The 970,892-nt window shown below is 45.3% G+C and overlaps 7 protein-coding genes, 1 long non-coding RNA gene and 1 other non-coding gene across 21 annotated transcripts; 3 read left to right on the forward strand and 6 right to left on the reverse strand.

The window, feature by feature from the left end:
- Positions 1 to 184,861: 184,861 nt before the first annotated feature.
- METRNL (meteorin like, glial cell differentiation regulator) lies at positions 184,862 to 222,027 on the reverse strand. Its single transcript, XM_006118705.4, has 4 exons — positions 221,694 to 222,027; positions 213,726 to 214,114; positions 186,671 to 186,730; positions 184,862 to 185,787 (listed from the first exon to the last, which is right to left on the reverse strand). The coding sequence occupies exons 1-4, from the start codon at positions 221,801 to 221,803 to the stop codon at positions 185,471 to 185,473; spliced, it is 876 nt and encodes a 291-aa protein (XP_006118767.2). The 5' UTR covers positions 221,804 to 222,027; the 3' UTR covers positions 184,862 to 185,470.
- Positions 222,028 to 248,778: 26,751 nt separating this feature from the next.
- On the forward strand, positions 248,779 to 252,174 carry LOC142819166 (uncharacterized). Its single transcript, XR_012896961.1, has 3 exons — positions 248,779 to 248,973; positions 249,811 to 249,944; positions 251,041 to 252,174. It is a non-coding gene; the product is annotated as an uncharacterized LOC142819166 (long non-coding RNA).
- A 5,586-nt stretch (positions 252,175 to 257,760) lies between these two features.
- QTGAL (queuosine-tRNA galactosyltransferase) lies at positions 257,761 to 617,865 on the forward strand. 5 transcript variants are annotated; one of them, XM_075903525.1, is made up of 13 exons: positions 257,769 to 258,413; positions 267,764 to 267,880; positions 268,000 to 268,099; positions 278,127 to 278,191; positions 305,570 to 305,635; positions 366,702 to 366,797; positions 529,204 to 529,299; positions 549,492 to 549,616; positions 578,969 to 579,104; positions 592,460 to 592,528; positions 599,543 to 599,617; positions 612,412 to 612,500; positions 617,123 to 617,261. In XM_075903525.1, exons 1-12 carry the CDS (start codon positions 258,234 to 258,236, stop codon positions 612,490 to 612,492), a joined length of 1,206 nt encoding a protein of 401 aa, XP_075759640.1. In that variant the 5' UTR covers positions 257,769 to 258,233; the 3' UTR covers positions 612,493 to 612,500; positions 617,123 to 617,261. The 5 variants fall into 5 exon arrangements, with proteins under 5 accessions (XP_075759639.1, XP_014426824.2, XP_014426825.2 ...); XM_014571338.3 differs by lacking the exon at positions 612,412 to 612,500 and having other exon boundaries at positions 257,764 to 258,413; positions 617,123 to 617,865; XM_075903524.1 differs by lacking the exons at positions 529,204 to 529,299; positions 612,412 to 612,500 and having other exon boundaries at positions 257,761 to 258,413; positions 617,123 to 617,865.
- On the reverse strand, positions 616,197 to 877,892 carry TBCD (tubulin folding cofactor D). Of its 3 annotated transcripts, none has more exons than XM_075903520.1 (40): positions 877,737 to 877,892; positions 876,142 to 876,360; positions 864,041 to 864,091; positions 863,751 to 863,848; positions 860,824 to 860,925; positions 855,876 to 856,019; positions 854,720 to 854,775; positions 852,290 to 852,422; positions 835,712 to 835,757; positions 833,412 to 833,544; positions 828,005 to 828,153; positions 827,130 to 827,190; positions 826,572 to 826,646; positions 816,723 to 816,817; positions 758,209 to 758,365; positions 738,843 to 738,900; positions 725,491 to 725,520; positions 722,645 to 722,730; positions 718,627 to 718,707; positions 716,036 to 716,109; positions 714,739 to 714,856; positions 713,163 to 713,223; positions 710,459 to 710,481; positions 700,471 to 700,502; positions 698,136 to 698,198; positions 696,806 to 696,882; positions 692,919 to 693,000; positions 685,626 to 685,744; positions 683,329 to 683,420; positions 681,177 to 681,317; positions 669,827 to 669,910; positions 663,474 to 663,632; positions 652,576 to 652,714; positions 644,296 to 644,417; positions 643,078 to 643,155; positions 636,837 to 636,926; positions 635,685 to 635,772; positions 626,330 to 626,439; positions 621,510 to 621,594; positions 616,197 to 617,247 (listed from the first exon to the last, which is right to left on the reverse strand). In XM_075903520.1, exons 2-40 carry the CDS (start codon positions 876,332 to 876,334, stop codon positions 617,233 to 617,235), a joined length of 3,600 nt encoding a protein of 1,199 aa, XP_075759635.1. In that variant the 5' UTR covers positions 876,335 to 876,360; positions 877,737 to 877,892; the 3' UTR covers positions 616,197 to 617,232. The 3 variants fall into 3 exon arrangements, with proteins under 3 accessions (XP_075759635.1, XP_075759636.1, XP_075759637.1); XM_075903521.1 differs by having other exon boundaries at positions 877,650 to 877,796; XM_075903522.1 differs by lacking the exons at positions 616,197 to 617,247; positions 621,510 to 621,594; positions 626,330 to 626,439; positions 635,685 to 635,772; positions 636,837 to 636,926 and adding an exon at positions 637,145 to 637,310.
- On the reverse strand, positions 626,456 to 634,195 carry LOC102446985 (uncharacterized). The gene is made up of 2 exons (XM_075903527.1): positions 629,568 to 634,195; positions 626,456 to 629,159 (listed from the first exon to the last, which is right to left on the reverse strand). The coding sequence occupies exon 1, from the start codon at positions 632,500 to 632,502 to the stop codon at positions 631,489 to 631,491; it is 1,014 nt and encodes a 337-aa protein (XP_075759642.1). The 5' UTR covers positions 632,503 to 634,195; the 3' UTR covers positions 626,456 to 629,159; positions 629,568 to 631,488.
- Positions 806,511 to 809,359, forward strand: ZNF750 (zinc finger protein 750). Its single transcript, XM_006118706.2, has 2 exons — positions 806,511 to 807,940; positions 808,642 to 809,359. Exons 1-2 carry the CDS (start codon positions 806,511 to 806,513, stop codon positions 809,357 to 809,359), a joined length of 2,148 nt encoding a protein of 715 aa, XP_006118768.1.
- Positions 877,893 to 884,598: 6,706 nt separating the features above from the next.
- On the reverse strand, positions 884,599 to 912,095 carry FN3K (fructosamine 3 kinase). Of its 3 annotated transcripts, none has more exons than XM_075903528.1 (6): positions 911,632 to 912,094; positions 903,415 to 903,566; positions 899,519 to 899,610; positions 890,844 to 890,926; positions 889,384 to 889,506; positions 884,599 to 886,359 (listed from the first exon to the last, which is right to left on the reverse strand). In XM_075903528.1, the coding sequence occupies exons 1-6, from the start codon at positions 911,770 to 911,772 to the stop codon at positions 886,021 to 886,023; spliced, it is 930 nt and encodes a 309-aa protein (XP_075759643.1). In that variant the 5' UTR covers positions 911,773 to 912,094; the 3' UTR covers positions 884,599 to 886,020. The 3 variants fall into 3 exon arrangements, with proteins under 3 accessions (XP_075759643.1, XP_014426820.2, XP_075759644.1); XM_014571334.3 differs by having other exon boundaries at positions 890,844 to 890,920; positions 911,632 to 912,093; XM_075903529.1 differs by lacking the exon at positions 890,844 to 890,926 and having other exon boundaries at positions 899,523 to 899,610; positions 911,632 to 912,095.
- On the reverse strand, positions 910,491 to 910,600 carry LOC112545080 (U6atac minor spliceosomal RNA). The gene has a single exon (XR_003088491.1). It is a non-coding gene; the product is annotated as a U6atac minor spliceosomal RNA (small nuclear RNA).
- A 28,225-nt stretch (positions 912,096 to 940,320) lies between the features above and the next one.
- On the reverse strand, positions 940,321 to 953,897 carry LOC102458928 (ketosamine-3-kinase). Of its 5 annotated transcripts, none has more exons than XM_075903531.1 (7): positions 953,011 to 953,311; positions 952,176 to 952,249; positions 948,952 to 949,103; positions 945,408 to 945,499; positions 944,835 to 944,917; positions 944,216 to 944,338; positions 940,321 to 942,185 (listed from the first exon to the last, which is right to left on the reverse strand). In XM_075903531.1, exons 1-7 carry the CDS (start codon positions 953,228 to 953,230, stop codon positions 941,847 to 941,849), a joined length of 1,083 nt encoding a protein of 360 aa, XP_075759646.1. In that variant the 5' UTR covers positions 953,231 to 953,311; the 3' UTR covers positions 940,321 to 941,846. The 5 variants fall into 5 exon arrangements, with proteins under 5 accessions (XP_075759646.1, XP_075759649.1, XP_075759648.1 ...); XM_075903532.1 differs by having other exon boundaries at positions 942,047 to 942,185; positions 944,175 to 944,338; positions 953,011 to 953,318; XM_075903534.1 differs by lacking the exons at positions 952,176 to 952,249; positions 953,011 to 953,311 and adding an exon at positions 953,636 to 953,897.
- Between the last annotated feature and the right edge of the window lie 16,995 nt (positions 953,898 to 970,892).

A 970,892-nucleotide genomic window follows, 5' to 3' on the forward strand; every position in this document is an offset into this window, starting at 1 on the left:
GGGATGGTTGTAGGGATGCAAAAAGGGGAAAGTTACTTGTCCACAGCCAGGTGCCCACCTGTAGCTGTCAGGAAAAGAACCCAACTCTGCTGAGTCCCTGTCCCTGCTTTAGCCAGTAGGCCCCGCTGCTTCTCATCAGCCAGCTCCTCAGCTGCTGCACATCAGCAGAGCTCCGCTGACGTCACTGGCACTGTGCCCATCAGCACCAGCTGAGGCTCTGGCCCCGTGCGGGGCGGCGGGGGGGATGTTCTGTAACGTGTGTGTGGAGAAGCGCATGGAGCCAAGACCATGTCCTTTTCTCAGGCCAGCTCCTTCAGAAGGCATTCCTTTGGGCGGCTCAGGTTTCAGCTCCCCCGGGCAGAGTTTGGGGATTGCAGCCAGAGCTGGGCACAGCTTTTGCATCCGATTAAGCCATGGTCTGAGATTTAGTATGTGCCCAGACAGGGTCACACTGCCACGTCTTCAAACACTCCCCCCCCCCCCCCCATCCCCCAGCTGGCCTCTCTCCTATGCATGCCCCAATGTGCTCTCCTACTTACCGCATCCCTTCAGGCAGGGGGCCAGGCCCTGCTAGAGGAGGAGGGGGGGAGATGTGTGTCAAACTGGTTTGCAAATATTAGGTCACTTCTGATCCATGCAAAGCCAACTGCACTGCAAGGTGCAATTAATTCACAGTACCCACAGCGAACCAAGCCCTGCAATGTTCCCACAACCCTGTTATTACCCTCTCGAATTAGGAGCCTGCTGCTCAGACCAGATCTCTCTGTTTTTGTCATGCTCCTAGAACAGGGGTGAGGAACCTAAGGCCCAGGGACCAGATGTGGCCCCCGGCTTCCCTGGTGAGCCTCTGAGGCTCAGGGCCTCCCCCAGCATTGGGGAGCCTACACTGGTGCTTCAGCCCCCCTGCCATCGCACACAAAATCTACTAGCCTGGCCCCCCCAGGCTCTAGTGTGTGAGGAGAGTGTCTTCTCCTCAGTTGGGGGTTACGTGTGTGGCCCCCGACTGATTTTTCTGTGGGTCTGCAGCCTCCAACCCAAAAAAGGTTCCCCACCCCTTCCTCAGAACAAGTTTTGTTTTCAAAGTAGCCCCCGCACCCTCCCCAAAATCACATCCCTCTTGCCTGTCAATATAAACCAGTCAGGTCCCTTCTCAGAGCCGGGGGGCATCTGGGGAGGCTGCTCTGCATTTCAAACAAGGCAATGGGTGGGGCCAGCCTTTAATCTTCCTTTTGAGGCTACTGAGGATGAGCCCTTCCCATTGCAATGCCCTGTACGAGCTATGCTGGTTTCACAGCTAGAAGAGGCATTTCTCCTTGGGCAGGGCTTGGCTTGTCTCCATTGAAGGCCTCGTGTAACCCCAAATCTGGCCACGTTCTCCCACTGTTGTTGCTAAGCCAGAGCCCCGCCCCCAATGTTACAGGTGTCACCGAGATGGAGAGCTAATGACATTGGAGCATCTGCCACGGGCGGTGCCACTGGCAGGGAAAAGCCTGGGAGGCAGCCCACAGAGCGGGGTGATAGCTGCAAAGTTCATAGAATTTCCAGGTTTCCGAACAAATGGCACATTTCCAGAGGGGAAAATATAACCAGCCCTCTGCCTGCGAGCCCTGCTTCCGGGGGCCACGGCGCATTGTCCCTGTTAGTAACGGCAGCACATGAAAGAATTAGAGCGAGCCAGAGTGAATTAGACAAAACCAAATTGAGGCCCCTTTCATTCTGACTGAGAGGGTATGTCTAACTAGCTCGTTAGTTCGAGCTAGGTAGGCAAATGAGGGCATCCGGAGTTGCAAATGAAGCCCGGGATTTAAATATCCTGGGCTTCATTTGCATGTTCCTGGGCGCCGCCATTTTTAAATCCCCCTTTGTTTGAACTATCTGCCCGCAGCTAGATGCGGCAGTTAAACATTAATTCGAACTAACTCCTTAGTTCGAATGAACTGTTACTCCTCATTCCACGAGTAACAGTTAATTCGAACTAAGAAGTTAGTTCGAATTAACGTTTAACTGCCGCGTCTAGCCACGAGCAGTTAGTTCGGACTAAGGGGGATTTAAAAATGGCGGCGCCCAGGAACATGAGCTTTTGGGGGTAAGACCCACTTCCTCAGATGGGTTTCTTACCCACGAAAGCTCATGGTTCTATACATTTGTGTTAGTCTCCAAGGGTATGTTTAGATTACATGCCTCTGCCGACAGAGGCATGTAAACTAGGCTACCCGACAGTCAATGAAGCGGGGATTTAAATATCCCTGTCTTCATTAAAATAAAAATGGCCACCGTGCTGTGCCAGCTCAGCTGATCGTCGGCACAGCGCGCGAGTCAAGACACGGATCAGTCAACAGGGGAAGCCTTTGTCAACCGCTCCCTTATGCCTCATGAAACAAGGTTTACAGGAGCGGTCAACAAAGGCTTCCCCTGTCGACCGATCTGTGTCTTGACTTCCGCGCTGTGCCGACGATCAGCTGAGCCGGCTCAGTGCGGCGGCCATTTTTATTTTAATGACGACGGGGATATTTAAATCCCCGCTTCATTGACTATGTCGGGTAGCCTATTTTACATGCCTCTGTCGGCAGAGGCATGTAGTCTAGACATACCCCGAGGTGCCACAGGACTACTCGTTTTTAATCCATTTCCAGTTGCACCAAGCACATTAGACAGCAGAGGGCAGCAGGAAACCACACAGAGGAAACAAAGCAAAGTCTCTCTAGGCCAGGGGTGGGGAACCTTTTTGGGTCGGGGGCCGCCCACCCACAAAAAAAAATCAGTCTCACATAAGTGAGAAGCAAAAAAACAAAACAAACCCCTCACTGACAGGGCCCCTGACTGGGAAGGAGAAAGATCCTCCCCACATTCCCCTCCCACACCAGAGCCAGGGGGTGGGAGGGCAGCCTAGTAGATTTTGTGTGCTCCAGCCCCGCAGTGGGGTAGTAAGGGGGCTGAAGCACCAGTGTGGGCTCCCCAGTGCTGGCGGGGGGGAGGGCCATGAGCCTCGGGGAACAGAGCTAGGCAAACCGGGGTCCCTGGACCTGAGGTTCCCCACCCCTGCTCTAGGCCTTGGGAACAGCATTGCAGAGGGCTTGTGAGCACACAAACTGTGCTGTTTTAATGCCAATAGAGCTGAAGCAATAAAACCTGCTTTGTGGGGGCACAATAGCCCCCAGATGGTGCTGGCAGCAACGTAGCTTATTCCTGCACAGCAGGAGGCATGATTTCTCAAAGTGCCTTTACACCAGCCTAGCTGTGTCCACCTTAGAGCTGTTCCAGTGCAACGATATATCGGCAACAAAATGTTCACTCCGAACCCACCTAGCTGCAGTGAGTCGGACACTCAGGGCCGTCCCTACCAACGCGCAAAGTACACAGCCACATAGGGCACCGCAAAATTCGGGGCACTACATTGCCCCAAGTTTCATGGTGTCCTAAGTAGCTGAGATGTTGCCTATGGGGCATCCCCGGCCATCCCCCACTGCCAGCAGACTCCTCCCTAGGGGCATACAGCCCTCCCACTCCACCCCTGCTCTGTGCCTGCCCCACGTCTTCCAGCCCCTGATCTGCCCCCTCCCTGCCCTCATTCCACCCGCCCCTCCCCTGAGCCGTGCATCCAGGGGGACAAATGGGGCACTTGGCACTGGCAGGAGGGGTCAGGGCCACCCCAGCCCTCAGTGATGGGGGGAAGCAGAGTGACTTGACCCCAGCCCACTCCACTCTGCCAGCTCCCAGCCACACCGACCCTTTTGCCTCCCTGCCCCGCACCTGCCCCCCGTCACTCTGAGCCTGCCTACCCCCAGCCCCTGCTCCCACAGCCCTTGAGCACTGTTCCCCCCTGCAGGGTGGCGCTGCGGACACTGAGCCCAAAGCCGGCCTGACGTCAAAGGGGGGTGTTACCCCGCCCGCGCCCCCACCTTTCAGGTGTGTAACCACGGCCTCCTGCCCCCAAAAGGTCCCTTTCTACCAGAACAGGAGTGGCATGAGTTCCTGGGAACATTTCAATTCTGCCTCCCTGAATCTTCTCCTCCCCTGCGGTGTCAATCGGATACCTGTGGGGCCAGACCCTCCGCTGACATGACGGACATAGCTCTACTGAAATCACGGCAGTGACAGCGGTTGCCACCAGGGGAGGATCTGGCCCACTGGGTCACTGTTAAGCAGCCACGGTGTTTCCAAACCCAGACATGGCTGCCCTGAGCCCGGTGTGTCAGTCTGGCGAATGTTCTGAGATCTCTGGCTCTGGAGAGTGTCAAGGTCTGTCATCGTGGCAGCTGTTTCTTTCCGTCAGCGGCCTTCCAAACACTTGTGCATAGTAGGAGATACCCACCGCAATTTCAGCGAACGCCTCCTCCAACCCTGCCCCCAGCCTCCCTCCTCAAATCCCCATCAGCCCCACTCTGGGACTAGAGGCCAAAACCTCCTGGCTAATCCTCTTCAGAGTGATGGGTTCTGAAGTGCAGCATAACCGATACTTCTCCCAGGCCAGGGGTTTCTTCTTTCCCAGGCTCTGGGATTTCTGTCCAATCCAAGGTGTCTCCTCCACACGCCGACCCTCCAGGATGCAGTTCAAAGCCTCAAACAAGATAAGCAGGAAAAGCCGCCCCGGCTCTCCCTCCGTTGACATAGTTTCGGTCTAGTTCTTGGTGTCAAAGAAGGTATTCACCTCACCAGCAATTTGCAGGCCCTGTGTGCCGGCTGCTGCAGCTGCTGAGGGGCCCTGGGAGGGGAAGAGAGGAAGGAAAGCTTCTGAGGCGTTCAGGTGTGGCCTCCATGGCAAACAACCCTCTTCTGTTATTCTGGAGACTGAGACCCGCTTGCATCCCAGTGTCCAAAGGGTAACGCACGGCCAGGCGAGGTGAGAGGGCCCCGCAGGAGAAAGGAACTGTCTAATGGCAAGCGCTATGTCGATCCCGCTATTGTCACAGCTGTGCTGGTCCCAAGCGAGGAGAGAGACGAGGGGGGAGATAATATCTTTTACTGGGCCTGCTTCTGCCGGCGAAAGAGGCCCAGGCCTGACAAAGAGCTCTGTGCGGCTCGCAAGCTTGTCTCTCGCACCTCCAGGAGCTGGTCCAGTAAAAGAGATTACCTCCTTCCCCCCATCTCTCTGTATTTGAACTGAGACCGACAGAAGCCAAACCACTTATGTTCCCCTTTAGGCTGTAAGGGAACAACACAGCATGTCATCCCGCAGCTATACACCGGCTGTGAGCCAGGGAGACTGAGGAAATCACAAGCAGCATTGCTGACTGCCAAGGTAACAGCAAGCAAAGACCCAGGGATTCAGCGTGTGAGACAGAAATATCTCCGGGGCTTTCTAGCCAGGCGCGAATGACTTAGACCAGCTGGCACATCAGTGCTTAGGAGCCCTGCCACAGTCAGTTTCATGCGTCCCACTGCTGTTCCCGGCACCAGGCCCTCTCCGTCACGCACTGCCACGCTGCTGGGTGAGCTCTGAGGCCAGGGGCGCATCCCCATTTGTAATGGTCTGCTGGGGGGATCTGACCTGATGGTCTGTGAGTGGGGAGATCTGGGTCCAGCATCCCCAGTTTCTTGTTCCTCCAAGGTGCTGTGGCAGCAGGGGCCTCATCTCATAGAGGACGGGGCCGAGGCCCCCTCCAGCCGCCTTGTGGATGGACCCTCTGCAGCTAGAGCGCTGGAAAGTGCCCCACGGAGCCCACAGGAAGAAAGGATGGGCAACGCGAGAGGCTCTCTGCTCAGCTCTGTGCAGCTGAAACCCGGGGCGGAGGGGTCAATGGACGACTGGGTCTCAGCTAGTACTTAGCTCTGCCCAAGCCCTTCTCCGCATGGCGCCCATTATGTCCCTCCCCCACCGCTAACTCCAGGCCCATTCTATGCCCTCTCCCCAGCTTTTGGCTGCCTTGCCTCAAGGCCTGCCCCGTTCCATTTCCCGCTCCGTCTTTTCCGCCTGGTCCCCCTAGCACCTCACACTTCAGCAGCCGTCTCAGCTTGTCACCCAGCCCATAGCTGTCCCAGGGGACGGGGGCTACTGCATTCAAACAGCCCAGCTGGGAGAGCACCCCTATGGGGCGGGCAGGAAGGGGCAGGCGCTGAGGGCGCCCTGCAGCCAGCCCTCTCCAGGCACGGAGCAGAGCGCTGCTGGCTCAGGCCGGGGACGGGGCGAGCGGTGCTGAAGTGCCAAGACTGGACGCACTGGGTGCCCAACTCCCAGAATGCCGGATGCAAGCACAGGAGCAGTGAGAAAGGGCCTGGAGGCACTGCCAGGCCTGGGCCCGGGAGTCCTGAAGGCCCAGGCTGAGCCCCTGTTCGTTATTAATATCACTGAGGAGAGACACTGCGCTGCGCCCGCCGGTTGCTCCGTGCAACAACGTCACCAGTGGCAAGGGAGCAGGGGAGCTGTATGTCACTCATACAGGGCCTAGAGAGAGCGACTGGAGCAGGAGGGAGAGAGCAGCCCCACATTTCATCTCCCCACAGACTGTGTCTGTGCTTTGATTGGGAAACGTGTTCCTGTCTTTTCCCGGAACCGGCTGTCGCCACCCACAAGACCGGTGACTCCAGCCGTCTCTCACCATCGCTTCATTACTGCCAGCGGTGACATCGATTAACCTCCTGCAGCCCCTCCCCCCGGGAGCGCGTTCCCCCCAGATGAAAGGGGATCGTGTTTCGCATGGAACAGGTTGGGGTGGCTGGTGCATGTCCCGGAGGCAGTAGCCAATTCGCTGGAATGCAGGAGGCAGGGTCCTCCCCAGACACCTGTAGAAGGAAAACCCGGGGGAGGGGAGCTAGTGACAGAATTTGGGATTTGTAAGCACCACGTGACACAGCGGCTGACCTGCTGCCTCTGGGAACGTGGCAGACGCCATGAGGGGAGCGGCACTGGCCATACCGGGCCGTTCCGAGGGACTCAGCGAGGGCGCCCGACAATATCAGCTCCCAGCTTTACTGCTTCATGAACCATGACCAGGCCCAGCCAAAGGGTTTGTGGGGCCCCAGGCCGGCTGGTGGATGGTGAATACTCAGCAGCGCGGGGCCCCAAAAGTGCAGGCCCCAAGGCATTTGCCTTCCTCGCCTTGCCCTAAGGCCGGCTCGAGAAGGGCCTTTGGAAAGCCTCAATCCAAGTGCTAATTTTTGGCTCCCCACAGAATGCTTTTCTCTGACGCCTCGTCTGGCAGGGTTCTAGCTTCCTGGTCCAAGACGGGGAAACTCCCGGAGCACTCGGCTCCTCACTCCTGAGGGCAGCTGATGTGGTGTAGGACAGGGCAGGGTGCACGATGGACTCCTCCCCGCTGAGGCTAGTGCACGTCACTCCCGCCCTGTCCACCAGGTTCCAATTCCACCCTCAGAGCCGTCTCGTTCTGAATCGGATCCTTCCAGGCCTCCCATGACATTAGACCCGGGTTGGGCAAGATACGGCTCGTGGGCTGGACCCGGCCTGCCAAGCCAAATGATCCGGCCCATGGCTGCCCTGCCGCTCCTCCGCCCCCAGGCCAGTAGAGACCCGGGGGCAGGGGAGGGCGCAAAGTCATTTACTGCTCAAAGCAGCTGGTGGCTCCCTCCCCCCACCAGGGGACGTGGCGCCTAGAGGGAGTCGCCAGCCATTTTGAACAGCGGATGGCTTCACACCCTCCCACACCTCCAGGCCAATCAGGGTCTTGGGGCGAGAGAGCATGTGAGGTCTCCTCCCCCCGCCAGGGGTGCGCGGCACCTAGAGGGAACAGCCACTGTTCAAAACAGCTGGCGGTTCCCTCAAGGCGCCATGCACCTATTTCATAGCAGGGTCTGGGGTGAGAGACTTCATGTGCTCCCACCCCCAGCCCCAATTGGCCTGAAGCGGGGGAGCATGCAAAGTCTCCTCCCCTCGCCAGGGGCATGCGCAGCCTAGAGGGAACTGGCCCTTTTTTCTCATGACCACAACCAACAAAATAATTGCCCGCCCCTGCGTTAGCCATAGCAGCTCTTCCCCATGTCTCCTTTCTGTGTCCTCCCCGTGAGGTGGCTCTGCAGGTGCTCTGGGTGAGAGGCCCCTGCCTTGGTGTTGGGGCGCATTTGGTCTTTGGGGCACTGGCATGCCCATGAAGTGTGTAGGGTTGCCAGATACTTTCACAAAAAATCCCGAACATGGAGGGGGGAGACCAAAGTTGTTAAGCAAAAAAAAAAAAAAAATGGAATGTCACTGCGCCTTTAAATCGCCACACTCCCCACTCCCCCCACCCCCGCCAGACACAGCAGAGGAAGAAGAAAGAATGTCCCCACCGGCCTTCCGTCCGAGAAAATTACATGTCCAGTATTTTCGGGGGGTTTTACCAGACAGAGGCCACAAATACCGGACTGTCCAGGCAAAAACAGGACACCTGGCAACCCTAGAAGTGCGCCAAAGCTCAGCCTTGGCACACGGCAACACTAGCCTTCCCCTTCCACTTCGGGCCTTCTCGGTCTCCTCTACTCGAGTCCAGGTTTCTGATCATGCCTGTACTTCAGCATGCCTCCCGCTGGGGAGTGAGCCTCATACACAGAGCTTGTTGACAGCTCTCACCCCAAGTGCTCAAAAAAGTGGGGACCCCCCTCTAGCTCCTCCTGGTGCGCCCCAACACGAGGCCTGCCTCTCAGCAGGGCATGGCAGGACTGCACCTCTTCCACCACACGGCTCCTCCTAGCATTAGGGGGCCAAGAAAGGCTTCACGAGGTGGCTGCACAGCCCTGCCGGTCATAAACTGACATTAGCAATGGCTAGTTTCTGATTCCCATGGGAATGGCTCCTCATTTTGTTTATCTTGAATGCAATAAAATGATATAAATGTAAAAAAGATAGGGCCTGAACAACAAACACATCTATCTCCTGTGTTCCCATTCCTGTCTGCAGTAAAACAGATCAGCTGAGATTGAGCTCAGACTCCCCCAAAACTTCAGCCCAAAGAAGAAACCAAAACACAGTGCTGATGACCTTCCCAAAATCCATTCGCTCGTTTCACAGTGGCTGGGGTGGGCAATACCCAGAGAGCTGGAAAGACCCTGGCTCATTTCCTTGTTCTACACTGACTTGCTGTGTGACCCCAAGCAAGCAGCATGCTCTCCGTGCCTCAATTTCCCATCAGTACAATGGGCATAACGGCACCACCCTACCTCACAAAGGGTGTTGTGAGCACAAAATCATGAACGTGCGAAGGGCACAGCTACTACAGGAAGGGGCCCTATTAGTGCTATGGTAGGTCAAGGTGCCAGAAAGGCTATTTCCTGGTACTAGGCTGCCAAACTAAAACTGTGATTGCACTTTGCACTGGAGGTGTCGGGTCCAGCAGGAGGAAACATTCCCACACTAGCAGGGATCAAATCAGCGCCCTAGAACTAGAGCAGCGTGCAGGAGGAGAGGCTAGCCAGCCCCAGGACAGGAAGGAGATCTTACCAGAGCAATAAGGACTAGCTGGATTCAGAGCCCCAGATGTCAGAGTGGACACCCTGAATCTGGTGTTCTCACGGAGCCATGCCTAATCTGAGCTGCTGGGCTCTTATCTGAACCCAGCTTCCGCTGGTTTACAGGGCAACCTGTCACGCCCAGCAGCTGTATGAGGAAGGCAGCTGGGGATTATTATCACAGAGCCAGAGAAGGGGTTTTAAAGGCAACTTATTTTAAAACCCGAGTAATGGGCCTGACGTTCAGCCGAAGGGCTTTGTCCATGATGTGTTCTCACCCCCCCACCTGTGCCGGGGGTTAAAGATTAACAGAGTCGCGGTATTACAGTCCCCAAGGAGCCAGAACTGCCGTAAACATGCCATGTGCTACATGTGTAACCCACCGTGGGCGCCCAAGGGCTTTGTATCACTAGCCCCACCGCGTCGTTCACCTGCTACAGCAGGGGTGGGGAACATCAGGCCTGGGAGAACCAGCACTGGCTCCTCACTGTGGTCAAAGTCAGGCAAGCCAGGGGCTGCCGCACACTCGCCCCCTCCCCTTTGCTGGGGAAATGGCAGAGCAGCAAAGCACTGTGACTGCGCGTAATCACGGCCAATAGTAGCAGCAGGGGGCGGTGCCTGGCTGCATCCCTGGGAGCTGCGCCAGGTGAGCGCTCTGTTCCTGCACTCTCCCCCCTCCCAGACCCCACACCCAAAGCCCTCTCCCAGTAGCCCCCTCCCACACTCTGAACCACTCATTTTGGGGCCCTATCCTGAAGCCACAAAATCTACTAGTGTGTTTTGTTTGTTTGTTTATGCTTCTCACTGTTGCGCAGCACCCGATGAATTTTTTTGTGGGTCAGCAGCCCCAGATCCAAAAATGTTCCCCACCCCTGTGATACAAGAATAATGAAACAGTGAGAGAGACAGATCTGGGAGATCATTTTATATAGAAGATCCAGAGAAAGGTAGTGGAGCTCGTTTGAAAAACATGGGCCCATATTCTCACATTGCGCACAGTCAACCTGTGGAACTCCTTGCCAGAGGATGTGGTGAAGGCGAGGACTTTAACAGGGTTCAAAAAAGAGCTAGATAGATTCGTGGAGGTTAGGTCCATCCATGGCTATTAGCTAGGATGGGTAGGAATGGTGTCCCTGGCCTCTGTTTCTCTGGAGGTGGGTGACAGGAGAAGGATCATGTGAGGATGCCCTGTTGTGTTCCCTCCCTCTGGGGCATCTGGTATTGGCGACTGTCAGCAGACAGGATACTAGGCTGGATGGACCATTGGTCTGACCCAGTATGGCCGTTTTTATGTTCTTTTGCTTTTTTAGCCACAAAAAATGCCTTGGTTTTAATTAGGATATTTGAGTATGTCTGCTTGGTGAATGTTCTTGTATTTCCATAGCAAGAATAAATGATGGTTTATCTCACGGACATTGGCTCTTGGGTGGCACATTGTAGGTAACTCGCTTGACTGATCTGCAGAAACGGCTGGGCTGTGAGTCTCAATGGGCTGAGTCGAGATGATGAAATGCTTATTCTAGAGGACTGATGTTCGATTGTGGGACGTGTCCCCAGGGAGGCACAATAACATTAACAGAGTGCACAAAGTGGGGTGCAGGGCTGCCGCCAGCCAGGTGTCTGGGCCAGGGCAGAGCAGCAGCTGGGAGTTCTCTTTCTTTTGACCAGAAAAGACCTTTTAACCAAATGGAAAGATACGAGAAAATGTTCCAGTTCTGTTGATTTGTTTCTGCTTTACATTGGGAAGAAAAAATATAAAAAGGGAGGAGGGAGGGCTAATAAGCAAAAGTCAAAACGTTCCGTTGGTTTTTATTAAAATCCAATTTTTTATAAAGTATTACAAATGTTTGGTTTTGTCAAAAACTCTCACAGGGAGAGAAAACCATTTTCCAGCCAATCCTAGGCCCCTTAAACATCCTTCCCAGCAGGTGAAACAAAGGGAAAGAGCAGGCGTGGGATGGCTGGTGCCTCTCTAGAGGGGACAAACAGCATCAAAAGGCAGAATATTGCTGTGCCAGCAGAACCTGAGCTGCCTGTAAACCTTTCGCCAGCCGTGCTTTCAAAGGTCTATTTAAAGCCATGGCAACACAATTACACTGGAACATGCGGGGACCCTTGTAGATCATTGAGTCCTTCTGCAGGATGTCTCCCGACACTCCACAATGCTGAGGACTGAACGAAGAAGCCTGGAAGAGTTATGCTGGAGATTAGCAGTAGTTGCCAAAGCAATACCGTCTCCAAAGAGTCGACTACGTCAGGGCATCTCCTCTTCCCTGGACTGTGCTGATCCTTAGGGTCTGGATTAATTCTGATAAATTCCAAGTTGCTTGGGGTGCATCTACACTGCACCGTTATTTCGTGGTAACTAGCGTTATTTTGAAATAACAATGTGAGCGTCTACACAGCCATTCTGTTATTTCGAAGTAATTTTGAAATACTGGACGGCTTATTCCGGCTTCTGTAAACCTGATTCCACGAGGAATGCCGCCTAGGCCGAAATAGCTATTCGAAATAAGGCGTGTGTAGACGCTCCACTGCTGCTATTTCGAAATAGCCCCTCCCCAGGGCCATTCTAAGTGATTGCTCTGGGGGCTCTAAATCGAGATAGCACGTCTACATTAGGGGAGCCTGCCTCGGGCTAATTTTGAGGCTTCCCTACAGTGCAAACGTGCTTTTGCGAAATAAGCAATTTCGGAATAACTAGCTTATTTTGAAATGAGCATGCAGTGTAGATGTACCCTTGGAGCTTGTCCATCTCTAGGAAGAATAATTGGGGCATAACCTCCACTTGTCCAAGTCTTTGAGGAGCCTCGGTTTATTCTCCGCAAGTTGGGGGGTAGGTGCTGTAGCAATCACAGAACCGTACATATTCACAGGAATTTCCATGCTGGTGTGGACACAGAGGGTACGTCTAGATTACAGGCTTTTGTTGACAGAAGCTTTGGCGACAGACACTGTTGACAAAGCTTCTGTCGACAAAGAGCGTCTAGACGACATCCAGTTCTGTCGACAAAGCAAGCCACTTTGTCGACATGACAGTGTAGACGCAAAGGACAGTGTAGATGCAATAAGAACTCTGTCAACAAAAGGCGTTATTCCTCACAGAATGAGGTTTACAGCTGTCGACAAAACTACTCAGTTCTGTTGACGTTATATCGATAGAACTCAGCAGTAGTGTAGATGCAGGTATTGTTTTTTCGATAAAAGTCCACTTTTGTCGACAAAACCCTGTAGTCTACACACACCCAGAAAGTCTCAGTGTTGCTAGAGAATGAGGGGAGGAATTTGTATCCTTAGAACCATAGACTCATGGGGTTGGAAGAGCATGTTGTTACCTGCCACATTTCATTTGCAGGAGAAGAAAACTGGGAAGCAGCCATCCACATGTGGGATAACCTCCATCGCCACCACCTCCTCTTGGGCTGATTATTTGATTTCCTGTCCCTTGTCTCAGATCCAGAGCTGGGACAAGCCTGAGCAGCAGGGCTAGGTGGGTGCCAAGGAGCAGAGCAGAGCACAGAAAAGCAGGAGATGCTACTTCAGCCCAACAACTGGAATAACCTCCGTGATCTTACACAGCCAGACTCCCTACAGGCTGGAGAGGCACATGGAGCAGCTGATCCTCTGGGCGGTTCCCCATTCTCACCCTGCCCATGCTTCAAACCCGCCCCCCCCCCCCCCCCCCCCCCCCCACACAGCCCATGCCTCTCCCCTCTACACCAGCTGAGATCTGCCTCCAGGAGAGTTTCACGCCACACACACACCCCTTAAACTCCCCAAACAAATGCCCCCTGGTGCGACAGACGCAGGGCAGTGCTGCATCCAGGGACGTTCCCAGTCCCCACCCTTTGGTCAGAAACGCCCTTCCCTTGAGTGTCACCTGCGCCGGGACATCTGCTGCTGGCGTCCTTGCACCTGAAGGACCTGGGCTGGGAAAGCCGCTCGGCCTGTGCGTTGAACAGGGTGGAGTGAAACCCCATCGAAAAGGAGCGAGGCAGGAACGTGTCCGGCTCTGCGGCAGCCCCGCCTTGTCGGTCTGCCGCCAAACAGCACGTTAGCAGGAAACACGAGGTGCCCCCGCTCCCGACACGAGGGGAAGGGGCCACGAAAACCACGGAGGCCTTGATGGAGCGACTTTCGTTCCGTCCCAGGCTGTGCCCCCTGCGGAGGCGTTAACGCCGCAGCGCGGGGCAGTCACAGCGGCGGGAGGGAAATACAAGCGTAGATGCTGCCGTAGTTAGGTCGATGTACGTTGCCTTGCGCCAGCCTCACTCTGCAGCCTCGCCCGGAATGAATTCTGCCCCAGACAGGAAGGAGCCTGGGGCTTAAATGCCAGGCTCAGCCTTGCTGGGATTGCCAAGAACACAGTGGGGGGCTGGGCGTGTCCCCATCGCCCCAGCATCTCGCGGCCTTTAGTGTATTGAGGCTTGCCACATTCCTGCAAGGCAAGGCAGGGCTAATCTTCCCGTTACGCAGCTAGGGACCCGGAGAGACAGACTGGGTAAGTGACGTGGCTCAAGGACACACAGGAGCAAGGAACTGGCCCTACATTTCCTGGGTCTGAGGCTAGCAGCCTGACCTCTGGGTCAATCCTCCTCCCGAGACTTGAGCCCCCTCATGGTTGCACTTAGGGTTACCAGAAGGGTTTTCAAAAAAATACTGAACACACTTGATCTCAGAATGGGAGGGGGGCAGGACTGGCCGGGAGGGGAGCGGGGCTGGCTGGGAGAGGGAAGGAGGGAGCAGGCCTGGCTGGGAGAGGGAAGAGGGGAGCGGGGCTGGCCGGGAGAAGGAAGGGGGGAGCAGGGCTGGCCAACGGAGAGCGGGGAAAGGAACCGGCCGATGGGGAGCAGGGCTGGCCGGGAGGAGAGCGGGGGGAGCAGGGCTGGCCGGGAGTGGGGGAGGGGGAGCGGGGCTGGCCAACGGAGAGCGGGGAAAGGAACCGGCCGATGGGGAGCAGGGCTGGCCGGGAGGAGAGCGGGGGGAGCAGGGCTGGCCGGGAGTGGGGGAGGGGGAGCGGGGCTGGCCAACGGAGAGCGGGGAAAGGAACCGGCCGACAGGGAGCAGGGCTGGCCGGGAGGGGATCGGGGGGAGCAGGGATGGCCGGGAGTGGGGGGGGGGGGAGCAGGGCTGGCCGGGAGGGGGAAGGGGGGAGCAGGGCTGGCTGGGAGGGGAGCGGGGGGAGCAGGGCTGGCCGGAAGCAGGAAGGGGGGAGCGGGGCTGACCTGGGTGCACACAGATCCTGGGGCGCTGCCCGTCCCTCTCTCGGTCCCGGCGGGGCACCCGAGCGAGTCCGGCCCCGGGGATTCCATCCTGCCCGCCCCCCTCCTTTCTACTGCATAGCTGCGTACTGCCTGGCCGGTGGACACGCTCACACAGTGTGCAGCTTCCTACTGGCACTCCTGATAATAACAAAACTTACTTCATTAGAAAATACCAAACATTTCTATGTCCAGTATTTTCTCAATTTGTTTCCCGGACACAAAGCTCAAATACTGGACTGTCCGGTTCAAACCCGGCCCCCTGGCAGCCCTAGTTACACTCCCACCCTGGACGTTCCACTTCTTGCTCCCGGAGGACTGGATGGAAAGGCCGCCCCCCACCTCCCCCACCCACGCACTCGTCCTTCCTTGCCCAGCCGTGGAGCACGGAGCCTGCATGCTCCCATTGCTGCATCACTCCCAGCTCTCCTTTGTCCATGGCCATCACAGAGGGTACATGGGCATTTGAGGCTCAGGAGCCTGCCTGGACCCCAATTCATTCTGGGAAGCAGTGAGTGCAAAGCAGAAGGTTCCACGTTCAGTGGAGCGTTAAGGCAGGGGTGGGGGACCTCAGGCCTGGGGACCAGATGCAGCCCTCGGCTTGCCTGGATTCGGCCCCCAAGGCACAGAGCCGCCCCCCCAGCATTGGGGAGCCTGCACTAGCGCTCCAGCCCCCCTGCTGTCCCCCTGGGGGCTGTAGCGCACACAACTGACGGGGCTGGGGAGGGGAATGTCGAGAGTGTCTTCCTGCTTCTCGTCCAGGGGCCGCAGAAGGGGGCTACACGTCTCACTTGTGTGCGGCCCCCAACTGATTTTTCTGTGGGTCAGTGGCCCCCAACCCAAAAAAGGTCCCCCACCCCCACTTTCAGGAATACATTGATCCCAGCAAGCCTTGCATCACCTTGTGGATTCAACAAACACAGGAGGCAATCACGGGGTGTGCGTTTCCTGATCCCACCGGGCGTGCTAGCAGCGAGGAGTCCCACGGGGCGGAATGCAAGCACTTGGTGAGCAGTGTCCCCCGGAGATTAGCCACACACAGAGCCATGTTAGAGCCGCGTGACCAAGCTGTGGTTATCCATGCAACATTCCTTCGCACAAGCCTGAAAATCCCCGGGCTCCCCGAGTGATGCCACGCCCCTGCGCCACGGGCCATACCCCTCAGCTGCACGCCGCAGTGAAACACAGAGCTATCTTTTCACTCTCCCGTGACGGAAGAACGGCAGAACATACAGCACTGATGATCATTAATGTGACAGGAAGTCAGGAGACACTGATTAAACGTCTTAGATCAGCAGGGATCGTGGCTAAAGGAACAGACCGGCCGTTTTATAAACCTGGCAGACAGTCCCCTGGGTGGGCTAGGGAGAGCTCAGACATGTAGTTATGAACCCCAAACTCCCCGCTGGGCTGCTGACCTCCAGAATTCACCCCAGGGGCGGGCGCCTGGCCACAGTGTAAACAGGGCTTGGCTTACACGTGGCTCTTAGGGGCTGGATGTACCGTCCGCCTCTCAGCCAGGATAAATGGAAATAAGCGACTGAAATTGGAGCCAACTCCACATCCCAAACACAGGGACATGCCCCTGCCCAAAACGTTGGCAAACACAAGGCTGCCCAGAAAGGAGAGCTGCCTGGGGAGTGAATTGCTACAGAACACAGAGGGGTGTTTCCACTGCAAGACAAGGCAGAAGGCATGGCTCTGGCTAGCCAGGGTCAGCTGACTCAGGCTTACCCGGCTCCATAGCTGCAGTGCAGTCAGGCTAAGGGCGGGAGCAGAGAGGATCCCAGAACCCAGCCTCCAGGCCAAGCCCCATCCCTGATATTTTTAGCCCCATGCATGAGCCCAAATCAGGTGGCCCAGGGTCGGAGAGTCCGTGCTGTGGGGTTTGGTTGCCATGTAGACGCACCCTGAGGCAGACACAGCCTGGAGAAGCTGACAGAGACAGAGTTCCTGCATCTGATGCTCGGTCAATAGGGGTGGGACTGTAAACCACAAAGCTTTCTCCTGTTGTTTGATTCCTCTTGTAAGTAGAGAAACAGGACTGCCTGTGCATTCTCTGCAAGCACCCAAGACTGCATTAAAGAACATGTCTAAGAACATAAGAACGGTCAGATCAAAGGTCCATCTAACCCAGTATCCTGTCTGCCGACAGTGGCCAATACCAGATGCCCCAGAGGGAGGGAACACACCAGGGAATCATCACGTGATCCCTCTTCTGTCATCCATTTCCACACAAACAGAGGCCAGGGAAACCATCCCTACCCATCTTAGCTAATAGCCATTGATGGACTTAACCTTCATGAATGTATCTAGCTCTTTTTTGAACCCTGTTAAAGTCCTAGTCTTCACAACATCCTCTGGCAAGGAGTTCCACAGGTTGATTGTGTACTGAGTGAAGAAAAACTTCCTTTTGTTTGTTTTGAACTTGCTGCCTATTAATTGCATTTGGTAACCCCTAGTTCTTATATTGTGGGAATAAGTAAATAAGGGTATGTCTACACTACCCCGCTAGTTCGAACTAGCGGGGTAATGTATGCATACCGCACTTGCTAATGAAGCCCGGGATTTGAATTTCCCGGGCTTCATTAGCATAAGCGGGGAGCCGCCATTTTTAAATCCCCGCTGCTTCGAACCCCGTGTAGCGCGGCTACACGGGGCTCGAACTAGGTAGTTCGGACTAGGGTTCCTATTCCGAACTACCGGTACTCCTCGTGAAACGAGGAGTACCGGTAGTTCGGAATAGGTACCCTAGTCCGAACTACCTAGTTCGAGCCCCGTGTAGCCGCGCTACACGGGGTTCGAAGCAGCGGGGATTTAAAAATGGCGGCTCCCCGCTTATGCTAATGAAGCCCGGGAAATTCAAATCCCGGGCTTCATTAGCAAGTGCGGTATGCATACATTACCCCGCTAGTTCGAACTAGCGGGGTAGTGTAGACATACCCTAACTTTTTCACGCCAGTCATGATTTTATAGACATGTATCAAATCCCCCCTAGTCTCCTTTTTTCTAAGATGAAAAGTCCAAATCTTTCTAAGCGCTCTTCATATGTTCCAAACCCCTGCTCATTTTTGTTGCCCTTTTCTGAACCTTTCCCAATGCCAATATATCTCTTTTGAGATGAGGTGACCACATCTGTACTCAGTATTCAAAATGTGGACATGCCATGGATGTATATAGAGGCAATAAGATATTCTCTGTCTTATTCTCTATCCCCTTTTTAATGATTCCTAACATTCCGTTTGCTTTTTCGACGCCGCTGCCCACGGAGTGGATGTTTTCAGAGAACTAGCCACCATGACTGCAAGTCCAACTATCATCTAGTTCTCTGCCTAATTGGAACAACCTGTAACACCTGGGATTTCACTCCGGGTGATCTCTCGGGTCAGAGGGGCGACACCACCACTGGTCCCATCACTAACAGACACACTTGTCCTGCTATCAGAGCTTTCCTCCTGCAGCTTTCCACCTGACCTGCTCCCTGACAGGGCAAGAAGATGCTGGAACTAATGATCCACAATGATCGTTTGGACCCAGCAGGGTGTCTACTCTTAAAAATATAGAGCGGGGCTTTCAAAAACGCTTAGCATTGGCGTAACTCTTCTCCCAGGGAAGTGAACGGTCATGGCAGAGTGGGACCAAAGCTATACCCATGCTGAGTACTTGTGAAAATCCCTCTGCATGTGCCACAAAAGAATACTGGTAACCCGTTATACGGTTTAGAAGTGATGCAGTTGAATCTACCACGAAACACAAACAGCTGCAAACGTGCATACCATTCCAACACTGTGAATAAGTCATTAAATAAATGATCTGATTTAAAAGAATATAAATGAAGCCTTTAAGTAGCTGTTTTCTACATGCACATTACTCCTGACTAAGAAAAATATGTAAAAAGGCCATTGGTAAATGCTTTGTTAACCTCTGTAGAAAATGCCAATTTTCTGGTCTCAGACTCCACGGCTACGTCTACACTGGCCCCATAAAACGGAATAGTCATGCAAAGCAGGTAAGTCAGAATAGGAAATCCGCGGGGGATTTAAATATCCCCCGCGGATTTAAATAAACATGTCCGCTGCTTTTTTTCCGGCTTGGGGAAAAGCCGGAAAAAAGCGTCTAGACTGGCGCGATCCTCCGGAATAAAGCCCTTTTCCGGAGGATCTCTTATTCCTACTTGAAATTCAGAGTAACCAAGAGATGCCCTCAGAATGCCCGTTGTGATGTGTCTCCTCACTAGAACCATGTACCTCAAATCCACTCCCTTTCCTTTTGCTGGCTGTCTCACAGGTAGGTACCTCAGTGGTATGGAGCAACTGCATTATCATTAGCCCTGTGCACACGGGACCCTGATTCACACACTAAACTGATCCTACCTATGGCAAAAGTTGAGGCACTGATAGGAGGTGCTCAAACCCCCAAGCCTAGGCTGACTCCTTAGCCATTAAAGGACCCAGCCCACCCCCCTACTTTAAGTGGCTGCGTTACCCTCACTAAATGTAGCTGGCAGCAGGTCCCACCATGAGCAACCTGGTAGGGAGGTCCTCAGGGTGCTAACAGGGCTCAACCCCTCAACCTGCAGGCTGATGACTTATCCATTAACATAAGAACATAAGAACGGCCGTACTGGGTCAGACCAAAGGTCCTTCTAGCCCAGTATCCTGACTGCCGACAGTGGCCAGCACCAGGTGCCCCAGAGAGGGTGGACCGAAGACAATGATCAAGCAATTTGTCTCCTGCCATCCCTCTCCAGCCTCTGACGAACAGAGGCCAGGGACACCAATTCTATCCCCTGGCTAATAGCCTTTTATGGACCTAACCTCCAGGAAATTATCTAGCTTCTCTTTAAACTCTATTATAGTCCTAGCCTTCACAGCTTCCTCCGGCAAGGAGTTCCACAGGTTGACTACAGGCTGTGTGAAGAAGAACTTTCTTTTATTAGTTTTAAACCTGCTACCCATTAATTTCATTTGGTGTCCTCTAGTTCTTCTATTATGGGGACTAATAAATAACTTTTCTTTATCCGCCCTCTCCATACCACTCATGATTTTATATACCTCTATCATATCCCCCCTCGGTCTCCTTTCTAAACTGAAAAGTCCCAATCTCTTTAACCTCTCTTCATATGGGACCCGTTCCAAACCCCTAATCATTTTAGTTGCCCTTTTCTGAACCCTTTCCAAGGCCAAAATATCTTGCACCATCATTACACCACCAACAGTCACTTGCGTCTGCTGCACGCGTAATCCCAGCACCGCAGATCTTCACAGATGGCTCCGATTATATTTATTTCTGTTGGCACATGGATGATAGTGAATATCCTTTAAGGCCATATTAAATGACACCTTTTATTAAGCTCTCAGCACCTGCTTGAAATACAGTCTGATGAAGCCCATAAATCTCCACACTCCGTTATTAACGTAGCACGCGCCAAGCTCAGAAGACGTTTCCAAGTGGATGCTAGACAAGGAGGTGCTCGGCCCATGGACGGTGGGAACTCCATGCCAGTGTGGTAGTTTATCACACCCCGCATAATCTTGGAACTCACGGAACTAGCCCCCGGAAGGATACGAGCCCAGAAATGATCCAGCAGCTGAGTAATGGGGAAGATGAGCCGATTGTGCCAAAAATACCACAAGCCATCACTGAAAGCAAGTCACATTTTCAGATACTTGTCAGTAAAAAGCTATTTCAAAGACGAGGGAGGAAGAACCTGCAAGCTGGCATGGTGGTGGGACACGAAGAGTTCAGTCTCGGTGCTCATGCAAGGAGGAGGTCAGCCCCAGCAGGTCAAGCCGGCGCCATGGAGGGCTCTGAGGACGACCTTTCACTATGTTCCACTGGACTGGTCAGCCAGAACAGCTGGACTGGTGCACAGAGGGCAGAATTTTCTCAGCAACTGGCACATGGACAGAGAACTTGCTAGCATAAGAAACCAGAGTCCTCTAAGCCAGTGGTTCCCAATCTTTTCCAGATGGGGCCCCATTTGGACAATTCAGGAAGACTTGGTGACCCAGGGCAATTCAAAAAATGTGTGAATGGCTCCTTAAGAGCCACCTGGGGAGACCCCTGGTGACCCTTTTGAAATGTAATGGCGACCCATGTTCAGGGCCCGACCCATAGGTTGGGAAACCCTGCTGTAAGCAATAGGAGTGGGAAGAAACTTTACTGCAGAATTTCTGTCAAGTTCCTCTGAAGCAGCTGATACTGGACTAGATGGACTCGTCAGATCCAACCTGGCACTGCCCGTGTTCCTACGCTGACCACGCACCTCAGCAAATGGAAGAGCAAAATGATTTGGCCTTTCCACAATAATGCCCCCAAAAAGTCCAGTCATGGATGGCAGAGGGGAGAGGGAGCGAGAGAGGATTCTATCGTATTGTGGACAGAACACTCGTTTTGGGAAGCATTCAGACATGTCAGGTGCTTGATAAGAAGCCAATTGGAGGGGATGAGCAGTCCTGTGGTTCCTTCGAGACTGACACATTTATTCAGCCATGAGCTTTCATGGGTGAAACCTACTTCATGAGATGAGTTGGAGTGGAAATTACAGAATCCAGGGTATATATAACTGCAAAAGCAATTACCTGTCAATTGTAGGACCAGTGTTAATAAAGCTAATTAAGTCAGGCTGGATGTGTTTCATTCAGAGCAATGTGATGTGGAAATGTGAATACCAAAGGTGGGGAAATTGCCTTTGTAGTGCATTAACAAGTTAAGATCTTTATTCAAGCCTAAGTTGATAGTGCTGAACTCCAATTCAGATGTCTCCCTCTGTAATCAGGTGATAAAATTCTTTTGTAGAAGGATGGCTACTTTTAAATCCATTACTGAATGTTCAGGGAAGTTCAAATGTTCCCCTCCAGGTTTATATGTGTTACCATTTCTGATTCTGATTTCTGTCCATTTATCCTTTGGTGCAGAGACTGTCCAGTTTGGCCAATGTACATGGCACAGGGGCATTGCTGGCACTTGGTGGCCTAGATCACATTAGTAGATGTGCAGGTATATGAGTCCCTGATGTTGTGGCTGATGAGGTTAGGTCCTGTGAGATGTGTGAACAGAGTTGGTGCCAAAGAACTACTCCTTTTTAAAGCTACAGACTAAGGCTACGGCTACACGACGAACTTTTTCCAGAAGAGGAAATGCAAATGGAGCGCTCATTTGCATATCTCACACTCTCATTTGCATATTCTCTTCTGCTCCTTTTTGCAGAAGAGGTTTTTGCACAAAAAACATTGTGTAGATGGCGCCTTTTTGCGCAAAAAAACCCATTTGCGCAAGATCCCTTCTTCCTCAAAGAAGAAGGGATCTCGCACAAAAGGGAGGTTTTTTGTGCAAAAACCTCTTTCGCAAAAAAGATTGGAAGAGAATATGCAAATGAGAGTGTTAGATATGCAAATCTCATATGCAAATGAGTGCTCCATTTGCATTTCCTTTTCCGGAAAAAGTTCTTAGTATAGCTGTAGCCTAACAGAGGAGTTTGCCCCTTGTTACAGCTACATATTGAGTTTAGACTGTGTCTTAGAAGGATCCAGTAGAGTAGATTATGGTTGTTTCTGTCTTCATAAGTGCTATTACTTAGTCCAAAAGAGCTAAGATCTGGACTATCCACTAGTTTTGTGCTCAGACACGCATCACAGCAAAGTTCCGCTCTGCACCTTGTTTGCCTTCATTTCCCCTTCTCTCTTTTTGAGACACTGGTGTCAAGGTAGGATCTTCATGCTGAGTTTCTATATCAACTAGAATAGTCCATATATTTTTCTTCATGCTCTCTGCAATGCTCAGTTAAGCTGATCTCAGTGGGGTTTGGTACCATGGTAAACTTCTCATGATAATGCCTTCCAGAAGTTGCCTTGAAAATGAGGAAACTTTGCTTTGAACTTGTTGAAGTTGAAGACTTGTTTCCCTGCACGCAGAACTTCCTCCTATAAAAATAAATGCTGCAGAACTCCATAAAGTTGACCCAAGGGACTCCTGTCTAGAGTTGTGATGCTGTGGTAATAGGGTACAATATTTATTAATCGACATGAGTTTCTAGGATTAAATATCTCATAGGCTATGTCTACACTGTGGAGCTATTTCGGGATACCAGAAGTATCCCGAAATAGCTATTCCGCTTCTATTGAAACAGCCCATTATTTTGAAATAGATTTCAAAATAATGGGCTGCTTATTCCGACATCCCTGTAACCCTCATTCCATGAGGGTTAAAGGACGTTTCGGAATAGCGCTTTATTTCAAAATTAACTTGAAATAAGCTATGCAATTTGCGCTACGCGAATTTGCAAATTGAATAGCTTATTTCGAGGTAAGGGTGCTGTGTAGACATACCCCTAGTGATGCTACAAGAAGGGTCAAGAGACACTTTTGGTTTGTTAGAGTAAAACCATTAGTCCAGAGAAATCAGCAATTTAGTCATGCTTTCCAAGGTATTTCACTTTAGACATGTTCTTCAAATGCACCACTGAATGGAGATAGGCTTAAATATATGATTAAATGTTTTGCTCATTCCGCACCCCGATGCTTGCTGTGTTTCTTCCTGTACATCTGTTTTGCTGGTCAAAAATGGGTTCTGGAATTTGCTCTTTAGAGCAAGGCATTCTTTAGCCATCAATAACAATCTGTTGGAACAAAATCTAAGCTCAGCTGTCCACCTGCGGTTTGAAGAACAGCATATGGCTACCAACATAACCTACGTTTGATTCACTTCCCCTGTAAAAGTAAATATCTGGTCCTGAAGCAGGCAATTAGCAACCCATCTGCAACTGAATGTAATCCTTTCAGGATAACTAGTGAATCTGCAAAGATTTCCTGGTCAAGAATCTTACTGTCAGATGCCCAGGGACTAAATCATCCCTGGTCTGACTTTGGCTTTAAAAGGGGTTTCCTTTTTTTCTTAAAGATCAAAAGCTTACAAACGGAAGCTGGATGGAGGAGAGGTGTTTTAAAGCTGTACTAGGTTTTCAGCAGGCTTGCTGAGGTCATATTTCAGTCTGACTTAATAAATTAACAATAGCATTTGGCAATGTGATGCCATTCACCTCAGTGGATGAGCTCTCCAGATATGAAAATGGGGTGGGGGAGAAGGAATTGAACTTCTAGTTTGGGAAAGTCTGCCAGTGAGGGTATGTCTACGGAGCCATGTAGTCTAGACATACCCTGAGTGACTCTGCTCTCCAAACGCAGTGGTCCAAGCGCTGTTTAATTAAAGTTCATGTCTGTTACTTAAATACCATTTTTGACTGGCATCCTGCTACCCAAGATCCTTCAGGAAAGGATTCCTGAAACAGTAACATGTCACTGGCTGCTTTCACAAAGAAATAAGGAATTATGGAGACGTTTTTCCTCACTAGCTGATGAGGTTCTTATTCCACCTGTCTAAGGCAATATATGGTCTAATCCCTGGGGCATGAGCCTAGAACTGAGACCCAGATTCTGGTCCTATTGCTGACACTGTGTGACCATGACCATATCATTTAAACTCCCCGTGACTCAGTTTCCTCTCTAGGAAGAATGATCGTTCAAGCTCTTTGCGACCCCTGCATGAGAAATGTTATATCAATGTTGAATTTGATTACCTGAACGTCTTGGCGCTGCAAACTTCTGGAAATCTCATGGGTACAGGTTCACTTTCACTGGGGAACAGCCTCTCTCACGTTATCGCCAATTCTGTAGTCCCACCCAAAGTGCACCTGACAGTGGATCTATACCTATAGACGATCTATACCTATAGAAATCAGAGCCCTTCACAATTTATCTCAAATTTGGCTCTAGAAATGAAAGAAGCATCATCCTATGCACCCCAATATGTCATTAGCCTTCTTGGCTACAAGGGTACATTGCTGATTCATATCCAGCTTCTCATCCGCTGTCATCCCCAGGTCCTTTTCTGCCGAACTGCTGCTTAGCCAGTTGGTCCCCAGCCTGTAGCAATGCCTGGGATTCTTCCATCCCAACTGTAAGACTTTGTCTTTGTTGAACCTCATGAGATTTCTTTTGGCCAAATCCTCCAATTTGTCTAGGTCTTTCTGGACCCTATCCCTGCCCTCCAGCCTAAATCCCAGCATGATTAATCTCTCCTCATACAGAAGCCATCCCATACTCCTCAGGGCAGTAACTATGGAGGGAAGAACTATACAAGGTTCCATTCTGTAAACCACAGAGATGATTGCTTGTCCTTTCAAGGCTGTGTCTCTGGGTATGTCTACACTTGCACACTAGTTTGAACTAGGGATGCAAATGCAGGCATTCGAAATAGTCAATGAAGCGGGGATTTAAATATCCTGCACTGCATTAGTATGATCTCGCCGGCATGCTAGTTTGAATCACAGCTGATTCGAACCAGGAAGTGCATGCCGGGACGTGTTAGTTCGAACCAAACCCCTTGGTTCGAACTAATGTTACTCCTCATTTTTTGAGTTTGAACTAGGGTGCAAGTGTAGACATACCCTCTGAGAATGTGAATGCCAGGCTGCTCTAAAGGGAAACGGTAGGATTAAGATTAGATAGTAAGGACCCGAGCGATATCTCTGGCTCCAATCGCTCAGCTATTTGATGCTAATACAACGAGCAAGTGACTAACTCACCAAAGAGTGTCTTAGCCCCCGTTCCAATCAGATTAGCGATTTTCCTCTGCAACAGTCAAGTGCACGCCAAGGACAATATTAGTGTTTGGTCTGAGGAAGAAATGACCGAAGCCACTGGGATTATTTTCAATGCACAGGAGTTCTGAGCCAGAAACAGTAGCATAGTTGGGGGGAGATAAATATACAATTTCTTAGTATGAAAAATCACGATGAAAGTTACCACATAGTTCAGTTGGTGAGAGCCTGGAGTCAGACTCCATGGGACAGACTCTCCTCGCACTGAGCCTGGGGGCATGTCCCTCCGAAGAATCCCATTGAAGTCAGTAAAAGATGTTGGCAGAGGTGAGAGGGGAACCCAAACTCATTCTTCTGGGCTTGTCCATGGGCCAGAGCCTCAGCTGGGGTAAATTGGGTAACTTCCTCTCCTTTAGCCGAGCCACTGCGGTGCATCACAGGAACCCTTGTCCACAGCACACCGTGCGAGATGCAGTCCAGCCAAGGCTGGATTACCCAATAAGCAGACTAATCACGTGCTTAGGGCACCAGCAAAGCAGGGGCACCAAAAAAAAAAGAGATTTTACAGTATAGTATTGTTTTTATTTTGAATTACATATGGGGGAGGCACCATAATCTTTTCAGTGCTTAGGGCCTCTAAAGGTCTTAATCCGGCCCTGAGTCCAGCTGAGGAACCTTGCCCACAGCGGAGAATGAAGGTTTGAGCCATGCAAACTTTGGCTCCCCAAGGGCACAGTTAGGGAATTTCCCAATGGAAAGTTTTCATTTTTCAGATGTTCTACTTGCCATCAAAAGCCCACGCTTGCTCCAGAAAGCAGACGCTTTTCATGAAAAATCTCCTTTCATCAAAACCCAAGTTCTCCTGCCAAAAAAGATTTTTGGTGGAACCCTTTTGACCCCGCCAACTCTGGGCCAGACTTGAGCAGGCACTGAGTTCCCACCGCTTCTGCACAGAAAGCTGCAGATGTTCTGAAAATCAGGCCCACGACGTCTCCAATTGCATGTGCTGAGTCAGTGGAAACTCGCAGATTCAGGCCTAACAGACTCGCCTCATGTCACACAGCTAATCGGTGGCGGGGTTGTGGAAGGAGGCCTCACGTCCTTGATTCTCAATCCCCCATGAGTCTTCCTCTGTTGTTGTTTTCTCCGGTGCTTCCTCTCACAAGGAAGCTAGTCCAGCTGCACAGTGCGTAAGGGTCTCTCCCACTCACTGGGGAAGAGCAGCAAGGCAGCAGGGAACCGATTCTGAGAGCCAGTCCTGCCCCCAGTGACTGCAAAGCTGCTGCCTGGCTGCTCTAAACTGAGCTGCTGATGCAGAGCCCGTGACCCGGAACCAGTGAAGGAAAACGTCAGCCAAGTAGGCACCCGCTGGCACCACATTGCCTCCTCCTGTCTCAACCCGCGCCCCTTGGCCAGGATGTCCCGATAGGGACAGACACGGAGATCCTACCCCGCCAGCCGTGGCGCATGGGAATCGGTTTCTGGGCATTTTCAGCCACATTCAAGCCTCTTTGCATCCACTGAGCAGCGCGATGAGGCCGTAGAGAATCTGGCCAAATGACTAAACCATCCAGGTTTACTGCACCAGGGCAGTGAGGCAACCAGGCTCTAACAGATTAAAGCCTGTTTGGGGTTTGGTTGGTGGGGGGACTTACTTTAATTCCAAAAATTCTCCTCTCTGGCACAGGGCGTTTCAGGCCCGTATGTGGGGGGAGGGGGCGAAGGCGCACCCCCCCTCCCAGTCCTCCAGGTAAGCATGAGGCTGGGGCACAGGAATTGTAAAAGTGGCTCCATAGAAATGGAGACTGGCCAGTGCTCCCAAGCCCCATGTAGCGAGTAGAGACCTCCCGGAGAAGGGCCTGTAGGTTTTTCAGTCAGGTCCCCATGGAGCCTGGAACCTGAATATCTGAAATTTGTGACTCACCTAAACATGCACAAGTCGGTTCCTCAGCAGCCTCCTGTTCACTGAGGCCTGGCATGGCTGGCAGGCCTGCGAGTCCCTTCTCTGGGGTCCAAGCCACGTACGGGAACGGTCAGCCGGTTCAAGGAGCCCGGCAGGAGCAGCCCGTCTCCCACGGGGGCCGGAGAACCTTTAGCTCACGGGGGGGCAATCAGTCACCGGGAGCCACTTCGGAAAGTTTTGCAGCAGGCCTGGGCCACCCCTGAAGGGGCGGGGCCTCAGGGGTAAGGGGGCGGGGCCAGGACACTTCCATGCTTCCCCACCCACAGATCCTGATTGGTCTGGGGGTGGGGGAGTGCGCGAAGTCTTCCTCTCCCCCCAGAGAGAACCACCAGGTGTTCTGAACAGCTGGCAGTTCCCTCTAGGTACCTGTGCCCCTGGCAGGGGGAGGAGACATCGCGCGCTCCCCCTCTTCCCAGGTCAATCAGGAGCGGCAGCCTGTGACGTCTCTCACTCCCTGCCCCCACCCTGCAAGGAAGTGCCACGCTTGAGTCAACTGCCAGCTGAGCTCTGATGGGATTTGGGGCAGGGGAAGCACACGAAGTCTCCTCCCCCCCTGCCCCCGCTCTGCAAGGAGCCTGCGATGCTTAGAAGCGCCGCACCCCTTGCAGGGCAGGAGGAGACTTCCCGAGCTCCCCCGTCCCCCCAGGCCGGTCAGGGGTTGGGGCAGGGGGAACCCGCGAAGTCTCCTCCCGCCCTTTCAGGGGCACACGGCACTTCTAAGCGCACCCCTTGCAGGGCGGGGGCAGGGCGGGAGAAGACTTTGTGCACTTCCCGCACCCCCAAGCCCTGGTTGGCCTAGGGGTGGGGGGAGCGGCAGGGCCTTCGCGGGCCAGATCAACTCACTTGGTGGGCCAGATGCAGCCCGCGGAGGCTCTTTTGCCCAGCCCTGCTTTAGCTCCAGAGCCCCAAGGTCTGGTCTACACGCAGTTTTTGTACCTGTCTCTCTCTTTAGTTCCTGGGCCTGGGGATGAGTTAGAAGCCCCTTTGTGATCCCCATAAGAACGACACTGCATCCACATGGCGGGGGTGTTCTGCTTCAACTCCATCAGCTGCAACTCCAGTTTCACTGCAGGGGCACCCTCCTGTGCCTTAGATCAGCCCACGGTGCTGATTCCCCACGGCCCTGGCAGCACAAAGTTCCGATCGGCCGGCATTTTCCACCCACTCGGAACAGGTGCCAGCGATGACACACGCAGGAGAATCCAGTTCGACCTGCTCTCCCAGCCAGTGAGCCTCACGAGACCTCTGCAGCGGCAGGCCCGGCTCCCCAGCCCCTGTGCGGCACAGGAGCACACAGAGAGCGCAGGTAGATCTGCTCTGCCCCAGCCCCCCTGGAGGAGTAACCAGGAGAGCTGGGAAGAACACCCGGCAATCTGTACCCAGCAGGGTACCTGGCCTCCCTTCTGAGATGCACCAGCAAGCAGCACAGGGCGGGAATCAAGCTGGTAAAGACCTGACATAGTGAGATTGCCTAACTGTCACCCAGGAACACGGCAGCTCATTGAGCACAGAGCATGGTGACCCCCCCGCCCCCCCCCCCCCCCACTGCAGGAACAGGTGTTGGCTTGAAGTGGTTTCCCTCTTTCACAGGTTTCAGTGTTTGGTTCAGTGGCTCTCAGCAGCACCGCTACACAAACTGTTCCAATGCCCCCAGGAAGGCGGCTTTGTAGGAGTCCGGACACACACACACACACACACACACACACACACACACACATTTTCCATCATGGCTGCAATACACTGTTTGGATCCACCTGTGTGGTGCATGCCCAGAAGCCCCCCCCCCCCACACACACACACACCCCGATTGGATCCACCTGTGCAGTGCACGCCCAGATGCCACACACACACACACACACACACACACACACCGATTGGATCCAACTGTGCAGTGCACGCCCAGCTGCCACACACACACACACACACACACACACACACACACCGATTGGATCCACCTGTGCAGTGCACACCCAGATGCCACACACACACACACACACACACACACACACACACACACACACACACCCCGATTGGATCCACCTGTGCAGTGCACGCCCAGATGCCACACACACACACCCCAATTGGATCCACCTGTGCAGTGCATGCCCAGAAGCCACACACACACACACACACACACACACACCCCGATTGGATCCACCTGTGCGGTGCATGCCCAGATGCCACACACACACACACACACACCCCGATTGGATCCACCTGTGCGGTGCATGCCCAGATGCCCCCCACACACACACACACCGATTGGATCCACCTGTGCGGTGCACGCCCAGATGCCACACACACACACCCTGATTGGATCCACCTGTGCAGTGCATGCCCAGATGCCACACACACACACCCTGATTGGATCCACCTGTGCGGTGCATGCCCAGATGCCCCCCACACACACACACACCGATTGGATCCACCTGTGCGGTGCACGCCCAGATGCCACACACACACACACCGATTGGATCCACCTGTGTGGTGCACGCCCAGATGCCACACACACACCCCCTGATTGGATCCACCTGTGCAGTGCATGCCCAGATGCCACACACACACACACACACACCCTGATTGGATCCACCTGTGCAGTGCACGCCCAGATGCCACACACACACACACACACCCCGATTGGATCCACCTGTGCAGTGCACGCCCAGATGCCACAAGGACGGCACCTGCTCTGGGGTTACTGAGCTCTTCCCAGATGCCTGTTTGCAAAGCTTGTGGCAGATTTCCCCGAATGACCTTCCCCCAACCTGCGAGCAGGGGGGATGAAGGAACAGCCCGAGGCCTTGGCCTGCAAGAGCTTGTCTCAGGCAGTCTGGCTCCCTGCTGGGCTCCCAGCCAGGGATGGATCAGACCTTCCAGGCGCACAACCCTATTTCTCTTTGGCTGCTTAGGCATCACCTGACCTTCCCAGAGCCTGGGCAGGGCTTAGGGTCAGGGATTAAAGTACTCTTGGTTTCTGAGGACAGGACAAGGAGTAATGGGCTTAAAGTGCAGCAGGGGAGGTTTAGATTGGACATTAGGAAAAAATTCCTAACTGTCAGGGTGGTCAAATATTGGAATAAATTGCCAAGGGAGGTGGTGGAATCTCCCTCTCTGGAGATATTTAAGAACAGGTTAGATAGACATCTGTCAGGGATGGTGTAGACGGAGCTTGGTCCTGCCTTGAGGGCGGGGGGCTGGACTCGATGACCTCTCGAGGTCCCTTCCAGTCCTATGATTCTATGACTTTTGGTGCTGTCCACACTGCAGGAAGTCGAAGGGAAAACACTCTTCCTGCGACTTCCCTTACTCCTTGTGGAAGCAGGACAACCGGCATCGACCGGAGCACCCCTCTCAGTTTGCATTAGCGTGTCTTCACTAGCCCGGCTCATTCGAACCCTGGAAGATCGACAGTGGCAGCTTCGATCTGCTCTGTAGTGTAGACGCACCCTATAGCTACGTCTAGACTGGTATGATTTTCCGGAAATGCTTTTAACGGAAAAGTTTTGCGTTAAAAGCATTTTCGGAACAGAGCATCTAGATTGGCACAGGCGCTTTTCTGCAAAAGCACTTTTTGCGGAAAAGCGTCCGTGCCAATCTAGACGTGCTTTTCCGCAAAAAAGCCCCAATCGCCATTTTCGTGATCAGGGCTTTTTTGCGGAAAACAAATCTCTGCTGTCTACACTGGCCCTTTTGCCCAAACGGGAGCAGCATAGTATTTCCGCAAAAACACTGACAATCTTACATGAGATCGTCAGTGCTTTAGCGGAAATTCAAGCGGCCAGTGTAGACAGCTGGCAAGTTTTTCCGGAAAAGCTGCTGATTTTCTGGAAAAACTGGCCAGTCAAGACACAGCCTATGAGTTTACACTGGTTCAGCTACACCACTGTATTTACACCAGTGCAGAAAACTCTGAGGTAGACGTGGCCTAGAACTGGAGCAAACACTCATCCAAACAGGAAACAGAAATAACATCATGTGATTCGCAGGGCTGGGTCCATCCAGCTCTGAACGCTTACAAAGCTCCAACCAGGCCTGAACTATGCAGTGCTCTGAAAACGACTGTGGCGCATCACCCTCTCCTGCGCTCGGCTTTGGGATTTAAAATGCAAGATGAAACCACCCTGTCCCTCTGCACAAATGGAACCGTTCAGAGAAGGAATGTTCCCTGCGACTTTCGCTGCTCACCACATTCTCAACATATTTGCAGCTTGAGAGCAACAGCCAAAAGTTTCTAAACTTATAACGCCCTGAGATTCTGGCTGGCTGGGAAGATTGTCAGCAGGCCTGTAGAATCTCTCTCCTCCACCCCATACCTTCATGCCCAGACTAACTCCTCCATTTGCAAAAATGAATATTAATATTTGTATTGCAGCAGTTCCTTATGGCCATGGCCAGGTTCGATTCCATTGTGCCAGGCACTACACAAACATTAACACATCAATCTCTACACCAGTTTCAACCAGGAAAACATTGGCTTGTGTGCTGAAAACCAAAGCATTTGATATTCGATGGGATCCTTTTGTTTGCTTGGGGAAAAAAAACTTTCCAAGGAAAGTGTTCACAAACACAGTTTTAAAAACCAGTCACATTTTTTTCCAGAGGGAAACATTTTCCCATGCAATTCAAGTGGGTGTTTGTGGATGCTGCACTGGGACCCCCAAAGCCGTTTTACTCAGGCCTCTGAAAAGCTGACAACAACTTGTAGATTGTGCGTTCTTTGGGCTGGGGATCAGCATTCTGAGAGGTTTAAGTAATTTGCGCAATGTCACAGGGAATTTGTGGAAGAGCTGGGAATAGACTCCAAGAGCAGAGTTGTACAAACAACAGATGTTCCAGTTCTCTGGCAGTTCCAAATATTAAATTTAAAAAAATGTTTTAGATTGACTCTAACAAAATCTTTCAAAAACGGGGAAGAATTGAAAAGTCTAAAAGAATTCTTTTAGGGTTAAACAAAATGTTTTATTTAGATGTGGAGCATTGTAACTATTATTAATAAACAAACAAACAAATGTGAAGTATTCTTTGAAAGGAAAAGTAATTTTGGACCCCCCAAAAAATCAAAATGTTTCATTTCAAAAACGTCAGAACAAAACATGTGAACGTCTTCAGACACCAGCAATTCAGCCAAACTGGCACAAATTTCGTTAAATATTTTGGTGTTGCTGAATCTGCATTTTTCACCCACAAAAAATTCTGGTTGAAAAACTTGACCCAGCTCTTCCCAAAAGTTCTGACACGCTCCCCAGACTTTGGCTGTGAGCGTTGAGCTTCCACGGACCCTCTGTAGACCAGAACCAGCCCAAATGTGTACCGTGGGGATGCTGAGAGCAACCGAACCAAAGGGAAGGCCTATCTCCAATAGAAACCATGTCAGGCCAGGGGTGTGGTAGCCTCCCTACCCTTTGAGGTCCAGGGCCTGTACTGTAGACTTGGTTTTTGATAGAGAGAGGTGTCCTGAGCTCCAATTTCGGTGATTTTTTGGGTGTGTCACAATAGCTCTGTGGTCTGCAACACTCCTGTGAGTGGACACTGTAACAGGCTGTATTGTAAGTGGGCTTGGCAGAAAACGTTTGCCTGAAGCGGGATGCTGTGTGAAGCGCTTGCTCTCCCCTTTGCTTTCAGAGCACCGGGGGCGGGAGGGGGGAGTGGACAGATATTTTTAATTCTGCTGACGGGCCGGTTGCACAGTGCGGGGGTGCCTGTGGCTCAGCTGCACGAAGCCAAAGTGTGATTCAGAAGCTGACAGCCTCTGACTCGGCGCCACGCCCTAGGAGCTCAGAAGCTACAGCTGGGTCAGAGCCCTGGGACGAAACCACATCTCCCACGTGCCTCTCCAGGGGAGCGGGCCCACAGGCATGGGGCCTGGTGACTCAGCCTGTGCAGAAAGCACTGACCTTTGCACAATGACGCTGCTTGTGCCGCTTGCAGCTAGGAAAGGGCCACACAGGGCTCCCGCCCTTGGTGTCAGAAGCCAGCCTCCCCCATGCACTAATCACACTGGTAGTGAAAGGGGCCCGATCCTGCCAGAGGCTGGGCACTTCCTGGAAGCTCAGGACTGCGAGCAAGGGCAGCAAGAGAAATTGCCTGGCACATGATGTTGCAGCTAAACCAGGGGTGGGGAACCTCAGGGCAGGGGGTGAGATGCGGCCCCCAGCTTGCTGGGACCTGGCCCCCATGGCTCAGGGCTTCCTCCAGCGTTGGGGAGTCCGTGCTGGTGCTCCAATGCCCCCCACCATCCCACTGTGGGGCTGGAGCAGACAAAATCTACCAGCCTGGGCCACCAGTGGGGGGGGAGGTGTTTGATTTTGGTTTTTGTTTCTCTCTTGTGTGTGGCCCCCGACTGATTTTTCTGTGGGTCAGTGTCCCCCGACCTGACAAAGGTTCCCCAGCCCTGAGCTCAACCCTCAGGGAGTGATCTTAAACCTGCACTGCTCCCGTTCCTTTCAGATACTGCTCATCTTTGCAACCTCTGTCCCCCTTTGCTCCCCCTTGGTGCATCCCGGATCTCAGGCTCCCCTCAGGAGAGTGGCGCCTGCTGGGAGTCCCCAGGTCCCGACTTAGCAAAGAGGCAATTCAGGAACGCCAAAGCCCTTCCCCCCTGTGGAAAGTGTCCTCAGGGCTGGCAAGTCAAGAGCGTCCCAGCACTCTTGCCAGTCACGTGGCGGGGCAACCTCGCCCCGGCCCCTGCCCGGGCCCTATGGGGACTGGAGGAGGCAATCTTGTGGGAGTCCTGTGGGGAGCAGCATCCCACAGCTGCTGCTCTCCGTCTGAGCTACTGACCCGCAAGCCCTGCTCTGGGATTGATTCAGTCTAATGAACTTCTCGGTCCCCCTCCTCCATGAGCCAAGACACAAAGGGCTCCTCTGATTTCCTGGGCTTGCCACAGAGGTGTCGGTGTGAGGGGCCATCTTCTCTGGCACAAGAGCTGCGCCGTGCCCCTGGGCAGAAAGAAGTGACGCCCAGCTTTGGGCCAGCTGATCTGCCCAAGCTCCCTACAGGGCAAATGGGCATTAACAACCCAGAGCTCGGCCTTCCTGAGAGTATGTCTACACTACCACCCTAGTTCGAACTAGGGAGGTTAATGTAGTCAATCGAAGTTACAAATGAAGCCTGGGATTTAAATATCCCGGGCTTCATTTGCATCTCGCCGGGCGCCGCCACTTTTAAATCCCTGGTAGTTCGGACTCTGGGCCCGCGGCTACACGCGCACGGAGTAGGTAGTTCGAATTAGGCTTTCTAATGGAACGAGGTGTAACGGTAGTTCGAATTAGAAAGCCTAATTCGAACTACCTACTCCGTGCGCGTGTAGCCGCGGGCCCAGAGTCCGAACTACCGGGGATTTAAAAATGGCGGCGCCCGGCAAAATGCAAATGAAGCCCGGGATAGTTAAATCCCGGGCTTCATTTGCAACTTCGATTGACTACGTTAACCACCCTAGTTCGAACTAGGGTGGTAGTGTAGACATACCCTGAGAGAGCAGGGCTGTGGGAACCCAGCTGGGAGAGCCTCTTGTCCCTGCACAAACTGTGTTGCTGTGTTTTACTTTTTAATAGTAAATGATGAACACGGAACGGGGCTCCCGTCTGGTTTGCATTCCCTCCCCCGCTTAGCGGGTGTGTCTCTTCTGGGCCTCACTCCGTGGGGCTGCTTTCACGCCTGCTGTTGTGCCTCTTCTAGAAGATTTGCAACTCGCCAGTTCTACAGAGGGGGAAACTAAGTCACAAAGAGCATAAAGCACCATGTTCATCACCTTGGGGTGCCCAGGAGGGGACCCCCAGGCCTGGTTCTTCGGCAGCACCAAACCCCCTTCACACCAGCTGTGCACGGTGGGAGGTGCAGGTTCACAGCCACTCCGCAAAGTCAGGCCCAAGTTATCTCCAGGGACACACCCAAATCCAGCAGCCACACTGGGTCTGAGTGGCTTGCTTGGGGGGTATGAAGTTCCTGGCTAGCAGGCAGGACACCAGGATGCCAGAGCTGATTTAAACATCAAGGCCCAGCCCCTCAAACGTCTTCAGGCTCCTAATGTCCATTGATGTTAATGGGAGTTAGGCACCAAAATGCCTTTTGAGGAGCCGGGCCTAACTCACTGTGTAGCCATGGGCAAGTCACTTAACATCCCCCTGCGTCAGTTTTCTCGCCGGTGAAATGGGGATCGTGATACCTGATCGCCTCAAGAGGTCGTAAGAGGCCTAATTCAATACCCCTTCCAGAGTGTGAAGCGCAGAGAAAAAGGAGCCAGCTAATCTCCAGCCCCCCTGGCGTCTAGTACTCATGGCCATAGGCCAGGAGGAGAATAGGAGCAGGAGACATTCTAGTAGAAGCTCCCACCTACTGTATCAGAACCACATGCTCCTTAGGAACCCCCGGCTGTTTCTCCTTCCCAGGCAGTTCTTAAAACACACCCTGTGTGCAGCCATCTTTCAGTCTGCCTGGCAGATGTGTGCATGTGCAGCCTCAGCAGATGCTTCACAAGCCAATCGTGACCCCAGTGAAGCCTCGGAGCATGAGACAAACACTCTCAATAGTGAAATAGCCGTCTCCACGCTAGTGACAAGCACAAGCACTCACCAAATAACCATCTCCAAGCACAAGCACTCACCAGCTCTAACCTATGAAGAGTCTGGAATGGCCAAGCCAAGCGGCTTTGGAGCTAGATTGGCTTTGTTAGAAGGTGAGCAAAGTATCTGAGAACTGAACCCCAGCTCACCGACTGGCCCCACAAGCTTCCACACTGCCCCTTGCAGTTCACACCAAACCTTCCTCTCGTCGCTGAGTTTAGGCATTGTCAGAGGGTATCACAAGCCACGTTAGGAAGGGAAGCAAGCTCCAGAGAGGTGAGCATCCCGCGACATAGGCACTAGTAGAAGCTCCCACCCACTGTATCAGAACCAGGTGCTCCTTAGGAGCCCCCAGTCGTATGTCCGGGGGATCCGAATGGTGTCACAGGATGCTGATGCAGGATGGGAAACATTCCAGGCCCGTTCCTGTCGGCCTTACGGGAAACCCAGCGTTTCAGCCTCACAAACAAACAGAAAGGCACCATTTGACTCCAGCTCTCCGGCCGCTTGGACTCTGCTCTGGTGGCCTGGCTTCCACCATCTACAGGAATAGTCCCAGATGGGCTGGGCCACAGCTCTAGGTGTGGTCCCTGGCGGGTACCAGTCCTGCCGAAAGAAGGTTTCAGGGTTGATGCTCATTAGGTCCAGAATTGCGCCCTTTCCTGTGACATGATCTCGTACCTCTAGGGGCACAGCCAGGTTGTGCTACGTGGACTGTGATGTGCCAGGAGTGTGGCCTAGTGGTTGGGGGGGCACCGAGCATCAGTGGTGACCCACTCGTAGGTCATGAGGAATGCCTCCAGGTCATCCCTGGGACCCATCTTAATCAGGCCTGTTGGGATAGCTGCTGGGCCACCCTCCCACCCTTCCGGGGTAGGGGAAGGGCTTGCAGGGGACCACTGCAGTGTCACCATCTGTTGGACCAGCTGCACCTGTTGCTATGTGGTCAACTCACACATCAGCTGTTGCTGTGGTTCCTGATGCTGTCTCATCTGCAGCTCGCGCTGTGGGGCCAGCAGTGCCTGCTCTTACTGCTGACCATCCAGCAGCCATGTCAGGATCTTCTCAGGCTCCAGGAGTCATGGGTGGGTCCTTCTGGCTGGTCCCAGTCATTGCCCCAATACTCCACCGCTTGTCACAACGTCTGCACATCCTGTTTCATACACCTGGTAGGGGGGTGCGGGACCACAACGGTTAACTCTCTGGGGTAGCCTCCAGGCCTCACAACCCCACAGTCCGACACCTAAGGAGAAGGCACTTGCCCCAGTGCCCCTGGGTAGTGTGGCCTACTAGCCAGAGTCAGCGTAACAGCACTTTGCCAGACCGCTGCTTGTAAGCAAGCACATTTATTTTCCAGATGAAAGCTTTGCAGAGAAAGCCCTTCCACAAGAGTTGGAGCCCTTGGACAGCAGCTCCTGTTCATCTGCTGGATCTGAAACAAGGCCCCGAGTCAGTTTCCATACAGCCAAACGCCCTTTTCTTGATCTCCGTAGTGTCCGGAAATCCAGCATGAACAAAAGTCTGTTAACTTGGCGGTGCCTCTCCGGTGGTGTTGACGATGTGTGTGAGTGACCCAATAGCCCCGTTTTAACTCCTGACAGGGGTGTGCGGACCCTCACAGCAATACGCACAAACCCACTGTGGTACCAAAACTCCTTCCAGTACCTTCCGCCAAAGACACGTTTGAGGGTTACAAAGTTGTGCCTGCTCTGCAACCCGGGGAACTGCCTCGCCCCTCAGCCCTCTTGGTGACAGAGGGGGAAAGGGCTGGAAAACGGGACGCACGAAGTACCCGAAGGGCGCGGTAAGCAGATGGGAATTAAAAAGAACCACATGGAAGCCGAAGGTCAGGGGAACTGACTCATGGGCTTGGCACACTTGGGATTGACAACGCTGCGGCTGGGCTTGAGTCCATGGGAGTGGTTAAAGCCGTGTGAGGCTCAGCAGGGTCCATGCAGAGATGCCTGAGGGAATTTTGTTTAATGCAGGGGTGGGGAACCTCAGGCCTGGGGGCCGGATGTGGCCCCTGGCTTGCCTGGATCTGGCCCTCGAGGCTCAGGGCCCCTCCCCTAAGCATTGGGGAGCCCGTGCTGGCATTCCAGCCCCCCCCCCCGCGCCCCGCCGGGCTGCAGCACACAAAATCTACCAGGCGGGGCCCTCCTAGTGTGGCAGGGGTAGACGGGGAGGGTCTTTCAGCGGCCCCCAACCCAAAAAAGTTTCCCCGCCCTGGTTTAATTGCTGCCTGTGCGGGTTTACACTTTCCCCCGAGTTCGCCGTGTAGGTTTGGTGCCCAGGCAGGAGGATGGGGTCCCCGGGGGCCTACAAAGCGACTGAACATCAAACAGAAACATGAGATGGGCTCTGCTCAGTGGGTCAAATGGGAGGATTTTAAGCAGCTTGCTGTGGATGGAGCCTCTGGCCTCTGAGTTCTCCAGACCGACCTGGCCCCAGTCCCTGGCAATCCAAAGTCACCCAGTAAAAAAGCTTGTGGGCTATAGAACAAACAAATCTCCATGCCACAGAATCCTCCATCCCCGCCGGCAACCTCAGCTTAAATGAGCAGGAAAGTCAAAGCACCCTCCCGCCAGCTAGGGAGCATCCATCCCGAGTAGGGATGTAATAGTGCAGGCGATCAACTGAGAAACTGAGAAGCAAAAGCGTATCACTTAATGCTGTAGCCTACACGCATTTCTCCCCACCCCCCCATTTAGCAGGCTGGCCAGCAGCCCGGCTCAGTCCTGTCTTGCACCATGTCTGGGGCCTGCCCCTACTGCGGCTCTGTATTTACAGTGTATTAGCAAGCAGGCGGGCGGGCAAGCACCCTGGTTCAATTCTAGCTCGTGCCAAGTTCAGGAGCTCAGCCCCTCCCTGGACAGGGGCTGCTGCCACTGTATCAGAGGCAGCATCGGGGGTGACAGGCAGCCAGTCCTCGAGGGGACCTGGTTTTTAAACTGATTCCCAGCTCCCGCCTGGCACCCGCCCTGCTGCCTCTGATACAGCGGCAGCAGCGCGGAGCGGTAGGGGCTCCTCGGGAGTGGGGCTGGATTCACTGGCTGAAGCCCCCCGGGACTATAGACTGGTCGAGTAACTGATGTGTTCATCGACTATTCAATTAACCTATTTGACCTCCCTAATCCAGAGTCGGGATCAAGCACACAAGTGGCTTGGGAGCTGCCACTGCGCTTGGATTCCATGATGCCCTCTTGGCTAACGGGCGGCTGGGAGAGCAGCTCCAGCCTGCGACGGCATCGCAGGGCCCGGGCCAGGACGGGCTGCATCTGAGACCAGCTCCACATGGGCCAGGGTGGGAACGGGGCTGTGTCCCAAGGGGTCGCGCCTCTTCCTATCTGCAAAGTGAGCCAGGGAGATTTGTTTTCATAGCAGAGGTGGGCCCAGAGTGCACACTCCAAACTCCTTCTTGGCTTTGGGGTCGCCCCTTCCAGGGCAGGGTCGTCCTTATGGGGCCCTACCAGGGGGAATGTAGCTTACATTTCCTACAGGGCACTGTCCTGGCATGCCCAGCCCCCCTCATGTCGGGGGCTCACAGCAGGGAGACTGTGATCCAACAGTACCTGTAAGAAACTATGCGTGGGGTGAAGTGTGAGGGACTCAGGGCAGGGGGCTGGGGCGTGGGGTGGGGGGTGCAGGAATCAGGGTTGGGTGTGTGAGGGGCTCAAGGCAGGAGGTTGGGGGTGGGTGGGGGCCATCACAATAGCCCCAGCTCTCCACATGGCCAGGCAGGATTGGGCTGGGGGTGGGTGGGGCTTGGCTCCGGGGCGGGGCCTCAGGCAAAAGGGGCGGGGCTGGGTCTTGCCTTTCACTCAACGCCCATGGTGGCAGGTTCCCATTTGCGGATTACGGAGCAGAGATGGGCACCACTCTGCAGCCTGGACTGAGGTGCCTCTCTCGAAGGGCCAGGGCCAGCACACACGCCGGTCTTAGCTCGTGTGTCTCCCTGCCTAGCACACTGGTTTGTGGATCACATTCTTAACCACCTCTCTCTCCCCCGTCCGTCACACAGGGTGCCTACAGCCTCACGGATCTTTGTGGGTCACGTTGTTGCCTTGTGATTTCTCCAAGTCCTAGGACACTTAGGACTGCAACTGCTAAGTCCCTTTGTGGCTCCCACCCTACGGGTACGTCTACACTACAGCATAATTCGAACTAACTTCATTCGAATTAGTTCATCTAGACCTAAAAGCTAATTCAAATTAGCGTTTTGCTACTTCGAAATAGCATGTCCACACTGAGTGGACCCTGAACCGAAGTTAAGGCTGGCCGGAACCAGTGCTGGCAGGGCATCAGGTTAGGACTGAGAGCGTGGAGCTGCTGCCTCAGGCTAGCCGAGGGCTGTGCTTAGAGGGACCCGACCCCCACCAAGGACAGAGAGTTCTCAGGGTTCCCCACATGCTTGTCTAACTCGATGAGGGACAGCAAAGCAGTCCTGGCTTGGCGTGCCCTGAGTGCCCACACTCGGCACATCACAGCACTCGACCATCAGACTGGCTGCACTTGCCGCAGGCTGCCATCTGGGGGGGTCAATCAGGGGGCTGTCAGGATCCAGGAGGCCCTGCAGGAGAGCTGCCACCCTGAGGAGCCCGCAGAGCCACCCCAGTCCTCCCCATCAGGGGCTTGTGCCCCATTCCTCCCTCACCTCCTTCCACTTACCCCTCCCTAGCCCCCCTTCCTGATGTAAAAAATAAAGGGCATGTGTGTTCAAAAATAGAAATTCTCTTTATTTAACAAAACTGGGCGGGGGGGATTAACCTCTGGGGAGACTGGGAAAAGGAGGTGGGAGAGGGGAAGAGAGAAGGTGGGAGAGGGGAGGGGAAAACCTGGGAGTAGGGAGCTGGAAGGGGGAAGCCAGGGAAGAATGAGGAGGGGAAGTATAAAACTTTGGTACGCCATATCTTCAGTACTGTGTACAGATGTGGTCTCCTCACCTCAAAAAAGATATTTTGGCCTTGGAAAGGGTTCAGAAAAGGGCAACTAAAATGATTAGGGGTTTGGAACAGGTCCCATATGAAGAGAGGCGAAAGAGACTGGGACTTTTAGACAGCTTAGAAAAGAGGAGACTGAGGGGGGATATGATAGAGGTCTATAAAATCATGAGTGGGGTGGAAAGGGTGAATAAAGAAAAGTTCTTCATTAGTTCCCATAATACAAGGACTAGAGGACACCAAATGAAATTAATGAGCAGCAGGTTTAAAACTAATAAGCAAAAGTTCTTCTTCACACAGCACATAGTCAACCTGTGTAACTCCTTGCCACAGGAGGCTGTGAAGGCTAGAACTATAACAGAGTTTAAAGAGAAGTTAGATAAATTCATGGAGGTTGGGTCCATGGAGTGCTATTAGCTAGGGGGTAGGAACGGTGTCCGTGGCCTCTGTTCATAGAAGGCTGGAGATGGATGGCACGAGACAAATTGCTTGGTCATTGTCTTCGGTCCATCCCCTCCGGGGTACCTGGTGCTGGCCGCTGTCGGCAGACAGGCTACGGGGCTAGATGGACCTTTGGTCTGACCCAGTACGGCCGTTCTTATGTTCTTATGTTCTAAGCTCAGGGCTCAGGGTCGGGGGTCTCGCCGGCTCAACTCGATTGTCATGCAAACCTACTCCTGGGTTCACGTGGCCTTTGGTGGCCAGGCAAGCAGCTATCATGGCCTAGATGGTCACATTCCTGTGCCTAATGTGGAGATCGTGGACGTTGGAGTCCTCCCCCCAAACCTGGTTGAGGTCCACGATGTCCGCACTAGACCAGGCGATCGCCCGCCTCTTGCGGCCCCTGGCAGGCTCCTGGGAGCTGCCAGCCTGGTCCTGGGAAGAGGCGGAGGGCTGGGCGGCAGCAGGTGGCTGGCTCATGCTGTGCCAAGTGCAGGGTCTGCTGGCTGGGTGCTGGCAGGCTTGCAACTAGCACAAGCACTGTAGCCTGACCGTGCCCCTTTAAGGGCTCCGGGGCCGGGAGGAGGGCAGAAGAGTTTCCTTGGTTTGACCCAGAGTGGCCACCAGGGCAACCTGGGAAGGGCTAGCCTCCCACTAGTTCGAATTTAGTGGCTACACAGCCCTTAATTCGAACTATTAAAGTCGAACCAGGCATTACTCCTTGTAGAATGAGGTTTACCCAGTTCGAATTAAGCGCTCCGCTAGTTTGATTGGAATTCGAACTAGCAGTTTGTATGTGTAGCCCCTATTAAAGTTAATTCGAACTAACGGCTGTTAGTTTGAATGAACTTTGTAGTGTAGACATACCCTTAGTGACTTGCCCAAGGCCGCATGAGTAGATTGTGTCAGAGGGAGCAAACCCCCGTTTCTTGGGTTCCAGGCTAGCACCTTAACCATCGAACCTTCATTCCTGCATCAAACTTACGGAGAGCTCTTTGGCTATGGAATCCTGTCGGCATGCGGAGAACTACAATGACTCTGCTGGTCCCCGTTGCCACTCTCGGAGGTCAGGGAAACGCTGCAAGAGACATCGGCCTCCCCCTCCTTTCCCATTTCTCCTGGCTGAGCTCAGAGACATGGGCAGGGCTCAGCCCCACCACGCCCTCCGGAACCCCACGCAGTCTGTGAGCTAATCCCGGAGCTTCGGCCCCAGCGCATTACAGGGGGATGAATCACTCCCTGACCTCTGCCTTCTGGAGTGTTCAGTTTCTTCTAATTTTATGGGCTGTATCAACTGGGTTATTGAATCCAGATGTCTGCGAAACGCGCCCGCAAGGCTCCGAAAGCCCGAAGGAGCAGCGCCAGTGGCAGGAATCGGAGCTGGTAATTCATTTTTCATAAACAAGCAATGGCCAAGAGGCGGAGAGCCAGGCGGTCTCCCCACTCGTTATCTGGGAGCCCCAAGGAGTGAGCAGGAGTTTATTATCCCCACAAACAAGTCCCGATATCTCTGTAACTGTCCTGGCCACTCACCCACCCGCTGCACGCAGGGGCTGCCTGGCTCTGCTCAGGCTGAGGCTTTGATGGCTTCCACCTGGGAGCAGCTGACGGTGCTCTAGCAGGCGTAAAAGGCCTGGGGTGGAAAGGCAGCTGGGCAGGAGACAACCAGTGTGCAATGGCTGCAGGGAGCCAAGAATTCATACACTTAAGCCCTGCTGAAACTACAACTAAAAGCATGTCGTTTGACACATCGGCAGCAGTCTGCCCGGAGACGTGGGCCAAATGAGGCATCTTTGTCATATAGGGAGGATCTTGACTACGTCCGGACCCATCTGAAAGCCTTGGAGAATCTCTTGAGGATCGGGGCCATGGCTAAGGGACTGTCTATGTGACATGAGGACGCCACGCTTTGCTTGCATTAGGAGTGACTGTGCATAGCCAAGTCCCCAGCAGAGGGGTACTGACAAGCTGTTCTGGAGCATGTTGCTTGACGGCAGTTTGGATTCCGACCGGTAGTTCTCTGAGACAGCGCGGGTTTTAATGGTGAGACATTACTTCTACAGCTGGCGCCCCTAGAAGCACCAGTCCAAGATGAGGACTCCATTGAGCTAGGTGCTACATCGGGCGGGGAATCTTTGGGGGGTTAGAGGCCACTGGCACCCAGGAAAATCAAAAAATCAGTCGGGGGCCGCACACAAGTGAGAAGCAAAAAAAGCCCCAAACCCTCACCCTCCGACTGACCGACTGAAAGACACGCCCCACATACCCCTCACACCCCAGAGCCAGAGGGACTCAGCCTAGCAGATTTTGTGTGCTCCAGCTCACAAGCGCAAGCTCCCCAATGCTGGGGGGCGGGGGGCAGAGCCTATGGGGCTGCATCTGGCCCCCGGGCCTGCGGTTCCCTCCCCCTGTACTATATGGACAAGTAACAAAGAGGGCCCCTGCCGGTCGCAGTCTGACACAATCCGACAGCAGGAGGCAGATGGACAAGAGGCAAATGGGAGTGTGGTGATATTTACATTTACATTTTGTGTTGTTTTATGCAACACAAAAGAAGAAATCTCAGCTCCTGTCCCGTCCAGCCTAAACAGTGCTATTCACATGGGCTAGGAGCTGGCGTGGGGGAGGTCTGAGCAGGAACGTGTGTACGAGTTGCTCTGTCTGCACCCCTATGAAGGCTCCTTTGGGGGGAGGAGCAGGGAGAGAACGACCTAGGGAGGGAAACGCTTATTTTTAAAATGGCTTTCTGGTCTTTCCCTTATCTGAGGCTCTGGCGTACTGGGCTGCTCTGAGTCGGTCTTAGCTGGAGATTTCAAAGAGCTGTCTACAGATTCCATTTCCCCAGAGGGGATTTTTCATCTCCTACGTCATTGACGGCTTTCTACCGGGATGCCAGAAAGCCAGCACAGGCTGTTTTTATCTTGAAGACAGAGGGAGGAACCCTGCAGGCTGCATGTAGGAAAGGAGTTGTTGTGGTAATTTGGCCTTGAAGTTTACCCTAGTTGCGGACTCAACTGTGAGGAGTAAAGGGAAGTTGGCAGATGTCACAGTCATCTATAACATACATGGATAGGAAAAGAAGCACAAGCGAGGGAGAAGGACTGAATTAGTCCAAACAAAAAGGCGGACGGATGTAACTCAAGGACCAAAGGTGCGACTAGACTACAAGGTTTTTTTAGGAGACACGGCCGTTTTTCCAAAAAAACTTCACCTACGTCCACAGTGTAATCGTGTTCTTTCGAAAGAAAATCGAAAGAACACAGAGGTTTTTATGACATTGGTAAACCTCATCCTACGAGGAAGAACGCCTTTTCCGAAAGAGCTCTTTCAGAAACAAGCGTGTGTGGATGCAGAAGAGGAAGTGTTTTCAAAAGAAGAGGCCTCCTGGAAAAAGCACAGGGTGCCCTGATGGCCATTCTGCCCATAGTAATCACAGCTTACATGCGAGAGAGCATCCAATGAGTGTGGACACTCTCTTTTGAAAAAGCAGATCACTTTTTCAATGTGCTTTTGAAGTGTGGACGCTCTCTTTTGGAAGAAGCTTTTTCAGAAGATATCGTCCGAAAAAACTTCTTATGAAAGAAGCTTGCAGTCTAGATGTACCCTATGTTAGAACCATGCCTGATAAACAAAAGCAATTGAGGACCTGAATCAATGAACCAGCTGGGGTGAAACAGGAGTGGACTGTGTCAATGACAGCGCCAGCCCAATTCGGCTTCCTTTGCTTTTCCCCAGAAAGGATACGTACCTTTGATCCAAATCAAAGACTGTCAAACGCTGGGGGTTTTATTTTAAAAAAGTGATAACTGATGGGTTTGGCCTCTTTTTTTCACACACACATTCCTTTCTAGAGGTAGAATGGAAAAAAGAAAAAATGGAAGAGGGAAGAAAAAAACCATAAAAGCAAAAAATTTAAACCCAAATTTTCTATAAGGCCTGGTCTATACTAGACAAGGCAGGTCAGCTTAAGTTATGTCATCCAGCTAGACAAAATGCATAGCTGGATTCAGCTCAACTTAAGCCGAGCCCCCACGGCATCCACACTGCGGGAGGCCGACAGGAACACATGCTCCCGCCAGCTTCCCTACTCCTCGCAGAACAAGGAGTAGCAGATGCCAGTGGGGGCTGCCCTCAGTGTTCGATTTACAGGTCTATATAAGGCCCGTTAAATCGAATGCTAGAAGATCAAACTCCGGAGAGTCGATCTGCTCTCTAGTGTAGACGTACCCTAAGGAGTTTATGAAAACAGTCAAACAAATGACAACAAAATGTTCCATTTCAAGGTCAGCAGCATGAAAATAACTTCAGAGAGTGCTGACGGTTTCCTCAATTTTCTTTTCCAGTTTCTCAGCCAGCTCTCCTGATGCGTACGGCCCATAGTGGATATTCACCCCAGTGCAGACACAAGGCCCATGAGCCACTGCAGCGCTGGTGGTTTACGTAGGATGAAAGTGAGGCTGGCCATTTGCATAGAGGTGAATTTCCTATGTCAAGCTCTTTTCCATTTGTTTTGCAACCTCTGTGAAATGCTAGAGCACAGTCCATCCAAACCGTACGTCAAGGATGAGTGTCACAGGGTACACGCCAGTTAAATTTCTAGCTGCACATTCCAGTTCATTCAGCCCTTGCTGCTCAGAGCAGATATAATTTGAACGGTGGGAAATAAATTCACAAGATGTTTCCCATTTTCTGTCCTGTCCTCGGAAAGACCAAAACATGCTATAAACAAAAATAGGGACAACGTTACGAGACATGACCTTTGCATTCATGCTGGAGCTCACTTTATTGTACCTGGGTGTCTGAATTGTTACTGTGTTTGGCTTCTCCTTTGGCTGCCTCTGCATTGTAATAATGTCCCATTATCCTGCAAGCTCAATAAAGAACGATTTAAGACGAACTTTGTATCTGAGCCGATAACTCTTGTGCAACAGCAGCATCTGCACCAAGAAGGTTCTGGGAACACTAAAGGGGATGAGTTTCACATATGGATGTCTTCCGGCCAAGTTCCAGCCTGATGTGAATTGAAACAGCTGACTTCTAACACCCCCTCAAAAGTCAGAGTTTATTGGACAGGAATCCCTGCCAAAACAGAAACTATAGCAACTACTGCAATAAAATAACATTTCTGCGTAAAGCTATTGTTACACAGCAGTGCCCCGTTCGTGGCATGGCAGCTTTGAGCACTTTTCTGAGATTTGCTGCCAGGTTTAGATGGTTATCACAGTAGAAGGACGAGGTGGGGAAAAGCAGTCTACTTCACTGGACCAGCTTCTGTTGGTGAGAGAAACAAGAGATTTACACAGAGATTTTCCTCTGCTCTGGGAAATGTATCTAAGTGTGGCTCAAATGCTTGTCTCTCTCATCAACAGAAGTTGGTCCAATAAAAGACAGGGCCTCCCCCAGCTTGTCTCTCTAATATCCTGGGACCAAAATGGCTACAGCAACACTTCATGGAACAATAGATAGCCTCGTCAGCAGAGGTGGAAGGTTCCTGTTAGATTGCCAAGTACATCGCCTGCTGTGACGTACCCGCTCCTGCACCCGTGAAACAGCAAGATGAGACTTCACCAGCCAGTAGAACAGAGAGGGTTTATTGCTTCTCCAGGATACAGCACAGCATAGACGTGGTGTGGACCGAAGGAGTCAGAGGTTGGCCGCCCTAAACCCCTTGGGGCAGGGATGCCCAGGTCCCTCAACTCCCGGATCTCTGCTTCGTCTCTTCTCTTCATGTTTCCCAGCCAAAACCTGCCCAGCTCCCAGGCCCTGGCCCCTAGCCAGGTGGCCGTCTCTGCCTCCTTTCCTTTGTGTCTCCTTCTGGGAAGGGCTTTGTTATCTGCTCCAGGTGGGACTAGGTGTCTGGGCCAATCCACATGCAGGTGAGTCAGTGGGAATCACACATCATGGCGCAGGGGGACCCTGGGTTACAAAGCAGACAGCCCCCCCCCCCACTACGTCACACCCGCCAGGGTAGAAAATGTCACCCAAAGAAAATGATTGCTCAGATTTCAATGAATACTGCACTGAGCCTTGCCCCAAAGATTTCAAATGTGGCAGGGCCATTCTTTGAACCCTCTGAATTGACTTCAGTTGGGCAACCCTAACCAACCTCCCCATTGGACTGGCCCTAAAAGCCTGGAAAGGGTGTTCATGCACGGTGAAAAATAGAGGGTGGGTAATGACCCCTGGTAGAGTTATTACTTTCGGGTCCACCCTGGCTTCCTTGACTGCAAGTGAATGCCAGCTCAATTTCTGGCAAGGCCTGACTCCTCATCCCCTTTCAGCCTCTGGATCACCATTTGGCCTTTTTTTACAGGCAAAAGGTGTCTTTCTTAGACTATTAACCATGGCAAAGAAGACAGATTTCCTGAAAAATGTATTGTTGTTTCCTCTTTCTTACTGGTATTTCTGGTGATGGTTTTCAGGTTACATTGTGACAGCAGTGCAGGAGCGGGGAACCTTTTCTGGGTGGGGGGCCACTGACCCACAGAAAAATCAGTCACGGGCCACACACAAGTGAGAAGCCCCACAAACCCAACCCTCACTGACCTGGCCCCCAAGTGAGGAGAAAAAAACCCTCACAGATGTGGTCCCCAACTGAGAAGCAGGGAAAAAAGACACTCACCTCCTGCCCACCTGGGGGGGGGGAGGGCACCGAGGTGCAGGGCTTCCCCCAGGACTGGATTAACTCTTCGGAGGGTCCAGGGCTAATACATTTTGTGAGTCCCATCTAGGCTCTGAGGGAGGGCCAAAACTGAGAAGTTCAGTGTGTGAGAGGGGACTGCTGGGAGCAGACTAGAGGCAGGGATACAGCGTCTGGGTGGGAAGTAGGGTGCAGGACCATACACCCCACATATACATATGCCCACACACAAACAATATGCTAGGAACTAATTTAACTACAACTACTCAAGAGAGAGATCTTGCAGTCATGGTGGCTAGTTCTCTGAAAACATCCACTCCGTGGGCAGCGGCGTCAAAAAAGCAAACAGAATGTTAGGAATCATTAAAAAAGGGATAGAGAATAAGACAGAGAATATCTTATTGCCTCTATATAAATCCATGATACACCCACATCTTGGATACTGCGTGCAGATGTGGTCACCTCATCTCAAAAAAGATATACTTGGCGTTGGAAAAGGTTTAGAGAAGGGCAAGAAAAATAATGAGGGGTTTGGAACGGGTCCGATATGAAGAGAGATTAAAAAGACTTTTCAGCTTAGAAAAGAGGAGACTAAGGGGGGATATGATAGAGGTCTATAAAATCATGACTGGTGTGGAGAAAGTGAATAAGGAACAGTTATTTACTTGCTCTCGTAATATAAGAACTAGGGGTCACCAAAGGAAATTAATAGGCAGCAGGTTTAAAACAAACAAAAGGAAGTTTTTCTTCACTCAGCGCACAGACAACCCATGGAACTCCTTGCCAGAGGATGTGGTGAAGGCTAGAACTTTAACAGGGTTCAAAAAAGAGCCAGATAGATTCATGGAGGTTAGGTCCATCCATGGCTATTAGCCAGGATAGGTAGGAATGGTGTCCCTAGCCTCTGTTTGTCTGGAGGTGATCACATGACAGGAGAGGGACCACGTGAGGATTCCCTGTTGTGATCCCTCCCTCTGGGGCATCTGGCATTGCCACTGTCGGCAGACAGGACTCTGGGATGGATGGACCTTTGGTCTGGCCCACTCTGGCCGTTCTTATGTTCTTATAACTGGCTGGGGGTGAGAGTACAGGATCTGGGTGGGAGGTAGCAGGAGCGGTCTGGGATGACATTTCAGGGCCTGGGTGGGAGGTAGGGTGCAGGAGCAGGCTGGGAGTGGGAAGTCTGGAAGGGAGGGGGTAGGGCGTTAGCTCCCCGGGGGGGGGGCACAATTGTCTCCTCATGGCTCTGTGCACTGTAGGGAAGCCCCCCTGTAGGCACCACCTGCCCACTGCTCCCATTGGCCACAATTCTCTTAAGTGCGCAGAGTCGTTCCTCTCCCTGCCAGGCAGAGCCCACGAGCTGGATCTGGCTCCAGCTTGCCTTGATCAGGCCCACTAGGCTCAGAGCATCCCCCACCCCTGTAGCTGGAATGCCAGGAACAGCGCACACTGTTGCGGGGGGTGGGGAGGAGCCCTGAGCCTCATAGGCCAAATCAAGGCAAGCCAGGGCTGGATCCAGCTATAGGTTCCCCATCTCTTCTCTAGAGATTGGTCAGGAAGTGCTACAGACAAAAACAACAGGAAGTGAGCGTGATGGCTCTTAGATTTAGGATCTAACCACAGACGCCCTGAAAGAATCTGACACTGCATGTTAGCTGGGGCTTGGTCCGACAGTCCTGTGAGTGAACTTCAGGTGTTCTGAGACAAGCAGTGATGGGCACATAGCATCTAAACTTAGGATTCACCCTTTAATGGACAGCTAAGAGGTGTGTAGGTTGACTCAGAAGGCCCTACAAGCTTGCTACCATAGAGTTCTGAACACCAGCATTATGACCTGACCACACACCTCATCTGCAACTGGAAGTATACAATCAGGCAGCAGCAGAGACAAAAATAAAAAAAAACCCACAGACCAGTGCTGTGCTAACAACAAAGTACTAAAAAGAATTCAGGTAAAGCTGTATTTTTCTTCTGCCTAAGAAAGTTTCAAAGCTGTATTAAGTCAATGTTCCATTGTAAACTTTTGAAAGAACCATAATGCTTTGGTCAGAGTTACGAACATTACAGAGTTACCAACAACTTCCATTCCCGAGGTGCTTGTGACTGAGGCTACATCTAAACGGTTGCATAAAAAAGCCTCCGCCTGAGCTCACTAGATTTATATACATGGATTTTCTAAAGCTACACCAAACTGTAAGGTCTAAGGTTTTAAACTAACTTATTGTGATCCTTGTCAGTCTTTGCAATCTGTGTAACTCTCAAACTTACTGTAAACTGCAACTCTGTAATTTTTGTAACATGCAGCCACCTTGCTTGTAACTTTCCCTAAGCTGCATTCTCCCGAGTGAATGGAGAGAGAGTGTGAGCGTGAGAGTGTGTTTGAAGAAGGCTTGGAACAATGGAGAACATTTCAATGAGTCATCACAGTATGGGCATGCTCTCTGCTGGATAAAGGGAAGTCTGGGCATGCTCCCTGATGACGAGGTGAATGAGTCACAGGAGCCATTCAGACACTATATAAAGAGAAGGAGCATGTGTGAGACTCTCTCTTTTTCCTTCCCCTGCTCCTGAGACGCTCCTCTTCAGTGTCCCTCCTGACCAGCTTCCCTAGCCATGATGAGCAGACAGACCCTCCAGGATCCACATGCCTTGGCTTCTTCTGCAACCCATATGTCTGTGTAAGTGTGTGATTGCCTGAGGGCAGGAATGAATGGGTGTGAATGACTGGAGGGGTGTGTGCTTGCTTGCTTGCTTGTCTGAGAGAGAGACAGAGAGAGAGGGAGAGAGTTCTATCTTCTTTAGCTTAAACCTTTGGTGGCTGCTTTCTCCTCTTTACTTTCACCTAGTGGAAATAAATCCATACTGGTGTAACCCGGGGTGGTCTCCAGAGAGAATATTTTTAAGGTAACATAAACTACAATGGTTTATCGGAAAAAAGTACGCAATTTGTTTGTGACTGAGGCTACATCTAGACTACAATGCTTTATTGGAAAAAGGTACGGAATTTGCATACCTTTTTCTGATAGTTTTGACAGAAGAGGCTTTTCTGAAATTTGTCCCGCCTACATTGGGCCCAATTTTGGAAAAACCTCCTCTTTCGGAAGAGCGCTTCTTCCTCATGGAAAGAGGAAGACAGGGCTTCCGAAAGAGCATGCCTGCTCTTCCGCAAGAAAAAGGTGAAGAGCAGATGCGTTCCCCGGATGTGGTGGAGTTTTTCCAGGGTACCACTTTGTAATCAAGACATAGCCTGAAAGCCTAGCCTCCTGATCTACAGCTTTTCCCATTCACATCCCTTTTCCCCTGTGGTATTTCCTGCGAGTCCCTTCTTGGGCCCAGCAGACCTCTGCCAAGAGGCCTCACTTAATTCACAGTGCCTTCTGCTGAGAGCTGGGTGCTCACTTTGTCAATAAATTCTGCCCTGCCCTGCCCTGCCCTGCCCTGCCTTGTGTTACATGAGCCCCATGCTCCAACACTACTTCTTTGGGGCAGATGCTGTGCTCCCTGCTCTTCCAGTTCTGGATCTCGTGCACAACTCAACGCCCCGGTGGGTAAAACGTATCCCTGCGCTGAAAGCCGCCATAAGCCCTGTGCACCACTTAAGTCTCCAAGGCACAGTGTAAGTGGGACGGAAGTATTGGTTAGACCTCCGGACAGGGTGACTTTCAGCCTTATGGAGGCCGTGAGCCATTGCGAATAACTCTTGTTTTACGATTAGTAAAGCCAAAACAAAATCAGAAGGGAGCCAAACTTTGCTAAGAGATTAGCCCTCCCAAGAAATTCTACAAACGTCTGAGGCTTAAAGGAAGTCAGTGCTCTCCACGGATGGCAGACTGCTCTTCGTGTGAGCTCTGAAACAAATTTACGCCAATAACTTGCTGGCTGTGGAGTCTGTAAATAAGCACACCTTAGGCAGACCGAAGTGAGCTCAACTTGTGGGCTCCGAGCACACTATTTAGAAAAGATGTACACATCCCACCCTGTAAAGCAAATCTGCATTTCATAAGCTTGTAAGGACAGAAAGACAGAGCCTCTCTTTGGCTGAGTATTTACCAGAGTCACTGGCGCATGACTCTATTACACTAGCTGCACAAACAACAAAACTCTCCCGTTTATGCAGGTAAGGAGATGATCTATGGGGGGGTGGTTATCAAAGTATGTGTTGATGATAGCATTGCCAACCCTCCAGGATAGTCCTGGAGTCTGCATGTCATGTGGTGAAGCCACCAGGAATATGTCTAACCCAAACTGGCAACCTTAATTGATGATTTAAGCTATCCAAGAACACAGGATCCTGCAAACGTTCTTGGCCTGATCCTCCATGGTCCTGGACCTTCTGCCAACATTTCTACCGACATGAAGATGGAGTGAGAGGCCTCCTGATCAGAACGGAAGCTTTTTACAGCCGGTTGCATTGGCATAAACGACCAGGCGAGGAGCTCTCTGCCTCGCAGGCTACTTTCAGCATGGCACTATGGCATTGAGGAAAACAACCTGATGGGTGGAATTTGACACTGGGTCCAAAGGAGGCCACTAAAGTTGTCTGTACAATTTTTGGTCAACGTTCCTTGGTAAGTGAACCCTAAAACTGACCTGAGGAGAGTTTGGTATTCCTGAGCATGGGATACTGGCGACCGACGCTAAGCGGGACATGGCTGACTCACCTAACCACTGATCTACCAGCTTGCCCCTCGTTGTGCTGCCAATCCATCTGTCTCCATCCACTCCTAAGTTCTCTCGTTCTTGGCAGTTCTCTCAGCAGTCATGAACAGTCAGGCCAAAATAATTCAACAGTGGCTTGTGACTATAGTGGCCTGTGATTGTGGGTATACGCGAGACGTGTAAGGCCTGATATTCAAAGATGCCAGTCATCTGCTGAGCTTACTGACTTTAACTGGAGTGGTGGGTGGTCAGCCCACTGGAAAAATCAGACTCAGAACCGGAGGCACCTGGAATTAGATCTCTGGTGAGAAGTTTAGTCTTAATGGAAAGTGGTTAAGTAAAAAGTGGATAATCAGACTTGCTTGCTTTTCAGGGAATTTCTTTGAGGATTTATCAGTCATTGTTTACATAGCACTTTGAAGAGGAAAAGTTTTATTGGGTGTTAAAGTGAACCATGATGTTTCGGGTCTATCCAAAAGACTTCTTGGTGAGAAGATGGCGATAGGCTAAAGCTATGTGATCTAACACTATGTGAGCATGCTACATAACCGAGCACGTAAATATCAAACTGCAAAGCAAACACTTTGGGGCCAGGTCTCCAGCTGATGTAAAACAGCATTATCACTCCATGGAGCTCAGCAGATCTGTCCTGGCGGACACAGCAGAAGAGACAAGGGTGTCCAAAAACATGGGCCTGCTACTCTGTCTTGCAAAGGTCCTTGAATGGCTCATGTTACCATTATGTGAGCACACACAGACACAAACACACACACACACACACAGACCCACACACACAGACCCACACACACACACACACACACAGACCAACACACACAAACACACACGCTTTACATGAAGGTAACTTTGCTGACTGATTTTTAGGCAGGGTAGGTGAGAACAGAATGGGGCCTATTGTTTATCCGCAAAATGTAACTCAGCGCCCAGGCCGTTGGAGGTGGAAATACATTAATCAAATTAAAGATTACTAAAGACAGCTTTAATATTGACTTACACATAGTGAAACAGCAAAGGTGCGTCAACCCAGAGCTCTAAAATGTGACTACAATCGCATGGCAGCCCCCCCCCCCACCCCTCCTTTTTCCCCTTTTCTGTGGTTTGCAGTATATGGTTTGACGGGTATTTTTCCTCACCCCATTTGCCTCAGTCTGCAACTTCCTGGTCTTTGTGTGAATTACTCCCTTTTGAGGCCGTCATAGACAAACTATCTGTTTCACCCAAATCTGAGCTATCTCCTCCCACGGGGCAGATGAGAGTTTTGTGGGGCCCGGGGCAGCACAATTTCACGGGGCTCATCTCGCCGGGCGTCTCCTCTCTCACCTGTGTTGTGCAGCGTTTCAGCAGACCGCGCATGCGCCCCTCTACCATGCAGCGCACGGCGCTGGGGAATTTAAAATGCGGTATCTCACTGGGCCAGTCCGCCACTGAGCGTGGGGCCCAGGGCAGCCGCCCCACTCACCCTGCCCTATATCCGCCACTGGTCTCCCACTATAGTCCTGAACACCTGGCAATTTTGATTCCAGAAAAACCCAAGATTACCACCACTAGGAAATGTTTCATTCCAAGACCATGATTTAGACTGTAAACCCTTTGGGGCAAGCCAGAGATCAACGCTGGGTTCTGTGTTTGTACAGCACCTAACACAGTGGGGTCCAATGACTGTGCTCCACGGTGCGATGGTAACACGTTATTATTTGAATAAATTCTAATCAGACAAGAGTGTGCTGACAGAGGAGCTGAGAAGGAAGTGTGCACACCCCCTGCCACGTCATGTCTGGCTCTAGCCAGGGCTATTTGTCCCTCACCTTCTCCTGCGCTAAATTCACTCACTAGTTTAAAGAGGCACAGGAAATACAGGCAGTGGTGGAGTCACTGTATACTCCACCTGGGAGCAGCAAGGGAGAGCTGTCCTGCCAGGAATTATTTTAACCTTTTAAAATTTTTGTCAGCAGAATGTCAAGCGTCTCCTACTGGGTTGTGAGTTATATCGGTGCGATACGCAGGCAGGGCCAAAGAGCATTCTGTTCTGAGAGGGGGGCAGGGTTGTTTTCCATGCTAATCGGCTTCAAATAGCGGAGAGGAGAAGGCGTGCAAAATAATAATGATGCTTGAATGTTGACGTCCCAGAGGGGGAGAATTTGCTGTAGGACTAGCCAGGATAGCCAGAACTAGCTGGCTACCTACCCAGAGATGGGAGAACTTTGGGTATGTCTACACTACAGCGCTAATTCAAACTAAGCTAATTTGAACTAACGCATCCAGACTAAAAACTAGTTCGAATTAGCATTTTGCTAATTCGAACTAGCATGTCCACATTAAGTGGACCCTGAACCGGGGTTAACGATGGCCGGAAGCAGTGCCGGCAGGGCATCAGATGAGGACTTAGAGCGTGGAGCTGCTGCCTCAGGCTAGCTGAGGGCTGTGCTTAAAGGGACCCGACCCCCACCCCGGACAGACAGTTCTCAGGGGTGCCCCGCTTGCAAAGCAGTCCTGGCTTGGAGTGCCCTGAGTGCCCACACTGGGCACATCACAGCACTCGGCCATCAGACCGGCTGCACTTGCCGCAGGCTGCCATCTGGGGAGAGGGGACAATCGGGGGGCTGCAGGAGAGCTTCCACCCGCAGAGCCAGCCCAGTCCTCCCTATCAGGGGCTCGTACCCCATTCCTCCCTCATCTCCTTCCACTTACCCTTCCCTAGCCCCCCTTCCTGATGTACAAAATAAAGAAAACTGGTCAAAAGTAGAATCTCTCTTTATTGAACAAAACTCGGGGAGACTGGGAAAAGGAGGTGGGAGAGGGGAAGAGAGAAGGTGGGAGAGGGGAGGGCAACTACAATGATCAGAGGTTTGGAAGAGGTCCCATATGAAGAAAGGCTAAAGAGACTGGGAGTTTTCAGTTTAGAAAAGAGGAGACTGAGGGGGGATATGATAGAGGTCTATAAAAGCATGAGTGGGGTGGAGAGGGTGCATCAAGAAAAGTTCTTCATTAGTTCCCATAATAGAAGGACTAGAGGACACCAAAGGAAAGGAATGGGTAGCAGGATTCAAACTAGTAACAGAAAGTTGTTCTTCACAAAGCAAAGAGTCAACCTGTGGAACTCCTTGCTGCAGGAGGCTGTAAAGGCTAGAACTAGAACAGAGTTTAAAGAGGAGTGAGATCAAGTCATGGAGGTTGGGTCCATGGAGTGGTATTAGCCAGGGGGTAGGAGTGGTGTCCCTGCCCAAAGTTTGTGGAAGGCTGGAGAGGGATGGCACGAGACAAATGGCTTGGTCACCGTCTTCGGTCCATCCCCTCCAGGGTCCCTAGTATTGGCCACTGTCGGCAGACAGGCTACTGGGCTAGATGGACCTTTGGTCTGACCCAGTACGGCCATTGTAACCTCAGGGCTCAGGGTTGGGGGTCTCAGTGGACCATCTTGATTTTCATGCACACCTGCTCCTGGGTGGCCAGGCTGGCAGCTCTCCTGCCCAAGCCGGCCACTTTCCTGTGCCTAGTGCGGAGGTCGTGGATGAGGTCCACAATGTCCGCACTAGACCAGGCGGGTGTCCGCCTCTTGCGGTCCTGGGCAAGCTCCCGGGAGCCGCCAGCCTGGTCCCTGGTCCCGGGTGGCTGGCTCGATCCGTGCCAGGTGCAGGGTCTGCTGGCTAGGTGCTGGCAGGCTTGCATGTGGCACGGGCATCGTAGCCAGCCTGTGCCCCTTTAAGGGGTCCGGGGCCCGGAGGAGGGCAATAGAGTTTCCCTGGTGTTGGCCAGGGTGGCCACCAGGGAAAGCTGGGGAGGGCTAGCCTCCCACTAGTTCAAATTAAGGGGCTACAGACCCCTTAATTCAAACTAGTAAGTTCGAACTAGGCTTAGTCCTCGTGGAATGAGGTTTACCTAGTTCGAACTAAGCGCTCCGCTAGTTCGAATTAAGTTCTAACTAGCGGAGCGCTAGTGTAGCGCCTATGAAAGTTAGTTCGAACTAACATCCGTTAGTTCGAACTAACTTTGTAGTGTAGACATACCCTTTCTCCCCTCACCGTCCCCAACCCAAGGAATCTCCACACACAGAATGAGGTACCGGCTTGCACTTCTGGGCTGCTCTGAGGTGTCAACATGGCACCGAATGTAAATAAGACCAACTTGATGGCTAAACAGAACAAGCGAGGGTGTCCTCATAGTACCAGCCGGGAGAGGCAGCTCTTCCCCCATCCTGCCTCCTGGCCTCTTCCTTTATCCCTCAGAACAGGCCAGGCTGCTGACCATGTCCCAGAAAAATAGGCCCGGCTCCCTTTCACGCCAGCCCCTCACTCAGCATGTCCTCTCACTAGGTGCACTCCCGGTTGCTGGGAGTAGAGATTAGTGATTAGGTCCATCCCGACTGGAGGCCTGGATCGCACTCTCTGAGGACTCCCAGCCTGTGGCTCATGACATGGGCTTTGTCCAAGGGCTGACGGCTCAGGTGAGTTAAAGCCTCGCACAGGAAGCTGGAAGGGAAGGGAGGGGAATCCGGCCAGGGCGTTACACGTGTAGCTCGACAGGAGGTTTTCATCTGTTGTGGCAATGGCAGGCTAACTGGAGAATGACGCCAGCTCTTCCCGTGCCTGGGTTGACAGGTTCTGGCTGGAATGTGGTTGGAGCGCGGGACAGAGAACAGCCATTTCGATACATTTTTTTTGTAAATCATGTGAAAAATAACAAAAGTGGTTTTTGTTTGGTCAGGGGTTTTCTGGCAGGGCGGGGGAGAGCTGTAATCTCATTATTTGACTCCAGATGCTAACCTTGGCTCTGGGAAACTCATTTGTCTTGACTTCGACGTGGGGAACTTTCGGAGCCAAAGGCAAACGGCTATAGATTTATGCCATTTGAAAAATATCAAACCATCGTAAGCCAAGCCACTTCATGTCGAAATCAAAAAATCAATCCTGTGGGATCATGCAAAGCAGACTCCGGAGCTCTAAAACGCCAACCAGAGACGACAGGAGTTGTAATTTGTACCATCTCCTTCTAGATCACTAACGCCAGAATTGCTGAACGCTCAAATCCGCGTAGACTATGGAACAGGGAGAAGCCAGAGGGAGGCATCTCTACTTTTCTCTGAGCTGAGGTGTTAATGATGGCTCGGGGGTCTGGCAGGGCTGCAAGCTACGTTCTGCACATGGCCAAGAGCAGCGAAGACATCCCTGGGCCATGCTTTTTTCCACTGTGCTCTGCCAAAGGACCCCATCGTATCCTCGAGAGACACGATCCAATCTTCCTGCTGTAGCAGCTCTATTACGGGTCTGGCTTTTCCCCAGGAAAAAGAAAAGGTGACCAGCAATGAATCATTCCAAGGCAATTAGGGCTGATCTGCTGTTGCCCTGTTTAGTCTCTAATCCACAAGGCTCTTACCTCTCAGACCTGCAGGCTAACTCCACTCCGCTTTCCGGAGGTAGCCCGTCCGTACGGCGTTTTTAATTTGCAAGGCTCCCTGTGGTGAGCAGGGATGGCCACTCACTGAGCCTGTGGAGGAAGAACCCCTCTCTGAGCCCTGCCCCTTTAAGTCCACAGAGGCCTGAGGGAGGGGCAAGGAGTATAAAAGCTGAGCCCAGCAGTTCAGTAAGGGCCCAGCCACCGGAGGGAGCAGAGGCCTCCCCTGAAGATGCTGAGGAGCTGGCCGAGGCAGACGACTGGCCCAGGCCCCCAGGAGGTCACTCTTTTCTCCCTACCCCCAAAAGCAGACTACACAGACCCTGTGAACCCGCCGCTGCCGGGGAGCCAGGTACAGACTGAGGGGGAGTCTGGAAGTGGCCCCAGGGAAGCAGAGGAAAGTCAGGTGGACCTGATAGCCCTCTGGAGTGTGTCAGCGTGTTTCGGAGCGGATTCCCTGCCGACCCCAGTGGCCGCCAAGGCTGCCACTGCTAGAGCCCTGGAACAGGATGGGCCCACGTCCCGCCTGCCACCCTCCATACTGGGTGGAGTCTCCCCCTCTCCACTAGTGCTGGGAAAACTGTTTGTTTGCCCGTCTCTCCCTGAACTAGGGCCTGGGCTAAAAACTGACTGTGGGAACTGTCTGCTTGCCCCGCCCTGAGCCATTTAGGCTGGTGTGGGTGTTGCAGCCTGTCCTGCCCTCAGGCCCCACTGTCTTAAAGGGTCTGCTGGCCTAATAAGTATAGTCGGGCCCAGGATTAGGGCGTGTAAGTGGTCTCGCTCAATGTCCAGGGGGCTAAATGCACCATGGCCCGATGCTGGATGAGCTTCTTCCAGCATAACCACCCTGCTGTTGGGTTTCATTCATTAGCTCCGTTATCAGCCCGCCCGGTGCAGGAAAGGAGGCAGAGGATTTTCAAGAGCCGTGCCACGGATGCTGCTGCCGTGTTCCCAGCGCGGCCTCACAGAAGAGCCATGACAATGCAAGCCCCTGGTCGGCTGGATTCCCTGCTCCCTGGCGTTTCTATCCTCGCTCATGTCTGTGCCAAAGACCTCCGTTCCGATTGGCCAGTGCGTTGGACAAGTGCAAATGATGGCACATGGTGCAGGGCTATAAAGATTCAGGGGCTTGATTCCTGCTGGGACAACAAGTCGAGGCAATAGGGGAATTTAGCCTCTAGCGACCATCTTCAGTCATTGGCTTCTTTGCCCAGACTCAGCAATGGGACAAATGAGGGCAGTGTAGAGTCCTGCCAATTATTAAAGCAACGGACTCATTTCACATAGGACATTGATTGTCCATCCAGAGATGATGTGTGGTCAGCTCTGATCTTGGCTTTGCTGGAAACCCTCTGTTTGTCAGAGAGTGGAGATGGCTGGCAGGGGAGAGATCGCTTGATCATTACCTGTTCGATTCACTCCCACTGGGGCACCTGGCATTGGCCACTGTCGGCAGACCAGGTACTGGGCTGACCCAGTCTGGCCGTTCTTATGGGACCAGTGACCTCGCAGGCCAAGACTCCATAGCCCATTAATAAATTCCTGAGCCATTCCAGTCCCTATAGATCACAGCCCTAAGGCCAATCTCTCCTCCAGGTCTTATTGCCCTAAACAATAAATAGACCAAATATGAATGTGATAGAGGAACACAACAGGGGGGAGCAGTTAGGCTGTTTTGGCTGGAGCTGGATCACCACAACACAGGGCTTTGGGGAGTGGTTCTTGCATGGAGCAAAGGGTCACCAGGTACCAAATAGTTGACAAGGCAAAAATGTGACAGGTTCCCACCTTGTTCTTTGCCAACTCTAACCGACTCTCTTACATTATCTCTTAGATTAAGCCCTTCAATGTCAGCAGCCCAGCCTTTGGGTCCAAAATAAAAGGGACTACAGTTTCCTACAGTAATTGACTACATACAGTCAGAATGGCAGCTCCTATACCACCATGTGACCAGGGGGCATGGCCAAAGAAAAGACTGGTTGCATTATTCCTGCATCCAGATAAAGTTTCACACCAATTGGATAGAAAATCAATAGGAACTGGAATAGGCTTTCATTTCAAGTTGCTAATGACCTTCAAAGGATCCAGCTTCCCATCAGCTAACAATCCACAGCTGTAACCACCGAGGAGGATTTTTGATCATCTACATGCATCCCTTGAAATGATGATTGCTGAATTATCATGCACGCTTCATGCAAAGCATGAGCAGCTGAGATCAGCTCTTTGGTAACCCTCCCCTTCTCCTCATATGCCCATTAGCAGAGGGCAAGAGCCTGCCTGGGTTTTGCTGATTGCTAGCGATGAGAAATTCTGAGCGGCTGAGCTTGAGACTGAGCGCTATTGCCAAGTACAATATTGGACTGATGATGTCCTGACAGTACAAATAGTCTGCACCATAAAATAAACACTTGCAGGGAGCAAAGTGAAAGGGAATTTGGAGCAAATGAGGATTCCAGCAGAAGTATTACTGAGCCTGTCTGAAGTTAGTAAAGGCATCCTCTAGGACACAAACAAGTGTAAACTGCCAATCTTTCCCTCACCTCCCCAGCTCCTACCAAGAAAGGGAATGGCTACTTGCAATCCGCCAAGATAGCAGGATTTTTTCCAGGTTTCATAAATTGCTTATCACAGTCAGAAATGATAGAAACAGTGAAAATACGGTAGAGACATTCCAAGTGCCCATAAAAGTACAAATAGAAAATTGCTGTCAAGGGGGAGCTGGCCAACAGGAGAGTTAGCGGCTGCTCACGTGGATATCCCAGCACGGAGCCTTTATTTCCATGACCCCAACATCACCTTTGTCACAGGGTCTGTCAGAAAACCCATGTCCGCCCTCTGCTCAGGGTTCCAGCCCAGGGCCCCTGTAAGCAGCTACGTGCTGCCCCGTTGCTTCCCCCCACAGCCCCTCTCAAGGCCCCTATCAGCCCCTTCCTGGGCACGCTCCTCCGTAGATTGCACAAGGAAAACCCCCATAGTTGGGCTGGAGGCCTGGTTTTGAGACACGAATGGGGTAGGGTCTCACACCCAGGGCTCTAGCCTGAGTCTGCAGCGTAATAGCCCCACACCCCATGTCAGCTGACCCAGGCCATGCTTTTGGGGTTTTATTGCAGGCTAGATATACAGTTAGGAGCCCCACCTCAGGCCTCCCTGGATTCCAGGGTCTGGCCATCTTCCAGCACCAGTGAGTCCTTCCTTCGGGCCACCTTGCTCTCGTCCCCGTCAGCCCCCACTGGATTTTCCCTTTTTATCCCCTCCCTCCAGGCTTGTAATATGGAGCAGGTCAGGGCTAATTGAGCCCCCAGACTCTCAGTGTTCCTGCCCAGTGGAGGGTCAGGCCGGTACGCACGGCGGGTGTGAAGGGCGCAAAAGCACCTCCCATGGTCCGCCAAGTAAACATGCTCCGGCTGGCCGGGGGAAGGCTAGGGCTGATTTTCCTGTGTACTTGGGGAACCACGCGGGGGGGGGGGGGGTGCATTTGTAACCGACACAACTAGTGTGGTTCACTGTCCCATGTGGTGGCACTTAGACCACAGCAACAGCTAAGAGTGTTGGGAGTCATTAAAAAAGGGATAGAGAATAAGACGGAGAATATCTTATTGCCTCTATATCAGTGTCTCCCAAATAGGGTTCCACAGAACCCCGGGGTTCCACGAAGTGAAAATAGGGGTTCCGCAAGAAAATTCCATTATAACCTGAATTATTGTAATGTAATGGAATTTTCATTCATTTATGAGTTTTATTGAAAACAATTTTCATTTGTGTTTGCCACGATACGTGTCCCTGTGTAATGCCATTTTAGCCAGAGAGTGGGGACGCTGATGTTACTACTCAGCGCAGTCAGTCAGGGGTTCCACAACATTCTTTCGAGTTCAAAAGGGTTCCATGGCCAAATAAAATTAGGAAACACTGCTCTATATAAAACCATGGCACGCCCACATCTTGAATACTGCATACACATGTGGTCGCTTCATCTCAAAAAAGATATATTGGTGTTGGAAAAGGTTCAGAAAATGGCAACAAAAATGATTAGGGGTTTGGAACGGGTCCCATATGAAGAGAGATTTAAAAGACTTGGACTTTTCAGCTTAGAAAAGTGGAGACTAAGGGGGGATATGATAGAGGTCTATAAAATCATGACTGGTGTGGAAAAAGTGAATAAGGAAAAGTTATTTATTTATTCCCACAATAAAAGAACTAGGGGTCATCAAATGAAATGAATAGGCAGCAGGTTTAAAACAAACAAAAGGAAGTTTTTCTTCACTCAGCTCATTGTCAACCTGTGGAACTCCTTGCCAGAGGATACGGTGAAGGCTAGAACCTTAACAGGGTTCAAAAAAGAGCTAGATAGATTCATGGAGGTTAGGTCCACCAATGGATATTAGCCAGGATGGGTAGAAATGGTATCTCTAGCTTCTGTTTTTCTGGAGGTGGGTGACAGGGAAGAGATCACATGAGAATTCCCTGTTGTGATCCCTCCCCCTAGGGCATCTGGTGCTGGCCACTGTTGGCAGACAGGACACTGGGCTAGATGGACCTTTGGTCTTACCCAGTATGGCCGTTCTCTTGTTCTTAAGAACATAAGACCTCTACAGCACAGGTTGAGAGCTAGCTGGCTTTTAGCCAAAGAGTAGAGACGCCTATACTAAGCTCCAGAGGTCCCAGGTTCAAATCCACCAGGTGGTTATACAGTCACACTGTTGGATCCACATTTACCAAAAAAAAAGCACCCCCCCTAGAAATGCCTACTTATGGGCCTGAGGGTGCAGACACCCCTTCCCACGGCCTCTTCCATGGAACGTCAGTATCTCTCTGGTGTGCAGGTTTTGTGGAGTAAGCTAATTCCTTGTAGCAGACAGGGGCATGAAGCCCAAGTTAGGCAAACATTTCAAAGATCATGCTCATTTTCAGGCCTTTCAGTTTATTCAGGCTAATCAAAATGTTCAGAACTGTCGCAGTTGGCAATTCCTGGAGTAACAACAACAAAAAAAGCCAAATCATCCTTCAACAGCTACCAAATGAACCACACTGCTGCAGAGCCAAGCATGAAACCTGGAGCCTGGAACTCCATATGCTAGGAGCAGGCGTAGACGACAAGCCCTTTGCCAGTGCTCCATCTATACGAGTTCTCCAGCCACTGCTGGGTAGGTCTGTTGCCAGTGAAACAGTGGGAAATCTCCCCCAGGAGATAAAGACCCTTCCCAACACTTCGGAACAGGTCTGAAGCTTTTGGTGGGGGGTCGAGATGCAGTGTGAGAGGTTTGCCTTGTCACTGCCTTGACTTCACTTCTATAAGGTTTCCATTTCTAGGGCTATCAATTTCTCAGGCACACTCCCATTCATTTCCAAAGTCAGTTTTAAAAGCCAAGGGACACCACGTGAGTGGCAGTGCTGCATTGCTTACGGTCGCTGGATCTGAGATAACTGCTCTTTCTGTGCTTTTCAAGATGTTCCAAGCAAGCAAAAGTGTGGCACATGAATCAGTGTTTAAAAAAAAAGAAGAGTAACCAGAGCTTTAAAAGGCCACAAGGAAAACAATTAAAATCATCCCCTTTCCTGCACTCAGGCAGATGTTTAAAATTATGTCAGTGACCTCCAAGCAATAAACATTTCTCTAGAAAACCTAACTGTGGTTTGCAGAAAAAGAGAGCCGTGTCCAGTGTAAAGTAGAGTTCACTTCTAAGTGAGCACTGGGAATGTCAAACACGCTTGACCTCCAAATCAGCAAATAAGCATCTTATAAACAATGTGATTAATAGATGCTGCTCTCGCTGAGGAGTAGGAGTCTCTGTGTTTGTTTAACATAATGCAAACTGGTTAGACTGCAAATTGGTCCCTGGCCCAACAGTATGAAAGCAGTATGTGGAATTTATTACTATAACTTCCTACTATGCATCCAGGACACACTGCAAGTTCTAGATGGCACCGTTCCCTTCTGGATGCAGGACAAAGTGACGCAAGCCACAGACATCAGTAGCACCATGATTATTATTTTTAACATATAAGACATTTATATTGCACCTTTCATCCCTAAGCGCTTGTCCAACATAAACACTGATGTTGTCGGTCCCATCCAATAGACATAACTGTAAAGGAGAGGAAATTTCCATCCAAGACACTGGGGCAAAAGTGCCTAAAAAGTGCCAGAGTCTTCAATGTCATGAAGAGAAGACACGCCCTCTGTTTCTAAGCGCTCCTCCAAAAGGCCAAGGTAAATCAAAAAGATCAATGCAATTGGTGTGTAAATCTGGGTGACCCCATTGACTCCAATGGAATTAATATGGATTTGCAGCACGATCCTAACTCTCAGTGCTACCCAGGACAAAACTCAGCTTCCGGGGTTCAGGATTACGCCCTTAGGAAGCACCAGTGTCACTCAGAGCAGACTGGTTAAAGACCGAAAGGGATGAGCCAGTTTGCTGTGGTGCTAGTGAGTTTAAATATGTCAAAGCTGATGGTAGAGCCACTCAGACTTCCCATGTGACTATGCTGCAGTGACCAGAGACCCAGGGACATAGAGACTAGATGGAAAATGCATTTGTTCCAGAGCCAACGCAAATGCAGGCGAACACACAGTGGGTGGGACCAAAATGCTAAAGGGCCAACCAGCCCATCTTCCTGAGCAAATGGGTAACTGCTGTTCGCAAACACAGACAGGAGGACAGGAAACAATGAGTGAATCAACAGTGAGTCCACCCAGAGCATCACAAGGATGGCACTATGAAAGAAAGGTTGCCCAGTGGTTAGAGCATTGTCCTCAGACTTCAGCAAACCTGGGTTCAAGTCACTGGCTAAGACAGTGGCCTCCAACCTTTTTAATCACAAGATCACTTTCTCAATTTAAGTGCATTTGCCCGGGGAATGCAGGGTGGTGGGTTAGATTCCCACCCACACTGGGAGCGGCCAGACAGCCAATATCAGCTGCCCCAGGGATGGACCTGACTCCAGCACTAGGAAAACAGGATAAGGAACCCCCTGAAGGGAGGGCAATAGAGTGGATTCTTGAGTGGCTTAGGGGCTAGGGCATTTACCTAGAGAGGACAGGGTGGTGGGTTCAAGTTGCTCCTCCACCCACCCTAGGAGTAGCCAGACAGCTGCCCCATGGATAGAGCAGCAGGCCTACTCCTGCCCTGCCCCTGCCCAACTCCTGAAGGCAGTTAGCATATACAGCAGTGGCTCCATCCACAAGCACCAACCCCACAGCTTCCCCTGGCCACAGTTCTCCACCATTGATCAATGGGAGCTGCAGGAGTGGTGTCCACAGGCAAGAGCAACCTGTGGAGACCCCCTGCTCTGACCCCCCAGGGACATGCCAGTCACCTCCAGCAGCAACAATTCCCACAGGGGTAATTACTCCAGACATGACAGGTTTGGCGTTCTAGAACTCGCTGCTCAAAGAATTAAACTGAAGCAGAAGAGAAATGAAAGTTATGAAATGCACAAACCTAAACTAGCCCACTTTGCGAGCAGTAACAGCCCCCCATGTACGTGTTGGGTCAGGGGATGAGAGGACAGGACAGGGCGTGTTTGTGAGAGTGACCGAGATTTGCTTTGCTTTGCATTGCCAAGCTCCCTCCATCCTTTCTCTCTGTGTGGGGACAGGGAGTGGGGGGAGGAAGGACACCCTGACATCAGCAACCCCCTCTTATCCCTCCCATGCCCTGCAGAGCAAGCAGGAGGCTCCCTAGGGGCAGCTCTAAGGCAGAGGGCAGGAGCAGAATGACAGTGGGTGGAGAGGCAAATGAAGTGCCATCCCTTGATAGCTTCCCTGCCAAACCAGTCAGGCTCACCTGTCAGAGGCTCCAGGATCTACTGGTTGGTGACCGCTGGTCTAGGAACAGAATTGCTTTGTGACCGTAGACAGCTCATTGAAATCAATGAGAATTAGCACCTAGCACCTCAGGAGTTGTGTGAATCTCTCTGTTAGCCTCTCTGTGCCCATATTCCATCTGAAAGGTGGGGGATTTAATAGCATTTCTCTCTGGCTGTCTACACTGCCATTTTTTTTAGAAAAATATATGCAAACTGCGAAGCACAATTTGTGTATCTTTTTTCAGAAGAGTTTTTTCTGACATTTGGCCCATCTACACTGGGCCAAATGTTGAGGGAAAACCCTTTTTTCGGAACATCCCTTCTTCCTCATTAAATGGGGTTTACAGGAATGCTGAAAAAACACGTCTGCTTTTCCGAAATTTTTTTCAGAAAAGCAGATGCGTTCCTTGGACATGGCAGAGTTTTTCTGGGATACCACAGGTATCCCGGAAAAACTCTGCAGTCTAGACATAGCCTCTGTCCCAGGGGCGTTGCGAGGGTAAATATGGCAAAGACTGTGAGCTATTCAGCTTCTACAGTGATGGGGCCCACAGAACTACCGAAGATATGAAAAGGAGGTGAAAGTTCATGGACTCCTTGTGCCTTGCTGTTGATTTAATTACTTTGAAGGATTGCCCCTATCACTTTGAACAGATTTGCTGCATCAGTAAAGTCCCTACAGCCCCATCCCCTCACATTTTATCCTCTTCCTTATCTTATAACCAGAGGGAAAATACCTTCAACAGACTAAACACCACCCTAGTCACAGAGACTGAGTGCAGCAACAGGCTCCCCATTAAAAATAAAAAAAAGAATCTGACGCCGAGAGCATCTGAGGAAATGAAAAGCAGATGAAGTTACAGCCTCTCTGAGCATCAAATACATTCAGAAAGCCAGTGTGCTCTGCAGTCTGTGAGAGGGGACAATTCTCAGCAGGAACCGGGGTTGTAGCCCATAAATATATTGCATGTGTTAAAACTGAGTTCTCCACTCGGTACCTAAACCCTCTCTCTTCCAAAGCACCACTCAGTCACCGAGATGTCCTCCTCTCAGCTCTCCGGGTCTGCCGTCATGTTATCAAGGAAATTACAAGGAGCAACTGGTGTAACGAAAATAAACAGGGGAGTGCAAAACTGCTAAAAATAATCCCAGGAGCGAGGGGATTGTGGGTCACGGAGGAGAACACAGTTACTTGCTCCTCTCCCTCTGTCCACCACAATCAAGGCCTTGTCTGAACAGGTTTTACAGTAAATCCTTTTGTTCCAAAACAGGCATCGGCCTCCTTAGTCACTTCCTTGGCCTGTCTGTCAATTTAGATCCATCTAGGTTCTTGTTCGGAGCAGCTGAAAAATAGAAAGAAAATGTGCAAATGTCTCCTAAATCAGTTTTGTTTCATGTTTCAAGCGCCCATACAAGGCATTTATGATAGTGAAGCGAATCACCCACTCGTGCAACCCTAGGGTGGATCACCAGAGGGATGGTGGGGGTCTCCATGTCCCAGCAGGAGGGGAGACTGGCTGGTGTATGTACCGGTAGAAAGGGCATGCAATGGAGCAGGAAGCTGTTGGGCAGAGTGAAGTCTCCTCTACTGGGAACCCTTTATGGAGAAGGCTGCTCCATCAAGGATCTCCCAAGGATGGGAGGTGGGGTTATGGGCCCACGTGGAGGTCCAGCAGGTCAGGAAATGCACCTATCAGTCCGTTTAAGCAGGGTGGGGGGAGGCCATTCCTGACAGCAAGGCCATCAGAAGTATTGGAAAGAGAGTTAGGACCTCTGTGTGGCTCCCAGGAGCAGTGATTCCAGGCCAGACACACCCCTGAACAGGAAACTTGAGTACTATGCTGGTTTTTCTAACTTTGGACTGAAGGCTCGGCACGGGGCAAATTTCACAGGAAATCTGAGTGATTTGCATGTGTTAGAAAATAGCCCTTCCACTAAAATGTTTCAAAGACATCTTCTTTTGTCTGACTTCTCTTCTAATTCATATTACTCACAGCCAAATAGCGAGTCCTTCACAAATAGAATTTAAGCAGCTATTTCTCTCTCTCTTTTATTTATTTTTTTCCAGTGCACACTTGTCACATTTCTCCATTCAGCCTATTCAAGTTTGAAATTTGCTATAAAATCTTTTAAAGGCTAATTTGGCATTTCTTAGCTTATTCACAAAGTCAACACTTTTGCAGAAAAAACATGACCGGGGATGCATTTGGAACTGACTTCCTAACATGTAAACTTAAGATTAGATCCAAATATGGTGATTTTCAATGGTCTTGCCCTTTGGATCATCATTCATTCCTCTGCCAAGGGAATGCAAGGTCGGTATAAAATGCAGCCATTGCAATGTGATACCTTCTTCACCAATTCTGCACTGGTGTACTTGACTTCACAATGGAGAATCAAGCCTATCGTGTTATCCAAAAGTGTAGGTGCTTAAAATTGGACGACGCTTTTGAAGTCTTGGGTCCAAGTGGACTTGTCCCAGACCTGTGAGTGAGCTTGGGCTCCCAATCTCTCTTAGGCCTGGTCAACACTGGGACCTTAGTCCAAAATTAGCCCCACAGGTCGATTTTCTAAGCGATGCATCCACACTACCAAGCCCATTATTCCAAAATAAGGAGCGGTGGAATTCGAACGCTGTAGTCCTGCTTTTCACGAGGAGTAACGTTATTCCCGAATGTGTACGTCCAAAATAATGTTAGTGCGGATGCTCCTGGGGCTGCTAATTTGAATTAACTGGCCTCTGAGAGGCTCTCCAATGTGCTTCCTGGGGCACGGAGACAAAGGCACGCTCCGTTAACTACGATGCTCTACCTCAGACGACATTCGATTCTTCCACGTAGTGAGGACAAGGAACTTCGAATCTGTAAAATTAGGTGCCCAAAAGTAGAAGTTAATACATTTGAAATAATTGCCTAGTGTAGACATGGCCTTACTGTCCATCCTAAGCTAGTTTGCTCACATTTCCATGTGAAAACCTTCCCTGCGATGGGGGGCAAGGAGTTCGTCCAGCTCTGTACTGTCATCCAGCGAGACCTGGCTATGATCTGCCTCGACAAACACAACGCTGCCTGCTGTTCACATCGCCGTTTTGCAGCACAGGTGGGATCTGACAAGTGACTGAAAATAGACCAGTGCTGCTACACCCATTAACTTAGAATCATAGAATGAGAGAGTCCTAGGGCTGGAAGAGACCTCAGGAGTCATCGAGTCCAGCTCTCTGTTCAAAGCAGGACCAACCCAACTCAATCATCCCAGCCAGGGCTTTGTGAAGCCGGGACTTTAAAACCTCCAGGGATGGAGATTCCAGCCCCTCCCTAGGGACCCCAGCCCAGCGCTTCCCCACTCTCCTAGGGAAATCGTTTTTCCTAATATCCAACCTGGACCTCCCCCACTGCAACTTGAGCCCATTGCTCCTTGTTCTGCCATCTGTCACCACTGAGACCAGCCTCTCTCCACCCTCTTTGGAACCTCCCTTCAGGAACTTGAAGGCTGCTATCAAATCCCCCCTCACTCTTTGCTTCTGCAGACTAAATAAGCCCAAATCCCTCAGCCTCTCCTCGTAGGCCATGTGTTCCAGTTCCCTAATCATTTTTGTTGCCTCTCCAATGCGACCACATCCTTTCTATAGTGGGGGCCCAAAACTAGATGCAGATCTCCAGATGTGGCCTCACCAGTGCCAAATAAAGGGGAATAATCACTTCTCTAGATCCGCTGGCAATGCTCCTCCTAATGCACCCTAATATGCCATTAGCCTTCTTGGCTACAAGGGCGCCTGTTGACTCATATCCAGCTTCTCATCCACTGTAATTCCCAGGTCCTTTTCTGCTGAACTGCTACTTAGCCAGTTGATCCCCAGCCTGTAACAATCCTTGGGATTCTTCTGTCCCAAGTGCAGGACTCTACACTTGTCCTTGTTGAACCTCATCAGATTTCTTTTGACCCAATCCTCCAATTTGTCTAGGTCTCTCTGGATTCTATCCCTGCCCTCCAGTGTATCTACCTCTCCCCCTAGCTTAGTGGTGCAAACATGCTGAGGGTGCAATCCATCCCCTCATCCACGTCATTAATAAAGATGTTGAACAAAACTTCCCATAGGTCTGACTCTCCAAGACTTCCTGGCATAGGGCTTGGGATACAGAGAGCCTTTCCCACCCACATGCCATCTCCTGGGGCAGACCAGGAATTACTGAACCCATTGCACGTGGGAGAAGGTGCGGACGGCTCCTTCCATGGACTGCCAGGATTCGCACCACCTTAAAAGAGGAGGAGGAGAATATAGGGGTCGTGTCTGGACTCTGCTCTCCACTGGCCTGCAGAGAAAGTTGGCTACACTCTCAGGTCCAGTCCATCCCTAACCCAGCCTGTGTCCACCCCCACAACAAGGCGGCAGTCCCACATGGAGGAGGAAAAGAGTACACTACCGGGGCCTGGAGACCCTGGTGGGCCCATCCCTGGGCACAGATTGGTTTGTGTGTGGGAGGGGCCCATGTTGTAAGCTTGTACTGGAGCTGAAAACATTATGTTTGGGCTGTAACTGCCACTAATAAGCACAGAGCAGTCCTGTGTGTTTTCCCGTCCTTGGCAGCTTACGTTTCCTGATAAGACCAAGCCCTGCAGAGTCAACCCAGCTGCACTTTCAGCCGTCTCCCACATTCTCAGCTAAACGGCCGGGTGAAGGAGGCATAGCAAGTTACGAGGCAATTTGCACTCAGCCTGCTCGGGGCCGGTGGGCATGTCATTGATCCAAGGGCCCTGCACTCGTACTACAGATCTGTTAATTTCATTGTTCTTGGGAATGGCAAGGGGCCCGGCCGAAGGAAAACGGTTGGTTAGCTTAGGCCAGGTTGGCTTTGCTGCGATTTTTCTTAAAAAATCCTTTCCACTGCGGATCTGGGAGACAGGCGCTCTTGAAGAGAATAAATAACACAGAGCACAGATTTAGCTACATTTTCGGCTCTATTACCTCATCTATAAACCAAAAAAAAGTCTAGCTCACAGCTGGGCTTCCAGATCCCCATTAAACTTGATTTAAGGACTTGCTTTATTGGGGATGTTGTTGGCAGCTCATTTGCAATTTTACATCAAGAAAGTCAGCCCCTCTTCCACCACATCTCATTTGTCTTTTATAAGACACCTGGCTGTAGCAGCATGATCGAAGAGGGATGGGAGTGGGTCCTTAACATTTAGAATAGAGTCAGAGTCCTATTCTCTTTTCGTGTAGGCCACTTTTACTCCAGTTTAACTCCATTCAGGAATAGTCAGCATGGATTCACAAAGGGCAAGTCATGCCTGACCAATCTGATTAGCTTCTGTGATGAGGTTACTGGCTCTGTGGACATGGGAAAGTCTGTGGATGTGATATACATTGACTTTAGCAAGGCTTTTGATACGGTCTCCCACAATATTCTTGCCAGCAAGTTAAGGGAATGTGGATTGGATAAATGGATGGTAAGATGGATAGAAAGATGGCTAGAAGACTGGGCCCAGCAGGTAGTGATCAATGGCTCAATGTCAGGATGGCGGTCGGTTTTTAGCGGAGTGCCCCAAGTTTCGGTTCTAGGACTGGTTTTGTTCAATATCTTTATTAATGACCTGGATGAGGGGATGGATTGCACCCTCAGCAAGTTTGCAGATGACACTAAGCTGGGGGGAGAGGTAGATCTGCTTGAGGGCAGAGATAGGGTCCAGAGTGACTTAGACAAATTGGAGGATTGGGCCGCAAGAAATCTGACGAGGTTCAACAAGGACAAGTGCAGAGTCCTGCACTTGGGATGGAAGAATCCCAAGCATAGTTACAGGCCAGGGACCAACCAGCTAAGTAGCAGTTCTGCAGAAAAGGTCGTGGGGGTTACAGTGGATGAGAAGCTGGTTATGAGTCAACAGTGTGCCCTTGTAGCCAAGAAGACTAATGGCATATTAGGTTGCATTAAGAGGAGCATTGCCAGCAGATCCAGAGATGTCATTATTCCCCTTTATTCTGCTCTGGTGAGGCCACATCTGGAGTATTGTGTCCAGTTCTGGGCCCCCACTACAAAAAGGATGTGGACGCATTGGAAAGGGTCCAGCGTAGGGCTACCAAAATGATTAGGGGGCTGGAGCATATGACCTACGAGGAGAGGCTGAGGAGGTTAGGTCTGTTTAGTCTGCAGAAGCGAAGAGTGAGGGGGGATTTGATAGCAGCCTTCAATTTCCTGAAGGGAGGTTCCAAAGAGGATGGAGAGAGGCTGTTCTCAGTAGTGACAGATGGCAGAACAAGGAGCAATGGTCTCAAGTTGTGGTGGGAGAGATCCAGGTTGGATATTAGGAATAACGATTTCACTAGGAGGGTGGTGAAGCACTGGAATGGGTTACCTAGGGAAGTAGTGGAGTCTCCAACCCTAGAGGTGTTTAAGTCTCGGCTTGACAAAGCCCTGGCTGGGTTGATTGAGTTGGGATTGGTCCTGCCTAGAGCAGGATGTTGGACTTGGTGACCTTCTGAGGTCTTTTCCAGCTCTATGGTTCTATGATTCTATGATTCATTGACGCAGTGGCCTTACTTCTGATTCACAGTGCTGGCTCTGTAGCATCCTGGTACATCTCAGAATAGAGAAACCAGTCTCCAGCTTGGTATCTGTCCTTGTTTCTTGAAAACAAGGCTGTGAATTGGTTGATCTAGTTCTTTCTCAATTCAGCATCCAAACACCGCTTGGCATTTTGGATCGGTCTCTCCCAGGTGGGCAATACTTTGTCCAAGTGTCTAGGCAGAAACTGTCACTACGTGGCCTTGTTCTGCTGCCCTTAGTCACGCGGAGTAGCATCACGTGCAGCAGTGACTCCTCACTTAACTCTGTAGTTGTGTTCCTGAAAAATGTGACTTTCTGCAAAATGATGTTAAGTGACCCAATCAGAATGGCTGTACATGAGGGCTATATCTAGACTGGCATGATTTTCCGCAAATGCTTTTAACGGAAAAGTTTTTCCGTTAAAAGCATTTGCGGAAAAGAGCATCTAGATTGGCATGGATGCTTTTGCGCAAAAGCACTTTTTGCGGAAAAGCATCCATGCCAATCTAGATGTGGTTTTGCGCAAGGAAGCCCCGATCGCCACTTTCGCCATCAGGGCTTTTTTGCACAAAACAGTTCTTCCCTGTCTACACTGGCCCTCTTGCGCAAATACATTTGCACAAGAGGGCTTTTTCCCGAATGGGAGCAGCATGGTATTTCCGCAAGAACACTGACAATCTTACATGAGATCGTCAGTGTTCTTGCATAAATTCAAGCAGCCAGTGTAGACAGCTGGCAAGTTTTTGCCAGTCTAGACGCAGCCGAGGGGTTTGGTTCCAGGGAAATTTGTTTTGCTGGACAGTCCATGTGGTCTGACTCACAGCTGTAACCAGGTAAGAGCTCTGGGAAAGGGTAGGTCGACAACACCCATCTTAGGCCTGCAGAGTCCTCCCTGAGCCAGCTCTTGGGGTCCAAACATGGGAGCCAGGCAGAGCTAGCGAGGGCAGGGCCACTGGGCTTCATCCTTCCCCAGCACCCACTAGGATGTCTCCACTGGCACATCACACAAATGCCTCCTCCAGTTAGTCACTGAACGCACCCCCCCACACACACCCCATGGGCTGCTGGGGACACCAGTCGTCTCCTCAGGGAACCAGGCTGCCAGATAGCATTGCACACTCGGGTCACACAATGCAGCGGCACTGAAGTGGCCGCAGGTAAAAAATTATTGCCCACCCCTGCTCCAGAAGCTATGGCTTTAAGAAAAACACCAAATATTGCAAAGTGCGTGGTAGAATCTCGAGAGCTGACCACACAACGTCAGCTTTGTGTGTGAGAGCTGCAAGGCTGACAGCGGATCCCAGCACTGCCAAGGAAAAGAACCCAGAAGCAATCCAGCTGTGCTGTGCATGGCTTTCCCCTTACGTTTATAAAGAGCAAAAACAAAAGGAAAAACTATGTCGCACTTTAAAGACTAACAAGATGGTTGAATAGGTGATGAGCTTTCGTGGGCCAGACCAGATCTAGTGAACCAGCTGAAAAACAGGGGTCTTCTAAAATGTCACTTCCTTTGGCACAGGGAAAGAACCCAAGCCCAAAAAAGACACATTTTCTGCTGGTGTAAATTGACGCAGCTTCATTTGACACCCTCAGCTCTGGTGAAATCAATGGAGCTGCACCAGCAAAGGATATGTCCTTTTCGACTTGTGGTGAAAATCAAGGCAATTGGACCTGGGAGTGCCCAGTGGAAGATGAAAGAGTGAAATCTAATGTCAGCCAAACTGTGGGCTGTAGGTGGGAGGGTTGTAATTGCACCTGTGCATTTGATGACTCAGCAATCCCGAAGTGGAGCAAGGTCAGAGCGCTAGGGAGGGGGAATTTTTGTTTGTTTTCTCAAAGGTTTTCTCTGGGAAAACATGACCAGAATAACACTGCTCTTAGCAAGCCGACAAAGTGAAATAATTGGTTGGCATTTCATACTGTCTGCTCCCTGGCTCTGAGTCACGCGCTGTGAATTCTGCAGGGAGAAGGCCGAGCGAGGGAGGTGCGTCTCAGGCCTGGAACACCGCTAATGGGCCCGGCAGCTGTGTCTGCTCTACAGAGAAGGACTTTCTTACCCTCAACAGCAAGCAGAAAGGGACTGACTGGTCTTGGTGCTGTGCTACAGATCGGGTCTTTCTAGCCCTCCAAGGCAGACTGAAAGGGAGCCGACTGGCTGGCCAAGGCTTTGAGTTTCATGCCACTGGAGCAGACTATCCATGTCTAGAAATAAAAAAATAAAGATTCACTAATGCAGTTGGCCTGTGGCCCACCCCACTCAACACAGACCACCACCAACCACCCAGGATGACAAAATGGGTGCAGGAAGGGGTGGCATGCAAAGTCAGAGTGGGAGGGTGGCTGGTGGTCTGTGGAAGGATTTGTGTTGAGTGGGGTGGGCCCCGGGCCAGCTGTCTTACTGAGGCTGAGGGGCCTGGTTGGAAGGGAGGATGCAGGAGCAGGGTGGGGGTACGAGGTCTCGGTGGGAAGGTATGTGTGTGAGGGCAATGGGAATGAGGGGATGGGGGGCACTTACCCTACAGCGGGAATGGCTCTGTGCCCGTACCCACCATTTCCTGCTGCTCCCATTGGTTGGGATTCCAGCCAATGGGAGCAGCAGGGAAAGCCTCCAGGTGAGCAGTTTCATGCAAGGAAGGAGGCGCGGCAGTGCACTGAGTTGCCTCCTCCCCCACAAACCAAATCTGGCCCACAAGGCTCAGGGCTCCTCCCCTGCAGCAGGGAGGCATGCTAACCTGGGGAGGAGGCTGGAGCACCAGCATGGGCTCCCCAGCCCCAAAGCCTGCATCCCACCTGTAAGACAGTTGCAGATCACTAGCGGCCTTGGACCGCGCTTAGGGAACCACTGCATTGGAGCTATGTTTAGTAAAAGGAAATGGAATTAAAGGAATACAGACAGAGGCCTGCTTAGCTCTTCCAGCAAGGTTTGGGTCAGCGGGGACTTCTTTAGGGCATGTTTAAATGCTTATGGTCAAATTTGGACCTGGTACAAGCAGGCAGGACTCCATTGGGCTAAAACCATCTGTCACTGCAGGCACAGGGATGAGTTCTTTGTATCAGATACTTTTGGGGTGCTAGCGCTCAGATCCTACAGGGACAGGTATAATTCAGTAAATCAGTGTTTCCTAAATGGGGGGGAACACGGGGTTGCGCGAAGTGAAAATAAGGGCTCTGCAAGAAAATTCCATTACAATAACATTTTATGATTTAAAATAATATTTTTGTACACATTAAATGTGATTTTTGTTTTTAAATATGTGCAATTAAACTCAATGTTGATCTTGTGACCTTGTTTAGCGTTTGTTTATTATTATCCTTTCTTATTTTGTGGGCTACTTTTTCAGCTCCATCTCTAAGACCGTTATTAGGGGTTCTGCAAAATTCTTTCGAGTTTAAAAGGGTTCCGTGGCCAAATAAAATTGGGAAACACTGCAGTATATAATTGGTCCTGGGGGAATTCTGCACTCGTTGCACTTGGAGCCATGGTACAGTAGCAGAGGAGAGGTAATAGATCTATCTGGTTTCAAGATTAAACTAGATGGGTTTATGAAGGGGATGGTTTGATGAGATAACATGATCTTGGTAACTAATTGACCATTCATTATCAGTGGGAAATAGGTCAATGGAGGGATGATAGGAGTTACTATAGAGAACTTTCTGGGTGTCTGGCTGGTGAGTCTTGCCCAAATGCTCAGGGTTCAGCTGATCGTCATATTTGGGGTCGGGAAAGAATTTTCCTCGAGGGTAGATTGGCAGAGGCCCTGGAGGTTTTTCGCCTTCCTCTGTAGCATGAGGTACAGATCACAGCTGGAGGATTCTCTGCATCTTGGGGGTCTTCAAATTATTTGAAGGCTTCAATATCTGAGATATAAGTGAGAGGATTATTCTAGGAGGGGGTGGGTGAGATTCTGTGGCCTGCACTGTGCAGGGGGTCAGACTAGATGATCATAATGGTCCCTTCTAACCTTAAAGTCTATGAGTCTATGAGTACTACAGCCCCATGTAACACAGGGCGATTTGTCCCAAGAGCAGGACAAGTGGCATTTCCAGCACCACCCTGAAGGAAGGGTTTTAGAAGAAGAAGGAAGCAGGACTCTGGTCACTTGTTATATTTCCTTTCAGCTGCCCCATGAGGCTTCAGTTCCTGCCCCTACCTTCCCCAGCAGATATACCACTTCTGGGGGCCCTGTGCTCCTCAGGAGTGCATGTAGCCATGTGGGGGACATTTAGACCAGATCCACATTGGGCCTGAAGACGGAGAGTGAAGTGTGACTGTCGGCTTTGCAGGATCAGGACCTGTGGGGTTAACTGGCCTTCAGGCGCGTGTCATTAGCACGGACAGGGAGGAGACTATTCCGCAGGGCCTGCGGGCCCTCATCTGAAATACCATGGAAACCAATGGAGATAAAGCCACAATGTGCTGCGGCACTCGGAGAGCTGTTCCGATTGCACAAAGCAGGTACATCTGCGCTGCATGTTATAGAAGGCTGTTAACAAGCTGCGCATGGAACCAGCTGCTTTAAATAAAAAATAATCCTTCCTTCTCCGCCCTGGAGCCACGCTCCTAGCACGACTCTGAGAAAGCTAAGTTCTGTCCGTGGAGTTGCACTGTAACAGGGAGGAGAAATACTTTAAAATACTGCCAAAAATATAACCTGGACACAGTTCCTTGCTTCCCGCATCAGTGATTAGTGTTTGCCCTTCTCTGCGTAGATGTGGGCCCAGTTTTGCTCACAAGAAACCGGGGGTAAGTCCTGTGCTGCTCCATTGCCATCAATGGAGCAATGAGAATTTATCCTAGATGAGGCTCTGTCCTCTAGTGTCTGCGCAAAGCTATCTGTTAGTAGGAAGTTTCAGCCATAAGCTGTACCCCGGCTCCCCAAAAGGGACGGAAAACCCCAGGGATGTTTTCACAGAACCTTGGCTGAGTTTAAAGTTTGTACCAGGAGCTGAAATCAGGCTACGTTATCCAGGTTTTGGATTATGTAAACTAAACTTTTGCATGACCACAATAATAATCTACCCTTTAGATTTCTGGGGGTGGATCCCTCAGCCTCAAGGATGAGGTAATTGGGAACAGGGGGTTGCAAACGCCCATGATAAATCACGCAGAGGAATGAACAGAGCACCCTGAGTATGTCTACCCTGGAATAAAAGACCTGGAACGGGACCATGCCTGGCCCGGGTCGGCTGACTCAGGCTGCAGGACCTGGGCTGTGGTGCTTAAAAACTGCAACGTGGATGTTTGGACCTAGGCCGGAGTCTGAGATCTAGGACCTCCCCACTCCCAGGGCCTGACACAAGCTCTCCCTGGGTATTTAATGGCTGTGCAGACACCCGGCTGGAGACCTGGGTTCAATTCCCTGCCCTATGGGACCTTGGACAAGTCAGAATGAGGAGCAACGGTCTCAAGTTGCTGTGGGAGATATCTAGGTGGGATATTAGGAAAAACTGTTTCCCTAGGAGAGTGGGGGGGGGGGGGGGGCACTGGGCTGGGTTCCCTAGGGAGGGAGTGGCATCTCCATCCCTAGAGGTGTTTAAGTCCCGGCTTGACAAAGCCCTGGCTGGGATGATTGAGTTGGGGTTGGCCCTGCTTTGGGCAGGGGGTGGACTCGACGACCTCCTGAGGTCTCCGTCAGCCCTGGGATCCTGTGTTTCTAAATCCCTTAATCTCGCTAGACCTGCACTTGTAAAATGGGGATAACGCTACGTCCTCGCTCTGTCTTGTGTCTCAAGACTGCGAGCTCTTTGGGATAAGGATGTGAGCCTGTTTACTTAGCTGGGAGCTGGATGCTGCAATCATGAGAATAATAAAAGCTCAACAGTTCTCTGCCTTCTCTTTTTGTCCCTTTATAACAGAGGTAGGGAACCTTTCTTGGGTCAGAGGCCACTGACCCACAGAAAAATCAGTCGGGGGCCGCATACAAGTGAGAAGCAAAAAAACAAAACAAACCCCTCACTGACATGGCCCCTGCCTGAGAAGGAGAGTCCCTCCCCCCCCCCCCCCCGCCACATTCCCTTCCCACAGCAGAGCCAAGGGGGCCCAAGCTACTGGATTTTGTGTGCTGCAGCCCCATGGGGAGGCTGGAGTGCCAGTGTGGGCTCCCCAATGCTGGGGGGAGCCCTGAACCTCGAAGGCCAAATCCAGGCAAGCCAAGGGCCTCATCCAGCCCCCGGGCCTTAGGTTCCCCACCCCCGATTTGCAGTTTGCAGGTGAGTCTGACCATTTTCTCCCTGGGTTTCTGTTACCGCTAAGCCGAACGTTTCTTGTTCCACTAGCTTGTTGCCCTGCTCGGTCTGCATGCTGGCACCAGTGGCCAGGCCACAGCACAAGTAGGCTTGGTCCAGGGGCGGGGTTTGCTGCCTCGATTTCTCCTCTGAGGAGTGGGAGCCACAATGCATACCTGGCTGGGGGGGCTGGGGGAGAATAAAATCTCGGAAGATTTTCGAAGTGGATGAGCCCTGGGCGCCGTTAGTTGGATGTAGCACTCGCAACATGGACACTAGACTTAAGGGACCATGTGCCAGACTCTGAACTGCATCTCCTAAAAGACACAGTGCAGAGAAGACAGAGGGGCTGTTCCAGCTTCCTGATGCCTGTCCCACTAACAACAGAAACAGCCACCCAAGCCCAGCACCCCCACAAGCGTGGCACCTGACTCACCTGCCCCTAAATCCAGCCCTGCTTGAAGCTCATTTACAGCCCACCTGTGTCACTGGATCAGCATTCAGGGACCTATGCAGGGACTGGAATTGGCCCCTTGTTTGTATTGAGCCCTCTGCTTGGCATCATCTCATTGTCAGAGCCTGAAAAGGTTCAGAGAAGGGCAACCAAAATGATGAGGGGTTTGGAACTTGGACTTTTCAGCTTAGAAAAGAGGAGATTAAGGGGGGTATGACAGAGGTCTATAAAATCATGAGTGGTGTGGAGAAAGTAAATAAGGAAAAGTTATTTACTTGTTCCCATAACATAAAAACTAGGGATCACCAAATGAAATTAATAGGTAGCAGGTTCAAAACAAACAAAAGGAAGTTTTTCCTTCATGCAGTGCACAGTCAACCTGTGGAACTCCTCGCCAGAGGATGTTGTGAAGACCAGGGCTTCAACAGGGTTCAAAAAAGAGCCAGATACATTCATGGAGGTTAGGTCCATCAATGGCTATGAGCCAAGCTGGTAGGAATGGTGTCCCTAGCCTCTGTCTAGAAATGGGTGACAGGAGAGGGATCACGTGAGAATTACCTGTTCCCTCCCTCTGGGGCATCTGGTATTGGCAGCAGTCAGCAGACAGGACACTGGCCTAGACGGACGTTTGGTCTGACCCAGTCTGGCCCGTCTTATGTTTTTATGAAAACAAGGCCCAGCCCTGAAGTCTCATCTCGTGGGCACTCTAGGGCTTCATGGGATAGGTGCTGATTTTGGAGTTGAAAAGCAAATGTGGAATCCCAACAGCTGGTTCCTGCTTTGCACTTCCTGCCGTGGTTAGGGATTGTCACGCCGGGGCAACCTCTGGTTTGTTTTGTTCAGTGAGAAGGCACCGGAGCTGCGTCTTTGGCTCCATCACACTCCAGAGGCTCCTCTGTTCAGCGACCCTGGAGTCACCCGGGAGGGCAGGTATCAATGTCTGCCCGTGTAGGAAGTGTCCATTCATCACTCCCACCCCCTTCTGATATTGTGCCTGTCCCACGCTCTCGTGTGTTGCCCTTGTCCTGTAAGCCTCTCGCCACCAGCAACAGCCGCAACACCTTGTGGAGCTGGATGCAGCCAGAGATGGAGCGAAGGATAATCTCTGTGCTTCCCGGTTCCTGTAAGGGTGCAGCTACTCCGCCAAGAAACACCCTCCCACCCAGCTGACCCGGGCTCCTGGGGCTCTGAATGCAGGACTGCAAAGCATTCGGGCCTGGGGGCAGGCTCTAGGGCAGGGGTGGGGAACCGCAGCCTTGCCTGGATCAGGCCCCCGAGCTCAGAGCCCCCTTGCCATTGGGGAACCTGTGCTGGTGCTTCAGGCCCCCTGCTGCCCCACCACAGGGCTGGAGCACACAAAAATCTACTCCGCTGGGCCCCTCTCAGCTCTGGTGTGGGAGGGGAATGTGAGGGGTCTTTCTCCTTCATCGGGGGCCACGACAGTGAGGGGTTTTTTTTGCTTGTCACTTGTGTGTGGCCCCTGCCTGATTTGTGAGTGGGCCAGTGGCCCCTGACCCACGAAATATTCCCCGCCCCTGCTCTAGGGCTTTCTTGCAGGGTCCCACAGCTTGGGCTTCAACCCTGCAGTTTCAGAGGCCCCATCCCACAAGCCCGAGTCCACAGACCCAGGCCCGGCGTGGGTGTTTCACAGCAGTGTGGACACACCCCAAGAGGATCCGTACTCTGCAGGACGAATGAGCCGTTTCACCCTGCTGCTCGGGGAGAGGGTCCAAGGCACCCCCGCCCAGATGCCAGGCACAGTATGGCTTGGGAGAGAAGGCCTGGCTTTAGGCGAACACCTGCCGGGGTGCAAAAGTCTCGAAAGGCAGGCCAGGGCTGCTCCTATCCATGCCAAAAGGGAGGGCAAGGCAGGCTGAGCCTTTTACTGGGGTGCCAGCGCTGACTGTGCAGGCAGGGTGCTCTCCCGGGGAGCCCCAAGGAGGCGTTCCAGCCCAATACCTTCCTATTCCGCCCAACCTCTTCTTCCCTCCTGCAAAGTGGGGCTTTTGGACACACGCTGCCTGCCACTCCCAAGCCCGGCTGAGCAGGGTATGGCTCAGAGTGAGCTGCAGGGGCTGGGGTCTGCGGAAGCCATGCCCTGTGCAGAAGGGGGGACTTGGCTTGCTCTGGGAATGGGGCGCAGATGGAGCAGAGTGCACAGTAATTGCATGTAGGACTTCTCAGGCCTTTCATCTTCAAACGGCTTAGTCACCCGTGAGTCCAGTTTAACCTGTCACTCTGACCTCTGCTCCAGGGCTGTCAACGCTTAACTCATTGCTATTCATTAGTTGTGTTACAGTAAGTCCTAACCGGGGCCAGGCCGCTGCTGTGCTAGGTGCTGTACAAACATATTAAGACAGTCCCTGTCCCAAAGAGCTCACAGGAATAATAATGTTGCAGGATCACTGTCTACCAGCTACGATGGAGGATTGTGACCACAGTTCCCTGTGAGCTGTGCGCTTGAGCGGCCACCCAGGAGAGATTCAGGTGCCTCCCAGCTGATTGGCAGAGCACCCCACAGCTGGCAGCATGTGTTCCTACAGGTGGTGCACATCTGCACATGACTCAGAGCACATAACATTTATTCTGCACATGAATTGAAAAAGTTAGCGGGGACATTGCTGGCCATCCAAGAAGCCTACAAGCCCTTTGTGATGGGGTGAGGTCACAGAAGACCCCTTGGGGCAGCTTCCCAGAGTGCTGACAAGGCCACTACCACTTGCTTCCTTGCTCTCTGGAGTTTCTCAGTACCCTGTTCTGCTGGGCCAGTTCCCTGGTCTCCCCCAGCCAAGGCACAGAGCTGAGATCACTGCCCCCCTGAGGAGCAGAACAGACACTGAAACTCTTCAGGTCCAAGGAAAATGCAGTTTGGGGCCCATCTTCCTGGGATAGCCCTCCCCAAATGGGGTCAGAACCCCAAAGGAATTATTTAGGTGAGCCCTCTTTAACAATGAAAGGAGGATGTTCACAGTGATTGCTCCCCCAGGTAACGATTATTTACACTGGGCTTGATAACAAATAAAAGTGATTTCATTAAGTACAAGCAGTAGGATTTAAGTGGTTATATGTGAGAACAGGCAGAGCAAAGTTGATTACAAATTTAAAATAACAGAAAAGGTTTAACTAATTCTAAAACTAAAACCTCAGTACAAACGTACTACAAAACTCACTTTAAAACTGCTCCTGTTCCAGCTAAGCCTTCAAACCAGGGATGCCTCCTTTTCTCTGGGGTCTCTGGTTCATTCTCCTGGTTGTGCCATGTACATCAAAGACAAAGAAACTCCTAGCTTCCTATTGTTTTATAGATACTGTTTTTTCATGAACAATTCCTTGGGCATGTGACTTCCTAAGACCAACCACTGCTATAACATAAAGGACAAAGGAGACTGCTTACAGTTGGTCATCTAGACATTGAAGGTAACACCCCTGATGGCTTCATTGGCACATTTAAAACCATAAACTATTCCATACGCCATATATCTAACTTTACACACAAGAATGATACATACACCAAAATAAATCATACAGTCCTAGTGGATTAAGACGTTAAGACTGATAGGCTGCATCCAGCTCCACAATTTGTCCCAAGCATCTTTCAGTTATGTATGTTTATGTTCATAAGTCCATTTCATAAAGCATGGGGGGGATGAACCATCACACCCTTCATCTATAAATTCAACCCACCAAACAATGAAGGTGCCAATGATTCTTTGTCTGTATTGTATCTGGTATTAGAACTCTTCGCTATTTTACTAATCTGCCTCTTTTGACTATCCAGTCTTTAGACTATTTTTTTTCCTGTTACATTCCAGTTTGGCTTTCCCCTTGATATTTTTATACCCACTGCCTCTTCTTGTTCCTTCTCCTACCCTCCCCCATTTATTTTAGTTCTGGACATCCACCAAATGTGGTAGGCCGCTTCCTATTATCATAACTTAAAGCAAGATCAGGGTTTGGTTGTGCCAGGATAATGGGAAGTGCCTGGAATTTGATAAAATGGAAAGGGGGGGAGGGTCTGGTAAGAGAGAGCTATATTGCAGAATGGCCATAGGGGGCAGCAAAGAGCCAGCTATGAGGACAGATATAACCTAGGACAGCAGAGGGAAGGGGTGAAGAAAGGAACAGCTATCTGTACATTTCAGAGAGTTTATTTGTCTGTGTGTCTGTCTGTCCCCCAGCTGGGGGACATGCATTGCTCCCCCGGATGTGCCCACTGCAGCTGGAGCAGCTATGGGCAGATGCTTCTCACCTGGCTTCGAGCAGTTGCAGGGAGAGAGGGGTGTGGTTGTCCTCTCTCCCCAAGACAGCCTGCATCCTGAATGCCTCATAGAATCCTAGGGCTGGGCGAGACCTCAGGAGGTCATCGAGTCCAACCCCTGCCCAAAGCAGAACATACCCCAGAACAATTAATTAAATGAAGAAAAACCAAACTTATTTGAGTTAAGGACCCGAGCAACGCCAGGTAAATCTTCTAGTGTTTCTATAAACAATTCCTGTTCTGTCTGCAATTGTAATAGCAGCCCGCCTTGTCATCCTAATCTCTATCACCAAACAAGTTCTAAATGCTAATGAATATCTATGCAGAGTCCTGCTTGCTGAAATACAAGCTCCATTTAATTAGCAGGTGGAGCAGTTTTGCACAATACATAATGAACCTATGGTACTCACTGCTCCATCATTTTAGTGAGACTAATGCTTATCGGGATTCAGAAAGGAATTGATATGACTAGTAAGATCACCTAGTGTAACATTAGATCGCATCCACATTGATGAGGATTGTAAACCCTCCTGGCTTCAAGGTATAAGCCAGCTTCTAAGGGTATATCTAGGCTACATGGCTCCGTCAACAGAGCCATGTAGATTAGTTTACTAGACATAGGAAAATGAAGTGGAGATTTAAATAATCGCCGCTTCATTTACATCAAAATGGCTGCCGTGCTGTGCCGATCGGCTGTTTGGTGCCACAGCATGGAAGTCTGGACATTCCGTGGTTGACAAAGAAAGCCCTTGTCGACTGCCCCGATAAACTTCATTCCACAAGGCATTCCCTTGTCGACCTCATTCCACGAGGCTTCCCTTGTCGACCGCGGAGCATCCAGACTACCGCGCTGTGCCGCCAAACAGCCGATCGGCACAGCGCGGCAGCCATTTTGATGTAAATGAAGTGGCGATTATTTAAATCACCGCTTCATTTTCCTATGTCTAGAAACCTCATCTACATGGCTCCGTTGATGGAGCCATGTAGTCTAGACATACCCTAAGTATCTGGGAGTAGGAAGCACCTTCCCCAAGTGGAAGAATAGGAATGAGACCGTGTATCCACTGCTCTTCCCATGTGCTACTGCCTTGATCCAGCCAGAGTCCTTTTTGGAGTGAGGTTGAACTCCAAATTCCATGGATAATTCAGTTCTTGGGTCTTCTGCATAGCCTGCCAAGAAGGCACTTAATGTTAATTGGGATGCTACGGACACTTCTGTTCTGGCAAGTGCATTGAATCGCACCAGATTTGTTGCATAAAGGCTGTCAAGCAGCTCCCAGTTGCTGATGGGCTTTGGGTCATTACTGATCTGGGGCAAAACCCTGCCAAGAAACATGCCCGTGAGTGATTTTGCTTGTGCGAAGAGTCTTGTGGAACTCACTTGTACGGGCTAGAAAGGAACCCGCCATCTCACAGTCCCAGAAAGTGCTATAACGTAAGTCACATTGCACGGATTGGACCTCCCTTCACTGGGACCCTCTGGTCTGGCAACATCCACGGTCCGGCACGACCATAGATATTCCTGGACCGCAGCACCCAGGAACAGGGAGGTCTGGCGGTGGGGCAGGAGCACGACGGGGGGAACCAGAGACTCAGCCAGAAGTCATGTGTCAGGGGGGCAGTGGTATGGCAGGGAGTTATAGACCATAACTCCAAGGTCATGGCCAAGGAACTAGGTCAGGGAGCTGCAACCCCAGCAGTGGCAACTGTGGAGCTAAGGCCACATCCAGGGCTGGGGCCACAGATCCCAGCCATGAAGCCAAGCGGCTGCAGAGTGCCAGCCCTGGTAGCAGTGGGTCTGGTGGCAGCTAGAAAGCTCCAGGGAGCTGGGGCAGCAGTGGGGACAGGCTGGATCCCTAGACCCATGGCAGCAGGGCAGCATGGGCCAGGGAAGAGAGACATCCCTTTGTTGGGGATCGGTCAGGTCTCGAGGATGCTGGATAAGGGAGGTCCAACCTGTACAAACAGTTACAAAAATACTAAAACCCAAAGCAGCTGAACTCCAAGTAAGTGCACCACCGCCTTCTATGCCATCAAGGAGGCATTTCAGTGGGAAGGAAAAAGAACCCCACGGTCATTAAGAGAGCATGAACAGCACTCAATGGCATCTCGGAGAACGACAGGACTATCCAGCGATTACTGTACATGTGTGCACAAAGGCAGAAGGGGGGAGATTACCCAGCAGCGTAGACTGAATAGCTTCAGAGGGCCGAAGAATTGAGAGTAGCACCATACACCAGAAACTTTACAAGGTTGCAGAAGCTTCGAATTAACAAGGCTGTAGATCAGGAGAACATACATTTGATCTCCCAGAAACAGGGAGGCTTTGGCAAGTTCATGGCAGCCCCCAGGGGACTTGAACGCAGGCCACATAGCTCAGTAATTTAACAAGTTCCAGGGACACTGCAGAACAATTTATAGAAAAGGCACTTTGACACCCGGGGGAGGGGGTGTTGCAGCAATTAGGTAACCCAAGGAGAGAATTTAGCCTTAAGTGAAGGGATTACAGTTTCCAGAGAGTGGTGTTGTGCCAAGGAACTGATTGTATCTAATTGGAATATTTTAGGCAAATGAAAGAAAAATCCTTTGGGGAGTTTCAAAGTGCAAAGTTATCAGACAAAAAATTCCCATATTTTGTCTGAAGAGGTAGCAAATGAAAGGCAGCCAAATGCAGGAGCTTTTCAAACCAAAGGCCAGATGTAATACAAATTAGGCCTGGGTTTTGGGCTATGAAAGCCAATACAGGCCTTGGGAACTAGACTGTTCACAGGCCTGCCCATCAAGCTTCTAGGTCACCTGGTCAAATTCAGGGCCAAGTTAATAGTGACTGAAACTTGGGGATTCCTCCCAGTCCGTAGTGGACTATTGTAAGGGCAGTTTTGTTGACAAGGCCACAGCAGGACAGACACGGCTGGGACTCAAGCCGTTGGGATTAACTTTCTCTTCGGTTCTCGTTTCTTTGGGTTGGAACTCAAACCTCACTGGTAAATTCAGTGACCCACTCAACACTGAACCCAGCTTCTATACAAGAGTGTGTCCCAGGGGTTCACTCCACACTGGGTCCAGATTTCCTCAGGAGATTTACACTCCCAAAGGAAATGTCCATTGAAGCCTGGGAAGAGTTAAAGTTTGTGCCCAAATCTGGTGAACTTATTATAACTTGTGGGTTTGTAACAATTGTGTTTGTTTATTTGTTTGTTTCAATACAGCTGTGAAGGAAGGAATTATCACACACGGTGGATTCTTAAGGGCCCGAATTGGGCATTGCTTCCATCCTATGTCCATTCTGGAACAGAACAGCACATTTATTCAGGTATACCCCTGGCTAAGCCACAGCCCAAGAGCCATTGTGTTATGGGGATCCTTTGTGCTGATTCCCTCTTCGTGTGTCATGCAGGAAAACACGTGGGCAGGTGACTTGGAAACAAAGATGAACGCAGACTCACGAATAGTTTGGTTCTAATAACTTGCTGTATTATCGGTTGAGTTTTTCCAAGGCAAGCAGAACTTCGGGAGCGTTACTTTTGCAAACGCACATGGCCCATGAATGGGAAGCAGAACCCAGGAATGATTAGCGGGCGTTTTTCGAAGGCAGCTTGGTAATGTGGGAAATGAAAAGAAAGCGAACAACATTACACCATTCAACAGTTATGCCGAACTTCTCCAAAGGCCATCTGGGCTCCAGCTCAGTGTTATGGAAGACAGCTTTTTAGGATTCACGATTGCATTCCTGAAACCAGAGATATACAAATACTAAGGCTATTCTAGGATCAAGAGCAGGATATTAATACAAATCAGCAGCCCAAAAGTGAAGGGGCAAAGAGCATCCAACCAAGCAACCACAAATGTTCTATTTTGAGATACAAGTGTGAGAGAGTCAAAGTGACAGCAATGATTCTGATGGCCTTTTGGATGCAACCCAGTGTAAAGTAGGAATTCAGAACAAACATGTCTGATTGTTTTTATATTAGTGGGCTATGTCTATACTGCACTGTTTTGTGCAAGAAATATGCAAATGAGGCAAAGCGTGGAATATTGCTGTGCCTCATTTGCATAATTAATGAGCAGCCGCTTTTTGCGCAAGAGGCTTTTGTGCAAAAAGGAGCCGTCTACGCTGCAAAAAAAGCAGAAGAAATGGCTCTTGCACAAGAGGAGTTTTTTGCACAAAAGCCCTCTGCGAAAAAGCGGCCGCTCATTAATTATGCAAATGAGGCACGGCAATATTCCATGCTTTGCCTCATTTGCATATTTCTTGCACAAAACAGCACAGTATAGACGTAGCCCCAGAGTACAGGGAGCTGCTGCTTCTCCTGTCACCGAGAGTCTTACCAGCGCGATCTGCGGGGGCTCGGTTCAGATCACATGAAACTAAATCTAATTGGCATGCAGCTTTTGACCCACGTGGGGATCTCAACTTACAGACCCCGCATCGGCCCCTCAGCAGTGAGAGCCAGGGCAGCTCCATTGGTTGTGTAGCTCCCAGGGAGGTGCTGGGCTCCCGGTCACTGGAGTTTCTAAAGAGCAGGTTACTCGGACATCTCTAGGGCTTAGGGCGGTGGTTTCCAAAGTGTGGCTCATGACCCAGTCGTGGAATGCAAGGCACTGGGTCACCTTACTCCGCTTCCCAGCATCCCTGGTGGCTCTGGCCAGCACTGCCAAGCGGGCCATTTAAAGTCCCCTCAGTGGTACTGTCTGGCTCAGGCTAGGTCATGACCTGCTCTTCGAAAGCCACTGGGCAAGTCCCAATTTGTTCTCACACCACCCTGCCCCCCGGAAGTGACCAGCAGCAGGTCCAACTCCTAGACTGGGGGGCCACAGGGCTCGGCACGCTGCCCCACCCAAATCACCAGCTCTGCACTTCCATTGGCCAGAAACTGGCCAATGGGAGATGGGGAGGCGGTGCCTGTGGGTGAGAGCTGCATGGAGCTGCTTGCATACCTCCCGCTAGGAGTCAGACCTGCAGCTGGTGCAGCGCAGCCTGCGATGCCAGGAGAGGCAGGAAGCCCAACCCCCTGCCCCAGCCCTGAGCCCTCCTCCTGCACCCAATCCCCTCATCCCGGACCTCACCCCAGAGCCTGAACCCCCAGCCCAGAGCCCTGTCTCCTCCCGCATCTCAATCCCATCCCCCATCCCAAACACCACCCCCTCCACAAGCTGAGCCCCTCATTGCCAGCCCCAAGCTGCAGTCCTCACCCCTGCTGCAACCCGAACCCTCTGCCTCCACCAGCTCCCACACTCCAAGCCCCTCACCCCCAGCTCTGCTGGGTCCAGGCGTCAACAGCTTTCATCAACTGGGACACCAGAAAAAAAGTTTGAAAACGGCTGGTTGCGGGTCCCTTCGCATTGCCTCAGTGCAGGGGGCTGGGCTGGACGTCTGCGAGGTCCTCTCCAGACCAACACTTGTTTGGCTTCTCTTGCCCTTGGAGGCATCTTGGCGAAGGAAGGAGTGTGTGTGTTACTGCTTGTTGCCAAGGGAGCGAAGGGCGTACGGTGGCTGAGAGCCATGTACAGCGGCCACCTTCCACCTTCCCACTTAGGAATTCTCCCTCTGGTCAAGAGGAAGGTGGCGCGGTTAAAGTCAGTGACAATTTCCCCTGAGTGTTAACTCCCGGAGCCAGTCCTCCTTGTGTCATGCTGGGAAGGACTCTCCAGCAGGCCGCCATGTCCGCAGGGATCTCGCAAACTGAATCCACCCCCCCCGTAGGCGGATCCTGCCCTGAGCCCACGCTGAGCTTTGTTCTAGAAGAGGAGACCGGGAGAGGGAACCTGCCACACTGCTTAGTGGCTAGCGCACTGGCTGGAGGACACTGGGTCCTGCTCCCAGCTCTGCCACGGGGAGGCCAGGCAAGTCCTGTCCCCGCTCTGCGCCTTGTGCTCTCCCTCTGAAAGGGGGAACAGGAACAAGAAGGCCAGCTCTCGGGGGCCAGCCTAGAGCAGAGCTGGTCTCCTGGCAACCTAATGAGTGCAGCTGGCCCTGGTGGAAGCCGTCTGATTGACGGCACCACCTGTCTGGCTGTAGGAAACAGCAAGCAGATACTTAAGGAGCAGTTTGGTGACAGCTCAATATACTCCGTGCCTGCAGCTGTACACGGTTGTCTCCTGCTCCTGCCCCAGTCCTGTGCTGGCTTTGACTCCCGGCCCAGAGCCTCAATTACACCTCCTGTCTGTAACTCTGGTTAACCCTTTGGCTCCTGGTTCTGCCTCTGGGCTGTGCCATCGTTTTGGTCCTGCCTTATCTGGATTCAGCTCTAACTAGTAGGCTGGGTTGTTGCTCCCACCGTTAGGCCACACCTGCCACAACTCAGTCTTTGCTACAGCAATTTCAGACCCATCGCTCAGTGATAGGTACGACAGCGAGGATCGTCTGGCCTCCCCTAACGCACACTCTTCATCTGTGTGTGCGAGAACCCTCTGCGGGCAGGCCCGGGCCAATCAGGATATGAGACACAGTTACCCAGCTGGCATGATTGCCTAGGAAGCTGTGGGACTTTAGCAACATTGGATGGATCCGACTGCAAAGCCACCCGTGCAGGCTGGTTTTGAAATGGGGGGGGCATATTTTCAACCAGCAGCAGGAAGCCCCCGCGTCCCGGGTAAGAATTCTAAGAGCTTTGAGAAGAGAACTGCGAGACTTCCTCTAGGATACGATCAGAGCTTTACTAAGAAAAAGGAAAACCTTGAGAGGTCCTGAACAACCCTGCACCCCATTAAAATCAACGAGCGCTGTGGGGGCTCAGCTCTGCACAGGGTTTCCCCCAACTTCTCAAGTTTCCTCAGTGGCAGGCAACCTAATGCCTGAGAGGATGCTCATCTGAAGAAGTGGGCTATTGATACTATATATATATTTGTTAATCTCTATGGTGCCACAGGACCTCTCGTTCTCTTTCCTTGTGGGAAGCAGTGGAGAGATGTGATACTGTAACAGGCTGCTGATGAAACTGTCCTTGTAAGGAGTATGTGATCCGTGCCTGAACAGCAGACCTTCGTGGCCATTTGCTGCTTGCAGGTATATCTGTGTGACCTTACCAGTGATCATCAGAACCCAAATATCATTTAAGGACATACATTCAAGGAGCAGCTCCTGAAGGCACGGTCTGGAGTCTACAGATTTTTGGACTCCAGGTAGGGAAAAGAGGAAAAAAATCCTCGGTCAGAGATGTTAACAACTGTGAGCTGGGCCTCTGCTGGCAGACACTGTTTCTACAACATGTATGTGTATTTGCATGTGCACATGAGCAGGTCAGACTGTTTAAGTGATCAGGTTTCCTCTAGGGGTCAGGTCTAGTTTCTGTACCAGCTGGAAAAAATCTCCTACCTCCTCGCCTGAAGGAGCAAGTTTGCACGTAGGTCTCTATTGCTGACTGAAAGGAAAACATTGCAAATTCTCCTCTCGTTTATTCCTGTATAAATCTGGAGCAATTCCTTTGAGGTCTAGATTTACAGTGATGTAAATGAGAACATAAATCTGACCATTTGCATCATCATCAGGATTAATCTCACCTTATATGAACGTTCCATATTATAAATAGTTTTAAAGGGTTAATAAATTATTAGGAGGTGTTTTTAATCAGGGGTGGGGAACCTCAGACCCCGGGGATGGATGCGGCCCCCGGCTTGCCTGGATCCAGCCCCAGAGGCTCAGGGGTCCCCTCCCAGCATTGGGGAGCCCATGCAGGCACCCCAGCCCCCCACCCTACAAAGGGGCTAGAGCACACAAAATCTACTAGCCTAGGCCCCCCTAGACTCTGGTGTGTGAGGGGAATGTGCTTCTCACTTCTGTGTGGCCCCTGACTAATTTTTCTGTGCGCCAGCAGTCCCCGACCCAATAAAGGTTCCCTACCCCTGTTTTTAATACAGGTTTAATCAACTTACTTATTGTTATGGAGTCTAACAGGTGGCTTATAACCATAACACATCCTACTGAAGTGCTTACAACCAACTAGAACACAATGTCATGTCTATAACGTATATTAGTCATTTACCAACCTTTCAAAAATGGAACTTTAGCATAACACGTAACTCATTTTTCTTGGGGAAACCCAGACTACCAAGTCGAATTTGGATGCAAAGGGCAGGGCAGGGGAGGGGGGGGCATTCATTGGTGCCCAAAGACAGCAAGTCAAATAAATGAATGTATACAAATGTAGGAATTGCCTGTCCAAGAACAGCCCTCCCCTCTCCTCCCCCCCACCCTCTGGTCAATCTGGGCCAGTAACCCTTTCAATCCAGCCCACAGCCCACCCTGCCATGTCCCGCCAGCACAGGACACAGAGAGACACATGGAACAGCCAGCCGCTTTGTGAGGTCCGGGGCTGCAGCAGGCAGGCAGTGAGCCTGCCTGAGGGCCCCACTGGACTGCTGGCCGGGGGCCACCTAGATAAGAGCTTTTCAGCCGGAGCCTGCCTCTGGCACCCCAGTCCCTCCTGCACCCCAACCCCCCGGTCACCCCAGCACCCCAGTCCCTCTGGCACCCCTGTCCCAGCTCGTCACCCAAACCCTCTGCACCACCACCGCCCCGGTCACAACTCCCTCCCATACCCTGCACCCCCTTCTACACTCCTCCCCCAGGCCAAAAACCTCTCCTGCACCCATAGCCCCTCCCAGATCTTGCCCCCCATCCCTTAGCCCACCTTCACCCAAATTCCCCCCACCTTCACCCAAATTCCCTCTCAGACCTCACACCCCCTCCTGCACGTAGACTTTTATCCTGCCCCAAGTGTGGCCAATACCAGCTGCCTCAGGGGATGGGGTATGAAAGCTTTAAAATGTACAATCATGGGGCAACAACCGGCAGCAAAGGAATTTGTCTCGCCTGTACTTTTTATCCCCGCCTGTAGCTTTGTTTTTGTTCTTATCCGTATAAAAGTCCAAATAGTTTTTTAACTCTCATTAACTGTGGCCGCGGTGACACCTTGTCGCGGTGAGTTCCATGAGTTGTGTGAAACCACAGCAGAACGTCACTTTTCAGACAAAGCGTGAGGAGAGGCCAGATTCGGATTCGCCAGGCGCCGCTTTATCTGGCTCCCTGAGCAATGCAGGAGATGTAGTGGGACTAGTCAAGGAAAAGGTGCTTAATAGGCACAAGCATGGCAGAATCGGGCCCCGAATAATGAAGCATCTGTGAGGGAGTGGGGAAAGGAGGGCCCTGCCTCCCTGGGGTTAAAGAAAGCCTTTGGGCCCAGCTAGCCTTTACCAGCAACCAATGCCAGGCCTTGGAGGGGAAGAAAAGGAAGGAGTCTGCCCCAGTTTGGGGCTGAATAATAAGGAGGCAGGAGCTCGGTTCAGTGATATGAAGGCACAAACCAGAGCTGGCCGCACAGGAGCAAGTAAGCCCCCACCCCTCTGGGAAAAAGGAGGGGGGTCTTTTCTGCCCACCTACTCAGTGACCTAGCCACTAGGCTACGCAGCCTTCAGGGACCCAGCCACAGCATCTTCTTAGCAAAACACCATTATTCATGCATGGCTTACACACTGGACATAAAGATGCCAGCTACAGACTCTTAGATCTGACATTCAACATCCTGAAGTCATTTATCACTCAGCGCCCTTATCAGGGTTTTAAATTCCTAAGGCCCAACGCAAACAACGTGTTGGTTCATTTTTCCATGCTTTTGTACACGTCTGACTGCCTTCTCTTTCCAGCTATTCAACGGCCTCAATTAGTTTCTTCATTGATTCCAATCTCAGTTGCTCCTATCAGTGCCACCATTGTTTACCCACAATACATTTGGTGTCTGCCCTATCCAGGCATGTCCATGCTTGGTTCCCATCAATTCCTGTGCAACTTTAGTGGTGCCATCTCATTCACATCTTTTATGTATTCTCCGATGCAGAGGCCCTAGAAACTTTCCCGGGATTCCTTAGCATTTTAAACAGCTCTCCCCAGAGCTGGTCAGCTGAAAAGCTCTTGCTTCTACAAAAGGGGATGACATCACCTAGTGCACAATCACCATGACAACCATCCCGAGATCAGCAGGCCCACAACATGTTGTTTGAATAAGTAGCAAAGTTTAATTCTCAACAAGTTTTGGGCAGGGCCTCAGCTTTTAATTGGCAGCAATGGCTCTGTCTGAGTGGATCTATGTTCCCAGGCATTTTGCCTCTACCTCTGCCACTATTATTAATGAATGAAAAAATGTTGCTTCAGGTGCGGAGATTTCAAAATGGCATTTGGGGTGCTCTGAGGGGTCAGTTCCGGAAGCCCGGACTTCACTTTCCCTCAGGCAGACTCCCAGTGAAATGGTGCAGGGGGTATTTTGCTATTTTGCCTGGGACAAGCATTGTAAGCTTGTCACATAAGGCCTGGCTCACCATTCCATCATGAGGAATCAGACCTATCACTTTTAATTGCCTTGCTGATGAAAATAATGAAATTAAAATAACGAGCATTAAACCCCTCAGATTGTGACAGTATTGTGAATTGATTCTGATCCACAGCAAAACTGTCACCTGAGTGGACTTTATAGGCTAAACATCCCACATGTTAATGTCACACCCACAAAAAGGAGGCCATACTCTGGTAAGGAGAATCAGGAAGGAAGATATTGTGGATGCAGAAGGATAATTCTCCCAGTTCTTCAGTTTAAAAATGTGGTTTGTCTCTGGAAAGTTTCCCTCTGTTGTTTGCATGGTGGTTGCTTTCCAGCATAAAAACTCATTATTAAACTGAGTCATGCAAGAAGATTAGCTTTCTGGATCCAGAATACCATACTTCCTGAGTCGTCATATCGATCAGTTATACAACATAATGATCCCATTTGGTGTGATTTAGAGTTTGCATAATCCTTGAATGCTTCGTTAAAACAGCTGCTCGCAATCTGTGAGTATCGCTATATTCCACCCTTATAATAACCATGCAAAGGGGGCAAGCCAAACTCCCTCCATCTAAACACTCTGCAGTTTTGGGGCATTCACAGTTTGGGCCTGCAGCCAACATTTGGAGCTTAATCTTATTTTTGATGCTAATGTTCCAAGTCTTTGCTTTGCCCACGGAGGAGAAATCCCAGAGAGGTGAACGCAAAAGGGAACCTCACAGAGTTTCCAGCAGGCCATATGGATGTTGGCCCCGCGGGGTTGTTCTCTGGTCAGTGTCAGCTCACTATTGAAGAAGGATGTTCATGCTGGCGAAGGCCCTCAGACACACCCATCTCTTCCTGGAAATAGATCCAATAGCCCTTGCTTATGTTGGTAATAATTCCACTTGAGGTGTGGGATAATTATCTGAGATCTTTGGCATTTTCTCTGCAGTTCCTGCTTCACTGGGTTCTAGACTAGGCTCCAGCCTGGACATCTACAATGCAATTGAACAGCCCCTTAGCCTGAAGTCCTCAAGCCCATGTCAGCTGACACGGGGCAGCCATGGTTTTTTAATTGCAGTGTAGATGTACCCAAAGAGTCAAACCTGAAGCTTTGCAATTCCCTCCTCCTTTCTGCCAACTCCTTCTCTAAGCACTGATCAGAAACTATGTTTGACTTGGAAAGATTCATCACGCCAGGAAGTCAGCATCAGCAGATCTAATTCTGCCTTTAATCCAACTGGTGTTCATCTGGAGTAATCCCATTGGAGTTACAACAGATTTGTCCTGGTGTACTGAGAGCAGAATTTGAACTCTAGGCTGTGTAGCTATATAGCTGGCTTCGTACATCAGTTCAGAGAGTAGGAGGTAGAGATGTTAAATATTGGTTAATCGAATAGTCGAGTAACCTCATGAATTCTTATCGGTTAGTCAACTACGCTATAGTACTCAGGGGTGGGCTCGGCAGCCAGTGCGCTCTGGCCCCACTTCCGAAGAGCCCCCTGCCACTCCTTGCTGCTGCCTCTGTATTAGAGGCAGCAGTGTGGGGTGCCAGGCGGGAGCTGGTCTGGGAAGGGAGCCTCGTGGACCAGCTGCCTGTCACCCTGCACTGCTGCCCCTGATACAGAGACAGCAGCGCAGGATGGCAGCAGCCCCTGTCTGGGGCACAGGAGTCTGTGCTCCCGGACCTGGCATGAGCCAGAACTGAACTGGGCTACCTGCCAGCCTAGCTCCTAACACACTTTAAATGCAGAGCCGCAGCAGGGGTAGGTCCCAGACCCGTCACAAGCCAGGACTGAGCCGGGCTGCTGGCCATCAAGCTAAAAAATGTACTTGATGGGGGGAATGCATGTAGTCTATAGCATTAACCTATAAGCTTTTGCTACTCAGTTAATGGACTACACTATTACATCTGTACTAGGAGGCCTCTTTATCCCAATTCTGTGTCTCATCAGGAAACAATGCAACAGGAAAAATCAATGATTTGGATGCCTCAGTCATGCCACTGTTCTCAAATCAGGAGTTCCTTCCCAGACCTGAGCCACGTTCTACACCATTATCCCAGGTGAATGGTACTTTTGGTGAATCCCAGGTGAATGGCACATTTGCTCATGTCAACTAATCAAATCCTTTGTATAACATCCATCCTTCTTCTTCCAACCCTTCTCTTAACCCTCAGGTCAAAGTTTTATATCATGTTTCCAACATATTCATCTGACCTTTTCAACATGCCCATCCCCGCTAAGCCTGATTTCTGGTCTGCTGTTCTCCAACTGGTGCCACCTTCACACTTGCCCTCAGTCATTTGCCCTCAGCCACATTTGCCCTCAGCCTGAACACAGGCCATGCGAGTAACTCCGAGTCCATTGTACATTTGTCATTTCCTTTGCAGTGAAGCTCTTCTCTCATCTCTTCCTCGGTGCCAAGCATTCAGAGCCAAACAAAAGCGCAGCCCTAATGATCACCTTGCAAATCTTCCTTTTCAGTTTTTAGGCATTTTCCGATTGCAGATCAGTCCACCCACTTATCTCCTTTCCTCTTGTAAGTTATCCTTGAGCTCTGCATTATCCTGTACTATTAAACCTAGATGCTTTAACTTCTGTACTTTGGTAGTGTCCACCCCCCCCCCCACACACACACACACCTCACCCCCCTAACTTACAAATCTCATTGTCTTCTTTCAAGCTTTCTTTGGAGCTACAGAGGATATATTGGTTTATGTTCACTGATTTTCATGCCATTTCTTTCCAGTACATACTGCCAAGGCTCTCAAACATGTTCCACTTCCTCTTTGCTTTCCTCCACAAGCACTACATCATCTGCAGAAAGCCACCCTCTGCATGCTTTCTGTGAGCTCTTCGAGCACCGGTGTGAACAGGAGGTGCCTTAGTGCTGCGTGTGGACGTACTCCAATTCCTGAATAGCGTTCATTTTCCCACTGTGGTAACAGAACCCTTGTACATGTCCTGGTTGAGTCTGATGTCATCTTCAAAGTCGGATCTGTTTTATTCACATCCACCACCAGATGACTTCTCTCTGAACGCGGTCATAAGCTTTCTCCAGATCAATGAATGCTACATGCAAGATTCTCGCCTTCTCTGTATTCTTTCTTAAGCAATCTTAATGCAAATATGACAACAGATGTTAACTTGCCTGGCATGAATCTAAACTGACGGTCACTGCTTACTTCTCTTGGTAGTCTCTTATTTGTAACTTTTCCCCAGATCTTCATCGTGTGGCTCATGAGTTTAATGCCATGGTAGTTACCACAGTGCTGTATGAGTCTACTTTTCTACTAATGCGATCTCTTGATCCTCATAAGGAAATTAAAATAGTTGTGTCGATATGTTCACCTCTCCTTGTCCCAGGTACTTCCGTGCTTCTACTCGTACACCATTAGAGTCGAGAACTTTCTTATTTTTCATGTTGTTCAATGTTTCTTTAACTTGCCACCTGACTCTGGTTTGGTTTTATCATACAGCATGGTTCTTTTGGATTGTCTTCATTCATGCACTTTTCAAAGTGATTTCCCCACAGTTCCTTAATCTGATTCTCATTGATTAACATTTTCCACTTTCATCTTTAATTGCTTTGATCTAACCAACATCTTTAGTGAAGACTCAAGATAAGAGAACTAATCTATCTATTTCTCACCCTTTGTTTCAAAATGAGCGCATGAGCTTTCCAAGGTTTTAGACTAGCAGCTGCCACCCCTTTTTTTTTTTTTTTCTTTTTTTTTAATACTCTTGACAATCCTGCTGTTATTGAAAACCCTTTCTTGTCCTTCACAGCATCTTGAACTCTCTTATTCCACAATCAGAGCTCACAGGACTGCGGGGCAGCAGAATCTCTTCTTTTAGTTCGCCAGACAGACTTTTGCACCCTCTTGAATTTTGCTCGCAGTAAATTCACCATCGATTTATATTTTGTCTTAACCCTTCTAAAGAGATCTTCAGCTCTGTTGTCTTGCGCTCCATCTCTTAGCTACCTTTATTATACTTCCACCAAGTGATTTTCTGTATCCCTTGAGCTGTTTTCTTCTCATGTGCAACCTACCCATAGGCAAGAAGCAGCGCTCTATGTTGAGTTGCAGGGCTTCCCCCTGGATGCTCTTATAATTTTTTGATGTTCTGTATTTTTATACTACGGTTGAACCACTGTTCTCTGGGGCTATGTCTACACTGGCGGGGTCTTGCACAGGAACCCGCAGAGCATCCACACTGCCGGCCCGCTCTTGTGCAAGAAGGTTTACAGTAAAGCATGGGAAGAGAGGGCTTCTTGCTCAAGAGCTACACTCTTTTCTAACAAGTGTAAGCTCTCTTGCACAAGGGCTCTTGCACAAGAGGGCAGTATAGATGTGCAACAGGGGTTTCTTGCACAAGAAAGAAAGCCCTATGGCTAAAATGGCCATCAGAGCTTTCTTGCGCAAGAGAGCATCCACACTGCCATGGATGCTCTTGCGCAGAAGCACATGGCAATGTGGACATGTTCTTATGCAAGAGTTCTTGCACAAGAACCCGCCAGTGTAGACATATCCTGGGAGTCCCAAACCTGGAAACACCCATGGTACAGAGGAGGAAACAACACTAGATCTGGCCAAACTCTCTGCCCCCCCCCCCCAATGGCGGAAAGGACTATGCAGATGGATGGTGCCTGGGAGCCATAGGGAGCACTGATTCACATGTACCTCTGGGAAGCAGGCTGGCAGGTACATGCTTCACCCCCACACGGCCAGACTCTGCAGCGCCCTCCCTGGCCCAGCAAAATCTTTAATCTGACATACCTTGTTTCCCAGCGTTGCCAGATTAAAGAGGCTCAAGGGCAATATTAGGGCCCGATTTTGAAGATCATGTAGGCCCCTAATGTCTACAACGCATCCATTCAAGGATCAGCCCCTACGTGCTAGGCACTATGCACACACATCACCAAAACAGGATGCCAGCCCCAAAGGACTTCCCCATTTTGCACAGCTTATACTTACAGTTTGATTAAGACAAGGAAAGTGTAAGGTAACGATGCAACAATTATGATGGGTGTAATAAGCAACAGTGCCAGCCCTCCTGGTGCCTAATCACTGTCCCTAATCACCACACTGCCCATATCCCTTGGGCTGGGCCCAGTTCATTACAGCATCATTCACTGACTCCACTGATCACACAGGTCCCAACACATCCGCCCTTGATACCGACAGCTAATGAGTTGCTTTAAACTTAGCAGAGAGCATTGGAAGAGGGCGTTTGAGTGAGGAAAGCCACTGACCAAAAAGGATGAGCCAGCTCTTCTACATGCCTGTGTCTCCATCCGAGCGTGTCTGTAGCCAAGGGACATAACACTGAGATATAACTCGTCCTCTCCACCTGCCCATCTTTCAGTCAGCGCAATGAGATCTGTGGCAGAAGAACTTCTGTTTTGAGTCCTCATTGGTTCACACACACGTGCACACATGGAGTTTCAAATTGACAAAAAAACACAAAGCCCACTGTAGCGAAAGCCACCATATTTTCTTTGATTTGAGGTCAAAACTGACAGGTTCTGCCTGTTTTCCTCCTGGCACTAAACATCAGCCTCCATTTCCCTCGGCTAGCACCTCAGTGTTGCTGAAAGGTTCCGACACTTGGCACGAGTTTTGGCTCCGTGATTAAAACTGTCAGATCTCAGGTTTGATTTATGAACGTGATCATACAGCAACATTCGCCCTGGGAGCTGCTTCCTGTAGCGTATGTAGCTGGGGTTCATAGTGACAAATTGTACACAAGGGACCATTATGATCTAGTCTGACGTCCTACATAACACAGGCCAGAGGATTTCACCCCATGATTCCTGCATGCGGCCTGTCACTTGGACTGGAGTTGGATTGTGTCTTTTTGCTATGACTGTTCTGAGTTTGCTCTCTCTGTGTAATGCACCTTTAAATGGATAGATACCTGCTCTCTGGGGAAGCAGAGAGAAGCCAACGGTCATGAGAGGACACCTGCCAGGTTTTCCCTTTCTGCTGCTGGTCACTTACTCCTTCCTGGCATTCATCAGGGGTTCTTGATGCTGCTAAGGAAATGTAAAACCAGGCAGCTGTTTGTATAAGTGGGCTCTGGGGATAGAGACCCAGGGGTCTTGTAACCAGAAAAGGGCAGAGGGCAAGACAAGCTTGTGGCTTTATATCTGCAATCATGACACCGGTTTGTCTTTTAGCTGGAGATGTTAGATTTCTTCTGTATGATCACGTCCCTTATCCACATTAGCAACATGGCTCTCTTTCTACATATTCCCCACCTACCCTCCCTGGTGACACAGAGTACATCATGCATTAGCATCACTCTGTTGGTTTCAGGCACCTCCCTGCTGGGGGTGAGCTCATAAATACTAGTGTGTAATCTGCCTTTGGGCTCGTCTCCAATGCACTGCTAGGGAGGAGCTGCGAGTATGTTGGACTGTCATAGGAGCAGTTGCATTTAAATTCTACCTGCCTGTCTCTTTGCTCTCCGGGTGGCAAGTCAAAAAGCCATAGCACTCACAGTTTGGTTTTAAGAATGGGGCATCCTGGCCAAGATTCCTTCTGTGGCTAAAGCTAGCCTCAGGAGCCAGCGATGGCCGTTCGGTTTGCCCACAGGGCCACTGCGCAGCCAGGACCTAACTCAGCAGTGGAAATTGATGCTTTTCCAAACCCAAACAAAAAAACACATTTAGCCACTTCATGCACTACAATAACTGCATGTGGCTACAGTGATGAGGCTAGTTTAAACATGATGTGGCATAAAATAGATTTGCAGGGCACAATGAGAACACATGAGCATGCAAGTGGGAACCAAATTCTGTGCTAACCGTACTACGGGGAGCACCTGATGGTTGTGGGCTGCAGAACATGCAGGCTGTGTCTAGACTGTATCCCTTTTCCGTAAAAGGGATGCAAATTAGACACATCGCAATTGCAAATGAAGCAGGGATTTAAATCCCCCCCGCTTCATTTGCATAAACATGGCTGCCGCTTTTTCCCGGCTCGGGGCTTTGCCGGAAAAAAGCGCCAGTCTAGACGGGGATCTTTTGGAAAATAAAGCCTTTTCCGAAAGATTCCTTATTCCCTTTTTTAAGGAATAAGGGATCTTTCGGAAAAGGCTTTATTTTCCAAAAGATCCCCGTCTAGACTGGCGCTTTTTTTAAATCCCCACTTCATTTGCAATTGCGATGTATCTAATTTGCATCCCTTTTACGGAAAAGGGATGTAGTCTAGACACAGCTGCACTGTCAGGAAGCTGTGCTAGGACCCCCATCCGTGATCTCAGCCGCTCATACACCTTCACCTGCCAATGACAGTCCACAAACCCCAGCACTCTCTCTCTGCTCCGGGCCAGTTTTTAGATTGGAAACTTTTTGTTTAAAACCTTACCCCACCCCCACTCCTGCCCATCAAAACTGAGAGCTTTTTCCAAGCAACCCAGTTTTCACCATTTTGGAGAATGGGCATAGAGGTTGGACTCACTACCATGGTGCTTCCTTGTGGCAGGTGTGGCCTGGCTGGGCTTTTGTCTGTTCCCTGTGGGGGAACCAGACTGTCCCTCTCCGCTCCTTTCCAGGTCAGGGATTCTCTGAAGAGCAGCCAAGGTCTGCTTCATGAGACCCCTTGCTGCTCCCTCTTTACACTCATGCCCATTAAACAGGCCTTTCTCCCAGTCTTTTCCGGGGCTCTTCATAAGGATCAGCATCTCCTCAGAGTTATCCCCAGAGATCTAGTTCCTCCTTTCATTTCAGGATCAGTCACAAATGCTTGTTCCAAACCAGCATCTTATAGCATCTCTTCCCTCATTGCCCTGCAGGGGCCTTCCTACCCCCATAGGTCTCTCCACTGCTGCCGCATTCCTCTCTCTCCCTCTCTTAGGGTATGTCTACATTACCACCCTAGTTCGAACTAGGCTGGTTAATGTAGTCATTCGAAGTTGCAAATGAAGCCCGGGATTTAAATATCCCGGGCTTCATTTGCATCTTGCAGGGCCCCGCTATTTTTAAATCCCCATTAGTGCGGACTCCGTGCCTGCGGCTACACGCGGCACGGAATAGGTAGTTCGAATTAGGCTTTCTAATTCGAACTACCGTTACTCCTCATGGAACGTGGAACGAGGTGTAACGGTAGTTCGAATTAGAAAGCCTACTCCTACTATTTAAATATCCCGGGCTTCATTTGCAACTTCGAATGACTACATTAACCACCCTAGTTCGAACTAGGGTGGTAATGTAGGCATACCTTTAGGGTTTGTCTTCACTTACCGCAAGATCGATCTCCCAGGGTTTGATTTAGCAAGTCTAGTAAGGACCTACTAAATCAACCTCTGATGGTGCCCCTATCGACCCTGCTATCCTTAGTCATGAGGAGTAAGAGAAGTCTCTTCTATCAATTTCCCGCACCACAGAAATTCTACCAAAGGTACTTCAACTCCAGCACTATTCTCGTAGCTACAGTTGTGCAGGTCAACTTTCTCCTGTAATATATACCTGGCCTCACTGTACCTCACTCCATGTACTATCCTACTTCCTCTCTTTATAATAACACTCTGCTTCTCCCCAGATGGGCTTCATCTTTCATTAAGCCTGGCCTGCCCTCCAAATGCAACCAGGTAGGTTAACTTAGCTCACAGGCCTTCATTAACCCATCACCTAGGTGGGAGAAATGCCTCATCACAGGTGGACACTCAAAATCATATTTTTGTGCAATGTTTTTAAAATGAAAATAAAAGTGTTTCAAAATTTGACTCATTTGTATTACAGTGGCACCTAGAGGTTCCAACCAAGATTTGGACCCTACTGTGCTAGGTACATACCCTAATGTACGTATTGGTGACAGATTATTATCTTCGTCTTATAGATGAGAAACTGAAACACACAGAAATGAACTGAATTGTCTGTGGCAAAGCTGGAAATTAAACCCAGATCTCTTGAATCTTAGTCCAGTTTTTTAACCCCAAAGCTCTCTTACCCCTCAACATGTGGCCAAATTATAGAAACTGAGGTTCATTTTATGGGTTCATGTTAGTTTCTGAGACAGATTAGGGTAAGCGAATACAGGAAATAGGAACTGGAAACTGCTACCTTTTGTCTCTGCAGGGCATGAAACAGTTAATTCTTACTTTATGAAGTGGCTTTTAAAAAAAATTAAACTAATTCAAAAGCAGTCAAAGGTCATCTGTATCGATTGGGGGTGATTTACTGCCTGGGTTTCAGGACCTGTCCCAAAGGCCTAGTAGGCAACTTATATCAACACATTTTATGTCTAATGTGTGGGGACAGGGCATAGTTCAGTGAGAGATGGAAGTAAATGCTCGCAGTGAATCAGGTGTCATATGTGAGGGAGATAATCAGTCGAGATAACATACTTGGCAATTGTTTTGCATTGCAGCTTCAGTTTATAAAACTCCAGTTGTCCTGTCTGCAGTATGGATGTTAAGTATTGTTTAATTCACTAATCGAATAGTCGATGCATTTTTGCATCGACTATTCGATTAGTCAATAAGGCGGCGCTGCCCCTTTGATATGCCGCTGCAGCATTTCAAGGCAGCAGTGCCGCACGGAGCCCAGGACTCCAGGCGCTGCCGCTTTGAAGTACCCTTTTTCCCCCTCTTGCTGCCTCTATCTGATAGAGGCAGAAAGGAGTGGGGAAGCGACTAGTCGACTATCCTGTCAACTATCCAATAAGCATTTGCTTATTAGATAGACAACTAGTTGAGTAATCCTTAACATCCCTAGTTTGGAGTACATGCTTTCCCATGATGCTTTGGGAGTCTTACTGTAACAAGCACAGGATCCATCCCTGCTTGAAAATGTGGTGCAGATTAGCTGAATTTTATTCTTCTACTTATTTTGAATAAGGCTCATGACTCTCTAATGAATCACTACAAGGCCTATGAACCACCTAATTGCCAGCCAAATTCTAATTTGAGGCATTAGAGGATTTAGGTTATACCTATCTGCCTTGCACCAATTCTCTGGAGACTAGCAAATTTCATCCTTCCAACAGGAGGATTCAAAATGTATATATCTTTGCAGGCAGTGATAGGAGAAATTACAGACTGGAAGGGCCACGCAGATGTATTATTTATTAACTTAGATACCAAGTGTCAGCTGTAGGCCTAAAATTGATGACTTGAGAAGATGCAAAGGAACAAAACTTGGCTCTTACGAGTATTTGCCGTATCATCATCAAAGTGAAATCACAGTTTTCATACCGATGAATATCTGATGCAAATCTCTCTTTTTTCTCCCCCCATATTTGGTACATTTCTTCTTTGAGGATAGCTCCTGGTGCTTTCGCTATATAAAGTACCATAATATACTGACTGGTCAATAATGTCTAATTGTGTTGGGTATGGCTACCCTAGCCACCCTAGTTCGAACTAGGGTGGCTAATGTAGTCATTCGAACTTGCAAATGAAGCCTGGGATTTAAATACTCCAGGCTTCATTTGCATGTTCCCGGGCGCCGCCATTTTTAAATGCTCGGTAGCTCAAACTACCTGCCCATAGCTACACGCGGCACAGGCTACGTAGTTCGAATTAATGCTCTTAATTAGAACTACCATTACTCCTCAGTAGTAACGGTAACGGTAGTTCGAATTAAGAGTGTTAGCCGCGTGTAGCCACAGGCAAGTAGTTCAAGCTACCGGGCATTTAAAAATGGCGGCACCCGGGAACATGCAAATGAAGCCCGGGATACTTAAATCCCAGGCTTCATTTGCAAGTTCGAATGACTACTTTAGCCACCCTAGTTCGAACTAAGGTGGTTAGTGTAGCCATACCCTTAGGGAAAAACTAGACTAATACAACACTCAGAGAAATCAAGCGGCGTTCTTCACCTGCACTCCCGAGAGTCTGTTCTCAGCCTGGCACTTCCTAGGACAGAACTGAAGTGAACAGAAATCATTCAAATTATGGACCAAAACCTGGGCAGGCCCCTTTCCCCCCTCTTCGCACAAAAGGGTAATTTTTTTAAGTGGCCCTGATGTGGCAAAGTGCTATGCCTGTCACTAATCCCATCTTTATTCGGCAAAACTGGCTCTCCCTCCACACTGTGTGCTATAACTCAGGCAGAAAATGAGAACTTCTTACGTGAGTTTCTGTGGCCTGTGTTATGCAAGAGGCAGAACTAGTTGATTAAAAATAAGCCTGAAAGTGACCATTATGTATCTATAAAAACATTTGACCATATGCTCACACTAAGCATGTACTGCATGCTTTGCTAAAATGGGACCTTTATGCACAGTTCTAACTTAGCTGTATATTTGTCCAATGTCCATACTTCTCATTCCTTTTGTGGCTTTCTCAATGAGCTTTGAGCCAAACAATTCTCTATATTCCTGTGCATAAATTCTGTGTTGTACAAAAAGCTGAGGTTGATGGATTTCTTCTTCCATAGATCCATAACCTTCAACTGTCCAGCAAAGTCACTTCTGAAGTCTGTGAAAATATAAGCAACATTTGAGGCTTGGGGTCATGTTGTAAATTATATTGCCACAAATCCAAGGGAGGCCCAAAAAAGAACTGAATTGGATTGAATTGCATCTCTGATTCCTTGCCACACTTGTGTATCTTTGGGCTTTTACAAATATACAACCCTGCTGTTATAAATGGAACATTCTTTTCCTAAGCCAAAGTTCTTAAAGTCTAGAAAAACAATTTTGATTTATTTTTGTGATTGTTCGTAAATTTCTTATTCCCACAATTAGGGTGCACTAAGCTGGGAGAAGTGTTACTGACACGGGCAGCATTTCACCAGGGCTATTTTTATATAGTTAGAAGTTAAGAATAACATCAGCGTGACTTCCTTTGCCATCTGCTCCAACTGCACAGCACTGAGAGGCCATTGAGCAGTGTTCATCCAGGGAAGGAATAAGATCAAAGTCAAAACAGGAAAATAAATTGAGGAGATCACATGAAATCATAAAACGGTTTCCACTAGGAGGTTTCAGACTTAAAAGCTGGATTTGGGATAACATTATAACTTTGATTCCCTTACCAGACAGAAGCAGCAACTAGAAAACTGCTCAGAGAGAGAGAGATAAGGGGATCATGGACCCTATATATAGAAAGTTAAAATATTTTCACTTTCTTCTGTGCAATCCCCATTGACAGCTATAGGATTTCACTAGCGTAACAGAGCAACTTAGACCATAGGAAGATGGATATATGTTATTTTTACAAGAGCTGTCATTTGATTTCCTCCCTATTCGGCCGAGCATTTACTTGAAGTTAAACATATTTATAAGTCCCACTTCAATGGGACTTATGAATGCCCATGGTTTATGCCATGCTGAATCAAGACCTTTGGTATTCAGGGCAAGGACTTTATCTTTTTACATGTGTCCAGTGCCTAGACCAGGGATAGGCAAAAGGGCCTCTGTTGATCCAGCCCTCGGAGGCCCTGCCGCTCCCGCACCCCCAGGTTAATTGCGGTCTGGGGCAGAGGAGCGTGTGAAGTTTCCTCTGCACTGCCCCTGCCCTGCAAGGAGCGGTGCTTAGAAGTGCCATGTACTCCTGGCAAGGCGGGAGGAGACTTTGCATGCTCCCCTGCCCCCAAACCCTGATTGGTCTGGGAGCAGAAGGGGGAATGCACCAAGTCTCCTCCCAACGCTAGAGGCATGGGTGCCCTGGGGGAACCTCGGGAGCAGGGGGCAAAGGCGCTCCTCCACCCCAGACCAATCATGGTCTGTGGGTGAGGAAGCAGGGAAGTAGCCTGGCCCCGCCCTTCTGCTTGAGGCCCCGCCTCTTCCAGTGCAGCCTGGGGCCACTTCAAAAATTTCTAAAGTGGCTGTTGGCAAAAAATTATTGCCCGTCCGTGGCCTTTCCACTGGGGCTGCAATCTTCATGCGATTTCAAGTTCAATAAGATAAAAACAGCTTGTGGATTTCTGCCTTCATCAGGACAATGATCCAGGCTCTCAGAGGAAGGAAGAGATTGTCCCTGTGATGGGCTGCCAGCGGCCCACATGGGCGACGGCCCGGACCGCCAGGCGGCAGAGAGCGGAGGCGCGGACCAAACCCCTCCCCCCGGCCACAGCGCAGGCGGAGCAGGTCGGCGGGGCCAGACCCAGCCTCCGCGCCTGCGTCAGCGGGAAACCGCTGGCCCCGGCCCGGGGATGGTGCCGGGCGAGGCCAGGGCGGAGACAGACAGCCGGGCGGCTGCAGGGAATGCCGGCACGCCGCCAGAAGGGGGGGAGCCCCAGGCAGCGTCCAGTGCGGCAAGGCATTTTAAAAAGGCCCGCTGACAGAGAGGAAGGGGGCAGCCTCCTCGCAGAGGGGGAGGAGAGCCCCCAAGCTCAGGACGGACCCAGGGCAGGAGCGAGGCCGGCAGATGGCCCGGCCTCGACCTAAGGGATCCCGAGACAGCCGCCGCAGTTGGCGGTCGGCCAGTCCCGGCTTGGACGGTGACCGGACCCAACCCCGCCGGCCCTGGAAGGAGCGACCCGGTAGGGACCGAGCCCGCCGGAGGGGGCAGACCCGCGGGACATCGCCGGAGCAGCACTGGACCTGGACTCCTGAACCTGGGTAGGCTCCCGGGATCGGTATGGGTGCTCGAAGGCCCCCGGAGAAGGGAGGAAGGAGCCTGGGGAAGGGCCCTTTTGGAACCCCTGGGTAGATGGGTTACGGAGGGAATTACCCCCGTCTACCGCGTTGGGGCATGAGTGAGCGCCTGCTCTTAGGGCCCCGGATTGGGACCCGGAGAGAGGGAGGGACTGGGTCCTTCTTCCCCATTCCCTAGGAGGATTCAATCCCGGTCAGCAGCAGCACTCGCGAGAAGCAGGGAAGGGTGACGGCCAGACAGTAGGGCCAGCCCAGATAGAGGTCCAGGGAAGGACCGGATGGTGGGCGCAGACCCCACCCCGCAGAGACGGGCTACAGTCGCCGGGTCCGCTCAACCCCCCTCCCCGGCCGGCCCGGGAGGAGGTGATCGCACCCAACTGACGGGGCTTGCAACCGGGGACCCAAGGCGGGACCTCGTTAAAAAGGGGCGAAGGGGTTCGCTGAGCCCCCCCTTCCGGGAGGGGGTGATCACGCCCCGAATCGTCCATAGTCCCCCCAATGGGTCAGTTAAGAGAGGCAGAAAGAATGACTTCTACACACACCCCGGTATAACAATGCAAAGTGCCATCAATAGCTGAGGTGCCACAAAGTCATATAAAAAATGGAAACTAGGACAACTAACAAAGGATGAATATAGGCAAGCAACACGGGAATGCAGGGGCAAGATTAGAAAGGCAAAGGCACAAAATGAGATCAAACTAGCTACAGGCATAAAGGGAAACAAGAAGACCTTTTATAAATACATTAAAAGCAAGAGGAAGACCAAGGACAGGGTAGGCCCACTGCTCAGTGAGGAGGGAGAAGCAGTAACAGGGAACTTGGAAATGGCGGAGATGCTCAATGGCTTCTTTGTTTCGGTCTTCACCGAGAAGTCTGGAGGTGTGCCTAACGTAGTGAATACAAGCAGAGAGAGGGTAAGTTTAGAAGATAGGATACACAAAGAACAAGTTAAAAATCACTTAGGAAAGTTAGATGTCAGCAAGTCACCAGGTCCTGATGAAATGCATCCCAGGATACTCAAGGAGCTGATAGAGGAGGTATCTGAGCCTTTAGCTATGATCTTTGAAAAATCATGGCAGACAGGGGAGATTCCAGAAGACTAGAAAAGGGCAAATATTGTGCCCATCTATAAAAAGGGGAATAAGAACAACCCAGGAAACTACAGACCGGTCAGTTTAACGTCTGTCCCAGGGAAGATAATGGAGCAGGTAATTAAGGAAATCATATGCAAACACTTGGAAGGTAATAAAGTGATAGGGAATAGCCAGCATGGGTTTGTGAAGAACAAGTCATGCCAAACTAATCTGATAGCTTTCTTTGATAAGATAACGAGCCTTGTGGATAAGGGAGAAGCGGTGGATGTCATATACCTAGACTTTAGTAAGGCATTTGATACGGTCTCGCATGATATTCTTATTGATAAACTAGGCAAATATAACTTAGATAGGGCCACGATAAGGTGGGTGCATAATTGGCTGGATAACCGTAGTCAGAGAGTTGTTGTTAACGGTTCTAAATCCTGCTGGAAAGGGATAACAAGTGGAGTTCCTCAAGGGTCTGTTTTGGGACCCGTACTGTTCAATATCTTCATCAATGATGTAGATATTGGGATAGAGAGTACGCTTATTAAGTTTGCAGATGATACCAAACTGGGTGGGGTTGCAACTTCTTTGGAGGATAGGGACATAATTCAAAATGACCTTAGCAAGTTAGAGAAATGGTCAGAGGTAAACGGGATGAGGTTTAATAAAGAGAAATGCAAAGTGCTCCACTTAGGAAGGAACAATCAGTTCCATACATACAAGATGGGAAGCGACTGTCTAGGAAGGAGCATGGCGGAAAGGGATCTAGGGGTCATAGTGGACCACAAGTTGAATATGAGTCAACAGTGTGATGCTGTTGCAAAAAAAGCAAATATGATTCTAGGTTGTATCAACAGGTGTGTTGTAAGCAAAACTCGTGAAGTCATTCTGCCGCTCTACTCTGCACTAGTTAGGCCTCAGCTGGAGTACTGTGTCCAGTTCTGGGCGCCACATTTCAAGAAAGATGTGGAGAAATTGGAAAGGGTACAGAGAAGAGCGACAAGAATGATTAAAGGTTTAGAGAACATGACCTATGAAGCCAGGCTTCATGAACTGGGCTTGTTTAGTTTGGAAAAAAGAAGATTAAAGGGGGACATGATAGCGGTTTTCAAATATCTAAAAGGGTGTCACAAGGAGGAAGGCGAAAATTTGTTCCTCTTGGTTTCTGAGGACAGGACAAGGAGTAATGGGCTTAAAGTGCAGCAGGGGAGGTTTAGATTGGACATTAGGAAAAAATTCCTAACTGTCAGGGTGGTCAAATATTGGAATAAATTGTCAAGGGAGGTGGTGGAATCTCCCTCTCTGGAGATATTTAAGAACAGGTTAGATAGACATCTGTCAGGGATGGTGTAGACAGAGCTTGATCCTGCCTTGAGGGTGGGGGGCTGGACTCGATCACCTCTCAAGGTCCCTTCCAGTCCTATTATTCTATGATTCTATGATTCTATGAAAGTTACAAGACAGCAAGGTTAAGCCATAAGGTTAACAGTAAGAGATTTTGCACTCAGGGCACAGGCCCCTGGGCATGACTCATGGCGTTGGTAAGTGTGGAAAATTCCTTTTCCTTCTCCAGCAGTAGAGGGGATATTTCTTTTCCAAGGGACAGGAATGGAGAAAATAGCCTGTTTTTTTTAGCTATGTAATAGAGAGGTGAAGGGGTTAACCAGTTCCCCAGGGAGCAGCCCCCACCCATAGCTTGCCCTGGGAAGAGGGCTGCTCCAGTCCCACATTGGGGGCTGGGAGCCGGGAGCCCCACGGGCTGAGGGGCTGGAGCCATGATACCCTGCTAGTCAGTTAACTGGTTAAATGTAAGTCCTCTCTGTGGTGCAGCGAGGAGCCAGCACCAAGGCGGGTTCCCTACTTACTTTGGCTCCATGTGGCTCCTGGAAGTGGCCTTCAGGTCCGTGCAGCCTCCAGGCACCAGCCCTCCAGGCACCAGGCAGAGCTCCACTCTGCAGTTCCCATTGGCCGGAAACCATGACCAATTGGAGCTGCAGGGGCTGTGCCTATGGGTGTGAGGGCGATGCATGGAGCTGCCCTGGCTGCCCCCAATCCCAGGGGATGCAGAAACCTTGCAAGCACCTCCTGGGAACCACGGTGACTGCTGCCAGGATCCAGCACCTCCTCATGCTGCTAGGAAAGAGACTGAAATCTAGGACCTCTATGGTAGAATTCTCAGAAATGCTGCCAGTTCCACACGCAGGGCCAGGCAGGCAGGCAGAGCTTCAGAGTCTCAATGCGTGGATGAGACGATGGTGTAGGGAGGAGGGATTTAGCTTTATAAGGAACTAGGGAAACTTTTGGGGTACGGGGAGCCTATATAGGAAGGATGGGCTCCACCTAAACCATAGTGGATCCAGACTGCTGGCACTTAGTTTAAAAACTGCTCTGCGACCTTTTTAATGTTAAGAGATGGGGGAAAGCCAATTGGTGCAGAGGAGCAGGTGGATTGGACAGAGACGTCTCTTAGAGGAGAGTCTATTGATAGAGATTCTCTAGGTTTTACTCACGAGGAGAGGATGAAAGAGGATAAAGTAAGGACCAGATCAGATGAAAAATATTCGCATCAAAAAGAATCTGACATATCAGAAAAGGGCAGACAAATAAATAATGACAAGTTTTTAAAGTGCTTGTACACAAATGCTAGAACTCTGAAAAATAAGATGGGTGAACGAGAATGACTCCTGTTAAAGGAGGCAGGGGAGGCCCACGAGCCTAGGGCAAACTAGGCAGTTGCCTAGGGCGCTGCTGGCCCCAGCGCCCTGTGATGACGTCACGGCCATTGACGGCAGTGCATGTGGGGGCACCGATCGTGCCTCTGCCTAGGGCGCCAGCTGCCACAGCCGGCCTTGGGCTGCTCCTGAAAGGAGGATACTGATATAATAGGCATCACTGAAATCTGGTGGAGCGAGGACAATCAATGGGAAACAATCATTCTGGGGTATAAAATATATTGGAAGGACAGAACAGGTCTTGTGGGTGGGGGAGTGGCATTATATGTGAAAGAAAATTTAAAATCAAATGAAGTAAAAATCTTAAATGAATCAACATGTTCCATAGAATCACTATGGATAGTAATTCCCTGCACTAATAAGAATATAACAGTAGGGATCTATTATCAACCACCTGACCAGGACAGTGAGGGTATGTCTAGACTACGGGTTTTTGTTGACAGATACTGTTGACAAAGCTTCTGTCGACAAAGAGCGGCTAGACTACATCCAGTTCTTTTGACAAAGCAAGCCGCTTTGTCGACATGACAGTGTAGACACAGAGGACAGTGTAGATGCAATAATGCCTTCTGTCGACAGAACTCTGTCGACAAAAGGCATTATTCCTCATAGAATGAGGTTCATAACCGTTGACAAAACTGCTGAGTTCTGTCAACGTTATGTCAGTGGCGGTGTAGACGCAGGTATAGTTTTGTCGACAAAAGTCCACCTTTGTCAACAAAACCCTGTAGTCTAGACACACCCTAATAGTGACTATGAAATGCTAAGGGAGATTAGAGAGGCTATCAAAATAAAGAACTCAATAATAATGGAGGATTTCAACTATCCCCATATTGACTGGGTACATGGCACCTCAGGACGAGATGCAAAGACAAAATTTCTTGATACCTTAAATGACTGCTTCTTGGAGCAGCTGGTCCAGGAACCCACAAGGGGAGAGGCAATTCTCGATTTAGTCCTGAGTGGCACGCAGGATCTGGTCCAAAAGGTAACTATAACAGGACCACTTGGAAATAGTGACCATAATATAATAACATTTAACATTCCTGTGGTGGGAAGAAAACCTCAGCAGCCCAACACTGTGACATTTAATTTCAAAAAGGGAAACTATACAAAAATGAGGAGGTTAGTTAAACAGAAATTAAAAGGTACAGTGACTAAAGTAAAATCCCTGCAAGCTGCATGGACACTTTTCAAAGACACCATAATAGAGGCCCAACTTAAATGTATACCCCAAATTAAAAAACATAGCAGAAGAACTAAAAAAGAGCCACCGTGAGTTAACAACAGTATAAAAGAAGCAGTGAGAGATAAAAAGGCATATTTTAAAAGGTGGAAGTCAAATCCTAGGCTGTGTCTAGACTACATGGCTCCGTCAATGGAGCCATGTAGATTAGGATTATAGACAAAGGCAAATGAAGCCGCGATTTAAATGATCGCGGCTTCATTTACATTTACATGGCTGCCGCACTGAGCCGACAAACAGCTGATCAAGTAGGAATAAAAGATCCTCCAGAAAAGGGTTTATTTTCTGGAGAATCACATCTAGACTGGCGCTTTTCTCCGGCTTATCCCCAAGACGGAAAAAAGCAGCAGCCATGTAAATGCAAATGCCGCGGGGGATATTTAAATCCCCCGCGGATTTGCAATTGCGATGTGTCTCATTAGCATCCCTTTTCCGGAAAGGGATGCCAATGTAGACACAGCCTGCCAGATTAAGTGTAAAAATGAGAAAAAGAAAAGCCAAAAAGGAGTTTGAAGAACAGCTAGCCAAAAACTCAAGAGGTAATAAATTTTTTTTAAGTACATCAGAAGCAGGAAGCCGACTAACCAACCAGTGGGGCCTCTGACGATCGAGCTACAAAAGGAGCACTTAAAGATGATAACGTCAGTGTGGAGAAACTAAATGAATTATTTGCATCAGTCTTCATGGCTGAGAATGTTAGGGAGATTCCCAAACCTGACCCATCCTTGGTAGGTGACAAATCTGAGGACTTGTTACAGTAGATATAGTGTACTTAGATTTCCAGAAAGCCTTTGACAAGGTCCCTCACCAAAGGCTCTTCTGTAAATTAAGTTGTCATGGGATAAGAGGGAAGATCCTTTCATGGACTGAGAAGTGGTTAAAAGACAGGAAACAAAGGGTAGGAATAAATGGTAAATTTTCAGAATGGAGAGAGGTAACTAGTGGTGTTCCCTAAGGGTCAGTCCTAGGACCAATCCTATTCAACTTATTCATAAGGGGTAAACAGTGAGGTGGCAAAGTTTGCAGACGATACTAAACTGCTCAAGATAGTTAAGACCGAAGCAGACTGTGAAGAACTTCAAAAAGATCTCACCAAACTAAGTGACTGGGGAACAAAATGGCAAATTAAATTTAATGTGGATAAATGTAAAGTAATTCACATTGGAAATATAACCCCAAGTATACATATAATATGATGGGGGCTAATTTAGCTACAAGTAATCAGGAGAGAGATCTTGGAGTCATCGCGGATAGTTCTCTGAAGATGTCCACACAGTGTGCAGCGGCAGTCAAAAAAACAAACAGCATGTTAGGAATCATTTAAAAAGGGATGGAGAATAAGACGGAGAATATCTTATTGCCCTTATATAAATCCATGATACACCCACATCTAGAATACTGTGTACAGATGTGGTCTCTTTCTCTCAAAAAAGATATGCTGGCATTAGAAAAGTTTCAGAGAAGGGCAACTAAAATGACTAGGGATGAATCACTTGATGATTCCCTGTTCTGTTCATTCCATCTGGGGCACCTGGCATTGGCCACCGTTGGCAGACAGGACGCTGGGCTAGATGGACCTTTGGTCTGACCCGTATGGCCGTTCTTATGTTCTTAATTCATTGAGCTGCAATGACACCAGACCACATACTGCTAGCTTGGTTTGGGAAAGTGTCCTGCCGTGGAGGATGGATTTAGGCAGGCCTCCCCAGAAACCTTGTGAAAAGGATTAAAGGGATGTGAGATGTCAATTAATTGAACAATCATGTACCCACATCAAATTTTAGCAGTTACATCACCAGCTGATAGTCCCCGGGGGTGGTGTTGGCAGCCAGTGTGCTCCCAGCCCTCTGTCACCCTGCACGGCTGCCTCTCGATCAGAGGCAGCAGTGCGTGGCAGGAGGCAGGCGCCAGTCTGTGTGGAGAGCCCACTGATGACTCTGATAGCAAGGCAGCAGCACAGGGTAGCAGCAGCCCCTGTCCGTGGGGAGCCTGAGCTCCCCGTGGACAAAGGCTGTATCAGCATCCCACGGAGCAGCCTTTGTCCGTGGCGAGCCTGGACCCACCAGAGACAGAGGCTGCTGTGTGGCAGTCAACCCTGCCCATTTTTAGGCTTTTAAGCCAGCACTGGTTCCCACTCCACCCTCCCATGGGAGGCAGCCCAAGCTTACCAGTTAATTGTTTAGTCAGCTACACGCTGACATCCCTAATTAACAAGCTGATCCCTAATTAACAAGCTGTTCCGAGGAGCCCCTGCTTTCTAGGCACAGTGGCCACCACGGATCACACCCAAATGCCCTTGTGGAGTGATAAAAAATGAGAATTCACCAGACGTGTCCTCCCCAACAGCAGGACCTGGCTGTGAGACATCCTGGGAGGAGGGGATTGGGTCCTGGCTGTTGGTGAGATCGGTTCCCCGCTCACCTGCTGACCATTTTCCACATCCTCATCCACACTGCCCTCCACACCACTGCCGGAGACTGCCAGAGGAGTGTCTTGGGAGGAATCCACAGACTGGCTAGAAAACTGGTTAGGTCACCCCCCTCACCCCAGGATCACATGCATCTGCTCACAGAAGCAGCACATTTGTGGTGATGATCCAGACCTTCGGTTTGCCTCCTTTGTCTTCTGGTATGACTGCTCCAGCTCCTCGATTGTCACGTGGCACTACAGGGAGTCTCTGGCGTATCCTTTCTCCTCCATGCTCTGAGTGATCTGGGCATGGAGAGCTGTGGGTTTTTTGCTGCTGCGTGGTTCTGCAAGAATTGATTCCTCTCCACACCCAGCAATGGGGTCCAGGATCTCCTACACGCTCCATGCTGGTGCTCGTTTGCGACCCTGGGCATTCGTGTTTGGATGTGCTGCCGAGGTCTGCTGCCTGCTGTCAGGTCTGCTCACCACACCAGCCACACAGGAAATGAAATGCAGCTTTTCCCTGGGCTTTTTCTGTGCACCTGGAGAGCAGTAGAGTTGAAAGTCCTGGCCAGAACAGTCACGATGGGGCACCGTGGGACACATCCCAGCGGTCAAGAACATTGACTTTCACAGCGCTGAGTCTGCTCTACTGTGAAGTCAACCATGCAAGGTCGAATTTATCGTTACTCCTTTTGAAAAGCAGAAGTGCCGAAATGGACTTTAACGGCCCTTCAAATCCATGGAGTGGGCTTGGTGGTATGGATGCATTGTTTAGAAATCAGCCTAATGCTGCTAAGTTCGATCGAAAGTCCTAGTGTAGAGCAGGTCTAGGTCAGAGGGGAATCTTCTTGGGCTTTGTGGAGCTGAAGCAAGCCCTGACTAGAGCTGGCTCAAAAATGGTAGTCCAAAAAAAAGTGTTTAACACACACTGGCCTAATTGCTAAATGGAAAAATTCACCCCAAGCTCTTGAGTTTTGACTGAAAAATCTGGATGATTTTTGAAGCAAGTCTAAATTTATCTTCATTTTTGGCAGGAAAAAAATTCAGTTCCTGAGACTTTGCCATGGTTGGTGTGGGGGAGGGATCCTTCTCACATCCGGGCTGGGCTCCCTCCTCTCAGCCTTTCCCTACCATTTTCACCCCGCTCGTGGGGCAACTTTTCTGCAGAAATGAGGGACCAATGAAAGAAACGGGGTTCTTCCCTTGCTAAGGAAACAATTCAACGTGAGATCCCAATAGATAGTCGTTTAGCCCCCAGAGTCATAATGCTCCATGAGAACAACGTGCGGCTGATCGAGGGTTCCTACTATGTAAGCAGCAGCTCAGAAACAAGGGGAACAGAGCCTGGAAACTATTCACTGAAACTGAAAAGATGAGACAGCAAAAGGGGACTGTGGATTGTGGGTTTGAGTGGCTTTGGTTTGAAGGGGGGGTTGAAGAGAAAGAAAGAGTCAATTTTAAAAAGGGCTCATGGTTAAAAACCACAAAGCCTACAATCTCAGCCTTTGCTGGGCCAGACTTGGTAGTCCTTTACTCAAGCAAAGCTCCCATTGACTTTAATAGGCACTTTGCCTTCCTAAAGAGTGCTCACCCATTATTATGCTGTTAAGCTTTTTAAAATTAGGTCTCCATTTCCTGATGCTTTCTCCCATTTCCTGGTGATTCCTCAACCCTAGTCTTTTGTCCTCCATCTCAGAGGACTCCTAGGTTCTTGTCTCAACCCTGCCACTCATCCATTCTGTAGACTTGTGCAAGTTGCTTTGCCTGTCTTTGCCTCAGTTTCCCCATCCCTGAAACTGACACAACAATATTGACTTGTCTCCAAGGACTGACTAATGGTAGGCAAAATCCTGTGAGAGACTAGGAAGTGAGATGTCCTGTATTAATGGCTACATAGTCTCTGTGTCCCTGACTCCCCATGAATGCCAGCAAATGGTTGGTTCCCTCTGATGCTTCTTTTTCAGGATCACCCAATCCTGCGGTTTTTGTCTTGGGTGGCCAATTTTTCCGGCTGGATGCCATTGCTACAAATGGTGTCTGGCCCATCTGGTTGGGAAAGTCGATAACCCTATGTCTGCTCTGGATCAGAGCCCTGATCATTCCAAACTAGAATCAAATCAATTTACAGCAGCCAGAGAAGAAACTGAAATCAGTCAGTTTTAGTTACATAACCCCCCACCGCGCACGCGCACACACACACACACACACACACACACACACACACACACACACTATCTTCTCATGGGGAAGATAATCAAATTGCAACTACCAAATTAAGTTAAAAAAAAAGACTAACTCTTCATTCCCCATCTCTAGCAAATGGCGTCCTCTCAGCTGTAAGCCATGAACTCCCAATGAATGCATTGTATCTTGGGAAGGAAGGAGGGGTTAGCAATATAAGCTCCGTGCTGGTCGGTTAACAAGTTTCACCTGACATTACTAGCTTGGAGTAAAGAACCATCATAGGCGTCAGCCTGCCATAGGTCCCGGAGTTTAATTGTCCCAAACAAAGCTTTCGTGCATTCACCTTCCCATTACAACTCGTCCTGCTGTCACTCCAAGCATGCGGAGAATGGAGCAAGTAAGCAGAGCTCTTGACATGACCGCCATAGACTAAAGGGTGATAATTAGATCAAATTATCAGCGTGCACATTCCACGCATGGTTGCAGAGACAGCTGAAGTGCTTGGGAAGGAAGAGGGAAGCTCTGTGGTAACACAAATATCCCTCCCTTTTGGGCACAGCGAATGTTGCCTGGTGCACCACTTTCCTGGACGCAAACCAGGGGATTAAAATATATGAAATGGAGAGTGGGGTGCGGGCATGTAGCTCAGAGCAAGAAGCCGATGCAAATACATTTTGTGCGCTGCGAAATAATCCAGGTTACAAACACCATCGTTTTGACAGAAGACTTGAAGCACAAACACCAAGCAAACTCCCATGTGTGGCTTTACTTGAATTCTATCCAACTCATAAAAAACAATCTCCCGTTACACCCATGTGGAGAGGAACAGATGATTCCAGCAGCAGCTCAGTGAGCCAATGCTATTGCTAATGTCACTCACACTCTTCAATCAATGTTTGGTTCCTGGTGTGGCCCAAAGCATCTGGTCCTGGCTAGATCAGATACAATAACCTGTCCAAAGCTGACCCACGCTCAACTCCACCCTTTCTGAGGTCTGAAAATGTCACATGAACATTTCTGGCCTCGTTTTATTTGAATATTTTGCATGTCTCTCCATTTCTTAGGTTTTGGCTGGTACCTGAAGTGGTGAAACCACAAGAGAAGCTGTTCTCAACATATTTCCACCCTGGCCAACCAGAATGAGTAGTGGAAATCTGACACAAGGGGAATCTGATTTTTCCAGATCTCTATTTGCAGTAAGAGCTTCTGACGAGTTTGGATAAACTCTGGATAACCCTTCAAACCTTCAAGTGCCTCAGTAAACTGGAAGCGGAAGATGGAACCTGAGTCTTTCAAAGAAGCATAAAGGTGCTGTGGTGGATAGGAGGAGTGCTGGCCAGCACCCAGGGACAAAGGGGTTAAACTCAAGTAGCTAGCAAGGGTCTTAGCAGGGGGCCAGAAGAACCCTTGGGATACAGCGCTGAAATCTGAATTGGATATAGATCCTTGCCTGCTCTCTCTGTGGGTGAATTCTAAGTGAAGGGCTGGAGGGAGCCGATGCAGTAATCAGAATGACCATGCCTATCCGAAATATTGGACATGGGAGTGAACTGAGCGTTGTAATGCAGATCTGCACAGATCGTGAGTCGAGGGGAAACGTGTATTTAGTCGCGAGCGGGGGGGTTTTTTTCTTTATTTTGGTTGTTTGGTTAAATGTCTCTGTGTGAAACCATGTCTTCCCTCCCCCGCTCACCATTTCAGTTATAGCCCAAAGAACTATGGTTCTCTGTGGTTTTGATCTGTTCTTTTCTTAGTTGCTCTGTAACACCTAACAACCAAGGATGCTTTTTCAAGGGTATCTTTTTGTTTTGTTACTAAAATCGTCTTTTTTAAGGCGACGATTTGATTCTTGTGTCCTGGGAGGTAACAGGAGGTCTGTGTGTGCTTGCCTAGCCTGAGAGGTTAGCTATCAGAGGTACAGTTGCTTTTGATTCTTTTTTCAAGCTCTCTTGTGGCAGAGGCGCTTGGGGTACCCCAGGGAAGCAAGTCCAAGTGCTTTCTTCCTGGGTTCAAGAAGAAAGGGGTTTTCTTTTCTTCCACATGGTGGTGGCAGCTACTCCCCAAATCTGTGACTCTGGGGAGTTTTTGTAAGCAAAATCAATAGAGGCAAGGTATTCAAGGTTTCTTGCAGGCCCCCATGTTCTGCACTCAGAGTGCCAGAGTGGGGAACAGCCCTGACAGGTGCCCACAAAGTTTAGTGAGAGTTAGGGACATCAGACCTTTATAAGCCTTTGAAAATATCAGCCTGAAGCTTTTGAAGCTTTACTCATCACTAGAACAGACAAGGACTGTAAGTATCTGTCCAGAAAGAAGGGACCCAATTTCTCTTACTATATAGCAACATAAACCCTGTAATGAAGTAATGCTGAAAACATAATGGGGCCTAACAGGTTTAAACTAGGTGGAAAGTTGAACGTCAGTTCCCATCTTGAGAGGGAAAGATATTGACACTGCATCGCAAAGACTGTAGAACTGATTTGTGGCTTTTGATTCAGAGCACATAACCCTGCTTAGTAAGCAAGTAGGCTGTGTCTACACTGGCATGAATTTCCGGAACTGCTTAAAATGGAATACTATTCCGTTTTCAGTTTTTCCGGAAAAGGAGCGTCTACATTGGCAGGTTGCTTTTCCAGAAAAGCCCTTTTTCCGGAAAAGCGTCTGTGGCCAATGTAGATGCGCTTTTCTGGAAAAGAGCCCCGATCGCCATTTTCGCGATTGGGGCTTTTTTCCGGAAAAGACTACTGGGCTGTCTACACTGGCCCTTTTCCGGAATAAGGACTTATGCCCGAGCAGGAGCAGAATAGTTTTTCCAGAATAGCGGCTGATTTTGTACAGTAGAGCGTCGTTGCTTTTCTGGAAATTCAAGGGCCAGTGTAGACAGCTCACAGCTTATTCCGGAAAAGCGGCTGATTTTCCAGAATAAGTGGCCCAGTGTAGACACAGCCGTAGTGTCTGATTGCAGTGAGGTCATGAGGCCAAGCACAACTGTTCCTCTTTATTCCCTAAAGGCAAGTTTGCTATAATACTACGTGGTGCTCCAGCCCTCCCACCATCCCTCTGTGGGGCTGGAGCACACAAAATCTGCTAGCCCAGGCCCCTCTAGGTCCTGGTGTGGGAGGGGAATGTGGGGAGTATCTGTCTCCTTCACAGTCGGGGCCACGTCAGAGAGGTTTTTTGTTGGTGTTGGTTTTGGTTTTTTTGCTTCTCCCCAGCCCCAGAAAAGGTTCCCCGCCCCGATGTAGATTAAAGGGAGTCATGGAGCACATCAAGTACGCTGGAAAAAGGGGGAGCTGGCATTCCATTACCTTGGCCGCCACTCCACTAGCATCCTTGCATATTTCATTCTCCCTGCAAAGAAGCTGTGAGTTGATCAGCATCCTTAGTCACACAGCGATGCTTCCCGCCAGATGGCAGGGAGAATATACAGAGCCCTGCACTAAGGCACACCTGTTTATTTTATTTGGTGCGGGAAAAGGTCCCTCAGCAAAGGCTCTTCAGTAAAGCAAGTTGTCATGGGATAAGAGGGAAGGTCCTTTCGTGGACTGATAACTGGTTAAAAGTCAGGAAACAGAGGGTAGGAATAAATGGGAAGTTTTCAGAGTGGAGAGAGGTAACTAGTGGGATCCCCCAAGGATCTGTTTTGGGACCAATCCTATTCAACTTATTTATAAATGATCTAGAGAAAGGGGTAAAGAGTGAGGAGGCAAAATTTGCAGATGATACCAAACTGCTCAAAATAGTTAAGACCAAAGCAGACTGTGAAGAGCTTCAAAAAGATCTCACCAAACAAAGTGATTGGGCAACAAAATGGCAAATGACATTTAATGTTGATAAATGTAAAGTAAGGCACATTGGAAAACATAATCCCAACTATATATACAATATGATGGGGGCTAATTTGGCAACAAGAGAGAGATCTTGGAATCATTGTGGATAGTTCTCTGAATACATTCAAGCAGTGTGCAGCGGCAGTCAAAAAAGCAAATAGAATGTCAGGAGTTATTTAAAAAGGGATAGAGAATAGGACAGAAAATATCTTATTGCCTCTATGTAAAACTATGGTACGCCTACATCTTGAATACTGTGTACAGACGTGGTTGCCTCATATCAAAAAAGATATATTGGCATTGGAAAAGGTTCAGAGAAAGCTAAAAAAATTATTAGGGGTTTGGAACGGGTCCCATATGAAGGGAGATAAAAAAGACTTAGACTTTTCAACTTAGAAAATAGGGGTACCTCTAGACTACAGGCTTTTGTCGACAGAGGCTTTGTCAACAGTATGGGTTCATCTAGACTACATGGCTCCGTCAACAGAGCCATGTAGATTTGTTTGTTCGGCAAAGGGAAATGAAGCCGCGATTTAAATAATCGCGGCTTCATTTAAATTTAAATGGCTGCCCCACTCTGCCGATCGGCTGTTTGTTGGCAGATCAGGGTAGTCTGGACGCTCCCCTGCCGACATGAAAGCTCTTTATCGACCTCCCCGGTAAACCTCATCCTATGAGGCATAACGGGGAGGTCGATAAAGGGCTTTCAGGTCAGCACAGGAGCGTCCAGACTAGCGCGCTGAGCCGACAAACAGCTGATCAGCTGTTTGTCGGCTCAGCGCGGCAGCCGTTTAAATTTAAATGAAGCCGCAATTATTTAAATCGCGGCTTCATTTCCCTTTGCCGATCAGCCTAATCTACATGGCTCCATTGATGGAGCCATGTAGTTTAGACACATCCTATCTAGACTCAGCCAGTTCTGTTGACAAAGCAAGCCGCTTTTTCGACAAAGAGTCTAGACACTCTCTTTTGAAAAAGCACAGTGTGGATGCAATAGCACCTTTTTTTGACATAACTCTGTTGAAAAAAGGCATTATTCCTCGTAGAATGAGGTTTACCACCATCGAGAAAACTGCTGCATTCTGTCAACTTACTGTCGACAGAACTCGGCGGTAGTGTAGACGCAGGTATAGTTTTATTGACAAAAGTCCATTTTTGTCGGCAAAACCCTGTAGTCTAGACACACCCTAGGAAATTAAGGGGGGATATGATAGAGGTCTATAAAATCATGACTGGTATGGAAAAAGTGAACAATGAAAAGTTATTTACTTATTCCCACAATATTAGAACTAGGGGTCACCATAATAGTCAGCAGGTTTAGAACAAACAAAAGGAAGTTTTTCTTCATTCCGCTCATAGTCAACCTGTGGAACTCCTTGCCAGAGGACGCAGTGAAGGCTAGAACTTTAACAGGGTTCAAAAAAGAGCTAGGTAGATTCATGGAGGTTAGGTCCATCATTGGCTATTAGCCAGGATGGGTAGGAATGGTGTCCCTAGCCTCTGTTTCTCTGGAGGTGGGTGACAGGGGAGGGATCACGTAAGGATTACCTGTTGTGATCCCTCCCTCTGGGGCATCTGGTATTGGCCACTGTCGGCAGACAGGATACTGAGCTAGATGGACCTTTAGTCTGACCCAGTACGGCCGTTCTTATGTCTTATCAAGAAGGAAATCAAGTTGTGATTTGCTCACAATGGATAAGTACCTTAAATGGGGAGAAAATACCAGCTAACAGAGAAAGTGAGAATGAGAACCAATGATTGGAAGTTAAACCCAGAAAAATTCACAAAATGTTAACAACAGGGATAATCAAACATTGGAACAAACTCATAAGGAAAGCGGTGGATGCTTTAAATCAAGACGAGATGCCTTTCTGGAAGGGATGTTTTTGTCCGACATGAGCTTGGGGGTTCAATATAGGAGTAACTGGGTGAAATTCTCCAGCTTGTTTTATGCTGGAGATCAGGCTAGATGATTTAATAGTCACTTCTGGCCATTAAAAAAAATCTCTCTGAAACTCCCCATATTAGAAATGAATGAATAATTTGCAGCGAATAGCATACTCAAAGTAGTTCATTTTTTTCTCCCAGAAAGTCCTTAAGCAGATGGAGTAAATCCAACGATTCTGCATTCACAGCGGTTCATCTGATTTTTGAAGGGCTTATTTAGCTGTGGATTTGATCATAAACAACAGGACTGGGTGAACCCCACAAACAATCACATATAGTATAGATCTGAATTAGAAAATGTCTGATTTTAACCACACACTGGTCTTTGGTTAACACAATGTCATTTAAAAAGTACCCTTTTCAAACAATCATCAGTTTCATTTTGCTCCCCTTTTCTTGGGACATGCTCTTAGAAGCTAGAAAGTAAAATAGTTCTGGACTGATTTCATCCAATTCCATTTCCTAAGCATCGGTCTGTTTCTGCTTTGTTAATGGAGTTTGAAATGAACATGGCTTTTTATTTATGTCATTTCATATGTGCTAGCAATGATGACAACTGTTGGGATATGTAAATATTAATAGGGGTCTGGGCTAGTGGTAAAGGGTCAGTCACAGTACGCACTGCCATTTAAACACGTTTTTCCCCTTTGTCCTGGCAGCTTTGAAAGAGGGCTGCACTGAACAGCGTCTTGTTTTGTCTTTGCGCTTGTTCTGTAAAAACACTTTCAGAATCAGAGTTCTTTCCCCCTCCCTAGGATGCTGATTTAACTAAAAACCGGTAAACAACAAACAGGGGCAGGCATAATTGTATTGATCACCTGCTTATTAATATTCATTGCTTGGGAGTTCAGCGGCGGATTTAGGGCAGGAGCGAGCGGGGCAGCTGCCCCGGGCCCCGCGCTTCCCGAGGCCCCGCACATGTGCCATGGCTCCACAGTGCATGCGCTGTGTCAAAGGGGGGGCCCACGAAATTTCGCTGCCCGGGGCCCTGCAGCACTCTCATCCACCCCTGTGGGAGTTAATATTACTAAATAAGGTTTTAGGGAATGTAATGATAGATGTGTGAATGAACAAACTAAAATAGATAAAAGGGTGTAATTGGCACCAAATTGTTGCCACTCAGAACATTGTGCAGGGGGTCCAAGGTTAACAGGCGTGGGCAATAAAGCGGTTCCATTTGCCCCATCCACTCCTGGGTCGCCTGTTTCTTCTCTAACAACAACACAGCTGAGGAAATAGGGTCAGGCAATTAACTGCTCCTGCAGAATCCCAAGAAAGCGAAATCTTGGCTTATGTAGGTTCTACATAAACTTTGTTTTTCAAATTGATTTAGTCTTTTCCCAGCTGGAGAAATGGGCTTTAAGAGCAGCTAATATGGGCAAGATCCCAAGCTAGTGCAAACTGGGATAGCTTCTCTGATGTGGACAGAGCTCTGCTGATTGCAAGCAAGGATCTGGTCCTATCTGCTATTTGCTTTTGATTTACGCCCCAAATGGCATCCAAGGGTCAAATTCATCTTCCAGGTGTAAATCCAGAGATAACGCCTTTGTCACCAAGACAGATTCCCCCCCACAAAGAATTTAGCCCAATAGGGCTACAAAGGCTGTTTGGGCAGAATTTGACCTTACAAATGTAGATACCACTGCCCATCAGATCAATCAAATTTGTATTTGACACTATCGCAGCTTTGCATCGCCTGGATCATTTCTCTTTCATTCTGACAAACTGTGACTCTGGATTGAATTTACACATGAAATCCAACATGTAAACCCACCTTTAAGGAATTTCTGAGAGAGCAGATGCTGTTTGTTTTAGACTTGCAAATGCCATGAGGGAAGTGAGTGTCAGCAACTATTGGTTAAAGACAAAAGCTTCACACACGGCTATAAGAGACAATCAAGTTTCAAAGATAGGACCTGAGCATTCTTTGCAATGAAAAGGTCCAAATTAAATAAACAAAGTCCTGTCCCATTTCTCTGTGGCAGCAAAATACGATTTCCATCCACAAAGTTGCTTAGCCCCCAAAAGTTGAGCTTCTTTGAAAATATTGAGTTTGGGGTCCAAGTAGAGCAAAGTCATTTTGCAAAACTGGCCCTAGTGATTTCTTTGATTTGGGCAAAACTGACGTCACACACCATCACTGGAAGAGCATCTGTGCTGCTGAGAAAGAAAATGTGGGCGTCTCTTTTTTTCCTGTCATACTCAAAATGCTGTCGAATGATTTAAACGAATGAACTGCGCGTGGACCCTCTATAGCAACAGGGTTTCCATGGAAAAGCCACAGTTTTAACAACCAGGCTCCCCCGTCACTCCTTAACAACACCCTGAACTGTCTGTTCCCCTGGGCATAATCACCACTTTCTTGTTCGCCTCCCCTTTCTGATTCTTAGCTGTTTATTTTCCTTGGCCTAGCCCAAGTAGAAATCCGTCACTCCCAAGGTGCTTCGCACTTAGGCCCTCACTCCTGCAGCTGTTAAAGGCCAGTAGGAAAACTGTATCAAGTGCCATTTCAGATGGTGAGTGCAAGAATCAAATAGTTTTCATTGCTTGAGCGTCTCCCTATGCAAAGATTTACTGCTGCCAAATACTGGCGTAAGCAGCCCACAGCCTGGCAGGTGCTTCCTGCTGAGGGCAGCACATTTTTACTATAATCTTGTTCCTTTATTAGGCTTAGAACTATGTTTAAAATCCAGCTGACATGACTCAATTACTGATTCCACGTTGAGGCGTGCATTTATAGCTTATGCTTGGAGAGCTGCAGGAGCCAAGTTTAATGTGCTTTAGAATCCACATAAAAACTTTGAAGATTGTTGTAAAGCCAAAAAGTCACCTTTTTCAACTGCTGAGAAGGCAGGAGAAAGCCCGGTGCCTATTACATGACACCTATGAAAGCATTCACATAAGCTCCCCCCACGACAAACGGTTAGAGCAAAATCCTGAACCACTGCAGCAGGAAGGGTCAATGCTCTGGCTCTCATGCATTCCCAGGACACGGGAGTCCCACGCCTCTGCACAGGATTGGAGCAAAGTGAAGGGAGGAAAGGGGAGAGGCTCCATTTTAGCCATGATTAGTGTAAGGCTCCACTGCGGGGGACTCCTACTCCCCATGTACCATGGATCACGTCCAGTCGCTCAGGCTCTCCCTCATCCCGGGAAAATACAGTATTCGAGCTTTTCTTCTGCCGTTCTATTGGCATGAGCCTGCATCGTTGCTTCCTCCTCCTCCACAAGGGTCTCAGCTCCCTTTGAAATTGGGTGCTCAGGAAATGCAAACTCCAGCACCAAGTCCTCTTAAGCCATGTAGGGCTACTGCTCTGCATCCAAACCCTTCAGTTCAACCATCTGCCAGGGGCAGGGGAGAAGTAACCCAGGCAGACCCCTCCCGCTCACTGCTGGTATCTCTGTGAGACGGGTCAGGGACAAACGGCAGCCCGGGGCCCCATTGCAGCAGGGGTCTCATCCCAGCAATCAGCACGTTGCTCTTACGTAGCAGCCCCGTCAGAGGATCTCAGCCTAGGCCTCGCAGTACCCCAATGCGGCCGGTAAAGGGGATCGTCCCCCCTTTCCAGAGTCAAACATGGAAGTGACTTTCCCAAAGCTGTCAGGTGCAGAGCCAGGAATACGATCCGGGGTCTCTCGACTCAAAATAAAAAAGGAGTCTCATAAAAAATGGAAATTAGGACAAATAACAAAGGATGAATATAGGCAAGCAACACGGGAATGCAGGGGCAAGATTAGAAAGGCAAAGGCACAAAATGAGATCAAATTAGCTACAGGCATAAAGGGAAACAAGAAGACCTTTTATAAATACATTAAAAGCAAGAGGAAGACCAAGGACAGGGTAGGCCCACTGCTTAGTGAGGAGGGAGAAGCAGTAACAGGAAACTTGGAAATGGCGGAGATGCTCAATGACTTCTTTGTTTCGGTCTTCACCGAGAAGTCTGGAGGTGTGCCTAACGTAGTGAATACAAGCAGAGAGAGGGTAAGTTTAGAAGATAGGATACACAAAGAACAAGTTAAAAATCACTTAGGAAAGTTAGATGTCAGCAAGTCACCAGGTCCTGATGAAATGCATCCCAGGATACTCAAGGAGCTGATAGAGGAGGTATCTGAGCCTTTAGCTATGATCTTTGAAAAATCATGGCAGACAGGGGAGATTCCAGAAGACTGGAAAAGGGCAAATATTGTGCCCATCTATAAAAAGGGGAATAAGAACAACCCAGGAAACTATAGACCGGTCAGTTTAACGTCTGTCCCAGGGAAGATAATGGAGCAGGTAATTAAGGAAATCATATGCAAACACTTGGAAAGTAATAAAGTGATAGGGAATAGCCAGCATGGGTTTGTGAAGAACAAGTCATGCCAAACTAATCTGATAGCTTTCTTTGATAAGATAACGAGCCTTGTGGATAAGGGAGAAGCGGTGGATGTCATATACCTAGACTTTAGTAAGGCATTTGATACGGTCTCGCATGATATTCTTATTGATAAACTAGGCAAATATAACTTAGATAGGGCCACGATAAGGTGGGTGCATAATTGGCTGGATAACCGTAGTCAGAGAGTGGTTGTTAACGGTTCTAAATCCTGCTGGAAAGGGATAACAAGTGGAGTTCCTCAAGGGTCTGTTTTGGGACCCATACTGTTCAATATCTTCATCAATGATGTAGATATTGGGATAGAGAGTACGCTTATTAAGTTTGCAGATGATACCAAACTGGGTGGGGTTGCGACTTCTTTGGAGGATAGGGACATAATTCAGAATGACCTTAGCAAGTTAGAGAAATGGTCGGAGGTAAACAGGATGAGGTTTAATAGAGAGAAATGCAAAGTGCTCCACTTAGGAAGGAACAATCAGTTCCATACATACAAGATGGGAAGCGACTGTCTAGGAAGGAGCATGGCAGAAAGGGATCTAGGGGTCATAGTGGACCACAAGTTGAATATGAGTCAACAGTGTGATGCTGTTGCAAAAAAAGCAAATATGATTCTAGGTTGTATTAACAGGTGTGTTGTAAGCAAAACTCGTGAAGTCATTCTGCCGCTCTACTCTGCACTAGTTAGGCCTCAGCTGGAGTACTGTGTCCAGTTCTGGGCGCCACATTTCAAGAAAGATGTGGAGAAATTGGAAAGGGTACAGAGAAGAGCGACAAGAATGATTAAAGGTTTAGAGAACATGACCTATGAAGCCAGGCTTCATGAACTGGGCTTGTTTAGTTTGGAAAAAAGAAGATTAAGGGGGGACATGATAGCGGCTTTCAAATATCTAAAAGGGTGTCACAAGGAGGAAGGAGAAAATTTATTCCTCTTGGTTTCTGAGGACAGGACAAGGAGTAATGGGCTTAAAGTGCAGCAGGGGAGGTTTAGATTGGACATTAGGAAAAAATTCCTAACTGTCAGGGTGGTCAAATATTGGAATAAATTGCCAAGGGAGGTGGTGGAATCTCCCTCTCTGGAGATATTTAAGAACAGGTTAGATAGACATCTGTCAGGGATGGTGTAGACGGAGCTTGATCCTGCCTTGAGGGCAGGGGGCTGGACTCGATGACCTCTCGAGGTCCCTTCCAGTCCTATGATTCTATGATTCTATGACTCCCAGGCTAGGGTTTAACCACAAAGACCTTGTCCAGGAGCACCCGGGTCTTGTCATGCAAATAGTCAGCATCAGGGCAAGGACTTTCTCCGTAAAAGGGCAAAATGGCACTTGCAAAACCAGAGGGGAGCCCAGGCCTGGAACCAGTATTTCTGGCCTGTGTTTGGCATTTTCCACAGAGGCCATTGGATTAGTCCCCTAGCCATGGGGTGGGGTGAGCACTAGAAAGCAGCAAGGAACAGTCAGCCAATAATAATGCTGAGCAATTATATCGTGCTTTGTGCTGAACAAACACAAGCTAATTCATCCCAGCCCTAGACGGGCTACGTCCACCTCTTCTAAAATAGAATATGAGGTGCCTCGGGCAAAGGCTGACAGACTCGACCATCAAAGAAAGGAGAAAAGGCTGAGGCTGAGGAGGGGGGAAATTAATCAAGAAAGCAGGGTTTGAATTTAAAAAGCAGGTCTTAAAAACAAAGGCAACACAGGGCAAATCATTACTCACTCTGAACGGCAATCAGGTGGGCCAAATTCTGCTCAGTCATATTGGTGTCAATCTGAGCAACTTCATTGACTTTACTTTAGCATCACTGGCTGCGTCTAGACTGGCAAGTTTTTCCACAAAAGTGGCTGCTTTTGCGGAAAAACTTTCCAGCTGTCTTTATTGGCTGCTTGATTTTTTGCAAAAGCACTGACGTTCTACTGTCCGAAATCAGTGCTTCTTGCGCAAATGCTTTGACGTTCCCGTTCGGGCAAAAGCCCTTTTCTGGAAATGTTTTTGCGCAAGAGGGCCAGTGTAGACAGCTAAAAACTTTTGCGCAAAAAAGCCCCGATAGCAAAAATGGCGATCGGGGTTTTCTTGCGCAACCCGCGTCTAGATTGGCACAGACGCTTTTCCGCAAAAAGTGCTTTTGCGGAAAAGCGTCCGTGCCAATCTAGAGGCTCTTCTCCGCAAATGCTTTCAACGGAAAAACTTTTCTGTTAAAAGCATTTGCGGAAAATTATGCCAGTCCAGAAGTAGCCACTGCTTATTAAGCTAATGGCAGTTTGCGTAAATATTGACGGAAAGCCAAATTCTGTTCTCACTGACACTGATGCAACCCCATTGGTTTCAATAAGGTTCCACAGGAGTGAGAGGAAAATTTGGCGATGAATAAGAACTTTTATGAATACACACACACACCTTTCACCCCAACCCTTCTGCTGCTCTGTCCGTTTAAATCACACGCTCTTGAGAGCAGAGACTTATTCTCTATTTGTACAGTCCCTAACCCAAGGAAACTCAACCATAAATCAGGGTTCTGCAAGATCAGTGGTAGTGTAGATCATGACAATATACATATATAACCTATATACCAGTGCAGTGATTTATATGGACCAGGACTTGTCCTGGTACCGTTAGAATATATTTTAATTACAGATGGAAAAACTGGTCTGGATACAATAAAAGCCATTTGCCCAAAACTCAACCCAAATTATTTCTGAGATGTGTGGGTCACATTTCCCGTCCCCAGCAGTTTTCATGTTGGTGACCTTTGCACTTTTCTAACTGTGATCTGAGCAGAAGAGGAAGTTCCAGAAATCTCTTGAGGCCCTGTTTCTTGCAAGGCTTCAGGTTTTGCAAACTCTTTTCCCGTAAAGACTAGGGACTCTGGCTACTTATCCAAATTTCACCTCCATATATTTAGGTTCACTCACTGCCGATTTCAGGGGGATTATAAAATTGTCAATTACTAACAACTGAATGATTAGGTGATTCGTTCACCTTCCAGCTACTAAGAGCTAAGGCTTGGCTTCACATTGTGGTTTCATACATGCCAGCCAGAATGTTACGTGGCACCTTATAACTCAGTTATGAGTACCTGCAGGAACCTAGAACCACATATTATATGGCACACAGAGAGTTGTTCTCCTTACCGATTGGTTAACATCTGAGCTACAGCTAAAACAAAATGGAAAAAGAGAGAATCATGGGATTTTTATTTATTGTTCATTTGTTTCTGTGGATTTGACCATACATCTTTAGACGTAAACACACGCAACCTCTTGGATTTCCAGGGGGTGGAGACCCAGGGAAGCAGGGGACTATTTTCTTTCACCATATCTATTTTCAATGTGATATACAGTCTTAGAGGGGGAGCCATGTTAGCCTGTAACCTTAAGAACAACGAATCCTGTGGCTCCTCAGAGACTAACACAAATATTTAGAATCATGAGCTTTCATGGGTAAACCTCACTTCATCAGATGAGTTGGAGTTGAAATAACAGAAACAGAGAGGATAGATTGTAGATATACAGTTAACTGCAAAAACGAACAGCCCTCATCAGAACACTTTCACAGTTGTTGTACCCAGTGTCAGTTACTCATGTCCTTCAAATAATCCAACCCCCTCTCCAGGAGGTCAGTGTTTAAAGGGCAACTTGAATAAGGAGTTCACTCCCTCATCAGTAGCAAATTGTTCTCATTGAGGGTATGTCTATACCTCAGAGTTTTGTTGGAAAAAACGGCCGTTTTTCCGACAAAACCTGCATTATGTCCACACTGCAATCACGTTCTTCGGAAAGAAAATCGAAAGAACAGAGGGGTTTTCTGGTGTTGGTAATCCTTTTTCTACGAGGAAGAAGGGCTACAGATGGGTGTAGCATCTCCGGCGGGCAGGGGTGAGCCAGGCACAGTCCCAAAAAGATGGCCTTCTGCATGTGGAAGTTTTAGAGCCACTGCTGGTCCCACCGCTCCATGACCAGCCAGTCCCACCAGTCCGAACTGGTGTCAAGCCTCCAGAAACGCCTCTCCACTGTGGGTTGCAGTTGCCAGAGTGTAGCTCCTGCACCCAGGGAGAAGGTCCCAGAATGAGCTTGGGGTCGAGCTTGTGCACAACCAGAAAAGCAGCTGGCACGCAACGTGCAGCATGGCCATGTGGGGCCATCGCATGCCCAGGGGCAGCTCTGGCTCCATGGCACAAAGGAAAAAGCTGTGGCATCCACAACAGGCACTGCAAGAGCTTTGCTTTCTCTCGAAGAGGTAGGCAAGCACGCAGCAGAAGCAGAGAAATGGCTGTCCAGGGGGGTCCCTTTAAGCACATGTCTCTGTAAGACTCCGACTCTGGCTGAAGTGGTTCCGGGTGGCCTTTTATGCGAGAGAGCATCCAATCAGTCTGGACACTCTCTTTCGAAAAAGCAGATCGCTTTTTCAATGCGCTTTTGCGTGTGGATGCTCACTTTTGGAAGAAGGTTTTCCGGAAGAGATCTTCCAAAAAAAGCTTCTTCCAAAAGAAGCCTGCAGTCTAAACATAGCCTGAGATACCGAGACCATAATTGCTGCACAAACCCTCCAACTATTTTTACATAGTGAGGGACCCCCCTGATGCCACTTACATCAGTTTCACACTGGCCTAACGCCAATGACTCTGAATTTACACAAGAGCAAATGAGTTCAAAATCAGGCCTGATGACTTTACACCTAAAATAACAGGAAAGAATTGTTCCAAGTAGAGCCAGTTTCCAGACCTGGTTGATGTTTGGAAGTGACTGAAAGCTCAGGAAATAAGAACATAAAGATCTGAGATCAGCACAGAGAGCTCTGCCATGTCTCCATTAGCCCCAGCAGTCCTGATCTTCAGTAAGACACTGGAAAAACTTAAAAAACAACACGACCTCCGCAATAGGCACAGGAAAGTGGCCATCTAGGGCAGGAGAGCTGCCAGCCTGGCCACCCAGGAGCAGGTGTGCATGAAAATCAAGGTGGTCCACTGAGACCCCCGACCCTGAGCCCTGAGCTTACAATGGCCGTACTGGGTCAGACCAAAGGTCCATCTAGCCCAGTAGCCTGTCTGTCGACAGCGGCCAACCCTAGGGACCCTGGAGGGGATGGACCACTCCTACCCCCTGGCTAATAGCACTCCATGGTCCCAACCTCCATGACTTGATCTCACGTCCCTTTAAACTCTGTTCTAATTCTAGCCTTCACAGCCTCCTGCAGCAAGGAGTTCCACAGGTTGACTCTTTGCTTTGTGAAGAACAACTCTCTGTTACTAGTTTGAAGCCTGCTACCCATTCCTTTCCTTTGGTGTCCTCTAGTCCTTCTATTATGGGAACTAATGAAGAACTTTTCTTTATGCACCCTCTCCACCCCACTCATGCTTTTAGAGACCTCTATCCTATCCCCCCTCAGTCTCCTCTTTTCTAAACTGAAAAGTCCCAGTCTCTTTAGCCTCTCTTCATATGGGACCTGTTCCAAACCCCTGATCATTTTAGTTGCCCTCCCCTCTCCCACCCTCTCTCTTCCCCTCTCCCACCTCCTTTTCCCAGTCTCCCCAAGTTTTGTTCAATAAAGAGAGATTCTATTTTTGACCACACGTTTTCTTTATTTTGTACATCAGGAAGGGGGGCTAGGGAAGGGTAAGTGGAAGGAGGTGAGGGAGGAATGGGGTACGAGCCCCCAATGGGGAGGACTGGGCTGGCTCTGTGGGCTTCTGGGGGTGGAAGCTCTCCTGCAGCCCCCCAATTGTCCCCTCTCCCCAGATGGCAGCCTGCGGCAAGTGCAGCCGGGCTGATGGCCGAGTGCTGTGATGTGCCCAGTGTGGGCACTCAGGGCAATCCAAGCCAGGACTGCTTTGCAAGCGGGGCACTCCTGAGAACTGTCTGTCCGGGGTGGGAGTCGGGTCCCGTTAAGCACAGCCCTCGGCTAGCCTGAGGCAGCAGCTCAACGCTCTAAGTCCTCCTCTGATGCCCTGCCGGCACTGCTTCCGGCCAGCCTTAACCCCGGTTCAGGATCCACTCTGTGTGGACATGCTAGTTCGAATTAGCAAAACGCTAATTCGAACTAGTTTTTTAGTCTGGATGCGTTAGTTCGAATTAGCTTAGTTCGAATTAACTTTGTAGTGTAGACGTACCCTAGGAGACTAACAAACATGTAGATGGTTTCATGAGTTTTCAGTCACTTCCAAACATCAAGCAGGTCTGGAAAATGGCTTTATGTGGAACAATGGAACAGCCAGCTGCGGGCTGCTGGCAGGCAAGGAAGCCTTCTTGAAAGTGCTGCAGGCTGGGAGCTGCTTAGGTAAGCACCTCTGGGCCAGAGCCTGCCTCGGGCATCCTATCCCCTCCCGCATCCAGCTCCCTCCCAGACTCTGCACCCTCTCCTATGCCCCTTCCCCAGCCCTGCACCCATGCCCCCTCCCAGACCCTGCATTCCAATCCCCTGCCCCATTCAAACCCTCTGCATCCTCTTCCCCACCAACCAGCCAGATCACAACTCCCTCCCAAACCCCACATCCTCTCCATAGAAAAATGCAGCCCTTGACCATTTACCAAAATCTTGGAGTGCCCCCCCCCCCATCAAAAATAATTGGCCTTAGCTGGACACTCCAAAGGTGCAGAAATGGGCTGGAAATCCCATGGGAAGTCACATGCAGTGTGCCTGCAATCCCCAGTGTCTAGCGATGCCAGAAGCAGCAGGAGAGACGTCCTTCTGGCTGTGTTGTGGCACGTTGGGACCCAAGAGTGAGACAGGTCAACAGCTAAAAGAAAAATGAATGAAAAAAATCGTTAACCACATTTCTCTAACCCCAACACAAGTTCTATTTGGGCTACATTTGAGTTTTGGGTGGGGAAAGCAGAGCGGGATTCTTGTGTCTCTAAGGGTGTGTCTAAACTACATGGCTCCATCGATGGAGCCATATAGATTAGGCTGATTGGCAAAGGGAAATGAAGCCGCGATTATTTAAATCGCGGCTTCATTTACATTTAAATGGCAGCCGCGCTGAGCCAACAAACAGCTGATCAGCTGTTTGTCGGCTCAGTGCGCTAGTCTGGACGCTAGTCTGGACTCCAAGATTTTGCCTCGTAGGATGAGGTTTACCGGGGAGGCCGATAAAGGGCTTTCATGTCGGCAGGGGAGCGTCCAGACTGCCCTGATCTGCCGACAAACAGCTGATCGGCAGTGCGGGGCAGCCATGTAAATTTAAATGAAGCCGCGATTATTTAAATCGCAGTTTCATTTCCCTTTGCCAAACAAACAAAACTACATGGTTCCGTCGACAGAGCCATGTAGTTTAGACGTACCCTAACAGAAATGCCTTCATTGGGCAGACTACTCTAAATAGCTTTGCAACCATCTCACCAGGAAAGAGGAATGCAGCTTCCAAGCCCCATTCATTCCTCGCCCTTGCTGCTGCGTCTGCAGACAAGGACACCCATTCTGATCCTGGCTTCTGGGCTGTGGCGGGAAGGAGTCTGGACGAGGGTATTTATATTTGAGGTCGATCTTGGACTGCACTTAAATTAAAAAGGGATCTCGTGCTTAAAAAGGCTGGAGACCCGGCACAGCCAATTGGCATGCTAAAGTCCCGTTGCTGACTACAGATGGATTTTAGCTGATGCTTTCTTGCTTTGTTGAATCGGGGTCTCAAAGTGGAGCACAGCGCAGAAAAGGCTCGTTGAGGAATTGTTCCGTCTCATCCCTGCAGCATTAACCCAGCTCCTAAGCCCCCCATACGCTTTGGCTTTACCAGCCTAGCAGACCCGAGTAAGAAGCAGAACTAGATCTGTCTCTCACATCAGCTGGCAGCGGGGTCAGAGTTCGTTTGGCAGGCCTCCTCCTCCAAAGGGCCAACAATCTCTTTTTCTAGTCTGGCTGTGGGCTGCTCTGCTATCTCCTTATGCATTCTTGCCTTTGCTTTGCCCATCAGGGAGCTGCCCGTCACATCCCAGATCCCCCTCACACCCGTGCCTGAGACTTTGTGAGTCCCCATTGAGTCAGGGCAAGATTCCAGGTGAGACAACTCCAGTCAGATCCTCATTCTTTCTCCCGTTTAATTTACATCTGACAGCAGGAGTCTTAAGCATCTTGCCCTCACAGTGGACTCTGGCCATTGCAACAGCCCTCCCCGGCTTTGCTTGCACTAACTGGGGACAGTGGAGGCCAAATGACATCATGGGAAGCAGTTGCCACGGAGACAGACAGTGGTCATTACTGGTTCCCATGGCACTGGTTAAGACATGCACTGGTGTGAAGAATACACACCCGCCACGCTATTTGTCGCCCAGCTAATCATCTTAGAAGTTAAACAGTTTGCCTTTATTCCCTGTATTTTCAGAGTCCAACGGACACAGATGAGCTAGCAGACCCAGTGGGACTGAAGGATTCTTTCTTCCCAGGGCTTTGCTGTGCCAGCGCTTGGCTAGGCACAAAGAGCTGAATAATGTGATCCTGACCAGCCAGCCCTGCTGAAAACTTAATGAATTCATGAGAGTTGCTCAGGTGTGGCCAAGGGCAGTATTTGGCCTAAGGGGCGGGGGCGAGGGGCCTCCAACCCTGCTGAGCAGACCATGAATTTAAGTGCCCTGTCTCCAGGAGAGGCCATGCCAGCCCGGCTCCGGTAGTCTGTGAGGTTACAGTGCCTTAGAGTAAGTCATGGCCTGCACCTTGTGACGCACCCGAGGGTCTGTGAGGTGTCAGAGTGGCCTATGGGCGTCTTGTGGAATTCCAGGGGGTGGTTCGGACTTTACGTTTCTGAAGGGTTTGTACCCTCGTCACCTGCACGATGGCCTCTCTTCTCGCTCCGTACGGCGGCGGCGGCAATCGGAGGAATTGTCTCAATACGGAGACGAGGGAGCGGCTGGCAGGGTGTCTGCTGAGGGCCTCTAGTCTCTGGAATGTATTTCCCCTACGGGCGCTCTTGCTCAGATTTGTTCACCTTCCAGCCAGGGTGCGAGGCTTGGTACACAGCAGGAGAGGGAATCCCACACTGATGTGGCCCCTGACCAGGGAGACCGACACTCCCCACGCTCCCCTCACATACCAGAGCCTCGTGGGGCCCAGCCTAGCAGATTTTGTGTGCTCCAGCCCTGCGGTGGGATGGCAGGGGGGCTGGAGCACCAGTGGGGGTCCCTAATGCTGGGGGGAGCCCTGAGCCTCGGGATCTGGATCCAGGCAAGCTGGGGGCCACATCCAGCCCCCAGACTTGAGCTTTCCCACCCCTGGTGTACAGACATTTGAGGTGGGGAGGGATGAGGGATGAGGGCCGGTCAGGATGTGGGACGTATTAGTTAGGGACGTGGGTGGAGGTCCCAGATAACTGCTGATTGTGGGGCTGTTTGGGAAAGCAGAACGGGGTGAGATGGCCATTCCCAGCACAAGATCCTGAAGGGCAAATAGCTAACTATGGATATCTGGCTGACAAAGGAAGCTATATTCATGCCTGCTAAGTCGCTCACCAAAGCCCTGGAGACTTTACTCGCAGAGCAGGACTACTCAACATGCAGCAGGCGGCCCACAGCCCGTTTGTTTGCAGCCCACAGTGCGGTTTGGGTTTACGCAGGGCTCAACACGCGGCCCGCGGATGCAGTTCTTTGAACATGGCCTCTACTGGGAACACACTCCACAACGGCGAGTCAATATCATGGTCCTCTGTTGACATGCGTTTTGTAGTTAAATTCTGGGACTGCCGTTGCTCATTAAAAGTGCTGTCAAATGGGTGGAAATCAGGTCAATATTGCATTGTATTAATATCAGCAGAACTGACTTAAATGGGGCCTGCATGTTTGTAGTCTTGCCTTAATCTTTGTATTCATGCCTGTCAGTGTGAAATAAGCTATTTGCATATATATGCAACCACACAAGTCGCGACCCTCGGCATGTGCTAGCCTGTGAATGTCACTGTGGCCCTCAGAGCTTCCAAAGTTGAGTAGCTCTGCTCTAGTGACCAATCACAGCCTCCGACGAACAGAGATAAGATCCATACTGAGTCTGCAGAGCTCAGAACCAAAGCATTATGATAACAAATAAAAGCTTGTATTTAATTAACATCAGAGGGATATGGTCTCCCATTTGCTCAACAGACCAGGCTGGCAGCAACTGGAAGTCATCACCACCCAATTCCTATTGGTCTGTATGAAATAATTTGTCTATATGAGCTGGTTTGGCTGCTCTTGCTGTGCAGTGAGCACTGTGTCGACAAAGCCAGGGTCTGCAGGTGCTCCACGCTAGCCCTGGCCCCCTGGCTGACAATGAAAGAACTGACCCAGTTGTGTGCGTGGTGGGAAATGTTAGGGGTGGGAGGCCAGTGCAGACCTAGCTTTTAATTGGACCCTGAGCCAGGAATAGGACTTGTTTTTACCTTAAAAAGTTTTCTCCTCTAAACTGATCCCTTCCTTCCTTTCTTGGACTTTCAGCCTCTCATCACCCTACAGTTCTCCCCACAACCTACTATAATTGAGTGATGACTGCAAGAAGATTAAAAGAATTAATCCCCATAATATATGGGAAGGATCAAGAGTGTTTCATCTCCCTTTCCCTTTACAAACAATCTCATATTTCTTTGGGGGAGGAAAGGATCATGGAAAGTCCTGTGGGTCATTCCTAGGACCAAAGGGGGTTGGAGAGATTTTTCGACTTCTGCTCTCCCGGGTTGTAAATTGTAATGCAGAGCATGTAACTCGCAATGGGATGAAACATTATCTCTAAAGCTCTTTACTTGCTTCCTGCTAAAGCGTGTGTGTGTGTGTGTGTGTGTGTGTGTGTGTGTGTGTGTGTGTGTGTGTGTTTCTTAAGCAGCTAAAAATGTAAGAGGAGATAGATGGTCTTTCATGCTTCTTGAGCAGTATATTGTTATAATCATGGGTCATATATTTATTGCTAAACAACACATGAATGTATGTACTGGCTGCTAAAGATTTGGTATTAGGCCTAATAGTCTTTTTTAATTGCAGCAGAAATTAGTCTTCCTTTGCCATTACCACGAGGCACACTGCAGCCTTTCTGGAGAAGAAAGAAGGGGCACGAAGAGTCAGTCTGATATCTCAGCACTTAATCCACTTTCACAGTACACGGATCACAGCATCCAAGGAGTTAAATCCCCACCGTAATGAGCTGTGTGGCATTAAAGTTGAGAAAGCTGAAACCAAAGTTAAGGAATTTATTTGAACCATCACCCCAAAAACCCAAAGCCAGCCTAATTGTAGAACCTAATTTGGAGAGAGATTAAAAAGACTTGGACTTTTCATCTTAGAAAAGAGGAGACTAAGGGGGGATATGATAGAGGTTTATAAAATCATGAGTGGTGTGGAGAAAGTGAAGAAGGAAAGTTATTTACTTGTTCCCATAACATAAGAACTAGGGGCCACCAAATGAAATTAATAGGCAGCAGGTTTAAAACAAACAAAAGGAAGTTCTTCTTCACGTAGCGCACAGTCAACCTGTGGAACTCCTTGGCAGAACTTTAACAGGGTTCAAAAAAGAGCTAGATAAATTCATGGATCATCAATGGCTCTTAGCCAGGATGGGTAGGAATATTGTCCCCAGCCTCTGTTTGTCTAGAAATGGATGACAGGAGAGGGATCACGTGAGACTTCCCTGTTGTGTTCACTCTCTCTGGGGTATCTGGCATTTGCCAATGTCAGCAGACGGGATACTGGGCTAGATGGACCTTTGGTCTGATCCGTTATGGCTGTTCTTATGTATCTGGTCTGGAAGGGTTAGCAACACCAGCCCAATGCAATACTAATCCACACCAGAGTGAGATTAGAATAGTATTCATATGGCACCTTTGAGCCAAAGATCTCAACGTGATTTCACCAACATTAGTGAGTTTTCCGTTTTACTAATAGGGAAAAGTGAGGTCCAAATAAGCTACGAGTCCTGCTCAAGGTCACCTCGCATGTCAGTAACAGGTCTTCTGACTCCCCGTTCCCTGCCAGCCTGAAACAGCTGCCTGGGAGCAGAGGACCAAATGCAGATGTATGCAAGCCGGTAAGCCACTCTTCCTGCAAGCCTTCAAGGAAAGCAGTGAAGGTTCAACACCTCTCGTTGCCTTCCTGAAAATGGCATTAAATCTCTTTGCTCCGTGGCAGCCCTGACTCTCTGCAACATGCTGAATGTGGGTCTCTGGGACTGAACATCAGCACCCAGCTGAGTGGTGGTTTTCTCCGTACCCTACCTTGACCCACAGTAGCTGATCCAAGATCTTTCCCTGCACCACTCAGTGTAGGCCCATTATTCCCAAGGCCGGAAGAGGTTTGATGTGAAGAGCTCAGCCATGCATTTATGGCATCATCTGATATCAGTAGGGGAGCAGCTCCATTTACCGGTGCTATTCTGTGGGGGTACGTCTAGGGAGTTCGAACTAGGGAGGCTAATGAGGGCCACCGAAATTGCAAATGAAGCGAGGGATTTAAATATCCCGCACTTCATTAGCATGTTCCCGGGCGGTCGCCATTTTGGAAACGGACTAGCCCAGAATAACTGCCTGCATCTACACGCGGCAGTGAAATGGGAGTTCAAAGTAAACTCCTAACTCGAATTAGCTGTTACTCCTCGTAATGAAAATAGGTGTGTACAATGTATTGATTTAAGGATATTTGTTCTGGATATTTTGACATGCGATGTTGACCATTTGGTTTTAATGGTTTTAATGGTTTGCAAAGCTCTAACTTTTTGAATCTCATGTCTTCTGTCATTAAGTAATTATCTGATTCCACATCCCATAATTTTCTGCAAGTGTGAGAATTTTAAAAATATATATGCATTGAAAAAACTGCTAAAATAAATCAATTATTATCTGTCAACATTTTTAAAAATTGAACTCTGCTGAGGCTACTTGTATTGCATGCTTCTGAAAAGGAGATGAAAAAGGTCTAAATGCCCTTTATAGATTACTGTAGTCTTAATTGCAACCAGAACTGCTCAAACCACAGAAAGTTAATGAGCTCTTTCTGTAGAATTATACTCTTCCGAATGCTAACTCAAATGTGTGCTTGTGGACTGGGGTGATTGTTATAACCCAAGAGCTTGTTATCCATAATTAGCCTTTCCAAGTCTCTGAAAAACCATGAATGCATTAAAATTTGGGCCAGCAGCCTTGTATAACACCATTATTAACCTTGCACCTAGCAGGGTGAAGAAATGAAATTAAAGCTCTTTTGCATACGAAACAGAAATTTCCCACCGTTCTGTATGTGTAAAATTCATGAGTTTTGGTTGAAAACATTTGTTACATAAACAGGATTTAGTCTATGGCTTCTTCATCAGCTAGGGCATCTCCTAAGGCTATGCCTAGACTGCAGGCTTTTTTCAGAAGAAGCTTTTTTCGGAAGAGAGCTTCCAAAAGAGAGCATCCACACTGCAAAAGCGCATTGAAAAAGCGATCTGCTTTTTCAAAAGAGAGCATCCAGACTGAATGGACACTATCTCGCATGTAAGCTGTGATTGCTATGGATGGAATGACCACCAGGGCACTTGCACTTTTTCCTGTTTCTTCTTCTTCGGAAAGAATTCCCTCTTCCCCGTCCACACATGCCTTTTTGCAGAAGAGCTCCTTTGCGAAAAGGCTTCTTCCTCATAGAATGAGGATTACCAACTCCAGAAAACCCCCTCTGCTCTTTCGATTTTCTTACAGAAGAACGCAATTATAGTCTGGCCGTTCCTCAAGTTTTGTCGGAAAAACGGCTGTTTTTCGAACAAAACTCTATAGTGTAGACATACCCTAAACCCAGCTGCCTGCCTCTTTCTTTCAATAATCCACTGGCACAATGCACAAATACCATCTACCCACAACAATTCTGTTTAGTCTCTAAAAGGAGTCCCATGAAGCCGGATGGAGCTCTACCTTAATCCACGTAAATGTGCTTAGTCTCAAATTTCCTGCTGAGGCCGCAGAATTCCAAGAAAAGCAAAAGCTGTGGTGATAGGCTGGTGACCAACCAATATTAATTCATCATCCTCACATTTGCAGGTCGGTTTGTCTGACACTTGACCTCAGCACCATGACATCTGTGTCACTGAGAGCAGGCCACGCAGCCCAGGCAATGTGGGCCTCTGTTTACCACTCACGATCACACTTACCTGTCTCACAGGAGTGCTCTCCGAGTCAATGCATGTTTGCAAAGTGTTCAGAGAGGTGAAAGCTGTTACAGAAAGGCAAACGAGTCAGTAAAAGGTGCAGAACCGTCTTTCCTACACTTTCGCAGGTTCCCACAAAGAACACACAGTTGCAGCTCTTTCAGTTTCTCTAGTCAGCTCCTCCATCTCCTGAACCGCAAGCTGCTGGCATAATTCAGAAGGAGCACACCTTGGAGAGATGCAGAATGAATGGCATTGTAAGCTTTCAGATGGCTTTGCTGGACCTCATGTCAGCTTGTAATTAACAGCAGAAACCACTTCTGTCACTTGCGATGTTATCATCAATCTTCTTGCCTTTCAAAGTGAGGAGAGGCTTGTCAATCATGGGCAATTAGGTTTCTGAAGTCGGCTTTGGGGGATTAGAAATGTTTGCAGAGCGACTGCATACCTGGAGACTATTACAGAGATACCGTAGAAAAGACCACAAGACAGGCAAGGAGCAGCTCTGAAACTAGGCCCTCATGGAAAGCCAACTGCCTCCTTTTAGGTTTGCAGGCAAGATTTAAGGAATCTTTATATTTTCAGGGAAGGGGCAAATGGGCTGGGAAGTAACCGCGTTCCTGACCCTGACATGAAATGATTTGTTCCGAGTCATTCACAAAGCAGACATCAGGACCAGGGGAATACCAATGACCTCGTACAGTTGGTCCCAGCCAATGCAGAACTGGCTTTTATTCCACATTTTTCTAGTGCCAGGTTAATCTTAAAAATCCTAACTAGGGCCAGGTGGAAATTCTCAGTGAAGTTAACTGGGTTTTCAACCAGATGAACATGTTCGTAACATCTGTTTGCCTCGATTTCCCTTTTTTTTCCTCTCATCAAACAACCAAACATACTTGTTTTCAGTCAAAAATTTCTGATTTTTGGTCAAAAGCGTCCTATTATTTAGCCATATATTTTAGGCTTTCTGCCTCAACACAAGTTAAAATTTCCCACTGAAAATTGCAACAAGAACAAAACATTCATTTTCAGCAACATTTTCAGCTGAAAAAGGAACATTTCTTGACCAATTCTAGACACCTCCTTTGGGGGCCAATCAGATTGCACTGTCAGAGTCAGGTCTGTGTATCTGCCATCACCTCATTACAATATGTTCTGTTCCTTCGTGTTTTTGGCCTACCTCTGTGCCCTTAACACTTCAGTGGCACTCCCCAGGATGCCACCAGCCCGAACAGAATCTGGCCCCGTATTGTCTGTGTGGCGTCAGGTTCTCTCCTTTCACTTGTCGAAAGAATTCAGACATTGCTCCTCAGCTGCAGTAAGTCAATCCACCACTGGTAAAAACACAACCAAACAGATAATCTGCCTTCAAACGAAATGAGTGTATGTTTAGAAAAGAGTTAAATTTTGCTCCCTTTATGGTTGCAACCACATCCTCAGAGCTGTTAACCTGGAGATGAACTTCAGATAATAAAACCCTAACCTTGCTCCTTTATAAGAGCCAGCAGTCAACCGCTACTTTGGGCCCTCCCCAGCTCTAGCATGGCTTGTTTTTCTTTTCAAGGGGAGACAGCTACTAAATCTAAACTCCCTTCCACTCCTTAGCACTCTTGGGCTTCTCCCTAGCTGCAGTGCTTTTCCATGTCCTTGCTCTCGGTTAAACAAACATTATGACACTGACCGATTGCTTTAACAAACTTCACTGTTCCATGTTCTCAAAAAAAGCAGGATTCTCTTGTTACAAGGAACATTCTTTCTCTGTCACTTTGCCTGCTTCAGCATCCTCTAGCACTACCACCAAGATTGGCAGAGGTGACGAGCGATTTTGAGCAACTCCATTCTCGCCCCATCTTGAAGGCAGCTGATGTAAATTGCCAGAACTCCGCTGATTTATGGGGATACAACAGTTTACACAAGTTGGGGATATGGCTGCTGTTTTTCAGAGAGTGAGTGTTCAGCATTTTCTGACAATCTCCCTTTGACATGACTCAAGTTGGGACCCAAAGCACTAGAGACAAAGAGAGAAAGAAAGTCCTATTTTAGTACCAAGAATATCAAAGGAAGTCTAGTTTGTTTTGATCCCAAATCCAGGGTCCAGATTTAGTTTCCTGTAATTTGCAGCTAAATTGCAGAGTCCATAAATATTTCTGGAAAATAAGTTATTATAACAACCATTCCTCTCCTCCATATACTCTTTCCTTAAAATGATAACCTGTGTTTCCAAAATTGCACAGAGAAAGGAAACTGCCGTTTGCTTTAGCCAAACCAAAAGCACATCCAGCCCAGCCTGTGTTGGCTGTTCCCCTGCAGCACAGAGACTTGGTGCTTTAGGGCAAGTTGTTATTATTGCAAGAAACTAGCTTATTTTGATTCCCCACAATCATCCCTGCTTTTCTGTTGGTTCAAACCTGGTGACTTCCTTCATCTTTTCCCTTTTGTGTTCTGCTCGTCACATGGAACAACATGATTTTGTTTAATGACCAAATGCCCAAGAAATGCCAAGTTCTCCCTTTTCTCCTCCTCCAATTGTATTTGTGTTTTTTCCCCTATAAATCAGCAGCACTCAATTGAAGTCAACCCAACTCTGGTGATTCCGACCAGCTGAGAACCTGGTCCCAGGATCTCACTTTGTATGCAGTGTTCAGGACAACACAAGGAAACAGCCATTTTCACCTCCTGTCCTGTAAAAAAAATTCAGAAAATACCGGACACCTAAAATGTCCGGCATTTTCTGATTTTTTTCCCCTGCCAGGAGGCAAAAATACCAGACACCTGGCAATCCTATGACACACTCAGCAACTGGGCCCAGCCCTGGTCCCCCCTTCCCACACTCGTTTCCTGCACAGGGCCTAATTTTCATGCTTGTGCTGCTTAGCACATGACATGAGCAAGAGAGAGCAAGCATCACTCTATGCCAGCTCTGCAGCTCTCCTGTTGTGCCTCATCACAACTTAGGTACTGCTGCCATGGCCCATGGGGACCTTGTGGCAGCTGGGCAGCTCCACATCCCATTTTCTAGGCTACACAGCAATTCAGGGGCCATGTGACAGATGTCACACAAGGTCTGTATCAAGCAGAGGCTCCCACTCCGTCGGGGACATTGTAGCTGGATCCATGGGCTCCAGGGATCCTTTGTGCCAGGGTATTGTATGGCAAGGACCACACCAAGAGCCTGTAAAGCATCCAAGGTTTGGACTTAGAAGCTCTAAATACAGAGGCTTGAGACCTGCATGATTCAGAAAATGGAGGAATTGGAGATCTGGCAGATTCAAAACACTGAGACTTGGTCCACACTACATAGGAAGATCAAAATAAGATATGCAACTCCAGCTATCTATCTTACATGGAGTGCAAATGCTCCCAATAGCTTCCCTTACTCCTCATGAGGAGCAGGAGTACCAGGATTGATGGGGGCACCCTTTGAGTTTGATTTAGCAGGTCTAGCCTACACCCACTAAATCAAATCCCAGAAGATCTACTGCAGTAGCGTTGATCTTCCATGTAGTGTAGACATGCCCAGAGAGAGCAAGACTGTAAAGTGAATTGAGAAAGTTTCTAGGAATGTGGGTATTTGGACAACATGGATTTGCAAGTGTTGTGTCTCTGTGAATTAAAAGTTGATCCCAGGAGCCTTCCAGGGGCCGCAAGAGGCGGGCGCCCGCCTGGTCTAGTGCAGAGATCGTGGCCCTCATCGAGGTTTGGGGGGAGGCCTCCAACATCCACGAGCTCCGCACTACGCACAGGAATGCGGCCGTCTAGGGCAGGATAGCTGCCAGCCTGGCCACCAAAGGCCACATGCGAATCCAGGATCAGGTTTGCATGAAAATCAAGTTGGTCCAGTGAGACCCCTGACCCTGAGCCCTGAGCTTAGAACATAAGAACATAAGAATGGCCGTACTGGGTCAGACCAAAGGTCCATCTAGCCCAGTAGCCTGTCTGCCGACAGCGGCCAACACCAGCTACCCTAGAGGGGATGGACCGAAGACAGTGACCAAGCGATTTGTCTCATGCCATCCATCTCCAGCCAGCCACAAACAGAGGCCAGGGACACCGTTCCTACCCCTTGACTAATAGCACTCCATGAACTCAACCTCCATGAATTTATCTAACTTCTCTTTAAACTCTGTTATAGTTCTAGCCTTCACAGCCTCCTGCGGCAAGGAGTTCCACAGGTTGACTGTGTGCTGTGTGAAGAACTTTTGCTTATTAGTTTTAAACCTGCTGCTCATTAATTTCATTTGGTGTCCTCTAGTCCTTCTGTTATGGGAACTAATGAAGAACTTTTCTTTATTCACCCTCTCCACACCACTCATGATTTTATATACCACTATCATATCCCCCCTCAGTCTCCTCTTTTCTAAGCTGAAAAGTCCCAGTCTCTTTAGCCTCTCTTCATATGGGACCTGTTCCAAACCCCTAATCATTTTAGTTGCCCTTTTCTGAACCCTTTCCAAGGCCAAAATATCTTTACACAGTACTGAAGATATGGCGTACCATAGTTTTATACTTCCCCTCCTCTTTCTTCCCCAGGCTTCCCCGTTCCAGCTCCCTCCTTCCAGGTTTCCCCCTCCCCTCTTTCACCCTCTCTCTTCCCCTCTCCCACATCCTTTTCCCAGTCTCCCCAGAGGTTAATTCCCCCCCCCCCCCCAGTTTTGTTAAATAAAGAGAGTTTCTATTTTTGAACACACGTGTCCTTTATTTTTTACATCAGGAAGGGGGGCTAGGGAGGGGTAAGTGGAAGGAGGTGAGGGAGGACTGGGGCACGAGCCCCCGATGGGGAGGACTGGGGTGGCTCTCCGGGCTCCTCAGGGTGGCAGCTCTCCTGCAGGGCCTCCTGGATCCTGACAGCTCCCCGATTGACGCCCCCCCAGATGGCAGCCTGCGGCAAGTGCAGCCGGGCTGGTGGCTGAGTGCTGTGATGTGCCGAGTGTGGGCACTCAGGGCACTCCAAGCCAGGACTGCTTTGCTGTCCCTCATCGAGTTAGACAAGCAAGCGGGGAACCCTGAGAACTGTCTGTCCAGGATGGGGGTCGGATCCCTTTAAGCACAGCCCTCGGCTAGCCTGAGGCAGCAGCTCCACGCTCTAAGTCCTCATCTGATGCCCTGCCGGCACTGGTTTTGGCCAGCCTTAACTTCGGTTCAGGGTCCACTCAATGTGGACATGCTATTTCGAATTAGCAACACGCTAATTCTAATTAGTTTTTAGGTCTAGATGCACTCATTCAAATTAGCTTATTTCAAATTAACTAATTTGAATTAAGTTAGTTTGAATTAGTGCTGTAGTGTAGACATACCCTTATTTCCGCTCAAAGCTGTTCATCTTAAAAGTAAAAGGAGTATGATTCTAATCTCCTGGCCTGCAAATTCCTCCTGCAATCTGAATACCAAATAGCATTCCTTCAGGCTCACACATTACCAGCAATAAAGATGCCATGAAGCAACTACCACTGGAATAAATTGTAAGGAGACGTTGTGGAATCTTCATCATTGGAGATTTTTGAGAGCAGATTGGACATGCACCTGCTAGGGATGGTCTAGGTCATGGTTTGTCCTGTGTTGAGTGCAGTGGACTGGACTTGGTGACCTCTTGAGGTTCCTTCCAGTTCTATGATTCTATGATGACTTGATGGCCCCTTAGTTAAATTATTCTACTGATGGTTCAAGCTGGAGTGGAATCTATCCCTGTCTCCTAGGGACGTTTTGACTCTGAGCTGCTTATAATACTTATTTTAGCCAGTGAAATCAGCAGAACTGATGCTGAATACTTGCCGGTGTGATTGAGAATATTGATTAAGGCATTTTTGCATAGTGACTCTTCATCGCAACTTTATGTTAAGATCCCATTTATAAATAGCTACAAACTAATAAATGGTTACTATATGTTTAAATAAATGATTAATCAATTGCTGGAGTCCAGCCTGTCGGTGTATTTCTTATAATCAATTATCTATAACCATCAACACCACATACTACTGTTATCAATGGCATGCTTCTCAAATCAGCTGATCATTTATTAGCACTTTGTAAACCATTTATCAATAGAACCTTAAGCAAAGTCCTGTTTTCAAAAGTGAATTAGGCGGCTGGGATGGAATTTTCAAAAGCATGCACTTGACTAAGGTGCCTAGCCCCCATCGGGTGTCAGCAAAATTTGGGTGCCTTTGAAAGCCCACTAAGTGCCTATCAGCATTGTTAGAGACCTTTAAAAATCTGGCCCTTCCCCATTCCACCATCTGATCGTTACATTCTACCCTTTCATCTTTTGCAAATTGCTCACTTTTCTACTGCTAGTTCTACATGTGGGCGTGGAACAACATTTGCCTTTCACTGCTTCGCCCATATCAATTTCGGTCTACACCTGGTATGAGAGATCAAAGAAAGCACGTGGGCCAAGTGTTGCCAAGTAGCTTGAATAACTCTCACTGCCATTGACAAGGCACTCGTGCAGGGCAATAGAGGGCTCCAGAAAGTTTGTTTTCAATTAGTCTCATTTTGAATTTCACTTAGTTAATGAAACCCTTAAATTTTATCCAAAACGCCCTTTGAAGGATGCATTAAAGGAGATTGCAATGCCAAAGACCAAGTGTCCCGATGCGCGTGTGTCCACAATATGAGGTGAACCAGATGTTCATACCAAGCTACACCTGGTTAAGTTTCACAGCTCTGGAAATTCAGCCACTCCGGATTTTAGCATCCCATAAATCAGTCTTCCATCAAATAACCAGCTGAAAGGGCTTTTATCCAAAACTAAAATGTGTGTGGATCAGCGTTCATAAAGGAGCCGGTTACTAGATCCAGACACTGAAATCTTCTATTTATCCCTGGAACAGACACAACATTGGCAGTAGCAAGACAAATACACCCCATATGGCCTCACCACTGAGCCGTGACCATGTCCTGGAGAGACCATGGTTAGGACTGGAAAGGGAGCCTAATCTTTCTGTCCATGTAACCAACCCCTTCTCGGCCAAGAGGGCACAAATGGTGGAGGTGGTGAGGTTCGGGGATGGGGGAAGGTGTAATAAAGGTAGAACATTAAGGCCTTTTGCCAATAGTGTGTCTTGATTATGATTTCTTGGGGTTTGTTTAGTTTAGGTGCTGTTTTGTCTGGGGGAGTCTTAGCACTTCTATTGCACAAAGGGCTCAGTTCACCAGTGGAGTAGCTCTACTTCTCATCTGAGATTTGAATTTTGCCCTCCCCCCATATTTCAGGAATAAAGCTGGCAGAGAAGCCACCAAGCTATTCCAGACAGGAAGGGCCAACGCCTTTATTCTGTTTCTCAAAACAAAACAAAAAAATCAGAACCACATTTCAGAAGGCAAACAACACTAATGATCCCTTTGGGCAAAATGTACAAACAGGTCAGTCTTAACACACATATTAACAATGACAAAGCCATAGGAGAAACTGGGGGGGGGGGGGGAGGAGTTTAACAAATGCATAAGGAGATGGAGCAATAAATGAGGTCACGTCTAAGAAGCAGTGGCAAATCCAGGAGAAGCAGCAGACTGTTTTTTGGCTTGTCTATCTAGCAAGAAGCAGGCTGCTGAAAGAGTCGCTTAAATGAAATCCCTGAATCTCAATAACGTGGTCTACCAAACGAGGGGAGAAAGGAGCAGACGCTTACCAAGAACAACAATCAGTTGCATACCGGTGAACCTGCCCTAGACAATCGGTCCAGGAGCATTTATGTGGAGTGAATAACTCTTCTCTGTTAAAAACGCTCCAGCAGAACTCTCAGATGCCTGAGCTCATGACTGATGTTCCAGAAACAATTAAATCACTTGAAAAGACGGGGGGAAATCCAGGCCCTCACAGCTACACGTTGGATCTTTACAAATCTCTTAATCCTGGGTCAGCAGGCAGCCAGAATGGCTGATGCTGAGAATCCAAAGGCCGATGGATGGAGACAAGGCTACTACAGAACAAGGCCTGGTACTGCTCTAGTCCCAGCAGCTGGTGAACTTCCCTCCATGGGGAGAATGCTTGTTTGACCCACATCTTGCAGCTTCCTTGGCCTTGCCACTCATTACCCCACTCCCACCCTCCCCCTCTGCAATATGGTGGCCATGGGCAGCCCCATTTTACCATTGTGACACGCTACCGGTGAACTCCCCTCTCAGACGGTGTATTAGTGGCTGTCGCCTGTCCATGGCCAGAAAACAAACGATGGTACTTTGGAAGTCTGTGGGATTTTACACTCTCCTCAGGAGCTCCCCCCTTTTAAGTCAACGGATGTTGAAAAGAGACATTAGTGACTTCATAGAAGCGTAGAATCCCAGGGCTGGAAGAGACCTCAGGAGTCATGGAGTCCAGCCCCCTGCCCAAAGCAGGACCAACCCCAGCTCAATCATCCCAGCCAGGACTGTGTCAATCAGGGTTTTGACTTCAAAACCTCTCAGGATGGAGATTCCACCAGCTCCCTAGGGAACCCATTTCAATGCTTCCCCACCCTCCCAGGGAAATAGCTTTTCCTAATATCCGACCTAGACCTCCCCCAATGTGATCTGTAATTTGAGACCATTGCTCCTCCTTCTGCCATCTGCCACCACTGAGAACAGCCTCTCTCCAGCCTCTTTGGAACCTCCCTTCCGGGAGTTGAAGGCTGCTCTCAAATCCCCCCTCACCCTTCTCTTCTGCAGACTTACCTCTTTCTAGTATAAACAATGTGACTGTTTCAAAGTAGCTTCTCAATTACAATGGACATGGGACCAGAGGCCCTGGCTTCCTACCAGCCTCCTGGTTTAAGAGATCTCCCAGAAGTATCTTCAACATATGGATTCCAATTATGTTCCACCTTTACTAGTAGAGCATCTCTGTTCATCCAGCTTGAGTCCATCCATAGAAACACAGTTCTTAGGTCTGATCCAGTCTGCCATTTCCTATCTAGTCCAGTCTCTTGTTTTCCACACTGGCCAGCAGGAGACACTTGAAAGGAAGCCGTAAGAATGCTGCGATACCACGTGATAGAGAATCTGCATTCTACATTGGTTCGCGTCCTGTTTTCTAATAGCTAGAGTCTGGATGAAGCAGGAGATTTTTAAATCCCTTCCCATTTTTTTTCTAGCATTAACTGTCCCCCTTCCCCGATGGTCTTTTTTATCCATACAAGCATCCAACCTCTTTTTGAATCTCGCTAAGAGCAGTCCCTTGAGTACATGCTTGAAATGGTTCTTAGTGTACTTAAAAACCTCCATGTGGGGCCTCAGCCCACATTCCCAGAACTCTAGTTATTTACTCTCTTAGCCCTTGTCCCACAAACAGACCAGTTGAAATCCGTGGGAATCCTCTGATTTCACCGGGAGAATAATTCACTGGGTGGGAGCAAAGACAGCCTGGGTTCCATCCTCAGAGATGCCACGTTTCTGATGCGCTGATCCAAGGCCAGCCAGAGATGAAATGATCATGGGCAGAATGTAGAGCAGCTCCGGGGCTGCTCTAAATTATACCATTTGAAACCAGCGTACTGGAGTGGCTGAATGTCTGCCAGAGTATCATATGTTCTATAATGATCCCTCCTTTTCCTGGCATGCTGCTTGGTGCTGGAAGGGGTGAGCGACATACCAGCTTTGTGCCACCCACCAATTCCCTGGTGGGAGGGAGAATCCTGCCTGACTTTTAAGGAAGTTTTACTGCTACTTTTGACAGCCTCAGAAGTAAAAAGCAGCCAGAGTTGGATCCCACCCTGAGTGTAAAGGGAAGGGCCCAGTGTCTAAATGGTATTTGGGGAATAATACAGATTGTTTTTGTAGGGAATAACTATTTGAGGCATTGGGCCCTGTCCGATTATTTTCTCAAGAGAGACACTCCCCGTTTATGTTTGTTTTTAATTTGATACAGTCCTGTAACCTCCACCGTCCTCCTCAGAGAGAGAGAGCTAGAGCCGATGGATTTATTGCTCTCAGACTATGAATGCCATTGTTGCTACAACCTCTCCTTTGGTCACTCACATTGTTCTGTCGCCTTCCGCCAAGCCAACAAAAATACATGCGGCAAGAATGAAAATCTCTGGATGATCATGGAGCAAATACCACAGGCATCTCAAAGGAAATCACATTTTACATTCTACAATAGCAAGAGGCTCACCTGGTTCTGTTTAGTCCCAGTATGACTATATGCTGTTGGCTTTCCTCCAGTTTATCTCTTAGTTGTTTTACTATGTGTGAGTGGTTCTCCTTACTTATCCAAAGCATTCTGCATGTTTGTTTTTCGTTTAGGAACCCCGTTGGGTTTTTTGCTAAATGTCCGTTGTAAAATCTGTAAGGGAACTCAGCAGTTCATGCATTCCAGTCTCTGTTCCCACAACAAGGTGCCGGAGATAAAGAAATTGGCTTGATGTATGTATTTGATACGGGAATGAAAGATCATATAGGCACTTCACATCTGTATCACAGCTACGGTTGATGGCTCTGCGTGCTGTTTCATGTGCTAGGAATCAGGTGCCAAAGAAAATACATTTTTTTAACATTTACATCCCCAGCATATGCTTATAGAAACTGTACCTAATATGCAAAGAAGATAAAGGAGAAGAAAAAAAAGAGATGAGAGTGGTGGAATAACACAGGAAATTAAGCAACTGATACATGAACCTCAGAGCTGCAGATCCCATCTAGAAACATCTACCTTTTTACAAAGCTTTGGTAAAACAAGACAAATGATCCTCGTTCTCAAATCCAAACTTGTTGCTATAGGTTGAAATGGATTTTGCACAGACACAGCACACCGCCATGTACACGAGCTGCACAAGGGCCAGTAATTCAGCCTCATTCTTATCCATTCACAGGATCTGAAATCCGCCTGTGTACACATGTCTGACTTATGGCCTCTGCACCTCCTAAGACCCACTGAAACCCTGGAGTTAAATCAGTTGTAAGTGGCTCATATACATTGCGCTGTCCTTCTCCAGAAGGGTTAATTTTACCCATTTTGTTTAGCATTCAGTCAGGGTGGATAGGCCAAGTGGGATAAAATCTAAGCTGAACTTTTGCCAAAACCATGAACTGACCCAAAGAAAGATTGCTTGTGAGAAAAGTGCACAGACCATTTTTCCCATGAGGTTTTTCACATTTGCATTTGAGGTATAGGGGGGCTGATCCCTTGCTCTCGTCTCCAAGGAGCAGTGTCCTAGGCTGTGATCTCTGATCCACGTAGTCACAGGTGTCAGAAGACCAGGACATGGATGATCAATGCCTAGTGGTTGGAGCAAGGAATCAGAGTTCAGAGTCAGAGCCAAGACTCAAAGACAGTCAGGAGTGAGAAGCCGGGTTCAGGGTCGAAGCCAGAGCCAGAGGCAAAGTGCCACCACCAGTGGTCACAGCCCGGGTCAAGAGTAAGAGCCCAGGGTCGGAACCAAAGCTCAGAGCTGGGCCCAGAAGCCAGGATGCAAGGCCAGAACTTGAGTCAGACACCAGAGCCACAGCTCAGCTCTGAAGTCACACATCTGGCATCGGAGCCAGGTGACCTGTGAGACAAGGCAGGAGCAGGTCTGAACACGGTGGGCTCAGCAGGGACTGCGCAGGCTGGGGAGCTGTCACCGCTCACGTTAGCGGCTTTGAACCGGTTCCTCAACTGCTCCTGGGTGTAAGAGCTCATCTGCTGATTCTTCCAACCAATCAGAGGTGCAGGCAATCTGGCAGCCTGCCGCAGGCCAGCCACGCTCCTTAAGCTGTCTGGAGACTGGCCCTGCTGCACGCCCTGACGCCCGGCTGCAGGTTCTTTCATGGCTCTGGGCATCCGTTTCTGGGGAGAGCAAAGTGATGCGAGCAGGTAGAACATTAGATTATGTCCTGCAAGGGCAAGGAGGAAGTTGGAGACACAATGGAGAATACAGACCTATGGAGGAGAGTCAGGGACAGCTGCTCCCTTGCCCCATAGCAAACCATCTCTCTGGTGCCCAGACACCAACCTGGGAAAATAAGTGAAATTCACATGACATCCTGACTAGTCACATGATCTGCAATTAGCCTTCTATAGCACAGGTGGGCAAAAGGGCCTCAGCAGGTTGATCCGGCCCGCTGAGACCCTGCCGCTCTCAATTAGGGTCTGGGGGCGGGGGAAGCGCATGAAGTTTCCTCCACCCTGCCCCCACTCTGCGAGGAGTGCGTGGTACTTCATACTCCTAGCAGGGCAGAAGGAGGCTTCGCATGCTCCCCCGCCCCCAGGCCCTGATTGGCCTGGATGTGGGGGAGTACAGGAAGTCCCTTCCCACCACCAAGGGCATGGGTGCTTAGTGGGAAGGGGGGTAAAAGGGGCTCCCCCAGCCCCAGACCAATCATGGGCTGGTGGTGGGGAAGTCTGAAGTATCCTGGCCCCTCCCCTTCCGTTTGAGGCCCCGCCCCTTCCAGTGTGGCCTGGGGCGACTTCAAAAATGTTTGAAGTAACCCCTGGAAAAAAATTATTGCCCACCCCTGCTCTGCAGCATGATGACAGGGGACCGTCTAGTCATGGCTAGCTCAGGCAAAGGCATAGCAATCCCCGGCCTAAAAGCCCAACACCTACAATTCAGAAGACATTCATCATACCAGGGAACACATTTATTGCTCACCAGCTGCAGTCAGACGCCAAGGTAGCCAAATTTAGGGAGCTTTTTTTTTAAAAAAAAGCTTCTTGTTCATTTAATGCTTGCACAATGGACCAGATGGAGAAGTGGAGTCTTTGGGGTTAACACAAAAAAGCACCGTATGGGCAACAGCCGCGCAAACCTCCCCCACCCACCCACATCCTTTCGGCTGGCTCCTGACTTAGAGGGATCAACTGGAGGAGTGAGAAGGGAACGCATTTTCTGCACTGAGCCTGCAGGAAGAGATGCCAGCTGTAACAAGGATATCCGGCTGCTACAAATCATTGCACCCAGGCCACTAAACAGCTGCTCAGAGGGTGATTTCTGGGGGCTACCAGTCTGGGTTGGATTCAAGCCAGGAGTCTAATGGTGAAAGGTGATGTAACCTGTTAGCAAGTCCTGGAGTCATCTAGTCCTCCACGGTAAGGCTACCCTGAGAAAACTGTTTTGTAACGGAAACTCCCCACCCCCCTTCCTGGATGTGGAGGATATGCCGAAAAATGTTCTCAGCTGAGACCAGCGTAACTGCACAGTTCCTATTAGTCGGACAGGCTTGTGAAGTTCACTTGGTAGAGCTCTGACCATGAGAACCGAGTTTCAGCATGAGCCTCATCCGTTCCCTGGCCAGCCAAACGCTGCTAATGGGTTAAGTCTGCTCTAAGCATCTGGTGACCAATTGGCAGCAGTAGCTGGAAGGAGAAAGAAAGAAACAGACACATGAATCTTGGGGCCCACGCACAGATCAATGGAAAGGAATGAGAGAGACAGGAGCAGAGGGGCTGCTTGCCCTAAGCACAGTGTTTCTCGCTGTTTCCTGAAAGAAGACATCTGCCTTCTGAACACCCTGCGCATGAGACTCCATTAATAGCCCTGTGCAACAGCCAGGCAGAGCATGCAGGTTTGCACTACAAGGGCCTGATCCAAGCCTCTTCCACGTCACTGGGAGCTTTCTCAATGGCATCAATGAGCCCGTGTTTTATATTGTTTGCTAAGCATCTGCCAGGTTGTGTATCTTCAAGGTACTTCTATGACTCCTCCCCCCTTACTGAAGCACCTCAGAATCTGTAATGTAGGCATCCCCATGACATCACTGTGAGGTAGGGAAGTGTTTTTAGCCCCATTTAAGGAGGGGAAACTGAGGCACCAAACACACCGGTAACTTCCCTAGAAGATTGCGCAGGGAGCATCTGGTAGAGCTGGGAATCAAATGTAAGTCTCATGTGGAAGGAATCTTCTTCCCGGGCTGCAGAGCTGCTCCATGGCCCTAGGCCTTGACAACTCGTGGGGCGCCTGGCCTGTTCCCTTGTTCTGCAGGGAATAGGACTAAAGGATCTTTGCCCTTGCCCTTATTGCCCCCATCTGTGCAGAGATGGCCTCCAGGAGGCACAAGGGCGGGCATGCAACACTGATCCTGCCCACCTCCCTTCCCCAGAGTGGAGCCACATCAGTTTTGCACTGTCTGGGGTCTCCCCACATGCACTCAGAGGGGGGAGTCTGATGGGACCCCTTGTGCTACTACCTGGACAATAACGAAGGAGTTCTGTGTGCCATCCATTTAGCGCAGTGGTTCCCAAACTTTTTGGCATCAAGGAATTTTTGAGAAACCCTCCTGCCGGAAATAGCAACAAAATTTGTTGAGCACAAACAAAAACAAAAAAAGGAACCGACCAGGGTCGAAAAACAGTCAAGGTCCCTTTAATTTCCAGGACCAGTGTAAAAAAAAGGTGTCAGTACTCCAGGGGAAAAGTTGACCAAAAAAAAAAAAAAAGGTTGCCCTTTTAAAAGTAGAACAGGCATTGCCCTTTTAAGGCAGCCATTTTGAAGTCTGCCCTGGAGGCTCCACCCTCACCCTGCACCTGCCAGCCTGAGCGTCACATGTTCCGGTGGACACCCCAGCCAGGAAAAACAGAAAATTCCAACAATGTCACATGATAGTTTCTGAATTCTTTTACCGGATGGACCAGGCTCTTTCTTGGGGGCATTGACCGGGGGGACGAGGGGGGGGCACCTCGCACCCAGGGGCTCGCCCCCCAATTTGTGACTCTATGGTTTAGTGTGTCTGACGCTAGTGACATCAGCTCATGGGACAAAGCACAGGCAGCCCCTGAGCACCCAAGGAAGAAGGAGAATCTCCAGTCCGATCTCAGAGAGGTGAGACAGGGCTACCTAAGCAGATCGGTCAGCTCATGCAAATGGAGAACAGACGAAAACCATCTGCCTTTCACCAGCTATTCTCCCACTGAAAAATAAAAAAATAAAAACCAACACCCAGGGAAGATTCGCGGAAGAGTTGTTATCAATATTTACTGCCAGATCTGACTCACAGTGAGGTCTTTTTTTCCTCCTGAAATTTATGACTCGGTGTCCCATCTTGCTATGATGTCACCCGGTGCAACTGACTTTATAAAGACACACATGGTCTCTCTTGGAGGACTTGCAGCTCCCCCGCCACCCTCAGCACTGTCCCTGGGCTCCTGCGGTTCTGAGACATGTCCCATCCTCCTCCCACATTTTTACCACATTTAAGGCAGCTCAAGGGGGATTTTTATACACCGCCAATAAAAACCAGCATTCACCCCTTTCATGCCCCACCCTGACTCTGCACTTTTCCTCCCAGGCAGCCAGACAGCTTTGGACTCCGCAGGATGATTTATGTTGTTTTCCTTTGGCAGTGAAATATATGAAACCCTTTGGAGACAGGGCGGGTCTCAGAATCGCCTTCTCCATCACTTGAGCCGAGTGCCAAATCAAAAAGCCAATGGTTGCAGCATGGAGGGACTGAGCCAGCAGGATGAGCCTTACATGAGGCAGGGCACTGAACTGGTCACAAGCTTGACTGCAGCTCAGTAAAGTTTTCTCTGAGTTTCTGAATTTGGTACAGGGACTCTGATCAAAAACCAGTTGGAAGTTTAATGGTTTTAAGGAACTTTCCAGATCATTTGGGGTCTTTTTGGTTTGCCCGGAGGAGGTATTCTGTCTTGGCTTTATTTGGGATGCCCCTAAAACTGTCTTAGGGCCCATCTACACTGCAAGGGAAAAGTCAAATTAAGCTATGCAACCTCAGCTATGTCAGTTGCATTGCTGAAGTCCAAATAGCTTAATTCGGCTTTTGGCCCTGTCTCTACACAGCAGGGAGTTAAAGGAAGAACACTCTTCCTTTGACTCCCCTCACTCCTTGTACAATGAGGGTTACAGGAGTTGGGTTAAAGAAAGCTTCAGTGATTTGGCCAATGTCATACAACCAGTCAGTGATAGAAATGGGATTAAAGCATACATTCCCAGGGTGCCAGTCACGTGCCCTAGCCACTAGGTCACACTGCTCCTCTGCAATCAAATCTAGAGGACTTCAACATGGATTCTACTTCATTGTAAGGAAAAGAAGCTTTTCAAAATACAGGAGAGACAATTTGACAGTAGAGTTAAAACAATCCCTGGAATAATACAATAGAATGTGGGTTTAAATCAAGCTTTCATAAAGTGCATGCAGATGCCCTGAGTATCAAAGTGTCAGGGCAAATGATGCTAAATGTTCTGTAGATACAGAAAAGATTAAATTCTCTAAGACCCTCAGTAGGACTTAGCAGTAATGGTGCATGGCCAACTTTCCATAAAAGCTCTCAATTAAAATAGTTGAAGAAGAAATGTTGACAAGGCCACTGGATTTATTCCCTTATTTTTTTGAAAAGTAACATGTTGGGATTTTTAACTTCTAAATATATATATAAAGTTCTTCAGGATGTAGAGTGTAGGAAAGTTTTCACGGGGAGGTCAATTTCAGAAGATCTGCATGTCAGTTTTAGAACTCCCCACCCAGCTGATGAGATATGAAATGTGGCAAGGCAGAGGGCAGGCAACAGAGAATTCAAGTAGCCAGAGAGTGAAGGTTTTCTATGAGCACGCAGAGCAAGAGCAGGGATTTTAACCATTTCTATACTGTGGCTGCTATACTGTCTGGAGTGGCTCACAACCATGAGTAGAGCTCTGGGCTGATACAAAATTTGTATACACATCCGCATCTGTATCCACAAAAATGAGCCGCAGATACCTGCAGATAAAAAGTGGAGATCTGTGGATTTGCGGGGTTCTAGTTACAAAATTTGTATCCACATCCATATTAGGGATATAAAAAATGAATAAAAATATTAACCATGTAAGTGATAAAAATTCTATAGGTTACGCTGTTAATCTCTCCTAGTGCTGCTGGTGCATGGCCCCATGGGGCTGCTGGCTGCCAGCCCCATCGGGCTATATTGGCTGTTGGCTCATGGACCCACATGGCTGCCAGGGCTCCAGTCCCTGTGGGGCTGCTGGAGCTGACAAGGCTGGTAGACCTCCTGGCTTCTGGACCCATGGAGCTCCCAGCTGCCCCACACAGAGTTTAAGACCATAAGAACGTAAGAACAGCCAGACTGGGTCAGATCAAAGATCCATCCAGCCCAGTATCCTGTTTGCCAACAGTGGCCAATGCCAGGTGTCCCAGAGGGAGGGAACACAACAGGTAATCATCACATGATACCTCCCCCGTCACCTATATCCAGACAAACAGAGGCCAGGGACACCATTCCTACCCATCCCAGCTAATAACCAGTGATGGAACTAACCTCCATGAATCTATCTAGCTCTTTTTTGAACTCTGTTAAAGTCCTAGTCTTCACCACATCTTCTGGCAGGGAGTTCCACAGGTTGACTGTGTGCTGAGTGAAGAAAAACTTCCTTTTGATTGTTTTAAACTGATATGCATCATCTTACCAGTTAACCGGTTAAACTCTTAGATCCCTAATTCATGTCCACAAAAATGAGCCACTGATATCTGTATCCATGTCTGCAGATGGGGATACCCATGGATATAAAGCGGGTAACAGCAGTTTTGCAGGGCTCTAGCCAGGAGTGCCAAGAAGCAGGGCAGAGACCCCAAACTGGTCGCATGCTCTATTTCACTGACCCAGTAACAAAAGTGGACTCCTGAGGCACTACTTTAGTCTTACCACAGAGTCGCAGACAGTCCCCTTGTGGGCAGTCAGGTCTATCTTGCCATCAAAGCAAACTGAATTTAGTGATAGTTGGCAGCTATCCACCAAAGACAACAAAATATTCAGATGGCTTCCAGCACTTTTTGCAAAAAAGAGTCTGTGCCAATCTAGAAGCGCTTTTGTGTGAAAAAGCCCCGATCGCCATTTTCGCGATCGGGGATTTTTTGCGCAAATCTGAGCTGTCTACACTGGCCCTTTTGTGCAAAAGCTTTGCGCAAAAGGGACTTTTGCCCGAACGGGAGCAGCATAGTATTTCCGCAAGAAGCACTGATTTCAGACAGTAGGAAGTCAGTGTTCTTGAGGAAATTCAAGCGGCCAGTGTAGACAGCTGGCAAGTTTTTCCACAAAAGCAGCTGCTTTTGCGGAAAAACTTGCCAGTCTAGACACAGCCTATGGTTTTAAAAGATGGCGGAATTGTAGTCCTCTCTGAGCTCTGAATGTCTTTTAGAGCTAATCCAGGGAGATCTCTAATTCTGTTCTGTTGCTCCAGCTTTGTGACTCCACACAGCAGAAGAGCTGACAAATTTCCTTGTCTGCTATTTTTATTTCCTTCTTCCAGAATTCAGGCTCATGGGATGAGCCCTTTTACACATGGGCCACTTCATGAGTGAGAAAGGGCAATTAGCAAGGTGTTTGCATTGTGATGTCCCACAATGGCACTTGGAATTTCGAAAGGCCTTCTGGATGGGCAGGAGAAGATCCGTCCTTACTGGGGTTACAGTTTCAGAGCAAACATTTTATTGTAACAAATAAAAAATTGTAATATTCCCTGATAACATGTGACAAAGACATGGGGGGGGGGGGGGGCGTTAAGGCATTGACAAGCATTTCATAAAGTCAAGCACATTGTTATAAGATCAATACCCAGCTTAGCCCACCAATGACTTTCCATAAAAGGATCCCCTCGGGACCCCTTCCCTTCGCAACAGGATCTAGTTGGAACACGCCTCCACTTAATAATATGGGGGAACACAATGTGGTCACAACCTTCTGACACCTGTTCATGCCCCCCATGCTCAGAAAACCAGGACTCTCTTATCCTCTGGGGAGCAGATGGACATTGTTAGAAACACATAAACCCTTAGGCTATGTCTATATCACAACACTATTTCGGGATACTGGAGTAACCCAAAATAGCTACACTGCGTCTTCGCAGCAAGCCTCTTATTTCGAAATATAACGGGCTTGCTATTCCGACGTCCCTGTAAACCTCATTCTACAAGGAGTAAGGGACATTTCAGAACAGTGGGTTATTTCAAAATTTGGCGTTGTGTAGACAGCGCCAAAGTACAAAATAAGCTATTTGAAATAACATCAGATTAAGATTCGCAATTTGCGTAGCTCAAATTTTATTCTAATTTTAAATCTTATTTTGAGCTACGGTGCAGGGTAGATGCACCCTTAAAGTTTAAGTTCAATGGCTTAAACTGCACTATAGGAATGCTGCTGAATCCAGAGCTGCGCCCACAGGCAAAAATGGGGTTGGTGCCATCTGCTCCGCTGGCTGGCTGGCTGTCTTGGACAGAGGATCAAGACAGACATGGGCTGGAGTGCTGGTGAGTGTTTCCGTAGGGGATGTGACTTCGCCTCAGTGCAAGGATCTCTCGCTCCTGTCTTACTTTCTGGTGAGTTTTCCACACAACTCCCAGGCCGTCCCAATGGAGCTGTTGCTGTACAGAAAATTCAATTTGCCTTGACATCCTTCCCTTGCGCATTCCTCTCTCCATTGGCTGTTGATAAAGAATGTCCAGGCCTGTGCACCAGTTTGCAACCCCAGGGTTTAATAAACGTCGTTACATTTCAGCAGAAGAGCCCATGATTTGAAGGACTTCTTAACCCGCATTTGGCCAATAGTGTGACCTAATTGCACAAAGACATTCTTTTAGCCTAACGGTTGGTGCCCAGTCAAATGCAATGGCAAGCTTGGGCAGGCACAGCACTCTTCAGCTTGCTCCAGAAAAAGCAAATCTCATCAGTGCAAAGCAATGTCTTTGTGCATTTCTCCACAGTGTCTCCCACTGCCAAGCAGATACCAAGTTTATGTAGGCTCGGGAAAAAATCCCTATTTGAATAATTATTGTTTTCTTATAAATTAGCTCCATAGAGCGATGCGACATGCAGTAAAACAATCTTCCATTACATGGGCTTAAGCAGCAGGATGGGTACAATAAATCTTATGTTGAGTCACCAAATTCCTTGCATTCTTTGATTCCCATTCTGTGCCAAATGTCAGCTTTCTTGTTGGGGTAACACAAGCTACGGCCAGAGTCAGTGGGTTGTGTGGGTTTAATTGTAAAAGCAATGATCTGGCAGAGAATGACAAGTTCATAGCTCTAACCCATGTCTTACTTGTCCTTCTGGATGGATTAAGTCGCAGGAAAGTCTTGCAACCTCTATAAGGTAGGATTTGCTGTTTAAATAGCCAGAAATCTAGCTGGGGGAATCTTAAATATATGCAGCATCCAGGACACTGGGTCCCTGATTCTGGTTGGGCCCTCTGTGTGCTCTGAAATCCAAATAAATATATTAACAATGCTACATCTGAACTTATTGACCAGGTGGAAAAGACTCAAACTTGGGGGCTGATTTCCCCAAAGTGGTAGAATCTTATCACCACTTTGCATTCACTTTGTCCTGGTTTGAATAATGGTGAACTGGGTCTGTTACACTAGGTTAGTGCATGCTGCATTCATTTTATTTACCTTTTGTGACAGTCTGCACCATTACGTTCACCTTTTTTATAAGACTGCGATAAATGTTGTATGCTTTGTGTGGTATCATTTAAAAAGTCATAATCCGCTGAACAGTATTGTCCTGGTAAAATATGTGTGACAACATTGTATGTAAAGTTATACAGCTATACTAGGGATGTTAAAAAGTGAGTAATTAGGTAAACATGTAACCAATGAAAATCTCAGTGGTTACACAATTACTTGTACCCACAGTACAGGGTGACAGCCGGTTTGCATCTGCCTCCCCACTCCTGGTGAGTTGGCTGCCCCCCAGGCATGCTGCTGCCTCTGATATAGAGGTATCAGTTGTTGGGTGGCAGCTGGCTCCCGGCACACACCACTTCCCCCCGCAGCCCTGCTCCCAGGGAGCTGGCTGCCACTCCCATACTGCTGCTTCTGATACAGAGACATCAGTGCAGGATGGTTGCCAGTTCCCCAGGAGTGGGGCAGAGCCTGTGTGTAACAGAGAACATTAACTGATATGCCCAGCCCAGGCTTATCAGTTAACTGTTTACACGTTTACACTTTCCCATCCCTAAGCTATAATTTATCACGCTGTTGTAACATGTTCCAGAATCAGAAAAGCAGGTCCAAACCATTTCTTCAGAGAAACAAGGCACACCCCAGGTACCAGCATAATCAAACGGATTAGCATGGACAATCACCTTATTAAAAACAATGAGGAGTCCTGTGGAACCTTAGAGGCTAACCAAAATCATGAGCTTATATATTTTGGTTAGTCTCTAAGGCGCCCCGGGACTACTTGTCATTTTTAAAGTTACAGACTAACACTGCTCCCCCTCTGAGATTTATCACCTAATTAAGGAGCCATTCTCTGGCTGGAAGGGGTTGGAGAGAGAACTTTACCTATTGACAATTGAACAACTGGGGGTTTCCATATAAATGGGCTGACTGTTATCTGAACTCCAGCTGCAGATAATCCTCAAAGAGGGGAGAAGTTTATAAAAATAAGAAAAAGAGACTCCCAAATCCCCTCTCCCCTCGATCTCTAATCCTGGCAACCACAATGCTTGAAAGAGAAAGGAAGCATCATTGTTTGTGTTGGGGGGCGGGGGGCATTTCCTGGCTAAAGACTGCTTATGGTAAGAACACCATTTTGGCTTTTAAAACCATTTACCATGTTAACTGAGATGTGATCCTATATTTTATCTTTTTATTTTCTTTGTAACCAACTCTGACTGTTATGCCTTATTACTTATCACTTAAAATCTAAATTCCTGTAGTTAATACATGCATTTTTATTAATTTATCTAAACCAAGCACCATCTACATCATCCCTGACAGGTGCCTATCTAACCTGCTCTTAAAGATCTCCAGTGATGGAGATTCTACAACCTCCCTAGGCAACAAAACAAAGCACAGTTTGAGGACACAAGGCAGTTCGTTCTCTCTCTCTCTCTCTCTCTCTCTCTCTCTCTGTGCTGGCCAACATTTGAGTCTACAAACTTTCTGCCTTTCCTGAATCCCTAAAACTTTTGGGTACTGTACTATTAAGTCCCTCCCATCGGCAACAGGACTCAAACCTACAATCACCTGATCCATTAGGCTACACAGCCACCTCTCATGGATGGATTCACTCACATATTTTTACTTAGATTGTAAATTCTTTGGGGGTACAGACTATATTTTTGTTCTGTATTTGCACAGCACCTAGTACAAGGGGGCCCTGGTCCACGAGCTATTGCAGTACAATCATAGAATCATAGAATACTAAGACTGGAAGGGACCTCAAGAGGTCATCAAGTCCAGTCCCCTGCACTCATGGCAGAACCCAGCACTGTCTAGACCATCCCTGATGGTGTTTAACCACCCTGACAGTTAGGAACTTTTTCCTAATGTCCAACCTAAACCTCCCTTGCTGCAGTTCAAGCCCATTGCTTCTTGTCCTACCCTCAGAGGCCAGGAAGAACAAGTTTTCTCAATAAACTTAACTATTTTGTTGCAGTTGCTGTTGTTGTGACCGCACTTTTAAACCCTCTGGCTTCCTCTGTTATCCTCAGCCTGCTTTCTTCTGTTACACTGGTTTGGTACATCGAAGCCATTCCAGTCACGTGGCTCCTGAGCTCTGGCTTTCTTGATACCTTTGCATTCCTCTCCCACATTATAAGGCCCAGAATGGGTGAAATTCACTACGGTGTCGAGAGAGCCAAGGCAGGGCCTAGGACGGCCACAGACTTACTCCCAGAATACTGGCCATTCCGGGCCCTCCCCCGCCAGCACAAACCAGGCATGTATGGGGCATGTGACATCCCACCATACAGGGGACACCATTCTGAAGAACCAACCTAACCCCCTGCCAGCATGACCTTGTACCCCAGTAGGGATGGAGTGGTGCACTCTTCAAAAGGGTATCCCCACCTCTGGGTTTGTCTTGGCGCCAGATGAGGAACAAAACACTCAAGAGGAGGACAGTCTGGTTTAAAACCAGATGAATGGCATGGCCTGTTTCAACCTAAGTTCCACTTACGCCCCATTTCGAGGCGTAAACAGGATGTAAGCGGTGCCTTAGCCTGTGCTGAGCCCGCTGCCTTTGATATTATTGATTGCTCGTTCCTGGGGGCAGTGCCCATGATGCGCTAGGCTCCTCTCCTGTGACCCGAGGATCTCCACGGAGCCGATCTGTATGGAGCATTCCCCAAGCTCAGTCTTGTAAAGATGGAGCACGGCACTTCAAGAACCAGCATGGAAACCTGGAGGCACAAGCTTGAGTCTCTGGAGAGAAGCTTCCACGGTCAGAAATAGAGATGGCACCAGACTGAATTGGGCTCCTAACCCCCCACCCCTTGGAGTTTGCCAACTCACAGACATTTGGAGCCGGTAGGACGCCCCTACGGACTATAACAGTAATGGCTGCCAGAGCCCCTGACACGTCCCACCTTGTTTGGAGTCAGGAGTGGGGACAGAATGGATTAGAAACTCCTGCTGAAGCCAGTAGGGAGGTCTCTGCGTAGTGTGAAGTAGACTAGCAGTTTGCTACGCCAATGATGAGCTGGGGCTGCTAAGACCCTCTCTGGGCCTGTCTACACAGCAGGGCAAAAGTCAAATTAAGATCAACTTCAGCTACGTCAATTGCGTAGCTGAAGTCGGAATAGCTTCCTTCGGCTTTTGGCGCTGTCCACGCAGCAGGACGTGGCAGGAAGAGCACTCTTCCTCCGACTTCCCTTCCTTCTCAGACAATGAGGGTGACAGGAGTTGGAGTAGGACGTCCTCCAGCTCGACAGAATTTCAAAATAACGGCTTGCTGTGTAAACGCGCATTTTGCGATTTCGAAATCACGTCAGTTATTCTGAAATAATGCTGCTGTGCAGACGTGCCCTCTGGGAGGGGACAGCCCAACGCAGAGGCAAACGCGCCGCAGCTTTGAACTTTGAGCTTGGCTTGGGATCAGAGAGAGACGCGGAACAACTCAGGGCACCTCTGATTAACTCCCCTCTCCGCAAAAGGAGTCTTTGCCCTGAGATGGGATCTGATGCATGACTCAAGCAGCTCCAGCCCTGCAGAGACCAGAGATGTGACCCGGCGTTGGCTACGGAGATCCAGCAGAGACCTATGCAAGACTCCCATCCAGGAAGCCAGGAGAGATTCTGCCCCACCAGGGGGGAAAGGGCACTATCCGATGCCCCTGTTTGTTTGTGTAAGGAAGCCAGTGTTCACGGCAATGCACCCCTCATCTCTGGACTTAGCCCCAAGAAACCACCTGCCTGGGAAGGTGCCAGGGAGGGAGCTGGGGGCTGAGGAGAGGAGTGACGTGGGGGACTGGTTTTTCTGTTGCTAGCGCTAGTATTTCGAAATAAGTGCTACTCCTCGTGGTTGTTTTGAAATAACCAGCCCCTTATTTCGCAATAACGGGCTTGGTAGTGTGGACGCTCCGCTTGTTATTTCGAAATAGGAGGCTGGTTATTTAGAAATAACTACCTAGTGTAGCCCAGGGACTAGAGGAATAGTCCAAGGCGATCAGGGACTGTGACCCACCTGTTGTTAACCTGCAAGGCAGACAGGGCTGGCACAGCTGACAGACGGCTGGTGTCTGGGAGTTAACTCCCAGGTACCACAAACAAGACACCCTAGTGACTCACAGGTCTGGGGGCTCAGTAAGGCAGACATGCTTCCCCCGGAAAGAACGCTAATGGGAAAGGAGACGTTAAACAGACGGTCGCTTGCGTGCGCACACATGGTCGCAGGGATCTGCATGCATATGCATGTGTGCATGTGCGCACAGAGGTAAGGCCAGCCTATTCCCATCCAGATTCCCAGCTCCCTCAAGACTTGGGTCAGTCACTAATCTAATATTCCAGCCTAGCTCTGCAGAGAGTAACTAGTGGAAGACACGCAGATCCCACGCTTTCAATGGAAGTAAAAATACCCCCAGTGCTTTGGCAAAACAGCCCGTCCCACTTCAGGTCCAAGTTACTAACGGCAGATAAAGCCTCCGTCTCCTCTGCAGGGCGGAAGGGGGCCATTTGCACCTGGGACCGTTTTCATTTTCATCTGCATCACATGGCTCGGCGCCTGCAATTTTCTGATGCTGACAGAAAGCAGTTTCTGATGAAAGTGACTGGAGCAGTTACAGCGGGATCTGGCTCGTTCCTCCTGTGACCTCGCTGCGGCTTGAACTGCCTGTGCTGTTCCAGCAGTTCTGTATTTTAGTGTGTTTGGCACCGGCTCACGAAGGAAAAAACCTGGTATCTTTCAGGCACGAGACTTGAAAAACTCTGTTGAAATATGGCCATTGTAAGTCTCTTTTTCGCTTGCTTTTCTTTTTAAAGCACGGGGAGATCCTACGAAGACAGTGCACCAGGTACCCTTAGGCCCCAAAGGGTCCTGAGCTGCAGAGGATCTGCTCAGCTCCCTTACTTTCTTTGAGTTCCACTGTTCAACTGCCTAATTTGCAGAAGCAGCCAACACTGAACTGATTGTGCACATCAATCTGATCCTGACAAGCCAAGAAAACCACACAGAGCACGTGGATTTCAGGTCTAGGGACTCTTCCCAACTATGACCAACAGAAAACATCTGTGGAGGGAAGGAACTGTTCATTTACGATCTGAAATGTCAGTGAAGCCCAGGAGGAAAGGAACCGAATACAGCAAATCTGCAGACCTTGCATAGCCCTTGCTGCAGTAATGGAACGTAGCTCATTTGCCTGGATTCACGGCAGCCTTTTCGTGCTAGTGTCATACATGGAATAGAAATTAACTGAAAGCCAGGGGGAAAGAAAATCCTCCCCCCCCCCCCAGCAGGGATTAAAACAGCTCCACTGTTACATGCAAATACAAAACACCCATGTTTCCGCCAGAGAATGAATCATAAAAGATTCCCATAAAGTTCTGACTTAATAACAGCAAAACTGGGTGGCATCCAGAAGGCCTTTTGTCCCTTTACCTTGCAAAGAAACCTCCAGGTGTCATGGAGTGGGTGGAACAGTGTAAAGGTCTTGATAAAAACAGCATTCATCCACTGAAACTTGGCTCCCAAAGTCAGCTGGAAACTGGAGATAGGCTGTTTAACCCTTTAACAAAGAAACACCATGTAGAAATCCATTGCCAAGGTGCACAGACCTGCTGCATCAATAAAACAATCAATGATATCAGCAGAGTGTAATGGAGCAAAAACCCTGATTCCCTTTTAGAGACACCTAGTCAAACAAGGGGTCTTAATAAGCACTTTGCTCTGAAGTGCCTTAAAACTGATGGAACATCAGAGGAGGCATGCCCCAGAGGTGCAACCCCTCTGTTGAATGTATCCTGTTGCCAAGAACGGGAATCCCTAGAAGGTATAGTACAGCCACCTCGCACCTTCCAGACCTGGGTTGTCATGGGCACTTAGAGGGTGCATCTACACTGCACCATAACTTGAGCTATGCATATGACGTTGATGCTATTTTGCAATAGCTTATTTCACCATTTGGCACTGTCTACACTGCGCCAAATTTTGAAATAAAGCACTATTCCGAAACATCCCTTACTCCTCGTAGAGAGGTTTACAGGGATGTCGGAATAGCGAGCCCGAAATAACGGGTTTACTCCAGTATCCTGAAATAGCGTTGCAGTGCAGATGTACCCAAACTGGCCATTTCCAGGAGCTGTACTTGGTGCTTATGGCAGGGGAAATCCCCTTTGCCTCTCTAGCTATGAATGTTGTTAACCAGCCGTTTAGGTAGCCACCTCTCCCCTGCTTCTTCCTGATTCTTTTCTTCCCCCAGCAAAGGATTTTACAAGCAAACAGAAAGCCCAGCTTTGCCTAATACCCTCCCATGATTGGTGGGCTGGGCAAACTTCCTTAGGGACCAAAGGGGACTCTGTTGTTTAGTGCATGTGGGAAGATTGAGGATTTTTAAAACTTTTTAAGAACTGCATCCAAGGCTCATATTTTTCAGTTGTTTCTGATGCTTAATAAATCATATCACCCTGGACCATCAAACTTCATAACACCATTATTGTCTCAATACATTTAGGATGCGTCTACACAGCACCCTTACCTCGAAATAAGCTACACAATTTGCGTTACGTGTAGCTTATTTTGAAATTTAGCACTGTCTACACATCTCCAAATTTTGAAATAAGCCACTCTTGCAAAACGTCCCTTAATGCTCGTGCAATGAGGTTTACAGGGACGTCAGACTAGTGTGCCTATTATATTTTGTCTCAGAATAGCTATTTCAAGATGCCAGTGGTATCCTGAAATAGCTCTGCAGTGCAGACGTAGCCTTGTTGAAAGAAAAATAACACTGTGGCTTTGTGGGAGTGGACAGGATCTGCTCTTCCAACAGGTTGATTGATGTTAGCCCTTAGTCTTGTTAGCTCCCAGGTATATTCTAGACTCGAATAACTTCCTGCATTCCCCTCAGCAACACACTGGAAGTCATCAAATACAAATATGACTCTGTGCAGCTCAGACCTCAAAGGGTCTTTCTTTATTTCCTCCCCACGCTGTTTTCCATCAACTCTTCTGCAGCATTTGTGTACATTGTGTTTCCAGAGCTAAGCAGCTGAACTCACATCCAGGGTGAGCTCTCTCACATCCATCTAAACAACAGCAAGCGTTTGCTGTGTGCATGCACAATGTACTCCAATAGAGACCTTCCACGGGTACAGGGGGGACAGATCTCTTGGGCTCAGAGACCAGGCACGGACCGGACAGAGTCTATGTTGTGAAGAAGCAGATAACTTTATTACAGATTAGCCTGTGAATCTACAGGTGGCAACCTCCTGTGGGACAAGATACGGTGGCCCTGCTTGTACAGACATCTCATTTATTTCTGCAGAAACTGCTGCTCCTTCAGCTCACACCTAGGGGCACCCTGCCACTTTACAGCTGATCAATCAGAGTTGTCCCTGCAGGGATGCAGTGAGCTGAGGCGTATGGTGTCTATTTATTTGCATGCTGAGTTTACATCCTTAGTTACCAGGGGACGAGTCATAGGCGGTTGTTCTTTAATATCCCCTCTAGATGCCAGGAGCTTTCTGTAGTGTTTCCAGGAGGCATGGCTGAGCCCTGATATTTCAAGGGAAATGGTCCCTCATGTAAAGAAAGGCAGTAGGTACAAAGAAGCACCATGCGCAGGGAGTTTGGGTGAGCATCTTTCTGCTGTTCCGTGAGTGTTGCTAGCGGAGGGGGGATTGTTCCTCGGTTGTGTTCAGTTCCTATCTGCACAGCCAGCCATATATATTGCACACTAGCATATATCGACATGGTATGCATGTAGATCAGCCCTGCACAGGTCAGTCTTGAGGCCCATACTGACAGGGCTGCGTCTAGACTGGCATGATTTTCCGCAAATGTTTTTAATGGAAAAGGGTTACGTTAAAAGCATTTGCGGAACAGAGCGTCTAGATTGGCACGGACGCTTTTCCACAAAAGCACTTTTTGCGGAAAAGCGTCCGTGCCAATCTAGACGCGCTTTTCTGCAAAAAAGCCCCGATCGTCATTTTCGCCATCAGGGCTTTTTTGTGGAAAACAAATCTGAGCTGTCTACACTGGCCCTTTTGTGCAAAAGGGGCTTTTGCCTGGACGGGAACAGAATAGTATTTCCACAAGAAGCACTGATTTCTTACAGTAGGAAGTCAGTGCTCTTGCGGAAATTCAAGCGGTCAATGTAGACAGCTGGCAAGTTTTTCCAGAAAAGCGGCTGATTTTCCGGAAAAACTGGCCAGTCTAGACACAGCCACAAGGGTTTTACTCCTCTCCTTCCCAGCCTTCCCTGGCTATGTCTCTCTTGCTCCACTCAGCGGATAATGTTGAGTCCATTTGAATTTTTTGTCACCCCTGCTAGCCTCAGTCACAAATCCTCACACCCATCACATATCCAGCAGATTTTGCAAGATTAGAAGGGGGGGGGGGGGGGGGGACCTCAGCTTGTCCTGCTTTCCCCAGTGCAGCGATCTCACTTCTCAAAAGGCCGGCACGTTGTGGAAAGGTGAGGCAAGGGAGGGCTTCATCTTGAAAATCAGTCTCGTGACCCTTGTGTGCTTTGAAGTGCAATATAAATGGCAGTTTTTCTCCTTAGCTTTACTTCTACTATTCTGCAGTAACTTCCCCAAAAGAGGCGCGTTACACAAGCCTTGCTTAACGTCAGCTTCCCTTCCCTGCTCACTGTACAACTTTATGTCAAAATTCAGTGGCTAGCGCCAACTTCACCCCAAGCTTCTCGGCTAGTTGACACACTAGTTGACTAGTCACTTCCCCCCACTTGCTACCTCTATCAGGAAGAGGCAGCAAGAGGTGGGGGTAAATGGAGGCGATGCTTGGGGGAGCTGTTCCCTCCCAGCTCCAGCTCCATGGGACGAGGCAGGGGCACCGCGGTGGCGTTCCACCTTTGAAATGTAGCAACAGCTGAGCGGGTTCTTGCTGCATTTCAAAGCGGAAGTGCCGAATAATCAAATAGGCAATGGAAATTCCATTGACTATTCAATTAGCTGATTAAGCTAATCTTAACATCCTATTTAACATACAAACCAACCAAATAAATGAAGATCAAGCTTTCTCCAGAAGCTTAGCTGCTCCAAAGGATCCTCTGTCAGGTCCGCTCAGCCCACAACCTAGATCCTCTCTTGGGAGGAACAACTCCCACTTCCTTTTGTAGCCAGGCAGGGTAATGAGACATCTGCCTTGGTGCATCAGCAGAATCCACTTAACTTTTCCCAGTAAGATCAACACCCTCTAACAAAGTACGTGTTTCAGGGCAGGCAAACACAGCAGCCGCACGCACCTCAACTCACACAGCAGCTGAGTTTGGCTCTCTCTGTGTTTGACTAGCTCAATGGTGTCAGATTCCTTCACTGTTCTCCCTATTGTTATTCTTCCCTGCCTGTCCAGCTTTCCCACCCAATATGCCAATATCAGTCATCAATCATCCAGCATGTGCAGGGGAGAAATCTACAAGACACACCTATTTGCAGAGTCAAAACATGGCACAGTGCAAACAATGGCTCAAGGTGCCCTTCCTAGTGACAGAGTCACAGAGGCCTGGTCTACACTAAAGGGGAAAGTCGACTTCAGATACGCAACTCCAGTTACGTTAATTACGTAGCTGGAGTCGAAGTATCTTAAATCATGCTTTGGAACATCCACAGTGGAATAGGACCACTGGCATTGACAGGAGCACCCTCTCCATTCAACTTATTCTCCACTAGACCTGCCAGCTTGAACCCCAAAGATCGACTGCAGCAGCTTTGATCTTCTCTGTAGTGTAGACAAGCCCAGACTCAAGCGTCCACCTGAAAATAACAGTTTGTGGGGGAAAGTGCACCTGAGATGGACAATTTTCATAAGCTAGAATGGCTGGGTTTTGGGCTGGGATTTTTTAATGTAAACTCAACAACATGAGAAAGGCCCATTGAATATCAACAGATTCAGGATGAGTCGCAAGGGAAAAAATAACACAAGGAAAGCCAATAGCACTTCACAGAGCAAAAGAAAACCATTCCCTCAGCTCGGCAGAGTTGCCCCAAACCTTTGCTACCGGGACTGTTGTGCTTTCCGGTGACGTAGGACACCACACCTCTATGCAGCCCTGATTTAGGGCAAGAGCGCGGGTGCTACTGCTGGTACCAGGGATCCTTTGGGCCAGAACGCTGCCACCCTGTGGGGGCTGCAGAACAGACAATGCGCACCCAGAGCCCAGCACTGGCTCCCCAAGAGTTCGCACCTCGTCTGACTCCTCTGTCGTCCTCCGCTCCAAACCACAACATAATTAAGACCTGCTAAACGAGAGGACAGGCCCAGGGAGCGCGGGGCTCAGTGAGGGCTGCCGGAGGGATGCCCGTTCGTGGCAAAGATCCCGGTGACGGGATTGGGCCTCGTGAGGACAGTGAGGGGCTGAGGGGCGCTGGCTGAGGAGAGACTGCACGATGCCCATGTGCAGAGGGCCAGCGCTGCCGCACTCTGACGTGGTGGCGGGTGATGGGCTCTGAATTCATTCGTGAATGGAAAACGCTTCTCAGCCATCACTGCAGGGCCAGGGACTTGAGTTTATTTTTTCTTCTCCTTCCCGTGCAAATAGAACCCGGGTACCAGCTGTTCAGACCTTGAGTGGGTTCAGCGTGTCCCTAATTAACCTGAGGTGGGGACTGGTGAGTCTGCAGCCCTTTGCCGTACCCCTCCCCACAGCACACCCACTGACCAGACAGTCCTCCAGAGACATGGGCACCCAAAGCAGCTGTGGGCACATGGCCAGCCCCACAACACTCCCCTCCCATGCATGAGGCGTGAGGCGTGAGCCCTCCCATGACAGAGAGGGTGGCTCTTGTGCAATGCCCCGTGTCAGCTGCGTTGCGTGCATGAACTCTCGCCACCCTTCCTCTCTGAGCTCATCTCTGCCTCTGCCCCCTCCACAGCCCTCCTGCCCCTCCCGGGGGCGGGGTCGTTGCCACATCTGGCCGGAAAGCTTCCTGCTGCCACTCACTAAGCACAAGAGAAAAGGAAGTTTCCAGTCAGAGACCAAGTGGCAGCCATCACCCCTTTCCTCTGGGCTGCGAGGTCCCGCTCCCTTTGTCAGGCTTCTGCTAAAACCTTCCCCTTCCCCTAACTCGTGATTATGAGTCATAGTGCCCAGGGGCTCTGCCCCAAACAGCTCGCCAGCCACGCAGGGCAAAGGGTGAGAGAAAGCCTCGTCCTGCCTTCCCTGAAGCTCGTGGAAAGGCTGCCATGGCCAACAGAGGGCCCAGGGTGGCAGGAAAGAGTCTGGTTTAGGGATGGTAAGTAGCAGTCAATAAGCTAATCGAGTAGTCGATGGAATTTCCATTGAGTAGTCGATTAGTTGATAAGAGGGTTAGCTACCTGGGGCAGTCTGGGTTCACGCTGGCTCTGGGACCACTGCGGCTCTGCTTTTTAAATGTAGTAAGAGCCACCAGGCTCTTTCTAGCTTTAAAAGGCAGAGCCGCAGCGGGAGACCCAGTGCAAGCGTGGGACCCGGCATGAGCTGGGCCTCAGCAGTCCTGGCTCGTGCCGGGTACCCCGCTGCAGCTCTGCCTATTAAATGTAATAAGACTCCCACTGCACCTCTGCCTCCTCTAACCCCCCACGTCCCCCAAGAGACGGTGACCGGCTTTTGAGCTGGCTCCTCCCAGCACCAGCTCCTGTTCCCCTCTTGCTGCCACTGATACAGGGGGTGGGAAGTGAGTAGTCAAGTAGTGACTCGACAACCCGATAAGCACCGGGAATGGGGCCAGCTAGATTGGACAAGGACTGACAGACTGACCCCGGAGCTAACACCCCCAGACTTCATGCGCAGGGTGCTTCCAAATCCCAACCACTCCCTGATCTCAAATGGCGCCTATTGTTATAACAGGAAGAACCAAAGTCCCAGATCTTTGCACTGGTCAGCAGCCTGGAGCTTTGCAGTGTGGAACCAGACCTGAATGTTGCGGCTTGGGTTCATCGCCAGTAAGAAGCAAGGCCCGGAGTGTATTTGTTCCTGGGCTGGGCGGTGCCACACGACACGCTCAGCAGCTCAGACTCAGGTATTCCTCTGACCCTGTGGTCTGGCTGTAGCTCGGTGCCCGAGGAGCTCCACTGGAAACCCGCTCGCTGGGTCAGAGTTGCATTGTCAATTAGAGGGAGACCCTAACACACTGATTCACCGTTTGGTGGGGGAGGTAACTGCAGAGGCTTTCTTGCTGTAACACCGGGCCTGCCCCTGTAATTACACCCCGATGGATGGCGTGTGTTCTGCAGATGTTACAATGTGGTTGTGGAAGGAAGCAGCCCTAAGACCTTCATTTTATTTCTTGCCCCTCCCTTGAGGCAGGCAGGAGGCAGCCAGCCAGGGAAGGATCTTTGGCTCATCCCCTCCTGCAGCTCCCTGGCCCTTCATGCCGATGGCAGGTTTTTCTTGTTTCTGTAAGAAGAAGCTAGTAACCGGCAGAAGGCCTGAGTCAGCGCTTGGCAACAGCAGGAGAAAACGTTTAGTCAGCTGCCCCGGGAGTGCAGACCACTGCTCCTCTGCCTCGCCTCTCCCCTTCCTCAGAGCCCTTCCAGGCAGCCTGCAGCTTTTATAACACTGCCATTCTGGTCAGCACCCAGCAAGTACCGAGCCCAGTAGGGTGTCTCGGCTCCCTTGGACTCCGGAGGGAGCCCATAGCTGTGAGCCATGATGTGCCAATTGTCATGGGGACACCAGGGCACATGCTGCACAGACAGCTTGGTGGCTCGGGACTCTGCCAAAACCATCACACTTGCTAACACAGCAACAAATCAGGCCTCTGGAAAAATACTTTTCTGCCCTTTGGAATTCAATAGGAAGCAGGCACAAGTTCATATGTCAATACGTGTAACCACTAGCGCGGTACATTATGTTTTGCTGCAGCATCTTCATTGAGAAAGAATCAATAACATTTCACTCTTCATTTTCTCCACATGACTAGTATGGAGAAAGTAAACAGGGAAGTGTTATTTACTCCTTCCCATAACTGAACAACAGGGGTCCCCAAATGAAATTAATAGGCAGCTGGTTTAAAACAAACAGAAGGAAGAACTTTGTCACACAATGCACAGTCAACCTGTGGAACTCCTTGCAAGTGGTTGTTGTGAAGGCCAAGACTACAACAGGGCTCAAAAAGGAACTAGATAAATTCACGGAGGATAGGTCTATCTATGATTATGAGCCAGGATGGGTAGAGATAGAGTCCCTAGCCTCTGTTTGCCAGAAGGTGGGAATGGGCGACAGAGGATGGATCACTTGATGATCCTCTTCATTCTCTCTGGAGCACTTGGCATTGACCACTCTTGAAAGACAGGACACTGGGCTAGATGGACCTTTGGTCTGACTCAGTGTGGCCATTCTGATGTTCTTAGGTAAATGCGACCGTATTTATATATAGCAGATAGTTCCCCTTTAATATCTACCGCAGCACACTGCGATGGGGGAAGGAAGGGAACAGCACCACAAAGAGTATTTTACTGATTCAACACACAGCAACCCCACTGCTTGGTTCGGTTAGTCACAGAGAATACATCACTCCAGTGCTTAGTACGCCACCCTGATTTCCCATACAGTACCTGATGCACAATGAGCGCTTCTCTGATCTTCAAAACATCAGCGGGCAGAGGTCTGTGTGTTATAGGAACTGCCTCTCTGTCTTTTGATGAGTTGTGCTCCTCTAGTCTCTAGGGCTACGTCTAGACTGGCATGATTTTCCACAAATGCTTTTAACTACACTGGCCCTTTTGCGCAAAAGGACTTTTGCCCGAACGGGAGCAGCGTAGTATTTCCGCAAGAAGCACTGATTTCAGACAGTAGGAAGTCAGTGTTCTTGCAGAAATTCAAGCGGCCAGTGTAGACAGCTGGCAAGTTTTGCCTCAAAAGCAGCTGCTTTTGCAGAAAAACTTGCCAGTCTAGACACAGCCTAGAGGTTTACAAATCCCCACATATGCAAAGGCTTTTTGGCAGATTGTTACACAGAGAGAAGCCCTGTTTTTCTCCCACTGATGGAAAGAAAAAAAAGCACAGGAGAGATCTCTTGTAAACAATTGAAAAATAGGTGTGGTTCTTCAAATTACCCCCATGATCAGTATCCCTTGAGCCTGGGTGGAGAGACACGTTCCACACCTGATGTGGTTGAGAAGAAAGTGAATCACTGATTGGTCTCAGCTGAATTACTGAGACATTGTCAGCATTACAAAACATGAAAGCCTGGGGACAAATTCCACAACACTGCCAGTAAAATGCACAACAGGGCTGACTTTGCTCTGTCCAACCGGTACCTCCACATTTTGCTTCCTGATACACAGATCAATTAATCACAGGAGGAGCTGGGCATTTTGGCCTCAGCCCCCACCCCCGTTCCTCCTGACAAACACTTCCCCGTTGGGCAGCACAGGAAACAATGCTACCTATGGGAAGGAGGTGGGCAGCCCTGGGTGGAGAAAGAACAGGTTAAGAACTATTTAGAAAAGCTAGACATGCACAAATCCATGGGTCTGAATTTAATGCATCCGAGGGTGCTCAGGGAGTTGGCAAATGTCATTGCAGAGCCTTTGGCCATTATCTTTGAAAAGTCGTGGAGACTGGGAGAGGAAAAAGGCAAATGCAGTGCCCATCTTTTAAAAAGGGAAGGAGGACAATCCAGGGAACTACAGACCAGTCAGCCTTACCTCAGTCCCTAGGAAAATCATGGAGGGGATCCCCAGGAATCCATTTTGAAGCACTTGGTAGAGGGAAAAGCGATCAGGAATAGTCAACATGGATTCACCAAGGGCAAGTCGTGCCTGACCAACCTGATTAGCTTCTATGATGAGGCAACTGGCTCTGTGGACATGGGAAAGTCAGAGGATGTGATATACCTTGACTTTAGCAAGGCTTTTGATATGGTCTCCCACAATATTCTTGCTAGCAAGTTAAGGAAGTATGGATTGGATAAATGGACAGTAAGGTGGATAGAAAGCTGGCTAGATTGTTGGCTAAATTGCCCAACAGGTAGTGATCAACAGCTCAATGTCAGGCATTAGCGTTCTCTCTCCTTTGCAAATGATATTAAGCTGGGGGGGGGGGGGGTAGATATATTGGAGGGCAGGGATAGGGTCCCGACTGACCTTGACAAATTAGAGGACTGAGCTAAAAGAAATCTGATGAGGTCTAACAAGGACAACTGCAGAGTCCTTTACTTTGGACTGAAGAATCCCAAGCATTGTTACTGGCTGGGGACAGACCAGCTAAGTAGCAGTTCAGCAGAAAAGGACCTGGGGATTACAGTGGATGAGACGCTGGATATGAGTCAACAGTGTTCTCCTGTAGCCAAGAAGGCTAATGGCATAGTAGGAGGAGCATTGCCAGCAGATCTAGAGAAGTGATTATTCCCCTTTATTCTGCTCTGGAGAGGCCACATATGGAATACTGCATCCAATTCTGGGGCCCCCAGTACAGAAAGGATGTGGAAACATTGGAGAGGGTCCAGTGGAGGGCAACCAAAATGATTAGGAGGCTGAAGCACATGACCTACGAGGAGAGGCTGAGGGATTTAATCTGCAGAATGGAAGAGTGAGGGGGGATTTGAGAGCAGCCTTCAACTTCCTGAAGGGAGGTTCCAGAGAGGATGGAGAAAGGCTGTTCTCAGTGGTGACAGATGATGGAACGAGGAGCAATGGTCTCAAATTACAGATCACATTGGGAGAGGTCTAGGTTGGATATTAGGAAAAACTATTTCCCTGGGAGGGTGGGAAGCACTGGGCTGGGTTCCCATGGGAGGGGGTGAAATCTCCATCCCTAGAAGTTTTTAAGTCCCAGCTTGACAAAGCCCTGGCTGGGCTGATTGAGTTGGGTTGGTTCTGCTTTGGGCAGGGGGTGGACTCGATGACTCCTGAGGTCTCTTCCAACCCTGGGCCTCTATGATTCTATGTATGAGCTTGAAGAACTATTTGCGAGCAGCCTGGTTTGGCAAAGGTTCCTGAATGCTGATTGGGGGAACAATCAAGGCTGATGGGTCCCTGGCAGCCAGGTGGATGTGAAAAAGCAAAATGTTTTTCACAAGGCTGATATGTTTTCATCACCGTTCCATGTCCAGCCAGCACAAGGAAGTTGGGCAATAAAGAATCATAGAAACATAGGGCTGGAAGAGACCTCAGGAAAAGACTTTTTCCTTGTAGGATGGGTGAAAGAGGCGGGTTTACAGCTCCAGCATCCAGTCTATCATCATACATGGTATCTGAGAAGACTAGGACTCACTGAAAGAGTCACCTGGAAAAATACAATGGGCCAGATGCTCCTCTGGTGGAGGCAATGGAGATACCTTTCAGTTGCTGCAGTGAGCTAGAGAGGAAAGCTTCCATCGCCTCTTATCCCTCACAGCCCCCTCCCCCCAGCTTGCCAGTCACAACTGTCAGCTTTTTCTACATGTTTATTTTGGCTCCCTGTTGTTTCCATCTCCCCTCTCGAAAGCTCCAAAGGGCCTTTCCTACTGGTTTTGTCTGGCTCGATTTGACCAACATTGGGGCTTTAGTTTGATTTCTACCTTAGCTGCCTTTTATTTACTACTTAGTACAAACTGCATCACTGACAACAGTTCCTGGCTCCAGGAAGAAGTGCGTTCTTGTGAAACACATCGCGGGCCGGGAGAGGAATTAACTCCAACATTTCAGAGGGTGGCACGGTCACGGCAGCACAGTCAGTCACTGGTTTGATTTTTGCAGCAATTCTCAGCAAAGTGAAAGGGCTACTCGCAGCAGAAGGTCTCCCGCTAGAATGCAGCAGTGCCTGGAGGAGCTCTCTCGCCAGTTCTGGTAACTCCCATAAGCATTCACAGGAGCCGCAGGGAAAAAACCAGCTCCTGTTGCCTCTGGGCAATGAGGTTTACTTCTAATACTTTCCCCTCTGCCCGGGAGAGTGGGCTTGAGCAAGTCTGTGCGTCCAGTGAGACGTTGCTGAAAACACCAGTGACCTGCCTACACTGGCACTGCTGCTCTCGCCGCTGCAACTGGACCTGCATGGGAAGTAGCAACAGGGCAAGGCTTTAGGAAACAAAGCCTTGTAGCCACAAAAACATGTGTCACTTTGACTATATTGGCATAGTTATAACAGTACAACCCCTGCAGTGCAGATGCACTTACATTGGCATAAAAATATGGTCATTCCTATAGGCTACGTCTAGACTGGAATGATTTTCCACAAATGCTTTTAAGAGAAAAGTTTTCCATTAAAAGCATTTGCGGAAAAGAGTGTCTAGATTGGCACAGACGCTTTTCCGCAAAAGCACTTTTTGCAGAAAAGCGTCCGTGCCAATCTAGACGCGCTTTGGCGCTAAAAAGCCCCGATTGCCATTTTCACCATCAGGGCTTTTTTGCGCAAAACAAATCTGAGCTGTCTACACTGGCCCTTTTGCCCGAACGGGAGCAGCGTAGTATTTCCGCAGGAAGCACTGATTTCAGACAGTAGGAAGTCAGTGTTCTTGCGGAAATTCAAGCGGCCAGTGTAGACAGCTGGCAAGTTATTCTGCAAAAGGAGCTGCTTTTGCGGAAAAACTTGCCAGTCTAGACACAGCCAGGGAGTAAAAGGAGAATGCATTTACTTCAACCAGGCATGGTTGAAAACTCTGAGGAGTGTTGGGTAAAATAAACCTTTTTTAGACAGAAGATTAGCGTGTTAGTTTAGTCTCTGAGAAGCACGTTATTATTTTGTTTTATATGTAACTATTTGGTTCCATTATTTTCACTCACTATTGCGTGCATCCTGAATCTCTGATCATAAACATATCCATGTTCTCATGAGACATCTGTGGCTGCGGCTTTAAGCAAGGTGCTGGCTCTGAGCTGAATCTTACATGCTGGGGGTGCTGTTCCCTTCGAAACCACAGGCGTGGTAGTTCTGTGTGTGGTCCATGGATAATGGGCTGGAAGGAGTGTGGGCTCTGGAAGTTTGGGTACATGCGGGAGCTCAGGGCTGGGGCAGTGGGTTGGGATGTGGGCTCTGGGAGGGAGATTGAGCAGGATAAGGGGCTCAGGGCCTGGACAGGGGGTTGGGTGGTGGAGGGGATGAGGGGTGAAGGCTCCTGGTGGCACTTACCTCAGGCAGCTCTTGGGAAGCGATGACATGTGTCTCCAACTTCTGGACACAGAGGTGGCCAGGAAGTTCTGAACACTGCTCCTATCCACAGGGGCCAACCCCACAGCTCCCATTGGCTACAGTTCCTGACCAATGGGAACTGTGGAGCCAATGCTTAGGGTGGGGGCAGCATACAGAGCCCCAATGCCCACCCCTCCTCCTAGGAGGCAGATGTGTTGGCCATTTCTGGAAATCGCACCGAGCTGGCAGGGAGCCTTCCTTCGCCCACAGAGCTGCCAACCGGACTTCTACTCTCCCACTCAGCAGTGCTGACTGTTGCCACCGGGGCCGAGCGCCATCAAGCTAGAAGGCCTCAAGCAAAGGAACTCACATTCACCCTTCATGTTTCACTGCAGTGATTCCCAGACCTTTGAGGGTCACAAGCTCCGCCCCCCATCCCATTGCCCCAAGCAGCCAGGGCCAGGAGCGGATGGGGCGAGGGGGCGGAGGCTGGGAATAGGGCAGCAGCTGGGGGTGAGGGACAGGGCTGGGAGCGGAGCCATCCCCAGGCCCCCCGCTGGCTCTGAGCTGGGAGGTGCTCCCCCCTGCCGTGGGGGATGGGCTGGCCTGCCACACCGCTCTGAACATTCCACGTGCCCCCTAGGCAGGCCTGCCCCACTGCATTACGGGGAAAGCAGCCAGGGCTGACCTGTGCCTGTCAGTGTGGGGGGGAGGGGCAGAACGAGGGCGGCACTTCAGCATGGTTACGCTGCACGCTCACTACACATCAAGCAGCGAATGGGGAGGGACACGTGACCCCGCCGGCTCCCTCGCCCAACCCCCTTCCCTTCTGACAGCAGCAATGGACTTTTGTACAGGGCCCGCTCGGTGCCCAGGCCTGAGGCTGGGGAACTTGCTCTGTTCAGCTGCCTCCCGACAACCTGGGCTGGAGGGGAGGGGTGGAGCACGGCTCCATCCCCAAGTACTCTGGGTAGCCCCGTTAACCCTGGTGAGCCCTTTGCTACATCACCAGGCACAATTTGTACTGTGCTAGGTACGGGCAACAAGAGGCTCTGTCTCTCCTCCAGAAAACTGTATTTGTGGCCGGGTCCCCTGGGCAGCAGGGCAGCCTAGCGGTGAGATCCCAGAATTAGCTGGTGGCAAAGGGTGCAGCCCCTAGCACCCCGAGCCTAGGAACTCCAGCCTGCTACCTGAGTATAGTTTGGGGCATGGCCCCAAGAGTCCAGATTTCTCCCTCCTTAGGGAGGGCTCCTCATAGGTTCTCCCCCTTTGAGGGGTTGGCGGCTTATGTGTTCTTATGGCTGGCCAAGTAAACCAGCTCCTGTCTCCTCACGGGTCAGCCCCTAACTGAGCCAGGCTCCTTCTTTTTACACTCCCTCCAGGCCTGTCATTGGATACAGATGAAGTGGGGCACCGCTAGCTGGGCCAAAAAGACTTTGTTTAACTCCTGTACTGACAGGCTCTCCTCTCTTCCCTCCCTCACAGTACTGCTTGGGAAAAGTACTTTGCACCTACCTGATCTGTCCTTGCCGATCTACCAGCGATCATCTTCATCCAAACCATCCCCATTAGGGGGCAACAAATGTACCTCTCAACCTAACCCCAAATAAGCCACATTGGGAACTCACAGCAGAACCTAAATGACAGAATAATAGAATTGGATTTGCAGTTTGTGAATGGATTCCCCTCCCCCCTAATCTGACCTTCATTGAGGAGAGTCTGTGCAAATTGCGCACACCTGCATACGTATGGATGTGGCAGCAGGCCAAGCTGTAGGTGGAGCAAGCTGCAATTACACATGGTGTGCTAGACAGGCTGCGGTCATGGAGCCTGTGCTGAAGACAGAAGCTGCATAGAAAGGTTACTCCCAAGGACCCTGGGCTTTGCATGGAGTTATTGCTCATTCAGCCACTCCCTTCAGTTCCTTGTAATTTTAGTTATGCAACTCCCAGGAGGAGGGTGACAGGCATGTGGCAACTCCAAAGGCTTTTTCTAATGAAGTGAGGATCAGCTGTTAGCAGAGTGGTGAGACACAGAGGAGCAGCAGGGCAGGGCGCATTGCCATCTCCCTTCCACCTCTCTGTAGCAGAAAGTGCAACACAGCAGAGCAGTAAAATTTGCCCCTCGGCACCTGCTGGAGGAGCACAGGGCAAGGGCAGAGAAAGGGTTAAATCCCAAGCACTGATCAGGACCAAGCAGGAGTGGGGGGATTGTGAATTTAATGATTGCAAAATTCCCACCATGGCCAGGCTTTGAATAATCAAGTCTCCTTACCGGGACCTAGTTTGTTTATTGTTGCTGTTATTGCCAACCCTGGCTGAACCTTCCATCCAGCTCCCTCGCTGCCTAACAAGCTACCATAAACAGCAGCCATTTGAGCCACTGACTGTTTGTGACCATTCTGTGGGTTCGATCAGACCTTAGTCAGTCTGTACCGGGAGGGGCTCCGCCCATATGTGGAAAGGGGGCAAGGCTCAGTTGCCCTTTTCAACACCTTCAGGCTCTGCAGAGACTCATCCATGTGGTCCAGCATCTGTACCAGAGGAGGGGGGGAAGAGACTGGCTAGGCTGGAATTGTAACCTGACCCCTTCTCCCCCTCACATACACACAGGCTGTGTCTAGATTGGCAGGATTTTCCGGAAATGCTTTTAACGGAAAAGGTTTACGTTAAAAGCATTTTTGGAACAGAGTGTCTAGATTGGCACGGACGCTTTTCCGCAAAAGCACTTTTTGCGGAAAAGCGTCCATGCCAATTTAGACGCACTTTTCCGCAAAAAAGCCCCAATTGCCATTTTCGCGATCGGGGCTTTTTTGCGGAAAACAAATCTGAGCTGTCTACACTGGCCTTTTTGCACAAAAGCTTTGTGCAAAAGGGACTTTTGCCTGAATGGGAGCAGAATAGTATTTCCACAAGCAGCACTGATTTCTTACAGTAGGAAGTCAGTGCTTTTGTGGAAATTCAAGCGGACAGTGTACACAGCTGGCCAGTTTTTCAGGAAAAGCAGCTGATTTTCCAGAAAAACTGGCCAGTCTAGACACAGCCACAGGCTCATGGATAGTCAGAAATGGTAACAGCACAGAACTGTGTTTCTCTCTCCCTTCACTGATCCCTGCAGGGGCCTAGGCAGTGCAGGTCTCATACAGGCAAGTTTTCAAGAAGCAGGTAAGACTGTCTGGAGCTAGAGCCTGAGCAAAGGTACAGGCTGCAATGCGAGGGAACACAGCCTCCAGAGGCTCTCTCACCAGGGTCTTCCAAGTGTGGGTTGGGGGTGGGCCCCATGACCACAGGTTGAGGGAGACACACCCTGTGACATGGGGAGTTCTCTGCAAGAGGATCCTAGTGGGAATTTCCTTTCCCAGAATCTCCTCTGTACCCTGGTCAATTTCATTAGACTCCCAATGGCCTCATTCCTATTAAGTCTTACAGCACTTTTCCACGAGAAGGGCCCATTTCAGAACCTCAAGGGAGAGGAAGAATAGTCACCGTTGCTCGCCGGGGACTTGTCCAGTCTTGGCAGCTAACCCAGCGTACACGCAAAGGGGCAAAGCTAAACTGTGAGGCTTACAGATGTTCCCCTTGTTAAAACGGAGGCCAGGTTGATTTGCAAGGTTGTGAGAGGAGGGAGTATCCCTCACAGAAAGGTTTTCTCAGGGCAGCATGAGTGGAAGAGAGGTGGCTGTGATGGGAATTACTGGGGCTGGAACACAAACAGCAGCTATGCACCCCAAAAGCGGCAGCCCTAGGACAGAGCTGAAGCAGGTCCATAGTAACGGGTTACGTGGAGCGTCATTGCTTCTCCAGAGAGCTACCGTGTCGCCATTCCGATGTCACCTCACTGCGGACGAACCTACCTACTGGTCAGGCAATGGGCTGAACCTGCCCTGGCAACGCAGCTTCAAGTGGGAGTGCCCGCGACAGAGAAAGCTACAGGGCTGTCCTGAGTGGGGGCTGGGACAAACCCTCCCCCTTGTCCCAAGTACAGGGCCTGGGGCAACCACCCGGCTGCAGGCCCCTCCTCACTCTTCCCCACCCTCGCCCTGCTCCGCCCCCTACCCTGAACAGCACAAGCCAAGGAATTACAGCACCGGTGTAGGGCAGCAGTGAGAACAGGGCTCTCAACCTTTCTTTCTGAGCCCCCCCCCCCCCCCCCCTCATCATGCTATGAACACTCTGTGGCCCACCAGGGCCACACCCACTGTTTTTCTATTCGACTGTTTTTCTGTAGCCTTAGTGGGTAGCGAGCAGGGCAAATGCCCAGAGCCCTAACCCCCCCCCCCCACACAGCTACATTGCACAGGCTTTGGCATCAGCCCACCTGCGCTTCAGCTTTCTGCCCTGGGCCCCAGTGAGTCTCACACTGGCCTTGCTTTCTGGCTGGCTTTGGAGGACTCCCTGAAACGTGCTCCTGGAAGGGAGGCGCTGTGGCTGGAGTGCCAGCTCCTCCCTGAAGGCAGGGGCAGATCCCTGAGCATCCAGGCAAGCTGGAGTGACCCAGAAGGCTCTCTGCTGCTCCCTCTCTGTGGGCTCGGCCTAGAGGGGACAAGAAGCATCTTTGTGCTGCAGGGAAGTGTGCCCTGCAGCACCCACCCCCGTTGCTCCCATTGGCTGAGAAACGCGGCCAATGGGAGCCGCAGCCAATGGGAGTCGTGGCAGGGTGCCTGGGCGCGCAGGGCAGCGGAGCCACATGTACTCCCCCTCAAAGCTGCGCTAGGTAGGCACCCCGAGCCCCTGCTCTCTCCTGCACCCTCCCTCCCAATTCCACACTCCTACCACTGTCTCTACCCAGACCCTGCACCGCCAGCCCGCTCCTGCACCCATCTTCCTGCACCCAACCTCCTGCCCAGATCCTGCACCCAACCTACCACCCAGACCCTGCACCACCATCCCCATCCCACTCCTGTACCCCAACTCCCACCCAGACCCTGCATAGCCACCTCCAGCCTGCTTCTGCACCTTACCTCTTGCCCAGACCCCGCACTCCTACCCCCAGCCTGCTCCCTGGCAGCCCCCTCCCATACACTGAACCCCTCAGTTTTGGTTCCACCCTAAACCCATGGGGGGGAGCCTCACAAAATGTACTAGTCCTAGGCCTCCAGAAAAGTTAATCTGGCTCTGGGAATAAGTCCTGAGCTTCAACCTCTCTTCCCTCATCCTGTGGAGCTGGAGCTTGAGGGGAGTGAAGGGTCCTTTTTTCCCCCCCTCGTCCTCACTTGGGGGCCAGGTCAGTAAGGTTCCCCCCCCTCTTTTCACTTGTGTATGGTCCCGACTGATTTTTCAGTGGGTCAATGGCTCCTGACCCCCAAAAATGTTCCCTACCTCTGATCTAGGCAGAATCCGCTGCCTGGGCAGCTGCCCAGTTTGCCTGTAGCTAAAATGTGCCCCAGTTGGAGGAAATACTTGTTTTGGACTGATTTCCAAAGTGACCAACCAAGGCTGAAAGCGAGAGTTATTCAAAACCTCTTGCCTGGGATGTGTTTCTTTAAGAAGTCTCCAAAAATAGATCCCACTCCCCCTTTGAAAACCACAGCAGTTCCCCACCCCACTTAGGCACTTGGGTTTCAGCAGCCACAAAATACGCAAGCAGTAATCTATAGCATATGGACGCTTGATTCCCAGGCACATCTGGAACTGCAGAAGCTACAATTATAGAGAAGGAGAATAAAAGTCGTACAATGGGGGTCAAATAAAGGGACTTTTATTTCTCTGGAATGGAAACTATTCGCCAGCCTGAACGAACAATTGCAGGCGGTGATTGTACATTCTTTCAAATAAAAAAAAATGATGATGAATTTGGCTCCATAAATTTCTGTCATAAGAAACATCTTCGAATTGTACACCAAGCTTTTTACAAAGCATCAGTTAAGATGATTTTATCGTGCTCTATCACATTCTCAACCATTTATACAGAATACACCATACCAAATGCTACATCAGTTTAAGACATTTTAAAACATTAGTATTAAAAGATATAAAGGCAGGTTGGTTTTCAGTGGGTTTTTTAAGACACTGGAGTGTTCTGTTTGCTTCTTTTCCTAAGGAATTTGCTAAAAAAAATATAATAACTTAGTTCATAGGGACAAGATAGATTAAAAATCCAGCCTCGGTTGCTTGGCAGCCTTCTGAGCTCGTACCTCTGTTGCCTCCATGGACACATTCCGCGTGGCTCTCACTCTGCACACCAGATTTCTCCATGCTTTCTTTAATTACCGTTTTGTTCGGAGCGTTCACCAGGGCCAGGAATTAGTCCTGGCCAAGCGCTAAGAGTAATCTTCAGCCAAATACGAGGAGTCAGTCTGGGCCAATTTCACATGGGTTTAGCCCATTGTCCTTTGCCTCTCGGTAGATCCTTTGGAAGTCTTTAAAACGAGGGGCACAGCCTAATCTGGCTTCCCCAAATTGCATGCGTCCCGTGAAGAGGAAGTCTCCATTTCCTGGTCTCACCCCACATTCCAGCAGGGTCTTTATGTATCCCTGCCAGCTCCCATTTTCCTCTGAGGGCTGAAAGACTTTGCTCTTCTGCCTGTAGAGCTTGCTTGCACTGATGTCTATGATAGATTCTTGCTGCTCTGCCTCATTTCTTACATCTTGGATGGAACCTCTGACAACTAGGACCCAAACAAAAGAAAGGGAGGGTTACATTTATATGAAGATATACCTTTCTCATATTACTAGAACTGGAAGGGGCCTTGAGAGGTCATCAAGTTCAGTCCCTGCCCTCATGGCAGGACCAAGTACCATCCCTGACAATTGCTCTGGGAGGCTTAGATTCAAGTTCAACGTCGATATAAGCAGGAGTGATACATCCTGTTACATCGCCTCTTGAGTGTGAGCCAGTAAGTTCAAGTTACTACGAGAGATATTTATAGTCTATGCAGCCCATCTCCAGGACTATGCAGGCCCAACTGCTGCTTATTACTTTAAATTCAAGCATGAAAAAGGAAACAGTAAAATATTAATGGAATAATCATGAGAAAAGAGAGTTACACCACAGTCCAAAGCATGTGCAGAATATTCATGTTTCTATCAATACATTTTCTTGTTGCTGCAATTACAGCTACTCGCTGAACATTAACTTCCCCCTTCAAAAATCTGACACGAAAACACCTTTGGTCTTTTGTTAGTGGCCCATTTTAGGACATCAAGGGAAAAATCCTATTGCATGCCCCTAAGAAACCTTTGAACTTCTACCTCTATTGTTGTTGCTAGGTCCCTTTTGTCTTTTAGCATAGAAAGAGCTAGCCAAATACAATGGCTTTAATTAAGGCCCTTCATGTCTCCTCCCATAAAAATTTCCTCTCTTGGTTCTTTGTGTGTCCCTCCCTCACAATTTGTTTACAGAAACTGGTGAAAGTTCCCTGTTTATTGCAATTTGGTGTTTAATTTTGATTATTGGTTTGCAGAGGTTTCTGGAGCCAAATCCAGTAGACACTATAGTAAAGGGAGAGGATGGGGGAGCAGCAGAAGAGAAGAACAAACAATAAAACTCACCGAAATCACTAGTGCAGACAGCCAAGAGGACTTCAGTATCGCTGCAGGGACGGCAGGGATCTAGAGAAAGGGGACAGAGATAATGAGAGGGTGGAAGAGAAACTGCGGAATTGTCTACATTTAGTAAACAAGTGGGTCGCATTCAAATGACTAAGCACTCGGGGGCTAGTCACCAAGAGGCTGAAAATGCTCAGCAACCCACTCAAGTCAGTAGGAGTCGTCTGTGTTCACTGCTCAGCACCCTTGCAGGTCACTTTTTAAATTACTGCATAACCCATTTGAAATTTTACGAAGTTCACTATACAGTGATTATACCATATATAGAAATAGCATGCCTACATGCTTAAAGAGGGTTTATTCACTACATATATACGTGCAGCTGCAATTTAAAGCCCCTGTTAATGCTTTGAAGATCACATTGGGCGTAAACCATTAGGGCAGTTTATTTTCTATGATTTATATAAAAGTGTACTCGAACTAATTCTCAAACCATTTTGTCTAACAACAGATCAAAGATTCAGTATGGTGGGGTGGGGTGGAGCAGGAGCATATGTTTGAGTACATCAAGACAGAATGGAAACTCATGCCCATATCTGCTAAAACTCAAGTAGTACAAAGACCATTTCCTGTACTGCTAGAAATATCTCAGTGTCGACACTAATCTAATCAATGCAGGAATGTGGCTCCTCTTTGTACTCAGTCAGCTACTTCTGAAGAGAAGGTATTGTAGTCCCAGTACAGATATTTCTATAATACCCTATTGAGTGAAGGAATTTGCTTACCAGGGTCTACGCTATCTAGCAATGCTAATTAAATCTGTTCCCGGAGTGCTTGGGGGATCAGAGCGTACTCTTGGTGTTTGATGTTATCATCAGGTTGCACTTGAATATCAATAAGAAAACTGAAAAAAATATCAACTGTGTTATTCTCTCTGAATGATTAAAGCTGTTACAATCACACAATGGGGATCAGGCTAAGGGTTAAAGCAAAGTTTAGATGGTCAGACAATCCAAGATAAAGGCAAATGATAGTCACCCAAAAATCATAATCTGAAATACTTAATAATAAGATTTGCCATCTTTCAACCTAATTCATCCCTGGCACGAAGAGGTGCATTTAGACAAAGATCAACAAGGCTCACTGGCTTAGCTAATTCCTCAAATATGTAACTTTTATCCTTTGTATTTCAGAATTAACCATTCTTCAACATAACACATTGCAGATCTGTCTTGTGTTTTCCAAGGTCCCCTCAGAGCAGTGATCCAAAGAGAATAATCACTACTACCAGTCAGATGATTAATACATCATGTAATATACTGCTTAACAGGATTACCTGGAACCCAAAATGCACATTTCTGGGCAGGAGAGATTTGAGAGAATAACTCAAAACAGGCTGCGAAATTCTTGAGAGCTACAGACTAAGAATAGGCAAAATGGTTTTGATAAAATAGCCCTGACCTGAACCTTTACCCAAAGATATGAACCTAACTGAACTTCTGGGGGCTGAAGTGAACAACCCCCACACTTTCCTTTGCCCAGCATTCTTGTGCTAGTTTGTACTATTCCACTTTTAGGTTAAATTTGGAAGCACTGTACCCAATCCCACCAGAATCAAGAGATAGTTCATTATCAGTTGGAAATAGGTCAATGGAGGGATGATAGGAGTTGCTATAGGAAACTTTCTGGGTGTCTGGCTGGTGAGTCTTGCCCACATGCTCAGGGTTTAGCTGATCGCCATATTTGGGGTCGGGAAGGAATTTTCCTCCAGGGTAGATTGGCAGAGGCCCTGGAGGTTTTTTGCCTTCCTCTGTAGCATTGGGCACAGATCACAGCTGGAGGACTCTCTGCATGTTGGGGCCTTCAAAGTATTTGAAGGCTTCAATATCTGAGATATAGGTGAGAGGATTATTCTAAGAGGGGTGGGTTAGATTCTGTGGCCTGCACTGTGCAGGGGGTCAGACTAGATGATCATAATGGTCCCTTCTGACCTTAAAGTCTATGAGTCTATGAGATAGTTGAAGTCTCCCATGGAAGTTTGAATGGGGAGATTTTTAGCCCAATTTCTAGACTAAAGTGACAATGATTGATCTGGATATCAAACTTTCAACCTTCTGATTGTTAGTTGCGCTAGCTTAGGCCAACTCAGCAAAGCACTTACTCAAGTACTTCAATTCCTTTGATTTTAATGGGGCTTAAGCATGTACCTAAGTCCTACACAGAATTGGGGCCATAGTGTACTCTGTTTGTGACAAAGTTATGGAGTCCAGACCAAAAATATTTTATTTTATTAGGTTTTACAAAACTTAATAGTGGAAAAGTTGTGATGGTTTTCTTAAAGTGTCAGTAAAAGCAGCTTTGTGTTTAAATCCATGTATTTGTCCGTAGCTCTTCAAAACCCAAACAAAATATCTTCACAAGGAGTCCATTTTAGTTCTAAAAACAAGTGCAAAAGAGCCAGCAGCATTAAATCTAAAAAGCAAATAATTCTTTAAATAATGACTCTTTTCATTTTGACAGTCTAATGGGAGTAGTACAAATATTGACATATGTGTGTGTATATTTGAAATATGGAACCAGGTCCCTGTGACAGCAGCTGCTCCGGAACATGGTTGCCGAAGAGAGGAGGAGAACACACACCATGTTAATTTTTTTCTTTCAAATTCTAGGCTGTGGCAGGTTAGCCACTGGGCCAACAGAGCCCCTTGAAAAATGGGCAACCCTGGCTCCCTGCACCACCCAGTGCACCTGCCAGGGAGCGGCAAAGGTCTCACGTCCAGCACCATTAGCAGCACAGGGGAAGCTGCAGGCGGAAGGGATGGGGAAGTGGGAGGACTCCTCTCACTTGCTCTGGTCCAGGGGCCCCACAAACCCCTAATCTGCCTCTGATTCATGGTCAACATGGGGTAGTAGGACATCTCGTACTAAGCCAACATTCACAACCGGTACCAGGCTGACTCCTAGCAGTTTGGTGGTGCTGAAGCACGACCCCAGTGGCAACACACAGTGTAGCACAAAGCACTTCCTTTCACAGCAGCCATCCACCCTTCGGCCACGTACGTTCGGACCAAAGACAGTAGGTACACTTGGCAAGGAGCAGGTGTGAGGTGGGCAATAGACAACGAGACTTGCTGAGGCCAAGTGACCATGAAAAGCAGAAGAGAGTCTAAGACATTAAAACGAAAAGCTCAATTTCTCAGTTTCATGAAGGGCAAGAAATCCCAGGGAGGAATCAGTGTCCAAGGATGTTTAAAAAACATGCACGTTACAGCAAATGAAGTAAAAACCTTCAACAGATCAAACTGTTGCATAAAATTGCTATGGACAGTTCTGCCAAGCTCCAATACTGTGAACATAGCAGTAGGGATACATTACCAACCGCCTGACCAGAATGAGGATAGTGACCATGAAATGCTCAGGGAGATTAGAGAGGAGGCAATAAAAGTAAAACACTCAATAATAACGGGGGATTGCAACTATCCTCACACTGACTGGGTACCCGCCACCTCAGGACAGTATGCAAAGATCAAGTTCCTCGACACCTTAACTGACTGCTTCCTGGAGCAGCTGGTGCTGGACCCCACAAATGGAGAGGCTATTCTTGACTTAGTCTTAAGCGGAGAGCATGATCTGGTCCAACAGGTGAATATAACTGGACCGCTTGGAAATAGTGCAGGAAAAACACCACAGCAGTCCAATTAAGGATGTTAAGAAGCAGGTAATTCGCTAATCGTGTAGTCAATAGAATTGTTATCGACGACACAATTAGTTAATAAGGGAAGGCGTTCAGTCCCAGCTTGCGCAAGGTCCAGGAGCTACCTCTGCTGTAGCTCTGCAGTTTAAATGTAGTAGGAGCTGGGCAGGCAGGCAACCTGGCTCTTACTACATTTCGACTGCAAAGCTGCAGTGAGGGTAGGTCCCAGACCTGGCCTGCCTGTCCGGCCAGAGCAGCCTCTACCCATGGAGGGCACAGGCAGAGGCATGAATTGGATAAGTTACATTCAACACCCTAATGACATCAAGAGTTAAGTATCAGGCATTTACAGCCCACTCTATTAGCCTCATTTAGCATGGACACTCTAATTGACAAGATCCCCCCCCCCTTCCCCTCTTTTTCTGCTCTTTATTTGTAACTCTGGACCCCTTGCTCCATTAATCTGCAGAAGTAGGTTGTGCCCACGAAAGCTCATGATACCATCTACATGTTTTGTTAGTCTCTAAGGTGCTACAGGACCATTTGTTGTTTTTTAAGTTTTTTCAGTTACAGACTAATGCGACTCTCCCTCTGAGACTTTTAAAACAGTAATAAGTCATCAGGACCAGATGGTATTCACCCAAGAATTCTGAAAGAACTTAAACTTGAAATTGAGGAACTGCTAACCGTGGTTTGTAATCTATCCTTTAAATCATCTGTTTCACATGGCTGGAGGACAGCTAATGTGACAACATTTTTTTTAAAGTGGCTCTAGAGGTGATCCTGGCAATTACAGTCCAGTAAGTTTAACTTCAGTGCCAGGAAAACTGGTTGGAACTATAACAAAGGACAGAATTGTCAGACATATTGATGAACATAGATAGAGGCAGCAAGGGGGGGCGGGGGAGGTACTTCAAAGGGGCAGCACCGCACAGCTGATCCCGGGTTCAGCTGTGCAGCACTGCCCCTTTGAAATACCACTTCGGCATTTCAAAGCAGTGCTGCAAGGAGCTGACCCTGGGCTCAACTAGTAAATTACTCGATATTTAACATCCTTAATTGGAAAACAATCCTAATTATATGTATAATATGATGGGGACTAATGTAGCTGTTACCACTCAAGAGAGAGATCTCGGATAGGGGCTTTTGGCTAGTTCTCTGAAAACATCCACTCCATGTGGAGCAGCAGCAGCCAAAAAAAGCAAACAAAATGTTAAGAATCTTTAAGAAAGAGATAGAGAATATAATAATTTATCTATATAAATCCATGAATCTTGAATACTGCATGGAGATGTGATCGCCTCATCTCAAAAAAGATATCTTGCCCGTGGAAAAAGTTCAGAAAAGGGAACCAGAAATGATTAGGATTATGGAACAGCTGCCATATAAGGAGCGATTAATAAGACTGAGTCTTTTCAGCTTGGATAAAAGACGATTAAGGAGGGATGTGATAGAGAGCTATAAACTCATGATTGGTGTGGGAACAAGTGAATAAAAAAGAATTATTTACTTCTTTCCATAACAGAAGATCTAGGGGTCCCCAAATGAAATTAATAGGCAGTAGGTTTAAAACGAAGGAAGAACTTCTTCATGCAACAGAGTCAACCTGTGGAACCCCTTGCCAGAGGAAATTGTGAAGGCCAGGACTTTAACAGGGTTCAAAAAAGAGCTAGATAAATTCATGGAGGTTGGTCCATCAATGGCTATTAGCCAGGATGGGTAGGAATGGTGTCCCTAGCCTCTGTTTGTCAGAGGATGGGAATGGGTGACAGGAGGGGGATCACTTGATGATTCTCTGTTCTGTTCACTCCCTCTGGGAGCACCTGGCATTGGCCACTGCTGGCAGACAAGATACTGGGCGAGATGGACCTTTGGTCTGAACCACTGGCCGTTCAAATGTTCTTATTAGGGTATAACACGCACAGTGTGTAAGCTCAGCACTAATTTAACACATATTCCAGTACGTCACATCTGATACAGGCCATGTTTTCTCTATCCGAAGCCAGAATTCCATGCACATCCTGCCCTCGTTGTACAAAGCTGAAAGCATATTTATATTTACACCCAAAAAGTAAAATGTGTATTTTGTCCCAGGAGAATTAGGATCTGACTGAAGTTATTTTATGGAGAAGCCTGAAAGAGCATTGAATTCACAGCAGGGTGCTAGGATGGAGGATAACCACAAAATGCATCCCCTGCCCTGCTTGCTAAGTTCTGTGGCTTGCAGGGTTCACTCTGTTTCAGCACTGAGCGATCGGAACTAGAGACAATGAAACCCCAAACTTTAACTAGTTTGATTTTTTTTAATACTCATTAATTCAACAAACCCTAATTCATGCAGCAGGGGGGGGAAAAGCACATTTTATTAGTTCCCTCCACAGCCCAGATGCCTGTAACTCAACTATAGCACTAGTGGCATAATGCCTGCATTGTGCATGCTGGCTGCCAAATCTACTGGGAATTCCTCTCATGGATTTTGACAGTATCCTGACCTGAAGTAACCTGAGGTAGCGCGTCCCCCCCCCCCCCCACCAGCCAGTGCCACTGAAGGCCTCTCTATTCAATTCACTGCAGAGGGGGATGTAATTACATCATTCCTTTCCTCACAAGCTAGCAGTCATGTCCCAGCTGCTTTGAGTGATTTGCCCTCTGAACCTTATGTTACTGAGGAGGACATGGTGATTCTAACAATAGACTGCACTTGTTGGTCAGCAGACTGGTTGAACCGGTCTCTCTCCGTCCGTCCCTTGGGGGAAGAGGAGGTGGTGGTGCTGGGTAGAGGGAATAGGGGCACATAGTGGCTGCCAACAAACTGCAAGTGCAGGTGATCCCTGCCTGGTGTTGCTAAGTTCAAGGGCTTCCCAATATCCCATGCTGGAAAGGAAGTAAAGATGAATGGGGTTTGGAAAGGGGCTCATTCAGCACAGAGACTAGATTCTAGTGTGGTTTTAATACAGCATCTTGCAATAAAGTCCGGGTGTTCTCACTGTCTAGGGAGCCAAAGAGTCGCGGGCAGGTGCTGGGGGACAATTTAGACGAGTCCCCAGTGTCAGCTCTTTGGGATCTGCCAACTCTCAAGCTGAGGCTCCCTCATTTCCCCTGATGTGCAGCAAGTTCCAAAACACGTATGGCAATATATCGGAGCTGCTGCTGGTACCTAAAACTGAGGGAGGTGGTGGTAGTGTGGGTAAGATAATATTCTGAGTTGAAATCCCTAATAACTGGCTTCCCTCCAGAACCTTCAGCATCAAACTGGCCTGTCAGAACACATACAAGCCATGTTCCCCACAATAACCTACTGTAAGTTTTGCCAGTAGCTATCTTCAGTGATCTCAACTCTCCCATGCCTTCCACCTTAACTCACTGCCTACACCTGGAAAAATAGGTAACAGATGCCACCAGATCAGAATGCATCTTTCACAGCCATTCAACCTAGGTGCAAATAACAGCGCAAGGGGCAAAGCAGACGACGACCAGCCCAGTGTCAGGAATTTCCAAACCACAATGAATAAGCAGAATCCTCATGAGACAAGCCCCAAATGCCTGGTTTACTGAGCCCACCTCATGCAAATCCTCTGCTCTGTTTCAGTCAGCACACTGCTCGCTGACATGTACAGCAACCCTGCTGGCAGAGAGCAGGAAGGCAGAAGGGGAAAGGCTGACTGCAGTGGTCACTGCCCGATAGATCGGGATCTACCAGTAGAACGCAGAGCCTCTGACAGGTGACCCTGACTGGCTGGCTGGGAAGCGATCAAGTGCTGGCACTTCAGCTGCCCTGCCCCACATGATTGTGTTTCTCCTGCCCTTTGCCCTGGAGCTGTCCTCTCAGGAGCCTCCTGCTTGCTGTGCCGGTGAAGGAGAGGAGGGTGCTGATGCCAACGTGCCCCCCTCCCACTTTGTATCCCATCTCCACAGAGCAGAGGGGGCACAACAGGACTTGAGATGGAGTTTGCTAGCTGCTTTTGGGAGTGGTGCAGGGCCAGGGCAGGGGTGAACCCTGAGGTAAGCAGGGCCCAGCTAGAGCCCACATCCTGATACCTTACCCCAGTCATGAACCCCCTCCTATACCCCAAATCCCTGCCCTAGCCCCGAGCACCCCTGCATTCAAACACCCTCCCAGAGCCTGCAACTAGAACCTCTCCTGTACCCCAACTGCCTGCCCCAAGCTCAGCTCAGAGCCCCTCTCGCACTCCACATCCCTTAATCCAAGACCAGAGCCTGCCCCCCAACCCTCTGCCTCTGTCTGGTGAAAGTGAGGGAGCAAGGGGTGTGGCCTGAGAGAAGGGGCACACAGGAGGTGGGGGCAGGGTATTTAGGTGTGAGGTAGATCTTAGATTGCACTTAATTCAAAAAGTGATCTTGTGCTTAAAAAGGCTGGAGACCCCTGGCTTACTTCTAACTGTTTGCAAAAACCACTTTACAACGCCCATCCCTTGGCTTCATCAAGCAGGAGTGCCTGCCTGCGGAGGAGGGGTGGAGCAACGGTGGGTTGTTTCTACTTCCCATGACCCATAGACGATGCCATTCTTTCATATTACTGCCCTTCAAAGGATTATTTATAAATCGGATGAACGCTGGGTTTGACTGTAAAACCCACTGTGGGAATCCAAGCCTGGCTGAAGCACTTATCCCGCCCAACTAAATGTGCATAGACTTTGCCTACAAAGTGTGACCACGGCATGAGCTGCGCTCTGTGTAAACCGCCTCTACAGAGGGAAGCAGCGAACAGCACGGCCCTCAGCACTGTAGCCTGGTCCATACTGGGCTTTACAGAGCTGTAACTTGCTGTGCTGGGGAGGAGGGGAAGAGGGCAGAGGGGTGTCTTTCACACCCCTGAGCCAGAAAGTTAGAGAGCTGCAAAGTGCCAGTGTAGACTTAAGAGCCCCTCCCCTCCCTTACCCCCACACTAATCTGATATTTGCTGCCATCACATTGATCCCTCTGCTTGTGTGTTAATAGCCCATCCTGTGCCTGTCTGGTCAATTTAAATCAAACTTTTCAGGGCAGGGACTGTTGGGTACTCAGTGTTTGTGAAGCAACCATCCTCCTCCCTTCCTTGTTGGTTCTTAGGCGCTACCACAACACGGTTCCTAATGACGACTAGTCTAGCTCAACCCAGGAAAATCACAGTCACACCCGAACCCCTGGTGGGCAGTCTCAGCAGCCAGAGCAAGCCCTGGAGACTGGACTGACCTCATACCCTTCCCTCTGGGAGAAGCACTTCTAGGTGTTTGTCTGTCCTGCACAATCTGCACAGCAGCAATATGGAATGTGTGTACCCTGAGGCCCCACTAGAGGACGTCTGTCTCCGGGGAAAATCAGCCCCAAATTCACAGGGAACAAATGGCTTCAAAATATTAATTGCCAGTAATTCCAGTAATCTACACCTGACGGCAAAAGGCACAGTTCTGCCCTCAATTCGTGTGCTTTTTTTTTACCGAGACATTTGTATTCAAGACTGAGCAAAATGAGAATCAACTGACTTGTGTCCCAACGATTCTGCTGATGGTGGAGTATTTGGAAAACAAAATATTCCTATTCCATGGCCCAATCCTGCTCCTGCTGGCTGGAATCAGAACAGGCCCATTTTCCCAAGGCCTTCCTTTTGGAAGAGTTCAACATCTCTCCGGGAAATGACCATCAGTCCACAAAGTCGCTATTTTGCACAGGTTTCTGGGCAAGCGTTTCATTCACCAGACTATGGCAGTGCCTGGGTCAACCAGTCTGGAAGCCCTAACCTGCCCTGTAGCTTGAGGGTTGATGAAGCAGCAATACACACAGAGGGGGAACCTGCAGGACCTATCACAGGAGTCTAAAAGGCTTCTCTAGTTAAGCTGTCAATTCTCCTCCTCCCATCAGAGCTCTGGATTCTAAGACCCTCCTGACCCCTTTCCAAAACATGGCCTGAAACAGTGTCAATGCACCTCGACCTGAATTGTGACAGGACAGTCACCTTAAATCTGATGTAAACAGGCTAGCTGTGACCTCATGTCCACAGAACTACATCCAAGCCACCTGCACTTTGGACAATACCTCCAGCCACACTAATCACATGGAGAAAACCTGGGTGTCGAATTCAGAGAGCTTCCCCTCAGCTGTGGTAGAAATGAATTACTCCAGACCACGTGATACAAAGGAGTGGAGCCTTCTCCTCGCTCCCTTGCTTGATAGTATTACAAGCCTCTTATCAGTATAGGAAATCTGAAGTATTTGTTGTTCTAGCATGAACATTTCAAGCCGTGTAACGGAGCTGCGGAAGACGTGCTGAGATCAACAACAGCAGAATTCAGGTCTGAGAATGACTTTCCCCCTTCTGCTGGCCAAAGAAGCGAGTCGTGCACTTGACAGACTCCAAGAAACTCCTACATATACAATTGTACTGCCATTGAAAGAATCACATGTGGGATAAATTCAGCTCACAGTCTTTGCTGGGACACTAATTAGTGTCATTAAGCAGAGCAAGGCTGAACAGAGGGAGGTATAAATGGCAGCCCATTACAAAGATCATGAGTGAGGATACTAAACACTAGGCCTCCCTTCGACAGCTGGCCCATGATAATCTAATAGTTGGCATATACAATTGGCCAATGAACCAATGGTTAGGGCCTGAATCTTGCCAAGCATGACACTAAAACATACACAAAGTGTCTACAAATGATCCTTTTGCTGAAGACTGGGTGTTACGGTTCCAGAACTGTGTCTACACAAAGGCAATAGTGTCAAAAAAGCAACGTAAGATCGTATTAAGCCTTGCATTAACAGAATGAAAGCACGTATCTTCTAGAACAATAAAAGTACACCAAAACAAGGTTAAAAACCAATCTGCTCTAGTTCCCTGGCTTAACTCACTTTGAATGTTCAGCTCAACCCACACAAATCTGCAAGCCTTAGGCAGGGACTGGGATCAGGGCATTTAATTTTCCAAGAGTAATTTAACCTGCAAATACATTTAATGAAATTCAGACTTTAACATGCGGAGTCATGGACTGTACCCAGAAGCTGAGTGAATTCCACTTCACTTAGAGAGAAGGAAGAGAGAGGAGGAGGGGAGCACAATCTAAATCTAACCCTAAATCTAGCCCTTACTGTTGGAGTTCAGAGGTCACTATGTCTTCAAGAAACACAAAATCCATGTGAGCTCCTGAATCAGAATTTCACTTTTAACAAGTACTTCTGAGAGAGCATTACCGTTCTAAGTTCTGAAAAAGCAGGTTAACATCAACAAGTCCTGATTAAGGGATTTAGGGCCAGATGAGTCTGTTTTTAAACATCATTTACAAAATTAAACTTCACTTGGCAGACACAAGTACCATTTATTTTTTAAAATTGGCAAGCTAACCTCATTCTGCTGTTCATAGCCACGGTACACACTCCATTAAGGATCCAAGGCCAGCTAGATGCACAAACATCATTTCTTTAGAAAATGCAGAACAGATCTTTTATTCAAGCAATGTCATATAGGGCAAAATTGCACCTTTGGACTCAGCCCTGAGCAAGGGGTTGTGCACGCATGCGCACTCCCCCCTCCAAGGAGGGCAGAGACAAAACTCAACTCATTCCTTGTTCCTCTCTGCCCACCTGGTCCCAGGGAAGCTTTCCTCAGGCCCTAGCAGGCCTGACTCAGCCAAGTGTAATGCCAACAAGTAGAATCAAACCTGGAACCTCTGGAGCTTAGTGCATGAGCCTCTACGGCAGGAGCTAAAAAGCAGCTGGCTCACAGCTACAGCTGAAGCGTAGCCCCATTATTCTCCCTGTAAGTGGTCTCAGTGCCACACCCAGCAGGTGTGTGGGTCACACCTGCACAGTGGGGATTTCCTGCCTCAGCCTGCTGACTGAAACAGGAGCATCCAATGAGGAGTCAATTCTGATTAGCACACTCGAGCCTCCACCATAGCATCACCACCACCATTCCTGCTGCTCCTATTAAATCTGCCTGCCTGCCGTGAGCCCTCTGCAGCAAGCGTTGGCTGCACACAAGGACAATTTCTCTGTGCTTAAAAGTCACTTGAGCAGACAATTTTTAGCTAAATCCCTTGAACTGTTCCTACCCCAGAGGGCAGGACTTTGCAGCAGCTTTATCCATAAAACTGACACTATTTTTGTTTCATTCTGCTGCAGAGGCAAATCTGGAACAGCTATTTCCCTGCTTCTCTTCCCCGCAACTCAATTAAAAAGTGAACTGAAGTGGTGGGAACTGCGGCATCTGTATGTACACAAGACTCTGATATGAAGCCATAAACAACCATGTGTTTGTTTATCCCACAGTTCATGCCTCTCCACTCCCCTGTGCCTAGCAGCTGCTTGCCAAAGCATCTCTGCATAAGTGACCTAGAGCAGCCCAGACCTCTACCAATTAAATGGACAAGGCTTGTAGCTTTAGCTGCTCAAAAGATTTGCCCGGCCGAGGTCTACAACAAAAGAAAGGGGGAGGAGGTGCCCCCCTCCACCTGGAAGATCCACAGGCAGCGTCCTGCTGAGTAGCCCAGCTATCCTTCCAGCCGAAAGATGCTGGCACTTCTACAGTGTTACCCTAGGACTCCAATGAGCAATTCCATCTTTCAGATCAGGCTCTGGCAAGCTAAGCATCGAACAATTTGAAGTTCCCCAATCTTTTAGATGCTGGAAAAGGAATATTCCACTCAGGAAAAACTGGATACTATTCCATTTCTCCTTTCCTATAACAAACTCCACTAAGAGTCCTGCAGCAGCAGAGGTGCTGGAACCATGGGAGCAGGGCCTTCGCTTGAAGTGATGTCTATGACAGGGGTGGGCAACAGACACCTAGTGGGCCGGATCCAGTACCCTTATAGCGGCTGCTAATTATTCAGCACACTGGGGAGAGACGGGGAGGCTTTGCGCAATGTCCCTGCCCCCAGCAATATCCCTCAGCTCCAATGGGCCAGTTTCCAGCCAATAGGCACTGAGAAATTCTCAGAGGCAAAGCTTCCTCCCTCCCTTCCCATGCTGGAGCTAGGGTTGCCAGACAGTTCAAACAAAAATACCAAATACCTCCCCCCCGCCCAAAAAAATCCTGTTTGGCGGGGTGGGGAGGGAGAGAGATCAAAGTTGTTGAGCAAAAAGAAGAAGAAGAAGAAAAAAAAAAGACGACTCCAAGACTTAAGCCAAAAAAAATAAAACAACATGAAAACAGCATGTCCCCTTTAACACCATTGCTTCCCCTGGGTCTTTTGGCTGGCAGCCTTGCAGAACCAGGTAAGCGTGGGGGCTGGGTGTGTTGGGGACCAAGGGGGGTCGGGGAGGAGGGAGGCTGGGTGCTGAGTGTTTGTAGGGTTGCCAGGTGCCCAGCATTTTCACCTCCTGGCCGGGGAAAAATTCAGAAAATACTGAACGTCTCAGCTGTCCGGTATTCTCTGAATTTTTTACCAGACAGGAAGTGAAAATACCGGACTGTCCGGGTGAATAACGGACACCAGGCAACCCTAGCTGGAGCAGAGCCACATGGAGCAGCCAGCCAAGCACACAGGCATGGAGCCTGTCTCAGGTTCCTACAGGGCTGCTGGCTGGGAGCCACCTAGGTAAGTGCCTCCCAGCCAGAGTCTACCTCTGGCACCTCACCCTGTTTCTTTCCCCTCCCCTCCCAACTTCCTGCCACAGGTCACCACCCAAATCCTTGTATCCCCTCTCCCCACCTCCTCCAGGTCACAAGTCTCTCTGGTTATGTCGATGGTAGCCCCCTAGTTCGAACTAGGGAGGCTAATGTAGACATTAGAAGTTGCAAATGAAGCCCGGGATTTAAATATCCCACATTTGATTTGCATCTTCCTGGCTGGTCGCCATTTTTGAAATGTACATGTCCGGACTAACCTAACCAGGGGGAATAACAGGTAGTTCGAACTAGGGCTTTAATTCGAACTACCGGGTCCCTGCCACATGTAGACACGGGCAGTTAGTCCAGACTTGTAAATTTCAAAAAATGGCAACTGGTCAGGAAGATGCAAATCAAGCACAGGATATTTAAATCCCGGGCTTCATTTGCAACTTCAAATGCCTACATTAGCCTCCCTAGTTCAAACTAGGGGGCTAGTGTAGATATACCCTCCTAGTCCCTGCACACCCTCCTACACCCCTCCTCCAGGCCAGAATCCTCTTCTGCACCTATACCCCCTGCTGGACCATGCCCCAGATAATAATCTCCTTCACCCAAATTCGCTCTCAGACCCCATAACCCCTCCTGTACTGCAGTTCTCTGTCCCAAGCACCTTTCTACAACCCATCCACTGTCTCAGACCTTTCCCTCTCTGCATAGAATGTGGCCCTTGACCACTTACCAAAATCTTGGGAGTGCCCACCCTTTAAAAAATTATTGCCCACCCCGGGGCATATACCAAATGTACAGTTTGGTTCCATGGCTCTCAGCACCACTACTACACAAATTGTTCTAGCTGCATGAGCAGCAGTATGCTATGGACATGAATCTTGCCCTGTCTACAGATTTCTGAACAGCAACAGTGAACTTTGCTCTCCCATATTGCGTAAAATAGCCACAGTCAGTATCAGAGGCCTTGGAGGCGTGAGTCTGCAGACCCAGGAAGACAGCTCTGAATAGGTTCACATTCACTGCCATCAGAAGGGCTGGAAAACTTACTTTAAAATAAGATTAAATTCAACAGAAATTGATGACAGTTACTTCCCTCCCAACACCTACTCATCAGGAAGTTGCTTAGTAGTGGCAATGAGTTTCAGTTTCCCTGAGTGATGTGCTAACTACAGGCTGAGGGGAACATACAATGATGTGTAAAATAGTTTTTTGAATGGTTTCGGTTCGAAAGATAAAGGAATCCTCACATAGGGATGTTAATCTGAAGTCGTCAGGGCATGACGAAGAGTCAGGCTGTACTTACAGGCTGTGTCTACACTGGCATCCCTTCCAGAAAAGGGATGCTAATGTAGACTTTGGAATAGGCAAATCCGGGGGGGATTTAAATATCCCCCGCGGTATTTGCATTAACATTGCTGCCGCTTTTTTCCGGCTTGGAGATAAGCCGGAGAAAAGCGCCAGTCTAGACGTGATTCTCCAGAAAATAAAGCCTTTTCCGGAGGATCTCGTATTCCTACTTGAAAGTAGGAATAAGAAATCCTCCGGAAAAGGCTTTATTTTCCGGAGAATCACGTCTAGACTGGCGCTTTTCTCCGGCTTTTCCCCAAGCCGGAAAAAAGCGGCAGCCATGTTAATGCAAATGCCGTGGGGGATATTTAAATCCCCCCCGGATTTGCCTATTCCAAAGTCTACATTAGCATCCCTTTTCCGGAAAGGGGTGCCAATGTAGACACAGCCACAAGGTATATTGGCATAGCTACAGCCGTCAGGAGTGTGAAAAAACACACCCGCTCTGACTACGATAACCGTATCCCCAGCATGCAAGCATGTCAATGGAAAAGGCGTTTGCTAACGCTGTTCGAGGTGGGGGGTGTTCCTACAGCAACAGAAAATCTCCATCTGGCAGCACAGGCTGCATCTACACTAGGGCCTATGCCGTCGGAGCTATGCTTATGCTGGCAGATATAATAGGTCGCTCATTTCTTGTTCCTCCATTACTGGAACTACCCTTGAATCCTGGGAAATTGGGTCCACCAGATTAAAGATTTTGCTGGGCCCGGAAGGGCACTTCAGAGTCTGGGAGAGCAGGGGAGGGGCTGGGGTGGTTTACCTGCCACCCTGCTCTAGGGGCCACATATGGTTCCATGCCCTGCGCTGCTCCCAGGCATTGCCCCCCGGCTGCTATGGGAACAGTGGAGAAAAGCCTCAGGGCAAGCAGCTCTGCGTGCTGCCATCCCCCAGCTGTGGAGGCGCAAGGGAGCGGTAGGGCGCGGGGCCACATCCTCCTCCATCCCACGGATTAGGGATTGCCAGAGTATGGAGGTTCAAGTGTGTACAGTAAATCAGATGCTCTGCTTTAGTTTCAGAATCTTCCCATTGCTCTCTGCTATCAGCATAACAACCTGTTATCGCATTTTGGACCCTCGCCAGAAATTTTTCAACCACCCTCCTGCTTCCCATCCCCCAAGTGGTATGAAATTAAATTGACAAGAAGCTGGTTAAAGTTCAACCTGAAAGTGAGGTCGTGAAAGATCAAAGATTAAGTGAGTCTTTAATAATAATTTTAAAAAAATGGCTTAAGAACCCTTTTAGTCCTGTTTCTAGCAGTGGATTTTGTCTTTTTGGGGGGAGAACTCTAGGGTCTGTGTATGGAATTAAAAAAAAAATCTAACTTTTAAGACATTTTCTGGAAACATGGTTTTAATGGACTTTTTTTTTTTTTAAACACACAGTTACATGCTCATTTTTGTTTGCAAGGCTTGACAGATTTACGTCCTAGAAACAACCACAGAGGATTTTTCTTTGAAGTAAGCCCATGCTTCTGTGCCACATGGACTAGACATTCCACACTATCTTGCACCTATTGTAGGCATTTATACCTGGGCAAAATGACTAAAAACTGTTATCAGTCTGATTTGGATGAGTTTACATTCAGACTGCACAAGGAAGGTTGCAACCCTGGAAGGTTTAAAGCAGTCAAAGTCAGGCTATATATATATATATATATATATATACTCTAATTATTCATGCTATATTACACTGTATATGTGGTGTTTTCTGAAAATAATGTAGCCGATTAAAGCTCAAGAGGTTTTCTATACTGTACTGCAATTTATTAAAATTAGGGCCCCACATATAAAACCTGGCCCTTATTTCAGTAGTAACAGAGTTCCTTCCAGAGAGGGGGGTGCTGTTTCCCTTTTCCCCTCATCACCAGTCCTATTCTTGAGAACAGCCTCAGGAATTAGCAAACTAAGCAGTTTTGCAGAACAAGCAAGGAGCATTATTAAAGACTGCCAAGCAACTCTGCTGGATGGCAAATCTGTTTGTGGGGCTATCTTCTGCTATACATAAGGGTCAGAGTCAACAGAACCCCAGCTGTCAGGATAGTACACCTGATGGCTTATTGGTTTTGACTGCCCACTGAGCTGAGAAATAAGTGCATTCAGATGAGTCTAGCCAAAATAAGCTATTTTCTTTTACCCTCTCCCCTGCAGCTGCGTATTTATCATTACAACTCCACTGCCACCTCCTCCACTCCCTGAAGGAGCAGAATGTATTGTGCTAGCAACATCAAAGGGTAGCCACAGCTGTATACTGCACTTTGAATACATGGTGTAAAGGAGAAAGAGAATTTGGTCTCCTATATTACCTAAGGAAATTGAAGACGGGTAATGTGGTGAAGCATTACACTAGACTTTATTTATAAACAGTGTGACACAAAAGTCCTTTTTGAAACCTGGGGTCTCCCACAGGATTTAAAGGTTTAAGTTTTGGTACAAGCAAAGTTGCATTCTTTACCTTTCACTCAAGCCCTGCAAGGCTTCCTTCTCCCCCTCCAGTGTAAATAATGTAAAACTATATATTACCACACTATGGGAGAGAACAGCTCTTATCAGGGAGTCACTCTCCTCACACTAAGGTTAAGGGAGAAACCCTACAATCTGGGCATTCAACCTTGCCATCTCTGCCAATTACTGCCTATTTGGCTCCAATTTCCAGAGTCACATGAATGATTCACATGAATGATTCAAACAGATTTCTGGCTTCTCAGATCTAATCCTATTGTAGCTTCCCTGCTAGGTAAGCATGTACTTTACAAATAACCAATCAAGCCAACCTAGGTGCTTACCAATAACATCAGCTTCACTGCAGCTCACTAAATCCTCCATCTTTCAATTTTTGATGCCTTAAAGCACATGATATTGGATTTTGCTTTATTCTTTAGCCATTAATTTGCATCAGGCTGGATCTCATCATCTTTTGGGCACAGGTAGCAAAAACAAGCTTTATTTACGAGTATGTCTGTGAAGGGGAGGAGCAAAGAGAAGAAGGCACAATTTTGTTTTCCTAACAACAACCTATTACCTTATCTGAAAATCTGACTCAGAAGCCTCATAGCTGGAGGCAGCTCACTCACAAGCAATTGTTTCTGGGTGTAGCCTTTGTTAGGCTAGAAATGCAGCTTTATTTGTTTGAAACCTATTGTGCAATCAGCAAATTAATACTGACTGGTGACATGCTATAAAACACCTTCCATTGCTCTGTACACAAGCAAATGGACCACATCAAGTGGCTCTTTTTTTCCTGGCAAAACTGAGGCCACCTCTGCATTACTACTTATGACAGCAAAACTTAGGTTGCTCAAGTGTGTGAAAACCACACCCCTCAGCGACATAAAATTCACTGTCACAAGTGGTCATGTGCACAGCACTATTCCAGCAAGAGAATTTCTCCAGCTGACACAATTAGCACCACTCATTGAGGTGGCTTTATTCGGTCGATGAGAGCTCTCTCACCTGCTGGCACAGAATGACTACACGAGTGATCCTACAGCGGCACCGCTGCACCCGTACAGCTGTGCTCCTGGAAGCTCACTAGCCTCGACATGGCCAAAATCCCAAAGAACTGTTTTGAATGCTTCTATTGAGGGTCACTGAGTAAAAGTTAACAGATCTGACAAGCAGATGATTCTAAGAAAGAAGATGTAATACATGGAATTACTGGTTTACAGTAGTGAATGCTTTCACATGTAAATGATTCCTCACTGGAATTAGTCCTGTGAGGAGAGCTGGGAAATAGCACCAAAGGATTTGGTTGCTAACATACTGAATTTCAGAGCATGTTTCTATTGAACCTATTATGGCAGCTTTATAGGTGTCTGACGTTCACTGGGAAATAAAGAGCTTCCTCACTAGTGGTTCTCTGATGACAGTGACTCAGAAGACAGAACCTATAAAATGCACAAATCACTGAGCTTTCAGATAAAAGTTCTCTGAGAGCCCTTCTCTCATTTCCATCTCCTCTTCTGCCAGTACAGTCTGTGAGCACACACATTGTGGATGGGGAAGTAATGCAGCACCAATTCTCTGATCCCACAAACTCCAGTACACATGAGAAATCCCAACCTAACGTTACTTACATCCCTAGGTCTTTGCAGGATTAATGCCCAAAAAAACAATGTTGCTGCACAGCCAACTGCTAAGCACTGAATGATGCATAATGCACTTGCCTTTTTAGAGGATGAGAATCAGCAACACCACAAGCCCAACAGGCAGAAAGCACCGTTGTTCTCAAATGTAGACCAGAGTAGGGTGCTGCATAGGCATTAGGATGACAAGTGAAGGATACTAGCATTTGAATAATGCTGGGATGGACAGCTGACCCACTTCTAGTGGTTGTACCCATTACAGTGTGCTGACTGGGAGTCAGAAAGCTACTAAATATTTGCACCGTACCAACCCTTTCTACCAACTCAAGCCAGTGAATTAACAGCTTACAAGAAGTAGCTGGATATTGTTCTCAACTAGAAAACTGGATTTACCCCATTATTATTACTTTACATTTGAGTGTTGCACCTCATATCCATAAACATTCTCTCCTAACTACTTGGCATTAATAAGGGAAACTCATAAAATGGGCAGCAGAACCTTCAAGGATAGATGTCACCAAGATAAAGGGACATTTCTGTGAAAGTTTGACTTTGCTAGCAACGAGCAATTCACATGAAGTATTTTTAGTGAACTTCAGCAATCAAGTTACAAGACCACCACACACACAGTGATCAGACGGGTTCCAGCCAACTGTCTGTCTAGCCACATCTCCTGTCTTCCAACTATGGCCATTTCCAGATGCTTCAGAAAGAATGAACAGAACACGGCAATTACTGAATCACCCATCCCAAGTTGTCCATCTGGCAGCTAGAGGCTTACGAATCCCAGAGCATGAGATTGTGTCACTGTCTGTTTTGGCTAATGGCCATTGATGGAACCATCCTCCATGAGTTTAACTAGTTCTTTTTTGAACCCAGTTATTCTACTGGCCATCACAACATCTTGTGGCAATGAGTCCTCCAGGTTGAGAATGTGCTTTGTGAAGTACTTCCTTCTGTTTGTTTTAAACCTACTGCCCATTTATTTATTGATTCTTGTGTAATGTGAATTGGTGAGCACTTCCCTTATGCAAATTGGACTATACAACTGACATTGGGCTAGATACCAATAGTTTACATTAGATGCTTCTCAACATAAGTAAGTGAATCTAAACATGGCCCTGACTCAGCAGCAGCAACATTGTTTAAGCTGAAAAACTAATTCTCCCTTCCCCCCCAATCCAAAGTTTTATCACTGTAATTTCTTACTTAGGATTATTTACTAAATCCTGAGAAGTGAAATGAACATACGACCAGCCAAAGGTCCATCTAGCCCAGTGTCCTGTTTGCTAACAGTGGCCAATGCCAGATGCCCCAGAGGAAGCGAACAGAAGAGGAAATCATCACATAATCCCTCCCCTGTCATCCATCTCCAGACAAACAGAGGCCAGGGAAACCATCCCTACCCATCTTGGCCAATCGCCACTGATGGATCTAACCTCCATGAATTATCTAGCTAATTTTTGAGCCCTGTTAAAGTCCTATTAAAATGTCCTAAATAGACCTCCACGCTTTTACCAATAAATGCTGCGTGTTCTTATGGTAGGAAATTTAGTTTTGACCTACACTGAAAAACACTGGCCAGCATAGTTATGTCAGTTGGGAGTGTGGAGGGGGAAAAAACCCTGCCTCGCTGACCCAGCTGTACCAGTGAAAGCCCTAATGTAGAGGTAGTTATAATAGTCACAAAAGTCCTGTGACTGGTGGAAACTGTCTCTCCATTAGAAGCCTCTCTCAGTATAGCTACACTGGAAAATCCTTTCCAATGGAGACAAGGTCTGTGTATTTTATCCTAGCTACACAGGCACCATCTCCATGGATATCTGGGGCTGAAGCACACATGGATTTAAAAAAAAGTAGACACTCAGCACCCAGCGGCCCCCTCTGACCAGCTGTTTGACAGCAGGCAGGAGGCGCTGGAGGGGACAGAGTAGGGGTGAGGCTCCAGAGCAGAGGTGGGCAATAAGATGGTGGCAGTTCACTAGGGTTAGTTCCCAGCAGGCCACCACTGCTGTATTTACCTGCCTCTCCGCCAGTCTGGGAGCTTGCAGCTCCTGTTGCGATCAGTGTTTCCGGCCAATGGGAGCTGCGGGAACCAGTGTCCCAATCGGTGCTGCTCCCCACAATCCCCATTAGCCGGGAACGGCGATCCTCAGGCAATAGGAGCGGCACGTACCAGGACTGAGGCGGTGCAGGTAAGCAGAGAGGCGGTGGCCCACCAGAGGCTAACCCTGGGGAATCAGATCCAGGCCACCTCTGCTCCAGGGAAGTTGAAGAGTGGGGTCAGGGCCTCAAAGCAGAGCGAGGGTGGAGCAGCCGCCCAGAAAAGCCTGTGGCTATTGGTGTAAATGGAAACATTACAAGAATCTCACTTAGCACAAGCAGAGATTACTCTGGCCTCTCAAAGGCCACTGGTCAGAACATCGCAGGACATCAATTCTGAAGTTGAGCAACAAACCTTCTAAGAACATGGGGTCAAAGCCCGCTGAAATTAATGGAGGGACTCCCATTGACTCAACTGAGCTTTGGATCAGTCTAAAATGGATGAAAAGTCAGAGTCCAACCAGTGTATCTAGGGGCTCAAGGTAGCAATGCTGCTTGATGGCCAAAGCAAAATGCAGGACAATGTAGCACTTTAAAGACTAACAAGATGGTTTATTAGATGATGAGCTTTTGTGGGCCAGACCCACTTCCTCAGATCAAATAGTGGAAGAAAATAGTCACAACCATATATACCAAAGGATACAATTAAAAAAAATGAACACATATGAAAAGGACAAATCACATTTCAGAACAGGAGGGGGATACGGGGGGGGGGGGGGAGGAAAGGAAGGAAGGTAAGTGTCTGTGAATTGATGATATTAGAATTGATGATATTAGAGGCCAAGCACTAGTAAGCAAAAATGCACACAACAATACATCTGCCCCTTTTTGACCAGAGAATCAGCAATAAACTCAGCAACTACTTTGTGTATCTGGAGGATAATGCATGAAATTAAGGTTGCCAAACTTTAAACATCACCCAAAGGCCAACATAACCGGTCTTGCAGATTGCTAACTTGCATAAAAACAGCCAATTAGGTACAACCTGAAGAGACACTCCCAGTGGGTAATGATCAAGCCTGATCTAAACTGGCCTCTCAAGATAAACTGGAGCATAGCACTAGTTTCTGTAGATTGCATCCACATATTACAGACAATTGTGGGATGCTCTGTTTAAGAAGACTGACTAAAAGTGCAGTCTATGCTAAATAAGAAACCTGGAGGAGTCAATCTTGGAAAACCTGTTTTCCTCACAAGAAATGTGAGCCCAAATTCATCCTTGGCACAAATGCACTCCAGTCGGGTGGAGTTACACAATGAATGCATTTGCCTTCTTGTGTGTTACCGTAGTTCTTTTAACTAATGGAAAAAAAGTATTTTTGCAAGTGGTCACATGAATAAAAATCACTAAAACAATAAACTCTATGCTATAAATCATCCTGTACTGAATGACTAATCTGGATTACAACTCGGACTCTCTTCAGCAACCTTAGAAAATATGATGAATGAAGCTATGCAGATTTGCAGCCAAGGAAAGGGCTGAACCAAGAGATTTAGGAAATCTTAAAGCACAAAGTTTTTTGACTGCTCTAAGAAGATTAAGAAGCCTGTCCAGAATCTGCGTTTTTCCCTACATTATTTGCTGAATTCCAATTAAATGAGAAAGAATGACTGTAAACTAATAAAACTCTGGATCCTCTAATTAAATCACAGACATCCTGCCAAGAAGTGCTGATTTACTGATGCACCCTGCAATGTCAGAATTCTGGGAGGCACAGTAGGTCACCAGAAGCATTAAACAGATGACTTGTACACTTTCATCAGAGCTCAGATGCCAGATTTTAGACTACCTGATTGCATTAAATATTCTAGTTTGAGGAATGGAAAAGTTCAAGATAACTGTGGTCAAGTATTTGTCATTTAACTCGTTTCATGTTGTTATTTTGTTCTTTGTGTTTTAAAATACACTGCTTAGTTTAGAGCACTGGAAAGTGCAAGATTAGCAGTACTGGCTAGGTCCAGGAAATGGGAAAATATTTCTTTACATTTCTGATAGCGCATCTCAACTTTGATCTGCAGCAGTAACTCTAATCGCAGGCATCTCTTCAAGTAGATGCTTCCACCTGCGTTAAACTCTGCCAGACTGTGACTAGCAGAAGATCAGGTTTACTATTCCATTTGCAAGAATCATAGTCAGAATCCTAGCATATGCTAAAGTAACAAACAGTCCCATTGGCTAGAAACGTGCCCTCAGATCAGGCTTTCAGCGTATGCATGGTAAAGGTTTGCCTTGGTTGGGGCTTTTTTCTCAGTAGAAGAAATAGTAGTTGAGAAAGCAACTGACTGTAAACTTATCTTCCAGACAAGCAGAAACCTAATAGGCAATTGCAAAGGAAGTCATTTGCAATAAAATGAGCAAGACATCTTGACAGATCTATTGTAGGTATATGCAGCTTCTTGTTTTGCAGCTCCCCCCAGACATATACGTATTTACAGAATTTAAATCAGGTTCATTTGACTGTTGGCAGAAATCACATGGTGAAAGCATATGAAGAGAATGCCTTCAGGAACTACGGCTTCCAAAACCAGATAATTTAGAATATAACTTGAAAATCCCTGGAGTTTGATCTGAAGATTTTGTTGCAGGATTAGCACCCACGGAGAAAGTTCTCTCAAAACAGACACTTTATGGCTTGATGCATGCACATACATAGGCTATGTCTACACGAAAACCACCCCCATTGTGTCATTAGTTTGGCCAGGATAAGCATTTGTGTACACAGTGCTATGTCCGCGGGAGATGCTCTCCCACCAACACACCTACCATCACTTCCTGAACTGGTTGAGCTTAAGACATCTACACAAATTATCTTATGATTTGGTACATCTGTGCCACTGTAGGCCTGTAAGTGTAGACATGACCTAAAACACATCTCAGATCATTCTGGAAAACAGCACTGGAATTCCCCCAGTGGTTATAACTATTAGAGATCTAAAAATCTCATTTTATAAGTTAACCGATTAAATATTGTTTAATTGGTTAACTGATTAGAGGGGGCAGGCGTGCTACAGTCTCACTGGGCTGGAGCGTCCCACCAGCCCCTGCCACTGCAAGCCACAGGGCAGAAAGCTGCTCCAGCCCTACTGGTTAGCCAGAACTGGTACGCCTCACCCATAAAGGTGAGGCCTACCTGCTAACTGGTTAACCATTCACATCCTTAACAACAATTAAAGATGCAATAGTCTTAGAAAAAGTGACTTGATATCCTTATCAAAGGAAAGGAATATGATGACATAGAATCAACAGTTTGGCTTTTGGAAAGCTCAAGATGTGATCTACTCCCACTTCCAAAATATCTCCAAGATTTTAAATAAATATATTTTATTAAAAACTAATAGCACTAGCATAGCTAATTTCTCAAAAAAAAAAGTCAGTCTGCTAGTGAATTGTAAATGGCAAGATCAAGGCAATTATTTCTCATGCTCTAATCTTCCTAGAAGAAAAAATTAGCCTTAGAAAGAAAAAGAAAGAAAGAAAGAAAAAGAAAGAAGCAAAATCTCTTAAAAGCATAAAATATATGGAGCAGATTGTTACAACTTTGATAATATTTCCCACACTCCCAATAAAGACTATTTAGAGTTAATATTTTTCACAGGGGAATATTACTATGCAGTTAACATATGCTGTTTTCAGTATATCAGTCTTTGCAGAAGTGATCTTAATGGAAACAGCTCCTCTGTGTATATTTAAGTGACTTCATTTGTATCAGTTTTAGCAAGCAAGACTCAGTAGATAATTCTCTGTAGACACAATGAATCCTAGACATCCAGCTATAACATTGCACAAGTAGGATAATGAAATAACACAATTTTATTAATGATTTTTAACTATTGGTTTTAATGGCAAATGCGCCACCTATCAGTTATTATCGGTGTTGCAAGAGTTACAAACTACTATATCCCTAACCTAAGCTAACAATTCACCACATCATGAATAGTCATAAACTAACAGCTAGTATTTGGAGATATGATATCTGAACTGACAAATACTAGAATTAGCTGGCAGTATATAAACTATTTGCACACAAAAGGAAAGCAGGAGTCTTTCCTCAGAGAGTTTTAAAAAATGTTATTTGTCATAAAATCACTGTGGAAATAAATTATATATGCAATCTAAGAAACATGGAAGGTAATCAGAATGCCACCATTTATTACTTGGTGTCCTTCACTGGGATCATATGATTCCAGTGCCTCACAATCATATGTTCTGGCTGCCGGTTACTCTCAGGAGTGAGTAAGTTTGAGTTTTAACTTGAAAAACCCTAAATGACTTGAGACCTGACAGGTGATGAGACACCATTCTTTTCCTTCACTGCCATAGCTGAAATCACTTTAAAAGAGGAAAGGCTACTGGCAGGGTATTCCCCATGGAGATCTTAATATCGGAATTTACTCCCTCATCATATATATAGTAGCCCAGTGTCTGAGAGTCTGTAATGCCGAAATGCTGGCTGTTCCCTCTGGGCGGCCCGTGCTGCATGGGGAGCGCAGGACCCAAACGGCCACTTGTGCCGCTTGCTCCCCTGCGGCGGCCCCGCTGAGCGGTGCAGAAGTCAGCCAAGTGCCACGGTGGGAGGCAGAGGGGGGCGGGGCGATGACGTGCGGCATGACAGTGGCTCCAGGCCCCGCCCCCTGGCCGTGAACATCATCCCCCGCCCCCTTTCGCCTCCCGCCGTGGCGCTCAGTTGACTTCTGTGCTGCTCGGCCAGGCCACCATGTGGGAGCAAGCGGTGCAAGCAACCGTTTGGGCTCCGCACCCCCCATGCAGCACGGGGAGTGCGGAGTCCAAATGGCCATTTGGGCTCTGCGGTCCCCCGAGTGAGAGAGAGGAGGGGGAGGAGAAGAAAAAGAGAGAAACACAGAGAGAGGCAGGAGGCAGAGGAGAGCTGAGGGAAAGAAAGGGAGAGGCAGTAGGAGGAGGAGGAGGGAGAGAGACGGAACGAGAGACCAGAGGCTCAGGAAAGAAGACCGACGTGGAGGAGAGACCTGAAAATCCCGTCTTATGACGGGCTAATTGGCTAGTTTGGTTCAATAACAACTTACATCTGTTGTCCTCTAGAGTACGGGGCACATCTCAACTCATAGTACGGAGCACATCTCAACTCATAGTACGGAGCACATCTCAACTCATAGGTTTTAGGAGGACAGGGAACTACAATGGGTGCTCTGGGTAGATAAGAAATGCAGGCCTGACTCCTAGGTCCTATGCACACAGCAGTATTATAAAGGTGTTAAAGAACCCCATCATCTCACTGTGATTAAATCCCTGCAAATACAAAGACAACAAGTACAGCTCCAATGGAGGAAGAAGCACCTTTTCCCTTGTTAAAATAAGGTAATTACTTGTTCTTTTCCTCTCCATGCTAGGATAGGAGAGAGACCATGTCAGTGAAGTAGTATCTTTTATTTATTGAACCAACTTCAGTTGGGGAAAGAGACAAGTTTCAAGTGCTCTGTGTAAGCCTGAAAACTTCTCTCTTTCCCCAACAGGAGTTAGTCAATGAAAGATATTACCTCAGCCACTTTGTGTCTCTGTAAAGATTAATTAGGTCAGCAGAGCAGGAGTATCTGTAAATAGAAAAGAAAACAAACAGAGGCAATTCTTTACTATTCCAAACACTCACTGGGCTTTTAAAACAATAAAAGCTGGGAACAGTGTTAAGCAATAAACAGGAGCTTGATTCTTTTCTGACTCACACTGGCTTTAACTAGATGCAACTTCTGTGGCTATTCCAGGCTTAACATTGCAGCTGGCCTGCTTGCATTTAAAAATTAAGATCAACCTCGTTATGTTGCTCAGTGTGTGAAAAATTCACACACACACACCCACACCCACACCCACACCCCTGAGTTAATCTGACTGTACCCCAGAGGTTGAGGCAGCTAGGTTAGAATTCGTCCTGCAACCATTGCCAGTCAGAGAGATGGGTTAACTACAGGGATGGAAAAACCCCTTTCATCACTGTAGAAAGCATCTGCACTACAGCAACAGCAGCAGTCCTATAGCTGTGCCACTGCAGCGCCAGTAGCGCAGACACAGTCTAAGGATGTGAGGGGAAAAACACGTCACTCCGTTATCCTGCGTCAGTTCTTTGGAATTCAATCCACGTGACTAGCTTTCACACCAAACCCTTCACATTAAGGATTGTACATGAGTATGCCCCCAAAGTGGATCAAGTTCAAACCTTGATGTGTTCCCACTTATTAACTTTACTCTTGGTTACATAACCAGTACAGTGTATGAAAATGAAGTCAGCTGCTCAAAACTCACCAGAAACTGTGTGCAAATCAGACGCTGTCCCCTTGTTTATCAATTCATATTGGAATCCTGTAATTTTCCGGCTAATGTCCTGTTGAGGGGTAGCCTCAACAAACAGGCCCCCCTGATCATAGCCAAAGCAATACACTTTATTGGGGCTGCGATCCCCATCTCGGACCAATAGTTTCAGTTCTCCAGTTTTTTCCAAATAAATATTTGCTCCTGTGGAGTCCTTGAGAGGTTTTATGCAAACAGTCAAATGTTTGTACGAGGCAGATAATGTATTGGGTCGCAGATTGACTATGAGCGCTCCCGTGGGATACATCCATTCTATTGATCCTTCAGAACAGCGGAGGTAGACCTGCTCAACATCCTTCTTGTGAGACTCGTGAGTTAAGCCACTAGGGATAGAGAGAAGAGGGAAGTTAGATGAGTAGCAGAACTATTTAAACATTGTTCATAATCCCAATGAAATGGCAAGTCAGCAAAACTCTTAATAGTATGATTGAGCACAAGGGGCTTGACCCATTGTTGTGGCTGATAGAGATCATCTTGCAAGATCAAGACTAGGGATGTAAAATCCCAATCAATCAGTAACTGGTTACATTGGAGTACAGGATCTTTAGAAAAAGGGGCTTTTTTTCTAAAGTACCCCGTCTAGATGGCGGTTTTACTTTAGAAAAGCCCTTTGTCGAAAGACCATGCGGCTGCCATTATGCAAATGAAGTGAGGGAAATTCAAATCCTGGCTTCATTTGCAATTTCGATCTGTCTAGTTTACATCCCTCTTTCGAAAGGGGGTGTAGTTTAGACGTACCCTTAATGTCCAATGAAAAGTAAAGAATGGACTCGTATCTCTCTTCTAATTGGCAAAGCCTAAAATGTGTGATCTGAGGAGCTTCCATTGCCTGAATGAAGCTTAAAACTCAGGACAGCCTAAAAGAGATCTCCCATGTGCTATTGATGTTTAGTCCCTTGGTATTACTGGATATAGTACACAGTCTGGAAAACACATACACACACATACACAAATCTAAAGGATTTGCAAGATACAGCATGCCGTGAAAGAAGTGGGTAAAAAAACTGGACAGGTAGTCAGTTCTAAACTGAGCCCTGACACTAACTTGCCATGTAGATTAGGGGTGTAAAAAATGTATAAAAATATTAACCTTGTAACTGATAAAAAGTCCTATTGGTTACACGGTTAAACAGGTTACCTGGGGATGTAGGAATAGGGAGTGCTAGAGGGCTCACCTGTCCTGTGGGGCTGCTGGCTTCACACTCCCTACCAGAGTTAAACAGTTTACAGGAACCAATAGCCATCAGCTCATTAGTTAGCTGGTTAAACTCTTCGGCCATGTCTAACTAAATTTGAAATAACTCCCTAAATAACAAAATCAAAAGAGCGTGCCCCACTACGGGGGGAGCCCTGAAACTAGTCCGAGGCAGGCTCTGTTATTGCAGACGTGCTACCTCAACTTAGAACCCCTGGAAGCACTGAGGGGTAATTACTTCAAATTAGTCTGGGGAGTAGTTATTTCGAAATAGCAGCAGCAGAGTGTCCACACTACTGCGATTTCAAAATAACTATTTTGAAATAAGCATTATTCCCTGAGGAAAGCAGGAGTACAGACTTCGAACTAACCAGCCCATTATTTCAAAACAACAGGCTTGGTAGTGTGGACACTCCACTAATTAATTCGACCTAAAGGGGAGGAGAATACTTCCAAATAACTCCCTAGTATAGTCCAGGGCTTACATACCTAATGCAGATATGGACAAATCACTTTCTCTCTGTGCCTCCCCCCCCATGCTTGTTTAAGAGTTTCAGCTTCCTTGTAGAGTTTCCTCCTTGGAAACCTTTAAAAAAGTGAATTTCTCTTACGGAGTGTGCTGTAGCATCTCAAGAGTATTTTACAAATACTGTAATAAGTAGTTAAGCCTCACAACATTTCCTTTTTTATAAGTGTGTAAACTGAGGCACAAAGACTTGTCCAGGATCACAAAGGAAGTCTGTGTCAGAGTCAGACAAAGAACCCATTTTAACATGGCATAAATCAGGATCATGAAATTCTGTTCCCAATTTTTCCCAATTCTTTGGTATATTTAAGTACAGAAAAAAATGATGAAGTTAAACTTTGTCAGCATTTAGACAAGTTACGAGAAGCCATGTGTAAAAAAGGAAAAAACAAACCAACATATGGTTTGCATTTACAGTTGATGTGACTCATTATTGTTAATGTCAGTGTAACCCACTTGATAGAGGTTACACAAAGAAGCTCAGAAAAACTCAGTTTTAATAATACTACAGTCTACAAACATGCTTTTGAATAATCTTGAAAGCCACATCAAGAGCACAAAGGATGGAGGAGAGCGACCAGTTCCTGACCTTTATTCTCTTGCCCTCAGACACATGGTAGTACTTGACATACTCAAGAAACAAAAGTTTCAGTGAGATCTCATATTGACTGCCTATTTATATCTTGTCCACAAAAACTGATTTTTCAATACGGTTTGTGTGTGATGACTCTCAGCCAATACCAGAAATGAAGAGGGTAGCTTTTTATTTCTTTGTCGTCAGTGAAATAAAGAGTCCTAAAGTGATGTGGGGGGTAACGGGCGGGGAGTGAAATTCACTTGTAGGCAGAAGATTTATGCATCACGCAGATCCTGCATAAACTCTCAAACTAAGACTTAGGTAACGCATAGGACCTGTTGTGCTGGTCCTCTACACAGGGGTGAATTTTAACTTAGAAGTCTACTGTTAAAACACATGGGGAAAGGTGAGGGGCAAACACTATAAAACTGCAGCTGCGGCAAGTGATCCCAATATTTAGACTGAATTTTTGCATGGCCAAAAATAAGATACATATTTGTGCTGTAGGTCAAAATGAAAGAGACTGTAGTCCAAGATTCTCTCATGATGCCAATTATATCCTATGGGCAACAAACTGATGCTGAGACAGATACAATGAATACAGACAGTGGAACACTTTGTGTTCTACAGCACCTGGAATTGACTACTATTTGAGGACCAGATGCTGTTCTAGATGGACCATTGATCTGACCCAGCATGGATGTTCTTAGTATATAGGAACCTGTAGCATACATCAAGCTCTGTTATAATAGAAGACTCAAACTGAACAAATTTCAAAACTTGAGACAAACCTGAAGAGCTAGTCCAAATGAAATGGAACACAATACTGCCATTTATCACCATATTGGACATTTGTTCAGTTTCATTTTTACTTCTCAGCACCCAGCAATATTCGCCCTACATGCACTTAATGCAGAGGTCTTAAAAGCTATTTTAAGTCAACTTGAGGTTTTTATTTTCTTTTTTAAATATATGACATTGCACAACATCAGTTGTTTTATGGCTATGTTGATGAATGAGGCATTTTTCCTCCCTCCCCACATTGTGCTGTTTGTTCTAGGAGTAGATCTTAATAAACAATAATTCCTCCTACAGATCCCAAGAGACAGAGATTGATCTACTGCACTTCTCTATCTGATGTTCACTCTTCCTGAAGTCTCAAGCCACATGTCTTTGAAGATCCACTATTGCCATTTGTGAAAGGAAGCCTTGCGTATGACAATGCAACAGGCAATGTTTATAAGATGAGAATGCAGTGGGAAAGAAGGCTTGTAGTAGAAGCACTTATCTTTTACACAATGATCTTCATGTGTAGCTCTGAAAGTTCTTTAAAAATGGGAGACAGCAATGTTATCCCCATTTTACAGATCAGTAAGCAGATGTCCTGAGAGGAAACATGACTTATCCAAAAGTAGCAAAACCAATCCATGGAGGAAGTGGGAAGAGGTCGGAGGTGTCTTTACTCCTAGGGCTTGTCTAAACAAATACTTGTTTGGTGGCAAGTCAAGGTGTAAATCGACCTCACACTAGACTGCCGCATGCAGTCTCTGCAAAGCATGCTGCAGCACACTAACAGTTCCCTAGTGCACATTGAAATACAGAGCTTTGAAATGGGAGTAGATCAAAGCAGGCTAGGGAACTGCTAGTGTGTGGCTGCAAGCTTCATCCAGACACTTAAGAACACAGCAGGGGCAGATTTATACCCCAGCTTGTCACAAACTAAGTGTTCTTCTAGACAAGCCCACAGTCTGAGTTAAAGGCTACACTGGTTAGGTTTCAGTGGGGTCAAAGCAGCACTTTCCACTCAAAGAAAATGGGACATCTTTATAACAAACAAAGTAAGTATGAATACTGATTGACCCACACCATGGAGTGGTTTCTAATTTCCTCAGGGGCTCGGGATCCTCCATTAGGACTTTTAAGTCAGTGAAAGATCTTTCTAAAGACTCCTGCAGTGTAAGTAAATCAGATAGCGCATTATGGCAAACTTTCCGTGGCAAATCTGAGAAACTGAAAGAAATCATGGCAAAGTTTTTTAAATCTGCCTAAGTTATACAGACTAGACAATTTTCATTAACCAACTCGCAATACCCCATAACTAGTCTTCAGAGGAAAGCTGAACTCCCAAAGGCACTTAGACACCAAGATGACAGGCACCTTATAAATAGCTAATGTAGACAACGAGCTATGAATACAACTAATTGATTGCAAAATGCTATACTTTGTACAAAGAATTCATTCCTGACCCCAGGGAGCAAACAGCTTGTGCCTTTAAGCATGAGATTTGATTGCCCTGTCAAAAAGAGTTACAGTATCCACTGATTCTTAAGAAGCAAAACACCTTTTATGCCTCCAGTGGATGATGCACAACATACCCGTCAGGTGACAACTGGATTATAATTGACGTGTACCTGCCCTAGAGTCACTACCTCTTTTCAGAATGTCTAAAAGGTTAACTTGAATCTACATGAAACTGCCTTAGTCTCACCCTGAGTTCCAAATTAATCTGCACTCTGGATATAGCAATGGCAAGTACACTGCTCAATATGAGCAGTTCCACCTATTTTTAAGAAGTCAGCCCTTCTTCTCTTGTGCAATTCGAAGGATCAACAAGGATGGTGTCATTTCCTTGCTAAGCAAAAACGGGGCTGACTGGTGACAATGGGAAATTCCAAGCTTGGGTCACCAATTAATTCAGCCCCAAACTCTCAGTAGAAAAGAATGACTAATTTCTCAGAACTACAACCTGTGGCTGGCATTCAAACAACTAAGTGGCTGAGGGCAGAGCCATGTTCAGCTCTGTCTGGTCAGTTGGAGGGTCACCAGCTCAGATGAGAGGAAGGGGGGAGAAAGAGACCTTAAAAAAATCTAGATTTTTCAGTGTGTGTCCATGATGTTGCCATCTATGCTTTAGGCCTTGTTTATGCAAAATTGAAACACCCAGGGTGGTGGAGTAGAGATGATAGGTTCTGCCCCCAAACCATAGAACCAGGGGGCTAAAAGCAAGATTAGGAATTTGTTATTGAAATTGACAAGGAACTGTAGGCTTTGTTCTGAATCAATTGCGTATTGCAAACACACACCCAACTGGATTTATAATTAAACATTTTACCAAATCACCAAGAGTCACCAGAAGTGCATAAATAGTTGCCAATTGTATGCATCTTTCAGATTACTCTGTACAGTCTAGACCAAGAGTATATACATCCACATTTCACTGCTTTGAGCTCTCTCCATTCCAAAATATCCTTCCATTGCAAGTTAAACCAAATTTTGTTTTAATAAATTCAGATTAAACAAGTGTAATACAACTAGTGTAATAAATGCATGCACTAATGCTCCCATTAAAAATGGGCTTAACCAAATGTGTGTTCTTAATTTAGTAACAATTTTGATTATAATCTAAAATATCTTTATTCACAAACAGTAGAAGAGGTTGCAAAACCATAAAGACATATTAAACTTATTACATACACTTTGAGCATTCAAGAGGTTTCACAACTAGGATGATTAGAATAGTTGTGGCAGCCAAAGAACAATGGCCTAGAATCTGCCCAAATGACACTGGTGTAAATCCAGAGCTACTGCATTGCAGTTACTCCAACAACAGTGCAACTAAAATCAAAATCTGATCCAATAGCTTTATATATCAGTGTGGTAAAACAGTGAGTTCTGTAAAAAGGGTGAAATCTGAATGAAGATAGGTCAAACTGTTGATGAGACATGCAAAAAACCGGATTCTAGACTGTAGTAGTTATTCCTGATTTTTCCCACAGTGTAGAATTGGGCCTAAAACTTTTATCCTATTACAAACTACCCATGTGCTTTGAAATAAACATGAAGAATAAAACAAGGTAACCACCAATAATTAAAACAAAATATCTGAGTCAGACAATTCCTTAATTACATTTCTTTCTGTGTATGATATATAGCACAGTCAACTTTCATCATAAAAAGGACTTTCAGGTGTATTGCATTACAACAAAGTTAATGCCAAAGTTAATGTAGGAAGTCAACAGACAGGAGTTACCAAACAAGTTATTTGGGTGTTAGGTTGCACAGATGTGGAAGGAGTCGCGGGCAGTTGAAATACCCTACCTGTGCCTGCTAAGTTACCTCCTCCTCCTGGCACATTTCTTTGGTAATGCCGATAGCATTCCAGGAGTAACTAACCCCTCTCTCTATCCCACCCGCCTGCCTCTTGCAAAACCAGAGACCAAAAGAGGGGGCAGATTTCTGCTGCAGCCAAATCCAAACTCCACGCACACATACATCTGGCACAACTCTTCCTCTTCCCTCTCCCAAGAGCAAACCTTTCCTTGGCGTCCATGGAAGAAGGATGGGGTCCCTAGCTCTATTTCACGCCAGACTAGGGAGGCTCTCCTAGCAACCGAGAAAGGGACTGGGGTCACTTTTGTGGAGCTACTGTATCTGATCAGGACCTTCGTGCCTTTTAGTTTCAGTATTAAACTGTTGATCTTGAATGGCAGAGGGAGGACGGGCGGGGTGGCAGGGTCCGAGAGAATCCCTGAAGACATAAAATAAACCAGGAATCGGGCCACCGAAACCAGAAAGTTACATGGGGGCAAAATGCAGCAAAGAGAGCAAAGCCGAGACCGAAAATCGAGCCCTTGCCTCGTTGCTCTTAAGCAACCGCAGAGGGGCAGGGAGCATTCCGCCGGCGCGCTGGGGGCGAACAATTGCTTGGGAAGGGGAGCCCAGGGGCATGGGCCAAAGGGAAGGCGATGTTCGGGAAACCAACTTGTCCCGTTTCCCTCCTTCAGCCGCGGGCTGCGAGTGTGAGTAAAAGGGTGAAATCCTGCCACAGATGAAACAGACAGCGTGAGAGCAGTGAGTGCATGAGAGCGCGTAGGGGGTATGAGAGTGAATGAGAGAGAGCGTGAGGGGGAGGGTGTGTATGAGGCAGAGCGTGTGGCGGCGTGAGTGTGTGTGTGTGTGAGAGTGGGGGTGGGGGTGCGTGTGTAAGTGTGAGTAAGTGTGAGTGAGGGTGGGTGTGTGAGTATGTGTGAGTGTAAGTGTGAGTGGGGGTGCATGTGTGAGGGTGTGTGTGTGTGAGTAAGTGTGAGTGAGGGTGGGTGTGTGAGTGTAAGTGTGTAAGTGTGGTGTGTGGGTGAGTGTGGGTGGGGGTGCGTGTGAGTGGGGGTGCGTGTGTGAGTGTGAGTAAGTGTGAGTGAGGGTGGGTGTGTGAGTGTAAGTGTGAGTGGGGGTGCGTGTGTGAGGGTGGGTGTGTGAGTGTGAGTGTAAGTGTGAGTGAGGGTGAGAGAGACAGAGCGGGGGAGGGAGGAGAGGTCCGCTACGGTCAGGGAGCTGCCAACTTTGTGCAAGCCCCCGCCCCGCGGAATGTAACAGCAGAGCCGCCCGGCTGCTGGGCTGGTCACTGCGCTGCCCCCGAGCGAACAGGGAACGTAACAAAAGTGCCTCAAGAAATCCATCCAGCGGCGGGAGACGCGGCAGCTCGGGCGGCCTCCTTCCCCTGGGGCTCGGGACATGCCCCGCTGGGGCTCGGGACATGCCCCGCTGGGGCTCGGGACATGCCCGCTGGAGCGCTCCCCCCCCCCCGCGCCGGCGCGGCTCGCTCCTTACCTCCCCTTCCAGTTGCACAGGTCGCTGGAATACTGCGCGGGAGCCCCCCGGCCCCCCAGCAGCAGCCCCAGGAGCAGCGGCAGCAGCCCGGGCGCCGGAGCGCTCAGCATGGTCTCTCGCGGCAGCCCCTCGGCTCCGGGCGAGCCAGGGAGACGCGGTGCAGCAGGAGGGCGGAATGCGCGGGGCTGCCCTACATGGTGGAGCCCGGCCGGGCAGCCTGCCACCGCGGAGCGCAGATGCCGGCAGAGCCGCTACCCGGCGCCCATCCCGGCAGGCGGCTCCTCGCCCAGCTCCGCTCGCTCTGAAGTTTGCTTCCCCCGGCTCGCCAGACTCCCAGCTGAGGGGCGGGCCGCTGCCCTGCCTCCCGGAGCCGCCCACAAAACTCGGCTCCTCCTGGACCGGGGCCTGCCGGCCAGAGCTGGCAAAACCCGGCACCGGATTCCTGCCACTATGCGAGGCCTCGCGGCACAGGAGCTTCTCTTGCTCACTGTGGTGCCTGAAGCACCCTCTCCCCCCAGCGCTACAGTTTGTTCCCTTCCCCTAGCGGGACACATGCCAGGCCAGCCAAGCCTTCTTCAGTGAGCCTGACCTCCCAGCTTGGTGAAAACCCAGAGAACCACAGGCCAAAGAGCAGCCACCTTCAACTGTTCCCAAAAAGTGTGACCTTCAAATCTCCCCCTAATTCTGCCCCTGCTGATCTCTTCTCTCATCTCCACTGGCATCCACTAGCATGAACCTCGTTGCTCCTTTTTCTCTGTTGTCAGTTGTGACCCATTCCTCCGAAGGCAACATCACTGCCACTGTCCCTTCTAATGTTTTCAAACATGTGCAGAATAAATTTTGTTATGTGCATTGAGGCATGTGTGGATGTGTACCACCAACAGAAACGTGCTGCCGCTGTGGGTGCTATGGTAATCAACTGAGTAGCATTTAATATTTTTTGAGTGGCCACCCAAGCGCACAGCTTACAGGGAACACTGATCACTGTCCATTAATAGGAGCCTTCACTCTACTAAAGTCCTTATGCCATCAATGGGTATTCGATGCTTAAAGTGGCCTGAAAAAAAGGGGATTTTTCTTGTAAGCTGGGAGCAGCAGCAATGGTAAAATAGTGCTTAGTATGGACCCCTCACATACCCAGCTCCCTTACTGCTGTCCAGTATCCCCACCCCTCTGAGATGGGGCAGAGAGTGCTGTCTTTAGTAGAGGAGCCTGGATAGAGGTAAGGGGGCTCAGGCTTGAGCCATAGCCAGGACCCTGAATGGCAGCACCCTGCACCTCTAGTTCCTGCAGTTATGCAAAGCATTGCAGGGTCTGCAACCCTTCGCCCTGTCCTTCCCCTCTTTAACAAGTGGTGGTATCAGAACACCTGTCAGAATTAAGTACAGAGACCAGCATCTGTCATCTGAAGTTTTCTGTCTGTTCCTCTCCTAAGAGAAAAGTTATGTGCAAGGGATTTTCTCTCCCTCCATCCTAGTGCCACCCCATTTCAACTGTGGGTGGGTAGGAGGATAATATGTTCCACGTTGCTTAGCAGAAAAGCAAAGTTGAAGCAGCAAGTTTTATATTTCTGTGGGAAGGACAAGATGTTTGTTGTTACTCTAGGGTCTGTCTGCATTGTGGAAGTTGGGTCATGTGGAGTTACACTTGTGCAAGCCCAGTATGGGGGTAAAATGGGGTTTGTCCCAGTGCAACTTACTGTGGTAACGTATAAATTGCATGGTTTACATTACAGATTTATTTGGGCCAGAGCAAGTTTCCTTAATACAGACGGGCCCAATCTTGGAGAGAAACTTGGGTCTAGCAGCTTTGGGGTGCACAGCCACACAAACAATTCTTTGATTCTTGAGGCACTGCATTTCTCTTGAATGAAACAGTAGCAGAGTGGCAGAATTATAAGGTACTTCTATAGACAGGAAAGGGGTTAAAATATTTCCAGATCATTGAGTTCCTTGGTCTATTATGCACTTTAAATTATCAGTCACATAGATCTTGTTAATGGCACTACATCACTTTTTCTAGGCAGATAAGTTCACAGATAAGCATTAAACATTCAAATCTTATTTGCAGTGTGGTATATCATTATTGTTATTGCTTTATAAAGCATCCTTCACAAGTATCAGGATGCGGTGTAAAGGGATATCAAACACAAACATTATATTTTTGAGATGGTGCTTTCATTCTACCTCTGTATGGAAGGCAAAAAATCTTTAAAGTGCCTTCCCTTCCAATTGTGGCTTTGTCTTTTCCACATAGTTTTTGTCTTGTAAATTAGGGATAATTATTGTTGCTTATAAAGTATCAACATAGTTATATAATTATGTCAAATAATGTGATGCATGTAAGCATGTTATTTACACACAGAGACAACTTTGAGTAATGTAATGAAACATGCCATAATGCAAAATTCGTTATTCTACTGAGCATGTGCTGTAGTAGCACAAACTTTAAAGTTCAGAACGTCAATTCTTTCATTATAAGAAATGTTTGTTCAGACATTTTGATTGCTAACAGTACTGAAAAGGAAAACATACAAAACCAGCATTGTATTATTTTAGCCTTAAATTTGTCCATGGCCTGGCATCTACTTTTACCCCTGCCCTCTGTGTATCTCATAGTCCCATCACTACAATGCATGAGTGCCTTTGTAATACATTTATTTCAATCCAGTGAGTCGGGGGAAAAGAAGTAAGATCAGGTTGAAATTCAACAAAAACACTGGACATGCTTGACATTACATCACAATCTACATTACATCTTATTTAGAAAATACCGGACATTTATATTTTCTCATTTATATTTTCTCAATTTGTTTCCCAAACAGAAAGCTCAAATACTGGACTGTCCGGTTCAAAACTGGACACCTGGCAACCCTAAGCACTATTTTGAAATGACCTTTAGCTTTCTGTCTTTGTTTACTTCAAAAATTCCAGTATCAATTAGTTCCACAAACCCAATCACACAACAAAGGCATGGAGGCCCAAAGCCACTTTGAACCCTCCTGTCTCTCTGGTGTTTGGGTTATCCCCTCTAACCGACTTCGTTTCCACCAGACCAAAGCACTGCATCAAAAAATGAACAAAGCAAGAAGGAACCACTATTGACTATTGCAAGCCAGGCCTAGGTTAAGCCTTCCCCAGTTCAAAAGTGGCTGGCAGTACTAGATATAGAAATTCTATAACAAAGTGGGATGCTTGGTGTGCTCATTTGCATATCAATATCCAGAATGCTCTTCCGGCTACTCACAGCTAGTCCATAGTAGTGCTGTTGGCTGAGATCTGGGAATACACTCAAAGGGTGAAGCAGTTTTTGGATTCACTGAGCTTTTTTCTGTTTGTACTGCGAAAAGCAAATATGTCAAGCAAGAACATTCTGAATACTCATTTTTGCACTTATTAAGAAACAGCAAAAACATTTCCCGGGAAAATAATGAGCTATAAATATAAAAAATAATTCCAGTGCACAGCATTCCATATTTTTGACAAATATTCATATACGTTTGCGACTGATTTATAAAACCCCAAAAAATGAAGTTAATATGCAAAAATACTTAGTCTTCAGTGCTACATATTATCCCACTGCCTTCCACTGCTGTGCATGTGTGCAGAGCAAGTAGAAGGACCAAGGTCCTAGTTATTGACTAGATGCTAGTACAGCTCCATTTCGATTACCTTGCTTAAAGGAAACAAGCAATTTGTTTCAATACTCAAAGAAAAATAATGCACTGATTATTGGCAATGGGCTCAAACTCAAATCTTGATTTAAACTTTGTTTGTGCACTAGCAGATAGAACAATACTACGGGCAGGCACTTTTAGATCCAGGATTTTGGTTTAAGTGCATTGCAGATGAACATACAAAGCTAGTGTAAACAGAGTAGCAGAATGAACACATTCAGCCCTGTTATTCTGAAAGAAATACATATGTAGGGAAATCCTTGAGAGCCCTGCTACTGATTACATAACCAATGGCCTGTGACCTTGTGTTTTGCAACCCTCTGACTTTTTTTCATCTCAGACAAAGCATGCTGTTCTCATTGGAGGAGGTAAATCCAGCCTCCCCTTTGAGGAGGACTCTTGTGCTCACTGTCAAGATCCTCTCTAGACACTGGTGGGTAATCTTCAGTCCTAGATTGGGGTGACAGGAGACCACCTAATGGAGCGACACAAAGGGTGGGGCACATTTTTCAAGGAAAAAGGAAAGAACATTGAAACGGTGTGGTTTAAATTTTGAACTGTATTTTTCAGAACCCACAAACTTTCAATCTAATCCTGCTCATTTTGGGAGCAAACTCATGGGGTTTTTTTTTACCTTCAAGAATTCAGCCACACACCCTGCACAGCATCCTCTCTCATGCATACAAAATGAGAGCCCGTCGTCTCCGGGGTTACCACATTACACAAGCTTGGAAAGCAGCTTTCCAAGTTCCGTGCTCCACGTCTGAGGCCTCAGCTGTATTGTCGTCTGTTGCAGTATCCGAGGGAGAATATTTTAGTTTAAATCTTTATATATTTACTCAAATGAATGAGAGAAGCTTAGGAATGTGTGAGAGAGAATGAGATTGCATGGTAATGAGTCTCACACCCAATGAGTGAGACTTGACAAGGCCGGTCCTTAGGATTTATGGGACCCATACAGGGTCATTAAACTAGTGCCCCACTGACCCCAGTGGGTGCAGGAGCAAAGCTCCTGCACAGACTTTCTCAGAGGCAGGTTGCTTCACATCAGCCTGCCCACTCACCTGCCCCACATGAGAAGCCCCTCAGATTCTCAAATTACATTTTTGTATGAAATTGGGGCAAATTTTAAAACGTTTAAAACATTTTTAAAATAAAAACATAGGAAAAATTTTTTATCTCTTTTATTTACAGTGTCATTATTTACCCCTTGAACTGGACCAGGGGTGTTGGAAATGGGGCAGGAAGTGGAACTGGGTTTCTCCCTCAGGGGTTGCTGATGGTGATGGTGAAAACAGAGAGGGGGGATCTGGTTCTCCCCAGAGGTGCTGGGAGGAAAGAACAGGCCAGGGGGAACTGGATCTCTCCCGGGGAGCTGGTGGGTGGGGGGCAGAACAGGGCAGTGGGAATTGGATTTCCCTCACAGGTCCTTGTGGGGGGATGGGGTAGGGGGAACTGGGGATCTCCAGGGAGTGCTGCGGAGGGCATGGGGAAGGGGGACCTGGCTCCGCAGTTGCTCTGTGGGGCTTGGGCTGATAGGGCTTACCTGGAGTAGGAAGCTCCACAGGTCAGGGTCCATCCACAGGGGGTCAGTGCCTCCTCCTGCCCAGCACGGTTGGGATCTCCCACCCACACTCCCTGCCCTCTGCAAATGAATAGTGGTGGGGCTGCAGTGAGCACACGGGGCTGGGAGGAGCTGCACATGCTGCCCTAGCCTGGCAGGGGTCCAAGACTGCAGGGAGGAGGCAGGAACCATGCCACGGGGAGCCCAGCTGTCCACAGCACATAGCAGTCAGAAACCCCCGGGTCGGCCACGGAGCCTTCCTCTCCCCCACTGCCACTCGTACTACCAAGTGGCACATGCCCTCAGGGGGACAGAAGGGACCAGAGAGAACAAATGAGACTGAGGCTGCATGGGCTCCACTCCACCCCATTCCCAGTGAGAGACGCAAGTGGGTGGGCAATGGGGCCGAGAGAAGGCAGCCCTTCTGCCAGCTGAGAGCAGCCCCTTGTGTATCTGAAAATTTGGTGCCTCAAATTTTCTGGTGTCCTACACAGCAGCGTATGTTGCATGTGGCTAGGGATGGCTGTAGACTTGACATGTCAGAAGACGGTCTGAGAATAATGGAATACATAGGAGGTTTGGTGTTTGAACAGAGGGATTTGGGGCAGAGCACGTCCTTGCCTCTGGAAGAGTTAATCTGAGTGGTGGGAATGAGCTTATCAGAATCACATCGCTTGACGTCCATGTCTATTAGAAGAGTCTCATCACCAGGGCGGTGGGTAAGCTAGACGGGGGAAGGCATTGCCTTCCCAAATCGCCAGCCTGGCCCTGCATATACGCTGCCCCCAGAACACCTACTGGGGGTGGAGAGGCTGAGGCTGCATGCCCCCCCACCATCCCTGTGCTCCGAGGCCGGAGTGGCTGCATCGTGCATTGCCCATGCTCTGGGGCTGGAGCGGGAGGAAGGAGGGAATAGGCTGTGCATTGCCCACGCTCCAGGGCTGGGGTGGCTAGTGCCCATGCTCTGGGGCTGGGATGGCTGGGCCGTGCACTGCCCAGGCTCCAGGGCTGGGGTGGCTAGGGCCATGCACTGCCTGCCACCCACCTTCTCCATGCTCCAGGGTTGGGGAAGCTTAAGCTGCATGCTGCCCCATCTCTCCGTGATGCTGGGGGCGGGACCTGTTAAGGAGCAGGGATGGGAGCAGGGTTCGGGGCTTGCCTCCCTCCGCCCCATCTTCACCCACTGCCCATGCCCATCACCATGGATCTGAGTATAGATCTTGTTGCTCCTATGCCATGACTTCTCATGACTGACTTTTACCTTGGCTCTAAGGTCTTTCTAGACTCTAGAGCAACCTTTTTGCCCTTGGGAACGTGCCAGGCTGCAGTGGGTGACAAATTAAAAAAATAAACAAACAAGCTCTCTGCTCCCACCCCTCTCCAACCGCAAAATTTCCTAGGAGTGCCTGAGTTTATACTGAACTCCAGTTATGGGCATCACACTTTTTGGTGCACGGGACTCTGTTTGGGCTCTGCTCTTTAGCAAGAATGTGATGGTATTCACTAAGGGCATGTCTACACTAGAAATTATTGCAAAATAACTTATTTCGAAATAATAACTCCTGAAATAACTATTTCAAAATAAGTGTTATTCCTCGTGGAAAGCAGGAGTTATAATTTCAAAATAACCAACCCCTTATTTCAATGTTCTGCTTGTTTTTTCAAAATAAGGGGAGTTATTTCGAAATAACTCCCTAGTGTAGACACTAAGGGTGTGTCTAGACTACATGCCTCCTTCGACGGAGGCATGTAGATTAGCCAGATCGGAAGAGGGAAATGAAGCCGCGATTAAAATAATCGCGGCTTCATTTAAATTTAAATGGCTGCCCCGATCTGCCGATCAGCTGTTTGTCGGCAGATCGGGGGAGTCTGGACGCGATGCCCCGACAAAGAAGCCTTTCTTCATCGACACAGGTAAGCCTGGTTTCACGAGGCTTACCTGTGTCGATGAAGAAAGGCTTCTTTGTCGGGGCATCGCGTCCAGACTCCCCCGATCTGCCGACAAACAGCTGATCGGCAGATCGGGGCAGCCATTTAAATTTAAATGAAGCCGCGATTATTTTAATCGCGGCTTCATTTCCCTCTTCCGATCTGGCTAATCTACATGCCTCCGTCGAAGGAGGCATGTAGTCTAGACACACCCCAGGGCTCTGTGTTGAGGCCAAGAGAGAAACTCCTTTGAGCTGTGTTGTCCTTGTCCCAGAACACACAGGCAGCATTCTCAGATAAACAAAATTACCCACTGAACTGGCAGCTCATGCTACAAGCACAACTGAACGTCTGTCTCTGGATGTTTGAATTAGGATAGCAATCCACTATCTCTAGAATCATGGATTTTCTTGTGTACATAAGAGTAAGGCTTGATTTTTAAAAGCCAGTTCTCCAATAAAGAGGAACCCCCTGAAATTTCAATGTTTGGGCAAGCAAGTTACTACAGATAACACACCAAAATCAATGGAAACACCCAGATTTGGGATGCAATAAAACCAGATGCATCTTAAAACATATATCAGCCACCAAACGTACAAGCCAAACGTGAAGAGTGGCACTACATCTGAATGAAATAAAATCAGTTTACTCTGAATTCATAAAGGCAGGCAAAAAAAATTCTTATTTATAGAGAAAAATATCCTTTATCATCCATTCCAGTGTCACCAATTTTCATACTATTTGAGCAACTCACAATCATGATTCTCTCATGGATCAGTAACTGATTAAAAGAAAGGTAACTAAAGGTAGGAATAATCAGAAAGTGCCCCAGGATCTCTACTGGCTCCAATGCTGTTTAACATATTCATAAATGATCTGGAAAAGAGGGGTAAATGATGGCAAAGTTTGGAGACAACAGAAAGTAATTCAATATAGTAAAACCAAAGCTAACTGGAAATAGGTCAATGGAGGGATGATAGGAGTTACTATAGAGAACTTTCTGGGTGTCTGGCTGATGAGTCTTGCCCACATGCTCAGGGTTTAGCTGATCGCCATATTTGGGGTCGGGAAGGAATTTTCCTCCAGGGTAGATTGGCAGAGGCCCTGGAAGTTTTTCGCCTTCCTCTGTAGCATGGGGTACAGATCACAGCTGGAGGATTCTCTGCATCTTGGGGTCTTCAAACTATTTGAAGGCTTCAATATCTGAGATATAGGTGAGAGGATAATTCTAGGAGGGGTGGGTGAGATTTTGTGGCCTGCACTGTGCAGGGGGTCAGACTAGATGATCATAATGGTCCCTTCTGACCTTAAAGTCTATGAGTCTATGAGTTATAAAGGGATCTTGCAAAACTAGGTGATTGGACAACAAAATTATAGGCACTGACTCTGTGGGTGGACGTTTTATCTGAAAACATCTCAATATCCAGCAACAGTAAAAAAAGCTAACAATATTATGAATCATTAGGAAACGCATTGAAAATAAAACAGAAAATATCATAATGCCGCTGTATAAATCTATGGTATATCCATACACTGAATGCTGTGCGTAGTTCTAGTCATTCCATTGCACAAAAGTTATACAGTATTAGAATTGGAAAAGATATAAAGAGGAATAAGAAAAATTATTAGAGGTTTGGAACAGCTGCTATATATAGAAGGAGAGATTAAAAAACTGGGACTTTTCATCTTAGAAAAGAGACACAACCTGTAGAATCACTTGTAGTTTGTTGTGATGGCCAAAAGCATAACTGGGTTAAAAAAAGAAATAGCTAAATTCATGGAGAATAGCTCTATCGATGGCTATTAGCCAAGATGGTCAAGGATGCAACTACATACTCTGGTTATTCTTATACCTCTAACTGCCAAAACCTAGGGCTAGGTGGAAGGATGGATCACTCGATAATTGTCCTGTTCGGTTCATTTCCTCTGAAGCATCTGGCTCCAGTCACTGTCAGAAGACAGATACTGGGCTAGATGGACCATTGGCTTGGATGGCCATTTTTATGATATCATGCCCATTTTACCAATGAGGAGCACATAGAGGTTTTGTTATTTGGTGTAGGTGACAGAATTCTGTAGATGAGCAGGGAATTGAAACCGAATCTCTCTAGTCCCAGCTTAGTGCTCTAACCACTGAACCATCCATTCTTCCAAGCCTCAGAGAATGGCCCTCATCACTATGGTATCAGAGTGAAGGGAGAGTGACAGTTAAAAGGTGATTAAAATGGTTACATAAGACAAACTCTATCCCTAGCCATGTCTGAGAAGCCAGGCTTCGGGTCATGAAACTCTCCTGTTCTGCTCCCCTCTTCCTTCACCCCCTTCAGCCCCCCTCCCCCCCCCCCCCCCCACACACACACATTAGGCTGCTGAGCTTCTCTGCAGCATCAGAGATTCCCCAGTCACACACAGTATGGAGGAACAGGAAAGAGTCATGGTTGGACACAGATGATTGAAGCTTCTCCTGAATGGATCAGAAAGATGACAAAAGTCAAAGTATGGATGAAAAACCAGGGCACATCCCCTCCCGCACAATGACGTTGCTATAGGGAACTGGGAACCCAGGCAGAATACTTGGTGCTTAAGCCTTCAAGGGCTGCACAAAAGAAACCAAGCTCAGATATCTGGGACATTGTACTATTAAAGCAGAAAGGGAAATTTTGAGAATAAATCTCAGTATATTGTTATTTGGGAGTAATTCTATGCATTTTGTCAATGACTTTTACTATTTCATTTCACAACTTAGATCTTTAAAACATTTGCTAAAAAGTTCTCAGAAACCAAGCTTTCAGGAAAAATTGTATTTAATCTAGAACTTCTAATGAGGAACAATTGTTTATTCCTAGCATCTAAAAACATTAATTTCCTGTTTTAGAAAACTCAATTTATGCTACCGGTAAAGCTGATATTTATCTGAATGTATATCCTCTTGGCTGGCTTACTTTTTCATTTTCTCCAGTTCCTCCAGCCTGCATGAACATTGCAACCTGTGGACTCAGCATGTAGAAACAGCAGTACTTTAAACATTATTCAAAGGTTTCTAAACACAGCATGAACACATGACAGCAAAAGACAGGTCCAAAGCCATCCACAGTCACTTCACATTAAAACAAAGCTAAACACAATATTTATAGCAGTTCTCTGAAAATAAGAATCTATTTTCTTTTCTGCTTCAATATTTAGACAAAATAAATGCCACGCTATGCCAAACAAATGCAACCCTTGCCAGTATAAACAAACTATTGCACTGTTGTTTGCTGCATGCTTCTCATGGAATTAAGGCCAGGCAATGCATTTTCATGTATCTTTACTATAAATTGTGAAAAATAATCTTGTATTGTGTATTCTTTGCTAGGTTCCCAGGAGAGAAGAGGGTATTTTTGCAGACACGATGAGCTAAGAAGGTAAATAAATCAGTTCAATAGTTTGCAAATTTCATGTGTAATTTTCAACAATATCTCAAGAGCAAAACTGATGCCAGTGGAGAACTTGCAGGGCTGGATTAAGAAAAGGGCTTTAGGACTGCAGCCCATGGCCCCAGGCTAAGGAGGGCCCTGCAGAAAGATCTCTGACCACCAATAGTTCAGATCTTTCCATGGGGCCCCCTTGGCTCAGGGCCCTGGACCGCAGCCTCTAAAGCCCCTGAATTAATCCGGCCCTGTCTGGCTGGGGAGGACGTGGCTTGGGCTGGAGCCATGTTGCCATAAGTGCTGGGAGAAGTTTAGTCCCCACACTACCCTCGTTTGCAGGCTACACCCTCACAGCTCCCATTAGTTGTGAATCCCAGCTCATGGGATTGTGAGGGGTGGTGCCTGCATGTGAGTACAGAGGAATGTGGGCTGCACTGAACCATCTGCTTCCCCCCACTGAAGAGAAGCTGCCTTGGGTAAGTACCCTGCACCCCAAACTCTGTCCCAGCCTTAAGCCCCCTTCCACACACTAACTCCCTCCCAGACCTGGCACCCTAACCCCTACCCCAGCCTTGAGTTCCGTCTTGCACCGTAAGTCTCTAACTCCCTCCTAAACCCCACACGCTTACCCCAACCTCCTCTTCTGAAACTCCACCTATGTCCCAAGCCCCTTGGCCTCAGCCTGGAGTTCCCTCCTGCACCCCAAACACCTCATTCCCAGCCCCACCCCAAACTCTGCACCTCCAGTTGGAGCCCTCAGCTTCCTGCCTCAACCCGTACTACCCACCCTCTCCCTCTGTACTCTGAACTTCTCATTTTGGCCCCATCTCAGAGCCTAAGGGGCGCCAGGCCCCCGGAAAAGTTAATCCATCCCTGAGAACTTAGATGGACAACATTAGTCAGATGAGAATCTCATTCCTTCTAGGCAGCTGGAGAGCTTAGAGATATCTAGCGCTCAGGAAATATCTGTGGTTTTAAGTAATTTTTGTTACCCAGAATTAAGACACTTTAAAATAATGTAGTATGATAATCACCAACATGAGATAAACATGATCTTTATAGTTCAACGGGTACTTGTGTACCAAATGACCAAACTGTTAAAATGTGTGTATAGCAACAGGAAACTGCTTTGATTTCTGCCTTTCAAATATTATCAATTCTTGTTTCTTTTCATTCCACTGAATCCTAGGATAAGGGGAATTCAGTGTTGTCACTTTACTGTGTAACTTGTCACAGAGCTTCTTTATTAGAGCTTGTCTATGCACAATTTATACACTGATTTAATTAAATTGGAGCAATCTTCCTCCCCCAGCACAGACATTCTAACTTAAGAGAATCTAAAAGCTGCATCTGCTTAACTAAACTGGTTTGCAATTATGCCTTAATTAAACTAGCACAACTCTGGGTGCAGATTACAGCTTTATTCACTCACTGGGACTTCAAAACATAAAAGTTCACTCAAACATCCACTTTCTTGAAGGTGCCATTTCACCTGAATGCTTTACTAGAGATTGAGTTTCATCGAGATTTTCTCTTCAGCATCTGAGGAAGTGAGTTGTAGCTCACGAAAGCTTATGCTCTAAAAACCTAATACATGTGTTAGTCTTTAAACTGCCATCTGACTCCTTGTTTTTCCTGAAACAGACTAACATGATTACCTCTCTGAAACCCACCATATATAGTGTCACTATGTATGGAGGATGTACTGGTCATGCAGTACTGATCATCTGAAGAAGTGAGCTGTGCCCACAAAAGCTCATGATGCCATCTACATGTTTTGTTAGTCTATTAAGTGCTACCAGACTGTTGTTTTTTAAGTTTACTTTATACATAAGGGTATGTCTAGACTACTACCTCCTAGACCCCACACCTTTACCCCAACCTTCACGAAGCACACCGGAGTGGTCGACAAAGGCTGCCCTTGTTGACCGCGGTGCATCTAGACTGCCCCGCTGTGCCGATCAGCTGATCGTCAGCACAGTGCGGTGGCCATTTTAATGTACATTTTTACATAGCTTCATTTTACTATGTCTAGGAAACTCATCTACATGGCTCCGTCGATGGAGCCATGTAGTCTAGACATACCCTAACAGTCTTCAGTACAAAATAGATCTTGACCTCAACTCAAGTCAGAACCAGCAACTAATATACAACTAATATACAAATGGCCTCTCCATCCTTCAAAGATTCTACTGCAGTGTGTATCCACAGTTGAACCTGGCCCGGAAGTCTTTTATACAATCTCTGTTTAGTAAAACTTCCATTGAGTTCTATGGAAATTATGCTTGAGTAAGGACAGCAGGGTTTGGCTAGCTCTTTCTAAAATGTTATCAGTTTTACTTTGATTTTCATTTCTTATTAATCTCAGTGACTCATTTAAAATCCATTTACTAGATGTAGGCCTGTGAGTGGTGGGCAGTGGAGCTTTTATTGGTGACCTATTAACAAACAACATACCATTAACAGAGAGTGAGAGATTAAAAGATTCATAATTACATTTTATATCTACAATCCAATCTCTAGGGGATGTGATAACATTCAAAACAAGGGAAGTTTTGGAATGAATGCAATTAATTATGGTTAAAGCAGGTTTACAAACTGGATGACCAGCCAATTCATGTATGGGATTTACTAATGCAGCAGGTTGGATATTTATAGAAAAAAGGAATGGACAAACAATAGTCCAGGTCATGTAATGTGCCTCAGATCTGTGTATAGAGAGGCCCCTCCACACCTGTCCATATAAGAATATGTGGGTTATAGTTGTGGCAATCTATCCCCTTCCCTCAGACTTTGCAGAAGAACTCTGGTCTGGAACCTTGTGTCTGGTGAGGAAGAGTGTGGGGGCCAAAACTAGAGAATGCATATCCTGCCTGACCACCAGCAGGACATCTGTTGGAAAGTGATGCAACTTTCATTCATTATTGTTTGAAACCTTGCCTCATGATATCTTATTAGGTCAAATTAAACTCTTAGGCTACATTTACACTAGGGATGTAGTAGCGTAGTCGATTAACTGATGAGCAAAACCTTATAGGTTAATGCTATAGATCACACACATTCTGCCCTCCTCTCTCCCCCAGCCAGTAAATTTTTTAGCAGGCTGTCCTGCAGCCTGTCTCAGTCCTGGTTCACTCCAGGTCCGGGACCTACCCCCACTGCAGCTGTGCATTTAAAATGTACTAGAAGCCAGGCAGGCAGGCGGCCCAGCTCAGTTCCGGCTCATGCCAGGTCCAGGAGCTCAGACCCTTCTAAACAGGGGCTACTGCAACCCCTTTATCAGAGGCAGCAGCAGAGGGTGACAGGCAGCTGGTATGTGAAGACAGCTGGTTTTTAAGCTGCTGATACAGAGGCAGCAACATGGAGTGGCAGGGGCTCCTTGGGAGTGGGGCCAGAGCGCACTGACTGCCGGCCCACACCCAGGGACTACAGAATAGTCGACTAACCGATAAGAATTCATGAGGTTACTCGATTATTCAATTAACCGATATTTAACATCCCTAATTTACACCACAGCTGGGATTGACACTCTGAGACTAAAGCACCAGCAGTTAAATTAGCAGGTCCAGTGAAGATCCTCCAAATCGACTGCAGATCACTCTCCAGTCAACTCTTGTACTCTATCCCCGAATAGAAGAGTAAGTCGAGGGACAGTTTCTCCTGTTGACCTCCCCAGTGTACACCCTGCAGTAACTCAACTTAAGATATATAGAAAGCCTGCATTTAACACCTATTTTTTTTCATCAAAATCTAAGTATGGGAAACTTCCGGCCCACTTAATTAACTGCATTAGCATCAGTCCTACAATTGACAACTACCTTTTTTTTCTGTTATAAAATACTTGGGTTTCTGTTATTCCTTGCCAATTCATTGTCTGATTAAATGAGTTTTGCCCATGGAAGCTGATATAGATATAGATATAGATATAGATATAGATATAGATAGTCTCTAAGGTGCCTGTGACGGGGCTGGCCTGCCTCACACTGAACAGGGGGCGGAGAGCCCGCCTATTGGGTGGAATATGCCCCTCCCCCACAGCCCTGCTGGGCATGCTCGCAGTGCAGCCCCAGTATAAAAGGCTGCCGGGCTGCTCAGTTGGGGCTGGCCTCCGGGGAGGGAGGAGCTTCTGCCCAACCTCCAGAGCCACAGCCAGACCTGCCGCCGGAGCAAGAGCTGCCGGGACCACCGCCATTGCTGCTACCGTCCCTGGGTCGAGTGTGCCCGCAACACCGACCCCGGGGGGCCACCCGCCCCGCTGCAGTGGACAACCCCTTTGCCGCTGCCCAGACGTTATACCTGTCAACATCACAGCCGCCACCAGCCCAATATCTGCAGGTGGGGTCTCTGTCAGCAATGGGGCTGGAGTAGGAAGCAACCCAGGGCAAGGGGCAGGGAACATCCCGGTGGGCTCGGTGCGTTTCAGGGAGAACTCCCCGCCAAGCCAGTGGTGGGAACCACCCACCACTAATAGGGCCCTGGGTTGGGGTCCAGTGGAGAGGGAGGACCCAGACTCCCCTACCCCATCCACCCAGAGCGTGGACTAGGCCTCAGGGCCCGCCTTTAAAAGACTAGGCTGCAGGGCCTGCATTTAAAAGACTAGGCCTCTGGGCCTGCAATGAAAGGGACCAGACCTTGGGGAGAAGAGGGTGGGGCTGGGGAGCCCACCATAGTGCCACAGGACTACTCATTGTTTTTGAAGTTACAGACTAACACGGCTACCCCCTTGGACTTTCCAGCTATGTTATGTACCTTAGGTCAACTTACTGGTGAGGGAGTTTGGAGCACAGGTGATATTCTCTTCGATCCTTCCTGTCAAAGGTAGGGGCCCAGGCAAAGACAGGTGCATCCTGGAGGTGAATGCCTGGCTGTGAAGATGGTGTCGCCAGGAGGGCTTTGGCTTCCTCGACCACGGGATGCTATTCCAGGAAGGACTGCTAGGTAGAGATGGTGTTCACCTTTCGAGGAGGGGGAAGATCCTATTTGAACACAGACTGGCTAACCTAGTGAGGAGGGCTTTAAACTAGGTTCAATGGGGACAGGTGAGCAAAGCCCACAGGTAAGTGGAGAACATGGAGACCTGGGAGATGGGTCGGAATGAGAGGGAGCAAGGGCTATAATGGCAGAGAGAAAGGAGGGTCAGGGCAAAACTGGGAGGCAAGGTCAAATCAGTATCTTAGATGCCTATATACAAATGCGAGAATTATGGGTAATAAGCAGGAAGAACTGGAAGTGCTAATAAATAAGTACAATTATGACATTGTTGGCATCACAGAAACTTGGTGGGATAATACACGATTGGAATGTTTGTAAAGAAGGGTACAGTTTGCTCAGGAAGGACAGACAGGGAAAAAATGGAGGAGGTGTTGCCTTATATATTAAAAATGAACACACTTGGAGTGAGGTGGAGATGGACATAGGAGATGGAAGTGTTGAGAGTCTCTGGGTTAGGCTAAAAGGGACTAAAAACAAGGGTGATGTCATGCTAGGAGTCTACTACAAGCCACCTACCTAGATGGAAGACGTGGATGAGGCTTTTTTTAAACAACTAACAATATCATCCAAAGCCCAAGATTTGGTGGTGATGGGGGACTTCAACTATCCAGATATATGTTGGGAAAATAACACAGCGGGGCACAGACTATCCAATAAGTTCTTGGACTGCATTGGAGACAACTTTTTATTTCAAAAGGTTGAAAAAGCTACCAGGGGGCAAGTTGTTCTAGATTTGATCCTAACAAATAGGGAGGAACTGGTTGAGAATTTGGAAGTGGAAGGCAGCTTTGGTGAAAGTGATCATGAAATCATAGAGTTCACAATTCTAAGGAAGGATAGGAGGGAAAACAGCAAAATGGAGACAATGGATTTCAGGAAGGCAGATTTTGGTAAGCTCAGAGAGCTGATAGGTAAGGTCCCATGGGAATCAAGACTGAGGGGAAAAACAGCTGAGGAGAGTTGGCAGTTTTTCAAAGGGACATTATTAAGGGCCCAAAAGCAAGCTATTCCGCTGTGTCGGAAAGATAGAAAATATGGCAAAAGAAACTAGCTACGGGAATAAAGGAAAACAAGAAGACTTTTTATAAATACATTAGAAGCAAGAGGAAAACCAAGGAGAGGGTAGGCCCACTGGTCAGTGAGGAGGGAGAAATAGTAACAGGAAACTTGGAAATAGCAGAGATGCTTAATGACGACTTTGTTTCAGTCTTCACCGAGAAGTCTGAAGGAATGCCTAACATAGTGAATGCTAGTGGGAAGGGGGTAGGTTTAGAAGATAAAATAAAAAGAGAACAAGTTAAAAATCACCTAGAAAAGTTAGATGCCTGCAAGTCACCAGGTCCTGATGAAATGCATCCTAGAATACTCAAGGAGCTGATAGAGGAGGTATCTGAGCCTCTAGCTATCATCTTTGGAAAATCATGGGAGACAGGAGAGATTCCAGAAGACTGGAAAAGGGAAAATATAGTGCCCATTTATAAAAAGAGAAATAAGAACAACCCAGGAAACTACAGACCAGTTAGTTTAACTTCTGTGCCAGGGAAGATAATGGAGCAAGTAATTAAGGAAATCATCTGTAAACACTTGTAAGGTGGCAAGGTGATAGGGAGCAGCCAGCGTGGATTTGTAAAGAGCAAATCATGTCAAACCAATCTGATAGCTTTCTTTGAAAGGATAATGAGTCTTGTGGATAAGGGAGAAGTGATGGATGTGGTATACCTAGACTTTAGTAAGGCATTTGATATGGTCTCGCATGATATTCTTATCAATAAACTAGGCAAATACAACTTAGATGGGACTACTATAAGGTGGGTGCATAACTGGCTGGATAACCATACTCAGAGAGTAATTATTAATGGTTCACAATCCTGCTGGAAAGGTATAACAAGTGGGGTTCCGCAGGGGTCTGTTTTGGGACCAGCTCTGTTCAATATCTTCATCAATGATTTAGATATTAGCATAGAAAGTATGCTTATTAAGTTTGCAGATGATACCAAACTGGGAGAGGTTGCAACTAATCTGGAGGATAGGGTCATAATTCAAAATAATCTGGACAAACTGGAGAAATAGTCTGAGGTAAACAGGATGAAGTTTAATAAAGACAAATGCAAAGTGCTCCACTAAGGAAGGAACAATCAGTTTCACACATACAGAATGGGAAGCGACTGTCTAGGAAGGAGTACGGCAGAAAGGGATCTAGGGGTTATAGTGGATCACAAGCTGAATATGAGTCAGCAGTGTGATGCTGTTGCAAAAAAAGCAAACATGATTCTGGGATGCATTAACAGGTGTGTTGTGAGCAAGACACGAGAAGTCATTCTTCCGCTCTACTCTGCGCTGGTTAGGCCTTAGTTGGAGTATTGTGTCCAGTTCTGGGCACCACATTTCAAGACGGATGTGGAGAAACTGGAGAGGGTCCAGAGAAGAGCCACAAGAATGATTAAAGGTCTAGAGAACATGACCTATGAAGGAAGGCTGAAAGAATTGGGTTTGGTTAGGTTAGAAAAGAGAAGATTGAGGGGGGACATGATAGCAGTTTTCAGGTATCTAAAAGGGTGTCATAAGGAGGAGGGAGAAAACTTGTTCATCTTGGCCTCTGAGGATAGAACAAGAAGCAATGGGCTTAAACTTCAGCAAGGGAGGTTTAGGTTGGACATTAGGAAAAAGTTCCTAACTGTCAGGGTAGTCAAACACTGGAGTAAATTGCCTACGGAGGTTGTGAAATCTCCATCTCTGGAGATATTTAAGAGTAGGTTAGATAAATGTTTATCAGGGATGGTCTAGACAGTATTTGGTCCTGCCATGAGGGCAGGGGACTGGACTCTCGAGGTCCCTTCCAGTCCCGGTATTCTATGATTCTATTGTGGTAATGTAAACCTACCCTTTGTTACACAGATGCAATACCCACTGCACACAGTGGTCCAGTAATTAAGTACGGGACTGAGAATCAGCCAACGGGGTGCTGTATTAATTCTTCCATCAACTCATTATGTGACTTTGGGCAAGTAACTTCTCTGCACCCCAGTCACAGTTGCTGCCCTTGGTCAGAGCAGAACAGGCTGCTCATCCACTGTGCTGGCTCTCAGTCACTATCTGCTGCTATCCACTTCTTGGCTGTGACTTCTGCCCATCAGTCGGTCGTAAATGATTTTAGCTTCCAGTGATTTCAATTCTTAGCAAGCAGGATAGAAGAAACACAACTCTAATACACTTAACATAAGAAAGGCTCCTGATGATGATACCTGTTTAGCTCTGTTCTTTGAATAGTGTGTGTGGGTGTGGGGGGGGGGAAGGTTAGGAACAGGTCAAACCAGTCCAGGCAAGGGAGGGTTTGCAGCCTCCTCACCTGAATAATCTTCCCTTACGCACCTCTCATAGAGCTCTGAAAGTCCAGCCCTTAGTCAGCAAGATTCTTTCTACTAACTTAACAGTAACAAGTCACCGGGACCAGATGGCATTCGCCCAAGAGTTCTGAAAGAATTCAAATGTGAAATTGCAGAACTATTAACTGTGGTTTGTAACAGTTGTAAATCAGCTTCCGTACCTAATGACTGGAAGATAGGTAATGTGACGCCAATATATAAAAAGGGCTCTAGAGGTGATCCTGGCAACTACAGACCGGTAAGTCTAACATCAGTACCCGGTAAATTAGTTGAAGCCATAGTAAAGAATAAAATTGTTTGACACATAGGTGAACATAATTTTTTGGGGGAAAGTCAACATGGTTTCTGTAAAGGGAAATCATGCCTTACTAATCTGGTAGAGTTCTTTGAGGGGGTCAACATACCTGTGGACAAGGGGGATCCAGTGGATATAGTATACTTAGATTTCCAGTAAGCCTTTGACAAGGACCCTCACCAAAGGCTCCTAAGTCAAGTAAGTTGTCATGGGATAAGAGGGAAAGTCCTTTTATGGATTGATAACTGGCTAAAAGACAGGAAACAAAGGGTAGGAATAAATGGTAAGTTTTCCACATGGAGAGAGGTAACTACTGGGGTCCCTCAAAGCTCTGTCCTGGGACCAGTCCTATTCAATTTATTTATAAATGATCTAGAGAAAGAGTAAACAGTGAGATGGCAAAATCTGCAGATGATACCAAACTGCTCAAGATAGTTAAGACCAAAGCAGAATGTGAAGACCTTCAAAAAGATCTCACCAAACTAAGCAATTGGGCAATAAAATGGCAAATGAAATTTAATGTTGATAAATGTAAAGTAAGGCACATTGGAAAACATAATCCCAAGTATATATACAATATGATGGGGACTAATGTGGCTACAACTACTCAAGAGAGATCTTGCAGTCATTGTGGATAGTTCTCTGAATACATCCATGCAGTGTGCAGCGGCAGTCAAAAAAGCAAATGGAATGTTAGGAGTTATTTAAAAAGGGATAGAGAGTAGGACAGAAAATATCTTATTGCCTCTGTATAAAACCATGGTACACCCACATCTTGAATACTGCATGCAGATATGGTCGCCTCATCTCAAAAAAGAAATATTGGCATTGGAAAAGGTTCAGAAAAGAAACAAAATGATTAAGGTTTTGGAAGGGGCCCCATATGAAGAGAAATTAAAAAGACAAACTTTTCAGCTTATAAAAGAGAAGAGTAAGGGGGGGGAGGAGGTATGATAGAAATCTATAAAATCATGACTGGTATGGAAAAAGTAAATAAGGAAAAGTTATTTACTTGTTCCCATAATATAAGAACTAGGGGTCACCAAATGAAATTAATAGGCAGCAGGTTTAAAACAAACAAAAGGAAGTTTTTCTTCACTCATCGCACAGTCAATTGTGGAACTCCTTGCCAGAGGATGTGGTAATGGCTTGGACCTTAACAGGGTTCAAAAAAGTGATAGATAGATTGATGGAGGTTAGGAAAATCGATAGCTATTAGCCAGGCTGAGGAGAAATGGTGTCTCTAGCCTCTGTTTGTCTGGAAATGGGTGACAGGGGAGGGATCATGTGAGGACTACCTGTTGTGTTCCCTCCCTCCGCTGGATCTGGTATGGGCCACTGTCGGCAGACAGGATATTGGGCTAGATGGACCATGGGTCTGACCCAGTATGGCCATTCTAATGTTATGTTCTTAACTGTGAGCCCTTTCATTTGAAACAATTTAGCATAGTCCTAATTTTCTGTATTCCCACAAAATGACAAACATTGGAAACTATATTTTAGCCATCCCTGCATTTAATATAAACATAGCAGGTGGGTCTCAAATTAAGTTGATATCAATGAGCAAAATACCACTCCATCTGTTGAATATCTAACAAATCTAACCAAAACAGGAGCAAACTGTATTTACATAGACACACCCAGGCTTCTCCCCACTTCCAGCTAGCTATAAGGAACGCATTCCTTCAGATCCTGCTTACACAAGAAATTTGAAAATTGTAGACTAGTAAAAAGATGGGGTCTTGCCAGTATAGTGTTTTGAGAATAGTGGTAAAGACAAGGCAGCATGGAAACCTGGAAATATTAAATCAGACCTTATTGAAGCTTAAAGAGCATTAGCTGAAATGATAATGAGGTTCTCAAGAACTGTAACTAAGTCATACATTGTGATGGAAATAGACCAGAAAGGTCTGGCAAAATAGGAAGCATTTATATTTGAGTTACCAGGAAGCCTGAAGCCATTTGAAAATCTTCATAGAATGCTGTCATTGATTAAACTTCCTCCTTCTGGAGTCCAACCAGTCTAGATCATGGGGGAAAGGACAAACCATGGCTGTGTCTAGACTACATGGCTCCATCGATGGAGCCATGTAGATTAGGATTGTAGGCAAAGGCAAATGAAGCCGCGATTTAAATGATCGCGGCTTCATTTACATTCACATGGCTGCTGCGCTGAGCCGACAAACAGCTGATCAGCTGTTTGTCCGCTCAGCGCGCTAGTCTGGACGCTCCCGTGCCGATATCAAAGCTCTTTGTCGGCAGCCCCGTTATTCCTCATGGGATGAGGTTTACTGGGGCTGCCGACAAAGGGCTTTGATGTCGGCAGGGGAGAGTCCAGACTAGCGCGCTGAGCGGACAAACAGCTAATCAGCTGTTTGTCGGCTCAGCGCGGCAGCCATGTAAATGTAAATGAAGCCGCGATCATTTAAATTGCGGCTTCATTTGCCTTTCCCAAAAAAACAAATCTACATGGCTCCGTCGACCTAAGTTACTTCATTCCAGTGCAACTTGCTGATGGCAACAGTACATCATGATTTTCTGGCAAAAAAAGGAAAACCTTTCCTGGTGTGCACCATGCACATGATATTTTTTTTTCCAGTGCCGCTCCCACTGGAATCCAAGCTTCACCTTGGGGTGAATGCTCCAAATTACTAAAGATCTGGCAGCCATAATAAATACCCCCATGGAAGCTAGCATGTAAAAAAGAGCAAGAAGAAGGAAAAACAATGCTAGGGTTCCAGTTAGAAACCCAAAGTGCCATGAACAATGGAGATATGCCTGATGCTGACTTGGACAGGAAGAAGCATTGGTGAGCCTCAGAACCCAGTTTTGTTAGCGTTTTGTTTCCACAACCAAGTCGTCATCCCTCCTTTGCAATTTCTCAATGCACCCTTCTGTCTCCGTTCATTTAATACCTTAGTAGAAAATGCCCTCTGATTACAAGTAACTAAGATTTTGATCAAAAAAAGAATTGTTAGTAAAACACATAAACAAAAGATCCATTAAAAAGACACTGAATAAAGAGAAAAGAAAAAGGAATTTAGAAGGTTGATTGCAGGGTTTTTTAAATCAGCTTACTTCAGGTGCTTACAGAGGTGGACTCAAATCCCTTTAGAATACTATGATCCAACAAAAACAAAATTATATATAATTGCTTCTTATTGAGGAATTTAAAAAAAAAGGAAAAATATCTTCAATTTCCATATTTTATACAGAATTACAACAGCATCTCTGCTTCCTCACATTCAAATGAGATGATAGCCATCACCCTAAAGAGTGCTGCTTATGGATGGAGAATTTTATGTTTCCGTAAGGCTTTTGACACTGTTTCCTACGAGCTTGTCATTATCAAACTGTGGAAATATAGTCTATACTAACCTATTATATGGTGAGTATGGTTGAAAAACCATATTCAGAGAGTTATGAGTGGTTCACAGTTAAGCTGGCAGGGCATATCAAGTGGGGTCCCACAGGGATCTCTCCTGGTTTTGAGTCTGTTCAACCCCCTTGTCAATGATTTGGGTAATGGCATAGTTCACTTACAAAGTTTGCAGATGATACAAAGCTAGGAAGGGGTAAAAGTGCTTTAGAGAACAGAATTAGAATTCAAAATGATTGTGACAAACTAGAGAAACAGTCTGAACTAAACAGAATGAAATTCAATAAGGATAAATGCAAAGTGCTACACTTAGGAAGGAATAATCAACTTCACAAATACAAAATGGAAAATGACTGCCCAAGAATGAGTATGCAGAAAAGGATCTGGGGGTAATAGAATCATAGAACCATAGAGCTGGAAGAGACCTCAGAAGGTCATCAAGTCCAGCCCCCTGCTCTAGGCAGGACCAATCCCACTAAATCAACCCAGCCAGGGCTTTGTCAAGCCGAGACTTAAACACCTCTAGGGATGGAGACTCCACTACTTCCCTAGGTAACCCATTCCAGTGCTTCACTACCCTCCTAGTGAAATAGTTTTTCCTAATATCCAACCTGGACCTCTCCCACCACAACTTGAGACCATTGCTCCTTGTTCTGCCATCTGTCACTACTGAGAACAGCCTCTCTCCATCCTCTTTGGAACCTCCCTTCAGGAAGTTGAAGGCTGCTATCAAATCCCCCCGCACTCTTCGCTTCTGCAGACTAAACAGACCCAAGTCCCTCAGCCTCTCCTCATAAGTCACATGCTCCAGCCCCCTAATCATTTTGGTTGCCCTCCGCTGGACCCTCTCCAATGCGTCCACATCCTTTTTGTAGTGGGGGGCCCAGAACTGGACACAATACTCCAGATGTGGCCTCACCAAAGCTGAATAAAGGGGAATAATGACATCTCTGGATCTGCTGGCAACGCTCCTCTTAATGCAACCTAATATTCCATTCGCCTTCTTGGCTACAAGGGCACCCTGTTGACTCATATCCAGCTTCTCATCCACTGTAACCCCCAGGTCCTTTTCTTCAGGAAAATTATATTACTATATAATAAGAGATCACAAACTAAATATGATTCAACAATACTGGTGAAAAAAGTGAACATCATTCTGGAACATATTAGCAGGGGTGTTGTAAGCACAACCACTCTGATCAGGACTGAGAAGGCCTCAGGTGAAGTACTATGTCCAGTTCTGGGTAACATATTTTGGGAAAGATATGCACAAACTGACAAAAGTACAGAGGAGAGCAACAAAAACTATTAAAAGTCTAAAAAAACATGATCTACAAAGGAAGATTAAATATTGGGTTTGTTTGTACTGGAAAAGAGAAAACAAAGGAGGAAAATAATAGTCTTCAAGAACTAAAAAGGAGGGTGATAAATTATTCTCCTCGATCACCTTGGACAGGACAGGAAATGATGGGCTTAGACTGCAACAAAGGAGATTTAGGTAGACATTAGGAAAAACTTCCTAACTCTGAAAGAATATGAGTCTTAGCAGGTTTTATGTCCCCCTGGGGTCTCGTATTTTAATTTTATATATATATTAGTGTTTTAAAAAAAACTGTAAGCTGCCTTGAATATTTTAAATAGAGAGGCGGGGTAAAAATATTTTAAATAAATACATTAAATAAATAAAGTCTGGAACAGATCAACTCAGGAGGTTGTGGAATCTGTCACTGGAAGTTTTTAAGAATGAACACTCATTATGGATGATGTAGATCCGTGGCTCTCCACTTTTCCAGATTATTGTACCCCTTTTAAGAAGTTAATTTGTCTTGAGTATCCCCATTTCACCTTAATTAAAAACGACTTGCTTACAAAATCATATCTCGAAATAAAAGTGGCACAGCCCATTATTACTGAAAAAATCTTGTTCATTTTTACCACCTACTATATATTTTAGAGAATTGGTGTTTCTGTGTGTCCATCCTTCCATTTGTGAGTCCATTTGTTCAAGAACTCCTTCTAAATGGTAAAATCTAGGACTTACCACATTTGGTAGGCAGCTTCCTCTTATCATAACTTAAAGAAAGGCCAGGGTTTGGTTGTGCCAGGACAATGGGATATGCATTGAATATAACTGTTTTGCATCAGACAGAAATGGAGGGATGTGATAGCAGGAACAGTTACACTCACAAATGACCACAAAGGGCAGTACGCATGGTGGTTAGTTATACTCATGAATGACCACAGAAGGGCAGCAAACCCCACAGCCCTGGGAAGCAAATGCTGGCTGGCAGCATGACCCCGCCACTCTGGGCTGCCCCCAAGGAAGAAGCTGCCAATCGGGCACCTTTGCCTGTCCCTGGGGAAAAGTTAGCAGGCAGCCTGCATGGTCCCCAGGCTGGCCCCAGGAGGAAGGTGAGAGTTACTGGATTAGACAGCAAATCCCTTGACTTCAGCTCTTTGGGACAGACTTTTAGCTGGTGGAAGCAGTCTCAACTCCACCAACTTCAGTGGATCCATTCCTTGTTACTGCAGCTGAGGATTTGGCAGATAGGGCTCAAAATAAATCTCTATTAATCATAATTATTAACATTCACTTTGCTGGAAAACAGAAACTCAACTAGAAAAACTTAAAAAACAACAAATTGTTATGCAGCACCTTTGAGACTACCAAAAAAGGTAGAAGGTATGAGCTTTTGTGGGCACAACCCATTTCTTCAGATGAATGGAGGTCAAGGGGTTGGCCCAGTTTTTAAATAAATAGCACAGAAAGGGGATGGGGTAGAAGAGGAGGAAAGAGAAGAAAAAAAGGGGAAAGAAATTGTCAGTTTGAGTGTCCATGCTAACTGAAGCTGATAAGAATATTTAGTGCCCACTTTAAATCCCCTTAGTTTGGTTTTTTATATCATTAGAATGTGGAATGTAGTGGGCCATGCAGCCAGTGTCTTTGTTTAGACTTCAGCTGTAGCAATCAAACTTGTAAATGAAATTAAATTTTGTAGTTTCCTTGTGGAGTTGGCTTTTGAAATTGGTTTGAAATAATACCGTGACTTTGAGATACATTAATGAGCACCCAGGTAAGTTAAAATGTTCCCCAACAGGATTCTGTGTGTTGCCTTTTCGGATATATTGACTTCTGTCCACTAATTCCTTCCTGTAGAGACTGTCCAGTTTGGTCAATATACATGACAGAGGGGCATTGCTGGTTCTTGATGGCATAGATCACATAGTGGATGTGCAGTTGTATGAGCCTCTGATGTGATGGTTTACATGGTTAGGTTCTGTGATGATATCACTTGTATAGATGTGTGAACAGAGTTGACGTCAGGATTGATTGCAGCGATGGGATCCTGGGCGAGTATGATGGAGTTGTGCTGCATGGTTACTGGAAAGAATTTGTTTGAGGTTAGGGATTTGTCGGTAGGTGAGGATTGGCCTTTCTCTCAAGGCTTGTGAGAGTGAGGGGGTCATTTTCCAGGATAGGTTGCAGATTGTGTACAATGCGTTGGAGGGGTTTAAGTTGGGGGCTGTAGGTGATGACAAGTAGTGTCCTGTTGGTTTCTTTGTAGGGCTATGACGGGGTTTATCAACCCTGCACTGGCCTGGAAGGGGTTAACCAGGCCTGCTGGGCTGAGAGAGCCCCTCCCCTCCAACCCTGCTGGGCATGCTCCAACTAGGGATGTTAAGTAATGGTTATTTTACTAGTTGAGTAGTCGATGGAATTTCCATTGACTACTCGACTAGTCAATAGGCACTTCAGCATTCCTCCTTTGAAATGTACAAGAGCCCCTGCTGGGGGAGGAATTTCAAAGGAGGAATGCAGAACTCCGCATGCAGCCTGGAGCCAACGGGAAATCCTGCTGACTCCGGGCTGCACACAACATGCCAGCTTTGAAATGTACAAGAGTCCCCAGCAGGGGACCTGTGCATTTCAAAGCGGCAGCGCAGCATGGAGCCCGGGGTCAGCGGGGGATGCAGAGTCCCCTGCTGGCTCCAAGCTCCATGTTGTGCTGCTGCTTTGAAATGCCACGAGGAGCCAGGGTCAGCTGGGGACTCCCTAGCTGATCCTGGCTCCACGTGGAATTTCAGCAGAACCTGGGATCAGCTGGGGACTCTCCAGCTGACTGCAGGTTCTGTGTGGCATTTCCCCAGCTCACCCTGGGCTCCACACGTGGCAGTGCCACTCAGCTGTGCGGTGCTGTCCTTTTCAAACACCAAGGTGGCACTTCAAAGGCTCACTGCTTCACAGCTGAGCCGGGGATCAGCTGTACAGTGCTGCCTCTTTGAATGCTGCCTCCACATTTCAAAGTGGCAGCACTGCACAGCTGATCCCAGGCTCAGCTGTGTGGCGCTGCCGCTTTGAAGTACCCCCTTATCCCCCCCGCCTCCTTTGCTACCTCTATCTGATAGAGGCAGCAAGTGGGGGGGAATAGACTAGTCAACTGACTATCAGATAAGCATTTGCTTATTGGACAGTCGACTAGTCCTTAATATCCCAGCTCCAACTACAGCCCCAGTATAAAGGCCAGAGAAGCAGCTCAGTGGGGGCTGACCACAGGAAGTGAAGGAGCTCCTGCTGGAACTCAGGAGTAGCTGCCCCCCTGGCCCAGCAGCCACCGCAGTTGCAACAGCCGCAGCAGCAGCAGCAATCGCAGGTGAGGACTACGCCGGCCAGTGGACGAGGGTGGGAAGTTGGGATTTGGGAGTGCGTTTATATAGCTTCAGTCCCTAATTGTAGTAGGAAGTTTCTTGAGGAGTTGATTTCGAGGGTGGGTTTTGTTTTTTTGTATTCTTTAGTGGGATCAGAGGAGAGAAGCCTGTAGAATCTGGTGTTAGTGAGTTGTCTGGCAGACTCTTGTTCATAATTAATCTCTTCTGTTCGTGAAACTCAGCTAGTCTTTGATCCTTCAAACATTGGCTTAAGTATGTTACATTTGTAGGTGTTTCCAGCACTGAGACCTAGCTAAGTTATAGGTATAATCAATCAATAAGCCCCTCATGTCAGTTGTACTTGTTTTGCATGTTAAACTGAACTTTGACAATACAAACTGAAAGCATTGATGTGAGTATTCTTGTATCTTTCCACCTCCTCAGGCCTGATTTGTGTGTTGTTCTTATTGCTTAGTAATTGTGAGATGATTGAATTACATCTGGTTTGGCTAAAGAAAGGACTGGAGTGAGGAATTTAACTGAAACTCCCAACTCACTAAACAGCACCTGCTGCCATCTAAGGCTTTACTTAGGAAACCTGAACTCAGGTGAAATGTTCAAAGTAAACAAACTGTCTTTTCCCAGTTGACCAACTTGAAAAACTAAAAGCAGTAGTGGCCTCTTCAGAGCATTTGTGTTCAGTTAGTGTCTGGCTTGTCCAGATTGGTTTGCTAGAACAAGCATTTCATTGTTCAGCCAGATAAATCAGTGTTGTAATAGGATTATTATTACATTTGGACTTTATGTATATATGCCACTTATTTAGGACTATATCTCTCTAGATATGAGGAAAGAAGAATACCAACAGAGGAAGCAGTTCTTGTGCTGCTTCAGTATTGTGACTTGCAGCCTGTCTGAAAGCAGAACAAAGGCTTAATTGTGTGACTGCCCAGCTGAGCCAACAAGCAATGAATAAGTGAGTGATGGTCAACAGTGCATGTACTGGATATCCCAGAGGGCAATTCAAAGAGTATATAACTGTGAAATGAGTGAGGAAGGTGTAAAGCAAAATAGACCTAGAGAAGCATTTGTAGCCAGATATAATGGTTGTTAACTGTGTTAACTCCATCTCTTGTATTGAAATGACTAGTTTTTCATGGGGAACAGGAAGATATTACAAAGAGGACTGACAACTAAATGGAGAGGCAGGAATAACCCTGACATAGCACTTCTTCAAACACAAGGAGCTACAGGGAAACAGTCCCTTTTCTGCAGTCTGAGAAGAGGGAGCTGTAAAACCAGTGTCTGATCTAAGTGATGAGTGGGAGGTACTCTCTGTGTTGATCAGAAGATTTGTGAGCTGAGATACAAGTAACATGAGATAGAGAGTTGGCTCACAGAGGGAGGAGGAAAATATTAAAACCCATGGGAGATATTATCTAAGATGTTTTGCTAGTGTACAGTAGTAACACATGAGCTAAATTCGCCTTTCTAATAATAATACAAAACACTTAGATAGAAATCATAGAACTATGGAACTGGAAGAGACCTTGATAGGTCATCTAGTCCAGTTCCCTGCACTGAGGCAGGACTCTGTAGTACCTAGACCAGTGGTTCTGAATAAGGGGAACAAGTACTCCTGGGAGTATGCACAGGTCTTCCAGGGGTACATCAACTCATCTGGATATTTGCCTAGTTTTCCAACAGGCAATGTGAAAAGCTCTAGTGAAGTCAGTACAAACTAAAATTTTATACAGACAATGATTTGTGCTTTATATACTATACACTGAAATGTAAGTACAATATACATATTCCAGATTTATTTTATAATTGTACTAAAAGACTTACACGGCTTTGCTGAGATCCAGGGCTGGCCCAGGATAGCAGGGGTCGTGCAGCCTTTAACCTCACATAAAAATTACTTGCTTACAAAACCAGACATAAAAGTATAAAAGTATCACAGCACATTAATACTGAAAAATTGCTGACTTTCTCTTTTTTACCACATAATTCTAAAATCACTCGGCTGACTTCTGCGCCACCCAACTGGGCCACCACGGGGGAGCAAGCAGCACAAGCAGCCATTTGGGCCCCGCACTCCCCATGCAGCACGGGCCGCCCAGAAGGAACAGCCAGCATTTCGGCAAGAGCACCGCCCAGAGGGAACAGCCAGCATTTCGGTGTTACAGACTCAGAGACACTGGGCTACTATATATATGATGGAGCTGAAGGCTCACAGATTAGAAACACACATTACATGGCCAAACATTAGATAACATTGCATTTGTCAGAATATTCAAAGATCTTCTTTAAAATCAATTATGGCTAGCAAGGAAAATATGCAAAAATGGAATAGCATCTTTTTACTGAAACAGAACAGTTCCTTGTCTCTGTTCTGCACATATCTGCTTGCTTTTGTGGCAAAACATAACTTGTTATTACTCTTTAATTTTTTTAACAATATGGGGCTAATACAGATACAAGAGAATGAGCAACATTTTATTTTGGCTCATACATTATCAACAGAATTGTTAACTTAGGTTTAGTTGCAAAATCTTTATTGTTGATGATCCACAAACCTGAAAGAAGGGGAATTGACTTTCAGATCCCAGGATGAGTTAGTTTGAGGACAAGACCTCTTTAAGGCTACAGCTACACTACAGCCAGGATCAACGCTCTGAGATCGATCCACCAGTGGTTGATTTAGCAGATCTAGTGAAGACCTGCCAAATCAACCACAGATCACTCTCCAGATGAGGAGAGTAAAGGAAGTCAACTGGAGAGTTTCTCTTGTCAACACCTGCAGTATAGACCCCACAGTAACTCAACTTAAGGTACATCAAGTCCAGGGATGTTATTCATGTAGCTGGAGTTGGGTAGCATAAGTTGATATTCTACTGTAGTGTAGATGTAGCCTCAGACTATGCAGATCTCATATGGAGTCAGCCACAAGCACAATACTAATTATGCTACTGGGTAGTCACTTTTTAGGGCAGAAACACATTTTAATAAACAATGGAATATATGTAGTGAAGTGGAAAGATTTAAACAACTTACTGTGGTCCCTTTCCAAGGAAGAGAGATAGTGAAGATTGTGTGGGTCAGATAGTTTTTGAACTCTCTTCTTTAGGGGCCTGTGACTAATCTGTAACTCAAAATGTTAATAATTTTCCTTCCTGTTCATGTGTCATAAAAAGATGTGGTATCAAATACATTGTCTTGTGGATCATTGCATATTATAGATGTTCCAGTTCCTGTTACATCTACATTCCTTTGTAAGAGTATGATTTATTTCTTTAAGCACTCTCCCATCTTAAAATGTCAGCTGTTTCCTGCACTTACACACAAAAATGTTTAACTCCCCAAAGACACTGAAGTTCAGCAAAATTCTGACTGTATACACTACACATTTACCAATGACTTTTTGGAAGGTATTTAACTCCACCCACTCTCCTCAGCTCTCTAGCATAACTATTTTATGAGTTCTTTGCACTAAGGTCATTAAGAGGATCAAAAGGATGTATGACTTTGAAAAACAAAGACCGCAAACTAAATTTTCTAAAGATTTGTTCTTACTCAAGGAGCACCTTTGATTTTCAAGGGTTACCACTTGTGGCACAAAGGATACTTATCGAGAGTAGGGAAATTGGACTTAAAGACTAATTTTCAGCTGTCTCCACCAGCTCAATATTGCAGTCTTTTGTAAATAACTTCTTTCCCAATAATTCAACCACCAAAGCATTTGTGTTAAATTGGGGAAGCACCATTTTTACTTTAGTGGATTAAGAACAGAATAAAACTACCCCAGAAGGACAGCCCAAAAAGTGATATCAATAAACTGCATAAAATTCTCCAATAAAAATGCTTCCATAGTCTCACTGTTTTTATTTTAAAAAAGATTTAACTAAATTATTGTGAAGGAATATACCTTCCATCTGGAAGAAATCAACTGAGTACAGTCTGATAATTTGTCTTTGCATAAGACTGCCCCTATTATGAAGGCCCCTCTCCCACAAAGAAATACCTGTGGTACCCCATTATAACTTCCTCAATATATCTAAATAAAACTAAAATCCCAAGTTTTTGTCTGCCTCTGATGCCATGGCCTTGCTGAGGAGGTAACTCCCTTCATTTGCTTATAAGACTCCTATGTGGATGCATCTAAAACATTATAAAGGGAAAAGGCAATTGCAAGGAAATACATTCAACATCTTCAACAACAACCAGCTGTAGTGTGACAAATGAGAACCACCTAAAAGATAGAGGTGCAACTTGCTTTTAGAGAAGGACAACAAGAAATGAAAGAGTACTATTAGTAATATGGGGATTGGTGGGACAAGAAGAGTGTGCATATGGGTACTGGAATGAATGGGGTTTTCTCCACCTACACAGGGGCCTAAGGTCAGCACTGCAGATAGCAGCACATTTATGATATGTATCATCTCACAAAAGCAACTACAATCTTTTCAAGATCGAGCCTTTAAAAAAAAAAAAAAAACGTGTAACTGTGATGCACTTTATTATGATAGTATAACATGAAATCTACTGTATATCTGAGAGAATCTGTCTGTGAGTGAGTGAGTGAGTCTGTCTGTTTGTCCATTTGTTCAAGAATGCCTCCTAAACCGGAAGAGCTAGGATCATCAAATTTGGCATGCAGCCTCCTTTTTTCATAACGTAAAGCTGGGTAAAGGTTTGATTGTGCAGGAGGCGGAGAGGGAAAGCTCCCCAGCCATGTGGGCAGGGATGAATAAAAACCATACAGAAAAGAGACAATCACCAGGCAGGTAAAAGGGACTGGGGATGCATCTCTCCCTTTCCAGGACTGCCCCAGACCCCAAGTCTTTCACATTGAGGTTACAAAAAAATAGTGATATAGAAATGTGGGAATTCAAAGTTAAATAAGCTGTCCAGGAGATTTTTATGCTTATTTATTCTATATCCACACAATATATACAGATAAAACAACACTTGTCTGAAATATTTTAACTCTTTCCAACATATATTGAAACAAACCACCATATTAATATACTGCACGATATAAACAAGTATTTCCATTTGTAGGGAGCAATCTTTTTAGAAGCCTTCATGGCAAGGACTCCATATTATACTCTCATCTAGGGGATAAAACACTACATCTATACAGAACCTGAATGTCATGGGGTGCTTCACAAGGATCTCTGTATGAAGTCAATTGGCTTTCTCCAAACCCCTCCAGATCAGATTACAGATGTAAAGCCTAAAACTGCCCATATGGTAATTGATGTAATTTGTGAACTGTTGGATAGTAGTGTAATCCTACAGCAAAATGTTTTTTTAATAAGAAATGGCATAATCTGCATCTCCTGAATGTTATGATCAAAAGGAAAATGCTGGACAATGTAGCACTTTAAAGACTAACAAGATGGTTTATTAGATGATGAGCTTTTGTATACCAAAGGATACAATTAAAAAAAAAAGTGAACACATATGAAAAGGACAAATCACATTTCAGAACAGGAGGGGGATGCGGGGGGGGGGGAGGAAGGAAGGTAAGTGTCTGTGAATTGATGATATGATATCCCCACTTCTAATATCATCAATTCACAGACACTTACCTTCCTTCCTCCCCCCCCTGCATCCCCCTCCTGTTCTGAAATGTGATTTGTCCTTTTCATATGTGTTCACTTTTTTTTTTAATTGTATCCTTTGGTATATATGGTTGTGACTATTTTCTTCCACTATTTGATCTGAGGAAGTGGGTCTGGCCCACAAAAGCTCATCATCTAATAAACCATCTTGTTAGTCTTTAAAGTGCTACATTGTCCTGCATTTTGCTTCAGCTACCCCAGACTAACACGGCTACATTTCTATCACTAAGATCAAAAGAGTTTGTTTGAAAGCTAAAACATTTAGAAATACCAAAGTACAAAACAAGAATACATGGTACAGATATTCAAAAGATGTAACTATTAATATAATACAAAGTAAGCATTATCCCAAGATGACACACTCCTGTAAGAAATTGTAATTCTTATGTGCAACACTGCTTCAGTACAAAGTTACAGCTCCCATAGTTTTCTGAAACAGTGTTTTAAGTAAAACAGTGCCTTCTCTATCTATGTTAAAGCTGAGGCACACTATGTTCTTGAAAGAAGAATTTGATATAGTTCATTATGATACCTCTCTCCACTGTGATATAGTAAAAAAAAAAAAAAATAATAATCAAGGATAGAGTTTAAAAGTATGTAACAAAGGGCTAGATCTAGAAAGGTACTTAGGTGTTTAAAAATTCAAAGGTATTAAAGCTACTACTTGCATCTTTAGGTACCTAAATACCTTTGCAAACCTGGTCCAACAAAAATAATTTAATAAAATCAAATCTTTTATTATATATTTAGAAAGGAAGTTAGTTTAGCTCCCCTCTCTAGCCACCTGTGGAATGCAACTCCAAATGCATCTCCAGTTGCCTTCTTTCGATCTTCAATTATGTAGGCCTGGTATATACCTAAAACATACATAGACCTAGCTATGTCACTCAGTGGTATGAAAAATTCAGGCATCAGAGGGTACGTCCACACTGCAATCGTGTTCTTTCAAAGGAAAATCAAAGAACAGAGGGGGTTTCCGACACTAGTAAACCTCTTTCTACGAGGAAGAAACCTTTTTGTGAAGGAGCTCTTTCAGAAAAAGACGTGTGTGGACAGGGAAGAGGGAATTCTTTCAAAAGAAGAGGAAAGAGGAAAAAGCACAGGTGCCCTGGACATTATCTTTCAAAAAAGCAGATTGCTTTTTCTATGCGCTTGTGCTGTGCAGATGCTCTTTTGGAAGAATTTTTTTTTGGAAGATCTCTTCCAGAAAAGCTTCTTCTGAAAGAAATGTGCAGTCTAGACTTAGCCAGAGATGGGCAGTGAAACCAAACAAAGCTCCAGAGTAGACCCCATGATGGTGATGGAAGAATTCTTCCACCATCCTACACACTGCTTCTCATATTAACTACAGTAATGGGAAGAACCTCTTCAATAGCTGCAGTAAATGTGTAAATCAGCATGTTACAGTGGCACTGCTGCAGTGCCATAGCTATGCTACCATAGTGTCTGTAGTGCACAATATAAACATGTACAACTGAGGTTGTAAATTCTTTGGGGGAGGAACTGTCTATACAGAACCCAGCTCAACGACATCCTCATAGTTGGGATTGGTCCTGCCTAGGGCAGGGGGCTGGACTTGATGACCATCTGAGGTCTCTTCCAGCTCTATGGTTCTATGATATATGACTGGAACTCTTTGTTATTTATTTATATGTATTACAGTAATACCTAACACCATAAGAACAGCTGTACTGGGCCAAACCAAAGGTCCATCTAGCTCCATATCCTGTCTGCCAACAGTGGCCAATGCCAGATGCCCCATAGGGAGTGAATATAACAGGCAATCATCACGTGTCATCAAGTCATCTATTTCCAGACAGAGAGGCTAAGGACACCATTCCTATCCTTCCTGGCTAATAGCCATTGATGAACATAACCTTCACGAATTTATCTGGCTCTTTTTTGAACCCTGTTGAAGTACTAATCTTCACAACATCCTCTGGCAAGGAGTTCCACAGGTGACTGTGTGCCACATGAAGAAAAACTTCCTTTTGTTTGTTTTAAACCTGCTACCTATTACTTTAAATAGTTGACCCCTAGTTCTTATATTATGGGAACAATAGTCTATATCTATTTTGGATAAAAAAAGTCAAGACAACAGCAAAGAAGTACAAAGTTAGCGTATGTTATCAGAGGAAAAAATATTACATTTCTCAACATTGCTCACAGAATGGGTGGAGAAATTTGAAACATAATTTTTAATGCATTCCAATGATGAATTATTGTTTGGCTGTCTACCTCACATTCTGCCCATATTTGTAGGCCAACAAATATTTTAAGATAACTTTGATCTGTCTGGTTGTTGAATTGATTGTTTAATACAGTCTTTAAATAATCCAGGGACAACTGGAGGACTTAGGTTGCCAAAGATGCCTTTGCATAAATATTTTGCATTCTAAACAGCGTGACACAGAGGTCCCCAACCTTGCAAACACTTATAATTGTGTGCAAGCCTACCGCATAAATATTTGAAAGATCATTGTTTTAATCAATACATTAACTTTAGGGATATCACCATTAAGAAAATACAATTGTTGGGTTATTTTTAAAGCCAGTTTAATCGTTATTTAAAGATTGATTCTAGTTGCAACTGAAATACCAGTCTTCAATGAGATACAATAATAAACTAGACTAAAGAGAGGGACTATTTTAAATTGAAACACAAAACTAACAACACCCCCTCCCCGGAAGTGTCTGAACTAATTAGACTGATTATTAACAACAGGCACCAATGTTACTATTAAAACAAACACCCTTCACCTGCACAGCGCCCAGGCCTGTGCGCATGATGGAAAATGCCAGGCTGTTTAGGTGGAAGGGCGCACTGTTGGGGGAGATACGGTCGCAGATTTAGCTGTTGACGGTGCAGACAGCGCCCGCGCACAAACCAAGCAGCCCCTGCCCGGCCCCAAAGCAACCGGGAACTCAAGCTAGAGCCCATCACGCCTTGCCCCGCCCCCCACCGCCGCCCAGAGCCGAGTCCCACTCCTGCCCCTCCCGCAGGCGGGGGGGGGGGTGAGAGCCGCTGTAACCCAGCAACCGCGTCCAGATCCTGCCCCTTCCACAACCTGGCCTGACCCTCTGCCCCCGAGCCCGCCCTCGAAAAACCGCCTGCTCTATCGCCCGCCCTGCCCCCACTGTCACCTTCCCGCCTGCCCAGCGTCATTTCCGGCCCCGCTAGCCACCGTCTCCACTCCTCTTCCTCCTGCGGGCGGGGCTGGCGAGCTGTGGGTCCCCCCCTCCGCGCGCGGCACGTTCCGGCGCTGCCGCCAACGCCTGAGGGGCAGGGCAGCGGCGCTAGGCGGGAGGGTGTGACTGTGGGCAGGCCGCACACCCCGGGGGAGGGGGGAGCAGAGCCCCGCGCTGAAGCCGATTGGACGGGCTGAGGCGAGGCCGCTGGCCCCTTTAGCAGTGGGCCGCGCGGCTGTCTCCCGCGGGCAGCTTCCTGAGGCGGGGGCGTCTCCCCTCAGGCGCGCCGGCTGACCCGGACTCGTGTCCCCTCTGCGCTCTCGGGGCCACTCCATGGCGCGGGAGTGAAACGGGCTCTCATGCGGCCGCAGGGCCTTTGACAGGGCCCCTGCTCTGCCCCCCGGGCGCGTCCTCCCCGCAGCTGCCCACGGGGGAGGCCGCGAGCAATGTCAGAAGCAGCAGGAGGGCCAGGCCCCTTGGCGCGCGAAGGGCCGCGCGCCTGTGGCTCTGCACGTGCCGAGTGTAACTGCTCCGCGGCTCTGTCACGCCCCGTGTCAGACAATCCCCACCCGCAGGCCCGCGCTCCAGTGCCCTCTGCAATCGGGGAAGGATGTAGAGTCCAAGTGGTATGTTGCTCCTTGTTGCACTTATACTCGAGTCTTCTTTATCAGGTGTCAGCCTAAGAACGTGCAAAGAATGAGTCCCTTTGTGGCCAAATCTTCCTTGCCATACTTACACCAGTAGTCCCTTTGAAGCGGAGTTTCCTCATTTAGGGAAGGCAAGAAGGATTTTTTTTTTGGCCCTTTCTTTTTACTACATTTGGCAGAGGAAAGGAATTGCTCTATGGTCATGGCAGCACATACCCAGGTCTCATCACTGAATATGAAAGGAAATTGCTGGAAGTTAGTCATAGCAGTTGATTATTTTGTATTCTCTGCTCTTTTTATGGTGTTCCTTTTGTTTGTTTTGAAGGGGGGAAAGTATATAGGTGAGATCAAATTTTGGGGCCTAAAAACCTTGCTGACTTAATTTGAAATAAATGGCCACCCCGTGAAAGAAATTTGCCACAACTCATGCATTCCCTTGGAATTGTTTTGAATAAACAATTATATTTTAAAGAAAACCCATGCTTGTTTTTTTAAAATACATTTATTTCTGATGGGTACAATTTTCAAAGGTACCTAAGTGATTTGGATACCTAAGCACCATGTTTAAAAGTGATGAAGTGTCATTGAAAGTCAATAGGACATTGGCTACTGAGTTAGCTAGGCACTTTTAAAATGTTAATCTTTGGTTTTAAATCTAAACTTTTAAAGATTAGGATGGGATAGGTAGGATAGGACTGAGGATAGAAAAAGAATGCTTTTTAAATGCAAAACTAGAGTCACTTGAACAGATTGCCATTTTTTCAATTTCTTCACTTTAGATTTGGAAAGAGTATTATTTTAGTGCTCTAATTCAGGAAAAAATTACTTGTTTGGTTTAGTGACATTTGTATAAGTAGTGGGGACTTACTGTGTAATAATCATTTAGTAGTTCTATAGTGTTTTTCATCCACAGATAAAAATGCATTTTACAAGGAGTTAAATTTGATTATCCTCATTTCAAGGATGGGAAACTGAGATTTAGAGCAGTTAAAACCCAGAACCACACAGGTCCTTTTCCAAAGTTTAAGTCAGTGGAAAAACTGTTGACCTAAAAGGCTTTGGATAAGTCCCACATTGTGTAACTGTCAGAGCTGGGTGTGAAACTCAGGTCTTCTGGACTTTGGTGTGTAGTTTCTGCAAACTTACACGTCCTTATAATACTTGTTTGTTGGATTTTGATACAAATCAATGCCTGCTAATGATGATATGGCTAATTACAACGTAAACACTTGTGAACTGAATTTGTGAGATGATAATGAGGCTACGTCTACACTGGCATGAATTTCCGGAAATGCTTTTAACGGAAAAGTTTTCCGTTGAAAGCATTTTCGGAAAAGCGCATCTAGATTGGCAGGATGCTTTTCTGCAAAAGCACTTTTTGCGGAAAAGCATCTGTGGCCAATCTAGACGCACTTTTCCGCAAAAAAGCCCCGATCGCCATTTTTGCGATTGGGGCTTTTTTGCGGAAAACAAATCTCTGCTGTCTACACTGGCCCTTTTGCGCAAAAGTTTTTCGGAAAAAGGCTTTTGCCTGAACGGGAGCAGCATAGTATTTCCGCAAAAGCACTGACAATCTTACATGAGATCGTAAGTGCTTTTGCGGAAATTCAAGCGGCCAGTGTAGACAGCTGGCAAGTTTTTCCGGAAAAGTGGCTGATTTTCCGGAAAAAGTGGCCAGTCTAGAGACAGCCTGAACATATAAGCTATTTGCAAGATTCCTGTCTGTGCCTCTGAGAGATGTTATCACAGTTATTTTGAAAGTGCATGTGAAGTATTCCTATAGTGAGGCATGTTAGAAGAGCCTCTGAATGAAATTTGGTGCTTTGCATGATTATTTTCTCACTTTAATTAAAGTACTTTAACTGCAGCACCTGCTTTAGCCTATGGGATCACTACCCAGTGCAACTTGTAATTCAAATTAAAAACAGAGAAATGAACTGAGGGAAAAATGAAAGCTTTGAGTTGTGGTATTTGTACCCTCTGTCTCTAGTCTTGATTGGGTCTTGGCAACTACAGAAAAACAGCAAACTGAGTAGGGATGATAGAACTTGATTCTATAACTTGAGCACTGGCTCAAAATCCCAAAGTCATCAGTTACTGTGAACTGGTTCATAAGTACATATGTATACATTTAATACTTTCTTGAACCGTTTGCTCAAAGGTATCCTCATAACTGCTTTTAATGTGCAGGCATCTGTATCTCACTTTTCTTGTGATGGCTCTGAGGAGAGGAAACTTGATAACGTTGATTTTTAAAATACTATTTTAAAAACATTCTTAACTCTTGTGCAGAGCTCCAAACACTTTGGTAGTGCTGATGATCATTTACACAGTGCTGCTTTTCCAATTTTTGCCTGTTTGTATTGAATATAAGAGTGTTTGGGTAATTATCTCTCTACTTTTGTTTAAACTTAAAATCCAAGGAAAAATATAGACAGTCGGTTAATGCATTGTATATGTATTTTTTTTAAATATTCAAATTAGTGGTGATAGCGTAGTCAGCCAAACAAATTTTGTGTTGAGGTTAGTTGATTGGAAAAAGTTTGAGAACCACTGGATTTGCATGCACGTACTGTGGCTAGTTAAGCCTGTCAGAAGACTTGGGGAGAGTACTTTCCTTTTTGATAACAGCAACGATGTTGGGTTAATGTGGTGTCAAAATTGTGATGTTACTCTAAATGCCATTTTGGGATTACAGATTACTAAAATATGTAGTGAATTGAATAATGGTGCTAGATACTGTGTAATTTAATAGTTGTGTAACCACATAACATTTTTAGTGGTTACATGACTATTTGATAGTCCCTGGAGGCAGGCTCGGCCGTTAGTGCGCTTCCAGTCCCACTCCTGGGGAGCCCCCTGCCACCTGTGCTGCTGCCTATCTATCAGACGCAGCAATGTGGGGTGGCAGACAGGAGGTGGTCCGCAAGAGGAGCCTGTTTTAAAAACCAGCTCCCTGCGCAGACTGGCTCCTGCCTGCCATTCTGCGGCTGCTGCCTCTGATACAGAGACAGTAGCAACCCCTGTCCATGGGGGGTCTGAGCTTCCCGTGGGGAGAGGCTTGGACCCTCTTGTGGACAGGGACTACTGCCGAGGAGCAGCCTCTGTTTGTAGTGGGCCCATGCTTGCTGCGGACATAGGCTGCTCTGCAGAGTTGGTGCTGTGGGGAGCTGGCTTTTAAGATGGCCTCCCTCAAGCATTGGCTCCCACCTCCCCTCCTTCCTTGCCACCTCTAATACAGAGGCAGCAAGGGGGGAATGCGTGTAGTTGACAGGGTTAACCAATAAACCTAGGCTTATTGATTGTGTAGTCATCTACATATTGACATCCTTAGAATTGAATGTATTGACTGAATAAGTCTGTGAAATAACTAGTAATTAGTACTAGTTACTTTCAAAACAATCTCAGGTTTCTGCTGATGAGCTTTGCAGTCTCAAAGGCTTTGTCTACACTGGTAAGCTTGTTGCGGAAAAGTGCCTTTTGGCAACAAAACTGCATGAGCGCTCGCACTGGAATGCAACTTTTTTGGGGGAAAATGGCGATTTTTGTCAACAAAAAATGTCCAACTCCACAAAGGACTTTTTTCTTTTTCTTCCCTTTATTGTTGATGAACATGTACTGTGGACACCTTAAGGCATTTTGTCACTTATTCTAGTCTCCAGAATGTGGCCCACAGTTTCAGATCAGCTGCTCAGGTCAGCAGTTTGAATTCTGCTGTCCTGTAGCCTGGTGACCAGCAACCCATCCCTCCCCCTTGCAAGCCCCATTACATTTAAATCCCATTTCCTGCTGCCTGGCTAGTCTGTGTGAGTTTATTGAAGGAGATAGTGATTGTCTGGTTTCATCCACGTGATTGTTGAGGCATTTTTTGCAATGGATGAGGTACACCAAACAGGTGTCCATATGACACACATTACAAGGCTCCTCTGAGTCTTCTTCCTATGTAAGTAATTTCAATATGATCTCCACTGCCATGTACAATGTCTTCACAATAGTTAACAGAGCATGCGAGAGAAGTGCCGAATCCATTCTTTCTTGCTGCAGATGCCAAAATGTCATAGCAAAGAAAGGCAGTTGGAGGGGGGGGGGGAGACCTGTAAGGACACTGGAAGCCCTTGAGCCATACAGTGCATAATGGGGTATTTTGCCTGGCCACAAGATGCCCTGCATTCTCTGGTTTCACAACACCTAGTGACAGATGGTGTCACCAGGCACTGTGGCATACATACCCACTGTGCATTGCTCCTGATGTTGTCCTGGTTGTGAATATGATCTGTTGACGGGGACAAGTGTGAACATGCATTGGCAACTTTGCCATTGTTGATTTTGGCCTGTCTAAATTAGTTTAATCTACAAAACTTACTAGTGTAGACATAACCAAAGAACTAATGCGAATCAAAGCTCTAATCTCAAAACTTTATTTCTTCTTTTGCATGCCATAACATAAGAACGGCCGTACTGGGTCAGACCAAAGGTCCATCCAGCCCAGTATCCCGTCTGCTGACAGCAGCCAGCACCAGGTGCCCCAGAGAGGGTGGACCGAAGACAATGATCAAGCGATTTGTCTCCTGCCATCTCTCTCCAGCCTCTGACAAACAGAGGCCAAGGACACCATTTTATCCCCTGGCTAATAGCCTTTTATGGACCTAACCTCCATGAAATTATCTAGCTTCTCTTTTAACTCTGTTATAGTCCTAGCCTTCACTGCCTCCTCTGGCAAGAAGTTCCACAGGTTGACTACATGCTGTGTGAAGAAGAACTTTCTTTTATTAGTTTTAAACCTGCTACCCATTAATTTCATTTGGTGTCCTCTAGTTCTTCTATTATGGGAACTAATAAATAACTTTTTTTTATCCGCTCTCTCCACGCCACTCATGATTTTATATACCTCTATCATATCCCCCCTCAGTCTCCTCTTTTCTAAATTGAGGAGGCCACATCTAGAGTATTGTGTCCAGTTCTAGGCCCCCGCACTACAAGAAGGATGTGGATGCATTGGAGAGGGTCCAGCGGAGGGCAACCAAAATGATTAGGGGGCTGGAGCATATGACTTATGAGGAGAGGCTGAGGGACTTGGGTCTGTTTAGTCTGCAAAAGCATAGAGTGAGGGGGGATTTGATAGCAGCCTTCAACTTCCTGAAGGGAGGTTCCAAAGAGGATGGAGAGAGGCTGTTCTCAGTAGTGACAGATGGTAGAACAAGGAGCAATGGTCTCAAGTTGTGGTGGGAGAGGTCCAGGTTGGATATTAGGAAAAACTATTTCACTAGGAGGCTAGTGAAGTACTGGAATGGGTTACCTAGGGAAGTAGTGGAGTCTCCATCCCTAGAGGTGTTTAAGTCTCGGCTTGACAAAGCCCTGGCCGGGTTGATTTAGTTGGGATTGGTCCTGCCTAGAGCAGAGGGCTGGACTTGATGACCTTCTGAGGTCTCTTCCAGTTCTATGATTCTATGAAAAGTCCCAGTCGCTTTAACATCTTCTCATATGGGACCCATTCTAAACCCCTAATCATTTTAGTTGCCCTTTTCTGAACCCTTTCCAAGGCCAAAATATCTTTTTTGAGGTGAGGAGACCATATCTGTACACAGTATTCAAGATGTGGGCGTACCATAGTTTTATACAGGGGCAGTAAGATATTCTGTGTCTTATTTTCTATCCCTTTCTTAATAATTCCTAGCATCCTATTTGCCTTTTTGACTGCCGCTGCACACTGTGTGGAAGTTTTCAGAGAACTGTCCACGATAACTCCAAGATCTCTTTCCTGATTTGTCATAGCCAAATTAGCCCCCATCATACTGTACTTATATTTGGGGTTATTTTTCCCGATGTGCATTACTTTACACTTATCCACATTAAATTTCATTTGCCATTTTGTTGCCCAATTACTCAGTTTGGTGTGATATTTTTGGAGTCCCTCACAGTCTGCTTCTGTCTTTTATGTGATATTATTAATAATTTTATCAAAGCAAAGGACCAGACTTATTTTTCTAAAATTTTAAGAAAAGGTATTATTTTGCAAACATAGCCCTCCCACCTATTTGAAATATCACTGTTCATTAGTAGAATACCCTGTTGAAAATTACAAAGGGAGTTCATTGTGTGCTTGAATCTGTGGCCCCTGAGAATTTAAAAGTAGGTTTAGAATGTAAAGTTTGAAATGAATAGCATTTTGTATTTTGCTAAGAAATACTGGATATCTTCATATTTGCCAATCACAATATCATGCAGTACGCTATATTGGCTTAAAGTAGATGCATTTTATGCAGCTGGGGTGTGTGTATAGATAAACGTGTGTGCACGCACACATGTACACATGTGTAACCCAGGCCATTGATAATTCCATTAATATTTTTGCTTTCTTCATTCTAATATAGTGATGACATGAATTAATATTTGGAAGAAACATGATCTTGTATTTAAACCCATAAGAATCTGGAGATTTGGATTCTGTTCTTGTATTCTTCCTCAGACTTCCTGTGAGACCTTGGAAAAGTCATTTATCTATTTGTCTCAGTTTCCCCATCTATAAAATGAAAAAATGGTGAAAATACTTATTTCCCAGGAGTGATGAAAGGATTAGTTCACTTATGTGGTAAAGGATTATTGTATAAACATATATATTGCTTTCACAAAAAAGCTACAAAAAACATGAAATGCAATAATATATTTTGTCCTCTTCTGAGTATTGCATTACAATACAGTTTTTAATTACATAATCACATATCATTTTTACCACAGCATTCCTGTCTCATTGAGTGCCCAGAACGGGTACTACTTAATGAGTAGCTATTCAGTATTTTGTTCCTAGATCTTATTTACTGCACATTATTCAAATTTTGCAGAGTACTTCGCATTTAGCACTTTCTATATTAAAAGCAGAGCTCCTATTGACTTTAGTTCGGTGCTTCTGCTCACCAGATTCCAGGGTCTTTTGTCAGACACCTAGAAAGCGAGGAACACAAAATTAGGGATCACATGTGAAAGGTTTGGTTTAAGTGGCTTGGCTAGAATTATGTAGGAACACTGGTAAAGACAGGAATAGAATCCAGTTCTCCAAGGCAGCAGTCAACTACTTTTATCTCCTTTCTCTTCCTGCAGTCCTCTGCCTCATTATACACCTTCCCACTTCAGCAACAAATGAGGGAGGGATCCCATAAAAAGCAGTTTTTTATGTACAGAAAGCATATAAATTTGACCCCTTCTGTCCTGTCCCCTCCAACTTATTCTTGTCACTCTGCTCCATTAGCTTCCAGCATCAATCTCCTTGCTCAGCTAGTCCCATTCTCTCTCCACTCATGGACTGATTGCCAGTCTCCTATGCTCTTTCTGTTCCTAGCTCCAAATCTTCTTTTAGGCCAGACTAGATAATCTGATGGTCTCTTCTAGCATTAAGATATTTGAATCAGCCACCTCCCCAACTCAGTCTCTTTGCCCCTCTTCCCCTGTCCCATTCTCCCAATCCCAGTTTTCATCCTCCATTTCTCTCTCATCCGCTGCCTGTACCTATTCCCAATTCTGCATTCCTCACTCCAGGGTTTGTCCGAGGTGCCTTTCCTTTCACTCTCATCTAGATCTTAAGCATTTGAATAAAGCACCTTCCCCCTCCACACTGCCTGAGCCCATCCAGGAGAGACAGAGCATTGGCAAGATGGTCCCCCTGTTTCATTTCCAAAGTTTGGCTACAATTAGCAATAGGCAAGAGCTTAAATTGCAGAGAAGTTTTTGCTCAGCCTAGGGTTGAAGCAAACATAATCTCATGGAATTTTTAGTTGGCAAACTCTAGCAAACCTCTGCTGAGCATGTGCAAAATGAGATTTTCAATGGTTTATAACTAAGGCTGTGTTTTAGTCATGGGTATTTTTAGTAAAAGTCATGGACTGGTCACAAGCAGGAAACAAAAATTCATGGTCCATGACTTGTGCATTACTTTTACTATAAACCCTTGTCTAAAACTTGTGAGGGATAGCTGGGGTATGTGTGTGTGGCCCTGAGGACACTGTAGGTGCTGGGAAGTGACAGTCAGGGGGCGTGGCCAGTTGGGGGGCATGGCCTGAGGGGAAGTGCCCAAGCAGCTATGAGCATTGGCTGCTGTAGAAGTCATGGAAAATCATAGAATCTGCGACTTTCATTACATTCTTGACAAACACAGCTTTATTTGTAACTTGTTCAAATTTGGGTAGATTTTTGTGTGGATAGCGAAAAGCACAAAGGCTGACCTGGAAACTGTTAAGGCCTTGCTTCAAAGTGTTGAGGAACTAGAGCTTTCTAGAAACATGGCCTCCATAATTTTTAAACAGAGACAAAAGAACATTGTTTTTCTCTTGACTCTGTTCTCTGATTTGTTTTTTTGGAAACTTTCCAGGAAAAGTCTGCCTGAGACAGATATCTTGTATAGAAAATTTCAGCCCCAAATATTTAAAGTATTGAAAGTTATAAACAACTGTTTTTCATGAGAAGTATTAGGCAACATTGATTATAGGTGGTGCTGTCATGTCATATAATTCCATTCTAAATGTTACCATGATAACAAGTAAGTTGTTTTAATGCTGTCACACTGAGAACTGAATAAATGATCCTTAATTTGAAATACAGATATTTTGTGGGTGAAACATTAATGGGCCTTATTTGTAGTACAAATGTAGACTCAACATTTGTAGTTCACAGTAATTAAAAAATTCAAGTAAGTTCTACATTTTATACGTATATGGCCTGTACATATAATAGCTGGTATGATGAAAGAGGCAATTTTTTAATTGGTGGAGTGAAAAAGTCTGTTTGATATGCCATCTTAATGTATTTGGAAGCAGCGCCTCTCAACAGCATGTTGGCCACATATTATAAAGGGTTTCTGAGGCAGGGCATGCAAGTTGCCTACTTTATAGATAAAAATTCAAATTGGATAGCTGGGATAGAGAAGAAGAGAGGACCCCTCTGAACTGAGAGAAGATGACGGTAAAATGGTGAAGTTGAGAATAACTTAGGGGACTGGAAATAATAATTAGTAGTGCTCTGAGTAAATAATTGGTGGTGTAGACATTTTGTTTGCTTTTTGTTCAAAGAGTTTTCAAGGAAATAAAACCACAGAAACTAACATATAGTGGGTTTTGAGAAATAAAAAAATAAAGCTTGGTGGAAAAGAAATGTTACTTGTCACGGAATAGTACATTTTTCTTTTTTGTGACCCATGTACATATTTGGTGAAAGAGTATAAAAGAATCAGTCCCTTGCCTTTTTAAAATGAGGATTCTTTGGATAAACAGCAGATAAATAAGGAGAATGGATACTTTCATGTTTTATAATGTGTCTGTATGTTCTTTGTTTATTCATTGCAGTCTATTATTCTTCCTGTTCACAATGCTGAATGTTGGTTGGATGAGTGCTTGAAGTCAGTTTTGGAGCAAGATTTTCAAGGTTCCCTGGAGCTGTCTGTGTTTAATGATGCTAGTAAAGTATGTATATTATTTATTTAATTTTAAAATATTATCTAACCTAACTTTTGTAAAAAAAATTCTTTTTATTTTATCTTCTGTAAGTTAAAATTGATATCTCTATATCATCATTTTCTTAGGATAGTTCAATGAGTATAATTGAAAAATGGAAATTCAGGTTAGAAGATGCGGGTATTTGGGTCATCATTGGTGGTCATGATTCGTCTCGACCTCAGGGAGGTATGTTGTTTAATAGTGATTTTAAAGAATAGCTAAATAATTTGGTTTAGCAGTTTAACTGATTGATCTGCCTGTTTATATGTTATCTGTTTGTCAGAGGCTGGGAATGGGTAGCAGGGAGGAATTACCTGCTCAGTTCATTCCCTCTGGGGCACCTGCTTTGGCTATTGTCGGAAGACAGAATATTGGGCTAGAAGATGGACTTTTGGTCTGACTAGTATGGCCTTTCCTATGATTTAAATGTAGACATTGAATTGGGCAGAAAGTTGGGAGAAGTCTCCTAGTAGTTTATTTTTCTTTTATTTATATTGTTTTTTCACAGTTCACATTTTGAAGATAATATTGCTTAAAATGTAAGAATTGATCAAAAAGTATGTTGATGGGCTTTTGGCGTACAGTAGCATCAAAGTTTGCTTATCAAGTAGTTTTTAAAATTTATCACTAATAATTAAAAAGTTAAGAATTAAAGCTTTCACAGGATTCCAGTTCATCTATTATATTTGGAAGAGTTTGTTTGTTTGTGGATTTGTTTGTACAAAATCAAGTCACTTCGGGATTACTTAAAGATACCAAATTTTGTATAAACAATCCTGCCACACAAATTAGCTGAGTGCACTACTTTTTACACCGGAATACACTGGGTGAAAGGTTTAAATAATTTTTTTATGATTAGAGTTCCTAGAAATATTTTCTGACAAAATTAAAATAGTCTTCTATTCAACTGTCATTTTAGTGCAAAGAAAAATTTTACTGTTACAAATCACAAAATAATTCAAATTAGTTACAGAAAGAGTAACAGAAGCTTTATAAGTTTCTGATTCAAATTTACTATGTATAGTAATTATTCAATAAAGTGAATAATGTTTGATGTTGAAATCTTACAAAATTAAAACTGTTATTTTACTTCCCTTTTGCAAGCACATTAATAAAAAAATCTGTTACATATATTTAGTTTCTTGAACTTTCCTATAAATGTAATCTATGCAAAATGACTTTGCCCTGTCAATGATAGGCCTCACCTGCTAGTTGATAATATTTTCAAGATACAACTCTAATTTTGACATTTGGAAAAGAGATTCTGTATTGCTTAGATTGTGGTGTTAAAACCCTACAATCTGTATCCACCAATATGTTACCAATATGCTCCCAGGATGCATCACAGTTGGAAACTAAGACTGTAGCTTTATTGACATGAGATTGATGTGTTACCAGATTTTTTTTTTTTAATAGAGCATTTACCCCAGTAGTAAAGTACTTTGTAGATATGTAATTCATTGCTTTTGCCTGGGGGCAGCCTTCTAGGACTGCAGTCAATAATCAACTATATTGATTTGGTAAATATTGCCATTTGCTACTTGTATAGTAAACAGTAATGTAATAATATTAATATAATGCTTAACTACATTGTATTTGCATTCCGTTCTCAGTTAGCCACATTCCTCTCCATAGAGAGATTGTTGTAGAGTGGAGTTTTAAAAACATTCCTATTTGATTGCCTCTGAATACTCTATTAGCTTTGCAGTTTGTGTGTTCTGTTTGGAAGAGATGCAGACACTGTTTAAGAAAGAACCCAAATAACCTTGTCTATTTATGCTATATTTATTTAATACATATTTATGTATTTAATATTTATATATTTAATTATGCTATATTTAAATGTACACCTTAATCACATCACCTGCAGTTGAAATTCTCAGTCCTCCATCAGTGTAGCATGAGACATTGATTACTGCAGTGCAGTTCATATCATTGTTACTTTTCTTATTTTTCTCTCACCTTTTTCTGCCCCTTCCCTCTTTTGTGTTCTACCCAACTATGTGTAAGTTTGCTCAGGCTGTTCCCACACTGTCAATTCACTTCTCTTTCTGAGGTCTTTTTCAATTTGACTAGCACACGAGCAGAGAACAAAGTGGAAGACTGGTCAGAAGAGCACTTCCACATGGGGAAAAGGGAGAGGTATCTCGTCTTACTTGCAGTATATAAGCAAAGCTAGGAGGAGAATGGTATGCTGTGGGTACTGTATAGGCAGCACCCCAGAAAGGCAGTATTTAGTGATAGGGAGATGAGGATAGAAAACTGACCTTAAACAAATGTCCTGCAACATACTAATAATTTGAGAAGCATAATTTTGGAACATACTGAAACAATACCATGGGTCAGGTTCTACTTTCTTTGATGAAGCAACTTACTTTCAGCCCAAAAGAAATTGTACTCTATCTTGGTGATACAGTCCCATTCAAGAAAGGCCTGCTTCTATTTCAGGTATTGTTTGCTTCCTCTTCATAAACCTTTCCAAATAGTTTTGGTGCCATTATATGGAAATAAATAAAATTTAATTTGTGCAGTGAATTAATCTGTGTGTGCCGTGAATTAATCTGTGTAAGTTCCTCCAGCTTTCACAAACAAAACTTAAGCAAAAAAAAGTTGTTCATGTCATCTTATTAAATAATAAAATAGTTTTAAAAACCAGGTTATTATGTAGAAGTCAGTTTTAGATCATTACTCAAAAAATGATCTCTTGTTTTAGTGGTGGTTACAATTAGAAAGCCGGGGTAGTTTGAAATCTTTATTATTGTTTTGTTTTCAGTGATTTATGTGGTATATTTATGAGTAGTTACAGCGGTAAGGAATATTTCCTATGATAGAAGTCCCAAAACAGAAACAATGTAGCAGTCGGTATTCAAGTCTTGGGCTATTTATATGGGATTAAAATTCATTTCTGATTCTTTTCTGTCATGTAAAAGAAAGAGGGGGAAAAACTAAAAAAGAAAGGGTTGCTGGCTTTAAAAAAATCCTTTTTCTTTCCAAGAGCAAGGAATGTTAATATCTCACTGAGGCTTAAGTTTTTACTGTTGTGACCATAGTAACAGGCTCTTTTCATCAAGTAAGCAGGCCTTACAAAACAGAGTTGCTGGCACAAACATTTGATTTTCTTCAGTACAGTAATATTAAAAAAAAATCTTTGCTTATGCCAAACACCGGATTCATTGTGGGAAACCAATTTTCAATATCTAGTTTCCCTCAGGAGTTAAATCTCTTCTTAAATCTCAAAATTAGCATACCTTTTTTATTTGTAAGACATTGTTATAAATAACCATTTAATAAACGTCCAGACATATTTTAATCTAGAAAAAATATTTTATACTTTTTTTGCAAAACAAACATTTTATACATCAATTTTTTCCTAAAAGATCTGATTTAAAAGCAGAATCTTTTATATTTCAGAAACTTTTAACTGTCACCTTGAAATTGAGCCACTTTGCCTTTTTTTTCTTGATCACTGTTAACATGTACTTCATTCATTTTACAATGATGACTGTTGAAATATCATGAAATATGCATAGAGATGTGATTACAGTTGTTCCTGGTAGAAAAGGTCCAATGCAGGGTCTAGGAGTGCAAGGTCAACTCTAGCCAACTCTTTTTTTCTGTTTCCCTTAGGAGAGAATTGTTCAATACTATGGCTTCTCCTGCTTGGCATGTCCAGACCTGCTGATTTCCTTTAGCTGTTTCTTACTGAAGCTGCAGATGCCAGATATTCAACTCTTGGTCTGTGCGAACTGTTGAATTTACCAACTGGTTTTGTCTTACTAGAGCCCTGCAAATCTGCAGATATCCACTTTATATCCACAGGTATCTGCATCCACGGATATGGATAACTGCAGCTCATTTTTGCAGATATGGATGCAGATACAAATTTTGTATCTAGAACTCTGAAAATTTCTGGATATCTGCTTTATATACGTGTGGATATCAGTGTGGATATTCGTACCTCATTTTTGCAGATACAAATTTTGTATCCATGCAGAACTCTATTACATATATAAGGCGTTAAAAACAACTAATTTTCGTGTAACCTTGAGTGTTACTGCACTGTTGGTGGTTAGGCCAAAGTGCTCCCTGGAGATAATGGAAAATGCAGAGAAGAAATTATCGCTTTGCTTTGAATTCTCAGGGAGAATGGTGAAAGACCTATCTGTACTATAATGGACTCACGGAAGCCTGTGAAAGCACAGGTTTTTTTTGTTTGACTTTTAGTATGAATCTGTCTATATTACAAATTACAGTTCAGAGCTCTGTCTTGGTTAGGGAACATGCCTAAAGTCTCACCAAAATTCTTTTCTGTAAATACTGATCAGGCAACTTTATTAGAATAAGAACTACGAAGTTATGATGTTGAAACTAATGTCAACATGCAGAAGTCACAAAAAAAAGTAGCCAAAGTGTGTTCACACTTGCTCTATCTGTCAACAGAGTGTGTCCATAATTTTTAGCTACTTCATCAACAGTTTCCCATTGTGCCTGGTGAGACTATCTGTCGCTAGGCACTGTGGGAACATAGAAAGGAGAGTGGCACATCTTGGGACTGTGTAAAATGTCTTATCAGGCACTGCTTTGTTTCCCAGCCCTCAAGAGATTTCTGGTTTTCTTTCGTGCCATTTTTCCAACTGCCATTCTTTGCTGTAAAAAAGCTCCAAGGGGTAGCCAAGTTTGTCTGTACAGGATAAACTTAAACAACAACAAATAGTCTGCTAGCACTTAAAAGATTAACAAAACATGTAGATGGTATGAGGTCTCGTGGGCACAGCCCACTTCTTCAGATGACCAGAGTGTTGGATGTCAAGAACTAAAATAAATGGGGGAGGAGGAGGAGAAAAAATGAGGGGAGGAAGAAGAGGTAGTGGGTATAAAAATATCAAAGGGAAAGCCGGAGCTGGAATGTAACAGGAAAAACAAATAGTCCATTAGCATGAGTATCAAACTTGTGAATGAATTGTAGATCCAGTGCTTCCCTGTGTATTTGGCTTGTGGAATTGGTCTGTAACGAAACAGCCACTTGAAGATCTGTTAATGAACACCCTGGTAGGGTGAAGTGTTCCCCAACTGGTTTTTGTATGTTCCCTTTAGGGATATCTGATTTGTGTCCATTAATTCTTTCCCAGAGGGACTGTCCAGTTTGTCCAATATATATTGCAGTGGGGCATTGCTGGCATTTGATGACATAGATTATGTTCCTGCATGTGCAGTTAAATGAACCTCTGATTTGATGGCTTATGTGGTTGGCTCCAGTAATGAATTCGCTTGTATAGATATGTGGGCAGAGTTGGCATCGGGGCTGATTGCAGGGCTGGATTCCTGGATGTTTATGATGTAGCTCTGCTTCTCTATTGCCTACTAATGGTTCTTATCTGCCTCTTTTGACTATCCAGTCTTTAGGTGTTTATAATAGACTATTTGCTTTTCCTGTTACATTCTAAGGGCTTTTCCCTTGGTATTTTTATATCCACTACCTCGTCTCCCCCCTCATTTTTTTTCCTCTTTCCCTTCTGCCGTATTTATTTTAGTTCTGGGCATCCAACACTCTGGTCATCTGAAGAAGAGGGCTGTGCCCACGAAAGCTCATGATACCATCTACATGTTTTGTTAGTCTTTAAAGTGCTACCAGACTATTTGTTGTATTTTAAGTTTATTCTTTATTTTGTATTCCAACATCGGCAGTGAGAAAGCATGGATCCCACATTTCACTCAGTGTCGTGCGGACATCACACATTGCAGCAGAAGTAACGGACAGAGGAAGAAGACTGGGAGGCAAGCTGACATTCTGCGTGAGATGGGCAGCTGCAACCTGTCATTGCATTTAGCATTCACAAAGGAGCTGTAGAGGGTAGACCATTATTCTTGGGCTAGGGAAGACATCACATAGTATTGAGATCACACTGTGATAAAGGTATGGGATCAAGAGCAATGCCTACGAGCAACTTTGGGATACATAAAGTAACCTTCCTGGAACTGTGTGCTGAACTGGCCCCTGAACTGTGGGGCAAAGACACTCGAATGAGAGTTGTTCTCTCGGTAGAGAAGTGTGTGGCTGTCTGGAAGTTGGTTACTCCTGATTGTTACTGATTCATTGCAAATCAGTTTGGAGTGGGGAAGTCTACTGTTGAGGCTGCAACACTGCAAGTGTGCAGGGCAATCAGTCACATTCTGCTATGGAGGAGAAGATCCAGTGCTATTCTTTTGTATTTCGGGACCTACATCCTCCCTCTTCTGCTTAATAGCCAACTCACTGCAAAACCATATTGAAGGATGACTTCACCAGCAGTCCGGTGTGGCTGCTTCTTGGTTTTGCCTCTTTTTAAAAATAATTTTGCTTATTAGTAGATTTGTCTTCATGTACAAGTGACTTTTAAACTGATTTAGTTAAACTGATGCAATGGGCAGTGTGAACACTTTTAATTCTGTTTAAAACAGGCTAATTTTGATTTAATTTCATTCCCTTGGGAACAGATTTAAGCTAAACTGAAATAACACATTCATAAACAGAAATAAGAATATCCACAAAGTGTTTCAGTTGATTAACTAAACCACTGAACGTTTTTGTGTTGACAAGGCATTAGTATGCTTTTAGAAACTGCCTCGGATGCACTGTTAATGTGGGTACATTAGATCCATGATATCAGCATTATAATTTGACTACACTTTTGTGTGTGTCTGGGTCAGTGTTCCCATGTAAGCATGCCATATTTATGCTCATTGTACCTCTGTGTCTTTTGATTTGCTCCCCTCAGTGATTCATGTAGCCCTAGATAAAGAGAATTACCAAATATATTATCTTCTGTTGAGAGGAGCAGTCTGTCTAAAATAATTTTTATAGCACTGGAAATCTTTCTATTGATTACAGAACAGGCAGAGTAGTACTCTGCAGGCTTTCTTGTCCTGTGCCTTGCTAGAGTGCTCTGAAGTGCCTACAACTAAGGCCAAAAAGATTGGCCAGTCTGTAAATCCTTGCCCTTTTGTTGTTGTTGCGCTATAATTTATATTAAAATAGCATCTAGAGGGCCCAGATGAGGATTAAGGCCTTGTTGTGTGTATGTTTATACAAACACGCAGTAAAAATCACAGTCCCTGATCCAGAGAATTTACAGTACAATAGATGGGAATGGGAGAGAAAGGACAATGTAACAATAATACCAGAATGTTTTAGCATAGACTAGATGCTTGATATAGTTCAGCATTTCCCTAGTTGTGATAAACTGGTGAAACTGCTAAATAAGGTTGATGTGTGCATCTGCTCAGTAGGAACTGGTCTGAGCCTTCCAACCTATTTCATAAAATGATGTTTATATTGAGCCATCAAGTGGTGGTTATTTGTACTCATTATTAATCTGCTTTGGGTTTGAGCCAGTATTGTAGATTGGGGTGGGCAATAATTTTTGTGTGGGGAAGCACTTGCTGAGTTTTGGAACATGGTCACGGACCAGCTCCGCACATGGAAGGGATGGGGCATAGGGCTGAAGGGCAGGACTAGGGACTAGCATCTCTCCAGAGTTGGCTGGGGCCACAGGCTTTGAATTAAACACACAGCAAAGGGCTCCTGGCTCCCAGCCCCACTGCTACCCCTGTTGCCTTGCACCCATCTGGGGTTGCAATTATTTAAAGGGAGTGAGGCTCCAGCCCCTGCTGGGTTGCACCGCAACCGGGAGCCATTTAAGTAGGATTGTGCTGCCTGAGCCACCACCTGCAAATTCGGCATGGGCAGCAGGATATAAAAAGAAAGTGGCCAGATTAAAGTGTTAGGTGGGCTGGATGCAGCTTCCAGGCCACATGTTGCCCAGCCCTGTTGTAGATTAACCAGTGTTTTAGTTTAGTTTTGTGAAAGTGCTTTGCAGTCTCCATTTGTAAAGAGCACACTATCCATCCTTAATCCTATTTAAGACAAGGATGATTATGAAATCTCTGTTTCTAATGAATATAACTGAACTTCGTTTAAAAATCACGAAATCCCTGAACATTCTTTTAACCCTTCACTGCAAAAGCTAGAGAGAATAGCACCAACTGTTATATTAATTAGGAAAAAATAAGAGTTATCGTTTTCTGCAGAACATAAGATGATCATCAGTTGAAGTCAATAAGAAATGTTCGTCATGGTGTGCTACTATATATGGCTTCTTTTGGAGGATCTGCCATTGGCTGTTTTTGGAGGCAGATTACTAGAGCTCTACAAATCTGCAGATATCCACTTTATATCCATGGGTATCCACATCCATGGTTCATTTTTGCAGGTACGGCTGAAGATATATATTTTATACCTGCAAATTTGCAGATGGTTGTGTGATATCCACAGCTCACCTTTGGGATATGGACGCAGATATGGATATAGATTTTGTATCCACACAGGGATCTACGGATTACTGGCCTGCATGTGTCAGTTTTTATTGTTTTAGGGTAAATGACCTCTAGAGTAGCAGTTCTCAACCAGGGGTATGGAGGGTTGCGAGCAGGTTTCAAGGAGACTGCCAAAATAGATCAGAGAGCAGATTCAGCATTAGATTCATTGGAGCCCAGGGCAGCAAGCTCCAGGCTGAAACTGAAGCCTGAGCAATTCAACTTTTGAAGGCTCCCTGTGGCATGAGACCCTGGAGATTGCTCTGATTGCTATCCTCTAACACTGGCCCTGGCTATTAATCTACTGAAAACCAGTTGTTGTGGCACAGTTGGGCCATGCAATTTTTTATAGCATGTTGGGGGGGGTCAGAATTAAAAATGCTGAAAATCCCTGATTTAGAGCAGAGTTGTCTATGTTGAACCTCTCTGGTCTGGCCATCTGTGGGCCATAAAGGCAAGGAGTAGAGCATCAAATATTTTTCTTCTTTAGTTGCCTTGTCCTGGAGTAAAATCTTTTTACACATATTTGATGGTGTAGCACAAGTGTGGCCAACCTGAGCCTGAGAAGGAGCCACAGTTTACCAATGCACATGGCCAGAGAGCTACAGTAATTTGTGAGCAGTCTCCCTCAGGTGCCGCATCCTCCGATCTCCAGTATCTTTTGCCCACCAGCAGCCCCACTGAACAGTGCCTCCTTTTTCTTCTCCGTGCCTTCTGCCCACTGCAATCAGCTGTTTCCTGGCACTCAGGAGGCTCTGTGGGGGAGGGAAGGAGCAAGGGCACAATACTCTTGGAGGAGGAGGTGGAGCCAGGAGTTGAGCACTTGAAATTTGGCTCCTGTAGCTGCAGCCCTGGAGTCAGTGCTTGAGCAAGGAGCTGCATATAAACTTCAGAAGAGCCACAGGTGGCTCCAGAATCACAGATTGGCCACCGCTCTAGCATTTGGTCATCTAAGCTCCATAAAATATGTAATTTACAGGAAGGGAAAAATGATTGCCCAGCTGTATTTGGTAATGACTGTTACTACTTGAGTGGCTGTGGCTTGTAATTATGGAACTGTATTGTTTGCACTAGTAGTGCTGCACTTTTCTCCATCAGACTAAAGAGGGGCAAAATCTACTTTAGAAGAGTATTAGTCTCTAAGCTAAGGAAGCCATTCCATTAGCACAAACTGATGGCTCAGAAGGAGGAGTGTAGGTGGAAAGGACTTGGAGCACACAATGGACACATTAAAGGGGGAGACAGAAGAGAATGAAAGGGATTTCATTGAGGAGTTTGTTTTCCATAGATATTTTGTGCTTTTAAAATGTAAAGTGTGTGTGTTTGTGAATTTCCTTTGCTATGCTTTTTTGTTTCCTTGCTTTATGCCATGTGGTCCTTAGAGGGATTAACTAGAAACCCGAGCACTCTCAGCCAGGTGGTCTCAGGGAAATGCATTCGAGCAACTGAAGGCTTAGAAGGGCTGAGAGTTGATCTCAGGCTTCTAGTGTCCAGGTGACCAGACTGCAGGATCCCACTGCTCAAGAAGGAGTCAGACATGGGGAGGGTACCTGAATGACCCAGAGCTAGGAACAGTGATCAACCACTGCCCTGACCCATAGATCTTATCAGCATGTGAGATGCAGTGGATGGAACACATCATGATAGACCTGGTATCTGTTGAGAGATCAAAACTGGACCAGGTAGCTTCAGTACTTCAAAGATTCTTGTTTTAAGCCATGAAAAACAATACATTTTTCATAACATAGATCTCCCCTTTATATGTCTCATTTAATCTTGACTACAGTATAATTTTAAATAGATTGAGATGAAAAATAATTCTAAAGTTATGTATAACATTATCTTTCGACTTTCTCTTCAGTTGGCTTTGCTAAAAACCAAGCAGTAATACAGAGCTCAGGGACCTACCTCTGCTTTCTGGATTCTGTAAGTTAACACTTTACATTTTATTTAGTTTTGTCAATATGGTGGTCGATTTTTCTTAAGGGAAGTTGTTCAAATGTGTTAAGTAGTAATTACAAACTTTGTGTTAATCTTTCAAACTTGTGAAGAGCCTGCAGCTATATTATCTTCTGGTCTGATGCCATCTGATTTTACAAGCTGCTGAAAATAAAGCTGCATCAGGTCAATATTTAGGTGTTTTTAGGAATCCTTCTGTACTGTGTGCTGCAGGGGAGATGGTGTTGATGATTAAATAAGATGGAATTTAAGTTGGAACTGAAGCAGGACCTTGAGTAGTGTTAGGGGCACTATGCTGTTGGCAGTCCAGTTTTTTTTGGGTGCAATATAAAAACAAAGTCCTGAAATCTTTTAAGAATGGAGATGTTAACATTCAAGTCCTGGCTAGATTTTTTTTTTAACTCTGGTAATCATACTCTGATTCTATAAATTCCTATTGCAACGTCCAAAAGTTTTCAGTGGAGTAACAGTGTTAGTCTGTAACTGAAAAAACTTAAAAAGCAGTGAATAGTCCTGTACCGCCTTAGAGACTAACAAAAAATGTAGATGGTATCATGAGTTTTGGTGGGCAGAACCTACTTCTTCTGCCATCTACATGTTTTTGTTATTCTCTAAGGTTCTATAGGACCAGTGTTTTCGCTAAGATTTTCCATCTGTGAGCGGAGTGAGTTTTCTCTTGTGCACCAGCAATGAGGTCACGTGCACTTGTTTGGATGTCTGACACTGTGGCACCCACCCATGGGAGAATTCCCCTGCCAAAGGAGCAGTTCTGTGCTTCCCCTTTCTTGCAGCTCCAGTGAAAGGGGAGGGCATAAAGTTGAGGGCACAGGTGGCGTTGATATATATTTATTTTTTGGTGACATGGAGGAAGCCCATAGCTTGGCCTACTAAGGTGAGATTAGCCACTCAATGTACCAGATAACTGTTTCCCATTTGCACTGGCAGTCTCATGCCACTTTGCCCACATTAAATGAACAAGGCATTCCAAAGCTTCTGTGATGCTTTTGAGGCACAATGTCCCTATATTACGGACAGGTAAAGTGAGGTATGGAGTAGTCAGTAAATTGCCTGAAGTCACACAGGAAGTCATCAGCAGAGCTGGGCACAGATAAAAGCAAACTGCAAGTAGTCCTACCTTCTCTCCTCCAGTTCACCATACGCTTCCATGCTGCTATAAAGGACACAGTATAGCTCTTAGCTCCAGATTTGCTTATGGTGTGGATTCTTGAGCAGTGATCCGTTCATCCAGCATATTCTGCAAGAGAGCTTAACATCCAGGATCTGTTTTCAGCTCTGATCACTTAATTTTTTTTGGTACCTTTCCTTTCTCTGTTTTAATAATAGGAATGAAGAATACTTTCTTTCCTAACCCCCGGTGGTAGCAAATCTCCCGCCTGTGGCCACAACTCCAAGCAGAAGCAACCCTCCCTCCAACAACCCCAAATCCTGGCAGCAGCAACCTGCTCTGCCGCCTGCCCACGGCCCCAAATCCCAGTGGCAGCAACCCGTCCGCCTGCGACACCAAATCCCAGACAGAGCAGCCAGCTGCATGCCACATGGTTATTCTGGCCCTGGTCGGAGCAGCTGCCCACCTGCCATGCGATTCCTCTGGTCGCGTATGGCTGGAGCAGCTGCCTGCCCGCCACCTGGCTCCTCAGGCTGTGGCTAGCTGGTGCAGCTGCCTACCTGCTGTCCAAACAGCCACTTGCCTCCCACCATGCTGTTGTGCAGCTCTGCTTGGGAGGTGGGTAGGGTAGACATTTTTTGTGTGTACACATGCAAGCATGTAGCTTAGAGGGAACTATGTTCAGGACTATTTGCTGTTTTTTAAGTTTTTTCCTCTTGCAATGTTGTTTGGATGCAGTATTTTTTTTAAAAAAAAAAGTCCTATATTGAACTCTTGATACTAAATATTAAGCAGCTGATATGTTTTACATTTTGTTTTTCATCCAAAGAGACTGCTGGTGATTTCATCTCTTTGCCTTCCTATACAAGAATTAAGCCTGGAATAAGTGTTCCTGTCAGTAACCTGTTTGACTAGTTGAAATATTGCTAATACAATTTAGTACTGCATTTAGCAACTGTTACGTGTTGCCTTTTTTATTTAAATTCATTATTATGATTTGTTCTTATTTCCTGCCTAAATAGATTTTTAAAAGGGTGTTTGGCAATATTCCATCTAAGATTTTCTATCCATGAGTGGAGAGAGTTTTGTCTTGTGCACACGCAGAGGCCATGTACGCTTGTTCCGGTGTGTGCCACTGTGACACCCACTAGTGGCTCTGCTCCCTGAGAGACTCCCCCAGCACAGAGACCCCATCCCATCTCGCCCCCCCTTTGCTGAGACCTCAAATCTTGCACACAGGCATTGCCCCCGCACCTCTTAGGGAGAAGGTGAGACCTGTTCCCTCAGAGAACGCTGCTCCTGGGGCAGCCATTGTATAGGGTAGGGGCTGCCTGTCCCCACCTGGGGCAGAGGGAAGCTGTTGCCAAAGCCCAGGGATTTTAGGGAGTGGGGTGCTGGGGATGGGGTAGTAACATGTGGGGAGCCAAAGAGGGGAGCCACAGGGAGCAGAAGGGGCCATGGGGTTCTGAGAGCCAAAGGGCAGTGAGGGGTAAGAGGAGTTTGGGAGAGGGTAACAGGGATGCAGGGGACTCCGGCCCCAGGAGCAGCCACACCGCAGCCTGGCTCCAGCCGTGGCCTCAGGAGCAGCCACACTCTGGGAGCAGCCGAGCAGCCACCACACAGTTCTGTCCACATCTCCAACCCTGGGAAGGGACGGGAGCTGAGACCAAGGTTGTGGGGTCGCTGCCTAGCTGCTCCCAGGGTGAGGCCAAATGGCAGGTGGCTGCCCTGTGTTCTGGGGCTACAATGCAGCTGCTCTTGGAGACAATAAAATGCATTTAGATGGGTAAACGTGTAACCGCTGAAAATTTCAGCGGTTACACATTTACTTGTGGGGGATAGGCAGCATGCCGGGGGGGGGGGGGAGGGACCAGCAGCTGGTGCTCACGGCGGAACTGGCTTTTAAGCTGATAGAGGCAGCAGCACAGGAGGTGGGAGAGCTGTGTGCAACTGTGAACGTCAACTGATGAGCCCAGGCTCATTGGTTAACCGTTTACACATTTACACTGTCACATCCCTACTATTTACTACAATTGAAAAAACAGACTTTGTCAATAAAAGTTCACCTAATCTCTAGCTCAACTTTCCACCCTGGCACCGCAAGCCACTCATTGTTTGCAAATCCCATTGTTCAGTGTTTTTGTAAGGATCTGGACAGGCTGTACCCTCCCTCTCGGATCTGAATTTGGTTCTCTCTAGGTTAATAGCTCCCCCTTTCAAGCAGCTGGCCTGATGCTCTCTTCTCTACCTTTGATAGAAAGAGGCTTTTCTCATGAGTATCGCATCAGCTAGAAGGCTGTCAGAACTTCAGACTTAACATATGAGCCTTGTTATGCCATTATTTATAAGGACAGGGTGCAGCTTGAGATACATCCAGTGTTTCTTCCAAATGTAGATTAATTCATGTGAATCAGGACATCTTTCTACCAGTGTTTTTTCCTAAGCTGCATGCTCCATTCCTGGACATGACCTGTGCACTCACTTTCTACATCAAATGGATGAAGTCTTTTAGGAGGCCAACTCAACGACTCGTTGCTATTGCTGAGAGGATGAAAGATTTTCCTGTCCCATTCCAAAGCATTTCCTCTTGAATTACAGCCTGTATCAGGACTTGTTATGACCTGGCCAAGATCCCCAATCCTTCATTGACTGTGCAGTTCAAATGTTGGGGACCACGGACTTACAGTCTCTCTTCTGTTCAATATAAAATAAAAAATGTGTGTGTGTAAATCTCTTAAATGTTTGAACTTTGTTTATGTAGTTGCATGTCATGTACTTTTTCCGCTTCCTGTACTGGTTAGCTCTGCAGCTGTGGTATCCATCATACTAGCCACTAGCTACATGTGGCTATTTGGCTGGTTGAGTGTGGCTAGTTCGCTACTAGCCACTATAATAGCTCCTGCTTCAGAACTGGTTGGACACCATGGCTCTACAGGGTAAAGTTATCTGTAGCAAACATTCACAAATATTAGGGCTGAATAATATTTTCTCTCCAGATGTTCAAATGGATGGTTCAGATTTGGTGGAAGATTAATTTTGAAATCATTGTGTGCTATATTGAAGTGGTTCCAAACAAAATTTTTATCTTTCAAGGTTGAAAAATAATTGCAGATAGGTGTGAATATTGATTCTCTATTTAATTTCTACATAGTCACACTAACAACTAGATGTTTCAAAGGTGAAATCATTCTGAGCTAGCAAAACTCAAGTCCCTGTATACTAGAAGCTATACATCAAATATGTTAACTGAAGTGTAGGAGCATAAGCTTTCGTGGGCAAAGACCCACTTCGTCAGATGCATCTGACGAAGTGGGTCTTTGCCCACGAAAGCTTATGCTCCTACGCTTCAGTTAGTCTATAAGGTGCCACAGGTCTCCTCGTCGCTTTCGCAGATTCAGACTAACACAGCTACCCCTCTGATACTTGACATCCAATATGTTATTAAAGATAAAGTTCTGCTATTTTTCTTTTGTGGCTTCTATTGTGGATATAAACAATATGGATGTGATTAAAAATCGCAGAAACTGCTACAAAAATAGGAATCAATCAATATTCTGTTCGACAGTGGTTACTTGATGCTATGTAGTAATAATCCAAAGACAGATGTTTCCAGCTGTGTGACTGAGCCACGTTTGCTTCCATATGCCCCCTCGCTTCTTAGATTCAGTTCACCAGTCCAGTATCAAATCACTTAGAAAAGAATGTTGATATCAGGCATGTGGAATGTGCTGCATTAATGCCAAGAAACTGATTTTCAGATTTGCACACACAGTTACAGGTTCTGGGTTACTACAGACCAGGTTAAATACATCATTATGCAGTTGGTGTGCATGGGGAAAGAACGTGTTGCTTTTAGGACTTCTTGTGTATCTGAGAATTATTGGCTCTGGAGCTATTCACTTGCTGTTTCAGATGGAGCAAAACAGCTTGTAGCTCTGAGCACCACTAGCTTTGTGATGACAATGAATTGGTAAGAAACATGACAAAATAGGATACAAGGCTCAACATTTTTTGAATTTGATCTGCCCATTTTTGTGTTTAAGTGCTTGCTGTTTGACTATAAGCTAATATGTTTTTGTGTGGTTACTCTACCGTGTACCGTGTGCAGATTCCAGAAGGTTCTTCTTATAGCCATGTCTGTTGGGTCAGACCAGGTGACCAGGCTCGGCCTGGAGTCTTGCCATCATGGCTCTGCATTCATTGCTCTGCCAAGACATTTCCCAGTTGCACCCCCTTTCCTTGTCCCTTTTCAGGGACTTCTCTCTCAAACAAATCTAATGTTAGATGCTGTTAGCAGATGACCCTAAGAGCGGGAACAATAGAGGAGGTTCCTCAGGAACTAAGGGGAAAAGGATTAGGGTTAGGGTTAGTGGTGGGTTCCCGCGCTTCTGAGGCTTTGCCAGAGCAAAGCCTCAGAAGCGCGGGGACCCCGCCGCGGCTGCGGGTTTGCTCCCGGTGCCCCATGTCTGCTGGGGACCGTCTCCAGCAAACCAGGGGCACCGGGAGCAAAGCGGTTCAGCGCCAGAGCAAAGCCTCAGAGGCGAGGCACCCCCCCGCTGCCGCTTTGCTCCCTGTGTCCCTAGTCTGCTGGGGGGGGCGCAGCTAGTGTGCCCACCCCAGCAGACCAGGCTTTTGTTGTGGACCCTGGGGCAGAGCAGCTGGGGCGCTGCCGGTTGGTCCCGCAGTGCCGCTCTGGGCACTACTGGACCAACCCGGCAGCACCCCAACTGCTCTGCCCCAGGCGTCCTGATTCAGCCGCTGCTGGTCAGTTTCAGCAGTGGCTGAATCAGGACTCCTGGGGCAGAGCAGCTGGGGTGCTGCTGGGTTGGTCCAGTAGCGCCGAGGAGCGGTGCTACTGGAGCAACCCAGCAGCACCCCAGCTGCTCTGCCCAGACGTCCCCAAGTCAGCCGTTGCTGAAACTGACCAGCGCTGACTACAGGAAGCCCGAGGCACAGTTGCTCTGCCCCGGGCTTCCTGGAATCAGCTGCTGATCAGTTTCAGCAGCATCTGACTTGGGGTTCTTAAGTTGAATCTGTATGTAAGTCAGAACTGGCGGTCAGTTTCAGCAGCGGCTGAATCTGGACGCCAGTTCCGACTTACATACAGATTCAACTTAAGAACGAACCTACAGTCCCTATCTTGTACGTAACCCGGGGACTGCCTGTAATGGGGTTGGCACTCAACATCATGTGAGTGCCCTGTTTGGCTGAGTGTGGGTTCCTGCACTGTTAGTCTTAAAAGTCTTGTGGCTCTCCAGCTGAGTTACACTCTTTGTGTGATCACAACCTCCTTCCGGGGTACACCTTTAACAGCGGTCCATCTCGCTGCCTTCTGTAGAGTGTTTCTCAGTTTGATGCCATTCACTCAGTTTGTTATTCACTCTGGATGAGAGTGGTGCCTCCAGGGCTTTCCCTCCTGGAGACAACTCTTTTGTCCTTAGCTCAGGGCTTTACCTTCAAGTTCATCAGTCTCTCAACAGGGCTCCACTGTGAGCTGTCCTTTGTTCTGCCAGCCAGCCTCCCCTGACCTTCTCCCTTCCAGGTCTGGGCAGCAATTAATTTACTGCAACTTCTTATATAATCCCTCCTGGCTCTTGATAGGCTGATTCCTCCACAGTGGTGGAAAAAGTACCCAAAAAAGTTACTTGAGTAAAAATATTGTTAGTTTGAAAAAATGTAATTAAGTTAAAAAGTCAAAGTATCCATCTGGAAAACTACTTGAGTAAAAGTACAAGAGTATCATATCTTAATTGTACTCAAGTATCCAGGAATAAAAAGTAGCCATTCTTTGGAAATCTATGATTAACCACCCAGATTATCATAGGGCACCATTATTTGGGTTGGGGGCCACTGATTTACTGAAAAATCAGTCAGGACCCACACAAGTGAGAGGCAACTGCCCCAACAAAAAACCCCCCACAAGACCCCTCACTGATGTGGTGCCTAACAGATACCTCACTCCCCTGGCACTCCAGCCCCATGGCAGGGGAGGGAGGGTCAAGGAGGCAGGGAGAACCAAGCTTCAGAGCTTCCCACAGGCCAAAGTAACTCTTTCGGGGTCCCAGGGTTAGTAGATTTTGTGAGCTCTGAGTGAGACCAAAATGAAGGGTTCATTGTATAGGAGGGGATTGCTAGGGAGTGGGGTAGGGATGAGGTGAGGTCCTGGGTGGATGATAGGGTGCTAGAGTGGGCTGGGAGTGGAGGTCTGGCCGGGAGGGAGGTGCAGGAGCGGGCTGGGCAGGAATGGGGGGGGGGATGGAGGTGCAGGAGCTGGCGGTGAGGGGAGTAGGGTGGTGCTTACCTAGCTCTACACTCCCTGCCGCTCCCCGCTACTCCCATTGGCCGAAATCTGGCCAACGGGAGCAGCAGGGAAATCCTTCCATGAGCGGTTTCTAGCACCACCTTCCTCCAGCCGGGGCGGAAGGTTAGCAGCAGCATATGATGGCTTGCTTCTTCTCCCCATGCTGGATCTGGCCCACGAGGCTTGGGGCTCCCCACTCCTGCATGAACACTGTTTTTGAATGTAAAACATGTTGATGTGGCTATTTAAAACTTCTTTGTTAGCAGGTCATAGTGCTTGTTGATTGTTTTGTTTGTTTTTTTTAATTGTCACTGCATGTCAATTGGATGCTCATGCAGCTGTGCTTTAGCAAATCAAAATGCTGGCTTGCACAATTGTCAATAGGGTACTGAAAGTAGTGAGTAACCAAGTGCTTCTGGAATGGTAGCGGAGTAAAAAGTACAATATTTTCTTAAAAAAATACTTGAATAAAAGTTGAAGTATCACAAATATAAATTACTTGAGTAATGTGCAAATTCTGGAAAATGTCTGAGAGTAGTGTAATGAAGAATTTCTACTTAGTTACTTTCCACCTCTGTTCCTCCACAGCCACTCTAGCCTGCCTGGAGGACTTCTCTATGGCCTTTTTGGCCTTAGGGCCTAGCCCCGATACATTCAGAGGATAAAATCTGAAGGGCAGTGTTAGATTTGGAGCAATCCAGAGAATTCCTACTGGTATCATGGTTTAAGATGCTTTGTGACGACATAGAGAGTCTGACGTGTGACATCATAGAGAGTCTGACGTACCCCATCGCTACAGCAAGGAATTGTTTCAAGCTTTTTGGACACACAGTGCCCTGTACGTTTTGTGACAAAGCTCCTCCTTAATCTTAGTGGTTCCTGAGCTTTCTGGGGTATTAATTGCATCAGAGACTCACAGCAGCCCTCAATTTAGACACTGGCTTCCTATTTGTTGAGCTACTCTCATCATTGGCTAGCATGGGGAAAAGAGGGGAAACCAAACTTCATAGTCTCTGTGGCCCCTCCAAGTGGTACAGGGTAGGACAAACCTTTGTATCAAAGCTTGTCTCTTCCTAGTCCTGGAATGGGGAGTTGGTGTTGGGGAGAACCCAGACCTGCCCTCTTCTCCGGGTTCCAGCCCAGAGAACCTTTAATAGCAGTGGTCTGTGATGTTTCTGGTAATAGTTGTGTAACAGCTACAAATCCCTGGGCCACTTCCCCACAGCCTTCCCCAGCACCTTCCTTACCAGAGATTCTTTCTCCTGGTATCTTCTTGCTTTTTCTTCTTCTAGACTTTCCACCACTCCTCCTCTCATCAGCTTCTTCCTCACACTAAGGCTGTGTCTACATTGGCAAGATTTTGCGCAAAAGTAGCTGCTTTTGCGCAAAAACTTGCTGCCTGTCTACACTGGCGGGGAGTTCTTGCACAAGAACACTGATGTTCTAATGTGTGAAATCAGGGCTTCTTGCGCAAGAACTATGGTGCTTCCGCTCAGGAATAAGCCCTCTTGCACAGCTGTTCTTGCGCAAGGGGCCAGTGTAGACAGGCAACATGAATTTCTTGCGCAAGAAAGCCTGATGGTTAAAATGGCAGTGGGAACGGGGAGTCCCAGACCACGCCAGCCCCAACCGCTTGGGCAGCGCGCACTGCCCGAGCAGCTGGAGCCGGCATGCTGAGGACTTTATTCCCCTGCTGCCTGCCTCACGATCGACTGGTTGATCGTGATCGACGTGTTGGTGACCACGGCTCTGGGGTGACTACACAGAGGTCTTGGCGTTGCCAAGGTTTTAAGAGATTCACATGGTAAATTTGTCTGGGCTGCGCTTTGTAATTTACTCCCCCCACATATTGAGCCACCTTATAGGGCCCTTGCCATTGGGCCTAGAATTGGCTTTTTGTTGTGGGTATTAACATCATCACCTGAACTCCTGGTGAACTGTCAGACTTTTGCCTGGTGGTTGTAATGAGTTTGCTGGGCCTCCTGTGCTTTTTCCAGAAGTTCCCATACATTTGGGCCGACCAGCGCTATCCGTTCTCACATCTGTAAAACATACTCAATTATGTTTTTCCTTGCGTTGAGTTTCTCCTGCTAGATCTCTCTGGTGATATTCAGGATGCCTCAGGGGTGGTGCCTGTATAATAGTTCAAAAGGAAAAAATCCAGTTGAAGACTGAGGCACCTCCCATGAGGCAAACATAAGGCAAGATAGCAGGGTGTTTGTCCTCCCCATCTCAACTTCCTTTCTTCCTTATCATCACCTTGAGGGTTCGGTTGAATCTTTCAACCAGTCCATTAACTTGGGGATGATAGACCAAGCTTCTCAGGGTATGCGTGTGGAGTAGGGAGCAAAGATCCTTCAAAGATCTGAGGTGAATGGGTTCCTTGGTCTGTCAGTATCTTCATCGGCAGTCCTACCCAGGTAAAGATCTCCAGTAGTGCTTTGACTATCATTTTAGAGGTCATGCTCCACAGGTGAATGGCTTCTAGATACTGGATTGCGTAGTCTAGGAGGACAAATATATATTGGTGGCCCTGGGTCGTCATCTCCAGGGATCGTACTAGGTCCATCACTTTAAGCTCAAACAGGACAGCTGCGTCTAGACTGGCATGATTTTGCGCAAATACTTTTAACGGAAAAGTTTTTCTGTTAAAAGTATTTGTGCAAGAGAGCGTCTACACTGGCACAGATGCTTTTGCGCAAAAGACATCTTTTGCGCAAAAGCATCCGTGCCAGTGTAGACGCTCTCTTGCGCAAGAAAGCTCCGATGGCCATTTTAGCCATTGGGCTTTCTTGCGCAAGAAATTAACTTGCCTGTCTACACTTGCCCTCTTACACAAGAATACTTGCACAAGAGGGCTTATCCCTGAGCGGGAGCGTCAAAGTATTTGCTCAAGAACCTTGGGTTTTCCCTTCTATTGGAATTTGATCTATTTCTGTCTTCTCCTTCCTTCTGTTGTCATACCTGTCATCTTCAGCTTGATCCTGGCTGAGTTCTGGGGGACCAGTCTTCGTTGCCTCTGCCTGTTCGGAGGCGTTAAAGTGGGAATCAGGCTCAGGGTGCCTTCTCCTCCAGGACAACCGCCTTCTTTGCTGCCCATGAGAATAGTCTTCTGGTTTTGGGTCAGAATTTGAGTTCCCAAGGCCGTAGCTGCCTGCCTTTTCCTTTTTGTTTTTTGTGACCTCCTGGGGGTGAGGAACAGCTCTGGGGATATTTCAGAAAAGATCGGGGGTTCATAGTCTATCCTGCACATTTCACTGACTTCAGAATCTCCTCCTTTTCCCAGTTCTGCTGGGTGTAAGATTCCAAATCCTGGGAAGTCCCTTCTTATGAGCACTGTGTACAGAAGTTGAGGAACTACACCTGCCATTATCCCAGTAGTGTTCCCCTGGATTTCAGTCTTTACCACGATGATAGGGTAATAACAAACTGCCCTATGGACCCACATTACTCACATGTATCTACTATACCTAGGAATCTAAATCTCAATTTCAGAAGTGATCTAGGCATTAAAACATAAGAACAGCAAGACTGGGTCAGACCAAAGGTCCATCTAGCACAGTATCCCATCTTCCAGTGCCACATGCCCCAGAGAGAGTGAACACAATAGGTAATCATCCATTTCCAGCCTCCGAGAAGCAGAGGCTATGGACGCCATTCCTACCCATCCTGATTAATAAGTATTGATGGACCTTATCTCCATAAATGTATCTAGCTCTTTTTTTAACCCTGTTAAAGTCCTTGTCTTCACAACGTCCTCTGACAAGGTGTTACACAGGTTGACAGTGCACTGTGTGAAGAAAAACTTCCTTTTGTTTTTTTTTTACCTATTGTTGTTACCTGTTGATTTCATTTGGTGACCCCTGATTTTTTAAGTCCTCTAGTTCATTTATGAGTGAATATACCACCAATTGTCAACATTATACAGATCTGAAAATGAGTCTTTGGAATGAAAATGTGTATAAAGTCAAACATTAACATTGCTGTGCACTCTGCCTATCTTATATTTAATACCGTTAATTTGTATTTACTCTTATTGCTTTACTATGAAAGATTTTGTGGTAAAAAATAGAATTAAAGAACAATGTGATAATCAGTTCCATTAATTATCTATTGTATATTTGAGAGAGCCTATCTGTTCAAAAACTCCTCCTAAACAGTAAGAGCTAGCATCATCAAATTCAGTATACAACTTCCTCTTATCATAACTTAAAGCAAGGTAAGGGTTTGGTTGTGCCAGAAAAATGAATTGTGCCCGGAATGGAATTGCTTCTCAGAAAACCATACAGAAAAGAGACAGGCCTGGCTGAAGCGCCCTCTCACCTTCCACCCCACCACACTTCTGGGACTGTCCGAGCCCCAAGCATCCCATACAGATGCCCCTCAGATGTTTAACCGGTTAATCGATTAAAGGGGATGTATAGCACATCTGCTGCAGCCCCACTGGTTAACCAGTTAAGCTTTCCAATCCATAATTCAAACCTTATTATAAATACTAAAATAAATTGAGAAGGCAAAACATAAAATACATTAATTAAACAAATGAAAATAGTGAAATTTGTAGGTGATTATTTTAACATTAACCTCTGGCTTCATTCTTAATTTAGCACTTAATTAAGTGCTCCTTCATTAAGATTGATCTTGTATTACAAAACAAAGTATTTTACATGTTGAATTGGTGTGTTCAGTCAAAAAAAGGTGAAAAATTAAAATTCAAGAGATTTTTTTTCAGCAGATTAGCAGTCTGTAGTTTAGTGCAGTCCAGATATATCCCATGTATAGATGTGGCAATGCTTGTCATTGTGAATTTGTCGATTTTAAGAAACAAGTACTGAAACAGAAACCACTTTAAATAATGTTTAGATTTTTTCTTCTGAAATTTTATTTTTCCCACTAAACAATGAAACCAAAACAAAAAATTAGCACAGTTAGCAATGTTTATTTTGTGATGTTTTTAAGTACAGGCAGTCCCCGGGTTACGTACAAGATAGGACTGTAGGTTTGTTCTTAAGTTGAATTTGTATGTAAGTCGGAACTGGTACATATTGTAGGGGAAACTCTAGCCAAACATTTCTCCAGAGCTCAGTTTTATTCTCCCACACCTCACTTTCCTCAGTCCTTTATTCTCAAGCTGAAGTGTCTGCTGAGAAAAGCCACTCCGCGTCTCCCTGGTCTGCTGGGGGGTGGGGGGGGCTCTAGCTTTGAGTCTCCCTGGTCTGCTGGGGGGAAGCAGCTAGTGCGGGGTTGCCTCACCCTGTTTGTAAGTAGGGATCCGATGTAAGTCGGATCCATGTAACCCGGGGACTGCCTGTACAGTGTCTGTTTTTGCTGTAAGGAAAATAGTCCAGATGCTACCCAAAACCAGTTATAGCACCCGTAAGTGTTTGAAGTGTAAGAATTTGTGGAACTTGACTGAAACAAGCTAACCTTCTGCATAAGAGACATCTGATATGACCACAAGCAGGCGGGAATGCCTGTCTGTTTGAAAGATGATGGAGATGATGGCCCCCCCCAAAGGCAGAAACACATCTGGGCATGTTTAGAAATCTCTGTTGGCTTTTCATGTGGAATAAAGATCTTTCTTTTTTTCATTCTTCCATCTTTCAGCAAGTTGCTTCCTTGCTTAAAAAGGACTATGGAGAACAGGAAGCAAGTACATTCTGGGTTATTTTGTGCACCTGTTAAAAGGATTCTATTTTTGGTTTGGTGCCTTGCTTATTGCTACTTAAATATTTCTTTGATAGCATTTACATTTTATATACCTATATATTTACAATAGACTACATATTATCGAATTTCTTGTCATTGAATTTGTCAGTTCATTATATGTGATTATTTTTAACATCATTTTAAGATATTTGAGATATTTATTAACTGGTGAATATATGATAAATCAAGGTAACATTCTAGTTGAAAGTGCAATATCTCTTAGGGCAGGAAACTGTCCTTTATATTTCCATTTTATTTGTTAAGAAATAGTGTATAAATGCTTCCTTTTTAGTGGTGAAAATTAATTTGTGAACTTTTTTCAAAGGGTACGAAAAGCACTATTAGAATGTTATGAGCAATGTCTTGCATTAGTAATATACATTTCATCCCAAAAGATTCCATGGTGCATGCAAAGTGGAATCATTTAACTAAAATGCAGTCGCAATCAAGTAAAACAGCACTTTAAAAGTTAACAGCACATAAAAGATTTTAGGACTGGAAGTGAGGAATTTCATATCTGGTTGCAAGTGCAGGGAAAATTGAAATGGTCAGAATCTTAATACCAGCTTTCACTAGGATACTAATTCCGTTTTGGAAACCTCTTTTTTGAGGCTTACAGGATCTTTCGAAAAAGCACCCTGTTTTCGAAAGAACTGCATCTAGACTGAGGTTTCAATTTCGAACGAGCGCTTTTTCAGAAGAGCGCCATTACGTGATTATGCAAATGAAGTGCGGGATATTTAAATCCTGGCTTCATTTGCACTTTCGAAGTGCTTCATTTACATCCCGACAGAGGGATGTAGTCTAGACATAGCCATAAAGCTGGAAGAGACCTCAGGAAGTCATCAAGTCCAGCCCACTGCCCAAGGCAGGACCAATCCCAACTAATCTCTCGGCTGATTTCGTTGTACTTCTGAGAATCGCATAAATATCATAGTCTAACGCAGGGATGGGCAATAAAAAAAATGGCAGCCTATAGGGTTAGTCCTTGGCAGGCTCCCTCCGCTGTGTTTACCTGTGGAGGCACAGGTATCAGAGGATCGCAGCTCTGGTCGGCTGCGAATAATCATTCGCGGCCAATGCGAGCAGTGGGAAGCATCATGAACTGGGATGCTGTTTCCTTCCCGCAAACAGCAATTTGTGGCCAACCAGAGCTGCAATCCTGTGATACCTGCAGAGACGCAGATAAACATGGAGGTGGGAGACCACCAGGGACTAACCCTGCAGACTAGATCCAGCGCATGGGCCAGAATTTGCCCACTCCTTGTCTAAGGGCAATACATGAAACTAAGCCACATTGAAGTTTCAATTTAACTTAGTCTATGGATCAAAGCAGAAAAAACTGGTTTATTTTGTGTGGAAAAGGTAGTCTGGATGCACTTCTTTGTTTTTGTTTTTATTTGAAATTGGTTTAGTAATATGGATTGAGTAATGTGATCTAGTTTTCAAAATAAAATTACATTTAAAGTTATGTTTCTCATGGTTATTTATAAAATGCCCCCTGAAATATGACTTCAGGAAAAAAATGAAGGCATCCCTGTTAGGTACTAGATTTAAATTGATTTTTAAACAAAATGTGTTTAACATAAGTAGAACAAAAATATGTTTTTTAGTCACTGCCTTTTCATTATAAGTTTTAAACAAAAATATCTAGTATCTGCAGTTATAGAAGCCAAACTTACACAGCACATCTATTATATTCATTATCTTACTTACTATATTTGTACTGTATAGGATTGCACCATAACAATTCTGTAAATGTACAATAGCTATTTTTTGCATAAAAGAAGTTATTAGTATTAAGATAACTAGAGTTTCCAAAGTTGCTGAATATCCTCAGAGCCTTAATTTAGTTGTACCATTATAGTGGTACATAATGAATGATTTCTGTTTGTGTGGATAGTGGAGAAATCCTGAATGCATATGAACTGTGGAATAGTAAGATAAATCTTGTACACATAATACTTGGTACTTTAGGTAATATTTGGACAGCAAATAAAAAATATATTTGCACCAATCAAAGCATAAAACTATTAAATGATCCCGGGGCGTCCTTATGCTGTTGTGTTTTGTACTTCTCATTGCATGTTTTATGGTGTCTGATCCTTTCTTTTGAACGGGCAGGATAACAACATAAAAAGCCTCTTGGTCTCATTCTTTTGTGGTGTAAGGCAATATTTCTGTATCTGTTTCCTGGTCACAAGAACAGTGGAGGAGGGGAGAACTGAATTAAAGTGCATCATGCATCATACATCCTCATACCTGTGATAGCAAAACAAAATAAAACAAAAACACCCTCTTCCAGTGTGGAGTAGTTATTGCAAGGGTCACTTAGCAGAAAAGTTTGCATTTTAACCCCCATTTTGGAAGGATTTTTCAGCAGCAGGAGAGAAATTGGAAAAAAAGTGGGAGGTGTATTTTCACATTGGGATTACAGTCTGAACCTGTGTTTCTTGGTGCTATCCCTTTTTCAGCTAGCTAACATAGGCACTTAATTAATGAGTGTTGCTGTGGAGACATAAGAAAAAAATCTGCACTTTTCCCTCTGATAGTAGGAAGAGTGGTACTTGAGCAAGGAACCAGTAATTTCCTGTTCTGCCACTTGTTAAACCTTGCTAATACCATATGTTCCTGTTGTGTATGAAGTAATTAGTTGGGGCAGACCCATTTTTCTTATACAATCCAAGTATTTACAGTAATTCATTTAACATGTGCCCGCTTAACACATTTTCGCGATAGCACGATTGTTTTTTTTTAGAGAACATTTTTTGAATTACATGACCGTCCCCGGAATAACATGATTTCCCCAGCTAGCTCATTGCCGGTGGCTGCGCGGGGCTTCCCCCGCCTCCCTGCAAAGCGGCGGAGGGTTCGCTGCTCACTGCGCCATTCCCCACCGACTCCCCCTCACTGGATGCCTTGCCTCCTCTCTTCCACCCCCGCTTGCAGGCTGCCGTTGCATCTTTGTGCCCCTGATTATGGTGTACCTGAGGCGAGGCCCTGCTTGCCTTGCCCTTGTTACGGCCCTGGGCAAGCTTCATGCTTGCCGATAAGATTACCAATTAACATCACTACTTCAGTCATAGTAGAGAGAGGCATAATTCTGAAAATTCAACTCAGTATCTGTAATGTGCATAGCTGCAATCTTAATGAATAATTATGGCTGCCATAAGAAATAGTGGAGAGTGCATTTAGGATACAGCAGACATGAGGTATGGCCACTTCATACAACTGTTGATTTAGAATTGCCTGCAGGGGAAAGCTATTTGTGGGTTGAGTGGTCCAATTCTACCATGGAAATGGGTATTGTGGGGACATAGTGAGAATATTTTATTGTTGGAATGGCATGTGTGGCTTGAGTGGAGACAGCTTAATAGCGTAATTGATGATTGGTCTTTTAGTGGAAAATAGAGGACATGAAGGAATCAGGTGAAGCATTAGCTCAACAGAACTTTATCTGTTTTTTTTATATAAACCCCTCTGTATACTGTCATGTCAATAGAGCTAATAAAGTTGAAGCTTGTTTATTGTTCCCCTTACTGCACTGTATTTTTTCCTTGTGTCTGTCATGAAATTCACATTAATTCAGTGCAGTTAGCAGTTTAGACCAATGTGCTCTAGCAGTAATAGTATTAGTTTCAAATTAGTAACAAAAGTAATTTCAAATTAGTAACATTAGTAATTTCAAATTAATTTCAAAATAGTATTAGTTTCAAATGTAACAAAAAGTAGCTGAATTATTTGTTGCTTCCTTCCTGCAGAATATAATAAGATTACATGTAAAGGCACTTGAACTAATTTCAGATCCAAATTTAGAATCTAAAATCTCACTATGTCGATGTTAGCTGTCAAGTTATCAGTTTTGTTATAAGAAGTTGATTCTAGTCATGATTCATAATTATGCACAAGGCCATGCAATGAATGGTTTTGTCCTTTTGTTTAATTTTGTTTATTTTATTTAGATTGCTCATTTTTCTTTTTAATTTGAACATATACCAATCAATTTCTGTTAATTATGCTCCCTGAATATTAGTTGTACCAGATCCATAAAGATGGAGTCACAAGCACTGAAATTGTTTAAACAAAGGTATATGTTGAAGGGCTGTGTCAAATAAAGACAGTTCTAAAATCCCTTGCTGTTAGTGTATTTGTCTATTATCACTTGTTTTCTTTTATGTTGAACAAATATTCAGTTAATAATGCCTATGTAATTCCAATAAGCAGTAGATTTAATTTAAATATTAATGTTTTAAAAATATCTTCTGGCGCCTTTATAAAGTAAAATTTTATATTAAGACCTGTCCTTCTTCTTGGCATAAAGATTTAAGGTGATGATTTTTTAGTAGATGAAATGAACAATCTCACTGAAGAGTGGACCTTGTAGTGTCACCCAGATAGTTTACCTCATGATTGACCAAGCTTTGTTTCAGGCTTGAGCCTATATTTGTTAATGTGCCTGTCTCCTCTCCTTACCTTTCCAGTTTTCCTTTCCAGTCAGGACAGTAAAGTGAACTGCCATTCATTGGAACACTTGTCCAATAGTGTACCTGGATTTGTTCAGACCATGGGCTTAAACTGCAGCAAGGGAGGTTTAGGCTGGACATTAGGAAAAACTTCCCAACTGTCAGAGTGGTTAAACACTGCAATAAATTTCCTAGGGAGGTTGTGGAATCTCCATCTCTGGAGATATTTTAAGAGCAGGGTAGATGGACAATGATCAAGGATGGTCTAGACCAGTGTTTCTTAAACTTTTTAAGAATGAGGAACACCAAACAATAATTTTTTTTAATGGGAAACACCAAAGATTTTTTGTGGAAGGGAAAATAAAGACATGGAAAAGTTGTTGAGCAAAACAAACAAACAAAAAAGGACGGGGAAAAGAAGTTAAGCAAAAAAACCCGAACAGTTTGTCCTTTTATCAGGAGAGCAGGCATTGTCCTTTTAAGGGCGGTCATTTTGAACTCTGTTCTCCGTGGCACACCTCCAACTGTCCCGCGGCATACCAATTTGCCGCGGAACACGCTTTAAGAAACGCTGGTGTAGACAGTACTGGGTCCTGCCGTGGGGGCAGAGGACTGGACTCTATGACCCCTTGAGGTCCCTTCCAGTTGTAGTGTTCTATGCTATATTAATTATCATGGACTGGATGCTACACAGAGATTTCATACTTTTGAAGTATTTATGGTCTATAGCAGGTGTGCATTAAGTTAAGAACATAAGAACAGTCATACTGGGTCAGACCAAAGGTCCATCTAATAGTGGCCAATGCCAGATGCCCCAGAGGGAATGAACAGAACAGGTAATCATCACATGATACCTCTCCTGTCATCCATTTCTAGCCTCTGACAAACAGAGGCTAGGGACACCATTCCTACCCATCCTGGCTAGAGATGTAAGCGACTAGTCGACTATCTAATAAGCAAAAGCTTATCGGGTAGTTGATATACTAGTCGGCTAGTTGCTTCTCCCCCACCCCTTGCTGCCTCTATTGCAAAGAGGCAGCAAGGAGTGGGGAAGAGGAAAGGGTTCTGGGGGGAGCCGGCTTAAAAGCCAGTTCCCTCCAGTTCCGTGGGAGGTGGAAGGGATGCAGCGGTGGCGTTCCAACTTTGAAATGTACAGGAGTTCCTCCTGGGGCTCTTGTACATTTCAAAGAGGAAGCACAGCAAGGAGCCTGAGGTGAGTGGGGGACTCTGGAGTTCCACGTGGTGTTTCAATCTTTGAAATGCACAAGAGCCCCTTCTTGAGTTCTTGTACATTTCAATGTGGAAGTGCCTGCTTGGACCCCGGGGTCAGCAGAACTCCCCGCTGACCCTGGGCTCCAAGAGCCCCTGTTCTTGTACATTTCAAAGGTAGAATACCGTGCTAGTCCTTATCGACTAATAGAATAGTTGATGTAAATCCCATCATCTATTTGATTAGTTAATCAAAATGTAACATCCCTAATTCTGACTAGTATCCATTGATGGACCTAACCTTCATGCATTTATCTAGTTCTTTTTTGAACCCTGGTAAAGTCCTGGTCTTCACAACATCCTCTGGCAAGAAGTTCCACAAGTTGACTCTGTGCTGCGTGAAAGAAAACTTCCCTTTTTATTTTAAACATGCTACCTATTAATTTCATTTGGTGACCCCTAGTTCTTATGGGAGCAAGTCAATTTTTCCTTATTCTCTTTTTCCACATCAGTCATGATTTGATAGACCTCTATCATAGCCCCCTTTTAGTCTCCTCTTTTCTAAGCTGCAACATCCCAGTCTTTTTAATCTCTCTTCATATGGGACCCATTCCAAACTGCTAATCATTTTTGGCCTGAGAGTCACGTTGGGGTTCTGAAATTGTATGGAGGGTCAGGTAGGGAAGATTAGGGGAGGCTGTGCTTCCCCAAACTACCAGGAGTGGCCTGACCCCCCGCCCACTTTACTGCTCCTCCTATTCACTCCCACTCTCTATCTCTTGACTGCCTCTGAGATCTCACCCACTATCCAGCCCCCCTTCTGTTCCCTGACTGCTCCCCAGAACCTCTGCACCATCTTCAAACCACTTGCTCCCAACCGCCCACCAAGTACCACTACACCCTCTCCAAGAACCACTGCTCCCCATTCCCTGACTGCCCCTGGGACCTCTGCCCACTCTCTCAATCCCCTGTTTCTCGTTCCTGGGACCCTTCACCCCCATCCAACATCTCCCCTGCCAGTTTCCACCCCCAACCACACTGCTTGGAGCACCATGGCTGGCAGTGCTACAGCCACACTGCCCAAGCCAGAGCTTTCAGCTGCACAACGCAGAGCATTGACACTGTCAGTGTGGCAAACTGAGGCTGCAGGGGCTGGAGGATCAAAAGAGAGAGGCTGGGGCTAACATCCCCATGTATGAGCTCGGTGGCTGGACTGAAGATTCCCACGGGGCCATAGTCGTCCCTCCCCCAACCTCTCATCTATAGAGTTTTTAGTCTTTCCTATTTTGTGTCTCTTGGACTGTATTTAGAAGATGGATGAATAAGATTTTGTCCCCCTGTGTCTTTGCAAATCAGTCATGTTTCCTACATGTTGTTATAAAATATTGCCTAATGACTAAATACAAAGAAATACTTGTGACTATATATATCTTTTTTTTAAACTTGTGTGCATGTGATAAGAAATAGCTTCTGTTATTATTTCATTAGTTTATCTTTAACCTTGAAGTGCATTAATTAGTTGGATCCATTTCCAGGAACTTTTCAATTTTTGTTTTGATTTTTGATAAAGTATGGCGTCACCCTTGTATCAAGGTTATTCAACTTCTTGGCTGTTTCTTTGATCACTCCTACTGGAATTGGTCTGACTTAAACTTTTAATGAGAAGAGAAGAACATTTTTGGTTAAGTATTTATTGTTCTTAGTAGAGGTCTCCAAAAAATGACATTGCTGTATGGAAATGCAACAGGATGGCAATTAGAGCTGGCCAAAACTTGAGATTGCAAAATTATTTTTGCAAGACATTTCAGTTGTGTAGTTCTGAAGCAGATCCAAACCAAACTTCTAAAAATTTCTCACAAACTGGAAACCCCCCACCCAAACTGAACTTAGGAAATACTTACTGACACATGGTGTTTCAGAAACAAAATATGCCACCTGAGACAGGCAGCTTCTGTTTGAAATGGACTGGAACCTGCCTGCAATTTGAGTAAGCTTGCTTTCAGGAGACGCTTCTGATTTGACAAACCAGCATATCTGAAAAATTCAACTTAAACCAAAAATTTCCAACCGGTTCTAATGGCAATTTCTAGAACACAGAATAGGGATTCCAGTTTCCTCTGCTGCTTCAAATGTAGCTCAGTTGATAGAATTTCACACAGAAAAACAAAGTAGATACTGGGTGATAGGTTAGTGATCTTGTAGCTCCAATCAAGATGGGAAGCAAGCTGGAATGTTTCTATGTAGTGAAAGGAAAAGGGGCTGGAACGGAGAAAACCCATGACAGGAAATACCTTGGAGAGAAAGCTTGGACTAAAGTTTGATGTAATTTGTATTTTATGAACGTTAACACCAAAGCCCAGAAAGAGGGTAAGTTTGGACTACAGGGTTACATTCAAGTCTGCCCTCCCCTCCCCCAGAAGGGGTGGGGCCTCGAGCAGAACAGGTAACAGGGGGAAGCTAGACCCCAGCCACCCCTTCAGCACTGCTGGAGCCTCCGGCGGCAATTTAAAGGGCCCAGAGCTTTGGCTGCTGCTGCTGTTGAGGTAGTGGTGACAGGCCCTTTAAATAGCTAGGCTCTGGGGCAGCTGCTCCACCACACCCTGTTGGCAACTCTGTTGGACTATGTAGGAAGGGAATTATTCCCATTTTACAAGACTGCCTATCTTGTTTAAGAAAAAACAGTATCTTTATGCTAGCGTGGAAAGAATGAATTCAAAATCTAAATTTATCAAGTATGTTTTAATTCAGGCTAATTGCTCATGCATTCTGTTTTAAAAGTCTGGCTAGGAGTAATATTTTGGTAAAATCTTAAGAGTACAAGGAATGTTTGATGTTTTACAGACTATGGGGTTCTTAGTTTTCTTCAAACTTTTTACAAATATAAGGTTTTTGAGATCATGAAAAATACTGTATAACAACCCTGAATACGGAAATCTTTTACTTAGCAACAAAACAAGAAAAGACCAAACAGGCACTAAAGAACATTTCCACTTGCTGTCAGTATTTCTCAGTTCTGACTTGGAATAAGAGCCTCTCAAGATAAGAGATTAGCACTTTCACATATTCAGTCCTCTTCTTCTCTGCTGATAGTCTTTATAGTATTTCCAGTTAGAACCATGGGGTTGTAAGAGACCTTGGAAGTCATCGAGTCCAACATCCTGCCAAAAGCAGGACCAATCCCAAGTATGTCATTCCAGCCAGGACTTTGTCAAATTGGGCCTTAAAAACCTCTAGTGATGGAGAGTCATTGCTCCTCGCTCTGTCATCTGTCACCACTGAGAACAGCCTCTCACCATCCTCTTTGGAACCCCTCTTCAGGCAGTTGAAGGCTGCTATCAGATCCCCCCTGACTGTTCTCTTCTGTAGACTAAATAAGACCAAATTCCTCAGCCTCTCCTCATAAGTCATGTGCTGCAGCCCCCTAATAATTTTTGTTGCTCTCTGCTAGACTTTTTCCATGCTTCCACATCCTTTCTGTGTGTGGGGGAGGAGGGGTGCCTGCCCAGAATTGGATGTAGTACTCTGGATGTAGCCTCACCAGTGCCAAATAGAGGGGAATAATCGTTTCCCTAGATCTGCTGGCAGTGCTCCCCCAATGTACCCCAATATACCGTTAGCCTTCTTGGCTACAAGGGCACACTGTTAACTCATATCCAGCTTCTCACATCATTCGTCACTAGGTTTCCTCCCCTGTTCAGTAAGGGTCCCAAATCTTCTCTCATAGCCCTCTTATTGCTGAAATGCCTGTAGAACCCTTTCTTGTTTCCCTTTACATCTCTTGTTAGCTGCAATTCCAGTTGTATTTTTGCCTTTCTGATTACACCCCTGCATGCTCGAGCAATATATTTATACACCTCCCCAGTCATCTGTCCAAGTTTCCACTTCTTGTTAAGCTTCTTTGTATTTAAGCTCACCAAAAATTTCACTGCTATGCCAGGCTGGTCACCTGCCATATTTGCTTTTCTTACTGCATGTTGGGATAGTTTGTTCCTGTACCTTCAATAAGGCTTCTTTAAAATACACCCAGCTCTCCTGGATTCCTTCCCTCCCCTCATGATAGTGTCCCAGAGGATCTTGCCCTTCAGTTCCCTGAGGAAGTCAAAGTCTGCTTTTCTGAAGTCCAGGGTCTGTATTTTACTTCTCTCCTTTCTTGCTTTGGTCAGGATCTTCAACTCAACCATCCCATGTTGAGGTGGTGGTTATTTTTAGGGGGTGTAATGTGTTTATGGTTTTCTCTACATACTTCACACCCCTAAAAATACCCTCTGCTTTCCCTATTTGAGAGAATGATTTTTGGAGTGTGTCTCCACTGCACGGTGGATTGACGCTGCAGCAATTGGACCGTCAGTGGTCAATTTATGGTGTGTGCTTAGACATGATAAGTTGACCTCTGAGAGCTTTCCGGTTGACTCCGGTACTCCATCAGGAGAGTCTACAGGAGAGCCTCAGCTGTTAACGTCACTGCATGGAAGACACTGCGGGAAGTAGATATAAGTACATCGACTTCAGCTATGCTGTTTTTGAAGCTGAAGTTGCGTATCTTATATCAAGGTGATTGGGAGGATGTGTTGTAAACCAGGTCTTAGACTAGACAACTTTTGGTAACTGCCGAGCTACATTGGATTCATATTAATAATCTAGAAGTTAAAAGCTTCACATCACATTATCACATTCTTAAACTTTTGTTTTTTATTGGGTTTTGTGTCTTTGGGAGCTTATAGACTGCATGTAACCTCTCCACAGTTTTTTGATTTTCTCCTTCACAATTGGATTGCTTTAGTGTTCCGGTGGAATAGCCTTTGTTTGATTACACTCTCTGAACACCTTGTATTTCTATCTCTGATGTGTGGGATTCATTGTACTTGTAAGATTGCCTCTGCCATGAAGTGATATGAGGAGCTAGGTCACCTCCCTGGTTGAGAAGGACAAGTATTTTACCTTCATTCATGGATTCTTGTAAACTTTGAAAAAACATCTGAATGCATCTGATGAAGTGGGTCTTTGCCCACGAAAGCTTATGCTACAATAAATCTGTTCGTCTGTAAGGTGCCACAGCACTTCTCGTTGTTTTCGTAGATTCAGACTAACACGGCTACCCTCTGATACTTGTAAACTTTGGAGATTTTCTATTGTTATTTTCTGCATTGGTTGTAGACTGTTTGAAGCTACTCTTCATATTTATGGGTATCTACCGTAACTATTTATTGTACAAATGTTCCTAGTATGTTTGCTTACTAAGCTGATCATGGTAATTGCAAGGGATTTTTTTTCAAAAAGCTTGTTTTAAAAAGAAATCTGAGTTGGGTTTGCTAATAACCTTTATAAAGACTTGAAAAGTTTGATAATATTGATATGAAAATGTTAAACAAAACCACCAATTGCAAAGTATTTGCCAAGGCTAAAGGCATTCACAACATCAAATTCTAGACCTTTTTGCTTTTAAAAATTCAATGATTATTTGCACCTTTGTTTTGGCTGACCAGATAGAATCCACACCATCCTTTCACGTCTGTCTGTGCAGAATCCACACCATCCTTTCACGTCTGTCTGTGCAGATTGCTCCTGCCAGGAGCCTAAATAGTTCAAGAAGCAAAGAATGCATAAGGAGTTGGATCATGACACAGAACACAAATGTAGATCTCTTCACCCTATTCCACATAGCACTCCTGGACAGGCATGTGGAGTGCAGCTCTGTTTGTTTTGTGAGAACCAGGTTGGACACCAGTTCTGCATTCTGGAGTTCCCTCCTGGTCAGAGCTTTAAAGCCAGAACTTGTTCTAGGCATGTATTAACTCTCTTTATACCATACAAAAATCTTCCAGATGAATTTAAAATTAAAAATATTCATCAGTTACTTAAAAGAATCTGATAGTCTGGAATTTCAATTTTAAAAACAAAATGAAATGATACCAGGCAATGCAACATATGCAAATGCTCAGCTGAGGTAACCTGAATAGTCTTAATTCTGTCCTCTTACTCTGGGGCCATCTTGATGAAGGACTCTGAGAGAAGTACGTCATCAGTTTATCTTCAATTTTATCACTTCAGTGAACAGTATCTGCTTTATTTGTAGTTAATCTGTGGAACTGAGGAACTCTATTGTGCGAGGTTTTATTTTACATATATCATTATCCTTGTCCTATTGTGTACCTAGAGTGAAATCCTTAATTACAAGACTTGACACCCTCAAAATCTACTTAAAATAAGAGTAAATGTGCAAATTAATGATCCAGAAATTTTAGACTGGAGATACCATGGACATACAGGCAGTCCCCGGGTTACGTACAAGATAGGGACTGTAGGTTTGTTCTTAAGTTGAATCTGTATGTAAGTCGGAACTGGCATCCAGATTAAGACACTGCTGAAACTGACCGCCAGTTCTGACTTACATACAGAATCAACTTAAGAACCCCAGGTGTCCCCAAGTCAGCTGCTGCTGAAACTGATCAGCAGCTGATTCCAGGAAGCCCGGGGCAGAGCAACTCTGCCTGGGGCTTCCTGTAGTCAGCGCTGGTCAGTTTCAGCAGAAGCTGACTTGGGGACGCCTGGGGCAGAGCAGCTGGGGTGCTGCTGGGTTGCTCCAGTAGCTCCGCTCCTCGGTGCTACTGGACCAACCTAGCAGCACCCCATCTGCTCTGCCCCAGGCGTCCTGATTCAGCCGCTGCTGAAACTGACCAGCAGCGGCTGAATCAGGACCTGGGGCAGAGCAGCTGGGGTGCTGCCGGGTTGGTCCAATAGTGCCCAGAGCGGGCGCTGCAGGACCAATCGGCAGCGCCCCAGCTGCTCTGCCCCAGAGTCCAAAACAAAAGCCTGGTCTGCTGGGGGGGGGGGGGGGGGGGAGCACACTAGCTGCGCCCCCCCCCTCCCCAGCAGACCAGGGACACGGGGAGCAGAGCCGCAGTGGCAGCGGGGTGCCACGCCTCTGAGGCTTTGCTCTGGAAAAGCCTCAGAGGCGAGGGACCCCGCCGCGGCTGCGGCTTCAGTCCGGGAGCCTGTGGTCTGCTGGGGACGGTCCCCAGCAGACCACAGGCTCCCGGACTGAAGCCGCAGCCGCGGGGGGGTCCCGCGCCTCTGAGGCTTTGCTCTGGCAAAGCCTCAGAAGCGCGGGAACCCGCCCGGTGCCCCTGGTCTTCTGGAGACGGTCTCCAGCAGACCAGGGGCACCGGAGCATCTTACGAACGGTGTACATAGCAGACTGCAGGACAATGTAGCACTTTAAAGACTAACAAGATGGTTTATTAGATGATGAGCTTTCGTGGGCCAGACGCTATGTACATTGGACAAACATCTCAGACACTTCGCCAAAGGATTAATGCCCACAAAACAGATATCAGACAAGATCACAAAGAGAAAACAGTTTCTTGCCACTTTAACCAGAAAGGACACTCTCTAAATGACTTAGCCACCTGCATTCTGCTACAAAGACCTTTTACATCTGCACTTGAAAGGGAATCCTCTGAACTGTCATTCATGTTAAAATTCGACACTTACCAACAAGGTCTTAACAAGTCTTTGAACTTTCTCACCCATTATCAAGACAGTTTCCCCAATTATCACCTGTAATACCATTAACTCACAAACATCCCACTCTCCCTACCTTTAATATCAGCAATTCACAGACACTTACCTTCCTTCCTCCCCCTTCCCACCCCCCCGCATCCCCCTTCTGTTCTGCAATGTGATTTGTCCTTTTCATATTTGTTCATTTTTTTTAAATTGTATCCTTTGGTATATATGGTTGTGACTACTTTCTTCCACTATTTGATCTGAGGAAGTGGGTCTGGCCCACGAAAGCTCATCATCTAATAAACCATCTTGTTAGTCTTTAAAGTGCTACATTGTCCTGCATTTTGCTAGATCTTTAGCCACATTCATTGACTGTCTCCTAGGAAAACTGCTGTCTAAGCCTGATGAGGGAACATCTGCCTAACTGAACACAGATGACTCCTCCCAAGGAATCCCAATGGATTGATGGCTAGACTTATTTTTTTCCTATATATTCTGTACTCTTTTTGTATTTTTGTGCTTAAGTACAGAGCAGTAGTGTGCTAGAATCTATGAAAACTGTCTGAGCATTTAATGCATTACACCTACTATGTGCCCCTGGAAGAGGAAACCAGAAGACTCTGACCTGCAGGTGGAGATCTGGGAGAGGGCATTTTTAAGGGATGGCTGGAGTCTGAGGGCTCAGCACTGTTTGGAGGAGCTGGTTAGTGAGCTGAATGCTCAGGAGGATCTGCACTCAAGTGTGTGCTTTGAGCCCCCAAGAGAGGGATAATGCTTAATGTCTAATTTTAGTTCTGCAAGATTTAATGAGGTTCCCTTTTCAAAAGTTGTTTATCTTTATTATGTAGTCCATTTAAAAACAAATCAAACAATGGTCAAAGTGGTTTTAATATTTGCTGCCTTTATATTTTAAAAAATATAAAATTTCTCTTCAGGCCAGAGAAATGCTTGATAACCTAACAACATATTCTCGTCTGTGTTTCAGTACTGTACCCTTTTACTGTTCAGTAACAGTGTGCTATTTATTACAGGATGATGTGATGATGCCACAGAGGGTGAGACTGCAGCTTGAAGCTGCCATTCAATACCCAAGCAGCGTGAGTACTACTTTCATTTTTATTTAAAAACGTGAACTCCAAAACCCATAAAACTGTGGTCAGATGGGAAACATTCACGAGGCTGGTGTTGGCTAAGCATTATCAATCTGCAGTTTTCTTTTAGCTACTGCCAGATATATAATAGTTACTTTGAATTTTTATTTTTTTGTTTTTGCTTGTTTGCTGTTAGATTAAACCAAATTCCCTTTTTTTTACAGTAATATGCTTATTTCAAATAAGCTACAAAGGTTTCTCCAAACCAGTATTAGAAGAGAGTGTCATTTAAACTAGAACACTTTTTAATATAGCACACTATGTAATATGAAAACCTACAAAGGAGCATTTACAACAATTTTTAAACAACTGTGGTTAATGTTTACACTTCCTCAAACAATCAGAATGTATGGTTTATTATATAAATTGTTGCACATGCCTAGGGTGTTATATGACATTTGTTTTTTTCCCTATAGCTGGCTCTAAAATGAAGTAATCTTCAATAGGACAAGTGTTCTCTTCTTGTGACATAAATGTGCCTATTCAGTGAAATTAAGATTTTATGAAGACTGTGGTTGTTAGAAGTGTGTGTTAAGTGTATTTCAATGGTTAGGACCAGTAGTAGAGGACCATTTGCAGTTCTTATATATATTCCACTTATCTTGCTGAAGATCAGGCATGTACAATAATTTTGATGGGGGCCTCTCCAAGATTTTGATAAGTGGTCAAGGGTTGCACTTTACTATGGAGGGCGTCTGGGATGGAGGTTGGGGGGGCAGAAGGAAGCATAGGGGAGGGGACTGAGGTGTAGGAGAGGCTGTGGGGTCTGAGAAGGAGTTTGGTTGAAAGAGAGGATTGTAATCAGGGCAGAGAGTTGGGTTGCAGGGGACTGGACTCAACCTCTCAAGGTGGGGGGAAGGATAGCTCAGTGGTTTGAGCATTGTCCTGCTAAACCCAGGCTTGTGAGTTCAATCCTTGAGGGTGTCATTTAGGAATCTGGGGTAAATCTGTTAGGGATGGTACTTGGTCCTGCTGTGAGGGCAGGGGACTGGACTCAATGACCTCCCAAGGTCCCTTCCAGTTCTATGAGATAGGCAGCTTGGTGGGCCCTGCTGAAGGTGATAAACTTGAACATATTGATGTGTAATATCAATCACATATGGATAAATAAAAATGATATGAAGAACTTTGCCTCAAAAAACAAATTATGTATCTGTCAAAATTATTTGGTAAAAATAGACTTCACAGTGCAATAAATCTTCCAAGGGAAAATGTTAAAGCTCTGAATGGCATATTCAAGGGATTTCTGTAAAGCAACGGTCAATTGACTTTATCTGTCAAAAAGGTATCTATTATAGGAGGTCTGGTTAAAATTACCACTTTGAGTTAAACACCTTTGAACTTTCTCTTCCAAACACCTTGGCTACATCTACACTGGCATGATCTTGTGCAAGAACTCTTTTGCAGAAGAGTTCTTGTGCAAAAACTCTTCTGGAAGAGAGTGTCTACACTGGCATGTGCGCAAGAGATATGTTTTTGCGCAAGAGCATCCATGTTTACACTGGCCTCTTGCGGAAGAACAGTTGCGCAAGAGGGCTTATTCCTGAGCCGGAGCATGAGAGTTCTTGCACAAGAAGCACTGATTTCATACATTAGAACGTCAGTGTACTTGTGCAAGAACTCGTGGCTAATGTAGACAGGCAGCAAGTTTTTGCGCAAAAGCAATTGCTTTTGCGCAAGATCGCACCAATGTAGACACAGCCATTTAGTTCAGGATAGAGAGCACTGTGCTTCTTTCAGTTAAGGAATGTCTGCTAAACAACCTGTTGTTCAATGCCGGGATGTGCACCTGCTCTTCTCTGCACCTGTGTATTCCAAAGCTTCATGTGTTTAGATTTCTTTTGAAAATGTTACTTTATATATAATTTATAGGATTGGTCGGACTGTTATTGAGTAGTAGTTTGTACTGTAAGCATATCGGAACAGAGAAAAGTGGAAGATGGAATGGATACTTCTGTTCTGATCTGTAGAAATCAATATAATTTTTTATTAAGATAACGGGAATTGCAAAGGTAAGTGGCACCTGTAAATTTTTGGGGGGGGCAAACACTTATGGGAGCTGTCTTTCTCACATGCTGATTAGACTTGTGTGTGTTTAGACACTGATCTTTATTAGTGCAATTTCTGTTAAATAGTAGCTCGTAACTTAACTCTTTTTATAATCATAGTACGAATTAGGAAAACACTTCATATTAAGAAAAATCAGTGTCTGAAAGCATCAAAGTCTCTCCAGTGGGGAGGTGCAACTGATCTCAAAAATGAGTTGGGACAGAAGAGACAGGACTTTTACTCATTTCTGGTTCTTTCCACTCCAGAGCCACTTGCTCTCAGGAACTAGTATGTAGCAAGTAAACTCTGCTCTCCATTCCTCAAAGCTTTAGTGTAATTTGGAGAGGGGAGTAATAGGGCTTTGTGACACAGTGTTTCCATGGCTGAGCAAGGGCTGTTAATGTGTGTCAATATCAGTCATATCCTCGGTTCATAGCACAGTTGTTTGACTTCAGATGTGTGTATGCTATACATGACCACATTATTTATCAAGCAGCAAAACTGAATATATAGTTGTCTTTATTTCCTCAGCAAGATTTGCCAAGTACTTTCCAACTCTAAAAGCAAAAATTTGCCTACTGTTGTAGTTTGGATTTAGATCAAAAGTTGAAATGCCTAAAGCCATTCTTACGCAATATTATCTCACTGTCTGAATGTGAGTAAACTCCAGCTTGGTTGGTTTGATGACACATGTAGCTTTCAAGTATCTAGTGGATTGGGTGAATTAGAGTAAAGCTTTAATTCATCATTCTATTAGTTTACCTCTAGGAGAATTGTAAACAAATATTGTTGAAGCATCAAATGAACTGAACAGAGTTTTCTGAGTTTAATTTTTTCACGCATGACTCTATGCTGCTGTATTACCACACACAATTTGGCAAAGCATCTTTGTACTACAAACAACTGAGCTGAAAAGTATATAATATTTTATTCAATATTAGCAAATTTCAATGTATACATTTCCTCTTAATAGAAAATACATTGTGTAGAAGGTACGTGTTTTCACATTTTCCTTGTCTAATTTTTCTCATCTGGACTTGCTGTGTGTGTAATAATGGTACATGTTGGTAAGTATGGGATTGGTACAAGGACTTTTTGTGACCTTGGACATGTCCTCATCTACTCCTTAGTCATCAGTATGCATGTAGTTGGAATAATCCATAGTTGATTTAAAGCTTCACTCTCCTACTGCAGCAAGATTTCCCCTTTTTTATCTGTGGGCAGACTTATTGGATTCTGTCGCTGCTTATGTTAATCATGTTAGCATTTTGAAGGTTGTTCACTCTGCAGAAGCACCTCCCTCTGGCTAGTTGTGGCATAGCAGCTCTGTCTCCAGCATGGCACCACAGTCTGATTTCTTGAGCCTCCCATTTCCAGGTCCCTGGTTCTCACACCCTTGCTGTAGGACTTTACAATGTCCTTGTCCCATTCTCTGGACCCTGTCTACCTTACCAGTGGCTGGTAGAGTAACCTATGCACTACATTAGATTTGAGCCCAGAGAACCTATAACTAGCAGCCGAGGTCTGGACACTCCCTCTCCTTGCTGCTGTTTCCCTGGGCTCCTTCTTACCCAACTTTTCTTAGGCTTGTCCTTTTAAGTTTAAGTTCCCCTTTCTTTCTGGCCTCCATTCACTCATCCTTGGTTCTCACTTGAAATGTCAGGTGTAGGTTCAAACTAATGAGATAGATACTTGTGAAGGGTATGTAACCTAAACAGGCTCTTAATGGGTTAATGTGGGCCTGAGAGACCAATTAGGTTAATTGGCTGAACCTGGAGTCAGAGCCAGCTTAACTGAGAATGAAGCTCAGCTAGGCAGGAACAGGCTGATGAGTATAAAGAGAGGAAGTTTGTAGCAGAGGGGCTGCAGGGAGAGAATCTATTTGCTATCACTTGCTTGGAAAAGAGAGTCAGTGAAGGGGAAACCCAAGGGAGGAATAAGCTCTGGGACCCTACCCTGGCTGGAGAAGCTGGGGAACAACCAAAGAAACAAAGCAGTTATTTGGGGTGCAGTAGGCTTTCTGGTGTTCCCAGAAAGAAGGGAAGGATTTGGACTGCACTTTTGTATAGTTAGACATGAAATAAGTAACTTGATTGTTACATTTGTTGTACTGTTACTTCTATTTAATCTGAGATGGACAAGATTCTATGCATTTAGAAACTGTCACAATATTCTCCTAATGTTTCAATTACACAGTAGAATACTGAGAAGTACAAGAGAAACTTTCTCAGTGCAGCCTTCTGCTCAGCAGCTGTGCCACATCATATCAGATGAATGTGGTATAACCTGCTTCCATTTGCTTCTGTTGTTATTGAAAGTTAATTGGAACAAAGTCAGGAGATTGTTTTATCTGCATTGGGCCAGGCAGAGTCAGGCCATCTGATGTCATGGCAGCAAATAGTAATAATCTTGGGGCATTTGCAGCCCAGAACCTCAGTTTGAAATGATTGAATTACACATGCCAACAGTTTGGTCACCCTGGCATAGTTTTGCAAGGCTTTTGTTTCTGTTTTGTGTTATTACTACTACAATACTAGAGTAGGGCAGTAAATACAGATTGCCATTTCAGACTGTCTTCTGTCTGCCCTTCAAACCACACTACACCTCATCCATATACATGGTCTTGGGCACTGAGTAAAGAGTTTGGGAGCGGGAGGGGGAGCTGTGTATACCCTGATTGGGGTCGGGGGGGGGGGGGGGGGGGAAGATGCAGAATGAGGGCATGGGAGAGACGTGAGGACAGCGGCTTCAGCAGTGTTACTAGAGCAGTGTTTCCCAATTTTATTTGGCCATGGAACCCTTTTGAACTCGAAAGAATTTTGTGGAACCCCTGACTGACTGACTGCTGAGTAGTAACATCATCGTCCCCACTCTCTGGCTAAAATAGCATTACACAGGGACACTTATCATGGCAAACGCAAATGAAAATTATTTTCAATAAAATTCATAAATGAATGAAAATTCCATTCCATTACAGGAATTCAGGTTATAATGGAATTTTCTTGAGGAACCCCTATTTTCACTTCGTGGAACCCTGAGGTTCCGCGGAACACCATTTGGGAAACACTGTACTAGAACATGCTCAGTACAAGCCAAGCAGCAAAAGGGGAGGGGAGAGACCTGAGTCTGTCCATCCCCCCGCCCTCCACACATACGCATCACCTCTTTCTAAAGCACTTGAAAACTCTAGTGTTTTGGTAGGTAACTTAGCAATTAGTACTGTATCTAATTCCTATATAAAAGAAAGAAATGTAATAAATATTAGATCATTTCAGCTCTAATACTAACATCTTCTAATATCTTAAGGCAAGTCACTTAAGGGACACTGGTTAGACTTAAACTTTTAGGCTACGTCTACACTGGCATGATTTTCCAGAAATGCTTTTAACGGAAAAGTTTTCCGTTAAAAGCATTTTCGGAAAAGTGCGTCTAGATTGGCAGGACGCTTTTCCGGAAAAGTACTTTTTCCAGAAAAGCGTCCGTGGCCAATCTAGATGCGCTTTTCCGCAAAAAAGCCCCAATCGTCATTTTCGTGATCGGGGCTTTTTTTGTGGAAAGCACTACTGTGCTGTCTACACGGGCCCTTTTCCAGAACAGTTTTCCGGAAAAAGACTTTTGCCAAACGGGAGCAGCATAGTTTTTCCGGAAAAGCACTGATGATTTTACATTAGATCGTCAGTGCTTTTGCGGAAATTCATGCGGCCAGTGTAGACAGCTGGCAAGTTTTTCCAGAAAAGCGGCTGATTTTCCGGAATAACTTGCCAGTGTAGACACAGCCCATATGTATATTCTTTCTTACTTACTAACTCTGCGGAGAGGGAGAGACTGACATAAACACACACAAACACAGTTCTCCTGGGTGTGCTCTCAGCTCTGGGTGGAAAGTGGGGTCTAGTATGTTACAACAGGGGGCAAATTCATTTGGATTCTATATAAGAACATCAGAACAACCATGCTGGGTTGGACCATTGGTCCATCCAGCCCAGTATCCAGTCTTCCAATAGTGGCCAATACCAGGTGCTTCAGAAGAACAAGTGTTCCATCCCCCGTCACCCATTCCTTGCTTCTAGCAAACAGAGGAGAGAACAAGAGTGGGCAATAAGAGGGAGGCAGTTTGCTGGGTTTAGCCCCTGGCAGGCCATTGCCACTTGATCTACCTTGCGTCTCTGCAGATATTGGCGCTTGCAGTGCCCATTGGCTGCGGATCACCATTCTTGACCAATGGGAGCTGTCGGAAGTGGTGCAGACTGGGATACTGCTTTCCCACAGCTCTCATTGGCCATGGATTGCTGTTCTGGCCTGTGGAGGCTGCAAGCCGTATCCTTGTGAACCATGTCTGGCCTGTGGGCCAGTTATTGCCCGTCAATGGGATAGGAACATCATCCCTATCCATTCTGGCTATTAGCTATTGATGGATCTATCCTTCTTGAACTTATTTTGTTCTTATTGGAACCACGTTATAGTTTGGGCGTTTCCACCATCCATTGGCAAAGAGTTCTACAAGTTGACCATGAAAATATAATTTTGTTTGTTTTGTTTTAAATCTGCTGACTATAAATTTCATTGCGTGGCTTTCTTATGTTATGTTAGTAAAGGAGTAAATAATTTTCCCACACCATTCATGATTTTATAGACCCTTAACATATCCCCTACTCTTTAGTCTTTTCTTTTTCAAGCTGAGAAGTCCCAGTCATTTAAATCTATCCTAACATGGAAGTTGTCCCTTACCCCTCCCAATCATTTCTGTTGCCCTTCTCTGTACTTTTTTCAAATCCAATATATCTTTTTTAGATGGGGTGACCAGATCTGCATATATTATTCAAGATGTAGGCATATCATGTTTTTATATAGAGACAATGTGATATTTTCTGTCATTTTATCTACTTTCCGAATGATTCCAATATTTTGTTAGATTAACTGATCAGTGTTCAGTAGTATTTTCAGGTTTCCACAATTATTTGAAGATCTCTTTCTTTAGTGGTAACAGCTAATTTAGACCTCATCATTTTTCTATGTGTTGTTGGAATTATATTTTCCCATGTGCATTGCCTTGCATTTATCCGCATAGAATTCCATTTGCCATTATGTTGCCCAGTCACCCACTTTTGTGAGATCCCGTTATAACTCTTAGGTGTCGGCTTTGGACTGAGCTATTTTGAGTAATTTTGAATAATCTGCAAAATTGCCAGTTCACTGTTTAACCTCTTTTCTAGATCTATGAATAAGTTGAACAGTACAAGTCTCAATACCTACCCCTGGAGTACATTATTTCTACTCTTTGTTTCCTATGTTTTGTACCTGAAAGTGTTTTCAGGATCATCTAATCATGATCATTTATTACTTGATGGACAAGCCCTTTGTTATCTTAATCACCCTGCCTTCCTCTTGTTTATAACAAACTCCCTGCCCCCAAAGGCAATGAAGGGGCCAGCACAAGCTCTTTTGCAGTTAAAGCGGGTTCCCTAGCCCCAATCACAGCTCTAACACAGACTTCAAGTATGAAATTCAGAAGTAGAAATTTCAGGGGAGCTACAATACCCTCAAGCCCCCAAATCGAACCCCTGAAACTGAGACAGTTATTTCATACTTAGTCTGATAACTACAACAAAATACAGGACTATGTAGCACTTTAAAGACTAACAAGATGGTTTATTAGATGATGAGCTTTCGTGGGCCAGACCCACTTCCTCAGATCAAATAATGGAAGAAAATAGTGACAACCATATATACCAAAGGATACAATTTAAAAAAAATGAAGACACATGAAAAGGACAAATCACATTACAGAACAGAAGGGGGATGTGGGGGAGGGGGGGGATGAAGGAAGGTGAATGCCAGTGAGTTAATGATATTAGAGGTGGGGAAGGGGAAATGTCTGTGAGTTAATAGTATTAGAGGTGATAATTGGGGAAGCTATCTTTGTAATGGGTGAGATAATTGGAGTCTTTGTTAATTCCCCTGCGGAGAGTGTCGAATTTTAGCATGAATGCCAGTTCAGAGGATTCCCTTTCAAGTGCAGATTTGAATGTCTTCTGAAGTAGGATGCAGGTTAGCAGGTCATTCAGACAGTGTCCTTTCTGGTTGAAATGACAAGCAACTGTTTTTTCTTTGTGATCCTGTCTAATGTCTGTTTTGTGGGCATTGATTCTTTGGCGAAGTGTCTGAGACGTTTGTCTAATGTACATAGCAGACGGACACTTTCGGCACATGATAGCATAGATTATATTTCTGGAGGCGCAGGAATATGTGTTCTTGATCTTATAACTCACTTGGTTAGGCCCAATAATGGTGTCAGCAGAGTGAATATGTGGACAAAGCTGGCAGCGGGGTTTGTTGCAAGGGAAAGTACCAGGGTTGGTATTAGTGTGGTATGTCCTGTGGTTGTTGGTAAGAATCATCTTGAGGTTAGGTGGTTGTCTATAGGAGACTATGGGTCTGTCTCCCAGAGCTTCTTGGAGTTTAGTGTCCTGTTCCAGTATAGGCTGTAATCTATTGATAATGTGTTGGACAGGTTTAAGTTGGGAGCTGTAGGTGATGACAAGTGGTGTTCTATTGTTGGTTTTCTTGGGTCTGTCTTGTAGTAGATGGTTTCTAGGTATTCGTTTGGCTCTTTCAATTTGCTTTTTTATTTCTCCAGGTGGGTAGTTGAGGTTTATAAATGCTTGGTAGAGATCCTGAAGTTTCTGGTCTCTGTCTGTGGGATTAGAGTAGATGTGGTTGTATCGAAGGGGTTGGCTATAGATGATGGATCGTATGGTGTGTGCTGGATGGGAGCTGGAAGCATGTAGGTAACTGTATGAGTCAGTGGGGTTTCTGTAGAGGGTGGTGTCTAATTTTCCATTGTTGATTTGTACTGTGGTATCCAGGAAATGGATCTCTTGTGTGGAATGGTCCAGGCTGAGGTTAATGGTGGGGTGTAGGTTGTTGAAATCTCTGTGGAATGTCTTCAGTGTTTCTTGGCCATGCGTCTAGATCATAAAGATGTCATTGATGTAGCGTAAGTAGAGAAGGGGTAAAAGGGGACGGGAGTTGAGGAAACGTTGTTCTAGGTCAGCCATAAAGATATTAGCATACTGTGGGGCCATGCGTGTACCCATGGCTGTGCCGCTGATCTGGAGATATCTGATAACTACATTACTCATGGATTTGCCTAAGAGAATTTGCCTATAATAGCTATGTCCTGTTTTAAAAAAATCCTCCTTCTGTTTGTTCTTAATACTGTGTTGGAAGCAAGAACAACTTTAGAATATGTGACCAGATAAAGTTCCACACAGCTGCGGACTCACTTGAAAACTGAAGTCACATTTCTTTTTACTGGAAAGCATATACAATGGCAGTTTATTAGATGTTTCAGTGTTTTATTGGCGTTCTAAGACTTAAGTAAAACTTACTAAAAACTTGTTTGAAATTTAAATATTTTGATGAACTTCTGTTCAGTATGCCTGGATTACAGGAGTGCCCAAAATACTGTATTGCCTGGCAGCCACCTGGCAGGCCCTGACCTTTAAACAGAAGCAACTGAAAAGAGCTCACATCTCTACCTCACTGGCCCATTGCCTGTGAGCTACCCGGGAGGCGCAAGCCCTTTCAGCTGCTTCCATTCAAAGGGCTTGTGCCTGCTGGGCAGCTGCCAGACAACAGGTTAGCAGTGGGGGCCAGGAGCTGTGGGCCCTGTTGTTTGAAATCCAAGCCTCCACCCCAGACACCACCTCCTCTGGGAGAAGACTGGCCCCCAGCACCCTCCCCTCTACTCGAGGTCCCTTCCATTGTCCAGAAGTCAGGGGGCAGGGACCCAGGCCAAGCAAAGCTCTCTCAATCCCACCCCTTCCGCCAAAGGCCCTGCCCTTTCCAGGTTGGCCCACAGCCACTTCCGAAATTTGTGAAGTGGCCCCCCCTTCAAATATTATTGCCCACCCCTAGACTAACACATTTCTTTTTCCTGGAGAGGTTTTCTAAAGAGCGTGATGATCTGGTATTCATCTATTCAGGAAAAGGAGAAAGAGCCCAGAATCTATTGATATGGCTGTGTGCAGTACTCCCGTTTAATTGATTAGGGGAGGAGAGCACAAAAATACATTATTTTAGTGGGAGAATCCCAGATTTTACTAACTGGGGTGTTGGTAAGTGGATATCAGAATCTCTTTTCTTTTTCCACCAAAGCAGACCAGGTGGAACAGTAAATACTGAGTTGGCCACATGGATGAACATAAGTTCCCAAAATTTGAGAAGGAAAAAAATGTTAGACCTGCTGCAATAGAAATTTGTAGAAGGGGCAGAAAAATATCGAAATGCTGATCGAAAATATGGCTCAGACTAGGGATGTAATAGTGTAGTAGATTATAGGTTAGTGGAGTAGATTATAGGTTAATGCTATGGACTGCATGCATTTCCCTCCCCCCACCCTTGCCAGTAAGTATTTTAGCAGGCTGGCCAGCAGCCTGGCTCAGTTCTGGCTTGTGCCGGATCCCGAATCTACCCTTGCTACAGCTTTGCATTTAAAGTGATTAGGAGCCAGGTGGGCACACAGCCTGGCTCAGTTCCTGCTCGTGCTGGGTCCAGGAACTCAGACCCCCTGCCGGGATAAGGGCTGCTGCCTTCCCACTCTGCTGCCTCTATATCAGAGGCAGCAGCATTGGTCTACAGGCAGCTGGTCCACAAGGGGAGCTGGCTTTTAAACTGGACCAGCTTGTGGAACAGCTCCCACCTGGAACCCTGCACTGCTGCCTCTGATACAGTGGCTGCGAGCCCTGCCCTGCCCCTCGGGACTACAGAATAGTCAACTAATCGATACAGATTCATGAGGTTACTCAACTATTCAAATAACCAATATTTAGCATCCCTAGCTCAGACAGAAAATACACACATTTATCAGCTTGCAGAAAATCCTGTTACTCAAGAATAGCTAATTTGTGTGAAAATGTTGCCCAGTAATGATGCCAAGAACAAATGTATAAATATAGGAATCAGATGAGTAAGTACTGGCTCTCATGATAACTTTAAGTGATGCAACTAATTTTTCCAACACTTCAATTAAAAAAAAATGAAAATGAAACCTTTGTAAGTTGCTTGTTTGAACCAGTACTCTCTCTTCTCTGTCTTAAATAGAGACGCACATTATCCCTTGTGAAGCTGGAAAGTTGCCCAAGTTGTTTATCAGAGCGTAGGGTGAAAGCTGTTTGTAATGAAGACTGACTTTTCAAGCTACCATTAAATCTGAGGTACATGGAGTTTGAGTGCAGTATATATTTAAAAAAAATAGATGGTGTAAATTGTGTGCTTTCTGGCTATTTCAGAAATTATGGTATTGTGTATTCTCTAAAAGTTTTACACTCTGTATAACTATATCAGTTAGAGGTGTGACTTTTTTATCCAGTAATTCTGCCAATGCAAATGCTAGCAGTTACATCAGTATTGCTTATTTCACTTACTGAACAAGAATAAGCTATATTGGTACAAACACTTTTTTCTAAAAATATTAGAACACTTACCTGGCATTGCCTGTGGGTTGGGAGAGGGGCAGGTGGGGGGGGGGGGGGGGAAATGTGTGTGCCCTGCCCACCAGCCTATCCTTGGGGCCAACAAGGGGTGGGAAGCTGTCTACTCCACCCACCATCTTTTTTCAGGACTGGTCCAGAGTGGGGGAGGGTCCACTCAGCCTGATCACTGACTTCTTCCCAGGGCCAGCAAGGGATGGGGCAGAGCCACCCAGGCCACCCACTGGTGCTCTTCAGAGCTGCCCCAGAGTAGCGGAGGCCATGCAGGCCGCCCACTGGTGCTCCTCATGGCTTACACAGAGCGGCTGGAGTCAGGCAGGTCACTCCGCATCTTGAGGATGTACTGGTGCATCTTGAGGCGGGGATCTCATAGGCCGGCCCGGGAGCAGTGGAGGCTTTGTAAGCCACCCGTCAGTGCTTCCTGGGACAGCTGGAGCTGTGCTGCCAGCCAGTGACTACTCAGTGGGGTGCTTGCTGCTCTCCTGTGGTCATTCATGAGTATAACTGCCCTGTGCTTGCTTGCCTCCCGTGGTTGTGTGCGAATATAACTGTTTCGGCTATCATACTCCCCCCTTGCGGTTTGATATGAAACAATTGCATTCCATGCACATCCCATTATTTTGGTAAAACCAAACCCTCGCCTTGCTTTAATTTATGATAAGAGGAAGCTTCAGACTATATTTGGTGGTCCTAGCTCTTGCTGTTTAGTAGGAGTTCTTGAACAAACAGACTCACACGTGGACAGACAGATGCACATTTCTAAAATATCTAGCTCAGGTTCCTAGGGTGCCAGATTGGGGTAGGTCAGTGCTCCCGTGCTGGCTGTCCCACTGCTGGCTCCTCTCCTTTGGGCTCCCTGCCCTGCCACTTCCCCGCTAATGCTGGCCAGCCAGAGTGCCCCCTGCTGCCCGCATGCTGCCACTTGGGGCTCCCTGGGCTTTCCTGCTGGGTTGCTGTGCAGCAGTCACTGGGGGTTTCCCAGGGTTCCCCGGCCAGGGCTGCTAGGCCAACCCCACTGCCGTCAGGGTATTTCCAGAGATCCCCAGCCACTTGGCCTTGCTGCTGCTAGGGATTCCCCTGCCACTGCCTGGCCTCACTGCCTCTGGGGTTGTCAATGGGGGTTTTCTGGCTGGGGCTGCCTAGCCTCTGTTGCTGACCAACGCCATTGCTGCCTGGGCTCCCCTACCTCCTGGCTTTGCTGCCACCGGTCCGGCCACTGCTGGCCCACCTGCCGTGTCTCAGCTCCCACTCCCAGCCTCTGGGGGTCTTTGGTCCTTCTGGATCATGAATGTTGCTGAATCAGAGTGTCCCAGATTTGGGTTGTTCAACCTGTATCCAGATTACTACAGCCTAGTCTATGCTTAAGATTTTCTGGCATAGTATTATGGGTTAGGAGTGTGCAGAAAAATCATACTACTTATCAGGATAGCTATGCCAGCAAAAGCCCAGGTGCAGATATCATGTCAAAAAGTTATTTGTCTGGAGTAGCTTATTTCATTTGGAGAATTGTATAAACTGGCAGAGAAATTCTTTTGCTGGTATTTTTTGGGTCTCCGCTAAAAAGAGTTTCCTGGGTAGCTATACTGGCAAATCCTTTCTAGTGTAGAGAAGGCCAACTTCCCAACTATCGTTTTCCCCTACTTTCACTAGTTAAAAGCTAAGAGACAGAGCTAGCCAATTGGGACTCTAAGCAGGAATATTAGGCAGCTGTTCTTGCCCCAATTCTCCCCCATAAAATACTATTATTTCCAGAAATCAAAGCCAAATCAACACAATACGTACAAACACGCTTGTTTAAAAGTTCATATTAAAATAAGACAAATGGTAGTACTAAATCAGGGTCCCTTGGAGCTCTTTAGGGCTCGAAGCAATTGCTTAATCTGTTATGCCTATCACTATCACTGTTTAAGTGCCAAAACTTTCTAGTGTAAGCAGGTCTTGACATGACTTTTTCAAACCATAAAGCTATTGGTTTTGGGTTTTTAAGACTAAGGATAATCGGCTTCATAAGTGAGTTAATACTGTCAGTTGTCCTGGGTCTATGTTCAGCAAAGCTGGTACATCTGAGGATGCATAAAGAATTTGGGGAAAATGCACGCTATGTCAGTTTGTGATTATCTGAATTAAAACAACTTTGATTTGCATTTCTAAAAAGTTATCTTGGTTAGCATTCTTGCTACTAGAACTTTAATTAAAGGTACTAGATATTCAGTAATCACTTCCACTGTATCTCAGAAACAGACCACTCTTCCTTAACCATTTTCTCTTTATCTAGCCTACAGGAATACTGAAAATGTTTCTTAAATTATGGATATCCAGTTTATAAAACATCATAAAGAACCAGGTCTCGCCAGGCAAATGAATGTTAAAGATTTTAAATAATGTGTGAGGTTTTAGAAATCCTGATGGAGATGATGGTTAGAGACTAAAGCAACAATTATATAAATGTGTTGTTCCAAAGTGATGAGTGTGCAAAAACCAAAAGAAAAAGGCTGTTTCCTTTTTATATTCTGTAGGGCAGAGAAGGAAGTACTCATTGATGATGAAAGTACTGTTCTTATGACAGCATTCATCTATAAGGCATTCATACCTAAATCACTCTGGATATAGTAGAATTCAGCGGTGTCTTTGCTTTCAGTTAAGCAGCTCCCTTATATACTCTTTTCAATTTAGTGTTTTTCAAAAACCACAGTAGATTTTCAAAGCTATGGTGTGAGCTTAAGTCTGTTGTACATTTACTCAAACATCACAAATGAAAAACATCCCTACTTATATGGTTTTGTCATGAAATGTATATATTCAATATGGCTTCCACATGCCAACAAGCACATCTAACAATCGCTGTTTTTGCAGCATGATATTTATGGATCCACAGTATGGTTGTTAGATAGACTTTCATCGTAGATTATGCATGATCACTGCAGTCGCTGGGTTAAATATTTGAAAATCATTTTATCTTTTTTATATGCCAGACAATTGGCCAGGAAGAATGTAGGTAATGTGATATCTTTTGTTGAAACAATGTGTGTGTAGTTTTGGTTACTACACATGAATGAGCAAGAGATGAGAAACGGTAATACATATTTTAAAAATTCTCTCTCCCTTTTGCTCACTTGTGCAACTGAGGGATATTTTGTCAGGAACTCCAAAACCACACATAATTGGTATTACATTGAGATTTCATGTGCCTTTATATTTGTGTTGGTCCCAACACACCACAGTCTGTCTTGTTCTGAGTGAAGGCTTCTCTGGTCAAGTTAGATAATCATATTTTGGGATATAAACTCTTTGTAGCCTTTATCTGTGTGTGAAAGATTCATCCATTTGCTGAAAAGTGTAAAATGTGGTATGTGATGTCAGCTTTTGAGATTTTTACCACAAAATTTTCTATATTAACATTTTGAATGTTATTTTTAAAGTTTCACATGGTCTCATGAATCCTGATTTAATCACAATTTTTCCTTTATGCAGCAATAACCTTTCAGTTGACTTGAAGCAAACCTACCTTCAGTTGAGGTGGCCATGATTTCCATACAGGATTTGAATGCAGCTTGAGGCTACCCTTAATAAAAATGGCTGCTGTCTCCCACCATTTTTTAATTGGACAGAATCCAGGCTGCCCATTCAGAGTTTGGGACTGGATGTAGGGAGTGGCGAAGCTGAGGAGGCGCAGCAGGAGACCGGGAATGCAGTAGAAGGTGCAGGGAAGGAAGGAGTAATAGGAATGCAAGGGGCAGGATGGAGTGTTAGGTGTGCAGGTGAATGTGAAAGTAGAAGACGACAAAAAAAGCCACCGGAGGTTGTTTGGAGAAGGAGGAAGACTGAAGAGGCTTAGGGAAGGTAAACTACCTGTGATGGTGTTGCTGGTGTATATGTCTGCCCACATATATACACCAGCAACACCATCACAGGACCTAACCAGATCAGCCATACTGTCACTGGTTCATTCTCCTGCACATCTACTAACGTAATATATGCCATCATGTGCCAACAATGTCCCACTGCTATATACATCGGCCAAACTGGACAGTCCCTACGTAAAAGAATCAATGTACACAAATCTGATATTAGGAATTGCAACATACAAAAACCTGTAGGGGAACACTTCAGTCTCCCTGGACACACAATTGCAGATCTAAAGGTAGCCATCCTGCAGCAAAAAAACTTCAGGACCAGACTTCAAAGAGAAACAGCTGAGCTACAGTTCATCTTCAAGTTTGACACAATCAACTCAGGATTAAACAAAGACTGTGAATGGCTAGCTAACTACAAAAGCAGTTCTCCTCTCTTGGAATTCACACCTCCCGATCAGCTACTAGAAGTGGGACTCATCCTCCCTGATTGGATCCACCTAGTCATCTCCAGCCTGATTCTGGCCTGCATATTTATACCTGCCTCTGGAAATTTCCACTACATGCATCTGACGAAGTGCTCTGCCCCAGGCTTCCTGGAATCAGCTGCTGATCAGTTTCAACAGGCTGAATCTGGATGCCAGTTCTTACATACAGATTCAACTTAAGAACCCCAGGCGTCCCCAAGTCAGCTGCTGCTGAAACTGATCAGCGGCTGATTTCAGGAAGCCTGGGGCAGAGCAACTCTGCCTCAGGCTTCCTGTAGTCAGCGCTGGTCAGTTTCAGCAGCGGCTGACTTGGGGACGCCTGGGGCAGAGCAGTTTGGGTGCTGCTGGGTTGCTCCAGTAGCGCCGCTCCTCAGTGCTACTGGACCAACCCAGCAGCACCCAAGCTGCTCTGCCCCAGGCGTCCTGATTCAGCCGCTGCTGAAACTGACCAGCAGTGGCTGAATCAGGACGCCTGGGGCAGAGCAGCTGGGGTGCTGCCGGGTTGGTCCAGTAGCGCCCAGAGCGGTGCTATGGGACCAACCGGCAGCGCCCCAGCTGCTGTACCACAGGCGTCCGGAACAAAGCCGCGGAGCACGGGGGCAACGGGACAGTCCAGATGCGCCGCAGCTGTCCTGCTGCCCACGTGCTCCGCAGCTTTGCTCCCCATCTCCCTGGTCTGCTGGTCTCCAGCAGACCAGGGAGACGCGAAGCAAACCCTGTTCGTAACTGCGGATCCGACATAAGTCGGATCCGCGTAACTCGGGGACTGTCTGTACTAAATGAAGAGAAGCGGAGTGTATCTACATTTATTTAAAGCAGTTGTTAGACCAGATTACCAGCTGCAACAAATAGTGAGGCTGAAATAACCATATTCACAAATTGGGATTGAGACATTCTCATTCTAGGATGTATGAAAACAAGTGAGCAGTTGTGTTACCAGCTGCCCTGCAACCTTGGATGCCTCACAAAGTTTTGCTGTTCAGAGTCCCAACTTGCACGCTGTTCATCTGTTTGTGAGCACCACTAGTCCATCCTGAGTGTTGGTGTATATCTGTATCCCTGACCCAGCTTCTCTGACCCCAGTAGTCTTTCAGCAACATTCCAGTCACACTTGGCTTGCAAAACTTTGATTACAATTTGCAGGGTGACCCAAACATACTCCCTGTCCTGAATTTCTCTAAAAATATGTATTCTGCACTGTTCAGACTTTCTTGGACTGTTCCGATATTAGAGAGCTTTTGCCCCTGTAAAGGATCACTATTCAATAGTTTGCTAATTTTGACTGCAGTTACCATATAGTACACATCAAAAGTCCCGGGCCCTGCACTCCGTTCCACACTCCAACCTCTTTCTCCAGCCCTGAGCCATCTCTTCACCAGTGTTCCCACAAACATTTTCTATCTGTGGGCAGGTTGCATTTTCTTTTGGGTGGTTGCGTGGGTTGAAATTTCTTATGTGCAACAGCAATACTGAGGTAGTGTGTGGATGTGCACCCCCACCAACATGCAAGCTCAAAGAGTAGAAGCCCCAGAACAAATTAACACTTGGCTTCAGGGTTTGTAGACAGATGCATATTTGAAAGAACTTGCAAATAAGGTTTCATTCTACAAAACAACTAGCATCACACCTAGTACTTGCTACTTCTGACTCATAAAAGCCAGAACTCTACTACATGACAAAGATCTGGCCTTAATGCAATACAGTTTATCATATATTAATTAGTAACATAAGATTTAAAAAAATCATTAAGATCAGAATTTTACATATCTGCAATACTTCAAAAAATTCTGTTTAAAAAAATATTTTTCTTTTTCTTTAAGCCATTAACACCTATGTAATCTTTGTTTGGAATGTAAACATGCAGATGTTCTCGTGGCACACATGCAACATATGCAGCCTGCTTCTCCTTCCCCTTCAACCTAACCAGAGAGGACTGCAACAAGTGAATTGGACACCCCAAACTGCCTCCACCTCACTGCACAGATGCCAGCACCCACCCACCTCCTCTTTCCCCCACTTACCCCTGTGCAATGTGCTCCCCCCAGCCCAGATGGGGGCTGGGATAAAATCCTGCTTCTCAAACTGTATCCACACGTACCCAACCTGCCCCCTCTTTCCTCAACCTACCCCATGCAGTCAGCCCTTTATCTCCCCCTTCCCAGGAGGCTTGAAAGTGCTGAGTTTCTGCCTTTCTCTTCTCAAGCAGATGGGACTCTCCAAACTCCTTTCCCCTCTAACTACCTCTCAGCCAATTAATTATTTACTCCCTCCCTTTCTCTCCTTCTCCTTCCCCAGACACTTATTCTCTCCTTACAGATGACCCCCGCATTTATGACATAATTGGTTACTGGAGAGCCATTGTAAGTCAAGCCATCGTAAGTCAAACCCTTATTTCCCACAGGCGCAATGTTATAAATGGTGGTTCCATTCCTGGAAACCCATTTCATACCCTAAAAATACCAAAATTGACTACGGAAATGGAGGAAAACTAAACTAAATAGTTCAAATAATGCACAAAAATAACAAAAAAGTGAAGACCGACGTGGCAGAGATGCTCGCAGGTCAAGCAGCAGCCGCAGACTGGTGAGTCTGACTGACCTTGTGCATTTCCTGTTTTGGGATGACGTGGAGTCTGCATTGTACACCGTCATAAATACAAGTGGTGTTGTAAATGCGGTTGTAAATGGCGGGGAGTTGTAAGTCGGGTGGTTGTAAGTCGGGGATCTCCTATATCTCCATTTTACCTGGTCTGGGAGCTGCTCGGTTTCAAGCAGGCAGCTAGCTCTGTTTAGCTGCTTGCTCAGCAAGAGGATGCCCTGCTGGCGGCGGTCAGTTGAGCTTTGAAGTTCTGCCTGCGCAGGGAGCTTTGAACTTCTGAGTGGAGTGCAGAAAACAGCTGCGTGACCATGCAAATGCACTGCTTACAAGGAACCATGTATGCAGGGGACTGGACTAAATGACCTTTTGAGTTCTCTTCCAGTCCTATGATTTTATGAAATTAGATATCATATGTGAAGAAATGTACGACAGATACGATCTGCTAAGTAACACTGGTGTATTCCTCTACATCAGCATTTTTCAAACTTGGGCCACCAGGGTATGCTGCTGGTGGGCCCACGCCTTTTTTTTTTTTTTTTTTTTTTAAACTTAACATGTCGATAGCTATGGAGCCTCACAGTCCCCGTGGGTTATAGGTTGCCCCTTCCAGCCAAGGGGAGCTACGAGGCTGTATGGCAGAGGTCAGCAACCTGTGGCTTGCAAGCCAAATATGGCTCTCTAGGGAGCCTCAACTTGGGCTCCCTTTGGTCCCCCATGCAGCAGGGAGCCAGTGCTTGTGCTACAGCCTTACAGACCCCTGCAAGACTGGAATGCCAGTGGAGGGGAGAAAGCCCCGAGGCTCCCAGCTGGATCCGGCATGCGGGGCACACACACAGTTAACCATGGCTCAGTGCGACAGCATTTTCCTTCCTCTCTCCCTCCGTGTGGAGGAAACCAGGATCCAAAGATGGATCCTTGTTAACTTCTAATTTGTTCCCTTGGGACACACTTCATGCAGGCCTCCCTGCCAACCCTTCCTGGAGGCTTTCTGCTGGCGAATGGGAGCAGCAGGAGGTGTGTTACACGGTGCCTGCCATGTGGCATGAAAACAAGTAAGTGCTCCCACCCCCTCATGCTCAGACTCCCCAATCACCCCCTCCCCAGCCAGACAGCATGTCCCCAGCCCTCTGGCCACCCTCCCCATTCCCTAGCCAAAATCCCCCCTCCTCCTAACCCCCTGGCCAAAATCCCCTCTGCCTCCTGGTCAGACACACCTTGTCCTCTGCCCCCTGGCCAAAATCCCCTCTGCCCCTGGCCAAGCAGCCAGCCCCCAGCCTGCCCCTGCCCTCTTGCCAGGCAGCCTACCCCGGCCAGACTTTGCACCCACACTCCCCCCTACACCCTTCCTCCCGCCCAGATCCTGTACTCCCATTCCTATCCTATTCACTGGCAGCCCTGTCTCGCCTCATTTTTGGCCCCAACCCAAAGCCTAGGGGGGCTCACAAAATCCACTAACCCTGGAACCCCAGAAGAGTAAATATGGCCTGAGGCCTTGAACCTCAGTCTTCCCTGCCCCTTCCCCCACTGTGGGGCTGGAGCACCAGGGGAGTGAGGTGTTTCAGTTGGGGGTCACACCAGTGAGAAGTTGGGGGGTTTTGGAGGGGTTTTTTGCTTCTCACTTGTGTGGTCCCCAACTGATTTTTTTTTCCTGTGGTTCAATGGCCCCCAACCCAAAAAAGGTTCCTCACCCCTGCCATAAATAAAGACAACGTTGAAACCTTTTGTGTTGGACACAATATTTTACTTTATTTAAATATGAAGCCTGGCCAACAGGAGGAATAACTGCTAATTTGAGTTAGGGCTTTACTTCGAACTCCCGTTTCACTTCCATGTGTAGATGCGGGCAGTTATTCCGGGCTAGTCAATTTCCAAAATGGTGACCACCTGGGAACATGCTAATGAAGCGCGGGATATTTAAATCCTGCGCTTCATGTGCAATTTCAGTTGCCCTCATTAGCCTCCCTAGTTCGAACTAGGGGGCTAGCGTAGATATACCTTATGTCAGTTATCAATAATATTAAGTTGTATATTTTCAGTCATGCAAATGGGCATTCTTATATGGCTCTTTGTTGACCGTTTGTTCTGAATTTTGATGTAGTTTGGCTCTTTGGTTTGAAAAGACCACTGCTCTATGGCCATGGACACGTTAAGTAAACAAAGTGGTGTGGGCCTGTCATTGGGTCACCCTGGTGATCCCATGACCTAAGTTTGAAAGACGCTACTCTCCATTACCTAACTTAGAATGTATTTACATTTCCCTCGTCTTACTCTGTATAAAAGTCTCAGAGGGGGAGCCATGTTAGTCTGCAACTGAAAAAACTTGAACAACAAATAATGATCCTGCAGCACCTTAGAGACTAACAAAAATGTAAATGGCAACGTGAGCTTTTGTGGGCACTTTTTTGTTAGACTCTAAGGTGCTGTAGGACCATTTGTTGTTTAAGTTATTCCATATAAGACAATAACCTGGAATCATGATTGTGTTTGTTAAATGCTACAAACACTTATCTGATATGATTGGCAGAATCATATTCCCTTGTCATAAAAGTACACAAATTTCCACTCTTGTGTCTATTTTCAGGCTCAACACACGTGCATGTTTTTCAGTTAATTATACCATAAGCTTGGCGCACAAACTGTGGTAAGCTTTGCACTGATATAAAAACCCTAGTTTCTAATTTTTCAGATCACTTAACTCTGTAGATGAATGTAAGCACTCCATTTTGTACAGAAGTTGTAAGCTTTTTTTTTTTTAAATTAGAAGTAAATTTTCTCCCCCTCCCTGCTGTTAGTATGAATTAAAATACAGAAAAGGGGAACATCAAGAGCCATTTGAGAGAAGAATTAATTTCACTCTGTCTGTCATGATCTGCTTTTAAAAAAAAAATCAAAGTCTGCCAAAAACCACATGTTGCCAGACTGGGGAGATCATTCCAGAAAAACATATTCACTCAGTAGAACACAAGTATTAGGTGTGTGTTTGTGTATGAGCAGTGCAAAAGGCATCTATACGTCTGTGAATCCAGTCCCAATTTCTGTGGACTTTGGCGTGATTAAATAAGTTGCTGTTTTGTGTGACGGGTGTTTTATTTGTTTATTGTTTTGTTTGTTTCTCATTCATAATGAATGGACAATGCCAAATTTAATGAATGGAATAAATAAATCTATTTCCTGAAAGACTCGCAGTGCGGTAGGTTTTCAGTATCCTTAATGTAGCATGCTTTATTATACGTGACAGTAATTTAATCATTTACTTGAAGTAGTCCCTCCCCCTTCCCAGCTCTATTTTAACTCACTGGAACCTTGTGATTTGACAGTTGCTATTCCTACTGATGCTGAATAAGAGTGTATCCAGATGGAAAGAAGTGGGGCGCCAATTGGTAATCTAAAGCTTATTGCAAACAAATTCTTACCCAAAAGGCTATTCTTGTCTAAGCAGTAATCTTCAGAGACTCTTTTTACCCTGACCTGAGTCATAATGCAAGGTGCTATGATCACATGTTTTCTAGGATCAACCACTGCTTAGACTTAAAGGACAAACAAGGCTGTTTACAAGTTGTTCAGTTGATCACCATGTCATTGAGGCTTCCAGAGCACCATTGATAGCTTTCATTAGCACACTTAAAGCCTTTAAACAGTCTCATAATTCATGTTTCTAACTTTTTGTGTACAAGAGTGATGAATGCACTGAAATATGATATACAAGTCCAGCAGATTGTAACATTAACATTGATAGGTAGAATGAGGTATTTTGTTCAAAGCACCGCTGAGTTATGCATATTTATGCTCATAAGCTAATTTCACAAAACATAGGGCCATCACAAGAGTTTTCGCAGTCTGTCTGCATTTTTCATGCTGTTGGACTTCATCTACTCAACACAGATATCAGTGCTTTATGTACAAAGTCATAAAGGCTCCAAATGGAGAGAGACTTCCACTATTAATACTTACAAAGCACACAACCCTGATCTAAAGCTGAACTGTAAAGTGATATGACTTAGTTTTGGTTTGTCCTTTTTGATGCTTACTGTCTTGCTTATTTTTGACTTATTGACAGACCTAAATACTCCGTCACATGAGTGTCTCCTTTTTCCTTCCTGTTTTTTACAGTCCACAAAATGGAATGCCCTCTGCCCTATGCAGGAAGGAGGAAGAACTACAGCTCAGACTATTGCCTCAGGTGACCTCACTATTCAAGGAAACCAAAGGTCTAGTTTTCTGGTTAGGAGAAGGAGGATGTTTTAATTTTTTTTAAATCTTTCATGTTTTTCATAAAGAAATGGTAAAGGATGCAGACTTGAGGTTTTTTTTGGGTGCTTTGCTATTTTAATTTCACCTTTATTTCACTTCACCTCAATGTTGTGGCAATGCTGGATATAGAAATGTTACAAAAATTCCGACTTTGTTTATATGCTACTCTGCATATTACTCAAAATTCTTATCTATTTCTCAAAACGTTTTCAAGCTCTAGGAAGGAATGGGGAGATTCCGTCACAAACAAGAATACTATAGAGCTGCCCTGCTTTCATCTTTGCAGCTTTTTTATAAATGAGTTGGACACTTAGGACCAGATTTTCAGAAGAACTCAGCACCCAAAATCAGGATCAGATTTTTCAAAGGGCTCAGTTTTCATGTAACCACTAAAATAGATGGCCAGACTTAAAAAAAAAAAATGAAGCATGTTGGGAACTGAGCCTTTTTTGAAATCTGGCCCAATAGTGAGTGCTGAACACTTTAAAGTCTGACTGACCGTACCTTGACCATCTGGTCCCAGGAGCAGGAGGCAGCTGCAGTTCCATGCATGGCCACTATAGCCGACAGGTGGGTGCAGAATGCGGTCATGATAGGGCCCCAAGCAGTAAAGTATAAATAGCTTGATAGAGTTAAGGTGTAGTCTGTCTGTCTGTCTATCTCTATAGTATTTATTTAATCCCTATCAGTGTAGTATCTGAGCACCTTACAACATTTAAGCAGTGGTGCATCTATAAACAACAGTTCTTGTCAGTACAGGAGGGGAGAACACACCTGCTAAAGGGGGATACATGATCTCCCCACATGAGCCCCATGTGATACTACCCCACCTCCAGCCTGGGACCCCCATGTTCTTTCCTTCCCTTGTCTCCCCTTCCCATCCCCGTGGGAGCAGGGGTTGCTGGCGACAGGACGGTAGCCATAGGAGCTTCTGGGAGTTCTGCTCCTGTCCTTTTTTCCCTTTGCAGCAGGGAAAGGAACAGACTCTTAGTCTCACCCTCTGCCCCTCCGTGGGGCTGTTACGTGTGTACACAGGACTGGGGGAGTGGGTCTGGGACTTCTGCTCCTTTCCCTTCCCTTCTGCAGAGCTGCTTTGTCTGTGTACAGGGCTGGGGGATGGGGCTTAGGAGTTCTGCTCCTTTTCCCACTGCCCCTCCCAGTGTCATAAACATGGGGCAGCCAGTGAAGAGGCTGGGAATGGCTGGCAGGGAGTCTTTCCAATACACAGTACTGGCTAAAAGTAACTGCCAGTATGGCATACCAGACTGTACTGGCCCACTCATATCACTCCATTTAATGTATTTATTTTCACAACACCCCTGTGAAGTACTGTTATCTTCATTTTACAGATGGATAACTGAGGCCCAGAAATGCTAAGTGACTTGTCAGAGATCACACAGGAAGCCTGTGGCAGAATAGTGTAGATACAGTTATTGCTAAAGGCATGCTGAATTAAAGTCAGGTGATTTCCTCTACTTCAGAACTGGAATACAAGCTCAAAGATCACAGAGCTCATGAAGGAGAAATGGCAGCCAATTAGAACGTTCCTCCTCTTTAATGTGAATCCACAAAAAGCCCCTTCCAATGACCATCATTTATCTGCGTTGGGCTTCACAGGCTTTTGGAGATGAAGTATGACATATGGGGAGAGCCTGATTCATTTAGTTTCTCTGCAATGACCGTATCATCCTTGAGTGTTTTTTCAGCATCTCAACCATCCAGTGGCGCCACTACTTGTTCAGCAGGCTTCCTGCTTTTGATGTACTTAAAAAAACCCAACCCTTTGCTATTACTTTTTGAGTTTTTGGCTAGCTGTTCTTCAAATTCCTTTTTGGCCTTCCTAGTTATATTTTTACATTTCATTTGTCAGAGTTTATTCTCCTTTCTGTTTTTCTCACTAGAACTTAACTTCCACTTTTTAAACAATGCTTGTTTATCTCTCTCTATTTTTGCTTGGTTATTAAGTCATAGAGCAGTGGTCCCCAACTTTTTGGAGCTGCCAGGGGCGGGGCCGCTCACGCACCATGTACCCGGGGGCGGTGCCACTTGCACGCCCTGGGGCGGGGCCGCACATGCGCCGCGTGCCCGGGGGTGGTGACACCATGCTCCGCGCGCCCGGAGCCAGGGCCACCCATGTGCCCAGGACCGGCTCCGCACACCCGGGGTGGGGCTGGGTCCGAGCATTTGGCAGGCGCATGTAAATGCCCCGGCGGGTGCCATGGTGCCCACGGGCGCCACGTTGGGGACCACTGCCATAGAGGCACCTTTTTTGTGCAGGGAGCATTCCCACTCCATCTCCAGACATGTTAACAAACTTTTCAGGGGTACTCCTCTCTCCCCAGTAGGCAGAATGACCACCACTGTACTCTTTAGGGCAGATCAAGCAGACAAAACCCAATTACATTTACCCTTTCTAGCATGATTACAAATGTGAATTAATCAGAAGTGCTCTTCCTGCCATTAGGGCCTGGCAGGAATACACCCTGGGTGGGATTGGCTCCAAATTTTTTTTTTTTTTTTTTTAAAAAGCCCTTGCTGTCGGTGAGGCTGGATCCTCTGCTTGCCTGCTGAGCATTCTTCTTCTCATCATCATCATCTATAATTACCTCCTTGTTGTGCAAGGATGCCCGAAGAGTTGCTTGGGAGGTATCCAGACAGCTTTGGGAGAGTGGTTAGGTTCTCCTCCTCACCAAATACCATGATGCTGTTCATAGCAGGAGCATGTGTGAGGTTCTGATCCTGACTATTTGCCTCCTTTGTCTTTTGGTACAGCTGCCTGAGTTCCTTTATTTTCATTCAGCACTGCTGAGTGTTCCTGCTGTATCCTTTTCCCACCATGCCCTGTGTGATTTTCATATAGACATCAGCATTTCTTCGGCTGCTTCTGAGTTCTGCCTGCACAGATTCCTGTTCCCCACACAGCAATCAGATCAGGATCTCCATCCTGGAGTGCGTTTGCAACCCTGAGTATTCATGTTCAGGTGTGCTGCTGGATTTGCCATTCTGGTCAAGCAGGAAATGATATTCACTATCAACTTAGGCTTGAATAAACAGGGCTTGACAAATGATTCAATCTACTCGCCCATGGCGTGTAGATTTTTAGCTGGTGGGGTCGTGCAGTTCGGTCAGTGCGGGCGCAGCACGGGCAGCGCGTGCACAGCGCGCGCTTCCGCACGGCTGGCGAGCAAGTTCGCCGCCCCTTGGCCAGCCCTTTGAATAAAGATATTAACTGGTTAGCATACAACAAAGGCAATTTCCCTCACCTTTTGATATTCGCATTTCCACATCAAATGCTATTTATGGGATACATCTAGTGTGACTTAATTAGCTTCATTAACATTGATCGTACAATTGAGAACTAATTACTTTTGCTGTTTTATACCCTGGATCCTCTAATTTCTACTCCAACTCATCTGATAAAGTGGCTTTTACTCACAAAAGCTCATGAGCTAATATATTTGTTAGTCTTTAAGGCAGTGTTTCTTAAACTTTTTCAGACCATGGAACACCAAGCAATAATGTATTTTTATGTGGAACACCTATGAAAATTTTCTTCAAAATAAAAATTGTCAGACAAAAAAGACAAAAACAAGGAAGTAACAAAAACAAAGAAGAGGTCACAGCACACCTGCAAGTTGTTTCACGGAACACAGGACTGCTAATTGTTTTTAAAATTTCCTGAGACTTTTCCTATGTACCTAGGAGAGCAACATAATTTAAAGTGTTGGCCAAAATGGTCACATTTGGACACCGTGGGACACCTCCCAGAGTACAAGAATATTGACTTTAACAGTTCTGTGTCTGCACTATTCCAAAGTCGACCATGCAAGATTGAATTTAGCATTCCTCTTATCGAGGAGAATTTAGAAATTGTCTTTAATTGTTCTTAAAGTCAGCTGAAGGGGCTTGGTGGTGTAAATTCATTGTTTATAAAATCGACCTAACATGGCTAACTTCAATCTAACCGTCTAGTGTAGACCAGACCTGAGAGAGACGTGTGTCTAGAGAGAGTGGAGAGGTTTGGGTGCATCACAGAGGGGTGTTGGTAAGTAGGATATAGGAACTGACTTCCTAGGAATCTTGGATTTTGGAGTTTGAAGGACATGCTTCCTGAGTGCATTAGCTGATGACTTAGTAGACCTGAGTTCAAGTCTCTGCTCCACCACAGACTTGCATGTGGCCTTGAGCAAGTCACTTAATGTTTCTGAACTTCAGCTCCCTCTATAAAATGTGGATGAGAGCACTACCCTGCCTCACAGGATAATTTGCAGGGTAAATCCATGAAAGATTATGAGGTACTCAGATGTTACAGTAATGGGAGCCAAAGACAGATATATTGATTTTCCTGTGTGTGTGTGTGGGGGGGGGGAGTTCTATAAAAAGGGAGGATATTGCCCATAAGTTGACTCATGAAAGAGAGCGAGAGAGAAACATGTTTGTACTAAAGAAGTGGAGCAATAAGAAATGTCACATCGGCATAATTTCTGTGTCATTTTTAATTGCTCAAAGTTATCAAATGATTTAATCTTTGGTTCCTCCCACTCTGTTTTCTTTCCACTTAAATGTGCAAGGGAAAATGAAAAGAAATTATGTGTTGAAAATAAGAATTTGCTCCTACTATGTATCATATTTTTAAAAATTTCTTAGTGAACTGTAGAAAACGGTTCTGGTACTTAAAGCTTGAACTGCCACTGCTGAAGTGGCACTTTTACCTTCATGCAAACCAAATATATGAGGAAGTGATATAGATATACCCATGTATTTCTGTAGAATAAATTTCCGGCTTATACTGTGCACTGTGTGTTTTGTTTTTAAGCAATCTTACATAGTTAACAACTCTTCCTTCCCTGTTTTAACCCATTTATATTCAGAGTTGGTGGTGTCTTGAACTGAAGTGTGTTAGCAGGAAGTTAAAAATGTATAATACACGAATTATGTTTACAAGACATAGTTAAATAAATAATTCACTACTCTGTCTTTAAAACAATGTACTGTGACCATTTTAGAATGTCAGTTTCATGAAACACCTAATTTTCTACTCCAGGGATGGGGAACGTAATGCCTGGTGGCTGGATGTAGCCCCTAGCTTGCCTGGATCTAGCCCCCGAGGCTCAGGGCTTTCCCCTCCCGCACTGGGGCAACTGCTCTGGCGCTTCATCCCCATGCCCCCTCTATGGAATCCCCTGCAGCAGGGAACCAGTGCTGGTACTCCAGCCCAGCACTGGGCTCCCTCCCACTGACCCCACACCTCAAGCCTGCTCATTCCCATGCACTGAAACCCTCATTTTTGGTGCCACCCCAGAGCCTGGGGGGCCCACAAAATCTACTAGCCTGGGCCCTTCTAGGCTCTGGTGTTCATGGAGGCCATGTCAGTAAGGGAGGTTGGTTTTTTTTATTTGGTTTGGGTTTTTTTGCTTCTCACTTTTATGTGGCTCCTAACTGATTTTTCTGTGGGTAAGTGGCTCCAATCCAAAAAGGTTCCCCACCCATGCTCTACTCTGTTACATCTCTTTCAACACTGCTGAAGTCGGTGGAGTTGTAGTGCCATAAAACGAGGTATAATGCAATGGAGCATCAGATCTGTGACTTAAAATCTTCTCAATTAAAATACTTGGCCAGAATCTCTTTTATTCTGAGATTCAGGATTATAGCAGAGCATGTAAACAGTATGTCAGGATCTTTTCCACAAAATATTGCTCTTTAGATTTTATAGTATGAATTGAAATTTAATATACTGCTAATTAAATATACAGTATTTAGTATTTAATATTTCTCACCTATTGGTACCTTCTGTTACTCTAAATTATAAATGATCTTTTGTGTCTTTGAGATGGCATCTGCTACTTTGAGGTTTAGGAATTAAAGTACAGTAAGTTGCAATTTTTTTGACATAAAATGAAAGATCTGGATTGTACAACAACAGAAAAGATTCCTGGGTTTTCCTTTCCTGCTGAAAGTATCTTCTCTCTTCAACCCCTTCTCCCCACAAACTTTCATAGCCTTTTAATGTCAGCCAGCCAGATAAATGTTTTGTTCCTTTTGCAGCCAACATTACTACCTCTCTGGAAGTCAAATAATTTGTGTTGTCTAGTAAATTTCCATTCAGGATTTGTAGTACAGGCAGTCCCCGGGTTACATACAAGATAGGGACTGTAGGTTTGTTCTTAAGTTGAATTTGTATGTAAGTCAGAACTGGTACATATTGTAGGGGAAACTCTAGCCAAACATTTCTCCAGAGCTCAGTTTTATTCTCCCACATCTCACTTCCCTCAGTCTTTTATTCTCAAGCTGAGGTGTCTGCTGAGAAAAGCTGCTCGGCGTCTCCCTGGTCTGCTGGGGGAAAGCAGCTAGTGTGGGGTTGCCTCACCCCGTTTGTAAGTAGGGATCCGATGTAAGTTGGATCCATGTAACCCAGTGACTGCCTATACACTGCCTCTATTATGTATAATTCATTCTCCACTTTGCAAGCCAAAGTAACATAAAGTTACCATTGAAATGGTAAGTAACTAAACAGATAAAATGCTTAATCAGCTAGATTAAAACTTGTATTTAAAAGTTTAGGTTGTTGAAACTCTTGTATGAATCAAACCATTTCAGGCAGGAAAGGAATGAAGTACAGTATGTGCTCTGACAATACTTAGTGGAATTAGGGCTTTAAGTACTGAGAGTGTTTGTAACAATGGGTTATTTCTCTTTCTTGCTGGGAGTGTAGTTGGAGGGGAAAGAAGGGGTACAGTAGTAAGATTTTAATGGAAGGTGGTCATTTTAACGCTAATGAAAGAAGCTGTAATGAACCAGCATTTGACTTGAATTTAACATATTATGAGTAAATATGCAGGGAAGTGAAAGTAGAAGAACCCCAGAGAATGCTGGGGGTTGCTGTGTGTGGAGGAATATTAACCACAAAATACTTGTATTTGGTTCTGTGCAACACAATGAGGAAGTAAAAGGAACAACTAGTTTTTTGCTTTAAATTAGCTCATTTTAATTGAATGAAAAAATGATTAAAGGGGCCACACTCTTTAGCAGGCAAGATAGAATGGCGGGGTTAGTTTTTCAGTTTCAGTATTGTTTAACTCCTGGCTTATATTATTATTTTATTTATTATTTGTGTTTGTCATAGCACCTAGAAGCCCCAAATATGGACCCCATTGTGCTAGATGCTGTATAAACATAGAACAAAAAGATAGTCCCTCCACCAAAGAACTTATAGTGTAATTATGAAACAAGAAAGAACAGATGTATTCAGACAAGCGAAGGAGCATAATGACACCGTATTGGTCAGTATGGTAGGCTGTCTCAGCCTGACCATTGGCAGTTTTTTTCTTGGAATGGAAAAGGAGAATTTTAACGAGGGTTTGGAAGGAACCTAATGACATAGCTTTGAAGATGTTTATGGAGTGTTCCACTGAAGCATGAGAGACATCATGGAGAAAAGTACAAGAGTACTTGTTCAAATATTTAACGACTAGAAGATTTACCCGGTGTTGCTCTGGTCTTTAGTGCAATTATTTTTTGTTTTTTGGAAAACTAAATGGAAATGTTCATGCTTCATTTGAATCATTGCTCTGAGGTAGGGCCAGGGATAAGGGGTTCAGTGTGTGGCCAGTCCTGGGGAGAGAAGAATATGCCAACCTTCTGTCACTACAGCATCTTAGGGCCAGGCGAAAAGTGTCTCTCCATGGCTGCTGCAGCTCCAGCTCCAGCAGGCACAGCTGGGGAAGGTCCAGGTTCTCTGCCGCCTGCACTCCCTCCTTTCCCCCCAGCCAGAGTGATCAGTGCAGCAAACTGCACTTTTCCCTGGCTCCCTGATGAAGGGGAACTGCTAGCAACATTTTATACAAAAGAGAAGGAGATCCAAGGGCAGAATTCCACAGAAAGTTGAAGGGCAGTGGAGGAGGATCTTCCAAAATGTACAGCACAGGAGTGACTGGAGAAGTAAGAGGTGAATGAGAATAGGAAAGAGTCATCAAAGCTAAGGGAGGAGAAGATTTCAAGATGAAAGAGCATGGCTGATGGTGCCCGACTGGTTAAGCAACAGTTCTGCAGAAACGGACCTGGAGATTATAGTGGATGAGAAGCTGAATATGAATCAACATTGTGCTCTTGTTGCCAAGAAGGCTAATGACTTACTGAAGCAAAATGCAGGACAATGTAGCACTTTAAAGACTAACAAGATGGTTTATTAGATGATGAGCTTTCGTGGGCCAGACCCACTTCCTCAGATCAAATAGTGGAAGAAAGTAGTCACAACCATATATACCAAAGGATGCAATTAAAAAAATGAACAAATATGAAAAGGACAAATCACATTGCAGAACAGAAGGGGGATGCGGGGGGGGGGGAGGAGGGGGAGGAAGGAAGGTAAGTGTCTGTGAATTGATGATATTAAAGGTAGGGAGAGTGGGATGTTTGTGAGTTAATGGTATTACAGGTGATAATTGGGGAAACTGTCTTGGTAATGGGTGAGATAGTTCAAATCTCACCCATTACCAAGACAGTTTCCCCAATTATCACCTGTAATACCATTAACTCACAAACATCCCACTCTCCCTACCTTTAATATCATCAATTCACAGACACTTACCTTCCTTCCTCCCCCTCCCCCCCCCCCCCCCCCCCGCATCCCCCTTCTGTTCTGCAATGTGATTTGTCCTTTTCATATTTGTTCATTTTTTTAATTGTATCCTTTGGTATATATGGTTGTGACTACTTTCTTCCACTATTTGATCTGAGGAAGTGGGTCTGGCCCACGAAAGCTCATCATCTAATAAACCATCTTGTTAGTCTTTAAAGTGCTACATTGTCCTGCATTTTGCTTCAACTACCCCAGACTAACACGGCTACATTTCTATCACTAATGACTTACTGGATTGCATTAGAAGGAATATTGCCAGCTGATTGAGGGAAGTGATTATTTCCCTCTATTCAGCACTGATGAGGCCACATCTTAATTTTCAAATGGAGGATAGTCTAGGGAATAAGTACCTAGTCTGCCTTGACTAGAATTCTGGTTGTCCCAACTGGTCAGTTAGGATGTTTCCTATCCTGGCTTTTAGTGGTTCACTGGCCATTTCCATCTCCTCCTGAATGAGCAGTATTTCAGTTAATGTTTTCTTGGTGCACCAAGAAAACATAAAGTAGGGAAAAAGCATTCTAATATGAGGGATTAATTTAGGATAGTAACTTCAATTATTGGATTTGCAAATTTTCTGGCAGTGGAAAGGAAAAATATATTGAAATTTGTGTAGGCTTTTGCTGAATTATTTCTGAGGAGGCTACTTTATGTATTTTCTTAAACTCCCTGACAGTGCTTGTTTCATTTTTTAAACAGGAAATCAAATATTGATTTTTGAGGGCTTGCAGAGATTTAATTTAATTTTTTCAGAAGATTTGTCCCGGCAGCAATATTTCATTAAAGGAGAAATTAAGTGACCTAACGTTGTATTTAAAAATACAATTAATATTTTGGATGACTTTAAGTTCACGAGAAAAATAAAATACAGCATGAAAATTCATTGCTACACTGGCAGCATCATTCATCTCCCATAGTAGTTTAATATGTCATATTTTAAATTTTGTTATCATTTCTCTCTTGTAAGATACTGCTAAAGTAAATCTCAAGTGGTGCTGGTTCTGAAAATCAGAAGAAATCAGGAAGTTATGTGTGCAAAGCATTTCTGTCATGCCAGTGCAGAGGGAAGTGTGAAAATTTCACTTCTTCCAAAATATTAACATTGTTATGAATTGGTTGTAATCATAATTCTTCTGAACATTTCCATTTTACTGTGTATGACCGCTATGAACAAAGAGGCCATACTCAACATCATGAGTTTGCATGGTTCCTTCTAGCAGCTGGCTGTGCTCCACTCCTGCTCCCAGCACACCCATTGTTGTGATAGAGAACTATTCCTCTGCCCTGGCAACAAGAGATGAGGAATCACTCCTTAAGGTGACAGAGGAAAAGCTATGTATCCCCACAAGGTCTGCAGCCACCACTCCCAAGAAGAAATGTAGGGTAGTGGTGGTTGGAGACTCTCTTCTGAGTGGAACTGAGGCACCTATCTGATGCCGTGACATGGTATTCTGGGAGAAATGCTGCAAGCGAGGGAAAAGTATCTAAGACATGGAGGGATTATTGAGGATCATCTGGCCTTCTGACTACTACCCCACGCTACTATCAATGAAGGTACTAGTGATATTGCAAGGTATAACACCGAGTGGATGAGAAGTGGCTCTGGTAATATGGTTGAAGAAGTTTGGAGTGCAGGTGATCTCTTTGATCCTTCCCATCAAGGGTAAGGCCCAAGGTAGAGGCAGATGCACCCTGGAGGTGAATGGCTACTTTGAAGAATGGCTGCCCTCAGGAGAGCATGACTGTGGGATGTTGTTTCAGGAAGGACTGCTAAGCAGAGATGGGATCTACCTATTGAGAAGGGGGAAGAGAGTATTTGGATACAGATTGGCTAATGTAGTTGAGGAGGGCTTAAAAATTGGTTTAGTGGGAGCAGGTGACCAAATTCTATATGTAAGACAAAAACATGGAGATCTGGGAAATGGGTCAGAAATTGGGGGGGAAGGGGCGGAAGCACTGGCTGTCATAGTAGGAATGAAGAAGAGACGAGAGAACTGGAGGGCAAAATCAAACCAGAGTCTTAGTTGTCTGTATAATTTGAGGAATAAGCAGAAAACTCAAAATGTTAATAAACAAACACTGTTGGCATCACAGACTGGGTGGGATAATAAGCATGACTGGAATATTGGTATAGAAGGGTACTGCTTGCTCAGGAAGTACATGTAGGGGGGAGAGAGAGGAGGTATTTCCTTACATATTAAAAATGTACACATTTGGACTGATATTAAGATGGAAATAGGAGACAGACTTGTTGAGAGTCTCTGGGTAAAGATAAAAGGGGGAAAAACAAGGATGATGTCATGGTAGGGGGTCTACTACAGATTTTAGAATTGTCTGAGGTAAATAAGATGAATTTCAATAAGGACAAATGCAAAGTACTCTGCATAGGAAGAAACAATCTATTATGTATATGCAAAATGGGAAATGAATGCCTAGGAAGGAATATTGCGGAAAGAGATCTAGGGTCATAGTAGACTACAAGTTAAATAAGAGTCAACAGTGGGACACTGTTGTGCAAAAAGATAAAAAAAAAAAAGAAGCAAACCTCTTTCTGGCATTCATTAGCAGGTGAGTTATGAGTAAGATACGAGAAGTAATTTTTCTGCTCTACTCCACACTGATTAAGCCTCCACTGTATTCAGATGTATCCAATTCTGGAGTGCTACATTTCAGGAAAGATGTGAGTAAATTTGAGAAGGTTCAGAGAATAGCAACAAAAATTATGAATAGTCTAGAAAACATAAACTAATAGGGAAGATTGAAAGAACGTGATTAGTTTGGAAAAGAGAAGACCAAGAGGGGACATAATAGCTTTCAAATGCCTAAAAAGTTGTTACAAGCAGGAGGAAGACAAAATATTCTCCATAATGTCTGAGGGATGGATTTAAATTGCAACAAGGCAGATGTAGGTTGGACATTAGGAAAACTTTTTAACTCTCTGGGTGGTTAAGCACTGGAATAAATTGTCTCCGGAGATTGTGGAATCCCCATCATTGAAGATTTTTAAGAGCTGGTTAGGGATGGTCTGAATGGTGCTTGGCCTTGCCATGAGAGCAGGAGACTGGACTTGATGACCTCTCATGGTTCTTTCCAGTTCTATTATTTTATGATTCTATGATATGTAGATAAATACATAAACTCATCGTGATGATTTCATTTATAATTTGAGGACCATCATTAAACCTTCAACAATTCACATTTAAAACTGTCTTCTGCTGGTCTGTTATGTCATGAAACGAGCTCAGATCTCCCAGAATGTCTAATGCTACGTCTTTCCTGTGGGCTGGGAGACCCATGAAGGACTTACGTCCTTCCTTTGCTCTGTGAAGGAGAGCTACTCATTGCCTTAGGGTACGTTGAACTAGTGTTATTTTGAAATAATTGCTAGCTGTGTAGACGTAGACTAAGTTATTTCGAAAGAATGTCAAAATACTGTCAAGCTGGATGACTTCTTACTCAGACTTCTGTTACCCTCATTGTATGAGGAGTAAGGGAAATAGGAGGAAGAGTGCTCTGTTTTGAAATAAGTGCTGTGTAGATGCCATCATGAATTTGCACCACATTTCAGCCACTAAATTAATATGTGCATGGAATGATTTCCAATTTGTCTTTGACTGTATACATCTATTGGTGTTTTTATGAAATTTGGGAAAAGATACTGAATTTAACTTCGTCTCCATCAATATTTTTATATTCCTACATTCTGGTTTCCAAGGAAACAGTCTGTTATGTCAGCTGGCTTGATGTCTAAACAGTCGGCTCAATGTCTTGTTGGTGATCAGTACCAAGAGGAGTGCCCCAAGGGTTGGTTCTGGAGCTGGTTTTGTTCAGCATCTTCATTATTGACCTCAATGAGGGGATGGATCGAAACCTCAGTAAGATCGCAGATTACACGAAGGTAGGCAGAGAAGTAGATATGCTGGATCATAGGGATAGGATCCAGAGTAACCTAGACATCTTGGAGGATTGGGCCAAAAGAAATCTCGTGAGGTTCAACAAGGACAAGTGCAGAGTTCTGCACTTAGGACAGAAGAATCCCAAGCATTGCTACAGGCTGGTAACCGACTGGCTAAGCAGCAGTTCTGCAGAAAAGGACCTGGGAATTATAGTGGATGAGAAGCTAGATATGCATCAATAGTGTGCCTTTGAAGCCAAGAAGACTAACAGTATATTGGGGTGCATTAGTAGAAGCATTGCTAGCAGATTTAGAGTAGTGATTATTCCCCTTTATTTAGCACTAGTGAGGTCACATCTGGAGTTTTGCATCTAATTCTGGACCCCTATTACAGAAAGGATGTGGACACATTGGAGAAAGTCCAGCGAAGGGCAACAAAAATGATTAGTGGGCTGGAGCACATCATTTATGAGAAGTTGCTGAGGGATTTGGGCTTGTTTAGCCTACAGAAGAGGAGAGTGAGGGAGGGATTTAATAGCAGCCTTCAACTACCTGAAGGAGGCTTCCAAAGAGAATGGGGAGAGGCTCTTTTCAGAGGTGACAGATGACAGAACAAGGAGCAATGGTCTCAAGTTGCAGTAGGGGAGGTTTATGTTGGATATTAGGGAAACTATTTTGGTAGGAGGGAGGTGAAGCACTAGAATGGGTTCCCTAGGGAGGTGATGGAATCTCCATCCCTAGAGGTTTTCAAGTCTCAGCTTGACAAAGCCCTGGCTGGGATGATTTAGGGCAGTGGTCTCCAACCTTTTTACATCCAAGAAAACTTTTTAAATCTTAGAACAGGTGAAGATCTACCGCCCTGCCCCTTCCTTTAAGCCCTGCCCTCTCTATTGTCCTCCTGTCCATCACTTGCTATCCCCAGCCCTTACTTACACACTCTGATAAACAATTTATTTTTAAATTATGCGATATATAAAATTAAAATAACATGTTTATAGTTATGAAATAAATGGTCTTTTTTATTCATGCTATTTAAATCTAAAATGAAGCATTTATAATTATACATTTTGTGGGGACAGAGTTCTACGGCTGGGGGCAGGAGAGTGGGAACAGAGTGCTGGGAGGACAGAGGACAGGGTTCTGTAGCTGTGGACAGAGGAGTGGGGACAGAGTTTGGGGAGTGGGGATGGGAATGGGGACAGAGTTCTGTAGCTGGGGATGGCGGAGTGGGGAGAGAGTTCGGAGAGGGGGGATGGGAATGGAGACAGAGTTCGGGGAATAGGGATGGGAATGGGGGGAGTTCTGTAGCTGGGGATGGGGGAGTGGGGACAGAGTTCAGGGAGTGGGGACGGGAATGGGGACAGAGTTCTGTAGCTGGGGACAGGGGAGTGGGGACGGGAATGGGGACAGAGTTCTGTAGCTGGGGACAGGGGAGTGGGTCTGGGGAGTGGGGAGTGCAGATGGGGGAGGGGTGTCGGTGGCAGCAGAGTCCCCTGCATCTGCCTCGTCCCAGGATTCTCTCCCCCCCCCCCCCCGAGGGAAGCCAGTACGTGCCTCCTCCGGGCCCATTTCCCTCCCCCCCCCGGCGCAGGGAAACCCCGCGAGTGCCTACCCTGGGGCCAAACCCCCCCTCCCACAGCGTAGCGTGGCGCGGCTCGGTCCAGCCAACCCTTGCGGGTGCCTTCCCTGGGCCCAACCCCCCCTCCTGCCATGCGGCCAAACCCCCGCGGGAGCCTCCTGAGGCCAAACCCCAGGGCCGACCCCTGCTCCCGTGGTGCAGGGAAATCCCTGCACTCAACTCACCCCTCCCAGGGAAGCCACAGGACTCCTCTTCTGGAGCCGACACCCTCTCCCTCAGGACGTGACAGAGTTGTGGGAGGGGAGCAGCCTGTGCACTTCCGGAGCCCCTGGAAGTGATGCAGGCTTCACTCAGGACTTGCGTCCACCCCGCGGGAAGCCGGCGCTACACTAGAGGTAGGTAGTGGGGCTTCTCGGGCGTGGGGGGAAAATGGGGGAAGGGGTGCCTGAACGCTTCACGATCAACTGGTCAAGTCATTGCGATCAACCCGTCGATCGCGATCGATGGGTTGGTGAACATGGAGTTAGGGATTGATCCTGCTTTTAGCAGGTAGTTGAACTTGATCACCTCCTGAGGTCTCTTCCAACCCTAGGATTCTATGAACTTCATGATACTTTCTCCATCACCCTCCCCCCCCCCCCCGTAAAGTTTATGAAACTTATTTTATCTGTCTTGGAAGAATAAAGGGCTGACACCCTGCTGAGCGTTGAGACATTAGTTCTGTATAGTTTATCTAAGGGTATGTCTATACAGCAAAGTTAATTCAGAATAACAGCCGTTACTTCGAAATAACTTTACTAGCATCTACACAGCCAAATCTCTATTTCGAAATTAATTCAAAATAGCAGAGTGCTTATTTTGAACTTGGAAAACCTCATTCCATGAGGAATAATGCCCCCAACGTCCATGATCTCCGCACTAGACGGAGGAACGTGGCTGTCTATGGCAGGATAGCTGCCAGCTTGGCTGCCAAAGGCCAAGTGTGAACCCAGGAGCAGGTTTGCATGACAATTAAGTTGGTCTGGCGAGACCCCCAACCCTGAGCTTCCCCTCCCCCTGCTTCCCCCTTCCAGCTCCCTCCTTCCAGGTTTCCCCCTCCTCTCTCTCCTCCCCTCTCCTGCCTCCTTTCCCTAGTCTCACCAGAGTTTCATTCCCCGCCCCCATTTTGTTAAAGAGAGTTTGTGTTCATGAAAATACATGTATTTTATTTGACATCAGGAAGGGGATTAGAGAGGGGTAAGTGGAAGGATGTGAGGGTGGAATGAGGCACAAGCCCCCAGTGGGGCAGACCAGGGAGGCTCTTAGTGCTCCTCAGGGTGGAAGCTCTCTTGCAGGGCCTCCTGGATACTGATAGCTCCCCGATGGACCTCCTGGATGGCAGCCTGCAGAAAGTGCAGCCAGGCTCACAGCCAGGGCTGGCTTTAGGAAGTGCAGGGCCCAATTCAAACAATTTAGATGGGGCCCCACACCAGCACAAAAAACCACCAGCGCACAAAATCCCCTGCCAACACACACACACACACACACACCCTCCTGTGGCACAGGAAAACGTGCGCTAAACTCACACCTCCTGTGGCGCAGGCAGCTGACACACTCCTCCTCCAGGGGCTGGCAGATTTGTATAATTTTTGGTGGTGCCCCATTAGCCACACCCCCTGACCTCCATTAGCCACACCCCCTGACCCGCGTTAACCATGCCTCTGCCCCCACCAAAAACCCTCATGCAACTATCCTGCAATAGCATTAATCCAATGTGTGTGACATTAACTTGGGGGCAGAGAGACTAGGGGAAGTGTTCCCTCTAAGGCTATGTCTACGCTTGCGGTTTCTTACGCAAGTACAGCCGTTTATGTGCAAGAACCCACAGAGCAGCCACACTGCCCACCTGCTTTGCTCAAGGAAATTTACAGTCTGGCATGGTAAGAGAAGGTGTCTTGTGCAAGAGCCATGCTCTTTTCTAACAGGTGTAAGCTCTCTTGCGCAAGAGGGCAGTGTGGATGCTCAGCAGGGATTTCTTGCGCGAGAAACCTCTATGACTAAAATGGCCATTGGAGCTTTCTTTCTCAAGAGAGCATCCACACTGCCATGGATGCACTTGCACAAAAGCATAGCTTGCACGTGGCAGTGTGAACGTGTTCTTGTGCAAGACTTCTTGCACAAGAACCCTTGCGCAAGATGTTCTTGCACAAGAAGCCGCCAGTGTAGACATAGCCTAAGAGTTTCCTCCCATGAGCAGAATGAATTTTGTGTTGTGAACCTGTACTGAGTTCATGTGGCTTCTTTGGATGTGCCACTGTGGCACCCAAGTTATTAATAAATATTTTATAAACCTTTACCGTTTCTCTGTGCTGCCATGTCTTCTCCCCTTGCTCCATCAGCTCCCCTGGTGCCTGCTGCACCCCAACTCCTCACCCTCCTCTGCTGTCCTGACTCCTGCCCTTCTCACTGCCCTCAGCCCTCCTGCAACCTGCCCCCCTCCACCAGCCCTTCTCTCCTCCCTGTGCCCACTCCTCCAGTAGCCCCACCCTGATCATGTGAGCTACCCCTCCTCATCCCCTCCCCTTACACCTCCCTCTACACACCTGTCCTGCCTCTCTCCTCTGGTGCTGGTCCCTCCCCTGCAGGTGTCTGCCCTTTTGCTTTACCGCAGAATCCCCTGGTACCTGCACCTTCCTTTAGCCCTACACCCTCCTGGTGCATCCCCCTTGTCTTACTGCCCCTGCCCCCTTTGCCCTCTTTTTCCCTGATGCCCACTCTCTCACCACTCTATGCCCCGTCCCCCTCCTGCCCCTCTGTGCCCTCACATGACTTGCTCCATTCCCACCTTTCTCATGCCCACCCTTCTTTTAAGCCTTCTCCCAGCACCTCCCTCTCCCCCCTCTAGGCCCCAATGCCCTTCCCCTCTCCTCTCCTCTCCCAGGATCACCCTGTCCCCCTTCCCACTGACACCTCCCCTCTTGCCCTTTTCCTCATTGTCTGCACTTGGCCCCCTGCCATTTGTCTCTCCTTCACCCTGTCTCTTGGTGCCTTCCTCTCCCACCCCTCCCCCTCCCCATAAGCTCCTTCCCGTCCCCCTCTGCACAAGCCTCTTCCTCTCCCCACTTCCCCTCCGCACAAGCTCCTTCCCCCTAGTTTTCCCCTTCCCCCTCCCCTACCTTCTGCCTTCCTCTTTGCGGGGCCAGAGTCTGCGCTAGGGCCCCGGGCTCTGAACTCAGAGCCAGGCCACGCGATGCAATGTCCCTCCAAGGAGTTTTAAAGTCTGGGCCGTGACGTCACATCACGCCTGGGTGTCCTCCCTGCTCACCTGCAAACGCCGTGTATGGCTGCAGCAGCACGTGCCAGCGAGGGGGAACTGCACTGAGAGCCACGCACGGCAGGGATGCTCTGGTGGTGGGGTGGGAGGATGTGCGCTAGGAGGGGGGGACTGGTGGGGGGGGCCAGGGACTGCTCCAGGCAGAGCCGGGGGAGAGACCCAGCTCCACATATTGCTGGAGCAGGGCCCTGGCTCTGAATGTTAACTTGCCACCCATAGTGCCCAGCATACTTCTGGGTTCAGGGTGCGGGGCCCCTTTAGGCCTGGGGCCCCATTCAGGGGAATTGGGCGAATTGGCCTAAGGCCAGCCCTGCTCATAGCAATGCATCCACGAGAAGCACCAGAGTGCCCAAGGATGGCTCCAGCTCCATGTTGCAGAGAGCTGTGGTGTCCCGAGTGAGAGCAACCAGATCATGCAGAGACAAAATGCTTTGCTGTCCCTTATTGAGGTAGGCAAGGAAGCAGGGAAAGCTGAGAACCGTGGGGGTGGGTCCCTTTAAGCACAGGTCTCAGCCTCAGGCAGCAGCCACACAAAGTAATTCCTGACCTGATGCCCTGCTGGACCTGGTTCTGGCTGGCCTTAAATGTGATTCAGTATCCACTCAGTTTGGACGCTGTATTTTGAAATAGCAAAAAGCTATTTTGAAATGCATTTTGTGTGTAGACAAGTTATTTAGAAATAACGCATTTTGAATTAACTATTTTGAAATAACGCTGTAGTGTAGACATACCCTAAGAGCTTGTACTCAACTGTGTTCTCGATTTAAGAAGTAGCCTTAAAACAGAGAGTACATTTGAGTGCTGCTAGTAATGGTCTGGGTGGTCTGGAAGCAGTCCAAAATGGAAATAATAAAAACAAAAAACATGTCCTTCTCCTCTCTGAGGTTTCAGGCTGGTATAGGGGAGGTGGCTAATTTTTCTCTAATTGGAAACCAAGCTTTCAGAAAACAAGTTTGGGCTCCCATACTTATCTCTCACCTCATGACAGCTGTTCTTTAACTTGTTTTTGTAGAGCTTATGGTCAGGGTATTTGTGTACATAAGTTAAGCTTCCTTATCTTTCTGTTATGGAATACCTTTCAGAAAGGCACGATGGAGTTACCAGAATGCTTTGTATTTTGCCAGTTTTCTTCTAAACTTCCATACACAGTTCTTACAATGCACATAGGGTTTAAGCTATACCCCCTCCTTCCCCCAGGAAATGCAAGAAAGATAGTTTATCTTGCCCTAATGAATACTAGTAAAACTTTCTGTAAATCATTACCTGTAAAATAGTTTGCTTAAAAATAATGCCTTTTATAGAAAGGTGGTTTGAAGGTACTTCTAATAAACTTTTGTGAAACACTTAAAATATGGAATGTTACATTTTAACAGAAGTTAGAAAACTTCCATTCAGTATTAATATTAAACAATTGAAATTATCATTATTAAAATATATTGAAACTATAGTTTTGGTCTTAAGGATTCAGTATTTGATATATTGTGCTGAGTTAAAGGTAGAATTGGACAAATAATTCATATTTAGCTGAGCTACTGGCCTCTGTGGGGTACATAAATAATCATAAAAAAATCACATTTTCCTGTGAATTGTATTAATTGCTGGTTGATTGCCAATAGCCTCTGAAAGTTTTCAATGATCAAACAGTGATGATTACTTAAGATTGTTTCTATTCTGGATCCACGCACTTGCATTTGTGAATTTGAAGACATTTATTACATGAATACAGCAGTTCAAAGTATTTAATATGGCAGCAATCCTCAATGTATGCAGTTATATTTCCTTCTGGACATATAAAAAGAGAAGCAGTTAAAAATATTTCCAGACTTAAACAATCAAAATCCTATAATCCCAACTCAGTGCTCAGAATTCTTAATACAGCAGTGTTGGTATTACTTTCTGGGTTAAATAATGATCACATCCACAGTGACAAGTATGTCAAAATCTTGAAAAGGAACGGTGCAGCAGGTGTGGAATGTCAGCAACATTGTCAGATTCATAATTAATCAGTAGGGTAATGAGAATACTTTTGTGGGCCCACTATGCAGATTAATAAACTAAAAGGGCTGCCTGTCTGTTTCTCCAACCTACTTGATTTTGTCAGGTTCTCTCACTGTCTGCTTTATTTGAACAAAGATTTCTGAAGCAAACAGTTGAATGATCACATGAAATTCCATGGGATACACATTAATCCATGTGTAGATAATAAAAACTAAAAAGTGCTGGTAAAATTCTGCCCCTCTACCTGTGAATTTAAAGCAAAATTTTCTTGATATCAAGAGTTCTGTATACTTAAACTCATTGCACGCACACACAAAAAATCCTTAAAAACAAGTAATAGTCTAGTAGCACCTGAAAGTCTAACAAAACATCTGAAGAAGTGGGTTTTGCCCATGAAAGTTCATGATACCATCTACATGTTTTGTTAGTCTTTAAGGTGCTTCTAGACTATTTGTTGTTTTTTATGTTTTTCCTGTTACAGACTAACTTGGCTACCCCTCTGGAGCTTTTCATTGCATACAGTTGAGCTACATACTAGGAATCAGAGAAGATAATGTTCTGATGTTATGGGAATATTACACTTGCTTGAATGAATAATTATTTACTAGAAGACTTACCCAGTGTTGCCTGGGTCCTTCAGGGCAGGGAGCTGGCAGTGTGGGGGGTGCAGGAGTCAGGGCACAGCCTGGGGGACCTGGAGGGATAATGCAGGAAACTGCGGATGGGAGGGCAAGAGTGAGGATTGGGGGGTGAGGAGAGGCTACAGACCAGGGGGTCCCATCCATCATGGGCCTTCTTTGTCCCTCCAGTTTCCCCCTGGCTACCAGAGACCTTTTTTCTACTCCCAGCCCCTTCTCTCCCCCCGGCTGCCAGGAACCTTTTCCCTCCACCCTTTGGTGCTACAACCAAGGGATGGGAGGAGGGGGAAAGGGTTTGAGGCAGGAGGGCTACTTACTAGTATGCTGGCAGGCAGGATGGCAGAGTCCCAGCCTTGCTGGCCACTCCATTGGTGGTACTGCTGCCCCCAGTGGACAGTTTGAAGGATAGCTCTCCCCTGCGGACTCCCTGCCCTCCCATTCCTGGCACTTTTGGTTGTCCTTGCACAATCAAACCCTGACCTTGCTTTAAGTCATGAGAAGAAGAAGCTGCATACCAGGTTTGGTGGGCCTAGTTGTTTCTGTTTAGGAGAAGTTCTTGAACAAATGGGCTCACAGACAGACACACAAATCTCTAGAATCATAGAAAACTAGAATTGGGAGGGACCTTGGAGTCTAGTCCCCTGCCCTCACAGCAGGACCCAGTGCCATCTAGACCAGTGTTTCTGAAAGTGCTTTGCGAAACCACTTTGAGAAACACATTAACTAGCTGCCCTGGTTTGTTTATTTACTTGTGCTATGGCCACAGAGCCTCATGGCTCCTATTGGCTCAGTTTTGTCCTTTGCAGCCAAGGGGAGCTGTGGGAAGCGGCGTGGACCGGACCACCGCTTCCTGCTGCTCCACTTGGATGCAAAGAGCGAAATGAAGCCAATGGGAGCTACAAGGCTCCATGGCCACGGCACAGTAAATAAACAAACTGAAGTGGCCAATTAATGTGTTTCTCAAAGCAGTTTCGCGGAGCACTTTCAGAAACACTGATCTAGACCATCCCTGATAGATGTCTATCTAACCTGCTCTTAAATATCTCCAGAGATTTTTAATTAGTTATTTTTTATTTTATCTTGTAAACCTGTGGTCACCAACCGGTTGATTGCGATCGACTGGTCGATCGTGAGGCCTCGACCAGTTGATCGCGAGGCATTCAGGGCCCCCCATTTTCCCTCCACCCCCAAGAAGCCCCACTACCTACCTCTAGTGACAATCGAGGTAGTGCCAGCTTCCCACGGGGTGGACGGAAGTTCTGCAACGGATTCCAGAAATGCGCTGGCTGCTCCCCTCCCTCAGACCTGTGGCGTGTCGGGCGCGTTGTGGGAGGGGGCATCGGCCCCGGAGGAGGGGCACGGCGGCTTCCCTGTGCTGCAGGAGGAGTGAGTTGGCCCCGGAGGAGGAATGCAGAGGTTTCCCTGTGCTGCTTGAGGGAGGGTCGGCTCCGGGGGAGGCACTCGCGGGGGCTTCCCTGCGCCACAGGAGAGGGGTTCGGCCCTGGGGATGGCGCGCATGAGGGCTTCCCTGCTTCACTGTAGGGATGAGTTGGGCCCGGGGGAGGTGCACAACAGAGGTTCCCTGCTCTGCAGGAGGGGGGAGTCGGGCCCATAGGCACACGCCGGCTTCCCTCGGGGGGGGGGGGGAATCCTGGGAGGAGGTGGGTGCAGGAGACTCTCTGCCCCCCCCAGGCACCTTGTCCCCCTGCCCCTCTGTCCCCTGTTCCCACTCCCCTGCAAAGCCACAGAACTCTGTCCCCACTCCCCTGTCCCCAGCCACAGAACTGTCCCCACTCCCCTGTCCCCAGCCACAGAACTCTGTCCCTATTCCCCTGTCTCCACCCACAGAACTCTGTCCTCACTGGCACCCTGTCCCCTGCCAAAGCACGCACTAGCACACATTAATGTGGGGCCACATTAATGAAGTTGGGGTGGAGGGGTTGGAGGAGGTTTTTTTTGCATCTCACTTGTGTGGCCCCAACTGACTTTTCTGTGAGTCAGTGACCCCTGACTCAAAACAGGTTCCCTGCCCTTCTCAGAAATAAAGACAATGCAGAAAGTTTTTGTGTTTGACATAGTATTTTATTTAAAAATGAAGCCTGGCCAACAGACCCCCAATTGGGGCCAAGCCCCCATCTGGCCACAGCATCATAACATTCCTGCTCTCCCCTTTCCCCCAGACCCTACTTTTGAGCCTATCATACACTGGAACCCCCCTGCCCTGAGCCCCTCACATACCCCAACCCAAATTCCTGAACCCTCTCATCCAGAAGTCTGTGGCTTGCTTAGTACCCTAACCCTACATCTGACCCCAACACTGCCTGGCCTGGAGCCCCCTCCCTGAGCAAGCATCCCCTTATCCATCTCCTTCTGTATCCAGATTTCCTCCCAGAACTTGCACCTCTCACCCCTTCCCACACCAAAATCCCACATTCCCACCCCAGAGACTACACATCCTGTCTCAACCCTGTGAGGGTACGGCTAGACTTCAGGAGTTGTTCAGGATTCTGGAGATATCCCAGAAAAACTCTTCTGCATCCAGGGATGCGTTTGTTCTTCCACTTCTTTTAGTGGAAGAGCAAACATGCTTTTTCAGTCACCCCTATATTCCTCTTTCCACGAGGAATAAGGGGGCTTCCAAAAGAGAGGTTTTTTTCTGACATTTGGTCCAGTCTAGACAGGCCAAATGTTGGAAAAACCTCTTCCTACAGTAGAATTGGGGAAAAAAGCAGCAGTATAAGGGGTGGGGATAGCAAGTGATGTAGAGGAGGAGAATAGAGAGGGTGGGGCTTCGAGGAAGGGGCAGGGTGGTAGATCTTGGCTTGTTCTGTCATTTAAAAAGTGACCTTGGGTGTAAAAAGATTGGATGCTACTGTTCTAAATCTACTCCCTTCCCACTAGCATTCACTGTATTAGGCATTCCTTCATCAGAAAGAAGTCATTAAGCACCTGTGCCATTTCCATATTTCCTTTTATTGTTTCTCCCTCCTCACTGAGCAGTGGGCGTACCCAGTCCTTGGTCTTCCTCTGTTTCTAATATATTTATGGAATGTCTTCTTGTTTCCCTTCATGTCTGTAGCTAATTTGAGCTGTTTTTGTGCCTTTGCCTTTCTAATCTTGGCCCTGCATGCCTGTGTTGTTTGCTTATATTCATCCTTTGTAATTTGTTCTAATTTCCATTTTTTATAAGACTCCTTTTTTATTTTTATATCATGCAAGATCTCCTGGTTAAGCCAAGGCGGTCTTCTGCCATATTTTCTATCTTTCTGACACAGTGGAATAGCTTGCTTTTGGGCCCTTAATAATGTCCCTTTGAAAAACTGCCAACTCTCTTCAGTTGTTTTTTCCCTTAGTCTTGCTTCCCATGGGACCTTACCTGCCAGCTCTCTGAGCTTACCAAAATCTGCCTTCCTGAAATCCATTGTCTCTATTTTGCTGTTCTCCCTTCCACCATTCCTTAGAATCATGAACTCTATGATTTCTTGACCACTTTCAACCAAGCTGTCTTCCACTTTCAAATTCTCATCCAGTTCCTCCCTATTTGTTAAAATCAAACCTAGAACAGCTTCCTCCCCCCAGAAGCTTTTTCAAACTTCTGAAATAAAAAGTTTCTTCAATGCACTTACTGGGTAGTCTGTGCCCTGCTGTGTTAGTTTCCCAACATACGTCCAGATAGTTGAAGTTTCCCATCAACACCAGATCCTGCACTTTGGACGATGTTGTTAGTTGTTTAAAAAAAGCCTAATACACCTCTTTCACCTGGGTAGAGGCCTGTAGTAGACCCGTAGCATGACATCACCCTTAGCCTAAGCCAGCTAAAACACATCTGTCTCCTATGTCCATCTCCACCTCAGTCCAAGTGTATACATTTTTAATATAAAAGGCAACATATCCTCCCTTTCCCCCTCTTCTTTCCTTCCTGAGTAAGCTGTACCCTTCTATACCAATGTTCCAATTGTATGTATTATCCCTCCAAGTCTTGGTGATACCATTGATGTCACAGTTTTGTTTATTTATTAGCACTTCAAGTTCTTCCTGCTTATTACCAATACTTCTTGCATTTGTATATAGGCATCTAAGATACTTATTTGATCTTGCCTCCCAGTTCTGCCTTATTCCTTCTTTTTCTCTGCTATTATAGCCCACGTTCCCTCCCATTTCCAACCCATCTCCCAGGTCTCCATGTTCTTCACTTGCCTGTGGGCTTTGGTCACCTGTCCCTGTAGAACCTAGTTTAAAGCCCTCCTCACTAGATTAGCCAGTCTGCTTCCAAATACGGTCTTCCCCTTCCTCGAAAGGTGAACCCCATCCCTGCTTAGTAATCCTTCTTGGAATAGTATTCCATGGTTGAGGAAGCCAAAGCCCCAAGGTTTGGTTCTAGGACCGGTTTTGTTCAATATCTTTATTAATGACCTGGATGAGGGGATGGATTGCACCCTCAGCAAGTTTGCGGATGACACTAAGTTGGGGGGAGAGGTAGATACGCTTAAGGGCAGAGATAGGGTCCAGAATGACTTAGACAAATTGGAGGATTGGGCCACAAGAAATCTGATGAGGTTCAACAAGGACAAGTGTAGAGTTCTGCGCTTGGGATGGAAGAATCCCAAGCATAGTTACAAGCTGGGGACCAACCAGTTAAGTAGTAGTTCTGCAGAAAAGGTCCTGGGGGTTACAGTGGATGAAAAGCTGGATATGAGTCAACAGTGTGCCCTTGTAGCCAAGAAGGCTAATGGCATATTAGGTTGCATTAAGAGGAGCATTGCCAGCAGATCCAGAGATGTCATTATTCCCCTTTCTTCGGCTTTGGTGAGGCCACATCTGGAGTATTGTGTCTAGTTCTGGGCCCTCCACTACAAAAAGGATGTGGACACATTGGAGAGGGTCCAGCAGAGGGCAACCAAAATGATTAGGGGGCTGGAGCATATGACTTATGAGGAGAGGCTGAGGGACTTGGGTCTGTTTAGTCTGCAGAAGTGAAGAGTGAGGGGGGATTTGATAGCAGCCTTCAACTTCCTGAAGGGAGGTTCCAAAGAGGATGGAGAGAGGCTGTTCTCAGTAGTGACAGATTGCAGAACAAGGAGCAATGGTCTCAAGTTGTGGTGGGAGAGGTCCAGGTTGGATATTAGGAAAAACTATTTCACTAGGAGGGTGGTGAAGCACTGGAATAGGTTACCTAGGGAAGTAGTGGAGTCTCCATCCCTAGAGGTGTTTAAGTCTCGGCTTGACAAAGCCTTGGCTGGGTTGATTTAGTTGGAATTGGTCCTGCCTAGAGCAGGGGGCTGGACTTGATGACCTTCTGAGGTCTCTTCCAGTTCTATGATAGCCCTCCTCGCGACACCATCTTTGCAGCCAGGCATTCTCCTCCAGGATGCTCCTGTCTCTGTCTGGGCCCCAACCTTTAACATCTTGGATACGGGCCCCCAGCAGGCAGCATATCTCGCAAGGTGACATGTCAGGGCGACAAATGGGCACCTCCGTCCCCCTCAGAAGAGAGTCTCTGACCACCACTATCCTACATTTCCTCCTCACAGTGGTAGCAGCAGACCTTTTAGCCTTGAGGGTACGAGGCTTCTCCTCCTCAGCTGTAGGCGGTGATTCCTTATCTCCTGTATCAAGAAGAGCATAATGGTGTTCCAGTCCCACAGTGGGAAGGTTGAGAGCAGGAGTGGAACAATGTCTACTGCCAGAAGTAACCAGCTGCCAGTGTCCTCCCTGAGCCATCTCCTCCTCCACCAGTGGAGTGTTAGCAATCTTGTGTAGTGGGACAGCTACCTCAGATGTCTTGACTTGAAAACTGTCCAGGAATTGCTTGTGGATTCAGATGCTCCTCAGCCTAGCCACTTCTCCTCCTGTAGCTTTCCCACCTGCTTCCTGAGAGATTCCACCAGCAAGCGCCTTTCATATTGGATGGTCCCCCCAGCCTGGATTTTAGTAAGTGGGACTTGCAAGCCACAGTCCCTGCAAAACTACACCAGGATCTGGGTAGAGGCATCCATCGTCAGGTGGTCTGTCTGGGTACAGGTGGAGGAGACAGAAGCAGTGTTGGCACAGGTGTTGTGGGCAGGAGTGGCCCGAGGCAGGCTGTAGCAGCTGATACCCCAGGCGAAACGCACGATCAGCACCCCCACCTGCACGGCCATCAATGGAGTGACATCATCATCGGCCGCCCCAGGATGTCATCATCAGGCGCCCCGGACGCACCATTGAAGGTGGCGCTGTAGATGATGGCCAAGTCCGCCTATAGTCACGGGTCATCCCTGGTTGTGGGACTTCCTGTCCATAGTAGGCCACCCTCTGTCAGACTCCCTCTTAAACTCCCCTTTCTGAAGTCCCCTATCTGCTTTTCTCCCCTGGTCGCTTTGGCTTTTAAAAGCCTGCTCACCTGGGTCAGGCCTACTCCCTGGTTAGTCTCATGGGGATGGCTGATCCTGAGGCTGATCAAAGGCAATCAAGGACACAAAGGACGAAACACTCCCAGACACACAATCCCAACTGCCACAATAACTGAAACTGAAATCACCTGAACTCAGAATCAAAATTCAAGCAGTCGAGCAAACTCACTCACATCAAAAGCTAGTACATTCACCTGGCAGCCTGTTCAGCGGCAGGATCTCTTGCTCTCCCTTTTAAAATCCCATATCTGCAGCCCCCTGGTCGCTCTGCCTCTGGCTTTTAAAGTCTGCTCACCTGGGTCAGGCCTGCTCCTTCGTTAGTCACACAGGGGAAGGCTGATCCTTATTTATTTATTAGCTGAAACTATTTATTTATTTATTTATTTATTTATCTATTTATTTATAATATTTTTACCCTGCCTCTCTCTTTGAAATATTTGAGGCGGCTTACAAAAATTTTTAAAACACAATACAAATATATATAAAATTTAAAATATGAGACCCCAGAAGGACATAAAACCTGCTAAAAGCATCTTGAGAGGAGGAATACACACACAGACTCAAACACCAATAAAAGCACGAGTAAAAAGGGTGGCTTTAGCCTGACACCGAAACAGTGATAACATTGGTGCCATGCGAATATCTTGAGGAAGAGAATTCCACAGCCTGAGCGCGAAAGCTGAAAAGGCCCTGTTCTGCGTAGATGTTAATCTTATATCCATAAATAGGGGAACATGGAGCAGAGCCTCCCCAGCTGACTTCAGTCCCCGGGCAGATTCATATGGGAGAAGACAGTCCTTCAGATATCCCGGTCCCAACCCATTTAGGGCTTTATAGGCCATAACCAAGACCTTAAATTGTGCCCGGAAACTTACCGGAAGCCAGTGCAGCAGCCAGAGCACTGGCATAATGTGCTCCGTATAACGAGTATTAGTTAAAACTCAAGCAGCCGCATTCTGGGCCAGTTGGCTCTTTAGAGGCAGCCCCAGATAGTGCATTACAGTAATCCAGTCAGGATGTAAAAAGAGCATGGATCACTGTGGCCAAGTCATGCTTGCTCAGGAGGGGTCACAACTGGCGGATCGGACGAAGCTGCCCAAAAGCACTCCTGGCCACTGAAGAAATCTGGTTCTCAAATGTTAAAAAAGGGTCCAGGAGGACGCCCAAGCTGCGTACCTGTTCTTTTAGGAGTAGAGTAACCCCGTCTGGAACAGGTACCATGCCACATTCCCGAACAGATGGCCTCTTGATCCACAGGGCCTTAGTCTTATCTGGATTCAACTTCAGCTTGTTTGACTTCTTCCAGACCATCACTGCCTACCGACACTGGTTTAAATCAGTCACTGCCACACCTGGTTCTGATGTCACAGGGAAATAGAGTTGAGTGTTACCTGCATATTGATGGCACTGGCCTCCGAATCTCCTTATGACCTCTCCCAGCAGCCTCATGTAGATGTTAAACAGCGTAGGGGACAAGATGGTACCTTGTGGGATCCCATAGCAAAACTGCCTTGGATCGAATAGCAGCCCCCTTGCTCTACCTTCTGAAAGAGTACACAGGTAAGACCAGAACCACTGCAAAACAGTGCCTCCAGTACCCAACTCTGCAAGTCATTTGTGATGGGTTCCTGGGTGCGATCACCCCCTCTCGGATGAGCAGGGGGGGTTCAGCGGACCCCCCCGTCCGACTTAAGGTATAGCTAGTGGGGCCATAGGCCCCAAGTTCAGCCCCTCCCTGGGGCGGGGTCCGCTGGCCTTGCCCGCCAAGGCTGCCAACTCCGGCATGCACTGGCGTATCTGTGGATGCCGGGTCGTGGGGGAAGGGGGACCCGGGCCCGCCCTCTCCGCCAGGTCCCAGCCCGGGGCCCTGAGGGCAGGGTGCAACACAATCCCCGCACGACAGACGGGGTGCACTCCTGAAACGCGTCTGTCAACGGGCATCACAAGGATCCCACCCCGGGCTGCTTCCTTCCCCCCATGGGCCTCTGGGGGCCAACCTCCAGCTTCCTCGTGCCTACCGTGGTTCCTGTATCCTGCGCCTGGGTTGGCCCTCCGATGCTCCTTCCGGGTACCTGCTCATCCATGCTGTTCCTCTGCCGGACCTCACCTTCCCCTGGCTGCAGATGCTCCCCCGTGCTGCTCCACAGCCAGAGCTTGCTGTCCGCCGGCTGCGGGGATGGTCCCGTGCTGTCCCTCGGCCGGGGCTCGCAGTCCGCAGAGGCAGTCTCGAGCTGTTCTGTGGCCGAGGCTCGCCGTCCGTTGGCTGTGGAGGCTGCCCCATGCTGTCTCGGCTGGGGCTCACCGTCTGCCAGCTGTGGAGGCTGCTCCTTCCCTGATGCCGGCGGGCCCTTTTGAAACAGCCCGCCGGTCGTGATGTGGCCCGGGGGACATGGGAGCTTCGTGACATGGGAGCTTCTCCTGTCACATCCGGGCCATCACTCACCACCCCCGCCCTCCCTGGTTGCATGCCGGGGGCGGGGCCAGTGTTCTTCCTGCCAGTCAGGCGAAGAAGCAGGGAGGTAACCTAGTGACAGATGATGTGGGAAAAGCTGAAGTACTTAATGCTTTCTTTGCCTCTGTCTTCACGGACAAGGTCAGCTCCAAGACAAATGCACTAGGCAATGCAGTGTGGGAAGGCAGTGGACAGCCCTTGGTGGGGAAAGAACAAGTTAGGAACTATTTAGAAAAGCTAAACATACACAGATCCATGGGCCCGGATTTAATGCATCCGAGGGTACTGAGGGAGTTGGCAAATGTCATTGTCCATTATCTTTGAAAACTCGTGGCGATCGAGAGAGATCCCGGATGATTGGAAAAAAGCAAATGTAGTGCCTATCTTTAAAACAGGGAAGAAGGACAATCTAGGGAACTACAGACCGGTCAGCTTTACCTCAGTCCCCGGAAAAATCATGGAGGGGATCCTCAAGGAATCTGTTTTGAAGCATTTGGAAGAGGGGAAGGTGATCAGGAATAGTCAGCATGGATTCATGAAGGGCAAGTCGTGCCTGACCAATCTGATTAGCTTCTATGATGAGGTAACTGGCTCTGTGGATATGGGAAAGTCAGTGGATGTGATATACCTTGACTTTAGCAAGGCTTTTGATATGGTCTCCCACAATATTCTTGCCAGCAAGTTAAGGGAACATGGATTGGATAAATGGATAGTAAGATGGATAGAAAGCTGGCTGGAAGGTTGGGCCCAGCAGGTAGTGATCAATGGCTCGATGTCAGGATGGCGGTCGGTTTCTAGCGGAGTGCCCTAAGGTTTGGTTCTGGGACCGGTTTTGTTCAACATCTTTATTAATGACCTGGATGAGGGGATGGATTGCACCCTCAGAAAGTTTGCGGATGACACTAAGCTAGAGGGAGAGGTAGATACTCTGGAGGGCAGTGATAGAGTCCAGCGTGACTTAAATTGGAGGATTGGGCCACAAGAAATCTGATGAGGTTCAACAAGGACAAGTGTACAGTCCTGCACTTGGGACAGAAGAATCCCAAGCATTTTTACAGGCTGGGGACTGAATGGTTAAATAGCAGTTCTGCAGAAAAGTACCTGGGGATTACAGTGGATGAGAAGCTGGATATGAGTCAACAGGGCGCCCTTGTAGCCAGGAAGACTAATGGCATATTAGGGTGCATTAGGAGGAGCATTACCAGCAGATCCAGAGAAGTGATTATTTCCCTTAATTCATATCTGGTGAGGCCACATCTGGAGTATTGTGCCCAGTTTTGGGCCCCCCATTATAGAAAGGATGTGGATGCATTGGAGAGGGTCCAGCGGAGGGCGACCATAATTATTAGGGGGCTGGGGCGCATGATCTGTGAGGAGAGACTGTGGGATTTGGGTTTGTTTAGTCTGCAGAAGAGAAAAGTGAGGGGAGATTTGATAGCAGCCTTCAACTTCCTGAAGGGAGGTTCCAAAGAGGATGGAGAAAGGCTGTTCACAATAGTGACGGATGGCAGAACAAGGAGCAGTGGTCTCAGGTTTCAGTGGGAGAAGTCTAGGTTGGATGTTAGGAAAAACTACTTTACTAGGAGGTTGGTGAAGCACTGGAATGGGTTACCTAGGAAGGTGGTGGAATCTCCATCCCTAGAGGTTTTTAAGTCTTGGCTTGACAAAGCTTTCGCTGAGGTTGATTTAGTTGTGATTGGTTCTGCTTTGGGAAGGGGGATGGACTTGATGACCTCCTGAGGTCTCTTCCAGCTCTATGATTCTGTGAAATTGTAAAAATGTAATTGTATAGGGGGAGGGATAGCTCAGTGGTTTGAGCATTGGCCTGCTAAACCCTGGGTTGTGAGTTCAATCCTTGTGGAAGCCATTTAGGGATTTGGGGCAAAAAAAGATGTGTCAGGGATGGTACTTGGTCCTGCTGTGAAGGCAGGGGACTGGACTCGATGACCTTGCAAGGTCCCTTCCAGTTCTAGGAGACAGGCAATCTCCATTAATTTAAATAGTCTGTGCATATGGCACTGAACTTTCCATCCAGTTTCTGGGCCATTCTTGGTCTGGGCATCTAGACTGTGAGACAAGAACGTGAGAACATAAGAACAGCCATAGTGGGTCAGACCAATGGTCCATCCAGCCCAGTATCCTGTCTGTCGACAATGGCCAATAGCAGATGCCCCAGAGGGAGGGGACACAATAGGTAATCTTCACATGATCCCTACCCCGTCACTCACCTCCAGAGAAACAGAGATTAGGGACACAATTCTTACCCATCCTGGCTAATAGACATAGATGGATCTAATCTTCATGAATCTATCTAGCTCTTTTTTGAACCCTGTTAAAATCCTAGCCTTCACCACATCTTCTACCAAGGAGTTCCACAGGTTGACTGTGCACTGAGTGAAGAAAAACTTCCTTCTGTTTGTTTTAAACCTGCTGCGTATTAATTTCATTTGGTGACCCCTAGTTCTTATATTGTGGGAATATGTAAATAACTTTACCTTATTCACTTTTTCTACACGAGTCATGATTTTATAGCCCTCTATCATATCCCCCCCTTAGTCTCCTCTTTTCTAAGATGAAAAGTCCAAGTCTTTTTAATCTTTCTTCAAATGGGATCCGTTCCAAACCCCTAATACGTATTTGTTGCCCTTTTCTGAACCTTTTCCAATGTCAATATATCTTTTTTGAGGTGAGACAACTACATCTGCATGCAGTATTCCAGATGTGCGTGTATCATTGTTTTATATAGAGGCAATAAGATATTTTTTGTCTTATTTTCTATCACTTTTGTAATGATTCCTAACATTTTATTTGTTTTTTTGACTGCCATTGCAAACTGAATGGATGTTTTCAGAGAACTACCCACAGCGACTCCAAGATCTCTCTCTTGTAGTTGTAGCTAAATTAGGGTATGTCTACACTACAGCACTAATTGGAACTAAGTTAGGTCGAATTAGTTAATTCGAACTAAGCTGTTCGAATTAGCGCATCTAGACTTAAAAACTAGTTCGAATTAGCATTTTGCTAATTCGAACTAGCATGTCCACACTGAGTGGACCCTGAACTGAGGTTAAGGCTGGCCGGAAGCAGTGCTGACAGGGCATCAGATTAGGACTTAGAATGTGGAGCTGCTGCCTCAGGCTAGCCGAGGGCTGTGCTTAAAGGGACCCGGGACCCAACCCCCACCCCGGACAGACAGTTCTCAGGGGTTCCCCGCTTGCAAATCAGTCCTCGCTTGGAGTGCCCTCACTTGGCACATCACAGCACTCGGCCATCAGCCCGGCTGCACTTGCCGCAGGCTGCCATCCGGAGGGGGGAGTCAATCAAGGGGCTTCAGGAGAGTTTCCAGCCCGAGCAGCCCGCAGAGCCAGCCCAGTCCTCCTCATTGGGGGCTCGTACCCCATTTCTCCCTTACCTCCTTCCACTTACCCCTCCATAGCCCCCCTTCCTGATGTACAAAATAAAGGACACGTGTGTTCAAAAATAGAAACTCTCTTTGTTGAACAAAACTCGGGGAAACTGGGAAAAGAAGGTGGGAGAGGGGAAGAGAGAGGGTGGGAGATGGAAGGGCAACTAAAATGATCAGGTGTTTGGAACAGGTCCCATATGAAGAGAGGCTAAAGAGACTGGGACTTCTCAGCTTAGAAAAGAGGAGACTGAGGGGGGATATGATAGAGGTCTATAAAAGCATGAATGGTGTGGAGAGGGTGCATAAAGAAAAGTTCTTCATTAGTTCCCATAATAGAAGGATTAAAGGACACCAAATGAAATGAATGGGTAGCAGGCTTCAAACTAACAACAGAAAGTTCTTCTTCACAAAGCAAATAGTCAACCTGTGGAACTCCTTGCTGCAGTAGGCTGTAAAGGCTAGAACTAGAACAGAGTTTAAAGAGAAGTTAGATAAAGTCATGGAGGTTGGGTCCATGGAGTGCTATTAGCCAGGGGGTAGGAATAGTGTCCCTGGCCGAAGTTTGTGGAAGGCTGGAGATGGATGGCACAAGACAAATGGCGGTCATTATCTTCAGTCCATCCCCTCCATGGTCCCTAGTGTTGGCCGCTGTCGGCAGGCAGGCTACTGAGCTAGATGGACCTTTGGTCTGACCCAGTACGGCCATTTTAAGCTCACGGCTCACTGTCGGGGGTCTCAGTGGACCACCTTGGTTTTCATGCCAACCTGCTCCTGGGTGGCCAGGCTGGCAGCTATCCTGCCCTACACAGCCACTTTCCTGTGCCTAGTGCGGAGGTCGTGGATGAGGTCCACGATGTCTGCACTAGACCAGGCAGGCGCCCGCCTCTTGCGAACCTGGGCTGGCTCCCGGGAGCCGCCAGCCTGGTCCCGGGAAGAGGCAGAGGGCTGGGTGGCAGCGGGTGGCCGGCTAGAGCCGTGCCAGGTGCAGGGTCTGCTGGCTGGGTGCTGGCAGGCTTGCACCTGGCACGGGCACCGTAGCCAGCCCGTGCCCCTTTTAGGGCTCCGTGGCTGGGAGGGGGGCAGAAGAGTTTCCCTGGTGGTGCCCAGAGTGGCCGCCAGGGAAAGCTGGGGAGGGCTAGCCTCCCACTAGTTCGAATTAAGCGGCTACACAGCCCTTAATTCGAACTACAGGCAGTCCCCGAGTTACGTGGATCCGACTTATGTCGGATCCGCAGATATGAATGGGGATTTTCTCGCCCCAGAGGACTGGAGCGGCCGGACGCCTGGTCCCGCCGCCCGCCTCCTCCGGGGCGAGAAAAGCTGCTCCCCGTCTCCCTGGTCTGCTGCGGGAGACCAGAGAGACGGGGACCAAAGTGGTGCAGGACCCGGGGCCGGACCCGCGACCACTTCCAAATCAGCTGGAAGCGCCGCGGGTCCGGCCCCGAGTCCTGCGCCGCTTTGCTTAGCGTCTTTCTGGTCTGCAGACCAGAGAGACGCTGAGCAAAGCGGCGCAGGACCCGGGCCCGGACCCGCTGCGCTTCCAGCAGATCTGGAAGCGCGGCGGGTCTGGCCAGGGTCCTCCGCCGCTTTGCTCCGCGTCTCTCTGGTCTGCTGGGGGGGACGCAGCTAGTGCCCCCCTCCGCAGACCAGGGAGACGTAGAGCAAAGCCCGGGGCCTATGGTAGAGCAGGTGGGGCACTGCCGGTTTGTCCCACAGCACCGCTTCTTGGCGCTACTGGACCAACCCGGCAGCACCCCAGCTACTCTGCCCCAGGAGTCCTGATTCAGCCGCTGCTGATCAGTTTCAGCAGTGGCTGAATCAGGACGCCTGGGGCAGAGCAGCTGGGGTGCTGCTGGGTTGGTCCAATAGCGCTGAGGAGCGGCCGCGCTACTGGACCAACCCAGCAGCACCCGAGCCGCTCTGCTCCAGGCGTCCCCAAGTTAGCCACTGCTGAAACTGATCAGCGGCTGACTACAGGAAGCCCGAGGCAGAGTTGCTCTGCCCCGGGCTTCCTGGAATCAGCTGCTGATCACTTTCAGCAGCAGCTGACTTGGGGACGCCTGGGGTTCTTAAGTTGAATCTGTATGTAAGTCAGAACTGGTGTCCAGATTCAGCGGCTGAATCTGGATGCCAGTTCTGACTTACATACAGATTCAACTTAAGAACAAACCTACAGTCCCTATCTTGTACGTAACCCGGGGACTGCCTGTACTTAATTCAAACTAGGCATTAGTCCTCGTGGAATGAGGTTTACCTAGTTCGAATTAAGTGCACCGCTAGTTCGAATTAAGTTCTAATGGCTTAACTAATGGCTGTTAGTTCCAATTAACTTTGTAGTGTAGACATACCCTTAGTTCCCATTATATTGAACGTATAGTTGGGATTATTTTTCCCAATGTGCATTACTTTACATTCATCAATATTAAATTTCATTTGCCATTTTGTTGCCCAAGCATTTTGTTTGGTGAGATCTTTTTTAATCTTTTCACAGTCCGCTTTGGTCTTAACCATCTTGAGCAGTTTGGTATCATCTACAAATTTTGCCACCTCATTGTTTACCCCTTTCTCGAGATCATTTATGAATATGTTGAATAGGATTGGTCCCAGGACAGACCCTTGGGGGACCCCAGTAGTTACCTCTTTCCGTGCAGAAAACTTATTATTTATTCCTACCCTTTGTTTCCTGTCTTTTAACCAGTTATCAATCCATGAAAGGACCTTCCTTCTTATCCCATGACAACTTACTTGACTTAAGAACCTTTGGTGAGGGACCTTATCAAAGGCTTTCTAGAAATCTAAGTACACTATATCTACTGGATCCCCCTTGTCTACATGTTTGTTGACCCCCTGAAAGAACTCATGTAGATTAGTAAGGCTTAGACTTACTGGTCTGTAATTGCCAGGATCACCTATAGACCCCCTTTTAAATATTGGTGTCATGTTAGCTATCTCCCAGTCATTAGGTATGGAGGCTGATTTAAAGGCTAGGTTACAAACCACAGTTAATAGTTTAGCAGGTTCCCATTTGAGGTTTCAGAAGTCTTGGGTGAATGCCATCTGGTCCCAGACTTGTTACCATTAAGTTTATCAATTTGTTCTACTCCCTCCTCTAATGACACTTCAATCTGGGACAATTCCTCAGATTTGTCACCTAAATAGAATAGCTCAAGTTTGGGAATCTCTGCAATATCCTCAGCTGTGAAGACAGAAGCAAAGAATTCATTTAGCTTCTTTGGAATGACTTTATAATCTCTGAGTGCTCCTTTAGCATCTCGATCGTCCAAGGGCCCCAGTGGTTGTTTAGCCGGCTTTCTGCTTCTGATGTTCTTAAAAATCTTTTGCTATTACTTTTGAGTTTTTGGCTAGCTGCTCTTCAAACTCCCTTTTGGCTTTTCTTATTATATTTTTACACTTAATTTGACAAAGTTTATGCTCCTTCCTATTTTCTTCACTAGGATTTGACTTCCACTTTTTAAAAGATGTTTTTTTATTGGTTACTGCTCTTTTACTTGGTTGTTAAGCTACGATGGCACTTTTTTTTTGGTTCTTTTACTGTTTTTTTAACTTGGGGTATACATTTAAGTTGGGTCTCTATTATGGTGTCTTTGAAAAGTTTCCATGCAGCTTGCAGAAATTTTACATTTGTCACTGTACCTTTTAATTTATGTTTAATTATCTTCCTCAGTTTTGTGTGGTTCTCCTTTCCGAAATTAAATGCTATAGTGTTGGTCTGCTGAGGTGTTTTTTCCACCTTAGGGATGTTACATTTTATTACATTATGGTCACTATTTCCAAGTGGTCTAGTTAAGTTCACTTCTTGAACCGGATCCTGTGCTTCACGTAGCACTAAATCAAGAATAGCTTCTCCCCTTGTGGGTTCCAGAGCGAGCTTCTCCAAGTAGCAGTCATTGAAGCTATCAAGAAATTTTATCTCTTCATCCCGTCCTGACGTGATGTGTTCCCAGTGAACATGGTGATAGTTGAAATCTCCCACTATTATTAATTTTTTTATTTTGATAGCCTCTCTATTCTCCCTTAGCATTTCATAATCACTATCACTGTCCTGATAAGGTGGATGATAACATATCCATAGTGGTATATTCTTATTATTTGAACATGGAATTAGCCATAGAGATTCTACGGAACATATAAGGTCATTTATTTTTACTTAATTTGATTCTACATTTTCTTTTATGTATAGTGCCACTTCCCCACCGGCATAACCTGTTCTATCCTTACAATATATTTTGTACCTTGATATGACTGTCCCCCATTGATTGTCCTCATTCCACCAAGTTTCCGTGATGCCTGTTATACTGATATCCTCCTTTAAATCTAGGCACACTAGTTCACCCATTTCATTATGTAGACTTCCAGCATTTGTGTATAAGCACTTTAAAATAGTGATTTATCTGTTTGCTTTTTCCTGATATGTTATACACCTTTTCATTTGATTGTGTCTCATCTGATCCGACCCATACTTCCATCCTCTCCTCCTGACTAGAACATAGAGCATCTCTATTAATCTGCTCTAAGAGAGGTCTCTGTCTGATCCATGTGCTCCTGCGTACCCATCAGCTTTCCCCCAGCCCTTAGTTTAAAAACTACGACCTTTTCAATGATAAGTGCCAGCAGTCTGGTTCCATTTTGGTTTAGGTGGAGCCCATCCTTCCTGTATAGATTCCCCCTTTCCCAAAAGTTTCCCCAGTTCCTAATAAATCTAAACCCCTCCTCTCTACACCGTCGTCTCATCTACTCATTGAGACTCTGAAGCTCTGCCTGCCTACCTGGCCCTGTACGTGGAACTGGAAGCATTTCAGAGAAAGCTACCATAGAGGTCCTGGATTTCAATCTCTTTCCTAGCAATTTGGCCTCCAGAACCTCTCTCCTACCCTTCTCTATGTCATTGGTACCTACATGTACCATGACCACCAGCTCCTCCCAAGTACTACACATAAGTCTATCTAGATGTCTTGAGGGGATCTCAACTTTCACACCAGGCAGGCATGTCACCATACGGTTCTCCTAGTCATCACAAACCCAGATATCTATGGTTCTAATGATTTAATCCCCCATTACTAACACCTGCCCTTTCCTAAGGAATGGAGTTCCCTCCCCTGGAGAGGTATCCTTAGTTGAAGAGGATACAATAATATCCTCTGGAAGGAGGGTCCCAACTATGGGAACAAGGAGACTGCCTGCCCTGTGCTCTTTGAATTACTTTGCCAAGGTCAGGTAGCCTGATGTAAGAAGCTGCCTGAATTAAAAGCAGGGGGGAAATGAACGGGTGGGGAACAGACTGGGACAAGGAGCCTGCAAAGGAGGGGAGGGGGGGATTGGTAGAGGGACCTGGAGGTGTGTTTTGAGAAAAACAGTATGTAAGTTAAAAGCTGTATCATAATGCATACACACATGGATGAATTTAGGTTGCAAGGTAACCATAATTTAGGCATTTTCTAACTTTTGAGTGACTGACGTTGCAGCCATAGTAATGTGTAATGGAGGGATTTTTGTGTAATTGTATTCAACTTCGGCTATTTCTATTGATGACTGAGGGTGTGTCTAAACTACATGGCTCCATTTATGGAGTCATGTAGATTAGGCTGATCGGCAAAGGGAAATGAAGCCGCGAAGAAGCTGATCAGCTGTTTGTCAGCTCAGGGCGTTAGTCTGGACGCTCCCGCACCGACCTGAAAGCCCTTTATCGACCTCCCCGTTATGCCTCGTAGGGCTTTCATGTCGGCAGGGGAGCATCCAGACTAGTGCGCTGAGCCAACAAACAGCTGATCAGCTGTTAGTTGGCTCAGCACGGCAGCCATTTAAATTTAAATGAAGCCACGATTATTTAAATTGCGGCTTCATTTCCCTTTGCTGAACAAACAAATCTACATGGCTCTGTCGATGGAGCCATGTAGTTTAGACGTACCCTGAATGTCTAAGGTTTGACAGTTTGTGATTTTTATTTTGCTTTAGATTATAGGTTGCAGAGTCAGGAGAGAGCCACTGGATTCCACCGAACGATATACTCGTTGGATCAATAATCTGACGCATGGACAACTTCTTACACAGGTATTCTTGTTTCATCTGGGATTGAATCTGTGGCACTCAAGCAGAAAACAGAGAGGCTTGTTTAGTTCTGTTTTCCCATTTACCAGTTGTACTTGGTGCTGATCAGAGTTGTCCTTTGAAAAGCTAAAGGCAAAAATTATTTTAAAAAATCTATCAAATATTTGACTGAATGTAAATTATAGAAATATATTGAATAATGCATGTTAATGTGCCCATTAAAATATAATACTGATGCCTATAATTGGAGAAATGCCTTTTGATCACATGGCTACTGCATAGAGATGACCCTTACTTTTGAGGTGGTTAAAACTATTTTATTTCACTTTTCATTTCTAGTATGCTTCATCTTTTTCCTATAGGCATGGTAGTTACACAGTGGTTAACTGCACACCTGCTCCCTTTAACATCCTAGTACTTAAATAACATTTTCTTTTGAGAATACATATTTAAGTAAGATGAAAAAATTCTCTGTCCTGAGATCTTAGTTGTAACATTACACACTGTGTGTGTGCGCACGTGTGCATGCTCATCCTGTGCACTCCCCGAGTTACAAATGACCAATTTACAAACATCTGCGCACACAAACAAAAGTTCACCTGCAGCTTCAAGCAGGGCCATCCTTAGGATTTGTGGGGCCTTACGCAGTGCTATTCAATTGGTGCCCCTATGCCCAAAGGCAGCTCAAGGGGGATGATGATTTTTTTAGAGATGTGATTTTATAATCATCACTAGCAGCACACTAATGAAATAAGTTTAACATTTGTTTTAAAATTAGGTTCTGTAGACTAACAGAGTAAATTCAAAACCAGCAATGGTCCTGTAGAACCTTAGAGACTAATCCAAAGATATATCGATAATATCATGAGGTTTTTTGGGCACAGCCCACTTCTGCTGATGACAAAAAGTAAATTCAGTAACTGACAATATATACCACTTGTGCCTCTTGCCTACTCCCCTGATGAGCCTGGTTGCAGCCTGTGGGAGCTGGGTGGATAGGCTGGGTGCAGTCCATGTGGGGGGATGGGACTGCCTGCAGGAGCCAATGCAGAGCCTGCAAGAGTGGTGGGGTGACAGCAGGGGAATGCCCAAAAGACCCCTTCAGAATCTCCACCTACCTTCTCATCCTCTTCTAACTAAACCTGCCTTTCCTCAAGCACCAGCATTCAGGGATACATTTTAAAAAAACTATTTCTACTATTTTTCATTGCAAATATACAGTATTTCAGCTATGTTGTGGGTTAAATAGTCTTTTGTGGGCTAGCCTGAGAACCTAACCACCATTTATAACATTGTTTCAATGGGAAAACACATTCTGAGTTCCAAACAACCGACTTACAAATGAAATTTTGGAACACAACCAGTTAATAAGTTGAGGACTTCCTGTACATATTTAGTTAACTCTTGCAAGAGAGATTTTTTTTAAATATTATTTTTCAAGGCTTAAACACAGGTTGCATTATCCTTGTTTTTAAGTACAATGTATCTGGTGCAACTCAAGACAACAGATTTGGCTTTAAAAGAGATTGTTTCATTAGGCGTGTGGCCAACACTGATCTAAGAGTCTTTGGCAAAAACAAATTAAACTGTGGAAGAAATCAATCCAGTTCATAGAAGAATGTCTATACTGAGTATTATAAGAAGTCTAATGGGTGGTTAGTGAAAGATTGTCCTACTGTGCATTTTAAAAGTGCATATTTTGGGCTTAGTTCTTGTGGTGGTGTCAGGAAAATATTTATTTTTAATTTTGCTGGGTTTAAATGGCTCAAGAGATGAATACACCCTTGTTTGTTAGACTTCATATTGCAGACTCAGTTGCATTCCTCACTGCCATAACCCTAAAGACATATTTACAGCTTCTGGAATGGTAAACATACCACAGAGAGGAACTCCTAGAGCCGTTGCATTGGAAACAGTTGAAATGCACAATAACAGATCATAGGTTTAAAATATGTAGACTTTTTTTTAAGTTCTTAGAACTAAAGAACAATAATTTTATTATAAAGAACTTACAAAGTAAAGTACCAATGGTATGGTTCATCAGATTGTCTGAAGAAAAATTCATGGGGATTGCTTTACTAAGTTTGGGAAGGGGTGTGATTATAGGATTCATTCATTTATGTTTGGTGATTTTGCCCTGCAATAATAAAATGTTAGTTTTAGATAGTTAATCAAATAAAAATGGTCAAAGAAAAACAGTTACAAGCTGTGTTCCCTCTAAGATGCATAGCAGCACAGCTTCACAGGAGATTAAGCAGCCCTTCCCAGTCAGAGGCTGTATTCATGGAGCTGACTGACTGGGCGGGGCGATTAATCTCCCATGAAGCTGTGCTGCCACACAGCTCATAGGGGACAGTGGTTATCAGTGGACTATTTGGTGGAGTAGTTGGGTATGGGAATAGAAGAGGCTGATGATTTGAGAAATATCGTATGCCTCTGACAGCTCAGCATGCATGATTACAACATATGGCTGGACGTGGTGAGGGAAAAGGCTCATAACTTAAGGACTGACCCCACACCTATTGAAATCTTTCCAGTTACTTCAAGTGAAATTGGATGGAGTCTTTAATGAATTGGTAAAAAAGTTAAGCCTACGAGGTGTATACGGTACCATCTTTTTTTTAAGGTTTAATTGTGCTGATAGATTCCGTAACTAAATGAGAGTTATTGAAAATTGTGTCTAATTAACTTCTACCTCAGGCTTTGTTATCATACCACTGACATCAATGAAATTTTTACCATTGATTTCAACTAGAGTAGAATTAGGGTATCATGTTTTTTCTTTTTTTGTTTTTATTATGAGTTTAAAAGTTGGAACAAGAAATGGGAAAAGCAAGACAGCTCTTTTCTAATATTCATAGGATGATTCTGCTATTATTATAATATTAGAAGATTTATCTTGCATTGCTCAGGTCCTTCAGGGCAGTGGGCTGGGGGGTGGTGAGGTGCCATAGTGAGGGCAGGGGCTTAGGAGTGTGGGGGCTCAGGGCAGGGGGTTGGAGCTGGGGGGATGAAGAGTCAAGAGTTGAGGGGTGAGGAAGGGCTCAGGGCAGGACTGGGGGAGGAGAGGAGTGCAGTAGTCAGGATTGGGAGCTAAGGAGGGGCTCAGGGCAGCAAGAAAGGTGCAGGAATTAGAGCAGGGATGGGAGGCTCAGAACAGGAGGTGGGGATGGCTGTAGACTGCTCCCTGGGGCTGGCCTGGCAGCAGGCGCTGCGCTGCCCAACCACTGTCTGCTCCCTGGGGCCAGCCTGGAGTGGTGTGGGGTCATGCTGTCAGGCCTCTGGTTGCTCCCTTGGGGCTTGCCCAGGCCGATAGGGGCCACAGTGCCTGGTGATCAGCTGTTCTGTGGCTGTCCAAAGCTGTTGAAGTGGCAGGGATTTCTCCTCTGGGCCGGCCAGGATGGTGGGAGCCATGCTGCTTGGCCTTTGGCTGCTCTACAGCTCTGGCGGGAGGGAGGGGGGAGTTTATCTGAGTGGCAAGGGTGTACTTGCTTGCTGAGCCCCTCCCCCATGGTCATTCTAGGATACAACTGTCCCTGTTATCACAGTCCTCTCTTTCAGTTTGATGAGAAACAATCCCATTCCATGCACATCCCATTGGCCTGGCACAATCAAACCTTTACTGTGCGTTAAGTTATTATAAGAGGAAGCTGCATAGCAAATTTGTTGGTCCCATCTCTTACCTTTTTGGAGGAGTTCTTGAAAAAACAGAATCATACACACATTGTTGGGCAGCCATACAGACGCATAAACTCTTTCAAAAATATAGTAGATGGGGTTTACTTTATTATACATGCCTTGTCTGTTTTTAAAAACATTATTTGAAAAAGTAAATAAATTCCAAGAAAATTATAGTTTCAGTTCTGTGCCTTTAGTAAGAAATATGTTGACTCTCTAAAATGAGCAATTCTTTAGAAAATCCAGGAAAACTGACTTTAATTTACAGTACATTGTCTCCAGCAGTTTCCTGTACTGAGGGTCTTTTCAGCTGTGTTTGCTTGCACTCTGTGTTCAGCACTTTTAGCTCTTTCTGCTACACTACTGTATTTTTTAAAATAACTGAGTTTTATATTGTCAAATGAAACCACTGAACTGTAAAGTGGAGGTCCCCTACAATTCTGTCTCTACCATGTAGTTGTCTGTATAGTGTTCATGATTAAAAAAACAAAACCAACCACTTTCAATTTGACAGAAATTGCTTTATCTTCTTGAGTGCTCTACAGTGTTCTGAGTCCAGTTACAAATAGATCGTGGTAGTTGTTTTATTAGGAGAATCTGACTCGGGCAGTTCAGATAAATGTTTTTTCTGTCATGCTTCTAATGAGAAAGTTGTGATTTTAGTACAGGCAGTCCCCGACTTACGCGGATCCGACTTATGTCGGATCCGCACTTACGAACGGAGCTCTCTCACCCCGGAGCTCACAGGCAGCGGTCAGCCACCTCGAGCTCCGGGGCGAGAAAAGCTGCTCCCGGTGCCCCTGGTCTGTTGGTGACCGTCCCCAGCAGACCAGGGGCATCGGGAGCAAACCCGCAGCAGCGGCGGTTCCCGCGCTTCTGAGGCTTTGCCAGCGCAAAGCCTCAGAAGCGGGGGACCCCGCCGCTGCTGCGGGTTTGCTCGCGGTGTACCTGGTCTGCTGGGGACGGTCCCCAGCAGACCAGGGGCAACGCGAGCAAACCCGCAGCCGCGCGGGGGTCCCGCGCTTCTGAGGCTTTGCTCTGGCAAAGCCTCAGAAGCGCAGGGACCCCGCCGCGGCTGCGGGTTTGTTCCCGGTGCCCCTGGTCTGCTGGGTACTATCTCCAGAAAACCAGGGGCACCGGGAGCAAAGCGGTCCGGCCAGAGCAAAGCCTCAGAGGCGAGGCACCCCCCCGCTGCCGCTTTGCTCCCTGTGTCCCTGGTCTGCTGGGGGGGGCGCAGCTAGTGTGCCCCCCCCCCCCCAGCAGACCAGGCTTTTGTTGTGGACCCTGAGGCAGAGCAGCTGGGGCGCTGCCGGTTGGTCCCGCAGTGCCGCTCTGGGCACTACTGGACCAACCCGGCAGCACCCCAAGTGCTCTGCCCCAGGCGTCCTGATTCAGCCGCTGCTGGTCAGTTTCAGCAGTGGCTGAATCAGGACTCCTGGGGCAGAGCAGCTGGGGTGCTGCTGGGTTGGTCCAGTAGCGGCCGAGGAGAGGTGCTACTGGAGCAACCCAGCAGCACCCCAGCTGCTCTGCCCCAGACGTCCCCAAGTCAGCCGTTGCTGAAACTGACCAGCGCTGATTACAGGAAGCCCGAGGCACAGTTGCTCTGCCCCGGGCTTCCTGGAATCAGCTGCTGATCAGTTTCAGCAGCAGCTGACTTGGGGTTCTTAAGTTGAATCTGTATGTAAGTCAGAACTGGCGGTCAGTTTCAGCAGCGGCTGAATCTGGACGCCAGTTCCGACTTACATACAGATTCAACTTAAGAACAAACCTACAGTCCCTATCTTGTACGTAACCTGGGGACTGCCTGTAGATTAATTTGTGATGGGAATTCTGAAATATGTTTCTGAGATTTGTCCATTAAAGAATCAAATAGTCTGCTAAATACATATGTTTATATTAATTCTAATTTTTAAACTGAACAAAGTCAAGGAATTCCAGATGCAAGCTTTTTCATTTTAATTTTTGTTTTCTCCTTTTAATGTACTCTTGGTTCACTAAATGTATCACTCCAGAATGCATTATATAATTGAATCGCAGTATATTTCATGGTATTTATAATGTCACAGAATATGTGCTGTGGGCTACTTTTAGGGAACCAGAGAGCACCAAGAAACAACAACTGATGGTGAAAAAATACCTTTTAAAAGTTCTCTACTGTGAATAACTTTTCTCCAGTCTGCTTGGAACCTCCCTTCAGGAAGTTGAAGGCTGCTATCAAATCCCCCCTCACTCTTCTCTTCTGCAGACTAAATAGACCCAACTCCCTCAGCCTCTCCTCGTTGGTCATAATACTCCAAATGTGGCCTCACCAGAGCTGAATAAAGAAGAATAATCACACCTCTGAATCTACTGGCAATGCTCCTCTTAATGCATGCTAATATGCCATTAGTCTTCCTGGCTACAAGGACACACTGTACTCCAGCTTCTCATCCGCTGTAATCCCCAGGACCTTTTCTGCAGAACTGCTACTTAGCCATTCAGTCCCCAGCCTGTAACAAATGCTTGGGATTTTTCTGTCCCAAGTGCAAGTCTGTACACTTGTCCTTGTTGAACCTCATCAGATTTCTTGTGGCCCAATCCTCCAATTTGTCTAAGTCACTCTGGACTCTATCACTGCCCTCCAGAGTATCTACCTCTCCCTCTAGCTTAGTGTCATCCGCAAACTTTCTGAGGGTGCAATCCATCCCTTCATCCAGGTTATTAATAAAGATGTTGAACAAAACCGGTCCCAGAACTGAACCTTAGGGCACTCCGCTAGAAACCGACCGCCATCCTGACATCGAGCCATTGATCACTACCTGCTGGGCCCGACCTTCCAGCCAGCTTTCTATCCATCTTACCGTCCATTTATCCAATCCACATTCCCTTAACTTGCTGGCAAGAATATTGTGGGAGACCATATCAAAAGCCTTGCTAAAGTCAAGGTATATAACATCCACTGACTTTCCTATGTCCCCCGAGCCATTTACCTCATCATAGAAGCTAATCAGATTGGTCAGACACGACTTGCCCTTTGTGAATCCATGCTGACTATTCCTGATCACCTTCCCCTCTTCCAAGTGCTTCAAAAGAGATTCCTTGAGGATCCCCTCCATGATTTTCCGGGGACTGAGGTAAAGCTGACTGGTCTGTAGTTCCTTGGATTGTCCTTCTTCCCTTTTTTAAAGATGGGCACTACATTTGCCTTTTTCCAATCATCCAGGATCTCTCCCGATCGCCACGAGTTTTCAAAGATGATGGCCAAAGGCTCCTCAATGACATTTGCCAACTCCCTCAATACTCTCGGATGCATTAAGTCCGGACCCATGGATTTGTGTACGTTTAGCTTTTCTAAATAGTTCCTAACCTGTTCTTTACCCACCACGGGCTGTCCATCTTCATCCCATCTTGCGTCACTTAGTGCCGACTTTGTCCATGAATAGAGAGGCAAAGAAAGCATTGAGTACTTCAGCTTTCCCCACATCATCTGTTACTAGGTTACCGCCTTCATCCATTAGGGGCCGCACATCCTCTCTGATCACCTTCTTCTTGTTAACATGCCTGTAGAAACCTTTCTTGTTATCCTTCACATCCTTAGCCAGTTGCAATTCCATTTGCGCTTTCGCCTTCCTGATAACCCCCCGGCATTCTCCACCTATACGTTTAAACCCCTCCCTGGTCATTTGTCCAAGTTTCCACTTTTTGTAAGCTTCCTTTTTGTGCTTAAGTTCACCAAGGATTTCCCCTGTAAGCCAATCCGGTCTCCTATCATGTTTGCCTCTCTTGCTACGCGTCAGGATGGTTTCTTTCTGTGCCTTCAATAAGGCTTCTTTAAAGTACTGCCAGCTGTCCTGGACTCCTTTCCCATTCATGTTGGCATCCCAGGGGATTCTGCCCATCATATCTCTGAGGGAGTCAAAATCTACTTTTTTGAAGTCCAAGGTATGTATTTTACTACTCTCTTTTCTTCCTTTGGTCGGGATCCTGAAATCTACCATCTCATGATCACTGCTTCTCAGGTTGTCACCCACCTCCACTTCCCCTATTAGTTCCTCCCTGTTTGTGAGCAGAAGGTCAAGCTGCGCACGGCCTCTGGTCGGATCCTTCAGCACCTGTGTCAAGAAGTTATCCCCAACATTCTCCAAAAACTTCCTGGATTACCTGTGTATTGCCATATTGGTTTCCCAACAGATGTCAGGGTGATTAAAGTCCCCCACAAGAACCAGGTCCTGCGACCTGGAAGCTTCGCTCAGTTATCCAAAAAAAGCCTCATCTACCTCATCCACCTGATTCGGTGGCCTGTAGCAGACACCAACCACAACATCACTGCTGTTGTTTGCTCCTTTAAACTTAACCCATAGACTCTCAACAGGTTTTTCTCCCTCTTTATACTGGAGTTCAGAGCAATCATAGTGCTCTCTTACATATAGTGCAACTCCTCCTTTTCTCCCCTGCCTGTTCTTCCTGAACAGTCTATACCCTTCCATGACAGCGCTCCAGTCACGCGAGTCATCCCAACAAGTCCCAATTAAATCATATTTCTTAGACTGGGCCAGGGCCTCCAGTTCTTCCTGTTTGTTTCCCAGGCTTCTTGCATTAGTGTACAAACACTTTAGGTAACCAGGTGATTGCCCTATCTTCTCCATTCGAAACAGGGGTCCTCCTTTCTTGCTCCTTCCTCTCTGCATTTCTTCCCAGTATCTGACTTTCCTACTCCCCTCAGGGTTTTGGTCACTGTCCCCTGACGAACCTAGTTTAAAGCCCTCTTCACTAGGTTTGCAAGCCTGCCCGCGAAGATGCTCCTTCCTCTCTTTGTTAGGTGGATCCCATTTCTTCCTAACAATTCTTGTGCCCGGAACAGAGTCCCATGGTCGAGAAAACCAAAGCCCTCTCTGTGACACCACCTGCGCAACCACGCATTTACATCCTCAATTCGGCGATCCCTGCCCAGTCCTTTCCCTTCAAGAGGGAGGATGGACGAGAACACCACTTGTGCTCCGAATTCTTGGATCCTTCTTCCCAACGCTACATAATCTGCAGTAACCCGCTCAAGGTCATTCTTTGCCGTATCATTAGTTCTCACGTGGAGAAGCAGGAAGGGGTAGCGATCTGAAGGTTTGATCAGCTTGGTAAGCCTCTCAGTCACATCCTGAATGTGAGCTCCCGGTAAGCAGCACACCTCTCGAGATTCCAGGTCCGGACGGCAGAGGGATGGCTCAGTCCCTCTTAGTAGGGAGTCCCCGACCACCACCACCCGTCGTTTTCTTTTGGGGGTGGTGGCCATGGAACCCCCATCTCTAGGACTACGCATCCCATGTCTTCCAGTAGATGGTGTTCCCTTCTGGTTTCTTCTTTGTGAGGTCCCTTCCAAAGCTTTCAGCACTGCAGAGCCTGTGGAGAGAGCTTGAAAGCGATTACTTACCTCTATAGCTTTGGGGGATTCCCATGCTGGCCTTTTTCCCCTTCTAGAAGTTACATGCTGCCAGTTCTCTTCTTGGTCATGTACTGCCCTCTCTGGCTCCTCTGCCTGCCGTGCTTGAAGGATTAAACGCTGCCTTCTATCGAGGAAGTCTTCATCCTCTCTGATCGAGCATAGGGCCGACACTTGGGCCTCCAGTCCTCCAATTTTTTCTTCCAAAATGTCGACCGGCTTGCACTTCGTGCAGATGAAATCTGTTCTTTCTTCTGGGAGGAAGACAAACATGGCACATGCTGTGCATGTAAGAGCAGCAGACCCATCACCATCCATTGCTGCTGTCCTGGAGAAGGGATTTAAAAAGAAAGGCAAGAGAACCTCACGCCCTTCCCAACTCCCTCTCTAAACTCCCTGTTAGCACTCACCTGTTTGCAAGCTCCTTGGTCGCTTGCCCACTGCCTTATAAAGCCCTGGAGTGCCTGAAAGTCCCGCCCCCTACCAAGGCTCAGCCAATCAGCAGAGGCTTCTAGAATTCAAACTTTAATTAGAAGTCAACCTGCCAATTACAGCACCTACCAATCATAGCCAATCACAGCACAAACTCCATCAAGGGGAGGGTGAGGGCAAAGGGGAAGTGGGAAAAAAAAGCCTCACTCACAAACACAGGGGAAAAAATAAACAAAAACAAAAAAAAACCACACACCAACCCTTACTCACAAACAAGCTTAGCACACAGCAAGAAAGCCCTAAACACAACACACACTTCCCTCAAGAGTCCTGTATCTGCTTCTCCTCTACCTGGAGAACTCCCTCTCTAAAGCCTCACTCAAAAACAGAGAAGGGGGAAAAAAAACCCACCACCACACACGAACAAACACAAGCTCAGCACACAGTAAGAAAGCCCCAATAACAACACACACTTCCCTCAAGAATCCTGTATCTGCTTCTCCTTTACCTGGAGAACTCCCTCTCTAAACTCCCTGTTAGCACTCACCTGTTAATCTGTAGCAAACAGTATTTTAATTTCATACTTAAATCTTTAAAGTAGCCTCAGTTCTGTATGTTCAATTCCTGTCTTTGTAGTTCTCTGTATTTTGATTGCAGAGCTAGTCCGGGTGCTTTCTTTTCAGGCACAGTTACATCAATCTGTTGCTTTCCTTAGTACTAAGAGTAAATGCACTATTAATGCAGTTATTAAAATTTTTTTTTGCATGTTGTAAAGAAAACAAGCTGAAGACCCAGCCTTTTCATTTTTGGACACGAGAGTCAGTGGATGTGATATACTTTGACTTTAGCAAAGCTTTTGATATGGTCTCCAACAATATTCTTGTCAGCAAGTTATGGAAGTATGGGTTGGGAAAATGGACTGTAAGGTGGATAGAAAGCTGGCTAGATTGTCAGGTCCAACGGGTAGTGATCAACGCCTCGATATCTGGTTAGCGGTTGGTTTCAAGCTGCGTGCCCCAAGGATCGGTTTTAGGGCTGGTTTTGTTCAACATCCTTATTAATGACCTATATGAGGGGATGGATTGCACCCTCAGAAAGTTTGCAGATGACACTGAGCTAGGGGAAGAGGTAGATACGTTGGAAGGTAGGGATAGGGTCCAGAGTGACCTAGACAAATTGGAGGATTGGGCTAAAAGAAATGTGACGAGGTTCAACAAGGACAAGGGCAGAGTCCTGCACTTGGGAGGAAAGAATCCCAAGCATTGCTACAGGCTGGGGACCGACTGGCTAAGGGAGGTTCCAAAGAGGATGGAGAGAGGCTGTTTTCATTAGTGACAGATGGCAGAACAAGGGGCAATGGTCTCAAGTTACAGTGGGGGAACTCTCGGTTGAATATTAGGAAAAACTATTTCCCTAAGAGGGTGGGGAAGCACTGGAATGGGCTCCCTAGGAAGGTGGTGGAATCTCCATCCCTAGAGGATTTTAAGTCCTGGCTTGTCAAAGCCCTGGCTGGGATGATTTTGTTGGAGTTGGTCCTGCTTTAGGCAGGAGGCTGAACTAGATGACCTCCTGAGATCTCTCCAGCCCTAGGATTCTATTATCCTTTGGAGTGTGCAGCAACTCCAGTTTATGCTAGTGTGATTGTGATTAGTACCATGCTGGGTTTGGATCAAGACTAATAGTTGAATTTCCAAGGGACTTTTACTATTTAAATGCAGCTATGAATGCTGTGTCCTTTTTCTGAGGTAGTAGATATTTGTGTCAAAATATGCAAACAGCATGATCCTAAGGATGATTCGCATTTATTTTGTACATTTAAAGTACAGTCTGCATTTGCAGGTCACATTTAAAGAAGTAGGATGTAAAAAGAGGTGGGGCAGACATGTGGTTAGCAGGAAGATAGCCAAGCCCTGGCTCAAACAGAAATCTGAAGCAGTTGCAGTGCATGGGGTGTATAACGGGGAAGGAAATGGTCTTGCATCTGGCTGCTAGTGTAACTTTTGGTCCTTTGCCACCTCGCTGAATGAGCTGGCTTCTCTGATGTGGGTGGATTTAACCTTTACATCACTTTCAATGCTGCCTCCTACAAAGTCAGAAAAGGAAGCAGGGAGAGAAGTGTATAACTGGCATGCTTTGTGCACTTATTAAAATGGTTTTTTTTTTAGCAAAATGGCTAATTTTGACTATGCTATTTGAAGAATCACATGTTAGTCACTGCTGCAAATGCAGTGATATTTTTGTTTTATTAAACACCTAGGCTGTGTCTAGACTGGCAAGTTTTTCCAAAATCAGTGCTTCTTGTGGAAATACTATGCTGCTCCCGTTTGGGCAAAAGTTCTTTTGCGCAAAGGCCAGTGTAGACAGCTGAGATTTGTTTTCTGCAAAAAAGCCCCGATCGCGAAAATGGCGATTGGGGCTTTTTTGCGCAAAAGTGCGTCTAGATTGGCACGGACGCTTTTCCGCAAAAAGTGCTTTTGCAGAAAAGCATCCGTGCCAATCTAGACGCTCTTTTCCGCAAATGCTTTTAACGGAAAACTTTTCCATTAAAAGTATTTGCGGAAAATCGTGCCAGTTTAGACGTAGCCCTAGTGAAATAGTGAAATAGAAACTCTGCAAAATGTTGAGTGTTTGTATTTAAATGGACAGATTTTAAGTAGTTTAAATAATTTCCCATGCCTTATGGCTGTACGATTTGTTGAGCTTAGTGGACTGGCCATAAAGTGCACCTGTTAACATAAAGAATAAATATTTTGTAAGAGTCTATGGAAAGCTTGTACGAGTGCTAAGTATTATTTCTTCTAGTGGTGTATATGCCCCAGATTGCCTAAAGGATTTTCTTTACTCTGCATTATTTGCTAACCACCTGAAGGTCTTAAAATGTAATGAGATTAAAAAGTGATTGTTTTCAAGATGGAACAGTTGTTAGATTTCTCAGGCCAGTGAAACAAAAACAAAGGAGGAATCCCGGTGTTTGAATACTGATTAATATTAATATTTTATTTCAGTTTTTTTCTCTGTCCCTTGGCACTGATCTACTCTGAATAGCTTTCCTACTATAATTATTTCAGATGGGGGTGGGATTTTTTAAAAAATTGTATTAGTATAAAAAGTGTTTTTAGGGAGTGAAATTGAATAGCAAACACAATCAGTGTAGTCTCATTGTGTTATTTATTTTGATATTAAATTCCATTTCTGTTTTATTATTCTTAAAATATGAATTTTCAGTGTCAGAAAGCTCTGCATTGAAAATGCATGAATGCCTTGTAGAAGATGTTTGAGAGATGGGAAGTTGTAGATTATGTCAGCTGGCACTTCTGGGTCCCAAGAAACTATGGAAATGGGTTTCTCATTTAGAACAAGGCTTTACATGACTCAGAGGCTGCGTCTGGACTGGCATGATTTTGCGGAAATACTTTTAACATAAAAGTTTTTCCGTTGAAAGTATTTCTGCAAAAGCGTGTCTAGATTGGCACGGATGCTTTTGCGCAAAAAGAGCTTTTGCGCAAAAGCATCCGTGGGCAGTCTAGATGCGATTTTGCGCAAGAAAGCCCTGATTGCCATTTTAGCCATCGGGGCTTTTTTGCGCAAAACGGTTCTTCCCTGTCTACACTGGCCCTCTTGAGCAAGTATTCTTGCGCAAGAGGGCTTTTTCCCGAGCGGGAGCGGGAAAGTATTTGCGCAAGAAGCAGTGATTTTGTACAAATCTTGCGCAAATTCAAGTGGCCAGTGTAGACAGCTGGCAAGTTTTTGCGCAAAAGCAAGTGCTTTTGCGCAAAATCTTGCCAGTCTAGACACACCCAGACAGTTTTACCCACATTAAGGCCTCTTTACATTACCAGAGTGGTAAAACTGAAACACAGGGTATGGCTGCACTTGGAACTGGGATTGTGATTCACATCTTGATGAGACATACTTGTGCCAGCTGTCATTGCCACTCCCAGTCTTGGACAGGCATGCACTTGAGACACTAGTCCTTCCTTCCACCTTTGCTGCCATAGCTATTTTTAGTGCTGTCTCAATGAGAGCTAATGTTAATATGTCATCTCGAGGCTGGAATTGCATTTCCAGCTCACACTGCCGCTATAGCCAATGACCCATCAATTTAAAGACAATGAGTACTTGTACTGCAGAATACAATTTTTCTGCAACTTTACAAAGAAGGGCTATTATGCTGAGATATGGGCACCACATAATGGTATTCCATATGGAACTTCCACCTCATTCTCTTTTGTCATATTTTGTCTCCATTTTTGAAAGACTGGAGACATTTATTAACTATAGTCTCATTGGGGCGAGTTCTTGTAATGTGTGTGTGTGTGCAACACCTGTGCAACACCAAATACATTGATGACCCTTATAACGAATAATGAGACGAGTCTATTTTGTTTTGTTCCACCTGCTGGCGTTGCTGAGGACCACTATTAATGACCTTTTAACAGTTCAAGGACTGTGGTTTCCATGCAGTGAGGAAATGTGGCATCAATTCTTTTATCCTTTGTAACTTTAGTAATTAACGAAAGGACTGTTTTCATGGGGCATTCTCTCTACAGTTACAGCTATGATATTTGTTCAAAAATGAATGGGAATCAGGAGTGGCCCATGGAAATGGAAAGTCAGTTGTTGGGCACCCAGTACTGTGCGCCACAAATCTAACTCAGGAATCTAGGTACTGCAGTTACTTTTCCATGAAAAAGTTTCTAACACCCTGAATCCCAAAGACTTAGAATCATAGAGCTGGAAGAGACCTCAGAAGGTCATCAAGTCCATCCCTTTGCCCAAGGTAGAACCAATCCCAACTAAATCAACACAGCTAGGGCTTTGTCAAGCCGAGACTTAAAAACCTCTAGGCATGGAGATTCCACCACCTCCTTAGGTAATCCATTCTAGTGCTTCACCAGCCTTCTAGTGAAATAGTTTTTCCTAATATCCAACCTAGACCTCTCCCACCGTAACTTGAGACCATTGCTCCTTGTTCTGCCATCCGTCACTATTGTGAACAGCCTCTCTCCATCCTCTTTGGAACCTCCCTTCAGGAAGTTGAAGGCTGTTATCAAATCCCACCTCACTCTTCTCTTTTGCAGACTAAACAAACCCAAATCCCACAGTCTCTCCTCATAGGTCATGCGCTCCAGCCCCCTTATCATTTTGGTTGCCGTCCGCTGGACCCTCTCCAATGCGTCCACACCCTTTTCTATAGTGGGGGGCCCAGAACTGGACACAATACTCCAGATGTGGCCCCACCAAAGCCGAATAAAGGGGAATAATGACATCTCTGGATCTGCTGGCAGTGCTCCTCCTAATGCACCCAAATATGCCATTAGCCCTCTTGGCTACAAGGGCACACTATTGACTCATATGGATGACAAAATAGAAACCTTTCTGAACCTTCACCTGGATGAAGGCAAAGTGGCTGGAATTTTCAAAAGGATCCAAGGGAATTAGGTGACCAACTCTCATTGAAAGCAAGTGAGAGCTAGGCACTTAATTCCCATGGTTGGTCCTTTTGAAAATTCCAGCCAAGGTTCAGAAGATGTACTTAACTTGTTGTTTCGCAGAACTCAATCTCTGAATCTCTTCAAGCAGGACCTAATTTTGTTTGCAGAAATGTGGCCTGGCTTTGTTAATCAGCTTGGATACTAAGCAACAATAATCCTGTTGCAAGGAGGATTCAGATGGTGTGATGAATATTCACTAACCAGAAGTTTATTGCATCAAAATAGATGCTTGCTGATATGATTAGAGGATTGAACAGCTCAGTTTTATATCAGAATAGGAATATTGCAAGGTGATGCACTGTAAACTAAGTCCAACCTCCCTAGCTCATTTCAACCTGTACTGTGGCTCAAAATAGGATGCTTACGTTACTTCCCAAATGAATTGCTTTGTTTTTTAAAACACCAGTTAAGTGCAACTCTTATGAGCTAATGACTGGAAAATTTGCATAATATACACTGCTACTTTTTCACTCCTGCACTCACTGGATGAATAGTGAGAAGAGTCTCAGTTAATACAAAAACTTACTTGTTCACAGCTTAAGTGAAATTTACCTTTAAAAGTATTACCTGTCACACCCACACAATTGAACTCTCATCTGCAGGAGATGCTACTATCTTATAGTCTGTATGATTATTATGCTTATTTTTAATGTTAGTTATTTATTTTGCATCAGTTTGGCCTCAGATTTTGTACTGTGTGTTCTCCTTTGTGGTGCTGGATCATTGTCCATGTATTCCACAATGATCTTTTATGCCGTTGGTTAGGGTCAGATTTCACTCCCCCTTTCCATTTAGGTTTCACCTATGTTCTCTTACAGTAGTGTGTCTCTATGAGATGTTCCTGACATGCAATTTGGACTGTGGGCCTGCTGAGCCTTCCAAACCCACCAACTTGAGTTGCGTGTCACTCAGTGATGCTAATGTCAAGCTACAAACCTCTGACAGGCACTGTACTCACATGGCCATTTGCACCAGTTATATGGATGATCTCCCAGTCATTCATGGATGATGAAATAGAAAGGCTCTAGTCAGTTCTGTCCAGCTCTACACCCCAGAACTGTACCATCTTAAGCTGCTCAAGTTCATTAATTAGTTCACCACTTAGTGTAGAATGGACACACATTATCCTTTGTAATCTGGGTTGAGATTTCCCAGCTACTTCAACCAAAGCCACGCCGTTTTAGGTAAAATATAAAAGAGATGTATTAACCATAGGAAGAGATTTTAAGTAATTTATAAGTAGCAGGCAGAGAGGCCAAAGTTGGTTACCTACGAAACAAAAATGAATTTGTAGGCAAATTCTATCTTAGACTAAGCAAGATTTGAATCAACAATTTCTCAGGTGGTACAGTCAGTTGTTTACAGTTCCTCATACACGGATTTGGCCCGTTTCCGGTCTCCATCGTGCAAGTCACACCTCAGGACTCCATCAGCTCTGGAGGCTCATTCCAGTCTCCTGCTGTCAGGATCTGTGGCTGCTCTGCCTTTGGAGCTCCTGCTGCAGGTCCTTCCCTCTCTGCATTCTGCCAAAATGGAGGAGATTTGCTCCCTTTTAGACAAGCCCAGCACTTGGAGCATGCCCAATATGGCTGGAGGGATGGGACTTCCTCCACCCACTCCTTATGGCTCAGTGTGAGGTATGCACACCCCCTTACAAACCTATATAGCATTACTTCGTAAGTTCATATACACTGCAACAGGGAATTAAGGTTCAGCTGATCAAGACTTCTTAAATGATACCTTACAAGGCAAAACACATCATAAGCATGTGATAGAACCTAATATGGGGGGTTCTAGTATGCTTCTTTGAGGTACAGAGTGCCTCAGTGTCTTCTACCTATATCACATAAATCAGCCTTGACTCGCTAGTAATGTAACTCACCATTAATTCCTCAAGGATCAAACTGTGTGGCAGCTTCTGTAAATGCTCCCAAGTACAACTTCTGCATATGAGAGAATTTCAGATTTAATTATTTTCTCCTGAATATGTTACATCTATGAAGCTCCCTGTCTCTATATCATAGTTAGGATTTTTGAGGTATACCCTTAATATTTTGAGAGACACAAGAATCACCGGTGATGAATTGGTCATGAGGTAGCAGGAAATCAGTTTGCAGAATGCTTTGTTCCTATTGAGGACAAATGTCTTTCTAAAAAGTGCTAGAAGCAAAAGTCATTCTGGTGCACTAAAAGTGGACGTTGACTCCCTTTACATAGAGTGCCTCTAGGCCAGGCATGTCAAACTCGAAGCCTAGTGAGGGCCGCACAAACGAAAACTGATAGCTTTCAGGGTCAGTTCCGAGATGGTTTGACCAAAAAAAAGAAAAAATTTGTCAAGCAAAACATTTTAGGTGCCGGACAGAAGGCAGCAGTACCAGACACCTGGCAACCCTAGGGCCACCAAAGAAAATGTACTTTGTTGGAAAGTTGTAGTTATTTATTATAGATTACATTTTAGCTATTTTATAATATTGCAGTAATTTGATGTATAAAATTATTTGCTCATATTAAATAATTTTAAAAATATTTTTACATAATTTTTAATTTAAATATAAATTTAAGGTACTTTAAAATGTTGTATATGATACATAACTTGTTTTATTGAAATAAAAAAAAGTGTAGACCATGATTAATCAACTAGAATAGGCTTCTATACAAATTTCAGATACTTTGTAAGTTTGAGATGTTGCATAAACATATTACTCATGCAATTGCAAAAAATTGACATTTATTGATATAAAATTAATATACATTTCATTATTTTATTTGGGAATACATAAATAAAAAACAAAATATTAACAAAATAACTCCTTCCTTTCACCCAGAGCCAGGCAATTCCCATATCCCCATTTTAACCCAGTCCCCCTCCGCTCCCCTAGAACCAGGCCCCCTCAACCTTAATGCCTCCTTCCTCCCCCAGAGCCAACACCCCCCAAACTAATGCCTCTTCCCTGCCCCAAAGCCAGGCACTCTCAGCCCCCCTAACCTAATGCCTCCTCCCTCCCTCATAGCCAGGCACCCCCAACCTAATGCCTCCCCAACCTAATGCCTCCCCCTCCCCCAGAGCCAGCCCTCCCCCCCCAACCTAATGCATCCCCCAGAGCCAGGCACTCTCAGCTCTCCCCCTCCACCACCCAACCTAATACCTGGGTCCCGGAGTTGACGTTGCCGCCTGAGGTGCTGGGGCAGCATGAGCACAGCGGCCAACTCTGAGCACCTGCTGGAGCGCCCAGTGCAGAGCACCCAGCTGGCCGTGAGCGTGTGCACAGAGCGTTGCGGCTGGCTCTGAGCGCCTGCTGGAGAGCCCAGCGCAGAGCACCCAGCTGGCTGTGAGCACATGCGTAGAGCAGCCCGGCCCGCCATGAGCAGTTGCTGCAGCACAGAGTGCTCCGGCCGGCTGTGAGCAGGCACTCGGCCACGTGCTCCGAGCGACCTGTGGGCTGCACTTCATTCTTTTATAAAAATGTTCTGGTGGGCTGCAAAAAATTTCAATCGGGCCACATGCAGGTCCCCAAATAACAGTTTGACATGGCTGCTCTGGGCTAACAGAGTATGCTGAAAAAATGGAGAAGGCTCAGAGAAGAGCTACAAGATGATGAAAGATTGTGAAACAAGCCTGATGGTGAGAAACTCCAGGAACTAAGTCTATTTAGCTTAATAAGGGGTGACTTGATCACACTCTATACTTACTTAAATGAGGAACAGAAATTTGATGGCTCTTCAACCTAGTAGATAAAGGTACAGTGAAAGCTTTGATATCCGGCACTCTGTTAAGCAGATAACTTTGTTAACCAATGTTGCCCCCAGCCTCGGGGCATCTTTAGGGGTGCGTGCCTGACTCCCACCTGTCCAGCCAACTGTTGTGTGGTTTCTGAAAGCCAGCATCTCCAGCTGATGTCATCAGCAGATGCCTCCTCTTCAAGTTGCTGGGAGCCAGATTTGTCAGTAAAGGCTGTGGGCAGAGCATTGAGTTTTGTTACCCAGCACATTCAATTAACTGGCAGCCCCCATTCCTCATGAGTGCTGGGTAACAAAGCTTTCACTGTATAATGATATCCAAAGACTGGAAGCTGAAACTAAACACATTTTATTAGGGAAAATGTTGCAAATATTTTTAAGAGTAAGGGTAATTAGTCCTTGGAACTACTTACCAAGAATCATGGTGGATTCTTCATCACTGGAAATTTTAAAATCAAGTCTGCATTTTTTTCTAAAAATATGCTCTAATTGAAGCAGAAATTAATTCAAAAAAGTCCTGTGGCCTGTGTTATAGAGGAGATCAGTTTAGATTATCATGGGAGTGCCTTCTGGTCTTAAAATGTACGAAACTTTTCTGTGATAGAAGTCTAACCTGAGCTTCTGGAAATGACTATAATAGGAGTAGCTGTAAGTGATCCCACACTCATGGCTGTGTGTTGTATTTTGCATAATTTTTGTGACGCTAAGGGTGGAAGGCTTGCTCAGAGGCAGAGTATTGAGGAAGACTGCTTGCTTGGCTGCTGATTTTGAGCATTCAGATACTGGGACCATCAGAAGGCCCCAAAAGGGGGCAGTTTGAATTAGGAAGGCTTTGTGGCAATACTTTGAACATGAGAACCTGTAACATCTCTCTTACTGGTGCTTCAATGGTACATTACATATAGCCTCCTAGGAAACAATGGTGACATTCGGGGCTTTGCAGTCCAGTAAACAAATTATTGAACTACTTGTCTGTGAATTGGTAATGAATTGGTAGTGCCTGCTATGTCTCCCCCCCCCTCACTTTTTAAAATGGACTTTAAGTTTCTATGCAATTAAGCATGTTTGAAAATTTTACACTTTTGTAATTAATTTTCTTTGACAGTGGCTCCATTCCCTAATTTTTGCTGTTCTGCAATGTTAGCCCTGCACTGATTTCACTTTGCCTTCGGTAAGGGTATGTCTACACTAGCCACCGTAGTCCTAACTAGGGTGGCTAATGTAGTCATTCGAACTTGCAAATGAAGCCCGGGATTAAAATATCCAGGGCTTTATTTGCATGTTCCCGGGCACCACCATTTTTAAATGCCCGGTAGTTCGGACTCCCTGCCCGCGGCTACACGCGGCACGGGCTAGGTAGTTTGAACTAAAGCCCCTATTTCGGACTACCGTTACTCCTCATTGCAATTAGGGGCTTTAGTTCGAACTACCTAGCCCGTGCCGCGTGTAGCCACGGGCAGGGAGTCTGAACTACAGGGCATTTAAAAATGGCGGCGCCCGGGAACATGCAAATAAAGCCCTGGATATTTTAATCCCAGCCTTCATTTGCAGGTTTGAATGACTACATTAGCCACCCTAGTTCAAACTAGGGTGCTAGTGTAGACATACCCTATCACATTTACATTTCTCACCCTTTAGGTCTTGGGTCTAACATAATTCCATCTTGACATTCATCTTGAATCTTGCCTCATGTTTCCCACTCTAGTACCATTTGCTCAGCCCATGATGGCAGTCTCAGGGCTTTCTAGATTATGCCGAAGTTCCGAAAGAGGATATGCAAATTCCTTAGGAATGTGCATATCTTCTTCCGATCTCACTTTCGAAAGTGAAAGTAGTTGGATGCATTTTTTCCCGCAAACTCTCCCCCCCTTTCAAAAAACCTGCTCTTCCTCAAAAAATGAGGTTTACGTAGCTTTTTGAAAAAGGGGGGGTTGCCGAAAAAAACCCACGTCCTGACTACTTTCACTTTTGAAAGCTCCGCTTTTGGAACTTCGGCGTAGTCTAGACGAGCCCTCAGTACCTATTTCATTTCCTCCTTTCATATGCTCTCTTAGCATGGACTTTGTGATGTCAGTGCAACAGGATTGCCACTCTTCCATCCACATCTCAGCTAATGACCCACTTCTCTTCGGAGTGCCACAGATGTAAACAATGAACTTGATTAAATTGAATCATTTACAGTTTGTAGTTTCAGTGTGTCAGTCTGATAGCGCACTTGAAATCAGAGAAACAGCATACCTCCCGGTGATAACTCTGGCAAGTTTTCCAATTCATTATTTCTTGTAGCTTAAAGTAGAGTCACCATCCCCATGTGAGAGGCCTGCCATCCACAGTTCTGCGCACCCTTCAGGAGTAAGATGTTTATTAACTCTGTGTTGTCAGCTCAGCAGGGATCTGTTGCAGTAACCAGCAGAACTGCACCCAGTGGTCTCACCTATGATGGAGCCCCACTGTAAGTGGGCTGCCACCAGAACTTATGGTGTTTGAAAAAGGTGACACATAGTCACTGCCAGCATTTATTGAGCCACCTGATTTTAAATGCAAGCAGCCAACAAAGCAGCTTCTCCCATTGTGAATTCCATTTTTATGGTGTTTTAAAAGAATGTAAATCCTAACCTGTGAACAAAACAGGCTCTCTTTTAAAGTCTGCCTCAGATTACACGCGTGTAAAAAAGCTTTGGAATCAGTAGAAGAGAATTTTTTTGTCATAAAATTATTCATAGATCTGCAGAGCAGATGTTGACAATTGTAAAGGGAACAGAGGCCGGTCTGTGGTCAGCCTACAAGCTCTGTTTCACGTGGGCAGATCAAGGCTGAAGGCAGCAACTATTTCCTGTCAGCATGCTGGGCGACAGCGATAGCAGCTTTTGTAGGCTATACCCCAGTTAACTTATACAAAGTCACTTTTGTGAGGGTCTGGTTCTGTTTCATAGCTGACAGGCTAATGTTGCCTAAAGGTTCAGTATCTCCTTTGAAAAGGTGAATGCCTGCTGGTGCATAAAATATTATTGCTTTTCTCTGACATTTTTGTGTTTCTTTGCAAGATGACTGCAGTATGCCTTCACAAAGAGGGAGAAGTCTGTCCTTTCATTATTAGGCTAACATTTTCAGTGTAAAGGCCCCTGTTAGCACAATCTTGTCACAGCACTCCCTTTTGGTTGGACATGGTACTGCTGGGGAGGCCCACCCTAAGTTCCTGCTACCAGAATATAAACAAGTCTTGAGCAACTTCAGATGATAAAGATCACCCTTCTCAGTCAATCTGCTTAACTGTGTTTTAACATAAAACATCATACAGGCATACAGACCATCTTTCTACCTCAGTATCACAGGGCAGACTCACCAGCATGGCGCCTCTAGCTGGTTGCTTTGGGAATTAGCTTGTTGTTTTTCTGGACGCCTCTCTCTTACTGGTGTCTCCCCATGTTCTTCCTTGACCATGGCGTCTTCTTCCAGACACTGCCCTCTGGCAGTGCCCACTTCAGTCTCTCTGCACCCTCTTCTGGGGGGGAGATGTTGTTTACTCCACTGCACGCTCCTAAGGAGCCCCCAGTTCTTCTCCCAGGGAACACCCAGTTCCCCTGTACCCACCTGGCCTCAGTGGCCCACTGCCAGTCTTCATCTAGCCCCTGCCTCAAGGGCAAACTGCAGTCTGTAATGGCCACTCATCACTGGCAAAGAAGTGTGGACCTGCTGTCCCTGCCTACCATTGCTGCCTCTCTACAGCCCTAGTAGCCCTGGGCCTTGCTTCAGGCTCTGCAGCCTGGGAGGTTGTTTGGTCAGAGCTTCTCCAGCTCTGCCTCCCTTCCCTAGCACTGCTGTGCTTCCCTGGCAGTCAGGTCCTTACTGCTCTCTGTCCAGAGAAGCAGTCAGTTCCCCCCTTCCTCCAGGAGTCCTTTATATAGCCCCCAGATGGGCCCTCATTAGCAGAACTGCCTCAACCAGGGCTTTGCTCTCAGCCCTTGCTCAGGGCTGGGGTTTTTCCCTTAAAGGGCCAGTACAGGGCAAATGCCCTGTCACACTCAGCTTCTTGGCTGAGGGACTTAGTCTAAGTCTGTCAGTCACCTGTGTTGAGTTCAGTGTTTGTCTCCATTGAGGCTTTCTGTCCGGTTGCTCTCACCTTAGATCTCCGGATGGATGTCACCTGGGGGGAAGCTTCCTCTCATGACAAGATCCATGGAGGTCTCTCAAGGGCTTCTCTTTGGTGCTCCAGGGGCCAATAGCAGAGCTGTCATCCAGGTGAACTGGAAGGAGTGGGGCAAGTAGAAGAAGCCTCGTGCAGGCTGTGGAAGTGGAGGGTTTGGCATTTACATCCCTGGTCTGGCAAACTCCCTGGTCCCGTGTCAGGGTGCCAGACTAGGGAGGTTCAACGTTTAATGCAATATGACAAGATTTCTTGTCATTTTAAATAACTGGTAGGATATGCAGAGCCAGTGTATGATGGTATTGCAGTAGGATAGAGAGCAGCCCAGTATTCTGGGTAGCATCCACCAGGTGCTAGATGCATCTTTTAAATTCTATTATGTTTGGGATTTTATGTCTTGGTTAATAAGTAGGAATCATTTTGGGAGCTATGTTATAAAACAACAAAAATATTACATATTGAGTGGCAGGTATAATTGATTTTTCTTCTTTGCGTGATTGCTCATTGCCATTCCATTGGGGGGTGGGGTGTCATGTACATGATTGCCAGAGTTTTCCCTTAGTGGTACCCATCAGGCATGGCACCTTCATGGCACAGTTTATAGGACGCTACCATCTGCCCCCCTCCCCTATCCTCTCAGTTCCTTCTTAACCAGGGTTGGACAAAATATGATCTGCGGGCCGAATCTGGCCTGACAAGTGACTGGATCAAGCCTGCAAGAGCCTCAACTGGCTCTCTGCTTACCCAGCCCCTCTCAGCACTCAGTGATGCCGAGTGAGTGCTTCTGTGCTCAGTATAGACAGTCATGTGCTTCTGTGTATACTACAGCCTGGGATAGGGGGCACGGACTTCTCACACTATTCTTTTGCCCAGTAGCTCCCATTGGCAAGTTTCCAGCCAAGAGCAGCTGCCTGTTTGCAGGACAGGAAGCACGTGAAGTACCCCTCATACTCTCAGCTTACAGAGTTTGCAGCACATGGCCCCTGTAGCTGCTGTGAGCAGTATGGGGGCGTGGAAGGCAGGGCCCCTCAGGATGCGGTGCAGGTCTTCAAATTAGGCGCAAAAGTGGGGTCCTGCCCCGGAGCTCGAGCTGCGCTCCTTTGCCCTGGCATAGGTCTGCCGCAGCTCTTTAACTTCACTGCGGACCTGCTCCAGGGTCCTGGTATGGCCCCTTGTGGCCAGGCTCTCAGCCATCCAGCCATAGATATCGGCATTGCGCCATCTGGCATGAAGATCCTGGAAGTGCTCCTCGTCGCTCCACTCCTCAAGGAGGGTCAGGATCTCCACCCCAGACCTGGATGGCACACACCTTTTCCTGCCCCTACCAGGCTCCTGGGAGCCCTGTGCGTGCTCCCTGGGGTAGGCAGGGAGGTTCTTGGAGGGGTGGGGCTTGTGGCTGGGACATGGTGCCTAAATGTATGGCACTGGCAGCTGCGCTGGCGCTGCAAACTCTGAGGATCTGCTTTCTGCCACAAGCCCTGTCCCCTGTGTCTGCAGCTTTAAGAGCTGCCGGGGAATAGGAACTATAGAGTTGTGATGCGTGTGGACGGAGTGGCCAGCAGGGCACCTCTGGTATTTCCTGGAGGCCTCTTTTTTCAACAAAACTCCCTACTCTGTGTCCCCACACACTCTTTTCTGAAAAAGCTTTTCGTAAAAGGGCTTATTCTGCATGGAATGAAGTTTACTGCCACTGGAAAAAGCCAGCTGTTATTTCGACTTTCTGTCGAAATAAAGCAGTTGTAGTGTGGATACTAGCATTGTTTTTCTGGAATAACAGCCGTTATTCCAGAAAAACGGTGCAGTGAAGACGTGCCTACTGTATTCTCTGCAAGGGACTGATAGCTGTGAAGACTTCAAGAGAGTTTGACTTTATATTCATATTTGCGGATCTTTTAGTGATTGCCTGACATGCCTTTGTTTTGTTCAGCATTTACTCTCCTTAATCCTTTCCCTTGCCAGTACAAAAAGCTCTACTCACACTAATTAATTCTACAAGGAAAGAACATACTGCTTCAGCTTGTTACCCATTCCTGATAGTATTTTAAATTTAAAAATTCTGTTGTAATTTCCAATTTAAATGATGTATGATATTGGGTAGAAATTTAAAAAGGCTTAAGTAAATGAAATCTATGGGACTTGTGCATTTCTGAAAATTTTATGCATCTCCAATAGCCAACCAAACGCCTTTTAGTAAGGTTTTGTCATTCCGTTTACAGTTTTTGAGGAAAGACATGTGGAAATGAAAGAATCTGCCAGTTAGCAGCATCTAAAAACTTCTTCTTGAAGATAAACGTTTTTGTAATAGTTGTTTCCTTAAAACCGTGGCTGTGTCTAGATTGGCAAGTTTTTCCGCAAAATCATCTGCTTTTGAGGAAAAACTTGTCAGCTGTCTACACTGGCCACTTGAATTTCCGCAAAAGCACTGACGATCTCATGTAAGATTGTCAGTGCTTTTGCGGAAATACTGTGCTGCTCCCATTCGGGCAAAAGTCTTTTTCCGAAAAACTTTTGCGCAACAGGGCCAGTGTAAACAGCAGAGATTTGTTTTCTGCAAAAAAGCCCCGATCGCGAAAATGGCGATCAGGGCTTTTTTGCAGAATAGCGCGTCTAGATTGGCCACGGACGCTTTTCCGCAAAAAGTGCTTTTGCGGAAAAGAATCCTGCCAATCTAGACATGCTTTTCTGAAAATGCTTTTAATGGAAAACTTTTCCATTAAAAGCATTCCGGAAAATCATGCCAGTGTAGATGTAGCCCGTATGTAACTTATTAGCTTCTGTACCATCTTCTTAGCATATTTGTAACCTGCTTCAAGTGGCATGTATCGAGGATCATCACTGAATTTGGTCTGCTGGTTCATCATTAGCTTCTCTGATTTGGGCTAGTTACTGATGGGGAGTGCAACATGTACCATGTCAACTTGCTGGGCTGTTTCCCCTTTTAAGAATCACTCACAGAAAGGCCTTCCAGAAGTTTATCTCACATGTTGAGTCACTGTCGATACAACATACTTTTCTGGATTGTCTCTTAAAATGTATTTTCACTGTGCCTGCCTTAACTTGTAAATACTGTGTTATCTGTGAGTTGTACATTGAGTCTGCTAACTGTCAGTGGCTGGAAGAGGTCAGGATATTGATAACAAGGCCAAAAAGGTGTAAGAACTATTGGTGAATGCTTAGGGCTTTCAGCCCTGGAATCATGCAATTCTATCAGAATCTGAGCTTTCATTATAAAAAGTTGTGAAGAAAAACTTTAAAATGTTACCCAAGTGTAATCAATGTTGTGAAGTCTGCCTGGGTATGTCTACACTACCCCGCTAGTTCGAACTAGCGGGGTAATGTATGCATACCGAACGTGCAAATGAAGCCCGGGATTTGAATTTCCCGGGCTTCATTTGCATAAGCCGGCCGGCGCCATTTTTAAATGCCGGCTTGTTCGAACCCCGTGCCGCGTGGCTACACGAGGCACGGGCTAGATAGTTTGAACTAGCAAGCCATTCCGAACAAACGTTCCACGAGGCGTACAGATAGTTCGGAATGGCTTGCTAGTTCGAACTATCTAGCCCGTGCCGCGTGTAGCCGCGCGGCACGGGGTTCGAACAAGCCGGCATTTAAAAATGGCGCCGGCCGGCTTATGCAAATGAAGCCCGGGAAATTCAAATCCCGGGCTTCATTTGCACGTTCGGTATGCATACATTACCCCGCTAGTTCGAACTAGCGGGGTAGTGTAGACATACCCCCTGAGTTTATAGACAGCTTGAAACTATAGCTCTGAAAGATCTGAACTACTGCATTACTTTTAATGGAGAGCTTACTAGCATGGTTTGCCCTGCCAACACCACCCATCCACAATGGAAGGCAAGAACCTCTATTGCTATTTGAGGATGGGATCATATGTGCTCCAGTTGCAGACTAGAGTGAATAGAGCTCAGGATTGCCTTAATCCATATTCATTGGCCAGAGTGCATAGGTTTGCTGAACAAAATTCAGTCTTTGCTATTTCCTGCTTTAGAGATTGTGACGGGCATGGATTTGCAATTGATGAGCGCTCAAAGTTATTTTATTTACAGATGCACACAGTACTGGATCCACCCACACCAGCTTGCATACCATTCTTACAGCTATATTGTCATATCTGATCTATTTTTGTGTTCCTTTTTTGACCGTGGGATGTGTTCATATTGTTTATTTTATGACATCATGGCTAACATAATTAATCTTTATCGTGCTATTAGGCTGCACTACATGAATTGGCATACATTAATTGCATAGATAGCAAAAGAAATGTTGATAGCTATTCTAGCTCAAAAACTTTGTCAGAGCTCCTTTTTCCTCAGTGAGGTCTATGCTAACTGAAATAAGTTCAGCTGTTTTACTATCTTTTTGCAATTTATTTCATAAAGTACAACCTGTATTTCTCCTCCTCCCACTTTCTGTTTTCATGGATTTAAAGTTTTTGAGACCAGTCTTCTAAGTGTATCAGTATGTTGAGATGGCTTATATATCTGTGTGGGTGGAATTTATAGCGAAGTTCACATGTCAGCAGCTGCTTGAAAATGAGAGTTTCTGCCTGTGAAAGGGAGAGGATTGGCAAATAAACTCTACCAGAATGAGATTTGGAATACATCGGAATTCTCAGGCAGGCTAGACACTTACCAAAGAGAGAATGCAAGTTAATTTGAGTAACTTTACACAGCTGTTTCAAATGAGATCTGTTGCCCATGCAGTCCTGTGTAACAAACTGATGCCAGAATTAATCTTTAGCTTTTTTTTATTTCTCTACCCTGTTAAAATTAAATGAGAACATATAATCAGTTTCAGATGTTGAAAGTCCTTTTCATTTAAAAACAAAGCAACCAAATATTTGGCTCATCCTGTGCTTGCAGAATAACCCAGCTGAGTCACAAGTATGTTCTCTGAATCACAGTGTAAACAAGAAGCTTATCTAGTCATAAATTGAAAGCGCTGTTACTGGGCCGCATTTCTAATTGCATGTAAGTTCATTGGTTATTGAAAAAAGGCCATTAGTACAATCATGTGTGGTTTATTTTAAAAGATAATATATTTATATTCTCTCGTGCTAAATATGATACAAGGCTGTTCTAGGGTTCCATTAAGCAGATATTTTGCTCCATAATCCAGCCCACAGTTTTGTTCTAGGAAACAAAGTAGTTCATTTAACACAGCAGTAGGTTTCTGGTTCTGGCTTTCTGCTGTGCTATGCCATACAGAACCATGAGCTGCAATGCTATGGCTATAAAAGGAACACTGGAGAGAACATTGTTGATGATGGAGTATGTTGGAGTAGTTGTATACCAGTAAGAGAATGAATGTACTGGTGAATATTGCAACAGATGCCAAACAGCTGTGAATCATCTGGAATTTGTAGTGGAAGGACTGAGACCCTCTAGGTCTTAAGTGAAGGGAGATGTGTTTTACTTAAAGCGAAATGGATTTCTTAAACAGTCTTTCCCTGCATTTCAAATTACATTTCTTTAGCCAGTGAGAACTATATTAATAACTGCCTGTTTAACTCATAGTGCCTCGGAGAATCCTGTACATAATGCCTTGTTCCAAATTATTGAAAATAAAGTGTAATTTGTGATGTAGGGACAAAATAGAGAAGCTCCTGATGTCACCTGGCACTGATTTCACTCGCACAGCTGACCTTTACATCTACTGGAAAGAGCAGCTTAGGTGACATGCTCCAGTTTTGCATATGTGGTCTCATTGATATTGATAGCTCTTTAACCCCCAAAAGCTGTGCTCTTGCAGTGGTATAGTGCCAAAGGAATGTCTTTGTGCCATCTCTTTCCTTTTCTCGCTTTCCTTTGCTATTTTCTTGAATTACTAGCAGTAGCAGATAGGTTTGTTCTCAATGCCCTGGTGCTTCTTTTTCTTCATGCCTTGTACTTCCCAGTTCTAACACCTACTTTCTTCCAGATGCACAGGCAATTCCTGTTGCTTCTTTTACGTATGATTCACAGTCCTTCCTGTCTGTCACCTTTCCTGTCCTTACTACTGACTTGAGTCTTTCTCTTTCTGGTGCTCCAATTTCCTTCCCTGCTTCTTTTCCTCCCTAAGGGTATGTCTACACTACAGCGTTATTTCAAAATATTTAATTCGAAATAAGTTATTTCGAAATAACGCATCTACACACAAATTGCATTTCAAAATAACATTTTGCTATTTCGAAATACCCCCCCACCCTCCCGGGCAGCTGGTTCTCAGGTGTCCCTGCTTGCTTGCCTGCCTTCCACATACCCCTACCTAACCCCCCTTCCTGCTGTCAAATAAAATACACATATTTTCAAAAATATAAACTTTCTTTGTTTAACAAAACTGCGGGGGAGGGGGATGAAACACTGAGGAGACTGGGGAAAGGAGGCGGGAGAGGGGAGAAGTGAGGATGGGAGAGGGGAGGGGGAAACCTGGGAGGAGGGAGCTGGAAGGGGGAAGCAAGGGGAACAAGGGGGAGGGGAAGTTCAGAGCTCATGGGTGGGGGTCTTGCCGGGCCAACTGTCTCCCAGCACAGTGGGTGTAGGGGCCTCGGCGTCCCCGGGGGGATGGGGAGGAGGGTATGGAGGTTGAAGAGGGAGAGGCGGGAGTGGGAGAAGGAGTGGGAGGAGGAGTGGGAGCTGGGGAGGCAGCAGGTGCTAGAGCGGCATGAGGCAGCACGCTCTGCACCGGAGTCTGCAGATGGGCACAGATGGCATGACCCTGGGCAAGCAAGCTCCTGCCGGAACTCCGGTTTGTCCTGCATAGACTCAGGGCCAGCCTTAGGCCAATTCGGCCAAATCGGGCCCTGCGTCTAAGGAGGCCCCGCGCCCCTGAACCCGGAAGTGTGCTGGCGAGTTACTATTCAGAGCCGGGGGCCCTGCTCCAGCAATATGTGGAGCTGGGTCTCTCCCCCGGCTCTGCCTGGAGCGGGCCCTAGACCCCCCCCTTGCTGGCCCCTCCGCACGTCCTCCCGCCCCTAGAGCGTCCCCCTCAGCCCCGGACTGTCCCTGCTGTGCGCAGCTCTCAGCGTGGCTCCCCCTTGCCAGCTGCTACTGCCATGCGTAGCATTGCAGGTGGGCGGGGAGGACGCCTGAGTGTGGCGTGACGTCACGGCCCGGGATTTTAAAACTCCTCGGAGGCATGTTGTGGGGCGTGGCCTGCCTCCGGGTTTGGACTCCGGGGCCTGAGTGTAGACTCCGGCCCTGCAAAGTGGAAGGCAGAAGGTAGGGAAGGGGCTTGTGTGGAGGAGAAGGGGCTTGTGGGGAGTGGGAGGAGGGAGGGGAAGGGGCTTGGGCGCAGAGGGAGGGGGAAAGGGCTTGTGCAGCGGGGGAGGGGAAGAGGCTTGGGTGGAGGGGGTGGAGGGAGGGGTTTATGTGGAGGGGGAGGAGGAAGAAAGGGGAAGGCACCAAGAGATGGTGGAGAAGAGACAAATGCCAGGGGGCCAAGTGCAGACAATGAGGTAAAGGGCAGGAGGGGAGGTGTCAGTGGGAGGGGGGACAGGGTGATGCTGGGAGAGGAGAGGGGAAAGGTACTAGGGGTCAGAGGGGGAGGGGAAGGTGCGGGGGGAAGGCTTGAAAGAAGGGGTGGGCATGAGAAAGGTGGGAATGGAGCAAGTCATGTGTGAGGGCACAGAAGGGCAGGAGGGGAACGGGGCATAGAGTGGTGAGAGAGTGGGCATCAGGGAAAAAGAGGGCAAAGGGGTCAGGGACAGTAAGGGAAGGGGGAGGTGCCAGGAGGGTGCAGGGCTAAGGGAAGGTGCAGGTGCCAGGGGATTCTGGGGTGAAGCAGAAGGGCAGACACCTGCAGGGGAGGGATCAGCACCAGAGGAGAAAGGCAGGGCAGGTGTGTAGAGGGAGGTTTTAGAATAGGGGTAGCTCACATGATCAGAGTGGGGCTACCGGAGGAGTGGGCACAGGGGGGAGAGAAGAGCTGGTGGAGGGGGAGAGGTCGCAGGAAGGCTGAGGGCAGTGAGAAGGGCAGGAGTTAGGACAGCAGAGGAGGGTGAGGAGTTGGGGGGCAGCAGGCACCAGGGGAGATGATGGAGCAAGGAGAGGAGACGTGACAGCAGAGAGAAAAGGTAAAGGTTTATAAAATATTTATTAATAACTTGGTATGCTGCCCACGGCCAGTTTGTTTGCGCCCCACAGTGCAGTTTGGGTTTACGTGGGGATCAACACGTCGCCAGTGAGTGGGAGCCAAAACAAAAAAGTAGTGTAATGATCTTCTGTTGATATGTGTGTTTTAGTAGTTAAATTCTTGGACTGTCATTGCTCATGAAAAGTGCTGTCACATGGGTAGAAATCAGGTAAATGTTGCATTTTATTAATATCAACAGAACTGACTTAAATGGGGCCTGTGTGTTGTGTAGTCTTGCCTTAATCTTTGTTTTCATGCCTGTCAGTGTGAGAGAAGCTATTTGTATAGATTTGCTTGCATATGCAACCACACTTAAGTTGAGGCCCTCAGCATGTTCTGTAAGTGTCAGTGTGGCCCCTGGGGCTTCCAAAGTTGAGTTGCCCTAGCTCATCCCTGACAGGTGTCTGTCTAACCTGGTCTTAAATATCTCCAGTGATGGAGATTCCGCAATCTCACTAGGCAATTTATTCCAGTGTTTAACCACTCTGAGGGTGTGTCTAGACTACATGCCTCCTTCGACGGAGGCATGTAGATTAGCCAGATCGGAAGAGGGAAATGAAGCCGCGATTAAAATAATCGCGGCTTCATTTAAATTTAAATGGCTGCCCCGATCTGCCGATCAGCTGTTTGTCGGCAGATCGGGGGAGTCTGGACGCGATGCCCCGACAAAGAAGCCTTTCTTCATCGACACAGGTACTCCTCGTGAAACGAGGTGTACCGGTAGTTCGGAATAGGCACCCTAGTCCGAACTACCTAGTTCGAGCCCCGTGTAGCCGCGCTACACGGGGTTCGAAGCAGCGGGGATTTAAAAATGGCGGCTCCCCGCTTATGCTAATGAAGCCCGGGAAATTCAAATCCCGGGCTTCATTAGCAAGTGCGGTATGCATACATTACCCCGCTAGTTCGAACTAGCGGGGTAGTGTAGACATACCCTCTCTCATTGAAGTTTTTAGCTTTGTAGTGAGTCCTTTTACATGGAAACTTTGTATTACGTCTTGGTAGAGTAGTCCCTAGGACAAGAGAGGCAGAGACTGTCCCTGTGGGGTGAATGAGGTGGGAATGGATAAGGCGGAAGGTGAGCACCTTTGGGCAGTTGCAAAGGTTGGAGGGGGGATGGAAGCCAGATCCAAGATCAAGGAGCCCTGGGAAGTGGGCCCATTGAAAGGAGACTGGACCTGTGGATGCTTTGGGGGTCAGCAGCAAGGGCCTGCTTTCGGAAGCCCCCCCTTTGGAGGTGAATGTGGCAGCATTGAGACACCATCCAGAAGCAGACGCTACAGACACTAACTGCAGATTCATGGGACGGCTCTCACAGATCTTGCACATGCATAAGATGATAGATCTGCAGGAGGGGGGCAGTGGTGTAGTGAGGGGGCCGGAGGGGTCAGTTGCCCCTGGGAGAAAAATAATATAAAATTTAGCTAAAAATAGATGTCACACATTTTTAAAAGGAATACCATATCTGCTGCCTTTGGTCTTTTTTTTGTCTCTTTAGGCCCCCAGTTAAAATTTTCAAAAGCACTTGAGTGACTAAAGTAATTTTTGAAAATTGGACTTGGAAATCTAAGCTCAGATTTTCAAAGGTAATTAAGCTCCTAAAGAGACAGTTGCCAACTCGGATCTTCAAAGATATCTATCTGATCTTTACACACCTTTGAAAATCTGGTCATAAGTGTCCTAGTCAGTTCTGAACGTGAGATGTAGGAGCCAAGTCCTAATTCCTTCAGGCTTTTTTTTTTTTTTTTTTTTAAATGTGAACATTTATCTACACTAATTTCCCTCCTTTCTCTTTCGCTATCCAATAAATGCATGGATCAAAATGATAGGTGCTTTGTGAATATCCTGGCTTGAGAGTGGAAAGATTTCATATTGTCATGTATGATTCCTGGTAACACACCTCAAATATGAAAAACTAGGTGGAAACCTGTTCATATCAGGAGCTGTTGAATTCAGTTCACCATTTGCAGTATCTCATTAGGATGTTTAGTGGAAAAGATATTGGGTTTTTTTTATTTATACTATGGGCAAAGCATGGGCTCACAAGAATTCCTCCATTGTTTTACCATGAGTCTCAAAACATTTGGTGTTTTTCTAAAGGCCTGGAGTCAATTGATTATGTAGGAATCTCAGCTTTCATTTTTAAAAAAGTTCTCTATACTTCTGGGCCTTACAGCTAAGGAGGAAAGCTTTAAAACATGAACCCTAAATACTCAAGAAACAAAACGCCAATAAAAATCTAACAGGTTTTATTTTTAAAAAAATCTTATGATTTGTAGACCATTCTCTGTATGCGTTCCTTGTAATATTTGGGTTGGCAATACTGCTCTTTGATAGCTGAATTTAGAGAGGTCTCTCCCTTCAGTTTCACTTTCCACCCTCCTTTTTTTGTCGCAGGTCATCAGAGAATCATAGAGACAATGGAGAGTAGGGTGAGTCCATGACTATGGTTAATGACTGGTCAGGGTGACTAACTATTATCATCCAGTGGTCTGAATGAGCTATATACTGCCATCTGTTAATCAACTGTAGGAAAAGGCTTCACGAGCAAACCTTATTTATATAGACAACCTACTTTGCCACAGAGATCAGTAGCCACACTTGCTGTGTCAAGGTGATCAATTTTGGCTCTTTTGGGTTGAAATTCATTTAAGACTTGGAGCTGGGAGAATGAAATGTTGCTATCCATATTGTATGATTAAAAGGTAAAAGACCTGAACTGGCGCATGCGCAGTGTGGGGCTGGCGAGTAGATTTCACCACGGTTTGTCAATCCCTGGTCATTTTTCTCTGCAAGCATTTTAATAAGTTAACTCCCTAGCTTGGTTGATGCAACTGCATTAGACCTCCAATTAGGTTTGCCAGGTGTCTGTTTTTCTACCTGAATGCCTGGTCGAAAAGAGACCCTGCTGTCTTGGGTCAGATCCACCAACTGTGCTTTTAAAATTCCTGTAGTCATGGGGCTCAGAGGCTCCCTCCCTGGCTCCACGGATCTCCCCACAAGCAGCAACATGTCCTTTGGCTTCTAGACAGAGGGATGGCCACAGGGGCTCCATGTGCTGCCCCTGCTCTACTCTGAGCCACTGGCTCTACAGCTCCCGTTGGCCGGGATCTAGCACCAGTGGTAGCTGTGGGATGGTACCTGCAGGTAGAGACCGTGCAGAGCTGCCTGATCATGCCTCTGCCTAGGAGCCAAGAGACATGTTGCCATATGTGGGGAGCCACCCGAGGTGGGTCCCACCCAGTGCCTTTACCCCACACCTCCTCTCACATGCCAGCCGTGAGTTCTCTCCCAGAGCCCACTCTCTATACCACCTCCTACACCCTAATCCCCAGCCTGGAATCCCCTTCCATACTCTGAACCCCTCATCACTGGCCTCACCCCAGAACTCTCACCCCCCCGCCCCATTTGCTCCCCAACCTCCTGCCCTAAGCCAGATCCTCCTCCCATACCCCGTATCTCATTTCTGGACTCTACCTGGAGCCTGTTCCTCAAGACCAAAGCTCCTGCCTCAGCCTGGAGTCCCCTTCCACACTCCAAACCCCTCAGTCCCAGGGAGGGAATGTTGCGGAGTGGGGAGGAAGGGGAAGCAGGGGTGCGATGAGGTAGGGCTGGGTGGGACCTAGGACGGAGGGGAGTCTGTTGCCAGTTTTATCGACTCCTGATTTTTTTAATCCTATAATTTACAAACTGGTGTCCACTCCTTTGGCAAATCTTCTCTTTATAGACCAGCCTTTATTATTTAGGTAATCAGGGAAAAAACTGAATAGCTAATTTTGAAACATACATTTTTTTATTAGGCACTGTATTTATTTAATTTCTTATCAGGCATTTAAAGACAAATATTAATGTTACGTTGTTTAATATGTTGAACCCAGAAGCCAGTAGTTTTAAATTTGATTTATACTTTATCCTTGTTGTCATGTGAGTACTAAAAATATTATAATATTAGACAATTTTGAATAAACTTGAAAAATTGTCTGCTTATAAAATAACATTTAGAAATAATTATAACTAATCCCAGGAATCTAGCATGGACAAGAAGACTAAAATTTTAAAAAACCCTTAAACCTGGAAAACTCAGAATTATTATTGAACTATGTGTAAAAATACACTTTAAAGCAGCCTCAGTTAAGCTATGCTGCACAAAACAATGTGCTGTAAACTAACCTTAGTATAGGCATAAGGTGATTGGAGAACCATGACAGTTATGTAGATTAGATAATATGAGGATGTTGAACTAGCCATGTGACTCATTAACCACAGAATTATTTCTCCATACCAGTTCCTGGTGGTGGTGAATTATAGGGTCCTGCTACACTCTCTTAGAATCTGTGGTGAATGCTCCACTCTCCTTTCTAATGTCTTTGGAAAGCTTTTCAGAATTCTTTCAAGATTTTTATGAATTTTAAGAATTTTATTGGAGCCAGTCTTTAACAGTTACATGGGTGAAATCCTGTCTCCTATTGACTTCAGTGAGGTCCAGATGCCATACCCATTCTTTTTAATCTTACATTTCATAACCTGCCAGGCGAAGCCATGTTACAGTTGTAAAAAGGATGCTTAGTTATTACGTGGTTAGAACCAAGATATTCCATATATTATTCTGATAAGATGTGGTTTATGGAGAATAATATAAAGCCTAGCTTATTTCAGTTCAGAGACCTTCTGCATGGATTAAAATTTATATTCAAATTAGCTATGATCTAGGTAAATGCACAGTCCCAGGAAGGCTTGGAGCTCACTTTACTACAGGGCTGGGCAAAATATGGCCCTGGAGCCGGCATGCCAAGCCACCAGATATGGCCCCGTGGACCATCTTGCCTTGACCCTCAGGCACACAGCTGCTGCAGTTTAAAACACAGTCCCTGCAGCTCTCTGCTCTGCAGGGAGGGGGAAGCTTCTTGCGATCTCCCCACTTGCAGCCCAATCCTCAGCTCCTATTGGTCAGAAACAGCCAGCCAATAAGAACTAACCTCAGCCAATCTCTCAGCCAAATGGAGCTGAGAGATTAGCCTAAGAGACTGGGGTAGTGCAAGGCTCTTCCCCCACCTGGAGTTGAGAGCCATGTGGAGGCAGCAACCTGTGTTTTCAAGCGGGTTGGGGCTGCAGTAACCTCTGCTGTTTGTCCCCAAAGCATTAGATCTCTGACATTTGTACACTGGGACCATAATTCACACTTTCATTAACCATTACTCTCCGAACTCCAGTGCCAGATTGGATGCTTGATGTAGTACTTCAGTTTCTGTTCAGATGGCTCCAGAACCATTGGCCAGGGATTGCTGCCATTTGCTAATCTCCCACAGTGAGGATGATGAAAAGTAATTTAATGAAGGAGAAAGTGAGATTGTTAATTTTTATCACAATCACGCCTAGACGCCCCAAATAAGATCAGAGCCCCATTATGCTAGCATCATACAAACCCATAATAAGAATTAGAATGTAAGCTCTTTGGGGCAAGAAGTAAATAGTCAAAACAGACAGAAGGGATGGAGAAAGGAAGTAGTATTAACCAGTATGGCAGATGGAATAGATTTAAGTGACTTACCCAATCAATATATAGAAAGAGACAGATGAAGTACCCTTGAAATAGAAGATCTCTTCAGTGGCCTTGTGTGTTCTTTACTTGAATTAACTATTTTAAGGCAAAATGCTCGTGTAGCCAAAAGAGGTTGTAGTTTTCACAAAAGTTAGCTGACAACTTAAGAACACATCTGTTTTCCTAAGAAAGGCACAGCATATGGGGCAACATCATGGGGTAAAACAAAATACAGGACTATGTAGCACTTTAAAGACTAACAAGATGGTTTATTAGATGATGAGCTTTCGTGGGCCAGACCCACGAAAGCTCATCATCTAATAAACCATCTTGTTAGTCTTTAAAGTGCTACATAGTCCTGTATTTTGTTTTAGCTACACCAGACTAACACAGCTACATTTCTATCATCATGGGGTAAAATATTTTTAATAAAATCTTTTCTCTTAGTGGCATAAAATGTTTGCATTTCCAAAAAATCGCTTCTATGTTAACAGTGCAAAGCTTTAACACATTTCTGTGAACTTTTTATGTGGGATAAAATTATCAAAAATGAGAGCCAAAAGTCGTGGTTCTCAAACTTTTGTACTCTTGACCCCTTTCACATAGCAAGCTGTGATGTTTTAGATGCTGCTTGTAATGATTAGAACTGGGAGCACTGGCTGTTGGGAGTCTGGAAGCACAGGAAGGAGGGGGGAGGAGAGGAGCTAAGGCTGAGTGAGAGCTACAGAAGGGGCAGCTTTGTAAAGAGGTTTCACCTTTGGTAAATAAAGGCCTGTTGAAGTTTGTTAGTACCTTGCTTGCATGATACAACACAAGCCTCTAAATGCAACCCTACTTTTTTTATATATATTTACACCTTTATAAATGCTGGAAGCAAAGCAGGATTATTACCGCTTGTGTGTAATAACTTCATGACCCCCGTGAGGGGTCCTGACCCCTAGTTTGAGAAACCCTGGCCTAAACACAGGCTTCCAAACCAATGTTTAGGCACCTAAGAGTGGGATTTTCATAAGCACTTAAAGGACTAAGGAGCACAAGTCCCACTAACTAAACATCTTAATGATGGAATATAGCTTGGCTGAAGCATTTCAGTTGTTTTTTTTGTTTGTTTGTTGATTGAATTATAGTAGTTCTGTATATTGAAAGGAGATGTTGGTTGCAATGATAGTGTGGTCTGTTTTTTGTATGAATTTGTGGTGCTCTCAATCTAACTATGTTAATGGAGCCCTGAATATGTTGTTTTCAGCATAGATTGGAATTTTAAGTATAAAACTTTTTAACTTAAACAATCTCTGGGTAAAATCTGAAATGCTAGTAACAATGAGGAAACTAAAAGAAATTCAGAATATCTTCATCATTAATTTAGGGAAGAAAATAAAGTACTAGCAACAAGTAAATGAGAAAAGATACATTTTAAAACAAATTGATTAAAAATATCATAATTCAAATAAAATCAATGTAAAAGTTGTTATATCATGATTTCTGTCCATCTTGCTGAACTACAGGCCCATACTTCCACTGTCACTAGCTGGATTAGTCACTCTCTCTTGCTCTCTTCTGAGTCTTTAAGCATTGGTTAGGAGGGAATGAGGAACTAACAGTTGGAAGGGAAGCAAGAGCTTTTATGCAGAGGTGATAGAGAATTGTACTATCCCAGGAGACATCTTCTTAAAATGGATGTGAAAGTGATGTTTATAAAAATTAAAAAACCCATGATGTATATTTACAGAAGAATCCAAATGAGGTAAATGGTAATGCCATTCTGGCAGATACTTTGAACTGTGTTTGTTTTATTCTCCCAGAGAAAACGACTGTATTTAAAGGAGCATTATTGAGGCCGGTGGGTCAAATGTGTATAGTGCTTGATCACTGGTTTTCTCTACTGTGCTGCTCTTCCCATTTTCTTATCTGTAAGCTAAGCAGCAAAGAGAAAATTTTAAAATGCTTTTGCTTTCTGAAATGCTGAGAGGTCTTAGATATATTTCATATTACTGCCTGCACAAAAATATGAATTTACTCATGGCAGGATGCAGACATACCCCATTCATGTTGTGTATATAGTTCCTGTCTACATTTATTGTACACTGCATGGTCCAGTTTATAATCTATTTTTACTGTATAGTTGACTTTGAAATTCTCATTCTATCACTGCTGTTTTAATTTTTTTGCCTTTGTATTTAAATAAGAATTTTCAAGTATACGTGTATTGGGGGTGAGGGGAACCTTCAGTTACTTTTGAACGTGCAGTGTGCCAAATGTTGGGCTTATTTTATTTGACACTGTTCTTTTATAAAGGGGAATTAAATATATGCTGATGAAGGATTTGTGGACAGGAAGGAGAAACAACGGAACAGGATAAAAGTCATATTGTTTTTAAATTCATGCTTATCTGTATCTGTCTCATGAAGGGAGAGTATTTGAGTTAACATGCATCAACCTGGTTTGAATAATTTATCTAAAAATGTGTTATTTCCTTTATATAATACATAATAGGTTCTTTCTGTATTCTTGTTTACCTTCATTGATATGTGTGCTCTCTGTCTCTCTGTGTATGTGTATATACACATGGGATTGTTTTGGGGTTTTTTTTTGCTTTGTTATATATCTCTTTGCTAAACAGTCAGTGATATTAGCCAGGGACCATTAAATACGAAAAAGAAGAGAAGCCAAATATTTTGTCTTTTAAACAATCCAACTATATGCGTCTGAACAGAAAACAAGATCTTCACTTACCAGTTTCAGGGTGGTGAGATTGAATTTATGAATACTTTCTACAGTTTAATGAGTTTCTGTATTTATACAAAGATGCTTTTGACATGCTAAAATAACTCATATAGCTGAGTTTCCTAGTAAGAGACTGCTGGTACAATACATTGTATGTAGTCTCTGTATCATCATTTTTTGAGGGCATGTCCTTGCCACAGAATTAATGTGAGTGATTAGAGCCTTCGGTCAGCTAGCTTTGTTGTGAGTAGCCCCACTGCAGAGCCATACTTCAGTGGTCTATACTCTGGTGTCCCTAAACCTCTAACTGCTAGCAGATGGGACTAAATGGCAAAGAATAGATCACTGAATAAACTGCCCTGTTCCGTTCAGTCCCTCAGAACCATCTGGTGCGACCACTGGCAGAAGACAGGATACTGGGTGACATGGGTCATTGGTCTGACCTAATATGGCCATTTTTACATGTTTTGTTCTTAATGGTAACAGTAAAGCAATAGTAAGAATAAGGCAAAAGGAAAAAAAAAGACACAACATTTTATTCTATGTGCTAGAATAGAATAATACAGTAGTATGGTCTAGTTAGAATATAGGATTATCGTATTCAGGACCCCTGGTTCTACTATTGTTGACTGTGTGATCTTGAGCAAGAAAAGCTGTGGCTCTGTTTAGCCATTTCTGAAATGAGTTAATACTCATACAGCTGGTTTTAGTATTCTGCTCTCTCCTCATTATATATTCTCTTTTAAAAAGCCATACCATGGGACACATTTAAAAAAAAAAAAAAAAACCTCTTCTTAGGAGCCATGGCCAGAGCTCCTGCTTCACTAATGCCACTGATTTACTTGTAGTTTGATCTCATAGTAGGAATTTAGGAAAACATGAGTGGTGTGAGATTTCAGTGAACTTCATGGATCAGTTTCATACAGCCTTTCATAAGCTTCCTTTTCACTTTATGGTGTTAGAATGCTTTAGTGTCATTTTGTAGACAAGTTATAGAGTGAAATTTGAAACTACAGAATCCTATGACTAACTTTCTTTTAATTGTCTTGCCACTCCCCCCAAAATGCTTTGTTGGAAATCTCTATAATTGGCAAAGGGCATGTTTTGATCAAGGCCGGATAGAATTATCTTGATGCTTGAACACAAACCGTGTGTTAGAGGCAGTATCAAGTTATTTCCAAAGGAAACATTTTAAATGTTTGTTTAAGAAGAAAACAGTATTTCACCCTCAGAATTCTACACTGTGGTTAACAGCAGGTTGTACGGGTGATCAGAGGAGTTCCGTGCAGGAAATGTATCTGCAAAATGTGTGTGTCCAAGTTAGCAGATCTGAATCTGATAAAAGAAATATCCATCTGGTAGGCCTGAGTAGCTAGTCTCAACAGAGTCTGTCCATAAAAATCTAACAGAACCAGCCTGTTTCTGCCTTCAGTCCTCTAATCTTTTAGGCCCCTCTCCAGGTTTTAAGTGGCACTCTTCCATCCTTTTTCAGATTCCATCACCCTAGTTGCTCTTTCAGGGGTCACTCAGGAACTTTGAGTGACACAGAATGGGGACAGGGAAAGAGGTCCTTTGTCTATTGTAGGTTCCATCCTAAAGACTCTCAATATGGAGTGGTTATATGCTTAGCACTTTTTTTTATTTGAGCCATTTTTGCCCGTTTCTTGGCAATTAAGGGTATGTCTACTGCAATTAAAAACCAGCAGCTGGCCCATGGCAGTGCACTAGGACTTTGGGGCTGTTTAATTGCAATGTAGACATTTAGGCTTGTGATAATATAGGCTCTAGGACTCTGGGAGGTTGGACAGTTCCAGAGTACCATCTGAAGTGTGATCTGAATGTCTACACTGCAGTTATACAGCCCCCTAAATAGTCATCTGCCAGGAGCTAGCCACAGTGTTGACATATGCTAAGGAACATCTATATCTGGTCTTGTCTGGATTTTAGGCTTCTGGAGACTGATCTTAAAACATGCCTTAGTTCATATGCATTCACTGATCTTCTCAGTCAAATGCTCCATCATCCCAGCATTCTTGGTGTCATTTTTGTAAATGGCCTGAACCTGTATACATCAAAGACCAGAAACCCGTTAGTTAACAAAAGACATTAAAAATATCTTAATAGTAAAAATTCTCTCCAAGAGCTAGATTCTTCATTACTTCTTTCCTGCAGGCTAAGATGGCTTTAATCCATCTTTCAACCTTCTTAATTGTGGCCCACGCTAGGCATCTGCCTGGACCCTGCACAACTTGGAGCAGCTCCAAATAGCACCAGTTTATAATGGCTTTCTGTGAGCTTTTGTGGGAAAACCCCACTTCATCAGGAGTCCGTAAGTGGGGTTTACCCATGAAAGCTCATCATCCTATATATTTTTGTTAGTCTGTAAGGGTGCATCTACACTGCACCGTTATTTCAAGATAACTAGCATTATTTCAAAATAACAATGCGAGCATCTACACAGCCATTCTGTTATTTCGAAATAATTTCAAAATAACGGATGGCTTATTCCAAAATCTGTAAACCTCATTCTACGAGGAATAACACCTATTCCAAATTAGCTATTGTGGCAGCCTGAGAGCAGGGGGCTGCAGAAGCCTAGTGGAAGGCAGATACGCTGGGAGCTGGGTATGTGGTTTTATGTTCCCAGTATAGGCTGCCAGAGACTGTGGCCCAGCCAGTTCGACACCTGAAACCCATCTGTCATCAGCCTGAAGGGGAGGCTAATCAGAACATCTGCGGCCAGTTCAGACTGATGGGCGCACCATAAATAACCCTCCCTCAGGTAAGGCAGGGAGAAGGAGTGAAGGGACATACCAGCACAAGAGACTGACTCTAGGCATCGGGAGGAGGTACTCAGGCAGGGTTGGGGAAGTGGCCCAGGGAGGGGCTGCTGTTCAATGGGACTAGGGACAAGCCATGTGACCCACTCAGGTCTACCTCCCCCCCCCCCATAGGGCCCTGAGCTGGAATCTGGAGCAAATGGATGGGACCGGGTTCCCCCAACCCTCCTCCCGGCTGGTAGGCTGCCAGCAAGAAACAGGAGGCCCTGTGAACTAATGAAGGAATTGATCTCCCATACCCTGGACTTGCCTATGATGAAAAGGGCTCTGTTAGGGGGAACCCTTGCCTTTGCGGCAGTGATAGGGACACCACAAGCCTCTGAGGCACACAAAGAAAACCCTGCCAAGAAGCACAGGAACAGGCTGGCGGCTGGAACTGTGCAGCAGGGGAAGGGGCAGGGGAGCGCTCATCGCCAGGTGAGTAAAAAAAAAAATTTATACCCCACACCCGGGTATACCCTGCAGCCGTGGTGCAGGGTTTGTAAAAATGAATATAACCTGCGGGTTATATTTGCTAAATTATGGTACCCTTTTCTAGACATCTCAGCATTCCATAATTAAAGGGTTAAACCCAGAACAGTGGGTATCCAGGAAGTGTTGGGCGGGAGAGACAAAGTGTGAGATTTGAATTGAAATCAGTGATGAGCCTTCTGCAGTTCTTTGGGCGGCGGGGGGGGGGGGACGGGTTGAGAGAAAGAGCTGGACTAAGAAATAAAGTGAACCTTGGGAACCAGGCATAGGATGCAATATTCATGGCTGAAAAGAATAGAACCTTGAAATAAAAATGTGAGTGGACAGGGAATGTGTAGTTAGATGTGAACAGGTTATTAATTATTTTTATTTCTGTTTTGTGAACTCTGTGCTGATCCCATGCGCCCTCCCCCCCATACACTGTAACTGACACTGAATCCCAGGGTGGTAATTCTCTGTGTTTTAATCTCTTCTTTTGTTGCTCTGTAACACCAAGCAACCAAACATGCTTTACCAAATATATCTTCTTTGTTTTGTTAATGAAATCAGCTTTTTAAAGACTATAATCTGATTCCTGTGTTCTACAAGGCAGGTGTGGGCAATAATTTTTGATGGGAGGCCACTCCAAGATTTTGGAAAGCGGTTGAGGGCCGCACTCTTCCATGATATTAATGGAATTACTGGAATGGAGGTTGGGTGCAGAAGGGAACTTGGGGTGAGGGACTGAGGTGCAAGAGGGAGACAGGAGTCTGGGAGGGAGTTGGGATAAAGCAGGCGGTTGTGACTGAGGGCAAGGGACTGGAGCGCAGGGATTTGGGATCTGACCTAGAGTAGGAGGGATAGTGATTTGGGGCAGGCGATTGGAGTGCCAGATCTGGGAAGAGATGTAGGTGTAAAGGGGGGATAGAGGGTTTGGGTATGTTGGGGGGGGATGGCAGAGAGTTGAAGCAGGAAAGGGTTGGGGTGCCAGAAGCAGGCTGTGGCCAAGAGACTTACTTGCCAGCTGCCAAACTAACCTGCCTGCCTGGAGAACTTAAAACGTTTCCTAGCCTGCCTACCTGGCCATGTGCTTCATGAACAACTGAGCCTAAGAGAGGGGGAGTGATTCTTCTTAGCTGCCAGTTATTCTAACAAGCAGCTCCCATTGGCTGGTTTCTGCCAGAAACCAGGTAATGGGAATGTGCTGGGGGTGGGACAGCTCCTAAAACAACCCCCCCCCCCAGTTTCAAAACAGAAATGGAGCTCTGCAGCTGCTTTTCTGCATGGTGCGCGGGGCAAACTGGGGAACCTACCTGGGGCTCCCCACTGCCTGCGCAGGCCAGATCTGGTGGCTTTGTGGGCTGGATCCGGCCGTGAGCCGTATTTTGCCCAGGCCTGGTCTTTGTGCACATGTCTGAGACTGAGAGATCTGCTATTGAAAATTAGTTTGTTTTCAAGCTCTTTTCTGAGGGAGCATAAAAGAGCTTGGGATACCTGGATATTTCTTCCTGTGGGGTAAGTCTTCCTAGGCTCGAAAAAGGGGTTTTGCACTTGTGTGGTTGCAGCATACGCCCAAGGTCAAGAAATCTGTGACTCTGGGGAGTTTTTAAGCAGAAGCCTATAGAGGCAAGGTATTTTTAAAGTCTCTTACAGGCCCTTCTGTGCTCAAACTGCCAGAGTTGGGAACAGCCTTCACAGAACTACCCGTATAGTGAATCAATCTACACCCCTTCTACTCCTGGGGAATTCTGCACCTCTGTGGGGATGCATAATTCATACCTTCTGGATTTCTTGGCTTTACCATAGTGAAATGGGGGAGTAAAGAAATCTCTGGAGAACACATACTTCTTCCCTGACAACCTGAGCACCTCTGCTGAGAGCAGCCAGCAAGAGAGAGCAGTCTGTCGGGGTAGGGTTGGGGGCCAGCTGGGTGTGCATGTTTCCGTGGAGAAACATTAAGGAGGTTGGGCTGCTGGGCATGTGTCTCCATGCAAATGAGTGAAATAAACTCACTCTGTCTCGCTCTTTGTTGCTGTATCATGGGTATGTAGGCATAGGGTATGTGAAGCATGTTCTGGCTCTGAGGCAAAGCAGAAATGTACCAACTAAGCAGGCAGCAATATTCCCTCTAATCTTTTCTGCCTATGTACATATTTTTTAAATCCACGTGTGGAATAACTTTATGTGCACTGAGTTGTATGTGAATGTGCACCACCAATAGAAACAAAATCCTAGCTGTGGGCCCTCTGCTATCATCTGGGCAACATTTGAATCTTTCCATAGCGGCCCCACAAGTGCAAAGCTTCTACAGAACACTGGTAGACTGGCTGCTAATGTTCAGCTATTAATGTTCCTATTGTCAGTTAGTTGTTCCCATTTCTTAGGGTATGTCTACACTACAAAGTTAGTTCGAACTAACGGACGTTAGTTCGAACTAACTTTAATAGGCGCTACACTAGCGCTCCGCTAGTTCGAATTTAATTCGAACTAGCGGAGCGCTTAGTTCGAACTAGGAAAACCTCATTTTACGAGGATTAAGCCTAGTTCAAACTAGCTAGTTCGAATTAAGGGCTGTGTAGACCCTTAATTCGAACTAGTAGGAGGCTAGCCCTCCCCAGGTTTCCCTGGTGGCCACTCTGGCCAACACCAGGGAAACTCTATGCCCCCCTCCCGGTCCCGGACCCCTTAAAGGGGCACGGGCTGGCTACGATGCCCATGCCAGGTGCAAGCCTGCCAGCACCCAGCCAGCAGACCCTGCACCTGGCACGGCTTGAGCCAGCCACCCGATGCCCCCCAGCCCTCCCCCTCTTCCCAGGACCAGGCTGGCGGCTCCCGGGAGCTTGCCCGGGACCGCAAGAGGCGGGCACCCGCCTGGGCTAGTGCGGACATCGTGGACCTTGTCCATGATCTCCGCACTAGGCACAGGAAAGTGGCCGTCTAGGGCAGGAGAGCTGCCAGCCTGGCCATCCAGGAGCAGGTATGCATGAAAATCAAGGGGGTCCACTGAGCCCCCGATCCTGAGCCCTGAGCTTACAATGGCTGTCCTGGGTCAGACCAAAGGTCCATCTAGCCCAGTAGCCTGTCTGCCAACAGCGGCCAACCCTAGGGACCCTGGAGGGGATGGACCGAAGACAGTGACCAAGCCATTTGTCTCGTGCCATCCCTCTCCAGCCTTCCACAAACCTTGGGCAGGGACACCACTCCTCCCCCCTGGCTAATACCACTCCATGGACCCAACCTCCATGACTTGATCTCACTTCCCTTTCAACTCTGTTCTAGTTGTAGCCTTCACAGCGTCCTGCAGCAAGGAGTTCCACCGGTTGACTCTTTGCTTTGTGAAGAACAACTTTCTGTTACTAGTTTGAAGCCTGCTACCCATTCCTTTCCTTTGGTGTCCTCTAGTCCTTCTGTTATGGGAACTAATGAAGAACTTTTCTTTATGCACCCTCTTCACCCCACTCGTGCTTTTATAGACCTCTATCATATCCCCCCTCCATCTCCTCTTTTCTAAGCTGAAAAGTCCCAGTCTCTTTAGCCTCTCTTCATATGGGACCTGTTCCAAACCCCTCATCATTGTAGTCGCCCTCCCCTCTCCCACCCTCTCTCTTTCCCTCTCCCACCTCCTTTTCCCAGTCTCCCCCCGTTTTGTTCAATAAAGAGAGATTCTATTTTTGAACACAATTGTCCTTTATTTTGTACATCAGGAAGAGGGGCTAGGGAGGGTTAAGTGGAAGGAGGTGAGGGAGGAATGGGGTACGAGCCCCCGATGGGGAGGACTGGGCTGGCTCTGCGGGCTTCTGGGGTTGGAACTTCTCCTGCAACCCCCCAATTGCCCTCTCTCCCCAGATGGTAGCCTGCGGCAAGTGCAGCCGGTCTGATGGCCGAGTGGTGTGATGTGCCCAGTGTGGGTACTCTGGGCAATCCAAGCCAGGACCGCTTTGCAAGCGGGGAACCCCTGAGAACTGTCTGTCTGGGGTGGGGGTCAGGTCCCTTTAAGTACAGTCATCGGCTAGCCTGAGACAGCAGCTCCACGCTCTAAGTCCTCATCTGATGCCCTGCCGGCACTGCTTCCAGCCATCCTTAACCCCGGTTCAGGGTCCACTCAGTGTGGACATGCTAGTTCGAATTAGCAAAACGCTAATTCGAACTAGCTTTTTAGTCTGGATGAGTTAGTTCGAATTAACTAATTCGAACTAAGTTAGTTCGAATTAGCGCTGTAGTGTAGACATCCCCTGGGATATTTAAATCTGCTAAAAGTAACTTTGGGTGTGTTTGGCTTTGGAAAGCAGGCATTATTGTAGGACTAAATTAAATGGAAAAGAAACTTCTCAGATCTCTCCAAATACCACAGAACATAGCAGCACAGCGGGTTACATGGTTGATGTGGCATTACCAGAATAGCACAATTCAAGTGGGAGTTGCTGATCTGTGGTGATCTGGGGCGGGGGACTTTTCAGCACTTTAAGAACTGATTGTGTGTAAACGAGGTGTACTGGTAATTCAAATTAGAGAGCCTAATTCGAACTACCTACTCCGTGCCGCGTGTAGCCGCAGACATGGAGTCCGCACTAACGGGGCTTTAAAAATGGTGGCGCCCAGCAAGATGCAAATGAGGCCCGGGATATTTAAATCCCGGGCTTCATTTGCAACTTTGAATGACTACATTAGCCACCCTAGTTTGAACTAGGGTGGTAGTGTAGACATACCCTTAGAGACTAACAAAAATATAGAAATAGTATCATGAGCTTTTGTGGGCACAAGCCATTTCTTCAGATGGCAAATATGGAGCAATTGATCAGGTGATGTGTCCTGGATGAAAGCTAGAGGCATGTAGGTAAGTATAATGGTTGGTAGGTTTCCGATATAAGGTGAAAATGTGGCCACCATTTAATTATACTGTAGTGTCAAGGAAGTGGATCTCTTGTGTGGACTAGTCCAGACTAAGGTTCATGTTTGGGTGGAAGTTTTTGAAATCCCTGTGGAATTCTTCAAGGGTATCCTTTCCATGGGTCCTATGACCACCCATATCAACTGGTACTGTAATTAGCCTCAGTTAGCACAGACACTTTAATTGATGTTTTTTCCCCCTTTCTTTCTCTTCCTTTTACCCCCTGTTTTTCTTCTTTATAATTCAACTTCTGTGCTTCTTGCTCCATATTTGTCATCTGAAGAAATGGGTTGTGCCAATGAAAGCTCGTGATACTATTCTATATTTTTGTTGGTCTCTAACGTGCTTACAGGACTACTCTTATTTCTTTTTCCTGGAAAAAAAAAGTCACAATGTTAAAACAGCTAAACATACACACAAATGAGATACAATCTTAATGTCCAAAGGTAATAAAAGCTTCTATAATAAGCAAGCTTATATATCCTTTATGGCTAACTCAAGCTAAGGTGTACTGGATTCTTTCATTAGGTTTAGAAATCTTTGCCCATTAGAGTCCAAACATCATGAAGATAAAGTTCTTTCTGGTGAGACATTTTTATTCCCTTTCCCCAGAGTACAAACTGATGGGCCCAGGATTTGTGCACACATCTTCTTCGTGGGGAGGAGGGAAGCAATCAGCAATGTATTTTATTCTCTGGTATTAACAATGATGTTTTGTTGGAAGGAAATGACGCCTCTTGTGATAAACTAGTATTTCACACTTAGTAATGTGTCTTTCCTTACAGGTGGTTTCCAGTTTCATAGCAAATACTTTTCTAGTTACAGAGCAACTACTTAACTTTACCTATAACATAGGGCGCAAATATTGTAAAGGATATTCATGTATGTAGTAACTTACAAACATTTAATAAACTCAACACATTCTTATAACTCTAATATGTTTTTAACAAGATATAACAAAATGGCCAGTGTTGGTATGATGGGATCCCATGCTTTTGTTGTCCGGGGCTGGGACATCACCCCTTGGTCTTATTCTTGGGGCACTGAGGGCCATGCTAGTGACTCAGGAAGGTGGTAGAGAAGGGAAGTGGGGAAGGAGTCAGGGTTTGAGCTCTAGCCACTTTCAACCCTGGCAGTTTTCTTACCCTCTTCCCCCATGGATAGGGTTACCCCTCCTCTACCCATGGAGGAGCGAGTCTCCCTTTCTCCAACTCCTTTGGTCTTTCAAATCTTAGCACACCTTCAAAATCTAGTGCTCTCTCTTTCCTCACTGCACCCTATCTGCCGGAAGCAAGGGGGTTTATTAGGTTTGTGTGCTCCAGCCCCGTGGTGGGGCAACGGGGGAGGGGAGACTGAAGAGCCAGCACAGAGCTCCTCAATACTGGGAGAGAAAAATGAGTTTCAGGGGCCAGATCCAGGCAAGCCGAGGACTGCATCCAGCCCCTGAGTCTTAGGTCTTCACCCCCTCCCCCGGAGTATACTAAAGTTGTTTTGTTCACGCTAGACATTAGGAACTGATCATTCCTGGCTATGGATGGTGTTCCTTTGAGGGAGTTCATAATGTAATTAGACGGCTTCAGTATTTTGAACATTAATATTTATTACTAGAATTGGTCTGTTAACTACTGAATTGGGAGTATGCAGTGTGGATTTATTGACATCTGGAGCAGAGAGCTCCCATCATGCAGTACTTCCTCGCTTTCTTGGTCCTAGAGTTCAGTGCAGAATCTCTGTTTTCCATTCTGTATAATGGAGATGCCTTCCTGTCCCATCTTTGATGAAAATGAGGCTAGAGGAATTTCAGTAATCCTGTCACTCTTGTCTGGAGGGTGTCAGGTGTGCATTCCCCTGCCTTTGCATTGCTTTTGGTAAGTCTTCTGATCCACTTTCATTCAAGTTAGTGATGTTAGCAAATGCTTATCGGATAATCAGTCGACTAGTCGATTTTCCCCCTCCCCCTCCCCCTTGCTGCCTCTCTCCAATAGAGGCAGCAAAGTGGTGGTGGGGGGAAGAGACAGTACTTCAAAGGGACAGCACTGCACAGCTGAGCCCAAGATCAGCTGTGCGGTGCTGCCCCAATGGGGCAGTGGGGACTCCACAGCTGATCCCGGGCTCCAGCATGGCAGTTCTGCAGAACCTGGGATCAGCTGTGGACCCCCCAGCTGACCCCAGGTTTGGGAAAATGCCGCGCAAAGCCACGGATCAGCTGCAGAGTCCCCAGTTGACCCTGGCTCTGTGTGGCATTTCAGATCGGCAGCACGACATGGAGCCTGGGGTCAGCAACCCCGGGCTCCATGCTGTGCTGCTGCTTTGAAATGCACAAGAGCCCCTGCTGGGGACTCTTGTACATTTCAAAGCTAGCACGTCCTGTGCAGCCAGGAGTCAGCGGGACTTCCCACTGGCCCCCAGGGCTGCATGTAGAGTTCCGCATTCCTCCTTTGAAATGTACAAGAGCCCTAATGGAAGCTCTTATACATTTCAAAGGAGGAATGCAGAAGTGCCTGTCGACTAGTCGATGGAAATTCCATCGACTACTCAACTAGTAAAATAACTGATAGTTAACATCCCTAGTTCAAGTATGAGTCAGACAACCTGGATACTATGCCCAGGTTCCCCAAGAACTCAGAGCTGATAGGTTAGAGTAGCTTGCCTCCTTACTACTAAAAGCGAAGAATAGCGAATAAAATGTCATGTTACAAATATTCAGTGTGTATCCTTTCTCTTTTCCTGTTTGTCTTTAATCAGTCAGATCCCTGCCTTGTAAATATCAGAGAAATCTTTGTAGACAACAACTATACTCCATTAAATGGTCACTTTTTTCATCTTAGTGAAGCTAAAGAATGAACTTTAAACTAGAATCCAGTGCCATGATTCTCTGAGTAAAGCTTAAGGTTGCCAAGAAAATAAATCTTGTAATAAATAAAAAATGGCCCCCCATAATTCACTAGTCATTGTGAGAGTATGCTGAATTTTGCTGGATACTTTTAGTGTCAAAGCCACCAGGAATTTTGTACTTTATGGGATCTTTCCAAAAGTTTTCACGTCAATCTGCCTAAAATAAAAGGATAGTGGAAAAATAGAGCATTTTGAATTAAAGCAGTGGATAAAATATTATCCCCTTAAATTTTGGAAATAATATTAAATTAGAAAAAATATATTGTTACACTTACTGTCTATTTTGTGTTTTCTTCAGTTTGTGCCCTCCCTTATCTAAGTTTAGTCCCTGTTCAGGAGATAACAATCGTTTATCAATCAAGAGATAATCTGTTTGGGGGAAATGTGTGATAAACCTGCGGAAAATAGTAAACTGTTGTACATAGGAAGAGTACAGTCTGTGCTTTCAGGGCATTTCCCAAGATAAATTTCCCTCATGAATAAGGCCTTCAGTAGTTAACTGTTAAAGGAAATCTAAAATAAAAGACTTTCAGGGTTTTCCAAGTTGCAAACTGCACCCGGGAATGCGCTATTGTGCATGCACATAGATCAGCTGCTCAATGTTTAGTATTTTGGCGTCAATGTTCTACAAGTAGTCATGTTTATTCTTAATTCTGCCAGCTGCATAGAATTCAAAGCTAAATTAAAGATACAATGAATTTTAAGACTACAGAGGGGTTGTTCTATCTTGGGATTAGGTTTGGATGCTGCCTCATTCCTGTTCTACCAGCAGTTCAGAAAAGGGGTAAATTAGGGCAGCTTGTATTTCCATGGAGTTCAATAGTAAGCTTTAGCCACATTCAGACACAATACTAATTATGGAGTAGGTTGTTTAAGATTTTGTTTCTGGCAGTAGCACCAAGCCAGTTATTGAACACTATGTAATGAACACGGAAAAGTATATAAGAATTTCATTTGGAATTCTTGCATCACCTGCGTTATCTGACAGAATGTAAATGTGATTTGTGGTATGTTTCTTTCCAATGGCTATCAGTTGAAAAATTATCGAGATAATGCTTTATTAGCATAGACAATAACCATAAGGAAGTTTCAGGTAATGACAAATGCAATTCACTGATAAATATTTTGGCTTCTCGTGCCTAGGGAGCTGCTGTTACACTTTTGTTGCCTCTAGAGGAAACAGAAATAGTGGCTTTTGGTTTGTGGATAAAATACTTGTATTTATAATTAGGAAGAGAAAAAAGAAGCTTTTATCTCAGCTTTGGGGGCTCTTGTTTGATACATATATTGTTAAAAATATTTTTTAATGTGAACTCTTGGAATGTACTCACTCAGCAGTTATGTACTGATTGATTTTTATAATAAGGTCATTCAGGTGCTACTTGTCAGTACTGCACATTTTACTGGTTAAATGATTTTTGTGGTCAATCAGTGACTAGTGAATCAAGATCAATTTGGTCTGTACCTTTCATGTACAACCAGTGGATAAAATAAAGAAGTGTTTTAGGTGTTTTTTTTAGGAAGAGAAAATATACCAGCCTGATGGAGGAGAGTGCTAGCCTAGGTTCAGTTCCCTTCTCTGCCACAGACTTCCTATGTGACCTTGGAGAAGTCATAAGAACGGCCATACTGGGTCAAACCAAAGGTCCATACAGCCCAGTACCCTGTCTGCCGACAGTGGCCAATGCCAGATGTCCCAGAGGGAGTGAACTGAACAGGTAATGATCAAGCAATCTCTCTCCTGCCATCCATCTCCACCCTCTGACAAACAGAAGCTAGGGACACCATTCCTTACCCATCCTGGCTAATAGCCATTAATGGACCTAACCTCCATGAATTTATCTAGTTCTCTTTTAAACTGTTAGGCTAGTTTGAACTAGGGTGGTTAATGTAGTCATACGAACTTGCAAATGAAGCCCGGGATTTGAATTTCCCGGGCTTCATTTGCATGTTGCCGGGCGCCGCCATTTTTAAATGTCCGCTAGTTCGGACTCCGTGCCCGCGGCTACACGCGGCACGGACTAGGTAGTTCGGACTAGGCTTCCATGAAGAGTACTGGTAGGAGGAGACTTCCACGAGGAGTACCGGTAGTTCGGACTAGGAAGCCTAGTCCGAACTACCTAGTCCGTGCCGCGTGTAGCCGCGGGCACAGAGTCCGAACTAGCGGACATTTAAAAATGGCGGCGCCCGGCAACATGTAAATGAAGCCCGGGAAATTCAAATCCCGGGCTTCATTTGCAAGTTCGTATGACTACATTAACCACCCTAGTTCGAACTAGAGTGGTAGTGTAGACATACCCTTATAGTCCTAGTCTTCACATCCTCCTCAGGAAAGAAGTTCCACAGATTGACTATGTGCTGTGTGTAGAAGAACTTCCTTTTATTTGTTTTAAACCTGCTGCCCATTAGTTTCATTTGGTGGCTCCTAGTTCTGATATTATGGGAACAAGTAAATAACTTTTCCTTATTCACTTTCTCCACACCACTCATGATTTTATAGACCTCTATCATATCCCCCCTTAGTCTCCTCTTTTCCAAGATGAAATGTCCTAGTCTCTTTAATCTCTCCTCAAACCCCTAATCACTTTAGTTGCCCTTCTTTGAACCTTTTCTAATGCCAGTATATCTTTTTTGAGATGAAGAGAGCACATCTGTATGCATTATTCAAGATTGGGCGTATCATGGATTTACATAAAGGCAATAAGATATTCTCCGTCTTATTCTCTATCCCTTTTTTAATGATTCCTAACATCCTGTTTGCTTTTTTGACTGCCGCTGCATACTGCGTAGACTCTTCAGAGAACTATCCATGATGACTCCAAGATCTCTTTCCTGATTAGTTATACCTAAATTAGTCCCCATCATATTGTCTGTATAGTAGGGGTTATTTTTTCCAATGTGCATTACTTTACATTCATCCACATTAAATTTCATTTGCCTTTTTGTTGCCCAATCAGTGAGTTTGGTGACATCTCTTTGAAGTTCTTCACAATCTGCTTTGGTCTTTACCTTGAGCAGTTTAGTATCATCTGCAAACTTTGCCACCTCACTGTTTACCCCTTTCTCCAGATCGTTTACGAACAAGTTGAATAGGACTGGTCCTAGGACAGACCCTTAGGGAACACCACTAATTAACCCTCTCCATTTTGAAAATTTACCATTAATTTTACCCTTTGTTTCCTGTCTTTTAATCAGTTCTCAGTCCATGAAAGGATCTTCCCTCTTATCCCATGACATCTTAATTCGCGTAAGAGCCTTTGGTAAGGGACCTTGTCAAAGGCTTTCTGGAAATCTAAGTACACTATATCTACTTAGTTTCTCTGTGCTGCTGTTCCCTGTCTCTAAAATGGAGATAAAGGTACTTCCCAACTGCATGGCGCGGGTATTGTGATGCTACACACATTAAAGATTTTGAGGTACTTTGATATTATGGGGTTACGTATAGTGTCTTGTGGTGAAGGAGGATTTTTTTTGTAATACAGGCAGTCCCCGGGTTACGTACAACATAGGGACTGTAGGTTTGTTCTTAAGTGGAATTTGTATGTAAGTCGGAACTGGTACATATTGTAAGGGAAACTCTAGCCAAACATTTCTCCAGAGCTCAGTTTTATTCTCCCACACCTCACTTCCCTCAGTCCTTTATTCTCAAGCTGAGGTGTCTGCTGAGAAAAGCCACTCCACGTCTCCCTGGTCTGCTGGGGGGGGAGCGCTAGCTTCGCGTCTCCCTGGTCTGCTGGGGGGAAGCAGCTAGTGCGGGGTTGCCTCACCCCGTTTGTAAGTAGGGATCCAATGTAAGTCGGATCCATGTAACCCGGGGACTGCCTGTACTTTATTAATCCAATATATGCTTCAGTGTCTCTTCTGACTTTGACTTGTACCTTAACAACACAACCATCCCTCTTTTCTTTAAAATAGGAAGGAGGGATTTTCTCTCTTACTAAGGAGGGTACATAGTTCTCTTATTTTACTAAAACCCGCCACATATCCAAGGAGACAGACTTCATTTTGAGTGATGAAGCAAAATCAATGTCTTCTGAATCAAGGTTAATTATACAACTCCACGGGTGCTGACATGAGATCATCATTTTCTTTAATTATCCACTTTCAACACTGTATACAGAACCATTGCATTATTTTGTCCATTTTAACAACTCACAGTCCATATCTTTGGAGGAGATAATGCTCATCTTGTTACTCAAAACTTGAAAAATGCCCAATGCAAGAACTGTAGTTTGTTCGTATAAGGATGGTTCTAGAGGTATTTGTTAAATTTTTACTCCGTTTCGATTAAGAAACTGTCCTTGTCAGCATAGACTTAGTTAGAAATCTTGCTTGAGATAGAACTGAATTTTGTCCATAGAAATATGGAAAATATGCTCAGAGGTTAATTACATAGCTTTAGTTTACATATCCAGATATAGTTATTAATCCCATTGTGTTATACATATGTAATGTTCTCTAAACTGCAGTGAAAAGTTACTTCAGAAGGCATATACATAGTTCCATTCATTTTAACAGGCCACTTAATTTTTATACAAGAAAGACTTTTGACCATCTTTATAGAATAGTATTCTCAACCTTGAAGCAATGATTTTCAAGAACCTAATTAAAGAGAAGAGGTTCTCTTAATCAGAGGCCATAATTCATTGATGTCTAAAGAATGGGGGAAAAAACAAATATCCAGGGATATTGAACTAAATAAAAAAATGTTGTTATATTTTATAATGGAGATTGCCTATCTCCTAGAACTGGAAGGGACCTTGAAAGGTCATCTAGTCCAGTCCCCTGCCCTCACAGCAGGACCAAGTACCATCCCTGACAAATTTTTGCCCCCATCACCTCCACAAGGATTGAACTCTCAGCCCTGGGTTTAGCAGGCCAATGCTCAAACCACTGAGCTATCCCTCCCCCTGAATTCTAGTATATTGAATAGGATATGATATATCCCTTAGGCATTGTGATTCAGTCATGAATACATATCCATTCTCACCTTCACATGAATAAGGCATTTTACTTACTTGTATGAAACTCAGTAATTATAACCCATAGACTCTCCTCTGTTTCTCTCTTGAGGAAAGATTTCACAGTTTAGTTTGGTAATAATCCTGCCCTCTTAAGGTCACTTACTTACCACATACACTGTTTTGACCTCCCAACTTGAAAGAGACTCAGCATCATACAAGTGATTTGTTGAGTCACTTTCTGGAACCTTAAATTATTTTTTCCTCACAAATCTGGCTTTAAGTTGCCAGAAGTAGCTTCTAAGCTTATTTCCCCTTTTGGTTGTTGCAGCTTATTATCAGGTGCCTCACTGCTGAAAGGCGTGCTTATTCAAAAGAGGTGATTTCAAATCTGGAAAACACATTGGTTTTCATTTTTTTTGTTTTATTCCTCTGCTTTCTGATAGCATAGAATTGAAGTCACAGGTAAAACTCACATTGACTTCAGGGAAGTGAGTTTTCATATTAATAGTTAGAGTCAGTAGTAATTTTTTTTTTGGCCCCAATCCTGCAATCCTTACCGAATTTGATAAACTGTTAACATTTTTCTTTTAGCCATTTTGTCCTAAATATTAAAGATGCTTGTACTCTTCAAACTATAGTTTACATTTTCCAAATAAATGAATAAATAAATTAAATTTAATGTATTTTAATAAATAAAAATGTATTAACTTGAAAAGTGGATTAAAGAACTAGAGTAGAATTAATTGTTGACACTTTCTCTGTAATGACATGTCAGCCTGTGACCTGACAAAAAGATGTGTGGCGGCTGTGACTGGAGATGGAAAATTGAAATGGGGAGCAGGAAGACAGGGAGGAATGGGATGGAATGGAGTGGAATGGGTCTGCATGCTCATTTTCAGGAGCAGTGGGGGAGCATTTCTAAGAGTTATAGCAGAGGGAACTATTGGGTAAAGGAAAAGGAAAGAACCCCACACTGTTCAGTTATTGGATTTTATTTGGGAGGGTCAGAAATGATTTTCTGTGTTATCTAGTTGCCAGCCTCACCCTGCCATATAGTTTGAGCACCAGTCATCGCTGTTCTTAGGTAACACCTGTATATTGGAAATTGGAAACTTGTGATCACTGAGTCCTTTGTTCTTTACAAGTTGGCCAAAATACAGTAGTGAAACATGATATGATTGCATATTGTTGGGTAATATCATTGTGGTAGTGTGGACTGTTGGGAACTGTCATTATGAAAACTCTCTAGCTGTTATCAATTGACAAGTCACGATGTACAAAAACTATGACATGTAATGTCTTCAAAAAAGCTAATGGCTGTCACCTGTGCATCTACTACCCAGAAGTTAATTAGCATTATTGCTCCAGTATAACTTGCCTGTGTTTTAGCCTGTAGATGTGTGCTGCTGCTTTACCTATTTTAAAAATAAAGTGAAAGAATGGGGGAGGATACTCAAAAAGATTTCCAGTAAATAGTAATATTGAAACAAACCCAGAATTATTTCCAGCTATTTATGACATGTTAATCTTCACAGTTTAGTGAGTGTGAATATTGTGGGTGTGACTCTTGTCTTTTTGCCTTCTGTTATTCAAACCAGGCAACAACATGTTTTTATTTTTAAGCAGCATCATTCAGCATATTAGAGTCTTGCAGCAAATATGTATTTCCAGCTGACTTCAGTGAAGTCTAGAGTCTGTTGCTTTAAATAGTTACTTTTTGACGCTTTCAGTGAAGACAGATCAGAGGTATCCAATCTGACATGGCCCATTTTAATTATCCAAAGTTTGTGCAAAGCCCTTTTTCCCAGATGACTCATCAAACTGTTAGTGACATTCCAGCTACCTTAATGGTTTCTCCAACTCCTCCACCTTGTCCCACGTTCAGGAAGATTCTGTCTGTCCTGAACAAACATCAAGATAGGCGAGGTAAACTGGAGATGGCCTAATAACTGCATTTTGAATTTCCCATTTTGTATTTGATTTTGTCTATATGGCCCTTATGCAAAAAAAAAAAAAAAATGACTAATACATTTAAAAATAGATTTTTGCCTCGTCTTACAATTGTATGGAAACTTCTGCTTTTCTTCTTGCCTGATCTTGGTATATTGATGTGTGTGGGTGGGTAGTTAGTGAAGAGTAATTTCTGCATATCTGAGGTACTTCCAGTTGCAGAACAAAATGCCACATCCATATCAAGCCAATTTAAAAAATTTAACTTTTAAAATAAAAAAATTAAAGGTAGCAAGTAAAGCATCAACAACAATTATAGGAGACCTTGCCGAGCTCGTTAATACCTGAAAAGACTGACCCACATCCTAACAGTTTATTTTTATTTTCTCCACACTGTCTCCAGATCCTGCTCCTCCACCATCAGTTTCAAAAGAGATAACCTTACCAGGTATTCTTGCCATTCAGCACAGACATGGCTAAGCTACAACATCGAAGGGCTAACTTTGTTCAGAAATAAAATTACATGATTAATTTTGCTAATGTCAACCTAAAAGTATACTTTAAGATTCAACTAAAGAATAATAGCAGTTAGGAAAATCAGATTGTTATAGTTTGTGGGTGTAGTATAAATCATAAATACATAACTGTTCATGTTACACCAGGCTTCTGTTTGTTACTTTCATTCTTGTAAGGTGGCATCACAATAAAGCTGCGAGAATCCTTTGTTCTAGCACAAAATTCCCGAAGTAGGAAAGTGTAGCAGTTCACATGCATGGAGCTAGCAGGGAATGAAGAGCTATCTAATTTTAAGATTGACCGGTATCCTTTTAAAGTGTAGTTTCATTCCAAAGAATTACTTAAAAAAAACACATAGTTGGGCTCCATGTCTGTTATTTCAGAAAGCCCAGATCGACTGTGCCTTGTTTCCTGATGTCTTTTCTAAAACCCTGAGCTATGAACTGTGCCTAAACACTCTAAAGCAGTGTTTCTCAAACTGCTGGGCTGGGGCTCTGCGAGACATCTCCAGGGGTTCCGCGAGGTTGATAAACTGGAAACATCTATAGGTACAACATATAGAATCAGTGGACCGCTGGCGCTCTGCATAAATTTTTACGCATGTAAAGGGCTCCAGAGCCCAAAAAGTTTGAGAACCGCTGCTATAAAGCATCAAATTAGCTTTCCATCTCAGCACCCTAAATAGTAATAAAGATTCTGCAGGACAATTCAGTGATTAGTTACAATTGTGCAATGGCGTTTTCTTCAGATTATTCCTTTAGTGACACCTGTGCAAATCTGTTTGCCTTTAGTAGATTTTCTCAGGAGGTTTTGAATTGGACTTTAGTAAGCAATTAAACAATAAAAGGAGAATAAAGTGATAAAATCACTAGTTTTGTCATACTAGTTGGCAGCTATAAACTCATTGTACACAGAAGTTATGTGTACGAGTTTTTGCAGCAGAGAATATGCTAATGAGTCGTGACATCATTAGCATATTTTCTGCTGTTTTTTGCGCAAGGGGTTTTTGAGCAAAAAGAAACAGCATAGCCACTTCCGTTTTGTGCAAAAAACCCATTTTGTGTGAGATCCTTATGCCTCTGCCGGACACAAAAACTCATAGTATAGATATAACCATAGAGAAGATCTATAGAGCAAGAAGATATTATATTTCTATAATCAATTTTCAGAGCAGCGTATTATTTCAGAGCATTGTTCAGCTGTGTGTGTTGATGGCTGTGCAATAGAATTTCCCTCAATTACGAAAAAAAATCCAAGTCCAGAATGAAGATGAGACTGTGAGAAAAAGGGATGAAAAAACAAAAATACAGGTTATACACATATCTATCCATGTACAAATAAGCCTTTTCACTTCTTTCCTTCACACTTTTGACTCCTGCAAACATTCAGCGTACTTCATAGTTGGGCTTTAGCCTGAAGCACAGTAGAGGGGATGCCCTGGAAGCACTAAAATAATTACACCGTCATGACAGTGGCTATTGGACACATCCAAGGCTGTCCAGAAAAGAACTTTTGTTTTGAGAAATGTTTCAAAGGTTCAGAATATTTTTTATTATGCTTCAAGAGAGAATGCTCTGGACTGGTGTCTGAAGTCCCTGCTCAAAAATCAGATTTGATTCTGCACCTGAGAAACCTTCCCAATAGAATTGTCAGTGAAAATATGTAGATCAGCTCTTGTACATCTCCGTGTACTTACCACTAAGATGTGGCTTTCAAACCAGTCATCCTGACGCATTTAAATGGCATAACATGAATAGATAGGACAGTATTACAATGGCTCCAATCATGCCATTGGGTTCTACTCAATTTTTTCATGAGTCCATTTGGAGCAGTTATGAAACATAACAGGTTCCAGAGCCAATCATAGAGCTGAAAGAGATTTTACGAGGTCATCAAGTCCAGCCCCCCTGCCCAAGGCAGGACCAATCCCAATGATACACTGCATTCATCTGTACCCCTGATTCTTCACAGATACACCAAAGTCATCACAAGCAGTATTCCCTCTAATTTTTTTTATCTCTGAGTAGAATGAATTTTGTTATGTGCACCAATAGAGAGTTGATATGCCACATGTTACCTTCAAAAGAACATAAGAGCAGCCATACTGGGTCAGACCTACGGTCCATCTAGCCCAGTATCCTGTCTGCCGACAGTGGCCTTACCTCCATGAATTGGTTCACATAACAAAATTCATGTATTGGGGGTGGTAGCAAAGGGTTCTGTATGTGGAAGAGGGCTCGGGCTTGGGATAGAGGCTTATAGTACAGGAGTGAGAGGGCTTTTTTGTGGGTGTGGACTCTGAGGTGGGGCTGCAGATGAGACGCTTAAGGCTGAGACAGAAGGTTGGGGCACAAGAGTTCTGGCTGGGAATACGGGCTCTGGGCTGGGGCAGAAGGCGGTGTGCAAGAGTTGGTTGGTAGGGCTTGGGGCCAGGCTGTGGCAGGAAGGCTCCAGGGCTGGGCAGGGAGGGCGCAATCTGGTCCACCTAGCTGTGTGGGGGAAGGTCTGGGCTGCCCAGCCACCACAGATGGGGGTCCGGGCTGTCCTGGCCACCTTGGCCATTCTGACCATGGCATGGGGAGGTCCAGTGCCAGGCTGCAGCAAATGAAAGTCCAGGGCTTGTCTACAGCGAGAGGGGGTCTGGAATCAGGCCGCGATTGCCCCATGGCTGAGGGCAAGGCTCCTGGTTCAAGCTGTCCCTTCCATGGCCACCACGCTGGAGACTAGGTTGGGTGTGGTGTGGTCCTCCTCCCCGCCTTGTGCGATGCCTTGTGCTACAAAGAACTTAGCTCACAAGAATGGTAATTCATCTGTAGGTGGAAAAATTAATAAATGTTTGTTATTAGTGTCTCACTATTTGTAAATATGTGTATATATGATAATGGTTCATTAGGTGTGATTTACATTGTTCTTTAGTAATCTGTTTGTCCTTTCCCCCTTAATTTTTATATTGCTTTCTTTTATCTTGTTGACAGAATTTCCCAGTGATTGTCTTTTTTCTCTGGAAAAGATTAATCCAAAGGATATTTACTCGTATTTCAAAATGAAATACTTGTGTTATTGATTTCATTTGGAAGGAATAGGGAACAAAGCAAAGTGTTGGCAAATGCATCGACCAATTGCACACCAACATTTGGGTGACTGCTTTCTAAAAATAGTTGTATAATTAGATGGTTACTATACTGTCAGGTCTCTTCTGCTGTTTTTTTCTCTTTAGTATGCCCAGTTATTTCTACTAAATGCCATGTGATGAAAATTGTAAGACTTGTACAGTTGAATTCCTATTAAGAGTTGTAATTTTTTTCACATGTGTACAATAGACATATTTTGTTGAAAATATTGTTCTGTATCAGTTGGATTTTATTATACCATATTTCGAGTAGCCCTGTAGCTAGCTAGATAATTTACAATGCCCTTATAACCAAAGTATTTATTTTGTAGAAAATACCTAATTATTATAACAATGAATATTATGATTGCATAATTGGTCCCCTATTGTAGTAAGTGCTTTACAGACACTTCTGCACCAAAGAGTTTATAATTACAAAGAGACAACAAGCTGGTGTAAACAATGAATGGAGGGGTTGAGAAAGGGCAATCATAAAGTTGATTGACATATGGATATGTAGAGTTAAACCAAATATATCAAATGGCTTGCAAAGATATAAATAAGAAATGTATTATATTAAGGCAAGTATACAAGATACTAAGTTATCCTTTTTAAATGCCACGCCTATACTTTTGTCAAGTTGAAAGACTCCACCGAGAGCATTGTTGGCTACATGCCAGTCACCTCCAGATAAAAATCAGTGAGGTCACAGTGATGAAAAGTGAGTTGTGAAAGAGCTTCAGACTGGAATCATGGATCAATGCACATGTAGTCTAATTGCTTTCTAGCAAATACATTTTATAGGTAACAGAGCCCTTCCCCATGAAAGTTCCACGTATTTTTTTAATGTGGGAGAAAATTGTTCAGTGTTGTTTGATAATATAGAAATATAGAACTATTTTTTAACAGAACATTATAGTCCTATACATTTACCCAGTGCTTTACAAAGCTCCATATATTCTCTGCTCTAAAGAGTTTGCAGCCTAAGTAGAACCAAGCACAATGTACTCGTGAGAGGGAGCATGTGAGATTATTTATGAGGACAAAGATGATAGAAGAGATTACTTGAACACTGAGTCACACATTCATATTAGCATGAGAGAAGATGCAAAGAATGTGAGGAAGCTTGGCAAGGGCATAATCTCTAGGAAAACGGGAAAATAAGAGAAGAATGTATAGGTCAAGGCAGGATTTATAGTAGGATTTTGCAAGCAAGGCAGTAGAACAAGGCTACTCAACACACAACGCGCAGGTTGCATGCGGTCCACTGTCCATTTGTTTGTGGCCCATGGGGCGGTTTCGGTTTACACAGGACTTAACACGCGGCCCGTGGGTGGGATCCTTTGAACATGGCCACCACTGGGAACACGTTCCACAATGGCGAATCAATATAATGGTCTTCTGTTGACATGCATTTTAGTACAGGCAGTCCCCGGGTTACGTACAAGATAGGACTGTAGGTTTGTTCTTAAGCTGAATTTGTATGTATGTCGGAACTGGTACATATTGTAGGGGAAACTCTAGCCAAACATTTCTCCAGAGCTCAGTTTTATTCTCCCACACCTCACTTCCCTCAGTTCTTTATTCTCAAGCTGAGGTGTCTGCTGAGAAAAGCCGCTCCGCATCTCCCTGGTCTGCTGGGGGGGGGAGGGTGCTAGCTTCGCGTCTCCCTGGTCTGCTGGGGGGAAGCAGCTAGTGCGGGGTTGCCTCACCCCGTTTGTAAGTAGGGATCCGATGTAAGTCGGATCCATGTAACCCGGGGACTGCCTGTAGTTAAATTCCTGAACTGTCATTGCTCATTAAAAGTGCTGTCATATGGGTGGAAATCGAATCAATATTGCATTGTATTAATATCAGCAGAACTGACTTAAATGGGGCCTGTGTATTGTGTTATCTTGCCTTTACCTTTGTATTCATGCCCGTCAGTGTGAAAGAAGCTATTTGCATATATTTTCATATATATTTGCATGTACATGCAACCACACTTAAGTTGCGGCCCTTGGCATGTGCTGTGAGTATCATTGTGGCCCCCGGGGGCTTCTGAAGTTGAGTAGCCGTGCTATAGCTCTATACAATGGGATGTCAGAGTGAAAGAGCACCCCTGTAGAACATGTTAAAACAATGCAATGCCATTGAAGCTGTGGAAACAGAAATCCAGACTCAACAGGCTATGAGGGGATTGCACTTTTCTCAGTGGAATGGATTTTTACTTTGGTTGCTGTAATTGATAAATAGAAACGTTGAGTGTACAACTTTAATCACGCAAGTCCCTTGTACCAGCTAAATGCCTTAGCTTGTTCTCATCAATATAAGATTTAAAGAACTATTACGTAAAAGTTTGAGGAAGAATTTTGTTTGGGGCGCTCATTACTGATAGAATACATGCCATGAAAGCTAGAACCCTCTTCTAAAGCCAATATGGGAAAATGGAGAGCGCGCCATGTAGCAGATTGTATATACAGCTATGCATGCTACTTTCACATTTTTAACATGATGACTCCGTTATTCTGCCTTTGGTTGCAGACCTAGTTAAAGATTTAGGTCTTTTTCAAAATACTGCAAACCTTTTTGAAAAAATCAATTCTTGGGTTTTGCAATATTAGCTTCTTTAAACCCCAAGAAAGTGTTAAGTAACAACTATTTCAAACCATCTATATGTTTTGTTCGTCTATAAAGTGCTACCAGACTATTTGTTGTTTTTTAAGTTTATCCTGTGCAGACTGACTCTGCTACCCCCTGAAACTATTTTAAAAAATACATCATATTTCAAATTAATATAGTTGCAGCAAACACTAGCTTTTTTGGGAATCCCTGAGTTCGAGTATCACATTTAAAAACTAATTTCAACCAAACATTCACTTTCTATGGCATCTCAGAATTTGGAGAGAGCCTAAAGCATGGGTCTGCTTGTAATACTTATCCTAAATACTAAGGCTACATCTAGACTGCAGGCTTCTTTCAGAAGAAGCTTTTTTCAGAAGAGATCTTCCTAAAAAACTTCTTCCGAAAGAGAGCATCCATACACAAAAGCTCATCGAAAAAGCAACCTGCTGATTGAACGCTCTTTCACATAAAAGGCCACCTGGAATCATTTCAGCCAGGGCTTTAGGTCACCAGGTGCTTCCAAGTGCTGATGCTGGAGCCTTGCAGAGACACATGCTTAAAGCCCCCAAGTCCCCCCCCCCTCCCCGGACAACCGTTTCTCTACTTCTTCTGCGTACTTGCCTACCACTTCAAGAGACAGTAAAGCTCTCGCAGTGCCTGCTGTGGATGCCCTGCTTTTGTGGACACCACAGCTTTTCTCTTGGTGCCATGGAGCTGGAGCTGCTCTTGGGCATGCAATGGCTCCACACAGCCATGCTGCAGTTCTTGCAGCTCTTTGTGCCAGCTGCCTTCCTGGTCCTGACCGAGCTCGACCCCGAGCTCATTCTTGGGACCCTCTTCCTGGCTACGCGAGCTACAGTCTGGCAACCGCACTCTACAGTGGAGAAGCGTTTCTGGAGGCTAATGGGAATACTTACAGTAGTTTATATGATAAATTAAAGGAACTTGAAAGGAGAAAAGTTACTGGGAACTCTCTCTCAATCCCAGGAAAATATGTTGGAATAATAAGTGCATTTATAATTAATATTGCCTAGGTATAAATGTAGCTCTCCTGGTGATAGTTGGGCTTTACTTAAGTGACCCAATCAATGTTGAACTGTTTTTCTCTTGGGAAGTGCTTAAGGCGTTGTTTAAAATGTGATGTTTATCTGCCTGATGCAAGAATTCATGTTAAAAATCCAGTCTAGTCTAAATGGCTTCCTTAAAAAAATTTTTTAGCTCATGTCCTGCATTTAGAAAACTCAGCTTCTTATAGGCTTAATTGCTGATTCTGTTCATCCCTGATTAGGAAACGTAAGGGCGCTTCTCTTTTGTGAAATCAGATATATCCTGCTCCACTGATAGGCAGCAGAGGTTGTTGCTGATATGGAGGAAATGAACACCCCCATAGAACATAAACATATCAACTTCATGTTGCACTGTTATTACCAGTTACTGGGGAGCAAAATAGTAAAATTTGGACAATATAGGAAAATTGCTTTGATATTCTCATGGAAGGGCAATAAATAACAGTGGGCTTTACTGTCTATTCTGGAAAATAGAAAAATATGCATTAGCCTCCACTCATTATGGTATTCCTTGATAATAACAAAGGTCCACTCTTTTAATACATTTATTTTAAGAAACCTGTATAATTTAGTTTGAAATATACATTTGAAAAATTAAGAGGGGGAATTACTTAGCAACTGTGAATCTATCCTTTGTAAAACATATCAGAAACTTATTCCAGATGACTGTGTCAAAAGAGCCATTATTTGTGATGCTGGACAAGGTTTACAGAGGGATCTCACAAGCCTGAACAGAAATCAAAACACTGCTTGCTTTATTTTTATCATTCCCTCCTCCTCTGTCTCCCCTCCCCTCCCCCAAAAAACCCTCAAAGCCTCCTCCAGAATATGGTTTCTTGCATGTTAGAGATTTGTGCTTGGACCAAATAAGAAGAAGCCTAGGGACCCCAGGAATTTTTGAAAATATGTATTGGAATTGAATCATGATTGGAAAATATGAAATGGCAGAAAAGGATAGATCTCTTGGACCATATTTCCAACCAACTGGTGGGCCTTGCAACTCCTAAGGCCTCCCTGCTGTCGAAAAATTAGTTGGGCCCCAATATTTCCGAGCAGTTTGTTAGTTCTGCATCACAGGTCCAGACTGTTGAAAATAATGTTGTCCCTTTAGTTTGAACAGTTAATCTATCTTTGGGTCTTTGCAGGGTTGTTTGTTAGACAAGAAAATTGATAATATGGGTCAGGTATGTTCTCAGTGTAATCACAGAATCATGGAATACTAGAACAGTAAGGTATCTCGCGATATCAGCAAGTCCAGTCCCCTGTCCTCAGAGCAGGACCAAGCATAGTCTAGATCAGTGGTCTCCAACCTCTTTACACCCAAGATCACTTTTTAAATATCAGAGCAAGCCAAGATCTACCCCGTCCTTCCCCCAAGACCCCACCCCTTCCTTGAAGCCCTATCCTCTCTGTTCTCCTCCTCTCCATCACTTGCTATCCCCAGCCCTTAAACACTCTCAGGGTATGGCTACACTGCCACTTTTTTCCGATTCTTCTGTAGGAAGAGGTTTTTTCAACATTTGGCCTGCCTAGACTGGGTCAAATGTAAAAAAAACCCTTCTTTCGGAAGACCCCTTATTTCTTGTGGAACAAGGAATATAGGAGTTGCCAAAAGAGCATGTTTGCTCTTCCTCTTAAAAAAGCGGAAGAACAAACATGTCCCTGGACATGGAAGAGTTTTTCCGAGATACCTCTGGTATCCCGGAAAAACTCTTGTAGTCTAGCCGTACCCTCACTAGGTTGAGACAAGATGTGTGGGCTCTGCAGTGGGAATGTGGGATTTGGTGTGGGAAGGGGTGAGAGGTACAAGCTCTGGGATGGAATTTGGATGCAGGAATATGTGGAGAAGGGGATGCTGACTTGGAGAGGGGGCTCCAGGCTGGGGAGTGTTGGGGTCAGGTGGACGTGCAGGCTTGTGGATGTGAGGGTGCAGGAGTTTGGGTTGGGCTGTGTGAAGGGCTCAGGGAAGTGGGGTTGGGAGTATGATGGGCTCAGGACACAGATTTGTGGTTTGTGGATGGTGCAGAAGTGTTGTGGCAGAAGACTGGGGATGTGGGGGTGCAGAAGTTTGGGGATGTGAGAGGCTCAGGACTGGGGGCTCCAGTGTATGATAGGCTCAGATTTGGGGTGGGTGCAGTACAGGAGTGTTATGATGCTGTGTTATGATGGATGCTTGGCCTCAACTGGGGGTTTGTTGGGCAGGCTTCATTTTTAAATAAAATATTATGTCAAACACAAAAAGTTTCAGCATTGTCTTTTTTTATGAGAGGGGCAGGGAACCTGTTTTGAGTCGGGGTCACTGACCCACAGAAAAGTCAGTTGGGGCCACATGAGTCAGATGCAAAAAAAAAACTCCTCCAAAACCCCCCAAGTCTCACTAATGTGGCCCCAACTGTGCTGGTGGGGGCAGGGGACATGGTGCTCGTGGGTGCTGGGGCAGGTGGCAGTGCGCTGAGGCAGACGACAGGGTGCAAGTGAGTGCTGAAGTGGGGGACAGAGTGCTGGGGCAGGGGACAGGGTGCCAGTGGGTGCTGAAGCAGGGACAGGGTGCCAGGGGGTGTTGAAGCAGGGGACAGGATGCTGGTGGGTTCTGGGGCATGGTACAGGGTGCTGCGGCAGGTGGTAAGCTGCTGGTAGGTGCTGGGGCAGAGAAGAGGTTGCTGCCGCAGGGGACAGGGTGTTGGTGGGGGCGGAGGACAGGGAGTCCCCAGTGTGCTCCTCCTCCCCGGACTCTTATTCTTGCCCTCCCCCCAGTGCAGAGGAAAGAAGCCCCTGGGGTGCGCTTCCTGCCAGGACTCCTACCCCCTTCAGCCCACAAGAGAAGGAAGTCCTGGCGTGTGCCTCCTCGGGGGACTCCTACCCCCCCCCCCCCGCAAGAAATCCCCGGCACACCACAGACCTGGGTTTTGGTACCGCGCTGGCTGTTTGGGAGAGAGGGAGCAGCCAGTGCACTTCCTGAAACCCCAGAAGTATTTATGAACTACATGGGATTTTCAAGGTTCAGATCCTTATTCTTGCTGCACACTGAGTTACTTCAAGAGGCTTCTGACTATCACCAGCCTTTATTAAATATCTGATTATCCTCTTTTAATGCTGACTACTGGTCTGGCTTGCCTACATAAGTGTGTCAATCAGAAATTAAATATTGTTGGTTTTAGCAAGCATTAAGACTTCAATTGGTACAATCATAATTCAATATTTAATGCTAAATGATTGAAACAAAGAGGCTATAGAATTAGCAAGTGTGTTATAGTACTCCTTGATACGTATCTCTGAATAAAATACATTTAGCATTTCTAATAGCCAAAGCATTAGATAAAAAGCAAAAGTTAGTTTAAATAACTTCAAAATTATTGCAGAGGTTTATCTTATTAATGTCCCCATGTGCTTTAAATTATTTTTAGTTAATGTATTTTGTGCAATAGATATCATTACATTCTTTTAAAGCCGTGGTCCCCAACCCGGTGCCCGCGGGTGCTTTGGCGCCCGCCGGGCCCTTTACATGCGCCCGTGGAGCAATCTGGGCTGGCCCCGCCCCCAGGCCTGCGGCAGGTGCCAGCCCCGGGCGCATGGCCGGCCCCGGCCCCGGGTGTGCCGCGTGTGCCCATGCCCACCCTGACCCCTGCCCCCGCGGGCGCCGCGTGTGCCCTTGCCGGCCCTGGCTCCGCCCGCCCTTGCCGGCCCCGGCGCCAGCCCTGGCCCTGCCCCCGGGGGCGCCACGCATGCCCTTGCCAGCCCTGGCCCCGCCCCCGGGGGCGCCGCGCATGCCCGCCCTTGCTGGCCCCGCCCCCACCCCCACCCCCACCCCCAGGGGTGCCGCCCCGGCCCCAGCCGCGCCGCGCGGAACCTGGGCAGCCCCTGCCCGGGATCGCAGCACATGCCGGTGCCGACCTCGGACGTGCGGCGCATGCTTGGCCCCGCCCCCAGTCACGTGGCCTGTGAGTGGCTCCGCCCCCATATGCGCAGCGTGTGAGCGGCCCCGCCCCCAGGCGCCTGGCAGCCCCAAAACGTTGGGGCCCACTGTTTTAAAGTCAAGGGCAGGAAAACAACTTACTGGAGAAAAGGCTGTATTTAGAAAGGAAGAGGGAAAGTTTACACTTTGATAGAGGACAGAAAGTAAAAGAAACACTGTAGCTTTCCTGCATGTGAAGTGTTCATAATTATTTTATTACATATGCTTGTATTATACAGATTTATATAGAGAATATATAAAGATGTAAAGGAAAAAAAATCTTTAAAAAATGTCTTTGGAGCAAGGGGTTTCGTTATTTTCAGTGAGACTTTGGGTCCTAAGATCTTATGGTCTTGTCTATACTTAGGCTATGTCTAGACTACACGCCTCTTTCGAAAAAGAGCGTCTAGATTGCATTATGTGGATTGAAAAAGGCACCCAGAACTGCTGTCAGCCGATGGTCAGGGCAGTGTGTGTGTGTGTGTGTGTGTGTGTGTGTGTGTGTGTGTGTGTGTGTGTGTCACACCCAAGTCTTCAACTGCTGAGATGCAAGGTCTCGTCGCAGCAGGCAGCCTAGGAGGCTGAAGGGCGCCCTGAGAAGTTTAACGTCTGTGTCTTTACTGCTAGGACTGGGGTCCCGTCGCGGAGGGCAGCCAACAGGCTGACAGACGCCCCAGAGTTTATAGGAAGAGCTTATTATATCTCAGATTTCAGCTAGGATACAGGATCCCTTCGCAGTGGGCAGCCAGGGAGGCTGAGAGATACCCCAACGGATCTGTCCTCTGGAAGTGACATGATCCAAAACGCCCAAGCTCTCCTTATACCTGTCCCTTATGACCGGCTAAAGTTCTTTTAAATTGTGCTTGGTTATGTTACAGCAACTGAAGGAGTCAGGTTAAAGCTTAAACAGTTACAGGTTTATTAAAGAGGCTTATAAATCATATGGTTACAGTGGCTATTGCTCTATTTCTTAACTGCTAGCAAGTATAGATCTTAAAAAAATGGTTACAAAGAAAATAAAGATAGAAAATAGAAATAATGGTACCAAGTGACAGCTTAATCTTTAAAGAGCTCTGAGTCTATGTGTACACTTAAGACAAAGGACCACATCCAGGTACAATTTTTACCCTCCTTCTGTGCCTCTCAACTCCAGCGTATTAGGCCAGGGTTGGTCCCTCAATTCCTAGAAAAGACGAATACGAGGTGGGCGTCCCCGTGGAACCTCGGGAGGTCAAACACCTAACCCAACCAGCACATAGATGGTAGATTGACACTCAAAGTAAGTGTGCTGCTGGACCCATCTTTATACCCATAGGGGCCCGTATCCTCTTTCTTATCTAAGATGCCAAATTGTGTTGGTCCGTTTTTGTGGCGCCAGTTCTTACAAGCAAGTTTAAAATTAATTTACACTTGCAAGAAAGATAACTAAATTGTGAGTACTGGACATTTTTTTACTGGGCGAGAGATTCCTCCCCCCACGGATGGCTGTGTGTTCGTATCAATATGGGTTTCAGTCAAGGGCACTCCTCGGCAGCCTCTTGGTCAGCAATTGGCGTATTTCTGTTTACAGCCATTCAGGGTCACAGCAGCCTGCATATCCGGGCCTTCTGTTCAAGGCTTATTGCTCTGTGTGCCCTGTATGCTCCAGGCAAGCAAAAATGGATGTTACGGGGGGGGGGGGGGGGGGTTCCTTTCTGGCTACAACTGCTTCTGGCAGGACACGGGGGCAGCATTTACTTCCTTGTGCTGCCGTATGCCCTTTGCAGAGATGCATGTTTAAAGGGATACCCCTGGACAGCCGTTGCTCTGCTGCTGCTTCTGGCTTGCCTATCTCCTAGACGGACAGCAAAGCTGCTGCAGTGCTTGCTTTGGTTGCCCTGCTTTCTTGGATACCACAGCAGTTTCTTTTCTCGTTGGTTTTCCTTCTTTTCATTGGGTTTTTTTGGCCATGGAGCCTGAGTTGCCCGGGGCAGGCAATGGCCCCACGCTGCCATGCTGCAGCTTCTGCTGCATCTTCATGACTCCGTCATGAACTCATGCCCCATATGGCCCCAGAGCAGAGCCAAGAAACCTTTGTCCAGGATGCAGGAGCTATGCCCTTGCCTCCAAACTTTTTTGGGGACAGGTGGATTTGGAGGCATGAGACAAGTTCGGACTGATGGGAGCTCTGGGACGATGAGCAGTGGCTCCGCAACTTCCGGATGCGGAATGCCACGTTCCAGGAGCTGTGTGCCTAGCTCGTCCCTGCTCTGCAACACCAGGACTCCCACCTGAGGCCTGCCATCCTCCTGCAGAAGCGGGTCGCTGTTGCCCTTTAAAAACTGGCCACCCCCGACAGCTACCACTCCGTGGGACACCAGTATGGCGTGAGGAGATCTACCATCAGGTCTGTTTTGATGGAAGTAAGTCACTTTTGGGGGACAGGCCCTGCTGAGTGGGGGGGGGGGGGCTGAAAAAGGGGGACTGCCAAGCAAGGGCAAGGGGAAGTGGGGGATGGAGTGGCAGTGGGAAGTGGCTCCTCAGCCAACCCTGCACTGATGCAGGGGAAGGGGAGCATCCTGACAAGGGCTGGGGGTGGGAGGGTGGGTTCTCTGTCTAACTCCCTGGTCTCTGTCTGTCTATTTGTCTCTTTCTGCAGGTGGTAAGGGCCATCAGTGCGGAGCTGCTGAAGAGGCTCGTCCGTCTGGGAGACCTGGACACCATCGTTGCCAGCTTTGCTGGGCTTGGCTTCCCGAACTGCGGAGGAGCCCTCGATGGAACACACATCCCAATCCGCGCACTACCTCATCGAGCAGCCCAATTTATTAATCGCAAGGGCTACTTTTCTATGGTGCTGCAGGCCCTGGTCAGCCACCGGGGACAGTTTATGGACATTTCTGTCGGGTGGTTGGAGCAGGCACATGATGCCCGCATCTTCTGCAACTTGTACCTGTACAGAAGGCTGCAGGCAGGAACACAGCGGGACCTCACGCTTGGGGACGTGAAGATGCCGCTGTGCATCATGGCCGATGTGGCCTACCCCCTGATGCCGTGGCTCATGAAGCCCTACACCGGCCACATGGGTGCGAGCAAGGAGTTATTTAACACGCATGCAGGTGGAATGCGCGTTTGGTCATTTGAAAGGGAGGATTCGTTGCCTCCTCACATGGCTGGACATGGGCGAACGCAACATCCCCAAGGTGGTGGCTGCAGATTGCATGCTCCATAACCTTGTGGAGAGGAAAGGGGAGACCTTCCTGCCGGGGTGTGGAACAGGTGCTGATGGCGAGGGGAGGCAATTCGAGCAGCCAGGCTCACCAGTCTGGTGTTCGCATCCAAGAGGCCCTGAGGGAGAGACTCTCTGAAGGAGCCCACTGACTCTCCCCAGGGCCTCCCCCATGGGGGGTTTGGCATGGCCCACCCTACCTGTCCCTCTACAACCCTCACCCCATAAAGAATATATACAAAACCAATGTCTGTTTACAAAGAAAACCGGGTGTTATTAGAAACAATATGAGTAAGGATAATGTGCTAACTGTTTAAAACAAAAATTGCTCTTTTTTTTCTGTTCTGCTGTTTATATACAAGCTACATCTTTCACTCAGAAATAAAGATTTTGTTACATCACTGAAATGTTCTTTCACTGGGATGGTAGGGGGCTGAAAACCTGGAGGGGGGAGGAGAGCTCAAGTAGGCTGCTGCTTCCCTGATCACAGAGTCCTGCCACCTTGTGTCCTGGCACCACCATGGCCTTGGGGTTGGGTGGAGCGAGAGCCAATCCAGGGCTGGGCAGGAGGGGGAGCAGCTGTTGGGTCTGTGAGGGCTCGGGAGCAGGAGAGGCTGGGGAAGAAAGGGGGGTTAGCGGGGCAGGGCCCTGGCATGCAGTGACAGGGGCAGGCAAGACTAGGATATCCCGCATAGTGGCACAGATTGAACTGCGGTGCTGGACCAGCTCCTCCGGCAGCCTGTTGCGCCACTTTTCCTCTGCCTCTGTCCTCTGCTGAAGAGTCCTGTTGAGGTCCTGCAGGGCCACTACTTGTTCTTTCAGCAGGTCTGTGTAGACACGCCAGTGCCTGCGGGTGCCACGTGTCCAGGATGTTGGTGGGGCTGGTGTGATATGACCCTCTTGCATGGGGGTGTCCGGCTGTGGAGGAAAAGAGGAAGAGACAATCATGTATGTGTGCACCCGCTGTCCCCGAGGGCATGCCATCACTGTAAGGGGCTCTCCTTCAGACAGGAGACTCAGAGGTTTTGCACGTGACACTGTGTGTGAGTTGGGCAGCAGCCTGAGCATCAAAGGGGCCCCACAGGGCAATGGGACCAGAGGGCCCCTCCACACTGCCAACCCGCCCATGTGTGGTGACCCCTCAAAGCACTTGCCTGATGTTCCCTCCCCCATGTCCGAGGACACCTGGGAGGCCTCTGGGGTCTGGAGGACCGGCTCCTGAGATAGGGCTGCTTCTGTCTGTTCCTCCTCCTCCTCCTCCTCCTGATGCAGCTCTCCTGTCCCTCCTTCCTGCTTGTCTTCCCTCAGGGGTTTGTCCACAATATGGTGGGATAACCCAGACTCCACAAGAGGCAGCGGAGTCTGGGCTTCCCCACCACCCAGAATCTGCTCCAGATCTGCATAATACGGTAGCTCTGTGGGGCTGCCCCGGAGCGGGAGCTCTGGTCTCGGGCCTTTGCATACCCCTGCCACATTTCTTTTACCTTGGCCCTCACTTGATCCAGGGTGTGGGGGTGATGCCCTTTCTTGGCCGGTCCCTGGGCAATGCACTCATATATGTCTGCGTTCCTGCAGCATGACTGCAGGGCCTGCAGATTCCTTCTGAGACCAGAGCTCCAGGAGGTTTTTTATTTCAGGCCCTGACCAGGCTGGTGTCCACCTTTTGGAGCTCCTGGGTGGATCCTCTTCACTGTCCCAAGAAGGGCCCGGGGGGCCTTGAGGCTGGGACATGGCTAGCATGGCTGGCACAGGTGCTCTGGCTGGCTTCCTGACAGCAATGCCTGTCTGGGTGCCTGTGCCTTTAAGAGACTGCAAACAGGAACAGAAGAGGTGCTCAGCATTAAGGATGGACTGTCCACCAGGGCTTCTTCCTGAAGGCCCCCTTTTTTTTTTTTTTTTTGAAAGAACAGGATCCCCTTCGTCCACACACACCTATTTTTGACAGATCTCTGTCAAAAAAGGTGCTATTCCTCGTAAAATGAGGTTTACAATTGTTGACAAAACTGCCACATTCTTTCGATTTACTGTCAACAGAACATGGCGGCAGTCTAGATACAGGTAAAGTTTTTTCAAAAAAAGGCCACTTTTTTTCTGAATAAAGCCTGCAGTCTAGACACACCCTTAGAGTTTGCCCGTAAATATGTTCTGGTAGAACAATACCACCAAGTTCCACTAGGGAGGCACAGCTTCTACCAGCAAAACAAACATTTTAAAATATGAAAAGTTCAGCCCAAAGAATTACGTGCTGAAAGGACTAAAATTCACAAAGTGTTTGTCAATCCAAATCTGCATTCTAGCTAGCTCTACTTCTCAGTCACTTAGGACGTTAAAAATGTCATCCCTGTTCAATCATGCTCCATTATCCATACTCCACCAGTCACACCAGTGTCAATGCATACTTTTCCTGAAACTTCTCTTCGCTCCAGTCAGAGTTACTTTAAATGCAAGGAGAGTGAAATCAAGAAAATAAAACGAAAATACAAAATACCTCTGTAAACTTGCTGTGCGTTTTATCAATGTCTATCTTTTTTATTAAAGGAGTTAGGCATCCAAATCCCATTGAAATTCTATGGGTCTATGGCTTAACTTTGAAATTACAACCTAAATTCCTGAAGGTATGGATCATCTTGCTGTGTGACAGGCTAGACTGCTGATGTGCTGAAACCACTGCGTATAATGCTGACTGATATTGTCTTATTGTTTTCCTTGTACTCTACCACCTATTTGCACCCCATTCTCTAGTTTTATGGTTAGATTGTATGCTCTTTAGGGCAGGGTCTATCTTTTACTCTGTTTTTGTAAAGTGCCTAACGTAATTGGGTCTTGGTCAATGACTGGGACTCCTTGCCACTAAGGTAATACAAATAATCAATAATCATAATATATCTGATCTATACAGCTTGGTATTGCTGATGTTTAATAATAAAAAATAATCCACAGCAGGTACAATTTTGCACCGACAGACCTGGTTTCTTTTTCAGAATTTGTGTTGTATGACTGAAATCTTGCATGCATGTTCCTGCTCTGGAATCTTCAGATGCATATAATTTTAAAAATATCCCTAGGAAAACTAATAATCATAATATTCTGTTTTGGACAGGACATTGAATAGCTTAGAGAAAAACATAACAAAGTTTGATTAAGCCCTACTTAAACGAGATGTATGTGACCTAATATAAACACAGATGGATCCTGGAGATCTGTGTTTACTAGCTTTCCTATAACTGCCACAACCACACAAAGACAAGTGTAAAGGGTAAACTCTCTGTAAACAGTTTTCTCTGATCCAAGCTGATCTCTGGCTGATAGCCTTTTTTGGCAACAGTCAGCTTTCTGCTATGGAAAGGATTTCAGTGATGCCACAAACAGACAAAACTCAGATTCCTGAATTATATGTTTAGGAGATAAGTGAAGGCAAGATTTCGGCTAAGTTTCTTCTTTTAAATTGTTAAATGCATTTATAATTTTAAATTCTAGTGCATAATCCCATTCATTGGAGATACTGATGTCTTTCAAGTGATGGAATCTATTGTTAGCAATGCCCATTAGAGCCATCATGTGCCTCTCCTGCCCTTCTCGTTGCACTCCTAAACATTTGGAGAACAAAGCTATAAAAGAGTTGTGATGCCCTATGCCTCCTCATTTCCTTCCATCATCAGCTGCAGATACACGTGAATCTCACTGAATCCATTATACCTGAACCCTTATCAGTGGGTGAATTCATTACTTTCATAGAATCATAGGGCTGGAAGAGACCTCAGGAGGTCATCGAGTCCAACCCCCTACTAAAAGCAGGACCAACCCTAACTAAATCGTCCCAGACAGGGCTTTGTCTTTGGCTGAGTCCTTAGCTGAGTTCAGTGTAGTTTTGAGTGTAAAGCTTAGTTAGCTACCCAGTTCCTGGTTGTTTTCCAAGGATTTTATTATAATTATTATTTATTAGCATACATTTAGTTCCAACTTTCAGCTGACTATCAGTTCTGTGGAGGATCCAAATACTAAGAGACCTGGCTTCAAAAGTATGCCTCTTGCCCAGCACTCTTTTGGGTGTTGATCAAACACATGAGATCTTCTGCATGCTTCAGAGAGGGTCACTCTTCTTCTAGGAGTTCTATTGTCAGCGCTTTTATCCTCAGGGCTTGCAAGGAATACCAGAACAGACTACAAGCTTAATTACTTCAAGAAGGCCATGAAACCTCCCGCATCCGATACATCTAAGGTATCTGTAGCTAAAGGAAAGAGGCCAGTGTTGACTCCTGACACCTCAGAAACAAAGAAAATAAAGCTATAGAGAAGGTTCCGATCTCTGCCCCAGGATCAAGATCAAAGGCCTTAGTGCAGTTGGTTCCCAGATAATCCAGTCCAGCTTCTAAGGTTAACAGAACCGAGAGTATTTTAGTAGTCTTCCAGTCTCTTTATTTCATGGGCAGACAACTATAAAGTACTCACTATCTCTTCACAGATATTATCTAGATGTGCTAGGGGATGTATAAAGAAGGGCTGTAGGCTAGCATCCATTCCATCCACGTTGGAGTAAGGTCTCTGCTAGAGTATGCTTTAAATATGTTTCATTTGCAGAGATGATATTTGAAGCTGTCTATGCAGATGCATTTACAAAAAACTACTCCCTAGACCTAGCATTTAGATTGAATTCTCAGTCCAGAGAAGCAGTACTGAGATCACTGCTAAGTTAGGACTCTGCATCCCATCTTTCATTTGTGGGATACTGCTCGCCAAACATCCTATGAGTGGGAAGCAGTCACTCAAAGGAATGATGCTTACTTACCTATAATCAGAGTTCTTTGAGGTGGACTCTGCATGTTCACACTCCCTGCTCGTCACCTCTGTGTCTCAGAGTTTTAAAAGAATCTTGACTCTGAGAAGGTGGCCAACAGAATTGAGCCAGTAGAAAGTGCTGGTCCTGTTTTATTGCCTCGGCCATGGAACATTCAGGAACTCAGGAGTAAGGGCAGGAGAGGAGCATGAGCATAAGTTCTCTAACAGGTACTGTTATGATGAGGTTCCACTCTCTGAACTTCATCCATCACTGTATCCAATGAGTAAAATGACACAGACTATCCAAGAATCCAGGGTCAGAAGGATCTGCCACCAGGAATTGTTGGTGGCAATCATGAAGTCTGGGGAAATTACTTTGAAAAGGTAAGGGTCCAGGAGTACCACGGACACTTTGGTTTGTTTAGAACCCTTTGTTGTATTGGAACTGGAGCCCAGTTAGGCTTAAATCAGTGCTGGCTGTGGCCCCATCCCATTGTGGCTGTTTGTTTCTTTTAGGCTACACTTCTATAGAGTCATGCTACTAGTGTTCCTGTAGCTCTAGTGATGCTGAACTGGATGCCCCTGGGACATCTCAGACTCCTGGATTCATAATTGAGCTATCTGTGAGGAAGAACTCACAGTCAAAATAGCCAAATTGATCCATGCTTTTCACGTCTTTGCAGTGTTGTACTAGTTGAAGACAAAGAGCATACTCATGTGGGCCTCCCTCCTTTTTTCATATAGGGCATCATAATTTCCAGGTGGGTGAAGCAGATTATCTGTTGTTGACAGAAGGGCTGTCCAGAGGACTTGTCCTAACAAGCAGTAATTGTGTAATTAGGGGCTTTTAATCTAATAAAGGAATCCCAATTCATTTTTAGTCTTCAGCTTGTTGACAGTTAATGTCATCCACATTGAATGAAAACTATCAGGAATCCTTTGTTTTTCAAACTATTTGCAAGTTGTGGTGAGGTACTGAAGCTCTATTGTTTGTATCTGTGAAATACAAACTGTAAAGTCTGTAACAGGTCAGAATAATCATTCTAAAGAGAATGGAATGCTCATCTTCTGAATCTTGGTCTCAGCAAATAGCTGCGCTCCATCTTTTATTATCTAAAGTTTAAAGGGAACCAGGCTTTATTGTGTTATGCTTGGGATTGTGTCACATGTGACTCTTGGTCCCTGAGGATGCTGGTGTATGTGATCAAGCCCAGTGTTGTTTTCCTTTCAAATGTTACGTCTAGTATTGCTCACTGACTTGATTCAATGTTAGTGACTTTAGTGTACAGGAGTGATAATTGTTTATGTGAAAATGTTATTTCTCTGAATTGTTCTGCAGCAACCTGTGCGAAAGAATCCTCCTTTTCTTGCAAGCGAGTGATGACTGATTGAATTTAAAGGTTCTTCTTTGAGTGGTTGCTCGTGTCCATTCAACTTGGGTGTGTTTACTCACCACATGCACTGGTGCTGAAATTTTTTTCCCTTTGCAGTATCCATAGGGACCCAGCTCTCTCACCCTCTGGAGTGGTGCACACATGCCACGGTATATAGCGTGCTGCTGGCTCCCCCCACCCTCAATTCATTCTTGACACTGGTGATGGTGCTTGGAACCGTGCTGCTACAGCTAACTCTGTCACTTTTTTTATTATTGTTTCTGTAGTTGTGTTCCTCTCTTATAGTTCACCCATAATACTTAAAGACTTGTTAGGCCTCCCGTTGGGATTTTGCCTTGGGATAGGACATGCTCATACTTTAAGCTGTGTGGACCACAAGCTAAATATGAGTCAATAGTGTGACACTGTTGTAAAAAAAGCAAACATGATTCTAGGATGCGTTAACAGGAGTCTTGTGAGCAAGACACGAGAAGTCATTCTTCCTCTCTACTCTGCGCTGATTAGGCCTCAGTTGGAGTATTGTGTCCAGTTCTGGGCACCACATTTCAAGAAGGATGTGGAGAAATTGGAGGTCCAGAGAAGAACACGGTCTAGAGAACACGAAGCAAGGTCTAGAGAAGCAAGCAAGCAAGCAAGCTTCTAGAGTATCAAGGTCTAGAGAACATGACCTATGAAGGAAGATTGAAAGAAGCTTGTTTAGTTTGGAAAAGAGAAGACTGAGAGGGGACATGATAGTGATTTTCAGGTATCTAAAAGGGTGTCACAAGGAGGAGGGAGAAAACTTGTTCTTCCTGGCCTCTGAAGATAGAACAAGAAGCAATGGGCTTAACCTGCAGCAAGGGAGGTTTAGGTTGGACATTAGGAAAAAGTTCCTAACTGTCAGGGTGGTTAAACATTGGAATAAATTGCCCAGGGAGGTTGTGGAATCCCCCTCTCTGGAGATATTTAAGAGTAGGTTAGATAAATGTCTATCAGGGATGGTGTAGACAGTGCTGGGTCCTGCCATGAGGGCAGGGGACTGGACTCAATGACCTCTCGAGGTCCCTTCCAGTCCTAGTAGTCTATGATTCTATGATTGCTGCAGGAAGCGGGTGTCCAATAACAATCCACACAATAGTTGTTTATGGTGCTTGGGCAAAGGACACATCACTGATAAGTATAGAACTTGCAAGTCCTTCAGGCCCAGGACAAAGAGGAAAGAGGTATTCAATTCAAAGCCCTTCTTAAGGAATCTGCCCTCACCCTCATGCTGGAGCAGCGCTCTGATTCGGCACAGTGCCCCACCAGTGCTGTCTCCCAGTCAGCACCAGTCTCATTCTGTGGCTGTGATGAAGCAGCCTAAGAAGACGGGGAGAACAAGGTCTCTGGTTTCCTGTAAGGGAAAGGCAAAGTCTGGGAGAGATCAAAGCCCAATACTGGGCAGCTCTCCACCTCAGCCAGGCTCGAGGGTCTCAGATCAAGCCAACTGGAGCAGCCCAGCCTGTTCTCCACTGGCCACCCCAGACAGCGGCAGATGTCTTCACCCGCTCTGCATGCCTTCTGTGCTGGAGGCTCTACAAGTGGCGCAGAACATTATGTCCTTATTGGTGCTATCTACACCAGTCTTGAGTAAACATGCCCTTGGAGTAAACCATGGTCCCCTGAGACACCATTCCCCATCATGAGAAACATTGTGACAACAGCTTCAGAGGGGTAGTCTGTAACAGGAAAAATTTAAAAAACAACAAATAGTCCTGCAGCACCTTAAAGACTAACAACACATGTAGATGGTATCATGAGCTTTCATGGGCCCAACCCACTTCTTCAGATGACTGGAGTATTAAAAGTCCAGATCCAAAAATACATAAGGGAAGGTGGATAGTGATAGAGAGGTAGCTGTGTTAGTTTGATCTGTCTAAAACAAAAGGAAAAATTATGTAGCACTTTAAAGACTTAACAAGATGGTTTAATAGGTGATGGTTTAATAGGTGATGAGCTTTTGTGGGCCAGACCCACGAAAGCTCATCACCTATTAAACCATCTTGTTAAGTCTTTAAAGTGCTACATAGTTTTTCCTTTTGTTTTAATAAGGGAAGGTGGGGGAGGGAGGGAGGGTAAACCGGGTGAGGGGGAAGAAAAAAATAGTGAATTCGATTGTTCAAACTATATGAGGCTGATAAGAACAATTTGCACCTCTATAATTACCCGTTGGTTGGCTGGTTAAGTCAGTAGGATGTGGAAGGTAGTGTGTGAGCCAGCCAGTATCTTTATTCATTCCTCTCTGATAGGAATCAAACTTGTAAATGAAATTAAGTTCCAACCCTTCCCTGTGGATTTAGTTTATGGAATTGGCCTGAAACAACCCGGTGATTTTGAAATCTCATTTACCATGTTACTCACTTACTCTCAAAGTCACTGTGTTGTTTCACCGTGTATGGTCATGACCTCCTCTGCCTGGTAAATCCTGGAGCCTCTGCCAGTCGATTGTGATCCTCAGGTAGGCTGTCCCATGCTGCTCCCAGAAGTAGCTGCCTGCCTGAGTGCAGGCAGTCTCTGCTGCCCTTGCTAGGATGTGTGTGTGAGAGGCAACTCTGTGGTGCCTCCGCCTCCAGCGCTGTCCAAGCAGCTTTCATTGGCCAGGAACAGGCCAATGGGGGTGGAAATTGTGGGTGTGGGCTGCAATGCAGCACATGGAGACTCCTTCACCCCCAGGGACCACACAAAGGACGCTTGCACGCAGCCAGCCAGTTACCTCCAGGAGCAGAGACAGCTTGCTTGAGCCCCACTGTGCTGCCAATAGGAGCCACCTATGGTAGGCATCTTTTGGTCACATCCTGCATTCCTGCCCCATGTAGCAGTCCTGAACCTGCACCCAAACTCCCTGCCAGAGTCCACACCCCTCTCTCCCTCCTACACAAGCCTGGAGCCCCCTCCTGCACCCAAAGTGTTGGGGTGCAGGAGTGATGGTTGCAAGTTCTGGGAGGGAGTTTGGGTGCAGAAGGGGCAAACTTCCTCCCAGAGCTTACACTCCTTGTTCCTGTACCCTAAAACTCTCCCCTAGTCTGGAGCCCTCCTCCTATACCCAAACTCCTTCCCAGGGCATTGGGGTGCAGAAGGGAGTGAGGTGTGTGGCCTCTGGAGTAAATTTCTTCTTCACCTGTCAGGCAAAGTGGTCAGAGTTCTGATGAACAACACAGCCTCAGTGGTCTACATCAACAGGCAAGAGCTCCGCAGCGCTTTGCCACAAGGCTCTCTCTCTTTCTGGGGCTTCTGCATCTCACGAGAGGGCACTCTACTCAGAGGCTGTTTTCGCAGTCTTTCAGCGGTGGGGAACTCCCCAAGTGAACCTGTTCACCACCAGGCTGAAAAGAAAGTGTCATAGTTTCTCTTCCAGGGAAAAAGTTCCCTCTCCAATGCCATCCTCCTGTCCTGGACAGACAGCCTGCTGTATGCATTCCCACCAGTCCCCCTTATCAGCAAGGTTCTGTTCAAGGTCAAACAGGACAAAGCTCAGGTCTTTCTGATTGCCCTAGTGTGCCCTGCTCCAACACTGATTTGTCACACTGCTGATCTGGTTAGTGCTCCCCTCCATGGCCATGCCAAATCATCTGGACCTGCTGTCTCAGAATCATGGCTAGCTGTTACATCCCAGCCACATCAGAATGTGGATGCCACATGGGTAAATAGGAGGAGGAGACCTGTTTGGAAAGGGTGCAAGAAATCCTTCCTGGCAGTCAGAAGCCCTAGACCAGATAGTTGTACCTGACAGTGGACCAGATTTTCCCATTGGGAAGCCGAGCAGTAGATTTCCCTCTGGGACTTCCTTAGATTACTTACTTCAGCTGAAAAATCAAAATCACTCTTCTGTCAAGGTGCATTTGGTGTCCATTTTGGCTTTTCATCCACCATATTCTCCCACATCATCACTACTAGGTTACTAAAGGGCCACAGAAGGCTTTTTTCTCAAGTTCAGTGGGTTCCACAGTGAGTCCTCAACCCAGTCTTCTGTAGGCTCACTGGGCCACCATTTGAGCCTTTGGCCTCAAGCCCTTCAGTAAATTCATTGTGGAAAGTAGCTTTTCTGATGGTGGTTACTTCAGTGCAGCGGATTTCCTAGTTGCATGCCTTCATGTTGGAACTGCGTTACATGGTCTTCCATAAAGATAAAGTTCAGCTTCAAGCCCACCCGGCCTTCCTGCCCAAATTGGTCTCAACTTTCCACACGAGCCAGGATACCTTCCTACCCGTCTTCTGCCTTAGGCCTCATAAGACCAACGAAGAAAGACACTTATGTGTCCTTGATCTGAGGAGGGTCCTGGCATTCTATTTGGACCGGACAAAGCCTTTCCACAGATCATCTGAGCTCTTCATCTCGTTGGCTGAGAAGATGAAGGGCCTCCCGGGCCCAAATAAGTAATGCCCAATGAAGGAAGGGTATGGAAGGAATCCAGCACAAGATTGTTTTATTTAATCCTTTCCTACGTTCTATTTGGGGAGAGGGGTTGTTTGTGGTTTTTAGCTTGATTACCCATCTATTTGGCAATTTATTGTGTAACGCTTGCCCAGATGCATATTGTTAAATATGGAGACAGTTAATCTTATTGTGTGTAACACTTTCAATACTCACCAGTTTTCCACTTTTTAAAATCTTTCTCTATTTTTCATGTTCCATCCCTATATTGTTTTTATTTTTGTTTTGAAATACCGGCAGCCTAGCACTTTTAAGTGACTTCACACCAGGGCTGGACTTACCATGAGGCGAACTGAGGTGGCCGCCTCAGGTGCCAGTTTTGGCCCAAGTGAGGAGGCATGGGGGTGTCATTTGAGCTCCCCGCCTCAGGTGCCAAAATGTTGTGGGCCGGCCCTGCCTAACACAAGTTAGCAACTATTCCTGTGTCAAGGAGAAAACAGATTTGTTAATGTAATACACTTGATCTTTAGGCTTCCAAGGTCACATCTTGTGTCAGGGAAACATTTCCTGCATTTGCAGGGGCGGTAGATTTAATGACATAATAGGTCTCTTCTGTTTCTAACTATTATGGCTCTGATCCTGCAACTTGATTTCAGTCTCCCCTGTGGGTGCAGAGGTCTGACTGCGCAGTTGAAGGATTTTAAGAAGATGTTATAAATTGTTGTAGTGAGTAATACTGTAATTTTTTAAACAATGAAAAACAGCTTCATAAATTGAAAATTTAATTATAGTAAGCTGTTACATCCTCCACAGGATCAGAGCTGTCTTGTTTGATTCCTAAAGAGTATATGAAGGATGCATTTCATGTTACTGATTTTTCCTCTGCTGAGAAGTGAATTACAAGATCTTGAATCTCCTTTCTCTGGGGTGTCAAATCAGGACACTGGCGTGAGAAGAAAGAATAAAAATTCTAAATAATATTTCCCCCAAAAAAGAAGATCCCAGACTAATAATTAACTGAAAGTTAGCTGCTACAGTAAATAATCAAACTTATTCAGGGAAAAACAATGTATTACAAATAAGAAAGTGACCAGTCACTGTCATTTACATTAATAGTCTCTTATCCTTACCGTTTACACATTCACAGACATGATATTTTAACTTTTACATTCAAATAATAATCTTAACTCTGGCCCATAAGGCAACATTATGATGCTCTATATCACCTCTTGGGCTTGTGTTCATGTATAATATGTTAGGTTATGTAGCATTTTTGTACAAGTGTTCCCTTACTGTGGCAGTGTTTGCTTTCAGTTAGTTAATTAATCTGGGATCAGTTAATTACACCAAATCTAATAATTTTCATTGTGTAGGGGGTACAGATTGCTGTAGAATGGGAAAATTTACTTCACAAAATGAACACATGAGTATTAAATATTGTATGGCAGGCAACTTAACATCCTTGTAAACTTTCAGTAGTTTGGAAATGGCTTCTGGTTCATAAACATACTCACGGAGTAGGGGAGAGTTCCCGCAATGCAACGAAATATGGCCAAAGTTGAATAACAAAAAGGCTTTAATTCTCTGCATAATGCTTTCTCCAGATAAGTTGGTAGGTCTGGGTCTGGCATAATAACCCTCAACAAGATTTTCATTTCTAATCTCTTTTCCTGTCTCAGTACTGACCTATATGCAAGTCTTTCAAATCATGCTTGCCACAGTGTAGCATAGAGAAGCTGCCAAAATCTACAGCCTGTACTCACAACATTGGATTGGTTACTAAGGGAAGCCATACTTTTGAGTTGACCTGGGCACAGTTATATATGAATTATTTAACTTGTGTGCTTTGTGGTAAATAATAAATCTTGTATCTAATTTGTAAGTGCTTTTCAAGGTAAAGCATGTATTTTGAGCCGAATTTATGCCAAAGAACAATGAGCTGTTTTAAAATGTGCTCCTTTTCATAAAAAAATGATAGTAAGATTCTCTTGCCCTTGTTCTTAAATGATGACTGTTGATTAACAATCCTGGGAAAAGTGTGCATGTATGTATATGCAGACCCCACAGGCATGGAAGAGATATCTATGCAAGTGATACATTTTATCATGAAGATGTGATCATCTGACCTGCTCTCTGCTGCTGATCTATTCCTCTTGCAATTAGTCTGACATGAAAAAGTAACCATCACAGAATCTAACTCAAAATTAGTGCTAATGCTTATAAATGAGGACAGCTAGTTGCCTAGTGTAGCCTCTCCACATTTAAATCCTGTGCAATGGATATCAGCTCATAATTGAATTGTAATAATTTTATGATGTTTTTATGTCCTTTGGGTCCCTCAAGAGCAAACATTCAAAATCACAGTCATCACTTTTTCTTTTTATGTCTATGTGCTGATACTCCTATGCTTGGTTCATTTATTGTAGAATTATTATCTGCAGCATAGAGCTATTAGTCTGTTCACACCTAAGGTTTAATGAGCCACTTTGTTGTCTGTAAATTAAGTTCTCAAGCATGACTATTTGGATTTGTACTGTTCTCAAGGAAAGTGAAGGATGTGTGTCCAGGTCAGGGACGTGAATGGTTACCTTAATGCAGTGGTCCCCAACCATTTAAGGTTGCCGGGCACCAGGGGGCCCAGGGCCGGCGCTCTCCCCATGCGCCGCACGCCCAGAGCATGGGTGGCCAATCTGCAGCGCTCCTGGGGCCGGCGCTCACCGTGCGCCATGTGCCCGGGGCCATGCCAGCCCCGAGCACTTGGCGGGTGCACACAAATGCCCCCGCAGGCGCCATGGGGACCACTGCCTTAATGGATGAGGCTTACCAGTTATGGTTATCTAGTGGGTGCTGGTTAACAAATTAAATGGGATTTTATATCTCAAGTCCAGTTTCTGTAATGCTATCTTACAAGAGGGCTTTATGGTCTAGAAACATCTTAAATAGTGAAGAATAATATGCATTTAAAATGAAAAGTTCATATTATTTCATTGCTCTTAAAACATTAAAAACATTAAGTTTTGAGTAACTTTATCTAGGTCATATCTTCACAGAAAAACTAGAAGTGTAATTGTCCGGGAGATAGAAAGTGGTCAGGAGGAACAGAAGATGGGGACAGATAAAGGGAGAAAGAAGGTCAATGGAAGGCAGATGACACTCTTGTCAAACTTGGGCTGTTGCACTCCCTCAAACCAGCATATTTGATGGCTCCAGCTAGGACCTGAGAAATGTGCATAGCTTCCCATCCCAAGGTGCCACTTAGAGAGGGTGAGAAGCTGAAGCCTCCCCACCCCTGAGATATGTACTGGGACTCTGCTTGCTCTTTCTCTTCCACATCCCCATTAAGGGCCTGCTCTTATTGCTGGTGGAGTCAATGGCAAAGTTCCCAATGACTGTAACAGAAGCTGGAGCTGGCCTCATGCCATGAGCATGAAACAACAAAACAAAACATAGCCCCCAAAATAAACATTTTGTAAGTTGGCTTGTATTGTTTCTGAAAATTAAAAAATGGCACTTTTCAACTAGGTAATTAGCAAATAGGCAAAGGCAGCTAACTATTATGGCCAGAAGAGAGAGTCTGGATGTGATTTCTTTCTAACTTGCACAAAGAATGCCTAGAACAATAGGAACACAGCACTGCTTTTTAAAACACTGTCACTAATGCTAATACAGATTTAAATGACTGAATCATATTTAGGTTTTCAGTAAACACATGGGTAAGTTCAGTTATTTTGACATTAACTCTGCAAAACCAGTAAAATGACAAAAAGATTTTAAAACTGTTTGATCAAATTGTTTTCTCTCTTAGGCAGGAATTTTATGGGATTTCATTCCTTATAATAAAAATGCCTGTTTCCTCTCCATGAAATAAATGAAATGTACACAAAATACAAGTCTTTGTCACAGAGTCTGTATCGTTTATACACTAAGGTGAGAGGTGAAAGTAAGCCAGTGCACCCGGTGCGCCACTCCAGCAAGGAGCCAGCTGGCTGGACCACTGGGCTGCAGGAGGAAGCAGTGCATGCTCCCAGCCGGGCTCTCGCAGCTTTCCTGTAGGCTGGGGGGGTGCATCCCTTCCACTGGTCCAGGACTGCCCCAGTCCCAAGCCTCCCATCCAGGGCAACATTTAGGTAGGATGAGGGGCTAAAGCCTCCGCACTCCTGAGATTTGCACTGGATGCTGCTTGCTCTTCCCCTTGCCAGGAAGGAGGGAGGGAAAAGTGTACAGTTTGTTGTATTCCCCTCTCTCTGACAGGGCAGGGCAGTGGATGGATGAGCTGTGCACTGTCCCCTTGCTCCCTAACAGTGATAAGAAGGGGAACAGCAAGCATCCCTGGTATGAATCTTGGGGGAGGGAGGGCCCCCCACAAGGAGTGGATTGCAATACATTATCTGTAAGAAATTTAGATTTAAATTTCTTTCACCCATGAAAAATACATCTGAAAATTTTCACATACTGTATGTTGCACATCTGAGTATTTTCACATACTGTATGTTGCACATGGTTCCTCCTTCCCAATTACTACTTTTATCTGATATTAAAAAGAAAAATTGTAAAAATAGGTTCAAACAGCTAGTGGGCATGCAATCTCGGACATCAAATTTAGTTTTTGATATTGGGTCTATCTGATACGTATGTGGTGTTTGGTTTTTTTAGGCCTATATTTAATATTTATTAAGGGGATGGATGGATAGATGGACTTTTTTTATTAAACCAAATAAATAAACTGAAAATTTAACTCCCAAAAATATTTTCAGTATGGCTGTGTCCAGACTCAGGGTTTTTTTCGAAAAAAGTAGTCTTTTTTCAAAAAAACATCACCTGCGTCTAGACTGCAGCTGCGTTCTTTCGAAATTAAATCGAAAGAACGCGGCTTTTCTTTCGACGGCGGTAAACCTCATTTCACGAGGAAGAACGCCTTTTTTCGAAAGTGCTCTTTCAAAAAAAGGCGTTCTTGAATGCCAACAGGGCTTTTTAGAAAGAGAGCATCCAGACTCACTCGCTGCTTTCTTTCGAAAAAGCGGCTTGCTTTTTCGAAAGTACTGCTTGCAGTCTAGACGCTCTTTTTCGAAAGAGGCTTTTTCAAAAGATACTTTCGAAAAAGCCTCTTTCGAAAGAGGCTTGCAGTCTAGACATAGCCTATGTTAATTAAAGGAAGCACTGCAACATTGTTAAAATCCCAATTCCTCATTCCCTTGATCTGCTCACAAACAACAGAGGATGTTGTCATGCTGTTTTTTATATTCTTTCACAGTTCTTTTCAGCACATGGGATATTGACACTGACAAGAATCTGTTAAAACTCATTTTTGGGGTTGGTTTTTGATGACTTTCTCAGCTGAGAAATTGGCAAGAATGAAAATGCCCCGCACCTTGTACACCAGCTATGTGTAAAGTCCTCCCAAATCAGAATGATAGTGTTTTACATTCACTCCTGGAAAATGAGACCCTCATCTACTTTAAACAAAAAACAGGACTATGTAGCACTTTAAAGACTAACAAGATGGTTTATTAGGTGATGAGCTTTCGTGGGCCGGACCCACTTCCTCAGATCAAATAGTGGAAGAAAATTGGCATGACCATATATACCAAAGGATACAATCAAAAAAATGAACACATATGAAAAGGACAAATCAAATTGAAAGAGCCAGACGAATACCTAGAAACCATCTACTTCAAGACAGACCCAGGAAAACCAACAATAGAACAACACTTGTCATCACCTACAGCCCCCAACTTAAACCTGTCCAATACATTATCAATAAACTACAACCTATACTGGAACAGGATACTAAACTCCGAGAGGCTCTGGGAGACAGACCCATAGTCTCCTATAGACAACCACCTAACCTCAAGATGATTCTTACCAACAACCACAGGACATACCACACTAATACCAACCATGGAACTTTCCCTTGCAACAAACCCCGTTGCCAGCTTTGTCCACATATTCACTCTGCTGATACCATTATTGGACCTAACCAAGTGAGTTATAAGATCAAGAACACATATTCCTGCTCATCCAGAAATATAATTTATTCTATCATGTGCCGAAAGTGTCCATCTGCTATGTACATTGGACAAACATCTCAGATACTTTGCCAAAGAATCAATGCCCACAAAACAGATATTAGACAGGATCACAAAGAAAAAACAGTTTCTTGCCATTTCAACCAGAAAGGCAACTTGATTACCTGCATCCTGCTTCAAAGACATTTTCACACCAGACTTGAAAGAGAATCCTCTGAACTGTCATTCATGCTTAAATTTGACACTTTACACCTAGGTCTTAACAAAGACACTAGTTACCTTACCCATTACAAAGATAGCTTCCCCAATTATCACCTCTAATATCATTAGTTCACAGACATTTATCTCCCTCCCTCATCCCCCTTCTGTTCTGAAATTTGATTTGTCCTTTTCATATGTGTTCATTTTTTTTATTGTATCCTTTGGTATATATGTCATGCCAATTTTCTTCCACTATTTGATCTGAGGAAGTGGGTCTGGCCCACAAAAGCTCATCACCTAATAAACCATCTTGTTAGTCTTTAAAGTGCTACATAGTCCTGTTTTTTGTTTCAGCTAGACCAGACTGACACAGCTACATTTCTATCACTACTTCAAACAGAATTTCAGTCCAGTCATCTGAAGAAGTGGGTTGTCATCTGAAGAAGTGGGTTGAGCCCACGAAAGCTCATGATACCGTCTACAAGTTTTGTTAGTCTTTAAGGTGCTACTTGATTATTTGTTGTTTTTTAAGTTTTTCCTGTTACAGGCTAACTTGGCTACCCCTCTGAACCTTTTGAACAGAATTTCAGTAATTTACATATAAATGTCACTAATGGTACATATCAGCACTACTGACCCTAATGGTACCTGCCAGTTGTTGATCAAACTGAATAGGTATAATTTGACTAGCTTGCTATCTTAATAGGAATAACCTGTGATGAACTTCCACTGGAATTTAAGGTACATAAGAAATTTATTCAACCATTTCCAAAAACTTTGACCTGAGGGCAAGACTACCAAGCATATAAATGAGTTCCCAGTAGAAATGTAGATATAAAAGTTCTCCTTGACTTATTTTTATAGCTCACTCTACAGCCATTCTTCCTTTTATTATTATTTTATGTATTTAGGTGAAATGGAAACCAGTGTAAATGATTGATGCTATGGTACTTGCTTCAGAGATAAACATCCTGCACAAAGAGTGTTGCCAAAACACTAGGACACAATTGACTTGCTTCTTGCTTTTCATAGGTTAGAAGAGATTAAACATTTCTTAATAAATACAGCTTTTTACTCCCACTATTGTATATCAGTTGTTGCTGCAGGATTAATTTAAGGGCAAAGAGCAGTCAGTTTCTTTGGGGCTCCTGTGAGTTAATTATCCAACTCCTCTAAATACCTCTGCTGTTGCCTCTCAGTATAAATTCTTAGAAAGACTAATAAAGAAGTGTAGGTTTTGGAAATAAATTACAAAAGTGACCACTTTTCTGTATGTCTTCTCTCAATGTGTCAATTACTGATAGCTGGAAAGGTCTGGTTGCTCTGAAGATTGAGATCAAAAGAAATAATGACCCTTATTTAGTCTAATGGTAGCTGAGATTTATGAATCCTGTTCCTTTTGGTGTTGTCTGTTTTTTAAACTGTAAGTCTAGATTTGGCAAGCTGCTTCCTCCCCAGAGATCTGCTGGTGAAGCATAGCTTGGTGGGCAACAGTAAAATCACATATTTGCAGGACAGCATACAAGTGGGATGTTTTTTGCAAGTTCATGTCCATGGTAAAATATGTTGAATGAAAACTTAGTGGCAATTTAGAACAGGGATGCTTAACAGTAAGTAGTAGTCTGTAACTATACATGCAGCACTTTGTCCTGTGGGGTAGAACATCTTAGCACGTCAGCACTTTGTGACTTATTTACAAGTTTAATTCTTATGCAGATGGTATGAACAGGGACATCTGCTGGCTCGCACACTACCTTCCACATCCTAATGACTTAACCAACCAAGCAAGCAATGGAGGTGCTAATTGTTATCAGCCTCTTGTAACTGTTTGAACCATCTACTCACTGTCTCTCTCTTTATTTTTCTTTAGCCCTCCTTTTTTCTCTTTTTTCCTCCTCCCCCCCTTATTTATTCTTGGATCTGGACTTCTAATACTCCAGTCATCTGAAGAAGTGGCTTGCGCCCACGAAAGCTCATGATACCATCTACATGTTTTGTTAGTCTTTAAAATGCTTCTAATCTATTTGTTGTTTTTTAAGTGTTTCCTGTCTTTTTTTTAAGGACAAGGTACAAGTGCTCCATCACCCAGTATTCCTGCTTAAGGTGTTCTCACACTTCCATATAAATCAGAATATCTTTTCACTGTTGTTCTTCCAGAAACCCTATGCTAATGAGTCCTCCATTCCCTGGACATCTGGCATGCCCTGGCATTTTACTTTAACTGCGCAAGACCATTGAAGACCATTCCATGAATTAACACAAGTCTTTCTTGCAATAGCAAAAAGAATGAAGGTCCTCTCCATCTCAGCCCATCACTTTTCATAGTGGCTCATGTCCTGCATCAGGGCCAGTATTCCAGCACCAGCCTTGACAGTCCTCATCACGATGGCACAAGCTGACTTGGCAGCGTTCCTTATGTAGGTCCCTGTCCAGGACATCTGCAGGATAGCCACTTGGTCTTACATTCACACCTTCATGTCGCAGTAGGCCATTACCCAGCAGGCATGAGCTGCTGCGGCATTTCTTTAGGAGTCCTAAAGGCTGAAACCAGGTGATTGCTGAATCCTCCGTTATGGAAACTGCTATTGGAATACACATGAGCAAGGCTCAACAAATAATGCAATCTACTCGCTCATGGCGAGTAGATTGCAACCCGGAAGAGCTGGGTTCAGGCGATCTGTGCATGCGCAGAACAATCTGCGCATGCGCAGATCGCCAGACAGTGTGGCTGGCGAGCGGGGCTCGCCGTGGTTTGGTGAGCCCTGCACATGAGCATTCATTTTAAGATGAAAATATGGTTATCTGCTTTTCATAACTGTTCCTCGAGATGTTTTGCTCATGCCCATTTCCAGAGCTCGCCAGCCGCGCAGTTCTGCACTCTGCTCATGCACAGATTGTTCCGCGCATGCACAGATCGCTCCGCGCCGGCTGTTCTGGGGTGTAATCACTCGCCATGGGCGAGTAGATTACACAGTTTGTTGAGCCCTGCCCATTTCAAATCCCATCCACCTCCTCTCTGTTGGAACGTTTGGGCAAGAAGGAACTGAGAAGGTGGAGGTTGGGCAGTGTCCTATGTACCAGTCACTGAAGGCTCCATGCTCGGGGGCGCTCCACAGCCAAACCCATGGGAAAGATTCTCCGACGATCATGCACATGGCATGCACACATACCTATTAGAATGAGCAGCACATCTCAAAGAACAGCCATTATGAAAGATAATGTAACTGTCATTTTGAAGGGAGTCATGCCTAGCCTTACCTTTCAGGGTTGGTGGTTGGGTGGTATAAAGTTGTAGAAAGGTAGGAGATGCTTAAGGATTTGCTTAAGCAAGGATCTCAAACCCCTGGCCTGCAGGCCATGCTGTCCAGAGCAATTGTGCACTCTGGCCCTGAAGACGTGGGGGCGGGAGGCTATCCATTACCACTTCCCAAGCTCTGCTACTTCCCACAATCACCCCGCTGCAGGGAGTACAGGGAACTTGTCTGCTGCTGCCAGGCCACATTAGCCCCACCCCCTTGTGATCCTTGAAACTGCATCCTTAGAGGATGGGGTGGCATGGAGGGGGAGAGGGCAGGGCAGTTCAGGGAATGGGTGGAGCTTGGGAATGGTAATAGACAGTCCCCAAGCTTGCTGGGATGCCTGGGCTAGATTATGCAATTGCTCCAGCCAGGGATGGCCCGAGGACTGGGAATTTGAGATCCCTGTCCTTAAGAACTGCTGCTATATCAGGATTTCATGCAATGTGTGGCACTATTACTGTGACACACTTGTAGAAAAAACAGTTAATAAAGCAACTTCACTGTTTCTTCCCCTGTTAAGCAAAAGATAGCTTTATTAACCCTTCAAGTAGGACTGGTTCCAGTGCTAATATAATTACTGACATATCTCTTTGGTAATATTTCTTCATTGGGATGTCTCTGTCCTTGCACAATAGTGATCACATACTACCTAGGAAGTGAGCAATAGGGAAGGAATCTGCTAGCATATTAAAGAGGAGATAAGAGTAGTAGAGAATTGACTCAGAGAAAGAACAAATATGGTAAAGTAAAGTTTAAATTTAATTCCTGTTTCTTTGAATGCGTTATTCACTTTGGACATGGTATTGGATTGTATTCCTTTTTTCACGCTGTCGGAAATAGATTAGCTCTGCCATTGTTATTGCAATGTTGTGTTGCTGCCTGTGTATTTTGGCTCGTGTATCACAAGCTGAAATTTCTCCTCTTAGGGAAGGGAAGAAGAAACTTCGAGGGAGTTAAAAAAGGAGGAAAAGGAAGAGGTAGCCTGGAAATAAGGGGAAGGATGAGAGAAATAAGTATATAGAGTGACGGGCACAAAGATAGTGTATGATGATATGAGTATTAGGAGATTAGCAACTGAGAATATGTGGCTCAGGTGGAGGAGTTTAACAGGGGAAAAAGGAATAGAGAACAGTAGCTGAGGAAGGTAATTCAGCCCAGAGAGCAGGAAGAATGACAAAGGGCCGGAATGTGAATTGTTCTTAAAGCACGCCTTTTTGGCGTAACTTACATATTTTCATATATATATGGTCTTCAGTCTGTCAAGGCCCAAATTTATGGGATCAGTGTGTAACAAGGAACTCAATAATAGTGTCAGAAGATGCAAAGACCTGTGCTGGAATATTTTTAAACTTTTTCTGTAATCTTGTTTTAATGATTTAAGTAATTTGAAATAAAAGGGAGATTCAGTGTGCATAGAAAGGGAATAAACTTGAGCCTTTGGTATGTGGACAGTTGAGTGATAGTCTCGTGCCTATGACATTTCCTTCTGAATACTTGCCACAAAATCACTATGCATTGTGCATAGTAAGTATGGCATGACTAAAATACTGCTACCCTTCTTGTGAGGAGGAAAAGTTTTAAATCATCTTGTTTTTCTCACTGGTTTTGTGGTTAGACAACAGGGAAAAGTAACAGTTTGACAGTGGTTTGCTTAGCATTTGTGTTTTTCACAATGCAGGCTTATGGTGTAGGTTTCAAAAAGAATAAGGGGTTATATTTTCAAAAACCTCAAAAGAGTAAATGCTTAATGCAACCCAAATCATAAAGGGCTTTTGAATTGGAAGATACACATTTTGTTTTGCAGGCCAAGCACTGAGTCTTCCTTTTTGAAAAGTTTCTGTCTTGGAGCTTTCACTAATCAGTCCTTGTATTCAGCATGGTTATATGCCTTGCTCGTTAGCTCTTGGAAAAATGTTCAAACTCATAAACTGTTAGGGGAAAAAAAGTGCTTCACTAATGAAAAGGGATTAATTTTTGGAGAAGGATAAGGTTAAAATGATCCAATCCATGCCAAATGTCTAGCACAAAATCTGTAAAAGGTATTTTATTATTATTTTCAATACCAAAGATAAGTAAAAGAGAGAAACTTTAGGAAAATGTGGTTGTTAATCTATGTTATGCAGAGTGATTTTGGGTGGAGAAAGTAAACCCAATAGTAATATTGTGTAGATTGAAATTAAATCCACATGTTTTAGTTGGTAAAAACAGACATTTACAATACATAAGCATATCCTGTTACTTTTGTTGTTCTTTATGATGACTTCATGTGAACTAGACTCTGTGTTGTGTTGGAACATGTTGAGTGATATTAGCTCTACATATGCATAAATATGTGTGTGTGTGTGTGTGTGTGTGTGTGTACTCTATAATGTATAGTGTGAGCGTAGGGGGCTGCCAGAGAGTGTCGATCAGTGTTGTTAATCCTCCTTCATCTGCCATTCTTTTAATTCATAATTCAATCTGATACTTTCAAAATACTTGTTTTACTTATTTTTTCAATAGAAGAGATACAAATTTGTATTGTGTTTGATGATGACTAGGGCCTGGTCTACACCTAAAAGAAGAATTCTTCTGCTAACCTATGTACTCAGGATGATGGATTTACTACTGTGATGTAAAAACTTCTTCGGTGGCTATAATAAATGTCAACAGGATGGTGACACAGTGGTGTAGCTCCCATCCTACAGCTGTGCCACTGTAGAGCTTGTAGCTAGTACTTGTAGTAGTACCTTGCATTAGGTGATTGTGCTAACAGTTTTCTTCTTTCATTAAAAAAATTATTACCTACACAGATGGAGGCAGTCTTTTTCTCCCTGCCTTTCAGTTCATGGACATTAGTAATGTCAGGGTATGTCTACACTACAAAGTTAATTCGAACTAACAGTTAGTTCGAATTAACTTTGATAGGCGCTACACTAGCGCTCCGCTAGTTCGAACTTAATTCGAACTAGCGGAGCACTTAATTTGAACTAGGTAAACCTAATTCTACGAGGACTAATGCCTAGTTCGAATTAAGGGCTGTGTAGCCACTTAATTCAAACTAGTGGGAGGCTAGCCCTTCCCAGGTTCCCCCTGGTGGCCACTCTGGGCACAACCAGGAAAACTCCTCTCCTCTCCCCCAGCCCCGGGCCCTTAAAGGGGTAGACTCTGGCCAGACGGCACTTTCCAGAGACAGCCCTGCCAGCAGTCTCTACCCCGACCGAGTGGCCACACGATGAGCCAGGCAGCCAGTGCCAGTGAGCCATCCCCTGCCCAGTCCCCCAGCACCCAGGAGCAGGTCAGGGGACGTAGACGGCACGCGGCCTCCTGGACTAGTGTGGAGGTCATGGACATCATTGAGGTTTCAAAATAACTTTACCAGTTTTTATACAGCCAAACCACTGTTTCGAAATTAATTCGAAATAGCGAAGCGCTTATTTCGAATTTGGTAAACCTCATTCCATGAGGAATAACGCCAACTTCAAAATAGCCAAATCGAAATAAGCACTGTGTAGATGCTTATTTCAAAATAGGGGGCCTCCAGCCCTTCCCAGGGTGCCCTGGTGGCCTCTCTGAGCCAAACCAGGAAAACTCTTCTGCTACCCCCGCCCCCCCCCCAGCCCCGGAGCCCTTAAAGGGGTAGACTCTGGCCATAGTGCCTGCTCCAGCTGCAAGTCTGCCAGCACAGAGCCAGCAGTCACTGTCCCTGGCCCAGCATGAGCAAGCAACCCACTGGCACCCAGACCTCCACCGCTCCCCAGGAGCAGGTTGGCAGCTCCCAGGAGCCTGCAAAAGGCCCCTGGTCCAGTGTGGAGATCATGGACCTGATTGAGGTTTGGGGGAAGGCCTCCAATGTCCATCATCTCCACACTAGACGCAGGAATGCGGCCATCTACAGGTGGATGGCTGACAGCCTGGCCACCAAAGGCCACATGTGCACCCAGGAGCAGGTGCACATGAAGATAAAGGAGCTGCGACAGACCTATGCCAGGGCCACAGGGGGCAGCTCCCAAACGGGCTGACCCAGACCCCTGTCCCTATTATGATGGCCTGGACCGCATTCTGGGGGGGGGGCAGATGGTCCGTGCCCCCCAGCTGGTCATTGACCCTGGGGCAGAGGGCCCTGACCAGGGCATGGAGAAGAAGGAAAAGAAGGAGGAGGACGATGGCCAGGAGTTGCAGGAGTCTGGAGGGAGCGTGGCACTCACCCAGGACCCCTGAGGCATCACATCAGCCATGTCACCGGAGTTGTCCAAGGCCAGGGAGTCCTTGACATGTGAGTGCCAACACTTTCCCCTTATGCGGGGCGCGGGAGGGAGGAGAGGGAGACCAGGGACCACACATGTGGGCCTTGCTGACCACCGAGCACACAGCAATCTGTGCATGTGCCGTGCCACCCTGGGCAAGTGGCCCCAACTAGCTGCCACACAGGGGCCCTGGCCTGTTACCCACGTGCGTGTATGTATGAAGGCACATGACATGCTCCTGACCCCGGGGAGGGACACTGCACCATGCCCTCCCTCCACAAGCCCCCTCTATGCAGAGGCAGGGCACATCTCCACTCTCCCCCCAATCTCCCTTCCATATACAGCACAGGGGCATAGGCGCAGTCCCAGGCCAGCTCCCACTCCCAGGGATAGCAGGACATGCCAAACATGGCCTGTATGCAAGCATATCAGCTCTGATGGTGCAGAGACCTGCCGTCCTCACCTTGCAGAGTGGGGCTGGGCTTCACCCACTGTGTCCCCAGGGATAACTGACCACTTCTCTTGTTTCTCCACAGCTGCAGCAGCGCACATGACGGACATCCCCTTCCGTACCCCTGAACACCAGGCCTCCCAGTACATCAACCGCAAGGGGTACTCCTCCGTCTTCCTGCAGGCTGTGTGTGACCACCGGGGCAAGTTCACGGACATTAATGTGGGCTGGTCCGGCAAGGCACACGACGCCAGGATGTTCCGTAACTCCTCCGTGTGCCAGAGGCTGCAGGCCAGGACCATCATGGAAGGGATCCTTAAGGAATCCATTTTGAGGCACTTGGAAGAGAGGAAAGTGATTAGGAATAGTCAGCATGGATTCACAAAGGGCAAGTCGTGCCTGACAAATCTGATTAGATTCAATGATGAGGTAACAGGCTCTGTGGATGTGGGAAAGTCAGTGGATGTGAGTGATATACCTTGACTTTAGCAAGGCTTTTGATACAGTCTCCCACAATATTCTTACCAGCAAGTTAAGGGAATGTGGATTGGATAAATAGACAGTAAGATGGATAGAAATCTGGCTAGAAGGCTGGGCCCAATGGGTAGTGATCAACGGCTCGATGTCAGGATGGCGGTCGGTTTCTAGCGGAGTGCCCCAAGGTTCAGTTCTAGGACCGGTTTTGTTCAATATATTTATTAATGACCTGGATGAGGGGATGGATTGCACCCTCAGCAAGTTTGCGGATGACACTAAGCTGGGGGGAGAGGTAGATCCGCTTGAGGGCAGAGATAGGGTCCAGAGTGACTTAGACAAATTGGAGGATTGGGCCACAAGAAATCTGATGAGGTTCAACAAGAACAAGTGCAGAGTCCTGCACTTGGGATGGAAAAATCCCAAGTATTGTTACAGGCTGGGGACCAACCACTTAAGTAGTAGTTCTGCAGAAAAGAACCTGCGGGTTACAGTGGATGAGAAGCTGGATATGAGTCAACAGTGTGCCCTTGTAGCCAAGAAGGCTAATGGCATATTAGGTTGCATTAATAGGAGCATTGTCAGCAGATCCAGAGAAGTGATTATTCCCCTTTATTCAGCTCTGGTGAGGCCACATCTGGAGTATTGTGTCCAGTTCTGGGCCCCTCACTACAAAAAGGATGTGGACGCATTGGAGAGGGTCCAGCGAAGGGCAACCAAAATGATTAGGGGGCTGGAGCATATGACTTATGAGGAGAAGCTGAGGGAGTTGGGCCTGTTTAGTCTGCAGAAGCGAAGAGTGAGGGGGGATTTGAGAGCAGCCTTCAACTTCCTGAAGGGAGGTTCCAAAGAGGATGGAGAGAGGCTGTTCTCAGTGGTGACAGATGGTAGAACAAGGAGCAATGGTCTCAAGTTGTGGTGGGAGAGGTTCAGGTTGGATATTAGGAAAAACTATTTCACTAGGAGGCTGGTGAAGCACTGGAATGGGTTACCTAGGGAAGTAGTGGAGTCTCCATCCCTAGAGGTGTTTAAGTCTCGGCTTGACAAAGCCCTGGCCGGGTTGATTTAGTTGGGATTGGTCCTGCCTACAGCAGAGGGCTGGACTTGATGACCTTCTGAGGTCTCTTCCAGCTCTATGGGTCTATGATTCTATGAGCATGTTGTGTGTTGCACAGTTTATGCGAACGGAAGGGGGAGGCTTTCCTGCCAGCCTGGGTGGCTGAGGCTGAGTGCATGACTGGCCAGTACGCACAGCCCCGCACCGCTGCCGTCCGGGAGGCCCAGCGGGAGGCCATCCAGATCCGGGAAGCCCTGCGGGAGAGCTTCCAGGTGGAGGAGGAGAACTAAACTCTCCCTGCATGCCCCACTGGGGCCTTCTTCCACCCTCCCCTCCTTCCCCTTTCCCCTCCCTAACCCCCCTTCCTAATGTAAAATAAAAACACCTGTTTTGCCAAAAAAACCTCTCTTTATTGTACCTAACTGGGGTGGGGAGAGGGAGGAATGAAGTTGGGAGAGGGGAGGGTGAAACCTGGGAGGAGGGTGCTGGAAGAGGGTGGAAGGGGAGGAAGAGAAGGGAAAGCTCAGGGTTGGGGGTCCTGCTGGCTCTCCCGTCTCTCAGTACTGCAGATGCGGGGGTGTCAGGGAGATGTGGGTGTGGAGGGTGTGGCAGGAGGGATGGGGGGTGTTGAGGAAGGAGGAGGGGGAGCAGGGGTGGGAGGAGGAGCGAGAGCTGGGGCGGCCGCAGGGGCTGGAGCAGGAGGAGGCAGGAACCTGTCCACCAGGGTCTGGAGGTGCCCTCTGAGGGCATGGCTCTGCTTCTCCAGCACCTCCAAGCTCCGCTGCCGCAGCTGCAGGTCCTCGCGGACCCCGTGCTCCTGGATGCGGATCTGGTGCTCCAGTAGCCGCAGGTGCCGCCGGTGGTAATCCTCCAGGTTCCTGGTGTGCCTGCTGGCCCGGGTGCGGGTGGCTGTTGCAGGTGGGGTGGTGCACCCTGCAGTCCCAGGTGCTGTGGCTATGGTGAAACGAGCAGTGGTCAGTTCTCCCTGGGGACATGGTGGGTGAAACCAACCCCCCCTCTGCAAGGCGAGGTCGGCATGTGGGGAACGGTCCAGGGCCCCTGCATGACACCCAGCTGCTGCTCAATGGTGCACAGTCCCTGAGCTCCCTCTCCCCTCACGCCCCCCATACACATAAGGGGAGCATGATGGCACTCACATGTGAAGCCCTCCCCGGCCTTGGATTACACAGGCGATGTGCTCTTTGGGATGCCTCGGAAGTCCTGGGTCCTGTGCAGGCTCCCTGTAGGCTCCTAGCTCTCGGCGTCCTCCTCCTCCGTGTCCAGGACGGGTCCCTCTGCCCCAGGGTCGATCACCACCCAGAGGGCATGCACTGCGTGAGCCCCCAGGATGCAGTCCAGGGCCTCATAACGGGGTCATGCCTCCGGGTCGGCCCCCGGCTGGGAGGCCCTGGAGTAGGCCTGCCACAAGTCCTTAATTTTGCAGCGGACCTGCTCCTGGGTCCGCATGTGGCCTCTGGTGGCCAGGCTGGCAGCCATGCGGCTGTAGACGGCCACGTTCCTGTGCCTAGTGCAGAGATCGTCAATGTTGGAGGTCTCCCCCCAAACCTCAATGAGGTCCACCATCTCCGCACTAGACCAGGCAGGCGCCCACCTCTTGCAGCCCCGGGCAGGCTCCTGGGAGCCGCCAGCCTGGTCCTGGGAAGAGGTGGAGGCGTGGGTGGCACATCCCGTGCCAGGTGCAGGGTCTGCTGGCTGAGTGCTGGCAGGCTTGCAACTGGCACAAGCACCGTAGCCAGACCGTGGCCCTTTAAGGGCTCCGGGGCACGGTTGACCTTTGAAGGGGTCAACAAACATGTGCCCAGAACTGATGTTAGACTTGCTGTTCTGTAATTGCTGGGATCGCCGCTAGAGCCCTTTTAAAATATTGGCATTACATTAGCTATCTTCCAGTCATTGGGTACAGAAGCTGATTTAAAGGATAGCTTACGAACCATAGTTGTTAGTTCCGCAATCTCACATTTGAGTTCTTTCAGAACTCTTGGGTGAATGCCATCCAGTCCCGGTGACTTGTTATGGTTAAGTTTATCAATTAATTCCCAAATCTCCTCTAATGACACTTCAGTCTGTGACAAGTCCTCAGATTTGTCACCTACAAAGGACAGCTTATGTTTGGGAATCTCCCTAACATCCAGTGAAGACTGAAGCAAAGAATTCCTTTAGTTTCTCCGCAATGACTTTATCGTCTCTAAGTGCTTCTTTTGTATCTCGATCGTCCAGGACCCCACTGGCTGTTTAGGAGACTTCCTGGTTCTGATGTATTTAAAAAACATTTTATTACCTTTTGAGTTCTTGACTAGCTGTTATTCAAACTCCTGTTTGGCTTTTCTTATTACATTTTTACACTTAGTTTGGCAGTGTTTATGCATTCCTGAGGATGGCATGGCTCCCTGAAGTAGGGGCAGGTGTGGGGTTCAAGTGCTCGCTGGCACAGACGTACGCCAGCCACAGTTCTTTCACCTTACTCTGAACCTGTTCAAAGATCTGGAGGGGATGTTTGCACTCATCTGAGGCCTGCACCACCTGGCCAAAGATGTCAGCATTTCTCCTCCAGGCCAAGGGATCCTGCAAGGCTTCCTCCTGTCCCCACAGCTCCAGGAGGGCCTGGACCTCCAGACCAGACCAGACCAGACCAGACCAGACCAGGAGGATGCACTCCTCTTGGTGCCTCTGGTTGGGTCCTGTGACCCCGGGGCTGCTCTTGATGAGGGCCAGAGAGGTTGCGGGGAGCCTCAGGGGCAGACATGCCTCGTCCTGGCTGTGGCAGGGAGAGCCGCATGGTGAGGCACTGCTCCCTGGGGTCAGCTTCCTGCCACGAGGCTTGTCCAGGGGGGTCTGCACTTTTAATGAGGGGCCAGCAGACAGGAGCTATAGAGCTGTGATGAGTTGTATGGAGTGTCCACCAGAGCACGTGTGCTTTTTCCTGGAGGCCAGTTCTTATGCAAAAATCCCCTCCTGCCTGTCCACACATGCCTTTTTGCACAAGAGCTCTTGCGGAAAAAGACTTATTCCTTGTAAAAAGCAGAATAGCTCTTGTGCAAAAAGCCCTGTGTTCTGATGATGTACTGTACTTTTTCTTGCACAAAAATGCGCTTGTAATGTGGACGCTTCGCGAGTTTTTGCTCAAAAGCTCTGCAGTGTAGATGTAGCCCTAGTGTGTGTGGTTCACTGTCCCATGTGGTGGCATGTAGACCACTTACAGTGAGAGATAAGAATGAGTGAGCTCTACAGCCTAAGCTATGAGACAGCTGGCTTTATAGCTATAGCGGCTCCTTCACTAAGGTTCCAGGTTTGAATCTACCAGTTGGATTATGTAAGTACTCGAAGAAAAGTCAGTTATCTCTTCTGTAACTGGGGTTTTGCTCATGTCTATTTCATGACCTGCCCTCCTTTCCCCCGTCAGAGTTTCTGGCAAGAAAAAACTGAGGGTGGTGCAGCCAGTGATGCCCCTTATACCAGGGCACTAGAGCTGGGTACTGCTGAGGAAAAAACTTCTGGCACCAGTGCATAGGGTGAGCACCCAGATCTAATGTGTGTTGCATCAGCAACACATCTTGAAGAATACAAGTTACGGACAGCAAATTGTCTTTTTTGTTACAGACAGTTAACTGTCTTTTTTCCACTCCAGCATAACATTGACCAGAGCTAGGTGCACCACTGCACTGAATTTTAATAAATACCACTTTGTCCAAAAGTGATGGATAAGTACATTACGTATAAAATGATCAGCAGTGGAATAGTTGACATTTAAAGAATTTTTATTATAATTAATTATTATAATCACATAGAGAATATGCAAATTCAGTCTTCTCTGAGCCTTTGGCGTACTCAGGTATCATCCCATTGTTTATATGTTGAAGGTTATGTTCACAAACAAAAGCCTACAGGCTTAATTGTTCTAAAATGAAAGCTTGGATTCTGACTTACAATTGTGTCAATTTGAGCAAATGCATCCATTGTACATATGGTACACGGTCCCTAAATGGTAGCAATGCCTAACATTATATAATAAATTCTACTTTCTATGCATGTTTTAAAGGGATACTGTCCATCATCATTAAAATATTTTAAATGTATTTTCTTCTCAAGGAAGTTTGAAAATTAAGGTCCTGATTCTACCTGCCTTGAATATTGCATCTTAATCTACAACTGTGCAGATTTAATGCAAAAGAAATATTAAATGTTACCAAATAATAAATGTCCTTTGTTGCTGGCAGAGCTCTGCACTATCTTTGCAAAGTTATAAATGACAGTAGTCAGGGTAGCAGAGAATCAGGTCCTCTCACTTCTTCCTGATTCTTTCCCCCTTTTCTCATTTTACACACTTATCCCCTATATTTCTGCTGGAACTTGAAATCAACATGGCATTTCTGTTTACTTTCTTGGGTGGGCCTCACAGTAATTTTTTGTTAGCATTTGTTAGTTGATTTATGCTCCCTCTGAGTTTTGCAAATGCAAGACACAAAATTGCATAAGGCTTGCTAAAGCAATGGTTATAGTTTACATTTTTGCTGACATTAGTTTCTTTTAAACAATTATATATATACATACAATGCCCAGAGGTTGTTCATCAGCAGATGATAATTTTAAGGTAGGTCAAATATTGGATGTAAACTTCAATTGTCTCTTTAAATATTTCCAGCTAAAGTCTTCGTTAATTTTGGTAAGCAGCTGCAGCACTGAGGAGGGTGTTTTCTCACTACAGCTGGCAGGAGAGAAATGATGTTTAAGTGCAGGGGCTAACTATTAATCTTAAAACAAATATGGATAATCCATACTGAGTTTAAAAAAGCCCAAACTGTCTCAAGAAACATTTACAAATGTGTCTTATGATAACAGATGATATGCTTAGAAAAGTTAGTTCAACTGTAAGATCCTGGTGGTACTCTGTACAGTTTGATTTAAAAACAAGGAACAGCAATCCATATTCTTAGAAATACAAATAACTTAGTTAAAAAAGGAAACCTTTGTGTGAATTTAATTCACCAGTTAAGTATAACTCAATATTCAGAATTTTAGGACTGTATAAAAGTGTCGGCTGTGGGTGATGCTTTTGATGTTCATTCATGTTTCATAGCTCTTTTGATTTATGATAGGGTTTATTTGTCAGTACATTATGACAAAATGTTGCTTATCTTCTCTTTAATGAACCACTAAGGTGGTGATTCAATGAAAACTTGAATTTAGTTTGTGTTGTTTTTAGTAAATATGAGTGTAGGTTTTGTGGAAAGAGAGCAGGGGATGGTATTTTGACGTTTGTGGTCTTTCATATACATGGACTACAGTCTAAGTCCCTGATAACAATCTACAGAATGTTTCGTTTTTATCTGAATACATATAAAAATACAGATAATCCTCCAATAATAATAGTGTTTTTCATTGAAAACATACACACGTATTGAAATGTGTACTGGCATCATACTGTTGCAATATATACGAGCGTCCTTCTGCTAAAATTGTTAGATCATAAGTACAATATTTTCCTTGAGCTACAACAGACATTTTGCAATCAAAAGAAACAATTAGCTTTGTGAAATTTGGCAAAAAAAAAAAAAAAAAAAAAAAAAAAAAAAAGGGTCTGAATCATGTCAAGGAACTGGTCTGAAAGACCGTTTTCCTCTAACTGTAAATTATTATTTATTATTTAATTAACTTTGTTTAAATGACAGGTTCAGGCAGGTTTAGTTGCTGCAATGGAACTGAAGTGATCTAGGCATTATAGTTGTTTTAGAGCATATACATTGTGTTATTTGGAACTGTTTGAGTGTTATGTAAACAAGTGAATAAAAATATTCAAACAGAATTCAAGCACCAGAACTGAAGCTATGATGACAGCTGGGCAGTTTGAGAAAGAAGTTTCATGTTTTCTTACTTATTCTTTTCTTTTCCTTTACTTGTTTATTTTGTGTCCTCAAAAACAAAGCTGAGCGCCACATTTTTCCTCTATTTAATCTGAGTTGCAGGCATGAAAAGGACATTCTTTCTTTTTCTTTTTTTTCTTTTTTTTTCTTTTTTTGAAAGTGACATGAGTGGCAAAATACCATCTGCTGGCACTGAATCAGGAATCCTGCTGCTGGGTAATTGTAAGAGTAAGTGTGCATGAATGGACCTGCGGGTAGGTGTTGCTCTGGAAAGAGCCAGTGGAAGTACAGGAACTGAGAAGGGTACGTGCACAGAGGTTGTGAGGTTTCATCTTGCTCCTTCAGAATTTTCAGTCGTCAGGGGTCACATGGGAAAAAGAAAGAGGTCAGAGCCAGATTAATATGCACGGACCCTGGGAGCACCCAAACCTGACCATCTTTGCTTTCCACTACAGATAAAGGCTATGATGTGTATTTCTGATGAATATGTGTTTTAAAATTGCTTTACATTAATCTCCCAAACTGATTGAAATGTTAAAGCAAGTCTTTCTGATCTGTAATGTCTAGGGCAAGCATGTCAAACATGTGGCCCGATCAAATTTTTTTGTGGCCCGCGACTACGTTTATAAATTATCTGAGTGTGGCCTGCCTGGTTCTGAGCCAAGTGACTGGACTGCTCATGCCCCAGCGCCTGCTCATGGCTGACCGTTCTGTGCATGTGCCCCAGCGCTTGGAGGGAGAAGTGTGTGGTGGCGGTGGCTCCGGGGCCCAGGCATTGAGTTAGAGCAGAGGGGGGGAAGGGGATGAGGGTGCCTGGGTCTGGGGGAGGGGGATTGGGCAGCTGGGTGTTTCTAGCTCTGCAGGAGGGGAGGGGGATTGGGTTAGAGCAGAGGGGCTGGGGGTGCCTGGCTCTGCAGGAGGGGAGGGGGATTGGGTTAGAGCAGAGGGGCTGGGGGTGCCTGGCTCTGCAGGAGGGGAGGGGGATTGGGTTAGAGCAGAGGGGCTGGGGGGTGCCTGGCTCTGCAGGAGGGGAGGGAGATTGGGTTAGAGCAGAGGGGCTGGGGGTGCCTGGCTCTGCAGGAGGGGAGGGAGATTGGGTCAGAGCAGAGGGGCTGGGGGTGCCTGGCTCTGGGGAAGGGGAGGGGCATTGGGTTAAAAAGTACATTACATTTATATTTAAATTAAAAAATATTATATATGAGCAAATACATATATAATACACATCAAATTATTGTATTATATTCAAACAAGACCTGAAAAAATATGATAAAATATACCTAAAACATAATCTATAATAATAAATAATTATGACTTTCTGATAGAAGTACATTTTCTTTGGTGGCCCTGAAAGCTACCAGTTTTTGTTTGTGCGGCCCTCAGTAGGCTTCGAGTTTGACATGCCTGGTCTAGGGTAACTGCTGGCATATTTTCGGAGGTAGATACAACGTATTCGCCTGTTGTATTTTTGTGATTGTAACTAAACATTTCATCTAGAGGGGTAGACTTTTCAAACTAAGTAATGACTTCCTGTAGGTGAAAGAAGAGGAAAGGCACGCCTTACACAATTTCAATATAAAGTTTAAGGTAGTTAGAAGAAAATCAGTTTTGCTTTCAGCTTAGTCTGGTGTATCTCTGAGATGAGAATGCAAATGTGTAGTGGCATTTCAGATAGAAAAACGTGTAAAAACACTTTCCCAAGGAAATTCAGAAGAGCATGGTATCAGTGCATGTCTGTCTATTGTTTCGAAAGGTAATAGTAATTATGTTGAGACAGGCACTATAGTGGACAAATCTTATGGAATGAAGATAAACTTTATTGAATTAGGTTTAACACCTTTGGGGTCCATTGAATTAAATATGTAAATGTGTATGCATGAGTGTGGAATTTTGTTGTGAGGAGGGTGATGCTAATGTATTTTTCCTTTGAAGATATCCCTTCAAAAGGTTGCATATACTACAGGTTGGACCTCGCTGTCCAACACCCTCGGTACCTGACTGGTCCTGAAGGAGGGGATTTGCCTTGCTGCCACCAGGCTAGGATTCCAGCCTGCCCCCGCTGATGCTTCAGCCCCCCGGGGCTCTTGCTGGCCCTGCTGCAGCTGGGGCTGGAGCACCACAGCTGCCTGGCTCCGCGGCTGGGGCTGGAGCTCTGTGGCTAAGGTGGAGGAGCCAGAACACCATGGTTGCCACTGGGGCTGGAGTTTCCTGTCTGCTGTTTGGGCCAGGAAGTTCTTCTGGGGCCAGAACTCCCTGCCATGCCATCCATCCTTCCCCCTGTGCGCACACCCCCACTTTGGGCTCCTGGCTGAGTCTCTGGTGCCCCTTATGGCACTCTTGCCCTGCCACCAGACCTCCCTCTTCCTGGGCTGTGTGTCCCAGGAGCATCCATGGTCATGCTGGACCACGCATGTTGCCAGACCAGAGAATCTCGATTAAGGGATGTACAACCTGTAGTTTAGACTGTATTCTCCAGAGACCAATGGACAATGAAAGGATTTTTTGATAAATAGCTTGGTTTTAAACAGGATCAGGGCCATCTTCCTGATCCAGCAAACAGACAGGATCCCTGGTCTACAGAGGGCCCCAATCTTAAGGGAATCTTTGGAAAGACTTAGCCCGAGTCTCCTTTAGACTCTGTGCTGGTCCTGAACTGAAGCTGAAATGAACTTTGGAACCACAAGGAGACCCCTTAGGTGGGGTGCTGAAGGACTCCTGCCAGATCCTATGTTAGGGTTGTTTAATAATTTTTTTCTCTTAAGCTTTTACCTTAAGAATAAAACAGGCTTGCATAAAAAGAACTGTGTTGTCTTTGACCACTGCCAATTACACTGTTAACAGCTTCTGAAAAGAAATTAAGCAGGGCTGCCTCTCTCTGTCTCTGTTGGGAATAATATAGTGAAGGCAAGGAGTTGTTCAGTGTGCAGATACCCCGGTCAGAAGGGAGAAATCATGTCTTCACCTGAGAGAGGCGATGGCCCAGGACAGTGTTTCTCAACCTTTTTTTTAATAAAGTTCCCCCTTTTAAAATATATATATGTGTGTGTGTGTGTGTGTACCCCCTTTAAAAATATATAGATAATTACCCTCAATACCTACCGTTTTCAGACACAGCATTTTTTTCTACCATTGCAACACATTTGTTGAAACAACTTAATCGTAGCCCGGTGGGTGATTACATTTTTGGGTGTAAAATGTACAAAAATAATAAAACGCTGTAAAACTTAAAACAAAAATTCAGTTTTTTCCAAATTTCAGTTGTGTTGATGTGCCCCCCAGACTTCTCTCAAGTACCTCTGAGGGAACTCGTACCACTAGTTGAGAAACATTGGCCCAGAGAGCTGGAAGCCTGAGAATGGGTGCCCTTGCTAGCCCACTGAGAGTAAGCACAGGTACAGTTATCCTGGACTGTAACAGTATTTGAGTGGCTTGATGGTGTAATGTTACTATGATTGGGAAATGAGACCAGACCTTCAGTCAGACATACAAAGATCATTGTTTTTAGTGGTGATCAACAGAAATGTGCCCTTTTAACTTTAAAAAGAGAAGGACATCTTGATGGAATTTTTTAACTTACATTTTGTAGATACTGTACATAAACCCAACTTATGTCTCTCTCCAGGGGTAGATGGAATAAACATGGAATAATCACATGGAATGAAATGTGTGAGAAGTTCTCCTTGGAAAGAAAGGGTATTAGAAACAACAAAATTGAAGTTAAAGTGCCTGAAATGCTGCACTTGTTTCAACATTATGAAGCTGGCACACCAGTGGCAGGAAAGAAGCTGGAGCATATATGCGGATTTAAAATAAGTACAGTTCACTTTATGCCTCCAGTACCTACATTAAATGGAGCTTTTTGACTGCCAGTTGGGTGTTTTCTGACTTTGTCTTAAACGGCAAATGTGTAGTGCATATAAAAGCAAGGAGGTACATTAATACATTTGTCACCTCATCTTAATTAAAAAATTCCTTCTAATAATTTTCATTGGCAGACTGGAAAGCTGGGTGAAGTGTGCCACAATATGAAGTCCTAAAGGCATTATACCTCATTAGTTTTAAAGCATTTTTGGCAGTATTTGACATTTTGAAGGGGGAGGAGCATGTTTGCTATCATGGAGTCCTGTGCATGATTAAAATTTTTCAGCTGCTTTTGAACGGTTACAAATTGCAGTTGTTACTCCAAAATCAGACCTCTAGTCAACAGAAAAGACCCAAATAAATATAACACAAATGTTGCTTTTATAGATCAAATGCCATATTTTTTAAAAGTCACTTCTGTTGATCCTGCCTGCACCCTTCCAAACCCTTGAGTGTGAAGTTTTAGGAGAATTTTATTGGTGCAGGACAGGACTTCCTTTCATAGATGTCCCAATTCACCTAAATGATCAACATGGGCTTAAATCTACCTCTATTCAAGTGCTTAAGAGCTCTGCTGTGTAACTAAGGGTATGTCTACACTACCCCACTAGTGCGAACTAGCGGGGTAATGTATGCATACCGAACGTGCAAATGAAGCCCGGGATTTGAATTTCCCGGGCTTTATTTGCATAAGCCGGCCGGTGCCATTTTTAAATGCCGGCTTGTTCGAACCCCGTGCCGCGCGGCTACACGCGGCACGGGCTAGATAGTTCGGACTAGCAAGCCATTCTGAACTATCTGTACGCCTCGTTCCACGAACAAGCTGGCATTTAAAAATGGCGCCGGCCGGCTTATGCAAATAAAGCCCGGGAAATTCAAATCCCGGGCTTCATTTGCACGTTCGGTATGCATACATTACCCCGCTAGTTCGCACTAGTGGGGTAGTGTAGACATACCCTCTGGCCCTAGCAGATTCATGGTCCCTTTTGGTTAATCATGGGAATTTTAAAATCGTCAAATTAATTATTTCAGTTAGTTAAATCTGAAATTTCACAGTTGTAGGGATCTTGATCCAAAACAGAGTTGGGAAGGGTTGCAAGATTATTATAGAGGTTGTTTGTGGTACTGCCGCCCTTACTTGTGCAGTGCTGCTAGCCACAGCACTGCCTTCAGACCTGGGCAGTTGGAGAGCAGTGGCTGCTGGGCAGCATCCCACCAGCAGCAATGCAGAGGTTCAGATGCCATAGCGTGGCCACCCTTCCCTGGCACTGAGCATTGCAAAGGAAGTGTGTACAAGGATATGTAGGTGTAGATTACAGAAAATAAAATATTTCATGGATGCTGTGTTTCTGACAGGGATTGTGTCTCTATACAGATTATACTGGACACAGAACAGCACTGCTTTTTACTTCTGAAAACAGGAAGTTTTAAAGTAGGTATAGAGAAGGATTTTGTATTTGTTGTTGTCAGCCTGACCTTCATTAGGACTGCAATTTATTATTACAGTTGCCCTGAGTCACCGTGAGTATTACTGTTTCCAGGACTTTGCATTTGAGACAATAGTGACAATACCGATGAGGGATGCAAAGGGACACTCTCTTTTGTTTTTATAACTTCATACTAGTGGAAAGATGTCAGGTTAGGATTGTGATCCATAAAACAAGCCTTCTGTTAGCAATGTATGCCTTCACTCATGCCTAGATATATTTTTAATGCATGCTTAATCGTAACTGTTTCAAGGACATACAAATCATCTACCATTTGTTACTTCAGACTCATATTTGTTGTTTGCCTAAGCTCAAGCCAATCACATGTTAACAGAAAAGTAGCATTTATCTGATTCACGGACTTTACTGTGTATTGTTAAATCTAGATTGCTCTTAACTGGATAGTATGTTACAAATATCATGACAGTAACATCTACTAATGTTTTTCCAACACTGGGATTGAGGTGGTTAGAGGAGGGGGTTTGGGTTCACATTGACAAATTAAACAGTATGAAATCACAAAGACAAAATGGCATTCACCCAAGATTTCTGAAGGAACTCAAATATAAAATGGCAAAACTGCTAACTGTGGTATGTAACCTATTGCTTAAATAAGCCTCTGTACCACATGACTAGAGGGTAGCAAATGTAATGCTTATTTTTTAAAAAAGGCTCCAGAGGCAATCCCACCATTACAGGCCAGAAAGCCAAACTTCACTACCAGGCAGAGTGATTGAAACTCTAGTAAAGAACAGAATGTTCTTCTTGGAGCAGTGTCCCGTGGGTGCTCCACTATAGGTGTCGGGCTTGTCCCGGCACCGCAGATCGGAGAATTTTCGCAGCCGTAGTCCGCCAGACCGCGCATGCGCGAAGTGCGGGTCGTGCTCTTTCACGCCGTTTGTGTTCGCGCGGTCCGGCTCCCGCCAGTTCCTCCTGACCGTCCTCGGCCGCGGATGGAATACTGTTTTCTCCTCAGACCCTGTCAGGCTGAGAGAGAAGGAACCTTTAGCATTTACTTAGATAGTTAGTTCTTTCCAGTTTTTAGTCACATTAGTATTAGTCATAGTCGTTAGTTTTACAAAATATATATATATATATATATATATATATATATATATATATTATTCTTCAGAAGTTACCTGTAATAGTTCATACTGTAGATAGTTTCTCTTTACTCCTGTCAGAGGAAGACAGAGGTGACCATGCCGGGATCTCCGGGGTTTAAGAAGTGCGACTCATGCCGCAAGGCAATGCCTGCCTCCGACGGTCACGCTCTCTGCATCCGCTGTTTAGGTGAGGGGCACATACCCCAGAAGTGCCCTCACTGCTCCAAACTTACCGTGAGAGCGAGGAAGGACAGGGACATGAGGCTCAAAATGCTCCTCTTCGATAGGGCATTACAGCCACAAGAGGGAGCGAATCCCGGATCCCTCCCTGCTCCTTCAGTGGAGCCGTCCCCAAAGAAGGCGAAGAAAAGACCATCGCCTTCTCGTTCCCTTCCCCCGACGCGTGTTAGCATGGGGGACAAACCTGGGAATTCGGGCATGCATGGCTCTAAGGCGAAGCCCAGCCGCAGCACCTCGGCGCCGCAGCCCGTGACTATTCAGCCGCCTAAGTCATCGGCGGCACCGAAACCGTTCCTGGCACCGACGGCACATGCGGCACTGAGAGCACCCACCGCAACGCCAACAGCTGCGGCACCGACCCACACCTCGGCACCGAAGGAATCTCCGGCACCGAACGTGTCGCTGGCACCGCGCCGCCCCCCGGCACTGTCAGATGCTCGGGCACTGCGCCATTCGCCAGCACCGAGTAACTATATAACTATATAAACAGGCAGGGCGGGGCCCGATCCCGGTCACTCTGTGCCGAGGCAATTGCCTTATGGAATTGGTGCATCCACCACAAAATCTCCCTGATTGCAGAATACTTACCCGGTCAGCAGAACTCTATAGCCGATGCACTAAGCAGGTATTTTTCCCTGAAGCACGAATGGGAGCTTTCCCCGGAAGTTCTCTCAACCATATTCCATTACTGGGGATTTCCAACAGTGGACCTATTTGCGACCCGCATGAATGCCAAATGCCCCCAATACTGTTCAAGGGCAGGAATAGGTCGGAACTCCAAGGGAGATGCCTTCCTATACAATTGGAGTCATCAACTGCTCTATGCGTTCCCTCCCACACCTCTAATCCCCAGAGTATTAGAAAAGATACTGATGGACAAAGCCACTGTAATCCTGATAGCTCCCTTTTGGCCAAGGCAAACGTGGTTTCCTTACCTCCATCATATGTCAGCGCGTCGTCCATTCCCTCTGCCCAAGAGGCGTGACCTCCTCGTCCAGAACAGGCAGTCCCTGTTCCATCCCCAGATCGATCTTCTGGCACTAACGGCATGGTTCCTAGTTGGTTCCAACAGACAGAAATGATCTGCTCACAAGAGGTCAAGCACATTCTTTTACATAGCAGAAAATTATCCACGAGATCCACCTACCTTCACAAATGGACACGGTTTTCCGCATGGTGTGCATCGGCATCCCTGGATCCCTACTCCGCGCCCATCCACCGAATCCTGGACTACCTCGTGCACCTCAAGAGCTCTTCTCTCAGCTGCGCCTCTATTAGAGTGCACGTCGCCGCAATCACTGCGTTACACGACATGGTGGAGTGTTACTCAGTTTTCTGTCACCCGACGATGCGACGTTTCATGAAAGGCCTAGATAATCTCTTCCCACACCGAACACAACCGGCGCAGCCATGGGACCTAGAGCTCGTTCTTAACACGTTAACTCAAAAACCCTTTGAGCCCTTGGCCACATGTGACTTCCGCACTCTCACAATGAAAGTTATCTTTCTCACAGCTATAACCTCCGCAAGACGGGTGGGTGAGCTGGCTGCCTTATCGGCTTTGCCCCCATATACTCTGTTTACTGATCAAGGAGTCATTTTACATCCCCAACCCACTTTCCTTCCGAAAGTGAATTCGAAATTTCACATCAATGAGCCGATAGTGCTTCCCACTTTCTACCCAAAGCCCCACATCTCGGCAGAACAAGCTCGGCTACACACTTTGGATGCCAGACGTGCCCTGGCTTTCTATATTGATAGAACTAGGTCCATCAGGAAGACAAACAATCTATTTCTGTCTACAGCTGATCGTTCTAAGGGTCAACCGTTGTCAGCACAGCGCATTTCGTCAATCATAGTGAACTGCATAAAGGAATGCTATACCCTACGTAGCAGACCACTGTTACAGAATCCGACAGCGCATTCCACGCGTGCAGTCGCTGCATCAACTGCATTCCTCAAGGGAGTACATCTAAAAGACATTTGTAGGGCTGTTACATGGTCGTCAAACTTCACCTTTGCCAAACACTATGCCATCCCCAACCTTCACCTTCCAGAAGGAGCAGTGGCAAGAGCGGTGCTGTCCACTGCCGCAGCATGATAGCTCCGAACCCCCCTCCTTGTAGGGGCTACTGCTGCACATTCACCTATAGTGGAGCACCCACGGGACACTGCTCGAAGAAGAAAAAGAAGTTACTCACCCTGTGCAGTAACGATGATTCTTCGAGATGCGTGTCCCATGGGTGCTCCACGACCCACCCTCCTCCCCTCTTCGGAATTATGATTTTGTCTTTCAGACCAAGAGGATCAGGAGGAACTGGCGGGAGCCGGACCGCGCGAACACAAACGGCGCGAAAGAGCACGAGCCGCGCTTCGCGCATGCGCGGTCCGGCGGACTATGGCTGCGAAAATTCTCCGATCTGCGGCGCCGGGACAAGCCCGACACCTATAGTGGAGCACCCATGGGACACGCATCTCGAAGAATCATCGTTACTGCACAGGGTGAGTAACTTCTTTTTCTGACACATGGATAAACACAGTGTATGGGATGACTTTTGTAAAGGGAAATCATGTTTCACCAATGTATTAATACTTTTAAGCTGGTCAACAAGCATGTGGACAAGGGTGATTCATTTGATATAGTGTACTTGGAATGTAAGAAAGGCCTTTACAAGGTCCCTCTCCAAAGGCTCTTAAGTAAAATAATCAGTCATGGAGCAGGAGGGAATGACTTCTTATGGATCAGTATCTGGTTGAAAGGCAGAAAACAAAGGTTAGGAATAAATTGTCAGTTTACCTAATGGAGAGAGATACAGTAGAGACCGGATTATCCGACCTTCGCTAATCCAACATTCCGCTTTATCCGACATAGCTGGCTCCTGAAAGCAAAACTAAAACCCCACGCTGCCCCCAGCTGCCTGCCATGTGACCTGGCCCGTTTCTCCTTCCTCAGCTGCTGACATCCCTGCTGCTGCTGCTCCTGCAGGCGCTGCTCAGTCCTCATTCCTGCCTGGCCCCTTCCCTCTCTGCAGCCCCCGGGAGCGGGCCGGAAGAATGGGCCCACTCGCTGCCATGTCGCTCTGGGTATGTCTACACTACAAAGTTAATTCAAACTAACAGACGTTAGTTCGAATTAACATTGATAGGCACTACACAGGCACACCGCTAGTTCGAACTTAATTCGAAGTAACGGAGCGCTTCATTCGAACTAGGTAAACCTCATTCTACGAGGACTAACGCCTAGTTCGAATTAAGGGCTGTGTAGCCACTTAATTTGAACTAGTGGGAAGCTAGCCCTCCCCAGCTTTCCCTGGTGGCCACTCTGGGCACCACCAGGGAAATTCGTCTGCCCCCTCCCGGCCCCGGAGCCCTTAAAGGGGCATGCTCTGGCTACGGTGCCTGTGCCAGGTGCAAGCCTGCCAGCACCCAGCCAGCAAACCCTGCACCTGGCACGGCACGAACCAGCCACCCGCTGCCACCCAGCACTCCGCCTCTTCCCGGGACCAGGCTGGCGGCTCCCGGGAGCCTGCCCAGGTCCGCAAGAGGCGGGTGCCCACCAGGTCTAGTGCGAAGATCGTGGACCTCATCCATGACCTCCGCACTAGGCACAGGAAAGTGGCCGTCTAGGGCAGGATAGCTGCCAGCCTGGCCACCCAGGAGCAGGTTTGCATGAAAATCAGGGTGGTCCAGTGAGACCCCCGACCCTGAGCTTAGAATGGCCGTACTGGGTCAGACCAAAGGTCCATCTAGCCCAGTAGCCTGTCTGCCAACAGCGGTCAACACTAGGGACCCTGGAGGGGATGGACCGAAGACAATGACCAAGCCATTTGTCTTGTGCCATCCGTCTCCAGCCTTCCACAAACAGAGGCCAGGGACACCATTTCTACCCCGTGGCTAATAGCACTCCATGGACCCAACCTCCATGACTTTATCTAACTTCTCTTTAAACTCTGTTCTAGTTCTAGCCTTCACAGCCTCCTGCAGCAAGGAGTTCCACAGGTTGACTATTTGCTTTGTGAAGAAGAACGTTCTGTTATTACTTTGAAGCCTGTACCAATGCATTTCATTTGGTGTCCTCTAGTCCTTCTATTATGGAAACTAATGAAGAACTTTTCTTTATGCACCCTCTCCACCCCATTCATGCTTTTATAGACCTCTATCATATCCCCCATTGGTCTCCTCTTTTCTAAGCTGAGAAGTCCCAGTCTCTTTAGCCTCTCTTCATATGGGACCTGTTCCAAACCCCTGATCGTTTTAGATGCCCTCCCCTCTCCCACCCTCTCTCTTTCCCTCTCCCACCTTCTTTTCCCAGTCTCCCCGAGTTTTGTTCAATAAAGAGAGTTTCTATTTTTGAACACACATGTCCTTTATTTTGTACATCAGGAAGGGGGGCTATGGAGGGGTAAGTGGAAGGAGGTGAGGGAGGAATGGGGTACGAGCCCCCGATGGGGAGGACTGGGATGGCTCTGTGGGCTCCTTGGGGTGGAAGCTCTCCTGCAGTCCCCCGATTGACCCCCCCCCCCCGGATGGCAGCCTGCGGCAAGTGCAGCCGGGCTGATGGCCGAGTGCTGTGATATGCCGAGTGTGGGCACTCAGGGCACTCCAAGCCGGGACTGCTTTGCTGTCCCTCATCAAGTTAGACAAGCGAGAGGGGAACCCCTGAGAACTGTCTGTCCGGGGTGGGGGTCGGGTCCCTTTAAGCACAGCCCTCAGCTAGCCTGAGACAGCAGCTCCACGCTCTAAATCCTCATCTGATGCCCTGCCGGCACTGCTTCCGGCCAACCTTAACCTCGGTTCAGGGTCCACTGAATGTGGACATGCTAGTTTGAGGTAGCAAAATGCTAATTCAAACTAGTTTTTAGGTCTAGCTGCGCTAATTCGAATTAGCTTAGTTTGAATTAACTAATTCGAATTAAGTTAGTTCAAATTAGTGCTGTAGTGTAGACATACCCTCTGAGTGCTGCAGGGAGGGAAGAGGCCAGGCAGGAATGGGAACTGAGCAGCGCTGGCAGGAGCAGGAGAAGCAGCAGCAGCAGCAGCAGTGCCCGGAGCGACGGGGCAGCGAGCGGTGCCATTCTCCTGACCCGTGCCCAGGGGCTGCGGGGAAGGAAGGGGCCAGGCAGGAATTGGGACCAAGCAGCAGCGCCCTGAGCGACAGGGCAACGAGCAGGGCCATTCTCCCAGCCCGTGTCCGGGGGCTGTAGGGAGGGAAGGGGCCAGGCCACCCGAATCAACTACTGTACAGGTAATCCCCATTATCTGACATTTTCGTTAATCCGACCACCTGTCGGTCCCATTTAGGTCAGATAATCGGGACTCTACTGTACATAGTGAGGTCTCCAAGCACCTTGGACACGTATTTTCCACATATTCATGAATGATCTGGAAAAAAGGTGAAAATGAGAGATGATGAAGGTTGCAGACAATATAAAGTAACTCAAGTCAGGTTGAAAGCTGGCTGGAAAAGTAACTAAGGGACCTTACAAAATGGGGTGACTGGGTAACAGATTGGCAGTTGAAATTCAGTGGTAAGTGCAAAGTAATGCACATTGGAGAACATAATTCCAACAGTGTATACAAAACAATGAAGTCTAAATTAGTTCTTCCTACTCAAGAAAGAGATTTTGAATTGATTGTAGACAATTCTCTGAAAACAACTGCACAGTGTGCAGCTGCAATAAAAAAAGCTAACAATGTTAGAAGCCATTGACAAAGGGATAGAAATAAGTCATAAAATATAATAACAGTGTCACATAAATCCATACAATGCCGGCACCTTGACTACTTCATGCAGTTCTGATCTCATCTGAAAAAAGGTATTTTAGAATTGGAAAAAGTACAGAGAAGGGCAACAAAAATGATTACAGGCCATTGAACAGCTTCTATGTAAAGAGAGATTTAAAAGACTAAGACTCAGCTCAGAAAAGAGAGAGCAAAAGGGGGATACGATAGAGGTTTCTAAAATCATGCATGGTGTGGACAAGGTGAGTAAGGAAGTGTTATATGCCCCTTCTCATAACACATGAAACAGAGGTCACCAGATGTAATTAATAGGCAGCAGGTTTAAAACAAACATAAAACAAACATCTACTGCTTCTCACAGTGCTCAATCAACCAGTGATTGAAGTGAGATGTTGTGAAGGCCAAAATCATAACTGGATTCAAACAAGAATTTGATCAATTTATGGAGGGTGAAGTTGGGATTGGATGACAAGGGAAGGATCACTAGTTAATTGCCCCCTTCTTTTCATTCTCTCTGAAGTATCTGGCATTGACTGCTGTTGGGAGATGGGCTATATGGACTGTTGGTCTGACCCAATATGGCCATTCTTATGTTCTTAAATGAAAATAATGAAATGAACTAGCATGGCGTCTCAGTGGAGGCAGCTGGGCGTGAGAGGGATACATTCTAGGGATGTGAATGGGTAGTGAGTAGTCAATAAGCAGAAGCTTATCGGGTAGCACCATCAACCACTCAGTCACCCTCCCCCCCTTCCCTTCCGCCACTCTGCACTCTTAAAGGGACAGAGAGGAGCTGGCGCGCAAAGACACTGCTCAGTCTCTGGTCCCTTGCTGGGTTTCAGGACAGCCCTCCCCCATGCGGCCACTCTGCATTCTGAAAGGGACAGAGCAGCGGCAGCCAGTCCCACTTGTCTCTCAGCACAAGCCCCCCTCCTCCACACCCCCTGTTGCCACAATTCATTTTTAAAGGGACAGAGGCTGGGCTGCCGCTACTCTGTCCCTTTCAGAATGCAGAGTGGCAGCGGGTGTGGGGAGGGGGGAGGCTTGTCCTGAGACTCAGTGGGGGACCAGAGTCTGAGTCAGCGTCTTTTTCCCTTTAAGAGTGCAGAGCAGCAGCCAGGAGTTGTACTGAGACCCAATGGAAATTCCATCAACTACTCGACTAGCAAATGAATCGCTACTTAACATCCCTAATGCATTCAATATCATAATATCAATGGTTTAAATGGTAAACAACATGACTTTTTGTATTTGTACAGTCCCAAGAGTATTGCAGGTGCTTCTAGAAATACATAATAATGGCTTTATGTAGGCTATATAATCTCCTTATATATGGCTAACGTACTATATTTTCAGTTTCTAGTATTATTTTTCCAGATAATAGATGGGATGATCCTATCAAAATTTATATTACTTTTCTTTACTTAAGTTTTTATCCAATGAGTTTCAATGGATTAAAAGTTAGCAAAGCTTAGTTTTAGCTAAATTTGACAAGATAAATCTTAATTGCCCCAGATTATAATGGAATTATTTAAATGTTATTTCTTTCCAAAAATATTGATGATAAAGTTTGCATAAAAGTTTGTGTTTACTTTTGAGAGAGCAGTACCAACAATGTCATAGCTTTCAAAACATGTCATTTTGAGATTTAAAGCCTCATTTGTATGGTAATCATTTTTAGTATGTTGTGTGTGCCAAACAAAGGTGTTTGTGTTGAATGACCCATGAACATTCTGAAACTGTAAATCAGAAAGACTGCTTAGCAGATCCTTGCCAGCTGTTGCTCTGGGTGTAATTGAGTTTAAATGCAACTAGAACTGCTGTTTTGTTTCTAGTATTAAAAATAAGTTCAGGTCTACATATATTTTCCCTGTACTCCTTCAGCTTTTAGGGGAGATTGAAAAAATATTCTTTTCCCTTTTAACTCAGTTATCTTCCATTTGACATACATTGATATGTTTTCCTTTGTTTCTGCAGGATCGAAATTATTATTACAGCACTTTTGTTTACTTCCATGTTTGTGCATCACCATTACTGATGTTATTAGCATGATGTCAGTATAGTGGTAGTTAACTGCATTATGTTGAGCATATATATGACAGAGTGAGATAGTGGTCCAATGGGAAAACACATATGATTTGAATATACATAGTAAAACATCTTACAAACAGTTTCTTCAATTTTTTGGATGTTCCATCTGCACTGTGCATGGAATCATACTCCATAGAGCCTGCCGAAGCAGCCACATGGACCAAAACCTCTGGGCAGAACACAAAGTAATGTTTGCTTCTTTTCCCTATTAAAATATACTTTGACCTGTGGAAAGATGCAGTAGACTGAGAACCAGGGGGCCATGTCAAGTCTCACTTCTTTGTTGACTGGAGTTAATAATTCTGTGTGCTTTAATCAATGGTATGAAGCACAGCTCAATAACCAGTCTCCTACAAAGGAGGTAAGCACCCACTCTCCCTATTTTACAGAAGGGGTAACTGAGGACATTGTACAAGGTTATTTCTGTTTAAACTGGGAACAGAATCTAAACCTTTAACATGACAGCCCCAAGTTTTAGCCACATTGCTTCGCACAAAGAAGCTGCCATATCTGTGTGATTGTGTATCCTCTTCATGGAAAAATTCCAATGCCACCTGCCCCTGCCGTGCAAGACTTTCCCAAGCAGCCACATCTATCTTGTTGTTTCACTGCTTTACATAGGATGCTGAGTAGAGTCTGCAGCTGTTCAGGAAAACTACAAGCAGCAGCAGTGGTTGTTTGCAGAGTCAGGAATGCATTGCAATGTTAGTTCACATCTGGAGGGGTGCAAATCTTACATTCTTCAGGCACTGATGGACTCACTAAGCAAAACTCCCTGCCTATTACTGGGTGAATAATTTTATCAACTGCTATGCTACAGGCACACTATGCTGAATCTCATGTGATAAATCCACACTTGCAGAGGATGCAATCCACAGATATCCATAAAGTTTAGACAAATGTCATTTTACCTTTGCTTTGTGTTGTTAAATTCTAATGACTGAATTTTAATGGTCTGATCAAATTTGAGTGTAAGGACTCTAAAACTAGTGGTTATGAATATCCTTTTGATTACAAAGTATGGCTGTCTTCTTTCTTTTCTTGGGATCATAAGACTTCTAAATGTGTTCACACTGGATGGATAGGTGGATGGTAAATAATTCAAACCAGTGATAGGGAACACTGAGTGCAAATAGGATTAAAGTAGGAATAAACACTGGTGGTGGAATGTACACAAGATTCTTAAGTAGGGTGCTGAGCAAATATTAGTGAATGAAGCTTTGAGGTATAATCTTATGTGTAAACCTATCAACATGTCACTTGGGAGGCTGACACAGGCAAGTGTTAATAGGGGAGGAAACCCTTTTATTCCTTTCAACCCTCAGTTTTTCCAGAACTTTGCAATTTAATGGACAGCTTATTTTATTTCAAGTACATTAACAGCATTGGTTACTTTTGCTCGGTTGCAGAGAGAGATGTAAAATCCCAATAAATTAGTAAACTGATTAAATGGGGGAGGGGAGGCTCTCAGCCATGGTCGGAGGCTTCTCCAGCCAGGTTGGAGCATCTCCTGCCCATGGTGAGCCTCACAGGGCTGGAGCAGCCTGCTGCCAGTGCTCCAGCCCACTGGTTAACCATAACCAATAATCATCACCTGGTAAGGTTAACCATTCACATCCCTAGTTGTAGAACAAATTACCATAAGACCTCAGAGCATTGTTAGCTGGTTGTATTGCACATGCACTCACACACCCCCCTACCTTTCTTAAGGTACTGCTGTCTCCTTTCCCAGCTTCCTAATCACCATTGTATGTATATTTCAGGAAATACAATTTGAAACTTAAACTGCAAAAGTATTCTTTTCCCAATTGCATACAGTTATACTGGTGGGAGTATTTGACTTGTACATGAGATATGCTTTTTATTATTGTGAACCAACTATGTCATTTAAAACAATTTAAGGGACTTTTGTTTTTATTTTCAATCTTTTCTTTGTTCTTGCACTCATGATTTTGAAGTGATCATACAAAGTAAACTAAACTCCCTCAGGTCACTGTAATGCACACAGTACTCTGGCATCCCCTGAAGACTTGTGATGTAATAGGAATGCAGCGAGGAAAGATTTCCTACAGGTTGCTTTGATTTCCTAAGGAAAACATTCTACTTGTGAGGTTGACACATACACAGAATCTATAGTCTCAAATCTGATCCTAATTTATTTATCTTCTATTCTTATCTTCTATAAATCCTAAAGGCCTTTGAGAGAAAATGAAATGTAATGCCATATATATTAAAATAAATAAATTCAGTCAGGTTACATGAATGTTTAATGATATTCTTGTGGATCTTTTGCACGAAATGTGCAAGTTGGGCAGTTCAGTTTCACAAATGAATATGTCCAGAGTTCTAGTTCTATATTTGCCTGAAATATAAGCATTCAGGGCCATGTCAGTTTTTTTCAATTCTGTTGTTTAACTTGGCTTCTGTAGCCTGGCATAGGGTTCACTGGTGCAAAAGCCAATTTTCCATAACTCCTAAAGCATTCACAGATGCCACGTGGTTATTTTTTTTTCTTTTAAACTGAATTGGCCCTAAGACATGCAAATATTTATTTGCAAAAAACCAACCCTTTTCCCTTAACACTGGAAAATGAAAACATTATTCAATGCTACTTCTTTCTTGTCTTCATCTTCTAAAGACATTAGTTCCTTGTTCTTTTAACTTTGTTCTTGCTCATGATCTTACTATATATTTTAGAAATGTGTTCGACTGTCTCTCCGTCTGTCTGCCCCTCTATAAGTCCACTTGTTCCGGAACTCTTCTTAAACAGTAAGAGCTAATGTAACCATCACTGGGCGGATCTGAACCCAGGACAGGTGTGTGTGTTACCCTAGGACCACCAAATTTGGTATTCACCTTCCTCTTATCATAACTAAAAGCAAAGATAAGGGTTTGATTGTGCCAGGACAATAAGATGTTCCTGGAATTCAATTGTTCCAGAGTCTGGCAGGAGGAACAGTTATACTGCAGAATGACCATGGCAGGAAGGAGGAAGGGGATAGAGGTGGGTGGAGACTGGGATAGCTATTTCATCTTTGGACCAGCTGGGGGCAAGGGTAGAGAAAGGGGCAAATATTTACTATATATTTCAGAAAGTTTGTCTGTTTGTGTGTCTGTCTCTGTCTGTTGCCTATCTGGGGGACACGCACCCCTCCCCCGCCTGTGCCCACTGCCTCTACAGTGGCCATGGAGAGTTGGTTCTCACCTGACCCCAAGCTGTTGCAGTAAGAGAGAGCTGGAATTGGCCTTTCTCCCCAGGGCAGCCTGCATACTGAACCCCTCATCCTCAGCCCCACCCCAGAGCAATGATTTAAATGAAGAAAAACAAAACTTATGTTAGTTAAGGACGTGAGCAACACTAGATAAATCTTCAAGTAGGTAATATGTGGTTTTGTCTATAGATGTACACTAGGGAAGTTAAAATGTGTGTATTCAAGTAAATGTCTAGCCACTGAAAATTTCAACAGTTACATGTTTACTGGGGGGGAGGCAGCTCCCCCTGAGTTGGTGCGCGCAGGGAGCTGACTTTTAAGGAAGCTCCCCACACATATCAGCTCCTGTGGAGCTGCCTGCGTGTGTCCCCCACTCCCCCACATGCAAACATGTAACTGCTGACATTTTCAGTGGCTACACGTTTACCTGAATAAATATGTTTTTACATCCCTAGTCGATAGCAGCAGCTCCCCAGGAGTCAGTGCTTGTGGGGAGCCGGTTTAAAAGCCCAGGCTCATCAGTTAACCATTTACATGTGTACACTATCACATCCCCAATGTAGACCTTGAACGTTCCCTTACAATGAGCTAGAAATGCTAAATGGATCCTTTAGAGCTAAATTCAAGGAAGCAGGAATTTTTTGGACATATAAATCTTGTATGTACGTTGAGAGTGGCTGGCAGTTGTTGTTCAGAGTTTGTTATTATACTTTATATCTGTTACCACCAGTTTAAAAAAATTAAATACTTCCCTTTAACATTTGTTCTTACCCTCCATAAATCACTCTAGCACTTCCTTCTTTCCCTGAATTCTATTTTGCAACTGATATAGCAACACCAAAAATAATTTAAAATGTGAAACCAATTAAACACATTATATAGGATATAAAGTGTTAAAACCGGACTCCACAGTGTAGTTAAAATGTTGTATATGACTTTATGATCTACAGAACTTAACAAAGTTTGAGATTTTCCCAAGCAGTGCAGGGGGTTTAGGTACATATCAGTTGATCCATTCAGGAAGATGTATGGTTAAAGCCCTGATGTTGGTTTTAATATCTCATCCAGTTTGTATGAAAGGAATAATCTGTGAAGAATAATCTATGTGGAACTTTCCCAGATTCAGTTGTTGATTGGGGAGGTTTTGGAACAAATTGATAAATTAAACAGTAATAAGTCATCTGAAAGTACTAACATATGAAGTGTCAGAATTGCCATCTGTGGTACATAATCTATCACTTAAATCAGTGTCCATTCCACATGGCTGGAAGGTAGGAAATGTAACTTCTATTTGTTAAATATGCTCTAGATGCCATCCTGGCAATTGCATGCCAGTAAGCCAAATTTCAGCAGCAGGCAAATTGGTTGAAACTCTAGTAAAGAAAAGAATTATCAGGAACATATTAAATGTATCTATGTTGGAGAAGACTCAACAAGGCTTTTGTAAAGGAAAATCATGCCTCACCAATCTATTAGACTTCTCTGAGATGGTCAAGAAGCATTTGAACAAAGGAGACTTAGTTGATAAATAGAGTATGTGGACTTTCAGAATGGCTTTGACAAGATCCCCCACAACCTGCTGGGTCTGTATATCTTATTTTGGTGCATGTATCACAGGGGTGGGCAAAAGGGCCTCTGTGGGCTGGATGCGGCCCACCAAGTGTTGGATCCGGCCTGTGGAGCCCCGGCTGCTCCCCGCCCCCAAGCCATTTAGGGGTTGGGGGAGCACGCAAAGCCTTCTCCCGCCTTGCCAGGAGCACATGGTGCTTTGAAGTGCCACACGCTGCTCACAGGGGAGGGGAGAGTGGAGGAGGCTTTGCTTGCTCCCTCACCCCCCAGAGCCTAATTGGCTTAGGGGCAGGGGAGCGAGGGAAGTCTCCTCCCACACCTCCTTGGGGGAATGTGGGGAGGGGGCAAAGCCACTCCCTCACCCCCAGACCAATCATTGTCTGGGCGTGGGGAACCTGGAAATATCTCGGTCCTGCCCCTTCCGCTCAATGCCCCTCCCCGGGCCGCACAGGAAGGGGTGGGACCAAGATATTTCCAGGTTCCCCCCAAGTGGCCCCCAACAAAAAATTATTGCCCACTCCTCATGTATCACGTTTGTATGTAAAGTTCGAAATATGGGGTATGGAATTGTTTATGGTTTTAAAAGTGCAAATGAAAGTAATTAAAGGTGTTTCCAATCTTCTGACAACCATGATCACTGGGTGGGCAACTTAATTGCCTCTAAACAGTCTGGTTTTGTCTCTCAAGGTTGAGCAGTGGTTGGTCCTGGAAAGACACATGACCAGATGAACTTATACTTGTATACTAGTTTAGCGGGTCATTCTCCATGAAAGGGGGGAATGTAGAAAAAAAGAATTCTTGCTCCCCAAAAAGTCTATTTAAACTGGAAATCTATCAGTCTCTTTTTCTTTAGCTGGCATGACACACCCCAGGAAATAGCCAGAGTCCTCCTCCTTTGGAGGTTTAGCCAAAATAAGGACAGTCTTAGGGTAAGTTTGCAATACATTTTAGTGTTTTAGAACTAGCTATGCACTTTATTTTAAATTTTTAATCTACTTTTCTCTGCCTGTTTTCACTTGCAACTGATTAAATCCTACTGTTTATACTTAATACAATTACTTGTATTTACTATCAAGCCCAGTATAAATATTTGTTATCTGGGGGAGCGATCAGTGTGTACATCCTCATTGCATTGTTAAAGGGGGCTTTCCTGAAAGGGCTTTCAACATGTGAAACACTCACACAGTGAAAGAGGGATTTATTTGGGGCTTTGAGCCCATTTGGGGGCTGGTTTTCTGAATGCCGTGTCTGGAACTGCATTCTCTTCATTGCTGAAGTGATTCAGTGTCTGAATTGCTCTTGGGGGGGGGAGGGGGGGGGGTTCAGCTCTGTGCCTTGTCTGGGGAGACCAGAAGATCTGGTCCAGCAGGACAGGGTGGTGAGAAGTCCCAGAGAGCAAGAAGGTGAGTGTCAGCGGCTTTGTCAGCACTCTGGGAAGCAGCCCTAAGGGTTTGTGACCACACCCTATGACAGGGGTGTTTATTTTACTTCCTGTAGGGAGCATCTTGTATTCTGGCTGGTGGTTTTTTTCATTGTAACAGGCAGGTTTCCGAACATAGTACAGTTGAATACTCCATAAAATACATAAATGGTTGCACCCACTTTTTCTTTTTTACTTCTGTAGCCAGATGGGAAATGCTGGAAAGGAATAGGAGACTGAAGAGGAGATTTTCTTTGTTGTTTTTGTATGACTACACCTTTAAAATAACAGGACAGCCTGACCACAAAAATGAACACATGCAGAAGTTGGCAACATGCACTTAATTTCCATGTGGCATAAACAGGCTTCAGAAAGGAGATGAGGGGAGAGTGGAATAAATGAGGAAAGATCACCAGTGTTTGATCTAGGCCTGATTATGGAAGCTACACAGTGGGAAGGACTTTATACATGTATATACACATATTATAAAAAAGAGTGACAGAACATGAAAGGAATAATAAAGGGAAATCGTAGGAAAAAATGTTAGCAAACTCCTATAAAAGAAAGCGTTCCCCTTACCATTAAAACCCCTGAGCTCCTTTCTTAATTGTCAAGCCTGTTAGCCATTAACATTAATCTGAAGTACCAAATAGTTGTCCTTCTTACTCTTGTTTTAATTACCTTAATCCTTTTCTAGCTGCTCCTTTCAGCAGCAAGACAACTTACAATCCAAACAGTGCTGTCTTTGAAGCAAGGACAGTCTTTTTATGCTGTAATGCAGTGCTTCACACAATGGGGACGCAGTCCACGATTGGGGCTCTTATGTGCTATAATACAAATAATTAACAATAATACAAAATTCATAGGTGGGAATAAACCTGCACTAACCAAAGATGTCCTACATGGCCAAATAGGTTTCTTGTTTGCTAATTTCTACTCCTTTCTCTTCTTTCTCCATCTGCATTGAAGCTTCTCATCACAGCAGCTCTAAACCTCACATCATCATAAAGGAATTCCTGTGCTGGATCAGGTCTGTGCTCCAGTTAATGCAGGATATGGTACTGGCAGCTTTAGAGGTCAATACATGGAAAGCAAGCAATAAGCAGTTAGGAGAGAACTGGTCCCCCAGCAAATTTTTGGCTGCCAAATTTTAGGACTTTAACAGGGTTCAAAAAGTACCTAGATAGATTCATGGAAGTTAGGTCCATCAATGGCTATTAGCCAGGATGGGTAGTAATGGTGTACCTAGCCTCCGTTTCTCTGGAAGTGGGTGACGGGAGAGATTTCGTGAGGATTATTGTGATCCCTCCCTCTGGGGCATTGAGTATTGGCCACTGTCAGCAGACAGGATACTGGGCTAGATGGACCTTTGGTCTAACCCAGTATGGCCGTTCTTATTTTCTTATGACAAACTGAGCAGACAGTTCTCCTCTCACCACGAGTGAGTTCTCCATCCAGAGGTTGTTTCAGTTGTTTCAGGCTATGAAGGCTAGAACTATAACAGAGTTTAAAGAGAAGCTAGATAAATTCAGGGAGGTTAGGTCCATAAAAGGCTATTAGCCAGGGGGTACAAATGGTGTCCCTGGCCTCTGTTTGTCAGAGGCTGGAGATGGATGGCACAAGACAAATTGCTTGATCATTGTCTTCGGTCCACCCCCTCTGGGGCACTGTCGGCAGACAGGCTACTGGGCTAGATGGATCTTTGGTCTGACCCAGTATGGCCATTTTTATGTTTTTATGTTCCTAGAAGTGGCTCTCCCCAGGTGGGCCTGTTTGCCACTAGGCAGAACAGGAAGTGCCTCAGTTTCTGCTCAGGGCGAGACTCAAGCGCAGGATCCCTATTGGGTGTTTTTCTCATACCATGGATGGCAGGAGCTGTTCTACACCTTTCCCCCAATTCCTTTCGTCGCCCAAATCCTAATGAAGATCAAACAGGACAAGGTCCAGATTTGATGTGGCCCTGTCACATCATTGGTTCAGCACCCTAATGAGCCTCGCAATGCTCCCGCCATGGCTCCTGCCATTCTGCTCAGACCTGCTATCCCAGGGTTACGGTCATGTACTCCATCGCAGTCTGTCATCTCTCTTCCTTATGGCGTGGCTACTTTGTGGATGAAGCCAGAGGAACAATCCTGCTGTGAGGGAGTACAGCTAGCTCTCTTGGAAAGCAACAAGCCAACAAACAGATAGACATACCCGGCGAAGTGGACTAGGTTCTCAGTGTGGGCCACTCACACGCTATCTTAGACTATCTATTCCTTTTGAAAGCATCAGGGTCCAGGAGCGGCCCGAGGCTGGCTGCAGCAGCTGGCGCCCTAAGCGGGGCGGCGCAATCGGCGCCCCTGCCTGAACGGCCATCAATGGCTGTGACGTCATCACGGGGTGCCTAGGCCTAGCTCGCCTAGGCTCACAAGCCGCCCCTGTCAGGGTCTTACTTGTGCTTCTATTAAGGTTCATTTCGCAGCAATCTTGGTTTTCCATCCACCAATCCAGGGCCAGTCTGTGTTTTCCCACAACATAGTGGTCAGGTTCTTGAAAGATCTTGAAAGGCTTTTCCTGCATGGTTGTCCTCCTGTCCCTCAGTGGAATCTTAACCTAGTCCTTTTCAGGCTTACAAGATATCCCTTTAAGCCCATGGCCTTGTGTTCCCTTCTCCACCTACCTTGGAAGGTGACTTTCCTGGTGGCAATCACGTCAGCTGGGGGAGTCTCCCAGATGCATTTCTTGACTTCAGAGCCTCCATACACTGCCTTTTTAAGGGTGAAGTTGAGCTCCGACTGCATCCCTCCTTACTGCCCAAGATGGTCTCCATGTTCCACATGAGTCAAGAGATTTTCCTCTTGTTTATTTCCTCTATACTGCATAGGCCAATGAGGAAAAGCATCTTCATGCCTTAAATGTCAGAAGGTTTCTTGTCTTTTACCTGAAACTGAAAAAGCCATTTTATAGGTCATCCCAACTCTTCATCATGTTCATTGAGAGGATGAAGAGGCTCCTGGTGTCTGCCCAAAGGAAAACAAATGGGATAGCCTCTTGTGTATGTGTGTGCCACACATCAACAGGTGTCCAGTTGCTTCCACTGGTCCAGGCACACTCAATCAGAGTGCAGGCTTCTTTGGCAGCCTTCCTCGCTCATCTCCTGATAGAGGACATCTGCAAGGCACCAACCTGGTCCTCTATTTAAATGTTCATAACACATTACACCATTACACAGCAGGCCCAGGAGGATGCTGTGTTCGGCAAGGCTGTGTAGCATTTGTCATTTCCTTAAACACCCACCTGCCACCAGAGATACCACTTGCAATAATTGATGTTGAATGGACCTGAGCAAGCACTTGAAGAATAAAAGACAATTACCTGTTTCCATACCCGGTGTTCATCGAGATGTGTTGCTCATGGCCAGCAGCCCACCTTTCTTCCCCACTGTTGGAGTTTCTGGCAAGAAGGAACTGAGGTCTGTTGGTGCTCTATGTAGCACAGCACATAAGTGCCACTCCAGAAGGCATTGGAGCCTGTCCTCTATGGATACTGCCGAGACAAAATTTTCTAACGCTAGTGCATGTGTTACACACACCCCTACACTGAATGAACTTGAGCAACACATCTTGAAGAACACCACTTACAGAAACAGGTAATGTCTTTTCCCACATAGACAGCAGTTATTACAAGATTCATAGAAAAGATTCATGCAAAAGAGCAAGGCCAGATAGATAACACTACAGCTACACACACTGTTCTCGCTCACCGTTAAAATGTTCTCTGGAAGCCTCCCTGAAGCAAATAGCTCTGTGTTAGACTCTTCTAATAGCCTTTGTATCTGACTGTTTAAATTCAGCATATAGCCTTTCCACCTTGGCCATAGTAGAAATTTCCCCCCCACCTTTGCTTCACACATATTATGTAGGACACAGGAAACAGCTATAACCACTGGGATATTTTTCTCAATGAGGTACAAACTGGTAAGTAAACCATATCAGCAACCCTTCAAATGATGAAAGACACATTCAACTGTCATTCTGCATCTGCTGTGATTGAAATGCTCATTGGCTCTGTGGAGTTGGCTGGTGTACACCTTTGTGAGGCAAGGGAGCAAGGAGTAGTCTAGGTCTTCCAGCATTATTATTGGCATTTGAATATCCCCCGTGGTAATATGCATGTTGTGAAAGAAAGTCCCTTCTTGCAACTTTCTGAATAGTCAAGTGTTCTTATAGATGCATACGTCATGCCTCTTTCCTGCCCAACCCATGGTGTTTTCAGTAAATCATCCCTGGGGATTGACTAGCTCTTGCATTACCATAGGAAAGGAGCCCTTTCTGTTCAAATGCTCTCTGACAAAGTGGTCTGGTGCTAATGCCACCTACCATAGCACTACATTTTGAGAACCCCATTGCTGCAAAACCATCCACAATGTTTTGCATATTGCCCATAGTTGCGTCCTGCTAGCAGGATGCGATTAGTGGCTCTGACTCTGCAGACTTGTATAACAACAGTCCCTTTAGTGAATTTTCTTACTTCAGGTTGATTCCTGACTGACCTATAGCAATCTGGCATTGCAAGTTTCTACAGCGTAATTTCCAGTTGCTTTTTAACTATCAATAGATATCTTCTTTTGATGGCACTGTACTGGTGCACAGATCCCAAATGGGGTGTTGAGTCAAGACAAAGGGACTGGAACCCAAGTCTGCAGAGCTTGGGGCAGCTGATATTTCCACATTGCCACCAGGAGGCTGTATAGTGGTGCAGCCAAGGAGAACTGTGAAGAGTAGGTACTGCAGGAAGTACCGGCCACCTAACCTTGAGTGACAGCACCTTGTGGTCCCCTTGCTAAGCATCCCTAGTAAATCCCAGGGATTGCCTCAGAAAGATATCTGGGCTACTGCATAGCTCCCATTGGCCAGCTGCGGGGGTAACGCCTGTGGATGTGGGCAGTGCACATTGCACCAAGCTGCTCCACCTAGCAGCCAGATGTGCCATCTGCTCCTGGGAGCAGCACAGAGGCAGGGCAGGCAGGGAGCCTTGAATTAGGCTCGTTGCAACACCAACTGGGAGCCTCTTGAGGTAAGTGCTTCCTGGCCAGAGCCCGCATCCCGTACCATCTGCCCCAGTCTGGAACTTCCTCCCTAAGGTCCCATAACCCTACCCACACCCTAACCCGCTGCCCCAGCCCTGAGCCCCTTCTTGCACCCTAACTCTCTCCAGGAGTCTGCACCCTGAACCTCTTCCTGCACCCAAAACCCATATCCAGCACAGAACCCCCTTCCACACCCTGAAACTCTCATTTCTGGCCCCTCAACAGAGGTAGGGGAGGCCCCCCTGCGGGGCTGTGTGTCGCCCTTAGCTGGATTTTCTTCCTGTGGCTCAATGACTCCTGTTAGAGAAAAGGTTACTCACCCCTGCTTTAGGGTCTTTTTCTATAGCTTCTGTTCTCTCTCTCTCTCTCCTCTCTCTCTCGCTCTCACAACTTCCCCACCACCACGCTGCTGGTTTTGGAATATGTGATCCATTTCAAGTCTTTGTTCAGGCCAAGGGAAACAGTGTCAAATTTGCGTATGAAGGTAAATTCTGCACTCTCTCTGCAGTTGGTCTGTGAAAGAGAGGGGCTACCTTCCTCATTCACACCCCCAGGCCAACGTTTTTACACTGACACTACACTAGTACACTATTGATATTACACAATTAACAAATATCTGACAGCATAATTCACTGTAGTTATATCAATGCACATATGCTATGAAAGGGATAGCAAACATGTACTAGTCTGTATGTACCAGGGTAATTATGAAGCTGTGAGTTTGGGGTTCTTTAAAATAATTTAGCATAGCTTCAAGCATACCAGTAGTTTAAAGAAAAACATATGGTTGTAACCTGAAAAAAAGAGTGACTAAGTTAAGACATCTGTAAATTTAAAAGGTCAGTAGAAGAGTTACATCCTGCAGTAGTTATATCCAATAGGATATAAATTGTGACTGAATAAAAAACATATAAACCTATTCATTAACAAAGCAAATTTAGCTTACCTTGTTCTGGTGGAAATATTTTGTTCCATTACTGCTACAAGTATCACTAGTGTAGGCCATGCTAGGTCAGTTGCTCTGTATATGGAAAACATGGATTACAGAGACAAGACTATAGTTAGTGAGAGGAACAATCTCCCATGCTTACACGCAGCTCTTCTTCAGGTCTGGGTGAAGTATTTAATTGTGTCACTCTGAGGGCATGTCTACACGAGGGAGTTTTTTCGAAATGACTCCCCTTATTTTGAAATAGCAAGACGAGCATCCTCACTACCAAGCCTGTTGTTTCGAAATAATGGGCTTGCTATTTCAAAATAATAACTCCTGCTTGTGAAGCGGAAGAAGCTTATTTCAAAATAGTTATTTCAGAAGTTATTATTTTGAAATAACCTGGTAGTGTAGACAAAGCCTGAATGAGTTTCCCAGACTCGAAAAAAACCTGTGTGACTTGAAAGCTTGTCTCTCACCAACAGAAGTTGGTCCAATAAAAAGATGCTATCTACTTCATAAGGCGATGCAGGAAAGATCAATTATAAGCACTCTTTTTGTTATGTGTATGAGTGCAGTGACTAAAACAATGGGGCACTGTTCTCTGCTTGGGGTTCTGGGTGTTACCACAGTACAAATAATAAACAATGGTAGCTCTTTCAGTAAAATGAGTTATGTTCACTGTATATTTCCTTCTTTCTAGGTGTAAGTCTTTAAAAAGTAATGCATTAAGGAAGAGTTGTCGGGGGGGGGGGGAAGTGTGTGTTTTTGTGGTCTCAGAGAATCAGAAATGTTGCAGCATTTCTGATGAATTAATGGAAATGCTCTAATATAGGAAAAGGACAAAAATTGTGTTAGCCTGAGATTGATACAATGTAGTGCAACTGAATATGAAAACACTGGCGTCTTTGGCAGCACTTGCTGCTAAAAAATACTTTGTAATAACATAGCTGGTGTGGTGTCTATCCAGAGTTCAGTGCTACCACACTGGCTTCTCCGTCAAAAGATGGATGTTTTTAAGTCCCATCAGATTTTCCATGTTCCACGCACAATAAAACATGAGGCCATTACCATGGTTCACATCCAGGACTCTGTGTTGTTACTGTATTGTTGATTTTGTGCAACAATGCAGAGGATGTCTCAGGATAGCAATGCTAGTCTGTAACTTTAAAAACAATAAGTAGTCCTGTGACACCTTAAAAACTAACAAATATAGATAGATATAGATAGAAAGGTGGATATAGATATAGTACGAAAGTGAACTTTCATGGGCAAAACCCACTTCTTTAGATGATCTTGAGTCTTAGGGTTAATGTTAGGATGATTTTTTCCCTCCTTTTGTCCCATCAGTCAATGTGTTACATTATATAAATTATATAGAAGAGTTTTGTTCTAAGGAATACCTTTATCTTCCCTTAGTGAAATGATAGCTATGTCTGCACTACGGAGTTTTTTTCCGGGATTCCAGAGAATGCGCCCGCTCTTCTGAAATTTTGTTCAGTAGAGCAAATGCACTCTTTCGGAAGCCCTGTAGTCCTCATTTTATGAGGAATTAGGGCTCTTCTGAAAAAGGAGGTTTTTCCTACATTTGGCCCCATGTAGATGGGCCAAATGTCAGAAAAGCCTCTTCCGAAAAAAGAATGGGAAAAAGGTACGCAAATTGTTTGCAATTTGTGTACCTTTTCTCCAACCCCCCCCCCCCCCCAAGCAGTATAGACATAGCCTATATGTTTTAAATCAGTGCTGTATATTCTAGGTGACTGTGGAATTTTTCGTATCTTTACCTTCATTTGAAGATTTAAAATATAATGATTGTGAAATCCCCATGATTCTGTTTCAGCTATATCTTTGGCACACATATTGAAAGTCTGGCATATAGAAAGATGGAATGGTTGATTTATGGAACAACCCTCCAACATGTCCACCATAAAAGATGAAAAACATTTTGTTTTCCTTTGGGATACATTTATATTACTATCAGGAATGTGTGTAGTAGAGGTGCCTTTTTAGAGGGAATGGGCTTTCTGAATCACATTATGCTGCAAAATATAAATTCATAGATTGCTACAGTGAATTTTCATGTATTAATTTAGAACACTCAAAATAAACAGAATGGGTCAGCCCAGACATAACTTAGTTCAGTGGTCTCCAACTTTTTTACAGCCAAGATCACTTTTTAAATGACAGAACAAGCCAAGATCTACCACCCCACCCCTTCCTTGAAACCCCACCCTCTCTGTTCTCCTCCATCACTTGCTATCCCCAACCCCTATACTGCTGCTTTTTTCCCCAGTTCTTCTGTAGGAAGAGGTTTTTCCAACATTTGGCCTGTCTAGACTGGATCAAATGTCAGAAAAAACCCTTATTTTGGAATCCCCCTTATTCCTCATGGAAAGAGGAATATAGGGATGACCAAAAGAGCATGTTTGCTCTTCCACTAAAAGAAGCGGAAGAACAAACGCATCCCTGGATGCAGAAGAGTTTTTCTGGGATATCTCCGGAATCCTGAAAAACTCCTGCAGTCTAGCCGTACCCTTGCTGGGTTGAGAAAGGATGTGTAGGCTCCGGGGTGGGAATGAGGGATTTGGGAAGGGGTGAGAGGTGCAAGTTCTGGGATGAAATCTGGATGCAGGAGGAGGTAGATAAGGGGATGCTGGCTCAGGGAGGGGGCTCCAGGCCAGGCAGTGTTGGGGTCAGATGTAGGGTTAGGGTACTAAGCAAGCCACACCCTCTGGATGAGAGGGTTCAGGAATTTGGGTTGAGGTATGTGAGGGGCTTAGAGCAGGGGTTTCCAGTGTATGATAGGCTCAGATGTAGGGTCTGGGAGAAAGGGGAGAGCAGGAGTGTTATGATGCTGTGGCCAGATGGGGAATTGGCCCCAATTGGGGGTTTGTTGGCCAGGCTTCATTTTTAAATAAAATACTATGTCAAACACAAAAAGTTTCTGCATTGTCTTTATTTCTGAGAAGGGCAGGGAACCTGTTTTGAGTCAGGGGTCACTGACCCACAGAAAAGTCAGTTGGGGCCACACAAGTGAGATGCAAAAAACCCCTCCTCCAAACCCCTCCCCCAGGCTTCACTAATGTGGCCCCAACTGCGGGGACATAGTACTGGGGAAAGGTGCTAGTGGGTGCTTCGGCAGGGAACAGGGTGCCAGTGGGGGCAGAGAGTCTCCTGCACCCGCCTCCTCCCAGGATTCCCCCCCCCCTCCAGCGCGTTCCTTCTCCAGGCCTGACTCCCCCCTTCCGCAGAGCAGTGAACCCCAGTCGTGCGTCTCCTCCGGGGCCAACCCCCCCCCACGGCGCAAGGAAACCCTGCATGCGCCACCTCCGGGGCCAACCCCTCCTCCCATGGCTCAGGGAAGCCCCCGCGCACACCTCCCCCAGGGCCGATTCACCTCTCCTGCGGCACAGGGAAACCCCCACGCTCCTCCTCCGGGACCGACGCCCCCTTCCGCAGCACGCCCGGCATGCCACAGACCTGAGGGAGGGGAGCAGCCAGCACACTTCTAGAACCCCCAGAAGTGGCGCGAAGCTGCAGGACTTCCATCCACCCCACGGGAAGCCGGCACTACCTCCATTGTCACTGGAGGTAGGTAGTGGGGCTTCTCGGGGGTGGAGGGAAAATGGGGGAGCCCGAACGCCTCCCAATCAACTGGTCGAGGCCTCGCAATCGACCAGTCGATCGCGATTGACCGGTTGGTGACCGCGGACTTAGTACTTCTTGGATTAAATTGGAGCTGTTTGAAGTCAGGTGTGTGATTTCAGAACTTGGATGTATTTGCTTTTACAATTCCTTATGAAACTTGAATTTGACTGTCGCCCTCTCTATGAAGAAGCACAAAACACATTTAAACGAAGTTAGTTGCATACTACTAACTACTAACACAGGCCCAGATTTTAAGTCGGGGGAGGGTAATAAAATGCCGGTGGTTTGCCAGCTGCATGGACTGAGACGCTGCATCTCGCAGCTCCCATGGGCCTCAATCCCCCGTGCCTGTGGAGGTGCAAGTAATTATAGCAGTGGCAGTATTTGCCCACTCCTGATTTAATTAAATTAAATTGGAGATGTGTAAATGTTTGCCTCAATTTCAGCTTTTCTTTTGTAACTTCAAGAGGCGATGATTAAGGTTGCAGTTTAGTCACGGAGGTTGCGGAAGTCATGGAATCTGTGACTTCCAGCAACCTCTGTGACTTCAGTCTGTGGCAGTTTCAAGCTGCAGGCTCTTCTGCCAACTGTAGGAACAGGGAGTTGCAGGAACCCCTGCTGCCTCTGGCATGCCTTCAGTCTCCAAGCTGCCCCAGATGGCAGGAGCACCCCAAAAGTCCCAGACAGCTAGAGCAGCAGCGGAGGATCCCCTAATCTCCTGCCTACTGTGGGCAGCAGGGGTACCTTGCAGCTCCCAGCAGCGGGTAGCAAGGAACCCTGGAGCTCCAACATCCAACCCACAATGAAGGCTCCCTGAGCTCCTAGCCACTGCTCATCTGCACTGCTGCAAGCAGTGTGGGGGCTCGCGGAACCCCATTTTGTCAGATCTTTTTAATAAAAATCAGACAGGTCCCAGCTTCCATGAATTGGTCGTGTCTGTGACTTTTGCTAAAGATATCCATGACAAGGTCTTAGCCTTCACGATGACGATTCTCACTATTGGAGAACATGCTTCCCAGTACTTCAGGTCACACTAAATAGGCTAATATAGGAGAAATGGGAATGTTTGTGTTGGAATTTCATTTTTGCATATGTTTTAGAGCTCTGTTTAAAAACAAAGCAATTCCTCAAGGCAGCCATCATAAAACAATCCCTAAGGTGATCGGCTTGAACATGAGTCATCTGATTTCTGTAGCTCACAGCATCTGATTGATTTAAAGGTTTTGTCCTTCTGTAACTGCACATTTGAATTTTTTGGCTGTGTGAGAAGACTCTCACTTTAAAAATGCCCCCAGCTCATAAAACCAGTGGTAGAAAATGATATGCCCACAATATCCACACAATACAATTAGACAAAGACATAAAGTACTCTTTTGGGAAGATTGCAGTATATCACTACATTGTTTGCTAAAATCCAGAACCCTAACATACAAGAACCAAATACAGAGAGGGCAAAGCAATCTGCTCCTGAAGGCAGAGGTGCACAGCTGAACCCAGCTTGTCGGGGCTGATTTGCAGACTGACTCAGATGATCACACACTTCCCTCCCTGCATATAAAGCCACTAAATCCCTTAATCTTAAAATGATAACTTGTGATTTTAGCAGTACACCACAGAAGGGATTTTCCCTTTTTCACATGAGCTATTTTGGGTTTTTTTCTTCTCCAAGCCTAACTTTTAAATAAAAGTTCATATTAGTCCTAGCACTGGTAGAAATACATCTCCAAAGACAGGTGAATGGCAGGAGTCAGCCAGGAAAAGAGTGCCCCTCTGTATTACAGATTTTCTTTATCAGCCCCTCCATAACTTCACATATAGTTGCCAAATTGCTGCATAGGGAAATGAGACATACCTCTCAGATTTGGCAGGCTTAGACGATGAGTCAGTGGTACCAATGGTATTGATGGGAGGACCAGAATCTTCAGTGATGACAGTTATACTTTCCCAAGGAGGAATAGCAGATAAGTATCAGACTGAGTGACTCCCAAAGACTGAAATGCCTCTTGTAAATTATGTTGGCAGCACCAAATGGAGAAAATATGTGTGCTGTGATTCAGTCACCGGGGGGAAAGCCTGAAATGTTCTGAGCATGGAGATTAAGCTTAGCATATATTCGTTATTTCTGGCTGATTTCTGAGAAATATTACTTTATATAGAATTCATTCTTTACTATTCAAATTGCATCATGATGCTTTATTAAAAACCTACTGGGAATGCCTTTTTTTGTGTGCACAGTTTTTGAACCTATGCTATTTTTTAGTTAGGAAGAGCATGGATTATGGATTATTATGGATTTTTCAAACCTTCACATATTATCGTTATTTTTGTTGAGGTAATGCCTCAGAACTCTGTTCATGGACCAGGACTTCATTGGGCTGGGATTTGTACATACACAGAGAATAAGAAACTGAGCATCGGTTCAGATCCATGCCTCTGTCTTGTGTGGTAAATAAATTGAGTTCCATGTAGAACATAGAATGATGGGGTTTTATGAGAATTTTTTAAAATGAATAAGTTGCCAAAATCCAGTTTCTGACTCACAAATTGAAAATGAGAAAATATTCAGTTAGGAATATGTAATATTTTATTAAATATTTATTAAACAAAACTAAAACATAACAAGAAACAAACATTGCTGCTGTGTTTCAAAACAAGTGTACTCTTCAGAGATGTACTACCTGGGGAAAGTTCATTCAAAATCTTTGTCACAAAATGAAGCAGTTTAATCATTGGCAACTGCATTAAAAATAATCCTTATTTAAAACCATAGAATCCTAGGCTGGAAGAGACTTTGGGAGGTCATTGAGTCCAATCACCTGCCTAAAGCAGGACCAATCCCATCTAAATCAGCCCAGCCAGGGCTTTGTCAAGCTGGGACTTAAAAACCTCTAAGGATGGAGATTCCTTAAGTAACCCATTCCAGTGCTTCATCAGCCTTCTAGTGAAATAGTTTTTCCTAATATCCAGCCTTGACCTCCCCCTGTGTAACTTGAGACCATTGCTCCTCGTTCTGTCATCTGTCACCACTGAGAATAGCCTCTCTCCATCGTCTTTGGAACCCCTCTTCAGGTAATTATTGAAGGCTGCTATCAATTCCCCCCTCAGTCTTCTCTTCTGTAGACTAAATAAGACCAAATCCCTCAGCCTCTCCTCATAAGTCATGTGCTTCAGCCCCCTAATAATTTTGTTGCCGTCTGCTAGACTTTCTCCTGTGCATCCACATCTTTTCGGTAATGTGGTCCCCAGAACTTGATGCAATACTCTAGATGTGGCATCACCAGTGCCGAAAAAGAGGGAATAATCACTTCCTAGACCTGCTGTCAATGCTCCTCCTAATGCACCCTAATATGCTATTAGCCTTCTTGGCTACAGTGGCACATTGGATGAGAAACTGGATATGAGTCAACACTGTAATCCCCAGGGCCTTTTCTGCCAAACTGCTGCATAGCCAGTTGGTCCCCAGCCTGTAACAATGCTTGGGAATCTTCCATCCTAAGTGCAGGACTCTGCATTTGTCCTCGTTGAACCTTATCAGATTTTTTTTCCCAATCTAATTTGTCTAGGTCACCCTAGACCCTTTTCCTACCCTCTGGAGCAATGGTTTTCAAATTATGAGTCATGACCCAGTACTGGGTTGTGGAATGTCAGGCCCCTAGTCTCATTGCTGCAGGGTGATCAAATGACCAGGGTACTAAGGCAGCTACCTGCCTGTCCTGTCACTGCAGACTGCACTGCAACCCAGAAGTGTCTGTCAATAAGTCTGGCTCCTACGCAGGGGGGAGTGTGCACTTAGATCCCCACACTGCCTCTGCCGTGAGCACTAGCTCCACACTCCCATTGGCTGGGAAGCTGTTGCTGACTGCTTCTGGGGGCAGCATGATCTGCGGTGCCAGGAGAGGCAGGAAATCTGTCTTAGCACCTCTCCTGCACTACAGACTGCTCAAGGTAAGCTCCTCCTGCCCCAGCCCTGAACCTTCCCCCTCCAAAGCTGGAGCCCCCTCCTACACACCAAAACTCTCATCCCACACTCTAGTCAAATTATGTTGGGTCGCTGCATCGACAATTTTCTTCAACTGGGTCTTGAGAAAAAAAGTTTGAAAACTGCTGATCCAGCGTGTCTACCTCTCCCTCCAGCTTAGTGTCATCTGCAAACTTGCTGAGGGTGCAATCCATACCCTCAGCCAGGCCATTAATAAAGACGTTAAACAAAACTGGCCACGGAACCAACCCTTGGGGAACTCCACTTAATACCAACCACCAACCAATCATTGAGCTGCTGATCACTATTCTTTGAGCCCAAAGATCTAGCCAGCTTTCTATCCACCTTACAGTACATTTATCCAATCCATACTTCTTTACCTTGCTGTTAAGCATACTGTGGGAGACCATATCAAAGTCAAGGTATACCACATCCTCTGCTTTCCCCATATCCACAGAGCCAGTTACCTCATCATAGAAAGCAATCAGGTTGGTCAGGCAAGACTTGTCCTTGGTGAATCCATGTTGACTATTCCTGATCACTTTCCTCTCTTCCAAGTGCTTCAAAAAGGATTCCTTGAAGATCCCCTTCATGATTTTTCCAGGGACTCAGGCAAAGCTGACTGCTCTGTAGTTCCCTGGATTTCTCTTCTTCCCTATTTTAAAGATGGGCACTACATTTGCCTTTTTCCAATCGTCCGGGACCTCCTCCAATCTCCACGAGTTTTCGAAGATAAGAGAGTCAGGAATAGACCAAAGCCTTCTGAGACCCTGGCCCAATGATCCCCCCTTCCCCACCTCTAATATCATTAACTCACTGGCATTCACCTCCTTCCCCCCCCCATCCCCCTTCTGTTCTGTAATGTGATTTGTCCTTTTCATGTGTGTTCATTTTTTTAAAATTGTATCCTTTGGTATATATGGTTGTGACTATTTTCTTCCATTATTTGATCTGAGGAAGTGGGTCTGGCCCACGAAAGCTCATCATTTAATAAACCATCTTGTTAGTCTTTAAAGTGCTACATAGACCTGTATTTTGTTTTATCTTAATATAAGAATGACTTGTCCTCCAGAAGTCTCACTTTAGAAACATTATTGCCTGCCATTTATCACATTTACGTCTTAATGCAACAAGTTATTTGTGTACACCTATAAAACTGGGACTTCATTTTTAGCAAATCATCTTTACCTTTCATTTTTCACATTCTGGGTTTCCCAGCATTTCTATCATACTCTAAAATATTTTCCACTCTCCCTTAAGTTTCCCTCACTTCCTGTGTTGTAGCTACTATTTTTCTGCAAAAAGAGGTTGTTACAGTTCTTATTTAGCTAGAGTAAGTTTATAGAGTCAGTAAATAGGGTGTCACTTTTTGAACAAGAATTGAAGCACTAAGAGCTTGTTTGCTTTGCTGCTAGCCAAACTGACCAGCTCAGATAGGACAGAAAACAAAAGTAGCTTGTGAGTTGTTATGAACCTACTGTGGCAGATTTTAAAAATATTGTAGACTCAACATATGAAACTCAGACCTAGCAAAATCTTGCTATTGCTATTCCCTTCAAGGTTATTTCAGCAGGGAATCATAAGCTTTGTTAGAATTTACTGAATCTTTAGATTTTATTAGGAAAGTTCAGAGATTTGCTTTGTTGTGGGCTCTATAAAGAGCAAGTTATTATATATTGTTTTGCTACTTTGCAGTCTAAAAACTACTTAATGTTTAATATCACGTGGCTGTTTTGCTGGCATTTGAACTATTTAAGGGATCATAGCTTCCTTTTACAAGAAGTAAATATCTCTGAAAAGACTGGAATAAGATTTGTCGATACACATAGGGCATGTCTGCACTGCATCCATAGCTCAAAATAAGCTATGCAATTTGAGCTGCACAAATTGCGTATCTTATTTCAATGTTATTTCAAAATTGTGTATTTCAAAATTTGACCCTGTCTACACAGCACTTTTTTCAAAATAAACCGCTATTCTGAAATGTCCCTTACTCCTCGTGGAATGAGGTTAACAGGGACATTGGAATAGCGAGCCCGTTATATTTCGAAATAACAGATATGCACAAAAGACACGGAATAGCTGTTTTATGATGCCTCCAGTATCCCGAAATAGCACTGCAGTGTAGATATAACCATAGAGAATAAAAATGAAGCTATGCAATAACTGAGCTGAACTCTGTTATCTATCAGTATCAGCAGTGCTATCCCATCTGAGGATATTTTGAGCCCTTTTGGTGCAACTCTCCTCCACGTGTAGAGTCTAGCTGAAACTTTGCCTCTTCTGGACAGTGTGATTTGGCAAAAGGGAAGAGGGGCGAGAGAGCCAGTTCTAGCTCCCAACCAACTATGCTACCAAGATTGACCTTCCAGAGACTTTCCCCTGGTGGAAGGATACAGATTTGTATTTGTTTCTTCATATCTTTTGTTCCTGTTTTTGCAGTACTGTCTTTGACTTGCATATTGGTGTCACCAAACTAGAGAGTCAGTAAGAAATTACCTACAGTGAGCTCTAGTCTACTCCAGTCTTAGTTTTATTTTTAAAAGGTATTTTGCCTACATAATTCTTTAGTGTAAAAAATGAGCAAAAGGTATGTGTTTTTTTTAGTATTCATGATGCATTATATGCAAACAGTGTTGTAGTCATACTAAGATTATATAAAAAAACCTTCTGAATATATATTACTGGTATATAAATTAAAGCAGAATGACAAAAGTTGGCAAGTATGGCTTTGCTCGCCTTGCAAATAAATTCTACAGAAATATATTATGAGTTTCATGTGTAAAGAGCTCCTCGTGCTTTACAGATTAACATCAGTAACTGAAAATACTGATTAAGACCAGAGAGTAGAAAGCTGTTATTTCCTCAGATATGGTCTCTCAGATCATCTGTGATCATTGCTTTTTAGCTAAATATTTCCTCCTCTCCTTCTTCTTATTTAACAGTGTTCAATGGGCATCTTAATTCTGTTCTCTCAGATGTATCCCTTACACTGTGTAGTTACTCAGAACTCTCAGAAAATTAATATATGGAGAGAATCAGTCACTTAAAAATCAATGTTTTGGTTTTTTTTTTGCTAATTTCTGTATCCTTGGATGTAAACAGCTAGTAAAAATATTTTTGATCAATATAAATGTAAGTTCCACAGTTTATTAGATTATACTTAGTAGCAATGGTAGCCAGTAAAAAAATCATCATTTGCCATATCTGAAATTACCAATCATTATGCTGCCAGGAGACATCAGTGATGGCAGTTTATATTGAATTACATGTCAGTTGTGCTATACTGAAAGTTCTCTTTTCTAAGTTATTGCAGAACAACTAAGGGAGATATTTAACAGTGTGCATAACCTTGAACAGTAGAATCCCTTGTAACAGACAGAAAAATTTTGTACCGAGAACCCTGAATTATCCCTTTTTCTTTCTAGACAAGATATCAAGGGATCTTGAAGTCTAATGTGCACACTCACCAGAGATAGAGGACCACCACCCTTGGTTATCTTTTCACAGCACTTCAATGCATTATTTTAATAGAAGATCCTGAGAAAGTTTTGTCCCTGAAATGAAAATGCTACCAAATAAATCTACACCGACACTTATTACAGTGAAGTGTGTTGTTGATCTGAAGTGGGCTGAGGGAATTTAAGTATTTTTCCTTTTCATGAAACAGGTTTTTTAAAAATCTCAACCTAAAATGAGATTTTTTTTTAAACTGGAATCTTTGTTTCCTAAATTTGCTCAGTCTCAGTTATGTTTTTGAACACTGAAGCAGTCTGTTAACTAGTTATTTATCATTCAGTTCAGATGAAAATATGAATCTAATCACATATTGGATCTCCAAGGTATTTTAAATTTACTTCGTTACATAAAATTCCCATAAGCATTGTGTATTACATTTACTAATGGTGGATATTCAGATTTCTGATACATCAGTATATAGTTATGCAAGAGATGTATTGTCTCTTCCAAACCATTTCAATGGCCTCAGCTTTTGGAAGTTATATAACGTTGTCACTGCAACTATGCTATCTGTCTGCACGTGAAAGATTGAGCTCCTTACAAAAACCGTGTTCTTGAGAGGCCACATGCTTGAAGAAATCACATTTAAAACAGAGAACAGTTAATATGGCATTGGCTCTGGAGAAGGACTTAACAAAACAACTTTCTGTTTAGTGTCCCGTTAGAAATTCTTTTTTTCCTCTCATTCAATATGTGCCATGTAAAAATAAGAAATAGGTGGGATCATATGTTTTCAGACTTCAAAATTTAGTTGTAATTTCATTCTTGCTCTAAAAATCAGAATATAAATGATTGGACATTTGAGTAACTATTTATTTGATCAGGCAGGAATATGATGCATTGAGTATAAAGGCTAGGGCTGCCAGAGCCCATGTTTTCTATGTCTAGACTACATTCTTCTTTCGACAGAGGGATGTAAATTAGACACTTTGAAATTGCAGATGAAGTCATGTCATGGCACTCTCTTGAACAAGTGCCATTTCAAAAGTAAAACCGCAGTCTAGATGCGGTTCTGTCGAAAACAGCAGGCTTTTTCGAAAGATCCTCAAAAAATGAGGAGTACAGAATCTTTCAAAAAAGCCTTTCGAAATGGCGCAAATGAAGCATGGGATATTTAAATCCCCGCTTCATTTTCAATTTCAAAGTGTCTGTTGAAAGAGGGATGTAGTCTAGACACAGGTTTGGGATTAATTTTTGTTAACTTATTAGCACGTGTAGGTTCTCTTAATATGATTTTAATGTTTTCTTTATACTGCTTTTACCTTAAGAATAAAATAGGCTTCCATAAAAAGAGTGGTGCAGTAACTTATAACTGCTGACAATCACTGTTAGTCTCTGAAGAGAAAGCAGACAGGTGTTCGTGGGCAGCATGCCTCTGCTGGGAATGACATAACAAAGTCAAGGAGCTATGCTGCCTGGCAAAACCCATTCCGAAGGGCAGGAGAGATGGGTCTCTGTTCCGGAAGGCAGTGGCTGGAGAGCTAGAAGCCTGAGAGTGAGTGGCTTTGCTGGACCATTGAGGAGAAGCACTGGTGTGGTTATCTTGCACTGTGACATTCTTAGTACCACTTGTTGAGAAACTAAGTACTGTATGTGAAAGTCAGTTGCCTGTCCAATTGCCATTTCTACCCAGCCTTTCATCAGAGGTGTATCCTTTTGAAAATCTAGCTCTATGTGATCTAGAATTGCTCGAGATTACTTCGTGTTTCAGCTAGGAAAGGGATTCTTTCTATCTATTTCTCATTTATGCTAAGGTTGTAAATAACTATGGGTATGTCTACACTAGCCACCCTAGTTTGAATGCTAGTTTAAATGCAGTAGCGGACATTTAAAAATGGCGGCACCGGATTTATGCAAATGAAGCCCAGGAAATTCAAATCCCGGGCTTCATTTGCAACTCCGTATGACTACATTAACCACCCTAGTTCAAACTAGGGTGGCTAGTGTAGACATACCCTATGTTGCCATGCCACATAAAATGAAAGCAAGTCAAATATAAAGGCTATTCTTAAAGATTTATGACATAAACATTGATATTCAGAGTGTCTTAACACAAAGACTTTCGATTTGTACTCCTTTGATTGTCTATTAATAACTTTAACAGGTTCTTTTCTTTCCTGCTTAAGTACAAGTCCAGCATGAACGGCAAAACTTCTAGAAGTTGTATAGATAACTTTGAGGCACTGACTATTTCATTTTACTGGATGCAGAAATTCCTGCTTTATAAACACTTGACTCTTAGCACTGGAATCTTTCCAAGCATTAGAGAAGCTTGTTGAGGCACGAAAGCTAAAAGATTACTTTTTAACAGTTTGTTCAGGAAATAGGGGGTGCCAGACTTGTGATAACTTCCTGGAACTGTGCAAGCAATTCCACTTGGTAACTGAGAGTCTCCTAATTTCAGCACTAAGCAGTAGATTAATATGTTGCCATCATTAGAAGCTAGCTTTATTAGGGAAAGAGGAGGAGAAAACATGCAACTAATTATTTAAATAGTCAGCAGTAGTTATAACCTTAAATTAGTCATGCCGTTTCACCTCCCAAAATACTGGAGATTGATATCCAAGGTTACGTCTAGACTGCAGCACTTTTCCGGATATCCTGGAAAAGCAATGCCCTGTCAAAAGAACATGTCCTCTTTGGAAAAAATTCCAAAAAAGCAGACATGTTCTTTTACCATCCCTGTAAACCTCGTTTTATGAAGAAGGGATGACTCGAAAGAGGAGGTTTTCCCGAAATTTAGCACTATGTAGATGCGCCAAATTTTGGAAAAGCCTCTTTCGAAAGAAAAGCGGAAGAAGATATGCAGATTGGCATTCGCAATTTGCGTATCTTTCTCCGACTTCTTTGTAGTCTAGACATAGCCTAACTTTTATAATCGGTGGAAACTTCTGTTTATTTAGTTCATGTTTAGGAATCACCAGACAAAGGACATAAAATTAATGCCCTACGTTGGCATACTAAGATGGTAATAAACAGTGAGGGAGAATACAGTTTGTGTCAATAATTCATACAAGCACACCTTTACTTTCTGACCATTCCTCTAGTCATATAATTACAATGGGAAGTGCTGGGAGAAAGAGTGAGGAGGAGGACAGGGATTTAGGTGAATGACTCATGCAACATGTCCCTCAAGGCAGTTGGGTTAGATATAATGAACAGCATTAAAATGTACTTAAAATGTAGTGATAATTTTACTTTTTTAATTTAAATAGTTTAAACTACACACCAAGATAAAATATAAACCAAAGACCAGCTTTTTATGTCACTACTTGTACTGCTAAGATTAAAGGTTTGTTTTATATAATGCCTTTTAGAGCTATTCCTGAGTACTTTACAAAGAAATGCCAATAATGCAGTGGCAGTGTAGGCAAAAACATCAGCTGTAAATCAACTTTGGAGATTCAAACCCATTTTACTAACAAGGGGAAAACTATTTAGAACAACATTTATCAGTGACACAGTGCTACGGGATCTTTCAACTCTAATCAGGACAAACAACTCTAATCATGGCCTGCCAGAAGACACCCCTCTTTCCATACTTACCATTGGAAATAAGCCTTATTACTGGAGTCACAGAAGCCCAGGTATAGGTTACCTTGACTCACTTTTCTGTTTAGTAGCAAAAGTAATAAAGACCAAAACAGGAGGAATACATGAGAATGCTGCATCTTCAGACTACATGACATGACATGGCGGAGAAAAGAAATTTGTATCAGTAAGAAATCAAAATGGGTTAATGGAAAATATCCTGGGAAGTGGTCAAATTTGTGCAGACGAGGTTCAACAGCATCCAAACTATTATCTGAAGCATAAGAGTCACATATGATCTTAGTAAGGATAAAGATTTTGGCTTCACCTTTCTGTGCTTGCCAAAGTTTATGTAGCGACTCATCTGGGAAAACTGTATAACAATATTCTAAGAGAAACGCTGTGGCTATGTCTACACTATAAGGTTTTTGTGCAAAAACAGCCATTTTTGCACAAAAACCAGCGGAACGTCCATACCTCAAGCACATTTTTGCACACAAAAAATTACAGAAAATCGAGAGGACAGAGGGCTTTTGCCAGTAGAGTTATTCCTCTCTCCACAAGGAATAACTCCTTTTTGCGCTACAGCTCTTGCTGTGTGTGGACGCTCCGCAGGGGTTTCTTGCACAAAAAGAGCCTATCAGAAAAAGCACAGGTGTTCTGATGGCCATACTGTTAATGGCAATCAGAGCTTTCTTGCACAAGGGTATCCATGCAGTGTGAATGCTCTCTTGAGCAAAAGCGCATCGTTTTTGCAATGCGCTTTTGAGGTGTGGATGTGCTTTTGCTCAAGATCACTTCCGCAAAAATCTTCTTGTGCAAAAACTCTGCAATGTAGATAAAGCCTGCGATCTCAGCATCAGGCTGAAGCTATAGTGTCACGGTGTTGTTCCTAATATAGGAGAAGCCTTCACAACTTTTTTAGGTTGCTGTTCAGAAGGTTTCTATCTTAGGGGCTACCAAAGATAGCTGCCTGGAAAGGAGTAGTGCTCAGTTTGAGAAAAGTATGACTTAAGCTTCCCTAAGGCAAGCCAGAAAATGAAGAATAAACTCATTATCTCATCAGAGAAGCCAGATTTGCATTTACAGATTAATTTTTGAACCGTGTCTTGATGAGGTTTTACCAGTTTTTCCAGTAAATTGCAAATCTTGGCATTAATGTGTTATATGATCCTCTTCTCACCCCATTATCGCCAAAAAGAGTTCCCACTGGTCCAGGGTTTGGCTGCAGAAATAGAAATATATTAATGGTGGGTTGTTGTCATGTGAAGTCATTCATCTTCACTTAAAGTTGAAAAACTCTATTTCAACAAGGAAATAGGAAGCAGCCAATTTAGACTGATAAATGTCTTGGTTATATGGATTAACTTCATCTTGGTCCCCTGTCTGGTTTCTGATTGTCCTCATCTCAAGCGCTTGGCCTTTTGTTCTATGATCTCAGAGGGGAAATTCAGTTCTTTACTCTTAAATCAGGTCCCAGGTGTGCTGTTCTGTACCAAGTTCTTATCAAACTACAGCTGTGGCTGGGATTCAGTAATCTGTAACTAGTGATAATTGGCCACCCTCCTCCTCAAAACAAATGTTTTTATTTAGGAGTTGGAAATAAGCATTAGGGAAAGAGAGATTTTAAAGAAAACTTGTGTATTTTATCTTGTACTTACAAGTTAAGTTAGACATGCTTTCTTCATAAGTTGCAGGGATAGAAAAGAAACCAATTTAAATTCTTCTAGCAAGTTCCAGATCTTCCTATGTTTGAAGGTCACTCAGTCTGACCCATCATCTTCATGCTCCTGGCAGGATGCCAGCCACACACACACACAGCCTGCCCAGCTCTGCTCCTGGCCAGGTTGCCCACCCCACTGCCACTGGGCTCTGCTCTCAGATGGCCCTGCCCCACCCACTATCCTGCTCTGCTCCTCTCCTAGCCCCAGCTGGGCTGCCTGTCTCATTGACACTGGCCTCAGCCAGGCTGCCCACCCCTCCAGCAGACTGGGGAGCACAGCAGCCAGATGATCATGGGAACCTTCCCCAGACAGGGGACATGCACCCCTCTCCTGGCTGTGCCTGCTGGAGCTGCAGCAGCCGTGGAGAGGCATTTCTCACCTGGTCCCAAGCTGCTGCAGTGAAAGAGGGCTGGGGTTGTTCTCTCTCCAGGGAGAAGTCTGCCTCCTGAACCTCTCATACCCAAGGAACGATTTAAATGAAGAAAAACAAAAATTAATTGAGTGAAGGACACAGGTAACGCTACATAAATCTTCTTGTTTGCTTATATTGGAGAGCAGGACTGACACACCTGTTTGCAGAGTGAAAATTGGATCTGTGCATTTGCTGCTGAGTAAGGAATATTACAGGTCTTGGCATGGTGACTAAACTGAAATGTTCAAGATAATACGTTTTATACAATGATAAATTAAAATACTGATTTTATTGAAGGTAAAACTGATGCCTGACAAGTAGTTTGGAAAAACTTGTTTAAAAAACAAAATTAAAAGCAAGTTATATCTTGTGTGAAACCACACAAAAAACATTCCCAGTTATCACCTTGACAACACCATGCACAATAAATCTACTGCTAAAGTTGGGCACTACCTGCAAGGTACTAAATGCCTCCTTTGGGGTACTGAGCTCTGTCAACTCCTGATGCAGTGAGTCCTCAATTGGTGAAGTCATTGCAGGTGCTCAGTCTTCCAGGATCTGGCCCAAATGGATTTCTGAAAGGTGTGAAGTGCTCTCAACTTTCACTGGATTCTGTCTCTTTCGGGACAGGGGACATCTTCTTGCTGTCTTCTCTTGAATTTTTTAATTCATTTTGCTGACTTTACCTGTGATTTATCTTATTTATCTGTGACTATCTCATGGCAAGTAACTTAATTTTCTAGTGTCTAAAAGAAACAGATTTCCCCAAAAATTGCTTTCCTGTGGACATGTCTTGAGAGTGAAGGATTAGTAGTGCTGACTTGAATCAAACCTGTTATCAGGTAGTTGTCATGTGCAGTACAAGCAACCTCTTTCCTTGCTTCTGAGCATCACCCCTTTCTATTCCAGACTGAGGCTTGTCTGGAACAGGAATTTACAGCTACAAAGAAACAAGTACTGGATTTAGGCTTTTAATCCTTCAGTGAATTGTGTTGAGGCTTTTGTTTGATAAATCTTTGTTCTTCTCCTGTTTTGGAATAGGGTAATGATGCCAAATATACATGCATGTGTCTGATTCATGACATGGACACCAGAAGTGAATGGCTGGTCACTCACAAGCTGGACTAGTGCTTTAACCTCTTAAAATATCAGACACACCACTTTATTTGTTCTAACTCTCTATATTTTTTACAAATGTTGGATGGCAGGTAGAGTTGCTGACTCAATTCCTTACTCCTGCGAAATTGTGAACTGTCCTCCTGTTTTGCTCCTGTATGAGAGAATATGATAAAGTATTTCACCAGCTGCATTTATCCATTTTACACCTTCTGACTGGTTAAGTGGATGATCCTTTTCCTGAAGAACCACTGTAAACAGATGAACATCACTCAGTGTACATGACTTTTGTTTCGCATAGAATCATAGATTCATAGAACACTAGAACTGTAAGGGACCTCGAGAGGTCATCAAGTCCAGTCCCCTGCCCTCATGGCAGGACCCAGTAACGTCTAGACCATCCCTGATAGATGTCTATCTAGCCTGTTTTTAAGTATCTCCAGAGATGGAGATTCCACAACCTCCTTGGGCAACTTATTCCAGTGTTTAACCACCCTGCTGCAGTTTAAGTCCATTGCTTCTTGTCCTATCCTCAGAGGCCAAGGAGAACAATTTTTCTCCCTCCTCCTTGTGACACCCTTTTAGATACCTGAAAAAATATCATGTCCTGTCTCAGTCTTCTCCTTTCCACACTAAACAAGCCCAATTCTTTCAGTCTTCCTTCATAGGTCACGTGCTCTAGAACTTTAATCACTCTTGGTGCTCTTCTCTGGACCTTCTCCAATTTCTTTCATGAAATGTATGCCCAGAACTGGACAGACTACTCCAGTTGAGGCCTAATCAGTGCAGAGTAGAGTGGAAGAGTGACTTCTCATGTCTTGCTCACAACACTCCTGGGCTACGTCTACATTGCATCTCTCTATGCAAATGAAGCATGGATTAGCATATTGCCACGCTTCGTTTACATAATTAATTGGGGCCGTTTTTGCGCAAGAGGCTTTTGCACAAAAAAGAGCCATCTACACAGCTCCTTTTTACACAAAAACTCCCTCTTGCGCAAGCGCCGTTCTTCCTGGAAAAATGAGGAAGAACAGCTCTTGTGCAAGACGGGTTTTTTGCACAAAAAGGACTTGTATAGATGGCTCCTTTTTGCGCAAAAGCCTCTTGGGCAAAAATGGCCCCTAATTAATTATGCAAATGAAGCACGGCAATATGCTAATCCACGCTTCATTTGCATAGAGAGATGCAATGTAGACGTAGTCCAGGAGTGTTATGAGCATAGACTTCACAACACTTCATTTGCATAGACTTTTGCGCAAGAGGGATACAATGTAGACGTAACCCTATTAATGCATCCCTGAATCATGTTTGCTTTTTTTGCAACAGCGTCACACTGTTGACTCATATTTAGCTTATGGTCCACTATGACCTCTAGATCCCTTTCTGCAGTACTCCTTCCTAGGCAGTTGCTTCCCATTCTGTATGTGTGAAACTGAGTGTTTCTTCCTAAGTGGAGCACTTTGCATTTGTCTTTATTAAACTTCATCCTGTTTATCTCAGACCATTTCTCCAATGTATCCAGATCATTTTGAATTATGACCCTATCCTCCAGATTAGTCACAACCCCTCCCAGTTTGGTATCATCTGCAAACTTAATAAGCGTACTCTCTATGCCAGTATCTAAATTGTTGATGAAGATATTGAAAAGAACCGGTCCCAAAACAGACCCCTGCAGAACCCCACTTGTTATGCCCTTCCAGTAGGATTGTGAACGGTTATCCAGTCAATTATGCACCCGCCTTATAGTAGCCTCATCTAAGTTGTATTTGCCTAGTTTATTGATAAGAAGATCATGCGAGACCGTATCAAATGCCTTACTAAAGTCTAGGTATACCACCTCCACTGCTTCTCCCGTATCCCCTTCCTTGAAAGGTGAACCCCATCCCTGCTTAGCAGTCATTCTTGGAATAGCATCCCATGATCGAGGAAGCCAAAGCCCTCCTGGTGACACTATCTTCGTAGCCAGGCATTCACCTCCGGGATGCACCTGTCTGTGCCTGAGCCCCTGCCTTTGACAGGAAGGACTGAAGAGAATACCACCTGCACTCTAAACTCCTTCACTGGTACTCCCATTGGACATTTTAAATGTTCGGGTCAACCCAAACAAACTCGGGGGGGGGGGTCTTTTCCTCAAGAAAATAATGAAGAAATTCAATTTAATTTGGAAACTAAATGAGAGTTGGATGTTTGTGGGAGAGGGAGGTTGGGGTTTGCATTTTTTGAGGGGTGTGTTATTTTTTATCAACTCTAATGAGGATTAAACAACAGCTAAATACCACACAAGCCCTGGAAGCCAGGGTAGATCATCAGTAAGTCTCTATTTTGAGGATTTAAGTGGTCCTGAGCTTTTCTCTTGGTTATTTGCAGAAGGGTGAATTTCACCATGGAAGAGAGAAAAGGGGCTGATTCTGCCTTCGTGCACACCAGAGTCAATCAGAAATCTCTCTGCCAACATAAGTGTATAAAGTAAAGGTCAGAGCAGAACCAAGCCTTGTAGTCACTCTTGATCCGCTCAGTGTCACACCTTGCAGTATCATTGGCGTCCACATGGATGAGTAGCATGGGGTAGTAGTCAGAGGGCCAGATAATCCTTGACAATTCCTCCATATCGTCTCGGACACAGGCCCCTGGCAGGCCGCATACCTCCCGAGATGACGTATCATCAGACACTGACATCATCTGAAGTGCACCTGCTCTGGACCTAAAATCATGTGTTTATATTGAAAATGTTAGTGCAGTTACAATATCATATGACCTACCTTCTCAATCTGGTTTTGAGAAGTAAAACACATTTTGACATTTTCCGTCTTTGTTCCTGACATTTTCGTTTTGGGCTTAGAGTGATTCCACAAAGACTAATTAGTGAGCACCGACCTGTTTAAACCAAACCCAAAGAGTTACTGCTAAGAACAAAACCTGCTAACGATATAGATGTTTTAACAGATTGCTACATGTAATTGTACAGCAATCTTCACAATGTAGTCGTTTTTCATTTGGAACGTTGTGTAACTGGATTGCAATTTGATTATGACAGTATTGGATACAGAGTTTTGATTACATTGTTCAGGAATTATAAAGTTTGGTTACGACTATTATCTTCACTACTATTTAACCTGTACCATTATTTTAAACAAACCATTGTTTTCTTGTGGCCAGTTTATCAACTAATCTAATTAACAAATCTAAATAACAGCAACTTTAGCTGATATAAAGGAGAAATATGACAAGATTCCTGATGATGTTTGTAATAGAACATAAAGGCCTTACTTGCTTTCTTGGAAACAGAGAATTAACTCCTTATGTAGACCTCACAGAGCTATGCAGGGTTCATTAGGAAGGCAGGACTGGAAACTGAAAGAGTACGGGAAATTATAAAACAGCTGTTTGATAAGCAGAAGCAGTCAGGTCTCTGAGAAAACTTCATTATTATAGAACTTTCTCTATAAGCAGACTGACCAAGTCTCCCAGTGTACCAGTGAGACTCCAGCTCACAACCAAAACCTCTTGCCTCCTGATTAGTTATTTACTGGCAGAGGTAGCATCAAATCCCCTCACTCTCCCAAGTCCCAACCCCCTGTCCCGTGTTCCCTCTCATTTTTTCCATCTGTGTGTAGAATACATTTTGTTATGTGCACCGAGGCATGTGTGGATGTGAACCACTAATAGAAACACATACTGCTGGCTGTGCACGCTCTGCTAATCAGCTGGGCAGCACTTGAATTTCTGCAGGGTGGTCGCCCACGCACTCAGCTTACAGGGAACATTGTCCCTGGCCACCCATCCAATCCCTTTTCCCCTGCCCCTTGACCCTTTCTTCCCTGAACACAGGTGCTGCTGTTACATCATTGTGTTTTAACAGGGGCAGGCACTCGGTGGGCATGAAGCTGCTACTACAGGGAATTCTTGATACCAGAGAGGTGGCAGAAGCACAGTCCCCCACACCATGCTAAGTACATTCTCCCTGCCATCAGGGCCTGAGCAATCAGCCCCACAGTAGCCCTAACCAGAGTTCCTGCTAAGGTGTGTGTGTGTGAGATGGACCCCCTCCCCCCCATGCTTTATGAAATGGACTCATGACCATGAATATACATAACTCAAAGGTGGTTTGAGCGAATTATTTCATGTAACCCATCAAACTTCATGTCATGATCTGCTGGTTCTGTTTATCTTACTCCGTTGCATGTATCATTTGTGTGTAGAAAATTAGACACACGGAGTGGGGAATACGTGGTGAGTTTGAGATGTGTGAAGGGGAGACATGGAGGGTGTTTCCTGCAATTTATAGATGAGCCACTTTTAAACAATCTTTTGTCCTTCAGTCTGAGCAGTGGATAGTAGGGAGTGGCCTCAACTCCTTAACAAAAGGAATAGGAGAGCAAAGGCCTGGGTCTTTTGGCTGAAGCTCTGTGGGCCAGGACTGCATGGTGGCAGCTGCTCCTCTGGCTGCCAGAGTAGGAGGAGCCATATGGCAGGAGGCAGCAGTGGAGGCTCTGACCAGCTGGGGCCAGAACCAGAGGAGCCATGTGGCGAGAGGTGGGAGGCGTTAGCGGCAGTGACAGTGGCAGCGGCATCTCCAGCCGGCTGGTGCCAGAGTTGGAGGAGCCACGTGGCGGGAGGCGGCAGCGGCGGTGGCAGTGGCAGCAGCATCTCCAGCCAGCTGGGGCCAGAGCTGGAGGAGCCATGTGGCGGGAGGCGGCAGCGGCGGTGGCAGTGGCAGCAGCATCTCCAGCCAGCTGGGGCCAGAGCTGGAGGAGCCATGTGGCGGGAGGCAGCAGCGGATGTTTTGGCCTGCCGGGGCCAGAGCCGGAGGAGCTGCGTGGCAGGGCTGCACCATGAGAAGACATAACTGGTCAGCTGGGCTGCGATCCAGCCCAAGGCCAGCCATTAATTGGGGAGGTCTTGGATTTCCCCACCAGCAGGCCCTTGGCAGGAATAAATGCGGAGTTTAAAGGCCAGGCTGGCAGCACCCACCCCTAATAAAGCTCCACCGTCTGTTTAGCCCCTCGCTGAGGGGAAGCAGGCCCCTGGGCTTAATGCTGGCACCTGCCTAGTGTTTCCAAGTGGTTGTCACTAGCTGGAACAGCCCCTCCAGCTCCAGCTGCCTCCCATGAATCGGCAGGATTTTTCCCTCTTGTGTTTCCTTCTAAATGTCCCAAGGGGAAAGGGATTTCCACCCACAAGAGACCATTCCGGGGGTAGGGGTGTTTCCCTTCCATTCGGCCAAAATGTTACTGGTCCTGCCTCCTAACCTAAACCATGGAGCTGGAAGAGACCTCAGAAGGCCATCAAGTCCAGCCCAATTAAATCAACCCGGCCAGGGCTTTGTCAAGCCGAGACTTAAACACCTCTAGGGCTGGAGACTCCACTACTTCCCTGGGGAACCCATATGTGTCTGGATTGTACTACTGAGGGGAAACTGAGGCCCAGGCGTGCTGTACACATGTGGTAGGAGCTGGCATGAGCCTTCTGGCTCCCAGCCTGTGTTCAGTGCAGGAGGAAGGGCGGCAGGAAAACAACACTCCTGTAGGTGTGGCATTGGGGGATGGGAAGGGATCACCCCTTCCAACATGGCTGCAGGGAGGCGCTTCCTGGGAGAGTCTCTCGGGGGCGGGAGCAGTCCCAGTGGTGCTTGCCCCAGCGGCACACATCCAAAGAAGCGCACGTGACCTCATCACTGGCTCATAAGACAAACCGCACTCCGCTCATGGATGGAAAATCTGAGAGGGAACCCTGGCCCAAGCCTGCACTTTCTCCAAGCAAGCAGCAGTGGGGAGGGATACCAGGCTGTGGCTGCTGCTCAGCATGTGCCTCCCAGGAGGAACAGTCAGGAGAGGCATCAAGGGAGGAGGTACAGGACCAAGTGGCATGAGACTTGTTGCATGGTGGGTGTGCAAGGAGGAGGGTGCAGAGCCAAGGAGGAATGGGCAGCTTCTGGAGAGGGTGCAGTGCTGCAGCATCACGTCAAGACCCAGAGGCTCTCAAATCTCTCTGAAATTAAGTTCCTAATGTGTTGGTTGGTAAGCTGTGGTGCAGGCTGTGGAATTTTTTTCTTTTGGTTCACATTCTGGTTATGGTGAGAATGTTTGTTTCTTTAGTTGCAAGTATTGCAGTCCAAACAAACCAATTCTGCATTAAGCCTGGAGCAAGTAACTTGCAGAATATTTTTTACAGAGCCTATTCACCCATTCTGCCAACTTTGCAAGATTTCATCACGTATGTACAATGCCAGGGAATATGCAAAATAGTCTGGGAAAAATCCAGAGGAGGCCAAACAAGGGTTCTGAACCAAAACACTGCAGAAGATGTATGTGTGGACAGGTAGGTCTTTAACAGTATATGGTGGGATTTCATAATAAATAATAAATTGTATTTCCTGAAGCAGCCTTAGCTTTGGAAAATACTCCCAGAACCAGCGTAATAATGAGTGGAGTTGTAGTCCATAGCAGGGATGTGACAGTGAGTGTAATTGAATAGTTGTGTAACTGTATGACATCTTATCAATTACACAACTATTTGCTAATTCCTGGGGGCAGGGCCAGCAGCCAGTGCACTCCCGGACCCACTCTCGGGGAGCCCCCTGGTACCCCAAACTGCTGCCTCTGTATAGCTAGGGCTTGTAGGAGCTACAGTAAGAATAATAAGTTACTATACTTTAAATGACTTTCCTCCCACCCAAATCTCCTTCCCATTATTGCCAGTATTTGCAGTTTGAATGTTCTGTCACTCCTTTTCCTTGACTATCTGATGAGGTTGAACAATGTGAAGTGCAGAATCCTGCACTTAGGATGGGAGAATCCCAAGCACTGCTACAGGTTTTGGACTGACTGGCTAGGCAGCAGTTCTGCAGAAAAGGAACTGGGGATTAAAGTAGATGAAGCTGGATATGAGTCAACTGTGTGCCCCTGTTGCCAAGAAGGCTAACAGCATATTGGGCTGCATTAGTAAGAACATCGCCAGCAGATCAAAAGAAGTAATTATTCCCCTGTGTTGAGTTTGGTGGAGCCACATCTGGAGCATTGCATCCAGTTCTGCCTCCCTCTTCCTCCCCAAATTGAAGAGAGATTCCAACAGAGAGCAAGAGAAATGGTTATTGGGCTGGGGCACATGACTTATGAGGAGAGGCTAAGGGAACTGAGTTTATTAATCTGAAGAAGAGAAGATTGCAGGCCTTCAACTACCTGAAAGTGGCAATGAAGATGAAGCTAGGGTGTTCTCAGTGGTGGTAGATGGCAGAACAGGAATGAATGGTCTTAAGTTGGAGGAGTTGTAGGTTGGATATTAGGAAAACTATTTCCCTAGGAAGGTGGTGAAACACTGGAATGGGTTACCTAGGGAGGTGGTGGAATCTCCATCCTTAGAGGATTTTAAGGCAAAGTTTGACAAAGCCTTGGCTGGGACGATTTAGTTGAGGGTTGTTGTGCTTCAAGCAGGGGGTTGGACTTGATAGGGTTATCAGATGGTTTAAAAAAAATACCGGACACACTTGATCTCAGACTGGGGGGGAGGAAGGGAGACTGGCTGGGAGAGGAGCAGGGCTGGCCGAGAGGGAGTTGCGGGGAGCGGGGCTGGCCGGAGGAGATCGGGGGTGGGGGAAACTGGCCGGCGGGAAGGAGGGCTGGCCGGGAGGAGGTTGGAGGGAGTGGGGCTGGCTGTGGGGGAACCAGCTGCCGGGGAGCGGAGCTGGCCGGAGGGGGTGGGGGGGAGCGGAGGGGGAGGGAACTGGCCAGCGGGGAGCGAGGCTGACCTGGGCGCACGCAGATCCTGGGGTGCTGCCCATCCCGCACATGGTCCCGGCGGGGCGCATGGGCGAGTCTGGCCCCAAGGATTCCATCCGGCTCCAGCCCTGTCCCTGCTCCTTCCTCTTTACTGCGTAGTTGCGTACTGATACTCATGATAATAATAAAAACTTAATTAGGAAATACTGGACATTTATATGTCTCAATTTGTTTCCTAGACAGAAAGCTCAAATATCGGACTGTCTGGTTTAAAACCGGACACCTGGCAAGCCTATTTGATGACCTCCTCTTCCAGTCCAATCATCTTTCCTGCCATCATCCCTTTCTCTCCCATAGTCCTGTTTCTGAAAGAAATCCTTGAGCATGAAGTCAGATGTTAGTCTTATTTGCTCTGAGTCTGGCCTATGATCTCTCACTCAGCACTGCTTACCTGACATATGCAGTGGATTCTAGTCAAAGCTGGATGGGACACTGTTTTCTCATTCCACAAAATATTTCAAAAAAATTCAAATATTATTTTTCTTTTCTGAATTGAGAAAAAATGTTCACTAAAAAGAGAGAGAGAGAGACCCTACCATAGCCAAGGGGTTAGAGCACCAGGATATGGGAAACCTAGTTTCAGATCCCTGTTCTGCCTGTTTTGGCACAAAGATTTGAACTTGAGTCTCCCATATCTTAAATGAGTGCCATAACCACCAGGTTATTGGCTATTCTAGGGTGAGGTAGGAAAATGTGCCAGTCTGCTCCAAATTCCATCCTGTACCCACGAATCCTTTTCATATATAGCAATAGTGAATTTTAAAAGCATTGTGTTGAAATGCGTGCCCTTCAGCTTGCTAGTCATTTGTTCCATCATGGAGCTAGACTTTCCTAGATGACACCATGTGAGACCAAAAGTGGGCTTGTCTGATTTAAGTGAGTGATTTTAATTTGTTTATTATTTTTGGATTTCTTTTTAGAAGCAGATTCCATGCATTGGTCAGGGATGATGTGATTGTGGTAATGACATGTTGTAAATTACAATGAATCCATTCTGCTGTATATCATGGTTTGTTTTGTTTTTTTAAATTGTTACAGTATAATTTTAGGCATTTCAGAAACAAAATATTTCAGTCTGTCATTTGGTTTGATGTCACATATTCAGCTTGTAGCTCTTAAAAGCACGGGAATAGAATGTTTTGGGTTATGGCAAACTTTTGTAGTTTCATATTGTACTAACATGGTTTTTATTTATATAATGTTATTTGAACCGTGTGCTCTATAATTTTCAGTTAAACTAGCTTTGTTGTTTTCATCAAGCTAATTACATATCTCTGTCAAAAGGTATTCTGCATTATGGAGCTACTAACTGTGGTCTGTAAGGCTACGTCTACGCTGCACAGTTATTTCAGAATAAGCTATTCCGGAATAGTTATTCTGAAGTAGCTTATTTCAAAATAGCACATCTACACTGCAGGGGAGCCTCAAAAGGAGTCCGAGGCAGGCTTCCCTAATGTAGACGTGCTGTCTCTATTTAGAGCTCCTGGAGGAATAACTTAAAATGGCCCTGGTGAGGGACTATTTCGAAATAGCAGTAGTAGAGTATCTACACACACCTTATTTCAAAATACCTATTCTTCATAGAATGAGGTTTACAGAAGTCGGAATAAGCCTCCCGTTATTTCAAAATAATTTTGAAATAATGGAATTACTGTGTAGATGCTCATAGTTATTTCAGAATAATAATGCATAGACACACCCAAAGGGTATATCAATGGAATGAGGAGTAACAGTTAATCCAAACTAAGGACTTAGTTCGAATTAACTTTAAACTGCCTCGTGTAGCCACGGGCAGTTCGTTCAGACTAAGGGGGATTTAAAAATGGCGGCCGGACGGGAACATGCAAATAAAGCCCGGGATATTTAAATCCCGGGCTTCATTTGCAACCCCGGTTCCCTGATTTGCCTTCCTAGCTCGAATTAACGAGCTAGTGTAGACATAGCCAAATATATCATTTAAATCAGTTTCAGTACAACATGAGTGGAGGATGGCTAATATGATGCCAATAAAAAAAGGGGAGTGTTCCAAAGGCTATCCCAGTAATAACAGGCAGTTAAGCCTAACATCAGCACAGGGCAAATTGGTTGAAACTATTGCAAAGAACAGAATTATCAGATACAGAAATGAGCATGATTTATTGGGGAAGAGTCAATGTGGTTTTGTAAATTGAAATCCTGCCTTACCTACTACTAGAATTCTTTGGGTCAACAAGCATGTGGATAAGGGTGATCCAGTGCATATGTGTACTTACATTTTCAGAGAGCCTTTAACAAGACCTCTCATCAAAGCTCTTCAGGAAAGTAGCTGCCATGAGATATGGGGGAAGGTCCTCTCATGGACCAGTAATTAAAAATATGGTCAGTTTTCAAAGGTAAGTAGTGGCATGTCCCCCAGGGGTCTGTACTGTGACCAGTCTTATTCAAAATTTTCAAAATGATCAGGAAAAAGGGATGAACTGGGAGGTGGTAAAATTTACACACAATACAAAAATATTTGAGATAATTAAATCCAAATCAGACTGTAAAGAGCTAAAAGAGACATCACAAAACTGGGTGAGCAGGAAATAAAATAGCAGGCGAAATTCAGTGTTGATAAATGCAAAGTAATGCAGATTGGAAAACATAATCCCAACTATACATATAAACTGGGCTCAACAAACCGTGGAGAAATCCACTCGCCAGCCCCGCACCGTGCATGCGCCAGACCCGCACTATGCATGCGCGCGCCGCTAGTGAATGGGGCGACCGGCTGAAATCTGCTCACCACGGGCGAGTAGATACATGGATTTGTCGAGCCCTACATATAAAATGATGAGGCCTAAATTAGCTGTTACCTCTCAAGAAAGAGGTTTTGTATTCATGGAGTATAGTTCTCTGAAAACATCCAGTAAGTGTACATCAGTAGTCAAAAAAGCTAAAAATGTTGGCAATTATTAAGAGAGGGATAGAGAATAAGGTATCATATTGCCTCTAAACAAATCCATAGTATGCCCACATCTTGAATAGGGAGGTTCATAGTTAATTGGATATGGATTATGGGTGGGGAAAGGGATCATTCCAGCACGGCTGGGCAGGAGCTGCCTTCCCATCTGCTTCCCCTTTACGTCAGTTAACCAGTTAAAATGAACATTTAAATGGTTAACCAATTACATGGGATTTTATATTCCTAAATTCTTGAATACAGGACAACAAAAATAATTAGGACTATGGAAGAGCTGCCATATGAGGAGATTAATAAGACTGAGAATTTTCTGCTTGGAAAAGAGATGACTAAGGGGAACATGATAAAGGTCTGTAAAATCATGACTGGTGTGGAGAAAGTGAATAAGATAGCACAAGAACTAGGGCTCACAAAGTGAAATTTATAGGCAACAGGTTTAAAACAAATAAAAGGAAGTGTTTCTTCATACAGTTAACCTATGGAACTCTTTGCCAGAGGATGTTGTAAAGACCAAGGTTATAAAAAGATTCATAGTCTTCATCTAACTCGCTCACCATTGTTTTCCCTATAACTTTATTGGCATGACTGGGTATTGCTCACGTCAGCATAGTCACCCTTAGATTAATTTTAGCCTTGTCCTCAAACTAACTAGGCAATAATTATTTTCATCTGCAAAGAGAAATAAAGAACACTGGTTCAAATGTTGCCTGAATACCCGTATAAATTCACATACGAACATAAGAACGGCCAGACTGGGTCAGACCAAAGGTCCATCCAGCCCAGTATCCTGTCTGCCAACAGTGGCCAATGCCAGGTGTCCCAGGGGGAGTGAATTGAACAGGTAATGATCAAGCGATCTCTCTCCTGCCATCCATCTCCACCCTCTGACAAACAGAAGCTAGGGACAATATTCCTTACCCATCCTGGCTAATAGCCACTAATGGACTTGACCTCTGTGAATTTATCTAGTTCTCTTTTAAACCCTGTTATAGTCCTAGCCTTCACATCCTCCTCAGGCAAGGAGTTCCACAGGTTGAGTATGTGCTGTGTGAAGAAGAACTTCCTTTTATTTGTTTTAAACCTGCATCCCATTAGTTTCATTTGGTGGCCCCTAGTTCTTATATTATGGGAACAAGTAAATAGCTTTTTCTTATTCACTTTCTCCACACCATTCATGATTTTATATTCCTCTATCATATCCTCCCTTAGTCTCCTCTTCTCCAAGATAAAAAGTCACAGGAAATCAACACCTGCTAGTATGCCAGGATCAGTGACTCCCATCAGAGTCAACACTTGCTAAGAGGTTGTTTCACGGGAAAATATCGGCAGCATATTACACTCTTATACAGATAAGCCATGATTTTCCAATGTATGTTTCTAAAGTTAGGCACCAAAGATTAGGAACCTAAATCCATATTTAGGCACTTAAATAAAAGTAGTCTGATTTTCAGAGGTTCTGATTGCCCTTCAGCCCCTGTGTTTTCACTGAGTGGCTGGTGCTTAGGCGCCTCTGAAACACAGGTCACTTCTATTTAGTGATGGATTTTGAAGTCTGCTTCAGTGACTTAGCACAATTCCTACTGATTTAGGCTTTGTCTACACATTAAAATTTAAACTGCCACACCAGGTGCTTTAATACAGCAAAACCACCTACACAAGGGGAGTAGGTAACAGCACCGTAACTTGCTGTAAATTGCTGTGTTGGGGTGAGAGGGGGAGGGTGGTTTTTCACACCCGAGCAAGAAATTAACATTGCAGTAACTTGTCAATAGTGTGACTTGTGTTCCAAACTCAAGATGTTTTTGAAAGTACCATCCCTAGGTGCCTCAATATGGAATTCAGTTTAAAAGATTTGAATCCATGGGCCTAAAGTTAAGGCCCTAAATCCCTGTTTATCCAGCTAAGCAGGGAAAAGTGGCCTGAGGAACTGGGCAATCTCAAAAGCTTCAGAAGGGTAGCCGAGTCAGTCTGTAACTGGAAAAATGTAAAAAACAACGAATAGTCCAACAGCACCTTAACGACTAACACAATGTGGATGGTATCACAGGCAATCTCAGATCATATTAAAAAGAGCACCTTTGAAATTAGATGTCTAACTATGGACTTAGAAGACTACATTTATGCAGTAAAGTTGAAGAATTTTAGAGGTGAATAATATTAATTGTTGCATCTGTAGTATACTGTGAAATGATCTCCTAAGGAAACCACTATATTTTCATCAGTGTTTGAAACTGGCAAAAAAAAAATTCTGTTTCCAAAAGCTTGCTTGTACAGATAACTTTCTTTGAAGCTGGATACAATATGCCTTTTTAACTTCAGATTTCTGTTTGACAGATTCAGTTTCCTGATTTGCTTGATATTTTTCCTTGTAATAAAAGTGATATTTTGTTTGTTTGACATAATCCGGATATTCTGGTTTATTTCGTAGTTGGGTTTATGACATGTTTGTTTAAGGCTGCCAAGGTTGATTATGCACAGTTCCTGGCTGTGTTGGTGCTAGTCATTGAAACTGTGAGGATTCAAAAATTAATAACTACATTTATGTTGTCTGCCAAATCATATGTTTCTTTCCAAGACTTTTAGTTTAACCAGGTAGTATTAAGTACTATATACATATTGTTCTAGTTTAAAATTAAGCTGTACTTCATTTTCTACAATTTTATTTTCTTGCCTTTCACAAAAATCATAGAAAATAGATCAGTTTGTAATTTTGTACTTTCTCACGCACACACAAGCCCTAGAATTGGACACGGACTTTCCATTATGTGTGTACTTTCATTCATTATTAAGATGAGCATTTTTAGTAAAATTAGTAGAACTTTCAGTTGTGGTGGATCTCTCAAAACTTCAGTTTCAAGATCTTTGGATTTACTGTAAAGGTTGTTGTGACTAATAGGAACAGTAAGTGTGCTACAGTATATGAAGCAGGAAATACTTGGTTTGCAGGATCATGATCTGAGAGATTAAAAATTTGTGCAAGAGCTGAAATTTAAATACATGAAGAGTGTCAGTGAAGTCACTTGGGGGTTCTGATGTGTTTAAAGTCTAAGATAAATCTAAGTCTAACCTAATTAAAGAGTATATTTGTTAGGAACTATTCACTAAGGCTATTTCTTATCACCTTTTTCCCATAGGTGTTTACCTCCCATGGACCCACTGTGATCATGCCTACCTGGTTCTGCTCCCGAGAATGGTTTTGTCATGTGGGAAAATTTGATGAGGGTGGGAAGGTGAGTGCTATTGATAGCAACATAATTGATACTCCATTCTTGATTCCACTTTTTTAAGTGTTAGCAGGACTTCTGATAGTGTTATGCTCTCAAATGGTCTTTTCCTATTAGTGTTAAATGGGCCACAATAAAAAGTGTTTACAATTAGAATGCTAATTGATGTGTGCAAAGCTAAACTCAAATAGTAAAGGGGGATAAAACCAAGAAAAAGCATTCTCACTCTTCTGTTGTAAAGTGCAGAAGAGACTTCAGTTCATACACAAGAACTCCTCCAGGTTTTTGGTATGTTTCAGGAGTAAAGGCTTTGGTGCACTGGGATGAAACAACATTGGTTATGACTGTGATTCCCAGCTCAAATAGACATAGATACATTAACTCTGCTGAAACGGGGCCTAAAAATAACAGTGTGGCCACAGTGCCAGATGTAGCATTGCAGTACTGCTGGAGGTAATTTCTGCTTTGGGCACTACTTATTACAATACTAGATTACTAGTATTACTGTTATTAGATTTTCAGTATCACCCTCAGACCCCAACCCCAGTCACACCCCATTGTGGTAGGCCTGTAAAAAAATATGGTGAGAGAGAATCACTATCCCAAAGAGTTTGCAGTCTAAATAGAAAAGACAGGGAAGAGTGGGAGGAGAACCAAAGAAAGAGGAGTGAAATGTTCTGCCTAAGGTCACACATTGGGTCAGAGGCAGAGCTTGGAATAGGACCCAGGTCTCCTGACTCAGTCCTGTGCCCTATCCAGTTAAACAGACCTTTCTCGTTCTTTCCATTTTCAAAATAATACCCAGTTGACTTAAATAACCTCTTGAACCTTGCCATTTTACCATGCTGTGGTTTTTGTTTTGGTTTGGGTTTTTTGCCCTCCTACTTTCATTTTTCTCTGACAGCATGCATGCCTCCTGGGGCTAAAATGTGATTCACATACATAGCCTGAAGGATTTTATAATATAGGTCATGCATATAGAATTCTAATAATTACTTGTCAATCAATTATTATACATTCTTAAATTTGCCCTAATTCCCCACAGCGTACTGCCATCCCAGGTCCCTGCTGGGATAAGAGTAGCTTTGTGGGGCACCTAGGTCAACAAATCCAGGCTCTGGCAGACAGAGGAGATTAAGTTCTGGAGGCCAGAGGCCTGCAAAGAAAATGCCCTGCTGATACCCCCAGTCCAATCTCTAAACTCAGCGAGTCTCATTCAGTCGCTCCCACTGACCACACCTACAGGATTGTGACAAGGCAAGAAAGCAGAAATGTCTCAAGCTATAACATCCTAAACCATTTAGGTGGGTTTTTCAGAAGAGCACAGCATTGGCCTCGCTCTTCCCTTTGACATAAATGGGAGGTGTGCCATACACTTCAATGAGAACAGAACTGTAGGACTACAGTGGGATCTCTTTGTGTGTGTAATGCTGACTTGACTCATCGTCTCACATTTAAATCATATCCATCCACCATTGAGTTAACATCTCTACATAGCATAATTAATGCGATCTTGCGGCCAGTAAACAGAGAAACAGATCAAGAAATCTCTCGATTCTAGTCTTTCCATTTGTAAAACTGTTTTCCCATGCCAAAAATCTGCATTTCTCACTTGAAATTAAATCTGAACACCTGTTCTTGGATGTCAAATGTTGGAGAGGTTGTGACGTGAAGATCCAAGTAAACAGAGCACATGGAATGATGGAACATAATCAAATTGTTAACCTTCTTACTGGTAAAAGTGTATGTAATTGTCCCAATGTTTCATGGGAGATTTAAAGCATTTTTTAATGAAGACTCCATTTTACTAACAAACTTCTTTTTCTTCAAGGTGTTCATTCACTAAAAAGTCATATTTTCTCTGCATTTGCATTATTGCAATATCCAAACAAAATTATATATGAAATGCAGCTTGTCTACTTGTGATTAAAAATCTTGACTGTACATCAAAGGCGAGAATTACAAATATATTTTGTGCACTATCCAAGCCCAATGATACAAATCCTATTGCACAAGGAAAGCTGAATGGCTATCCTGGTAATATGTATTTAATTATGTTTGTTCAATTCCACTGTATGTAAGTAAGGAGCTATTTAGCGACTTGATCATAAGAGCCAGGATTGGAGTATTTTGAAGTAAAAAAAGCAAGTTATCACGTAAAGCTGAAGTGATCTCTACTAACTTCTTTATAATTGCCTCTTGCAAATAACTGATTTTAATATGGTGTTTATGGTATGCTGAGTTACATGGAATACCATTGAAACCTAGGAAAGAATGTAAAGATTTTAATGACAATCACTTTATTTATGATAAAACAACAAGATACTTTAAAGACTAACAAAGTTATTTGGGCATAAGCTTTGTGGGCTGCATCAGATGCATTATTAAAGTGCCACGGGACTCCTTGTTTTTGCAGAAACAGATTGTCCCTCTCAAACTTATTTAGGATAGCATCCTGTGTACCATCCAGAGGTAGGAACATATTTGAGGAAGTTTATTAGCAAAGTGTAGAGAGAATTGTCCTGGAGTGCTTCCATCCCACACAAATGAAATATACGAAGCTCCATTATTGGAAAGAGTGGCAAGATTTTAGTTACACTTTGTGAGTTTTATTGTGTGAGAATGTTTTGTTTTAGGGAAACGGGTGTGCGTGAAGCCACCTAATTTATTTAATCAAGTGTGTGACACCTTGCTTGTAAGTTTATTGCAGTATGGAGGAGTGTTATTAAAAAGCCATCATTAGCTCCACATATCACAAAGAGTGACATTGAGAATGAAGGGTTCTGGCCTTATGTCCTGTTTCATCTTCAAATGGCTGATACATTTCAGAACTTGATTGCCCACAAGAATGGGGTACTGTTAACCTTGGCTAGGAGATAGATATAGTGGAGATTAGTGCTGTGTAAAGTTTCCACTCTACATCTTTATCAGTGTACCTCAATCTTTGACCAACAACATATTTTGCTATTCTGGTTGTGGGCTATGGGCCTGCACATAGCTTTGCCTGCACATATCCTGCCTCCTTCAGATGAAACATTAATCTGTAGAGCTTTGATCTGTTTCCCTAGGTAGAGCACTTCAAATCCACAGGTATCTGCTTTCTATCCACCAATGTGGATGCAGATATTTGCAGCTCATTTTTGCGGATACAGATGCAGATATACAACTTTTTATCTGCACAGGACCCTATGCACAGGTGACTGGTGCTTGCAGGGGGAGGAGATGCATAGAGGGCCATCCAGAGGAACTGAGAAGCAGCATGAGGGGGCACCTTACTTAGCAATTAAAATTTTGACAGAGGCACCGGAGGTGGGGCACGTTCCGAGTGCTGCCATGAGTCACCTATACCTATCTCTTGTGAACATCCAGTTAAAACGGGGTGGATAAAGGGGCCTCCAGGGCTGGATCTGGCCCGCCAAGTGGGTGGATCCAGCTCATGGATAGTCTGCCACTGCCCCGCCTCCAGGCCAATCATGGACTGAGCGTGCAAAGTCTCCTCCCGCCCTGCAAGGGGTGCACAGCACTTAGGGTATGCCTACACTACACAGTTAATTCGGAATAACAGCAGTGTAGCGTCTACACAGGCAAACTACTATTTTGAAGTAAATTCGAAATAGTGGAGCGCTTATTTCGAATTTGGTAAACCTCATTCTACAAGGAGTAACATCAAATTCGAAATAGCTATTTCGAATTAAGTACTGTGTGGACACTTAATTCGAAATAGGGGGCCTCCAGCCCTTCCCAGGGAGCCCTAATGGCCACTCTGGGCACAACCAGGAAAACGTACTCTCCTGTCCCCCAGCCCCGGAGACATTAAAGGGGTAGACCCTGGCCATAGTGCCAGTGCCAGCTCCAAGCCTGCCAGCCCAGAGCCAGCAGTGGCCACTGGGGCCCCTGACCCAGTGGCCCCAAAACATGAGCCAGCAAGCCACTGGCAGCCAGCCCCCCACCACTCCCCAGGAGCAGTCTGCCAGCTCCCAGGAGCCAGACAGGGGCTGGAGAAGGTGGGCGCCTTCTTGGTCCAGGGTGGAGATCATGGACCTTATTCAGGTGTGGGGGGGATGCCCCCAACGTCCATGATCTCCGCACTAGACAGAGGAACATGGCCGTCTATGGCAGGATAGCTGCCAGCCTGGCCACCAAAGGCCACATGCGAACCCAGGAGCAGGTTAGCATGAAAGTCAAGTTGGTCTGGTGAGACCCCCAAATTTGAGCCCTGAGCTTTCCCTCCTCCTTCTTCCCTTTGCTTCCCCCTTCCAGCTCCCTCATCCCAGGTTTCCTCTTCCCCTCTCTCAACCTCTCCCCCTCTCCCACCTCCTTTTCCCAGTCTCCCCAGAGGTTCATTCCCCCCCCCCCAGTTTTGTTCAATAAACCCAGTTTCTATTTTTGAACACACGTGTCTTTTATTTGACATCAGGAAGGAGGGCTAGGAAGGGGTAAGTGGAAGGACATGAGGGAGGAATGGGGCATGAGCCCCCGGTGGGGAGAACCGGGGAGGCTCTGAGGGCTCCTCAGGGAGGACGCTGTCCCTCAGGGCCTCCTGGATCCTGACAGCCCCCCAATGAACCCCCTGGATGGCATCCTGCAGCAAGTGCAGCCGGGCTGATGGCAATGACCCCACGAGATGCACCGGAGTGCTGTGGTGTCCCTCATCGAGGTAGACAAGCAAGCGGGGAACCCTGAGAACTGTCTGTCTGGGGTTGGGGTAGGATCCTTTTAAGCACAGAGCTCAGTTAGTCTCAGGCAGCAGCCTCACACACTCAAGTCCTAACCTGATGCCCTGCCAGCACTGGTTCTGGCCAGCCTTAACTTTGGTTCAGGGTCCACTCAGTGTGGACACGCTATTTCGAAATACCAAAACGCTAATTTGGAATAGTTTTTGTGTATAGATGCGTTATTTCAAATTAACTTAATTCGAATTAACTTTTTCAAATTAAGTTAACTCGAAATAGTGCTGTAGTGTAGACATACCCTTAGGGTGAAAGTGCCACGCACTGCTTGCAGGGAGGAGGCAGGGAGCGAGAGACTTCGCGCACTCCTCCCACTCCTAGGCCCTGATTGGCCTGGGGTTGGGAGTAGCTCGTGAAGTCTCCGCCTGCCCTGCAAGGGGCAGGTGCTCAGAGAGAACCGCCAGCTGTTCAGAACAGTTGGCAGTTCTCTCTCGGCGAGGAGAGAGCGGGGGCAAAGACATCACATGCCAATCAAGGCCTGGGGGAGGGGGAGCACAGAAGTGTCCTGGCCCCACCCCTTTCACCAGAGGTCCTGCCCTTTCCAAGGTAGTCTGGGGACACTTAAAAAATTAGTGAAGTGGTCCCCTGTCTAAAATTATTGGCCACTCCTGAATGACAAGTTAAAGATCCCATAGTTCTTTTGGGATAGACACATAACCTGGATCCTGGCCAACATTTTCTTAATTCTAATGTCTTGTGTGATCTATTTGTAAGTGCTGTAATGGCTACAGAATTAAAACCCTAAGAAACCCTAACTTACTGCTTGGTAAATCTTTTGGGACATAAGACTTACGTAACCCTAAAATCTTTTCTAGCCTGACTAATCTGCAAACTCCTCTTCTTGCTTCAAATGGGGAATATTTTCAGCTCAAACTGGATTCTCTGTCTATCCTTCCCTCATCCACAATCCAAACCATAGCATTCCTTTCAAAGTGTATCTAGACTAAAAATCTGAGTAAGTCTTGCCACTGTTTAAAATTTATCTAAAAGTGCAAGCAAAGGAAAATTATTTTTAATGAGCCTCAGATGTAATCGTGTAGTGTTAGCAGTTAGCATTTCTGAATACAAACCGCAGTTCAGAATGCAGTGGCTGGATCTCACCTCTGATCTGTTCTTGTGATAAAGGGTCAGGAAAAGAAGGAACTGAGGAAGTGCTGATAAGCACCCTGGTGCACAGGAGAATGCAGTGAAAACATCAAATGTCTAAAGGACCTTTATAGGGTTTCTCCATTTCCCTGGGACAGAAGAGAGTTGTCAGAATTCCCTCAGTTGTGATAAGCTCTGGAAGCTGAAAGGTTAAGGAGAAATTTGTGGGGTTTTGAAACATGAATTAGAATATTGTCAGCCTGTCAAGTGACCTGCCAAGGTGCTCTGGGGAAAAATCAGGACAAAACACAGGCTCTGATATTCTTGGCATGGTGCAGTTAAAGTTGAACAGAGATCAGTATTTGAGCAGTATCCAAGAAGAAAAGAAAATGCTGAAGCCAATGATAAATTATACTTACATAAAATTTGAAAACCCACCTCCTCCCCCTCCCCTTCTAAAGACATTTCTTGCTAGTGTATTATTAAGCACCCTTTAGAATTCACCCGACCCTGACCCTTTGGCTTTCACCTTTTCCTTGTTTAATTTTATTGCTCTTTGCCAGTAGAGCAGAAACATTTCTCTTTTAGAAGAAAGAAAATGTTCAGAGACTGTAGTAACCCTTTAACTTTGTTTTCCAAACACTGAAGCAAATATAACATTGTCATAGATTTCCTGTTTTATAATCAGGGCAAAATGATTTAAAGGCCTTATCAGGGTATGAGCAAAGGGAAAGAGTCATCTATCTAAAGTTAGATTAAGAGGTTTAAGAGTGTTTTGGATAATTCTGAAAAGAAGCCAGTTCAAATATTAATCAGTGCAATAATTTAATGGGGTCGCTTCTAATAGGTACTCCATCTTATTTCTGGTGTGTCCTAATGGAAGTTAAACTAATGGAAATAAAAAACAGATTGCCATTAACAGTAGATTTAACAAGACTACTTTAAGAGAAGAAAAAATTAATGTAAAATTTGCAAAGATAGAGTACCACATCAGTAAAATCCTAGAGATTTCAGATTATATTCTGAAAGTCAGTGTTCAGGATTAAAAACAAAACAAAACAGTAAATATCCAAAAATCTCGCTTGCTTGAAACATCTAAGCTTGTATCCACTAGGGATGTGAATGGGTGTCCCCTTTCTGCATGATGATTACTTTGTAATGGTTAACTGATGCCAGTAGGGGCCAGTGGCCCTGATGTGGGAGTCGGGAGTAGAAAGCCCCATACCAGCCCCAGCAAGGGGGCTGGGAGACTCTCCAGCTTGCCTGGAATCCACTTAGTCAGTTAACCAGTTAAACATTTCAACCTAATGTTTCACTGGCTAACTGATTAATCAGGATTTTATATCCCTAATGTCTACGCTGCAAAAGCAAGATGCAGTGCACTATGGGTAGGCATAACTGTGTTAGCTTCAGTGTAGACATGGTGGCATGGGCTTAGGCACAGGCTAGCAACCAGATTGTGGCAGCTCATACTAAAGCCCATGACACCAGATCTACACTGTTGTTGTGTTTGTTGAATAAGCTTTAAGCTGGCCAGACAGGAAACACAGATCTGTCTGCCCTTGCTACAAATCACACCTTCACTTTGCAGTGTAGACGTCACATAAGAAGCTATAGCCAGGTGAGAAAGATAGAATGATCCCAGCTGGCATGAAACGATAGATAGCAGTGCATGTGGTACTGGCTGCTGGCCCGATCAGGCTCCACTTAGGAAGGAACAATCAGTTCCATACATACAAGATGGGAAGTGACTGTCTAGGAAGGAGCATGGCAGAAAGGGATCTAGGGGTCATAGTGGACCACAAGTTGAATATGAGTCAACAGTGTGACGCTGTTGCAAAAAAAGCAAATATGATTCTAGGTTGTATCAACAGGTGTGTTGTAAGCAAAACTCGTGAAGTCATTCTGCCACTCTACTCTGCACTAGTTAGGCCTCAGCTGGAGTACTGTGTCCAGTTCTGGGCGCCACATTTCAAGAAAGATGTGGAGAAATTGGAAAGGGTACAGAGAAGAGCGACAAGAATGATTAAAGGTCTAGAGAACATGACCTATGAAGCCAGGCTTCATGAACTGGGCTTGTTTAGTTTGGAAAAAAGAAGATTAAGGGGGGACATGATAGCGGTTTTCAAATATCTAAAAGGGTGTCACAAGGAGGAAGGAGAAAATTTGTTCCTCTTGGTTTCTGAGGACAGGACAAGGAGTAATGGGCTTAAAGTGCAGCAGGGGAGGTTTAGATTGGACATTAGGAAAAAATTCCTAACTGTCAGGGTGGTCAAATATTGGCATAAATTGCCAAGGGAGGTGGTGGAATCTCCCTCTCTGGAGATATTTAAGAACAGGTTAGATAGACATCTGTCAGGGATGGTGTAGGTGGAGCTTGGTCCTGCTTTGAGGGCGGGGGGCTGGACTCGATGATCTCTTGAGGTCCCTTCCAGTCCTATTATTCTATGATTCTATGATTCTATACCATTATATACATTATAGCTGTAGATCCATGATTACTGATAAAGAAGATATAATTCTACTAGAAGACTTACCCAGCATTGTGAGGGTTTGGCCCAGAGCAGGAGTGGAGCTGCATACCCTGGCTACCGGCTTCGCCCCAGTGCTGGCAAGAGGGAGGGGCTCCACACCTCAGCTGCCAGCTTTGTCCCAGTGCTGGCTCAGAGGCAATGGAGAGGGTGTAGAGGCTGCTCATTGGGGCAGGGAGGAGGGCTATGCAGGTATCCCCACCTGTGCTCATCAGGTCCAGGAGAAGAGGGGTGCATACAGCAGCTGGCAGCTGCTCTCTGGGTCAGGCCACAGTGTCAGCTGTTCATGGTCACTGGCTTCCTGTTGAGGTGTTTGCTGCCCCCTGTGGTCATTCCATTGTATAACTCCCTCCAAGACTCTTCCCTTTCCAATTTATGAGAAACAATCAAATTCCAGGCACATCCAGTTGTCCTGGCACAACCAGACGCTGATCTTGCTATAAGTTAGGCTAAGCGGAAGCTACATATCAAATTTGGTGGTTGTAGCTATTATTGCTTATAAGGAGTTCTTGAACAAACAGACTCACAGACAGACAGACTTGCACATTTCTAAAATCTATAGATTGATAGCGTGACAAACTCCTCAGTCTTGGTGGCCCCCACTTTCAGGTGGATGGCTTTCCACACAAGCTCACAGATGCCTTCAGTTTAGGCACTTTCTTTAGAACACCAGCTTGCTGTTTGTTGACCTACTCTCATCATCAGCCAGCATGGGGAAAAGAGGGGAAACCAAACTCCATAGTCTCTGTGGCCCTTCCAATAGGCCCTTTCCCAAAACCAGTCCTTTTCTGGTACTGAAATGGGGAGCAGGTGGGGGGGGTACCTGGGGTCATCATCTACTCCAGGTTCTAGCTGCCAACAAATATCTTCAATAACAGTTGCATGACAGCTATGATCACTTGGGCCTCTTTTCCATGGCCTTCCCCAGCACCTTCCTTACCACACACTCTTCCTCCTGATACTTGTTTGCAATTTCTCCTCCTGGACAATTCACAACCTCTTCTCTCCTCAGCTCCTTCTTCACACATCAAGCTAACAAAAGGGAAGCTTTTTTTAAACCAGTCTCAACTGGTTATTAATTGGCCCCCCGGTGTTCTGATTAGTCTGAATTCCTTGAGTCTGGAAGCCTTCTAATTGGTCCCAGGTGTTTTTAATTGGCCTTATTGATTCTAGCACGTTCCTGCTCATTCTGGATCAACTTTTGTTAGTTTACCCTGGGAACAGGGACCTATTTAATCTGGGGCAAATATATTTTCCTTCTACTACTCTCCTGTAGCTGTCTAGCCTGACTCTGTCATAATAGAGTCTAACGTCAGAAAGGATCCGTGTGATTACACTCACTTGATGCATACTACAGATCATAGAATTTCATCTAATAATTTCTGCCTTGACCATATTTAGTGGTTGAGCTAAACCTTATATTTTTGAAAGACAACCAGTCTTGATGTGATGACTTTAAGGCTTGATGTGATGACTTTTTCAACAGATCCTGTAAACCTAATTTTTTGAGGAATACAGGATCTGTCAAAAAAGAGTTTATTATCAACAGATCCGCATCTACATTGCCATTTTTTGTCAACAAAGCTCCGTGTCGACAAAAAGCGGCAGCCATGTTTATGCTAATGAAGCGCGGGATATTTAAATCCCGGCTTCATTAACAATTTCAATGTGCTTCATTTGCATCCCTCTGTTGACAGAGGGATGCAGTCTAGACACAGCCTAAGTGATGAGAACTCTGTCACATCCCTTCGTTAATTGTTCTAGTTGTTAATTACACTAACAACTACCTACATTCTGACAAGGTGTAAATCTGTCCTACTTTCAACTTCCCACCATTGAATAGTGGTACACTATCCAGCAAGTACATTTGCTCTCTTCAGCAGTAAACTCTAGAACAGTGGTTCTCAACGTGGGGCACCCAGAATCTTTCCTGGGGTACATGAAGTCACCTAGATATTTGCCTAGTTTTACAATAGGCAACATAAAAAGCACTAGTGAAGTCAGTACAAACCAAAACTTCATACAGATGAGTTATTTATACAGCTCTATACTATACACTGAAATGTAAGTATAATGTTTATATTTCAGTTGATTTATTTTATAGTAAAAATGAGTAAGCAATTTAATAGTGTGCTGTGACACTTTTATATTTTTATGTCTGAGTTTATAAACAAGTTTTTTTTAAATAAAGTGTAGCTTGTGAGTACACAAGTCACATCAAACTCCTAACAGGGGTACATATAGTAGACAAGAAAGGTTGAGAGCCACTGCTCTATAAAGCTGCAGTTTTAGCAAACATGTTCCTGCTAATGATATGAGCAGTAAAAGGTGCCCTTCAATACTGGTCTGCAGTGAAAGAACTTTCTTTGAGACAGGATGTCTCTTCTGGCAGATGTACATCCAGCAACATGTGCTAATCCTACAGCACATACTGCTTCGGTAAATTCAAAATTTAGCTCAGAACTTTCTATAAAATACGATTGGGTCTTTCTTGGAATAAATATTTTGACTAATAAACATTTGGAAGTTCATTCTATAACTGAGTTTTGTGCTATGTTTTTTCCATTTAATCTTAGTTTGTGTACTATGTACGACTTAAATGTCTTTTAGTACAACTCCAATGTAATATTTTGTGGTTTTTTGTAAATGCATGGCCTGTTGTACAAAGTATGCAGTGAATAGGCTTTGGCAGCAGAATCCTGCTAAAATACTTCATTAATCAGGTAAGTATTGGGACAAAAATTATTTCCTTTTCCATTTGCTCTTTCTCTCAGTACTTTGATATTCCTCTGAGAACTGAGATAAATTTGGCTCCCTCTGATTTCAGCCTTTTCCATCATACTCTTATCCAAGGGCGGGGAAAAGGGCCTCCATGGAGGTCCTACTGCTCCCCTGCCCCCAGGCCAATTAGCATCTGGAGACAGGAGAGCACTGCTCGCAGGGCGGGGGCAGAGCAGAGAAGGTTTTGCGCTCTCCCCCACCCCCAGGCCCTAAGTGACTTAGGGGCACAGGAGTGTAGGAAGTCTTCTCCCATGCCAGGGGCATGGGCACCTAGGAGGAACATGGGGAGGGGGGCAAAGGCACTCCCTCGCCCCCAGACCAATCATTGTCTGGAGGCAGCGAACTTGGAAGTATCTTGACCCCGCCCCTTCTCCTTGATGCCCTGCCCCTTCCGCTTGATGCCCCGCCTCTTCCTGTGTGGCCCGGGGCCACTTCAAATATTTCTGAAGTGACCCCCAGCAAAAAACTATTGCCCAACCCTGCTCTTATCAGTAAGAAAAAAAGTGTTCCAAATTACAGCCTGATTTCTCTTGAGAGTTCTGATCAAGAGATTAGCTAGCTCTTCTCCCCCCTTATATGCAGCTTTCTTTAACTACCTAAAGGAAGGTCGTTGGCAAGACAAGTGCAGTATTTGCAGGTGATTTACGTGATGGACTAAATGTGAAAGAGACCAGAGGCTTAAACTTCTGCTCATGGAGTTCACACTCAGCCACAATGTGAGACACAGCACTGGATCCCATGGTGCACAGTGCGCCTGATCTTGGTGTGGGAAGTTTTGGCACTGCAAAGAGATGACCATAAGGAGCATCAGTGCACTCCCCTTCACAAAAGGCTGGGTCATCAGCTCAGTTGCGAAAGAAGACAGCCATTTGGGGCCATTCACCTACCAAGAAGAGCAGACGAGACCTGGCAGTGGTGCAGTCCAGTGAAGCCCTTTCATTTCTGCACCATTGACGCCGACCCTCCCCACCTCTCGGTGGAGCCTTCAATGAGAAATATTGAACAGATACCTCATTTAATGAGTCCGAGGTACTTTGAGAAAAAGCCCCCACTTATGATTATGTAAGTAAAGATTGTATCATAATGTGTACACCTGTAACATGGCAATATGCCACCACAGCACCTCCTGCTGGTCACTCTGGAAATTAGCTCCACTTAGCACTGGAGCGCTCTCTTATAGCTGGTTTCTCACCTCCTGTTCCCTGTTTTCTGTTAATGGCTCTGCCACCTTGCATTAGGACCCGCATTCCTCCCTGATCATGGTACCCTTCCTCTGGGTACCTCTCTGTCGCAGTGTCCCCCACAGTCTGGGGTCTAGCCCCTCAGGGAACCCCAAACCCCTATACTCACCTTGCCTCAGTGACCTTACCTCAGGGGCAAACTTCAGTCTGACATGGCCACTCATGATAGGCAAGGGGGTGTGCATCTGCTGCCTCCATAGTCTCCCTCCGGCCTTGGGACTACTGAGACTGGAGCTCTCCCGCTCCCTCTGCCTTCCCCCAGCACTGCTCCGTCCATGGCATGTGCGCTATTGGCAGTGGCTGGGGGGATTGGGCAGCATATTTGTCGGGTGCCCAGAGGCGGGCCCACGTGTCCCAGGGGCGGGCCCGTGCATGCATCGTGCGCCCGGGGGCAGGCCCGTGCATGTGCCGTGCACCCGGAGGTTGGGCCGTGTGCCCCGGGAGCGGCGCCATGTGCCTGGGGCCCGGGGTACCAAAATGACTCGGGCCAGCCCTGGCTACAACCAGCTGCTGATGACATCTGGTCTGGAAGGACTCGGCTTAAGAGATTTACTACAGCACCCAGATGTTCAACCCCCCTTGGGATACATACCCAAAATTATATGAAATTTAATTCCGTCCTAAGTGTGAGAGAAGGTACACACAGCTTTTCCCCCTGCCCCAGTTAGAAATTACAAAAATTGGGTTATATTATGAACTAAAAATCAGTGTATTAACTATGAAAAGATGTATTTTAAGTGAACAAATAAGTAGCAAACAGAACAAAAACGATTACTAAGAAATTAATGCAAAGCACACAATTTAAGCTAGATTCACTAAAAAAAACCTGGTTACAAATAATAATTTCTGATATTATTTACAGACCAGAGGTGTCCTTTCTGGCTTGGGTCCAGCAGTTCTTCCCCAATCTTTCTAGTTACAGTATCTTTGTTTCCATGTGTTTTCAGGTATCCCTTTAGGGTGGGGAGGCAGAGGTAAAGCCAGCTGCAAACAGGTGGAAAACTTTATTTGATTCTTCCTACCACCTGTGGAACAGTTCAGCAGTCCGAGATTCAGGTCACCTCACTCCATTGTCCTTGAGCCAGTGTCAGTATGGAATGTCTGCAGGAGAGCCAACTCTTTTCACGGCTCATTCTACTAGATAATGAGGAATCAAGCCGTATCTGGCTTTTAAGTTGTAGTCCCTGAAGTGCTAGCATGTGGAAAAACCCAAAATAGCAAATATGAAATACAGATACACAGATACCCAACATCATCACCAAAAAGGATATATGCATACAAATGAGAAAATCATATTCAGTAAATCATAACCTTTCCAATAATACCGTATGTGAGCCATCTTGCATAAAACAGTTCTCGCTGACATCATAAACATATTTTCATAAAACATATGGAATGCAACATCACAATGTACATTTAAATAATCTGTTTTGGACAACTGCACAAAAAAACCAAAAGAATGCTCTGAACAGTAACTGCTATTCAGACAGGCTATAGGAACCATGATTTCTGCAGCCAAAACTTTGGGTTTGTTTAGGTTTATTTTGGGGAGTTGAAATTTTTCAAGCGCTTACTTTGTTATCCATAGAGGGTCTATTTTCTGTTTGTTGTTGAAAAATGCCCCCTTGTCCCAAATTGTCTTCCTGCTGTTAAATATCAGGGTAGAGATAAAATGAGCGAGGAGATGTCTCTTACTGACCCAGCTTCTGTTGGTGAAAGAGACAAGTTGCACAAAGCTCTTCAGGAAAAAATAAACTAGCCTTCAAAAGAGACATGAGGTGCTGTGAAGTTTTCTCTGCTACTTGATTTTGTCACTTGGAAACACCTTTTTACCTAGTTGTTGTCTTATTTAATATATGAAAAAATATTTTTGTTATTGGTATCTTTTGTCTTTTGTGTAATTAAAAAATACACAGGAGACCTTTTATAAAGCACATGAAGTTTCCTTGCTTATGATCCATTATGAATAAAATGTGTGAAGTGTGCTGTGGAAATTAAAATCCTAGGATAATCTACATATATATTTTAGAGATTTGTGCATCTGTCTGTGAGTCCATTTTTTTAAGAACTCATAGGGCCTATCTAGACTGCACTAATGTGTTGAAAGAGGGTATGCAAATTCCACAGGAATTTGCATATCTTCTTTCGATCTCACTTTCGAAAGCAGAGCAGAGCTTTCGAAAGTGAAAGTAGTTTAGACGGGGCTTTTTTGGCAACCTCCTCCCCTTTGTCAAAAAGCCGCTCTTCCTCAAAAAATGAGGAAGTGAGATCGGAAGAAGATCTCTTGCAACACGTTAGTGTAGTCTAGATAAGCCCTTAAACTGTAAAAGTTAGGACCTCCAAATATGGTTTTCAGCTTCCTCTTATCTTAACTTAAAACAAAGTCAGAGTTTGGTTGTGCCAGGAAAACAGGATGAGCCTGGAATCTGATTGTTTTCCATAAGATGGAAAGGGAGGCGGCTGAGCGGAGGGTCGCTATACTCACAGTCACCACTGGGGTCAGTGAGTGGAGGGGAGAGCTATACTGCAGAGTGACCAAGGGAGTGGCCAACTGAGGACAGGGCTCACCATTGCCTGCCACAGGCCCAAATTCCTACCTCCCCATTCCTTGGCCTCTATGTCAGACCAGAAGAGTGGGGGGAGCAGATCCACCACCCCCACCGAGCCTCCCCCAAGAGCACTGCCACAGGAGCCACAGCAGGCCCTCCCCAGCACCATCAAGTTGCTCTGCATAGCTGCACCAGCTGGCCAGTGCAGCCAAACCCCCTTCTGCCCCAGCCAGGCCTGGGGAGTGCTGGCAGGAGGGCTACATGGCTCCCACCTCCAGGCTGTCCCTGAGCAAAGCCAGATAAGTCTTCTAGTACATTATAGTTGTCTTAGCCAGAGTCTTCCATCTCCAGTTTTTGAGAGAAAAGGAGAGATTTCTACAGTGGTTTTTTAAAAAGAATCTTTGGCTTTTCTATAGTGATCTGAAGTATTGAGCAATTTTTGGAAATAATGTGGAAATAATTTTGAGTAGCAGTAGAATTATAACAAAACAAAACCCTCGTAAAGCTAGAAAGGACCATGGTGAGTTTTAGTCTAGATGGAATGTTACTAACAAAATATTCTAGAGCAGGGCTACTCAAAACTCAGCCTGTGGGCCACATGCAGCCTGCAGCCCGTTTGTTTGCAGGTGGGAGCCAAAACAAAAAAGTTGTCAATATAATGGTCTTCTATTGATATGCATTTTAGTCGTTAAATTACTGGACTGTAATGGCTCATTAAAAGTGCTGTCATATGGGTGGAAATCGGGTAAATATTGCATTTTATTAATATCAGCAGAACTGACTTACATGGGGCCTGCGTGTTGTGTAGTCTTGCCTTAATCTTTGTATTCATGCCTGTCAGTGTGAAAGAAGCTATTTGCATATACATTTGCATGTATATACAACCACACTTAAGTTGCGGCCCTTGGCATGTGCTGTGAGTATCATTGTGGCCCCTGGGGCTTCCAAAGTTAAGTAGCCCCATTCTAGAGTGTATATGGACATTTTTTTTTGCTTATTTTTGGAGTTGCTGATACATATTTCACTGATTTGTGATGCTATGCCCTTCTTTGTGGAGTGTGAAAATTATTTACAAAATACACTTTAGTTGCGTTACTGTGTATCTTGTTCTCATAGAACCCTAGGGCTGGAAGAGACCTCGGGAGGTCATGGAGTCCAACCCCCTTCCCATAGCAGAGCCAACCCCAACTAAATCATCCCAGCTAGGGTTTTATCAAGCCATGTCTTTAAAACCTCCAGAGATGGAGGTTCTACCACCTCTGTAGGTAACCCATCCCAGTGCTTCACCACTCTCTTGGTACAACAGTTTTTCCTAATATCCAACCTAGACCTCCCCCATTTTGTGCTTCTATCTGTCTATCTATCTAGAGACTTCAGTTTTCAAAAAGCATTAAAATATATCTCTAGATTGGTTGCAGTTTCTTCTACTTTGAAAGGTGGTACCAGTGTGGGATGGATTTCTGGTGATAAAAATGGGATATAAAGGTTGGAACTGATAATATCTCAAAATGGAAGAAACTGCTGTAGTGCAAACAGCATATATACCCTGAGCCCTGGGTAGTCCTATCCCTGCAAGGACCCATGGCATAGTCAACATCTTTCCATCCCCTGCAAAATGTAGGTGTTTCCTTTGGCAGTGCTGCTCCTTCATTTGCTGCGAGGTCACTGCTGTACAATTCAAGGCGTCTCTGCTCATCCCTGGGAACTGGGCACATTGCTCTGAAATGCTCCTTTCAGCAGAAGAAATTAGGAAACAGGATCCAAGAATCAAATCCCAGTTTTAGAGGGATCATTTTATTTTGACAGTAATTGTTTGTAGTCAGTTTGTGCTGAGATATGTTGCTAAATGTTTCAGCCCTAGCAGTTTTAAGTGTGACAATGAGAGTCCACATGAATATGATTTATCGGTGCTTGTAGATTGTGTAATGATATCTGCAAGCCTCATTTTGACAAGTGCAGTAGATTGATATTTAATAAAACCATGCACTTAATTTAATTGAATGTGACTCACTTTAATGTGTGATTTGGGGAACAAAGAGTTTTAGTCTAAATGGAGTTTTATTTTCTTTGTATTGGGAACAGCTGCTTTCTCTTCCTGCACCCTCACCCACATTCCTTTGGTGACCTCTGAAGCATTAGATTGCATATCAATTGCAAACTGCACAGAGCTTTGTAAAAGCTTAGTCCTGCATCTGAGCACTGGGATGAGAAAACTGAGCAAGGGTGTCATGTACAAACATACCAGTTAGAGGTGGGCCATTGTCACCCGCAATGCGATTTGCATCCACACCTCCCCAGAGTTTGGGAGCGGAATCAAATTCAGTGTTCCAGCTCAACCAATTATAGAGAGAGACCTGAACACAGTTGCCAACTTTCTACTTGCACAAAACCAAATACTCTTGCCCTGGCCCATCCCTTTTCTGAAGCCCTGTCCCTGCTCACTCCATTTCCCTTCCATCTTTCACTTACTCTCCCCACCCTTGCTCATTTTCATCAGGTTGGGGTAGGGGGATGTTGAGAGCTATGGCTGGGGATGCAGGCTCTTTTTGTGGGGTTGGGAATGAGGGACTTGAGTTGCAGGAGGAGGCTCCAGGCTGGGACTCGGGTTCAGAGTGAGGGAGGGGGCTTGGGGCTGGGGCAGGAGGTTGGGATGCTGGGGTCAGAGGGGTGGCCTCAGGCATGCAGGCTCCAAGCAGCACTCACTTTAAGCAGCAACCTGAAGCAGCAGCATGTCCCCCCTCTAGGTTCTAGGTGGAGGCATGGCCAAGTGCCTCCACAGTCACTGTCCCATCAGCTCTCATTGGCTACTGTTCCTGCCCAATAGGAGATGCAGAGCTGTCACTTGGGGCAGGGGCACTGTGTGGAGCTCCTTGGCTGCCCCTATGTGTAGGAGCCATGGGGGGGGGGGGATGCCACTGTTTCTGGGTGCCACACGGAGCCCTGCTGCACTGCTGACCTGACTTTTAACGGCCCAGTCAACAGTACTGACCATAGCTGCCAGGAGTCCTTTTCAGCCAGGTTTTTTGATCGAGAGCCAGACATCTGGCAACCCTGGACCTGAATTGCAAAATTTAGAACAAGTTCTAGTTCTGAATTCTCCCAGAGGGGCGTTTTCGGATCATCTTTGAGAGTACTCAACTGTGCTTCTTTGGCTGCTTAGTCCAGGCCAGGTCTTAGGTATACTCTAAAGTGGTGATCTTAACAACACATTAACCATGCTAATCTCTTTGGGAGTTAGAAAGCCTCTTCTGCAGTAAACTGTTCCACCATGGCTGAAGACCACAGAATGAGTCTTTGTCCCCCCAGCCACCCCAAAGAACCCTTAATTACTCATTGCAACTAAATTGTGTCTTCTCTGATACACTAGACTCTATAGCTCTATTTCCAATTGTAATTTACAACTCTCATTCTCCGCTATTACCAACAATGTGAACTAGAGTGAGGGGCAGGGTAAAAGGTTGTCGAAATTACTTATTTTAATTGTATTTTCCTAATAAGGTGAAGAACACAGAAGTTATGGCAATAGACACAATATTTTAATCTTTTTATTTGGTTAGTGTATTTCTTATTTGTTCTGTAAAAATAATACCTGCAATAAATGCAAAAGCATTAGGCTGTTTCTGCCTACCTGATGTCACCCGAGAGAGTTAATGTAGATGCTTCTCTCTTTCTCTTTGTTGTGTTTATCTTTCTCTTCTGTTGCCTCTTCAGCTTTTAGTAGGCGTGACACTCAAATGCTGAATACACCTTATTGTTTAAAGCAATTGTTCATTTGCACAGTAATCACATGGCCTCTCATAAATAATGAGTGGGAGGAGAGAAATTAGTGGAGACATATTTTTAAACCATGTTTTACTTTAAATTTTTCAAATGCTTGTGGCATTGCTATAAGCATTTGAAGTTTTTCTTCACTCAGGGCACAGACAACCTGTGGAACTCCTTGCCAGAGGATGTGGTGAAGGCTAGGTCTTTAACAGGGTTCAAAAAAAAGCTAGATCATGGAGGTTAGGTCCATCAATGGCTATTAGCCAGGATGGGTAGGAATGGTGTCCCTGGCCTCTGTTTCTCTGGAGGTGGATGATGGGGGAGGGATCACCTGAGGATTACCTGTTGTGTTCCCTCCCTCTGGGGCATCTGATATTGGCCACTGTCGGCAAGACAGGATATTGGGCTGGATCGACCATTGGTCCGATCCAGTGTGGCCGTTCTTACGCTGAGTGTGAAAGGACTGATGACCCATCCTAACAGAGGATGTATACCACAGACTTATAAAGCAGTAGATATTCCATCTCTGCTACAAGCCTGCATCAAGAACTTGGCAATTGGTGTGTGTAATTTGATTTCTTTAACAGTTTTACTCTCATCCTTTCCTTCATTTTTATTAAGAAACTTTTAGATTTTAGATTCTAAAGGATTGGACAGTGTTCTTTTGGGTAAGATTTGAGGTATAAATTGACCTGAATATGTGTATCTGGTCCTTTGGGATCAGAAGAACCTGTTTGGATTTGGTGAGATTGGTTTTCATAGCCTCTCATCTATGAAAGGTTGGTACAGGAAAGCTGGAATGTCTAAGGGAAGTGCTTGTTTGACTTCTTGCTAGATGGTATGATGAACAGAAGTGCTCTTTGTGATTGGTTTGGTGCCATACAGTGGAGGACGTCAGTCTTGGGCTGGAAGTATCCCTGTCTCTACGCAATTTGCCCTATTTTTGACGCGCCAGTGGTGCCCCCAGAAATCTCTACTATTACCTTTCTTTTGCCATTCTTATCCCCATAAGAACAAAAGAACCACCATACTGGCTCAGACCAAAGGTCCATCTAGCCCAGAATCCTGTCTTCCAACAGTGGCCAATCCAGATGCCCCAGAGGGAGTGATCAGAAACAGATAAACATCAAGTGATCCCTCTCCTGTCATCCATTTCCAGCCCCAATAAACAGAAGCTCGGGACACCATTCCTATGTATCCTGGTTAATAAGTACTGATGGACCTGTCTCCATGAATGTATCTAGCTCTTTTTTGAACCCTGTTAAATCCTGGTCTTCACAACATCCTCTGGCAAGGAATTCCAAAGGTTGCGCCAGTCAACTTTGACTCATAGTGCTTCAGTTTCAAGCTGGTAAATTTGTTTAAAACCACATTAGAGAACTTTAGAGGTTAGCAAAAAGAGATGAATTTTATTTTATTTATTTGACAAAAGAATGAAATATGCACTCTGTCACTTGAAATATTTTAACTTGAAACGCTGGTGACTTTTGTATTGAATGAGCTCTCTCTCCACAGGGTGTACCAGAAGACTTGCTGTTCTTTTATGAACATATCCGAAAGGGTGGTGGAGTCTTTCGAGTTGACCAGTGCCTGCTCCAGTATCGCTACCATCCGCAGGCAGCAACTCATTCTGTTCTTGAGTAAGTTATATTTTTGTAATAGATAAAACTTGCTTGTTTCGTGGTTTCTTCGCTGTGGAAGTGAGGTGGTTAATCAACTTTCCCAAGTGGAGACTGTCAAGACACTTGCTCCTTTTAGCACTTTTTTAAGGGGACTTAGTGACAGTATAATTAATAGTAGCTATGTAATGATATGTAGAGTATACGGGTAATGGCATTGCTTGACGGTGGAGACCTGCTTGCCTTTTCTTTTGTCACTATAGTCCCAGTTGAAGAGAGGCAATGGGATCTTGGTGTTCGAACCCTTAGGACTTCTTGGGTTCTCATGCTGTCACTTATTTACTGCGGAACGTTGGCCAAGTCATTTAATTGCTCTGTGCCTCAGTCTGTCATTCTATAAAAGCTGGACAATTATACCTAATTATATAATCATCGTAACATGTTTTGGAGCCTCTAACAAAAGATGCTATGTAACTGCAAAGTAATAGTAGACTTTTATAATTTGCTTGAGATAAAAAGTCGTTACGTGAGCTCTGAAATAGGAAGTGAATAAAAAGTAATTGCTAATTTAATTTTTTTTTTAATTACCATATTTAGTAGTGGGTTTTGTTAAATTTTTCCAAAAAAGTTGTTTAAAAAAAGCGAAAAATTCAGCTGGCAATGAACTTCTCTGCTGATAATTTCATTGTTATTGGTCTGTTTTCATTTCCTCCCTGAGTCAGTTCCTGAAGTTTAAAACACATGATGTTGCAGAGTAATTCTTTCAAGATCTTTCTCATCTGTCACTGCATTTACAGTGCTATTGTACACTGAAAAAAAAAGTCTGTAAAATGCTATTGGTGATTCTGTAGATAATCTTTCTAATTGCCTGTCACGTATGCTCAGCCTGGGATCTGAGAAGAATTGGAGTGTTTCATTCTTGTACATCATGATTAGTAATAATCCATGCCTACTAATAAAAGGTTATTTCTTCATTGAGATCTTTTCCTTCATTGCAGTTGCAACAGTACTCAGTAAATCATTTGGTTGGTGATGCCTGAAAGAATAGGATTTTCACTCTCTTGGGGTATATTTATACTCTGTGAGAGGAAAGAACTGATGCGAGAAAGTGTGGAGGAGAGTCTTGGAGAAGAAAGTGCAAGCAGATAATAGAAGGAAGAACCTCCAGTAAGGAAGGTGCTGGGGCAGGCTATGGGGAAGTGACTCAGGGATTTGTAGCTGTTACCAGAAACATTACAGACCGCTGCCATTACAGGGTTCCTGGGCCTGAACCTGGAATAGAGGTTCCCCCCTCCCATCCAGCTCCCCGTTTTAGGACTAGAAAGAGACTGGTATTGATACAAGGGTTTGTCCTACCCTGTACCACTTGGAGGGACCACAGAGACTATGAAGTTTGGTTTCCTCTCTTTTCCCCATGCTAGCCAATGTAGCTCAACAAACAGCAAGCACCGTCTAAATTGAGGGCTGCTGTGAGCCTCTGAGGTAAGTCATCTGCCTGAAATTGCAGGCCCCACTAAGACAAAGGAAGAGCTTTGACACAATATGTATGACCAATTTGGCAGCTAGTTACAGACTTCTCAGCCATACACCCCAGGATGTTAGAACGTCTTGGAAAATTGTTGCTTGTTTCTGTGGGAAAGCATCTTATTTTTGGAAATGAGCATGTTTTGAATTTATTGCAAGCTGTTGCTTATTCAAATGTGCAAGGTTGTGTAGGATAATCATCCTGCATTACAACATCTAGGGATATGTGGAACTTCTATAAACTGTTTCAGATGTGCAGTTTTAGGCATCCAAATTGGCACCTTCCCTGTCTCATTTTAAGCAATCTGTCTTGCCATTTTCCCTGTTGGCTTTCCCACCCCGTGATTATTGTTGTTGCTGTTAGTGAAATTTTATGTGATTATTTTTAACATGAAGTTGTGTAATACCCTTTTTCTTGGATGCTTATAATATTCAGTGCCAAAGTTGTAAATGGGATCCATTGAGGAGTCCTGTAGTCCCTTAAAGACTACCGGATGTATTTGGGCATAAGCTTTCCTGGGTAGAAACCACTTCGTCAGATGCATGCAGTGGAAATCACAGAGGCAGGGGAATGTGTACTAGCATATCAAAAGAAGGGAATTGCTTATTGACTGTTGGACTCAGTGTTAAAAAGGCCAATTCAGTTACAGAGGTTGTGGCTCACTCCCAGCGGTTAATGGGGAGCTGTGACTACCAAGAGCCAGAAAATTGCCTTTGTAGTGAGAGAACTATTCTTAGTCTTTATTTAGTCCTAATTTGACCATGTTAAATTTGAAAATGAATGGCAGTTCTGCTGGTTCGCTTTGTAATCTAGATTTGAAGTTTGCTTTTTGTAAAAAGATGGCTACTCTTAACTCTGTTGCTGAGGGTATGTCTAGACTACATGGCTCTGTCGATGGAGCCATGTAAAGTAATTTACCCGGCATAGTCAATGAAGCGGGGATTTAAATAATCCTTGCTTTATTAAAATAAAAATGGCCGCCACACGGTGCCGACAATCAGCTGATCCGGCACAGTGTGGCAGTCTAGATGTGGCATGGTTGACAAAGGCTTCCTTTGTTGACCGCTCCGGTATGCCACGTGAAACTAAACGTACTAGGAGACATGCAGCAATCTGCTGGGGCCTTAGCAGGCCAAAGCCATTTCAACACTTACACAAGAGTTGAGATCCCTCTTTGGCCAGAAGGTTTGCAGGATCAGAAATAAGGCCCTGAATCAGTTGAACATAAGAACGTCCATACTGGGTCAGACCAAAGGTCCATCTAGCCCAGTATCCTGTCTACTGACAGTGGCCAATACCAGATGCCTGAAAGGGAGGGAACAGAACAGGGAATCATCAACCCTCTCCTGTCATTCATTTCCAGATAAACAGAGACTAGGGACACCATTCCTATCAATCCTAGCTAATAGCCATTGATGTACCTAACCTCCATGAATCTATCTAGCTCTTTTTGAACCCTGTTAATGTCCTAGCCTTTACCACATCTTCTAGCAAGGAGTTCCACAGGTTGACTGTGCGCTGAGTGAAGAACTTTCTTTTGTTTGTTTTAAATTTGCTGCCCATTAATTTCATTTGGTGATCCATAGTTCTTATATTGTGGGAATAAGTAAATAACTTTTCCTTATTCACTTTTTCCACACCAGTCATGATTTTATAGACCTCTATCATATCCCCCCTTACTCACCTCTTTTCTAAGCAGAAAAGTCCAAGTCTTTTTAATCTCTCTTCATATAGGACCCGTTCCAAACCCCTCATCATTTTTGTTGCCGTTTTCTGAACCTTTTCCAATGCCAATATATCTTTTTTGAGATGAGGCGACCACATCTGAATGCAATATTCAAGATGTGGGCGTACCATGGTTTTATATAGAGGCAACAAGTAGTTTAAACCTATCCTTTTTATATCCACAGACTTTTCTTTGTGTTGGTCTCTGTATAACTCAGTTTAAACCAGCTTATTTAAGCCTCTGTGTGGTGCAGGTACCTCTCTTGAAGTGTTTACAACTTAAGTAATTCACCTCAATTGCCCCACTGCCCACCCACACAGAGATTTTTGGTTCTTGGAGGAGCTGTGGCAGCCATATTCCTCCCCCAGAGTTGCATATAGTCCTAGACCCACTGTGATATATACATCATTTGTAAACTTAGGATCTTTGGGAATCATAAAATACTGCATGGGGTTTCATTCTCTGTCCTGTGCAGCATTTAGAACTAAAATGGCAAAGCAGAGCCTGACCAACTGTGTCTTGCCTAATTCACCAGCTTCTCCTGGATTAATTAGGCAGGACTTGTCTAGCACCCAATTCCTGGCCTTGCATATTCATTCTGGATTGAATTGTGTCATTCTATGGGAGAGCAGAATTCTCTCCTAACACCTCAGTCCTTTCTGGCCATGCTGTTTTATCATGTACTGCCCTCCCCATGCATTTAGATAGGGGAGGACTTGTAGTCAAATAAGTAATTTGCCTATCCATTTCCAAAAAGTCCCCTTGACTGGAGTCATTCAAAGTTAATACTTTGATCATTGGTCTCCATTGTGTCTCTAAGGCTATGTCTACACAGCAGTGCTATTTAAAATCTATCCCGCATCTTAACAGCACACCTGTTATTTCGAAATAAAACTGGCTCGGTATTCTGATGTCCCTGTAAACCTCGTTCCACGAGGAGTAAGGAAAGTTTCAGAATAGCGGGTTATTTTGACATTTTGGCACTGCATAGCTCAAATTGTGTAGCTTATTTCGAGCTACAGGTGCAGTGTAGACACACCCTAACCTAAGGTATCTCCATTCACATGTCAGATAGTAACAGCTCATTCACACCAAACCTGACATGTCTGTGTGGCCTACATATAGTCAAGTCATCACTTACTCTGAAAAAAAAAATTAACCACTTCATACATAGTAGGTAGCAAGGCATAAGTGAGCATGGAAACACATAATGTTAATACAAATATTTCCCGAGATCTCCATAGTGCCACCTGTCCCTCCATTGTTTTAGTAGTTTTCAGATTCCAAAGAAATAGATGTTCACAATGAGAGAATGAGCGAAGTAACCAATTGACTCAAATTTTTAAATTGACTTGCGGAAATTGTTTAGGGATTATCTGAGTGGGCATGAATTTTGAAGTAGTAAAACAAAACAAAAAAAGAAATTTTTTTGCCTGAGAGTAAAATCTTGGTTACAAGAGTTGATTTTATTACTATCTATAACTTAGTCTCAGACTTCAAGCCGAAGAAATAAATCTTCAATAAGATGAGGAACATGGTTTGTTTATGTAAAGGTGTTTATTCAGTCTTTCCACAAAGATAGCAATCACTCTGAATCTTTCAGGGGCTGATCACAGTGTGTCTGAGGGCCCTTTTTACTCTCCAGAGGGGATGGGGGGGGAGAACATTTGCTTAATTTTTCAGCTCTCAACTTGTTACACAGGGGGGAACAAGCAACTTACTGATCAGTGGCAGTCAGCCAAACATTTGATGATGTTTAACTGTAGGCATTAATGATTTTTGTCTCTTTCCATGATGAATAGACTTTATAGGGTGGAAGTAGCTGGGAAAGTAGCTGACAAAAATGAGTAGATTCAGATAAATAAAAGAGCAGTAAAAAAGACTTACAATTTTCCTTTTCCGCAGCATTAAACATGAAGACTTATATAGGTTGAACCTCTCTAAACTGGGACTTTCTGATCTGGCAGCATCCGTGGTCAAATAGGACCACAGAAGTTCTGGGACAAGAGTCCTGGTGGAGGGCTGCCAGCTAGGAGCCCTGCAGGCTGGCAGGGCAGTGGGCTGCCAAGCAATGAGCTGCCCAGCAGGGCGGGATCTCAGCATGCCACAGCAGGGCTGCCCAGAGGAGCCAGGAGCTTGGTGCACCATAGCTGGGCTACCCGTTGGGACCGGCAAGGATGTGTACAATGAGAGAATGAGCAGTCTGACAGCTGGGCCGTGGCTGGGGGGGGGGGGAGGGGCCTGTTGGCAGGGGGGCAAGAAATGATCTCTCCTAGTCAGACAAAATCCCTCATCTGAGACCAGACAGTCCTGAGGCTGCCAGACGTGGAATGTCCAACCTGTACTTGTATGGAAGGCATTATTATTCTTTTCCTGTCTTCAAATTTTGTCAAGCAAAATTTCACTACCAGTGCACCCCTCTTTTTCAGCAAAAATGACAAGTCATGGTATTGATCCAGAAACAATGAGGCAGTCTAAAGCAAATTGTTTACAATAATATGAGAGTTTCCACAATCTACTGTGTTGATAATGGAATTAACTTCATAGATCCTGATTCTGCACCCTTGAAAAGTAGTAAGAATAAACAAATCATACAGTTCCCAGAAGCCCTGTGATTTCAGATCCCATAGACGTCCCCAAGCAAGGGGAAAAGAGAATATTCAGTATGAAAGAAGCAAGACTGAATAGTTGTTAGTGAGTTTCTGAGGAAGGGGACTCATTTAAGTGATGATCATCAGAGTGCTTACCTCATTTCCTACAGTGCTATATTCATCCTAAAATAAACATACAAAGCGAATAATGTAACAAATTGAGGTCAAGTACGTTTTTAACTTTTGCGTCCACTTCCTCATTGTCATTTTAAATATCATAGGAACCAATGATCTCATTAGCGTCATCTACTTTTCAAGACACAAACATTTGATGGTCTGTGTCTTTGGTTAATAAGTCTTTCATGAAAAAGAGGCTGCAGTACAAACTCTGTCTCAATCAGTGACCCATGACCTGAAGATGAACTCAGACAGTAATAGAACCTTTTAACAGTAGGAACTCAGGGGGACATTTGAATCCAGCAGTTAAATGAAGTTCATGCGAAGTTCACCAGAACAAACAAAAACAAATCAGTTCATCTGCTACTACAGTGATAGGCTTCAATTGAGAAATGGGCCTTTTGTGAGAGCTTCACAACACGTTCGGAGTTTGCTGTAAATTATGGAGTGCTTGGATCCTGAGTCCACCTGTAATTTAAAACAGGTGGGCAATAATTTTTAATGGGGGGCCTCTCCAAGATTTTGTTTGGCAAGTGGTCAAGGGCCACACTTCTGTGGAGGGGGTGTCAGGTCTGGGATGGAGGTTGGGCGCAGAAGGGAGATTGGGGAAAGGGAATGGGGTACACCAGGGGGTGAGGGGTCTGAGAGGAATGTTGGGTGAAGGAGGGGGCTGTGATCTGGGGCAGGGGCTTGATGTGTAGGTAGGGTTGACAGATGGCTGAAACAAAAATACCAAACACTCGCCTCCCCCCCCCCCCAAAAAAAACAACACCACCAGGGAAAAAATTCTGTTGAAGGGGAAAAAATGGGGTGGGAGACCAAAGTTGTTGAGCAAAAAAAAAAAACTTCTTAAGGACTTCTTAAGCCAAAAAAAATTAACATAAAACAGCATGTCCTCTTTAAGAGTAAGTGCAGGGATAGGAGCAGGGGAGCAGTTAAGCACTAAGACCCAGGTCTTTTGGCTCGCAGCCATTTTGTGCTGGCAGTCTTGGGAAACCAGGTAAGCATGGGGGCTGGGGTCGGGGGGGGGGGGGAGGTCGGGCGCTGAATGTTTGTAGGGTTGCCAGGTGCCTGGCATTTTCGCCTCCTGGCTGGGGAAAAATTCAGAGAATCCAGGACGTCTCAGGTGTCTGGTATTCTCTGAATTTTTTTACCGGACAGGAGGCGAAAATACCAGACTGTCCGGGTGAAAACCGGACACCTGGCAACCCTACGTGCAGGGTCCAGGAGGGGGTATGGGTGCAGGAAAGGATTATGGTCTGGGGGAGGGGCTTTGGAAGAGGGTGCAAGGTCTGGGAGGGAGTTGTGACCTGGGTGAAGGGAGTGCAGAGGGCTTGGGTGTTGACTTGCGGCAGGGGAATGAGGTGCAGGGGCCAGGAGGGGGTATGTGTGCAGGAGAGGAGGTATTGCAGGGGGTGCAAGGTGTGGGAGGGAGTTGTGACCTGGGAGAAGGGGGAAAAGAGGTACAGAGGGTTTGGGTGGTGGCAAGGGGCATGTTGTTGGAGGGGAGAGAGGGTGTGGGATGCCACAGGCAGGCTCTGGCTGGAAGGCGCTTACCTAGGTGGCTCCCAGCCAGCAGCCTTGTAGAAACCTGAAGCAAACTGTGCTGAAGGCTGCTCTGCTCCACACGTGTCTGCTCCTGGCATGAGGGGCAGAGGGAGGGAAAAGGTTTCCCGCTCTGCCCCTGACCCCAGCAAAATTTCTCAGTTCCTAGTGGCTGGGGGAAAGGGAGTGGCAGCGTGCGAAGACTCCCTCCTCCCTCCCCAGCTGTCCAGAGCGCAGAGTAGCTGGCTTTTTAAGGCATGAGCTTTCTATCTGAGGTTTCTGGTGAGGTGGCCGTGGGCCAGATCCGGTGGCTTGGCTGGCTGGATGTGGCCCACTGGCAGCCTCTTCTTGCCCACTCTGGCTTATGCTGGAAGATTTTTTTTTCTTTCAAAACTTCCATTTGAATAGGTGTCTCTTCAACCCTGGCTGAATGGTTTACACCCTTGTACTCATCTCTGTTATAGGCTTCTGTGATTCTCTTCTGCATTAAAAAACTGCAGAGGGAACCCTTGCTTAAATAACTCTGCCTCCTGAAGATCAGTTCCACTGTCCCCTGCATAAAGGGGAGGACCAGTGGATGTAGAGAAAAGCCAGGGATATAGACCTACAGCACTACTACAGCCAGGCACCCACTGGTAGAGTATCAAGCCAAATGTGGGACTTCTGTCTGTGCATCTGGTATTATTGCTCTGTTGATTCACTTATGTAACCCCATCCGGGAAAAGCGGGGTGGGGGGTCAAACAACATGGAGGAGAAATTAATACTGCTCAGGCTCAGAGAAGACTTAAATCATGGTTTTCATTGTCATTCTATCTGCCATTTCAGGCTAGAAATATGCTGCATAGAGCAGATGTTCCCTGATTCCTGCATTCACCCAGCCAGTCACAGAGCATTTTAACACAGGCTCCATTGTTGCATTATTGGTGTGGATGGGATAGTAATAACTGCTCAGGAGCAGAGGAACATGCTGCAAAGCTACATTACCACTGTGCATAAATGCTACCACTTCAGTCCTGCAAAAATTTGGTTCCTGTGTGTCCATCCATCCCTAGTAGGTGTGGAGGAGGCATTGCAGGAAAGGTCTTGGGAACATTTTGAAAGATTTAGGAATAATTTTCCAGCAGATTTTCAGCAAAAGAAAGTCACCAGAAAATGAAAGAAATAGAAATAACATCTAGTTCAGGAATTTGGCCAAAGCTGGCAAGTTAGAATCCAGATCTGAACTTCATCATGGTCAGGGATATTTGGATTCAGCCTCTGTTCAGACCTATCTTTCACAAACTGAACAAAAGGTAGGGACTGCAACTTGAAGCCACTGGGAAAGCAGTAGCTATTTTGCTAGTGCAGTTTAATCCTTTCTGTCACAGGAAGCACAATTTGGCAGTAACTGAGCATAATCATACCTTGGAGTTGTTGCTGATGGCTATGAACATGTAATAATGCAAAGACAGAAAATAACTGTGAGAATCTTTTCTGGGAGGTGATTTGTATAGCTAAAATAATTGCTTTTAGTCTTATTTGTTTCAGGTGCTTCCTTTAATTGCTGTTTGCAAGTTGCTACAGTTCCCTTTTATTGCACCTGTACTGGCTCTTGAAGTCTGGGAAAATGGCATTCCCTTATCCCCCAAGGCAAGAATCCCAGCTACTTGTTCTGGGAACATCCCAACATATGGGGGCAACCTAGGTGAACCGGAAACCCAAAGGGGATAACTGAAATCATTTCTTTTGACACTCCTTAAGCTATATTTTGCTGAACCAGTTGAGCTATGTTATTTGTTCATTGCTGCTTCTCAGAGACTCTTTAATTATCATATTGATTAAAAGTCAGTCACACTTTTCTCTCCTTCATTCCCACAGTCACGTAGTGTTCATTCATATGATGCAGCGTGAAACTGTTAAAGGAATCCCCAGGTTACACCATGCAATGGCTTATCTTAAATTTTCTACAAATAGGCATGTAGGATATAGAAATGCCATGCAAACAAACACTTACCTATTTGTCTTGTCTCTTGAGGGTCAGTGATAGTTGTTCTTTGGCAATGAGTCTTCAAAAAATGCCATAAAAGTGATCTCCCATAACCTATGATGCAGACAAAAAGGATTATAGTTTTCATATTTATCCACCTTATTTATACAGTCTAAAACATGCCTTAGAGAAAACATCTTATTGAGACCTCACTGAAGCTGATTTTCTTGTGTCCAAAACAATGATCCAATTAGAGTCTAATGCATTTTGGGATCTACTTGATTTAGTAATGGTGCTATTCACATTGAAGTTTCCACACTTGTCAGTCCTGAACACAACACTGATGTGGGACCATTCATAGCTAGCATGAAATTAAAACAAAAGGACCACCCTAGAGTTGTCTTTTGAGAGATGCAATCTCCGAGGTTTTCTGAGGCTGGTCACTGAGACCAAGCTGATCTTCAGTCTTTGAGAATGGTCACTAAGTGAGCCCAAGGAATATACCATCTCAGTCTCACTGCATTTCTCTCACTGATGGGGCATAAGGACAGCTGATTCAGACTGCACATACTGAGTGCTTCCTCTGTGTAGGGAAAACCCTATCAAATATGTTTTGGAATTCCCCAGCATTGGAGAATGCTGACCAATAGAGAGTGAAGCTTCTTTGAGCTACCGATCTACCTGTTTCCTCATGCCCTTGTCTCTGCTCTCCCTCTGACTCCTTATGTTCCCCACCAACCCTATAGTCCCTGCCTAATTTTCTACTTTTCCACACACCACCAGTCTGTTCTGCTGCCCTCCTTTCCTCTCCATTTTCCTTCATTTTACAACCTCTTGGTAGCCCATATTTCCAGTCCTAGCTCCTCTCTCATCCTTACCACTCCATGTATCTGTGGCAAATCCGGTCTCCATCCATCCATCTTCAGTTCTGTTGGTGCTGTGTAAACCAGCATTGAATCTTAATGCAGCATAAGAATAACACAGGAACAACCATACTGGAGCAGATCAATGGTCCGTTTAGCCTAGTATCCTGTCTTCCAACAGTGGCCAATGCCAAATGCTCCAGAGGGAGTGAACAGAACTGAGAATCATCAAGTGATCCATCTCCTGTCACCCATTCCCAGTTTCTGACAAACAGGAGCTAGGGACACCTTTCCTATACATCCTGGCAAATAAGTATTGATGGACCTAACTCCCATGAATGTACCTAGTTCTTTTTTAAACCCTATTAAAGTCCTGGTCTTCACAACATCCTCTGGCAAGGAATTCCAGTCATGCTGGCTTTCTCTTTAGCTGTGTAGGTTCTTCAGTTCTGACAGCAGTAAAATTGTATGTCACTAAAGTGAAATCTGATTCTGAATACTTAGAGAGAGCAGTGCTGATGAGTTAGAAGGGGCCATTTTTACACAGTCACTTTTCAACATAGAATCAGGTTTTTTATTTTTTTTACTTAAGATTAAGCTACTAATCTCCCTTCTTGAGAAAGTAGCAGAAACCCAGAATTTCCACTAATACCTAATTCTGGAAAAATATTTCACTGTCAGATTTCTCTCCGTTAACTTGCCTTTTGGGAACATAGCACGCTATTAAGAAAACGAAAAAGGCAAATGTCAACGGATGACAGCAGCAGCTAAAGCTCTGCATCAGGAATGTGCCTTTGTGAGTGCATTAAAAGATACTTTGTGCCAAATCCAAAATTCTTTTCATTAGCTGCCCTGGCTGTTGGGAATATGCCCCTTGCCTTTAAGACATTGCTGAAATTTCATATGGAATGGCTATTCCTGTTGGGTTCATTTATTTATGGGTATGAAGTGTTTCCAAGTTATGACCACCACCACCAGTGATGAAGTGCTAAGTAGCCATATATGGGAGTGGTTGTGCTCAAAAACTCATAGATGCTAATGTTAACTGAGCTCTGAAGCCAACTCATAATCCCCTACAGAAATCCTCAGCCTCAGTGCTACATGTATTACTTCCGGTCTTAAGTTACTCAGATCACAGGCCTGATACATGATCAAGATGCTAATAAAAATACAGATTTCCCAAATAATAAAGTTTATAAAAGTTTATAAAAACAAAATGCCAGGAACAGATTTACATTAAAACTTTGGAAGTTTTTTTTGCATATAATTTAACATTACCCACTTTATGAAAATATTTGGAACAATTTACTTAATATTTTTGTCATTGATTTCCCAGTGAAAATAGGAAAAGTTAGAAAATGTTTTGCTAAAATTCAGGAGTGTTATTCAAGTTATATCTCTACACAGTTCATGTCGATGTACTGACACTACTTACGGATTTGTAAATGAGTTTGAATTGCTATAACATAAACCACGCAGCAGAATAAAGAATTTAAAAAATAGTCTTAAAGTAGGATGACAAATTTATATCTTCTAGATCCTTGGCATATAAATTACACACTAAGGGTGAGTGTACACAACAGGTCTTAACTCGAAATAAGCTATGCAAATTGAGCTATGTCAATTGTCTAGCTTATTTTGAAATTGGGAGCGTCTGCACAGCATTTATTTCAGAATAGAGCACTCTTCCTCCAATTTCCCTTACTCCTCGTACAATGAGGATTACAACAGAAGTCGGAGTAAGAAGTCCTCCAACTTAACAGTATTTCAACATTATTTTGAAATAACTTCCAAGTGTGTAGACACAGCCTAAGTTGTTTTGAAGTAACGCTAGTTATTTCAAAATAATGTTGCTGTGTAGACATACAGTGAACAGAGTCAGAAAGACGGTTGAAAATATGGGGTTTCAAAGATGAGATAGAAGGATGATTTCTTGCAATAAAAAGAAGGTTCTGCCCAAGATTCCATCAGGAATGCAGGGAAAACAATAGGCAACTTAAGGATATGGTGAGTAAATTACTAGTTGCAGCATTACTAAATCTAAATGACAATTCCAGAGAAAAATCTGGCATTTCATATATGTATAATCTGCCAATGAGTGTATTACAAATGCAGGTTGTACCTCCCTTAATCGGGACTTTCTGATCTGGCAACATAGAATCATAGAGCTGGAAGAGACCTCAGGAGGTCATCAAGTCCAGCCCCCTGCCCAAGGCAGGGCCAATCCCAACTAAATGAATCCAGCCAGGGTTTTGTCAAGCCAAGACTTAAAAACCTCTAGGGATGGAGATTCCACCCCCTCCCTAGGAAACCCATCCCAGTGCTTCACCACCCTCCTAGTGAAATAGTTTGTCTTAATATCCAACTGTCGGGGTCCCCCCCCCCTTGCCGGGGGTTGCCACCCTCCTCCGGGGCATCACTCACACAGCTTGGGCCTCGGCCCGAAGCGTGGTGCCCCTTTTTAGGGGGAATACGACCTCCCGGCCTAACCCCCAAAGTTCACTGCCCCCGCAATAGGGGGAATACGGCCTCCCGGCCTAGTCCAAAGTTCACTGCCCCTGCGGTCGGGGAAATATGGCCTCCCGGCCTAGTCCAGAGTTCACTGCCCCTGCACTAGGGGAAATACGGCCTCCCGGCCTAGTCCAAAGTTCACTGCCCCTGCACTAGGGGAAATACGACCTCCCGACCTAGTCCACAGCTCGCAGGCCCAGAGGCCTAGTCCAAAGTTCTTTATCCCAGCCCCCACTCACCAGGGGACAGGGAAGGAGGGGTAGGGGGGCCTGGGCCCTCCCTCTCCACCAGGCCCCGACCCAGGGCCCTAGTAGTGGCGGGTGGCTCCCACCACTGGCTCAGCAGGGGCTCCTCCCCGCAACGCCCCGAGCCCTCAGGGGCTTTTAGTGAGCCCTGGGTCACTTCCTACCCCCTGCCCCGGCCCGTCGCGGTCCCACCTGTCGGCGTTGCTCGGATGGCTGTACTGGTACTTCCCCGGTCAGCGTTGGAGTTGGCAGTGTCCGGTCCGGCACTCGGGTCATGGGGGGGTCAGTTGGTGGCTGTGGCGTTGGGGCCGAGCCCGGCTCAGGCTCGGCAGTGGCACGTTCAGCTCTCCTGGCGACTCCCTCTCTGGCAGTTGGACGCTAGCTCCAGCTCGGGCTGCAGTCTGACCCTTCTGAGCAGGCCAGCAGCCTTTTGTACCTGCGCTCCCCTTGGAGCATGCCCAGTAGGGCTGTGTGGGTGGGGCTCTCTCTGCCCCCGGACCAGGTGGTTTCCCTGGGCTTGAGTGCGGGGCGGGGCCGCCCCGTCACACCAACTTAGACCTCTCCCACTGTAACTTGAGACCATTGCTCCTTGTTCTGCCATCTGTCACTACTGTCAACAGCCTTTCTCCATTTGGAGAACCTCTTAGGAACCGCCCTTTAGGAAGGTGAAGGCTGCCATCAAATCCCCCCTCACTCTTCGCTTCTGCAGACTAAACAGACCCAGATCCCTCAGTCTCTCCTCACAGGTCATGTGCTCCAGCCCTCTCATCATTTTTGTCACCCTCCACTGGACCCTCTCCAATGCGTCCACATCCTTTCTATTGTGGGGGGCCCAGAACTGGACACAGTATTCCAGATGTGGCCTCACCAGAGCCGTGGATGTTCCTGGACCACAGAGACCAGGTATAGGGAGGTCAGGCAGCAGAACAGAAGCGGCAGAGGGGGTGTGGAGACTCAGCTGGGAGACAGGGCACAGAGTGATGGGCAGCACACCAGGAAGTTCTGGCCCCTGCGGCCAGACGGTAGTAGGGGCTGGAAGTAGCAGGTGCAGAACTCTGGCCCTGGCCATGGAGCTCAGGGGCCAGCAGCAGCAACCGAGGAGCTGCGGCCCCGGCCGTGGAGCTTGGGGATGGCAGCGGCAGCCATGGAGCTCCAGCAGTGGCACTCTGGCCACAGCCATGGCGCTCCCAAGGGCTGGGCTGGAGCTCTAGCCGGGGGCATCAGGACACCATGGGCCATGTTGGAAGGGCCATGTTCCCATGGTCCGGCAAACCCCTTGTTCGGGGCCAGTCAGGTCCCGAGGGTGCCGGATGAGGGAGCTCCAACCTGTACTGTAAATTAGAGCAATCTGGATATATTTATTTTTAGGTTTTTTATAGTTCACTGTGTATTTATGCATGAATCTTTTCCCACACATTTGTTTAAAACACTTCCCATTTCTGGAGTACAAACCCCAGCACATATTCCCTACACATAATTTGCCTTCTGTGTGTAAATCAATATACATTTTCATCCAAAACTCTGTCAGATAGAAGCATTGGCCACATAGTATGTTGATTTGTCAGGTCTGTGTAATTTGATATTTTCTGCTGGTGTTTTCATTCTGGTTCACCATGATGTGAAAAAACAGCTTGTTTGGATGTTTTCAGGATTAAATCTGCAGAGTGTGATAGTAAAATCATTTACGTTCATTTTTATATACATTTAGCATTTTAAGAATTGGGGAAATTAACAACAAGGTATTAACTACAGTAAAACTCCAATAATCTGGCATCCAGTTGTCCGGCACTCCTGATAGTCCAGCATCAACTGGAACCCAGAACTGCTCAGGTCAGCTGCTCTCACGGCCGGGCCGCTATGAGCCGCATGCGAGCTCACGGCCTGCGCCGTTCTGCTCACGGTCCCCAGTACACACAGCGTCCAGCCTGCACGTGCTAGCAGCCAGCTGCTGACCATAGGCAGCTGCTTCGGGACCTGGACATAAAGTTGGGGGGAAAAGGGGATTGGGTGACAGCAGGGAGGAAAGGTGTTTGGCTCTGGGGAAGGGAAGGATTGGAGAGGGAGATTGAGTCACGCACGGCGTCCCGACCAGCTCATTGAAAAGCTGGCTGCTCAGCACACGGGCCCCAGTGCCTGGAGGGAGACGTGCGGCTGTACCAGCGGCTCCGGGACCCGAGCATAAGTGGGGGAGGGGGATTGGGTTGGGAATATGCCCCGTTATAGTATCTCCTGGTCTTCCGGCATATCCAACAATCCGGCACCACCTAGGTCCCAAAGGTGCTGGATTATCGGAAGTCTACTGTATATGACTTTCTGTTCTGCCAAAGCTAATATCAAATCTGCTCATGACATTAAAATAAGCACCACGTAGATCTTATTGCCCATGATTTTGGTTTATGAACTCCAAATATGCCTTTTTCATACGGTGTAGGTTAGGAGCTCTGAGCACAGGATAGTGCCTGGTCTTTCATCTCTGGAGACTTCACTACAAATCTTGATTTGGCTGAGAAAAAGGAAAAAAAAGAAAAAGCAATTAGTTATTACCCCATTTCTTATTTGCCCACATATTTAAAACACCAAATAATTTGGCACAGCCAATAGTCTGGCCCAAGTTTAGCTAGGGTGTGATCACTGGGATGTGTCTACTACTTCTGATCATAGCCACTAATGTGTGTAGGTAATTTGCTCATTCTTGTTCCATGCTGTTCCTGGTTCTAGAGAGCACATCTCTCGCTGGCAGAAATACTCAGGCAGAACTCTCAGATAAATGGGATTTTTTAAGTGTTAGACATGTTGATTTAAGCCCTAAAAGAATTTGCCAAATTTATTCCCAAGCATGTATTTGTATTGAGAAATGGGACCATTGAATATGACATAAAATGGATTGTGGTTTTGCTTGTTAAATGCAATCCTTTACCACTTGCACACACAGTTTTTCTCACAGAACTATCTTTGGCAGATCCACAAGCTGTGCCCCTTAAAGCACCTATCCCACCATGCCAACTATTGCTACTGGGATGAAAGAACTATTGTATGTTCTTCAGGGAGTGTTCCTATGGGCGTTCCACTTAAGATATCTTAAGATATCTCCAAAGCCCCTCCCTCCACTGTGCTGTACTAAGATTCTTTGAGATAATTGTCCCTGTGGATGCTCCACTAACCCCCTCCTCCTCTCTGCTCCTCTGAGGCAAATAAGGAACTGAGGGCTGCACATGTGAGGTAGCAGCTAACAGCGACATGATATGGCTGCCGCACATGCGCAGCCAACCAGGGCACTACTACTACCAATATTTGATTAGGTGTCACCTTGCGCTTCTAAAGTGGAGCACCCACAGGGACAACCTTCTTGAAGAAGCTCAGTTACTTCACAAAGTGAGTAACTTTCTCTTTTCAAATTCTGTGTGCTACACTGGAGAATGGAGTTAAGAGGACCAATTGAAACTGCTGAAACTACAGTGCTTGGGACTCCCATTCATGCTGGGGTAAAAGTCATTGTATCTCAGATCAGATCAGTCAGACCTCAGCTAAAGACAGTGCTCAGGTGCTGCAGCCAAACTGCATAATTAATGCTTGGGAATTCCTGGTACAGCTGCTATGTATGAGCACAACACTATGTACAAACATGGTAAACTTAGGGTGACCCAAAAAATGGTAGCCTAAGACCTGATCCAAAGCCCACGGAAATCAGTGGGAGTCTTTCCATTGTCTTTAGTGATGTTTGAATAAGTCATCTTAGAAAGGGACCGCAATTTTAAAAAAAAGTCACTAGCATTAAAATAGTCCATGTTTTAATGTGCCAGTTTTTAACTGCCTTCACACTTGAGTCACAAATTAACTGGAAGTCAATTTATTGTACCTAGTAGGGTAGTTATTTTAAATATGGAGTCCTAGTTTGAATACTAAATGAATCCTGAACATCAACCAGTGTTCAGTTACAATACATTTTCTTTAAACCAGTGTAAATGACACTGTCTTAAATATTAAATTGTATAGTGGGAATAGTTACTTGAAAAGTTGAAGTAAAGTGATTGAAGACAGTAGGAAATGAACACAAATAATAAAAAAGAGATATCGTTGCAAGCACAAAGCACAGCTAATTCAGCAAAATCATGATGAAGGGTTCAAGAACAAAACGTCTGCCTTGGATTGTCTCTTCTTGTTGAGAATACCCTTTGAACATGCTGAAATGGATAATCTCGCCAATCCTCAGCATGTACAGATGTTTCCTTGTTATAGTCCGCCAGCCATGTGAACTCAACATTTGGTATCAGTCTAACATTTATTTACATTGCTAGATTTGTATAAATTATGTTGTGGAATTTATTTCAAATGTGCAGACACAAAAATGCACTCGACACACAGACATCTGCCAGCTTGCTGACTTTATTTGAGCACATTTTTCAGTCATTTTCAGCTTTACAACTTTATTTGAAAGGATTATTTTCCTAATGATTTCCTCCGCTGCTCTTTTTCTTTTAGAAATGTTTTAGAAAAAAAAACACACACACACAGACCCCAAGCAAAACAAAACAATAAAAGAGAGATACCAGTTGATCTCTTGTGTCACTCTTAAATAATCTATAGGAAGTTTCAAAGTTGCCACTTTCAGGATAAGTTTCTTTTAGCTGTTGTAAGTGCACACACACACTGGTTTGTCGTATGGTTGATCATGATTCTTGGGTTACCCATACTGATTTGTTGCAGGGTTACTTGTGACTGTTGGCCATGACAGTCTACTCTTTATTGCAGATCTGCCAATAAGTTCTAAGGTTTGCATACTTGGGTGTTGAAGGCATGATCATGAGCACTGGGCTACAGAGGACCCAGTACCAACACAAGTGAGCCTGTCCATGCTGCACACAAGTACAGTTGCTGTCATAGAACTGACACCTTATGCATATGGCGCTGCACCAGTCAGCACCGGCTGACCCTTCAGTATTGCCACTGCTCACAACGCAGTATATTCTGGCTCCTTCTACTTCGGCACCACAGTTTATTCACTCTTGTGATTTGCTAGTCTTGCTAGCCCCAGTTTGCCCATTTCTCGGTACCAGTCTCTCACCAGAACCATTGGCACGGCATCAACAGCAATCCCATGTACCCGCCCACTTTTCCAGTGATGAGGAAGACAAAGTAGAGAGAGGTTTTTTTCACTGCACCATTTCTTCCCTCTTCTGACTCCTGCTAGCATGGGAACAAGGACAGCAGGATCCTTGTATTCCAGGGGCTTAACACCCTGGTATGTGCACCCATGGATGGGACCTCTCTTACTGGAACCCATGGGGGGTCTTTGAGCAAGCACCAAAGAAACTAGCACAGCCCACGAAACGCTGATACCAAGCCTCATCCTGAAGCTATGCATTCTTCTGTGATGACTGCACAGGAGCAATCTACAACGGTGAATGCAGGATAGGGGGCATCTGACACCTCTCCTAATAATAATAATTCATCCTTCTTACTGGATGAAGCTATTATGCTCCTCCCCCAACATCAGCAGATGATTTTACTCAATTTCAGAGCCTATTCAATGAGCTCAGGGTCGCTCTGGAAGAGGTGATGGACATATTACAACCTTCAGCCTCCTCTGAGATTGTCCTGCCTATTAATGGAGTCAGTATAGATCCTGCCCAGAATATCTGGCAAACCCTAGCCACTATGCCCCCTAACTGCAAAAGGGCAGACTGGAAATACTATGTCCCACAAGGGCTCAGAGTTCCTTTTCACATATTGTGACAGACTGGTCCGGGTCTGGGCACAGCTGAGGGCATCCGCTCAGGGTGAATTGCTCAAATTTGGGGTTCCTTACAGCCCGCAGACTGGTGACCTTTCCAAACAGGCCACAAACCAGTCCCACAGAGTGTTTCAGCAGCCTGCCTGAAGCCTCACGAGCAAAGCCCCTCCTACACCCCAGCACTATCCGTGCCCCAGATGGCCCCGGGCCTCATACACAGGTGAGGGGTCTGGAACCCAATCCCACCTATCCCGAACAAGTTCTGTCCGGTTCCAAGAAACCAGCCACAGATCCCAGGTCAATTTACCCTTCAGATCTTACCCACAAATCACGCTGAGCCAATCCTTTAGCATCTAACATCTAAAGGTTTATTGCTACAAGAAAGAAAACCATGAGAGTAAGGTTTCTAAAGTATCATATATTACATGCATCGAATCTCCCAGTTCTCAATGCAGGCTCTAACAGAGATGTTACAGCTGCTGGCTTAAAAGTCCTTGTTGCGCATCCTAGGTCAGGATGGGTCCACAGTTCTTTCCGGCCCTTTGATCCCTGCACTGCTGCCTCTGGGATTAAGTGCTGAGCTGAGTACCAAGATGGAGTCGACCACATGGCATATTTATACATCCTTCCTGGTCTCTTCTTGGCTGCAGTAGGTCACATGGCCAGCGGCCTATCCCTGTGTTCCCTGCTGGCAGCCCTTAGGTGTCAGTCCTCATTCTTGAGGTGTGTCCTTGGCCTATTGAGTACCATTCTCCCACATAGCCTTGCTAATTAGCATGTCCATAGGCCGAGCTTTGCCCAATACTCAAGCACATTCAGAGAGACTTCCAGTCTTCATACAGATTACAGACTCCTAACTATACACACAGACATTACAGATATATGAAGAGCAGATACAGAATCAGAAGAAAGTAAGCTTTTGTTTGACCCCCTTTGTATCACTTTTGGGGCATGACCTGTCTGCTTCCCTCACAATCCAATAACGTGACACATATCTAGCAGCAAATTGCCTAGCAGTAGAAGGAGCCAACCAAAGGACCATAACAGCAGGATTTCCACTCACTTTGGAGTAAGTCAATTCTTTAACTGTCTTTGTCAAAATGTATGCATCATATACACTGCAGTTCAGAGTGGCCTTGCTAGCTAAGTATGACCACAGACATTTCAGGAAATTCATTGACTTTATTAATGATATCCCAGAGGACAAGAGAAAACAATTTAAAACAAGAGTCTCGGAAGGACAGATTATTTCTTGCATGGCCATCCTCCTTGATACTGTGCACACAAATGCCAGGCTCACCGTGATGGTTGTCATTATGTGTCAAGCTTCATGGTTTACTTCTTCTTTCCTACACAAGATACAAACATGGTGTGGTAGATTGGTTATGGGCTCAAACCATGACCAATACAGCATCCCATGTCTTCTCCAAGATACTTGGGGAAATAATGACACACCTGAGGAAAAAAAAGGAGTGATTATTTTTCCATACCTGGATGATTGCCTGTTCAAAACACAGACCCTCGTAGGCCACTCAATCCACACTGATGACCATCAACTACTTCCAGGGTCTTGTCCTTCAAATAAACAGAAACAAATCTACATTAACTCCTACTCAGTGACTGGAGTTCTTAGATGCGCAGCACAGTTCCATAACCGGACTTGCATCTCTCCCCTTTGACAGATTCAGTACCATAAAAAAAAATCTGATCTCCAAGTCATGAAACATCAGGTTGCTGTCTGCAACTATCTACAGGATTGGATGGCCATCATCTACAGATCAAATGTTCATAGCCTAGCAGACATCTGTCCCTGCTTACCTAAGTCAAGGACTCACGCACACGGTGGACTCTTCCTCACAAACTCGGCCTCAGAGTATCATTCGTAAAGGAGTCTCCCTCTATTATAATTACCGTAGATGTTTCCCTTAAAGGGCAGGGGCACTCGTGGCACACCATACCATGCAGGGACTATGGTCACCCAGAGAAACCTCACTATATATAAATCTGTTAGGATTCTGACCTGGAGAAGGTGTATAGGAGGGAGTGCATGTTCTGGAAGGTGGTTGTGACCTGGGGCTGGGATGCAGGAGCGGGGTGCAGGGATCTGGGTTATGACCAAGCGTAGGGCTTTGGGGGTGCAAGGTCTGGGAGGGGGATATGACCTAGAGGAGGGGTGTAGGAGAGGGTGAAGGGTCTGGGAAAGGATTGTCACCTGGGTAGGGGCGCATGAGGGTGTGCAGGGGATTGGGTTGCAGAGTCTGGGAGGAAGGAGGGTTACAGTAAAGGGATGGAGGGCTGTGGGGAGGGAAGGGCTGGGGTGTCAGAGGCAGGCTCTGGCCAGGAGTAAGGATGTAAAGTGCTTTGCCAGATAAACTGCTCCTGCTTCTGCACCTCATCCCCAATTCTCTGGGCTCAAATTCTCTGGCCTTTCCTTTCAGCTCCATAAAAGTACATCCAGCAGCAATTACAGCTTTTCGCCATAAGATTGGCGACATTACGATCTTCACCCACCCATCACAAAGAAGTTCCTCAAAGGCCTTCAGACGTACTTGGACATTAGACCACCTACTCAACCCTGGGACCAGCGCTTGGTCCTCACATGCTTTATGCACCAACCCTTTGGGCCTCTAGCAACATGTTCTTTCCTAAATCTGGCCATGAAAGCTGTGTTTTTATTTGTGATTACATCCGCCAAACACGTAGGAGAATGCAGAGTGTTCATGGCTGACCCACCATATACTATATTTTTTAAGGACAAAGTTACACTCTGAACACATCACAGATTTCTTACGAAGCTGCACTCTTACTTCCATATCAACTGTCCTACCCCCTTACAAATGTTTCCCCTTAAACTGCATGCAGATACTTTTGAATCAGTGATGCATGCACTCAGCATGTACACAGCATTGTCTTTTAGTTTGCATAGAACTAAGCCATTTAAGAATTAATTACCCAGTCTACAAAAAAATACTCCAGGGCATTAATTCTCATTGAGAAGAAATGATCAAATCACTTTTGAATTTTCTAGACCAGGCCATTTTACAAGTCACAAATTCCTTGTCCAGTAAATATCACAATTAATGTTCCAGCAACAAACAACCTTTGGCAGTTACACACCTGAGCAATTTGGTCAATCAATTTGGTTTTGGTAAATTTGGGTGCAGTTCAAAATTACATTTAAAATAGAAAATGAGTCACACTCTTTGCTCAAGAAGGATTACGATATAGCTCAACGTTTGTCATAAATAATTTTAACGAGAAGTAGTTGTGACTCTCAAGATATCTAATACCATATCACCATAATTCACTCATAGTAACGGAACTATACTTTATGACACAGAACATGATCTGTTAGGAGTATCATAGAATATTGGGATTGGAAGAGACCTCAGGTGGTCAGCAAGTCCAACCCTCTGCCCAAAGCAGGACCAATCCCAACTAAATCATCCCAACCAGGGCTTTGTCAAGCTGGAATTTAAAAACCTCTAGGGATGGAGGTTCTACCACCGCCCTAGGTAACCCATTACAGTGCTTTACCACCCTCCTAGTGAAATAGTTTTTCTTAATAGTGAACCTAGACCTGTCCCCCTGCAACACGATACCATTACTCCTTGTTCTGTCATCTGCTACCTCTGAGAACAGACTCTCTCCATTCCCTTTGGAACTCCCCTTCAGGAAGTTGAAGGCTGCTATCAACCCCCCCCCCCCCCCCCCCACTCTCCTCTTCTGAAGACTCAATAAGCTCAAATCACCTCAGCCTTTCCTCATAAGTCATGACTCCAGCCCCCTAATCATTTTTGTAGCCATCCACTGGACTTTCTCCAATGTATCCGCATCCTTTCTGGACTGGGGAGCAGGGAGGGTTCAGAATTGGACTCAGTACTCAAGATGTGGCCTCACCAGTGCAAAATAAAGGGGAATAATAATTTCCGTAGATCTGCCGACAATGTTCTTCCTAATGCACCCTAATATACCATTAGCCTTCTTGGCTACAAGGACACACTGTTGACTCATATCCAGCTTGTCATCCACTGTAATCCCCAGGTCCTTTTCTGACAAATTGCTGCTTAGCCAGTTGGTCCTCAGCCTGTAACAGTGTTTGGGATTCTTCCATCCCATGTGCAGGACTCCACTTGTCCTTGTTGAACCTCATTTCTTTTGGCTCAATCCTCTAATTTGTTTAAGCCACTCTGGACCCTGTCTCTGCCCTCCAGCGTATCCAGCCCCAGACACTCCACATGACACCAACCACCGACCAAACATCGCTGATCACTGTCCATTGAGCCTGGCAATCTAGCCAACTATCTATCCACCTTACTGTCCATTTATCCAATCCATTTAGAAAGAGAATCATGTAGAAAGAGAAATCCTGCACAAGAAGAAAATAACTCTGGCCCTGAAATCTTCTGAGTCCTACTCTCTCTCTCTCTCTCTCTCTCTCTCTCTCATGCACACAAAGAGAAATTCTCCCTGTGGCCTCACTCACTTGCATTTAAAGAATAACATTGTAACTTTTGTGAATGACAAGCCTAAGTCTAACTAAAAGCTCCATTATCCCTCAGTTCCGCGCTTTTAGATATGCATTAGCCTAAAGAAGTCCAAAAATACCTCAGACTCTACAATATAAATACATTAAAAACCCTTCAAAATGTCCATGTGTTAAATTGTGGGAAGCTGGTATTTGGAAAGATCGTGTGTTTATATGGTGCAATTGGTTCTGCTGTAATTTAGCCATCAGACACAACATTTTGAAATGCAAAGTTGAGGTTTTTATATTTAAAAAATACCAAAAATATAGTCAAGACTAAGAAGTTGTTTTTATATTTGAGTAACATGGAAAGAAATTATAGTTAGCTAGAAAGCATAAATATAAGCAGAACATTTGACATCTGAGCCGTCTTTTCAATTAGAATATTTTAGGGTTTTAGGAAATTTGTCAAGGGAAATGTAGGAGTTTATTACTTAAAGGAGTTAATTTTCTGTAATATTAAGGAGAACAATCAATATTTCAGTCTTCTTAATCATAGAATCATAGAACTGGAAGAGACCTCAGAAGGTTATCAAGTCCAGTCCCCTGCTCTAGGCAGGACCAATTCCAACTAAATCAACCCAGCCAGGGCTTTGTCAAGCTGAGACTTAAACACCTCTAGGGATGGAGACTCCACTACTTCCCTAGGTAACCCATTCCAGTGCTTCACCCCACCCTCCTAGTGAAATAGTTTTTCCTAATATCCAACCTGGACCTCTCCCACCACAACTTGAGACCATTCCTCTTTGTTCTGCCATCTGTCACTACTGAGAACAGCCTCTCTCCATCCTCTTTGGAACCTCCCTTCAGGAAGTTGAAGGCTGCTATCAAACCCCCCTCACTCTTCTCTTCTGCAGACTAAACAGACCCAAGTCCCTCAGCCTCTCCTCATAAGTCACATGCTCCAGCCCCCTCATCATTTTGGTTGCCCTCCGCTGGACCCTCTCCAATGCGTCCACATCCTTTTTGTAGTGGGGGGCCCAGAACTGGACACAATACTCCAGATGTGGCCTCACCAGAGCCGAATAAAGGGGAATGATGACATCTCTGGATCTGCTGGCAATGCTCCTCTTAATGCAACCTAATATGCCATTAGCCTTATTGGATACAAGGGCACACTTTTGACTCATATCTAGCTTCTCATCCACTGTAACCCCCAGGTCCTTTTCTGCAGAACTACTACTTAACCGGTTGGTCCCCAGCTTGTAACTATGCTTGGGATTCTTCCGTCCCAAGTGCAGGACTCTACACTTGTCCTTGTTGAATCTCATCAGATTTCTTGTGGCCCAATTCTCCAATTTGTCTAAGTCATTCTGTACCCTATCTCTGCCCTTAAGCGTATCGACCTCTCCCCTCAGCTTTGTGTCATCCGCAAACTTGCTGAGGGTGCAATCCATCCCCTCATCCAGATCATTAATAAAGATATTGAACAAAACCGGTCCTAGAACCGAACCTTGGGGCACTCCGCTAGAAACCGACCGCCATCCTGACATTGAGCCATTGATCACTACCCACTGGGCCTGGCCTTCTAGCCATCTTTCTATCCATCTTACCATCCATTTATCCAATCCACAATCCCTTAACTTGCTGGCAAGAATATTGTGGGAGACTGTATCAAAAGCCTTGCTAAAGTCAAGGTATATCACTCACATCCACTGACTTCCCCACATCCACAGAGCCTGTTACCTCATCACAGAAGCTAATCAGATTGGTCAGGCACGACTTGCCCTTTGTGAATCCATGCTGACTATTCCTAATCACTTTCCTCTCATCCAGGTGCCTCAATATGGATTGCTTAAGGATCCCTTCCATGATTTTTCCAGGAACCGAGGTAAGACTGACCGGCCTATAGTTCCCTGGATCATCCTTCTTCCCTTTTTTGAATATGGGCACTACATTTGCCTTTTTCCAGTCATCCGGGATTTCTCCCGATCTCCACGACTTTTCAAAGATAATGGCCAAAGGCTCCACAATGACATTTGCCAACTCCCTCAGTACCCTCGGATGCACTAAGTCCAGACCCATGGTTTTATGTACGTTTAGCTTTTCTAAATAGTTCCTAACCTGTTCTTTACCCACCACGGGCTGTCCATCTTCATCCCATCTTGCGTCACTTGGCGCAGAAGTCCAGGAGCCAACCTTGTCCGTGAATACAGAGGCAAAGAAAGCATTGAGTACTTCAGCTTTCCCCATATCATCTGTCACTAGGTTACCTCCTTCATCCATTAGGGGCCGCACACCCTCTCTAATCACCTTCTTCTTGTTAACATGCCTGTAGAAACCTTTCTTGTTATCCTTCACATCCTTAGCCAGTCTCAATTCCATTTGCGCTTTTGCCTTCCTGATAACCCCCCGGTATTCTCGAGCTATACCTTTAAACTCCTCCCTGGTCATTTGTCCAAGTTTCCACTCTTTGTAAGCTTCCTTTTTGTGCTTAAGTTCACCAAGGATTTCCCCTGTAAGCCAATCCGGTCTCCTACCATGTTTGCTTCTCTTGCTACGCGTCGGGATGGTTTCTTTCTGTGCCTTCAATAAGGCTTCTTTAAAATACTGCCAGCTGTCGTGGACTCCTTTCCCCTTCATGTTAACATCCCAGGGGATTCTGCCCATCAGATCGCGGAGGGAGTCAAAATCTGCTTTTTTAAAGTCCAAGGTATGTATTTTACCCTTCTCTTTTCTTCCTTTGGTCAGGATCCTGAAATCTACCATCTCATGATCACTGCTTCCCAGGTTGTCACCCACCTCCACTTCCCCTATTAGTTCCTCCCTGTTTGTGAGAAGAAGGTCAAGCTGCAAAAAAGGCCCCTGGTTGGATCCTTCAGCACCTGTGTCAAGAAGTTATCCCCAACATTCTCCAAAAACTTCCTGGATTGCCTGTGTACTGCCATATAGGTTTCCCAGCAGATGTCAGGGTGATTAAAGTCCCCCACAAGAACCAGGGCCTGCTGTTGTTTGCTCCTTTAAACTTAACCCATAGACTCTCAACAGGTTTTTCTCTCTCTTTATACTGGAGTTCAGAGCATTCGTAGTGCTCTCTTACATATAGTGCAACTCCTCCTTTTCTCCCCTGCCTGTTGTTCCTGAACAGTCTATACCCTTCCATGACAGCGCTCCAGTCATGCGAGTCATCCCACCAAGTCTCTGTTATCCCAATTAAATCATATTTCTTGGTCTAAATATAGCTGTTCAGCATCCAGATGACTTTTTACTTATTTTAGCTCAGATCAGCAGTATGGTTTTCAAATATAAGTATTCCTAATCTGTAATAGTATTTTTTTTAAAGAAAACATACAAACAGTTTTGTGATCTACCTTAAAATAAAATGCTCTTATAAAAAATTACCTCAAGTCGAAGTGTCTTGTTATTACTCCTTAAGCTGGAACATTCATGCTGCATAAAATGAGCATATAATAGTAATAGGCCCCAGTATTGGATGTTTTGAGACCTAGTTCAAGATGCTTTGGACCACTATAGACCTGTGTCATCTTACTGTCCATGGCCACGAGGCACAGATTTCTCTCAAGTGTAGTTGACGGTGCTCAGCACCTCACAGGTTTGGGCCCTGAGTTAGTTTCTTGGGAGAAGCCGGAAGCATTTTCGAAGACCAATTAACAATAATTTTGAGGGCTGAGATTCAGTTATTACAGGAAATTGCCAAAAAGAAGTTGGGGTGTGAAGGAAATAGGGAGGCTGTCCAGGACTAAGCATGACATGATTGCTGACATTTGAGATCATGGTAGTCAAAACCCGTTGATAACAACTTTATGTGCATGTACTATCCAGATAAAGCAATGTAGATGGGTGCATATACATTTGGATGTTGACATGCACACACTTACTAATAACATGAATACACATCTTTTGAATCCCTTATAGTGGGGGTGGGGAACCGTTTTTGGATTGGGGGCTGCTGACCCACAGGAAAATCAGGCAAGGGCCACACACAAGTGAGAAGCAAAAAACCAAAAACAACCCTGTTCACTGATGTGGCTCCTGACTGAGAAGGAGAAAGACACTCCCCACATTTCCCTCACATACTAGAGGGCCCTCGGTAGCCCAGGCTAGTAGATTTTGTGCGCTCAGCCCCGTGGTGCGGTGGCGTTGGGGTTGGACCCAGGCAAGCTTGAGGGTCCCCACCCCTGCCTTATAGGATCCAGTAATTCAGCCTTTACAAAATTCACCCTGAAACGTAGCCATGTACGAGAATGTTATTGTAGTGAATTGTTCAGTCTCTGGTTGGGAAATGCGATAAATAATTTACAGTAACATTTTCAGGCTTGGGAGCCTGAGTCCCACTGAAAGTGAATGGAACTTGTGCTCTTAAATCACACAGGGATAAATCACGCAGGGTAATTTTTTTCAAAAGTGCCCAAGCAATTTAGGAGCTTAAATCTCCTTGACTTTCAAAGGGTCTTAGACTCTGTCTACACTGGGAAGGTGTGGCAACAAAACAGCTGTCAACATGCAAAAGTGAAAACTGATCAGGCTGGTTTTTCTGTCTCTCATTGTCGACATTTCATGGCCACATTGCTAGCTTCCCCTGTTGACAGACAGAGCAAAGCATTGTGGGTAAGCACCCCGCAGGGCAGTATTGTGGGAAGGCAGAGCTGATCCCTGCACTTCATGGGATTCTCTTCGAGTTCTCCCACGGCATTCTCAGCTGCTGGGAGCAGAATCACGAAGCTCTGTGAGCTCTCTATTCTGAGGAACGTCAAAGCAGCACAACAATCTTCCCCCTGCAGCAGCCGTCTGCCTGCTGCTGCGTTTCTAGCAGGGCAGAGTGGGAGCATTCCAATGATTTGCTCTTTTCGTTTCTTCCCCAAACAAAGAAGCTCACTCAGCTGTCAGATACTGCCAGGAGCTTTGAAACGGGAGAGGTGCATGCCTGCAGGGCAACAAAGATCAAAACACTGAGCACAGCCATCAGAGCAGGCATTGTGGGATACTGGCGGAAGCTAGTTTTCTCGACAAAACAAACAACAGAGTCCACACTGGTCCTTTGTTGACAACAGAGGAAGGGGAAAAGACAAAAGTCTCTCACAGGGGTGGAAGTTTTTTGTCCCCAAAACTGGGTAGTTTTCCTGACAAGTTGTATTGTAGTGTGTGCGCTCTCACTGTTTTGTCAACAAAAGGCAGTTTTTTGCTACAAAACATGCCAGTGTAGACAAGGCCTTAGGCTTCTGTGGGCTTAAGTCATTAACAAAAATGGGTCACAGGTAAATCACTGAGGTGTACTGAAAATGGTACCCTTGTAGGAATGTTATGGTGATTTTTTTTAATCTTACTAGGAGATTTACCCAGCGTTGCTCAGGCCTTTAATTCAAGTAAGTTTTGTTTTTCTTCATCATTGTTCTGGCATGGGGCTGGCGATGAGGGCTTCAGTATGCAATCTGCTCCAGTGAGAGAGGACAACTCCAGCCCCTCTCTCAGTGCAGCAGCTTGGGGTCAGGTCAGAATTGTCTCTCCACAGCTATTGCAGCTGCAGCAGGCACATCCCGGGGAAGGGTGCATATGCCGTGAGACAGATAGACAGACAGACAGACACCAACAGACAAACTCATTGCAGGAGGAGTAAGAGTGTTAATTTGAACTACCTAGCCCGTGCTGCGTGTAGCCGTGGGCAGGTAGTTCGAGCTACCGGGCATTTAAAAATGGTGGCGCCCGGGAACATGCAAATGAAGCCCGGGATATTTAAACCCCGGGCTTCATTTGCAAGTTCAAATGATTACATTAGCCACTCTAGTTCAAACTAGGGTGGCAGTATAGCCATACCCTTAGAGACAGAGACAAGAAGTTAAATATTTAAACAAGAGATGTTTTTTCCAGCCACAGCATTCATTGCCGCTGGAACTGTTGCTAGTGTGAGCTTTCATTGTGCTTTTTGAATCAAGACTGAGTCTCTGTTGACATTGCTATTTCTTACCTTGTTAAGGTGCTGGACTCACCTCTTTTCTAATTCCCCAGGGAAACCATCTGGGCTCACCGAGTCAGGTTTCTGGAAGACAGAGCCCTCAAGCACTGGACATCTTTCACCATTTGGAATGCTGGCAAACAGGGCAGGAAGCTCTATAGAAGCTTATCATCAGCTAATCAAAAAAAGGTGAGATGCCAAGAAAATCAAGTGTGGGTAAAAACTGTGAAAAGGCAATTTCTTCTCTCCTTCCTAGGCCCACTAGCTCCCTGACAATTAAAGTCATTGTAGCAGGGTGTGTGTATCTCACATTTTTCAGAGATGTTAGTTTGCCAGTTGTGTGTAGCTGTGCTGCTCCCTTTTTAAAATCATAGAATTCATTTCTCTTCCAAATGATGTTATATCATGTTTTCCTGCTGATGATTGCATGTAAATGATCAGGCTGCATGTCACATCTCATGGCCTTGCTGTTGGCATAACCTCACATCCCCCAGCAGTTCCAAGTGAACTAAAGAAAAATGCCTCTCTGGGTTTGACAGAGCATACCAGCACTGCACCGGTACACCAGGGGTTAATCCTTCTCTTTTAGCTGAAGAGGCCATGCCCCACAGCTCTGTTGAGCATGCTCTAGTTGGTGCTCGGGTATAAAAGACCTCAGAGTAGCTCAGTCTGGGCTGACCACGGGGGGTGCGTTGCTAGCTCTAGGGAGTGGATTGCTTGCACTCTGAGGCAGAGAGACCAGCTGGACAGGACCAGATCCTGGTATACAGACAGGCGATGTCACAGAGATTAGAGGATCCCAGAGACCAAAGACTCCAGAGTTTTGTAGGGAAATGGTGTTAGAACTGGATAAAGGCTTGGTGTGTTTCGATTGGATTCCCGCCAAGCTGGCAGGCCACCGACAGGGCCCTGGGCCTCATGGTGTGCTAAGGAACCTGGTTTGTGTTATGTGGAATAGATACCTTATATTACCTAGTAGAAATCTTCACTGTTGCATTTTGTATTCATGTGCCACATTTTCTCCTCTATGTTTAATTAATAATGCATTTGTTTCTGAACATAGTAGTTACTAAGAATTGACAGTGACAGAGGTTTGCTTAGGAGAGATTTGTCTAGGAATTAAAACACCTTGTGCACATATAATTTTATTCCTGTCTTATAATGTTGTGAGATAAAGCCTCCAGGGTTAATGTCATATGTCTGTGTCTTATAAATAGTCTTGAAACACTCATTTCAATGTCTATTTTTTCTGAAAAATATGGGAGGCAAGAGAATGAAAAAAGGGGAACCTGATGAATCCAGACGACCTCAGACCACACACATCCAGTAAGAAACTAAAATAAATGAAACACCCACAGCAGAATTCATTGGGCAGAAATGGGAGACAGTCACATAAAGAGTCTGGTAGCAGGTACTGATCATGCCATTCCAGTGCCATCCTTCCATATCTGTGACTAAGGCGATGAGTAAAGTGGCAAGAAGTTTAATGCTGGGCATGTAAGACAAAGTACTTCAGCAAAAAGGACAGAACAATTTGCTGCCGAGTGTTGAGTCATCTACTTGAATGCAGTGTGCACAAGGCTGTGAGGTTTCAGGAAAAGGTTGACTCCATACAGAGTGCATTTTTATAAAGTGCTGTGTGAATTCCCCAAGTTCATCTCACTTTCCAGCTGATGGCCCTGGAAGAATTAGAAACTAATTTCATAAGTAAGAGGTGGACAGGTGATTGGTGACACTACTCAAGCAGGATCTTTTGAAATGAAAACCAGAAAACAGTATGTGGTGTCTGTGTTGCAACCCATTACCTTCTCGGGCTTGTTAAATATATATAAATAGACCAATCTAAAATGCAGATGGAATGATTCTGGGATGGAAGTGACACCTACTTCTAGAGAAGTTAATATCCTGTGCTGTAGTAATCAGCGATAACTTGAGGATGCCATCACAAAATGAAAAAGGCAACAGAGAGTCATGGTATTGTTTGAGCTGTTTTGCTGCTTAGAGGCTAAGACTTCCCCCTTGTGCAGTATGGAGCAGCCCTGCTTCAGCAATGCTCGAGCACTGTTGATGTGCTTCTAATTAACTGGGATCCTGACGTTCTTTCCAGCTGACCTTTGTATAAAGTTTGCTTTGGCAACGCTTCAGACCATGATATTATTTTGTTTCTGTCAAGGTTATAATTAAGTATATTTCAGTATGCTGTGCTTGGGTACGGAAACATGGCTTTAACCCATTGGTTACAGAATGCCATATCAACCACATCTAGGACATCAAACACTTGCCTGTTGCAGGTATACGTGCACACTGCTGTCTGATTCATTTCAGTGGTGTTCTGCAGAAAAATGCTGGTAAAAAATAGGCATGTCATGGCAGTTTTTAAGAGGGAACAACTAGCAATTAAAACAAAGTCTGTGTAGCTGTCTCTGTGTAGTTGATTTCAGTTGTCATTGTAGATTCTCAGCATGGTTAAAAATCAATCCCTTGGAGTCTCAGATTGAGTGGCACCCAAAAGTTCTAAGTAACTTGCTCAGGATTACACAGCAAGTCAGGAGATTTTGGCTTTGTTCAAAAGCGTTGCCACTGATTCCAAGCACCAACCAATTTTCACAGGTTCCTGCCGTCTGCCTTAGAAAAACAAGTTACTCTAAAATCAACAAGTAGTCCTGTGGCACCTTAGAGACCAACACAAATATGTAGCATCATGAACATTTGGGGGTAAAACCCACTTCATTTGATGAGTGAGTGACTCCCCACATCTCCATCCCCTGCCCTGAGCCCCCTACATCCCCAAACCCTCAGCCCCCTGCTATCAAATTAGGGATGTCAAATAGCGAGTAATCGAATACTCATTGCATTTTGCATCAACTATTGGATTAGTCGATAGGTCGCCTCCACCTTTTGCTACACATCAAAGGCGAAATGATTGTGTGGAGCCTGGAGTTAGCTGGACACTCGCTGACCCTGGGCTCTGTGCAGCGCTGCCGCTTTGAAACGCTACCGGGAGCCCAGCATTAGGCTCCTCGCAGCATTTTAAAGCTGCAGCGCCATGTGGAGCCCGGGGTCAGCGGGAGAGTCCCCTGCTGATCCCAGACTCCATGTGGCCCTGCCATTTTGAAATGCTGCTGGGAGCCTGGCGTCAGATCTCCCAGCCCCCTTCCTTCACTCCTGAACCCCCTGTTCTGAGCTCCCACCACCTGCCCTGAGCCCTACTCACCCCCATCCCTGACTCCTGAACCCCCCATACTTCCAGCCCAATCCCCTGGGTCCCTCCTCATCCCCAACCCTGCACCCCCACAGCCCTAGTCCCCTGCCTTGAACCCTCCTACACCTTCATCCCCCTGTCCTGAGCCCCTCCTTAATGACCTGAGCAACACCAGGTAAATATGCTAATAAAATAGAGACATTATATTTACAGGCTAACGTGAAAGATTGAGAATGGTTTAGGCATGAAAGTGGTATTCTTTGTTCTTGAATCTACAGATAGTTAGGTACTGAAACGCAATACTGCCCAAGGAGCCAAATGAAAATGTCACCCACTTAAAATTCCTACCTTAGTGTAGAGCTTTATGAACAAAATCTGTTGTTTTACCTCAGTCCAACACCATTTTTCTCAATGAAATTGTCAGCGTAAATGGGAGTAGAATCTGGTTCATCACCTGTATGCTAAAGACTTTTAGACATATATGCATAGTGCCAAGTCACTTAGATCCTTTTGAAAATTATACCCAGATTCAACTTTATTAGTGTTACATCCTGTTACTATTAAGTATTAGCGCCTCATTAAAATTAGTCTATGTAGTGCATAATTCAATTTTGAAAATGGTACTTAGGTTCCTTGGTCAGATAGGCTCTTGTGAAAATTGTATCCATAGATTAGTTTCTGATTTGAGCAATGCAAAAATCTAAATGTGTCTGACGGACTGTACAATATGGAAACCATAATGTGGGTTCTCATGAGCCTTTTGAAGCAGTGGATGTGTCTGCTATACTTAGGAGTGAGAGCTTCTATATATTTGAGAGAGTTTGTCTGTCCATACATCTGTGAGTCTGTTCAAGAACTCCTCCTAAACAGTGAGAACTAGAACCATCGAATTTGCAGCTTCCACTTATCATAACTTAAACAAGGGAAAGATTTGGTTGTGCCAGGACAGTGGGATGTGCCTGGAATGCAGTTGTATCTCATAAAACAGAAAGGGAGTGGTCTGCTAGCAGGGGCCAGAGATGGGGACTGGGACAGCTGTAACCCCATTGAAGAAGCAGGGAATAGGAGTGGAGAAAGGGACAGCTAGTACAGGCAGTCCCCGGGTTACGTACAAGATAGGGACTGTAGGTTTGTTCTTAAGTTGAATTTGTATATAAGTCGGAACTGGTACATATTGTATGGGAAACTCTAGCCAAACATTTTTTTTAGTTTTGGATAGCATAGGGAAAGGTTAACTCCCCTCTAATGTTTGTTTTGCTGTCTGTTCCCCTGTTCAGAAGATTTCACATCTATTTCTGTCCCTGTGACAAACTCAGGACTAAAGGAGTAACTCATCAAATACCAAACAGCTCTGCACCATGCTTTGAGCTAATAGCTTTATTTCCACACACCACCCAGGGTTCTAGGAGGAGGGTCCTTTTTTCGCTAACACAATGAGGCCAGCACTTTGTTTGTTTTGGTGGAGTCTTTGTTTGCCCAGGGAGCCCAGCATGTATAGGGGGAGGAGGGGCGGAGAGGCTGCTTTTGTCTGCTGTTCGGCAGCCTGTTGCTCAGGGGAGGGGGCAGCCTGTTGCTGGCAGGGGGGAGGGGGAGGCAGCGGGCGTGGGGAGGCACTTTTCCTCTGCCCGGCAGCTCTGCGGGACCCCAGTCGGAGCCGGCCCGAGGAGGAGGAGGATCCTAGGACCCAGGTGAGCGAGCCCCGGGAATGCTGCTGCGCATGTGCGGGAGTTGCCTCACCCCGTTCGTATCTAGGGATCCACGTAAGTCGGGGACTGCCTGTACTGTATATTTCAGATGTCTGTCTGTATGGGTATGTCTACACTACAGTGTTATTTTGAAATAGCTTATTTCGAAATAACACATCTACACACCAAATGCATTTTGAAATAGCTGTTTGCTATTTCAAAATAGTGCATCCACACTGAGTGGACTCTGAATCGCATTTAAGGCGGGCCGGAACCAGGTCAGGACTTACTGTGTGGGTCTGCTGCCTGAGGCTATCTGAGGTCTGTGCTTAAAGGGAACCCCCCTCTCCCCGGACAGCCAGTTCTCAGGTTTCCCTGCTTGCTTGTCTACCTCAATGAGGGACAACAAAGCATTTTGTCTCTGCGTGTTCTGGTTGCCCTCGCTCAGGACACCACAGCACTCTGCAAAATGGAGCCAGAACTGCCCCTGGGCACGCTGGTGCTTCTCTTGGATGTGTTGCTGTGAGCCTGGCTGCACTTTCTGCAGGCTGCCATCTGGGAGGTCCATCAGGGGGCTGTCATTATCCAAGAGGCCCTGCAAGAGAGCTTCCACCCTGAGGAGCACTAAGAGCCTCCCTGGCCTGCCCCACTGGGGGCTTATGTCTCATTCCTCCTTCACGTCCTTCCACTTACCCCTCCCTAACCCCCCGTCCTGATGTAAAATAAAATACACGAATTTTCATGAGCACAAACTCTCTTTATTTAAAAAAACTGAGGGGAGGGAATGAAACTCAGGTGAGACTGGGGAAAGGAGGTGGGAGAGGGGAGGGGGAAACCTGAGAGGAGGGAGCTGGAAGGGGGAAGCAAGGTGAAGAAGGGGGAGGAGAAGCTCAGGGCTCAGGGTTGGGGGTCTTGCCGGACCAACTTGATTGTCATGCAAACCTGCTCCTGGGTTCGCATGTGGCCTTTGGCAGCCTGGCTGGCAGCTATCCTGCCATAGGCAGCCACGTTCCTCCGTCTAGTGCAGAAATCATGGAAGTTGGGGGCATCCCCCCCAAAGCTGAATACGGTCCATGATCTCCACCCTGGCCCAGGAAGGTGCCTTCCTTCTCCCGGCCCTGTCAGGCTCCTGGGAGCTGGCAGACTGCTCCTGGGGAGCGGTGGAGGGCTGGCTGCCAGTGGATTGCTGGCTCATGTGGATTTGGGGCCACTGGGTCAGGGCAGTGACTGCTGGTTCTGGGCTGGCAGGCTTGGAGCTGGCACAGGCACTGTGGCCAGAGTCTACCCCTTTAAGGGCTCCGGGAAAGGGGGGAGGGAAAGAAGTGTTCTTGGTTGAGGCTGGAGTGGCCACCAGGGCACCCTGGGAAGGCTGGAGGCCTCCTATTTGGAAATAAGTGTCTTCACAGCACTTATTTTGAAATAGCTATTTCAAATTTGGTGTTTTTCCTCGTAGAATGAGGTTTACCAAATTAGAAATAAGCACTTATTTCAAAACAGCGGTTTGGCTGCGTAGACACTAGGAAAGTTATTTCAAAGTACGGGCTGTTATTTTGAAATAACTTTGCTGTGTAGACATACCCTAAGTCTGTCTGTCCCCCAGTTGGGATACGCACCATCCCTCGGCTGTGACGGCTGCAGCGGCAGCAGCCGTGGACAGACACTTCACATCTGGCCCCAAGCTGTGCGGTGACGGAGAGTTGGGATTGTCCTCTTGTCGTGGGGCAGCCTCCATTCTAAACCCCTTATCTGCAGCCCCACCCCAGAGCACTGATTGAAATGAAGAAAAACAAAAAGTATTTCAGTTAAGAACCCTAGAAATGCCGAGTAAATCCTCTGGTATCCCATATTTATTAGATGTATATGAAGTCTTAATAGCAATACTGCTACAGAAGAGAACTTAGTATTTTCCAGGAGCACCAGTCTTCATTTGTTGCAAAATGTTATCCAAGCATGTTTTGAAAATAGTCTGAAATGGCAGTCTGGCAGTGTTCTAAAGGAAAAGGACACCTAGCCAAAAACTCCTCCCCTTGCTAAGAAATGTGATGGTGATTAAAAGAAATGTTTTGTCTCCAAAGAGTCTAGGCAAAAATTCAGAGCTCAGTATTTATGCTAGCCAGATAGCAACCTAGCAGGAACAATACTTGTTTAACTAGTATTTTTTAAAGAATTGATTGCCAGTATCTCAGTATTCTTAAGGAAATACAGCTTCCTGATGGTACCCTTCTTGTTTCAAAGAGTTGACAGAGAGGCAGTGTTAGCTTTTCTGCAAGAGTGAAACTGTACAGACCTTTTTTTGTTTAAAACACATCCGCTTAGTCTGTAATGTGCAGTTGAAGATAGAAACCAACTGTTTCTAGGATGATGTGTATGCGTAGATACCTAGATGGATTATTTTGGTGCTGTCTTGTCTATTCCATTGTTGTGAAAACTCAGCTAAAAGGAGTATTTCTGCATGCCCACTAAAGAAATGACCAAGACCATCTTCCGTGTCTGGAGAAGAGAGAAACAAACATACAAGTGGGTCCCAAGCTCTGTTCTCTGTGAATGGAGCTGTTTGTTGCATGTAATAAAGATTTCTGTGTATGCTTAGGGGTGTTTACCTCATGTACTGGCTGTAACACAGGCACCGGATTCTGGGATTCAAATGGTTTTGCAGCCTTCTGATGAGGAATATTGTTATATTTATGTGTGATGAGCCAGAGTAGTGCTGTTTCTGAGCAGTCTCTCAGATCTGATAAATGAAGCACATGGCTGGAATTAAGACACGCCCCCTTCCTGTGGTTCAGCATTAAAGATGAACAGGTGGAACGAGATTGGCGCTTTGATGCTGATTATGGTCTTTGGATCTTGTATAAGAATGGTCATGCTCATTAGCTTTGTGGTTCCACTTGAGACGGACTGGAAGGCCTGTATATCTGACATGGTGTCTCTTTCTGATTGACATTAATCTCACTTTCTCTTATTACGCTTTGATGCTTACGCTCGGAGTTGGTTTTTTTTCCTGAGGTGTGTTGAAAGAATAGATTTTACTTTCTCAGAAACATATATTAAAATAATCCCTAGGCCTTCAAGCATTTTTCAGTGTAGAAATTAGAACAAAGAGCAGGATCATGAAGCTTATCAGAGATTTAAAATATAAGAAAGGATGCATGAGCCCAGGTAATAAAATTCCCTATCATAATTCTGCAATGAATGGTTTAGGGAAAACGTTATAGAAGGGATTTAATAGGTGTGTTGTGCAATTTGATAAGGTGTATTCACATGAGACTAGCTTACAATAAAGCATGGTTTTTCAAAAAACAGCTTCACTGTATGTAGAGGTTCATTATAGCTAGCATTGGATGTTGAGTTTAGGGAGCTGGTAGAGAAAATCAAGTATCAAAGTCATTGTCCTTCATTGTACAGGTCTCAGTTTGCTCTAATCAGATTCTGTAAATCATGCTGTAAATCATCAAACTACATGTAAAGCAAATTACAATGGATACGAAGCTTATTTTCAAGGTGAAATATAATCTCGAAGAAAGAAAATAATGTGAACAAGACCCTGCTAACAAAAGTAGTGTTCTTAGGTCGCTAAAGTCTCCTTAGACTTTACCACTGGAAATAGTAATACAATGATGAGTAGAGGAGGATGTGTGAAAAACCATTTCCTGTAATGAAAAAGAAATCAGAAGACACATCAAGTATGAAATGAGCCATTGTTCCTCCTGTTACGGCTATTAGTTAGGAATCATTAAAAAAGGAATAGGGGGAAAAGACAGAAAATATCTTAAGGCCTCTGTATAAAACCATGGTACGCCCACATCTTGAATACTGCATACAGATGTGGTCGCCTCATATCAAAAAAGATATATTGGCATTGGAAAACGTTCAGAGAAGGGAAACAAAAATGATGAGGGGTTTGGAACGGGTCCCATATGAAGAGAGATTAAAAAGACTTAGACTTTTCTGCTTAGAAAAGAGGAGAGTAAGGGCAGGGGGGTATGATAGGTCTATAAAATCATGACTTGAATGGAAAAAGTGAATAAGGAAAAGTTATTTACTTATTCCCACAATATAAGAACTAGGGGTCACCAAATTAAATTAATAGGCAGCAGGTTTAAAACAAACAGAAGGAAATTTTTCTTCACTCAGCACACAGTCAACCTGTGGAACTCCTTGCCAGAGAATGTTGTAAAGGCTAGGACTTTAACAGGGTTCAAAAGAGAGCTAGAGGTTAGGCTGGACTAACACGGCTACATCTCTATTGCTGATTTACTTATGATCCTGCATGGTCTACTAGTTGTGGCAAAGAAGCTTGAGAGTATTTTTCAGTCATTTCATGTATTTCTCCCCAAGATGCAGTACTGCAGACACCGATGGTCTTCAGAAAAGACATACGATTAGAATCAATTGGTGGAAGAAAATAAATGAGAGACTCTTTGTTAAGCCTATTATTCTAAAGTAAACAGGTCATGTAAGCCTGATGCTCTGAGTTCTGCTTATTGCATAAACACTTGGTTGTAAGTTCTGTATCCAGTTTCCGGACACACATTTTTTTTAATTAAAAATAAATAGTGGTGGCAGAAAAATAATCAACTGTCTCTTGGACCACCCACATGGCATGTAATCTAACAGAAGATTTACCTATTCAAGGCAAATGTATTTCACAGTACTATAGTTATCAGGTTTAAGCAGCCTAAAACCACTGGCAGTTACATATAAAGATACCGCTGTGTTAGGCATCCATCTTTCTGATAAGAAAATTTAACTTGGGTTGAATTAACCCCATCTTCCACGGAAATGTGTCTCTCATTTACTGCTATGTACAAAACTCATGTTATATTTACTTGATTCTTTCATGCGTTCTTTTATTTCCTTTATTGGAAAGTTCATATATCAAATGTCCTTGGGATTGGTTTTTATAGTGTGGCCAACACATGGTGTTTGTTCTTTCAGCAGGTAGTTACTGCACTTGGTGCATGGGGGGGGCAATATGGTAGGCAAAGACTTGGGCATACGGGAAAGTGTCTATAAAAGCATGGTCAGCTCAAGTCTTGTTTTTAGTTATTTAAGAGTAGCAGTGACTCTCCTTATTGGTTTGTGATGCGATCCTTCTATTCATGGACTGAATCGTCATTAGTTTGATTTTCCATTGTCAGCTAATTAACAGTCCATTATCACCGTCATGTGTCTGCCTCCCATGGAGTGTTTGCTTAGTTCTCCCAGTTCTATTAGCTGTGTTCCCCATGGAGTCTCCTTTTGTTATTTCCCCCTATATTTCTAGTCATTCTGTTTCCTTTATCTTTTTTCTCTGTTCATGGGTTGGCTTCGAATAGAAGGGCTGATACGAAAGTGATTAAAGTTAGGGCATGAGAAGAGCCCCAGCCGACAGTACCTGGCTGCCACCCCAAAAATGTTTGTACTCAACAGTTTGTACTCAATAGAAAAAAGCTCAGTCTCAGAAAGGCCCAATTTTGCTGCTAGGGAATTTTTGTCCTGGGAGGGGGGGGGGGGGGCAATTCCTTATCAGTCAGTAGCACAGTGACTGATGGTTAAACCAGGGGGTTTCAAACTTTTCTCACAACTGAGTTGAAGAAAATTATTGATACCCGTGGTTCAATCTCATTTGACCAGAATGTGGGCTCTGGGGCGAGGCCGAGGACGAGAGCTGTGGGTGTAGGGGGGAGCTCCAGCCTCGGGGAGAGAGTCAGGGCTGGGGCAGGATGGGCTTAACTTGAAGGATGTTAAGGCAGCTTCCTGCTTCTTCTGGCACCACAGACCATGCTGCACCCCAGACGCAGCCAGGTTGTTCCCAGCCAATGGGAATGAAGAGCCCTGTGCGCTCTGCTCTCCACCTAGGAGCTGGGCCTGCTGTCAGATACTTCTGGGGTACAGCCCAGTCTGCAGTGCCAGGATGGGCAGGTAGCTGCCTTGGCACCCCCACTGCTCAACTGATCCCCCTGCATTAACGAGGCCCAGGGTCTTTAATTCCACCACCCTGTACTGGGTCATGACCCCTAGTTGGAAAACCACTGAGCTAAACTACAGCATAAGTCAACAAATTCTGTCACTCGGGAGGTGGAGGGGTATTAGCAACTCTGGTGCGTGACATAATTATGCTGGTTTAAGCACCAGCGTGGACAGCACTGTTGGCAGGAGAGCTTCGGTAGCTGCCACGGCTCGTGGGAGTAATTAAGCTACAGAGAGCTCTCTCCCGTCAGCTTACAGCAGCTACACTCCACAGTGCAGCTGTGCCCCTGTAAGCTCTCTAGAGTAGCCATAATCTGTGGGACTCATGTAACTCCCTTCAGTGGGAGTAATGAAAATACTTTTACTTTCATCAGAGGGCGTGGGATCACCAGGTGAAGGGAAACAATTATCTTAATCATAAAAAGAAAACGAGGTAGCTGCTGCTATGAAAAGGATCCGGCCTTTATTGCAACATTATGTAACTTTAAAAAAAAAACCTGATAAATCAGACAGCTGGGGCTTTATTTCTTAAGTCTTGTTAATCGATTTTAAATGCAAAAATTAAAAGGGTAGAAAAATGCCACCCATCCCTCCACAGAATAATTGATTTCTGTGAGACCTTAACTAAAGAGCTACAAATGCCCTGCTTCATTCTGACAGGCCTGATAGGGCAGCACGAATGGGGCAATGGAAACTAAAGGAAACCAGGCCACATTTGTGAAATTCTCTGGAAAATGTTTTGGCGATCCATGCGTTCAGCTGGGGCCACCATATAACTGGAATCACAGGCATATTTGTGAGGAATGCAAGTAAGTAAACCTCTGAAATATTTGGCACGTTTGAATCCAGAAATAATGCTTCATTGCATTGCATTCAATAAGTGAATCCTAAGTATTTCTGTGGCAATTGACAGTGCTTCTTAACTCTGTTTAAAATCTGTTTGCATTTTTAAGGCTGTTTATAAATATATAAATGTGTATATGCAAAACACATATGTAGAATTTGTGTGTAATAGTATGAAACAATAAATATTAATACAATATGTATATATATACGTATGTGCATATATATGAAAATAAAAAATACTGCCTTCCCAAACGTTGGTGCACTCTGGTTAAGAATATATTGTACAATAACAGAAATGTTCACAGGTATTCGTCTAGAAATGTATACGGGTATCTCATGGGATACCTTAACTCCACAAGTAGTTTCTATTATCTGTAGGTTAATCGACAGTTCAGAATTGTTATTCTCATTATGCATAGTGCCCAACTAAATACACAGCCCTGAAAAATGCATCACAGACCATGAAATCTGGTCTCCCCTTGTGAAATCTGGTCTTTTGTGTGCTTTTACACTACACAGATTTCCTGGGGAAGACCAGCATTTCGCAAACTGGGGGTCCTGACCCAAAAGGAAGTTGCAGGGGGGGGTTGCCAGGGTTTGCGAGGTTATTTGGGGGGAATTGTGGTATTGCGAGCCTCACTTCTGCGCTGCTGACTTCAGAAGTGGGCGGCCAAAGAGTGGTGGCTTCTTACTGAGGGCTCAGCTCTGCAGGGAGCAGTGCAGAAGTGAGAGTGGCACTTCTACACTCTTCCATTCCTGCTTCTGCGGGTGATGGCTCTGCCTTCAGAGCCGGGCTCTCAGCCAGCAGCCCCTGCTCTGCAGCTGCCCATCTCTGAAGGCAGCGCTACTGTCAGCAGCCAACTCTCCTACACTAACCTTGTGACTGCCCCACAGCGCATTTTAAGGTCAAACAAAATACAGGACTATGTAGTACTTTAAAGACTAACAAGATGGTTTATTAGATGTTCGAACTAGGGTGGTAGTGTAGGCAACTGGAGTTGCAAATGAAGCCCGGGATTTGAATTTCCTGGGCTTCATTTGCATATTGCCGGACGCCGCCATTTTTAAATGTCCACTAGTGCGGACTCCGTGCCCCACGGCTACACGCAGCATGGACTAGGTAGTTCGGATTAGGTTCCATGAGGAGTAACGGTAGTTCGGAATAAGAAGCCTAGTTAAACCAGCATGGAGTCCGCAGGGAAGCATCTTTTTCTTCCTGCTTCTCAGTTGGGGGTCACATCTGTGAAAGGGTTTTTCCTCCTTCTCAGTAGGGGGCCAGATCAATGAGGGTGAGGGGGTTGCTTCTCACTTGTGTCTGGCCCCCTGACTGGTTTTTCTGTGGGTCAGTGGCCTCCACCCAAAAAGGTTCCCCAGCCCTGATAAGTGGAGTGCATATCTCATGGGCACCTTCCCTCTCCGGCAATCACACAGACCACTTGCTTTCCCATTGCCAGGTGCATAACATCCCTGTCACAAACTACAGCAATCGCCCACCCCAATAATAGTACCAGGAAAGCTCTTGTAATGTGATCCAGCAGCTCCAAGCAAGGAAGAGAGCCAGGACATCGCCTCAGTCTTACACTCACTGACATGTGTGCTCAGCTTTACTCACAGGAATAAGCATTTGCAGGATCAGGGCCCATGTGACCAGCCTTGCCGTGTGGAGCATGGGGATTCATGGAGAGCTTGAAAATTGAGACACTGCACTCCCAAGGAGCTGAAGCTCAGAACCCTTGTGAGGGCAGGGTGAAGTTGAGAGAGGATATAGACGGGCAAGTTTAGTGGGGAAATGTTGGAGACATATGCGGGTTGCATCGAGCTTTATTAAACCCTTTGTAGCCTTTTTCTGTTTTCTCCAGGTGGCTGCATTTTGTGATGTTGATGAAAATAAGATCGCAAAAGGTTTCTACACTTATCAGGAATCCCAGGTTAGTAATAATGAGTGCCACTTCCATTCCTACCATGCGGAATGGTCTGGTGAGAAGTGACATTCTAAGCACATTGGACAAACTGCAAAAAAAGTGTCTCTAATTTTAAATATAGGGGCTACGTCTAGACTGGCATGATTTTCCACAAATGCTTTTAACGGAAAAGTTTTTTGTTAAAAGCATTTGAGGAAAAGAGCGTCTAGATTGGCATTTTGCGCATCTAGACGCGCTTTTGCACAAAAAAGCCCTGATTGCCATTTTCGCGATCGGGGCTTTTTTGCGCAAAACAAATCTGAGCTGTCTACACTGGCCCTTTTGCGCAAAAGCTTTGCGCAAAAGGGAGTTTTGCACGAATGGGAGCAGCATAGTATTTCCGCAAGAAGCACTGATTTCAGACAGTAGGAAGTTCTGTCAGGGAGGAAATTCAAGTGGCCAGTGTAGACAGCTGGCAGTCTAGACACAGCCAGGGAATTTAAATACAGTCCATACTATATTTATTTAATTAGGGGTCTAGTGGCTGGAGATGGGTAATGGAATGTGTGGAATTTTTCCTCCTATACAGTAAGGAGCCGGAGTGGCATTTCACACCCATTTTAATGGTGCTTTTTTGTAATATGCATTAGCGGCGAGGAGTCCTGTGACACCTTATAGACTAACCAAAGTGTTGGAGCATAAGCTTTCATGGGCAAAGACCCGCTTCGTCAGATGCATGTAGTGAAAATTTCCAAAGGCAGGTATAAATATGCAGGCCAGAATCAGGCTAGAGATGACGAGTTGGATCCAATCAGAGAGGATGAGGCCCACTTCTAGTAGCTGATCGGGAGGTGTGAATACCAAGAGAGGAGAAGCTGCTTTTGTAGTTAGCTAGCCATTCACAGTCTTTGTTTAATCTTGAGTTGATTGTGTCAAACTTGAAGATGAACTGTAGCTCAGCTGTTTCTCTTTGAAGTCTGGTCCTGAAGTTTTTTTGCTGCAGGATGGCTACCTTTAGATCTGCAATTGTGTGTCCAGGGAGATTGAAGTGTTCCCCTACAGGTTTTTGTATGTTGCCATTCCTAATATCTGATTTGTGTCCATTGATTCTTTTACGTAGGGACTGTCCAGTTTGGCCGATGTATATAGCAGTGGGGCATTGTTGGCACATGATGGCATGTTACATTAGTAGATGAGCAGGAGAATGAACCAGTGACAGTATGGCTGATCTGGTTAGGTCCAGTGATGGTGTTGCTGGTGTATATATGTGGGCAGAGTTGGCACCGAGGTTTGTTGCATGGATTGGTTCCTGAGTTAGAGTTATTATGGTGCGGTGTATAGTTGCTGGTGAGAATATGCTTCAGGTTGGCGGGTTGTCTGTGGGCGAGGACTGGCCTGCCTCCCAAGGCCTGTGAAAGTGAGGGATCATTGTCCAGGATGGGTTGTAGATCACTAATGATGCGTTGAGAGGTTTTAGCTGAGGACTGTAGGTGATGGCCAGTGGTGTTCTGTTAGTTTCTTTCTTGGGCTTGTCCCGTAGCAGGGGGCTTCTGGATACACGTCTGGCTCTGTCAATCTGTCTCTTCACTTCCTCGTGTGGGTATCATAATTTAAAGAATGCTTGGTGAAGATCTTGTAGGTGTAGGTCTCTGTCTGAGGGGTTGGAGCATATGCCGTTGTACCTCAGTGCTTGGCTGTAAACAATGGATTGTGTGGTGTGTCCGGGATGGAAGCTGGAGGCATGCAGGTAAGCATAGTGCTCGGTAGGCTTTCAGTACAGGGTGGTGTTTATGTGATCGTCACTTATTTGCACCGTGGTGACCTTCCGTGTAGACTGGTCCATGCTGAGGTTAATGGCGGGGTGGAAGCTGTTGAAATCGTGGTGAAATTCTTCCAGAGTCTCCTTCCCATGGGTCCAGATGTTGAAGATGTCATTGATGTAGCATAGGTAGAGAAGGGGCGTAAGTGGATGAGAGCTGAGGAAGCGTTGTTCCCGGTCAGCCATAAAAATGTTGGCATATTGTGGGGCCATGTGGGTGCCTATAGCAGTGCCACTGGTCTGGAGGTATATATTGTCTTCGAATCTGAAATAGTTGTGTGTGAGGATAAAGTCGCAGAGCTCAGCCACCAGTTGTGCTGTGGCATCATCAGGGATACGGTTCCTGACAGCTTGTACTCCATCTATGTGTGGGATGTTAGTGTAGAGAGCATTTTTATGGCTGACCTGGAACAACGCTTCCTCAGCCTGATTCTGGCCTGCATATTTATACCCAGGGCTCGACAAATTCTGGAAAACCCTACTCTCCATGCAAAAAAGGGACTTGCCACCTTCCCCCCCCCAAAATGTGGTTTTTTTAATAGCATAAATTCCTAATAAGAATAAGAACAGTAATTACTAATAAGTTATTAATAAATATCTTATAAACCTCTACCTTTTCCCTCTGCTGCCATGTCTCCTGCCCTTGCTCCATCAGCTCCCCTGGTGCCTGCTGCTCCCCTGGTGCCTGCTGCCCCCCAACCCCTCACCCTGCCCTGCTGTTCTGACTCCTGCCCTTCTCACTACCCTCTGCCTTCCTGAGACCTGCCCCCCTCCACCAGCCCTTCTCTCCCCCCTGTGCCTACTCCACCAGTAGCCCCACTCTGATCGTGTGAGCTACCCCTCCTCATCCCCTCTCCCAACACCTCCCTCTACACACCTGTCCTGCCTCTCTCCTCTAGTGCTGGTCCCTCCCCTGCAGGTGTCTGCCCTTCTGCTTCACCCCAGAATCCCCTGGCACCTGCACCCTCCTGGTGCCTCCCCCTTCCCTCACTGCCCCTGCTCCCTTTGTCCTATTTTTCCCTGATGCCCACCCCCTCACCACCCTCTGCCCCCGTTCCCCTCATGCCCCTGTGCCTACACACATGACTTGTTCCATACCCGCCTTCCTCATGCCCACCCCTTCTTTCTGCCTTCTCCCAGCATCACCCTGTCTTCTCTCCCACTGACACCTCCCCTCCTGCCCTTTACCTCATTGTCTGCTCTTGGCCCCCTGGCATTTGTCTCTCCTACACCCCTGTCCCTTGGTGCTTTCCCCTTTCTTCTTCTTCTTCTCCTCCTGACCTCCTCCCTTCCCTTCCCCTCAGCACAAGCCCCTTCCCCATATTTTCCCCCTCCCCGCCCTACAGTCCATTCCAGCCCAGCCCCTTTCCTTCCCCCAGGGCCAGCTCTAGGTTTTTTGCTGCCTCAAGAAAAACATTTTGTCCCCCCCCCCCTTTTTTGTTGTCTTTTACACATGTTTGCATTTTTAATGGTTTTTTTTTTGTTTTCATTTTTGTCCTGGCATTTTAGCCCTGTAAATAGCAAATAGCATTTTCATTTGTTTTTTTCCATAAAGGCAAAGGTGCTTCAAGTGAACTCCCGATTTCACTCGCTGCTGAATCACAGCAGCCTTCCCTGCCCTGTCCAGCCCCTCCCTATGAACAAGCACCCCATCACTCCCAACCCACAGGGGAAACAGGGTGCAGGGACAGCACAGAGCCAGGGGGGTGCAGGGAACAGTGGGGGGGTGGCAGGGGTGCCACGGGGAACGGGAGGCACAGAGCCAGAGGGATGCGGGGTGCGGTGGAGGCACGGGGAATGGGACGCGGGGAACAGGAGGGGCAGAGGGATCGGTGTCTAGGGGCAGTGCAGGAAATGGGCAGCACAGAGCTGGGGGGAGCAGGGTGCAAGGGCGGCGCAGAGCCAGAGAGTCGCAGGGAAGAGGGAGAGCAGGGGATCCGGGGTACAGGGGAGCAGGGGCAGCGCGGGGAACGGGCGGCGCAGAGACAAAGGGGCGCGGGGCGAGTGCAGCGAGCCAGGTGGTCAGCCGTGAGCGGTCTCTCACCGGCGAGGGGGCTGGGGCCACGGCAGGACTGGAGCCGGTGGGGCAGGGCCTGGCTGCACCACAGCCAGCTCTCGGGACCATGCAGCCAGAGCCGAGCTGCCGCGGCCCTTTAAAATCAGTGGGGCCGTGTCACGCTAGTGTCCTGGCATCTGCCGGCGTCCCGCCCTGTGGCTCGTGCCCCGCCTCCTCGCGCTGGAGCTGCACACGGGCAGCCCGGCACTGAGAATCACTGCGCTTCCCCCTTCCCAGCGGCGACCCGCTCCTCCGCCCGGCCGGCGGATCGGATGGGGTCGCGCCGCCCATAGTGCGGGCTTTGGCCAGCCCGTCACAACCACCCACCAGGCCAGTCCGCCCCTGCACTCGCCAGCTGATAAAATCTACTCGCCGTGGGTGAGCGGGCGAGTGCATTTGTTGAGCCCTGTTTATACCTGCCTCTGGAAATTTCCACTACATGCATCTGACGAAGTGGGTCTTTGTTCACGAAAACTTATGCTCCAACACTTCGGTTAGTCTATAAGGTGCCAAAGGGACTCCTCACCGCTTTTGCAGATTCAGACTAACACAGCTACCCCTCCGATTTCTGTAATATGAGAACTCAGTGAGAGCAGCAACTCGTTTCACTAGTGCATAGAACAGATGGTAACATGTTTTGGTCTGTCCTGAGCCAGGCTGCAATGAAACCACTGAAATTCTGTACCCTAAGGTCTCCTCACCAATAGCTGTGACTACAGTTGTACATAGTTACAAGCTGGGGACCAACCAGTTAAGTAGTAGTTCTGCAGAAAGGGACCTGGGGGTTACAGTGGACGAGAAGCTGGATATGAGTCAACAGGCGCCCTTGTAGCCAAGAAGGCTAATGGCATATTAGGATGCATTAAGAGGAGCACTGCTAGCAGATCCAGAGAAGTCATTATTCCCCTTTATTCGGCTTTGGTGAGGCCGCATCTGGAGTATTGTGTCCAGTTCTGGGCCCCCACTACAAAAAGGATGTGAACACATTGGAGAGGGTCCAGCGGAGGGCAACCAAAATGATTAGGGGGCTGGAGCATATGACCTATGAGGAGAGGCTGAGGGACTTGGGTCTGTTTAGTCTGAAGAAGCGAAGAGTGCGGGGGGATTTGAGAGCAGCCTTCAACTTCCTGAAGGGAGGTTCCAAAGAGGATGGAGAGAGGCTGTTCTCAGTAGTGACAGATGGTAGAACAAGGAGCAATGGTCTCAAGTTGTGGTGGGAGAGGTCCAGGTTGGATATTAGGAAAAACTATTTCACTAGGAGGGTGGTGAAGCACTAGAATGGGTTACCTAGGGGAGTAGTGGAGTCTCCATCCCTAGAGGTGTTTAAGTCTCGGCTTGACAAAGCCCTGGCTGGGTTGATTTAATTGGGATTGGTCCTGCCTAGACCAGGGGGCTGGACTCGATGACCTTCTGAGGTCTCTTCCAGTTCCATGATTCTATGAATAAACAGGCAGGAGCAGAGACTATTCAGAAAAAGGATCCTGTTTTCATGTAGCTATCTCTAGAAGTGCAGGTTAAGAAAGGGAGTCAAGTGAGTTGGAGGGGGCAGATTTCTGGAAGGAGAATGATATCCTTAAAGAATGTTTTCTATGAAGATTCAGCTGATTTTGAGTAAGAGATTGGAAATGGACTGATGTTCGGTTTCATGACATAGGAGCTCAATAACTTATACCAATAAAAAGCGTGGTAGCAGCAAGTGAGGCGGGAGGCTTTGTGCTCTATCCCGCCCTCAGCAAAATCTTTTAGCACACATTGATCAGTTTCTGACCAATAGCAGTTGAGATATTTTGCTGGTGGCAGGGGCAGCCAATGAAGCCTCCTTCCTCCCCCACTTCTTCACCCTGCCCGGAGCAGAGCTATAAGGAGCAGCTTGTGACTGCAGCCTTCAGGTTCCTGCAGGGCTGCTGACTGGGAGCTGCCTAGTTGAGAGCCTCCCAGCCAGAGCCTGCCTCTGGCACCCTCACTCTCCCCCCGCAACTATCTGCCCCAGGCCACCACCCAAACTCTCTATATCCCTTTCTCCCAGGTCACTGCTTCCTCTCAGACCCTCTCCTATACCCTTCCCCTAGGCCAGAATCCTCTCTTGCACCCCCCCAGTCCCTCCTGGACTCTACCCCCCAAGCCTCTGCCCCACATCACAACCCCCTCCTTCACCCACACTCCCTCTCAGACTTCACACCTCCTCTTGCACCCCAGTCTTCTACCTCAGGCTCCCTTCTGCACCCAACCTCTGTCCCAGACCCCAAGCCCTCTCGGTAGAAATGCGGCCCTTGAGCACTTGCCAAAATCTTAGAGTAGCCCCCTCATTACAAATGATTGCCCGCCCTGGTATGGAGCCAAACTCCTGTTGAAGTTAGTGGGAGTTTTCTTAGTGACTCCATTGGGAGCAAGATTTTGCCCAGGATGCATAAAAGCTAACAGCTGTGGTTGTAGAAAGAAAGAAAAGTGTAGTGGTTATTTACAGAGCCATATTCAGCATAGCACAGCATTTCTCTTTGAATGATTCCACACGATAGATGGCAACGTGGTCCCTCGGGGAATCACTGGAATAAATGTAGGCAGCAGATTTTGTGCTAATCAAGATAAAGAAAGATGATATTTAAATAGCTGTAAATGAACCATCCAAAAAGAAAGTCCGTCTGTCCTAATGCAAATACGAGACTATGCTGCCAGATTCAGCGCTTTTGTTTTTACTGGCCAGCCAGACCCTTGAAGCCCAGTGCTCTGAGAAGTGGATGTATGCTGTGAGCTCCTGCCGACAGCAATGAGAACTGAAGGTGATTAGTGACTTTGTAGCATCCAAGGCTTTCATTCTTGAGGATACAGTTGAAATGTTTGTATAAGCAGCTCTGGCGTGAAATCATGTGTGCATCTGTCTAAGGCAGGTACACATCTCAGAAGTGTTGTCATATAAAGAGGGTCTTGAAAACAACAGTCTCTAGCTTGGAGCTAAGAACGCTGATTGTACTGAAAGAGCAACAGTCAGATGATCATAGTTACTGGGTGTTACAGAAAGTGGTTGTTTGCTGTGACCCAAAAACTACATTAGATTTAAAGTGAAAAGCAAAGTAATGAGTTTGAGTATGTAACCTCTTGGGCTATTCGAACACATGATCTTCGAATACAATTTCATTCTGTCTTCTAACTCAAACATCCCTCTTTGCAGGAGAGACCAAAACCCCAGATTCCCATAAAACATTTCCGAGATGCAACCCCACCTTTCATTATCTGTGTAAAGTTGGTGAGTACATTTTTTTGGCATACGCTCAATGAATCACATTTCTGTTTCCTAGCATCACCATAATTGCATTGTAGGGTGAGTTTTGACAAAAAGCACTTAACATTTTCCAAAGGTTTAGATTTTATAAAAACCAAAAGCACAGCCTTAGCGGCCAATTTGGTGATATTGTTTTTAGAAATCAGGGCAGGGAGTGGAAGTGTTGGAGAAATATTAAGAGTAATAAAAGCAGGGTCCTTATTCTGTTTTCCCTTTTTGACCTACAGTTTTGTAAGCACAATGTGGTTGCCTTGTGCAGGCATGGTTGGTCACTCTGCCCTTGTTTATGTCCAGAATATCGCAACCATCTCTGTGTTCAGGCACAGAAACTGTGTGCAAAAACGCAGGCTTTCGTCTGTACATCAGGCCCGTAAGTCATCACGTGCAACATGCTCATCTTTAATCCTCCTTCATGTCCGAGTGCTGATGAGAGGCAGAGACTTCAGCTGCTTTCTCTTTCACTCCCTCTGTGGAATTACTAAATTCCTGAATTACTAAAAGCCTAAGCAACAGATATTCTGCTGTTGCATTACAATAACAAAGCACAACACAAATAAGGAACAACACAAAAGAATCAGATCAGAGTCTGAAATACACTCTCAGGCTACGTTTACTTTGCAGTGCTATTTCAGGATACCAGAGTATCCCGATACAGCTATCCTGCATCTTAACAGCAAGCCCGTTATTTCAGGCTTGCTATTCTGACGTCCCTGTAAACCTCATTGCACAAGCAATGGGACATTTCGGAATAGTGGGTTATTTCAATGAAATAAGCTATTTCAACCTACGGGGCAATGTAGACATACCCTCACTGTGAATACTAAAAGTTACTGAGGTAACAGGAAGTTCTGAAACTTGCACATAAAGCTACATAGAGTTTCCTTCATATAAACAAAGACATTTTTGGTGGTGATTTGACTGAAACTCAACCTCTACAATCCCTCCTCACCTGAGCACCGCCTAAGTTAGGGTCAGCACAGGGATCATAATACTTCACAATTGGAAAACCAGATGGCGCGTGCTCCATGGTATTATCATACTGTGGACAAGTGGGAAGAAGCCTGAAATTGACTAGCAATATTGCAACTACTGTAATTTTTCAAATGAAACAAGGACTGGGGGCAAAATAGCTGTTTAAGTACATGTAATTTCTGAAGCTCTAACAAGGATGCTATTATAGTCTCAGTTTTAATGTCAAATATGCAAAGACCAGGTCACATCCTCATTTGCATTTCTGCACCCTAAAGTCTGAGCTATCTGCTTTTGTCTGGTGGTAACACTGATGTTACATGAGCTGAGATTATAAATTCTGCTGGTGAGTGTAGTAATATGTGGGCCTGAAACAAAAGTCCATATAACACAGGCCTAGTTTGAGTCTTGGCTAACAATGGTCAAAACTTCACTACTATAAAACAAAGCTAAGCTGTGAACAAGAAGCAGGCCCCTGCTCACAGAACGTGGAACAGACAGGCCTGAGAGTGTAGAACACTAATTGGTACCAGGCCCAGGTGCAGAATAGCAATTGGTACTAGGTAGATACCGACTGTAACAGTCATTGGTACTAGGCATAAGTTGAAAGCATATTCCAACAGGAAGGCAACACTAGCTCATTAAAAAGGACCTTGGTACCCACGCTCCCCAGAGATCCCGACCCAGGTCCAGGAAAGTGTCTAAAGTGACGACATGCTGGATAGAGATGTATGATCGAACCGTGAGGTGCAGGGTGATGGGTGATATCTGAGTAGCGTCAGATGGGTGGATACCTGGCATGTCAAGAGTGATGGTAACTTGTACCTGTATATAAAGTGGTGTCTTCGAGGGGCTGCCTTTGTCCAGCCTAGGATGCAGTGATGGATTCCATGTCTCTGACAGCCCTCCCATTGCAGAGGTACGTATGCATAGTGGTTCAGTAGAGTCTGCTGCCATCTATTGCAGTTCTTCGTTTGACAATAAATCTGGCTGGGCGCCTTTGATTTTGTGGCCTTTGGGGGCTCTCTCGGAGTCTGTCATGCTCACTACTTGCCCAGGTCACCACAGCACACAGGACCGAGCACACACGCAGGCAGCCGAATAGCTATCATCACTGACGGAGCAAGAGACCTGTCAGGGCACCACGTCAGTTAATCCTGACTCCTGCAGTGAGGCAGCCAAGAAAGGGCCACCGCAATTTTAAAACCATAAGAGAATGCACTAATGGACAAGAGAAAAGGTTTCTTTTCAGATTTCTTTCCTCTAAGGATCCTAGTTCAATTTTTACACATTAAAGATGGGACTTTGGAAGCTTAAATGACTGCCCAAGGATATAATGGAGGTCTGTGGCAGATTCAGGAATTGAAACCCAATCTCAGGTCCTATTTATTATTATTATTATTATTATTATTATTACTAGGCTACGTCTAGACTGGCCCCTAATTCCGGAAAAGTCATGCAAAGCAGGTAAGTCAGAATAGGGAAATCCGTGGGGGATTTAAATATCCCCCATGGGATTTAAATAAACATGTCCGCCGCTTTTTTCCGGCTTGGGGAAAAGCCAGAAAAAAGCGTCTAGACTGGCACGATCCTCCGGAATAAAGCTCTTTTCCGGAGGATCTCTTATTCCTACTTTCAAGTAGGAATAAGAGATCCTCCGGAAAAGGGCTTTATTCCGGAGGATCGCGCTAGTCTAGACGCTTTTTTCCGGCCTGTGGGGAAAAGCCGGGAAAAAAGCGGCGGACATGTTTATTTAAATCCCGCGGGGGATATTTAAATCCCCCGCGGATTTCCCTATTCTGACTTACCTGCTTTGCATGACTTTTCTGGAATTAGGGGCCAGGCTAGATGTAGCCGTACAGTAAAAGCTGTGTTAGCTGGCTGTGACGGGGCGGCCCCGCCCCGCACTCAAGCCCAGGGAAACCACCTGGGGCCGGGGGCGGAGAGGGCCCCACCCACACAGCCCTACTGGGCATGCTCCAAAGGGAGCAAAGGTATAAAAGGCTGCTGGCCTGCTCAGAAGGGGCAGACTGCGACCCGAGCAGGAGCTAGCGACCACTGGCCAGAGAGGGAGTCGCCAAGGGAGCTGAGCGTGCTGCTGCCGGGCCTCTGCCGGGCTCGGCCCCAACGCCGGAGCCGCCGACCGACCACCCGCGACCCGAGTGCTGGACCGGACTCCGCCAACTCTGCAGCTGCCAGGGGGAGGACCACTACAGCCCATCGACCGGCGCCGACAGGTGGGACCGCGGCAGGCTGCGAGCAGGGGGTAGGAAGTGACCCAGGGCAGGGAGCTGTAGAAGCCCCTGAGGGCTCAGGGCGTTGCGGGGAGGAGCCCCTGCCGAGCCGGTGGTGGGAACCACCCGCCACTACTAGGGCCCTGGGTCGGGGTCCGGTGGAGAGGGAGGGCCCGGACCCCCCTACCCCTGCTGCCTGAGACCCTGGCAAGTGGGGAGCAGGGTAACAAAACCTGAATTGAGGACTAGGCTGCTGGGCCTGCGTATTGAGGACTAGGCCTCTGGGCCTGCAAACTGAGGACTAGGCCGGGAGGCCGTATTTCCCCTAGCACAGGGGCATTGTACCTTGGAACTAGGCCAGTGGGCCATATTTCCCCTAAGAGAGGGGCAGTGCTCTTTGAGGGCTAGACCCAGACGGGCCGAATTAAGCCCCGAATGGGGGTGGCAACCCCCAGACAGGGGCGAGCCCCCCGACACTGGCCCTGTCCCAACTGGAAAGCTCTATAAACTGGCTGGTCTAATCTTCATAGAAAGTCCAGTTTATGGTCTCTTTGGCATGGGGCTGGCAGACTCTACTTGGCTTTGCGTGGTTCCCCAGAAGCAGTGTCACATCCTTCCTACTCCTCGGCTGAGGAATAGCCACAGGGGGTACAGAATGGGGGAGGGGATGCAGGACTGGTAATTGGCAGTCAGGAGACATTTCGGGGTGCTGGATTCAGGGTGCTCACCTCAGGCGACTCCCCGCAAGCGGCGACTTGCACCTGGTAGAGGTTCAGCGAAGTGAGTCCGCCTGCTGCCCTCACCCCACCCTGAGAGCTGGTTCCATAGCTCCCATTGGCCATGGTTCCTGCGGGCCTAGGCAGTGTGCAGAGCTGCCTAGCTATGTCTGCACGTGGAGCAGCAGGGACAGGCCCCCATTTGTGGGGAGATGCCCAAGGTGAGCGCCCTATAGATCCAGCACCCCAAAAGCCCTCCCTTGTTCCAACCCCATCTCAAGCCCCTACCGCACCAAAAACTCCTCCCTCTTAGTTAACCAGCCCATTCCTCCAAAAGAAGCTTTTACTGTATCTATATTATAAGTGTGCAGAGGCCTAGAAAGAGATCAGGGCTCCGTGGTGCTAGGCACAGTTCAATTACACAGCAAGGGTTTGTTCCCAAGAGCTTTCAGTCTACTCAGACAAGACAAAGGAGGGGAAGAGACAGAGACAGAGCAGTGAAGCGGCTTGCCCAAAGTCACCCAGCATGTTCAGTGGTTTCCTGAGTCCCCTCCAGAGCCCTGTCCACTGGGCCATTCTGCCTCTCTATATACAGGTCACCTTTATGGGGTGTTCTTCCGTCCATTCCCCCTTTCTTCCAACAGTACACACAGTGAGACTCATGTACGATACCTCACACAGGGCTGCCTGAGCTTGGTTTCAACTGAAATCTCATTCTTACTGGCTGCGCGCTTGCGGCTGGATCAGAATGGCCCCACCTTTCAGGCGTCATTTTTCATCTGGTCTGGAAAGCAGCCCCACACCAAAACCAAAACAAGCCTGTAACTGACTGTGGTTTAAAACATTTAGGTCTCTTGTGTGGAGAAGGCCTCAAACTTTAGACCTGACCACTAGAGGAAATGGTTTTGAAACTGGTTGAAACCTGCACAGAGATGTTGAGCTTTCATTGATCTGTGGTGATATTGTGCAGACTAAGTATAACGCTGGGGATTTGGTTTTTATTATATTTTTAGACTGTTTGAACTTGCTTTGTTTTCTGTGCAGCCCACATCTGAAAAATGAGCTGAACAACAAATGTACCTCACTGCTATTTTTTAAATTCACCTCCCCCCAGCATATGCTTTCAGATCTTCACTCCTCCCCCAGTCTTCACACACTGCTGAGGATCACAAAGGAATTGGAGGTAGCAGAGCAGCCTATAGACACAGCTTTGCAGCTCATCAAAAGCAAAGAGCAAACGAGAAACGATAGCCAGAAAAACAGGGAAATACCCAGTGCTGGGGTGAGAGGGGAGTTAGTACAAACTGAGATTAATGCTGATGAAATGTGAGATTCCCATAACTGTGGCTATTTTTAATTTGTGTCAAAAGCACTGCAATGCTAGTCTGTTGAACGATGCAAAAAAAGTGAATTAATGAATCTCACCATGAGAGGAGGAGGAAGACTCTTTAATTTGATTATATTTGAGACATGAAATTCTTCTGTAAAAGAGCACCTTTCTGCTGTGTGCTACATGAGACAAAATGTCTGTTTTAGAGAAATTACAAAGGACCAACATTTTCAAAACGTTTGGGCAAATCAATCTTGCTCAGGCTACGCAGACTCATAAAACTGCCTGAAGTGCCTTCTTTTGAGACACTCATGGCTAGTAGTTCTCAAATCTCATTATATGCTCATGCAACCAGTGTGGCCCAGCCAGTTGTATCCCACTAAATTTGTTACCTGGAATTGTCAGATTTCTGGAAGGCAGGATGCATCACCATTGACAGACAGGATACGCCTCACCCCTCGATATTACTGTAGAGGGCGGGCATTGCATAAATTACAAAGTCAATATGGAACAATATCTCTACACCAAAATCTTGGCAGGATTCATCACCCATTTGTCTCACTTGTGTCGCAAGATGAAACTCGGCTAATTACCTTAAGCATTACAAAGATAGCTTCCCACTTATCACCCCCGATTAGCCATTCATTGACTCAAATAGCTATTCCCTCCCTCCCTCCTCCTCACCCCATCTTCTGTACTAAATCTGATTTGTCAGTTTAATAATGCGTTCACTCTTTTCATGTATTCCTTTGGTATGTAGGGTCGTGCCAATTCTCTTCCAGAATATGATCTGAGGAAGTGGGTCTGGCCCTGGAAAGCGCATCACCTGTTCAGCCATCTTGTTAGTCTTTAAAGTGCTACATAGTTTTTCCTTTTGTTTTAGCAAGATCAGACTAACACGGCTACCTCTCTATTACTGTTGTATAATTGGGTTTGCTGACTCTTGCTGTTGCTGATAAATGAGCAGGAATGAATCTAGTCTGAATTTGCAGAGCTGTCAGGAGTCTCCTTCAGCATCTTTTTAGGGATACGGAGAAAGTTATGTTTAGTAACATAAAATGGACAAGTAAATCTATATATTTCAGGGAGATTGTCTGTCTGGCTGCCTAAACTGTAAGACCTAGGACTGGGACAGATAGAACAGCAGTCATGGCCCCCAATGGCACCAACTCCATCTCAGTGGCCCTTCTAGACCCTGTGGGCTTACCACCAGAGTCAGGGTGTGGCCCCCCGAGACCGGAGTTTGTCTGCTCTGGGTCCAGAGCCCCTCCTTCAGGGATCCCCACTCACTCAGTCACCTACGTTGGGGCAGTCACTTCCACTAGGCCAGATGTTCCCACGCCTATCGGAGTCTGAGGGCCCCATGGCCCGACCACCCACAGTGTCCCCATTGACGGCCTGGGAATCTCTTACCTCAGACCGCTGAGTCCTACAGATGGTGGGAAGGGGCTATATCATCCCTTTCCACTCTGCTCCTCCTTCACATCCCCCTACTCCGTGCCTGTTCAACCCCCTCTCACGAGCTTCTCCTTCGGGAGGAGATACTTCAGCTCCTCGCCCTAGGGGCTGCAGAGTCGGTTCCCCTGGGAGTACTGGGCAGGGGCTTCTATTCCCGATATTTCCTGGTCCTCAAAGCCAAAGGGGAAAGGGGTTCCACCCTATTCTGGACCTCAGGGATCTCAATGCCTTCATCATCAAAACCAAACTCAAGATGGTGACCCTAGCATCTATCATTCCGTCCCTAGCTCCTGGAGACTGGTACACTGCCCTCGATCTAAAAGATGCCTTCTTTCACATTTCCATTGCTCTCCACTTCATGGGATTTCCACAGCCCCCCGGGTCTTTGCGAAGTGCATTGCTGTTGTAGCTGCCGCCCTGAGAAAAAGAGGAGTCCAGGTGTTCCCCTATCTGGACAGCTGGCTCCTGCGGGGAGCTCTGCAAGCCAGGGGAAGGCCCACATCACCCTGGTTCGGGATCTCTTCCGAGAGTTGGGCCTACTCCTGAATGTGGACAAATCAACTTTGGTACCCACTCCAGTAATAGAGTTCGTGGGCGCCAATCTGGACACTGCATCCGCGTGGGCCTTCCTCCCCAGGTCCTGCATCCTGGTGATCAAGTTGGCCATCCGGGATCTGCAGGCATTCCTGATAACCACAGCCAGGACTCCTGGGCCTAATGGCCACGTGCACATGTGTCACCCAACACACCAGGCTCCCCATGCGACCACTACAGATGTGGCAGGTATGCACTCACAACCCTTCCTTCCACCAGTGGGACCGTGCCCTCTGAGGTCCTTCGACCCCTGGATTGGTGGACCCAGGAGGGAGAGGTCTGCGCCGGGGTACCATTCTCTAGGCCCCTACCAATTCTCTGACTGATGACGGATGCATTGGACACAGGCTGGGGAGCCCGCCTCAGCAACATATGGACAGAAGGTATGTGGACCACGGACGATCTCTCCCTACACATCAACGTCAGGGAGCTACGGGCAGTCCGCCTCGCTTGCGCAGCCTTCCTCCCTCAACTCAGGGACAATCTGAACCGTTGGCGACGTGTTCGTTACTACACCTGTCCTATAAGGTACTCCTCTTGGTGGCCGTCACGTCAGCCAGAGCTGAGAGCCCTCACTGCGGACCCCCCATATAGTTTTCTTCAAAGACAAAGTCAGGTTGCGCCCCCACCCGGTTTTCTGCCAAAAGTAGTGTCCAACTTTCATGTGTCGCAGGATATCATCCTACATTTTTTACCCCAAGCCCCACGCATCGGGTAAGGAACAGGCGCTACACACTTTGGCCGCTCGGAGGGTGCTAGCCTTTTATTTAGGCTAGGTCACCTCAGCTCTTTGTTGTCATAGTAGAGCGGATGAAAGGCCAGCTGGTTTCGGCACAAAGGATCTCCTCTTGGATCACAGCCTGCATTGGGGAGTGCTACGGATGGTCAGGATTACAGCCCCTCCCCTCACTGCCCACTCGACTAGAGCTCAGGCCTCCTCCACAGCTTTTCTGGCTCGGGTCCCTATCCCAGACATATGCAGGGCTGCCACGTGGTCCTCTGTCCACACCTTCACTAACCATTATGCATTGACTCATCAGGGATGGGGGGACTGCCCTGGGTAGGGCTGTCCTCCACTCAGGGGAAGGTTAGAACTCTGACCCCGTCTCCTTGGCTTTCTGCTGTAGAGTCACCTACATGGACTGGACATGAGCAATCACTCAGAGAAGAACGAACGGTTACTTACCTTGTAACTGTGGTTCTTTGTGATATTGCTCATGTCCATTCCAAATCCCGCGCGCCTCCCCTTCTTTGGAGTAGTCCGGTAAGAAGGAACCAAGGGGTGGCGGGCCAGCAGGGTATATATGGGTCAGTATACCGGCGCCTCTCCACAGGGCTCCCCTGCTGGCCCGACAGGTGCTGCTAGGGGAAACGTTTCCCACGATGTGCGCACACCTACATGGAATGTACATGAGCAACATATCTCAAAGAACCACAGTTACGAGGTAAGTAACCGATCTTTTTCAGTTTCCCTGTAGATTGTAGCTGCTGCGAAACATGCATGCTTCATGCCTGCGCACTTGAGAAGATGAGATAATTGTAATAAATGGATAGTTTTTGTGGCACTTCCATGACAACCATTTACTGAGTGTAGTGCTTGGTTGCTCACTGGAGTTATAGTTCTTGAAAGAAAAAGCTACATGACGCAGTCCCTGCTCCATTTGTGAAAGCTGCTAATGCATTAAGACCAAAGTAGTAGAGCTGAAATCCATCGGAAAAAGGGAGGGGACTCACACGCAGGTTTTTATTCTCACAATGAGCAAATCCTTGTCCAAATTCTATCCCCAGACCTAAAAACCTTGCGCAGCTTTACATTATTTGTTTCCTCACTTTGCCCAAAGTAGCAGAGAGGAGCATGCCCTTTCAGGCTCCGGTTCCGTCTCACAGGGTTGCAGCTCAGGCTGGATTCAAAGTGCTTGAAGTGAAAAAGGTTTTCTGCTTCCAAGCTCAAGTGAGAAGCCAAAAGCTACAGTGTGTGGAATACAGTAGGCTTTACTGGCAGCTCTGGAATTAGTTCAGCTGTGTAAAGACACAGCTCATTCCAGCTCCCCAACCTGCTGCTCAGGGACTGATGGGATTCCATTTGCCCACCCTGTTTGCTTTAGCATCTGAGTTTTTAAAAAAACCAACTTGAAAATGAACCTGCCTCCAGAACTCTGACCAGGCCGTGGGAGACACGTCGAGCTCCTTCTGTCCCGACTTGGAAGCAGGGAAGAGTAGAGGTCAGAACTTGGCTATATGTTGTTACCAGAAGATTCACCTGGTGGTGCTCAGGCTCTCAACTCAATTAGCTTTTAGTTTTTTGAAAATAAAATGAAAATGTACATGTGTCATTTAATAATTGCTCTGGGATGGGATGAGGGGTCAGGATGCAGGATGCAGGCTGCCCTGGGGAGAGAAGACTTACACCAGCCCTCTCTCACCACAGCAGCTTGGGGCCAAGTGAGAAGTGCCTCTCCATGGCACTTCTGCAGCTCCAGTGGGCACAGCCAGAGAGGGGTGCATATTCCCCAGCTGGGGCTGCCCCGTGCGCCCCAGGCAAAGTGAGGGATGCAGCAAACTTACCCCCTGATGGAGAACCAATGTCTCTGTATCAATGGGGGGGACTTTACCTCAGGGTACCTGGGGGGTGGGATTCTCAGAGCTGAGGCAGTCCCAAGAGGAGGGACGCCCCCAAGCAGCCCCGTTCACCTGCCTGGTGTTTGTGTCTCTTTTCCGTGTGGTTTTATGAGAGGCTGTCCCATTCCAGGCACATTCCATTTTCCTGGCACAACCAAGCCCTGACCTTGCTCTCAGGCATGATAAGAGGAAGCTGCCTAGCAACTTTGCTGGGTTTAGCGCTTACCGTTTAGGAGGCGTTCTTGAGCAGACACAAACTCTCTCAAATATATAATAGATGTAGAGTTCTCCATTAACTCGAGTGGGGAGTCTTGAGGGTTCTGGGCCCTAGTTTTGCAATTCATTTGAGACCAAAAACCTGTCAGTGGTCTCAGCTACCACAGATTGCAACAGGTGAAGAGGATGCTCGGCAAATGAACCAGGGCCCCGAAGCTACTTGTAAGCAAGAGAGTGTTTTGTGAGATGGGGCACAGGTTGACATGGGGACTGTCTTGCCTCCTGAGTGGGAGTAGAGGTGCTGTGGCAGTGACCGGATACTAGGGGAAGATGGCCTGAGAGTTAACTGTATCCTGTGCCTGGCCCTTACCTGGGTGTGCAAGGCGGAAGAGGGCACAGCCCTCTTGTGCCCTTCATGCCAGGGACAGGCACAGCGGCAGGTAGTTGGGGAGAGGGTCACTGCAAGGGACTGGGCGATGGAGAGGGCACACTGTCACAACACCCCACTTCAGACAGTCTCTGGCAAGGGTCTTATCTTTCCAACGGCTTTGAGTGATTGGGCATTGTTTTGCAAAGCAGCGACTTCCTTGAAAAGTCTTCTTATGTCTGAATTCTGCAGATTCTGTGTTTAGTGTCTTTGTAGAAATAGCCCCATTTCACTTTAGTTCACACTTCCAGCTGGGTGTGGTACGTCTGTACTGCCTTGCCAAAATGCTTTCATGTTGCTGTGTCCAGCTGCCACGTTCTGCCCCAGAGCTAGCAGAGTTTGGGCAGCAAGTGGCATAGAACCAACATAAGCAATTTATACAAAGCACTGAATAAAATACCTTGGACGCATTGGGGGTGAAAGGTGCTATGTAAATTACGTTGTAGTTACCACTGTCACTCTCTGGCACAGTAATTACCCGAGGTCAGTCAATACACTGGGGCTTGTGGTTACTGTCTTGCTGAAACTGTGCAGCAGCAGCAGCATTCTTAACATTTTGTGCCATACGGACTAAAGTGGAAGAACTGAAAAAGGTAATTAGAGCCATATGGGTGGGAGGCACAGTTCACGGGGTGGGTTTGGGGGCTGAAGCAACATGCCTGCAGATGTTTCCTTTCATCTGTCAGTTCAAGCAGGAGAAAGAATGAAGAGCTGTTCTTTAAAAAGGCATAAGCACAAACCTGACCCTCTAAGAAGTGGAGGAACATCATTTTACTGATGCTCACAGCAGCCAACATTTATTTCCCCAAAGGAGCAATGATCCAGGTTGCAGACATGACATTAGCACCACTTCTGTTAGCATTGTCACATCCCAGGGGCTAAAGCATTAAGACAGTTCACTGCTTGAATGGGAGACCTCCCGGGACTACTCAGATGCTATGAGAAGGATTCTGTTGATGGCACTCTCCCCTTGATTATATAGGATGCTGGAGGTACCCTCAGCTGGGGGAGAAATACAAGTTGGAGTTTATGGTCCGTAAAGATCCCATAGCAGTTTATTTCATCAGATTTTGACAAGGACGGTTGAGCATTCTGCTTCCCAGAATCCTTCCTGCTGGTTCAGTGCTGCATGGTAGGCTTCCTATGCAATTTCATAGTGGTGTGAAAGCTCTTAATGCAGCTGCTGGGTTCCACTCAAAGGGAGGCTGCAGGAATCCTCGCTTGTCCCTCACCTGTTATAGGATATTGTCACGATTAATGAATAATTTCTGAAGCGCTTAAAGAATTGTGAAATTAAAGACTATGGGCAGGTGAAGTAGCACATCAGAAACGCAGAGGTTGGCAAGTTTACCTAATGACTCTGTGTCACTACCTCGCAGTATTGTGCGTACAACAAAACCCAGAGCTCCTGTCCAGAAGTAAAAAGGCTTTGAAGGACACACCTGTACCTCTGGTTAATATGCCAGTTGCTTGATGAAGGTATATTTCATCAGACAAGCACATCAGGGTGTAAAATCCACAATTCCCACTGCTTTGTTAAACAGCCTCCTTGTTCCAGTCCCTTCAGATGCTTGTAATTAAAAAACCAAGAGCACTCACACTTAGTCCTCTACAGAGCTGGTTGTGGTACAAACCTTTTACTTTGCTTAGCAGTTACAGTAAGCTGTTTGCAGCCATCTGAACTGGTGACCGTACTCCCCCCTTCCCCGGGCTAGCTTGGAAAAGGTCTTGCACATGCCGCTTTCACCCCACGAGTTAAGGATGAAAAGAGTCTCAAAGCTGCCAATATTTCTTTCTGGCGCTACAAGGTTTTTGTTTCCACAGGTTGATGTGGGGGCAGGGGAGGTGGCTTGATGGGGTTGCTCCAGAACATGACCAGTTAGGGAAGGAAAGAACAAAACAGAGTTTGAACTCAGATATAAGTAAACGTCTTTAAAGCTTTCTGTTTTCTTGAAATAAGACGTCTAAGCTTATGAATTTGGAAACTAGTGCAATAATTTTAGAGGGTAGGTTGGGGTGGGGAATGGATGTGGGGAGCCATAGGGGCAAAAGTGCACGAACAGAGTCTCGACTCTTTTTTTTAATAGATATTTTTATAACAGCAACTGGGCTTTTCTTCCAGTGGTCTATAAATCCTAAATGAGTGATGAAATAGGGTTCAGCCAAATGCGCTAATGCGGTCTCTCATCCCATAGGATCTGACAGGTGGAGCCTTTGAAGAAAACTTGAACACACTAGACTTGAAAGAGGGGATAGATTATCATCATTTCAACTGAACACTGAGGTACAGCAGTGAAATTGGTGCTTTATGTATCCTGGGTGATGTGTATGTTTAAAAAGAAAACCTGCATTCAGAGGTTAGGTTTTGTAGTTAGCAATTTAAATGTCACCCAGTGTCTCTCTTCTGATCATGTAGTCTTTTCTAAAGGCAGGATACCTTTGATAGCTATATTTACCAGATGGTAATATGGCACAGTACAGGCTTAGCAATCTAATATAGTATTCTGAAATGTAACTTTTTTTGTGTGCTAATTTTAAGTGTACAAAATGTGTTACTGCTGCTTATATTCTTGGTGGAAATAGCTCATCCAATACTCTCCATTAGATTACAAAGCAAGCTGCTACCATAAGGAACCCTTAAAGCCACATCAGACAATGTACACATCGGTTTAAACATTCTCAACAATGAGAGTGTTTAGAGACCTTGATGACTCAGGTTCTGTCAAGAGTGGACGGGGGCCCCAAGCCATTCCCTGGAATTGGTTAATCTGCTGCTACTGACAGCAGCAGCTGGTGTTTCCTGAGGTGACATTTTTGCATTACTGCTTTGTATCTATGTGAGCTTCTAGTGGTAAGGGATTAAAGAGTCCCTAAATTATGGCATCCTTGTGATTCAGTGGATATAGAAGCCAGATGCTAATATATATAGATGCTCAGAGCTTTTACTCAGCTCCTATTGTGTATACTTCAAAAATAAGCCCATTTTTGCTAACATGGAAGCAACATTTTTCTTGCACTAGGGACCTCAAATTATATCTTTTACTCAAGAAGGAATTAAACCTCCAGGCAGCTTCTGCTTTATACAATCCCGCCGATGAAATATGCCAGTTAGTGGTTTAGTAGATGTGAATGAACACAATGAAGAGGTAACTTACCTTAACTAGTGATTCTGGGGGCCCAGCTTGACACATTAGATAGGTCTGAATCGAATTGCATAGCATTTTATACAATTTGGACACCGCTAATGTTTTTTAAGTAGGTCACCTAATTACTTTAGAAAAAGTAATTACATTACTAATTATTTTAGAAAATCTTTACTCTGGCTTAGTAGCAGGTATTTTGGTTGCTAGTTGCCCTAATTGTTTAACTAAACTACTGTTTAACAATTGTCTTAGTTATGGTTGTTCCCTTATCAGTATCTACCTTTCTTGTTCCATTGGTGATTGACACCCTGAGAATGGCATAATACTGAGGGGCCATACAGTATCCGCTGTCCATATGACTTTTTTCTTTGTCTATATGGCACTCGGCTGGACAGGAAGGAAGGTTGCACACTTGAATGTTAGGGGTCTCGTGAAATGGCTCACAGCAGCCAGAGCCACTTAGGCTGTATGTTATCCCATCAATATACTCAAATTGAATATAAAAATATACCAAGTTCAGACTCTAAAGACTTCCAGCAAGTGCTGTCTTGCTGGTTAATTAAACTGTGCTGCTGCCTTTGCTTCCTGGACCAGCTGTGCAGAATTCAATTATAAAGTCTGTGTGGAGAAGAGTGCCTCCCACCTCCCGAACTTCTGGTTAATAATGGCTCCTTTCAGAAAAGAGGCCTGTAACTATGAGCCTGCCTCTCTCTTTCCTGGCTACTGCCATGTGGACCCTGTTTGAATTGATTAATCACGTGCATCACTTCACTCTTGTTCTCAGGATCCCAACCCAGTTTCAATGTTTATAATTCCCTGTGCAGATTAACAATACTGAGATCACCATTCCACGGCCCTCCCCCGTGGCTGGCTATGTTCGGTGCTTCTGGCTTCGGCTTATGCCTGCCAGTTCCAAGCTGAGGAAAAGATTATTGTTTATCCTTTGCCGCTCAGAATGCGGTATGGAAAAGTGGCTGCAGCTTTCTTTCTACAGAAAAAGGTGTTCTGGGCCTCTCAGACAAGGGGATTGGTAACTAACTGCATCGCCTTTAACCCTCACAGCCCAGATTTTCAAGAGAAGGTGATCCCTTAACTAGAATTTTGCATTGTCAGTTTCTCAGAGAGATGAAATGGCTCAATTTCCATACTCAGACACACAGGTGCCTGTCACTCAGAGCGGTTGGTCCAGTCAACTTCTGAGGGAAGTGGTCTGTGCCCCTAACTCCTCCAAGGTGCCAAGTCTAAACATTCGAGTAATCTTTTGGGGTTTTTTTTGATGTAACTATATTTTGACATGTCTGTAGAGCTGTACTACTGTCCATCTTAATTTTTCATACATTTTACATGAACAAGTTCACCCTGTTGGGCAAGTGGGGCTCCTGCCTTTCTGGCTGGATTTGGCCCAGTGCTGTTTTTGCCCCAGGCAAGGAACACATATTGCCATGTGAGCAATACTGGTCTGAAATGACTCGCCATCTGCACCCTTAACCAGTGGAAACAGAGATGTGGGGGGTAGGACCAGACTATGTCTGCAACAGCAGTTTCCAAACTTTCTGAGCTAACCCCACCCTCCCCCAACCCAGTCAGAAAGAGGCTAATCAAGGGATGGAGGTTGTCTGCAAGCTAATGCCCAAGCTGCCTGGCAATGTCGCTCAGCCCCTGGAACATTCATCTGGAGTTATGCCCCTCCCCCCCGTTTGAAAACCTCTGTTCTCCAGAGCTACATGGCTACCTTCTAGGAGTGGCACTTGAGGGATGAGCCTTTCGTGAAGACAGGTCCTCCAGAGTAGTGGGCCACTCCACTGACGTGTGTACATACTTCACATCTAGCCCTAAATCATTTTGGCCCAAATTTGAACAAAAGCTGTTTTCTGGGCTTATTCAGTTGTGCAAAAACCAAACCAACAAGCGTTTGGAAATTTCTCCTTCCCTTCTGCATTAGGAACAGAACAATTCAATACACTTGTCACAAGTCAGTCACATAATGAGCTTATCTTATGAATCTAGAAAAAGAATTAAATGGGTTTATACAGCAAAATAAAAGCCTGTGAGATCTTTCTGTTCCTCCTCCTACTCCTGAGTTCAGATAAGTTTTAAAAAAATCAGTGTCCATACCCTCTCTATTGGAGCAGAGCATGCTGCAAGTCTGTACTGTAAAGTGGAATAAAAGCTTTGCTTAAAGCAAGCAAGTTTAGAGCTGTTATGTTCTCATAATTCACACATCAAAAACTGGCCAGGTTCTTGGATGTACAAGCACGTATGTGGGTGTTTATGTTAATTGGACAACTTCTTGTCACAACAAACAGGGATTAATTGTGAATATCAGAGGAGATGTGGTTTTGAATAGCTGTTCAAAGTGAATAATAAATGTGGTTATTCTACTTGCTAACCATGTCATTTATGGCAACTCTGAATTGGCATAATCTATATATGAATGAGAGTTTGTGCATCTGTCAGAGTCCATCCATCTGCAAGTCTGTTTGTTCAACAACTACTAAACAGTAAGAGCTAGGACCACTAAACGTGGTACACAGCGTCCTAACAAAGCAAGGTCAGGTGTTGGTTGTGTCTGGACAATGGGAAGTGCCTGGATTGGGACTGTTTTCCGTAACATAGAAAGGGAGGGGGCTGATAGCTATCCAGTAGTGTGACCACTGGGGGCAGTGAGCACAGGGGACAGCTATCCTCAGAGTGACCTCTGGGCCACTACACCAGCAAGAGAGTGGCCTGCTGGGGACAAGGCTTGACTTTGTTGGCCACCAGACCAGCTAAGTGGCCTCCCTACCCCAACCTGTGCCAGACTGTGGGGAGGGAGGGTAGAAATACAGTCATTTACATAAGACACGTACATTTTCCTTTTATTTTCCAAGCAAACCCAGAGACCCATTACTTAAAGACCTGAGCTACATGCTATTCCACTATAAATTGTTGTAACATACAAAATGGGGGTGGAGTTTACTACATATAAAAAGACTTATTAGCTATAGTATCCTGTTAAGTCTCAATGTAGCCTGCAGTCACTGATCTATTTTAGAGGCCCATGGAGCTGCTGAGAGGAGCTGATAATGGATGACTGGTTTTTAAAAAGGTCTAGCAGTAAGGGCAGTGACGGAAGCACTGACCTGTCACCTCTGATTCCTCAGCTACAAAAGTGGGGTTCTGCTTGATGTCTCGAACTCAAGCTCCTAGCACAAAGTCACTATTCAGTTACACTATTCAGCAGTGTCTGTGTAGTTTAGGCTTTGACCTTACCAAAATGAAGACTGTCTGCTTTTGCTTGCAGACTATAAGTCGGCTGATGGCAATAAAAGAACAGGTTATTGAGAGAGGTTTTACCTGCAGGTAACGAGGAAAGATTTTAATTACCATTAAGTATTGCCACTATGAAAAAGGTCTCTTCCACTCCAAATTGTTACATCATCATCTTAAGCATGTGTGTCTTGACCCATAAACATTAGCTACAACTATAAATATATGCAATACACAAGTACAAGTTCTAAAATTTTAGAAGAGAAACATTAATTCAGCTTTACTGATGGAATGCAAAACACTGGCATTCAAAAGCAGCTCAATTATGACAAAGCTCTTGAGGACAAACTGCCATCTTGTGGCTATCGATGACAAATTTAAGAATTGAAAGTAGATATTTGTTGCCTTCTTTATGTGGTAGTCAGATACTGATAAACATTCAGCTTTTCCAGTGAGATATCTGTGCGATGCTTTTACTCTTCATGTTAATTTTGTTAATCGTTGTATTTTGTAGCTCAACCTAAGATTCCAGTGCATCAAGATACTGCAACAGAGATCACTTCCTCCTTCATGGACACTAGGGCCCGAGCGCTTCAGTTTTCAAAGCAACAAACACCAACTGCTTTACTGTGCTGCTCTCTACAGACAGGAAACAAACAAAAAACTCATGAAATTCCTTTTAGGGGGGTTACTCAACTACAGGCAGTCCCCGGGTTACGTACAAGATAGGACTGTAGGTTTGTTCTTAAGTTGAATTTGTATGTAAATCGGAACTGGTACATATTGTAGGGGAAACTCTAGCCAAACATTTCTCCAGAGCTCAGTTTTATTCTCCCACACCTCACTTCCCTCAGTCCTTTATTCTCAAGCTGAGGTGTCTGCTGAGAAAAGCCGCTCCGCATCTCCTTGGTCTGCTGGGGGGGGGGGGGGGGGGCCGGCACTAGCTTCGCATCTCCCTGGTCTGCTGGGGGGAAGCAGCTAGTGCGGGGTTGCCTCACCCCGTTTGTAAGTAGGGATCCGATGTAAGTCGGATCCATGTAACCCGGGGACTGCCTGTACTTTCAATCCAAGTAATAACTGTATTCATGTCATCAACCAAGCAAACGGAAGGATATTACGTTTGAAAAGTGAATCACATTTTAAAAGATGGTAAATATCTGCTAGATTTTCTTTTAAACAGATGAAATATTTTAAATGTTGGTTCAAGTGACATGTTTTTCAGAAAGAATAAAGTTCAAGGGGTTTGTAAAATGAAAAGATTCCGATGTTATGCCTAGCTTTGTCTAAGTTTGTGCTCTACTTTTATGAAGTGAGCTCTCAAAGGTTGAGTGTGCAGCGTATTTTCTCATATACCTTCTGAAAAACCTTTGTCTCACTGAATCTAACTGCCGTGAAACTCCTCCACTAATAATGCTCAGTAGGTTGCAGATGGGACTGTCATTAGTTAAAACTAGCAGAAATAAGAATAGCTTTGCAGTTTACTTGAAAACTTTTTTTGGTCTAACAAGTGTTCAGAAATGTTTTAATTAGCATTGCTAGAAAACTTAAGTAGGAAGAAATAGTAAAGCACCAAATTGTGCCCTTAACCTTATTGACTTTGATGGGATACAAAGATATCAAAGAAAAGATTCCTAGGACAGTATTTGCAATTTTCCTCAAACACACATTTAGGTGCATCATAATATCTTGTTTATATCAAAGGGGAAGATTCATTTTTCTTTCCAATTTTTCATCTGAGTCTCCAAGAGTTTAAGAATAAAACTCACCTGGCCTCTCCAGACAAAATTTCTTATCAATTAAGCATTTCAAAATTTAAAGTGTATACAATAATCACAAGGAGGTCGTAGGCCAAGTCTAGGCCATCCTCTAAGGTTGTGATTCTCAACTAGGAGTACTCAGGTCTTCAAGCAGGTACCTCAATTCATCTGGATATTTGCTTAGTTTTATAACAGGCTACATAACTACCATCATCAAGACTGGGGTGTGGACCACAGACAACTAAGCAGCAAAAAAAAGAGGCTCCAGCCTCATGGGACTGGAGGCACCATTACAGCCAGGGGCAGATTAACTCCTCTGGGGTCCTGAGGCTGATAGATTTTGTGGAGTACCCCATGCCTCTACAGCAGGGCCAAAAAATGAGGGGTTGTATGTGTGGGAGGAGGGAGCAGGTTGGGAGTGCAGGGTCTGGGCAGGAAGTAGGGTGCAGGAACACGCTGGGCGTGGGGGTGAAGGGTCTGGGTGGAAGGGTGCAGGGGTGGGTGGAAGGTGTGGGGGCTGGAAGGGAGGGACCGAGGAAGGAACAGTGCTGGAGGGGCAGGGGATGGGGATGCCTACCTGTAGAGTGCCCAGGCAATGTTCCCTCTAATCTTTTCTATCCATGTGCAGATCTTTATGCGCATTGAGGCCTGTGCAATTGTGCGCCATCAGTGGCAATAGAAAACCTAGCTTTGGTCGCTCTGCCAATCGGGTGGGTAGCGTTTGAATCTCTGCGTGGCTGCACCAGTGCACACCTTCCAGGCCAATGGGAGTGATGCGTAAGAGAACTTCCCCTGCCAGGTGTTTGCGGAACCTCCTCTTACAAATCTCCAAGGATGATTCCACAACCCCCCTCGGCAATTTATTCCAGTGCTTGACCAGCCTGACATTTGGGAACTTCTTCCTAATGTCCAACCTACTCCTCCCTTGCTGCAGTTTAAGCCCATTGCTTCTTGTCCTGTCCTCAGAGATAAAGGAGAATAATTTTTCTCCCTCCTCCTTGTAACAGCCTTTGCAGGTACTTGGAAGCTGCTCTCGTCCCCTCCGTGTCTCGCTTTTCCAGACTCAACAAACCGAGTTATTTCAATCTTCCCTCACAGGTCCTGCTACACAGCTCCTGACTACTCTGGCTTAACCAGGAGATCTTGAATGATCCAAAAATCAAAAAGGAGCCTGAAAAAAGTGCACACTAGGTCAAGTTACAAAGGACAACTATAAACAACACAAGTATATAGGGGCAAAATTAGAAAGGGCGAAGGCACAAAATGAGCTCAGTCTAGCTAGAGACAGGAACAGAGTCTGTAAATTTATTAGACGCACAAGGAAGACTAAGGAGGTGGCAGACATGAAATCCATTGTCTTTCTTTATTTTGCTGCTTTCCCCCTACCATTTCTTAGAAACACAATCACTTTCACCCAACCTGCCTTCCACATTCAAATTCTTCACTAGTTTTTTCCTATTGGTTAAAAATCAAATTTATAGCCGTCTCCCCCCAATAGCTTTCTCCACCCTCTGAAATAAAAATAAATTCCAAGAACTTGTTGGATAATTTGTGCCCTACTGTGTTATTTTCCCAAGAGATGCCTGAATAGTTTGAAGTCCTCCAGCACTACCAAGTCCTGTGCTTTGGATGCTTTTGTTAGTTGTTTAAATAAACCCTCATCCACCTATTTTTCCTGGGTAGGTGGTCTGTAATTGACCCCTACCATAACCTCACCCTTGGTTTTTTCCCCCTTTTGTTCTTACCAGAGATTCTCAACAAGTATTTCCATCACAACCTCAGTCCTAGTGTATACAGTGTATAGTATATACAGTGACTATATACTATGCACTGAAACGAAAATAAAATATGTATATTCCAATTGTTTATTTTACAATTATATGGCAAAAATTAGAAAGTCGGTAATTTTTCAGTAATATCATGCTGTGAAAACTTTGTAAACAAGAAGTTTTTAAATATGCAAGACAAATCAGATTATCAAAAGGGGTATATTAGCCTGGAAAGATTGAGAGCAACTACTCTAAGACATCTAGATAAGCAAGGACATCTGGTTTCCAAGGACTGTCATTGCAATACCAAAATGACAGAATTTTGTCTCAAGTCTCACACAGGCAAAAAATGAGAACTTGCAAATCTTGAACAGGCTAGTGATCTGTAATGAGATGCAGCAGACAGCTCGTGTAGGAAATCCTACCTACTGGGAAAATGGAGTGGAGAACTCCAAGTGTATTTAATATTTGCCATTGGTTCTATTTCGCCTGCTTATCCTGCTAGTCAGCATCTTCTGGCCCTCCATTTGATATATCTGGAGGAAAAGAACCTCTCTAGAGCTTCTTTAGCATAGATTACTGTGACCATGCAGAGTTCTCCTTCTATGAAGGACGAGCTATAGTCAAAACTGTGCTGCCTATCTGCAAATTTGGTCCATCATGTATATATTAAACTAATAATATAATATATGGAGATATACCATCTCATAGAGCTGGAAGGGACCTTAAGAGGTCATTGAGTCCAGGCCTCTGCCCTCACAGCAGGACCAAGTACCATCCCTGACATATTTGCCCCAGATCCCTAAATGGCCCCTTCAAGGATTGAACTCACAACCCTGGGTTTAAGCAGGCCAACCGCTGAGCTATCTATCCCTCCCCTAAGCAAGGACATTCTTTCCTACTGTTGCAAGATGTCACTTCTCAGAGGTGCTTTATTTATTATTAGGTTTTAGATTACAACTTTGCTGAATCTTTCAAGACCTTTTTGTCCTACATGCAAAATCAATTTATAGGAAGTCACATGTGTCATGGAATTTTAGTTTTGCTATTAAATTTGAACAGGAAATTCTTACCATTCTTTCCCTCAAAACAGAGACATCTGTGCTACATTATTTCATGATTGCATTGTCTCAGTAATTTGAGTTTTATACCAGAAGTCTGGAATGTTTTCTAGGAATGGGATTGGAGGGTTTTATAAAAACATATAGACAGACAATTCCATATATTCTATACTTAAGTCTTAGGTTTATAGCACAACCACATAGGTCTTAGATTTCTAGATGTCATTAACAAGTTCAGGATAGTTACTGAAACAACTGATGGTTTTAATTTAGTTTCTGCAGGAAAGTTCTACAGCACAAACCCTATACTCTACCTTGGATACCAGTTGCGGCTTCGGCACTTTCATGAGGTCACAGAGAAAGTTGCGCTTCTCTCTCACTAGTGGTAATTCAGCATCCCTGCAAGGAAAGAGAAGAGAATTCCTTTTAATGTTAATGTTTTCAATCCAACCACAAGGAAAACAACTTTTGTAACTGAAGTTGATTAAATGTGCAAGAGTCAATGAAAAGAACTGCTTGTACAGTTTGGCAACACTGTTTAACTGTATCCTTTCAAAGTACAGTGAAATATATTTACTCTTAAAACATTCTAATCTCACTGGTACAAAAGAAATATAAAATTTTTACTCCGTGTTAAACCAGAGGACTCAACAATTATGCGATGTGTAGAAATGTCATTTCAAGATGATGTCATCCATGAGTTACTAATGAACATTTCTGATCTCTGGTTAATACTTACTTCTCTTTTCAACTGCTTTAGATTTTTGCATTCCTGAACTGTAACACTTTGCCATACAACAAACCTTTATTTCAGCATTGGATTTGAAGTTCATTCTTGTTCTTTTTCTTGCTCTAGATAAAGCAGTTCTTTGCCCCAGAAGGAGAGTAGAGCAGGAGCAGGAGTTTATAATAAATTTCAATTGAGACAGAGTGTGATGATCTATCTAGGTCAGGGTGAGCAATCATTTTTTTATCGGGGGCTACTCCGAGACTTTGGTAAATGGTCAAGGGCTGCACTCTTCTCTGATATTAATGGAGGAAGTGCAGGATCTTGGATAGATGTTGGTGTAGAAGGGGAGTAAGAGAGGGAGGGAGTTTGGGTGACGGAGGATGCTGTGACCTGGGACAGAGGATTGGGATGCAGCAAGGAGTGCAGGGTCCAGAAAAGGGTATGGGTGCAGGAGAGGGTTCTGACAAGGAGGAAGGTGTAGGAAGCAGTGCAGGGATCTGAGGGGGTTGTGAGCAGGGGCAGGAAGAAAGGGGTGCACAGGGCTTATTTGGGACATGGAGTAAGAGGGGGTTGTGACCAGGGGCAGGGATGAAGGGGCACTGGGTTGTGACCTGGACAAGGGTGCTGGAGTGGGTGCAGAGACATTGGGCTGTAACCTGGGGTAGGGAGGTGGGGGAAAGGAAAGAGGAGGCAGAATTCACTAAAATGGGAGAGTTTGGAAATGTTTAAGTCATGAACACATCCAGGGGTGGCAGGTTTGTATAATATTTGGTGGTGCCCAGAATGGGTCTAGTCCCCCACCCCCACCCCGCCCTGTAAGCCGATATATATTTTATTAAATAATGTAAAAATGCACCCTTTTTTCCTGGGTTATCCACACAAACACCATAGTAGCATAAGCATGGAACAAACCCATTGTGGATTCCATTGTGCATCAAATATATTCTATTCTGTTGCACCTGTTGTGATGAAGTGGGAATGTTTTTAATGTTTTCTCTGATGGACACATGACCAGAAGTAAAGTCCCCTCTCTAAGGACTTTTCCCACCATCCTTCTACCAATAGGGATTAGTTTGGCCCCCACCAAACCCCCCTCATGCAAGTATCCTGCAATTGCCATTAACCCAGTGTGTGTGACATTAACTCGGGGGTGGAGAGGCTGGAGGAAGGGTTCCCTCCAAGAGTTTCCTCCCATGAGCAGAATGGATTTTGTGTTGTGCACCAGTACAGAGCTCATGTGGCTGGTTTGGATGTGCCACTGTGGCACCCAAGTTATTAATAAATATAAACCTCTACCTTTCCCCTCTGCTGCCATGTCTCCTCTCCTTGCTCCATCAGCTCCCCTGGTGCCTGCTGCCCCCCAACCCCTCACCCTCCTCTGCTGTCCTGACTCCTGCCATTCTCACTGCCCTCGGCCCTCCTGAGACCTGCCCCCCTCCACCAGCCCTTCTCTCCCCCCTGTGCCCACTTCTCCAGTAGCCCCACTCTGATCATATGAGCTACCCCTCCTCATCCCCTCTCCTAAAAACTTCCTCTACACACCTGCCCTGCCTCTCTCCTCTGGTGCTGGTCCCTCCTCTGCAGGTGTCTGCCCTTCTGCTTCACCCCAGAATCCCCTGGCACCTGCACCTTCCCTTACCCCTGCACCCTCCTGGTGTCTCCCCCTTCCCTTACTGCCCCTGCCCCCTTTGCCCTCATGCCCCTGTGCTCTCACACATGACTTGCTCCATCCCCGCCTTCCTCATGCCCACCCCTTCTTTCAAGCCTTCTCCCAGCACCACCCCCTCCCCCTTCTAGCCCCCAATGCCCTTACCCTCTCCTCTCCCAGCATCATCCTGTCCCCTCCTCCCACTGACACCTCCCCTCCTGCCCTTTTCCTCATTGTCTGCACTTGGCTGCCTGGCATTTGTCTCTCCTCTACCCTGCCCCTTGGTAACTTCCCCTTTCTTCCCCCTCCCTCTTTCCCTCCGCACAAGCCCCTTCCTCTCCCACCCCTCTCAACCAGTGTCGGGCAGGAGTGGGGTCTCCTCTCACACACAGAAGAGCGATTCACTATCTTCCCTATCATTAATGTGAATGGCGACTAAAGAGGCTGGATGCTAAAAAGTTAACTCATTTCTATATGATAGTTTCACAGGAAAGTCCTTTACCCAGAACGAGAGTCTGCATTTCTCAAAAGCAGACCGGAACGAACCAGCGATTCCCCTGCCTGGCACTGGTTGGCTGATGAAGTGAGACAAGGAGTAGGAGAGTGGTTTTGGCTTGCAGGTGGGGTTCCTTCAAAGAGCAACATGTGGCATTTCCTGCAGATAAGTGTCAGTGTTTTCCGGACACACAATGTAACACTGCACCCCAATGAAATCAATCACTTAGTTTTCTCTATTCGTTGCACACACCAGGTATCAACTGGACAACCCACAATTCAGCAGCCCAAGGGCCGGGCACAGAAAGCTGGGACAGGAGAAGGAGGCTGCTTGAAGTGACTCACACGGGGACTTGGGCAGGAAGTAGCAGGTGCCAGAGCATTGGGGCGGTCACTCAGGATTAATGGCTCGGCGTTTGTGCAACTGCGGCCCCTGGCGGTGGTGCTGCGTGAGAGAATCACGCCATGTCCTGGGCTGCTCCCACCAGCCCATGCAAACTCCAGAGCCAGGGGTTCCTGGGGCTCCCCTACTGGCCAGACGGGGAGGCCCCTGTCACAGTGAGACTGGGCCACGGCGGGGGGGGGGGGGGGGGGGGGGTTGCACTGGGTGGGGGGGGCAGGTGGGAGCCGCACTCACCCCGACTGGGCTGATGCTGCACTAGCACCACCCATGAGACCTCTCCCCGAGCCACTCCATGGGAAGGGCCTTGCCGGGCTCCACGCAGCCCTCACACCATGCAGCGAACAGCTCTTCTGCGTCCAGGAGGAAACCCCGCCCCTGCCTGGCACTGGTTGGCTGAGAGGCAGGGCAGGACACACCTCTCCCAACAGCCATGGCAAGAGGGCAGGTTGTGGGCAGTGTGCCCTAGCCCCCAAAGAAGCCATGGCCCGGCAGCCAGAAGTTCGCAGACTGGCACTGGTCCGTGGTCCGGCCGCTGCTTTAAAACACCCTCTATTAGTCTGGAGAGCCAAAGCCTTTATCTTTCCTAACAATTTACATTTCAGGCTCATTTTTACATGCAACACTAAATAAAGCTGTGGGAAAATGAACATTTCGGTATAAATATAAAAAGCAATTCTTACAGCACTCTGCTTTCCTAGAGCCACATGTTTCTCTCTCATTTTATGTTGGTTGAGAGGCTGCGAGAAGTCCCCTTTTTCATCACTAGGTGAATGTCAGGTGAAGGACACCACCTCTACTGACCCTTTACTACCTTTGGGTCCGTGATAGCCCACTGCACCTGACATGGACAAGATAATGTTGCCGCTACACCAGCAGAGCATTTGATACAAGTGTTCTAAAAGAGCAAGAGAAATGACTCAAAAGGCTGACAAGTAATTGTGGTCCAGTCAACTGTATTAATTCACGATTGCAAGTGGAGCCTTTTTTCCAGAAGAGGTTTGATGGCAAAGGCCACGGAAGGTAGTTTAAATGGTATTATAAATGCACAAGGTGAACATTCCACTGGGAAACGCCAGACTGTTTTATTTCAAAATATTTGTTAGAAGGAAGTTTCAACATTTCTGAAATGGATTTCACAGGAAAACATGAGAACAGGTTGGACCTCCCTCAGGACCTACATGGTCCCAAATCAAGGAGTTTTCTGGACCAGGGAAGGTCAAGGTCCCTCCCATCTATAGCCCTCAGTCCCACTTCTAGACGCCAGCTCTGGCCCCTGGGCTTCACTCCTGGACCTGGCCGGGGCTGCACTCCTCACTGTCAGCCCGGGCTGCACTCTCGGCCGCTGGGCCCTCTGCCACCAGCCTGAGCTGCACTTCTGACTCTGGCCACCTCCACTCTGAGCTGGGCTCTCCTGTCCTGCCAGAGTATGGATGTTGCTGGACCAGCGAGTACTGGATTTTAGAGTTTCTTCCCAATACGACACACTTCAGCGCTCTGCCCACACACTGTCCTCTCTCAGAGCACTGTAAATGCTCCTAAATGCCAAGAACATTTGTCTGCAATTGAGGTTTGTCAATTTGCACAATCTAGTTCTAGTGTCTCAGAGACAAACTTCCAGAATGTTGTCCCCTTTTTATCACCAGTATGTGATATACAATAGATAAGCTTTCAGGCAGAAAGATTCCTTTCAGCAAAACCCTTTTGGGCCTAAAAAGCTCGCATAAAATAATAAGTGGATTTTATAAAGATATCATGTCATTTACGATTCTTTCCCACTTTTTCTCATGAACAAATAGATATGAGAATTATGAAAACAGGCCTTATTTTTAAAAATTTCTCTGACAATGGTGTCACTTACCAACTGGTGTCACTAAGTACTGTCATGACCTCGTCCAGAATATCAGGATCGACAATGTCACTGTAGGTTATCAACATTTCATACACTTGACTGGCTGCTGTTTTCCTTATCTAGCAAGAAACATAATTTTTAGTTGCTGAAAACAGTGAAATGATCCTGACTGCTACATACGAGCTGTGTGTTGTTTTTTGCAGTGTCTATTCACAGTAGAATGGGCTGTTAATGTTCAGAATGCAGATTTGGGACTGATATTCCCAAGTCTGCCAGAGCAATGCTGTGGAAAATGGGGGAAGTAATTTCACCTCCCTGCTGCAGTTTGCACGTGTATAAAATGGATATTATAGCAATTCTTCCATTAGCTCAAAGAAGTATTGAGAGTGCAATGTTTATTAAAAGTGTGATGCTTCTCAAATGAAAGGAGCAATGGAAATATGAAAGTATGCATCACTAATTCAGAGATAGCTGTTCGGTGACTTAACGTCCAACTTTGATATTTGGAGTTCCTCAAATAGAAGATGCTAAAGAATTGCAATGTGCTTTACAAATAGAACCCTCACAATAAATCTATGAGGCAGTGAATTACATCCTTGATTTTACAGACTGGGATGCCAAGACAAAGAGAAATGAGTCATACAGGCATTTCTTGGTAGAATTTCAGCAAAGTAATTTTCTTGATCAGTAACGAAAATGTCTCCACAATATTTCCTGTGGTTTCCCCAATTATAACATACAATTCTAGGTGTTATATTCTATAGATACATGCTCCAGTATTCATGGAAGAATGTATTGTGTTCTCCTCTAGCATGTTCAACAACAATATTGGCCACTACTGTACAGACATGTACTTTGCTTTTAGTGTGCCAAAAAAGGTGCACATCATTATTTGCCTACTATTCTGTGGTGGTATATAATTAGTTGTAGACAAATTAGCCAAATTTAAATACACAGCAAACAGCACAGTCAGACAATACATTTTTAGATAATCTAACTGCTCAGGAACCATAAACCCCTTATTTTCTACTACAGAAGACAGGGAAGCTCCTAGCTCCATCCAGTATTTATTCAACACACACTGCCTCGCTTCATTGGTGAAATCCAAGCATTCATCAAGGCACCTAGAGATCCCTGTAACTCCTAGCCCCCGATCTACTGATATGCTTAAGGTCCAAGTGACTCTCTTTATTCCAGTGACGTTCCTCATCTTTCTACTTGGACACTCTCAAGGCAGAGAGCAAAAACATAACATGAAAACTCAAAAATTACAGAAGGATGCAATTTAAAAGAAAAGAACGGTTACATACCTGTAACTGTTGTTCTTCGAGATGTGTTGCTCATGTCCATTCGAATTAGGTGTGCGCACCGCGTCTTCCGGAGCATTTTCCCAAGCAGTACCCGTAGCGTCGGCAGGTCGCCCCCTGATGCTTGGGCTGCTGAGAGGGGCCTTGACCAACCCCATGGGGGTTGTCCCCTCTCGGGCGACATTGACAACCCCTTGCGGATGACGGGCACACAGCCGCCCTCGCACTCCCACTGGGGGCACAAGGACAGCGTCCCCGGTAATCCCCACGGGGGACCTGGGACTGCGTTCTCCCCTGCTGTCTGTAGGGCAGCTGAAGATGCTGAGGGGCCGGCGTGTGGATCCCCAAAGACCGGAGAGTAGATCTCGTGTCCTTAAGTGTATGGAGCCTGGAGTCCGTGTGCTCCAAAAACAACGCTTTGCCGTCAAAAAGCAGGTCCTGGATCGTGGTTTGGATGTCCGGAGGTATTCCAGACACCTGCAGCCAGGCACCACAGCGCATAACTACACCTGACGCCATGGTGTGGGCTGCAGAGTCAACAGCATCCAGGGAGGCCTGAAGGGCCATGCAGGCGATGGTTCTGCCCTCTGAGGTCATGGCCGCAAACTCCTGACGGGCCTCGGCAGGGAGCTTATCCTAAAACTTATCCACCGCCTGCCATGTATTATAAGCATATCGACTCAGCATCGCTTGCTGTTTAGCAATGCAGAGTTGCACCCCACCAGTAGCATACACCTTACGGCCCATCAGGTCAAGGCGTTTGGGCTCCCTAGCCTTCGGGGACGGCCCCGGCTGGGGAAGCCTCTCCCTTTGAGCCACAGCTTGAACGACCAAGGACCCCAGAACAGGTTGGGAGTACAAGTGTTCGTGCCCCGACTGCGGAACGTAATAGCGCCTCTCGACTCCCTTTAAGGCAGGGGTCAGGGAAGCCGGGGTTTGCCACAGGGCGTTAGTAATCTTGGCCACAGTTTTATTAAGTGGCAAAGCCAAGCAGGCGGGCGCATTGTCAGAGAGAATGTCAATCATGGGGTCTGTGTCCTCCACTACTGGCTCCACTAGGACACCCAGCTTGGAGGCCAGACGCCTAAGCAGATCCTGATGCACTCGAGCATCCATAGTAGGCAACGCTGGTGCAGGATCCACCCAGGCTTCATCAGGAGACGAAGATGACGATGACACCTGGATCGGTACCGGATCCATCGTAGGGCCCTGGTTGAGGAGTCGGCTGGGCAGGCGGCACCGTTTGCGGAAGCGGCTCCGGCAACGAGGCTTGTGGCTCTGCTGCAGCATCTGTAGTAACTGACCTCTGTGGGGAAGGAAGGGGTCGTGACAGCAACGCTGACGGTTGCGCTCGGTGCCCCGAGACACCAGACACCACAAAGGAGGGCACAGGTCCCTGCCACTGGTGGTAAGCCCACAGTGTCCAGAAGGGCCATTGCGGTTGAGGTGGCCAAGTCTGCTGCACACGCGAACGATCACGCTGGTGCCGGGTACAGGATCTATGACGCGAGGAAGCTCCCAAGGACTCTGACCTGAACAAGGCTGGATCAGAATCCGTTGAGTCGTCAGACTCAGGCCAGGGAGGCACAGATGGCAAATGCCCTACCACCAACAGGGGAGCAAACGTGGCCATAGACTAGGGTTTGCCCGCGTACGTGCGATGAGGGCGTGCCAGTGCCAGTTGCGGCAGGTCCCGGTGCCAGTTGCAGTTCCGGATGCGGCAATGGGAGGACAGGTACCAGTACTGGGAGTGGAGCCGGTGCTGGGAAGACAGGTCCCGGTGCTGGTTGTGGTTCCGACACGGTGCATGGCTGTGCTGTCGAAGTCGGTATTGGTTGCCAGCGCAGAGCCCCGAAAGTCCTTCTGGTAGCAGCCCCATCGCTGTTCCCGGAGACTCTACTGCAAGCTGGAACGAAGGTGGTAGAGTTGTCGAGACGAACCTCGAAGAGACCAATGTTACCGGCGATGGTGGCACCGGCATGGCCCATGGGGCCGATGTCAGTACCTGTAACGGTGCCGAAACCTGTATCAGTGCCGAAGAGCCCGGAGCCGGAACTTGCATCGGTGCTGAAGAGCTTGATGCTGAAGGGCCTGGTGCCGAAGACTAGAGCAGCACCCCAGGAAAGCTGCTCAGCGCTGGTACCGATGATGGTGCCGCAAGGCTTGGGTGATATGACACCGGTGCAGCCAAGACAAGGTCTGGAAGAGGTCCCAGCACCCGAGGGGGGTCAAGCCCAATCGAGCACCAGGTGAAGCCTGGCGGCCTGCATCGAGGCTGGCACTGAGGTAGAGGCAAGCGGTACTGGTCCCACAGCATAAGCGACTGGTGCCGGCCGATCACGCCAGTGCGGAGGCGAAGCCAGTGCCAGCACGGCCTCCGGCGTAGACGACCTCGACCTCTCCGCCTCAACTGACGACGGAGGGGAGGTAGTGAGGCTAATAAGATCATGCACCGCCTCAAAAGCGTCCGACTTGGAGGGACGGTGCGAAGGTAGCTGCCCTGGGCTTGGTGGTCGTCCCGCTCACTTACGCCACACAGTGGTAGACAAGGACGTGCGCACCGGAGACTCGGCACTGCGGTGCAGGCCCGACTTGGACTTCCGGCTTGGAGACCTACCACAGGACGTTCTTGATCTCTTCGGTGCCAGGGAGTGAGAACGGTGCCGAGCCCTGGATACTGAGGCCCACTCCCGAGATGGAGAGTTGCGCGTAGACACCGGTGCAATGCACACCACCGATTGTCCAGTCGGTGCCGGTTGTAAAGCCGCCTCCACGAGGAGAAGTTTTAAACGAGAGTCCCTCTCCCTCTTAGTGCGCTGCTTAAATGACCTGCAGATCTTACAGGCGTCTGTTAGGTGGCCCTCACTCAGACACTTCAGACAACTATCGTGAGGGTCTCCTTTGGGCATAAACTTTGCGCACACAGCACACGCCTTAAAGCCTTGCAGCCCTGGCATTCCTCACTCCCAAAGGGGGAGAAGAAAAAACAAAGAGCCACTAACTATCTAACTAATTTGAACTATTTAGAACTATTTAAAACACTAAGAGAAACGGGAACTATTAACTGCTCTAACAGAGAGACGCGCTCCAATGACTGTCATAGGCGGTAAGAAGGAACTGAGGAGGGGGAGCACTGGCTGGGGTACTTATGCCCCGCCATGGTGGTGCCACTCCAGGGGGTGCCCTGCCAGCGCTATGGGTACCGCTAGGGAAAACGCTCTGGAAGACACGGTTCACGCAGTGTGCACACCTAATTCGAATGGACATGAGCAACCACTCGAAGAAGACGACTCGAAGAAGATGAAAGTTGAACCACCCAGAACATATTTATTCAACTAACAGAACACAGAGAACGGATTGAAAGATGCAATGTGGTACAGAAACAAACACAATCACAACACAGACCTGAGGACCACAGAACCCAACCCTGCATCCTCCCTGGCCTGCTGTGTCAGCGCATAGTGCATCGTAAAAGTGTGTTCTGACGACCACGTGGCCGCCCTGCAGATTTCGGTAATCAGAATGGGACAAACCCCACCATTGGGTTAGGGGATGATGAAATAGTGGGACTAAAACTCCTTGCCCTGTAAACTTGGAGGGACCCTCTCTACCGCTTCTTTTTCGAGGAGTACCAACACCTCCTGCCAAAGAATCCCTTCATGAGAGGTGTCCCTGAAAAGGGATGGGGAGGGTGGGTTGGAAGGGGGAGGGCCCAGGAAAGGGATAGCATATCCACTCCTGACTGTGCCGAGTACCCAGGCATCTGAGGTAATTTCTGCCCAGGCGAGGGCAAACCGGGATAACCTGGCCCCAAACAGGAGGCCAGGGGAAGCGACTGGTACACAACTCCCTAGGGACCCATCAAAATGGGTGTTTGGATTGTTGAGAGAGGCCCTGTCCAACCCCACGGGTGTTGTCTCCTCTTGGGCGGCGACGATGAGCCCTTGTCAAGGAGGGGGCCGCAGCTGCCTCCGTACCATCACTCGGAGCATGAGGACGGCGTCTCCAGTAATCCCCACAGGGGACCTGGGACTGCATTCTCCCCTGTTGTCTGAAGGGGAGCTGACATCGCTGAGGGGGCGGTGTGTGGAACCCCAAAAAGCGAAGAGTCGACCTAGTATCCTTCAGCGTATAGAGCCTAGAGTCGGTATGCTCCAAGAATAATGACTTGCCCTCGAAGGGCAGGTCCGGTATTCTATTCTGGACGTCAGCAGGTATCCCAGAAACCTGGAGCCAGGCACCATGGCGCATAACTATCCCCGAAGCCATGGTGCGGGCTGCAGAGTCAACCGCGTCCAGGGAGGCCTGAAGCGCCATGCAGGTGATGGTTCTGCCCTCCGTGATCATAGCCCCAAACTCCTGACAGGCCTTGGGGGGAAGTTTGTCTTTAAACTTGTCCATTGCCTGCCATGTATTGTATGTGTAGTGGCTCGGCATCGCCTGCTGATTTGCGATGCGGAGTTGCACCCCACCAGTGGCATACACTTTACGCCCCACAAGATCAAGGCACTTGGGCTCTCTGGTCTTCGGGGAAGGCCCCGGCAGTGGAAGCCTCTCCTTCTGAGCCGCAGCTCGGATGACCAAGGACCCCGGGACAGGCTGGGAATACAGGTGTTTGTGTCCCGACTGCGGGACATAATAGCGCCTGTCAACTCCCTTTAAGGTAGGGGTTAAGGAAGCCGGGGTCTGCCATAGGGTGTTCGTGATCTTAGCCATGGTCTTATTAAGTGGCAAAGCCAAGTGGGCGGGAGCATCATCGGACAGGATGTCTATCATAGGATCCGTGTCCTCTATAACAGGTTCCACCGAGACACCTAGGTTGGAGGCCAGGCAGCAAAGCAGCTCCTGATGCGACCTAGCATCCATAGTTGGCATAGCCAGAGCCGGATCTGCTAAAGCCTCATCAGGAGGAGACGATGAGTCCTGAATTGACACCAGGTCCAGCGTAGGGCCTGGGTGGGGGGTATCACTGGCTGGGCAAGTACCACTGGCGCCGGTGGTGGCTCCGGTACTGAGGTTGTGGGGTCCCTCGTTGCATCCAAGGAGGGAGGGAGTCGCGACAGAGATGCCGACGGGGTCGATTGGTGCCCCAAAACACTGGCCACCATGGAAGGAGGCACAGGCCCCTGCCACTGATGATATGCCCACAGTGTCCAGAACAGCCACTGAGGCTGAGGAGGCCAGGTCTGCTGCATGTGGGGCCGATCTCGCCCGTGCTGAGAGCAGGATCTGTGCCCCGACGACAGCCTCGAGGACCCCGATCTGATTGAGCCTGCATCCGAATCTGAGGAATAATCAGATTCGGGCCAGGGTGGAGCCGAAAACGAATACACTGGTACCGTTGGGGGCGCGAGCCTGGCCATTGACTCAGGCTTGCTCACGTGTGCACGGCGAGGAGGTCGTACCGGTGCCAGCACCGGAAAAACTGTATCCATGCCTGGTTGTGGTGCTGACACGCCGCACCTTGCATACGGTGCCGAACTTGGTGTTGGTTGCGAGTAAGGCACCACAAAGTCCAACTGCCCAAGAGACGGCGCCCCTACCGGAGTCGGTAGGAGTGACCAGCCGGTGCCGGTTGAAGGAGGAGCTTCAAATGTGAATCTCTCTCCCTCTTCGTGTGCGGTTTGAACGACCTGCAGATCTTACAGGCGTCTGCTAAGTGGTCCTCACCCAAACACTTTAAACAACTATCATGAGGGTCCCCTTTAGGCATGAACTTCGCACATACCGCACAAGCCTTAAAGCCTTGTGGCCCTGGCATTCCTTACCCCCAAAGGGGGGTAAGGAGAACAAAGAACTTGCTAACTAACTACTTGAACTATTTACAAACACTACTCTAACTAGAAACGGGAACCATTAATTACAGAAGATAGACACGCTCCAACGACTGTCACAGGTGGTAAGAAGGAACTGAGGAGGGTGAGCGCCGGCAGAGGTACTTATGCTCCGCTATAGCGGCGCCACTCCAGGGGGAGACCTGCCGGCGCTACGGGTACCGCTTGGGAAAACACTCCGGAGAGACAGTGCACGCAGCACACACACCTTATTCGAATGGACATGAGCAACCACTTGAAGAAGAGCTTTGCATTTCTTCGCTTTTATTGATTTTAGCAACCTGAATGTTTAAGTAGAGGGATTTCTGCACTTGTTTATTTAAATATTGACTAACTAGAGGCTACAAAATACTCTCTCACAGGAAGTGTTATTGCAATATACTACTCTCATTTACCATATAAATACATATTTAAAGCATTTTAAAATAATATATTATGTACATAACAGACAATGGCTCCTTTACAACTGTTGTGCCATCATACACTATGTACTGTAAATATATATTTTGGAAGGTACATTAAGCATATGAAAACTACTTCCTGTGCAAAAAAAAATAGCAAACTTTTTATGTTAAATTATTCAGATGGCTATATTTTGAAAACAGCAAAAGTAATTAAAATTATTTTTCAAAATCTAAGCCCCTTTGGAATTATGAATTAAACTTATCAGTTTAAAACAGACTAAACTGGTTTTTTAGATCACCCTTGACTTAAGATTTTGTAAGCTAAATTTCAGCCTATATACAACTTTTACTGCTAAGTATTGTTTTGGGTTGTTTTAAACTTTTAATTTACATTTTACAAGGAGGGTTTTTTTTTTTAAACAGGAAGACAGAGCCCCAAGTATTTAACTGTAAGCACAGGAGTAGTTCTACTTGTTGCCAATGGGATTATTGACATGCTTAAAATTTGACATGTACCAAACTGAATGAGGACCTAATCTACAGAGAGATAAACAGGTAACTGATAGAGATAAAATGGGTTATATAAGTGTAGTTACTGATGCATTTTAAAAATACGGGATTATAATGAAAGTGCTGACATACAAGCTGTGAATAAGTTTCAGAAGTTCTCAGTGTTGGTCTAACTCTGCTCCCATTGAAGTCAATGAGAATTTTACCATTATCTTCAGTGGCAGCATGCTTCTGAAATCCAAATTCTATGTGGTATTTAATGGTCCTCACTGGAATTGGTTTGGATTCTTAAGATTTAGTATGGACTGTTTGCATTTTAAAGTTACACCAAAGATCCTGGGATGGCTGCCTTCATTGTACAGTTATGGATCTACGATTTTTTAAAGAGCCATTTGTTTTGGAAATGTTGTCATATGAATTTACTTTCAGGAGGTGAATTAAAATGATGTCTCTGTTTTTATTACAAAGGTCATGTCAAATGTGATGATGAACCTGTCTGGAAAGTCTGCAGTCCGATCACTTTCCTTCTAGGACCAACCTCTCCCATAGGTGGGGCAAGTAGGGTGCTGCAGCAACCCCAGGTTTTGGGTGTCCTGGCTCCACTGCCAGCCCCACACTCCACTTGGCCCTGAGTTCCCTCCTGGCAGCCCCACTGTCAAGCCCTGCATGTGGGGTCCTCTGTCAGCCCGAGCTCTAGGGGGCAGTGTGGGGACTGGAGGGGGTAAATGGGGTTGGGGTGCAGAGCACCAATTTGGCACAAGAATGATCTGTCTGTTGCTCTCTGCCCCCGTCTCTCAAGGCAAAAATAGGATCTTTCTCACTCCCGAACTGCCCACCATGCTGCTTTGCATGGTCTCTCTTCACTGAGAAATGAGGAGAGGTTATTCAAGGAGCCCCAGAAAAAGAACCTGGCCACAATTGCTCCCAGCCTGTGGGACAGTTGCTCAGCTTGGAGAAAAGATCTCAGTGTCAGCATGACTTGTTGGGAGTCTTTGCATCTCTCATCAGCAGAGACTCCCCTGGGGCTTCTGTGGGAGCAGAGAAGGTTCTCTTCTCCAGTCAGACTTGGGGTAAGTCTGAATATCCCCACTATTCACTTATTCCTTCCTATGTGTGCCGATGAGTAACTTGCGAAGAAAAACCTACCTCAAAATCCAGGTTTTTAAAATATCTGAAACACTGGGAACACCGTATGTCAGCTGTAATTTCAATCCCTTTTCACTTCAAGCAGTATTTAACAACTTCATCTCTTCATACAAAGATTATATGTTCTCTCTGGAAGCCATATATCAACATTCCCAATACTTACCACAGGAAATGGATGGCAAAGAAGAAGAAACAGTTGAAATAAAACTTTCTCTCTCATGTCACCTTGAAACTGAATCATGCCACAAAATCTAGAAAAAAATCAGAATGCATAGATATTGAGTGGTTTCCTTTCACTAGTTAGTCGCAATGGTACATTTTATTGTTGAGGTTAATAATGCAGATGTATAAATAAAATAAAAGTTTTGCTTCCCTTAAAAAATCTCACTATTTTCTAACCACTGTGGGAAAGCAAACATTGAAGGAAAATATAGTAAAAAATCATGAAGGGCTAGTAAACGAAGTCTGGGGCATCACACTGCTATGCCAAATACAAATATGGTTTTTAAATTATTGACAGACAGCTTGAAAGAACGTGTGTGAAAATCACTACAAAGTGAAAGAAGTTCTCACACAGGGAAACAGAGACAGTGTAAGCTAATACAGGATTTGGTTAGGAATAATGGTCAGTTTAGGTATGTGGCTTATTGTCCATTTTGAGCTTTCTAGAACACTTTCAAAAAATGGAGTAGAAAAAGTGAACTAGCTGTAAACTAAGAGCATTGACACATTGAATCAAGAAAATCCCATCTATAGCCTCTGCTTTCACGAGAGTCACGCCAGATATTGTCATACCAATTCTGACAAGGAAGATCAATCCAGACTAACGTCACTATTGATTATTTTGGTCCCATCTACAATGCAGCTAATGCACTTCTGTCCTGACTTGAAACTTCTTCTTGCTGCTCCAGCTGCAGTTTTCTCTGGAGCAGAAACATCCACATTGGTTGTGTGTTCTAGCTCACAAAGAAGTTCTAGGGTGATTTATTTAATTGTGTTTGTTATCTAGCCCTCCAGAAGTAAAAAACTAATAATTTAACCAACCCATTTGGACACCAGCAGTTCAATCATTTGGGTTGGGGACACCTGGAATAAAATCTTTACTGATTCATTGTGTGGGTTTTTTTTTCTTAAAACACATTCATTAAAATCATGGAAACTTTCAATCACATGGGTTTTTTTTTCCAGATAGATTTGATACCAAATAGGCAAAGGAGATCAATTCTCCAATCATGGCACTCCAATGCTCTCTGTTCAGATGTTGACTCTTTCTCCATTCCCTGAATTAGAAAAAAAGATTATTGTACCAACTCACACTGCAATGCTGGAGCGAAGTTTTTGAATATCTTTGGATTTCTTGATCTCTTCTTTGCAAAGTGTAAGTAACTTCAAAGCAAACGGATGGCTGAAATTAAGTTTATTTTCGTTATTCATTTTATAAGGCAAACATTCTCTTAAAACTTATTTCTAAATGTAAGTAGCTGTCATGGAAGGTGTCAGATTAATAGTATTATTCACAGAACAAAGACAGGGCAATAGAAGAAGCTCCCCCACAATCCTCTGCCAATAAGATTCACCCCTTTCTAATGGTGAGAATTTACTTCAGCCTCAATTCTTGCTCAGTCACTCACCTCTATATCGACAAAAGGGAAATAAATGCTCATTGTTTTGTGCTGGGATTACCTACTCACTGGGGAAGTGAATGATAACCAAACTCATTCCATGTATGCCACCAAGCAATTCTATGTCATGTCTTGTTCTTACTTGTGGCCTGTGTCAGATTAGTAATCTGGCAAAGGAAGAGAGAAAACATTTTATATCTTCCTAAAAATGGATGCATGTAATGCATTGCTCTGGTACCTAGTCTTTAATCATTCCACACTGTTTTAAAATTCATCAACTTTTTTTTTTGCTTAAAGTGAGGATTAACGTACTATTATACCATCATGGTGCCCTTAGCGATGCCTAACAATATAATTACAATAGGGACTGAAGTTCTCCGAAGTTTTACTGATAAATGCAGTTGAGTTTGAAGCCATGTTGAAATATATTTAGCAAGGGTGGTTTTTTCCACACATAATATGGGAAATGTGGTTCTCAGCTCTTTCCCAGACACTTATACAAACAGTGTTGTTTTATACTGTTTGTTCATATTTCATAGACTCTGAGAATATATTATTAAATTTGCAGCATAACTTGTTTAATCTTCTGCTCGGTACTCTTAAGGCATCTGAATCATAAGCAAACAGCAAAATAATGTGCTATGTCATAAATATAGCATGAAACACTTTTTGATTTGCTTAGAAAAATATAACCCTAGTAAAAAATACTTTTATTTTATTTCTAGACCAAGCCTTTAGAAACCCTCCACTGTATTAGGTGTGAACAGTATGAAGCAAAATCCAGACATTTATCTGTTATGTTGATTTGAACTGTAGATTTAAAAATAAGTTTAAGCTGTACAATAGAACTTATTTATTTTCCAACAATAAAAAGACAATGGGCATGGCAGGAAGTTATAATTTGCATACAGTAGGTTACCTTGTGCCTCACATTATTTCAAAAGGTAATCAGCGACTGAATTATCTAACTTGGAAGCCACAGTGGTAAATTCTGTGCCACAACCACAGCCCCACACAGTATCAGCACAGCTCCCACCAGGCCAAAAGAATGCAATTGGAGAGAAGTGTGCATGTGAGAGACATTTGAAGAGGGTAGTGTGCCTGTATGAACTTGTGAGTTCATGTGTATCCATGTATAAGTGTATGGTCAGGTAGGTAGATGTGGATATTAATCCCCAGCTGTGTATGGCTGTATGAGTGGAGTGAATTGTGTGTGTGTCATTACATATTAAAGACTGGGTATTTTTCCTGTGCTGGCAAATTACACAAGGCTAATTCACAGACTGGCTGAAGGTTACAGGAGTTTAATAAAAATATCTGCAATGTGTGCCTGCCTTTCAGCACAGGAGAACAGCAATATAGAGAATGAGGTGAGATTTTTAAATCGATGCAACAATATAGACATTGCTGAAAAGCACTGCAACAAAGAGGCCAACTGGAACCGAGCATCTGGAAAAATTTAGTACGTGTAGCCTTATGTGCAGCACACTTTCCTTTCTGTCATCTGCCAATTTCACATTTGTACTAACTAAACCTACCCTATGTGTGATCTCAGATGACTCAAATAGCTTGGCCTCTTTAAAGGAAATTGAGAAAATTCCTTCTCCTGTGTGGGCATGGTTCCAGTAGAAACAGAATCAGTATCTGGGGAAAAGAGATCAGTCTGAAGTCTTTACATTATGTAAATTGGGCACACGTGTTCCTGCAGAAAGAATTTTTGTTTTAAGATGAGCTGCATTTCAATTAGGTCAGTCATGACAGTACTTGGGGTGGTCTTGAAATTAGAGGAGAGCCATGCTGTGCCCTTTTTGGCTTAAGCTCTATTAAGGAATGGAATTACCACTACTTAAAGGAATCGCCAGTAGTACCAAAATCTAAGAGTCACATCCATAATGAAACCTGCCATTTATGGCACTTTATAAAACCATCTGCAAACACTTATATCAATAGTTTTAGAAAGGAGAGGTCCGAATAGCTGAATATTAGATACCTGTGTGATATTGCCAACGGCACTGATGACTTAGTGACTATTTTGTTCAAACTCAGCTAAGTATTTCTAACCTTACGTGACCAGGAATTTGAGATTTCTTCAATGGAACTACTCCGGAGGGTAAGAGAATCACAGTCTGGGCCTGTTGTATTACAGCCCAGTCCTTTAAGATTCCCAGTACCCTCATCTCCCACTGACCCCTTGCAGGATCAGTCTTCAAGCAAGCATCCTGCAAACCCCAGCACACAGGGCTTAGACAATAATGGGCTTTAAAACCACTGGTGAAAAATGTGCTAGCTTAGGTCAGGAATGGTGGCAGAGACTAAACAGTCCATCAGAATTACAGTACTCTTTAAAATGGAGAGGAATGGCGAAGAGGCCATGTGGGCGAATATGAATTCCATACAAATTCACAATTTTTATTACGCTAAACTTCAGAGTTTTATGGAACAGCGTGCACCTCGAGAGAGGAACCAAGACACTTCAATGCAAAAGTACAGCAGCCTGTAGAGAGGACAAAAGGAGACTGGACTTGAATGAGAAGTGGCATGCAGACATTTCATCTCCATAGCACGGATTCAAACCCAGCCAAAGGCAACAGCAAATGCAAGTTATCACAGTTACTGTCAGTTTGGTCAGCTAGGAGGAGAGTTTGCTCCTGATATTTCCTATTACACAGGTCTCCATCTTGTAATTGGTCTCCTTATCGGCAGCCTCAGCAGAGGCGCAAAGGACTGACTGGATTATGAAGATTCGGCGCCGCTCTCAACCCTAAGCACATGGACAGTTCTCTGGAAATAGCCAAGTGATGTTTGTCCAGAATCTAATAAAGACTCCTAGTAGTGTTAAGCCTAGCACATCTCACAAGCATCAAAAGCCATTTATACAGAGCTATGAGAAATGACTTCCACTGTCTTTTCCGAAGCCCAGCTTTAGGGGGAAATCTTGAATACGTGAGAGAAGGCAATCCAAGCTGTGTTTCTATGAAGCAAGAATGACATCCAGTGGCAATTCAAAGCATTTATGTATCAAGGGGAAAATAATCCAACCATTAATCCAATTGCTATTACATCAGTGTTGAACTCAGCAACAATTTGGATCGTATTTACCTGCTCTAATATTTTTTGCAATTACTACTGGAAAAAAGGAGACATGTAACAGAACAGAAATTTACATTTGCAAAATACTTTTTAGAATTAATTTAACAAGAGTTAGCTGAAGGTTAAGCAGTCATTGGCATCAAAATCACAGGTGTTGTAAATCAAGAAGATCTTGCCAAGATGTAGTTGCCCAGTTAAGAAAATAACCCAACAATTAATTTTATGGGCTGATGTTCCAGGCCCTTGAGCAAGAGGTCTCTAGCTCAAGTGTCATGTAGCTTATTACTGTACATTCCTCATGTTAAATAAAATCAATCAGCTTTTATAATTCTTAGCTGATTTTTTGTAGGACATGAATGGGAATTAAAAATGAGGAAAAGCATCCACCTCTATGCCGCTAGCACTCAGCACTTTTTATATTCATTCTAGCTCTGAAATTGTATGCTGCAAGTTCTAGGGCAGCGGGTCTACATTTCAATCCAACCCATTCTGTGTTATATTTTCACATCCTCTTTGGCACGTTTCTTTGGCCGTGGGATATACAAGTGGTTCTGCTCAAGCAATCCGCTCCAGCAGTCACACTCCCCCATCGTCTTTCACACAAAAAGCAGTGACTTCCCATACTGCAGTGCAGCAGACAGCAGAGAGCCAGGGCCAGGATTTAACTGTCTCTTAACCATCCCGGGAAGATTCTTCCATGATGAACTAGAACTCCTGGGACACAGGGCAGCGCTCTGGAACTTTGTCTAGCTACCTCAGGATTTTCAATAGCATCCTCCTAGCTCTTCTGAGATAAATTAGATCTGTATTCAGGGAAGCTAACAGCCATGTGAGGCCCTGGGAAAGGGGTGGGGTGGGGTGGGGGGAAAGAAAGCTCCATGTTCCCAGATGGGGTGGGACTTTGGGTGGAAGAGTTGGGATTGTACAGTGTCAGCCCTCAGCGCCTCTGGACGCACCCTATACTGCCTCTCACTGCCTGGAGCATGCCGCCTTCAGCTAAGTACTGTGGCAGCAGCAGTGGCCTGGAGCCCTGGACCCTTTAGAATCATGGGGATCTGGGACAGTTGCCCTCCCCCCGCCGGGCATGCCTTTATTGCAAGACAAGTCAAATTTTAGGCACCTTAATCCTCTACATAAGGAAGGGAGAGGCATTACTCAGATTAATATTAGATTACTATGTGGCTTGATTTTGTCTGAAGGTGGTGGTGGGTTTTCTTTTTAATTTTTAGTATTCCAATTAGAAATGTTATCAGATTAAGAAATATACTCTATACCTGAAATTAGAAATATTCATAGAATTAAAGCTATAAAGTATAAACTTTTAAAGTACATCTACTGAGAATGATTTTAACATTAAAGAGTTTAAAAAAAATAGATGCCAAATGCAGTATAAAATTGCATGCAGTGCCGTGCCAAGTATCTGCAGATGTGCAAACCTACTGCTTTTCAGACTTCACATGGAATGTTTATTGTTCACATTTGATCAGTCCCAGGGTATTACCTTCCAGAATATTTAACTTGACTGGAAACTTTGGGCTTTCTCCTGCCGCTCACATAAGAATGATTTTTTTTAAATGGCTGGTCAGCAAAGGCATTTTGTCTCACCATGTCACATAGCGAAACACGGCCAGTGAAATGTACACAACATGGGAAACAATATATTTATTCCCAAGAAAATGTGCAGCTTATTATGACTGTAGATGAATTCTCAGCAACTGTACAATCTGTCCCTGCTATACCTTCTCTGGATGAAAATACGTGGATTGACTCTAGTTCATTTGCTGGTCATATAGCAGCTATAAAGAAAGAGCTAAGATAGGTTAAAGGGATACCCCCAAGGCTCTTAGCCCCAGTATTTGGCCTTTGTATTTGGCCTTTCTTGAGAGCTGTTCAATGGATTATTGTAGCTGCAGGAAAATTTAAACAGAATAATTAAGTTGCTTAATATACAGAGTCACGTGTGCCTTGGTCTAAGGCAGCTCTTCATTTTCACTACCACAATATGTACCCTATTTTGTTTGTTGCAAGATTTTTAAAAGCACACAGCATATTGTGAAAGAAAAAGTCACCCAAACAGTTATAATTACTATAAAAACGGCCATACTGGGTCAGACCAAAGGTCCCTCTAGCCCAGTAGCCTGCCTTCCCACAGTGGCCAATACCAGATGCCCCAAGGGAGGGAACACAACAGGGAATCCTCACATGATCCCTCTTCTGTCACCCATTTCCAGACAGAGGCTTCACCCACCCTTTCTACACATCATGATTAATAGCCATTGATGGACCTCACCTACACAAATCTATCTAGCTCTTTTTTGAACTCTGTTAAAGTCCTCGCCTTCACCACATCCTCTGGAAAGAAGAACTTCCTTTTGTTTGTTTTAAACCTGCTGCCTTTTTAATATCATTTGGTGACGCCTAGTTCTTATGTTGTAGGAATAAGTAAATAACTTTTCCTTATTCACTTTTTCCACACCAGTCATGATTTTATAAACCTCTATCATATCCCCCTTTAGTCTCTTCTTTTCTAAGCTGAAAAGTTCAAGACTTTTTAATCTCTCTTCATATGGGACCCGTTCCAAACCTCTCTTATAATTTTTGTTGCCCTTTTCTGAACCTATCAGGGGTTATGGTGCATTTTTCAACATGAGCAAAGATCAAGGATCACTGTCAGGGTACAGATGATCAAATGCTGGTTTTCAGAACACTGCCATTCAGCTGGGGGTAGGTAACATTCTCACTAGTAACACAATACAAATATGTCAATTAGCTACAACAACAGCTACCCCTCTTAGCGCCCTCTGTATAAAACAGCTGTTTCAAAGCAGAATAATTACTACTTACTTCTCTTCAGTGGTGAAGATGTCAAAGCAGCCATTAGCTAGCATCTGATCCAGCATCTTTAACAAGGGCACCGATACTCTAAGTTTAAAAAAAAATGTACACACTGTACAGTCATTTCTTGGCACAGATTTCATTTATACACTTACTTGTATAGGAAGCAAGGGGGTGGGTGAGGAAACCTCCCATCTACAAACATCTATTTAAATTAGAATTCCACTTCACCCTAGGGGAAGGTTGCTAGGCTGCTTGTGAGTTGGCTAAAATCATTCTCGTTGGCTGAAACAGCTGCATTCTTGTTGCAGCCAAAGGGAAGAGGCTGGTCAACAGCTTGTGAGTGTAAGTCTGTGGGGGCCTGGAAACACAACTAAAACTTGTAGGATAATTTTTATGACCCTGAACAATGTACTTTACGGAGTTCATTAAAAGTTGCCAACACTTTCCATTTAACCTAGTTATTGAATGGATTAGAGCATGTGGTATGGCAGCCATCACAGCTACCCATGTATTCCCAGTTGAGTTAACTCTGACAGACTGAAAATTCTGCTAAACTTCATGAACAGAAAAAAAAACTCCCCAGGAAAACACACTCACTTGCAAACACATTCAGTAAGTGGTGTTTTAGTGACTAGGTCTTACTGTGTAAAAAAAATCTGGCCTATTTTTATGTTAAAGAATGACAAAGAAACCCTTCCTAAAAAAATACATGGCAGATAATTCTACATATAGCTCAAAAAAACTTTTTATCACACCAATCTGCGCTTTCTCAGGCATGGTGTGAGCACTGTAAGCCCAAGTACTTGGGAGGCTGAGGCTAATGGATCATTCAGGGGTTCTGGGCTGTGAAGATCGGATGTCAGGTGTCACTGACAGCCTGGCCAGTGAGTGGCTGAAGCACTGGCTAAAACAACATGACTGATGTGATCCACGCTCTCTTGGAGGGCTGATGGACCAAGTGGTCCAGCAGCTCCCCTGAGCATTACATTATATGTAATCATTACAGCTTATCACAGTATCGCAATAAGGTAAATGCTTCCTTCTTTCTATAGGGCGCTGCACCATAATTCTATCTTTTCAGAGTGGGGGAGGGTTATTCTTGTTGAACGTATTCTCTTTCTTCCAAACATCTCAAAATATTTAAGATACAACCTGAGACAACTGTCATAATTTGAACGATCAGCTCAGTGCAGGTTGTTTCAACTACTTTATGAGAAAGATTACCTGTCATTCAGCAGGTTATCCTCAAAGACCCGTAACAAAGTCTCACAAAAGGTGTTCATAGCGCACGGATTGTTTTGGATTTTCTTCATATAGTCAAAGAGGCTCTGTGCAGAATACCTGACCTACAAAAGATAAATGTTTCATGTGAAGCAGGGTGCAAAACACACTTGGCATTGGCTAAAATAAATTTAAAAAACACGAGCAATCATGAAATAAATATGTTCATCCCCCACTACTTAAGCTGCACATTTTTGTGAGGAAAAGATACACCCTTTACATCAAATCCAACCGTGAGTCCAGCATTTGACAGGAAGACAGCCATTTCGCTTTCCATTTATGCTGTATTGTTTGTCAAAAGTTAAAATTTTGCCACTGTAGTAGCTTATACAAACGGGGGGTGGAGGGAGCGGGAAATCAATAAAAGAATCACATTTAGACCAAAACAAAAACAAACAAAAAACCGTAGAAAACCCACTATTGTGCTTCTGTACTTCAAAATGCACACAAAGCCCTTGCGCACCCACTCACTTGCACAGAAATCACTGGCAGAGGTGCACGTGCCTGGGAGCAGCAGGACTACAGTGTTTTAAACATTTATCAATGAATTTTCAAGTACTTCAGCCAATATGTAAATAACACTTTTCTATAATGTATTTTGATAGTTTTAACAGTAGTATATACCACATTATAAATAGCATATTGTAGTACCACCAATTAGCAGAAGTTGGACTATCTACATGTATCAGAGTGCCACAGAGTGCCATATATAAGGTGCCACAGGACTCCTCGTCGCTATCTACATGTAGATATCACTCAAATTCAGTAATTACTGAGGTATACTAGTTTCAAAACTAAGGGTTCGTCTAGACTATGCGGAAGATTCTAAAGAGGATATGCAAATTCTGTGGGAATTTGCATATCTTCTTCAGAAAGCAGAACTTTTGAAAAGTGAAAGTAGTTTGGACGCGGCTTTTTCAGCAACCTCCCTCCTTTTTATGAAAAGCTGCTCTTCCTCAAAAAATGAGGTTTACGCAGCTTTTCAAAAAAGGGGGGAAGTGCCGAAAAAGCCACATTCAGACTACTTTTCACTTTTGAAAGCTCTGCTTTCTAAAGTAAGATCAGAAGAAGATATGCAAATTCCTGCAGAATTTGCATATCCTCGTTCGACTCTTCTGTGTAGTCTAGACATAGCCTAAGGGTCAAGCTTTGATAGCACCTACGTGTAGATGTTTTTACAAGCCAACTGCCCTCAAAGAAAATCTGAACTGACTTGAGTAAATACTATACTTTCATATGTCAAAAGTAATTTAAAGGAGTTTCTTCACCTGTTGAAAGTGTGCTATATGCTTATATTTAAGGTCTTCACAGTATATATATAAAAAGATTTATGATACAGGACAGTAACTGAAAAATTCAATACCAGATGAATTATTTCACATTACATTATAACAAAATATTTCCAATTACTTTTTGCAAAGGAAAGAAATGATACACAACTACTATCAAATTTTAATAAATCAAGCACTTTTCCTCTCCAAATATTGCAGAAGGGCGATGTCACTGACGTGAAGAAACCTGTAAAGTCTCATGGAAATATTTCAGAAAGCTTGTGTCCAGCCATACATTTTTTGCCACATTCCTAACTTACATTTCATACTTACTAATTTTCAGCTGTCTCAGATTACCACGACAATTTTTAACATCCCCAGAACTGGACTTCATAGAAATGCAGACGAAGGGCAGATTATGGAATTCACATCTCAAAGAAATACAGTTATCTACTATATATTTGGAAAAGTTTGTTTGTGTGTGTCTTCCTGTCTGTGAGTCTGTTCAAGAACACTTCCTAGAGTTCTTGGGGGCGGGGGGCGAAAACAAACACAAACACACACACACACACACACACACACACACACACACACACACACACACACACACACACACACACACACACACACACACACACAGTATTTGATATGTGCCAGGAAAACGGGATGTGCTTGGAATGTGAATGCTTCTCATAAAACGGAAAGGGTGGGGTCTGCTAGCAGGGATAGTTATAGTGAATAATGGGAACTGGGACAGCTATAACGCTATTGGGGCAGAGAAAGGGACAACTATCTACTATACATTTGAGAGAGTTTGTCTGTTTGTGGGTCTGTCTGTCCATCCGTCCCCCAGTCAGGGGGCACGAACCCCTCCCTCTGGTTGTTCCCGCTGCAGCAGCCATGGACAGATGCTTCTTACCTGGCCTCAAGCTGCTGTGGTGAGAAAGAGCAAATGCTTATCGGATAATTGACACACTAGTCAACCAGTTGCTTCCCTCAACCTTGCTGCCTCTATCAGAAAGAGGCAGCAAGGGGGGGAAGGTGAGGCGCTTCAAAGCGGCAGTACCGTGTGGAGCCAGACTCTAGGCTCCATGCAGCGCTGCCGCTTTGAAATGCTGTGGGGAGCACGTGGCCAGCGGAGGAGGGCTTGAGTGCCCCACTGGCCCCGTGCTCCCTACAGTGCTTTCACCTTGGGGCTGTTGCTACACTTCAAAGGCAGAGGCACCCTTATCAACTGATCGAATAGTTGATGCAAATTGCATCAAACAATTGGAATAGCCAATTAATCTAAATTTAACATCCCTCCCCAGAGTAATAAGTTAAACGAAGACAAAAAATATTAAGAATCTGAGCAACACCAAGTAAATCCTCTTGTTATAGGATAAGTACCCATTCTTTCTTCAAGTGATTGTCCTTATGGGTTTCATTCTTGGTGACTAACAAGCAGGAAAGTGTTTGCTTAGAGGTGGGCATGAGGGGTTCCCTTTAAACAATTAAAAGAAAACTGGAAGGTAATAGTTCACATGGAAATCAGAGACAACACTAGCCAGAAATTTGGGGTGAAGTCTGAGAGTCAATCTGTCCTTATGAAACAATGTGTAAGGAGGACTTGCCATGAGAATCTAGTCTCCCTAGCCCTCTGAGCCAATGCACTGGCTACTAAAAAGACTGTCTTCATCAAAAGTGGTAAAGGGAACAGCATACATATGCCAAAAGAATCTGAAAATAAGCAAGTATTGTACAGTTTTATCAGAGTTGCTCCAAGTTAAAATTTTCATACAGCTCATACACATATATTTCAATGTACAGATAAAGACCTATTCATAGAGTTAGAATGTTTCCGCACATGTGCAGGAAAACGATGACATGTACATTAGGGTATGTTATGCTCAGTAAATAGTGCTGTTCCTGGATCATTTCAAATCCTGACATATTTACTATACTTAAGTGGCAACAGGGTGTTTTCTTTAGAACTCAAAAATAATAAAAGTCTAGTAGTTAGCACAAGTGAGCCCATGTCTACATGGCTCTGCTCACAATACTTCTTTGAATTCTCCCAATCCTCAAAGGTAAATAACCCTTCTGAAGTTCAATGTCAGTGACATTTAAAGTAGAGCAATGAAAACAATTCACAATGCTTTCTTTTAAAGGGTGCCTGAAATACATTCTGCTTGACAACATGCTTGTAAATTGAGACTATAAACCTATGGACCCAACTCCTACAAACTCTTCTAAACCAGTCATCTACTTGCCAGTATTAAGGATTCTCTTCTGATTATGGGCTAAGTGTCAGAGAGAGTAATTAGCTATTGTAGAATTGCAGCTATTTTCTTAAATTTCAAACCATTTCGCTATGCACTCATATTTTAATTTAGTAAGGCAACTAAGACAAAACTGTTCAAAGAGGCAGTAATTTTTCCAAAGTAGCACAAAAAGTCACTAATGTGTCTGACATGCGCTGAGTCTACTTCAGAACTTCTGAGAAAGATTAATGCTCACACACACACACACACACACACACACACACACTATAGATTCTATGCATATAGAATGTTGACATAAATCTGGTGTAGTCAAATGACAAAACATAAAAATAACTAAGTCACTTAACAGCTACACAAACCTGGCAATGGCTTGGACATAAATCTTGTTACTGTACTTCAGCTCAGCTCTCTACAACAGTTGTATATTTGTGGTCAGGCAAAAACCCACAGTCCTCCAGTGAGACTGTCTTACAAAACAGAATCTTCTTGAAGATACCACGTCTTTCCTCATTAAACATTTATAACATTTCTCACTGCATGTTTTATTTGTACTGATCAAATCCCAGGAGGAGGTTGATTTAATAAAATATAATAATCATGTAATAGCATCAAGCAACATGTTTGAAATTACAGCTGCAGACAGTACACCAATTTGTTCTGAAGACCCCATGCACCAAGAAGTTTTCAGTTTTGTAGCCTTAAGAAATATGCCGCCTTATAAGCCAGTTATATTCTTTGAAGAGTCTTTTCTACAAAGTATCCCTTTGAACCACCGGAATGCTGCAGAATGCTTAAACTCAACCCCCAAGTGACAACTATGCTTTCAGATTGGGCTAAAATTATTTCAAAAGAGAACATCTGCTAGTGACATGATTCTGAATGAGACATGTTCCACATAGTTCCTCTAAGCAACTTTGTTTACTTTTCAAAAAGTGAAACTGTAGCCTGCTCCTCTATAAGATGAATATTAAATGCTGATGCAGTATTTTGTTGTGTTCATTGCTGCTACTGACAGAGTGCAAACTATCTTCTGTCCTATTTAAACTACATGTAGTAGAGAAACTCTTTTGGAAAGCAAGTAAAAATTCCATAACCAAAAATCTTAACACATCTCCCTCTTCACTCCCTATAAAGTTATTACACATAAAAAACAGAGTTCCTATTTGCTTTCATACCAAGATCTCAACTTGTGCTCACCAATAATTGCTGAACATTAAATGAAGTTTTGCTATCTCTATCTACATATCAACATAGCACACAGGATAAAGGGAAAACCAAAAAAAGCAGTCATGTAGCACTTTAAAGACTAACAAGATGGTTTATATTAGTGGTTCCCAAACTTTTCGACATCACGCCCCCCCCTCCCAAAAATATAGCAGCAAAACTTGGGGTGGGATTGACGGGTGTGTGTGTGGCTGGGTCACCTCATGCCCCCCGGAAGTTCTTCATGCCCCCCAGTTTGGGAACCCATGGTTTATTAGGTGATGAGCTTTCGTGGGGCAGACCCACTTCTTCAGATCATATTCTGAAACTGAATTGGCATGACCATTATATAACAGACGGATAACAATGAAGAAGAAACAAATTACACAGTAACGAATCAGCTACATAGAACAGAAGGTGGGGGGCGAGGAGAGAAGGAAGAGACAAGGAAGGAGGAATTTGTTATTGTAAGAGTCAATTAAGTGGCTAAACTGGAGTTACTATGAATGTCAAAAAGTGGGGAATAGTGATAGAAATGTAGCTGTGTTAGTCTGGTGTAGCTGAAACAAAATACAGGACTATGTAGCACTTTAAAGACTAACAAAATGGTTTATTAGATGATGAGCTTTCGTGGGCCAGACCCACTTCCTCAGATCAAATAGTGGAAGAAAATAGTCACAACCATATATACCAAAGGATACAATTTAAAAAAATGAACACACATAAAAAGAACAAATCAAATTTCAGAACAGAAGGGGCATGCGGGGGGGGGGGGGGGGGAGGTAAATGTCTGTGAGCTAATGGTATTAGAGGTGATAATTGGGGAGGCTATCTTTGTAATGGCTATCTTACCCATTACAAAGATAGCCTCCCCAATTATCACCTCTAATACCATTAGCTCACAGACATTTCCCTTCCTCCCTTCCCCCCGCATCCCCCTTCTGTTCTGAAATTTGATTTGTCCTTTTCATGTGTGTTCATTTTTTTAAATTGTATCCTTTGGTATATATGGTTGTCACTATTTTCTTCCACTATTTGATCTGAGGAAGTGGGTCTGGCCCACGAAAGCTCATCATCTAATAAGCTCATCATTTTGTTAGTCTTTAAAGTGCTACATAGTCCTGTATTTTGTTTCAAAAAGTGAGGAGGCTGTCTTTGTAATGTGTAAGGAGGTAATTATCTAAATTAAGGCCCATTCACAACACATAGAATTTTAGCATAAATAAAAGTTCTGAAGTCTCCCTCTGTAATCTGGTGTTAAAAGTCTCTTTGTAGTAAGAAGCATGTTGTCAGATCTTTAAGGGAATGTCCAGTTTGATTAAAACGTTGGATGATAGGTTTCTCTGGGTGGAGATGTCTGATTTGTGATGTCTGATTTGTAAGCACTGATACTCTGGTAAAGTGACTGACCAGTCTGTCCAATATACATAGCAGAGGGACATGATGGCATATATCACATTGCTGGATGTACAGGAATATGAGCCCTGTATTTTGAATTATTCAGAATTTCAACTCAAAATCTGAGCATAGAAAAATACAAAGAAATAAGTCTAAGAGACTACTTAAGAGGAAAGATTTAGAAGAAAGTAATTCTGATTGTTTTCTGCTAGAGGAAAGAAGTCCAAACCCTTGACAGAATATAATTGTTTTTAATCAGCCTGTTTACAGGTGGGGTTTGCCATACCATATGGGCTAGCAACAAGCAGCATCAAGGATAGGCAAAATAATGTTGCTCTAGCGAGTATGTAGCGCAGTGCAGTCTAGGTCTTCATACAGCCCATTAGGCATTGGTGTGTGACCCAAAAGCATTTTGTTTACCATTGCCCACATTCTAGGTTGCCAGATTCTGCTAGTTTCTCAGCTTAAAATTTTTCCTACTGATATTGCTAATGGGACATACAAGTAAAGCAACGGCAGGTGAAGTGAGGTGCATGATGATTGCACAAAGCACTGACAGAGCCATGCTGTCCCTCAGCATCCAATCACAGCACTGCCACGGTTCAATCACCACACCTGCAAATTCTTGGTACATAAGCACAGTGAGCAAAACTGCCCTATCCCGGGAGACTGTCTTGGATGGGGCTATCTTGCAGCCCACTCACTAGCCGAGGCTGCCTATCACTGGTATCACGGGATAACACACCTTCCAAGTGAGAGTTGAAGTTGTGCGCTACCCAGGAAAGAAAGTTGAGATTCCTCTCTCCCCTGCAGGGACCTGTAAGGCCTCTCCAATCTTTTTCATGAGGTCTTGAAAACTCATTCATGTAGGATCAGCAGGCTGGGGTCTTGAGCATAATCCCATTGGAAAGGCTACAGAAATAGAGATCCAACTGAAGCCTCGGCTTTGATCAGATGAAAAGGAAGGAGAGAGCATGACTAGGCACCCCGTACACTATGTACCTTACACACTATGGCAGGGGTTCTCAAAAGTATGCCAATCCCTCCTGACAAGTATAACTACATGACCCCAGGAGGGGGGACCAAAGCCTGAGCGCACCCAAGCCCCACTGCCATGGATGGCAGGCCCAATGCCAAAGCCGCAGCCCAGCCTGCCTGGGTGAGGAACCAAAGCCTAAGAGCTTCAGTACTGGGGCTTTGGCCCCATGGCCCAACAAGCCTTAAGGCAGCCCTGGTGACCCCATTAAAATGAGGGCCCGACCCACTTTGGGGGTCCAACTCATAGCTGGAGAACAGCTGCACTACTGCAATATTTTTTGTATAAAGTATATATCTTGTGAGATATCATCTGATAAATACCATGCATAAAATATACATATCAGTGCTGTATGTGAAATTATGGATACGCGCCAATATTGTGCTTTAACGTCTATGACTAAAAGTGTTTAAACCAGCATGTCAGGGGTATTTGAGAAATAGATTTTCTTCAGACAGTGGAAAGATGATGACACTTCAAACAAGGCGTGTCCCAAATTCAATGGCTTATTCATTTGTATTGGAGGTTGCAGCAGGAAACGATACATTTGCATAATAGCAACCATCAGCAGAGGACGAACACACATGGAGACTTACCTTCCAGACATCATGGCTCCTTTACTAAACTGGAACTAATTCATTTTATCTAGAGGTACCCTTCAGAGAACACTTTTCAAACATGCATTGAACTATAAAGAGAGGGGGCACAAACACCAAAATTATCTTACACCTAAGGACACAAAGAAACCAAGTGTTTTGACGTCTGTGCTTGGTCCTACTTGGGCCAAACAGTAAAAAGTTGGTGAATAAAAGAAAAATCATCTTGAACATCTTGCTAGATGAAGTTTTAAGAGGTGTTTCACAATCATTTGTTTATAACAATTTCAAATTTTATCCCAGACAACTTTTAAAAACTTGTGATCAAAATTCACCAATGAAAGTATTGCAACGTATGGAATTGAGACAACGTATGGAATTTAGCCACACATAGTTATAGGAGAAATAAACAACCTCTAGCAAACAAACAAGGAGTCTGTTCCCTGATAGCTTACCGTTGTCTCTGTTAATCCCCCAACAGATACCGTAAGACCCAGCAGGACATGATACCGATAAGTTGGCAAACCCAAAAGCTGTGTGATTCGAGGGAAGGCTTGTGAGGGGGCATTCCAATTTAAAGTTACAGCCTCGGACCTGTCCAGAGAAAAGAAAATCATCATATGTTTTTATCTTAACACCTCTCCATAGAATCCTGGAATACATCCACACCGTGAGACACTCGTTAGCACTGGCTCTCCACACAGTAATGTAACACACCCATCTTTCCATGTGTATCTATAAACCTTCCAAATTGAAGTTTCCAATTCATGCATCTGATAAAGTGGGTTCCACCCTATAAAAGCTTATGCCCCAAAAAATATGTTAATGTGCCACAGGACTCCTCGTTGTTTTTGATGAAACAGATTAACACTTCTACTCCACTGAAACAGTACATCAGCAATGGAAGAAATGCACTCAGACGGTATAAATCATATTTATCATCATTATTACAGGATATTGGGACAGAGCAAAGAAAAAATGCAGATTTTGTACAGTAATTGGTGTTCTTTGAGATATGTGGTCCCTATAAATACTGTGAGTACACAAGTGCTCCCACAATGAGGAGTACCTATAAGATTTTTCAGGAGCAAATTTTCATTGGTCCAATCCTGTACCCTATGCCATAAGCCCAATGGACTCTCCAGTTCCCACTCTCACTCAAATCAACGGTGATCCAAGCAGACAGGAATGAGTGTGGGTTGCAGAATACCCATAAGGAATACAAATATCAAAGAAATAATTGTGAGATAAGTAACCTACATTTCTTCTTACTCATAGACTCTAAGGTCAGAAGGGACCATTATGATAATCTAGTCTGACCCCCTGCACAATGCAGGCCACAGAATCTCATCCACCCCTCCTAGAATAATCCTCTCACATATATCTCAGATATTGAAGCCTTCAAATACTTTGAAGACCCCAAGATGCAGAGAATCCTCCAGCTGTGATCTGTACCCCATGCTACAGAGGAAGGCGAAAAACCTCCAGGGCCTCTGCCAATCTACCCTGGAGGAAAATTCCTTCCCGACCCCAAATATGGCGATCAGCTAAACCCTGAGCATGTGGGCAAGACTCATCAGCCAGACACCCAGAAAGTTCTCTATAGTAACTTCTATCATCCCTCCATTGACCTATTTACCACTGATAATGAAGGGTCAATTAGTTACCAAGATCATGTTATCTCATCAAACCATCCCCTTCATAAACCCATCTAGTTTAATCTTGAAACCAGATAGATCTTTTGCCCCCACTACTTCCCTTGGAAGGCCGTTCCAGAACTTCACTCCTCTAATGTGAAGCTGAAGGGCTGAATCCTACAGGCCCTCAAAAAGACCAGGCAGGACCAGACTGTTGTCCAGGTTTCAGTCAAAGTTGGGCAATGAGGTCCTTCGTCATGAAGAATCTGTCCTCAAGAAGGTACATTCTGATTGCATTCAAATTCAGTTCCACTCCCATAATTTCTTTACCGTTCACGGAGATTTAAGTGGACTTTTATGGTTAACCACAAGTCCCAGAGAGTGAGAAAGATTTAATGAGGATTGCCACTTGTTCCTTCCTGATACAATCATCTTGTGAGCAGCCAATCATCAAGATAAAAATACCAGACTCTTTGTAAATGCTCTTGGAGCTGACAGGAGGCCAAATGAAAGGCCCGTGTACTGAAATTGTTCCAGGCCCACCAGAAATAAAGTGAAGTAATCTCCTATGTGCTAGAAATGTGGAAGTAGGCATCTGTCAAATCAAGTGCTGCAAATCAGTTGTCTTCGTTAACTGAGCAGATTACTGAGGCCAAAGTGGTTATCCTGAACCTTGAATGACATATGGCGACATTTGGTCATCTGAGATCCAGGATGGGTCTCCAGCCCTCTACAGTGTCCTCTCTTGAGATGATCTACACACTGCACATGAGAAGGAAACAGCCCAGATGCCCACTGAAAGGTGCAATGAGTGGTTGAATGGAGAAAGGCTAACTTTCCAGTGCAAGCTGGGAATCGTCAAAGTCAGACACAGGACTCACAGATTTGTCCGACCGCTCTGTTTATTAGCACAGCCGCTCTGCTAATACACCCAGAACATGTGAGTACCATACAAGGCTCAAACCCCTTAGATTTATTCAGTCAAAAGAAAGCCAACCTAACAAGATTAAAAGGTGGCAAAACTTCACATGATTAGTATGAGACTAGCCAAGTATCTTCATTTCCACATCAAGCACACAGCAATCTCCTGTCCATATCTCCCTGGTTACCTCAATTACTTTCTGCCTAACACCTAATGTTCCTTTTCCTGTTATCCCAGGCACACCTGGCTTCATTCTGATCTCCATACCTACAAACATAATCTTCTCTTACAATATAATTCTTTCTACTTTGACAGAGTGAAAGGAGGATGGTGGTAGAGTAATTCTGCCTTCTGCAGAATTGTATCCTCAGGAAATCAGGTGGTTCAAAAAACTTTTGATGAGAGAAGAGCTGAGAGGCAGAACGGTATCTATGAGAAGTCGGCCTAGAGTATTTCCTCTTGGATGCAGGGGCATAGAGTCCCAAAGAGCTGAGCATGGCATTGATAATCCTTAAGGCAATGGAGGAATTCATTGCTTTACTCACTAAACAGATTGTTACCTTTGAAGAGGAGATTTTTCACTACAGGCAGTCCCCGACTTACGCGGATCCGACTTATGTCGGATCCGCAGTTACAAACGGGGCTCGCCCCGGAGGACACGGACTGCAGGACCTCGCGGTCCTGCCACCCGTGTACTCCGGGGCTTTCTCCGCGTCTCCCTGGTCTGCAGACCAGGAAGACGTGGAGCAAAGCCGCAGAGGGGCTCGGGCAGCTTTGCAAAGCCTTGGGGAAGCCGGCAGCGGGACAGCCCAGACGCCCCGCGGCTGTCCCACTGCTGGCGTCCTCAGAGGCTTTGCTCTCCGTCTCCCTGAACTGCTGGTCTCCAGCAGACCAGGGAGACGGGGAGCAAAGCCGCGAAGGATCCAGGCGGCGGGACCACGGTGCGTCTCAGTCCGCCACCTGCGTCTTCCTGGTATGCTGGGGTGGAGGACGGGGGGGCGCAGCTAGTACCCCCCCCTCACCCCCCCAGCAGACTAGGCTTTTTTCCAGACGCCTGTGGCAGAGCAGCTGGGGCGCTGCCGGTTGGTCCCGCAGCGCCGCTCTGGGCGCTACTGGACCAACCCGGTAGCACCCCAGCTGCTCTGCCCCAGGCGTCCTGATTCAGCTGCTGCTGGTCAGTTTCAGCAGTGGCTGAATCAGGACGCCTGGGGCAGAACAGATGGGGTGCTGCTGGGTTGGTCCAGTAGCGCCGAGGAGCAGCTGCTCTGCCCCAGGCGTCCCCAAGTCAGCTGCTGCTGAAACTGACCAGCGTTGACTACAGGAAGCCCGAGGCAGAGTTGCTTTGCCGCAGGCTTCCTGGAATCAGCTGCTGATCAGTTTCAGCAGCAGCTGACTTGGGGACGCTTGGGGTTCTTAAGTTGATTCTGTATGGGTACGTCTACACTACAGCGCTAATTCGAACTAACTTAGTTCGAATTAGTTAATTCGAACTAACGCGTCTAGAACTAAAAACTAGTTCGAATTAGCATTTTGCTAATTCGAACTAGCATGTCCACAGTAAGTGGACCCTGAACCGGGCTTAAGGATGGCCGGAAGCGGTGCCGGCAGGGCATCAGAGGAGGACTTAGAGCGTGGAGATGCTGTCTCAGGCTAGCCAAGGGCTGATCTTAAAGGGTCCCGACTCCCACCCCAGACAGACAGTTCTCAGGGGTGCCCTGCTTGCAAATCAGTCCTGGCTTGGAGTGCCCGGAGTACCCACACTGGGCACATCACAGCACTCGGCCATCAGACAGGCTGCACTTGCCGCAGGCTGCCATCTGGGGAGAGGGGGCAATTGGGGGGCTGCAGGAGAGCTTCCACCCCCAGAAGCCCGCAGAGCCAGCCCAGTCCTCCCCATCGGGGGCTCGTGCCCCATTCCTCCCTCACCTCCTTCCACTTACCCTTCCCTAGCCCCTTTTCTTGATGGACAAAATAAAGGACAATTGTGTTCCAAAATGGAATCTGTCTTTATTGAACAAAACTGGGGGAGACTGGGAAAAGGAGGTGGGAGAGGGGAAGAGAGAGGCTGGGAGAGGGGAGGGCAACTACAATGATCAGGGGTTGGGAACAGGTCCCATATGAAGAGAGGCTAAAGAGACTGGGACTTTTCAGCTTAGAAAAGAGGAGACGGAGGGGGGACAGGATAGAGGTCTCTAAAAGCAGGAGTTGGGTGGAGAGGGTGCATACAGAAAAGTTCTTCATTAGTTCCCATAAAGAAGGACTAGAGGACACCAAAGGAAAGGAATGGGTAGCAGGCTTCAAACTAGTAACAGAAAGTTGTTCTTCACAAAGCAAAGAGTCAACCTGTGGAACTCCTTGCTGCAGGAGGCTGTGAAGGCTACAACTAGAACAGAGTTTAAAGGGAAGTGAGATCAAGTCATGGAGGCTGGGTCCATGGAGTGGTATTAGCCAGGGGGTAGGAATGGTGTCCCTGCCCAAGGTTTGTGGAAGGCTGGAGAGGGATGGTACGAGACAAATGGCTTGGTCACTGTCTTCGGTCCGTCCCCTCCAGCGTCCCTAGGGTTGGCCGCTGTCGGCAGACAGGCTACTGGGCTAGATGGACCTTTGATCTGACCCTGGACGGCCATTGTAAGCTCAGGGCTCAGGGTCGGGGATCTCAATGGACCCCCTTGATTTTCATGCACACCTGCTCCTGGGTGGCCAGGCTGGCAGCTCTCCTGCCCTAGACGGCCACTTTCCTGTGCCTAGTGCGGAGATCGTGGACGAGGTCCACGATGTACGCACTAGCCCTGGCGGGTGCCCGCCTCTTGCGGTCCCGGGCAAGCTCCCAGGAGCCCCCAGCCTGGTCCCAGGAAGAGGGGGAGGGCTGGGGGGCATCGGGTGGGTGGCTCGATCCGTGCCAGGTGCAGGGTCTGCTGGCTGGGTGCTGGCAGGCTTGCACCTGGCACGGGCACCGTAGCCAGCCCGTGCCCCTTTAAGGGGTCTGGGGCCGGGAGGGGGGCATACGAGTTTCCCTGTTGTTGGCCAGAGTGGTCACCAGGGAAACCTGGGGAAGGCTAGCCTCCCACTAGTTTGAATTAAGGGGCTACACACCTCTTAATTCGAACTAGCTAGTTCGAACTAGGCTTAATCCTCGTAAAATGAGGTTTTCCTAGTTTGAACTAAGCGCTCCGCTAGTTCGAATTAAGTTCGAACTAGCGGAGCACTAGTGTAGCGCCTATGAAAGTTAGTTCGAACTAACATCTGTTAGTTCGAACTAACTCTGTAGTGTAGTGTGGACGCCAGTTCCGACTTACATACAGATTCAACTTAAGAACAAACCTAAGTGTAATCGATTAAACGATAAGCAAAAGCTTATAGGTTAATACTATAGACTACACACATTTCCCCTCACCACTAACCACCAGTACATTTTTAGTGGGCCAGCCAGCAGCCCTGCTCAGTCCCAGCTCGCACCGGGTCCGGGACCTAGCCCTGCTGTGGCTCTTAATTTAAAGTGTACTAGGAGCTGGGTGGGCAAGCAGCCTACCTCAGTTCCAGCTCATGCTGGGTCCAGGAACTCAGACTCTCTCCCCCAGACAGGGGCTGCTGCAGATACAGAGGGAGCAGCATGGAGTGGTAGGGGGCTCCTCGGGAGTGAGGGCCAGATTGCACTGGCTGCTGGTCCCACCCCAAGCACTACAGAATAGTCAAGTAACCAATAAGAATTCATGAGGTTAATCAACTATTCAAATAACCAATATTTAACATCCCTAATTACAATTATGAAGTCTACCTCACAGTGCCCAAAATCATCATGGAGCACAAAGCTGTATTCCCTGCAGTGAGTGACTCTTGAAGGGACTAGTTTCCTTTCATGAAGGATGATCTGGGGTCTAAGCACCTGCGGTAGTTTTAGTGAATTCTGAGAGTTTATTAGTGATAGAAATGTAGCCGTGTTAGTCTGGTGTAGCAGAAACAAAATACAGGACTACACCAGACTAACACGGCTACATTTCTATCACTATTCTACATGCAAGGCACTACTGTTAGCCGTTTGGAATGGAAATCCATCAACCAGATGAAGAAAATTGCACAGATACAGACAGACATCATCTTTCTATCCAGGTGCAAGAAGATGGACATCGTACCCAAAGGACTGACAGTGAACAATCCATTAAGATCAACATACTATACTGACTACAGTGAAAGACTCTGCCTCACACTATCCAAGAAATTAAGGAATCACCTGATAAGTATTTTATACAAGAAACAGAAAAACATCAAGAATGACATCTCTAACTTAGACAGTCTCATCTCAAGACAAACATCCACACGGACTGACACCTTGCAAGACTTTTGTTCCACCGGACAAGAAATCTACTATACACGCTTCTATTCCCTACAACAAAGAAAAGACAACAAATTTTCCAAGCTGCTCCACACCATAGGCTACAACAGCAACAACCTCAACCCACCGGATAATATTGTTAACCTCTCCAGCTACAAACTCAACCCAGCAGAAGAGTCTGTCTTGTCCAGGGGTCTCTCTTTCTGCCCCACGTCCCCCACAAATTGGATACAACTTTGTGGTTACCTTGGAGCTTTTTTTCGCCGCCTCTGCCTCCGAGAATATTTCCAAACCACCAATGAACACCAATCTGACCTACCAGATCCCCCCCATCAACAAAAAAGGAAGAATAATTCTATATGGACTCCCCCTGACGGTCGGAATTACAATCTAGATTTCTATATACAAAGCTTCCGCAACAACGCACAGACTAACATTATTCGCAAACAACAACAAGCGACATATAATCTCAGCCACGCTGAACACAGTCTCAAAAACAACCTGGACATTATAATCAAACCAGCTGACAAAGGTGGTGCTGTGGTCATTATGAATAAGGCCGACTACAACGAAGAGGCAACCAGACAACTCTCCAACACCACATTTTACAAACCTCTCTCCTCTGATCCCACCTCGGAATACCAAAAGAAATTACTCTGTCTCCTTAAAAGCCTCCCTACAGCTACTCGGGAACAAATCCACACAGAAACACCTTCTGACCCCCGACCAGGATTTTTCTATCTGCTTCCCAAGATCCATAAACCTGCACACCCAGGACGCCCCATCATCTCTGGTACTGGCACACTCACTACTGGTCTATCCAGCTATGTAGACTCTCTCCTCAAACCCTACAAAACCAACACCCCCAGCTATCTCTGAGACACTACTGACTTCCTAAGGAAACTACAAAACTTCAATAACCTCCCCAATAACACCATCCTTACCACCATGGCTGTAGAAGCACTATACACCAACATCCCACATGAAGACAGATTACAAGCCATGAGAAACACTATGCCAGAGGACACCACTGCCAACCTGATAGCAGACCTATGTAACTTTGTTCTCACCCACAATTATTTCCAGTTTGAGAACAACTTATACCTCCAGATCAGCGGCACAGCCATGGGTACACGCATGGCCCCACAGTATGCTAATAACTTTATGGCTGACCTAGAACAACGTTTCCTCAACTCCCGTCCCCTTTTACCCCTTCTCTACTTACGCTACATCGATGACATCTTTATGATCTGGACTCATGGCCAAGAAACACTGGAGACATTCCACAGAGATTTCAACAACCTACACCCCACCATTAACCTCAGCCTGAACCATTCCACACAAGAGATCCATTTCCTGGACACCACAGTACAAATCAACAATGGAAAATTAGACACCACCCTCTACAGAAAACCCACTGACTCATACAGTTACCTACATGCTTCCAGCTCCCATCCAGCACACACCATACGATCCATCATCTATAGCCAAGCCCTTCGATACAACCGCATCTGCTCTAATCCCACTGACAGAGACCAGAAACTTCAGGATCTCTACCAAGCATTTATAAATCTCAACTACCCACCTGGGGAGAAATAAAAAAGCAAATTGAAAGAGCCAAACGAATACCTAGAAACCATGTACTACAAGAAAACCAACAATAGAACACCACTTGTCATCACCTACAACCCCCAACTTAAACCTGTCCAACACATTATCAATAAATTACAGCCTATACTGGAACAGGATACTAAACTCCAAGAAGCTCTGGGAGACAGACCCATAGTCTCCTATAGACAACCACCTAACCTCAAGATGATTCTTACCAACAACCACAGGACATACCACACTAATACCAACCCTGGTACTTTCCCTTGCAACAAACCCCATTGCCAGCTTTGTCCACATATTCACTCTGCTGATACCATTATTGGGCCTAACCAAGTGAGTTATAAGATCAAGAATACGTATTCCTGCGCATCCAGAAATATAATTTATGCTATCATGTGCCGAAAGTGTCCATCTGCTATGTACATTGGACAAACGTCTCAGACACTTCGCCAAAGGATCAATGCCCACAAAACAGATATTAGACAGGATCACAAAGAAAAAACAGTTTCTTGCCATTTCAACCAGAAAGGACATTGTCTCAATGACCTAATCACATGCATCCTACTCCGGAAGACTTTCAAATCTGCACTTGAAAGGGAATCCTCTGAACTGGCATTCATGCTAAAATTCGACACTCTCCATGGGGGGGCTGAACAAAGACCCCAACTACCTTACCCATTATAAAGATAGCTTCCCCAATTATCACCTCTAAAACCATTAGCTCACAGACATCTACCTTTCCCCACCTCTAATATCATTAACTCACAGACATTTACCTTCCTCCCTCCCTCCCCCCCGCATCTCCCTTCTGTTCTGAAATGTGATTTGTCCTTTTCATATGTGTTCGTTTTTTTTAATTGTATCCTTTGGTATATATGGCTGTGACTATTTTCTTCCACTATTTGATCTGAGGAAGTGGATCTGGCCCATGAAAGCTCATCATCTAATAAACCATCTTGTTAGCCTTTAAAGTGCTACATAGTCCTGTATTTTGTTCGAGAGTTTATTGTAATTACTGAAGTTCATTCTGTACCTAATGACTGGAAGACAGCTAATATGATGCCAATATTTTAAAAAAGGTTCTACAGGTGATCCTGGCAATTACAGACCGGTAAGTCTAATGCCAGTACCGGGCAAATTAGTTGAAACCATAGTAAAGAATAGAATTGTCAGACACATAGATTTATAATTTGTTGGGGAAAAGTCAACATGGTTTCTATAAAGGGAAATCATGCCTTACTAATCTGCTAGTGCTCACTGAGGAGGCCCACAAGCATGTGGACAAGAGGAATCCGGTGGATATGGTGTACTTATATTTCCAGAAAGACACTGACAAGGTCCTTCACCAAAGGCTCTTAAGTCAACTAAGTTGTCATGGGATAAGAGGGAAGGTCCTTTCATGGATTGATAACTGGTTAAAAGACAGGAAACAAAGGATAAGAACAAACGGTAAGTTTTCAGAGTGGAGAGAGGTGTCTTCCAAGGATCTGTCCTGGGACCAAACCTATTCAACCTATTTATAAATGATCTGGAGAAAAGGGTAAACAGTGAGTAAAATTGCAGATAATAAACTGCTCAAGATAGTTAAGACCAAAGCAGACTGTGAAGAGCTTCAAAAAGATCTCACAAAACGGCAAATGAAACTGAATGTTGATAAATATAAAATAATGCACATTGGAAAAAATAATCCCAACCATACATACAAAATGATGGGGACTAATTTAGCTATAACAACTCAAGAGCAAGCTCTTGGAGTCATTGTGGATAGTTCTCTGAAAACATCCACTCAATGTGTAGTGGCACTCAAAAAAGCCAACAGAATGATAAGAATAATTAAAAAAGGGATAGAGAATAAGACAGAAAATATTGTATTGCCTCTAAATAAATCCATGGGATACCCATATCTTGAATACGGCGTACAGATGTGGTTGCCTCATATAAAAAAAGATATATTGGCATTGGAAAAGGTTCAGAAAAGGGCAACAAAAATGATTAGGGGGTTGGTACAAGTTCCATAAAAAGACTGGGACTTTTCAGCTTAGAAAAGAGGAGATGAAGTGGGGATATGATAGAGGTGTATAAGATCATGACTACTGTGGAAAAGCGAATAAGGAAAAGTTATTTACTTATTCCCATAACATAAGAACTAGGGGTCACCAAATGAAATCAATAGGTAGCAGGTTTAAAACAAACAAAAGGAAGTTTTTCTTCATACAGTACAGTCAACCTGTGGAACTCCTTGCCAGAGGATGTTGTGAATACCAGGACTTTAAAAGGGTTCAAAAAAGAACTAGATAAATTCATGGATGTTAGGTCCATCAATAGCTATTAGTCAGGATGGGTGGGAATGGTGTCCCTACCCTCTGTCTGTCAGAGGCTGGAAATTGATGGTAGGAGAGGGATCACTTAATGATTACCTGTTCTGTTCACTCCCTCTGAAGCACCTGGCATTAGCCACTGTCAGAAGACAGAATGCTGGGCTAGATGAACCTTTGGTCTGACGCAGCATGGCTGTTCTTATGCTCTTATGTACTTGGTCATTAATACCTGGCAATTCACTACACAGAAAAGGAGGCTAGTAGATCGTAAGTTCTTTTACAGAATCAGACTCCCAGGGCTGGAAGAGACCTCAGGAGGTCATTGAGTCCAGCCCAAAGCAGGACCAACCCCAAATAAATCATCCCAGCCAAGGCTTTGTCAAGCTGGGACTTAAAAACCTGTAGGGATGGAGATTCCACCACCTCCTTAGGAGACTTGCCACGGGCTGGATCAAATTAAGCAGGAGGCCAGAGTTCCTCCATCCCTGCCATAAACCCACCGTAATAAATAAGAAGTTGATAAAAATCTACTTACCTCGGAAATATCCTCTCCAGTTCCTCCCGGTGGGGTATGTGTGGAACTGGTGGGTTGTCATAGTACAAAAAATTGAGGAACACAGATCCAGCATGAGCACGAAATCTATCAATTTTTTCAGCTGACTGCTGGGCCAGGCAGCACATAATCTGTTCACAACTACGAATTAAAAGACAAAAAACTAATCCAATCCATCACATCACCATAAATAAATGAATGTACATACTTTAAACAGGAATTGCTTAAAGAAAGAATTGAAAATAATTTCTTATACTCGTTACACTACCCAAAATAATGAACTGTGGAATGAGATTGCTGTTTTATTCCATTTGCCTTTTTATAGTACACATTTAGATGAGCCATGACATTCACTGCGGTGGTAACTAAATCTGTAAGAATAGCCTCAAGTTAATTTGTACAACACCTCCAAATCCAAATATCCAGAAAATAAGAATATTAACCACACCTTGCACTCACCTAGCACCTTCCATCTAGAAAGATGCTTTATGGACTGGATGCAGTATGGGACCACCAATGAAACTGAACCACCTTTAAGGTGGGAATGAAGCAAACCCCTGACACAACTATGTTTCTAAACAGAAATGAAAGGGGGGGGGGGGGAGAATGCTAATATATCAGGGAGAGTGCACTAATGTCATTACTTCCTTATGTGAGTGTCTGTCCAACCCCACCTTTTTTTTCTCCCTCCTAACTTATGTATCTAGAAGACTGCAAGTCCATCAGGGAAGACAACTCTCCCTCCTAGAAGGCTGCACCACCATACCTTTCGGCATGGCACAAATTATAATAATAGTAAATGAGAGACAAGGTGGGTGAGGGTAAGATCCTTTATTGGACTGGTTTCTGCTTTACAGAGCTCTTTGTCTGGTCTGGAAACAGTCCCCAGAGCTAAATGCAAGACGGGACAAAATGTTAAGCGCAAGGGATTAAAACATGTTGCAGGAGAACATTTAAAAGGAAGTGGACAATTATTACCACTGCAATCACAGGACAAAAGAGAATTAGAGTCTAGACTTGCCATTTAATGTGGAAAAAGTCCCTTTTTTGCACAAAAAGTGTGGAAGCAGCTACACTTGCCAATTTTTGCAGTGAAACTCAGAAGTTTCGCCGCGAAAAGAAAACAACTTCCACAAAATCACCTCCAGTGATGCCTTAATAGTGGTGTGTAAGTAACGACATGTTCTTGCTGTATACAAAGCTTTTAACCTCCACAGGATATCCCACAGTGCCTAGGTGACCACTTTGGCCAGCAGCTCTGCTGCTCTGACACCAGATAAACAGACAGCTGCCTCTCCCTCTGTAAAACCCTGGGAACTTTGAAATTCCCCTCCTTATTTTTTTGGCAAGTACTCACTTGTCATTTAGCCAGGTGATATGTCTGAACCACAGAACAAATGATTCCCTGCTTGTAGCAATGCGCAGCTACTGGAACTGATCAGTGATTGGGGAGGGGCTGGGCAGGGACTGCCCCACGATCACACCCCTTTCCACCATGACCTACTGTCAAAATGGAGAGCATTGCACTGTGGGATAACTGCCCCTTAGGACGTTGCTCTCATCAGCAATGGAAGTGCTGCAAATGTAAACACTCTCTGATGCCTGTGGAAGTAAGTGAACATACAAACCAGTGCTTTTCTTTACCAGTTCTTATCACTGGTAAAACAGACAGTTCAAACACTCGGCATATGTAGACACTGCCAAAGTGCTGTAAAAAGCCACAAAACCTGACACCGAATTTTCCACAACAAAGACACCCCCTCCCACACAACTATCAGACACTCATCAGCAATCATAAGAAGAAAGAATCTTATTATTGGACAGCCCTACTGGAAAGAGCTACCCAGCTGGAAAAAAAATCAACTGTGAAATTCTTAACAGAACATCACAGTCATCACAATCTCTCCACTGCGGACAAAACAGCTACACAACCCCTGAAATCCAGACACCAGATAACAAACAGCAGACAAGGGGGGAACATTGTAATCCTCAATTATGAGAGCATTAGTGAGGTCAATCCGACACCACCTTGAGTACTAAAAAGAACTCAAGATCGTACCACAATCCATAAATGCATTTAAAGAGATCATCAATTCCTTCCCAGAACTTCAAGAGACACTCTAAAACCTCATCTGTGTTCCCCGTAAGCTGCACACTTGTCTGGCACACAGATGAATAGCAGCCTGCAGCATGTGTTCACATGTCCCTGTCCCTACCTTGCTCCATCCATCCTGCAGTGGCTCCTGGGAGGCACCCTCTCGCTAGCTGTGCAATGTGAGATAAGGGGGGTGCTGATGTGTTAGGATGTCACCCCCGCTCCTCCTGCACCTCCTCTCTGCAGAGTAGAGCAGGAGGAACACAGAGCCCGGCAGCTCAGGTGGATTCAGATAACATGGGTCTGAATGACTCCAGCCTCCATGCAGCGAGTGAGCGCCTGCCTTTCCTAAAGGAGCAGCATGCTGTCTGAGATTACTGCAGCAGCCAGCTCATGCTTTCCCTCTCTCTGCCCCCGCCTATGTACCCCACCTCTTCAGAGAGAAGGAGGGAAGACAACGCAGGAACAGAGCAGCAGAGGTCAAAGCTTTCAGTTTCTTAAAGCACAGCACATGGCTTTTCTCAAACTTACCCAGCAGCAGCCAGCACATGCACTTGTCTGTGTCTCTCACACACCGTGTCACACACACTGTGTCACAGTCTGTGACAGACACCCCCACCATTTGTGTCACACATGCAAACACACACATCCTGAGTCAGTCTGCTACACACAATCACACACCCCATTTGTCACCCACCCATAGTGCGTGTGGGCGTGTGGCACAATCTCCTTCACACTTCTCTCTCAACACATTCTTGTATTACTGCTGTTGCTAATACTCACACATCTTCTCTACTTTTATTCTTTCAAAGTGTGCTATTTTACTGTTTTGACTGATCTATGCATTTCATAAGTTTTGGTTGTTATACTGAAATTTAATTCTTTGAATACTGTGCTCTAAAATGGCTAACCTGTCCTGGGTGGAGTAATTATCCATGTGGTAATTTTTAAAATACATATTATATCTAGACTATATTTTTGTTTCAGGTTTTGCCCATCTGCACATGCCTCGGAGCACGTGGATGGAAAAAGAAACTAGAGAGAACACCGAACATTATCCCCACCAAACCCAACCCCAGGGCTTCCCAAGATACACAAAACAAAAGAACCCAGGAAAACCCATCATCTCTGCACCTAACACTCTTCCTGAAGTAATATCGACACTCAGAAACCATCCTCAAACCACTTAGCACAGGAGCACCAGTTTTCTCCAGGAATTCTACATTAACTATCTCCCTCAGAACACCATCCTTGACACCTTGGATGTCATCTCCCTATATACCACAATCCTTCCCCATGACAGCACTGGAACTTCTCTCAAATAGCTACAAGGTAATGGACAAAACTAAGACATCCACCTCAAACACGTCAACAAACACGTCCATGTTATGCCCACCTACAACAATTGCACATTTAACAATAATCACTGTGTCCAAACTATGGGAAGAGCTCTTTGTAGTAGGTTGGCTGCCCAAGATGCCTCTCTTTTCACAGGCCACCTCAAGAAAAAAATTCTGGGAAAATACACATTAAAAAAATCAATGATATGCCTGAGATACACTGAAGATATTTCCATTTTCTGAGTAGATTGCCTAAACTCCCACACAGATTTTCAGATATTCAACCAGCAACAACCATCTATCAGGTTCTCTCTAGAACATTCACATATCACCATTAAATTCCTGACTGCTACTATCAGATTCAACAGTGGAACCTACGGACAGCTATATATAAGTATCCACATCACAACACTTACCTCCATAGATCCGGTAACACCCCCAGGCACACCAAGAAATCGGTTGTCTACAGCTAGGCACACAGATATAACAAAATATGCTCTTAGGAAAAAGTCTGAGAGATATAGCTTCATTCTCTAAAAAAGCACTTCACCAGAGATATAGATTACATCATGGAAGGGCACCCCAAATGCCCCAAGAGAATTGGCTTCAATATACAAACAACTGTACACCCCTAATTTGTCACATACCACATACACTGGAATTCATATGGGGTATCAGCAATTAAAGCCCTTACTTGATGCAAACCACATTCTAAAAGAAATCTTTTATGAACTTCCTCTACTGGCCTTTAAGCAACCCCCCAACCTTTCTAAGTCCATCATCAGAAGCAAACTCCACATGGACCAGAACACACCATTTAAAGCAACACCAGACCTTACCAGAACAACAGATGCAATATATCTCCACTGGTACCACAACACTTTCAAGACCCCTGGGTCGTGCACATGTCAGAACTCACCCGAGACATTTAATGCCTCAAAGTAACAGAGACTCACTACACTCTCAAATGAACTAGCACAGCAAATTGATAAAAGGCAAAACATCTCATCACCTATTTGTGAACATTTTTCATAAAGCAGTCACTCCATGTGTGACCTCTCAGCCACCGTGATCAAAGCAAACCTGGACAATCTCTTCAAAAGATAAGCCTGGGAACATAAAATAATCACACTGTAAAAACCCACAAATCATAACTTTGGAAAAGACACTGATTTTATGTTCATTATAATAATTTGTATCCTAGTAAACTTCTGTCATCCTCTGAGTGCAAAGATATTAATTTCACACTTCATTTTTAGTGGTTTCCTGCCACATCTGTTAACTCCTTATGTTTAACTATTTGTCTTAACCAGCATTTAGCGGTGACACTCTGGTTACCTTTTCCAGACACGAAGAAGAGCTCTATGAAACTTGAAAGCTTCTCTCCTCCACCAACAGAAACTGGTCCAACTGAAGAGATTACCCTCACCCACTTTGTCTTTGCCTCACCCACAGTATCCCTGGTTTATATTTAATTAGGACACCTGAACTAACACACCTATTTTAGCAAATATGACAAGAATGTGTCATCTTGGGTCAAGCCATCAGGATTATTGTTTTACGTCTCATCTAAAAGTTTATCTCTGGGGCAACGAATTATTGCATAGAATCAGGTTGAGGCATTGGTGGAATACTATCTCAAAGAGCTCACTTACTAGAGCACCAAGAATTGTCCTTAAAGATCTCCTATTCAAATTAGAGGAGGAAAAAGGTGCACATTTGTAGCTGACTAGTTTATCCACTCTATTCTATAGATTCACACTGATTGATAAAGTTCCTCAGAAGGTTTTGCTGCAGGCGAACCTACATCAGCTCTAACGTCTCGATTCTGTGGGTTATTAAGAATAATATTACAAAATAATTCAAAATATGGATAAATTGCATTTATGGTTAGTGTTTAAGCTAACAAAGTCAGCTGCACTCTCAAATTCTAGGACCCTGATAAGCAGGGCTCGAGAAATAATGCAATCTACTCGCCTGTGGCGAGTAGACTGCAACCCAGAAGAGCTGGGTTTGGGCGATCTGCGCATACGTAGATCGCCAGACAGTGCAGCTGGCAAGTGGGGCTCACCGCGGTTCGGCAAGCCCTGCTGATAAGAGATACAACGCTCTTCCAACAACTTTCTACAAAGTTAGGTTTCAAGAATCTACACCAGTGTTTCCCAATTTTATTTGGCCATGGAACCCTTAGAGTTGCCTTAAAAAAAAAAAAAAAAAAAAAAGCCCCTGCCGCGTTTTGTTGAGCAATAAATAAATAAATAAATAAATAAATAAAAAGCACTCTGCCATGGCTCTGTCTCTTTAACACGGGGCCGGGGAGTGCCAGCTCTTCGCGGAACCCTTGCTTTCGCTTCGCAGATTCCCAGGGTCCCCCGGAGCACCAATTGGGAAACACTGATCTACACAGATATACAAATCTATTCTCCTGACTCATCTCAGTGTCAGACCAGGTATATTGTCAAAAACCAGAAATTTAAAAGGGTAAGAGAACTAGGGATAGGAGCAGAGAGGTTTTGCAAGGAAAAATTTGAGGACCAGTCTTGATCTAGCTAATGTTTATTGGCTATTTTTGCCATTTAAGTTAACAATATCAGCAAAATTCATGAAGAGGACATGTTTGGACTAGATACCAAATATGTATAATGGACTAGGATGAGGGAAGGAATGCCATCATGGTTATATTCAGCCACATATATAATCTGTCTATATTATTTCCCTAGCTTGCAAAGGTGCTATGCAGTGTTATACACACATTTTTGTAAAAAGCTCTGTAACACTTAAGAGATTTATTGCATGCAGTATGCAGGCATTATTATATATATGGTCATATACGATGTAGGAATGGGACATTACTAAACATGAAATCAAAGAACAGGATATAAAAAGTAGAAGCTACATACATGTTAGCGTCAAGCATCTCTGGCTCATTTTGTACCAACAAAAGCGTCACCTCCATTAAACTTGTCATAGCAGCTTCTCTTACCCTGTGGAAATGAAGTTCAACAATTTTACAATACATGCAGATACAATTAATCTAATCAAACAAATATGGTGGCAAAAAAAATCAAGGTTGGGAGCTGAAAATAGGCACCTAAATAAATGTATTACATTCAAAATGGTTGAATACATCTTAATTCAAAAGGACGAGCACTCACATTAACTTCTGCGAAACTATGGATTTGGAGACCTAGCTTTAGGCACCCAATGTAAAAAACTGTAGCCATTCATAGAATCACAGAACACTAAAACTGGAAGGGACCTCGAGAGGTCATTGAGTCCAGTCCCCTGCTCTCACGACAGGACCCAGTACCATCTGATCATCCCTGACAGATGTCCATCTAATCTGCTCATAAATATCTCCAGAGATGGAGATTCCACAACCTCCCTAGGCAATATATTCCAGTGTTTAACCACCCTGACAGGAAGTTTTTCCTAATGTCCAACCTAAACCTCCCCTGCTGTAGTTTATGCTCATTGCTTCTTGTCCTATCCTCAGAGGCCAAAGAACAATTTTTCCTCCCTCCTCCTTGTGACACCCTTTAGGTGCCGGGAAACCGCTATCATGTACCTTCTCAGTCTTCTCCTTTCCAAACTAAGCAAGCCCAATTCTTCCAGTTTTCCTTCATTAGTCATGTTCTCTAAACCTTTAATCATTCTTGTTGCTCTTCTCTGGACCTTCTCCAATTTCTCCACATCTTTCTTGAAATGTGGAGCCCAGAACTGGACACAATACTCCAAATGAGGCCGAATCAGTGCAGAGTAAAGCAGAAGAATGACTTCTCGTGTCTTGCTCACAAGACTCCTATTAATGCATCCCAGAATCATGTTTGCTTTTTTTGCAACAGCATCACACTATTGACTAATATTTGGCTTGTGGTCCACTATGACCCCTAGATCCCTTTCTGCTTACTCCTTCCTAGACAGTCGCTTCCCATTCTGTATGTGTGAAACTGATTGTTCCTTCTTAAGTGGAGCACTTTGTATTTGTCCTTATTAAACTTCATCCTGTTTACCTCAGACCATTTCTCCAGTTTGTCCAGGTCATTTTGAATTATGACCCTATCCTCCAGAGCAGTCGCAACCCCTCCCAGTTTCATATCATCTGCAAACTTAATAAGCGTACTCTCTATGCCAGTATCTAAATCGTTGATGAAGATATTGAACAGAACCGGTCCCAAAACAGACCCCTGCAGAACCCCACTTGATATGCCTTTCCAGCAGGATTGTGAACCATTGATAACTACTCTCTGAGTACGGTTATCCAGCCAGTTATGCACCCACCTTATTGTAGCCCCATCTAAGCTGCATTTACCTAGTTCAGGGCTACTCAACTTTGGAAGCCCCAGGGGCCACAATGATACTCACAGCACAAGAGGAGGGCCGCAACTTAAGTGTGGTTGCATATATGTGTAAATATATATGCAAATAGCTTCTCACACTGACGGGCCCGAATATAAAGATTAAGGCAAGACTACACAACACGCAGGCCCCATTTAAGTTAGTTCAAATACTAATAAAATGCAATAATTATCCGATTTTCACCCATATGACAACATTTTTAATGAGCAATGACAGTCCAGGAATTTAACTACTAAGATGCATATCAACAGAAGATCATTATATTGGTTCGCTATTGCGGAACGTGTTCCCAGTTGAGGTCATGTTCAAAGGATCCCACCCATGGGCAGCGTGCTGAGCCTCGCATAAACCCAAACCGCAACACGGGCCGCAAACAAACGGGCCACGTGTTGAGTAGCGTTGGCCTAGTTTATTGATAAGAAGGTCATGTGAGACCATATCAAATGACTTACTAAAGTCTAGGCATATCACATCCACCACTTCTCCCTTATCCACAAGACTCGTTATCCTATCAAAGAAAGCTATCAGATTGGCTTGACGTGATTTGTTCACAAATCCATGTTGGCTGTTACCTATCACCTTGTCATCTTCCAGGTGTTTGCAGATGAATTCCTTAATTATTTGCTCCATTATCTTTCCTGGCACAGAAGTTAAAGTGACTGGTCTATAGTTTCTTGGGTTGTTCTTATTTCCCTTTTTATAGATGGATACTATATATGCCCTTTTCCAGTCTTCTAGAATCTCCTGTCTTTCATGACTTTTCAAAGATGACAGCTAAAGGCTCAGAGACCTCCTCTATCAGCTCCATGAGTATTCTAGGGTGTATTTCATCAGGCCCTGGTGACTTGCAGACATCTAACTTTTCTAAGTGATTTTTAACTTTTTTTTAAATTTTATCTTCTAAACCTACCCCACTTCTATTAGCATTCACTATATTAGGCATTCCATCAGACTTCTTGGTGAAGACCGAAACAAAGAAGTTATTAAGCACCTCTGCTATTTCCAAGTTTCCTGTTTATTATTTCTCCCTCCTCACTGAGCAATGGGCCTACCCTGTCCTTGGTCTTCCTTTTGCTTGTAATATATTTATAGAAAGTCTTCTCGTTTCCCATTGATCGTGTTTAGTTTGATATCAGTACATTTCATATGTTTGATAGCAGCCTTCAACTACCTAAAAGAGGATTCCAAAGGGGACAGAGCCAGCCAATTCTCAGTGGTGGCAGATGGCAGAACAAGAAGCATTGGTCTCAAGTCTGAGGTCTCTTCCAATCCTAATCCTCTGTGAATCACTTATAAAGTGATAGTAAGAAAGTTATACTACTTAGAAAATAAATGATGAAATTCAATATAGCAGCTTAGAAATCTTTCATCATGAAGTACAGGCAGTCCCCGACTTACGCTCCGCACTTACGAACGGGGCTTTCTCGCCCCGGAGGTCGAGGTGGCGGATTGCTACCTGCGAGCTCTGGGGCGAGAAAGCCCCGTTCGTAAGCTGCTCCGGTGCCCCTGGTCTGCTGGAGACCGTCTCCAGCAGACCAGGGGCACCGGGCGGGTTCCCGCGCTTCTGAGGCTTTGCCAGAGCAGCAGACCATAGGCACCGGGACTGAAGCGGCAGCCGCGGTGGGTCCCGCGCCTCTGAGACTTTGCCAGAGCAAAGCCTCAGAGGCGCGGCACCCCGCTGCCGCTGCGGCTCTGCTCCCCGTGTCCCTGGTCTGCTGGGGGGGGGGGCAGCTAGTGTGCCCCCCCCTCCCCCCCCCCCCCCAGAAGACCAGGCTTTTGTTTTGGACCCTGGGGCAGAGCAGCTGGGGCGCTGCCGATTGGTCCTGCAGCGCCGCTCTGGGTACTACTGGACCAACCCGGCAGCACCCCAGCTGCTCTGCCCCAGGTCCTGATTCAGCTGCTGCTGGTCAGTTTCAGCAGCGGCTGAATCAGGACGCCTGGGGCAGAGCAGATGGGGTGCTGCTGGGTTGGTCCAGTAGCACCGAGGAGCAGCGCTACTGGAGCAACCCAGCAGCACCCCAGCTGCTCTGCCCCAGGCGTCCCCAAGTCAGCTTCTGCTGAAACTGACCAGCGCTGACTACAGGAAGCCTGAGGCAGAGTTGCTCTGCCCCGGGCTTCCTGGAATCAGCTGCTGATCAGTTTCAGCAGCAGCTGACTTGGGGACGCCTGGGGTTCTTAAGTTGATTCTGTATGTAAGTCAGAACTGGCGGTCAGTTTCAGCAGCCGCTGAATCTGGACGCCAGTTCCGACTTACATACAGATTCAACTTAAGAACAAACCTACAGTCCCTATCTTGTACGTAACCCGGGGACTGCCTGTATTTTCTCTCCTTCATAGTATTAGATACTCATTAGTCACCCCCGTAGACAGATTGTTTGCTGGGACTTGTCCAATCTGTTATAAGGAATGTTTCATTTTTCATATGAAAAATAAAGTTGATTAACCTTCCCACACATTTATCAAAGATTCACCTTCTTTCTCACACACACACACACACACACACACACACACACACACACTCTAAAGAAAATGTTTCTTTCACACAGAAATTGAGATTTTTTTTCCTTGTAGGTCTTCCAAATAAGCCTTTTTGTTTGAAAGAAACTAAAACTGGAAACAGACATCAAGGGCCAGTTTTTAAAAAGTACATAGCTTCCAATAGCTCCCACTGAGAAGCTCTTTCTTTAGTTACCTGTTATTGTTGATTTTGGCTGGCATTGTCAAAGGAGCTTTTTGGGAGGTTAGCACCCAATTCACACTTGAATTTCAATGACAGCTACATCCCTGAAGCTCCTTTAAAAATCCCAGGCTCTACTGAAAATGTTATTTTTAATTCAAGGCAGAAGCAGAGGGAGGAACGAAAAAGAAAGTTTATCATGGGTTAACTGACCAAAATAGCTACTGCAAAACAAACTAGTCCACATGTACACTCTTATTCCAGAATAAGAGGCTGCACACACAAGGTGCTATTCTGGAATATACCTCATGTAGACAAACCTTAACAGTGAACAAGTAGGAGGAAAAAAAGACAGGCCCAGGTTATCACCTGCCTATGTATGATTACCAGTAAGGGATTTGTACTATCATAGTGGGGGTGAGCCTAAAGGAGGTATAGGAAGGAGGATTCTTGTCTATTTCTAGTTGCTATTTCTTATGTAATACAACACAAATAATCAAATATTAATTTCTGCATGTAGGCATTACGTGATTGTGAATGAGAAATAAACTTGTTCACAAGACAATCGCTATAGAAGAGGTATTCCACTCTGGGTGTGAGAACCTATGTTCTAAATTGATGGCATTGAATTAAAATGGCCATGTTTGGTAAAACGCCAGTTAAAATGCCTGTGCAGCAGCATTTACTATTGAATGTACTTAAAATGGCTTCTGAAAATTCCAGCACATTAGGAGGAATGTCAAAAATATTTTTGCCATAAGGCCAGTGTATCAATAGTTGAATGGTAGATGCTGGCAAAGAGAGGACTATGTTCTAGAAAGTAATTTACCCCTAAAACTTAAAAAAAAAAAAATTAGCAAATGCATGTTTCTGGGACCATGGTCCCATCACATTGTATCCTCAGAAAGTTCTACATTTCACCTCTATGAGACAGTATAATAACCATCAGCATACAGTAGAACCTCAAAGTTATAAACGGACCAGTCAAGCAAATATAGTACAGTATTGTGTTAAGTGTAAACCACTAGAAAAATAAAGGGAAAGCAGCATTTTACTTCTTCATAGTAATCTTTCAAAGCTGCATTAAATCAATGTCCAATTGTAAACTTTTGAAAGAACCACCACACAATTTTGTTCAGAGTTATAAACTTTGCTGAGTTATGAACTTTTGTAGCTGTTGTTCTTCCGATGTGTTGCTCGTGGCCATTCCATTTACGTGTGTGCACACTGCATGCATGATTGATGGAAGGCTTTCCTTCCGTAGTACCCGTTGGGCCAGCAGGGGAGCCCCCTGGAGTGGTGCCTCCATGGCAATGCATATATACCCCTGGTGGCCCTCTGCCCCCTCAGCTCCTTCTTGCTGGATCACTCCAATGAAGGGAAGATGGGCAGGTGACAGTCTGCTCAGTGCCGATGACTCCCACAACAAGGCTGGTGCATTGTGTGTGACGGCCACCCTAGGAACCTTGTGAGAAGGATTGAGGGGTTCCTATGAGAGAGCTTCATGGAGCTCAGTACTCAAGACTGGCGCTCCATCTGCAGACACGTGAATGAGCTGTTGCATGCCCCCTGCACTGAGTAGACAGAGAGAGAGCACGCTACCCCTCATGTTCCATTGCTTGACCCCACTTGTAGTTAAAGTTAGACAGCTCACCAGAAGTGCCCTCCCCAGGTTCATCAATGGCATGAGAGACACTGGGAGGGGGCAGGTGGGAGGGAACAGTTCCAACGTCAAGAGCGGCTTCTGGCTAGTCTCCTCCTCTTCTTCCTCCTCCTCCTCCTCATGACCCCACTCTCCTGCAGGGTGATGTCAGGCATGTCTGGTCCTGACTCAACGACAACAGTAGGGGAGCTGCTCCCCACCACGAATGGCATCCAAGTGGTCGTAGAAGCAGAACGGGTGAAATACCACACCAGAGCATCCACTCTGCTCCTTGGCCTTCTGATGGGACTGCTGTAGCTCCTTGATTTTCATCCTGCACTGCCTGAAAGTCCTGGAATGGCTTTTCACCGCGAGGCTGGCTGCGATCCTGCCATAGATATTGGCGTTCCATTTTTTGGTCCTGAGTTCAGAGATGATGGACTCATCTCCCCATGCATCGATGAGGTGTAGGGTCTCCAAGGCATTCCAGGCTGGAGCTCTTCTGCACCTCTGGGAAGTGGAGGCCATGGGAGCAGAAGAACTCACCATCGTTGCAGCGTTGGATGGATTGGCGTGGAAGTCATATCCGCGTGTCCTGCAGTGTTCTGCTTGCTCACAAAGCTGGCCAGATGAGATAAGCCAATCTACAGTTCTAGTTTTTTGGTTTTTTTTAGTTCAGTGGGAAAGCAGTAGATATGCAAGGTGTTACCAGAGCAGTCATAGCCGATAGCTGCGGGAGGCCTCCTGAAGGCCAATGGGCTCAAATTTCTGGCAATGCAGCATCTACACTAGCATAACTTCAGCCACGTATGGTCGGGCCCACTCAGTCACAAATAAGGCTTTCAAATAACCTTGGAAGAGCTTTTTATTTATTTTCAGAAGGTATATGAAACACAAAAATGAAAAAGAAAAAAGCATTTCAGGACTAGAATGTTCTGTTTATAGTAGGGCTGTCAAGCAATTAAAAAATTTAATTGCTATTAAATGCGTGAGCCTCCCCCTTTGAAATGCCTCTGTCGCACATCAAAGGGGCAGCACAACACATAGCCCAGGATCAGCTGGAGTGCCCAGCTGATCCTGGGCTCCACATTGCACTGCCCCTTGGTAATGTCGCCCTGGCGCCTCAAAGGGGCAGCACATTAGGAGCCTGGGATCAGTTGGATTGCACGTCTGACCCCAGGCTCCACCTGAGCTGCCCCCTTTGAAGCGCCAGAGCAGTGCTACAAAGGGGCAATGCAACGCAGAGCCGGGGATCAGACAGACACTTCAACTGATTCCCGGTAGAGAAGTTAAAGACTAGTCGACTATCTGATAAGCAAACGCTTAAAGGATAGTCAGTCGACTAATGGACTAGTCTATTCCCCACCCCTTCTTTGTTGCCTCCATCATAGTGTTTCCCAAACTATGGGCCGCGGTCCGGTACCGGGCCGTGGGAAAAAAATACCAGGCCTCAGCATGGCTGCCAGGGTGTTCTGGGCTCCCGGACTACCCATGAAGCACCAGGTTCCCCAAGCCCTCAGCCGGGCTGGGCGGATGCAGCCGTATGTTTCAGGCTCCCGGAAGAGGCATAGTGAGGGTTACCAGGTGAGCTCTTATTGCTGGCTGTGGAGGGGGGCTGGAAAGCAGGGTCAGGACAATGGAGCTCCCCAAGGGAGATAGGGAGGGGAACTGGCCGGCAGAAGCAGGGCTGGCCAGGGGGACGGGAGCAATGGGGCTGGCCAGGGGAGATCACGGGTAGGGGGAGGGGGAAACCGGCTGGAAGAAGCAGGGCTGGCCGGGGGGGCAGGAGCAGTGGGGCTGACCAAGGAAGATCATGGGGGGGGGGGGAAATCGGCTGGCGGGGGCAGTGAAGCTGGCTGGGGAACCAGCCAGCGGAAGCAGTGCTGGCGGGGGCAGCAGGGCTTGCCAGGAGAGATCGGGAGAGAATCGGCTGGTGGGGACAGCGGGGCTGGCCCAGGATGGGGGGGGGAGAGGGGAGAGAATCGGCCAGCGGGGAGCAGGACAGTTCAGGGCACATGCAGATCCTGAATAAAAATGGAAAAGCAGGGCCTTTTAAATATCCCCGCTGCTGACAGTGAGGTTTACAGGCACTGCAATGTGTCAGAATGGAGAGAACCTGGTGCAGTCACCATCTGGAATGAGAATATGGATAAAAAAATTCCAAAGATGGCGTCGGCTTTCTGAAAATAAATGAGCCTCTTTTCAATACACGATGTGGTGGTGCAGGGTTTTATTGGATTACAGTCCATTTTCCCAATCCATATTCCCTTAACTTGCTGGTAAGAATGTTGTGGGTGACTGTACCAAAAGCTCTGCTAAAGCTGGCCCTGGGGGCTTTGGGAGGACCAAAAGCAATGTATTTGCATATTTGTAATTTGCGTAATGAATATTCAAATAAATGTTACCGGTTCTCTGAAAGCTCGTGAATGGATTTACTGGTCCCCGTGTCAAAAAGTTTGGGAACCCCTGCTCTATCAGATAGAGGAAGCAAAAGGGCAGGAGGGGTACTTCAAAACAGCAGCACCACACAATTGTGCAGCACTGCTGCTTTGAAACCCCAAGGCGACTTTTCAAAGGGGCAGCCGTGGAGCCCCGGGGTCAGCTGGGGACTCCCCAGCTGATCCTAGGCTCCACGCAGCATTTCCCCAGCTGACCCCAGGTTCCACATGGTACTTCCCCGGAACCCGGGGTCAGCTGGGGAGTCTCCCGCTGATCCTGGGTTCCGCGTTGTGCTGCCCCTTTGAAGCGCTGCCGCAGCAGCAGTTCAAAGGGACAGTGCAGCATTAACGCTTGCGATTAACGCATTAAAAATGTAATGTGTTAATCCTTGACTGCGTTAATCGCAGGCATTAATGCATGTCAATTGACAGCCCTAGTTTATAGCTCATATTTTTAAAAAGAAATAGGTTGAATTGCAGAATTTTGTGTTATTTTAGCTTAAGTTGCTGGTGGAAAAGGGGCTCTGTAAATGAAAGAAAGCATAGTCAAAATCTTTAATGAATCAAATTGTACCACGGAATCTCTATGGGTAGAAAGTCCATGCTTACATAATAAGAGTATAGCAACAGGAATAAACTACAGATCACCTGACCAAGACAGTAACATGACTGTGAAATGCTTGGGGAGCTAGTTTAAAGGAAACAAAATGAAGTATTTTTCCACACAAGTCTCAGTCCAGCTGTGGAACTCATTGCCAGGGGATGTTGTGAAGTCAAAAGCTGTAACTAGGTTAAAAGAAGAATTACATAACTATTGACGGATCTATCCTCCATTAACTTATTAGCCATGAGGGTCAGAGATGCAACGCCATGCTCTGAATGTCCCTAAGCTTCTGAGTACGAGACACTGGGACTGTATGGCAGGGGACAGGTCATTCAATAATTATGTTATTCTGTTTATTCCATCTGAAGCATATGCCATTGGCCACCGTCAGAAGACAGGATACTGGGTTACATGGATCAGTGGTCTGATCCAATATGGGCCTTCATGGATTGCTCCAAGAAGTGCATCCACGGACTTCTGCATGCAAAGGAGAAGGAGATGCAGCTTGAGCATTTATCTGGAGGTGAGCTCACCCAGGACAAGAGAGACCTGCTATGACTATCTCTGTGTGGAATCAGATCATTGTACAAAAGACTTTGTTTTGAATGTGTAATGAAATAAAGGGTTTAGAAATTAAGCTAACCAGTGAGGATGAAGCTGGAGCTTAGACAAAAACCCGCGCATGTCAGGATAGCTGGGATTCTATCTTACTGCTACGATGGTAAGAGGGAACTAAAGGAAGGTTGCAGCTGTTCCACCTTTCACACCTTCACCAGGGACACTACCTAGCAAAAGGTTCCAAGCTTGCACTGAGGAGGAACATGCACCTACTCCAGGGTCCATCCTGATGCATAATCAAATAAACTAAGCTACTTGCAAGCCGAAATGGGTGTGTATATTTGCACTTTGTTTTCCCCAGCTCAGAGAACGGCTGTTTAATTCCTGAAGAACTGAAATGTTTTGGGTCATGCACACTGAAATATTTCATATGTACAGAACAAAAGATGACTTGCATTATTTTTTAAATTGGGTAGCTGTCCTTCCAGGATCACATTTTACATATTTTTTTCTGGATTTCACAAAATGAAGGAGAAGATGCAGTCCTTACCTCCCCTTTCTTTGCCCATTTCTCAAGGAATGCAGAGCTCTTCAACCAGTGAGTGACCTAATCACTCTCTATTTATATAAAAAAACTTTTTCCTGTGGGATGACGGAGTGACATCACATCACTCTGCATCCACAGGAACAAGCTGCACTCATTCCCAGCCTGGGCGCTGCGGCCCTGGCATGGGGACCCTCCCCTTTCCTCCCCAGAGGCCGGGGAAGAGCCCTAAGCTGCTGCGCTGGCTTGGCTTTGGCCCTCCTCCGGTGGGTGGCTGGTGGGGGGCCAAGAGACCAAGGCTGCAGTGGGGGTGGGGAGGTGGCGAGAGGCCGGGGTTGGCTGTGGACAAGGGGTGGGGGCGAGAGGCCAGGGCTGGCTGCAGTCCTGGCCCTCCCCTCCCCAGCGGCTGGGGTTGGAGGGGCGAGAGCCCAAGGCTAGTACAGCCCCGGTCCTCCCCTCCTTGGCGACCACGGGGAGGCGAAGAGGTTAGTGAGCATAGTGAGCAGGGGTATAGCCCCCTAGTATCCCAAATTCTGTGCACTTTAGTGTCTAAGCTCAATTAGGGAGAAAACTTCTTACAATGTCTTTGGTTTATGTCCTTTTTAAAACCACACTTTCTATCCCATCTCACTGAAGGAATAATACAGACCCTTCTCAATTCACTAAGGTAAACTGTATGTATTGAACAATTTCCCACCTTGTTATTACTCTGTACATATTAAGATTTGAACACCAAAGCACAATTAATGCAAAACTTTAAAGTTATTGTTTTTACCTGTAAGAGCTGAAGCCACTGAAACTGTGAAATCGAGATAGCCAAAGACTACTATGCCTTTAAGAAACATACTATTTAATTTTTTTAAACCAGGTGTTTTAAACTGAAAGAAATAGGAGCACCTAACAGATTATACAATGGCTCCCTCTGCTGCCCACTCAGCCACCTAAAAAGCTGTGATGGGACGCATTCTTATTTAGTTGCTCTTTTGGGCAGAGGCATGACTCAGAGCATATATGGTATTTAAACATACTATAAGCAAAGGGTGAACACTGGAAAGATGTGATGACTTTACTTATTCCTGCACTTGAGGATAACACCCTCACAAATGACTCACATTTACCTTGAGGCTTTATTCATCACTGGAAAAAAAAAAGGATGGTAAATGCCAGAAAAGGGCCACATGCGAGGTTTGTTTGGTTTTTTTTCCTGAGGCAAAGGTAAAAAAATTACTGTCCTCATTTTCTACACTGTATTTATATCTTGCCTCACTCCAATCTCCATGCATTTGGCGATATTTATTTTTTTCCCATTTTAGCTTTCTGAAAACCACTGAGTCTGAATGGGCCCTAATGACAGATGTACAGGAGTGGTAACAAAATACAAATAGAAAGGAATTTCTTTTTTTAATCTCTAAATATGTGAGGCCTTACCATGCTCCAACATCGCCTCGGCTGTCTGTGGTGTAGTCACTCATACCATTCAGTAACATTGTATAGATCTGAACCACATTATCTTTGCAGACAAATTCATCCTGTGATCCTTCTCTCTTCACACCAACTGTCTGACAAACTCTGTAACAGAGACATACAAAAGAAATTCTAAAGAAAAAGGACAAAATTATGCCAGCCTTTGTTTTGTTCACACTCTACTATTTTGGACATACAAACTTCATGCCTTCTGATTTCATAACTTCTGATTCAACAGTGAAATAGTTGCATAAATGAAATATTTGCAGGGACTTCAAGTGACAAGGTCTCAAGGATAGTAAGGGCTTGTCTACACATATGGTGCTGCAGTGGTGCAAGTGTGCTGATGTAGTGTGTTAGTCAAGCCATTACTATGCCAATGGAAAAGCTTCTCTGAAAAAAGCAGTATCTATGTTGATAAGAGAAGCTTTCTTTCCAATATGATGCAGGCTACCCCAGTTGATAGGTCAGTATAACTTCAGCACTCAGGGCGGTGGATTTTTCATGCCCCTGAACAACATAGATATGCCTCTGTTACTTGGCAATGTGCCTAACACATGGGTTTTTATTTGTAGGATAAATGCAAAAAGCAGCACAATTATTTTACATCTCATCATCCTGACTATTTCCTGACCAAACAGGTAGAGCAGAGGAACAATGTGATGTCTGTATACACCATCACAAAGATGTCCAGTGTCTTTTATTTTATGTTAATTGTGAATTGGTATTTTTTTAAACTGCACTGAGTATCTAATTTATGCTGGGAAAAGATGTAATCAGTCAATTCGTCAACCTTGAAAATGTTCCTTGAAAGAAAAAAAATGAAAATGCGAAATACATGTATTATTTGGGGCTTTTTATGTTATTGAAAATAAAATGAAAAAACTCAGTTCTTGTCTTTAGTACAGGCAGTCCCCGGGTTACGTACAAGATAGGGACTGTAGGTTTGTTCTTAAGTTGAATCTGTATGTAAGTTGGAACTGGCGTCAGCCGCTCCTGAAACTGATCAGTTTCAACTGCAGCTGAATCTGGACGCCAGTTCTGACTTACATACAGATTCAACTTAAGAAACCCAGGCGTCCCCAAGTCAGCTGCTGCTGAAACTGATCAGCGGCTGATTCCAGGAAGCCTGGGGCAGAGCAACTCTGCCTCGGGCTTCCTGTAGTCAGCCGCTTGTCAGTTTCAGCAGCGGCTGACTTGGGGACGCCTGGGGCAGGGCAGCTGGGGTGCTGCCGGGTTGGTCCGGAGCGGCGCTGCGGGACCAACCCGGCAGCCCCCAGCTGATCTACCCCAGGGGTAGGCAAGAAAAGCCTGGTCTGCTGGGGGGGCACTAGCTGCACCCCCCCCCAGCAGACCAGGGAGATGGGGGTGGCGGGACCGCCCAAGTCCTGCACGGCTTTGCTCCATCTCCCTGGTCTACTGACCTGGGAGACACGGAGCAAAGCCGCAGAGCACGCGGGCAGCGGGACAGTCCAGGCGCACCGTGGCTGTCCCACTGCTGGCGTGCTCCGCGGCTTTGCTCCCCGTCTCCCTGGTCTGCTGGTCGGGAGACGGGGAGCAAAGCCTTGGAGCACGCCCGCAGGGGGACAGCTCAAGTGCGCCCATGCTGTCCCGCTGCGGGCGTGCTCCAAGGTTTTGCTCTCCATCTCCCTGCAGACCAGGGAGACGGGGAGCAGCTTTTCTCGCCCCGGAGGACGGGGGCGGCGGACCGCGGCGCATCTGGGCGTCCCGCCGCTCCCGTCCTCCAGGGCGAGAAAAGCCCTGTTCGTAACTGCGGATCCGACATAAGTCGGATCCACATAACTCGGGGACTGCCTGTAGTCCAGGTTAGTACCATTAACTTCCAGTTCATGCAAAGGGAGAGCTTTCCCCCATGCAACTGACACATTTGACTGATTAAAAAACAATGATGAAACCTCCACAGTGGTTCCACACAGCATTCATCAGTCTGATGAATAGGATGACAGGTGGCATCAAGAATGGATTTAAGTGAGATGAATAGCGGGGGTCCATATGACCCCATGAAGAATATATAAAAACCCCTCTAGGAGTTAATCCAATATTACCATGCTGTAGTGATTCAAAGTCAGATAAAAATAAAGCTGGCAAAACATACTTTGCGATTGCTTTTAAGCCATCTCTTCTTGATTCTGCAAAGCTCACATGTTTGTCAGAAATGCAGGTAACTTTTTTCAAACTTTGTAAAACCTGAAAAGAAACAAATACGTATTCACAATATGCTTGCGATGGATGCTCGATTTAAAAACACTGGAGAATGAAGTTAACCATTTATCCACAGAGCAAGCACTTCACAAGCCTTAGGTCGTACAAGCTTCTCTACAGAGAGCCCCCTGAATACACCTTCCCTTCCACATGGACATGCAACTTTTTAGGGCAAAGAGTAAGGCCCTTCATTTCCATTTCTTTTTAATTTCCTGGAGTTTACCAGCGGTTATTATAAAATTAAAATGTGCATGAAAATTAGTGCAAAAGATTAACTTCAGTTTTCCAGATAAATATTGGGGTTAATATTATGGAGCAGGGGACAACAAATAGAGATAAGTAAGGGTAGACGAAAAAAAGAGCTCAAAGCATGGGCCCGGTGCTTGAACCAAAGTAAGTAAGAGTTATACTATAAGCAATAGACAGGCCATATCAAAAGCAAATGTTTGCCTGCAAGTCCGTGTTTCTTGGCACTAGAACAGCTAGCATGACTAAAAGCACGTGAAGTATGTAAATATATTCCATCAGGACATGATAAAATAGTTTGAAACGACAAGAGTGAAAGCATAACAACAGGCAAGTGAATGCTTTGAAGGAAAGTACAAGGGGAGGTATCAAACATGTCATTAATGCGTAAGATGATACATACGGTATGTATCATAGATTGGAGTACCTCGACTTAATTCTTTGGCTGGCCTAAGGGGCAATAGTGAAATCCATACCATCAACTGAGCTGTGTCCATTGTTCCAGCTACAAATACGTAGGGGCTCGGAGGCCATTTGGCTACCGATATCCATTAATGTACTTCATTCAACAATAAACCTGACTTGGGTGCTTTTGTATCTTATTTGAGCCTGTGGTCTTTGGAGGCTATTATGCTAGCTACCTGCGCAGAGCTGGCACAGTATACTGAGGGAGCGTTCGAAAACACACGCAGCCGAACGTTTATCATCACTGACAGAACAGGAGACCTGTCAGGATGCCACACCAGTGAATCCTGAATTTACTGTATTGCTGTCCTGAATTACTACATTGGCGACCCTGACCGCCGATCTAGTAAGTAAGCAAGATGACCACGGTAAGAATCGCTAACATGGCAAAAAAACACAACTTAGGGAACCCGCTCAGCTCCTCCCCTGAAAATACCCACAGTGTGATAAAATATGAATCCATTTGATTGCCAGTAATGGGGGGTCCATTTGAGTTTAAATGGGAAAATATGGACTGGCATTTGTAAAGCAATGGTAAAATCTAAAGCTCTAAAGAACAGTAATTAAAGTAAAAAAAAAGCTAGAACTTTGCAATTAATGTCTATGGCAGTAAAATGGCTTAAACAGCATTCCACTATACTAGCTTCCCAAATAAATGAAAAAACTAAGAAATAAAGGAAGCAACACAGGCTGTTGAGCACTGGAAAGCTGTTCTGCTAACAGGGCAACAGGTTAAAAATATATATTGCCGCAGTCTAGCTGTTATGAAAAGCCTGAAATAAAAAGTTTTAAAAAAAATTAGCTGACTGAAGAAATAAAAATAAAAATTTACCCAGGAAAAGTAACCAGGAGGTGTGGGGGCTAGTTAACCTCATTCATTTTCTGAATATATGTTAAGCCAGGGGTGTCCAAACTTTTTTCAAAGAGGGCCAGATTTGAAGAAGTGAACATGCGTGAGGGCCGTCCCCGCACTCTCAGTCCCAAAGCGGAGGGCCCGCAGGGTAGGAGGCGGGCGGAGAGCGCAGGGCACGCCGGCCTCACGGCGGCCCGGGGGCAGGGCGAACCCGCAGCCGAGCGGGGGAGCGGGGCTGCGGACGTGCCCTAAAGGGCAGGCTCTAGGACCGCGGAGGCCATGGGTGGCGGCGGCGCGGCTGGAAGCGGCGCGCTGGGCGCGCCAGTTCAAAAGAGCGCTGGGGAGCCAGGAGAGGGGGAGGAAGCGGGGGCCGTATTAAATCGGAACACGGGCCACAATTGGCCCGCGGGCCGGACTTTGGACATGCCTGTGTTAAGCTAAAGTAATTAGTCTTGACTGAGTTATTGTAGCATAAACGAACCGCCTCACATACACACTCATGGCAATGATTCTTTATAATTTATTTGATTAAGCATTCAGACTTCATTCAACTATTTCCTGAATCGTTATACCTACTTTTGAGGGATGCGGGGGGTTGGAGGAAAGAGGACTACACTACAACTCACCTGCTGGAGCTTGCCTTTTAGCAGAAATCTTGGAAAGGCCCCCAGGGCTAGTGAAAACCCACAACGAATCATTTCCTCTGTGTTCTGAAGTTCTGAAATATATTGCTCCAACAGTTCACCTAGAAAAACACAATTGCAAAGTGAAACCCAGAGACTACATCATTACATTAGCTACCCTACCTGTAGAAGATTAGGGAGCCTGTATGAACATTCTCTTCCTAAAATGGAAGATATTCTCTTTTCACAAAAAAATTATTTAACAAAACTGTTGTGATTCCTATGTTGTAGCTTTCTGGATACTATTCACCTATCAATTTAGACTGAATTTAACCCTGTTCTTTCCAAAGAGTGACACAGGTTAAATTAATCTAATTTTAATATTTTGGTGTATTTTATTTTTAACCAAAACCAAGGACTTATGCAGATCTTATCCTAAAGCAGGAGGCTCAATGCAGGCATGTAGGGACATATTCTCTTAGGGTATGTCTACACTACAACGTTAATTCGAACTAACTTTGCTAATTCGAACTAGCATGTCCACATTAAGTGGACCCTGAACCGGGGTTAAGGATGGCCGGAAGCGGTGCCGGCAGGGCATCAGAGGAGGACTTAGAGCGTGGAGATGCTGTCTCAGGCTAGCCGAGGGCTGTGCTTAAAGGGACCCGACCCCCACCCCGGACAGACAGTTCTCAGGGGTGCCCCGCTTGCAAAGCAGTCCTGGCTTGGAGTGCCCTGAGTGCCCACACTGGGCACATCACAGCACTCGGCTGCACTTGCCACAGGCTGCCATCTCGGGAGAGGGGACAATTGGGGGGCTGCCCGCAGAGCCATCCCAGTCCTCCCCATCGGGGGCTCGTGCCCCATTCCTCCCTCACCTCCTTCCACTTACCCTTCCCTAGCCCCTCTTCTTGATGTACAAAATAAAGGACAATTGTGTTCAAAAATGGAATCTGTCTTTATTGAACAAAACTGGGGGAGACTGGGAAAAGGAGGTGGGAGAGGGGAAGAGAGAGGCTGGGAGAGGGGAGGGCAACTACAATGATCAGGGGTTGGGAACAGGTCCCATATGAAGAGAGGCTAAAGAGACTGCGACTTTTCAGCTTAGAAAAGAGGAGACGGAGGGGGGACAGGATAGAGGGCTCTAAAAGCAGGAGTTGGGTGGAGAGGGTGCATACAGAAAAGTTCTTCATTAGTTCCCATAATAGAAGGACTAGAGGACACCAAAGGAAAGGAATGGGTAGCAGGCTTCAAACTAGTAACAGAAAGTTCTTCTTCACAAAGCAAAGAGTCAACCTGTGGAACTCCTTGCTGCAGGAGGCTGTGAAGGCTACAACTAGAACAGAGTTTAAAGGGAAGTGAGATCAAGTCATGGAGGCTGGGTCCATGGAGTGGTATTAGCCAGGGGGTAGGAGTGGTGTCCCTGCCCAAGGTTTGTGGAAGGCTGGAGAGGGATGGCACGAGACAAATGGCTTGGTCACTGTCTTCGGTCCATCCCCTCCAGGGTACCTAGGGTTGGCCGCTGTCGGCAGACAGGCTACTGGGATACATGGACCTTTGGTCTGACCCAGGACGGCCACTATAATGTCAGGGCTCAGGGTCGGGGGTCTCAGTGGACCCCCTTGATTCTCTTGCACACCTGCTCCTGGGTGGCCAGGCTGGCAGCTCTCCTGCCCTAGCCGGCCACTTTCCTGTACCTAGTGCGGAGATCGTGGACAAGGTCCACGATGTCCGCACTAGCCCTGGTGGGTGCCCGCCTCTTGCAGTCCCGGGCAAGCTCCCGGGAGCCCCCAGCCTGGTCCCAGGAAGAGGGGGAGGGCTGGGGAGCATCGGGTGGGTGGCTCGATCCGTGCCAGGTGCAGGGTCTGCTGGCTGGGTGCTGGCAGGATTGCACCTGGCACGGGGACCGTAGTCAGCCCGTGCCCCTTTAAAGAGTCCGGGGCCGGGAGGGGGGCAGACGAGTTTCCCTGGTGTTGGCCAGAGTGGCCATCAGGGAAACCTGGGGAGGGCTAGCCTCCCACTAGTTCGAATTAAGGGGCTACACACCCCTTAATTCGAACTAGCTAGTTCGAACTAGGCTTAATCCTCGTGGAATGAGGATTACCTAGTTCGAACTAAGCGCTCCGTTAGTTCGAATTTATTTCGAACTAACGGAGCGCTAGTGTAGTGCCTATGAAAGTTAGTTCGAACTAACATCCGTTAGTTCGAACTAACTCTGTAGTGTAGACATACCCTTATATCCAACACAACTTCAGTACCAAGATTCCAAGGACAGAAGGGTCCACTGTGATCATCTAGTCTGACTTCTCATACAGCACAGGCCAAAGGACTTCCCTAAAATCACTGCTAGAATTTATTTATTTATTTTTATTTATTTATTTATTTTACACACACACACACACACACACACACACACACACAAATCCTGACTTACAAACTGCCAGGGACAGAGAATCCACTACAACCTCTGTACGTTGTTCGGATAGTTACTCTTACTTTTTTAAATTTACAATAAATTTCCAGTTTGAGTTTATCTAACCTCCCCTTACAGCTGTTGGATTGTGTTATACCTTTCCCTAGCAGACTGAGGAGCCCGTAATCAAACATTTATTTCCCTTGAGCCTATCATAAGGCAAGTTTTCTAAGTCTTTAAGCATTTTCATTGCTCTTTTTTAATCTTCTCCATGATTCTGCCACAGTTGCTAGAGAATGGTAACTATCTAGCCAGAATTTGCACTAGAGATTTTTAAAACACCAATAGGGCTTCCTTGAGGCACAGGGTATATTCAAGATAGAAAGCCTCATCCTTCAGTGCTCAGTCTCTCTATACGCCAGTGTAAAGAGGCAGGGAGAGAGGAATGAGAAGATGCACCCACACACTGAGAAAAGGAACTGACTACAATCCATGAGAGAAGGAAAAAAACTGAGTTAGAGGAAATTAGGATTCATCCAGCGGAGGAAGCGACTTTACCAGACATGTACTTTCTTTTTAGTATTCACAAGGGATATAGAAATCAGAATATTTATGAAGATCAAAACAGTGAAGTTGCTACCTGTCACCGGAGGATTAATTAATGAAGCAATATTTGCTGGAGGAAGAAAGGTAATTTGCCATAAGGCAATGCATTTAATCAAAACATATGACTCCATTCTAATTATTTTTAAATCTCCATTCAGTCAGCAGGTCTTCACTGCATGTCATCAGGAAACAGGAAGCTAGCTACCTATTCAAGAGCCAACACATTTTCATATAGACATATTTATTCTTTTAAAGCTTTCCAAACCATGGGCCCTTAGTAGAGATCCCTGAGGCCACATGAAGATACCATTCTTGCATAGGCACTCAGTGACAACATCTCAGACAAGGTGGTTGCAGAAACACTGCTATGATTAATGTTCATTTTAAACTGAAGGTCTCAGTCAAATGACAGAAAACTCAGAAGTGACAGAAAGCAAACCAGCAACTATTGATTGATAACTGCTAAGCAGTAGTAATTACTTTGCCTCAGGCAATGTGACATTACATGTCCCCTATCGGTATATGCTTGGAAAAACAGCACAGTCTAAGAAATGTCTACAATTTTCATTTAACAGGACCTGCAGCTACTGAAAGATCAGACAAGAACAATCTTAAAAGTGAGCTTTAGGCACAAAAGAAAAAAAGTGAAAATAAAAACAGAGAGGAAAGAAAGGGGATACAGCAGACGAGAAGAGAGTGCAGAGGAAAGAAAGTAGAAGGTGGCAAACGAAATAAGTGATGTGATAGCAACACTGCAGACTAGTTGGGACTTTTTTGCTACCATGCAATCAAGTAATTCTGGTGCCATATTATCAAAATCCCATTTGCTTAACCCTTCTAGTGGTGCTTGAACCTGCTCTAAGAAGAATATCTGTTACCATGAGAGCTATACAGTAGATACCCTGTATTATATAGTCTTGCCCACACTACTTTTTCAGGAATTCTGGAGAAGTTCCTAGAAGCAGACTACAGATATGTATATGTTAGTGGTAGTACAGAGAAGACTAGGATTTCCACCTAAATATACAAAGCAAGGCATACTAACATTCCTTTTAAAAAATGTTTGCATTATTTTTATCACCATGTGAATGAATGTTGAGAAAACCATGGTAGACTATAGGTGTTTCAATGCAACTGAGCTGCCATCAGAGCTCCCATGTAGTTGCTCTCTGCCAACAGGTCAACGTAGTTAGACTACCCTCAACAAGAGGAGTGGTAATTATATCAGCAGGAGTGCATCTCCCGCCAAGATAGCACTGTCGGCACTGACGCATCTCTTGGTGTAACTTATGTCACTTGGGAAGGTGCTTTTTCAAATCCCTGAGCAACAGAAGTTACACTGACAGACATGTCAGTGTAGACATAGCCAGGGTAGGTATACTTCCTCCCAGAATTCTGTTCTATGGTAGCCCTTTTCTGTTGACCATTCCCCAGTATAGACCCAATTATGTCAGCATAGCTACCTCGGTTGGTGTGGTTTTTTTCACATCCCTGACCGATGAATCTGTATCAATACATTACAACCTCTCAGTCTAAGAGTCCCTAATCAGAGAAGCAGCTCTGTGCACTGCTGCTGTCCCTCCTCCCCAGCTGGGGGAATTTCAATGTGCAAAGCCTCTTCCCCTGAGGTTTCTGGAGCGGTGGGGAGAGCAGATCCACGTGTCCCCTGGGAGCGGGATGGAAGGTAAGCACCCACCCTCATCCCCACACCTCACAGCCCTCTCTCTGGCCCTGCAAAGTCTTTAATCAGCATATCCTGATTCCCAGGGTTGCCAGATTAAATAAATTCAAGTGTATAATTTTTTCAGTGTAGACCAGTCCTAAGTCACCTACTGCCCCTTTACTTTACCATGTTCACCCTCCCTTCTGATTCTGACACCTTACTATCTTCTTCTCCACACAGTCCTAGAATCACTGGGTTGGCAGAGACCTTAGGAGTCATCAAGTCCAACTCTCTGCCCAAAGCAGGACCAACCCCAATTGACTCATCCCGCCAGGGCTTGTCAAGTTGGGATTTAGGAATGAACATTCCATGACCTCCCTAGGAACCCGTTCCAGTGCTTCACCACCTTCCTAGTGAAATAGTTCTTCCTAATAGCCAGTCTAGACCTCCCCTACTGCAACGTGAGGTCATTGCTCCTTATTCTGCCATCCGTCACTACTGAGAACAGCCTCTCTCCGTCCTCTTTGCAATCCCCCTTCAGGTAGTTGAAAGCTGCTATTAAATCCCCTCTAATTTTTCTCTTCTGTAGGCTAAATAACTCAAATCTCTCAGCCTCTCCTCATAAGTCATGTGCTTCAGGCCCCTGATCATTTTACCTGCAGCTATTAAGACTTCAACAAGCACATTTATATCCAGTCTGACCTATTAGTTCTCCTTTATTTTAACCTTCAACATTCAAACTCTCACTTTCCAAAATGATCAAAATACTCTACTTTGTCATCAGTAAACAGGTCAACTAATAACGAATTGTTTGAGGAGTAGCAAAGTATAGTTGGCATGTATTTGTTTACCAAAAAGAAAAGCCCCAAAGCATATTTAACAACTGCACTACACTTACCTAATCCATGTTCCAGTCTGGTCAATCTCATGGTCATAGGATTTTAAAGATCGTAAATGTCATGATTTCAGCTATTTAAATCTGAAATTACATGTGCTGTATTTGTAGGGGTTCTGACCCAAAAAGAAGTTGATGGCTTGCAAGATTACTGTGTGCGGAGGGGGGCAATACTAGTACCCTTACTTCTGCACTGCTGCTGGCAGTGGGGCTGCCTTTAGATCTGAGCAGCTGGAGAGTGGTGGCTGCTGGCCAAGAGCTCAGCTCTGAAGGCAGAGCCATTGCCAGCAGCAGCCCAGGAGGATGGCATAGCGTGGAACTGCCCCCCCCCTTACTTCTGTGGTGCTGTCTGCAGAGCTGGGCCCTCAGTCAGCAGCTGCCACTCTCCAGCCGCCTACTTCAAAAGGCAGTACAGAGGTAAGGGTGGTGATACCAATGGCCCTCCTAAAATAATTTTGCAACACCCCCCGCCCCATCCACCCAACTCCCTTTGGGTCAGGACCCCCAATTTGAGAAGCATGGGTCTCACCCATGAAATCTGTATACTATATGGTGAAAGCACACAAGACCAGATGTCACCCAGGGAGGAGGACACCAGTTTTCACAGTCTGTGATGCATTTTTCATAGCCATTAATTTGTTGGGCCCTATTAATAACTGTAAATTTTGTAAGTGCATCTCTCCTCTTTACATGCTGCTTGTATGTCCTCTTAGATTGCAAACTCTCTTGGGAAAGGACTGAACCTTTCTGTACATGTAGGCAGTGCCTAGCTAATTCTGGGAACAACTAGAATGAAAATAAAAATAAATAATGAACTATTATATTACATATGTGATTTAGGAATGACAAAAAATAAATGTAGGAAAATATTCTCCTAATTCTTGTGAAAAATATATGTAATTCCACTATCGTATTTAAACATGGAAACGTAGGTACTGACATACTGGATATAGCCAGTGGTCTATCTAGTCCAACAGCGTGTCTTTGAGAATGATCAACACCAGATAGCTTCAGAGAATGGTGCAGGAAAGTGCACATTAGATAGGTATCGGATACTTTGCCTCCAATGAATATCTTAACAAAGCCCCCCAAGAATAAGTAATTGGCTTAAACCCTAAAAACATGAGGTGTTTTTCTGAACCATTGAAAGTCTCTTGCATCACAACACCCACACTACATCACTTATTTTTGGACAGGTTATGTAAAAAAAAAAGATGTAAGCTAGCTCTTGGGTATCTATGTATCTTTCCTTGAGCCATAAATTATTGGTATTTTTAATCACCATTGATTGGTTATAAGAGGTAAAATATTCAAAGTACATAAATTAAATAGAAGAAATAGTAGTTTCAAGATGCACACAAACCATAAGTGTGTATACTAAGAGCAACCATTCAGAAAGTAAACAACTGAGGCAATACAAATAACAAATAACAATGCCCTACATACATGCATGCAGTCTTTTTCTTTCATCCCTCCAAGGCATTTTTCCATATAGAAAATAGGGATGGTGCATATTAATTACATAAAGATGTACATCCAATTAAATGTACTTTAAAATGGTACATAACTGGGCTGGGCCTTCAGAATTTGCTAATCTACTGTATTACTTTTCCAACAACCTATTTTACCTCCTATGGTTGTCTTCTCCCTGTGTAATGCACATGAATAATTAAAAGACATTCATTAAAGAAAACAGAGACAATACATATGAATCATTACCCTGAAGAGCTGGACTGGCTTCTCTCTGTTCATTGCTGTAATACTCATTACACAATGCAGCAAGGGCAGAGACTGCAGCTTCCTGAAATAAAATTGCAAGCATTAAAATGTATATTTAATGTAATATTTCTCTAAATATCTATGCTAATATTACAGTGTCCAGAGTTAGGATACTGGATTTAAAAAAATATAAGTAAATTCTGTATATTAATCCAAGGTACAATTGTTCCTTATACTATTCCCAATAATTACTGAAATCAGATTTTTGTTTTGATTAAACCTCTTGTACATTACCCTGTAGGAATAACTCTAAACCAGTGTATCTTTACAATTGTCAAGTTTTCTTAAGTCATTATGAATTATACCGATTACATAAATTCTGTACTAATAAATTACAGTGATTAAACTCTAAGAAATTATTATTGCCTTTTGTGGACCATATTTTGAGTTCACTTGAGAGTACCTGTACCTGGATATGTATGATACAGGAATCTTTTTCTCCCTTCAATAATCTATATTATTTCCAAATTCTGATGTAGCGACTGTATTTCTTTAAAAAATGTAAAATTAACTCAGAAATAACATTTAAGAAATATTTAAGGGTAAAAAAGATTAAAAAAATAGAAACCATATATACAACACAGGTTTTGTCCAGCAGCTCAATGTTGTTACATAATTTCAGTATAGAGCAGGGAGTAGTACAAGAATTTCCATACTTCTAGATGGCAGATCTTTGTGACGTGCAGCAAACCGTTCTAACACAGATACTGCTTGAGAAATATGGCAGCAGCTTCTCATAAAATTCACTGTACAGCTACATTCTTCAGCAAGCAATACAGCGATGACCAAAGTAATAATAAAGTTGAGTATATATACTCTTCATTCCCTAATAATAGTAATAATAATGACATTTTCATTACAACGTGGGTGTTTTCCACTGAAAATAAGGACTGGTAAGACAAGAATTTTCTCTGTCATCTCACAATTCTATCCTAAAAATATTTTAGAGATCCAGCAGATCAGATAATCTCTCTTAATTTAACTATCTTCTGTTGGTGGAAGGTACAAGCTTTTGAGCTTATACATTCAGGTCAAGAAGAACTCTGTGTAGTCTGTAAGCAAGTATATTCTGCCAACAGAAGTTAGTCCAATGATGACTTCACCACAACTGTCTCTCAAGTATCCCTGACCCAAAACTGCTGTAACACTGCAAATTTCTCACATACATAAGATTTTATCTCCATGCTAAGCCAGAAATTTTGAAAAAAGAATTGTATCTCTTTTTAAGATTAGTGATTATTCAAACTATATTAGCCAAGTATCTAGAACAGCGGTCACCAACCAGTAGATCAGGATCTACCAGTAGATCTTGGAGTCGCTGACAGGTGACCCTGACTAGTTTGGCTGGGAAGCTATCAGGTGCCGGCACTTCAGTTGCCCTTCCACCTGCTGTCATGCTGCTCCTGCCTAGAGCCTCAGAGCTGCCACCTGGGAGGCTCCTGCTTGCCCTGCAGAGTGTGAGAGAGAGAAGGGGGGGAGTGCTGATGTCAGGGTGTCCCTTCTCCCACCACTCCTGTACCCTGTCTCCACAGAGAGAGAAGGGGAAGGAGGGAGCTTGGCAATGCAAATCTCTGTCACTCTCACATACTGTGCATTCTCACAAACACGCACTGTCCTTCCTTCTCATTTCCTGACCCAACACGTCCATGGGGGGTTGTTACCATTTTTCCTGCTTGCAGAGTGGGTTAGTTTTAGTTTTTGACTGGTCTGTGCATTTCATAACTTTCATTTCTCTCTTATGCTTAAACTTAATCCTTTGCATAGTCAGTTCTAAAATGCCAAACCTGCCATCGTTGAAGTAATTATCCCTGTGGTAATTGTGCTCCTGGAAGTGGCTGGCATGTCCCTGCAGCCCGAGAAACTCAGAGCAGGGGGTCTCCACATGCTGCCCTTGCCTGCAGACACCCTCCTGCAGCTCCCATTGATCAATAATGGAGAACCATGGCCAGTGGAAGCTGTGGGGTTGGAGCATGTAGATGAAGGGCAGCACATGGAGCCATTGCTGTACATGCCAGCTGCTTTCAGGAGTGGTGCAGAGCCAGGCAGGACTAAACCTGCCTTAACTTTGCTGCTCCATCCCTGGGATTGCTATCTGGCTGCTCCCAGGGCAGGCGGGGAGGGGGCAGGGCTCAGGCCCCCAGCTCTGTGCTCCCCAAGCAAATGCCATTTCCCTAGCCCACTCCAGAACCCACCCCAACTCCCCACCTTCAAAGGGTTCCTTATCCTGCTTTCCTAATGCAGGAGCCAGGTCCATCCCTGGGGCAGCTGGTGTTGGCTGCCCAGCTGCTGCCTGGGTGGGATCCAGCCCACCATCCTGTGCTACCCAGGTAAATCTCTGCCCTATTGCCAAGTTCACTGGACATACCTTTCCACCTCCCTACCTTCAGCAGGTCCCATTCCCTGCCTTCCTAACGTAGGAGCCAGCCCCATCACTAGGGCAACCTGTGTTGGCTGTCTGGTCATTCCCATGGTGAGGGCAGGACTTGAACCCATCATCCTGTGCTCCCCAGGTGTATGTTCTAGCCCCATGTCCACTCCAGAACCCACCCCCACCTCCCTATCTTTAGAGAGTCCCTTATCCTGCTTTCCAAATGAAGGGTCTGCTCCATCCTTGGGACAGCCTGTGTTGGCTGTCCAGCCGCTCCCAGGGTGGGTGGAGGGAGAGGAGAGAAGGACTCTCAACCCTGCGTTCCCCAGGCAAATGCCCTATCCCCTAGTCCACTCCAGAACTTACTCCATCTCCCTACCTTCAGGATGCCCCCTCCCACACTTTATATCCCTTGGCCCAAGACCAGAGCCTGCAGCCCAATCCCCTACACCAGCTTGGTGAAAGTGAATGAGATTCGGGGAGGAAGGGGAATGGAGTGCGCAGGGTGAGGCCTTGGAGAAGGGGTGGAGCAGACGCAGGGTCTCAGAGAAGGGGGGGAAGGAATCCGGGCAGGGGTATTCGTGTTTGAGGTAGATCTTACATTGCACTTAAATTGAAAAAGTGATCTTGTGGTTAGAAAGGTTGGAGACCACTGCTCTGTATATACTACAGAAAAAGCAATCTCCTGGTATTAAGAGGAAAAGACAAATCTAGTGAAATGTCATCCTTTCTCCACTCATTGAGAAAGCAGGACAGATAGTTCAACACATCCTATCTACAACTATATGAATGACAACATTATATTACAATGCCACTACCATAATGATAATTGAGACATACAAAATAAAATAAAAATCAGCAAAGCAAGATAACTTCAAAGGCAATTATTAAATGGCAGAAGAAAGCAGATGTCAGCTTGAAGCAATTATGTCAGTAATTGTGTTACTTCACAAGCATTACACTCCTCAAATATGCTAATCTAAGACAGTATTATTGCCTTCTGTGGACCACATTCACTTGCCTATTAAAGGTGAAAAGCATCACCCAAAAGATGATTTTTGGAATTTTAGAAACTGGACCATTATAAGAAAGAACTCCTTTAGCCAATGAAAGAGGTGAACATTCAGTCTCACTCTTCCAGAAAAGAAAAGGAAACTTCACAAGGCAAAGCATTTCTGATAAACTTCACACAAGGCAATCCAGACAGTCAGGTTACACTATTCCACAGCAGCAGGAGACAGAATTCCAAAAAGGACAAAACAATTTGTCTTATTTGTCCTTTCAGCTCCACTGTTAATTTCTGGGGATTTTAGTTTTCCCATCCCACATCAGGAAGTGAGAACTTTTATTATAGCAAAGGGTACAATGCTGCTGAGAGCAACAAGAAAAATAGACCATCAAGAGTGCTTCCCTTCATGGACTTTGTTTAATAAAGCCAAAGAACACAGGATTACGGTACCTTTATTTGCTGTCTTGTAGTACTTGAAACAAGAGGCAGGCTTCTTAAACTGTCATTTATCAACCACTGCCAGCCCTCTGGAGCAGAAGAAAAAAATTCAATAAAGTATTAGTAACACTGTCTTAGGTGTACTGACATCTACTATAGTGATCAGCAATTAATTAAAGCTATTTATTTTTGTGATTCTTTCTAAAATAACTAAAGGTAGGAATTTCATTTCCCTCCCCCAAGAAACATAAGTTATACCATCTATGCACGGATCAGAAGAGTGCTATGTCAATGAAAGAGCTTCTCCCACCAAAATAGCTAAAGCTTGAACCTCCCAGATCTGTCATCCTTGGGATCTGACCAGTCCCAGACAAGGAATTTTGCTGGACTAGGGGAGGTCTTATCTTGCCCCCCTGATACCAGCCTCCTCCCACTTTCCACCAGCCTCACTGTCCTGCAATATCATGCAGCCCAGCTCCCAGCGCACCAGGCTTCTGGTCCTCCCAGGCAGCCCAGCTGGGGTACTCCAGGCTCCTGAATGGCCAGGCAGCCCCGCTGCACCACACCAGCCTCCTGAACTGCTAGGCAGTCCCACTGTGGCATGCCAGGCTTCCGCAACTCCCTCCCACCAGCAGCCCAGCTATGGCAAAAGCCAGGCAGCCCAGCTGCGGGGAGCACAGCAACCAGCCCTCCAGTGGGTCCCTCTGGTTCTGGAATATCTGTGATCCTTCCAGCCCATGGAAGTTGCCGGGCCAGGGAGTCCCAGTTTACAGAGGTTCAGCCTATACCACCTCTAGAGGAGCTGGACTTATTATGCGGACAGGAGAGCTTTCTCCCATCAGCATAGAGTAGCTTCACCAGACATACTACAGCGGTGAAGCTGTGCCAACGCAGCCCTTCTACCTTAACTCACTAACACCTTACCAAAACTTAGTTCGTTTCTTTGAATAACATTACTGGCTCGCACTGTGTAACCTTTGTGAATATAATTACAGGCAGTCCCCGGGTTACATGGATCCGACTTACATCGAATCCCTACTTACAAACGGGGTGAGGCAACCCCACACTAGCTGCTTCCCCCCAGCAGACCAGGGAGACGCGGAGCGGCTTTTCTCAGTAGACACCTCAGCTTGAGAATAAAGGACTGAGGGAAGTGAGGTGTGGGAGAATAAAACTGAGCTCTGGAGAAATGTTTGGCTAGAGTTTCCCCTACAGTATGTACCAGTTCCAACTTACATACAAATTCAACTAAGAACAAACTTACAGTCCCTATCTTGTACGTAACCCGGGGACTGCCTGTAGTATGATGCTATAATATAAAACCATTGAAAGTATCACGTACCGATTATGCGATCCTCTCTAAATGGCATTTTTGAAAGTGACAACTTTTCAATTAAAGTGCAAACTGTAAAAAAAATGCAATTATATCATTGCAATAATTTGACAAAATGGAGCAATACAATTACTGATATTATATATACAGTTATAAAACATGCATTTGAAACAGAAAAGCAGAAAATGTTGCAAATAGAAATATTCTAACATTATATTTCAAAAATACAGATGTAACAAGGAAACAAGGAAACTGAAATGGAATTATGCTTGTGATTCCAGTATCAAAAAAGAACTTACGCTACAGTTAACCGAGATCTTCTGAGATATGCTAGTGTCACTGTAAGGTGCTTAGGCATGTGAGACCATATTTTATTTTTAATAGCAGTGCTGTTGGGGCCTTAAATGCACCCTGTGCCACCTCATGCAATGATATAAAGGGTGCAGTGGCCACAAAACTCCTCCAACTCCTCACAACTTAAAGCCCATCTTGGTTGAGGACTCCAAAACGTGGGGCTGGAGGATGGGCAATTGGATCCACATTGCTTCAATATCTTGGGGAACTACACCTGCCATACAGTAAGTGACTAGTCTTTCTTTGAGTACGTGTCAGTGTGGATCTCACTGTGGATGACTGACAAGCAAGATCCCCGTAGAACAGTGGGAAAGAAGGAGGAATTTCATTTGTATCAGTCCAACAGCGGTTATAGTACTTCTCTCTCCAAAGTGACAACTGAAGTAGCCATTAAAACCAAAGAGAAGTACTTGACAAAGGACAGGGGGGATTACTCTACATAGCCCCCGGCCAGACTTCTGATAACATATCTGAAGCAAGCGAAAGATTTTGCTTATCTTATAGTGGAGGGGGCCCCTTGATATTCAGTGGGAGAGGTACACCAACCAGCTAGTATCACAAAAGGTGGACTGTGTAATCTGTTTCCATATGCTGTGATGAGATGGCTAGACCCCTAGAACATCTGTCTAGGGCTAAAAAGATTGGAAACAATCTGAATCATTTCATCCTGTCAATATAATCCAGCGTGTGTGATTAGATTTCTCCCACCATCAAAAGAATGTCTTCAAAAGAAGGCAGGCAGGTTGATTATGTAGTTTAGGTGAACTTCTGAGACAACCATAGGAATGAGCTTCAGGTGGGATCTCAGCAACACCTTGTTCCTATCTAATACAAAGATCCTATCTAATACCATTTGGCTCTATCACTCTTCTGGATGAAACGACAGCCACTAGGAAGATCACCGAAGTAATCTGTGCTGCTGGAGTTCATGCCAACATGAATCACGTCTTCTTTCATGCCCTTCCTTTCACTTCTGGGCCCCAGAAGTAGGTGCCTGCTCAACAGAACACTAACTGATAACCCTCTCAGAGGTGATTTTTGTCTTAAGAGTCTGAAATGATGCCCATGGATTGATGCAATGTCAGTTGTATGTCCCTCTACTTGCAAATTCTCAAAGGTACACACACCAAACACCTATCCGGAGCGTGGCTTTCTCAACAGACAGAACAGGCATTGAATACGTGCACCAAATAGGGGGATGAATCCACTGCAGGCCAAGCAGGTTTTAAATCCTCAGAGTTTAGCGTTTGCTGTTATGGTTGATGAGAGGTTCCTCACTACTGTGCTTTACAAAAAACCTTTCAAAATGAAATTAGGGGAGAGGGAAAGTAAAGATCATTTTCTTTAGCAAACCAGTAGAAAAAAGGATGAGTGACGGTTGGGAGGGAAGTTGCAACTCAGCCATTCACTGGATTCTGTCTCACCACCATATGCAGTGAGAGGAGAGTGAGGAAAAGTCACTGCCACTCTGCCTTTTATGGCCACATACAAAGGACTCTGCTCTACAGCTGAATCAGTCTCCCTCACGACACTACCCTGGTTCATCTCCAGAGTGGTTCTATCCTCTACAATGAATGAGGCAGGGTTCTATGCAAAAATACACTATGTGATCATGTAATTAACCACTGTCATAATGCATATGACACAAGGGACCAAAGTAAGGTAGCACAGACAACCTGAACACTAACTTTAATGTAGGTTGTGTAGGAGGTTGGTGGGTATGAATATATATTTGTGTGTGTGTGTGTGTGTGTGTGTGTGTGTGTGTGTGTGTGTGTGTGTGTGTGTGTGTGAGAGAGAGTGTGTGTGTGTGAGACAGAGAGAGAGAGAGAGAGAGAGATTATAAATTCAGTGTTGATATTGCAAGAAAATAACAGAATGCTGAGAAATGCAAAAGTTGAGGTAAACAGAATAAATTAACGAACATACATTTGTTATTTGAATTCAGTGAAAATAGCGTCAGCCACCTAACATGCAGTGGAATACCTACCAGCTGGTCTCATTAGTTCTCCACCTAAGCCCCTGAAAAAACAGAAACAAAAAGGTATTATTTTCAGATTATCAATTACTGCATACAATTAGGTATGCTGTTTACTAAAACACAAGAAGCTTTCAGATGAAAAGTAGCTATAGAAGTTCAACACGTAATACTCAAATCTTTCCATGATTAAGTTTGTAATCCCTCCAATAATTTATGTGACCAACTCCCAAACAGCACTGTACCAACTACTGCTTTAATTCACTGCAAATGCTCCATACAAAACCTTATTGTGCACTCCATTTTTTCTTTTCCAAAGAACACAGGCCTAACTTCTCTAATCCCATTTGAAAAATTAAAGGCGCTCAGGTCCATGAGTGTCTCTGATAACCTCACTTTAGAAGTACTATGGCCCTATGATTTTTTCTTCTGTCTCAGAAAATAAAGCTTCAAAGCCACTTTGCTCAGTATTATTTGTTAATAGAAAAACAAAGAGTAAAGCTTTAAACTATAGATACATGCCTTCTACACAGGATGGATTTATGCAAGAGTTCTCCAACAAACCACTTCACAAAAATTACACTCATGGTCCAGGTGATGCAGATCTGCTTACAGTTTTTCTCCATAATTTATAGATTTGCAGATGCTTCAAATGGTAGAAATCTTGTGAGTTTGAACTGCTGTTCCTCATAACCATTGCCTCCAATGGAAGGGCAATCAATTCATTATTCTGCATTTCACTAAACCATCACAAGATAGCAACACACTTTTATTTTGAAGGTTACTATATTGTTGGTGCTTCTTACACACACACACACACACACACACACACACACACCAAGTTTCATGATCTACCTGAAATGTGCTTCCTTCAAGAATTATACAGGGTTGAGGAGGAACCTATGGTCCATGTACTGTCTGGATCCAGCCCATGAGTGAGGCTCAGGGCTCAACCCCCTCACCCCGCAGCAGGAAGCCAGTGCTGGCACTCAAGCTAGGATTGCCAGATGGTTTATCCAAAAATATCGAACACCCTTCCCCCCCCCCCCCCCCAAAAAAAAGCCAACAACAACAACACTGTCATAGGGTTGCCAGGTGTCCGGTATTTTCGCCTCCTGGCAGGCAAAAAAAAAAAAAAAATCAGAAAATACCAGACATTTTAGGTGTCCGGTATTTTCTGATTTTTTTTTTTTTTTTAACCAGACAGGAGGCAAAAATACCAGACTGTCCGGGTCAATACCGGACACCTGGCAACCCTAACTTCAGCCCTGTAGCTCCTCTATGTGGGTGGAGTGCCAGTTCCAACTGCACGGCATGTTGGGGGGAGACACCAACGCTCATGAGCAGTGTTCCCTGGAAGCTAGGCACTTGGGCAGCTGCTCAGGAGAGATTAAAATGCCGCTCAGCTGGTTAGCAAAGCGCCCACAGCTAGGTTCTAGTTTCTACTGGTGCTGCACATAGATGGAAAAGATTAGAGCAGGGGTGGGCAATAATTTTTAATGAGGGCCACTCAAAGATTTTGGCAAGTGGTCAAGTGTCGCATTTCTATAGAGGGGGTGCAGGGCCTGGGATGGAGGTTGGGTGCAGAAAGGAGTTTGGGATGGGGGCCTGGAGTGGAGGAGGGGATGAGGGATCTGACCATGTCTGGGTGAAGGAGGGGGTTGTGATCTGGGGCAAGGGCTTATGGTGCATGATCCAGGATGCGGTATGGGTGCAAGTGAGGATTCTGGCCAGGGGAGGGGCTCTAGAGAGCAGGGTCTGGGAGGGAGTTGTGACCTGGGAGAAGGGTTTGGGTGGTGGCCTGGGCCAGGCAGTTGGAAGGGAAAGGAGGAGTGGGGGGTCAGAGGCAGGCTCTGGCTGGGAGGTGCTTATCTAGGCGGCTCCCAGCCAGCAGCTCTGCAGGAATCCGAGGCAGACTGTCCGCCTCTCTGCTAAAGTCTAAGACATCTGGCTTCTCCATGTGGGCCTGCTCTGGGCATGGGGGAGAGCGGGAAGGGAAGGAGGCTTCACACCCTGTACCCAGCAAAAGGTCTCAGCTCCTATTGGCCAGAAGCCAGCCAATGGGAGAGGAGAGATTTTGCTGGGGAGCAGGGGCAGCACATGAAGCCCCCCTTCTCCCTCCTCAGCAATCTAGAACAGAGAGCAGCCCTGTTTAAAGCATGAGCTGCTCTCTGCCTAAGGGTTTTGGCGAGGCAACTGCAGGCCAGATCCAGGGGCTTGGTGGGCCAGATCCAGCCCCGCTGGCAGCCTCTTGCCCACCCCTGGATTAAAGGGAACATTGCCCGTAGGCCAGATCTGGGCAGTCCAAATCTGGTTTGCGGGCTCTGACCCTTTTCTTCACACATTTCCCTCCTGCCCAGACCTTGCCCCATACGTCCCACCCAGATTCCCCACACCCCAGCCCACTCCTGCACCCTTCCTCCTGCCCCGACACTGTACTCCCATCCCATTCCTGCACTCTACCTCCCTCCTAAACCCCATCACACCCCAGGCTGCTGGATGGATCTATCTCCCACCCACCCATTCCCAGTCTACTCCGGTACCCTCCCTCCTACACACTGAACTGCTCATTTTTGGCCTCCCCGCTCCCACCCTGAGCCTAGGCGGGGCCTCACTAAATATAATAGCCCTGATCTGCCAGAAGAGTTGATCTGGCCTGGGCGAAGCCTTGAACCTCAGTCCTCCCTCTTCCTCCCAACCTCTGCTCTGTGGGGCTGCAGCATGAGGGGAGTCAGGTGTCTTAGATGGGGGCCACATCAGGGAGGGTTGGTTTCGGGTAGCCCCCGAAGGCTTTTTCTATGGGTCAGTGGCTGCTGAACCAAAAAAGGTTCCCCACTCCTGGGTTATAGATTCAAATTCACTCCTCAAACTGACTGATGCGGTGCCAGTTTCCATTAACCAACTGCTTTCCAGTTTGGGAGCCTTAGAATTCTAACTTAATTCTACAGAAAATGACTTTTTAATAGGCGCTTAACGTAATTCAATGAAATTCACATTAGGGATGTAAGCGACTAGTTGACTATCTGATAAGCAAAAGCTAGTCCCTCGACTAGTCGCTTCCCTTCCTCCTTGCTGCCTCTATGAGGAGGCAGCAAGGGGGGGGGGGGGTAGCTTAAACGCCAGTTCCTCCCAACACTGTCTCCATGGGGGCAAGGAGACAGCAGGGATGGGGCACAAGCCGGGAATCAGCTGATTCCAGGCTTGCACCCGGTCCCAGACCCTGCGCCTCTGCTTTTTAAATGTATGAAGAGCCTGCCAGCTCTTAATACATTTAAAAATCAGAAGTGCAGCGGGGGGACCTGGCATGAGCCAGAAACCAGCTGGCCCAGCTAGCACCAGGTCCCCCACTGCACTCCATCCTTTTAAATGTATTAAGAGCCTGCTGGAGCTAACCCCACTGCAGCTCCCCCCGCTCATCAAGCACTCGACTAGTCAATGGACAATCCATCGACTAGTCAGTTAGTTGAGTAGACTAAATTAAACATCACTACTTCACACACTAGAGTAGGGAAATTTCTTGCAGCAGAGACAGAATGGTTCCAGGATTGTAGACCTCATATTTTATTTGAACATGAATGTTTACTTTCACTTTATTACGACCCAGATTAGAACCAAGTACAGTATTTTATTTTTTAATTTACATGCAAATTCAAGTTAGGGATATAAAAACACACCAAAACAGTCAACCGATTCAACCGATTTGTTTAATCGGTTAACCACCATGGCCCTGGGTGGGGTCCAACACTATGGACCTGCCGCAATGGTGGGGCTGCTCCAGCCATGCCCACTACAGCCGCAGGAGAGGTCCAGCCAATCAGGCCAGTTAACTGATTACCTTGTAAGCAGGCTGATAAGCCTTCTGCTTACCAGGTAACTAGTTAACCTCGTACATCCCTCATCCAAATTAAAAAATAATTCTGTGAAAGTAAAGTTTTAATCTTGGAAGAAGTTAGCAATCTCCTTTTCAAATTACAAGGATAATATTACAGGGAATATTTGAGATCTGAACAGCTTATAGCATCATAAGCAGTAAGTGTTATTCAGGTTACTGATGTAAAATCCCATTTAATTGGTTAACCAGTTAATGGCTGGGGGGGAGGGAGCCGCTCTACCCACCCTCTGGCTGGACTGGAGCATCCCTACCTGCTGCAAGCCCAGGTCCCACCTGTCATGGACAGATATTGCTCCAGCCAGGCTGAAGTACCCCTACCTGTGGCACACCCAGGCTGGGCCTGCAACAGAAAGGGGCATATACACACACACCCAGCCAGGGAACTGCTCCAGCCCCCACCAGTTAGCCGAAAACAGTGAGCCTCACTTATTATGGCTTACCAGTTAACTGGTTAACCATTCACTTCCCTAATTCAGGTGAATGAATACATTTAATCTGGAAGTTTTTCAGAAAGCTAAAAATCTCTGTTTACATATGGTATTCAGTATTACCATTACTCTTGGATTCATGGTGATTTACGTGGTCTTTGTATGATAAGAACTATTGAACAAGTTGTGCCATTCTTTCACAACACCAGAATACCAGAGTATGGTTGCCCCTTAGCATTTTAAAATTTTGTGAATTGATTTCCAACTCATACGCATGTGTACACATTATCCAAACATTTCATACTTTCCTTATATAAAGCAACTGCTCACTCATTCATATTACTTACTGATTCACTTTAGGTTACATTATTAAACCTCTGCGTGAAAAAGAATTTAAAATCTTTTCTTCACATACGTTAATATATTAGAATTTTTTCAGAGAAGTTTGCTAACAGACCTAAAATGCCAACTGACGATAACTGAACATATTTAAATATTAAGAATTAAAACATTAGTAGCATTCTCATGTGTACAAATTCCTCAAAAACGTAAATGTACAATACCGAATAACGTTAAGGGAGTTATCAAGTCAGATTAAGACTGGAATCATTTGGCCATTTTAGATGTGAAATGTAATTTATGGAATAGGCAGAACAAATCTGACAATTAGAAATGCGGACAGTAACTATTTTGATACAAACGTCTTTAAACAGGAGAGGAGAACCGGTGGCCCACAGGCCCAATCTCACTCACGGCTTACTTAGTTCCAGCTCACGATGCTCAGAGTGAGCCCCCCCCTCCACCCACGCAACCCTGGGGTGAGTGTTGGTACTGTTGCTTCAGCACGAGTGGCACCGTGGCTGGAGCGACAGCGACGGCCAGCTGGCACCGCTGAAGGAGGAGGAAACCCTGAGCCTTGAGGGCCTGATCAAAACATACCACAGGCCAGATTGGGCCTGAGTGCTCAGCCTGGCTGGGAGAGGAAGCAGCTCTGCACTCTGCAGGGAAGTGCTATCTACAGGCACTGCCCCCTCATCAGGCAGGAATGGCCAGCTCCTGGCCAATGAGATCTGCAAGCAGACATATCTGTGACTGCACAGGTAAATAAAGCATCCAACGGCCCGCCAGGGGCTAAACCTGACGAACAGCGTCTAGCCCATGGACCACTTATTGCCCACTCTGATCTACGTGCTAGTAGAGGGACCTGTCTTTCATAGCTGCTAAATCTATTTGCAATCCATCTTCTCCGAGCAACCACTGAAGTCTCAACAGACACTGCCTCATTTCAAAACTTGAAGGCTGATCTAAAATACTTTACTTGCCCATATAAAATACAACCTCATTGTGTGAATCAGTTTCAACAAAAAGCAGTTGTAGGACTCACATTTTTAAAGTTGCCATAGTATTCTGAATGTCCTCCCCAGGGTACTATTGTTAACATGAATTCCTGGAAGAACCAGTGTGTGTAAAATTATTTGAAAAACATTTGGATTTGTGGGAATTGGAAGAGCAATCTTTTTGCAAAACTGGAATTTGTCTCCTACTAAGTTTATATGCCTCAGAGTCTTTCAGTGGGATGTATGCCAAGAGACATGCTTGCCCTGAAACTACTGAGATTTCAAAGACCTTTGATGTTGTTAACAATGAGGCAAGCTTATTATTCTTAGCCTGGTTCTTGCTGATACCTGCAGGCTGTCTTACCCTCTCAACAAAGTTTAAATATCCTAGACCTTTCATTGGAAGCGCAAAGCTTTTGCAACACCTGAGCCATGTCTAGGTGGTTTGTTAGGGAAAAAGAGGGTGGGACTTGGGATACTTTATTTGGAAGTTTGTCACCCAAGTAATTATGATACATACTTATATTTCAACTAGTTGCAAAACAGCTATGCTTGATCAGCCAGTTCTTAAAAGTTAGGCAAGTCATCATATATTGTTGCATAAAAATGATGCAACAGCAGCTGAACACATTAATAAACACATAAGAACCAACCTGAACACAGAACACAACAGTCTAAACTCAAAGATCCATGTTCACTACAATATAAATGAGATATATCTTCTTAAATATGTAACCATCTATAAGCTGCAGCCAGTGTCTAAATTCAAAACAATGAGATAAAGTGAGATCAAGATGAGTATGTGCCAATACCTGACTCATGGAAGTGCGTGTTGCTCCTCCCTAAAAAGGTTAATGGTAAGTCAGATAGTCAACAAAATATTAATAAAAGGGAAGGACTGCAAGCCAAAAATAGGGAAAGAACAGGTTAAATTATATGGGCATCAAACAGTAGACAGAGCCTGAAGAAATTCATCTTAGGAAACTTAAGGAACTCGCTGAAGCTCAGAGAACTCATGGAGGATGGGTAAGTCCTCAAAGAACTGGAGATAAGTCAAACATAGTCCATATTTGAAAAAAGCAACAAAGAGAACCCATCAAATTATAGACCAGTCAGCCTAATTTCAGTACCTGAAAGAAACTGCAAGCATCTAAAGGATAATAGGGTTGAAAGGAATAACCACCATGGATTACTAAAGAACAAATCATACCAAACCCACAGAGTTACTGTCCCAGCAGATATGATATAACATAGTCTTGGTTTCTGTAAGACTTCTAACACAGTCCACGTGACATTCTCATAAGTGAACGAAGGAAATACAGCCGCTCCCCGAGTTGTGAACAGTCGAGTTACGACTGTTCGCACTTACTACCAAAGCTCCCATGGCGCGGTCGTAAAATCAGTCCCCGAGTTACGAATGCGACCCGCGCTTATGAACAGCACGGTCACGTGTAACTCAATGGAGTCCGAGTTACGAACAGATCTAGTTACGGCCAAGTGTTTGATCTGTAACTCGTTCGTAACTCGGAGGCTTTATGGGCTACATGAAATTACTATACAGGCAGTCCCCCACTTACGCGGATCAGACTTATGTCGGATCCGCAGTTACGAACGGGGCTTTTCTCGCCCGGGAGGACACGGACTGCGGGACCTCGCGGTCCCACCGCCCGTGTACTCCGGGGCGAAAAAAGCTGCTCCGCGTCTCCCTGGTCTGCAGACCAGGAAGACGCGGAGCCATATATACTATGTGACTATTTTCTTCCACTATTTGATCTGAGGAAGTGGGTCTGGCCCACGAAAGCTCATCATCTAATAAACCATCTTGTTAGTCTTTAAAGTGCTACATAGTCCTGTATTTTGTTTCAGCTACACCAGACTAACAAGAAGATGCCTTTTTAAGACATAAGATGCTGCTGAAAATGCAACTTTATTCAAGGTCTCTTTGGTAATGAATGCTACTACAGTGACTCAAATGCATTACAGTAACATCACAGCTAACAAGAAAAATTATCAGCCTTACTTGTTTCAAGGTGAACACCACACAGACTGGATTTAAAATGCTTCAGATAAAGCTAGGGTGTGATACTGTCCTCTTTTCCCACAGGAAATAGCTTAAGACACAACTCTCCACGTGTCGTATTTGAAGCTTTTGTTTGCATTAGGTAGTGCAAAAGCTAAAAATACCATAAATATAAAAAAGGTCACACTGGCTTCACTTGAATTACTCCTGAATTACACTTAACTGAAGTCATACATGAAAATTCTTCAGCCAACCAACACTTTAAGAAAGCTTTGGGACAGAATTAAACAGAACCATGTCTAAAGGAAAGCAGAACATAGACAAATGCTAAATTTGTGTGATTTATTTTAACTTTTTCATGACTATAGTAAATCTACAAGAGCATTTAAGTAGGATGCATGGGAGGAACTAATACAAGAAAAAATGATTAATCAACCAGAGGCAGGAGATCTGTCTTAACAGCATATAAAATAAAGATCTGATTATGGCAAATGTATTAAATAATATCTCATATACTGAGACAATGCAAAAGCTTATCTGCATATTAGAAACATGATCTGCCCAACAAACTCTTCCACAGTTCATAATCAGGTCAGTTTTACTAATGATAATCATGAATAAAAGGCTAATTTACATGTAATACTATGTAAACCAATGCCACATTTACAGGGTTAGGATTTTTATTAAATCCTAGGTGGGAGATATTAGGTATATGAAAAGACCTTGAGACAGCAATCTCATAGCCTCTTATAACGTACTTTATGGCTATTGAAAGTTGCTAATTATCACTTTTTAAACATGCAACTCTACACTTTATCTCAGCTTCATTTTCTGGCAAGCCCTGGCAGTTTTATTGTGAAACTAGCTTGTTCAACATGTTAACACTCATCAGAATCAGAAAAATGAAATATATTATGGCTCCAATTTTGGCCAGTATTAAATATACATTCATAGCATTTATGAAAATATGCACAAATCTTTTGTTGTAGTTTATAAGAACTAGAAAAATTAAAATGAAATTCATTCAGCTGAAGCAATTTAATTTTCAACATTCTTACAGGGTCTTGTTATACCTGAAGAGTCGAAGGAGTCATCTCGCAAATGAAAAATATTGTGTGTGGTAATTACACATCGTCAAACAAGTTCAACTTGTTCCACCAAATGCTTGCCTCCTAATGCCTAAGACAAATTGCTGGTTTGCTTTTAGACCTGAACCAAAGGTTTATTGTTCTTAGGCAATTTTAAATAATTTTTTTTACCGGGAACAATAATATTTTTAAAATGTGCTAGTTAGGCAGTTTTGTTTATTATTCAACCATTGCTTAGGGCAAATTATGGTTAATCAAGTATGTTACTTGACAGAGAATCAAATTTAGAAGTCTTATCTGTGATGAAAACACTAAAAGGCATCTTGTAACACCAGTAAGTGCAAGATGTGCACTTTGTGACAACAACAAAATTATACCCATGCTCCACCCTGACATTAAAGAATTCCTAACAGCCAAAACAGCCACCCAAAAAGACACTGCTAACACACAGACCAGTGTTACAAACTAAGGCACTTTAAGCCATGAAGTTGTAGAAGCTAGCACAAATCAACAAGTATGACCTAAAATTTTGCGAACTTTGATAAATGCGGATGTGTTTTCATGAAATGGGAAACACTTTAAGTAATATTACTGGCCATAGATAGAACCTTGCAAATTTGAGGATATTCACTTTATATTTGCGGTGCAGATGTGGATATCTGTGGCTCATTTTTGCAGATGTGGATGCAGAGGCAAATACAGATTTTGTATTTAGGACCCACAAATTTGCAGACATCCATTTTATATCCATGGTTCATATTTGAGGAAGGAGAGATTACAGGTCACTTCTCTAAGGTGAGAAATGAAGAATTCAGACATACTGAAGAGGAGGAAAAACTACAAATTACTGAAGTTGTGGACTAGCAAATAAGTTGCTTTATTTGAAGGATTTTCCCCTCCTCTCTTTGGCTCAGTCTGTCCCAATCCCCTCTACAATACAGCATCAAATGCAGTTCTCATTACTTTCTCATTAGGAATTCCCATATATCATGCATCAGTAATCCCAATTCCAGCTCAACAACACCGATTTAGTAAGAACATAGTTCTAGGTAGTCGCTCTCCTATGGGCAGAGTTGAAAAGAATCATAACTTTTGAAACCTCCAGTGAACTAAGATACATTAGTTGTAACATACATTATGTTACTCACATTTGAAAAGCTGAATTTCCAGTTTTATGAGGTCTAAACAATATTAATGGCCACTGTGAATAACCTTTTTGGTTTTGAAGTTCTTACCTGTACAACTGACGACTGCAAAGCTGTAATAAAGCAGATGAAACTATTAGATTTGTAAATCAAGCCTTCCCTCCCCAGCGCCCAGCTTAATGTGACTTCCGTAATACATATTATGTAGCAAAAGTATCTCTTTAGGACTAAGGAATTCAAAGGTATAATTTGTGAAAAAAAACAAAAACCTGTTGGTATTCTTTCACAGAACTAATTTTCAAAATAAACTTCAGAGAATCCAGTCAGAATTCACACTGAAGGCAAACAAATATCATTCACTATTATCACCATTACACAATCTGTTTACTTCTTCATTTACTCTGGCACCTAGGTTCACTTTTTTAAACATTTGTGTTCAAAAACTGATACTTTTAAATAAAGACTCCATGTTGCAGAGTTTGAAAGAACATAGAACAAAAAGATTCTGCTTCAAAGAGCTAACAAACTAGATATTGGACAAGGGACAAGTCAAAATAGACAGGGTTGCACAAGAAAACAACCCTAAACAGAATGACAGGCTGTGGTCTCAGCACACCAGCTGCCTATGCACTGCCAAGTTTGTTGCAGGCATTATAGCAAAGGAGAGTTTTAAGGAGGGATCAGAGGTTAACAATGAGGTGGCTTCATGGATGTTTATGGGCAGCAATTCCTATGCATGAGGGGTAATATGTAAACACAAAGATGGTTTTTTGAAAATGTAATACGCAGGTGATGGAGGCAGTCTGCATTAGCTGACCTGGGGTAGAAGCTGAACACTTCAAAGCATATGAGAGATGGTAGGTAGCATATAATTAAGCTGTGAAGTGCCCTTAAAGTAAAAACAAGCAGCTTACATCTGATGCAATGGAGAAAGAGTAGCTAAAAAGGGTGAAAGTGATGAGCTACGAAAGTTACTTTTGAAGGGGCACTGCAAATGGATGCAATTGGGACAAAATAACATTTATCAAGGCCAGAGAAGAGAATGTTGCAAGATGATGAGAGACTAAAGCTGGGTGGATGAACAGGAAAGGCCCATTTAAGAGATGCTATATGGAAAGAATCTGCAAGATTTAGACACAGTCTGGATGTGACAACCTGGGGAGAGGCCTACACTGAAGACCAAAAAAGGAGGGTGGGGAGAGAGGAAATTTACCAGGAAAATTAGATCAGTTTGAGCAATGCTAAGCTTGAACAAGGGACTGGACATCCACAAGGCAATGTCAAAAAGTAAGGTGAAGATTTTAGCCTGGAAGAGAAAGACAGGCCAGAACAGAGCGATAGAAATGTGAGTTGTCCTAGGAAAGATAGCTTAAATGCGTTTGTGAGTGAGATAATCCAAAGACAAGTTGTAGCAAGAGAACAGAAGAAGGAAAAAGGAGTGTGCTCTGTGGAACTCCCATAGAAAGTTGGAGAGCAGATGAGGAAGACTCTCTGAAGATGATAGAGTCATTAGAGAGGTGAAAGAAGAACCAGGAAGAAAATGAGTCACGGAAGCAAGGGAGGACAAGATTTGAAGTAAAGCATGGCTGATAATTTCAAAGCATCTGACAGATTAAGAAGAGTTAGTCATTAGAGACTTTGGTAATAGCTATTACAATAAAATGCAAGGGGATTTAAAGAGTCTAGGATGGAAGTGGAGGAAATAAACTAATTCAATGACCTTATATATATATATTTAAAAGCTTCAGAGGGGTAGCCGAGTTAGTCTGTACAGGAAAAACTTAAGAACTGAAGAAGTGGGCTGTGCTCACGAAAGCTCATGATACCATCTACACCAGTACTTCCCAACCTTTCGGGGCTGCCGGGCGCCCGGGGCTGGGGCCTCCCATGTGCTGCACGCCCGGGGCAGGGGCCGGCCCAGATCATTCGGTGGGCGTTGGGGACCACTAATCTACATAATGGTATCATGTAGTTTTGTTAGCCTTTTAAGTGCTACCAGACTATCTGTTGTTTTTTTAAGTTTTTCCTTATATATATTGTTAGTCTCTAAGGTGCTACAGGATTGCTTGTTGTTTTTTAGGTTTTTTTAAGTTACAAACTGACTTGGGTACCCCTCTGAGACTTAAGGAAACAACAATTGCAGAGCCAAATGGGGCCACAGGTGGGTTTTTTTCATAAGAAGGGAGATACTAAAGCTCCTTGTGTTGTGAGGATAAAGAATGAGAAGAAAATGAGAGTTTAAAGAGAGGGGCAAGAAAAGGAATATGAGTGGGTATAAGGGAAGCTGGGGTAGTCAGGGGGGCCACTTGAATAAATGAAAGAATTTGAGGAGGAAAACAAATGAGAAACAAGGAAGAAGAAGAGTTGGAGAAGAAGAGCAGGAGGTAAAAGGAAAGTTCATGTGGCATTTTGCTTATTTCCTCCTCAAAGAAATGAGAACCTGTGCAGAGAAAGATGGAGGCATGAGCAAGCCAAGGGTGTAAGAAGGGAATCAAAGGTGGTGAAAAGACAACTGAGATTTCAAATGTGGGATTCAATGAGGATAAAGTACCTTGACTAAGAAGATGTCAGAAGTCAAAGTGCAGAGAACAAATCTGTAAATGTCAGTCAGGGTGATCACAGGATTCCCTGCCAGACCCACAGAGCAAAAGTGAAGAAAAGGATGTTGAGGGGTGGCCAAACATTTGCAAGATATGCAGGAAGTTTTTTTTTTTTTTTTTTTTTTAAGAAAAAAATATCTTTCAACATCCTTCGTACAAAAATGAAAATACAACTATTTATACTGGGCACAAACCTCCCAATGGATCTGCTTAAGTCCCTCCAACGATTTTCCATCAAAATAATTCGTAATTGATCTGCAATATTACAAAAAGGTTTTAAGTCCAAACATGGCTATTTCTTGAATTTATATGCAGAAACAGCCCCCTCTCAACAGACATATGTTGCACTTTTAAAGTGACAGTAAAAACTTGTAAAGTGACTAAGTGATTCTCAGAACAAATGTGTAGCATTCATTAATGTTCATTGTTTAGGAAATATACAAACAGCATGTTTTCCTACAAGCTTAGAAGTATTATTTCTGTAGAATTATAAAATAATATTTTGGTAACTGAATAAAGCTATTTGTAATGATAGAATTCTAAGACTTTTTCAACTTGGTTTTACTTTAAGGCAAAGGCATTTGTGCCTTCCCTCTACTAGAATACAGTACTTAAATTATAAAAGTAGAAATTGAGGCACACAATTACCAAATGCCTTTCTTTTTAGAATTTCACTTTAGTTCCAGACCATGACACAGGTTTCTCATGTTTAAAGAATTTGCTTTAAGAGGAATATGACTAGAAAGCATGCTCCTCAAGAAAGAGGTTGTTTTCCAGTAAACAGCCACATCGCCTTTTAACCTTTTCACTAGTGGCAAACATAAACCAGTTCAACACTGATACTTTTACTTACTCTATTGATTCCTATTATTATATTCAGCTCAAGCAAATGTACTATCTTTAACAGGTTTTCTGACAAAATCATGTACATCATTAAGTTACTAAAATAATTACATTAAAAGCCATTGTTATATTGTTGATCTACACAAGTACTTTTTGTAATACCATGTCTGAACAATTTCAGGAGTCAAAAAGGAGACCTATTTACCTCTTGTTCCCCTTCAAAATTCAGCTCCCTTGGGATATAAGAGTTAGGTTGGGCATCAGAATTTTGGAAGAAACAAGATGAAAACTAAAACAAAATTCTGTAAATGCCTTTGGTTAACAAATATCTTTAAATTTTATAGAATTTAGTTTCTTTACTTTCATTCAGGTATACATTCAAAAGCCTGACTATAAGCTGCCTTGAACTTTGTATAATTAAAATGCCACTATTAGTGTGAGTGGCAAATTACAATTTGGTAGTGTTTTTCAATCATTTTGCACAAATGAAGAATCCAACTTGCATCAGTGAAGACTGATGTGACAATAAGTAATTCCACCAACTAATTTATGGTAATCATTTTGGATACACATGCAAAATTTATAAACTGTACTTCCAGACCAAAATTAAATAGTGAAAATTACATCAAACCAGCTCTCATAGCAAAGGAGGAAATGTTCTGGCAAACTGTGGTAGTTAATGCATACTTTTAACAATGTCTTCTCTCAGGCAGTCTCACTTTCATGATTAATAATGGGTTTAGATCTGAGTATATAATCTCACCAATTAGTATGTAAAAACTGAGCAGAACTGATGAAAATTTAAAAAAAAATCATAATAAAGAGAAGCACTCTAAGATGGAGTATTTCAAAATTATACTGGAGAGGTTTCTGAAAGATTATACATTAAAAAGAAACATGACAGTTTAGATAATGTTGTCTTTATACCGATTATTCTCTGCTGCTAGTTTGTACAATGCATGGGTGATCTCAGCACAGGCAAGAATAGCTCCATGACGAATATGTAAATCTGGACCCACTGCTAATGGCAGCAATTTAGGCAAAACTGCAAGAAATGAAATGAAAATCAGTAATTGCATATTATATTACTATACTTTTGTCTAGAAACTTATGTGGAAAAGTCATTTCTAGAAACATCATCTTCTCCAAAACTGTATCTTAGAGAGAAAGCAAGAACATGTTCAGATTAGGGATGTTAGATAGCGTAGAACTGAATAGTCATGTAACTGCATCAAATTTTAGCATTTACACCACTGTACAATAGTTCCCACAGGAGGCTCCCTGTGCGACTGCCTCTGATACAGAGGCAGCAACGTGGGATGGCAGCAGCCCTGTCCGCAGGGGATCCGAGCTCTGGGACAGTAGGTAGAGGCAGCAGCACAGGAGAGAGGGGAAGGGAAAGCTGCTCCAGAGAACTGACATATACAGATAGCTGGCTTAAAATGCAGTAGCGTGGGGAGGGGACGGATCTGGTGCTCGTGGGGAGACAGCTTAAAGCCTACTCTCCACGGGCACGGGCTCTGGGAGGAAATGCGTGTTGTCGACAGGATTAACCGATAAACCCAGGCTTATTAGTTAATTGTGTAGCCTACACATTGACATCCCTAGTTGAAATTCCTAAATATGAAAATCAGTTTTAAAGATGTGAATTGGATTAACTACTGTTAACAAAAATTTCCAGTTCCACAGTTTCTTATTTTCGAGTAAATAAAATGCTTTCCTTTCCCAAGTCAAGCACTTCCTTAGTTCTCTATTAGCCACATAGTAAAAGCATTGTATTTTACTGTATCTACCCTAACTATGCATGTTGCAAAGGTTTATAGAGATCTGCAGCTTGCTACCAGTTACATGAGTTTGTCAAGGTATTTTTGGGTTTCAAGATGCTCGCAGTCATTTCTTATTTTTTGAGTTTATGCATAAAGCGGTTCTTCACTCGCTTTAGACTCTAACTTTAAACATGCATCATTTTACATTTTGGAGTGGCTGAAGGCTTAAGTTCAAAATTCTGCTTTCCTTTCCAAATTTGCAAATACCACTGTAATTCACGAAAAGAAAGTTTTAATGCCTCCAGAACTACAGCACCGCTATTCCAAGTTGTGGGAAAATATCATGTTTAATGTCTTATTAAGCCATATTAAATTTTATTTTGTTTAAGTCTTGTTTAAGTCTTTTTGCTATGTGCCCAGAAACACTTGATATGGGGACTACATAAAACATTACTCACCCACATTTGTCATATACTCAGGGGCCTGTGGAGTGAGGTTTCGCAGAGCTTTAGTTGACAGTTCTCGAATAACACTGTGGAGATTAAAGAAAGTTTTTTGTTTAGCTTCTAGAAATCACTGAAGTATTAGTTACTGACTGCTGCTCTTTCTTCATAACAAAAAAAGTTGCAAATTACGACCCCATCCTGCAATTAGATCTGCAGATAGACAGGGCCCTGCACTGCACAGAATTCTTCACTGCACACTAAAAGATCCTCAGAGGGCACAGAAGGAAGGAAATGTTGACTAAGCTATAGTCTATATAATTATCTAAGTAAAACATATGCTGCTAAATCACGTTAAGGAAATCCACTGAAGACTTCCACAGATAGTGAGAAATGTTTTACCGTCATGTTTAACACTGTTAAAAATGTTCTCCCTTGATGGTTACTATGCTTAATTTAGGGAGAATCAAACTTCCTTTTGTACAGCATACTGCCTAAATTATTTTTTTTTCCTTAGAGAAACTAGAAATGAAAAGGAAAAACATGTTATTGATGAAGATGCTCTTTTGTCACGGTCTAGCACAGGGATGTGCAGTAAGTGACGCATGGGCCAGATGTGGTCTGCCAGGGTTAGCCCCTGGCAGGTCACCAGATACTTTATTTATCTGTGTGTTCGCAGGTACAACTGCTTGCATCTCCGGTAGGCAAGGAGGTCCAACAGGAGCTGTGGGAAGTGTTTCAGGCCAGGACAGTACTTCCCATATCTCCCACTGGGTTCACAGACTGCCCATCCCTGGTCTAGCAAAAGAAAAGGGTAATTGTGACCCCAAAACAGCAAGACTATAGTTAATGGCTTTTAGATTTCAATTTACAGTGCTGTTGGTTTTTATTTCTCTTTTTAAAAAAGAAAGAATATTGAAAACCTAATAAATAAGTTGGGCCTCATTTTAAAATACATACATCTAACAGCTCACAGGCTCAATAAGATTAATCACAAAAGCTCTTGTAATATATATATATGATCAAATATGTATTTTCACCACAATGAGCAATACCAATCATTATTACAAGTTGATAAATAGTGAGGGGGATGTTTCTGTAAGTCAGGGGGAGTCCAACACACATCAGACATGTACAAACTATTATAGCCTCACGTACATGTGTCATTTTATTTGCAAAAAGAACGTTTAGCAGACTGTTTTATGCAACCATTCTAGAGTCTAGAAGAGTTAGATGCCCAACTCCAATTGAAAACCTTAGGTTTCTCTGAAAAGCTCAACTCTTAAAATATACCCTCACAATTATCATATGAATGTTTCTTCTTATACTTCTAACATTTCTTGATTTTGCAACACTTACACACAATTACATCAGAAAGGACAAACTTCTGAATTCTAGGAGTCCTACATAGACACTTGTATGAACAAACATTTAATCAATGTGATCATAAACAAAACCGTGAACAAGACCTGAATGGGTGTTTTGTTTTTCCCCTGAATTTCTCCATGGACAACCCTGTTGTAGCATTTCTGAAGGTAAATGACCATTAAGAAGGTTTCTGATTGTTAATTCAAATATCCAATCCAGTTAAGAGTTAGCATGTAAAAAAGCATGGCTTTAGTCCATAACTATATTTTCCAAAGCACATATAAAGACACCACCCAATGTTATGTAATTTCCCCCAAACACTAGTGGCCCAAATCAGGCAGCCTGAATTTAGCTCTTGGCTGCATGAATGAAATCTTACTGTTGAGAGAGAGGAAAAGCAAAATAAATATGGATGGTAGCACCTCAGGGCTCATCCCAGAGAGAGACATCATCACCATGAGCAGTAATAACCTGTTATAGTAGTGTTTCATCACATTTGTGTTATATGTATACATGTCAGTGTTCATGCAACAACGAACACAACTCCATTTATCCTACTGAATTAAGTCTGCTTAATCACTGATAATTATATGGTGATGATGTTGACACTCAGAAATACTATGTACTGTATTAAATAATGATGCGTTTTATTCACCTCCTAAAACTAGGTTTAAAAGTCACAACAACAGTGGCGAGATGCCCACATCTACCTCCCTGCTGTTGGAAAAATCACAAGCGTTGGAATAATTTCATGATGTCCCCACAATCCATGACGTCATTCACTGTGACCCCATGAGTAAAGGGAAGCGCTCTTCATTCCCCACCAGAATTTTTTGAAGCCCACATTGAGAACCACTGATGTAAGCCATTGATTACCTGCCAATACATTAGCAATACTAAAATGTTAACATTTTTTCTGAAAATGTTACCATTTGTGGAAAGCAGAAACTTGTCCATACCCTTAAAAACAGTTTTATTAAAAATAATCGTCAGAATAGGATTTTTTTTAATTCTACAGAATATGATTCAGTCGCTTCATCAGTAAAACGTAATTAGCATTTGTAAGTCCCAGCACAATTAAATCTGATCCTGACTGAGGCTTCTGGTTCCCACCATAGTACGGATAAAAATAAATAGACCACAACCACCCCATCAAAGAAAGCTAACTAAAGCATTCCAAAAAGTAAAACTTACAGAATAGTTGTATTCCAAATAAGAAGTTATATTTTGAAACATACCCATCCCAATGGTTGATCTTCATGTTAACCAGGTGGTCAATCATTGCTTGTGTATACTCAGGAAAACTAGCAATGTACACACTGAAAAAAAGAAATAAGTACATGCATATATACAAGAGAATATAGAATGTATATCAGTTTGAGTTTTAGCACAGAGTAGAATTAGGACTGTCGATTAATCGCAATTAACTCAGAAAAAAAATAAAAAATAATTGCAATTAATCAGTTTTAATCATACTGCTAAACAACAGAACAACAAATGAAATGTATTAAATATTTTGGATGTTTTACATTTCCAAAGATACTCATTTCAAGTACCACACAGAATACAAAGTGTACACTCCTCGCTTTTTCTTTTTCTTTTTTATTTGCACTGAAATTGCAAATATGGAAAAACCCCCGGTGGCAGCAGGGCTGGGGTGACCGGGCAACCTCCACTGGGGAACTCCCTGGCTGAAGCAAGGCTGGTGGAGTTGGGCGGCCTCAGCTGGGAAACCCATGGAATTCCCAGCGGCCACGAGGCAGACCCAGCAGTGGGGTGGCCGGCATGATCTGCTTCAGTTCAGAACTGTAACTGTTTACTGCTCAGCTATAACATATTCAGATGCAGATGCCCCCCCCACACACACACACCCCATACAGATGCAACATGACTCAGCAAGAAGAATCCCACAATTCCATCGGACAACTTCCTTTGTCCCATCTAGCCCAACAATCTGCAACCCACTATTGAAAAGAAGAGACATCCTCAATTTGTAAATGGCCACAGCTTAGGTCAGCATTAACCCATCTCTTCTGATCCACCAATCCACAAGCCTCTTCGGTTTGCAATGGAATGAGAACTTGGATCTGTGCTAGGGATGTTAAAAATCAGGTAACTATGTAACTACTGAAAATTTCAGCAATTACATGGTTACACAGACCTGCAGCATGACGAAGCCAACTAGCTCCCCAGGAGCTGGTACACGCTGGGAGCAGACTTTTAGGCCAGCTCCTAGCACGCACTGGCTGCTGCCTGCTGGCTCCACTCTCGGGGAACCAGCTGCTGATTCTGTATTAGAGCCCTCAGCTCCTGTCCCACTCACAGGGAGCTGGCTGCGGTCCCATTCTGTGGAAGCGGGGTGAGAGCCTGCATGTAACCGTTCACAGTTATCAATAAGCTCAGGCTTACGATTGACCATGTAAACAGTTATCCTATTACATCCCTAGCCTATGCATTGCAATTTGGAGGCCAGAGCCCTCTATTCAAATACAATTTAGAAAAGTCTTAATGTGGGTTCAAATACAATGCAGATGCTTAATCCCAAGGTTCCCTAACATGGGTCAGATGACTCAAGTCCACAAACCGTGGCCTTACATTACAGTGTTGAATGTTCTATCAGTTTTAAATTGGTTTTTTGTTTCACTGAATGTCTCCTTATTCTAGTATTAGGAGAGAATTAACAGGAGACCTTCTCTAATCCATCTCCTCTCTAAACAGTTCTACTTTTGCGATCTCAATTCACATGGAAGTCTTCTCTGTGCCATGTCATTTTTATCAACTGATTCTGAAACGTCCCTATTTCTGTACTAGCAGTTTTTCACATGGATCCATTCTTCCATCCATAACATAATGGTACATATTTTCTATTCTTGGATCTGGACTTCTAATACTCCAGTCGTCTGAAGTGGGTTTTGCCAATGAAAGCTCATGATACCATCTACATGTTTTGTTAGTCTCTACGGTGCAACTAAACTATGTGTTGTTTTTAAGGTTTTCCAGTTACAGACTTGGCTTCCCCGCTGAACCATATTTTCTGTATATGCACTGTTATGAATTGAACATACTATCCCAACTAAAGACACAGCATTGATTTACAATAACATTTATTATTCCAAATAAATATTATTCTCCATCCAATTCTTTATACAGCCCACACTAGAAAATTTTGTTTGCTTTTTCAATTACTGTTGCACTGAAAATTTTGACTCAATGAGCTGACCACTGTGATGGTCTTTATCCGTGTTTATAGTTAATATAGAAATTATTGCTTGTATATCTGGCATGCTACTACAAAGCAAGCCAACATTAGAGCCTAGATCAGTGGTCTCCAACCTTTTTAACCACAAGATCACTTCTTCAATTTAAGTACAATGTAAAATCTACCTCAAACCCAAATACCCTTGCCCTGCTTCCTTCCTGTCCCTTTGAACCCTGCTTCAGCTCCACCACTTCTCTGAAGCCTCACCCTGCTCACTCCATCCTCTTCCTCCACCAGCCTCACTCACTTTCACCAGGCTGAGGTAGACGTTTGGGGTGCAGGCTCTGGTCTTGGGCCAAGGGGTTTGGAGTGTGGGAGGGGCTCTGGACTTAGCCCAGAGTGGGGGATTGGGGTCCAGAAGGGGTTTCAGAGTGCAGGCTCTGGGAAGGAGTTTGGATGCAGGGGGACTCACATCTGGGGCAGGAGGTTGGGTGCAGGAGAAGGTTCAGGAAGCTAGCTCTGGCTGGGCACGGTTTGATTAAGATGGCTTTCAGGTGGTGAAGCAGCAGAGTTAAGGCAGGCTTAGTCCTTCCCTGGCCGTGCACCACTCCTGAAAGCAGCTGGCACGTACAGCAATGGCTCTATTTGCTGCCCCTCATCTACAGACATTGAGCCCATAGCTTCTACTGGCCATGGTTACCTGTTATCGATCAATGGGAGCTGCAGGAGTGGTAGCCACAGGCAAGGACTGCATGTGGAGACCCCTGCTCTGACTTTCTCAGAGCTGCAGAGACTTGCCAGCCACTTCCACAAGCAACAATTACCACAGGGATAATTACTCTAGCTACAACGGGTTAGGTATTTTAGAACTCACTGCTCAAGGGATTAAATTTAAGCATAAGAGAAATGAAATTTTACGAAATGCACAGACCAGTCAAAAAACAAAACTAACACACTTTGCAAGGAGTAAAAGTAGTACCAACAGCCCCCCACATATTTGTTGGGTTGGGAGATGAGTGTGAAGGACAGTGTGTGTTGTGAGAATAACAGACACACACATATTGTGTGAATGGCAGAGATTTGCATTGCCAAGCTCTCTCCATCCACTTCTCTCTGTGTGGAGACAGGGTACATAAATAGGAGTAGAAGGGACCCTCTAACATCAGCAACTCCCCTCTTCTCCCTTTCGTATCCTGCAGAGCAAGCAGGAAGCTCCCAGGAGGGCAGCTCCAAGGCAGAAGGCAGAAGCAGCATGACAGTGGGTGGAGAAGGAACTGAAGTGCCAGTGCTTGAGAGCTTCCTGGCCAAACCAGTCAGGATCACCTGTCAGAGGCTCCAATATCTACCAGTAGATCCTGATCTATTGTTTGGTGACCACTGTGCTAGATTATTTGCCTGATGCATAGTAACATCTTATGTGGCCAGTATTACAGTACAATGAAAAACTGAGAATGCAGCTTAAAGTATGCTTTGAAGTAATAACACACTAAGCGACATTCAGGGATTTTCATTGCACTACAACAGTGTCCACACAGGACACTACTACACAACAAGCTGGTGCATTGTAGATTCACACCCTTGCTTTCTCACAGTAACTTTCCATGTATGTCAGCTATGATACAAGAAGTTCAATTAACTCCTTTCAATAGGCATTACCTTGCATATGTCAGCAATTAATTTGTTCTCCAATCATACCGACCATCACTTAGTTGTCTTATACTCCTTCCAAGTCCCTCAAAGTCTGCTCCATTCTTGACTAGCCTAAGTAATTTTGGATCACCTGCAATTTTCACCACATCGCTGATTACCTGATTACTGATAATTAACTAGCACTGAATAAAATCAGGCCTGGTTTAAATACTTGGGCCACATTATTTAAATTTAATAATGTTACATTTCTGCCAAGCCCTACATACAATCTGTGTTCACAGATAGGAATAAGAAAATCAGTTTTCTATTACTAAAAAAAGATTACAATATAAGGTTGTAAGGTAATAAATCTCTATTAAATAAAGCAAGCACGTCAAGTGTAATAAATCTAATGTATTGGAACTTACCTTATATTAAGGAAACAATTAACTCTGTTACCAACAGCAAAATAATCAGCTGCAGTCAAAATGTCAATGCCATGTGGAAAAGTCCCCTATCAATATTAAGAGAAGAGAAAAAATTATAATGACTGATTATATCTTGTATTAATGATCAACAACAGTCAAAATATCCCCTATGCTATCAGGCACCACCTATACACAATATCAGCAGCCGAGCATCCACACTAACGGTATTTCAAAATAACAATTTTGAAATAGGCGTCATACCTCATCAGAAGCCGAGGTTATTTCTTTGAAATAACAAGCTTGTTATTTCAAAATAATTTCAAAATAACAGGCTTGCTGTGTGGATGCTCACCTTCTTATTTCGAAATATCTCCCTGGTGTAGACATGCCCTTATAGACTAACAAAACTATATATTGTATCATGAGCTTTCATGGGCAAAATCCACTTCTTCAGATGAGCTAGAGTGAAGCACTCCAAAACCCACTCCATTTGTTGGAAGTGCCAGGACACTTTTCAGAAGTGATTTAAACAAATCCGATCCATTCATTTATATCTAGTACTTCGCAGTAGGACTGGTTTAAGCAAAGCAGAAAAACTGCGACATCACTGAGCTGCTCCCAACCTCGTGTAAACTGAAATCAGAGAGCAGTTTCTTGCTTTATCCAGTATCACATGATGTGGAGGCAATGTGAGCTGCAATGCAATGACTAGACACTCCCGAGAATCAAGTCAGTCCAGGACGTACCACAGCCCAAAATGGACCACATTACCCTGGAAGCTTTCTTCTACTATTATCCCAAACTTCATCCTGTAACACACATCAGTTCTGGACATATTCCTTTTTGCCCTCTTCCCATCACTAGGAGAGTGAACACCCAGCTGGCATGAAAGAGAATATGAAGCAGCTGAAGTGAAGAAGGCCTAACATAGAAAACTGGCCTTAGAAGAGAGCCTTCTGAATAAAAACGTAAGAATGATCATTCTAGGTTACACAAAAATTGATCTAGCCCAGTATCCTGTCTTCCAACTGTAGCCAGTGCCAGATGCTTCAGAGAAAATGAACGCAATTATTGAATGATCCATCCTGTCTTCCCGTCCCTAACACCTGGCAGACAGAAGCTTTAAAGCATGGGTTTGCAGCCCTGACCATCTTGGCTAATAGTCACTAATGAACCTATTCTCTATGAAATTATCTATTTCATTGTAGAACCCAATTATACTGTGTCCTTCACAACAACCCCTGGCAACGAGTTCCACAGGTTGATTATGAGTTACATGAAGAAGTACTTCCTTATGTTTGTTTTAAACCTGCAGGCTATTAATGTAATTGAGCGACCCCTACTTCTTGCATTTTCTTCACTTTCTTCACATCATTCATGATTTTACAGATTTCTATCATATCTCCACTTAGTTGACCATTTTCTAAACTGAACAGTCCAGTCTTTTTAATCTTTACTCATATGGATACTGCTCCATTCCCCTAATCATTTAGGGTATGTCTACACTGCGGTGCTATTTTGGGATACTTCCAGTCTCCTGAAATAGCTATTCCACATCTTTGAAACAAGCCTGTTATTTCAAAATATAACAGACTCGCTGTTCTGATGTCCCCGTAAACTTTGTTCCACAAGGATTAAGGGACATTTTGGAATAGCGGTTTATTTTGAAATTTGGCGCTGTGTAGACAGCAGGTTGCAGTGAGTCTGCCAAGCATGGCCTGCATTGGACTTTCTAGGGTCATGGCAGAAAGCGAACACCCTGCTGTGCAGAACTGTAGCTCAGGACCCCAACCTGAGGGCTGAAAGAGACGCAGTGCCCCAAGTTGTGCAGGGCCCCCAGACATGCCCTGCTTGCTCTTTCCCTATGCTGACCCTGGCTTTTATATGACCAGAGCTGCCACCTCAATTATCCTATGGACAGGACAGTCCCCCATATCGAGGTTAGCTTGTGGAGCCCAGGGTAGCCTCAGAGCCAGACATGAGGCAGGAAGTGGAGTGACCCAGAAGCTTGCTCTTACCCCATCTCCCTGCTGGGTCACACCACTTCACCACAGCAACAGGAAGCAGAGGGCCCTGGCTTCAGCCCACTTCACTAGGCAGGCTCAAGGGAACAAAGTGGAACAGGCTGAGGCCAGGCAAGATGCTGTGCTTCCCACCACTGCAGTGAGGTGGAGCATCCTGGTTGGGACATGTTGGCAAAGTGGAGCAGGCTGCTGGGTCACTCCGCTTCCTGCGGCTCCCACAACAGTAGTAAGTGCAGGGGGGCCCAACCCTCGCTGCCATGCTGCACTAGATTCTCCGATAGTCCCCTAGCTCACATCTCTCAAGGGACGGGGCTTTGGGAAAGGGGTGAAGTGGGGGTGGGAGCAGCATTGGGGCTTGAGGGAAGGGGCAGAGTGGGGGTAGCTGGAGTTGGGTGGGAAGAGGAAGGGTGGGGATGGGGTCTGGAGCAGGAGGGGGTTGCCCTGCTAGGGATGGCCCTGATTGTGGCACAGCTTGGCTGCTGAATTTTTTTTATGGCATGCTGAGGCGGGGGAGGCTCAGAAAGAAAAAGGCTGAGAACCTTTGAGTGAAGGCATGTTGCATGACTTTACACCAAGGTTTTGCTTTTTGAAAGCATCTTACCAAAAGACTTCTGGAACTGATGTCCTAAAAAGCTCACACTTAAGTTTAAGGGGGAAAAAAGTACTCAAAAACCTGTGCTTCAAGCGATGAAAATACGTTACATGATTGTTTTGAAACTAAGTTCCCCAAATTCAGTTCTTTTACTCATCTGACTTTAGGAGTCACACGTTACAGTATATCTACAAGAAGTTAGTGACTGAAGAGTCGAAAAGTTACTATACCTGTCTTCCAACATTCTCCTGAAAGGCAGCCTAAAGAACAGAGAGAACACACACACAAAAGTGAGTCAGTTTACTTTATGATTAAAACCTGAGGATGAATTCAAAACAAACACACAGCAATATAAATGACCCATGGCTTTACTTTTTAAAATTAAGTCAGCTTTGTTGTTATAGTTACTGATGCTTTATGCTCTAATGCTTTTTCAAGTCTGTCTGTTGAATGACAATGTTTAGGAAAGCAATTTGATTAAAACGATCATACCCATAAGAACAACCTTTGATTGCTAAGACATAGCTTCACAGTACAATCAAAAATCTGTACCCTTTGATGGAGGATCAGAGTAGCTCTGTCCAGTTTAGCTGCTTTAGGAAAGTTACAGATATCCATAAAGAATCAAAAGGGCATTTCTACACTGCCCAGGTTACAGCGCTGCTGCTGTAGAGCTGTGAAATAGGCAGTGTTGTTACTCTCTATTGCCGGGCGAGAGCTCTCCCAGTGATAAGAGAGAACAACCGAATGAGAGGTGGCAACTTAAATGCCTGGAGTGTGGCTCTCAGCAATAAAGCACTTTCTATACTGGTGCTTTTCAGTCTTAAAACATTTATCACTCAGAGGTGTGTTCTACACACGAATGGATGACTGAAGTTTTAGTCCTGAAAGTGGCAGTGTAGACATGACCTTAAGATGTAGGGGCCTTGTGCTGAGACTGCGGGCCGGCTGCTCAGTCCCTTTAAGAATGCAGAGTGCCAGCGAGGAGAGGAGGGGTTGTCCAGAGACCCTGCAGGGAACTACAGACTGAGCCAGTTCTTTAGGATTGCAGAGCGGCAAAGGGGGAATTGGAAGGGCTTGTTCTGAGACCCGGAAGTGAGTGCTGTAACTGCCTTTCCTTAATTCCATCAACTATTCGACTAGCAAATTAATCTCTACTTAACATCCCTACTCAGACGATCATGCAGACAACCTGCACATACCTATTGGAATGCACATGAGCAATCAATCAAAGAAGAAACACCTTTCCCCTAAGAAAGTAAAATATGCCTTCACTAGTGAATACACTGATTTCATTAAGTATATTAATTAGGTAAATTGAAAAGAAATGCCCTCAACAAAAGATAACAGAGAGACTAGTAAATTTCATAAGAGACTAAAGATCACTTCTGCCTTCAGTAAAAACATGTATCATTCCCACTGATGTCATGTTTTCTTTTAATGTTTTAGTCCAGTGTTTTTCAACCAGTGCTACGGGTACCCTTAGGGGTACTTGAGAAAAGTCTGGAGGGTACATCAACACAACTGAAATTTGGAAAAAACTGAATTTTTGTTTTACAGCGTTTTTTTTTTTTTTTTTTACTTTTTACACCGAAAAATGTCACCACCTGCCCGGCTACGATTAAGTTGTTTAAACTAATGTGTTACAATGGTAGAAAAAAATGTGGGTCTCAAAACTGTAGGTACTATGGGTACTTTTTAAAAAAAGGGGGTACTTATTTTTTTAAAGGGGTGCTTTATAAAAAAAGGTTGAGGGATATTGTTTTAGTCTAGGTCAGGGTGGGCCACTCCAAGATTTTGGTAAATGAGCCAAGGCCACACTTTTCTAAGGAGGAAGTGAAGGGATTGGGATGCAGGTTCCAGGTGGAAGTATGAGTCCAGGAGAGGATTATGGCATAGGACGGGATGCAGGGTCTGTGAGGGAGCTGGATGCGGGAGGGGCTAGGATGCCAAAGGTATGCTCTGGCCCAGAGGTGCTTACCTAAGCAGCTCCTAAGCCAGGTGCACTCTCAGGCAGGCTTCCATACCTGCCTGCAGCCCCCAGCTGGCTATTCTATGTAGATCTCTGTGCTGCGGGGGAGGGTGGGTTCCAGCAAAATCTTTCAGCTCCCACTGGCCAGTTTCTGGCCAGTAGGAACTAAGAGATTTTGCTGAGGGTGGGGATCGCATGTAAAGCTTTCCCCCTCCCTCCGCAGCACAGAGAGCCACAGGCAGCAACTACCCAGTTTGCATGGCACTGCTCCATACTGCAGAGGTGGGCAAACCAGATTAAAATGCTTGGTGGGCCATATCTTGACCACCCTGGGTCTAGGTACTGACATTAAGGGCACGTCTAGACTATGCGTAGCTTCTGAAAGATATGTAAATTTGGCTCGAGTTTGCATATCTTCTTCCATTTTTTTCCCTGGAAAAGTCTTTTCCGATATTTGGCCTGTCTATATGGGGCCAAATATCGGGGAAAAAACCCTCTTTCAAAAGCCTCCCCTTATTCCTCCTAAAAAGTGTACAAGGGGCTTTCAAAAGAGGAGAGTTTTCCGATATTTAGCCCTGGGTAGACGGGCGAAATATCAGAAAAGCCTCTTCCAGGGGAAAAAAAAAATGAAAGAAGATATGCAAATTCAAGCTGAATTTGCATATCTTCTTTCGGAAGTCATGGGTAGTCTAGACATGCCCCACATGTTTATTTCATTGTCCAATGAAACAATCAACATTTCAGTCTAATAGCCTTTGAAAAATTGTTTCAAAATATTTTACTTTAGATTATATAAAAATATTACAATTGGTAAAATAGCTAAACTTTTGCTTTTTTTGACACAGAACTCAATAGCTCTTTGAAACTTTCTCCAACTACAAGCTACAATTGGTTAAAACTAGGATACCTAATTTCATTGGTTAGTTACTTAGCCTTAATTTTTATTTGTATTGATTCTTTATTTTTGTATTTTTGTAAAGTTGAACCTGTCTTAGCTTGAACTGTTGGTAAGTAGCCAAAAAAGCCAATGGATACTTTTATGCATAGTACCTTTTGTTCAGTCTTAGGGAAATGTGACTCATTTTAATGAGAAAATACTATCAACCTAATTCAAACAAAACGCTAAAAGAAAGAAATGCATAGTAAACAATGTTAGTCTCCAGAAACTTGTTTCAACTTCATATTCAGAAACCACTTTGCTACTACTAACCATTAATCCATATACCTTATAAAATAAGCTTTATTTTTCACTTCACTCTGCATAAATTGTATCAGCACGTCCAATAAATTGCCCTGTTTCTGGAGTTCTACAAAATTTGGGCTTAAAAATTAAATCTCGGTATAAATCATCTCCATTGGGAATCATCATTCATTTGTTTTTATTTACTATTAAACTGAAGGGATACAAACACTCAGATTCTTTGAGATCCATTTTATTTTCTAACTCAATCAAACCATCCCACTGCTCAACTGCATTCTTATAGCAAGGATCCACACATGTCTATCAGCATGCAGAATAGGGTTTGAGAAAAAAAAACAACACAAGATGGGTATACATGGATACAAATAAGTAAAATAATCAAGGTCATGGACACGTACATGGTTTCCCATTTGAATTGACATTAGTAACATACAAATCAAAAAGCCATCTTTTATCATTTTGAGAATGTAGATATATTTGGATATCTTTTAAACCCACTAATTTAGGTGCTTCTTAAATCCATGGTAATTATGGTTCTAGCCTTAGTTTATTAATTTTTTTGTAATTAGTTTATTTTTGTATACGCTTAAAATGCAAGAGCTTCAAGAATTTTTTTTATAACTAGAGCATTTTCCCTGGCTGACCCTATTCTACAGATTTGTTTTTAAAGTAGTTTCTGCTCTCTATGAGAAGCAATTATTTGATACAATGAGGAGAACAATTGGGGTATGATTTAACAGACATACCGTATGGAACATTACCCTGCAGCTATGATTACAACACAATCTGAACTGGGAAGGAACAGTATGATTAAATTATCCAAGCCTTTGATTCCTTCAAATAGCATAATCTTCCATCCAAACTAGCCATACCCACCTACAAAAGACACCTCTAAGACAAGGCAGAAGATAAATACCACACAATAAAAATGCTTTAAGACTTTATATCAAGGCTACTCAACATGTGGCCACATGCGGCCCGTTTGCTTGTGGCCCACAGTGTGCTTGGGTTTATGTGGGGCTCAACACGTAGCCCATAGGTGGGAGCCAAAACAAAAAAGTAGTCAATATAATGGTCTTCTGTTGATGTGTGTTTTAGTAGTAAAATTCCTGAACGAGGGCTGTTAAATTCTAAGGAATAAACTTTCGGAGAATATTCTCAAGAACGTTCTTGAGAATATTCTCCAATGCGAGAATTTTCTCTTAAATACTTGTTAAATAGTTTTTAAAAGAATTTTACTAGTTATAATAGTGTCTTTCTTTAATAAAACTTCCAGAATCATGTAAGTTTCCAATTGTTAAAATGAAAATTCCAGAAAGTAAAGAAAAAAAAGACAGACGTTTAAATTACTAAAATTATTACAAATCTTCTGTTGCAGGATATAAATATTTTCAACTTTCTGGACTGAATACAAGTCTAATCAGAATCTGAACTTTCCAAATCTGACCCATATATTTCTATCTCTTCTTCTTCCTCATACATATCTTCTTCTTTGACTTCTTCTTTCTCTTCTGCATCATCAATTTCTTCTTCCTCATTTCTCTGGTTCTGTTTCCTTTTTTCTCTTGGGGATTTCAACAGAGCATCATTTGGGTTTTTAAGAAGCTTTATATTATGGGCTATGAATGTCAGCTTGCCTGCCTTTTCTTAGAATCACAGAACCATAGAGCTGGAAGAGACCTCAGAAGGTTATCAAGTTCAGCCCCCTGCTCTAGGCAGGGGCAATCCCAACTAAATAAACCCAGCCAGGACTATGTCAACCTGAGACTTAAACAGCTCTAGGGATGGAGACTCCACTACGTCTCTTGATAACCCATTCCAGTGCTTCACCACTCTCCTAGTGAAATACTTTTTCCTAATATCCAACCTGGACCTCTCTTACCACAAATTGAGACCATTGCTCCTTGTTCTGCAATCTGTCACTACTGAGAACAGCCTCTCTCCATCCTCTTTGGAACCTCCCTTCAGGAAGTTGAAGGCTGCTCTCAAATCCCCCCCTCACGCTTCGTTTCTGAAGACTAAACAGACCCAACTCCCTCGGCCTCTCCTCGTAGGTCATATGCTCCAGTCCCCTAATCATTTTGGTTGCCCTCCGCTAGACCCTCTCCAATGCATCCACATCCTTTTTGTAGTGGGGGGCCCAGAACTGGACACAATACTCCAGATGTGGCCTCACCAGAGCTGAATAAAGGGGAATAATCACTTCTCTGGATCTGCTGGCAATGCTCCTCTTAATGCATGCTAATATGCCATTAGCTTCCTTGACTACAAGGGCACACTGTTGACTCATATCCAGCTTCTCAACCACTGTAACCCGAAGGTCCTTTTCTGCAGAACTATTACTTAGCTGGTTGGCCCCAGCCTGTAACAATGCTTGGGATTCTTCCACCCCAAGTGCAGAACTCTGCACTTGTCCTTGTTGAACCTCATCAGATTTCTTGTGGCCCAATCCTCCAATGTGTCTAAGTCGCTCCGGACCTTGTCTCTGCCCTCAAGCGTATCTACCTCTCCCCACAGCTTAGTGTCTTCTGCAAACTTGCTGAGGATGCAATCCATACCCTCATCCAGGTCATTAATAAAGATATTGAACAAAACCGGTCCTAGAACTGAACATTGGGGCACTCCGCTAGAAACTGACCACCATCTTGACATCGAGCCGTTGATCACTACCCGCTGGGCCCGGTCTTCTAGCCATCTTTCTATCCATCTTGCCATCCATTTATCCAATCCACATTCCCTTAGCTTGCTGGCAAGAATATTCTGGGAGACCATATCAAAAGCCTTGCTAAAGTCAAGGTATATCACATCCACTTATTTTCCCATGTCTACATAGCCAGTTACCTCATCATAGAAGCTAATCAGATTGGTCAGGCACGACTTGCCCTTTGTGAATCCATGCTGACTATTTCTGATCACTTTCCTCTCCTCCAAGTGCCTCAAAATGGACTCCTTAAGGATCCCTTCCATGACTTTTCTAGGAACTGAAGTAAGACTGACCAGCCTATAGTTCCCTGGATTTTCCCTTTTTTGAAGATGGGCACTACATTTGCCTTTTTCCAATTACCTGGGATTTCTTCCGATCTCCACGACTTTTCAAATATAATGGCCAAAGGCTCCTCAATGACATTTGCCAACTCCCTCAGTACTCTTGGATGCATTAAGTCCGGACCCATGGATTTGTGTATATTTAGCTTTTCTAAATAGTTCCTAACCTGTTCTTTACCCACCACGGGCTGTCCATCTTCATCCCATCTTGCGTCACTTAGCGCATTGGTCCGGTAGCCCACCTTGTCCGTGAATACAGAGGAAAGAAAGCATTGAGTACTTCAGCTTTCCCCACATCATCTGTCACTAGGTTACCTCCTTCATCCAGTAGGGGCCGCATACCCTTTCTGATCACCTTCTTCTTGTTAACATGCCTGTAGAAACCTTTCTTGTTATCCTTCACGTCCTTAGCCAGTCGCAATTCCATTTGCGCTTTCGCCTTCCTGATAACCCACCGGCATTCTCGAGCTATACATTTATACCCCTCCTTGGTCATTTGTCCAAGTTTCCACTTTTTGCAAGCTTCCTTTTTGTGCTTAAATTCACCAAGAATTTCCGCTGTAAGCCAATCCGGTCTCCTACCATGTTTGCCTCACTTGCTACGCAAGTTCTTGTGTTAATTTGTTTCTTTTTGCATTATGAATGATACTGTAAGTATTGAAACTTCTTTCAGTTGCTGCCATTGTTGGTGGCATATTCAATATGTTGATCACTGCTTTCCCTAATTTTGATCCATAGCAAATACCTTTCCACCATGTTACTGCATCTACTGAGCCAGCTGATTTTGTTACATATGATTTTCCAAAAAAATCTTCTCTAGCAAGATACTCTGCAAGCTCTGCAATGACTTTTGCTGACTGATCAGCGCCATACATTCTTGTGACTAATTTATCGATTAACTCAGTTCCTTGTATTTGTTCATTTCTAGTAAGGCACTCACCACTGAATTTTGGATCTAGAATATTTGCAGCATAGTGAATGTATTTTAGAGCCATATCTTTTCTTTTTTCAAAATTTTTCATCACATCCTGTTTTTCTTGTTTGGTAAATGGACTTTTGGGAAGTAGCCTATCAAAATGATCGCTTAATTCCCTGAAACATTCAGGAACTTTGCTCATTTTTGACTGGTCAGATTCAAGCAGCGTAATCCATTTAACAACAGGACTTATCAGTGCATGCAGTTTTTGGACCTGTACCGAAAATACATCTTCATCCAGGATTGAATTCCTGGTACGTTTGCTCAGTTTAGTCTGTAAATCTTTGTCTTTAAGACTTTTTTTATTTCAATAAGCTTTTCAAACAATATAAAATGGAACCACACCTAGTTTTAACTGGCAATTTAATTGCACAAGTTTGATTTTTCTCTTTCTGAAATGCAGTAAAATGAGCTCATAAAACTTGCTATTTGTTAATTTCCTTCACAATAGTTTTAGAGGTAGCTTCAGTTTCTTGAACAGATTTTAAGTTACTGATGTTACCAATTAACAAATTTAGTGTATGAGCAGCACAAGTGTACATAGCAATGTGATTGTATTTTTTCGTTAAGCATTGATAAGAATTTCATCATTGCTACAGCATTAACAGTGACAATGGCACCAAATTTTTCAGTGCCTATTTCTGTCATTATTTCTTCCATACAGAATGCCATGTACTCAGCAGTATGGCATTCAACATTGGTTGCCACTGTCTTATAAAACACTGGTTGGAATATTGATATAATAAAATTTATATCAGATTCATTTCTTCGGTTGCTCCAAGCATCACACTGCAGTGCAAGAGAAGAGGTTTCAGCAATTTTTGTTTTTATAAGCGCATCAACACATTGATATTCAGCTTCCAAAAGTTTGTTAGAAAGTGTGTACCTGGATGGCATCTTATAAAATGGTCTTAATTTTTGCATGAAAGTAATCCAATCTTCGTTTTCAACCAGTGAAAGAGGCAATCCCGATAAGAATATAGCTCATGCAAAAAATTCATGCAAAACTTAGTTTCCAGTTTCATTCATAGAATCAAAGTAGCGACTTATAGAGTGAGACACCTTGGCTGAACTAGATGTGGAAGGTGGTGATATAAATTCACTATCACAGTGTTCTATAGATGTTGATGCAGTTGATGGTTGAAGTGATCTACTTCTGGACTCTGAGAATTTTGTTGCCTTTTCCTTGATGTAAGCAGGAGTCTTCAAACAATTGGAAATATGCTCTCTCATCCTTGTCGCATTTCCGATGTATTCATCCTTGTAGTACTTACATTCATATAACACTTTGTCTTTAACTGTTTTATGAAGGAAATAATCCCACACATCACTTTTAGGCTTAGTTCTTCTTTTCATACTGATAAAAACACAATTACACCTTTCACAAAAGAAAATGTGTGTGCCTCTTTATATACTTTTTGTGATGCTTTCAGAAAGTTCCATAACAGTCAGAATTCCTGACTCATGAATGTTCTAGAAAGTTCCATAACATCCTGGAATGTTCTATAACGTTCTCAAACTATCCTGAATAATCAATCAGGGTGTTCTAAAAGTTGAATACAATAAATTATTTCAAGATTAAATGAAAAATTAGAAAATTCTCAACAATTCTCAGGAAATAATCTTTTGGAGAATATTCTTGTTCTCGGAGATTATTCTCCAGAGAATATTCTCTCCTCACATCCCTATCCTGGATTGTCATTGCTCATTAAAAGTGCTGTCATATGGGTGGAAATCGGGTAAATATTGTGTTTTATTAATACCAGGAAAACACTTAAATGGGTCCTGTGTGTTGTGTAGTTTTGCCTTAATCTTTGTCAGGGATGGTACTTGGTCCTGTTGCGAAGGCAGGGGACTGGACTCGATGACCTTTCAAGGTCCCTTCCAGTTCTAGGAGATAGGCAATCTCCGTTTTAAAAAAAAAATCTTTGTATTCATGCCTTTCAGTGTGAAAAAAAGCTATTTGCATATATATATTTGCATGCATATGCAACCACACTTAAGTTGCAGCCCTCAGCATGTGCTGTGAGGTATCATTGTGGCCCTTGGGGCTTCCAATGTTGAGTAGCCCTGCTTTATATAATATACTACATTTTCAGTGAGGAACCACGTTAAAATCATGTTTTCAAGCTGTCTGCTAGTAAGTAGACAAGGACAGCAATACAGGCAGTCCCCGGGTTACGTACAAGATAGGGACTGTAGGTTTGTTCTTAAGCTGAATTTGTATGTATGTCGGAACTGGTACATATTGTAGGGGAAACTCTAGCCAAACATTTCTCCAGAGCTCAGTTTTATTCTCCCACACCTCACTTCCCTCAGTCCTTTATTCTCAAGCTGAGGTGTCTGCTGAGAAAAGCCGCTCCGCGTCTCCCTGGTCTGCTGGGGGGGGGGGGGGGGGCGGGAGGCGCTAGCTTCACGTCTCCCTGGTCTGCTGGGGGGCAGCAGCTAGTGCGGGGTTGCCTCACCCCGTTTGTAAGTAGGGATCCAATGTAAGTCAGATCCATGTAACCCGGGGACTGCCTGTACAAAAATAAGCAAATCATTATATTTTAATTTGTATCCATTTGAAATACAGAAAAGCAATCCCCACTGTGCCTTATTAGTAAGTATTGTTCTAGTCAGTATTAATTTTGGCACCTTCATTCATAGTTGAACTATCAGTTCTACTATTTAGACCCAATCATAGAACTTTAGAGAGGAAAAACCCCATTAGAATACCAAGCAAATTATCTGCAAAAAAAAGGGCACATACCCTGAAAAAAAATTATTTAAGCATATCACTTTTTCCAAGGCTTAAATGGACCAGTTTAGATGCAGAAATTGCTGTGGGGATCAATATACAATTAGTACAAAATGTTCATTCAGAAAAGAATGCTGGGAATCACTTTGTTCTTGAAATTACTTAATTAGCATCAGTAGATGAACCATGGGTATTAGAGCATTCATACAAAATTCTATTTAGCTGTGCACTCAAAGAGGCAGTCAGGTCGAAAAATAAGTTTTCATCATTTATACTACCTGTTTGTTTTTTGTAGATTTCTCGGTTTGAAAAATGAAAATTAACTAACTAGTTTCTAGACAATGTCACCCTTCATGCTTTTTTCTTCAACAATACTTGGAATAAAGATGGTGCAAACCTTTAATTCCATACACACACCTTACTGCAATAATCTAGGACTTGGAAATTAGTCTAGTACAATGCCTTCTACATGGGGCAACATGTTCTGACTATACAGAAGCTGAAACTAGGGCACACGCATACTTGCCACCCACTTGTTGATGATTACGCAGGGAGCACATTATACCAGTACTCTATGCTCTTGCTTTATGAAGTGTAAGGTTTTGTTTTTAACCTACAAAAGGATCTGGTCACATAGACAATATCCAGATGATAATGTGGCAGCTTCAGTCAGCAGCATGAGCTTTTAAAAAGAGGGGGACTATAGGAGACAGAAATGGTATCAGAGGGCATTTGCTGCGAGGAGTCTTCCTTGGCTTTGGAATACATTAGCCAATAGGAGAATAGAGGGTTTTTTTTTTAAAAAAAACTTTCTGGATATGCTACAAAGCCCATCATTTTGAGGCACTTGGAAAGCTAGTTCCTGTGAGGGACACAGAGTTTGTTGATGGTTATTTTTAGGTCTTGTGTTATTCATACGGACAGCTTATTAACTATGTTATAGGTTTTTAACTTTTGCATGAAATATTGTTTGTTCTAGTTGTTATAAGCTCGAGACGCCTTCCTCAGGGCTAGGATCTTTATAAGGAAGTAAAAAAAAAATCTAATCAAGTTATATATACACACTAGAAGATTTACCTGGAATTGCTCGGGTCCTTATCTCAAATAAGTTTCGTTTTTTTCATTTAAATCATTATGCTGGGGTGGGGCTGGAGATGAGGGGGTCAGTATGTAAGCTGTCCTGGGGAGAGTGTACTACCCCCAGTCCTCTCTCATTGCAGCAGCTTGGGGACAGGTAAAAAGCACCTGTTCATGGCTTCTGCAGCTGTAGCAGGTACAGCCACAGAAGAGGTGCATGTCCCCCATCTGGGGGACAAAGACAGACAAACAGACACACAAACTTTCCAAAATATAGAGTAGACAGCTGTCCCTTTCTCCACCCCTATCCTCTCCTGGCCCAATGGAGTTATAGCTGTCCTAATCCCCATCTCTGACCCCCTTACTTCTCTGCTATGGTCATTCCACAGTAAAAAAGTTTCCCTTCTTCCAGACACCTCCCTTACCATTTTATGAGAAACCGTCAAATTCCAGACACATCCTATTGTCTTGGCACAACCAAACCCTGGCCTTCCTTGAGTTATGATAAGCGAAAGCTGCCTACTAAATTTGGTGGCCCTAGCTCTTACCATTTAGAGGATTTCTTGAACAAGCAGACACACAGACAGATGGACAGACAGACAGGCACCCACTTCTAAAAGATATACTAAGAGTACATAATTGGTTTAGAGTCCAGAATGACCTAGACAAATTAGAGGATTGGTCCAAAGAACTCTGATGAGGTTCAAAAAGGACAAGTGCAGAGTCCTGCACTTGGAAGGGGAGAATCCCAAGCATTGCTATAGGCTGGGGACTGGCTAAGCAGCAGTTTGACAGAAAAGGACCTGGGGATTACAGTGGATGGGAAGCTGGATAGGAGTCAACAGTGTGCCCTTGTAGCTAAGAAGGCTAATGGCATATAGGGGTGCATTAGTAAGAACATCATCTGCAGATCTAGAGAAGAGATTATTCCCCTTTATTTGGCACTGGTGAGGCCATATCTGGAGTACTGCGTCCAATTCTGGCCCCACACACCCATTACAGAAAGGATGTTGATGCACGGTAGAAAGTGCAGCGTAGGGCAACCAAAATGATCAGGGGGCTGGAGCACATGACTTATGAGGAGAAGCTGAGGGATTTGGTCTTATTTAGTCTACAGAAGAGCAGAGTGAGGGGATTTGATAACAGCCAACAACTACCTGAAGGAGGGAGGGAGGGTTGCAAAGAGAATGGAGAGAGGATGATCTCAGTTGTGACAGATGGCACAATGAGGAGCAACGGTCTCAAGTTGAGGTGGGGGAGGTCTAGGATATTAGGAAAAATTATTTCACTATGAGGGTGGTGAAGCACTGGAATGGGTTACCTAGGGAGGGGGTGGATTCTCCAACCCTAGAAGTTTTTAAGTCCCAGCTTGACAAAACTTTGGCTGGGATGATTTTGTTGGGACTGGTCCTGCTTCTAGCAGGGGGTTGGATTTGCTGGAATTAGATCTTCAAGCATAACAAGCATATCCTAGCCTTCCATCTCCTCCCAACCCCTGCTTGAATATCATAACTTCTCCTCCATGGACTTCTTCCTTCTCAATAGTCAAGTTGTCTCTTCCTATCTTTTTGCCAGCATCAGTGTCCTGCAGACAGTTTTCACAAGACACTGTTCATGGCTTTGTAAGCTCATCCTATCCTAGTTACTTACAGTGGTGACCAACTTAAACAGCCTACCTCTTCAGAAAGAGCTCCATGTTTATAAGGCATCCTCTATCTTTCTACATAAATGAATTTTTAATTTTATTTTTGTTGTTAGAAAATGACAATGGACATACAATAGAATTTCACACCAGATGTCACATAGATAGCATAGAGTTTTATATCTTAGTAGTGACCCTTATGTATAGTACATAGTATATATTACTAAACAGCTCTTTCTGAAACTGATTGTATTTCACTATGGAAATGTGGTAATAAAAGCTCATATTTTAACTATGGAGCCATTATATCAAAAGTAAAGCCATGGTATTTATATTTTAATATGCACTCAGACTATATTCTGTACAGTTTAATAAAGTACTTACTGTTAAATATATACAACATTTTGTTTATATACTCTAGGGCTGTGTTTACACTGGCACGTTCTTGCGTGAAAACAGCCGCTCTTGCGCAAAAACATGCTGCCTGTCTACACTGGCTGCGTGTACTTGCGAAAGTAAACTGACGTTGTACTGTAGAAAATCAGGGCTTCTTGCACGAGAACTCTGACGCTCCCTCTCAGGAAGAAGCCCTCTTGCGCAAGAGCTCTTCCAGAAGAGTCCAGGGTAGACAGGCAACATGAATTTCTTGCACAACAAGTCCCTATGGTTAAAATGGACATCAGAGCTTTCTTGCAGAAGAGAGCATCTACACTGCCATGGATGCTCTTGCACGAAAGCACATCTCGTGCTCAAAAGCACATGCCAGTTTAGACACTCTCTTGTGGAAGAGTTTTTGCACAAGAACTCTTCTGCAAAGGAGTTCTTGTGCAAGAAGCTGCCAGTGTAGATGTAGCCTAGTTCTATAAAATTAACTTATATTGCAAGTAAACTATAAAGAACATTTTAAAAAGACAAGGCCAATAACTTACAGAGGCAGCTCTTCTGCAGTTAATATCACGGTCAAAAACTGCAGCTATTATCAATGCACTGGGGAAAAAAAATACAGTGACTAAGTAATGAAAATATAAAATTAACAATTTACAAACATGTCAACATGTAACCTTCCATTTGAATATCCAGTATTCACTGGAAAGACATTACAAGTTCTTAATGCAAATCAGAGTTTTAGTTTAATCAGAGCTGACTTGCTAACTAAATATCTCCCTGTATTCGTAGAAGTTTTTCCCACATTTGGAAATTAAGGAAATGTGCAAGCAGCAAGTCCTGTTCAAACACAATTCACATTACTTTGTAGTAAGCTGGCAAATGAGATATTATACTGTGACAATCCACCATATGGACACATTACTAAACAGATCTTACAAAGTTTTTATTGTCTGTAGATGAAAACTTTAATAAAAGAATATCTGATAAACAGAAAACTGTAAAGGCATATCTACTCAATTTATAGTATAGAGCTGTTTCAATTTAAATACCTACAACCAGAAGACTAGAGTATTAAAGACAGACGTTAGACCATAGGCAGTTTTAGAGGGTGTAATATCTGCAGTTTCATAAGATTTCATTAATAAACAGTGTCTGAGAGTTTCTGATGAATAGAGGCTACACATGCGCATGACTATATTTTAAAGAGTGAATTTATTTGCCCCTTTTGATACACTGAATAAGAACAAATGCACATCAAAGACAGATCACTAGGGAGAAAATCCAGAGACATGATTAGGCATAGTTTAACTTTGCATTTCCTACAGGAGTGTGAAAACTGACAGTTAAAACCTGATTTATGCAACATAGGCTATTATTTCACATAGGTAATATTTCACGGTTCAAAAATGACCAAGCTCTCTGCGAACACTGGCCAACGGACAGCAGGAAGTTAAGGGGAACACAAACTGAGAAAGCCAGAAGCTGAAAGGAAATTCACAATAGACTTGCATGAAGATATTAATCTCATGATGTCATCAAACAACCATGTATTTGGAGTACTCACTATCAGAGTTTCCTGTAAAAGATTATAGCACTATTAAAATGCATTGCTGTGTATATCTAATAGCTTCAATCTATTTCCAGCTGAGAAAAATAAGATAGACAGGAGTGAGGCATGAATGAAGAACGAAAATACACAGAGAATTTGATCTTTTGTTTTTTTTTTTTTTTGAAAAACTCTTACTGCACTCAGTAAGAGTGAAAGCTAAGGAAATACATTAAATATGTTCCTAATATAACTTTTCTACATTCATCCACTTTTTCATCATATGTGGGTTTTATACACATTATCATTTGGGGAACAAGAAAGGAAATTTGAGGGATGTGTGTTTTTTGGTGCAAGCAATTCTTTAAACACAAAAATGTATACAAAACAGTATGAAAAAAATACTGATAAAGAAAAAAAAATAAATTTCTGTTTCAGGCTTCCAAGAAGTTAAATATGCACCATCACGTGGTCAAAACAGCAATTGTAAATCTTGAAATATTTTGACAGTGCCTTTTTGTGATACAAACTATCCAAGCCTGGCAGTTCTGGGTAACATATGTTGTTCTTAACTGAACTGTGGGATAGTTTTGCTCTAACATTTACAAACTGGATATCTGTTTTAGCTTTTAATTATCTATCCTCGGTTTCTTTTCTAACAATGGTACCAGTAAAGAAATTAAGCAAATCTATAAAAAAACTGACATGTCATTTTATTCTCTCAATAACTTTATAATTAATATGTGCTATTCTTAAATGTGTAAGTGTGACGGGGCAGCCCCGCCCTCGGCGGAGAGCCCCGCACCGGCCGCCCTGTACAGCGGGAGGCGGAGCGCCCCCCGCCGCTGCCCGCGGTGTTCGGCGGCGGCGAGGAACGCGTTGGCCTCCGACGCGCCGGAGGACGTCATCCGAGCGCGCCGGAGCCTAGGCCCCGTTGCCCTGGCAACGGACAGACGCCCCGGCGCGGAGGGCGGGGACGGCGCAGGACGCCGGGGCCGCGCCCCCGGCGCCAACTTTAAAATGGGACCGCGGCCCCAAGGGAAGGGGGGGCAGCCGACCGCGGGCGGAGGACAGCGCCGTGGAGAGCGGCGCAGAGCAGCGCAGCGCGGCTCCGCACCCCGCCGCACAGCCCCACACCGGACAGGGGAGCAACGCCGAGGCAGCGGACCACCCCCAGGCTCGCGGGTACCCCTGACGGCGGCGAACTGGTGAGCCCGGGAGCACGAGGGGAAGGAAGCAGCCCAGGGCAGAGTCAGGGATGACTGGTGGGCTGGCGAGTTACGGGGTCGAACCCCGTCAGCCGGGTTCGGGTCACTTAGACCAGAACCCTTAGGGCCCTGGGCTGGGGCCCGTGAGAGTGGGCGGGCCCGGGCCCCCCTTCCCCTCCTGCGTTGTTGCGGGGGGGAAACTGAAGACGAAAGCACGGAAAAGACTAGCCGAGGGAGCTCGAGACTCAAGGACCATAGCGAGCCCTCTGGGCAAACGCCGCGGGGCGGCGTGGGGGCGTCACAGTAAGCAAACATTTCATCTGCCAGCTTGAGAACTAGTCCTGTTCTTTCTGTTTTTATAACAAAAAGGGAAAATGAACTAATGAAATAAATTTGAAATCTGATCAATTCCAAAAAATTAGAAATATTTTGATTTCATATTTTGAATTGTAGCCAGTCTTTGTGGGTTTATCATTCACTTTTTAAAAAAAGAATCCTCTCCTCTCTCTGTATGAAAGACCAGCATACACAAGAGGAAACTGACCTACCAGTTACCAAATATTCTAGAGGAACCATAAGAACATAAGAATGGCAGTACTGGGTCAGACCAAAGGTCCATCTAGCCCAGTATCCTGTCTACTGACAGTGGCCAGCACCAGGTGCCCCAGAGAGTGTGGATCGAAGACAACGATCAAGCAATTTGTCTCCTGCCATCCCTCTCCAGCCTCTGACAAACAGAGGCCAAGGACACCATTTTATCCCCTGGCTAATAACCTTTTATGGACCTAACCTCCATGAAATTATCTAGCTTCTCTTTAAACTCTATTATAGTCCTAGCCTTCACCGCCTCCTCTGGCAAGGAGTTCCACAGGTTGACTACACGCTGTGTGACGAAGAACTTTATTTTATTAGTTTTAAACCTGCTCCCCATTAATTTCATTTGGTGTCATCTAGTTCTTCTATTTAGGGAACTAATAAATAACTTTTCTTTATCGGCCCTCTCCACACCACTCATGATTTCATAGACCTCTATCATATCCCCCCTCAGTCTCCTCTTTTCTAAACTGAAAAGTCCCGGTCTCTTTAACCTCTCCTCATATGGGACCAGTTCCAAACATCTAATCATTTTAGTTGCCCTTTTCTGAACCCTTTCCAAGCCCAAAATATCTTTTTTGAGGTGAGACCACATCTGTACACAGTATTCAAGATGTGGGCATACCATAGTTTTATACAGGGGCAGTAAGATATTCTGGGTCTTATTTTCTATCCCTTTCCTAATAATTCCTAGCATCCTATTTGCCTTTTTGACCGCTGCTGCACACTGTGTGGAAGTTTTCAGAGAACTGTCCACGATAACTCCAAGATCTCTTTCCTGATTTGTCGTAGCCAAATTAGCCCCCATCATACTGTACGTATAGTTTGGGTTATTTTTCCCGATGTGCATTACTTTACACTTATCCACATTAAATTTCATTTGCCATTTTGTTGCCCAATCACTCAGTTTGGTGAGATCTTCTTGGAGTCCCTCACAGTCTGCTTCTGTCTTGACTATCCTAAACAGTTTGGTATCATCCGCAAACTTTACTACCTCACTGCTTTCTCCAGATCATTTATGAATAAGTTGAAAAGGATTGGTCCCAGGACTGACCCTTGGGGTACACCACTAGTTACCCCTCTCCAATCTGAAAATTTACCATTTATTCCTACCCTTTGTTTCCTGTCTTTTAACCAGTTCTCAATCCAAGAAAGGACCTTCCCTCTTATCCCATGGCCATGTAATTTATACAAGAGCCTTTGGTGAGGGACCTTGTCAAAGGCTTTCTGAAAATCCAAGTATACTATATCTACTGGATCCCCCTTGTCCGCATGTTTGTTAACCCCTTCAAAGAACTCTAACAGATTAGTAAGACAGGATTTCCCTTTACAGAAACCATGTTGACTTTTGTCCAACAAATTATGTTCTTCTACATGCTTCACAATTTTATTCTTTACTATTGTTTCGACTAATTTGCCCGGTACTGAAGTTAGACTTACCGGTCTGTAATTGCCAGGATCGCCTCTAGAGCCCTTTTTAAATATTGGTGTCACGTTGGCTACCTTCCAGTCATTAGGTACGGAAGCCGATTTAAAGGATAGGTTACAAACCATAGATAATAGCTCAGCAATTTCCCATTTGAGTTCTTTTAGAACCCTTGGATGAATGCCATCCAGTCCCGGAGATTTGTTAACATTAAGTTTTTCTATTTGTTCCAAAACCTCCTCTAATGACACTTCAATCCGGGACAGTTCCTCAGATTCATCACCCACAAAGGACGGTGCAGATTCGGGAATCTCCCCAACGTCCTCAGTCGTGAAGACTGAAGCAAATGGCTTTATCGTCCTTGATTGCTCCTTTTATAGCTCGATCATCTAGGGGTCCCACAGGTTTTTTAGCAGGCTTCCTGCTTCTAATGTATTTAAAAAACATTTTGTTATTTCTTTTGAGTTTTTGGCTAGCTGTTCCTCAAAATCTTTTTTCGCTTTTCTGATTAAATTTTTACATTTGATTTGACAGTGTTTAGTTCTCTTCTATTTATCTCACTAGGATTGGACTTCCACTTCTTAAAAGATACCTTTTTGTCCCTCACTGCTTCTAGGTCTCTTGCTATGTTTTTTAATTTGGGGTATACATTTAAGTTGGGCCTCTATTATGGTGTCTTTAAAAAGTTTCCATGCAGCTTTCAGGGATTTGGCTCTAGTCTCTGTGCCTTTTAATTTCTGTTTAACTAACCTCCTCATTTTTGTGTAATTCCCCTTTTTGAAATTAAATGCCAGGGTGCTGGACTGCTGAGGTGTTCTTCCCACCACAGGAATGTTGAATGTTATTATATTATGGTCACTATTCCCAAGCGGTCCTGTAAAGGTTATATCCTGGACCTGATCCTGCACTCCACCATTAAGTACACTATACACTATCGAACTGCTACTCAGTGTTCTTCAGTTCTAAGCATGTGAAACAGAATTTATTGCCCCCTTTTAATTGCTGTTATCACAAATCAAGCCTTTCTCTCTGATCATAGTTGTGTGGTAATCCTTTTATTAAGAATTTTTAACCCATAAAATTATATTAATGAACTGTTTCAGGTGACTTTATATTTTAAATAAGTTCATACACACTCTGCCGTGATATGCAGTGAAACTAGCAATGAGAAATCTTTCTAAGATTAAACATGTTTAAGGTGACTTCACCTGTTTGCTTTCATTGTGAAGGTTTATCTGACACAATGTAAAGGAACAGTTCATGTCAAATGAAGTGGGATTTTTTAAGGCAGGTAAAGAAACTTGCCTGGACTTGTTTGCAACTTATCTGCACTTGGTCTCTAACAGGTAAAGCAAAGAATGGTTCACTCATTTGATTCTCCAAGAGACACCTTTTGTAGCTCCTTGAAGTCTATTTAGTTTTTTGTTACAGTACAATCTTTAGATTAACTTAATTTGACTATTAGAAAGAACTGAGTTGGAATCCTTAATTATACTTTGGTCCCAAGCAGTTCTGGCAGCACATGAGAATTTAGCAATGTCTAACTTGAAAAGGCACCCAATATTAAAAGCATCACTTCTTGAAAAAAAAAATTTTTCAAGAGGCCATAGCAATGCCAGCTATAACACATGAAAACTATGTTTATTTCAATAAATAAATCTCTTGAGCAAATACTATTCATAGAGATCATAACAAGGGGTTTAAATGCAATGCACTGTAAATGTCTAAAAAGAGAATAAGTGATAGCATTTAAATTCAAGACCCAATAGTTGTGGGATAGATTTTGCACTTTCTTCTAAAGACAGTATTCAATCAACGAATAGGTATTTGTACATGGACATTATTCTAATAGTTTCATCCCGGCACAAGATGTAGCTCAAAGCAATGCTGCAAATTTCCTGATTCTCCAGTACAATCTTGCCCTGCAGCAAGCTACCTCAGTTTAGCCAATAGCCACACCCTCTTTTTCTTCTCACCACAAACAACATACCACCCCAGGGAAGACTAAACTCCCCACTGCACCCAATATTTGTACAGTACAATGCTATGTTGAATAGGGAGGGAGAAGAAGGGGAGACAGTAGTCAGTAATTCCAAATTAGCAAAAGAGGCACAAATGAACTCTTTTGAATGAACACACAAGTTTAAGAACTCATGTACTGATCACTCATGTCGTTTTATTTAGGCATGTACAGCAGCTTCTTAATAAAGAATCTACTCCTTTGATTTTTTTCTGGGGGTATAAGAATAGAATTACCTCACTTGCCTTACAGTTCTTAAATTACACACTACTGTATTTGCGCTCTCCGAGTACACATTCACTAGTTATACGGAAAATAGGAGGTGGGGGCGGGGGATTGTTAAATGAAGCATTATAAACAAATGGGAAACTACACGCAAATATTCCAGAAGATAAGGCAGTCCTGCAATTAATTCAGAGGATTACTTAATTTTTAATTATTCATACTCTCCTGACAATTTTCTTTTCATGTTGCATGTGGGCTTGTAGTTTGGATAGCAAAGGGAAGGGTTTGAACCACTGTTCCTTTAGAAACCAGTTAAACCTGATTTAAAAATAATAAACACTCCAAAGGGCACTTCTGTTGGTTCAGATACCAAAATAAAGACAAATAAAAATAGTCAAGATAAGTATCCAGATAAAAGTACTATAATTCTGAGGAAAGGACTTTGTTCACCTAACATTGTGATTAGTTACAAACAGTAGTATTAAGGTCACAGTAGAAGTAAATAATACATGTCCTAATGGCACCTTAATAAATCAGTCACATGAGTATGCTGAACGACACTCATTAGTAACACAGCGTGTATGCACACAAAAAGGCAGCGACAAGTCACCATTTTATGAATGAAATAATTTTTCCTGTATAGAAAAAACATTCTTATAAAGGAAGATTATTAGGTATTTTTGTTAAAACTAATTTTAACACTTGTGAAAGATAATAAATCTAAGTCTCCTATTTAACTAAAGACCCCTACAGAAGAGGTGGCTACTCACCTCGACAGTAACTGACGTTCTTAGAAATGAGTGTCCCCGTGGGTGCTCCAACACCGAGCCTCAGACCAGAGATTTCATAGCAGTGTCCCTGGGGCAGCACCTCACACTGTTAGGCTGCAGGCATCGCACATGCACGAGCCTCTTCTTCCCTCTCTCCCCCCCAGTCCCACTCCTCAGTTCCTTCTCTACCCCAAAACCATGGCTTGAGAAGGCCAGGATCCCCAATTAGAGGGAAGGAAAGGGGGGGTTGTGGAGCACCCATGGGGACACTCATCTCGAAGAACGTCAGTTACTATCGAGGTGAGTAACCTCCTCTTTGAGAGAGAGAGAGAGAGAGAGAGAGAGAGAGAGAGAGAGAGAGAGAGGGGTCCCTGTGGGTACTCCACAGCACTTTCCCTTTAGGAAGGTAGGGACTTCAGATCTGGCAAAAAAAACGGTGGAAAGAACCGCCTTAGCTAGTTTCAGTTACTGCTTTGCAAATGTGTGGTCAGAGGACCACATGGCAACTGTGCAGATGTCTCTTACGGGTACTTTACAGAGGAATGCTGTCAAGGTAGCCATGGCTCTGGCTGAGTGTGCCCTTATGCTATCTGGAGGTGGCACATCTGACTGTGCATAGCAAAGCTTGATGCAATCTGAGATCCAGTGGGAGAGTCTATCTCAGAGAGTCTCTGTGATGAGACGGCCTGGTCCTTACTGTGGTTTGCTATTGAAACAAATAATCCAGGAGACAGCTGGAATGGTTTTGTTCTCTGCAGGTAACAGGAGAGTGCTTTGCGCAGGTCAAGGGGATGCATTTTTGTCTCAAGAGAGTTGGCATGTGGTTTGGGGAAGAAGGTGGGAAGATGTATTGTCTGGTTGATGTGGAAGGATGAGTGTACTTTGGGGAGGAATTTGGGATGGGTACACAAAGTTACCTCGTTTTTAAAAAGGGTGATGTATGGGGGATCCGCCAGTAGGGCTACAATCTCTCTTACCTGTCTGGCCGACGTAATAGCTATGAGAAAAACAGTTTTCATGGGCAAGTATAATAATTAGGTGGTCACCACTGGTTCAAAAGGCAGTTTGATTAGAGCATTCAATACTAAATGCAGGTCTCCCAGTTGCATTGATGGACTGATATCTAGATAAAGTTCCTGCAGGCCCTTTAAGAACCTTTTGGTGAGTGAATGAGCAAATATGGATAAATCGTCTATCTTAGAATGGAACGTAGTAATAGCCGCAAGGTGAACTTTAACGGAGCTTATTGCAAGGACCGCTTGTTTAAGGTGCAGAAGATAGTTAAGAATGGTAGGTAGGGAGGATGTTGAAGGAACCAGCTGGTGACGGACACACCACATCGAGAATCTTTTCCATTTCTGAAAGTAAGTCTTGCAAGTGCTCTGCACCCTACTGTGAGAAGAACCATTTGTACTTGCTGTGAGCAGGTCAACTCTAGGTCAGAGAACCATCCAGTAGTCACACCTTCAGGTGTAGTGAGTGGAGGTTCAGATGGCTGTAGTGGGAGCCTGAGTGAAGGAGATCCCTAATGCAAGGTAAGTGGATCAGTGATGCGTAAGACATTGCCACTAGGAAGAGAAACCATGGCTGGTATGGCCATGCTGGTGCTATAAGTATGAGATGAACCCTGTCCCTCCTTATCTTGTGAACTACTCTGTTCAATAGGGGTATAAGAGGAAACACGTAGAATTGGTGACACGTCCATGCGATGAGGAAGGCATCTCCCACTGATCCCTTGCCTATTCCTGCCATAGAACAGAACAGGAGGCATTGGCTGTTGGACTGCATGGTAAACAGGTCTATGGTAGGATGACCCCACCGGCAGAAGATGTCCACCAATATGTGCGGGTTTATTTGTCACTCGTGTTCAACTGGGAGGGCTCTGCTGAGTGCATCTGCTATTGTATTCAGGGTGCCTGGAAGATGCACTGCGGTGATAACTGTGTTGTATTTTAGGCACCAGTTCCAAAGCGCGCAAAGTGCTCGAGATCGGGCTCTGCCCTGATAATTTATGTAAAACATCACGGCAATATTGTCTATGTACAGTCTGATGCAGCTGTTGATGATGAATGGGAGGAATCTGACGCATGCATTCCTGACTGCCCACAGTTCTAGGACCTTTACGTGCAAGCTCTTCTCAGTGCTGAACCACAGGCCCTGGCAGGTATGATGTTGTAAATGGGTGTCCCATCCTGTACAAGATGCATTTGTCGTCATGGAGATGGATGGTTCTGGTGGAAGGAAGGGGACTCCAGAAACAAAGGTTCCGTAGGGTCAGCCACCAGGGCAAGGATTCCTGGAAGGGCTAGGGATTTGGATAGCAGACGGACATTGGGTTTGTACACCTGTCTCAGCCAGCTCTGAAAACATCTCATGTGGAGAAGGGCATGGCTGACTACGAAGTTGCAGGCTGCCATGTGCCCCAACAGCCGAAGGCATTTGAGTGCTTTTGTGCAGGGGCTGGATCGTAAGGTATTTACTGAGGCAACAATTTTTGGAAACGTTCTGTACGTAGGGATGCGGTGTCCACTGTCGAATCAAGGCATGCTCCTGTAAACTGTATCTTTTGTGTAGGAGAGAACATCGATTTGGTTTCGTTCACCTGAAGGCCCAGGTGTTGGAATAGGTGTCTTGTGACCAACAGAGAACGGCAGGAATCGTTGTGAGAGTGCAACTTGAAGAGACAGTCATCTAGGTAAGGAAATATGATAACTGTTTCCTCAGCTATACTGAGAAAACCCCCAGCATCTTTGAGAAGACTCTTGGGGCCATAGAGAGTCCAAATGGAAGCACTTTGTATCGGTAGTGCTGAGTATCTACAATGAAATGAAGAAAACGCCCGTGAGCAGGGTGGATAACAATGTGAAAGTATGCATCTTGCAACTCGAGGGACGAGAACCAAGCATCCTGTTCAAATGCTGATAACATGGTAGCAAGTGGTACTATCTTGAATTTTTGTTACTGAATGAATTTGAGGGCTCGAAGGTCTAGAATGGGCCTCCAACCCCCCCAACCTTTTTTCAGTCAAGAAGTAATGGGAGTAGAACCCCTTTCCCTTAAACTGTGTGGGGACCGGTTCAATCACCCCTATGTGTAAGAGGTGTCTACTTCTTGTTGAAGAAGGATCTCGTGAGAGTGGTCCCTGAAAAGGGACGGGGAAGAGGAGTGGAGAGGGAGTATGGACACAAAGGGAATAAGTTAGCCTTTTTCAGTTATCTGCAGGTCCTATCTATCAGAGGTTATACGTTGCTAGTTCTTGAAGAAGGGCAACGATCGATGCTGGAAGAGATTTGCTTGCGTCAATGGTGTTGGAATAGGTGAGAGGCTCTCCAGACCCTGGACCTGATGATCAAATCTGCTTGTTGGATTGCTGCAACAGTTGGGAATTGGTAAAGGGCAACATCGTTGGTTTCTGCCTCTGTTCTGTCGCTGCTGGTCTCGTCTATTGTAGTGTTGTGCATACAGAGGGTATCGAGGCCTCGGGTATGGTTGTTACCTATATTGCCTTCCTGTGCTTGGTTGTGGATCCCCAAAGAACAAAGCTTCATTTTGGAATCTTTCATGGAGTGGAGAATTCAGTTGGTGTTAGCTGCAAACAACTTCTGGCTGTCGACAGGCAAATCTACTGTAAATTGAATCTCTCTGAGGAATGAAGCGGAGCTAAACCATGATGCCCTCATTACTACTCTTTCCTGGGACAGTGATCTCTGTGATGTTAACACAGCGGGACAGTGCTCAGATTGTAAAAATGGTGAGTTGAAAGTGGAGGAGACTAATAAGTCTCTGTGCTGAGTGTAATGCCCAACAGGTGTTGTCGGTGCCCTAGTGGGAGGTATAGAGGCTGAGGCACTGAATCATGCCTCGGTGCTCAGGGCAGTTGTGCCGCATCAGGCGCCTCTGTGGTGGCACCTGTTAATGTGATTGGCGCCATGTTCTCATGCTGCATCAGCAAGATCGTATCAGTGCCGGATGGTGCTGCAGCTAATGAGACAAGCAACTTGAAGCCTGTTGCCTCAGAACACTATTTAGCACATATGCACTGTTTGTCTCCGCTGGGGGCTCCAGAGATGCCAGCAGCGTCATACATGCTAAGAAGCGGTGCCACCACTGCTCTCGCCACTGGGCATGAGGGAGAGGGCCGCTTTGGTGCCATAGCCCCCTGCGGTGCTGATGATGCTTGCTTTTTGGAGGGCTTTTTGGATCCCCACTGCTTAAGATCCTCGGGCTGCTGGCCCAGATCAGAGGCTGGTCTAAGCGAGTTTTCCAATAAAAATAATTTGAGGCGGAGGTCTTTCTGCGCCCAGGATTTTAGCTTTGCACGATGAGGGTATTTCTGACAGATATGCTGCTCTCCAAGGCAGTGGACGCATCGTGAATGACCATCCAATATCGGAATATGCTCTTTACATGAGGTGCAACGCTTAAACCCAGGTAATCCAGGCATGCCCATGGAGCAGTCAGAGACTGCTAATCCAGGAAAGGATTAACTGGGAGAAAAAGAAAAAAAAAAACCTTATACTAATCTAGATTTATTTTTTTTTAACTAATGAAATAATTAACTGAATAACTATTTAAAACTCACTAACTAACTATAGGAAACCCGTGCTTTAAAACAGCCCAAGTTGCGACCCCCCCCCCCCCCCCGCACTTACAACCATTTTTGTAAGTGTGGAAGGGGCCAAAAACCCCAACTTACATCCTCGGCCAGCATTTATGATGGTGCACAGTGCATATCATAAATGTGGGTTCGAGTTACAACACCCCTGACTTGCGACGCTTCACCAGGAACCAATCGCATCGCAAGTTGGGGGCCGCCTGTACTATAATGAATTTAACTGGTTTTAAGAAGTATAATCATGTAGATGTGAAGAAGTTAAGGAGCACTTGCTGAGTCGGTCGGTAGCCAGAGGCAGGAGAGAAGGGACTGGGGGGAGGGAGTGGGCTCCGCACATGAACGATGCCTGTAACCTAACAGTGCGCGACTGCTGGTGCACTTCTGCATGGCCCTAAAGACACTGTTATGAAATCTCCGTTCTGAGGTTCTGTGGCGGTGCACCCACAGGGACATCTCTTGAAGAACAGTAGGTGACAGAGCTACCTTCCCCACATTGTCCTACCAATGTAGAGTGGCTCAATTAAAAATACTCCCCTTTTTGCCAATTGGTAAGATATTATCAATTCTATCAATGATCTTCATTAGAAGTAAAGGGAATGCTTATTCAAACCAGGAACACTTTAGCTACCAGTGGAGGGTAAACACAAAAAAAAACAAAAATAAAAAACATAACCTGAACTGGTAATGGGGTGGAAATGAAGTTCAATTACTATTAATGATATTAAGTGAAGGTTAATTGACTACTCGAGCAGTCAATGGAATTTCCATTGACTATTCAACTAGTCAATAGGCACTTCTGCATTCCTCCTTTGAAATGTACAAGAACCCCTGCTGGGGCTCTTGCACATTTCAAAGGAGGAATGCAGAACTCCGCATCCAGCGGGAAGTCCTGCTGCCTCTGGGCTGCACGTGGCATCCCAGCTTTGAAATGCACATGAGTCCCCAGCAGGGGTTCTTGTGCATTTCAAAGCAGCAATGCAGCATGGAGCTCAATTTGAAATGCTGAGCTCAGCATGGAGCCCGATTTGAAATGCTCAGAAGTCCCCATGCTAAGCTGCAGATTTGAAATGCCACACGGAGCTGGGGTCAACTGGGGACTCCCTAGCTGATCCCGGGCTCCGCTCAGCATTTCAGCGGGACCCAGGATCAGCTGGGGACTCCCCAGCTAACCACGGGTTCCAGTTCCAAGGAGCATTTCCCCAGAACCCGGGGTCAGCTGGTAACTCCCCAGTTGATCCCGGGTTCCGCGGAAATGCCATGCTGGAGCCCAGGATCAGCTGGAGAGTCTCCAGCTGATCTCGAGCTCCACAAGCAGCAGTGCTACACAGCTGACCCCGGCTCAGCTGTGTGGCACAGCGCCTTTGAAACAGCGCCTTTCAATACACTTACTACAATATGATACACTTGCTATAGTATAATACAATATGACTACCACCTTGTCCTTTAAGCCTAATAACTACCTATGTTGCTACAATCTTTCCAGTACAGTAGTATGTGAGTACCTCCATCCAGTTAATGAGTTTTAAAGGACTATGAAGGATCACTTTTTTAACCCTCACCATTCAGAACAACAGTATTTATGATGTAGAATTCATGTTTTAAAAGATCAAAGTACAGCATTTTAAAATGGAGGGGGTTAAGTAAGCTAACCAGTTTTCTTTTTCTGTGATAATTTAGCTTCTTATTACAGAGAAGTAATGCGTTTCTCCTGTGTAACTGAACCCACACCAAACATGAAGTTCTTTGTTCTAAGATGCTGATTTTCACATTTTCAAATGTTAGCCAACAACTTGCTTGAGACTAAAGTCTGACTCTTATTAAAGTGAAATAGCGACACACCTAAGGCTATATTTAAAACAACAAAAGGTGAAAAAAGGTGTGTGATTATTACATTGGCCCCTAACCAAAGTGTGCTGACACAGTAGGTGAAACTGTGTGTCATGCTGTTTTTGAATTCTTATTACCTGTTTCTACTCAAAGTGACAACTTTACCTCAGAGAGCTCATTCTAAGTTGTTATACTCAGAAAAAAAACACTGACAAAACAACTACAAGAATTTTTCATTATTACAGGACGAGCACTAGATGGAGTATACCTCTCAGCTATGCTAGCCAACTCAGCTTACAGCTATTTGTGTGCAGTCTATCACTGTTCAAACCAGTCCAGACCCTCAGGAATTTCCTCAACCTCCTCCCACTCATCTGAGGTTGGTTTGAGCTAGCATAGAATCATAGAATCCTAGGATTGGAAGAGATCTCAGGAGGTCATCGAATCCAACCCCCTCCTAGAAGCAGGACCAATCCCAACTAAATTATACCAGCTAGGGCTCTCTCAAGCGAGGACTTTAAAACCTCTAGGGTTGGAGATTCCACCACCTCCTTTGGTAACCTATTCCAGTGCATCATCACCCTCCAAATAATAGAGGTCTTAATAACCAACCTAAACCTCTCCCACTTCAAGCCACTGCTCCTTGTTCTGTCATCTGCCACCACTGAAAACAGACTCTCTCCATTCCCTTTGGAACTTCCCTTCAGGTAGTTGAAGGCTGCTATCAAATCCCCCTTCACTCTCCTCTTCTGAAGACTAAATAAGCTCAAATCCTTCAGCCTCTCCTCCTAAGTCATGACTCCAGTCCCCTAATGACTTTTGTTGCCCTCCGCTGGACTGTCTCCAATGCATCCACATCCTTTCTGTAATGGGAGCCCCAGAACTGCATGCAATAGTCCCGATGTGGCCTCACTAGTGCCAAATAAAGGGAAATAATCACTTCCCTAGATCTGCTGGCAATACTCCTACTAATGACAAGAGCACACTGTTAGCTCCCAGCCAGCTTCCCATCCACTGTAATCCCCAGGTCCTTTTTTTTGCCAAACTGCTGCTAAATCAGTCGGTCCCCAGCTTCTAACAGTGCTTGGGATTCTTCCATCCCAAGGAGAGGACTCTATACTTGTCCTTGTTAAACATCATAATATTTCTTTTGGACGAATGCTCCAATTTGTCCCAGTCTCTCTGGACTCTATTACTACCATCCAGCATAGCTACCTCTTCCCCTAGGTTAGTGTCATTTGCAAACTTGCTGAGGGTGCAATCTAGCCCCTCATCCAGGTCATTAATAAGGATGTTGAACAAAAAAGGCCCTAGAACCAACCTTTGGGGTACTCTGCTTGATACCAACTGCCAACCAAACATCTAGTCTACCCATTGAGCCTGATGATCTAGCCAGCTTTCTATCCACCTTACAGTCCATCTATCCAGTCTCTACTTCTTTAACTTACTGGCAAGATTACTGTGGGAGATCATATCAAAAGCTTTGCTAAAGTCAAGATCTATTATATCCACTTCCTTCTCCATATCCACAGAGCCAGTTACCTCATCACAGAAGTCAATCCGGTTGGTGAGGCATTACTTGCCCTTGCATAGAATCCATGTTGACTATTCCTGATCACTTTCCTCTCTTTCAAGTGCCTCAAAATGGATTCCTTGAGGATCCCCTCCATGATATTTCTGGGGACTGAGGTGAGGTTGACCGGTCTGTAGTTCCCTGGATTGTCCTTCTTCCCTTTCTTAAAGATGGACACTACATTTGCCTTTTTCCAATCATCCAAGACCTCCCCCGATCACCACAAATTTTCAAAGTTTCAAAGTATCAAAATGGCTCTGCAATCACATCAGCCAACTTCCTCAGAACCCTCGGATGCATCAGAGCCGTCCACATGGATTTGTGTATGTCCAGTTTTTCTAAATAGTTCTTTCTCCATGTAGGGCTGCCCACCTCATTCCGACTTGGTGTTAGTATTGTAGGTACAAGTGGTGGCTTATCTGAGTCTCATCTTTTATTAAAAGGAATGACTTTAAAGCCCTTCTGAAACAGTTTCCATTAAACCTGAAAGCCAAAAGATTTGTTTTTCTTTTCCAGTCTGGTCAACTAGAGCTTATTCAGCTCATGGCATCCTTAATAACTTTACCAAGGTTCTGCCAGTTCCATGCCATTAAATGGTGCACTGATCAGATAAAATCATAATGCAGAAGCTGCATCCCACATACAATTGGAAATATTGTTGAACAATCACTGAACAAAGGCAAAAATGACACAAGTACACGTCACATCCCAAACAAAAGAAAAGCATGATAAAAAAGAAAGACTGTGAAGAACTCAGAAATTTTGTGGTAACTGATTTTAGATTTGATAAGGAAGGAGTTTGTTGGACTCAAGTAAGAGAGATTCTACAGGCAATCAATCAAGCCATGCAGTCCTCAGACTCAAAAATATAACAAAATAAAAATTAAAAAAATAAAGACAACTAGGTTTTTAAAAAAGGCAGCACCCTTGACCAGGATCATCATCTTTTTAGCTAGAGTTGATGTGAAGCAGAAAATATGACATTTACGACAGGATCAGCTGATCTACATATGACCACCTTGGCTTGAACTCAAAATTTTCCCTCTGGGAGTCTAGTATGGGAAAGACCAACTCCTTTGTAGATTTCCTTAGCCTTAAAGAGTACACTCTAGAGATGACTGAACATAAGAACAGCCATACTGGGTCAGACCAAAGGTCCATCTAGTCCAGTCCAAGTCTTTTTAATCTCACTTCATATGGGACTAGTTCCAAACCCCTAATCATTTTTAAGCCCTTTCCTGAACCTTTTCCAACACCAATATATCTTTTTTGAGATGAGGTGACCACATCTGTATGCAGTATTTAAGATGTGGGCATACCATGGTTTTATACAGAGGCAATACAATATTTTCTGTCTTATTCTCTATCCCTTTTTTATGATTCCTAATATTCTATTTGCTTTTTTGACTGCCACTGCACACTGAGTGGATGCTTCCAGAGAACTATTCAATGACTCCAAGATCAGATGGTGCTCTCCGGCTGACCTGGGGGGGGGGGGGGGGGGAGGCGCACTAGGCACCTGAACGACAGGCGTCATTGCCTAAACTTACAGAATGCACAGTAGCTTAACTTTGACTAACTGCTGTTAATATCTGTTATATGGCAATAGGCCTGCCTGGTGTTGGTACCTTGTCAACGCGGGCCATAGTGCCCAGTGGTGTAACATTGTACTGATCTCTGTTACCAACTGGTAGAGCTTCGCATTTGACAATAAACCTGCTCGATTGATTTCAAACCTTGCCTGCATCTGTCGTTTCCGGGGCCGCTCAGAGATCTCTTGTGTTGACCCAAGTGCACGGGGTCTAACACTCTAGATAAAGGGAGTACCGATCGTTACGCACACAGCCGAAAGTTTATCAACGGAGTAGAGGTCCTGTCAGGAGTACGCCAGGACGACCCTGACCAGACAACACTGACAGTTCAGACCACTGAAGGTACCAAGGTACGAAAACACCGAGGTACGACACTCTAGATCATTTATAAATAAGTTGAATAGGATTGGTCCCAGGACAGACCCTTTGAGGACTCACTAGTTACCTCTCTCCACTCGGAAAACTTACCATTTATTCCTACCTTTTGTTTCCTGTCTTTTAGCCAGTTATCAGTCTATGCATGAGAGGGCCTTCCCTCTTATCCCGTGACAACTTACTTTATTTAAGAGCCTTTGGTGAGGGAACTTGTCAAAGGCTTTCTGGAAATCTAAGTATACTATATCCACTGGATCTCCCTTGTCCACATGTTTGTTGACGCCCTCAAAGAACTCTAGCAGATTAGTAAGGCATGATTTTCCTTTACAGAAACCATGTTGACTTTCCCCCAACAAATTACATTCATCCATGTTTCTGACAATTTTATTCTTCACTATAATTTCAACGAATTTGTCCAGTAGTGACGTTAGACTTACCAGTCTGTAACTGCCAGGATCACCTTTATAGCCCTTTTTAAATATTGGTGTCACGTCTTCCAATCATTAAGTACAGAAGCCAATTTAAAGGATAGGTTACAAACCGCAGTTAATAGTTCAGCAGTTTCCTATTTGAGTTGTTTCAGAACTCTTGGGTGAATGCCACATGGTCCCGGTGACTTGTTATTGTTAAGTTTATCAATTTGTTCCAAAACCTCTTCTAATGACACTTTCATCTGGTGCAATTCCTCAGATTTGTCACCTAAAAAGAATGGCTCAGCTTTGGGAATCTCCCCAGTATCCTCAGCCGTGAAGACAGAAGCAAAGAATTAATTTAGCTTCTCTGCTATGACTTTATCATCTTTGAGGGCTCCTTTAGTATCTCGATCGTCCAAGGGCCACACTGGTAGTTTAGCCAGTTTCCTGCTTCTGATGTACTGAAACATTTTACTATTATTTTTTGAGGTTTTGGCTAGCTGTTCTTCAAATCCTTTTTGGCTTTTCTTACTATATGTTTATATGCTCTTTTCTATTTTCCTCACTAGGATTTGACTTCCACTTTTTAAAAGATATCTTTATCTGTCACTGCTTCTTTTACCTGGTTGTTAAGCCCTGGTGACACTTATTTGGTTCTCTTACTATGTTTTTTAACTGGGGCATGCATTTAAGTTGAGCCTCTATTACGGTGTCTTTGAAAAGTTTTCATGCAGCTTGCAGAGATTTTACTTTTGTCACTGTACCTTTTAATTTCTGCTTAAGTAACTTCCTCATTTTTTTGTAGTTCCCCTTTCTGAAATTAAATGTCACAGCGCTGGACTGCTGAGGGACTTTTTCCACCACAGGGATGTTAAATTTTATTATATTATGGTCACTATTTCCAAACGGTCCAGTTATATTTACCTCTTGAACCAGATTTTGTACTCTACTTAGGACTAAATCAAGAATAGCCTCTCTCCTTGTGGGTTTCAGAACCAGCTGCTCCAAGAAGCAGTCATTTATGGTATCAAGAAATCTTATCTCTGCATCCCGTGACGTGTACCCAATAAATATGGGGATCGTTGAAATCCCCCACTATTGTTGAGTTCTTCAATTTGATAGCCTCTCTAATCTCCCTTAGCATTTCACAGTCACTGTCCTGATCTGGTGGTCGATAATATAGCTCTACTGCTACATTCTTATTATTGGAACATGGAATTACCATTCATAGAGATTCTATGAAACATTTTGGCTCATTTAAGATTTTTACTTCATTTGATTCTACATTTTCTTTCACATAATGTGCCACTCCCCCACCAGCATGACCTGTTCTGTCCTTCCGATATATTTTGTACCCTGGTACGAGACTCGGTATCAGAGGGGTAGCCATGTTAGTCTGAATCTGCAAAAGCGGCGAGGAGTCAAGTGGCACCTTATAGACTAACTGAAGTGTAGGAGCATAAGCTTTCGTGGGCAAAGACCCACTTCGTCAGGTATGAGACTGTATCCCATTAATTGTCCTCATTCCTCTAAGTTTCCATAATGCCTATTATATACATATCCTCCTTTAAAACTAGGCACTCTAGTTCACCTATTTTATTATTTAGACTTCTAGCATTTGTGTATAAGCTCTTTAATAATTTGCCACTATTTATCAAGCCAAATACACAGAGGAGGACTGGAGCTTAACTTCATTCACAAGTTTCATTCATTTCAATTCTCACCTTGAAATTTGATTAACAAATGGCTTCAGTTCTAGGGGATCATAGGCACGAGCAAAGGCCCAACAAACATAGCATGCTGCATCTCTTACGTTGGAACCAACGCTGCAGGCTCCCCGCTTCTCATCATATGTCAATGCTTTTAAAATAACAGGGACAACTGTGGAATAAAGAAATTCATAAGGGTTAGGAATTTAAACATAAAGTAAACAAGAATATAAGGCCATTCAATATTAAATAAGTTTTAAATTAAAAGACATCAGGAAAGATACATATTTGCCTGTGTTTACTAGAACAAACTGACTGCTTTTCTCCAAGGACAGAGGCTATGGGGTTTAGGGCTAAATTAAAAAGCAGGATTTTGACTCAACATGTTACAGGCAGTCCCCGGGTTACGTACAAGATAGGGACTGTAGGTTTGTTCTTAAGTTGAATCTGTATGTAAGTCGGAACTGGCGTCCAGATTCAGCCACTGCTGAAACTGACCGCCAGTTCTGACTGACATACAGATTCAACTTAAGAACCCCAAGCGTCCCCAAGTCAGCTGCTGCTGAAACTGATCAGCAGCTGATTCCAGGAAGCCTGGGCAGAGCAACTCTGCCTGGGGCTTCCTGTAGTCAGCGCTGGTCAGTTTCAGCAGCGGCTGACTTGGGGACGCCTGGGGCAGAGCAGCTGGGGTGCTGCTGGGTTGCTAAAGTAGCACCGCTCCTCAGCGCTACTGGACCAACCCAGCAGCGCCCCAGCTGCTCTGCCCCAGGCGTCTTGATTCAGCCACTGCTGAAACTGACCAGCAGCGGCTGAATCAGGACCTGCGGCAGAGCAGCTGGGGTGCTGCCGGGTTGGTCCAGTAGTGCCCAGAGCGGCGCTGCAGGACCAATCGGCAGCGCCCCAGCTGCTCTGCCCCAGGGTCCACAACAAAAGCCTGGTCTGCTGGGGGGAGAGAGGCACACTAGCTGCCCTCCCCCTCAGCAGACCAGGGACACAGGGAGCAGAGCTGCAGCAGAGCTTTTGCCAGAGCAAAGCTTCAGAAGCGCGGGAACCCGCCGCTGCTGCGGCTTCGGTCCCGGTACCTGTTGTCTGCTGGGGACCGTCCCCAGCAGACCACAGGCACTGGGAGCAGCTTACGAACGGGGCTTTCTTGCCCCGGAGCTCGCAGGCAGCAATCTGCCACCTCGACCTCCGGGGCGAGAAAGCCCCGTTCATAAGTGCGGATCCGACATAAGTCGGATCCGCGTAAGTCGGGGACTGCCTGTATTCTGTTTTTTTGGCTAATAACCTTGTTTTTTCCTCATCTCTCTCAGCCGTATTTCATTCATTCAAAAGTACATAGAAGGCAACACGGTAGATTAACAATGGTTTAACAGAGGATAAATGGATTAAATACTACTGAGTCCACATGTGGAATATCTTGCACTGTTCCAAGTATCTCAAAAATGATAAAAAGCTTGATTCTCTGGTCTTTTTACACTGCCAAAAGAAAGTTGATAAAACTTTTTACAGTTTTATTTTATTAATTAAAATAAATCACTTAGATTAGGGGGCGTAACATTGACACACTGGCTGGCTTTGGCTATTAGTTCCTTGAATCTTTAAAGGAAAGTCTAAGCCAGGTGTGGGCAAAAGCCTTTCATCAGGCCAAATCTGGCCTGCTTGGGCTTTTGATCCAGCCTGCGAGGCAATTACGGGCAGGGGGAGGGGGGAGAGAGGGAAGCAGCTCAGCCCCACCCCTGCTGCTGAGGCTCCTCAACAGGGCTGGCTCTGGAGGTGCTAATTCCGTGGCCATGCGGTCTGGGGCTAGCCCCAGAGGCTAGAGATGTCGCTGACACAGCACCTCTGGGGTCAGGCCCAGACCACATGCTCACAGTAGGGGTGCCTCCAGGGCTGGCCACGGGCCACGGTAGCAGCTCCTCCAGGGCTGGCCCCAGGACACATGCTCGCAGTAGGGGCTCCTCCGAGGCGGGGCCCAGGCCGTAAGCTCGGGGTAGGGGCATTTCTGGGCCTACCCCAGGCTGTCTGGCCATGGTAGCCAGCCCTGGGCCTAGCCTGCGTGCTCGCAATAGCAGCACCTCTGGGGCCGGCCCCGGGCCACCAGGGTGCAATAGCAGCACCTCTGGGGCTGGCCCCGGGCCATGGCACCTCCGGAGTGGCATGGGACTGTGTGGCTGTGGTGCCTCCGGGTCTGGCCCCAAGCTGCGGAGCCACAGCAGCAGCACCTGCGGCGGCAGCCTTGAGGATCACATGGCAGCAGCGGGGGGGGGGGGGGGGGAATCTTTCTCCGGGGCCGCCAGGACAGAATGGCTGCAGCTGTTGCTGCAAGGGATCACAAAGCCAGGTAAGGTCGCTCCTCATGTCCAGACCTCCCCTCCCCACCCTACTCCAATCCCATCACTTCCCTTCCCCACAAGACCCAGCACCCGTAGCTTGCTTTGACACTCTCCCTAGTTCTTGCGCCCCCTCTTGGCCACACACTGCACCCTCCCTTGTTCCTGCTCCCTCCATCTGGCCAGACACCCTACTCCCAGCCTGCTTCTGCACCCCAGCTCCCTCTCAGATCCTGCACCCCCCATCCCTATTCTACTTGCTGGCAGTCCTGTCTCGTACACTGTACCCCTCATTTTTGCCCCTACCCCACAGCCAAAGGAGGTCCATAAAGTCCACTAATTGCAGAATGCCGGAAAAGTAAATCTGGTCTATGGGAAACCCTGAACTTCAGTTTCCCCCTTCCCTTTCCCTAACCCCGTGAGGTTGGAGCACCAGAGGAGTTAGGTGTCTCAGTTGGGGCCACATCAGTGAGCATTGGGGGGTTCTGGAGGAGTTTTATTCTGCTTCTCACTTCTGTGATCCCCAACTGATCTTTTTATGGGTCAGTGACCCCAGACCCAAAGAGGATTCCCCACCCTCCCATAAAAAGGAAACATTGAAACCTTTTGTGTGGGACATAGTATTTTACTTTATTTAAAATGAAGTTTGATAACCTAACCTGAGAAAGTTAAAATGCTTAATCTGTTTCATAATTTAAATTAAATTGTTCTTACTAGCTGCAGAAAATAAGGTCACTGTACCCAGCAGCGCAGTTCTCAACCCCACCCCTTCCGCTTGAGGCCACACCCCTTCCGGGTCAGCCTGAAGACACTTCAGAAATTTGCAAAGCGGCCCCTCTTCCTAAATTATTGCCCATCCCGGTCTAAGCGCAATGCGTGTATTTCTTCAGCAAACTACAAACGCCTTAGTATAAAGACAGGTGTGATGAGCAGTGAAAGATTTTCTTACAGAATACAAAATAATGTGTATGCTCCACTTTGACAGAGTTCCATTATAAGTCATGTATCAAACTATTTTACCACCACCTGTGAACTACAGCAGGTATATTTCAGCCTGTGGTGAAAATGGCATGTACAGCAGGTATATTTTATTTTATACATCATTTGACAGTGGGCCCTAAATTATATATAGAATATTCACTTAAAAGCTCAGGGTAAGGTACCTTGTGTCTCTAATTTATAAACTTAAAAAAACCTCAATAGTCTGGTAGCACTTTATATACTAACAAAACATGTAGATGGTAATCATGATACCATCTACATGTTTTGTTAGTCTTTAAAGTACTACCAGACTATTTATTGTTTTTTTAAGTTTATCCTGTACAGACTAACTCTGCTACCCCTGAAGTTTCTCTAATTTATGACAGTCTAGTAAAGTGCAAAGTAATCTTTATGAGATGAGTGACATTTAATAATTAGTGCTTTAGAGACACATCTGTCTATTAACACTCAATTTCAAGTTGCCGTCCAAATGAATGGTTAGAACTATACATAAAAACTGGCCCTAATTTTAGATGCATCGAAGATGAATTAAAACCTCTCTATATAACCTCAGCTAGTTTACAAATACAGAGAAGGAAATTAATTGAAAAATTAATTTCTTCAAACTCCGCAAATCGTGAACCATACAACAGTATGCATGACAACTCTATTACCGAGAGAGGTCCATTCAGCAAACTAAAATCAATTTCTCTCTGCTTCTTTTAGCTAAGTCCAGTGTATTTTTCCTAAATTCTCAATTAGTGCAGATCAGTCTTCACTTCAGCCAGGGAAGACAGCATCGTCCGGAGATGATGATGAATGGTTGGCCAGAGACTCAGGGGTCTGTGGTTCCCTACTTGGAGTATAGTTGTCCTCATACTCGTCCTGATTAGTAACTGGTATAGCGCCCTCCGCAGGCACTGATGGAATCGTCGGCGAAGGTGCGCGAAGTGGAGATGCTGAGCGAGTGGTTTGCGGAGATTGTGATCGCGGATATCGCATGCTACAAGGATATCGGCGGTCATCACAGTAACGATCACATCTCCAACCGTGAGTCGGGGAGCGTCTAGGAGAGTAGGCTCTGGACGCATCGCATTGATGTGAATATCTCGAACGTCCCGAGGACCTCGGTGATATAGATCTGTCAGAAAAACGAGATGGTGAACGAGAATACAAGCAGTCCCCGGGTTACGTACAAGATAGGGACTGTAGGTTTGTTCTTAAGTTGAATCTGTATGTAAGTCGGAACTGGCGTCCAGATTCAGCCGCTGCTGAAACTGATCAGTTTCAACAGTGGCTGAATCTGGACACCAGTTCTGACTTACATACAGATTCAACTTAAGAACCCCAGGCATCCCCAAGTCAGCTGCTGCTGAAACTGATCAGCGGCTGATTCCAGGAAGCCCGGGGCAGGGGCTTCCTGTAGTCAGCCACTGGTCATTTTCAGCAGCTGCTGACTAGGGGACACCTGGGGCAGAGCAGCTGGGGTGCTGCTGGGTTGGTCCAGTGGCACCCAGAGCGGCGCTACGGGACCAACCGGCAGCGCCCCAGCTGCTGTACCACAGGCGTCCGGAGCAAAGCCGCGGAGCACGGGGGCAGCGGGACAGCCCAGACGCGCCGTGGCTATCCTGCTGCCCTCGGGCTCCGTGGCTTTGCTCTGCTTTGCTCCCCGTCCCCCTGGTCTGCAGACCAGGGGGACGGGGAGCAAAGCAGCGGAACACGCGGGCAGCGGGACAGCCCAGACGCGCCGTGGCTATCCTGCTGCCCTCGGGCTCCGCGGCTTTGCTCTGCTCTGCTCCCCGTCCCCCAGGTCTGCAGACCAGGGGGAGGGGGAGCAGAGCGGAGCAGAGCAGAGCAGCAGAACGCGCGGCCAGCTGACAGCCCAGACGCATCTGGGCTGTCAGCTGGCCGCGTGCTCCGCTCTGCTCCCCCCCCCCCCCGCAGATCAGGGGGAGGGGGAGCAGAGCGGAGCACAGCAGAGCGGCGGAACGCGCGGCCAGCTGACAGCCCAGACGCTCGAGACCAGGGAGAGGAAGTGCCCCGTTCGTAACTGCGGATCCGACGTAAGTCGGATCCGCGTAACTCGGGGACTGCCTGTAGCAGGAATAGTGTCGTTGATCGTGGTAGCGATAGTGATGGTACAACGGTGATCGCTGCGGTGATCTATGGTAGTGGTCCCTAGTGGAGACATAATGAGAAGCACGATGGTTTCCCGAGCAGATTGAAGCTGGTGACCAGGGTCCCAGAGAGAACCGCGCTCTGTCAGGCGTGAGTGAAGGGGTCCGAACGAGCCTTGACTTGTAAGGCACCTCAGTCAGCACCGAACGATCTGTAGGAGAGGACGGTGCCATTTGAATTGGTATAGTCCCAGTCACATGGCTGCCCTGGAGATGAATCAGCGGTGCCACGGGAGTTAACAGCTGTGCCGGAGGAGGCTGCGGTGCAGAGGGCTGTGCGGTGCCGTTGACCGCCTGCGGTGCCTGAGTCGGCGCTGTTGCCTGTGGCACCGCAGAGAGCAAGGTCTCATCAGCCGGCACTGCAGGCATGGGTGCCGGTAGAAGTGCCAGTGGCTGCGCATGCGCAGTATCAGCCGGTGCCGGGGCCGCTATTGCTGCTTGTAACCCGACCGTTGGAGCCGCTGCTGGTGCCGAGTCTGCCCGCGGTCCTTTAGAAGGAGCCCGCATCAGGTCTTTTGATCCGGCAAAGGTCGGGGCTAAGGCACTGCGGCTCTTGCCCGCCTTCTCTGTCGGGTGCCTCGGCAAAGAGCCAGAGGTACCCGGTCTGTCCCGTATGCTCCTGCGCTGCGGCTCGGTATGTTTGTGGAGTTCCTTTTCAGGTGAACGAGACAAGCGAGCTCCAGAGGCAGTGGGAGATGGCGCGGTCGCCTCGGATTGGAGGGCTTTGTTAAATAGAACGACCCTCAGCCGCATTTCCCTATCGCGCCGAGCGCGAGCTGTCAATTTCATGCAGTGAGGACACTTCATAGGGATGTGCCTGTCCCCTAGGCATTTAATGCAGCGCGAGTGCTCATCTGAGTCGGGCATCACCTCCTGGCATTGAGAACATTTCTTGAAGCAGGCATTTTGTCGTTTCTTCTTCTTCTTTTTTTTTTTTTTTTTTTTTTTTGAGGCTACTACAAAGTATAAACTAGGACGGAAACAAGGATCTTGAGAACTAACTAAGTAATAACTATTAACAACTATCCTAACTATGAACTGCCAAGTGGCAAACAGATTTCTAAGGTGAAACTCCCTTTTCTCTCAGGCCGGAGAGGGAGCGTGTCCTAGATCCGTCTGTGGCCGCGGACGGTTGAAGGAAACTGACGAGCCGGCCCGCGCTCAGCTGTAACGGCGCGAGGCAGCAGGAACACATGCGCGGGCCGGCAGGGCTACTGCTGTGGAAGTTTTTACGTTTTGCGGCGCCAGGACAGACCCAGCACCTCGAGTGGAGCACCCTCGGGGACACTGCTCGACGAAGAATCTGGGTTATCATTGATTGTGTCCCATATATGTATCTTTTGACCTTTTAAACCATTTTGTATTTGTAGATAATCTAACCACTATATCCAGATGTACAGACTCTCTTTTTCCTCATCCAGTGTATTATGTAAATTTAACATTAGCTTAAATCAGTTTTTAAAATCAGTTTAATAACTCATGCAAACTCTACCAAAGGTCTACATCCTACAGTTTCAGGGGGGCTTAAAGAGATCTTTTTAATAAAAAAATTACCATGATCCCCTTTGTTATGGGAATTATGCATTAAACATGCCACAAGTGAACATATTAACATTGTAAGTAATTCCTGTACAACATTTCTCTGTGGCAACAGCTGACATGTAAAACTGACAGATCTTCACCCAAGTCATTTATGGAGCTGCCAGATAAGAGATGACTACTGAGCAGGCGCATACTGTCATCCACCTAAGCTGTTTCTTCAGCTGCCAGTACCAACAACATTCAAACAATATAAACAGTGCTAGCAAAGACACACGTTATTCAAAATACAATATTACAACTAACTCTGGGATTTAACTGCCCAACAGAAATGATACTCTCTAGCTACCCACACAAATTCCCACAGCACTTTAGGTATTGTTTAGGGCAGGGCTACTCAACACAGCCCGCAGCCTATTTGTTTGCAGCCCATGGTGCAGTTTGGGTTTACGTGAGGCTCAGCACATGGTCCGCAGCTGGGGTCCTTTGAACATGACCTCCACTGGAAACATGCTCCACAATGGTGAGGCATGTCCCAGGCCCGGTGAGCATTGAAAGATGCAAGTGGATGGGCTGGCTGGAACAGACGGGCACAGGGAGTCAGCGTTTCTAGCCCCCAGGAGGAGGTGCTGGGAGCGCCAGGTTCTATTTGCATATATTTATTTGCATGTACATGCAACCACGCTTAAGTTGCAACCCTGAGCATGTGTTGAGAGTATCATTGTGTTCCCCAGAGCTTCCAAAGTTGAGTAGCCCTGTTTTAGGGGTTATATATCATAAGTAGCATCTTCTCCTCCTTCTCATTCTTCCTTCCCCCTGATTCTAACGCCTGCTGAATCTGAGGTCTAATCCCTTCATACATGTGATGTTCCCTCTGTGTTTCTGTGCCTCTATTTTCACCTTCATCTACACAGCAGGGCTGAAGTCAAATTAAGCTATGCAACTTCAGCTACGTCAATTGCATAGTTTAAGTTGAAATAGCTTAATTCAGCTTTTGGCACCATCTACACAGTAGAAAATCGAAGGAAGAACACTCTTCCTTCAACTTCCTTTATTCCTGATGAAATAAGGGTTACCACAAGTCAGTATAAGAAGTCCTCCGGCTTGACATTATTTTGAAATAAAGGCTTTCAGCATAGACATGCACTATGTTATTTTGGGCCAGTTATTCTGAAATAACACTGCTGTGTAGATTTACTTTTAGTGGCCTAAAGATGCTTCTATAGCACAAAAATACAAAATTTGTTGTTAAAACAAAATATCCTGGCAGGGAAGTTGAAAACATGCTTTAAGAATAATTAAACTATACAGAGTTTTTAAAACCGATGCAGTCATTTAAGCCACGGGACAGTCCAAGGCCTGACCCTTAGTCCAGCAAACTCCCTCCTTCGGGACCACTCAGGTCCCAAAGGTGCTGGACCAGAGTATGTACACTTACCCTGACTTAGTCACTCTACTTCTGTGAGAGGTTCATGTAGTTAGATCAGTACAAACCCTGCATTGCTTACATCAACTGTTGCTGCCAACACAGGGAGCGTAACATGGGCGCATAAAACCAATTCACTTCATGACCTTTGTTTCAACCACTAACTTCTGGTAAATAATAGTGCCACAACAAGATTCAAAATAACTTTTAAAATTACTTTTAGCCTGATAAATAAAAGAGGGTTATAATCATAACACATTCCAGGTCCCATAGGATGACATATATATTAGACAAAAGAAACATGGGGCATATGCAAATGACACAGTGAAGTTGATATTTCCTTTTCCATTTCTGAAATAAACAGCGATACCACCATCTTCAAAAATGCAGTCTAACTCGATATGAAAAATGCTGCATTAACTGATGGAACAATGGACTTAGCTGCTTCTACAAGAACAATGAAACAGCTCCCAGAGGCACTTTTTCAGAATAACTACAAATTTCCTTCAGCAAAGACTGATTGCTCCATTACCAATTACCTATCTGGACATTTATGGCTGTCCTATCCTCCCCCATAAACTGAACAAGACTAGAAAAAGGGAACAAGTGGCTTCTTAAACAACTGTTTAGAAGAGGGGCGGGCACAACACGGCCCATAGGCCAAATACGACCCACCAAGTTGTTTGATCCAGCCCGCAGCCCACCTTGGCAGTGGGGTAGGGATGAGAGACTTTGTGCACTCCCCCATCCCCAGGGCCTGATTGGCTTGGGGGCGGGGTAGCATAAGAAGCCTCCTCCCCACCACCACCAGGGACACCCAGAACATAGATGGAGCCACGAGCTGTTCAAAATGGCTGGCAGCAGGGGAGGGAGGAGATTGTGTGTGCTCCCCTGTCCCCAGGCCAATCATTGCAGTTGGGGGCAAGAGAGCGTACAAAGTCTCTTGCTCCCCACCAGGGTCGTGCAGTGCATTAGAGGGGAACTACCAGGCATTTTGAACAGCAGGTGGCTCTGTCTACACACTGCATGCCCCTGGTAGGGAAAAAGAGACTTCGTACACTCTCCTGCCCTCAGCTGCAATGACTGACCCGGGGACAGGGGAGCATACGCAAATCTCCTATCTCCACCCTCCCCCCTCTCCCGCCAGGAGTGCGCAGCATGTAGAGGGAGTTGCCAGCTGTTCAACACAGCTGGCAACTCCCTCTTGGCATGACATGACCCTGGCAGGGGGAGGAAGAGAGACGTCATGCGTTCTCCTGCCCCCAGAAACCAACTGGGCTGGTGGTGGTGGTGAAGTGCACGCAAAGTCTCTTGCCTGCGAGGGACACATGGTCCTGAGCAGCACAGAGGGAACCCTTGTGGCTGGGGCTGCTGCGGGACGGAGCCTGCCTCAGGAACCCCGCTGGATTGTTGGCTGGGAGCCACCTAAGGTAAATGTGATGAGGAGTCCTATGGCACCTTATAGACTAACAGATTTATTGGTGCATAAGATTTCGTGGGCAAAGACTCACTGCGTCAGATGTATGTAGTGGAAATTCCAGAGGCAGGTATAAATATACAGGCAAATGACTCCCTACCAGAGCCTGCCTCCAGCACCTCTGCCCCTCCCACTTCTTAACTCCCTGCCCCAGGTCATCACCCCCTTCTGTCACCACACAAATCCTCTGCAGACTGCCCAGATCACAATCCCCTCCCAGACCTTCCACCACTGGGGTACATCCCTCCCACACATCAAATTTCACTCCTGCACCTCTACTCCGCCCCAGACCCAACACCCTAACCCTCTGCCCAAGGTCACAGTCCTCTACTTCACTTAAACTCCCCCTCAAAATCCACACCCTCTCCTGCATCCCAATGCCCTACCCTGAGCTCCCTTCTGCACATCCCACCACCATCCCAAACCCCCTACTTAGGGAAGTGCAGCCCTTGACCACTTTCCAAAATCTTGGAGTGGCTCCCAATCAAACATTTTTGCCCTCCCTGATCTATAATAAATAAAAATTAAAAACCTGCCAATTTCAAACTAGACAGCTCATACTGGAGGCAAAAGGGAAGGAAGTCTGAGGAAAAATGTGGGGACAGCTGGGTATCAGGAGCTTGGCACAGCCCTGTGTCATGTGTGTCCGGTGCACTTGCAAATATCTGCAGACAATTTTTGTGGATCAGATGTGGATCCAAATGGTTGTATCTGCTCAAGGTTCTACAGAGAAACTCTCAACCACTCACACTGATTTTTTAATAGTTCTTGGAATATTGGAGAAATTAAATGCCAATATTTTAAGAGAGTCAACAAAATAACCAGGATAACTAGGCTTGTTAGCTTGACATCATCCTGGACCAAATGGATGACAGTATAATTAAAACCAGACAACATGCTTTTTGATTCATTTTACATCACTTAGTTTTATGAGTTTAAACCTTTGGTCAATTACTACTATTATCTCATGTTCTGTGCTACTATAATGCCTAGAAGCCTTAGTCATGGGCTTGGACCCCATTGTGCTGGGTACTTGTACAAGGACAGAACAAATAAGATGGTCTATGCTGCAAGGATGGCACAACATAGGTACAATCTAAGCCAGGAGTGGGCAATAAGTGGCCCACAGACTGGACTCAATTTTCCAGGGCAAGCCCCTGACAGGCCTCCAGACATTTTATTTACTTGTGTGTCTGCAGGTACGGCTGCTCACAGCATCCGTAGGCTGTGGTTAATAGTTCCTGGCCAATGGGAGGTGTGAGAAGTAGGAGCCCACCCCACAGCGCTTTCCACAGCTCCCATTGGCCAGGAACGATGGCCACAGCCAACAAGAGCTACGCGCAGATAAATAGAAGTGTCTGGCAGCCTACAAGAGGATAACTCTGGCAAAACACATGCACATTTATTGCCCACTCCTGGTCTAAGCGTTGGTCTCAGAATACCAGTGACCTCACCACTGTCAAGTATTTTTATAGGTGGCATGGTCAAAGAGTTTTAAGGAGAGATTTAAAGGCGTATGAGGAGGTAGCTTTGGAGATGCTTACGGGGAACTCTGCCTATCTTTAACAATCAGGCTATGTCTACACTGGCAACATCTTGCGCAGGAACATCTTGCACAAGGATTCTTGTGCAAGAAGTCTTGCGCAAGAAAACGTCCACACTGCCATGTGCGAGCTGTGCTTTTGCGCAAGAGTGCCCATGGCAGCGTGGATGCTCTCTTGTGCAAGAAAGCTCTGATGGCCATTTTAGCCATAGGGCTTTCTTGCTCAAGAAATCCCTGCTGAGCGTCCACACTGCCCTCTTGCGCAAGAGCTCCTGCGCAAGAGGGCTTACACCTGTTTAAAAAGAGCATAGCTCTTGCTCAAGAAGCCCTCTCTTACCACGCCGTACTGTAAATTTCCTTGCGCAAGAGCGGGCGAGCAGTGTGGATGCCCTGCGGATTCTTGCGCAAGAACAGCCATAATTGCGCAAGAAGCCGCGAGTGCAGACATAGCCTCACTGTGGGAGAAAGCACAAAGTTAACAATGGGGCAATGAAAGATGGTATTGTACACTGATCAGAGACAGGGGTTGATTTCTTGATGGTGAATGAGATATAATAGGTAAGGAGAGGAAGGGACGTAAAAGGCCTTAAAAGAAAAGACAAGTAGTTTATGTTTGATGTGATAAAGGGGAGCCAATGAAATCACGCAGAGAAGGATGAGACAGTCCAAGTGACAGTCTAGGAAAATGATCTTTGCAGCAGCATTCTGAACAGAGATGAGCATTTATCAAGGCCAAAGAGAAAAGGGTGTTACAACGTGATGACAGATGGACAAGAGTTTTAGATTTAGTATGGATAGGAAAGGCCATATATTTTAGATATATTGTGCTGAAACGATCAGTAAGATTTAGAGATGGTTTGGACGTGAGGATCTAGATAAAAGTCTAAAGAAGAAGTTGGGCACCAGGTTGACAGTGAGTGACAAGATAGTACCATTATCCATACTGATCAAGAAAAGATTTATCATGGAACGCTTTGGGGAGAAAAGTTTGAGAGCTGTGTTTCAACCATGTTCACCAGCAGACAGCTAGACATCCGGGGGGGGGGGGGGGGGGAGAGAAAGAGAGAGGGGGAGCTGAGTTTTTAATTTAGTCAGGAGACAGGCATGGTGTAAAGAGATAGGTCTATAAGTCATAAGTGCAGAGATGGTAGCTAAACTTGTGTTCACAGATGACACTACCCAGAGATGCAGTTCAGAGAGGAAAGAGCATCAAAGACAGAGCCATACCTCCAAAAGTTGGATGGAGCAATGATCCACAAAAGGATATGCTGAATGAGTGATTAAAGATGTAGGAGGAAAACCAGAAGAGAAAGCCACAGAGGCAAAGGGAACCCAAGTCTTCAAGTAGAACAACATGGTTAACTGTGTTAGAGGCAGCTGACAGATCAAAGATGAGGATTAAGTATGGTTCTAAGATTTGGCTAGGAAGAGACATTCGTGTTTTTACTAGTGCGCAAGGAGCAGAAACCAGACTGGCGAAGATCTAGAATACATCTGGAAGAGAGGAATTCCAGGCAGTCATCACAAAGAGCATGTTAAATTATCTTATGAATTAAAGGGGGAAAAGAGAGGTTGGGCGCTAGTTGAAAAGACAACTGGAGTGAAGGGTGAGTAAGATAAGACATGCTTGTACTGTGAGGGGAAACAGCCAGAGGAGAGTTGAAGGTTAGGGATACGAATAAAGAAGGGGATGAGAGTAGTATGAAGGATATTAGAAGATTGTGACAAGGTTGTTACACTTGTCTACACTGGTCCATGTGACACTTGAAGATTGACACACTTGTCCATGTGACAAGCGAAGAGATAGGAGGATGAAAACATACAAGAAATGTTTGCAGTTTTGACAAGTAAAGGGAAAAGAAAAAGAACTGTAGGTGGAGACCAAGGGGAAGAACAAGGTCACATTGTATTTTGTCAATTTTCTCTTGGAAGAACTTGGTGAGTACTTGTGCAAATAGAGAAGAGGAGGTTGGGAATGAGTTAAAGAAAGCAAAAAGCTCTCCCTCCCACCCAGGATTTTATATATGGGATTCAATTATTTTGGAAAAGCAAAACAAGGAAGACAAAGAAATGAAGGCAGAACGAATGAATTTATGGTGGAGGAAGTCACTGTGGTCAAAAGATTTCTGCCAAAGATGCTCCACATTGCAAGTGCAGGAATGGAAGAAGGAGGTGTTGAAGGTGTACCAATGCTGAGAGCTGGCCAAGAAAATCTTATGAAGAGAGAAAAGCACGAACAGCCATATCAATGGAAGAAAGAAGAGGCTGCAGGGAATAAAGTGAGAGTAAAATTGATGAGTGCTGACGGACTGAAAGTCACAGAAAGACTGAGTGACAGTAAGGGGGCTGAAAACTTAACACCAGATTTAAAAGTCTGAGAGGGGGAGCTGTGTTAGTCTGAAACTTTAAAAACAACTAGTAGTCCTGGGCACCTGGGTGTCAGGTTCCTGCACAGACTTGGTGTGCCCAAATGAAGGGCTGCTGCTACTGCCATCTGCGGCTTCTGCTGTGACTCCAGGCTGCTGCTTTGCCCCTGCAGCTCCTGCAAGGGCTAGGGGCCTTCCCATCTCCAGCCAGGGCTCAGCCCACCCCAACCCCCACAGCTCCAGCCCCAGCAGCTTTTGCCCAGTTTGAGGTCTCCCTTCCTGCATAGCTCCTGCCTTAGCTCAGGACTCCAGCTCTGGGATTGCTGCACTCCTCTCCCCTCCTGCCCCCGCTCCCCTACAGTTCTTGCTGGGGCTCGGGGCAATCTGAGCGTACATAAGATTCCATGTGAACTCAACCAAGAATAGGATAGGCAGAATATCTGCAGCATCTGACCCTCTGTTTATAATTCTGGTCACCAAAATTCTTGATGACATGCCCCTTGGTATGTGATTGTGTGGAGATTACTCTCACTTATTCACATGCACACATTTTTTTATGAGTTAAATCTTGCCTATTTTTTTTTCTAAGAATAAACAGATTAGGTTCATTCTTTCCCACAGCTTTGCTTGGCATGTGGCGCAGTAAAAGACTCCAGTGCTTTACAATCAGCTTTTGTATTTGATCTGGTGATGTAATTTCAATTTGTTATGTAGTCAACTGTCAAATATTCGCTATTTTCACATTGTTGTGTGTGTGTATGTATGTCTGTCTACATAACTTCCAATTTTCAGAAATTCAAAACGATTCCATTAATTTGTAGCTAAAAATCAACTTCCAAAAACCCCCCAAAAGGGACTAGAAATGCAGGTGCAAGTCTGTTTCATGGTACTGTGAGAAAACTGGGAACATGGTCATTTATTTTGAGTAACTGAACAAACGAGATTGAAATGAACAATTTTTGAATTTGTAAAATTGCTGTGCATTGGACGTACTACTGCTTGTTCAGATAAGAGACCAAATCCACTCTCGATGCAATTAAAGTAGTATCCACCTGCTGAGCTCTGGGAACATTCAAGAAAATATAGTCACCTTTAGCTATAGCCTAGAGGCATTAATAAGCACCTGTTACTTTCCACCCTGCCTAACCTAACAACATAACTGCAGGTTGCAACACCACATTTTGTTCAGGTCCTGTGGAAAAAAAGAAAAAAAAAAACAGAGAAAACAACTTCAGTCCTCCCATCTTTACAGAGATTAGAAGACACTCACTCTCAGACTGGACAAGAATATAAATTACACTTTGCTTTTTAACACAATTGTAGACAATACTTTATAACAACTTGCACTGAAAATCTTAAAACACTTTGCAATTAAACTAACAAGCACATTAGTCAAGTCAGACATTTCAATTTAACAAAAATTTCCCTTGTTTCAATATTTAAAATCAGTTGATTTTTTTTAAAGGTGCTCTACGTGCAGCTGCAATATAAGCAATTATCATCAAGGATCCCAAATGCACGTAGAACTCACCAGCAAACTCTGCTGTGCTTTCTATTACTAACAGTCTTACCTGACGGGGTGGCTGGTGATGGGGGTGCAGGAGATGTGGGGGCATGGCATGCGAGTGAAGTTCAGGGGTGAGGAGGGGCTCAGAGTGGGAGGTCCCCCTCTCCGGCCCCCAGGGGCTATTTTCCTCCCTGCAGTGCTCTGCCCCCAGGGGCCATTTTTCTCCCTCCAGTCATCCCCCCCTCCCGGTTGCCAGGGTCCTTTTTTCTGACTCCCACTCCTCTCAGCTGCCTGGGGCCTTTTTTCTCTCCCTTCACCCAGTGCTGCAGCCAAGGGTCAGGAGTGGGAGAAAGGGCTTGGGGCAGGAGGGATACTTAGTTGGTGCACCTGGCAGGAAAGACAGCAGAGCCCCAGCTTGGTGGCACATCTCCCCAGAGTGAACACTCTATAGGAGAGCCTTCCCCTGTAGGCTCACTGCCCCCAGTGACCCACTCTCAGTATCGCATCCCTCCAAACAGCTCCTTCGTTCCATGTTATGGAAAACAGCCCTCTTCCCGGAGCTTCCAATTGCCTTGGCACTATCAAACTCTGACCTGGCTTTAAGTTAGAAGAGAACCTTGCATACCAAATTTGGTGGCCCTAGCTCTTTCCATTTGTTCAAGAACTCCTGCTAAATTGGTCTCTCAGACAAACACACCTAAAATATACAGAGATGTACGCAGATATAAGGCACAAAGATAGGGCAATTTAAAAATATTCTGCCTTAGCCTTAGGGCTTGTCTAAATGAAAAACTTGCAGATTTAACCAACTATAAACTCATGCAAAGCCCTGTGTTGACAGACACTGTTTTGATTTAAGCCATGTTTATTTCAGTTTAGCTGAAGTCAGTTAGGAACTAGCTAAAGCTAACTTAAAGCAAACCACTTGAAAAACAACTTAAATTCATCTGGTGCAACTTCACTGGGCAGGCCTTACACTAATTTGGAGGGGGGGGTTAATTACATAATCCCAAGTAAAGAAAGAATAATAAGATAAATTATTATTTAAGGATAAGTAAGAGGGAAATAATAAAAGTATACAGAAAGTTAGTTGGTTACTACTACTAAAGTATTGCATAAAATGCATTTTTAAAGGACTAAGCATGTCAGGATTATTAAAGAATCACAAAGTTTAAAAACAAAGCTGTAAACAAAGGTAGGCAGAAGTAATTTTGTTCAGGAAACATACTGAATTCATAGATTTGAAACACAAAAACACTCTCCAAAAGAAACATACTGTAAATGTATGCTTAGGTGGTTTAACTTGTTTAGGAGCCTGCAAACATATTTACACATTGAAATATAAGTGACCTGACTTCCAAAGGTGCTGAACTGTTTGGGCTGGAATTTTCCATGCCAGGTGACAGTGTCTTCCTCGGGCTTGGTTTTTTTCTGAAAATTTTCAGCCAAAACAAGTTAATCCATTTTCTAAAAGGACCTTGAGTAAAAAATATTTTTGACCATGTTAAAAAACACAGACCTTTTCTTTGAAATGCTCTATCAGCCCTGTGATTCAGAGAAGAGAGCTGGAATTTGGCACTAGCTTTTCTACCATGAAAATCCACCCAAATTTGGCCAAATTATAAGCCTGGGGGGCGGGGGGGAAGAGAACCCACATTCATGGACACTGTCCAGACTTGCTAGAATTTAACAGCCAAAATCTTAAAATCTCTTGAACATTGAGCAGACTCAAGCTTTTCGTTGCTCCTGCTGCTGACAAAACTGCACATGCACCATCACAAAAGACCAACTTAGCACTCTTCACAGCTTCCAGTAATGACCAGTCAATGCACAAGCCTTCACCAAAGAGCATGTTCCAGAGTATGTTCCAGTTCAGGGCTAATGGTGTGCACCAAATGACTTGCTTTTTAATGGCTGTGTTCAGTTGCTCCTAGCCAAAATGGGGCTGTGCATCAGAAGTAAGAGGTGAGAGTCCTTCTCTCCTACACTCCCAACAACCCCATTAGTGCCTAAACACAGGGAGCAGTCTGATTCAAACAGAAAAGGAACAAAAGCTGAAATGGGGGGTGGGGGGAGGAGAGGAATAGACTGGGAAAAGAAATCTGGTGAGACTGGGACAGAGAGCATGCACAGGAACGAATGGTGCTCCCAGAGTAATTCAGAGCTATGTAATGGAGGCTGTGGTCTCTGAGGCCCTTGCCTCACTTGTTGCAAATGAACACAGAGGTAAGTAGGCTGCATGCCGCCCAGGAGAACAAGAATACAGCGCTGCTAGTTCCACTAAATTCCTACGTGATGCTAAGCAAGATAACCAAACCACATTTTTCCTGGGAGCCCAACTTGATAGCCTGGGGCCTGGTTTGAATGGTTAAATTCTTCCAGCTACAACTGAAATCTATGAGAATTTTTTAAAATATATTTAATGTACTATATAATGTTAAGCACACTAAAAAAATCAGGCCCTAGATGTCTCTCAATGGGCATCTCAACTTAATGAATACTTTTGGACCTTCACTCTCTGTGCTTCAGCAACCAGCAGCCCTGTGGCACCTCAGCCCTGGTCTACACTAGGGAGTTGTTTCAAAATAATTCCCCTTATTCTGAAACAAGTGGAGTGTCTATACTAGGGAGCCTATTTCAAAATAACTCCTGCTTTCCACGAGGAATAATGCTTATTTTATTTGTTACTTTGAAACAGCAGCAGTGTGGACGCTCCACTGCTGCTATTTTGAAATAACTACTCCCCAGAGACATTCAAAGTAATTACTGCCCACTGCTTCCTGGGGCTCGAAGTTGAGGTAGTGCATCTACATTAAGGGAGCCTGCCTCGGACTAATTTCGATGCTTCCCTGTAGTCTGGGCACGCTATTTCGAAATAGCTATTTCGGGAGTTATTTTGAAGGTTTTTTTAAATAATTTCCAAGTGTAGACATGCCCTTAGAGACTAGCAAATTTATTAGGTCATGAGCTTTGGTGGGTAAAATCCACTTCATCAGATGAGTTGATAGTGGAAGTTACATAATTCACTATATCAACAGCAAAAGAAGTTACCTGTCAATCGTAGGGCCAGTGCTAATGAAACTAATTAAGTTAGAGTGGATGTACCTTATTCGTAGTATTTGGTGTGGAGATGCAAATATCAAAGGCAGGGAAATTGTCTTTGTAGTATGTTAAGACCTTTACTCAAGCCTAAGTTGATAGTATTGAACTTGTAAATCAGTGGTTCTCAAACTGTACTCCACAAACCACTAGTGGTCCACAGTCAACTCCCGCATGGTCCACAGCTCAAGCACAGCCCCCCCTTCCCCCTCCCTCCATCTCCCAGCAGCAGCGAGCCCATGCTGGCGCTAAAGCCTCACACCCCTTCCCCGGGGGGGAAGGGGCCGAAACCATGGGTTTCCCTTGGGGAAGGAGCTCTGGGCTTCCCTCGGGGGGAGGGAGGGGAGCCCTGGGCCTCCCTGCCGGATCCAGCTTTTGGGGAAGAAGCGGAGCCAGAAGCAGCTCCATGCATTGCTGCTCACCCTCACCCTCTCCCAGCTGGGGGAAAAGCAACGCATGGATGTGTTGGCTAGAGGCTTTCCCCGCTGCTCCCATTGGCTGGAGCAGCGGGAGACCGTGCCTGGGATACAATGTCTGAGAGCGGAGCGCAAAAGCAAGTGCCCCCTCATGGCCAGACCCTGCAGTCCCACCTTGCTCCTGCACTGCCCCCCATAGAGACCCTACACCCGCAGCCTGCTCCTGCGCCCCCACCCCAGCCACACACCCTACCTGCACCCTTCCCTCAGCCTGCTCCTGCACTGTCCCTCCTGGGCAGACACCCTACGCCGACCCTGCTCCTGAACCCACTCTTGCTCCTTCATCTTCCCTCCTGCCCACACACTGACTCTGGCCAGACACTCTACTCCCAGAGGGAATGTCTACACTACAGAGTTAGTTCGAACTAACTTAGTTCGAATTAGTTAATTCGAACTAAGCTAATTCGAACTAACGCGTCTAGAACTAAAAACTAGTTCGAATTAGCGTTTTGCTAATTCGAACTAGCATGTCCACATTGAGTAGACCCTGAACAGGGCTTAAGGCTGGCCGGAAGCAGTGCCGGCAGAGCATCAGAGGAGGACTTAGAACGTGGAGATGCTGTCTCAGGCTAGCCGAGGGCTGCGCTTAAAGGGTACCGACACCCACCCCGGACAGACAGTTCTGAGGGATGCCCCGCTTGCAAAGCAGTCCTGGCTTGGAGTGCCCGGAGTGCCCACACTGGGCACATCACAGCACTCGGCCATCAGCCCAGCTGCACTTGCCGCAGGCTGCCATCTGGGCAGAGGGGGCAATTGGGGGGCTGCAGGAGAGCTTCCACCCCCAGAAGCCCGCAGAGCCAGCCCAGTCCTCCCCATCGGGGGCTTGTACCCCATTCCTCCCTCACCTCCTTCCACTTACCCTTCCCTAGCCCCTTTTTTTGATGTACAAAATAAAGGAGAATTGTGTTCAAAAATGGAATCTGTCTTTATTGAACAAAACTGGGGGAGACTGGGAAAAGGAGGTGGGAGAGGGGAAGAGAGAGGCTGGGAGAGGGGAGGGCAACTAAAATGATCAGGGGTTGGGAACAGGTCCAATATAAAAAGAGAGGCTAAAGAGACTGGGACTTTTCAGCTTAGAAAAGAGGAGACGGAGGGGGGACAGGATAGAGGTCTCTAAAAGCAGGGGTTGGGTGGAGAGGGTGCATACAGAAAAGTTCTTCATGAGTTCCCATAAAGAAGGACTAGAGGACACCAAAGAAAAGGAATGGGTAGCAGGCTTCAAACTAGTAACAGAAAGTTGTTCTTCACAAAGCAAAGAGTCAACCTGTGGAACTCCTTGCTGCAGGAGGCTGTGAAGGCTACAACTAGAACAGAGTTTAAAGGGAAGTGAGATCAAGTCATGGAGGTTGGCTCCATGGAGTAGTCTTAGCCAGGGGGTAGGAGTGGTGTCCCTGCCCAAAGTTTGTGGAAGGCTGGAGAGGGATGGCACGAGACAAATGGCTTGGTCACTGTCTTCGGTCCATCCCCTCCAGGGTCCCTAGGGTTGGCTGCTGTCGGCAGACAGGCTACTGGGCTAGATGGACCTTTGGTCTGACCCAGGACGGCCATTGTAAGCTCAGGGTCGGGGGTCTCAGTGGACCCCCTTGATTTTCATGCACACCTGCTCCTGCGTGGCCAGGCTGGCAGCTCTCCTGCCCTAGACGGCCACTTTCCTGTGCCTAGTGCGGAGATCGTGGACAAGGTCCACGATGTCTGCACTAGCCCAGGAAGGTGCCCGCCTCTTGCAGTCCCGGGCAAGCTCCCAGGAGCCGCCAGCCTGGTCCCGGGAAGAGGGGGTGGGCTGGGGGACATCGGGTGGGTGGCTTTGTGCCGTGCCAGGTCCAGGGTCTGCTAGCTGGATGCTGGCAGGCTTGCACCTGGCACGGGCACCGTAGCCAGCCCGTGCCCCTTTAAGGGCTGGGAGGGGGGGCAATAGAGTTTCCCTGGTGTTGGCCAGAGTGGCCACCAGGGAAACCTGGGGAGGGCTAGCCTCCCACTAGTTCGAATTAAGGGGCTAAAATGAGGTTTTCCTAGTTTGAACTAAGCGCTCCGCTGGCTCCCGTTTGCCCCCCTCACCTTGCACGCTGCTGCCTCTCTCTCAGAAGGAACAGACAGATCAAGTGCTCTTGGAAAGCCAACTTTTAAGCCAGCTCCTCGAGGGTACCAGTTCCTGCTCCCCACCCCCTTGCTGCCTCCGATACAGGGGAAACGTATTGTCAACAGGATTAATCATCTACACACTGACATCCCTGTTTAGCAGGTCTAGTAAAGACCCGCTAAATCGAACGCTGAGGGTGCCCCCCCTCAACTCAGGTGTTCCTTGATTTGCAAGGCGTAAGGGAAGTAAATTGGAGCTGCGGAGATGGCACCAAAAGTAGACGTAAGTTACATCAACTCCAACCACCAAATTAACACAGCTGGAGTTGCATATCTTAATTCAACCTTCCAGATAAGTATAGAAAAGGTCTCAGATGAAATGGGCAGTACTTTCCTCTAAGAGCTTGGAGCAGCCATCTGCTCTATTTCACCACCTGCCTGCCTGTCTTGGAGTTGTTCTGTTCCCCTTTTGAAAGCACTGCCTCCCAGCCTAAGGCACCCTCTGGGCAGTCGGGGCAGCCTGGACTCCCACCTGTTCTGGCTGGGGCAGCCCAGACCCCCATCCCTCGCTGTGGCTGGAGTAGCCCAGCCCTGGAGCCCTCCATCCGTGAATCACCTCTGTCAAAGCCTGGCCCTTAGTCCTCCTCACACCCCTGTACCCCATCTTCTGCCCTCCCCCAGCCCAAGCCCTTAAGCCCCAATCCTCTGTCCCAGCTCATAGCCCCCATCCACAGCCTCATCCCAGAACCCTCATTCCCCAGCTTCTCTCACAGTCCCTTTGCACCCTAACCCTTTGTTCCAGCCTTGAGCTCCCCATACTCACCCCCATCCCAGAGCCCACATCCCAAGACAGAGCTCCTCACTCGTGTATCCTAAAACTCTGCCCCAAGCCACAGCCCCTCCCATACTCAGAACCTCTTGTGCCCACCCCCACCATATGAATTTTGTTGTGTGACAAATCACTTGCATAATGGACCACAGATCAACTCTATGTTAGTACACATAACAAAATTTATTCCACTTGGGGTGGAAAAATTAGAGAGAACACTGCTTCCCATAGGTGCAAGCTTTGCACAGGTGACTGGGCAAGAATACCTGAGCCCAGAGCTATACACCCCAACACAATGCCTAATAATTATTCTCAATATAGTATTTTTTTTAAATCTTGTGTCATTTTTAAAATCACTCCAAGAGTTAAAAGAAAATGACTCTTCTGGAATTAGGCGTTGCCAGACCTTGAGTCCTTTGTTTTCCTAATTAAAATAATCTAGTGTCTATTTCTTCCTGTATCTAGTACAAAAAAGAATAAAAGTACCTGGACACCTGCCAAAAGCCTCACAATGAGCTAGCACCACAAAACAGAATAATACACCTCAGCAGCCTGACTTCCTGAGGGATTCTCTTTCCAAAAAGCCCAAAGCCCTTCCACATTAATATTAAGTAACTTATTCTAGCGGCTGAAAAAAAATGAGTCCATATATGGGGTAGAAGTGACATATATAGATCTTATCAGTTTTTATAAGAACACAATAACAATCCATATTACCATCACCATGGCTTCTCTTTCCAGTTGTAGTTTTCTTGCCAAACCAATAGCAGTCTCTTTCCTCCCCCAGATCCTCACCTGAGTCCTTGTCATCTTCCTCCCTTCTACTACTATAGTAAGCAGCTAAGTTAAGTTAACTTAAAATAAGATATTTTATGAGTTTTCAATTTTCTCTCTAACAGCTTTCACAGAGCAGGGTATCATCAATCCTTTAATATAGTTTAAATGCTTGAGCACCCCATGGACATTAGTAAATTATGAAAGCTATCAGATTTCCTCTTGCCTACTTTAAAAAGAACATGGCTGACAAATATCAGTTCAATACAATTACCTATAAAGACAAGTTTGACAGAGTGCAGTCACAGAAGACCCCTCAGGATTGTTTCCCAGTGTACTGATCATGCTACTGACACCAGCCTTCTTGCACACTGGGGCTCCGCACCACCTTGTCCATCCGAGACAGTTCCTCTGGTCTCCCCGAGACAAGTAGAGTTGGGGTAACCACTCCCCTGCAGAGCAATGAAATTGAACCATTTCAGCTCTGGGAAGATGTAATTCTAGGGCATGGCACCCAGGAAATCAACCCCCAAAAGGAATAATGACCCTATGCCAATTTATGGGGACTGAGGATCTGGACAACCCTTTTCAATATCTTACAGAAAAATGTATTAGTGTACTTCTACATACACCTCCATGACTCTTAAAGAAGGAAAGACCATGATTTCCATTCACTGGAACAGAACACAGTCAGTATATTTTATTAAATCAGTGCTCTGGTCTTTTCTGTACTGACTGCATTAGAGTCCATGCTGTTATTTGGAGGTCGTAAAGCAAGGAGTGCCAGGAATAGAGCAAGCCCCAGAAGCTATGGAGACTCCACCAAACAGCAAAGACAAGACAGGAGGCCAACCAACATCCCCCATATGATATCAGGAGAGACATCAGGTCTCATGGGCTCCTGATCCCACCTATTTGGAATTCTAAAAATAAAAGCAGGCACTCCCGGGATAAAGCAAGCCATCATAGGGAAAGCCATTCACCAGAAGCAGCAACAGCAGTTCTTTCACCACGTTGACCTGACTGAATGTCCTTCTTAATCCCTGGACATTATCTTTTAATGTGTTGTCTGTTTATTCTGATTGCTTCCCAATCCTCTCAGTACTCCATGTTCCATTCTTTCTATCCTTTATCCCTCCTTCCCACCTCCTCTTCTCTTCATCCCCCTCTTGAAGAGATCTTACAAACTGAAACAACTATTTCCTGTCTCCTACCATGCACTTAATGCTGAAGGGATATGCAAAGCACTTTCTTCTACCTTCTATACCAGAAACTGATTCTATTGTATCCATAATGTTCCAAGATCCCACTGGTTTGGAAGTGAGAAAGCAAGTTTAGCATTTGCATCCCCTAACACTGAACTGTCAGTAATCTCTGAGCCAATCACATATTCAACTCTTCGGCTGTGTCTAGACTGGCCAGTTTTTCTGGAAAATCAGCCGCTTTTCTGGAAAAACTTGCCAGCTGTCTACACTGGCCGCTTGAATTTCCGCAAAAGCACTGACAATCTCATGTAAGATTGTCAGTGCTTTTGCGGAAATACTATGCTGGTCCCGTTCGGGCAAAAGTCCCTTTTGCGCAAAACTTTTGCACAAAAGGGCCAGCGTAGACAGCTTAGATTTGTTTTCCGCGAAAAAGCCCCGATCGCGAAAATGGCGATCAGTGCTTTTTTGCGGAAAAGCGCATCTAGATTGGCACGGACGCTTTTCTGCAAAAAGTGCTTTTGCAGAAAAGCATCTGTGCCAATCTAGATGCTCTGTTCCGAAAATGCTTTTAACGGAAAACTTTTACATTAAAAGCATTTCCGGAAAATCATGCCAGTCTAGTCGTAGCCTTCATGTATATCATTAAAATGACTGTTTTCCATATAAAACACTGTAAAAACCCCTAGCTTTCATTGTTAGACACCGGACAGGAAAAGAGACATGAAATTCTTCCTCTGTGAGTGAGTAAATGAGTATAAATGTGTAGGGTATTTAACAATAAGAGTGCTTTCCTAACTGGAATACTGCCATATAAACCCCCAATCCAGTTTCATGTTCCACCGTGAAGTCATTCTGCTGCACCTCTCGCCTTCCCTCTGATTCCTTTCCTCTAATCTCCACAATCTTACTTTAAAAATTAGTAAATTAAATAAAAAGGAAAGTACTAAACCATACAGTGCACTATGCAAAAATTAACTGTAAAAAATGAACTACTTAGGGGCGTAGAGCAAACTGCCACTGTAATGCATGACAAAACTAATATTTACTTTAATAGAAACAAAATCAACTCCATAATTTTACAGCTGCTAATTAAAAAAAAGCTGTGATTATTTGCAGTGGTCCAAAAATTGTGGCAACTTCAGTATAAGCACCCTTTTAATCTTACCACACGCATATTAGGAAACCCTTGGCATTTTAAAGTTCCTTCGTACAACATACCTTATTAACTACGAAGTTTATACTCTAATATTATCAAGAGAAAATTTTCCTTACACAAGCAAACTGGAAATTCAAGTGAATGAGGATTCTCTTGTTGGTTTAGTATTTATCCTCACCCATTTAAAAAAAAAAAAGGCCAAAGCCCACAAAACCTCAAATACAGCAGCAAGACCAAAGAGACGTGAAATTATACAGTAACTATGTGCACATAATATTTCATCACTTACACATCCTGTATGGTAAGAAACTTTTCATTTACAAGAGCTACAATTCTCAATGCAGCGCACAACTCAAATTCTCCAATAGTGATTTCTGGTATTAACATTTTAAATGACATCTTGAATGAAACCATTTATTTCCCCCTCTTTTAGCCTTCAAACAACCCACAATCGCATCAGAATCATAGAACCATAGAGCTGGAAGAGACCTGAGAAGGTCATCAAGTCTAGCCCCCTACTCTAGGCAGGACTAATCCCAACTAAATCAACCCGGCCAGGGCTTTGTCAAGCCGAGACTTAAACACCTCTAGGGATGGAGACTCCACTACTTCCCTAGGTAACCCATTCCAGTGCTTCACCACTCTCCTAATAAAATACTTTATCCTAATATACAACCTGGACCTCTCCTATCACAACTTGAGACCATTGCTCCTTGTTCTGCCATCTGTCTCTACTGAGAACAGCCTTTCTCCATCCTCTTTGGAACCTCCCTTTAGGAACTTGAAGGCTGCTATCAAATCCCGCCTCACTCTTCGCTTCTGCAGACTAAACAGACCCAACTCCCTCAGCTTCTCCTCATAGGTCATATCCTCCAGCCCCCTAATCATTTTGGTTGCCCTCTGCTGAACCCTCTCCAATGTGTCCTCATCCTTTTTGTAGTGGGGGGCCCAGAACTGGACACAATACTCCAGATGTGGCCTCACCAGAGCTGAATAAAGGGGAATAATCACTTCTCTGGATCTGCTGGCAATGCTCCTCTTAATGCATGCTAATATGCCATTAGCCTTCTTGGTTACAAGGGCACACTGTTGACTCATATCCAGCTTCTCACCCACTGTAACCCCCAGGTACTTTTCTGCAGAACTACTACTTAACTGGTTGGTCCTCAGTCTGTAACAATGCTTGGGATTCTTCCGTCCCAAGTGCAGGACTCTGCACTTGTCCTTATTGAACCTCATCAGATTTCTTGTGGCCCAATTCTCCAATTTGTTTAAGTCGCTCTGGACCCTATCTCTGCCCTCAAGCATATCTACCTCTCCTCCTAGCTTAGTGTCATCCTCAAACTTCCTGAGGGTGCAATCCATCCCCTCATCCAGGTCATTAATAAAGATATTGAACAAAACCGGTCCTAGAACTGAACCTTGGGGCACTTCGCTAGAAACCAACTGCCATCCTGACATTGAGCCGTTCATTACTACCCACTGGCCCTGGCCTTCTAGCCAGCTTTCTATCCATCTTACCGTCCATTTATCCAATCCACATTCCCTTAACTGGCTGGCAAGAATATGGTGGGAGACTGTATCAAAAGCCTTGCTAAAGTCAAGGTTTGTCACATCCACTGATTTTCCCATGTCCACAGAGCCAGTTACCTCATCATAGAAGCTAATCAGATTGGTCAGGCACGACTTGCCCTTTGTGAATCCATGCTGACTATTCCTAATCACGTTCCTCTCTTCCAAGTGCCTCAAAATGGATTCCTTAAGGATCCCTTCCATGATTTTTCTAGGAACCGAGGTAAGACTGACCAGCCTATAGTTCCCTGAATCGTCCTTCTTCCCTTTTTTGAAGATGGGCACTACATTTGCCTTTTTCCAATCTTCCAGGATCTCTCCCGATCTCCACGACTTTTCAAAGATAATGGCCAAAGGCTCCTCAATTACATTTGCCAACTCCCTCAGTAACCTTGGATGCATTAAGTTCGGACTCATGGATTGTGTACGTTTAGTTCCTACACTGTTCTTTACCCACCAAGGGCTGTCCATCTTCATCCCATCTTGCATCACTTAGCGCATTAGTCCGGGAGCCCACCTCATCCATGAATACAGAGGTAAAGAAAGCATTGAGTACTTCAGCTTTCCCCACATCATCTGTCACTAGGTTACCTCCTTCATCCAGAAGGGGCCGCGCACCCTCTCTGATCACCTTCTTCTTGTTAACATGCCTGTAGATACCTTTCTAATTGCTATTTTGCCTTTCTGATAACCCCCCGGCATTCTCGAGCTATACATTTATACCCCTCCCTGGTCATTTGTCCAAGTTTCCAATTTTTGTAAGCTTCCTTTTTGTGCTTTAGTTCACCAAGGATTTCCCCTGTTAGCCAATCCGGTCTCCTACCGTGTTTGCCTCTCTTGCTATGCATGGGGATGGTTTCTTTCTGTGCCTTCAATAAGGCTTCTTTAAAATACTGCCAGCTCTCCTGGACTCCCTTCTCCTTCATGTTAGCATCCCAGGGGATTCTGCCCATCAGGTCTCTGAGAGAGTCAAAATCTGCTTTTCTGAAGTCCAAGGGGTGTATTTTACTACCTCTTTTCTTCCTTTGGTCAGGATCCTGAAATCTACCATTAGGGCCGGCCTTAAGCCGATTTGGGCCCTGCGCTTAAGGGGGCCCCGCGCCCTGAACCCGGAAGTCAGCTCCCTCGGCTCGGCTCCCCTTTACCTGTGCTGCGCACACTGCCGGCTGCTGCTGCCGTGCACGCCGTTTGCAGATGGGTGGGGAGACGCCCAGGCGTAACATTACATCATGCCCAGGATTTTAAAACTGAAAAGTGCCACACGGCTGCCACCGCGGCGCGCACGGTTCACAGTTTGGCCCGGCAGAAGGTAGGGGAGCGGGAGCGGTGGGAGGGGGAGGGAGAGGGGCAGGGGCGGGGTCAGGGGCTTGGAAGGGGTGGGAAAGGAAGGGGCTTGTACAGGGGGGGGGGAAGAGAGGAAGAGACTTGTGCAGAGGGGGAGGGGGAAGAAAGGGGAAGGTACCAAGAGACAGGCTGGAGGAGAGAGAAATGCCAGGGGGCCAAGTACAGACAATGAGGAAAAGGGCAGGAGGGGAGGTATCAGTGGGAGGGGGAAAGGGTAATGCAGAGAGAGGAGAGGAGAGAGGAAGGGAATTGGAGGCTGGAGGGGAAGGTGCTGGGAGAAGGCTTGAAAGAAGGGGTGAGCATGAGAAAGGCAGAGATGGAGCAAGGCATGTGTGAGGGCACAGGGGCGTGACGGGAACAGGGAAAGAGAGCAGTGAGGGGATGGGCAGCAGGGAAAAAGAGGGCAAAGGGGGCAGGGACAGTGAGGGAAAGGGGAGGCACGAGGAGGCTGCAGGGCAAAGGGAAGGTGAGGTGCCAGGGGATTCTGGGTGTGAAGCAGAAGGGCAGACACCTGCAGGAGAGGGACTAGCACCAGACAGAGAAAGGGCAGGTGTGTAGAGGGAGGTGTTAGAAGAGGAGTAGCTCACATGATCTGAGTGGGGCTACTGGAAGAGTGGACACAGGGGGGACAGAAAGGCTGGTGGAGAGGGGCAGGTCGCAGGAGGGCTGAGGACAGTAAGAAGGGCAAGTGTCAGGAGGGTGAGGAGTTGGGGGACAGCAGGCACCAGGGGAGATGATGGAGCAAGGAGAGGAGACATGACAGCAGAGAGAAAAGGTAAAGGTTTATAAAATATTTATTAATAACGTGGTATGCTGCCCACGGCCAGTTTGTTTGTGCTCCATGGTGCAGTTTAGGTTTATGTGGGAATCAACACGTGGCAGGCGAGTGGGAGCCAAAACAAAAAAGTAGTCAGTGTAACGATCTTCTGTTGATGTGTTTTATTAGTTAAATTCTTGGACTGTCATTGCTCATGAAAAGTGCTGTCACATGGGTAGAAATCAGGTAAATATTGCATTTTATTAATATCAACAGAACTGACTTAAATGGGGCCTGTGTGTTGTGTAGTCTTGCTTTAATCTTTGTTTTCATGCCTGTCAGTGTGAAAGAAGCTATTTGTATAGATTTGCTTGCATATGCAACCACACTTAAGTTGAGGCCCTCAGCATGTTCTGTAAGTGTCAGTGTGGTCCTTGGGGCTTCCAAAGTTGAGTTGCCCTATCTCATCCCTGACAGGTGTCTAACCTCGTCTTAAATATCTGCAATTTAAGCCCATTGCTTCTCATCCTAACCTCAGAGGCCAAGCAGAACAATTTTTCTTCCTCCTCCTTATGATACTCTTTTAGATACTTGAAAGCTGCTCTCATGTCCCTCTTTGGTCTTCTCTTTTCCAAGGTAAACAAGGCCAATTTCTTCAGCCTTGCCTCATATCTCATGTTCTCTAGACCTTTTCTCATTTGTGTTGATCTTCTCTGGACTTTCTCCAGTTTCTCCACATTTCCTGAAATGTGGCGCCCAGAACTGGACATGATACTCCAGTGGGGGCCTAATGTAGATGGCTCATTCCCTGCCTAGGGGATGTGAGACTGGGTGGGTTAATTTCCAATCCTCCTGTTTATTCTTTTCCTAAGCCAGGAGGGAACAGTAGTTCTGATGGGGGTTGAAGAAGGGATGGAAGCCAGATCCAAGATCAAGGAGCCCTGGGAAATGGGCCCATTGAAAGGAGACTGGACCTGTGGATGCCCTGGGGGTCAGCAGCAAGGGCCTGCTTTGGGAAGACCCCTCTTTGGAGGTGAATGTGGCAGCATTGAGACATCACCCAGAAGCAGGCGCCACAGACACTAACTGCAGATTCATGGGATGGCTCTCACAGATCTTGCACATGCATAAGAGGATAGATCTGCAGGAGGGGGGCAGTGGTGTAGTGAGGAGGCTGGAGGGGTCAGTTGCCCCTGGGAGAAAAATAATATAAAATTTAGCTAAAAATAGATGTCTCACATTTTTAAAAGGAATCCCATATCTCCTGCCTTTGGTCTCTTTAGGTCCCCAGTTAAAATTTTCAAAAGCACTTGAGTGATTAAAGTCATTTTTGATAATTGGACTTGGAAATCTAAGCTCAGATTTTCAAAGGTAATTAAGCTCCTAAAGAGACAGTTGCCAACTCGGATCTTCAAAGATATCTATCTGATCTTTACACACTGTGACGGGGCACCAAGACCCTGCACTAAGCTCCAGGGGGAGTGCACCCTGGCAAAGGGGCTACGGAGCACCTACCGTCCGTGCGCTGGCTGCTCCCAAGCCGCGGCACAGCTGGGCAGCGCCGTGGCTCAGCTGAGTGGAAGCACGACTCAGCTGGAGGGAACACGGAGACGCCGCCAGAGGAGCGCTGAAGCCGGCGCTGACGGGGGAGGGGCCAATCAGCTGACCAGATGACGCGGAGGGCGGAACAGACCCCGGCGTCCCAGCTCGGTGGGAACTTTAAAAGCTGCTGGCCGGCAGAGGACGGGGGCAGCTGGCAGAAGGAGAGGACGGATCTGCCAGGAGAGTTACGGACGCGCCCAGAACTGCATCGCTGCTGAGACCAAATGCTGCTGGTAGGGAGCACGGAAGGGGGAAAGGAAGTAGCCCAGGGCAGGGCGGTGATGAAGCCCGTGGGCTGACGTGTTTAGGGGTACACCCCCGTCAGCCGGACCAAGACTGTAAGGCCGTCTGAGTCCTTAGGGCCCTGGGCTGGGGCCCGTGAGTGAGGGTGGGCCCGGGCCCCTCTTTCCCCCCTTCCGCCCAGGGGAGCACGCATGACAGGAAGTGTCTAACAGAGACGGGCTACGGAGCCCAACGGAGGAGGGGACGGACGTCCCAGGACGGGTAGGACTAGGGGTGTCAGACCCACAACCCTCCTACCCCCCTTCTTAGGGATAAAAGGGGTGGTAGGGCTGTTACACACACACACCTTTGAAAATCTGGTCGTAAGTATCCTAGTCAGTTCTGAACGTGAGATGTAGGAGCCTACTCCTAATTCCTTCAGGCTTTTTTTTTTAAATTGAACATTTATCTACACTAATTCCCCTCCTTTCTCTTTCACTATCCAATAAATGCATGGATCAAAATTATAGATGCTTTGTGAATATGCTGACTTGAGAGTGGAAAGATTTCATATGGTCACGTATGATTCCTGGAAACCCATCTCAAATATGAAAAACTAGGTTGATACCTGTTCATATCAGGAGCTGTTAAATTCAGTTTACCATTTGCAGTATCTCATTAGGATGTTTAGTGGAGAAGACATTGTTTTGTTTTTTGTATTTATACTGTGGGCAAAGCATGGGCTCATAAGAATTCCTCCATTGTTTTACCATAAGTCTCAAAACATTTGTGCTATGTCTACACTCACGGTTTCTTGCGCAAGTAATATGCAAATGAGGCTAAGCGTGGAATATCGCCAAGCCTCATTTGCATATCTAATGAACCACCATTTTTTTTCAGAAGAGGCTCTTGCGGAAGAAGGAGCATCTACACTGCTCCTTCTTGTGCAAGAAAAATCCTCTTGCGCAATGCCGTTACACCTATTACTTTTCAGGAAGAACGGCATTGCACAAGGGGGTTTTTCTTGCGCAAGAAGGGGCAGTGTAGACACTCCTTCTTGCGCAAGAGCCTCTTCTGAAAAAAATGGTGGCTCATTAGGTATGCAAATGAAGCTCAGCGATATGCCACGCTTAGCCTCATTTGCATATTACTCACGCAAGAAGCCGCAAGTGTAGACATAGCCTTGGTGTTTTTCTAAAGGCCTGGAGTCAATTGATTATATAGGAATCTCAGCTTTCATTTAAAAAAAGTTCTCTATACTTCTTGGCCTTACAGCTAAGGAGGAAAGCTTTAAAACATGAACCCTAAATACGTAAGAAACAAAAGGCCAATAAAAATCCAACATGTTTTATTTTTAAAATAGCTTATGATTTGTAGACCATTCTCATAACTTTGTGTAGGCATTCCTTATGATTTTTGGTTTGGCAATACTGCTCTTTGATTGGTGAATTTAGAGAGGTCTCTCCTTTCAGTTTCCCTTTCCACCCTCCTTTTTTGTCACAGGTCATCAGAGAATCATAGAGACAATGGAGAGTAGGGTGAGTCCATGACTATGGTTAATGACTGGTCAGGGTGACTAACTATTATCAGCCAGTGGTCTGAATGAGCTATCTACTGCCATCTGTTAATCAACTGTAGGAAAAGGCTTCACGAGCAGACCTTATTTATATAGACATACCTACTTTGCCACAGAGATCAGTAGCCACACTTGCTGTGTCAAGGTGCTCAATTTTGGCTCTTTTGGGTTGAAATTCACTTAAGATTTGGAGCTGGGAGAATGAAATGTTGTAATCCATATTATATGATTAAAAGGTAAAAGACCTGAACTTAATATGACCCGGCTTAGGGTCTACCATAACTTGAACACTAAGCAGAGGATAGTGAGTCACATCTAACTGAAAGTCACAGAAGATGGAAACAGGTTTTCTTTCTGGCGGTGTAGAGTCTATTTGGGAGTCCTCAATTATATCTGACACTTTACATCCAGTGTTTAAAGGCAGAGCTGACTAGAATCAATTGAGTCCTTGTCTTGTCTCAGTGACCGCTTGAGCAAAAATCATTGATAAAATCTTGTATAGACTGACCTTGGACTCAACACGCAGGCAATATGGGTTGAAGGGCAGTGCAAAGGAGGCAATGGTGGTGAGGTACCATATTACCTAGTGAAATAATTGGTGCTGAAATCACTAAGGACTGGAATTTGACCAAAGAACTGACACTTTAACAGAGACTCCATTTTTGCTATTTAAAAAGTAAATCAATGTAACAGAAAACTGCAACGCTCTCTGGTAACTTTTTAAAAATCAAACTTTAAACTTTACTGAAAAGATTACATAGTTTGTAATTGAAAATATTTGACCTACACTTAAGGCAACTGATTTAATTTTGTGTAAAATTTTGCATAATAAAGGATGGCATTTTTTTTAACTATTCAACTATATTGATATACATTTTCATCAGACCTACTTCTGATGTAATATTTGTCTGTGGTTGTGGTTTGTTGTGTGGGTGCTTTTTTGTTGTTTTGTTTTGTTTTGGCTCAACAAAAAATCCTAGGTGCGGGGGCCCCGCTAAAACTGTTCAAATTGGGCCCCACACTTCCTAAAGCCGGCCCTGTCTACCATCTCATGATCACTGCTTCCAAGGTTGTCACCAACCTCTACTTCCCCTATTAGTTCCTCCCTGTTTGTGAGCAGAAGGTCAAGCTGCGCACGGCCCCTGGTCGGATCCTTCAGCACTTGTACCAAGAAGTTATCCCCAACATTCTCCATAAATTTCCTTGATTGCCTGTGTACTGCCATATTGGTCTCCCAACAGATGTCAGGGTGATTAAAGTCCCCCACGAGAATCAGGGCCTGCAATCTGGAAGCTTCTCTCAGTTGTCCGAAGAGAGCCTTATCTACCTCATCCATCTCATTCGGTGGCCTGTAGTAGACACCAACCACAACATCACTGCTGTTGTTTGCACCTCTAAACTTAACCCATAGACTCTCAACAGGTTTTTCTCCCTTTATATACTGGAGTTCTAAGCAATCACAGTGCTCTCTTACATTTTGGCCGCCCAGGCCCGGGCGCACAGCACAGTGTCCGGGCGCACGGTGAATGCGTGGGCCCGCCTCCCCTAGGGAGCACGGACCCACCCCCGGGGCGCACGACGCATGCACTGCCCAGCCTGGCCCAGCATGGCCATTGCTGCTGGCGTGCAGCACCTGGCCATGCAGGGCACCACGGCCGTGGGGGGAAGGGCGCTGCTGGCCTGTGCAGCATGGGCCAGCGCTGCAGGAGCCGGGTGCGCGGTGCCTGATGGCAGCTATAAGGGACGCTGCGCGCCCCTTACAGCTGCCATCAGGCGCCCCGCATTGTTTGGCACCCCAGGCAGCTGCCCATCTCACCCACCCCTTAATCCAGCCCTGAGTGCAACTCCTCCTCCTTTTCAGAAGCAGATACACAAGCTCAAAGTGGTACCAAATCCTGTCAGAACAGACACAAAAGCTGCAGACATACAGATGGACCATTGTAACAGATGGTCATCTTCAAAAGACAACCCAGGGAGCTTAAATTCATAATTTCTTAGATATTAAAAAGCATGGACTCACTAAAGATACTGGATAGCTGGGATCGGTCCTGCCTTGGGCAGGGGACTGGACTTGACCTTCTGAGGGCTCTTCCAATGACTGCAGAGAACTTAACCGCCCACTTCTCCGCAAATGGTGTCTTACAACACAGACTTCTTATGTTATCTTTTCCACTTTAGATTTATCTGTGTCCCTAAGATTACCTTTCCCGGAAAGAAGTTGGTCCCATAAAAGACATGACCTTAACCATCTGTTTAAATGACTTCTAGTAATTATTCTTAAAGGAGTAAATTTTCAGTGTGTAAAAATTTAGCCTCCGATAACTAACAGTAAAAGATTTCTGCATTTTATTGTTACAGATTAGGGATGCACAAGTGCAGCCATTTAAATTGGTAACCAATAAGCATAACTTTATTGGTTACCCAACGGCTACATGCAGCTCCCGATCTGGCTCGTGTGGAGCCGCCTGATGCCCCGTGCTGCTGCAGAGGCAGCAGCATAGGGCAGCAAGTAAAGCCGATACACCTGGGCTATGTCTACACTGGCAGGTTATTGTACAAGAACTCTTGCGCAAGAACACATTGACACTGCTACGTGCAAGATGTGCTTTTGCACAAGAGCATCCATGGAAGGGTGGACACTCTCTTGCACCAAAAAGCTGTGATGGCCATTTTAGCCATAGCGCTTTCTTGCACAAGAAACCCCTGCCGCGCATCCACACTGCCCTCTTGCGCAAGAGGGCTTACACTTCTTAGAAAAGAGCGTAGGTCTTGCGCATGAAGCCCTCTCTTACTACACTGTACTGTAAATCTTCTTGGGCAAGAGCAGGTGGGCAGTGTGGATGCTCTGCAGAAGAACGGCCATTCTTGCGCAATAACCTGCCAGTGTAGACATAGCCCAGCTGGGGAGCCAGCTGTATCAGAGGCTGCAGTGCAGGGTAGCAGCCGGCTTCCCAGGAGCAGCGTGGCAGGTGGCAGCTGATGTGCACTGGGAGATGGCTTAAAAGCTGGCTCCTGGCGCACACTGGCTTCTGGGGAGCTGGCTGTCACCTTCCTGTAATTTTCAGCAGTTACAGGATTACTCAATTACACACACTTTAACATCCCTATTACAGATTTTTAAGGCAGACAAGAAGACTTAGCATAAGGGATATTTCTGCTCTCCAGTGGAAAGTCGTTAAAAATTCTACATAAACTTTAATGTATTAACATCTTTCAAGGAAGCAAGACTAAATTTCCAAGGAGGAAAAAGAAAAACTAAAAGAACGTACACTCAGAATTGTATTTGAAATATATCACATATAACAAAGATGACTTGACCCTTGAGAATTCTGAGAGGGTATGTCTACACATCAAAGTTAACTCGAAATAACAGCCATTATTTCAAATTAACTTTAATAGCATCTATAGAGGCAAACTGCTATTTTGAAATAAAATCTAAATAGCGGAGCACTTAATTCGAATTAGTTAAACCTCATTCTATGAGGAATAATGCCAAATTCAAAATAGCTAATTTGAAATAAGCGCTGTGTAGACGCTTATTTCGAAATAGGGGGCTTCCAGGCCTTCCCAGGGAGCCCTAGTGGCCACTCTGGGCCAAACCAGGAAAACTCCTCTCCACTCCCCCAGCCCTGGAGCCCTTAAAAGGGTAGACTCTGGCCACACTGCATGTGCCAGCTACAGGCCTGCAAGCACAGAGCCTGCAGTCACTGACCCTGACACAGTGGCCCCAACATGAGCCGGGCAGCCAGATCCAGCCAGCCCTTCACCGCCCAGTCCCCCAGCTCCCAGGAGCCAGCCAGAGGCCAGAGAAGGCGGGCACCATCCTGGACTAGTGCAGAGATTATGGACTTCATTGAGGTTTGGGGGAAGGCCCCCAACATCCATGATCTCCGCACTAGACGGAGGAACACAGCTGTCTACAGCCGCTTAGCTTCCACCATGGCCACTAAAGACCATATGCGCACCCCAGAACAGGTACACATGAAAATTAAAGAATTGTGACAGGGATATGCTAGGGCCACACGGGGCAGCTCCCCAACAGGAGTACACACCTGCCACTATTTCGAGGCCCTAGACTGCATCTTGAGGGGCAGGACGGTCCATGCCAGCCCAGGGGGCAGTGAGCTGGGAGCAGAGGGCCCTGACCAGGGCACAGAGGAGGAGCCACCACGGAGGGTGCCACGCCGGCCGGACCCCCAAGCTGTTCCAGCAGCGGAGTCACCAGAGTCATCCAGGAAGGCCACATCATGTAAGTGCCATCATTGTCCCCTTCCCAGGGGGAGGGGGAAAAGGGGGAGACAAGGGATCACACGCATGGGCCTTGCTTACCACGGATCACGCAGCAACCTGTGCACATGCAAGCATGTGCTGTGCCACCCCTGGGCAGGTGGCTCCAGCTGTGTGCCACACAGGGGCCGTGGCCTAATAGCCACACGCATGTGTGAAGAAACCTGACATGTTCCTGATCCCGGGGAGGGGCACAGCAGGACGCCCTCCCTTCACAAGCCCCCTCTACACAGAGGCAGGGGACATTTCCTCCCCACCTTGACCGCACTATACACAGCACAGGGGCATGGGGAAGCTCCAACTCCCGGGGCTAGCCGGATATTCTGACAATGGCCTCTGTGCAAGCACAGCGGCTCTGACGGTGCAGGGCACAGTCACCCTCACCTCGCAGAGGGGGGCTGGGCTTCACCCACTGTATCCCCAGGGAGAACTGACCACTCCTCTTCTTTCTCCACAGCCGCACCAGCTGTGCATGCAGGGTGCACCACCCTGCCCGGGACATCCTCCCACACTGGAGGGCTCAGCAGGTGCACCTGAACACCGCAGGGGTACTGAGACCTGCAGCTGGGGGCCCTGCGAGCCCTGCACCACACCATGTAGCACAGGGTGCAGAATGACCGGGAGTTCCGACGAGAGCTGCTTGCTCAGGGTCGTATCATCTGTGCCCATCTGCAGACCCTGGTGCAGAGCATGCTGCCTCGTGGCGCTCCAGCACCTGCTGCTTCCCCAGCTCCCGCTCCTCTTCCCACTCCTTCTCCCTGTCCCGCCTCTCCCTCCTCAACCCTCCACACCCTCCTCCCCATCCCCCCGGGGATGCCGAGGCCCCTGCACCTGCTGTGCTGGGAGACAGTTGGCCAGCAAGACCCCCCACTCCTGAGCTTCTCCTCCCCCTTGATCTCGCTTCCTCCTTCCAGCTCCCTCCTCCCACCGTCTCTTCTCCCCTCTCCTGCCTCCTTTCCCCAGTCTCCCCAGAGTTTCATCCCTCCCTCCCCCCCCCAGTTGTGTTAAATAAAGAGAGTTTATATTTTTGAAAATACGTGTATTTTATTTGACAGCAGGAAGGGGGGTTAGGGCGGGGTAAGTGGAATCCAGGCAAGCAAGCAGGGACACCTGAGAATTGGCTAGCCCGGGGGGATAGGGAGAGTGTCCCTTTAAACACAGGCCTCAGATAGCCTCAGGCAACAGCCACACAAAGACACTCTCCTTACCTGATACAGTAACCCTGACCTGGTTCCGGCCAGCCTTAACTCCAAATCAGTGTCCACTCAGTGTGGACGTGCTATTTCAAAATAGCAAAATTGCTATTTCGAAATGTATTTTGTGTGTAGACGCGTTATTTCAAAATAATTTATTTCGAATTAACTATTTTGAAATAAGATAATTCAAATTAACGCTGTAGTGTATACATACCTACAGTAACTAATACTCTTCCAGTTCCATATGCACAGAAACACCTGAAAATTATCATTTGTAGTTTAGTATTAGACTTCTGAATTTTTATGCATTTTCTGTATGAGTAAGTTGAACAGGTGAGCTTGGACAAATGGCTTACATAACGATTGCCAAGCTAACATGCCCAGACATCTCTCTCCAAAATCAGGGACTCAAAGTGGTTAGGAAGAACAAAAATATCTTTCAAAAGGTGTAATTGGAGAATCATTAAAAGTAATAACTATACATATGGAACTAGAAAAGGATACTTAAAAAGACATTGTGTAAAACCCATGCATGTGTTGGAGCCATAATACTGGAGTCATACCAAATAGATTCAAAGAAGATTCAGCTATTTTGGAATTGGCTAGGGTAATGTAATCCACAATATGCTAATTGTTACTGGATCTACATCCACAGGTTCTGCAATGGAAAACAGGGATTTCCTGATCACATGGCCTTGAACTAACATGATGAGACATGTAACAGACAGAAAATGATCCAATGTTAAGACACAGACAGTTAAATTGAGAAAGATTTTTAAGGTATTATTTTCATTCTTAAATGAAAGCATCCGTAGTATCCAACCAGATGAGTTACATTACAGTTATAGTTTATGTTCCTCTACATTATCTGAATTGCTGTTCAATATATTTATACTTTTAAGAACTTTAGTAGTATGGAGAAGCTTCATCTCATCTCTTTTCAGCAGTGTTTGGGGAGAGGATTCACAACTCTGTTCCTTGGATAAGATGCCTGAGCTATTACACCCTTTGTGACTCTGCTGCTTCAGAGATGGGAACTCTGACTCCTGTTTAAGAGCCCCACACCAATGGCAAAGGCTAGGATGACCATGCAAAGAAATAACTACCAGAATGATATTGTTATACAAATCTGTAAGGATCTCTGGGGTTATAAAATAACTTGAGACGAGTATTATAATGTAAGAGAAAATTGGTGAGTGAAATTAAATGTAGTTAAACAATTTGCTGTATTAAAAACAGCTCTTTACATCAAAGATAAACCCAAACCATGGAGGGATGACGTTCTCTGACCAAATCATGTACACTTCTGAGCCTCAGAAATTAAGCGCTAAATTATACAACATAGATCTTTAGCATCCTTCCTCACCATACAGAGAACACCAATAGCCAAGTATCTAGGCATCTTAAGGAAAGGCTAATTGCTACAGCACAATTGTCAGAGGAAACAAACTATGGACACTAGCTTCAGAGGGGCAGCCAAGTTAGTCTGTAACTGGAAAAACTGAAGAGACAACGAATAGTCTAGCTACACCTTAAAGACTGACAAAACACGTAGACGGTATCATAAGCTTCCGTGGGTACAACCCACTTCTTCAGATGACTGTAGTATTAAAAGTCCAGTTCCAAAATAAATAGGGGATGGGGGGGGAAGAGGAAAAAGTCTATTAGAGAGCTCATGTTACATGAAGCTGATAAAGACGGTGCAAATTGTTCTTACGTACCCATTGTTTGGTTGGTTAAGTCATTAGGACATGGAAGATAATGTCTTTATTCATACCTTTGTGATGGATCCCAAACCTTTAAATTAAGGGTACGTCTAGACTACATGCCTCTGTCGCCAGAGGCATGTAGATTAGGCTACCCGACAGAGTAAAATAAAGCGGCGATTTAAATAATCGCCGCTTCATTTAAATTTACATGGCTGCCGCTTTGAGCCGACAAACAGCTGATCAGCTGTTTGTCGGCTCAGCGCGATAGTCTGGACGCTCCCCTGCCTCCTGGGATGAGGCATACCTGGGTTGTCGACAGCTCCCTTTGATGTCGGCAGGGGAGCGTCCAGACTATCGCGCTGAGCCGACAAACAGCTGATCAGCTGTTTGTCGGCTCAAAGCGGCAGCCATGTAAATTTAAATGAAGCGGCGATTATTTAAATCGCCGCTTCATTTTACTCTGTCGGGTAGCCTAATCTACATGCCTCTGGCGACAGAGGCATGTAGTCTAGACGTACCCTAAGTTAAGTTCCGAGGTTTCCTTGTGATTTTGGCTTGTGGAATTGGCCTGAATCAACATGGTGACTTAGAGAGCCATTAATGAGTGCCTGGGCAGGTTAAGTGTTCTCCAACAGGTTTCTGTGTGTTGCCTTTTTGAAGTTAGGTATGTGTTGCCTATTCAGATATCTGATTTGAGTCCGTTAATTCTTTCCCATAGAGACTGTCCAGTTTGGCCAATATACATGGCAGAGGGGCACTGCTGGCATTTGATAACACAGATCACATTAATGGATGTGCAGTTAAATGAGCCTCTAATGTGGTGGCTGATGTGGTTGGGTCCAGTAATGAAATCGCTTGTGTAGAAGTGTGGACAGAGTTATTATTGGGGCTGATTGGAAGGGTGAGTTCCTGGATGATAATGATGGAGGTGTGCTGTGTGGTTACTGGAAAGAATTTGTTTGAGGTTAGGGGGTTGTCTGTAGGCAAGGACTGGCCTTTCCCCCAAGATAATACTTATTTGATTGTTAGGAGGAATGATCTAAATTCCATTTAAAATTCCTAGGAGTCATTCATTTTCTAGCCTGCAGAGGGGGCAGGACTTTAATTATAGATACAGACCTCTGCAGAAATAAAACGACAATAAAAGGACTGCCCAATGATAAACACTAGGATGTTATATAAATCCTGGAGTTTATGCCATCTGACTATTGTTGCATTCATCCTCGTTTAAAGGGTCTCACTGATCGGCTGACTAATCAGGTTTAAATTTATAATGACAGAAACTGTATTAACAAAAACAATTAAATTCAAAAGCTTCAGAGGGGTAGCCAAGTTAGTCTGTAACAAGAAAAACTTAAAAAACAACAAATAGTCTAAAAGCACTTAAAGACTAACAAAACATGTAAAGGGTATCATGAGCTTTCATCTGTAAAAGCCACTTCATCAGATGAGCTGGAATGGAAGTCACAGAAACCAAGGTATTTAGAAATTAAAAATTCTTCTTCTTAATGTTACTTCTTCACTAACTGCAACAAAAATTGAAAAAGGGAAGGGAAGTGAACTGTGAACAGAACCAGAGATGTCCACAAGTTAAGCCATCTATTAAATGTTGGGTCCCACAATAAAAAAAAGTTTGAAAGCTTCTGCTTTAGATTATTTTTAAAATCCAAAGAGCAATGTCCTACATCCCATATCAAGCCAACAGAGAATACTGGTGTTCCTTTTCTTAGCAATAATTGTACACAGGAATCATACCTTTTTAGACAAGTGTGGTTTTGTATTCCATATGAATTTTGTAATACAAACAACATTGTCTACTGGGTCTTAAATTGTTATCATTATTTATCTATATTGCAGTAACATCTGAGTGTCTCGGTGACACTCAGGACCCTATCATGTGAAATGACGTGCGGACAGAAAGGCAGACCATACATCAAACACCTTGCTGCCTAATATGAAATTAAATTTCATATGCACAGTTCCAATTTAGTCCATAGGAGACAGTAGTGCAGACTTATAACAGGACTGAGCACACAGATTTTAAACAGCTATGGAAGACAAAAATCACTGTTGGTATAAACAAACAACTCCCAGAATCATGCCTGTTTATGCCAGGGGATATGGCCAAAACACTAGTAAACAGAATTTACAGAACTAATTCTCTATTAGTCTCCATATTCTTGATGTAGAGGTCTGACACAATGTTCTTGTCAAGAACTCTCAGTGGCAAATTACCAAACTCATATTCATTCAGAAACATTCCCTCTGGTTTTTCCTTTCCTGAAGCAACACACCCAGCAAGAAAAACCCACCCTTCCCTTTCACATCAGCAGAAACTCTTTCGAAATTCCACAACTGATTCTCACGCTGGGGGAAAAAAAAAAAAAAACCCTGACAAAATAATTTGTGCCCAGACTGAAGCTGACTGCCTGAATTCTCTTTGAACTCATAGGGGAAATAAATGAAGGAATTTGTTAAACTAAATGTGGAGAGTAGTTTCACAGCCTTCTATTTTGCATGAACTTTGACTCTATATCCAGTTCTGACTTTCAAAAACTAAGGAATTTATTTCAAAAAAGTATGAAACGTCAACGTTTTTAAAGGGATAGAATATATGGGCTATGTAACCTCATTCAATAAGTTAGAAAAATTAACATTTAGATGTCTTCTTTAGTTCGGAGAAACCAAGTAATAAATTGATCATATTTAATATATTATAAACGTATCAGGGATGGTCTAGACTGGACTCGACTTCTCAAGGTCCCTTCCAATTTTAGTACTCTATGATTCTATAAACCTAACTAAAAGCAAGTGGTAATGCAACCAAAAGGGTTATAATTTCATTGCTCAACAGTCAAAGTTAAACAGCAAAAAGAGTGTGGGTGTGGATATGATAATCAATTTACTACAGAGAAGTCTCCTTTCCATTTGCTGTATCTGTGCATTTGACTATCAGTTATAAGCAAGCTTTGGCAGGCTCCTACAGCAAACAAACTTGGGGTTAAGCTGAGTCCCACCTTCACCAGAAAGGAGACTCATGAAGGACAAAGAAAATTCAATAACAAGAGAGAGAAAAAGATAATAAGCAAATGTGTTAAAAAGCCAAACATACAAAGGCATTCACACAAAACTATGGTTGCTGTAGAACTAAAAACAAATATCGTTTATTGCAGCTTGCTGTGTTTTACATGCAACTTTTTGCAGTTTACCAAGCACTTAATCATTGTGATCTGTGTCCCACCTAAACGGATTTAAAAGATCATAAGATAAATACACATCTACATTATGTTTCACACCACTTACACAGTGGATCATTATGCAGTGGCACAAACATGACAGTTTGTGGGAACAGAGTTAACAGGCTAGTTGGAGGGCACAAAAGTGGCAAGAGTTTTGTTTGATATTTCAGACACAGAGGCAATGCTGAACGAAAGCAGTGGATAGAAACACATGAATCATAGCTTCAGGCTGGAGTAATATCAGGTGCATCTCTACACCCTGAGGGCTCAACTCCTACACTTTTTAAATCCCTCCCACTGAAACAGCCTCCTTCAGTTTCACTTAGCCATCAAGCACAAAACAGGTACTTCTCTCTTCGCAGTGACAGCTACAGCTTAGAAACAGCGATCACCTTGAACATTTCAGCCACCTACATATCAGGTGAGTACTTTTTTAAACCTAAATTCAATTAAAGAGTAATGGTAATCAAACTTGAACCCAATACAAAGTGGTCAAAATGTATTTCCTTGTTCTTTTAGAATTTATAGTTCACTGCCTCTAAAAGGAGAATAACTCCTCTTCTAGCAGGTGCACTTATTGCATAGAAGCTTTCAGATAAAACTTTCAAGAACATTTTTTAAGTGAAATTGATGCTTAACTTTGTGAGAAAAAGGATTTTTTCATGTTAGCTCCCATCCATTACACTTTTCCAATAAAAATATTCTAAGTACCTGTTCAACAAGCACATTAACCATCCTTAGCGTGGTATAATGTGGGGCAACAAAAATCTTTAGTCGCCAGATATTCTGATTTTTTTATAACTATAAAATAGCTTACCAATCTAAAAATTGGTAAGAAATAAGATCTTGAGCACTTTTTCTTTACACTTCTAGGAGGTATATTCTACACAGCATACAAAAAAAATTACATTTTATTAACTCTCAATCGTCTCTTTGGTGAATTAAAATGCATCATAATTTAGTTAAAACTCAAGTGGTTATATTGTGTACAATTATTTAAATGTGCATTACTGATTTATAATGACGACTGAGCTCAGTTCTCTTTGTTTTTGATTAATTGAAGTTCGAAACTATTAATCTTGAATTTACACCACAGATTTGGGGTACTATATATTGAGCTTCCTGGATGAGCTATTCATGCAGCTTTAAATCCTTCTCTCTCCAACCTCCTATGCTTTATTGCATTTATTCACCAACCCACCCCTCTTCCCGATGTTTCCTTCCAACCATCTTAGAATTGTGCTAACATTTAATTTTCAGTTGAAAAAGATCTGAAAGTCTAGGAGGGAGTGGCAGTTAATCACTGGAAAATCTCTACTGGAATAAAACTCACAAATCTTGTTCTTGCAACACACAAGTTAGGTGACAATGGCATGTCCTTGAGTTATGCAATAATGCCACATCACAATATTTTAATTATAGCATGCTCTTCATGTTCCACCCCAATGAGTACTCTTGGTCAGTAAAATCAACATCAGCAAAAGGAATAATGCAACAACAATCAAGTACATATAGCTATAATGCGTATGACAAACTGTTGCACAACCTGTCATACAATGTTCTATAAAGAAAAATTATAATTACCACCACTGTTTGCAATAAAAGCAATTCTGGAACTACCTGTTTGGTAGATTAGGTTTTTTAATTAACTTTGACCACTTAGCACCCCCATCCCAACTTTATATGTACAGTGACATTTACAATATTCTTTCTTGTAGGTTTTGCTAGCATAGTATGAAAATAAGAGACTGGTAACAGCTTTGTCTCTTTAAAAGAAAACATGTGGCCATAAAAATGACATCCTTCTAGAGATGAGGGGTAAGGCAAGGGGCTGTTATGCAAAATGACAGTCTAGTCCAGGGTACTGAACAGGTAGACCATAGGCCAAATCCATCAAAATAGACATAAAAAATATATTTACTTATTATCATTATTGCAATGTGACCAAAAATAATTGATTACCCCTGGTCTACCTTAAAAGGCCTACCATAAGTAAGTTATTTATAAAAGGCCAATGAACACTTCTGTTTTAGTTTCACCAAGCAGTAACCAAATGTATTTTCCATTAAAAATTATTATATACAACACTGTGAATTTTAAAAGATAGGTAACTGCAGTAATGAAATAAAAATATCTATAAGTGTTACTTGAAAATTATGACTGACTGAAGATTATGATAAATTTTAGATACTATAGGTGTATGTTACACAGATTCTAAGGAAAAACTAACTTTTCCTCATGAGATCATTGAAAATGCTATTCTAATATTAAGTTTAATTTTTAATTTCCCCAGCACACAAAATGACATATAGTACAGTTATGAGGTAAATAATTTTCATGTATTGCACATACATCAACTTTAAAAATTTACAGCCATTTTAGACCATTTAATATTATTTCCTAGCTCTATTCATTTTGTGATTAAATAATTATTTTAAATTAATCAATATATTCTCCGGCAAATATTGCTGGGTTTTACTTAAAGAATGGAACAAGATTTCTCAGCCTTTACTGGAACCAGAAGCATTTTACTGTTGGCATTTTCAACCAGAAGAGGTTTCGCTAGTCCTTCTCTGGAAAGCACTGCTAGTAAGGAGGAAACATAGAGACAACAATAGCCTAAAATTAAGAGGGGTGAAAATCTTAAAATGACCCTCAACTTATTTATTTATTGCATGAGATTTCAGGGCAACTTCTTCTTTAAGCACGACTGGTATCACTCTGGTTGAGTAAAAATCACATTAGGATAAAAGAAACTTTTAAAAATATATATATAAAGCTTTTATAGTACTCGCCTTTTATATACACATTGTGAAGACATTGCTAAGTCCTAAAATCTGAATTTTTAGCTTTGAAAGGTACAGCAATCCATTTATATGATTAAGTTAAAATATTATTCAAATTATTCCTACTCAACAGGGAAAACACACAAAGAAGAAAATATTGAATTTACATTATTAATCAGAAAGGAAATTTAACAAGAAAAATAATCTCTTTATAATAAATACTGTCATCTGAAATTCAAATACAAACTCAAACTGTTGATGTAAACTGCTCAAGTATGCATGCACTAGATAGTTTGTTTTGACAACACTCTCTTGAAGCATAATTAGTTCTGGTACTTTCAAGAAAGCACAAAGACTAACAAGTCCAAACTGAGCTGACCAAGTCTATTATAGGCTCTCTGCTTTAGTTATACATTAGTCAAAATGAAACAAGCTTTATTTCAGTCAAAACAAGGGCAAAATCACCCAATTTTGTGTTCCATTTCTTATTTTAGCAAGAGCAATGCTTGCACATTTCACAGAAATTCTAGCTAAATTTCATTTGTTAGGAAATGTGTTTTCTATGCATAGAATCTTAATTCTAACAAAATGACTGATACTAGCATGCTGGCATGTATTTTACTAACATCATGCTGAGACAACTAGAATATATGCCGGGGGGAAAAGAAAACAGAAACTTTTAATTTTTTCCTTATTTACTGAAATATATTAAATATTACCATTCAGTAATTTGCTTCTAGTTATTTAAATAGTTGTAAAGCTATTTATTTAAATCACATACTTAATAGCAAAATCTAAATGTAGCTTTCCCTCCCATAAAGTATTGTTGAATTTATTTAAGCTGCCTTTAAGATTACAATTCAACCAAAAACAGTAAATACTTACATTTCTATGATAGCAGAAAACACAAGATATATGTAATACAAGAACATTTTTCTAGAATTACTGTACCTGTTCAAATAAGCAGCAATTTTCTAGCTTTGCCTTCAGGTTTCAGTATTAATTTCTTGCACATAATTTTCTATTAATCAAGTGTCTGATTTAAGAAATGTTTAAAACATCTTGATACTTCAAATAAAATATCAACAGCAAGTAGTTACCAGTAATTATTTTCCTCAATCTAACATTTTAATACTTCTAATTCAACCTTTTCTGTAAGTAAAGCTGAGAAAAATAGCAAAATTACACTAGTCACTCACAATTAGGATTCCTGTAGTTTCGGGTAACACAATAGATACAGTATGGTTTTGCAACAGTCATCATTTTGATAATGATGCTCATAGCTCATGATGAAATCATCAGTTTTTAGATCTCTGCCATAACACATCCTATAAAATCATGAGAACTTGACTCTGAGAGGTTCTCACGCCTTCAGAATCAGTGAACATACTGGAACAAGTTGATACAAGCCCTCCTGACTTATCGACCACAAAAATCATCAGGCTATATAAAGTATCCACTTCTTTAGATCATGCCCCTTATTAATCAATGGTTATTTGACTCCTTTCTACCTGAATATTTTATTGTGCACACACGTTTTCAAATCTGCCCCTCTTACCTCCCCAAGGTCACCTACACAGATGAAGTTTGTGAAATGTTAGTCAAGTAGATCATTCTTCTTTATGCTAGATATTCTAATGACCATGTCTTTTAACTGAATTCAATAAGACCCAAAGTGAGAGAGCTGGTTTTATTCTTCAGACATGAGTCAGTACTGCAGTGTTCCCTATAAGCTAGCGCTTAGGTGGCCACCCAGGAGGGATGCAAATGCTGCCCAACTGATTAACAGAGCGCTCTCAGCCAGCAGCATGTATTTCTACTGGTGGTGCACATCTGCATATGTCTCAGTTAACGTAAGAAAATTTATTCTGCACATAGAAGGAAAAAAACAGAGGGACCATTGGTCCTAACATATCCATTCAGACTGACCAAATTTCAGAAATTTGCTTAAACTGCCAGGAGATGCTCTGTCATGGAAAGCAGGAATGCTGGCTGATCTCAGGAAAGACTGGGTCAGCTCTTAAGGGTCAAGCCACTCCCACTCTCTCTCCTAAACTCCCAGCCAGGCAAAAGAGAAGGAGGGATTCCAGCTAGCCTGACAGGCTTGCCCCATACGACCTGCTGCTGCCAGAACTCACCCTTCAGCTTCTCCCCCTTCATCTAACTCCCCCTACAGCTCCACCTGCCTACACTCTTTTCTTGTCCCATTTACTTTTGGAATGAATGTTCCCTCAGTTTTCAGAAGAAGCTCTGAAAAAAACTGGCCACTCCTTTGGGTGCCTAAGTGTGCACATGGATATCAAACTTCAGGCACCTAAGCCTGAAAACTTTGACTTAAGCTTTCTTTGCACCTAGGTATATTAGCAACTAGTTGACTATCCCGTAAGCGTAAGCTTATCAGATAGTTGAGTAGTCACTTGACTAGTCACGTCCCTCCCTTGCTGCCTCTACCAGAGAGAAGCAGCAAGGGGGAGGAAGGGAACAGGAGCTGGTGGTGGGGGAGCCGGAGTAAAAGCTGGTTCCCCCCAGCACTGTCTCCCAGAGGCCAAGGAAGCAGAGGTGTCCCTACTGCGGTGGGCAGCTCTTGTACATTTCAAAGGGATCGGCACAGCAGGATAGCAAGCACACACCTTATCAACTAATCAAGTAGTTTAAGGAAATTGGATCAACTACTCGAATAGTTGATTAATCAAAGTTTAACATCCCTATTTGCACCCACTTGGTTTTACATACTGGTAATACGTGCTTGACATATTTCAATGGAAATAAAACTTCAGATAGATATGTTCAAAAAATGCATTCATTTTTATTTAATTCTTCTGAGACAGCATATTTTACTTTAATTTTTCTGTTACAGTTCCTGTACTATAAGTTATTGGAGCGTTACTTTTTCCCTGACATCTTGCAACAGAGAAGCTGGCTTCAAATCAAATTTTCCTTTCTAAATCGGAAGAGAGATTCTTGAAACTAGAAAAACTGGAAATATTCAGATTTTGCAACTGAAGAAAACAGCAAAAAAAATTGTATAAAAGGAACATTAAATATAACCATTAAAGCAGAAAAATGAGTCTCATAAAAGAGCGTAAGCCAAAGAAACCTCATTATATCCCAAGACCTCCTGGAAAGCCCTTTAAATATAAGTGTTTTCAGTGCCCCTTTACTTGCAATGAGAAATCCCACCTTTTTAACCATATGAAGTATGGTCTCTGCAAAAACTCAATTACTTTAGTATCAGAGCAGGATAGAGTTATGAAGTGTCCAAAGTCCAGTTCACTGGAGCCCAAACAGATCAACCAGATAGAACCTACAGCAAAATCAGCTTTTTCTAAATCTATAACAAATGGTCTATCAAGTCTGGATTCTAAGCCTCAATATACTTTTGCAAAAGATGACGCCAAGGAAAATGTAGAATTACAAAGTAAGACAACAAATAAATCAGGTCAAGGACAAAAGCCTGTAATTCAGAAGGAATTAACTCCTGCCAGTACTTCAGTAGAAAGTGTAATCAACATGCAGCCTGTTTTGGATGGCATTATAAGGCCCTCAGCTTTCATCCCTGTAGGAGAGCACAGACATAGCAAAGGCCCAGAAACTGAGGTAGCTGAAATGATATCCCTGTCTAATTCAAACAACAAAGGCTTGCCTTTTCACGCAAAGTCTGCATTTCATGCTCCAAACCACCCATGGAAAACAGGTTCTCCGTTCCTCCCTTCAGAGTTTCCACATAAAGTTCCTCCCACAAAAGGTTTTGGTCCCATTCCACCTTATATGCATCCAATGATTCCAGACTATTCATCCCCTTGTTATGACCATGGGCTGGCTATTTATGCACCTTACTTGCTTCCAAGTAACTCAGAGTGTGAAAACTCTGTGCTGTCTGTCTATGGAACCCAAGATCAAAGACATTTTCTTCCCCATCCTGGGCCACTCCCAAAGCCAATAAACCCATCATCATATGAGCACTACCAATTACTCCCACAGTACCATTCCAGTCCCCCAATGCCATATGGATTTTGCAGACCAACAGATCTTCCATTTTATAGATTTCCACGTGTAGCTGGTATTAGTAGAGATCCAAGTTCTGATCTAATGGAAGAATCTACTTTGCTGTACCCAACTTCAAGTCCATCACAATACCAATTAAGCTCCCAGAAAAAGCAGACTGATTATGAAAAAGAAATTCCACTGCTGCATGCTAAAAACCATTCAAAAGAAGATCCAAATGAAAGAGAGAATGCCAAAATGAGCCCCCGTGCAGGGAGCGCAGCAACAGGCTCACCTGGTAGACCCAGCCCAACTAACTTCACTCAGACCAGCCATGTTTGTGAAGGTCTGTTTGACCTCTGTAATAAATCGTCTTCCACAGTAACTGGCAAATATGACCAACTGGAAGAAAATTTCTCAGCCTTCAGACTTGCGAGGAAAAGCACAGATCAATCACCTCTCCTCCAAAATGTGCAGAACCAGCAAGATAGAGGAGATTCATCTACCAGGTAATTTTTTTAAATCCTCTGCAAATTGCTTTTTCAAGATTTACTAGAGGAAAACAAAGACAACTCTATTCATATTTTAAATGTCCATGACACAGACTATCTCACCACTGTGTATATAAAAAAATTATATGCATGGTATACTTTGCATTGATACCAGCTATGGTTGCCAGATGGTTTAAGAAAAAATGCCAAAGAAAAAAGCACTACACCCCAGCGTGGCCCCCAGTATACACTAGGGTTGCCAAGATGCCTCCATGTAGAGCCGGACAGCCCGGAATTTTTGCCTCTTGGCCAGGAAAAAAAAAAATCAAAGTATCGGACATTTTAGGTGTCCAGTATTTTCTGAATTTTTTTTTTACCAGACAGGAGGCGAAAATACTTAAGTGTCCAGTTCAATACCGGACACCTGGCAATCCTACTACCAGCTCCCATAAAACTTGTAAGTACAGTGGTCACCTGATAGAGCTTGTCAGTTTTCCTTAAATATATAACTTACCTCAATAGTTCCATTACTCTCCCACTTTTCCCTATACCTAAAGAAATAGCCAGAACACTACCAAATTTGTTCTTTGCTACATTGATTTTCACATTTAAAGAATGCCCATTGTAATTAGAGCTCTGGTCAAACTTTTCTCCTCCCCCTGCCCCATCAGCAAATAAAAACCTAACAAATTATGTTTTTTTGTTTCCATTCCTTTCAGTGTTCACGTCGCTGAAGAAGATACACATATTCAGACAGAAAGTCAAGCAAAGAGTGAGGCCTCCTTGTCCAACACAGAGGAAGATACAGGGATAACGCCACTTAATCTCTCAAAGAAGCCTGACACACACACAGGAGTTGTTCATGAACACTTGTACAAAAATGCTTCCAAAATGGAAATTCAGAATTTTACTGAATTACAAGACATGCCTCTGAACCTCTCAGTGAAAGATTCCTGCAACACCGTCAGCCTGAAAACTTCATTTCAGAGTTTGCCACATGATGCTGGAACTGCCACTACTCCAAATAATGAAAATGAAAAATCTGAAGATGTATACAACACAAAGAATTCTAACAGTGCCTTTGACAAGTCTTCCTACATGGCACAGAGTACTGAAGTCCAAGATTTAAGAGTAATTGACAATTCTGATGAACAAAAACAAACTGCAGCTGTTGCTCTTTGTCAGCTAGCTGCATATAGTCCCAGTAAAGTAAGAAAGGACAATGAAGAGCAAAATTCTCAAGACTGTAGTAGTCCACGTACAGAGCCTACCCTCATTTCTTCAGATACTCAGGGTAATCACCACAATCACAAAGCAAAAGGACAAAAAAGGACAAATCAAAAAGAATCAGCAAAATCACAGCAAGGGTCTAAAAGAGTAAGACCCAATGACTGCAGCAGAGTGTTTACTCTTAGAAAGAGAACACGAGTATCCTAATATTATTTCACTTGCTAATGTATTTCCTTTTACATCATGGAGAAACTGTCTGCTAGCTTACACAGTTTCTCCACACCAACATTTTTTGTTGGTTTGATTGATGTTTTTGTTTGGGTCATAAGAAGTTATGTAAAAACTAGCATGTAAATAGAATATGTTTATAATTTTGTACTAATGTTTTTAAGTAAATGAAATGTCCTATGTGTAAACCTTGTATTTTAATGAGTAACCTTTGGTTAGCTTAAGTTATGAATGCCAAAGTACATGAGACAGATGTTTAATATTCTTGGGAACTGCAGTATGGAAACTCTTTTACATCTGATTTTATTACAAGACTTATAAACTTAAGGAATAATATACTGATCATGTACTGTCATACCATTTTAACTTAATTTTGTTTAATGGGTCTTTTTTTTGGTTCTTAACAAATAATTTTTAATTGTACAGAAGTTTAAATTCAGCTTAAAATTCCACTTGCTTATTTAGACCTTAGTGTTAAAACGGTTTTGAATGTGAATACACCACAATGGTTGTACTGAAGAAATGTAAGGTCTTGGGTACGCACAAGCTCATATCAAGTTAATTAAACCAATTTCATTAAAATTGTTCAAATCCCTGCATAAGCACTTTTCTCTCAACTGGAAAGGCTTACTTTGGTTTAAATTAAACCTGTTCTACATCAAATTAGTCCTTCAGAAAAACACAGACATACAAAGGCCCAGAAACTCTCTCAGTTGGCTAAGAATAGGTTTAAATTTAAACCAAAATAAGCCTCTCAAATTGAAATAGAAGTGCTCACACAGGGCTTGCAACAGTTTAACTCAATCCGTTTAAATGTAAAGCTTGAATTAAACCAGCACAACTCTATGTGCAGATGACCCCTAACATTGAGGTTTTCCAAAAAGTTTAGGTGTCCAAATTCCACTGAAGTTCAATGGGATTTGGGCACTGAACACTCAGACTCCTTTGGAAATCCCATTCTAAACGCATATTTATGCCAATTTATTTCATTTGAGGAAATACTGCTGGTGAAGGTTTCAATTTCAGTAAATGTATATTACAAATTATGGAACTTAATATGCTTTTGCAGACAAACTCTTTTCTAATTCTATAATTGTATACAAGAATGTCTCATTTTTCAAATAAAGTAAATTCATTGTACTTTAATTATTAATTCCATATATTTTAATGATTAAGGAACAAATAAATTGTCTATGTTCTTATTGTTGATAAAGTGTGTTTGCACAAAAACAATCAATATCAGGTTAAACATGAATCTTTGCTTTTGAGCTAGCAGTTAACGTGAATTATGGCCTAGCATATCAGCCACCTAGTTTATTATCTTAAGATATTTTTCCTTCATTGGAAAGCTACAGGTGAATCAATCTGCATGCTATCCATCCCAACCATTTGGTAAACTGCAGGCACTCCCTAAAATCCCACAAAGACGTTATCCAGACAAGCTTTGTCAAAGGCTTAGCAAAAAACTGTACTTATGAGTCATAAATTGTGTTCGGACTTGTACAGTAGCTACACATGTAACTAGCATTAAAAAATTGAAACTGCCCAATCAGTCTGAATAAAACAAAGCAAGATCAACCATAATCCACTTTAAACCAAGTACACCTTTCACTCCAACTGATTACTTAATACAGAAGTTCCTCATTTATATAAAAGATATTCCTAATTTACATTCTTTCATGAGGAAAAAAGATTCCCCCCCCCCAGATTTTCAAACATCAGAATACCAATTTGGGTTTGAACAGAGGAACTAAGATAGCTGAAAATGCCAATGAAATCCAACTGTCATGAATACTGGCTATTTCTGAAGAAGGTGTATGATACCTATAACGTACTTAACTGCATAATTCCTAGTGAAGGAGAGAATAGGGAGAATTTTCCCTGCCCCCAGCTGGTATTTAGTTTAATGCCTTAATGTATGAAGATAAACGAAGAGAGTTACTTTATCCTTAGTACTGTACATAAAGTTGATAGTAGAGGTTAATTTTTTTTTTTTAGTAAGACTAAGCCAATTGCACCAATAATGTACCAAGGCAGTGAGTTCCATAGATTAGCTGTACCCGGGGTATGTCTACACAACTACAGAGGCCTGGGTTTGAGCATCCACATACCAATTGTACTAACCTAAACTCAGACCTAGAGTCCCTGGATCCTGTAAGGCTGGAGGGTCCAAGCCCGTGTTAAGCTGGGACTTAAGGTCCCAAGCCCTATTGGCTTTCCTATGTGCATGCAGCCCTGGCTTGACTCAGTCCTGGAAGTCCTCCAAATGCATCCCAGAAGAAGAGCAGGGCTGCAGGTAGCCAGCACAGCAGCCAGGAGCAGAACTGCTGCATGGATAAGCACGCTTCTCATTCCTGCTCCTCACACCGTGGCAGCAGCTCCTACTCTGGTTCCCCCTTGCTGCTGCATAAAGCTTGCCTGGAGCAGGGAGCAAAGCTGACAGGGAGGTGGCTCTCGGTTGCTGGAATATTAGAGGTCATCCCTCTCACAGGCATGCTGAGCTGAGAGCCCTGCCATTTCCTCTCCCTGCAGATGAGCTACTTGGTCCCTACTCCACTTCCTGGTTCTTGCTCATAGGCCCCCTCCTACTCTCCCTGTAGCTGCATGTGCATGCACTGTCAGGGCAGAGGGCTGAAGCCAGCCCCAAAACTTCCCCACAGCCTCTCATGGCTGTGGCTCTGGCTCAGTCTCCTCCATGCTCAGAGCAGGGCATAAAGCTGACAGGCAGGAGACAGCTTCTGGCTATCAGGATGTTGGAGGGGGGTTATCCTGCCCCCAAGTGTGCTAAAATGGGAGCCCTGCTACCCAATAATCCCTGTATGCCAGGGGACAGCAGGGGCAGAGATAAGGGAGCTTTAATGAGGGTTGGAGAACACTATACCCCAAGTTATGAGCATGCACTTCACTGCTCTGAAGTCAGTAGCAGTTGGGCAAAGGATGAGGAGGAGGAGGAGGGAGTGTGTATACTCTGAAACCTATACTGTCAAACTTCAAAACAAATAGATAAAAATAAATAAACGAACCAAACACAAACATCCTAATTCAAAAATTAAGAATTGCAAAGTTTCAATGTAATACTTTGACAGCTCTGGAGACTGATGTTCTAATTACCCTCGGAACAAGGGCAAGTGGGTATTTTTCTGAAAATGTTACTCAGTTTAATTGTCAGATTACATGGTAGTCGAATTTCAAGCATCCTGAGAGAGCCATCAAAAGGAACTAATTATGAAGTTTATGTACTCAGGTGCTCCTTATGGGGACCTGAATCCCAGCAATAGCAGTAGTGTTTTCCCACAGTGCAACACATTCATGGTACAAGAGTGTTGACACCGAGGGAGGGGGAGGGCCACTAGGCAACCTAGGATAGGATTACTTTGACTCAGGTCTGAGCACTGCACTGTGAACACTAGAGCCCTAGACCTAGGGTTAAAATGTAAAGCCCAGCCTTCCCCTCAGGCCAGTGATTCAAGTCCCACTAACCCTCAGCTTACATTGCTCTATAGATATACCCAGAGATACTTCTTAAGATTCCTTGTATCCATTTCCTTGAATATGCAAAGCTTGCTTGCTTGCAGATTTCTTCATATGTTCACCTATTGGAAAGGACAGACACGAGCATATGGCTGATCTCCTCCAGCAAATTTGTTACTGACTCTTGTATATATTTTCTTAGCCAAACTTCATATTCCTAGTTTATAAGAACATGCCTCTTTTCCACATGTTCTCTTAGCATCATGCCTACAAAATTCCCACTGCCCTTCTCAGGAGCTGAGCTGCTTTATATATCTTATCCAAAGCCTTTCAAAAAAAATTCCATTGCAGGTCTTACAGCCTATTACTCATTTTGTTTAATGGTCCTCCATGAGGAACTTCATCAAAGGTCATTTAACCTTTATATTAACTACACACACCAGTTCTCCTCACTTGTTTTAATTTTCGACAGTATTATAACAGAGTTAAAAGAAGCATGTTTCATACTTAGAGGTTAAATGCTATTTTTCCCACTGCAGTATATTCAGACAGGTGTTTTATAATTAGCTAGCTAAAAACTTCTCTCATTTTTTTCTGTTCTTTAAAGTCAGGTTTACTAACCCACAATTCCACAAATCACCCTCAGCACTTTTCCTAACAATAAATGGGTACACTATTGACTTGTCTTTCTGAAAATGATCTCTTCTAATAAGGGAAATGTTTCTTGTTAATAGACCAAGTACTTTGCTCTTGAGACCATTAAAGCTCTTGTATGAAATGCCCTCCAACTCAGTGTCTCACTTTATTTTCTCAAATTTTTCTACAACTTCAATTCCCACCCGCCCACCCACTGCAGACAGTGCCTCATCTTCAGTCTCCATAAGGAGTCTTCTTTAAAGGAAGCTTGGTGTAGCATAAAACACTGGGGATGAAGACCAGAAACATTTTATGCACATCACTAATCTCTGTATATGTAAGTGATGGTGACTGCAGAATATTGAGAAAGAAACTAAGGAGGCAAAAACAACCTAGTAGAACAGCAATAATGGGCAATTCAATTATTGGTATAAACTTGCTGAATGCCACATCAGGAAATGGTTTAGATAAGTTATGCTGCTTCTTAGAACAGTTTGCTCTGGGCCCTTAAAAAAGGAGAGGTTACTCTTGATTAGTGCTGGTTGAAACTCGATTTCCAGTCCAAGGTAAATTCAGATATTTGAAGTATTCCTTCATCCCAAATCAGAAAAAAAGTCAACATTTTGAAATTTCCCAGAGAACTTTTTTGACAAGATCTAAGTGTTTCATCGACAGTACATCAAAACAAAAGTCTAAATGAAATGCTTCAGCCTTATACAAATGAAGCATGTAGTGATTTTTCATGGCAAAATTTTCAATCAGCTCTTAATGTGCTTTGCATCCTATTGTTTGAAACCACAGTAGTCAATACGCACTAGTGAACTTTTTATATGGCAGAATGGTCCATATGCAGGGTTACTGCACAGCACTCTGAAACAATATATATGCAGCAAGTGCTCCTACAGACATACATTTAGTCTGATCACCCAGGAGTTGGTTCAGAAGTATGCCCGCACACACAGATCGCAGCAGGAGTGGATATGATACTCTTGGGCAATTCCCTTTTTTTATCCAATGAGTATTCACAGAAGGTGGGAAGGAGCAGCTGCTTCTTCCTCCTAAGGTGAACTGCATGTAGCTCCCTTGTTTGTCTTGCCTGTGCAGTGTGCATATATGAAGCTGCTTAAAGGATTACTGCAGAGATAGGGGCTCAGTTATTTTCAGTATTTTGATAAACACCCAGTGCTGTTGAGTTCCTGGCTCAATATGGGGGAAAGTTGTGCACCAAGGAGAATGAACTGCCTGAAGCTTAATCCAGATAAGATTGAGATTGTGACACTGATTAGTTAGGATAAGCAAACGGAAGATATGAAAAGGACATCTTTAACTGAGTCTATATAGCCTCTATTTGCAACTTACATTTGCAATCCACAGGGAAGGACTGCACCACAGATTCCTGTTATATGATCAAGCAGCAGCAGTGTCCCAGAATATTTTTTTTCTAATCTGTATCTACCTAGAGATTGAGAACATTTCTTTCAGCTTTAAAGATTGCTTTGTCACCCTAAAACCCAGGGATTAATATAGAACACCCAGCCCATCCATAGATAAAATTTGGATATTCGTACCATTAACATCTAGGTGAGGAAGGCAGGGGAGGTATAACTTCTATCCCTATGTCATACAAACTGAAAGCTGAGGCTAAGAGACAAAGGGATGAGGCTCAATGGAATATAGCAAATCACTGGCAGCACCAGGATTCCAACCAACCACATTTGATTCCACACTTCCTAGAACCCCTTAATTTACAATTGACAGTCTCCATATTATTATTGGAAAATATTGCATTATCAGGCAACTTTTTGAGTTCAGTGAGACTATTCATGTACTTAGTATTGCCCATAAAATATACATTTGCAGGATTGGGACCAAAGTAATTAGATAGTGGTATCAACAGAAAGATATTTGCACAGTATTAAGATTTCCTGTGTAACAAAAAAAAAAATCTCTAAAATTATTCAGAAATAAAAAGGAGGCTCCACCATTTTATGATAAGTGAATTATTTTAGGCAATGGCAAAAGGCTTCTTGTATTCCTGAAATACAAGTTTGGCATTTGTCATTTCATGACGATAGACAATGAAGAGGAACAGTACTGAAATAAAGAGAACATACAGAATCAATAGATTTTTTCAAAATAGGACAAACTTTGAGGCCATGAAGCTAATGGAGCTTTTCTGCAAATATATTCTGTAAGGCTTTGAAAATTAAAACTTTATCCACTCAGTCTCAATTATTTCAACTACCAAGCAAATTACTTGAGTAGTGAGGCAGGACAATCTCAAGTCAGTCCCCTACTCTAGGCATCTAAAACCAAAATCTGGTGCCTCAGAATTTAGGCAAGTGCACAAAAATTGGTTAACATAGAAAACTAGACAAGCTTTTCTATCCAGCCCTTACCTTCTTCAACATCATCTGATCATCTTAAATTAAGGGACTTACTTGATTATATTTGTTTGCTCATTTGTTGGTCAAAGCTGTTTTGTTCTGGGGGAGCTGTTTGTTTCAGTTTATATTTTACATTTTCCTAAATATAAACTGACAAAGTTTTTTACAACAACACTTGGTCGTTTATAAGAATGTGGCACTTTTTAGTAGTTAAAATACATACAGCAAAACAAAAAGAAGATCTTTCTTTCAAAGTGCTTATAATCTAATAACCTTGTGGTATTACATTGCAAACACATGGACTCTTGCACTCGACCCTCTCCCATGGTAACCAAGAAATTCTTGCAAGCATTACTGCGTATAAAATGCATGCAAAGACATTGGTTATTTTGTAGAAATGTCAGTGTTACTAACAGAAGTAAACAAACGAGTAACAAATTACTAAAATTCTTATTTACACCAGGTTTTTCAGTTCTGATGGAGTAGTACAGATCAATGCAAACGATCATAAATATGCAAGTTAATGATCAACTACTTAACAAAAAATTAAAAAGTAGAATAAATACATTAACAAATATATAGTATATCAAACTATTATATGTGCTCACATTAATAAATCCTAGTAATTATTTTGAAGAGTAAATTTATTTATTTGGTTTTAAAGACACACCGAAGACTATGAGTTCTATTAACAAAGATGTCTTAAATGTTTTTAATAGATATGTTGCTATGGCCATTAATAGCCCAACTTATGTCAGCGCATACAAGTCTGTTGCCAAATACACAACTACTATGCTATTATATAGTATTACTGTGTAGACTTAACTGAGATTGAAAAAAAACCTTACCGTCTACGATACGGGAAGGGAGTAACAATCCTCTTCTGCCTAATTCAGCGAGAGCCAGACATCCACCATGCCAAGAATTGTCTGTTTCCTGGAAACTAATTTGAGAACACAGAAATACTGTTAAATTTAATTTCACCTTTTTAGGTTTTATCATGTGTAATCCAAATTGCTGTGTGTGTGCTAATCATAATATTAGAGTGGACATTTTTCCCAAATTCTAGGAGCACTGCATAAATATTTTTAAAATGTTTGTTCTTTCCTACTTTAACTACCATATTAATGAAAAAACTTGAAAAACAGCGAATAGTCCTGCAGTACCTTATATACTAAGAAAAATATAGATGGTATCATGAGCTTTCATGGGCACAACCCACTTCTTCAGATGAAATGGTGTAACTATTAGAATCAACAACAACACTATGCTCAAACCATTTATTGCTATAAACATACCCACCTTCAAATACAAATAAAAAGTCAAACTTCAGATACTTTTGTACCAATTACCATCAAAGATCATAATCAAAAAAATATTTTCAGTAAACTAGAGCATGACAGAAAGGTGCTACAGTGTGTTCATGTAATTGCATTCTAGCTCTGGAATAAACAAGTGCTTATCAACATCAGAAATAAAATATGAGTGAGAGAATTTCACTCTAATCTATAGTGGATTTTTATCCACAACACAAAAGCTTTTGAAGAAATTGGTGTGACTGGCAGTGGCAGATAATTAAGATCTAGAGCAAGAATACAAAAAGTGGTTCAAAATTTGGGCACATTTGCTGAGATGGCAGAAACAAATAGCAGGGAGGAGGAGAAAGTGTGTACAATTCAACATCATGTTCACATACACATTTTATTTTGTGTTAAGATGACAATAAGAAAGAAAACCTAAACAAAAATATGAAACCAGTGAGAATTCTAAAATTTAAGTTAATGAAGGATTTTCAATACATTTACTTTTAATAGCATATTTACAAAGCACAGCTTCTTTGAACTACACAAATCAGAGCATTCATCTAATATTTTTAAAAATAGATTAAAATATGTATTCTGTCAGGAAGCTGGAACACTATAAGCCTCCTTTGCAAATCCCAGCACCTCAGTACAGGTAAATCTAGTTAATGTATTATGTTCTCTTGTATTCATTTTACCATGTTTACCTTTCCGGAACAAAACCTACACCAAAAACGTAACAAAAATTCAAATAAAAATAACCCCTATAAACTACAAACGGCTTGGAACATAAATGGTAACAAGAAAACATTCTAAATATATGTTAGAAGCAAGAGGAAGACCACAGTCCAATGGACAAGGTAGGCCCCGTACTTGAAGGGGGGGGGAATAATAGATAATGTGGAAATGGCAGAGGTGCTTAATGGCTTCTTTGTTTCAGTTTTCACTAAGAAGGTTGGTGGTGATTTGACCTAACATAGTTGCTCACAAATGTTTGTATTTGTTAGTCTCTAAGGTGCTACAGGACTACTCATTTTTTTAAATGAAAATAGGGTAGATTTCCCTACTAGAGGGAAAGAACAAGTTAAAAAGTTACTTAGGCACATTATATGTCTTCAAGTCATCTAATGAAAAGCATCCTAGAATACTTAAAGAGCTGACTGAGGAGCTATCAGAACCATCTCTGAAAAGTCACAAAAAATGAAAGAGATTCCAGAAGATACAAAAAGGACAAATATAGTGCCCATCTATAAAAAGGGAAATAAGGACAACCCAGGAAATTACAGACCAGTCAGCTTAACTTCTCTACAAGAAAAGATAAAGGAGCAAATAATTAACGGATCCATTTGCAAACATCTAAAGATAATAAGGTGATAAGTAACAGTCAGCATGGTAAACAAACAAATAAATAGTCTGGTAGCACTTTAAAGAATAACAAAACATGTAGATGGTATCATGAGTTTTCATGGGCGCAGCCACTTCTTCAGATGACCGGAGCCTAGCATGGATTTGTCAAGGACAAATCATGTCAAACCAACCTGATAACTTTCTTTGAGAGGGTAACAAGCCTTGTGGAGAAGGAGGAAGTGGTACTCCTGGTATATCTAGAGTTTAGTAAGGGATCTGATACAGTCTTGTCATGCAAGATGAAACTGCTATAAAGATAGGTGCATAACTGTTTGGAGTATTGTTCCCAGACAGTAGCTATCAGTGATTCACAGTCATGCTGGAAGGGCATAACAAGTAGGGTTCCGCAGAGATCAGTTCTGGGTCTTGTTCTATTCAATATTTTCATCAGTGATTTAGATTATGGCATAGAGAGTACACTTAAAGTTTGCAGCAGATGATAAGCTGGAAGAGGTTGCAAGTGGTTTGGAGGACAGATCTGTAATTCAAAATCATCTGGACAAATTGGAGAAATGATCTGAGGTAAACAGGATGAAATTCAGTAAGGACAAATGCAAAGTACTCTACTTAGGCTGTGTCTAGACTACATGCCTCTGTCGGTAGAGGCATGTAGATTAGACAGATCAGCAAAGGCAAATGAAGCCGCGATTTAAATGATCGCGGCTTCATTTACATTTACATGGCTGCCGCGCTGAGCCGACAAACAGCTGATCAGCTGTTTGTCAGCTCGCACGCTAGTCTGGACATTCCCCCTGTCGACATCAAAGCCCTTTGTCAGCAGCCCCTTTATTCCTCGTGGAATGAGGTTTACCGGGGCTGCCGACAAAGGGCTTTGATGTCGACAGGGGGAACGTCCAGACTAGCGCGCGAGCCAACTAACAGCTGATCAGCTGTTTGTCGGCTCAGCGCGGCAGCCATGTAAATGTAAATGAAGCCGCGATCATTTAAATCGCGGCTTCATTTGCCTTTGCTGAAAAAACAAATCTACATGCCTCTGCCGACAGAGGCATGTAGTTTAGACGTACCCTTAGGGAGGAATAACCAGTTGCACACATACAAAAGGGGAAATGACTATCCAAGAAGGAGTACTGAAGAAAATCTAGGGCTCATAGTGGACCACAAGCTAAATATGAGATAACAGTGTGACACTTGCAAAAAAACCAAATATTATTCTGGGATATTAACAGGAATGTTATAAGCAGGATACAGGAAGTGATTCTTCTGCTCTACTCTGCACTAATTAGGCCTTAACTGGAGTAGTGCACTCAGTTGTGGGCGCCACATTTCAGGAAATATGTGGACAAACTGGAGAAGATCCAGAGAAGAAAACAAAAATGATCAAATGTCTAGAAAATATGATCATGAGAAAAAAAATTGAAAGAGCTGGGTTTGTCTTGTATGGAAAAGAGAAGACTGAAAGGGGTCATAACAGCTTTCAAGTACCTAAAAAAAGGAGGAGAGAAAAAAATTATTCTAGGACCAACCATACAAAATTAAAATCCCCATTGGTATTCAATTCTTAGGAGATTCAAGGCAGAGTTCTATTTTCCTTGCCTTTAATATATCCTAGAAGTTTCTGGAAAAAAAAGCAAATCACTAATCAGATACTTCGTCGCCCAGATTTGAAAAACACATCCTTAAATTAAAAACAAAAAACACCCACACACACAGCACCTAAATATAGGGTTTTGAAGTGTCAGTATAATTTATATAGTGGCATTGTGACCTGCTGCCTGAGGGGCTTTGTCTCCATCTACAAAGGGGTGGATAAGCCAAACCCTAGCAGTGTTGTGACCACATGTGCCAGTTTGCAACATCTAGACAAGTACGGAACAGCCCCACCCTGCAGCACAGGAGCTGTTGCTGCATGGTGAGCTCACACTCCCGCCTCTCAAGTCCATACCTCTCAGCACCTACACTATACTCTTGTGAGGGAGTGAGCAAGAATTTTGATGGAGGGACCACTATAAGAATTTGGTAAATGATTCAGGGCTGCACTCTTCCATGATATTAACTGAGGAGGTGCGGGGTCTGGGATGGAGGTCAGGGTAAGGAATTGGAATACAGGAGGGGGTGTGAGATCTCGGAGGGAGTGTGAGTGAAAGAGGGGATTGTGATCTGGGGCAGGGGACTGCTGTGCAGAGGGTTTGGGTTACTTAGGGTAGGAGTGCCAGAGGAGGGGCAGGGGATTGGAGTGCAGGGTCTGAAAGGAAATATGGATGGGGGGGAGGGGGCCAAGAGGCTGGAGTGCCAGAGGCAGGCTTTGCCCAGGAGATGCTTACCTGGGCAACTCCCAGCAAGCAGCCCAGCAAGTTTCTCAGGCTGGTTCCCTGCCTTTCATGCTGCCACAGGCTGCCGAGAATAGCCAGCTGCAGGGGTCACGTGTGCTGTTCTGAAGGCTGCAAGCCTGAAAGGAGAGGGGGTGATGTACTTCGCACACTACCTGTTCTTCAAACAGGTAGCTCTCATTGATGAAGAACTGGCCAATTGTGCTGGGGGGCGGGGGAGCAGGGGCAGCATGCAAAGCCTCTCCCCCTCATCCCCTGGGCTCACAGCATTCAGAGGTGCACATGCCCTGCAGATGGCTTTTCTGAACACCATGCAGGGGCAGGGCAGGCAGGGAGCCTGGTTGAGGCTCCTGCTGGGTCATGGGCTGGATCCTGCAGCTTGGTGGGACACATCTGGCCTGCGGGACACATTTTACCCACTCCTACCCTTATGTGTGGTGGTGTAATAAAAACTAATACTTAGTGACCTTTCTGTGACTTATTTTTCCAGTCCCTCTGCCATAAAATGTACCAAGTTGCCTCATCAAAATCATAACCTTATTAATAGGATATAGCTGAAGGATGATCAAGCGCCAAGAACAACAACATCAGCGAATGTTACTTGACATTCCCTGCAGAACAACCCAGGGAGGGAGGAGGAATAGCATATCAGCACCTGGTACTGCTTCGGTGCCAACCTGAACCACAGGGGTGGTCCAGCTTGGATCACTGCAATCAGTCACTGCTCTTCTCCCCTCCTCACCCTCTTGGTAAGAACTTTTGCTTCTACTCAGTGATTTCATCAACATTCCATTCAGACTGATGAAAGTTTGGAAAACAAAATGGCTAGGATTCCAACAGGAATTTAAAAGGCTGCCTTGCTTCACTCATTCGCAAGAGAAGCTCTTACAAAACTAGTCTCCTTTGCCTGTGTAATGTCCACACAGAACCCTTTCTACACAGTCACAGAATCATAGAGTTCAAAGAGACCTGAGGAAGTCATCGATTCCAACCCCCTGCAAAAAGCAGGACCAACCCCAACTAAATCATCCCAGCCAGAGCATTGTCAAGCCAGGACTTAATAATAAATCTCTAGAGATGGAGATTCCACCACCTCCATAGGTATCCCATTCCAGTGCTTCACCACCCTCCTAATGAAATAGTTTTTTCTAATATCCAATTTAGATCTCCCGCACTATCACTTGTTCTAACATCAGCCACCACTTTTCATCCTCTTTGGAATCTCCCTTCAGACAAATGAAGGCTGCTGTCAAACCCCGCTATCCACCACCACTACTACTACAGGCAGTCCCCGGGTTACGTACAAGATAGGGACTGTAGGTTTGTTCTTAAGTTGAATCTGTATGTAAGTCGGAACTGGCGTCCAGATTCAGCTGCTGCTGAAACTGACCGCCAGTTCTGACTTACATACAGATTCAGCTTAAGAACCCCAAGCGTTCCCAAGTCAGCTGCTGCTGAAACTGATCAGCGGCTGATTCCAGGAAGCCTGGGGCAGAGCAATTCTGCCTCAGGCTTCCTGTAGTCAGCGCTGGTCAGTTTCAGCAGCAGCTGAATCAGGACGCCTGGGGCAGAGCAGCTGGGGTGCTGCCGGGTTGGTCCAGTAGTGCCCAGAGTGGCGCTGCAGGACCAACCGGCAGCGCCCCAGCTGCTCTGCCCCAGGATCCACAAGCCTGGTCTGCTGGGGGGGGGGGGGGGCACACTAGCTGCCCCCCCCCCCCCCCCCGCCTGCCCCAGCAGACCAGAGACACCGGGAGCAAAGCCGCAGCGGCAGCAGGGTGCCGCGCCTCTGAGGCTTTGCTCTGGCAAAGCCTCAGAGGCGCGGGACCCCGCCGCGGCTGCGGCTTCGCTCCCGGTGTCCCTGGTCTGCTGGAGACAGTCTCCAGCAGACCAGGGGCACCGGGAGCAGCTTTTCTCGCCCCGGAGGTCGAGGTGGCGGATCGCTGCCTGCGAGCTCCGGGGTGAGAAAGCCCCGTTTGTAAGTGCGGATCCGACATAAGTCGGATCCGCGTAAGTCGGGGATTGCCTGTACTTCTTCTGGAGACTAAAAAAGCCCAAATCCTTCAACTTCTCATCAGTCATGTGCTTCAAATCATTTTTGTTGCCCTCTGCTGGACTTTCTCCAATGTGTCCACATCCTTTTTGTAATGGGGGACTCAGAATTGGATGCAATACTCCACATGAGGCCTCACCACTGCCAAACGAAGAGGAATAATCGTTCTCTAGGTCTGCTGGCAATGCTCCAACTAATGCACCCCAACATGCCATGGGCCTTCTTGGCTACAAGGGCACACTGTTGACTTAGTCAGATTCTCATCCACTGTAATCCCCAGGTCCTTTTCTGCCAAACTGCACTTGGGACAGAAGAATCCCAAGCACTGCTCATCTGTTCAAGTTTTCACTTCTTGTAAGCTTCCTTTTTGTGAAGAAGCTCGAGAATGATTTCACTGATAAGCCAAGCCGGTTGCCTACCATATTTGCTTTTCCTACTGAGCATCAGGATGGTTTGTTTCTGCACTATCAATAAAGCTTCTTTAAAATACAGACAGCTCTCCTGGACTCCTTTCCCTTTCATGCTAGTGTCCCGGGGATCCTGCCCATCAATTCCCTGAGGGAGTCAAAGTCTGCCTTTCTGAAGTCCAGTCCCTGTTTGTGAGCTGCAGATCAAGCTGAGCATGGCCCATAGTTGCTTCCTTCAACACTTGTACCAGGAAGTTGTCCCCAATATTCTCCAAAAACTTCCTGGATTATCTGTGTACTGCTGTATTCGTCTCCCAGCAGATGTCATAGTGATTGAAATCCCCTGTGAGAACCAGGGCCTGTGATCTGGAAGCTTCTGTTAGTTGTCTGAAGAAAGCTTTGTTTACCTCTTCCACCTGATCTGGTGGTCTATAGCGGACACCCACCACAACAGCACCAAAGTTGCTCCTCATCTCTCAGTAATCATGGCCATCAGATTCATCTTCATTTCCACAATAGCCCAAAAGTCAATACAGCAGCACTATAAATATCTTTTTTTGCCCAGATTATGTGGCATCACAGCAAAGACAACTGGAAGCAGGTGATGAAACAGTACATTAATGGCCAATTCAAAATGATGTCTGTATTCAGTACCAGGGCTGGAACTTCAGTTGACATGATGCTTTCTCAATGGCCCATGCCAAGGCAGACTATGATCCATTCCAGACCAGTATCACTAGTACAATCTCGCTGATCCATTTTCCAACAAGCATAAATCTTGAAATCAGTTTTTTCATGGATTTTATTGTTTATCAAAAGTGTTAAAAAGCAAGGATTTGAAATATATAAATTTGGCTCTCTAAATTTGAACCTTTGTCATGGAAATTCTTCATATTTCATACTGACTCAAGTGACTCTTATTCAATTAGATAACCTGGAATATCTTATCTCTATCCTTGTACAAAACCTGACCTCTACATAAAGTCTAGTTATATTCACTAGTGCAAAATGTACGTGTACCTACTGGATGGTTCCCCGTGGCATTTTCCTTGTTACAATACAAAAACAGAGGAAGTGTTTTCTATGTATCTGTTCTAAACCAATCTCAGAGGAGATCAGCCAAATAATGCTAGAATTATTGCCACTGCTGGCTGAAGTCAATACTCCAGCACTGTATCAACCACCCTAACTAAGCATTTTTGTTCTAGTAGTTTGGGAGAAACCACAGGAAAATAATTGAAAAAAGAAAAGTAAAGTACAAATCAGTAACACGCAAAATTAAGTGTTGTGAATACTTAAGTTCAGTTAAATATAATTAACTAATGCTTGTCTAGTGTTAACAAACAGCTACATAACTGCCCTACCCAAGCCCATCTCTCAGTGTGATTTCTGAAATGTTTTGGGGTTAGGTTTTGTAACTAAAAAAAAGAAAAAAAGAACTTGAAGGAAGGTGAAGCTTTCTAACCCTGGAGCCATGAAACATCTCACTGGTCTGGTTCTTTTTGTTGACAGAGTGTGGTTGCTTAGCCACCCAAGCTGGATAGTTTAATTGTGCAGCTCAAGAGTCTAAGTCAAACTGGTTCACATGCTTAGTATCACATTAATGCACAGGTCAAAAAGAAAACAACCCACAGAATGTCAACTATCATGATGGTTTTAAAAAAAAATTGATGGAGGGAGGGAAAAGAATCGCAGAATTTGTAGCTCACATAGCAAAAAGGTAGCATCTACCATAAGTATTAATTAGTTCCTCTTTTTTTTCTTCTTCTTTTCTTCATTGCTCTCTGGTCCAAAGTGTAATATATAATGTGGTTTGCACACATACCCCTTCTTGAAGCAGATAAAAATATGTAGAAAAATGTATTTTTGCTGACATTCTCTAAGACCAATAATGCTAACAGTTTTTGAGCATCCTCAGAGATTTTAAAAGATACATCCAGTACTTCATTCCCAGAGTGAGATTATCTGAGTATAAAATATTTCCAAATCTATTGCAATATTCAAAAAACAAAACCAGGGAAGATTGTTTCCATATGCACAAAGGACATGTCTATTTAGTATGCAACAAGCTAAATAAAGCTACAATGTTCTAGCGTGCAGCAAACCAACTGCCTGGGTGTACCCTCCAATCATACACCCATAGTATCTTTTGACCTACTGTTATTCCATTCTTAGATATTTCTTTATTTGAATTCTCCCACTATGAATAAAACATGGTAAGAATTTCCTAGTTATGCTATTCCCCAAGCCAACATCTGACATACAGTTACTACACTCTAAATTGTCCCTGGACATGCTGAAGGCTACATACAAGAAAACACATATCTAAGGAGGAACATTTAGTATTGGTTAAAGGCTTGCAAATTCGTCTAGGTTTAGTAACAAAAGGTATGTATGGATTTGTATGCAAAATGCTGATGCAGTATTTAGCAAGACAACCATGGTCATATACTTTTACCTCAAGAAAGCAACCATTACTTCTGAATGTTTAACTTTAAGACAGGTAATGTGTAAAACCAACCATGCATGTGCTCCTCTCCCTTTTCTGGTGTTTTTAAAACACAACAGACAACTTCAGGATAATGGGAAGAAAAGGGTTTCATAGCAATTTAGTTTTTACATATGCAACAATTCTGCTCTTATCTGTAAAAGAATACATTCTTTTTTTCTTTTCATACTCGCGAATCAATTTTGTGGTATTCGTGAACATGAAATAACATCAGTACTAGCCAGAGCCACAGCGTAGGATGACACTATTCAAATTTCCTTATACTACTCTGCCAATTTATCTCACTCCTGACCTGAAACATGCCACACTGCAAATCACAGCAAACGATGCCTACGTAATTTGTTGTGTGGAAAAATATTCACTAGAGAGTATGATGGGAAAGGCCACCAAATTAATTTATATATACGGCATATCATAACTTGAACACAGATACGTCATGAAAAGCTTAGTCTAAGCAGCCCAAATCACCTCAAAATTCTGCTTTACTCTTTTTATTAGACCCTAAAAGGTTCAAACTTGCATGGCCATTAAAGATTCAATAGGAATTTACCACAGTGCCCTTGACCAAAATTCCAAAACTCCTTATTGTTTTACGTGTGCTCTGGACCAGTTATCTGCCTAAATATTGCCCTCCCACTCCAGAAATGGCCATGTGACAGCTGTGAAATGATATACAAAGCATAGGAGCCTTTTAAAATCCAAGGATGCAAGCCACTGCACATATACAAAAATTACCTAAAGCAGTCCAACAGAGACCCAACTACATCATCTGCTAACTCTTTTGGAAGCCTTCCAGTTATTCTGCCAACCCTGCAAAAAGAGAAGAACAGTGATTTTCTAATGACAGTAATTTAAGATAAACATTTACACTCAGATAACAAGATTCAAACTACAGATAACAACACATTATTTCAACTCTGTTCAACATTTGTGTCCTAGTGTGACTAGAAGCTAAAAAGCTACAAAACCTGCCTAGCAAAAAAATAAGATTTTCAAATGGAAAAGAAGAAAATATGGATCAGCAAACTGGGAAGAAACAGTATTGCAAAAAGAGACCTAAAATAAATCATTTCACATCATTCCAATCCCAACCCTGGTTAAAATTTCCTAGTTGGCTGCCTCAGCTTCCACCTCCATCCAAGAATACTAGGAGACATGGGCTACGTGTCATAACTTGTGCTGCAACGATCATAAGTAATAGGTAACACTGAGAAAACAACATACAATTATTTAACCTGGGTGACATTCTGTTGTGCTAATTGATTAGTTGAAAATTAAATAAAAGAAACCTACCCTTTTGCAGCAGACCATCGAACTATGGTGTCTTTGTCTTTCAATCCAACCAATAATTGTTCTGCAGAGAATGCATTTAAGGGGTCCAGGTTGCAAAATAAACAGCAGAGAAAGCGGGGATGGGGAGGGAAAAAATGGGGGGAAAATTGTCAATTAGAGTGTTCATGCTAAAGGAAACTGATAGAGTGGGTTCTAAGTATTCTTAAGTACCCAGTGCTTGGCTATTTATGTCATTAGGATGTGGAATTTAGTGGGTAAGCCATACTTAGACATGGCTATTCAAAAGAGTCCAATTTGCATGTATGAGGCTTATGAATACCTACCATGAGATCAATGACGACACACTGATAGCAGCAGTATTCGTATTTTTTAAATAAAATAAGTAGCATACACTTCTAAACAAAATTAGGTATGTTGAGTGGCTTATTACATTTCCAAGTGCTGTGAGCCCATTACTGCTGTTAATCCCTACATATCTCAATCACTAGACCTTCTGCAGGCCTTTAACTTTATTTGAATACAATTTGAACCTTTTAAATACAATTCACTCTGTCCACCTCCAAAAACAGAAAGACCCCGAGTCACATAATTGAATAAGACGGGGCAAGTGTGTTTCAAAGTAAAATTGTTATTTTTACACATGGACATTTTTCATTCTTGTTTATGGGAAAAGTGGCATGCGGAAAACCATGGCATAGTTTAAAAAAATACGGTGAACTTTATCCAATTATATACAGATACGTCATATTATAATTTTCTACATTACTTTACCAACAATTTGTGTAACCATAATTCTTTCGTAAGTCCATCCCAGGTTGTTGCGAGTTGTAATGTCAGCTGGCTAAAGAAGTAATTTCAGTTTGAATCCAACACACCTATAACATTCTCAACCTCTCCCGGAATGTCATACTCCTCTTCAACATCAGCAGCAGCAGCAACAGCAGCAGTTACTAGATTCTGTGCAACTGCACCCTGACCAGAAAACTGCAGGTTGGTGGCCAAAGATCTACAGCCACGTTGATACCTGTTACAAGAAACAACGTTCATTTGCAATTTTTGTCTAAGTTTGTGCCTACCCAGTTAATCCTTGAACATAGCATATGCCATCCTCAAACCTTCTCTCAGTGTAGTACATTTTCACAGCAGTATTTTTAACTACTGTGGGAAAACACTATTTTAGTAGGAAAAGAAAACCATGTGTGTGTTGTACCAGATGATTTACCCAGCATTGGGTCCTTAACTCATTAATGTTTGCTTTCTGGAAAAAAATGAAAATGTACATGCTTCATTTAAATCATTCCTTGGGGGCAGAGCTGGGGATGAGGGGTTCAGTATGCAGTCTAACCTAGAGAGAGAGGACAACCCCAGCCCTCTCTCATTGCAGCATCTTGGGGCCAGAAGAGAAGCATCTGTCTATGGCTGCTGCAGCTCCAGGAGGAACAGCCAGAAGAGGGGTGCCTGTCCCCCTGCTGAGATAGATCCAGGGTCGCCTGCCCCCTGTGCTCCCCAAGCAGAATGAGGAATGCAGAAGACTGTGCACTTTCTCCTTGCTCCCTAATGAAAGGGAACAGCCAGAAATGTTCCCATATGAATCGCTAAGTGTTGCCTAGGGGTGGGAGGCTTGAGTTGGGTTCAGAAACAGGCAACTAAAATGATTAGGGGCTTGGAACGAGTCCCATATGAGAGGTTAAAGCGACTGGGACTTTTCAGTTTAGAAAAGAGGAGACTGAGGGGGGATATGATAGAGGTCTATAAAATCATGAGTGGTGTGGAGAGGGCAGATAAAGAAAAGTTATTTATTAGTTCCCATAATAGAAGAACTAGAGGACACCAAATGAAATTAATGGGTAGCAGGTTTAAAACTAATAAAAGAAAGTTCTTCTTCACACAGCGTGTAGTCAACCTGTAGAACTCCTTGCCAGAGGAGGCTGTGAAGGCTAGGACTATAACAGAGTTTAAAGAAAAGCTAGATAATTTCATGGAGGTTAGGTCCATAAAAGGTTATTAGCCAGGGGATAGAATTGGTGTCCCTGGCCTCTGTTTGTCAGAGGCTGGAGAAGGATGGCAGGAGACAAATCGCTTGATCATTGTCTCTGATCCACCCTCTCTGGGGAACCTGGTGCTGGCCACTATCGGCAGACAGGATACTGGGCTAGATGGACCTTTGGTCTGACCCAGTACGGCCATTCTAGCCCTTGATGGGTAAAGAACAGGTTAGGAACTATTTAGAAAAGCTAAACGTACATAAAACCATGTGTCCAGATTTAATGCATCCAAGGGTACTGAGGGAGTTGGCAAATGTCATTGAGGAGCCTTTGGCCATTATCTTTGAAAATTCATAGAGATCGAGAGAGATCCAGGATGACTGGAAAAAGGCAAATGTAGTGCCCATCTTCAAAAAAGGGAAGAAGGACGATTCACGGAACTATAGGCTGGTCAGTCTTACCTAGGCTCATGGAAAAATCATGGAGGGGATCCTCAAGGAATCCATTTTGAGGCACTTAGAAGAGAGGAAAGTGATTAGGAATACTCAGCACGGATTCACAAAGGGCAAGTCGTGCCTGACCAATCTGATTAGCTTCTATGATGAGGTAACTGGCTCTGTGAACATGGGAAAGTCAGTGGATGTGATATACCTTGACTTTAGCAAGGCTTTTGATACAGTCTCCCACAATATTCTTGCCAGCAAGTTAAGGGAATGTGGATTGGATAAATGGACGGTAAGATGGATAGAAAACTGGCTAGAAGGCCAGGCCCAGTGGGTAGTGATCAATGGCTTGATGTCAAGATGGCGGTCGGTTTCCAGCAGAGTGCCCCAAGGTTCGGTTCTAGGACCGGTTTTGTTCAACATCTTTATTAATGACCTGGATGAGGGGATGGATTGCACCCTCAGCAAGTCTGCAGATGGCACTAAGCTAGGGGGAAGAGGTAGATACACTTGAGGGCAGAGATAGGGTCCAGAGTGACTTAGACAAATTGGAGGATTGGGCCACAAGAAATCTCATGAGGTTCAGCAAGGACCTACACTTGGGATGGAAGAATCCCAAGCATTGTTACAGGCTGGGGACCAACCTGCTAAGTAGTAGTTCTGCAGAAAAGGACCTGGGGGTTACAGTGGATGAGAAGCTGGATATGAGTCAACAGTGTGCCCTTGTAACCAAGAAGGCTAATGGCATATTAGGTTGCATTAAGAAGAGCATTTCCAGCAGATCCAGAGATGTCATTATTCCCCTATATTCGTCTCTGGTGAGACCACATCTGGAGTATTGTGTCCAGTTCTGGGCCTCCCACAACAAAAAGGATGTGGATGCATTGGAGAGGGTCCAGCGGAGGGCAACCAAAATTATTAGGGGGTTGGAGCATATGACCTATGATAAGAGTCTGAGGGAGTTGGGTCTGGTTAGTCTGCAGAAGTGAAGAGTGAGGGGGGATATGATAGCAGCCTTCAGCTTCCTGAAGGGAGCTTCCGAAGCGGATGGAGAGAGGCTGTTCTCAGTAGTTACAGATGGCAGAACAAAGAGGAATGGTCTCAAGTTGTGGTGGGAGAGGTCCAGGTTGGATATTAGGAAAAACTATTTCACTAGGAGGGTGATGAAGCACTGGAATGGGTTACCTAGTGGAGTCTCCATCCCTAGAGGTGTTTAAGTCTTGGCTTGACAAAGCCCTGGCTGGATTGATTTAGTTGGGATTGGTCCTGCCTAGAGCAGGGGGCTGGACTTGATGACCTTCTGAGGTCTCTTCCAGCTCTATGATTCTATGAACAGGCATAATGGGTCAGACCAAAACTCCATCCAGCCCAGTATCCTGTCTGTCAACAGTGGCCAATACCAGATGCTCCAGAAGGAGTGAATACAACAGGTAATCATCAAGTCGTCCATCCCGTCACCCATTTCCAGATAAACACAGGCTACCCATCCTGGCTAATAGCCATTGATGGACCTAACCTCCAATGAATCTATCTAGCTCTATTCCACATTTGAACCCCAAACATGCAAAAGACAAGAACATTTGAGAGCTTATAATTTTCTTCTTTTCCCCACCATTTACTTTTTAAATCATGCATTTATCTCAAATGGACTGAGTTTCTTAAGAAAGGGGCCATATCTTTTTGTTGGCTTTAAGTCTCCTTGTACGTTCATAGTGTAGGATAATTGATTTATAGAAAAAATAATAATTAGAATTAAGATTGCATGTCACCTATAGGAAGAGCAGTTAGTTAACTCCAGCATCTTAGAAAAATTAAAAGTTAATGACTACTATCTGCCTCAAATTCCCCATCTCAATTCATGTGGACAGTGTTTATCAAAACTTCCTGCACTGAATTGTTGTGCCTTGTAAAACAACTGCCAGATTCTACCTCAGACATAGACTTAACTGGCAGGAAGTGAAGTGACTCCTACAGGAGTTTTGTCGGTTTACATTTATTATGTGATCAAAGTTTCTTTGTTAAGAAAGCCACACAACAAATGCAACGCATTATAAAAGACCAAAAGAGCCTCCCTATAGTTACAGTTGACCTCCCAATTCCATTCTAATCTTCAGTCATTTGCTCAAAATTTTCTGAAATAAGCTTCCTTTAGGCAGTAGTTTTCCATGCTTGGTCTTAGCTGTAATGTAACTTCACTTTTTCACTTATTCAAGCACAGACACAAACTTTTCCCATATTTTTAATCAGAAATTTTATACTCCAGTATCTCAGACAACTTTCACTTCAAAGCTTGGTTAGTTTGGCATTTCATGGTGCTTGAAAATCATGGAAAACATGAGAAAAAGATAAAGAATTATGGGATTGTACACTAGAACTTTTTCATATCAATCCATTTTATTATTATTAGAAGTAAATTAGATAGAAGTTAGCCATGGAAAAAGCTAAATGTGGGGAGTGTCTTTTCCCTCAGTCGGGGGCCAAGTCAGTGGGCTTTTTTGTGGGGGAGGGTTGTTTTTTGCTTTTCACTTGTGTGTAGCCCCCAGACTGATTTATCTTTGGATCAGAAGACCTCCGACCCAAAAAAGGTTCCCCACTCTTCCACTACACATTTGACAGCATAACTTTTTGTACAGACATATGCAACACAATATTATTCTTCATATGAGAGCTGTTTGTAATCTCTGTACACAAAACGAAGCAAATAATGTTATTACATCTAACATCTCAGTTTAAAATTAATAAAACTAGGCATAAGTTCTGCACTTGAATGTGAATTTCCTGCTCCCATCAACTTTCAAGGATGTGGAGAGACAGCAATTTTTGACTCTTACCACTGAAAGCAAATTCTTAAGATAGTAAAAGGGAAAGATATAAAAAAGGGAAATTGATTAACTGAAGGATTAAAAAAATATCTTAGAGACTAAAATAAAGCTAAAACATAAAATTGTCTTCTATTGCTGAGATTGTCTTTTAAGGTTAATTTTAAAATTGAACATTTTCAATTTGCTGAATGCCACTACTACCACCATTTGTGCAATTTAGAAAAAAACTAAATATGCAATCAAGTGAAAGTATTCACCTTGCTAAACAAGTAGATGTTTTTAGCAATGAGGGGGAAACATTCTACAGCTAGAAAGAATTTCCTAAGCCTAGGGACTCTCTCAAAGGTGAAAGATACAATCCAAAATGATAAAAATAGCTGACAAGAAAGCCTACAATTTTAAAATATCAGTGCAAGAAATCTGAAAAAAAGAGTCTACCCTATGGCAATAAATAAAACCAGGCACCAGAGAAAAGATAATATCATTTGGCTAAACTGTTAAACTAAAAAATGCAGGTTTATGAATAGCTGTTTTTCCAAATGGGCACTAAATTTGTTCAGAGAGTAAGAATTCTGTAATATAGGGCATAACTTATCTACTACACTGAACTAAAAACAACCTTGGTGATATGGCCACTCTATTTCCATCTTTGTAACATGCTCTACAATGGAGAACTTTTCTGTGAATGTTTTTATGCTTGTATTATATATATATATAACAAAAAAGGAATGTATCATAGGGCTTTAATTTACACTGAAATCTGTTATATAACTGCTAACTTATATATAGAACACATTAACCCCAAGCAATGACAAAAAGCTACTCAGAATGCAACAAACAAAAGACCTACAACATTCTAGTACCATAAATGAAGGATATCTGTCTAATTTCAATGTTCAGACAATCTTGTAATCAAGTTAACATGTACAGTTTTCTTACTCATCAAACTCTATACAAGTGAGTCTGAATTTCAAAATCCTATTCTGTTAAAGGACTAATGAACGTAAGTTTGCTTGATCTCCTTTCACCAACCTCCACTTTGCCACCTTTGGTTTTAGAAACGTCAATCCAAGTCGCTGAACAAGTTTCACTCCTAGTTTACGAAGAAGCGTCTGGTTACTTTCTGACAGCTTGCAATTATCAAGGCATTCGAGTACAGTAGAAGCTGTAAAAGAGAAAGTAAATGTGCTGAACAAAAATGCTTCTGTTACAAAGTTCAATCTTATTTACAGTGTCTTCATCTAATTCATCTACCTTACAGTCTTGTATTGCTGCCCATCAATATAATGACATGACAAATGTTTAATACATAATAAGCATAATTATAACAAAGGAGGTGGTCTAATGGCTTGAGCAACAGACTGTGAACCAGGAAACCCAAATCTTAAAATCTGGTTCTATTACTAAATCATTTTGGCTTTACGGGGGGGGGGGGGGGGGGGGGGAAAGGTACTCAAGGTAGAGATTCCATTTTTTATTACAAATAAAAACAAAGTCACTATATTTGTAACCTGAAATGATTACTGAATGCTTTGACGCAAGACCCTAAGAAGCGATTAATATGGACAAGTAACTCTTTCATGCAGCTTCATTTTTCACAGGGATGTCGAATTATTTAAAAAATTAATAAGATTTTTTAAAAGTTGTGATTCATCACAGTTTTAATTGCACTGTTAAACAATAATAGTTTGAATGCTATTTATTTAAATATTTTTATGGGGAAAGCGTGTGCATGTTGGGGGAGCACTGTCTCTTGAAGCAGAGCACTCAGCAGCCTAAACACTTTTGAGCTGGTGAGCACTCACTCCTAAGGTGCCAGTCAGTACATGGGCGGGCAGGAGGGACAAGCTGACATCAGCCCTCCTGTCCCCCACCACACTCAGCAGACAGGCTCTTGGTCCAGAACAGATTGGCTGGGGCATCTCCACAAACAGTGGTGAGGAGGCAAGAGTAAGGCAGCCAGAGGAGGGGCACCCCTTCCCCAGAGGTATGGTGCCTCCCAAGTATGATGGAAAATGGGATGTGACACAGGGCTTTAATTTACACTGAAATCTGCTATGTAACTGCCAAATTAAATATGGAACACATTAATCCCAAGCAATGAGAAAAAGCTACTCAGAATGCAACAAAGAAAAAACCTACAGCATTCCAGTAACATAAATAAGTGTGCAATTAACAATAGTTTCTAAAAAGTGTTAATTTGTTTTGAGTTGATCACATGCATTAACTGTGATTAACTGACAATCTTAACTCTTATAGAAAGTGCTACAAGTGTAAAGATTTAAACATTACACTGGCTTAAGAGTTCTCCAACTTGTTTTATTAGTCCTGCATAAGAGTGATCACATTTTAAAAAGATACCAATCCCTGGACCTAACAGTAACAGTTCAAAATCCCATTTGCAAGCCATCTATATGTTCCTGACTTTCAAATGGAATAAAGCATCTATTTCTAGCCCTGATAAATTTCAAATTTGTTTCTTAAAAGACACACCTTTCCAATCACTACCTTTAATTCTACCATGGTTTTAGTGGTTTCTATTTCAAATGACAGAAATTAATACTTTATGCCTTCTGAATGGCTGGGATCATTCCAGCTTTACAACAGCATTAACAATTAATCTTAGAATCTAGACTACGGGATTTTTTTTTGAAAGGAGATATGCAAATTTGGCACTAATTTGCATATCTTATTCTGATCACTTTTTTGAAAATGGGTTTTTCAAAAGTAAAAGTCTGGATACGTTTTTTTCAGAAAAAAACCCTTTTTCGAAAAAAATGCTCTTCCTAAAAAAAGGTTTGTACAGTTTTTCAAAAAAGGGGTTTTTCCCCCCTAAAAAACACATCCAGACTACTTTCACTTTCAAAAAACCCGCTTTTGAAAAAGCAATTGGAAGATATGCAAATTAGCACCAAATTTGCATATCTCCTTTCGGAAAAAAAGCTTAGTCTAGATATACCCCTAGCTGTTCTAGGCAGAGAGTGCAGAAATCATGTCAATTCAAGTTGGGAAACTCATGACAATTTTAAGGATCAATATGCCAAGTCTAGAATTACTGTAATAGCCCAAAACAAATGTTTTCATAACCAGGAAAATTTTCCCAAACACTAGCCTAGGATTAGTGATCAGAAAGAAGAGTATTTAATACTGAATTAAGAAGAATGTCTCAGTCAGGCTGCTGTAAGCCTACATAATATAGGAGCTTAAGATCTTACCTAAAAAGCACTAAAGTGGTCTACATACAACATTTTTTAAATACATTCTCCTAACTCCTTGAACTGATAATAGTTTCCCCCCCTACGAATAAATATCACAGAATATATGAGCCTTACCATATGGTAAACAATCATCTCTCTTGCCATGTTTAAATAACTGCGCCTAAGAAAATAAAGAAGGAAAATCGTTCTTCAAACATGATAATTACAAGTAATAAAGCACAATTTACCAAACCTATGGATCCAAAGCATTCCTCAATGTTCTAGCACTCATACATAGTTATAAAAATCTACAGACATGCCATACGAGATATTTTAATGCAGCTCAAAGATTACATCTACACTGCAATCAGAGGTGTGACTGCAGCACATACAGACATACCTGCCCTGGCTTTAAATTAATATCTTAGATACAAACAGTAATGAAGCTCCATCAGCACAGACGTCTGTATGAGCTAGCTTCCTAAATACATACTTAGGGTTGCAGGTGGGCTGTACAACCCGTGCCAAAGCCCATGATGCCAAGACAACACTGCTATATATGCAGCAATCACATATCCAGATTGCAGTGTAAATATACCCTAAGAGGCAAAGCACACAACTTGCAGCCAGAGGAGAGGAGGGAGGGAAGGCTAAGGGAGCTTTAAACCACATAAACCTGATGCTGGGCTGGTAAGGTATAGAGGCCCATGACCTAACTTAGGGTATGTCTACTCTGCAATTCAACATTGCCAGCAGGTTCTGTTTGTCAGAAGCTGGGAATGGACGACAGGGGATGGATCTTATGTTCCTATAGGCTTAAGCTGAGGAGCAATACAATTGCAATACAGACGTTCAGGCATGGACTGCAGCTACACTGCAATTTTAGAGCTCCGTAGCATCGGCCCCCTGAGCCTAACTCAGCTGATATGGCCCAACTGAAGGTGTATTATAGACATATGCTTGGACAGCCATGAGGTCTGTCTAAATTACAGCCACCACCTCAGGTCACACAACGTGCCACAATGCTGCACTGAATTTATGCAGTCCTGTGTGGGGACTTTAAAATTAGGGATATTAAATTGCATGTACACTGGTAACCATGTAGCCAACAAATATTTTGTCAGTTACACAATTACCCAATAAGTGGCTCCACACTGAAAGTAGTTTGGGAGCCAACGGGCAGGCAAGCTGGCTCAGTCCCAGCTTATGTCGGTCCTGGCAGCCATCCCCACTGCAACTCTGCAAGAAAAGTGCCCTTTTTCGTTCAGCATAAATGGACCAAAATCAGGGTGAAGATTTCCATCACAATCGCTTTCCTCGTATTAACAAATTGAAATCCAGATAGCTGTAATGCTCAAAAAAAGGTGCTGTGTCAAATGACAGGCAAAAATTGTATGTCTGGAGGGTACAAGATCATTGCTTAACTACATTTCTCAACATTGTACATTTAATATCTTACAAAGAGATACTGAAATATAAAGTCCTACACACAATATTTTTAAAATATTCTTGCTCTATACCATGTTTTGCTAGTAAAATAAGTTCAGATTGCACCTCTGAAATCCAGGACTCTCTGCTCCAGCTCTATCCATGGTCCAGGATGTTGCTACCCAGAGACCACTGGGAGGCTAGCATCAGGGGGGGCTGGTGGGTCAACAATGGCAGAGAGACTGCCAGTGGCCTTGAAACTCCTGGCCAGCCGGACCGGCTGCGGAGAGGCCGGCAGTAGTCAGGAAGTCCCCAGCTGGACTGGCTGCAGTTGGTAGGGGGCCCAAGGCTGGGAAGCCACAGCTGAAAGGCCCAGATGGATGGGAAGGTGCTGGCTGAGAAGGTCTAGCCCCAGTGCTAGGAGGGGCCTGCAGCCAGGAGCCCTGCTTAACAGGGGCAGAGCCCGCAGATCTGGAGGCCAGGAGTGGGGCCAGGAGGCAAGCACTGACTTTCCCTAGTTCGGCAAACTGCTCGGTTCGAGACTGCTCAGGTCCTGGGGGTGCCGGACCAGGAAAGTCCAATCTATTATTGCAATGTGTTCCCTTTACATTCTCTCTAATACTATATCAATCAATTCTAAGTACACTATGTCCAGCCTTAGAATCCAAACTCATTACAAATTTATACGGACAAGAAGCCACAAGTACATTCAAACAACAGTAATTTTTGTTAGAATACTGAACCGCTCCAACCTTTTTCTGAAAGCAGGAGATTAGTTTTTATTTCTACGGAAAAACATATGTAGGAGAAAAGCACCCCACAACTTTCAATTAACTACAATTTCCTTCACTTACTGCTTTACACAGTTGCTGTATTAGAGATTCAAGTTCAGCAACTGAAATTCATGAACAACACACACAAATGCCACATACTGAATATTTAAGTTTTAACTTCTATGGGGAAGATTATCTTATATTAAATGGCAAGAGCTGTGGGTGGTTCAAGGTGCTTGTTTAAACCATTTAGCAGCGGTTCTCAAACTATTTACTGTTGTGGGCCTCTCGTGCTGTATGGTCCTGGGGATGTCACATGTACAGCTTTGTGCTGTTTGGGCTGCAGATCAAGAACCACTGATACATTTAACAGTCATCTCTATGTAACTACCTCCACTGTGTTACAGATCATTTTGGGCTAATAGCAGACCTAGTCGAGAAAACTGCATCTGAAAAAGCACACAATGTGACCAGAATGCACTCAAATTTCAAATGCGTAGCTTCACCGATAGTGTTGTGCAATATACACCTCTTTAGCTACAAAAACTGTGACTGTATCCTGTGGCCTTTAGGACAGTAGCACAGAAAAAAGAAAAGAAAGAATATAATCAACTTGTATGTATTCAACTTCATTGCCTTATTTTGGGATGCTCTATAAAGTAAAAGCGACGAGGAGGCCTGTGGCACCTTATAGACTAACTGAAGTGTAGGAGCATAAGCTTTCGTGGGCAAAGACCCACTTCGTCAGATGCATGTAGTGGAAATTTCCAGAGGCAGGAATAAATGTGCAGGCCAGGATCAGGCTGGAGATGACCAGGTGGATCCAATCAAGGAGGATGAGGCCCACTTCTAGCAGCTGAGTTGATTGTGTCAAACTTTAGTATAGATAGTGTCAAACTTTAGTTTTTAGTGTCAAACTTTAGTTTAGATAGTTTGACACAATCAACTCTGGATTAAACAAAGACTGTGAATGGCTCGCTAACTACAAATGCAGCTTCTGCTCTCTTGGAATTCACACCTCCAGATCAGCTGCTAGAAGTGGGCCTCATCCTCCTTGATTGGATCCACCTGGTCATCTCCAGCCTGATCCTGGCCTGCATATTTATTCCTGCCTCTGGAAATTTCCACTACATGCATCTGACGAAGTGGGTCTTTGCCCACGAAAGCTTATGCTCCTACACTTCAGTTAGTCTGTAAGGTGCCACAGGACTCCTCGTCGTTTTTGCAGATTCAGACTAACACGGCTACCCCTCTGATTCTATAAAGTAAGGATGTTAAAGACCAGTCGACTATCCGATAAGCAAATTCTTACTGGTTAGACAGTCGACTAGTCAATTCCTGGCCCCCCTTGCTGCCTCTATCAGACAGAGGCAGCAAGGCGGGAGAGGGGGAAGAGGGGTACTTCAAAGCGGCAGCTGAGCCCGGGATCAGCCTGAGACCCTGGGCTCAGCTATGCAGTGCTGCCTCTGAAACGCCAAGGCAGCATTTCAAGGTGGCAGCACCATGTGGAGCTTGGTGTCAGCTGGGGACTACCCATCTGATCCCAGGCTGTGCACAGAACCTGGGATCATCTGGGGAATCCCCAGCTGACCCTGGGTTCTGGGGAAATGCCGCTCGGAACCTGCAGTCAGCTGGGGTGTCCCCAGCTAATCCCGGGTTCCGTTGAAATGACGCACAGAGCCCAGGATCGTCCCCAGCTGACCCCGGGCTCCATGTGGCATTTCAAATCAGCAGCACAATATGGAGCCTGGGATCAGCAGGGGACTCTGAGTCTCCCGCTGACCCTGGGCTCCACGAGGGCACTTCCGCTTTGAAATGCACAAGAGCCCTTGCTAGGAACTCTTGTACATTTCAAAACTGGCATGCCTACATGCAGCCCAAAGTCCACAGGACTTCCCACTGGCCACAGGCTGCACGCGGACTTCCGCATTCCTCCTCTGAAATGTACAAGAGCCCCAGTAGGGGCTCTTAGGCATTTCCACATTCCTCCTTTGAAATGTTCATCAACTAGGAGAGTAGTCAATGGAAATCCCATCAACTACTCAACTAGTAAATTAACTAATATTTAACATCCTTACTATATAGGTAACAAAGGCAGACAGGATACTGGGCTGGATGGACCTGTAGTATGACCCAGTATGGCCATTCTTATGTTCTTAATAATCAAGGAAAATAACTAAATTGTACATTTATGAGGAATTCTAAGGCTTTACTAAGGCTTATAAACACTTATACAGATGCCAATTCTTGACAACAGAAAATGGAGTAGCCAAAAAATAGTGAATCATGTATATTTATGAAATAACACAATCTCATTACTTTTTTGCCCATCCATCTAGGGACGTAAAATCCCAGTTACAAAGTTAACCATTAAATGGAATGTTAAACAGAATCCCTCAGGCAGGGGCCCATGGCGCAGTGGGCCCAGCCAGGCTAAAGCAGCCTGCTACATCATGGGCCTGTTAGGAGCAAGCTGGGCTGCCCCTCCCCCCCGTACTGCAGGCTACAGAACCCGTTCCCCTCGCCCCCCCCCCCACCCATGGGGTGGTTGGCCCAACCGGACCACCAGTTAACTCGTTACCAGTTTACGGGTGATGCTTACCAGTTAATCAGTTACCCATTAACATCTCTATGCCCAACAATCACTAATGTAGATAAACCTACTGAAAATCAGAACACAATAGTGACCTACATAAAAATTAAATCTATTATGGAAAGATAATTTGCTGAGGCATATTTAGAGCTAGTATTAAAAAAAATCTCTACAAGATTAGGCTTGAGTTTGCAGTACAATCAAGAAAAAGCTGAGTAAACCAAACAAAAATGTCCAAAGAATTTCTTTGTACAGTCTGTAAACACTCCTTTAGACATGCAACAAAGCTACTATATCCAGTACCTTATTTTTCCTTTTTCTTTGTCATTCAATATGGCAAGGAGTTAAAGTAATAGGAAAACAGCCCTACCTTAGAAATATCTCTATATACACACACCAATTATTTACATGTTATTTCAAGTATAGTTTAAAAGCAACAAAAATACCCTAAGTCTATGCACATGTTTTAGTTTGTTATTCAATTACATTTCAAGATCCCAAATTAATGTTTCTGATCACTGTATTACAAGCTACATAGTGGGCTTTGAAGACTTAAGATCAATTTATTTTATATTTGAGCACAGAGGTGCCATACTGGGTCAAACTGTTGTCCATCAGGCCCAATATCCTATCCCAGACATTGGATAGTGTAGACGTAGCCACGATGTATAAATATATAAATGCAAACGTTCACTCAGACAGTTCATCTTCAACATCTCTGTCCATCTAAAGAGACCCCCACTTAACAGATAGCATGTTTTCACAAGGAGATAAAATGATCATGGTTGAAGAGCTGCAGTAAGTTAAAAAAAAATCAAAAGTTTTTTTTGCACACAAAAAATACAATACAGGTACTGATAAAAATCTTCTGCTAAATAATTACATTCCTGAAACAGTGGTTCTCAAACTTTTTGGCCTGGGGACCACCCGGCTCAATGCAAACCTTTCCGCGGACCATCAGTTGCTAATGGAAACTCACTGTTAATTATCTAATTACACCCAAGCCATTTTGCTAGTGCTGCAGCTAGGGAGAATGGTTTAATTTAAATTATTGAACAGATTGAGCATTTTAACTCTCTCATGTTTATTTAAAATGAAATGTGATAAAATAAGTAAAATATTAATTTATGTCCAACACAAAAGGTTCCCATGTTTTCTTTATGTATGGCAGGGGTGGCAAACTTTTTTTGGGTCAGGGGCCACTGACCCACAGAAAAATTAGTTGGGAATCACACAAGCAAGCAGCAAAAAAAACTCATCCAAAAAATCCCAACCCTCAGTATGTGGCCGCCAACTGACACACCTTAGTCTTCTGGCACTCCAGCCCCACAGGGTATGGGGAAGGGACAGGGAAGACTGAGGTTCAGGCCTTCCCCTAGGCCAGATTTACTTTTCTAGGGTTCCAGAGTTAGTGGATTTTGTGGACCCCCTTTGGCTCTGGGATGGGGAAAAAATTAAGGGTTCAGTGTGAGAGACAGAGATGCAGGATCTAAGCGGGAAGATCTGCGTGCAGGAGGGGATTAGGAGGGCAGGGTATGGAAGGGAGTTTGGAAAAAGGAGATGGTATGGGGTGGGGGTACGAGAGGGAGTTTGGGAGTAAGAGGGGGTTGAGGGAGTAACACAGAAAAGGTAAGAGGGTGAGAATGCAGCCAAATAGCTGCACATCAAAACCCTTGTGGCTGGTTGATTATTTGCTCCCATCTGCAGAAGGGTAACAAACACTAGTGCCTTCCTGTGTTATGATGGAGATTTGAGGATCCTATGGAAACCATATGGCTCTAAACTAAGAGTGAAAGAAGAATATTGATTTACTTTTATTTTATCTTAAAAATCCTAAGCCAACAAGTATTCACTTCATGGAGAATAGTGATAGAAATGTAGCCGTGTTAGTCTGGTCTAGCTGAAACAAAAAACAGGACTATGTAGCACTTTAAAGACTAACAAGATGGTTTATTAGGTGAAAGGTCTCCCTCAGCCCAGCTTGTTTTCTGGTAAACCCCCTAACCTCAAACAAATTCTTTCCAATAATCACTCAACACAGCTCCATCATACTCATCCAGGAAATCTACCCCTGCAATTAGCCCCAGTGCCAACTCTGTCCATACAGCTACATAAATGATTTTATTACTGGACTCAACCACATCAGCCACTAAAGGGCTCATTTAACTGCACATCCACTAATGTGATCTATGCCATGAAATGCCAGCAATGCCCCTCTGCCATGTATATTGGCCAAACTGGACAGTCTCTATGGCAAAGAATTAATGGACACAAATCTGATATCCCAAAAGACAACACACAGAAACCTGCTGGAGAACACTTTAACCTGGATCTCCAAGTCACCCTGTTGTTTCAGGCCAATTCCACAAGCCCAATTCACAGGAAAGCCTTGGAACTTAACTTCATTTACAAGTTTGGGAGCCCCTATAAAGGTATGAATAAAGACATTAACTGGCTAGCACACTACCTTTCACATCCTAATGACTTAAGCACCCATTGTTTAGTTGGTTAAGAACAATTTGAGCATTCTCATAACATGAACACTATAATTCACTATTTTTCTCTTCCTTTCTCTCCACCCAATCCACTATTTATTTTGGAACTGGACTTTTAATATTCTGGTCATCTGAAGGAGTAGGTTGTACCCACAAAAGCTCATGAGACCACCTACATGTTTTGTTATTCTTTAAGGTGCTGCTAGACTATTCCAAGTGTTGTCAGTAACTGAGGGGTCAGAACAGGGGCTGGAGGCAACTATCCATGGAAAATCAAGGAGCCCCAGACAGAGACAGCTCAGAGTACTGGGGGAAATAATGAATGAGGGTCTGAGCTGCCAGCATAAATATGCACTGGCTTTAAAAGTAGCTACTCTGCTGGGATCTGAAGGAGAGCAAGTGCCCCAGGGTCTAGTGCCAAGAGAACTACAGCTTATTGAACACTGTACAGACCTGCCACCTTTCCTGCAGCACCTGCAAATGGACTGATTCTCATTCACACAGAATAATGAGATGCAAAGAGGATCATGCTGTGATGGGGGAGGAGAGGTGGCAAAGGAAAATTGTATCTCCCACCCTCACATCTTCCCTCTGCTCCAGCCTCGCTCCCGAGCCCCTTGATCTCCCCCCCCCACCTGATCCCCTGCATCACTCCATCCCCCTCAGTGCAACCCCTCCCATCCTTCCCCCACATCCTCCTTTACGCCCCTCTTCTCCCTACATCCCTGTGCCCCCAGCACACATATCAGCAGGGCAGCAGCACTGGGACTCGCAACCCCATGGGAGCAGCGCTAGGGCAAGGAGGGGCCACGGCAGATAGAGTCACTTCCCTGCCTGGCCCAGCTCTTTGCCCAGGGCTCACCCATCACCTGCAGGCTGCGGTGGACAGAGTCCAGGGCGGGTTTCAGTTGTCCAGGCAGAGTGAGGCACTGTGGAAAGAGTATCCCTGCCCCTGCACACCCCCCACGGGCAGCAGCATGGTGCAGCTCAGGCCCTGGCACCCCATGGAGGTGACATCAGTGTGTGACTGGCCTCCTAGACCCAGATCTGAAAACAGCCCCAGCCCCACCTCCTCCCCCAGCTGCAGGCAGAGCCTGTAGCGGGCCGGGGGGAGGGTGTTAACCCCTTAGGTCCTAGGAGCTGTATATCCAGGCTGGGCAGGGGCAGCACCAGGGAAACGGAGCTCAGCACAGTGTCATGCCGGGCCACCCTGGCCCCTACACCATGCCATCCCCTCGCCTCCCCCATCCCCACCCCCGTGCGCTCTCCCAGCGGGAAGCCAGAGCTGGTGCTCGAGCCTGTAGCTGCATGGCATCCACAAGGCTGGAGCCACAGCATGGGCTCCCCACTGTAAGGGGGGTGGAAGTGGGGGAGAGGGGAAACTGCGCTCCAGCCATGGACCAGCTGAGAGGCAGCCACAGACCACTAGTGGTCCGCAGACCGCACTTTGAGAACCACTGCTGTAAAAGATGTTTCAGATATCTTATTCTGAGGAGACAAATGTAAATATCCACATCAACCTTCTCCCAGCAAATTATGCTTTAAGATGCCAGGTGGAACAACATTCAAGGTACAAGAACTCAAAATGAGGGATGTTAAAATACATTAGCATATATTTTGCTAACTATGTAACCACTGAAAATTTAAGTGGTTATATGATTACATGTGGGGTGCAGTCAGCTCCCTAGGAGCCAGTGTGCACCAGGAACCAGTTTTAAGCTGGCTCCAGAGGATGGGGTGGCAGCCAATGTGCAACAGGAGCCAGCTTAAAAACCTCTAATACAGAGGCAGCAATGCAAGGCAGCAGCCAGCTCCTCAGGAGCCAGGGCATATTGGTAGTCAGCTTAAAAGCCAGCTCCTGACACACACCAGCTCCCGTCTATCACTCTGCTCCCCAGGAATCAGCTGCTTCCTCTAATACAGAGTCAGAAACACAGGGCAGCATCATGTGTAACCATTTGGGTCACGGATAAGCTTATGCTTATTGGTTGCCTAATTAAATGGTTACACTCTTACATTCCTCCTCAAAATAAATGTGTTCTTTCTTAGATGCCCGAGAGTTTTTCCAGCAGAGTTAAAGAAAACCTGACTTGATAATCCAGATATTTTGGATATAAAACACAAAACAAGAAAAAAAATTCAGTCTTTCTTTATGCATTATAGAGAAGTTAAAACAAGAATAGGCCCAATTTTTAAATAAATCCTTTTTATATCACCTCTAAATAACTTGAAAATAGATCTTGTACATTTAAAGGCACAATTTTTAAAACATTTTAATTGCATGGTGGTCTCAAAAAAGTAGTATCCGTATTTTCTCCAGGCATACAGAATTGATTGTTTATATGTATGCGGTACAGTGATGAACTCAGAACAACACTGCAGTCCTAGAACAAATGTGAAAAAGAATGAAAAAAAAAAGGGGGGAGAAAAGGAAAGAAAAGACGAGGGGAAAAAATAGAGTAAACTGAGAGCAAGTAAGACTATTTAGGTTCAATTTCCTTGCCTTTCAGCAAAGTATATCATTCTGAGAAAAATCTGATACAAAGGAAACAAGTTATAAGCTTCATTTGCCTACTAGTTAGCAAATTTTTACATCAGTAAAATAATTTAGAAAGTAAGGAAGCTGCTCATTGGCTGCAACAGGTTATCATAAAATTATCCCATATTCCTTCCTCATTCATAAGAGCATATGATATATGCCAACTTAACCAACCTGTTGAAAAATGTAAATCCCTCTCCTTTAAGTAATTATATCACCTATACATTAAAGAAAATCAATGCTCTATAACTAATTATATGACTGTCAAATCTGGTTTTGTTGTTTTAGAAACAACATCATGTAAGGTACAAACAAAAACTAGTTTTAGCTATCATGAAGAAAAAAAAAACACACACACATGCACCATCTCACTTTCCAACTGTCTATATATCTCATTAGGGCCTGGCCTTTATGAAATGTATGAACCAGTACTACCTCTCGGACATATTCCCCAAGCTATGCAAATCATCATTATTAAGGATGGCCTAACTGCTTGGCAACAAGCACATCTTGCTGTCAAACAGGAGATGCAAGTTTGAAGCTATCCTCGGGCTCTAATAAACCAAAATGAGAAGGCATAATCACAGCCTTCAAAGGGATGCAAGAAAACAGCATATTCTATCACTCTGTAGCAACCCCTAGAGGTCAAATGAATACTATCCAAAAAACACTATCAGCTATTTCAGCCTCTGGGCTAAGTAATATAGGCCAAATATATTAAGATGAAAAACAGTAAGAATAATGGACCTCACTAAAACAGATTATTTTAATTAGATATGTAATTTATGATAAAGCAACTCAATTATAACCCTTCATTATTTTATTCCTCATATAATTCCTGTTTTTGTCAGATAGCAAACTGGCATATTTCAGAAATGTATTCCTTAAGCAGATCGTTCTCATTTATCTCTGTCTACTTCAATATGTAGCATAATTTTATGCAGCAAGTGATTGCACAGCTCAGTTTTCACAAGTTCTCTACACTTTGATCAACTGAAAGCTAATGTTGGATTCATCTACTTTCAAACCTTCAGTCTCTGGTTTTTAAAAATCTTTGACTTGAGTGGTCCTGTACAAAGACTCCATAAGTATATAAGGAAAAAACTAGAGCAGTCTCATTACCTCCTACCAGCATGTATTAATGCAGATGTATTAATATCAGACAGTAAAGCAAGAGAATAACTGAACCTTTTACAACAAACAATCCTTTAAATCAGTGTTTCTCAAAGCATAGCTGCCACTTCCCGCAGCTCCTCTTGGCTGTAAACAGCGAATTGGAGCCAATGGGAGCCGCATGGCTCCATGGCTAGGGACACTTTAGGTAAGCAAAGCAGCACAGGCCCCCTAGAGGCTTTCCTAACATGGGCCTGTTAAGACCGAAAAACACTGATTGAAATCATGTCCTCATGCAATATATTTTGTTAAAGGTTCTTGGTTTGTAATGTAAAAACATTTTAATACCAACATTTTACCACCAGGAATTGCTAAGCTCTGCACCACACTAAATAATACATTCAAATTATTCTTGAGTGAAAACAAATAAAGTATGTAATAACCTTCTTTCCATCCATTAATAAGAACACAGGAAAGAGATCCAGGGCAAAGCAGAAGTTATAGTGTGTTGTCCCCTACAAGAATATGAAGCACAAGTACAAGCAAGATTTTAAAACCACTGGGGGCAGGGGAATTTATCTGCATAACTCATGTCCATGTTAACTACACAGAGGTCAAGGAATGAGACTAATTGAGAGCACAAAGATTTGAAAAACTATAATTCAAATATCAACAGCCCTATGTAGCATAAAGGCTTGGCAAGAAATTAAGCTGACTTTTGATACTTGAATTCTGAATTTTGAATTAATCACTATGAGAATGCCTATGAAAAGTGTAATTAAACTAGAAACAGAGAAATTTGCGAAGGTGACAATGGAAAAGTGGAAAACTTCACCCCATCAAAGGGGACAGAGATATTACTGCAGTGAAAAGGCCACCAGCCTCCACATCTATAGGGCTTCAAAAGACAGGTCCTTCTCTCTCTAAATATGTGCTAATTTTTATAGCCCTGAACAACTGAGCAACTTTCTTTTAAAAGATAAAATCCCTAAGAGCAACAGGCAATCTCAAAATTACAAATTATCTGCTAATACCAAAAATATATTTTTAAAAAAGACTTGGGCAATGTTTGCACGGAATACCTATTTGTGTGCCTCTGGGTCAGAAAGGACAGTATAGCAGAGCTCTCTCTTCCCTAAGGCACGATTCATATGTGTGAAACTATTACCAAACAATCCTAACACTAGACGCAGCTCAGGAAAGTGCCCTGTTCTTAGATACAAATAAAAGTAGTTCTTAAGGTTTCCAAGTTTCATCAAATCACTATGGAGGATGTTTTATTTTTAATTATTATTCACATTTGTATACTGAGTCACTTATAAAACAAATTAAATATGGTTTAATAAGTTTCAATGCCCCAAGCTATTTCAGCATTATGTCATCTCTGTCATGCAAGAACTGGGAGTGCTATACCCTACAGCGATAACTAAAAGGCTACTTGAATGGCAGGTTTAAAAGTAAACCTTCAGACCCAAATAATTTAGAATGCAGATCTCTGAAATATGTTACATGTTTCCATAAATTAAGAATTTAAAAATAATTTCCTCATAATTTAGCTTGTGTCGCTACATATTCTATATAAATACAAAATCATATATACATAAATGTCCACAATACATTTTTAAAGTGTTGCTTTTTAGTTAAGGAAAGGGGGAAGAAAGCTTTTAAAAACCAGAGTATGAAATACTACAAGCAGTGCTTCCTGCTCAGGCACACCTGTTGTGAAATGATGTATTACTGTCAGCAGGTGTAAAAAAAACCCAAGCCCCTTTGTGGAATTTAGATGTGTAACGCGTGTGCATGTTTCAACAAGAATCATGACACAATAGTGCCTTCTCCATTTAAAATGCTGAGTTGGATTAAACAGTAACATAACCAGTCATCAAAATTTAAACCCATGAAGAGGCAGACTAAACAGAAGCAATGTAGAACTCTCCCGTTTGTGTGGAATCAGAAGAATATTCTTATAACCAAGGTTTTCCCTCACACAAAAAGAAAGATTTTACGGTAGGCGCAAGATTCACTATCACCAGAATTAAAACTTGCACACTGCAATGCACTAAAATAATTTGTGAGTTTCATTCTAATTCAAAACACTTTTGTCACATCCATGCTCACTAAAAGCAAATTCCAAAGTACATTATTTGAATGCAAGTCTGAAAAAGCAAATCACCTTCCCAGTGAACTCATAATCTAAAAGGGTAGATTGTCTCGCTTAACAACAAAAGCCTAGATGTAATGCTGGATTACTTTTCTCCAGAGGATTTGCAAAAACGTATGACTTCTATGTAGAAGAAATATTTAAGACAAGTTTATATATTTATACACACACTCTATATTAGGGATGTCACACAGCTGCCCTACCGCAGAAGCAGCCCAGAGAAGGAATTGTTCCTCTCTTATCCTTACTTTAGGAGGGTAATACATTTCTTACTATCCCATAACAGAATCAATTGCTATCTTGCTAATTCAGCAACAATAACCACGGCTTGGGAGTGGTCTTTGCTCATTTGTTTGGGATGGGACAGACTAAAGGTCAAGAGAGACTGTGCAGGTGGGGTTAGGATTACAAAATAGGTACTGTATGGGTCAAAAAAAATAAAGATTTCTTAAGATTATTAAGAAAGCTCAGAGCTGCATTCTGTTCTACACCCTCAGCAACGATTTACTGAATATAAGTTGTACAAAATTCCAACTAGGATGAATAAAATGATGTAAACCATATAGTCTCTCTAAGGGAGAAAAAAAAAATCTGTATTTTGACTTATTTTATACTGCACTCCTGTTGCAGTAAGTAAATCTTCCTAAGGTCAAGTTCCTGAAACAAATGATTACTCATTTTCTACTCCATATTTAAGATTTTTTTTTCTACAAAACCTCCTTTCTTTCAATTCCATTTGTTTCTCATTTCTATAATTGATATTAAACCAGAAGGTCTAAGGGCATTTTAAACAAAGCCAATAATGACTTGAATGTGAATTAGCAACAGTAGAATACACAAATGACAAACACTTGCTACCTCCCTTCCCACAAGGAGAAGAAAATTAATCATCATATCAAGCCTGTTGCTTCCAGGGATATTAAGTCATACTCTGGTTTCGATTCTAGTTGTTAAATGTTCACCTGTTTCGCTTACAATGCGCTAATGAACAGGTGGATAAAACCAAAGCCAAACTCAAAGGAGTGACACAACATTAATGTAATATACACCCTGCAGGTTTCATCATGCACCTCAGAACAGTAAACAGTCTGCTTTTCCATATCTGAGAAGGAGATGATGAAACACTATTCTAACTCTTTTCAAAAAGCACTGCAATGCATAGGAGCAATTCCTCCCCTTTCTTGACCAACAAGGCTTAAGAAAAGTTATTCTAAATGTAGCTCCATTTCTTTTCTGATTTGGAGATGCTAGTAAAGTCCCCCTCAAAAAAAGTTAATTCCAGCCCAGAAATTTGCTTTAATATTTAGTAATGCGCCACACCAAACATATATACTGCTATTTAAGAGTGGCAATTTTATGTAAATTATAGACATTTTCACTGCATGTTAGCAAATCCTAAATCCAATTAGACTATGCAAGAACATGCTGTATTTAATGGCACTCATTTTACTTCAGCTTTGGTGAAAAATAACCAGCCAAAACAAAAGCACACTAACATATTTGCACTCTAACAACATCACAGTAAATGCCAAATTACAATACATTGTATAATGCATTGCATCATGTATGTCACCTTTAAAGTTATCCATATGTATTAAGGGCAAACCACAAACATGATCTTATTTACATATGACATCTTGGACTTATGTACATATAATATGGGAGTACAATCACCCAAAAGATCATTGACAAAGAGATTGGTTGCAGTTAGACTCTATATGAAATTAATAGACTATTCAATCTTGGAATAAACCTTTTTTGATTTATGGCAGTGGTGGGCTGCCTGTGGTTCTCATGTGGCCCAATCAAGGTTCTGTTTGGGGCAAATAAAACACTTGCCATGCTGAGTGTTGCCAAATTCCCCTGGTTTCCATCCACATAGTTTTTTGACTAGCAGTATTACCAAAGCGACACACATGTAAAGCCAAGGCATGAAGATTTCACACAACTGACTGTGAGAGATGTGAGCTCCCTCTACATCCAATCAAACCACTGCTACAATTCAAAATCGGCAAGCCCTGTCAATTCTAGGTACGCAAGTGCAGTCAGCAAAACTACCCTATCCCAGGAGACCATCTTCATTAAAATAATCTTGCGGCCCATCGAGATGAAGAGCCACTCATATAGCCCACACACTAACCTAACTTGGCCATCACAGATTTATGGGCTCTGTTAGTACTACTTAATGCACACAGTGTCACTGCAGGAAGCAACAGCTGAAAAAACAAATTAATGCAAAAATACTATCTAACTTGGATTCTTTCTGCATTATACAAAGCTAGTATAAATAAAATAGCCTGTTAAAAATGGCCAGAACACTGGACCAAGACTTTCACAAATCCCTAGCAATTTTAAATATCTAACCTGAATATCTTAGACAGGAGTACAGACTACTAAAAATCTTGGCCTTTTCACTTTGGACATTATCAGTTAATATCACTATTATGCCATTTTCTTGGCATTTTGTACCAAACTATACATAAATGGTGAATTAAGAAAAGACCAGTTTATATGCAAATGCATATTTTAAAAATTAAAATGGAAACCAACTTTTATATTTTACTTGTATCTGTCAATGGTGAAGAGTAGTCCCCAGTGAGAGAACCTGTACTACGGAAATCACACATTTAGAAGTGTTCTAGGGCAAGGGTTCTCAACCTTTTTCTTGCTGAGGCCCCACTAAATAAAACTCTAGGGCCCAAAGGAGGAGGGGGGGCTTTGGGGCTCCAGGCCAGGGTAGGGAATTCTTGGGCATAGGCATAGTTTTACTTCTGTTTGGGGGAGGAGGGGGCAAGGACTCGCAGGATTCAGGCCACACAGCCAAGTCCAGGGAATGAGCATCACTTCTACCCCATGACTCACATCAGCAGGGCACCCAGCTTGTTGGAAGAATGCATCCAAAAAGTAAAACTCAAAGAGGGGACTAAGCAAAAGATTAGGGTGCAGGCAGGGTGTAGTTAGGGGTGGTGTATGGGTGGGAGGTGGCTCTGAGGGTGGCTCCCAGCTCAGGGGGGATGGGACTGGGACTCCCAGCTTCAGCCCCCATGCACTCCTAGCTTAGGGAAGGTGGGGAGGAGTGCGAGTGTCAGCTCTGAACTGCTTCCAGATTCGACAGAGCGGGGCCTATCAGTTCCAGCCCCTACTACTCCTGCTTTTGGGAGGTACAGAGTACACCAGGTCCAGCCTCACGATGGTCCTAGCCAGAGGGGGGCGGCACATGTGAGGGATCTGCCCTGCACCGTTCTCAGTTTGGGATGGGGGTAGTGCCCTGCTTGCTTCAGCCCCAGACAGCTTATGGCTTCAGGGAAGGAGGCGGCAGCTGGTTTCAGCCGCATGCCACTCCCAGCTTCAGCCCCATAGAGCACTGGTTTCAGACATGAGACCACCCTCCAAAAAAGGGCTGACAGATCCTCCTCAAAGGAGCCACAGACCTCCAGCTGAGAACTGCTGTTCCATAGAAACCCAAATGATGCATTATACAAACACAATTCTGAAAGTCTTAAAAGTTTAACAGGAATTTGTCTTAGTACCAGCAACAGCATATAGTGGAACAAAACACCACAATGTATTCATTTACTTGGACCATCTTTTAGCATATCAACAGCTTTTACCAGGGCCTGAAGCATGCCATCCATTACAATAGTCCCTTCCATGGTCTGAAAGGAGGACTTAGATAACGTTGAAAGGGCCCAGTCCAGGAAGTTGGCCATTCTTTTTTGTTTGACATCAGGGCGGGTAATAAACCTGTCATAGAAAAACACATTGCAAGTTATCTATTCAGAGCAATCCAGTTAGTAAGTATTTTCTCTTTTCACCCAAACTGGTTTTAATTCCCAAAGACAACTGCCAAAAGGACATCTTCCAACACATTTTTGGCAGGAACATTGCAATTGTCAGATGTTTAACCCTATCATTTTAAATAAAGTCCTAACCTAGATTATTTCATTTAATTTATAACTGCACCATCCTGTAACTGGAATTCTTAAGAAATGTATCAACTTAACTGTCGGGAACTACAAATTAGTAGGTTTTTCAGGAATCCCCCCAAAAAAGAAGCTTTTTCATTATTTTTCCTGTTTCAATGTTATCAGAGGTCATTGCACTCAAGATCAACCTCTGTAAATTTGAAGAATTTGCTAAAAAATTATGAGATGTGTCATTACTTCTCAGTATTAAATGACCAGCAGCTTAGTCATATTAGTCTTCAATATTGCAAGAAATACATCATCTGTATTGGTTGCACCTCTAAGCATGTGACAAACCTTTTATTATTTAATCCTCAACACACCCCGAGTGATATAGTAATATTAAACCCATTTTACAGAGAAACACAGAGACTCAGAAAAGTTACACAACTTCCTTAAGGCCACACAGCAAAGTATCCGCAATTCCAGAGACAGATGGATTCGAAGTGTCCTGGTTCCCTGATCTGCACACGAATAATATGATCAAATTCCCTTCCAAGTAAAATGTAAGGCACAGAAACCCTGAAACTTTTCTCCAAAGGATAATTTTGCTAATGTTACATTCTTACATTAAGAATCAGTAGACCCAATTGAGTATCAAAATATATTCAGAATGTTCACTCGTTCAGTTATCTGGTATTTGTTCTTAGGGGTGTAAAGGGGCAACCTGTTACCCAGTAAGCATTATCTTACTGGCACGGTTACCAGGATAAGCAGAACCCAGCCCAAGCACCACAGGTAGGGCTGGGTCCAGCCCAGCCAAGTCCATTGTGCCAAGAGTACTCAAACCTGGCCAGGCCCAGTACAGCATGCCACTGGCAAGGGACTGCTCCAGTGGACTCCTGCCTGCAGCACACCATAGCAGGCTGATTAACCAGTTAAACATGTAGTTTAACTAATTAACATTTTAAGGGGGATTTTACATCCGTATTTGTTATGAGTGCATACCCATCTGCAAATTAACCCATAAGATAGTGGGGAACTGAGAATAGCACCCTACACAGAACACAGGCCTTTGTAGAGTCATTGTTTTAGCAGCTACTTGAGACTTACATTCATGTACAGTAATACTGGCAACTCATACTGACATTCAAGTCAATCCAGCTATTAAACTTTTCTCTTTCCATGAACAACTCCTCTGAAGAAGTGGGTTTTGCGCACAAAAACTCATGATACTATATAGAGATGGAGATGGAGATGGAGATGGTCTGGATGCTCTCTTTAGAAAAAGCACAGTTTACATTACATAGAGCCTTTTTTCGAAAGAGCACCTTCGAAAAAAGGCATTCTTCCTCGTAAAACGAGGTTTTCTGCAGTCGAAAAAACTGCTGTGTTCTTTCAATTTACTTTTGAAAGAACGCAGCAGCAGTCTAGACACAGGAGCAGTTTTTATTTTTTCCTGAAAAAAAGCCACTTTTTTTGAAAAAACCCTGTAATCTAGACACACCCGAGTGTTCTACCTGTGGCCCACACATCCCCTCTCTGCTCCTCTCTCCCAGGCACCTCACACCTCCTAGGGCACTGGAGCCCCACACTGCCTACGCCTCCCTCTTAGCACTTTAGGAGCTCCATGAATCCACTAATTCGCAGCAGTTCAAGCTCTTGGAGGAGGGGAAAGAATGAGGACCGAGTGCAAATCAGTGGATTCACGGAACTCCAAAAGTGCCAGGAGGGAAACAGAGGAAAAGTGTAAGTGTGGGGCTCCTGTGCACCAGTGCAACTCACTGTTCAAAGTGGTGGGTGGAATTTCAAATTTCTTAGGAGGGGCGGAGAAGGGAGAGGTTTAGAAAAAGATGCAGATTAGCTCTTTTGAAGAGTTTGGTTTGGAGTCTGTTTTTGTGGGAAGTTGCAGGGTACGTAGAGAACATTCAAAGTTCTTCTTCCACTCAGGATTCTGCTGGTGGCAATAACATTTCGTCACCATATATTGGACCTACGTTCATACAAGTATTCCATGTACTACTCTCAATACTGTAAATCCACCCAGTATTGTCAGATGAAATTTTTATAGGCTAAGAAAGTAAAAGAAAAAAAAGTACACTTCACTTTTTTCCCCAAGATCAGCATGAGATTTACCTGGAAACCAATACAGCAGCTGCATCTCGAGCCTTATCACTGACAACCAGGTAAGACTAAAGGAAATAAGAAAATTAATTCTTAAAGCATTTGCAGAGACAGAATTAGTAAACTACACAAGTTCGAAAATTTAGCAAGCCACATGCCAGAAATCAAAGTTTCCATCTCAACGTCTTTCATAGCAGCATAATCTTTTCTGTATCATTGCATTAAAGCAATACAGACAAATGTCAATACTAGCTATTTTTATGCTCTTGTAAAACAATCCTGAAGAGATGTAACACAACCATTTCAATGGACGTCATGTTAAACTTTGTATGAAAGTTTATCTACATAGATGCTACTTTTCAGTCAAGCTGGCTGTAGCCAATTGAACACTTTTTCACATCTACTTCATATATACCAGGGCTACTCAACACATGGCCATTTGTTCACGGCCCACAGTGCAGTTTGGGTACATGCGGCCCATGGGTGGGAGCCAAAATAAAAAAAATAGTGAATATAATGGTCTACTGTTGATATGCGTTTTAGTAGTTAAATTCCTGGACTGTCATTGCTTATTAAAAGTGCTGTCATGTGGGTGGAAATTGGGTAAATATTGCATTTTATTAATAACAGCAGAACTGACTTAAATGGGGCCTGTGTGTTGTGTAGTCTTGCCTTAATCTTTGTATTCATGCCCATCAGTGTGAAAGAAGCTATTTACATATATTTGCATGTATATGCAACCACACTTAAGTTGCAGCCCTCAGCATGTGCTGTGAGTATCATTGTGGCCCCCGGAGCTTTCAAAGTTGAGTAGCCCTGATATATACCATTGTTCACTTCAGGGAAACTAACTTCCCTTATGACTAAGTTGACTAACCTGGGTTCACAGCTGAAAACACTAGCCATTTATTTCTGAAATCAGCTAGTCTAACAAGATATGCATTTATATTACATAGTATTAAAATTAAATAGTCTCACTTTTTCATTCTTCTAAAGTGATAATTTCCTTCTAACATTAAAGAATAGAAACAAACATATTCAGGATTTGCAACTGTGGGCAAAACCCTTCCATATTACATAAGCAAAGTGAGGGCTAGGAAATAAAAGGTCAAATATATCACACATAAAAAATTCAAAGTCTTTGTGTACTAAACAAAATAGCGCTTACTTTTGCTATTTTGAGTATGCGATCCATTATTGGCATTCGAGTGTGTCCTTCAGAAAGGATATTTCCATCAAGGCGAGCCAAATCAAAAGGTATCAGACATGTCATGGAGAGCCACAACAAAAGCATGTAGCGAGTCTCCCACGTCTAGAAAAAAAAGTTATAATAAAACCAACTTTTGTTTGCTCCAAATACACTGTTGTCTGAACAGAAGGCTTTTAAATCTGACAGGAGTGAACTGTCCTGTGCTTTTCTTTTTACAATTTTCCATCATTTCAAAGTAACAAACTATAATATAATCCCCTTTATTTGGGGAAATGAGAGATTGAATGCTTTTTTTTATTATTGTTCCTTAGTCCCTTGACCAGTCTCTCTCTCTCTTTAAAAAAATTAACCTATTTTTCCTTTTAATTTTAGTTTCACCCTTTTCCATTTAGCTCATTTTTAGCCCTGGCATCCTGTATTACTGGTGTTTTGTTTTGTTTTGTTTTTTTACTAACACTCAAAACTCTCCCCTTCACCGCAATTCCTACTGCCAAAAATAAAAAATGGAAAAATCCAACAGAACATCTTTTAGTTAGTAAGACAACTAAAGGATACTTTCAAAAGTTTTCTACAGATATTCAGATTGACATTTCTAAATGTTTTATTATCTGCTACTATATTTATTATATGCTATATTATATTACAAGCTGTGTTAGTCTGTATCTGTAAAATAATGAGGAGTCCGGTAGCACCTTAAAGATTAACAGACGTATTTGGGTACAAGCTTTCATGGCTCAAAACCATGCATGCATCTAACAAAGTGGTTTTGATTCATGAAAGCTTATGACCAAATAAATCTGTTAGTCTTCACTAGGAGTCCTGTGGCACCTTATGTAACATACACTTCCACATCCTGAAAACTTAAAAAACAACAAATGGTCCTCCAGCACCTTAGAGAATAACAAAAAATGTAGATGGTATCATGAGCTTTCATGGGCACAACCCTCTTCTTCAGATGAATGGTGCAAGGGGTCCAGAGTTGCAAATAAACAGCAGAAAAAGAGGGGATGAGGCGGGGGAAAAGAGAAAAAAATGTCAGTTAGAGGGGATGGGGAGGAAAAGAGAAGGAGAAAAAACTTATCAATTAGAGGCTATTGAGTGGGATGCAAACACCCAATACTTCACTTGTAATGCCATTAGGGTGTTGAATGTAGCGCCCAATCCAAGTAATGTGTTTGTTCAGACACTGATTAAAAGGTGTCAAATTTGCAGATGAATGCAATTTCTGCAGCTTCTCTTTCCAGCTGATTTTTGAAATTGCTTTGTAACAGGATGGTCACTTTTAGATTAATAAGTACCCGGGCAGGTTAAAATGTTGGGGAACAAACATTTGACACCTTTAATCAAGGTCTGAACAGAGACCTTACTTGTATGGGAAGCTACATTCAACATCCTAATGACATTACAAGTTAAGTACAGGCAGTCCCCAGGTTACGTACAAGATAGGGACTGTAGGTTTGTTCTTAAGTTGAATCTGTATGTAAGTCGGAACTGGCGTCAGCCGCTGCTGAAACTGATCAGTTTCAACCGCGGCTGAATCTGGACGCCAGCTCTGACTTACATACAGATTCAACTTAAGAAACCCAGGCGTCCCCAAGTCAGCTGCTGCTGAAACTGATCAGCGGCTGATTCCAGGAAGCCTGGGGCAGAGCAGCTGGGGTGCTACTGGGTTGCTCCAGTAGCGCGGCTCCTTGGCGCTACTGGAGCAACCCAGCAGCACCCCAGCTGCTCTGCCTCAGGCGTCCTGATTCAGTTGCTGCTGAAACTGACCAGCAGCGGCTGAATCAGGACTCCTGGGGCAGAGCAGCTGGGGTGCTGCCGGGTTGGTCCAGAGCAGCGCTGCGGGACCAACCCGGCAGTCCCCAGCTGCTCTACCCCAGGGGTAGGCAAGAAAAGCCTGGTCTGCTGGGGGGGGGGGGGCACTAGCTGCACCCTCCCCCAGCAGACCAGGGAGACGGGTGTGAGGACGCCCAAGTCCTCCACGGCTTTGCTCCGTCTCCCTGGTCTGCTGACCTGGGAGACACGGAGCAAAGCCGCAGAGCACGCGGGCAGCGGGACAGTCCAGGCGCGCCGCGCTGTCCCACTGCTGGCGTGCTCCGAGGCTTTGCTCCCCATCTCCCTGGTCTGCTGGTCAGACCACGGAGACGGGGAGCAAAGCCTTGGAGCACGCCAGCAGCGGGACAGCCAGGGCGCGCTTGAGCTGTCCCCCTGCGGGCGTGCTCCATGGCGGAGGAAGCCGGCGGCGGGACAGCCCAGGTGCACCTGGGCTGCCCCGGAGCCCCAGCCCCTCCACAGCTTTGCTCCGCGTCTTCCTGGTCTGCAGACCAGGGAGACGCGGAGCAGCATTTCTCGCCCTGGAGTACACGGGCGGCAGGACCACAAGGTCCCGCAGTGTCCTCCGGGGCGAGAAAAGCTGCGTTCGTAACTGCGGATCCGACATAAGTCGGATCCGCGTAAGTCGGGGACTGCCTGTATTGAGAATTTACAGCCCACTCAATTAGCCTCATTTGGCATAGAAACTGTAATTGACAATTTTTTCTTCCTTCTCTTTCTCATAGACTTTAAGGTCAGAAGGGACCATTATGATCATCTAGTCTGACCCCCTGCACAGTGCAGGCCACAGAATCTCACCCACCCCCTCCTAGAATAATCCTCTCACCTATATCTCAGATATTGAAGCCTTCAAATACCTTGAAGACCCTAAGATGCAGAGAATCCTCCAGCTGTGATCTGGACCCCATGCTACAGAGGAAGGCGAAAAACCTCCAGGGCCTCTGCCAATCTACCCTGGAGGAAAATTTCTTCACGCCCCCAAATATGGTAATCAGCTAAACCCTGAGCATGTGGGCAAGACTCACCAGCCAGACACCCAGAAAGTTCTCTATAGTATCTCCTATCATCCCTCAACTGACCTATTTACCACTGATAATGAATGGTCAATTAGTTACCAAGATCATGTTATCTCATCAAACCATCCCCTTCATAAACCCATCTAGTTTAATCTTAAAACCAGATAGATCTTTTGCCCCCCTACTTCCCTTGAAAGGCTGTTCCAGAACCTCACTCCTCTAATGGTAAGAAAGCTTCGTCTAATCTCAAGTCTAAACTTCCTACTAGTCAGCTTATATCCATTTGTTCTTGTGTCCACATTGGTATGAAGCTTAAATAATTCCTCTCCCTCCCTGGTATTTATCCCTCTAATATATTTAAAGAGTGCAATCATGTCCCCCCTCAGCCTTCTTTTGGATAAGGTAAACAAGCCAAGCTCCTTGAGTCTCCTTTCATAAGACAGGTTTTCCATTCCTCGGATCATCCTAGTGACCCTTCTTTGTACCTGTTCCAGTTTGAATTCGTCCTTCTTAAACATGGGAGACCAGAACTGCACACAGTATTCCAAATGGGGTCTCACCAATGCCTTGTATTTTGGCACTAACACCTCCTTATTCCTACTGGAAATACCTTGCCTAATACATCCCAAGACAGTATTAGCCTTTTTCACGGCCATGTCACAAAGCGGCTCAGAGTCATCCTATAATCAACCAGGACTCCGAGGTCCTTCTCCTCCTCCATTACTTCCAACTGATGTGTCCCCAGCTTATAATTAAAATTCTTGTTATTAATCCCTAAATGCATAACCTTACATTTCTCACTATTAGATTTCATCCTATTGCTATCACTCCAATTTACAAGGTCATCCAGATCTTCCTGTATGATATCCCGATCCTTTTCTGAATTGGCAATACCTCCCAACTTTGTGTCATCCGCAAATTTTATCAGAACACTTCCACTTTTGGTGCCAAGGTCAGCGATAAAAAGATTATATAAAATTGGCCCCAAAACTGATCCCTGAGGAACTCCACTGGTAACCTTCCTCCAACCTGACAGTTCACTTTTCAATATGATCCGCTGTAGTCTCCCCTTTAACCAGTTGCTTATCCACCTCTCAACTTTCATATTAATCCCTATCTTTTCCAATTTAACCAATAATTCTCCATGTGGTACTGTATCAAATGCCTTACTAAAGTCGAGGTAGATTAGATCCACTGCATTTCCTTTATCTAAAAAATCTGTTACTTTCTCAAAAAAGGAGATCAGGTTGGTTTGGCACGATCTACCTTTTGTAAAGCCATGTTGTAATTTGTCCCAATTGCCATTAGCCTCAATGTCTCTAACTACTTTCTCCTTCAAAATTTTTTCCAAGATCTTGCATACTACAGATGTTAAACTAACAGGCCTATAGTTACCCAGGTCGCTTTTTTTCCCCCTTTCTTAAAAATAGGAACTATATTAGCAATTCTCCAGTCAAATGGTACAACCTGAGTTTAGAGATTTCTGTTATTTATTTGACACTCTGGACCCCTTGCTCCATTCATCTGAAGTAGTGAGTTATGCCCACAAAAGCTCATGATATCATCTACATTTTTGTTAGCATCTAAGGTGCTGCAGGACCATTCATTGTTTAAGCTTTTTCACTTGGGCTGTGTCCAGACTCAGGGGTTTTAAATCGAAAGAACGCGGCTTTTCTTTCGACGGCGGTAAACCTCATTTCACGAGGAAGAACGCCTTCTTTCGAAAGTGCTTCTTTCGAAAGAAGGCGTTCTTGAATGTAAATAGGGCTTCTTCGAAAGAGAGCATCCAGACTCACTGGGTGCTTTCTTTCGAAAAAGCGGCTTGCTCTTTCGAAAGTTCCGCGTGCAGTCTAGACGCTCTCTTTCGAAAGAGGCTTGCAGTCTAGACATAGCCTTATGGACTAACCTGGCTTCCCTTCTAAGACTTCTATATCCTGTTTGAGATAGATGAATTGCACAAAGCTATGTTGCTCCATTTTCATTTCTACATAATATCTTCCTTGCCTTTTTTTCCCTTTTAAAATAAACAAGGTGGGGGGAGGGGCAGGAAATCTCACCTCATAGTCCTTAGGATTTTGATCTGCAAACATATCCAAGACAGGCTGTACATCAGCTACTTCATGAGGAAACAGTTGGAGGAAAATTTTATACCCTCGTACCTACCAGAGAAATAACTTCATAGTTTAATAAAACATGTAAAAGGGCAAAAATACAAAGACGATTTTTGGAAGCATCTTGCATATGATGTTCAATAGATACAGTAGTAATATACAATAGTGATGTTTATTAGCTTTCAAAGAATATAATATCTTTAAATACTAAAAATGATTCAAATTCTAGAAAATATGACATATGAGATAAGATTGAAGAAATGGTTTTGTTTAGTCTGGAAAAGAGAACACAGAGAAGTCATGATAATATTTTCAAGCACCTGAAAGGAGGAAGGAGAAAAAAAATTATCTGAGGATTGAACAAGAAGCAATAGGCTTAAATAGCAGCAATGGAGGTTTAGGTTGGAGAATAGGGAAAAATATTCCTTCCTGTCACGGTGGTTAGCCACTGAAATAAATTGCCTAGAAAGGATGTGGAATCTCCATCATTGGCAATTTTTAAGAGCAAATTAGACACCTGTCAGGAACATGCAGCCCACGGCCTAATTGTTTGTGGCCCGCGGTGCAGTTTGAGTTTACATGGGGCTCAACATGTGGCCCACAGGTGGGTTCCTTTGAACATGACCTCCGCTGGGAACACACTCCACAACAGCGAGGTGTCTCCCAGGTGGGGTGAGAATTGAAAGACACAAATGAATGGGCTGTCCGGAACAGATGGGTACAGGATGTCGGCGTTTCTAGCCCCTAGGGAGGAGGTGCCAGGAGTGCCAAGGCATTGTGGGAAGTGCTGGCTGCTTAGCCTTGTGGGAAGTGCTTGAGAGGTGCTGACTGGCTCACACTAGCCACGTTTGGGTCCAGCGCTGGCAACTTAAGGATTAATCTTGGTATTCGTGCCCGTCAGTGTAAAAGAAGCTATTTCCATGTATATGCAACTACACTTAAGTTACAGGCCTCAGCATGTGCTGAAAGTATCGTTGTGGCCCACAGGGCTTCCCTCCCACTCAGAACTATGAGCACACCATCACTGCCCCTCCGCTAATAAGACAGCGGGCAAGTTGAAAAGATGAGCAATCAGAGCACTACCCATATAATGCACCTGCAAATTGGGTGTCTAAAGGTAGCTCTTAAATTGAAGTATTGGGGAGACATGCCACTGCCACACAAAATGGTGCTGAGCCTGGGTGGGGGGCAAGGGGGAAGCAGGGCTGAGATGACCAAGTGATCGAGTGGGGTGGCAGCCAGAGGCCCATACATAGCACGCGGCTGGCAAAGGAACCATGAAATTTGTGTTTTGCATATGTGTATTCAAGATGCTACAAATTCTAGCCTCACTGAAGCCAAAAGCAAACTCCAAATTATCAGGATTTGGCTATGAGTGCTTAAGCATTAATGTAGTCTGCAATCCTACTAGTGGTAAAATCATATGAATTCCCATTTTGAACCTATTGAGCAATGAATACTTTTGCTGAATGAAAGGAGTTATATAATTTGTCTTCTCTGATTTTTAAGATCTTTTACCACAGTGGAGCCACACTAAAAAGTGATAGGTCATATGGTAGCAACTATGAAGTGGGAAGAGGTAACTGGCTCCATGGATACGGGAAAGTCAGTGGAAGTGATATACCTTGACTTTAGCAAAGCTTTTGATACGGTCTCCCACAATATTCTTGCCAGAAAGTTAAGGGAATATGGATTGGATAAATGGACTTCAAGAGGGACAGAAAGCTGGCTAGAATGTTGGGCCCAACAGGTAGTGATCAACGGCTCGATCTCAGGTTGGCGGTCAATTTCTAGCGGAGTGCCCCAAGGATCTGTTCTAGGACCGGTTTTGTTCAACATCTTTATTAATAACTTGGATGAGGGGGCTATATTGCCCCCTCAGCAAGATTGCAGATGACACTAAGCTGGGGGAGAGGTAGATACGCTGGAGGGCAGAGATAGGATCCAGAGTGACTTAGACAAATTGGAGGATTGGGTCACAAGAAATTTGATGAGGTTCAACAAGGATAAGTGTAGAGTCCTACACTTGGGATGGAAGAATCCCAAGCATTGTTACAGACTGGGGTTTGAATGGCTAAGTAACAGTTTAGCAGAAAAGGACCTGGGGATTACAGTGGATGAGAAGCTGGATATGAGTCAACAGGGTGCCCTTGTAACCAAGAAGGCTAATGGCATATTAGAGTGCATTAGTTGGAACATTGCCAGCAGATCCAGATAAGTGATTATTTCCATTTATTCGGCTATGGTGAGGGCAGATCTGGAGTAGTGTGTACAGTTCTGGGCCCCCCACTATAGAAAAGTTGTGGTCGCATTAGAGAGGGTCCAGCGGAGGGCAACCAAAATGATTAGGGGGCGGGAGCACATGACCTATGAGGAGACACTGAGGGATTTGAGTTTGTTTAGTCTTCAAAAGAGAAGAGTGAAGGGGGGGGTTGATTTAGGAAGCCTTCAGCTTCATAAAGGGAGGTTCCAAAGAGGATGGAGAAAGGTTGTTCACAGTAGTGAAGGATGGCAGAATAAGGAGCAATGGTCTCAAGTTACAGTGGGGGAGGTCTAGGTTGGATATTAGGAAAAACTATTTCATTAGGAGGGTGGTGAAGTACTGGAATGGGTTACCTAGGGAGGTGGTGGACTCTAATCAACACTATGAAAAAAAAAAATGGGTAAAAACATTACACTTTCACAATCTTTTAAAATCTATTTTTATGTGGTCTAAAATACCAACAGTGCAAATCAGAAATCTATACTGTTATTTTTAATTCAAAACTGCAATATTTTGAAATATAATCACTCCACATATTTTATAAAGAAAATCATTCTTAACCAACAAAAAAGTTATTAAAAGTTTCTACATTGTTAAAACTCACTTATACCTTTGTGATGATGTAAAGAAATTTAAAAGCCAGATGTACTAGTGGAGAAGGTGAGCTGTTATCTCGTACTATATCCAGCAATAAATGCATCATCCACTCTAGAGAAGGGGGAAGACGTGGGGCGGGGTAGGGGAAGAAAAAACACACAGGAAGTATGAAAATTAGTTTGCTTGTTTCAAATCATGAAAAGTTAGGAAGTGTCTGTATAACAATATTTGCATGCATTTTAAAAGCTTAGCAGCCTATGTCAAAGCATATACACCACATACATACAAAGACAATGTTCCTACCTAGGTGAGAATCCAACAAGTGAGGTTGTTCCTGGTACTTGTCCATTATAACTGAAAAAAGAGATTTAAAAGATTCAAGTGAAATGTCTTAATTAGGCTAAAGATATAGGAGACAGGAGTGTGACTTCCATCTCACATATACACCTGCACTAGCTTGATAAGAGCTTATGTGAGTATAAATAGCAGTGTAGCCACAACAGCATAGATAGTGGGGGATGGCTTAACTGGGAGAAGTACAAACCTGCCAGGACCCCTAGGATACACACTCAGCACTTGTCTGTGCTACTATTAGACATGAGAGCTGGCAACCATACCCTTAGCTTATAGTGCAGAGTGAAAAAAGTGTTCACTTTCTTTAAATGTATCCTCTGGTACAAACTTCTTTAATGATTAAATGCTGGCACTAGGGATGTAAAAGTGTACACATTTAAACAACTAATAAATGAGCCTGGGCCCATCAGTTAACCTCCACACTTACACACAAGCCTACTTCCCCGCCTCCCTCCTGCACTGCTGCATCTGCTTTTAATCCGGCTCCCTGAGAGCTCTGGCTACCACCTGCTCCTGCAGGGAGCAGGGAGCTACTTTCCCTCTCCCCACCCTCGCTCTGATGCATCGTGTAAACATGCAATTGCTGAAATTTTCAGGGTTACACATTTACCTTAATAAACGCATTTTAACATCTAACACCCTCCATTGCCTATAACGAGTACCAAAGAGCACAAAATTCTCAAGGAGTATCACGCCAGTATCATGAATCCTGCCCATTACTGTAGCATGAAGTTCATACTAAGACACCTACAGATCCATACACTTCCCTCTAAGGAAGAGATGGACAAACTTTTTAGCCAATGGCCATATCAGGGTATGGCAATTGTACGGAGGGTCATGAATGCTCATTAAATAGAAGTTGGGATGTGTGGTGGTATGGGCTCCAGCTGAGTGTGTGAGCGCTGGAGTGGGGCAGAAAAGAGGGCACAGGCAGGGGGGGACTCCAGGTTGTGGCAGAGGGCTGAAGTGCTGAAGAGAGAGAGGGCTCTAGCTGGGCATGCAGGCTAAGGGGAGGGGTTGAAGATGAGGGGTGTAACTTGCAGGAGGAGGATCTGGGCTGGGACTGAGGGGTTCAGAAGATGGGAGGGCTAGGAGCTCAGAGTGCAGGCTGTTAGCTAAGGACTTCAGAAAACAGCAACTGCATTGTTTCACATTTGGAAAGATTCTTCATAACAATGGCCATACTGGATCAGACCAAAGGTCTATCTAGCCCAGCACTCTGTCTGCCAACAGTGGCTAATGCCAGATGCCCCAGAGAGAGGGACCACAACAGGTAATCCTTATGTGATCCCCCTCCTGTCACCCATATCCAGACAAACAGAGGCTAGGGACACCATTCCTACCCATGCTGGCTAATAGCCATTGATGGACCTAACCTCCATGAATCTATCTAGCTCTTTTTTGAACTCTGTTAAAAATCCTAGCCTTCACCACACCCTCTGCCAAGGAATTTCACAGGTTGACTGTGCACCGAGTGAAGAAAAAATTCTTTTTGTTTGTTTTAAACCTGCTACCTAATAATTTCATTTGGTGACTCCTAGTTCTTATATTGTGGGAACAAACAAATAACTTTTCCTTATTCACTTTTTCCACACCAGTCATGATTTTATAGACCTCTATCATATCCCCCCTTACTCTCCTCTTTTCTAAGATGATAAATCCAAGTCTTTAATCTCTCTTCAGATGGGACCCTTTCCAAATCTCTAATCATTTTTGTTCACCTTCTCTGAACCTTTTCCAATGTCAATATATTTTTTTTGAGATGAGGTGACCACATCTATACGCAGTATTCAAGATGTGGGCGTACCATGTGTGATGGCGCGTTGGGGTTTTCCCCTCTTTTAAGTGCTTTAAAATGGATTCCCTCCATGATTTTTCTGGTAATTGAGGTAAGGCTGACCCGTCTGTAGTTCCCTGGATTGTCCTTCTTCCCTTTTTTAAAGATGGGCACTACATTTGCCTTTTTCCAATCATCCCATTTCCCTCTGCTCCAGCTGACTGTTCTCCTTCCCTGAGCCTTTCATCCTCCTTAACAGCACTGGGGCTGTATGACTGGAGGGGAGACAGTTCTACAGTAAGGATGTTAAATATTGATTAACTGAATAGTCATGTAACCTCATGAAATTTTATCAGTTAGTCGACTATTCTATAGTCTCTGGGGACCGGCTGCCTGTTGCCCTGTGCGGCTGTTTCTGAGAAAGAGACAGCAGCATCGAGTGGCAGCAGTCCCTGCCTGTGAGGGTGGAGGGGGTCTGAGCTCCCAGACCCAGCACGAGCCAGAACTGAGCCAGGCTGTCTGCTTGACTCATAATAAACTTGAAATGCACAGCTGAAACGGGAGCAGGTCCCAGACCCAGCATGAGCCAAGTTGCTGGCCAGCCTGCTAAAAAAATTGACTGACAGGGAGAGGGAAATGCCTGCAGTCTATAGCAAGCACTAGAAACTGAAACCACTATAGAAATAGTCTAAAGCAGTGCTTCTCAACTAGTAGTACTAATACCCTTAGGGGTACTCGAGAGAAGTCGGGGGAGGGGTATGTCAATACAACTGAAATCTGAATTTTTGTTTTAAGTTTTACAGCACTTTATTATTTTTGTACTTTTTACACCCAAAAATGTCATCTCCGCCTGGCTACGATTAAGTTGTTTAAACAAATGTGCTGCAATGGTAGAAAAAAATGTGTGTCTGAAAACTGTAGGAACTGGGAGTACTTATAATTTTTTCTTTGAAAAGTGAGTACTTTATAAAAAAAGGTTGAGAAATACTGTTCTAAAGAACCCCTGATAGTCAAATACTGTACACCTGGAAGAGATTTCCAAATCACCGACTATATCATGGTCACAGAAATGTTGTTTTTTCAGGGAAATTCTTTCTGATTGCAAACAACATCTATTATGCATTTTAGTATCTGTAATACCAGGAATGCAACCAGTCACAACCTCTAAAAATAAACCATCCTTAACTTAAAATCTAAAGCAATCTAAAGAATCTAGAGCAATGTGAGTTAGAATTCAGGGGAAAAAATCATGCAACAAAAAAGTTTTGCATCCAAGTTAACCTGGGTAATTTTTGAAATTTGCTGAAGAAGGAAAATGTCTAATCAATGATGGACCAAAAAAATTAAGATGAAAAAGCAATGGCCTTAGCCAAAACAACAAGAAAAACAATTAAACAACACCAAGTTCTAGAAAATAAGTCCAAGCAAAACTGGATCATCTCAGCAATAATGAAGCATGCTGAGATGGAGATGTGACATATAAATATTATTACTATAGAACAAACAACTGGCAGGGAAGTCAAGATACTAGCCTAAATGGTAGTACAGACCGGGGGGGGGGGCAAAGCAGAGCCAAGCCGTGGAGCAGCGGCCAGCTGACAGTCCAGACGCATCTGGGCTGTCAGCTGACCGCGCGCTCCGCGGCTTGGCTCTGCTTTGCCCCCTCTCCCCCCCGTCCCCCTGGTCTGCAGACCAGGGGGACGGGGGGGCAAAGCAGAGCAAAGCCGCGGAGCACGCGGGCAGCGGACAGCCCAGACACGTCTGGGCTGTCCGCTGCCCGCGTGTTCCGCCGCTTTGCTCCCCGTTCCCCTGGTCTGTAGACCAGGGGGACGGGGAGCAAAGCAGAGCAAAGCCACGGAGCCCGAGGGCAGCAGGATAGCCACGGCGCGTCTAGGCTGTCCCCGCTGCCCCCGTGCTCCGCGGCTTTGCTCCGGACACCTGTGGTACAGCAGCTGGGGCGCTGCCAGTTGGTCCCGTAGCGCCGCTCTGGGCGCTACTGGACCAACCTGGCAGCACCCCAGCTGCTCTGCCCCAGGCGTCCTGATTCAGCCACTGCTGGTCAGTTTCAGCAGCGGCTGAATCAGGACGCCTGGGGCAGAGCAACTTGGGTGCTGCTGGGTTGGTCCAGTAGCGCCGAGGAGCAGCGGCGCTACTGGACCAACCCAGCAGCACCCCAGCTGCTCTGCCCCAGGCGTCCCCAAGTCAGCCACTGCTGAAACTGACCAGTGGCTGACTACAGGAAGCCCCTGCCCCGGGCTTCCTGGAATCAGCCGCTGATCAGTTTCAGCAGCAGCTGACTTGGGGATGCCTGGGGTTCTTAAGTTGAATCTGTATGTAAGTCAGAACTGGCGTCCAGATTCAGCCGCTGTTGAAACTGATCAGTTTCAGCAGCGGCTGAATCTGGACGCCAGTTCCGACTTACATACAGATTCAACTTAAGAACAAACCTACAGTCCCTATCTTGTACGTAACCCGGGGACTGCCTGTACTTGGTTAGACCAATGGTCCATCCAGCCCAATATCCTATCTGCCAAGAGTGGCCAATACCAGATGCCCCAGAGGGAGGGAACACAACAGAGAATCATCACATGATCCCTCACTTATCACCCATATCCAGGCAAACAGAGGCTAGTGATGCTAATAGCCAGTGATGGACCTAACCTTCATGAATCTATCTAGCTCTTTTTTTAACCTTGTTAAAGTCTTAGCCTTCACCACATCCTCTGGCAAGGAGTTCCAGAGATTGACTGTACACTGAGTGAAGAAAAATGTCCTTCTGTTTGTTTTAAACCTGCTGCCTATTAATTTCATTTGGTGACCCTAGTACTTTTATTGTGGGAATAAATAAACAACATTTCCTTATTCACTTTTCCCACACCAGTCATGATTTTAATAGACTTCCATCATATCCCCCCTTAGTGTCCTCTTTTTTAAGATGAAAAGTCCAAGTCTTTTTAATCTCTCTTCATATGGGACCCATTCCAAACTCATAATCATTTTGTTGCCCTTTTCTGAACTCTTATCTCTCTTAGGATAAACATACACTCCAAAATAACATCTAACCCTTCTTTTTTTTTCCTGCATTTACTTTCCTACACAAATTATTCTGCTCTTTATTCATTTGCTCCTCTCCCCGTGTTTCTCTCTCTTCACCATGCCAATCAATTGTTAGGCTCTTGATGCAATGCAAGTTTAATAACAATTTACTAAAAACACCACTAGATGGCGCCATGGAATCAATTTTGACCAATCCACTAATACAGTAGTTCTCAAACCCAGGGTTGGGACCCCAAAGTGGATCACAACCCCATTTTAATGGGGTCACAAAGGTTGGCATTAGATTTGCTAGGGTCCAAGGCCAAATCCCAAAGGCTTCAACCTTGGGTGGTAATAGGCATTCTGGGGGAAGAGATATTTACCCATCGCCCATATTCACAGGCCCTCCAAAGGGCTTTGCCTTTGCCCCCGCTCCATGCCTAGGGTGATGGTGCTTGGGCTTTGGCTCCCCCAACCCAGTACAGAAGGGCTTAGGCTTAAGTCCCCTTTCTTGGGCTCATGTAGTATTTTTTGTTGTAGGAATAGGGTAACAGTGCAATGAAGTTTAAGAACCCCTGCATAATATTATTATGTTCACCCCTACAACTCCTATTCCTGGGGGGACTGTGCCAAAAAGTTAAAAATTCTACACCAAAAAATTAAGTACAATATTTTAAAATTCTGCAAATTTTACTTGATAAAACAACACTACATAATAATGCAACTTTCAATTATTTTGGTAACTGATTTCAAAATACCTGTCAGTAAGTATGCCTGTAACAATACAGACACACACTAAAATTCCCACAACAATAGAGTTAAAGAAAACCCTATCCTATGACAATCCAGTTCCTGTTCTCTGCCTCCAGGGCCCAAACAGGAGGCTAGACACCCATAACCCCTCTCCTAGAGTCCAGCCATGCGGTTCCTGAGTCCACATACCAGCCCCCTCTTCCTTCTGAATCCAGTCCTACTGTCCCCAAGCCCAGATACCCACGCGCCTTTTCCCCCCGCATCCAGCCTTTTCTCAAATATCTCTGCACTTCCCACCACCAAAGCCCACCCACAGGGCCTACCCCATCAATGCCCAGCTGCAGGCTCCCCAGCCCAAACACTCACCCCCTCCTCCCAGAACTCAACTGTGCCTTTCTTCCCCCCTGCCCCCCTCCCCCCCATTCCTCAGAGCCCAGGGATGCAGAGGGAGAAACAGCCTGATGCTGGGTCTCAGGCTTACATGGACTTTCCTGCACACTGCCATCTCCCTCCCACAGCCTGCAGGGAACTGTACCTGCCAGAACCCCTCTCGCTCCTTCCCCTCCTACCAGCAGCATCTTCTGTGAGTGAACTGGGCTCTGCTGGGTCCAGTGGCCCTGATTGGCGGCCAGCAGCACTGCCGCCCATTTCTAAGTCCACAGTTCTTTCAAAAGCCAATATTCTACTAAAATCAATGGTAGTTTTACCTGTAAGAGGACTATGGGATTAAACCTAAGCAATTGCAAATAGATGAACTGCACTGATTCCAGTGGGGTGGAAGGGAGTTAGGAAGGCAACTGAGCAGTCCTTCACGTGGTTACTGCAACTGAGACTATGGCTACACTGCATAGCTCACAAGTATTGCTGCTAGTACAGATACACTAAGACGATGGGGTGAGAGCTCTCCTATTGACTTAATTATTCCAGCCCCAACAAGTGGCAGTAAGTATGAAAGCAAGAGAAGCTCTCCCACAGACATAGTGCTGTCCACACCAGCATTTAGGGCAGTCTAACTTACATCACTTGTGGGGGCCACACTGGCTCACACCCTTAACCAACTTAAGTTATACTGTAGACCAGGAGGGGGAGGAATCTTTTTTAGGTCAGGGACCCTTGACCCACAGAAAATAAATCAGTCGGGGGCTGCACACAAGAGAGAAGCAAAGTGAGAAGTCCCTGACTGAGAAGGAAATAGATACTCCTCACATTCCCCTCACACCAGAGACTAGGGGAGTTCAGGTTAATTGATTGTGTGTGCTCCACTCATGTGTTGGTGGTAGGAGGATGGAGCGCCAGTGTGGGCTCCCCAATGCCAGTGGGGTCCCTGAGCCTCGGAGGCCGGATCTAGGCAAACTGAGGACCGCATCTATTGTCCAGGCATGAGGTTCCCCACCCCTGCCATAGACAGCGGTAGTGTGTACACAATTTCAGTGTCTTGACAATCATAATTCCATGACACTATCCAGCAACTTGAAATAAACCCTAAGATATAATGTTAGAATGAAAGAGCTGGATCAATTACTGAATCCTAAACAGTGAAAAAAAAACCTAATTAAATTGGTACTAGGGATGTAAAATCCCAGTTAAACAGTTGACTGACTAAACCTTAGGTTTACCAAGTTAACCAATTAAGCAGGATCCCACCCCAATCCTCTGCTTCTGCTCCCAGCCCCCCTGCGCATAAGGCTCCTGGCTGCTGCTACTAGTACCCCTTCTCAGGGGGGGAAGAGCAACAGCTCAGCTTCTGCTACCGGCCCCCCCACTGGGGGGGGGGCAGCTCCCAATCCTTATGGGTCTGGAGCAGCCTTCAATTGGAGGGCTGAAGCTGCCTATGTGAGGCAACCAGTTTCTGCTCCCAGCCCCACTCCCCACACTTGAGTACCAGTTAACTGGTATCTGGTAAGAAGCTGGTAACTACTCTTGGGTACCGGTTAACTGGTACCTGGTAAGCATCACCCAGTAAAAATGATGCTATCGGGTAACTGGTTAAACAGTTACCTGTTCACATCCCTCATTAGTATTCCTGGATAGATTGTCATAGAAATTCTTATACCAGTTTAAACTAGGAGCCCATGTAGTCCAGTACCTTGTGCCTGACAATGCCCGATACCAGACGCTTTAGAGCAGTGGTTCTCAATTAAGGGTATGCATATTTCTAGGGGTACACAGAGTTCTTCCAGGGAGTACATCAACTCATCTCGCTATTTGCCTAGTTTTATCAAGTCAGTACAAACTAAAATTTCAGTGACTTATACTGCTCAATATACTTGGATTTCCTTTGAAATGTAAGTACAACATTTATATTTCAATTGATTTATTTTATAATTATATGGTAAAAGTGAAAAAGCAAGCATTTTTTCAGTAAGAGAGTGCTATGGCACTTCTGTATTTTTATATTTGAATTTGTAACCAAATAGTTTTTAAGTGAGGTGAAACTTGGGGATTCACAAAAAAAATGTAGTGTCATGAAAGGGGTACAATAACTTGGAAAGGGTGATTTATAGGACAGTGTCAAAAACTCCTGTAATTCCAGAATATTCTGCCCACAGATTAAGTTTCTTCCTATCATTAGGCAGTTATTGATCAGTTTATGCCCTGAAACACAAAGGTTTATACTAGGGATGTGAAGGTTTAACCAGATAACCAGTAGGCCTGAAGCAGCTCCCTGCTTGCAGCATGGGGGGAGGGAGGTGTTACAGCCCAGGTGTTGGCGGGGAGGGGGACTCACGGGATTTTACATCCCTAATTTAGATCCCTTGTAATGTTTATCCTATCTAATACAACTGTAGAATATTCCCTTTTTGCACATTTTCTGACTGTCATGGCACATTGAATAGATACCGCAAGGCAACTGGAGGTGTGCCACCGAGAACAACAGAGTTGAAAATGGCCACCCTTAAAGGAGCAGGCTCAATAACCCTCTCTCCCCTCCCCAACAAAAAAATCCTTGTTGTTCCTCATAAAAAAAATATTGTTTGGGGTTCCTCGGTCTTAAAAAGTTTAAGAAACACTGCTATACACAATGATGACTGACTTTTTTCTGAGCAGCTATAGTTAATTTAGATCCCAGCAAGCATCCAAGAGATGTTCTAGTTGTTCCTCCCAAATTACCACCTTTCATTTGTCGGTGCTGAATGTTATCCAGTGGACACACCAATTCTCTTGCAGGCTTCCTGCTTCTGATCAACTATGGTAGGGGTGGCCAACCCATTACAGATGAAGAGCTAAAACAGTGGTGGATATAGCTCAAGTTGTTGAGGGAAAAAAAATTGCGTTTTTAAGAGCAGAGCCATTTGTCTCTTTTAAGGCAGCCATTTTGAAGGTGTCCACATTTTGAAGTCTGCACGGAACACCGCGACTCCAGCTCTGTCTCTTTCAGACAGAAACACACTGCCCCTTTAAGAGCTGAGAGCACGGGAGCTGCAATTTTTTCTCTGAAGAGCCACATGCAGGGTCGCAAGCCGCGAGTTGGCCACCCCTATACTATGGGAATCTTCTGTTAATTTTTACAGCTTTAGCTACTGGTTCTTCAAAATCCACTTTGCCCCTTTAATTTCCTTCATATACTGCATGCTGCAATTCATGTTCTTATTTGTGGGCTTCACCTGGATCAGATTACTAAATTTTAAACAGATTTATTGGCTTGAATAGACTTTTAGACCTGGAAATTTAGCATACTGTTTTACTCCTTGCTTTCCTGGCTTCCATTTTGCTCAGCAATATGCATAGGTTATTAAGCTCTTCTTGGTTTTGTTTCATTTTAGTAAGGCATTTGATACAGTTTGGCATGACCTTCTTACCAATAAACTAGGCAAATTCAACTTAGATGGAGGTACTATAAGGTGGATGCATAATTGGCTAGATAACCGTTCTCAGAGAGTACTTATTAATGGTTCACAATCCTGCTGGAAGGGCATAACAAGTGGGGTTCCGCAGGGATCTCTTTTGGGACCAATTCTTTTCAATATAGAATCATAGGAAAAGACCTCAGGAGGTCATCAAGACCAGCCCTCCCTCCCCCCGCCCAAAGCAGAACCAATCCCAACTAAATCACCGAGACTTAAAAACCTCTAGGGACAGAGATTTCACTACCCCTCAGGTAACCCATTCCAGTACTTCACCAGCACGGAAGGCTTAGGCTGGACATTAGGAAAAACTTTGTCAGAGTGGTTAAACACTGGAATAAACTGCCTAAGGAGGTTGTGGAATCTCCATCTCTGGAGATATTTAAGACTTCTAGCTAACCTGCTCTATGAGGGATGGCCTAGACGGTACTGTGTCCTGCCGTGAGAGCTGTGTCCTGCCGTGAGACTTTCAAGGTCCCGTCTAGTTCTACTGCTCTATGATTTTTTTAAGTAACATCCATGCCATCTCAAAGATTTTACTTCTTTTACTTTTAATTTATGGGCTTTTTTTTACTAGTCTGCATTTATTGAAGTTTCCCTTTCTAAAGTTCATTGTCCCTTTTAAATAATAGTTTGATACAGTTATTAGTCTTTGAACTTCACATGTATGATAGACTATTTGTAAATTCTTGAAATAAACAGATAAGTACAGTTTTACTGCATTTTCACTTTTGTGAAGTGCACAGGACTCCATAGACCTTCTAAGGAGCAGCCGAGTGAGGTTTCCCTCTGTGCACCACACAAAGCATGCAGTAGCCCTTATTCAAGCCTTCGTACCCTGCAAGTACAGGCAGTCCCCGGGTTACGCGCGTACTTACGAACGGGGCTTTTCTCGCCCCGGAGGACGCGGGCGGCGGGACCGCCCAGACACACCGCGGTCCCGCCACCCGCGTCCTCCGGGGCGAGAAAAGCTGCTCCGCGTCTCCCTGGTCTGCTGGCCTCCCCCCCCCCCCCGCCCCCAGCAGACCAGGGAGACGCAGAGCAAAGCCGCAGAGGACCCGGGCGGCGGGACCGCGGCACGTCTCGGTCCCGCCGCCTGCGTCTCCCTGGTCTGCGGGGGGGGCCTCCCCCCCCGCAGACCAGGCTTTTCTCATAGACGCCTGTGGTAGAGCAGCTGGGGTGCTGCCGGGTTGGTCCCTGCAGTGCCGAGGTGCGGCGCTGCGGGGACCTACCCGGCAGCGCCCCAGCTGCTGTGTCCCAGGCGTCCAGATTCAGCTGCTGTTGAAACTGATCAGCGGCTGATTTCAGGAAGCCCGGGGCAGAGAAACTCTGCCTCGGGCTGCCTGTAGTCAGCCGCTGGTCAGTTTCAACAGCGGCTGAATCTGGACGCCAGTTCCGACTTACATACAAATTCAACTTAAGAACAAACATACAGTCCCTATCTTGTACGTAACCCGGGGACTGCCTGTACACCAAAGTTCAAAAGAACTAGTGAAAATGTGCTAAAACATAATTACATTAATTTTGTAGCTTACTGTCTCATCCCCTAAAAATTACAGTCTAGGATGGCTGTGCTTATAGGTGAAAAAAAATATACAGGACATGGATGACAAAATAACTATATATCAGAAATAACATAAATACAACCACATTATGTCAAAACAAAGATCCATCTAGCCCAGTATCCTGTCTTCCAACAGTGGTCAATGACAGATGCCCCAAATGGAATGAACAGAACAGGAAATCATCAAGTGATCCATTCTCTCATTCCCAGCTTCTGGGAAACAGTGATTAGGGACACCATCCCTGCCCATATGGCTAACAGGAATGTAAAATCCCTTTTAGCTGGTTAAACATAACACTAACACTGCATTTAACCATTGAACCAATTAAAGTGGTGTGGGTGGGGGGGCTGCCACCATGGTGGCTGCGCCACCCCCGTTGCAGGGGCTGCTAGCTCAGCTCATGGCTGGGCCACAGGCTGGGGCTGCTCCCAAGTACCAGTTAACCATTACCCGGTTACATCCCTAATATACCAGAGCATACCCAGTAAAGATCACCTGTTAAGCTTAAGTTACTTTGTTAATAGTCACATAGGAGGCAAATGAATGAACTGATGTAACAACTCATATCTTCCAACTCCAAGACCTGTACTTTAACAGCTAGATGGCAATACTTCATTTCATTACACCAATAATCAAACAGCAGCATTACAAGGACAGGAACTAAAATAGATCTGCTTCCTGATTGCATTGACTTCACTAGGACTAGGACCGAGCCCAAGGATAGATAATTCACCCTTAAAGTCAATTATTAAAAATGTATCTAAACCTACTGCTTGTTCATTCTGGAATGGTTTCCTTGATATTTTATGACAGCTCAGACAGCCAAGATCTTCCACTATCACGACTAATAAGCTTGATATGAATAATAAGCTTGGAATGCCATAAGGGCAGGGGACTGGATTTGATGACCTCTCAAGGTTCCTTCCGGTTCTAGTATCTATGATTCTATAATAAAACTAATCTTCCTCAGAGCAAAAATTGGTCTAAAACATTAGTTTACCCTCTGTTCTTTAGCAGTATTTCAACTATAATAAAAAATATACCCCCTAAAGGTTGTACATCCTCAGACCTTACCTATGAATTTTTCAGTTGTCACCTCTCGTGTTCCCTGATCCCCATACACCCCTCTCAGGTTGTTAATTAACCCTCTGATTTCTTGACTCTCTGTGAAACTCTCCAATATATTTCCACTGGCAATGACATCTGGCTCCTGGCATCCGCTTTGCTCCTCTTCTGAGCCATCGCCTTCCATCTCACTCAATGCCATTTCCAAAACCAGCAATCAATTCTTCCCTGGTAACATAAGAACAAACAATACTTCAACCCCACATCACACATCAGGTAGAGTAAGATGAAAGAATAATCACCACAACCAAATCAACACCCCACACCAGGATACGGAGGAGGACTAATAGAGGGGCCACCATGACCCCAAAAATCCAATATAGGGGGCAGGATTGAAAGAGAAGTCTCCATACATTGGAATTTAACAGAGGTCACAAACTCATCACCCATGGGCCATCTACAGCTACAGCTTTTTCACATTCTGGCTTGGGAGTCTGTGTGGCCCAAAGAAGGCATGTCCCATAAACCCTATCCCCATCCCAATTCCATCCCTTCCCTTCCAAATCTCTTTCCTAGAGCAATGCAGCCTTGGGGATAAAGATATTAATTATCGGGTAATTGACTACTCGAATAGTTGATGCATATTTTCACTGACTATTCAATTAGTCCAGCAGTTCTCAAACTTTCTGAGCTCTGGAGCCCTTTACATGCATAAAAATTAATGCAGAGCCCTAGCTGTCTTGTATGTGTTGTACCTATCGATGTTTCCAGTTTGTCAACCTCACAGAGCCCCAGGGCTCTGCAGAGCACAGTTTGAGAAACACTGGGTTAGTCGATAAGGCACCTCCACCGTTGAAGCTAGCAGCCCACATAGAGAACGGGGTCAGTGGGGGAGCCTTCAGCTGATCCCGGACTCCACACAGCGCTGCCGGTGGCATTCAAAGTGGCAGCGCTGCGCTGCAAGGAACAGTTGACCCCAGGCTCCATGCGGCGCTTCTGCTTTTAAGTACCCCCCCTCTTCTCCCTGCCCTATTTGATAGAGGCAGCAAGGGAGGAGAGAAGCACCTAACAGACTATCCTGTCGACTAGTCCTTCACATCCCTACTGGGGGGCTCGCCCAGGGCAGTAGCTCCGCTCCGCTCCCCTGCTCTCCAGCAAGCACGGTGAGTACAGAGGGCCCGACCCCTGCTGTGCCCAGTGACAGATCTGCCCCCGCAGTAATTCCAGGAGCCTCATCCCTCGGGGGAGGGGACCTGGCGAAAGGGGTACTATGGGGGAGAGGGCGGGGGGCTGGCGGATGGGGAAAGACCCCCCCCGCTCGCAGGGACTGCCGGGGGGGGGCTGTAGGGGGCCCGCGGGCCGTGTGAGACCCCGCGCCCCAGGTGCCGAGAGCCACTGAATCCAATTGCGCAGACTGGGGTCTGCGTGGAGCCGGGGTGTGGCCGGCAGCTCCAGCGCGCAGCCGGGGCCCAGCATCCCTCAGCCGCGGGAGGGGGCTCGTCAGAGGCGCCACCCACCCGCAGCGGGCTCCCACTCCCGGCCCCGGGCCAGGCAGAGGAAGCTGCATGGACCCCTCACGCGCTCCGAACGCAGGGCCGCATTACCCTGGCAACCGCGGCTCCGCTCCCGGGGGCCTCTGCGCGGATCCCGGCCCAGGCTCAACTCTGCCCGCCCAGCCTGCCGGCTACGGGGCGCCGTGCGGGACAGAACAACGCGGGAACGACGCCGTTCCCGAACGCGGCCTCTCCCTGCAGGGGCGGGGGCGGGGCTCGCAGAGCTCCACGCACAGCCCGGGGGGGGGGATTTTTGTCTCCTCAGCCGCGGGCTTCCCCTTGCCCCGCGGGGGGGCCTGAACGTCTGGTGCCGTTACAGCCTCGCACGGGCGGCGTCCAGGGGCAGGTCCCCGAGTCCTGGGTGCCCGCGCTGAGGTGCCGCGGGGCGCGCTCCCGACGAGCCAGGCAGCCACCTCCCCTTGGAAATCAGCGAGCGGCGCTTGGGGGCTTCGGACGCTCCGGGCCTGCACAGTTCAAAGCTGGGCGCGCACGTGTCCACAGTGCTGGCCCGTACCTGACCCAGAGAGGGCCTGGTCCCCCATTGGCACTCAGCTGTCCTGGCCCGAGGGGGGGCATCTGCCTCGTGTTCTCCCTTTACACCAGGCTGAACAGCTGGCTGATCAGGGAGAACCCTTCTGGGACAGCCCTTCAAAATGGGTATGGGAATGAAGACACCTCGGCTACGTCTACACTGGCGGGTTTTGCGCAAGGGCAGCTGTTCTTATGCAAAAACTTGCCCGTGTCTACACTGCACGTGTGTTCTTGCGCAAATAAATTTACAGTCTAGCGTTGTAAAACAGGGCTTCTTCCGGAAGAGTTATTCCTCTCCCCAGGAGGAATAAGCCCTTGTACACAAGAGCTCTTGCGCAAGAGGGCAGTATAGACAGGCAACATGAATTTCTTGGGCAAGAAACCCCTATGGCTAAAATGGTCATCAGAGCTTTTTTTGCGCAAGAGAGCATCCACACTGCCATGGACACTCTTGTGCAAAAGCACATACCAGTGTAGCCGTGCTGTTGTGGAAGACTTTTTGCATAAGAACTCTTCTGCAAAACAGTTCTTGCACAAGAAGCTGCCAGTGTAGACGTAGCCCTGCTGTATGCAGTGACTGAGCTAATGAAGTCTGACTAATGCTGATACACTCCAGTAAGAATGTAGTGTCTGCCAGCCCCTAATCAACCTACTCATAGAGCTTCCCTATCAAGCCTTAGGGTACGTCTAGACTACATGCCTCTGTCGCCAGAGGCATGTAGATTAGGCTACCCGACAGAGTAAAATGAAGCGGCGATTTAAATAATCGCCGCTTCATTTAAATTTACATGGCTGCCGCGTTGAGCCGACAAACAGCTGATCAGCTGTTTGTCGGCTCAGCGCGATAGTCTGGACGCTCCCCTGCCGACATCAAAGGGAGTTGTCGACAACCCAGGTATGCCTCATCCCAGGAGGCATACCTGGGTTGTCGACAACTCCCTTTGATGTCGGCAGGGGAGCGTCCAGACTATCGCGCTGAGCCGACAAACAGCTGATCAGCTGTTTGTCGGCTCAACGCGGCAGCCATGTAAATTTAAATGAAGCGGCGATTATTTAAATCGCCGCTTCATTTTACTCTGTCGGGTAGCCTAATCTACATGCCTCTGGCGACAGAGGCATGTAGTCTAGACGTACCCTTAGATTAGCTCTGGGTGCATGTGACCTGTTTGCAACACAGAGTATCCAAAATTCACACTAGGATGTCTGTGGTCCCTGGAGAGCAGCCCTATCCAACTCAGCAAATGCAAAACCCTGCTCCTATCAGTAAGCGCTGCACTGAATGTGTCTCAGCCAGACGTCACTCTGCATAGATTGTGAGCAGAATGGCTAGCAAACAATCAGAACATTCCATGGGCTTAAACTGTAGTAAGGGAGAACTAGGTTGGACACTAGGAAAAACTTCCTAACTGTCAGGGTGGTTAAGCACTGGAATAAATTGCCTACGGAGGTTGTGGAATCTCCATCACTGTACATATTTAAGAACAGGTTGGATAGACATCTATCAGGGATGATATAGACTGTGCTTGGTCCTGCCATGAGGGCAGGAGACTGGACTTGATGACTTAGTATTCTAGAAGTCTATGGTTTGGGATTTGTAACAGGTCCCATATGGAGAGAGATTAAAAAGACTTGAACTTTCAGTTTAGAAAAGAGGAGGCTAAGGGAGGATATGATAGAGGTCTATAAAATCATGACTGGTGTGGAAAAAGTGAATAAGGAAAAGTTATTTACTTATTCCCACGATATAAGGACTAGGGGTTGCTAAATGAAATTAATAGGCAGCAGGTTTAAAACAAACAGAAGTTTTTCTTCACTCAGTGCACAGTCAGCCTGTGGAACTCCTTGCCAGAGGATGTTGTGAAGACAAGGACTTTAACAAGTTTCAAAAAAGAACTAGATAGATTCATGAATATTAGGTCCATCAATGGCTCTGAGCCAGGATGGGTAGGAATAGTGTCCCTAGCCTCTGTTTGTGTGGAAATGGATGACAGAAGAGGGATCACATGATGATTCCCTGTTGTGTTCCCTCCCTCTGGGGCAGCTGGCATTGGCCACTGTTGGCAGACAGAATGCTAGGCTAGATGGACCTTTGATCTGACCCAGTATGGCTGTTCTTATGACTGTACTGAGACAGATTGGCTTGTTCTCCTCTGACCCAGAAGGGGAAGACCACTTCTCACCAGACCAATCAGAGGGGCAGGGCCAGAAGTATAAAAAGCAGAGTTGAGGGCTAAGTTGGAACCCAGCCACTGGCAGAGATGCATTCACTGAGGCTATGTCTACACTGGCAGCTTCTTGCGCAAAACAGTTCTTGCGCAAGGAAGAGTTCTTGCGCAAAAAGTCTTCTACAAGAGCGCGTCTACACTGGTATGTGCTTTTGCGCAAGAGATGTGCTTTTGCACAAGAGCATCCATGGCAGTGTGGACGCTCTCTTGCGCAAGAAAGCTCTGATGACCATTTTAGCCATAGGGGTTTCTTGCACAAGAAATTCATGTTTCCGGTCTCCACTGCCCTCTTGCACAAGAGCTCTTGCAAGAAGGTTTATTCCTCCTGGGGAGAGGAATAACTCTACCAGAAGAAGCCCTGTTTTCCGATACTAGACTGTACATTTACTTGCGCAAGAATGCAAGTGCAGTGTAGACACCCGGCAAGTTTTTGTACAAGAACAGCTGTTCTTGCACAAGAAGCTGCCAGTGTAGATGTAGCCTGAGTGTCTGTGCTGGTAGTAGACCTGGAAGAAGCTGATGATTGGTCTGGGCGACCTGGATCCTTGGCCAAACTGAACCCACCCCAAAGGAAGATGCAGACTAGTTTGCATTCCCTGGACTCCTGCTGAACTGACCCTGGAAGAGCTGCTTCTGGTGACATAGGTACCTAGCAACCAAGACACTTCTGTTCCATACACATAGAGGAGGCGTGTGGAGGTGGCCCAAGAATGGTACACTCAGCAGCCTGCAGCGGTGATAGAGTGGCAGGCCTGGATCACTGTTGACTCAATGGCAGACCACTTTGCCACTGGGAGATAGTGGAGTGGGTGGGCCTGTGTCCTGCCTGCCATTCAATCTGTGGGTGGTAGTCTCCTCAGGCAGATAGCCAGAGGCTAATTAAATATGCTGCTGCCCTTCTCTGAACCTGAACTAGAGCCTGGGCCTTAAATATTTGCTGCTTCATCTGCAATCAGATTAAGCTCACTAATTGCGGTGCTGCTCCACTCTAAACCAGAGGCTGAGTTGAACTGAGGCTACTCTGTCTAAATAGGTGACCTCTGTTTCCTATCCTGCTTGCACCTGAGTCTGGGCTATTAACTGATGTTACTTGTCCAACCAGGAGGCAAGCCTGAGGCATACTCTGGACAGAGGATGCTGATTCCCCAGCAACGAACCTCACCCTTGCCATAGTGGGGTAGTGTGACGGCGCGTTGGGGTTCCCCGCCTCCTGCGCCCTCGAAATGGCATGCACAGACTCCACCAACTGGTAGAACAGAGGGAGTTTATTGCCTCTCCAGAATACAGCACAGCACAGATGTCACCAGGTTACAGGGCAGGCCTAGGATGCCTCAGCCCCCCTTGATATGGGGGAGGGGTCTCGGCTTCTAAACCCCCCAGCCTGTTGCTGAGGCTGCTTCCTCCATGCTCCCAGACCCGAACTAAACTAACTCTCCTCCAGCCCTGCCCCCCAGCCAGGGCAGCATCCACCTTCCTTTGTTTCTCCCCATGGGGGGTGGCTGGTCAGACAGGTTTGGAGCCCCCTTTGCATAAGGACCAGACAGCAGAGGTCGCCACAGCCCTAGCAAGGCACTTCCACTACGTCACACTTGCCCAACCAGGAGGCAAGCCTGAGGCATACTCTGGACAGAGGATGCTGATTCCCCAGCAACGAACCTCACCCTTCCCATAGTGGGGTGGGTTGGCTCCCTTCTGACCTGGAAGGGGAATGGAATCCCACCCCAATCAATTACATGATCAGCACTATTGCATGAGCAGTTCCATATTGTCACTGTGGATGTTCAGTGTGTGTTTTAGCACAGAACAAGACCATGGCCAATCCTGAGCCCAGTCATACTCAGTTCTGGAAATGAAACCGTTTTCATACATTCGATGGATGGGAGAGAAGTGTCGTTGGTGCAGATACTAAAAATAGCTGCTACCATGTTACTTTTATGTCAAGAATGTTTCCTTCTTGCTGGCCATCACCTATCCCCAGAAACTCTCCACCACAGTTAATTCCAGCCCAATAGCTCACCCTCCAGCCACTCTTCAGCTCTCTTCCAGGACTATATTCCCATCCCATGTGGTAGGATTGCGAGCTTTGTTCCTGGAGGGTTAGCAACTTCACTCTGTTGCGTGCCCTCCTAGACCCCACCATCCAATCTTGTACTGGCTCTTTTTTGTCATGCCTCTTTGTATTATCAGTCCCACTAATCAAAAATTCCACCTCCTCCCAAATAACAATACCATTATTAGTTTAAATTTCATAAACAGAGAAAAACTGTCATCACAAGATATAGACATCAAGATCTTTTTATTGCAGTACAAGTTTCTGAATTTTATTTGTGCACATATCTTAACTTTATATCTTATAAAGTTATAATGTATTTTAGTTCACATTTTAGGTAACGCATATTAGTTCTCAAGGACTTAATTATCTCAAACCTGAATGCTCCATCTTATAACTACACTGTCAACTTTACACAAACAAGATTATTCCACCTTTCCTCTTCAATCACAGAATCAAGCATAACTTGAATTATTTGTGATAATTTGGGTGTCATTTTAATTTAATTCAGAAGCAATATGGTTTTTAATCTGACTTCTGATTCAGCCATTATATTTTTAAGCACTGAAAGCAAATCCACTTGGTTCCTCTCCAAAGTCTGAGAGCTTTCAAATGTGATTTATTGAAAAACATATAAAAACAAATCTACATTGTTTCAATAGCTGCTGTGATTTACTTCTCTGGAAGGATGGTGTTTTTTTCCAATTGTGATTCATAATAGCAGTGCTAACACTAAAAGAAAAGTGGCAAAGCATATTTGATTATTTTAACTGTACAGGCAGTCCCCGGGTTACGCGGATCCGACTTACGTCAGATTCGTACTTACAAACGGGGCGAGAAAAGCTGCTCTGCGTCTCCCTGGTCTGCGGGGGGGGGGGGAGCCCTCCCAGTAGACCAGGGAGACACGGAGCAAAGCCGCGGTGGACGCGGGCGGCGGGACTGCGGAACGTCTCGGTCCCGCCGCCCACATCTCCCTGGTCTGCTGGGGGGGGGGCGCAGCTAGTGCGCCCCCCCCCCGCAAACCAGGCTTTTCTCGCGGACGCCTGGGGCAGAGCAGCTGGGGAGCTGCCGGTTGGTCCCGCAGCACCGCTCCTCGGCGCTACTGGACCAACCCGGCAGCGCCCCAGCTGCTCTGCCCCAGGCATCCCCAAGTCAGCTGCTGCTGAAACTGACCAGCGGCTGACTACAGGAAACCCGAGGCAGAGTTGCTCTGCCCCGGGCTTCCTGGAATCAGCTGCTGATCAGTTTCAGCAGCAGCTGACTTGGGGTCACCTGGGATAGAGCAGCTGGGGTGCTGCTGGGTTGGTCCCCGCAGTGCCGAGGTTCGGCGCTGCGGGGACCTACCCGGCAGCGCCCCAGCTGCTCTGTCCCAGGCGTCCAGATTCAGCTGCTGTTGAAACTGATCAGCGGCTGATTCCAGGAAGCCCGGGGCAGAGAAACTCTGCCTCGAGCTTCCTGTAGTCAGCCGCTGGTCAGTTTCAGCAGCAGCTGAATCTGGACGCCAGTTCCGACTTACCTACAAATTCAACTTAAGAACACACCTACAGTCCCTATCTTGTACATAACCCGGAGACTGCCTGTATTACTAATTGGTCAAGCTCTGAACACATAGAATTACAAGCATGATTCTTCCCATACACATTCTTATTAATGGATATGTTTGTGGAATTGTAATTATAACTGCTTTCTTTACTTATCACTTATTTTCTTGCATGAAAAGAGTAATTAGGTTTGTTGTATAGTTGCTCAAAATTCTGGCCAGCTAATATTGCATCTGTTTTGTTGTTGTTTTTAATACAGAGAACAAGCACTTCTTTTTAAAACTTGAAAGAGTGCTAAGAGCCCAGGGCTGACCAAGCACTCTGGTAACTATGGTACTAGTTATTCCCCCTGGAGGGGATTTATTCAGGAGATGATGGTGGTTAATTAGGCAGGAGGCTGCTGAGCTACTGAAGACAACCCATACCCAGTAGGGAATAGCTGAAGAGGAAGTGCTGCACTGGGAGGAGACAGACAGAATTCAGAATCAAGAGGTGTTTCCTCCTCCCTCCCTAGAAAGCAGGCTAAGGGGGAAGTTTCTATTCACATGAATGTTACTGCACAAGGATATACTGGTGAACTGTTAGAGGGGACTTAATAAACAACGCTGGTGCTTATAAATCTGAAAAAACATCCAGCTTGTTAGTGGTGCTCCACAGGGACTCTGAAAACAGGTATAAAACTATTAAACTTTGGACCTCATTGTTTTGACAGTGTGAAATTTTACTAAATCAGTGATGATGGAATAGGCTAGTTTCCCCTATTATATATTATAATTAATTCTATATAGCTTGTATGCATAGAGTACCCAGCAGCATAGTTTCTGGCCTTGCTGATTTCTTCTTCTCACATAGCTAAGCCTGCCTGCTACATTGAAGGGACGTTTTTGGTATGTTTATAAAAGGCAGTTTAAAAATATTTTATCTGCATGTTATGTAATGACAATCCATTTTTTAACCATGTATTTCATTCGCCAGTAGGTCTAGAGGGTTATCTTTTAAGGGTTATCCATTGGACTGCCTTTTTCCTGTGAAAAGGAGAATCATAAATATTTAGAACAAACATTTTTAACTTAAAGTAAGTGTAAGAAGTACTAACTCATAGCCTGCACTATGTAAATGTATTAGGATACAGTTCAGTACCCTCAAGGCTAACAGTTTCCCCCTGACTTCAACAGATGTTGAAGTTGATCCTTAGGAGATGGATAGAGTGGAACAGAGGATAATTGAGCAGCAGAAGAAAAGTCAAGGGAAAAGGATTACTTCCAATACCACCACCCCATAATAAGAGTCGTATAGCAGCAGGGGCAGGAAGGGCAAATACAGCCGGTCCCCAAATTGCGAACAGTTGACTTATGACCGTTCGCAGTTACAACCAAAAATGTCGTAAATGGTGGACCCTGAGTTACGAACGCGATCTGCGCTTACAAACAGCACGGTCGCGTGTAACTCAATGGGGTCCAACTTACCAACAAACCGAGTTACGACCAATTGCTTGGTCTGTAACTGGTTCGTAAGTCGGAGACAGGCTGTATCAAAGAGAGGGGGAAAAAGTGGGTTATCCAATTGAGAATGAGATTAGACTATCAACTGGACTGTTTTTCAATGTAGAGATTTCACCAACTGGATGAAAGTGATGAATGTGAATCTTTGCCTACAAAAGCGTATGCTCCAATAAATCTGTTAGTCTGTAAGGTGCCACAGGACTTCTCATTGTTTATACCAACTAGATAAGATTTTACACAATCTCCTAACTCACCAGTGTGGATATGTGCTAGTAAACTAGTATATGATGCAAAAACTACACAACCACTGCAAGCATTTAATGGGCTCGAATGTGTACAAAAGCCCCCTTGCCTTTTACAGCTGCCTACCATGTGGGTTTCTTATCCATGTTTCACTCTTCCTAGCTTGTGTTGCTATCAACAAGTAGGCAATATGAATTAGCAAGAATCTGTGATAGATTGTTTTGAGGAACAACCTCTAAACATTCATTTTAATAACCTTCTCATTACAGTTAAAGTAGATCCCCTGTACTCTGTCCCAAAATGGTTCCAGTGGTTTATGTAATTAAAGAGCTGATACAACTTGTTTCGTTTCTCAAAACCTGGAGCTTTGGGGATTTTACTGTGGTAGGCAGAGAAAAAAGAACTGTTAAAGCCACCAAACATCCCAGAAATCGCCAATTCAAATTCAGAATGGCCGTAGAAAGAAGCAGGATCAAAGACAATTGGGCCAAATTCATCCTCTGCGACGTTTCCTGCCCACAAATCCCCATGAAGAAGAGCAGGAACAATCTCCACACCGCAGAACATCTCAGGAACCTTCAGCTGGAAAATGCAGTGGGAAATAAGCAAAAACTATAATTTGATCAAGAAAAAAAACTAAAAGGCAACAGAATACAAATGACAGAATGAATAAAAATGACTCTTTTTAGTCATTATCATGCTCTTTGACAGTCAATGAATGCAGAAGCAGGTCAAAAGTGTTAACAAAAATCATTCTGATTTGCTTCAGGAAGAGTTTAACAGATTGTTCACTGGTACCCACATTCACTATTGCTTACAGTTATGGGCAATACAGGTTGTCCCAATAATAAAGGTCCACTTCCTTTTGTTGGAAAAGTTCTAAGAAGTAAACAATTTACAACACCGAAATCCTGAGTCTGAAGTGCCATTATGGAACAAAGATCTATAAACGTTATTAAGGGCCCAAAAGCAAACCATTCCACTGCATAGGAAAGATAGAAAGTATGGAAAGAGACCACCTTGGCTTAACCGGGAGATCTTACATGATCTAAAAATCAAAAAGGAGTCATATAAAAAGTGGAAACTTGGTCAAATTACAAAGGATGAATATAAGCAAACATCACTAGTATGCGGGGCAAGATTAGAAGAGCAAAAGCACAAAACAAGCTCAGTCTAGCTAGAGACATAAAGAAGACATTCTACAAATGTCATAGAAAGAAGAGGAAGATAAAGGAAATAGGGTAGGTTTAGAAGTTAAAATAAAAAAAGCACAAGTTAAAAATTACTTAGAAAAATTACTTGTCTTCAAGTCACCAGGTCCAGATGAAATGTATCCTAAAATACTCAAGGAGCTGATAGCTAAAGGCTCAGATACCTCCTCTATCATCTTTGAAAAGTCATAGAAGTAGGGAGAAATTCCAGAAGACTAGAAAAAGGCAAATCTCGTGCCCATCAATAAAAAGGGAAATAAGAACAACCCAGGGAACTACAGACCAGTCAGTTTAACTTCTGTGCCAGGGAAGATAATGGAGCAAGTAATTAAGGAATTCATCTGTAAACATCAGGAAGAAAATAAGGTGATAGGTAATAGCTAGCATGGATTTGTAAAGAACAAATCATGTCAAACCAATTGATAGCTTTCTATGATAGAATAACAAGTCTTGTGGATAAGGGAGAAGCGGTGGACGTGGTATATCTAGACTTTGGTAAAGCATTTGATAGTCTCACATGATCTTCTTAGCAATAAACTAGGGAATAACAACCTAGATGGGGCTACTATAAGGTGGATGCATAACTGGCTGGATAACCATTCTCAGAGAGCAGTTATTAATGGTTCACAGTCATGCTGGGGGTTCTGCAGGAGTCTGCAACCTCACCCTTTGCACACATGCATGCACACACCCTGCTTATGGGCCTGCACAATTAATATTAACCCCTTTTCTACTGGTTCCTGATAAAAGCCTTCTACTTTATAGCTACCAATATTCATGTTAGGACTGTACTTTACCCCACCTACCAAACTGCAATCAAATGATTCAACCACTTGCCAATCAACTGTATCCATGGACCACAGGAAAGGCAGGAGAGTGTCCTGTGGCTAACTAGCTGATTACATGATGCCAGATATGAAAGGGAACTGAAGGGCAGCTATTAATAATAATACCGTTACTTTCCCCTGTGAAATGTGACTGTACTTGCCATGGGAATGTTATGTGATAAATGAGAAGGGCCATGGAAGGACACTGTCCAAAAACCACAAGACAGTTTGATTTACCCATCTCAGAGGGGCAAGGGCCCATCGGGTCCCTGAAAGGGTTCAAGTTCAAGTCCAAGGTGGAGCAGGAACCCCCTTTACCCAAACAGCTGTGGCGACACCTATATCATACAGGAGCACAGCTATCGCACACAGGATATCTTCGAGCCCTTCTGTGCTGACTGGAGCAGGAGCAATGCCACAGCCAGGCCTAAGGGGCGGGCAGGATCTTACTACACTTTGGATCCTCCCTATGCCAGCTCAACCATCCCACAAGGGCCATTTCAGCTACCCCTTCTATCCCCGCTCTATATGTTGCCTAGGAGCAGGTCCCTGCTGGGCAGGTGGTTCAGTGTGAAGTGTTTAATGATGCAGGAGACGGTGTGCTTGGCAGAGCCCAGTGGGCCCATGATCATGGCCCACTGCAGTGGCCACACCACCACAGTGAGGCACTGCGCTCAGAGCTGGAAGAAGGAGAACCCAAGTGGGGAGCCTAAGCAGGGGCTGCCTCCTGGTACATCCCACACGGAGCCCCAGGCTGGAGCCCCAGGCTTGAGCTGCAGGAGCCATGAAGGCAGCTGCCACGGGGGCACAGGTGGTGGCAAATGCTGCATTCCCTGAGCCAGGAGGTGGAAGCGCTTTCTAGAAAGCCCCTATGCCTCTGCCAGTTTTTTAATTGCTAAATGGAGTGCTCCCATTTGCTGCCCCTGTCCCTCTGCTTGGCTCTCCCTGCACCTTCCGTCCCCCTCCCCACTGGCACCAGTTGCCTTGCACTTCTGTTATACCTTTCATCAGAAAGTACTTTACAAATACTCATTAATTAAACTCAATAATACTCATTGGCTGGATGAGGAAAGTAACCCCTCCCTTAAGTATGTTGACAAAATCATGGCGTGACAGTGGCAGGGGTAGGACTACAACATAAGAATCCTGACCTTGTCCTGACTCTACCTAGCCACTGGCTAACAATCTAATCCTACAGTAAGTACCAGGAATAAAAGTGTAGCCGATCTATAAATATTTAATTTATTAACAGTAACTTACGTTTTTTCACAGAAGCTCTGGCTTTTTAGCAGTAACAGAATCTAGTCAATATTATGTGGGGCTCTAGATGTACATTTTGAAGCCAGGGTGTAATACTACTTTCATTACCCATTTTAAAAGAATAGTGCAGTAACAGACCTTTTTTACTTCACTTTGCCATCTGGATCGTTAGTGAAATTAGCCCTGTTTACTAAAAGCCATATAAAGTTTATCATGAAAATGTTTAAAAATCCACAGAGTATTCATCTTGTATATTTTAAGTACACTACATAATTTATCTGTATGAGACACTTCTTTTATTTACTTACCTTAAGCTGTGACCACAAGTCTCTTGCTTCTCGGTCTCCATAATCTCTCTCAATCAAATCCATTTGAGCTTGGAGTCGGTGACGTACAAAAAAAGTAGGCCAATCACTTTGCCATTCATTCACCTGGAAAATAAGAACTCAAGATTCAAGTAATCATGATCACTTGAAGAGGAAACTGCACTGTAAAGTATACTTAGCCATTTTCAGCTGATATCTCTGTAAAATTAAAGTGCATATTATTGATACTATGTCCTGTTGCCTTGATACTTGTGTGCTTGTAAACTAAACAGGGTGAAGGCCTTGTCATTCTGACATGAGTGTCCAGAAAAAGAAATGTAGGATACTATTAGATGTTGTATTGATCATTCATTGACAGCTACTCTTCCTCCTGAGTCCACATTATGGAGAGGGTATCTTTTATATGAGAGATAAACCTAAAACTCTGGCCACTTGCACACTTTTAAAAATCTTTTAAACCTTCATCCAAGTTATGTTAGCTCTCATTAGCCAAAATTCCCTCTGATATTACAATTATATAGTGGTTCTCAAATCATGGCTCAGGGACAACTAATAGTTTGCAAAATCCTTCTCAATGGTCTCACAGTTAAATGTATTGGTTGAAATTCAATTTGCAGACAGCCAGCAAAAAGCCTATGCACCATATAAAACCTGCTCTGAGGGTTTTAAGTGGAATTGAAGTGTTGCACAGACTTTGCCGCCACTGACCCTTTTTCAGAGGGAGGAAATTTCACTTTTGAGAACTACATTGTGGGTTTGGAAGAGGATAGAAGTGATTTATGAGGGATCCCTTTCTTCGCAAAAGGTCTGAATGTTGGAGAATCACTGAATAGTCCTCACTTCCTATCCAATTTGCTGTGTAAGCTTGCTGAGTGCCCTTTGATTCCACCTCAGAAGCGGCTCCATCTCAGTAATGGTTTAATTATTCCAGTTTTCAGGTGCTTATACAAACTAAAAATGTGTGTTTGTTTTTGTAAGTTGGAAAATTAAACATTCAAAAATATTAGAAAGCTGAAACAAGTTGGGAAATGCTAAATCTAAGGAAGCCCATGTAACTTTAATTCTGCTTCCTCATGCACATGAATTATCATTTTTACATGATCCTATACAATTTTTTCCACAGGACTCCCACTTTATTCTATTCATTGCACAGAATGGACAGTGCTTAGTGAAAGACAGGGTTATGCAATTAATAAGGTTTTTATCTATTGGAACTCTTACATTTTTAATTAAGAACAAGAAAGTAAAAGCTCTAGACAGAAAAAAAACATATTTTTCAACTTGGAGAGAAAAATTACATTTTGTTTATACTTTAAAAACTGTTAAGATAAAAATGAAATAAGGAGAACAAATCCGGTCCTACTGACAATAAAATAAGCCACTGGATATAGAATTTGTATTTTATTTTAACATGTAATAACTTTCCTAGATCTGGAACTTACCTGCTGTATATAGCCACAACATGTGACTGTATGAAATCCAAATTTATCCACATACTGAGGTTCAAAACGTCCTGCACCTTTACCTAACAAACAAAAACACCGATCATGTCCAGAGGACAAGAAGCTTCTCTACCCCCAATCCTGAACATTGCAAGAGTAGCAGGTTTATGGATTCAGTTCTGATACGACTAGGCAGAAATTTTGTGGAAGGGAGGTAATTAAATTTTTCTGACTTGTTAGACAATAGGCAACAAAATACTTTAAAACATTAATAGTAATTCCGTGCATGCATATGTAGTTCTTTTCTTTGGAGGATCATAGACCTATTTAAAACTATGAGTAATGAACCTGGGTTATTTTTCAGATAGGAAAACTGAGGTACAGTTAGGTTCAGTATTTAGCTGAGGCCACAGAACACATCAGTGGCAGAATCAGGAACAAGCCCCAGGTCTCCTGATTTTCAGTCCCCTAGTTTAGGAGGCAGCAGAGTTAAGTGGTTAAAACAAGACTTAGCTGTGTTTTCTCATACTGTAAATAATTCGACACATCAGCTATCTACCACATCACTCTCAAATATTATAACTACTCTGTAGTAGGCATACCACTATGGGCCTCCCTAGAAATCAGTGGGAACCTTGGATATACAACTAGGTGTGAAATTTGAGTATTCAGTTTGAACACTACCAACCCTGAAATAGCACATGATCTTGCTTTGCTTCATGTCTAGTTCAGTGGGAATTGAATCAAGCTGTAGACAAAGTCACTGACCCATTGATTTTTAAGAGGAAACTGGATCAGAATGCTGCTGAATTAACTTTGTCTTCAAGAACAGCAGTTAGTTCTACTGAGTAACTCCTCTGTTTATAAAATTAATGATATAAGATTTTTTATTAAAATAATAAAGGAATGTCTTTTTTACAGCATGTGAGTTTTAAAATCTCTAGTGTAGTACAGTACATTGAATTTCTGTATCTTTTTATTAAATGGTATGAGAACGGTTACTTACCTGTAACTGTTGTTCTTCGAGATGTGTTGCTCCTGTCCATTCGAGTGAGGTTTGTGCACGCCACATGCACAGTTCTGCGGAGTATTTTTCCCCTAGCAGTACCCATAGTGGCGGCAGGTTGCCCCCTGGAGTGGCGCCACTATAGCAGCACATAAGTACCCCTGCCGGCGCTCCCCCTCCTCAATTCCTTCTTGCCGGACACTCCAACGAAGGGGAGGTGGGGGAGGGGGAGGGAATTGAATGGACAGGATCAACACATCCCAAAGAACAGCAGTTACAGGTAAGTAACCATTCTCCTCTTCTTCGAGTGGTTGCTCCTGTCCATTTGAGTGAGGTGACTCAAAGCAGAAAAAAACCCAACGGTGGTGGGGTCGGAGTAAGCCTCTAAAACCACAAAGAGAGATTAAATCAACCACCATACAATGTATTAACAGAGATGGGAGAGAACATAACAGAAAAAACCCTCTGTGACTTAAATTTTTACAGTACAGAACTGAGAACAGCGGCACCGAACGCAGCATCATTTCTGGCCTGCTGGGAAAGTGCGTAGTGTGCCGTAAACATGTGGACAGATGACCATGTGGCTGCTCTACAGATTTCTACAATGGGGACATGCGCCCCAAAAGCTGTGGAGGATGCGTGAGCCCTAGTGGAGTGCGCCCTAACCTGGGATGGCTCCCTGTGGGCCAGCTTATAACACCCTGTGATTCATGAGGCAACCCAGGTGGATAACCTTTGGGTCGAAATAGGAAGGCCCTTCATTCTGTCTGCGTATGCAGACAGAATGCGTTGAATTACGGAAAAGTTGTGTTCTATCTATGTAAAAAGCCAAGGCACGCTTGGTATCTAAAGAATGCAACACCTGTTCCTTAGGGGAGTAGTGCAGTTTCGGAAAGAAAACGGGTAAGAAAATTTCCTGCGACATATGGAAAGGTGAAACCACTTGGGGAGGAAAGCTGGGTGTGGGCAGAGTCTAACATTATCCACCGAAAACACCAAGTAAGGCGGCTCTATAGTCAAGGCACGAAGCTCGGAGACCCGGCATGCTGAAGTTATGGCCACTAAAAAAGCTACCTTCAGGGACAAGTGTCGCTAAGGGCTCAGATGGGGGTGACATCAATTTTGTGAGCACTAGATTGAGGTCCCACTGGGGAACGGGTGGCTTCACATGAGGACACACTTTGTCTAGGCCCTTCACGAATCTCTTGACTATTGGATCAGTAAATAGGGAACTAGACCCCCAACCAGGGTGGAAGGCAGAAAGGAAAGCCAAGTGTACTTTAATAGATGAGGCGGATAGGCCCGTCTGCCGTAATCCAAGCAGGTAGTCGAGCACCAGCGGAACCAGAGCTCGGCATGGGTCCAGCTCTTTCTGTGATGCCCATACAGCAAAGTGTTTCCACTTAGCCGCATACGACTTTCTAGTGGAGGGCTTTCTGCTACCTAACAGAACCATCTGAACTGCATGCGAGCAAGCCCGCTCGTCACGTGTTAACCACTGATAAGCCACGCCATGAGGTGGAGTGACTTGAGATTCGGATGGACTAAGAGTCCCCCCGACAGGGTTGGGTGATGAGGTCCGGGACCATGGGCAGAGGCTGTGGCTTCGCACACAACATTTCCAACAGTATCGGGAACCAAAATTGCCTGGGCCAGCTGGGGGTTATCAGCTGTGAAAGCTTTGACTCTGGCCAACACCTTGGGGATCAATGGGAATGGTGGAAACGCATAGAGGAGTTCCTGAGGCCATTTCTTTGTTAGTGCATCTCCCTTGGAGTGCGTGCCCAGCCCCAAAAACAAGTAATAGCGAGGGCATATCTTGTTCCCTGCCATGGCAAACATCCACCCAAGGATAACCCCATTTGTGGAAAATGTGACCCACGATCTCCCCCTTTAAAGACCACTCGTGGGCTCCGAAGGACCTGCTCAGTGCATCTGCTAGCAAGTTCTTGCACCCTGGCAGGTACTCGGCCTGAATATAGATGTCGTGCTTTATGCAGAGGTCCCATAGAAGCATCACCTCCCTGCACAGAGGGGATGATAGTGCTCCCCCCTGTTTGTTTACATAAAACACGGCTGCCGTGTTGTCGAGGCGCAGCAGAATCGAGCACTGCGAGATCATGGGCAAGAATACCTCACATGCTCTCCTGACTGCCCGTAACTCTCTTACATTGATGTGTAGGGATCTCTCAAGAGGTGTCCACACTCCCTGAGTTCTGCGGCGATGTAGGTGAGCTCCGCAGCTGACATCAGAGGCATCTGTCACCAACGTGACTGAGGGCAGCTCGATCTGAAATGGTACCCCCTCGCATACCACCTCCCTCCGAGTCCACCATTGAAGGGAGGCTATTATTCGTGGAGGTACAGTGAGTAGTACATCCCAGTGAGCTGAAGTCTGGTTGAAAACGGTCACCAGCCATGCCTGGAGGATCTGAAGTCTTAGCCTGGCGTGGCGAGCGACGTAGGTACACGCTGTCATGTGGCCCAGCAACCTCATATAGGTGAGGGCTGAAACAAGGGGAGAACGCTTCAGATCATTTACCATAGCTAGTATGGTATCGAACCTTATCCTGGGAAGGAAGGCTCACACCTCCCTGGCGTCAAGGAGAGCCCTGACAAACTCTATTTCCTGACAAGGGGTCAACATCGACTTCTTGTCGTTCAGTAAAAGCCCCAGTCTCCTGAAGAGGGACTGTATAAAGTCTATGTGAGCTGCCACCTGTGCCTGAGAGTGCCCCCGAACCAACCAGTCGTCCAGGTAGGGAAAAACCTGGATGCCCTGGGTCCTGAGAAATGCGGCTACCACCGCCATACATTTCGTGAACACCCTGGGGGCTATAGAGAGCCCAAATGGAAGAACAGTAAATTGGAAATGGTTGGGGGGCACAATAAATCATAGAAACCTCCTGTGACTTGGCCTTATCGCTATATGAAAATAAGCGTCCTTGAGGTCGAGGACTGAGTACCAATCACCCTGTTCCAGTAGCAGAATGATGGAGGCTAGGGTTAGCATTCTGAACTTTGTCTTTATTGCCTCCTTGTTGAGGTTTTGGAGGTCCAGAATAGGGCGAAGTCCCCCTTTCGGTTTTGGGATAACAAAATAACAGGAATAAAACCCCTTGCCTTCCAAATGGAAGGGGACCCGTTCTACTGCACCCTTTTCGAGGAGTGCGAGAAGCTCCTGGTGCAGGACAGCCTCGTGGGGCGGGTCCCTGAAAAGGGATGGGGAGAGAGAGAAAGAAGGAGGGGAACCTTGAAAAGGGATAGAATACCCCATCCTCTCAAGATCAAGGACCCACCTGTCCAAGGTAACCTTGGCCCATGCTTGTGCAAAGTGGGATAGCCTGTCCCCAAACAGGGGGGAGAAAAAGGGGATTGGAATACGATCCTCGCTGTTGCTGTCAAAACTGGGGTGAGAAGGGGGATGACCAGCTCCCCTTGCATTATCCGGGTGAGGGCGACAGCGCCTGCGGTTAGAGGCTGAAGCCCCTGTCGCCCCTGCGCCCCGGTTGGGAGCACGAGGCTGGCGCCTCCATTAATTTCCACAGCTCTGCTGGAACTGTGGTCTACCCGGCTGTCTATAGGGAAGTTGCCACCTTTGAGGAGCTGGCGTATGTATTCCCAATGACCGAAGTGTCGACCTAGTATCCTTCAACGTGTGCAGTCTAGAGTCTGCTCTGAGAAGAGGGCCTTTCCCTCGAATGGGAGGTCCTGGATGGTAGATTGCACATCTGGTGGTATGCCAGATACCTGCAGCCAGGCGCTGCGGCGCATAACCACGCCCTATGCCATAGTCCTGGCAGCCGAATCTATGGCATCTAAAGAGGCCTGCAGGGCTGTATGTGCGATTGCCCTGCCTTCCATGGTCACGGTAGCCAACTCTTGCCGTGCCTCAGGCAGGAGCTTATCCCTAAATCTGTCGACAGCATACCGCATATTATAGCATATCATAGGCATACCGGCTTAGCATTGCCTGCTGATTAGCAATGTGAAGCTGTACTCCCCCCGTAGCATAAACTTTTCACCCCAATAAGTCCAGACACTTAGGCTCCCTGGCCTTAGGGGTTGACCCGGGCTGCGGCAGCTTTTCTTTCTGTGCCACGGCCTGGACTACGAGGGATCCCGGGACGGGGTGAGAGTACAAGTGCTCATGTCCAGATTGCAGGACAAAATAACGCCTCTCAACCCCTTTAAGGGTAGGGGTCAGTGAGGCGGGGGTCTGCCAAAGCATGGTAGTAATCTTGGCTACCGTCTTGTTTAGCGGCAAAGCCAGCTTGGCAGGAGCACCCCCTGATAGGATGTCTACCATGGGATCTGACTCCTCTGGCACTGGTTCCACCAGTACACCCAGGTTGGAGGTGAGGTGACGTAAAAGGTCCTGATGGGACCTGGAGTCCATCGCCGGCATGGAGGGCGCAGGGTCAGCTGGAGCCTCATCTGGGGAGGAGGTTGAGGAAGACTCTCTCAGGGGCTCTAAAGGCGGGAGCACCTCCGGCGGAATAGGCACTTGAGGAAGCTGGGGACTCGGCTGAGGTGGCATAACTTCCAGAGGCAGGTGGTCTGCGAACTCCATACGGGAAGCATCAGGGCTTGGAGGTGATGGAGGCCTGGGAAGTGATGCTGAAGCGGAGGTGTGCCGGCGGGAGGAGGTGGGCACCCGTGTGGGCAGTGCCGGTCCCTGCCACTGGTGGTAAGCCCAGGGTGTCCAAAAAGGGGGTTGCGGCTGAGGGGGCCAGGTCTGAAAACCATACTGGCCCGTGTGGCGTTGGGAACGGGAACAGTGCCTGAAGATCTGGAGCGACTCCACATCTGACTCTGATGAGTATTCGGAGACAGTCTCAGGTGGTGCCGAGCCAGGCCACCCCCGAAACGAAGGGGGTTTAAGCATGGCCATCGACTGAGGCTTACCAGCATGGACTGGTGCAGGAAGCTGCAATTGAGCCAGTGCTGATTAAGTGCCCGCATCAGCTGATGCTGGCTGATGATACTCCCTCCTCTCCGGCGCCGGCACCAGATCACTTGTGCCAGAGGGAACAGCTGTCAGTGCTGGTGCCGGCACACTAGCCGGTGCCGCGACGAAGGCCGGTGCCACGGCGAATGCTCCAGGCGGAGTCAAGGTGGGTGCTTGCACCAGTGCCGAGGCAGGTGCTTGTGATGGTGTTGAAGCGGGCGCCGAGCCAGATGTCAGTGCCGGTGCCGAGTCAGGCGCCGGCACTACTGCAGAGGCAGATGCCCGCACCGGTGATGAAACCGACACTGGTGCCATAGTAGAGGCGGTGGATACCGGCGTCTGCAGTGGTGCCAGTGCCGCAGTTAAAGTAGCGAGCGCCAGAGGTGGGGGTGGTGCACCTACTTGGCGCGGCATCGGACGGCACACCAGAGGTTGCTGGGGCAGTGTAGCCACAGGAAGTGGTGCCCACTGGTACTGGGCTGGCTGCGGGGCACACGACATGGACATAATAGGTCCTGGAAGCGGTGCCTTTCCTAGCGCCCACTGCGCTTCTGTCCCCGGTGCCGGTAACGGGGTTGACAGGTGCGGCAAGACCATGAGTGGCTGCGGAGCAGTTGATGGCACCGCCGCTGACCAAGGCTCACCCTGCAGGAGGCAACCAGTGCCATCATGGCCCCCGGTGTTGGCAGCCGCGATCCTACTAGCCCCAGTGCCGAATGCGGGGAGGCCATGAGGTGGATCAACTCATGGGCCGCCCTGAAGGTCTCAGGCGTTGATGGCCGGTGCAGTGACAGCACGCCTGGACTGCAGCCAAAACCGTCCTTCTGGGTCCCCGAGGGAGGAGCATCGGACCGCTCGGATCTCCACTGGCAATGGTGCTTGCCTGCACCAGGCTTCCGGCTAGGCGACCGGTGCTGGTGGCTTAGACACCGATGCCCCAACACATGCCGGCACGGCACACGCTGCCTGTGGTGCACTGGTTAACACGGTTTGAGGAACCGGTGCCGGTTGCAGAGCCTCCTCCATCAATAACAATTTCAGGCGCGAGTCCCTGTCTTTTTTTGTTCGCGGCTTGAACACCCGACAGATTCTACATGCGTCTGTCAAGTGACCCTCCCCCAGACACTTCAAGCAGTTGTCATGGGGGTCGCCTCTGGGCATAAACTTTGCACAGGACGCACAAGGCTTAAACCCCTTCGGTCCAGGCATTCCCTACCCCCTGGGGGGGGGGGAGGAACAAAGGAAAGTCTAACACTAAGTACCTAACTAATTACAGAGAAACTATTTACACAAAAGAGATAAGCGGGGAACCTTAAGCTAACTAATATAACTGACACGCTCCAACAAACCGTCACTGGCGGTAAGAAGGAACTGAGGAGGAGGAGCGCCAGCAGGGGTACTTATGTGCTGCTATAGTGGTGCCACTCCAGGGGGTGACCTGCTGGCGCTATAGGTACTGGTAGGGGAAAAATGTTCTGCAGAACTGCATGTGGCATGCACACACCTCACTCGAATGGACAGGAGCAACCACTCAAAGAAGAATAGATGTTATAACTAGTTAACAATCTGATCTGTAGACCTTTTAACAGTTATATGTGTTTACATGGTTAAAAAACATTTGGGGGATTATAATTTATGTGTATGGTGATGAAAGGCTTAAGGTAATACTGAAAGGTAGATCTCAGCTTTTTATTTTGTTTTTGTTTTTTAATCACAAACGAAAATCTCTTATTATCAGCAGGGTTTTTTTATTATTATTATTATTTAGGAAAGCAGAGACATTTCTGTTTCATACAGAAGGGAGAAAGAATCCCCAAGCAGGTGCCATTTTCTTGGCACCACAAAACCCTTCCCTTGCTTTACAATAAGAGGAAGCTATATACCGAATTTGGTGGTTTAGGATGAGTACTTAAACAAACTCTTAAATATATTCCTATATATTTAAAAAATGTGTGCCTGCCTGTCTGTCTCTGTGGGTACGTCTAGACTACATGCCTCTGGCGACAGAGGCATGTAGTCTAGACGTACCCTGAGTCTGCTTGCTCAAGAACTCCTCCTAAATGGTAAGAGCTGGGACAACCAAACTTGGTATGCAACTTCTTATCATAACTTAAAGCAAGGTCAGGTTTGGTTGTGCTAGCACAATGGAATATGCCTGGAATTCTACTGTTTCCCATAAAATGGAAAGGGAGAAGTCTGATAAGAGGGCAGTTATACTGGAGAATAATCATGGGGGAGAGAAGAGGGCAGCAAGAGGCCAAAGTTGGGGACCAGGACATCTACAGTCCTATTGGGCCAGCAGGGGCTGGAGTTGAGAAAGGGACAGCTATCATTTTAGAGAGTTTGTGTTTTGTCTGTCCGTCCCCCAGCTGAGAGACATGCACGCCTCCCCGGCTGTGCCTGCTGCAACAGCCTGGCCAGGCGCTTCTCACCTGGCCCCAAGCTGCTGTAATGACACAGGGCTGGGGTTGTTCTCTCTCCCAGGGGAGCCTACATACTGAACCCCTCATCCCACGCCCCAAAACAATTATTTAAATTAAGAAAAACAAAACGTATTTGAATTAAGGACCCAAGCAACACTGGGTAAATCTTCTAATATAGTAGATTTTAACAGACAGTGGCCCTTTAAACTGGCTTTCTCCATTCATTAGATTATAATGCTACATGAATTAAATACATCTAAATGTGTTATACTATTACAGTAAATCTATACTCTACCAACACTGTTTTCCTCCTTCTTTAATTTCCCTCCACATTTCTGGTTGTAAAGATGAAGATCTGCTACCTGCTCTCCAAGCTTTGCAGAATATCTGTAAGATCAGAGAAACAAAACCTTACATCTGTATCTGAGCATTTAAAATATGTCTTTAAGCATCATTTCTTTAAAAAGAGAAAATTAAAGACCAGAGAAGACAGGGAGAAACTCTATAAAACAGGAGGCAATTTAAAAATAGGGAAAAGGAGAAAGCAGTGGAATAGGTGTTGTGGGCCTACTGCTGAGACAAGCTCATTGTCTGAGAAATCTACACATACATTGGCTAGCTCCTACCTGTCAGTTCATTATCTGTTAGAACAGCTCAACTATCAGGAATAGATCGCATATTGCTGAGACAATGGGCCAAATTCAGTGGAGAATTTGGCCCAGAAGCTTGACCGTTGATTTTTAATTTCACTTTTATCAGACTGATATCATTTGCAGATGATAGTCAATAGACTCTTTCAGAGTTTCCAGTTGATACAAGAGGGCTACGTTTACACTGCCCTCTCTTGCTCAAGAAAATATGCAAATAAGGCGATGCGGTGAATAAGAACATAAGAACATAAGAATGGCCATACAGGGTCAGACCAAAGGTCCAGCCAGCCCAGTACCCTGTCTGCCGACAGTGGCCAATGCTAGGTGCCCCAGAGGGAGTGAATCGAACAGGTAATAATCAAGCGATCTCTCTCCTGCCTTCCGTCTCCACCCTCTGACAAACAGAGGCTAGGGACAATATTCCTTACCATCCTGGCTAATAGCCATTTATGGACTTAACCTCCATGAATCTATCTAGTTGTCTTTTAAACCTTGTTATAGTCCTAGCCTTCACAACCTCCTCAGGCAAGGAGTTCCACAGGTTGACTATGTGCTATGTGAAGAAGAACTTCCTTTATTTGTTTTAAACCTGCTGCCCATCAGTTTCATTTGGTGGCCCCTACTTTTTATATTATGGGAACAAGTAAATAACTTTTCCTTATTCACTTTCTCCACACCATTCATGATTTTATATTCCTCTATCATATCCTCCCTTAGTCTCCTGTTTTCCAAGCTGAAAAGTCCCAGTCTCTTTAATCTCTCCTCATATGGGACCCGTTCCAAACTCCTAATCATTTTAGTTACCCTTCTCTGAACCTTTTCTAATGCCAGTATATCTTTTTTGAGATGAGGAGACCACATCTGTATGCAGTATTCCAGATGTGGATTTATATAAGGGCAATAAGATATTCTCCATCTTATTCTCTATCCCTTTTTTAATGATTCCTAACATCCTGTTTGCTTTTTTGACTGCCGCTGCACACTGTGTGGATGTCTTCAGAGATCTATCCACGATGACTCCAAGATCTATTTCCTGATTAGTTATACCTATATTATCCCCCATGGAGTTATTTTTTCCAATGTGCATTATTTTACATTTATCCACATTAAATTTCATTTGCCATTTTGTTGCCCAGTCACTTAGTTTGGTGAGATCTTTTTGAAGTCCTTCACAGTCTGCTTTGGTTTTAACTACGTTGAGCAGTTTAGTATCGTCTGCAAACTTTGCCACCTCACTGTTTACTCCTTTCTTCAGATCATTTATGAATATGTTGAATAGGATTGGTCCTAGGACTGACCCTTGGGGAACACCACTAGTTACCCCTCTCCATTCTGAAAATTTACCATTTATTCCTACCCTTTGTTTCCTGTCTTTTAACCACTTCTCAGTCCATGAAAGGATCTTCACTCTTATCCCATAACAACTTAATTTACCTAAGAGACTTTGGTGAGAGACCTTGTCAAAGGCTTTCTGGAAATCTAAGTACACTATATCTACTGGATCCCCCTTGTCCACATGTTTTTTTGACCCCTTCAAAGAACTCTAATAGATTAGTAAAACATGATTTCCCTTTACAGAAACCATATTGACTCTTCCCAACAAATTACGCTCTTCTATGTGTCTGACAATTTTATTCTTTACTATTGTTTCAACTACTTTGCCCGGTACTGACGTTAGACTTACCAATCTGTAATTGCCGGGATCGCCTCTAGAGTCCTTTTTAAATATTGGTGTTACATTAGCTATCTTCCAGTCCTTGGGTACAGAAGCTGATTTAAAGGATAGGTTAGAAACCATAGTTAATAGTTCTGCAATTTCACATTTGAGTTCTTTCAGAACTGTTGGGTGAATGCCATCTGGTCCTAGTGACTTAAGCCTGTTAAGTTTATCAATTAATTCCAAAACCTCCTCTAATGACACTTCAATCTGTGACGAGTCCTCAGATTTGTCACCTACAAAGGACGGGTCAGGTTTGGGAATCTCCCTAACATCCTCAGCCATGAAGACTGAAGCAAAGATTTCATTTAGTTTCTCCACAATGACTTTATTATCTTTAAGTGCTCCTTTTGTAGCTCAATCGTCCAGGGGCCCCACTGGTTGTTTAGCAGACTTCCTGCTTCTGATGTACTTAAAAAATTTTTGTTATTACCTTTTGAGTTTTTGGCTAGCTGTTCTTCAAACTCCTTTTTGGCTTTTCTTATTACATTTTTACACTTAATTTGGCAGTGTTTATGCTCCTTTCTATTTACCTCACTAGGATTTGACTTCCACTTTTTAAAAGATGCCTTTTTATCTCTCGCTGCTTCTTTTACATGGTTGTTAAACCACAGTGGCTCTTTTTTAGTTCTTCTGCTATGTTTTTTAATTTGGGGTATACATTTAAGATGGGCCTCTATTATGGTGTCTTTGAAAAGTGTTCATGAAGCATGTAAGGATTTTACTTTAGTCACTGTATCTTTTAATTTCTGTTTAACTAACCTCTTCATTTTTGCATAGGTTCCCTTTTTGAAATTAAATGCCACAGTGTTGGGCTGCTGAGGTGTTCTTCCCACCACAGGAATGTTAAATGTTATTATATTATGGTCACTATTTCCAAGCGGTCCTGTTATAGTTACCTCTTGGACCAGATCCTGTGCGCCACTCAGGACTAAATTGAGAATTGCCTCTCCCCTTATGGGTTCCTGTAACAGCTGCTCCAAGAACCAGTCATTTAAGGTATCAAGAAATTTTGTATCTGCATCTCGTCCTGAGGTGCCATGTACCCAGTCAATATGGGGATAGTTGAAACCCCCCACTATTATTGAGTTCTTTATTTTGATAGCCTCTCTAATCTCCCTTAGCATTTCATAGTCACTATTACTGTCCTGAGTAGGTGGTCGATAATAAATCCCTACTGTTATATTCTTATTAGAGCAGGGAATTACTATCCATAGTGATTCTATGGAACATGTTGATTCATTTAAGATTTTTACTTCATTTTATTCTAAATTTTCTTTCACATATAGTGCTACTCTCCTACCCACATGACCTGTTCTGTCCTTCCGATATATTTTGTACCCTGAAATGATTGTGTCCCATTGATTGTCCTCACTCCACCAGGTTTCTGTGATGCCTATTATATCAGTATCCTCCTTTAACACAAGGCACTCTAGTTCACCGTGCCTCATTTGCATACTTAATGAGCCGCCATTTTGTGCAACGGGCTTTTGAGCAAAAAGGAGCCATCTACACAGCTCCTTTTTGCACAAAAAACACCTCTTGTGCAAGAGTGGTTCTTCCTGGAAAAAAGTTGCAGAATGACTCTTGTGCAAGAGGGGGGTTTTGCATGAAAAGGAGACAGGTAGACAGCTCCTTTTAGCGCAAAAGCCCCTTGTGCAAAAATGGCAGCTCGTTAAGCATGCAAATGAGGCATGGCGATAGTCACTGCTTCGCCTCATTTGCATATTTTCTTGCATAAGAGAGGGCAGTGTAGACATAGCCCCAAAGTATAGCAGACTCTCAAAATCACAGAAACAAAGGAAGTATGAAGTTCGGGCATACTTGCTGAGGTTCTTCATCTTCAGGTACTCTATGACAAACATTGCACCCTCTCCTGGAAGGTCAATCACTTTAATGGGCTGTGGTACTCTTAAGGTGTTGGTTTTCTGAATAGCCTCTAAACTTGCCATTTCACCTTCAAACATTTTTCTAGCCTGTGAAAAAACAAGAATTCTCCTTGGGCAAACATCCTTGGACTAAATGAGGCATGTATTGGAAAAATACTTGTAATTTAAACATCTGTAAATCTATTCATCCTTAATAATAAAATGTAACAGCAAATTAGTAAGGCTCAGTCTCAGCCAGGATACATTTGTTTGATTGGTTTAATTGTATTCCAATCGTTTTTCTTGTAAGTTCAGCAAAATTCAACACATTACACAACTGTTTATTTTATCTGTATACCTATGTACGAGGCCAGAGATTACCAATGGAGTTAGATCCAGGACTTTCTTTGACAAAAGCACAAAACCCTGCCAGTTTAAATAAAAGAGTAAATCTTTAAACTGTGACTAATTAGCACAGGGGATTGATCACATTAATAAAGCCAGCATACGTACTACTGAATAGTGTGACCTTTAAAGTGAAAGTATTACTCTTCCTTCTGTTACTTTAATTGTATGTTTTAGAACAAAATATACATGGAGCTATGATTTCATGGCTGTATTTTCTCTTCTGCCTTTATTTAGTAATGAAAGAGCTAAGACCATGTACTGGAAAATTAAAGTCTTTTTCTTCAAAAATCTCACTGAACTGAGGCCAAGTCAACACAACCAATTCACATAAGTTGGCTGTGTTAGGTCAATTTTATAACCAATGAATCTATACCACCAAGCCCCTTCTGCCAATTTTAAAGGCATTTAAAGTCAATTTCTGTACTCCTTGAAGAGAGAAGTAGTGCTCAACTGATTTTGAACTTCGGGATAGTGCAGATGCAATGCTGTTAAAGTCAATGTTCTTGGGTTCTGAAAGGTGTCCCGCACTGCCCCAATGCCACTGCTCTGGCCAGCACTTTCAACTCTGCTGCTCTCCCAGGTACACTGGAAAAACTCGGGGACATTTTGAATTTGATTTCCTGTTTGACCAGCAGCACACCTTAGCAACATAGCAGACCATGAATGCCCAGGGTTGCAAATGAGCTCAAGCACAGTGTGCAGGAGATACACAGGATCTGCTTGCTGTGTGAGAAGAAGAATCTGTGCAAGCAGAACAAAGCAGCAGCAGATGAAATGCTGATGTCTACACCAAAATTGCACAGGGCATGGTGGAAAAAGGATACAGCAGGGACCCAGCAGAGCTGCATGAAAATAACAGTGCTCAGGCAAGTGTACCAGAAGACAAAGAAAGCAAATGGTCGATCCAGGTCAGAGCCTCCAACATGTCACTTCATAGAATCATAGAACTGGAAGAGACCTCAGGAGGCCCAAGGCAGGACCAATCCCAACTAAATCAACCCAGCCAGGTATTTGTCAACCCGAGACTTAAACACCTCTAGGGATGGAGAGTCCACCTCCTCCCTAGGTAACCCATTCCAGTGCTTCACCACCCTCCTAGGGAAATATTTTTAACTAATATCCAACCTAGACCTCTCCCACTGCAACTTGAGACCATTGCCCTTTCCGTCAGTACTGTCAACAGCCTTTCTTCATCCTCTTTGGAACCTCCCTTTAGGAAGTTGAAGGCTGCTATCAAATCCCCCCTCACTCTTCTCTTCTACAGACTAAACAAACCCAAATCCCTCAGTGTCTCCTCATAGGTCATGCGCTCCAGCCCCCTAATCATTTTGGTCGCCCTCCGCTGGACCCTCTTCAATGCGTCCACATCCTTTTTGTAGTGAGGGGGCCAGAACTGGACACAATACTCCAGATGTGGCCTCACCAGAACTGAATAAAGGGGAAAAATGACATCTCTGGATCTGCTGGCAATGCTCCTCTTAATGCAACCTAATATGCCATTAGCCTTCTTGGCTACAAGGGCACATTGTTGACTCATATCCAGCTTGCCATCCACTGTAACCCCCAGGTCCGTTTCTGCAGAACTTCTACTTCCCCAGCCTGTAACAATACTTGGGATTCTTCCATCCCAAGTGCAGGACTTTACACTTCTCCTTGTTGATCCTCATCAGATTTCTTTTGGCCCAATCCTCTTATCTGTCCAGGTCACTCTGCCCTCCAGCATATCCACCTCTCTCCCTAGCTTAGTGTCATCCACAAACTTCCTGAGGGTGCAATCCAGCCCCCTCATCCAAGTCATTAATAAAGATGTTGAACAAAACCGGTTCTAGAATAGATCCTTGGGGCACTCCGGTGGAAACCAACCGCCATCCTGACATCGAGCCATTGATCACTGCCCATTGGGGCCGACAGTCTAGCCAGCTTTCTGTCCATCTTAGAGTCCATTTATCTAATCCATTTTCCCTTAACTTGCTGGCAAGAATATTGTGGGAGACCAAATCAAAAGCTTTGCTAAAGTCAAGGTATATCACATCCACCGACTTTCCTATATCCACAGAGCCAGTTACCTCATCATAGAAGCTAATCAGATTGGTCAGGCACGACTTGCCCTTTGTGAACCCATGTTGACTATTCCTGGTCACTTTCCCCTTTTCCAAGTGATTCAAAATGGATTCCTTGAGGATCCCCTCCATGATTTTTCCGGGGACTGAGGTAAGGCTGACTGATCTGTAGTTCCCTGGATTGTCCTTCTTCCCTTTTTTAAAGATGGGCACTACATTTGCCTTTTTCCAATCATCCGGGATCTCTCCTAATCTCCACAAGTTTTGAAAGATAATGGCCAAAGGCTCCTCAATGACATTTGCCAACTCCCTCAGTACCCTCGGATGCATTAAATCCGGGCCCATGGATTTGTGTATGTTTAGCTTTTCTGAATAGTTCCTAACTTATTCTTTCCCCACCAAGGGCTGCCCACCTCCTTCCCATACTGTGTGGCCTAGTGCATCTGTCTGGGAGCTGACCTTGTCCATGAAGACAGAGGCAAAGAAATCATTGAGTACTTCAGCTTTTCCCACATCATCTGTCACTAGGTTACCTCCCTCATCCAGTAAGAGTCCCACACCCTCTATGATCACCCTCTTATTGCTAACATGCCTGTAGAAACCTTTCTTGTTATCCTTCACATCCCTTGCATGCTGCACTTCCAGTTGCACTTTCACCTTCCTGATAAGTCCCATGCATTCTTGAGCAATATATTTATACTCCTCCTTAGTCATCTGTCTAAGTTTCCACCTCTTGTAAGCTTCCGTTTTGTGTTTAAGCTCACCAAGGATTTCCCCGTTAAGCCAATCTGGTCACCTACCATATTTGCTTTCCTTGCTGAGCCTCAGGATGGTTTCTTCCTGTGCCTTTAATGAGGCTTCTTTAAAATACTGCCAGATCTCCTGGACTCCTTTCCCCTTCATGTTAACATCCCAGGGAATCCTTCCCATCAGTTCTCTGAGGGAGTCAAAGTCTGCTCTTCTGAAGTCCAGAGTGTGTCTTTTTCTACTCTCCTTTCTTCCTTTGGTCAGGATCCTGAAATCTATCATATCATGATCACTGCTTCCCAGGTTGTCACCCACCTCTTCTTCCCCTACTAGTTCCTCCCTGTTTGTGAGCAGCAGGTCAAGCTGCGCAGACCACTGGTTGGTTCCTTCAGCACTTGTACCAAGAAGTTATCCCCAACATTCTCCAAAAACTTCCTGGATTCTCTGTGTACTGCTGTATTGGTCTCCCAACAGATGTCAGGGTGATTAAAGTTCTCCATGAGAACCAGGGCCTGCCATCTGGAAGCTTCTCTCAGTTTTCCAAAGAAAGCCTTGTCTACCTCATCCACCTGATCCGGTGATCTATAGCAGACACCAACCACAACATCAGCCCTGTGATGAGCTCTGAGCAATCATACTGCTCTCTTACATGCAATGCAACTCCTCCTCCTTTTTTCCCCTGCCTGTTCTTCCTGAACAGTTTATACCCTCCCATGACAGTGCTCCAGTCATGTGAGTCATCCCACCAAGTCTCCATTATTCCAATCAAATCATAGTTTTTTGACTGGGTCAGGGCTTCTAATTCTTCCTGTTTGTTTCACAGGCTTCTTGCATTTGTGTACAAACACCTTAGATAACCAATTGACTGCCCTACCTTCTCCATCTGAATCAGGGGTCCTCCTTTGTTGCTCATTCCTCCTTGTGATTCTTCCCAGTGTCTGACTTCCTCACTTATTTCCCCCAAAGAACCTAGTTTAAAGTCCTCCTCACTAGGTTTGCAAGCCTGCCCACGAAGATGCTCTTTCCTCTTTTGGTTAGGTGGATCCCATCTCTTCCTAACAATCCTTGTGCCCGGATCAGAATCCCGTGGTCAAAGAAACCAAAGCCCTCTCTGCGACACCACCTGTGCAACCACGCATTTACTTCCTCAATTCGACAATCCCTACCTGGACCTTTTCCTTCAATTGGAAGGATGGATGAGAACACCACCTGTGCTTCAAATTCCTTCTATGAGATGCTATATAGAATTCTGAAGGTGAGGGAAACTGTCCATGGATTCCTCCCAAGTAACTCTTCCAGAAGCCATCAGCAACATTGAGGAGACAACAATGAGGAGGAAGAGGAGAGTCCTCTGCAGGCAAGTGGGGGATCTAATCTCACCAACAGCCAGAACCTTGTTTTAACTTTGGAGCCAACCCCCTCCAAGGATGCATTGCTGCTAGACCTTGATGGTGGGGAGAGCACTTCTGCTGAGTTCACATTTGTAATCATGCTATAGTGGGTAAACGTAATTGGATTTAATCTGTTTGATCTGTCTTGAGGAATACAGGGGCATTAATTAAAGTTGTAGCTCAACTCCTCAAGGGAGAATTGTACATCTCCCTTCTCTGTTTGACCTGCATTCTGCAATACATGTCATGTTAGAACAATCTCAGATGATGACCCAGCACGTTTGATTTACAAACGCTTTCATTGCATATTTGACAACATAAAGAAGGTTCCAATGTGAAATTTCTGAAGACAGCCACAGCACAACACATAATCCGAGAATCTGATGTGCCTTCCAAAATCTTAGAGGGAGGACTTGTGGAGCATTCTTTCAGGAATCTTAAAAGAATAACACTCCAATGCTGAAACCACAGAGGCCAAAGCACCGGAAAAGAAAATCAACCATCTTCTGGGGACCTCTGACACAGATGGTGAAAATGAGCATGTGTTGGTCCGCACTGCTTTGGATCATTATCAAGAAGAACCTGTCATCAGCATGGCTGTGTCCCCTCTGGAATGGTCATTAAAACATAAAGGAACATATGACTCTTTGGCACATCTGGCAGATAAATATCTTGCGACTCTGGATATAACAGTGTCATGTAGACACCTCTTCTCACTTTCAGGCAATATTGTAAAAAAGAAGAGGGCGTCATTATTTCCTGTAAATGTAAACAGACTTGTTTGTCTGAGCAATTGGCTGAACAAAAACTAGGAATGAGTGGATTTGTAGGCTCTAAAATTGTACATTGTTTTTGAATGCAGTTATTTTTTAACATCATTCTACCTTTGCAAGTTCAACTTTCATGATAAAATTATTGCACTACACAGTACTTGTAATGGGGAAATTAGAAAACACTATTTTTTTGTTTTTTTATAGTTCAAATAATTGTAATAAATATAAATATAAACTGAGCATGATCCACTTTGCATTTTGTGTTATAATTTAAATCAACATATTTGAAAATGTGGAAAATATCAAAAATATATAAATAAATGGCATTTTTATTATTTAATAGTACATTTGATCATGTGATTAATCTTGATTAATTTTTAATTGCTTGACAGCCCTAATTTCTTGTTTTAAGTTGCTTGCAAAAAGATTAATCTTTTCCTAAAAAGGAAGATGAAGAATAAAACAGAGATTTTTTTCAGATACATTTCAATGATCCTTTAAAGAATGTTTAAATTCTTACTGGGTTGTAATGTGTTAATCAAGGTTTTTACAGCAATCAGCTGATAGCTAATTTAATTATCATGTACTCACAGAACTATTCACTAAGCCTAAACAATTGGGATCTGATGACTTAGGATGTTTTAGGCAAGAGTCTGAAAATGCTAACTCAGCAAAATGGTATCACCCATTTTAAAAATCTCCTAGATGTGATAGAAACAAAAATCCATACATGCACCCATCTAACTGATTTATTTCCCTTCTCCTGGCTAACACAATCTTCTGTTTTTTTAAAGCATTCTCCACTAATGTGACACCAATACTTCCTACCTGAAAGCAGGTCCTAGGGGAGACTATGGCAACTGTGTGTTAAAATCAGTCGGCAGACTGTGGTCAAGCAGTTGCCCCTAGGCTGGATCTCTCTCAGCTGCTCTGTGCATCAGGATTCCACCAGGCTCCACATTTTAACTCCTATTTCTCAACTGTAAATTGAGCGATAGTCTTGTTCTGACTAGAGAACAACTCTTGAATCCACAAGCATCACAACTAAATGCCAGTATTTCCCAAGTTATAGGGTGTTTGGAACAGGAGGTTTAGCTCAAACATTATTTCTAATTTTGCTTAACACTAACCAATTATTTATTCTTTTAGGTTTGGACAATACATAAGAAGTGGTACATATGCAGGGCTATAGGTATCCTTCCCAGAAGTGATCAGGTGACATGAGTCAGTGGCAATGCCTACACCATATGACTGTATCTAGACTGGCAAGTTTTTCCGCAAAATCGTCTGCTTTTGCGGAAAAACTTGCCAGCTGTCTACACTGGCCGCTTGAATTTCCGGAAAAGCACCGACGATCTCATGTAAGATCATCAGTGCTTTTGCGGAAATACTATGCTGCTCCCGTTTGGGCAAAAGTCTTTTTCCGAAAGACTTTTGCACAAAAGGGCCATTGTAAACAGCACAGTAGTGTTTTCCGCAAAAAAGCCCCGATCGCGAAAATGGTGATCCGGGCTTTTTTGCGGAAAACCACGTCTAGTTTGGCCATGGACGCTTTTCTGCAAAAAGTGCTTTTGCGGAAAAGCATCCTGCTAATCTAGACGTGCTTTTCTGAAAATGCTTTTAACGGAAAAGTTTTCCGTTAAAAGCATTTTTGGAAAATCATGCCAGTGTAGACGTAGCCTGTGTGTGTTGATAAGGCCAAAACAACTCTCCCCCCCTCCTTAGCAAGGTGAGTGCTAGCCTTCTCTCCTCTCATGTCACACAATTTAAAATAATAACGCGCTGTAACAGATGGCCACTTGCTTCCCTGTTTCTAAAAAAAGAGGGTAGAAAAAATATGATTAAGGATAGTGGCTCATCAGTGCCACAGCACACTCCCTTCTTCCTCCCAGTGTCATGGAGACTAGACGTGTGGGTAGGATTAGGATGGGTGGAGTGGGGTTTAGTTCCTCCTTCTCCCAAAACCATTCAAAGATTTCTGCTATGCACCAAGTGAAACCCTTTCCTCAGGAGGATTGAAGAGCAAAGACAGAGAGGGAACTGATGGAACAATATCACCTATAGGAGTCATGTTGCCATGGTGCCAAGAACCATAGCAGATGCTTAGGGGGGCTAACAGCAAGGTGGGGGGGGGTCCAACTCCACATTACCAAAAGGGGTGGGACCAGGGCAGCTAGTGCAGTATGCCCTGCCCTCCAGCCTTCAGAGCATGCCGCATGACACTCCAGGCGATGTAAAGGGCCTGGGATGTAAAGGGCCTGGGTCTCGAGGCAGTAGCAGCAGCAGTGGTGCTGGGAAACCTGGGCTCTTTTGAATCACCAGGTCCAAAGGCAATTGTTCCCTTCTCCCCCTTTGTCAGCAGCCCTGGAGAAGCTCAACACTTCTGCAGACGTCAGGAGATCCTGGGTTTTGTGGGTCAAAACCCTTCCCCCAATAAAAAGAATCTACTGTGCTACTGGAAACACTAGAAACCCATGCTGTGTCCCAGCCCTGTGTGGGAACAGCCATTTCAAGGAAGGCATTTGGCTCAATAACAAATTCTAAGCACAAGGGCAACTGCGGTATGCAGCAATATAAGTTCTTTCACCCCGTGTATTGCCAAGGAACGTCAGGTTGCTTTACAACAGCAATACAAATAAACATTGACTGAGTCTGAGCCTGCTGTCTAAGATGGGCTTTTAAAAGGAGAGAAATGCATTACATTTGAAAACACACAATTTAAAATAATCAACAAAAGCTCTCCAGACAATAAAGCAAATTGCAGAGAACATGCAGCAATATTATCAACATTAACCTGAGGCTTGTGATTGATTTTCACAAACACTCGCCCGCTGTCAGTTTCATAGCTCTGCCCTTGGCTAATATACCCTCCTCCTGAGCTCCCAAATGCCTTCAGAATGGAGGTCTTCAATTCGGTTTTCAGGAGTTTTTCCATTAGTTAATTCCAGCCTGTTGCAATTGTTTCCTCTTAAATCCACTGCAAAACAGGATTAAAGGTCAGGGTCCTTCCTTTTTTCTGTGGCTTTGGTATGAGGTAGAAATTGGCATGCACCCAAAAAGAAAAATAGCAGCTGATAGAAAAATCAAATCAGGCAATAGTTCCCAGGAATGGTTATTTTCCAGAGATTAGAGCTTTACAGTATTTTTTAAAACAGATATTTAGGGAATATTTAATTTGTTGCACTATTCTGGGGTCCTTCGATGGCTGTTTTGAGAGCTTCTGGTATTTGTAGTTCCTTGCAATGACTAATCAGTATGACCTCTTTTCTCCCTCCTCCCTCCAGCTCTGTGCTCACACAGTACCAAAGAAATAAAGTTGAAATCATCAGCCACTAGAGGGAGTTCAGCAATGAAAACTACAGACAATAACAGAAACTGCTTTGTGTTTTATGGAGCACTGCACAGGAGACAGACTTTTTTGGTGGTGTTGTAAATGTTTAAGATCAGGAGACTCAAAGGCCTCAACATAACCAATAATCAGTAAATCGGGATATGGGAAATGCAATTATCTGTCTCCATTTGCACTTGCTTTGTGTAGACTAGGAGCCACTGTGATTCAGTTGATACATTCAACCATGTCCTTTATTCAGGGCCTGACCCTTCTTCCCTTACAGCCAATGGAAAGATTTCTATTGCCCTTGATTGCAGCCAAGTTTTGTGGACAATGGAGATTCAGGGAATTGAGCATTTTTCAGGACATGCTCAGGATCAAGCTCTATTACAGAAGAACACTGTTGCAGTTAAGTCTCCAGGACATACATTCAGGAGATCTGGATCCTATTTTCTGGTTCCTCCATGAATTTACCTATCTGTAGCTTACTTTTCCATCTATGACGGGAGAGGAGGGAAGGAAGGATTGCTTACTTCATAGGAGTGTTGTGAGTTTTGATCAATTTACACTTGTAAAGTTCATTGGCACCCTCAGATGGACAGCACAAAGTATTACCATAGCCCTGATCCCATAGCCTTTATACAAATGGTAAGACCCACTGCAGTCAACAGGACCGGTCATTTGACCAGTCAACTGGATCCTGTAAAAAATGTTACAATCTAGGCAACATTGATGTCATCAATGTCACTTCTTAAGTTTAGAATTAACCCCTTGAACCTCTGTTCCAAAATGGTTCCAGCTCTCCAAGAAATTGTAAAGGAGATATATATTTCAAGTCATGAAAAGGGCTATATAAATGCTGGGTATTTATTATTGTATTTATTACTCAAGCTCTGAGATCTTGAGCGGTTTCCTGTGGTAGGTAGAGAATAAAGAACTGGAATAAGCCCCAAGCTTACCTCTTAACCTGCTGTTAGCTCTTCTCTGTATAGCCACAGAAAGCAGCTTAGTCAACAGAATAGAGCAAGTTTTGTGCCTTTCAATGGTTCCTCCCCATAAATTGCCATGACAATGAGCTGGAATGCTTTCCATGTCATGGGCTATGTACAGAGTCTTCATCTAGCAGAGCTCAGAAAAGGACAATGGCACTTACTACATCTGTTTCTCACACACACTTACCACAAGTTCGTTTCTTTTTTTAGCATTGTTTAGATGAGATGACAATGGTACCCATTAAAGAGAGGATCTGAAAATACTGAGTTAAAGAAGAATTGTTCAGGGAATTACTAGGCAACGGTTGTCACTACCCTCATTGTCCCTAAATCACCTAAATAATGATCTGCATAATTTATTATTAATTATCTCTCTTCAGATGGCATTCAATCCAACCCCCTGATCATTTTTGTTGCCCATTTCTGAACCTTTTCCAATGCCAATATATCTTTTTTGAGATGAGGCAACCACATCTGTATGCCGTATTCAAGATATGGGCATAGCATGGAGAGGCAATAAGAGATTCTCCATCTTATTCTCTATCCCTTTTGTAATGATTCCTAACATCCTATTTGCTTTTTTGACTGCTGCTGCATATTGAGTGGATGTTTTCAGAGAACTAGCCATAATGACTCTAAGATCTTTCTGTGGAGTGGTTATAACTAAATTAGTCCCCATCATTTTGCATAGAGGAACCAGTTGAAAATAATGAGCAGAGAACTCCAAACAGTGGCAGTCAGAAGTGCGAGATTCTCAAGGTTGGAACACTAAATCCTTTCTCTATCCACTGAGCAGGCATAGAAAGGATGCAGCAGGGTACACTTTACCCACACTACACTGACTGTTCCTAAACTGTGTCCTAGACTTAACTTTCCATCTCCACAGTCCTATTAGTCCTTCGCTTCTTTGATGGAGGACACGGTGTCTTTTTGTGCTGTGGACCTCTATCTACTCAGAAGTTGACTGAGCCAGTCCAATTATTTCACATAGGTCATGGAACAGCTATGAGGTAGTATCTGCTATTGACCTGGGCTGGAACTGAATGGATGACCTGGAAGTGAAAAGCTTCAAAACTTATTAGCAAGTTGTGTTGTTGTTTTAAATCAACAAATTTAAATCATGCTGATTTACTACATTGGAAATAAACCAATTCACAAATGGCCCAGGTACATTTTTTCTGAAAAGAACCACCTTGGAGTATGCCCAGCCCTGTCCCACCAGCAGTTCAGCACCATGGCCAGATCACAAAGACTAAAATTTAAACAATAAACTATGAAGGGGAAATTAAAGGAGAGCAGTGGGAAGAAGGAGATGGAGTTATTAACTGGACCATTTCTGGACTCCTAAGCACAAAGTCTATCCTCTGGATTATGCTACCATAGACTGGAGTGGAATTAGCTGCAGGTAGGTACAAGCTGTTTTATTTTCCTGCAGGTTCTGAAGTTCATTGTTTGTGTTCTAACCTGCACTGAACAAAAGTGAGCTGTAGAGAGGATGGTGGGCCTTAGCTCTGTTTGGCCTTGTAAGTCAGTTTATGATACAAACAATTCCCTGCAACATGATCCAGCATGGCCATTCATCTATCACTCAGAGCAGCCAGCAGCTATGTATACCAGCTGTTCATTATTCCAGGACAAAAAAACTGACAGACAATGTGGAGAAGGAGAAAAGGCTCAAGGTACATTACAGCACATTTCTTTGCCACCTTCATTGATGTTTGTAGTATAGTGGAACATGGCAATACTCATCCACATGTTGGGGGTTCAACGGGGAGGTAGAAGGGACAATCCACTGGCTGCACCAGGGTGCACTTTGTTCAGGTACCTGGAAGTTTAGAGACATGAAAATAGCAACGCATCAGCAGTTCACAAAGCCCATGACTAAGTGCATAAGAGCAGGGGAAAGGCAGTCTCGCTTGAGACTCTGTGGAACAAACTCCCTGAACAGATTATGTGAATCCAGAGTCAGACTCATTTTAGGAAAACATGCCAAGACTCTTCCTCTGCAAAAGGGCCTTTCGACAGTAAGAGTGACTTTGATAGCTGTGATACATCCCTCCTTTACTAAAAGGGAAAAAAAGGAACCACCAAGCAAACTGCCCCTCTCTTCCCACCTTTTCACTTTGTTTGACATTTATAAACAAAGGCCAGGTTATAGGGGCTATTGTTGGCAAGTATACACATACAATGGCAGACTAGCTTGTTTGAAATATGGAGAGGTCCCAGTACTGTAGGTTTTAATTTGCTGTGTAGGCATGTGGTATATGTATGTACTGAGTGTGGTAATGAGTATAAGAACTAGAACTTAATATGCTTTGTGTCTTGTATTTTGGCTCAGCTCAGATGTAATGCCTTCAACTTACTGACCTAGTTTACATCCCCCCCATCCCAAAACATTTTAAGGCTCCATGTAAATATCATGCCTCATAAAAGTATATGGTAATCAGATGAGAGGAAGGAGGCAAATGGCTAGATGCATAAACCAAAACTAGCATGTCATGGCAAAGGAGCTAAGGCGTCCCCTCAGAGAAGGAGCAGTTTTAATGACTGCAAAGTCTGTCTATAACACAGTGTGACCCACTAGTCCAGCACCTCCTGCTGGTCACTCGAGGAATCAGCTCTTCAGTCCTGGATTGCCCCCTTCCAGTGGGTATCACACCTGCTGTTATCTTTTATTCTCCACCCCTTTGTGTTGGAACCCACGTCCCTCCTAGACCGCAGCTCCCTTTCCTCCAGGTACTGCCCCATGGTAGAGCCCCCGCCCTCTGGGGTCATCCCCCTCAAGGAACCCTCCACACCCTATATCCACCTTGCCTCAGTGACCCAACTGCCAGTCATCAGTTACATCAGGGGCAAACTGCAGTCTGACATGGCCCATTATCATAGGCAAGGGGGTTGGCCTTAGTATCCCTCAGGCCTCTGTCACTGGGCCTCAGCCTAGGACTACTCAGGCTGGAGCTCCCCGGCTCGCCCTACCTTTCCCCGGCACTGCTCTGTCTGTCTGTGATACCTCAGCTAGCAGGCATCTAGGTCCTTCTTCCTCCAGTGCTGGAGTGAGAGGGTTCTCTGCCTGCCCAGCCACATCTTTTATATGGTCCTCCTGGGTTTTGACTGGCTGCCGCAAGGCCTCTCTTGATTGACCCCTAGCTATAGCCCTCTCCCAGAGCTGTTTTAACCCTTTTTTTGCCTGAAGCAGTGTGACCACCCTGCTACATTGCCCAAAAATGTGCCTGTTCACAAGGGTATTGACTACAACCTTTCCAGCTGACAGCTGAATTAGCACTCTTGGGGATGATTCCATTGAATTGCATCTCTTACTGTATTGAGAGAAATATTGATTTTGCTTGTGACCATTTCTGCCAATGGATTAATTCTGACCACACAGAGGAAGTTCCTGTTACAGCAGCAAATGACTTAATGGAGTAAGAGCTCAGTAGAAGAGCTAAACCTTGCAGGTGATGATGATTTTGATATGGTTTACCAGGTCACAGAACAAGACTATTTTATGTATAGCCAAGATATTCATGAGGTGTATTAAGTTTCTGAATGGATGTGAGATTTTCTGCACTGTACTTTATAGATGAATACCACAGCGTTCATTTATACTTCTAGTGAATGGGTGACCTTTTTCTTTTCTTAAGATGCCTGTTAATTAAAAGAGGTTGGATAGATATCTATCAGAGATGACCTAGATAGTGTTTGGTCCTGCCATGAGGGCAGGGGACTGGACTTGATGACCTCTAATATTCTGTGATTCTATGAATATAATTAAAAATAAGAAAAAAAATAGAGGCACAGCACTTTTCAAGATCAAACTGCAAACTCTGGGCTCAACTGAAGTTTTTGGGGGTGGAGTTGTACCTGAATAAAAGAGAGCAGTATTGGCCAGCTCTAGAAAGAACAGCAAAACAGCAAGGCTACGTCTAGACTGGCATGATTTTCCGCAAATGCTTTTAACGGAAAAGTTTTCCGTTAAATGCATTTGCGGAAAAGAGCGTCTAGATTGGCACGGACGCTTTTCTGCAAAAGCACTTTTTGCGGAAAAGCGTCCGTGCCAATCTAGACGCGCTTTTGCGCAAAAAAGCCCGGATCGCCATTTTCACGATCGGGGCTTTTTTGTGCAAAACAAATCTGAGCTGTCTACACTGGCCCTTTTGCACAAAAGCTTTGCGCAAAAGGGACTTTTGCCCGAACGGGAGCAGCATAGTATTTCCGCAAGAAGCACTGATTTCTTACAGTAGGAAGTCAGTGTTCTTGTGGAAATTCAAGCAGCCAGTGTAGACAGCTGGCAAGTTTTTCTGCAAAAGCAGCTGATTTTGCGTAAAAACTTGCCAGTCTAGACGCAGCCCAAGTGAAGTGACATCCACACCACTAGTGGCTATCACTTAATGTTAAAAAGCAAATTGCTGCACTGAATATTAATACTGATCTTTGAAAGTCCTATGTGTTGCTTTGCATTTATAGATATATACTGTAGATGTTCATCTCTAACTGGGAAAATCACTACACTAACTTATTACTGATAAGCACCAAATTCAGGGCTAGAGTAAGTAATACTTTGTCCAGCCACTGGGGAATAAGACACTATTCAGTGTAAGGGTGGCAGAACACAATCTGCTGCAGGAAATAAATAAAGGTATTATCATTCATAACAATTGATAGATTGCTTCTTTTATTTGCTTTCACATGACCAAGGAGATTATTGGTGTCCTTTGGTTTTGCTGAGTGTTCTGACAAAACCTTGGTTGTGATGGGTAGTGATCTAGAGCATGATTCCGATTTCAGTGAAAGTCCTGTGTAATTCTATTCAAGTCTGTAGATGCAAGAGTGAGAGGAAACTTAGGACACATCCTAATCATTAAACCACTTACTAAACACATTTCATATATGCTATCGCTGAGAACGTGTATTGTTGCCAGATAGTTGTAATATAAACAGATTTGTCCCAAGCTCTCCATGCTTGTTATTAAAAAAAAAAAAAATTAGCCCATCAAAACTTGAAATCTCTATTGCTCTGGATGCATTGTCTGTTTTTATATTTAAAAAGGAGCCCCTGCCAAGAAAGGGTTTCTGATTTCCATTCGATTTTGTAAGAGAGAAACATCCAGTTATCAAGTCCACAATGTCTTCTCCAGGCACCTGCATAAACTACGATAATAAAATAAATCACTGATTGGAGGGGAATGCCCAGTGTTTGAATTGCAAGAAATTAAATGTCACACTACTAAATAATGTATTTCAGCAGCATGAGCAACAGACACTTTCCTCTGATGCAAGAATTTATGAACTGGAGGCAAGAATATTTTGTTCTCTATTTTCATCTGCTTCTATGTACATAGTTCTTGCACAAGTTGATACGTTCAAGAACTGATGCTCTCCCCACCAGCTGGAGTTTGCACAGATCCTTTTTCACCGTGGCATCAGGGGTTTGTTCATTTTGCTGTATGCCCAAAACAAAGCTCAAATGACAGGCCCAAAACAACTCTTCCAGCTGTCTTCATGTTCACTATTTTCATCCGCATTCTAGCAGAGCCATTTTCCTTGCAACATTTGCCTACTTGAAATACATAAAAACATGCCAATGATTTTTGCCCTCAAGGAAGAGAAGACTAGGTACGCACTGTAATCTTAGTAAAAACAGGTGTGTGAGATCACATTTAGAAATCTGGTTTTAAACTCTACCAACCTCTATTTAGTTACAATTAGGGCTGGCCAGAACATCTCCAGCTGAACAGGTTTTCATCAAAATATGCCATTTCATCAAAGACAGAATGTTTCATGGAGAAATAAAAAGTGTGATGGCCGAGTTTCCAAAGTTCAGTGTGCTCTGATCCTTATAGAGACCGAAATAAAAAACCTGAACTTTTTGATCTGAAAATAGATATTTCAACACTTCTGAAAATAAAACCTTTCTGAAACAATGCAAAACAACAAATTTCATAGCCTTGAAAGTAGTCACAAAACAGAACTGTGGTCCTCTGGCCAGTTCTAGTTGCAATGAGAGCTCTGGAAGTGTTTGAAAAAAGATTTTATCTTCACAGAAGTCTCAGGGCCACTCTGAAAGAATACAGATTTTTTCTAATTTCTAACTGGGATACATTTTTCTTCTTGGGAATGCAGATCTCTAGAACTATAAGAATGCTGACTAGCCACCAGCGCACTACTGAGAACTGTGAGAGCCTCACATGGGCAACAATTTCCCATGAGAAAATCCATGCTCATCCTGGAGAGCTTTTAAAATATTTCATGTAAGTTTTCGAGGGCCAAGTAGATCAGCGTTCCTTTAATCATGAAACCCTGCTGTTCTTCACTGAAGATGTGTAGGCTGTAGCTCAGCATTTAATGTGGATTCTGCTCAGATATGGACAATTTAAACCAAGAAAATGGTAATTCTCTTGAATGTAAGAGACTACATTTTTGCTTTGTAAAACAATAAAGCATGGGTTGGCAACCTGTTCAAACCAAACAGCCAAAGTTCATCAAAATTCAGAACAAGCGGTCAACAAAGAGCCATATAAGAATACCCATTTGCATGGCTGAAAATATACAAATTATTGATAATTGACATAATGATTAATAATAGCATGAATGAAACATTGTACTCACAAACTTTATTGAATGGGACTTGTGCATCTTTTTGCACATTTCTTATGTTTACATCATAACTAGTCAAATCCAGCTTCATGCACACATTCAGGCTGTTTTCTGTCAATCTTATAGCAGGGGGCTGGAGATGTGGGGGTGCAGAAGCCTGGGTTAGGGTGTATGGGGGCTCAGGTGTATGATGGGCTCAGGGTTGGTGCAGGAGTGTTATGACACTGTGGCCAGATGAGAGGTGGGCCCCATTTGGGGTCTTGTTGGACAAGCTTCATTTTTAAATAAAGTAAAATATTATATACAAACACAAAAAGTTTGAACGTTGTCCTTATTAATGGCAGGGGTAAGGAACCTTTTCTGGGTCTGAGCCCACTGAGTTTGGGTGAAGGAGGCAATTGTGACCCGAGACACGGGATTGGGGTGCAGGAGTTTGGATTGTGAGCTAGGCCAGGGGATTACAGTGCAGGGATTTGGGATGTGACCCAGGGCAGGAGGGGATTGTGATCTGGGTCAGGTGTTTGGGGTGCAGGGCCTGGGAGGTGTATGGGCTCAGGAGGGGGGCAGAGGGTTTGAGTTATGTGGGGTCGGGAGCCATAGGTCGGAGTGGGAGGGTGGGGCTGGGGTACCATAGGCAGGCTCTGGCCGGGAGACTTACCAGTGAGATTCCAGGCCAGCAGCCCATCACGTTTCCCAGGAGCCTACCCACCACTGCAGAGCCATGTGCTTTGTGAATAAGAGCCTAAGGGGAGGAGCGATTGGTGCTTTGCACTCTGCCTATTCTTGAAACAGGCAGCCTCCATTGGTCTGAAACCAGCCAATGGGATTGTGCTGGAGGAGGGAGCAGCCACAAAAACACCATTCTCCTCTCCCCTCCCACAGTTTGGCCCCACAGCCACTTTTCTGTGCAGCATGCAGGGGCGGGGCAAGCAGGGGAGTCTGCCTGGGGGGCTCCCTGCTGTGTCCACAAGCCCCATCATTTCGCCCAGGTCTGCTGTAGTGCCAGCGCAGGCTCCCTGCGATTGGAAGGAGCAAAGGGGGGCTGGGCTCGAGCTTCAGAAGAGCCATATCTAACTCCCTCGTGAGCCATATTTGCCTTGCAAGCCACAGGTTGCCGACCCCTGCAATAAAGAGAAGTTATTCTGGTGGCAGGATACAGGCAGCCTAGTGTCAAAGAAAAACTTGTTTTGTACCTCCTCTTATGGAAAGTGTCAGGCAGATCAGCTCATTAAGCTTGGATTTAACCAGTCTGTCTTTATTTCTATGAGAACAATCCAGTGGCCAACAAGATCACTGAGTGGGATCCATTCTGAAACCAGATTGGTAGAAATGGAGGATGTGAAGAAATGCAACACAGAACTGCAAAATCTACCTTCCAAGGTGATGGGGAGTGAGGTATGTGTGAGTGAAAAGATTGAACTGAAAACCAGGGATAAAAATGAGTCCATGAGTCCGTGACCTGGAGTGGTGCAGTCCTGTGCTTAGGGAGTCATGGTATATAGGCAGGACTTTTGAACACAGTCAGCACTGACCTATCCCTACTTCTGACTTTGATTGGAGTAGCGTAAGGTCAATGCTGTTCCTGAAAAACAGAAATTATAAAAAAAAAAAAAAAACACAAACTCTAATGGCAGTTAAATTCTGGAAGAGGCACAATCCCCATCATTGGACGTTTTTAAGAGCAAGAAGGGAAAAAACCCACCTGTCAGGCATAGCCCAGGTTTACTTGATCCTACCACTTGAGGTGTCGTCTAGCCTTCTATTTCTATGATTTGGTGATTAATATATATCATTAAAATCCATTCCCCCACCCATAAGCTTTTCACACATCCGTTTGTCAGAGTCTCTGCATGACTTCTCCATATAGTGGGACATCTCAGCCTGACATTCAAAACCAAAGAGCTATTTTTAACACACCTTATATAGAGATATTATATATACTCCATCCTCACAGCTGGGGCCCACAGAACACATTACACCCTTCTTCCAGTTATAGGAAGGGATCCTGTAACCAAAGGAGCACATAATCCTGGAGTCCCAGATGACTGATTGACAGGAAGACTTTGCAGGTCCTGGAAGTTTTTGCTCTTCTTTTAGTAACTATGTTAAACTGAAGATTGCATACATACTTGCTGAAAATAGCTGTATACTTTGTACTATACTCATCATTATGCACATGGGAATTGGGTAGCAAGTAGCATTCAAAACAGTCAGAAAATGCATTAACTACAGATTCATGATAACTTTTTTAAACCAATATCTCATTTATTCCCTCCACTTCACCATCAGTTTATCTGTATTCACCTGTTGTCTCAGCATATACTTACCCTATAAGTTCTTTGGGGCATTTATTTTCTGTCTTTGGCACCTAGCAAATTGGGGTCCGGTCCTTGATTGGAAGTCCTACATATTACCACACTATAAATAAATAATAAAACCTCTCACTGTTCATTTCTGAAATAACTTAAATGTGAAATTGTGGAACTATTAAATGGGGTTTGTAACCTATCCTTTAAACCAGTTTCCATACCTAATGACTGGAAGATAGCTAATGTGACGCCAATATTTAAAAAGGGCTCTAGAGGTGATCTTGGCAATTACAGACCAGTAAGTCTAACATCAGTACCAGGCAAATTAGTTGAAAATATAGAAGAGAATAAAATTGTCAGAGACAGAGATGAACATAATTTGTTGGAGGAAAGTCAACATGGTTTCTGTAAAGGGAAATCATGCCTTACTAATCGACTAGGCTACGTCTACACTGGCATGATTTTCCAGAAATGCTTTTAATAGAAAAGTTTTCCATTAAAAGCATTTTAGGAAAAGCGCATCTAGATTGGCAGGACGCTTTTCTGCAAAAGCATTTTTTTATGGAAAAGCGTCCGTGGCCAATCTCGATGCACTTTTCCGCAAAAAAGCCCTGATCGCCATTTTTGCGATCGGGGCTTTTTTGCGGAAACCAAATCTCTGCTGTCTACACTGGCCCTTTTGCGCAAAAGTTTTTCGGAAAAAGACTTTTGCCCGAACGGGAGCAGCATAGTATTTCCGCAAAAGCACTGACAATCTTACATGAGATCGTCAGTGCTTTTGCGGAAATTCAAGCGGCCAGTGTAGACACCTGGCAAGTTTTTCCGGAAAAGCGGCTGATTTTCCGGAAAAACTGGCCAGTCTAGACACAGCCCTAGAGTTCTTTCAGGGGGTCAACAATCATGTGGACAAGGGGGAGTCAGTGCATACAGTATACATAGATTTCCAGAAAGCCTTTGACAAAGTCTCTCACCAAAGGCCCTTAGATAAAGTAAGTTATCATAGGATAAGAGGGAAGGCTCTTTCATGGATTGATAACTAGTTAATAGACAGGAAACAAAGGATAGGAAAAAAAGGTAAGTTTTCAGAGTGGAGACAGATGACTGGTGGGGTCCCCCAAGGATCTGTCTTGAGACCAATCCTATTTAACTTATTTATAAATGATCTAGAGAAAGGGGTAAACTGTGAGGTAGCAAAATTTGCAGATGATACCAAACTGTTCAAGATAGTTAAAGCCAAAGCAGACTGTGAAGAGCTTCAAAAAGATCTCACCGAACTAAGTGATTGGGCAACAAAATGACAAATGAAATTTAATGTTGATAAATATAAAGTAATGCATTTTGGAAAAAATAATCCCAACTATACTACAATATGATGGGAACTAATTTGGCTACAACTATTCAAGAGAGAGATCTTGGAGTCATTGTGAATAGTTCTCTGAAAACATCCACTCAGTGTGCAGCAGCAGTCAAAAAAGCAAATAGCGAAGTTACTCACCTCCGGTGCAGTAACTTTCGTTCTTCGAGGTGGTGTCCCCGCGGGTGCTCCACTATGGGTGCTAGGCTTGCCCTGGCACCGCAGACGGAGACTTGTCATTAGCAGTGTCCGGCCGGACCACGCATGTGCCGCAGGCTCGCAGCTTTTGCGCTCTGTCACGTGGGCCGGCCTCCCAGCCAGTTCCTCGGAACCGCCTCAGAGTCTGTAAGAGACAAGAGCAGAGAGAGAGAGAGAACTCCGAAGCGGGGAGGAGGGCAGGTAGTGGAGCACCCACGGGGACACCACCTCGAAGAACGACAGTTACTGCACCAGAGGTGAGTAACTTCGCTTTCTTCTTCGGGGATGTCCCCGCGGGTGCTCAACTATGGGTGACTGCGTAGCAGTAGTCGCCAAAATGGAAGGAGGGCAAGGAGACCCTATTTATCCACCGTGGAGAGCACCACAGTCGCCACTGCCCCATCTGAGTGAGAGAGAGAGAGAGAATAATGTTTAGCGAAGGTCCCATGAGAGGACCAGGTCGCCGTCCTGCAAATGTCCTTCAGAGATACGCCTCTGTGGAACGCTGTAGATGTGGCCATGGCTCTAGTGGAATGAGCGTGTGGTTGGGACGGAAGGGGTAACCCTCTCGTTGCGTACGATTGCACTATGCATGCAGTCACGAGATTGGAAATTCTTTGGGAAGATAGACATTGACCCTTTGACCTGTGTGCCAGAGAGATGAATAAATGGTCCGTAAGCCTGAACAATTTAGTACGATCTATGTAGAACGCTAAGGCCCTGTGGATGTCCAAGGAATGTAGGGCCGCGTCTCGTGGCGAGGCATGGGGCTTCGGGAAAAAGGTTGGCAAGATGACTGGTTCATTAACGTGGAAATTGGAGACAATCTTGGGTAGGAACCTCGGATGTAATCTCAAGACAACCCCATTGCTACGAAAAATCGTATATGGTGGAATGGCCATCATGGCGGAAAGCTCGCTAACCCTGCGTGCAGAGGTTATTGCGAGCAGGAAAACCGTTTTCAGAGTGAGGCATTGTAAGGATATGGTCGCCAGAGGCTTGAACGGTGGCCTCATTAGGGCGTCGAGTACCACGTCCAGGCTCCACACAGGGGGGACTGGGTTGCGTGGTGGGTCCATATTGATAAGGCCCTTGAGAAATCGTTTAGTCGTAGGATGGGCGAAGATAGAAACGCCATCTATAGGTGGTGTGAATGCTGATGTTGCTGCGAGGTGCACTCTGATGGAGGCTAACGCAAGACCCTTGTTTTTTAGGTGAAGTGCATAGTCCAGTACGGAGGAAATGGACGGACGTGTCGGATCGTGGTGGTTCGAGGTACACCAGGAGGAGTATCTGTGCCACTTGTGAAGGTAAGTTTTCCTCATGGTTTGTTGTCTACTTTGTACTAGGACGAGTTGGATTGCGGCAGAGCAGAGAGATTCACGTGGGTTTAGCCAGTTAGGAACCATGCTGTTAGGTTCAGCATTTGTATCTGGGGATGTTTCAGGCGTCCTCGGTATTGTGTGAGGAGGTCGTGGAGAGGCGGAAGGCAGATCGGTGTCTGCACAGAGAGGCGGTGCAGGAATGGAAACCACTGCTGGCGAGGCCAATCTGGGGCTATGAGGATCAGCGTAGCCCCGTCCGCCTTCAGCTTCTGAAGGACCTTGGGAATGAGAGGAAAGTGTCTGCTCAGGAAGTCTGCCGTCATGTTTGTGGTGCCAGGTAAGTAGGATGCCAAAGGAGTCACCCCGTGGCGAATGCACCAGTTCCAAAAGCAGATAGCTTCCGTGCATAGCGAACGGGAGCGATCGCCACCTTGGCGATTTACGTAGTACATGGCTGCGATGTTGTCTGTAAGTATCGTCACAGTGGTATTCCGAATGTAGACGAGGAAGGATTTGCATGCATTGAAATAGCACGAAGCTCCAGGAGGTTTATGTGCAACCTTGCTTCTTGTGGGGACCATTGGCCTTGTACCGAAAGGGAACCCATGTGGGCCCCCCAGCCTAGTAGGGAGGAGTCTGTTGTGATTTGGTGGAGAGGCTGCTGTGGGTAAAATGGTACGCCCGACAGCAGGTTTGTGTGGCTGGTCCACCATCGGAGTGATTGAAGAACGCCAGGTGGCGGTGTAACGGGCCTGTGGAGATTGTATCTGGTGTGGTGGTATACGAGGGTCAGCCAGTGCTGAAGGGCACGCAGGTGTAGTCTGGCGAATTTCACCACGTACGTTGTGGCGGCCATGTGGCCCATGAGTCTGAGGCATGTGATGTGTGGAACGGTGGGGCTCACGGTGATGGTGCAAATGAGGTCCTGGATGGCCTGAAACCTCTGCAACGGTAGGAACGCTCTGCTGGCAAATGAGTCCAGACGGGCCCCAATGAACTCGATGTCCTGAGTGGGATGCAAGACGGACTTCTGCTCATTGAGGAGGAGTCCGAGCGATCGAAAGACTTGCATCGTGAGGTGAACCATGTGGGAGACCTCGTGTGCCGAAGCGCCTTTGAGCAGGCAATCGTCCAGATAAGGGAAGATGAGCACCCCTTGGTGTCGGAGAAAGGCCGTGACCACGGATAGGACCTTTGAGAACACCCTGGGGGCTGAGGATAGCCCGAAGGGGAGGACCTTGTATTGAAAATGGTCCTTCGCCACGACGAAGCGCAAGAACCTTCTGTGAGCAGGGTGGATAGGGACGTGGAAATAGGCGTCCTGGAGGTCAAGGGCGGCAAACCAGTCCTGTGGATTTAAAATAGGGATTATGGCAGCTAGCGTTGTCATTTTGAATCGTTGTTTCCTGAGATATTTGTTCAGACGACAGAGGTCTAGGATAGGGCGCCAGCCTCCGGACCTTTTCTGGGTGAGGAAATAGTGAGAGTAAAAGCCCCTGTTCCTGAAGTCCTTCGAAACTGGCTCTATGGCACCCAGAGAGAGAAGGTGGTCGACCTCTAGTCTGAGGAGGGTTTCGTGAGAGGGGTCCCTGAAGAGGGACGGGATGGGAGGGGTGGTTGGTGGGATGGCTATGAGAGGGATAGGATAGCCGAACGGAACAATCTCGAGGACCCATTTGTCCATGGTGATTTTTGCCCATTGATGTAGACGGTAGTGGAATAGTTGGGTTGAACGATTCACGGTGCTGCCTGTGGCTGTGTGCTCGCCCTCGACCAACACATCAAATCTGTTGCTTGCTGTTGGAAGGCACGTTCGGTCAGCCAGTAGGGTTTCTATGTTGCTGAGGCCTCTGGCGAGAACGCTGATTGTCAAAAGGCCTCTGTTGTTGGTGCTGCTATTGCCACTGGTGTCTAATGTAGGGGTAATCATATCTGCGCTGATAGGGTGAGTAGCGACGTCTCTTAAAGGGGGGCGTATACATCCCCAAAGTTCGTAGCCCTGGTGTTTGAGGTGAGGGGCTCTAGATCTCTGTTGAGCTGCGTCGACTACTAAAGAGTTAGCCCGTGGATGGGCAAAGAGGAATTCCATGCCCTTTGGTGGCACAAAATATTTCTTGTCAGCTCTTTTGTTGATGGGAAGGGCCGATGCTGGAGCATGCCACACCTTATCAGCCAGTTCCAGGATGCCTTTGTCGAGAGGAATGGCGAGGCGTGAACTATGTCGCGGTTGGAGATTCCTGAAAAGCTTATGCTGCTTATCTTTGAGCTCTTGTAGCGGAATCTCCTGTGTAATAGCTACCCGCTTAAATAATTCTTGGAATTGACGGAGGTCGTCTGGAGGAGAGCTGTCGTCGGGGTTCACTGCATCCTCCGGAGGAGATGAAACCGGAATGGAAGACCCCGAGATGTGGTCCGCGAAGGGAGTATATTCCGGCTCTGAAGAGTGGTGAGATGGTGACGGCGCATGATGCGGAGGAGTAAGAGGAGCCGGGGTTGGAGAGCGCCTGTGTGCAGTGTAGTCAGAGACGGATCGTGGTCGGTAAGAATACCGGCTATGGGAATGTCGAAAGTTGCAGTCGTCGCAATGGTAGGCGCCATGGCGCGGCAAACGGTCATCATGGAAGCTGGAGCAGCTGCCATACCAATAATGGTACAGGGAGCATGGCAAGCAGGAGCAGAGGTGTGATGCCCTGGACGAGGCAGGAGAGGCAGAGAGATGTCTATACTGGTGCCTGCGATGGGGAGATGCAGCAGCCAGAAACGGGGAGGGCAGTCTAGACGAGCCGTGAGAAGACCGGCGTGGGGATCTCAGTGCCTGCAGAGAAGAGGACGGTGCTGGGGAGAAGAAGCAGGAGCGGGAGCAGCAGCAGGGGCCTGGGGAACGGAGAGCAGCAGGGCTCCGAGGTGACTGAATTGCGGCATGCGCTGAAGCGCTAGCCGCTGAATTGATCGGCTCCTGGTGCGGCGGGGCAGGAGCGATCGGCACCGTGCCGGCCGCTGAATGGGTCGGCGCCGTGCAGTCCGGCACCGCGTGGTGACTCAGGGGCGGTGCCGGTGCCATGGTCGGGTCCGAGGCTGCTCCCGGTGCCGGCTCAGCGCTCGGCGCCGGAGGAGGGAGAAGCGGCTGAACTGATGCCGGCTGGGGAGTCGGCATCTTTGCAGACTCCCGCAGCTGCTTATGGTTTGAAGCTGCTGAGGCAGGGAGACATGGCTCTGGAATGCCAGAGGTCCCAGGTGTCTCTGCCTGGCTGTCCCTGCCATTAAAGGCAGCTGGCAGGGATCTTGCTGGGGACAAGGTCCTTTTCCTTTGAAGTCCCACAGTAGGGGAGGAAGCCCGGCGCTTAAGAGGCTGCTGATTCAAGTCAGCCTGCCGCATACGAAGGCGCCTCTCCCTGTCTTTCCTGGCTCTGGAGGTGAGCCTTGAGCAATGGTGACACATTTGGGGGATGTGAGACTCCCCCAGGCAACGGATACACTCGGCATGGCCGTCCGAGGCTGGCATTGCCTCACGGCAGGAGCCGCATTTTTTTAAAGCCGGTCCCTGACATTTGTCGGGCAGTCTGCTGCTTCTTAACTTTTATTTTTGAACAGTAAGTGGTTGTTAAGGCTGATAGCCTGGTAATGGCTCTGCCCAGCTATCTTTTGTTATTTTTATCTTAACAGTCTGTCTTCTTCTCTCTCTTTTTTTTTTAAGGTGAACGGAGCTATATACGGAGAAGCTGACAGGAGAACAGCTGAGAGGCGGGAGGTAAGAGCGGTCTCTGCTTTCACTCCCGATAGTTCTTTCTTTCTTTGTCTTTCCTCTCTTAAAGAAACCTTATTTATTTATTTTTACTTTATGGGGAAGAGAGGGAAGAGGGAGGAAAAGGAAATTTTAAATACAAAGGGAGAACTAGAAGCAGTCTAGTTCTGTGGAGTGAGGAGCGCGGTTATAGGCGTCTGCAGCCTGAGGCGGTGAAGAGGAACTGCCGGGGGGGCCAGACCGCGGGACAGAAAGAGCGCGAAAGCCGCGAGCCTGCGGCACATGCGTGGTCCGGCCGGACACTGCTAATGACAAGTCTCCGTCTGTGGCACCGGGGCAAGCCCAGCACCCATAGTGGAGCACCCGCGGGAACATCCCCGAAGAAGAAAGAATGTTAGGAATCATAAAAAAAAAGGACAGAGAATAAGAGAAAATATTGTATTGCCTCTATATAAAACCATGGTATATCCACATCTTGAATACTGAGTACAGATGTGGTCACCTCATCTCAAAAAAGATATATTGGCATTGGAAAAGGTTCAGAAAAGGGAAACAAAAATGATTAGGGGTTTGGAATGGGTCCCATGTGGAGATTAAAAAGACTTGGACTTTTCATCTTAGAAAAGAGGAGACTAAGGGGGGATATGATAGAGGTTTATAAAATCATGACTGGTGTGGAAAAAGTGAATAAGGAACAGTCATTTACTTATTCTCACAATATAAGAACTAGGAGTCACCAAACGAAATTAACAAGCAGCAGGTTTAAAACAAACAAAAGGAAGTTTTTCTTCACTCAGAGCACAGTCAACCACTGGAACTCCTCACCAGAGGATGTGGTGAAGGCTAGGTCTGTTAACAGGATTCAAAAAAGAGCTAGATAGATTCATGGAGGTTTGGTCCATCGATGGCTATTAGCCAGGATGTGTAGGAATAGCGTCCCTAGCCTGTGTTTGTCTAGAAATGGATGACAGTTGAGGAATCATGTGAGGATTACCTGTTGTGTTCCCTCTCTTTGGCCGTGTCCAGACTCAGGGGTTTTTTCGGGAAAAGTAGCCTTTTCCCGAAAAAACTTCCCCTGCGTCCAGACTCAAGCCGCGTTCTTTCGAAATTATTTCGAAAGAACGCAGCTTTTCTTTCGATGGCGGTAAACCTCGTTTCACGAGGAAGAACGCCTTCCTTCGAAAGTTCCTCTTTCGAAGGAAGGCGTTCTTCAATGTAAAGAGGCCGTCTTCGAAAGAGAGCATCCAGACTCGCTGGGTGCTCTCTTTCGAAAAAGCGGATTTCTCTTTCGAAAGATCCGCCTGCAGTCTAGACGCGATCTTTCGAAAGAGGCTCTTTCGAAAGATGCTTTCGAAAGAGCCTCTTTCGAAAGAAGCCTGCAGTCTAGACATAGCCTTTGGGGCATCTGGTATTGGTCACTGTCAGCAGACAAGATACTAGGCTAGATGGACTGTTGGTCTGACCCCGTATGGCTGTTCTTATGTTCAGTCTATTCCTGCCTAATACACCTTCCTTTGAAATTTGTTACCACACAGAAACGGTGTGTCTAGACTACAGGATTTTTTCCAAAAAAGTGGCCTTTTTTCGAAAAAATTTCCCGTGTCTACACTGCCGCCGCATTCTTTCGAAAGTAAATCAAAAGAACGCGGCAATTTTTTCAACCACGGAAAACCTCGTTTTACGAGGAAGAACGCCTTTTTTCAAAAGTGCTCTTTCAAAAAAAGGTGGTATGAAATGCAAACTGCTTTTTCGAAAGTACTGGTTGTAATCTAGACGCTCTTTTTCGAAGAGGCTTGCAGTCTAGACGTAGCCAAAGTGTTTTACTTGATTCTTCTTCGAGTGATGTCCCCGTGAGTGCTCCACTGAAGGTGTCAGGCTCGTCCCGGCGCCGCAAACCGGAGAGTTTTTGCCAGCAGTAGCCCCCTCCAGAGGACTGCGCATGCGCAGAAGTGCCTCGCGCCGTTCGCGCTCTTTTCTGCGTTGAGCGGTCCGACACGCCAGTTCCTCCTAACCGTCCACGGTCGCAGACGGAGTTAGAACACGCTCCTCCTTTTCTGAGGAGAATTAAGATTATTACTAGTTCTATTCCTAGTTAGCCCCTTCCCTGTATTATTAGCTTTATCTAGTTAGTGAGTTTGTTGTTTAAAAAAAAAAGAGTTAAAAGTTAAAGTTAGAATTAACAGCCTTCCTAGGTCTCTACTGACCGGCCCCTCTAGTGTCGCCGTCATGCCCGGATCTCCGGGCTTCAAGAAGTGCGCCTCTTGCGCCGACCCTATGCCTGCCTCGGACGGCCACTCCCGCTGCATCCGCCGTCTGGGAGAAGGCCATATCCCACAAAAATGCAGTCACTGCTCGAAGCTGACCGCTTGGGCTAGGCGTGACAGAAAAATGCGCCTGAAGATGTTGCTTTTTAATAAGGCGCTCCAACCCCCGTCAACTGAGCAACAGGAGGCTTCAGTCCTACGTAAGTCTCGAGACGGAAAAAGCTCCGCTCCCTTTAGAAGCGTAAGTTCAGGAGAAGCACAGAGCTCATCGGGCTTCCCTCCCAGACAGGGAGCGGATAAGGCACCTAAAGCCCGCAGTACATCTGCGCCTAGTCCCGCGTTTTCCATACCACTGGCACCGGCAGTGCACCCGGAGTCGGCACCGTCATCTACGGCACCGAGCCTCCACACGGCACTGCTTGCCACCACGACGCCCGCAGCACCGGGGCCTCGACCGGCACCGTTGAAGCACCTGCCAGCAAGGGTGGAGTCGGCACCGACGGGCGGCACCGCGCCATCAGCTAAAACGGCACCGATAGCCAGCCCGGTGCCAAGAGATCAGGAGGCGCGCAGATCCAACCCAGCGCCGAGAAAGCAATCGGTGTCGAGACCAGCCCGGCCTCATTCAAAGAGTGGGGAGCAACCTACATGCCAGAGCGAACACCAGCACAGCTCTGTCGCACCAACCTCTGCGGAACCGGCTCCCGCGGCCCAACAAATTGGTGCATCAGGAGAGGATACAGCACCACCATCCCCAACCTCAGTGCCAAGGTCGCCACACCTCTTAGGGGATGTATCTGATTCTGTCTCAATCATATCGGTCCAGGGCAGCCCAGTCTCAATGGCTCCTCCACCTAAGAGTATTCCAACTAAGGCACAGAGGAAAACACACCACGTCCGTACACCTTCCTCCAGCCCGGGCAGAGCAGTCTTCTCTCCTGAGCCTTCTCTCTCACCTCGTCACAGGGGACGACATTACTGCAGTCATTCTCCCTCTCGGCACTACCGGCAATCCTCGAGACGGTCCTTCTCACCTCGCTACCGCTACTCATACTATTCGAGGTCTCCATCTCACTATTCCTGTCGCTCACGATCTCCACGATCACCCTCCCACACGTATTATCACCATCGCAGGAGCGCCACCTCACGTTCACCTGTCTACTCGCACCACGATTATCACCGCCGGCGAGACACCTCGCACTATCGTGACCGCTCACGCTCTCCCACAAGGCTCTCACAACCCTCGCCTCCGCAAGAGCGTCGATCATATTCACCACAGCCAGAAACCCAAGACTCCGCCCTCCAACGCCCACCGGTGACACTTCACATAGAGGCACTCCTCAATCCCTGGTAACAGACCAACAACCTACAGGTTCCCCCACAGAACTCTCCTCCTCCTCCCCAGATGATGCAGTTTTTAACAATGAGCCCTCTCTGGTGGATGATTATAAACAATTTCATGAGCTTTTTAAAAGGGTCGCCTATTCCCAGAATCTACATGCTTCGGAAGCACCCCAGAAGCAGCACGCGCTCCTTAGGAATCTTCAACAATCCAGCAAATCAAAGCTGGCCCTTCCTTTCGATGCGGCAATCCTCGAAATCTCCAACGACATCTGGCAGACGCCAGCATCCGTGCCTCCTACAAACAAGCGCACGGATAGGAAATACTTTACTGATGCAAAGGATGCGGAATTTCTTTTCATCCATCCCGCCCCCAACTCTATCGTCGTTGAGGCTACCCAACAAAAGGCGAAGTCTACACAATCTAGAAATTCGGCGGCGGACAAGGAAGCGAAGCGTCTGGACTTCCTCGGCAGGAAGGTCTATTCGTCTGCTATGGCCACCATGAGAATGGCCAACTACTCCGCCCAGCTCGCTAACCACAACTTCGACAACTACTCTAAGTTGGCTCCCCTCATACATCATTTACCAGAGTGCAAGAGAGAGGTTCTAAAATCCATCGTGCAGGAGGGCTACACAGCGGCCCACACCACACTCCAGATCTCTCTTGATATTGCTGATTCTGCTTCCTGCACTACGGCGACGTCTATTGTCATGCAACGTGCCTCTTGGCTACACCTGGCATCCATGCCCAAAGACCTACAACTCAAGGCAGAGGACCATCCCTTTGACAGTGCCTCGTTGTTCGCACAGAACACCGATCAAGTATTTCATTCGGGAAAGGATTCCCGAACTACGTTGAGAACCCTTGGCATGTATACCCCGCCTTTCAGACGCAAGAGAGCTTGGCCCTACAACAGGCAGAGACCCTCCTCCTCCTATACTGCCCAACGCTTTAGACCATGCGAGCAACACAGGCAGAGGCAGCGCCCTCAGCGACGGCACCAACAACCCAATAAGGTGCACAACCAACAACAACCTCGACAGCAGGTTTGACGCCCTTATCGAGGGACTGCGCGCCATACCCTTGTTGGAACCCTACCCGCAGGTAACCAAGGTATTCCAGTACCGCCTGAGGCCCTACTACCGCCGTTGGTTCACCATCACCACGGACCGTTGGGTCAGGGAGATAGTCACTTCCGGCCTCGCCATCCCCTTCACCACCCTCCCCCCCTCCAACCCTCCATCCCCGTCCCTTTTCAGGGACCCCTCTCACAACCTTCTACTGCGCCAGGAGTTCACGCACCTACTTACTACCGGGACAGTGGAGGAGGTTCCTTCCGACTTCAGAGGCAAAGGCTTCTACTCCCGGTACTTTATCACGCGAAAGAAGTCCACCGGCTGGAGACCAATTTTAGACCTTCGTGGCCTCAACTGCTACCTATGGAAGCAAAAATTCAAAATGGTTACTCTGGGTTTCATCATACCATCACTACATCAAGGGGATTGGTTCGCGTCCCTCGATCTCCAAGATGCGTACTTTCATATCTCCGTCCATCCGGTACACAGGAGATTTCTACGTTTTACCCTAGGCACTGACCACTACCAATATGCTGTACTTCCTTTCAATCTTTCTGCGGCTCCCAGGGTATTCTCAAAGACCCTAGCAGTTGTAGCCACATACCTCCGACGCACTGGCATCACCATCTTCCCCTATCTCGACGATTGTCTACTCAGAGCCCCTTCTATGCAACAGATTGGAACCGCAGTTACCATCACGAGAGATATCTTCGAAGCTCTAGGACTGGTAATCAACCTACCAAAATCGTCTCTGATTCCGTCCCAGTCCATCGAGTTCATTGGGGCTAGGATAGACTCTATAACCGCCAGGGCGTACTTACCCACGGACAGGGCCCACGCCATCCGAGAACTAGTGAATGTCCTGCGCACCGCTCCGGCGGTCTCGTTCCTCACGTGCCTGAAGTTATTAGGTCACATGGCTTCTACGATGTACGTCGTCGCACATTCGCGTCTCCACATGCGGTGTCTGCAGCACTGGCTCCAGATGGTATACACTCCCGGCATCACTGATATACACAAGTTGACATCCATCCCTGCTTGCATCAAAGACTCACTGACGTGGTGGCTCGATCCGACCAAGGTGCTTATGGGTGTCCCATTCCGTGCTCCAGCTCCATCTCTACAAATTATCACCGACGCATCCCTCGTAGGTTAGGGGTGCTCACATGCTACAACATCAGGTCCAAGGTCTATGGTCTTACCAAGAAGCCCTACTCCACATAAACTTTCTGGAGCTCAGAGCAGTTTTCAATGCATGCCATCACTTTGTTCATCACATCCAAGGTGCCTCAGTACAGATTCTTACGGACAACATCTGCACCGTATACTATATCAATTGCCAGGGCGGAGCCAGATCCAGAACCCTGTGTGCAGAATCAATACGCCTTTGGAACTGGACGATTCGCCACGGCATCACGCTCAAAGTTGCTTACCTACTGGGCAAGAGCAATACCATTGCGGACATACTGAGCAGATCTTTCCACTCCCAACACGAATGGGAGCTCCTCGACGAGATAGTCCGTGGCCTCTTCCAACTATGGGGCCACCTGCAAGTGGACCTCTTTGCCACTCGAGACAACAAGAAATGCCGTTCTTACTGCTCGAGGGCTGGCATAGGCAGCGGATTGATAGGAGATGCCTTTCTGCTTCATTGGGGGAAGTACCATCTTCTATACGCCTTTCCCCCAATTCCCCTCATTCCTCGGGTGATAGAGAAGATACTGGCGGATGCAGCAACAGTAATCCTGGTGGCTCCCTTCTGGCCCCATCAGACTTGGCTGCCGCAACTTATGCACATGTCGATGTCTCAGCCACTCCAGCTCCCGCAGCGGCCCAACCTCCTCTCGCAGCAGCACAGCACCCTTCTCCACCCCAGTGTCAACCAGCTGCACCTAACAGCATGGCTCCTGACTGGCTCCAAGGACCTGAATTAACCTGTTCCCAAGCAGTCAGAGAAGTCCTCATACAAAGCAGGCGCCAATCCACCAGGAGATCTTACCTCTACAAGTGGCGACGCTTCCAGACATGGTGCCACTCACAGGACACGGATCCTCGAAGGGCACCTATACAATCCATCCTGGACTATATGCTCTACTTACGCTCACAGAGCTTGGCGATAACTTCACTTAAGGTTCATTTGGCTGCAATCTCAGCCTTCCATTCTCCCGTAGACGGATCTTCTGTCTTTGCACATCCACTAGCGAAGAGGTTCATGAAGGGAATTACCAACCTTTACCCAACACACAGGCCCACTCCTGAGCCCTGGGACCTTGCCTTGGTGTTGGACACTCTTACTCGGCCACCATTTGAACCGCTGGCAACTTGTGACATGCAGACTCTCACCACTAAGGTCGCCTTTCTCCTGGCAATCACGTCGGCCCGCCGCATTTCTGAACTCGCAGCACTTTCCGCCGATCCTCCCTATACGTTATTCACCCAACAGGGGGTCACATTACGCTGTCACCCAGCCTTCTTGCCAAAAGTCAATTCACCATTCCACATCAACGAGCCCATGGTTTTTCCCATTTTCTTTCCGAAACCACACGCTAACCCCGAGGAGGCACGCTGGCACACACTAGACATCAGGAGAGCGCTTGCATTCTACTTGGACAGAACGCGCTCTTTTCGAAAGTCCTCCCGCTTACTACTATCCCTGGCAACCCGCTCTAAAGGCCAACAGATCTCCATGCAGCGCATCTCCTCACATATTGTGAATTGCATCACTCGATGTTACACCATCCGCGGCAGACCCCTGCCCTGTAGACCAAAAGCACACTCGACCAGGAGCATGTCCACTTCCATTGCATTCCTGAAAAACGTTCCCCTGCGGGACATATGCCATGCGGCTACTTGGTCATCTTCGTCCACGTTTGCTAGGCATTACGCCCTGGATCGCTTCAGGGCTACAGACATAGCAGTCGCTCAAGCAGTTCTCTCTTCTGTGCAGATAATTCCAAAGCACGGCGTCTCTGTTTGGGCTACTGCTTCCTACTCACCTTCAGTGGAACACCCATGGGGACTTCACTCGAAGAAGAAATTGTTACTCACCTTGTGCAGTAACATCTGTTCTTCGAGATGTGTCCCCCCGTGGGTGCTCCACGACCAGCCCTCCTCCCTGCTTCGGAACTCTTATGTTTGTATCTTACAGATGTTCTGGCTAGGAGGAACTGGCGCGTCGGACCGCTCAACGCAGAAAAGAGCACGAACGGCGCGAGGCACTTCTACACATGCGCAGTCCTCCGGAGGGGGCTACTGCTGGCAAAAACTCTCCGGTTTGCGGCGCCGGGATGAGCCTGACACCTTCAGCGGAGCACCCACGGGGACACACATCTCGAAGAACAGATGTTACTGCACAAGGTGAGTAACAATTTCTTTTCAGGCTCTTGGTCTCACTAGAAAGGTTCAATAACTAGTTCACACTGAAAGTTAAAGCCACCTCCCCTTTATTAACCCAGCCTTCATTCCTCCATCAGTGCTTCCGCCCGAGAAGCTAATCTTTCTGCAGATCACAGATAAACCAAGGGGAGTTGTTCCAGGGAGTTTAATTTAAAAAAGATGATGTTGAATTGGAGTTCACTGGATGATGCAGGGGAAGCAGTACACCTCCATTTTCTTATCTCCAACAAATCATGGTTTGCTGACCATGTGAGCCCTGCCACCACATCTGTCCCTCCTTCCCCCATGCAAGCCCCTGTGGGAAGGGCAAGATGTACTCTCCTGGCAAATGAGGGGTGCTAAACACACAGTGACCTTGTGAGCCCTGCCACCATGCCCACCTGTTCCCAGTCCAGCCCCTCTCAACAGCAGCCCCCCTTTGCAAACACAGACACATGTCTAGCCACGAGAGCTGCAGTTTGCTGTCATCATGTCACACATGCTTTCAAAGCAGAAACAAAAGAACCCCACCGGTTTGCTTATCATGTCTGCCACCAAACCGAGTCCAGCTGCTATCTTCAGATCTCAGTGTTGTATCTACTTCGTAGGTGCTTAAAAACATAACTTTGGCCTTGTACATAACACATGCCTATTGTGTAGGACAGATTTTCTTAAATGGTAAAAGATTAATTTCTGCATTCGACAATGTATCTTCTCTAAAGTCTGCATTTCACTTTATTTGTTCTAGGAGATTCAACAGAGAATGTGGGTGGAATGAGGGTGGCTAACATGATGGAAAGAAATGGTAACAATGTCACTCCAGGGTGGGGGGAAAGCAATTCACAGGCGTCAGTGAAAGTGTACTTAAGCATGTGAAAGTTTTGCAGCCACTGGTCATCATCCCATAGCTCTATTAACTATGATGTCCCACCAGTCTGTGCTTGTCTCCCAGGACCAGAACCAGCATTCCACTGTGTCAAAAGGATTGACTAGCAGCAGCATATGCCAATTGCTCCACTCAATGCTTTCACGCATGTCTGTGTTCATGGCCTCCTCACATTCTTCCTCTCTTCAGCAGCTCCTGGCTAGGCTGTGGACAGACTGCTGCATACGTTGCAAGGTGTTTGCAATGATTACTACAGCATTTTGTAGCTGAACAGGGTCCATGCTTGTTCTCCTATGGCATCTGCACAGATAACCAGGGAAAGAGAGACACAAGATTGTTTGCTGATGCTTTCAGGCAGGGGGAGGGAGTAAATGAGTGTAAAGGGGCAGCAGGAAGTGGGATAGCTACCTCTAGTGCATTGCTGTCAGAGTTGAAAGTACCCACCCTACTGGGGATGCACTCCGTCAACCTCATGCGCAGTGACAACATGCATCTTTGACTTTACAAAATTGGGTGCTAAAACAATCAACCTTAATAAATTTGACCTAAGCACGTAGTGTAGACACACCCTATAAAAGTCAGATTCGGGTGTGACAGAATTTTTGGCAAAGGATCCCGTTTTGTAGAAACAATTCAGCTAAGACCTGACAAATTCACTACACCAACCATAAAGAGTAATGTTCAAGATACCCACAGAAAACTTAAAATTTGTCAAGATTCATAATCACTGTGAGATGCATGTACAGGTAATACTTGAGTAATAATGTAGCTGTACCAAAAATATGCTTTATGGACTTGAAATAAAAGTTAGTCACCAGGGAATAATGTCTCTGTGATAGCGTATTTAAGTAGAAAGGTCTGTCGTTATGCCCTGGGTAGCCAGAATCAACTGCCTAGCCTTGTTCCATCCCAAAACTTTAAATCGAAAACCCTCAGACAACTGCAAAAAAATCAAAACCATTTAGCGTTGAAAAAGAAAAACAACATAGAATGGCTCGGTCTACAAATAAGACAAAATCTTCTTTCAGTGCAACATAGAATGAGGAAACACACTCTGGATCCTTTTATTGAGAAGACATGTTGAGAAGCAGGGGTGTTCATGTGAAAAATTGGATCCTGGTTGCTATGAAGCCAGCCAGCTCTGGAACAGACTGAACTGGGGAGGTCCTACTTTCTTAGACAGGAAAGATTGAACAGTATTAGGGATGTAAATGGTTAACTGGTTTACCGGTAAGCCTCACCCTTAATGGATGAGGCTTACTGGTTCTGGTTAACTGGTAGAGGCTGAAGCAGCTCCCCACCGACCCCTAGCAGGGAGCTGCTCCAGCTCTACGGGGCCCATTGCAGGCAGGGGCTGCACCCACAGCACATTACAGGCTGGCTCACTGGAAGCAGAGGTTGCTGAAGCTGCTGGCCCCACTCCCAGGAACCCAGATGCAGATCCTGCAGTGATGCTTCCTTGGCTCCACTCCTGGGGAGGCTTTACTGCAGTACAAGAGCCAGCATTGCTGAGGGCTCTGCAGTATAAAGCGTATATACAAGCTTTATACTGCAGGGCCCACAGTGCGTCTAACCGTGTTACTGCTAGGATTTTTAGCAGTTACAATTACATTTTTAAATGACTTTTTACATCCCTAATAAGTTTAGATTCAGGTTCACATTTTATTTGTTTTACACTATAATCATTTGTTTTCATCATACCTTCTTGCTTCTAGTAGAATCTCTATCCTAAATAAACCTCCTTTTGTGTCTTTACAAGTGTGGTGTGCTGTACCTAAATAATACTGAAGGTGGTGGGTCTCAAAGTGTGGTCTGCAACTGTTTTGTGGGGGATAGCTGCTCCAGCTTGCTCCCCCCTTCACGGCAGGCAGCCTGCATTGTTGCTTCCAGCTGCAGGGACAAGCCTCATGGGCTAGATCCAGCTTGTAGGGGAAGGAATTGGTTCTGAGCGCTGCCACTCCCTCTCCTCTTGGGTTGAGGGAACAGCAGCACAGGAAACTGCTCGCCTGGAGGCTTTCCCTGCTGCTCCCATTTGCTGGAATCATGGCCAATGGGAGCAGTGAGGTACAGTGCCTTGCGGTGGCAGGAGGAAGAGACAGGTAAGCGCTCTCCAAATCCCTCATGTCCAGACCCCACAGCCCAATATCCCTCATATACAGCCCTCCTGCTGAGACACCCCCATCCCACTCCTGCACCCTCCCTCCTGCCCAGACCTCCCATCCTCATCCCACTCCACCCAACATCTCACTCAGGTCCCCCCCACTGACAGCCACTCCTGCACCCAACCTCCTGGACAGACACTGCACTTCCACCTCCTCCTTTCTGCACCCATTATTGGTGGTTGGTAGGTGGTTCACAGAAAGGTCTGCATTGAATGGGGTGGGCTATGGGCCAAAAAGTTTGAGAACCACTGTTCTAAAGTAAAGCTGGTGTACACTGCACCTTTGGGAGCAGAGTATCTGAGATTACTGTGAGCATAGTGTCAGAGACTGGATAACACAGGGAATACTTCTACCTCAAAGCTGGAAGAAGGAGGTAACAAGATAACTCTCAGTGCCGAGTGCCCTAAGAACCATGACATTGGGTTTTCATTAGGAAGGATATAAGACTTTCCTATTCTCCAACAGTTTAGAGTAGCTTCCCAGTCATGAAAGTAAGCTGCAAGCTATTCATACAGTCTAGAGACAATCAATTCAGAGACTAATATTTTATTTAAACAACAGGAGATGAGTAAAAACCTATGCTGCACAGCAAGGCGTTTATTTTGTTTTACAGCCAACAATTAACAGCCAGTGAAACTACAACAAGGATTAATATGGAGGAGAAATAATCTAATGGTAGTCACCAAAATTTGTATCAGTATTCATTGTAAAACCACCAGTTAGAGAAATTCAGCAAATCCGAGTACCAACTCAAATCCAGTAAAAAAAATGTTAGTTCAATAAAAGTCATTCCCATAAGCCTAACGATCATGTAAGAAATTATGCATCTCATCTACCTGGTGTCCTTTGGCCAAAACATCATTAGAAGCTCATGACTGCACAGCAGAGCTATTGATTTAGTGTTACTATGCTGCAAGTGCACATGGAACAGTTACTACCCTGAAATGTAATGTCTTCCTGTATTAAGACATTTTAGTGATACAGGTATTAAGTGGTGAGATACACTTACATGCATCCACAGTCTAATTTTGACTTCCCTTGGTCTTGAATGCCTAGAGCTAACAGGCAAGTAGTGCAGCCTACAAAAATACGAAGACACTTCATGGCTCCCACACTATGAATTCTGGACAAATTATGTGGAAACCCCAGTAGTCTGATGGAACTGAACCAGTCTCTCTACTTGTGGGTGATGACAACCACAAACATGACTGTCACGTGTGTGTGCCAATCAGCAGTACCTCCCCCAAGAAAATGTACATGCAGCCAGTCCTGCCTAAAGACATCCAGCGGGAGAGGAAACCCTATCAGGCAACAGCGCCATTCACAAAGCAAGATGGTATCAGCTCTAAACAGGCTCTAACTAAAAGCTGGTTGACTAGTAGACACAGGACACTCCAGGAATATGCCAACAAAACCTAAAGACCCGGTGTCACACTAAACTTGAAATGTTTCAGAAGTCTGGACCCAGTGCTATGCAATAGGCTGGGCAGGTGACCCCACCCATTTCCTTTGGTACTTGTACCTAGAAACACATGGATGAAAAGTATTTGGCTAAGCAAGCTAACAAAAAGGAAGAAAGTTTCACTGAGCAACCCTTTCAGCCATTTGGATTGGTATGTAAGGAAAGGCCATTCATCCATTTCACTGAGCTTTTCACGTTGATTTCTGAGTCAATGTGCAAGTGCAAACATTAGCAACGTGACACAGTTGGTCTCTGTCACAGGACCTCTTCCTAGTAATTTACACCCAAGAGTTATCTTCTCTGATTCAAAACAGAATTGTACAACACCACCCTGACACAGCAAGCTTCTTCACATAGCTCTGGAATTAACACTTCCTTGGATAGCAAACTAACTAATTATTCCTGCAACAAATGACTATCCTAAAGGGATGGAAAATGCCATAGTTGGGATTCTGCAGGACTTTCTGATCTTTAACTGTGCAAATAGGGTTCTCTTAGATGATCAAGTATCTATTTTATTACTACTGTAATTGCCTCACCAAGAAGTTTGGGTTTTCCTAAGTGTGTAGTGGGCTACTCTGCTTGAGTGTAAAGTCATTTTACCAGGTTTCTCATGATGTTTAGAGAAGACCCTCTGTACCCTGATCCAAAATGGTTCCAGTGGTTCATATAGTGGAAAAGCTGGTACAGTTTGAGTCGTTTCTCAAACCCTGGAGCTTTGGGAATTTTACTATGGTAAGCAGAATAAAAAGAGTTGCTGAAACCACCAAACATCCCAGCTATTGCTAGTTCATACTCTGAATGACCATAGAAGGAGGCAGGGTCAAAAATAAGGGGGCCGGAGTCATCTTCAGCTACGTTTCCTCCCCACAGATCTCCGTGAAGGAGAGCAGGAACAATCTCCATGTCACAGAACAAACTAGGTATCTTCAGCTGGGGAGGAAAAGAAGGCAAGAGTTACCAGTGAAATGTCTCAAGATGAAGGATGCCAGCAGATGTTGAACTCATCATAAGCATGCACACACACAACAATTATGGAAACGAATTCAAAATACTTCAAAATTAGTTTGTTAACTGCAAATCAAAACAGTCCAACAGCTTTTGACATTTTTTATAAAATAGTTCAGAGGGGGATGAACTTTCACAAACATCCATTACTGTTGAAGACCAGAGTCATCCAATCATATATCCCATCCCCAAGCTTACAGGGGACTCTCTCTGTTAGAGAGTCCATCTTGCATTTTTGTCACTTCTTCCTAACTTCAGTATATGCCATAGCTGCTTTTCAGTGTTAAAAAATCTAAAGTTAAAAATTTACTCAATACTCCAAATTTAGCCAATTGCGAACAAATTCAAAGATACTGCACCCCTAAAAGGAGGAGTAAGAAACCTATTAAACCAAGACTAGAGTTCTACAAAACAGTGAGAAAAGAGCCTAAAGTGCATCCATCCAAAAAGATGAACGCAACCCATTATCATATATATATAGTAGCCCAATGTCTGTGACTCTGTAATGCTGTAGCGTTACAAGTCACCTCTGGGGGGAGCTGTTGCCTCAGGAGGTGTTTGGCTGAGTTTTGCACCGCTCAGCCGGGCTGCTGCAGGGGAGCCCAAACGGCCACTTGCTGCGCCTGCTCCCCCATGGCAGCCCGGCTCAGCGAGCAGGGCCGTGGGAAATCAGGAGGAGGAACTGGCCGGAGGGAAGCCGGACTCACCCAGGCACGTGCATCCCCGACAGAGACAGAGGAGAGCGGAGAGTGAGAGGCAGGCAGAAGGCGGAGGAAAGCTGAGAGGGGGAGGGAGGCAGTAGGAGGAGGAGGAGAGACTGGAGGCTCAGGAGAGAAGACCGATGTGGAGGAGAGACCTGAAAACCCCATCTTATGATGGGCTAATTGGCTAGTCATATATATAGTAGCCCAATGTCTGTGACTCTGTAACGCTGAAATGCTGGCTGTTCCCTCTGGGCAGCGCTGTTGCCTCCTGCCATAGCGCTTGGCTGACTTCTGCGCCGCTCAGCTGGGCCACCGCGGGGGAGCAAGCGGCGCAAGCGGCCGTTTGGGCCTCGCGCTCCCTATGCAGCAACCGTGTGCTGCATGGGGAGCGCGGGGCCCAAATGACTGTTTGCGCCGCTTGCTCCCCTGCGGCAGCCCGGCTGAGCGGCACAGAAGTCAGCCAAGTGTCACGACAGGAGAGGAAGGGGGTGGAGTGGTGATGTATACGGTCAGGGGATGGGGTCTGGCCATGTATGTCACCACCTCGCCCCCCTTTGCGCCCCCCTTCACCTCTCATCATGGCTCTTGGCTGACTTCTGCGCTGCTCAGCCGGGCCGCCACGGGGGAACCCAAATGGCCACTTGCTCTGCTTGCTCCCACGCGGTGGCCCAGCTGATCAGCACAGAAGTCAGCCAAGCGCCACTGTGGGAGGCGAAGGTGGGGCGGGGCACTGACGTGCAGCATGACAGCGGCTCCAGGTCCCACCCCCTGGCCATGAATGTCACCGCCCCACCCACCTTCACCTCCCGCGTTGGCGCTCGGCTGACTTCTGCGCTGCTCAGCTGGGCTGCCACGCGGGAGGACGTGGCGCAAGCAACCGTTTGGACTCCGCAGTCCCCCGAGTGAGAGGCAGGAGGGGGAGGAGAAGAGAGAGGCAGGAGGCAGAGGAGAGCTGCGGGGGGGGGCCGTAGGAGGAGAGAGACAGAGAGACCGGAGGCTCAGGAGAGAAGATTGTCGTGGAGGAGAGACCTGAAAATCCTGTCTTATGACAGGCTAATTGGCTAGTACATAAAGAGTATGGTATTGGAGGGCACTACATGAAACCATTCTACCTTCACATGAAGGGTGTTTTAGAGTCTTTGGGACTATATGTCTCTCACAAAAATGTGAAACTAATTTCTTTTAATAAAGAAAGTCAGCTAACCCGCACCTCGCTATCAATACATTACGAGTCAGAAGGAGCTCTTCTACCTGAAGCTGTGCCCAAAGTTCTCTTGCTTCTCTGTCTCCTGAATTCTTTTCAACCATATCCATCTGGGGCTGGATTCGCTGGCTGGCATAGAAAGTCACCCAGTCATTCTGCCAGTCATTCACCTAGAAAAGCAGGACCAGAAGTTAGGCACTGGACATATCATAAGAATATTTTTAAAATATAGTCTTTGAGGAAATAAAACATACACTTTGTGTCTCGATATCTGTCTAGTGGCAAGGTGTTACTATTTCAGTTGTCTAATATGGACAGTGCTCAGGAAAGGTTTTAGTTTTCTTTAAAATCTCATTCACTGAATAAAAGCAACAGCACAGATGTCACAGATAGTTCCAAACAGTCTCTTGGGCTGCTGCTTTCCAAGCTATCAGAAACAAATTAATTCCTAGTGTAACTCCACTAAAATCAATGGAGCTACTTCTACAATAATTTTGGCCCTTTGTGTTTCCAAAGCAAAAACTCCTACAATCCAAGCATTTGTTCTTTCACAATTAAAAAAATACATAGCAAAGTCTTAAAGTGTTGCATTTAAACCCCCTAAGAATGTAAAACAATAGAAGTGTCAATAGGTTAAATATGTTCCAAGTCTTAACCAGAACCTACTTGTGGAAGATAGCCACAACAGGTGACTGTATGAAAGCCAAATCGATCCACAAACTGGATGTCTGTTTGCCCTTCACTTTTACCTTAGAAACCAAAACAAAATAAAAACATTGATTACAAAGATTGTAAGCATGTGCATAGGTGAATTTTAAATCAGAAGGAGATACAATAGTTTGCTGGAAGAAGACAGCTTACACAGCAGTATCTTTAATAAATTGTCTTCAGTTAACTTTAGGACACGATTGAAAAAGTTTAAGTTTTAATTTTAATATCATCATCTGGTGGTATATCTCCTCTGAAACAAGGTTTTCGTAGGTAAGGATTTAGAACAAATAGTGGGGATAGCTCTAAGAAATATTTTGCCCATTAAAGAAATAAAGAGCTTTTTTGCTATGTTTGAATCCTTTTTAAAATACAAAAAGGAATTCATTCTAAGCTCAGTTGCATGACAATGTTATTGGATCCAAATAGGTGTTCCTGAAACAACAAGGTCATTTTAGCAACTGCCTGTTTTATAGGTTACCTGGTAGCCAACTTAATGTCATTAAATTTAGACACAACTATGTACTGTACCAACAGTGTTCTCCTCTTTCTTCAACTTCTCTCCAAGTTTCTGGTTGTGAAGGTGGAGATCAGCCAACTGTGTTCCAAGCTTTGCTGAATGTCTAAGAAACCATAAGTTCTTTTACCATCACTGAACCATATAGTAAGCAGTGAATTTACATCTTGATATGCAGGGAATTATTCTTGTACATTTGCTGAGCATGTGGAAAAGTTTGCTATCTGGAAGTAAAGACATCTTTTTGAGGACAGAGAAAAGTTTAAGACCAAAAGTTTCTGAAAATTGCATTCATTAGGACACAATGGCTTTTTCTCACAAAGTGACATTGAAATGAAAGCAAGAGAAATGCTAATACAAAACAATTACTGTAATACAACATTTCTGCTGTGTATTAGCTCTACAAGAGGCCTATTCATTTAAAAGTCAGCCTGTGAGAAGATAATGCGTCATGCAACCTATTAGTTTTTATACCTTCAGCCATAGGCACCAAGTTCCGCTCTAGCCAGGGAACACTTGACCTACCCCCACGCCACCCCTTGACCCAAACCCCCATTCTAACCCTTCCTGAGCCTGCCTCCACTCTACCTCTTCCCCACTTCCTCCATCCTACCCTACCCTGGAGTGTCCTGAATAAAAAAAACTCAGGATGTTAAGGACAAGTTGACTATCCGAGCTGACTAGTCAATTCCGCCCCCCCTTGCTGCCTCTATCAGATAGAGGCAGCAAAGTGGGGGAGGGGAAGAGGGAGTACTTCAAAGTGGCAGCACAGCTTGAAGCCTGAGGTCAGCTCCATGCAGCACTTCTTTGTTTCAAAGGGGCAGCACTGCGCAGCTGAGCCCAGGATCAGCTGTGCAGCACTACCCCTTTGAAACGCCGCTGCAGCGTTTGCATGGAGCCCGGGGTCAGCTGGGGAGTCATGGAATGCGAAACTCCACATGCAGCCTGGGGCCAGCAGGAAGTCCCGCTGACACTTGGCTGCACACATGTGCCAGCTTTGAAATGTACAAGAGTCCCCAGCAGGGGCTCTTGTGCATTTCAAAGTGGAAGCACCCTCATGGAGCCTGGGATCAATGGGGGAACTCAGAATCCCCAGCTGACCAGGGTTCTGCATGGCATTTCAAAGCAGCAGTGCAGCATGGAGCCTGGGCTCCATAAGGGCACTTCTGCTTTGAAATGCACAAGAGCCCCCGCTGGGGACTCTGGTACATTTCAAAGCTGGCACCTGCATGCAGCCCAGAGTCAACGGGACTTTCCACTGGCCCCAGGTTGCATGTGGCATTTCGCATTCCTCCTTTGAAACATACAAGAGCCTCTTGTATATTTCAAAGGAGGAATGCAGAAGTGCCTATCACCTAGTCTAGTTGTTGATGGAAATTCCATTGACTACTTGACTAGTAAATTACTCAATATTTAACATCCTTTTAAAAAACCCAGCTATTTTGTAGCAGGTGGAAGGTGCTGGGAGGGAAGAAAAGGAGTTGGGCAGTGGGGCTGACCCTCAGCAAGAGGCACTGGGGGAGCTTGGCTGCTGGTGAGTGCTGAGCACCCACTAATTTTTCCCCAGGGCTGCTCCAACATCAGAGCACCCATGGAGTCAGCACCTATTTCTCTAACTACATTATAGAGGCAGGGGATCAGCCGGATTCATCCTTTCCTGGAGTCTACCTCTGCTAAAGTTTGTACACTTTTCATCATTTCATGCCTCACCTATTGTAATTTTATGCTCTTCGAGACCTCTGCTCTCTCAACACCAGAAACCAGAATGCTAATGCTAGACTGCTCTCACCCTCCAGGAAACTAGGGATGTAAAATCCCAGCTAATCAGTTAACTAGTTAACTGATTAGATGGGGGTGGCATTTCAGCCCCCCCGCCATGGAAAGAGGCTGCTCTGGGTGAGGTGGAGTGCCCCAGGCTGAGATGCGCCAGACTGGTGGCTGCTTCAGCCCATTGGCTAACCGTAACTGCTAAGCATCACCTGTTAAGGATGATGCTTGCCAGGTAACCATTCATATCACTACAGGAAACAAAACCAAATGTCCTGTAGCCCCTTCACTGACTTCCTATCTGACCCCAAACAAAATTGAAAATTATCCTTCTGCTGCTCAAAAACTCCATACAAATCTACTCTTCTACATTTCTGAGCTCATATGTCTCCTCTACCCTCTCATTTTAATCCTCCTTTCTTCGATTTTTTCCAAGAACAAGCTTGTATTCTTTAGAAAATGTTGCAACTTGTCCCATAAAATACAATAGTTCCTTCGAAGGTGTGCACCTGGGTGGCCATGCATGAAGGAATGAAGGGCTGTATACCCAATTAGAGCAGCCACTTTGACATGACTTTTCTAATGAGTAGCCTCCTGGACCCTAAGAAGGACATGGAAAAAGGCAAGGTGATGGGGGAAAACAGGAGCTATGTGGTGGGAAACAGGAGGTGGGTGGAGGCAAATGAGGCTGTGGAGTTTGGGGCATCTAACTCCCAGGCAGGCTGTGACTGCCGGTCAGACAAGACTCTTTCCCAGCACCCTGGCTGCGCCAGAGTAGGTGGGGAAGTAGTGGGTGTGAGGCAGGGAGTTTGGGCCATCCCAAATCCCAGCCAGGCTGCATGGGAGTAAATAACACTCCCTTATTTGCTTTCACTATACCAGTCATAATGTTATTCATAGCTCCTCTCATATTTACTCCAAGCTGAAAAGTCCCAGTCTTATTAATCTACTCATATGGCAGTCATTCCATATCCCTAATCATTTTGTTGCCTTTTTCTGAACCTTATCCAATATATCTTTTATGAATTGGGATGATCACATCTGCACATAGTATTCAAGATGTGGGTGTACTAGGGCAATATGATATTTTCTGTCTTATTGTCTATCCCTTTCTTAATTATTCCAATATTCTGTTTGGTCTTTTCATTGCCATTGAGCACTGAGTGGATGTTTTCTGAGAATTATCCACAATGATTCCAAGATCTCTTTCTTAAGTGGTAACAGCTAATTTAGACCCCACTGAAACTCTACAGTTCTGCCTCTCCAACTGGCCCTGTACATGGAACTGGAAACATTTCAGAGAACACTACCACAGAGGTTCTGAACTTCAATCTCTTACCTAACAACCTAAATTTGACCTTTGGAATCTCTTGCTTATACTTGCCTATGTTGTTGGTACTTGCATATACCACAACCCCTCTCCAGCACTACACACAAGACTATCTAGATGTCTTGAGAGATCTGCAACCTTCGCACCAGTCAGGCAAGTCACCATGCGGTTCTCCCGGTCATCACAAACCCACCTATGTTTCTAATGACTGAATCCCCCTTAACTATTACCTGTTGCTTCCCAATAACTGGAGCTTCTCTTCAGTATATGACTGATTGACTGTATAAAAGCATTGTGTGATAATAAGGGGCACTGTATACAGAGTGCAGCTTCCACTCCTGTTTCAGACCTAGCAAAAAAATAGTGTATCAAAATGGATTTTCATCCCCAAAAAAAGTAATATAAATGGTTTGCCCTTATATCTAAATTTCTAGTCACAGCAAGAAGTAATTAGAATTTACCTATTAAGACTCCTCATTTCTAAGTGCTCCATCACAAACAGAGTGCTGCCTCCTGGCACATCTATAACTTTAATAGGTTTGGGCACCTTTACTGTCTGTGTTTGCAGGATGGCTGATAAACTTTCCATTTCTCCCTCAAACATTCTTCTGGCCTGTCAAATACAAAGGAAAAGCATTATTCCTCTTGAACAATGTTATGGCTAAATGAAGGACTTTTTGTAAGTAAACCAAGTCTAAATTTTTTTAACAGAGAGTTGTTTTTTGTTGTTGTTTTGCTAGAGCACGTACAAAATGCCAGTGGTCCTGACTGTGGTGCCTACACTACTAAGTCTGACCTACATTAATATAGCTGCTGTTCTTAAATTTTATCAGCAGAAATACAATGATTGTGGCTAACCTGCATCTGCAATGTTCTTTCAAGTGAGAATCTATTCAAGTTCCAACTTTAAGGCTTGATTCTGCCAGCGTCATTTGTGGTGAGTAGTACTTACTCTCCATTGACTTCAACGGAACCAGTCACATAATTTAATACTAGTCAAGGAGAGAAAGGGTTGGATAAAAGGTCTCTTAGAGACGCTGCAGTCTATGGAACTAATGAAACAAATTAAATATAACTGACTAGTGAATAAAATAAAACTGAATGATTTAGAGCCAGATACAGGAATTAAAATCACAGGACAAACTGCAATTGGCATTGACTGCAAACTCTCCAGACTGGAGGCAAATAAGAATTCTTGGACTATCTAGTAAGGAGTTAGCTGCTTTATGACTTATAAATGGCTAAGTTGGTTAAATAATAGTACCCCTGTCTGAAATATTATCCTAGGCTTCAGCCAGCTGCAAATTTTGATAGAGTAAAATAACTAAAACCAAACACTTATAATAGAACTGCTGATATAGAACATTACTGCACACACAGCACATTATACTACAGTCAGGTTAAGTTTGCTTTCATCAGCATTCTGCATCTGTAGACACATGCAAAAGCATAGAAAACAGTGGCCAACTGAATAGCAAATTAATCCAGCACTTATGACTTTTTTTTTAAAAATCAACACTTCATTACTCAGCATTATCCTGCTCCTAATTCCCTAAAGCACTCCCAAATATGCTCAAAGAATTATTACCAAACAGTGTGTGTGTGTGTGTGTGTGTGTGTGTGTGTGTGTGTATTAACTATGGCCCAAATGGAAGTACTAGGTTATAAGGATGTTAAGGACTAGTCGACTATCCAATAAGCAGATGATTTCTAGTTGATTAAACTAGTTGATTTCTCTCCCTCCCTTTCTGCCTCTATCAGATAGAGGCAACAAGGGGGGGGGGGGGGGAAATGGTATACTTCAAAGCAGCAGGATCAGCTATGTGGCACTGCCCCTTTGAAACGCCACACAGCTGATCCCCTGGGTTCTGGGGAAATGCCACATGAAACCCACTGGAGACTCTTGTACATTTCAAAGCTGGCACCAGGCATGCAGCCCAGAGTGAGCAGGACTTCCCAGCAGTGGCTCTTGTACATTTCAAAGGAGGAATGCAGAAGTGCCTATCAACTAGTCGAGTAGTCGATGGAAATTACACTGACTTCTCGACTAGTAATATAACCAACAGTTAACATTCCTACTAGATTTGTCATCACTATTAGGTGTTCAAGTTCTGCTACTAGACAACAGGTTCTTTAAGCAAGTTTCCAACTAGGACCTGTGCATACTTGACTGACATTGTTATCCTGCTGCTCATATCACTAAATAGGAGAGGGGCAGGAAGACTGGAAACAGACATTGTGGACTCCTAAGTTCCCTCTAAGCTGCGGTCGCGCAGCTACCTAACAAACCGCACATAGGGGCTCAGGGTGGCTACACTCAGCCCACTGGACCAACTCGGAGCTGTGGTGGCTGGAGAAGCGCCTCCCTCGCCTGCCCCAACATGGAGCTGCTGTAGCAGAGCTGTTGCAGCAGCTCCCTGGTGAGGAGGGGGCACCCCCCCCAGCAGCAGCTGTTCCATGCCAGGAGAAGGGGCACCTCTTCCCCTTCCCCTAACCACCACTGTCCCATACTAGGGCTAGAGGAGGGGCACCTCTCTCACCTGACCACAACCACCAATCTGGTGGGCAGGTGCCATTTCCCTCGCCCTCACCTAGCCTAGCCTGAGCTTGCCCCAGAGAGGGACAGGAGTCCTTCTCTCAGCTGAGCCCTATGGAGCTACAGTAGCCATGGAGAGGCACCTCTCACCTGGCCCCTAGCTGCTGCATTGAGGCCTAGGAGAAGTCTTCTCTCCTCGGGCAGCCTACACCTCAAACCCTTCATCCCCAGGCCCACCCCAGAGCTCACACCCCCATCCAGAGATCTCACCCTGCACCCCAGCCCTCTGCCCCTGTCCCGAGCCCCCTCCCATATCCTCACTTTCAAGCAACTATCTGCTTGGCCTTAGGTGGTACAGCCAGTTCAGCAACTACTCACCTTTACATAGAATCATAGAACACTAGAACTGGAAGGGACCTCGAGAGGTCATCGAGTCCAGTCCGCTGCCCTCATGGCAGGACACAGTACCGTCTAGACTATCCCTGATAGATGTCTATGTAACCTGCTCTTAAATATCTCCAGAGATGGAGATTCCACAACCTCTCTATGCAGCTTATTCCAGTGTTTAACCACTCTGACAGAGCTTTTCCTAATGACCAACCTAAACCTCCCTTGCTGCAGTTTGAGCCCATTGCTTCTTGTCCTATCCTCAAAGACCAAGGAGAATAATTTGTCTCCCTCCTCCTTGTGACACCCTTTTAGATAACCTGAAAACCACTATCATGTCCCCTCTCAGTATTTTCTTTTCCAATTCCTTCGGTCTTCCTTTATAGGTCATGTTCTCGACCTTTCATCATTCTTGTTGCTCTTCTCTGGACCTTCCCTAATTTCTCCACATATTTCTGAAACGTGGTGCCCAGAACTGGACACAATAGTCCAATTGAGGCCTAATTAGCACAGAGTGGAAGAATGATTTCTCATGCCTTGCTCACAACACTCCTGTTAATGCATCCCAGAATCATGTTTGCTTTTTTTGCAACAGCATCACACTGCTGACTCATTTAGCTTGTGGTCCACTATGATCCCTAGATCCCTTTCTGCAGTACTCCCTCTTAGACAGTTGTTTCCCATTCTGTATGTGTGACACGGATTGTTCCTTCCTAAGTGGAGTACTTTGCATTTGTCCTTATTAAACTTCATCCTATTTACCTGAGACCATTTCTCCAGTTTGTCCAGAGTATTTGAAAGGTGAAGCCAGCTCATTTTTTTTGTATAAACAGCCCCTGGAATTAGTCCCCTCATTACCATGGTTCCCGCTAAGCTGCATAACTGCCTAATAAGCCCTACACAGGAGCTCAGAGCAGCCATAGCTTCTTTTCTCTACTGGCCGCCACCACCACTCCAGGGCCTCAGGCTCAAGGGGTCCCATTAGCAACCCTGGGCTACAGCCTGAAAAGCTCCTGTTTCCCTGGCCAGCCCTTACTGGGGACAAGGAAGGTGGCTATGCATGCTGCTGTTCCTCTCTCCGTCCCCAAGCACCATGACACTCTGACCCCATGCTACCCTCAGCTGGAGGCTCCATCCCATAGCACCCATTGAATTGCAGCCAATAAGAGCTGCGAGGCGGGGGCAGTGCCTGCAGATGAGCACCAAACAACCTATCCCACTAAACAGGAGCTGTCCCAGCTAAGTATCCCGGAACACTGAGTCCCCCTTCTGCATTCTAAATCCCTCCCACATCCTGCACCCCAGTCTCCTGCCCCAGCCCTGAGCCTCCTCCCGCACTCTGAGTCCCTAAGTCCCTCTTAGACCCACACCCCAATCCAGAGCCCCAGCCCTAAGCCTGTTCCACCACCCTAATTCCCTCCTAGACCCCACACCCCAACCCTAAGCCCCCTCCTACATCCTAACTCCCACCGAGATCCCACCCTCCTGCCCCGAGTTCGATCCTGCACTCCAACTCCTCAGCCTGCAGTTCCCTCGTACACCCCAAACACCTCCTATCCCCGAGCCCACACCCAGGCCCAGACTTAGGGCTGGTTACCGTGGGCCCCATGTTGCGCAGAGCCCAAGTACAAGCTGCATCTGGGACTGGTGCTGGACAAGCCGGACATCTGCATCCCTGTGAGGCTGCCGCTCATCTCGTCGGCCTTGGCACAGGAGATCTCTATAGGATCCTGCCTGGCCAGCCCCACAGCCTGGCCCCCTGCCACTGGGGCCCCCCACCTCGCCCTGCAAGTGTCTGGGCTCCAGCCCAGCCGCATTGGCAAGGCCGCGGGAGCGGTCTCGGCCCGTGCGCGTTGACAGCTCTAGGCGGTTCGGTCCTAGTGAGCCGAGATGCAGCCCCGACCCACTCGCCTGTCTGACACCGACCGTCACCAGCCCGGCCCGGCCCGCGCGCTGCGCAATGGATCGAGCGGGCGCCCTGCGCCGCCGGACCGGGCCCTGTAGCCCCCCAGCGGGGGGGACTTAACCCGGGGCAGCCACTGCCAGCGCGGCGCCCCGGGCCCCGCACGCCAACCCCCACCGCACGGGCCGTGCTGCGACGTGCCGAAGGGGGCGGGGCCCGGGCACAGCTCCGCCCCACACCCCGCACCGGGGGCGCAGCTTGGCGGGAACACCCCCCCCCCCCCCGCGAGCCTCCTCGTCCGCCGCCGCCCCTCCCCCACCTCCGCCTTGGAGTTGCTCTTCACATAGAGCCGGCCCCGGTCGGTGTCGTAGCTCTGGCCCTGGCTGATGCAGCCGCCGCCCGAGTGGCCCGCGGGCCGCAGCACCGAGGTGCCCAGTTCCCGCTTCAGCGCGGCCTCCATGCTGCGGCCCGAACGCGCCAAGCCGGGCCCGGCTGCCAGGGCGCCGAGAGCCTCCGCCCTCGCTATCGCTGGGCATGCGCAGTGAGGGGCGCCGCGTGCGCGAAGCGGCTGAGCGCTCTGCAGGGGCGCGAGACCGCCTGCTGTCCGGGGGGGCCGCGCGCGCGCGCAGCGTAGGGGTTGGAGCCAGGCGGGCGGGGGGAGTCACGTCAGAACTTGGGAACAAATCGTGACCGGGGGCGGGTCTCTGGTGTCGCGCGCTGCGTGGGGGGAGCCGCTGAGCGGAGCCCGGCGCGCAACGTGAAGCGAGGACGAGTCGCCGGTCGTGCGCGGCCCGCGGGGAGCCAAGGGGGCCCCTGTCACCTGCCCCTCGTCAATACAGGGACTAGGCCACGTAACCCTAGAGCCGCCCCTGGGGCAGCCCCCAGGGAGCCAGGCTCGAGGGTCCCCTCAGGAAGAGACAGGCGGCCCCGTGAGCCTGCTCGAGCTGAAACGAAGGGCGGGACTGGGCAGCCCTGTAGAGACTCACAAGGTCCGGCCCACGAGAGCTCATCGCCTCAGAAACCGTCTTGTTAGTCTTTAAAGTGCCACAGTCCTGTCCTTTGTTCAAGGGTCTCCTGGGGGGAGGGGGGAGGCAGGTAGCTCTGCATGCTGCTATTCCTCCCTACTCGCCCCCCCCCCCCAGTCATTTCCCTCGCCTAGCGGCTCCACCGCCCCTATAGCTCCCATTGACCAGGAATTGCAGACGGGGGGGGGGGGGGAGAAAAGAGGGGCAGTGCCTGCATTGGAGCACAGAGCAGCCTCCCAGCACCAAACAGGAGCGATCCCAGATAAGTGTCACCCCACCCCGAGCCCTAAATGCCCTCCTAAATCCCTAACTCCCTTCCAAACTCCACAGGTGGCAGGTACTCAGGCTAGTCCCGTTAATATTGCCAACAGTTGTCCCTCTTTGGGAGTGTTTTATTTCTCAAAAGGAGAATGTGAAAATGGTTCTCTTTGGACTTGTTTCCCTGGGGTGTATTTAGATCATTTCCTCATAAGCAGAGGAAAACAATTTGTAGGGAAATATATATATTTCTAGTGTCAGAAAATAGCAGAATACTGTGCTTTTAAGAATACTTGGGTTGGGTGCTTTCTAGCTATTACAGAATAATACCTTAGCTGTGTTTTGCAGCAAGAATATTTTGCTAATAGGAACTAATCAGGCCAGCTGTAGCAATATATTGTCTGAAATTATGCAGCATGATAGTGTTCCTTTCCTGCTGAAAGTCTGGTTTCATTAATTTGTTTCACAAAAGCAATGAGGAGTCCTGTGGCACTTTAGAGACTAACAGATTTATTAGAGTATAACCTTTTGTGGGTAAAAAGCTACTTCATCAGATAAAAGCTTATGCCCTAATACATCTGTCTCTAAGGTACCACAGGACTCCACATTGTTTTTGCAGATACAGACTAATATGGCTATCCCTCTGAGACATGTTTCACGGAGGATTTTCTATGGTAACTCAGAATTGCCAAATTTAGAAATGGAAAAGATCCTTTAGATCAGGGTTTCTCAACCTGTGGATCAGGACTCAAAATTGAATCGTAATGACCCTAACTCAGTTAATCAGGAACCATGGCCAAGTCACAACCCCCATGACCAGAAGAAGGGGGGTTGTGGGGAGCCCAGGCCTTCCCAGTCCACCAGGCTCTGACCCAGGGCTCTTTAGGGCTACCAGTGGTGTGGCAACCAATGCTGTTTGATGGTGCCCTCTCTAGGCAATTTCCTAGAGAGTGCAATCTACCCCAGCTCAGTCCAAGACTTTCCCCTGTTGGGGAAACCAAGAAAATAAATAGCCTATGAAAAAAAAAAAGATGGATCACCAATGTCCAGATTAGGGATGTTAAGGACTAGTTGACTAGTCACTTCCCCCGCTTCCTCTATCAGAATGAGGCAGCAAGGGGGTGTCAAGGCTGATTCCCCACTCTGGCATGATGAATGCAGAAGTGGGGGCCTGCAAGAGTACCCCAAAACCTTACCTTTCCAGGCTTTGGTATAAAGTTTTCCCCCAAAATCCTAAAAACCTAGGTTTTGGTGATAAAAATGTGCTGCCACCATCAAGTGCTTTTGAACCCACAAACAGGGGTGGACACTTGAAACCAACCCCAGGGCACCCCAAGCTATTTTCCCCAAAAAACTTGAAAAAGAAAAGAGAAAATACAAATTGCAGTCTGTGGTTGCTGCCCTTTACTCAGAGGCATGCAGATCCCACAGGCAGATTTCCCAGGACACAGAACTGAACCAATACCAGATTAATAAAGAAGAAAGAACTTTTATTATCAAAACAGTACTCCTGTTGCAAGCATAATGACTAGATGGAAAAAAATCACCAATTAATATACTCACGAGGACTCAATGGGCCAAAACTTAGTTACAAAAGAGAGGAAAACCCATTTCTAACAGCACAGATATCAGATCCAAAGGCCCACAACAGAAAACAATAAAACCTAACAGATGTATCTAAACTTTACCCTACTTACACATTGTGAAGGGTCTTTTTCTTAGAGAGAGACATGTCTTCTGTCTCCCTCAGTATCTAGAGTGCAAACTGGCTCTGGACTCTGTCGTGCTCCTGACTCCAGAGCATAGGGTAGGGGAGCCCCACCCGGGCCCTCCCTCTCTCATGGGCCCCAGCCCAGGGCCCTAAGGACAGGTTCAACTTGCCCTGTCCAGCCAGTGGGGGTTTGCTTGCAACTCACCGGCCCACCAGTCTTTTAGCCTCAAGACCCTGCCCTGGGCTGCTTCCTACCCCGCTAGTGGCGTCTCCATTTCCTCTTTTCTCCCCTCTGGCCCCTCCTCCTCCTTTTAACTTTCCTCTCCCGTCGCTCCTTGCTGACGTCACACGCCAGCCCCACCTGTCAGCTGGGCATCCCCCTGCCCTTGACTGTGTCCCGGCATTTAGCCGACCTCCTCCGCTCGCCCTGCCCCTGTTCGTCAGCTGTGCCATTGCTGCCGAGCAACGGGCACAGCTGATCAGCCTTCCCCACCCGGTCCTGAGGAGCGCGAGCGCTACTGCCGGCTCAGTACGGGGTGGATCAGTCTCCGCCAGAGGGAGGCACTCCGCTCTGTCATAGGAGGGAAACCCAAAAATTCCTTTGTCTCAGTTTTAAATCCCTATCTGCATTTCTATTGGCTGACTGCTACCTGGCTAGGTACAGTTAATTCCTTAGTTCCCGGGTTGCTGGCTAACCCCCATGGTCATGACAGGGGGCAAAGAAGGGGGTACTTCAAATCAGCAGTGCCGTAGGGAGCCCAGGTCTCTGTACAGCACTGCTGCTTTGAAACACCATCATACTGCACGGCACCCAGGATCAGCTGTGCAGCGCTGCCCTATCGACTAATGGAATAATCAATGCAAAAATGCATCAACTATTCGATTAGTGAACTACACGCTACTTAACATCCTTAGTCCAGAGTCCATATGTAAAGGAGAGAGGAATACTTCCCTCTTACTCTTTCTGTATAGATCCTCCCTTTTCTTAGAGAGGGACCTTTAGGCCAGTTTTGTTAGAGACTTCAGCCTTCCCACTCTGAGTTGTTTCTTTTAATTCTTCCACCAGATGGAGCATTGTTTCTGGTGTCATGAGGAGGGACTGGCTGGGCCCACAATAATCCCTTAACCCATTGATCTCAAACTCATGGCTGCTGGCATGTGAGTCTCTGCCACTGTGGTAGGTGTCCATATCTTTCCACCAACCTGCTCTGCCCCCGCCCCTGCTGCACCCCTTTGTTCCCCCAAAGGCGATGTTTTGACAATGCGGGGGGGAAGGAGCAGCCACTGTGCGCTGAGATGTGGCTTGCTTTTCATCCCATTCCCCAGACTATCAGGGAGCAAGGGGAAAGTATTTGGATTACTCCTCTGCCTTCACCAGCCAGGAGTGAGGGGCATACATGGAATGCAAGTAACCAAAATGAGTAGGAGGCTGGAGCACATGACCTATGAGGATAGACTGAGGGATTTGGTCTTATTTAGTCTGTAGAAAAGAAGAGTGAGGGGGGATTTGATAGCAGCCTTCAACTTCCTGAAGGGAGGTTCCAAAGAGGATGGTGAGAGCCTGTTCTCAGTAGTGACAGATGGCAGAACAAGGAGCAATGGTCTCAAGTTACAGAGGGGGAGACCTAGGTTGGATGTTAGGAAAAAGTATTTGCCTTGAAGGGTGGTGAAGCAATGGAATGGGTTCCATAGGGAGGAGGTGGAATCTCCATCCCTAGAGGTTTTTAAGTCCCAGCTTGACAAAGTCCTGGCTGGGATGATTTAGTTGGGGTTGGCCCTGCTTTGGCCAGGGGAGTGGACTCGATGACCTCGTGAGGTCTCTTCCAGCCCTGGGATTCTATGATAACTACTTTCCCCTCGCTCCCTGATAGTCTGTGGAACAGGATGAAAAACAAGCCCTGTCCTGGTATGCACAGCTGCTGCTCCCCCGACCTGCTGGAACTCCACCCTTGTCTCCCCCTATTGTTTTCCCTTAAGCCTTCTCTCCCAAGGGACACAACCCCAGAGATTAATGGGAAGGGGGGACTCATATGGAGTGGCAGCACTCACTGTGGGGAGCTATGGGGAAGCAGAGCGACACATCAGCTTCTGCTCTGCTCCACTGCCATCTCGCAGTGTCCAGTAGCTCTGCTTCACCGGGTTGGCAGAAAGTGGAGTCCCCGAGCCCCAGTGCTGGCTCATTTTGGAGATGGTGGTGGAGTGGAGCAGGCTGCCATGTAGCTCCATTTCCCTCTTGCTCTCATCTCCATGTTGAGCATGGGGAGCTCAAACCCTGCTGCCAACCCCAGCCCGCTCAAGGCCCTGTGGGCTACCTGAGTATGGGAGATCATCCCATCTACAGGACAGTTGGAGCAGCCGCTGCAGGGCCCCCCAAAGTTTAGAGCCTGGGGCTCTGCATACACCTCCCCCAGGTCACAAGGACATGCTGGCAGTGGCACAAAGCTAGCAGCCAGAAGCCACCCTAGCCTCACTGTGCTACTGGTAGTAGACTCTGGGGGGGGAGGGGGAGAAAGGTGTTAAATTATCCAGGGGTGGCAGGCAGGGCCAGGTGACATGTGAAGAATGTGCAGATACCTGCTTCCAACCTGGAGCCCTGCCAGAGGGGGGTGCCCACTGGCCCATTAGGAGGATTTGAGGACTGGCACTGGCTTTAAGGTAAATTGAGACTGAGACTCACTTGCTTTAACCCCTTGTTGCTCACCTAGAGTGGGATTTGAAACCCCCATCACAGTGGCCAGAATGTTTTGAAGGCACTCATGTGGCAGCTTCTGCCCCAGTGACTGGGCTAAATTCATCTCCCTTCTCCAAGGCACTTCAGCCCATGGGGTCCAGCACCACTCAGGTTTAGCTTAGCTGCCATAATGGCAGGAGTCTAGGTAGGCCAAATTTGAGTATTTGGCACTGCAACTCTGTGAGCCACATCACGATTCCACTCTCACAAATTTGGTCTAGTCGGGGGTGAGGGGTTTGGAACAAACCTGAGCAGTGCTGCAACCTCCAAGGCTGCATTCCCTGGAGTGGAAAGACAGGCCCAATTAGCCCAACAGCACAGAAGCTGCTAGAATCACCTTTGGGTAAGTGTCATGCAGAACTTGACCCCCCTCAGGGGCAGGACTGAAGCCACTCCATCTTAGCCACACACTACTGGGTTGCCTGAGGCCATAAACATTTACAAATGGGATTATCATTTGGGTTGAGAACCACTGCTATCAATTTCTAGGGTTTCCAGATGGTTTCAACAAAAATACCGAACCCTCCCCCCAAAAAACAGGGAAAAAATTCTGTTGGGGGGAGGAAAATAGGGGGAGAGACCAAAAAGTTTATTAAGCAAAAAATAAATAAATAAAATAAAACAGCATTAAAACAGTATGGCCTCTTTAATTGCGTGCAGAGTCAGAATAGGCCAGGGAGAGGGAGAGGAAGGTTGAGCACTAAGACCCAGGGGAGGCATTGCTTCCCCTTACTCTGGTCTTGAGGTTTTTTGCTGGCAGTTATCTTGGTTTTTTGGTTGAGCAGCAAGAAGGGAGCTTTCCTGTGAAACCAGGTAAGCAGGGGGGCTGGGGCCTGAGGGGGGGAGAGGCTGGGGGCTGGGCCCAGTTGCCAAGTGTGTAGGGTTGCCAGGTGTCCAGTATTTTTGCCTCCTGGCTGGGAAAAAAACAGAAAATACCGGACATTTCAGGTGTCCGTTTTTTTCTGAATTTTTTTACCGGACAGGAGGAGAAAATACCTGGCTGTCCGAGTCAATACCGGACACCTGGAAACCCTATTCCCATTCATCTCCCTGCTAGTTCAGGATTGCACCCTTCCATTTATATTTTGTTTTGTCTTAAATATTTCAAATGATGGTATTTTCATTGCTTTCCTTGGAATAGTGTGCCATACTTGACTACATTTTAATGTCATGGTGACATTTATTTTGATATTCAGCCTGTTTTTCCCTTTCTTAATTGAATCCCATTATTCCTGGTTCACTACACTAAAAAAATCCTTCCCTATTTTATGTGAAAGTTCTTCCAATATCTTTTAGAATTTTATCTCCTTGCTTTGGACTAGCTTATCCACACTAGACATATTTAATTCTTTTCATCTTTCCTGTACTAAAGCCAGAATGCAATTAAGATTTTTTAACCTCAAAGTTACTGATAAGTAATCTCAGCCATAACAATATTTTTATCCTGGTAATTTTTCTTTAATTTTAATTTGGAAGTGTTTGTGCTCTTGGGGCCCAATGCAGAGGGAGCATGCTGTTGTTTCTGCACAACTTGGGCCCTTCTGCAACAAGGATTTGGGGCAGCAGGAGCATTTGGCAGATGGAAAGGGTACAGATCCTTCACTCCCCAGGATTCCTTACCACCTTATCTCCAACTTGTCAGCCACCCTATGAGACTAGTTAGGATCAAAAGTCTTTATGAACCTATTGTGGAATGTTGAATGGTTTTCCTAGATCTGGTGGCACCACTTTGATCATCTAGCCTGACCTGTTGTGTAACACATGCAGTAGAATTTCTCGCAGTGATTCCTGCAGGGGAGAGAATTATTCTTCCCTGTTACACAAGTGACTCTAGCCAGTCCAATAACTTGCAACTGAACTAAAACATGCAGCTGGGGTTTAGCTTCCTGTGGCTTATGGAGAGGAGAGGATATAATGCAGAGGGAGTCTGGACCCTCTGCAGGGAATCTTGGAAATTGCAGGATGAAATCAGTTTTCACTTGCCTCTTCAGAAGTCAGGAAAGCAGTAGGAGGCCTGGAGGAGTGATTCCTGGACAATCCACATATCCTCCCTTCCACTCTCACTTCCCCTCTGCAGAATTATAAAGAACAGTACCAAACAGGTGGGGAACTTTTCAGGCTAATTAAACCAATGTGTTTCGTCTCCCTAGGACAGGTAGCTGGAAGCTCAAGGTAGCACAGAGAAGATGGAGCTGCTTTTTAGTTGGATTTAGTTTCTTTTGGTTTGTTACTGTGAGGTCTGAGATTAGGGGCTGGACTGACGCTGAGAATATAAACTGAGGAGAGGGTAGATACACTGTAGGAAGTATCCCCACGAGGAAGTAGGAGTTCTGACCAAAGAGACATTAATCACCAGGATCCTTGGGCTGGAACTCAAGGTAGAAGGCTGGGTTCGCCTACCTCCTCACAGGAAAGACTAGCCAGAAAACCCCAGACACAAGAGGCTAGAAGGATTATTGGGTTTTATGAGCTTTATTTTTTATATGAGCTTTACCAACTCGTGTGAGGGCCTGGGAGTAGTAAGTGAAAATATTGGTCTTCCCCAAAAGGGTGAGACCAAAGGTGAGCCAACTGGAAGGCAGAGTCACAAGGCAAAAGGGGACCACTAGCGGATCCGAGCATTAGGACTACAGAGAACAAAACCCTTCAGTGCTGCTCTTAGCCATGAAGCAGTGCTCCCGCTGGTGAGTCACTTTGCTGCCAGTCTTATTTATGGCATTGCAATAGATGCCTCCATAATGCCATAAGTAAATAATTGTACAGCAAGCTGTACTGGAGAATAGTATTTAATTGCAAGAGATTGGTGCATAGTTAGCTCAAAATTGGGGAGGGGGGAGGAAGGTGAATTGGGTTGCTGTGGCCCAAAATGTAGTGGTAGTCTGATTAATTACATGTTAAACAGAATCTAAAGAAACCATTGGACCATATCCCCGATCTACTCATAAAGATGTCTGAAAATAAAGCTTAGCCAAATACTGATGTTAAAGTAAATGCAATGCAGATTCTTCCTGCTGAGAGAGAGGAAGTTAATAATACACAAGGCCATGCTGTGGAGGGAGAAGAGTGGGTTCATATTCTGTTTAATCATTTTTTCCTCTTCTATGGATTGCTTACTCATGATTTTGAACATTTAAATAAATGGTTGCCATAGACTTGTGAGACCACCTCCTTCCTCCGTGCTTAATTTAAGCCCCAGCATCTCTACGCTTGACAGCTCATTGTTCCAGCATTTCTGAGCTATAGTTATGAATGTAAGACAAACAAAAGAACCAACAACTTTCAGCCCCAACAACCTTACATTATAAATTAAACACTGCTTTTCCCTAAGTCCTGGTGGAGTTCTTCACGTTTCTCCCTCTTGCTCTCTTTTATCAATGTTGGAATTCCTGTGATGTCCTTGGTGGTTAACGTTTGGTTTGAAATAGCATTTCTCTCTGCAGAGGAGAAGACAAATAGTACCCTGAGCTATGAAATGTTTGATGTATTAATACATCCTGAATAAAAAAAGCACTGCAACAGCTGCTAATTTCTGTTTACTTCTTGATAGTATGTACATAAAAAAAGGTCATTGGCATTTGGAGCTTTTTATTGGTTCAGCTTTGTGTATATACACAAATGTCTTATTTTTTTTCAGATTCCAGTTCTCTCTTTTTGTGAATGTAAGACAAAGATGCTTTTGGGCTCCCCTCTCCCACATCCATAGATGATGGTTCAGGAAGGATATAGGAATTTCCAGAAAGAAATGATTTAACATGGTCACAGATTTGATGTTCATGTTTGTTTTAGTCATTCTTTAAGTATAGTTCATACCACAAACAAAACAAAAAACCCACCTGCTTTTTTAAAAAGTCTCTGGCTGTACCATATGTTAGGTTTATATAATTTATTTTGCTCAGGGGTGTGAATAAGCCCCTCCCCCCCCACACCGCCCTTAAGGGATGTAAGTTTACTGTCCTAAGCACTGGTGTGGACAGCACTGCATCAGTGGAAGAGCTTTTTCCACCAACAAAGATACTGCCCACTCATTGCGGGGGGGGGGGGGGGGGGCGGTGGATTAATTAAGTCAACAGGAGAGCTCTGGCTATTAGACTTTGACTATCTACACTACAGAACACCTGATCCAATGCAACTGTGCTACTATGGCTCTCTAGTGTAGCCATAGCTGCTCACTAGCTATGAGCAAACAAAAGTAAATGAAACATGCAGAGAATCAAATGACACTTATATCCTAATTATGCAAACCTACTACTCACAGTAGTAGCTCAGCAGGATCCTGGCCTTATTGACAGATTCTAACTCTGTAGCCTTCCAAAGGTGTCATTTAGGCATAATGTTAATAAAAGGACTGGGTCCCAATCTGGCTGAGGTACAGACAGTGCAGGAACTGATAAGAGGAGAAATCACCTTGCTGCCCCTTTGTGTCCAGTCCCTTTGGCCTGCGCATTGATCCCATGGTCCATTTCATGTGTGGCAAGCCCTACCCCACTGAGGTTTCATTCGTTCCAAATTGCCACATTTTGGTGAGAAGTTTGGATAAAATATTAGCTGCCACTTTTGGAAGTCAATGTTTGTGTGTTACTCTTTTAGCTTGAACGATAGAATAGATCATTTTATTTTTTGTAAGTCAGATTTGTTTTCAGCCCTGTTCTGACTTGATCTATATATAAAATAACACACAATATTCTGGAGAATATTTTTATTTCCTTTCCTGTTTTTAAAGCCATTATTTTCAACTGTTGCTAACCAGGCAGTGATGATACTTTAAAGTGGATTAGCAGATTTTTTTAACATCTACTTGAACAACTAATGGGTTAAGGAACTCATGGGCGTATTCAAAGATACACTTTATACAGGAACTAGTGGATTAGTAACTGTCGTGCAAAACAAACCCAAGCCCTTGTTCCAAAAACGATTACAAGTAAATGTCAAAGGTAAGTGGAAATATTCAGGAAAAGGGAAACATTCCAGAGCTTCATAATTTGACATCAAAACAAACATTTGAAAAGTATAAATTGTAGTGCTATAATTTCAAAACAATTGAAAAATAACCATTTAAAATGTAAGGAATGGAACAGATCTCACCCCGTATTAATGCTTCAGAATAATATGAACAACCCCAACATAGAGTAAAAATCCAGTGAAATATAATTTAACAATCAGGTCTACCACTTCAGGAATTGAACTCCCATCCTTCCTTTAGTTTTCTAGAAGGAAAACTATCTGCCATAATGAAACCTAAAGAAATGTAAGGAATGAACGGATTACCCCCAGCATGAAGGTTTTACCACTGTTAAAAACCAAACCAAACCAAACACACACACACACACACACACACACACACACACACACACACACACACACACACGTGACATGTAATAATGTGTGTAATTCATCATAATTAATACTTATCATAATCATGTGTATAATACTCTCCATATGATGATCTCAAAGTACTCCACAACCATTAGTGGTTTAAACCTCATATCACTCATTTACAGTAGATATGGTAAATATTTTTTCCTTATGTTCAAGAAGGGAAAGCTGAGGCACAGAGAACTGAAGTAACTTGCCTGAAATCATGAAACAAGTTAGTGTCATAAGTGGAATTAGACTACTAGTCTTCTACTGTCCAGTGCTGTACAGCCAGTATAGAATGTTGGCTACACAGCAAAAAGACTAAAACCTACTAAGACAGCAGTATGTCTGTGAGCTCAAATTTAAAAATTAGAAATTTAAGATCTGATACATGGAACAGATGGACATATCAGTACACTTCTCACATACATATAGAAACAGTAGTTCTAGCAACATGCTACTGAATGACAAAGTTCCACAGTCAGCTTGTACATTGAGTCAAAGATCACATTATCACACCTAGAGTTTATTGCAGAAAATAAATTTGCTACATGCTTAGAAGGACTTTGAGTCTATAAAGTAAAGAATGCAGCACACAGCTATAACTATCATATGAGTGACTATGCTAAATTAAAATGAAAGACAGGAGTGCAGTATTCTGTGCCAGGTCAGAGAAATAAAGTACAAATATTACACACACAAACGTTTCTGGTTGTGCTATGTTTACATTGTCATGACGCAGTCTAGAGAAATTCAAGCTCAAAAGTTTCTATGGAAATCTGATACATGTTTATTCATTTTTAAATTTGAGAACAAAAATTATTGTGAATTTAAGTTGGTCAGTTTTCAGATCTTGGCTTTCAGTTATGTTCTTCTGGGGTTGATGACACATTCTTTGCTCAAGTTTTGGCTATACAGTAACCTGTCTTTCAAAAAATCATTCTAATTGAATATTACTAACTGAAAAGCTAGTGCTGCTAGTATAATACCTCTGAATATTCCTGTTTCTGCAAATCAAGCAACACATATGTACATTTGTATACACCATAGAGATTGACATGGGGGTACATACACCAGTATGTGTATATGTGTAATCCACACACCAACTAGGTGTGGTTCACTGTCCCATGTAGTGGCACTTAGGAGAAATAATGAGTTTCCTCTCTACAGCCTTATCTGAGAGCCAGTGGGCTTTTAGCTGAAGTGGTAGAGGCTTATGCTCTAAACTCCAGAGGTCTCAGGTTTTGTTCCATTACATATGCATAGTGAATTTCATGTACCTTGTAGATAATACAAAAAAGTTGCAGATTTAATTTTGAACCTGGTAGCCATTACTATTCACTAATCTGGGTGTGCTATACACTCAACATGCAAATGTTCTCCTCCATTCAAATGTGGCTGTTTAAACTTTGTCACTCCTTTGAATCCTTCCATTGGCTTCATCCTTTTTCACCACATTGTTGTAAACTTCTCATCCAATTTTTCAAGACCTTACAAAGCTCTGCTGTAACTTATATCTGATAGTCCCAGTGTGTCACACACCTATCCCCTGTCAAAGTAGCCTAGATTTTTTTTATTTACACACGTGTAAATTAGAAATAAGATCAATTTAAACCAATTACTTGTATCAGTTTAACAGTATAATCCTATTATTTACAAATGAAGGGTGCAGTTCTGTAAGATTCTGGGTACTTTCAACTTCCACCTTAGTCAATGGGACGTGAAGGTGCTCAACACCACCCAGGAACAGGTCTAAATGTGGACCCTTTTCCTCTGACAAGTTGCTTTTGTGTGTGTAAGCATTGCAAAGTTTGGGCACATCTAATTGTAGCCAGACATGAACCCCATCTTGTTCCGCCCCCCCCCCCGAAAGAGCAAGAGAAAGGCAGTCAGACTTTGATGCCCTGGGAACGCAGGTGTGCTGCCTGTCCCTGACTCTACCATAAACAGAAACCAGACAGTAAATGGGCTAGCTGACAACTGGGAGGCCTCCCGTCGCCCTGATGGCTAGTACCAGTAATTGACACGCCTGCACTGTCCCAGGAGAGGAATCTTCGCCCATCACATACCAGAGGTGCCCATTGTCTGCATTTTCCCAGGTGTGAATTATGCTTTGCACCCTTCATGGGAAACTTGGCATTCAAAGCCATTTTTCCTAATTGGCCACTTGAGACCAGGAAGAAGCCTACATGACCCAAGCGTTATAAAGAGGGGTTTAGTAGCCCACCCCATTTGAGCTCCAATCATCTACACCTGCTGGCAGGTATTGATTGTCTCCCGAGGTCTGTGGGACGCCCAACCTCGTCCTACTTCTTCCCAAGGGATTGAGAGAAAGATGCCGGCCACGCCAAGTCTGGAACGCAGGGGTGAGAATTATACCTGCTAGGTGTCTATTTTGCATGCATTTAATAAGAGCTCAGAGAACCAAAAGGGTTTCATGGTACCTATAAGTGACTTATTAGTGTAATTTCTGTCCTGTCCTTTGTAGTGACTGTGTTATCTGTAACACAGTAGTAGCATTTAACAACTAAGTTTACCCTGTAACAATAAAATAGTAACTGTTTAAGCTTTAACCTGACTCCTTCAGTTGCTGTAACAGAACCAAGCACAATTTTAAAAGAACTTCAGCCGGTCATAAGAGACAGGTATAGGGAGACCTTGGGCATTTTGGATCATGTCGCTTCCAGGGGACAGATCCATTGGGGCACCTCTCAGCCTCCCCAGGCTGCCTGCTGCGAAGGGATTTCTGTATCCTAGCAGCTAAAATCTGAGGTGTTATAAGCTCTCCCTGTAAACTTATTGGGGTGCCCGTCAACCTCCTCCAGGTTGCCCGCTGCAAGGGACCCCGGTCTCAGCAGTTGAAGTCTCGGGTGTATAACACACACGTACACACTGCCCTGACCGTCGGCTGACACTAATCCAAAAGGATTAAACCAGGAGTGGGGAATCTAAGGCCCAAGGGCCAGAAGTGGTCCACAGCTTACCTGGATCTGGCCCTCAGGGCTCTCTCCCAGCATTGGGGAGCCTGCCGCGCTGGTACTCCAGCCTCCCTTCAACCCCACCATGGGGCAGGACCACACAAAATCTAGTAGGCTGGGCCCCTCAGGCTCTGGTGTGCAAATGCAATGTGGGAACTTAAGTGTCTTTCTCCTTCTCAGTCATGGGCCATGTCAGAGAGGTTGTGGGTGTTTGTTTGTTTTTATTTTTCACTTACGTATGGCCCCTGACTGATTTTTCTGTGAGTCAGTGGCCCCCAGACTAGGGATGTAAGAGACTAGTCGACTAGTGATACGACTAGTTGCTCCCCTCCCCGTTCCTTGCTGCCTCTAACAGAGAGAGGCAGAAAGGGGGGGAGCAGGAGCCAGTGCAGGGGGAAGCCATGTTAAAAGCCGGTTCCCCCTGGCACCGTCTTCGTAGGGGACAGAGGAGGTAGAGGCATAGCGGAAACAGTGCGAGCGGGAACTGAAGCAGTCTTTGTTTGCACCACTTCTGCTGCAATTCTGTACATTTCAAAGGCTGAGGCCCTGCAGGGAGCACAGGGCCAGTGAGGGAGTCCCCTGGCCCTGCACTTGGTTCTGTTGTTGAAATATACAAGAGTCCCGCTGGGGCTCTTGTACATTTCAAAGGCTGAGGCACCACATGGAGTGCAGGGCCAGAGGGGACCCCCACTAGTCCCACCCTCCCTGCAGGGCTTCCTTTTAAAATATACAAGATACCCACTGGGGCTCTTGTACATTTCAAAGGCTGAAGCGCTGCAGGGAGCACAGGGCCAGCAGGGACTCCCCAGTGGTCTCTGCAGAGCCTCAGCCTTTGAAATGTACAAGACCCCTAATGGGTCTCTTCTACATTTCAAAAGGAAGCCCCCCCGCTCCCTGCAGGGCTTCCGCTTTTGAACTGTAGCAAGAACCCGGTAGGGTTCTTGCTACAGTTCAAAGATAGAGGCGTCCTTATAGACTCATCAAATAGTCGATGGAAATCCCATCAACAATTTGATTAATTAATTAATCTACATTTAACATCCCTACCCCAAACGCAAAAACGGTTCCCCACCCTGGACAAACAATGAAAGAGTTTGATTTGGGACTGTGATGAAGGTTTAAAATACAGCTCCTATAGTCTGGCTTTCTGCTGTACCCACATGCACAGGATTTAGCCATGAAGAAAGTTCTTTTGTTTTCAATAAAAAGTACGATAAGAGAGATGACTCAGAGTAAACCCTGACAGGCTGTATTTGCTGCTGCTTCCAGCAGCAGTATGATGCTTGGATTTCCAACAAAACAAAACAAAAAAGAGCAAAACGAGATTTGCTTGTTTTTCCAGTCCAAGAGCTTTGTATGGTGTTATAGTTTGCAGTTGCAGAGTATTATGCTGTTATGTTTACCAAAGCCCTTATTACCTTGATGTCACTTCTAATGCTAGTGTATGTCTTACTGCTTTAAAAAAAGTATAACTTATGCCATCTTGGCAGCTCTATATTTGTCCATGTTAGAGAAACATGTTTATATTGAATGCTACTGGCTTTTTTTATGAACATGTTGTTTTTTATCAAAAGTATATTGACTTGCTATGAAATGCTGCAAACAATATAAAACTACAATTTTAATAGTGATAGAAATGTAGCCGTGTTAGTCTGGTGTAGCTGAAACAAAAAACAGGACTATGTAGCACTTTAAAGACTAATAAGATGGTTTATTAGGTGATGAGCTTTCGTGGGCCAGACCCACTTCCTCAGATCAAATAGTGGAAGAATATTGTCACAACCATATATACCAAAGGATACAATTAAAAAAAATGAACACATATGAAAAGGACAAATCAAATTTTAATAGTAAGGCTTTGTCTGCTCCTTTTTTGAATTGGTTTAGTGAACTAGATCAGTGTCACTAATGCTAAGACGGGTGGGCAATAATTTTTAATGGGGGGGCCACTCCAAGATTTTGGTAAGTGGTTAAGGGCCGCACTTCAGTGGAGAGGGTGCAGGGTCTGGCACAGCGGGTGGCATGTAGAAGGGAGTTTGGGATAGAGGACTGGGGTGCAGGAGGGAGTTTCCGTGAAGGAGGGGGGTATGATCTGGGGCAGGGGCTTGGTGAGCAGGGTCCAAGAGGGGTTATGGGTTCAGGAAAGGATTCTGGCTTAGGGGAGGTGTGTAGGAGGGAGTGCAGGGTCTGGGAGGGAGTTGTGACCTGGGAGAAGGGGGTGCAGAGAGTTTGGGTAGTGACATGGGACAGGGAGGGGTATGTATGGAGGAAAGTCTAACATCAGTACCGGGGAAATTAGTTGAAACCATAGTAAAGAATATAAAATATAAAGACACAGAGATGAATATAATTTGTTGGGAGAAAGTCAACATGGTTTCTGTAAAGGGAAATCATGCCTTACTAATTTGCTAGAGTACTTTGAGGGAGTCAACCAATATGTGGACAAAGGGGATCCAGTGGATATAGAATACTTAGATTTCCAGAAAGCCTTTGACAAGGTCCCTCACCAAAGGCTCTTAAGTAAAGTAAGTTGTCATGAGATAAGAGGGAAGGTCCGTTTGTGGATTGATAACTGATTAAAAGACAGGAAACAAAGGGGACACCCTCTGAGTTCTATGTAGTGGGAAGATCAATTTGGGCAGCATTGATTTTCCATGTACTGTAGACATGCCTAATGGTATATGTGCAGAGTTTAAATTACTGATTAGGATAGGAATAGGGCAAGGAGCATGTCCACAGCCAGGCACTTTCAGTACCATACTGCTCTGTTGTAACTTGGTGAGACACTGGTTCAGTACTTAACCACAATTAATATTACAATCACTCTTTTTTTCACTACATGGAGATTTTGCTTGGAGGCCTCCTGGCCCATTACTGGCCCAGCCTAAGCTTGTGAGATCTGATAAAATCACACTTCAAAGGAATGTGGTTTTAAACAACTTACAGCTTTTAAATTCTCACTCCAATTTCCATTATTATCTACATTTAGTGCTGACTCTTCGCTGTTGGATCAAAGCAATGAGCTAAACATAATCTCAGATTTTTTTTTAGAAATTAAAGGTTGAATGGGAATACTATTGATTACTTTAGTGTACTGACAAAGAGCATTATGTCTAAGAATTAATTTTACTTGTAAATAGTTAATAGAGAATCTCAGCCATTCTATTTCAGTTAATGAGGCATTTCTGATGTATTCACATTTGATTATATAAGAGGCTGCCAAGCAATCAATTATAGCTAAAGACAGACATTTGCTGTAAATTTCTTGAAGGAGACACCTCGCTTATTTGTGCCAAGATCACCTATAGCCCTATATTAACAATTCTAACCTTCAGGGAAACCATCTCTAGACAAACTATCTTTGGAAAGTGGAATTTTTAGATGGGTCTGAAGCTACCTAGCCTTTGACTTCACACCTGACCTGGCTTTGTTGCTGCTCATTAACCATTCTTCCTTTGTCCCTAGAAAGGTAGAAATGCCCACCTAACATAACAGGTGGATTTGAACTTGGGATCTGT

The sequence above is a fragment of the Pelodiscus sinensis genome, chromosome 20 (assembly GCF_049634645.1).
Source record: "Pelodiscus sinensis isolate JC-2024 chromosome 20, ASM4963464v1, whole genome shotgun sequence".
Lineage (NCBI taxonomy): Eukaryota > Metazoa > Chordata > Testudines > Trionychidae > Pelodiscus > Pelodiscus sinensis.

Coding starts and splice junctions, on each gene's coding strand:
- METRNL (XM_006118705.4), bottom strand. CDS start 221,803: ATGCTGAGCGCTCCGGCGCCCGGGCTGCTGCCGCTGCTCCTGGGGCTG. Junction 214,115..221,693: donor CTGTGCAACTGGAAGGGGAG/GTAAGGAGCGAG, acceptor CTCTATCCCTAG/TGGCTTAACTCACGAGTCTC. Junction 185,788..186,670: donor TGTCTGCACTAGTGATTTCG/GTGAGTTTTATT, acceptor TTTGGGTCCTAG/TTGTCAGAGGTTCCATCCAA.
- QTGAL (XM_014571338.3), top strand. CDS start 258,234: ATGTCAGAAGCAGCAGGAGGGCCAGGCCCCTTGGCGCGCGAAGGGCCG. Junction 366,798..529,203: donor ATGGACAACTTCTTACACAG/GTATTCTTGTTT, acceptor TTTTTCCCATAG/GTGTTTACCTCCCATGGACC. Junction 592,529..599,542: donor ACACTTATCAGGAATCCCAG/GTTAGTAATAAT, acceptor CCCTCTTTGCAG/GAGAGACCAAAACCCCAGAT.
- LOC102446985 (XM_075903527.1), bottom strand. CDS start 632,502: ATGCCAACTATGGATGCTAGGTCGCATCAGGAGCTGCTTTGCTGCCTG.
- ZNF750 (XM_006118706.2), top strand. CDS start 806,511: ATGAGTCTCATAAAAGAGCGTAAGCCAAAGAAACCTCATTATATCCCA. Junction 807,941..808,641: donor AGAGGAGATTCATCTACCAG/GTAATTTTTTTA, acceptor CATTCCTTTCAG/TGTTCACGTCGCTGAAGAAG.
- TBCD (XM_075903520.1), bottom strand. CDS start 876,334: ATGGCATTGAGTGAGATGGAAGGCGATGGCTCAGAAGAGGAGCAAAGC. Junction 725,521..738,842: donor ACTGCAGAAGAGCTGCCTCT/GTAAGTTATTGG, acceptor TCTGTTCTTTAG/GCTGCCTTTCAGGAGAATGT. Junction 713,224..714,738: donor CTAGCAGCAGAGAATAATCG/GTATAAAGACAA, acceptor GTAATATTGCAG/ATCAATTACGAATTATTTTG.
- FN3K (XM_075903528.1), bottom strand. CDS start 911,772: ATGGAAAAACTCCTGAAAACCGAATTGAAGACCTCCATTCTGAAGGCA. Junction 899,611..903,414: donor AAGATGAAGAACCTCAGCAA/GTATGCCCGAAC, acceptor CTGATCTTACAG/ATATTCTGCAAAGCTTGGAG. Junction 886,360..889,383: donor ACTTGTGGTCACAGCTTAAG/GTAAGTAAATAA, acceptor TGCATTTTCCAG/CTGAAGGTTCCTGAGATGTT.
- LOC102458928 (XM_075903531.1), bottom strand. CDS start 953,230: ATGCGGCTGGGCTGGAGCCCAGACACTTGCAGGGCGAGGTGGGGGGCC. Junction 949,104..952,175: donor AACTGGAGAAATGGTCTCAG/GTAAATAGGATG, acceptor TGTATTTGACAG/GCCAGAAGAATGTTTGAGGG. Junction 942,186..944,215: donor AACTTTGGGCACAGCTTCAG/GTAGAAGAGCTC, acceptor TTTCCTCCCCAG/CTGAAGATACCTAGTTTGTT.